The 1153433-nt window shown below is 46.6% G+C and overlaps 14 protein-coding genes across 34 annotated transcripts; 6 read left to right on the top strand and 8 right to left on the bottom strand.

Moving 5' to 3' along the window:
- Window positions 1-57450: 57450 nt before the first annotated feature.
- Window positions 57451-131052, top strand: TNC (tenascin C). 3 transcript variants are annotated; one of them, XM_062590672.1, is made up of 28 exons: window positions 57451-57665; window positions 82497-83087; window positions 84470-85876; window positions 87669-87932; window positions 88812-88927; window positions 89021-89177; window positions 89747-90016; window positions 91171-91356; window positions 92098-92187; window positions 92754-93017; window positions 95491-95859; window positions 99936-100355; window positions 103066-103338; window positions 105405-105677; window positions 106909-107181; window positions 112158-112430; window positions 113903-114175; window positions 118975-119097; window positions 120340-120483; window positions 121171-121290; window positions 121751-121894; window positions 122765-122895; window positions 123649-123781; window positions 125690-125841; window positions 126823-126919; window positions 127629-127790; window positions 129042-129205; window positions 129724-131052. In XM_062590672.1, the coding sequence occupies exons 2-28, from the start codon at window positions 82625-82627 to the stop codon at window positions 129832-129834; spliced, it is 6852 nt and encodes a 2283-aa protein (XP_062446656.1). In that variant the 5' UTR covers window positions 57451-57665; window positions 82497-82624; the 3' UTR covers window positions 129835-131052. The 3 variants fall into 3 exon arrangements, with proteins under 3 accessions (XP_062446656.1, XP_062446654.1, XP_062446655.1); XM_062590670.1 differs by lacking the exons at window positions 99936-100355; window positions 106909-107181; window positions 112158-112430 and having other exon boundaries at window positions 57453-57665; XM_062590671.1 differs by lacking the exons at window positions 95491-95859; window positions 99936-100355; window positions 106909-107181; window positions 112158-112430 and having other exon boundaries at window positions 57454-57665.
- A 28089-nt stretch (window positions 131053-159141) lies between these two features.
- TNFSF8 (TNF superfamily member 8) lies at window positions 159142-175567 on the top strand. The gene is made up of 4 exons (XM_062591202.1): window positions 159142-159336; window positions 166576-166621; window positions 174542-174613; window positions 175170-175567. The coding sequence occupies exons 1-4, from the start codon at window positions 159142-159144 to the stop codon at window positions 175565-175567; spliced, it is 711 nt and encodes a 236-aa protein (XP_062447186.1).
- A 31987-nt stretch (window positions 175568-207554) lies between these two features.
- On the top strand, window positions 207555-221335 carry TNFSF15 (TNF superfamily member 15). Its single transcript, XM_062591045.1, has 4 exons — window positions 207555-207886; window positions 214573-214624; window positions 215224-215271; window positions 220742-221335. The coding sequence occupies exons 1-4, from the start codon at window positions 207689-207691 to the stop codon at window positions 221167-221169; spliced, it is 726 nt and encodes a 241-aa protein (XP_062447029.1). The 5' UTR covers window positions 207555-207688; the 3' UTR covers window positions 221170-221335.
- Window positions 221336-290701: 69366 nt separating this feature from the next.
- Window positions 290702-302438, bottom strand: TMEM268 (transmembrane protein 268). 4 transcript variants are annotated; one of them, XM_062590942.1, is made up of 9 exons: window positions 302321-302438; window positions 299938-300273; window positions 298813-298922; window positions 298217-298324; window positions 296842-296991; window positions 295682-295792; window positions 293907-293987; window positions 292454-292639; window positions 290702-291030 (listed from the first exon to the last, which is right to left on the bottom strand). In XM_062590942.1, the coding sequence occupies exons 2-9, from the start codon at window positions 300041-300043 to the stop codon at window positions 290851-290853; spliced, it is 1032 nt and encodes a 343-aa protein (XP_062446926.1). In that variant the 5' UTR covers window positions 300044-300273; window positions 302321-302438; the 3' UTR covers window positions 290702-290850. The 4 variants fall into 4 exon arrangements, with proteins under 4 accessions (XP_062446926.1, XP_062446929.1, XP_062446928.1 ...); XM_062590945.1 differs by lacking the exon at window positions 295682-295792; XM_062590944.1 differs by lacking the exon at window positions 298217-298324.
- Window positions 302439-312953: 10515 nt separating this feature from the next.
- Window positions 312954-317272, bottom strand: ATP6V1G1 (ATPase H+ transporting V1 subunit G1). Of its 2 annotated transcripts, XM_062591116.1 has the most exons (4): window positions 317137-317226; window positions 315847-316008; window positions 315210-315310; window positions 312954-313734 (listed from the first exon to the last, which is right to left on the bottom strand). In XM_062591116.1, exons 2-4 carry the CDS (start codon window positions 315863-315865, stop codon window positions 313561-313563), a joined length of 294 nt encoding a protein of 97 aa, XP_062447100.1. In that variant the 5' UTR covers window positions 315866-316008; window positions 317137-317226; the 3' UTR covers window positions 312954-313560. The 2 variants fall into 2 exon arrangements, with proteins under 2 accessions (XP_062447100.1, XP_062447099.1); XM_062591115.1 differs by lacking the exon at window positions 315847-316008 and having other exon boundaries at window positions 317137-317272.
- Window positions 317273-344517: 27245 nt separating this feature from the next.
- WHRN (whirlin) lies at window positions 344518-403529 on the top strand. 3 transcript variants are annotated; one of them, XM_062590777.1, is made up of 12 exons: window positions 344518-345090; window positions 364294-364509; window positions 376086-376211; window positions 386270-386472; window positions 386904-386940; window positions 389250-389462; window positions 389872-390084; window positions 397718-397789; window positions 398189-398783; window positions 400556-400734; window positions 401491-401613; window positions 402706-403529. In XM_062590777.1, exons 1-12 carry the CDS (start codon window positions 344518-344520, stop codon window positions 402886-402888), a joined length of 2733 nt encoding a protein of 910 aa, XP_062446761.1. In that variant the 3' UTR covers window positions 402889-403529. The 3 variants fall into 3 exon arrangements, with proteins under 3 accessions (XP_062446761.1, XP_062446762.1, XP_062446763.1); XM_062590778.1 differs by lacking the exon at window positions 400556-400734; XM_062590779.1 differs by lacking the exons at window positions 400556-400734; window positions 401491-401613; window positions 402706-403529 and adding an exon at window positions 399399-399619.
- A 951-nt stretch (window positions 403530-404480) lies between these two features.
- On the top strand, window positions 404481-427421 carry AKNA (AT-hook transcription factor). Its single transcript, XM_062591305.1, has 23 exons — window positions 404481-404615; window positions 409451-409914; window positions 410439-411029; window positions 411171-411466; window positions 411566-411640; window positions 413385-413547; window positions 413735-413910; window positions 414086-414145; window positions 415109-415227; window positions 415842-416055; window positions 416258-416406; window positions 416857-417030; window positions 417721-417976; window positions 418335-418441; window positions 418750-419000; window positions 419475-419622; window positions 420966-421136; window positions 421737-421840; window positions 422235-422354; window positions 422474-422743; window positions 423549-423674; window positions 423987-424149; window positions 424777-427421. Exons 2-23 carry the CDS (start codon window positions 409605-409607, stop codon window positions 425066-425068), a joined length of 4335 nt encoding a protein of 1444 aa, XP_062447289.1. The 5' UTR covers window positions 404481-404615; window positions 409451-409604; the 3' UTR covers window positions 425069-427421.
- Window positions 427422-427687: 266 nt separating this feature from the next.
- On the bottom strand, window positions 427688-455758 carry STXBP1 (syntaxin binding protein 1). 2 transcript variants are annotated; one of them, XM_062591271.1, is made up of 19 exons: window positions 455577-455758; window positions 443462-443511; window positions 443102-443183; window positions 441794-441870; window positions 441044-441122; window positions 439849-439952; window positions 438599-438747; window positions 437785-437869; window positions 437289-437419; window positions 435950-436057; window positions 435509-435569; window positions 434647-434712; window positions 434279-434359; window positions 434007-434145; window positions 433184-433293; window positions 432820-432921; window positions 431201-431286; window positions 430895-431049; window positions 427688-429291 (listed from the first exon to the last, which is right to left on the bottom strand). In XM_062591271.1, exons 1-19 carry the CDS (start codon window positions 455611-455613, stop codon window positions 429209-429211), a joined length of 1785 nt encoding a protein of 594 aa, XP_062447255.1. In that variant the 5' UTR covers window positions 455614-455758; the 3' UTR covers window positions 427688-429208. The 2 variants fall into 2 exon arrangements, with proteins under 2 accessions (XP_062447255.1, XP_062447254.1); XM_062591270.1 differs by lacking the exon at window positions 427688-429291 and adding an exon at window positions 429375-429641.
- A 10273-nt stretch (window positions 455759-466031) lies between these two features.
- On the top strand, window positions 466032-513031 carry NIBAN2 (niban apoptosis regulator 2). Its single transcript, XM_062590745.1, has 14 exons — window positions 466032-466255; window positions 490040-490170; window positions 497449-497577; window positions 498016-498121; window positions 499823-499990; window positions 503796-503911; window positions 504033-504137; window positions 505690-505852; window positions 506393-506580; window positions 507146-507301; window positions 508257-508373; window positions 509011-509118; window positions 509539-509650; window positions 510241-513031. The coding sequence occupies exons 1-14, from the start codon at window positions 466201-466203 to the stop codon at window positions 510999-511001; spliced, it is 2415 nt and encodes an 804-aa protein (XP_062446729.1). The 5' UTR covers window positions 466032-466200; the 3' UTR covers window positions 511002-513031.
- Window positions 513032-513461: 430 nt separating this feature from the next.
- Window positions 513462-521827, bottom strand: SLC31A2 (solute carrier family 31 member 2). Its single transcript, XM_062590879.1, has 4 exons — window positions 521671-521827; window positions 516230-516296; window positions 515200-515389; window positions 513462-514503 (listed from the first exon to the last, which is right to left on the bottom strand). The coding sequence occupies exons 1-4, from the start codon at window positions 521674-521676 to the stop codon at window positions 514335-514337; spliced, it is 432 nt and encodes a 143-aa protein (XP_062446863.1). The 5' UTR covers window positions 521677-521827; the 3' UTR covers window positions 513462-514334.
- A 2338-nt stretch (window positions 521828-524165) lies between these two features.
- On the bottom strand, window positions 524166-639148 carry LOC134148809 (collagen alpha-1(I) chain-like). Its single transcript, XM_062591304.1, has 68 exons — window positions 639052-639148; window positions 603532-603679; window positions 602275-602433; window positions 601048-601243; window positions 599733-599888; window positions 580476-580737; window positions 579907-580391; window positions 573296-573340; window positions 571634-571753; window positions 565987-566025; window positions 565801-565854; window positions 564786-564839; window positions 561270-561377; window positions 559828-559881; window positions 558541-558594; window positions 558339-558383; window positions 558046-558099; window positions 557150-557194; window positions 556678-556731; window positions 556530-556574; window positions 556009-556062; window positions 555397-555441; window positions 554258-554311; window positions 553165-553209; window positions 552947-553000; window positions 552325-552432; window positions 549713-549766; window positions 549245-549298; window positions 548736-548780; window positions 547309-547362; window positions 546818-546862; window positions 545595-545648; window positions 544965-545018; window positions 544215-544268; window positions 543506-543559; window positions 542703-542756; window positions 542303-542347; window positions 541962-542006; window positions 541450-541557; window positions 540688-540741; window positions 539941-539994; window positions 539514-539567; window positions 538885-538992; window positions 538330-538383; window positions 537887-537994; window positions 537056-537109; window positions 536854-536907; window positions 536312-536365; window positions 535411-535464; window positions 534161-534268; window positions 533442-533495; window positions 533226-533279; window positions 532912-532965; window positions 531891-531944; window positions 531566-531619; window positions 530768-530821; window positions 529689-529742; window positions 528201-528254; window positions 528067-528120; window positions 527701-527754; window positions 527397-527414; window positions 527101-527154; window positions 526841-526903; window positions 526396-526561; window positions 525704-525810; window positions 525526-525606; window positions 525083-525271; window positions 524166-524571 (listed from the first exon to the last, which is right to left on the bottom strand). The coding sequence occupies exons 1-68, from the start codon at window positions 639146-639148 to the stop codon at window positions 524422-524424; spliced, it is 5478 nt and encodes a 1825-aa protein (XP_062447288.1). The 3' UTR covers window positions 524166-524421.
- An 8652-nt stretch (window positions 639149-647800) lies between these two features.
- CACNA1B (calcium voltage-gated channel subunit alpha1 B) lies at window positions 647801-954387 on the bottom strand. The gene is made up of 47 exons (XM_062591211.1): window positions 954128-954387; window positions 951668-951773; window positions 944745-944884; window positions 844511-844602; window positions 842652-842804; window positions 842022-842024; window positions 837318-837505; window positions 811962-812065; window positions 798877-798992; window positions 790912-790968; window positions 787997-788086; window positions 783348-783557; window positions 774828-774940; window positions 771341-771453; window positions 766899-767030; window positions 765709-765781; window positions 761191-761308; window positions 753699-753766; window positions 748477-748583; window positions 730967-731788; window positions 729524-729741; window positions 727722-727842; window positions 724254-724383; window positions 722353-722412; window positions 720266-720372; window positions 710221-710317; window positions 708092-708252; window positions 706784-706921; window positions 705661-705862; window positions 703867-704031; window positions 702917-703027; window positions 702669-702761; window positions 692524-692640; window positions 688665-688730; window positions 687854-687945; window positions 684981-685131; window positions 681173-681300; window positions 674161-674257; window positions 664606-664714; window positions 662296-662403; window positions 660878-660990; window positions 659101-659228; window positions 658062-658206; window positions 657420-657530; window positions 652678-652929; window positions 652327-652530; window positions 647801-648358 (listed from the first exon to the last, which is right to left on the bottom strand). The coding sequence occupies exons 1-47, from the start codon at window positions 954385-954387 to the stop codon at window positions 647819-647821; spliced, it is 7029 nt and encodes a 2342-aa protein (XP_062447195.1). The 3' UTR covers window positions 647801-647818.
- Window positions 954388-977946: 23559 nt separating this feature from the next.
- Window positions 977947-1104252, bottom strand: EHMT1 (euchromatic histone lysine methyltransferase 1). 10 transcript variants are annotated; one of them, XM_062590895.1, is made up of 28 exons: window positions 1104179-1104224; window positions 1043767-1043854; window positions 1033214-1033770; window positions 1030613-1030654; window positions 1023236-1023413; window positions 1021584-1021720; window positions 1020772-1020960; window positions 1020016-1020096; window positions 1017811-1017952; window positions 1015788-1015919; window positions 1013527-1013672; window positions 1010642-1010785; window positions 1008837-1009063; window positions 1007892-1008056; window positions 1007301-1007383; window positions 1005799-1005905; window positions 1003728-1003850; window positions 1001282-1001383; window positions 1000386-1000490; window positions 997530-997684; window positions 996449-996616; window positions 995906-996050; window positions 994422-994499; window positions 993170-993285; window positions 990699-990785; window positions 986145-986223; window positions 981831-982006; window positions 977947-979747 (listed from the first exon to the last, which is right to left on the bottom strand). In XM_062590895.1, the coding sequence occupies exons 1-28, from the start codon at window positions 1104197-1104199 to the stop codon at window positions 979564-979566; spliced, it is 3957 nt and encodes a 1318-aa protein (XP_062446879.1). In that variant the 5' UTR covers window positions 1104200-1104224; the 3' UTR covers window positions 977947-979563. The 10 variants fall into 10 exon arrangements, with proteins under 10 accessions (XP_062446879.1, XP_062446880.1, XP_062446884.1 ...); XM_062590896.1 differs by having other exon boundaries at window positions 1017811-1017931; XM_062590900.1 differs by lacking the exon at window positions 1104179-1104224 and adding an exon at window positions 1061790-1061868.
- A 6263-nt stretch (window positions 1104253-1110515) lies between these two features.
- On the bottom strand, window positions 1110516-1150775 carry ARRDC1 (arrestin domain containing 1). Of its 3 annotated transcripts, none has more exons than XM_062591155.1 (8): window positions 1150594-1150775; window positions 1132311-1132421; window positions 1119570-1119620; window positions 1118877-1119031; window positions 1118227-1118409; window positions 1117682-1117858; window positions 1116970-1117378; window positions 1110516-1115994 (listed from the first exon to the last, which is right to left on the bottom strand). In XM_062591155.1, the coding sequence occupies exons 1-8, from the start codon at window positions 1150709-1150711 to the stop codon at window positions 1115930-1115932; spliced, it is 1269 nt and encodes a 422-aa protein (XP_062447139.1). In that variant the 5' UTR covers window positions 1150712-1150775; the 3' UTR covers window positions 1110516-1115929. The 3 variants fall into 3 exon arrangements, with proteins under 3 accessions (XP_062447139.1, XP_062447140.1, XP_062447141.1); XM_062591156.1 differs by having other exon boundaries at window positions 1118227-1118406; XM_062591157.1 differs by lacking the exon at window positions 1119570-1119620.
- Between the last annotated feature and the right edge of the window lie 2658 nt (window positions 1150776-1153433).

Below are 1153433 nucleotides of genomic sequence, written 5' to 3'. Positions count from 1 at the left end.
ATCTAAGACACCATAAAAAATGGGTATCTGTAAGGATTAAGTTAATCAAGGCAGAATGAAATCATAAATTAATCTATAGCTTGTATTAATTAAACATTATTGGATTTTAGTATGTTGGGTTTTGTTTTTCTGCCAGAGTTGTTACGTTTTAAGACCAACGTTCTTGCCAGTGAGAAAACACTTTACATATTACGCTTTCATTAGTGGTTTTTGTTGTGAAATGAAAGAAGAACAATGCGATTACGATTTGACAAAGGATAGTTCCATATGAGGCTTGCCAGGAACGGTAATCTCATTTGCACTAGTTCAAATAACTGTCTCTTAGGCTTTGATATATATCAAAGACGCAGGAAAACTGCAGAAATGAGAAGAGAATTTCAGAGGACCAGACTGCTTTCTGTACTAGATTAACTTTTACTTTGGTTGTATTTTTCTGAATTTGTAATAGCAGTTCTTCAGAGTCTGGCTTGCGAAAGAAAAATGTATTGAACTTTGGGAAGCAGACCCAAACTGCCCCTAAAGCATCATGGATGCTTCTTACTGCGAGGAAATCCCATGTGCTATGTAACTGCAGAGGAAAAGTCACAAAATCCTCTATCTAGAGAGGACATTCATTAAAAGTCTTGTTTCTATTTAAGCTGCTCAGTGCATGCCTGTGACTAGCCAATACAGATGCTAATCTGCAAATACTGCTACAGCTCTGTTACTAGTGTATTTTAATTGCAAGAGAGCATCCTACTGCTCCTTAAGTCATCAGAGATGTCTCATCACTTTACAAAAACAGTGCTTTCCATTCTCTTCATTTACAGGCTATGATGCAGAAGTATGTGCAAAGCACTTAATGGTTACTACCTTTTAGATATCTTCAATATGAATGCCTGTTTTAAGATCAATTTGCAAATTCAGCTGCTTATGCTAAGAAGCTAAGCTAAATAATTAGTCTGAAATTACTTCAGGCAGTGGGAGCTGAAGAGCTCAGATCTCCTGTTTGCTGTAATCCACTCTGGAAGACTCCATGGTGCTATCAAATAAAAACTGCCTAAAGTTCTTGTGTTTTTGGGTGGGTCTGGATAACTGTTCCATTTTCCACCTCTTTCTTTGCATACTTTTCTACTCAGACTGGGAGCTCCTGCAAAGAGATGGCCACTTCCAATGTATTCAAAGCTGCTGAGATAGAACTGCCATTTAACCAGTCAGGTTAACATCTCTGCTTCTGCAGAAAATGTTTAAAACTGTTATCTCCTTGCTTCCTGCTGTTCTCTTCATTTTCTTGCTTTTGTATCACATATGAGGAAACAGCTGTGTGTCTCCTCCTGTTTTACCTGGCAGATTTCAAGTGCTTTCAGCATGCCAAAAGCCATTCCTCCAGAATGAGAATTTACCTCAACCTTGCTGGATTTATCAATTATTGTCATACCATTTTTAATATTGTTTTCACTTATAGGAAAGTAGCCTTTCCCAATTTGATTGGTTTCTTCATGTTTTGAGAAGATTTCTTAAAACTTTTTCAGACTTTTATTGTGAACTTTTTTGTTAGGAGGTGGCAAGAGGCCATTTTTTTCCTTTTTTTTTTTTTTTTTGCATCAATTTATAACTATTTTGGATGTGTGCTCCAACAGGACTAGGCTGAGCCTAGTTTGTTTGCTTTTTTTGTTTCTGTCAGTATTTTTACCAAAATACTAATGAAGGTTTTAGCAAAGTTTAATTCACAGCATCACTGTTCTTCATGTTTTGTTCCAAGTCTCTTAGCTGAAAGCAGTTCAGCTCAGAAAGAACTTTTTTTTTCCTTTTCATTTCCTTTGAAAATAAACCTATTTTCAACAGAGATGGGAGTCAAATTTTTTTTCAAAATCTTTTCCATGGCAAATGGCATTAAATCAAGTAAGCTCTGCATGCACTTGCAATACAGAAACTGCAAAGCCACTTCACTGAAAACGTTATCCAACACTAAGTATTTCGCACAATGTTCATGACTAGGGATTACACTGGAAACACCATATGCTTAAAGAGTCTCTGGGAGTACGTTAAATTTCTTAAAAGCGCTGTGGAGGTCCATTTTCCATTACAGGCTAGACGTGACAGGAACAGATTATACAAGGCCACTAATTACCTTTCCTAAGCTTCAGCAAGACCTCTAACGCTGCCCTGGGGCAATGAGCATGCTTTTTTGCATACTCAATGGGTTATTGTGCTGTTCCCCCCCAGCTGCTTGTCATGCTGCAGAAGTGCTGACTAGAAAGCAGCAAGTCTGCATTTGATAACTGACACCTACTGCTCCAAGCAGACAAGGGCTTAAATTCTCTCTGCCTTGGGAAAGGTGATGTTTGTGGGGAGAAAGGAGAAAAAAAAAATAGGCCAAGCTCCTGTCCATCACCGAAAGATGAGCTAATCTTTTCCCTTGACACATTTGGAGCTGCAAGCTGTGGTCCAACACCCCTATCTTGCCACCAAAAGCTAGGCAGAAGGGCTGCGGAGCTCGCTTTGGTGCGCAGCCTTCCATCGCTTGCACTGATTTGCTTTGGCTTTTGCAACGCTGCTCCAGGCTACTTTGTGAAGCTCTTTCGCTCAGTGGTCTCCTGATACTGAACTAATGGGATTCATGCCCCAGGACAACCCAGGGGTGAGGGAATGTGCTTCACTAAATCAAGCCAATGCTTGGCTGCTCAATGGTCTCCTGCTCACTGCCCTCTAGTTTCCATAGCTCTGAAGTGGAGTAAATAGTTGCAATAGTTAAATGCAATACTCTTGCTGTTTGGTTAGTTATGTTTTGTCTCCTTTTGAGCAGGCACCTTGGCTTCTGATCTAAAATCTGTTATTTAGCTGGTGTTATTCAATGCATATCAACTTAATATGATATCAGATAACGGGGTTGGGATTTTTTAAGCTTCACTTTGCATTGCACTTCATATCTTGAGTAGATTTAATCTAAAATTGTTTTGACAAAATTAGGCATTGTCTTAAGTCAAAGATGTACTAGCCTTGGGGGTTACATGTTCCCTTGAGTTCTTGTGATCCTATTTTCACATTAGGAAATAAGGCCACAAAATATTTTTTGTTCATTTTTAATGTGTACCTCTAACAAGTCTATGGTATTAAATAAATAGAGAATAATATGTAGCTGTCTGAAACCTGCTAATAGATGAAATAAAGGTCGTCAAAGAGCTGCTGCTTGTTCCTGTGCCTCATCAGCATAGTATTAAATGCTACTGTTACATCTCCAAAATTAATCGTAAGAGAACTTTGCAAGGAAAGCATGCTTTTTTTCTTTTTCTTTTTTTTTTTATGCTGTGCTCACACATTCTCTGTGTATTATTCAAACAAGAAATAAACCACAACATTTGGCAGATATCAGAGGAAGTGCACCCACTGCTGCTGCATCTGTCTTGGTGATTCTTCCTCCCCCTGCAAGACGGAAAAGCAGAAGCAAGGTCCTGTTTATAAGGTGCTGCTATGAGTGGCAGCTGTGGCATTTTCTAATGGCCCTTAGTTTAACGGCAGTAATCATACTTTTTTTTACACCCAAAATTTTAATTTAATATGAAATAATTAAAAAGCACAGAAAGCCCTTTTTATGAAGACTCATATTTTGAAACAAAGTATAAAATAAAAAATGATTACTTGAAAGTTTTCAGCTTTCTAACAGAAGCTTCAAATTTTCTGAGGAAAACAGACACCTCCCTAAAAGCTATTTAAGGAAAACTGAACATTTTGTACTTTTGTTCCAGTTCATAGACTGTTCCTGCTGTATTGTCAAGGCATGAGTACCCAAATTCTGATTTCTGTGCCTTCAAAAGGATAATTTTCTTGTTTTGTGTCTCTACAGCTTAGGAGATGTTACTTCTCAGCAAAACCTTTCAAACTGACTCACAACTCTTGGTTAACTTCGAATTAATGACCCCCTACAATTTCTTTCAGAGCAAAGCTTGTGATAAAAGCAAGTTCCAGCTCTACTCACTGTAACCCTGTTAAATTTATTAATCTTTTACTTGTGCCACGTAAGTTTTTGAGAGTGAAGGTTTTCTAAACTAAGTCAGTAAAAATGCAAGGGGATGCATGTGTGGAATTATGAAGAAGTGGTATGGATTTACATGCTTGTGCATACATTAGGTTGATCACAGATCCAGTTTAGAGTGCAGCTATACAAAGAATTGCACTGGTACAGCTGAGGATACTGAGCTATGCCAGGATACTAGGAACAACTTGAGGTGGGAGATAGGGAATCTTGACATAAATTTGCTATTAGAGAAACTGGATGCAGAGCAGCTGTCAAAGATTTTTCTTCTGCTGATGAAAATAAGATGGCCTATGATAAAAACTTTGTTACAACAAAAGTAAGTATAATCACTGTATGGTTTCTGGGGCTCAGCTGGAGCAAAGACATCAGAAAGTTTCCTGCTGGGAGAATTTTAAAAATCTGTTTCAGTTCACAGTAGGGGAAGACAGGCCTGGGGGAAAATATAGTCCATGTGGATCTCATACTGAGATTTATTTTTGCAAAATGGGAGAATTTGTTTGTGCAGTGCTTTTCGTCTGTCTTTCACAGCAAATTTGGGACTAGAATGCTTTTTCAGGCCAGACCTTAAGAAGTGTTTTACAAGCATATTTTTCCTATATCTGGGACAAAACTTTAGAAAGAGGTCATCTCCTGTTAGTAATAACGTGCTTATGTGTGGCACTCCTCATCAGTCCACGCTTTGCATAGGAAACGCTGATATCCTCAGGCTAAGTTATTCGTCTGTTGTCAGCAGATTTCTGGAAAGCTGGGAGATACAGTGTAAAGAGAATTTCCACTCTTAGATAGATGAGCAGGCAAAATATAATGAGAAGAATTGGGACATCTAGCTACTTGAATGATTTTGACCCTAGCTTTAAGTGAAGGTGCAGGCCGTTCCTGCTTTTGTATCCAAAACTTGTTATTTGTGATAAGATTCCAATTCCAGAACTGCAGAAGATGGTCCTGTTTCTATGATACCATCATCCTGTGTTTTAACCACGCTGGATTCCTTTCAATTATGCATGGTCCCTTGGTTAATAAGTTCTGGGTTTGTGCCACAAAATGTATTTAAAGATACCTTTAAATGCGATTTAGCTGACTTTTTCCAACAGGAGTGACTGAGTCTAAGAAGAATAAAGCCCTTTTATGCAGCACTTGGATTAGGCCAACTTGAAGATCTGATTACAAAGCAAAGGAAACAGCTTTCGTTGTTCCCAGAGTATGAATGTCTTCTTTCCAATTGCCACATGTTCAAGCTGACATCAATTCCTGTAAAAGTGTTGCAAGGTCTAGTAAAATGGGAAGTTTCTACTGTCTAAGTTCTATGCTGATTCAGCAAAGCAAGAGGACAAATGTTTGTGGATATGAGTTCAGGAGCTCCACGAGGGTCCAAGGAGCTGTGAATAGGCCAGCAAGCTGCCATGAAGGGAAGGGGGCAGCAGCTGAAATGACCTTGCCTGGCTTATGCTGGGGAGAAAGCTGAAGGAATGAGAGGAAATCTGAAGGGAACTGTGAAGATGTGGAATAAAACAGGGTTGGAAGAAGAAACCAATCCAATGGGGAACAGGGTGGGTTAAACAAAGGGGCTGTCTGATCAATTGTTTGCCTATTTATTCTTGGCCAATGTGAAAGATTTAGATACCTAGTTTGATCAAATTATATTTCAATTTTTCATTTCTTTCTGAAACAAAACTGTCCTTTAAACTCAAAGTCATTTGACCTAAATAAAATACTTTGTGTGCTTGGGGGATTGAGGTCAAGTGGAGGAAAACATAGATTCTTCAAGGTGATGCTCTTGCCTTTTCTATTTAATAGACTAAGGGTTAAGGCATTCTGTCAGTTGTAATAGATTCTGGATCTGTTCTCTCCTGGGCAGGTTCAAACCCTTATCTCCTGCATCCAAGAGCACACTGTAAGTATAAAGCTGTTATTTAAGGGGAAGAACATTCTTTCTTCTTACTGGAAAATGGGAGATTTCTAAGTGGATTTCCACGATCTGTTGAGCATGTAGATGTAGAAACCTTCCTGACTAATTAGGGTGCCCTCCTTAAAAACAGGAGGGATAGGCATGTGAAACCTAGACAGAGCAGAAGTCATGGTATGGTAGCACTGGCATCTTCAAAAGATCAACTGTTTATTAGGAGTATAGCATGCCTTTTTCTCGTAGAAAGGAAAGAACATATAAAAACAGGAGGTGACCTAATGGGAGAAGGTTGAAGGTATTCCTGCAAGAAATTGGGACTCAGTGTGAAGGGATCTTACTGCAGCATTAGCACACTGTCTCCTCCGTGCAGACCATCACTGCTATATTGCTCTGGTACATGAGATGCTCATATAGTTGGAACATGATGGGGCAATCCCCTCATGGGATGAGGAGTTGCAGTACCCGACTAGCTTCTGCATAGACTTTAACATCTCTTTAGCTACAATCGCTTTCCTTTTCAGAGTGACACACAGTGCTGGCTGGCAGGTCACCAGCCAAGGCAACTGGCTGCCCCTGACAACAGGTCATGGCACTGCACTTCAGACCTGTATGATACAGGAGCCAACTCTTATCATTAAATGAGTGAATCTCACGTGTGCTATAAGTGTCTTTAAATGCTAACAAGGGTGAATGCAAGGATGTGCATTTAGAATAATTGTCATTCTTTGAGCTGAGAGGTAAAAATTACCGGCCTAAGACTGAATAAAGAATTGAGGTAGCAAACAAAGTATTCTTCAGGTCATAGCACAGTTTGGTCATAGCTGTGTTCTCTACTCGTGTTTGGAAACGTAAGTTGTTTGAAACTAATGAAATCTCTGCTTGAGGGTTTAACATCTGTGATGATGCTCTGTTAAAGTTACTTTTCTACTCCCATCGCCAGAGGGAGAGACTTTTACTAGAGTTGGGAATGTGACCGTATTTGTTCCCAAATCTTTTCTTTCTGTTCAGAGAAATTTCTCTCTATTTAGAGAAGGTAATTTGGGAAAAGGTATTGGAGAATATAGTCTTAAAAGGGAATAGGAAACTAAAGAGAGTTTAGTTGCTAATCGCAAAGTCTTATAGAATTTATCAAGGATGAAAATAATGGGACCTGAACACTTGCAAAACCTAAACACAGTAAGGTTTTGCTTTGTATTTTTTGAACAAACTCTTATCAGTCTCTAGTAGGTGTATCCTTCTCTACTGCACCTGCTTGACAGTAAAATTGTCTAACAGAGCCCATAGGTCTGTTGTTTTCCAATTTCACTGAAATAACACCTGATAAAATAGGAAGGCATTTTTACTGCTGTAAAAGTGGAGTTATACTTTTGGCAACTGGGCACTTGAATGCCAGGAAAGCTAAAGCATTTTTATCTTTGAAGAGATTGGTAGGGTGATTTACCTGTATATAGCCCTTCTCAGGACAGAACAGACTGGATCAGAAAACAAGTATTTTTATCTTCCTCCCTGAGGCAAGCCAAATCTGTGTCAGCCATAGGAGATGGAGGAGATGCTTGGGGCAGCAGGTTATCCAGGCCCATTCATAGCTGTAAGTGGAATATCTGAGCTCTTAAAGAAAAAAGTTACCTTGCCTTGAGTTTAAATCCTACATTTCATCTTTCCCAGCCCTCAGAACAGACCTTAAGTCAACCTTCTGGCATACGTTTTTATTGCTCCGACCTAAAGGGAAATCTCTCTTTGGCTCTTTTTCCCCTCTGCCTCACGGACCTCTGAATTGCTTGCTCAGTCTTCCCCCTGCTCTCTTCCTCCCATCCAGCCTTCCACAGGCAGCCCTGGGAAAAACAGGAGACCGTCCAAGTGATCACTACAAAGAGTGCGCTGTGCAAAACCCCTCTGACGATGCTGCGTTACAAATTGCAGGTCTCTGTCTCAGACAAGAGCTGCTGCACCTGCTTTTGCAGAGCCTTGAGAAAATGCATCTGCTTTGCAGAGCCCTGGCTTCTAATGGGGGCTGTCTCTTTTTGAGTAGCACTTTTATCTCCTTAGTATATTTTTACCATTTATTTCTGTTCCTGATATCCAAGATTATCTGTTCCACCTGCTGTACCATGTACTGGCTGTGTGTGGGGGGAATCTGTGCATGTAGTCCACATTTACTCATCTTCTAGGAAATATGCATCCCATAGATCCTCTTGCAATTTGTGGTGGGGTTTTGCTGCCTTTGAAACACTTTCTCTTTTCCCCATTCCTCTCTCTTTCTTCTGAGAGCCCGTTGAAAGGAGTATATATACTTTATAGCTACCTGAATAGCACTGTATACAGCACTGTTTAGTTTTTATTTAACTCAGAATCTATTAAATCACCCACTGGACACTTCGTATTCTCTTTGAAGGCTGTTTTTTTTTTTTTTTTTGCATTGAAAATGTACAAAAAGGCAGAGTAGGGGAACTGAAGGGATTCAAGAGAGCGCAGTCTCTCTGGTAGCAGTAGGTCTGAGCTGGGCAGTTAACTGATCATTGCAGCAGTTTTGCAGCAATTCCTAGTGTAACGACCAGGCTTGGGACTATGTCTGAGGCTGTAACCAGAAGGAGCTGTGACGGGGAGGGGAGCAGGCTCTGAGGGGCAGCAGGCAGGAGAAGGCAAGTTAGTGTTTTCCTGTATCTCTGTGACAATACTGATCTTAGCTTTGAAATTCTGCTTTTATCTGCCCAGCTGCTGCTTCATCTCTTCACTTTGAATCCTCTGGTATGATTTTTTTAATTTGTTTTTTTTCTGTTTTTGTTTTTAAAAAGTCCTTAGGGTCAGATAAAAATTCAAAGAGTATTAAATAATGTGTAACTTGATTATTCTTTCAGTAATAAACAGAACTTGTCTCTGTGAGAGTTGAAGAGAGTCTCAAATGGGCATACCTGGCTGAAAAGCCACAAAGTAGCATGCTTTTACACTAAGAGTGATGTATTTGTGGTCTTTCCTTTTTGTCAAGGGTTTGTGACTTTGATGTTTGAAAATACTGTAGCAAAGCTCTGCTTGTTTTGCATGCTATGGGGAAGAGTGGGATTTAGGGCTCCTAACTTTATTTCCTAATCCTTAGTGATTAAATTCCAGATGTCAAAATAGTAAGTGTAACCTTCTTTAATTTATAATTTATTTATATTAACTAAATTCAAATTCCTCTGTTCTGACACTTGCTATTTCTTAGCTGTTTAAGGTTCTGAAAGTCTTGTCTACTCGTAATTCAGCTTTTGTACAGCAAGAGGCATGCAGTTGTGGGTACAGAACTGAAAACGTGTCATAATATGGAATTGAACTGTTTATATAGATATGCAATTTAGTCTCATCTACTATACAAAACATCATCTGAATAATATTTTTGGAAATAATACAAATGATGTCTGGCTATTCAGAGCTTCCCTTGGGTATTAATGTCCCTGAGACAGGGTCAGCCTTGAAAAACTGTTTTCTTCATATTTCAGACTGAACTTTCTGATGTGTCCTTATTTAAACATTTAGAAGCAACCCGTAAACTGTCTTTCAGTTTTGGCTAGGCCTACACAGAGGGAAACCCCTTTCTTTGCTAGAGCAATCAAATATTTTACGCTCTTCCTTTAGCAGTTCTCAGCCGCTGGCAAGGAAGCAAACTTGATCAGAATTTGTTTCAAATGTGATTGTATTGTATTATGCATTGTATTTCCAGACTGGAAACAATTTCCAAACAAACCTGGAATTTAATTACTTGTGAAGGGTATAACTGAAACCATGTGCTTGGAGCAAGCTAGGAGACACCCAAGTGTCAGCTTCTGACTTTATCCGAATTAGGCATATTTTACATGGAGGGAGAAGGGTGGAATCTGCTAAAGAACTTAGGCTGTGTTTCTGGGGCAAAGACTTGATCCTAGAGTTCTAGGTGCCTTCAGACCTAGTGACTTTTAATGCCCCCATGCAGCTCTGATGATGAGTGGTATAAAAAGCATTCATCCTAAAATGTGCTGCCTCGCTATTAGCTAGTGTTTATGCCCAAGTGCACAAGGGAGTGTTCTTCTCCCCTCCAAAGGTGCTGCCTTCCTCTAAACCAACTTGGCTGTGAACCCAGTAAAAGTACAGAGCCAAGTTTGTCTCTGGTACCAAAGCTGCTCTAGCCATGCCCCCACGGCCTCTACAAAGGCCTCTGCATGGACCGTATCCTGTGTGAGGGCATTTGCTTTCTTGCGTGGGGTTGGCTTGATCTTGCTGTATTTGATGGACCCAAATGTAAAGCCTGCTGCAGGGGAGTTGGCAGAAACACAGATGTCTCTGATTAGGTATGTGATCTCCTGAAGGGCTAGCATGTTTTGTTCTTTCAGAAGTCTTCAAAAGAGACAGTTTTGCAGTGTTCAGACTACTACCACTTGCAGTAAATTCTACTGAGCTGACTTTACTAGCTCTACTCTGGGTTTTGTCTCTGTGCAGACTTGTGCTCTGTTGTTAAACCGTTAAAAGCTCTTGCTAAACTCCTACGTGGCTGTGGCTGACCTGTAGTAATTCACTGATGTATGACCACAGATGGTTACGATGGTTACAGTGCAGCTATGTTGGATATTGAAGTGTTTTTTCTGTGCGTATTTTGGCTTAATTCACTGTAGATCTTTTAAGGAAGATTTAATCTCTACTGAATAGGAGGCATTCTTTCAAGGCCTTTTTCTGCATTAAAATTATTCTGTATTAAGTTTAGTTTTTACTGTTAACACTAATAATTTAAGAGAACTAGCTGTTCACCTCCAAACACTGATTGTGAGCTGAGAGGAAATGCAAACTTGTTGAATTTAGCCATGCCAGTTGGATAGTCTCAAATGATACGTAGGATTACATAGCTCTTAAAGGGAAAAATTGTAGGGCTAAATGCAAGGGCTATTTCCTCTTTTTCCTCTGCCAGGTGAAATTTTGAAACAGGAAAAACAGATCTGTCTCAGGAAATGCAGAACCTGACTCCATGGTTTTAAGTATGTATGTGCTGGCTTAAGCCATCTATGCATGAATTGCCTGCATCTAGAAGCTGTGCAACCGTGTTAATGGGATGTCAAGCCTGGGACTTCGGAGGCATGTGAAAGTGCCCATGCAACCGTTAGCCTGAATTAGGCTAAGGTCTAGCCAGACTGGAGTGTGGGAAGAGATGTTGCTGCTTGTTGAGAGTGTTTCTATGAGCCTTCAGCAGGAGCAAGCAAAGAAGGGATGATGGTTGATCCTGGACCGGTGCAAACGGTTGCAGTATCGCTTTGACTTGCTTCGATCTGCTGTCTTTTGCCAAGGGAGAAGACTTGGATTTCTGCCGAAGTCGTAGCAAAGGAGGTCAGGGGAAATCCTCTCACTGTGCTCTGACTGCAACCTACTGAGATTAAAAGAGGAAAGATAAAGAAGTGAATCTCAAGTACAGCCATCCGTTAGTGAGGGAGTGTCACAATCTTGGCAAAAGTGTTTAGCTCAAGCTTTAACAGCCCGTGCTTTTGGCTCTAGAAGCTGTGGCTTGCTCTCTGGGGGAATGATTTAGTTGGTGTTTTTTTCCAAACAGCTGGCTTTGAGGAACTGACTCCCCTGAAAGGTGAAAACTCGAACATGGTAAAGCCCAGTGCCAAGCCTTGCTGTAAAGAAAGTGGGCATCACTCTTTCGGCTCTGTTCTTCAATCCATGACCCTGTGACCGAGGGGCTCTGGCTCCCCTCTTGGCAGCTCAGCCACAGATGCCCCTGATAAATTCCCCTGTGATTAACCAACAAGATCATATTAATCTTTATGCTCCTTAGTGAGGCTTATAAATGATAGATTTATATTTTTGATTCAGATGAGGAGAGTTGTTTTGATTTGATGCTTCACATTTGCTTTTAACCTCAAAAACACTTGGCATGGAAAAAGACTCTGAGAATAGCAAATCTGCATAAGCAAAATATTTTGCAAATGAGATAGTACGAGCGCACAAAGTGTCCCAGCAGCAGTGCTCGCAGAGGGAGAGCATCAGCAGTCACCTCTCAGGAATGAACGCATTAATCTTGGGAGCAGAAAACAAAAAGGAGACATTGAAGCAGACACCTAAACAGTGATTCATTACACCATTTGTCTCAATGTACCGAGCCAATGGACTGATTATGTGAGTAACGTCAGATAGTTATACCCAACAGCATGTGCAGAGAAGGAATTAGCCTCTCCTCATGAAGTAGTATATAATATTGTCCTTAGACAGTAGTTGACTCATTGACTGTGAAAGGAATAAATCCTTTATTAAAGCAGTTAATTGATTTAGAGCAAAGGAGAAAGAACTCGGAACTCCTGAGTCCAGCCTCTGACTTTAGCATAACTCACTGAAGCCCCCGGCAAGATGTTTAACCTCTGTGTGCTTCTATTTCCTCAAAGTGAGAGAAATTATATTATCTGTCTCACAAGCAGGGCCATATGAGTCTTTTGTTATTGAACAGAGTGCTTCGTAGCTGTTGTGTAGAGGAACCTTTTCAGGGGGTTCCTGTGAGGGTCCAAAATTCCTGTAGCTGTCAGACCATGCCAAAACAGCTTTCCAGTTACATATTCACACTATACAAACTCTTATGAAGCCATGCATCTGACCTGGATTTCTGTCTCTGTGTATTTTATTTCTTGATAAAGCTAATGTCGCTTCTATTTCTTTCATCTGTACCTCCCAGGCTGCTACTTCCTCCTTTGTCTTACCCTCCTTACATTGGAGATGTGCTTCTCCTTTACCTGGAAATAAGTTTGGCATAAGCCTGAAAAGTAAAGCATCTGGTTCTTCACAAGCTGCATGGAGTGATGCACAAAGGGCACGTTTACCAAGAAAGCACCGTAAGACCTTATTTGCACTACTTGTGCTCCAAGTAAGTCAGACATGAGCCACTTCAGAGCCATCTCACCAGAGAGGCAGGGCATAGTTACTTGTGCTCTGTGTCTGTTGAAGCGGTTGCTGCATGCGTGGCGTGCTCAGAGTATACGTAGGGGGTATGGCTTCTGTCCGCACAGCTGTGACCTAGTTTACCTACAAGGAAAGATATTTTAGCAGGGTTACATGTAGTGTAGAATTGCTAAATGCACAATCAATTCACACCTTCTGTGATATATTCATAAAATTCTGGAGAAGTGATCGAAAGCAAACAGTAATCTGCCATCTTATTTCTTGCAAAAGTCGTAAAGTTGCCATGTAGCCAGTGAGGACAAAGACTTGCACCTTCTCTGCTACGTGGTGGACTGAGCTTGTTGCTTCTGTGCAGATGGTTTCGTGAAGGAACTGAGATAAAGAAGGTAGTGTACACACATTTCCACTACCTGGGCATTAGCTGGCAGGGCGGTGCAAGTTTCAAAGGAGAAAGATGAGCACTCACTAGAGGCCTGGAAATCTGCTGTTTTTTCAAAACCAAGTATCTGTGAATGTATCTCCCTGGCCTGTGATTAGAAGTTAAGTTTCTGTCTCTCAGGAGACTACCAATGAACTGGAATCATGATTGAGCTTTTCAATAAATAACCTTACGAGTAACTTGAGTTTCATTTCTTTTATTTCTGTGCTCACTGATGAGCCAGTAAGCTGATGCAGTTTTCTTAAACTCATCAAAATAATTATGGGCAATGAACTTTAATTTGCCCACTCTGGGGTTTGAACTTAGGACCAGCTGCAGGTGACTGATATTTGAAAGACAATATTTGTTTCCTCAAAAAAGAGGGGGGCAGGAGGAAGGATGGGGGGCTGGGTTAAAAAAAGCAAACAAGTGGGTTGCAATGTGTTCTGGATTGGGTTTGTGAGTGTGACTTTTCCCACTATTGACCTATCTTTCTCTGTCACAAGTATGCCATTACTAAATACCTTGAGGAATTTCACCAGTAAAATTAAGTTTTCTGCCAGTATACGTGCACTCACCTCTTACTTAGCTTATGATGAATAGGTTTTGTTTTTCAATCTGAAAATTAGGCAAAAAGGCACAGGGAGATGACAAGTCATATTTACAAATCCAGATGAAAATTTGTAGAAAGATTGTGGATCAACACTGTGACTTCTACAACCTCTCCTATCTTGTTCTGTGCAGGAGCCGTAATCGACTCAGTCGTGGACTGTGATACTGTTATTGATTTGGAGCTGTATCTTGTTCCAAAAACATTCTCCTGCCATTCCCCTGCCAAAAAGCTCTACAGATGCGGACTGCAAGGAAACCAGTCTGTGTCGGGAAAGACTGGCTCCACAGGAAATAGGAATGAAATATGCTGCTCTGATGCAACGTGTGGCTCCATACTGTGTGCTTGCGTGCTTCCTCAGTGGCTTATTTTAGTCAATTTTTGTATACTACAATTTTTCTTTTCCTCCTGGGTAGGGGTGGTTTTCATTCCCTACTACACAAAACAAGGCAGCAGGAGGAGTGAAATGGAGATGTGAGCAGGTAATCTACTGGAATGGTTCGCAGAATGCTCCGATTTCCTGGATAGTTGCCTGAAATGAAGGCGCTCTTTATTCGATGTTATTTTTAAAAGAAATAAGGCAATTCTAGTCTGTCTGCCTTTACCAGCCTGTGCTAAAGGGGGTGTCTCTTTGTGTGGTCAGTGCCTGAACAGCATGCCTCGCCTATGCGCATAGGTAATGATCGTCTTAGCCTAGGCAAAACCTCAAATTTCCCTTCTGATACCAATGTGACCAAAAAGCATGAGGTGGGTAGCGTAAGCAGGGAAGGTAATGAATTCCTGTGAGATGGTAATGTCTTTAACAGAGAAGCATTTCAGGAGTGAGCAGGATCATTGCAGATAGTTGATAGCTTTTGCAGGGGCTAGTGTTATTAAAGCAAACACCTCGCTGTTCCTTGGAAAAGCAACTTCACACTTGAAGTTGTGCTTTGTGTTAGAAATAATTATGGGTGCAGCAATGCTGAGCACTTCCAGAAACTCCTGACTAATTTTCCTTAGGGAAAGGGGTTCCTTAACATCCCAGATGTGGCAAGGATGTGATAACCTATATGTGCTTACTGCAAATACTATTGTGGCAAAAACCTAGCATGGCATGGCAAAGCTAAAGAGAAGGCTTTTGGTTCCTGAGTCTTAGTCCATTGCCCTGGAGGACAGATGTTTCTGTATTCCTGGTGTCTCTGTCTGAATTTGTTTGCTCTTTTTAAACAGTTTGAAGGAAAATAAACCACAATTTGTTTTACCCTCTAAAACTACATTGTTGCCTTACCAGAACAGAATTTTGTTTCTTTATATGTTTGTTTTATTACTGAAATGCTAACACTAGAGAAATGTCTTTGGGAAGCTCTTTTATGAGATTTTTTTTTTCTATTCTTGCTTAAAAAAAATCCATTAGTTTAAGAATGAAAGATTTGGTAAAGAAGTTTGCTTATCAAGACTCTTCTTGACTTCCTCAATTTGTTATTCTATATTAACATGCTCTTTATAAAGTGTACTCAAACAAATTTACTGCTGACTATAGTTTTGTACTATTTAATATTTGTATGAAGACTTTTCAATGCATACTATAAAACTGGATGTAAATGGAAGATTTTTGGCAAATTTTGCAGAGTATTAATGTTTTGCATCATCTTACCTTTTTTGACTTACAACGTGCTAGACTGCTGTTTCAGAAAGTGAAAAAGTGCCCTTCTTATGCATTGCAAGAAGCTCTGCTTTCAGCTTATTTTTCCGATGTAGATTTTCCAGTGTTCCGTGAAACATCTTCAGCGCAGTAGTAACCTGGAAATGGAAGGAACATTCCCTTGCTTGCCAGGTGTTTCTATAATATCCTGCTGCTGGGGTTTTTGTACCTTCTGAGGAACGCTTGGTACTAGCTGTTGCTGGAGGCAGGACTGTCATCTAAAAGGACAAAAAGTCTGTCAATATCTTTTTTACTATATGCACATTTCTCCTCCTTTAAAAATTGTAAAATGTTACAGGGTTCTAGGTTAGTCGTAGTATTGAGGAAGAGTTGCACACTTCTCTTTGAAGTAAGCACTTTAAAAAAAAAAAGAAAATTTGAAAGCTAATTTTATTAGGACATTCAGTAATAAATTGAAACAAAGTAACTAAAGGGAGGAAGTTCAGATTTACTGTCTGACACTGATTAACAAAAGACTCGCAGACAAATGTGATGACAAGAAGATCCTACCCTCCAGCATTATTTCTAGCTGAGCATGTTTTGGCAGCTCATCGGGCTGCCTGAACGCAGCCAGTCCCTTCTGGGTTTCTTGGCAAGCGTGCCTTGTCCCAGGGTCGTCTTGGGGCTCGGGTCCCTGTTGGAGGGACGCTGGGTGCTGCAGTGCTCGCTGCCCTGATAGTCCTCCCTTTGCTACCTGAAAGCTTTCCTCAGCCGGGCAGGAACTGTCTCTCCCCACTCCAGTTACTCCTGCCTGCCGCACTTGGGTTAAAACCCAGCAAATGGTGAGCTGCTGTATGGCCACGGCTTTCTCACCAAGCACTGAGCAAACTGGAAACCAGCCAGCTAAATAATTTGACCATCCTTCATAAGGGTGTAGAAGACTCCACATGGTTAATTACCCCTAGAGTTTTCTAGAGAAATCTCCTCTTTAGCAACACTGGCTTTTGGGTTTAGTGGGAAAGTTGCATTTTCTTGCCCCTCTAATCAGAGGCACGAGGGCTATAGCCAAGAGCCGTCCATCCTCAAAGGCCTCACTTCCATGCTTGGGTTGGTTGCTGCTTTCTGACTGTAAATGAGCAGCAAAAGTGAAAACGCTGCTGAAGAGTGCATCAGAAATACCCGAGGAATAAAAATAATAACAATAAAATAAAACTTAAAAAAAAAAGAAGAAGCTTGTGGAGATTGCATTCCCCTCTTCTGCTAAGTCAAAAAGAAGCTGCCCTGGCCCTTTGCAAAAGGTCAGCAAAGCCTTTAGAAAGGCAGTGTGTTTGCCCTGGAATTTTTGCACGGGAGGCCCTGGGAGCGTGAGGCACAGCTGGCCAAGTAGAGCTGTGCTTTTGATCGTTGCTGCAGATTCGAAGAAGAAGAAACAGCACCACTAGGGACGAGTGAGATCTGCGAAGAGAAAATGCACTACAAGCCTGCCAGGGGATTTTGCAACTTGGCATGCTAAAGCAGTGAATCTTCTAGATAGATGGTGTGTTACAGGCACATAGGTGTAGGGCTTAGCACTTCTTGTGATAGGTATCAAAGCTGCGTAAACCTTCTCAGATAAAGTCTTTGCTACAAGTGTTTGCTGATGGCAGTATTCATGGCAGAGAGCTTAGCTTTACTGCATTTGCTTTTTGTTGTTTATCTGGTGAAGCCCAGAGGGTGAGTATGGATCTGTTTGTATTTTTAGTAGTTTGTTTTGCAACAAACTGTGCATTCAAGCATCTGTTTCTTCTACTGTAGTGCAAGCAAATGCAGTTGGAACTTGTATGCAAAAATCACAATATGTTCGGATATTAGACTTTCCTGGGATGTCATCTTCACTTTGGGGTAGTAAGCTGCCTTTCACAAAGACGGTAATCCATTTTATGTGACTGCTACTTGAAAAATAAGATTTGGTTCATATGAAGGTACTAAACTAAAAAAAATGAAATTATAATAGAGCTTCTCCTAGTCTTTCAATATAAAATTGGCAACAGCTGCTTTCTGACCTCTAGAAACTAGCTTCTCAAAGAGGTGAGGTTTACCTGACAGTCTGACCTGAAGTGTCAGTGTGACGAGCACCCTTTTTGCAAACACACACAAAAGATCTTCAAAGAAAGAGGAGCTGTAATCAGTGCATCTTCTCTGGATGCTCAAAACAGGAGGCAGAAAATGCACACATGAGTAGGTTAGCTGGCAATAGCAGGTGAACAAAATAGGTATAATCTTGAAAATGAACAGGATTGATATGATTTGAGGATTTTGCAGTGATACTATTCCTGAAGTGATACTATACCGCTTGGTTATTGGAACCTTTCATATATAGATCACAGATAGTTTGTGTATTTTGTCTTTCTGTGTGCGTGAGATATACATTTTGATGTAACTGATGCTAAAGCTGAGGACGTCTCAAAATACAGGCCCATAAATACCTACATGGGAGCTGAGACTTTGACACAGCCACCCTGACTGTGCTAGGCCCCACGTGTCATCTTTAACTGTGGTTTTTCTCTTGGATTCCTAACAAAAGGCTTATGCAACCACTGGGGGCATGTGCCAGTTCACTCTTCTGCCACTTCCAGCAACTTCTGTGCCAGTTGAGAAGCATCAGCAAAATCTGATCGTGATTTCACAGTGCTGCCTGCAGCCCCAAGGCCTCCTTGGCACACCAGCTGCTGAGAACAGTGGCTTGTTTTTCCGACTGCATGTAGCTCCCGGCCAGCCAGTTGGCCGAGACGGATAGCTGCAGGTTACGCATAGCTCGTGCTGTTTATTACCCTGCTAGAGGAGTAGGTAATGGGCATTGGAGAGAGGCAAGGGTGTTGAAATGTTAAGGAATACGAAGAGTTTGGGAGTGTTGTGTTGTTGTGGGTGACTGGGTACCAGAGGGAAGCAAGAGGACTGTCATTGTGGACAACGAATTAAATTCACAGAAGTGCTTTAGTATAGCTTGATTTTAAAATCAGTCAAACATGAGGCTTAACTGCATGGGAGACCAAACATTGCTAGCTCTGAGGGAATCAGAAATGGAGTTGTAACAAATGGCCTAAAATCCACCCCTTGGGAGCAGGCTGTGAATCTGCCACTTGATCTTCTTCCAGTCTGAAAAAACAGGAGAGAGAAATCCAGCGAGCGTCAGTGCTCGAGCTTGGAGTTAGGCTGCAAGCACTCGGCACTTTAACAAGCTGTGCACTCAGCTTGTTGCAGAGAGTCATTTTAATAGAAAAAGGCTGAGCGGATGATTGCAAATTTTTGAAAACGTTAGTGCCAGTAGGTTTCCAAAGCCATTTTTGGAAATGAAGCAGTTTTGATTAAACTGTTATCTGGAAGAGTTCTCTCTTCTGAGCTGGAATCTCATAAAAGTCAGAGGAAGGGAAGCATCTTAGGCTGGCCGGCTGCTAATGGTGAGGGAAGTGGGATTCAAGTCACCCTCTCTCTATTTGCAGAGGAGAGTTTTAGTAACCCAGAGTGTTCCATTTAGGATGATGACCAGGTCATCAAAACCTGTATTTAATTACTTATATAAAAATGATGTAATTCCGATGGGAAGAACTTGGCCAGCCTTTTACTGTCTTGCTAGCTCAGATGCTTACCTGAGATGTGGCACTTTGAGCAGGGACTTGAAACTACTTTAGCACAATTAATGGGAATGCAGTAGGGTAAACATCTCGGCTATTTCTTGGGTTTTTTATTCCATTTTCTGAATAAAATGTTTTCATCTTGATGAGACATGAAAAAGCACATCCCCTTGAAATATTTTTGAGAAAAATGAAAAAAAAAAATTGTTTTCCAGCCAGCCACTGTTATGAAATCATCTGGTATTGCTACAAGTTCCAGAACATGGTATGGAGCACATGTGAGAACATGAGACGCATATGAGTACGGTGACTAATTCTCTATTGCCTGAACCAACATCTTGCTAACATAGCTCCTGTGACGTTCACTGCGCAGACTGTGGTGGTAGTCCTCAACACATTGATTTAGTTACTGGAACACAGGATCTCATATTTCATTTTTCTTTTATAGGCTTGCTTCATATTATCAGTTTGAAAGTGGATGGCAGAAATCACTTACTCTCATTCCAATGTCCCACTGAACTCTCAGAAAGATTTAAGTGCCAATGAGATGCATGTCCAAACAGTAATAAGCAGCTTGCCCTTATGCGGATGCAGCGTTGACTTGTAGCCCTGCTGCTGTAATGCGTTAAGCATCTTCATGTTGGCCTGACTTGAGAACTGAGAACGACCGTGTCTGAGAAATTTGCAGTGACGCATTTTGCCACTGCAAATCGTTTTTATATGTCTCATGGAAGAATGGGCCAAGGCCGTGCTTCTCGTTGCTAGAAAAGACCAGAACATTTCAGAGAATAAATAATACTTGACCGATTTGTTGTAAATATTTGTAAGTTTTGTGGTATTTCGCAAAATGTTGCAACAATTCTTGGTTTTATCACAATTTTTATGAAATTGCAAAAATTCTCATGTATCCAGCATCTTACAGAAAGGAAGTAGGAACAAATTGAGATCTTTTGCTCAGAATTTCGCTCCTGGATTGCAAGTTCCAAAAAAAAAAAAAAAAAAAAAAAAGGCAAAAAGCAAGAAGCAAACAAACCAAAAGCAGTCTGTGAGGAGACAAACGTTCAGAAGGACCAGACTACTTCTGAAAGTTGGAACAACATCAGCCCTGAGGCATGGTTTAGGGAGAATAACGGTTTATTTTGAACCATGAATCCAATTAAAATGGACACAGAATGTGCTTCCCACACAGGAGTGTTGCACATACCTAATTGACTAACAATAGAAGTGAGGGTGAATGACCGAGGCCAGCCTTTTTTTTCTTCTTTTTTGGTAGGGAACATTTTAATAACTAAGAACATTCTATTTAGGAGAAGAACGTGGCTTATAAGCATGCCAGAGCATCTCTTTACTTTCCTTCTGGTATAAAACTGAAATACAGAGAAGGATCAGCAATCACAGAGGATAACGTGGGGAAGAAAGAAATAACGTTAACCTCTTTATTCTGACAACATGAGAATTAAAAAAAAAATAAATGTTTTGCAGAAAAGTTTTGGTACTGTTCCTCTTGTCAAAACAAGCTCATTGCTTACGGTCATTTTAAATGTAAGTGGACTGTGCATTCTTGAACTCTACCAGCAAAGAATAGGAGAAAAATGAGTTCTGCTTTTCTGAGCTCCTGCAGAGCCGTTGTATTGGCTTGAATGGGCACCAGACAGTTATCAGAGACGTGGAAGGTCACCCTGCAAATCACAGCAGGGACTTAATCTTCACAAAAGTGCCACTGCTAGCTAGCCCTCTTAAAGTAACATTTTATTGCGATTCTTCCCCCTTACCCATTCTTTGTGAGAACAGAAATCTGGTTTAACGTGCATACTGCTATACCACTTGGGCTCTGTGTTTAAGTTATGAGTAATAAGGGTCGCTTTGTCTTCCTCTTTCTTGAAATGCATGTCTCCCCCATGTCTTTGCTCCATTCCCTCCAGCAGTTCGTTCTGCGTAATTACACCGGGTGTCACAGCCTGAACAGATGGTAAGTGCTGCAAAGTGCCACACTATCAGTTTTCCCACCCAGAAGCTACCTCTTGTGTCACTTAAGTTTTCCACAAGGCTTGTTTTGCAACTTGCTGAGTTTTGTTTTTTTTTTGTTTTTTTTTTTTTTTTTTTTTTCCCAGAGCTAATTTTTACTCCAGGACCCATCATTTTTTTTCTTTGTCAGCCTTTCAGATCAACTGTAATACAAGTTTACAAAAAGCTCAGTTTCCACTAATCCTCAAGAAGTGTTGTTGAGCTCTGTTGTGCAATTTGCGCATTCTTCAGCACTTTAATTTAAAAATTACTTTGTATAGTGCATCTAACTGCCAAAGACAGCTGCTCAGTATATATTTTTGTGGTATATCTTGCTGGCATCTCTGAGTAGTTTTCTAGTTTTGTCACAGCTCAGTCTTGCAGCTATGTGTGTTCCTCTGATCACAGGGTCAGTACTACTGGATTAATAACAGCAGCAAGTTTAAAATAAGTCAATATTGCTGCTTAAACATAATACTTTTTTTCTCAAACTAATGATTGGTGGCTGGTACTAGTGAAAGTGCCCAATCTAGTTGTTACTCATCTTTCCTCTAACTGAGAAAGAAAACGTAAGTCTGTGCAACTTGGAATAGGATTTGCGGTTGATGAAGACAGAACTGGTTTTGGGTAGTATTACTAGTTCAAAGAAAATAGGAATTACCTTTTCATCATTGTCCTAAATTAAAACCAAATTTTGGCTTCGAAGCATGTGAATGTATTTTGTTTGCTTATTCTTGGCATATTTGTCTTATGCTGAGGCAAAACCCCCCTCAAACCAAACAATTATCTTCTAAATTAAGAAGCTTTCCTCTTCTTGGTAAAAAAGCCACCATTCTTTAACTTGCTGCATTTGTGTCATTTAGAAGGGAGTTGCACAACAAACAAATGTTCTTAATTTAGAAATGAACCAATTTTTGTTTTGTTTATTTGGAAATAAATCTCATAAAAAATGGAGCCAGAATGTGGATATATCAACATTTATTTTTGCTTTTGCTTCTAAGAAGACGTCCCAGACTAAATAAAATTATGAAATCCATTATCCTTTTCCAGCTATGAGGAACAACATAAAAGATAAAACTCAATGATGGAAATGACGACAAGACTTAATACAGAAAAGCCTATCCTGTTTCAGGCTGGGAGCTGACCTGCTGGAAAGCAGCTCTGTAGAGAAGGACCTGGAAGTCCTGGTGGACAACAAGTTGAACACAAGCTAGCAACGTGCCCTTGTGGCCAGGAAGGCCAATGGTATCCTGTGCTGCATTAGGAAGCGCAGTGCTAGTAAGTCGAGGGAGGTGATCTTTCTCCTCTGCTTAGCCCTGGTGAAACCACATCTGGAGTACTGTGTCCAGTGCTGGGCTCTGCAGTGCAAGAGAGAACTACTGGAGTGAGTCCAGTGAAGGGATACTAAGGTGATTAAGGGACTGGAACATCTCTCACGTGAAGAAAGGCTGCGAGAGCTGGGCCTGTTCAGCCTGGAGAAGAGAAGACTGAGGAGGGATCTTATCAATATGTTTAAGTATCTGAAGGGAAAGTGTGAAGAGGATGAGGCTGGTCTCTTTTTGGTGGTGCCCAGTGATAAGACGAGAGGCAATAGGCACTGTTAGGGTGACAGAGCACCTGAACAGGTTGCCCAGAGAGGTTGTGAAGTCTTCATCCTTGGATATATTCAAAAGTGGTCTGGACAGGGTCCTGTTCGATGTGCCCTAGGTGACTCTGCTTGAGCAGGGGCGTTGGATTGGATGATTTGCAGAGGTCCCTTCCAACCTCAACCTTTCTGTGATTCTGTTTCCTTTCTGTTACCTACCATGACCTGGGTTACCACCAGAAAGGATATATTTTTCATGTTCATTCTCATATGAAATAAGAATTGAAAATGTGTCTACTAAATAAGTATTTCTTAGAATCCTGATACAGTTATAAGTATGACGAATTACTCTATTCTCAAAGGATGTATGTTGCAACAGTGCAGATCTATGTACGCAATTCTGTGCATGTTATAGCCTTTGTTTTTTCAAGTCTTTGATCAGGGCTGTATCTGTAATTTCTACTTGCCTTTTGTGAAGGTTGGCTTAGAGGCACTGATTCTGAGAGTACAAGAGTAAGGTGTGCGGTCCTGAGAAAGATGACTTCATACATCCAATAAAACTCTGGTCTTATCTTTCTAGGTGTAGGGTTGGAGAGAGTGATTAGCTAAATGGACTGGGGTACTCTGCTGTCCCTCGGTGTGTGTAACTGTGCTATATAGGCAGTTGCTCTTCATGCTGTCACCCAGCTGCCAGCTTGCCTTGGCAAATCTCTGTAAACTTTAACTTCTACAGCTAAAATCAATATTGGCTAAATTTATGCTAATATATGCTCATCCCATGATAATGCTAAAGAAGCTGGCAGCTTTTTTCACATCTTAGATGTTCCCTTCTCTAGCTTGTGTGTATCTGATTCAGCAGGTAACTTGGAGTATGCTTCAACCTGCTGGAAAAGAAAAACCAGGAGAAAGCGTTCCTGTTCTGTCGAATAACTTTATAAGAAATGCCTCTTCAGCCTGGTTCAAAGACTCAAAGGCTTCCCTAGCAGCTGATCTAGGATGAGCTCCTTTCTCATTCCAAGTGCTCTACTTGATATGGAATATAATACAACTGTGGGAACAGCTTCCTGTCCTTGATCCAAGACACGTTTAGCCAGTGACACAAAGCAGAGCAAGTTCCTAAGGAGAAGCTGAGAGACCGCCAGCTGGTAATTATAACTGCTTGGAGAGCTTTGACTCAAGGGTTCCCATCCTTGCTCTCCATCTGACAAAGCTGAGATTTGACCCTAAATCTTCCCCCCCCCCCGAGTGTCTTTGGCTGTTGACTTTGATCTAAAGAGGATGATAGCACTACCTGGGCTCTTCTTCTTCCACCTGTGCTGGTGTCTCCCTGGGACACAGTCCAGAGTTGCACAGAGACAAGCATTTCCCTTTAGCCCAGAATGATGCACTTATTTTGCCACAGGCTCCATCTCTCTCCCAGTCATTTTAATAGCTATTTTAGCCATTTGCTCTTCTACATAATAGCTTTTTCCTGTGATATTTCATATAAAATATCTCCTTTGTTTCTGTAGTGATAGTTAATGAAGTGTTTGCATTTCTCACTCATTCCAAATAGACTGGGCCTAGGATCAAGAACCTGTCCTTATTTAGCTTGTTTTTTTGAGAACTTTTACTCAAAATGTGAATGTTCTTACCTCAAGTGCAGCTAGAGGCATAAATAGATTAAAGATCAATAGGCTGTTTGATATAAATTGGGTTGAAAAAGTATAAATGAGAAACAGGAGTGGAATTTAAAGTGATGTTTTTCAATTTGCTTGGAAGTTTGCTTCAGTTTCTTGAGCTGAATCAAGATCTAAGCCCTTTTGCTCTTTGTGATGCACCTCTATAAGGTAGGGATTCCTACCACCGTCTTGCAGGTGAGGCAGCGGCAAAAAGGGGCTGAGCATCATCTGAGATCACAAAATGACTACTGTGAGAAAATCTTCAGCTAGTACCTTAATCTCAAACCTGTTCTGTGTTTCAGGAGTAAGGTTTCCATTGATCATTGAGGGAAGAGCAATAAATGGAGGCTAAGCAAAGCTGAAAATTCTACCCTGTTCATGTCTCAGCTAAAATTGTTTGCTGTTCCTACAGTTTTCTCCTTTAAGTATTTCAAGGATTTTTTTGCATTATAATATTATTGTTAGCATTTGGGATGGTATCACTTAACAGTGACAAACACATAGCTATGTATTCAACACGAAAGACGTTACTAAGGATTATAGTAAAACTTGCCTCTACTTCTACCTTTGTAAAAGATGGAAAAAGTTTCTCCGTGCTTTTCAGATGTGCTCCATTACAATGAAGCTAAGTATTCTCATTTGGCCTTCAGGGAAAACCTGGATCATCTGTATCCTGGCAATATCCCTAGATCGGAGCTAGTGTATTCACCCAGGCAGGGTTAGTCATAAAGCCTGTGAGAGAGATTTATGGAGGCCCAAGAGATTGTGCTCTCCAGAAAACCATGTGCCGCAGACTTCTTAGCCGGATGCAGTCACATGAAAACAATTGTTTAAATGCCAAATGAAAATTCATAACAAGGCTCAAAGCTCCCCATTTATGGTCTGACTGTAGCCCCAGCTGCATTTGTGAGTGATTTGCCTGGCTTCACTGCCCAGAAAACTAAGCTCCAGCTGCACTTCTGGGAGAAAGGTGTCCCGAGTTGTGGCAGGAGTGTTGCGTGTAGGTGGTGGAGGAAGCCACCCCAGTCCAAAGATCCCTGGGGACATATGGAGGAAGTGACTGTGCATTGGGTCTAATGGGATATTTTCACAGAGGAGAAGAAATTGAAATATGATTTGGCCTAGGGCCATGCAGAAACTAAGAATGACCTTAAATAGTAGTCTGGCTTGTACTAGCATGTGCTGCCTGTACTACAGCTGGGGACATCTCCGTTTGCTGACTCACTGGCTGCACGGGTGAGAGCTGGCATTGCCACAGCTTGCACAGGGTGGAAGATGAATGCTGTATTACTAATCTCGGTTTGGGGTGGGATGTTGCAAGGTATTCATAGTGTCTTGCAGGAACCTACATGTCCTAATGTCCTCCTGCATCAGAGCAAGGAGTCTGTTTCTGTAGAGTTGAGGCTAGCGGCTGTAACCTTTAGGAATTTTTTTAGACCCAAATCTAGAAGGTCAGGATGTGAATGTCCTACTTGTGTCAGATCTACAGTGTGGATGTTGTTTTGCCATTTTAACTGTAAAGCTTCATGGGATTTTCCACTAATAAATGTTTGTTGTTTGTAGAGGATAGTGACTTGCTGTAAAAAAAGCAAAGTAAAAAAGCTCCCATTTTGAACTGAATTTATAACAGTGTAAAGAAGGAACATCAGTGATGTAAACATCTGTCTTATAAATCAGGCAGATTAGGAACAGTAGATTTGCAACATCTAACACTGGTATGGCCTTGAATTAGCAAAATATTTAAGCATCTTTTAAAACTTTTCTCTCATCATTAATGAATGTAATTTTGTGCTCTTCTGTAAACATATGCCTAAAACATACCAAAATTTTTTTGTTTTATATGCTTATATATTTTACTGAATTAGGTGAAAGGCTGAACCAGGATTGTAGATCAAATCTTTAGTTGAGTTGAATGTTGTATGGTGCTATGGATCATCCTGATTTAATGCAAGTCTTTCACAGCTGTATGGTTCATTTAAGATTTCAACTGGGAATTTTTATCAAAAAAAATTTTTTTTCTTGCTCTCTCAACATTTTACCAAAAATCTGTTCAGGATGAAGCAATGCCACAGCATCCGCTCCATCAGAACAGCCAACGCTGGCCATAGCCTTGACATCTGGGAGCTGGGGCCTCTGCTTTGAAAGCCCAGGAGGACTGCGAGAAACAAGGGCTCTTCCTCCGGAATGCAGCAGTCACCACACACCTGGAAGCTTGGTAAGCACAGTTTACTAACACTTAAAAATTCTAGATAGGAATCTGTCATTGACATTACCTTGGGCTAGTCTTTTGAAGAGGAATCATCTGACTGAGTCAGATACCTGCCTAGGTAATCGCCATAGCAATTGGAAAACAAACAGCAACATTAAGATTATCAAGGAAATCTGAGGGAAATGAGGACCTGGGCTGGAGTTTCAGAGAGTATTTAAGGTTATGCTTACAGGGTCTTTTGGAGACCAGCTTGGACTTGTTTACCACATGCACTGTAGCGACCGAAAGCTGCATGACTCTGTAGGACTCTGCACCTAAACTAGTACAAGTAAAATCTACGCAGAGCTTGTTAACTTGGGCAAAAGTCTGTACTAGCAACAACTATGTCATGCTAGGTTCAAAACTGGCTTGTTGCTACCTGTATTTGAACATAGGTAGAACAAACTCCTGTCTGTCTGTAGAACACAATGTAGACATACCCAAACTGAATTAAGAGCAGAACCTTATGGCCTGTGAGTGGATTTTCTGTTTCCAAGTTGCTCAGGTGCCCATGCTGTTGAGTGGACATTCAGCCCTCAAGCTGGTCAGAGAATGTCTTCCTAAACTGTGTATGTGTGAATATATATATATATATATATTTATTTATACACACACATGCACATGTATTTATGTGTGTGTGTGTATATATATATAAATATATATATATACACACATATGAATATATTTATATACACACATACACACACATATATATGTATATCTTTCATGGGAAAAGCCAGGCTTGCAGCTGAATGAACTGCATGAAATCATCATTTGGATTAAAGAGAAAAGCAATAAACTGTTCTAAAGGGATATTAAACGAAGTCTGAGGGAAGGAAAAGGGCACAGACACCCATACATCTCACTCAGCAGTATCTGCTTCAAAGCCAGAAAAGCAGCTGTTGGAGTCATTATTGGAAAGCGATGATGTCCTTACATGACAAAGTGCAGCGAGCATCCTGTTGTGATAGCATCAGCAGCCACTTCTAGCTTCAGCCCTTCTCTGGAGCTCAGGCTCCATGCACAATCCAGCTGAACTCTGTCTCTGCATCAAGGGGGGAATACTAGGCCCTTGAACCGGCGTCCCTGCTCTAATTTGGAACAATCAACGAGTTCACGGTTCAGGAATGCCTCTAAGAAACCACAACAAGGGGATATGAGCAACTGCAGACATGGAAAGTCTTTGCACCACAGACCCAACTTGTCTGAAGAGAGGGAGAAAAAGGGTTGTGGGGGGAGGATGACCCAAGGCAGGAAAGCTCTGGGATTTCTGACTCATTTTCCCCAAGGGTTCTTAAATCAACACACCATGTTGCTTCATAGGGAGCACACGGGATCTCCCAGTGGCACTTGTGTAATAGACTCAGGGTTGTTCCTGCTCCTCTAGCTTTCCCCTCAGTATTTGGCAGCTGAGCTCAGGGTGACACTTATGTGCGTGCAGAGCTGCAAGAGTCCTTGGAGCTGCAGCTAGTGGGAAGGACATTGAATAAGGAAGTGGCTCCCAGGCACTGGTGAACTCCGAAGATATGTGGGAAAGGATTGTATGCCACAGAAGTGCAAACTTGCAAAGAACAGGCCTTCAGTGTGTGATTAAAGATCTCCTCTGCTGGAACTATTGGATATAAACATAATCTGTTTTGTAATGGTGTCTCCGCTTCATCCCTCTTGCAAAGCAGATGTGTTATTTTGCATGTGAGAAGATTCAGGCTCTGAAAGACATTTAGTAAAAGAATGTTCCTGGTTTTGCAGATGCTCTATGTGTTTATGTTTTTTTTCCACTTATTCCAAGTTTTTTTCCAGAATGACTAGTGGCTTTGAATACCCAAAGCTTATAACTTGAACTAAGTTTTCAAAAGTTGGGCGTCCTGCCCACTTTCTCTCCCCAGGTAAAAGACTCTTGCTGTAATGGCTGGTACATATATGCAGATATATATAGGCAGAAGGGATGCTGCTGATGAGTTGTGTTTAATAAAACCCAAATGTGTCTGTATGTAATGAGAATGCTGTAATTTCTCCATTATGTTAACAGATAAAGTACAGGCCCATCAGCAGAAGGAGCACTGCAAAGGGATTTCAAAAGAAGATACTTTTTAATATTACAGCCTCACTTAGTTTTTGATTTTGTCAGTCAGATGTTCCTAATGAAAAATTACAACATAGGATCAAACACTTCGGAGTTAATGAATGTGAACAGTAATTCTGATACGACAAATGCATTTTTAAAGAATGAGGATTATTAACATTTGCAAAAATTGACGTGGAAATATTCCCTTTTTTCAGCATAGTGGTGTAAGTATACCTATAAAGGACAGATTTTTTCATCTAGGTTATGGGAAAGATACTCTGTGGGACCAAATACCATTTTTGGCTTTGGGTTATAAAGTGGCAAAATCCAGTTTCAGGGACTGTTGTATTTACATCCCAGCTATTGACGGTTCTCTTTCCGTGCCCTCTCCTGCCCCAGCGTGCAGAGCAACCCCGTGTGCTTCCCAACAGCAACTCGGTGTTGGCAAAACTGCTTCCAGACCGATAACCCTGCTGACTTCCTGTCTATAAAAGTAAACATGGGGGAGGATGTTCCTCTCGCTAAAAAAAGTTATGTTGTCTAGCTTTACAATTTCACATGGTTGTATATCTAGGCACTGGTGTCCTAAAAGTCTGATTCTTCTGAAGAAATGCATACTGTGCATACTTGATTGTCTGATTCATGATACTGGTGCCAGGACTTCAGCTTTTCAGTTTTATTTATTCACCATGGGAAACCTAAAGTACAAATACACTGGATGAAAGCTTGGCTTCACTGAAGTCAAGGACAAAAATTCTCATTGACTTTTGTAGGCAGAGAATTTCACTCCTTTGCTTTTCGTTGTACTTTTCTGTTCCTGGCTTAGGGTTTAAGTGACATTTGAAAGGGCTCTGTTACCCAGAGTGGTGATGAATTCCAATGGCCCTTCCAAAGACAGCCCCTGTGTATGAGAAGCAGCTGTTTCCATCCTTAAGAGCTTGTAGCTTGTGAAAGAAGCCAGCTTCTAAGAGAAAGCAGTAAAGGTTTATTCACAGCAATACATACCAAGACCTTCAGCTTGTTTGGAGCCTCCCTTATGCTAGCCCCATCGGAGGGCAGAGGGAGCGTGGTGAATGTGGCTGACCTAGGTGTTGAGTAGTTTTTACTAGCACACAAAAAATGTTTGATAGCAAGGGGTCTTACAGAGCTGAGACTTGTCCCTGCCTGTCCCCCGAGGAGAAGCTGTATCAGAGTGTTGAAAGAACCATCAAAATCTGGGATGCTAAAACAGCCTCTTGGTGGTGTGAGCTACCCAGCATGTGGTGGAGGAGCACTGGCATTTCTCTAATTTGTGCTGAAGGTACTCAGTTCTGCTGCCACTCCACAAAAAAGGAGAGGAATTATTTCAGATTATACTGGTGTTAGGGAGCAGGATTTGTCTGTAGCTTCCTTGTTAATGCTTTGCAAGGGCTTACTGTCTTTTTGTCTGCTTCGCTGAGTACAAATTACTTGGTAAAGAGCCTTTAAATGAATGCATGCATTTTAATAACATAAAACTTGAAGAAAAACAGGAATATCTTAAAGTGCTTAGCATCGGAGCTGAGAAGTCCATTGGTTTAAAGAAATAATAATACTGACAGCTCCCCAGTGTCCAATTAATCATTTGCTTCTAACAACAAAGACTCACAGACAGACACAAAAGTGGAACAGGAAAGCCGGAGAAAAGAAATGCTCCTTTGTCTTGAGGTTGAACTTGTTGCCCTTGCTGGGACACAAACAGTTCATCTGAGCAGAGAAACCCACTGGCCCACTTGGCATCCTGCAGTTCCTGGCATGTGCTAAACAGGTCGGTAGGTGGTCTGGCACAGACCTCTCTTGGACGTGCTTTCTCACAAGGTTCCCTGCTTTGCAGGAGGGAAAAAAAATCTACGCAGAGAGAAACCTTTTCTGTAGGGTTCATAAGCTGTTTCATAGCATTGAGGAGAGAACTGAATTAAATAGGTAACTAAATTCTTTAAAAGCAGGTACATTTTGTAAGACTATTCAAGGAATTTTACTTGCACAAGTGTCAATAATTACAGACTCTTTGTATGAGGTGTCCAAATTCTGATGAAGTCCCACTTTGATCACCTTTTCAATATCTAGACCATAGTTTTTCTGCCTCCTATCTTTAGTGAGCATAGTAAGTAGCCTTCTTCCACAAGGAGTGTTGTCAGTCTGAAGTACTGGATGTGTCAAACAAATGGATAGTACAGGAAAGGGATTTATAAAACATTGAAGAGGAACAGCTTTTCATCCAGAGACTGTCTTCCAAAATGAGAAACCAAATGCACAGTAGAAGATTGACATTGCACATTAGATATCTTTTTCTTGTTAAAAGGGATTGCAGCAATTCAATTTGCCAATATCAAGCACAGTCATGCCCATAAAATCTGAATGCCCAGACATTGTTGCAACTATCTCCAGGGGAGACCTCAGGAGTTCCATCAACAGACAAGAATTTAAGTCCGTAGATTATTTTTCTGGATGTTCCCATGTCCTTTCCAGCCTTTGCTGGCCTTTTGCTTGTCTGGATTGGCCTCTGAACCATAAAATGTTTGTATCTGCTTCCCTTTATTATCTCTTTTTTCATGGTGAATTCTGTAATGTCAGTGACATTTCTGCATGACTGGCTTTTGTACAAGGAGATAACACACTTGTTTTCTTAAGAATCTGTTCAGAGAGAAAAGAAAAAAAAAAAAAAGAAAAAAAAAGTCTTCCAAACAGTTACCAAGAGCTTCTAAACTTTCTGGAACATCACACAAAAGCAACTTAATCCTGCTCTCTGAAAGTATCTCTTTTAACAGGACTTTAAGTTGTTGCTGCATCATTTGTAACAGTTATGCCCTGTGTCATTGCTCCGTACTACAAATCATGTGCAGACAGCTGTTGGGAAGTAGTAACAGCATATCAAGGATGAAATGACTTAAGTGCTGTGTGTGCAAGTGCTGTAATTCCAGATTGTTCACTGCTTTTTTTCTTTGTGTGCTTCTCCCTATGCTTTGAGACTGAATTAGGTCATAGATCTGTGTGTGGGGAGAGGGGGAATTTGCTGTGTAGAGCAAAAAAAAAAAAAATCAAAAAAGAACGTCTAGTGTAGCTAGGGCTTGATGCTCTCGTAAGGATTTACCGAAAGTAGTCTTGCAGTGTGACCTAGACTACAGCTGCAGAACCAGCACGAGATAAGGGGAAACCTGTTACAGCATTGCTGCTGGGGCAGAGCAGAGAGCAAGCTATCTTAAGACTTGTCTGTAAGGGATAACCGCTGCCATGTAAGTTCATTTTCTTGCTTCTTTACAGTAAATCCCTCCCATGGGCTTTCTTCTGAGTACTTTCATACAATTTTAGCTCATCTGCCTTCAAACTGGATCAAGGTAAGCCTTATAATGCCTGGACAGACGGGAGCAGTTGAGGAACTATGCATCTGTGAGGAACTATGCATCTGTGACATTGAAATCACGGGCGGTGCTGAGAGGGATTGCTTGGATTTAGTGCTGGGCTATCACAGCTGCAAATTTGCTGGCCTATGACCAGCCAGCACAGACTGCAGGTAGAGTAGACATGAACTGCTTGCACTTTCCCTTGTACATAGACCCTTAGTGCAGAAAAAGGATTCCCCATGGGAGAATAAGAGTAAATTAAGGAGTTTACAGTAGCTTCTGTGGACTCTTTCCTCCTGAAGACCAGAGGCCCCATCTCTTCCTGTGGTCTAAATGAGTAAAGGCTTACTTCCAAATTCTCTGTGTGGAAACCCTGCTCCTGCCTGCCTTGTACTACCCAGTCACAAGGAAGAATAACTGAGAAGCCCCCTCCCTCCCTGGCATACATGTGTTCCCATGGTGATAAAAATGATCTTTCTTGCAACTAGATGTAGGGAATGTAGACCTAGATAAGCAATTCTGGTCAATAGTTGTATTTGAAGTATTAGGTACTATTTGGGGGAATAAAGGTATTTTTGTACTAGTGTACCAAACTGCTAAACCATTTACCATTTCACCCATGGGACTTCTAGGGAATGCCTTGTTTTATGCAAAACTTAAAATCCCTTTATTAGGTAAAGACTAAAAACAGTGCTGCTTGGTTTAACTCTGAAACAGATCAGCTGTGCTGCAAATAAGCAAAAGATAAAGCATTCCAAAACTCCTCCTCTCTTTTTTATTTACTCTATTTTTAGTGTGGTTTCCTAGGGAAATGAGGCAAGACAACTTAAACGTCTGTCAGTCTATCAATCTGTCCAGTCTGCCTGGCATTTCTCTTCCCTCCTGCATACCTTTAAATTGAACATGTTGTTTCATTCTAAGCAAATGTTTAGAGGGTCAAAAATCTTAATGTGTCAGTAAATCTGTACACGTTCATGGACCTAGTAGCTATGCAGAGTGGAGGAGCCAAATTTATATTCCCACTAATGGAAAGGCAGGAAGAATTCAGCTATTACGTACACATCTTTGTAGCAGTCAGCTGGCCAGTCAGCACGCATGTGGAGAATTACCAGTTGGGCTGTGTAGGTCCAGAACAGGAACAGAACACGATGTCTTTTTCTTGGTAGAAATATTGGGGTAGAGAAGGGAAGAAGGCGAATTCAGGGGCAAAGGACACAAACCCATAGGAATTCACTCTGTTCCATTGCTTTGGGAACAGTCTGTTTTGTAAACAGTACAATTTTGACCTGGGTATATATATTTGGGATGGTAAGGTACAATACAGGGTAAAGATATAGATCTTGATTCTCATTTGAAATGAAGCCTATTTATACCATACACATGGCATAAGAAGGCCTTAGTAAAGATACAAATTTCACTCTGCTCTCCCTCCAGGGCTGGTAACTCAAGCAGCCATTAGTTAGGGTGAGAATTTTCTCTTCAGTTTATGTAGTGATACTTTATTCTCTTCCCTGTGCAAGGGAATAGATTAATAGGTTTTCTTAATATGCAAGAACCGAGAAAGAAGAATCGTATGTTCGTCTGTATAGTACATTGGGGAATTCATAGGCATTAGCTGACGATAAGAGTTACTTTCATCCCTATGATGACCTTCACTATATGAAAACATCCGTTAATACATCTCTTGGCATATATTTAATTTTTATCAATCTCAAATCTCAAATGCTTTACAATTAGATGTTATACTGGTATCTCTACACCTGCTAATACTATGTGATAGATAAGCTTATACTATAGGCGCTGACAGAGCAAAGTACTTGAGAATGGACTGAACTTTAAATATGCATTCAACACTCTTTGAATTTTGAAGGATTTCAAAGTCCTGTGCTTTGTTGGATAAGGAAAAATTCCAGCACACGTGTAAAGTTCAGCGCTATGCTATATGGCCAGGACAGGGGCACTGTAGAGGCCTGGCTACTTGTGCTTGTCTGCTTTCCAAATCTCTGTGCATCACCCTTTTGAGGAGAGCTGCTTTCCTGGCTCTGACGTGGGAAAAAGCCGCTGAGCTTTTTCATCATGTAAATTGGGGCTGAGGTGTGTGGGGGGAATGCTTTTTTCCTCTGTAGTTGCAGTATACATTTCTTATGGCTTTGAGACTACTGTTTCGGTGTTCTTATCTTGGTATACATTTTGTAGTGGCAATTTGTTTTTTGAGGCTTTAAATTTGAGTGTTTCTCTAACAAGCGCCTGGTAAAGATAAGGCTGCATCTTGAAACCAAATGTTTGCCTAAAGGGTCAGAAAATCTCACAGAAGTTTCTCTGTGTTTCCTCACATATGCTATACACTGCGTAACAAGTCTCTGTGATGCTTATTTGCTATACAACACTATTTCCCCCCCTATATCTTTGATCTGAACAATATCTTTGAACTCCCCACCCATTCTAAATGTGGCCTTCCTGACGTTTTACGCACAGAGAAAACTATTTCAGTCGAAGAAGTCAGTCCTCTGGAATTAATTTTTTGCAATTACAGTCTCCCAGGGTGGGGGCCCAGCTGGATACTCAGGCCCGTTCTCTGCGGCGCTTTGTTTTCAGAAAGCAGAAGCAGTTTTCGCCTGTGGATCTCCTTGCGTTGGCAGCGGTGACTGGTGACACCGGCTGCTGTAGGAGTGCGTGTCCTCAGGAGGGTGCCGTTGGCAGTGGCTGAAGCAGAGCATGCAAGTAGGCTTTGTGCACGCACAATTATAGGTCACCAGTCATAGCTCAGTAAATTTATTTTGCGGGTCTAGCTTCTCCAGGGGAAGATGCATGAGGTGTGAGAATATTTTCATCAGGGCAAAGACATGAAAGTCTCTTGGCACTTCCGGAGAGTAAGCGGTAACAGAAGTACGTGCTTACTTTACTACTGCTGCTGGGATGAAGTGGGAGGAGAGCTAGTTCTTGCAACAAGGTTTAAAAAAGAAAGAAAGAAAAGCCAAACAAAGTGATTGCCTTGTCTATCACAGGATTTGCAGTAAGCCTGAATCTCCTGAAAGAGGTCAAGACTTGTGCAGGGAATTAAGAATATTACTGTTTTTCAGACATACCTGCACGATGCAACACCGAAGCACCACTCTGAAATAGATCTAACTTGATCCCAGAGAGGAAAAACGAACGTGGTTCCTTCTTTCCCTTAGAAAACGACTGCTAATCAACACTTCAAAGAGAACTATGTGGAGAAACTCTCCATCTGGAGGAGAGATGTATGTAGGTCCAGGTTTTCTATTATTTTAACAAAACTGCATACGCTGCTAGCAGTTTTTGTAACTGAATCATGGAGCCAACTGTTCTGAACCTGAGCTGAGTGAGGGACAGGCTGCCCAAGGATGGCATGTAATGTTCTTGCAAGTGCTTGAGAGAATTTTTTAACTGAAGATTACTGTGCCATGGCAAGGAAAGTGCAGCCTGGAGATCGTATCTGACTGACTGATATGGAAAACCCCAGGCAAGGTTCTTTTATTAAAAATAAAAGAAAGAAAGAAAAGAAAAAGAAAAGAAAAGGAAGAAAAGCAAGGCCAAATAATCAAAATGATAATCAAAAGAGAAGGTCACTTCGCATGATTTTACTGAAATCTGTTGACCTGTATCTGAGTAGAGATCTGGCCCTGAATGCAAGTATGTCTGCAGCATTGGATTGTAGGATGTCTTATCCTTATAAAGTATAAATCCAAGCAGAGTCTTTTCTTGTAGCCCTTACTCATATAAACAGTTATATGAGTTGTCAATCTGCTTATTCACAGAAATAAAGATTAAGATCAGCCTCACAATTTTGAGGCTATCAATCCCTCTATCAATATTACATTAAGGCTGAGACATGAAAAAGTAAATTTGCTGATGTACTTGGAGGCTGGCGTGTCTCTGGCTTAGACTTCACGTGTTTCTATGGTGATACCCACACAGTTTGAGGCAGTTGTGTGTCTGTGTTTGTGTGTTCTGTGTGCGCTATCGAGCCACGACATTAAAGAAATGATGCTGCTGCTCTGAGGCCAGTAATACCAGCCGAGCGAGTAGTATTAGATTAGCGGCATCTAGCATGTAAGGCGTATGTTGCTTCAAGTGAAGCAAGACAGAAGGGCACCCTGAAGCAAACAAAAGCTTGAAATGATCTGACTCCAAGCAGCCAGCAGAAGGAGGATTTTAGGTTTAGGGTATGGAAACACAGCCGGCACTTGCTCTAACCCCAGGCTGTGTGACGTTTCACCGCAGCTATGTAAAACAAGAACTCTTTTACACTTTAGTCCCTGCGCTGTGATGGAGTGTTGCACTAAGCTAAGTGTTACCTGACTTTGATGTTCTCCATACGGACCCCAGATCTGTTCATGTTTACACATTCTCACAGTGAGGGAACAGCTCTGCTTAATATCTCCCGGGTTTCTTTGCAGCGGTTTTAAACACCGCAGTGCAAATAACAAACTCAGCAGGTCCGACGACAACTTGAATGTCGCCAGGCGGTGTGTGTATCTGGCAGTGCAGCGGATGAGAGAGCAGACTGCTGACGTAGGTCTCAGACCTGTAGAGCCTCTCCTGCATGCAGATACTTGGAAAGCTCCTGTTTCCTCCAAATAGGGTTAGGAAAGTGATGGAGGTGCTGTGATAGGCCGCTGAGTTTGCTCCCTCCTCTTTCTTTCCCTTTTAAACCCGTCCCAGCATGCTTTATAAAAACTTTTCACAGTAGCTGGCTTTTGAGGAGCTTTTCAAAAATACTAGTTGCAGGGTACTGTGCTGGGGTTGCAGATTCAGTCAGTAGTATCCTGCCTTTAATAGCATATGTGAATATCTGGCTAAATCCAACTGGACTTGATTTATGGAAAATTTCATTTTATATAGTTGATGTTTCCTTCCTGATGCTGAATTTAATACTGATATGAGCCTTTGGGGGCCAATGTACTGAATCACATCCTTGGTCAAATTCTGCCCTCAGTCATGTTGATTTTACCCCGTATTCATCTTTCTACAGGCCCTGCTTTAAACCATTGTTTTATGTGCAGAGTGTTTAGAAAGGAAAGTAATTCCTGCCCTGAGAAGTTGGAAGAGTTAAAGGATTTGTGGACATCATTGTTTCTCTGATAAGGAAACATTAAATGATTTGGTCAAGGCTTGAGGGTAGTCAGGGTAATTGTCTCAAGACTGTCCTTCCTTATCCTTCTGATCTTAAGTCATATTTGCACGTCCTATTACTTAATGTTTTTCTTTTTTGAGTTAATAAGGGAAAGCAACGAACAAACTAAAAGCTAACCCAAAAGGTATACGATTTTTAGGATACTGAAGAAGCTATAATACACCTTCCCTCAAAGGACCTTTCATCCAACCCTTTGGCAGTTGTATTGTCAGTAAATGGGCTAACAAAGAATTGTTGTTTTCTTAATGACAAAGATAAGGCAGGAAGGAAGACCAGGAGTACATATAGGTATGGGAGTGGGTGGTCCATCCTGGAGAGAAGCTTTCTCCTCTCTAAACAAGCACTAGATCATACTCAGATCAGTGAATTCCAACACTGGGCTCCTCTTGAGATCCTTTCTCAAGCTTCTTTTGCTTGCTTTCATTTTTTTCTGAATATTGTGAAATAGAAAATTAATATGTGTCACATCCCCAGCTAGAATCCAACTAGCTGAAACTTTATTTGTATGCAGGATCAATGAGGTTAAATGTAGTGAGCCAAAACCTTCATTAAAAGGCAATTTAAGTGTCCAGTGTGTAGGAATGCAAAGAAGCAGCAATTAGAAATAATGAATGCATTGCAGAGCTGTTGAAATGAAATGAGTCTATTCACATCTAATAGCTGTATTCAGAAAGACAATCTAGTCTTAACAGTAATTAGAAATACAGGACAAAACTGAGAAGGGGAAACTCACATTATCTCTGAGCAGATGCTGTAAGGGAACAGGGACTGACCTGCTGCTACTGCAGCAGAATCACCAGTTCGCTCCATGGGAGGGGCTTTTTGAAGAAGATGAAATTGTAGCGGATTGAGGACATTTCTCTCCCCATTCCAGGACTTCCTTCAGTCTGTAACCGAATAGCGGAAAACAGCAAAAACCTGGACTGAAAAGCTACAGTCAAAGGTTGAGGTGTTCTGTACTTGAACTGTCCATTAGGAGAAAGCCCTGATCTACCTGGTTCACACAAACATAACAGGCAAAGAACTGTCAGAAGGCTGAAGCTTGCCCCAGTATTTAATTGGAGGAGAATATGACAAGTGCATTGTGCCCTGGAAAGAACGGAGCAGATATTCTGTTCCATTGCCATGTATAAGGTCAGACAATCTGGAGCAGTCGTAGTCATTAACAAGACCCTGAAAGTTTAGACAGGTTAAGGTCTCTTGGTGAGCAGTGTGAAGTTGTACAAGACTGCTGTGTGTAGCTTTTTAAGTTCGGGATAGGCTTCCCAACTAAAAGATGAGAAAGGGCATATCAGAAGCCCTAGCAACCAAGGTGGATGAAACCGGTGGTCTGAATATCTAATATACCGAGGAAACAAATGGTGTAATCAAGTCCTAAAAATAAACTATACACAAAATTAGATCTGCAGCTCAGAACTGGATGAACTCTACTAAGCCACAATTGAATGATACTGCTTTATATTTCATAAAGGTCTTTGTATTTGGCAATGTAATAGATTAGGCTCCTTGGCCCACTTGAGGGTGGATGGAACAAAGTAGAATTTCATTCATTCAGTCAGTGTAAATATTTATGAACATAGCCATCCTTGGTAGGGAATGCATCAGTGCCCAGGGTTAACGAGGCAATGGAAAGGTCAAACATGAGGCTCCTGTGGAGGTCAGATCAGGAGCCAGGGAAACTTATATAAGGATCTGTTCCTTGCTGGCTCTTACATATCATTCCGAAACTCTAGAGCAGTAGATGAATAGCTGCACAGAGGATGCCTGTTTCAAGCTGGGAATTAGTCCTGTATTGATATTAATACATTGAATTGCAGGAGGAAATTCTTTGGTTTGTTGAAAGCAGAAATTTTTCCTCAGTGATGTGTTTGTTCCCTGTTGGCTGTAATAACCCCTCTGCTTCGTTCTGCCTTGTGCATGGGATCCCAGTGAGTCAGTATGACACCAACGAACTAGATATTATAATGGAGCTGCCCAGAGGGTTGTAGTCAGCTGTATTTGTAAGTATCTGCAAGTTTGGGATCTGACTCTTGTTGTGGAGTTGTTAGAAAAAAATGATTCTTTGACTTGAGAAAAGTTTGGGAAAGGGTTCCCCCTTCCCACAGTAAAGAACTTTACTGTGAGAGTGACAGAGCAGTGTGGGTTTCAGGTAGAAGATGCTTTAAAAGGTAAGAATTGTAATTAAAGCACAATTTATTGATCACACTGATCACCAGTATGAATGTGACATACATTATTGAAATATTTATTTGCTGAAATATTTATTATTTTTCCTGAATGAGACTATCTGTGCAAGCATTTCCATCCAATACTTGTGAGACTCTCCTACCCTAATACCTAAATATATTACTGTAGCGAGAAAGTGCCACAACATTCTGATGTAGATAAAGATCAAACCAAACATCATCTTTCACTTGCGGTGCTAGCCTGACACCTTAGGGAGCTGTTTTGTAGGCACAGATCCATCTGTCAAACCCGTCTGGCTAACACGCCTGCACAACCAGATGTGTTTAGCTTTTTGGCTTCCTATCCTCTGGCTTTTAAACCTCATCCCTGGAGCAAGAGTTGGGAAAGCGTGACCCTTCACCCCCTCTTCTCCGGTCATCTTCTAGCTTCCAGCCTGCATTGCCGGCACCTTCCTCACCAGTGTGCGATTCCTGGAAGTCTCTACTCATTGGTTACATTTTAAGATGATGGAGTTGGACAGATCCTGGCCTCTGGAATTCAGTGGTAAACATTCTCACAAATGGCTTACTATCTGTCACAATAATTTGCTAATCTGTTTATAGCAGGGATTCTTACAAAATGAGATCAGTCCCCCCACATTGTCTTTTTAATCCAAATATCTCCGAGAAACAGAGTTACTGCCTTTGATGACATCACTTTTGCTTGCTGCTGTTGAACTCAGTGTCATTGAGCAATATGCCGACAGGATTTTTCCTACTTTGGAGCTCAGAAGGTATGAGAACCGTTAAAAGGGTTCTTTCACCCCCCTTTCTTATCTCAAGGGAACCCTGAATTAATGATGATTCAAGAATGTCTGCAGAAGACTTGTTTGTAGTAAATCTTAGCCAGACAGTGTAGATGGGAGCCAAAGCAATGTTTAGTAGGTACAAACGAATTTCCGTGAATTGGAGATGTCATTATAGAGAGAGCATTTACCACCTCAGAATCATTGCGATATTTCTGTTATCTTATGGTATGACTTTGTTAAGGTTTTGCAGCTTAAAGAGTTTGTGAATATTGAACACTGAATAGTTTTGTTGCCATTCATGTTATAACTTCAGGGCTCTTCCAGCTACTTTGAAAGAAGCCTGCATAGGACCCATTCCGAGTCTGCCTTTCCTTTCTGTCCTCGCATACCGGCGGCCTGTGCAGCAAAACAAAGAGCTGATTGTAATATATGTGTGTGTAACTGCAAAATAAACTTCAAACTGGTGGCATGAATAGCAAGGACTTTTAAAATATGTGGCAGATTTCAATACCAGAGAGCCACCACATTATGTGATACAGTCTCCAGTAGACTTAGTGGTAATCTCCCTGCCAGCCTAACTGCCCACTGCCACCTGCTTATTGCAGGCGTTATCTGTGCCACCAAGCTGAAAGTAATCTAATCGGAAAGCAATGTAGCAGTCATATGTTTTGTTGTGTGTAGGCACCCCAAAATGCTTTTGTATGCCTGAGTAGTTGCCTGTCCAGCAGAGATCTATAACTAAGAGACTGAAGACCTCCGTTTTCTTTTTCTGGGCTAACCTAGAAGCATCTATGGAGAAGCTGATGTTCAAAAAAGAACTTGGTGGTAGCTGAAGCAAAGAATTTCCCATCACTGCAGAAAAATTTGCAAAGTTTACTTGCAGACTTGGGCTACTTTATTATTTAGATTTTTTTTTATCTGATGTGGAGGCGAGTGAGATTTTCAAATATGTGCCTAGCTTATACATATATATATATATATATATATATGTATATACACACATACATACATACATATATATGTATATTGTCAGGCTCAATTCAGTTGTCCTGTTCTTGTAAGTGCTCAGTAACTTGTGGGAAATCACTACAGCCAGTCAGGAATGATCATGAGAGATGGAAAATCCCTACTTATCTTGCTGAGGAAATTCAAGCAAGGGTATATAATCAGTGCAGAACTGTTCTCCTTGCTCTCTGATGGGACTTACATGGCATTGCAATATCCAGCTTAGGTGCAGCCCAAACCCCTGGCAGACAGGAGAAATCACAGGCCAAAAGTAACTCCAGGAAATGCTTCATTTTCTAGGAGTTTCTGGTATTTTGCAGTAATCTTTGTTTTATTTTCTCTTTCTATTTGAAAGAACCAGACACTTAAGTGGAGCTTTTGGGTACGTCTGTACTGCAAGCCAAAGGTATCATAGCAGTCTAATCTTGGCTTAACTGCATGCACTATAAATTTCCCAATTCTGGTGGTAAGACTCAAGTAGCAGGACTGCAGCAGGGCTCAAAATAGGCTTCAGACCTCTCCTGGGATTGTGGAACATACCTGCAGTGACTTCCAGGTTGTGAAACAGCCTGTTACCAAAAAGGTCTGTATGGAAAAAATATTTTTCCACATCTTCACATTCATTGTTCCCTTTGCCATCTAGTCTAGGACTAGCTGGTGCAAATCTGTATAAGCTGCAGTCACAATTTTGAATTTCAGTTTGCCAAGATATCAAAACCCAAATAACTTGCCACTGGCAATACCGTTGTAAAACGATTGATTGAGAGACCATATGGTCACTTTAAACAAATAATTTTGTTAATTCCTGTCTATATGTCTGCATTACCACAGCATTTATTAATATTGGCTAATAATGTGCCAAAAAGTGTTAGCAGTCATCAGCAGCTGTGGTTCTGATCCCTGAACAAATCAGACTTTGGTAAAGCCAAGGGGCACTCTGCTCCCTTTTGCAGGTGCATGGGATTCACAGGTGTAATGAGATTACTATGTATTAAGAACAACAGTAAGGGCTGTCCAAAAAGCTAAGCCACCAGTTGAGCCAAGTCTGATTTCATGAGAGTGACTGGAGTTTCCTTAGCTGGAAAGACTGAGGCTGGGATATGAGTACCAGTCTATGTATACTGGAGATGAAGGTAAATCTGTCATAAGAACTGTTTGCCTGGGAGGGGATGGATGGACAGACAGATTGCTGGTTGTGGCATGCTGTGAACCTTCATTGAAGAACCTTCAAGCTCTCTACTGCTTTTGTTTTTGTGTCAAGAAACAGCGTATTTGGGAAAAGGACAGAAAAGAAAACGTTATATTAAACAGAAAAATTTCAGGATGATGTCATTGATTTTCCCGTGGTAACCAAGCAGTATTGCATAGCTCTGTATAGTGACTAAGACAAGAGTAAAGGGTTTCTATTGCTGCTACTACTGTTGTCATTGTCATCCTGATAGAATGATCCTGATCCGTGTTGTCAGGATCTTTCAAAAAAATTATACATACACACATACATATATTCCATGATGAGGAGCAGGATTTAATCAGATTTTTTATGCCCCAGTAACACGCACACACCAGTTTAATCAGAACAGTTGCAACTTCCTGTAAGATGAGAACAGCTATGAGCTCATGAGCTGTTTCTTTTATCCTGCAAACATTTTCTTAAATTCATTTAAAACTAAAAATTTTTTTGAAGATGAGAAAACAGAGTTCAGTTTCTAGGATTCTGGACTGAGATGCAGAAAAACTGATTCCTGAGTCAGCTGTACACTTGCTGTCTCATGCTTCAGTTTACCTTCTGTAAAAAGAGATAGTATGTCCTTACGTGACAATTATAACTAAGGGTAAACCTCATTGTTTGATTCACTTGGATATATTGAAGTAGCAAATTGTACAGAAGCTGTATGATTCTATAGACTGGAATTTGCTCAGTCTTTACTGTGAACATTTAGTTCATGGAGAAAATAACTGGAGACGAGAGGGATCCCATGTGAGTGCACATGCAGACCTGCCCTCTTCCGAGGGTATACGGACAACTTGGGGTAGAGCTCATCTATGTTACTTACTAAGAGAACATCAGAAATAAGTTTTCACAAAGGTAAGATTTAGGTAACTCCAAGTGCAAGAGGAGGACAAGAACATTGACGTTTCTGAAGAGGAGGGTGGAAACCATGTGATGCGGTTGGATGCACTGCATGACTGTACTGGGATCGATATAGGAGGAAAGGAGTGTGAAAGCTTCAATTCAAAAGTTCAGTGGGCCTTAAAACCTACCTAGTAGAGCTAGGACATTGTTTCTGAAAGTATTCAGCTAAAAAAGAAAAAAAACAAAAACAAAAAAAAACTCTTTACAGAGCAAACCACAGAGTTTATCTGCCCTGGAAGTATGCATGAGATAAGCTGCTGCATGTTTTTTTTTAGAGGAGACAAACTTGAGAGGCTACATCTGTTTGCAGGAGCTGTATGCGGTACAAGGATAGTTTATCAAGCAGCAGGAAACCTCTTTACAAGCTGTTTCTGAACCATAATCTGGATCTTGAATTCAGACTGAATGAGCAAGTATATGGTTGATAATGCCTGGTTGGTGGAACAAGAGGTACAAAGACCAGCTTCTCTCAGTCCTTTTCACTGAAGGCGTGAGGAATGAAAAGATTTTAACTGTGGAAGCAGTGTACAATCACCTAGGTGTGATGTTTCTCAGTGAAGAAGAGGCTTTGGTAGCATTCTGGTATGAGTTGGACATACTGAGCAGGCTTATTCTGAGTGTATGATTGCAGAGGTTGCTGAGTGTGCCACATGCCCTGAGGAGGAGAAAAACATTATTCCTGTTTATATATTCCCTATATATTCTAAGGCCTCCCTCTCCCCTTAACACAGCCGTTCTGAGTGTGGGCCTCTGCTCCCAGCAAAGATGGTTACTGTATTTGTCTTTCTGGCAAATGCCTGACACACTCTCATCAGAGAAACAACTAGTTACATGAAAATGTGTCTGACTTTCCAGCCTTGAACAACCTTGAGGTGTAAGAGCCAAGTGCCTTTCTAACGTGGTGGCGTAGGTGGTCTCAGACTTGAAAAACACAAGCTGTGTATACCCCCTTCTTTGGAGAACAGAAATTGTGGTCTTTGTCCAGTCATTCTCTTCGATCTTTGATAGATCTGTGATGAGGAGCTTTCATTGATGACCTTTTTGGAATATTAAATATGTTATTTGTAGTCATTTTAAATTTTTAAGTCCTCAAAAACTCTTGTGCTACTTGCATTTATCTAGGGAAGGAAACGGTTCAATTAGGCCCAGCAAGCCCTGGAGTTCTCTGAGGACAGCTGGGTCTCATGCTGTGCTCAGCCCCGTTTCCAGCTGAATTGTCCTGGAGGCATTTGGAGAAAGCTTTGCAGTCATGTCCAGCTTGTTGACATTTTCTCCAAATAGAGCTATTAACCTGTGAAGGAATTTGAGACTTGCACCACCCTCGGTTGTGAGACTCCCTAAACCACACTTTCAATGATCACATTATTCATATTTTCAGGGAAAAAATAATATTCCATTGAGGTATTATGTCTCCCCTTGTGTTTTCTGATACTATGGTGGGAGGCCGCACCTATGTGTTTCTGATGTCAATCCAACCACATTTAGAAACTTTCTTCCTCCAGGTGGAATATAGTCTGTTGACACAGTTGGTTTTTTGCAGCATGGTGAAACATTAACCACTTCCTCTCCTCCGGTCTAGAACATCAAACTTTTTACTTGTCACTTAGGAGGCCAGGTTCCAAGCTCATTTACACAACCCAAAATGTGGAGCAATGTCACTGGCTTCAGGCAAACTGTTTTGGATTTACACCCCTTTAAGTAAGATCAGAATGTGCTCCTGATTGTTCTCCTTTCCCTCAACCCCTTCCTGCCTGGTTAAAACATGTTGACTTTTTTGTTGACTCCCACATTCTGCTTAAATCCACAGCAATCCGGAGGTTAGGCAGTCCCATGCCACTGCGGTAACAGTATCTGCTTCCTTTGAAATAGATTTCCCTTTCATCATATTCTTCTTTAATGAGGTAAGAGGTTTAATTTCATGGTAAATCAAAAAAAAAAAATCAAAAAAAAAAAAACAAAACAAAACAAAACAAAAAAAAACTTAAAAGATGTATGTGATATATGAGCCACTTCATCAGACTCTGTAGTAAAATAAGAATTGCAAGATCAGGTCTAGAGAGCAGTCCAGCCACTCCAGTAACTTGTCTCTAAATGGGTTAATTATAGAACTAACACTTGACTTACAACATTCCCTCTGAGAAAAGCTCTGACTATAGGGTAATCCAGCACCCAACTTTGAAAAAAACCACAGTATTAAGATTTACGTGGTTTTAAAACATTTCTTTCAGTAACAAAGTCTCTTATTTGGAGAGCAAATTAACTTTGGAATAAATGCAGGTCGTACATTATCATCTTGGGTAAGTGCATAGAAAACAAGTACAATGGCTAGAAGCAAAAAGGGAAAGGGAGGTGCAGGAATTTGTTTTGTGTGTGTGTATACACACACCCCTGTGTATAGGCCTGGAGTCACCACCACCCTGCCCTGGCCCTTCTGGCGAGCCCATGGGCAGGGGCAGGCTTCTTAATCGTCTGAGTCTTATGAACAATAGGCAAGAGAAGATTTTAATTCCTTGGGCTGCTCTCAAAAGAGGAAACCCGGAAGATATCTGTGTTGTCTTTTGATCTCCTTGATATAGCTGCTATACTACAACCCTTGCAGTCTTCTGAAAAGGACACAGGTTAGCTGAGGAAGCAACTCGTGGCATTTTGCCGTAGTTAATGGACTGTTGCTTTTGTCGATCAGTAGATGCCAAAAATAAGATTTTTCTTTTCCTCATCTTTACCACAGTGTTGGAACAGGCACAGGTGCCTGAGGGTAAACATACAGATAAAAGGGACCACCTGAATCCATGTCTCTGCCATCTGTGCAGCCACTGAAGAGAGTAAAGGCTATTGTGTGATCCTTCCTGAGCTGTTACATGTCATTAAACATAGGCAATTTATAATAGAGGGCTCCACAGAATAAAGCGAAAGACGTTTTTCTTTAGTTACTTTGCTGTTGCTGTCTGACTGCCTGCTGCTCTGATACACACTAGTGTACTCAGAAACTTTTCACCTTAACATTATTAAGTACTCCAGACTAGTGACACATCTCTTAAATAGGACATGGGCTCTTTCACAGCAGCTCCCACTCTTGACTGGTTGGAAATGCTTATCAAGCCATTTAAAGTGACACTTAAAGAGTATTGAAATGGATCATGTTGTGTTCACCTCTTCTGCTAGCAAGAGCAGGTCAGCGCAGTAAGGGTTCAGATCCATCCTGAGGTCCTGCCTTGAGGACCTGAGATTTGAGAGCATGGTTGAGGAGGTGGCACAAACAGCAAAGACGCTTTCTAGCTCCACAAAGCCGGTACGTGCCACCTCACCTAAATCAGAAGGGCAGCTGGCAGTTTAATAGGGGCTCTGTGTCATTTCATGGTAGTCTCTCAGTCAGGCTGAGCATCCTTGACCTACAGAGGCGGATTTATTTGCATTGAGGCCTCTCACAAAGCACTAAGATGTCCCAGCTTAACTTCTCCAGCTACCTCATGGGATACTTTGAGTACAAAGGAAGTTATTTGGCAGCTTGTTTCAGCAGACAATATCACTATTATTGCCAAATGCTTTCCTCCTGACTTGCTAATTCCTTGTCTTGGGGTGGGCGGAGTGGGGGTGGGTCACCCACAGCTAATTAGAAACAGGTACGATCTGTAGGTAACACTGCCAGACAGAAGCCCTTTTGCGTCTTGCAGAGTCCACGCAATTTGCAGTGTCTGGACAAGCCTCATGGGGAAAGAGATGAATTTTTCACACCTGTTTCTCCAAATTTAATAATAATAATAAATTCCATGCAAGCTCAAGGAAGGCAACATTCCAGTAACATTTTGCTTTTACTGACTGAAATTTCCCGTAAGATGGGCCTCTGGCTATAGAATGGAAAATCTGTCCTCACTCACTTCCCCCCCCTCAGCGCTGGGACAGACGTATGGAGTCTGTTGCTTTTTTTCATTCTTGCCAGGGCTGCAGCAGTAGCTCTGAGCTTGTTAGTCCCGGGTGCCATGAAGTCAGTCATGAGTCTCCGTCACAGTAGGCGGTGGGGGTTGGTAGTTTGTTCCAGGGGACGTTCCTAAACCCTGTGTCACTTCATTACACAGCAAATTGGGAACAGAGACTACCAGTGTAGACAGAGGGGGAAAAAAAGAAAAGAAAAGAAAAAGAGGAGTTATGATGGTATCAAAGAAATATGCATAAAGTCCTTAAGTGCTTCTGTGCTTTGGCCAAAGGCCAAGTTTGAATCCAAGTTGCTTAACGCACTGCATTTTGATTTCCCACCATGTTTCATTTTTAATTTTATTTCATTTAACGATGGGTAATGAGACACACAACGTTTCTATCTAGCTGTTACTGAGTTGAGGTGGTGGAAAACTACAGCAGGAGGATGTGGGCTGAATTCAGCCGTAATTGACTGGAATTCATGACGTGGTATATCTTGTTGGCTTTTCCAAATGGAATCACTTCCTAAGTGTAATGAGCAATCTTGGACATGTTCATTTTGGGATGCTAAAGCACTGGCTGTTACCTGAGTATTTCTAATCCCAGACTTCTCATAATAGCATCTGTAAAAAGCTTTTAAAGAGGAAATAAAATATTTGGAATTGGATACCGACATTGGTTCTGCATCCTCTCTCTGTTCTCTAGGCATCAGTTTTTAGAAGTTGGTCTTATGGGAAGCACTGACTTTGCCAAAATACATGTGATTTGATCAAGTAACAGTGGAAATAACTGTAACACTTCATAATGAAAATGCCCTAAAAATTGCTTTAGATATGAGGAAGTTACCTGCACTCTAACAAAATCTGGGCTGTTTTGGAGAGAACAGAGATCTGCAGCAGGAACTCTTCTCTCCTGTTGGTTAGACTCTTATCTTAGCTGTTTGCTTTTGTGCATTCCTCAGTATAGGCAACAACAGCCATTCGTCTGGAATAACTGACAAACTGAATTTATCCCTGCAACAAGCGACAAGAATTTTCCGCTCTATTGGTTGTTTTGAAAACATAGTGTTATTAACACTTTAAGTTGATACTGTAAGTCCAGAAAAGGAAACTTGTCAGTTCCTTAGTGAATTGAATTTGTGCATTCAGCTAATTTCAATTCTGTAAACGAAGTTTTGGAAGAATGTTTGCGCAACACTGTCATATAACTTGCACTCCAGAAGCTTGAGAATAAAAGAAACATATTCAGAATAAAAGCAGCACACATGATTCCTGTTGTGGCGTATTACATAGATTGTAAGCATCCTGATTTTCAGCCTAGAGTGATTTGGCTTGTTCCCTGGTAGAAGGTTTGCGTTTCTTGCTAGCTCTCAAAGAGAGGCAATTTTAAGTCTGACCTAAGAAAGACCATTCTGAGCAAGGGAAAAGGTTTAAACTAAATGTGTTCTTCAGCTGTTAATGTTAACGGAGCCCGAACTTACGAAGAGATGAAGGTGCTGAATTTTGTAGAATGTGCTAAAGGGTGTAAGTGTTAACCAGCTCTGCACCACTGTCTGTCTCTAGCACATATTCTGCTTATTGCTGTGCTATCTGATGTGCCCCAGTGTCAGGCTAGGGTGGATGCTGCTGCCTGTGTGAAGAACTGGGGAATAAGAAAGGGTTGGTGCTCAGAGTTCAATTTTGTAATTTTGTGTGTCAAATTGATGACAATTAGATGCTTCTGACAAACTCTCCTTCATTCCTTGGTTCAAAATTATTGTTAAGCCTAGATCTCTAGAGATATAAAAACAAAGAAAGAACTGAGCTAACCTATTCAAAAAAGTCTGGAATTACAGCTGTCTTTAATGAAACCTGAGTTAGCTATAGAGAATGCAAGTAAGTTAAAATCCATCTGCTTTGAGGTTTCCCGTTGGTCCCAGAAGAAACCAAGCGCAGGATGTGAGGAGAGGTGTATGGGCTCTTACCGGAAATGCTGGGAGAAAGACGAGGATAAGTGCCTCCCTCTGCTCTTTTTGTCCACTTTTACGATGTGACCTCACCGCAAGCAACTTAATGCAGTGACACGGTGCAGCATGTTGCATGAGAAGGGAGCAGAAGGAGCTTGTCTTCCTCCGCACCACCATGCCCATGGGAGGAGAGCTCTGCCCCAGCTGCTGTCGGCTCTCCTTCCTCCATCGCTCTCTTGCGGTTGGATCATGCTCGTATCTCCATGTAGCTGAGTGCACACTGGGGATGAACAGCTTTCTGAGCACGCCAGTGAGCGATGTGGGCTTAATTGCACAGCGTGAGGTTGCTTGCCAGCCTTTGACAGCTTGGATGTGACATCCCAGCTGGTCAGGGGACAACACTGAGAAAAAACAACAGAGGGGAGGGAGTTGCTAATTAGTGCTTTTTGCTAAAAATCAGCAAGACAGGAAGGAGGTGGGAATTCAAGTACAAATTTTCTCATCTCTGCTTTTCCTTGACCCTATTTCTTGTTACATTTTCAATAACCAAAGCAGCAGTGCAGCAAACATAGCTGTAAAAATCTCTTTATTTTAGGCTAGGAAGCCAACATTATGTTTCAAGGATACATGTGTATTGTACCTACAGGATCCTTCCCCTCCGCTCCCGAGACATTAACCTTGAACCTGAGGTTCGACAGCTGAATTTGCTTCTTGCTTGAAATTGAATATATTAGTACCAACTCTCACGCTGAAACACTGGGCTGCTCTGTACAAAGGCTGTGCAGGTTGAACAGCCCGCTGTCTGGCTTGTCTCTCGACTGTTTCCATGAACCTTTCACCTCTTCGACTGATTGGAGAGGCTAAGAATTACAAAGAAAACAATCAGTTCTCCATCAGCCAGATTCTTGACTTTTTATAATGACTTCATCTGCCACTCAAAAACTGGACAGATGGGTCAAAAATTTTGCTAATTTGAGGCTGACGTATTATTTTAAAGCACATTTTTAGAATATACTTTGAATACTAGGGATATAAGTGTCTAGGACTAGCGTTATAAAGGGAATTTTTAGTCTCCTTCAGACTAGAAATTTTCATCACCTTTTCAAATCCTTGCTTTTTATATAACTGAGCCTAAGCTATGAATTTGGAATAGTCTGAAAGGTACTACTGATCTGATTATTTCTAAGTGCCTCTACCTTTTTCTTACATTACTGACGTGTAGCTGCAGTTCTAAAAATACTGACAACACGTGAAGAGTGGAAAATGATTATTTTTATTCATTAATAGTGTGTGATGTTTTTATTCTTTTCTTTATATTACAAGTATTCTCTTGTGTTACATATATGTTCATCTGTCTTTTAATGTAGAGGTTAATTTAAAACAGAAAGCAAAATTATCAGATAATGTGAAAATAAACACACGTCTATTGAAGCAGAGAAATATTTCTGTGGATAGATATTGAACCATGCAAGACTCTCTAGCTTGAGGATTTCTGGTGTTTGGACTGAGCCATTCTCTAAGCTTCCCATGGCTTTTGACTTAAAGGACAGACAAACAGACCTATTGGTCTCTTTCTGGGGTGCTTTTAATTGATTTTGTTCCTCTTATTTTTGTCAGTGGATCGGGACTGTCCTAATGGAAGACGGTCAGACTTTTTGAGACAGACGCTGTGTGTCTGCTTACCATCACATACAAGTGGAGCTTATCTTCCAGTGGGTCTTCTACAGATGATGTTGACTGAATATTGACTGAAGAACCTAAACACTAGTTGTCCATGTCCTTGTTTACCTTCAGTCACAGGAATGCCATGGTAATGAGATGGTTGGTATGATGGTTAAACAGTAGCTTTTACTTAATTTCAAGAGGCGTCTGTACACTTTCCTGTGTCAGGGTTCGTTTCAACATTAAGACAGCAATGATGATGAGCTTTCTACTTTCAAAACTGTGCACAGTTACCTTGACAGCCAGTACGTATTATCTCTTAGCAGAATATAGTCACTGCAGAGTGATTGTCTTTCCCACCAGCTTTAATCCCATGGATCAAAATGCTTATGAAGTTTCTCTTCTGTTTCATCTTTCTGCATGTGTACGCTTAGTATGGGTTTTGTGTTAAACAGCTATCGTCTAGCCAGGCCAAGTACATTTTTAAGATTAATTGACAGCATTCCCTGAAGCATGAGTGACTAAACTGAGTTGTAATCTTTTTCCCTTACTAGGAAAGAATTTTTCGATCCTGTTTTCCCTAAAAGAGTCCTTCATCCTAAGGTAACAGAATCAGAATGTTGTGTATTTCAGTATGGATAGCCAGAAAACATCAAATTTGTCACATAGGCTTCTGGCTCGAGGCCACAAAGCCAAGTCACAATCTTTGATTTCTCATTCTGGCACTGACATCATGGTTAATTTGAGGGCAGTTTCCCCTACAAAAAGTACTATTCTCTTTTACAGAGCTCATTTTACTAATCTTTGCTGGTTCCAGTATAGCTCGTTCTGCCCTAGGGAAAGACAGTATTAACTTTAAAAGGTCCCGTCTCATTCTTTTTCCATGCAAGTGCTTTGACATTTTTGTATGAAAGATGTAGTTGAGACTAAATGTGTCTCTTCATTTTAACTTATGAAACTAATTTTCTATTTTTCTTTACTGCAGAGCTCTTCAGGGCCATCGCTTAGTCCAGGAGAACATCAAAGGTTATAGAGTGCCTAAGGCTGTTTTGCTGGGAGGGGTATAGAATAGCATAATGAGGGCATTTCTGACGAGCATCATCATATTCCTATCCAGATAAAACGTATTCTTGTTAAACAAACCTTACTTGACATACTGAGCTACAAATCAGTGTAACATTACTATCACATTCTGTGGAGAGCTACGTTTTTCAAGTAGTACATGCACTAGATCTCCTCATCTCTATCTAAGGGAGTGCTCATGATCTCTGACACCAATCCTGTGGCTAATATAGACTATATGCCTCCCAAGACAAACCTCCTGTGATGACAGTTGGGTGAATGCGCATCACAGTTTCTAGCAAAGGGTGTGTAAGTGTGGGCACATAGGCGTAAGCTGTATGGCTGTCCTCAAGTCTTTATTGGAACTAGGAATCCTTCTTGTCATTGTTTTAGGACATATACTGATAAAAACCATTGTATTTGAACATCTTTCATATAGAATGAATATGCACTGTGAACTTCACTTTGCTATGATTCTTACTTAGAGTTTCACTGGGGAAACTTCCTGCTCAGCAAGCATACGTTTAACATGATTAGCTGGAAAATTGGCATCAGTGGGGGTAAACCCATGATTATAGGAGAGTTTACTTAAGTATTTGGGGATGAATAGAGGCACGTGCTTAAGTATTTTCATGAGCTCAAGTACTAGAGTGCCATTGTCGTGGTACAGGATGAAACCTTTACTGGCAGTAAGTTGTGAAAGTTTGCCTGTGTCATTTATGGCTTAGCTACTCGTAAGTAATGCTAACATGCTGTTAAACCTTTATTCCATCCCATGTAGTAAACTTCTTTTTCACCCTCAGTCCTCAGCAACTTGGCATATTGTTCCTCATCTCTCTTTTGCTATTTTGACACATAGTGAAAACCATATTTTGTCTCATAAACTTCTAATAAAGCCTACTGCAAATATGATAAGTGCTGAAGATATGTAGATCAGAGGTTACTCTGTGTAATAGAATCTGGCACCAGCAGTTTCGATGGAAAATATTTATGCAATGGCAAAGTTGTTTTTCTTGGTTCGCTCATTATTTTTTGCAGAGAAGCTTTGATTTTCTTGTGTGAATTTTGCATAGTGCTATCAAAATTCTTTCTAAACATTTCAGCACTAACAGCAAATTCTTCTCTAGTTTGTACTAGCAACGCGTTGCTGTGCATTTAGGTTGGTTTTATAGAACAGGGAAAGAGAGGAAAGAATATGATCAAGGTGTGATTCAGAGTATGGCAGAGATTGCATTAGCACCCATGTCACCTGGCTCTGCTCCTGTGTATCCTTAGCAAGCACATAGCTTCTTTTCACTACTGTGGAAAGAGAATTTGAAATAAATTTATTAAGCATCAATGTTTTCTCAATTGCCTCGTCTTTCAGATCCAATTTGCAGGCTTCTCAAGCCATGTAAATGCTGCCAAGACATACTCAGCTCTTGAAAGAATAGTTAAGGAAAGATTAAATGAACATCTGTCACAATCAGCTTCCTGCGTGCAAGCAGTATGCAACCCAACAGGTCTACTTTTAAGCAGCTGCTTTGTATTTCTTCATTTAGGGGATAAATGTAACCCTTGGGAAATATCTTGAGGATAATGATAATAATTCCAAATAATAGGGGAAATTTACTTTTCCTCTCTGGAGATCGTCTTTGAAAAATCCCCCAATTTTTAAATACGTTTTGTAATTTTATTGACTAGCATGATCTTTGATCTTTAACATTTTATTGGATATTATGGGGCCTCAACTTTATTATCTTTATATGTGCGGTTGATTCTGCCCAAGTTCTCAGTACTATGGTTCTCAGAAGTGATTGCCAACTTGTACTTTCAGATACTGGATTAATCTACATTGATCAGAATTCTTTGGGGTTAGGTATGAGCTTCTACATTCTCTGTTATCAGAATACTGGGTGCTTTTGTACCTTTCAGCATGGGTTGAAATTACCAGAAGCAGTCCAGGCTCAAATCAAACTCTTCTTCAACATGGCTGAACATGGTTACATCAGTGTTTGCAACATTTGGGAGAGGGAGTTCTGTGCATACCTATATAAATTGGTATTCTCAGATATAATCACTGAACAAGTAGCCATGCTGGAAAGTTTGCCATGTCTGTAAGCTCTTGTTAGATTTGGGGCACATTAAAACAAGGAAGGAAAAATACTGCTGAAGAGACAACAGGAATAGCAAACTACAAATAGCAAATATTTAAAACAATAGTTCAAATATTTTCTGGAAAATAAGTTGAGGTGCCTTCTTATGGAGCAGTACTGAGTGATTTTAAATAAGAAATATATTCATAAAAAAACAAAAGTTTGTTTTGCGAATGATTCCCAAGCAGGTAGCAGTGAATTCACTGGAAAAATTATTTGCTGCAAATTAGTAGGAAATCAATTGAGAAGCACCAGATAAGATGGTAGCCCAAGAGATGATTCCCATCTGCATGTTACTGAAATCTGTTGCATTATGTGCCTGGCTAAAGATCTCTCTGGCTACAGAAGTTATATGTTAATTCCCACTGTGTTCACAGCTTTTCACTTTCAGGACAGTTTTCACACTGTGAAACATTCTGCTATGAAGTAGATTATTTTGAGGCTTTGGTGAACCAGCACAGGTATTAAACTGGGACTAAGTCAAATTACCTGTACTGCAACAATTTTGTCCTAAGGTACCCATGAGCATGTTTTGTGCAGTTCACTAGTATTTTCCAGAATAATGAATTGAGGTGTGTCTCATCCTTTCATGAATATCATGTTCTTAGATTTGTCTGTCCACTATGGCCTTCGCTAGGTGCTTGAATTTCATCTCCAATGTGATTTCATAAGTGCAGCCTTGGAAGTTCAGTATTCCTTTGCTTTCTCTCTCATCTTTTCATTAAAAAAATTCCAATTGCTATCCACATTTATCTAATGACAGAGGATACCATAAGGCACAGAAATCAGCTTTTATCCTGCTTATTAACGATCACAACTTAGGTATCTTTCTGATTAAAAAAGATTTTCCTGTTCTTTCATGTTATCTTTTGCTTCTGAGTCAAGGTATCATTCAATGTTTGCAGCAGAGTATGATTAAGGATGAGTGAGCCAGAAAAGATAAAACAAGAACAGGCCTGAACTCTTACCTGAGACTTATCTCATATGGCATGTTGTTTGAAGTCAGAAGATGAGTGTGTAGAGAAAGACTGGAGAAAAAAAAAATGGTTTAAATTTTGATTAAACAAATAGCAGCAGAAAAGCTGATACTAACAACTGCTAAAAATCCCAAATCCTGCAAATTGCTTTCCACGGTTTACACAAAAGCTTTAACCATCTTGTTTAGTCTTGTGGATATGGACAATGAAATAGTGTGTGTTCTTCAAATGCATGTCAACTGACTGCAGAAGTCAGAGGCAGCAAATGGCTCCTTGTATGGGGAACTGCCTTTTCTGAGTCCCCATCAGGCTTTATTGGACGAATTGTGTAACATCTCACAGTTTTTGTCCTTCAGTACAATTCTAATTGACTTTCATAGGACTATGCAATAGGGAGAGATAATGTCAGCTGGCACGAGAGTCCAGCTGAGTATCTTATGAGAAGAATGTTACACAAAAATTGGAGAATTACAGGGGGCTGTGTATGCTGACCCCATTGCCTTTGGAATTGGTGGAGATGTCCAAAACAAGACTTACTGTGGAGAAATTAGCAGTCAAAGAGGACTTGATACTTTTGTTTGGGATTAACCAACAATTTTGACGGTATCTCCAAAACCATCTCCAGTTTCTTCTATTAGGGCATGATTGCTTTGAAATAGTATGTCAAAAACATCAGAAAAGAAGTTGGACATAGGTATTTATTAAAGGCTGAGAGATACATCTCTATTTTTACTGCAACTTTCAACTTCAGTGGTTTTTGACCAATTCTGTAGCTACTTGAAGATATAGGATCTGTTTTTTGCAAAAATCATGTGTAAATACTTCTAAAAGCTTTTTTTTTCCTCTTAGTGCTTTGGGGTTTTTTGTTTGGTTGGTTGGGTTTGTTTTAATCAGTATCTATTTAGAAGTGACCAGAATTTGTGCCACCTGCTGAGGACAGTGATGCAACATGACCTCAGCTGTAATGTTAGACACCAGTTGATAAATAGAGGAGATCAATGTTATGTCTGAAAACCACAGAAAAATGGGTTTAAGTAGATTTAAGGTTATATGGTCTACAAAAATACTGATTCTAAAGTTTTAGACCTTCAGGGTCAGGAATCGTCCTGTCCTTTCCTAGGCATGTAGGGTAGGCCAATCTTTCTGGTTCTGCTGTGCCTATAAAGCAGCAAAGAGGAAAAATTCTGATGTGCCAGAACATGAGGTAAGTCCATGAAGCCTGGGAAAAGCCAGCTGAGAGGAGATTCATTCAGAAAGGAAAAAAAAAAAGATTGGAAGGACCCTAGCATCCAAGTATAATCCTTGTGAGCATCTTCATCCTGTTCCAGGGGAAAGTCCTATTGCTTTCTCATAGACTTGTCCCATAGCCTATTGAAATCACTTTGTAGCATATTCATTGTCTCTAAAAGCATTTTTATGCTTCCTAATTCACAAACAGAAGAGCAGCTTTGTCCTTCACTCAAGAAGTGTATGTTTGAGGATTAACTGCACCAATATTCACAAACAAACAAACAAACAAAACAAGTAGGATGAAGTGTAGAGGAATAGGAGGCAGATTTTTGGTGTCTGGTAGGAGGAAAATCGGTGTTAATGAGAATCCTTCAACTGTGATTTTAACTCTTAGCCACAAGCCTGAGGTTCAAGGGTGGTTGGGAGAGAACAACTGCCTGTGAAATGCTCCCCGATGAGTAGTCTGTGTGTTACTGATAGCTCTGGGATGGGAAGCGGAGAGAATGCACTGACTAAAAAAAACATAAGCCTCACAAAAGGGGACAGATTATCTTTACTCACATGCACACGGACACGCGCACACACACCCCAGGCACATAATCTCTTTTTATCAGATCTGTGAAGAAAGGGAAGCCCTCCTGTGTTCTCCTCTCTGGGCTTTTCTCTCTTCTTTACAGAGTCAGACTAGGCTCACTCAACTTTTCCTTGCTTTCTCCTCTCTTTTCCATAGAGCTGTTGAGCGAGCAGAAGCAGTGCACTGAGATGACGAACTTGAAGTTATGTGAGATTGCCAGACCCTCAGCTTGTGTAAATGGAGTGTGGTTGATTTACGTTAGCTGGCCATCTGACCCACTATGTCCTCTAGGTGTTTCTGGAATTGAAATCTTACTTGCGAGTCTGCTGATTTTATTTAATTTTGTTACTCTTCTGGTAATGTTAAAATAATGAGGATGAAGGGATTAAAGCTCCTGATAATGTACTTCGCTGATGCTGCAAGGAAAATATTCTGCTTTCTGAGTCATTTGCCCTGAGCTGACTTTCTTTTTTTCATGGTTCAGGGGTTTCCTTCTTTAGCCATAAATTGCATGCAAATTCTTTTTTTGTATGTGTGTCTGTCTGTGACTGCGTGTGTGAGTGTGTGTGTGTCTTTCAGAAGCTAAGCCAAAGAGAGAGGCTGTTCCTTTAAAGCAAAACTGAAAAAAATGCCTTCAGGCATCCTATTACAGTGGAATGAGCCAAGGATCAGGATTTGCAGCTCAGCTATATAAACCCAGCAGAATCTGGCTGATCTGACCAGTTTGCCTTACTGTCAAACACTTCTGTCTTTCACACACACACACACACACACACAGTATCAGGCAATACAACTTTTCTGCATTTTGACAGGACAGCAACAAAGTCGGAAGCCCGATAGCTGACTTTAACATCATATTTATTTCATGGAGGCTGCTCACAGCGGGATCTAATCTCTGTCAGAGCCTGTAAGGTAAGTCTGCTTCCTTCCTGAATTAAAAAATCAGGAGCTCTTCGACCCCCCGAGTTTGCAGTACCACAGTGTTCTGTCATGACCTTCACTGCTATGACTCTATTCAGCCTGAAAAGGCAGGGGTCTTACCAGGGAAATTTTTTAAAATTTGGAGCATGCCTGCCTTTAGTTTGTCTTTATTATCCAGTGTAAGAACGACGCAATAAGTATTTCAATGGTATTAATTTGAACTAATGAATGAATGATGGATGGGTTAGTTGGACACTGGACATCTGCAGAAATCTAGATGAAAACCTAACCGACAGGATGGCTGCAAAACCAGTAGTGCGTGGGATTCCCTCTTGGCTAGTGAAATAATGCATTTTCCCCATCTTCACCCCACCTATCAGATTAAATTAGCTCCTTAAACCTTCCAGGTGACCTTCCTGTGCTATTGTATACAATTTGAGAAGTCAGGATCTTTTTCTTTTTGATTTGCTGCCTGCCTACTTATTTGCACTGAAGGCTTTGTCACCTTCCTCCCACCTGCAGTTTCTTTCAGGAGTACAGTAACTTCTGACTCTGTAGTGAGCAGCAAAAGACAAAGGAAGGTTCAGCTGGTATCTGATTACCAAGGGCTTAAATGTGTGGGTTGTGAGCAGGGGGAGGGTGAAATTCTGCCATCATCATGGAAAAACCGAGACTCTTGATTTACAGTGCGTGTGTGTCTGCCTTTTCTTAACTGCTTGCTTCCTTGTGCACTGAGTTTTTCAGCATGACACTCTGCGCTTACCAGTAAGGCTCAGATTGACTTGAAATGGAAAGGTTGACTGGGGGAAGGTCATAGCACCTGGCTTCATTTAGAAATTATGCTTATATATTCAAAAATGTACTTTGCATCACCTTTGTAGAGTTTTCCCTGCCTGATTTACTCTCTGGCCCCTGGGAGATGGAGCTTTTTGGCAGGTATTCTAAACTTTTCAAAAGTCTGTATTGTACCACGCAGGAAGCTATTATGTTCAGACTGACATGACCATGATGTGTCCTCTCACACGGTGGAGACATCATCAGAACAAGAAGCACAATAAAAGTATTTATCAACTTCTCCCTTATTAAAAAAAAAAAAAAAAAAAAAAAACTAATTGTATAGACCTGTTGTTGAGCTGTTGTTTGTATTTGTTTTTTCTAGATGGTTTTTAAAAATTTGTATTAAATAATAGGAATTCATTTTACGTGCTTCCTGATTAATGTTTTTGCATTGTTTGTTTTATTATGCAGGGGTCCTGCATTTCTCTTTTAGAGCTGTGAAATCTTAAGGGCACTGTAGTTTGTGAATGAGTTGGATAGTGGGGACTAGTCACGCTGCTTTGAATTCCAGGAACGCTTGCAGAAGTGGGTTATAAGTTTTTTTTTTTTTTTAATTTATTTTCTTCTTGCTGATAACAGGAACTGAGGAGCAAATGTTTGATCAAATGAATGTGCTTAGCCAAAAGAAGGGAATAAGTCTGCAGCTGGCCACCCAGGCAATGAATTTTGAAAATACTTGCAGAGTTATCAGGGAGCTGATAGCAAGTCCCCTTTGCAGCAGTTACACCTCTGCCTCATCCACTCAGGAAGGGACCAAGGAGGTTAGCACCTGAAAACGGACAGAATGAAGAGTTATACAGGGGACTTCTTTTACCCACTGTCACAGACACTCATATTCCCTATCCTCAGCACTTTATCACTCATTTGCCAGATTTTTTTGGTCTTTAATTTCATTCTCTGACTCCTTTCATGCTGGAGAAAATTATTTCCAAGTTCCAGTCCTTAATCCTATAACTCTAGAATTACTTTATCAGTGCTTCCAAAACTGTAGAAGAGCCAATGGATCTGCTGAGAAACATATAGTTTCCAGAAGAGCAGATTAGGTAGCAGGTTCTGTACTTCTCAGGACTGATTCTAATTCTTTTCCTTTTTCCTTCCCAAAATCAAAGCAAAACTGAAGAGCATGCATCTGAAGTAGTGATGTTGCTTTGGAGCCAGACCTTTAACTCTTTCATCCTTTCTGGTAACACCGTGTGAAATAACAGACCTGCTGGTACAATGTTCTGCTGTTTTTCTGGTACAACCCAAGAGTATGTCTGTTGGTGTGACTTTGTAGGGTATGTTCAGAAGTGTAATTGTGCTAAATGGCAGTGCAGTGTACTGGATTGTATAACGGAGTTGTCTGGTGTAAATGGATGACCTCCACTAGCAGAAATGTAAGGTAGAAATAGTGATCATTCCATGGACTGTTTTCCTTTGTGAACCCTGATACCTGTCTAGGTTAAAAGTTTCATTTAGAAATACAAGTAAATGCAGATGGTGGTCTCTGTCTCATTGTCAGTTGCCCATTTATCTGTCTTACACGGTATGCTACAAAACATGAGAAATTAAGAATGGTTAAAAATTAATCTACAGTTTGAAATCTGCGACTTGATATATTTGACCTTGGACATATGACATCACCGTGCTGCTAAGCTAAAGGGCTGCTAAACCAACGGGCCATTGACAGTTTTAAGATCCAGTGTCTCATAAAGCTCTAGCCTTAGACATGCATGATTTATATTGCTAGAAACTTAGACATCTCAGCTTTCCAATAATAAAACAGCTTTTGTTTTGAACTGTGGCAGACTGACCCATTGGACTTTAAAAACTGTGCTCTGATTTATCAACTTGTACTTTCTCAGACTTAATTTCTGGTGTGATTTTTAGCACACCTTTCTCAAGGTCTGATGGTTGTCATCAAAAGCAGTGGTTACAAACTACAGAAAATGTACTGTAAAATACTGTAAAATGTAATAACTACAGGGATATTTTAAAGTACTTCTAAGGAAAGTGGCTGACAATTTTGCAGCAAAAGCATCGTTACCAAGTAACAAGATAGGAAGCTGGGTAAGGGAGCTGGTAATCAGAGTGATACAATTCAATGGGCCAATCAATATGTTATCATGATCCAGGCTCATAAATATGAAAAGTCAGTACAAGTAACTGTGAGATTGATAACTTTTAATTCTAGACAGAAAAAATAAAAATTTGAGGTCAAGAATTGAAAAACAAGAGACTTGCACAGGTCAGTTTTGAGTTTATAAGATGTAATTGAATTGGTTAAACTGCTTTGATATCTACTGATGCCCTTTCCTTACGCAGGCTTTGGATAGGACTTTATTAGAAGTTGATGATGTTATTACTATCGCTATGGCATTTTAGGGCCTCACTGTATTAGAAAAAATGAATAGACACAGTAAGTGATGCTCTTTGTCATAAAGAGCTTACAATTGCTATTATTAGCAGTTCAAAAAAATTCTGTGTGTGGTGAAGACAAAAGAAGAAGGAAGAAGGCTGTTCTTTGAGGAGCAAAAGTAGCAGAAAGAAGAAAAATGAGCAACCCTGAGAGACAACATTGAGCTGTCTTGGTTTCCACTGAGCTCTGGGGTTTACACAAGTGGAACTTCCCCTAGTTCAGAGTGCTCGCTGTCCACTCCTGCGTTCGAACCTCTGTTCCATCTGAGCTGAAATTAAATGCCTTCCACATGTGGGAAAAGTTAAAAACTGGGCATTCTTCCAGCTAGTGAAATCTCTCAATGTATGATGTAACTACACTGTGCAGAGTGGGCAGGCTGGGGAGGGGGAGTCCGAAAGCGATCCTGCCCAACGAGAGGTGTCTCTTGGCCCAGCAGAAAATATCTGGACCTTGAAAGAAGGAATATAATACGGATTCCTCTGCTGAACAGGCAAAGCTGAGTTTTACTTGAGGTCCCTTTTTGATATTTGTTAGTTGGGGAAAACTCATCACAATATACATATAATGGAATGATCTGTATGCCATAATAACTAGATATAGACTTAATGTAGTACTTTACTGTGTTTCTGTATGCATCCCCTTTCTCTCTCCTACATGTTTCATATCACATTGCTGATGAAACACAAAAAGAAATATAGCTTCAGTTACCTGTCTGACAGTGGTTCTAGTGTCTTAAAAGAAAACTGGTAAATATATGAGGTTTGAGGTTACAGACCATCATAAATGCAAGATTTTGTTGTTCAGGCCATAGAATCAATGAAAATATTCTTCCATTTTATTTTTGTTTGGCTTACATGTAAGTCAATCTCCAGAGATAAATTCACCCTGAGTTGATTTGGTTGCAAGAAATTTGCATCCTTAATTGTCTTGCCACTGTAGTTTCAATTAAACTAATGTAAGATGTTGCCAAGTTTTCAGAACTTTCAACTAGCAAGTCCCTGTGTACGAATAGCCTGTGGCATTTTGTATTCTTTAGAGAACGGAGAACAACGTTGCCAAGTTTGCATTCAGTCATCCATCACATATTAGCCTACTGGAGGTCCATTCTTCCCTAGCAATAGGGGAGCTCTGCTTCCTACTTAGAAAGATTACTCACACAGAAAGCTCTTTCCCTGCAACCAGAACTGCACAGGGAAGAGAAAGGAAGCTTTCTTCAGTTCGTATAAGTGCTCGGTTTCTAAACCCTTGACAAAAATGATATTGTTTCATGCTTAGAAAACATAGCCTTTTTAGTAATTGAGTAGAAAGTACAGGGTGGTGGGACAGAAATCTTTTAAATACAGATTTTAAAAACAAATACTTGTATCGTGGTCATGAAAAAGGTCTGTTGTAGCAGTCTCTCTTCCCCATGCCAGGTTGTAGCTGTGGCATTGACTATTCGTGTGTAGATATCAGCCAAGATGTTCAAAGGAGTCTGAAATTGGGTGCCTGGGAAATTCCATTTTAATGGCTTCGATTCACAAAGTGCTCGAACATTTGTCTATGCTCTATCCCAAGACACACCAGAACATAATAAACTCATAAACCTAAAATTACAAATGCTAATTTTCTTATGGAGTTAGGATAGTAATGATAATATTAATCCCCCAAAAGCTTGGCTCTTCAACTTAGGCTTTCTTATACCAGTCTGGCAGCATAAAGCTAAAAGTGGATGTAAATGTCTTCATTTGTGTATAAATGAAAATTAACCTGAAATTGTTTCCCTATCTACCCACTAGAACTGGTTAAACAGTAATTTCCATCATTAAGGAACCCCTGCTGCAAATGGATTCAAGAAATTTCTTTTCCAAGAAAAAGTTCTCTTTTCATTCCAAAGATATTAAAAGAACTTGAAACAGGCAGATTTTGTCGAGCAGATTTGGGCTTTCCTCGAGGACAGGATGCAGAATAGCAGGTGAGAAAGCCAGCTGCGAGGTGAATGCTATTGGGCATAGCACTCAGGGGGTAGCTGCGAGGGTAGGCGCCTCGGTTTCGGGACGTGGCGCTGAATGCTGCAATGCAAGACTTCCGTGGTTATCTTCCATCATTCCAGGCCGTTGGGCTAGCATGATTTCACTCTGTCGGAAGTCAGTTTGCCAGGCTTTCAAGAGGAGCTCCATGTCTACTTTGCACTGGTTCTTTGTTTTTCCTGGTTCTTTTGAAAAATGGCCCCTTTTGGGTATGCTGTATCCTCCTAAATAGCTTCTCTGTGCTCTGTGACAAAAGTCTATGCCAAGAAAGATATAAAGGTAGTCTGTGATGTGTAGGCAACCCCTTGCTCTTGATGCGACAGCTTAATGCATGTTTCTCCTTGCTTGTGGCGTGTATTTCCTTTCTGCATTGCTTGGATTACAGTAATTCAAGTTTAACTCAGAATGAATGCTGCACACTGTAGACTACAAATCAGATGAGAGCAGGATGCATATTAAGGGAAAGGTCTCAGATCATGCCTCTTATTGAAGTATTTTGGCAATGTAAGCAGCTTCCAGGAAAAAATGCTGGCATTTCCTATGCCAAGCACTCCTTATGAGTGTCCTATCTATTTTTCCAGATTTGTGGCCAAGTTAAGTGTTTATAGGAGTATATGCCATCTACAAGCCAGGGGATTTATATTTCCACTGCCAAGCATTAATTAGGATGTACACTTGTGCACTTTACAGGTTAGCAAGGCAATCACAGTGACCCAGTACCAGAAGTGCCACAGTTCCAGGTCTGATATAAAGAATGCAAGACCTAGAGAGAGCCATTCTCAAATGCATTAGACATTCTTTACACTTGTCACACTCGGGCCTTTATTTCACATGCTGTCCATGTAGTAGCAGTACACTGGGATTTGACAGGATCTTTGGCAGAAACAAGGAAATGCGGTTTTCTACCAGCCAGCTAGCAGTGCTTTTCTGTGTTTTCACCATCATGGGAACTGCTGCCTAGGCTCTTGCAATTCAGGAAACTCAGTGCAACTGCACTTTCTGCATTTGCAAAAGCCCTGCGCTTCTGGGATAGCAATGCCATGACAGCACCAAGGAAGATCAGTTTGGACAAAGTCAGTTTACTTTGATTTGACTGGAATCTCCCCAAATATGGCTGTGAATACATATCCGTGTTACTGAATACCTTACTAATGGTCCCACTGGCACTGTTTGGATGGGTAAAAGCTCATCTGTAAGAAGAGGGAACTGACTCGAAATGAGTACAGTGCTTTCCAGGTTATGGTCCGATTATCTTTTACACTAAGATTGATTTACATTTCTCTGAATATGTGCAGGAGCCCTTAAACTGTGTTTGTGTGTAGACGGATACAGATATCTATAACTTGCACTTAAAGTAAAAATATGAAACTTCTTCATATGCCCTACCAAACTGATAAAAATGAAGCCTTAGTGTCAGATTGAAGTGCTAAGTGTCCAACTTAAGCTGTCTCACACAGAGAAAGCTTGTTCTGCTAGCATGAGCAACTGTCACTATTTCACTTTGATATGGAGAGTTAAATATGAACATTTTCTTGATTGCATGGTGCAGAAATTTCTCTTTGCAAAGAATGCTCTGGGCTGATCTGATCTAATCTGGCCTCACACAAGTCAGGAGTACTACTCATGGAAGTACCTAGGGGTAAGACCAGTTTGAGGGAGAGGAAACTGGAGCCCACTGAGCATATTTCTGGCACAGAATTGTATTTCATTGTCTGCACTATTCCCTGTCTGCTTCATTTCAGCATGCGTTTTTGAGGGGATGGTTCCCTCTGTGCAGACTTAAGGGGCTGCCAGCCAAAGTCTCATGTGACACAATTGCATTGATTTCAGTGGAGATCTGTTGTTGGATAATTGAGTTCCACATCCCTTCTTTTGTTCCACAGCTCAAATTGCTGTCAGCTGAGACTTTTGCACAGACAGGCCTCAAGTAACTGTGCAAGGAGGTCAGAGTGGTGCTGGTGGAGGTCTCTCAAATCTCTCATTAGTGTAATAGTGCTCAATTTGTTGATATTCAAAGCAGCAGAACAGATTTTTGTTTGAGTTGAGTCATTGTTTCAACTAATCATTTGCTCAGAGCTGTACATTTGGCTATGTTTTCCATTGCATTACATAATAAGTTCTTCTGCTTTACATCAGAGCACTGAGAAATATCCTCAAACTGGACTGTTTAGAAACAGTCTCCTCTTTTTTTCTCCAAGTGACTCACACTCACTTTGCTTCATATTTTGTGAATCTGATTTGTATTTTGTCTTGCCTCCCTGTGGTTGGTTTCATGCTCTCTTCAGATCTCTATTATATGTTTCATTCTGCTAAGAGTTTGCTGCCCTGTCCTAGGCTGCTAAAGATGCAAATTGTTGATATCATGACATCTGACAGAACTAGGCCAGGCAGATATCTAGCCTGGAGGATGTTACTGGAAGTCAGATTTCAAGGAACTCCTTCTACGCTCTTACGAGTTAGAAAAATGTGCACATTCCTGCAGATTTAAAATGCTAGTACCAAGGACAGAGGAGCTCTGGCTGGGAAGAAAAGTAAACTAATAATTTGTTGAAAAGTACAGGTTTGTTTTGGGGAGGGTTGCCCATGTGCTCCCCTCAGCATCTTTTAAGAAGGCCAAAATCTGCTGATGTCAGGAGATGAGCAATAATATTTCTGATCCCCAAGAACAGTACAAGGTTATAACTGCCTTCTGAGACAATTCAGAGAAGTCATTTGCAGTGCTTGAATAAGTATGTGGTTAAATCAAAGTAAAATTGCAAACTTCATGCAAATAACCACAATGAATTCTGAAAGTCTCCTGCTGCTTGGTGACCAATATCATCTTAGCAACTCATACTTCTTAAATACTTTGTGTTATTCCAGGCCAATGCACACGTACATTATTTGTGTTCCTCATTACTGTGAAGTCATTAAAATGTAAGAATTCCCATTCCCTTACCCCAGCGGATGATGTTCCTTCAGCTAAGCTAACTTTAAAGTGGAAAAATGCAGTGCTTGGCTTATGGAGTGGATTTCTGGCTAATTTCTTCTCCCTGACCTTCAGGAAAGCAACAAAATTGCTTTCCATAGTTGTTTTCCACAAAGCAATGTCCTCTCAGTGTGTTTAACCTATTTCCTTGTGTACTGCGCATATATTTGTTTAATGTGTTAATAATTCAAGGTACTTCAAACACAAAGATTATTTGTTCCTACCTATCATTACTAGTAGAAAAACTGGTGTGTATCTCTGTCGTTGTGAATTTTGGCAACAAATGAGACTGCACGGGCTCCTAGTCTTAGCTTTGGCTGTTGGCTTGCTCTCAAACTGTTGCTCAGCCCGGGGGCAGGATACCATTCTGTGACCCCACTCACTTTCCTTTTGGACCCTATAGTGAACATCATTGGTTTTTACTTCACCTCTATGGATCTGACTATGGAGGCCCTGAGGCCTAAAAGGGAGGCATTGCTAAGCTCAGTTTTGCAAAACTCAGGTCACTTTTTCTGCTGGGCTAAACGTGGTCTTGCTAATGTTGGTGTCAATCCAGGGCAGCTGCTCTGAAGTGCAAATGAGGACAGAATTGTACAAATTCATTCCAGAGTCAATTTTAGTATTGTTGCAGAGGAACTGAGAGTGGACTAATATCACATAGCCTGTGAGTGAAGAAATGGGAAGAAAATTCAGAAGTCCTGAGTTGCTGCTGTTCCTGTCACGTCACAAAACCTTCTAGAACACTGCAAAATGGGTGGTTTTGGAAGAGACAGTATGGAGAAGGGTCTGCAAATGAAGCAGAGCTTTGTATGTGGAATGAACATAACTTGCTGTGATTCATGCAAAAAAGCATACAAACCTCATAGTTTGAGGCTGCATCAGGAAAGCCTTCAAAATAATTCAAAGCGACGTCTCTGGTGTCTACCCAGAAAATAATGAGCTCCTGACGAAGTGTAGCTTGGCAAAGAAACTTTCCAAGGACAAGTTTAGAAAACTGTAGATCATTTCCAGCTCTGCATACGTCTTTGCTATGAGGAGGGAAAAGCCAAGAGAGGAAGCAAATGCTTTTGCTATTAGGAAAGGCTTTATTAAATGGTACAGTACATACTTAGCAGGCAACAATGACTTCTGCTGCATGATTATGCACAGAAGTTGCTTTGACTGTGAAAGGCCTTTTATATTGGGAAAGGCAGTAATTTAAGTTTCAGTTTCTGTGACAGCTCTGCTATGGATTTGATTCGATTCTACTTCTAACAATCCAGAACACCAAGTACGCCTTCAGAGACTATTGGATAAAACTGACTTCTGCACTATAAATGCAAACAGGGAGTTTCAGTGGGAAACAAAGCAAGAAGGAGGTGCGAACACATCCTTTCTGCTTTCCATGGAGCCATCCTGAGATAACCTGTTTCTATTGTTCTGCTTCTGTTTTTAGAAGAGATGCAGTTTTTTCTGAATTCATTGCCTTTGCTGTTCACATTCCTAATGTGCCCTGCTGTTCCTAATCCATAGTTTTTGTCTAGTCTGTATCTTTCAGTAGCTCTTTTCTTCCAGCTCTGAAAGGTACAGTAAGAACAGAGACTGCTTTGCAGATGGGAGAAAAAATGGGTATTTAGTAGATGCATACTCTTGTCTTTTTTTTTCTTTTTGTTTTTTTCTTCTCAGGTTTGTAGCAAATTGCTGTACTTGGCTGGTTACTGTGCACCCTGCCAGCAATCTGAAAGCAGCTCAAAAGCACCCCGCTGACCTGCTTGTTTTGTTTCCCTTTTTTGAATTCACATTTCCAGAAATTGATGCTCAAGTGTCCGAGCTCTTAACAAAAAAACAAGCCCCAAGCATAGACCGAATTTCCTGTTAACTTAGCCTCTTCTCAGTCAGTGGGAAGTAGATGGAAGATGAGTGGTGTTGGTTCTCCTCTAGTTACCTCTCTTAAGTTTCTATCTTTCAGTCTATATATAACATATTTGGATTATCTGCCCATAAAATAACTGGCTTGTGTCTTGTGGCTTGTATAAAAATTCTTCTGTGGTTTCAGCTGGATGTAGTATTCTTCTCTACTTCCTGTCTGAAAGCATGAATCACTTCAGTTGTGTAGCAGCATAAGATGTTGCTACACGATACTGGATACATTTTGTTGTGGAGGAAGATTGGGTGTACATGTGTGATTGAACCATTCCTGCACTGAGTTCGTAAAGCGTCTGGAGACTGTTACAGAAGAAATGGCATTCTATAGGTGTAAGATAATAAGTGGCACCCATGTATTTTGTTTTGGTTACTTTTTTTTTTTTTTTTTTTTTTTTTCTCAAATTTGGCTGCGTTTCTGTGTGGGTTTTGTTAACCTCACCGTTTATTTCCATGGATTCATCTTATTTTGGTAATTGGCTTGGCATATTCAATGTTTTGGCTTCAGATAAAGTCTTCAATTTGCTGTCGTTACCCTAGAATTTTAGGCCGTCATGTAGCTGTCTGCATATTCTCTGCTGTCTCTGGTCAGACTTTCTTCTCCAGTGCAAAAGACACTTCTCCATCTGTGACTCTCTTTCTCCCTTACGTGTTTTAGGGGAGCGCACTGCTGTGCTCTGCTTTCTGCTTATGTATTTTCTGGCATTATTTTTAGCATTTTTCAGAAAAGTTTCTAACTATGGAAATGAGCATTTGAGAGCATCTTTCCTGTGAGGTCTTTGACGTACTTAATGCACTGAGACATGCATTCCGTCTGTGAAATTTTACAAATGGATAATCTGAGACACCATATAATTTATAAAATAGTTTCAGTGCAGAAAGCCTGAATTTTGGTCCTCTGTTCCGACCACTGGACCACGCTCCTATTAATCCAGAGACTGTGAACATTTTCTGGAGTCTCTGCTGAGAGTAGACACTTCTGTGGGGACTCCAAACGTCCAGCTCTAATAAGCCAGCTCTATTTAGCTTTGTTTCTCTCGTTACGGTTCAGAAGACTCCTGGATTGCAGACCATTGGGTAGAAAGCTTTCATCTCAGCTACCGTTGAGACAGAGCTTGTCCAGGCCTGGGGAATCCTTTCAGGGTGAACCCCATGCGTTTCTCACTTTGCAATGATACTGCAAGGCAGCAGCCTGCGCCTCGCCATTGAACTATAATTCTCCAATGAATGTTTTCTTTGGCTGCCTTGTACACCCATTCATCTCAAGTTTCATTTGCATTTTAATTTTCACAGTGGTGAGTGGCAGACTCCCTCATATGTCCACCCGATGCTCTTCATTCCCCAAATCCATAACTGAGAGTAGAGAGAAGAGGCTGTAATCAGAGCACCCCAGACCAGGGCTCTGCTGTAGAGCAGAGCTGAGCAGCACACTTCCTTCCCTACCATCTTCATCCATGTGTCTCACCAGGTCAAATCCAGAAGATACTTGCTACTTTTCTCATGCTGCCTGTGTAGGAGAAACCAAATCACACTGACATACAAGCCACTGTTGTAAACGTTAGCTAAGCTATATAAATAATAATAATATATATATATATATATATAAAAAGCAGCTTATTCCAACTGAACATTTGTTTGGCATTTTCAGCTCCAAGTTCAGAGTTTCACCTCCCTACATCATTCAGGGGGATAGCCCCTAATTTGTGAAAAAGAAAAAAAAAGTGTACATTTTATAGAAGCAGCGCTTTAATTTCCTGGGCTTTGCAACTAAGCCAGAAAGGAAACAATAAAAACCATGTGAGACATTACTTCAGTCAGCACAGTACAGTTCACATTATTCCATTGAATTCCATCAGCAGCATCATTTTTACATGATCTAAGAAACTTTTCCTAATTTTAACTTTAAAAAACCTATCAAACTCCTTATATTTAAAGAAAAACTAATGCAGAGGTTTATTTTTAGTTGTTGTGAGTCACTGGAGCACCATGGCTCATATTCACCAGCTGATATAACTTGCTCTGTAGGCAAAGAGAAAATGCTGTCAAGTGATACACAAGAAGAATACAATCAAATTAAAAAATTGAGAAATCTGAGTAGCTTTCCCCTCTACTTCACCCCCTTCGATTCTTTTCTCTTCTTTCTGTCAGTCTTTCAAGCTGTTTGCTTTATATCTTGAATGAAGATGGTTTCCTGCCAAACAAGGGTTTGTGTTGGTGGGGGGAGGAGTGTTATTTATCAGCAATTTTGACAGTTTATGGTAAAATAAGCAGAACTTGCCTTGCAAACGTAAGAATTGGTCCCTCAAAGATGGTAAGAAAACAGAAGGTAACCAGACAACGAGGCAACTATCAATAGAAAGCTGTTTGGCTTCTTTACCACTGTTTTTGAAATGTTATGGTAGTTTGAAGTGCGCTGATGTATCTTACTTCTCTTTGGGTACATATCTGTATTTTTAGGGGTTTAAACAAACATAAGGTTCATTGTGTCTCCTCCTGCCCTGGGATAAAGGAGAGCGTGAGAAGTACAGTTTGGCTTTGCTAGGGCTTTCCGTTTGGTAGTTCAAGTCCAGACTGCTCCGTGTTTTATTAGAAAAATGAAATTGAAAAAATGTTTGAGGCAGTCATTCTTTAAAAAAATGAGGTTTTGTGAAAGCAAACCATGGTGCAGAAATTACTGGTTTCAAGGAAGGTTTCCTCGGGAGGTTTTCGCAGGGCTAGCATGAAATTTCATGTTGAGAAGACCTGAAATGCTGCTGACTATGTTTTAATTTTCTTCTTGCTGAGTTTTTAGAACCAAAATAAAAATGGCAACTTTCAAAGGCAAAATCAGTGAAAACCTTTTCAACCAGTCATACCAGTTATTTTCATCGTATCTCAGACACAACTATTTTCTAGGGCTGTTTTTACCGAGCCAGCCTTTATCTGGCTGCTTGATTGCTCAGATATCCAATAGAGAGGACAAGGAAACACTGAATGAAATAATCCATGCAGGATCCATGCATGGATCTTTCTAACAAAGTGAACCAATGGTGCCACCAAATAACTGACGTGGAATGATACGATTCTCTTAAGTATGGCTATTTAACAGCAGGTAGCTTGCAGTTACTGGTGTCTTTGAGCACTTATAAGTAAATCACTGTAAAAGAACTCAAGCTTGGCTCTTCTTAGACTTCCTGAGCTACCAGATCTACGTGTGAGTTCTGCAAGGGAAGCTGAAGGACTGCAGGAAGAGCTGGTGGTGGTTTAGTTGTAATTCACTCTTCCCTGTCTGTCAGAACCGAGCTGGTATTCCTGACACAGGATAAGGGAGACCACAAAAGCTCTCTGAGCCGCAGGCCGATATAGTCTCATCCAAGGGTTGAATTTTTCTTCAAATCAAATTACAATGGAGGCAAATTTAATTTACTTCCCCCCCCCCCCCCCCAGGACTGAAGGAAAAGCCCACTATTTTCATAAGGATTTCACTACTACGAAAGGTGCTCTGTGTCACTCCAGCAGTGAGTGGTGTAGGCTGGCTTCGGGGAGGCTTGTACGATTTGGGTAGAAAACTGTGGTTCTTTGAGATGCAATATGCCATGTAAATGTGTATCACTATTATCTGCAACAGGGTTGGGTACTACAGAAAACTTAAAATTAGATTAAGATAATTGTTCTATCGTCTGAAAACAATGAGTCTCTTTCTTGTGCCCCTTTCCCCACTTACACCTCTCTTCTCTTCCTGTTGGGTAAAATGAAAAGGGAAAAAAAAAAACTAATTATTCAGTTTTCAATTCTGCCTGACACTGTTTTTAAAGACCCTGCTTTTGTGAGTTTAATTAGATGCTTGATAACAGAAAAAGCGTTGCTAACTAATGCGAGGTACAAAGAAACCCCTTCAGAGGGACACATGACCTCATCGACTGGATTACTCTATCACATGAGTTCAGACTCCATCGCACACCCAAAATAAATGTTAGACTCCGTCTGCAGCGAAGTGCTTTATTTACCTCTCTTTGGCAGAGCATATGCTTTGCCGATGTCTTCCTCGGTCCCCGGGATTAAACGCGTATGGAAATTCAACACAAGAGGCAGATTTTCCTGGTCACGAATAGCCTGCCATGCCCTCAAAAGCTTTTGGCCAGACTGTGCCTTTGGGCCGTTGCCTTCCGGGATCCTGTGAGCTTGGGCAGGCTTTGCAGACGCAGAGCGAGTCTGGTTTTTGCTCAAGCTCCCGTTGTGTGTCTTGGTTTTGTCGGGTGCTCAGCGCCTCAGCAGGCAGGAGCTGTGCTTTGGGGATGCTTGCAGGGTGGCACACAGCGATCCCAAGACTGACTCTTTGCCAGGAGACAGCACGTATCCCTCCTAAGCATGGAAGAAGCAAAACCATCATATTGTGTTGATGCTCTCAGAGTTCCCAGCTCTACTGTCTGACGGCGCTGGTGTCTTTACCTTTTTACAGGCACTTCCCAGGAAGCTTGTACCTGTTTTCTATCTAAGAGTTTTGCATTCCCAGCCTGGGTCCAAATCTATAGTTCTCACTTGCCCCTATGAATGATGATGAGGATATGGAGAAGAGTGCAGCCTCCCACCCTGGCACGATTGTGCTGGCTGATGTATAGCAGCAGAGACCTAATGGTCTCTGAGCAAAGGCAAGAAAAGCTTCTGCAGATGTTGAAGGGAAATTAACTGAAATGGCAACATCCTGCCAAGTCATAAGCTGGAGGCATATTTAGTATAAGCCACATTATACATAGCCAGGAGCCCAGGAGTATGCTGGAAACAACACAGCTGCCGCTCAGACTGAGATGTATCATTTATTTGTTTCAAATTATGCGCAAATAACAATACATTACATGAGAGATTCAACACCAAGTTATGAGCATAGAATGAGTAGTTCTGCATTATGGATCTAAGTCACTCAGCAATTATCTTTGTTCATTTCATTCATTTATTCATTTTTCTTCATATTCAATTGTCTTAATTCTAGTGGCATAAAAAATGAGTTACTAGGAGCTTTCCAATTCCTGTGTTTAGTATGGGTCTCTTCCTAAGTCTGGCTATATATAACTATTACGTAATGCCACGTTGGATGTTTCTTATATAAACATTGGATGCAAAACAACTGTGCAAAAAAACGGCCATAAGACTCTGACAGTTCAAGAGAAGCTTGAATTCTGCAGATGTCCTTCCCTCGGAACCTGATCCAGTACATGTTAATCTTTGATGGTTCTGCATAATGCTTGTCATATCTGTTGGTGGGGTAAGAAATGTTGAAATCCTTATTCTTGAGATTTTCCAATGGATATTTGTGAACATTTTGCTTAAGTGTGGGCCCAAGACATGAATGCAGCTGGTCATAATCCAAGCTGTGCCTTTGCATTTTCATAAGGGACAGCAGGCTTTTCAGCATGTCAGCATGAATGTACAACTTCAAAGTCACCTGCAGGGGACAACGCTGAGTGGTAATGACCCATTACACATCTTACAGGAACTATGCTTGAGCAACAAACGGAGTAGCGAATGTGCAGCATCCATGGCACCATGCTGCTTGCTGTGCACATAGGGGCTTGGGCCATGACTGCACCCTCTCCACTGCTTGGAGAAGGAGCATTCCCAGGTTGTCTCCAATAGTCGGTTTGGGACTGTACTTAGGAGCAGTCTCTCATTGTATATGAGTTTAAGCAGATGGCGTTTAACTTATTACCCTAAACAAGGTCCTGGAAGGAGTAAGCTAGGTAGGCAATGCAGAGACTGTGCTGATATCCTGCCTTGAAGTGGTCTGAGCTCTTCACCCATTTGTGACCGGTCACTGTAAGAGTGGGTAAGCCACATACCTCCTGGCCTGCCTCACCCTCCAAAACCATCTCCCAGCAGCCAGGTGATGGGTGCTGGTGGGTGCTTTCCTCTGGAAGACTGGTTCTACAGCGGTCCTGATGGGGCTAATGATGCTCAGGAAGGATGCCTTTGGCAGTGGAGGGAACTTACTCCTCTCAAATCCCATTTTTTAGAATATGGTGGGTTTAGAATACGTTTGGAATAGAAGTCTCCTCAAAGTAACACAGAGTGTTGCCATGAGGCTAATCTTCTTTTAATAATGTTAAACATGGGTTTGTTATTTAATTTCTTCCATTGATGGCTGGCCTCTGGAATGGCTCCAAAGGAAGCATTGGGTTTACTGTATAAATAATTACATAGGCAGAGCCTTAAAAATGGTATCTTATACCCAGCAGCCCTGAACAGCATGGTAGTTGTTCCAGATCAGTTCTGTTATAACTAGAGTATACAATTTCCAAGCCCATCACACTTGCCCTTCTCATCACCAATCTTGTCTATTGTCCATTTGTAGCCTATTTAGAAGGTGTCTATGATTAACCTCCTTAGTAAAGACTCTAGTCCCTTAGCTATTCTTGTTGATATTAAAGGAAGCCAGGTCTTCAGTATGTGAGCTGGTATGTGCATGCATTAAGAGACAACTTCTGGCACAAAACCTTAAAATTTAAGCAGAAAATCTGTGGGAGGAAAGAAAGTCTTTTACACAGTGAGTGAGCTGAGGACTCTCTCTAGAGGTATGGTTGGAAATTTTAAAGAGATTAAGCAATTTCAGTTATTTGCACCTTATATAGGATGCAGATCTCCCAAAGTCATCTTGGGAATCAAGATCTTAATTGACTTGGCTAAGCTTGTTCCAGAAATTAGGAACAGTTTCAGGCCTCCTAAGTGCCAGTGCAGTGCCTTTTCCACAGTCCTGGCATTCCTCTGAATTGCTGCTCCTTGGTTGCAGCAGCAGTATGTTCAGACAAGATTTTTAGTTTTCTCATCATCATCTGTGGAATTCCAAGAAACATAAATCAAAAATGTCTTTAGGACTCTGAAACTGAAAGGCATCTCTTGGGCATTGAGTTCAGCGTCCTGTTATTGCAGGCACCTCCTTACATGATCTCTTTTTCACTTCTGTTTAATTATTGCAAGTTTTCATCAGCCATTTTCTACCAATTGTATCTCTGTCAGTTGACTTCATTTTTCAATTCTTATGGTTATTGCTCATTACATCGAATGCTTTATTGAGCAAAAGTGTTACTGATACTGGAAGGAGTCCACCTCTAATCTCTGAACTTTTGCTCTGCTTTGAAAAGCAGCCAAAACCATTGTTTGGTTTGGAAACGTATGTTCTCTCTCTGAGATATTGAACAAGGATGAGGCCTAGGAAGAGTTTCTATGACTAAGAATACGAAACTCTTGAAGCAAAGTAGTTTATAGTGGAATAATCATGCTGATTTAACTCAGAATAGTCACTGTACATCAGAAGATTTAGTCTCTCATGGGTATCCTTTTCTGTTTGTCATTCAGAATTTACCGTAGCTCTTTCACATTTTTTATGGATGTTGGCTTCAGTGGGTTATTTTTCTCCTCCTTTGTGGTACTGTCATGCTGATGCCTTTGAAATATGAGCCTTTGCTAAATTCTAAATTGTACACAAAGCAATTAATTAAAATTCCTTCCAAAACAACCTTGGCAAAGTCCTGTCTATATGCTGCTTTTCAGCCAAGGTAGAATGGGAGGAAACTAAAATGAATCCAAATGGTTTCATTTAAGGGTGATGTACAGTAGGATCTGTGAACCAGAAGCAGTACAGCTTCCCCAAAGTAGAAATGTCATTAAGAGCTGAAGCCAAGGATGAAAAATTAACTGGAGTGAAGAGTTCAGGATTAGCTGAGTGATGTTTAATGCAGGACCTCAGGGGTTGGATGGGGCAAAAAAAGTCTGTACATCTGGTTTTTGTTTTTACTGCTATTCTTTGATATGGTCTGAAATATAAATCTGAAAGCAATTCAGATGATTACAGGACTGACTGCAGGGTTCATTTATAGTACTATACAATTTGTTTTGTTTATATTAGTAAGTACTGCGGCATGGACAAGGCCCTCAAATTGCCGTTTTGAAATGTTCTTGAGATGCACCATCAAAATGAATGATACATTCATTCTGCACGTTAAAATCTAATCTATGAGTGCTCAGAAATCAGTCATGAATTAACCATGCAGATCAGCTCCTGTCTCTCCCTATGCAAAATGGCCATATTTATAAGGGTTGTCAGTCCTGGGAAGGGGGGGTCCTTGTAAATATGCAGTGCCAGAACTAGATGAAACACAGATGGCTTCAGGATGTATCCAGAGCTCTTAATTATGGAAACTTACCCACATCACACACAAAATGCCAGTTTGCCCTTAAATAATAAAAGTTTTAAGTTATAAATGCAGAAATAAGAAAATGAAAGTATAATATTGGGGTCTGGTGCTGGGGAATGCTGAAAAAGACAGAAGCGTGGGCATGTGGTTGAACGACTGGTGGGACTCCAGAAACCTCGATCCTACTTCCAGCCTCGTCAGTCTTGCCCTGGATAAAATACTTGGGCCTACATCCAGAGGCTTCTAGGCGCTTCGGTCTCTCAAGCTTGGACTGTCTGTGCCTCACTTTTTTGTATAGAGATGTTACAAAATTCCCTAGAATACATGCAGGGTAGTTTTCTCCATGAGCCGATTGTGGGAAAAGAAGGGAAGTTGTTTTTATAAAAATTAGAAATAAGTCATCACTGTGTAACTCAGAAACTGGATGGATTATAGTTTATCACACTATCTTTTATCTGATCCAGAGAATTAGTTTCTTTCTTTTTCCCTGATAGTTATGGCCCTGTTTTTCCCTCTTCATGCAGTTGATTTAAGACTTTGAAGAAAAATTCTGAATTGTGAGTTTTTTTTCCCCTTGGAAGTTCACGTTCCAAAGTCCCGTTCATATCTGTGGAGTCTGATGGGTGCTGAACCAACTGCAAAATTTCCTTGCACCCGCCTTCTTTTTACTCTTGAATCTGTAAGCCTCAGAGAACTCCATGGATTTTCTGAATTACTGTAGAAATGGCCTTCTTAAGAACCACTCCCTTTAGAATGACTGCAGTGTAAATAAAGAAAAAGATGCAATGATTTGGCTTTGATCTTTTCTTAAAAACTCAGTGCTGATAGTTTAGGACTATTATGAATTTGAGCTCTCCACTGTGATTTAATGTAGTTTGACCTACACTGAGTTTCCCTGCTGATTCCTTTGGCCTGTTGGATTTCAAAATGGAAAGAAAATGATTTTCTATAGGTATGAATGTATGGAAACAGTAATGAAAGATGATGAGGTCACAACTGTTCGTGTTTTGGCCTGCTGTGTAAAAACCTTTAGTCTCCCCAGTCTCTTTCTTTGAAAATATTTCAATATACTTCAGACTTAGTCCATCTGTGCTCAAGAAGAAGTCTAGACTCTCAAGAGTAGTGTGGTCTTGGCAAAATTATTAACAATTTTTCTTTAAAATGTTACATCTTTTGAAGCCTTTACTTGTAAAAATCTATTCTGGCAGCCATTTATTTATTTATTCCATTTATTAATCCCATGTTGATATTGCATGTAGAAAGTGCACAACATAGTTTCTTGTGTTAACAAATCACAGAAAGGTGTTTTGAGGTCAGCAATTAACAGACCTAAAAAGGCTCCATTTTTTTTTTATTTATTTATTTCTCTTTGCCAGTATCTAACCAATTACTTCTACTCTCTAGATTTTAACAAGATCTGTTTGAATCCAATATATGCTAAAAATATTTGATCCATTCCTGCTGAGATGTTGGAAATACCTGTTTGGGTAGAAATTTTTTCCTTTTTTTCCACTCTTTTTACTTCTACCTTCTTTAAGGTCCTGACGTGTAGAAGGTGTCTGAACAGATCTAATCAGCCTTCTGCCTTTTCTAGGGAAGGACAGCAAGAGATATTTTTTAACACCTCCATTTCTTCATTCTTGCAATCTGTTTTGATTAAAATCACATAAGGTTCTCATTTGCGTATTTATCGTTCTCCAGGTCCGTAAGTCATCTCACAGCTCTGCCACTCCTGAATTTACAAGAGAGATCAGAGTGGTACACTTGAATTGTCAGCTAGGCAAACATTAATTTTGGTTCTCACTCCTTACGGTTTCCAACAAACATATCTTTGAGGGAACAAAACATTCATAGATTTTCTTTGCTTAGCGTTCCCTGGGAGTCAGAACTCCAGGGCTGTATTCAAGGTTGACTTGAAAATTTACTATTAAGAGGAAACAAATTTCTAATTAAGTGGAAAGATCCCAAAACAATTCTGATATCATTTGGGAAAACAAAGTGAAAGAAAAAAAAGGTGTAAACAAACAAATAACCCTAGCATTTTCTCAGCTTTTGGCAACCATAATGTGATATGACTTCACACCCTCAAATGAAAGGAGTTGCAGTGGAAATGAAAATAGTTCCTTTTCTTTGTGCAATTGAAAATCCATCAATCCACAACACGTTATAAACAGTGTCACTCGCTAATGATCATGTTTTTAAGGAGTGTTTCTCTAGGAGTAGTCTCTTTTCTCTCTGATGGACACTTCCACAGCCTCCACCAGGGCAAAATGCTGGGTCTACAGAGTGTTCCTGCCTCACAGCTGGCATGGGAGTCTTGCTTTTCTCTGTTGCATTAAAAAACAGGCTTCTAGGTCATATCCTCTGCTCTATAGAAAAATATTCCTGACTGTAATTTATTTAATTCCTTAAGCATTTGTTTAAGGTTATAGCAATGTGGTGGTGAGACAGTAGCACAGACTGTGGAAATATCTAGACAAGCCTGTGCCTTAATGCCTTCACTAAAAATCGTTTCTGCTTGCGGAGATTCAAAGCTTTCTATACTGCTACTGCTCCAGTGGCTGAGCTGTTGCCAAACAGCCTCTTCCAATGTCCTTCAGGTACAGAGAGCTCTTTTCTCAGAGAGAATAACATCTTTAACTGAGACATCTACAGCAAGATTTTCAGACATACCACGTTTTGAGTTTATGTGCTTTGAAGGAGGGCTTGCATAATTAAAAAAAACTCTCACACACTTATGATGATAACTAGTGAATCTGGACTTAACATTAAGGGCTTCCTTGTGCTCCTTGTACCTGCTGTACTCAGCTGGGTAAAGCTCGCTGAGGGTTCTTGGAAGTAGAGTTGTGCACAGCAGGTCTAAGACAACTCTGAGAGATGCCCACGGGAATGTGGTTTTTATCCAATGCTAGTACACAACTCAGTGAGTGGCATGACTGCAAAATCCAGTCCAGCAGGAAGCTGAACACTCCTGATGCAGGAAAATTAAGATGGATGTGAGAGAACACAGCACCTTTTGTTATTACCTGTATTGCGGTTGTGCCTAAGAGAACAGGCATAAGCTCCCCAGTGTGATATGCTGTGCAAAGAAAGACCTAAAAGATAATCATTGTCCAATGATCCAAGAAGGTAACGACAATAAGAATATGCTAATGATTAGATGGGAGAACAGCAGCAGCCAGACTTTGTTGTTGTGTGCTATAAGCAGAAGGTTTTGCAGACCAACCACATAACTGCTAACAAGAATTTCAAAGTAATTGCATTGCAGTGAGGATGGTAGGAAGATATAAAAGGGGCACAATTTGCAGGGAGGGATAATACTTCTTATTAGACAAATTGCTCATTAAAAATGGACACATTCCTGGGCACACAAACCTTTCAGCATGTCTAAGAGACATGCCCCAAGCATCACCCAGCTCCTTTTGTATACATCACAGCGAGGCCAAGCTCATGATGAGAAAGGTCATCTTCTTTTGCAAAGTCTTGCTGCCAGGCTTTTAGGCGCCTGTAATTAAAAACAATCCAGCAACTGATGTCTACAAGGAAAATATAGAGAGGATGTCTCCAATAGGCAGTATGTCTGCTGCTTTTTAATACAATCTAATGGGGGAGCATTCTGAAGGGAAGAAGATGGGGAAAAGTGAAGGGATGACACAGTCATCCTTCCTTGCTGTTGCTTCCATCTTTCTCTAGAAAGGTCTGCTCCTGGGTGGTCCTTCATGTCTTGAGCTGTTGTGTAGATATATTTGAGGGATGGGAGTTGGAGAGAAGGATGTCATCTTTGTAGTTCCAGCCAAAAATACAGCTAATGTATAAATAATTGTATGAAGGTGTCCTATTCTGTAGATCTCAGATCTAGCACTGGAGTTCAGCTTATCAAGCTGGGTCCTTGGCAGATCTGATGAGAAACACCTGATCTGAGTTAGCTCGGACATTGCACTCTGTGTCAAAACACATACGTCATAGATCAGATGCTGAGGAATGCTTCTTCCAGACCACTCTCCACAAACTTCAAAAGGATGTTAACCAAGATACATTAAGTCTTATGGTATCATCTGTAGTTTGAGAGCTTTGGCTGACTCTAACATGATGAATATCCAGTAAAACTAATGGTGTTCATTTGGCTTTCATCAGTAGAGAAAGTAACAGTGGCAGTGGCTCTTGTCAGAAGCAAGTTTTTCATTTTCCAAGCATAGTCCAGAATTGCAGTTTGTACTGTCATAAAATGACATGTAAACTCACAGCAGTCAGAGGAAAAACTTACAGCAACTTTCTTGGTTTGGACCAGGCACATATTCTTGCAGGCTGGGATTTACAAAAGCCATAAGGAAAGTGATGCTCAACTTTCACTGAAATTTAGTGAGAACTAGATGCACAGGTGCCTCCGGTTTGTTCCATTTACTGCTGGTGATGCATCTGTCAAGGAGCCTAGCCTTTAAGTAAGCAGTTGAGGATTAGGCAGCAATTTTTCTATATAACCTTATTTCAGGGTAAGAGGTGCATGGAAATCTCACTGCATGGAAAGCAACTTGCAAACCCCAAATGGGAGTACTTGAAAGCTAAATCTCACTTCAAAAACTGTCTTGAGTGCATTTCATGAACTGCAACTCTATTGAGGGATTGAACTGAGCCACAGATGAGACCTGGACCATGTCCTTTTCTGTTATTCTTTATTAGCTTCCCTGTGATCTATTCTGGTGCAGACAAGGATTGCAGATGTATTTGAAGAAACAGGATAAGTGTTAGAAATGACTAAGAGTTGAATGCTTTTCCATGACAAGAAAAAAACATGTACTGCTGCTTGTTTACTTCTGATTTATTCCCCTATAAAAAGGAGGTGAAGTTCACTCTTTGTGAGCTCTGTATTGTTTACAGAGAAAATTAATTTCAGTAAAGTGCCTGTATTACTGTCACTCTTGTACAAAAGCAGCTGGGATAGTGCAGGAAAAAAAATGATCCCTACATTTTATGAGAAGCAAAAGGATCGAGAAGCTAGTTTACCATCTGATAAATGGGCTATCATCAAAACTGTGGTGTTTAGAGAAAAAAAATGCTGTTTTCTTCATTAGTAGAACAAAAAAAAAGAGCTTGTAACCCGTGAAAGCCAAGTCACTGACCTAACTGTTTAACCAAGGTTTTCTGGGAGTAGAAAGAAAAACAAACATTAAGATGACATTTATTAAGTGTGCTTGTTTAGTCTGTCCCTTAGCTGCCTTTGGTTCTCATTCTGCCTACCGAAGGCCTGATTCTGTGTGGAAGTCAATAGATGACTTTCAGTCTTATTCTTTGCTCCCCTGACTCATATCATTTGAAATGAAGGGGTATGGGTTGGGGAGGAATAAGAAATATTGAAGCTGATTAACAGGAGTGACTTTCAGGAAGAGTTATTACAGCCTAGCCAGGTGCTTGTGACGGGAAGAGGGGTATTGTGTTATAGCTGATGAAAGATCAGGTGCTGAAAAGTGTGGCCCTAGTGAAAGGGCTAACTGGTTGCTAAAAAAGGCTTTTTTTCCACACCTGTATCAATGTAAAGCTTTCTCTTTCTCTTGAAGGATTTAGGTGATCAAAGGATTTCGTTTTCTTTCCTCCCTCTCCTCTTTTTTATTTATTTTTATTTTTTTCTTTATTTTTTAAAAATTCTGGTAATAATTCCCGCCTACCTGCCTGCTCTCTTATCCTTTGAAGTTGCTATAGCACAATACAGGTAGGAAACCAACAGATTTCCTATATTCAAATTGATACTTACAGTATGTTACCCTTGTTGGAGCCTCATTTGGGGTAATCTACTGTGTCCCATTAGTTTTACACTAAAATATTGCTAGACGTGATGTCAACACTGACTCCAGAACCCTGAGTCTGCAACGTTCTTATGAAAGCTCCATTTATCTTCCTGCTTCAGGCAAATTGTCTTTACAGTAAGCCTGTTATTGACTGTAAGCTCTGGAGTTCAGGTTCCCAAGCAAATTAAATTAAAGCATTTGGGAAAGGACTACACTGGGCTTAGTGGTGCTGATACGTCTTTTGATTGTGTCTCAAGTATCTCAGGTGATCTAACTTTTGTTAGCCTGCAAGCAGTGGAGTAATGGGGGAAGGGAAGGCAGGCTTCTAACACTGTCTGTATAATAAAAGAAGACACATTATTTTTTCTGTGTATTTTTTGTTGTAAGCCCCTGCGCTGGGCCTGAAAGTAGTGTTTTTGCATGAGGTGAGACTCAGCAGGCTACTTTGCCCTAGTATTCTGTTTGAGACAGTTGAACCTTCTTTTACTCCGTTATACTTGCTCTAAACTGGAAATAATAGTAGTTTCTTTCAAGATTGGTGTTTTGTGAGTTTTTGTTCACAAGCGTGCTAAGATCCTGGAAGATTAAGCACTGCACTACTGTTGTTTAAGTGCAAGGTCAGCAAGTCTGGGTCAGGTGAGATTGTATGTTGAGTAGCACCTTAGCCAAGTTCTTTCAGGACATGGGCACATACAGTGTTGCGGATGTTTTGTTGAGCGGTGCAGCTACTGTTCATCTCTAATATGTCTCCTTATTGTTTCAGGGAACAACTGTACCAGGAAAGGAGAGGAAATCTAATTTGGTTTGAACTGGCTCTCCAATTTCAGCTCCAGACTACAAAGACCAAATAAACAAGACTCCATCTGCCTCCAGAAGGAACTGAACACCACAATGGGACTCCCCACCCAGGTGCTGGCCTGTGTGATCTTAGCTGTGTTATACCAGCATGCCAGTGGTGGACTCCTCAGGCGAATTATCAAGCAAAATCAGGAGACTGGGTTAAACATGACCTTGCAAGAAGATAACCAGCCTGTGGTTTTTAACCATGTCTACAACATTAAATTACCTGGTCACTCCCTTTGCTCTGTGGACCTAGATTCAGCTAGCGGTGATGCAGATTTGAAGGCAGAAATTGAGCCAGTCAAGCACTACGAGGAGCACACGATGAACGAGGAGAACCAGATTGTCTTCACTCACCGGATCAACATTCCCCGCCAGGCTTGTGGCTGTGCTGCTGCTCCAGACATTAAGGATCTCCTGAGCAGACTAGAGGAGCTGGAGGGGCTGGTATCCTCCCTACGAGAGCAGTGTGCCAGTGGTGCTGGATGCTGTCCCAGTACCCAAACAGCAGAAGGTAAGGCAGCTGGAGGAGCTGCTCTCTGGGAAACTCTCATGCTGGCTGCAGCCCTTGTTTAGAATAGATTCTAGAATCTGTTTCAAGAATGAACAAAAGTCAACCTGTTAAATTTGAAACATAATCAAAGTTGGGAATGTGTTTGGCCAGCTTGCAAGATGTGTTCATTCACAGTTTTGCAGTTTAATGTGTCTGTGGGTTAGAGCTCTGCCTGAGCACCAGTCGGCCACATTATTGCTGCAGCACTGAGCATGTATGGTGCTTGGGCAAGGTGACAGCATCAGAGCTAAGATTAAACTCATACAGTACAAGCTCTTGGCCCTGCATTTGTCTCCTTGAATAGACTGCCAGTGTAACTATCTTTATTTCCAAGTTTTCTCGAATAGAGACCAATAAAAATACAGCAAGATATAGACTATAGATGAATACTTGTGAGAACAAATGATTTGAGAGAGAAAAGTATAATATCCTTCCTGCTGTTTTTTAAACTGAGGTAAGAGACTGGTCATACAAGAAAGTAAGCAGAAATCTTCTCAGTAGTAATCTGTCCCCCTGAGAACAGAACCAGTCTCCATGCCAATGATACAATGTACTGCCCAGCTTTTTATGTTTTGGAGTGAATTGGTGAATAATGCTTCATGGTGCATGCTCTCATGAAGCTGTCAGCAAAGCTGCTCTGTCAGTGGAAAAGGGTTTGAGAAGGGCAGACAAATCCAACACGCTAATTTGCTAAGTAGTTGGCAGGAACTCTTCTCTGACAGTAGTGTGAATTAAATTGTTCCTGGTAAATTAAATCTCGTAAGAAAAAGAAGGAGGTATTTTGATTCAAAAGCTTTGGCAAATCTCTAAAGAGACGTGTCCTGCAGGGATCTGGGAAAATAAGACCCCTTTTAGGTAACTCCAGTAAGGGACCCAAAGGCTGAATATCTCCTGATTGCTTCAGAAATGTTATCCTGTTTGCTATAGTTTCTCACTGTATAATTTTTCCCAAAGTGCTTTGGGACTTGTTTGGGCATGGCAGTAGGAGCAGGGAGGTTAAGTGCAAGGAGTTATCTTCTGAGCACTGGTGGTACAGCACAGCACCAGATTTGTAAATATCTTTGTAAAACTTTTGAATATACCTCCAAGCCCCTGGGCTGAAAGAGGCATTGTGCCCGGTTGTCATGGGCACATTTCTGCCACCATGGTCATTTTTATTCTCCAGAGGGAAGATGTAACAACAGGCACCATGACCTGTGGCTAGCTGTCCTTGCTGTTCAGCAAAGGAATTAATCCATCTAATTGCCCCATGCGGCATGGTGGAGATGGAGCATTTATGTTGCACTGGTCTGGCACAACCCAGAGCCAATGAGGGTAACAGGTTTTCTGATGCATTGGTACAGGTCGCCTGGACACAACACCCTATTGTGGTGGACATGGAAACTACAGCACTGAGATCTGTGGCTGCATTTGTGAGCCTGGCTGGAAAGGCCCCAACTGCTCTGAACCCAACTGCCCACGCAACTGCTCAAACAGAGGCCGCTGCGTCCATGGCAAGTGCATCTGTGTAGAAGGCTTCACTGGTGAGGACTGTGGCCAGGCCACCTGCCCATCAGACTGTAACGACCAAGGCAAGTGCGTCGATGGGGTTTGTGTGTGCTTTGAGGGGTACACGGGAGCAGACTGCAGCGAGGAGCTCTGCCCCGAGGGGTGCAGCGTGCATGGGAAGTGTGTGAGCGGGCAGTGCGTGTGCAACGAGGGCTTCACCGGCAAGGACTGCAGTGAGCCTCTCTGTCTCAACAACTGCAACAACCGTGGGCGCTGCGTGGACAACGAGTGCGTCTGTGACGAGGGCTACACTGGTGAAGACTGCAACGAGCTCATCTGCCCCAATGATTGCTTCGACCGTGGGCGCTGTGTCAACGGGACCTGCTTCTGTGAGCAGGGCTACACTGGGGAGGACTGTGGGGAGCTGACTTGCCCCAACAATTGCAACAACAACGGTCGCTGCGAGAACGGGCTGTGTGTCTGTCACGAAGGCTTCGTGGGGGATGACTGCAGTGAAAAGAGGTGCCCAAAAGACTGCAACAACCGTGGGCGCTGCGTGAGCGGGCGCTGCGTGTGCCACGAGGGCTACCTGGGTGAAGACTGCGGAGAGCTGCGGTGCCCCAACGACTGCCACCGCCGCGGGCGCTGCATCAATGGGCAGTGCATGTGTGACGAGGGGTTCATCGGGGAAGACTGCGGAGAGCTGCGGTGCCCCACTGACTGCCACAGCCGCGGGCGCTGCGTCAACGGGCAGTGCGTGTGCGACGAGCAGTTCGTCGGGGATGACTGCGGGGAGCTGCGGTGCCCCAACGACTGCCACAAGCATGGGCGCTGTGTCAACGGGCAGTGTGTGTGCGACGAGGGGTACACGGGGGAAGACTGCGGGGAGCTGCGGTGCCCTGAGGACTGCCACAACCGAGGCCGGTGTGTAGAGGGGCAGTGCGTGTGCGACAACGGCTTCACTGGGGACGACTGCGGGGAGCTGGCCTGCCCCAACAGCTGCAACCACCGCGGGCGCTGCGTCAACGGGCAGTGTGTGTGCGAAGAAGGGTTCACAGGAGAGGACTGTGGCCAGCGGCGCTGCCCCAACGACTGCCATGGCCGGGGTCGCTGTGTTGACGGACGGTGTGTGTGTGAGGAAGGCTTTGTCGGGGATGACTGCCGTGAACGCTCCTGCCCCAACAACTGCAACAACATGGGACGCTGTGTCGAGGGACAGTGTATCTGTGAGGATGGTTACATAGGGGACGACTGTTCTGATGGTAGGTTGTAATGTCCGTTTCAACCCACTTCCCCTGGGTAATCTCTGTGTTCATCCAGCAGTGCAGGAGGCTCTATGAACCTTTCTAAGTAGCTAGACCTTAGTTCCGCTTTATCATAGTCAGAACAACTAAATCAGTGGAGTTAGAGCACCCAGAGCAAGATCTTGGCCTTCCTTACTTGTCAGGGCTATGTAGGATAGTCCTTGCTGGTATCTTTTTATGGCCAGCAAATTGATAATGGTAGTGCAATCAGTTTGTTATCTCCAAGCTTGCTCCCACCATACTGTCACTGGAGTAGCAGCTTGCACTGGTTGGGAATTTGTCACTGTTATCTTTCAGTTTCTCCTAATACCTTTTTAGGCTAAGAAGATAGATTCTCTCCAAAACTGCAACAAAAAAAGCGTTCTGACTATGGAAAAGGAGATATATGCAGAATCTTCTTACTAGGTTCTCAGTAGTATTAGCTAAAAGAATATAGAAAGAATTTATACTGAAAAATAAGGCTCTGCAGGAATGAAGTAATGTGGAAAACGAACTTCAGGGAATAAATAGTCTGAGTATCAAATGTTTCTGACAGCCAATTTATGGTCCCCATTCCAGTGCTAGACTGGTACAAAAGGGATTTTCATCTGAGGTACCATCACTATTGTAGGAGCAGAAAACTAAACACATGGCACTGACAATATATACTAACAGTCTCCAAGGGCTCAGTGGTTTTGCTTTGAAGGTGGATCTCTGAGCTGGAACCGTTGCGGAGTCAGAGTGTGTAATGGAGGCAAGGTAAACTCATAAAATAACCTTGTCCTGTCTGACTCATCAGCACGAGGCAGCCATCACGATAGGATGACCAGATGTTCCAAGCATTATAGTGCAATTTTTCAGGGTTACTGGGGCCTTGGCTACCTCTCAGCTGATCAGATGGATTTTTCTAGGTAAAGCAAAATTTGATCATATTTTTTAAAAGGTTTCCTTACTCATACTGTTGGGTTTGACAAAACTTGGAGTAAAACTGTGGAATCAGCTGGAGTGGAAACCTAGTTATAAAGCCACATACTTAGTTTCCCAGTACCACTGACACTATAGAAAAGTTGATAGAAAATTTTGGCAGCTAGATAGTGGCAGGCATTACACTATAAAGGAAGTAGTTTTCCTTAGGATATCCCTGAGGAGCAATTTTGGAACTGAAGTCTTTGTAGGATAATCAAGGAGTACTTTGAGGGTGGGAACATGATAAAAGATAATGAATACCCTTGAAAAGAAATTCCCATATTTTATTTTCCCCTGCTGAAAGATTCCCAAGCCACGTTTTGTGCTGTACGTGTGCAAATGTGGAGTAATTCACTTGGAAGTATTTAGAAAAATAATAGTGTTTTATTTCACTTTGGAAAATCCATGCAATTTTGTATATGGAAAGCCCAGGACTTTCAGCTATAAAATCATGTGTTACTGGCAGTTGACTTAAACAACTGAATCCCTAAGGAGCTTGCTAGAGTAGTCATCTGCATCAGTCTTGCACGTTAGCCACTGGAGGAGGAGCTAGAACATAATGAGCTATAGGTTGTGTGTGAGAACGAGAGCAGAAATTGGCCTGTGGCTTTTGGAAATGTCTGTAGTCTTCGTCACTTGGACATTCCTTTCTTCAGTTGGCTAATTTGTGTGACCTGGCTTCTCCACTCCCTATTTGTTAGCTGATTCTTATGAACTCCTCCTGGGAAAATGTGAAACTGGGTAAGTCATTCATTTTTGAGCCTTGAAAAGCTCTTAGAAGTTTGTTTTGTTTTCCCCTTCCCAGTGTCTCCTCCAACTGAGCTGACTGTGACAAACATAACAGATAAGACCGTAAATCTGGAATGGAAACATGAGAATCTAGTCAATGAGTATCTTGTCACCTATGTCCCTACCAGCAGTGGTGGCCTAGATCTGCAGTTCACCGTGCCAGGAAATCGGACATCTGCCACTATTCATGAACTGGAGCCGGGTGTGGAATACTTTATCCGTGTCTTTGCAATCCTTAAAAACAAGAAGAGCATTCCAGTCAGTGCCAGGGTAGCAACATGTGAGTTTAATGTTCCCTGTATTCACCCATTTATCTGTGTTTGTAGTGTATATTATTTGTATCCTTTTTTTGGGGGGGGGGGGTTCTTTCTATTTTATTTTTTATTTTCAATTCATCTTTTCTTCTAGACCAAGTCAGTCATCTTCACTTGCATTTTCTATACTATTCCAATACTCAAGACTGCATTAAAACTACAGTTCACTAGCTCTTCTGCTCGGTGCACTAGTTCTTCCGCTCAGCTCCTCTACTCTCCCAGTCATAGAATTCTTGTAATTTAAGACCTTCAGATTTTTCATAATAAGGTACTTTTTTAAACCTTGGTAATGCTTCCTAAAATAATGTAAGAATATAGCAGCATGTGAAAAAAACAGATCCAAATGAAAACATTTGGATTCTAAATGTTTTAACTAAAATGAAGGTTATATTTGTTTTTCATCTTCATTGTGTCTTACAGTATCTTACTTTCCCTGTGCTGTCTGTCTACTTGTTCATCATCTTTATACTGTGTACATATCAGTTGTATCTAAATATCTCAACCTCAAAAGATGTCCATTGAATTCTGTCACTGCGGTCATTTTTAGACACCTGGGGCAGGATTCATCTAACTTGACATGTCCATACAAGGCTTCTTTACAGATAAAGGGAAAAAATAGATGTTTTTAGGGCACAATTAATTTTACTCTAAGGTGGCATCTAAGATGGATCAGAGGAATGTCACTTCAAAGGCAGAATAACTGGCTGTGAAGAGAGTCTGAACATCTCAGATACAGATCACTACACTGTGGATATTTATAGTTGTGGAAAGATGTCCCAATGCCAGTGCCCTCATTTGTGGGAAATCATTGCTCATGTAGTTGTCTCATTTTTTCTCTGTCACAGACCTGCCTGCTCCAGAAGGTCTGAAATTCAAATCTGTCAGAGAAACATCTGTCCAGGTGGAGTGGGATCCTCTGAACATTTCATTTGATGGATGGGAGCTGATTTTCCGTAATATGGTAAGGAAGTAATGTTTCTTGCATAGAGGCCATGTGCAAGTGAAGGACCCTATGTTTCTTGTATTTATTTTAACTGATTATTCTGTGTTACAGAAAAAGGAGGATAATGGAGATATAACCAGCAGCTTGAAAAGGCCGGAAACATCATATATGCAGCCAGGTTTGGCACCAGGGCAACAGTATAATGTATCCCTTCATATAGTGAAAAACAATACCAGAGGACCCGGACTGTCAAGGGTGATAACCACAAGTAAGAACAACCTGGTATTTGATGTACCACAACTGATAAAACAACTGCTACTTGATGTAGTCTGTGGAATTTTTAAACAAAGAAAAAGCGAAGTTATATACTCTATTTTCTGAGGCAAAAAAGGAAGCACTGAAACTGCTAATAAAAAGACATAAGGAGAAATTATTTCCTTTCCAAATTACCTGACTACAGAGGAAAGGAAATTTGTTTTTATCTAGATTGTAGCCAGCAGTATGCACTTGGTTCTTGTTCAAAAGGTACATCAACAGGAACGAGAATTCCTGTCATCCTGGCAGTGATTCCACAGAGAAATTACTTAGGAGAAAGAGGTTTTGTTGTGCAGATGGAGAACCTTCTAGGGTTTCCACTCGTCTTTGCTTTGGCAACTTCTGATGTTAATGAATTTTGATGCATTAGCTTCTGACGAATTGGTTCCATTTGGCAATAAGCTTCAGCTGATAAGAACCACCGTCTTTTGCTCTGATTCAACAGTTTGAAGACCTGACTGTGTATGATCTTCCTGGCGAGGTTGCTTAAAAAAAAATCATATTTTTCTCTCTTCATTACAGAGCTTGATGCCCCTAGCCAGATTGAGGCAAAAGATGTCACAGATACCACAGCTCTGATCACGTGGTCCAAACCTTTGGCTGAAATTGAAGGCATAGAGCTCACCTATGGCCCCAAGGATGTTCCAGGGGACAGAACAACCATTGACCTCTCCGAAGATGAAAACCAATATTCTCTCGGAAACCTGAAGCCACACACAGAGTATGAAGTGACGCTCATCTCTCGGCGAGGGGACATGGAAAGCGATCCCATGAAAGAAGTCTTTGTCACAGGTAAAAGACTTGGATACCAGTCCAAGCTTCTAGAAGGGTGACGTAATTGCCACCAGTGTTTCTATGCTGTTTCCAACATGTCACTTAAGTTGATAGTTACAACATTGACACAGAACCACCTCTGTTACAGAGATGTAATGGAGATGGTTTTCCAGTGTGTCTTTGTGACTTTAAGAGTGAGATTCCCATTTTATTGGGAGTCCCATATCAAAATATTTAAACTCTCAGGTTCCTAAATGTCTTTTGAAAATGGAAATTATGCTCTTAGGTCACTTAGCTTTTTGATCATCTTATGCTAAATCTCTACTCTAGGAAACAGAGTTCCTCTAGGTTATTGCCTGTTTGCTGTGCTAAACATCTTCCATGGTTCCTACTTCCACAACGTCTAAAACCTGAGCAGCAACATTATTTCTGTTTGCCTAAATCCAAAACAGATTAGCAGAGAACTGCTCTTTCTCCTTCCTCTGCTCTGGCAATGTTTGCTGTCTTGTTTTCTAAATTTAGTTTTTCTCCTTAGTGACCTTGGGAGTGTTTTATGAAAGAAGTGGGTCCTTTAGCATGTTGTCAAAGTTTGGATGCATTAATAGACCTGAGAAAATGGAACATAGAGAATTACCTCCCTTTTCATCTCAAAATGTAGTTGTTCCTTCAGATAGAGATTTAATTTTGTTATAGGAGTGAACAGTGAAATCTCATTGAATTTATATATAATATTCACCTTTCCTTTTGATACCTAGAGTTCCCTTCAGCTATGATTGGAAGGTTTTTGCTGAACAGAAATTCTGGAGTTGGTCAATTCTTTTTTATTAGAGGTCTTTTTCTATTGGAAAATTGAGTTATTTGTAAAGGAAAAAGAAGATTTTCACCCAAATATGTATTTCTACAAGCACTTTATATTTTGTAAGAAAAAACAATACTGAAGTTAAAAATGTTATTTTTATTTCAGGAGGTAAAGGTTGAACGTCTTCCACTTTTTTTTTCCCCCCAAACAGTTCTAGTGAGCTCTCCACTTTATGCCAAAAGGAATTTACTTGATATAGTTAAAGACTTGAACACAGAAGTATTATATGTGAGAAAACTTAATATCAATTTTTTTTGATCATTCTCATCTTTTAAAAATTACTATCATAAGAGAATGATTCTTTCTTTTACAGATTTGGATGCTCCAAAGAACCTGAAGCGGGTGTCACAGACAGACAGCAGCATTACTTTGGAGTGGAAGAACAGTCATGCGAATATCGATAACTACAGAATTAAATTTGCTCCCATCGCTGGTGGAGACCATGCTGAGATTACAGTGCCAAAAGGCAATCAGGCAACAACCAAAGCTACACTCACAGGTAGGATTGAGAGGTTAATAATGTCATGCTGCTGTCATCACCCTAGTGTACAAAAATGTAGTGAAAAAATGTCCTTTTGGTCATCATATCTAAAAGGTTACAAGCAGAGGTTACACATTTTGAATACAAGCAGTTAAATTAAAACACATGTAATGTGCATTTGCCCATCTGCAGGTGGATGACTAGACAACAAAAGGTGTCTAACCATTTCACTTTCATGTGCAGATCTGAATCCCACTAGCCACTTCCCTGAATTTTTAGATACCTATATCACTTTATGGGGATGGTTTCACACCTCTGCATTCAAGACACTTCTGCATGGGCTAATGATGGTAGTTACTGATGCCAGCTTTCAGCTTTTCTGTGTACATGCAAGCTACCTTACCTGCCTGCAAAGCTAGATAACTGGAATTTTTCCATTTAATATGGATGTCTGTACCCTTTTCCTGAGCTGAAGAACCTACAATGCAAGGTCTTGCAAGTGGTATCTCTCTCTGATTATGTATTTGCACAGTGTCTAGGATGCAATCTTAGTCAGCCATAATCCTTATCCTCCAGTATGTCCATGGAAAAAGATGCATTCACTTCAGAGCAGCTGGAGGGTAAATGAGACCTTGAGTCTCCACTTACACAGAAAAGAATATATCTACACTCACATGCTTTCAGACTTCCTTGTTTAAGAAAATGCCATCCAGCATCTCCCATAGACAGGGACTCACACCTCTTCTCCTTATCAATTAGGTTTGAGGCCTGGAACTGAATATGGCATTGGAGTGACAGCAGTGCGACAGGACAGAGAAAGTGCTCCTGCTACCATTAATGCTGGGACTGGTGAGTAGCTTGTTCCTCCTTTGTGCTCTGGAGGAAGCAGCGAGTCAGCTGGAGCCACTCTGGTGTTTCTTTCCTGTTTTAAGTAATGCTGTAAGAAGTACTTTAGAAGATTCTTCATTTTATCTTGACACAAATAAAACATTTTTCCAGAAGGGAAAGAGAAAACATTTCCCAAAGGTATACTCTGGGAGATTCGCCTCCAGGTGAGCTCCTTGGTGGTTATTACTTACCCCAACTGTCCTCTAGTTGTGAGGATTTGGGGCAGGAGTGGTGGTTAGGGTGTAAAGGTTAATTTGACAAAAAGCTCTGCTTCAGTTGTTGCAGTAGTCCTGACTTCCCTTCAAAACGAATTGTTCTCTCTCAACATCCCTCTTTTCCCAAGTGAATGCACTACTTGCTAAAGCGAATGTAAGCAGGGCAAATTTGTACAGAAAGTCAAATGAGACTTTGAGCTGTCACTAGACACACAGTATGAATACTGCTCTGTCTGCAGGTGCCTGAAAGACTGTCCCAGTGCAGGACAGAGACTTTGCTTAACATTTCAACTTTGTCTTTTTAACCTGTAGATCTTGATAACCCCAAGGACTTGGAAGTCAGTGATCCCACTGAAACAACCTTGTTGCTTCGCTGGAGAAGACCAGTGGCTAAGTTTGATCGTTACCGCCTCATTTACGTTAGTCCCTCTGGAAGAAAGAATGAAGTGGAGGTCCCTGTGGACAGCACCTCTTTTATCCTGCGAGGACTGGAGGCAGGGACAGAATACACCATCAGTCTGGTTGCGGAAAAGGGGAGACACAAAAGCAAACCTACAACTGTCAAGGGTTTGACTGGTGAGTAACAGCTTTTGATAGGTGCCATGCATCAGATCATTGGGCAATGACTGGCCCAAGCGCAGCTTCACCTGATTCTGTAGGTCATACTTGGGGAACAGCTCAAAGACATTAGCTGATATAGAGACCTGATCTGTCTGTCTAGCATGATAGGCTTATTCAAGGAGAGCTGTGTGTTTCCCTTATTACTGTATTTAACTGCATGTTGTCAGGGATTTTTCTTACTGCCATTTGGGAAGACTCGTAAACCACACAGTCGTTTGTCCTGCATGAAATGCAGCCCTTATCCTTTGTTTTAAACGGATTGCATTTTTTGTGCATTATAACTTAATGTTGTTTTCTACAGCTAAAAACAAAGTAGAAGAACAACCAGAATATGTTTAACATGGTTTATTCCTGCCTTACAACTTCTCTTCACAGTATGCCTTCATCCATCCATGAGCTTCAGCAGAGTCAAGAGAGCTCTGCTTTCCTCCTTTTTCAATTTTTTCATCCAAGAGCAGAGGAAAGCTAATGTCTTAAATCTGGTCACAGCCACTATTTCCGTTGGATATCATGACTGTTATGTTTGTCTACAAAGAAAAGGTCCACTTCAGCCATCTCTATTTGTGCAAATTATTCTTTACTTAACTAGAATCAATAGGTTACTTGTTGAATAAGATTTTATTATCTGTGAATATTTTTCACTCAAAGTTTTTTGCATATAGTTAATGTGTTCATATAGAACATAAGTGAGCCCTGAATCTTCAGGTGCCTTCAGGCTAAATACTGTGATGCAAAGCCTCAACTGCTGTCAACAGAGCCAGTGAAATCAGAATCAGCGGGGTTAGAATTATTGTCTTTATTGCATTGTATAACATATACTTACAGCCTTTTCCCTCCAGGACTACCTGTGAGGGAAACACATGTCAGAAATTGTGGATTTTACAAATTAATACTTGTATACAATTGAACTGGTCATAACCAGTTTCATACTCCATAGTAATGTTCATGCCAGCAGTACCGATGAATGCTTAATAGAGTCAGGTAATTTAGTTCAGACAAGGGTTGTATGGTGTAGTGTAAACAAAGGAAAGCCTTCAGCACTGAATTGCTTGTTTGATGCATAAGTCAGGCCAGTGTCCAATGTGGGGAGAATTTAGAAAGTCCTGAGGCACGCACATACAAAAGGAAGATGGAGGTTTAAGTGGTAGGAGTGAGCAAGCTTTAATTTTTTCAAGGTTATTCTTTCTTTCCCTGTTCGAATACTAAATAGTCTCACAAAAAGTGAGTGTAAAGGAAGAAATAGCATGAACAACAACATACTGTGGAATTTCACAGTCTGATTTTCCAGCACCGGCTTCCAAAGTCCCACAAGATGCTTTCTTTTTCCTTGTGTTTCTCTTTTTAAAATACGTCCATCTGGCCAGTGTATTTGTTTTAAGTCTTTGCTCAGAGAGACCAGTAAACAGAGAATTCCCTGCAGCGTGTCCTTAGAGTCAACAGCAGTAGTTGACATAATCTGTGTCTGTGACCTTCCTCCAGTGGAAGGTCAAACACATGAGCATCAGGAGGCAGAAGTGTCCTCTAAGCCCGTGGAGTATGAGACAAGAAGTCACTTCAGTTTACCTTTTCCTCAATTCATCTCATCCATGTTGCCAGTACTTGGGAGGTCCTCAAGTCCTCAGGCTAAGACAAACAAGCTTGTTGTTTTACCCTCTTTTGCAGGGCTGTAGGGAACCTCTGGTCCATTTTGCTGCTGGAGAGAGTGCTTGGAGCAGCAAGGTAGAGAGAGAAACTGATTGAAGTGGAAGATGTCAGGAGCACAGTTAGGACTGGACGAGCTCTTGGTGAGTGCAGGAAGGAGACAGTCCTGCCATTTTAGTCCTGCCTCACTGAACGGAGGAGGTATTCCAGGTACTCTAGGAGGGCTGAGAGTATTTCCTTTCAGAGTTTCTTTTCCTTCTCCAGATTCCCAATATCCGGTCTTATGTTCTTGCCAGTGTCTTGATGATTCCGTCAGGCTTCCCTGCCTGCAGATATCCAGGAAAGTCAGGACTTTTGCTTCCTACATGTTTTTATTTGTCCATATAGTGAATTTTCTATCACTGAGAATAGGGCTGCTTCTAGCCCCAGAACCGAAGATGGTCTGTTGATGCCTTCTCACCCCCTTACATTCTCCCTGTTATCTTTTTATGTGTGTTAACTTTCCACATACAGATGGTCAAAACTTTCAGCGCTCATGAACCTCTAGCAAAGAGCATGTCATGATGTCTTCCATACTGTGGGATGGCAGCCTTCTATTGCTTCTGTCTTTTCATGTGGAAGAAGTGTAGCTCAAGCAACAAAGCTTTTTTGTTCTGATGTCCATGACTCTGCATTCAAGGGATGGTAACAACTATAAAGTGCTTAGTTTGCTAAATGTTGGTTTATGTTGTTGAAAAGGAAAGATTGACTATGTCGCACTGCTGTTTGCTTGTTTATTTCTTTGTAGCTCCGCGTAGTCTAACCCTAATGCAGGCAATGACTCCTGACCCAGAGGAGCTTTCTGGTTCTGGGAGCTTTGCTGCTCCGGAGGCCTCAGGGCAGCAGGAGGACGCACTGAGGGACCTTGTGGTCTCCAGGGTAACAGACCACGGCTTTAGTGTCTCATGGTATGCGAACGCAGGAGTCTACAGTAGTTTTGTGGTGGAGTATAAAGAAGTGTCACTGGCAGCTGTGCCCCCTGCAGAAATCTTCCTGCCCAAAGAATCCTTAGGTGCTGTGATTGAAGGCCTCCAAGCTAACACTTCCTATAAAATCAAGGTGTATGGATTGGCTGGAGAACAGCGCTCCCCTTCTCTGGAAGCTGTGGCTACAACAGGTACCTTTTTTTCTGTTATTAACTAAGGTATCTAGGTGTCACCTACTTGTTAGAGGTCCCACCCAGCATCATGTTGCATTTTTGGTTTAGATCAACTTCAGGATGCAATGAAAACAAGTAGTTTTGTTAGCTGGTAGGATCTTTCTGGCAGCATGTCTGGAGAATGTTACATGAGATTGACAACTAATCTGTAGGGCGAGCACGTAACCCAGCTCTGGGGAGGCTGAGCAGTCAGACTGCAGCTTTGTTCCTCCTTGCTCTGGTCCTGGAGCATTGCCTGTGTAGCACAATGTGGCTCCTGGAGGAGAAGGGATGGCAATGTATCAGGCATGAGAGGCTTGTGGAGATAAATGAGTGAACCTTAGGGAAACCAAGTGCCAGCCTAGCATTCCTCTGCTGCAGGACCCAGATTGTACAGCAACTGCTGATGAATCGTGGATGTGATGCTGCCTTGCCTCTGGAAATGAGTCGTGCATAAAGAACTGACCAGAAGCATGGCTTGGAGAAGCAAGCTTTCCACTCTGTTAAATGTAGTTAAGATTTATGCTGTTTACCAAAGACCCTTGTATGTGCTGTGTGTCACTCCCTCTTCCTCTCCTGGCTTCTGCTAGTTTTGGATTGTGCCACCCTTTCTTATATAAACCCAAAGGAACGTTAGGAAGAGTGATTACATGAGTCAATTCAATGGGAAACTACAGAGCTTACCATAGGCAAAATGAATTTGCCAGTAAAGATTGCCCATTTCTTCAGCTGATTCTTCTGCTAAGTGTAGCTGGAATCTCAGGCATTAATTTGAGGATTTTTAGTGATAGCTACTGTAGTATTCCTGGCTTGTGGTGTATCCCAATATTTTCATTTGCAGAGCTCAGAGTTGCAAAGGCACTGTAAGCCCAATTTAATCAGCAGGCTGAGAGAGGGGACAGCTATTTAGATGAAGGACTCTGAAAAGAGTGCAAGTATCACAGTAGGCCATGGCTCTATAACTTTCTTTCCTGGAGCTGCAGTCATAGCCTACAGTTTTGAGCTGATGAGAGACTCCACAGTGAAACTGGCTGGTAGCCTCTCTTGGAAAATAATGCAAAATCCAAGAGACGGAAGCAAGAAATAATACAAAATACTTTTTACTCCATCCCAAGTAACCAGGGAAATGTCCTGGCACGACATTAACATTCTTCTTAGCAAAAATACCAATGAAGCATTAAAATGGAATTTCTCTAAAGGCCAGCAACAACAATAGAGATATAATTAGGTCATGTTCAGCCTGAAGATTTTACTAAGACAATGATATTAAGAATTATTGCAGTTTGAAAAAGAGCGTATGTTTGTTGTCCATCCAGTTCCCTTCTACATAGCTTTCAGCTCTTTAGCATCTGCTATTCATTTCTCTCACTAGTATGAATTGTCCTATCTGGCTCTCATCCACCCACCTAGGGTTCCTAGAACTCTGACTTTCTCTTCTTCCCATCTCTTGCCCTAGTTGCTTATTCAAGTGTTTGGTTTTCATTGGTCGTCTTATCTAACAGTTCATTAATTGCTCTCCAAATTTTCACTTATCCATTCTCTAGCTAATATTCTATCTAATAAAACGTTGAAAGTTGATACTGTCCGTAATATCAGAGTATTATTTTCCATGTATCCATATCATTTTCATTTTTCTATCTACTGTATGTTTGTACAAAAAAACACATATTCCTCTATCACATCTTGACTTAATGTGGGGTATGCGTGTGTTTATCTGTGTGTGTGTGTGTGTAGACCTAGAACACTCTTTCTCCTCCACAAATTCATTTGTTGAATTAGTCATTAAACCTCAAAGTAGTATTCACAGTTAGATCTAAAAAAAATCAGAGATAATGTAACTACATGGGATTACACGTGCTTCATGGCACAGTTTGTACATGGGAATCTCCCATGAGGTCGTTAAAGTTGGCACAGTATGTTTAACCCACTTGTAATGGCAAAATGCTGAATTAAAATGCCAGTTCGGGGTTGGTTCCTCATTTTAGGGTGATGACATTGAACTGGTGCTCTGTTTCCCATTCAGATTAGAGAAAACAAAGTCTTTATGTGCTCATACTGTAACTACCAAATACCTGGGGTAAATGTCACTAGAGATGGACAAGTAAAATGAGGGAAAATGTGAAATGTTAGTCAAAATTGGCTTCTTATGGTTTTCTCAGGGTTCCACAGTAAAGCAGAACCTTAAGGCCAATCTGATTTTTCTTTTCCCTTGTTCTTTTTGATATTTCTTCCTGGGTCTCCAACACAAGGTGCATGGCAGTTCCCTGGTGGGAGTTTCCAAAGCATGAAGCTTAAGCTGTGTGATGTGCTGCAACCCTTCCCTCTCCACTGGTCTGAACACTACGTGTATGCCTGTCTCCTGCAGAAATACTCTGTGGTAAAGCCCAACTACTAGTATGCATGTTAAGTAGGTAGCCTTAAGGCTGATGAACTACCAGCTCACTTGTTTGATGCTGTAGTTTTTACCTATTCCCAGAACAGGAAAGAGCTGTTTGGCTTTTGATTATGCATTTGAAGCTGATAGAGTCACAGAAGGTTAATGATTAGGTGCTGCATGTCTTCCTGCTTTGTTCCCTGGGGATAATACATTAACTCAGTGACCCTGGAATGGTCAAATAATATTCCTAACAGTGTACTTAATGAAGAAGAGGGAATTAAGCTAGCAGTTACCATTGCTCATATGCTAGTGTGGTGACAACATTGCTGTCTTCAGGTTGTATCATGTGTTGGGTCTGGTTTAAATCACACACTGGGGTAATTTAGGAGGACTCTTATATTGCTGATATATAAATATATATACACACACACACACACATACATACATATACGTACATAAATACATATATGTGTGTGTGTGTATATATATATATACACGTATGTATGTATCACTAAATGCCTCGCAGGCTTCTTTCCTTCCTGGAGGTGAGCAGAAAAGAATGTTTTTACGTGTGTATTTGTCGTGAGAGTGTATTTTCGAGATAACGTTTCTGCTTTTATTTGAAAATGTTTTAAATTGATCTTTCTCCTCTGGAAATATTTTTCTGGTATATGTGTCAGTTTGGAGACAGATGCTGAATCCTGAGTACATATTTGTGCTGCTCTGACTGACAATAGTAGATGACTCGCTGTCTCTTAATTGAATGCCAGTGGGGCATGAAAGCAAGGCAGTCACTGGGGTGTGAAACGGTGTGGTATTCCACTAATGAGGAAATAATTCTGCATGGCTAATTGAAGTCTCAGAAAAATTACTTGCCTGTTGCCTTGCAGCAGTGATCAAATAGACATTCTCTGTCATCTCCATAGCTCTCAGATTTTTCAAAATGTGACTGTGCTACAGGGCATGTTCATAGTCTTATTCAGCATGGTAAAGGCTGATCTTTTTCCCTTCCATCCTTTTGGATTTCTTTAAAGAAAGACCACTCGCATTCTTTCTGTCTTGTTGGCTTTTAGTTATGGTCCCTTCCCTCTTTTTGAAAATTTTGCATGTATCCAGATGGACAACTGCTCCAAGCCTGTTTTTCTTTGGATAGGAAGAGATTTAGCATGCTTCTTACGTGGCTGACTTCTCAGCCTGGGTTTGACTACATTTGCAATATTTGGCATGTGTTCAACTTCTGGTTTGTATCAGTAGCAATAACTGACCTACTGTAGTAAAGATAAAAGGCATGTTTAAGAGATTTGGGGTTCAAATCCTCACCGATGTGAATAAGCAAAGTTCCTCAGAGTTAGCCAAAGTGTACTTGTTTACATTGACTGAGGATGTGCCCATATCTCTGTTGAAAGTCAGTGTCAATGGATTGCTATGGATAATGGTTGTTGCTCTGGGTCTGCTAGTTAGTTTGGTTCTATGCGAGAACCTCGTTGTGCTTGGTGATGCTACCTTTGCTTATGACCTGGATTCAGTCTCCAAAAAAAAGTACCTGTATGTTTTCTCTAGTCTTAGAGAACTTTAATGCAAAGCACAGAAACTGTTTTGTAACAGATGTTAGACATCACTCACTACCTTTTGGGATTTATGATCAGGAAATTCTAACTTGAAATTTACCTCTGTTTAGCAAATCTAGTTACAACATCTGGAGAATCAAACAATGAAACATCATTTAATCCTACCAGTTCTGCACCTACTGAGCTAAGTTATTTAACAAACCCCAGCACTGATTCTCATGCTCTGCTTTCGGTGCCCACTGGCCTTGCCATCTCAGAAGTCACTGATGCTCTTCATGACCTTAATGTCACGCACAGAACTTTCACTAGTTTCACCCTGTCTTGGGCAGCACAAGATGAGGTATTTGATCAGTTCTTTATCACTCTGAAAGACCTGTCCAGTTTAAACAAAACACAGGAAATCTTTTTGCCGGGAAACCAGCGAGAAACAGAATTTACCAATCTCACAGCTGGCACACAGTACCAGATTAACCTTCATGGAAGCATTCAAGGTCAGCTCTCTTGGTCCTTGGAAACCCTAGCTGCTACAGGTATTTTCTCTGGATTCATTAGCCGTATATTCTTCTCCTGCTTTGAAATGCAGAGCTTCATTTTCATACTACTGTTCCCTTGCAAAAATGCTAGGCTTTGGGAGTGATGCCTTTCTTCTGACTCTTTTTTTTTTTTTTTTTTTTTTTTTTTTTTTTAATGCACGGAATAAATCACTTACTGCTACGGAATGAGAGCCAGCCTTGAGTTATACAGCATGGACAATGCCCCATGCAGCTTTTAAAGTGTCATAGCATCAATTCTCTCTTTTCAAACTGCATGCAAAGAGAGATCGAGATGCATCTGCTATTTCCAAGGCAAATGAAAATAGTAAGATGTTACAGGGATCTATCTGGATTGTGGTTCAAACACAAGAAAGATCGCAAGGAGGTTGTGGTTTGCAGCATTGGCATGAAAGTGGTGATGTCTGAGAAAAAAAAGACAGTAACACATTGGGAGTATACCTTTCTGAACACTTCCACCTATTATCCGTAACATATGATTTGGATGAGCAAACAGGCCTGTAGCCAAAGAGCTCAGTTCAATAATGATCAAAATACCAATGGTTAAGTTCATGACTGGAGAACCTAGCTGAAGACTAGTGACCATGCCAGTCTATCACCTAAAACCAAATTCACTATATGAGATAAAGTATTTATGCAGTAACATACAGATTATTGCACACGTGGTACATGGTTAGAGCAATCTTATCTCTCAATGGTTTGTTCTCTTTTTTTCAGTTAAGAAACATCATCTCTTGATATCGTTTGCTATGATATTGTCATTGTTTTGTCATATATGTTGGATGATTTATGGATGGGGCTTTTTGAACTCTCCAAAATCCAAGTCGGTGCATGATTGTATATGAAAATCTCTTAGTCTCTATAGAGCATGATGGGGTTATGTGTACTTCCATTTCAGACATGCATGGAAGATAAATGTGGGGGAAAGGGACTCTGCATCTTGGAGGAGAATGAAATTGAGCACTCTTCAGAGAAATCTAACTTGCTTTTAAGATGTGATGATTCCTGCATTCCTCGTTTTACTTGAAAGATTTTGCCATACTGTTACTTTTGGTTTAGTTGCATTTTCATTTAAAGGAAATGTGTTTGTTTTATTTGTTTCTGTTGCCATTGAAAGATCATTCATTTCTGATACAGCCAATTCCTTTTCTGTCCTGCTTTTTCTTTTTCAGCTAAATGGTGCTGTTTTGACAGGAGTTCAATTTTGCCTTGAGGAGTGTCTCATTCCTGCTCCTGATTAATCAACACAGTTCTGGATTCATGCTTTTCCTTTTTAACATCTTTGTGTTATTCTGTAAATAATTTTATCCTTTCTAATAGGATGAGAAGAGCTGATCAAGACTTCTATGTACCTGAGTCATAGCAATTTACTATGTGTAGGTGCAGTATCTGAGCATGAGTAGATCACACGATGATAGCTGAGAGTGATCCATGAGCGCCAGCCCTGCAAATACAGCCCCATCTATCTATATTAGGTCATGCAGCAGTCACAGAATTAGCACTGTTATCACAAGTAAAAAATTTCTGTGAATAATGTCACCGAGCCTAGTTCTCCCTTACCTACACTTTAGTTGCACCATCTTCAAATATATGTAAAACTTTAAGTTGAAGTTTAAAACTGTCAAATCCAATTCGTTTCCTTCCATAGATCATCTCTCTGTTGTAAATGCTCAGTCCTTTATTCAGTTAGCCTCTCTTCTTAGTACTGTGCTTATGTGTCAGCAGTGCAAGCGCATAAGAAAAGTAATAGAAAGTCATCCTAGCCCACAGGTCAATGATAGATTATATGACAAGATTTCCTATGTGGAAAAAAAACAGGTAGTACTGTGGCATTTTCCCATGTGACTGCTGATTTTAAGGAGTCAATTGTATTCCCTCAGTACCAGACAGCTTTCTATTCTTACTGAGAAAATGACCTAAACTTTCAAATTTAACAGCATCAGAGAGTTATCTCAGATGGTTCCCATGTTCCTCAACTACACCTGTGATGGCTTATTAGAATCCTGATTTCTGTGAATGCAGATTTCAGTTGTAGATTAAAATCAGTAACTCTAAAAATCTAAATTTCTCTGCCTCCAGGAAGATTTTGGAACAGAATAATTTAGCATAAAGGAGACAAATCTATTAAACTGATAACATGCAGACAGAGAGGAAAACTTTATTTATTGTTTTGGATTAGAAATAGTTCGAAAGGATAAGTAGTATCTTTCATGGACACAGTTAAAAGCATAAACATCTAAGCCCTAAGTACTATAAGCTCAGAGTATCCTCTTACCCTTAAAACTGACATTTTTGCAGTTTGCACAGTTACTTCATAATGACGAACACTGAGTTTTTAATAGCTGCAGTGAAGCGGTTATAGTAATACTTACTTGTCTCATAGGGAGTTGTAATTAATGTTGACAAAACATCTGCAGCTGTAAGACGGTCTGTAAACTGTCTTCTGCAAGCACTGTTTTAGCATTAATATGACTATTTTGGCGGTTCTTTCCTTAATGTTCTGTATTGCCCAGTCTCTGAAGAGACTTTGCAAGTTTTCTGGAGCAGCCGAGAATGTAAATGTGCAGGGGCATATAGCTCCATGGCATTGATTACAAATGAAATTCATTAATGTGAACAGTCATTAGGTTATACCTCATTTCCAGTATCTGTAATCTGTGTAACTAATTGACTCTCTGTCCTTATTCAGAGGAGGAACCTGAACTCGGGAAGTTATCAGTGTCTGAGATTAGCTGGGATGGTCTCCAAGTCACCTGGACAGCAACTGACGGGGCCTATGAGAACTTTATCATTCAGGTGCAGGAGTCTGACAAACCAGAAGAACCCAGGACTGTCACAGTCCCAGGTGGACTTCACTTTATGAATATTACAGGCCTCAAGGCCAATACACCTTATACCATCACACTTCAAGGTGTGATTCAAGGCTACAGGACCAAACCCCTTTCTGTTGAAACCACGACAGGTATCTTTTCAAGTCATTCACTCAGCCTCATGTCTCCCTTACTTTGCAGATGGCGATATGACCCAGACCTATTTCATCTGCTAGTGAAAGCTTGCTCACTTGGTCTGTTTTGCTTGAGGTGCACTGAACTCATTAAAGCTTGGCTGAACATCTTTGGCATGGAAATGTCTCATCATCAGACTTTCCAATAAGAGTCTCAGTGCCCTCATGGAGCTGTTTGTTTTTAGGAATGCTTTTTGTTTGTTTGTTTGTTTGCTTTACCCTCAGAATGGCTTATTTTGCTCCTTTTTATTCACTTCTCTGCTGGCTGACACTAACTGCAAAACCTAGGTGGCTGTTGAACATAGTCAGAAAAGCCTGAAATTATGAATATTTTAAAATATAAAACGAATAGCTTAAAATTATAAATACCTGTTCTTTATAGCCCAGGTAATCAGTGAAGAGTTTCTAGGTATTATCCTTTAGAGGCTATTTCTGAAACGATTCACCAACTTCTGAGTAAGCTCAAGCTCAGGAATGTAATGGGTGCGGCTGACTCAAATTCAAGGACAGCCACCTTCCATAAGTTTGTCCATGGAAAAGAAGTGGATGCTTACCAAGAGTAGTATCATCATTGATCGGTATAAAGTTGATTTGGTTGATTGCTCTGGAAAAGATATAATGCAAGATCCAAATCAACAGGATTACACTGGTATAGAACTGATCTGAAAGAAGAAAGTTAAGCCTCACATCATCGGAAGGTTGCCTGACACTAATCAAGAGACATGAAAATAGTTTTCTGACTGATGTTATAAAATACTGCAGTTTAGATAAATGGGACAGTGGGATTTTTCATGAGCTCCTACTGTAAGACATAGAAAATACACTTATGTCTATCCTATATGGCTCATTGCCCCTTCTAGATATTATGATCACTGGTAAGAAGCAAGATATGAATTGATTGGCAATAGAGAGGCAGCAGTGGCTCATCCTTGAGATGATTTCTTGTAGACAGTATCTGCTACCTCTAGGCTTCCTCACAGCCCTTTGCAACCTGCTGCAATTGTGCAGTGGATGGAGTGTGTTTTCCCTGAGGATACATTGTCCAGCATGGAAGGAGATAAAAGTATACATGAGAATTAAACAGAATTGAAAAAGTGGCATAGTAGAGCTTGTTTGTTGCAATATTGCTTAAAGCAACTTGGCTTAGGTAGAAATGCTTGTAACACAAGGTTTTGGCTCTATACTTCTACAGGCTGGAAGTCCTGCGCTTTGAGAGCCCTAAGTGTGAGCTGATAGCAGACTGTCCAATGAAAATAGATAATTGCGACTAGACAAAGTAGGCTGTAGGGGCACAAAGAAGAAAATGACTTCATGGGTGTCCTGCCTAAACGCACAATGTACTCTCTTTTTATTAACTTAATAAAAACAACAGAAGATGCCCTGCTGAGGTTTTCCCTTCCCTTTCTGGGTCACACTCAGCACCCAGCTTTTCAAAATTTTCCTTTCTGGGGACTTCCAATTGTCAGAATTTTCTGAGCCTTCCTGTTGCGTGTTAGGGATGCCTACAGAGAGGAAGAAACCCTAAGGCAGCTACCACTGTTTTGCATTTTGGCTCCAGCTCCCAAATTACATGCCAGCTTTCATAGCCTTAAGCTGAAAGGGAAAGTAGAAGAGCTAAAACAAAACACAATTTTTCCGTCTGGATGAAGCAATGGCTCTAGTTTTATCTTCCACTAAAAGTGAAAGTTGACTTTTCAAGCCTTGGATTTGGAAATGTTCTTCCTTTGCGTCTGCTTTCATGCTCAAACCTCAAAGGTGCATGGCCACTCCTGGAAGCAAAGGTGAACAACCATAACTTTAGAGCTTTTTCTTCCCCTCCTCCTCACCTTATGTAGCATTTTGAGGTACATTAATTTAATTTCTTCCTCTTAGTGCCTGCTTACCTGTAGCAAGCTTTTTCTCAAACTATTTTCTCCCAGGGCAGCTTAGAGTGTTGTCAGCATGAGCAGAGCAAAGCTCAGCATTTCTGAGTGAATGGAAGTACGAGGCTGTCCCATTCTGACCAATGTTATTTTCCTCCTCAGGAGCACACCCAGAAGTTGGTGAGCTAACCGTTTCCGACATTACTCCTGAAAGCTTCAACCTTTCTTGGACAACCACCAGTGGGGACTTCGACATCTTTACTATTGAAATTATTGATTCTAACAGGTTGCTGGAGCCCATGGAATTCAACATCTCAGGCAATTCAAGAACTGCTCATATCTCAGGGCTTTCCCCCAGCACTGATTTTATTGTCTACCTCTATGGGATCACTCATGGTTTCCGCACTCAGACAATAAGTGCTGCAGCTACAACAGGTATATAAACCTACCTCAATGCTAACTTTCCTTTCTTCTAACCCTTTCTTCCAGGTTGTGCCCCTTTCCCTGCCCTCTGCTACCCCATCAATCTACCCATTGCCAAATCCTCTACCTCTTTCCTTGACAACTCCCAGGGAAGACCCACTGGAGACATTTGGAACTGTGAATGTCAATCCACCATCCTATCCAGCCAAGTCAGTCAATCACAATGTGATGAGAGTGCTTTCACATAAGAATATATTTTCTCTTCACTCAAAACATCGGGGGGGGGCAACCTGAGATACAAATGAAAAACAGCAAATTTCACAAGAACCAACCAGGAGATGATACATTATGTTACCCTTGCAGCATGTGTTGTCATCTGTTACTCTGCATTAAGGAAGCACTATTGCTCTCAGATAAGCAGATTTCTGGATATCATTTTTATCCTGCTTCTCCAAATAGGTTTCAGGCACATTTTTGTCTGTAGATGCCTACAAAGCCAATGCATTGCTTTAATTTAACTTTAGAGTTCAGTTTACATTGGATGAGAAGAATGCATTTGACTTGATGTGAGTAAATGAAATAAATAAGCATTTAGCTGTTGGCACATTGCACATCTTGAGGTTTTACGACTGGCAGTTTTTCCAGTACAAGCTGTTGGAGAGAGGGAAGTCAAATGTTAGATGTGTGCTGGCTAATTACCGTGTGAATGTGGAAGGAGAGGACTAGATTACAGAAGCAGAAGGCACATTTTCAAAGCAGGCAGACAACAGCTCATATTGTGATAATTTAATATGTCTACCAAATTTTGCTTATTGACATGATCTTAGAAAAAGTTGTCATAGCAATTTGTCATGGTAATAGATTAACTTGGTAATAGATTGCACAGTTAATACAGATTGTATTAAGGAATATACCTAGTTTTATACTAAAATAAGCTTAAAAAGGAAGAGCTATGACCCACAAAGTGCTCTTGAACTTCCTAAGGTCAATGAAATTAAGCATAATATCAAATATTAGTGATCAGATCAGTAATACAGGGTTGCAGTTTCTAGTGCCAGCAGGTTGTGATTATCCTCACTGAATCACAGGCAATGTGGGCAGGGCGATTGTAGGGGTCTTGGAATGAAAAACATTGAACAAGGCTAAATATTCTTTGTAACCTATGCCTCATGTAAAATTCAAACTTTTATTGCTTTGGGTTTTAATAATTGCAACACATTTCCATTTGTTTTTCTTCCCGTAGTAGAGGAACTTCTCCTTAACAAACTCACTGTATCAAATGCTACCTCAGAAAGCATGTCGCTCATGTGGGAAGCGCAGGACAATGTCTTTGATCATTTTATTCTAGAAGTCAGAAACACTGACTTCCCTTTGGACTCCCTGGTGCACACAGTGCCGGGGGCTTCCCGGAGCTATGTGGTCACCAGCCTCAGAGCTGCCACTAATTACACTGTCCAACTCCATGGTGTAATTGATGGGCAAGGTGGTCAGACCTTGACAGCACTGGCAACCACAGGTATTTCGCTGTTTCAACTTCAAGGTTTGCTTTTCTCTCTTCCTTCCTTCGCTGTCCACCAAACTGCTCTAAAACATGTCTCCAACTCATCATCGTTCCTTTGGTAAATTATAGGAAGATTGCTGTGAGGGTAGGCTGAAATATGCTGAGTCTAAGAGCACTTGGAAAAAGAGAAACCTGAGACAATGGAAAAGGCTGAAAAAGTGTCCCCAGCATTAAGGGAGCCAGTGGTAAACCATAATCGGTTTCCTTTATATATACACCTATCCGCAAGTTCTGTGTATATATAATTGTCTTGCTCCAGTTGCTTGTCGTTTTTCACAGAATTATCTTTGCATTTGATCTGGAATAATCTTCCTGTTTATCCCATCCTCACTTGCTTTGTTCTTGGGGGAGGGAGCCTTCATGTCTTTGTCAGATGAGACTAGCACCTGCATGTCACTTTGGTTCTTTGTTTGGAAAGGTAAAATGTCTTCCAAGACATTTGCCTGTCTCATGGGAGTTTCAGGCAGCATGCTAGCTGTCCAGCCAAAACTGCATGGAGTGATCCGGTCACCTTGTGCTGGTTCCAACATCCTTCTCTGCCTGGCATTTTATGCATTTCCAGCAGAGAACTCAGCTTGAAAAGGAAATCCACCCTTTCTTGGTGTTCAGCCCACTGCTCTGTTACGTGCACTGAGACCTTTGAGTCCTAAAGGAGAACGGCCTGTCTGGCTGCATTGGATGCCAGAGCTTTTCCCATGGTGTTGGTGGTTCCGAGATAATGGGAGCTTACTGAGGCTTGCCTAAAGAGATAATTTCAACTTCTGTTGCATGTGGAATTCTCTGGAGTTTGGGTGTCATGATGTGAGCCTGCCTGACTGGATGTAAGTAACATGTAAAGGAATGTGGCCATTTCAGGATTGCATTGGAAAAGATCGTTTTGTTCTCTTTGACCTGCATGCAGGGCTGATGACTCCATGCTCAGTTTCACTGGGTTCTTCACCCATGCCTGTTTGCATTGTGAGTATTTTCTGACCCCCACCCCTCTCTTCAGAAGTATCATGCCTACATGATGGCATCTTCACTGTCAGCCACGGTGACGCTGCTGGTCACTAGTTGACAGCATGACAACAGATCCAGCATGTGTCCTTAACTGGGGCCACTTGGATGCACTTGTTCCTAGACTTTTTCAGAGAAGGAGATGAATTATTTTTTAAAAGTCTTGTGATGAGGGATGGGGAACAAAAGTTGGAACATCTTGCAGCAGTTCATGTTTTAGTTATGAAGAGATTTTCATTCTTTCATTGTTCTCTTGGTCAGTGAGATATATCCTGCTTACTTTTCTCCCAGCATGAATTGCTTGTGTAACTACTCTCTTGTATCTTGCTAGCTGTATTTCCCTAGGTGTTCTGGTTTATATCCAATTGGCAAGAGAAAAAATAGAGACTCAACCACCAGACAGAAGGGTCATGTTTGTGCTCTCTCTCTCCACTCCAGTGAATCTTTAATGATTTTACGCTAAATGAAATGACTTCAAACCAGGAAGGATGAAGAGAGCTCCTCCTGCTATAGCATGAAAGCCAGGGTTCCCTTCCAACAGGGGAGAGATGTGGTTTTGAATTTCCTCCAGCAGAACAGGAAGGTCTTTGCTTCCTGAAGCAGTGCCCTGACCACTGAACTGTCAGAGAGAAGTAGACCAGCAGCATTCTCCTTTTGGAGGGAAAGGAAAACTGCTGCTGTGTTAAGTTTTTCATCCTGTCCACTAGACATTGCCTACTGGTGCCTAATCAGAGGATGAGGAACACTTTGTTTGTTGAACCCAGGGAAGTTTTGGCCCAATATTGATGCTGACCTAATCACTGCTAGGACTGAAACAGCTAATAAACTGCAGGATTCAAAAATATAAATATCTACAACTCTAGGCAACAGAATCGTTAAGCAGAACCTGAACTGGGATTTCAAGGACGCACATTTTGGACTTACCTAATTCATGCCTGAACTCTACTTTATCTTACTTTGAACTTCCTGGGGATTTGGGTCTCCCCCTCAGCTTTTCAATGCTGAGTAACTGCAGTTTCCATGGTTTTATCCTGAGGCTGTATGCTGGTGGTACTTCTGTAAATGAGGTCTACATTTGATTAGGAAAATTGAGTTTATTTAGGAAAATTAAATGAGAAAAATAAATTAAAACTCAGCACTAACTTCTTTCTAAATCCTTACAAATAGCTATTGCAATATTCTTTTCTCCTTTTTTCACTGCAAATCAGTGCTAAAAGGTGTGTATAGGCATAGCTTTAAGGAGCTCTAACTCTCCACTGCCAATTCACCCTGCCACCACTGAGTAACGCTGTCTCTTTACCTGTGTTCCTCTCTCCTTCAGAGGCTGAGCCACAGCTGGGCACGCTCACACTCACAAACGTTACCCCCGACAGCTTCAACCTCTCATGGACCACAAGAGATGGGCCTTTTGCCAAGTTTGTTATCCATGTTAGAGATTCTTATGCAGCACATGAACCCCAGGAGCTTACGGTGTCAGGAGGTGCTCGCAGTGCTCACATCTCAGGCCTGCTAGATTACACTGGCTATGACATTAACATTAAGGGCACCACCGATGCGGGTGTTCACACAGAGCCCCTCACTGCTTTTGTCATGACAGGTACCTGCTTAAAGGTTTGGAGTCTATTTATTGTTTCACAAAAATATATATCTCAGCATGGATGAAAGGAAGGACTCTCTACAGCACTGAGTATCTTTCCCAGCAACACTAGTTTCATTTGCTGGCTTCCTGTGGGGATGAGTCAAACAGTCATGTTGACCCTTAGAGAAATTGTCCAGGATAAGCACTAGGTTCAAAGGAGTTAAGAGCGCTCCTGGGTCTTTCTCCCAGATGTAATGACCTTTTTAAATATAGTTTGAGGGGGAAATAAGTCCACCTCATGTTTGCAGTTTATCTTGCCCTCAATAGTTCTATCTGAAAGATCCAGAGAGCATTGAATTTTAAACCACTTCTTCTCTTGTGATGTTCCTTCAGTGCATACTTTACCTGCACCTGAATATTTTGACCGGATTTTGGCTGAGATCGGTTAAACACCGCATACCTCCTAAGACATCAAATAAATGCCATGGAGTTTGCATTCTAGGTATTATGTGCCCTGTATGCACTGCTAGGGCTTGTCACATAGTCATCTGGAAGCCCTAAATAGAATTAAAGCAAAAACTCAGGCCTTTTTCTTTTTGTTATGACTCTATCAACACACAGCAGGTTCAGCAGCCGCAGTAGCAGTGTCCATCATGTCATCTGGGATAGTGCTTTCTGTGGAAGACAACCTTCTTGACCATTTCCCTTAAAGAAAATGGTTGCATTTTACACTTGCCTCCCTGATGACTTGTAGTTAGAAATGAATCACTGTTTGCTTTCACAGCTCCTGTTCTTTTGCTCCACCATTGCCCAGATGCCTCCTTTTGAAAAATGCAACATGGAAATTGGGATTTTTAAAGGAAGCTTCCCACAGCTGGGTAAACATGTGGCACTCTGTGCATAGCAGTAAGAAGTGCCAGCAGTTTGCATAAACCTGCTGGGTTTAGAGTGTTGGTGTCGCGCAACACCTATCCCACGGTAACAGTTTCAACATTTGGGGCTCATTATTTGTTTACCCACCCTCCTAGAGAACAAACTGAAACATGGATGTTTGGGAATGCTTGATTAGAAACAGTAAACAAGTTGCACAAATGGCTACAAATTAATAAAATTATGACAGAATCCCAATGTGTAAACATCTAATGTAAAGATTGTAAAACTTCAGGAGGGAGTTTTTATACCAAATTCTAACAAAACAATTATTTCAACAATCCTGAGATGTCAAAACCAAACTCAGAACCTTTTCCCAGCTACATTTCTGGGTTTAACCAACTGGTATTTTCTTAAGTGAGTGGAATTTGAGTAACTGCAAGATTTGATGGATAAGCTCCTGCAACTAGAAGGCCAGATTTGACAAAAAAATTAGAGAAATACTGGCTGTGGGTGGGACCCAGGGCTTAGCAGAGCCAGTTGATTTCCCTATTTGTCCTGTCAGATTTTGAAAGAGCATAAAACACTGAGAAAATATCCTGTGAAAATTTGGCCTAATTTTTCAGGGTTATGATGAGAAAGTTTTGAGAAGTTGGTCTTCAGCCTCTAAATTTGGATGCGTATCAGATTGATGTGAAAAAAAAAACTGCCCTAGAATTTCTCTAAGTTGTCAACATGTCACATCAGTAGTTGTCTATGAAGATCTTCAGGCAGATGATTGCTCTGTTCTTCAATCATTAGCCCCTGTCCTTAGCCAGTACAGGCTCTTGCTTCTCTCCTATCCCCTTAAAAAATCAACATTGCAAGTATTTAGCGCTTGCACTGGCTATAACCCTGCCTGATTACTGTCCTGCTTTGGGCTGTCCTTCTGGCATCAATGACCCCTCACCGCTGGAAGGAAAAGCTGGAGATACTCATGTGAAGTAGAGAGGTAAAAAAAATGCAAAATACAGGAATTGTGAATGTCAAAGTTGAGGCTTGTCCCTTAAACATTGCCAGTGGAAACAAGTGGAAGGAAATGACAGCTTTGTGCATAACATTTCTAAAACTGTTTCAATTTCAACTGGCTTTTTTATGGTATGCATATATATATATATACACATATATATATATTCGTTTTTTATAGTGCATGTGTAACAGAAGAAATGTGCTTATGTAGTGAGCTTTGAAGGAATTTCAAAGGAGCCTGTGAGATGAGGTGCTGACACATCCTTGATGAAAATGAAGAACTGATCAGCTAACGTTCTGAAGGCTCCATTGAAAATCCCAGTCTTCTGATCCTGGCTCTGCATTTCCATTAAATCCATATTTTTTGGGGGGTGGGGGAAGGAATTGTGATTGATGTTTGGTGGAGTCTGTGACATTTTCTAATTTGCAATGTTTTTCACTTCTTTTTTGTGTGTTTTTGCACCTTCCCTTCTTTTAGAGGCCATGCCCCCACTGGAAAACCTAACTGTCTCTGATATTAACCCTTACGGGTTCACAGTGTCGTGGATGGCATCGGAGAATGCCTTTGACAACTTTCTAGTAGTCGTGGTGGATTCTGGCAGGCTGCTGGACCCACAGGAGTTCCTCCTTACAGGAGCCCAGCGGCAGCTGAAGCTTAAAGGCCTTATTACTGGCATTGGCTATGAGGTTATGCTTTATGGTTTTGCCAAGGGGCATCAAACAAAGCCCCTAAGCACTGTGGCTGTTACAGGTACTTCAATGTGAACAAATTGTTCTCTTCCACTCTTTCTTGCTTTACTTCTCACTTCTTGGAAGATGTTTCATGCAATCCATTTTCAAAACAACCTCGGCTTTTGCATCCTTTTCTGCATCGTGGCTACACATAACTCCTTGTGGTTGATAGGTTCACCAATGAAATTCCATTCCTTTTTACTTGACATTTCCCTTTCGGCTCTGAGAGGGAGCCAATAGAAAAGCATGACGTGTGAAAGTTTCTGCTGTGGTCATGCAGGTACTTCTAACTGGAGTCTTTAACAAAAAATGGCTGCATGCAAGAGCTTATCTTGTTAAAAGCTGCTGGGCACCTCAGAGCCTCCAACCTAACTATCAGGAGGAGAATCATACTGGCTTTCCTGCCCATGGTCTCCTCTCTTTCATTCTCTCCGTGGGTTCTACCCACAGACTATCGAGTGTGATCATTGCCACACATAAAGTTGGTATCTCTCTCCATGAAACCTTAGTTCATGTTCTCAAACTCATCGTAGCTGTTGTTTTCCAGCTACATTTGAGCTTTCTTGGAAAATCGTTGCAGACTGATTCCGTAGCCCCATAATCATCCAGGCTCATCTGCATGTTGATGACTATGCACCAGTAAAGCTGAGGGTTACCTGATTGGAGATTGGTGAGAAAATAAATGGGAATGTCTTCCTGTGGAAGAAATAAGTGCACTGGATATACTGAAAAAAAAAACAAACACTCCAGTAACACGTCTGTAGGTAACGATGCTTGACCATACTGAGTTAAAGATATTTCAGAGTAACTTAATATCTTAGGAAGCCTGGGATCCTCTTGAGTGAGTTCTTTCAGTAACAACAGTAGGTCTTTCAATTTGTATTTAAGTGTGCAGTTTAAGGGATATGGATTTTCATGACTCCTTGTTGTTACTTCAGCATTTAATACGGTAGTGAAGGACTTATTCTTCACTGAAGAAACATTAGAGGCCAGAACTGCATGGAAAAAGGGTTTTGCATGAAGGAAAAGACTCTTTCAAGTGGCTTCTGTGATGTATTCCTAACAGAGGGAGATCTGACAATATTACAGGCATGGCTGCAGATGTGTAACAAGAGCTTGTTTTTATTATACATGGAAGTTTCACATATGATGGGTAGCTCAGTGAAAAGCAAGGGACAAATGCACATCAAACTTACTATGAGCATGTTTAATTTTGCATGGCAGAGGCAAATGGTGTATGTCTATATATTGGGTTTGCTATGAAACAGTGAAAAGTTTGAGCGGGCCCACACAGATTCATATATATCTTCTTCAAGATGTGTGTAATGCTAATATACTTTTTTTTAATAGCAGACATTGTTTCCCTTTCTTTGAACTATGGTTGGATTCTTGCGGTGTGCTATATCCAGACTTCAAGTGGGTCACTAATGAGCTGGTTTAAAAAGTCATCTTTTTTTCCCTCCCACCTACTGCTATCTTCTCCTTTTTTAGAAGCGGAACCAGAAGTCGACAACCTTCTGGTTTCAGATGCTACCCCAGAGGGCTTCCGTCTGTCCTGGACTGCAGATGATGGGGTTTTCGACAGTTTTGTTCTAAAAATCAGGGATACTAAAAGGAGATCTGATCCACTGGAACTAATAGTACCGGGCCATGAGCGTACCCAGGATATATCGGGGCTGAAAGAGGGTACTGAGTATGAAATTGAGCTCCATGGAGTTAGCAGTGGACGACGTTCCCAACCCATAAATGCAATAGCAACCACAGGTATTGTCTTTGCAGTAACAAAAGCAGAACGTGTTCATCCCTGTTTATTTTAACATCTCTCCTTTTCCTAGATGGTTTGAGCTGTTACTGATGTGTTCGGATCGTCTTCTCCATGTCCCTCATCCAAGTTTCTGTGCTATGCAGTGTACTGATTTATAACCAATCATCTCTGATTCCTTAGCTTCATCATTATCTATTTGATGTGGTTTATTTATTTACTCCCATGATCTGCAAGTAGGCAGCAGAATCTAAAAACTAAACGATTAGATTTGGGAGCCGAGAAATATATTTTGTTTGTATCAGGTTCTATCGGTGATCTCCCGGGACTAATTATATATCCCCACTTCACATCAATTTGCCTCCTAGGAAAGGAGGAATGATGAAATGGATTTACCAGAGGTATTGAGAAGTTTGTTTATGACTTGATCAGCAAAGGACTGAGCACCATTAACTCAGATTTATTTTATTAGGAGCAACAGCTGCTTAATAATTCAAGGTAAACTTGAGTTTCTTGCAAAATTAAAGTTCCAGTGTCTGAGAAGTCCTTTGAAATCCCCCAGTGGAAGTTGCTATACATTCCCATTCACTTATGTCAAGTATCCTGAAGTGAATTAGCGTAGTGAATTATCCAGATAAAATCATCTAGAAGAAGAGAAGCAGGAATAAGTGCCAATTACTGTTTTGTTTAGATACTAAAACCTTGATCCTCAGTTACAGTATACCGATTCCGCAACATGGAGCTCTTTTTCTTTCATCGTCTCACATGATGAAAAAAACTTTCTAAATGAAAATGAAAATGAAAATGCCTGGTGTCTGAACTTACGCTAAACCTCTATACGTTTCTGAAAAATCTCCACCAGAACAAAGCCTCATTTTCACAGTGTCAGTGATACTAATCAAGTAAAATATTCTTGAGGCTCAGGTTGAATTCCTCAGATTGATTTAAACAAAAAAGGATTCACAATTTAAAACATTTCAATTTGGCACTTTCGAATGAAGTCTTTCCATTTTTTCTGTGAAAAGCATAGTCGCTTTTTGAAACTTATTTAAATCCTTTAAAGTTATTCTTTTTAAAGCATCAGTGAAACAAAATATTTTTATTTAAAGCAAATGAACCCCTTTGATCCAAATTCCCTCTCTCAAAATTTTTGAGCGTGCTGATATTAAAGTGTAATAATTTGCTATCAACCCAAGTTAAGGAGGAGGGAGAGGAGAAGAGGAAGCCCAAGTTCAGTGTGCGAGGGCCTCATGATTCACCTCAAGGTTTATGGTGGCAGTTTTTAGCATGGAAAGGCACATTTCTGACTGCTGCCATCTCCCTTGAATAAACAATGAGGAAATATGTGCATTCACCCAGGCTTTTACACGAACCAGAACACGCATCCGTCACAAGCCACCTTTCTCCATGCTCGTGAAGGTCAACTTGTAGTGGAGAGGGACGTTTAAAGTCAGTTACACTTATTAGCAGTATGTCCCCATTTTCACTGCCTCCCAGATTATTTATGATAAACCACTAACAGCTATCATTTTCCTCATGACTACATTTTTATTCAGCTCTCAGAGAGATTTAGGAGTATGTCAGATACTGAAGCCTGCAGCCTGACAGATGTTTGTCAGCTGTAAATAGGCTATGGGTAACTGATTGGAGAGCTGAATCCTCAAAAAGTCAGCTAAATAACTCAGACCACAGGTTGAACCACATAGCTGGGGCCACCAAGGCATCTAACTAAATCTTTAATTTAGGAGTTATTAGGCAAACATATGTGTATATATATAGCATTCCCAGTTTGATTGCAAAGAAACATTTACTAACTCTAAAATGGGTAGCTCCCTGCTCTCTGCAGTTTATCTTTTTGCCCTCAGCAATTCTGCTGTGAGAGAAAACACGAGCTGTAAAACCACAGTGGTGAGAGGTAGCCTTGTACAGAGCTGCAGAGCCTCAGCAAGCAACACAAGGGAGTTTGCCCACTGGTGCTCTCTGAGGTGCATTACATGTCCCCTGAAAATTCATTTCTGTAATGTTTACCGAGGTGCAATTCAGCCCTGAGCAGAGGACCACAGCACGGCTGTGTGCTGCTTTATACCCTTGATAAGAAATGAGGGTCTCATGCTGCTACTGTTTTCTTCTGTTTTGCCACACTAGGGTGGCATTTTTCATCTGAGAGGATCCTAAAACTCTTCATATACTATTCATATGTAGTAAGTGTAGCCTGATGCTTCTTGTTACTCAGGGGAAAAGAACTAATAAACATATTTCTGTATTCTGTTAGCAATGAAGGAACATTTTTAGCCAAAACCAAGAATAGCAGCTCCTCAGGTACCACAGATGTTTTAAAAGTGTCACAGCCTAGGAAGGTCCTCAGTCTCTCATACAGCTTTTAGGGTTGATGCTGGAGGATAACCTAAATTGTCTTTATCTGACCAACTACTGCATTTTTTTTAATGAATGAGGAGACAGAAACTTGCTGCTTATTTTTTATGCCTACTGAATCTTGGCTTTCAGGTAGCTGAAGAAGATTGTTTCATTTGCTCCTTTTTCATTTGCTATGCTCAAGGGAACAGCTCTGCTCCATCTCAGGGCCTTTTCCAGGACTGAGGCTTGCTGTGATTGTCTTTTATGCTGTTTGCTCTTAGAAATATAGTGATGGTTGGGATAGTTGGGGACGTGGGACTTGCTTTTTCCTGGCTCTGAGTAGAGGAGGGGCAACTCTATTCACTGGCCAGTCTCTACCTCTCACGTTGAGGCTCCTCTGACCACTCTGTGCTGCACAGCAGTTCACCTGGTACAGGACACAAGCACAAAGCATGTGTCCACAGATGTCTGTATCACAGTGTCCAAGTAGGGTGGATTGAGGACTTTAACTTCTGTGCAAGGCTGAAATGATTGTGTCTGTGAAAACCCTGAGTGAGTTACCACCAGCGCTTTTTGCTAAGGGCACCTGCATTGTAAAGGAAAATCAGTGTCCTCCTCTTCATTCCTTTTTCTTACCTGGGTATTTTGTATTCTCTCCTGTTTCCCTCAGACTGTAGCTGAATCAGTAGCAACTCTGGGTGCCGTGTAGCTATACTAACTCTACCTTCCTTTCTTCTTTACCTTTTATTATTTTTTGCTTTCTTTCTTTGGCTTTTCCTTATAAGCAAACCCTATAGTCCCGGCATATCTAGCGAGCTCCGGAGAAATAATTTATATTTCTCTGGAGAGCTCAGTTATTTTTCTTTCCTTGCCCTCCAGCTGATTTAGTGTATTGCTGTTAGAGCTTTGGGGACACATGGAACAAACAGCCCTCTTAGACTTCTTTCTTGCAGACATGTTCTTTCCAAGCTATTTCAAACACAGACGCTTCTTTTCTCCTCTTTCCCCCCTTCCCCTGCCCACCGCCTGTCTCTACCGCTCTTAATGTGGCTGGTGTTCGGTATCTATCACTTTTGTGCTAATGGCCTTCTCTGTGTGGGCTGTTTATTTTTGTTCTAACACATGTCAGGGTTGCTTTGGTTACAGTCAAAAAAGATGAATTGGAAGTGAGATGCTGAATGTAAACTTCCAAGTGGCGGGTCTCTTTAGTATGCTTCCAGAAGCCCTTTCTATGCTCATTTTGAAGTAGCTTCATTAAGCCTTTGACTGGAATGTTACTCAGACTGTGGTAAATGTTGGTTCACATCTTTAGATTAGGTTATTTTGACAAACAGGCACTCTCTTTCCCATCGAAGTGCCCAAGGCAGTTGTTGGATGGGAGCAACATCTGGTTCTAAGCAGTGCAGCTGCAGCATTCTGTCTCTATTGGAAGAGTTAAGGTGTTTGGGGCTGTATGTATGCCTGTATGTTAAAAAAATCCAGTGTCTAAAAAAATCACCATAAATCCCACCGGTAGTGTATAAAGGACTGTATTCTCTGCCCGTTCTAGCAGCATCATGTTGCTCTGAAATCAGCAAGAAATCCAGCTAAATTGGACCAAAGTCCAGCAAGGCAAAACAGTGGGATGACACCAGTGAATCTGTCCCGCTTTACTGCTCTATCTTATATGGGCAGATGTAGTGCTCAAGTTTATATAGGGTGAGGCCGAGTTGTATACCAAAGAGCTGCAGTGCAACCCCAAGTGCCTTCCTTGTGATGGATGTACCTGGATGTCCTCTGGATGGATATATTTGAATTTACCTATGAAAAGTCGTGGTCTCAAATAGAAATTCCAAGAAGAAAAACTTGTTGCTTCTAATCTGAAGCCAAGAGAAGCTGCAGACAATCAGTACTTGAGAGGATGGAGTCCTCAGTACCCTTAAACAAGTGAGTTAAACTCTTTTTAGGCATCCTCTGGTAGGAACTTAATGCTCAGGAGGAAGGTTCTCACCATTGCCAATAGCAGTTGTCTGCTGTCGCTCAATGAGGAAACTAAAAATCATTCAAGTGAAGCTGGGTAGAAAAAATCATAGTTACACTGAATCCTAGGTAATAGAACAATATTCCTATAAATAATCCTCTATATTTTTCTGTAACCATGGAAATTTCTGTTACTTCCCTGGCCATGATATATAGATATATATCTGGAGAGTTTCAAGCTTTACCCTACTGTAATTTCAATGAAAAAACAGAATTTAGCTCAAATAGATTATTACTCTCAGTATATAAAACCATTAACTCTTTGGGGCTTCCTGCGTCGTTGTCACATTGGACAGAATATTACTAGCGACAGCTCTTGGGACAGAAGACTAAGACAAATCACTCTTCCAGCAAGAAGGACTGATAAACAAATGATTTACCTTTTTCTTTTTATGTGGTGTCTTTGTCCTCTCTTCTCCACTGGCAGTTGTCGGATCTCCCAAGGGAATTTCTTTCTCAGACATCACGGAAAACTCAGCTACAGTCAGCTGGATGCCACCACGCACTCGTGTGGAGAATTTCCGGATTTCTTATGTCCCTGTCACAGGAGGTGAGTAAGTGCAGGGAGGGAGAGGTAGAGGGGGCCAGCAGAAAGGGTTAGTTGCACTGATGTCCATCACTCAGTGCGTAGCAATCTTGCACAGATCATCTCTTGTGTCTTCCAACAGTTGAGGAGGAATACAAGTGAGCATACATGGTGTGTGAACGTGGTGTCCCACATCTCATAGACAGCACTTGCAAGGCAGCTCAGAGCTAGATTCTTGTATGGCTGTATGCCTAGTTGGGATCACATTCATGAAAACCTCTGTTCCCACTGAGCCTCCTAAATACGGATTTATTTCCAAACAGCTTCATTCTTCTATAGGCACTTCGTGAGCTAAGCATATTTGAAAAGATGGCCCTTGAAAATAATAATCATAAACCATGGTGCAAGGGCAGTGATTTTTCTTCATGCTCCCCAATGTTGTTTCGTTCCATCCATTATGTCTTAAAAAAGCTTCCTATACTTAAACAGGCTTTTAGTATAACTTATGGACATCACTGAATGAAACAGCTAAAATCACATAAAGAGCAAATATTAAAAATAGCAGGAGCACAGAAGCAGTGCTTTTTGAGTAAGACAGGTCAAGATAGAGGCCTCTAGACAACGTAGTACATAAGCACAGATGCAAATTTAAGCATATTAGTCATCACACAGAAGAAAAGGAGCAATCCAAAATCCTGAAGCTAAGTATTTGCCTAAATGCTTTGCTGTAATAAATGCATAGTTCAAAATAAATATGTCCTAAGTCCTTACCCACAAATACAAGATTTGGACAATCTTGGAATACTGTATCTATATCTGAGATGAGATGGGGAAGGGAGAAACTCCTCATGCATAGCTTATCTTTCTCCAGCCTGTATAAGAAAAAAAAAAACATATAAATTAGTAAGCTTTGTCCCTTTATGTGTATGAACATGCATATAGAGAGACCTGTGTTTTCACCTATCTTGTTTGTGAACTTCTGGTATTTTTGTAACCAGAAATGTTCCTTTTTTTCTCTTACTTTTGGCACGGATACCTCTAGGAAAAAACACAAACCAATGTCCTAGATTTAGGTTTCATGGCAATAGTATTTTTTTCCTGAAATTGTCCCTCAATATTAGTGATTGTAACTGATTGGGGAAAATTCAGCCCTGATCTGCACAAGTTCATCTATGGTGGTCACAATATCTTCTAGCTGAAAAACATCCTTTAGGTATTTTATGGAACATTATGTTATTAATTCCTTGGCATTTGGCTTTGTCTTAGGTACTCCCAGTGTTGTTACAGTTGATGGAAGCAAGACAAGGACCAAGCTGGTGAAATTAATCCCAGGAGTAGACTACACTGTTAGTATCATCTCTGTGAAAGGCTTTGAAGAAAGTGAACCCATCTCTGGAACTCTGAAAACAGGTAATACATACAGAAGAAATAGTTATTTTCAAATGCACTGTTCATGCCATAGAAAAGACTCAGAAATTGGAGCTTGAGGACCAACATCTTTTCAGAGGTGCAAGGAGTAAGGTGAGTATTGGATAATAAAGTGATATTTATAGCCCATTCTAGTTGTGCTGGAGGCAGACATCTATCCCAGTTTAGGGAAGATATAAAATGAAGTGCAAGATAGAGTCCCATGAGGAAGAAAGGCAGGGCATGGGGGGGTTGGGTGGTTAGCTGGCTGTTTGATTGGTTTATTTTTAAACATGTTGGGCAAGCTGCAGGTCAAAGTGGCGATTGGTTGCTGTCACATTAGTTCTTTTTCCCAAGCTTTATCTCCCGAGTTTGCTCCAAAAAGCGGTCCTGACTTGAGGGTGTTGAAAGAAATATGTCAGCTCTGGCAGAGCCCTTAAGAGTGATGATATCAAGAATAGATCTGAGCTAGTTATATCTGTTCCCAGTGTTTAATCTTTTCACACATTGACCTCTCTTTTCAGTTGAGGCAGTAGATGTCTCTTTATGGGTGCTGACGTCTTTTCTGGAGAACTCCACTATTCCAAAGGGGAATCATAAAAACTTTGTATCATATCATTAAAGCAGAGCATTGCAAGGAGCTGAGAGTGTTTGTCTAACTCCCTCGATACTGCATTCTCTTTCTTTCAGCTCTGGACAGCCCATCAGGCCTAGTAGTGATGAATATCACAGACTCTGAGGCACTGGCAACCTGGCAGCCAGCAATTGCCGCCGTGGATAATTATGTTGTCGCCTATGTTTCTGAGGATGGTAAGCAGAGTTAGTGATGGGTCAATAAGCTGTCAGCATCACAACTTTTAAGAAGGATTTTCAGAAATGGGTGCAGCAGTATGATTCTAGGAGGACGGGATGGGGGGCAGCTGTTATTTGAAGGAGATCTCTCATTGGAAGTGTTTTGAAACATCCTCATTTTAGTTACAAGTTCCTAATTCAGACCTGAACAGAGAAATTTGATATTCGGGAAGTGTTATAATTCATATGAACACTAGGGAGTGCTAATACTTTTAGACAGAAGACTCCAGTGTTAACCCACATTCAGCTTAGGTGTAAGCAGAGAAATAAGGTCTGTGCTTTCACTGCTATTTCATGCTTGCTCCCACATGGTACAAAATATGGTCACTGAGCAGAGCATGGAGTTGAGCACATTGTGACGTCTGTCCTGCTGAACGGTAGCCAGGATCTGTCCTCTTCTTGTGTGTTTGATTCTTAGAGCCAGAAGTTACTCAGATGGTGTCAGGAAACACTGTGGAGTATGACCTGAACGGCCTTCGACCTGCAACTGAGTATACACTGAAGGTCCACGCGCTGAAGGACACGCAGAGGAGTGAAACTCTCTCCACCAAGTTCACTACAGGTGCTGTGTCACACCTCACTGTGGGGAGAGAGGGAAAGCTGCCATCTCGTGTAGTCCCCACTAGGTTCACGTTTTTCCAATACTATCAAGCCATCCAGCACATTGTATGTTTTTGTATACCTAGAAATCTGAATTTTATAGTCTTTGCACTATATTTTCCTCTGATGGAAGGCCACTGGGCTGGCCCAGGACATAGTTTTCTGTCACCAGTTCTGCAGCAGTTCTTGCACAAAGTAAGAGCAGGAGCAGTCGTTTGGGGGCTGATAGTGGGGTGGCAATACTGAACCCATTCTGCTGGTTCCATCCTGACAGCTTCCTCTGAATACCAGTGAAATGAGGCATGGTTCTCATTTTACTGAGCACAGACTGCTCATTTACTTGCCTCATCCAAGAACATTTACTGAAGAGTTAAGAACAGAGCCACGCAAATTCACTGTTACGATTACGGTGGAGAAGAGAGGCTGTAGCCAGAGGAAGTATATTATATGAAAAGTTTTCCTATTCAAAAGAGGCTTCTTTGGAAACAAAACGTTTTTCTTGAGAATATGATCTGTCTTTCTGTGTGAAATATCAAATGGCACAGCTTTGCTTCAAAAGACATTTCGATGCAACTGCTTATAAACCAACATGCCTAAAACAGGCCGGTATTTTAACTTAGATAAATAACTACAGTTTAGAACTTCTAGTGATAACATTTTTTAAAGCACAAAATGAATTTAAGGAATAAATCAATGGGATGTTTGTTTAATTTCAATTTTCTGTAGAGGAAAAGTTTGCTTTCCTAGTCTGTTTTAGTATCGCACCCATACGACAACCTCTGTACTTAACTCCACATGAATGTGATTGTAACCGGTCTGTTGGCTCCTTCAGGGCTAGATGCTCCAAGAGATTTAAGTGCCACTGAGGTTCAGTCAGAAACAGCTGTGATAACTTGGAGGCCTCCACGTGCTTCTGTCACTGATTATCTCCTGATCTACGAGTCCATTGATGGCAAAGTTAAGGTATGGTGCTGGTATCCACACCAGAGAGGCTGTGTCCTAAAACAGAGCACTAGGGATGCTCAGTAGTGTCTGGCCATGGGACATAAACACACACCTGAAGTTAAACATGGTAAAATACAAAGTGCATGTTTAGGTGCTGCCTTGAACACAAATGAATTTAAAACTTACTTACGTACTTTCCTGACTCATATCCTGAAACAGCTAAGTTGCAGCCTAAACTTTGACAGTCCTCTCTCTGTGATAGAGAAAAAGCAAAAGCAATCATTTTCCCTCATTCTAAACCTGTCCGATGGAATGAATTCATATGCCCCAAAGAAAGGGATTCACCTTTCCTAACTCAGGAGAATCCATTCCCATGAAAGTTAGATGTGTAAGGTAGGGTGAAATATGTGATATTTCCCAACACATATACTAAAGGGTGACCCTGCTTAATTTTTTAAGAGTTTCACGTGAGACATACATAAAACATGTGTGTTCAATGCATGCAAATTCTTATGCTAACTTGTTTTGAAGCTACATAGCTTAAATATTATGACAATAAACATTCATTTCCAGACAGCTTTTCTCATTCTTCTAATGAAAGTTAGAATTATAAAAGTCTTCAGGGAATAAAAGTATTTTATTGATAATTTAAATGTTAAAATACCATAAATAATTTACATAAAAATAATCTACAAATGTAAAATATGTAGCAATTACAGCCTTTAAGATTTTCCCACTGAGATTTCTCCGTATTATTTATTCTCCATATAGGAAGTCATCCTGGGCCCTGAGACTACTTCCTACAGCCTGACAGAGCTGAGCCCATCTACTCAATATACGGTGAAACTTCAGGCACTGAACAGATCTCTGAAGAGCAAAGCAATCCAGACTATTTTCACCACAAGTAAGAACCTTAAAGTGTGTAAGCAGCTAAAATAACATTTAAGTTACTGCCCTCAAGACAGAGCTGAGCTCTACGATAAGCAGATACAGATCTCATAGAAGTTTTTTAATACAATTGTCAGTAAGTGCTTCGTTCACTGGTAGTGTCAGTGCAAAAGTCTCGGTGCTCCCTGAGCTATAGTCCCATCTCCTTCTCCCAGACTGGCAAGATGAAATTCATTTCTTCCTATCCATCCATGTTTGTCACCATAGTCGTCCTCCTGAGTAAATATTCTGCCTTTCCCATGTAAAATGTTGAAAGGAGAATTACTTTTTAAAACCCAGACTGATGTTCCAATTTATTTATGTGTTGAAAACAAATCAGTTTTTTAGCTTGAGAGAAAGCAAAGCACGTGTGCAAAAAAAATCAGTTCAGTGATCCTCAGAGCAGAATTCCTAGACATGTTTTTTTCTCCTCTTTGAGATCGGTTTTCATACTGCCACACTGGCATATTCCTTCCAGCTGTAGCAGGAAAGGCTCTCCAGCAAGCTGAATGCAATAATAAATTGGGTTCTCTGAAGGTCACTTCACAGTTGACATAGCTGGCAGTCACTGGTCTCACTGACACATTTTTTGATGGTAAGAAAAATAAAATGGTGCTTAGTATTAACTGTGAAATCTTGCCTGTCATTCGTCTCCCTTTTCACTGTTTCCAGCCTTTCAGACCCAGCAGGACCTTCAAACGTGTGCATTCCTCCTTCCACCACTTGCACTAACTTCAGCTCAAGGACTCACAGAAATGCTAGTAAAAGCCACAGAGCCTTAGGTCTACTCACAGTCAGTTCTCGTGTAAAACAAAGTGAATTCCACCAACAGGAAATGATCTTCAACCAGCAATAAGAAAAGAGTTGAATCTGGTTATATTTAAATGACATTCGCTATATTGGCCGTAAGCAGGAACTGAACAGACTGCTTCCCCCCATGCAAACACAGGGTCAGCCTCTTGTTCAGACACTGCTTAAGCCTGGGCTTAACTCTAAATATATGTATGCATCCTATTAGTTTCAGTGATAGGGAAACACTGAAGTAGTTCCCTGCTGAGAGATGGTTTCCTCCAAATCCCAAAGCAGATGCAAATTTCTCTGTAGCTGAGGCACAGGCAGCGATCTAGAGCAAGCTGGAGTGACAGTCATGCTATGGGCAGCAAGAGTTGGAAACTCTCCTGTGGACCCACTCAGAACATCACTTAATTGCACCATTGGCTTAAAAAGTTTACGACCTTAGTGATTTTTTTTAAAAAAAGCTATTTTATGTTTAGAAATTGTATTGACTGTGATGATGCTATTAATTTGTTGTTAGAAAGAAATGCATAGCAACATTTCCCTTTAGTTTCAACTGTCATTATTTGCTTTGTTTTTTAAAAAAAGCCTAGTTTCGTAACACATTTAGTTTTATACTTCTTAGCAAGTAATTCCTGATTTATTTATTTTTTGTTGCAGTCCTGCCTCTGCAGGACTTCTGCATTTCCCTCTCCCTTCTCTATCACCTAATCAGAGACTTGCAGGTTTGGTTTTACCCAAAAGTTGCTGTATGCACAGCTCAGGCCAATTAAATATTTAGCTGGAGGATGCACTCCTATCATAGCAGGGGTAGTTTTTTGACATTTAGAACACTTCCAAAACTGTAGACAGACATGCAAAAGCTTACTTAAAGGACAAATTGGTCTCTGAATATTTTCTATGAGCTACATCATCTGCTCTTCACTGTAAATCTTTTGTATGAAGGGTAGCATTATGGCCTGAACTTCTGGGCTCTGTAACCTGCCTGTGCCATTGGCCCAATACAGATTTTTACATGAGTTACTATTTTCCACGTTCTTTGTAAGTGCTGATTTCTCAAGGACTGTTCCCTGTTTTGTTTCGTTTTCAGCTGGTCTTCTCTATCCTTATCCTAAAGACTGTTCCCAGGCTCTCCTGAATGGAGAAACTGCCTCTGGGCTGTACACAATTTACCTGAACGGGGACAAGGCACAGCCTCTGCAAGTCTTCTGCGACATGAGCCAGGATGGGGGTGGATGGATTGTGAGTAATGGGCAGAGGGTCCAAAACAACCCTCGCTGTCATCTGATTGTGCCGTGAGAAGGGATAACAGGTCCCAGCCTTGGTCAACTACAGCATCTCTCATAGCACTGCATTAGAGTAGGGCTCCCTTGTCTATAAATTTGGAGAATTTTGTCTTGTGTAGGACACCTCCATGCCTAGAAGCTAGATTGCCAGCTCCCTCTGTAGTCAGAGAAGGAGAAAGCATCTCTAGGGGATGGTCATGTCAGTGGTCTCAGCACTTAGGAAAAGCATGAATTGCTGCCAAATAACATAGATCTCTCCCGTTGGCTATTGAGGGAGCTAAGATGACCATCTTAGATTGGATACACACCTTCTAAATTAGCTAGTTAGGTGAGATGAAGGTGGACTGACTCAATTTAGAGTGCGGGGAGAGTGAAGGAGATTAAAGCAGAGGTACTACCCCTTGCAGGCAGTTGTAGGGGGAGCCAGGCCAGAGAAGGCGTTCATTCAGCTGCCATGTGAAATGGTGGCCAGATAGAGCTCCCAGGCCGTTACGGGGGACATGTCCCACAAAGACAATGGATGAACAGCAGTAAAAATGCTAGTGCTCTCCTCTGACATGGCCTCAAACCTGAACATGCTGGAGCAACACACAGAGAGAAAGGGAGAAAGAACTGGAGAAATACATGGGTAGGAGACTGAGGGGTATAGAAGGACTTGGCTGAGAAATACAGGGCTGTGAGGGGCAGAGGGCAAGAATTAAAAGGCCACAAAACCCAGAGGAGCCTGGGAATCCTGCAAACTGGAGACTTGATTTAAAAAAAAACAACATGCAACAGACTTTGTACTATTCAGTAATTGCAGTGAGACTGCTGTGTTGGATGGTAGGGGTGGGGGAGCCATCAGTGCCATGCTCTTCAATGCAAAAATCACAGCTACTAGTATCCCTTATGTCAAAGGCAGCATGACAATAATGCTCCTTGCATGCTGTGATTGTAGGTGTTCTTGAGGCGGCAGAATGGAAAGGAAGATTTCTACAAGAACTGGAGAACTTATGTGGCTGGTTTTGGAGATCCTAAGGATGAATTTTGGATAGGTAAGTGGCAAGAATTTATCTTAAAAAAAAAGAATAATCAAAAAAAAAAAAAAAACTCCCAAAGGACTAGGGGCCATTTTGCAGCCTTCATTTGGTTGGCAAAAATATTTTGTAAAGTTCCTTGTGGCAAGAAGATTGGGCTAAGGAGACTAGGAAAAGCATTCTGTGATTGTTGGATCCAATCTATTCCCCTCCAGTTGCAGTTCATAAATATGATTTCTTCTCTTCCTAGGTTAGTAAATGTTCCAAATCCATGTTCCCTGGTGCTCTGTAAGAAATCCCATGATTACCTGAGAAGCAACTGCAAACCTTCCTCCTGTATTCCTAGGACACCCCAACCAACATAAGCAAATGGCCCAAAGAAACAAAGTGGGGTGAATAGAACTGAAAAGCAAATTTTCAAAGCTTGCTTAACATTTGTTTGGTGATAATGAATCACACCTTTCATTACTTTTCCCAAAGGGTTACATACTGCTGTGATTAGAAGGGTTGAGAAGGTCCATGAGAATCTCTTAAAGTCTCTGCCAGCCCATTTTTAACCACTTACTTTTGTACTCACATTACCGTATAGCTCCATAAGCTCTCTTTCTTCACCAGTGTTTAAGTACTACTTTATCTATACAGACCAATTAGATGGTCTTTATGAGACAACATGATGGAAGAAGGATAAACATGGGGAGATAAATGGATCATTCATATATTTCTACAGGTCTGGAGAACCTCCACAAAATCACTGCTCAGGGCCAGTACGAGCTGCGTGTGGATCTGCGAGACAGAGGCGAGACAGCTTATGCTGTCTATGACAGGTTCAGTGTTGGAGATGCTAAGAGCCGGTACCGGCTAAGAGTAGATGGATACAGCGGCACAGCAGGTAAGCTGGTATATTTTTTTCCTCTGATTTGCAATTTCCTTCCAGTTGGCTCAGGGTAACGATGTGTAAATGTGGCAGATCATCCCCGCAGCAGGTACCTCTTGTGTATCAGGCATTTGAAAATATGAATATATCAATATCTTTTATGCTTCCATTCTAAATCCTCTGTTCATTCAGTTGCCACTTTTTATGGCATGCTTATGATAGAATGTAAAGCAGTGTATTAAACAGGCATATATCTCATCTAGGCAATACTTGATTGTCATTTATGCAGCTAATAATAGTTGGGCACAATCTCATCTCTTGTCAGTAGAATATGCTATATTCCTGCTATAAAATGATTTGTAATTTTGGTGAACAAATCATCTGTCCTTTGTAATTATACTGAGGCAAACTCTGCTGCTCTTACTGAGTCCTCTTTGGGGCTTCAGAGGAGTAGGATGTGAATCCAGCTCCACAGGATATCTCAAAGGGAAATACTTTGTACTGCAAGGTGTATAAAACAGACAACAGAAAGATCCATTTATGGACTCTTCTCATTACATGAACTTTCTGCACAGCTACTAGAGGTGCACACAAAGGTTTTCCAGCTGTACTAGAATGAATGTCTATTACAGGATTTAACCTGGAGGCTGCTACTGCTAGTAGGATCTGATATGACTACTACTTCTTCATGAGTGTTTAGGGCTAAGTAAAAGGAGATCCTAAGGCATTGAATATAAGCTCATCTCCACATGTATGTTGAAGGCTTCCCCCATTACACCCAACTATAAGTGGGCACCCAGACCTTAGGCCTAGGAAGTTAACAGTAGGCAGACAGCTGTAGTCTGTGTTGCTGGCTGATGAAGATGGGTAGGTTAACTGCATGGACCATCTAAGTGTGGAGACTCCTGTGGCCTCAACTCACTCTTTGTGGCAATCCCTTTGAACCTGGCTTGTTTAAACTACCTTCTGTAGAGAGGGCCACAGTCTAGTTTCCAATAAGAAGTGCAGAAACAGAGCTGCTGAGTGACCACTTAATAAGCTGGTGATTACGGATGACCTGGAAAATGTTTTGAATGGCTTCCAATGACAAAAACTGTGTGCTTCCTTCTGAAGTAAAACAAGTCCATTTTGAAAAACTTAGACACACAGCCAGGCCTTTCAGCTGCTGTATGGCACAGTCCAAATATTTTGTGCAGAGTGGTCCCCTCCGTATAATCTAAATCATGCAAACGATGACCCTGCTCTTTCTTTTATCCTGTCATCCAGGTGACTCCATGACTTACCATAATGGAAGGTCCTTCTCCACCTTTGACAAAGACAATGATTCTGCCATCACCAATTGTGCTTTGTCATACAAGGGAGCGTTCTGGTACAAGAATTGTCACCGAGTCAATCTGATGGGCAGATATGGTGACAACAGCCACAGTCAGGTGAGCTTGGTGTTTGAAGGCTTCAATAATGCATTAGAAGAGTGGGAACTGCAATAATGAATCTATTGTTCATTCATTCATTCAGGTGGTTCAGGTAGCCAAATGCCAGAGCTTCAGTAAAAGATTTGTAGGAAAAGACATGTGCAGTTTCTCACTGAACAACAATTTAATGTCAGCTGAGGAAATAGTGATGTTTTTTAATATGTTTTTCCATGGGAAAATCCCGGGTGTGCAGGGAAGAACTATCAACCATTCAACCATAGGTTCCCATATGTGAAACAAAGTTCTTTCTGCCATGAAGGCCAGGGAAAGAATGGCTGCTCTAGGGGACAGTGTGTGGTCTGGTCCATATGTGCTGTGTGTGCTAGAGCACTGGCCTGTGCTTCTCAAAGTGCTTTTACTTTGCTGTGTTTGCTAGATAGAAAACCGAACCTGCAATCTGAAATGAGGGCAGTAAAGGCTGAAAACGGAGAGCAAGTGAATATGCACCCTCTCATGCTTCATCTTTGCCTTTTCAGGGTGTTAACTGGTTCCACTGGAAGGGTCATGAGTACTCCATCCAGTTTGCAGAGATGAAGTTGAGACCCTCCAGCTTCCGAAATCTGGAAGGAAGACGAAAGCGAGCGTAAAGCCCCAGGATGATGAAGGCGATAGGCAGGGCAATGGGGGGAGGGGAGGGGAGGGGAGGAGGGAGGGAGAGAGTGGGGATGAGGGGGGGATCCTCTGGTATCACAGGGTGGTGGGATGTGAGGAGCTGGTAACCTTACCAAAGCATCAGCAACCCTTGACTTGGCCCGACAGAGGCTTCTGCAGCAGTCCCAACAACGAGCCTTATGCAGCCACCACGTTTTCAGCAGAGCAGCTCCGGCTGCCTGCAATTAATGTCCTTTACACCAAAGACAATGATCTCAAGGGTTGTATGTTGTTTTATTAATTTTTATTTTCTCAGAAAGCCTCTGGGATGAAGTTCTTGCACAGTCTGACTATCTCTTGGGTGGCCCATGGTAGGGGAGGGAGAACAGCTTCTACATTGGTAGTTTGTTTTAGAACCAGCCATATTTTACACACAGAAATGTGTACGATTAATTATCATTATTATTATTATTAGTTATAAATGAAATCCTTTGGTCATTGGAAAGCCTTTTTATATATATATATCAAGTACCACAGAGAAGGATGGGGTGGGAAGGGGAAAGCAGTATGTTTTTAAACTTAAGCATAAAATTAATATTATTAATATAATGACAAAGTAATAATAATAATGATAATAGTAATAAGCTAAGTTTTGTCATTTTTAAGAGAACCATGCTTTCCAAAACACAGCAGGACAGTGTCTGATTGTAAATTTTCTTTTTTAAATAAAAGCACAATTACTTTTAAATAAATTTCTACCTTTTTTCATACATGTTGAATTTGTGCACATCCAGGGTATATTCAGTAAGTTAAAGGGGGGCGGGGAGTTAAAAAAAAGGCTGAGAATGATTGGTCTGCTAAGCACATATAGAAAACAGTTCCTTTATTAGTGGTCAGTTGTGAGTATTCTGCTGGGTCTGTTGCAACGAAAGGCCCGTAGGATTTGGTTTCTTTTAGAACACATTTCCTTTTCTTGCCTGCCCAAAAGCTTTTCACATGTATTTCTAAGTGTTACTGACCAGCACTTGCTCCAGCTAGGTGGGAATAACTAACACAGGAACACAAAGAAAATGCAGAGCTAGGGTTGGCTACCAACGGTGACTCTGAACACTTGTGTAAATAAAGGGCTCTCTTTTTTATATGAATGAAAACTATGTGTAGTTCCTCTGTATCACATTCTTGAAGTGAAGACAATAAAAGATCTTCTGTTTTAATCTAGTCTCTCTACCCTACTTCAAGGTTGCAGTTTTCAAACAGAGCAAATGTTTCTGCCTCTTTCTTTGCCATCACTGGAATGTGACTGGGCAAGAAGAGGCTTTGGGTAGGAGCGGATGTGACCGGCTCCATGAATAAGACGTGATGTGGAGTGGTAGCTATTAGGTGAGGTCAGATATTGCTGATTTGAAGTAGGGTGTGAAAAGTGTGCACAGGAGTGAAAGATTATTAAAAAAACTTCAAAATCAGGAGGGAGGGAGGGAATCCCTCCACTTCCTCTTAAGTCACTTAATCCTAATTTGTATCTTTTTATTTATTGCAGTCCTTTGATTTTTACTTTCCTGAGCTTTTTAGCCACTTGGGCATGGTCGTGCCCCAAGCCTGTCTGGTTCACAGTCTTGACCTAAGCTCTGACATCACCTCAACGGGGACCCCATCACTGGGGTCTGCATTGGGACCAGCCTCCCTGTGAGAAAGCACCGGGACAGCTGGGAGTGCCATGCCAAGCCCCAAGGAGTTGCAGATACAAACTTCAGAGCCTGTATGCTGGGCCATAAAGCACAAAAATCAGTCTCAGTAAGTACATTTCAGAAATGTCCAACATTATCTGAAGCATGATTTTAGTGTAGGTGCCTGTGATGTGTCTCCCAGGAGTCACTTAATGCAGTGCACAGCTTCTCACCATGAAGCCAGCTTTAGGACTACAGGCTGCAGACAGTGCAGAGGATGAGAAAGGGAAAGGCCTGGCTGGGGAAATGGGAGAATTTCCTCAGAGAATTAGCTATACATTGGAGGTCTTCTGTTCATTTGGTCCTTATTCCAGCATCTTTTGGTAGCCACGAACTCTCTTTAGTGCAATTCAAGTACGCGCCTGTGTTCTGAGGGCCAGCAGATGGCACACGGAGTCTGCCTTGGTCTGTGCCGAGACTCTGCTTGGCAACATCTGGAAATCTTGCAGGTACCCAGCATCAGTCCAGGCACTGCCATCTTCTTGTACGGAGGCATCTGGCACTCAGAGCTTCTTAACAGTCCTTGGCATCTCTGCAGCCGTGTTAGGAGAGCTCGTTGCGTACAGTAAAGCCCTGTGGCCACAGAGCAGCAATTTTGCTCCTTATGATAACAGGCTTTTTCTTTTTGTGATAAAATACTCTTGGCTTGCAGAAGTGGAAGCTATGTTACAGCAAAAGTACTCAACAAAGAAGGAGGAACTCGTCCTGTTCATGTTCTCTCTGAATATTATTTCACATACTTCGAATTTCTTTCTTCTTTTCCCCCAGTTGAAGTTATACTAGTGAATATTGTTTGTTTTGCACAGGGAACATGAGTGTCTTTTGCCCTTCCAGAGCACTGGCAAGGGTCTGAGCTGCAGCACTACATTAAACACATTTTCTGTAATTAACGGGCCTTCTTTGGTGTTTGTCAGAGCAAACGATGGGCACTATTAAAAAGCAAATGCAGCGGTGAAGAATCATGGCCCCCCTCTTAAGATATTTTTCAAAGTATTAGGAAATGACACTAAATAATTCTGAATAAGTGGGGACATGAAAGCCCTTGCAGTCTTCTGTTTGCAGACATTCAAAGAAAGAAGTGACATTTATAAAACAACTTCCCCTTTTCTAGTAACTTCACGAAGCTGCCTGTGTCTGGCTGTGATGTCATGTAGCTTTGGCCGATCCAAACACGGCTGCTGGAGACGAGCTCAGCATTGCAGCTAGCCTCAGATATGACATTAACAAGTGACACAGAAAAAAAGATGATATTTCCTGTAATTACCCACTCGTAGATGATCCACTTGGTACTTTTCAAGGTTACTGCTGCGAGGGAAACTGGCAAATTGTCAAAGTAATGAATGCCAAAATACCCTTCAGACCCGCTATAAGCTTGACTCAGTACCGATCATCTACATCATGGCCTATTTTAAGCGGTATTTTCTGTCCATATTTTTCTCTTCCCTCCTCTCCCCTGATTGTAACTTACAAGAATAACTTGAAAACACATTTAGTTTTGAATTTCATTCCAAACTTGCCGAGGCTGTGCTGAATTGCTGTCTGGGTGGTTTGCAAACTCAGAAGGCATAAACCATCTTAGCATTGGGATTAGCACTTTTAAATCATGTGATTAAGCAGTTTAGGAGCCTCAAGGGGGCAGGAAGGGAAGGGTTTCAATAACACACATGCCGCAAAGTCCAGACTCTCAAAGACATTGAGGGACATCATATTGAGAGAAGTGAATGGAATCTCTGTGGTAGGACCGCATACATACAGGAATCGAGTATTTCTGAGACATGCAGATGACAAATATATTCCAGTGCAGCTGCACCTATCCCCTCTGATTCAGCCAGTGTGTATGCTCAGGTCTGCCAGACACCCATGCCCTTATTTGCACTCCAGCCCTAGTACGCTCTCAGATGTGGATTTCTTACTCGCATGGGGACCCTCAAGCCAGCAGGTAAAGCTTTGTGCAAAAGACAGCTGGGTAGGTCAGCACTGAGACCGAGGTTCAAATTCATGGCAGCAGTTAATATATTAAAACCTTGGGGTTTTCGTGGGACTTGGGCTACTAAATGCTGCTTTGTGTGAATCCAAGTATGAGTGTGCAGCTGTAGTAACATACTGGCTAGAGCACTCCTGCGGGATGTGGAAGAGACTCCATCTGTCTGATTCCATATGAGCACTCTCTTAGGATACTCTGCTTCTGGGTGCAGCTCTCTTCTGTCTCCTCCTGATACTGTTCCATTTTGTTCATTAATCTGTGGATTTAATCCCATCTATTGCTGGGCTAAATGTAACTACCAGACCAGGGCATCTTCCTCGAGCCCACATTAGTGAACAAGTGGCCCAAACTATTGCAGCGGTCTATAATAGAAGGCAATTTCTATTTTCTGTATTTCCTTGGAAGTTACTTCATTCAGAATTACAGCTTTGAATTGCTCCTTTAAAAGGACTTTGGGCATGCGAAGAAGCCTTTCAGGATAGATGTGCAAGGCTCCCCTGGGTTGAAGAGTGTGTATAACCAGGAGTCAAGCACTATGTGCTACCTGCCTGTGCACCCCTCCCACCCATCTGGCCTCTGTTTTAAGTGCTTGAATCCAAAACTGCAGCCCTAAAAAACCTGCTTGCAGCTGCCACATTAACTCTGAGGTTGCTAGACTTTGGCAGAGCAGTATTTTTTTTTTTTTAAGTGTCATTTGTCCTTAACTTCGTGAACCTTCTTTATCAGACATTGATTAGTAGCAATGAAAGCTGAATACAAATGTTTATGTCTTACCAGTAAACAGCAGCGTGATCCTCCACCTGGCAAGTGGCTGGAGGAAGACCTGGGTGTGCTGCTGGGACAATACCTTTCTCATAATTCTTGATGGCTAGTGGATCTTGTAGATCCTTGTGGATATTTGAATCTTCTGGAGAAGTCCTTTTGTGTCCTGCATTTGAAGTCTCACTAATGAAGGGCTGTAGGCCCCAAAATGTTACTGTCTCTGGGCAGAGGCTGGAAGAATTTATGTTCTTTGAAAGAAAAGGTTGAAGACTTTCCCATCAGAGAAATACTCTCTGCTACAAAAACCTCAGCTGATGATGATGCCTCCCTACAGGCTCCTAGGCAGGTCCTTATTGCCCAGGCCCATTGGCATCACAAGGTGTTCTGTAAAAAATGATTAGGACTAAGATAGCTCTGGAGAATGTCTTACAGTATTCAGGACCATTTTGTACACTCCTGCGCCCTCACTCCTCCTCAAGCCGAGAAGGCTGGGTGGAGCCACCGCAGCAGATGCATGCAGTTGTGCCTCATTCGGCTGATACCGAGGCACTTACACGTGTCAAAGTTATATCAGATGCTGTTTGGGCCCTACTTCGAAAGCTTGCTTCCAAGGGGTTTAGGCAAGGTGACGTGAGCCCCGGAGTAGAGGTAGAAGGGTCTAGACAGGCAGACGGCCGGTTGCTTCTGGTTTCTTGCACTTGGTCAGCAGCTACAGACAGACCGGAAGCCAAGAGCAGATTTGAAACACAGTGCATGGAAAATCTAATATAACATTATGTGACTATCACATCACCACTGAATTAAGTCAAGAAAAATCATAAAAGTTATTTTATGGGAAGTAGGGAGGAAAAAAAATGTGTAAAAGGAAAAAAGAAGAAACAAACCCTTCAGCAGCTCTAGATCTTCAGGTAGGGATATCCCCTGTTTAGGATCTCCTTATCATTTTCTTTGAAAAAGTCTGCTCAGAAATCCTCTTAACTCTTGTCTTTGTTCATATACAATGAACAACGTTCTTCTTGGGTACTTCCCCGTCAGCCTCATCAGGTAAAGAAATCGCAGCCTTAGGTGCCATAGCAGCAGCTTTGTGTGGGTACAACATATGTTTGTCCTGATAAATAAGGTGAGTGACTGTGAGCAGACAGCAGCAAGAGCTGTGCCTATGATCATCATTCCTGGAAGGCTGACAGCCACACTGTAAAACAAAAACACAATCAGATCTTCAATCTAGAGAATAACATGACCTTTCTGTGGTGAAGAAGAAGCTGGTTTAGGTGAGAGGTAATGACAATTCTCAGAAAAAAAAACCCAAAACACTTAATATCAGAACCACCTTGGCACTCTGGGTTGTCCTCAGTGCTTGCAGCCTGCTCTTGGCTCTGGCTCGAGCAGCCTCAGAGCAGCAGCCCTGATGGGTGTAAGACGCAAAGGTTTTCCCTTGCCTAGCAGCCCTGGGGGCAACATCCATAGTGTTGAGGCGGATTCTCCGGCTGGGCTTGTGTCAACCCATGTTCCTTGTGTAAAAGCAATCAATCAGCCCTATTTTATTTTGCAGTAGAAATGGTATCCCAAGTGGAGGATGGAGCAGCAAAATATAATCACCTGAAAGCTTTGCAATATGTTTAGTGAAAGGATGGTTTTGTGGAGGTAGTGGGAGCTGGAGAAGACCAAAAAAAGGAAGTTACTACACTGTAGTTAAGCCAAGAAGTTGATATTCTACTGAAGTATGCTATCTCTGCTTATCTTTCATCCATTCTACTCCTACATTTAGATACATACATACTCAAAACCCACCTCAGTTTTACTCACTTTTAAAGTATGGGGAACTCATAGTCTCACTGAGATGCTATCTGAAGAGTTACTCACTTGTACCCTTTTAGGTGACACTCTAGATACGTTTTTTTAGGGTAAAAGTTCCTCTTCAGGACTTCTGAAATTACAATAATTTGGGTTGAGGTTTTCAAAGTGGCCTTGCAATTTAGGCTGCTCAGGTCTCTTTCCTTTTGTCTGAGGTTTTGGTCCCCTCATTTGGCTTCTCAAAGGTCTGGGTAGGGCGATCAAGGAAACCGGTTCGAAACAGCAGCTACGGCTTTGTCTCGGAGCGGCACAGGGGAAAAATCCCAGCGCGGCGTCCCTGTCACCTGCCGCGCGCCGGCGCACCCACATCAAAGGCGCCGGCGCCAGCGAGATCGCACCTCGGCCTGAAACGGTGGAGGACACAGGAGTAGCGATGAAGTCAACCAGCCTGCTGAATTTACTTACCAATATTATTTGTTCACCTCTCTGTCGGGTACTTTCCTCAGAGGAAATCATTCAGCTTCCTGTCTTTTTACTGTAAATTATATGCTGCAAAGAGGAAAGAGAGAAAGAGAGCAAGACCGCCAGACAGATTAGGGAAAGAAAAGCACACAAGGATGGTTTCGGTACAGATGCTTCCCTTCAGCGGCACCTTTGTGGCTCCGCTTGCCTAGGACATCACCCTTCTTTCCGGTTGTTCAGAAGGGGTTAAAAACAACAGCTAACCTGCAACTCTGTCCACTGCTTAAACTGAAACTACTTTCAAGACTGAAAGTGCTGGTTTCCTCCCCGCCCTTCCCTTGCCGCTTTACTTTTACTTTACTTACTGGCTTGTCTGGCTGCTTGTTCTCTCTGAGCGAAGAGGAATGATGTGAAAAAGACTGCTTCTTGTCCAAATGGAAGAGAAACTAGACGTGTCACTAGAGAGCAGAACTAGTCAAGGTTAGTCTTGCAGGTAATTTCCAGTCTTTCATCAAACCAAGTGTAAAGAGTATGGGCAAAAACTTTGAGAAGGGTTAAGATTTTTTTTTTAATTAACAAAATATTGTAGGTTTCCATGCAAATGAAAGGAAAAAAAAAAAAAAAAAAAAAGCTATTTTCCCTAGAAAATTATTCCAAAGGGAAATTTTCAAGTAGCCTCAGCAGAGATGTTGCTAGACCATAGAGCCAAGAAGTGTTAACTGACTGACATAAACCTGGGTGGAGAAAAATAATTATATATATGTACCTATAGATAGATACATAAAAATACATATCATATAAATCATTCTATTATAAATACATTTATATATTCTTATATATATGAATATATATATTATAAATATATGTATATATTATATAAAAATATACTTATATATTGTATAAATATATATTGTGTATAATATATATATTTTTTATATATTTCATGTATATAATAAAATATATATGTATGTATATGTAAAGTGGGGCTATACTGGAGGAAGTACCCTGATTTCACATGTGTGAGTGCATCTGGGTGGCTTGAACCTTTTGCTCTCCAAAGATCACAGCATCAGCTGGTGCTGGGAATGCCTCTCCCTGAACCGGCCTAAAGGCTCTCAGCTGCCAGACTGGCAGTGCCCCTTGTTTCTAAGCCCTGCATCGCTCCCTGCTCTCCAGAAAGGTCCAGGTGGCCATGGAGTCGAACAGCAGCTCATGGAGGTGGTGCTGCGTGCAGATGGTAACAGGAGAGTCTGTCTTTAACAGAGAGCGGGGCCGAGGTTGCTGTGTGCATAGCTCACAAGACTGCAGCTCTGTGTGCCTGTGTTTGTATACAGATGTGCCCGTTAGCTGTGCGGCCTTACGACTGCCGTCATGCTATCAGAATACTGCACCAATTCGGATGGGAAACTCCCCTGGTAAAACCCCCAGTGACGGAGGACGTAACAGTCAACTCAGGTGACACATCTCTTGTCGCTCCAGAGTCCCTGCTTGCTGCAGCGCTGGTGGGTGCGGGCACCTTAACCTTGTTTTCTTTCCTGTCTGATGCTCAGTCACTCATGCAGGCTGCTGGGGCTTTGTCGAGCTGTTGGGTGATGCCTTGCCTGGGCAAAGGCACTCCCTGCCCGCTTCCCAGCCTGCGCTCTGCCAGGCTCTGTGACTATATCTGTGTATATAATATTTATGCATATATAGAAATTATCCATGACTGTGTAAATATTTATCCACAAATATACATCTATACAAGCATGTATTTGGTCTAGGAGTGTGTGTGTGTGTTTGTGCACTCATTGCAATGCAAGGAGGTGTTCAGCTGAGCATTGCTGGTAGAAAGATCACAAACTGCTACCACCTTAGCATAAACTTCAGGATTTTGTCTTATAGAAATCACTGAGTTCTGGTACCTGCTGCCTTGGTACAGGAGCTCGGCATCAGCCCTCATGAGCTGCCAGCAGCTGCTTGTGACTGTCAAACCCCAGCCCCTAACAACTGCAAGAAGAAATCACCAGAGCTCCAAAACAGTCGTGTTTTGATGGATCCTCCCTTCTGCTCCTCTATTAGCCTGTGATAAGAGGACGCAGTTATCATCATTACTGCTGTAGCTTTTATTATTGCTATATTACATTTATGAGTATGGCTGCTCTGATTTCTTTAGCAATCAGTTCATTCACACTAATGTATATGTTTTAAAGTACATTACAGGTAAAGAAAAGAAGGGAAAAACCAAACAGATGTCTCTGTCCTGAGATAGATTTGTCCCAGACTGGAGCTTGCTTTATTTGTCTAAGGCCCGAGCAGATGAAACATGACTCAAGCCAAAGGAGCAGTAATCATGTATTTGCTGTGTTTGTTTGTTTAATACTCTTAGCTGAAAAGTTTTACTTCTCCCAAGGAACGAATGAACAGCCTGTGCCTTTAGAGCTTGTCTCCTTGCTACCATTTGGCAATCCTCCTCAGCCTTTCCATGTCAATAAAGCACCAGTTTGGGAGGCTTTGCAACATGGCTCAATTCAGAGAAGACTATTTCCTTTTCCATGTTAGTTGACCGCTGCACAAACACCATCTGCTAATGTTACATACGCGAGACATACCCAGGGATCTTCACAGTACTGGAAAAATTGAGACACTTGGTATATCTGAGAAAAGAGATACTGTTTTTTCATTTAAATGAGAGGATTTAGAAACAAAGATATCTCGTCAGCTTTATCACAAAGGCAGCTTTATAACAAAGCCAAAGGCTGCTACAGCAAATGGACTATCTGGCATCAGCATGTGGCAAGAGAACAAAACATGGGTATGCTCAGCTCGCTTTTGGTCCAGGCTGACCAGTTAGTTAGTGCCCAAATTCAAAATGGATAAATTGGGTTTCCTTCCCTGTACACTTGATTAGACTGCGGAGCTAGAAGAGAGAGGTTAAGCATGTCTGGTGAGCAACTTTGGCTCTTACTGACGCTCAGACTGTTGAGACTTCAGGCTTTCTTCAGCCACGAGAACTGAGCTTCGTAGAGGTTGCTGGCCAGAGAAACCTCAGCCGTCTTACTGTCCGTGGCGGCCACGTGCTCGTCAACAAAATCAGAGCCTATTGTGAGGACTTTACACCCACTCCAGCGATGAGGTTTCCAAAGTGCTGGAGAAACAGCACATTTTAAGGGCCTATTGTGCACTTATCATTTCTGAAAATAAGAGCACCTTGTTGAGTTACCATCTAGAGATTTAAAAACCTACACTGAGAGTTTCATTTTATGTCAGTTTTAGGCCTCAGGTTAGTATGTATATTCATACAGTTGAAGTATCAGATTAAGCATGTATATAAAGTGAATGTATGATAAATATGCTACGTAACTACTGCTTGGAAATCTGTTTTATTTCAGACAAGTGGGTGTATAATGGTTGTTTTTAAATCTTAACTTTTATTGGTGATCTGCATGTATGAATATGGGTTGGTACAGATATATATATATAGGTACATTTATATATATATATACACATATATATATATATCACAGAAAGATACCATCTCCCACAAACAACATAGCGAGAAATATCCCATCAGCACAAACGATTTTCAGTGCTTTCTGAGTTCACAAGAGTGTCTAAAAGCAAGATTATGCTATGTGGTTTTATGTTTCAGTGCTAACACTTCACAAAAGGCTTCTGTTGTTATTAGTGCTGTTACTTGCAGAGCACTGTTTCCTAGAAGCTCCACTTGAGACGATGGACTTTTAGGGGGCACATTGAACCAGCACATAATATCCTGCCTGGGCGTTAACCCTCCTCTCAGCATAGTACTTGCTGCAAAGGCACCATATCCAGAGTACCTCAGCCTTTACCACTTGAGGGCATCTGGCTGTTAGATGTTTGTCCACTGATACATCAATAGACCATCCTGGTTGTTGTGGCACTACTATGTTTCTTTGAAAAACGGTGTCTCCTTTCTGGGGAGACAACTGCTCTTGGTGGTCAGACCAGCTGAACAGGCCACAAGGATGAGCTGGCTAGAGGGTGTTCTCAGTGGCAGGAAATGAAGGTATGTATGTGCTGTGGTCATTGCAGCTCACCAGTGCTGCAGTGGAGAGCATTGCAGGAGAAATCAGCACAAAAGCCGGTACATTGGCTTATGTAATGGGCAAGGTGAGAAAATAATAAAGGCAGACAGGCTGTCAAAGAGGATTTTAGCAAGCCATACTCACATAAATCTTCTGACCTAGTTTCTGAAAAGGCCTATATAAGGAAGAATATTCTTCACTGAGCAAGCAGCTAATAAGCCGTGCCAGCATTTAAGATTTTGGAGCGCATCAGTTCTGAGATTCAGCTATCTCTTCCTGGAAAAAAAATAAAAGCTCAGAAAGCAAACATTCAAACATTCAAAGTAAATTCCACCCCCATCCTTTCCTGGGTCTAATACAAAAGTGCTGCGTCTCTGCCACACTGTGACCTGGCATGATGACCCCGGAGCCATTGGTCTCTTTGCACCCCCACAGGTGAGCTGCCAGGTGCACTGTACCAGGAAGGAAAATTCCCGGCCAAGAATTACCACAACTTTCCAATGTATTTTTCCAGAGTCACTATAGACATCTCTTGAACTACATGTTTGCGTAAACATCTACGACAACAGAGTCTTGGCATTGTCCTCTTAAAATTCCCTGATGGACTCTTTCCCCCCCAACACGCACTTTTTTTTAATAATTTACAGCAGGCTGGAAGTGAAACAGTTGACAGATTTAAGCCTACACAAACAAAAAGACCCGTCATGTCAGCGAACATGACCACAGTATGAAGTTCCCTGCTCCTTTGGAGACTCCATTCCTGGGAGGTCAATGGGAGAGGTTCAGAGATGTCCTTCCTTCAGAGACACATAGCTGCAGGCCCAGCTCTTCCACTCCCAGTAGGGTTGTAGGTACACAGCATGCCTGAAAATTAGTCGAAAGGTTGCCAATATGGACTTCAAAAAGCAGGAAACCTAGTGCTATTGTCCAAATCTCATCATTCTGGCCAATTTTCACAGGTGACAGATTTTACTTCACTGCTTGCATTGGTTCTAGCTGGATACACCACAGCACTGGTGTTATTTCTAATTTATTGAGTTGAAGGACAAATAGTCCTTCTAAGAGTCACAAGATTATTTTTCTTGTCTTTCTCCTTTCAAGAGGTGCTTCATGTGTTCTAAGGAGTAAAAGATATCACACAGTTTTAATGCTTCTTATCCATGAATCAAAAAAGAGATACATCAGAAATTACAAAGAAGTGCCTTCCTCTGAAAGAGCTCCAGCTTATTTTTGTAGGCTTAGGTATACAAACCTTAGCTCAAAACAGTCTGCTCCTCAACGACATGATGTTTTCAAGGCCAATGGGAGAAAGTGAAAACCAGTTGTGCAGTACTGTGATTGGAAGAAGAGATGGTTTGGCATGTAAATCATCTAACATAATTGATTTGCTAGCTTTCTTGCTTTGTCCTTACAGAACCACTTATGGGAGAAGACAATCCATATATTTTTGCTTTTATAACTGCAAAAAAACCCCATAGCCAGATGTTGGTGCCCTCGAGCCTAGTAGCTAGTACTTTACATGACCATGAAGACGAGGACAAAATAAGGGCTATTTATAACGATGCTTGTCTCTAAATGTTTTCCTGATCTTCTTCTGGTAGTCTAGTAGCTTGTACTTCACATGGCCATGAAGACGAGTACAAAAATAATGGCTATTTACTACCATGCCTTTCTCTAAATGTTTTCCTAATTTTCTTCTTGTATTAAATTTTTCTTCATACAGTAATTTTATGGAAAATATTTCCTATAGGAACCTCTGAAATACATCAAGTAGTCCCATTTCAAACCTCCTAGCTCCCCCGGGGATTTTCACTTTATCTGGGTCAAAACCCAGAGACAGTCAATGTCCGGCTCAAGCACGCAGAGCAGAGTCGTCAGCATCGCCTTCCCCTCTACTTCCATTGCCCTCGCTCCAGCCATGCAAGCATCGCCTGTCAATCTCTGCCCTGCCTCCTCGAGGGGCAGGGATCAGGACGCATGCAGCACCTGGGTGGAAGCCTCCTGGCACATCTGTAGGATGCCACTGTAATAGTTTCCACTGCATGTTCTCTCCTATGTAAAAAAAATATATATATATAATAAAAAAAGTGCAAAAAGAAATCTTAAGCTTTTTTAAAAATAAAATAGCAAGCCCCAGGGGAACATATGACACAATCCCCCTCCTCCTTTTCTTTCAGCACTGTCTTGTACAAAATACACTGCCTTGTGGGAGGACCTATGAGAGGAATTTGGCACAGGTGCTAGTAAAAACTAACCGCATTTTCTTGCAGCTTCATAACCATCTGCCTCATTGGTATGTTGAAATCCCTCAGTGTGGTGTGTGCGATACGGCTACAAATAACCTCAAAGCAGGTTTGCTGAGACCGAAGAGAGACCAGAAGACTAGCTGACCGTGGTAGTGCAATGATTTTTTGTCCCTCTAAACTTTCACAACACCTGCCTGTTTATTAGGTCTGTATAGCACTTTTAAGCTTACTTGTGGCTTTCTGTAATATTGCAAAACAACAAATGTCCCCTGATTCTCAGGAAACCATACAAAACCACACTAGAAATCTGTCAGCTATTCTGAAACATGTTCTCACTGTGCCTGCGTTGGGTAGGGATGAGGAGACTAAGACAGACCAAAAGAAAAACTGACCTGACATTGTGCCTGAAACTGCAATGAAAACAAACGTTAAAAACGGCTTCAGCTTTTTTTCTTCTTTTTTTTAAAAAAAAGTAAATATAACTGCATTTTGTTTTTTCTTTATAAGTTTGACTGCCTTGGGATTTCCTGCTCTTGGATAAACTTGAAGGTGAAAATTCTCAAACCAGAGAGAGACCAGCTTAGCTTTGCTGTTCTCCCTGTGCTGGGCAGTAGTGGGAAAGGGCTGCATCTTTCCCACTCGACCAGCTTGTTGTGCAGAGGGCACACAAGGGTGGGCAGCAACGTCCGCCCTCGGCACAGACAGGGAGCCCTTCCTGATGCCAGTGCCTCTTCCTCCCAGAAACCCATAGTGACACCATCCTTTTTCATGATGCTCATTTTTTGGTCCAGGTCAAATACACAGCTGCACAACTCTTTTTCCCTCTGGCTTTTGGAGTTTCATTTGTAGCTATCAGGGGTGGCTTGAGGGCTCCCTGAGGGACACTAACTTCCAAGTCTAGCTGCAGGTTTCACATCATTAAAGCACACCTTGCCTTATTCTTTCCCATGTTCCTAGATTTCTGGGTGTTTTCATGCAGTGCTGTGTGTGCTAACCTCCCAAAGGACCCTAGGCACCACATGGATGAGTTCTGCATCTGGAAAGCTGGGGAGCTGCTCCTCTGTCCTGCTGAGCTTTCTGTCTGTCCAGGCGTTTTAGTGTCTTGAAGACAGAGTCCTCCAACAAAAAGCAAACAGCATCTGAATCGGAGGAGAGAAACAGGCACTTCCAGGGCACAAATCATCTCATCCTGAAGCAGATACATTAAAAAAGTTAGACCAAACCCCTTCTAAAAATATCCGTTGATCTCTGTTGATTACAAAGTGATGGTTGTACATGCAAACAAGTCCAATCACAGATGTCTACAGATAGGTGAAAGCAGCATTCTAGTGGCCTTCAAAGTCAGCAGCCATCAAACAAAAAGGATCTCAGTGCTCTTACAGCTCAAGCCTTCTGCTTTCAGTGCAAAAGACAACTCCTGGCACAGAGCTAGGTGTCCTTTCAGTTAAGCAAAAGCTCCTCATTGACTTCTTTCTCCCATGACCAGATGTTCACAGCTCCTGTGTTGCTTGGGAGACCCTCTTGTCCTGAGGTTTAATTACAGCAAAAACCTTGTGCAATGGGGTTGATGCTCTTAGTTATTTCCTCCAACAATTGTTTAGCAAAAACTGTCATGTGTTTGAAAAGGCGTCTTTTGCTGTTGTGTCACTCTATATGGAGCTGGATGGACTGGTAGAGGAACAGTTGAAGGAGACAAGGACAGTCAGAGGATTCAACAGCTTTTGGGCTTCTCTGCCTTAAGAGAGGAGGTATGAAAGAGCACTACAAAATAATGAGTGCAAGGAGGTAGCAAGTCAAGGTATGATTCTAGTTCTCCATATAACAAGTCCAAGGGGCATCTCACAAAAATAAGCATGTAAAATATTTTAAATAAATGAAAAGAACATTTGTTTTGTCCATTGCATCATTAAATTATAGATCTCATTGTCACAGCACGTAACTGGACTCAAAAAAGAATTGGACAATGCAGGGAGATGAGCACTGTATTTTGCCTGTTTCTTACACTCTTTTCCAAGGCATCTGCTACTTAGTGACTGTGGCTGAAGAAGGCATAATGGTCTAGGCGGGCATATGGTCTGACTCATTGCATTGACCAAGAACAGGGGTAGTGAACTCTTCTGGTGTTTTATGAGATGGCTCTTGACAGTCTGTGTCTGCTAGCTCTATAATTGTTTTATTGTACACATGGGTCACATCCTTCTAGGGCCCATTGCTGCTGCTGGGATGAAATTAAAATTATAGTTCTCTCCGTATCCAGCTAGCATTGAATTGGTTGTTGATCTGCTGCAGGGTCTAAGCCATAAGTGTCTGAATTCACAGACTTACCTAATTGATAATTATTTGGTAAAAGTGAGTCTCAAAGACGGAATTTTAACATGCAGTTTTCAGGAAATGATTATCAGATATTTTCTCACACTTTTGTTTTACTTATGGCATTCTATTCTAATTTGTGCCTACTATTTAACCATTAATTTATTGAAAGAAATATCATGAGAATAATTTATTGAGGATAAGAGATCATTGCACAATATGTACTCCAAATCAGTCATATAAGGAAATTATTACAGTCTGTATTAGTGTCTTTATCATCTAGCTAGTGAATGAAGAATAGCATCTCCATTACCAGCAACTCTGTGAACCTAGCTCAGTTTTTTGGCATCAGCTTCAAGACGGAAACATTTTGGATGCATCAAAGCAGTTCACTTCAGAACTGTCTAAAACTGCTTAATCCTGTCTAACTTTGGTGTTTCAGCTTTTCCAGAAGTTTTCAGCATTTGTGGTTTTGCCACCGCTATTCAGCAAAATGCAACCCAAATTCATGAACTGTCTTGGCCAAACTGAAAGTGCATTTTCCAATGAATCAATGACTCATTAAACCAGTTTCTCCCAACTGTAGACCCTCAGCATTTCATGGAAGCCAGCTCTACGCTCAGTGATGACTATCAGAGCTGATTCCACCGTAGGAGTGTTGAAAGCCTGATTCGTGGGCTGTACAGCCATCTAGAACTATCTTCTGTGGTAAGCTGAATACTTTTGACACTTCCTCTTCTGCCTTCTTTCATTTAATCTACTCAATATACAGTATACTATTTACTTTGTCAAACTTCACATTCTCTTTCTGAGTGGCTTGTGCTTTGATTTATAGGGCCATTGTGTGCATTGTCTGTCCCTCTGCTTTCAATTTGACTGGTTTCACCTCCTGGAGGCTGCAGAGTCAGCTGCAGTTCATGCCAAAGATTTACAACTTGACACCATATAGGAAGGGAAGACAAAAAAAAAAGTCTCTATCAGTTGCACTGATAATCAGACTTGCCTTGTAGTTCACTCTAAAGCCCATACTGTGCAAACACCTGAGTTCAGTGCTTTTATTTCCTATCAGATTTTGTATCATCTTAATCAGACTATAAATTCTTTGATGAGATATTGTGCCTTATAATACTACATGCGTACCACAACTAATGCAGGGTGTTTCCATTGCTAGCTGTTACTATGACATGGTACTTTCAGCTTTCTGAAATAAGTGCACTGACACCTCTGTCTAGCTGCTTGTCAGTGGTCATAGATCTTGTTAGCTTCCAGATTTCAAGTTGAGTTCTTTATGTCTCTGCCTAAGTTGTCTTTTACGCAAAAAAAACTGCTTATGGTAATACAGACACCATCATAAAGCAAGGGCAATCACAACTACAGAGTAGCGGTTCAGCTATGCTGTCCTTCCTTCACAGCAGATGCACTTGAGGAAATGACCTATATTTGCTTTGTGGCTACACAGTATCTGGTACATCACAACCCCAGATGCTCCCCTCCTGTTATTCATATTGACTAATAATAATAACAACAAGTTCTTCGCAAGCTGTTTACCACCCACATGAATCTACCCCCCAAAAAACCCAGAGGAAATAACATGAAGCAATAATGTTGTTTCTATTTATAATCAGAAAAAAAGTTGATTCCCAGTAATAAAATAGATAGATGTTTATCTGCTGCGACAGAAATGTTGAGTCGATTATTTGAAATTCCAAACATGAAGTTTCCTTTGCTTATGTCAAAGCTGCTTCATCTGCTCTCACAACCTACACCACCACCTCCTCTTTCTCATTATCTTCACCAAACTCCTTCCTTCATTCCTTGGGGTGCCTGGTTATGTGTGAAGCAACAGCTACTTGCTTCCTCCAGGGACTGTGTGGCTTTTTCTCCCAGCCTTGGCCCATGATACTGCCTCTGTTAACCAGCTGTGCAGGCAGCTTGTGGCAGGCAGGGTGGAGGGGTGGACTCCCTGTAGCTTCATGGAGGCCATCTGCTTTGGCAAAGGCTTCAGATACACATAATGTGCCTCTGCTCTATTAATCATTTCTCCATCTTCTGCCTTAGTTTTCCTGGCTGTAAAATAGGAGAAATCAAGTAGATCTTTCCTGTAAAAGGATCTGAGGTCCAGGGTGCAAAGGGCTTGAATTAGAACTATTGTGATAGACCCAAAGGCCTTGGGATCTCTTTGTGCTCGATGCTGGGTTCAAATATCTCCCTTTCCAAAGAGTTCCAGAATAAACAGACAAGTTTAGAATGGGCATCACTGGCTTTCCTCGTGGAGTGGTCATTCACTCCCTTCCCATCCTCTTCCCTTATGCTTTAGTCCTTAGAAATTTAAGGCAAAGTCATCATTAACATCTCTTCTAAAACTACCCTCCTCTTTCAAGGGATTCAGACAGCTGGTGAGGCCATACATTTGCACAGGTCTTACCTGAGTAAATAAATATGCTGTTTTCCTCATTGTGCAGCTGGGGAAAGTGGGCCACCAAGTTTGAGTGACACGGCTCTGGTCATACAGGAAGGCTGTGTCAGAGCCCACATGTGAAACCAGATTTTTTTCAGTCTGAGTTGCACCTATAGGCCAACCACCTCTAGAAAATAGCTAAAACAAAACAAAACAGAACAGCATGTCAAGACACATCCTGAAACTGCCTAATTACATTAACAATAGCCACAGAGATGTGGGACGTTTTTGCAGTTGAGTGGGTGCCTCAAACTTTCAATTGTTTGCTGTGCTCTTTTTTTTCATTTGAAGCATTGTTTGAAGTTACAGTTTCCTATCCTGCATGTTCTGACAAAACTATTGTTACAGATATTCCCTGCTAAATAGAGAAGCACGAGTGAGCAAATGGTTAGGATATAGAAAGTGCCCTTACCAAGAGAAATTCAAGCAACTTGATCTATTTAATCAAACTGAGGAATGAAAAGACAATTTAATTCTGGTCCATGTGAATTTAGATGCGGGAAAAGGAAAGGTCTGACTTGCTAGTCAGTGGAAATACAAAGTATTGATAAATGAGGTGAAAAACAGCCAAGGCTTTCATCTTTTCTTTCTTTCTTTCGTCTGTCTGCCTCTCTGTCAATCCAGTAAGAAAAAGAAACAAATCTGTGAAACTGAGGTTAATTAATCATTGGCACAGCTCCTGGAAAGAAATGGCGAATCCATCATCACTTGAAGACTTCGAAACGAGAGCTAGATGTCTTGTTAAATATCTTCTAATCCAGTCAAGTTTACTGGTTCAGTTGTGCTCAGTAAGGTGATTTCCAGGGAAGTCAGAAGGAGGATTCACACTGATGTATCCTGGAAGACAGAATTAGCTCAATACATAAGACACAGCCTTCGGAAATGTATGCAGCAAAAAGTGGATGCATTTGTTTATACATCACAAAAATGTGTTACAATTTGGGATAAATTTTCTACAATAAAATATATCCTATCAACGCCAATCCTTCACCTCATTCCAATTTTTGTTCTAATGTTTGGCTGTTCATGGCTGGAGCCACCTTTAGCGTGCTTTGCTCTTGAAGCACAACACTTACACAAGTGTATGACTGTCAGATTTCTATTCCTCCAGCCTGAGCAATGGGAGTGCTTGAGGAGTTTCCTGGCCTGACTTAGAGACGATTCAAGTTTTACTTTCTGCAGAAAGACTCATCTGTTAATCATTAAGAGAGAACATCACTAGAACCTTAATGTTTTCTGTCTCTAAACTCCAAGATGTCCTTTATCCTAAAGGATATAAATGATGTCTACGCCATGCCTGCATCATCTACTGTTTTCCCATGATGGCAAAGAAAATCTTTGGTTCTTCTCTTCCAGGTACATGTTCAAGGCTGAAACTACACTAACGTGACAAATCTGAAGGCTAAAATTGAGTTCAGTGCTCAGGAGCCAAGATGGACCACTTTTACTTAATAGGAGCTGAGGGCTTACAGATTGCAAAGAACCATCTCTTTGCAGCCAGATGGCTCAACATTGGCCTCTTCTACAGAGATGCATTTTCAACCATTTTGTTCTAAGACAACAGAAGTATTTATATAGATAGCAATTCAAAATGCCTTAAGCTTTGTTTCAAAGAACCTTGAGTTTTTTGTTTGTTATTTCAGACTCCATGAAGTTTTTGTAATGAAACCCCAAAAAACTAGGTGAAATATATGGTTTGGTCTGGAAACCATGAGCAATTCTGTGGTTTTGCTTGAGTTTGTACTGAAACTAGTCAAAACTAGGTAGCTTTTTCTTGCCGAATTTTACTTAGAGATATTGAATTCATTCATACCTGAAACTGAGAGCAAAATGCAGGGGGCATGAACCCATATAGTCTAAAGAAGGAAAAAGAGTTTGCATGAAACCGCAGGTCAGGTTTGCTAATTGAGTTTAGCACCAGTTTAAGCTGCTCCGCATTATTTGCTGCGGAATCTCTGAACCACGGTTGCTGTTCAGTGGACACCATGACTCTTGGCTACCTGCGATTGCCAAGTTGCTGTGGGAATACACATTGCTGTTTTCAAGGTAGCATCTCTGAATATGCAGATGAGCCTCGAGTCTTGCATAATTCTTTCTACCTTTCTCTAATCAACTGGATATCCACCTTGTGGATTTTCCGAAGTGGAGAAAAAATAAGAAAGAGTAGCACTACTAGAAAAACACTGGTTATGTAGTGCAGCAATTCATGGTGATGGTCCTTTGGATTGTCTTCTGGACCTCTCAGCTGTTGTCCAGCTGTTCTGGGAAGGGTGAAAAACCTGATTTTCCATCAGAAGTGCTCCTGTGGTGTGTTGCATGCCAAAAGAAATATTAAGATATTTTTATAAAGGCATTAAAATCAGACAAAAAGGAATTTTGGGGAAAAATCAAAAATGTCCAAGATTAAATTTTTCAGCCTAAGCCAACAGAAATTGAGCTTGACATTGCTAAGTTTCCTGGGTTACATTAATTCAAGAGAAGCTGAAGGAAAAATGATGTGAATATCAATGGAAATGCACAGAGCTTTTGTGCACTGTGACTGCAAAGCCAGAAACATTGAATTTAATTCTGCAGAGAGCATACAGAACAGGATACGTGTTGGATACTTCCTTCTCATGGATAAGAAATACAGCATTGAATATTTCTAGGGCAACTGCTCCCATGAAAGTACTAGTAGATGCAATATTTTGCCTGATGTTTCTCTTTGAAGGGATAAAGAGAAACTGTATATCAAGGCTGGATATTTTGCTTTTGCTTTTCCAATCTCTCCCATAAATTTTCTCATGCTTATGTAAGTGAATGGCCAGTTTTTCAGAAGCAATCATGCCCTGACAGTCCTGGCAGCCATGGCTGTAGTGCGACACCGTGATGCCTTGGTTTCTATATCCCCCTCCCTGGATGCACCTGATCAAGGCAGCACTCATTCCCTGGGTCACTGCTGCAGGGTGAGAGTGGGTGATATCATTTAATTCTCAAACTTGGTGTTCTCAACAGCATTATCCTCGATTGGTACCCACTCAGAAAAGTGGCATCTCTCCCACACAGTGGACATGATTTTTTGCAAACATTGCTAACAGGGCTCACCTAATTCCCAAGGACCCCAGTCATTTCCCCTGCCTTTAGCTATCAGAAAGGCATCCACACTTAACTAGTTCTATAATTTATCCATGGTAGTGGCTGGGGACACAAACATTACCAGACTGATTCACTCCACCTAACTAAGATAACCGTTTTAGGCTAGGATGGATCACTTACCAGAGGTCCCATTTCTCCCCACTACCTAGGGAGAGAGCACAGTGCTGCTTACACTGACGTGTGCCCTCAGAATCGGCACAGGGAGCTGAGGTGTGTTTTACCCACGGTATTCCTGGAAATCCTACCCCTTGTAGTTGCCAAGTAGAGCTTGTGAGAGCCAAGTGTACCTGCTGCCAAACAACCCTGAAAATTCACTGTAGAAAAACGCTCATCTGGAGCTGTAAATTAGCACAATTGCAAATTTACATAATTGCAGATTACACAGGGTTGGAATCTGAACAGCTCCATTTAGAGGTGTTGATCATGGCTAAATGCTCCAAGGAGGTGCCTTGCTACCTTTTTTTTTTTTTTTTTTTTTTTTTTTTAATCTGTATCTATGGGAGACTAGAGTGGAGCCAGTGCTGGCAGGTGGCCCAGGCTCATAACTGAAAGCTGCCAGTGGCTTGGGTCTGACCTGTGCTAATTAGCATGAATAAAATGCTCCAGGCGAGGTGCTCAAATTCAAGGCTGGTTAAAACACCTTTCTTGCTCTAATCTCAGGATTCCCACCAGTCCCACATCCTGAGGGAAAGCACAGCCTATCAACTAGGGCGCTGTCTGAGAAGTCAGGGTTTAATTCCTTCTTTTAACAATGATTTCTTGTGTGGCTTTGGACAGATCACTTTAAGCAAAGATGCACTTGGCAGCAGCTTTTCTCTATGTGCTCGGACTCTTGATTTAACTCACATCTACTCTGTAGAGGCTTGAGGGCCTTTTCAGGGAGCACCTGAGTTGCCAAGCTACTGTACGTGGGGACCAACATAAGCCAGCACCAGCCATGTCCCCAACAAGTCCCCTTTCCAGCTGGTAAAGGTCAAAGCAGAGCCTTTGTGTGCACCTGCACATACAGAGAGTCCAGAGACTCGAGTGCACAGCAGTGATTAAACCCTCAAGCTCATATGGAGTGACTTCTGGTTTCTTTATGCTTCATTTCCTGTCTTGAACGTGGAGATGGGGGAAACAACAGCACTGACCCACTTTAAATCCTTCAGTGCTGTGAGGACAGACCTATCTCAGACTTTGTGGTGACCTGTAGCTCTGGTATCTAAGGCAGCTAACATACACTACAGTGGAAATTTTGCAAGCTCTTTTCTTCCTTGAGCTACACGGATACGAAAAATAAACAACTTCACAGCCTCTTCCTTGAGAAGAGTAATGGATTTTTATTATTTTGAGGACAGCAGAACTATTGAAGTCTTTCAGCTTCTCAGAATTATAAATATACTTTTATCCTGCATTCTTTTTCTTCCCATGATATATAGACTGCATTTCAAGTTAGATGTGAATTTGGCTTTGCCCTGGTTCTCATATTATTTCCCAATTGGATTTAATATACAAATACCACACTCAGCAGACTGTATTTCCCTTTTTTATAAGACAGGGAGATTTATTAGCAGTCAAATGTAGAATACCATCCTTTCGAGTGGTCTTTTTTCTAATCTGGATGCACCACACTGCCAGCTAAATTCAGCAGTGATATAATTCCACTCTTTTAGTGAATTTTAACCAGTGATGATTTGGTCCTTATGAAGGTTTAATTAATTTCCATCTGACCTCCAAACCACTCATCTCTCCTTATCCAAAAGCTTTTAATACACTTTTGTGGTGTAGGGAACACAAATAACAGATATTAGCATAAATCAGTCCAAAAAGCCTTAAGTTCAGGATTAGACTTCCTGCAGTGGCCAGTACTACAGGTTTTATATTCATTTCATATGCAAGGAAATTCCTATTATTACAGCCTAACATTTCCAAAACAATGCATTTCCTAATCTAGACTCTTATAGCCATATCTCCAGAGAAACTTGAGCTTCTCTTTTTCACCTAAGAGGCATTTTCAAAACAATTTCTCATCTGCAGTCCAAGGTCTCACCCTTAGGGGTGGTGGGAGGGCGGCATGCAAATGCACAAAGCCACCCAAGTCTGATCCCCCACCACAGCACACGTCCCACCTGGCTCGTCATTATTTGTTTTTCAGGTTTTCCTCAAAAAACAAGGTGTTCGGCCCAAAATGAGAATGCAAGATATTTGTCAACGATTCCTCAGTCACAGCGCTGCACTTTTCTGCCAGTCCTGAGTATATACAGATACAGCTGAGTTCAGTATTGGTTTCCCTCGTATTGCACACAGTCAAACCTTGCTCTCTGTAGACCTCAGCCAAAGTCCAGCATAATCAAATGGAGCCTTTCCCTTCACTTCTGTATGTTTTAGAGCTTATGGGTACTTTTTCCTACCACTCAAATCCATTTGTTAGAACTTTATACTGCTGTCCTGAAACTGCCTCATTGATTTTCTGAGGTCAAGATTTTCGGACGTGTCTGGAGAACCATACTCAGACCAGCAAGTGTATATATCCACTTTCTCTCTTAAGGAATTGCAAAATGAGTCACAAGTAGAGCTGAATGTAGCTCTGGGTGGCTCAACTTTTGATTATGCCGCTTGAATCACACAGAAATGGCCTGATTTTCAAGAAGTCATGAGCATCGTACTGGAAATGAGCATCCTTCCAGTTTTCTGGAACTTCAGGTGCCTAAAATTTCCAGACACAGCTGAAAATCTCATTCTAAATAATTCTGCATTTTTAATTTAAATGATGATTTTAATTATCCTATTTCTTCCAGCTCGGTAGTTCCAGCATTACCTTCTTCATCCCACTTCTGAGTCATTAATGAGAATAGAGAAAGGTTTAATACCCAGAAAAGAGCATTTCATTTTGATTGAATATTATGAGCAAATGCTGCTGAAGAACACCAAAGATTTTCCAGCAAAGCAGACATCTCTCCTCTGCAAAGAGGAAGCTACATGGGAAGAGCAGTTACTGTCTGGGCAGACAGTAACTCCTGCTGAAGGATGGCACTCCCTGACAAATCTGTGGAAGTTATTGTGCTTTTATAACTGTTCCATTTATACCGCTTTATTATTGCATTTTATTATCTACCCTAATGCTTCTGGTTTCTACCTGCACTTTGGGAAAGATGGATAGTGCATATCACATACAGTATAAAAAGGTGTTTTTCCTGCTAGAGCCAATTTTCAGCTAATTTAATATACCTGCTTTTCTATTGCCTTACAAGGCTGACTGATATAATTCTTTTGAACAACGAAGATAGTTTCACAGTAAGAATAAACACAGCTTCCCAGGGAGATAATACTGCACAACGGTAGCTCTAACCTTTCTTTGTTTTTCTTATTTTATTCCGATCTGATGTCTATTTTTATTTAGTAATTTTATTTGAGAAACAAAATGAGAAAGGAACTATTTCTATTTGTGGAAACCTTCCAATATGTTACGAAACCAGAAAGATGGTCTGGATGACAGATACACAGCATCTCCCTCAAAAGCATGTTTTGTGGCAATGGCCAAAAATATCATCACAATAATGTTAAGAGCATGACATTTACTTTGGTCTGTGACCAAGCTGGTCAGCGATCAGGCACAATAGGCTCAGATTCTAGTAACTGCCTTTTAAAAAAAAACAAAAATCTTTGTTCGAGACTAAATTACTGACTTCCAAATGGAATTAGGCTACACTGTATTTTTGAAAATCTTGCCTGTAGCGCTTTACCCTGGCCAAAGTGTGTGTGTGTGGGGGGGCTCTACACTTCCAATTAGTGGCAGAATATTTCTAACCTGGAAACTGCCCAGCATCATCTCCCCATCTGATGGGGAATACACTTCACTGTGTACTAGAAACCAAAAGGCAAGGCAGGCTAAACTTTTTCTGACCCTGAAGTGAGAATGCATGTGCTCTATTTGATTCCCATAGGATCAAATACTGCAGCAGTTTTCAGGAGCGAGGTGATAGTTTGTGCTCAGCTACAAGATCTGGGCCCAAGCACCCATCTCCCTCAGCCTGGGCTGAGACGTGAGGCGCAAACATATGCCAAAGCACAATACGAGAGAGTGAGTCATCGCAAAAAACTTAGGAACTTGTGATTCATACCTTGAGTACTCATGGCATTTTGCAGTAACCTCAGTTTACTGATTTTGCATTTCCATTTCAAGTGATTTACAAGTGCCTGAGTGAGTCTGCATGTGTTCATGTGTGTGCAGACGTGTGTATGTGTGTGACTCAAGAACACTAGCTGAAATGGCACTATCTTGAAGGCTTGGAGTAGGGGTCTCTCTTTGGAGATAAGAGGCCGATAGCATATATTTGCTACCTAAGACACTTAGTTATCATCACTGCTGTCCTAGGAATATGTTTGGGTAATCAAAGATACAATGTGGTGCATTTTGTCTGAGCTGGTTTAGATCTTCAAAAGCTAAGGACCAGATTCTGGCAGCAAACTACCTGTATAAACATGAATGATGGTTTTGATGAAAAATGGACCCAGTTCAAAAGGAGGATGAAACAGAGAGTCCTGAAGGTATCTATGACCTCAGTGCCCCTGCATTTCAGTGGCAGTTGGGTTTCCTAAGTATCTCTGAAGAATTGGCAATTAGTGTCTTTCAGGAAGGTTTTCAGTTCTCACAGACTTCAAGCGAGGGTAAATTTCCATTGACTACATGGATGGGTTTTCAGTTCTCAGCAAGTTTGGTTTCTTTCAGCTGAAAAGTAGTTAAATAAATATTAAGAAGGGGTTGGGATATTTTGTATTTTTCTGCTAAACAGAGTCACTTGAAAACTCTACCAAGAAATAATTAGAACTTCTGGTTTTGTGGTTCACTTGTTTTCTCCCTCTTTGTCCTTTTATGCAAAGATCATTGCTGCCAAGACTGCAGCATGCACTTCATATTAAAGAGCTGATGCAAATACAGGGTGAACACCTGCTGTTCAGCCTCTCAAACTGGAGCTTGTGAGAATGGATGCAATGCTGGGCAGTGGGCATGCAAGCAGTGAGTTGTGCTCTGGAAATCAGATACTACATAATCAAGCAGACAGTGGGACAGGGTTTGTAGAGTGAAGTTATTAAGATGTAAAGGGCAATGGAGCATTGCACTGAAGCAATCTCTGAAAGTGTATCACCGTCTACAAGGCAGGGAATACAGGCTACAATAGCTCAAGCTCACCTATTTAATGAGGATGTGAGGTGGTTTATTCACTGTCTAAGACAAGGTTACAGAAGTATTCATTCATCCTGTAATGCTCACTTCTTAAAAATTACTAGTTGCCTTAACATAATGCTTCCCTTAGCAACATTTCAAGATATTTCCTCCAATACCAAAGGGGAATCATTCATCAATCCTGTTCTTACTTAGGACAGCCTTAGGTGCTTACCTTTGCTATTTTGGAATTCTCTGTTGCATAATATCATTGCAGGAATGGATGTTCTGTGCTGTCATGCATTAATACATTATGTAATCCTACCAGCAGATTTTGACATTGCTCACTCGGGGCTGTAATGGGCTCCAATACATGTCAGAGGGATTCTGCTTTTGAGCTACACCTGGAAACAGAAAAGATCAATCTAAACATTGCAGTTTTTCAATGCCATACAAGTAGGCTGACTGAATTTAGCTTAGAAAGCAACAGGCCAAATTTGATCTGCATTGCACCTCTTTGCACAGGTGCTGAATTTGTCCTTTTTTTCCCCTTACTGATCTTCCTTAACCTCTTTTGGTGGATGGCAAGTTGACGATGAGCCAGCAATGTGCCCTTGTGGCCAGGAAGGCCAATGGTCTCCTGGGGTGCATTAGGAAGAGCAGGTCAAGGGAGGTGATCCTGCCCCTCTACTGCCCTGGTGAGGCCTCATCTCTAGTACTGTGTCCAGTTCTGGGCTCTGCAGTGCAAGAGAGATGTGGAGCTACTGGAGAGAGTCCAGCATAGGGCTACGAAGATGATCAGAGGGCTGGAGCATCTGCCCTATGAGGAACGGCTGCGAGAGCTGGGCCTCTTTAGCCTGGGGAAGAGAAGACTGATCTTATCAATGTCTGTAAGTACCTGAAGGGAGGGTGTCAAGCGGGAGGGCACAAATTCTTTTCAGTTGTCCCATGTGACAGGACAAGAGGCAAGGGCAGAAACTGAACCACAGGAAGTTCCACCTGAATGTGAGGGGGAATTTCTTCACTGTGAGAGTGACAGAGCACTGGAACAGGTTGCCCAGAGAGGTTTTGGAGTCTCCTTCTCTGGAGATACTCAAGGCCCATCTGGATGCAACTCTGTCTAACATGCTCTAGGTGACCCTGCTGAGCAGGGAGGTTGGACTAGATGATCTCCAGAGGTCCCTTCCAACCTTACCAATTCTGTGATTCTATGATTCTTTTGCAGTCTTCACCAGTGTAGTATCTGGCTGCCTGCTAATATGGTTAGTACAAGCATTTTAGAGTTTGGAGAGCTGACCATGCAAATTCCTGAGCAACCAAAGAAGCCCACAAGCCCATAGAGAGCAGCACTCTCTTAATGATACAGAGGATGAGGTGACATAGAGCCTGACTCACTGTGAACTTGTGCCAGACCACTGGAATTAAGCTCAGCTTCACAATCAGAAAACTGCCTTGAAACTACCCCACCACTATTCCTCTTTAGCAATGCATCTTCCTTGCTGAGGTATATACCTGAAATCCACCATGAGCAAAAGATGCTGAACCATCTTTTCAAGTACAGGAGATGCTAGCAAGTCACTTCAAGATCTTTTTAGCCTGGATTCTCTCTCCTTATTTTCAGAACTGTCACACTGTCAGGGAGGGCTGGGTAGCAATGATTATGTTAGGGAAGGTCCATGGTCTGTTTTCCAAAGCGTGGGTTTGCTGCTGTACAAGACTGTTTGGTTTAAGAGTTCAAATGAATTTTCACTGCAAGTCTTTCCTTTAAAAGATGAGATTAATTTCCAGTGCAAAACAGGACAAGCAAGAGCCACTGCAGCTAGCAGCCACTGCTGCTGAGAAAGCCCTAAGCAAGGATATTGCACTATTGTTTCACCTTTATGGAGAAAAGGATGCTTCCCTTTTTCTCTGATTAAAATGGATTGCATCTGTTTCCATGGTGATAGAGGGATGCTTTTGCTCCAAATGATGTAATTTTGGAAATCTATAAAAGCTTTTGTAGTGTGATTCACTCAAGAAGTAAGTTTACCTCCTTTTCCTGTTCTAATAGTTTTCCTAAAGCATCTCTCATTGTTCAGTGCTGAAGGCAAAATACTGATTTAAATGGACCATTAGTAAGACCCTGTTTGGCCATTCTTATGCCTTTATATCACTGAATTGTAAACTGGTACAATTAATATGCTGAGCCAATTTGATCATGTTCCATGAGTTAACTGGCTTCCACAGACATTAATCATAAAAAGACATGTATCTAACTGCAAAAATTTTTGAAAGCACTGAAGTGACTTTAGACTTGAGCAAACCAGAAAGCAAGGAGTCATCTCTTGTAAAAAAATGCAGGGTTTGCAATTACTGTTCATGTCACATTGGAATGGAAGAGAAATTTTTCCAATTAAAGAAATCTCATTTGGGTTCTGTGGGAATCCCCCATGGCTGGGAACTAGACCTAGTCTAGAGTATCTGAGAGTCTCATGGGCAAAGTAGAAACTAGGATTAATTTACCAACTACAGATAACTCAGGACATGACAATGGATACAGACACTCAGAACTGTATGGGCACAACCTACCATCACCCTTTCAACTATTTTGATGTGACTGCTTTCTTTTTATGGCTTTCCCTGGAACTTGCATCCTGCATCGTAGATGCCTTCCTGACACATTTCTATGAAATGCTTCACTGAGAATCCCATGCAACATCTCTAGATCTTTGCAGACAGGAGTAACAGTTACCAAACTCAAAACATAGGTCATATCTGAACCTGGACCTCTGGAGATTGTAGCATAAGGATACTACTAAGAATAAGAAGAGATTACTCTGTATAACAGGAAGGCAGTATTCAGGGGTAATTTACTGTACTGAACTGCAACTGCGCTGAGTATAAAGTGAAACAAAATTTGCATAGCACTCCGTTTCACAGAAAGCCAGTGGCGGTGGAGGGGGGGGAGGACTGATCTGGGTAACTATTCAGCTTCTGACATCAGAAACCTCCAATGCAGCATACAACACTGCCGTCGCGAAATCCCTGATCAAGAACATGAAGCTCCTTCCCCTCTTCACAGCTGCGTCCTGCTTCACGCCCCCGGGTCCCTCTTTCTTTGTACCACAAATGATGAAGTTTTTTTTCCAGATCACATGAGCCAGGATGAAGGGGGAAAATCCTGCCAGGAACAGAGATGGGCTGCAAGTTGAATCTGATCAAGAAGAGATACAGAGCAGTACCCTGAGAGCTATATAAGAATGTGCTCAGCACAAGAGCAAACTCTTTTTCAGGTGAAGAACTCTCATGAATCAGCCATGCATATGACTGAAGACACCGTTTCAAGGAGGCTTGGGGCCACTAACAAAACGTGCTTGTATTTCATCATTGCGACACTTGTTGCTTTACTCATCTTTGCTTTAGCCACCATCATGGTCTTAGTCATTCAGAGGACGGTAAGCAATTTCTAACTTTACTCCTTGGCTATCTCTTTTACTTTTTTAAACTCTCACTTTCCAAAAATTATCCTGTGCCAGAAAATCAGACACTGCCAACTGTTATACATGCACACACATGAGTTAGTGGTGAGAAGGACAAAATAAAAAGGAAGAGAAAAGAACTGTCAAGAGAAGAAGTAATTTTTCTATGGGCAACATTAATTTCTGCAGCTTTTAGTAAGCAGTTTCTTCTCTATCAACGGAAGAGGAAAGTTCATAATCCAAGGTTCAAGCCACCCTCTATCCAGCCTACTTAGGAGGAGGGATGGAGAGAGATCACTCCTCCAGTGTCCCCCTGGTTATTTACCCTTTTCTGAAGGGTCCCCTGTGGCTTCTTCGGAGACCAACTGCTGTATGAGATGGTCTGGTCTGGCAGTGCCTGCAATTGTTCCTCTGATAGGCTGCTAACTGCTTTGGTGGCAGACATAACACAGGGCATCTCTAGATGTGACACAGGGTGTGACATTGCCTGATACTTTACAGGAAAGACCAAAACAAAAAACAAGGATGCAGATAACCTTTGCAGTAAACACGAAACAAGGCTTTTGCCTTCAGCTTCCTTCAGTGGGGGACTCAACTAGTCCCCAACTAGTCTGGATGAGACCACGGTGCTGTCTGTTAGGATGCACTGTGGTGTGGTGAAGCAGAGCCCTCTTGAACTCAGAGCAATGGATGGGGGAGAAGCAGCTCTCTTTTTTGTTAGTCCTGCTCTTGGGTGTGATTCTAATGCAAAAGGAGAGTTGTAGCAACGATAACTGAAGGATGTAAGTGAGGAAAATTCTGACAAAAGGTATTTGCCTCTCCCTACATCTGTTTCTACCTTTTTAAAATAAAGAGGACCTCTCCAAAGTGGGGCTGGAATTGAATGGGGAACCGGCAGTGCAGTTCCAGCCAGGGGAGAGGCAGTATTTTCTTCTGGTGCAGGTGACTGTGAGTATAAAGAGTGCATTTCTGAAGTTTGCCACAAACTTCACTGGGGTAAAATGCCACATTAGAAGTTTTATAAGCTTAGAAATCTTATCACAAAACCTAAGTGCTGAAGTAACCTCTGCTGCTAATCATAGAAGGAAAGCATTAGCTCTGGGCTGCTGAAGGAAGTTGTCCATGGAAAACAATATATGACCTTCTAGCACAGCATTTTCTCTTACTAAATTGATCTTGTGCACATTTATGTGTCCATATATGCATATTATCCAGAAACTGAACCATTAAGGCTTGAGTGATATTTTTTAAAACTGTATCAGTGAGGATTCATTTACCTGAAATCACTGTTCTTCCAAAAAAGGAAGCAGTCTGGACATGGTTAGAATCACACATAGGTATTTTCAAATGATAAGTAGTGGGACATTAAGGAAGATCTTTAAAATAACTGCCTAGGTAATTACAGAATTGCTACAGCTATCCTATATAATGTGGCTTTCATTTGTACTTATTATGAAAGTAAGCATTAAATTAGCTCTCTGTCAGGATAAATGCAGTTACACCAGGTGCCAGAGGAGTTATATTACTGAGAGAGTCAGGGTTTTCATTTAAAAGAATAATGACATTATTGCACCTGCTTTGGAAACTGAGCTTGGCTGAAGGAGAAAGTAGTAAGCTGAGGTGTGTGAGAAACACAAGGAAGTTGAGTAGCAATTTTACACTGCAAGCAGAATTTGGCAGTAAATACGTAATTCGTGTTCTAGCTCTCTGTAAGCTAAAATTCTCCATCCATGGCTGGTCTCAAATTTCCATGCCAGGTAAAAATGGTGGTTCTGTGAGAGGTATTCCTCAAAGAATCCCAGGGCTTGCTCCAAAAAACCCTTGGCTCATGTTCACCCTGTCAGCACTCATCTGGGCAGTCTGGGCACCAGCTGCTTTGGTGATACAGTTGTGGCTTGGGCTGAGCATCTTTTAGTACTATTTTCAGTAGGCACCAGGGCAGGGGATCGGGGGAGTTGTCGTACTTCAATATCCTTGACTATTAAGTCTTGTTGCTGTAGGGAGTAAAGCATCATCAATTGGCTTAATTATTTTCTTTGTAACTTCTGAAGAGAGAACCAATATTTTGAGCGATCAGCCCCATGGAATGATCTGATTTTCTCTCCAAGTTGTTGTCAGCTGAAGTGAGTGGTCCTTGACCATTGGTGCAATGCTGGCAACTTCATGCTCTCCTCATGCTGAGCTGAGATGGAAACTTTCATGTTCCTCTGGTCAGAGGAGTGCTAGAGGGTCTCAGGTACAATATGGCCCTTAGGGCATGTCTTAGGTGCCTCCTTTGTGGTGGAGGCTTCTGGTGTCTTACAGATCTTAAAGTTACTTTGCCCCATTGTAGGTATGTGGAATTTGGCTGCTCAATCTCCTTCATCCCTTTCAATGAAGGATAATGCACTAAGAAGGTAAAAATCAAACTGTGTGAAAAGGAGGTGTTCTCACCATCCAAAATCTTAGGTGCTCTTTTATCCAACATGAAAGACCAAACAAAACAAATAAACAAAAGAACTATGATTTCAGAATTGCTTCTCTAAACCTAACACTGTTTCTAATACCTCGTATTCATGCCTTGTTTTGCCATGTTTTCCAGCACCCTAAGAAATTTCCATCATACCATGTTTTCAAGAAGGGCAGCACTGCACATTCAATATTTGGCCAGAGATGATGGCCAGGGAACTGTCAGTTTTTAGAATCACATACATAGCTGTGGTCAGTTTAGTTCTTCAGCTTGCAGCTGTGCAGACACTGGGCATCAGGTCAGTCACTTAAACGGAACTTTCAGTAGTGATTTTCATTTTCTGTAGAATAAGAATGGTTGTTGTATGGGGGATCTTTGCCTGTATTTTCCTTCTTAATACTATTTAAGAGTTGCAAAACCTTTACCCTTCTATCTATCTATCTGCTCCATTTCACTGCTGCTGGGGAGATACAGATACAGATGATATAGATATACATATGGGTTTGTGTATATGTGTATATGTACATATAAATCCAGTGAAAGACTTCAGGACAGGAAGTGCTATGCAAAGGTAGTTACTATGGCCCTCCAATGATAGGTTATCTTATGATATCTTGTTAGGCAGGCTGTATTTGACACCAAAGTCACAAGATTTAGTACTATATGTAAGATGAGACAGTTCATCACTGTTCTGGGTTTTATAGAGTTCGTGTTTTTAACCTCTGAACTGTGTAGGCCAATCTTCTCAGTACTGTAAAGGCATCAGAGTGGCGAATGCTAAGAGTCAGGAGAGCATTTATACTTGTTGAACTAATTTCCAGGGGTGCTGCAGTTAAATACATAAAAATCTCATTAGCAGAGGAACTGTAGTGACTGAAAATCATTCCTATACTACCTAGCATGTTCCTGCACTAACTACTTGGTGATTTATGTATGCTTAGAAAAAGTCTACCATAGCCTGCCACAATCGATGCTAATTGGCCCCCTCTGGTGGGCAATCTTGATAGAAGCAGAAAAAAACTACTGAAAATTGCCACTAACTTTGCTTTTCCACTTGTTGAACTTTTGCAGGAAAACCATTGAGGCATTTTAGGAGAAAAGGGTGCTATTCTGACTCTTGCTATAAATAGTCTGTAAATTAAGAGCCATATGCCATCTAAAGGTGTCAATTGAATAGGTTTTGTCAATACTGGAATAACTGAATTTAAGATGGGCCTCCATTTCCCATGGCTTTTGTTGCCACATCAGCAGTGGAGACAGTATTATATTTTCTGCAGGAAAAAAATACCACCTCCTTCCTCACCTTCTTGGCCATAAGATGGTGCAAAGCTCAAGGATGAACCAATGTCCCAGAGGTCAGTAGCTGGGATCCATCACTGCAGGAGAGATGGCTGTTGGGTCCTGAGTGAGTGCTGCTCCTCAGGGCCCGTCTGGATGCTTCCCTTCATGTCCTGTCCCAAAAGAGCACAACCCACTTCCTTTGACAGTAGTAGTCCGAAGAGCTTGTCCCTGAGAGCTCCTCAGCAGAGCTGCTGTGTGTTCACACACCTAGACACGTGCTTGGCTTTCAGAAGAACCCTGGCCCTAGTGAAGCTGGCCAAATGCTATTTTCTGGGGATTATGTTTTGGAGGTGTTTTTTCTCTTGGACTTTCTGGGGAGCAGATACATGCTCCGGAGACCTCAGTTATTCAGTTCTGGCACAATTAACCTATAACTCTCTGCCTGAAAACTGAGGGACATTGCAGGCTCCAGCTACAGCCAGATATGGATATATGAAGAAGTGAGATAGAATGATTGCTCAGGTATCTCACAGATAACCCAAGATATCAGGGCAAGCTGCAATTCATTACACTGGCTTAAGCCATGGCACTGAAATTAGTAGAACAACCCCTTCTTCTGACCAGGAATTAAAGCTGTAAAAGCTGGTAACATTTCCGGTCAGGGAGTACATCTTTCTGAGCACATTTACCCATCACTGCTCAGGAATTATCACAGTATATGCCAACACCAGTATAACAACACTCTGCAACACTCGCTCTTTGCTACTGCTTGACTGCTAAATGTGTGTGTATAATTCTTCTGCAGCCGGGACCAGTTTGACTTACAGGTTTTCTTCTAAGAAGAGAGGAATTACAAGATGCATTTAATAAGAAGATTTTCACCATGTAGCAGATAAGGGTCCAATCTGATTTAATTCGGAAAAATTTCTTAGGAAAAGAAAGAAATGGCTCTTGCTAGCACCCGATTATCATTTTATCTAATGAAGCAAACTCAGATTATTCTGATTGCTGAGTAATGACTGAAATCTTTCGTTAGCAGCACCCAGAGTCGCTGCAGACAGGGTGAAATTCATTGCAATGAACCTTTTCCTGAGTTTGTGCTGTAGAATTTAATCTCTTCAAGCTTCTAGTCTGTGCTTCTTTACATTTCAAATTACAGCATTACATAGAATATTCCTGCTGTTAGAAAACAGCAATACCAGTAATATTTCAAACCAAGCTCTACTCAGCTGTCACTAATTAAATTGCATTAATATCTGGTGTTTTTACCCACTGGGAGATCTCCCAGGAGAGAACACGAGACATTAATACATTTAATTTTGATCCTGTTGCCCTGACAACAAAGCAAGTTGCAAGTCATCAGACTCTTTTCCTGTATGTCATCTCCAAGGGAGGTCTGCAATGTGAATGCCTCGCTCTGACAATAATGTCTCAATCAAGTGATTGAGCGCCCAGTGGGATTGTTGTCTGATTTCATTTGGTGCAATGTAGTTGTGGATGTAGCATCTCCTTTCTTTCCTGAAAAACTGCCTTTAATCCTCTGCAGAGGGCAGAAATGCTCATACATTGCACTGATATGCAACGCTTCTCCATGCCCTGAGTGCAGGGTGGTAGGGACAGTCTCATGCAAGGCTGAGGCTGGAGCAGAAAGACCATGACAGGTGGTCCTTAGAATCACCAAGACTTGAGGGTGTTTTCAGTCCCACATTTGATGACAGGTGTGCATGGGATCCATGGGAGTTTCGGCGGATGGATGTTATGGAGAGGGACTAAAAAGCTTGGAAATACCTGGTCTTCCAAACTGAAGCTCTAGATTTCCTTTCGGCTCCTAATGCAGCAGATTGCCTATATATCCTAGGCAGATCACCTGGAGAAACAAACTGGCTCTCCTCTTGCTGTAATATAGATTCCTTTTCCCCTCTCTTACTCAGGTGTGCGGAGAGAAAGTCAGCAAATCAGGTATTACAGGTACCCAAATCCTGCGCTACCTGCGCCGACTCTGTCTGCAGGACACAGCATTTTATGATTAGAGCCAAAGAATAATACTGTTTTGCTGAGAGCAGAAGCAGGTCTGCACTTCAGGTACAGTTGAAAAAACGGTCACATTAGGTCAGAGTCTTAAGTAAAACTACTTTTACACATTTAAGGCCAGAATCTTATGTACCACAGAGACATAAGTTGACTTCTCTTACTGTCCTATCTTTCATCTCCCCATGCTACACATTATCCTATTTATGTCCAGAAATAAAGTGCTTATTTCAGATTGCTGTCATAAGACCCTTGATTTCTCCAGCCCAGTAGCAATGAAGTTGTCTCACACTGGATGCATGGTCTGCCTCCTTGCTTTCAGACGTAAATGTCCTGCCAAAGTCAGTCCTTGCTTCCCTACTATCTTATTCTTGAATATGCTAAATTGGGCCTGGCTACGTCAGACTGCACAACTACCCCAGGTAATCACTATCCAGATTAAAGGAGCTAGTTTAGGCTAGCCTAAAAGGGAGCAAAACCACTCCCTGATACTAAAATTACTGTAGGTCTGCCCTGGTGCATGTGTGTGAAGGGACATGACACACAGTTTCCAGTGCTGAGACACTCTCAGTTTCTTTCCTTGTATGTTGGGAGAACTTGTTTGCTCCTCGAGGGCATTGCTACAGGTCTGTGAGCTGTCAGTGATTTAACCTGCATGGAAATAATATGCAAGCAAGCACACACTTGAAGGTTTAACATTTGGATGGCAGAGGTGTGATGAAACACCACAGACTAAATCTACCATATTTACACACTCAGGGCATGTTTCCTGCTATGCAAACATAACTTCCTCTGCCATCTTGTCCCTTGGGTTTATATCCCAGCAAGTAGCAGGAATAGCTGTGAGGCAGGGCTGATGTACCACTGCTCTAAGACCTGTCGTAGGCATTACAGCTTCTATTTCTGGTCACCTAAGAGCTTTCCAGAGACAGACGTTCTCAAAGGTCACCAGTCCTGTATGAGGAGCCCTGCTCTGTTCTACTCTTTCCAAGTTTTGCAAGCCACAAAACAGGGGGGTTCAGGCTTTTGCTTTCAAAGTGACCCCAACAAAAGCTGCACAGATTTCCTACAGCACTGAGAGATTTGCTGCCCATGTCAGAAATGTAGATTTCTAGATTAGGGGGAAAAATGAACTCTTCAGGCCACACAAACACCTACTTGCACTATTTTTGCACCACAAGCTGTGATGAGGAATGCATGAGAGTGAAATTCGGATGTGTGAAAAAAGTTATATCTGGAGGCTTGTGCTCCCTAGCAAGTCCCCTCAGACCCACGTGTCTCTGTAGGAGCCATATGATCTATAGTGGCTGGTGCTGGCTCCTTGTGTATCAGTCGCTGTATTGCCCTCCTGGGACACAACGGAAATTTTTAAGATCCATTTTGAAAACCAGGCCCTCCTTAAGCGCCAGTATGCCCAGCTCCCAGAATAACCATCCATTCTCTTGCTTCTCTTTCAGGCAGCTGATCCAGCCACAGAGGGTGTTGCGAAACCTATCAGGACAGGTAAGACACCTAAAAAGTCAATAGGTGCGATTTGTCTGATCTGTAATGCAAACATTGTCCAAGATGACAACTAAGCTAATTGTGCACATCTTAACCTTTCACATAAAGCTTCTTCTTGAGTAAAAACCAAGGCAGTGTTAAAAAAAAAAAAAAAGGCTAAAAAAAGCTTTCAAATTACTCATTACCTCCAGAAACCAATGCACGAGGAAATAACAAGCATTTCTGAACTTACCCTGAGAGGTTTTTGCAACAGAGCATTTTTGCCAAAGGATGTGAACATTGGTTGGACTATTAGGTCTTGGTTTAAAGGCTGGCTCCTGCACATGTGGGCGTAGCGTCCCCATTTTCGCAAGCCCTGAGTGCAAAGATGCTGGCACATATTTCAAAGCAACTGACTCCTGAATTCCCTTGGCCTGGAGTAGTCATGAGTTTGTTACTGGTTTGCAGGAAAAAAAAAGAAGAGGAGGGGCAGGTGTGGGAGAAGCAGGAAGAAAACAACAGCAAGAGATGCAGAGCAAGAAATTAAAACATTGTTTAGCATAAATCAAGAATAGCTCTATTTATTTTGTTGCTGTTGCTTCCCAAATTATGTGGCCTTAGTATCAAGTATCTTAGCTTACTGCAAACGAGATTGTCTACTCAGCCTAGGTGGACAGGAGATGGTACTCCCTTCCAGTCTACACTGGGGGAAACAGAGGCACAGAGTTCATCTAGAGGGGTTGGAAGAATTGGGAATCGACACTCAAGGTCCAGAGACTCCTAATTACAAAAGCAGCTTTTCTGCACCTCAGTATTTTCATAGAGTTAAGATAATGAAGCCTCTGCTTCATTACCTGAAGCTAGGTAGAATATGCTCTAACTAGGAGAATTTCTGAATTCAGAGGTCTTTTGGGGCTTTTTCATGCCCAAAGGTCTTGAAGTGGTCCCTGTGTGTCACAGTGTCCTACCTCAGAACTTCACATTGGCCTAACTATCATTTTTTAAAAAACTCATGTAAAACTGGAGGCATTTTCTTCCATAGCCAAATGTCTGCCTCTGCAGATGGGCTGCTTCTAACCTCCATGGTGATGGAAAGGAGGCAGCAACTGTGAGAAGGTCTGGCCCTAGAGAGACACCCCAGAGCAGAGCCTCCACTCTCATAAACCAACACAACCTCAGGGAAGTCACCAGAACTGTGCTGGTTTTCATGGCTGAGTTTTACTGCTAGGTAGCAAGAAGTAGTGAAAGCTGTCTGAGTGGAGCACAGTGACGGACAGAGGAGCAGCCACAGAGACATTATCCGTCAGTCAGCATCATTTCAATGCAAAGTACGAGCAATGCTGGCATTAAAAGAGCAGGAAGGAGGAGTCTCACTAATCCAAAAGAAGTGCGTTGATTATTTTTTTCCCTCCAGCTCAGCCAGCTGGTGCCGCTTGCTTTCTCTCCTCATCAATAACTGGCAGCTGCCTGGCAGGAGGAATTTGCAAGATGTTTCATTAGCTGGAAACCTTTTTGTCTTTGGGTCAGTATCAATTACAGGCACCCTCTTGCTCTGAATCCTGCTGGTAAATCTGAGATGATGCCACGAGTGAAAGATAGAGGAGGGAACGAGAAAGAAACCCCACAAGGCAGGAGAGGTTTCTGAAAGCTGTTTGTGATAGGTGCAAGCACTTTATCAGCCTTGCCATCATTGCCTGTCAGGGTCTATTATACAGCTCTGGCAGGATAATGGAGCATTAAAGTGTGAGTGAATTACAACAGCCTTTTATTTTTCTGTTAAAATGCATAAAGCGGAACTAATTGATTAATTTATCCCATGAGTTAGTTTGCAGAGGCCCCTTTGGCAGGAAAGTCCATTGCACAGTGCAAGGCTTCATTCGTTGACTTCAAAGCAGGGAGAGGTAGTGACTCGCTGCGGGGTCCCGGTGCACCAAAAGGGACAGAATCGCGATGCGGGTGGTGAGGCTTGGGCAGAGGGTGCTGGAGATTGAGATTTGCAGAGCGTCTGCCATGCAGGCAGACCAGATGCTGGTAGAGTAATCTGGCTGTATGCTTCACCCTCTGGTTCACAGCAGTGCCCTCGAAGCTCTAACAGTGGCCAAGGACAGAAAAACTGAGCAATGCTGAGTTGCCAGTGCTCAGCCTCGCTCTAGCCCTGTGTGTGGCTCTGTACTGATGGGGAAGCTAAAGGTGTTGGCTAAGCTGGTGGTAGCTGCTTGTGCAAAATGTCTTGGAGATGCTGGGGGGGGATGTGGGAATGCGCCCGTGAGAAGGGTGTGGGTTCCCGCAGGCAGAATTGCTCTGTAACGTAAATGGACAGTCACCCAGACATAGCCTCTTCCCTGAATTAATTTAGTAATGTTAAAACAGCCAAACAGGAGAAAAAGCAGCTTGATTTCATTTAGATTTCCAATGAGATTATATTCTCTTATTAGCTAAATACCAGTGGGCCCTAGAGCAGAGCTAGGGAGCAAGTACCTTCCTGGGTCAGCTGTCAATCCTCGATGGATGGGTTTGCAGTAATCTGCAAGCAGTGGCTGAGAAAGATGCTAATTAAATGTTGGTGTGAAAAATGATACCAGTCTCCTGAAAACCACTTCGCCATACTCCATGGAATGGCTGAACAACAGAGGAAATAATTAAATTTGCCATGAAGTAAATGTTTGTGAAATGTTCTTTTTGCGGATATATTTCTCTGTGGAAACCCATCCACTTTTCACAGCCACTGAATCACATACTAATAAATACCACAGAGGTATTATCATTACATTCACTTTATGGAAGGAAAACTAAGGCATAGAGAAATTTGTAATGGTCTGCCAGGCATCAGTTCTCCTGACGTCCTAGCTGTCTTCTCCAAGCCTTGTTTCCCTATAAATCCCTTGAAGGCTAGCTTTTCTTGTTGTTATTTGAATCACAAAGACACAGTAACAAAATCTGTTCTCATTTACAAAAGAAAAACATAGAGATACGTACGCACATGCACACCATATATATTTTTATCCAGCAGTAAGATTGGCAGACAGACAAGGAAAGGAAATTACGCATCTTGCTCACAGTTTCAATGGGAAATGGTTTCCCAAATAAAAATCTGGCCTTGAGAACTTAAGATAATACAGATGACACATCCTTGCTGCACTAAGGTAAATCAGGCTAAAGCCAATGAGCAGAGAGAGTCATTTTCCAGATTTACAGTGGTATAACCAAGTGCAACTCGGTCTGCTGCAACTAAATCTGCTCTCCTGCAGGCTGGCAGTAATCCACCGTAGCACCACTAAAATCCCAGTCAGTCAATAATCCTGACATGGTGAATTCTTCAGAAACAGACATCTCACATTCAGACTGTAGAGATTTTTATTCTCTCAGCTTCAGTATGTGCATATATATATGTATGTAAAGCTCTCTGTACTTCCAGGGAAGTCGGGGCAGATGAGCTGTGTTTCTCACTTAAAAAAATGTGGTAATCTTGGGTTTGTAAATGCTAGAGAGAGTGCACAGACATCCCCCTAAGCAAGCGTCTGGAGGAAACTGCAGCTAAACACATGCAAGTTAGTCATAACAGGGGCTGGTTTGTTTTTTAATTAATAATGAGGTGATTGGTATTGCCAAATGCCAAATGATGTGTCCTCTCGCTCTTCAATACTTAAAACACAAGTTATCAGCTGTATAGACAAATAGCTCACGAAATTATGTGGCCTTTACTACACTGGGAAGTAGGCTAGAGCACGCGCAGCAGCACCTAGGTGAGAAACATCACTACGGGACACAGATCTCAGTTTTACCTTATGGACCTCTTTGACCTGCTGGCTGGCAGCTGCTTGCAGGACGCTTAACTGGAAGAGCATGAGTTAACGACAGTCAAGGAGACTTCGGATAGGGACTGCTGAGAAATAAGAGGAATTAATCTTGATAACCCCAGGACAATGCTAGAGACAAAATCACCTTGCCTAATTGTAAATGCTCTTAAATTGGAGGTTGGGGAGGATGGGGTTGAAAGCTGTATATTGCTGGCCTTCACCTCTTAGGATATTTTTCTAATTTATTTTATCCTTAAGATAAAGCGTTTGAGGCATTTCAAGTGTTTGAAATGCTCTCGTGCCTGTCCACACTCAAATCTCCAGCCAGCTCTAATGCTGTAGGCACTGCGGAAGAATTGCAAGAGGTGACTGCTGCTGAAATGAGCCTCAAATTCCCTGGTGGGGTGGAGTGTTCACCTTGGTGGCAAAGCTTTGCTCCACCAGGTCACTTGGTCTCAACATCCTTTACACTGCCACCGTACCCATCCCACAGGTGGGAAAACTGAGGTAGCCAGGAGGCAGGAGGGGCTCCCCAGGCCGAGCTGCTCCTCCCCAGGACCTGTTGGGCACTGCCCGGCCACACCGCCTCGGTCCACGAGCCCATGGCCCACCAGTTCCCGCGGCTGGAGGACGCAGCCCCGCCGGGGGCTGCTGCTGCCTTTCTGCACGAGGCGCTCGCCCATTTGCAGCGCAGGTGGAAGTCGTGCAAGCCTCGGCCACGGCTCCCGTTTTGCAGCCCTGAGGCACATCTGCTTTGGCTTGGCGGGTAAAAGCTGCCTTAGGCTCAAGCAAATTCTCTGGCCCTTTCCGGCAGGACTGCCCCTTGGGGCGCTCATCATGAGACAAAGGGGATCGGGCAGACGAAAGGCAATTCTCTCCTGGTAGCTTCCCAAGAGCAGAATAACCTAAACAGCCTCCTATCAAGACTCCTTCATCAACTGGTGGGTTTGGAGCAGCCTGGTCTGGAGTAGTGTCTGTGCATCCTGCATCACAGGGAACAAGCGAAACCAATATGGCCTCCCTGCTACTTAGTCCACACCATAGCTTTGCTTTTCCTCCTTCTTACCATACTTTTAAATCCATATAATCCTATTGACTTCAGTGGGATTACTTCTGATTTACATGCTATCAGTGCAAAGCCAGTTAGGTAATGATGTGGTTGAACATATCCACTGATCAGTGCCAAAACTCTGGTATATCAGTAATGTTTCAGATAAAAGAATTAACTTTAGAAACAAACCTGGAAAAATGGTTATAAGCTGCCTTAGCAAGCAGGGACAGGAAATGTCTCTGTATAACAACTTTTTTTTCCACACCATGTCTTCTCAGAAACACAGCTGATGTCACCAAATAAATGGCTTGCAAACACACACACATATAAAACTTGCTGACGTCAATGAATGTAAGTGCAGGTTTGCAAGTGTGAAATACAGTCAGATCAGCAAGGAGTCAATCTGGAGAGACACCATGCAAATATCCTGAGACAGCTCAGGACGGATACGGCTCCTGGAAGCAGCAGCTCACTTGTGGGCAGGCACAACACTTTGCTGGGTTAGCAAAAGTAATAGGGCTGCAGCTTCCAATGTTTGCTTGAGCAGCAGGGGATTTTCTGCTTTAGAAGGTAAAACCCCCTTAAATGCCCGAGTTTCTATAAAAAGTCTCCCTTGCTGTAGGACATCTGCAAGGTGAGTGGGCTCAGGACCACTGAATGTGCCTCACCGGACTGCTGCAGCGATTCTAACAGGGTTGGTCTGGAGTAAGGGTCAGAAGGGTTTTCTTACATTTTCCTATCCTATTCCACATCTCCATGTCTGTGTAGTGTCTGCACACTCCCTAGAAACTACATTGACATGACTAACAGCATGGAAAGTAGGTTTTGCTCTTCCTCTGGGGATTCCCAGCACAGCCAAGGGAGCTTGGTACACAACCGATTCATTTTTGAGGTTGTGCAGGGAGTACCTGCTTCCCTCCAGAGAGTTTCAGTTAATGCAACTAGAAAAAGACTGGACTTCTTTCAAGACACCCACAGCCTGTTTCTCCAGCAGTACCAGTGTGAAGATGGCAACGTTACAAAACATCAACCAGTGCTACTTGTACATGTGACCATCTTCCCCCTGATTTGTCCACCCTCCTGACCAGGAATTTCCTATAAATCAGGCCAAGCAGACACCACAGAGGTCTGGAGATTTGAACTGCCTTTCTTGCACCCTTAGTTTCAGGAATTTTATAAAAATTATGTTCCTTAGCTCACTCTGCATTTAGTAGACCCTTTCTATACTGTTCACATTAGGAACAACAAGAAATATATCACCTGTTCTTGCAGTTATTGCATGGAGTTATTGCAGATTTACTTATGTTATAACTGGGAGCTGAATCTAGTTCCGCATATGATCCGTCCTTCTGAGAACCTTGTAGTGTAGGTAACTATCATACCAATTTTATAAACTGATTCATAGGAAAACTTGGGTGATATGCAAACTCTGGGACAGGGGGCTATAGTTAGGCCTGGCTCTACTAAAACTCATTCATGCTTTCTTCTTTGTATTCAGCTGTAGAATAAAACACAGGACTTTCCCAAACTCCTGTCTGAGCTGCTTAGGAACATCCTCATCCACAGCAAGGCCAGCAGATGTAAAGAAGAAGAGGTCAATACAATGAGTCATTTGTCTGACTGGGTGCAGCCACCCAGGACACAGAAGGATATACTTTATTTTCTGCAAACTGTATCTAATTGTTACATTCATATGCCTGTAGGGTATAGCATAAAACCCACAGGGCTGTACAATCTGTTCTCTACATAGAGAATAGAGTAGGAATAATCAGTGTCAGCCATTGAAAGCCTCCCTCAGTAAGAACGGACAAGGAAAGGCTTGCACAGAGAAGATGAGAAAATGAAATGTATCCAGTGAGGATGTGAAGCACAAGGATAACAGTGAGGTGTAAGGCTAGGGATGCAGATGTAGGGATGCCAGGCCAGGATGTGCATACCAGGCATGCAGGGCCAGGGGTGCAGGGCCAGGGGTGCAGGAGCAGGGATGCAGGAGTGCAGATGCTGGGCCTAGGGTGCAGGCACAGCAGCCCCAATGTTCCCACCTGTGACCCCATTAGAGAGACCCATCTCCTGCTCTACTGCCCTGGTCTCCCCCCTGACATGTGCTGTGGGATTTGGAGGCTTTCTCATGATCCCCCTTGGCCCACCTTCCCTTCTGCTTGGAGCTAAGACACTTGCAGGGTGCATGACACTTCCTTTCTGATGGTGATTTTGTACGAAGATCCTTTTATAAACTCCAGATAGTCAACAGCTTCACCTGCAGCCTTGGAGACCTCCACATTTTGCCTCTAAGAGAACAGAGTAACAATTCAAAAGCTCCCAAAAGGTCATTTGCAGAACCATATTCCAGCTACAAGTACAGAGCTGTGTCTGTAACTGTACCATGCAAATAGTTCAGCCCTCTAGGATGGTTATGTGGCTTATCCCCATGTAATTTTGGGGAAGCAGAACAAGAAATGCAAGTTTTAAAGCAGTAACTACGAGCTACCAGGGCCTTGGACTGCTAGAAGTTTACCAATAGAGTTAACACTGCTACAAAATCTATATGTGGATCAGATACTCCTGGGCATGTGGTAAAAACCAGTACTGGGACACTCCACTCTAGCTCCAGGTGTTTGTCACAGGCCTTTGATGGAGATCACTGACCCTTTGAGCCAGCTGCCATAATTGCATGTGCAGTTTGTCCATAGACTCATTTCATTAAATAAGGGAGGTCTTGAAGAATGTGTGCAATACTATCTATTTAAGGAAAGGCAGGAGGGAGTTGTACATATTGCTTTGCAAGGGGAATAAAAGCCAGTGATGTGGTGGCAATGAGACAGTCGCTTCATCCTGCTTGGATGCAGAGCAGCACCTGTATCCATGACTGGCGTCTGGGCCTCCACCCAGCCCCAGGCACAGGTCCTGCACCCTATCACATGGGTGACGGAGCAAGGACTCATTTCGATCATCTCCAGCAGTGATGGGTTGTCTGGGGACAGCTGAAGGTTGAGCTGGACAGTACGAGGTGAGGATCACTGCAGTGGGAAGTTGACAGCATCTCCCATAACCCAAACAGCTCTGGAGTGGTTATTTAATCTGTTTTTCCTTCAGGGAACACCTCCGAAGACTATTTAAGAATCCTACAGAGTGTCCCAATCAAGACAGCTGCTGCGTACATGAGAGGTCAGTGGGGAGCCCAGCCGAGGGCGAGCTTTGGCAAATGCATGTTTCAGAGCTGGCTGGAGAGCAGACTATTTGTATTATTCAAAATGAATTCAGTGGCAAATAACTTTTTGACTAGATGGGCATTTTATAGGGAAAAAAAACTTAGTTTCCTTGAAAACGTGGGGTTTTGGAAAATCTCCTATCTGATCACATAGACATATTTTTTTTAACTTGATAAGAAAACATAAATAAGGAAATACCTTCTCCCCCAGAACACACAAGTGTATATTCCCACTATTTCCCTTGAATATTGCAGAAAGCCATTTTCACTGCTTCTCTTTGTCTTGGGTTTCCCAAAGGGCTGCACAGTCCTTGGGACTTAACACCTCACTTTTTAAGTGTGAACCACTCAGCTGGGGTTAAGGTCCTCTGTTGGAGTTTCTGACAGGAAAACCACAGAATAACAGAATAGGTATCCCCATTTACTAGGAAATACTACTGCAGTCAAAAAACTCTACCTTAGGTCACTAGAGTTCAGTGACTCATTTTAATATGTATTTGCCTTTTCTTCTAGTGTCAAACCCAGTAAACAGTTCAAAACTGAGCTTGATCGAGAAGGGTGTTTGTGAAGACATCCAGTGCAAGAGCGAGGAGCTGGTGATAGAGAAACAAGGTCTCTACTTGATCTACTGCCACTTGAACTTTTACTTTACCAGCTGTTCAAACAACCCCACAGACCTGAATATAGAGCTCCTGGTGAATGACAAGATCAGCAGGCAGACATTATCCACATGGTGTGCATCAGACTCCTGCCAAGAAAAGGCTTTTAAGACCTTGTTCCAGCTCCACTTGACACATCTAAACGTGAAGGACCGGATATCAGTAAGACTTAATCAGCCTGAATTTTTGAATGTAGCTTCCCTTCCCAATGAAAATATTCTCGGGGTCTTGATGTACAGTGACGAAATGTGAGCGGCTCTCTGCCTTCCTGCAGCCGCCCACGCTATCTTTCTTTGAACAACAGTAGCCTGCTTTTACTAGGCAAAACCTTGTTTTAAATTTCCTATCTCACTCCGTCGCTAGGGTAAACAAGGTGCTTTGTGGCAGCGTCCCAGAACGAAACCTAAAACACCGTACGACCCGCATCTGACAGACGTAGGATCACTACTCTGTTTTGGCTCAGAGTAGGACTGCTGTGATGTTGGGCTATCCGGCATATAACCCCAGCCACGCCAGTGGTTCCTCAAAACAACCCTGTGCAAACACAGATCAAACCAGGTTATGGGAAGACTAGACAACATGGAGAATTTTTGGCTAACGGATTGCCAGCAAGGTGCCTGTGCTCAGGAAACAGGGGAATCTCTTTATCTGAATTATATCCAATTGTATTTTAAGCTAGTCTTTTCAAAAGCTAATGGTCAAAGCTCGTAATTAATGCTTTCTTTACAACTGGAGCATGCAACAGCAACTCTTGAGCAGCTTTATGGGTAGATTGTACAAAAGCAAAGATGAGGAAATTGTTGACTCACAAGCTGGTAGCTAACGCTCTGGGACAGGATGTAGGAGATTTGGGACTTGCAAAATATTTCTGTGCTGCATTCTGCTATAGACTTTGTGGGATTTAGTTCCAAATGTCTACTTTTTTACTATTTATACATCTTTTCTATTTAAACATGAAGCTCTTTGGGGGCAGCAACTGTGTATAGGCACAGTGCTTAGCCTCTGTTCTCATCTGGGGCTTCTAGAGCCTTCCATAAGAAATAGCAAAATAATGATCTAGTTTTGCTGCAAAACAAAGTTCATGATGATATGTTTTTCTTGAATCTTGTGCAGCCTATCTGACAGTAAACTGAATGACACTGTAACACTGAGTCGTGTAAAACTCTATCTAACAACACAACTTCCTGAAAATCCAAAACTGAGATCTGAGGTTCCAACTTTCCCAAAGACAACTTCAAAGCTGACCCTCAACTGGGAGATGTGTACTTGGACAATCCACAGGATAGAGTTTTATTAGAGCTTCTTTAGGTCACTAGGAAGCTTAGAAAATGAAGGATAAACCAATAATCTCAGGTCTTCTTATTTATGCATTTCAGTAACACAAAGATATTTACTTGAAATGTAATTTTTACAGTAAGGGAGGGAAGGGACCAAAATTTTTTTCCCTTCATCACCGAAGTTCTACTAAGGCTTGTTTCATCAGTGTCTGTTTTTTCTCCTTGTGTACCTGTATCTCCTTTCCTTCACCTGACTAGAGCTTCTTGAACTGTTCCCATCAAGCCATTCAGTCATGGAGTTAGCGATAAAATCTGTTTCTGGCTTCAGTACCCATTAACTGTTTTATTATTCAGGCTTATCTGATGAATGGTTTGTGTGAACATAAGATACTCCTGACAGCAGTAACTTGCTGCTTGTGCTACTTGACTCACGGTGCATACAGTGAGGTTTCCTTCTTTGACTGTGTGACTGGAAATGCATAAAACACTTTCAAAGGGTCATGAAGCCCAAATCTGCATTGTTGCTAGAGGTACCTAGCAGATATTAGCATATGGATACCTATTTATACAGTAATCAGCAAAACTTTCTGGTTTGGTAAACTCTGATGCAAAAAAAATTTCCTCTTATTAATAGTGATTGGGGGAAAAGAAAGAAAAAAGATTACTAAATCTGTGCTTTCTTCTTTTCCTTCTCACCTTAAAGAAAAGAAGAGAGACTCATTTTATAAGAGTCACATTGCCCTGCTTAAGACCTTCTAACCTCCATCGAGATCACCTCGCCCCTCTGACCCTATAAAACTCTTCTGTCCTGAATAGCATTTTTAATCACTATCTGCTTTCACCCTGATACACACAACTAGTGTCCAGAAAGGCAGCTAATGAATTAAAATATACATTTTTAGTTCTCCTCACCTTCCTCTAAGAATTTGAATTGAAAGAGAAAGAACATTCTTTTTTAAAAAAAATAAAAAATCTCTCTGCATAGGATGATTTTATTCTATTATTTTACAAAATGAAGAAAATCATGACAAAACAGTGCTAAGCTTCTCAGCCCCCAGGCTTTGTAATACCGCAGGAGAAAGCAGTCTGGCTGCTACCCCATTGCCGCTGAGAAACAGGAATAAATTATAGCCATAAAGGAAGCCCATTAGTAGTGTGCAAGTTTTCCATCAGTTATGAGAATGTTAAAGAGCTTTCATTAAAACAAAGCCCTGAGCCAAGCAATCCCTATTGTCTGGCGCACTCCAAGTCACTTCACTCTCTCATCATTTTTCTTACTTTCTAATCTTTCTGAAGCAGTTTCTTTATTCTTGACAACAATCCTCTACTAAAATCTTTGCACAACACCATGTCTTTTCGGCAAGGTCAACAGCAAGGAACTTTGGGGGAAGAGCTCGTTCCCATGGTCTTGGCTTCACCATTTGCAGCAACCAGTTTGTCAGCGGAGGGTTCCTGCTGGAAACTGGCTTTACCTTAGCTACTGTGGTCCCAGGGGATAAGAGCTCCTGCTCCAGTTCCCCATCACAGACCTCAGCCCTGGAGACTACTGAAAGTACTGAAGTCATGGAGGATTTTTGAAAATTCCTCTCCTTGCCCTCAGATGTGGCAAACATGTGGCTTTCTGTGCGTATGCGCTATTGCTAACTTGACCAGAAACAGGAAGCAGCAGAAATCTCACAAGGAAGTCTGTTACACTGAGGTTTCTTAGCCTTTCTCGGAGACTGAAGAACTGAATTGCACTGTTGAACTGTTTTCTTTTGGGCTAAGCAACAGCTATAGGTGTTAATATATGCCATTATTCGTAATCCTAACTGATATGAAAAATGTGCATGTTGACCCAATTCCGGCTGTTATTAACCACTCTAGGAAATTTTACTAGAGACCTAAATAGAAATCAGCCAATGCCATACAATTCTATCCAAGCTCACCCGGGGGCAGCAAATCAAATCAGATCAAATTTAATATCAAAGCTTATAGCGCTGTATATGAACTTCCCCAGAGCTTGAGAGACTTTGAGTCCAGGACTGCAATTACACATCATGAGGCTTGATGGCATCTAGAATGTAACTGGCCTGAACCCAGACTCCTCAAAATTCAGATCTAAAAATTGGGATGTGGCTACAGGAGCACTTACTGAGGAACTTGGAGTTTTACATTCACTTCTGCTCTGTTTCTGTTTTATTTTATTTTCTTCCTTCTGAGAGGGAAGAAATATTGTAGTCACTTAGAGCAAAATTCTTTACTATGCCATGGTCCAGACCACAGGCTATGTACTACCTAAAGATGTGTAGCATTAGTTGTTTAAAGATCTCACTTAGATCAACAGTGCACAGACTTTGTTCTGACCTTTGCAAAAAACTCACTGCCTCTGTAGTCCTCTTACTCACATGAATTCCTTCAGAGCATTCTGCAGAAGCCTGGGCCATTGACTTCTGCTCTTAACTTAATGTTGTTTTTCTTCATAATGCTATCACAGATACAAAGATTACCAGCAGCTCTATTTAGTTTAATGAACTCTATCTTGCAATTTAAGGAAGAAAGAGACTAATTAACACAAATAAGCAAACAAAGAGCCCAAATAAATAAGAAACTTTGGTTTTCTGGGACCTCTATATGGGCCTGGCTGGCAGGTGCCTTTCCAAAGTGGAAGTGATATAACCTGTGTTCAGTGCAAAGAGCAAGGGAAAGCCTCAAAGCAAAGACAGCTTCTCTAGGATGAACAACTGCAAAAATGCAACTTCTGACAAGCAACACTTGTGACAGCAGGAGCTGCACTCAAGGACCTCAACATCCCATCTAACTTCTGGGGGTTTTTGGCTAAAGAAGGTTCAATTGTGAGAAAATACGATGGGCTGTGAGAATACAGAGTCTTGGCAAAATGTTTTGGAGGAGTCCGCTCTGCAGAAGTGCCCACAGCCCCAGAGTTGCTCAGCTAGTTTCTAGTTTTAAGACTAATTGCAGGAGCTTGAAGACTTGGGGTTGAAGGGGGTAGGGGCCAAAGAGTAAAAGTATAGATAGCACTTTCTGAAACTCAAGCCCTTTCATGGCACGGGAAGGACTGAGCTCCCAGAAGCACAGGCTCTGGTGTGAGACGCTTGTGCTGGACCAGAGCCTTCACAAACTTCCCATCCAATGTGAATTCCACTCGCAAAGGGCTCCCTACAGGCAGCAAACCCTTCCTCTGTTGTAAGATAAGGAGGATGCTGTGCATCATGAGTAAACTCACTCATTTTTTTTTTATGAGATGCCATATTCTGCAGTACTGCTACACCATTTCCCTTCAGGCATTTTCACAGTGTCTAAATTTAGGCTCTTTGTTTCATATATAGTCAGTGATGAAACAGGAACCTCCAGGGGGTGAGTCACAACACCCAAATTAACTGCCTGAATTAGATGCTGTGAACTAATGTTCTCGGTGGGGGAGTTTATACTCAGTCACGTCACCAGTAGGTGCAGGACTGACATTTTCACTGGGGTCCCAGCAGACTTAGACGTCGCAGGCCCTCGTTCTCAGCAGCTCCATTTGCTGGAAGATTACTGAAAAAGAATTTAATCTGTGGATTGATAACTCAAGAGCATTTTCTGCAGCTTCCTGTAGAAAGCTACCTGCGCCTTGAGGCTGTGCGTGACCATGGAGAGCTTATGGCTCTCCAGTGGAGTATGTCTATAAGGCAAAACGCAAGTGCCAACTGCATTACAATATTGGAGACTACTTCAGGAATTGTCTGTTCAGTCCTACGTAAATCATTATATTATTGGATGAGAAAAAAGAAGGAGTTTTTAATGCTTTGGTTATTTTCATTACTACCAACCTCTTCTTGCTTGGACATGCTCAGAACCAGTATAGGGAAATGAACATTTTGGAATTATCCAGCAATTTATTACTTAGGTTTTGAAGGAAGTGTTTGTTCATCTAAAACCATTTAATAAATATTTGACAACTTTTTCTTCCCTTCAGTTTATATATTTTTAATCTCCTTATGTTTCTGTTATTCTGCTTCTTTCCCTCTTTGCTTCTCTTTTTCTTTTTCCTCAAAAAAATGGATGGAAAAAACAAACAAGATGGAAAGAAAAGGGAGAGAAAGGGAAGGAAGCCAAAAAAATGAAGAATTGGGGAAAAAAAAGTTTAAACAGTTAAATGAGCTCTACTGAGGCTCTAATTCCATGAGTGATGATGAATACTGGCCTACAGAATAATCTGAAAATAGCTATTTCTAAAGCTTATGCTCAAGAAGGAAAGTAAGTTTAATGCTTAAAAATGAAAAAAAGTAATTTTAATAGCATCAAAACTTTATATGAATGTAATTATAGGAGCTTTAGTTGAGTTCCTCAAGCTTGACAGTGGCAGAAGAACAGAATTTTTGCCATTGGCAAGCAGAACTGTATGCAGTATATCAGAGCCTTTATATTTAAAGGGTACTTTCTTCATGTAGAAACCTGACTGCATTGTGAGACAGTGCATCTAGGGCTTTAGCAATGGACATAGATATAAAATATCAAAGTAATTATATCATGTAAACTGTAATAGTTATTTTGTTAATTATTCCAATTTAAATATTGCAGGGATATGTTTTTCGTTTTTGTTTTTTTTTTTTTTGAATAAATATGTCTTATTCACAACACGGGTGTAAGCTCGTCTTTAATCATCATCAGACATATCACAGAGCGTACCTCCGGATATGGGTGCATCCAGACCTGATCCTCCAATCTAGCCAAACTTAAACCTGCACCTCACAGGCAGGTCAGCCTGATGCTGGACCACAGCAATTCTCTGCCTCCCACCAAGACCATCGGCTTGGGCAGAAGGTTGCAGTGAACATCTGCCCTTCTACACAGCCAGGATACGTCCATGTAGGATGGAGAACAGCCCAAGCGCTGTCTCTGTCCAACCTTGTTACAGCCTACAGTGTTGCCTTAGGACACAAGTAAAGCTTCATTTACCAGAAGAAGTTGTGGGCTTGCATGCCTGAAATCCCTTTTCTATGTGTATCAGCTGGCCTAATAAAAGATGGTTCTTATTCACAGCACTGCTGTTATTAAGGCATGCAGAGGCTGGACCACACAGGCATGGGCTCAATTTCCGAGCGAAAAATCTGAGCTTCCTGGGTAACTATAGCATTCAGGCACCCGTCTAGTTGTCCTTTTACTGACTACATCTCCTGATGTCAGGGAAGCACTTAAAACTTTTTGGCTGGTTTAAATGTAATGTGAGTTGAATAACTCCTCACTCACATGTCGGTGCTGCAGCGGCGGGATGTGCTTGTGCTGCAGCTACCGGAGCAAGAGGCTGGGCTGCCTCTGGGCTCGTCTGGGTCAGTGGAATCCAAGTGACGGTGATGGAAAGTAACACTGCGCTCTGGGTGCAGCACAGTGGTGATGAGAGGAGGATTTAGCCCTAAAAACACAGCGGAGGCTATGATCTTGCGATGCCGTTCACTCGTTACAGAAAAGCTTGTGGGAAGTTGTCATGGTCTTTCAATGCTTTGCATTTTGTTTTCTCCAATGCCAGTAAAACATCTGTATGAAGATCTAGTGCTGTGAGCATTTTAGTTGAATACTAACTAAAATTTGGTATTCAATCCTGAAAAGCATTCAGTACTTTTGCCCTGACTCAGAGGAACACTTCAGCCTGCACTTCACATTAAGCAGGTGTTTAATTGCAGCCAAGAGGCCCTAGAAACATGAGAACACTTAAATACTTCAGTGTCTTTAAACAGGGATAGACACAGAGAGCACTTTTTGGTGCTTTTGTTTGAGGAGCCTAAGCAATTCTAAGCCATGACGTTACACAAACAATTCAGTAGAGTGCATTTGTCCAGTCTTAATATTTTTAAAGAGTCACTCAAGCTTTTCCTTAGACTTTGATTCTTCTTTACCATATATAGACCAATCTTTTTAAAGACCCAAATAACTTCATTTCAACTTTAAGGCTGAAAAATTCAATAAGGAAGAACTCTGTGTGCATTTTGTTTAGTTATTGCATAAAGTCACTTAAAAGATATCAGAAATTTAAGAGTGAAAAGGCCAAAAAATCTTGCACTGGATTAATAAAAAATAATGAAACTAATAAAGAAAATCAGAACAGTTCTATAATAACAATTATAAGTTCACACAGGAAAACACAGATGTGACTCATTCTGCAAGTGCTCCTATCTTAAATTCTAGGCAGATAAGGCAGAGGCCCCTCCTTATTGTAAAAGTTACAGAAATTGGAAATAGCATTAGAAATGATCGATACCATGAGGGAAATGCCATATATAATTTAAAAATTAATTTTTTTGGTTCATTGAAGTCTGAGATTTACCTCTAGTAGGATTACGACAAAACAAAAGTATGATTTATTGCAGCAGATTTGCTAGGAAGCTTTTAATCGTCACTTCATTAGCAGTGATCACTAGAGGTGCCAGCTAGAAATCTGATCTATTTAAAAGGTGAGGTAAAAGCCAGTCTAGGTATTGCAGAGGAAAGCAAAACTCACTGGCTCTGCTAGCCAAAAACACGAGCAGTGGCCTGTCGTTCGCAGCAGCCGTCATATCTATGCCAGATGGAAGGGCAAGAGCTAAGGGCAAGGCTAATCATCCTGAGATATGAGGGGAAAAAGAGACCTTCCATCAATTTTTGTCCTTTATAACAGAGTGACCCTGTTGTTTATTTTTGCTTATTGTGCTTCCAAAGCAGAAATGAATGACTCCAGTGTCCCTCATTTGAGATGTCATAGCTGATTTTAGGGGATTTACAATTTCACATGTTTTCTATCTTCTGTTGCTATCTGAGAAATCCACAAAAACAAGGGAAAGTGAGTAAATTCAGGAAGGAAACAGTTGAAGCTCAGCCATGCACAAAGAAAACTGCAGCATAAGAGAGAAAAACTAACGAAGCTGTGTGAAAAGAGCCAAGACAAACAGTCCCCTACCTAACAAGTTAGATATTTCAGCTAATCTGGTGACACATCATGAATGTTTCTTAGAAATGAGCTACTTTTACAATATGACCTAAATCCTGTCAACTGGACAAAATGAATACATTGAAAACAGTAACTACAACACATAATAGTAACTACAACTCGTAACACACAACACACAATCCAGGAAATAACATTCAAATCTGCTCCCTTTCATTAGGAGAAATTCTAGTGTGTAATCTCAAAGACGTTTTTTCCTTAATTATTTATAGAAATTAATTTGCTAAAGTCCTTTAGGATTCTAAAATATTCTGAGCCTAATCAGATTGAATAGTCATCCTTATTTGGTGAGAACTGTATTACTGAATATATAAAAATATATCATCTACAATATATTTGCTTCTGACAAGAATAGATTTCAAGGGAGAATGAAACCATGTTTTCTCAGCTTTTCATTAGTGGTTCCCTTCCAGAGAATCAAAGCAAGCAAATTATGTTAAAGGGGAATTAGAATATCTCATAAAAGAAGCTGAAAATGATTTTTGCTCTATTTTCCCCCAAAAGCACATTAAAGGGCTTGCAGGTCTCCGCTCCATTAGGAAAACAGTGTCCCAGAAAGCACAAGCCATGAATTTTTCAACAAAACCACATTTTCCCCTTTTTGTCTGGGAACCACCAGCTTCAGTGAAACTTTTAGCAGCAGAAGTTGCAAAGACTGGTCTGGAATTTCTGGTCAAAACCACAGAAAGATCAAGACACAAACACAACATATCCAGATAGTCTGGTGCTTCCCCAAAGCAGAAGGACCTGGCTAAAAATATTTAAATCAGGTTCCCTCTGGCAGGATCATGACCAATAGACAGCCCCAATCCCTGCTGTTATGACCAACAAAACAGCTCTGCTGCTCAAATTTCTCTTAGTTAATACAAGGAATCAAAAGTGGCTATTAACATTCTTTCTGGGAATCCCCCTTCTTGGCTGCAGAGTGGATGGTTTTTTACTAGTAACAGCTTGTTATTTCTGAAAAGTGAAAAAAACACTGATCAAGTTGCTGAGCACTGGTTCTGGGACCCACTGCTCAGGATGGCAAAGCCTCAGGGGACTCGACTCAGGGGGGCAACGACTCCTGTGACAGAAAAGTTGGTGATGCAAATACTGATTTCACTGGGTGGCCCAGACTGCCTTAACCCACTGTTAGAGCCTAGCAGATGGTTTTCATTCATTCAGTATGGGAGACAGGTAGGAGATTTGGGGATGTGAGAAGCCCTGAAAAAAGGCCTGGAGAACTACAAATATTTCAACTTGACCTACTGCTTGCAAAACTCAAGAACAATATCCAACCAAGACTCAGCATTTCAGGTCTGTTGTTGGATCCTTCAGAAAAAATCCATCTCTTTGTAAATCCCCAGCAGAGGCAGCCTGTGGCCCTTCCTGATTTTGCAAATAGGCTGCGTGGAATAGTGTATGGAACAGCACTGGTCATCCAAGTAGCCCTGGGAGTACACATACGTATTCAGATTCACGTATATTTTCCAGCTATGCCTCACTCTCATCTTGACATCAGATTTTTATTCCTTTCTTAAAAGTAAATAAATCCATGGGAAAAAAAATGTCCCAGGCTCTTTTGTGCCACTATAAAGAAAGGATGAAAGTGAAAGCTATTGACTGTTGCTTCCTCTTTCCATTTCCTTGACCACTTTTCTCTCATATGCTTATCTGCTTGTTCCAGTTAGTGTCCTTGCTTTCCTCTCCTGCTTTCTCGGGCAGCGTCATGCAGCTCGGAGGTGTTGTGTCTCAGAAATGGAGCCTAGCAGAAGCTCCTTAGCAGAAGGGCACTGAGACTTCTAACTGGCTGCTTCCTTTTCGTAGGACAAAACTGTGTAAGAATTAAGAAAAAAAATAGTAGTATTGTGAATTGAACAGAATAATCCTCTGACTTCCCAGAGCTCAAGATGGATTTTGACTTGGGTTTTCCAAGGAGTCTAAAAATAGTGAATAGATCAGTTTCTAAGAAATTCACTGACATTTGAGTCTCCTAGATCTCATTGTACTGTTTATTCACAGCTCTGCCACTGACTCAGTACAGTTGTGCCACTACTGATTCCAGGACAGGGTTGGTCTTCAGCATGGAGCTGGCTTTGGGCAATGGCAGCACTGAGTGCTGGATGCTGGTGGTCCAACCCTCACAAGGCACAGGGCATTTTGGGGCAAGAGCATGACAAATCCCACACACCTCATGATGAGTGGAGCTGAGGCCACCCCAGGAAGGACTCTGAGACTGGACAATGTTGCCACGGTGTGCCCAGCCAGTCTCATCTGTGGGCAGATGCATTCGTGGCCCCTACTAAGGCTTACTTTTCCTTCCCTCAATTCTCCCCCCTAATATCCCTTACCACACCTCACACCATACCCTACAGTTTGCTTCTGGTTTATCTCAGACTGTGTTCTAACAGCATGGGACAGCAAAGGAACAGCAAAGCTGGACTCAGGATTTGGTCCAAATCCACATTCAGTGGATTCTTCTGGATTTGTATTCTTCTGCCTACAAATCACAAGAAGATCTGTAAAGTCAGAAGTTTAATTCTACTAATATTTACCATTATCCTTAAATTTAAACTGAAGTGCATTCCTTTGTTCAAAGTGTTGTTATTTAATTGTAATTTATGATATTTTGAATATTTCAGTCTACTTGAAATAATTTAATCTTGACATGTGGGATATCAGAAATTAGGACGCAGTAAAATGAATTAGAAGGAATGGAGAGAAAAAAAACTTAGGCTGGAAAATAATTGTCAATATCTTATAACAGAAAGCCTTTCAAATTCTTATTAGTTTCTAGAAAATATTAATAAAAATTAATTGAAAGTATTAAGCAATCGTAAGCAATGAAAAGACTTTCATCAACTACTCCTGGAACTGGTGAATGCCCTAAGTCTATTCATGTGCTTCATTACAAGAAGTAGCATCTCTCCATGCCCTCTGGTGTTCCTTTTCATTAATAAAAAGGAAAAGCACTCCTCCTGTCAGAGTTACCAGATACCAAGCATAGTCATGCAATACAAGAACCATTTTGACTTTTAACACTTTCTCATATAGTCTCCAGCTGCCTCGAGTCAGTGCCCCAGCAGTAGATCGGTTGCGGAGCTGCATGAAGCCATATCAACCAAGACTGACATCACATCTAGAGGAACAACTTTTACAGCCAGATTCTTGGTCAGCTCTTGGTTGCTACACAAGCTCAGCATGTTCTTTGTTTGTAGCAAGTCGTGTGTAGCCTTATTTTCATGACAATCAGGCCTGGAAAAAACAAGGCCATGGTAAGGAGGGTGAGGAAAATCCCTCAAGCTCTGTCTTTCCCTTCCCTTGATGAGCCAGATGCCACCCCCCAGAGAATCTCTTCGTCAACACTGACATTTCTCGCACTGCTGTTGTGACTCTCCATAGTGGGAAAGAGAGCGCTTGTTGCAGCTTGTCCCTTTCGTATGCCTGCAGAAGTAGTGGGCCAAGATGGAACCACAAGACTAAATATTAAATCTTTATTACTGATGTCAGACTCTACATGGGTTATGGATAGGTTTCCAGATAAATCAACGAAAATATCAGGCTCTGATTCATACAGCAGATCATTTGGCTGAGGAATGGGAGGAAATCACTGAAGGCAGACCTCTGAGCAATGTTTTCATACATACATCCTTCTGAGTATCCCAAGCGAACAGCAAGTCTTTAGTGGGAATCTATGTATCATGCAGAAGAGCATCCTGGTAACCAGTCCAAAATCTTTGATCGTCTCAGAGATGGTAAGAGGGGTATGGCTAAGTCTTGTATGAGTGGAAGAAGTTTCTGAATGCAGGCAATGAAGAACATCGTCACCTCTGAGATACTAACATGCTATCTCCCTAGCTGCCACTTCACTTAAAACCCTGTGAAGAAGCAGGCAATGATTCCTTTGCCACTTTCTTCTGAAACTGAACAAGGAGCTCTGTTCCAAAGAGAAGGGAATGAGGAGCCCCAGGTGGAGGACCACAGCCTCCAAAGCTGAAACAGTTTACCTTGTATTCTCTGTGCTCCGCTTTTATACCTGGCTTCTTGCTCAGAATCAAAAAAATGTACATAATCTCGTAATAGCAAAGTGAGGTTGTTGCAGTAAAGATCTTGTGCAATGCTATTTCACGTGCATTTAGACATGCCTGTGATGTACAACCTACAATTCTTGCTGCCTTCCCCCATCATGGCACACAGTAGTGCCCTGAAACAGCTTCTCGCCTTTTCAGAGCAATGTGAAATATTAGATTAAAAAAAAATCTTCTTAATCAAAGACCTAGAGGAATAGTAAGCAACCCATTTGACATTGCTTTATAATGTTAATATTTTCATTAAAATCAGTGTAAGATCTCAAGAGTTCCTAATATATTTCCCTTGTTTTTTTTTTTTTTCTTTTATTTGTGCTTAAATCCGCACTATACACCAACATGCTTTCTGCTGCTCCTGGCCTCATTATGCAATACACAGAGGTTATGTTCTTCAAGCTGAGAGATGACAACTGACTGGGTACTGTCAGACATCACAAAATGTACAGGATCTTGCCAGGGATCTGAATGTCTCCAGGACTTGGGCCAATCTAGCAAACTATCAGTCTGTTTTTGACACGGAGGGATGACTCTGCTTTTGAGAAACAAACTTTAAGACAAAAAAGGTTGAAAATCTGTTAAACAAAGTATATGGCATAGCCCTTGGGGTCAGATTCCATCCTAGGCAGTGTGACATAGATCAGCATGAACTCACATTTCACTGACCAAGAAGAAAATAGAAAACCAGAGGCTTTTTCAGCTCTTGGAAAACGATTCTGCTGTATCACCTGAGCATAACTCCCCGCTGAGTTATCAGAAATCATCAACTTTTCCACACTTGCTTTTCTGCCAAAGGAACCTTGATTTATGAGCAACCACAGATCTGCTGCAGGAGTTATGGGAGGGGTTGAGCTGTGCCTTGCCCCAGCAATCCCACCACTACCCCACTACAGCCCCACTGTGCTGCTGGTCCATCACATGCCTCTCATCATTCGGGGGAACTTGCCAGGCTCTCACTCTCGTGTGCCTTGTCTACCGCCTGGCCACGTCTGGTATGTAGACTCTACAGAAGAAAAGACCATTGCGCGCGCCCAAGCACATGCTGTAAGCAAGGCCTTCTGCCTCCCTGCCGCCGTACCACCCTTGGCAAGGCTGAATATGCTCTAGGTGTAAGTCGATATCTACACTGCGTAACCCTCACCTGCCCCAAAAGAGGTCAAAAGAGGGTGCGGTATCTGCCTCCCGCTGTCTTGGCAGCTCTTCCCAGCATTCACTGCCAAGGATGGAGAAACTTCTCTTAAATTCTGGTAGCCTTCTACATGCACCAACTGTTCTCTGCAGGGCTGCTATAGCGTAAGCTGTGAAGTCAGTCAGGGTCCACTAAACCCATGTTTCTGGTGACTCATGAGAACAGCTTTTAATCTTCCTTCTGCTTTCTCCACCTCTGCTTATAGTCGCTATTTCAGAATTAGAAATGAAACAATGACGTATGTAACACAGCATATTGCTGCCAACCCTGCTGACCAGTATTGCTTCATTTTTATCCTTGCAATCTCTTGATGTCATTTGGCCACCTTTCCTCTTATGCTGAGCAATTGTTGTCACTGCAGCTGTATCTTAAGGGGCAAATCAAGTATTGCTCGTAAGCTAGTCTCTCTTCCTCTCTCCTCATGCTTGCATTCTTCCCCCCAAAATCACAGGGAAAGTAAGTTGGTTGGTGTTTAAACTTTTATGCAGTAATGACAGAATCCATCTAGTACCATTAATCCTAACTACATGTAGATATAGTGTCATTTTGCTTGTCACTTTTTGCAGTCAAGCTAAGTGAAGTTAGCTCAGGCAATAGCAGAAATTTAGCTACATATCTGGGATACTCAGACTGCAATAACTTGTTAGCACTTTGTGCATTATTTGAGATGACCACCTGGGTACTGCAACAGTACTATTTAAACAATTATTAATAACATTCCCCTCTTAAATGAACCTGAATCTTCATCTAGAAGAGTTACAGAATTATATGAATACTGTCTAGAAAGGATCTCTAGGGGTGTCTAGTCCAATCTTCTGCTCAAAGCAGGGCTATTGCCAGCATTCGATCATATCAATCATGGATTTGTCTAGCCAAGTCTTGACAGACTCCCAGGAAGAGATTCAGGAACCTCTCTGATGGTCCATTCCTGTGCTGCATCACTCTCTGAGTGAAAAAGGCCTTCCTACCATTTATCCTGAAGTCCCTAAAAGGCAGTTTCATGGCTATGGACAGCATCTTGGTATATCACCTGGCAACACAGAGGCGAGTTTGTCATCTTTTTAACTGCTTTCTGGTAGAGGTAGGCTGCTCTTCAATCACCCTTGAGCCTCCCCTTTGCTAGACTGAACCAGCCCAGCTCCCTCAACCTTACCTTGTAGGTAATATTGCCCAGGACCCTGACCATACTTCTAGCCTCCACTGGGCTCTCGCTGGTTCTCCACATCCCTCTTTAGCTGGGGGGAGGAGGGGGTGTCCCAAACTGAACACTGTATTTCCAATACAGCCTCACCCTCACCAAAAGGTGGGGGGAGAGTGTCTAATAATTCCCTTTGGTCCGCTGGCCACGCTCCTCCTGACACAGCCCAGGAAGTGACACAACACAAAGGAACTGGTTTGGTCTGTCATCTACTCCTACAAACACACACACTAATTTGGTGAATGGGGCCTGATTCAAAACATCATCATCAGAACTGGAAAACCGTCCACTTATTTCACTGGATTGGGAACGTTTTATAGGCATTTCCACAAGTTTGACGATGCTACCAGCTGCTCACTGAACGTAAGTTTGAAATTACCTTCCCAGGAAGTGAACAAATTAACACTGTCACTTAGCCAGGATTACGGAGACCTTACTCTCTCACTGCGTCCTTCTCAAGCACAAGTACGCAGAAGGAAGTTTATTTAAAAGCCCTTATCTCCTTGGCAGCTTCAAATCTCCCTGCGGTTACGACACTCTCGCCATTTCTTGGTACCACATTTGTCAGGGAGATGGATAGATGTTTCTATGTACGGAGGCTAATGTCTCGGCTATCTCCGAATGCAGGGTTAGAGAGGAAACACCTAGCAGAGGGTCTGTCGAGGCGAGCTACGGGACTTACATTCCGTATGGTGACAGGCGTGGGCTATTTTTTTTTTCTAGATGTATCTTTATGCAAACTGTATAGATTTAGAAGCAGGCATTTTTCACTTAAAATATGACAGCGCAAGAAAAATCTTTTCCTTATTTCCAGAGTTTTCCTTTTCTCCCCAGCAAAAATGACTCGGTATTTTTCCTCCAAAGTAGAAAATCTTTAATAAATAAACATGGTTGCCTCTCCTTTCTTGACTCCCTTTCACCAATAGAATGAGAAAACTAACTGCAGTCTTTCAAGTAAAATTAAAAGAATTCTTCAATTTTTCCTAAATATTTTCTGACTTAATCAGATATGTGTTAACCAGGGATCAGATACCCACTAAGGGCTAAATTAAGCCCCAGCACTCTGTGGCCCTCAGCTTTGTCCGCAGAGTGTTCCCCTTGAGAAATGTGCAGTGGGCAGCTGCCACTAAGCATCCTCCACTTAAAAATCAGGAGATATTGAAGGTACTGCAAGGACATTTCTGAGGCGCTATTGCTTCTGATTCACATGAGACATAAGCAGTCTCTCAGGTATTCCTGAATGATGGTGAATGAACATTGACCTTGACTAGTGAAACCTGGATGGAGATTGTATGCTGTGCTGCTCATCAGAAACACTATACAGAAGTGCTGGCGATGGTCTCACAGCTGGACTGACTTGCCTCACTGCAAGCTGCAACCAAAAGGCCTTCACACTCGTGAGTCTTGGGAATGGTGCAGGCTGCTAGCTATGCAAGAAGGGGGACCACATAAGAGCTGATAAAGCTCTTTTTTTTCTTAGATTTTTTAGGAAATGTCCTGTTGAGACCAACACGTATTTGTTGTAAGCAGACACACTGACACAGTAAGTTGTATAGCTATCAGAGCACAGACCTCTGGAAGGGAGGCTGTCCTCCTCACTCCATAGCTTCACTTGTTAAGGCACGTACCAGAGGAGCCATTGCGCTGCTGCAGCTTGCCAAAGAGAGCAGACTGGCTTGAAATGGCAATGGAGGGTACTACTGAAAGGTAAGGCAATGCACCTCAGCAAAATCTGATACGTGGAGAATCTCAGTGTCTGATCTCAGCCCTCGCTGAGCCTTTGCATTTCTAGGTTTAGTCATTTATAATCTTGTTTTCTCCAGTAGAAATGATGGAAGGCCAGGTGAGATATGGTTAACAAGAACAGGCACTGGCCGATGCAGGCCCTGTTCTGGGTCCAGTCCAGCTCTAGTGTAATCACAGGGTACATTTGAAGTAAGTCAAACTCACAAACATGAGTTACAATCCATAGACAAAAACATCATAGCAACCTAGAGATGACCAGACCATTAGGTTTATCTCATAAGCTTCTACTAATTGCACCATATATTTACCCAATATATCATGGAATAGCTTAAAAGTCTGCTTCTATTTTTAGCATATCCTTTTTCTAGGCTCAGGAAATAAAGATATGGGACATAATGCAACATCTGTTTCTGACCCGTGAAATCAAGACATAACAGACCACTCTGGAAATGTGCTTGTGCAATATACTATGTATCACAAAAAACACTCTTTTTCTCATGGGAACTGTCTCATGTTATGACAGTCATAGGTTTTATTTTTTCACTACTAAATTTAACTGATACTTGGAATTTCCATTCGGTGGCAAATGATAAAATTTTTAATTTTGTTTTCTTCCAGTGCAGAATGAGAAGCCAAATTTTTTTTCTAAATAGAATGTGTAAATTTGTTTAAGGCTTAGTTTCAGAACAGTTGAGGTGTTTCATTATCATTTTGACCAAATCAGAGAAAGTTAACTTGATTAGACTGGTTTGAAACTAAAAAGTCTAAATGCAACACTTAAAACATCATTGAAATGAAACATTCAGATAATTTTTTTTGACAAAATCAGTGCTGTTATTCTAAGGTCTTTCAATTAATTCCAGTAAAATTTCCTTCCAGAGGAAAAATATTTTTATCAGTAATATTCTAGTTGGACCTGACATGGCACCAAGTGAAGTGTCCAGGGACAGATTTGCCCTGGAACTGAAGATCTACATCTCACCTTCTTTGCACTAAACCTGCTTAGGACTGCATTGGGGCTCTGAGCCACAAAATGCCAGGCCACACTGTGCCTCGGTCCACAGTGCTCGTTTGCACTGTTATTTCATGTTTTGGACCCAGGTGCCAAGATGAGCTGATTGTTCCAGCACATGGTAAGGACAGAAACCTGCCTGTTAGGAAACTGTGCAGACTTTTGCCACTACAAAACTGCACCGCCTTAACAAAGCTGTTTCCCAAAAACTTAAAAAAATTGTACAAAAAGGTGAAAGACCTCTAAACAAGTTGCTTGAATTCCCCTCTCCATGATCATCGTGGTAGATGATATGTGTATCAACTTACAGAACAGAGAAAAACTTAGAAAATATTTCCGCACCATAACTGCACACCTGAACAGCACAGTGATTAATCTAAACAACATTGGTATTACAGGGAAAAACGTTACTAGCATTTAAAAAATGCCTGTTACCAAAGACATGTACTTATTACTTAAAAGTAATGACAACAGTAGCAGTAGTAGTGGTAAGAAATTTGCTGATGGAAATCCTCAGGCACTCTACAAAGCAGCAGCCCTGTTTTCTGGTACATATTCAAAGTCCAGGCAAGTAAAGCAACTCATGGTGCAGAAGGCAGGTTTTCAGGTTTTTACACTGCAGACTGGTGCTCTGGCCCTTTCCTCTCCAGTGCAGTTTATTTAGTAACTGCAGCCAGCTCTCAGAGAAACCTGTAATTATCTTTTAGCCAAACACTGCATCTTTATTTATGCCTTACAGCGCTTGTATTTTCCATGCCTCTAGTAATCCACATCATGTTTCCCTGGAACACCTGCAATTAGACATGCCGTCGTAGAGGTGCCAGAGTAAAATACATGACAGAGCCTTATCCTGTTGTTATGAACAGTCTTTAGCCTGGAAGCTTATTAGAAAAAAAAATACTCTGAGACCAAGTACTCGGGGCACGTGCCATGGAGGCAGGCTGCACCACGCCAAGCCGCGCAGGAGCCCCAGCGCGTGGCCGAGACCTTGGCCTCCCCATCGGCAGGCTCAAACCCTTCCGCAGGGCTGTGTCCCCAGTCGTGTGCCCCAGCAGTGGCAACCCAAGCCGGGGGCCACACTCACCCTCACGCGGGAGGGCTGCACTCAGTGCCCGGGTTTGCCAGAGATGCCCCCATCACTGGTACCCCCACATGCCTAATGGCACATCTTCCACCCTTAGGTGCTGTGGATGCTGTGATGGTGCAAGCGGCGGTGGTGTTTTCCAGGACAGCTTTCACCCTATTCCTGTTACTGGGCTGCTGTGAGCAGCCAGGCACAGCTCAAACCCATGAATGAGGAGCCGGGGGTGCCACTTGGTACCCCCGGAAGCCCCACTCGTGCTGTGCAGCTGAGGAGCGCAGTCAAGCAGGACACGGCGGTGGCACCCCAATTTGCTAAGAGAGAGAGGGGCAAACGAGAGAAAGAACAAACCAGATCCAGACAAAAGAGGAACCTTTCTACCTTGACTTTCTAGGTTTTGGTTTACCAAAGGTCTGTAATTCCCTTTAAAAACTCTAATTACTCATATCTTGTAATGGTACGTTTTGACTCCTGAAGCTGGGCTATAGCCCACATCACACAACATATATATATAACATAAAGTGTCCAAAATAGAGGCTATGACTATTTTACAGACTTGAGAGAGGAGTGAAGCAAAGAGTGAAGCTAGTTAGTCTTATAAGAGTGTAAAGGATGGAGAGAGGGTGTGATTTGTGCCAATTCTCTTACTCCAAGTTAGTAAGTCCTAAATATCAAATCTTTTCCAAGTACTCCACATAGATTCCTTAAATCTGAGTTGTTCCAATTCTCCTGGTACTTATGAAAGTCCTAGTCCACATTCTTTGCCTAATAGTCAGATTTAAGGACGGAAAAGAAGAGGCTAACTAAGGAATGCAGCTGCTGTTTAATTGACTGTTGCATGTTTAGGACCCATATCCAGCCCATCTTCACCTTGCCCTGACCTGTACTCTTTCCCTCACAGAGCTGGGTGTAACAGAGCCACCATGAAGCTAGGATGCTGTCTAGAAGGCCACATCTCTGCTAACTTATAATATGGTCAGAACATTTCAAGGTACATTTGTGTACATTAATATGACATTTATATGTAGTAAGTTGAAAATAGATGAGGAATATAAAACAACTCCATCATGTTTCTTCCCTCTCACCCCAGGACAGCATTTGGTCTAATAGAATTATCATTTTTCCCTGCAGTCTCACCTTGCTTCTATCTGTAGATCATCGCGACCAGAACTTTACTGATCAAAGTGAAACCAGAAGTGATTTGCCTTTGACAATTGAATAGGAGAGTATCAGGGATCATCCTCTCTCTGTAAGAGACCCTCCTCATAGCCATGTCATGTCTGCCTCCTCGCTGGCACACTTTCTCCAAACCTACTTTCTCTACGCTTGCAAGACTCAAAAATCAAAAAGTGTTTGTATTGCCAACATAGTGTATTCATTTATTGAGTTCAAATGCCTGCAAATTAGGTCGCAAACTATTCCAGAGGCTGAGCCCTTTTGGCAGGCATTATGATATGACATCTATGCATAAGTTACAATAATTTTAGCCTAAGGTATAAAAAACAAGTTGATGTTTAACCTCAGAAATGAGATGCACTTACAGATATGGACTATATGACCAGGTATAACACTGTGATAAGATACAAATTACGTGATTTAGTTGAGGAACTATTTCTCAGCATTTTCCCCTTATAATACCTTTAACATTTGCTATTGTCCTTTTGTTTTGCCATGCCAAAGAGCTTGTAAGTGTGAAAAGAATAACAAGCTGTTAGCAAATTTTGTTTTCTGAAACATTTCTTTGATCACGGTTATTAAAAATACAACTTTTACTGCTTCATTTCTGCATAGGTTAACCTATAACTTCTTATAGCAGCTTTAGCTCAGAGTTCAGACTAGTAAAAGTAAAAAGCTTTATTTACACCCTATTAGTCTTATCAGATAGTCAAGATATCTGATATCAGAAGTCAAAGTTTTACTTGTGGTGTAGTCACATCCTGTGACAAAATAGAGCAATCCTCCCAAGACCCACTGCTGCATTATTTCATACACCAGAAATCTCAGTTCCAATTCCCAGTGCAAATTTTTAGAAGATGAACATAGTAAAACTGATTACCAGAGGTCACTGACGTACTGGCTGTGTCCACGTGACAGAACTGGGAGATGAGGGCTGTTGCCTCAGTCATCCAGGCTCATGGACATACTGGAGCACATGATGGCTCTACCTCCCTGTTTGCTTGCCCACATTTGCACCCCTGTGAGCATACAGGGATGGTGTGGTCCAAGCTCTTGCTCCGGCCTGCATCCGGGGCATGGGCTGAGAGCACATCCACAAACTAGGAATAGGGTGAATGCAGAAGGCTCCTCATCCCACAGCTGAGATCCTGCCAAGAGATCCCAGCGGAACAGATGAAGATTACAGATTCGTTGACAAGTTTCAGGAATTGACTCCCTAAATTCCTTGGTGCCTCAGAAAGGGCCAGATGAAAAGCAGCAAAGTTCTGACCTCAGAAAGCAGCCAGAAATGTTAGGCTCACAGAGACTATTATCAGGAGCTTTCATTTGAGGTTGGGTTGCTCCAGCAAGTCTCCCTACTCATCCACTCAATATGCAATTCAACCTATGAAGCTGAAAGAGCAATAATGCCTTGCAGGGAATTGCCTAACTAACCACTCCCAAGCAGCCGCCTTCTGTGGTAGGAGGCAGATCTTTCCTCCTCTCACACTCTTATACCATCCTAAATAGGTAGGCTTCAGAGATTCAGTTTCATCCTAATTACACCAAAACCTGCTCAGTATTAAAGCACACTTTGTTGGGGTGCATTCCAGCCAGCTCTCAGCCAGTTTCTTGGATGTGACAGATCCGCTCTCCCACCTCAGGCCTACTCAACCTAGGTACTTGTGGCTAACTAGTTATCTAACTCCACCAGGCTGGCCCTTCTGTGTAGGTTGTCCATAATGCATGAGATCTGGCCATCAAGTTTTCCGTAAGTCTTCCCTGATGGCAGTTCTCTTTATTCTGCTTCTGCCCTGTCTACCCCAAAAGCCAGACATGTTCATGATTCAAGTCTGCCTCCTGGCCACTTTGAGTACTCTCCTGATCTGCAGCCCTGCTCGTAGCAGGAGCCTCACAGCTCCCTTCAAACTGGCCCCAGGCTTGTGGACCCTTCTACAGAGGTGACCTGGGAGTAAGGCAGTTCCCTCGAGGAGTCCCCTTTTACTGCCATTCGATTGGGTAGTCTGCAGTTAGGTTTGGTGCAGATTATTATTTTTCCCTGGTCAAAATCTGAGCAGTCAGCCCACAGCTAGTGTCATTAGCTTGTGGTAGTATGTCGCCACTGGTTACTAGCCAGTTATAGGCAAACTTTTGCACTTTGATATAGTATTCCAAGGAGTCCACTATGGGGCAATCTCAAAGCAAAAAATTCAGAGTAATTGCAGTCAAAGAAATGCATGCAGGCACATAGCAGTCCTGAGAGGAGATTTCTCTGCACATATGTCACCTCAAATGAAGGTGGATTTCCCCAGCTTCACTCCAATTCAAACGGTGTATCTCAGGAATAGACCATTTTTTCTTTTGGGGAAGCAGCAGTTTTGCTCGACTCTTTTGGGCATCTGTCCAATAAAAATAGTTAAATCTGTCCCAAAAAAAGTAGATTTCAGAAATAGTTCATATGATATCTACATTTCATGGATGTTGGGAGGCCCAGCGATTTAATACCAATTAAGACATATTTCTTCATTGTGGGAAGCCATGTAAACACTCAACATAAATATTGAATCAAGCTAATCTGATTTTTTCAGGGATCCTATAAAGCTTAGATAATTCTGCTCTTGTACTCAGATTTTCTCAGACCTTTATAAATATCCTGAGACATGAATCTATTTCAAGAATAAATATAGCAAAGCTTAAGTGAGTGAAGGCTTGAGTCACAACGTGCCAGTCCCTCCTAGTTCCCCTTTGTGTCACTTCTGCATTCGAAGCTGTGACAGTTTGTGCAACATGAAAATAATATTCTCTCTCTCTTTTTAATTTTGTTTTCGCTAGCCCCATATCACCTCTAGTCCTTGTATGATGAGATGCTTATTTCTCTTTGGCTAATCATAAATGAAATTTGTCCACTGAGCAGTGGCCCCTGAGACCTTACAGCCCAAAGTCCACGGTGTTTCCTGCTTTGATTTACACATTCTGTGTTCCAGACCGGAATAACTATATGAATCACAATGAACTTTATCAGGTATTAGTTCAACAGAGCAGCTTATACATTGCAATTTCCAGCGACAAAAATCAAGATCAGTCTCTTATTGATAGACAATAACCTTAAAACTGACTGACAACTAGCCTCAAATCATACTTCAGGCCATATATTCTAATTTTAAGGACAGTTTTGTTAAACAGAAACATCATTGTCCACACCTCTAAGTGCGTATCTATATACATCCGAGAAGGCTGAGCCTAAGAGCACACTATTCCTCTAGCAAGAGCAAAATATCTCTAGCATGCATGGCAACAATCACAGCATTTATTAATTCTTCTTCAGCAAAAGGAGGGAGAGAAACAGAAAGCTTTGAAGCTTAAAGAAATTCACTGTGCTTTGTTGTATGCCTACCAGTCTGGTGGCTTTCATTTCTACAAAGCAATATTTGGGCTCTACCACTATGACAGATTTGCTTTCATTAAAAATTAAGCATATTTTTTATGGGAGGAGAATCAAGAATCAGGAAACATCCCACTGCAAGGTAAGTAATATGAACTCAACTGTGGCCAGTGTTAGTGCAAGCATCTTTCTGCAGTGCCAGAATAAAAGCTACATTTTTTTTACTTCAGATTAGTAAGTACCTTAGTAGAACAAGGTACCTATGCTGGTTTTGTAATCTCAGTGTTATGGCAGTATTCTCCTTTGTGCCAGTGAAGAGATCATGCAGACACACACAGGACCTCAATGAGAGCGGAGGAGGAAAATCAAAATTCACGTTAAATAAAGAGCCACATACAATCTCCACACATTTTCCGTCCTGCTTTGGTTCTGAAATGCGTATCTGCTTCACAGATTAGAGTTAGAAAAGTAAAAAATGGCAGTTGAGAACTTTCTCATGATATTTACATCCTGGAAACCCGAAATTTCTCACAACATGTAATCTTTTCTGAGATAATCTGTCCAATCAGCTCTGCACTCAGAACCTTTAGTAAGCTGACTCTCCGGCCTTTAATGAAGTGCATTGGATTTCCTAATCCTTAGCTCTTGCATTTCCTTAAAACAGGGGACGAGTTTTGTGTGGGCAAGTACGTTCTTTAGAATTGCAGCCAACATAAAGGGTGTGCCGGAGGGAGGGGAAGAGCAACACAAATGAGGAGTCTCCCACGCCCGATGCACAAGACAGCTGCCAGCAACCCACTTGGGGATACTCTTCCGCAACCCACCTGGGGAAAACATAGAGGAATTACTCAAATGCCCAAGTTTCTGGAAAGGACAAGTAAGTGGGCTGAAAAGCTCAGCTCAGGAAATGTGTAATTAATACTGAAGGAAGTAGCCAGAGCGTGGGCCTCCTTCGATGTGGGTGCCCATCTGCTGTGGGTCACGGTGGTGTATCCACAGCACTCTGCAGTGGCAGCCTCGAGACCTGACATAGTAATTCCATCTATTCCTTGCCCCTGGAGCAGCAATAAGTTACCAGTATCAGGAAGCCACCATGGAGCCATTTCCAGAAGTGCCCCAGCACTGCCTACTGTCTGCTGCATGCAGCCAGAGACCTATCATTCAGTACACTCTGGTGTACTCTGGTCTCCAGAGCATGCCCCAGATCTGCCCCAACCCCAGCACAGATGAACATGGCAAGCATATCCAATGCTCCCCTCAAAACATTTCCCCAATGTCAGTGATCTGAGGTCCGAGGATTTCCCAAGGTCAGTACAGATTCTGGTATTTAGTACCCTCAGAGAATTTCTCTTGTAAAACATATCTAGTATCCACTTAAGCCCGTGTAAATTTTTGTCAGCCACATCCTACAGGAAGGAGTTCTAGAGCTTAACTTCACTTGAATACCTCACCTGCTGGTTTGGATTTTCAGTAAGTGCTAGCAAACTCATCCTAGTTTTAACCTAAATGGTTCAAGTGGTGATGGCCATAAAGACCTGGTGGTGAAGGCTAAACTCTAAATACATATGCAGATTCCTATAATGTACATATATCCTAGCATGAATCAAGCTGTGATGTTGTAGACATTCACACCAGTAATCGCACTTCTCAAATTCCAGACAGTTGAAGATGGGGCAGCCTACCCAAAACAAGACAGATAATGGCCTCACTAGGGTTTCCTCTCATACAGTTAATAATTACCCTCTGTCCATCTAAACAAGCACTTTCTGTATATAACGATACTCAGTAACAACTTTAAAATGGTGACAGAGCATAGCTAAGTGTATCACAAACCTTTCCTGAAATTGGCTACTTCTCCCAGAAAAACCTCCTGTTTTGGCACAGTCCCTCCAGTTCTCATCCTGTGGAGGGGCCATTTGCTGTCACACTCCTCCCTGGAGAGCTCCTAGGGCAGCAGGATCTAACTTACCAGCTGGGGAAGCAGAGCTACGAAGTAAGTGTGAATGAGGGATTCTGGCCCTGTGTTTGTTTATTTACCTGGTGGGAGAGGAGGGAATTGAAGGGAAATGAGCCATAAAGACATGCTAAAGTAAAGCTATAAAGCTAATTAGAGAGCTTAGAGAGCGAGCGTCATAAAGGGCAAAATGAGCATTTGATAACGAAAGTGTGGCTGGAGGTGTGTAAATGAGGCAACCTGGGAAACAAAAATATCCTGCTGTTCGTTTCAGGTGAAAAATTAACAGATGCTCCATGGGGATTCCAGCAGCACCAGGAAGTTGTCGGCACAGGGAGAAACATTAACTTTTCTCAGGTGCAAAAGCTAATGTTCGCTGTGCTACCATGTCCGTGGAGGGACGTGGAAATAGTGAGGTCGAGTTGTGCTGACTTCTGTTTCCTGTCTCTGCCTTTGGCCTAGGCCTGATGCCTGTGATGAGGTTATGAACTTATGCAATGTGATACAATATTCCAAATAAAGTGATTCTTCCTTTTGATCTGAGCTAATGACCTGTTCCTTCCCCAAAGTATAAGGATTAAGAGCCTGGATTTAAATATCTCTGCACTTATTCAGCTAGACAACTCTACCTTTAGCTGACTTATTCCCTCTGTGACTCAACAGCCACCTCTTTGTTTATGGTTCCACTGAGCCAGTTTTGATGTCAGAACCTTTTCCTCTGCAAATAGGCTTTTCAACATTTGAGAAAGGCTGAAGCTAAATCATAAATACAATAAAAACGACACAAAACTTGTATCATGAACTTGCTTAGAGCATATCTAGAAGACATCTCCCTAAACCACTACTTCATCATGCTACCATCTCTTTCTCATCAGGCTTTGTCTGAAGGTGCTTGGGCTTTGCTTCCTAAATTTTCTCTTCTGCTGGTATGCTCCTGCACTGTTTGGCAATGCCTCTCATGCTCAGGGGGGAGCAGGTTCCACAGCAGCTGTGGAAACAGGACTGCTGCTCTCTTCACCTGTGGCTCCACTTGCCTGGGCACGCAGCCAGGATGGCTTGGCACGCCAGCAACATCCTGCCCCAGGCAGATTCCAGATGCTACTTTTCAGCCATGCCTGGCGCTATTTTAACTTGCTGTCTAGAGGAGCAACAGACCTTGCTTGAAGAGCCTTGGGGCAGCCGTACAGAGGGAGAAAAGATCTACTTCTCCCCAGGTTTTTATGGCATGCACTTCATATGTCAGTGATAACACAAAACGTGGGCCGCCTCAAAAGTGCAATAGATGTCACTCAAGATTACAGTTTAGCAGAGACACAAGGCTCTGAGGACATATTCAGGTAATACAGGCCAAGAGCCAGTTTTGAGACTGTCACAACTGCTCAGCCTGGGGAAATACAGGGAATGCCAGTCCTCAGGATGCCAAAAGCAGTAATCAAGCTGTGTGATCCCCTTGCTTAAGCTTCATACCTTTTCTAGGCTGCATTGCTCCCAGAGAAGGCAACAGAAAGGGAAGAATCCAGCTGTGCGTGGTCCTCACATGAGAAAGGAAAGCAAAGATAAAGTCATTTTTCCCCTGTTCACACCGTATAATCCTTTCTACAAAATAACCAGGAACTATGCTGTGTAATCACTTCTTCATTTGTTTGCTTTCACACCATGGAATTATGCATAACTGATGCTGTGTTGCGTATCCTCGGCAATGTCTCGCTATGCAGACAGTGATCACTAGCTGTGGTTTGCTTCTGAAGGACTGACAGGTGCACACAGCAAGGAGGCTGACGCAACAGCTGTCTGCTCTTTATGCTATTAAGAGTTCTGCTTCACTGGCTTATTAGCTAGGGAATGTCAGCAGAAAGGGAAAAAACAAAGCCCTGGATTATGAGGGGAATGCTTACAGAGCCAGTGTCCGTATACACATGGACAGAGATGGGAAAATGTCTGGTTAGCCTGTTCCTGACAATACAATCGCATCCTTGCAAATCTTGAGCAAAATGCTGCTCTAGCAACAGGCATGAATGGGCAACATCTCCACCACTACATCTTGTACTCAGTTCAGGAGAAAAACCTTATACCCCAGCCTGATTACATTATTTCCTGCTAATACCACAGCTGCACCTGTGTATTCCCTACACAGCCTCTTGAATGACAAGTTTAGACTTTGCTTCCATACCCAGGTATATCATGTGAATCTCACCCATACAACAGTGAGATATGGGTAACTGATATGTGGAGGTTTCATTCATTGATGTCAACTTATCTGTATAGTCAGAAGCAGAGCATCTGCCCAATAGAATCTTTCTTAAAACTTTGGCTGAAGTTTAGCTGGGAATGCTTTTCTCAGCTTTTTTACTGGTTCGGCCTGGGCTATTGAAAAAGTAAATGGTAAATACTCTCTTTCGGTTGACAGAAAAAATATTTTCAGATGGTTATAATCTTGAGATTTCCTCCTCATCTCTGATTATTTTCTGATAGTGAAATTCATAGGCGACCTTGGGAGTTTCATTGGGAGGAAAACTATAAGGAAGAGCAGAGTGTGCTGCACCTAAGAAAGAGCAAAGACAGAGAAGGGTCTCAGATCACTAGAAATTAATTTCCAAGAATGAAAACCACCATAGCTCACCATTGCTGAGCTGCAATTTCTTAATAAGTGCTGGCAACAAATACTTTGGTTAGATATAGAAAGCTGAATCAGAGAATGAAGGAGCCCTGCACATGATGTCTTCTGGCTTCAAGAGACCCTGGGTAGAAGCCTAGGTCCTCTTCCCAGTTAAGCTGTTTTTTTCCCCCTGTTTCACACCATAGTTCCAGACTCTTAGTTCTCTAAAAGGTGTACATGTTACTTCCCTCCTGGACTCTGGTCTTGGGCAAGCCAAGTAGTTCCTCTGGTGAGAAACCCATCCACAGGACAGAGAGGATGGTTTGTTCCAGGGTCTACAACCCACAGATAACATGGGCAGTGCTCTTTCACTGAATACATTGCTTCAAAACTGTTTCAGCAGATCTTGTGCCCTTACATTCCCCTTATGCCATCCCACTATGCATCGGTGTACACTTTTTCCTGGGAAAACCTCCTCGCAGCAGTAATAGGAAGTGAAACAGTTCAGCGCAGTCACAAACGTGATGACTAGCACATCCACTTTAAATTAAAGAAATTACAACTTGTCTACCTCACACCAACAAGCACTGTGATTTACCACAGCGTACTTGTGGGGATAGATGAGGATTTGCCCTGAAAGGCTGTCCTGAAGGCACAGCACCTTGAAGCCACAGTGGCAGCTCCCATCCCATCCTCAGTCATGGGCCAGCGCCAAATATGCAGGGAGCGGCATCCCCTTGGGCCATGGCATTCCCTCTCCCATGCCTTCTGACATGTCAGGAGAACTGTGTGTCTGGTTGCTCTGCTTTGTGTGGGTGGCAGAGAAACACACGCTTACAGGACATGAGCTATATGACAGTGGGAGGCTTTTGGCAGCTGAGGTGGTCAGAGGTAGGGAACCATCTTGCATCCTCCTACTCCATCCTGTCATATATCATCCCCCTACAAGGGGCTGCATGAAGAGCAAGCACCCATCTCCAGTCTGGTGACAAATCCAAGCTAGCCACATAGCGATCAGCTACGTCCTACCTCTGCTCATTATTGGCCAGCAGTAGGGTGGCATAAGAGTAATGACTGATGTGAAAACCCCTCCCGAGCAAACCTGGCCCTAACACATATCCACACCTGGCCATGCCCATAGCAAAACCCTCCTATGACCCTTGGAGACAACAGAGGACACAACTCCTCTTCCAAGGCTGTGCTGGACACAGTAAGCATAAATCCAGTCTCTGTCCTTCCTCCTACTCCTACTATTCTCAAAAATAACAACTGTAACCAGCAACACATGAGTTTGTTGGATGTACGTGGGCTGTTCCTGCTGTAGTAGAAATGTCCACACCATCAGCACGCCGTGCATTCACTTTTTCCCATGCCCTGCTCAGGCCATGGCTGGCAGAAGTGCACATTGCTTCTCACTCCCCACGCAGCCCCCAAACCCAGCTGCAGCAACCTACATGCCAGAGGGTGCAGGCCAAGCACAGCAAGGCACGAGGAGGGAACCACTGCTGAACGCATGTCAGGAACTCACAGCCATGGCATCAAGGCACTGACAGCAAGAGGAAAGAGTGAAATGCCAGCCGGGGAAGTTGTGACTGGAGAGGTGAGCACCCAGCATGAGCGACCCATGCTGCGTCTCTGATGGGCGACTCCAGACAATCTAGCAGAAGGCTGAGCAAGAGGCTACAGCAAGATCAAGAGGAGCAAATCCCACGTGCGGGTTCCCCCTTCCTGCCAGCCAACAGATGCTCTGTGCTTTGTCTTTCTCAGAGGATTCTCATGGGTTTCAGCTGGAAACAGTACAGCACTTTGAAAACTCTCAGAAAATGTGTGAAATGAGCTTTAAACGCTCAATTACTTTTTCTCCATACTTACTGCAAGCTTAAAAACTGAAAACACAGCCGTTACCCAATGCAGACAAGGAATGAATAAACATGCAACGTGCTAAGTATCTTCCATGCAGAACACATGCTATTGCCCTACGTATACTACGTTAGCCTCACTATACGTGTAATTGAGCTTATTTGGCCTCAGACAAAATATGTGCAAGCATGCAGAAAGGACAAAAAGAGCTACGGAAGGAAAAGCAAAATGAAACAGCATGCAGTTATCATTCCTTGATTACAAGCTGTTGCCTTCTCCTCTTATAAATACCTAGCCTCATTCCAGGTTTTTCTTCTCTTTATAAAAAAAATCCCAAATGTTTAACTCCATAGCAACGCACTTCCCCTTTTTAAACTCTGTTAAAATACAGAGGTGGGTATTGGCAACCCTGTTAGATTTTTCTAACTAGTATGAGGTAGTCAAGGATCACTGGTGAGGACACGTCTGGCCCAAGCAAGGGAATTTACATCATGGTCACGGCTGAAAGCACATGGGAAACAGCATGAGAAACTCCAGGAGAGGCAGGACTGATGGCTGAGACGGATTACCCATGTTAAGGTCCTGCCTTCCTGGGCTCAGCTCTGCTCACTCAAATGGCAAGAAGTTCAGGGTCATGCCAGCTTCTGCATCAAGGATGGCCTTGGGCTGCTTGGTAAACCCTCTGAGCAGACACCTGAAGTGCATTTTGCATGGTATGGCACGGCGGGCCTCAGCTGGGCTGCAGGCAGCCAGCACCTACACAGGAGGTCTGCCAACGCGGTTTTTATTTTGGTTACCCTAAAGTAGCCTTGATGAGCGATCTTTGGCAAGTCACCAACTAGTAAAAAAATAAGGCATGCTCTGGGCCAAACACTCTTATGTTCTTAGGAGAAAAAGTTTGTCTTTTTTTTTACTGCAATTTTTAAGAGAAAAAAATATGAACTTTTTTTAATGTGCCAGAGACAGAGTGTGAATGTGTCACAGCCTTGGCTCAGGAGCCCAGCCCTTACCCTCCGCAGCACTTGCAGCTTATCCACTTACCACCAGATGTTCCCAGGTCATGCACAACTGCAAGAGCCCTCAAACCAATACACCCTTGTTTGAGCTGTTTTAACTCAGGAATGTCCTCTTGACTCCCCTAGAGTCAAGGAGTTACAAAAAAGGTAACAAATATTTACTTTGGGGGGCTTGCAGGTGTACAGATTGAAGACATCTGTGACTGCCTACAAGGCATATATATACCTCGAACGTACATTAAGCATCTTGGAGCATTCTCTGATCTTGCCAATACATTTTTATACACTTTTTAAATTTTGTGATAGATGGAGCCACACCTGCCCTGACCTTGGAATCATGTCCAGATGCTACAAAAGCAGAGTGTAGTCCTTGTCCTCAAGATTTTACAGTCTACATGAAGGCAAATAATGGATTAAAGAAGGAAATAAAGTTGTCAACTTGTTCAAGGTCACACAGGAGCTATGTGGCTTGGATTACAGCACACATCCTTTGGTGCTTTACCAGCTATCTTCTTCCTCTGCTATTACTGGGAGTAGCTAGGAGATTGGGACATGAGCAAATAGACATCTTTCTGTCTTTGATAAACTTTTTCAATAATATATATCTGAACTATTTTTAGGTTATGAGGCAGTGGAAACCAAAAGTTGTTTGTCTAATCAGAAAAAAAAAGAAAAAGAAAAAGGAAAATATTTCCAGCCTGTTTCTCTACCCAGTGAAAAAGGAGAAGTTTATGGGCATAAGCATGCACATGTATACATCAAAGAGAGTTTCGGTTTTGATGAGACCATACTTTCCTAGGAAAAAAATTTCAAAATTTTCAAAAAAGCGGATAAGTCTAAATGGCAACATCTCCATTGAAGGTTTCTGCCAAGCTCTTCCTCTACCCTGCCAGGGACAGCAGAAGGCTAGTAGACTGCTGCCGTGTGGCACAGGATTAGCATGTGTGCTAGCTGTCAGAGGACGGAGCTCCCTCCAGCCAGAGCTGCCATCCAAGCTTGTTCCTCTGAAATCAATAGTGCAGCAGCTCCTGGGGTTTTGCTGATGGTCAACAGGCCTTTCCGATTTCATTGACAGCAGCTATTTGTAAAATAACGTGACACACAACCTTCTCGAGTGCAGCAATCACAGCTTCTCCCTTTCGAGGCAGTGACAGCAGGCACCTGCAGAAGCCACATGAAAATGAGTCCAGAGAGGAGAAAAACAAAAGCGTCAGGAATGCAAAGCATCTTATTTTAGGCCTGATCCTGGACTGTTTGCTGCAAAATATACTGAGCAGCCTCCGGTTCACTACAAATCCTGCTAAAATCCAGGAACGAAGCAACACTCATGAGACTCAGACCCCTTCATGAAGTCGCTTGCAATAACCTAGCCTTCCTTAAAATCCTATTCCCTTTCCTCCTCGGGCTGCACCGAAACCGCTCTGCTCCGGGACGCTGCATGGCGCACTCTCATCTCTGCCGCTTGCCCTTGCTCTCCCCCTGCTTCTCACTTTTGCTCCCATTGGTTTCATGTTCTCTTTGCCATGCGGAAAAGCTTTCGAGCTTATCCAGCCCAGCGGCAGAGTTTATCCTGGTTCCACCCACTGGGACTTTCCTAGCTTCCTTCTGCACAGCGGGGTGGGGGGGAGGAAAGGCAGACGGCGGCATATGCAGCAGTCACCTCGGGGAGCGCGGGGAAAGCGGTGCTCTCTTTCCCTGAGCTAGGTTTCTATTGTAGGCGGTGCATTCCTTGGGAGGGAGGGTGTGTGTGCGCGGTGCCTTCCCACACTCAAGGCAGCTCTTATTTAATGGGGGTCTCCATGCAGGGCAGAAGCCAGAAGAGATTTTGCTGTTCCCCGCTCCCATTCAGGGAACAGCAGCTTCCACGTCAGGCACCGGCATGGACCATGTGACGGAGATAGCCCTGGAGGAAGAGGCTGCTCTGACCAACCAAGCCTCCAGGATGCACCTCAAGGAGGATCTGAGGAAAATACGATGTGGCATGCTTCTGTGCCTGCTCTCTGTGCTGGTCCTCGCGCTGCCCACAGCCTATCTGCTGGCTGGAAGCCTCCGAATCCCCAGCACATGCTCCAACCAGGTAAGAGACTGCCGTTTTCTGTCCTACCACACCGCAACAAGGAGAGAGCGGCTTCCAATATCTCGCAAGTTCAGTTTGTTTAGCTCTTTTTTCCCTCTAACAAGCGAGTGATTTAGGAGAACTTGAGAAACTTCCTATTAGATGCCTTCTTCCTCACACAGAGCCAATCTGCTAGGGATTAATCTTGTTCTGTTTGGTCTTTTTAACTAACAGTTTTTGTTCCTCTTCTCTTTAATTTCACTAAGGTCACAGTGCAAGGTAGAACTTGAAATCTTTTTCTTGGTGGACTGCAGGAATCTCTTAAGAGAAATTGCTAGTTGATGGAAATCAGTGTCCTCCACTGATTTCAGCCAGATTTTGGCAGCATGTCTCATTTCCCTCCCTATTCTCAGATTAACTCTGAGACCTCACCTACCAACGTACTGTTTCTGCAAGCACCTGCTGACGATGCTGCTGATGTCAGTGGGTCAAACACTCAGCACACGTCGAGGGGAGGCAGCCAGAGTCCTCGGCAGTGCTTCGTTAATGCAAACTTCTGCTGACTTATGGTTTGGGACAACTGCCAAGTGTGATGTTAAAATCCTTTTTATCCCCCATCCAAACTTTCTCTAGATGGAGGGATCTTCTCAGCTATTTTTCTCCGACAGACAGCTAAGCTCACTTTGCTTCTAGCAACGGGCGTTCGCTAGCGCAGCCTGCAAACATGTGAGTTTTCCTTCTGTAGCCTTTGAATTCAACCAGGGCTGCCCCTGGTTGAAGGAAGAAGTATGCATGTATGTTCAAAGAATTAGGGCTTGAAGGAACTTTAGCTTCAGGTCTGGAATTCATTAACTAGCCTGAATGTTGCATGTTCACTTCAAAACAGCAAAAGAAAATGGTGTTAATAAGTTGCCTCCAAGGCAAATTTTTATCCCAGCAAACATTCTCTCTACAGATGCTTCAGGTGACAGCTGTGCCCACAGCTGTGCACACGTGCACCTGCAGATGTGTAGAGAAGGACTAGCTTGACCTTTTGTCCGCACAGCTGGCGCCTTGCACTGAAGCAGACTTCTGCAGCAAGTCTCTCGCATGTCTCCCATTTATAACTTTGTGCTTAGCTGAAAGGGGGTGTGACAGTCCTGCCCAGGAGCTTAGACTGGCACGTTTGATGGTTACATGCACACACGAAAGTATTTGTTACTGCTCTGTCCCTGTTATTGCTATTTAGGCCAGCTAGACTATGTGCAGAGTGAAAAAGCACTTCTGACAGTCACGGCTGAAGGACTCTTTCTTTTCATATCTTCATCCTATGAGATTCAGTTCATTTCTTCTAAGGATCTTGGAGAGATATGATAATAAAATGCTAGCCTATTTGATAGGACTAATGCATTCTTAGCTCTTCACTCTGTCTGGCAGCATTAATGGAGAAAAGTATTTTTCTGAATGGATTTGGCTTTGCAAGAGAGAAGGTGCAATACGAACCCTTCAGATGTGCCCTAGTTTGGATGACATGAGAATGCATTTCTATGCATGCGCGCTGAATTATTAGTGCATAGTATTGCCCCAGTGATGTAATGAGCTGATCAGATGAGTTACAGCTTTTGCAAATCCCAAGGAGGAAGATAAAGTTATCACAGATGGCCTGCAGCCATCTGCGTTTGTGCCAAGCTGAGTGGGTGGAGCACCCTGTTAGCATTAAAGTGGATACTGCTTTTTCCACATCATTCATTCCACTGATTAGTTACTGCATTGCCAGGGCTCTTCAGCAGCAGAGCACACGTGGGCATTTTTGTCTTCCTCTGCTGCTTTCTTTTAACCCCATAAAGAGTGTTACAGGCTAAGCAAAGGCCTTCAGCCCTGCAGCTCCAACTCACTGCCATAGCGTCATCAGGCAAGGGGAACATTTTGGAGTATAGAAGCTCTTGGGAAAAGCTAGAGTCTTATCATCATGCATTTCCTTCTGTGCTTGAAGAGTTTAAGCTGGATTGTTAAAGGATGTCTTCTTCACATACCCTGTTAAGATCCTGAGCCAGAATAACTTGGTTGAGAGCAGACACTTATGGTGGTCCTGGTTTGGGAACTGTGGATGTCCTGGGCATGCTGGGAGCAGGTGGGCAGGCACCAGTTTGCGCTAGATGTGTGTGTTCACTTGCAGACCCTTGTAGCAGCAAGAAGAAAGTAATAGGAGGAGTCTTCTCATTGCCCCAGGGCCAAGCTCAGCCTGCAAATACTTGAATATCAGCTTGCCGGAGCAGCTGTGCTGGTCCTGGGAGGAGAGAGGGACTAGCACAGCCCAGCAGCGAGAAGCAGTAGTAAATTCCTGTGACTGTTCTTCCTGGAGCGAGGAGGAGGAGATGGTGGGGAGCCAGCAAAGGGTTGTGCAACATGGGTGTGCCTTAGATTAGCCCGCGGGGTGAGACAGTTTATTCATTACTGTTTTGGTGTGAGTGCACATGGTGTCACATTCGGCCTCTGAGTGGATATAAACTCACCCTTTCCTCTATAGAAATGGCCAATTCAGGACAGAGCAGGGCAAGTTCTGTTGTTACAGCAACATGTTTGAACCACTTGTTTTCTCTTGTGATATCCTATCTTGCATGAATAATTCAAGTCTGATGCTGGTTTTCTTGGACAGCTTCCAGGCTTGCTACACTGCTTCCCTTTTGGAGATAGCAGTCACTTTCTTTTGTGCTCTGACACAGCAAGATGAGAAAATAAGGTTCACTAGGCAAATAACTGGTGTCTTAGATTATTAGCAGGAAATCTGTAAGTGGCTCTGGCTGTGTACTTCCAGAGGAAGGGCTAAGACTTCAGTGCATCCTCCCCCAAAGGGGAGCCAAGCTACAGTCTGAGTGTGCAGATCTGCCGAGGGGAGCGACACAGCAGCCAGGAGAGCATCTCCGGCCGCCTCAGCAACCCACACTGCTAACGCCAGAAACAGACCATCAAATCCCACCCCACACATGTGGACACTAGGGCCTGTTTGCACGGCAGAACCGCAATCCAAGCCCAGCCCAAAGCATTGCACACAAACCTGGATGCTGTGTCAGTCTTGCAATGGAGAAGGGAACTGCTGCAGGGCTGGAGAGACTTTAAACTCCTGACAGCTCTGGCTGGATCTCTCTACCACATCAATAGGATCTTTCCTGTTACTAGCCAGAAACCAACAGCTGAGCTCAGAAGTGGAATGCAAGAACCATATTCCTGCAGAGCCAGAATGGCCTACTCTAATGCAAAAGAGAAGCTGAAGTGGCTTATTGATGTGTAAGGACAGATAAGTGTCTGGGGAAGAAGAGCGAGTGCTTCATCTAGGTCCAGGAACACGAGACTTCCCTCTCGAAGGCAGTAAAACTCTTGACTTACCTTTGCTGCTTGATGAATACAGTCCTACAGGGCAAAGCAGCTGAGGAAACCAAAACACACCTGCCCTGGGCACATGCCCGTGCAGGCTCTTTACATTGCATGCCAGAGCACAGCAGAAATGCTCCACTTGCGGTTAGTTTTCACTGGCATGAGATCAGCTGCTACCTAATACGCCTAGCCTAGGCTCTATACAGCACCCCTGGAGCTAGCAAAATCATGCCATGGGTGCACTACACAGACCCTGGCTGTAAAACTGTGGCTTGTGATAAAAGTGGTGGAGCTGCTGGGGGTAGTTTTGCTTAACCTCTCTGCCAAGCCTCTTTTCCCGGTGCCGTTCTTTATTGGACACCTCCAGTCCTTTCCTGAGGTGCGAGAGACAAGGAGGGTGAGCAGGGGATGTTACAGCTCTTCTCTTTTCCTTTACTGTTATGTGGATCTAAGTGCACTGAGGCTTTTGGACATTCTTGGTGTCAAAACAACCTAGAAGTGTTTTGCAAACCACAGAGCTGGCCGTTTGAGTTCTTTGTCTCCAAGTCTGCTCTGTGGTGGGATTTTCAAAATCACTCAGCCCTCGTTAACAGTCTCTCCACACTAACCAAATGGAAAATCAAAGCCTTGCTGTGAACTTCTCAGAATCACAGATAAACAAGAAAGGAGAATAGAGAAAAATGTTAACTGAGTAAATGATTTCTCTCTACTGTCTCATACTGTTTAGCTTTCCATCACATCTTTCTTCCTGAAAAGTCTTTATACCCCCACATCCACACCAAACATGTACAATTTCCATGCCTATTCAGGTCAAATATTACTAATACCTTGTCATTACATAGCATTTTTACATGCTCAAATGTTTTACATTGGAGGTTTAGGACGCCTGTATACTTATCAAACAGTATAGTTAGGGGAAAAAACACGTTTTTACCAAGCATCAGAATAATTTCAGACATGCCAGTAACCTGCTCTATCTAGTGCATTATACTATCCTTTAGCATCTAGAAATACAGCTACTGTAGCTGAAGTTTCCATCTTATTTCCAGTTTCCTGGAAATAAGTAAATTAAGGTTGCATAGAAAGCTTCCTCCAAGTTTTCAGTCAAAATATATTCTGCATGTTTTATAAAGAAGCAAGATACTTCTCCAGATCCTTCCTAATTTCCCATCACTTCTACTTGTATTGCAAAGTCTGAATTACACAAAGTACTTAAGCACAGGCTAGCTGTAAACACATAATTAGTCCCACTGAAGTTGCGTGATTAAATATAGTTCTGTGATTGATTTGTAGCTCATTACTGTACTTAGCATCACTAGAAAATATGTAACTTGGTAAAGATGTAGGCAACATCACGTAGATAACAGTGTAGATAAATACACTCAGGCAAGTGCGGCTGTCCCAGAGCGAGGGGGAGGGATGGAGAGAAACCCTCCACTGTGGTGTCAAGCTTCCCACTAGGAGGAGGACAGTCACCTGGCTGTGATTCTGTGGCACATCAAAAATACAGTCATGTTTAGACACCGCCACAAGCAGATACGACCTCAGAGAAAGTCATTAGTCATAACGAAAGGCCCAGACATCTCATCCACAGCCCAACACCATTCCTCTCTGTCAGCCACACACAGAGGCACTGTCACCACCCCATCTCCTCTGCTTGACGTTGCCTGCAGGACAGCACGTTCCTGTGCCTGGGGCAAATGCACAGACAGATGGGAAAGCGAAAAAGAATTTGCCCTGCTGTTCTCCTTGCCCATTTTTCTCCTGCATGCTGGAGTCATTACTTTAGAACGGACAGTTATCCGCAGGATGTTACAGAGCATGTGGATGTTTGCCGTTAGTGAGACATAAAAATTTCTTTGGTTCATTGGAGCAGCTACCAGTCCCCAAACTCATCCCAACATCTTCCTGCCCCAACCAACATAAATTTTCTATTTTCTACTTTACTTGTAATGTTTGAAGTTGCATGAGAGACAGCCACCAGGAGATAGGCTAGTTATCTACCTGTTCTTATTATTTCAGCCTGTGTGTTAGCTGATACGCATCAAATCCTTAACTGCAAGTTGATCAGTGGCAGTTTACTCTATTTATCGCAGCTGTCTACAAAACACTGAACGTTCCTGACAAGCTGCAAGCACATTCCTGACATGCTGCATGGCTGGGCTTCCCAAGAGCCCAGGTCCCACAGGCTGAGCTGTCTGCACTGCCCCATCTCCCCGCGTTCGGCAACCGGGCCGTCGGCACAGACCCGCAATAAGCGGTGCCCCGCGAAAGCCTAAGGGACGTTGTTGCTTTAGTGCTCTGCACACCTAGCGCAGGCCAGGTCTACACTCGGCTTCACGCAGCCTAATTCCTTCGGTTAGGAGCTGTGCTGATTTGCAGCCTGCGTTAAGAGGACTAGTACCTGGCAAGGAGCCACTAGCTGTGTCAGAGGGTGATTGAGGAAGGACCAGCCCTGGCAGATGCATGATAAACAAACCCAGCTTTGCTTTGCGCCGCTCTACATAAACATCATTACTGCCTGGCACTGCCCAGGGCCATGTGTTTCTGCCTTTTAACTCGCTGTTCACGTGGGGTCCTGTGATGACGTTGTGGTGCTCAGCTCTAGAGGAAAACTTAGGAAGCAAGTAAATGCAAGCCAGTCCTGCAGTTCCTTGGTTAAGTGCTTGGGGCTCAGGTCTCTGCCAGCTGCAGCCTCCAACCTGTTCAGCTCCTGTCCGTCTTCCTAGGAAGCTATCCAAAATTCAAGAAAGGCCCAAGACATAGACTTGCAGCCTGAAACAACATAAAGGAAAGCAAGCAAGAGACCAGCTCTGCTGCTGATACACCTCAGTAACTCTCTTCACTGGCACTGAGTGCACTGAGTACCAGCTAAGGCTCAGCCCCCCCAAGCTTTCAGACAAGAGAAATCGCTCACTTTACTGTGCCCTGACTTCTGTTTGCTGCTCCACTGCGTGGAGCAGGGGCCAGAGCAGATCTCTAATGCTCCAGCTGTGCTGGAGGGAAACACCATCCCAAAGGATGGCTCATGAGGGCTATTTTACACTAGCATGTTATGCCAAGCCTTTCTCCGTCATGCCAAGGGCCTGTCCAGCCCTGATCGAGGACAGAGTGGGACGTGGCAACAACCACAGGCCTGTCCTTCACTCCTTTTTTGAGATGTAGGCGGTTTCAAGCTGACAGCAGAAAGTTCTTGCAAGGAAACAAAGCTCTGTGAGGGCTTGTCCTTCTACATGAAACCTTTACAGAAACATAAGCTGTTTCCTGGGAAAATTCAGACAGGACTTCTCTGTGGATTTAGTGCATGTCTGGAACTCAAGCCCTGGCAGCTAACTGCTTGCAATTCTCTCCTGCAGGTTGCAGAAGAGAGGGACGCTCGGTTTCTGAAGCAGCGGGCACTGGCTACTGGTAAGTTTGTCCATCCTTTCCACTATCCCAAATACTGTTGTTCACCGAGGTTTTGCAATTGCTGCTGCAACACACCTGAGGGCAGACAGCTTCCCACTCTCCCTTTGCTCTCACTACCCAAATTCCTCCCAAGTCACAGCAGACCATGGGCAAAAAAAATGGGCCGCAAGAGTCAGGTAGACAGGATATAACCAAGGCCATAGGAAAAGGATAAGCATTTCTGAACTGAGGGCACAGCAAAAGCACAGATGCAAGGGAGCTTGTGCATGCCACATACCCTTCCGAGCATGGGCAAACTCAGCCCCCCCACTTTCCTCCTTCCAGCACTTTACACTAAGACGCTGCGGCAATTTGTGCTGTCGAAGCCTCACATTTAGTGCCACAGTGGGACTGACAAGCTCAGTCATTTGCAAAGGCATTTTATTACCCCGATGCCTGCCTATGTCAATAAACAGTCACAGTAAATAAATCACTGCTCAGACGTATGCGGAAATGGAAAGAGGCTGCACACGTTTCCTCTAGGGAACGATCACTGCTTACATCCGATTGATTTGAAGAGCAAACATCCTTTCACACCTTTTTCTTCTTTCCCGTCTTAGGTATAGGTATGCTTTCCAGTGCAGAAAAGCCAAGAGCACACCTCACAGGTAATGTTTGTCCAAAAATGAAGCGTTTCCCTTGGGTTTTACAGCAGATTTTTTAATGCAAATTATCTCAGTTCACATGAGTCTGATAGGATCAGGTGTTGCAGGCCAGGAAACACAGGCAAAAGAGTGATCGGCTTGGCTTTATTGACTGTAACAGATTTACTGGGGTCTGTGTTTGTGTAAAATGGTCTACAGAAACCAGTAGTTGAAACATTGCTGCTTTTCCGGGCTGTTTTCTTGAACAAGCACTCAGACTAGCTCTTGCAACTGAGCTTAAATAAGTGCCTGGTATTTTAGTGATCTGTAGAGCTCTGCTGGAAAAATCAATGGCAAAACCTCAAAAGCACCCTCTCACTACTGTGAATCAAAAAGAATTACCAGTTTTGAAGCAAAATCAGGTCATATAAGGTCAGTTTTCAGCCCTTTTTTTCCCTGCAAGTCCTGACTCAGTTCACACGCACCATATTCCCACAAACTAACCTCCTGTTTTTGGTGAGGACACCTCTAAACCATATCTGAGGAAGCAAGGGAAGAGTTAGGCCTAGCTGAACCTCTTTGAGCCCCTATCTACCTCAGGAAGAGGAAGGCAATGTCTCACAGCACTGTTGTAGAGGGGGAATAATATTTTTTTGAGGGACAGACAGCATTTGGAAGGCTGCTGTCTCTGCACCTCGACCTTGAAAGCGCAGCTGGTGTTACACCAAAGACACTATCCTGAGCCATCCTCCATCTTAGCTAGCTCCACCCTCTTGGAAAATTCAGGGATTACCAGAGAAGAGGAACAAGCGCATGGTTGGTTCTCATGTGGCTGAGATTGAGTGCTGAGCGTCTCTGAGTGCTCTGAACTTCTCCTATATAAAGCAATTTATAGCTCCCAAAAATACAGCTCACTGCAAGGGCTCCTCCAAAAGGCTGTGTCATGTTCCAGGGGAGCACTTAAGTAATTTCAAGCTTGCAAGAAGCTGCATGAAGCTTCCTGTTTCCCCAAAGCTGTCCTATATTTACAAATAGTGCTAAACAGATCAGTGCATCCGAGGTGATTCTGAGAGAGCATGACTGTCTCTCTCTTGTCCACAAGTTCGTTGCTAACACACCCTAGGTCCTGTCCCATTTCTATGCAGGTTGTCAGCACCCCAAAACTGACCCATCCTTACTCAAAACCCATCTGTGCTTAAATGCAAGTTTGCAAGATCAAAAGGACCAAGTCTACTAATAAAAGTCTTTTAGACTTCCACTTTCACGTGACAGAGACCGACCCAGAGGTTTCCAGTGCAGTTGACTCAGAAAAGCAGCCAAAGCACTGCTCTGCTGGTAGGGAAATTCCCTAGGTTGCAGAAAAATCCAGTTACCTCTGGGAAGCACCCAGCAGTTTGCTTCAAATTTCCTCAGGCACTCCACTTGCAAAAGGTACTTAGCAGTCCCTTCCTCAGCAACCTCCGCAGCACAGCATCCTCCTGGGCCCAGCCATTGCTGGCCAGAGCAATGAGCCTGAAAAGGAAAAAGCTAGTGGCATTTTGAAAGGTTCCTATAATACTGGAAATATCCAAGCCTTGACTGTAGGAGTGCTGGAGCTTGGTCTGACCCAGCTCAGTGTCCTGTATCCAGCAGCTTTAGCCAAGCGGAGGTGCTTAGGATGTTCTTACTCCTTTTCTGTACAATGGGGAATTTGGGTCTGAGCAGAAGACAACATCCAGACTGCTGCATTACATAGCTATCAGAAAACCTAACTTCCACAAATTCAGCTAATTATTTCTTGAGCCCAAGTAGATTTTTTGCTTCTATGGCATCCTGCAGCAATGAGTTTCCCAGCTTAATGATGCATCACACATCAAAAAGTACTTCCTGTTTTTTGCTTTAAACTTGTTGCATAATCATTTCTTGGGTACCACCTTATTTTTCTATTCTCAGAAACTGAACAGTGCATAGAAAGTGAAAAGGGAATAACTAATCTGTAGAGTTTTGTTACATGCCCCACTTCAGGCACTTTTTTGAAAGTGAAAGTAGTAGAGTGACATACTCTCACCCCATAGGAAGGCTCCTCCAGATTCCTGACTGCTCCTCTCCATCCTTCTTTAGTTTTAGAAAATATGTTACGAAGATGAGAGCAGAGGAATGAGGAGAATGAGAACTAAGTAAAGTACTTATATGGGAATGGCCCCCTGAATTAAGCAGTAGAATGACTTGATGTTTTGTTTTCTGTTCCTTTATGAATAATCCTCTGCATGCTCTTGGGCTTTTCAACACACATGGAGCGTTTTGAACTCATCCACACTAGCACCAAAACCTCCTGCGTGGGTGACTATCCCTATTTTGCCCTGTGCACAGCTTTATATTTACCAGCGCGGACTGCAACATGCCACGCTGTCGTTCCCTCCCTTACCTGGCTGCAGTTCGAGTCAGGATGCAAACCAGTGCCTATTCCTCCTTGCCATCAGCCAGCTGGATGAACTCCATTGTAGCTGGTAGCAGCACAAGGAACTCCATCAAGTATTTGCCTAACACTTATCCTACTGCAGTAGTATCTGAGCTCTCCACGAAATCTGGGCAGAAAATCACTTTGTTTCCATTTCATGGCTGGATGTAGTGACCTTTTAAAGTCAGTCATTAAACTGCCAGGGCACAATCCTGAACAACTCTGAGATCTTTCAGCCACTAGGCATTGTATTATGTGTTGTAAAAGTTTTCCTACATAGGAGATTCAGACCCTAGTCTCTTGTGGAGACCAGGAATCTGCCCTCAGAGGATTGCATTCAGCATCAGACTCCTGCACCGATGAGGGCAGTGCATTGCAAGATCCCAGAAGTTTGCCAATACAACATCAAAAAGAACCCCAAAAGCTGCCAGGCAAAAGGATTCCCCAGCAGGGGACTAAACCAAAAGGGATTTGGAGGAAGGAAAATAAATTTCACATGTAAAGGATGCAAAAAGTGAAAAACACATGAAAAAGCTGAAGTAACCATAGCTATTAACCTCTAATTAAAAACAGATTTTATTTACTTTTTAAGAATGAGCATAGTATGTGTATTTGCAGGAAGTACTGCTGCATATATTTGTGAAATAAATAAATGACTAATACTACTATTGTTAGAGAAGGAACAATATTGTCCCAAAGGCACTTGAACATGCATTTTGCCTCTTAACATGTCTCTAAAACATGGAAAAAATAATCTGAAAATAGCGCATATCAATACAGTGAGCTCTAACCTAAAAGGAAGGTTATAGTTATAGAACTTAGTTGCCTAATTCTAGAGGTTATGAAATCACATACTTCATCTGAGATGCTTGTTAGTTATAAGAAAACACTGAAGAATTGAGTGCCACTGACATTTTAAATGCGTCATTGTCCACAGAGAGAAAACACTTGACATGCAGATTCTCCTCAATTTTTCCCCAAACTTCCCAAGATGGAAAAGAGCCCAGGGTGTTCTCTGGAAATTTTATAATCTTTTCTGGTCCTTTCCATGGTAAAGCAGCTTTTCCCTGCTACTATCTCATCTCTGAGAGATATTACTGCAAGTTGTGATAAACCTCACACTGCCCCAAATGCTGCTTTAGCTTTAGCCAGGACTCAGCCTAGTCCCTAGACACCCGAGGGATAGATGAGGGTAATATCAGACCACAATTACTTTTGCTTTCTTTCATTCCTCTCTTTCAGGCACAGCTTCATTGGCTCAAAGCATCGTAGTCCTTGTAATAGTTTTAATTCGGCTTGGCTTGTTATCACGATCCTTATCATTCAGCCATGCAGAAATACTCTCCTCATGTGCTTTGACTCCTGGGCAAAAGATCAGAAAGATTTAACACTTCAGCCTTGCTGACAGGCAGGCTGATAAAAGCCATTCCTGTGTTGTGCTGCTCAGGGAACATGCTGCTCTGCAAACAGCTCCTGGTCTCCTTATGGATTAGCTATTGCCAAAAAAGAGGGAGAAAAAGGACATTGCCGGTAGTCAAGTCCATTAGTTTCTCTGAATCTCATTTCACTCAGGATAAACTTAATGTTTGTTGCCAAGAGCATTTCAAAGCTTTTCCTCACCTGCATTCAGTTTACCTCCCTGCCCATGCGCACCTGCCAAAATACAGGCTGAAAATCACCTCTAAATATTAACTCAAGCTCATGAAAAAGAAAAGTCTAATTTCCTGGAAATCAGCTGTTTCTCTCTTTCTTGGCTTTTAACATTGACTTTACAGATTCCTTTTAATACATGGCAGAATCTCATAGGTTTTTCCCTTTTTTAATTTATTTTTTATTTCCCTGCCTCAGCTGCTTTTTTACTGCAACAGTTGTGTGGCAGTCACTAAGTGGCAGAGGAAACTCTTCTGCTCCCATGCAGATACAATAAGTGCTAGAGTTTGTTCTTCTGGCTGCAGCGTGAGCCAAAATTGGAACAACGAAGGAGAGGTGAAGGGAGCAGGAGGACAGCACTTCCCAGTCCCCTGCTTGGATCAGACCAATGCTGGGGACAGGATTTGAGCTCTGTTAATAGTCAGTCATCCACACGCCTGGGAAAAAGCCTGGGGTAAAGCTGAAGGTAATACACCAACTCTAGTGTTTTAGATCTCAGCTTTTAAAATATCTTGAAGGACTAACTGGGTTTGAATATAATGTGTTGTTCTGGGAATTGGAAACGCAGCAGGCTCTTCTGGGCTTTTGATAAAGTGAAAGGACATCAGTAAACCAAAAGCAATTGCAGAACAAGAGGTTTCATTGGGTGCACATGGAGTCAGAAGTTTGATGCAAAGGCTTACAAACCCCACGTCTGTGCTTCAGAAGCAGCTTGGCAGGAAGAAAGTTTAAACGTCTCAGCGTTCACTGATAGCTCAAGATGACTAGCTTGCTTTCCTTCTGGTCATTGCAAAACTTCCGCAAGCACAGTAGTGTTTATTATTCTTTGTTAGCACTACACTGACAAACATAGTTACAATCCATCTCCAGTGAAGAATATGTTGCTCCAAAGTCTTTTATTATTGTCCTCAAACACCAGGTGTGGACACATCCCTATTTGTGCAACTGTCCCAATGATAATTTCACTTAAGGATACGGTTTATACTCTGTAAATAGGTAAGATAGCATCCCAGAGCTGCAGGGTGAACTCCCACAGAACCTTGAAATGTGGCCATTAGAAAGGACAGTTTCGGTCAACCTGCACTAGCCAAGGTCTTCTAAAAGCATCCCAAGATTTTTGGCTCCTGATTGCTGTGGTGGCCCAGAGCCTCCTTGACAATAGTCCCTTTCACGTGACTTTGCCCAGGCCAGTTGTTGCTTGGATAGTCCAGCCTGCAGCCAACTCTGCCTCAATTTTCTGCCTGTAACACAGGAACATTTCTCCCCTAGCATTTTGATTGCCTCACTATTTAACTTGCTCGCCATTTGGAGTAGAGATCAGCTCTGAACACACACAACTCCCATGGTACAGCCAGCACTGTCTCCTCGGCCAGAGCCAACTAACTGATCTCTTCCTCTCTTCCACAGTGAAGAAACAAGACCTCACCAGCGTCGTGGGAAATCAGCTGCCAATTCTCCAGTGGGAAGACAAGCGTGGCTTGGCCTTTACCAAGAACAACCTGAGTTATTTCAGCAACGCACTGGTGATACCCCTGTCCGGGGACTACTATGTCTATGCTCAGGTTACTTTCCGAGGGCCCATTGAAAGTTCTAGTAAAACAAATTCTGTTACTGAGATCATCACCAAAGTCACTGATAGTTACCCTGAGCCCACGCAGCTGCTGACTGGCACCAAGACCCTCAGTGAAAAAGGAAACAGCTGGTTCCAGCCTATTTATCTCGGCGCCGTTGTTTCCTTAGAAGCAGGGGACAAGCTAATGGTCAACGTCAGTGACATCAAGCTGGTTGACTATACTAAGGAGCATAAAACTTTCTTTGGTGCTTTTTTACTGTAGGGCTCAGGCAGCAGCTGGCCAGGGCTCTCCTCCTAGGTCTCAACTCTGTCAGCATGCCTCAGGGTGCTGCTCTGCACTGTCTCTTGCCTGCAGCCCAGCACCCTCTGCATCCTTAAATTAAGGGGTAGGGAAAGCTGAAGCTGCAGGCTGAATTGAAGCAACCCAAAAAGCCTCAGAAAAATTGAAGTAAAGGGGTGGGTGGGAAGGGAGAAAGTGTATTTGCATGCAAAAACTGAGAGCTCTTTGAAATTTTGTAAACTAGGGAGGAACAGTTTACACCTCTGGGGTATGAATATTGATCTTGAATAATACAGCTAAGTTACATCAGTAGTTCTGCCTCCAATAAGCCATTTCCTCACCTCAGAAAAGTATTTTAAACTTTCCCCAGCATTTCCAGTATAATTTTTCATGGCCTTTCTTCACGTTCCCTGTACTAAAAGGTAATTACTTTTCATCATTTCCTTCTGAATATACTTTGCGCTAACATAAAGCCCAGTTTAATAATTAACTGCTTAATTAGTCCTTTCCAACTTCCCTGTAGATTAAAATTATACCCTCTGGTTTTCAGACACTATCTGAACTTTTTCCAGGAAATTGTTTACAATTTAAGTCAATGTACAGCCCCAAACCCTTATGCAGAATTTCTAGGGAACCATGCAGAAACATTCTCTCTTTCAACACAATAATGCATCTTCCCTTCAAATCCTAACATTAGGAAACAAAAAATGGAAACTGCTACCGTAGTGCCCTAAAGACAAAAGATTCCCTAGCCTTCTCCAGGGTGAAGGCTGGCAACCAGTAGCCCCTGCACAAGGTCAACAGATCCAAAGAAAAGATCATGGCATGTTTCAGCCAGGTTCAGAGCTCAGGAATGCTTCACTTTTCATCTTGCACTTCCTTACTTTCATAGACCTTACAATATCTCAGGGAAACTCCCCAAATTTCCTTCTCTTCCCACAATAAAAATAACTGACAATGTTTTCGTAGATTCAAGCTTTAGACTCCTAAGTGCTAGGAGGTCTCAAGCAGTCACACTTCCGTGCTTCCCAACCTGTCCATCTGAAGCTTGGCCATCAGCCAGATCCTGCACTCTCTGCAGCTTTGTTTCCTGCCTTGCCTTGTTGCACATCCTCCATTCTCCACTCCTTGGCTAGAAGTGTCAGCAAGGCTTGACAGCTTAACGTTTTCATTCAGAGCCATGGTGGTACAAAAAACACAGTTAGTGGCAGAGAGGCACTGAGGCTGGGGAGGATGTAGGACTGGGAATGGGGAGTTGTAGCTGAAGAGTTCAAATAGATAGAAATTCTCCAGAGGAAACAACCCCAGTCCAGAAGGCAGCGGGGCCAGGCTGTTCTGTCCACTGCACACCTCTTCCTAGCAGGGGACAATATATTGCCATACTAACAAAAAGATCTGCTTGAGTGGACAAGAAGTCACTAGCACAACTGGAACCTACAGCATAGGAAAAAGCCAAGGCAGGCTGAGGACGTGGAAAACTAGGAGCAGAGAGAGGTGGGATTGCCAGGCAGCACCACAATTCCTGCCTCTTCACAGCAGGGTGCAAGCACTTTCGTGCTGACAACATGACTGTTCCTCTTCAATCTAGTAGATCTGTTATGTAGTAAACCATCTTGGAAAAGCAGGCTATCTGACCATACTTTCCCAGTTTTCAGTGCATAGGTCCTATAATAGGTCTCAGTCAACCCTCGCTGGATTACCTACACTGAGATAGCACTAAACATGCCACAAAAGCTAGGATACTTTCATCTTGCCCTGCACTTCTTTCTTCAGTGGGCATCTTCCTTGCTTCCAGCTCCTCCTTTCGAGTCCTTGTGTTCTTGTTCACTATGCAACACTGCTGAGCTAGGAAAGCTGGACAACACCTCTGCATTACACCATTATAGTTTAGCTTCTCATTCTTCGACTTGTCCTTCATTTTCTCCCCACCAACATCTCAGCTGTCCTGTTGGTCCATTTCTCCCAGATACCCTCCTGCCTTCTTCTCCCCTCTCCATTAGGCATAAAGATGTCTTTTTCTAATTCTGCAATTTTTTTTACATGCAGCTTCTCTTAAAATCATCCTGCTCCATGTAGAGAACCAGCACCTGAAAATAGATTAGGGAAACAGAAAGTAGAGGCAGTGTTACTGCTGGTACACACAAACATTTTTGGCCAGAACGTCCTCTTATTTATTAGCTAGATTCACTGTGGTCTTTAAGTCCTTATTCCTGTGTTTCCTTCACCTCTTCAGGCTTTTCTGTTAAACAGAAACGGGTTCTCTGAGACAAAAACACCTATTCCCCAAGCATCCATCCAGCACATAGCGCACACAGCGTGGTCTTGTTACACCTCTGAAAATGTGATCTTGTCCCAGTGACTCACTCACCTCCTTGGCTCAGCTGTCTCTGCTGCTCAAAAGCCCCAGCTGGTCCCCTCTGCCATTGTAAAGTCTAATGAAATTCTACTCTTGGCCATTAAAAATGGGGATATTCTTTAAGAAACCTTAAGACTTTCTGTATCTCACCATATTTCCAAGAATGCTTCCTCAGCACTCCATATTCTGAGTCCTTTTGCACTTCTGAACCCCTAGTTAGGTGCCCAAAATAGAGTCTGAACTAATGAAAACATGAAATTAGCAGCTAGCTAGTTTTGTCTCGCAGCTTACCCCAGGCTTTAGGTGTCTGGCACACCATGCAACCTGAGAGTGCTCATACAGGGAGAACCTACAAGTGACTTGTCCAGGACAGGTGATTCTAAGCTACTAGGTAGGAAAGCTTCTGTGAGGTGTTATATAAGATGAATTTGATTTGTTCTTGGAGAAAGTTAGAGTGCCAATTCTAGCTGTCCCAAGACAGTTACAGAAATTCAGAAATCTTTTTGTTTCTATAATGAGAGGCTGTAGCATTCTTCTGAGGCCATAATGCAGTCCTGGTAGGTTTATAGAGCAGATTTACATGAAATCTATTCTTGGGTCATCATGACAATGCCTGATGCACTAAATTGTGGAAAAAATGAGTTCTGAGGGAGAGAAGTGGTACACACAGTATTTGGCATATAATGAAAGAGTCCTAAGAGATATATACTTGTATATACACACATAAATATATTAGTATATATTCTGTTCAAGTCCTAGGAAACCTTAAAGTAATAGCAAGCTTTTTCTACGACAAGGCATGTAATTTGTGTCCACTTTACATTGATGAAAAATTTCATAACCAAAAACCTGCCTGCTGCAGCTCAACAGCAGCTGTCACTCTCTAGTCCCATTGCCCATCGTCCATAGCATAAACAACTATTTATTTTAGTCCATTTAGCTCAAGCTTTCATACTGCATTACACAAGCCAGCTTCTAGCACATTTAGCACACCAGCACACTGTATATAGCAGTAATATTTCTGGCATTACTTGTTTTAAAGTGGTGCAGGATATTAACCCACGCATCTACCCCGGTGGAATTTTTTTCCCCTCCGCTCAGTGCTGATAGTATTTCCGTAACAGTGACAATGACCAGCAAGTTTAAAAGAAACACATAGGGACTGATTCTAACCCCACTGTAAATCAGAGATTCCTCCACAGAAGTCAATGGCCCAAAGTCAGAGTAAAGCTAGTTAGGTGAGACAGAGACGCAACTCAAAGGAGAATATGTCAAGTAGTCTGAACCCAAGCTTGCTTGTCATATTTCTCCAAAACTAAATATGGACAGAAGAGTTCCCAGAAATTCATCACGTTCATTGAATTAGAAAATGTGTTTGGCAAATAAAAATCAACTCTCTCTATATAGATATGTTAAGATATTTAAATCACTCAGCTACAAATGATTGCAGCTCCAGTCTTACCAATATATACTTGTGCTATATTTAACCTTAAGCATGTGGCTATAGAGATGTCATTGCTTAAAAAAAAAAAAAAAAAAAAAAAAAAGTGGGGGTCAACTTTCTTATTTGGTGTGTGTGAGGACTCAATTCTTCATTGCTCAAGCTGAAGGTGGATAAAATGTCTTTCACCTGTGTTTACCCTTGACTGTGCCGTTATAGAGGTAACCCTCCACCCAAAGGAGGGCTTGTTTGCACCACGCTCAGCACGTGCACATTCACAGAGTTAGAGCCAAGAGGCAAAAAGCAAAAGGACGCATTCCTGAGCAAAACTTATCTCAAATGGTGAAGAGAAAATTAAGGTGTTGAGATGATTTTGGACATAACTATTTGGAGAATATTAGGTTGAGCAAATCCCCAGTATGAAGGGATACTACCCAGCTACACAGAACCGCCAGCATAGACTAGATTAAGGGATTCTCTTGTGATTTTCAGTGTTTTTCTCACAAACACGGTTAAATAATTTGGAGAAATTTCATTTTTCACCTCTGCATGCTATAACTGACCATTCTGTGCTTCGTTTTATTAATCTCCTGAGTGGCCCATCATTTCAGATGAGAAATGAGGAGAAAATTCATTCTTTAGAAGAATCAGACAATTTCAAGAATTTTTGCCCAGATCTGGGTATTAGACACCAGTATAGCATTTTGCTATTGTTATGTATTTTCATATAAGTGATTGTATATTGTCTTGTGCTTCTGAACTGATATGCATCTTTACCAGTAGAACTGACTTTCTTGTTTCCAAGTTTTATAATAATAAAAATGCAAGCTAACTAATGCAAGGACTTCTGATGCTGGTCCCCTTCTAAAAGCGCTAACCAAATCACACAAGTAACAGTGATCATCAAATGCAGCCAGACAACGGTAACGTTAAAGAAACCTACTTTGTTTTGTGCTAATGAGTAGATGGCCCTTGCTTCATGCACTTAGAAACAAAAGCAGGTGCCCCACCAGAGTGAACTCTGATTCAGGCTTTTTTCCCTTGCCCTGTGGGTTTCAGAGACTTGTATTTCAAAAGATAAAAAATAAGGACAGAATTTTTGTTTGCCCCCCCCTTCCCCTAGTCCTTTCCCCTTTGCAATGTGGAAAACAAGCTTATTTCTCTCCCCCCCCCATTCTTTTTTGTTATTTCTTATCTATTCTATCTAGTCTATTTTGGAAAAGAAACTCCCATGAAAAAGCAGTGAGCATCAGAAACTGAATCCTAGTTGTACTCTCAGTCCACCTAGGCAGGGATGGATACATCTCACTTGACACACAAGACAGAGGCAAACCAGGCCATTCAAGGCACCTTTGAACATTGTAACCTGGCCAAAAAGCCATGTTTGCCCCATCTACAGCCTCACAGAAAAGCACCCTGGCAGCTGAGAGCTTGAGCTCCCAATTTGTCAGCTCCCAGTTACCAGGCACAAAACTGGAAGATTCGCAAAACAAGGGTCAGAGCCTCGTTTGGAGGCAGCAGAGCTCTGGACAGCCCTAGTTCTGTTCCAGCTCAAGTTTTGCTTTCATTAGGCTTTCAGCAGAATAGCATCCATTAAATTTATATTTCCTAAGTAATGTTATCTTTGCCTCAGAAAGTCCTCTAGCTCCAAGAATGCAAAAAAACCCCCTACTTTCCATTAGCAAAATTGAAATATCCCAGAAGGCATATTATTTTCACAATTTCTGTCGTTTTACTGGCTTTGAACTAAGAGTATAATTCTGAAATTGCTTCAGAAGAGAGTTCTGGTTAAGGACTCTATGCTCTGGCTGAAAGAAGCCTCCCCACACACACGCTTAGGAACTCTAGCAGAGGAGATATGTTTGCCTTGGCTTTCATCCATTCACACATGCTTGAGATGTTTTGCTAGGTTGTGGGTAGCTCCAACAGCAGAACAGCCAGGAGCTAATCAGAGTGTAGAGATTAGGTGCAGGTGTAATATAGAAAGAAGTGGTCTAAAAGATTTGTTAATCCAATGGCTACCTCAAGTTAAAATAGCAAAGGCAAATTATTTTATTCTCTACTTTAACTCAAGCCAAGCTGAAACCCCTTGGATTAAGGCTAGATATTCAATATTTTGCTACTTAAATGACAGCAAGATAACTGCAGCATTCAGTGAAGGATACTCATCTTCAAAAGTTACTAACCAACACTATTCATTTTCAGAGGTTTGATAAAGTTATCCAGCTCCTGTCCAGGCAGAATATCCATAGGGCTTAATATTGATACATACACACACAAATATATATCCAAGAGAAGGGAGACCCTTAGATTCATACAGTGAAGTTGTCTTTTTCCATGGAATTCACCCCACAGAGACTACCTACACAAGTTTAGTTTTCTCAGCTCTGGTCCTTTGGCCAGGATGCTCAATCACAGCTGGATCTGTTGCTCCCCAGGTCTGATCTTGCAAGACCACCCCTTTTTCAAGGGCTGGGTACAAAGCCAATGTCACACTTAAAAGCAGACATATTCACAGGAAAGCACTGAGTTCACTCTGGCAGGGCATGTCTCCTTAGGTAGCTGAACAGGCAGCTGAATCGGGACAACTTTTTCTGAAACACTCAGCATCTGCCAGATTTTCAAAGAAAATTATGATTCCCTTGCTTGATTTCTTTTGAAGACATGGCACAAAACCTAGGTACGAACCTCTTAAAAAGTGCAAACAGAAGCCAAGTTTGTCAATGGTGATAGTTTCAAATTCATTTAGTTTTGTAAACATTACTGCTAAGTGCTGTAGAATAGCATGAAAGGCATTGCCAACAGAGTTATATCTGTTTATTATGCATTTAAGTCAGAAGCATTTGATCTTTTTGCTGAATTATGAACTACACTAGCTTGCCAGATGCTCTTATTTTTGCACAAATCAAGCTATGCTCTTTCTTTGATTGAAGAGTTTTATATTAAAACATCAGGAAGGCCACTGAAAGTATTTGCTGTATATTTATTGATGCTGTATGTATAGATGTCTTAATTTTATGTAAAATAAAAATAATATGGAGTGAACTTTAGATTTATTGTATAGCTATTCCTTTTGGTAGATGGCATTAATGCCTTCTGACAATGAAGTTTAGAAACAGTTCTTAAAAAGCTGCTTTGTCTCAAAGCAAAAAATAAAATTATTGATTTATCTTGATCCAAGAGTCTTGTTATTCTAATGAGTGTCCACTAAGTGCTTTATACTAACAAATGTCTGTGCCAAAGTTACTGACATCCTGTGTTTCCATGCCATGCATTACTCTCTCTCATGCTTATACATAAAAAAGTACACATGAGAAACTATTTCATGTATGAGCAACACATACTGAAAACTCTTGATTCTAAGATTCCATGGACAGTGAATTTTATCCCTATTCATCCAAGGTCAGAAGTTTTACACATTCACCATGAGCTTTTATTTTAATGTCTTACACTGGAAATTTTTACTCTAATGGCACATGATTGTACATCTGAGTAGAATTCAAGATTATAATCTCACTGCTCATTTCTTTCCCCTAGTTAAAGCTAACTGAATATCACATTCATTTTTAAAGAGTATCTACCTCTTTCTACTAGGAAAAAAAAAAAAAAAAAAAAAAGTCTTTGCATCCTAAAGAAGGTGTACCTTGCTTTGCAATAAAAATACCTCACATTTAATTGATTTCTGTTAAAAAAATAAGATTTAGCAATAGCCACACTGTACTTCGAGTTTTGTTTAGAATTACAAAACATTTCAGCAGGACTGCATTTGTGATTCAGAAAAGAGGGACTTTGCAAGAAGTAGAAATTTAATTCATCTACACAATAGGAGACATTTGACCAGCCCCATAGATTACTGTTTTCACTGGCATTTTTACAGAAGAATTCTATTCTCTACAGTAATACAGTTAGTTCATAGGTTCCTGCTGGTAGAAGCCAACTCTAATTTTAGCTGTCTGCAAGACAGGTGTTTGGTCTAGTTTACTCTAGAGTCAAACAGGGAAAGAGGGGGTGACTCACTCCTAGAGGACATCTCCCTTGCCATCAGCTCTTGACTGCAGAGAGCTTAGAAACATTTCAGCACAGATAAGATTAAGTGGTAAGAACCACACCTTGAATGCCTTCAGCTCTGAACTGAAAGATCTTGTTTGGACAAGCCACTTTATTTGTAGCCTATAGAAAAGGCTGCTCAGCATTTCCTAGAATCAGAGCCCAACGCTGATTCCTGCACCAGCCCATTTGGTGGTTCTCTCCATTCAAAAAGAAAAAAAAAAATCAATGGGATAGAAAAGCCTCTTTCTCCTCTTCCTCCAAGAGGATAAACACAGTTAACCAAGGAGAGCACTGTCATATACTACAGAAGAGTTTTGTTGTTCCCTGCTGATGGTCCACACAGCTGATTATTGCAGAGGTGCACAAACATCACCCACAGATTCAAGCTAGTCTTGCAGACTCAAAATAGAGGCATATTTATTCATGTAGAAACCTATTAAGATACAATAAAGCCAACAGCTGCCAAGACGCGACCATCCTTTAAATCATGCAGAATAGGTATTTGGTCACTGCAGGTCCCTATTCTCATCAGGGTAAAGGACGAAACACAATATCCTTTCAGACATTACTCAAGTAAAATCGTGACGACGATAACAGTTCTTTAATATGATTTTTAGTTTGTTTATTCTTGTGGAAAGTCTAAGAGGTAGCCAAGGGAAAGAAGTCCACTATTTTTAGAGCAGTTATGTTGGGCACACCTAAGGAAGAGTACTGTACTTGCTACAAGGAATTTTCCATGTCATTTCTTCCCAGAAACTTTTACTATATCACAGGGTGGATCTCTTAAGCGATATGGAGAAGTATTATATTACACTAGGACCTGCTTTATACTTAATGGAAAATCCCAGAGGAAGGCACATGTGCCATGAACGAGCATGGCTGGAGTGAGTCATCTGTGACAGCAATGCAGCCAATATCCTGCCAGTAGGTAGCACATTGCTCACACCTGCACTGCAGGCAAGCATTCTACTGCACTTTCTGTAACCCCAGGGCACAGGTGGCATCTTGGCTTCCAGTCTGCCTCCAAGTCCCATGACCACCTTCCCATTAAGCATATACATTACTAGACCAAAAAGCTTCTGATACTAATGCTAACCCAAAACTTACGAAATCCATAAAGTTTATGTCCACCTTCAAGTGAGCTCAGAAGCTGTTTGAGAGCTTCCTGTGTTGAACTAAGCTTCATTAGAAGCTGGGGTGCAGGTGCTTAGATTAGATTGGCTAAAATAGACCTTAGCTGTAATAGAGTGGTAAGCAGTACAAGAGAGATGGCCACATAGGACATGCACCTCTGCAGATATTTCAAGCTGTGATTCCTAGATAGTCTCTGCTATATACTCCTCTGTACTAAACCTTTAGACCTTTAGCAGAAAGGACATCCTCCACCCCAAATTGTTCCCCTCACCTGTTTCCACACTAGGTACACTATGTCTGCTGAAGAGAAAAAAATTGTTTTACATCAAAGCCTATCTATTATCAGATCTGGTGGAGGAAGTCAATCAAGGTTCATTCACTTAAGCTTATGTTTACTTAGCTTAGAAATTTGTAGAAGATTAACAACTTCAGTGAGAACAAGGGGTGTGTTTTGTGAAGCACAAGCTGAGGGAATCCTACAGCATTTATTGCCCAAGCTCCTACGAAGGCCCCACCTTCAGTGGTTACCTCAAGTCTCAGGTAAGCAACTCTGCCACTCCAAGGAGCCAAGTGCACTTCAACCCATTAAAGTATATTATTGTCATGTGCCCTGCTTCACTCAACTCAGGACTGTCTCCTCCTGCTATACTGAGCTTCCCAGAATGCTTGTACATTGACTCCAGGGCATTCTTAGACTACAGTTAAAGGAGGAAGGGGAAAAAGACCCAGATGGCCTCTTTGACCTCCTTAGCATTTCTTATCAAGCCAGCAATAAGGCTAAATGCATGCTTTGAACAAAGCTGCCCTTTCTTTCTGTCAATCATGGGAGCAAACGGCTCTGCTCCAGGACAAGCCATAAATGAGTTTGAAGGCCCTCCGTTCATTACCGAGAACCCTACATTGGGGAATAGGAATTTTGTGAGAAAATACCAGTTGTAATGAAGTCCTTGGGTGAGGTGTATCAGCCTGAAGATAAGCTTTGTTTCCCTACATTGCTTTGAGACAGTCAATGTCCTCAAACCTGGTGCTGCCGACACAGGGGTCCCTTTCTAAAAGGGTCTGCCATGCTTCAGAGGTTAAGAGTCTCCAACCCTTCTTCCAAAGGTCTTTCCACTAGAAATTGATTGAGTGGGATCTTTCTACATTACCTCAAAACTGCAGGAGCCAAGACAGTTGCTAAGTCTACAGATGACTGGCAAGTGCTGGAAATATATATCAGAGTAAGACTCAGGAAGGAGTCATTTCACATCTCCACCAGCCCCATTCCTTGGTTTCCACAGGAAGGAAGCACAGGCAGAAGGACTAGATAGAAATCACAAGGTGCTCTATCCATGCTCTTAGAGTGCATGGGTGCACCATGACCCCATTTGCCAAGCAGTCTAGATATGCCCATGTCTCCTGGTACAGTTGTTTGGATTTACACGAGACATTACCCACTAATTACACATCAGAGAATTCTCCTAAAAAGTCAGACTGAAGACCCTTGAAAAACATTCTGAAGCATCAAATCAGTTATGCATCTAGGCCAGTACTTGAAAAACAATGACAGATGCCATTTAGGAAATGTATACAACTCTGAGCATTATTTGTTTTTTTCCCCCTCCCCATTTTTTCCAACCCATCCACAGTCATTGTGGCAATGGTTTCAGAAAGTACCTCCATGGCTATTCCCTTACTATTAAGGTCATGGGCAACAGGCCCATAAACACCCTAATCTCATCCTGAGGACGTTGGTATTATCTGCCCCTGCAGTTTCCTATGGCAGACTCCTTAAATGCTTTACCCACTGTGTCAAAACACTCTTATCTTATTTCAACCTGAAGGTTAAAACAGTACTTAAGCCTGGGGCTGCACCACTCACCAGGAGCTCAGGAGACAGTAACTCACAGTCTAGCCTGGAACAGGTTCTCCTTTTTGGCAGAAGCTTCAGAACATGACATATTTCAACATCCATGTTTCCTGTTTTCCATCCAACTCCCTGTACCACATACAAAAACACTCATCAAAAGTCACAATTACACCCTTTTCTTCTCCCATATGGTGGATATTGGGATATAGAGCCAAGCCTGTGGGTCTTCTTGACTACCAGATCAGTCTTAGAACCCCCAGAAATTAGCATGGATGCTAACAAGCCAGAGACTGCTTAGCTCACTGCACCATATCAGGCCACCCTTCAGGGAACTGAGAGCTCCCTACTGGGATCCTGTGTACACCTTAGTTAAAGGGCTCAGGACTAAGTTAGTCTCAGCTAGCTTCCAGAATCTGCTATTCATCAGATACTACTGAGCACTTACTATTTCTTCTCATCCTGCCTTTCCCCTCTCATTCTTGTATATCATTAGTCTGAGACCTCAGAAATACAAATCAGCCAGGCTATTGCTGGCCTGACAGCATTTTCCCCTTTATGAGTTTTCCCACCTAGGCCTTTGGCAAAGACAAGTATTTCCCATTCTCTTCCTCTCTTTTCTTATTCATTTTGGGACATGCAGTCACATCCACACAGTCAAGGAGACCTAGGAGATCATCCCGCAGTTCTTTGAGAGCAGTGCTCCAGGGATTAGGAAGGAGCATGGCAGAAGGCTGGTACCTGCCAAAGCGCATAGGGATTTACAAGGAATTTCAGAAATCATGCCAATAGGCTTAGATAGTAACATAACATCTCCTCTCACACATTACTCATCACTATTGCTTACTTACACGCACAAGCAGCAAAAAAATATTTTGGCTAAAGGTGCAAAGCACTAACTCAGCTCAGTCACACACAGCAGGAAATACCATTAAGCATTGGCTTGAACTACCACATTACTTAATTGTTTTTCATTTTAGCAGTTAAAGGAGCACCTTTCAGAGCCCACAAGGCAGATTCAAAGAAATACAAATAAACCTACAGGTTTATTGTATTAATACAAGCTGGGTCCCTCATTTTCCTCTTACACCTCCCCATAGACATCTTTCCAGCCCAGTTTCCCCCCCCCCCATACCTCCAGAGACCAGCAGCTGCCTTCAGCACATCTGAAAACACCTGCTGCAAACAACTCCTAACATACAACAACCTACTACCAAACCATCATCTGCTTCTCTCACTCCTCCCTTTTATTTTGCCCTCCAACACATATACCTGCTAAAAGCAGAGCAGGTTGAGGGTAATGGAGTTAATTAGCTGAAATTAACTCCTCTTTGATCAATGTAGGTGTTAGTGATCTTGTTGGCCCACCTGCAAACATTGCTGTGCTCTGGGAGGATTTCCCCAACTCATCACAAGCTGAATTGCTCCGTATCAGTCTTGCCATATCAAGCCCACCTGTGTCCAGGCCTCCGTAGTACTCAGGCTCTGCCACCCTGTCTTGTTCCCTTACTGGTTATTTACAGACCTCATGGCCCACATGTTCTGTTTTCCCCAGGACTATGTGGAACCACGTAGGCATTTTCAGACCTTAAATCAACAACTCTCTCCTCAGGAAAATACAGCAGTGGACACAACCAGGCTCAAGGGCTTTGTACCTGTTCCTTCCAAAACCCTCAAGTACTGACTTGATTCTTAGTCTTCTGAGATTTCTAGGACCTCTCTCCCTCACTGCATGGGGGAGTCAGCCTCCAAGTGTCTAATCTTGGAGAGGTTCCCATTCCTATCATTAGTTTTCCTCATTTACATTTGATCTGGTTTGGATGGGATGAAGAAGAACCTACTATTAGATTTCTGTACTGCTTTTGCAAATGATCCCCTGTTCCCCATGATGAGATGACAAACGTCTCTCCCCAATAGATGAGTTTCTTGTTAAGTGTCAAGAATCTGAACAAGAATATTTTTTATTTACATTGGAAAATATTACTTGTCATTTACTCTGTTTCCTCTGTGTTTATAGCCCTTCTGTTTTGTATTCAGGGAACTAAACTCCAGTATTTTATAAACAAAAAATGGAAGTAGTTGTGAGGAATGGCTCCCAAACACCACCAAGTGTTCTGATATAGTCACCTAAAGTAATACTTGACATCTTATCTATTACTGATGTATTTCCAGAAAAAAAAAAATCAGGATCTTTTCTAGCTTTTTACACAGAGGAGATACTAAGTTAACTGCATCAGTTGGCCTACACCAAGAGTGTATACAAGGATCATTAAAGTATTTATCTCACATCATTCCTATGAGATAGGGAAAGTCCATTTTTGCGAATAGGGAACCATGGAGACACTAAGTGACTGATCTAAGGTCACACAGGAAATCTGGGGTGGGGGAAAAAAGGGGAATCAAATAGGTCTTTCCAGGTCCCACACACATTCTCTGACCTCTTTTCTGTCCTCCTCCTCCCAGACAGGCTGCTGGTCAGAAGACAGAGAGAGCCTCCACCCCTGTAGCCAATCTCACAGTGATTGTGTGGAGTTCCCCCTCCAACACAGGCTGAGTAAGCAGCAGGGGCCATGATGGACATTGCTGTCATGCCCATGCAATTCAGGCCATGTGGCATTCACCCACCTACCATCTCCTCTAGCAGAGGAAAAGTGATGCTTTTGGCAGAAACAAAGGGGTGAAGAACATCTAGAAAGCCGTGCTCATCCTCCCCCAAGCCAGGGTACCGAGGTTAACTTGGGTTTTCCCCAGTAGTCAGTTGTCAGCAGTGGAAATATATTTGGAAATATGTAGTGGAAATAAGTGCCCCTCTTTCACTACAGAGGGATTATCCCTATGTAGATACACATGGTGTTTCTCTGGGATGTATCCTGCTTTAGGAGGTTGTGATATAAAGAGTATGACTCCTAGATGTGGTTACCCCAGGGGTACAAATCCTGAATCATGGCTGAATTACGTCAGAGCTGGGTTCTCCACCCCTGCTCCCAGACACCAGGACAGGTCCAGGGCCACTGATTTTTGAGCATGCAGAGTCCTTAGACAGAATACCCCTGGGATTGCCTGTCATCACTGGAAAATACTCACTGCTGGGGGGGGGGAGGGGCGTAATATGCTGCAGTCAGGAAAACTGCAGAAAGTCCACAAATGTGTAATCACCAGAGGTTATTATAGGATAGCAGAGGAGGACATTAATATGAAGCACGCTGAATGTGACAATCAGCCCTATTTAGCAATCAGCAGCACAGAAGTTCCCCACTTCTGCAGCAATAGATGCAAACACCCATAGCAATGCTCAGTGGAGACCATGCTTTGGAAAGCATGAACCTGGGATGGGTTCATGCCTTTGCCTGCTCCATTCTGCTGGCATTTCTCCTTGTGCTGGTGCAGTGTCTGTCACCTGTCTTCCTACATTAATGTCTAATTTTGTTGGCTGTCTCTACTGGGAATCCAAAGACAATGTTCCTCTTTTAATATAGGAAATCTATCCCCTGCTGGAAACACTGCACTAGAAAAAAGTAAAAAAAAGTTCTAAAAAGTAATTCTTTTCTAGCCCCTAAATTCTCGGTTTAGAGGATTCTACTTTGAATTAATATGGGCTGTCCTGGTTCTGGAATTAAAGTTATTGATCCAGTCCTTGATTACTGTCATCCATCTTTGTTCCTGGACTTATTATCATCTGTGCAGGGCAGAAATCTATAATTACAGACTGCAGTTTGCAGTCTTACTCCAGAAAGTCACCATAAAGGAACACATCAGGATGTCAGCTGGCCACAGCGTCTTTGGGCCAGTTTAAGCTAATAAGGAAGAGTACCCCTTGACAGCCTTCAGGGAGGTGGTAGCACTTGGAGCCAAACAGCACTAAAAGCCTGAGCAGAGCGTGAGCATTTCAGAAGTTAGGAATTCCCTGATGTTTCCCCCAGCCTCCCACAAAACTACTGAAGTCGCAGGGCAGCAGGAAATCCCACTTGCAGTTTCTTAGAGTAACAAATGTATGCCACAGTTTCCAGATATATTATGATGGTAGTAAATTTTTAAGAAGCACTTACTGTCTAGTGAAGTGGACTGGTTTACTCCTAGTGACCTAACTTGCTGGTTCCTGGGGCTGAGCTGGGAGTAGCAGCAGAGCCAAGGAGATGTCAGGCCACATTGTCATGCCGTGTCACGACTCTGAAAAGAAAACTATTGGCTTGCAATACCTTGATCAACTGCTGCAACAAATAGAAGAGGTGTAAGCTAGCAAATAATTACCAGGAGCTGCTCAGAAAAGTGCTGTGAAGTCCCCCAAGTAACATTCCTGACAGCAGTGTGAGGTATTGCATGTAGGTTAATCACATCTTTCCTGTAAGGGATGCTGGAGGCCAGAGCACACAAATGACCATCGGGTGGAGAGGAATCGTGCTCCTTCCTGAGGCCTCATGCAGTCCCATGCACACGCAAGGAGGTTTACATGCTGGCTGCGGGAGACTTCCCATCAGGTCAGAGCCTCCCTCGCTTGGCTAAGCAGGACACGCACACTTCAGCTGTAGCGGTTTTCTGTCCTGACAGCCCATCCATGGAAACCACCACAGTTTTGAGCAAATGTTTGTTCATTGCTGAGCTTCACTTGGCTATGAGCTCAAGGCATGACTGGGATATGCCCTTGGAGCCACCCATTAGACACAGCTCTCAGCAGTAGAAACGTTGTCATTCATGTGCTGAGTGTAGGCAGCGCTGGAAATCGGCTGTCTCTGTGATTCTTGGCAGCTCCTGCACGCAAGAGACCCTGAAGAACAGTTAAACTAGCACCTCAGCTCCTGTGGTCTGCCAAAACTAGCAGAAAGTCTGCATTTAATTACGCCACTCGTAAACACAGTGCCTCTGCTCTTGGGAGAACATCCCACACAGCAGGCGCTCCTCCGGGCAGCGGACAGCCTCTCTGCTCCTGCTACACCCAGCTGGAGAAAGCATCTGCCAGCTCTGGGGCCATGTCAGGGAGAGGATAAGCGAATGCACAACAGAGGAGCCAGCCCGACCTCAGAGCTTGGCTGGGACTTGTGACAGGACATGCTCACCTCTTGTTCCCTGTGAGACTCAGTACTGTGTTTGAATTTTCCAACTTATTTTTTAATAGGTAGCCTTGAACTTAGGTGACAAAGTAGGTTTTTTCCTTGGTGATCTTTTTTTTCTTTGACCAGTCTCTCTTAAAAAAGAAACTACCTAGACAATGTCTGACAGAGCCATAAATCTTGCAGTATTCTATATGATGTTAAAGTTGTTATTCTTTTGTGGTTTGGGATGTTGGACTGAGGATCAATTTTTGGCAAGATTTGCATCAGAACAGGCTGTCTGATGCTGTGGATAAACCCTGCAGGATTGCCAGAGGGCGATGGACAATGACACGATTGCTGGGTCTCGACCACACATATTGCTGCCTCCGCTTTAGCCTTTGCCCTGCCAGCTACTCTGCTGGGGGCATGCAGGATGGGCCCACAGAAGAAGTCTGTCCATTTGATGCTCTTCTGAGTATGGATGAGCCTCAACAGCAAAAATGATGTGCAAAGAGATGCAGGGTCTGCAGAGCTTTGATCAAGCTGTAAGCCATATAATGATGTGGAAAAGATTCCTGTTTTCCCTCCGGTTTCAGTCAAAATTAATGCAAGTGTTCATGCACAGCTGTTCTCAGACAAGATATCTCTGCAACAGGTTCCTCTCTATCGATCTTGTTCTCAATTTCTTTTTTAAAGAATTAAATATTTTTACGGATAAATGGCTAAGACACTTATGGTTTAACTCAATCTGAGTTGCTGAATGCACAAAGCATGCTAAACAAAGCGCAGAAACAAGGACATGAAAACTTTGGGGTCCCAGCAGTCTGTCCCCTGAGCGCAAACAGACAGGCAGGCAGACTCCCGGCAGTTAGCCCGGTGACAGCACACTGGAGACATCACCAGGACTTCCCTTGGCCAGGACCCCAGTGTGTCCTTTCCAACATAACCCCTTCTCCAAACCAACTTAAACAAAAACAAGGGCTGTATGGAGCATACAGATTTTTCTAAAGTGGGAGCCAAGATAACCATGTCAAGGGGTGTGCTGGCAAAAGCAAGGATAGAGGAGAGATGAGGTTGGGCACAGCACAGGCGTGCATGGAGACTGGTGGGAGGAAGGTAATGCATTGGCCATGCAAAGAGGTCAAATCTGCCTCCACCCTACAAAAAACATACAACAAAGTCAGCAGCTGAATCCCAGCTGGTGCTTCTCTTGCAAGACCATCATCCTTGAGTAAATGGGGGTTTTAGTTTCATTGTTTTTGTTATGTTGGGGGACTTTTTTTCAGTTCCTTGAGATGGATAAATTCATTCAACTAAAAAAAAAAAAAAAAGAAAGAAAAAAAGTAGTGCATCAAACTTTCAAAGCACATCCATATGTCTTTGATGACTTTTCTCATGTAACTGACTTGCAGAACAGATATGAAGTCTGAACCTTGTGACTTCCCAGGGGCAGAAGGACAAGGGGCCCTGGAAAGCCCGCGTGGCAGCAGGGCTGGCAAGATCCCTTGCTCTTCCCAGCAGCACTCTTGTAAGCTGGCAGCGGCAAGAGCAGCGCTCACCTACACGCTGTCATGTCACAGGTTTGCGCAGGAGCAGAGGAGCTGTCAGGCAGCAGCAGACAGGTCATTTGTCCCAGTTTCCTGGCCTCTGACAGCAGAAACTGCTGGATCAGGTGAATTGTGCAACGGGAGTTACAGAGCAGCTGCTCCTCCAGGGAAGAACTTCGGGGCCTCCCTGACACGCTCCTGGGCAGCTCTTCGGAGTTTTGATTCCAACCTGACATTTCAGAAGTTGAGCCTAGGAAGAAAGAAATGTTCACCCATGTAGACTGAATCTCACGTCCTTTCTTCTCCTCTAAAAATATTATATAATCCCAAGAGTGACTGTCTTCTCCATGCAGTGGAGTCTATAGCTTACACAGTTTGTTTGTCCTGTTTTAAACACAACCATGAAAAGGATAGGAAAAACAGTCAGGAACAAAATATATATTTTTTTCTGTATTTACTATTCATATAAAAATCCTCACAGCTTGGAAACATTTAACCTCCAAACATGCAAAACTATTTAAACAAGGAGTGAATAATAGGACAAATTCTTACAAATTAGGTGTTTTTATAAGCAAGTTTAATGACGGGAACACTGAGCAAGTTGTGACCTTAAGGCAATGCTCTGCCTCTTTCAAAACCAGAACTTCCATCCCAGGGTAGTTTCTGACATTTGCTTTTTCTGCCTTAAAGCTGGATAAAAAGTAAACATACAAAAGTTCACCATTAAAGCCAAGTTCACCAAATAAAGCCGTCCAAGATTTTTTTCTTTTACCAAATTAAAACAAGAATTTCAGTAATTTCTAAAGAAATGTATTTCACTTCCAATGCTGATGGTTCAGAATGCCTCCTCCAAAAATATATATATTACTAATTCGCTTAGCTTTAACCCAGAAATTTTAGTTTAAGAAATTTTATGCTAAAATACAACGTTCTCCAAAAAAAAAAAAAAAAAAATCAATTCAGAGTATCATAGTGCATCTTTAAGTTTATATTTCTGTGTAAAAAGGCTTTATTCAAGTTAAGTTCAACAGTAGGTCTTGAACCTTAGTTAATGACCTTCTTCTGACAAACATTTCTAAGCCAAAATCAGAAGCACCTAACATGCCCCGAAGAAATAAAATTTCTGTTGTGAATGGATTTGATACCCTCAAAAGAAGATGTCTATACTTCAGTACCAGAGCATCCAGCTCACATAAAATGCCAGTGAATTAAACCTCACAAACCTTGAAGAAAACGGCATTACGTCATGAGGTAGCTATTTGTTAGCGTTGTGCATACTTTTGCTGCTGACACAAAGCCAGAAAATGACTCACTTTATTTGTCAGAGGAAAAAACTTACAACTGAGCATCCTGGATGTATGAAAATGAAATCTAATGGAGAAGGGAAAGAATTGGGAAATATATCAACAAATTTTTTTAAAAAAGTAATAAAAGGTAATTTCCCCCTGAAGATCTTTTAGGTCATTAAAAAGGACCAAAAGACAAAGCAACCTTTGAAACAGTACAGGAAAAACGCCCTAGCGAATGGGCAGAGGGGAAAGCCAACCACAAAGTTTGCTCAGTTTTCCCTTTGTTCGTGTTTTGCATTAAGTGACACCAGCTAACAACTGTAAATATACCACAGGTAAAAATTTTGGTTAAAAAAGTCAGGCAAACATTGCAGACACATGCAAACAGTGGCATCTGGATTGACTCCAAGCAAGTTATTGTAACTGGCTATGAAATCAGGAGTGGTTTTCCCCCACTTTATGAATAGCAATGTAAATGTCTTCTCTGACCTTCAACAAGTAGCATCTACAGCCACAAAGGACTGTCTGCTCACCTGCGGGGAGCACCCAGCGACACAACCAAACTCATCTTCTTCCTTTCACTGTGTTCGTTTGACATCTGCCAGATAGAGCTGCTCCCTAGGCTGAAGCCTTTTACAGCCATCAGTAATTCCCTTATCACATGTTGCATTTCAGTAAACCTGATTGCCTTTGGCTTGCAAAGGACATTTTGGTTGTTTTGTTATTGCTGGTTGAGTTTTCTCCTCGGTGTACTGCTGTGACGTGTTTCTGTGGAAACACTGACCTGCTGTCAGCTGTAGGAAGAGGGACTCTAGGGGAAACCTGGGAAGTTTGGGATTTTTTGTTCCTTACTCTTATTCTCATTTTATCTTGGGATTTATAGCACACAAAGATGAGAAAAATAATGTTTTTTTATTTATTTTCCTGTGGTATGAAAACAATCACTGCTCAGCTATGAATTCATAAGTGCATTAAAGAGGAAGGCAGTGACTACTCTCGTGTCACAGATCACAAAACCGAGACACAGGCAGGGAATTCAAATGGGAGTGCAGGTCTTTTGGGGTGTCACCCCCCGCTTATACACACAGAGCTGTAACATCTCTCAAATGATTTAAAACAGTGGGCTTGTGCAGCTCACACTCAAGCATCTGGCAGAGGTTTCCAGCTGCTGACAGATATTACACATAAACTAGAATACATCAGGGAACTGCTGCGTAACTGAGAGTTGGGGCAGTATTCAGAAATTGAGAAGTGGATGGGATGGCCCAGTGAGCAACAGGAAGGATATCAGTGCTGTGCAAAGCAGTGCACATGTTGAGCTGAAGCCTCACAGCTAGTAAATAGAGTAGTGTAACAGCAATCTACTTCTTTACAAGAAGTCTAATTGAAAAAAAAAAATCATCAGATTATGCATTTGGCTCATAAAATTAATCAGAGCCAAGACATGATGTATTGTTTGGATTTTTGTTGACATTTTTTCATGGTCATCCTCCACTGTTTCTGTGTTAGGCGCTCCGTACATGATCTACGCCCCTGGTTTCCACAGAATGACTTGCCACCTGCCCGAGACCTCCCTTCCTGGGATTTGGGATTTATGCCCCCAGGGCAGTGCCTCAGCACCAGGCAGAGTGAGCTGCAGCACAGGAACTTGGAGGAACGGGGCTGTGAACAGCCCCCGATGGAGCCCTGGACACAGTAATTTTGCTCCTGTAGCTTCAGCCCGGGGCATGACTCAGCTCCAGGCAGGGTACTCAGCAAGGGAGTGACACCAATTTGCTTCCCAAAGACACTCAGAGGAAACCTGATGGGAATACTCATGCAGCATATTTCTTAGGACACATAGCCAGAAGAGTGCAGACCCATCTTCTGCCTGCAGAGCTATAGAGGAAGACTAAGAGAGTGGGGGCCACTGCTCTCCTTTGGGGGTGAGCTGCCGGAGAGCCACCTCACAGCTCGCTGCACTGACCCCAGACACTAGTTTGTTAACAAGATCATCTGTTGGTAGAGCTATCATTTTTGGTGCACGAACTTCTTATATCAAATAACTTCTAGAGTAAGCTACTTGGTTTGAGAGTCAAGAATTACATTATAACAGCAGAGGACTTGGCCATACAGAGATCATTTCTCTAGCAGTTAGCTGGAAGAGAAATTCAAGAATCACGTGTTTTTCACTGTCTATGTGAGATAACAGAGAACTTAGAGGTCTCCATTGTATTGTATGCTACAACAACAGAGAGGCAAGGAGTACCCTGGAGACCTTACAAAACCTACCAGCGAATTAAGATGCTACCAATGCTAGGTGCTGCATCTATGACATGTCTATAGATGTCTGGCTTCTGGCTTTCAGAAAATGCTAAACATCCAACTCCAGCTTACTTTCAGCCTCATTTACAGAGTCTCATTAGTTCCTTCACTTATCCCTGATGACAATCACTTGTTTACAACCTAAGAAGTCAAAAAGATGAGAAGCAGCCAAACCAGAAATGATGCAAGTGATCACAGAATTCAGCAGTGCCAAAGTTGGATTAGCAAAATGCTCCTGACTCATGGATTAGCCTCCAGGGCCCTTGGTCACTCCAATCTGATGCTAAAAAGGGGGGCTCAGCCTAGTAGGTAAAGCAAGGTCAACTGCCCAGGAGTGCTGCACCCCCTTCCTGATTCCACTGTTTACCTTCCACAGGAGACTGAGTGGTTCCTCTCCTCTAAACAGGATCCATGCTAGATCTTCCCCTCAACCTTTATAATTTCCCTGTGCTGCCTTTCTGCAGCTGGCCCTGAACTCTGCTTCCATCAGCGATGAGCTTCCACAAAGCTAGTTGCTATCATGGAAAAGCTATTCAAGAGCCTCCCAAGAAGATCTGATACAGACAAGTGAGGGCAAACAGCTTCAACTAGCTAAATACTGCTCTGGGAGTTGCAAAATATGAGCAGCTTTGGCCTAGAATGAAGAAGCAGGCAATAAGGAAACCGCATATCTATGTGGAAACATGACAATACTGTAAAGCCAACATCCCTTCCTTAGCAGTGCAGAAAAAAATCACAGATGTTTTCTTGGCCAGAAGAGGTCAAAGCAATTCTTTCCAACAGCCCTTCCAGAACTATTCATAACACCATATTAAATCAGTGATATAAACCTGCTATTAAATTGGCAGCACTCAGCAGTAAGTAGAAGAGTGATCCCCACCATGTTTCAAGTCTAACAAGAACAAAAAGAGAGGGTCATCTGTCTAATATTTCTTTTGGCAGCCAATTTCTAGTTCAAAACTTCCCAGAACAAAATCAAACCTTCCAGGGTGCTAGAAGCACTTCTCAGCATCAGAATGTTTGTGATTGGGGATATCAAAGGACGCCGGAGTCAAAACCACCTGGCTAAGCTGCTGCTGCTCTTCAGGAGGAGCTAAAACTCCTGAAATCACCTCCAGCTGGGCAGATTCTGGCATGGGCAATGGTTGAGAGACAGACCGTTCCTGCTTGTCTTCAGGGATACTGGGGGCTGACTCCAGGACCAGTCCTTGTGCATGGTGAAAGCTGCCTCTGTACTGAGGAGTCTTTGTACCCACCAGGCAACTTCAGCAGTAAGGGCTGGTTGGCAGCCAGAAAGATGTAGTGTGATGATAGGTAGGGGTAGGACAGACCCTACACATGAGGAGGTTCCCACCTCCTGCATAAACCTGAGACCTAAAAACCTGCCACATCAACGCGCTTAAGGGATTCCCGAACTGCAATGTTCAGCACTGAGAAGGTTATCTGCCAGCTGGAGTGCAATCCACAGCCCCAACAGAGGCAGCTGAGCATGAAGAGAGTTAGGCATGGGAACAAGGTCCAAAACAACCATGGTATGGAGAAGGGGATTTAAGAGGACTCTGGGTTTAGTGATTTTTTTTCATAAATCAGTTAATTTGACTGATGAAAATATTTTAAATACTCCCAATGTCTATTGTCATTCCATTTTTATTGACAGGCTCCGTATCAGAAACAGGACAATGATTTGCAGGAATCAGGTGCAATCCTGCACCTGTGTTCCTGAGAATCCCATCAGATTCTTAGGAAGGTTGGACTGAGTTGAATCTCCTGGCCATGATGTTCAGGTTGCCTGACAAAGCTAACCAAAAGAGCACTGTCTTCTGTGACACAAGTGAGAAAATCCTTCTTAGCTATCAAATTGCCTGGACCTCCCCTCATTTCAATTTTTTAGATGCCATTAGGTGATTAGCAGAGGTTATTCTGATCTTCAGTCAGAGGCCTAAAGACAGATGTGCAGTTTGTCCTCTATCACTTCCAGGAAGAGACTGGATTTCACTCGAGTATTCTGCTGAAAACTAGATGGGAGCAAGTGACCCAACATTCTAATTGCCAAGAAACCTAATGCAATTCCCTATTAAAATGCCAGGAAAATCAATCCATTTCCCTCTTGTTTCAAAAGTCTCACCTATCTTCAAAATGACCAGCTTACACTATCCGGCAGCTGCTGAGTATTCTGCTGAATCAATGCATGTGATTTCAGAGATGCGCTTAGCTTTAGAAACAAAAAAGATTATGGTATCATTTACACATTGTTCATTTTAACCACCCCACTATAAATACTGCTGTGCAGGTAGCAGCAAGCACACATTTGCCCTGTAGGCCGTCCTGTTTCCTCAATAGTATAAACTACTTCAGACAAACTATATGCAGAAACATTCCCTTTTCCACAGGAATACTATAATTGCAGTCCTTAGACCACATAGCCTCTCCCTTCCTGTTGTAAAGAGCATCACACAGAGAGATTAATCATTCCTCAGAAATAGTACAACCAATTGCAGAGTTATTGGCACCTATCCCATCTCATCAAAAAACAGGGAACTCTTGACATAGCTTGAGTCATCTTCCTAACAGTTCCGTTCATGTCTACACACATCAGCCTGGAAGTCAGTGAAGTTCTGGTTATCAGCTAGTGTGACTCTGAGCTCTCTGGTTTAAGCCAAATCACGCATCTTGCAGAGGGGGAAAAGAATTGGCTGTAATTTGGTGTGAGCTGTTCCCATCCAAGCCAGTACAGCCTCAGGGCACGTAGGGGTAAGATGCTGAATCACATCAAAACAAATTAATTCACTGTGATTTACTTTGTAGGACAATTTGATTTGTTTTCAAAGTCTCTGGCATTTAGTAAGATCATTCAGTAGTTAAGAGTAACAATACTTAGAAAAGAAACAGGAATAGAATAAACAACAAAATCAGATCACCAGCTGATCTGACTTTTTTTTAGCACAAACTCCCCTTTCTGAGAACTCTCTTGTTAAATATAATCAGTTGCTGTTCCAGCTGTCCATTTTTAATAGGCGTTTATAGTGGCAAAACACACAGCTGAAGCAATGGCACTTTTTTGCCGTTTTTACTTGCATCCCAGCGAGACTTGACTTTGCACACAAGACAGGAAACCATAGTCAAAAGAAAGGTATGAATAAGAAATTGAAATATAGTTCCAGCAATGTATTGAGTCTCCTATCTTTGGAAATCTGATCGCTAAAAAACATTTTCCAGAGGAGAAGCAGACCACAAGCTGAGATCCAAACTCAAATATCACTCAGTTTTGTGTCCTATTTGAAAAATAAGGATGTATTTGTGGGCAACTGGACAAACCTTTGGTCAGTAACTTAGACCTCAGTTTTACACAAGTCTCAGTTTTAACAGGAAGCTAAAGAGAAACAGAACAGACATACAGGCAGCATTTGAGGTTTACAATTCAGATCCTGGACAGAGTTTGTCTCAGACAAATCATTTTGGATCAGGGGCCCTCCAATGTCCCCAAACACTCTTCGCCTAAAACTCAAATGTAACTTGACTTGAACATTTTTGAAAAGTTAAAAGTGATCGCTCTTATGATATATGAAATTCTGGGCTCCATTTGTGATTTGAAAAAAAAAGCTATTTGAGATGATGAAGGAAAAGAGTTTATCCAAATACTCCCAACAGCCTCTTATAGCAAGCTAAATGCTCTTACAAATCTCCAGACCAATTGCATTGAAACAAAACACATGGGAAGTTTCCACAAGGATCAAGTAAAAGCAAATTCACAATCGAAATCTCATTCCAGAGCATCTATAAACACTCAAACTGGAGTGAGAATACAAATGTTAACGCTATTCTCAGTCAGGCTTTCTTAATGGTTCACCTGTAAAGGGGAGTCAAAAGCACAAAGACCAGAAATACATATTCCAATCCAAAGGTAAATTCTGCTTACATCCATAACCTAAATTGGGGCCTGTCATAAAGAAAACCTCTTGCTGGTCCCATTTTTAATTTGTAGTTGGCGTGCTAATTTTCAAAACATCATTGAGAATCAAGAATTTCTCACAGTAGATTTGTGTCTACTCATCCCTCAAGCTCATTCATAATGAGCAGCTTCCTTTGGCTGGGTCTGGCACTTGCATTATTGCTATTATGCAATATTCTCCAGAACACACCCAATAAGCCAATTCAAAAGTACTAAAGACTTTTCTTTAAGAGTGTAAATCAATGATTCAGTATGTATATGATGTCATTAGGATTTCTATCTATTCCTGCTTGTGCTGGGTCCATTCATTTACTTTACTTCAAGACTTTGCGACAAGGATGTCTGAGGACTAGTGCATGCAGTTTTTGTGGCTCATCCCAAGCCCAGAGGTTTTGTGGTGTTTTTATTCCTAACTGTGTAACCAATAACTGTATTTTTTACACATGTATTAACCAAAAAAAGGATTTCAGTTTATGGCAGCAGCAGGCCTCTACACTATAGCTTTGAGTCTATCATCAGATACTCTGTGGCAAACACTACTTTTGTTTTAAATTAGGTGTCAAAGCAAGGTTTTCAAGCATTTCTTGGTGCCTAAAACTATTCATTATAATTACATAGATTTAAAATATCCCACAATGATATTCACCCTTTTTTTGGAGGATTACAATATAAGAGAAACTAATATATATGGTATTATATGTTACAGACTTAACTGTTCCAACATTATTAAAGACCTGCAGCGTGCTTTTAAAGGAGATAAAGATGGAAGAATGGCTGCAAGTCCATGCTCTCTTAAGTTACTGACTTTGAAAATTAAGAGCTGATATAGAATTGTTTTCTTTCTTCCAGTTTTCTACCTTTAAGTGTTACAAGAACAACTATTAATTCCATCCTGTTAGAAAATTTGAAAGAAATCTGCTTTTCACCTATGGAAACTTGCAAATAACCCGTGGGTTTTCTCTAATAATGAAGAAACTGGGAAAATTGTGCCCACAGGAACTGAAGTGCGCTCAAAAGGAGTCTGTCATCTCCCACTGAGGTGGGACAGAGCAGGCCAAGAGGTTGAATCCTTGGGACAGTCCCTCATGGGTCCTGCCCTCTGTGCTGGATGCAACTTCAAGCTCTCTTTTGCTTTGGCAGAAAGGCGGAATGTCAAATCGCTAGCAGTCCTTGGGGAACTTATTTGTAACTTATTTGTAACTAAATGAAAATAAGCACCAAATAACTCAGCTTGTGCTTTACATCAGCCCACTGTCAGGAAGACAGCTGTTCCTGTTTCTGTCCTATATCAAAAAGGAAACCAAGCTACACTCAGTTACTGTTCTTTAAAGGCTTTACAAATGCCAGCAGTTGTCAACCAGTAGCTTTCCCAGGCCTGCAAATGTCATTCATATTGAAGCTGCCTTTGTAAGCAGCTTTGGGAGGAATTTAGACATGAGCTCAGCAGCACCAGGAATCCCCTTGTCAGGGAAACCCAAGCAGCTTTTCCGCAGCAGATGGGAGATGTAGGAAGCAGGGTTCACCTTCCCAGAAACACTTTCCACAGCAGGACAGGGAGGAGGGGAGGCCAGGAGACAGGTCCAGGGAGAAAAAAAATGGTAAATGAAGAAGCCTGCATCAACAAAAGAGTCGACTACATCGCCATCAACAAGCTACCCCGTCTCCTCCTGTGCTCCAGCGACATTCATACCCAGTGCTGTAAATTCCATGTTTCAATCAGTCAGTGACTTTGATCCTCAGGGCTGAGACTGCAGGAGAGAGTTCATGGAAAATTTTAGGTTCTTACTCATAAGGAAAGACTGAGACTTGTTTAGGGAGGGGAGAATTGGAACTGGATAGACATGCCCGAAATTACGAGTGATAAAAAGAATAAGCAGAGAAAAAAAAAGAGGTTGACCTCATCAATCAGGAAAAGCAGAAGAAAAATCTGAAGTGAAAGTATACATTTAAGATGAGGAGGCTTTTTAGTGTGCCATTTAAATTCCTTTTATGTTCTGTATAATGCACTGAGGAATGTTCTCCAAAATGATATGATAAGTCAGAAATTGTGTATTTTATTCCTTCTGTCATAGAGAAACTGTTCAATAGCTGTATTTATCAGGATCTCAGGCTCCATTTGGTGCCATTTGGAATCAGAGTACCTTATCAAAAGTGATGCAGAGATATGAAGACCAAGAGAGGAGGCATAAACCAGTGTCTTCCAAACCACAATGATTAAACATGCTGTGGTGTTGGGCCAGAGCCCAGCCCCAGACCGTCTTTCTGGGGACCCTTCCCACACTTCAGGGCCTAGGACTCCCCAACTCCAGTGTGGGACTACAGAGACTACCTGGCTACTTGAATCTGACCCCCTTCAGCCAGAGGCAGCCTATCCTGCACCATTTACCCAAGGTGGCATAACTGATGTTATCTCCACAGAACAAGCATAACACCTGAGGTGCAAAAGACTAATATACCATGGGAAAAGAAAGGAGAGATCAAGGTCAATTCTTACGTTGTGGATCCCTAAATGACTTGTGCAAATCTCTCAGTGAAGCTGTGTCAGAGAGCTTTTGAGACCCATTTCGTGCCTTAGTACCTAAATCAACATTCCTTCAGATGCTGTTTTCTGCATCAATGCTGTATATGTGACAACAACTCACATCACCAATATCTGCCATCAGCAACTGCTACATAGAGTCTGGAAACCTCATGAATAATCCTGAGCTAAAGACAGTCTTGGGATTAACATGCGGAGACAGATCTGCTGTGCTCCTGACACAGGCAAGTTGTGTGTCCACACTGACCATGGAGCACAGCAGAGGGGTCCAGCTGGGAGGCTGTGATTTGGCTCTAGGCCACAGCACAGTTCCTTCTATGCTTTTTTTATTTCTCCAGCCAAAGGCTGGTTTTGGAGGTGAGATGGCTCTAACAGGCATCCAGCTTCTGTAATACCCCTGAGTAATAAAAGCTGCAGTTTTATCTGCGCCAGGCAGAACCTCTGAGCATGACAGAGGTTTCCCACAGTGAAGAATCAGAGGAAAGGAGGCAGCATAATACGACAGAAGTGGTCGTTTGTGTACTGTGCTCATTACTGTAACAGGATTACAAAAGAATCCATCTGGTTTTTAACCTTTAATCCTAGCTGAAGGAGGAAGCCAGGCTATGATGTTTGGCTGAGTCCAACCATGCTCCAGTTTTGTGCTAAGAACTTGCCATGCAGGAGAGAGACCCTCCATCATGCAGCGCCAGAAGAATCAGAGCCTGACCACCACCAGTTCTCTCTCAGTGTAAGGCCCACAGTGGTTTCCCAGACTGGTATCCAGCTCAAAGCATCACAGGACACCCTGGGGTAAGAAAGAAGCTACTTTTCTCTGGGTAACTTGTCTGACATACGGCTGATATGGCAGTGGTACACGTCTGTCATCTTCTTCATGGTATGGAAGCAAGAGATGACCAGAAAGGGCCCCACTACTTGGCATGATTCATTCCTAGAATGAAGACACAACCTCACCTTGGCTTGGAAGTGTCAGATCAAAAGACACTAGTGTGCTAGTTTCTAGGTTTCTAGGTGCTGCTTTTGCATAAGTAGCAAATGCAGACACCTACAGTCATATTAGCAAGTAGTCTCAGATGGGAAAAACTTGAGTGGGCTCAATGGATGCCGGGGCTTGTAAAATAATTAATGTTGGACTGGTTCCACGGCTTGTAGAGATGGGAATATCCCTAAAATCATCACAAGATTGAATCTCCTGAGCCTGCTCAGGCATGACTGGTAGCACACAGGCAAGAAGCAGGCTGTCACCAAGCTCTGGGGGATTGCTGAGAGAGTGACTCCAACCTCATCACAGGCATCTTGGTGATGGTCCCGATGTCCCAGTATCCCAATTCAGTGTCCCAGTGACAGGGAGTGTTATGCAGACGGCCTGAAAAGCTGCGAGCTGTTTCAACACTTTCAAGCTGCGGCATCATTCCCCTTCTACTGAAATTCAGATCAATCAACATTTGTCTGGACTTCACGAGGAACTATTCTGCCATGTTTACATAGTTCTCCCTGAGATATCAACATCATCTCTGATATTTCCACTGTTATTAGCCCTCTGAAGCACTGACTTCCCTCACTTGGGTCACATATGTCCCAAGGGTTTTGCTTACAAAGTTTCAAAGGAATTGAAGAGTGTTAAGCCATGACTGCTGGAAACAATATGCCCTACTTAGCTGAACCCGATTGCAACATCTTCCTTGAGACATGAGCAAAACAAGTAAAAATAGCATATAACATTGTGTGGATAAATGACTTGTATTCAGCTCTAGAAAAGCAAATTAAAGAGAAAGTTCCCACTGTAAATTCTAAAGAAAAGTACTGCCATTTAAAGGCTAAGACTATCATACTGCAGCTGGCTAAGGAAAGCAAGGAACTGGCATTTTTGAACCAAATAAATAGTGCTGAGGGACCTAGAAGCCTGACTCCTTTCTGTCTCCTTTGAAAATCCCAAACACACTGTTTACAAGGTATCCTTTGCTGCACCAGCCTGCTCCTAACAGACTGGCAGCTCCAAGTATTGAGGCTGCTCCTGGGACAAAAGCTGCCCCTCCAAGCAGGCCAGTGCACAGCTGAGTAGGCAATTTCACAGACTGCCAAGGCATGAGTCAGTATTTACGCACTATTAATTTTGTGGTAACAGTAAGAACTTCACGTGAGGAATACTTGGTACTGGTGGCTGGGAGGAAACTGCAGCCCAGGGCTGGGTGTTTGGACCTGGCCGTGTGGCTGGGTTGGCATTGCTGCTGTTAGGACATGTTACCATCAATATATGACACAGCCTATACTGTCTCAGGTATGACTTCCTGTGTCTGCAACTTGGGAGTAATTACGCATAAGAAAAATTGAAGTTTGCTTAATTGACGTTACCATTCAAACTAGCTGGGCCAGGGGTGGGGGGAAACGTGTTCAAAGCTCCCTTTCCCTGATGATGAAAATGCAGCAATTCCAAGAAGTTTCCAGATGTTATTTTGGTTTTGCTAAACATTTGTATCAAAATAATAATCAAGACAGTCAGAAAATACTGTTTAATAATAGTCTACAACTTCATGTAACTCTTCACTGAAGGGAATGACATCTTACACATCTGACCTGGGAAAGTTCCCGTAGCCAAAGACCAGGAATGATTTGTGGGTAAATGCTTTAAGGTATAAAATGCTTTGCAGAGAAGGTTGAGACCAACCACACCATTGGTGCTAGCTACTCTTGTGACCAGTATTCCTTCAGTAGTCATACCATGTCCCAGTTTCCACAAAGGAAAGACAAAATTAGCTGAAACTGTTGAAAGGAGCAGAAGTCAGAGTTGCAAAACCCCTGCAGCAGAACTGCTTGCTTCCTGAATGCATCTTCCAGGCAGTCAGCACAGAAAGGGGAACCTGGCTCAGAGCATGGACCAGGCACACTCAGAAATGCCACAAAGAAAGAGGGGAAAGAAGGGAAGCTGAGCTGCAGCCATCCTTACCAGAATTGCCCCTGCACAGCACTAGGTGTTTAAAGGAAAACTAAGAGAGTCTGGAAGATTTTGCAGTCAGATGTCTGAAGGGGTCCTTCTGGGAAGGAGTGATCTGAGTTTTACTAGAAAATAGAAATAGAAAATAGAGGATCCCTCCCTGTTACCAGCAGCAAAGGGACAGGAGCGATTATGGAGGAAGAGGTTGGGAAGGAGGTGCAGCATGGCTGCCCATCATCTCTAAGACATGCTTTCTCATGCTAAGATAAAGCTAATGGAGCTGGGTGCTCTGCAGACTCCAGAAAATTAAATTAAGTCATCTTGGTACATGTCAAATGACTCTCTCAGTCCTGGGAGACATGTTGGATGTTAACAGCAGTTTTGACCAAGAGATTCAGAACAAGAGGAGGTTTCTGGGAAAGGGCAGAGTAAAATCCCCCCCGCAGCTGTACCACAGCTCTGGCAGTTTAAGGCAATTGCTGTCAAACAGGCTAGGAAATGTTCAAAAGGTTGGTGGTAGGGGTGTTGCCCAGCGCCCTCTTTACCTGTCATGCCTAGCAGGTACAAGTGCCAAAGCTGCAGCCTTGCAAGAAGAAGCATGTACTACCAATGGGCCTGCTTAGGCCCAGTGTTGAACTCAGAAACAGCTCAAGGAAATGCAACATTTTTCCAAAACAGCTGCTCGGCCTTGAGTACCAAGCACAACCAGTTCTGAGAAACTCGCTCACATGTGGTGGTAAAGCACTCTGTTTCTGTTTCACAAAGAATATTTATTTGTGTATTACAAAACCCGGTAGTGAGACCAGGAAAGCTGAGAGTCCCTTGATGTTTACAGGGACTTGTGCCTGCTCCTGGCCTGGGCTCCCTTTGCTTCCCCAAGCAATCAAACATAGAGGCTTCTTGCAAAGGGCAAATCTCGAGGGAAGAACAGACCTTCTTGAGACACCTGCTGAAAGAAGCCTCTTCTGCTTAGGTGAAATAAAATAGAAAACAAATCTTGTAGGAACCAGCAATGCAAAACATGTTAACTTTGGAGAGTCACCCCCCCCCCCAAAAAAAAAGGAGCTTATACATCGGTATAAAATTAGAAACAACTCATACAACTATTGAGTCCGTGTTAGACCCTCTAGCCATGAGTAATTGTACCACAGATGCCTTCTGTGGGGAAGGAAAGGAAGAAAGGCGAATGTTGTGCTTCTTCCTTGGGGGTCAAATTAAACTGTATCGATTTAGTCACTTTTATCTGAAATTACATCACAGCCTTTTCTTTGGAACCTTCTTTATACACCAGAGAATCAAACAACAGCAGCTACCTCTCCCTGGCACGAATCCCAGAACAGAGGCATATGCGAGGGGAGACCCTCGTATCACCTGTGACGTGACAGCTCAAAGGGCTTCAAAATCAAAGAGGAAGGATCAGAGGAAGACAGTGAAGAACAGAAACCTGAAGAAGCACTGTCAGCCTCACCCTGCAGCCCTGGCAGACAGAATGAGCTTGAGGGCTGAGGGAGCTTGAAACAGCAAGCCAAGAAGCTGTCAACCATTCTGTCTCCTCTTACACTCAGAAAATCAAATCTTGATGAACAAACAACTATTTCTGCTTTTAAAAGAAGAAGGCTAGCCATGTGGGCCCAAGAAGACTAATGTGTCACCCTAGCCACCAGGGACTTAACAGCTGCTGAGCTGTCTTTCGCCTTCCCTGGCCCAGACATCAGCCAGCTTCAAAAATGTGCCTGTAGTTTCCAGCCAGACACTAGAGGGAGAACCACACTGCAATGCTCTGTACCCTGTAAATCCTGGAGATCTTCATCTATCCATCTCTTTTCTCAGGCATTTGTAATGCTCCAGGGAACCTCAGAGCTCAGGGTTAGCACAACTCTTGGCATTCGCTCAGAGAGCACTTGCATTTCACACTGCATGCCCCAGAGACGGGGGGCACATCCTTCTCGGCTGGTATAATACTCCATTTCTTGACTGATTTACATCAGCCCATACCTTGGAAACAATCCACATGGCCTAAGAAAAACAGAGGGCTCCTGCAACTCTTTCTTCTGCTCCTGATGCTCATCTCAGTTTATAAATTGTTTGTAATAATAGTTTAATAATAAAAATTGAAAATATAACTTTCCCATTGATCCTGGTACTGTTTTGCTGATAACAAACCCATTACTTACCACTGAGCAAAAAGGGAAAAAGCAATTACAAGAGATGTCCGGATGAATTTCCAGTCTGTCAATATTTCTCATGAAGATAAATTTTGTTAGTAAAAGCAAAGTTCCAGGCCTGAGGAAAAGCAACCCAAAGCTATTAATATTGATAGAAATCAGGCTGCCAGACTCATTCAAGTAAAGACGTATTTGGAAATGAGAAGACTGGGAAGAATACGTAGGTGGATAGGCTGGAAGTGGAGCTCAGGGGTCTGGAGAATGAATCAAGACAAAGGGGAGAAAGGGAGGAGGCAACTGTGTTCAAGAGGAGTGTTTAGAGGGGCACTCTTCTGGGATTCAGACCTTTAACCTGAGATGGGACTGGGTTAATAAACAGCAGTTGTCCATCTGAGAAATGTTGGTTCTCTTTTGGGCCAATAACTGACATGAGAAGGCCCCATCTTTCTATAAGAGTTCTAGGGCCAGGTATCTGCTAGCCCCATTCAGCAGCAGCATGAGACCATGCTGGAGCCCAGAGATCTACTCGCTCTTTGGGAAAGTCAGAGGATAAAGCCAAGTTGTACAACCTTGGCTCATCAACAAGCATGAGTGATGACAACCTAAAATGTCACTCTTCTGGCATGTCAGACCATCACTCTTATGGTGTGATTCCCCTGGTCTGGTTCCTCACCGGATTTTTTTTTTTTGTTCTGTAGTTCCTGGGAGTTTTGCTAATACAGAGTGGGAACCTGCCAATGGCATATTCTCCTGGTTCATCTTCTTGGGATGTACCAGAGAGTGACATGGTTAAACAGTAGCAAGGAAGAAAGAGAAATTGGGCACTACAAAACATTGTGGTGGTAAGAACAGAAATGTGTTGGTATAGATTGTGTGGGCAGAGTGGACCTCCTCGTGGCAGGTTTTGAGATCAGGATTTACAAACTTCCCTTAGAAATATATTGGTTTACTTGATCCTTCCCAGAGAAGACATAATTGCTCTTCCAAGCCCATTTTCTGTGATTCTCTGACCAGTAGGTGTTGTTTCCAAGCGTCGGGGTACCACTATGCTCTTCCCTGCATCCTACTGCTGCTCTGGGCTGATTAGTCTGGAAGACATCTGAGCATGCAAAGACCAAGAAAGAAAAATGTTAAAATTTGAAGGTCTAGTCAAGCATGCAGGCCTACACACCATAACCTAATGCTGTTCCTGATGCAGTTTAAAGAGGAGAAAACTGTTAAAACTTCTGCTGCTGGATCACTGAACATGGAGAAAATACCTGGAGTATGTCAACTCTATGAAGAAATGACCATCCTCCTGCTGTGGCTTGTAGAGAGACAGCCACAACAAGTGCCTGGAGTGTGACCCAGTTACACAAGTGCTACAAGACAGTAATCCATCACCAGCAGTCTCCAAGGTGCTGAGACACCCCATGGACAGGCAGCCAGCACCCTGCTGTTCCTCCGTCCCAAGGCCTTGCCTGCCTTCTGTACAGAGAAAATCTGTACCTGCACAGGCTGGGACATGGCTTTTTACATACCTGTGAGACTGTGAAATCCCCAGGTTGCTCTTTGTTGTGTCTAGGCCAAGGTTCAATGAACACTGAGGAGCCCTTGCTGCAGGAAGGGTCAGAGGAGGGTTCCTCTCAGCCAGTTTGCTCTACTGCAAGTCTTTCTTCTCCCTGGCAGAGGCAGAGGAGCTCTCACAGCTCCCCCCTCTGTAGACAGATTGCAAGAGCAGACTAGAGACAGTAGAGGTATGGTGGGGAAGGCGGAAATAGTTTCTCATAAATACTCTACTATTGTTTCCTCCAGGAGAACCTTACTAGCAGGATCCAGTCCTGCAAAGGTCTTCTATACTGTCCTTCCCCTCTCCTTTCCCAGGTGACAGGACAACAGTTCGTGCTGAACAAGAAGCAGGTGCATCAATGCCAAAGCACAGACAGCACTGGGTACGCAGGGCCGCTGCTGCTCTCGCCGTGGGGCTCAGCAGTGCGGCAGGGCAGAGGGTTTTCTTGTTGCTTTTCAACCTCTCCACAACTCACGCAGCCTGTACCCGAGAAGAATGTAGCAACCAGGCTCCCGCTTACCAGAAATGAGGAAGGGACGAGGGCGGTGCGGTTTGATGCTCTGTGGCTCTGCTGCTGCATTCAAATCCTGTGGCTGATGGGGAGGTGGATGCTTTTTTGCTAAAGGCCATTGACAACAGTGATTTAGCCCTCAAAGCTGGCCTACTTTGGAGATAGACCTGGATATCTTTCCTAAATTACTTCTGTATAGTCATGAATGAACACTAGGCTTCTCTCCTGTCTGTAACCCCAGGGTCCTGCAACATTAGCCTGCAGAGCTGGTCTGGTTTGCTTAGGTCTGTCAACAGTGGGATGGCCAGGATTAAGATTCAGATGAATCAGATCTTAAGAGGCCAGGTGTGTGGTGCTTCCTGCAAATATGATACAGATACACGTAACTTCACAGCAGCAAAATGTGAAAATGCTGCAGAAAGTAGCAGGAGACTACAGCAAAATTTGGGAGTTCTGTTTGAAACTGGATTGGACTGAAGGCTGTTCGTACATAACCACTGTTGAGAACCAGCTGAGATCTCAGGTCTAACTGCACTAAGGAAAAGAAGATCCGTTTGCTCTTCCCTCTTTTCCTCCCTGATAAAGCCACTTTGGTGACCTGAACTGTGCTCAGCTCCCTGCCAGCACTCCCCATCACAGGGTCAGAGCTGCAGCAGGCACGAATGGACACCAACGCCTGCAGCCTCCATCTCCAAGCCAGAGCTGCTCCAAAACCCCCAGGGAACACCCAAGAGGCTTCCCACACGGGCCTCCCCATCCCTCTGCTCCCTTCTTTCCCTGCCGACATTGCACTGGAATCCTCCTCCCTTCCCTGCTCCTCTGGGAATCAGCTTAGGGCACTTTAGCTGGAATTACAAAAATCAGGCAGAAATCTCTAAAACGCAGGGCTTCCCTTGCAACTCAGGGCAAGATCACATACACAAAGCAGATCCTGGGAGATGCAATAAACTTGCTGTCCCAAATTATTCATCCACATCAAAATGTCTCACTTTTTGCACCTGAATGCACTTTATTTTACAGGTAGAGGTGGCAAGAAGAAACTGCATTTTTGGCTTACTAAACAAATTCCTTTTTTTACAATTAATGTAAAATTCAGGTCAAAGCCATTGTAAATTTTTTGTTTGTTTGTTTTGTTTTGCTTTGTTTTGTCCTAAGCAGGCCAGGAAAACTGTTTTCAGTCAAAGTGCTCCGAGGAGAATTAAACTTTTATTTTACATGAGTGCATATCTAAATTTAACACTGAAGCCTCATTTTGAAATGTAACATTGAAACATTTAATATTGAAAAATATTGAAAGGTTGTACTTTGGCTTTAGAAAAAAAATGCAGAAGTTGACAGATTGTTTTGTTTGACCTGAATTTTCAATTTCAATGAATAAAATATTCATAAAAAAACATCTTGCCTAGCTTTAATTAGCACTAAGTGTTACCATGACTCAGCTGACAGAACTGCAGCCTAGAAGTCCGAACAAAATGTGAAATGTTTCAGGTAGAATAACCACTAAAGCAAACAACCTGAAACAGTCTGACAGAAGTCTCTTTGCCAAGATGTCACACTTCCATTAACTCTCCATCAGTCTTTGCATTTCCAGAGTAAAAGAGAAGGCTGCCACAATCGACAAGAACTAAAGTTTTAAAAAGCCCTTTCAGGCCTTTTTCATACTTGATAAAGAAGCAAGAGAGGGCACAAGCCCACAGCTTTTCCCTCCGGCTGTTTTTTTTAACATCTACAAAAATTCTAGCAGAATTAACAAAGCATCAATGAACAAAGAAACACTTACAGAACAAAGCCCAGCATTTTAACAAATTGCTTACACACAGCAGTGCGTGCAATCACGTGAAGATCTAAGTACAGAAGACCTTGCAAGTGAAAATACCAGAGCCAACATTGTCTAACTGGCTCCAATAGAGATTCAATGCATCCATCTAGGCAAGGGCTTTGCACTGCAGTTCCAAAAGCAGCCTTGGTGCTGGCAGTGGTTGCTTAAGTACCACAGGATGTTTTATTTAAGGAGGGATGTTCAAGGTGAGGGAGAATCTCAAGATGCAAAGAGCCTCAGAGAGCATGGGTTGCACTGCTCTAACTTCAGCTGTAGCCATCAACTGAATTAAGTAGTCAGAGAAGTTTGCATGCATGCACACCGTCCAAATTTAATCAGACCTATGTTACTTTAGATAAAGTAAATTATATTAAACCCAACTAATCAAACTCAAGTAAGTCACTCTTCATTTAGGAACAGGAAGGGGAAATTTTGACTCTATCATGCAACTGGAAACAGTACCATTGGCATCACTGGAGCTGTGGCTTCATTCAGAGCATCTGGACAGGTGTCTGAAGGGCCTGGTTAACCAGTTCATCTAAATTAAAGGAAAAAAAAAAGGCAAGCTCAGCAGGAAGATGCAGACCGGGCCATCGTGAGAAGGCAGTATTCTCCTTAGAGAAACTCCCTATGAAACAGGCAGGACAGCCCATCCAAGGTAACACATGACTGTCCTGAGGGCAGGAAGGAGGTGTTTCTTAACATGCTGGCACCTCTCCAGTTTCCGTCCTCTCACTAAACTAATCTGGATGCAGAAATACTAGGGCAGGTACGTGGGGCTGTTATTCCCCATATTACTTATCACGGGTGTATCTGGTGCTTGCTTGTGTGACATGAGGCCATTTAGATCAGCCCCGTGACAGCCCCAAAAGTCCCTCTGTGTTTCTCCCAAGCTATTGCTAAGCCCTCCCACACTTGCCCAAGACAAGAAAGTAGTAGAAGCCCTTCAGTCTTTGCGTCTGCTCCAATTGCTGCAAAGCCAAAGATTGATCCTTATCACAAGGACATTTAGGCAATAAGCCAGATTGGATCTCCTTCAGGAAAAGAGTTGGGGATGGGCAGGAGTGAAAGAGGTGAATCACACACAGCCCCTGGAAGCACTCAGGTACCAGGAAATGCATGAACCTATCCCCACTCACGTTTCAGACTGTTGAGGTAATGCATGTAGACATGAAAAAATGAGTTCAGATGAAAGATGCTTGAGTTTGTATTAGAGATTTTTGTTTTCTCTGCAAGCATGCTGGGGGCAGTTGTAAGGCCAGGTACTTCCTTGAGCAGGGCAATGTGCTGTGCAGAGGAAACCCCCCATGCCCTTTGCCAGCTGCTCAGAAACTGAATGGGACTGAGAGTCTGTCAGAGGATTTACTCGAATCACCCTTTGAGTAGTTTGGCTTTACATTTTGTATTTATTCATAATATAATATAAATTAAATACATATTATCATGTTAAAAAGGAGGAGAATCACCTCAGCTAATGGCCACCCATAAGAGTAAATTGGAGGTAACTGCTGAAGTCAACAGGCAATGCTTGTGTGAGCAGAGGAGCTCTCCAGTGAACAGCACAGACCTTTCAGCCCGTCCCTTTCAGATCCAGCAAGACCTCAGCTCCAGGCATTGAGCCCTGAAACTGGAGCGGCAGCTGGGAGAAAGCTCTGCAGTTTTGCAGCCACTGGACTCTTGTCTAACATGCTGTAGGTGACCCTGCTTGAGCAGGGGCGGTTGGACTAGATGATCTCCAGAGGTCCCTTCCAACCTTACCGATCCTGTGATTCTGTGAAAAGAATAAGAGGCAATGGGGACAAACTGAACCATAGGAAGTTCCGCCTGAATGTGAGGGGGAATTTCTTCACTGTGAGAGTGACAGAGCACTGGCACAGGTTGCCCAGAGAGGTTGTGGAGTCTCCTTCTCTGGAGATATTCAAAGCCTGTTTGGATGCAACCCTGTCTAACATGCTGTAGGTGACCCTGCTTGAGCAGGGAGGTTGGACTAGATGATCTCCAGAGGTCCCTTCCAACCTTACCCATTCTGTGATTCAGTGACTCACAGCACTGTGGCCATCCCCCGGCTGCAGCAATGCTCCTCAAGGATCTGCATGGAGGACATGACTCATCCTTCCTGAACAGCCGCTCGGAGTTAGGCATCTATCCTGCACTTGCCTGCCTTGTCGTTATAAATTTCAGTTCCTTGTATAGCCAGAGCAAGTAGTTTGTTCAGAGAGCAATTTGTCTTCTAAACGGGTGCATGAGGTAGGCAAGATGATGCTCATCCTGGAGGCCCTGTTGAAAAGAGGGGCCATACTAACTGGAATTGGGTGGTAAAACCTGATGTGAGTCATTTACACTTCAAAAGTCCTGTGAAACCATTTGGATTTGTTCTTGATGATTAAAGGAATTCCAGCAGTGGTACCTGCTGCTGGAAAACCACCAGCATAGTGGGTTTTGTTTGGTTTGTGTGTGTGTGTGTGTGTACACCTGTTTGTCTATAAATGATCTGTTATTTGCTAAGCAGTCCACTGCAAAGAAAAAAAATTGCCCCACTGGAAGCAAATCTTCCCTACTGCTGCCTCGATAATCAAATCTGTATCATGCTTCACTTTAAACAATAAGAAGTATTCAAAGAAAGCCAGGATTTAGAGTGCAAAGTCTAGATTGTGAATGCCAAACACCTCTTACTTGTTCAAGCTGACAAATTCAGCCACTGAGCTTAAAAGTGAAAGAATCAACAATCACACTTGTTTTTGTGGGTGAGAAAGGAAAGCAAAGCAGTTAACTGTATCAGTCATACAGTGATCCTAGGAGCTCACGCTCCAGCACCTGCTGCCATGCAAGTAGTCTCCACGTCTGCATCCGTCTTCACCGCAGGGTGAGAAACCACCAAGAAAAGGGCTCATGCCCAGCTGAGAAAGTCTCTGGGTTTCCTGTCATCTCTTCATTCACCGTTGCTTCAATGAGAAGGTGGTGGGACATTTGTGGGATCAGGGCAATGAGAAGTCGGTCCTGTTCAACTACTGGATTGAAAGGACAAGTGGAGATAACAGCGACAAAGTATCTTCAGAAGTGAAGGCAAGAATCAAGATGCTGAAGGGGTCATTATAGAAATAAAGATCAAGTCCCGAAGACCTTCACTCTGTCTTCACAGCACAAGGGGAAACAGTGTAAGGAACCTGCAGTGATATTACTGTTCTCATTTATCTAATGGGTTTTATGGAAGTACTGTTAGGTAAAATTTGTTATCAAGGACTGAGATAGGTTTTGCACTGCTGTATGCTTTTTGGAAGAAATGCATCTGTGCAAAACAGGTGTGAAATGAATCAAATCAGAGTTTTCCACTTCCACTAGTGGAAGTGGTTTTTATTTACTTTCTGCTGGTCTCTTTCATGACAGATGGGCAAAGCACTAGAGAATCAGGTTTAATTCTCATTTGGGGGGTCAACAAGTTATCTCTCAATTAGTCCAGATGTCAGCTGACCTATTCATTCCTATAAGTCTGTTTGGATGAATGTCTGAGTGATAAAGTTTTTCTTCTTGTCGTTTCCATCAGAGATTCGCTATTTGTGTGGCACGGATGGCTGAGTGATAAAGTTTTTCTTCTCCTTGAATAAATGATTGAAAGCATGCAAAAAAGCCACAGTGAAGTAGATAAGTGAGTAACTGCTGGTGCTAGTATTTGTGAAACATTTCCAGTCTGCAAGTAATGTCAAAAACACACAGGTGTATTCCAGTAATCCATATGCATGTGAGTAACAGATAACCCCATCACAGGAAACTGCTATTTTCACTTGTGATAAGGTGGATAGAGTTTGTGCAGCAGTGCAATTCAAGATCATTGGATGACTTACGTTCTTTTTAAGCATAGGAAAGACACTAGTGCGGAACACAAAAAAATCACTTTGTGTTATTCTTGGCAGAAAAATGAATTTCACAGGAAAGTGTTAGCAAACCTTTCCTTCTCCCTCCTATACTGCTGCTCGATGTTAGTGCACAGTGAGCTAACATTTGAAGGAGCTCTCTTCCCTTAGGAAGAAAGTTGGAAAAGAGATAAATTTACATATAGTTATATAGAGAGACCAATAAGTGAGGGAAAAAAGGGAGTTGTCTCTCCTTGGGAAACCACATTGACAGATATGTGTATGTGTATATATTAAAAAACATAAACATATGGCTCAGTATGAAAGAAGAAGAAAATTCAGCCTAGGGCTTAGTGGTGTTATACTTCCCATTGCCTATGTTGCAAGTTGAGATTCCAAATCACTGTTTCCAGGCAATAGTTAAGATCTCATTCATCCATTTGAGATATTTGGATCTAATCAAATTGATCAGACTGGGTTCAACTTTCATTGTTCTGTGTGTACCTAGTGGAAAGGGGAATCACCTGTAGGCTGGCAAGGTCTCAGCAGGAAATATCACCAGAAGCATCACCAGACAGCCAAGGAAATTTTTGTCAGCGGCATCCAGACCTGTTTTTTTTTTTAAGGTTGCACCACTCTGGGTATGTGACAACTGCCAGCAAAAAGCAGCCAGTTCAACATCTTTGTTTTTGGTTGGTGGAACTGCAGAGCAGTTAGCACCAGCTGTATGTTCTAGCCCAAGAGCTTTGCTGCTTTAGTTATGCTTAGTTATGGAGTGACTAAGGGAAAAAAAAAAAAGTAGGACGAGGCGGGAGGGAGGAGAAAAAAATATGCTTCACCAAGAACAAGAACTAGGAGACATGATAGTGTGGGAGGCCAAGCAGAGAGGGCAGCACGAGTACCACGCGCCAAGCAGCTCTTGTCATGACCAGGCTGTTCCCATCACCACATGACAGAGGATGACATTGGTCTTGCCCTCAGGGCTGGTTAGCACCTTCTGCCCAGGCTCTGCAGGCTCAGCTAACAACAGGGGTTACTGAAGACTGAGAAATGATTAAAATATGGGTAGAAAATGCAGGTGGGCTGGTTGGCTGAAGTAGAAGTGCCAGCAACACAGGGAACACAGCAGCTTACGGGAAGTGGAGAAGGGAAATGGGCAAAGAAAGTCTCACTGAAATTTAGACTAACAAAGCTGAATGACAGGGTAGGGAGCTTTAAAGTGTATTCAAAGCCCAATCCCAGATGTCCATTCAGACAGCCAAAATAGAGGTAGGACATGGCTACTCCCTTCAGGGCTGCAGAGAGAGAAAGAAGCATCTTACCGTTGAGCAGGGCCCGTAGCACGTCTAGGAGGGTGTCCTTAAGACAGCCCAGCCCAGAACAGTGAAGAAGCTGCTACTCTGCAGAGAGGCAACTGGAGGAGCAGGCTGGGGAAAGAAACTAAGACAACAAAGGGCTTAGTTCTGCTTGTACCAGCACCGGTGTAAATCAGGAGCAGCCCCAGGGTGCAAGCGCAGCAAAAATCCAACAAGCTCTGAATCATGGTGGAGATTAGTTAAAAAGAAAAAAGTTTCAAGGACTCAATAAATAGCATTGAGACTCATTAGGAGGAGCTTTTTGCTTTGCGTTTGTGCTAAGCCGTGCCCCAGTCTAGCACCGACACCGCAGTCAGCAGGGATGCTGACGGAAACAGTGACCTCTCAAGCTGGTGGCTGCTGCACCTAGTTGCAAACTAGCAAAGTTAGCAGAAGAGCAAAGCAGCCTCACAGCTGTCTATAAGCAGCATCCCCAAAAGCCAACTGGCATTTCACTACCCGCAGCCTCTGGGCATCCCAGCTCCAGGAAAAAAATATATATATATGTATTTCAAGCCTGCCATAATGAATGCTTGCAAAGCCTGGCACAGTCACTTGGATGAGGAGAGTGCTGAACCAAGTGAACGGTGGGGGTGTCCTGTAATGGAAAGGCTCATCTGATGTTTCTCTGATTGTGAGAATTTCCTGGCTCTGACGTAACTGGAAGAATTATTTCCCAATGTGTCAGCTTTACTGTCAAGCCACAGCCGCATGCGCACAGTAAAGACTAAAACGTGTCTTGCTTATGCTGTTAGCGCGATAGCTATTTATAGCTGGCATTTACACATCTACCACCTCTAAAGTACCTGAGAGCTTCCTAATTTGAGTTTATCCCTGCATACTGGCCTCAGCTGGGGCTACCGCCAGGGGACAGAGGGTCACAAGATCTTGGACTCAGCGTACACACAGTCTGTGCCAAAACAGTGACTTGCACTCAGGTCTCCTAAATCACAAACTACTACCTTAGCCCTTCACCTCTATTCACTGTGGCTAAAGGTAGACAGAAGTGATAGGAAATCATGGAGATGTGTGAAGTTTCTGGCACTTTACATGTTTACCTGAGCCGCAGAATTTTCCAGAGTTTGCAAAACTAGTCCGGAAATTGCTCAATTACAAAATTTCTATTTCTTTCTGCTTCCAGTCAGGCTAAAAATAAAGTAAAACTTTAGGCCAGGCTCATTGCAACCCCTTGATCTCAGTGGAGTTCAACCAGGCGGAGGGGGGCCTTCACCATGTTACTTTTTAAGCAGTTTGGCTTCCAGTCACAGCCAAAACAAGGAAATAAAAATCAGTGAGTGAGCTGGCCAGCCATCAGCACTTCTCCTTGCTCCTTACAGGCAGGTGTCCACATCCCCAAAACCACCCCATCTGCTCCTGCTCCCCAGTCATGGGCCCTGCAAGGTGACCACTACCAGCGTATACCTGAGAGGCCCCAGGTGAGACTGGTGCAGTCCCACTCTGGTAACATGCTGGTTTTCCTGATTCGCAGGAACCTGCCATCAGAAGCTTAGAGTTGACTAGAGCTAGCTCTAGAGCTGGCTGCATCACTGATTAAGGGGAAAAGGGAACAGGGTCCCAGTTCAGGGATTTTAGAAACAAATGAGCCAAACTTCTGCCTAGGTATGACCCTGAGCAGGAGTATGATCCTAAATTTTGAGCATCCTATGACCAACTTTCTCCGCACACACTGCCTGCCCTGTCCTTCAGGGACATCTCCATACCTCTGAAGTGTATCAGAGAGCTGCACACACACACACACACACACACACACACACCCCTTGCAGAGCCACTTCCAAACAGACCTTTTGGAGGCTTCACATTCCTAGTGAACACTACAGAAGCTGCTCCCATTGAAAAATTACCCCACTGCAGCAACATCTGATGCCCATACACATTTCCACAGCTCACCACCATGAGCAAAGGAAGGTTTATGAGTGCTGCTAACAGTAAATCTCTACTGGCATCGTAATACCCTGCATCACTTTAACTTTGAAGGGTTATACCCCATCTTCTCCAACCTTCACCAGGTGAGCGAAGAACACAGCCAAGGAGAAGTGATTGGGACTTCCTTTTCCAGCTACTCTGCATCAGCATGGCTCAGTTCATTGCTCTCGGCTCCAGCAATTGCCTATGAGCATTGTTGCATTTGCAGAGGTCTTGTGCCAAGGGCTGAGGGCAAATATCCAGTGTGATGTGGTTTAGTAAAATAAATCAGTGGTTTATAACTTCTAAGTTACCTAGTGGTAACTTATTGCTGTAAACCTTGAATAACCACAACCTAAATCTTACCTGGCTTGGTGGACGCATCTACATTCCTTTCCTTCTAAAATAAGGTGAAATCACCAATATTCTGATACTAGATAATATTTCTGAGCTTAGGGCTGGGTACCTAACTGCTCCTGCTCTGCTGCAGGGCAAAGGCAGTAGCTGAAATATAAATTAGTTTTCTCAGCTTTGCATTGAAGGGGGTGGGGTAAAAGAAGGACTCTAGTAGTATCTCCATGCTGAGTGATAGCATGCATACCTGTCTGACTTTGTGTGAGGCCAGAGGAGGAACATTTACAACTTTTGTTCACTCACGTAGAATCTGTGCATGTAGAAGTATCTCGAACTCATCCAGAACACCTGACTGACTTCAGACCCCTGCTCCCAGGACATTTCCATGCTTTAGAGGAACTCAGAGCTTGGGCCAAGAGGTTGAATTGGTCTAAAAGACACAGTCAAGCTCAGAAATAAGCACACTGAGCAAATCTTGCCTCCTATTTTGGATGTGGTCTTTCTGCTCTGAAATTGAGAGCAATTAAGAGACAAGAGCCTAAACAAGATAGGATTTCTGCTCTCTAACATGCCATTTGCTGAGCTGAGAAGTTACTTCTCTGCACTGTGTGACACGAGAGCAAGAAGCAAGTCAATTAAGTGACAAGCAAATTTCTAACAGATAAATGAGAACATGCCTATGTGGGCTGTGTTGTCAGCACGAGGAGGTAGGGCTCAGCTCCTGGTGCAGAGATTTCATGAGAACTGGTAATTTTACACTCTTAGAAAGTCTAGCAGAAGTGACTGCATTTCACACCTCACAAGAATAGAAAGTATTATCCAATATCTTATGCTGCCTCTAACAGGGTGAACATGAAATTTCCTGTTGCTCTAGAACATGATGTGCAGGTCACTAGTAGGAAAACATTGAATAAGGCTACAAGGACATGTGGATGTTGAAATATCTCCAGCTTCTACTTATTTTCTAATCAGTTTTGAGCCGAGGAGGAAAAAAAAATCACTTATAACCATGGGCAGGAAAGCTTCCAAAGTCAAAGCTGCTGAAGTCAGACTCCCACCTATTTTTTTACTCATCATTTTGCTGTCAGGTCAGTTTTGCTGCCCTATGGGAAGTAGCTAGCTTTGCCCCTGCACTGATCAGCTGGCAGCAAGGCTGAGGTCTCTGTCCTTCCCTTGGAGGTGAACGTTGTGCTGTCATTCTCCACAGCAGAGGATTTTTTTCTTTTGAGACCTGCCAATACCAACACCAATGAGTACATGCCCCTCTAGGAACTGCCAAGATCAGAATTTCTTGCATTTAGTGAAAACTTTCCCAACAGGCAGCTCTGCACACACTAGATGGGAATGCACATGCTATGGCCAAGGCTTTGTAGGTGGTGCCAGGGGATACCTCAGTGCAAGGACTCTTGATTTATGCTTCTGGGACCCTAGAAATAGTAGCACAGGGACCTTGGGAGAGCCACCTATTTGGAGAGTTTCTGAGTCTGATGCCTTTTACCATTTACCACAAATGACTTCAGTAGTCACCCATTAAATCATTTCAGAAAATGCCTGGAAATATTAAGCAACAAAAAAAATTCCACCCCATCTTTCCATTCATTTAGTTGTTTTTTTTCTTATTAAAAAATCAAACAACAACAATGACAATGAGTAGAAATGTCATTTGTACCCTTGTGGTACGCATAAAAGTCCCCCATCCTTTCTTCGGTTGCAAGTGGCGTCACAGAGAACAGGTACAGGGGCCAAAGCCTAGCTAGGAACATAAAAATAGGTAAAGGGGAAATTCAACAAACAATGAATTTTTGTTGTTCTGAGGTTAAGTTCATAGCTGAGCCTTGGGACTTCTTCCCAGCACATCCTGCCATTGTGACCTTCAAGATAACCACATGAGAAAAGGCTTTTCAGAGTTCTGAATCCTGAAATGACTGATTGTGCTTACTCAGGCAACATCCTCCTGGGCAAATTAGTCACTTTGTCACTTGTTCTGGTTTCTTTTCTTTCTTGCTCTTTCTGCAGTGTTACGTTGGAAGACATCTCCGAGTCAGGCCCTGCCCTATCTTCAGCACCATCAGGTCCCTTTCTGCTCAAAGGGCACAATAGTCACTTGGTTACAGAAAGGATTAAGTCTAAGTCTCTGCAGGATAATTTAGTGTGTTCTGTCTCTGTTTGCACATAGAGGGGATTTTTGCAAAGGTGCTTTGTTTTCTCACTGTCCTTAGCACCTATTATTCATTCTTTCACAGAAATCTGACTGATTGGAGAAATAGCCACAGGCTTTGTGAATATTGCTGATAAATGTATCTTTTCCACACCTCTGTGAAGTGTAAATATCTCTGATATAAAGAAGGATGACTGGGGTTTAGTACCAAGGAAGTAAGATCAAAGACTGAAAATGAGCATCTTGCCAGTCCAGTAACTTGACCATTTACCCAGCCCATCCTTGGTGTTGACCCAAAATGCCTTCAGAATAGAAGTCTCATCATAAGGGACAGTTGAATCTTGGCTGGGACCCACTGGATCACTAACAGTAGGCTCCTCGGCCAGAGACTGAAATGAACTCCCAGCTGCTGAGCACATCTGGATTTTGACCTGAGGCAACACAGATGCTGCACTGCCTACACATGCTGCAGGGTATGGGAGTGCTGGGAAAGAAGATCCCAAGCAGTGCTGAGCTGGTACTTCGGGCACAGACATCTGCTGATTGCAAGGGATGGAGAGGAGACCTTCCTGACCACAAGCTCCCACACAAATGCACCTCCTGCAAGGCTCCTTGCTCTGGTGCATTCGGCTGCTCTGTCAGCCCCATTCGTCCTCAATCCCCCTCTCCTCAAGCTCTTCCCATTCAGACACCTCCCTTTCCCATGGCAATAGGTCAGCTGGGGATGCTTCCCACAGACACCTTACTTCTGGGAAGATGTGCACAAAGTTCCAACCAACTAACCATGACAGTGTCGTTACTGTTTAAAGTACTGATTAAATCATTACTATTCCCGCTAAAATTACAGGCCCTGACCTTTTTATGGACTTTTACTTTCTCCCTTGTCACTACTCTGGCATGACAGAGCCTCTACTGGAAGGGCTTTAAAAAGGCTAAAATGTGGTTTTGGAGATGCTTTTGAAAAAGCTGTGCTCCTCCTTCTTCCCACACATACCCTGTTGTCGTGGTCACCTCTTAGGAAAACTATGTACAGACCCTTAATGAGCTGGCATTCCAGGATGCAGTCTCTGAGCCAGTCCTGCAGAAGGGGTCCGGCAGCCCTTCCCTGTCTGGTGGGATTCATCTCACTCCACAGGCTCCTCTCCACCACCTCATCCTCCCTGTCCTGCCTATGCAGGGCTGCCTGGGGATACAACTCCTAATGTGCACAAGCACCTCAGTTGGTTCTCCTCACCCCATCCACCAGCTGCATTCTGATACTCCACCTCCGTGTGGCTGCAGAAACACTGCCTGACATTCTTGGCATGCAAAAACCCTATAGGTTCACAACAAACAGGTAAATTCTGCCCTGATTAATTCTATCTTTCCTTACACCTCTGTCACAACCTCAAGTACTTCCCAAGGCTGCAGGAATGGATCTCCACAAAAAAATTCACCTTTTCGAACTCATCAGCGGCCACAGAAACCTTCTGCCCTCTTTCCTCTTTGATAGTAATATAGTCTTACAGGTAGAAGCTGGTCAGGATGACCTAGATAGCTTGCTTCATCCCCTACAAGATTTTCCTAATTTTGCTGAGATTTGGAATCACATAAAAATTAGTAGCTGCTTTAACAAGAGCCAGAGGTAGCTAAGTGTTTGCACTAGAGTTATTTGAGAGGTTGATATACAGATAATTACTAATCTCAGGTGAAAGATATAAACCATGTGCATGTGCTTTCTTACTGTACAGTGGCAAATGTATGCATCAGCAGATTATACTAATAATCCTCATAAAATTTTTTTTTGTTTATTTTAATTACATATTGATGTGAATGAAACTTGTCTTACATGCTAAGGTGCAAGACTCTTCATCAAGAATGAGTTTTAAGACCTCATTTCTAACCTCATTTACACTGGTGTAAATCGGGAATAATTCCACCGACCCAAGTGATCCACTTGCATTTATCGCTCTGCATCTGTTTTAAGTTTTGCGAAATATTATTACAGCACTTCCTTTCCCATCTGCTTTGGTCTTTTCTCCATTACCAAATACTACCATATCAGGCAGGACCTATTAATATCCAGACACTGCTTGTTTGCCTCTTTATCTCCAGGAAACCTGCTGTCTGAAGAGTACAGTGGGTCTAAAATCTGGCAGAAGACCAAAACTGAATTCCTGCTTTCACCACTGATTTCCTCTGTGAGCATAAGGCAGTCACTTACTCTTCACATGCCTCACCTTATACACAGCTGTGAAAAGGAGATGATGCTTTTTTTATCACTTTGGTGATTCACATGTAATGAAACATGTTGGGACAGGGACCTCTTCTTGCTAACAGGACTTTGCAGACTCATCCTACCTAACCTAAATCCTATGTGGCTATGGTTGCCCTCAGTCCTTCCCAACCCACAGAGAAGGGAATCATCTCCTCCAGCAGGTGAATCAAGTTACACGTGACCGACTCACCTCTCACTCTGCCCCAAGCCTGGGGGGCTGCACTTCTGGTTTTGAGATTTTTATTAGTGCTAAATGTCCAGAGGGGTTGGCAGGAGGAAGGCAACAGCCCAGATTAAGGAAACATCATGTTAATAGTATAGGCTGAGCAACTGAAGCTGATTGATTTGTGTTCAAATAGCACTGAAGAAAAGGAGGCTCAGTTTTCACTTGAATCAACAACACTAAACTCATTCACTGGGGCTAGCTGGAGATACCTGGGTGCACAGCAGAGCTGTTGGCATGAAGGTGCATGCAGGGCCCAGTGCAGTGGGGCCCAAACTTGCCCCAGGACAGCATGTACTCCTGGAGGATCTGCATGGCTGGGAGATACTGCAGTGGTTCTAGACAAAGAGCCATCCCCATGCTCAGAGTACATCCCCAGCAGCAGTGAACAAAATGAAGTAATTGTACATAGTTCTTTGGATTTTAAAGGTGTCGAATGGTTTGTTTGGAAGTGCTATTTTCTCTCTTCACTCTGCTCTCTATCAAGTTATGAAACATATATTACAATCACCTACAATCAGGCTGCACTTGTGCTAAAATCTGAAGCTAGTTGAACCCTCTGGTACAACGATAAATCTCTGTTCTTGACTGTACCCTTGTAGATAAACTTCTGGCCACTTTGCTAAAAGTGGTTTTTAGCAGCATCCATAAAGCTGACTTGCAGAGGATTAATAAGGTCCATATGCACAATGTGCCAATATTCGATAAGATATTTGCAGACAGGAAAAAAGCCCACAGATCCGACACACTCTCACTGGACCGATTTCCCACAATCCTTGCCTTTTCCCTATATTCCCTCTGCCCAGTACTTTTGCTGAGAGACCGATCTTCTGCATACATAACTCCTCCAGCGCAGCGGCACTGGAGGACAGACGTGCGTGGAGAAAGGTTCTTTCTCTTCTCCAGCCTCCTGACAGTGCAGCGTTATCAACGCTTCCCTACAGTAATCTTAATCTGCATGATCAGGCTGAAGGGACACGTTCATCATCCCTTTTCTACAAATAAGGACCTGAAGTACAGGTAAGCTAAGGGCAGTTCTTGCAGGGGCTGCTGGCTCTGTTTGGCGCTGGCGATGGTGGCACGGAGCGCTGCAGAGGGAGCACGCGGAGGGAACAGCCGTGCTGTTGGGGTGAGCTGTGACCCAGGCCTTCACACTCATGTGCGATCCTTGTGAGCATCACCTGCCACATTGCTCCTGTCGTTTGCTCTGTTTTAGGAGTGACTCCTCACAGTAAATTTTACTTCTTTAAAAGCTTCAGTGTTACTTGCTAAGAGCAGCATGGAGCATTATGTGCAGTGAAGCATTACTGATCCTCAGAGGGCCATTACTTTTGTGATCATCCCTCAGGGCCAAGGTGGTTTTCAAGCTTCAAGAAAACATGTTATAAAAGATGGCTTTGTCCTTGGCATCCTGACAGACGGGCTCCTCATCTCCAATGCAGGGCACACAGCCCATCTGAGACCAAAAACATTCGTCACTGAGCAAACGGCCCTGTGATGCATTTCACAGCCCGAGGTCTGACTACAGAGCTCAGCGAATACTTGGATCCCAGACCGCGGCTTTGCTACCCCACTAGAAAGGAGAGAGGCAAGTGAGCCTGCTCCAGCCTGCTGATCAATAGATCTTGCCCTGCAAACATGCACACATAAGTCAGCAGACAAGTGATCTTTTTTCTCCCCTCTTTATTATTTACAAGACTGATGTACCAGATCCAATCTCTATATCATGTCATTTGCAACAATCTCATCAGATTTACAGGGCAAGTGGGATCAAAAGCTGCTGCTATTTGTTTCAGATACGAGTTCATCTTGCCTGTCTCCAGGACGTAATTCGAAGCATCCTCATGCCTTTGATGGCATTTCTGATCGACCTGAGTTCAGAAACAAACAAATATTTGCAATATTTGGGTCAAATTCTGCTCCTTCTACACTGCTGTCGAGGCCAGTGTAAGAGTCCCTTGATGCTTCTGGAGAGAAAACACCACTGAGCAGGGCTGAAGCTTTGCTCATGTTGTAAACCTGTCTGATATTTTAGCATAAGAGAAGACACCTCTCTCCCCAGTTAAAGCTACACTAGAGGTTTAACCTTCACATAATGTTCTTCCAAGAGGCCCATTTAAACTGAGGCGTGTTGAGTGGACAGAATAAAAATCACATGAACATAACCTTCCAGAAACAGCCATCAGATTATTACCTAGCACCACTGGCCCTCTTTACCCAAGCTGTTCTGAACTGATTTTCTTTCCTCCCATAACACTAGTCATTTTAGCTTCAGCACTTGCCCTTATCTAAGTTGTTAACCTGGGATATCTGCTAAGAAGTAAAGATTATATTAAATCCAGTTTGTTTATTTTTAAACTTAACAAATAAGCCTCATTTCCCAGATTGCTGTTTTGACTAGCCAAAAGGAAGCTCCTATTTGAACAGTAAGATATTTATTTGAAAATGTGAAGCTCTTGGATAAGCTATTCCAGAAAGATGAATTCAGATCCGGTAGCATGGACTATTTTAAGTAACAGTTTTGTTCAGTGCAGCTAGATTTTCATGCTGGCCCAAGAACTTAGCTCTAGATCCAAGTTACAAACAGATGCAAGTCCAGCAGGTTGTAAAAATAAACCAGTTTGAGATGACTCGTTTCAGCCTTCTGCCTACAGGCCTTGTTCCTCTTGGCGTCTAAACAAGAAGCTGGCTGGGAGGAAGGGCACAGCACTACCACGAGCATGGGTGGTCTGCTCCACAGCTAGGTCTCATTTGACCACAAGCAGCCAGGCTATGACAAGGTCAGCTTTTAAAAAGGAAGAATTGTGTTTAAAGCACAGCCAGGATAAAGAGGAGGCTTGGAAACCAATCCATCGATGGGTACTTTGAGAAGAAAAGGCCCTCACTCACAACAAGCTGCTTCTCCATTTCTGCTGTGAGCTTCTTTGGTCTCCCAATATCCCGAGGAGAGGAACTCAACATGCCTGGGAGCTAAGACCTCTTTGCCTCCCCCAGCTCAGGGATACACGGAGAAGGTGGTGGGAGAATCCAAAGTTCAAAAAAGAATCCAAATCCAAAAGCAAATGAAAAGCTTAGGGAAGGAAATATTTTACAATGTGTGGGGGCTGACTACTACAAAAGAATCAATTAATTTTTGTCAGCTTCCCAAAAGGACTGGCTGTTTCCACAAACGTTGTTCAGAGGATTTGTTCTCCTTTTCCAACTTTGGAGTAAACAAGGATGCTGCCAAACTCTAACAGCTGGGAATCAGGGAGAAGTCTTCATGGGGATACATCTATCCAACAGTATCCTCTGAAAAGGCCTGTTCTCTGGAGTGTGGCAGGGCAACCACCATGCCAGGGACAGCACTTGGGTGCATCTCACCTGGTGACCACCAAATACACCTGGGCTCACCAGGACCTTCCAGCCTGACCTCAGCCTCTGCTGATCTCCCACACTTCCCCTGTAAAGCAGTTTTGTTCCCAGTACCGATGCCAGCCTGTTCAGATGATTTTGTACAAAAACACTGCCACATGCCCTCAGATAGCCTCTTTCCGTTACGCCAGGCTTTGGAGGTGCATGGAGACAAAGGCTCCCCACCTGCAGCAGACACACAGCATCCCTCACTGGCTTGGGTTTACTCCTTCCAAAATGAGTCTTTGCATCACCCAGGGACCAGCCTTCCTGTGTTCCTTGTCTGAGCTGGCATCTCCCAGTCCAGCCAAGATTAGGTTTTGGAGGAGTCTCATCCTTAGAGGGTTCCTGGGCTGGATAGAGCTGATATGGAGGAGGTAGCCGCACCGAGGAGAAGGGATTTATGGCCCTGTTTGCAGAAGAGTTTCATTGTCATCATCACCGTGAACAGAATACCAAAATCTCCCACCCTCATGCAGGCCCAAAATACAGTTAGGGTTCCCAGAGTGACTTGCTGCCGGTCACAGAGAATAATAAAGACAATAAGGCAACAAAGACAGGATGGAGCCCAAATTGCCCAGACGCCTTTAGCCACAGGACTCTACACCCTCTGACAGAAGCACCTTGAGATCTCCAAAGAGAAACTTCGCTGATGGCGTTTCTTTGTTTTTCAAACATGTTGCAGTAGCTTCTTGTCACACTAATTTCTAATACAGATTTCCAGTGCAACCTAGAAGTTAATGTAACGCTGTCTCTGTAGTGCCCACGGACATGATACAAAAGCACTGCTGGACTGGATTATATTCAGAGCTTTTTACCAACAGATAAACGGATGAATGCAAATTAAAAAAAAATAAACCCTCTATCTAGCTGTCTGTCACAGGAAATGAATTCTAAACCTTCATCCAGGAAACTACAATGCTGGCAAAATTGATCAGAACAACAGTTAATCTCCTCAGTATTTTGTCATTTTTATATTCCATTTTACGAGCTTTTTCTTGTTGAGTTTTTATAAAAGAGGAATAAGAACAATAATAATATAAGCTAGACAAGGGAAAATATGAGCTACTTGGAGTTATTATTATGAAAAACTATAATAATGGGTTTGAACAAAACAGTGAAAGCAGATGAGACTATAATTCTTAATAGGTATATATTTAATAACCCAAAGGTCGGAAGGAGATGATTAATTGTCTTCATAAAGGAATTATTTATTAAGATTTATACCAAGGAGGAAATAGCATTTTCCTGGGATCGATGCATCTTTCCCAGTATGTTTAAAGAAAAAAAAAGAGCAATTAATTATTTTCTGAGATCTCTCTTTTTTTGACAAAACCAGCATCTGCTCCAGCCCTTTTAGCTACTTCTCTCATAGCTGCACTCTAGCTCCTCTCCAAGTCCTGGACTATCTACTGTCTCTTGTTGGGACCCAGGGAAGGGTTCACAGGGATGCAGGTGGACCAGCAGCCTAGGCCTCCTTAACACCAATTTGATCCCTGCACGTGGGCTCCCACACGCGGTGCCAGCCAGGATGAAGGCCCACAGAGGGGTCCCAGTCGCAGGGCAGCATGAGGCCATGTGCTCCAGGAGTGAACACCTACTTGCCCAATTGCTCTGGAGCAGAGCTGGGACTTTTTTATTATTATATTATTATTTTTTTTTTAGCCCATCAGCTTGCTCCAGCATGAAACCTGCCTTGCAGGTGCTTTGCAGAAGCGAAATAAGCAGCAATCCCTGCCCAGAAAATCATGTTAGCTAATCAGACTAAAGGAAATGGAGTAACAAAAGCAGCTTGCGTAAGAAAACACAATGAGTGCAGAGGCAGCAGTGGAACTTGTATCTTCTGGCTTTCTCCAAGATACTCCATCATTGCAGCCAGGGAGGAAATCTCCCACATGCTTTGTCACATCCTCTGCTTTTGATTTGTCAAATGGTGAAGGAGAAGAGAAAGGATTAAAGACAAGGGCAAGCTCTGCCACAGAGCTGAGTGGCACCACGTGGAGACACTGAGCAAGGCTGGCAGGACCTGCAGTAGCAGTGCTGCCTTCCCTGCACCCATGAGCAAGCCTGAGGGATTCGTGTCTTGAGGTCTCAGTCCCAATTTCCTACCACAGAAGGGTCAGCTGGGTCACAGATAAACAGAGCCTCATCCTGGCATCAACTTTTCCCAAGTAGCATCAAGAAGTTCATTTTTCCCAGGGGTCAATCTCAAACCTAAACACTTGGCTTGAGACAAGCACCACAAGCCACTTTAATCAGCACCTTTGCAGTACACACCGTCACCTCCCCATGCACAAAGTACCAGTAGCAGGGCCCCCTATTAGCCTTCGGTATGGGGTATGTAACTGCACACAGGGCAGAGCAGGCAAGCATGGGATCTTCTCAATGATATCACCCACTTGGCATTGTAGCTGCTTGTCCAGAGGGTATCTGAAATCACTGCAGATCTTCTGAGTTGTGGTTTCCTTAGGGAATTTTTGGTGCTTCCCGATTCTGATCAGGTAGAGTATCTTACTAGAAACGGCTTTCCCAGCTAGGGTCACTACAGGCTGAGGACATCTCTGTATCCCTGGACCTCTCAGCTGGTGCCACTGACTCAACATGCACTGAGCAGCTGGGAACAGCTTTTGATCCACTGCTTTACTTTTTGACCTGCCTTTTACCGCCACGTGGCTGTGGGAGGACATGGTGATTTAGCTAGCTAATTTAGAAACTGAATTAATTGATTTAACCCCCTTGTGCTGAGGCTTATGAGTCATTTGCAGCTACACAGGCCTTTGGGATTTTCAAAATCTCCCAACCCACAACATGAGTCCCACTGGAAATCTATTAGGAGTTTCTGAAAATCTTGCTCTCCCTTTGATCTGGGATTTCAGTGTTGCAGAAGCTTTGGCTTCCTGGCCTTTTGCGAAGACACCAGCTTTGCCCTATAATAGACAGAAAAACTTGATTTCACACCCACTTCTGGTGCTGTAAATCCAGGCTATCTATATTAAGGTCAATGGAGCTGATACTAGAAACTTAAAACTGCTGTGAGTAAAAGTCACATCAGGTCCATGGAGTCAATAGCCTGGCCTACAGCCACTTCGGGGTGATTTGTAAAGTAGCCCAGAGAAATATTTCTGTAAATGTTCCAGTAATGTTAACAGCTAAATTCCTGGCCTTCTCTAAAAATCCTATCCACATCTAAGTTAGTAGCAACAATCTTTATTTATTTTAATTTGCTCACAAACTTGATGATAGATGCCATTTTTAGTCATTGGAAGTTGGTTTCCCTGAAGTCAGTCACATTTGTTACTGTTACTGCCAGGGGTATTGTTATTACCCTGGCTAAGTGCCTAGCTCTGGTACCTTCTCTTTTCAATATATCGAACAAAATCTCATCAGAAACCACAGAAAACTTCAGTGATAAGACTTTTCTCTCCATGTTTCATCTAAACTTCTTCTAATGGAAAAATCCCCATGAGTTTGAATCTTGGTGGTTGATTTCCTCCTCTGGCAAATGACTTCTGAGGCTTTCTAATACTCTCACACCACAAGAAAGTTTTAAGTAAAATGGCCCCCAAAATGACATAGGCTGATTTATTGGTTTCTGCTCCAAGGCGACTGTGATGAGCAGGCCCCATCCTCCGTGTCACCAGGCCTCCCATCCCAGTAGACAGCAGTGTTCCTGAAGACCACTGCATTGGCAGTGCAGCCATGCTTGGGACAAAGCTGCCCCATGGATACCTGGAGAGGCAGCGTGCCTCCACCAAGTCCTGTAGAGATGTCCCAACTCCTGGCTCAACCTGTCCACCTCCTCCGCAGTGGGAAGCATAATGTGAACATGGAGGCTGCTGGATTTCATGGTGCCAGGTGCACTGGGCAGCATTCACCAAACCATAGGACTTACTAACAGTCCTATGTTAGTAGGAAAGAGGGTGGCCTGCTTTCAAAGCTACAAGCAGCAATGGAGCCAGCAGCTGAGCACAGCTCTGGTCCACCCTGCATCTAACAGGTCCTTTGATACCTTATTTCTGTAGATTGAATTGGTCCCACCACTGTGGAGGGAGCCGGGGGAGTTCGCTGCCGTCGGGGCATCTCTGTCAGGAAGCGTGAGCGAGCGCAGGGGAAGAGCAGGGCGAGAGAGGCGAGCGGCTGCATCGGCACCGGTGCAACGCCGCGCGTCACTGCAGCTGGCGTGGGAGGCAAAGCGTGGTGGTGCGTGTGGCATTGCCAGCACAGGCTTGTCATGCCCAAACAGGCCCAGTTTCTACTTGTGCGTGTCGGACAGACACCTTTCCAAATCTACTGAGGAAGAGAGCTGTGACGTTGCTCAAATGGGGCTTGGAGTTCATTTAGGGTTTGCGTGAGCTGCAAGGAAGTCCCCGGCCTTGGGAGCGCAGACTGCACACGAGATGCTAGGCACCAGAGCAAGGGCCGCCAGAAGCACAGGGCACAGCTTCAGCTCTTGAAAGACTTCAGCAAAACACATTTCGCTCAACACCCTCTAAGCTTTCCACTCATGAGCCTCCCTTCCCAAACGTGATTAAAATACAAAGCAATGGCTTCACTCAGGCTAGGAGGAATTAAATACCATTTCAGGTAAACAATAACCAGTTATTAAATCACTCCCACTGTGCTCTAACAAACTTTTATAAACACGTAGAGATTTCCTTACCTGCCAGTACCAGTTTTGCTATAGCTGGCTGGTATTTATCGTGCAATGATCATTCCTATAAGCACAGATCACAGGCATATTGAGGGATCTTGATAAAAGGCAGTTTCCAGATCTCACCCCAGGCCTGATTTATTGCCCAGAGACCCTCATCTCTCATGTTAACTCCAAGTTAGCAATTATTTTTTATGATCTTATCTGAGCATCTTCGGTTAAGCAGCAGCTCAGTTTGGCAGAAATTGGAGCGCTGCTGAGCTGCCTCCATTTTCCCTCACTTACCTAGGAAAACCCCTCCATCTGAATCAGAAGGGCAGAGAGCATCTAATCACCAGCATCTCAACCTACCCACAGGAGCACACAGCAGACAGATTCACTGGACGGTTCTTGCCCTGCACAGTGCAGAATTTCCTGTGTGCAGCCCAGACAACTCATCTCCTGTCTTAGCTGCCCTGTTTCCAAACAACAGACCACATGGCTCTGGGCATAAAAATAACCCAGAAACTTCAGACTCTCAAAGGAGGAGTGCAGCCACTCAGTAGTGCTGTCACTGACAGCTCTTGATGCAACTTTCTCATTGTTTCAGCCTGAAAAAAAAAAAAAAAAAAAAATCTGTGGTCCAACCACATAAGATTACGCAGTGTCATTGGGCAAGATACTTCCCTTTCCATACTACTGCTGTGGTCTCTCTTTTATTACTGTAAGCACTACTGTACATTATGGTATATCACTGAAGAAGATGAATCTGGGTTAAAAACAAAACGAAAGTCAAAATACTTAAAATCATGAGCCAAGTGTCCTTCCCTCATTTGGCTGCCCTACAGCACTGCAGCTTGATTTAACTGCAGATGGGATTCCTTCCTAATAAAGGACTACATCCCATGAGATTTATCACAAATGTAGCAGTAATGCCCAAGCATTGTGATGAATACTTTCTGATTGAACACTTAAGGATTTCAATACTGCTTTGGGCTTCAGCCCAAAATATTTCAACTCTTGAAAGCACCGTTCTTCAAGTCAGGAGTTCTCATTTTTGGTGATGCCGGTAGGAAGAAAAGTAGAGTGTGTGCATCATGCTGTGTCATCACATGCTCCAGACAACACCTGCCATCCTGGATGATGGAGGGCCTGCAGAATCCCTCTATCTCCCAACTCCTGCTAAATCCACTGAGATACTGTAAACTGAGATAGAGAGAGGAAGAGATATGAGAGACACTAATGAAAGGTGCTCTACATACATCAAGAGTAAGAGGAGTAGAAGGGAAAGTCTGGGTCCAATACTCAATGGAGAAGAAAAGGAAACACTGAAATACACAAGGAAAACTGCAATATTTGATATCTGTATCATTTCAGTCTTCACAGAAAAAAAAAGCAGCTTAATTCTCATCAGCTTGTCAGCAATGAGGTTTAGTGAGCTCAAAATAAAGGAAATATACTTTTAAAATACATCAAATAGATACTAGTATTAAATACTCTGATATTTAATGATTGGAGGACTCTGAAGCTCTGTCTCCAAGAAACCATCTCCAAGAACTTAAGGAAGACTTTGGCGGCCTGTGGGCTGGTGGGAGGGGAGAGCAGTACCTCTCTCCCAGAAGGGCAGAGTAAAGCTGAAAATGAATGATTGAACAGTTTGTATGTGAGCTCTCTGAGGACACAACAGTGATAAGAAGCCACTAAAATAGCTTTTCTCAAAAGCGCAGCAAGTCATATAACTGCATTTTTCACAGGTGTCTGGCTGCATGGATAAGAAGGAAAGAAGAAGCAACATCTAGTTTCAGTAGGGCTTTGAGCACTGTTTTATATGTGTGACTTTCACTTAGGGAAGTGCTCTCTAGGGCAGAGAAGTTACTTGCTCTCATCTCTCAGCAAACTGAGACCCACTAGAGCCCAGTGGCATCATCTGCACCTTGCTGGTGCAGCCAGACACTCTCTTCCATCGCAACAGAGCGGCTGGGCAATGCTGGAGGTTAGCAGAAGCAAGGAGAGCCAAAAGCAAGAAATCACCATAACTAAATTCAGAGTTGCAGATATACTTCTTGATTTGCGTATGATGAAAGGCTGGCCTCCTCCTGGCGTTGCTACTGTGCACTATAGACCTATATTCAGAAGTGTGATGTGGAGGAAGGGTATGGTAAGTTTCTCTTGCTGGTCTGTGCCATGAGGACATCCCTTGAGGGCCACCAGAAACAAGGTAGCAAGCAAGAGACAGTGCAGAGGATATGGACAGGAGGAGGCTCAGGAAAGGGAGCCTACAATAAGGACTGAAAGACCTGCTCAGATCTGCTTAGTCTGCAAATGAGAAGCTAAACAGGAGACATGATGACAACTTCTAAATGTGAAAGAGACTTTCCAGTTGCTGTTCTTCTCCATGTCCCAGAAGCAATATCATCTTTATTTGTAGCAGAAAAGAATTAGGGTCAGTCTCGAGAAAACTTGGCTACAGGGAGAGACAGCTGCACATTCAGATGGGCTCATTAAGGAGTCTACAGGTTCTCCTCATATGTGGGTGGGGTTTTTTGTTTGGCTCGTTGTTTAAGAATTACGTGCACAACCCTCTGTTGCTGGGTCAAGATGCTCTACATCAGAGCAGGCAAGTAAAGACACACATCCTTTCAGCTCTGTGACTTGCATGTGTTCACTCACATATTTACAGAGAAGAGGAAGGGAGAGTGATCTATATTCTGAGCTCTGTGGGCAAAGTATCTCAAAATATTGTTCCCACAGAAGCTGCCAGGAATTGATAAACATCCCCAGCCAAGAATGATAGTTATAGCAAGACCGGACAGCTTAGGTGATAGTTCACATGCCATAAAAGTGATTAGCAAACAGCAGGAGATGAAATAGATGAAATATACCCCAAGGGATCTCGTCTGTTGGCTCTGCTGCTGGTATTTGCTCAGAGCAGAGGGGCACTGGATGAGCAAAGCTGGGCTGGTTGTGTTGCCTCCCTGTGTGCCCTCAGTCCATGTCAGGGGAAGCAAAATCATTGCCTGTCCCTGAGGCTCTTACACACCCCTCACCCTCCTGAAACCCTCCCTGCAATGTCTGGGTACCTTCCATGACATGGTTACAGATTTTTAAGCTATGTTTCTGTGTCTCTCTTTTCTCTCAGCAAGGACCTTGCCAAGGGCTGTAAAATGTGCAGCTGAAAATTTTGGAGGTTGTTTTGCCATGAACAGTTTGCAGTCACCTTCATCTCTCCTAGGATTTGTAAATGCAAGTTGTTCAGAAATCTGTTTCTTGCAATCGCTGCACTCAGGCTGGAGAGAAAGAGCTCAAGTGGGCCAGTGATGCAGGCCTGCTGGCAGAAATGGTAGTTACACCACAGCAAGGAGGTCACTAAGGTGAAAAGAGTCGGTCCCACCTGGGGAATGTTTGATTCAACAGGAATTCCCCACAGTGAATTACAAGAACAAAGCACCTGGAAAAACGCAGTGACAACTTTGACTCCAGAAAAGCCTTTCCCCTGTCTTACTATCAATATACACGAAAAATTGCACAAAAGTCTTCCCAGCTCCTGTACACCAAGACCACTTCAGTCCTACATGTCAGGCCTCAGGAGGAAAGCTTTGTTTGGAGTAGCTGATGTTTTGCTTACCCCTTGATTCACAGTGACGACAATGAGGTTTTCTGACATGGTGCATCAGTCCGACTGTGGTCGATTTTCAGAGCTGAAGTAAACAGCAGCAGTCCCGTGTTTACAAAAGCGCATTTTACCTCCTCTCTGCCTTGCAGCCTGCTGAGCTGCTCCAGAGCAGCAGCTGTGATCCTCAGCTGGCTTCCAGCAATCAGACATTTCAGGACAAATGTCACTTTTCCTTTCTTCTAAATTGGATCAGACCCCTAAATCTATCTCATCCAGCTTATTTTTTTCCAAAGCAATCAGGTGCTCAAGCAAAGGTTTGAATGCACAGTTAAGCTGGTTAACTCGCTGAAATACTGGGAGAAGGACAGGCACAAAATCCACCACCAAAATTGGGAAAATAGCAGGCATAGTACATGTTATTATAGATATGTTGCTCCTTGTAGCAGTCTAGTTTCTTTAAAGCTAGTGATATCTTCAGATAAATCCACACAACCCACAGGCCATGAAGGTGGCAGCAGTGGAACGGCTCTGAAACAGTCAGGCCTATGGCTGGAGGTGATGCCCCCAGGCTGTTGCTTTGCAGACATTTCCTGAGTGGCCAAGAGTATCTCTTTGTGAAAAGAGGTTCATATTTCCACAAGATTTCTGGCATTTCCAACTTCCAGTTAGAGTGGAAATGTCTTGGAAAAAGATCTTATTATGGACTTTCCAATTAACTTTTAAGATCCTCAGGCTTCTTTTCCTTATTTGTGCAGCATGGAAATGTGGACTTCTGCAGACTTAGATGGAAGAAATATGTAAAACATCTTCCTGTTTTATCTGGAGTGCTGAAGATCCAGGGAAAATAAGAACTAAAGAGAGAAAATGCTCTGTCTGGCTTTCTCCAACACATTAAAAGCACAAACCAGAACTATCCAAGAAAGCTTTAGTCCTGCTCATGAATGACCATCAAGGATAGTACAAGGATTTTGTGATAGCAGCTAGCTCTCAGTAAAATCCTACTGATAGATAAGATGTAGATTCATGTTATTAAGTGATGTCTCCACTGTTCGGCTTTGCTTGCATACTTCTAAGTGCCAAAACAAACAACTCTCCTGCAAAGTTTCTTTGGTCCATGCAGTTCATGGCATTCAGAGTGGTGGTTTAGCTAACGAAGCAAATATAGAGCAGGAAAGATTTACCATGCGGGTCTCACTGTCTTGTGCAAGGTGAACTAGCCACTCAGCAGCTTAGCCTCTTCTGCAGTCACATATCACTCTACACAGATTAAGGAATACCTTATATAAGTTGAACTATCTCCAAATAACAGATCTGGGGAGAAAAGCTTTACTGGTTGAGGCAATGTTTTTATAGCAATGACTCCAATCTTGGTGTGGCTGCCCAGAGACATCATCATACATTGCTCTTCCCTTACTGTAGGCCTAAACAATTTAATTACTTATGATCATGGGCAGTATCAGAGGATCTAATGGACAATAGGTTGCCTGTAGCTTGTGGATTAGTCTGAGGTCCAAGTTTTGAGAGCTGCTTGCACTTTCTGAGAAGAAGAATCAAGATACTGAGAGACCACAGCTTCAGAAAACCTCAGATCTCATGTCAGCATTCAGCTAACTGCCCGTTTTTTCCCCAAGAACCTGGGATGCTGCACTTTGCAGACAGTGTTGCCTCAAGTATCCTCATAAAAGCTACTACGTGCTGAGACCACGCAGTTGTCATTTGCTGTTTACTCTTCTGAAAATTCAACACAGTTTACAGGTTTTGCACACTTGGAAATCTGCCCATGAGCTCTTGATCTGGTTTATGGGCTCCTCATGAATGGAGCCCAGCCATCCTTGGAAGGTAAGCTTGGCAAAAGCAGTCTTTCTCCACTGTATTGAGTTCATGCTGAATAAATCTAGAGTGGGTAGTAGCTAAAACCTGTAATAGCCTGTCTCCACCACTGACTCTTGAGGGAAGTACTGATAACGTGGCAGCAGTCAGCCTTCTAGTTGCACAGTAACAGGTCTGCCACCAAAACTCACTTCTCAAATCTTTAGGCTATACACCTAGACAGGGGCTGAATGTTCCTTGACCCGAGTTGAACTAAGTTTCTTGCACCAAAGAGCCATCTTTTGCATTCTTACCAAAAGAATAGGTTGTGCATTGATACGATTAGTGTGTATGAACACATTTTCCCCTTCCAAAACAAAGGCATAGCAAGAAGAATGTAGGACAAAGGAACTCAGTACTCTCCCAGTAACATTACATCAGTACAGTACTACTGAGGTCAATAGACTTGTTCTTCTCCAATTTATACTTACTGGGAAGAAAATGGAATGTTGTTATTCTTCAGAAAGCTTGTCTCTTTAGCAATAGTTCTGCTTCTATAGCGTATTTGCTGCACTTCTGTGACTCTGCTCAGCTGAGTCTGCCAAAAGTCTTCCCCTTCACAACTAATGCCTGAAGATTCTTGCCATTAAATGAAATCCAGGTTGTGTTTTCTCTAGAATTTCTAAATCAATAAATCACATATTATCTATGCTATAACTTAGTTAAGATTCTGACTGATGATCCATGAAATGGAAGAGAAACCAGCTGATGTAGTCCTAGATGTGTTGCTTGGTCCAACTGGTTGAAGTGAAAAAGTAGCCAAGATTGATCTTTGCCATTAAAAATCAACTTGTCTGATTTAGTACATGAATAGGAGCAGACACACTGATTAAAAACATGATGTTTTCGTGGAGTCTCATACATCAGTGAGGGAAATTTGACATGTCAGAAGGGCATGAGAAGTATTTACTGCAAAAGGACATGATGAGTGCCATAGGAGCATGCTCATACAAATGTATGGGAGTCTTCCTAGGAAGAAGCAGAGAGACCTGAGATGTTCTCCCAAACCAGGAGTCCTCAAGGAATGAAAGATGTGCAGAAGGATGACACAGCAGGACAACTTTTCCTCCAAGGCCCCTCACCACCCACCTTTTCTCTTTAGTCTAGCACCATCTAGAGGGATGCATCTGCAAAGCTTAGGCCTTGGGACACACCAGTTTTATGGTGCACATTTCATGAAGGATAACATCCAGCAGAAACATACCGATTCTGGAGTCAGAGGAAACCAAAAGATAGCTAGATAGCAGAACCTCAGAACAGTAGTTTGCTCCTCCAACCATTCTTGCAATTTGTTAAAGAATAGAAGACTGTCCTGCAGTTGTTTCCCTTGCCCTGGTTAGCTCTTCTATGAAATGAAAAGTTGGGGCCTCCAGAAAGGAGGATAAAAGTTTTTTGTTTTAACACCTACAGGTCTTGCATCCTGTAGGTGTTATTGTATACTTCATATAGGCAATACTCCTACAAGCTTCCCCAATATCTGGCAATGTGAATGGGAATCCTTTCAGGTTAAGAGGAGAAATAGTTCTTCATGTCCATTCAAGCCTTTGTTTTTCATGGACACTACACAGGAAGGTGTTAAAATGCTAACTGAGGGAAAAGTTCTTATGCTACATTTTGAATTTTTCAAGCCAGTGCATCAGAGCTTACGCAAATTTCTCAACATGAAATGCCAGAACAAGAATGAGGGTGGGGCAGAGTCACCTTATCTCCTGTCTATCTTATACTGTGAGTCTTGCAGTGTCTTTTGAAGAAGCCAAGGCTGCTGACCTTCAGCGTCATAAGATGCAATACGTGAACTCAATCAGCCATATCTCTAGGTAACCTTATATAACCCAGGGGAAGGCCACTGGAGCAAAAGTCCAACTTGTCTGAATCAGTGAGCACATGAGTCTGGAGATAAGAAGTACATTGCCCTTGTCATAGGGCAAAACGTAAACTTTCAGAATTCACCTGCCTCCTAAGTTAAGGAATAAATATCAGGAAATAACAAAAGTAAAGTCTTGCTAAGGATACACAAGACTTGTGTTTCTTTAGTAACTGGCTGAAGTAACTCCTGAGGACAAAGTCTCAACATCTCCAGTGCTCTGAAAGTGGTAGGATGTGGGCAGAATCCTGGAAAAACAAAGACTAATGCTACTCTCTACATCTTGTCTGCCGTACTACCACTCTTATCTCCCCCTGAGCACAATAAGATATAGTGTAAGAGGGTTTGAAGGTCTGTTGGAGAAGGCAAGAATATTCACATGTAGAAAATGTTAATGGCATTCAGACAGCTAGAGGAAAGGTGAGGAAATGTCCCTTCCCTCACCCCTCATCCATGTGAGTAAATTGTGCACCACACTGATCCTCTCTAGTTTAGCTTAAAGGTGGAAGCACCACATCTGCCTCCTCGTTTCTGAGATCTAGGTCCTCTTTGTCAGGCATGAAGCACAGCAACAGCAGGTCTTACAGCCTAGGCCAAACGCCTTTGTGCACTCAAACTGCCACTAAACTGCCCAGAAGCTGATGCTCTCAAAGCTCTTTCTGCTCCCCAGGAGATGCCCGGAGCCCACAGCCGGCTGCCTCGCAGCCCTACCTGGAAGCACAAGCGGAAGTGCTGACGCTGAGCCTGCCTTCCAGCCTCGTGACTGAGGTTACTGGAGCAACATCCCAGAGGGGGGGGAGCTGCGGGAGGAAGCGGGGCTGTAAAGAGAGAAAACCGCAGCTCAGCTGCCTGCGGGAGGAGAGAGAGACTGCCCGACTGGAAAGGACGGCTTTGCTAAGCCCTGGAGAAAATGGTTTGAGTAATTCTCAATGGTAAGGAAACGAGCTTGGGGTGATTTCTGTATGGTGAATACTCGGTGTACATCACGGGCTCGGCTCGCAGGGGGAGAAAGCCTGGTCCTCGAGTGGTCTGAGGTGCAGCCGGGGTCGCCAGACTTAGTCACTCTCTTACAGCCCATTAGATTCAATCACCTCCACTTCTTCCGTTACTTTTGGCCATAACCTACCGTGGGCCCAGCACAACCTCTAGCAGGGCTGGGGGACCCTCCGAGAAGCGTTTTAGCGCGCAGCCAATGTTTTCTGTCCACGCAGAGAGTAGACCGTTTCGTTGCTCTCCTCGACAGCCTGCCAGTACGTGGCAGGGAAGATTGGGCGCCTGTGCGGCCGGGGAAACGAGGAGCCGCCAGCGCGCCGCAGGCCGGCCGGCGGCCCGGCCCGAGCCGGGGCAGGGCCGCGTCGCGCTGGGGATGCCGGGAGGGCTGCGGCGGGCAGGGAGGGGGGGACCGACACGCCAGGGCTCCTGCGAATACAGCAGATGTCAGAAAGCAGGACGCTCCTTGCATCGCTGCTAACCTGCCCTGCGGTCTCAGGGTCCCCACCCCTCCCTGCCTGCGGTCCAGCGGCCACACTCTTCCTCGGAGCTAGGTGCTTTGCCCAAGGAAGAACTGCGGCTGTCGGAAGTCACAGATCGTTTCCTTTCTTTCCTACTTCATTTTCCTTTGCTGTTTTTTTCTTTCAAATGTCACGGCTGTAACCCTACCTGCTGATAGAGATGATGAGCAAAGAGCAGCCTCTGGAACGGAGGCCGAAGTTACTCCATAGGTAATCACGGGGTGACCGCATATACGCTGCTGAAGCACCATTTCCACAGATCCACCTCTCCCCGGGGGGATCTCTGTCATTTCGTGTCGTCAGGCGCCCTGCTAGATACCGAACCGCATCAGCGGCCCCGCCGGCGGCGGCGACGCACTTCTGCGCTCGCTGCCGAACTCCCCGGCCCCTTCCCGGCCGCCCTGGGCGCAGGCGCCTCTGTAAAACGCACAGATCACCGCCGCTTTGCAGACTGCTCGCGCGGCGCCCCGGAGCGCGGCCGCCCCTCCGAGCTGCCCGCGATCCAGCAGGGCCGGGACTTTCCCGGGGAGCCCTCCCGGCCCCGCCGGGGCGCCCCGCTCGCCCGCAGCGGGCGCGTGCTGCTTCCCGCGCCGCAGGGCTCGCGGCGGAGCCACTCCCGCGCTCCCGGCCACGCCGCCCCGAAGCCAAAGCTCCCTTTCAAAATGAAATAACGCTCGAAGAGCAGGCGGAGGAATCTCAGCACGGGAGAAATCTCCCCTGCCAAGACCAGTTTTGCTGGTTCAGCTGAGTTACTTCCAAACACTCCTGTGCAAACAAGCCCAAAAGAGCTCGAACAGCCCCAGGCAGCTGCTGGAGCAGCTCAGTTGTGCCCAGCTGACTCCTACCTCTCAGGATGCCACAAGAAGCTCAAGGCCCTTGCAGGAGACCCACGGAGAAGATGCAGGGCTCGGGCTGTGGGGTTTCCACTAGTTGCTCCCAGGTACTTAGTGCAAGGGGAGAGAGAAAGGGAGGTACACAGCTGAGAGATTTCTTATGAAACCTTTCACCTTCCCCTTCAGAAATAACAGCTGAATCTTTAATGGAGGAGAAGGACGTGGGGGGAAAGTGATGGCTTTCCTCATTAATGCTTTAATTAAGTTCATGTCAGTTATGAAGAAAAAGCAGAGCTTTAACCATCTGGCCAGCAATGAGAGCCAGGAGCTAGCTCTACGGAGGCCCAATTTTGGAAGACAAGACAAGCACTTAGATAAATTAGCAGGGAGGAATTAAACTTCTCCTTTGAAAAAGAAGTTAAGGTCTTTCTCTGCTGTTAATTGCAGGGCCTTCGTTGCAACCAGGGAAGCTACTCCAATTAACACTGAGGTCTGACCCAGTGCACTTCAAGCAGGGTCAGTAACACCAGACCCACAGCTGGTGTGATGAGGCCGTATTTCTTGCCGGGAGACACCTGGGCACAGGAGCCCCAGCTTAGAGGCTGGGGATGTGCTAGATCATGGCTTGGCTCTCAGCTCCCAGTCTCTGAGGTCAGGCCTGGACCAGTAGAGCAATACCATTTAGAGGGGTCATTTTGTTTTGTGATGCTTCTCTATTAGCCAAAGCTCTTGTGTAAATGGGGTTATAATGTGACTTTCTCTGGTGTACTGCACCCATTGCACCAGTACAAGCTATACTGGTGGTTTCCACCCCCTCTTTAGCATGGCCCAGCCCTTAACCACGAGCTCTGTTGCACCAGAGGGAAAGCTGGCACAGGGGGAGCTGGGGGAACCGGCAGCGAGGGAGCGGAAGTGAATGCCTAAGCAGCACAGTGCACCTTTGAGCATGGAGCCTGGTAGGAACCAGGGGCTATCTGGCATTTGGGTCACAGATTTGGCATTGCAGAGCTTTATCCACCCCCTCCTTGCAACTAGTGGGCTTTGCTGGAGAGCTCTCTGTGTTGCAAATCTGGCCCGACTCCCTCACATTTACCTATAATTGCTTATAGTTCCTATGAAGAGGTTTTCCTAGTGCCTTGCTAGTTCACATCTTAGCTTTGTCTCTTCAGCAGTAATCTTCTGCCTCAGCTAATACTGCATCCTCTTCTTTCCTCCAATGGTTATGCATTTGCAGATGTAAACACAGTGGCATCAGAAGGCTCCCAAGCGAGAGACACCATTCCCAGGAGCAATGACTCCATCCAAGACCAGCCCTGCAGGTCCTGAGGGTAAAAGCCCTCCTGGCCATCCCTAGATGTCCATGAGCTTTCTTCTTTCAGGCCTTCCCAGGCAGATCTATTTGCTGGGAGTCCTGCACCCTACAGATTGGAAATGTGTGTCATCAACAAATCCCTTCTGTAGTTGCTCCAAACACATGCACAAAATGATAGAAAATGCCCTCATTTGTCTCATTCCCAGATTTTCCAGCCAAGGTTACTAGTAGAAAAAACATTGCCAATATATTTCAGACACTCCTAGCACTCTTGGACCATGGAGGGTCATTTTTTTTTCTATGGGGCCAAATTCTGTTCCCAGAAATATTGGTATGCATTCATATTATTTCCATGGAGGTAGAATCATCTCCTGAGCTGGAGCAAGGAGTATCGGAGTTTGGCTCCGGGGGAACCCTGTGACAATTTGCGCACAGCCCCGACCCTCTCCCCCGCGTCCCGTTCACCGGTGAAGCTGTTCTTACAGCAGTCAGAGCGACGGTGCAACGTGCGGCAGCCGCAGGGCAGCAGGCTGCAGCGACCACAACCATCTCCCCGCTCCTCCCGCAACCCCCCTGCCCTGTCACAGAGAGCAATGACTGCAGAATCACAAACTCCATACGTGCGGGGAGGAATCTGTCTGAAATCATCCTGTGACATCTAAACTGACCCACAAATAAAGATGAAAATCTGGATGAAAAGAGGCTTGTAGGGAATGTGATGGATTTTCTCCTGAAAGAGTTTGACTGTCACTATGGCGTTTGAACAGCCCAATCGCTTTTCATTTCTCATTTGTACGTTGGCAGCACTGGGACCTCCGCTGCTGTGGCCTGTTTGCTGCTTATGCAGGAACAGTCCTCACCTCACAGGTGCTTGTGATAGAAACACCAGGAGAGAGAAGCGCGCGAGGCCAGAAGGAAGGCACAGTGTTATCCCACGTGTCTAGGGCAGAGCTACCAGCCTCCAGGTGCTCAGATTCTTACTGCCACCACGAGCAGTGATTTGGTCTTCGGTGCCACAGGTTTTTCTGCTACAGCACTGCAGGAGGACAACATGTTCGGTAACAGGATGGGTCATGCAACGCACAGTTGAGAGATCACTGCAGTGACCTCGATCTTAAAACTCTGCCAGGCTTTGTGAGAGGCAGGATTCCCATGTGGTGCTTTATTCGAGCAGGAGAGGCACCAGTATTGCCAGGGGAGGCTGCATGGCTCTGCACGACAGCAGTTCTTCATTCATGGGTACCATCTTCACCTGCAAATATTTGTAGGCTTACAGCACCTTACTGCTCATCCCTGTGTGCACATCAAGCAAAGGCTGAGGTCCCCTGCTCCCTGCTGGCTCCTCTTCCCTACTATACACAAACACAATGTGGAGAAATAAGAAAAAAAAATCAACCTGGCCTGAAATGGAGCAAAAGGGAAATCTAAAAAGAGCCTTGCTCCAGGCCTCCCCACACCATGCACAGTGCCTCTGCTGTCTGCAGAGTTAACACACATGATAGGTGCTAAGCACCTTCTCAAGCTGGTTCTTAAGCGGAAAATTCAGTAAGTCTACTCCTGAGACATTGTCCACATCTGTCACAGGACAAAGCTTACTGTCACTAAAGATGCAAATGTAATTCAGAGAAACGTCACATTTATAACACTGCTAAGCAAAGATTCTCCCTATCTTCCTTGTACCAAAAAATTTTGTACTTCATTTCAAAGGTAAGGGCCTGGCATTTGAAGGTATTCTTCGCTGTTCTCTGTGGCACAGGTAAAAGCAGTGGCAAATTACCCAGGTGGAGCTCCAAGCTACTACAAGATTGTTTTTGACACCTAAAGTGGTTTCTTCAGAGCTAGAGATTTAACCTGTGGACAGGCAGGTTCAAAGGTAGACAGAGGACAGGCAGAAGGTTTCAGAGGAAAGCAGCTTTCTGATGAGCAATTTGTATGTTTTATTAGATTCATATTGCCACTCGTTCATCCACATAAGTCCAGGATGATCATTCGCTGCCGCACAGCTTCTTCACACCATTGTACACGGATAGTTTTTATTTCAGCTTTCTCCAGCCCCCTCCAGTCACCTGCTCATGAACCAGCACTGTCTGGTGTTGAGCGCACTGGTCTCTATGAACTGGCATAGACAGGGCACTTTCCTGTGCTCCATGTGCCCTGCTGCCAAGGCCTGAGGGAGCTGACCACTGACCAGGAGCCGGACGTAGCAGCCACTGAAGATCACCAGCAGCTGCTGGGCCATCACCTGAAACAAGCATGAGAGGAAGGTAAGAGCAGAGCATCTACCTGGGTGCAGAGTGCCCAAGGAGACCAAACGCTGGCTTTCTGCTACTGAACATGGCAGTCTCCCCTACTGCTGTTGCTGAGCATAACCCAGTAGATATTGTGTTAAATACTATTTGCTCACTCATTCAAACACTGCCCTCAGCCATAACCGACCACAGCAGATGTACCTATGTCTTACAGCAAAGGAAGCAGAACAGAAAAATAGAAAGCATTCAAAAATTCCCAACAAAACAACAGAAAATGCCAGAGAAAGTTAGGCATCTTTGGGACTTTTTGCCAGTTGTACTGAGGCTTATCTGCTCCTTAAGTAATACGAAAGATTTTATAAAATTTGTATTTTATGCCCCATCTGTACTGCTGACATAAGTGACCATTCTTACTAGTGGCAATCAGGCTGTCCTTAACTTTGAATATCTCAGAGGTTACTACATGTCTGAAAGGAACAGGATGGGAGCCAATACTGGATATATAACTGCTCCAGATCTGCTTGTGCTCTGCAGCTTTTGCGTGCTGACACCACAGGGGAGGAAGATGAAATGAGTCAGTGTCTATAGGGCCAGGCTCCGCAGAGACAGCGCAGACTGTGCTCACTGATGGGTAGCGGGGAGCCATGCTGCCTTAGGGATGTGCTTGCTCTGTTACTAGCTTGTGCCCTTTTTTTTCTGCCTGTAGACACCCAGAGAGCTTTACTCTGCAGGGTTGTCACCTGTACACAATCCACTTAGCAGCAGTGAGCAGAAAATTGTAAAACAAATCAAAATTACCCCTTTTGAAGCTTCCTGCTGAGTGAGAATGAGGACACATTTGTCACTCAAGGCAACACAAGTCTTTGAGAACACAATTCACAAAGGAGACAAAAGCTCAACACTGCAATGCCTCATTCTCAGTCCTGAAGCAAGGGGCCAGTTTCCTAGATAGCTCCTAAGGAAAGGTTAGTTCTCAAAAGAAGACCCACAGACACTGCACAGAGAGGAGGGAGCTCCTCAAGCTCCTCAAACTAACCAGAAGGAAATGGCATGTCCGTAAGAGATGTTAGCATCAAATTCCAGGCCAGGCAGTACCTGCCTCTTTTTGGGATTCACAGAAGTGAATCCTCTCCTAGCCCTGGCTACCTAAACTATGCCCAAAAGAATCAGGTCTCACCAGTGAGATTAGCAAGGGAAGACCCAATCTGTGCATCCCTCAAGGCCATCAGCGCTAAGCTGCTCAGCAATGTCAGGACTTGAGAGGCTGTGCATGAGCCTTGAGGTCTCTAGTTTTTCTCCCAGTGAAAATGGAGGTTTCCTCCACGGCTGGCAGCTGCTGCGCAGAGGTTTGGAGATGAGATGCCTAGGGAGGCAATTAGGCACCCCTGTTCATCAAGGAAGGTGATTTCTCATTACCTCCGGTGGGCCCTCTGGAATGAGGCAGAGTAACTCATTGCATGTCACAGGCTCTTTCTTTAAGTTCACTCCACTGGATAAAAGAGGGGATTCTTCAGATGAGACCTGCTCTACTTTGCCTAGATCAGGCTGAACTGCTGTCTCCATAACAACACAGAGCTGGTCCAGGCTGTGCCGCAGGTGTGACTGCAAAAGAAAAGGAGAATGTGGGGGCCTTCAAACACAGGCAGCAAGAGAGCCTGTAAAGTGCAAGATTTAGTATCAAAATTAATCCTGCTAGGAATTAAAAAAAAAAAAAAAAAAAAAAAGAAAAGAAAAGGAAAAAAACATATATGGCATTGGCCAAGGGCCATTCACAGCACTTGGAGCTGAGTGTTTCTTTTCATCACCTGTCCCTCATGTCTGACAAGCCACAGCCTGTGTCAGCGCATCTCCTTGGGGACGAGGTTGTGTGCAAGCACATGAAGCCATGCTCCCAGCGCTCTGTGCTCCCAGCGGAGAGGATCAGCCCACGAGCCCTTCACCTCCCTGGCCAGCAGTGACTAGCAGCAGCCTTGTTATGTTCAAGATGCTTCTTATGCCAGTGACTGCTCTCAGCAAGATGAGTACAGTCTAGCATTAGGGCAGGAATCTTGTCTTTAAATAATATATGCATATCAGTTTTATATCAGTCAATGTGAACTGGATTGTTACTGTCCATCCTGTTCTCTGTGTCTGTCAGTTCATGCAGGGAGAGGAACAGTCCTGAGATTTTCAGAGGCTCTCATCATGCGAGTCTAATCAGCAAGAGCAATTCAGTGCAGTACAGTGCAGTATATATTTCTACACTCGGGTAGAAGAAAATATTTTTTGAAGGCCAAGAGGACAAAATTCTTATACAGTTAACCGAGTAAGGTATTTACTTATTCCTCAAGCAACCTCATTTATTTCAAGATGACTGCTCAAGGTGTCAGCTATTTCAAATTGAGAGACATGCTTTCAAAATTTGCCCTTGATTCTTGATGATTTGCCTTTATTAAAGCTGCGTGGTTAATTATCCAGACCTGCACATACCACAGGCCTTACACAGGGCTGCTCCTCCGGTTTACTGCAGGGAGATGATCAGAAGGAAATTCAGAACAGCGTTTCTCATTATTTTTGTTAAATCCACGCCTGGATCACTGCATAGGTGCAGCTCACACTGATCTGGGGGGGCTCTGTCCTGCTCCTGAGTGCAACAGCTGCAATCAGCACTCATCCTGCTCGATCAGCGTGTTTCTGACCCCTCACTCATGTGAGGGCCAGAAGTGTGGCCAGACGCAGAGCACAGGATCAGTCCCCACCAGCCCCCCAGACTCACTCCCTTCCCCAAATGCTGCTGCCACGTCAGGGAGGAGGCCAGGGCTGGCTCCGCAACGCGTCCCGAGCCGGACGCACAGCGCAGGCAGCTGAGGCTGTGCCGGCTGTCGCTCACCTCTTGCTTCCTGCGCAGGTCCGCGAGGCGGGCCGATAAGGACTGCAGGCACTGCTCTGGGCTGAAGTGCACAAACCACAGCTGGGACAGACAGCGTTAAGGTCTAACACTTTCCACACGTCCCCCTCAGCAGCCCTCTGCCTTGGAGCCCTCCGGGTGCAGGAGCAGGTGTGGCAGGGAGCAGAGCAAACGCTGCACTCGAGACACAGTCAGGAGCTGAACAACATGTCACGGTGACTAATTTTAGGCCAAGAGGGCCTGAGCTAAGGCAAAACCTCAGGCACTGAGTGATGAAGGAGAGGGATGGCAGGGAAGGGGACGTTTCCCCACAGCAGGAGGGGAAGCCACATTGTGTTGCCAGGCCAGTCCAGTTCTCATCACACACCTCCTGCACCCTGGGAGGTGGAAGCTGGGGTAACCCAGGACCACTGCTCGGAGCAATGGTTGCTCAGCTCAGTGGCCTTACATCTAAAGAAACTGAATGTTCACATTGACTTACTCTGCCAAATTCCTTCCTGCTCTCTTTTCTTCATTTCTAGGGATTCAGTTCATATATTTTTACAAGATTTTGGGTTCTACAAATATTAATAACATCCTTATGGATGGAGACATTGTTAGCTAAGAGCTTACCAGAGTACCATGTTGGGAATGTGAGTCCTACCAGCTTTGGAGACAGGGGACCTCAGAATGGAATCAAATGTCTATGTCCTTGAATATCTACTCAAGTTGCCATAATCAAGGTTCTTCAAGAACAACATGAAAGCTAGGGGGTTAAAAAGGATCTGACATCAGAGCAAACAGAGAAAACATAAATCCCTCAATCTGTTTCTGCTCTCAAGCAGTTCTGGGACACGAAGATAGAGGTGAAGGCTCATTGTATTAATTCTCGTTTACTCAGGATTGTAACTAGGCTGGTCTGAACAAACATGTAACTCAAGCTCTTGAGTGTTTCCTCTTCATTCCGTACAGCTTCACTTCTGCTGCCAGCTCACCTTTCGTATTCCCCACTCCTTTCTTTGACTCTGTGCTTTGGCCTGTGGTTCCCTCTCCATTTGTATTTCATACTGCTGTACATATTTGGGAGCATATGAGGTTTACCAGACATTCTGGGACATCATCTCTATCACTTTCTTTAACACTTTCATGCTATCTTAAAACTAAATCTTTGTCTAGTTTAGAAAAGATACCTCTAAAAAGCAGCAAATGAGACTCATCTCTATCTGGCTTCTTTCAACACGCATTTCTTAAAGCCATGAAGATCAGAACTACTTAGCAGCAAAGCAGCAAGAGACCTGGGCTGCAATTCACTCACCTTCATGAAATCAAATTCTTTAATGTGCCTGAAAGGGAGAGCCCCAGGCTATAAATCATTCCTGAAAAGGATGACACTTGGATGCTGTTGACTTAGCTTGTCTTTTCAAGGCAAAATGCAAGCTCCTAAGGTTTTCTCCATGCTTGTTTTGCTACCAATACATTACTGTCACTCAACACATTATTTCTCATTAAATACTCCCAGAAAGAATTACAAGCCCAAAGGATTAATCCCACCTCAGTCTTTCAGACTCATTAACACCAGTGGTCTTTGGGCATATCTCAATCCTCAAGTATCGGAAGGGAACATATACCCAATCCTTCATGCCATCCAGTAGGGAGAAAAAAATAAAAGGCTAGAAATCCCACCCTCTGGAAATCCTCATTGATCACAACAGCAATAAACAGTTCCACCTCATTAGCTACCTGGGAGAGATATGAATGACCCCCCACGGAAAGGATACCTGTAGGACATTGTGTGGCCCATGCAGGACATCTGTAATCCCTAGAATTAAATTGTGTTCGATAAAGATTTCATTGACAGCTGCCAGCCTCATATCTGTATTCACATTTATCTGTTAAAAAATGCAGGAAAAATTAACGTATTCCCTGGCAATGGTTGGGCCAGCCTATAGTTATAAACTGCTGTTGGATAATCCCATATACTGTCTCTCTGAAACAAAAGCAGTGAAAAAGAGCTGTCTGAGGTTAGGGCAGGATTTTCACCAGTCGTCAGTATGGCCTATCCACGACCAGCTGACATCTGTGCAGCCAAAAATCTCACTAAGGATTATTTAAATTATAGACAAGATGTGTAACATGGAATTGACTCCCAATATTATGCTCTCTCTTCCTTTCTCCAACTGTCCCTAAGTATAGGACTCTTTCCTGAATTTCTTTGTATCCACAAGTTTGTGAAGTATTCCTTTGAAAAAAATCATTGGAGCTTGCTGCAAAATCTGTTAGAAGTCAGTGCAAAGACCCCTCCAGATTTTGACAATCAGGCCCTTCCAATACTATACTTCAAACCACTCCTTAAAAGCTTCTGCTTCGTAGAGCAGTTTGCTGCTATGAATCCGTTATCTCTGGTTTTATACTTTAACTGCTAACTCTGTGGGTCAGGACCTGCATTTTTGTTCTGGATCTGTTGTAAGGCAGATGTGGTGGGGACATGGCTCATGACTTCAGAGCACTATGTTGACACAAGTAAATGATGACAATAAATAGCAATTTATGCCAACACACAGTCCCAGCTGCAAGGACTGTCTTCAAACACAGGACAGGAATTCAGCCTTGCTCCTGCTGGCAACCCCACAAAGCTTCCCACAAGCTACAGGGAGTCTGATTCACATTCTGCAAGGTTGCTTTTTCTCCAGTGCCAGCAGACGTTTTGAGTCAGCCTGCCAGGCTCCAACACCTACTTTTCAGGCATTATGACACCTAACTTGGTGGCATAACATTCCCTGTCTGAACTTAATCTCTGAGTCTGCTCTAAAAATATTCCTTCCTCCTCTGATAATTATGTTCTTTGTATGCATCTAGGAAATTATCTAGGTCCCAGCACTTTTCAGAGAGCACAGTCTGCTGCCTGAGTGCTCTGAGCCAGCTCACAGTCTTCTCTTACCTTCCTTTGGCGTCGGTCAATAATCAGTATCATGACTACTGTGACTGCCACAGCAGCTATGGTCACCAGCATGCTGGCCTCCCAGGAGCGTCCAAAGGAATACAGCTGTATTGTGGAGTAAATATTTGTCCAGAGAGACACATAGAAAATCTATAATGACCCAGAGAGACTGATGTCAGTCACAAAAGTAAGGAAACAGAAAAATAAAGGAAAGAAGAAAACTACTGCTCTTTTCTCTATACCTTACCATAAATTAATTAAAGCAGCCAAGAATTTCAGAGAATATGAAAGGACAGAAATTCTTTCCAATAACAAATAGAGGAGAAAAAGGTCTAGAAGACTGAGTGAGCCCTAGCTTATTGTAAAGAATTACCAATCGTCAAAGACAGAGAGTGAATTATTAATGATGATTCATAATTAGGAAGGATTTCAGCTGGCTTCTTCCATTTAGGTAAGAAGTGCGCTCACGGAGGCATATTGATAATACTTCTAATAGTCACTGCATTTAGAAAGTTCCTATGTCAAAGCACTCAAGGCAGTGCAGAGACTATTCAATTACAATAATTCAGATGGTGGACACCAATGCTGGGCTCAAGGACTATGTTAGGGACCCAAAAAATGGCCTTTGCATAAAGATAGGCAAAATTGAATTCATTTTCAGGTGGATGCAATTTGGCAGGAGCCTGCCTAGAAGCACATATGCTGTGTGTAGCACAGCATATCACAGCCTCACCTGCCAATGTTGTGACTCAATCACATTAAACAGGCAACAAAACCCCCAAAACGTGGAGCACAGGTTCCTGCAATATTAGTAAAAAATAAGAGAACCCATGCAGAGAGGCTGTCTCCACCCCCACCAAAGCAAACCAACACATCTAAAAAAGGAGGAGTAAGTTTTTAATCACACTCTTAGCACATTTTAAGGGAGCGTTAAAGTAAATGCCAATGGTTAAGTTCTCTAGAGGAGCTTCTCTCACCATTAATGAAAGAAGCCAAGTAAGGCTAGACACCTAAGTCAGCAACCAAAGCTGACTGGTCTGTTGGTCTGAAAGAGCATCAAGGAACAAAGCATCTTTAGGTTTTTAAAACCAAGGAAGAAAAGGCCTGAGGCAGGTCCTGCTGGCAGCCACAGGCAGCTTGAACCAGGGGAACTACCTGGGAGAGAAAGTGCCTTGCCCTCAGTCTGCAGAAATTCTGTGGACTGAGATTTCCAAAGGTGCCTCAAGCCCACTAGGACGTGTGAAAAACAGTGTCTTTCCCCCATCCAAACCCCTCTCCCTTCCCTAGGCACCCTGGAGAGCACCGGGTATAGATCTTGATACACCTCGGCAAATACATGTCCATGCAAGCCTCAGAGAAGCTCCACTGTCCTTACCACAGCAATGGCTATTTGGAACGCCCTGGAGTTGTAAAACATGTACCGCCTCACTTGGGGCTTCAGAACAGCATCCTGAATCAGCCTGCTCCACCGATCACCTGCCACCTGCCCAGGAAGGAGACATCAAACTGGAGTCACTCCCTGTTTTGGACACCTTGCCCAGTCAGTATAGGCTTGGGCAGCCAGAGTGGGGCCAGGCCAGTGATGCAAGTCAGAGGGTGTTCTGAAGCACCTTTCTGCAGAGCGCCCTGGCCCAGGCCCCAGTCTCATCTACACAGCTGTCACAAATCAAAAACACATGATCACGTCCTCAGAGCTGTGTTTGGCAACGGCAGGACCCACTCTGTTTTGTGGTATGTTTTTTTCAGAATCAGCTGTGTAAGAATCAGACTCTAGGGGCAGGATTTTGTGTCCATACAATGACCCCGAAGTCAAGGGGACTACAAGGTGCAAAGGGGAGCCTGCTCACTCAGGTTGATGCCACTCCAGTGATAAGAAGCTGCCTGCTACCTGGATGCAAACACAAGTCATGACAATACAGCTAACATTCGCTGCCAGGGGGTGCTGGGGAGGATTACACATGAGGAGCTTACCTGGATCCCAAGGGATTTCAACTTCTCTGCACAAAGCTCCATGTCAAAGGAGGTGGCCGAGCAGTTATTGCCCATGCTGAGTACCATGAGGACCTGGCCATTGCGGGGTTCTGCAAGAGCCCAAAGGAGTCGTGAGCACAGCTCTGGTGTGGGTTTTCCTCTCAGCAGCTAAGGAGCAAGTGACAAAGGGAAGGCTGAGGAACACACACCATCCTGGGGAGTTTTAAATGGATCCAGAATCCCCCCTCAGACATTTCCATGAACATTGCAAGGGCCTGCTATCCCCAGGAAGGAAACAGCCTGAGAGAAGGGAGGAAACCCAAAACTCTTTCAAGGCGTGTGCCATCAGTAATAACACAATTCTCTGACCTTCAACAGGATAGTCTTGGCTCATTGATCCGTAACTGAAAGGACAATAGTCCGAAGCTACTCAGCGTTCCTATGGACAGCTATAGAAAGGTATCTGCCTCTTAGAGAAGCCTCCTATCATCTACCCAACCCACCCCCAAAGAAAAAGCTTGGGCAATCAAATCAAGGTACTTTACAATGACCACATTTTCTGGCATCTCCCAGCTGAAAACCTGTGGCAGCTCAGTGCCACATGGGAGGCAGGGCTGCCCTAGAGCATGAGCACTGGGGTCCTCCAGAGTCCAAGTCCCCACTTCAGCAACACTCCCAGAAAATGCGGCTCTGATCAATGCTTGCAGCTTCTCAGTTCCAGCTGGGAAACATAGAAATATAATTTAGCGACCCAATTCATGGTCAGGAGCCCAGAGAGTGTGATGACAGCCTTCCCTAGGTGTGAGAAGCAGGTTCCTTGGAGGAGCAGAGAACTGTGATCTTCAAGCATCCCATCTGGCATTCATCTAGAGTTTACATGAGGTGAGCTATGTCAAAAGGAAGACAGCTCTAAGGAAGCGGCCAGTTCAGCTGAGATCTTGTTTCACTGAAACATTTCAGCCAGCCCTTCCTCACCTCTGCAGATTTGGAGTCAGCCAAGTGCCATGTGGGGCTACTCCTACTGACACTGCCTGCTCATCGCTCCTCCAAACTCCCGTGCTAGCCAATACACAGTGCACGCTCAATACTGCTTTTCTCTTTATCATCCAAGAGTTGTTTGCTTACCTTTTGCCCACTGAAGGGATCCTTCATTTAAATCACTCTTACAACAGAAGATCGAGGGAAGGGAACTGTTTTTCTCAATTTCACCAGTTTGGCTTTTATAGGCCATGAGGAAGGGTCCCTCTCCTTAAGGGATTCTGCTCCGCACTGTCAGAAATTCAGCACTTCATATATCTCCCTTTTCTTTCACTACCAAGAAACACCTATTCACACCCAAGATAGCAGGCAGGAGGCTTGCTCTCCTTCTTGGGGATAAGATTGTGAAATCTTCATTCACACTCCCACTGACTGCTTCCTTGCGATTCTGCTTTCCGTGAGCACGGCAGTCATTTTCTAGACCTGAAAGGAGGAAGAGAAATTTCAGTATCTCACAGTCAGTAAATAAAAGAATAACAGCACAGGCTACTTAGTGTACTGTGTTCTTTGGACCCTGCACCCTGTGGCCGTTATCATCAGTTAAATGTTAGTCAGCCACAAGTACAGTGTGCACACGCTCTCCTTTTGCTGCAAATGCTTTTATTTTCTCTCTCCCTCTTTCTCCCTAAATAGATGGTAAAGTTCGTCCTTAAATATTCATATTTTGTAGGCAATTAGTCCAGGAATAGGCCTGATTTCTACTTGTTTAGCCAATAGGCATTCTGCCGTTCTTTTCAGCAGGGCCAGTGTAAATACTCCTCCCTTGAAACGATATACCTAGATCACTGAACACAGTGCAGAATTCCTACCACGCAGAGGAAACGGAAACAGCACAGATATGGAAGGAAGAAAAATGCATCTATGCAAGGCAGAAGCAGGCAAAACAGGAACTTTCAGTCAGAAGCAGAGAAATTTTTGAGGAGCTCTTTCTTTTCCTACTCACCTTTGCCTCTCAACTCTCATTTGCAGACAACGGCAGGAGCAGAAGCGGCACAGCCCCGCGGCAGAGGCAGTGTCCATGAGTCTGCCAGGCAAATGCTGCTGACGTAGGTCTCTGTAACACGGACCAGCTGCCCGCATCTGCGGATGTTTATTCAAACCAAATGCTTGACAGCTCCGAAGTTTTTTTAGTTATTTTTTATTTGAGCGGCCAGGCTGCATCCCCGTTGGTTTGCCAACACTATCATTTACTCTTTAGCTCTATGTTATTTTTGTACCAGGAGCCTGTTGCTCACTTTTGGGCTGAGGTTTGCTTGCGGAGCCCTTCAGCTCCGCTTCCCAGGACGATTGCTTTACTTTTGCCTAATGGTTGTTGCTGCAATTACCCCTTGTAAAAAGACATGACGGTCATTGGTTGAAGGACTGACAGACAGGAAATTGAGGCAAGTGAAATACATGAAAATTTCTTACTATTGCAAAAAGAACCTGCAGAGGACCAGAAACTCACAGTTAAAGGAGGCAGGCTGTGATACACTTTACCGACGGGACGCGTATCGCGCTTGTGTCCGCATGCAGAATCGGCACAGCTCCTGCTTTCGATTCGGACTGCTTCCTTAGGAAGACACGTTTACAGTCTCATTGCAGATGGGAAATAATCTGATACAGAGTGAATTCCTGCGCAGCAACCCCACGCGAGGGCCTGCGCCTCAGGAGGGGCACGCTTTTCTTCTAAAATAGATGCTGTTCTCCAGCTCATTTTCCTTTCAGAGCATGAGTATACTCATGTAAGAACACGTCCCCCAGCATCAAAAGGTAAACAGCCAGTGAGTTTTCTCCCTCCTTTCCCTTTTGTCTTCAATCTCTTCAGTTTAGTGTCAAACAGGGCTGGAGGGGAACAACACACAAAACCCCCACCCAAAGCAACAGCAAAGCAGAGAGCAAAAACCGAAAGAACCAAAAGGAAAACCTAACCAAAACCTATCACCGTGTCTTCGCTGCTGTCACATGAAGCTAGAGATGAATCAAGGCTTTCTGGCTTAGGCGTCTCGAGAATTTTCAGTCCCCCAGCAAATGGGAGCGAAAGGTGCAGCAGGACCAGGGCAGCTCAGACTCTTCACAGCCCATCTCGGGGCTGCTGGAGGGAATGGCCTTCCCGAGCCAGGAGGAGCTCCGAGGCCAAAGCTTCTTTGCTTTAACTTACTTGTGCAGCACAGATCTCATTTGGCTCTGTTGCCTTTCACTGCAGAATGACTGTCTATTTTTGGAGATCGGTCTCCCCGCAGTCTTGCTCTGCTGCCTCTTGTGCTAACACGAGGGGCATCCTCTTCGTCTCCTGTACTCCCCGGGGCTCTGTGACTTTCTACACCCCTTCTCATTCCTTATGCAATGCCAACGTCTTTCTGGTGACTATTCCCTTTGCCTCCTTCAGGCTACAGAGCTTCTTTTTAAGACACCTCCAAGCCTTAGCTAAACACCAGAACAACACTCAGCAAGTCCTTCTTCGTTTCTAGAGAGGCTGCCAGAGACTTACCTGTTCCAGATTGTCTCCTGGTCCTGGGGAGTCTGGCCAGCTCCCTTCTCTTCCTCTCCCACTGTCTATCTGCTAACGTCCATGCTGTTCTCCTGCTGTCCCACCACAGAAGGGGGAGGTCTCTTGTTCCAGCAGCTCCAACCTGTACGAAGCAGCTTGTGTCAGAATATGCTGCTCTCGTTCCTTGCATTTCCCAGGGCCAAATGACTAATCAGGCACAGCTCACTGAAGGCAAGAAGTCAGCGCCCCCACACTACCTCTTGCTTTCATTACCCCAAGCGGCAGGCACCAACTTGCAAAATCTCCCTTATGCATGTGACTTTTCCCTTAGGCTCACTTCAGAGCGGTGGGTTTAACCCTCTAGAGTTCCTCAAATGTGCTTCCCCATCTGGCACAATAACAGGGAGGAGATCCAGCTGCCGGATTTAGACGCATCTTTTAGAGTGTGGGGATCCAGAGCTGGAGCCAGATTTTGAAGGCTTTGAAGAGGTACCCTGAGCTGAACAGCAGCAGTCAGCAGCCTGTCCTCCTCACACAGCAGAGCAGGATTCACTATGTGCAAATCCCAAAGCTGCATCAAATCAATTGCCGTGAATATATTAGTCAAAGCCAAGCATCAGTGATGGCACTGCAGAAATCAGAAGATATAAACAGAGGTCTCAAGGCTGAGAATGAGTCACATTATATTTAAAGAGTCGCGGAAATGTACAGTCAGAGATAAGACAAGGTGGGAACCTTAGCCCTCCTCAGAAGAGGAGGCTGCCCTGATACAAAGGGTAGTGCAAATTTCCTAATTGCTGTATCCCAAAGAAAAGAGGTAGAACTGGCTACACAGTCAGATGGGCATCCCCAGAACTGTTACTCTTGCAGTTTCCTGTGTTGGGGGAAGTGGTGTAGATTTATTTTGTGTGAAAGGATAACTCTGAGACACAGCATAGGAGAAAACACTCATTTTAAACTGTGTGAAATCATGGTTTCAGGACTGCCAAAAGCTTGAGGAGACACAAAGGCTAGGAAGCGAGTGAATTGGATACCTCCAAAAGTAGGTAGCCTTTGGAGAACCAGAACAGCTTCATTGCCCCCCTGTGTAGACTTTCCTGGAGAAAATGCTCTTCCCTTTGAAGGCCTGAATTTCTGCAATTCTGTTGGCTCCAGACATTGCTGAGTAATGTGTTAACTAAATCACATGGCTGCATGGGGAACAGAATTGACTTCAAAAACGCTCACCCACATGTGATCTTGTTACACTGGAAACTAGCAATTCTCACAGTAATATCTTTCAAGTATTGAGAAAAATCAGATAATCTTCTTGCTGTTGTCAGTAGCTCAAGACCCAGCCCACCTCCCTACTCAAAAAGGAGCACACAAAGCTTTAAGGTCTTCTGCAAATGCTCCTCATCAAAAGCTCTGGCTTCAGTTCCTTTTTTTTTTTTTTTTTTTTTTTTTTGACAACTCAAAGATTCTGAAAGAATATAGTGACCAAAGTGCTAACAAAGAGCGCTGTCTCAGCTCACTGCAAAAAACAGCCCAAGGCAAAGCTCTGTGAGGGAAATAATCTTGAAAGGAATTCTCCTAAATGCCCGCAATGCATACAACATAGATCTCTTGCTTAGCAAGAAGTGAAGAAGTGCATGTATAGACTGATCTTGGCATCAACAAAAACAGAAAAAATCCTGCTATCTTGAGATGAGAAGCTGAAAAAAAATAATTACAAATTTTAAAGGTTCCAAAGTATGAAAAAAAGCCATACATCATTAAATCTTTAGTATCCTAGTGGAGGCCATTTGAGAAGCAGTAACAGATGCTAGAAAACATGCACGCTCTGGAAGGAGAAAACATGTTCAATGGAAAGATTCAGAAAGTAGAATCCAACCTGCCTCCTTCAGATCCCTGTGCTGGTGCCAAGCAGATTCACCTGACAAGAGAGTCCTTCCAAAACACATACCTTCAACAGCTTTCAGAAGGTGGTGCAGCACATTTAAGTTAGGCCTCTTACTGGTGTGGTGAGAAAGTAATTCAGGTAAGCAGGCTTTTCCTCTGAAAATTTCCAAAGCACCTATTTCATGCCTATCTAAGAAACTTAGATAGCACCTTAAGCCAATCTAAATCAAAGGCAAGGTTTTCCAGCTGTTTTTCTGAGTTAGTTTTCCATCAAACCAACTCCATGAACTTCCTAGCCTCAGGACCACACAGGTGCCAATGCTGGCCCAAAGGAGATGGTGGATCTGCAGGTAGAGTTGTGTAGAGTCAAGGTCTCATAGCCCCAGTTCTTCCTGATTTCAGCTTTCATCAAATCACATGCTTAGAAATCTTTGGCAGGTATTGATTTTCTGACATCTTATTTGGAGCATAACTTTGATGCTTCTCTGAGGCAGGAGAGCTCCTACCAGATATCTTCTCAATCAAACCACAAGTCATACAAAATCTCATTTTGCAGCTAGTTTATAAAACATTCATCAGTGATTAATATATTTCAATAAAAAACTTTTTTTTAGATTCTAGATGAGAAACAAACTGCAAATCATATCCCAGACTTCGCACTGATGCCTTTATTTCAGGGTTTCCGGAGTGCTGAGACAAGACTGTAACGCTCCTATCTTACTTATTAATAGTCTCACAATAACTTTACATTAAGTAGCCAGAAAATAAAAATTTAATCCTATTAAAGCCAACTGGGAGAACTACAACAAACAGAAAATACAATGTAAATCAGTAAACTAGAAACGAATTTGGAGAGACAATCAAGAAAAGGCTCCAAAGAAATAAAGAACTAACTGACTGTAAAACAGAAAGAGGAAGCCAGTAAGAGGATCCCAACACAGACCTCCATACCTGAACAAGAGCCTTCTGCAAATGGACTTTTCACTTCCTTCTAGAGTGAACTAGTTCACTCTAGAAGTGAACCCTTCTCACCCATCACATCACTTACAAAGACCTGTAGGACATAACTTTTGAAAAAGTTTACTGCAAATTCTTCTGTTTCAGGGAGCGCTGTTGAAACCCTCTGAAACTGGACTCATTTAAAAAGCAAAACAGAACTGAAGAGCCCATGCCCTGCAACCAAAGCTCCTCTGAAGTGCCTCTTGATTGGGCATTCAAAAATTGAAATCAAAATAAGTGAAAATGAAAACGAACACTTTACTGCTCCAGGAAGCATCTGGCTGGCTGCATGTTCAGCTTACGCAGCCTGGCAAGGGATTTGGGGGTTGTTTTACAAGAATCAGAATGAAGGCAGCTTGAGATTTCTGCTTTGGGCTTTATTCCCTGGTATCTACAAAACAGCAGGTCCTGACTTACATTACCCCACGGAAAGCTATTCACAAAGTGCCCCTCCTCACTTCGCTTCACTTTGCCTCTCTTCTGCTTCCAGGTCTTAATTCTCTGATAATTAGGTGATTAACTCCCAGTGCAGCCTTGTTACCTTGTTAACAGACAGACACTTTTATTCCACTACCTACTCCCAAAAAATACAGGTAAGACCTTACCCTTCTTTCCCATATGGTTTAAACTGGTTGTCAAGGCCAGGAGTTATTAAAGGGACAAAAAGACCTAGAGGAACAAAGAACAACTGCACAAGCCCATTGCCTCAAGGAAAGGGAATAACAACACTCCCGTGGTGACCATGCTGGAGCGTCCACAGCCACCCGATATACAGCTTCTTCACCCTTCCTGTTAGAAAGCATGTCTAAGCTAAATCTTTTTCATTTCAGATTAAGCTGATTACTTCTTCTTCCCTCAGTGGATCTGGCGAAGAATTAAAGTCTGTCCTCTTTAAAAACATCTTCGCATTTATTTCAAGGCTTCTCCTTTCTGTCATAAAGTCTCTAGACTAAATCCTCGCCCTTTCAATCACTGCTTTAAGGCACATTTGCCAAACTTCCCAGGGCCCTTCGTTGCTCCGTTCTAGACTCCTTCCAATTCGCTTACATCTCTTCCAAAGCTCCATGCCCAAAACTGGAAGCTGTATCCAAGCAGAGAATTCACCAGCACTTAAGAGCGTAGTAACTCTCTCTCTCACTTCCATTTTACATATGACAAATCTATTAACATACTGTAGAACGAGGAGTATTTTTTTCAACAGCAAAGCATTTGCTGGCTCAAATTCTGGGGGGAGTTGCCCATAATTTCCACAATTTCTGCAGTGCTGTATAGCTGGCTCCTGATTACTTTGTTTTGGTGTATTTGATGTCACCTTTCACTGTTCAGCTTTGCACCTCTCTTTAGGGAGTTTCATGCTGTTGATTTCATATCATTGATCAAAATAATTTTGAATTCTAAAACAGTCCTCTAAAGTGTTTCTCTCTCTTCTCAGTTTGGTGCCCTAGGCCCATATTATAATTGTACTTTCTATTTCATAATGCTGCATTAATGAATATATTACAGAGAAGCTGATTCCAGGATAAAAAACCCTGCCATTTGAAACGCTCCCTCAGATTGACAGTGACCACTCATACATCATCTTTGACACTGACTTTCCAAAAAGGGGACCCCAAAGCCTTTGAGTTCATGAAGACCCCATCTGCCTCGGAGAACAAAGTCAAAATCTTTTTGCCCTTCTCCAGGCCTCTGGGATAACCTCATCCTCTCCCATGCTCTTAATACCACTTCCAAGATCCCTCCACTTGCTTCAAGTCCCACTGCTTTCTGAAGATGTATACTCTTTAGTCTGCTTGTTTCCTACTCTGACCTCCAAGAGGGTATTTTCTCTACATTTGTTACATTATTTGATAAATTCAGTCTTTTTGCGATATTTGAAACTAGCTAATGCTGATAACATGTTACTGTTATTGCCGCTTCATTTGTGATAGAATGCATGCATTTGCAGCTTCTGCCTACGTGGGTTTTGTAGGCTGCAATGGTGAACAGTAGCTAACCAGGCAGATCTCATTTTTCCTTTGATGAAATTGCATTTTTTCAGTGGATACCTGTTCCATCTTTTTTTTTTCCCCCAGTGTGCCTTAATGAGGAGAACAAAAAGTTGCAAGTCTTGTTTTGCCCTTCCCCTCTTCCTGCACACAAATTCTTCTCTGACAGACTGTCCCTTATTATTTTGTCAAACAGCCCAGCAAAGCTGATAGAGTAACAGTCATTAAATATAAGAACTTAATTTCGCAATATCTTTAAATTATATGTTTCAAATGAAAAATGACATTTGCTTAAGGGATAAAGCATGATTCCTCTTGTTTCCTACTTCTGCCTTTTTCCCATGAAGACTTATAATATTATGCCTCTTTTTATCATGGTAATGCAAAAAATCCTCCTTACATCTCAAATTAAAAAAGGGAAGCTTGCTATGTGCCCTGGACAATGATTCTGCTATTGATCCAGCAGATTCTTTATTAGATTATTCTGAGACAGCTGAATGTAATTTAATACCTATTTATTTTCTATTCTTACGTCAGTCTGGGATACAATCTTTTCTGCATGAAATTAGTACTTTCTCCTTTCAACCTCAAAAAAAGATTAGACTAACCTCCTTTCTTAGATTATTTCAGGGAACTGTCTTTTCAAACAGAACATTGATATTGAGGGTTCTTGGTAGTCTTCTCTTCTAATAATTTGAAGTCTAATATTTAGTTGTGATCAGTAGGTTCTAGGCTTTTCTTTCTTACTATGCATTAATGCAAGAACTGCTGATGTCAGATAAAAGGAGAAGAGATTCTAGATGAGGGGAAAAAAGACAGAGGAAGGAAAAAATGATCAGGTTTCATAAAGACAAAGGACAAGGAACTGAAGAGGAATTGCATACTTTTTATATGGTTATCTACAACCTAGAGAAAAGATTGAATGATGGCACACCAGAATTGAAAGAGAATACAAATGTATCGAGGTCAGTGTAAATTAAGGCGTGCTTTTATAAGACATGGCCCCGCTACTCTAAATGCAGCCTGTTACCGAAAGAGACCAACCTGCTGTGCACCCCTCTCATGAACTGCCTGCAGGCCACAAACGGCTGGTTTTTCTGCAGGGTTATTTTTTGCCAGATTACCATCAGTGTGTGTGTAGGGGGGTGAAACAGGAGCCCAAAGCTATAGTCAGAAGGAAGGGAAAAGGGACTGCCAGCAGCCTGATGGTCTCGTGTGTAGCACGAGAAACAGCCTCAGCCTTAATTAAGACCATGAGGAACTGCAGAAGGACAAAAGCAGAGGAACGAGGAGTTTAGGGTTGCTAAGTACAAACTTACACATTGGAATACCTTGAACTATTTGCAACGAACATCAGCAGCAGCCAGTCTGTCACAGAGGCAGAACGATGAATAGTTCCATTTGACCTTCAGCAGTAGCCACAACATAGAAAATTTAAGATCCTCTCTTGTGGTTTTAAAATCCTCCAAATCAGTCTGGCTGGAGAGTTTCTGATGAAGCACTGGCAGTCAAATTCCTCCCTATCTAATGAAAGTTTTTGCAACCCAGGAATTTGTGAAAACTTCTGCATACAAGAAATTTCCTTCATTTCCTCTGTTTGGAGCCTAGAAATGTAGGAAGGGCAAAGGAGGGGGAGGGAGAAAGGATACCTTTAAGCTAGAAAAATCACTTTCTCCCAAACAAAAAATACAAATATCAAACAAAACATTCTTATTAAACAAACAAACCCTACAGCCTGTTTTTACTTCACAGAAAGCACCATAAGTCAGATTTTAAAAGAAGTAAGCTCCCCTAACAATCCAGACTTTAACTAAACTTTTCAGATGTGGTACTGCCTTGCCATTTGCCTGCTTTTCTGGCAGCTCATGGGATAACCTAGGCTGTGAACGACTCGGGAGGGACCTCTGTGTCTTCGCTGCACATGCTGCATTTTATCATTCCTAACTATTCACTCATGCTTTTAGATTTAACTGTGACAACTGCATAGGGAATCAAGCTCAGGGCGTTCTTGGTCTGAAATGACCAAAAAATACCTGGACACAGGAAATAAGCTCACTTCATTCTATATCCAGGCACCTACTTCACCGTCCTGCTTCAGCTGCTTGGTAATAAAGTTCCAATTATCCATCTAAACTGGTCTAAATGAGAAATATTGATGTTAGAACTGCCTTGACGTAAACAACAAAAATTGCACTCAGCATCCCCACAACTGTTGGTGATCAGTCTGTCCTCAGGACCACCTACAGCAAAGACTTGAGCACAGAATTTCTCTGTACCAGACAAAAAGCTCTTTAACCAAAGCACTCCTTGCTTAGACAACGGTCAGAAGGAGAAGCTGACCTTCAGACCTAACAACACAAGCTGAGCAAGGAGCAAGCTCTGTCAACGCAGACATACCTTAAAAAAAATTGAGCTCTGCCTTCAATTGGCACAAACGTGTGCTCTAACTGTACCTCTTACTGCATGTTAAGCCCATCCACATGACAGTCATATTGTCATATTAGTAAGCCACTTCTCCATCTGGTGCTCCCTCCTTAGTACGGATGACAAGTCTTCCTGATGGTATTTTGAAAACAAAATATAATCAACTCTGCATAAATATATATCTACTATTTGGAAAAGAATCTCCCTCACCCCCCCCCCCCCCAGATCAGTCTGAAACACTGTTGACAAACAGGGATGTGACTGATATCAAATTGCATTGTGTAAATACTATGATATACCCATGCTGCTCCCACGAGAGTGCTTATTTACAAGTAGTTTTAACTGGAACAAATCAACAGCAGCAACTACTGATGTGACTTTGCACAGACAAAACAAGACATGCACTCTGACCACTTTTTAACCACACACAGCACAAGGACTCTGCGGCTGAGCTGTCAGTCAGTCAGCATTTCCATGGGCCAGAGCTCAAATAAAAGAATCAGATACTTTTTTGGATATTTTTGTTCAACTTGCTCATCAATGACCTGGACGAAGGGACAGAGTAACTCCTCAGGAAGTTTGCTGATGATACTGAACTGGAAGGAGTGGCTGATGCACCTGAGGGCTGTGCTGCCATTCAGAGACCTGGACAGGCTGGAGAACTAGGCAGAGAGGAATCTCATGAAGTTCAAAGGCAAGTGCAGGGTCCCACACTTAGGGAGGAATAACTCCATGCACTAGTACAGGCTGGAGGCTGACCTGCTGAAAAGCAGCTCTGCAGAAAAGGACCAGGGAGTGCTGCTGGTGGACAAGAAGTTCAGCATGAGCTACAAATGTGCCCTTGAGGCAAAGATGGCCAGTGGTCTCCTGGGCTGCATTAGGAAGAGTGTTGCCAACAGATCGAGGGAGGTGATCCTGCCCCTCTACTCAGCCCTGGGGAGGCCTCATCTCAAGTACTGTGTCCAGTTCTGGGCTCCCCAGTATACGAGAGACATGGAGCTACTGGAAAGAGCCCAGCATAGGGCTACAATGATTAGAGAACCAGAACACCTGTCTTACAAGGAAAAGCTGCAAGAGCTGGGCCTGCTTAACCTGGAGAAGAGAAGACAGAGAGGATCTTATCAATGTCTACAAACACCTGAAAGCAGGGCATCAAGAGGATGGGGCCCGACTCTTTCCAGTGCTACCAAGTGATAGGATAACAGGCACGAACTGAAACACAGAAAGTTCCATCTGAGAATGAGGAAAAACCTCTCTACTGCAAGAGTAACACAGCAATGGAACAGGTTACCCAGAGAGGTTGCAGAGATATTCAAAACTCGTCTGGATACAATCCAATCCAATGTTCTCTAGGTGACCCTGCCTGAGCAGGGGGGTTGGACTAGATGATCTCCAGAGGTCCCTTCCAACTTCAATCATCCTGCGATTTTGTGTTTTTATGACTGCAAAGCGGCTTCCGGCCATTTTGGGGGTACAAGAGCAAGTTTTGCGTTGCATATATGGAGCCACAACATCTGCCAGGGGCAGTGCAGCACAAAGACTCTGGAGAAAGATTTCTATTAAAAGCTGGGGTAGGTTATGTTTTTATTAATCAAAGTTGAATTATAGATAAATCAGATCTCTGAGGCAAGAGAATGTATTGAGCTCCATGTCTCTGTCAGTGGAAAATTGTTCCCTGCACAATATTTTTCTGGTACAGTCTGGCTTAGGTACAGAGATAGCAGCAGGCTTCCTTTCCCCAGAGCACTTCAGTGCAAGATTAAAAAAAATCTTTCGTTTTAAATGAAATATCTACACTGCAAACAAAGCAAGCCTTGCTTCTGTGCAAAGCTATACCATCAGGTAATTCTCAACAGCTAAGTTTTCCAGAGACGCATTACAGCGATAAAAAAGAAAATTTATATTCTTGCAATATATTAAAATTTCCTGCAAGTTCTAAAGAGAAAGTCTTCATACCACTTTTTACCAGAGAAAATCATCACAGGAAGGGGTTTTGTTTTGGTTTTTTTTTAATTCTTCCTAAACAGTAGGGATACAAAAGTCCTTGTTAACAAAGATTTATGAACCAGTATGATAAAGTAGAGAGATCACTATCTTTTTTTCCTGAACAAAAAAGTAGCAGTCCCTCTTTACAGATAAGCAAACTGGATGAAATTAGTAATTACAGCCTGGAGCTAGGGGGACTTTTATGAACAGTATCACACTGGAACCTGAGCACCTGTTCTCAACAGGAAAGTGTTTCATCTCCAAAGGACAGACAAAAACTAGCATGATTGCAACCTTTTTATGAGGCCATCTAGTACCTTTCCAGTCATTAGACTAGACTAGCTAAAACTGCTTTGATCCTATTCTCCTTGCACTGACCTGGCTCTTTCCCAGCATGACACATTTTACTTTGCAGGGTGCTTTTGTTTCAATTTTACAGCCTGGTTAATGGTTTTAATTCCTAAAGAGATCCTTTCAGAACTACAGTATACTAATTGAAATATTACTACAGGAGACACATAACACTCTACTCTTTCACTGCCCTATGTGACTGTGATCATCTTTCCTTTGTTATGCCTCTCATCCACCCTGTTTTCCTCCCTCCCAGCTGCAATCAAACCCTACAGGTCTGAGGGATTTTTCAATGCTGCACTGAAAATCAGTGGAAACAGGGTATTCTGTATGCAGAACAGCATGAATAAAGGTTCTTTTTTTGTTAGATTTCCAGCTGCATGACTCTTGGATCTGATAAGCCACACGCTGACCAAGAAGGTCTCTTTTCTGTGAGACCCTTAAGCTGAACTCAACAAAAAAGTAAAGCTACATTTAGTTTTCTAGGAGTGGAAGACAGAGAGGAAGAACATGCTGAAACATGAAACCTCTTGATGTTCTTTTGTGTATTTTTGATTAAGGAGCTAGACGGGGAGGCAAATACAGTCACAACACACTTCACACTGTTCTTGGGTATAGCAGGATGCTGCATAGGACAGTATGACCTTGGCATAAACAGAGCAGTGACCAGTACCCGACAAAAGGAAGGATAATTACTGCACAGTGCCTGACTATCAAGCTATTTTAGTGAACTGGCAACATTATTTCCCCTAATGGTCGCAGGAACATTTGTTCCTGAAGGTTTTCAGGATGATCTGGCAGGTAAAGCATCAGACTGGAGCCAAGAGGTGTAATGAGTTTTAAACTCACCTGCTGTGACCTTCAGACACTTGCTTTATCTCTTACTCCTTCTTTTATCAATACTTGATATTAGTTCTTCAAAGTCCAGACTCTCACCTAACACAGCAAGTCCTGTCAGCACTCTCAGAAACAAGGGAGAAGGTACAACAAGACTGACTAAAGAGACATCAGAGTTAAATATGTGTTTTTACTTTCAAGTTTCATAGAGCCAGACTTGTAACTCAAGCTAACAGTAGAATATACAGAGGATATTCAGTACAGATAAACAAGCACCTGAAGATTACCAGCCAGTACTGCACAGCCAAAAAAAATTCTTCTTACTAGGCTTAATCCTATGTGAAGGTTAACAATACACCGAAAGATGCATTTTGGTCTACAAGAACACAGGTGCACAGATCTAACAAATACAGACTCAGGCTCTCTATTCAAATCTCTTGAACCGCTGACTCCCCTTTTCCGCTTCTCAGAGGAAAACTGCTTACTGAATACTATCCAGAAAAAAAAAAAAGAAGGAGCACTAACATGCCAGCTTGAATAGATATTTCACAACTTAGCACAGATTCAAGACATGGCCATTTAATGTTTTAATAAGCTCTGAATCTATGTCAAAAGGCAAACTAACAGAACTCCCAACAAGATACTGATGATCTGCAACTCATTGAAATAATTTAACATCTTCACAAGAAGAACAGTTAAAGTATGGCTAAGGGCTGTACATTCCACCTGAAGCTCAGATGTTACTGCCAGTGATTCCAGTATGCTCTTCTTCCACTACTACCCATTGATGCGGTAATTCACATGGATTTCTGGTTTGATGTCACACACTAGTGACAGCAGCTGAGAGAGTACTGTCTCACGATTCTTCTGGAAGTTCTGCTGGATTATGCTCATCTTCTCCTGGGTCTCCTTCTCAACTTCAGTGGTGCAGCTACCATGAGATCCAAGGGCCTACAAGCAACAAAGGAAAAAACGTTCACAGGGAAGTAGTTTGACAAAGAAAATACTGGACTGGCTCCATATTCTGCCATTCTGTGCAGCCTCAGTGAATCTTACTGCAGCGAAGATTTATGATTGAGAAGAACTGCGCATGAAAAGACAGAAAAACTGTCTTTTTTTACTGTTGTGTGCTCTTCTCAGAATTGCCACTAATAGTGCCCAAGTTCACGTACCAGCTGCAGTTCATGCCCTTCTATGCTCTCTCATTCATCAGCTATCAGTTTAGAACACAAGCTTCTGTAAGTAGAGCAAGAATGCCTGAAATCAAGGTCCTCTTGTCCTTAGAACTGTAACTAGGAACTCCTGGGCATTACTGCAGTAAATGGTTTTAGAAAAATAATACTCATGATTTAATTTAAGCACAGTCTTCCCATCACCCATTGCTTCTGTTCATTGAAATTCCTGATGAAAATTCCTTATTAAAAAAAAATCTCTGGCTTCTTAACATGACTGTGGGACACAACTGTCATAAGCACAGCAAGGAGCCTCCCACCCACCTCCCCCATAAGCAAGGGCAGAGAGAGAAAGTCCCCACTGTAGGCAGAGAAACACAGAGGCATAAAGTATGCTGAAAGAGGGAATACCACCTTGGGTGCCTTCCATTCAAAGTTTCTCTCTGCAGAGAAAAGTAAATAAAATAGAACCAACTGACAGAGTAGTAAAATTCACTTTATTAGCCTAGAATTGCCTGATACCACGCTAAGTAGTGAACCAAGCTAACAGGTGCTTATAAAGATTTAATCTTGACCTACTGGCATGAAAGCTATTATGCATGACAATATAGGAGGTGGTACTAAACACACTGAAAGGCTGACAGAGGGGAGAGATGCTAAGTCACTTTCTGAAGACTTCCCAAGAACTGACAGGGGCACACAGCATATGTAAGCATCCTGCTCTCAGATGGAAAAAGGCTTCAGTTTTGTATCTTTTAGGAACACCTTCTCTTGCTCAGAATAAAAGGAAGATACACCCCCTGAGACATTGCAAGCAAGACTGCTGATTAGAACAGCAAGTCTTGTAACTACTTTAGCAAGACAGCATCATCTATTAGGCAAGTAGTTTCTACCAAGTTAGCATTGTAAAAGCTAGCTTGTGACAGGAGGAATGAGCTCCGTCTTATTTGACATTGCTACATACTGCAGGCTTCATCAGGCTGAGACCCTCACCAGGGAACCAATCAATACATGACCCTATTAAATTAATTATTTGCCAGTTAATACTTCTGTTTTTTGAGATGCAACACACAATGTTCTGGTTTATTTCCACTGATCTCTCCCTGACACGTGGCTGTGCATTTGAGGAAGGCAATTAAGGGAAGTACATCTCCTGCAAAGTGTTCCACCCTGCAGGCAGCTCTCAGGGCAAATAACACCAACTGCAAGGCTAAGGGCCTGGGTAGGTAACAGTGAATTATCTAGAAAACAAACCGCTGCTTCCTTGGCTTTGAACTCCTTCTCCCTCTGCAGACGGTACTGTTCAATCTCTGCTTGGGCTTCTTCCTTTGCCTGCTTCAGCCTCCGATTCTTTCCTGTTTCAAAAAAAAACGTATCATATTAAATAAAGAAGGTATTGAGAGCATGTTTCCCCAAACCACTCAAGCTATGTGATGCTAAACAGGCACTGTAGCGATGGCTACTGCAGTACCTCATTCTGTAGCAGGCTATCAGTAAAGCACAGCACACCCTCTCAGCTCTTCCATGTATGCTTTGTTAACCAATCTCAGGAGCACCAGGCTGCTTGCATGCCACTGCATCATCACCAGCCTCACCAGGCAATGAGCTTCCATCAGCAAGAACTGCACAGGTTCTCTAATCTAGTGGATGCACTTAGACAACCTGCAGGTTTGGCTTCACTCATGCAAGTGTACAATATCTCAGTATAATCCCCAAAAGTACAGCAGAAAGAACATGCAGTCTTAGTTTTGTAATCAAAGAACTGGCTAGCACATTAACTTCTCCTCCTTGACTCTATCATCCTTCCTTTCAAAGTTATCAACATTAGAGTGAACTACAATAATCTACTTTTCACAAAACTGTAAGAGGTTAGAATTGCAAGAGAGCCTACCTTCATTAAATAACAGCATCTGAAGTTAAGAAGCTGGTTTGTTTAGGTGAGGATCTTTGAGAAAAATTTTGGCTCCACTTAATAGAAAAAGTTGGCTTTGAGCCCTCCAAAAAGCTCTCTCTGCTCTATAAAATATCTAGTCATCTACATGAAAATATATTGCTTTCATCACAAGAAAAAAAAAAAAAAAAAAAAAAAAAAACAAGATTAAAGAAATGTGCAGATAAGCATATCCTATCCCTCAACAGAAAAGCCTGATGCCATGAAGGACAGATTACTGATGTTGGACTCCTACTGGGGAGCATGCCCCACTTGCATGTCACTTTTCCAGTTGGAGAGAAGTCACCCAATTCATATGACACTTGTGCAAGTTTCTCCAGCTAACAGACACCTGCGTGCTGCCACAAAGTGTTCAACTTTGCTTTCCACATCTTCACACAGAAGAGAGATTTCTGAATAACCAAATGACAATTACACTCCCAAGGAGCTGACAGGTACCACTAATCTCACCATCGCTAAGAGCATCCCTTTGGCTTGGTTCTCACTAGAGAGGCAGGCAAGGGGTTGTTTATATAGAGTCAACACTTCCTGAGCAAAGCACGCACTGCATGCTCTCTCCCTTTCCCCAGGACACCCAGGGAAGCAAACCCTGCTGAAATAACGAGCATAATATAACAATCTACACAGAAAGGTTGAGAGAGCCCCTTGTAACAGCTTGAACACTGAGGGCTTTGTGCTTTGGCCATGCCTCTGTTCAGCTCCCAGCCATTCACACTCTCAGCCCTAAACTAGTGGTGAAACATCAATATCACCTTCACTAGCTGTCAGTGCTGAGCAGTCCCTTGGGCAGCACCAGGCCAGGAAGGCCCGGAGCAGCAGTAAGGCCTGCCCACACCCTCTGCAAGACCCTGGCTGGATATTAGCTCGCTCAGTCGGCTCATGAGGGGCAGCTCCAACTCTAGCAGCATTGTAAGCAGAGAAAAAGTAAAAGTTAAAGATGCAGCCGGCAAAACCGATCGCTGGAGCCTTTCCCTGCACCCCCTGTGAAACACAGGGGCCTGCAGGGAGGCGGGCAGGGGGCCGCCGCGGCACCCGGGCTGCAGGAGGCTGCTCCAAGCCGCCAGCCCTCAGGTGCTCCGCGTTACCCCGCGGGCCGGGCAGCAGCCGCCGCGCCTCAGCCCGGCCGCGCATCACCTCCCCCAGCCAGGCCCCTCCGAGGCCGCGGGCGCCACGGAGACCCCGCCGCCGGGGCGGAGGGAGGGCGCGAGCGTGGCCGCGCCGCCTACTCACGCTTGCGGGCCTCGGCCACCTTCTCGGCGGCGCGCTTCTCGGCCTGCAGCAGCTGCTGGATGCCCTGCGACTGGCTCGCCATGATGATGGCGGCTATTCCCCTCACGGCCGCGGCAACGGACGGCGCCGCGACGTGCTGCGTCACCGCCGGGGCGGGGCGGGGCGGGGCGGGGGCGGGGCCAGCGCGCCCCCTTCCCCTCCCCCTCCCCCTCCCGCCGCCTTCGGCGGGCCGCGGCGCCCAACGGCCGGTGGGGCCGCGCGCGCGTGACCCGCGCAGCCCGGCGGCGCTGGCTGAGGGCGGCACTGGCTGAGGGCGGCGCTGACACGGCGATAAGCGCCTCGGGCGTCGCAGCACCGGGCTGAGCAGAGCCCGGAGGCCTCCGGAGCCGCGGCGGGCGCCGTGTCTGAGGCTGCTTCCCCAGCTCGTAGGGACTGCCCGTTTAAAAACGTGGCCCTAAAAAAAAAAAAAAAAAAAAAAAGAAAGAAAGAAGGCAACTTCAAGAACTAGAATGGCAATAGAAGTTTTTTTTTTTTTAATTCTTGGTTTTCAATCACTGAGGCAGCAGCAGCGGGGCACCCGGCGGGCACTCCGCCGGCGGAGCAGGCCCCCCGGGAAGCGGTGTCCCCCGAGGGCAGTGGGCCTGACAGGTCCCTCCTGAGCTCAGGCCCACAGAAGCGCACGGGGGTTTATGACCGCCCGGGACCATTCTGTAACGGTGCCCTCCGCCCTGCACGCGCCTAATTCACTTCAACCCCCTTCCAGCCTAACCCCGGGCCGCTGTGCCGCGGCGGCAGTTTGAAGCCCTCGGCGCCGGTTCCTCCCAGTCCTCGCAGCGGTGTCAGAGCTGCGAGAGTGACTCACGTCGCTACAGGGAATTCGTGTCTGCCGCTATGGCTCTTCCGTCCCCAGTGATGGAAGGGACATGAGACAATGAATCAAGCGCGTATTTAGGGAGCTAAACAGGAATTATGAGTATTTGGCAGGGTGACCTTCATCTGGTCCCAGAGATTAACTAAATGGGCTTAGGCAGCCTGTCAGGCTAGCATGATACTCATTTCAATAAAAGATGTGAAGATGGGGCAAAGAGCCCTGATGGCAAATCTGTGTTTTGAACCAAGCCTGGAAACTAGCAATTTGGGTAATCGCAGAGCAGGAACAGCTGCTGAGATGCAGACAGGCAGCGTACCCTCTTCTGCAGTGGTACTGTTCAGTCTCAGCACCACAGGTCATTTCCAGGCACGTGAGAGTCCATGTCCTGTGCATCTGTAGCGTTATCCCACTCCCATCCCAGCCTGCTGAAAACCTAACACGGACGTCTTGGTATAGCCGTACCACTCCAAAACCACAGTTTCAGGGCCAGCTTTCTGCTCGCTGTGGACACTCATCTTGCTCCAGTTCTTTGGAGCCACTTGCCCGTCTCTCACTGCAGAGGCCTGTGCAAGAGCCCTGAAATCACAAGACTTTCCACTGACTCCTGCAGCCTTCCAGCGAAGCCTGTTGTTGCTGTTTCCATCTAGACACTCACCATTCCTATTAGCTGCAGCCGTTGTTTTAAGATGTTCATGTTCTGCTAATTAAAGCTCTGGAGCTGAACCCACGAATTATCCCCACAGCCAAATGTTTTGAAGGCAAAGCAACTCATTTAAATTAGTTTGCAACAAACCATCTGAAACAGACTCTTAAAGTCAGGATGGTCAGAGGGGTGTTATTTTCCTCCTGGATGACTGATTTTCAGACTCACTGCTTCTGTCTGAAAGATAATGACACCTTTTTCTACCGCTAGAAATATCCTGGTTATAATTGCAGAAAGTTTTCAGACAAAAATCCCTCTGAAAGTACAGCATGGGGTTCACCAAAAACATTTGACAAGTTTATGACAACTCATTTTGTTGCTAAGTAAATGGGGTAAAACCAGTTTGTATTTAAAACAAAATTTCATTTGGTTACATTTCTTTTTAGTTTTACACAAATGATAATTGAAACCTCATGGTGTGAGTCACATAAGACATTTGACTCTAAAAGATGTTTCATCAACTTTGCAATTCACTTAAAATTTTGAAACAAATTTTCTCTTGATTAGGAAAAATGTGTTTCCAGTTCTTAGACCTGCATTTGCATGAGTAGGAGTTGTTTGTACAGTTGTAATTCTACAAGCAATGGCAGATACTAGCATCACAAATACTTCTGAACTTGTCTTCTATTCTCCCTGGATTCATTGCACGTGTACTTGTCACTGTATATTACAGAGGAAGAGGCTATTCTGAAACTCTGGTAATAGCATCCCATTATTTGTCCAGTGCTGATTTCTTAATACTGTAAACTTGACTACTCCTAAATGTCATGTATCTCACATTCAACAGAAGACTAAAGGAAAAATATCTTTAAAAGATACTCTCCTCCATGGGGAAATAAATTGCTAAAATCTTTCTGATACAGAACTACTTCCTTTTCTGCTACTCTGTCTCTACTTCCTTTTCTGCTACTCTGTCTCTACTTCCTTTTCTGCTACTCTGTCTCTACTTCCTTTTCTGCTACTCTGTCTCAGCTAGGCTGGCTGGTAAATCAAAAAGCACAGATTCTGCCCACTGTAAGCTTTCACCAATCTACAGCTTGCCCTACTGTACTGGAATCCAGGCTCTTTGGATCCATAAACCCTGATTTAAGGCTATTCAGCAACATGAGAAGTTTAATATTTTGCAAATATTATCTCCCTACCTGAAGTCTGCCAGCATCTAAAGTTTCATGATGACTTGGAAGAAATGAAGAATGCTGGGTGAAGCTGGTGACTCACAGTTCAGTCAGGCTTTTTTTTTCCAGAAAGGAATGACCATTCTGCAGAGCGTGAAGAAAACAAAAGCATTTTATTTTTCTTTAGCTATTCCTACAGACCACTTTCATTGGAGAAAAATTAGGTGCATTTCTATTTCATAATTTATTTTCATTTTCTCTCTTTTTTCTAAAACAAAAAACAATCTGTTCTTTACTGGAAAATACTGAATGCTGATTTTCATTTTGGAATGATATCTTTCTCTTTGTTCTGCACTGGATCATAACTCCAAGCATGTGTTAAACTAGTTTCTGAATCAATCAATAACTCAGAAGATATTTCTAGAATCATGAGGAAAAAAATACAGATTGGCTTTCTCTCTTTTGTTTTTCTTTCAGTGACTGAGCACAAAAAAGTGTGTGATGTCTTATGATCTTATAATCATTAAAGATGCCAAGTCACTTTTCATAAGAAATGAGATTTTAAACATTGTGTCTGGCTTCTTTCCAGATCAGGTAATTACATTCTTCATCCCTAAATCCCCTGTACTTTCAATTGTATGCATTATTATTCTCCATTCCCTGACTTAAACTGTTGTGTTTTGCAATTGTCTACTCTTTGAAAAAACCTCTGTGTTGAAGCCCAAGGTATCTGGGATGATTGCCTTTAATAGGAATCAAAATGATTTGTCTCTTCTGAGGTTTAATTCATTAACACAAATCACTTTGAGGCATTGAGATGATGTGCCTGTTGGTTGTTGCTAATTGATTGTTGGTTGATAGTTATTAATTATTCATTGCTAGTTTTTGTTTTAAACAGAACTCTTATTTTGGTGGGGAGTATTTAAAATTTATGAACTGCACATTAGAAATCTAAGGCAATATAGTAGTAGAATTTACACGGAAAAAATCAACCAAACTTTCAATTGCACAAACCAGTACTGCTTGTACTGCTTGTCTGCCACTGACATAAACCAAGAACTTGGCCCAAATATCATCCTAAATTAAGAAAGAATATTTAATTTTCGATCTGGAGTTTCTTCATGATCAAGGGCAATTTAAATCCTGAGAAAATTTGATTGCTACTGATCGAATTATACCAGAAGAAAGGACTTATGTTTACAGTATAAGAATTGATTTTCTTAACAGAATTTTCAAGAAATCGTATTTCTGGTGCCAGCTCAGATTAGCTTTCCCTGGGACAAGCGTGCGGCTTCGTGCTGTTGCGTGGGAAGCGGTGCAGGCTTGTTCCCAGTGTTTGTGCATTGTCCATGGCATTGAGCCCAGGACTCCCCACTTCCTTACCCTCTCCAACCACCACATCCTCACTGCAGAGCCGAAGGGCCATGCTGCAGACCCTTACCCACTCAAAGTCCCAGGAACCGCACTGCCTAATGGCAGGAGCTATACAAACAGAGAAGCGAGTCTGTTTATATATTTTTCTATTACAACAAAATATTTCAGCGGAGCATATTAATACCTTCTATACTGAAAGCAATGTCAGATCATAATTCCTTGACATATATTGGTGCCCAGTCTTAAGCAGAGATTGAACTGAAAAGCAAAAGAGATCTAATATTCTTTGCAAGGGATGTGATTGGAAACTTTAATCCGTTCTTTGAGAAATGCATGAATGCTCCCGGTGGAGCAGTTGCCTCTGCGTTATGAGCTGCTGGTGCATCTGACATTTGTGAAGCCATTTGTGTTCCTGGCATTAGGGAGCATCACTCCTAAGGCATCAGTTCTCACGGACTCAGCCATGAAGGTCCCAAGCCAGTAAACTGTAATGACAGTGGAATTTGGGAGTGAGCTGTGATTTACACATACATTCAGTCTGGACCAGGATTTTAGATATGACAGCAAGACAAAGTAGATCCTTTCATACATTGAATTGACTGCTGAAGACTGTCAGTTCTCCAGTTTCTGCAAGAATAGGAGTATTATTCCTGATTCCTGTTCCGCAGAGGGAGCAACAGTTCAGTAACATTTTTCCCCATTGTAAGACTTCTCCCCTGGCTCTTCAGTTCAGCGTTCTCTTCTTCCCAAACCACTGAGTAATGTTGTTGTGCGCCACCATACAGCCACTGCTTTCAGGTGGCTGAATTTTGGTGATGGATGAAGCAATTCCTGCATATGTAGATTGTTTGGTGCTTTGAGAGATGGTTGGATACATGATAAACTGCAGTATAAATCTCATTATCAATATTGCTTGGAAATATCAAAAATATCTGAGGCCTCAGTTTAATTTGGATGCTCATTACAGGCTCCAGAGAACAGGAAGATATACTGTGACAATAATGCAATCTGGTGCAGCACAGTGATGCAAAGTAGCATCAAGCCGTGGTAGAGCTGCTATATTTCTAGGCTGAGAGAGGAGATGTGGGTGCTGGAGGGATCCCACTCAAGCTCTTGTTCATCAAAACAAAGGTGAGGCTGGAAATCATCCAAGTGACTGTGTTTGGAGCTCTAACAAGAATCCTGTTTGCCTTTGGGGCTCTGATCAGATATATAACAAGAGCTGCCGACATGCACATCCCTTAAGAGACTATTCACAGTCAGTTGCAGGACTCCTGCCTGCTAAATAAACAAGCTTTTCTTAGTCAATGGACCGAGGCAGATGCTTCACTGCAGAAGTTTAACTGTTTTGCCTTAGGAGAAGACTTTCTCCACTCCTGGCTTAGCTGGGTTAGGAGCCTAAGCTTGGACAATGCGAATAGCTGCTAGACTAAGCATTTTCAAAGGTGTATAAGCACCTAGATAGCTACCTAGTGGAACTAATTTGTTCACGCCATTAATGAAAAAATTCTTATGACCAATTCCTATTTTCAGGCTTTGAAACACCTTTGGAAAGCTGAGTTTTACACCTCTCTGCTTATGGGCCCCACTCACATGGAGGCCCAGAACCATGGGGGAAGTAAACTGACACCAGCACAACTCTCCTGTTGTTTTGATGCCTCTGCCAAACAAGAGCCCCAAGGCTGCTTGTCCATTTTGGCAGCACTATATTCCCATTTTTTTTACCTTAACTAACAAAGGCACAGTTCATTACTGGATCAAGCTTACTCAGTTGACCTGAGCTATCCTCTCATTCCCTTACTGCTCTTCCCTCCCCAGATCAAAATCCTACCCTGTCCCACTCGCCTCTACTGTAAATTGCCAGACATCTCAACTGTGGAAAAATCAATCGCTTTTCCCACCACATCATCTATCAGCTTTGTGAATCTCCCAGCAGCAAGGCTTCTGCTGCCAAGTTAAGTTCATCAGCTGGTGACTGCGGAGCAAGCCCAAGGCCATTCAGTTTACTATAATAAAGAGTTGCTAGTGCAGAGGCTGCAATCATCTAGCTAATTGTGCAAATGGGCAAGAGTAAGAGAACAGAGTTTGGGCTCCATGGACTGAAATAACAGTTCAGGAGGTTTCAGTACATTAATAGTGTGATTAACCTGAAATAACCATGGTAACAAATTGATAATCAAGAATAATAAATCATCTTTTTACATACATAGATGGGCAGGGTTTTTTTGTTTGTTTTTGAGGTTTTTTTTTCCTTGGAAAGCTGTAAATCAGCCCACAAGACCATAATATCCTTCAGCACACAGCAGTTACCTAGGAAAAGGTCAGAAGTACTTGATTAAACTCTATTTTCGGAACATGGAAGATGCAGGAGGGGAACTACTGGCTCACTGATCTTTTAAGACAAGGACAGAACTAATTGACAGCTTTCATCCTGATTTCCCCCCAAATCTACTCTCTAGTCCTTTTACAGAAGGCCTTGGGACTGACAATCTAACACAAGAGCCTGGAGCTGGAGCAAAATGTGATTGTCCTGTACTTGAAGGACACAAAGATGATCATAAGCTCTCTGAGAATACATGTAAAATGCACTGGATTTCCTTAGTGATGGGCAGGGGACACCACCACATCCCAAAGGCCTGAACTCTTCAGATTTGCTCATGCAGCTTGTTTCATACAACCCTTTGGTAACAAATTCTGGGCTTCTGCTAAAGGCTTGACCTAAATCTTGCTGAAATCAACAGCTGCCTGTTCACCAGCAGTAACAAGAGTCTAGCAAGGCTCACCGTGCTGTGCTGGGATTTTTGAAGAACTTTAGGGCATCAGACACACAAGTCTCACTGAATACAAACCTCAGTTGGAAGCTGAACTCATTTCCTTTTTAGGTACAAGTGAATAACTCCAACACATGGAATAACAGTCATCTGCTCATCTCCTGATCCAGAAAGGAAACTTTGAATGAGCTCCAAGAAAGGCCCAGCTCACAGACCGGGAAGATGAGTTATCGTCTTGTCTTGGTGATTGCACCTTTCGTCTGGAGAGGACAGGCTCATTTACTATCTGCTGTTGCATTACAGTGCACATTCACATCACAACCTCTGGACTGACAAAGAGCTGGAGAAAAACATGACCAAGAAGAAACAAGTATGTGCCACCCAGGCCCTGACGCAGGCTATTTATAACATCGGGAACATTTCAGGAGGTAATGCACAAATATACACAGGCACAGGAACAGCAGCAAAGAAATCAAATTGGCTTGCCATTAGCACCTGGAGTCCTCTGTTGCACCTCATCACCAACTGTGTGCAATGCAGCCTCAGCAGAGCTCACATCATACCAGCCCTTGTTGTGGCCAGGGCTTATTTAGCTTCCAGGCATCTCCTAGGCACTCTAAAGCGTTCTTCAAAGGTAGCCCCCTCCTAAAAGGTGCTCAGGAGTTGCTGTAGCTGAGAATACCCTGTCCATATTCCTTCTGTCCACTGATCAGCAGTGGGAAACAGCAAGTAACAGACCCCTTCACAGTCCTGCTGCCCTGGCAGGCTCTGATGCGTAAGGAGTTATGCAGCTGCTTCGTGCTCATTGTACTGAAGTTAAGCATTGAGCAGAAGTCAGTATATACAGATGGAAGAAGAAGTGCCAACTGCTGCTGTTAATAAATCACATCCAGAACAACTTCTGACATCCAAGTCAAATTGCTGAGCCACAGCTCTTCCCTTTAATTTGAGGCGAGATTCACTGAGATGAATTCAAGGATGGGAATAAAATTGGATCCAAGGCAAGAAGAATATGGAGACCTTCAGGGACTGAGCCAGGGTAAGTCTGTACCACTCAGTCTGTTAACCAGTCTTAATGCGGGCATCAGAAGAAATGCATGGTCATTGTGGGCCATTCAGGCTCTGTGAAACTGCTGTAAGACTTCCCTATATCCCATCCATTACATCCATCTTCCCAGAAGAAAGATTTTTGTATAGACAGCTCTGGGCCAGAAGCCCAGAAACAAGTTGGCAGGGTCTGTATCTCAAAGACTGTTCACACTGTGGTGGTAGAGTCAGGACACAGCCATAGTGGAGATGACAAGGTGAGAACTTGCCCAACTACAGCCTCAGCAGCCTTTCTCTCAGTGACATGAGGGTCACCTGTGGGAGTAGAACAGATCACTCCATCCTATAGCATCTTCTAGCTGAGTAAGTTGCAGTATTTCAATAATTTGGCTCTATTGTCATCCCCAGAGCCACTGAATCACTGCAGCACTCTCCTTCCCCCCTAAGAAACATGCTGCTTAAATGGACAAAATGCCTTCCTTCATCTTAGACAACTGCAACGTATAGGCCATCAACTTTGATCCACTTTATCCAGTCTGTCCATGGCTGCAGGAGCCCTTCCTGAGAGACAGCCAGGGCCCTCTGCCCTGCAATTCACTGCCAGGAACTGAGGATGGAGGTGGAAGGAAAGAGTGATCTGTCATTTTAGTCTGCCAGTGATGAAACGTGGGATCCCAGGAGAGACACTGCAAATTCATCTTGCAGATAACAACATGATATATGAACATGGGCAATTACTTAGAGAAGGATGCAATCTGTTAGAGCTACACTGAGCCATTAGCATTACTAGCAGTATTCTTGTACTTGTGACATTGCTTTGTATTCAGGCCAGCCTAATCCAAACCCCAACAGCATGGATCAAGAAAATCCGTCGACTTCAGTGAGCTTTGGATGACTATCCCAACGCCTGAGACAGAGCAATTCTCCTATGAGAACTTCTCTGCATACGTGAACCTTTAAAAGCATCACTTCGATTTTGCTGGTATAAATAGGCTCTTTTCCCAAGTAAGGCTTTCCGTGGGTTTGATATTTTCATTTTATTTTGCAATTGATATGTTTAGGCTTTGAAAGATGTGAATGCTATGGAGTTCAGAGGCTAACTGATGGCAGTGTTCGAGTGTTTTCTGGGTTGGGTCCACCTGAGTGACTGAACAGAACCCAGGGGTTTGCACCCTTGGGATTTTCAATGCCTTGAAGAGGGTTTACCACCCAGTCAAAGGGAGTCAATGGTATTAGATGCCTGTGAAAATCCCACGTGATTATGTTAGCAGATAGATGCTGAAATGTTCAAACAGGATATAAGGCCAGGCTTTTAAAACCATCCTGGCACCTGCAGACAATAAGGGCCTGCTGGGATTCTCAGAATAAAGTTCCTAATCCCTAAATGACAAAGAGGAGAGCGCCTAAATCCCTTAGGCCTTGCCTATATACCACAGCTGCTTAGACTTTACACTGAATAGATTAACACCCACCCTTACTAGTATGACTACAAATACAGTAGCATGAAAATGATTTGTTCTACTTTACATACTGCTACAGAGAAGGGAATAAATACCAGTAGAGGCATCTTCATACGAGTAAAACTGCATTCAGCTGAAAGATAGGGCCATATATCAGCATCACTAAAGAAACAGGACAAGTGCTAAGGTGATGGACATAGAGAATTGAACTGCGAAACACAGAGCTGAAGCAATGTGCACCACAGCAGCTGCCTGCAAATGAGGCATCTGTGCCTGTGCATCCAGAGGATGACTTTAGAAAGAACCAAGAAAGTGCAGTTGATTCACCCAGGGATAAGTGCCACTCATCATGTACAGATGCATCATTTTTAGACTTGCAGTACATCTGTTGATTTGTCTCAGTTTTTCACATATTAATCCATGGACTGGATGAAATCTTTATACCAAGCAAAGACTGCGAAAGGCCCGCATTTTATTCCTTCCCCCCCCCCGAAAAAAATAGAGATCAGCCTTTGCAGTCTTTTGCTTTTGTGCTTTGTAACCTTTACCACCCAGATATGATATTGTTGAGATACCAGTGTAATAAATCAGAAATCTGAGGTAAGAAGGCACTGATTTTTGTGTTATGAATTGCATAGCAAAAAAAAAAAAAAAAAAAAAAAAAAAAAAAAAAAAAAGGAGGTCAGACATTCAAACATTCATAAGAAGAATGGAGATTCCTTCCAGATTCTTTACACCCTCATTAGATGCCAGAAGTATACAGTAATGACAGCTGATCCCTGGGTAAGCCCCTTGGGTGCTGCTGTATTTGTAACTGGCAAAATTAGTTACTTACAGTACTTGGTGGCAACTTCTGTCTGTTAATTCTCGTGATTTTCCATAAGTCATTTTTTTCATTGAAAAAAATTGTTCATTAGTAGCTACTCCTGCTAGAAATGACATCCTCATCTCCTGCTACATGCAAACTGTGGATGCAGCTTCCCTTCCGATTTCTACAGGGCACTAAGTGTTTGTCTGGTCCACATAACTGTCATCCTTCAGTCCTGGCAACTCCCCAAGTTTCTGCTGAACAACCAGCAGGTAATAGACATCAGATGAAAGTGTGGGGGAAAAACTGCCTTGTCATATCATTCACCATGATCAGTACATCGTACACCATGGGCAATAAGCTAGTTCCACACTGCCAGTTCTTCACTTCAGACCCGTATCCCAGAACAGGGTCTAAGTGAGCCATAAGTGGTGTAGAAGCTTGATTTTTCCTCCCAGTGATAAGAGCACAGAGCCCATCAACATCGTGTGCTATATAGGTTCTCAGCTTGTTTATATCCAAACTACATTGATTTCACAACCCATCTCATGATGTAGCCTAAAGAAGTCCATTTGAAAAAAAAAAAAAAAAAAGTATATTAAAGCCTGTCCAGCTCTGGGAGCACAGTCCCTACTCAGCTACTTGCTGTGTTGGTTGTTCTACCCAACATAAAATACAATAAACTGAATTTGCAATAAAAAGGAAACAAAACATAAGAGAAATTTCTCTTTGCAATCTCATTCTGCTTCTGGGCAGGACTCTGCCAGAGTCCAAGCTTCAGCTCTTTCAGTCAGCCCAACAAGGGGGACTTGATCAAAGTTTTGCTGTCAGGAGCTCTGCAGATCAAGCATGGCAGGGAATCAGCAATCAGATTGCTTGTTCCAAGCCATGTACACTCTCCATACCTCTAGGAAACCAGATCCTGCTACTGTTATTAGTCCTGAAAAACACATATTCATGATGGGTAAAAATCACCCCTTCAGTTATAGCCTTAGTTTTCTGGTATAAAAGGCTTAAAGCCTGGGATTTTGTTCTCAAGAGGAGTGAGGTTTGTCTGTCAGTGCTCCAGCAGAGAAGATTCAGAGTGGCAGGCACACTTGTAAACAGTATGTTAACAGAACTCCAGGTGTGGAGATAGTTAAGCCTGGAGTGGTCCTTCAGCTGGAGGCAGCATGGTGGGACAGTGGGGCTTAGCATCCAGTTGTGTTTGTTTTCTATGCAATTTCTTCCCCCCTCCCTTTTAGTGTTATCACATCAAAAATGTTTCATGTATACAAGATGTATGCACTATATATGCATAAATACACACATATAAAAGCTTGCTGAGGTTTGTGGTGTATTTATGTTTCAGCTCTGCATATCCCCTTCCTCCCACTCCCTCTAATTTAAATGACACATGTAGTTTTGGGCTATGAATCAACACCTGAGCGAAACACTCCATGCAATAAGCTACATATTATATTACAAAATGCTCAGACTTTTTTTTTTAAAAAAAAAATCTCCACTTTCCTGTGAATGATGACTGGTATTTGAACAAGCACCCAGTATTTTCTAAATTGTTTTATCTACTTTAATTAAAAACTAATATTTATAGAGCAAGGCAGATGTGCTATACACCAAAAGAAAATAATACTGTCTCCCCCTTTAGTACTGCTAGTGTCTTTGTGCTGACATCTTTTTGCAGTAACCAGCATATAATCACTGTTAAAGTAAAGTAAGTACTATCAATTCTTCTCTCTAATGGAAGATATGTTTTTTTTTTTTTTTAAAGAACCTTCAACCCTTGACTATTCAAGCTCATTTCATTTATCAATTAAGTTTATGAAGACTATAATCACATGTGAAAAGACAGGGTTGTATGTCATACATTGACCATTCAACAGGAGTACCCAATACTGTGATTGCCTCAATGAAATAAAGCAAATGCAACTCTATTGCGGAGCAACTTTGTCATCACCACTGTGACTGCCAAGCTGGACTGGAAGGTGCCCTGTGCGCTGCTCCAGGCACTATACAGAGCTAACTTCTAATCTCCTCTGGAAGTAGAAACATCAGCAACATGAAACACTGTCCCTTACACAAACATCTTCCCATTGTGGGGGGAGGGAATGTTTTGTGCATTCTTCTAGTATCAGCACAGAGAAAAAGCTGCTGTTTTCTAAGCCAGTTATTCAGCAACTAGTTTTTAAGGGGAAGTTTACAGGCAAAAGCAAGCTGTTGATGGAATAAAAGGCACTATCCGAGGATGCCAAGTAGCATTTCGTCCTAACAGTGAAGGTCCACTATCACTTCTTTAAAATTGAATCTAGCCATAGAACTGACTGCAGACAAGTACCGAATATGGACTTTAGGTAAGCAATCTATTTGGTCAGCATTCAGAAGCTTTCCCTGCATAAGAAAAAATAAAAACTTGTGGAGCAACATCTCATTCCTTTTATGCTCTCTAATTTGCCTCTTTTTGTCCAGTGACTATTAGCATTAATCTACCTAAGCTCTAGGGATTTCTAAATCACAGTGCTGGTCATTGGAAATTACATGTTATCTTCTCTTGCAATACTACATTTTATATAACCACAGACATTTAGCTCCTCAAAGCACAGTGTTTGTGCTATACCTTGGGTAGCAACTGCCAGGAAGCAGCAGGAAGTGACTGCTTCACCAGTGAAGGAAAACCAGAGACTGCAGGTGATGACAAGGGAAGCAGGACAGTATCTTCACCAACAAGATGCAATACTGTGGTACCTGAATGGAAAAGGCAGAGAAGGTCTGATGACAGCAACCAGGGCTAGCCAGCAATTCCACAATCACCAGACAAGGCCATAGTCGCAAAACAGCTCCAAGACCAGCCAAGACATGCATAAGGAGAAGCTTGGGCAAGGGCCTCAGCTTAAATGCAGACCCAAACCCATGGGTTGTGGCTCCAGCTGAGGCTGCTTAGAGCAATCAGAGCCTGATGGGAGCACAGTGAGGAAAGGCAGCAAATACTAGTACCCATCAACAAGGACACTTTATTTGCACAGTCCTACCCTTGTGCCAGGGTAATTAAGGAGTTATTAGGGAAGATCAGTCCCTCACGATCCTTAAAGGAACTCCATCCTTGCCACCTTTGCAATCAGACATTTCCCCTCTTGTCAGTGACTGCTGCCATCTCTTCTCTCACCAGATGCTCTCTTTTACTCTTTTCCCCTTCTCTGCTTTCTTCTTCACTGAAAATTTCCCACCACAACCTCATAAGAAATACTTTACCAAAGAGCACTTACATGATTTAGTGCCTTTCTGTTCTTATTAAATCAAGCATCTTACCAAAAGAAGTTCTAAGTTACTCTTGCATGTCCCTTGACAGATCATTAGCCATGTTGATTTTTACAGTATTTTCTATTTACATCTGGACTTTAATTGTTTTCTCTCTCAAATTGGTTCTAAAGCACTGCACGTTACTATGATCAACTGGAAGGTCCTGTTTGCTCTTCCCAGGCTGCAGTACCACAGTGCTAGGGACTTCCTTCCATGTCCTGTCCTGAAGTGTCAAGTCACAGCTGGTGCATATTTGTTGTGAACTGCTGTTTATAATGGCAGTGTGTACTCAGTGTATTGCAACTTTGGGCTTCGTAGCAGCGCTTTCAGGAGTCAGAGGTTACAGTCTGGTGCTTGGAGATGAAAGGAGATCTGCAGTGCAGAAGATTAGATTAGAAGATTGTGCAACCCTACAGATAATCCTTATTTTGGAGGACGTGTCTCTGAGTCATATGACCCAAATCAGGGAATTGTTGTTTAGACAGCCAAAGGAAGTTCAGTGGTGTTTGCAGTGAAGTTACTTACAAGAACAGTCCTCTATGACTTGCTTCTGAGTTGGAAGAGTATAGTCATCTAAATTAGAACAAGACATATTTAGCTCTGGTAGCATGAAAGCATTTCTTTTTGCATTGCTGTTTCTGCATTTCTTGTGATATTCCTTGCAAAGCGTCCTATCTGTGGTGAAATAAATGGCAGTTCAGAACTTCAAAGGTTAACAGTGCTAAGAGCCTCCCGGCCTGTCTGTCTGCATTTTTATGTGTATCCCAAACAGATCTAATTTACAGCTTAAATGCTCTGTTTTGTACTAGGAAAAAAAAGTGCTGCTTAGCTCAAATGCTAGGAAATATCTCCTAACACACAGTGCTAAAATGTTGTGGAACAGATCTCACTCTGCAGTGACTATGCCCCACAGGGACATATGGGATGCTGGGTTACCTAGCCTGCTGCACGATGCTGTAAGAGCTGCAGCCTCAGGTATGGCATTGATCACTCTCAGAGACAAATTAGTCTGAATGGTACCTACCTGGGCTAAAACTCAGTAAACTTGCTGTCATTAAGATTATTGTTTGCAGCTCGTGCAGGGAAGCATAGCATCCCCTTCCCTGGGGGAGAAAGGGAATGTCCCGAGCAAAGAAGACTATGGGCACCACAAGAATAAATCAGGAAGAGTGGGAAGTCAAGGTGGTATTGGTTTCCCTATACCTATGTGTCTTTAATAGAACAACACAGTGAAAGTCTTGCAAGCTGTAGATGGGGAACCACCCTACACGAGATACCTGTGCAGCTCTGGGGAGGCGTTTCTGAACTAAAACCCTACAAAGGTAACAGGAAACATTTCTGTACTGGTGCAGGACATACAGCAATGGAGAAATGGTCATCCAGCTCCAGGATTGCCTCAAAGGCACAGCACTTTCTCCCATGGAAAGCAAGGAAGAGATCAGGTGGTGGAAGACTTCGGACTGTGATAAGTGATAATTGGCACAGCGGAAGTCACCTGGCAAAGACACTGGAGGTTATAAGAGAAGAGGGCTGTAGTTAGCCAGGTAGAATGGCTGTAGCTGCTTTGCAATTTGATGGTAGAAGGAGTCAAAGTTTTGTAACAAGCTCTGATTTAAGCTTGATATCACCTTAAAGTGGTGAGAAAATGTAGCTGGTGAGTGTATAACAGTATGCTTTTAGTCTTGTTGCCTTTTCTGTGCCAGCCTGCTTGTATTCTCTGTGCTGGAGTTGAGGAAAGAAGAGCTCCTGAGTTAACGCAGAGACTGAGAAGGTGAGTTGGGCTTGGGCAGGCACATCATAAGGAGCCTACAGAGAGCAGAGCCTGTGCTAAAACTGACCTGTCATGCTGAGGGAAGCTTAAGAGAGTGATCTCAGCGCACAAGGGCTGCTGGAGCCCTAGCGTGGCTGCCCATATAACTCCCTTGCTTGTGCACAAGGGAAAGGAAGGTGTTAAGCTCTCATCTTTCTCCCAGCCCATCAGCTGGCAGCTCTCCTCCTTTACCTTCCTCAGAAGTTTTATTGCCAAGTTCTTGTGCAAAGTAAAAGAGGCTCATTAAATGATGTCCAAAGTACTCCTCTGTTGATGTTAAAATGTGATGTCCGTATAACTGAGCAAAGTGTTCTAGCTGGGTGTGAAGTGACTCTACAAGGTACAAAGCAGTGAGAAATCAAACTTAGGATGGAAGGTGAACTGACTGCATTTTCAAAGTATGTCAGTCTCAAAGTCTGGAAGCAAGCCCAGACATCCCTGTTTTAAGTCTAATATCTAGCCACACATACCAGAGGACTTCTGTTTTTTCCTACAGAGCTCCAGGGAGTTAATTCAGGGGAATAGTTATGTCTTGTCTGATTTGCTCTGATAAGTCAGTGCTTTCTTAGGTCAAGGAGATGCAGAGTTCAGTTTCCTGAGGCTCTTAAGGTTACACTGGTGCAATCCCTGAGGATCTGGCCCTAGGGCCAGCTCATGAACTGGTGTAAATCAGGCAGTTCTCTTGTATCCAAAGGTGCTATTGGGATTTACATTAGGTGAGGCCCTCCTACAGTCACGTTGCTGTTGGAAGCCCCTCTGTCCATCTCCAGGAGCATTTCATCCATAAAGCACAGCTCAGAGCAAATACTTGTGGAACAGGACCAGGAGTTAGTTAAAATTGATTAATATTTGGAGCATTTCTAACTGTGGTAGCCAGGTGAGAGCAAGGCACCTCTGAGAGGAGCAGGGTATTAAGATGCATCTAGCTGGAGCAGATAGAGAAACTATCAAACAGGGACATCTCTCTGTGTCCAAAATTCTGCCTTCCTGTGGACTCAGGCACCACACTGAGATCAACAGCAGGGAATCTTTGAGGCCAGGTGCTTTAGTTTCTTCTTTAAAAGAAGATGGCTATGCTCTGCTCATAGTGTGGATAGAGCAGATTGCCACAGGTGACACACTGGGTGATGGTGTGGTTCAAAAAGTGTTTGAAACTCCGATGCATCTCCAGTGTGCTCTAGGCAGGCAGTCATGGAGAGCAAGAGCAAGTGTGAACTACCAGTCTAGCAAATAGTGTCTTCCTTGAAGGGGGAATCTGCAGGTTCTGGTTCTTCAGCTCCAGGTGTTAGAAAAAGAGACACTGAGATGGAGAATCACTGAGCTAGAGCAAGTAGAGCTCTGGGTCTTGTGACAGGGCACCCCTTTTTTCCAGAGCTGCAATACTTGTACACATCATGTTCTGCTGCTTAAAATCAGGAATGCCTCAAATGCTGCTTTGCCTGTGAGGAAGTTCTCCAGTGCTGTGCTGGTACCTGGATGAATCCTCAGCACCTCTGAGCTGCCTGCTGCTTCAAAATAGGGATGGACAGGGATTGTCTCTCTATATATTTTCACAACTGCCTTATTTTGAATGACCTCCAAGTATTACAGAAATGGTGGCTCTGCAGTTGAGATCTTTCCCTTAGAGCAGGATTCTTGCTTCTCTTTTGTTTACACTATGTAAAAATTGTTTTTGTCTTTCTGCTGATGGGCTGCTGTGGAAGGCAGAGTACAGGATGTATAACCACAGAACTTGTCAGAAAAGTTTAAAATATCCTTCCTCACTGCATCCCATTACATCTCCTCTTTGTTCACTGTCTCATTCAGGATACTTCTAGCTCAATTGCTGTAGTCCTGGCTCTGCTTACAGCATTGCATTGGGTCAAAATTGAGCAGTAGCTGTTTGAGATGTAGCAAAATTCATCTTGGCTTTCTGTTAGCTGGGGGTCGTGGGACCTCAACAGGAACAAGGTAACAACTAATTAACATAGGAAAGCTAAGAAGTAAACCAGTTGTACCAAAGAGAGGGAGACTTAAGCTGGAAGAGAAATGGCTTACTCCACTAGTGCCATCATTCCTGATTTTCCAGGAAGGAACAATGATGGAAAAGTCATTGCTAAAGATCTCGCGTGCAGAGCAGTGATTCCTGCAAGCCCTCTGTCAGCAGTGGAGATGTCCTCAGCCTGCTTGCACATCAAGTCAAGCCAAGACCATGATGCCAACTGCTTTTATGTGTCTATAGTTGTTAATCCCATGGCCCTCCATGCCCTTGCAGGAAGTGGCTGGGATAAAGGGTGCAATCTGCTGTTAAGTTTCCACCTGTGCTGTGTCCTGGGCTCTGCAGTGGAGCTGGGCTGTCTTTGCACTGTGGTGCTGCGTTTGTGGTAGGGAGCCTAGCTGCTTGTATTTGCTGGCTTAACCACACTACAGCCCTGTAGCATCTTCAACTGTATCACGATTGATACTGCCTAATAAATGGGACTGCTAGCTAAGGCCTGTCTAATCTTGGAGATGTCTGAAACAGCTTTGTGGAGTATATGCTTATAATTCAGAGGCAGTGGATGCAGTATGTGGGGACTAGAAGCACCAGAAACTGCTATGGTTAAAACACAGTTCCTGTGCTTTGATCTTGGAGGTGCTGCTTCATCCTTAGCCCTTTGATCTGGGAAGAATTTTTTTTCTTTGTTTTCAGCAGAAATTTGGTGTCACCTGCCTCTTTCCATGTCGTGCTCCAGTCTGAGTTTGCCATGCTTAATGCAAGTACCAGAGAGATGCTGAGGTTGCTGGCTGGGAGCTGAGGAACAGAAAGGGCAGTGCTTGCTAGATAATGAATAAGTGAGGGATAAAGACCTAACTTGCTTTGCTTCTACAGGGCAATGTTGTTCTTCAAGTTAGACTAAGCCTGGCTGGAAAACTACTGGAAAAAAAGACTGGATGTGTTTTAGCCTCTGCAAAGCCCCTTTAGAACAGCCAAGTGAACTAGGTACTCCAGCATCTTGAGAGAGTTTCAGATGGGGGTTGCATGGAGTGTTTAACATTCACAGCAGTGCGCTGCCTCCTGAACTTACTGTGCTTTGTGCATCGCTATTGCTCAGAGTTCAGGAAGAGCCACAAAGTCAGCTCCTAGTAAAAAGAATAACATCACTTGGTATAATAAAGCTGGTAGCTTTTCTCCTTGCTTCTAAAAGGATGAGATCAGCTGCCATCTAGTGTAAAACCCTTCTCTAAATGCAGATGTAACAACAAGAACCTGGACAGACTCACTTCTTCCTTTCCCTGCTTTGATGTGTGAGATCTAAAACCCACAACTGCTGTAACAAAAGCAATTCAGTCTTTCCACCCAGAAAGTCTGCAGTAAAACTCTCACTAAATGCCTGCTGGTGCTGTGTGCAGTGCTAAAGGGAGTACGATGGAAGTGCAGAGGACTCCAACTTGCAAGACAAATCTATTCTGCTGTAGCTCAGTTGGGGAAATGAAGCAGGGACGGGATGCGGTGGATATGCTGTGAGCTTGGGCCAGCAAGCGTACTCTGAGCTTCGCCTGATGCTCTTGGGCAGTTGGCCATGCCTTCTCCCTCTTTAGTTGCTGTAAAATGGTAATGGAAACAGGTGGCTTCTAGGAAGAGTGAGTGGGCCTGATCCAGCCTCCACTGAGCTTGGCGGGAGATTCTCCCTCCACTTGGACAGGAGTAGATGTACTTGAAACTCTGGGGCAGTGCTGTGTTACAGCATGGATTGCAGAGCATAAAGACTTAATTTAGCCCCCCCTTGCCATTCCTGCTCCTCTCTGGGAGGACACAGCTTCTGTGTATCCATTGGATACCAGCCAGGATTCTGGTGAATTATAACTCCTGTAACCTCCCTCTCCCAGCAGTAGCCAACAGATGACTAGGCACTGAGGAGAAGTAGGACTAGGGAAAGCAGAAGGCTAAAATCACCCTCTAGGGACAAGGAGGGTTGGTATAAATACAGCTGGTGGTGTTTAGTAAAGGATGTATCAATAAATATTTATTCTTTTCCCTTCTGCTAGCTGACTTAAAGGGAGATTTCATTTCTCGTGGTTGCAAAAATAGTTTAAGTTGGGTGGTATTTCATCGGAATATGACTGCTCGTGCATTGAAGTGCTAAGGCACAAATATGTGTACACTGCACAGCCACTTACCTGCATGTCCATACACGATGTTCTCCTTCCTCATGCACAGGTGTCTAGGAAATACTACTTTTAACTCTGTTCTAAAATGCAAAGTCATGTTGAGGTTAGGGAAGGAGAAGCTGATGCCTCAAAAGCTTGGATCAGAGGGGTTCTGCCTCCCTTAGGGCACAGGGAAGCGGAGGGCCAAGGAATCAGCACAACGTTGCCCTGTGCGCTGAGCTGCTTTGGATCAACTCTGCCAGGCACGGAGCTTCCAGGGACAGAGACAATCCTGCCACAGGGGAAGAGAGAATAAATGTTTAAAAATGTAATCAGAGTCATTGGAGAAGTGTGACAGATTTAAACGATGACATAACGCTTGTCTTGTCTCCACTGCCTGCACTAATGAGCAAGAATTGAGAGCATTAGAGATGCATCCACGGGCATTAGCGTGTGTGAGTCAAGGGATCACAGCCTTAATTAGTCTCATCCTCTACTGGCAACCAAGCCACTTGCCTGTCCACAGCAGGCAGAAATCCCCTGTGGGTGCTCTGGAGCTATGCAGGCCTTGTCACTGTGCCCGGCACAGCTCCAGACCGCTGGCCACCAGTGTCCCTGGGCTGCCCGTGCGGCCCAGGCAATGCCTACACCTGATTGAAGGGGGCTTCTTTCATCTAGGTCACCCCAAGAGAAATCTGAGCAAACTTTTTTTCCCCCTCTTTTTCTAGAAAATTTCAGAAATGTAATGATAGCTCTGAGGCTTTTTTATTTTAAACTGGCCATTTCATGCTCCAGGAGAACTTTCAGTCTTCAAAACATTTATTTATTTATTTATTAGAAGCAGTATTTGTTTCCCCTAAATCCCTTATTTCTACAGCAAAATGTTTCCTTGGGGAAAACATTTCCGTGAACCCAGACTGTGTGTCAGAGGGAGCATGACCCTGGAGGGAAAGGGAGTCAGCTTCTTGCTCTAACTGACATTTTTTGTAGGAATGTGGGGGCACTGACTCTTCCCTGAGACAGTGGAGAGCGCGCTGCAAGGGCTGTTTGGGGAATTAATATGGTGAAGGTTGAGACACAGACGTTTTTAAAAAGGGAGACCCCAGGTAAATGATTGGCTGTGTGCTCAAACAGAGGACGGTGCTGAGCAAATGCAGTTTGCTGTCTCCAGGTGGGTCCCTCTCTCTGAACTCTCCCTTTTGGAGTCCCAGTCTGTGCGTTACGGCAAATATCTTTGCACTGCAAAGATGGAGCTATGCTGGAGCAGGCTGTCAGTGGTCCTGCTGCAGCAGGGTTTGATACCATAAGCCCAGGCACAGCAGCAGCTGCGTTCTGCAAAGATGCCAGCGTCCGCTACCCATACGGGGGAACAGGGACCATGCTGATTAATTGCTAGAGGTGTCTAATAAAAGCCTGTAGGGTAGGGTCCATGGTTCACACTTGTCCTGGATTCTCTCCATGTCCCTCCGTGCTCCACATTCCACACTACAGCCTTTTCTGTGAAACCTCGGGCAGACCGTGCAGTGAGGTCTGGGGTGGCAGTCATGTGGCTACTGAGCTGTGCTGGGAGGATATGAGCTCGTAGGTACTCAGGCACCCGCACTCCTGGGGCTAGAGATCAGCACTCTGGCACCTCTTGATATTGTCCCAGTGACAAGAAATTAATTTTGAAAATGAAAATCAAATGACCATTGTGATTAAATACCTTTGCCTTGCTACATTTAATCAATGACAACAGGCATTTATTGCCTTATATACTAAAATCAATAGTGATTAGTACCTCATTAACCTATTCTCTTTTAATTGTAGTAAAGCATGGAGCATCCCTCAACCTGACAGAGGTGGTTTGGTTGGCTGGAGAAGGTGAGAAGTGCTGATGCTTTTGAGGGCTTTGACCCTGCAGCCCTTATCCTCAGGAGTCCTATTACTCACCTGAGTAAGGATGTATCGCAATGCTAATTACTGCCACTGGGAGAGAGATGCTCCTTGACCTCCAGGCTCCCATGGCACAACCTGGCAACCATCTCAGTCATGTAACTGTAGCAATGGCTGGGTGGGAAGCAAACACCACAGCAAGGCGAGAATACCAGTGTGGTGAATACTCTTGAGAAGGGTTGCATGATGCTCTGGCAGGAGTGAACTGTTCCCCCGATTTGTTTTGTCTTGCAGTTACCCCTCAGATGCTCTACAAACCATATCTATTGTGATAGATTTAACCAGAAAAAGTGTGCTTCTGTGAGCAGCTGTAAGAAGTAACTCCCCCCTTCTCCCCAGGTTCATTTGTTTTCCCCTAACTGTGTAATCACATCTCAAAGCTGAATTATCCTGTTTGCTGGGCTGAGTTGTACTCCTGATGCAAACCTCCAGGGAGTGTGTATTTCCACCATTGCATGAAGTGCTGTTTTTGCCCACTAGACTGTGTAATTTGGTGGCAATGTTAGCCCATGGAGTGTAAGTCCTAGCAGTCTAGCAGATGACAGACTAAAATTTCTTCAAATTAGACACAAATTAGATTAGCTCTGTTTGGGTTGGTCAGTTCTCAGTGTGAGTGAAGTCCCTGAATTTCCTACCTGGTGGGAAACTAAACTTGTGCAAATTAGCTGATGTTCTGCAATGCTCAGGCCAGTCTTGAATTTGTCAAATGCATTTAGACAGCCCTTTAGACAGGGGCTGTACTTCTCGCCTGAATTCACTTGGTACTCCAGCCACAGGGACTGCTGTAAGCATTACGACCCACGTGGGATGGGACTGAGAGAAAGTCTAAGGTGGGCTGAATGGTACTTGCAAGGGGTCTCTGCACTGGTTCAGGTGTCTCCAGTGCAGCATGCAGGGAAGTCAAGGCTTTGGTGTGCTCAGCATGAGGCAGCTTTACCTGAAGAATGGAGTCTAGTTGGACCGCTGAGTTGGGGAAGTGACATGCCAGCTGGAGAATAATTCAGGGGTGGAGGCATCACTTCTGTACCCTGGATTCTCTGTGTGCAAGTTAGATTCTGGATGCAAAACTGAGGATAAGGACTAGTCCTCTTCCCTCGGTTAAACCGACCTACAAGCTCACATGCAAATCTCCCATCTAGTCCTCCCTTGCCTTTCAGCTCATCCGTGTGATCATATTTGACTTGCTTGACAATTTCTTTAGTTAATAAATTGGTGCAACTTCCATGAAGGTAGTTACTTATACCACTAAAGTTGGCTCTAAGCTTACCTATGCTACTGCTCTGCTCTGGAGACCTTACCTCTGATGCCTAAGGACAGTCAACACTCATAATCAGGCTCCGTATATCTTTATACGCTGAGAAGTGTAACAGTCCTAGCAACAAAGCTAACACACTGGCCAAATCAGACTAGGCAAAAATAGAGACGTGTGCTCCTCAGCAAGTATCTTCCTCGACTGCCTGCAGCAAAGGTTTGTGGCTTTTAAATTGCCTGGTGTGATGCAGAGTTACAGTCAGTGGTGCTGGCCCAGTGGGGAGATCACGCAGGCTGAAACTTCTTTAGATGGAAGGATCTTCCTTCATAAACAGGTAGCTTCATCTAAAGAAAATGCTTCCCCCAAATATGATCTTATTTTAATTTAAGCAGCTTCAATGCTTTTTTTTTTTTTTTTTTTAAATATGAGAGTCTCAAAGTATTCCAGTGGCATGGAAACAAAACATTCCTGGTAACAGGCAAAATGAATGTTCTTTATTTGCTTAATTTGATTAATTTTTTAATATAGTCAGTCTAACTGGCTGTTGAGCTGTAATCCTGTGCTCTCCATCTTTATAGAAACACTGTATTTCTGTGGTTCTGACCTAAAGCACTTGTCTTCGATCTTCTGTTGCAGACTGGGAAGCGGCAGAATTTCCATCCAACTGAACCTCTGTTTCAGGCTGGCTTTGCTTAGTAACAGTATCAGTGTTGCGCCGAGCAACATGTGCATGTAGACTATTAGACGTCCAAATAAAGAAGGATTTAAATGCCTTAGTTCCCTATCTCCTCTGCTTTCTTGAACGTTACTGTTAAGTGTCTACTGCTGGCTGTTGGCTGGCACAGGTCAGATTAAACTTGGTCTGATCTTGGTGGTGCCCATAAATAAAGAAAAACATTCCTGTTGTGAGTTAATCTGTGCTCATAAGAGCTCAGAAAATCCCCCCCCCGCCCTTGAAGTGACAATTTCTCACTGTTCCTACTGCTTTTCTTTCACATTTGACTTCTGCCTGTTACACCTGAAGCCAAAGTGATGGAGCACATCTCTGCTGTTTGCACGGCACCTGGTGGGTGGCAACTTATGCCTGAACATGCTGGATTTTGCTTCACTGCAAGTCAAACAGTGAGGTGGTGCGGGGAGCTACAGCGCCCACCATGTCTGCTAGAAAAACCTTCTATTTCTATGGTCTACTTTCCTCTGGCTATTTCCATGGTCTACTTAGCTGTATCTCATCCACACTGAGAAAAGCACATGCTTGAACTGTGCAACCCAGTCCAGTCGCCCAGTAACAGAGGATTGGGAGCCAATCTGCTAAATGGGGATTTAACCAAGAGGCAGCCCTGAGTGCCAGCCATCTCCTAATACTCTCTTAAGGAGCCTAGCAGTGAAGGCAGCTGCTGCTTTCTCCCTGGCCCTTCAGGAAAATCCTCCTACTCCGCAGTAAGGAACTTCCAACCAGAAATACCCTTCCTTGTCTTCTTGCTACAGTGCCTTTTAATTAAAAGCACAACTGCTCTGGAAACATGGAGCTCACTTTTCAAAGAGCATTCTGGAAAGTGATTACAGAGGATTAAAATGGAAAGGTTAGGCAATTTATTCATTTGGCACCTAGAAAATGCATTGGATTATTTTGTGCTGCAGGGATGATTTAAAACAAAAACAACCCCCCACCTTTCCAGCTCTTGCTAGCCCTGTGGCGGTCTGCTGCACATGTTATCTGTTGAATCTGAAATGCTGTTTGGGAGTCGAGTTATACGGAGTTCAGCTGTACATGGCACTGACGGCACTGGACTGTCCATCCTGAGCCCTTGCTGCCAAATCTTTGGCTGGCAAAAAACTGCCAGAGTTCCCTTTTTGAAAGGATTTTGATTTAGAGCAGTGAGAAGCTGGCTGCTGTGAGCCACTGTCAATAGCTGTTGCCACATTTGCGGAGCAGCACTAGTGGTGCTGAGAAAGCTTTGAGAGAGTTTGCTCAGATGCGGGAACTCTCCTGCGCTTAAGTGCTGGGTGAACCCTCTCTTCCCTCTTCCTCCCAAGGCCCTGTGCTGCAGTCTCTCAACTTGCACAGCTTAAGCACTTAAAGCAGTAGAAAGGATAAAGCCCCTAGAAATTAAGTCAGCTTCACTTCAGCTCCGAAGTTCTGCAAGAAGGTCTCAATTCTCCTTTTCTCCAAAGGAAAAACAGTTGGGAGTCCCTGGTTAGATGGCGTAAGATGCAAATCCAAATGGCAGTGTATGAGCAATCTAAATCTATAACACATCTGTGGAGTAAAACTTAGGGTGCTTTTTATGTACCATTTGTGTGAAGAAGCTCGAACAGGCGTGAAATCCAATCCTGCTATAGAGGGGTACCTTGGAGTTGTCCTATGACAACAAGCAGTGGGATGGGGCAGTTGTCTTATCCCTAATAGCCTCCACCGATGGAATTGTCACAGCAGCGAGAAAACGGAATTGTTTCCAAAAGCAGCAGCTCATGTGGAGGCTGTGTGCATTCCTGCTCGGTATCGTTGGATTGAACTTGTCTCAGGCTTCAGCTGACTTTGCAATAGTTTCCAGAAGAGCAGTCAAAATATCAGGGAGCAAATTCCATCGCGGTGCAGCTTTGCGTCCTTGCGTACCAGCAGCTGTTGTGGTTTGGGAGTTGGTCAAGGACTGAAATTTAGATGCTTGCAGGGAGATGAATCGGGGCCTTACAGAGTGAAGCACAGACCAGCTTGTGGGTGCATACAGGCAAGCTGGGGCTAGTTTCTGCAAATCGGCATAGACATCTGGTAGCAATGGTGCTGTGGCGGAATCAATGTCTCTGCCTCTCTGCGTAGCATTGCGGTGCTCTGCTGAAGTGGGAAGAACTGGTGGTGCGTGTGCTGCTCCAGTGGTATGCACTGGGTATGCTGCTCCAGTCGGGCGCTAGCTAAGGGCAAAGGCAGCTCTTTTTGTATCTGCTTGTGTTAACAAAGTTCACATTTTCACTTATGATAAAAACAAATTTGAGTTGTTCAGATACTGTGCTTGTGGGAATCTTAGTACTTTAAACAGAGAAGTCCTTGAGGCGGGTTACTAGGCATTAAAATTGCTTGAGAGCAATTCAGAGGCACGCTCTACCTTGTTCTCGTTTCTCTTACTTTGTTTGGTTGTGGGTGTATTTTTGCTTTTTACTCACTTTTCTGTCATATATTGTCCCCCTTTTCCAGTTATGTTGACTATTCCATCTGCTTATTTATCACCCACTGTTAGAACCCGAATTTCAATTAGCAATCTGCTTTGTTTGGTTTTGTTTTAAATAAGGCTTTGAAAGCTCCAACAAAGCTTTAATGCATAAAACTACTCGTAATGCAGCTGTTAAGGCTTTTTCATCATATCCATGAATGAAATGAGTGCTACTGCTATCAAGCGCATCTGATAAAGTAGGTTTAATCCTCCTCTATTGCAGTAGATAGAACGCACTTCAGCAAAGACAGAAAGATTTCAAACGGCTGTGATAGCAAATTGTCTTTACGATGTCTCTGGAGCACTGAGCAGAAAAACTAAAAACCTAAGTAGTAAAAAATACTTCATCTAGCAACTGGAAAAAATTTCTAGCTTTCTGCACTGATGCCTAATCTTGAAGCATCACTTCTGGATCTGAAGGTGTAAGATAAGGGTGTTTGATGGTGCGACCATCTCAGGTTTCTGCCCTCTCGTCATTCTGCCTTCAGCAGTGTGTTATAGCAGCTCGGGGCGGGAGGGCTCAGCGGTATCCAGGTGGAAGGATAAAACCTCACCGACGCTGGGACACCTCCCCGTTCTGGTGACTTTCTCCTTTCAACTCTTGTTCTGTTGCAGTAGAGACAGGTGGTACCAACTGAGATGAGAAGAGGCTTGCTAGGCTTTCTACGCTCACGGAAAGCCAATCTACCTCGAAAGCTAACACCTGAAATTGGAGAGGAAGGGGAAGGTTGATATGGAAGTAGAAAAGAGGGTGGCGAGGCGCGTGGCAGAGCGCAGGACGACGACGGGCTCCGTGAGCACTGCGGAGCCACGCTGTGACTTGCCGTTCGGCCACCTCCGGCCCTGCTGGATCTGGGTCACGGGGATCCCTCGCGGAGAGGGCTTCGGGGAGGCCAGCTCGGCCGGTACTTACAAAGCGCTGCCAGCCCGCTCAGCGAGGCCTCGCCGGCTGACCCCAGCTGGTTTAATTGCACTGTCCGGCCTCAAAGCCTGATTTCACGGATTGCTTCAACGCCTGCTTAAAGACGGGTCCGTCGCCACCCAGCGCGGCACGGGCTCGAATCCCGCCGCGATGCGGCAGGAGGGCAGCGCGCGCGGAGGCTGCGGGGCGCGCGGCCGGCGGCGTCGGCTGTAACTCAGTGACCGCCTCTTGCCTGGCGCCCGGGGGCAGTGGGGGGAACGGGCCCCGCGGGCCCCTCGGCCGCCCCCGGCGGGCCGCGGCCGGTTCGCGGCTCACTGCTGCGCTGAGCTGCGCGCGGGTCTCAGCCCGCCCGCTGCAGGACGGCGAACGGCCCCGCGGGGGGGAGGGGAGGAAAAGGGGCCCCGAGCAGCGGCAAAAGCACCGAGGCGGCCCCGTCCCGCGGGGGCCCCGCGGCCCCAACGGACGCCGCCGGGGGGCGGGGCCGGCTCGGAGGGGGGCGGGGCCGGCTCGGAGGGGGCGGGGCCATGAGTCGCCCCGCCGCCGGGGCCGCACTGTATAACCCGTCTCCCGGCAACGGCGGGCACGTCACTTCCCGGGGAGCCGCCGCGAGGCGCCGGCGGGCGGCGCGGCCGAGGCGAGCGGCGCGTGCGGCGCCGTCCGCGGCGGCGGGTCCGGCCGGGGCCGGCGGGGACCGGCCGGGAGGATGAGCGCGGAGCTGGACGGCGTGTCGGTGCACTCCTCGTCCTCCTCGTCGGGCTCGCTGGGCTCGGCGGCGGGGCCGGCGCCGCGGCCGCTGTCGGCCAACGTGCGGCGGCTGCACCAGGCGCTGACGGCGCTGCTGAGCGAGGCGGAGCGGGAGCGCTTCATCCTCTGCCTCAACGCCTACCACGGCCGCCGCAACGTCTGCGACCTGGTGCGCTCCCTCCGCGCCCTCCTCGACGGGCCGCGCCGGCGGCAGCTCCTGCCGCTGCTCCGCCTCGTCCTGCCGCGCTCCGACCAGCTCCTCTTCGACCAGTACACCGCCGAGGGGCCCTACCTGCCGCCGGCGCCCGCCGCGCCGCCCGGCGAGCTGCGGCAGCTCACCCTGCGGCGGAGCAAGGCCCACGAGGGCCTCGGCTTCAGCATCCGCGGCGGCGCCGAGCACGGCGTCGGCATCTACGTGTCCCTGGTGGAGCCGGGCTCCCTGGCCGAGCGGGAGGGGCTGCGCGTCGGCGACCAGATCCTCGGCGTCAACGGCAAGCCGCTGGACAGGGTGACCCACGCCGAGGCCGTCAAGGTAGGGCCCCCGCGGCGGCTGCGGCCGCTGCCCGCCCCGTCCTGTCCCGCCCCGCCGCGTCCCGTCCCGGGGCTCGGCCGCTGCGCGCCCCCTCCGTCCGCGGCGGCCGCGTCCGCCTCTCCCCGCTGCCTCGGGCCGGCCGCCGCGCGCCCCGTCTCGCCCTGCCCGCGTCGGGGCTGCTCTGCTCGCCGTCGCAGCGCGCCCCGCGGCGGCTTCGTGCCGAGGGCGGGCGGCTGCAGCACCGCGGGGCCGCCTCGCGTGGGGCTCGTGGCGCGGCGGGCAGGCGGCCGCCCGCGGCGCGGGAGGGCGAGCCGGGAAGTTTCGAGTGGAAATAGTAACGGAGACCCGCCGGCGGCCTGGGCAGGAGCCCGCTCCCGGCGGCGAGTCCAGCCTCCCGTGTGCTTCTCGGCACGGTAGGTCCTTCCTTTGTGAACCAAGTAATGTTTGGGTGTTTTTTTTTTTTTTTTTTTCCTTTTCTTTTCCCCCTCTTTCCCCCCACAGCACCTCTGTGAAATGTAGCAATGCTGCTTGTGTCGTCTTTTTAGTCTGGGAGACTCGTGGAAGTTAGAAATCTGTCCGAGCCTGATTGCAAGGCATGCTTTTTTTTCCTTAGCACTAGACCATGTTTCATCTTCCCTGAGGTGGAGAAACTGAGGCACAGAGACACAGAACAGCTTGCTTCCCACTAGGAGCACCTAAAGTGCCAGAATCAGGAGATCCCAAATCCCTTTCTGAGTAGGTCAGAGTGAGAAGGGGAACAGTTACACAACTGAAGTACCACTGGGTCTTTTTTAGTATGTGTATGCAGCACACCACATTTCCGTATGCCTCAGAAATCTGTTCTAACAAGTACAGCAGCAGGGCTGCTATCCATGCAGGCTTTCATGTAAGGCTAGGTGGGGAAGCTCTGTAAACTGAGCCATTTTTCACCTGAAGCCCACTGTTTTGTGGCTAAGCCCATGTTTGAGCAACCCAGGTGATTTTCCGCTGGCACATGGAAGTGGCTTGTTGCTGAATTGGTAGGCTCAGCATATTCTTATGGCGCAGCAGTATCAGCCATGAACTTAGCGAGGCAGTCTAGACCCTTAGGTCTCCAATTTGTAGGCAGCGCGTGGAGAGGCAGTATCTGGGGTGACAGGGCTCTTTTGCAGGTGTTTGTACTTGAATTCTTCCATAATAAACGAAAGGACTTCTGTTCGCAGCCTGCTTCCAGTAGTGCCTTCCACCAAAAGCACATAGACCTTGCATGGCTTTAAACAGTGTCTTATACAGCCAGCCTGCCTGTTCCCCATATGGTCTTTAAATCTGTTCCTCAGGCAATAGCATGTCTTCCAGGCTGAAAATTACTCCTGAGTAATCTTTGAGACCAGAGGAAGGGTTTGTAGGAATTCTTCCATTTGTTGCTTTTTTATTCTTAATGATAAAAGAAACAGCAGTAGAAGTTTTGAAAGTTAGCCGGTGATTTTGTGTCCTGAAGATTCCCAAGAGTGTGTTTTGTCTGCCGCATTGGGATGGGTAGAAACCAGATGTCAGGAATTCTTTGCTCCGTTAATGAGTGTGTCACTGACTCAACCCGCTGGCTGGGTAATTCACATAATAACTGTTTCAGTTTGTTCTCTAATATAATGTACGTGATGTCTTGTAGACTCTGTTAATATTGTGTAAAGCTAAGTGCTTCCTGTACAAAAATAATTCCTGTAGGATGCAGTTTACCAAGGGGTTGTTCTGCAACAAGAGCTATATATTGCTGGCGTGATCTTGACATGAAAGGGAGGCTTAGACATTTTCTGCTTGTGAGCTGAACTTCTTTAAACAACAGTTTTGTCGTGGACCCGGCTGTACTGGTACCTTCTAGAATTCTTGCACTCTCCTGTTTCCAGAAAGAATTGTACGACCCACTTAGTGGGTCTGGCTTGCGTAAGAGCTGGGTTCATTCACAGGAATTTATGTGCACACAGTAGTGAGGATCGAATACAGGGGAATCTGTGTTGTTTTTCCTTCCTAGGAAGGCTAGGATTATTGCTTGCGAAAGGTGAGCGGAGAGGGGCTTTCCTTATACAAACCAAGAGCTGTGTAGCCAGATCCCTCCAAACGCTGTCCACTCGCTTTAGACTAGTAGGTATAGTGACCTCTCCATCAGCAGCTGTCTAATTAAAGCACGGCTCCTGTTTCTGTGTGTGGAGGGACAGTCTCTGAAAAGGAACATGATTTCCAGGTTGCACTTCCATCTTAACTATCCTGCAGCAAAAAGCTGTCTGTGTGTGACAGCCTCAGTATTCAGAATATGCAAAGTGTGTTGCCAGGAGAAGTTGTCAAAGCTTGTTCTTAAGGGGGGTAGGATGATTGCAGAGGTCTGGCAGGCTCTTTCAGTCCTTCTAATGTTGGCCTGGCCTGCTCCAAAGCACATTTCTCTCTAGAGTGTGACAGACAAAAAAGTTACTTAACTAGAAATCAACTTTCTATCTGTTTGGGTGCTCTGAGATGCTGAATTAGATAATGAAGCAGTTCAAACAGAGCAGTGAATAAATACCACACATCTTAACCTGTTTGTGAAACCTCTTAACGCTCACAGGCCAGTTACTGCATCCTTGTTACAAATCATAACTCAGTTGCTTTCTTTTTGTGTATGGCTGTGCAGGAGTACCAGTTTTTCTCCAGGACTTCTCTCTGAGAGGAAAGAGACTTTCAGTGGGGAAAGAGGCAGTTTCAGTCTGCTGTCTCCTATTTACAGGCTTCACTCAGTCACGATACCCCAAGGGTGGAATCATGGGCAAAAAGACGTGACTAATGAGTTGCACGCTGATCCACCTGAAAACTTATTGGTGTCCTTTGACCAGTGCAATAGGATTTGTATATACTTTAGTGTAAACTAGATAAAAAGTGGAATCTTGAATTAAATGATGAGATTACCGAAGCACTCCAAATCAATTCACTTAATGACCAGCTTCTTAACCTTTATGTGAGTAGTGGAGTTTTATGCCTTGTCTGCTTCATGCTCTCTGTGTTTCATCCAAATCAAAATTAAATGACTCCATTACAATTATAGCTCGATCATTCCAGCATTCAAGTGCAATTTAGCAAAAGATCATTGTAATTTAAATTATGATTTAAGTGAAGAAGCTTGTATTGTCTATCATATTTTTAGAACTCGTCTAGCTTTCACTGGTCTCTTTACAATACACATTTGATATTATAGCAGTAGTGCTGAATGTTTATATCGATCAACTATGGTATTTTGTCCAGAGTAGTTAAAGTGGAGGTATTTATTGTTAGACCATCAGAATATGACACGGGGGAAGTATTTCTCCTCTACTGTTTGCTTTGCTTTGGACATCCATTCTCTTTCTCCCCCATCCCTTACTTTTACTGTTTTGTAGTAGGTTTTTGTGTCCTTTAAATTGTTTGGTGAGGAGGAAGGAAAGGGAGAGAAGTGAGTGTGAAGTGTCATGACTGAGGGATTAATCCTGATTTATAACAGAGGAGTATTTGGCTTAATGAGTTAGACCCAGCCTTAAAAGAGCTGGGCTGATATGTGCCATCAAACTGTTTGGCCTGCTACGTCTTTCTGTTCAGCCAGGTGAATCCAGAGCAACTTGATCAAAATCATCAAAACTGCTGATTTATGTGCATCTGTCTTAGTGTGATTATTTTGTGCATCTTGGTGTAAATTTGTGGTAACTCTGGCAAAGTCAATGGACTTGCATCATGTTTATTCTGAAGTAACAGGATTAGTTTTTAAGTTGCCAGTAGTTATTGATTCTTTAGAGTGGCTTTGAAAGGAAGTTGTGGGTTTTGCTGCTGGCATTATGGGGTCAGGAGAAAGCTTGTGATAAGGTAGATTTGTTACTGAGAACAGAAAAGACTCCAGAATCCAGTACAGCAATCTGAGAGCCCATGAGCTTTCTCCTTTCAGCAGATTCACTTGCTGCTGCAGCCCTGCCAAGGAAGGCTCGTCCGTGATGGAACAGGCTCAGGTCGCTAGCCGGCACCATCTCTCTGTTTACACTGTTTATCTCTGTTAGAGCCAGAGGTTTTCATTTGCTCCATACCAGCCTTTCCCTCTCCTACTCTGATGGTACCAAGCAGACATTAAAGTGTGTATGTATGTGTATATATATATATTCATTCTCCTTTTAATTGTTTTAATGATCTGTTCATTTGGACACTTGTGACAGCAAAGTGATCTCCTCAGTGACTGTAATATTTCATATGAGATAGAAAGGGCTCAAGCTGCTTGTGCTCTGGGTCTTTGTGATATTGCTAAGAGACCACTGAGAAAATACAAGAAATGTGCTGCTCTGAACCTTGGAAGTATATATAGAACAATTTTACCTTCCAGACCGCTTGCAAGAAGGCAAACCTCCTTTTGTTGCTTCTTCTTGTTGCCCAACTAATTGATTACCTGAGACTGCTTATTTGCTACTGTCAGTAAACACCATAGTGTACATGCAATTGTAACAGCAGAAACAAGTTTTTTTTGGTTGGTTTTTAACCCTCTGAGTACCTGAGGTTGTGGAGTGTCACGTATAGTCATGGTTAGGATGAATGGGAGTGAGACTGATATATCGGTCTGATTCCAAAAAAAAAAAAAAACCAAAACAAAACAAAAAAAAAGACTTATTTCTTTAAATGCCTGTTTGCTTGTCTCTGTATGTTAGAAGTCACTGACTAATCCAGAGCCTAGAAATGTTTCCCTTCCCCAAGGGATCTCTGATGGCTGGAGCATGGAAAAGAAGGATGCGACCAGCACCTACTCCAACAGTTAGAGCAATAACCTACTCCTTGGGCTCCTGGTACATTTTGAAACAAAGAAAAAACCCAAACAACTCACAAGAAGCTACTCACAGATTAAAAGGCAGGTGTCTTGCAATGCCTCAGGCTTCTGCTCTGCTTTTCTGTCCTGCAAACAGTTTCCATTTTAACTTTCAGCTGCCACTGAGCTCTGAGGGTGACAGTGGGAGGTATAATGTCACTAGGATCTCCCCCTAGGAAAGGGGGAGGAGGGGTATTCTGGGACTTGGAAGTATTTGCATTTTAAATTAGTTTTAATTCGCAGTGGCAGAGTATAGATCTAGCAAGTGATGTTCTTGGTTTCACAGGCGGATCCGATGACGCAGTCCCTTTGGGCCAGGCATGAGTGTTGATCCTAACCTGATACTGAGGGTCAGCTGCTGGGCTGAGAGCAGTGTTTGGTGGTCACTGTGAGCTAAACTGAGCTGATCAAATTAACTTACAGTTTGGGCAATGGAGTGAAGTTGCATGTACAGAAAGCATCTCCCGGGTCCTGTGGAAAGGTGGGCTTGGCTATCGCACTGGAGCAGGGACAAGCTGTGTTTGATGCTCTGCCACTGATTTCTTATACTGCAAGTTACTTTGTCATCTGTTTCCCTTCATTATATCAGCAAATCATAATCGACTGTAATGAAATCAAATGACATTATACTGATGTAAAAGGTTAGAATGAGGTCCTTAATCTCTCCTTGCCTCAAGTTGTAATGCAGGAACGATAATGCTCTATTATCACTCCCTCTCTGTCATTTTTGTTGAAACTAAATCCTTCAAAGTAGGGGTGGCTGCTTCCTGTTGGCACTGATAACAGCTTGTTCATCGGTGTTAGTATCGTTATGGCATCTTTGTGTTCTTGGAGTATAAATATGTTATTCATTGAGCTCCGTGTAAAGAAATGTTTCTGCCTCAGTAGAGAAATTGGTAAGGTTGCCCAAAGGATAAAAGCCTGCCTTTCCTCCCAGTGTCTGTCAGAAGAAAACAGAAGTGATAGCATGCAACATAGCTGGTGGTTAAAATATCTTCACTCGGTTCCTTTGTCCGCAGGAAAGACGATGGATTTAATTTTGACACCTTCCTCAATGCCGTGTCTCCTTGGAGAATTACTGTTTTCTAAATCCCCTTCTTGCCTGAACTGACAACACATCTGCTAAAATGATTTGGCTTAGTTTCTTCTGACTGGGTGCCCTGTGAATTTTCCCTGTTACTGACCATCAAGCGCTTAGTAAGAACAGGAGAAGCAAGGACTTGTGCAGCTCGTAGGATCTCCGTTCCTGCCAGCTCCACACTGCTGGAGCTCAGAAATTGTGCCTGAAACTCTCAGGATGGGGTTTGTGGGCAGGGAAGACTGGAAAGGTTTCTGGTTATTGCAGATGCCGAGTGGGCATCATTGGGCATTTAAAGTGCCTTTGTCATTCCCCCCCCTCCCCCCCGTCGATTCTTTCACAGTTTGTTTTTCACCAAGTAGCTAACCATATCCAGGCAAAAAGCACAATCTGGATATCTTGGACATTCTCATCATATTTATTGCTTTTTTTTTCAGTACTATAATTGATGTGGAGGGATAAGAGAAAAGAAAAGAAACATTTTAGAGTTTTGATCAAGATTCCCCCCTCCCCCCCCAGAAAGCACAGAACAGATTTCCAGGCTTGCATTAAAATAAAACCATCTGTCTTTTTTACTGTTTTAAAAATCGTCCTGTTCCTTTAGCAAGAAAGCCCTGGAGCTAAGATTTCCCTTGACATTCCCAGGTGAAAGGGACATGGGCCTCCCAGTGCCTTTGAGCTTAGTGTGCCCAATCACCGTAATTATACAGTCATTTGCATATATTTGCATAAGTGGCACTACTTGAAAACCAAACTGTTGTCACCTTTGCCTTTTGATAGGAGGAGTGGGCTCGGGTGGGCCTCCTGCCATTCCCCTGTGTCTTCCTGAGGGGAGGTGCATCTCGTACTCTCCCTTTCCTATCCCTGAGCTACCCCCCTGCTTTTTCTCTCGTTCCTCTCACCCATCCGGGGTGCCTCCACTTCCCCTCTGTGTCTCATTTGCCCCTTTTCTGTTTTTCCACCCGCACCTACTCTATGCTGTCTTTTTCTTGCACCAGTCTTCTGCTTTCCTGCCCACGCTGGCCCCGCGTCCTCCCAGACAGAGGTCTCGGGCTCGCTGCTCTGGAGCAGTTCCCTCGGTCTTTGTCTGTCGGGCGGCATGGCAGGGGGGTGCCCATGATCCAAGGCATCTCATTTACAGCTACAGCCTCAAGACTGTAAGGCCAAATGCCATCTTACGTCCTGCTTGGCATATCCTCTACCTGGAGGGAGGATACTGTCCCGTCCCTTGAGTAGGGCTATCAGAGCCGATTAGGATACGGCCAGGCCTTGGTACTAGGTTGCATTTTATATGCTCTGCTGGTCTTGGCAAGGTCTGAGGGGTTTTTTAGCACTGAGGAAAGCTCTGAGCTGGCTGGCTGGAGGCCTCCTGGCAGCTCTTCATACCAGCATGGCATGGGCAGTGGTTAGCATCAACAGCGTGGCCTTGCCAGCCTGTTTTTTGCTAGGCTAGAAGGACCTGTCTCTAGAGCCCTCCATGCTCCTGTGCAGGCATTTTGCCTTCTCTGCCTGTGCTGCCCGTCGGAGCTTACCGGGCTCTGATCTGAGCAGGAGGCTGGAGCGCCGGGAGAGCGTTAAACCTCAGGGTCTTTCACTGGCTGCTCTTGATGTGGCCTTGGGGAAGTCGCGCTCCTTTGCCTCTCTGCCTCCATCTTCCCCTGCCCAACTCCTTTCAGCGATTAAGATTACAGTCTGGAGCAAGGGACGGTGTCTCCCTATGCATTTGTACAGCCCCTGGCAAACTCGGCCTCCAGCCTTATCCTGAGGAGTCTGGTTGCAGCTGTAGTAGCCTTGTAACGCTTTTGCTGCCTGCTTGTGGGGGTCGTGCAGACAGTGCCTCTGCCCACCGTCTTCTGTTCCATCCTTTCCACCTGCAGAGGAGCCTTTTAGCCAATAAACCTCAAATTCATGGAGAAGGGCTGGCAGTCCTACCTCCGCAGTCTTCTCACCTCGATAGCGGAAATAGGGAGCTTCCTCATCTCTGCTGATGGCGAGATGGTTTTGTTCAGCTTAACCGAGCCCGCAGGGCTGAGATCAGTCTGGGTCCCCCCTGGATTTAACAGGAACATCGCAAGACAGTGCAGGGAATAGTGGTTAGACAAACTTCTGCAATTTGTTACCTCCAAGGCTCTGAAACATGCTGTAAAAGCTCCCTCTGTCTCCCTCCTGTGGTTTCTCTGCCTTCCTCTCCCCCTCACAGTTTTTCTAAGTCTATACCTTACTTTTTGGGGGCTTAGTTGGTGCAAAATTGTGTGGGACTTTAATGACTGATAACCTCCTCACTGACCTTTGCAGCTTGCAAATGGAACAAGTGCTTGAATACCTGTTATCTGAGCAGCCCAAGGAGCCAAACAGCTCCGTGGAGTCTGTTATTGTGGGGAAGAAAGCAGCTTGCGTCTGCAGCGGGGAGGGGGGGGACGGCTCATAGTCAATGCTGCTTGTATCAAACTGTGATCTACCCACTAACGGAATGAATTGGGATAAATTGCTCATTTCATTAGTAGCGAAGGTGAGTGGGCTGCATCTGTACAGGACGCATATTTTATTCAGGCTGCCAGAAGAATGCTGGTGATTAATCGTCATTGATTTCTGACATCTGTGTTCCTACTGGGGGAATTTTTGAAGACCTGGAAGATGTTTTCAGGCAGCTTTCAGCCTTTCGACTACCTTGAGAAGCAGAAAGAATGAAGGGGGGCTGGAAATTACAGAAGAGGAAGACTGCCATTGGTAATGTGAGACTCAATGGGCAAGCTCACCTGATGCAGAGGCCATGGCTCACCTGATGCCCAGGAAGGGCGCATCTGCCAAGGCTAGGCTGTGTAGAAGCCCAAAGCCACTGCCCACTCCCCTGATGTGTGTGTGTGTGTGTGTGTTATTTGTGACTGAGGGGTAGCAACTGTTGGGCAAGAGTGTGATCTTTATTCTCTTCTTCTTCTTTTTTTTTTTTTTTTTTTTTAAGGTAGTACCTTGTGTGGACACCCATGATATATGTGTGTGCATGGTTGTTTTTTTTTTTCCCTTCGCTTATTTTGAGAAATTACTTCGCTCTTGAAGGACTTGATGGATAATTAAATTACGTGGTGTCAGAGGATTAGTGGCCTTGTGGAATCAATCTGCCCTTCTCTCTACCACTTGCTGCTTCTAATAATACTTCTAGGCAATCAGTGGCTATTTTCCAGCTAAACGTTCTGGCAGCAATCCTCAGACTCACTTGAATTATTTCCTTAAGCTTTTATTCTACCAGATGTGTCTGCGTACTCTGCCAGTGTTAAACCTTTTGTGCCATGATCTCCACACCCATTATAGATGGGGCAAAGCTAGATATATCTTGAGTCTGGAGTGGAACATAGCAGCACTGAACAGCATGTAGTAGGTCCGTGAAATACTTTCAGAAAGAAAATGGAAATGCAGTTTGCACCTGGCTGATGCTGCAGACATTAAGGAGGTGGAATTATTTTATTTAATGGTCCAGGGTAAATGGACTAGGTTCAGTATACCAGTGGAATAGCATACTCTCTCAAAAAGCTTGCAGTCTGAATTATGTTGTTACTTTTGTTATAGTATCTGTGTTCTTGTCCGGCCGAAGAGAACTCGGATGTCTGTGAGGGAGTTCTCCCTGTATTGTTCACACCCGGAGCCTGTCCTTTCTCTCCATCACCCTTCACTTTTTCTGTTAGGTAAAACCTCTGGTCTGAAAAGCTTTCCTCTTTATCACATGGAGTTAGGTGACCTGCTTCATGGAAAGTGCATCATTTGTGTGGGCAGATGCTGGCTCTTGCTTGTGCTTTGTTGGCACCTCTCCCAACACAGGAGGTCTGGTAGGCAGGAGCTCACTGTGCTTTATTTTGTAAGTAGGGCTGAAGCAACACTGAGGTCAGAGGACTTGTACCAACCTGCTAGCATTACAGCACCTTGTTGGGAGTGGGGAAAGGAGAAGTGTTAGATGTTCAAGCATTAGCTGGGCTGCTGGGCAAATAGCCTTCAGGCTGCTTGCCTTACAAGAAAGGATGTTGCAGTGGGGGAAACCTGCCATAAACCCCTCTCCACCAAGGGCCAATGCACCTGACCAAAAGCCCTTGTTCAGATGGGATTTTGGGACCTTGTGCAACCATGTCCTAAGAAGCCAGAGTAGATGTGCAGTGTGGGAGAAGCCAAGGAGGTAGGACTAGAAGTGAATTCCTGTTGATAGCTTGATGTTCAAGAAGACCAGCTGAAAAATGGATCCTGCTCTCTGCCATGAATGTGGTCCCTACTGGCCAAAATACCTGCGTGTTGACAACGACAAATGTGTTGAGGAGGCTGCTTGTGCTGTTCCTGATTTGTGATTAATTAGTGCCTCTGATCCCCAGATAATTAGTTGGCCATTTCTTGTGAGGCCTGAGAAATTAAATTGAAAAAATTAAATTGAAAATGAAATGAAGAAAAGAGAATAATCCTGCTTCTTGGACCGGCTGGGCAAAGATGAGGAGCCTTGAGGAGTCCCTGGTATCAGCCAGTGGCATGAAATGCAGTTTGAGAGTGCCGATTGCAAAGGCATGGTTCCACATGGGATTGCGGAGGCTCCAGGGCAAGCATCTCTTCAGGCCTGGCTTGTCCGTGCTGCACAGGTACTTGCCCATACTGCCTGCTGTGTGACTACTGCCTGTGCTGGGCAGTGCAGCTGGGAGGGATGGGGGTGTAGGGGGTTGTAGGTGAAGGGGGCAGCTGGGGCACTTCAGACCTTGAGGACCTGCTTGGGTTTCCTCTTCATTAACAAAGCTGATTAACCCTTGCAATACCAGAACTTTAGTTCTCTTCCTGGCTTAACCTGTAACCCTCTGTGTCATCATGGCTGAGCTGCTGTGACCTGCCATGTCTCAGCCATATGCTACTCCAGATGGAGGAAATGGCACTTCTGTCGATGCCAGTGATGCCCGTGGTGCCTGTGCAGCCTCCTGGAAGGGAGAGGGCAAGGAGGAGCAGCTGTCCACATCTGCATGCAAGGGAACCCCTCTGGAAGAGGGCAGGATCTGGCTCTGGATGCTTGTATGAAGCTGCCCATCTAGAATGGTCTCCACGCGTGTTCTGGGGTTCCCAGTGGGCTTAGCAGAGTGAGCACTGGTTATTTCTGACTGAGGAGGAAAGATGGCATGAAGCCCCTTGTGCCTGCAGTCCCAGCAGTGTGGCGCTCCAGCCGGAGGCTGTATTTGGACTCTGCCATCAACATGAAATTGGACTGCCCCGGCTCTAGGCTGTTCCCAGGAAATGATAGGACTCCATCTGTACTTTATCTCCAGGGAGCAAGGCTGGCTGGCTGCTTTAACTGCTGAGGAGGGGGCTAAGGCAAGCGGAGCCGCCTTCTCTGAGTGCAGGTATCTGTTGCTGTGCTCTCTGATGCCCTGGCATCAATCAGCTGCTCTCTCTGTGCTGAACAGCTTTGGCCCTCTGTCCTTAGCTTGAAAACCTTCCATCCTGCCAGTGAGGCTGAGCTGCGTGTTTGTAATGCAGCGGTCACTGTCCCCTCACACTGGTACATCCCCCGAGGGCTTGCAGAGACTCCTAATGCTGTTGCCTCTCCAGCTCAGCCCATTAGCCTTTGCTCTTGCCTGCTTTGATGGCTACTAATGATTTTCATTTATGCAGCATCTCTCCACTCCAAGCACTTTCTTTTATTAGAAGCAAGACTTTAACCTCGAGTCTCATTGTGAGGTTGTTTCCTTAGGGCACTCTAGCACCCTGCATCTACGTGCTGAATCAGAGCAGAGTGCTCTGTGAAGCCTCTGTTTGCAAGCCTCTGTTACTTGGAGATTTCCCAGCTAGGAGCCATCCAGGCCTTGTCTTGCTTCATTTTTAAGGAGGACGGGGGCAAGGAGAGGGCCTAAGATACTGGCTCAATGGTAGTATAGCAGCAGGCTGCACCTTGTTGCTGTGGTAGTGAGCGTAAGTGGTCTCATTCAGTCCATGCAGTGTCCTAGTGCTGTATCAATAAAACTGACAGGACCAAGCTGTTTTTAGGAAGCTTATGGCAAATGCTCCATGATGGTGGTTCCTTGGATTCCTCACAGGACCCAGTATTGAGGCTAGAGCATCCTTCAAGATGAAACCTGCCTTAGCACTTCATAACTGTCAGAAGAACAGCTGGCAGGAGAAAGTCATTATGTCTTGTCTTGTGCTGCTAACTTTCCAAAGTTGCTAGTTAATCATGCTCAGTGGATGAGAAAATTACCTACAGACTTATTCTTTGGGATGTCAAATCAGTCTAGGTCTCTTCTGACTCTGATGGAAATGTAAGTCAGCAGAACTGAAGGGACTAACTAGGGTGGAGCAGTGGAGCAGTGTAGGAGCTGCTGGGTATGCCTCTCTCTTGTGTCCCCAGTGTAATGGGAGAAAGAGTCTTCCTCAAACAGCTACAAGCTTTGCAAGGTATGGATGGCCCCTGCCATCTGGACTGCTGAACCAGCCTGCCCCCATAAGAGAACAGTACACTTCCAGGAAATGGCTTATTCCTGGCAGATCCTGTTCCCTTGCAGTGGTTGGTGGTGGCCCAGGAGGAGCGCTGAATGTTCATCTGATGTTCTGCTGCGTGCAAGGGGCTGGAAAACACTTCCAAAAGCTCACTATAGATTTCTCACCTCTAGGAAAAAGAGTCAAGTCAGTGTTCAGAAAGATGTTTTCTGTGCCACAGAGCATCATTTTCTCTCTCTGTTTCTCATAAGGATAATAACGCTTCCTCTCCTTAGATACCAAGAGAGATGCTTTTGCAGACCAGAAGGTGAACAGATGCATCAGCTTTGGTAGAGCAAGAAAAAGCGGAAGGGAAGCTGGAGAGATTCTCCCTGTGCTGGAAAATGGAGGAAAAAGCTCTGTTTACTTGAAGCTCACAGAAGCATCTGATAGTGATTTTTGACTCTGTTTGGATATAGTATGGAAGTGTCTCTCATTTGGCTTGCCTAATGCCTCAAAATTTTGCCGTTCTGTGTGCCAAGTGAAAGTCTAGTTCAGTGTGTGGACGTATACGTTCACTTGACAGGCCTGTGCCAGATCTCATTCCCACGCCTGCTGTGCTTTGTTACAGAACATGTGTGGTGCTGTTTTCCAAGAGAAAACACTGCTTCCCATCTCATCTCCACTCACAGCCATGTGAATTTTCCTTTGAATCCCTAATGACTGTCTAAAGAACAAAAAGCTTCCAGGGAGCTGGGATGTTTGAGCAAAACTGGTTCTAATGGCCACCACGTTGGAGAAACTGTTTGTGCTGACTTCCCTGTGACTTTGACAAGACTCTGGTGGCCAGCGGGAGAATGCAGGTGGTGCAAGTACTCCTCACCCCTCATCCTCCTGCTCTAGTGTTGGGTCCCTACCTCAAGTAGAACAGTGCTTCGGCTTGCTGGAGTAAACACGCTTCTTATGGGGTTTAAAAGTGGAGATTCCTCAAGTGATTTGTACTTGCAGTAAAAGAGGGATTTGTCTCCTGAGCTGATTAAACCTGGGCTTAACCTCAGCTCGAGTTTTCCATTCTGGACAGTGTGGGGTACATTTACTGCGTTATTCTCTAATAATACATACATTGTCTAGCTCAGTAGTGTAGATGAAGATGCATTTCCAGACAAACAACTATCTTAAAAAAAAAAAAAAAAAAAAAAAAAAAGCCTTTCCAAGTTAATGCAAGCTAATGAGTCAAAAATCTACTCTTACAGTCTTAACTACAAATGTGCATTATTGACTGATTTTTTTTTTCAGATCTGTGCTTAAGCATGTTATTGGCAGATGCTTAAATACTTGCTCATTTAAATGCATGCCTGATGGCTGTGTTGAATCGGGGCTGGGGGAGACTGACCTCTAGAAAAGAGTCAGCTGAATTTTTTTGCTTCCCTTCTCACCTGGTCCTATAGTTTTGCTGCATACTGTTAAATAGCTACTGCTTTTTACCTGAATTTGGCCGTATCTCAGTGGTGCCTGCAATGGTTTGTTACATATCTGCATAGTCACACTGCTATATACATGTTCGGTGTGGTTTGAGGGGATGCCTGGTGGCCTGTAGCACTTTCACCACCTCATAGTTTTGTGAAGGGTTTGCTCGTGTTGTGACGTGGTTGTTTCATAGGTTATTAAGCTGATAGAGCAAGTGGGATGGCAGCTGTATGAAAGCTGCATATGGTGTCAATGGCCATCTGCTGCAGGCTGTGAATTAGGTGGGACAGGATGAGAGTGGGGCTCGAGGTGTGGACTGACTTGTAAAAAGACAGCTCTGGAAAGCAGGTCAGAGTCGCAGGGAGAAGTATGGAGACTCAGCACATGCAGATGCAGTTATCTACTGGTTGACATGACACCATGCCAAGCAAGAGGGGTTTATCAACCTTTCCAGGGACTTGTGGTGTCACCTTGGACAAGGTGGTTCCTACATCACATTTTCTTCTTGCTTTTCTTGCCTGCACTTTTTGAGATGAAGACCATCTCTTTGAGTATGTTTAGCCCCTAGCACAAGGGCAGGGCTGCCGAGCAGCTTGCATCTCTGGCTACTGAGGCCAATGTTTACTGGGCTACCATTGCTCAGCTGCATGGCTGGTCCTACTTGGCCTAGCAGTGGAAAGGCAAGTCCTTTGCGGGTGCAATAGTCATCCTCCATCTGTGATCATCCAACAGCTCTGTAAAAGACAGTCTGCATCTTGTGCTACATCCTGTGAAGGTTTTGATATGTGGTTCCTGCAGCAGGATTGGCTATCCGTGACTTTACCCGTGATGACTATGAAGAGGTATGCTGGGCTGTCCCCCAGATACTGGTATTGGCCTCAGGAAATAGTGATCCTAGAGCAGTCTAAGAGAGGAGGCTTCATTGCTCTTTCCAAGAAAGAGCTTGACCAGTCAAACTGGAAGCTGTGGGCAAGGAATTATCAAGGGTTAGCGTTGTTAATTGGTAAATATTACATTTCTTTGTGGTAAAGATCTAGTTTAGGTAACAGGCTGTTTTCAAGATACTTGTTGATGGTAAAAGAGGCTGATTAATCTGCTGCCTCTGGTAATTAAATTCCTTGCATAATGCTGTAGCTTGAAATAAGCAGCCTGTTGCTTGCAAAAGCTGAGATAGGAGGATTTTGTTAGTGGAGGGCAAAGATCCAGTAGCTACTTGATTGTGAAGTTAAGAGCAAGGGGAGCTATTTCATCAGTATTCAAGCGGAAACCACACTGGGATCCCATTAGAAGGGACTGCTTAGATGTGGAAAAGGCAGCAACAGGACTGCAGAACCAAATTCTTTTTCTTTGTCTCTCTGTTTTTCTTTCTGTTCTTAACAAAGTGTATCTTTTGCTGGAGCAAACACAACCCAAGCGCTAGAATAGAACCGCCTGCCTCTGACAGTGAGGTTCATGCTCTCTCCTAGCTCATGGCAGGCCCAGCTGGGCCCTTGCAAGGATGGGCTTGTGCTGGGAGTTCCCAAATTGGTGTATTTAGGTGCTGCTCTTGCCGTTTGCATTGCCTGGCACTGACGTGGCTGCCTACGTGTTCAAGTGGGGCTTTCAGAGGTTCAGGGCAGTTCTTGAGTATCACTTGGAGGAAGCCTGAGCCCCACTGCAGGCCCTGGGTTATACCTAAAGACCAGCAGATCTGATGAGGATGCTGAGCACGTGTGGGACTTTGCTGTGTGAGCTGTTCCTGCTGGGCTAGGCTAACCTGGACTCCATTTATCTGGGCAGTAGCACTGAAAATCCACTTTGTCTGCTTTGCTCCATAGCACCTTATCTTTAAAGACAGCAGTTCTTTCTGGCACAGGATCTTGGGGAGGGAACTGGAGAAGCAGTGTGGTCTGGAGGCGGTACACCATCAGACAAATACTAGCCACGTCAGCCTAGCCACATGGAGTTTTTCTGAGCAGCCATCCCTTGCTGTCTTCCTCCTAGTCCTGGGCCCCTGTTTCTGCAGAAGGCCTTGGTCTCTCACCCACTTGAGCTGCAATAGTGAGCTGAGACGAGGTTGGATGGTGTATTATGGCTGTTTTCTCTGCTTTGCTTCTGTTAGTGCTCCAGAGTTTGGGCTGCTGAGGATATGTTTCCCTTCATGCCAGTGCAGGGGACTTGGAGGCTGGAGGAGCTATGTCCCAAAGGGCTCCTAAGTGTGGAGAAGGTCTCTGTGATGGGGATCATCCTGGAGAAACATTGTGTTGGCCAGGAAACCACTTCACTTACTGTGTCCATTAGATGCTTCAGGAAAAAAGTATGAAAGACTAAATAAAGCACCCCCAACCACCACTCCAGGCTTAGGATCAGTGAACCGTGGGGCATGCTGTAGTGCTCTCTGCTCCTGGGAGAGACCGTTTGCAGCAACACCCTGATGGGCATAGATGGTGATGCGCACAGATGGCAGCGCCTGTTTGTTCCCTCCTTTCCTGTCTCCTCTTGTACTAACGCTGCTGGAGAGCCCTGGCCGGCTTGCTGCCTCGAGGCACAGCCCAGCAGCTGCTCTCCTCACCTCCGGCTCTCTGCTGTCAGCCTCATGCATAAAACATCTCCTTGTTGACTGAGATCCCATCTCCTGGCAACTCCATCAAGGGAGCTACAGGAGGGCATAAAAAGTTCCTTGTAAATCTCTAGCCTCTTGCCCCTGGAGACTTTACTGTGCCTCCTGAGAAGCAGTGACCTTCAGGCGAGGACCTTTAGGTGATGGGACCCGCCAGCGTTCTGCTCGCCTCGTCTTCAGCAGCAGCCTGTGCTGGGGGCAGGCTGTGCCGTGCCGCTGCAGGGAGCCCTGCCCCACGCAGCGCCTGGGGTCCCTGCTGTGTAATAAAAGCCCCCAATGGCTCTCTTCAGTTCTTCTTCCCCTCCACTGGCAGGGACGCTCTGAGGAAGGGAGGAAATGGGAGCCCTGCGTCAGTCCCAAGGAGACCTGCTAGGCTAATGGGACGGCAGTGAATGCGGGGAGAAGGGGGAGAGCATGCCGCTGGGCCAGCCTCAGCTCTGAGAGTGTTCTTTGCTCCTTACTTAAATTGCACTGACGTTCAGCCGCTGGCTTGGAGGCTCTGTATGAGCGTATGCGTGTGAGGAGTGCCGGGATCAACACGACCATTTCTCAGAGAGTCTACCCTGTCGTCTAGCAGGGGAAAAAGGCTGGGAGCGCAAACACCAGTCAGAGAGGGTTACACAGCCTCTCCGCGGCAGAGGAAGGACTAGATCCTAAGTCTCACAGGACATGGCTTGGTAACCCTGGGCATTTTGGTCAAATCAGTGATTATCTTCACTGTTTGTTTGTGCTTCGTTAGGAGTTGCAGCCTCGTTTAGAGATGAGACTTTGCTCATGGGAAAGTGCTGTTTTGCTATCTTGGTACCCAGATAAGTAAATGGAGGTGTAAAAAAGAGGATTTCACAGAGAAGTCTCCAATTACTCCAGTTTTGAGGGTGTCATTCTGCACTGGTAACTCTAAGATGGGCGAGAAGCTTCCCTGCCCACCCGACCCACTAATTTGGGGTTCAGACTGTCCTAAGTCCGTCTGCGTGGCAGCTGACGAAAGGGCCATGTCCTGAGGCATGGCTAGGGCCCCGCTCTGCAGCACGTGTTTGAGAGCCGTCCCGTGCAGCCGACGGGGAGGGCCTCAGAAGTAGCTCCGTTGTCCTAGTGAGACTTGGGCTGGTGTCAGCAAGATCGGTGTGATGAGCAGCTTGGCTCGTCGGCCATCTGGTCTGGACCCTGCACACCCTTAGTAGGGAGAGCAGGGGTCATGTCAGATGACATCTTTGAGGGAGAGGTCCCCATCGCAGATGTGGGGCTTGGCTAGGGACAACCCAGTGCTGTTCGCTTGCAGAGCGAGAGCATGCAATGTGAAAATGTACCAAGAAGCAGCGGTAGTACCTTGGGCAGAGTGGACCCCAGTGGAGCAGCAAGGAATGGAGCAGCAAGTTTCCTGACTTGCTCATTTTGGAAAGGTTGATTTCATTAATAGTGTGTAATGGTTAACCAAAGCTTGTTCTCGGTTTTTAAAAGCACTGATTCTTATTTATAACAGAGTTTTTTACGCTGGACAGGGCTGCTCTGAGCTGTCCTTGTTTCAGTTTCTCAGTTACTGTGCACTGAACCGAGATATGTGGGATGAATTCACTGTGGGATGATGTAGCACCTTTGGCCATATATTACGGGGGCTGGGGAGCTAAGGAGGCGGGGGCTGGAGTTAGAGCAGCCCAAGAGATTAAAAGGCTCTACATTTCTTCTGATGGGGCTGTTGGTTTCACAGTCCTCATTTAAGCTCTCCAGGCCGAGTGACCTTGGTAGCATGTGACGAATTTGCAGCCAAATTGCTATATGCAATGGAGACTCTGAACTGGGAATTGGCTAGCTGGATTCTCTTTAACCCGGGCAGGGAGGAAGAGGAGAGTTGCCCGGTCAGAGCTGGGATCCAGCCAGACCAGTATTACTGACAGTATAATTCTTTATCCCAAAGCTATTAGTCTTATTTCTCCCCTGTCATGAGTCTCCCTCAGCAGCCGCCCTGCTCAGTGGAGAGAGGAGGCCTTGCAGGAGCAGCTCATCAAAAGGATGTACATACAAAAAAAAAAAAAAATCCAAAGCCATCCCTTTCTGAGTGCGCATCCCGAGGACTGATGTTCCTGAGATCTGAAAAGGGATCAGCATGTAGAGCTGTCCCCAGGGAGAACTTCTTTAAAGTTAATTTAATTTTACTATAAAACCTCTTTCAGCTTCTCGCAGTGCGAGCTGGAGAGGCGGAGGAGTAATTGAAAATGCGTCTGGATGTCAAGGTCATGTTGGTGCATGCGGTTTTAAATATATGTGTATGTTTATTGATTATTCTACTCATTAATTGACTATTTATGCTGAAGAGGCTGCTGGTAATGAAATAGCAATGGAAGCTGAATTTCTGGGAGCAGTTGACTGCTTTTCCAATGGCTTAAGAGTTTGGGACCAAGCTGTGGGGAGCAGCACTGCTGTTTTCCTCAAGCATTGATCTCTGTCCTGCTCTCACCCCTTCCCTAAGTGCCAAAAACTACTCAGTCTTCAGAGTCAGTTCACATTGAAGTGTCTCTTGGGCACCTTGCTACCCAACCTGCCTTCTGTACTCTGTGTTTCCCTTCTCTGGCCAATGGGGAGAGCGTAGTTTTTGTGTTAGCACCTGCAACCTCCCCTGGATAATGTTGCAGTTCAGGAGAGAGAGAAAAATCCCAGGTCTTTCACTAGCTTTGTGTAGCTCACTTATTCTGCAGGTGTTTGCTGAGCAACCTGAGATCTTCCAGGCAGGAGGAAAGACAAAGCCACATCACCCCACAGCCCTAAGGCAGAATTGTCCTCGCTCCTCCACTGGCATTAACCTCCTTCTCTCCTTGGCTTGTCTTCCAGGCACTGAAAGGCTGCAAGAAGCTGAACCTGTCGGTGCATTCAGTGGGACGCATCCCTGGGGGTTACGTCACCAACCACATCTACACATGGGTGGACCCGCAGGGCCGGAGTGTGTCCCCGCCAATAGGCCTGCCACACCACCAGAACAGCTCCCTCCGCAAGGACAGTGAAAAGAGGAGCCACCTCCAGCTCCTGCAAGAGGGAGATGAGAAAAAGGTGAGCAAGGGTGAACAGTCTTGGTCTGTGGTTTCCTGTTAACCATGTAAGTACCTATCCTCTTCATTACCTGTGTGATTTACCTTCCTGTGCTTCTCCCTCAGGATGGTCTGTCTCTTCTTTAGGATTCACTGGGCCCTGTGTAGTGTCCAGTACTGCCCAAGCAGTGAACAGCATTTAGCCCTTACTCTGTGTTAGTGTAGTGACTGCTCAAAATACATGATAGTGGAGAGTCTCCCAGCCACCACCTCCTGATTCATCTTGCTTTGGTCTTATGGCTCTCCAAGATCCCAGTTTTCTCCCAGGGACTCCATCTTTGGCTCCATCTCCCTGAAAGAGTCCTGCAGAGCAGGATGGATTGGCTTTGTTTCTGTTTAATTTAAGTAGAAGCTGAGTGTGCAAAAACCTTAATAGTAACTCTGGGGAAATGGGAGCCTCCAAGCTCAGACAGGAGTCCATCGTCCTTCCTGAGCTAGAGACAAGGGGTCACCCAGATGGAGGCTTGTCTGGCAGTGAAAGTGTTGTTGAAAACATCAGTCAAACCAGGAGCTGCTTTTAAGGCTTTCCCCAAACAGGTTGTTAGTTTAGCTGAAGGCCTGTTACCAACATGGTCGGTCATTAAGAGACTGACATAGATGCTCTTTTCAGGAGAGCTTGAAGACTTGGAGAGCTGGAGCTCAGAGTGTGTTACTGCCCTTCTTCCTGCATTTCAGATCTTTCCTCAGGTGTTGCTATAAGGCTTCCCTGGTTCTCTTTAAATGTGCCTGAGGAGGAAAAAAAAATTCTCTTCCAAAACTACTGTGAAGTAAAAGGATAATTTTCCCTTTTCCTTTTGTGGAGATGGAGGGTAACCCATGAAGGTCCTAGGCAGTGCCTGTGCAAAGCCCTGGCCATGGGAGAAGGAGCAGGGAAGGGAATGGCTTTCACAGCACTATCCAGGGAATCTGGTGGTGTCTGACCAATGCTGACCCATTCCAGCAGAGCCTGGATCTTAAGCCTCTGGCAGAGTGGGAAGTGTGTCAGCCCATGTAATTCCCAGTCCTTTTCTCTTGCTATGAGTCTGCCCTGCTTTGAAATATGCCATACCATAAGTGATCCAGCACAGGATGTGTTCAAGCTGCATCATTTGGTCCTAGATATTTAGCATTTCTTTTGCCTTACACTTCTCATGCCCAGAAGAGACCCTAGAGATTTATTGTAGCTGCTGAGGACCAGTGTTCGATGCCTTGTAATGCGATACGGGGTCAGAGGGGCAGACGCTGCTCTCTCTGTCAGCAGTAAAGAATAGGGAACCTGTTTGTCCTGTGGAACCAGGATTCAATGTTGCCTTACCAGTGTTCCTGGGATATTTAAGTATTGTCATGAGAGAGCTGGGCACAGTCTTCCCCAAGATACTGAGTTGCCTGGAACCTTGACATGTTTCCATCCTTTCATCCTCAGAGCTCTCTGGTTGCACCCAGCACTTTGGTTTTGTGCCCAAAATGACCTGGGGCCATTCTGCTAAGGCTGAGAAGGGATCTGTAAGATGTATTCTCCCATTTGAACCAGAGAGGGAAAAATCTATTATGGGATAAGGCAGTTTGCTGATGAAATATTCATGCCAGCCGCAAGGGAGAAGGGCCCATTATTTCTACTTTAAGGAGAAGAGAAAAGCAGCTGCCGCTGGCTTGCTTGTGTCCCCTGCTGCTGCTCTGTGTCACCTTGATACAGCTCCTGCAGAGCTGGCAGAGACTTTTTAAAGCTCCAGGTGGGAGGTGTTTCTTTGCATGTGATACACAGGATGGAATAAAGGAAATAAACAGGAAATTATTAGAAGCCTCCAGCCATGTGCATGCCCTGCCCGGTGCTGGAGTTCCATCTGGGTGTTCTAGCCACAGACATGCCCTTCCCATCATTCCTTAGGGAGATGTGATTACAGGTGCTGCAGCCATCTCAGGTTAGGCTGGCTGCAGTCTGCATGGGCCAGTCATCATCAACCAAAGCACCCTCCTCCATGCTGCTTCTGGTCCCTGAGCTCCCCAGGGCTGTCTCCCAAGGCGTGTGCAGGAATATGAATCCAAGGAGACTTGGCACAATGTAGACATGTTTGTTCAGGATTAAAGCAACCTTAATTACTGTAGCTTAATTTTGCTTTGGGAGGAAATGAATCAAAGTTGAATGAAGGCCACATAAGACTTCTAAGAGCATCCATGCAGGGCTTTGATACTGTTGGATTCACTTGTTCCTCAGGTGCCAGGGGCCCCAGCTCCAAGTCACTGTGTGTGGCACTCCTGTAGCTTCAGCCTGGCTCCAGGACCTTGTCTCATGTCCTGCATACAGCTGGAGACTGACCTACACTGAAGGACAAGACTGTTCCTTTATTCTGGCAGTGTTCTGTGTGCAGGCATGAGGGAGCAGAAGAGGCTGCCCTGGTTCTAAGCTGGGCTTCTCTGGTACCATTGCTATGTTGCCTCTCTTTGCGATAGCACTGCACTTGCAGGGCACTGGGAAGATCTACCAGCCTTGGGCATGATGCTCCATCTTGAACGCTGCTACCAGCTGCTGGCCTGCTGGTTTCAGGAGCTCTTCTGCCCAGCTGCAGAGTTGAGCTTTACTCTCTGCTTGGCTCTTCCCAAAGCTTGTTCTTCCGTTCCCTGGTGCCCCCTTCCCACAGGGTGGGCAGACAGGCAGCCCTTTGACCTCTTGTAATAGAGGATCACGCTTTGATCGCAGAGCTGAGGGGTGAGGGCCTGTCTGTTAATCTGGCAGGAGTCAATTACAATTACGGGAAATGTCTGAAGCTTTTAGAAATGCATCTGCAAAGCTCTGATGTGGAGGGCAGTGCTGGCATCATGTGAACAAACAGTGTTTGACCTTCTCCTGGCATTACTTCTATGTGGCAGGTCAGCACTGACATTTTCTGCCATTTCCATCCTGTCTCTCTGTGCCATGTTGGCTGTGTACCGTTCTTCTAAAAGAAGCTATTAGCCATGTGTCCTTTCAGTCCCGGGATCCCCACACAGCTCTGCTAATGGCTCTTGGCTTCCCCCTGCTATTCCAGACTTAATCTCTTATATCAGACTTCCAGCATGTCTCCCGCTCCACTATAGAGCGATTGTCAGCACTGCCTGGAGGCCCTCTCCTTGCCCTGTTAATGAGCCTCCATCCTTGTTGACAATGAACCTGCTTGCTCAGTGGCTCAGAAGTGCTGTGAGTGATAGTTCTTAGCACTGGTGGGACCTGAGGTTACTCAAAACAGGGCCCTGACCTCTCTGCTTTTTGCCCAGCCTTGTAACGTGCCTTTCAAAGCTTGCCTCTGAAACCAGTTCCTCCTTACTCTCCGGCTTGCTTATGTCAACATGCAACGTTTGGCATGTACATTGTGAAAACTTCCACTGCTGAATTTGCATCTGTATGTCCAGCAAAAGAAAACTGTTGGATGCCACAGCTTTCAACTGATCAGGGCCACCCAGGCACCTTTTTATCCAAAGGTGTCTTGCTTTGCCATCTGCCAAAGAAAGCAAGCCCCACCGTGACCAGAAACTATCAGGGAGTGAGGGAGAGCTTGCCATATCTTGTGTATTTCAGAGGGGTTATTTTGTGTGACTGCAAATGTTGTTTGTCCAGTCATGCACCTCAGGGAGTGAATTAGCTGAGTTGCTTTGCCCTTGCTTATCATGCACACTGAGAGATGAGAACATGTCCCAAAACACTGGGAGACTTTGCCTTTAGATTTTTCTTTATATATAAATTTAAATCTCCATTATAAATGGGGTTTTTTTGTTCACAAATATCATGTAAATAAATGCAACATAGCTCTGGTCAACTAAGCCCAGTCAGCCAGAATTGACAGATGCTGCCCCAGGGACTATTTGATGTCTGGATAGCTTTACATTCCAAGAGAAGGGCTGGAGATTAGGCTTTTTCCCCTCTCCCTCCTATTTCTAATTGATCTGGCTGTCCTGGAATACATATGCAAAAAGCTTTGAAGCAGGCACCATTTGCCAAAGTGCAGGGGAGAGATCAGACTTTAGCCCTGTAGCCAGAGGCTGAAGCAATGTAAACTAGCAAGTTTGTTAATGCTTTCTTACAGGTCAGTAAATCTGCAATGCTGCTGTAGTTAAAGTGATGTTTCCAGCTTTTGCAAGGTTAAATTCAGGTGGAGGCATCCTACATTCATCAGGCAATAGAGATACCCCTGTCTAGCTACCTTTCCCTTCAGCACAGCTGTTCTGTGCCAGAAAGGATGTTGTTTTGTAGCATGGTTTAACAAGTTTGCTTATCTGTAGCAGAAGCATTCATTATCAAAAAGGCTTGAAATGGAAACTGCTGCTGTTGGCATGTGTGTGATAGTGTAACCGATCCCTCTGGTGAAGGAGGGATCTGGCACGTGGCTGTGTGTGTGGTGAGTTGGTGTGGAATGAATGGGCTGGACTAGTATGTGGCCAGATCAGTCAGTCTGTCAGCTGGCAGGTGGGTCTGACCTCCTTGGGTAACTTTGCTATAGACCAGCTCAGAAGCTTGCCAGCCTTGCTGGCCCAGGGCCAGCACATTGCTTGCCCTTGGAGTTATAACTTGTTCTTGTGTGGGTACTGGGATTCTTTCCTAGTTCTCTATGGGAGAAACCATTCTGGGGATCTGGGAAGTTACTGGTGGACTGTCAGCTGTTCACTGACTTTGCTTTCACTGTGCCTTTCCCATCAGTGATTCTGGGCCAAAATCAAGTTTGCACCAAGCTTGCGTCAGAGACCGTTCTGCATGGACGAGCAGAGAGCGAACACTGAGATCTGGGTTGACCATTCAGTGCAGATGTCATTCTTACTAAATCGCATCTAATGGGAAGCTACGAGAAGGGGTGTGAGAATTAACAGGAATGGAGGAATGAAGGAGATACCAGAGCATGTGCGCCTGTGGTTGTGCAATTGTGTTGCAAATCTTCATGCTGTCCCCAGCCAAGTGAGACCTGGGCTTGCGGAGAGCTAAGCATTGCTGTGCCACTATTGCTTGTGTCTTGTAGCACTGTGTGGGTATTTTTTCCTGGGGACTGCTGCATATTAGGCTCTGTGTTACCAGGATTTAGAGTTATATTTTCCATGTTTGCGTTGTCTGTGGCCGGTTGAGAAATGGCCATATCTACCCAGTTTTGTATTACTAGATTTCTCCTTGGCCTCAAACTGGCAGTCTTCCCTCTAGCAAGAACCAGTGGGTCCTGTGATTCATCAGAGCCATGCATGTGCCCATCTTCCCTACAGGTGAAGTGGTGAATGGTGATGGTCAGTTGTGTGAAATGAGGGGCTTTTACTAGTGCAAAGCTGTGCTGAGATGTTTTTGCAGCCCCCTGTCTCCAGGATAGATGGAGCAGCAGCAGGTCAGAGTTCTCCAGCTCCACCCTGACGGAGGACTTAGCCTTCATCCTGGAGAGATGCAGCCTGTTTGTAGTGGTCACTTTGTGTTTCAGAGCAGTTTAATTGCTGTGATCTGTCCAGACTTAAGTCCTCCAGATTTTCACAAGAGCAAGGACCATTTGTGCTGTGAATTGCCACTGATGTACTTCTGGGATCAACAACAGCTAATTTTGTAAAAAGTGTCCAAGCACTTTGGAAACAGTCAGCCAGCAATAGCTCTTAGGTGCTGCTGAGCTGGGAGGAAGATGAACTGGGCAGAGTGCTCTGCAAGTGTCGTGCTGCTAGTTTTTGAGAAACGCCATTTCATCAGCTGAATAGTTGCTCTAATGTGCTGATTGCCGAGGGAGCTGGTTAGTCCTTAAGGCAGATTGTGCCACAGAAGAAAGAAAATTCAGGCAAAGAGGAGAGTTGGTGTGAATGTCTCCTTGCCTCTGGGCATTCTGTATTCAAAAGCAGTTATATTTATTGCCAAAATAAAAAGGAAAAATTTATCTATGATGGCAATTGTGTGGCTTCAGTGTTTTTCAGAGGCTGACGGTGACTACATGAGCATGAAGGATAAGAGATGCAGGAGAGAGAAGGAAGGATTTCTTTCTATTAGATTGCATCACTTCACACTGAAAATGTCATCACAATTCCCTGTGTCTCTCGTGGGTTGCCTGCTCTGACCTTGGTGTGGTTTGCTTTGATTTATGGCTTGAAGCCTGTTCAGGCTGTTCAGTGGTGTATGGACAGTTCCATACTCATCCACAGATCTGCTGTAGGAGCAGGAATATGTCACGTGAGCCCCCAGTCCCTCAGCACCCTGGGGAAAAGATGTTCCTACTGCCTTGGGCTGTCCTTAGCCACCATCCCAGCAGGCCATACTCTAAAATGGCCTTCAGGTCAGATCTTGGCACACCTCTCCCGTGCTGGCAGACAGCAGTGTCATCTCTTCATTATTTCAGACACTTTAAGCCAGGGGGGGAGGGGAAACTTTAGAAAGAAATAATTATGCCTCAGAGCTGTGGGGTGCTGCATGGGTCGAGCACTGCTCAACAAGGAGGCAGCCACTGGGCTCGAGACAGCAGTGGCCATCAGCAGTGTGCCACAAGCTGTGCAGCTGTGTTGGGCTGAGAGTTGGGATCAGGCTCCATGGCAGATACTTGAGCAGAGGAGACTGTCCCCTGCAAGCTGTGATGCCTGCCTTTCTCTCTGCTTGAGGTGTCACCCCTTCGGCCATCAGAGACACTTCCCTGACACAAACCTACTGCAAGAACCTGCTTGTGAATCAGTGCCCCAGGTGTGCCTGTTGTGTAGCCAAAGGCAGCGCGGTAGCTACAGTACCATTAAACACCCTTGGAGATGGCTGCCAGCACAGCTACGGCAGCAAAGGACCCAATACAGGTTACAAAACCTGCCCTGGAACGTGGGTTGATGTTGAGGTAGCTCTGATGGATCCAGATTCCCGAGCAGCTGTGACTCTGCTCCTAGTACCTCAGACAGCAGGTTGTTAGTTGGCTCTAAGTTCCTGAGAGCTGAGTTTACACATTTGCATGATGTCTAGACAGAAGCCAATGGGGTTTCCTTACTAAGCAGGAGGACGATTGGTCCTGTGTGCCTCTTAAAGTGTTAGTTTTTTGTATGTTAGCCATAATGACATGGAAATAGCTGTTGGCATGGATGAAACCATCTCAGCTATGCATGCAGCTGTGTGCTGAATCATACTGAGGCAGAGTAATTTTTGTCTGAAAGTCCTTTTTCTAACAGTAAAATTGAATTTCTTTTCTCTAGATTTATAAATTACCTGTTGACAGATTCTGTGCAAGATTCAACTCAGCAAACGCTTTATTGATTATAGCATTTTTTCTTCACTTTTTTTGCCATTGAAAGAGGCAGATGTTTCAGCGTTAAAACTGAAATTAAAACTGTGGCCCTGATCTTCCAAATGCTTCTGTATTGTACATGTGGGAGTAGCCTAGGGCAGGAAGAAGATTTGGTATGGAATAGAGGGGGAAGGTGGGGGCTGCACAGTATCTTTGCCACCATAAGCCTAGAAGTACGTGGCCTCTTCAGTCAGGCCTGGGAGATTACCTTGCCTGGATGTCCTTGTTTCACCTCACAGACAGTAACTGTATTCCTTCGCATCTTCACTTGCTGTGTCCATTTTAGGTTGGTGGTAGGACAGCTGTGCAGTTAGAGGTTAGGAGCAATCCCAGCTCCCTTTATTGTAGGTCCCTGGGGTATATTAGTTTCTCACTCTGAGCTTCAGGCAGGCAGCAGAACAGGTGGTGAATAGAGGATGGAGAAAACATGTAGCAAAAATGTCACCAAAATGCCCTCTTTGGGGACTAGACTTGCATAGAAGCTCTAATCCTATGTGTGTAGATCTGCTCTGTTCAGCTGAGTGGAAAAGCTCAAGCAGAAAGACCTTGGTCTAAGAAAGCGTGTGCTCTTGGGCGTCTGTTCCTGGTGGGGCCCAGGGACTGCCCTTTCTGTTGTGGGGGACAGAATCAAGTCACAGTGATGGGAACCACTAGGTTGGACACAGGTTGGTCACATCACACATGCTTAACTCCCTCCTTGAGACCGCACGGCTTGGCCTGTGCATCAGCGCCGTGCTGCAGTCTCCCTCCCACCCCGTAGTCATGTCCAGAGAATGGGATTACAAAATGGGATTACAGAGTGGGAGAGATGCTCCAGATGGAGACAATCCTGTGCTCAGGGGAGCCAGCAGGACAGTGCCAACCCCAGTTATAGCCTACCACCATCCCTGCAGTGTCCCACATCACGAGAGATGGCTTCTCTGAGGCAGGAAGTCTTTGAGAAATGTTGTGCAAACCAGTTCCCCTTGTATCCCTGAGCCCCTCAACACAGACAGCGACACAGTCCTTGCTCACCCTTTGCAGTCAGGGTATCACTTGGTTCGGCTCCTGGAATACTTCCTCTGCGTTTCTCCTTTCTGTCTCCCTCCTCAGTCCCCAGTCCGATCAACCTGAGCCTCCTGCCTGTCTGCACTTGCTTTATTTCCTGGCTATTTCCTAAACCTGCACTTTGTCAATAAGGCAAATGCTCTGAGGGTGGCTGTCTGTTCTGGCCCCTGCTGCTAGCCGATGCTTTTCCTAGCAGCCTACGTTTCTATTGCAGTGTCTACAGGGTTTATTTTGAGAGGCATAGGTATCCTTGACTAAGAAACGTAATTAAGCCCTCCAACCCAGCCTCTGGAATTGCCAGAGGCAATGTATTTTTAAGTAGTGCTTCGGTTTTTTTACACAGCTTGGGCTTGGGGAGAGGAAGGTCTTTCAGGCCCTTATTGCTTGGGGCTGTATTCATTGCTCTCCGCTTCCTGCTCCTTGAAGCTTATATTTGCCTGGTATGTGTGTAAACATGAAATAACTGACTCAAAGTAAAGTTTGTAGGGGGATAGAGTATCTCTTAAATCTACTGATATCAGAGTAGAGAGAGACTTTTCAGCTCACAAGCCCTTCTGGACAGTGTTAAAGGGAAATGTAAATGTCCTGCTGTCGAAATATGGAAATACAGCTCCTGCTGCTAACTCCCCCACAGTGCTAGAATACATTATATATATATATATACATATGTGTGTGTGTGTATATAAATGTATAAGCAGTATCTTGGAGCAGGGCACAAAGCACCATCTATTCACGGGATCATCCTTATGTTAGCTTGTAAATCTATTGAAGCAAAGCATGTAGCTGATGGGGCATTAGCAGCTGGTTGCCAGCCAGCTGTGAAACCTGTACATAAAAGTATGTGTTGTTTTGACATCCATTTCCTAAAAGTACAAAATTTTGCAGTGGATACTTCTTTGGTAGTTTTCTGTCCTGTCTCTTCTTTACTACCAAGATAGAAAATGAGTTTTCAACACCAGACTCCGTAAAGCTGAGTTGGATTCCCCACATGATGCAGTGTCCTCCAGCAAGACAGGTTAGTGAGTTGAAGCTGGAATTGATTTTCCTATCCCAAGGAAAAGCACACACTTTTGATTTGATTGGGATAAAGAGTTTAAATATAAAAGTCATTCACAAACAGCCTGGTTCTGGTTGTTTCTGTCAGTATGAAACACATTTTGATTTCTGAAGTTCTTTCTCATTCATTTTTATTCCTGCTGTCTACTTTCCTGCAAATTGACTTAGAACTTGGGACAAAAGCAAAAAACATGGAGTTATTCATTTAGAAAATGTCGTGCAGAGACTGAACAAAGGCCATTTTAAATTGAGAGTCCCCCAGGGAGCTAAATGCAGGCTTGCTCATCCACTCTTTTTGCCTGAACTTTGCTATGTTGTCAGGCCCTCTGAGTAAGAGAGTTTGGAAGAAGGCAGATGGGAAGCTGGCTAATAGCTTTGGCACACCTTGCAAAATCAAGCCTGCAGCCAGCATTTGAGGGGGGAGGGAAATGGCTATCCAAGCACTGCATGATACATTTACCTGTCAGAGGTCTGTGGAAAATATTGAACATCTGTTGCAGTGTGTGCTGGCTGTTCTGGGCAGGACAGATGGAAAATCTGTCCTAGCATTATTAATTAGAGGTAATAAGGCACAGGGGTGCGGAGGATTCCTGAATGCCTTCTGTGCCACAGGCATGCTCTGAGCACAGGTAGGGTGCCTAGGTGGCACGTTGTGGGACATTTTAGCATGAGATGGTGCCGAGATGCCGTTACAATGGAGAGGATCATGGATGCCTCCAGGAGCAAGGCCTGTAGATACATGGAGGTGCCCTCTGACTCCTCCAGCAGTGAGCAGGGGCTGCCCACGCATTTCGAGTTTCCCCATGTAGGAGCTGGAGGTCTAATCTCTGCTCAGGTCCTGAGGCTGAGCTGAGGATTGGGACCAAGGCAATGCAGCATCCAGGCAGGCCTGGATGCAGAAGAGAATTTAACCTCTTCAGCATCATTTGGTGCTGGCATCTTTGACGGTGACAGGGGGCATCAGGCACTGTTTGCTGAGACCAGGGAGGTGGTGGCTGGTGCCCTGGCATGGGTATGAGATACAAGACTGTTGCTTCAGTCCTCATGCAAGCAGTGAGATTGTTCCTGGCCAAGGGCTGCAGGATGGGCTGGGATCGGAGCGTCACTTCCTTCTTTGTCCTTCTGCCTTGTTATTCCTTAGTAAAACGGTTGCAATTAAGTCTATACTGGAGCAGCAGTACGAGATGTGGCTAACAGAAATAGCTCTTCCTCCTGGACTCTCTGCTTGTCTGGAGCTCCTCTCGCTAACTGGCAAGGCAGACTGGGAGGGAGGGAGCAGTGACTTACTGCATAATTCATCCCTTGCTTCTTCTCAGCTTTGAAGTGCAGCCTTCACAGATCAGTAACTGCTCCAGGAGTGACAGCTGGGGCTGGTGCGAGAGGCTGTGGTGCAGAGGCCAGCCCGGGCTGTGTCCTGGCCTGTCTCCACTGCAGCCTGTGCTGCTGTGTTGCTCATTTTCCTGCTTGCCCCCATACGCTTTTGAGGAGAGAGAATACCTGGAGTGGCCCCCTGCACTCACCGCTGCTGGGAGCTGCACAGAAGAGAAGGCCGAGAAATCGAGCCTGGCTATTTCCCAGCCTGGATAGATGTGGATAATTAGTGAGTAATCCCATGTTTGCATAGGGCCCGTGCAGGCAGTGGGAAATTCATAGCCAGTGCTGATTGGCACTGCTCCATCAGTGTTAGTGGCACTATGGGGATTTCTCTCAGCTAAGTATCTAGAAACTCAGCCACAGGTTCCCGTCCACTCTCTTGACTTTTTCCTCTGGCCACGCGTTGCCCCTTACGTGGCTGGATCCTCTGAATTCTCTGAGCTGATATTTCCATCTCATCATTGCACAGCAGCTGCCTTGTCCGTAAGCAACTCTGTTAACATCCAGATGTGGGGAGATGGACCAGCATAGGAAACCATAAAAAAAGCTAAATCTGCTCTCTTCCCTCCTATGCATTGCTAGACAAGATGTTTGTAGAAGGGAGGGGATGACTGGTTTCAGACTATGTCTGGGGCTGCAGTTGTCTGTGGAGGTATCCACAGGGATGGCTTTGTCCCAGGATGTGCACAGCTCACTGCTAAATTGGGAGGGGGGAACACTTGGTGGCAGCAGGGGGGGTGGGGCTGTTGTCAGAAGTGCTGGAATTGAGGCTGCTTTTGTGCAGCTCTCAGATGCTGCCTAAATCACTGTTCCTCCTCCTCTTCCTTCTCCTCTTCCTCCTCCTCTGCAGGTGAATCTGGTCCTGAATGAAGGGAAGTCCCTGGGCCTCATGATCAGAGGAGGGGCAGAGTATTCCCTGGGCATCTACATCACTGGGGTGGATAAAGGCTCTGAAGCGGAGAGCACTGGCTTAAAGGTAAGTATGGCCCCGGAGTGGCCTGGTGTAGAAGGGAGAGCATCACACACTGTGCATGCCAGGACAGCGCTATATTGCTATGCAGCTGCTGCTGTTCCTGCCCTTCAACCCCAGCTAAGCAGGACTCTCAGCAGAGAGGTAAATGGTGTGTTTCTGGGGATGGTTTTTCTGGGCAAGTTTTTCAGCTGTTTTGGAAACCAAGCCCCAGAAGGAGCAAGGATGCTATGCAGAAAGAAGTGCAGCCTTAGAACTTATGGTTGTATCTGCCTTCTGCTTTACTTCTTTCACACCTCCTTTCTCAACCTTGAGATAGCCTGGGGTTATTTTCAGTGTAGATGTCTGAGGCTGCAGCCCAAACTGGGCAGATGAAAAGAAGTCACTCTTACCAGCCTGAGCTGGCAGGGAAGAGCTTTCTATTAAAACTCCTGGTCCTGTGCCCTCTTCCTGCATCTCAAATCCGAACCCATTATGTACGGAGCTGGCACAAGCCAAGTTTTGCATAAGGTGCTCTTAGTCTGCCTGCAGCGAATGTGTTCAGTTGCCACGATAAGGGGACACCAGGCTTGCTGCAGTGGGAGCAGGTGCGTGCTAGTTTTCTCCTGCAGTGCAGGCATTTGCAAGAGTCATCTTTTAACAAGCAGAACCAGCAGGGTCCCCCTTAGGGCTGGATCAGGGTTTATCTACCAGCAGCCTAACTTGGTGTGACTTCCAGCTATGTCAGACTCCCTCCATATTCAGACGGTTTCGTAAAGGATGCTCTGTGGTTTGTCTCAGAGAGCTGGTGTTCACCCCCTCTGAGGTGGGACTGCTCTAGTCCCGAGTTGGCTGCACTTTTGTTATAGACCTCTTGTAAAGCAGGACCATGCATCTCTTCCATGAGTAGAAGGCCCTGATGATGTACACACATGCACACACATCACCTCTAGGCTTCCCTGTCCTTAATGCTATGCAGCGTTTCAGAACAGGTTGAGATGTCTTGGGATCTTAGCTGCGCCCAGAAGAAGCCTTGAGGGATTAAGATCTATATAGTCCTAAAGCATTTGCTGATAAAATAAATTGAAATGGGAACCATTGGACTTTGGGGAGTATCTCAGTGCTGCTGATAGATGGGGCACGTTTGAGACACAGGTTCAGGCTGTAATGTTTTTCGTCACAGCTTGGAAGCTCTTTTTTGAGGTTTTTTCCTCTCTAAATGACACCGCTCCCTGCAAACACCAGTGCACCTTTTACTTCCTTGCCAGTGCTATTCTGTGGGCTCTGAGAGAGTTTTCTTGTATGTTATCTTCTCTACTTCTTGTGTCAGTAAAGACTTGATGGATGTTAAACTCCTTTGTATTCTCTCAATTCACTGCAATAGTGCTGGGCTGCTGATTATCGAGGGGTAATCCTCTCTGATCCCCTCTCCGTGTTGTGAAGTGATACGTCTCTCCTCGAACCAGCCTGGCAGAATTCAGGTCTAAGCCTTCAGCTTTACCCAAATGGCCCCATGAAGTCACTGCGCTAACCTCTTGGGGCTCATCGGCTGAGAAGGGATGGGCTGGTGGAGAGGCCTGTGATTTGTGTTGGGACAGACACAATCCCATTCCCCAAGTTGCTTTGGAACAACTAAGTAATGTGTAACTTGAGCGCTGAGATCACCAGGCCTTGTGTTACAGGCAAAGGAGAAAGAGGGAGGCATTTGGTGGGGTAACTCAACCATTTTTGAACCTAATTGTCCACTGTAGGTTCCCATTTTCTTTCTGATGACTGTCTCGGGTCTAGAATGAAAATATCTCTAACTTGGAGGTTTGGATCAGAGTCTTAATCTCTCTCTCAGGTCTTCAAAGGGGAAATGGGTTTTTGGGCCTTGCCATGTGAGAGGGGATGTTTGGGTACTAGATATGAAGGACTGTGCGAGTGTCCTAGGGAGATGACTGAGGGTTTTTTTCTGCTCACCCTTCTGTTGATCCAGCAATCTCAGGCTGTGCTGCAGAGATGATGGGGGAGGGATGGATGCTGAAGACAGCTGCTTGTAAGGGGCTGCAAGACATAACTGTGAAAAGCAACTGTTTACAGGCTGAAACTCACTCTTAAAGGGCCTGAGCCCTTGCAGGGAGGGGGTCTACAAATCAGAAAGAAGTGAAAGCTGCTGCTGTAAACTCACTGCTCCCTCCAGACCATCCTTCTCTCCCAGAGCGCACACTGTGTCTCTGGGGTGACCACCTTGAAACCACTCTGCCTGTGCACGGCATCAGGATACCCAGCCATCTTCCAGGGCTGTTGATGAACACTTGCTCATTAGCACAAGGTCATGGTGAGGGGCAGCAGGGACAGTGCTCTGAGGTGCAAGGATCTAAAGACGGAGATGGTAAAAGGCACAGGACAACTTGCTTCTTCCTAAAAGAGCGGGAACGAGAGGCTGCTCCCCGAGAGGCTGGCTGGAGCAGCCCCAGGCGTCGTGCGGGTCGCTGCTGAGTCAGAGGACCAGCCATCTGGCAGCAAGCCTGTTAGTCCCCAGGGCCAGAGTGTCAGTCCCAGCTCGCAGATGCCTGAGAGATTAAAGGTAGGAAAAGAAAAAAAGTTGCATTTTTTTCCCCCAAGGTTATTTCTGCTAGTTTTCATGTTTGGTGCTTCCATATTGTTTCCAAATCCCTCTCTTCGCTGCACAGGGAAAACTGCTGCTTTTCTTGGTTCAGTCAACCTGCTGGTGACCTCAGCACAGTTAATGGCACACAGCACATTCATACATGCAGGACAAATCATAGCAGGCTTATCAAGTGTGCAGCTTCCTTTTAATGGCTTTTCTTTTTATTATCATCACGTGTAATACGTGGCATTAGCTCTCCGCCTCTTGTTCCATCCGTACCACAAAGGCGAGAAGAGAGTCACGCGCGCCGTCATCGCTGTGCGCGTTGTGATCTGTGCTGCTCCCCTCCGACTCCGCTGAGCAGGGTTTCCCGGGCCTGGGGCAGCCTCTGCGCGAGGCGTGCAGCAAGCGGTTTTTCACGCTGGATCCTCTGCTTATTGATTCTTTATGTGTCTCCTCTTGCTGTTCTGTTTTCTAGTAACTGATTTGTGTGTGCCAGCAGCCCGTGCTTTCCTGAATGTCAGGCACCGTGCGATTTCAGATACACACACACACGCTTCCCTCCGTGATTTGTGTACACTGCAGGCCATAAATTCAGAACTAGTTTGTGGTTTGGAGATAAAGAAAGGCCTTTTATGTTCTGCCATTAGACACGGTCTGGTATGGACTGCATTCACTTGCTCCCTAAGCTACTCCGGCTGGTGGCAGAAGGAATGTGATGCCACAAGCAGGGAAGAACTGGTGGTTAAATGTGATTTCCAGGTAATTCGTTGCACTCTGAAATGGAAAGATTGAGGTTTTGTTCAACGTGGGCATGATCCAACCTTGCTGGAGTTGATGGACAGGTTCCTGCTGATTTCACTGGCAGTTGGTGCTTCTGTGGGTTATGCTGTTTCCCCCGATGTTTTTTTCTTATAGCTCAACAAATACGTTACTAATATTTTGTCATCAGATAAGTAACTACAGCCCTTTTAAGCATTATCTCAGGGGCAAGGAATAAAGCCTCCTTTATGACAAGTTTTTGAACATGATTTCTGTATTTTTTCTGGCTATATTAGTTGCTCTCTGCTCTAGCACAGATTCATGGTGACCTCAGGTAACTCGCTTTGGGCTAGGCTCCGGGAGTTTAGCATCTGATGTGTTGTAGGTACCCTTACTTACAATTTTGGTGCCTAAATGGAACTGGGCTTTTAGGAAATCTATCTTTGACATAAAGCACTGAAGAGATGTGCTGTGACAAGGGCACAGACAAGACCAGAATTCCTAGGGAGCAAGGACTGGGCAACATGTTTTTGTATAAAACATCATTTGCTTTTTTTTTTTTTTTTTTTTTTTTTAAAAAAAAAAAAAGGATTTGGCAGCACTGAATTTCTTACCAGAATTTTTTGGGTTGATTTTGCCAAGTTCTTCATTTTGGGTAAAGAAGTTCCCCAGAAATCCCACTTGCACATGTGGTTCCAAATCCAAAATTTTGAATGTTTTAATAATGTTTTTGAAATTTTCTTAATTGTTCAAAGGGTGAATGTCGAAAATCAGTTTGGATGCTGCGCTCCACTCCTCCAGCTTCATGGCCTTGAAGCAGAACGCTCTGCAGGTACCAGCAGAAAACAAGCTGGATCACTGCAGCCAATCAATATTTAAATATTCATATTCTTGGCCTTGGCCACCTTCATGTTTATTCATTCACAAAGCTTCTGACAATGTGTTCTTTGGGCATGTTTTAAAATATGCTGCCTAGGTGTATTTCCTCATGCTGAAAAAATGCAGGTTAGCAGAGGACTGCAGAGTAGAAATGTGCGCTAGTCTTGTTTACTTTCAGCTTCTGTCATTTCTGCCTGCTCCGTGACGTACGTAGTGTTGCTGTACAGCAGCTAAGCCTGTTCAGTTGGAGTTTGTGCGTCTGTGCATCCTGGTTTATTTTCCTTATTTATTTTTTCTGGCCTTGTGTTTTGCCTTTTCTTAAAGTACTTTTTTAACCACTTCTTTTCTCCTTGACATTTACATGAGAAATAGCAGATTTCACATAGCTTTCTTTGAACAAACAGGTCAATATAAGTTCCCAACACAAAGGTTGGGAGAAAAAGAGGTGCTGCCACAATCCATATATATCCATATACAAGAGAAAGTGAGAAAAAGAGACTGTAAATAGGAAAAGGTAAATGACTTTACATCATTGGTGGTATTCACGAAGCTGTCTCTGGAATGCTGGGTTGTATTTGGGGATCTACACATTGAAAAAGGTACTGAAAAAGCAAACTAAGAGCCTCATGGCTGATTCAAAGGCGGAGGAATAAGCTATATGGTGAGGAATGTAACGAGGTGCAACGCTGTGGTATGCAAGATGTAACCTTTCTGCTGAAGGCGGCGTTGGCGGCAGCTGGTGTGATCCCTGGCCCGATGTCCCCACTTAACTGGGACAGGTGGCTCTCCTGAAATCTCTCCTCTTCAGGGAGGCTGCCAGAAAATGTGGACGGGAGTGGTGATACCACTGGTTACTCCAAGAGGCTGTCTTCTCTCATTGCGTCCTTTCATTTCCTTCTCCCTCATCTTATATTTTATTGTGAGGTGCTTGGGGAAAAGACCATGTTTTCAGCAGCTTGTTGCACCTTCTACTCCCTTTCCTTGCTCCCAGATCTGTTCCTGATCCTTCTGGTAGGGTGTGTTGGCCTTGTCTGGCATCGTCTGCCCTGGCCTGTTCAGCCCAGCTATTTCCCAGGCTGAGTATCTACTTATTTTTCCACAATTCTTAGTTCAGCTGTTTCCAAGTTGATTCATACTTTTCTCACTCATATTTTTAGTTTCTTAAGGTGTGCTTTGGCTAATTATTTCTGCTAGAGAGACTCCTTCTATATTAGTGGTGTCCATGAGTGGAATTTAACCTCTCTTGAGGCACGTTAGTGGTGTTAAAGACTAGTGCTAATGCCAAACTATTTGGCATGCTGTTAGCCCTGTTATTCCCAGCTCAATTTGATGTCATTTAACATCAAATCTTGTTTAAAATATTTTCCATAGTTTTCTGTCTACATGACTGAATTTTTCCCTGAACTAATTTAATTTATTTTCAAGAGGTTTTGGATATCAGAACCCTTGTCTGAAGTCCAGAAAGACTCAACTGTGTCCCCCTTTCCCATGTTATTTTACCTGTCCTCAGAAAGAGAAACAGCCAAGCCCATCATCAAGATATATTATTCCTAAATTTCTACTTCTCATCTGTGGTTTATCACCTTTTGTGTGTCACGTTCAACCCTTGCACTTCAGGATAATTTTTCCCTTGGAAATGAAATTAATTCCATTTTCAGAAGAGTTCAGGCACCCAGCATGTCCCATTATATTCCCCTGCCATTTTCTGAGCACAATGGAAAATTTGCTTCTGAAATATCCAGGTCAATAACTTTTTGTGTGTTTTATCATTTCTTCCTTTATTCAATGCTGGTTAGGATCTCTGTGTATAGCAAATAATTTGCTGGGGTCAACCTTTATTTTAATAGATGCTGCATTTGCATCTCTGCAGTCTTTTGTTATCTTCCCAGTTGTTTGTGAGTTTGGGGGGGAGGGGGAGGGAATCTGTGTTAATTAGCATAAATCCTCTGCTGCCCTAATAGGAGTGCATCATCCAGAGAGGCTGATTTGTAGGCGTTTGGACTGTTCAGGGATTCTTTTATCTGCCCTTCACCAGCAATTATTCTTTTTTCCCACACATAGATGCACAAATCCAAGTATTTTGTCGCTAGTTACTCTACCCATTGGTAATGTTTTGTGATCACTAGCTAGAGCTCTGCCTGTGGTAAGTACTGTGCTAATAGAGTGTAAGAGACCAGAGAGTCACGATGGACTTTGTCTGAACAAACGATGAGGAAGCGATGGAGGACAGATGTGGATAGATGAAGTAGGATGTCCAGGGCCATGCAGCAGGTCAATGGCGGATGCAACGTTGCTCCATAGTGCTCCTGATGCGAGGGCAGCGTCCCACCGGCAGAACAGCCCTCCAGAGCAACCGTTGTTCTGGATTTGGGCTGTCTTCACCTTGATGTTTAGCTGTATCAGCCCAAACACCTTTGCTGTAGTTCACCACCACATTGCACTTTCTGCTGCATGTGATGAACTTGCTCATGAATTTAGGACTCATTATGCTCTTTTCTCTTCTTTTCCACGTCCTACCCCCGGGTCTCTGTTATTGGGAGGGCTTTCTGGGTTCCTTTTGTCCCATTCTTGAGGAGAGAAACTAAAGAATGGCTCATTAAATCTGTTTAACTATCTTGAACAAAAAATCATGAAAGTTTAATCGTCGATAGGAAAAACTATTAAAGATTAATAATTGAAATAAGGTTATCTAATAGAATTTGAATTTTCATCATTTCAGTGCTGCAGTGAACTCAGCACTCCTTATTCTAGCAGCAAAACCCATTCCAATGTGAATTGTCTGGTGCATTAAAATGACCTGGGAGATGATACTCATTACACCTGAATGTGCATTTCTCTTGGCAGTTTAGTCACCAGCATAATTTACCCTCCTTGTTCTGTTGGTGGTTCTCAATTTACTGACAGCTGGTTTAAAGCTGACAGCTTGAAGGGAACCTGAGGTCTTTCAAGAGTCTGATGGTCACAAATTTGCATTGTTTGCCTTCCTTTGGGCTCTCTCTCTTCCTCCTTTCTATTTCTTGGTCTCTGTGGATACTCAGATGGAGCAGGCTGCCTCTGGATCTCTTTCTGCAGCTGGTTGATGGAGGCAGGGCTGGTCCTAGGCTGCCTCTCTCAGACCAGTGAAGTTTCACATTCGCAGCACATGATTCTGGCAGCTGATCTCTGCTCTGCAGTCCACCAGGGCCAAATGTGAGTATCCTGCGTTGATGCAGCTCTCCCAGGTGGTGTGAATGGCCACTGTCCTTATGTCATAACCTGTTGAGTCTGAGCCAAGCCTGTGCTCTCTCTCCTTCTTCCAAGGGGAAAGCAGAGGGAAAAGAAAGCAAGTTGAGAGCAGACAATTCCCTTTGCTTTGAGCCTTTTATTGGAACCAAAGGAGAAACACCATGCAGCAGGGCCTTAGTTTGCCGCCACCAGGGCCTTGCAGTGGCTGTTGCAATGCATCTGTCACATACTCCCTCTTCCCTTTGAACTGCAGGCTCAGATCCTTCATCAGCCCATCAGGGATTCAGAGGCCTTGGCTTCCTTCCTGACTAGCTGTAGCACCTTGGGTTTATCTCTGATGTACATCAGCTCTTTCACATCATTGCCTGTGCAGCTATTCCACTGCCTATCAGCACCAGTCTGAGCTCCTTTCCAATACACTGCCCTCCAGCCTCACCAAGCATCCTCTATCCTTTCATTGGGAGGAAGGATAAGCAGAAGCTCTTGACTTCTCATTATTGCAAGCATTATTTTCTGTATCTTTGTGATGTCCCCACACATTTGTCTCCTCTCTAAATTTAACAGACATAATCTTTTCAATCTCTCTTTTCACAAACACCTTCATGTGCCTCTAATCATTGTTGTCCCCCTTCTCTGGAGCTTTCCTTCCTGCCTCTCCTTACTTGACAGGCAGGGCGCACAGCAAGGTCGTGCAATCACTTGGATGATGATTATGGCATGACATTAGTTTTAGAGCTATTTTTGATGGTTTTTTTACCACAATTTCCCATCATGTCTTTTTTTTTTTTTTTTTTTTTTTTTTTTTTTTTTTTTTTTTTTGTAGACTTACTTGACCTTTATCAAATCACAGCCACACACTGAGTGGAAGCAATCCATCAGCTGTCATTTAACATGTCCACTCTGTTCACTCGAGAGGCATCAGTCATGTAGCAGCCACTTGTAAAGTCCTGCCTGGTTCTTCAGAGCACCTTTATCAGCCCCTTCCAACACCCATAGTCTGAACTAACCAAATCAGTTGCTGTTGGCAGATCTGTGCTTTTTCCTGGATTCACTCTCACATTGCTGCTAAAGCCGTTTTAGGATTTTCTTCTCTCTTCCTCAGCTTCTGGATGTTCAGTAGTCCTCAGGGTCCTTCATTTTGTGTCTTTTCTTTCACTATCACTTCTCATGGAGATTCTATGCCATCGTTTCTTCTGCATTCAGAGCGTCTGTAAATCTTAGTTGTTCCTGCCTAGATCAGTGTTATATCCTGTTCTGTCAGAAGGGCTTTTTTAAGGCCAGAGGAGTCCAAAGATCACCGTGTACTACCCTCTGTGGCCAAGTGTTTGCTATTAGCAAGGAGCAGAGCAGATAGGATAGGAGCACCTCAGGCCCCTCTTTAGTACCCATCAGCTAATTCCCCTTCCTGTTCTCTTGCTGCTCAGTGCCAGGGAGCCCCTTTCTGAATGGCAAGGCTCTTGTGCTCCCCATTACATTCTTGCTGGTTTGTGTTGCAGCTGGAACAGCCTTTGGGCACAGTATGACTGTCTCTGCTCGTGGCTACTGACAGGGTCAGATTCTGCTCATGAAATGCTCTCACCACAGCAGGACTTGGAGGACTGTGGTTTGCATCAGTTTCAGATGGCCTGAGGTAGGTCAGTGGCTGACAAGGTGAGCATGGTGCCATGGGCCTCCTGCCACCATCACCTGTGACTTGGGTGACAGCAGAATCACAGCTTACTGCGCTAATCTGGCAGTGATCAATCATTGCTTCTCACTGGAGTGCGTGGCTGTAAGCGTCAAGAGAATTATCCCCTGTCCTCTGAAGCTTCCTTGGTACTGCAGCAGAATGAGATGGACTGAGCTGAAAGAATTGGAATTGATTTTCCATTTTATTATTTTAGCTTTAGAAATTGTCTCTCCTCCCTCTTTTCCCCTCTTCTTCCCTAGGAAGGGGCTGAGTTATTTAAAGAATGTCTCATTCTGCTTGCACTGCAGCATAAAAAAAATAAGACTATGTTTTGACAGAGCTGAACAGAAGCCTATGGTTAAGAAAAGATATGAAGGAACAGTTTAAAAGAGGCAGTTTATCAGAAACAGAGCAAATTGTGATATGTGAGTGAGGAGGAGTTGCACTGACTTCCCTGGAAAAAAAAGAGAGGAACTGGGATGAAGAAACGCTGGATGAAAGCTAAGTCTTGAATAGGACCAGGCTATTAGGGGAGCCGCTAGTTACAATGAAGGCCTTGGCCACAAAGTGAAAGCTTCCAGGAGTAGCAGGGGAATGCTGAGGAGGAAATAGGTGTAGAGGAAAGAGATGAAATCCCAGCTGTCCCTGGCCCCAAAGTTCATACAGAATGGAAGCTGGGGTGGGACACTCAAATTGACCTCTCCACGCTGCACGCAGAGAGTTGAGGTTCATAGCTTTGGTAGCTGGTTCTTGGCCTTCCAGACCAGCAGGAGGGATCGGAGCTGGAGGTCTTGGACCCTATGTTGTTTGGAGATTTCTAACCAAGTGGGTCTGCAAACCTACAGAGGGAGACTAGGCGGAGTGGTCTGACTTGGGATCCTAAATACAGACTCCTCCAAGCTTTACAGCCTGATCCATCTCTGCCTGTCAGCTTTAATGCTCGATCTGACTCCACAGGTAGGAGACCAGATTCTGGAGGTGAATGGCAGAAGCTTCCTCAGCATCCCCCATGACGAGGCAGTAAAGCTGCTCAAGTCTTCCCGCCACCTCATTATGACGGTAAAGGACATTGGGAGGTTGCCCCACGCCCGCACCACCGTGGATGAGACCAGATGGATAGAAAGCTCCCAGATTGGAGAAACCCTTGTCAACTCAGCAGGGTATGTGCTTGGTGCTAGCCCAATGCAAGTTTGCTATGTAAGATTTCAACCCAGAGCTCCCCATAGGGTGCATATAGTCACCAAGAAACGCTATAGACCAGCGGCATGTCCTTTGCCAATGAAAGGTAGGCAGATTGATGTCCTTTGATGTGCATCTGCAACCTGTCTGTGGGTGCTCTGGGTGTGCCCGCATATCTTGTGCTTGGAAGACAACATCTAAAGCCTGTAACGTGGATCAGGTAAAGAGGATTTGTTTCTGCATCGTTCGGAGACCCTTCCCTGTGTGCTCAAGCCAGGAGCTTACCACAGTGTTAGCTTACAGCAAAGGCACTGAGAAGTGTGTGTGACAGATCCAATGCCAGGTCCCAGGTGATGCCTGCTCTGATGGGCACACAACACTCAGTGCTAACTGATCTTCTCCCTCTTCACAGGGCAATGGGCAATCATGCTGCGGAGGCGACAGCCAGGGTAAGAGATGTTAGGCTTACCTAGTACCTTGTGAACTGGGCCTCGTTGTCTCCTGTTCTCCATGGGAGGGAGGGCTGGCTTTGTGCTTCTGATTATAAAAGTCTGTTTACACAGGCTTGTGGATGTTAACTGGCTCTGGCCTTTCTGCTGCCCATCTCACTTTGCCAGCTATATTTCTGCAAACAGAGACATAATGGATCCCCCCAACTCTTGGACCACTGGTGAATCTGTTCTGCAGCAGACTGGGTGCTTCCCAGCCTGGGAATGAGGACATTAATGATAACAGTGTTGCCATGAGTCAGCCCAGCCTGCCCCTGGAAAGGAGAGATGTGCCTCTGCCCATGCTGATGGAGGCCCAGGTCGTTTGCTGTTCAGCCTGGATGCAGGCTGAGCTAGTCTGAGACCTAGCTTGTGGTGCAGAATGAGGAGGTGAGATTTCTCCAGGAATTTTTGTGTATTGGGGGCAAACAGTTGTCTCTGGGAAGGAGACAGAGGGATTTGGAAGGCAAGCCTGGCTGAAGGTGCTGCTGAAATGGATCTAATGGAAGATGAATGTGGGGAGAACTGCAGGGCAGAGTTGGATCCCCTTTTGCTCCTCACACTGGCAAGGACAGAGCGGGGATCCCTTCCACTCTGTATAGGCCTAGATACCTTCAGGTTGGTGGCTGGGTCAGAGCTTTGGTAGCTTTTGCGAACTTTGCCACCCTGTGGCGCAGCTGAGCCAGCCCCCCACAGCACAGCAGCTGGCAAGCAGGGTTTCAGCAGAGGTGTGAATTTGCCCAGTGTGCTGACTGTAGCTCTGCATCAGCATGTCTCCTCCAAACACCTCTTTGCAAAGCGCCTTCCTTTTAAATGGAAATGAGGCAATGAGATATTGCAGGTGGCTCACACTGATAACAGCTTTCTGCTGTTTCCTTGGCAAAACATGCTTCTGAGCCTGGACTTCTCAGTGTTCCTGGGATAGTCGGGGCCTTGTCTAGCTCCATATCCCTACACTGGTTGGGAGGGGAACAACAGGGAGCTTCTGTGTTAGAAATCATTAGAAATCATTCTCAAAGAAAGCCTTTTGCCTGTAGCAAGATTTGTCTTTCCCTGAGACTCCTTTGGGTGCTGGTGGCTGTTTCTTCACCAAGATCTACTTTGAGCTTGCAGCAGAGATGGGCAGCAGGAGCTGTAGTGCATTTTACACAAGATGTGACCATTGACTCTCTCTAGCGGCACCAAGTTCCCCCGGTCTGCTGTGGGGGAATACATGCTGCTATTAAATCAGTAGCTAGTTAAGGGACAGCGTCTGTGGTTGCTGAACAGAGGTGGGATGCTATTTTCTTTATTTAACTGGTACTGCATAATCTCTTGGCTCTGGAGTTACTGAGACAAGTAGTGACAATTAAGTGAGCAGCCATGCTGGAGAGTCCTTGAGGAGATCTGTCTCCAGTCATTCTGTGCATCCCTCTTCTGGTGCTGCTTTCCAGCATATCCACTGTAGGGTCAGAGCAGCACTCTGAGGCGTGGGGAGCTTGGGCTAGTGGATGGAGCACAGGGTAAGGGGTGTGTTTTGGGTCCTGCTTTTGCTGCCCATCTCTCAGTACTCAGTTAATGAGTTTCAATGGCATCTGACTCACAACTTGTGACTTACAGCCTGTCCCCGCATCCTTGCAATCAACATGCAGGACCTCTGCACAGCCTTCATCCACTGCTTTGCCTCTCCTCTGCTGCATGGTGCACTCCTTCACCTTCTCCTCCAGCCTCCAAGCAGTATCTCTTGGAGAAGGTTGTCAGAGAGCAGGGTGCTTCCAAATGGGATGATTAAGTCAGAGATTTTAGGATGTGCTGCCTGCAAAAGAGCTGAGGCAGCTCTACAGGATATCTGGCATCTTTGAAAGGTGGCCAAGTAAAATCTAGCAAGCTGGGGGACTCAGGAGTCCAGAACCAGTATTGCAGAGCTATCAAACCCTGTAAGTAGGCAACTGACCCTTGCCAACACCAGCCCATCTTGGGGTCTAGCGAGGTGGCCAAGGACAGACCAGTCTAGGCAACATCACTCTTCCATCCAGCACAGACCTGCTCTGTCCAGACTGACATTTGGCTGGCTGGTGGCAGAGCAGGTATGGGAGAAGAGGCTCTGGCATGTCTCTGTAATACTGTGAACAAAAAGACCCCCTTTTCAAGCTGACTGTCCTTTCACCTTATTTCTCCTGAGGGTGGGGACAAGACGTAGTTGGTCACATAGCTTCTTCCCTCTGGCTAGTGGGTTTTAGTGGATGGTTTCTTAGCATCCTAGGCCAAAGCCTATTTCACATCTTCTACAGCCTGTGTTTTACCGAGGCCTGGCAGGCTCCCAGGTGACACTGAGCAGCATGGTGAACCAGACCCGGGTCATGCTGGAAGAACAAGCACGGCACCTGCTGAATGAACAGGAGCGGGCGACTATGGGGTACTACCTTGATGAATATAAGGAAGGCAACATCTCCGTGGATGCTCTGGTCATGGCACTCTTTGAGCTACTCAACACACATGCTAAGGTGAGGCCCATGCTAAGGTCAGGGATAGCGTCTTCCACCCCATGGAGTGCGCAGAGCTACTGTCACAGTGTGGCTCAGTGCCTGCTGCCAGCCTTTCTTGCCATTTCAGGAGATATGAGCCCCTTTCCAAATATAAAAATATGCTCTCAGATAAATCCAAAGTTCAAGGTTGTCTACACAGGATCAAGAGTGAGGGTATGAAAGCAAAATCTAGAGGTAGGACATTATGGGGGATACAGTTTGATGTTCAGTGGCAAAGGGACTTTGATCAAGTTTAGAACCAAACCTCCTCATTCCTGCCGGTACATATCATCAGCACGGCTGAACAGGGTGGGAGGATGGGTATTCACCTGCCTGGGAGTATGGTCATGCTCCAATCTCTCTTTGGTTGTCCCTCTGCCTGGCCCAGTTCTCACTGCTTTCAGAGGTGCGGGGTGTGATTTCCCCACAAGACCTCGACCGCTTCGACAACCTGGTGCTGAAGCGAGAGATTGAATCCATGAAGGCTCGGCAGCCCTCAGGGCCCAGCATCGGTACTGACTCCTACTCCATGATGTCCTACAGCGACACCGTCTCTTCCTCCAGCAGCCACTTCACCTCTACAACTGTCAGCTCGGCCAGGGTAAGTCCCTCTTGACTGTTCCTTTTTCTTTCAATGCTTTCTGCTCTTGTCAGCCCTTCAGCAAACTCACTTCCGTGGAGGTCCTTCAGGAGACCCCATTCAAGCTGCTTCCCCTATGGATACCCGCAAAGCGCTTTCATCACCTTACAAACTGTGAGAGGTCATATCTCCAGGCTGCAAGCTTTATCACAGAGCTACTGCTGTCCAAGGCAGGGGAAAGGAAGACATTCCTCTAGGGTGGCAGGAAAAATCAGCATTGTTTCTGCTGTATGTGAAATCATGGCCTGGCTCTGAAAGCCATTTGCAACATCCATTTGCTTTGCATCAGAGACACAGATGGCTAAAGCAGAGCCGGGTGAGCTGGGAGGAGTCAGAACAGACTGAACTAGCTGTGGGAGCTGGAGAGGAGGGAGCGCACATGCAGGCACAGCAGTGCCCCAGTTTTGACAGCCCGCTGATGGGATCCCATGCATGTTCTGTGCCTCATGTCAGTGCTGTAGGTACTCGACCTCCAGGAGGCTGCAAGATCCTCGCAGGCAAGGTGCACTAGCCTGATTTGTGGGTGCAACAAGGAGATGCCTATGAAACTTGGTTGGTATCTCTCAATGTCCTTGAGACTGACATGCCACTGCCTTCTGCATAGGGGCTGGGCCAGGTGCTAAGCATCACTTTGTCCCCAGCGAAGGGAGAAGTCTGCTTCCCTTCCAGGATCTCTACTGAGCAATGAAGTCTGGGTCCACACAGAAATCTCAGGAACTTGCTACTGCCACCTCTTGCCTGCCACTATTCAGCAGCTCTGGTTGTCCCTCCACAAAGCTGCTGGCTGCCTGCTGCCTGTCCCAATGGGGCCACTGCAGCCACACCATCTGTATCCTGTCCCAGCCTCCATCTCCCCCACCCCCAGTGTTAAGCAGCAGCACTCCCACATCTCAGTTCCAGGCGTTCACTGCATGCACTGTCTAATTAAGTTATCATAATCACCTCTGAGAGTGCAGGCACACAGACCCGAAATTAATTTCTTAGCCAGAAAATGGTTTTCATCATAAATGCATTAGCAACCTTGGAAATTAAAACCTTCGTGAAAAGAACAGATGACAATAGGCTGCTGCTTAGTTCAACAGCAAGCAAACCAGCCCATGTCCAGGGCGAATGGGATTGTGCTGTGGAGGGCCTAGGCAATACAGCCAGTGGGGGAGAGAGGTAGATGAGCTTTCTTAGGGCTGTGGCTGCCTCCAGAGTTCAGTCCAGCCTCCCAGGAGCGCTCAATGAGTTTCAGACCATCAGAGCTGCTTTTTTTTTTTTTTTTTTTTTTTTTTTGTCTGGTTGACTTTGTAGATCCTTATAGGGAAGCCATCTGCTCCATTCAGGGTGGATTACAGTGAGATCCTTGCTGCATCAGGGTAAACAAAGAAAGTTTGATGCTGTTCTGGGAAGGCCTGCTGGGAAAATCTTTGCAAAGTGGCAGAGACCTAACAGAGAGGTCTGCCAGGATTTGCACACTGAGCATGATACTCAGTTCCCTTGCTATCCCCATGCCCAAGACTGTACTGCCTGCTTTTGGGTTCACCGTGCTCTCCTTCCTGCTCCATGATGCCAGTGTGGCTGATTGGCCTGATGTGTGAGCAGTGACCCATCCTCCTCTGGCATGTGGGCCCAGAAATCTGCAAGGGAGACTAGGAAACCATTCTGGTCACAGAGTGAGGAGCAGACACCATCTACCAGGCCTTGTATTTAAAAGCTCCCTATCAGAACTCATGTCCCTTAGTTACACTGCAGATCCTCCTTGGCAGGTGACTCCTCTACCATGTCCTATGAGCATGAATGTGAGAATGAACACCCATCTCCAGCTCTGCCTCACATGCTGACAACATTAACTTGAGATGTTTTAGCAAGCAGTGGTGGTAAACAACTGCCAAGCTAAGAGCATGGACTCTTCATAAATAGGTGTTTACCTCAGCTAGCAGGAGAGAAAGAAAAGGGCAGACCTCTCAAACTGGCTGCTCTGCACTTTCCTGTCTTAATTCCCTGCCACTGCCACCCTCCCCAGCACCTCTCAAGGGAGAGGGCTAATTGCAGCTTTCATATTCAACCTTAAATACAGCTGGACGTGGATTCTGCAGGATGGGTTTGAGGGAGGAGGGGTGCATTTTGCCAGTGTTTGCTTGCCTCGCTCATTTGTTCTGCATCCTCCCTGATGTTTTATTTTCCCTTTCACGCTTGTTTTAATCTGCTTTTCCCCTCGCACACCCCCAGGAGCGGCTCTTGTGGCTAATAGACCTGATGGAGGTAGGGACTGTCAGCAAGACGGGGAGCTCGAGTGCTGTGGTTGCCATAGCAGACGTGTTAAGAGTGTGTGCGAGTATGTGTTGGGCGGGAGATGGGGGACAGGCCCTTCCAGAGGCCAGCATGCATCTCAGCCACGTGAATGACTGCCTCATTTCTCCCATATCTACTTTCTCTTCTGGTTCTACTGAGCCATTTCTGAGTCCCTCCCCTGAGCTCAGGGGCTGTAGACCTTGGTTCTACAGTGTAGACAAGACTGGTGTCTTTTCTAACATATCACGAATCCTGAACTAGACCCAGCTGGCACCAGTGTCCTGTTTGCACTGAAGCCACTATTGACAGCTCAGTGCTGGAGTGTTACAAGGACCAGCAGTGTTGATGTCTGATGGACCCCAAACTGTCCTCCGTGCCTTGTGGTCCCATTGTGCCTACACTTCCTACTGTTGTGCTGTCTCACTGTATAGGCACCCTGGCTAAATACAACTGGGCTAGTCACATCGTGCCACTCATCCTCAGAGAAGGGGGAATGATTTTCATGATAAGCAGAAATCTGTGTTTCAGTGCAGGAGGTGTCGATGTACTTACGTCGTGGGTGTTCAGGGTGATAAATCCACGTGTGTGTGTTAGACAAAATGGACAAGATTTTCTAAAAATGGATGTAGGAAGAACCTTGAAAATTTCTCTGACATAACAGAACTTCTGATTGGAAGGAGATCGAGAAGAGCTGCATGCTTGTGCCCTGCAGCACAGCTCTGCTTTGCCTCCTCCACATGGTTGCCCCGGGTTAAATCACATGGTTGAACGCACAAACCAAGTGGTGAACCTGGGAACTGCTAGTAGTGCTTTGGTAGAGAGGACCTCTGATAGCTGTGAACCTGTCCCAAAAGCCACATCCCTCTGGGAATGGCACTCACCTAAAAGAAGAAAGATGTGGCATTGCCAGAGGGAGTTCATTGCAGACGTCCCGAACCTTGGGACATAGTTTGCTTTGACTTCATGACCAAAGTCCTGACACTGGACCACAGTCTCATCCTCTCTGCCCTCATTGTTATAATTAGGGAATTGAAATCCCAGTTGATTTTATTTTTCTTTTCTGCCACCTCTTAGAGAAAACGTGCTGCCATAAAAGATGTATTCTCTTCCCAGGGCCCTATTCCACAAGCGTTGGCTGGTTCCTAGCTCCCTGAAGCGACAGTGCTAGCAGTTGCAGGGTCAAACCCAGTGTGGTAACCCAGTCACTAACATTTGTGCGTGTCTTAAGGCTCTGTTTCACAAGCAGCAGAAGCAAGGGAAGAATGGCAATGTGGGGTGTGAGCTGTTCCTGTCTTTGAAAAGTGAATGTCAAACATAAGAGCCCACAACATCCTTGGCAGCTGCCAGACAATCTCATGTCTCTAGAGCGAGGGTAGAGAAATGGGGGACCTCATCCAGCTCCCTCCATCAGAGTGGCAGGGCAAGCAGCCCCTGGGAGAAATCACCACTGCTCCCCATGCTGGAAGAGACCTTTGTGTTGTGTCTGAGAAGAGCATTGCGGTTGTTTGATGGGCAGGGAAGCTGAGGCAGGGAGCTGGCAGTGACTCTCCCAGGAATCATCACCAAGCCAGGGACAGATGTCCACAGTCAGTGGCTCTGTCCTGAGCTGAGCAGCTGTGAGCCATGTTGCTCTGCCCCCTTGGCACCACATGCACTTACCATAGTACTGTCAGGACTGAGCATTGCCCCAGCCAAAGCCACACGTGAGTCCAGCACCATCCTTCCTCCCAAGGCCCACCTGGGTCTCCCCACTACAGAGCTGATCCAGCTCCTTACTGTCTTCTGAGCCCTGCAGAACAGGCACAGTCATATCACGTGGAAGGCTCACATGTGCCAGATGCAGGCCTCTCAGGTGACAAGGATATGGACAGGGAAGAGAGACTGAACAAAGCTGTGACCTTTGGGCCTAATTGTGCCCAAAGTTGGAGAGCTCTGTGCTCAGGCTATGATAGCGCTTGGGGCCTCAGTTCCAAGAGACCCAAATCTTTTTCCTCAAGCCTTCCTGGCATGAGAGAGGGCAGGGAAGCGAGAAGAAAGGCTAAGCTTATCTAAATCTAAACCCTGTGGGAGATAGGCTGAGTAGCTCTGCAAAACTCTTGTTAGCAGTAGTTAGAAAATAAGGGACTTATTTGGAGCTGTGAGGTTAAATAAAGGTTGGGCTGTGTTCCCCAGGGAGGCAGCAGTTTCTCCATCACTTAATCCACCAGTGCAAACTGGCTACCTGTCTCAAAGATACTCTCCAGCTTCACTGCAGCACCTGCGGGCTCAGTGTAAGATAGTAAGGATGAAAGTCTCCCAGTTGTGCCCTGTGGAGGGACTCGAAGGGCCTCACCTGGCCTTCAATTTCTATAAATAACCAGAAAATAGGGGAGAGGAGTAGAGACTCAGTAAGAAGCAGCAGCCTCCTCAGCAAACACTCATTTTCCTGAGTGGTGGCAGGTGGATTCAATAGCTCTTTCAAGGGAGATCTAGGGAAGCACAGTCTTAAAATAGCAGATTTCTGAAAGCAAATGTGCTTAGCTTAAAAGCCATTACATTTTATAGCCAGGAGCACTTTCTATTTAATTATTTTTGCCCCTAAAGTAGTAAGCATTGGGGAAAGCAAATTGCCACTTGCACACCTCAGCAGAAGAAAATACCCTGAAGAACATGAGCAATATTAGCGTCACTGGATGTTCAGGAAGAGCAGAGCCAAGGCAGCGGGATCAGGGCCGTCTTGCTGGGCTGGCAGGAAGGGCTCTTGGCACAGCCTTCTGAGTTCAACGAGGGTTTGCCAGGAGGGTTCAAGCCTCAGTGCAGACTAGTCCTAACTACTGGGCTGGGGCTGCAGCACCTTCTTCTGGCTGACATGAACAGCACATGATGCATTCTGGGAAAGGCCCAATGTCATGATGATGGGCACAGGGCTCACTGACAGGACAACGGGAGATGGCACTGGCACACGTCCAGAGGGTCGTCGGGTGGACCCTCTTCTTTCAGTAACGAAGTAACCGCAGTGGGGACAGTGAGATTTGAAGGCAGGCTGCTCCCAGTCTTATCAGGAGAGTCATTCGGCAAAAGCTCAGTGAAAACTTGGAGGCAAGTTGAGGCTGGCAGAGGCAGAGCTGTAGAGGGAAGTGTTAGGCATTTTCCCAAATGTGGTACGGCTGGTGCTGAAATGCCACCGCCTCGAGCTTGGCTCCCTTCTTTGTGTTCACTGTCCTGTGGTTGGATTAAAGGTTCTGGGCAATAGCTAGAGACGAAGGGATGTGCTGCTTGGGCAGCTTTCTGCAAAACAGCTGTCTTGTTAGAGGAAAAGGTGGCAGAAGGAGGGAGCTCTCAGAGGAGGGCAATGCTGGCATGATTTGATGCTGCTTACCAAGCAATGCGTTTGGCCCTGTTCACCTAAGCATATGAGTTCCTTGGTGTCATGTGGGAAGGTGATGGCACCCATTTGCACTTTAATCCATACTGAAGTCCCAGGATAACTATTGACCAGAACCAATTTCCCTGAAACTGGTTTTTCCTGCTACCCACCTGCCCACCAGTTCCCAGGCATTAGAAACCAGCATGTTCTTTTGTGGCTTGTGGAAGCAGTTCAGGATCATAATCAACATAATCAGAGGTTGCTTTTGAAACTGCCTTTTTTTCTTCTTGCAGCCGCAGCTGTATGTTTGCACACCATCCTTCATGCCAACTCTTGGGTTTGGGTGGCCCCGTGGCGAGTCAGATCTGGTTGAAATTTGAACTTTCTGTTGCTGCTGCCACGTGGTTTAGCCAGATCCATTCTCTGCTCTGGCTTGCTGCACCATCAAATGAAGGCAGTAACACATGGAGCAGGGGGTTTTGTTTTTCAAAAGCCACCTGTCTTTATGTTGAATTGAACTGATGATGAAATCACCCCTCATCAGAGAAAGAAATGGTCTTCCAAGCTAATTCTTTCCCTGCCAGAGAATGAACGAGCTATTTCTTTTAGCTTTCCCATTCATCAGGGATCCTTCTGAAGCCACAGAGATAAAAGCACTTTCCATCAGTGTGTTTTCTGCTTCTCTAATGCTTTTAATTGTCTTCTGTGTCTATTTTGGGACACTAACATCTTACAGGCATGGCAGCAGCCTCCAGCAAATGGGAAAAATGAAGATGCACCAGCATTTGAACTAATCGGTTGTTTACCCTGCAATAAATAACACAGTTAAACACAAACTGTACCCTCTCCATTCAGGTACAATTGAATGAACATCCTTGTTAATGGGATGGAAATGAAATGTGCCCTTTCTGAACAGCAGCAGCCACATCTCCAGATCAGGAGTTCCTGTTGCTCTGGGTTGCCAACTTAGTGATGTGAATGTGGACAGCACAACCTAGCTGGTACTGTGGTGTGTATTTGCTCATGCAGGGGAACCAGGCAGAACAGTGCTGTGCAACACTGGCAGAGCATCCCTCAAAGGGAACCTGGTGCCTTGGCAGCCCAGAGATAAAGCTAGCAGCAGAGCTATGGCCCTAGGCTAGATGCGGGACCACTTGGGTTCAGTTCTGTTGAGTGCCCAGAGCAGAGTCCCATGAGCAAGCCCCCATGTCCTGCAGCCTGGGCACAGCTCATCAGGGCAGATCTGTGCTGTCTCCGTGGCCCAGACTCCCTTGCGTGCCCGGGAACACCACATTTCTGTTACTTAGCCAGGGTGCCTGTTTGCTCTGCTTGACAATGTGTATTCTTTCTTCTGGTCCATCCTGACTGGCAGTCATCCCTGCCCAGATGGACTGACTACCTTAGTCCTTTCTGATTTCTGGCGATGTGATGTGTTCAGGGCTGTGTTGTGACATTTTCTGATGACATTTTGCCTTGTTATAACCAGTGGAAGTGACTTCTATCCTTTTGCATCTGAGACTAAATGCTCTGGTTTTCAGGGAAGGGAAGGTTTTAACTTTTTCATTGCCCTTTTCCCTGGAAAGATCCATCTCTAGGTATTTAACTTGCGACCCTCAGAGCTAGTTCTTCCCTTCCTCATGCTCTAAATTAAAGAGCTGATATTTGGGCTAAGAGGAGCATGTTCCTCTAGTGTAGAGGAAACAGCTTCTGTAGATGAGGTTCACAGCTTGCTCTGAGCACTCTTCTTAGCTTTGGAGAGTCACTTGCCTTGCCAGGTTGCTTTACCCATGTGGTATGCGAGTCTCTCTAGGGGAGCTTCCCCGGCAATGCAAACCTTTTTCACTGGGTGAAAGACCGTGGCACTGCAGGGGCTTTGGACAATGTCCTGCAGCCTTGTGCATGCTCCCTATCACTTTGATGTTGCTTCTTGCTGTAGTAACTGGGTTTTCTCTTCCTTTTTTCCCCTGTCAGAACACATCAGAATTGGAGGGAGGTGGAGACAGCCAGCAAAGTAGCATCAACACCTTGCCGGACATCTCCCTGGTAAGATAATGCGTCGTACTCCAGCACCTCGAGGGAAGCTGAGTTTTGCCTCAGCTTCTGTAGGTCTTTGCAACATCAGCAACTTGTGGATGTCATTGCAGCAGGGTATTACTGAAACAAATTAATTAGACCAGTAAGAAGGAAGGATTTGGGTTGTATGAAAAAGAGTAACATCTGCACTTGCAGGAACTAAAGCAAAACTTGGGTGGCTTATTCTCTAATCGCCTTTGCCTATGAGTCATATTCGTTTTGCCAGTAAGCTCAGGGAGAAATTTCTATCAAAATCAACTAGTTTTCCTGTGATCACCATAGGAAGGCAGATGCCAGGTAACTGTAGAACTAAGGAAGTTCTCATACCTGAGCTTGGAATTCTGAAGGTTTCTGTTCTTGGTTTGACAGGATGATCTCTCCTCCTTCCCAGAAGAACCACCCAACTTCAAGCCTCCACCTCCTCCTTCAGCGCCTCAGAGGCTGGACCCCTCCACTGCCCAGCATAGGAATCCTGGAAAAGACAAGCCAAAGCGTCCTTCTTCTGAGTCCTCTCAGTCAGGACTCTTCTTTGTGGCCCCCCGAAACCCCACACCCCCTCCTAGCCACCCCGAGAAGGACACAGTCAGCCTGACTTCTACTAATTCATCCACTGAGGAGTCTGCCTCAAATGCTATCTACGCTACCATTTCTCCAGCCCTGCACAGCTCTAAGAGGCAAATGGATGCTCAGCTCTCCTTGGTCAGCCAGCACCCCATCGGTCCATTCCCCAGGGTCAAGTCCCCAACAAGGTTGAAGAGCCCAACCCCAGAAAGCCCCGCAGCCGGTGGGCTTCAGAGCACCTCTTCCCCATCCCCTCCTCCTCCCCCATCCCACCCAGCACCGCCACCACCAGAAAAGGGCAGCCCACGGTCGGTAGCCAACCAGCATTTCATCATGGTGGAGGTACACCAGCCCAACAGCGAGCCCGACGTGAACGAAGTGAGGCCCTTACCGCAGGCCAGAGGTGGGTGTCCTACTGGGACAAGCTGTTCTGGGGTGGAAAGTCACTATTGCCATCAGGTTTTCTGTTTTTTGGGGACGGCAACTGTGAGTCTGGTTTGGCTTTAGCTCGGAGCTGTGCTCTGGCTGGTTTTGCAGTTACAGCACCAAGCTGGGCTATGGGGTGGAAGCATGTCCAGCAACTGCTGCAGGAAGCAGCTGCCGATGGCCCAGCCTGTCATGGTAACTGCAGGGAGAGAGCACTGGGGTGGGCATAGGAGAGAGGCTGCCCGCGGTGTTGCCCTGTAGGATGTTCAGTGCACATTGTCAGCTTTAGGGTGAAAAAATCCCTCTCTAAGAGAGAGAGAGAAACAGGAGAAGAGGCAATTCGCAAGGGCGAAGGTACCTGCCTGAGCATGAAGCGCTGCCGTAGGAGTTTCCCCGTTCCCGGTGTGTATGTGGGCAGCCAGAGTGTACCAGCAAGGGGCCATGACACCAAACTTGGCAGTTTAGTTCCAAACTCAAGGTTAACGGAGTTTGGAAAAGCCAAGGTGCCTGCATAGATGTGGCAACGTGCTGCTGTTTGTTTCATTGGTTGTGATTTTGTTTGCTTTTTTCTGAGACGCTTTTTCAATTTCAGAAAACAGCTTTATAGCGTCATGGCAGAAGAGTTAAAATCCAGGAAACACGTAAAGCCCTCCACAGTGTCATTAGCAGTAGCGGTAGTGTTAATCCTCTGAGACGAAGCCAGCTTTGACTTTTGGCAGTCCAGGAGTACTGTGAGGCCAGTCACAGCATCCAGCTTCTCATCAGCATTCAATATGTTCTTTAAGGCCTCCCTAGGTTTCCAGTGCAATTTAATCTGACCTTTACTTAAAGACCAAACCTGGGTAGGCAGTTGATTGCAATCTGTCTCTTGTGAGGGTTTTTCTGTATTAGTTAATAAAATCTGCTTCCAGTGGAATTGTAAAAGCAGTTCTGGGATTTTCCCATTAACTCCTGCTTTTGGAAAAATCTGATTGGCCCTCGCTGAGCTTGGGGGTCAGGTTTATCCTGAGCACATACCTTGAAAAAGAGCACACGCCGCTTGCGGCCGAGGCCCCGCAGTGCCTTGGGGTGCCCGCAGCCTCCCCGCGGGTGAGCCCCTCCAGAAGGGCCCGATCGCGGGCCGGCGATGCGAGTGGCACTGTCGCCCTCCCGTGGCAGCGGCCCCCCACTGCAGTTAGTTCCCTGATCTCCTAAGCTTTGAGCTTATGTGCCAGTTTTGGAGGCTAACGGTGGTTGGATCCTGTTTGAGGGATCTTCCAAGTGAGAGATGCAATTTCCTAGGACTTCAGTCCTCCCTGCCAATGCTGTCATGTTCTTGTGCATCTAGATTTGCACCCGGATCCTTTGACTTTGAATGCGAGGTGGCTCTTGGCGGTCAGCTCATCCTTGCTTGGATCTGTCCCCATCTCCTCCCGGGATCTGGAGATGATGAAGCTGGTGTTGAGCATGGGCTGGCTCAAAGAGCGCTCGAGCAGGATCCCTGAACCCACCACCGTCTCCTGTTATCTCAGTGCAGGATCTAGGTTGGATCCTGGATCCGGATACCCAAATCTGAGGTCACCTGTTCCTGATCTGGACCATGCTTGCTTAGGTCTGTCTCTGTCCCCAGCTCAGGGTCCCAGGGGACCTGCCCAGCCCTGGGAGTGAGTGAGATGTTCTGTCCCTCCGGTACATGGTCCCGTGGGTGCTTGACTGGCCGTGGAGCCGTGCTGCCCAGCCTTTCCTTTAACAGCCCGCGTCTCTCCCCAGCCTCCACGCTCTCCCAGCTGTCGGACAGCGGGCAGACCCTCAGCGAGGACAGCGGGGTGGACATCGGGGAGGTTGAGATGAGCGGCAAGGACAAGAGCCGGCAGCCGGTCCCCGGGAAAAGCCGAAGCCTCAAGGAGGCCGCGAGGAGCGAGGGGGCGGCAGAGGGGGCCTCCAAGCCGGTGAGGCTGGGTGCCCCGGGGCCTCGGGGAGGTGCCGTTCACAGACCTTACCCCCGCGCCATGCTTGTGGGAGGTGGGCACCCACCGCTGCCGCGGAGCAGCGCTACTCTCTGCTGCCGCAGCCTGCGGCAGTGCACATGTGGCTCTTCAGCCAGCCGGTTGTGGTCCCGCAGCCTGCAGGCAGCAACGTCCTCTTTTTTGTGTTTGTTTTGTCAGATTATTTTCCCCCTGGTTTAACAGTCTGAGTCAGTTCACTGTGGGGCTGAGCCGGCAGGAGCAGAGCCAGGAGCTGCTAAGAGAGGGACAGTAGGGCTGATTTACCCCATCCTGTGTAAAACTGAACCCTTGCAGCTCCAGCAAACAACTACTTGGGATGTGGCAGAGTTCCTGGCACTGAGGGGACATCCCTAGGGCACAGTATCCCACGGCTGAAGTCACATGGCAGCCAGGGAGGAGCAGATGATAATCAGATGTCAGAAGCCAGTTGGAGGGTTTCTATCTCTGTGATGTTGGGGGTCTTGGCAGGCAGTCGGAGAGCTGCTCTGCTCCTCCTTAAGCTGTTCCAGGCCTTCAGGCTGTTGGGATCATGGCCATGGATGCCAGGAGTCAGGGAGCAACAGCAGGCTGCATGTCTGTCCCTCTTACACGGAAACCTGCCGTGGGCGAAGCTGCCAGTCGTGGGGCCCTGCGTAGAGAGCACAGCAGGGAGAGACGAATGCCCAGCTCCCTCGGCAGCGCTGCTCTCTCTTCTCACAGCCCGGGCTCCTGGAGCCCACGTCATGTCTGATCCGAGTGTCCAAGAGCGCACCGACCTTGGGAATCGCCATCGAGGGTGGAGCAAACACCAGGCAGCCGCTGCCCCGGATCGTCACCATCCAGGTAGGGCAGGCTGAGAATGGAACAGCTCAATGCATATGCCATCCCCCTCCTCCCTTTCAGCTCTGGCCAGGCTCAGGAAAGCCCCTCAGCCGTGTCTTTTCAGCGAAGGCAGGGACAGAGTGCAGCTGCGACCCTGCCCCAGTGTGAATTTTGTGGATGTACTTCCCCTTTAATGACCACGAATCTCCCCAAATGCAGAGGCATCATTTTGCTGCAGATCTGCTCAGCTGAGGATCTTGTTCACATGCTGTGGCTGATCCCTTATCATAAAATATGTCCTGGAAACTAAAGACTTGCTGCAGATGTGTTGGAGGGGATCTGAGCAGCCACAAGAGTTTGGCTGAGGTCTGTAGATGTCTGGAAATGCTCTCCTGCTCCGATAGGGATGGGGTGGGGGGTGACAGCTGGGGAACTGAGCTCACAGTCCTACTCCCAGGAGTGATCTCCTCACCCTCTTTCATCTGCTGTTTACTTAGGGCAAATTTTAAGTTATGTATAGCAAAAGAAAGGCAAAGCTGACTCTCTTCCTTGGTTATTCTTGGCTATCCCAGCTGGCACTGTGCTGACAGGCAAGAGCAGACAGGAGGGAAGCCAAATTCATCTCCCATTTTCAAAGCGTAAAATGTTTCTTTTGCGAAGCATTCACCGTGACCCAGCAAGGGCTGGTCTCTGCCTGCCAGAGAGAGCTGGGGCGCCTATGCATCCCCTGCAGCCTGCGGGCAGTCAGAGAGGCCTGGCTGGACTGACTGGCACCCCACAGGCCTGTGCAGAGCCAAGCGGGTTCCTTGGCCCATCGCCTCCCCACGCCGCTTCCCAGCTCGCTGCTGGTACAGGAGTCTGGCGTGAGCCCTCGGGGAGCTCCTCAGGGTTCCCATCACGGGAATGGCGCTCGGCCTCTCAGAGAGCCCTGTCTTTTGAACCCTCTCCTCTCCCTCGAAGCTCGTGAGTTGAGCTGCAGCCTACATTTGCATTCTCTTCTTGCTCTGTTCCTCCCCAGAGCTGGCCGCATTTCAGCATGGGGCCAAGCCGGGGAAGGAGCACGAGCACTCCCTTCTCCCCCGCTACTTACCGCCTTCTTCCCTTCTCCCATAGCGCGGGGGCTCTGCCCACAACTGTGGGAAACTGAAGGTGGGTCACGTCATCTTGGAGGTGAACGGCACAGGGCTGCGGGGCAAAGAGCACCGGGAAGCTGCTCGCATCATTGCTGAGGCCTTTAAGCTGAAGGAGAAGGACTACATTGATTTTCTGGTCACAGAATTCAACGTTGCCCTTTAGGAGCCAAACAAGTTTGGGAAGGAACATGGCAGGTGAGGAGAGCATCCAGATGGACGCAAAAGGCAACCCAGGGGTACCCATGTGGGGAAAGGCAGCACTCAAGCCACACAGAGCCCACACCACCCTCTCCCACTCCACCACCTGCAGTCACCCCCAGGGACCCCCAATGTCTCCCATCACAGATGGTCACAGTCTGGGCAGGGCAGGCTGAGGATGGGTAAAAATCAGTGCACATCTCTTCCCTCTCAGCTGGAGGCATCTTTCCCTGCCTTTCCCTCTGGGGCTGGGGGCTGCCCTTTGGAGCAGTGCTCTCCCGTTGGCACTGAAATCCAGGCCCAGGCTGGGGAGCGGGAGAGAGGATGGCTGGAGTCTGGGTGTCCTGCTGTCATTTTAGTGCCACGCATGCAGAGCAGGGTGGCCTTGGGGCCCCGCCGGTGGCATGGCAGGGCTGGGGAGAGAGGAGGCTGAAGGGTTTCTTGGCTGGTCGCTGCTGCCCTGAGTGCTCATCGCTGTGCCCGGGCGGCAGGCGGGTGGCACAGGCCACGGGTGAAGGTGCCGATGGCAAACGGATGCCTTGTAAATTGCTGGCAATGTCATTGTATTTATACGTACAGAGCTTGTGCTTTTAATTTTTCAATAAATCTAACAGGTTAGAAAAAGACTAGGCTTATGGGCATTTCTTTGGGGCCCGGGGGGCTGGACAGACATGTGCTCGAAGGGCAGGGAAGGCTGTGGGGCATCGCGGCACTGGCAGGGCCGGTTAGGATCCAGCAGCACGAGGGAGGTGGGGAGCCGAGCCCCAACGCTACCAGAAGCTGGGCTGGCTGGGAGCAGCCCAAGTCTGGGGCTGAGGCCTGCTGGGGCTGCTGAGATTGTCCCCACGGGTGTCACCTGGCCTGGTCCGGTTCAGGGTTTCCCTTTGGAGGGGGTGATGGACTGCAGAGCACGAGAGCATCGGTCTGGCCCAGCTGCCATCTGGGCACCTTGCAGTGCCACGAGTTTGCCTGTTCTCAGAGCACGGTTGTTCTCCATTAGCCCTGGCTGGGCCTGCTTCAGTGGTCCTGGGAGCTAAGGAGCTTCCACCGGAGCGGGGAGGAGCAGCTGGCGGAGCCACCGCCGCCACCACCCCGAGGGTCCCGCTGTGGGAGCTCGCCAGGGAGCCCAAAGTCACGTGTGCAAGGCTGTGCTCGTCTGGGGGCAACCCGAGGCCCTAGGCCAAGGGGGAGCCCTTGGCCCCCCTTGGCCCCCCTTGGTCCCCCTTGGCCCCCCTAGGCCCCCTGCGCGGGGCCGGGCCGGGCAGCCCGGGCGCCGGCTGCGCCGCGCGGCGCCCTCCGCCAGGCGGCGCCCGCGCTGCATCACCTATGATAACGAGGGCGGGCTGCGGCGGCCGTGATTGGCCGCCTCCCCCGCGCTATGCAAATACGGGAAGGGCCGGCTCTAGGCTAACGACTTCCCGCCCCTCCGCGGCCGCGCGCGCGGATTGGCCGAGAGGCCGCCGGGATGCTAATGAGGGCGCGGGCCCCGCCCCCCGCTGCCGGCGGGCCGCGCGCTATTGTCCGGCGGGGCCGGGCCGGGCCGCGGAGTGGCAGCTGCGGCGGGGGCAGCGGGAGGAGGAAGAGGAAGAACAGCCGGGCCGGGCCGGGCCGGGCCGGGCCGGGCCGGGCCGGGGCAGCCGAGCGGAGCAGTCCCTACAAGGTCAGGGGGCCGGCCGGGCCGTCGCTCTGCAGGTGGGCAGCCGCGGGGGCGGTCGGCGGGGCAGCTGTCGAATGCAAGGCGGGGGGATGTCCATCCAGCTGTGCGCCTCAGCCAGATGTGCGTGGCTGTGGGTGTGGGAGGGTGTGTGTCCGTCCCGGGGGGAACAGAGCCCAAATCTTCCTCCTCGCTGAGCCCTGGGGCTGCCACGGCCCATCCTCCATCCGTCCTCCGTCCTAGTTGCACGGGGCAGCTGGAGAGGAAGAAGAGGGCTGGGGGGGGGGGGATGAGCACAGCTGGATGCACAGCTGGGCACCAGGGCTGGCCCCAGCCTGGGGCGAGGGCTTCCGGCAGAGCCGCGCTCCAGGCCTGGGGGCTCCCGCGCCCCCTTCCCCAGCAGAGCCGCTCTGCCCACGAGCCGGGGGGGGGCCGGGGGCTGGGCAGGGTCTGCGCCCCGCAGGGCGCCGGGGAGCCCCGCGGCAGGGCCGCGCTCGCCCACCGCCCGCGCCGGGGGGACGCGCCGCTCCCTGGCTTCCTGCCGAAACCACCCGCCACTGCCGGGGCCTCTGGGAAACTTGTCCGAAGTTTCTTTCCCGGCGCTGCCTCGCTCGGGCCCTCCAGGCCGGTGCCGCCCGGATGTCGGAGCCCCGGCTCGCTCCGCGGGACCCGTCGGAAACGGCCCCGGGCAGCGGGGCAGAGGCGCTTTCCTCCGCGCCGCAGCCCCTGCCGGGGATGAGGCTGCCGTCGGCAGCGGCATTGGCGGCTCCCGGGGCCGCGTTAGGCTGCTCTGCCCGTGGCGGGCGTCCCCCTCGGCACGCGGCGCCTGCTCCGAAGCGCCTGGAGCTCCCGCACGGTTACACGCGCGTGCGTGCGTGTGTGTGTGTGTCTCCGGAGAGGATGCAGAGGCGACTTTGTCAGGCTTTGCCACGCCGTGACGATTTTCCCCCCCGTTGCTTTAATGCAAAATGATGTGAACTAACTAAGGAAGCAGCGTTTTCACTTTTGTGCTCATAAAGCTTGACTCCGCGGGCTTGAAAAGAAAAGAAAAAGAAAGAAAGGAGAGTTATAAACCAGAAATTATTTCTCTCTGAACTGCAAGGATCCTCTGCCAAGTATCAGGCAGAAGCACGTTCTTCCGGCCTGCTTCAACCCCCCTCCCCTCCAAAAGAGAGGGTCTACATGGGACGGGGGCACCGGTGCTGTTGCTCGCTAGCCCCGAGCCCGGCAGGTCCTCGGCGCTGCCCAAACCGCTTACTTTCCTTTCCGGAGCTGGCGGGTGCCCGCGGGCGCCCCCGGGGCTGCAGGCGTAGGGTAGGAAGGGCCTGGGAGGTGTCCCCGGCATTTCGGGCACCCAGCGATGCTCCTTGCCGCCCTGAGCACCCTCCCGGGGCACTGCGTTCGTGCGGGCCGGTGGGGAGAATTTGGGGCAGCGGAGGGACAGCGGTGGGGGACAGGCGAGACACGCACCGTGCTGCGCCGGCAGCCCAGGGCTTTTGCCCGCGTGCGGGTGGCCGTAGCGAATAATCGGATTAGCAGCGCCCGGCAGCTCCGGGAGCACGGGATGCAGCACAGGGCCGAGGGGAAGGGAGGCGCAGGGGGGCTGAACGGGGCTAACTTCCCTGCTGAGGTCAAGAGACGCTTTCTAACAGAGGTTTTTTTTAATTTGGGGTTTTCAACTCATCGTCTGCTTGCATTATTGCAAAATTCAAGCTTTGGGGGGGGGAAAAAATAAAAAAAATGCGCACACAGATGCAAACTCACTCTTGGGATTGTTTTCATTTGCTTTGTGGTTTTTGAATCGATGGCCACAACATTTTTCAGGCTTTTCTCTGCTATCACAAGACCCTTTTTCTTTTTTTAAAAAAAAGACTTTTAGGCCAGTGCGACGCTTGGTGGCTGGGAATTTCTGGAAAAGCGATAAATGCGGCCAAAATGGCAGGAAAATCCTGCCCTCTGCCCCGGCTGCGGGGTGGACGACGCGCCGAGGACACGGGGCGCAGGCCAGCGCACGGGTCCGCCCTTGCCGAGCTGGCCGCAGCAGCGGCGAGCTTGCCCGAGCCGCCCTCCGCGGGTCACTCATTGCACAGCGACGGGATGGATTAATAACGCGCTCGCGCCCGCCCCGCGCTCTCTCCCCGCCGCCTGCGCGCGCCCTGGGGGAGCAGCCTCCCGGGGCAGACACCCGCCGCGCGGCCGGCGGTGGGAATCGGGGGCTGCCGGAACAAGCCGGGGCGCTGGCGAGCGCCTCCGAAGCTGCGGTACGGAGGGACCCCAGTGATTTCCAGACCGGCCTTGTCCCCTTTGAAAGCCGCCGGAGCGGTGTGCGGGGAGCGAGCGCCGGGCCGGCGCAGGTTGCGTTTGCAGGATGCCCGAGGGCCGGAGCAGGGGAGATGCAGGCGAGAGGCGCCGCGTAGGTAAGACGGGGACTCGCGTGGGGGCTGGCCCGCGGCGCGGCGCTCCCCGCGAGCTGCCAGCCGGGCTGCGGGCACGGCCTCGCCAGCTTATTGCTGCGGTTTGGGCCAGCGCTTGGTGCCGGCTGTGCCGGGGGAGAGGAGCCGGGTGAGCTGGGAGACGGGGCTGCCGATGACCTCGGGGCAGGCAGGCGCCCGAGGCCCCGGAACGATCAGCAGTGATTTGTTCAGGGCGTCGCTCTGCCTGTGATTAAAAAAAGAAAGCCTTTGATCCCTTTAAAAGCCGCTTGCAAGGAGGCCTGGAAGGGGACGCGCGGGGCGCAACGGGGTTAAAACGTTTGTGCTGGCTTGCAGGGAACCTGCAGGGAACCCGCTCGGGTGCTTCCTGCTTCTGCAGAGCCGCCGGCGACCGGACCGGCAGGCGCGATGGGCGCCAGCGGGACGCTCGCGCGGAGGGTGAGCGTGCCCAGTGCCGAGCCGCTGCTCCGCCGCTCTCCGCGTGTGGCAGCGTGGCCACCGGAGGCATCGGATATGCCGCTTGGCGGTGCTGGCCCGGGCCGGGGAGCAAGTTTCCCTTCCTCCGAGCAGCTCCGGAGTGAGCGAAGGCGGCGGTGGCAGCCCAGCGAGCGCCGGAAATCCGCTGCCCTTCCGGAGATCGGCAGCCGAAATTTGCCTGGCAGCAGGGTTGGTGCCAGAGGGCTCGATTCCGGCTCGGAGAAAGTTGCTATTAAAAAAAAAAAAAACGGGAGCTCCTTGTGCTGCCCGGCTACCCGCTGTCCCGGCCTTTGCAGGAGGCCTGGCCGGCTCCAGCACCGCTGAAGTCGGAGCAGCATTTTGGGTATTTTAGCAGTTTTCCCATGTGCATGCAACTCGGAGCTTGGCCCGTGGGACGCGCCGGCGGTTTCTGGAGGAAAAACCTCCTGCTGCTTCCTCAAATCCTCCCTCGAGGTCGGGAAGGCTTTGGGAAAGTCTGTGCCGAGAGGAGTCAGCGACGGGAGATGCTTTTCCCGCTTTGCTCGGCGGTGGCTGCCCGCCTGGGGCCGGGGCTCCACGCCGCTCTTTGGGGAGGGTCAGTGGAGCAGCTGAATTTTTGCAATATGATATATATATATATGTATATATATATACACATATAAATCTTTGCGTTTTCCTTCCCCCCGCCTTTGCAGCGGTTTCGCAGCCTCCTGCAGAGGCGCTGCTTGCAGGCAGCCCCGGGGCGCGCGGATGTGCCCAGCCCCACGGGGCTGGGCTGGGCTTTCATCGTTCTCCCCCCCCTCCGCTGGCGCGAGGCTGCCCGGCCTCAGTCGCCTAAAAGCCACCGGCTGCTATGGGAACCGCGACGGGAGCGATGGGCCGGCTGCGGCACTGCTCCAGCCTGGCCGGCGGCGGAGGCAGGCTCGGGGCTGAGCCCACCGCGAAGCGGTGGTGGTGGGGATGGGGGTGGGACGCCCTGCCGCCAGTCCTGCCGTCAGCCCGCGAGGGCTTTGCAGGCAGAGGCAAGCGCTATGAAACCGGAAAACCGCGGAGAACCGTGGCGTCGGGAGGGGCTGGGCTCAGCGTGCGTCTCCTTCTTCCTGGAGCTGCGCTTGGTGAGCGAGCCAAGTGTTACCGACTGCGAGTTCTCAGCTGCAGCGGGGCCAGCTGAGCTGGGCCCCCGGCAGCCGCGTGGGACCCCGGGCAAGGGGCGCTTCGGCAGGTAGCGGGGCCGGGCCGCCTGCGAGGCCGGCGGGTGGTTGCTCTGGGGTGGCGGGCGGGAGCACGAGGCCAGCCCGGCGCTTGGGGAGAGCCCCGCCGGGAGGGCGCTGGGGAGGGCGGTTACTGCCGGAGCGGGATGAAAGCGCTGGGCATCAGCTGCCGAAACACCTACCCCCGGCGCTTCCCGCGCGCAAAGGAGCCCGCTGCTAACGGGAGCCGAAGCTGAGCGGCACAGCCGGGCGCTCCCCCCAGCCCCCGGCAGAGCCAGAAGGGCCGTGGAGGGCTGCCGAGCATCGCTGCCGCCCCTTCCTCGTCCCACGGCGCTGGGGAGGGTGCTGAGCAAGGGCCTCTCCGTCGCGGAGGTAGCCAAATCGGAGGCTGCCCTCCTGCTTTGTGTAACACATCAGGCTGGGGGCAAACGTGCCCCGGGCGGCTCTTCTTGCAGCTGGGGGGCAGCAGCTCCTGCCCATGTTTTGGGGGGTCATGGGTATCCCTAAGGGCCACCACCACTTCGTGGTGCCTCTGTACGATGGGCTGAGATGCGGTGGGGGCAGCTGGCCGGTGTCCCAGTCCCTGCCCGCACTGGGGGAGGTAACTTGTCACCCCAGGTCCTGGGACCGGGCCAGGCGGACGGGGAAAGCCCCGGCAGCAGCCGACATCTCCGTGCCGAGAGCAGGGGGAGGGTTGAACAGAGCCTGCTGTGTCCTCGCTGGCTCCCGCTGAGCATCTTCCCCTCTCTCTTGGCTGCCGTCGGGATGCTGCAGCGCTGAGCACGGCGGCGACGTGACCTACATTCGCGCGAGGAAGGTGCCCCGCGCCGCGGCACGCGCCGGCCTTTCGCTGCAGCCACGCCATGAAGCGGCACAAGTGAAGGCAAAGCCGTCGGCACGTCGGGCCGCGCGCGGGAGGCGGCGGGACATGGCCAGCTCGGCACCGTGGCTGCGCTGGACGGAACGGGACCTGGGCAGCGGCTCCCGGGAGCCAAAGCTCTGGGAGGAAGAGGAGGAGGAGGAGGAGGATTTTGAAGAGCACGTGGATGAGAACAGAGTCATTGGCCTGCAGGATGGGCTTACGGGCCGGCTGAGGAGCTCCCGTTTCGCGGAGGCGCTCGGCTGGCAGGTCCCGCGTCCCCCTGCGCACGCGAGGGGTTTCCGCCGCTGCGAGCCGCAGGAGTTTGGTCTGGAGGAGTCAGGCGCCGATGGGGAGGACGCCGGGAGCCCGACGTCAGGTGAGTCGTCTCCGCTCCGCTCCCCTCCCTCCCGCGCTCTCCACGCGTTGCTTGCGGCCCTGCGGGCACAGGAGGCGCCGCCATCCCCTTCCCGCGTCCATGTTGCAGAGCAAGAGCCTCAGGGCACCCCGAGGGCTCTCACGTACGGGGGGCAACGCGGACCTTGCCGTGCCAGCGTGGATGCTGGGGGCACTGCCCAGGGACAGTTTGGGCAGGCCACAAGCGTGCACCGCCTAGAAGACCATGACAGCTTCTAGGGAGGTTGCTGGAGAGCTGTACCAGCCATCTGGCTGCCTTTTGCCACCTGCCACAAAACCTGTGCCCGTGGGGCGCTGATGATCTTCAGCGATCCAGGAGTCGGTTATTTGGGAATCTGAGGAACGCGGGAGCGCCCCGTGTAGGACCCCCTGGCTCCTGGTGTCCACCCTGCGGTGGTTGCGGGTTCCTCACCCAGGGCTGCGAGGAGGCTCCGGAGGTGTGGGGGGAGCCGGTGGCCCCTTGGTGACCGCAGGTTTGCTTTGCAGGGAACGGCGAGGACCCGGCTGATGGGCTGCAGGCAGACCTGGCTTATTGGCGCCCGCGGGAGGACGCGACCGAAGAGGACGAGGAGCGAGGCAGCTCGGGGGACGAGGAGAGGCTGGAGGGCACCTGGGGGGCCGAGAGCGACGGGGATGCATACCCGGAGCTCTCCTACGAGGGCCAGTACGGCTCCGAGCGCAGCGGCAGCCCGGAGGCGCCGCAGGACGACCCGGCTCTCCGGAGCCCCTACGAGCAATCGCTCAGCTTCAGCACGGGCGGCGGGGAGACGTCGGCACCTTCGGACATCAGCCCCAGCCCTTCCCCTCGCCGCCAGCTGCGGCCGGGCCGGAGGGAGCCCGGCGGAGCCTCCGGGAGCCCTGGGGCCGCGGCGGGGCCGACGTCGCCCTGCCCCTCGGGCGGCAGCCCCGGGCTGAGCCTGCCGGCCGGCTCCGGCCGCTGGAGCCTCCGGCTCTCCGCCGACGACCTCCCCGGCCCCGAGGCAGAGCCCTTCGCCGACTCCAGCGCCGGGAGCAGCAGGGAGCCGCCCGCCGGGGGCTTGGCGCCCGCCGGGCAGCGCGGGAGCAGCGGGACCCCGCGTGTCCCACGGCGCCGCGGCGGGGCTGCGGCGGCCGGCGAAGCGGCGCCGCCGCCCGAGCGTGGCCAGCGGCCACGGCCCGAGGGGCGGAAGAAGGCTGACGGCCCGGCCCGGGCGGCGGTGGCGGCGGCGGCCGCCGGGGCGGCCGAGAGCCCGCAGTACGGCCGAGGGCCGCTCAACTACCCGCTGCCCGACCTGTCCAAGGTGGAGGCGCGGGTGAAGTTCGACCAGAGCTACCGCCCGCCCCGCGGCCGGGCGCTGCCCGCCGCCGCCCCTCGGGGCCGCCCCGTCCTCCCCAAGTCTCCGGCCGAGATCGTGCGCGAGGCGCTGCTGAGCGGCGCGCCGGGCTCGCCGCCGTGGTGCCCCGCGCCCGCCGCCGGCCTGCCCCGTGCCTGCGGGTGCCCCAAACAAGCCACCCAGCTGGTGCAGCAGCTGCAGGTGACTCCCGGGCGGGGACGGTGGCGGGGGGGACGGGACGGGGCGGCGGCGGCGGGGCGAGGAGCCCTGACGCCCCTCACCGTCTCTCCGCCCTCGCAGGACGACTACCACAAGCTGCTGACCAAGTACGCTGAGGCCGAGAACACCATCGACCAGCTGCGGCTGGGCGCCAAGGTGGGCGGCGCGGCGGCGGCATGGCGGCGGCGGCAGCCCCCGAGGGGAGGGCCGGGCCGGGGGCCGGCGCTGGCGCCCTAGACCGTCCCCGAGGCCTGGGGGCGGCTCCGCGCGCGAGGCCGGTCCCTGCTTGCTTCCCCTTTCCGCCTCCCGCCCTCCCCAACATGGCGGCGACCGCCATTTCCAACCCCCGGGGGCGCGTCACCAAGATGGCGGCTGGACGCGGCGCCTCGGGGCGGGACGCCGAGGTGCCACCAGGCCGAGGGGGGACCCCGCCGTGAATGCTGCGGCTCCGCCGCCCCGCCCAGCCGGCTTTGGGGAAGAAACGGCGCTTTGGGGGAAACGCCACGTGCCTCTTTTCCTTACAAGAGTTCCCGGAGGCTGCTGGAAAGCCGGGGAGGCCGGTGGGCTCGCGAGCAGAGAGCGGCGCCGCTGTCCCGGCCGGCAGGTGCAGAGCCTCAGGGGACCTTCCTGCTCCCTCTGGCCGCTGTGCCCCGGGCCGGCCGTGAAGGCGGTGCCCCACGTCTCCCGCCGCGGCCATATCCCAGTCCAGGGCCGGGTTATCGGGGGCCGAGGGAGGGAGGAGGCCACCGGCGCCGGTCCCCGTGCCTGGATCACCGCGGGCGGCGGGGACGCCTCGAGCCGCTCGCGCCCGGGCAGCCTGCCGGCTCTCTGCCCCGCTTCCCTCCGTGCTGCGCCGCAGGATGCCGAAATCCCGGGCAGCCCCGCAGGACGGCGGCGGCTGGGCAGGCGCGGGGCCGCTGCGGCTCCCCGGCTCCGTGGGCGGCTTGGGTCCGCGCTGCGGTCTGCTCCCGCTCGCCTGCCGCGCTCTCGCGATCACTCGTGCCTGCAGCCGCTGGGTTTAGTTTTTAATCGTTTCGGTTAATCAAGCATCTGCTGCGAGGAAGGGGCCGGGTGGAGCCGCGGCGGGACGAGGAGCGGGGCAGTGCCTGCGCGGCGCGGAGGGCGGCGGGGGCCGAGCAGCTCGTCCCCTCCTCGGCGACTGCTTTCCGGGACGCGAACGGGAGCCCTGGCCGGGCGGTGATTTGCGCTGGGTCTGGGGGCGTCGGGGGCAGCCTGCTGCAAATGGCAGGGTGGGGGGGAAGCAGACGCTAGGGTGGGGTCTGGCCCCAAAGGGGACAGGGGTCGGACCCCTGCGCGCCTCTGCCGTTCGAGGCGAGGATGCGTTTGCTCCTCAGCTTCAGAGAAAGGAAGGTGCTGGGGAAGGGTCTTCCACCCGGAGCTGTTCGAGGCTCTCCTGCAGAATATTTAGGCCTGTGGCCGTGGGCAGATGATGGGACTGCTGCGATTCGCTTTCTGCTCCTGCAGGGCTGGAGGAGCAAGTCCTGGCACGGAGCAGAGCCAGGTTTAAGGACTAACCTAACCTTCTGCTAAGGGTGGGTTTCCTGGTGCTGAAAGGACTTGGCCAAAGCGTTTTTTCAGCAGCCAGAGGGTACGGAGCGTGCACACATCTCTGAGCTCTCAGAGGGGCACATCTGGATCCCTGCCCCTTGCGGGCACTGCTCTTTCTGTTGGGAAACCTGCTACCCTCATCTGCCCAGGGGCTATGGCTGATCTGAGCCAGAGCCGATACGGCTGGCACTCCGCAATGGAGCCACTGGCTCCATGACTCTTACCATGATGCTATGTGGCCAGGGAACCAGGAGGGGACAAGGGACACCTACCCCCACAAAGAGCAGTTTCTTCCCTTTGAATGCTCCAAATTCATCTCCTTGCTTCTCAGGTGAGCTTGTACGCCGATCCGCCGAAGCCCAGCCACAGCGTCCACATGGGGACCGTGGGGACCAGCTCCAAGGTCATGGCCTTCAGCATCCCACAGGCGAGGACAGCAGCCATCAGCGCTGCCCCTGCCCCTTCCACAGCCCTGCAGCCCTCTGTGGACACAGGTAGGTTAAACTGCTTTTCTCCATCCCACCTGACCAACTTTGGGGAATTTCATTTCATTGCACTCCTACATGGCATCGGGGAAGTTTCAGCCAAGACCCCTTACCCAGGGACGACTTGTCCTGTGGCTGGGGAACTAGGTGTTCCTGGTGGTCACCAGCATCGCCTTGTCTTTGCCTTTTGTTGCAGAGCCAGCACAAGGACCAGTCAACCAGGGAACGTTGCCCCAGTCTCATTCGCCCTCTTTCTCCGGGGCAAGCTGCTATGTGTGCTCAGGAGAGTGCAGGTTCCCAGGGCAACACCTGTGCCCAGGAACTCAGCTCACACAGACACTGGCAGGACAGACCCGCAAGTTTCAGGCTCAGGCAAGTCGGGGCACAGCAACCCCAGGCATTGGAGAGGACGATGGGGCTCAATGCCGACCTTGGGGCTGGACCTTTGAGGTGGTGAAGAAGCCCCACACAGGAGGACGAAATGGGTTTCTGCCCCTGTGGTACCTCCCAGGGCAGGGCTCAGTTCACCCCTTTCTCTCCTGACCAGGTGGAGTCCTTTGAAGCCTGGATCCAGGCGGGGAAGTCCACGCCACAGGAGCAGCTCCAGGTACGTCAGCCCTTCCTGGGACCTCAGTAATGCCCAAGACACCCCACAGAGCAGAGGTCTGGCTGGGCTCACTGAAGCTGCCGTGCTCCTCCTCTGGCAGAGCCCATTGCTTTTATCCAGATCCCTGCCTTTGCACTGTGGTTTGCCACATCTCCTGGGCTGTGTGTTGCAGGAGTTGGAGGTGTTGCAGAGCAGGAAAGGGGAACAGCAATGCGGAGGGGACACACTGCACCCCAGGAGTTGGTTTACATGGGACTGCACCTGGTTCAGCTCTAAGTGAGAGCAGCCAGAGCTACAGTTTCACTGCGTCTGTGGCTGGACAACCCCCTTTTCTCTGTCTGGGATGCTGGCTGTTTCTCTTTTTGGTGTCAGGGCCATAATGAGATTTGCTGTCCTGGGATGTGGTCAGATTCTTATTGCAAGCTGCTGGTGCTGTAGCCAGCAGTGCACTTGTGCTTGTGTCTGCCCTTGGGAGCAATGCTCCCATCAAGGAGTAGTTCTCCTCATCTGATCCTCCTCAGCGGTGGTGTCTGGTAGTGGGATGGCCAAGACTCACCATCTCGGCTCTCCCCTGGGGCTGGGGCTGGACCCATGGATGGTGTCAACAGGCTCAGAGAAGTCGCTGTCAGACCCATATCCTAGGCAGCCCATCAGACCCCACAGCCACATCCCAGAGGATGCAAAGTTGCATTTGAGCATACCTTGCTCTGGATTAACCTGCTCAGCTTGCAAGTCCTCTCTGGGACCTGCTTTGGGACTCCCAGTGTGAAAGGTCCATGAGACAAACTGGGCCAGGGGCACCCCAGGAGACACAGAGGCATAGCTGTGCATGTGGACAGGGTGATACAGGGTTTGTCCCCCCAGCACAGTTAGATGGGATTGGAACCACAGCGGAGCAACGGGTGGGATCTAGGCATGCAGGGCTGAGATTTCTGGCTTAGATGTGCTGCCTTTGTGCTGCAGAGGTTTAGGAAGCTGAAGGACACTCAGGACACACTGGAACGAGCATACCTGCAAGCCCGGGAGGAGAACCGCAGGCTGCAGCAGGACCCAGGAGCTTCAGGGGAATTTGATCCAGACCGGTAGGTGTTTTAACTCAGGACAGGAGGGACAAGAGTTCAGTTCCCCAATCTGCGATGGTATTTGCTACCATCAGCAAGTCCCACAGTCCTGCCCTGCCGTGTTTCCCCATGTGGTTGAAGGTTCCAGCCCTGCCCTACCTCCCAGGTATGGAGGCTCTGCTCCAGTGATGTGGAGTGCCCACACACTGAGGCTATGAGGCCATGTAAGTGCCCCAGAGCGATGCAAAGAAGGAGAATGTTGCTCAGACAGGGACAGGAGGGTGGCTGATCCTGAGGACTGGGTGTGTTTCAGCAGGAAGGTGCACACATGGATGTTTCGATTGGCCAGGCTGAACCCATGTCGATTAACGCACCCTCATGAATGGGATGGTAGTGCTGTGCTGGATGTACTCTTATTTATTCTACCTATTTGCATTTCCTGGGGATGCTACGGGCTACCTAAGGACAGTGCAAGGCCAGTGAATTTTGCGCAGTAGCTTGCTGCCCTCTCCAAGCCAGCAAAGCCCAGTAGCTGGTTGCTCCCAGCCCTTCGCAGCTCACCTGAAGCCCAGCCCAGGCTCAGTTTGCCGACTGGCTGTTTGTCTGGCCTGGGCTGACGGGTGGCTGTCTTTCAGCGCAGTAGAAGGGGAGATATTCTGCCTGGGGATGCGTCTGGAGGAGCTGAAAGATCAGCTCGAGCGAGCAGCTCAGAGCCAGTTTTCCCCGCGGAGCTGTTCGGAGCCGGGCTCTGCTGGCCACTCGCCGGTGCCACTCTCTGAGACGTGCATGTCTTCCCCGACTCCCTCGCTGCAAGCCCCGATGCCAGCCGCACGCACCCCCTACCCCGAGGTAAGCTCAGCGGCCTGGCAGGTTGCTAACTCATGTGGCTGCTGCTATTTCGAGCTGCGAAGGGCCGATTGGGCTGGGTGGGGGATCCAGGCTTGGCTGAGGTAGAGCGCTGCGACCTCTCCCTCTGCCTGGCTGCCAGCCGAGGGCAGGAGCCGCAGGGACCCTGCTCCTCCAAGCCCCCTTCCCTCTTTGTGCCCTGCAGAGCCCCACGCAGGTGGCCCTCACCAGCACCCGGCTGGGCACCGGCGCGAGCTCTGCGAGTGGGGAGAGCGAGGCAGGAGCTGAGCTCCCCAAGCCCTTCTGGCACAAGCAGCTCCGGGTGGAGGAAGACTTCGGTGACCTGCTAGAGCAGTAAGCATCTGTCACGTAGGGCCAGATGTGTGTGGCCTTGTGATGGGGAAGGCGGGGGGCGGATGACGGATCTGGTGTTCAGAGTGACTTTCCAGGCCAATACCATCAGAGCAGGCTCCGTCTCACAGTCCTGCTCCCCTGGGCCTGGGCATCTCCTCAGCAAAGGCCTGCAGCATGGCTATGTTTGCTGCCTCCCCAAAACCGAACCACTTTGCATGGGCCCTGGGTCAATTCATGCACAGCAGCTCCTGCATAGAAACGTGGCCATGGGCAGGGAGCAGAGCCCTACACACAAGCCACCAGCCAGGTGCTGGGTGCCCCCGTCCAGGGAGCCAAAACGGAGTAGGAGCTAGAGCATCTCTTGCCAATGTTGAGCACAGTGAAATCCTGGGTTGGTGTTTGCTATCCCAGGCAGCTTAGAGCAAGCATGGATCTCCCTTTGGCCACCAGGTACAAGCACTTCAAATCCTTGCCGACATCACTGAGCCTGGAGCAGCTGAGCCTGGCAGGGAGCCAGTCCCCAGAGGAGGTGGATGGGCCTGTGGAAGGGGAGAGTGGCCTGGGCAAGATCTCCTGCAGGACACAGTTACTAGAGGAGAGGACTGACATCGGGACCTCTCCCTTGTAAGTGTTATGGGAGCCTAACTTGCCCAGATGAGGCAAGCAGGAGGGTCTGAAAAGGGGTTGGAGAAAGAAGGAAACACGCTGCAGGCCCATACTCTCAGGAGAAATCAAGACATGACTTTTAGTACTTTTTCCACTGTAAATGTATATTAAAAGATATTGTACATCACTTGTATGGTGTACTTTGGGGAAGACAGAGATTAAATTGCTTGGGAGAAGCTGATCAGCTCCTCAGGTTTTATGTTATTGGCAACGATAGTGAACGGCCTCCATTGCTGCATCAAGCTCCTTCTCCACATTGGGTAGCATTTGAAAGATTTCCCTTGTTGCTGTCAGTGCCAGGGCTTCCCATGCATGGGATTTTGTCGGTGTTCTCAGCGCTTGCTCTGCCCCGTTGCTTGCACGCAAGGATGAGTGTTGGTCATAGGAGCACATTGTTCTGGCTGCTGCGAACACAAACTAGACTTGTGCCTGGAGCACTTGCAGCCACAGCAGCTTTTCAGAGCATCTCAGGTTGGGCTCCCCAAGTCTCTAAGAATAAAACACTGCATTTTTCAAAGCCCGACAATAACAGAAAGTGACTGCCTGTCACTCCCTATGACAGGCAGCCGTGAACAGAGGAGATCTCTGCCCGAGGGCTGCTTGCCACAGGGCTGCCAGTACTCAGAGGTGTTTTTTCTGCTCCTGCAGGCAAACCCTAGAGAGGAGAGCGGGGCCGCTGTCTCGCAGGGAGCAACCGCGGCCAGTAGGGAACAGCGGCCGCCTGCCCTCCGCCGGCAAGCAGGAGCCGCTCGCCGCAGCCACGACGGTCAAGTCCCCGGTGGGGGTCCCCGAACCACCGCAGCTGCAGGCACCCCTCTCCCACCGCAGCAGCAAGACGGGCAGTGCTGCCTCTGAGCACCGGCTCCATGAGCATTGCCGACAGGCAAAACCTGCCCAGGCGGAGGTGAGTCCTCAGGGCCAAGTGCCGAGCTGAGGTCCCCCATCGCTGGGAGGCGATGTTGGGGTGCAGACTGGCCCTGAGCACCTCAGGGACAGCAGTGGTCTTGGCTGTGGCTCTGCAATGTGCTCCCTGGGCATGCGCCACATCTCCTTCCTGCAATGACCAAGCTTTACCTCTATTTCCGATGTGCCTAAATAGTCCCCACAATAGTCCCCCCCCATCTTCAGACACCTCTCGGAGGCAGGGCAGCCCCATCCCTTGGAGGCAACCGGCAGCCCAGTGGCTCTCCTAATGTCCCTTGGGCATGTGTGTCACAGCTAGCACCACCACTGCTGCAACCCAGCTCTCCCTCTCGTTGCAGGAGCAGCGTATCATATCACCGGAGATGGACAGTGGGTTTGTGGGCTCAGAGGCCAGCAGGGTGTCTCCGCTGATGCACACGCCGGAGCACCGTCCCCCACATGCTGAGTATGGCTCTCTCCTGCCCCATCACCCTCAGCCCTAGGGCAGGCTGCGAGGAAGCAGGCTATTTGCTCGGTGTGAAGTGAAAGAGGTGGATTTGGGGAATCAGAGGGGAGCAGTGACTGGGAAAGAGATCCTGGCAGAGGCAGAAGGAGGGAGTGGGGCTGGGGGGCCCAGAGACCTTCCTGGCATGAGTTGGAGGTGTGCAGGGTGATCCACAAAGGGGATGAGTCCAGTGCTGGATGGGGCTGACCAAGCATGGGCGGGCTAGAGGGTAGCTTGGGGGATGCCTCCATGACCCATCTTGTCCTCAGGACACCTGGCTCGCTGGGAAGACCTGGCCCCATCTCCACTCCCTCAACCCTCCATCCGCTGCAGAAGAGAGAGGCAGCCCCGCTTCCCTCAGAAAAGGCACTGATGGGCATCTATACAACCTCCGGGCACGGGCCACCCCAGGACGGCACGCGGGGGCCCAGCCTGCCCCCCAGCACTGCCTCGCAAACCAGCTCCCCTCCCCGGTGGGCAGACAGCGTTGCCAGTGAGGTGGCACCTGATGCTGACGGCAGTGAGTAGACAGTGTCCGGCCCCGGGCTGGGGCAAGCAGAGTGGGGACCGAGGAGTCCCTGGGGGCAGCGACCTTCCCCACTACATGCTTGGGTAAAGAATTATTTTCCACTCTAGACTATGTAAGAGCTGCAACTGATGGGATTTTTTTAAGTAGTTTATTTTCTGGTTCTTCCTCCTCCCTAGCTGCTTTTACCACCCCTTACATCTGCCTGGGCCTTCCAGAAATAAAAGATCTGGGGAGGGGAGGGGGGGGGGGGCTGCAGCTCTAAGGATGAAAGAGGCTCCAGTTCATGGGCTGGCACCCACCAGTGGAGCTGTCTGTGCACCTTCAGAGGCTGGCACTGAGTGGTGCCTACACGCAGGGATTGCCCTCATGTCTGCTGGCTTTGCTCTCCCAAGCATCTTCTGCTGGGGAAAAGAAACACTTCCTATATCACCGATCTGGGTCCAGCATGTCCTCTTTCCTCCCCAGCTCACACGGACTCGGAGGCAGAGGTGGAAGGGAGGAGCTGTGCCAGCACTTACAGCCACCTGCCTGGTAAGACCGGGGGTCCAGCCACCACCATGCCGTCCCTCGCCAAGGTTCACCATGACCTGCTGGGCTCCCGCATGGAGCGCGAGTGAGTGTCTGTCCCCTCCTCCCTACCAAAGATGGGCTGAATTGGGGGGTGACAGAAGGTCCTGGGGACCCCAGAGTGAGCAAGCCAAGGCACAGATGCAGAGCAAGTCCCAAGAGCACCAGTGCCTTCCCACCTGGTGGGAGCTCAGTCTTCCCCTGCTGGAAAGAGGAGTTTAATGGCTGTGCTTCTTCCTGGGGAAGCTGCTCACGGCTAGAGGCCAAAGCTTGTCACCTGCTTGGGCTGAGGTCACTAAACTCATGACATGTGGTGAGCTCTGAGCCAGCTTTGGACACCCCAGTGCAGAAAGGCGGCTGCCTACCTGTTGTTGGGTTCATCTTGGTGCTGGTCCTGGGCATGGGCCCTGACGCAGCACTCTGACTCTAGTTGGAGGGCTGATCGGGCTTGCCTGGCGCGGCATGGAGAGCCAGACAGCCCTCCTGCGCGCGGGAGGCCGGGGTTGTGCCTCCAGTGGGGCAAGGCCGGGGCGCGTCGCATCCTTGCGCAACGTTAGCGTACGCTTCCAGGAGCGTTGCCAGGTGGCGCGTCCCCACGGCCGCTGCAGAGGGAGGGAGGCAGCGGAGCCTGGATATGGCCATGCCGGTCGGCGGCCTCCCTGTTGCGTGCGTATCACTGCCGGCTGGGATATGGAGCGGCACAAGGGCTGGGACCGGGCAGAGAAGGGAGCCAACGACCTCCCCATGCCCTGGTGCCCATGGGAGCTGCAATGATCTGCAGCGGTTGGGATATGCAGCCCAGGGTGCCTGGGCTGGGTGCCAGGGTGTTTGTGGGTGCAGCCTGCCCCTTGGGTGGAGGTGACAGAGCACCACTAATGAGCTCCAGAGACCCTGGAGGCTCCTCAAATCCTGGCTGCCATTGGGTGCTTGGGTAAAAGGTCCATCATCTTCCTCGCTGCTGCCTGGTGCTCATGCATGGAAGCAGGGGGAACTGTGGCCCTGGAGACGGGACCCGAGACACCCCTTGCACCCTGTTAACATGGGCAGTGTCTCGTGGTGTTTCCCCCGGTGGGAGAAATGCTGAGCTGTGTGGCCAGAGGACAGTGGCAGCTCGTGGCAGAGACGGGCGTGTGTTCCTCACCGTGCTGGCCAGCGCACAGGCTGGCAGAACTGCTGCACTCTCAGCCCTGTGATGGCTGTTGTGGGTTCTCCATAGAAACCGTCTGTGCACGCAAACGGGCCCAGGCTCAGTCCTGCCGGCGGGGAGGGTTGGCCGCTCCCCCCGCTCCGCTGCGCCCCGCGTCACCTGGGACAGGGCACAGCGGGGCCGGGGGTGCAAACCTGCCCGTGTCTCAAGGCCGCTCCTCACTGGCTCCTTCCTGCCGGCAGCCAGGCGATCCGCGCGCTGCGGGATGAAGTGTCGCGGCTGCAGCAGAGGCTGGAGGAGAGCTTGCACCGACCGCGCAGCCACCCGGCGGGAAGAGCCTCTCCGCGCCCTGCAAAGGCCCGGAGGCAGATGGTGGGGAACGGGCTGGCCCCCAAGGACCCGGCGCCCTCTGAGTACGTGGCAAAGCACCCCGGGGGCTTCCCTCCAAACAGCACCGAGCGGGGGCAGACGGCAGCCGCCTCTAGTGGCGGGCAGGACCACTTTGCGCGGTTAGCCCCTGCCTGACCTGTAGGTGCAGGGAGGTCTCCCACTTCTGCTGGGAGCTGGAAGAGGTTCGCGGCAGGGAAGAGAGAAGGAGCCTGGCTCGACCGGGATGTTAAGCTGGGGGGTTGCATGAGGGGACCCCGAGGGATCTCACAGATGTCATGAGAGCAGAACCAGGCCGTTACTGTGGAGGTTACAGGGATGCAGCAGAAGGGTCCCTGTGCACCCTCTTGGGCAGGCACACCTCCAGGAGGTGCTGAGCAGCATCCTGCATTAATTCACAGCCCTCAGCAGCCACAGGGACCTCCGGCTGCTGCCTCTTCCAGGAGCACCTCACTCTCGCTGTGGGTCCCGTAGGCAGAAAACTCCCCGGAGTGCCCCCTGCATCTCTGTTGCCCCAGTCTGGGTCTGTCGGTTGTTCCTCATTCGAGGCTCCCTGGTCCCCCGCGTGGTCATGGTCCCCAGCCCCGTGAGCCATCCCGCTGACAGCAGCTCTGTGCCATCCGCAGGGAGTCGAGTGCCATGGCGCGGGGGAAGCCGGCCCCGGCGACCAAGCCAGCGCGGAGGGGGAGATCAGCGTCGCTGCCGCGGGACGGGCCAGAGCTGGACCTCAGTAAGTGAGACTGCGCCGGGGGCCAGGCTGGCCAGTTTGCCCGCTCGGAGGGGGCAGCGGGGACACGCTCCTCCCTGCCAGGCCGCTTTCCCCTTCCCTAAACGGAGAGAGGATGCTGGCAGGGCTGTGGGGGGCAAGGTGCCTTGGCAGGACCCCCAGGAGATCCACCACCACCACTCAGCTCAGGGCAAACCCTGCAACGTTGTGCTGCCGATGTGATGCCATTTTTGGCATGCCAAGCAGGGGTCCCTCAGTACTGATGGATACCGACGCCTTCCTGCGATCACCCTCCTCCCCAGGAACGAACGCCTGGGGCAGCAGTGCGAGTGGCCCCACTGCCACGCCGCGGCGGTGCTGGAGGCGCCACGCTGACCCCCGTCCTTCTCTGCTGCAGTCTCAGAGTCAGATCGCTCACCAGCCGGGCCCTGGGATGGGCGGTCCAAAGCCATGCTCTCCCCTCGGAGGAGCCCTCGGAGCCTGCCGGACACGGTGACGGTTAAGGGCCAATACACAGGTGGGTGCAAAGCAGGCGGGTCCCAGCCCACGGCGACGATTGCTGCTGGAGGTCGATGCCAGACTGCGCGCGGGGGCTTTTTCGGGGCCTGCAGGCAAGCTCAGGCTGTGTTTCCGCAGGGACGTGGTACCACGCGGTGCCGCTCGCCTCCCCAGCACCAAGAGGAGAGCCGGGCACTCCTTCGTGCCCCCACTGCCGTGGGAGCCGGCCGCCGGCCAGTAAGCAGCCCAGCATGCAGCCCCTCGGGAGGCTCTCGTCACATCCCAAGCAGGAAAAACGCCTTTTTGTCTGCGATCTCGGAGGGCTTCCCAGTTCCCTGTTAATGGAGCTGTTAATGACTTCAGACATTAATTCATTAAGTAACTACAGAATTACAAGACTCGAGGGAGAGAGATAGGAGACCACTTTCCACTGGCCGTTTTGGGTGGGATGGGGAAGGGAAAAGGCAGGCAGAGTTTGCAACGGGCATGGAGCAGAGGGGGAGCTCCCCTCTCTCTGGAAAAGGTCTGGCTCTGCCTGCCAAGCGCAGGGCTGAGCAGAGGCTGCTCCAGCCACAGCATCTCCTGGGGATTAGGAGAGGAGACGAGGGCAGCGGTGCTCCAGAGTGAGGGCAAGCTCTACTCCATCCAAGGACATTGCCTTTGCGCGGCGGCTTCGGGCTCTCCGTCACTGCTGCAAACACGCCCAGGCATCTCTGCCCTCCTGGTGCCCTTGGCCAGCCTCCCTGCCCTGGCACAGCTGCGCGTGGGCCTTGGTCCTTGCTGGGGAGCCTGCGCTTAGTAACCCAACGCACTCCTTGTTTCTTGATGCAGCCTTTCACAATGACCCGGGACAAGTGGCAATACGTGTCCAACCCTTTCGTTCGGCTAAAGATTTCTGTGTGCAGTGCCCTGTTTACATGCAACCGCTTTGTCTCCTGCCTGGGGCCTCGTGCTTGCCGAGCTGTTTCCAGGTAGCAGCAGAGAGCAAAGCTCTGTTGTGTCCGGTTGCTGCGAGTAACTGAACTAAACATGTGCAGTGCACTTTCCATATCCCTTGGCAGAGCGTTTTGCACATGAAAGGGCTTTGTCTTGTTTCCCAGCCCGCAGGCCACGCCGCGCTGCTGTAGTTGCCAGTTTGCTCTTTCCCAATCGCCTCTTGCGTTCTCTGCAAAGGGGGAATTTTTGCAGACTTGCTCCTCCACTCTCTCTTTAGCCAGTTCCTCAGTGGGAGATGCGGTGAGACAGCCCCAGCAGAGCACTGCAAGGAAGACACGCTGTCCCACGTGCCAGGCACTCCGGGACGCCCCCACGCCCAACACCAGGGACAGAGCAGCACACGGTGGGTGACCAAAGCCAGCACATGTTTGCTAGACAGCCATGTTTACATAAATCATAGCTGATCCACTAATGAAGGCTGGGGGTGGGGGACAGGGCAGGATCTTAAAACCCTTCTTGTAAGTGCTGGCATACTGCCCAGACACTCTCTGAGTCCCATAGCCTGTCCTGTGGGGCACTCGGGTTCCCAGTAACGGGTGCAGGCTGTGTCCACTGGTCAGATTAACCCTTAATGTGGCAGCCCAGCCTAGCAGCCGAGAGGTTTCCTCCCTGTGTGCATCCTCCAGGCGACGTCTGTCTGTGTTTCTCTCTGCAGCAGAGCACAGCTCGGACAGCATGTCGTCTCCAGGCTCCCATGTTGCTCCCAGAGCCGAGAAGCTGGAGCAGCCTGGACTTTGGTACTTGGCAGCCAGCCCTGCTGCAGCCAGTGTCAGCTACCTTGCACCGGTCCCCCTCGTGCCTTACGTGCCCTCTGTGCTGTAAGGATGCCCTGCGTTGCCTTGGGAGGGGAACCAGGAGGCGGGTAGGAGATCAGCATCCCAGGGGGAACGAGGGGCAGCTCCAGGAACAGCTGGGCCATGGATGTCCTAGCTGATAGGGGGTGGTCACCAAGGATGGTGTGCAGTACACAGTGGCTGTCTGCCCCTGCGAGCACCCTCTAACCCTGTGACCCCACTAAAGCTGACGCTAGGTCCTGCCAGTTTGCCAGTATACCTCAGCTTCCCAACGGCTCATGCAGGCAGCACCCAGCTGAGAGCTGGGCCATGCAGCCCATTTCTCCTTCAGAGATTTTTCTGCATAGAGGAGGGCAAAGAGGGTGTTGGGAGTTGTGGTGAGGGGGTTGGAGATGGATGAGGTGAGGGAGTGAGATTAAGAAAAACATCAAAATCTCAGCAGGGGAATGGAGAGGGAAGAGCACAGCGGTGCTGTGCAGTCTGGGTTCTCCATGAAACCTTCCAGCCTGGATGTAGTGCGGGGTCCTTGCACCATGCATGTGCATCCAGCCAGGACCCTTTCTGGAGCACAGCTAGGCAGATACATGTGGAGCTTTGGGTTTGTGCAGTCCATGGAGCACAGCCATGCCAATGTCCTCTTCTTCTTTCCAGCTACTGCTCCCCAGCAGTATCTACCTCAGCCCCAGCCTTGGCTGGCCTCCCCCTCCATCACGTTGCCGGGTACCGGCAGGCAGAACGGACACCACGGGCCACCCACCAGCAAGCTGCTGGCCACCACCGCCCCCTCACCCTGGACCTTGATGACTTGGAGGACCTCAACTGGTCTCTGTCCCGCGCTGTGGAGGCCGCCAAGAGCATGAAGTTCACCACAAAGCAGATGAGCCGATCGCTGACCTCCGAACTGAGCAAAGTCCGGGACCTCCGGGGATCCTGTCTCTTCTGAGGGGAGCTGGACGTAGCTGGGTTGAAGCTAGGAAGCTGGCAGAAGGCCAGGAGAAGGCCTGGGGAGTGATGTGCCAAAGCAACTCGTCCGTTCCCGCCTTCTCAGCAGGCAGCAGGAGAATCTTGCCCCTCTCTGCTGGATGCTCCCTACCAGATCCTGAGGCACCTCCGTCCAAGACAAGGCTGGAAGCATCTCTGCCGGGTCCTAAACCTGCTCCCAACCCACATCATAGTTGCCTTAACCCTCCTCACCTGTGTGGTTCATCCACAGGGAGGACGCTGCATCTGCCCCCTGAGGTGGGCAGATCTGCCTGCTCTGTGCTGAGCCAGGAGCAGTCGGGCTAGTTTACATGTTTTCTGAGACACTCCCTATTCCTGGCACCCGTAACGGTTCCCTTGGGCTCTGTCCCCTCCATGTGCCTCTCTGTCTGGCCCCGCAGTGCCTGGGCAGATGCTGCTGGCAAGCCAAGAGCTTCCTCGAAATGCTCTGCTTTTGTGTAGGTCCTACTGCAGTAAGGGCTGAGACCCTGCGTGGAGCCGTGTTTACCGCGTCTCCGCCTGCAGAAGCGTGTACAGAAGTACCTGGGGTCCTGTTTTATTTCCAAAGGCAAATGCAGAAGGAACTGCCTTAGAAACATCTGGATAGTTTAATTTATGTTACCGGCTTTCTAGGGTTGCACTTAAGCTTCGCGTTGCTGGCGCTGCCTTTGCGACGGGCGAGCCGTGGCACTGGAAGGGGCTTTGCGTTCTCCGTCACGACGGCTGTTCCCCTCCCCGGCCCCTCTCCCCGGCCGACCCTCCCGCTCCGGTGCCATTTATAGCTCCTGCTGGGAATTTAGGCCATTTCTACGAGCCCTTCGGCATCGTCTTCACCAGACCGGGCGCTAATTCCCGTCCTGTTCTTCCCGGCTCTCGGAAGACGTGGGCTGTTCACGCTGACTGCCGGAGGGGTTCGGGCAGCGGGCGCAGCCGGGGTGCGGGGCTTTAGCGCTCGGAAGCGAAGCAGTTTGTGGCCAAGTCTCTCGCCGCTTTGACTGTTCTGCTGCTAGGTATTCGGGGTCGTTCGGGTGCGTTGCGACGCCCCGACCGCCCCCGCGGCTCGTGGGGGGCAGCTCCCCCGGCAGTGTCCGGGCTCGGCTGCTTCAAACCGGTGTCTGCTGTTTTGGGGCAAGGCTGTGGGGTTTTTGGTGTTGTCTCCGTGTTTTAACGCCCAACCTGCGTTTCCGCCGTGTCCGCAGTGGGGAGGGCCCCGAGCTGGTGGCATCCCTGCGAGCGGGTGCACGGGCAGACGCCACCTTCTCCCGCTTCCCGGCGGTGGAAGGGGCTTCATCAAGCTCCCAGCAGCTTTTCAATCTTCCCTTTTCCCATTTTTATACCGGCAAAGGGAGAGGGACGGGAGGAGGATCAGGCAGAAGAGGGACAAAACCGAGTGCCACAAAGTGGCTCTAACTGGAAAAGCGTCTTTGGGGAGGGGGAGCGGGGTGCTTTGGCCGAGGAAGCTGTCCGCGTCCCCAGCCCCAGCGGAGCCGCCGGGTGGCCCCCGCGCAGCGCTGGGGCCCCGGGAGCCGCCGGAGCGTCTCCAAAGTCCTCCCGGGGACTCTGCCCCGCGTAGGCGCTGCCTTTCTGCTCCCCGCTCTGTCATGGGACTCGAATCGGGTTGGACCCTGAATTCGGGCCCCGAATTGGGCTCAGCTGTGTGTCACGTATGGCCTTTTTTTTTTTTTTTTTCCCTCCACGGTAGCTAGTAAGTAGCTAAATCACTCTTTTGGGGTTGATTATCAGTATACGATACATGTCTGTGTATATATGTGTATATATATATATACATAAATATGTATATATGTGGGTTTTTTTTCTTTTTGTTTTACTTTCCAGCATCACCCTAAGGGCATTTGAGTTTTCTCACGTAATTTATTGCTGCAGTTTTTAACTAGCTCTTGAGCGCGTGTTTACGCCTGTGTGTTTTAGGGCTGTGCCGGGGGGGAGTTAAGCCATTCCCCCCCCCCCCCGGCCCAAGCCCATCCCGGCAGCATAAAAAAGAGGGATTTGGGGGGAGGGTTCCCAGGGGTCCGGGCAGGGGGTTGGCTGGCTGTCGCCGTCTCCACTGTCTCCAAAAAATCAGTGGAAAACGCTGATGAGAAATATAAAGAAGCCGGTGCCGGCTGGTTGGGTTTCGCGGGGCGAGGGCGCAGAGCGCGGCCTCGGAGCGGGAAGCCGCCAGCGGCGCGAGAAGCGGCCGGCGGCGCTCGAGCGTCTGAAATGCAATAGCAAGAAGCATAGAGGACGGTTTTCTGCAGCTCTTATTTTGTAATAAATAGCAGAGCCATTTGGACGGTATTTTGTAAGAAGCTAATTGCCTATTTTTTAACAAAATAAACGTCATTTTGCCTTTTTTTTTTTTTAAGCCATCTCTCGGGTGTCCTTCGGCCCCCTGCGGGTGCCGGGACCCCGCGCCGGGACCGGGGAGGGGAGAGAAAGGGCGAGGGCTCGTCGGGCAGCGGGGCCAGGGGCCGGGCTGGGGCGCAGCCGCTGCGGGGCCCCTCGGCGACGGGTCGCTGCCCGGCGTTGAAACAGTCCTGAAGCCCGGCAGCCCCAAAGCAAGCCGCACCGCACAGCCGCGTTTGCACTAGGTATGGAGATCGCGTTTATTTAGTCACTCGAGTGCTTTAGTACAGAAGAACAGATATACAGAGATGATACATGTTTGTGCTTCAACACTTTCAAACATTTAGATTCCAGTAATTTTAAGGTAAACAAGTTCCAAGACAGACTAGATTTTTTTTTTAATTTTCCTTTTTGATAAATTATTTTTTATATAAATAACTGTAACAGAAAAAAAAAATGTCCAACATACAAGATCCTGAAGCATTTGCATTGCTAAACTGAGAAAGACCTGAAAGGAGGGGAGAAGACCAAGGAGGAACCAACAAATATCAGTGCAATGATACAGCCTTTGCCCTAAAAATATATATTTAACTTTATGGGCAAGGAACAGAGGGGGAGAGGAAGGAGGAGAGGGAAAAGTCTAACCACCAATGAGGCAAGAAAGAGAGATTTTGCAGGGGGGGGGAGGAAATGGGGTCACTGCCTTCAGACCAGGAGGGAGCAAAAGAGACCAAAGCGAATGACCCCAAAATATTGCAGTGCACCAAGAGGCGAGGAAAGGAAGGGGAAATCCTCCAATGTAAAAAAAAAAAAAGAAAAAAAAAACAACAACAAAAAAACTCCAAAACAAAACGAAACGAAGGTTGGTTAAATCACTATACACCAAGCTTGTAAGAACGTCACGAGACACATTAATTAATATACACAGAGTCCGCGGGGAGCGGGGGCTGGCGGGGAGCGGGCGAGCGGGGCGGTCGGCCCGGCGCGGGCCGAAACGTTTCGCCGCGGGACGAGGGTGGCGGGGGCGGCCCCGGGCCGCGAGCGAGAACCCAATCTTGCTCATATATATATATATCTATATGTATATATATATGTGTATATATACACACACACACATATATGTAATGTGTGTGTGTATATATATCTATATATATATCTATATATATATATGCATATAGATGTGTATCTACATTTATATTTCTTTTCGGGGATGCCACGGCAGTGCCTCCGCTCACCCGCCCGCGGAAACCCAAACGAGGCCCAGAAATGGTGGCCGGGGCGGGGGGGGGGGGGGCAGGCTGCTGCCGCCGCCGGTGTTTGGGTCGGTCGGGTGAGTTTTTTTTTTAATTTTTTGGCGGCGCCAGCCTGTAGCCACGAGTAGTGGATCACTCAGCGATGAGCTCTTGGTTTCGGCTAGCTATATGTATGTATATATATATATATATATGTATATATATATATATATATGTATATATGTATGTGTATGTGTGTGTGTGTGTGTGTGTGTGTGTGTGTGTGTGTGTGTGTATATATATATATTTTTTTTCTTTTTTGTCTTTTCCTTGATGAAACACGATGCATCGCTGGTATTCACATGATTCCTCGCCGCGCTGCCCTCGGCGGGACCGCGGGCCGGGGGCGGTGGCGGGTTTGCAACGCAAGACCGAGGGCGCAGGCCGGGGCCGGGGCCGGGCCGGGGGCGGCTCGGCGAAGCCCCGGGGGGAGGCCGGGGGGGCGGCGCTCGCTGCCTCTCGGTTTAACTGCTGCTCTCCTCCTCTGTTTTATTCAGCTTCTTCAGCGTGTCCAGCAGCTTCTGCGGCGTGAGGATGTGCGTGGAGCCTGCGGGAGGCAGAGGAGGGCGGTGGGCGCGGGGCCGAGGGGCGCGGGGCCGGGGGGCCGGGGGGGCGGCGAGCCGGGCGCCCGGCCGCGCGGGCCGCGAAGGGGGAAGGAAACTGAACGGAGAGAGTCGGAAAAACCACCGGAAATTAAAGGAAGGAGGAAGAGGAGAAGCAAAGAAAACCCTTCGGGGAGGAAGAGTTTCTTTTCCTTCACTGGCTGCCTTTACGTGGTTGCTTTGGCTCACTCCATTGCTGGAGCCTGCTCCTCAAATGAGACCCTAGTGGAGTCCCTGAAGTCGGGGTGCCTCAGGTCCATGAGAAATTTGGTGGGAGTGAGAATGTGGGTGGCACCTGCGGGAGAACAGAGGCCGCTGACGGCGCCCGGCACGGCACGGCACGGCACGGCACAGCGGGAGCCACTGCATGCAGGCGAGCGGCGCAGGGCCGGGGCGCCGTGCGCGGGGCGGGCAGCGGCGAGGGGCTGCGGGAGCCCCCAGGGAATTCGGGGGCCCAAAGGGCCCTGCTTGCACCCGGCGGCACTGCCACGTCGCCGTGCTGCGCCTGACCGCCGGCCCTCGCGGCTAAGTACGGCCGGACCCCGCGCGCACGATGCACCGAGCGTGCACACGGTGCACGGCCGGCTGCACACACCACGCGTGTCCAACTGCTGCACACGCGGTGCACGTCCGGCTGCACGCACCACGCGCGTCTGACTGCACCACAAGCATTGCACGTGCAACTGCACACACCATGCACATCCAACTGCCACACATTTGGTGCATGTTGAACTGCACGCACCACGGGCATCCGACTGACGCACATGCCGTGCATATCCGGCTGCACACACCACGTGCGCCCGACTGACGCACACATGGTGCACATCCGACTGCCGCTCACACGGTGCACATCCGACTGCCACACTTGGGCCACATCTGAGTGCACGCACCACGCATGTCTGACTGCTGCACACGCGGTGCACGTCCAACTACCACACACGGTGCATGTCTGACTGCATGCACCACGCGCATGCAACTGCCGCACACGCAGTGCACATCTGGCTGCACGCACCACACACATCCGACTGCTGCACACACGGTGCATGTCTGACTGCACGCACCACGCATGTCCAACTGCCGCACACACGGTGCACGTCTGACTGCACACGCCATGTGTGTCCAACTGCTGCACACACCCGACTGCATGCGCCACACGTGTCCAACTGCCGCACACGCGGTGCACGTCCGCCTGCACGCACCACGCGTGCCGGACTCTTGCACACGCAGCGCGCGGCAGCCCGCCCCACGATGCAGCTCCCGTCTGACCGCTGCCCGCCCGGCGGGCGTCAGGCAGCCGCGGCGATGGCGAGCGCCCAGGCCTGCCGGCTCGCACGCCCTTCTGTCTGTCTGTCTGTCTGTCTGTCTTCAATAACCTCCAGGAAGCAAGCGCGGCCGGGGGGGGAGCAACCGGCTCAGTTGAGCGCGCCGGGTCCCTCCCCTGTCCCCGGCTCGGGCTGGGCGGCGGGGAGCAAGGCCAGCCGGGGAGAGGACGAGGGGGCCAGGGGCACGGCGGGGGGCGGCAGCAGCCCTTCGGCGCCCCCCACTCACCTATTAGCACTTCCCACTTGCCGCTGGCTTGCGTCACCTCGTAGGCGCAGCGCATTTCGTTCATGCTCACGCCGCCCAGGATGAAGATGATGAGGCGGGGGCCGCTTCGGTACTCGCCCGGCGCCTTGTTCTTGTGCCAGTGACCGTAGCGGGCGCTGGGGAGGGGAGAAGGGCCCGAGGCGTGAGGAGGGGCGGCCCGGGCAGCCTCCGGCCTCGCGGCGAGGCGCCGGCTGGGGGGGGGTCCGCACTCAGGGTGGGGGTGGGCGGGTTGGGGGGAACGCGCCGGGTGGGGGAGCGGGCGCCCACCTGACGGCGGTGGTGCTGAAGGAGGCAGACGAGCGGGTGGAGATGTAAGGGTAGTGCTTGGTGTCCAGCTTGTCATCGATAGCGTCCTGCCGGGAGAAGAGCCGTCAGCCAGGAACCATCCGTGCGTCCGTCCGTGCGTGCACAGCCGCCACGGTTCCCCCTCCCTCCCCGCCCAGCTCCCTGTCCCACCTGCCCCACGGCAGAGCCCCGCAGCGCGGAGGACCCGGCTGGGCTGGGCCTTATTCGCACGCATTTGCGCGGTCCTCCTTTTGGCGACGGTTTGGTTAAATCCCCCGAGCTCTGCGCGCTTGGGAGGAGGGAGCGGGTGGCGGCTTCCCCGCGGGGCAGGCGCAGAGCTGGGACCCGCACCGCGGCGCGGGGGCTGAGGCTCGCCCTCCCCGAGGGGAGGTCCAGCACGGTAGGGCGAGGAGGAGGCTCAAGACCGGGTTTCAGTAGCCGGAGCAGAATTTCAGCGGCCTGGGCAGAGTCGGAGGTGCCGTACCTGCGACACGCGGCCCAGGCTGGGCGTTCGGTGAAGGGGTAAGTGCTGTTTCGTTCTTGGTGATAACGGTGGAGGATTAAGGCCATCTGCAAGATGTTCCTGAGAGCAGGTTACCCTATGTGGTCCTCTCTGATTTTGGTGATGGGGGTGGTGGTTTTTAGGGGGGCCCTGGAGTAGCCAAGGTGGTGGCAGAGTTTGCCCAGACTTCAGTAGGGAAAGGCACGAGCCAAGCTGGCGTTACGTGCGCTCTGCGGAGGGCCCCAGGTCTGCAGTTAGCAGGCTGCCTGGATCGTAACGAAGGGAGTCACGGCCGGACTCGTAATCGGTGCCTTCAGGATGGCGCTAAGCTGCAGAAATCCTCCCCAAATGGGGCTCCGGGGTCTTCCCGCCCGTCAGATCAGGCAGAAAATGCCCATGTCGGCAGCAGTGCCTGTGATCCAGCCGGCCCCATGAGGCTGCTCCGGTCCTCGAGGGGTGGCCAAGAGAAGAAGGGGGTGCGGAGGCAGGCGATGCCTGACGGTGATCTTTTTGGCTCTGCCCGGTGCTACCTGAGCGCGGTGCTCGGCCAAATGGGGTACGCCAACGCTGGCGCTGAGAAGGCGCTTCGGTGAGCAGCAGGATTGTGCCTGGCGCAACGGTGCTGTGCGAGTCTGCTCGCTCAGGGGCGCGAGAAACGCTGGGTGGGGAGACAGCCCAGGTGGGCCCCGTTCTAACACGCCACCCGGCACAAGAAACTCCTAGTTTATTGTTTGTACTGAGCGACGCTTGGGAGCTGCCGGCTCTCCTGTGCGCTGGGTGCTGTACCAATACGAAGTGGGCAAGTGGAGAGTTGGGACCAGTGCGATGGGAAGGGCGCAGCAGGTAGGGTGGGACATGCTGCACCACAAATCGCTACAGCCTTGCCAAAACTGTAAAGAAAACGTCCTCCTCCCGTGGGCACTGCAGGGCCACGAGGGCCTGGAGAAGTTAGAGAGGAGGCTGTGGGACTCCTGTTGCAAGCAGTTTTTCAGGCCCATTTGGGGAGGCAATGCTATGATGTGGAAGCACCCTGCTCTCTGCAGGTCTCTTCCTGGGCGTGCTGGGGTCCCTGCTCTGTTCCCTATCCTTGCTAACTCACCTCCATGATGTCCTTAATAACAGGGGTCCATCGGGAGAGCTGGTAGGTCTGCTCGCTGATCCGCTCCTTCCGCTCCGGCTTGCTCCGGCGGCGCAGGGTGGACTGGGCACAAACAGCAAGAGACACCGTGAGCCACAGTGGCTCCTGTGGGCCTTGCACTGGGACGCAGGCCCTGTGCCTCTGGAGTGGAGCCCATGCTGTGGGGTCAAAGTGAGCCAACAGGAAATGCTCTGGGGGGCTTGATGGCTTTCTGGTGGAGAAGTGGTTCCCATGGTAAAAAGTCACCCCTAGAGTCAGTGCTACAGGCATCTGGTGGCTCTCCTTAGACCCAAAGGACTGTGGCAGAAGGGAGTTGGACACTCACGTCTGTGATGATGGGCACCCCAAGGTGGGCCATGTTGGTGATGATCTCGCTATCCTCTGCAGGGATCTGAGCGTGCTGGATCAGCTTGTTCAGGTTTTCCTCAGTGATACCTGGAAATGCGAACAGGAAAACAGCAGCATCCTATGAAATGCGTCCGAGCGGAGACACAACCCCTCCATCCACCCCTTGGGATGCCCATCTTGTTGTCAGCCAGGGAGTGCTCAGCTTTCTGCTGCTCTGATCCTAGCTTTCCCTGTGTTTGCTGCCCCACAAGAGCCCTCCTGTCCTTTGGAGAAGAATACATCTGTTAACTTTGTACACAAATTCTCCATTTTTTGCCACCTTTTAACAATGTGGGGAGCAACGTGAACTTAGCCAGGTCTGTTCCCGGTTCTGCCTTAGTGCTGTGGAGTGACTTTACACCAACTGCTTCATCCTGGTGATGCTCTTGAACAGGGGGTGAGCCCTGCTGGGAAGCACTCAGAGGCCTCAAGGTGGACAGGACATACTGATGGGGATGGAGAGCTGTTAGACAGCAGTTCAAGTCTGCTCTGGTCTCATGCGCAGTTGCCTGTGCGTGTCTGTGTGTACAGGGCACTCAGAGCTTTCAGTGTGGCTTGTTAGGGCATTTGAGAAGTGGGAAACCACCTCAGAGACTCTGATAATGAACTGGGGCTGTGCCTTTCTGTCCAGCTTATCTTGGTCAGACACTGAGCTCTGTGCTGGAGGGAGCTGCTTGCATTTCTCCTCGCTTACTTTCCATCCCTTTCACTCTCTCCCTCCAACCCAACCTCCTGTCCCACCAGCTGAGCAATCTTCTCACCATTCTTCAGGAAGATGTAGAGCAAGATGATGCGGATCTTGTCATAGGTGCTGACATTCCCATCCAGCAGGATGGGGACAATGGCCCTCATGGGGTCCTTGATCTTCTCACCTTCAGCATCAGTGCCCATGGCCAGGTCCTGCGGAGAACACATGCACCGATCACCACTTTGCCCTGGGCTCACTGCCAGCGCTGTGAGGTCAGCCAGGAGCAGCTGGCCCAGTTCTGCCTGTTTGGAGATGGGGGGATGTGGAAGCCAGGGAGGCCAGTACCTGTTCAACTCTGCATAGCTTATCCACTGTGCCTTGGTAGTGCTTCATGCAGTCTTCAGCCAGGTGCAGGTGAGTAGAGTACTGGGGAGACACAAGCAGTGCAGACACTCCAGTGGCACTGGGAGCAGCCAAAGGTCCCCATATCACCATCCCCAGCTTGCCAAACTGGGCCTCAGCCCAGAATTGTGTGCCCCGTGTTGTGTGTGCCAGCCCGTGTTGGTTATGGGGGGATGCTGCCCCTCGCCAGCCCCTGCCCATGGCTGCAGACTCGCCAGAGTGGCCTGAAGAAAGCTGTCTCTGGACATCCCCTGTGTAGGTTGCTCAGGCACTATCTGCTCTCCATGGACCCATTTTCTTATTTGTTTTACCTTGCTGAGCTCCTTCTGGTACTGTGGCATCTTCTTCAGCATCTGGGACAGGTCTCTCATGGTGGTCTGCAAGGGGAGGAGACACAGTCACTTACCTTCCATGGACTTAAGGCTGTGAGTGGGACAGTTAGCAGAGGGGGACAAAGGAGAGGACAGCTCTGCCAAGGACTCCTGTCCAAATGCGAGTCTCTGTTTCTTGGGGGTTTTGGTGATGCTTGCTGTGACAGTGCTGTGTTTCATCAGCTGGTGATGAGTCTGAGGAGCAGGGAGAAGATCTGTAGCTGCAGAAACTAGAGAAAAGGGGAGGGAATTCCTAGAGAACATACCTCCCAGGACCTTCCTGGGGACCTTGCTTGTGCACTTGGCTGAGATGATGTTTTCAGTTTTTGGCCATTCTTACACTCTGTTTTTGACAATATCTCCTCACTACCTAGAACTTGGTGTCTCCAGAAAGGAACTGGCCAGAGGCAGAAGGAGAACCATCAAGGCATACACAAACCATGCTCCATGCTCAGGTGCAAACCAGTGCCCCTCAACTTGATGCTCTCCCAAAGCAGCACCACCATCCTGCTTGCCACAGTCTCTAGAAGTCCTTTCCCTGTTTCCTCCACCTCATGCGCAGGATAAAGTGAAGCAGCATCTGAATGTGCTCAAATATGCCTGGCTGCTCCATGGCCACAGAGTTGCTCCCACGACTGGCTACGGCCAGCAGGGAACTGTGTGTGCTTGCTCCTTGGTGGAGCTATGTATCAGGCATCTACGTGAGGCCTCAACTTGTCCCAGCATGCAGCTTAGTCCCTGGGCTGCCTGTACTCTGCTGGGGAAGCCTTGAAGCACAGCTCAATGAAAGCAGTAAGGTCACCTTGTCGCCTGTGTTCATCCTCTTGCTCGAAGAAAATTCCTTCAGGGATCGGGTCACCTCCCTGGGAAGAAGAGGAGGGCACAGCAGTCAGCATGGCGCCCAGCTGCAGTGCTACTGACCCTTCTCATGCTACATAGTTCAGATCCTCCTGGCCCAAGGCATCAGGGCACACTCCAATGCGTTTGCCCTTCCTGCATCCTGCCTTCACTCACAGGATGTGCTCAAGTGCAGGCAGTGACGGGTCACTCTCGTGAGCAGTGAGTGCATGCAGAGCCATGTGGAGGGCACCCTAGCTGGGTTAGCAGTGGGGCTGGTGGCCTGGCTTGCTGTAAGTTGGGCAGCGGTACCAAAATCCTCTCCCACCCGCCCTGCTTTTCCCACCTCCCTTGTCTCCTCACCGTGGGTTTGGACAGAGATCAAACTGCTTGCAGGGACACTTACTGGGACACCTCTGCAATGTGTTTGTGGCGTAAGGTGACCCAGAGGTCATCGTCCTCATCCAGGAGAACCTCCTTCACCCGGGCTTCTCCAATGCCGCTTGTCTCGTACCTGGGGAGGAGAGCAGGAGCATCACGGAGGGGAGTGGGGTTCGCAGGGCATGCGCTCCCCCTTCTGCTGGAGCAGTGTCCAGTGTTGTCCCCTTCTGCTGGAGCAGTGTCCAGTGTCCTCTTTCCAGAAAGGGAAAGAGGCAGGATGGGGTCTTAGGGCCCTCGAGGTCTCTTTCCAGCAGCATCCAGAGGGGGAGTTTTCCCAGTCCTGGGCTGGATGTGCTCCCTTCCCCAGCAGGCTCAGTCTCTGAGTGGGGTTGTCTGCAGGGCCTGGGCAGTGTCTGTCCTTGTTAGTAGCCATATAGCACAATGTAGTCCCCACCGGGATATTCCTCTACCAAGAACCCCTGAGGCTATGTTTCACACACCCTTTCTTTTCCTGGCTTCTCCTTCCCCACTGACTTCTAAAATTCAGATTCCCATCCCAAGAAACATATCTCCCTCCCCAGGGATACAAGCACTCCACAGAGGAAAGCTCCTACTGATCAGCCTCATCTGAGATCAGAGTGTGCCTGGTGGGATAGAGCCAGGGTCTCGCCCAATCCTTCCCAGGTCCAAGCTCTGGGGAAATCTTCTATTTCTGGCAATCTCCCTTCTGATGAGAGAGGCATCATTCCTCTGCCAGCAGGCACACTGGGAGAGGAGAGACCACACTTCCCTGAGCACTTGCTCTTCTTTTGGGCTCTTTAAGATGACTAATAGCATGCAATGATTAAGAGGGGCAGGATCTTGTGGAACAGCCAGAGAGAGAGCAGTTGCTACCTAGGACAGGAGCTGATGCACAAGCAGCTCCAGCAGCGTGGCTATGGGTGGCAATTGCTAAGCTACGCTGCCTCCAGCGGAAGCGCCAGCACGCAGCCCACAGGCCAAGCTCCAGAGGAGGCACTGGGAGGTTTGTTCTTAGCTCTGCCAGTGAGCTTAGTCAAGTGATTTCAGCTTGGTTTCGTGTCTCATCTTCTTGTACCTATTTAGACTATCATTGGGAAAGGGCAAAGTGTTAAAGGTTAGAAATGCTCTTTTTGGCCTAAATCCTGCCTTGCTCTTGGCCAACAGATGTGCCGGACTGTGCATGTCGTAGGGATTTCTCCTGTTCAATGACTTGTGTGGCAGAGCAAACCAGATGAGCTGGTTTGTGTCTCAGCTTCTAATTCCTGCTCAAGTATTTGACTCCCCTGGGCTCCCTTAGCAATTGTTCACGCTCCTGGGCTGGGAGGCGGCACTGCCACACTCACTTGTAGACATCGTTCTCAATGGGCAGCAGGTCATAGCTCATCGCCTGGAAGGTCAGTTCATGCAATACCGGGGAAACAGGGTCAAAGCCCCGATCCAAGATGAGGAGCTGGGAGCGAGCCTTGTCCGGACCCTGCAGACACAGAGGGGAGAGCTGTCAGCAGGAGAGCTAGGGGCCTTCCAGTGCTTGCAGTTGGTGGGGTGAAGCCAGGGCTATTTTCCAGCCCTCTGTCAGGGTTATACCCCTTGGGGGTATCTACAACTATCCCACACCTATGTGCCCATCATGGGGGAGCTTGTTGACATTTCAGCAAGTGTCGGGTCAGCACTTCTTGTCTAGTATTAATGGAGCTGCCAGACCATCTGAGACGGGGCAAGCTCCTCTTGCAGCTCAGCTTCATGGCAGAGCTCGAACAGTACTATAGGGATAAGGTGCCAGCTGAGCCTTGGAGCCCAGTACCTTCTCCAGAAGGGCCTGCCAGTGCTGGCCCTACTCACCTCACCCATGGTGGGGTCATCAGCCTTGTAGGCATCCAGCTTGTCCTGGATGAGCTGGGCCAGCATGGCGTTGTCTTTGTAATCTCTGAAAAACACAGGAAGGATATGTCAGGTCCCTGCTTCTGCTCTCGCAGCTGCCCAGGAGTCCTAGGGCAGTCAGCTAGCACTGGCAAAGGCTGTGCAAGGTGGGTAATAGACTGGGAGGACCTGCTTGTTTGGCCTGTGCTCATGTGACCTTGGCTCGTGGGAGAAAGGGGACCGGAGCACATCTTGTTGCTTTCCAGTTCTCCCTGGGGAATCTGATGCCCTGTTTTGCTTTGGTCTACTACAGGCAGGGGCAGTATTAGATGTCTCTTTGCTAGCTTAGATCACAGGGTGGTCACATGGATTTCAGATTCCCAAACACCCCAGCTCTCCACAGCATCATCTAAATCATAGAATCAAAGAATGGTAAGGTTGGAAGGGACCTCTGGAGAACATCTAGTCCAACCCTCAGCATAGCCCATAGGGGGACTGAACCTGCGGCCTTGGCATTAGCAGCACCATGCTCTAACCAACTGAGCTAAACCTGCCCCCCACTGTTTTCAAATTTAGCGTGGGTGTTTCTGTGCATCCTACCATCTACCTCCTTCAAACTGGCACCATCTCCAGTGCCTTAGCAACTGCCAGGACTGCAGGCAGTGCTGGTTGGAAGGGTCTGTGAGAAGGAGAATTTGTTGTGGTCTAGCAAGAGGGGAGCCAAAGTAGCTCTATGGGGAAGATGGAAATTAGAATACCTCCTTTGGGAGGTACTGTGGACGAGCACTGCCCTTACCCTCTGTACCGCACTGCCGGGTACTCCTTCAGCGTGGCACACAGTGTGGCAATTTGCTCTGCCAGGCGCTCCAGAATTGGGTTCTTCATCTGAGCCTTGTGGGGGCTGTAAAAGCTTTGGAAGGAGTCAGCAGAATCCAGGGAGTAAACCTGGGAAGGTGGAAATAGAGTAGGAGGGAGGTTAAAGGAGAGGATCTGCTGGGGACTTCCATAGGACCAAGAAAACTGGTCGAGGTTCAGCCACAACAGCCCTATCAGCTAGCCAGGTTCTGCTGCCAGGGAGCAGCATGCTGGGGGGAAAGTACCTTTCCTCATGTCCTGGTGCCAGGGCGATCCAGTGGCTGTGACAGCAGGGGGTGGGCAAGGATGTGGTGGGTATCACAGGACACCCTGGAGTGTTTAGAAATCAGATTCAAACCCAGATGTCCCTGCAAATGACCCTGGTCGAACCCCAGGTCTGGAGACCCAGTGAGTTCAGCGATGCTTGAGAAAGGAGTCACTCTGGGTGCCTGCTCTCTGCTTGGCGCTCTCTGCACATGACAGCCCTTACTCCTTTCCTAGCTACTGCTCCGTGTCTTGGTCTCCTACGCACATGGACTCTGCAAGGCACCCTGGAGGCGAGCTCCAGGATCAGGAGACCCTCCCAGCCCTGGCATGGAGCAGGCATCTGCACCCTGGCAGGGAACCAGGTGCTGTCTGCACTGAGGAGGAGCAGGCACACGTTGCTCCCTGGCCATCCTACCAGTAAAGACCAGATGCCAATTTTGCTGTGCATGGGGCTGCCAAAAGTTATCTTCCGCCTGCTTTCCCAGGGAGGCAGACCACAGCAACACCTGCTGTGTAAGGGGTTAATGGCACCAAACAGTCAAGTGCCATCTGTTCCTCCTCAGTGCCTGTCCCCCAAGTCCCCACCTCCTCCAGCAGCAGATGGCCCAAGGCCCTGCTCGCCGGTGCCCTAGGCCGAGCAGCCGCACTGGAGGCGGGGAGCCGCAGAGCCAGCCAGTGCAGGCTGCTAGTGCAGGGCCAAAGCAGGGCACACCACTAAATCCGCAGCAACGGATCAGCCTGAAGAAATAATTGAAGGAGACAGGAAGGAGAGAGCAGAGCAGGGAGAAAAAGCGCCAGCCCTGGGGCCAGCAGTTTTGCAGGGAGTTTGCAAGCTCTCTGCAGCCTTGATGCACCAGGGAGCAACTCCTGGCTCTCCCATTCCCTGGGCTCCCCAGGAGGGACAAGTCCTCACCGGGGACTCACCTGTGATTCGGAAGGGAGGAAGGCAATGTTGATCTCTGTCAGGGTTTTGATCACCTTTGCGGCACGGGATTTCACCAGCTCGTTGAAAAGAGCATCAGGGCAGGCTGGAAGGAGAGGAGGAGAGTAGTGGTTAGGGCATGGAGCAGCTGGTGCAATGAGGGTGACACTGCCTGTGGGGTCTAGGGAGCTTTCCCTCAGTGCTGGTCCCAGACCGAGGTACCTGGAGGATGGTGGCTGCAGGAGCACCCATGCCCTGGAGGATGGGGACCCTGTTGTGGTCCATGGGCTGATACACTCTCCCTTTGGGGCCGCAGGCTCACACGGCCCCTCACACTTGGGGCCGCTTGTGCCCCTCTGCCTCTGCTTTCTGGTGTGAGTTCCAGTGATACAACCTCTCCTGTCTCTTGGTTTCTATGTGGATGTCTTCGGAGGACATCTGGACACAGCAAAGGAGCTTGGATCCCCGTTTGGCATGGGTGAATCTGGCTGTGTCCTTGAGCACGTGGGCCAGGCATTACCACTGTGTTGGAGTGGGGCAGCACCTCCACAGTCCCCCCGGCACAGAAGGGGCCATCCCACTGTGTCCCTGAGTCCCAGCCCCTGCCCCACAATAAAAACTCCACAGCTCCAGGGACCGATCTGGCTAAATTTGTGTTAAAGGGCAAAAAGCACAAAAGCTCCCAGCAGTGGAAAAGAGCAGGTGTGGGAGGAGGCTCACACTAATGCCAAAGCAATGCAACACATGAAGGACCCAAGTGCCTGGGGCATAGATTAACCCCATAGAGCCCTGGGGTCATGTACCCAGGGCGAGTTTGGCTCTGGTTCGTTCAACAGCTCCTGGAAGAAGCTGCAAGAAGCAGCAGCACCATAAATGTGAGCAAAGGGCTCAATTTCAGAACTTCCCTAATGTCAAGTTCTCAGTAGATCACGTGGCTGCCTGCTCAGAGCATGGCCCAATTGAAGTACCCACAGCAGCATTTGGCCCATACGAGGATGTTTTCGCCTCCAAGGGCAGATGCACCAGCTTCTCTGGCAGGGCTCCCATTCTGGGGTCCTGGCCTGCATAAAGAGGCTACTGCTCTCTTGTAGGCCCTGCTTGGTGTTTACTCTTTCTCCTTTCTTCTTGCCCTGGAGATGCCAGCTGGGAATTAGGGGGAGCTGGTGCCAAGGCAATGGGTGCCCCACAGATACTTACAGTCAGTGAAGAAGACATGGGCTGCTCTGTACTTGGAGGTGGGAGGGTCCTTGAAGTCATTGATGAGAGAGTGGATGGACTGCAAGAGAGAAGGACCTGGCTGAGCTGGGCACAACTTGCTGCATTAGTGGCGGCTGCGTAACACTGGCAAGCATGTGAGCTGGCTCTCAAATCCCAACTGCACCATCCTGGGGCGCTGGGCTGCTCTCACGGGCTCACCTGGGCACTGCCAGTGCCTTGACAGGATCTCCTGGGCATGAGCTTGGCCGGGTTTGTGAGACCCACGAACTGGGGGTGACGGGGAGCTGCGCAGCACTGCCCTACAGGGAACTTGCTCCAGGCCCAGAGTGCGGCTTCTCCCCCGCACGGAGCAGTATTGAGTAGCAGGTGATGGGCAACCACACTAAGAGGGGTTGTTTTTATGTCCCTGAGTGGCAAAGAAGGACTTTGCTGTGGGCCATTTGAGTTGAAGCTTTGCTGTGGCAACCAGCTAGCAACAGCATCCTGCATCCAGGGCTCTCCCTCCTCTTTTGGCACAGCGAAAGCTTTGCTCCTCTAATTCTTCGCTCATGGTTCTGCACACCTAAAAGGCCTTGGGCTGAGGGCATCTCCTCTGCACCATCACCCTGGCCGAAGCTGTCATTTCCCAAGGGCACGGCTGCCTCTTCCTAGCTTGGGCATTGCTCCCTCCTTCCCACGCTTCCTCCAAGCCAAACACACGCCCCCAGCACCCTCACACGAGATAGTCACCTTCTCAGATGGGGTGATGAGATAGACAGCCTCCAGACTGGGGAGCGGCTCCCGGCGCTTGTTGATATCTTCCACAACTAGGGAGGAAAAAAGGGCCATGCTAGGGAGCAGACCGGGCGCAGGCAGGGGTGCGCACCCCACGTCGCCTAGGCTAGGGTCGTTACTGCGGCTCCCACTGGGGAAAGAACCTGCCCTCCCAACGCCTTGGTTCCCCAACCATCCCCAGGCACTCACCCATGCCCATGTGGAGCTGGGTGGAGGGCTGTCCCCATCCTTCCCAGACCTGTAGGGCTCTAAAGGAGGGGGTTGGGGCATCTCCAGATCTGGGGCTCTGTGTGGATGCCTGGAAGGGCTTTCCCAGAGTAATCTGCCTGATTCGTTTGCATGCTCCAGTGCTGTGATTGTTTTGATCTCTTCTCAAGTCCCTCCACTGAAGGGGACCACGCGAGGGTGATGCTCTGGTTCCTTGTTGTTAGGACTGTGCCGGTAGTCACTGCTTCTGGGGGTCTGTGCTGGAAGCCAGAGGTGTCAGGGCTGTACATAGAGATGCTCAACATGTGCCTTGCTCCAAGTGGTTGTTCCAAAGCTCCCTGCAGACTCTCTGCTGCCACCATGGGCAGCTCTTGTATCGCTGCAGAAGGCCTGTCTGCACCCACGGAGGCCTTGGTTTCCATGTCTCACCTGGGAAATGGGGAGCCGTCCCAGGTAATTCCCCATAGCAAAGCCATGGGAAAAGGCAAACCAAGTCCTAGGCTGGTGCAGGTCTGGGGTACCCAGACGGAGGCTGCGACAAACCACCACAGCATTGAACATCCCCAGATCTGCTGGTTGTGTTTTCCTTCTCCTTTCTAAGTGCTTCTCCTAGTGCTGCAGGGAGCTATTTATAGGGCTGTCATAAAATGACACCTGGTTTCCTCCTTGTATGCCCAGTCTCCATGGGCTGAAACACTGCCAAGAGACAAGATGTTCGGGCTTCTCTAGCCCCAGCAGGCAGGAAGGGAAGCCTGTAAAGCAGCCCAGCACAAGACCTAGACACTCTGCCGTGCATGATAGAAGGCAGCGTCCTCCCGTCTGGAGTGGGAGGGAGCTGGGTTAGGGCCGTGCTGGTGCCCTGAGCAGCGGTACGTCCCTGGAGATGGCTGCAACCCCTTGGCCATGCTATTGCACAGCCATGAATAGAGCAGTCTTCACCACTCCCCTGTTATAGAGGGATATTTTATCCTTCATGCAGCAAGGTTTGCAAGAGATGGCTCGGATTCAAGCAGGCCGGGGCTTGCCTACGAAGGGGCCAGGAGCGGCGGTACTCACTTGTTATGCCCTCCGTCATGATGTCGGTCATTTTGCAGCAGGAGGACAGCATGCGCATGCTGAGCTGGTCCACCACCAGCACCTGGGGAGAGCAGCGTGAGCAGGGAGCTGTGGGGCTGGCGCGCAGCCGGTGGGGAGGTGTGGGACAGGGCAGCGCTCCTGGCAGCAAAGGCCGAGGGCAGTGCCCCTCCGCTGTCGCTTTTAGCCACAGGCTCCTGGCAGCAGTGCGGATAAATCCAACGGCACCTTCCTCCTGCCCAGCTTCCTCCTGCCCGCCCCACTTGGCTGTTGCCTCTTCGCCCTCCTCCTCCTCCTCTTCCAGCCCTTCCGGGGTCCATCCTGGCCCCCCTCCTTACTCACCTTCCATTCGCCCTTCTTCTTCACTTTCCGGATCACATCGTGCATAATCTCTGCAAGAGGAGGAAAGCAGGGCTGGTCCTTCGGGCCGCTCTGCAGCCCAAGCCCCGGGCTCCCGGGCCCTGGCCGCGGCAGTGGGCACAGCGAGCCCCCCCGTCCCTCCCCACCACCACCACTAGCGCCCTTCCCGGGGTGCAGCGCGGGGAGGTGGCTAAGCGCGCTCGTGGGGGCTTGCGGAGCGGTTGTCACCTGCCAGCACCCATGGGGTTTTTTTGTTTGTTTTTTGGTTTTATCTTGCACTCTGCACTTAGAAGCTGCAGGGAGCAGCAGGCGCCCCCGCGGCAGCGGGCCGGGGCCGGGAAGGAAGGTCGCTTCTGGGGGAGCCTCGAGCCACCCCGCGCGCCCGGGCGCTAATCCGAAGCGCCAGGAAAACAACAGCGGCTTAAGAGCTCCTTTTAGAAACAAGAATCAGGCAGCCTGAGCCTTTTCCTTGTAATCCCCGGCAATCTCATTTCGCCTCCCGACTCTGCCGGCCTTACACAACTGGGGGGGGGGGGGCGGCAACGCCGGGGACCTGCCCGCCCCAGGGACCCCTCGGGACTGGGCCACCACGGGCCATAGACTGGCGCTTCCACCCAGCCCGGGGTGCGCGGGGCCGGGGCGCGAGGCTCCCGCGGGGCCGGGGTGCACGGGGAACCCGCGTCTTGGCATGTGCCTGAGCCGGCGGGAAGGCTTCCAGGCTGGCTGAGCGCGGGGTGGCCCAGGCAGCGGGATGGAGGATGTCATCTTCTGGGGACGGAGGGGACATTTGAGCCTCGGCAAGGAAGAGCCCAGCCTGGGCGACCCGGCCTGCCGGCGTGGTGCTCCAGGCCGCCCTCCTGCCCTGCCTTGTACGAAAAACCATTTCTAAACGAGAAACCGTGAGGTCTGGGGAGCCTGTTGGTGAGGGTCTGACCCTGCCAGACCTTGGGGACGCCCCTTGGGCTCTGCAGCGGTGGCAGGTGGGGGGGGGGGAACTGGAAGGAAGAGCCGCGGCGATAGGGTGCAGCCATCCCGCCAGGAGCCCCGTGCCCGGCTCGGCTCAGGTGCCGGCCGCCGGCCGGGGGGCACGGCGGGGTGCCGGGGGAGGGGGGGGGCAAGAGGCACCTCGCAGCGCCCCGGCTCCTGCTCCCTCATCCTTTGCTCGTGCCAGGAAGGAAGGTCCCCAGGGTCCCTCCTGCTGTCCCGCACGCACGCGGACGTGCCGGCCGGGCTCGGGAGGGCCGGGAACGCGGCGCCGTCCTGGGGCAAGGTTTGCTCAGCTTGAGAAAGCCACCCTGGAGCGACAAACCTTTCCAGATCCTGCCAGCGCATCTCTTTTTTTGCATTGCGTTACTCATGTTTGGCTCTTCCCCTCGAGCAAGGCTCCAGGAATAGCAATGCTGTTTACAGAGCAGCATCCACGCGCCCTCCGAGCCCTCGGTCCGACACCAAGACCTTCGGGGCAACTGAAACAACCGCTGTTAAACAGCAGCCGCCAAGCCAAGGAGCCGCTGGGCAGGGAGCCTGTTTTGGGGAGACGGGACCAGCCAGGGGGAAGGGAAATGCCTCCTCAAGGCTGCAAACAACCAGGCAGAAATCCTGCTATTGCAATTAAAATAACATTTAGCTCCAGAGCAGGGAGAGGAAGGAAGGAAGGAAACCAGGGACAAGTGTCCTGGAGCCAAGGGCCATGAGGGATGACGCCTCAGGTGCAGATATTCCCACTGGCTCTGCATCTCTCTCGACCAGTGCCTTTCCCCCGGGGCCCCGGGGAGCGCGCGGCCACCGCAACGTCAATTTGCAGGGCCCGAAGGGCTTTCGGGATAAGGAGGCTTGGTGCCCCGGCACGTGCAGGGCTCGCGGGGTAAGGATGCCGTGTCCCAGGCACCCCTGCGGTGCCTCTGTCGTGGGGCTGGGCGCCCCTGCAGCAGGGCAAGAGGGTGGCTCGTTGCAGGGTGAGGGTTGCGTGCCCTCCTTTTCTCCTTGCCAGGAGGGCAGCAGCGGGCAGGAGCCATTTCGTCCTTCCCAGCACCTGGCTTTCCAGGGACGCTCTCGTCTCTGGGACGCGAGCAGCTCTCCCAGGCAGGGAACGCGCCTGGCAGCCGAACTTGGGGGTCTGCCTGGGGGGCACAGCCCTTTGGTCTCAGGGGCCGGCGTGATGGGTCTCCCCAGCTCCAGCTGCGCCGCTGCCTCGGGCAAGCCAGCTGCCAGCCCTGACCCCACCGCACAGGGCTGCCCCAGCCCGAGCCAGGTTAAATCCCGCGTCTCCTTCCCGGCCCCGGAGGCGGGAGTGCTCCCGGGGCTCCCGGTGCCTGCGCGGACGGGGGCCTCCCCGCCCAGGGAGCCGTGGCGTCCCCTCGGCCGCGGGCGCGGGCTGACCTTGGGGAGACAGGAGAGAGGCAGCTCTGCGGCACGCAGCCGCCTGGTCCCCGGCGCAGCCTCCGGCGGCACGGGGATGAGGGCACCTCGAACGGGCTGCACCCTCGCGGAGGGCCCGGGAAATTCAGACGGTTACAATAAGTGGACAAAAGCTTTTGCAGTGCCAGTGGGGGCTGTTGTGTCCGGTCAGGACCAGCAGACTGAAGGTCAGTGCGCGTGTGTGTACTGGGCTGGACGCGTCTGCTTCCAGGGTGGAGCATCAGCCCAGCTGTGTACTCAGTTTGCACACTCAAGGCGAGACCGACCCTTTGCAGAGCTGCTACTCACTCTCCTGCTGGTCTCCCTTCCCTCCCACTGCAACATGCTGCCGCATCCTCCTGGCCTGATCCTGATGCCAATGTATGAGCTTCCCAGAGAGGAACCCAGGCACCTTTGAGACCTGCCTCTGTGGGCTCTGCGTTGTCAGTGCTGCCATCCAGGGTGCAGCGGTGAGTCCAGGGCAGGCATCAGCAGTGCTGAGAGCCAGGCCCAGGTCTCAGCCTGCTTCAGAGTTATCCTGGTATGGGCTGTGCCAGCCCAGCCTGTGCCTGGGCTGCAGACCTGGAAGAAGCCACACTCCCTAAATGAATTGACCTTGCCTTGACTGTGAGCAGGTGAGATCTGGTTGCAAAGTCAAGCAGACCCCAGGTGTGATCTTCCAACAGCTGCAATAGCCAGCTCAGACCCTGTGCAGGATCAGGAAAGAGGCAGGTCGACAAAGCATCCTAGAAGCAGGCTCCAGGACCTGCCAAAGCGTGGAAGGGAATGAGGGAGAAGCCCTAGTAAAAGCCTGAGATTCCAGTATTGTTTTTGGAGGAGATCTGTCCATAGCCCACCCCTTGCAGGTGTTATTGCAGTCAGTGGTCATTAAACCCCTCGTTAGGGAAGAGTGGTCTGTTAGTAGTCTTCTAGGTAGACCAAGAGGGCAAAGCTAAACACTGGAGATGGCCAGGGATGGCACAGAAAGGGGGAAGAGGTGGGGATCTCGAGGTGAAATGGTGCAGACCACCACAGTACAGCTGCTCTCCAGCTGCAGTGAGGCTGTTTCCAAGGCTGTTTCAGCTAATGTGGTGGCTGGCGGTGAAGCAGGGTTGTGGTGCTGTTGAGGTTGCTGCTGCTGCTGCCTGTGTTACACCTGCTGGCCCTGCACCAGCTGGGTCTGGGAAGCCAGGCAGGAGGTGGGCACAGCCCAGGTCTCATCATCTGTACAGAGCATGGGGTGAGCAGGCTGGTGTGCGGGCAGGTCCCCGTGTCATGCTGAATGAGGGCCTTGTGTTTGCCCATGTGTCCTAGCTGTGTAATGTCTCTTGGTGGGTTCGACTAGCTCTGGCCCATGCCGTTCTCCGTCTCTGTCTGCGCTGCCCTTTCCAGCTGGCAGCTCTGCCAATGGACAGGCTTGCCTGGACATTGCTCGGAGTGGGGCTGGGGCTGGTGGCTGAGAGGTGAGAGCATGGGTGACAAACAAGGCACTGAGGGCTTTGCAAGGCCAGAGCTAAGACGACACCCCAATACATCCTCAGAAAGCAGGACAACTGCTAAGAAGCCAAGCCGGAGAGTTGCCCTAGCACATCTACTCAGGAGAAGGGATGCCAACGAATCCAAGTTATCCAGGATGAGCAGTACCAGATAAGGCACTCTTGAGCCAATTCTGCACTTAAGAGATGCACAGGTCAGGCAAGAGACATCTAGGGGAAAGGCAGCTCCCCCATTCCCTGGGGTCTTCAAATCAAGCCTTGTTGCTGCCTTGGAAGAGGTGCTTTCACCATACTCACATCAGTAGGCCAGATATTAGAGCAGCCAGTTTATGTCACCAAATGGTCAGACCAAACAGAGCTCTGACATCAGAGAGCCTGTTGGTGACACTCAATACTCAAGCTTCTTCTATTGGAGATGAACCAGGTTTCAGGGAAAAATACATATGCATATCTAATCCAGTGCCTTCAGCACTTCCCTTGTCTGGATGTACCCCACTGCATCTGTTTCCTTCAGGTGGGAATAATTTTAGTTATAATTTCTACTAAGAAAAGACAATACAGGCAGCTCTGGAATTCCTTCTCCAAAGTGCAGAAGTTGCCAATGACTATGGACAAGGAAGTATATCTCACCCATGAACACCGGATCTCCAGTGCTTTTGAGTAATATAGTCCTAAGAATGTAATCCAGGGAAGGCGCATGCAGAGAACTCATTCAAGAGCAACCAGTTCCTGCAACCTGCCACCACTCCCAGTAAGCTTTGTTCTGGGGTGACGTGTGGCACGAAAATGACCCACGGCATCATTCTCAAACAGGTCTAGAAGCTAGTGACACAGTGGCCTAGTAGGACTAGAGCCCATAGGTCAGTCCAAGAGGCTTAGCACACGTTATTTATAACAGGCTGGCTTCTTTCTCCAGACCTGCCTGGCACAGGGTCCGACCCCTTGCTTGCTCACTGCAAAAGCAACTGGCCTACTGTCTCGATCCAGTTCTGGAGGAATAGCGACTAACCCTACCATCGTTTGTGCCTGCCACACGTAGGCATTGACAAAGCTGTGATCAAGTGCAGACAGCCTTGAGAAGACTCATTTTGGGATGCCCCAGGCTTGTTACCCTGCTTCAGAAAGACCCTGAAGCTTAAAGAGCAGCTCCAAAAAATAAGTGAGCAGGCAGTGGAAGCAGTAAAGCCTCATCTTTGCTGCTGCCTGATTCTGGAGCACCAGGATGAGTAAGGGATGCTGCAGCTGGTGAATATTTTGATTTTAATGTTGACCCAAGCCTGGATGGTGCCTGAGACTCACTCTCCACAGCTTGGAGCAGTGATGTCCAAATACTTCCCTCAATAAGCAGTGCCAAAGCCAAAATCTTGCTGCTCAGAAAGGGCTGAGAGACCCCTCACATCTGCTTTTCTGCCACGTCCCAGGGCCTCATAGGCTGTACATGTTGGTCCTATGAGGAAAGGGAAGATGGAGTCAGCTTTATGGATGGGCAAAGAGTATACTGAATTGCCCATGGTCCTGCAGCAGATGGATGGCCCTAACTGTGGGCTCTTCTCTCTGCCACAGGCAGGGCTCAGGCCTTTCAGCCTCTTCATATGTCATCCATTTTGGGATCCAGGAAAGAAGGATCACAGAAATTCACACTGAGGTTAGCTCTAGAGCCACTTCTTTTAAAAAAACTGTCACGAGGAATCTCCAAGACAAACACTTTCAGATTTGAGTTGGCTTGGCAACTGCTTTTTGCTGGTTCATTAACTAATTGCTCAAGCCAGTGTAGATGTTACATGGATACAACTGCATTTTAATACAGTGGACCATGCATCTGTCTTAGAAATGTTCTCAGTCCAGGATCTCTAGAGGCCAATGTACCATTCCCCAAACATGCCCTAACTAATACAGGCTCTACAGGCGAGTGGACTGCAGGGACGCAATGACCTCAGGTCACAGATAATGTTCTCATTTACAGGAGGCAAAGCTCAGCTGGAGTCCGTCACTGCAGCCAAGAGCCATCTCAACTTTAATGGGATGATTTGAGTCTGGAGACCACTATGCCCATAAACCAAGCAATTCTCCAACATTACTCCATTAGCTAGAGTCCCGAACACCTTTTTTTTTTTTTTTTTTTTTTTTTCAAATTGGATTATTCCTGGTACTCACATGGAAGACCTCACCCTTTCTGGAGGATTCCTTCACTATGTTGTCATTGGATCTGCCCTCCAGTGCACCCTCAGTACCAGCAGGCTGCAGCAAGTCCCTCATGGGCAGAATCTCCAGCCCCAGGTGAGGCACATGTTGATATTTTCATATCCATACCATCAGCATTATGACCACACATGTCCCCCCCAGCTAGTGGTGAAACGCAACATGTCCAATCAGTGTCAAGCAATACTTTGTGTGACTGCAGGGTGTGGTGCATCATCGCTAGGGATCTAGCTTCAAGGATTAGTCATGGTAATCATAGTAACCTGTGATTAACTGTTTTGTTCCTATTTGCACAGATCTCATAAAGGATGTACATATTCATACCTGCATGCCAAAACCACATAAAGCCTTCATAGTACTGGGCCTAGTGTACTGGACACAGTACACACCTAGAGGGACGTGGGACAGAGACCCAAGCTCTTGAGCTCTTTAGAAACTTACTAGCAAAACCAAAAGGAAATAAGGAAAATGAAATGCATGATCACACCCACAAATCCCTTTCATTGCTTACAATGAAGAAATGGGGTAAAATTCACATGAAATTCCCAGTGGCATCACTCCTGAAACAATTTCCTCTGGTCTGCAAAGGTTCTGGGAGGTGACTAGATCCTTTCCTTCTGGCTATAATTAGCTGGGCCACAGATTAGAGGCAGGCTCTTTTTGAAGGTAACACCCACAACTAATGCTTGTCATCTTCTACCAGGTATTTCCGCCCTCCAACAGAGATGTTGTACCTGGGCTGTGTCATCGATCCTGGGTGCTGTTGGTGCAGCCAGTGTCAACAGTGCTTTGAGCTAACTGGAGCATCAAGAAGAACAAAGAGTTTTCCTGTGGTAGGACCACAGAGGCAGTGTGTTACAATGTCTTGGAAGGGAGGTGACTCTTTCCTGAGGGTAAGGACTGTCCCAACCATCTCTGTGGCCTTCTGTGTGGCCAAGACTTTCTGAATGGGTTCTCCAACAAAGTGCCAACAAATGGCACTGCAGACATCAGAGGGTGGATATGGACCTGCCTGAGTGAGGTTTGTTGTTCTTGGTTGCCTTCTATAGTCCACTGGCAAGTACTTCTTGGGCCCCAGAGCAGCCCACAGCCCAGAGACTGGTCTGTACTGCACAGTGTGTGAATGCGAGTCCTGAATTTTGCATGTATTTATTTCAAGCCAAGAGCTGATACTGGAAGTGAGCAGACTCACTGGTAGCAGACTGCCATAAGGGTAAATACAAAAGGCCCCAGCGGAGCCTTTGCCAAGCACCCGCTCCTGCAACCGCACGTCACGTGCAGGCTGTGCTGCAGAGCCCTGGAGACCTCCCCCGGGCTGCAGAGGCGAGGCCGAAGGAAGGGGGTCCGGCACACGGGCTGCCCTTGGACCATCAGAAGGCTTCAGGGTCTGCTGCCACCCGTTGGGGACGGGGCAGATAGTCCCTCCTCACTACTGATCCACTTTGCCAGCACCTCAGCGGGGCTGGAGGCTCTGCTGCGGCTGCAGAGGCGGCTGCGATCCTCCCCCCTCACCGATGCCGCATTCCCACCAAGCCTGCCTAGCCCTGCGCCCTTCTCTGCAGCCTCCTCCTCCTCCACTCGGCAGAGCCGTCGCCAGACTCGCTCCGGGACAGCCTCGTAGCCTGGGCCCTGAGGCAGACCTGGAGCACCTCAACAGGCAGCATGTGGCCCTCCGAGGGCCCCGGCACCGAAACAAGGGTGCGTGGGGGTGTGGGGGTGACGGGAGCCCTGTGGTGCCCCAGGCCGCCTGGGTGAGTCATGCACTGGCAACCAGGTGGCAAGTCCCCGGGGGCCCCTGGCTGCATCCTGAGGCTGGCAGCAAGCCCAGTAGCCTGCTGGTGCCTCCTCCCTGGCCTGGGGAGGTCAGTAGGTGCCCAGAGTGCCTGTGTCACCACACCCCTGCATGGGGACACCACTGCCCTGATCCCCCTGAAGAGCTGCAGGCAGGTAGTGCCTTAGTAGCGAGGGTTTAAGCCAGCTGGGTAGCTTGTACTGGAGGTGTGGGCAGTGCGAGTGTTGCACAGGGGGACTGCTGGCCCCCATCAAATCTTGTCCGGAGTGATTTAACTGTGGGGCTCTTGGGGCAGGTGGTACAGGAAACCGGGCCTTTTGCACCTTATCTTGCTGTCCACCGTTGGGCTGAGTGTGATGTGACCGAACGCCCCCAAAGGCCTGGTGGAAGCGATGGCACCAGCGGAAGGCAGAACTGGCCTTTCAAAACCCTGCCTGGGTCCTGCTGGGCAGGCAGGCAGGTGCCCAGGTGCAGCTCTGCTCTGCAGAGGCTGTATAGAAACGGACACCTGGGAGATAGCTGGCACGGTGATGCTGCATGGGAGGGATCGGCTGGTGTCCTAGGGGAAGGTGTTTTCTTCTCGCCTCTGGAAAGGAGCAGGAAGCTGTGCTGCTTCCCAGTAGGATTATCCTGGGGGCTGGTTTTTGTCTCCCACCTGTTAGTAATGGCAACATGAGGAAAAGGAAGCTCTCCAGGAGGTTTCTCTCCTCTTGCCGGTAAGCATGTCCAAGGGCTCTGTACACCAGTACCCCTCCATATGCTCTGATGCTTGTGTCTTGCACCAGAACTCTGTTGTGTCAGGCGCTGTACAAACATTGCCCCTGTAGCATGGCCAGCCTTGACTCACTGGAGACAGTTCAATGAAGTAAACCCACCCTTCTCTTCTCCACTGCAGGGATGCTGCAGGAGAGAGGGCACTGACCTGGGCAGGGGAAGCTTGTGGGAGCCTAAGCAGAGAACTAAGGAGGTCCTGGGCTTGCAAGGGGCTGTTGAGCATGTGTAGTCCCAGAGCAAGACAGGATGGAAGGAATGTCCACACTGGGGGTTTAGGTGAAGATTTGGGGAGGGGAGTGCTCAGAGATGGAACCAGTTCCCGCACTTGGGTGAGATTTTTTCCAACCAGGCACCAAAATAAAGGAACTGGCTTTCCTGCAGAGCTCCCTGGGAGGTGGCCGCAGAGTGGGAGCAGAGGACACCAGAAGGACCTTGTTTGGAGGTAGGTCCTTTGAGAGCCAAAAGTGCTCTTGAAAACACTGACTCTGGTCATAAGAAAAGCACGCCCCAAGGAGAGATGCAGCCACAGTCACTTGGATACTGTGGGGCAGGCACAGAAACATGTGTCCCATGGCTCTCAGGGGGTGACAACCACATTCTGCCTTGTGTACAGGCCTCTCGTGATGCTCTCCTACCTCACCTCCTGCCCACCTACTCCCAACTCTTCAGAGGCCTCTGAAACACATCTTGTTATGACACAAACTGGTCAGAAAAATAATCCTGGTCTGGAGGGAAGCCAGGGCAGAATGCAGCTTCGGAGGTGGGGCCTGGCAGAGGGAACCATGGCAACGCAGCAGCATCCTTCCTTTCCCTCCATCAGGAGCAAACCCCAGCAGAGAGGTCCTGCCCTGGGATCAGTGATAAGGTCAGGAGCTCCAGGGCCTAGGCTAGGACATTTTGCTCCTTAGGAAACATCTCCTTCCCCTACAAATAAACCTTAGGGGAATCCCTGACCAAGGGCAACATGGTGCAGTGAAGGAGACCTGGGGAAACTCTTGCAACAACTGGATTGGATCCCAGGATAGGAGGTCTAGGTACCCTGCAGGTTGGTCCTAAAACTGGAGGAGTAGCTCCAGCAGGGCAACTCCAGCAGGAACTAACCTATCAAGACTGGGAGCTTCCAGTGCAAGTCTTTGAGGAGCATCTCAAGCCCCAAGTGCACCAGTGGGAAGGGTAGGCTGAACTGCATGAGGTTCTCCATCAAGGCCCCACATCCCTGCATCCTATGCAGCATTGTGCCTGCACAGGGTGGAAATCCTGCCCTCTCGTTCCAGATAGCCACGCTTGCCAGATAGTCCAGTTATTACACTGATGCCTTGCTACGGGTTATCATCTTCAGTCTGAAACAGTATTTTTAAGGAATAACAGAGTGGTTTGTTATCAGACCCTGAAGGGAAGGATTGAGCCAGATTTCCATGATGCTGGCCTGAACCAGCCTCTGTGCGTGTGTGCACGCACATGTATGTGCAGGCACACAAGTGACTGTTCCCAGCATATTTCAGTGCGGAAAGACAAGGAATGAAAATAAGGGGCATGTCGTGGTGCTGGTCTCTGTCCTCTCTCTGCCGAGCAGCACGCTGTGTGAGCAGGACGGGTGTCCTGCCTGGGGGAGCCCAGCTGGCTGGTCCAGCTCCCCCAGCCCTGCACAGCTGGGCTAGGGCCAGCCTCTCTCTCCACCCTGGTTCTTCCCTGCATCGTGCCGTGGGGAGGGAACCAGCCCCCCAAGAAGAAACCCAGCAAAGCACGAGAGCCAGCCTTCCCCAAAGACATTCTGCAGTAGAGAAACAACAGGACACCTTCCTGCCGTTTCCCTTTTATTTTGCAGCTGGCTCAGATCCGATCCCCAATGCAGCATCCGAGGGCGCTGAGCGGGGGCACGCGGGGATGGCGCAGGGCTCCCCAGGCAGGTGATGACTGGGAACAAAGCAGGACATAAATCCAGCAGGATCCCCCCCCCATCACCACCCACCCGATCACACCACCAGCTCTGGCCGCACCATCTGCAGCCTCTGCGGGAGGGTTTAACTCTCCTTCTTGCTGCACAAAGCTCTCTGCAGCCAGAGCCATCTCACCATCTCAGCCACCGGGATTTCTCCCAGTCAAGCCCCGATAAACACCAACTGCTCCCCCCCAAAGCAGAACCGACCCTTGCTGGCCACAGTGCCACGGAAATAATTCATGCAAGAGGAGGGAGGAAGCGGGAAAGGCTTTCAATGGCTGCAGCGAGCCTGGGGGGAGTTTTCACCGATTCCTGCCATTTCTGCTCTTTATTTAGTTATTCTTACGCTGAGTTTTTTGCTTCAATTTTGCTCTAGGGAAGGGAGCCATTCCCTTTCAGCCCCGGGCGTTTAGGTGGACCCCCCCCCCCACACACACACACACCAAGACGCTGAAAATATCATCTTGCAACAGAAGGGGGAAGAAGGAAGCAAACCCGAAGCTTCTCCATTCTCACCTCCCCTTCCCCTCCCAAGCCCAGAGCTCATCGGCGAGTCGGTACCAAAAATAGCACCGCGGATCGCGACTCCAAAGGGCACAGAAATCCCCGGGAAATGCTCCCGGGGCTGCGCCGGGCGCCGCGTCCCGCCGGCCGGGGGGGGCCGGGGCCGCCTCGCCGCCGCCCCCGGCCCCGGGCGGCCGCGCGGGGGGCTCGGGGCGCCGCCGCCCCCGCATTAGGGATGCGGTCTGCGGCGGGGCCGCAAAGACGCGTCCGGAAAAATCACCATTAAAGCAGGATTTGCTGCAGACAAAGCCGCGAAGTGCCCGGCCTTGCATCACGACGATGCTAGCGATGGGTATCCCTGCACCCCCTAACCCCCTCCCCAGGCTCACCCCCCCCGGGGGGGCGGTTAGCGTTTCCTGATCATGCTCTGACGGGGTGACTGCGGCTCGCCGGCCGCCCATTTAGGATCCAGATGCGGGGGGGGGGGGGGGGGGGAGGGAATCGAGCGCCTCTCGCTTCCCTTTTCTCACCCTGCACCTTTTCCACCGCCCCCCCTTCTCGTCCCCTCCCCTCAGCACTGCAGAAAAATCCCAACAGCCTCAATACACACACACACAAAGGGAAAATAACACAGAAAAAGCAACCCCCGCAGGCTGGCGGTGCCCCCCCCGCCCCCGCCCAGCGCGTTCTCCCCGTGTCCTGCCGCTTCCTCCGCGCCCCCCCTTTCCCCCCCCTCTCCCCGCGCTGGGCGTTCATCCTGCCCCCAGGGTCCGGATTGCGCATCCGCAATATCCCCCGTCCTCGCCCGTTTCCCCGCGGGGGAGGGGGGGGGCAGAGGCTGGTCAGTTTCACGGCGGGACCCCCCCCCCCCAGCCTGGTCAGTTTCGGTTTTTCAACCCCCGCCCCCGCGCTCCCTTCCCGCCCCGTCCGCCCGCGCCCCGCATCCCCCCCCCCGCCCCCCGCGGTGCAAACAGCGCGGCCAGGCGCGCATCTTACTTTCTCCGACCACAGCCTTGAGTCCGATGGGGGCCATGTCGCCTTGCCGGGGGGGGCCCGCAGCGGGGAGGGGGAAGGACTTGGCGGGGGAGGGAGGAGGAAGCGCACGGGCGCGGCTGCGGGCGGCAGGGGCGGCGGGCGCGGCGCCTCTCCCCGCTGCTCCCCGTCGGCTGCACAGTAATATGGGGGGGGGGGGGGGGAAGAGGAGGGGAAGGGGGGGACACCGGGATCCGGTGGCCGCGGCGGGGATCTCAGCTGACTGCGCGGAGGGGAGGGGAGACGGCGGGGGCGGGACGGGTACGTCAGCTCCGCGCCCGCCCCCGGCCTCGCCGGGGCCGCCCCGCGCCGCAGCGCAGCGCCCGCCCGCCCGCCCGGCGCGCCGCGCAGCGCCGGGCCCCGCGCAGCGCCGGGCCCCGCGGAGCTCGGGCGTGGGCTTTGCACGGCAGCCCCTCACCGCAGACCGGGGCTGGGGGTGAGCGGCCTTGTCCGAAAGGCTCCCCCAGCGGAGGAGGACGTGCGAGGGGAGCGGGAGCATGGCCCCCGCGGTGGGAAACCTGGGGAAGCGTTGCCCAAGGTGTCTCAGGTTTATTTTTGCAGCCAAGGGCTGCTTCTCCGGTGCAGGGGATGGAGACACCTAGGTTTTTCCTGCAGCCGCCTGCGTGTGGTTGGCACGGACAAATCTGCTTTTACAGGCTGTGTTTGGGCTGTAAATCTTGGGGCAAAGGCTGCGTGTTCATGTGACATCTGGCGCGTGGGGCTCGTTAGGTGTGAGTGCCGCTGCAGGTGGCTGGATTTGCTGCCTTGCCGTTGCCTGAGGCGCTGCGCGTGTGCGTGAGCCGCCAGCCGCTGCGGTGGCCGTGAGCTGGATCTCAAAACCTGTGCAGATGGGATTTCATCCCGTGTCACCGCTTCCAGGCCTGGGCATGGTGAAACAGGGTGAAGACAGAAAAGTGGGAAAGAAGGTAGGAAAGTGAAGCAGAACTAGCACAGAGCTTGTTTTAATGGCCTAGTACTTCAAAGGGAGGCCACCACCCCCACCCCCCGGTACATATATATCTGTATGCGTAAATACCTGCTCAACACACAGTCCCAAGACTTATTGCCACTTGCGGTTGGCCTGGGGTGATGCCGTAGCAGTTGTTGAACAGTGAGCGGCACGCCGTCGTTCAGAGATGAAGCCAGGACAGAGAGGCACTTGGGGACGCAGGGCAGCAAAGGAGAGTTTAAAGGGAAAAGGGGGATTTTTTCTAGCTCCTGCTTGGATTACCAGCAGCCTGAGGTCACACTGACATGCAACACTGAGTCTTTGCTTCAAAACCTGGTCTCTGAAATGCTTTGTTAAAAATAAGCTGGAGTTTAGTTTATCAGAGCCCCTGGACTCACTGCCAACCACAGGCTATAAATACCAGCATGCTATTTAATAGGGAGGTATTTATATTGCTTTCCCATCTTTCTGTCGATCTGCCTGGTCAACCCAAGTATCATTAGTTTGCAGGCAGAAATACAGCCCACGTAAGGACCTGCAGGTGGGCTGGGCCCTCTACGCCCTGAAGGTCCAGGCGGTCAGAGAGCCTGGGAGATGCGAAACACCCCATCTGCTCTCAGAGACCTGGCATCCGGGTGGTTCTCTTGCATCCTTTGCATCTGCACGCACCGACACAGCTGGCAGACTAAATAAATAAATAACCAGGCAGTGACATTTGCTCTGTGCAAAAAAATCAACAATAAAACCTTGGCGGTCCCAGTCTGCAGGCTCTCTGCACCCTGGCTCCCAGGGCAAGGACTGGGGTGCCAGGCTGTCGAGAACGGTGATCTTGGCAGCGAGTGCCACGAGAGCAGGGGCAGAAAAGTCTTGCAGATGGTGGGGTGGAAGGAGCGCTGCTCCTGGGAAGGATACTTCGGCTTTGCCTTCCTGAAGGAACAGCTCCTGCCGTTCCCGTCGAAAGGGGGAGAACCTTCAGCAAACCCCTGACGTGTGAAATTCAGGAGCTTGTTGACTTCAGGGTTAGGTGGGGTTTGGCAGCTAGATCACGCTCGAGGAGACTTGCTGTGGTGCAAAATGCCTCTGGACAGCGAGTCCTTTAAACAGAGACTTGCAGGCTGCTGGATATAGGCCTTAAGCGCTTAAAATCAACAGGAACCTTTCCCTCCTCTGCAATGGGCTGCAGATGAGGAGTCGATGGCATACAGCCTCGAAATTCTCAGGACGTCTGAGCCGGAGCAAGTGCATTTTTGCTGCATGCAACAAACTGTGCACAGCTGGATAAGGAAAGGGCAGCAGTATTTTGTTATTGCTGCTTTCACCATAGGATTAATAAGGAATATCGAGGTAGACAGAGCGAGGTACTGACAACTGTTACCCTCGATTCTGTGCTATTTCGGTTCAGGTGACGTAAATCGGGGTGGTCAGTAGCAAATGGATTTGGTGGCTGAGATTTTAGCAGTGACTAGTGATTGTCAGCATGTTCTTAGCATCTGCCTATGAGAATTAGCCTGTTCGCTGCGAGAAGCCCAGGCCCCGTATGTTCAGTAAGGTAGCGTCACTGATTTAGCTCTGCCTAAATAACGAAGGAAGCTCAGAGAGAAGATGAGGGATCATTTTCAGGGTCAAGAAGTGGAAGTGAGCTGCTAAAGCTGGCTTTCCTGAAAGACAAGATTGAGACTGTCTATGGAAATGAAAGGGAGCGGATGTGGGAGATGCCTCCCCAAGTAGCACTGCAAGCTGACTCACACACCGGTCACATTCGGATCCATCCTCATTGATCCTCTCCTAAATCACCTGGGCTGGGATCTGTCAGACTGGGATTTTCAATCCCCACAGCTCAGAGTCTAGTTGAAAACAGTTGAGATGCTAGAAATGTATTTAATTGGAAGAAATGGAGATGTCTTGTAACCCCCCTGAGTCCTGGAGCTGGGGCTCGGAGGCAAATACCAGCTACTGTGAAATCTGTCATTGCAAGACTGCTGCAATCTCTGTCACCTTCTCTCATGGCCAGGTGGGAGATCAGCGCTGCCCTGGGGATAACTGGGCTCCTGCACTGAGATATTTTGGGGGAGAGGAGGAAGCAGCCTCCCTTGAGCTACATTCCTGGGGATTTTGTGATGTGAACAGGTGTCCTTAGGGAAGAGTTTAAAGCTCAAACCCAGCAGCTGTGGCTCGAACACGCACAGTACCAAACCTCTGGCTTTGTTGATTCCAACAAGAGTTTTGCCAGAATAAGATCAGCAAGATCTAGTCTCTGGTGTCCCAAAGGGCCTGCGTTTGGGATCTCGGCTAGCATGCAATCTGGCAGGGCAGCTGCAAGTAAGCATATTGGTGCACCTTCTCTGATGCCCCATTCTGCCCAGGGGCTCCCAGCTCGCAGGTGGGGTAAGAGTCTGCAAAAATATGTGGCTGCTGGGGATGTCCTCTCCTCCAGAATCATATGGCCAAAATCCTAAAGGCTTCCTCTGCAAGCTCATGGTTGCCATTGGTTTCTGCTCCGACAGGATACATCCTTGGGCAGTATGAAACTGTGATGTGATTTCCATTGCATTTCCATCACAGGCAAAGGCAAATTGGTGAAGGGGACCCAAAATATTTGACAACTTCTCATTGGACACCAAGGAAGCCATCATCTCCCTGCCAAATGCCTTGACTTGCCCAGGGGCCAGGAATGTGTCCAGAGGGAAGACGTTGCAGGGACAGAGCAGGCACAGCTTCATGCACTGCCGTTGTCCCCAGGAGCTGCAGAGTGCGAGTCTGATCATTGGTTAAACAGCTCTGTGTGACTGGTGTTTTTTGCTGAAGGCAGTGAGGGATGACGGAGTGAGCTGACCTGTGAGGTCCCTACCCTTTGGGATGCCTTAAGGGGGAGCTGTGTGACCAGACAGGGATTTTGCAGGGGATCAGGGGCTGCCATAGGGCTGCTCTGTGACCCTAGGCCCTGCGCCTCACTTTCCTCTTCTGTCAATAAGGAGGAGCAGTCTGGCTTTGCTGGTGGGTGGCAGGACTGTGACGGAGCAGCTGAAAGCACTTGGGCATCCTCAGATGTGAGGAAAAGTGTCAATGCAAAATAATGACCACGATAAGATTTGCTGGTACCTCTGTTAGGATGGTGGTTGTCTGACCACTGGGGCTGCTGCCCGGCATTTCATCTCTTTCCTCTCTTCATCTCTCTTTGGGGCTTGATTGGGGGCAGTGCCCACGCAGAGGTGGGAGTGGGCACCAAGAGGAGAGGTGGTTCGTGGTCATCTGCTTAGGAGCAGGCGGGTTGTGGCTCTCAGCAGCCCCCAAGCGCTGAACAAGCAGGCCTTGCTGTTGATACCGCTTGCTCTCCTGCATCCTTGGTAGCGGGAGAGTTATGGAGTGGTAGGTGCAGGCTGCAGCGTTGCAGGTCCCAGCGATGCTGGGAGGGGGCAGGCTGCAGCGTTGCGGGTCCCAGTAGCACTGCTGGAAATGCCACAGCAGCGGCAGCCCCCTCGGCCTCAGATGCGCTGCGGACACCTCCGAGCCTTCTCTGCACGGAAATAAATCCTTGCCAGGCGCTCAGCCGCCTCCTCCTCCAGCAAGGGGGAGCTGGAAGTCCCCCGCGCCCGCACACACACGCGCGCACACACACGCACAGGCAGTGCCGAGGCACCAGCTCTCCTCCCAAGTGTGTCACCAGCTCTGCCTTCGGAGGAGGCTGCCTGCCCCGCAGCCCATGCTCTGGGTGCAAAGTGGGGCGTGAAGTGGGGCTGAGAAGTGCTTTGCATTTTCCCACCACTGCCAGTTGCTCAAAATTGCTCCTTCCAAAAAAAAAAAAAAAAAAGAAAGAAAAAAAGAAAAAGAAAAGAAAAAAGAAAAACCCACTTTTCCCTTTTCCTTTCCCTGGTCCAAATACCGGAGCAGTGGCTGCTGTGACCCTGCACCAGGCCTTGCAAGAAGGTGATGGCTCGTCCATGCCCAGGGTTTCAGAAGCAGGGCATAACCATTGGGTTAACTCTCTCCCCCTCCACCCCCCGACTCTTTGCAGCACCCCGCAGGAAGGTGCAGAGCTGGGGCCACCTCCTGGCCTCGTCTCCACCTGGAAAACCCACCAGGGCCAAAGTGTTTAAACACGTCCAGGTGCTTAGGGGTTTCGGTGTGCCCCTGCCTGTGCCCTGTGCCCCAGCCGGGGCAGGAGACCGGCCCGCCGTGCCGCAGGCTCCCTGCCAGGCCAGGCTGCCGGGGACCAGTTATCCCAGTCCCGACCAGCAGAGGGGAATAGTGGTCCACATGAGCCGCCCTCAGCTCCTGCACCAGTGCCCTCTGCAAGCAGCGGGAGCCGGAGAGCTCCGGGTCACTGCCGCAGGGGCCCGGTGGGCCCGCGGCCACCCTGTCCTGCTGGCCCTGGCCACCCCCACCCCGGGCTCGCCTTGCTCCCTTGCCCCTGGCCCAGCAGGAGGGTGCTCGCCACAGGGGGTGCTCTGCGGGTGAGCCTCCCGGAGGGCTTCGCAGTCCCCTGCCTGCCGCGGGCACCTTGCCGCCCCCCTTTGCTCCTCCGCTCAGGCCGGCAAGCAGCTGCAGCGGCTCCGGGCGAGCAGCCTCAGCCAGCAGCCAGCCCGCGGCTGCGCAGGCTGCACACACGCAACACCAGTGAGCCCCAACCTACAGCAGCTTGGTGTGCAGCCCCATGGGGACTTGGATTTTTTTTTTTCAGGGTCCAGTCTTGCTTCCAGCCAAGGCCAGGCTTGGAGCTGCCTCCCAGGAAGGGTTCTGCACGAGACAACCCTCTCCAAGGGCTCCGTGTCTGAGCTGAAGCTGCAGTTGGGAGGTTATTGATCCTGCTCGGGCTCCGTCCCTGATTTAGCGAAAGCCGAAGCTGCGGCAGCCCTGATTCAGCACCGGTTAATCCCGATGTTATCTTGCAGCGCCTACCCCAGCGCAGTAAATCCCGCTGGAATAATCCCGCTGCAATCACTGGCACTTAGGGCGCAAAAAGCGCATGGGGCCGGCCCGGGAGCCCGCGGGAACGGCAGCCGCTGTTCGGCAGGGCGCAGCACTTGCGGAGCAGCTTCGGCCTTATCGGCCGGGAGTTTTACTGCGGCGGTTATACAGCCGTGAGTGGTGCCAGCACGCCGGCACTCCTATGCAAGGGAGCAGTGAGCAGCCCCCCCTCCCTGGGCACAAGCTGGAGGACACGTCTCCACCCTGCTCTTGGACCAAGGCGCTCTTCGCCCTGCCCCTTCCCCCCGCCGCCCCACCGGGGCTCGCTGGGGGCCCAGCTCTGCGGCGGAGCCCGCTGCAAGGGCAGAGCTTGTCTGGAGCCCTGGGGCACCTCTCGCGGCTTCTCCCCTTCGCGCCCAGGCAGCCCGGGAGGGGGGGGGGTTGCATGCGGCTGGACCCCTGGGGACGGTGCCACCCTGGGCTGCGCTTCCCACCCAGCCAACCCGGTGGGGCGGGGGGCAGAGGGGTTCCCTGGCGAGCCGGGCTGTGGTGGAAGCGGATCCACAGCGCCCGGGGTCAGCGAGGCTTCAAGGAAAATTCCGGAGGTTGCTTCTTACATTCCGAGGAAGGAAATAAATATTTACGGCGCTAAAAGCCGCCTCCCGCAGAGCCGCCCGCGCCTAACGGCTGCAGGAGCCCGAAGCTTGGCGCGGCGCGCTCGGCGGGCTCTGCCGAGCCAGGGCCTGTCTCGGCTCGCTGCTGCCGTAGCCGCGTTCCCGGACAGCTGGCTGAAATCGTGAGATCATTTACTCTCCCAGACTGTATTCAACGGAAAATGCCTTGATTTAGAAGCTAGTTTGTCCAACAGATAATTCAGCCCGCCCCAGACAGATAAGCACTATTTACATCTGTTTAGCAATATGTAATTAGCTGCGACGATTAGATGCTTTATCGCAGCGTAATTTTTTAAAACTCCGGGTCTGCGCTGTGTCTGAGCGGAGCAGAAGGGGAGGGGGTGCTGCGGGGCCAGGGGTATTCCCTCCGGGGACGTTCGAAACCCGCCTGGAGGTGACCCCATCTAACACGCTCAGGGTGACCCTGCTTGAGCAGGGGGGTTGGACTAGATGATCTCCAGAGGTCCCTTCCTCCCTTCCCCTTCCACAGGTTCTGTGATTCTGTCTCCCTGCCCTGCCCTGCTGCCTGGGTCGTTAAAGGGAGACCATAACCCGTGGAGGTGTCCAACCTCCTCTGTGACCGGGCCAGATTTCAGGTGCTAGGGGTGGAGCGTGGAGGTGGCAGATGCCCTCTCGCTTGCACCCTCTTCGTTGGGCACTGGACTAACAACCCTCTCTCTGCTCTTCTCCAGGGAAAAGTAGCATTTCCCAACTGCTGCTGCCCCCAGATCTCTCCTAGAGGCCAAACGGGTCTGCTCTGGCCATTTCTCTCATCCTCAGGCACCGAATGGAGCACCCAGAGTGGAGGAAACCCCATCCAGAAATGCACAGGACCGCATTCCTCACCACCTGGACGCGTGGGTATCTGCAGAGAAGCAGTTAAAGTGCTATCAGTGCTGGACCTGGAGCCTCCCAAACCCTTCCCATCACAGAAAAGGCTCTCAGATAAAGTGTCTTTACTTCAGCCCCCCGAGGAAGAAGCGATGGAGCGTGTCCGCGTGCCAGCAGGCAGCAGGCTGGGTATTACCAGCAGTTGTGTTGCCAGTAGAGCGATGACTGATGGTGTGAGGATGGTGCGTTCATCTTCAGGTGGTTTTCCTAGACACATGAATGTCCCCTGTGTCTGCACTAGGGCCTCCAGGCTCTATTTACATGCTATTTCTGCTTACTACAGATGCAACCTTCCTGTTTACAGATCAACAAGCCTTCTGGTTTTAACCTCTTAATTAGTTTTCCTTTCCTATTTAAGAAATATGTCAACAGTCAGAAGGGACAGGAAAGCAGCTCAACACGTAGTGCTGCAGTGCTTCGCTGGATTGATTTTTCAAGGGTAGGAGCTTTTTTAGTGCTTTTCTCATCTCTTTAGCAGGACTCTGGTGCACTACCTAACTTATACATTATATCGTTCTTTTTATAAATACATTTTGCTAATAATGAAGTTTTTATTGTAGATGTTCACATTTTATTCTTTTTTTTTTGAGGGGGTGGAGAATGTATTTCCCCCGATTTTACATATCCAAACATTCTGTAACTCCAGTAAGCCAGACTTTTGACTGAATTCAGAGCTAGACTCCTTGGAGATCTGTGCTAGAGAAAGCGTATAAAAAGCCTCCAGTGGAACATTTTCTACTGGAAATGAGATTTTGCTGAACCCAAATTTCCCACGAGAATCTGTTGATTTCAACAACATTTTGGTCGGGGAAACAAGCTGAAAACAAGTATGTTGGTAAGGATGAAGCATTCTTATGGGGCATTTCAAAGCAAAAAAAAGTAAAGCTTCTGGTTTTGGAACGACTTTCCATCTGAAATGACCTTGAGTGGCAAGAAATGTGTAAAAACAAAAACTGTTGATGTTGAAAAGTTTGCATGGTATCAAGGCAAAAGACTTCAATTGCCTTAAATTACCCCCAGAAATTATGGTTTTATGGGGCACGTCTATGGGGCAGCTCAGAAGACAGTAATGCTGGAAACCACCGGCCCGTCCCCCGGGAACGTGGTTCCCGCGCGCCGAGCCCGTATCTGGGCTTTCCGCGGTCCACGGCCCGTCTGGAGGTGCCGGCCCCGGTGGCAGCAGCCCGTGCCGCCGGCTCCGGCGGGGTGGCTGAGCCGGCGGGCGCGCGCTGCGCAGGACCCCGGGGAAATCCCAGCCTCGGCGACCTGTGGCTCCCAGCAAGATCCACCACCGCCGCCGGCTCACGCCGTCCCGCCATCCCCGGGGCACGAGTGCTTGCAGAGCCCGCGGCTCAGGCGCGCCGGCGCGTCCTCCCTCCCCGCACACCGCGCAGCCGGATCCTGCACGCTTCGAGCAGCGTTGGCCCCGACGCGGCCGGCGTCCTCCTCCGCTCGCGCCTGGAGGGGAGAGGCGTGAGCAGCCTGCCAGCCCTCTGAGCCTGGCAGCCTGCAGCAGGCCGAGGGCAGCTATTTCAGGCTGGATAAACAGGATGCTTCGGGCGCACAGCGAGCTCCTCGGCCGGCCGCCGCCTCCTCTCCTCCCTCCCGTCTCGGGGTAAACAGGCCAGCCCAGAAAAGGACTCGCAGCGCAACCTCAGGGCCGTTCCCCCCCGGGGCTGGGTTGTAACAACCTGGCTGCGGTTGAGCAGAGCTCGGCCCACCCCAGCCCGGGGGCTCTGCGGTCTGAAAACCGCCGGGAACCAGCGCGATCCCAAGGCCTCTTCCACCTCGGGAGCAAGGCAGCAGCTCCCTCAAGACGCCCTGCAGCAGGACAGAGCCCGAACTTTCCGACCACACTGCCTCCTCCTCCTCTGCCTCCTCCTCTTCCTCCCTTGGTCACACCCCTGGCTGCTCTCTGTGCCCAGGGGTAGGAGGACAGCCGAGCCCAGGGCCCTTCCTCCGGCTCCATCCTGCCCAGCGAGCAAGCAGAGGATCCTGCTACGACTGTTTCCGCCTGTTGCTCTCAGGAGGGAGCTGAAAGGAGCTGCAGCAACAGCAAAGGAAGGAGGAGCTTTTCCACCGCTTCCTCCAGCTCACAGGCCCTGGCTGCTTCGCTCTCAACCCTGGTCACCAGAGCCCTGTTGAGAAGCCCGAGGTCAAGGAGGGCCTGGGAACTGACCCCATCCGCGAAGCAGCGTTGCCCCATGAGTCTGGCCGGGCTGTTTGCATGTGCAAGGGAGGATTTTGCTGCATTGACCAGTGGCGTGTTGTTAGTGGTTCCCGCGGTGCCAGCGTGAGCGTGCCCTGAGCGTCCCCTTCCCCTCCAGATCCCGGGCGATGCTGATCAATCCGGGAGACGCTGGCATGCTCCCAGCTTTACCGACCCCCAGGGAAGAGGGATACTGAGGTCAAGCAGCTCCAATTCCAGCATCCGGGGCCAGAGAGCGTTTGGACGCAGCTTGTGTTTTCCCACCTCAAACTTGCGTGTGAGCAAAGCTGCCCAGAGGCCCCAGGCGGGAGAGGCGCCCCTCTCCCGGCCCCCGCCTGGGTGCTCTGGGTGCTCCCGCGGCCTCCCTGCCCTGCGAGGCACACCTTGGCACCGAGGAGCGCCGGGCTGAGGTTTACAAGGACGCGGGGGCGAGAGCGCGCAGGTAGGCAGGGAGGAGCCCGTGTTGCAATCGCCCCGTGCAGCAACGGCAGAAGCGGGAGCTGGTGCCAAGGGAGAGCTGCGAGCGGGGCACGGCAGCGCCGCGGGGGCCGGGCCGCCCCCAGCACCGAGCGCGGCCCGCGGGCTGCCCCGTGCGCGGAACGCAGGCTCCCGCCGGGCCCCGCCGAAAGCGGCTCGGGGGCGGCGCGGGGCGGGCGGGGGCAGGTGCGCGGGGCGGCGCTGGCGCGGCCCCTGCGCGGGGCGCGGCCGCCGCCGCTGCTGCGCGGGGCGCGGCCGGGCGCCGCGGCCGCCGCCGAGGGAGTGTCCGGGGGCGGCTCCGCGCTGCGCGGACGCCGGCGCCGCGGCCGCCAGAGCTGGGGCTGCCCATGGGGCGCCGCGTTGCCTGAGCCGGCCGCGGGCCGACGCTGCCTGCCCGCTCCGCTCCGCGCCCCGCTCCGCGCCGCTCCGCGCCCCGCTCCGCGCCCCGCTCCGCGCCCCGGCACGGCCACCGCTCGCCTCGCCATGGGAGATGTGGTCTCCGCTCACCTGGACGAGGGCCGCCGCCAGCACATCGCAGGTGAGCGCCCCGGCGGGCGAGCTGCGCTCCGCGGCGTGCGGAGGCTTCCTCCTGCAGCCGTCGGGAGTGTTGGGGGGGGGCAGCGCTTTGCACCCTGCCCATCCCCTCTAGCAAACTGTGGGGGCGAGGTGGGCACGGGGCCTTTGCGACTCCCCCTCCCCCGTCCCGGTTGGGCACTGGGGAGCCCCCTCTCTGCCAGCAGCGATCGTGCTTGCAGCAGCCTTAAAACTTTTCTTGCCAATGTACCACGTTGCAGTTCCCCTGTGTTTTGCCTCCTCCCCGTCCCTTTGCTGGAAGCTGCCCGTCTGCGCAAGGCGCAGGGGGGACACCCAAGGTGTCTGTCTGCCTCCCAAGTGAAAGGCTCGGTTGTGCGGGGCTGTTTGTGTTGGCTGCAGGGAGGAAGAGCGTGTTAACGCGCCGAGCTTCTCCCGGGCTGCGCGTAGGGAAGGGGAGGGAGATGCTGGCAAGCTGGGTCCTGTACGCCAGCAGGGAAACCACAAACAACCCGGCCTCAGAGGGGGTTGCTGCTGCTGGGCCTGGAGCTGAGCTTTTCTCCTGGAGAAGCCCCCAAAGGCTCGGGGTGAAGGACCGTCTGGCCGCGCTCCTGGCATGCCCCGGGTCTGCCCCGGCACAGGCAGGACGCAGCAGTCCCGCGGCCGCCGCCGCCGGGGGGAGAGCGGGATGCTGCGAGGGAGGGTGACAATGTGCTCTTTGAAAGCCCTGCCTGTCCCCTGACCGCCCCGGGCCGCAGCGTCTGCCCTGAAGTGCCTCCGGCCTCGAGAGCAGGATGTCTGATTAGTGCTGCCCATGATTTGCTGAACGTGGGATTATGGCTTCTGCACAGTGCTGGGTTTGTGCGGGGCGGCCGCGGAGGGGCCAGGAGGGCAGCTGGTCAGAGCCCGCAGTCACCCGCCTGGCCCCGGCGAGCGGGGTCGGGGCGCTGCGCCTCAGGCTCTGTTCCTGCCTTCCCTCCTCGGACTGGGTTTGGTCACTTGTGAGGTGTTTGCCAGGACTGCCAAGTGGCAGGATCGGACCTCCAAGCCCTTTCTTTCTCAGGCCTCAGTTGCAGCTTCCCAGGCCAGTTGAGTTTGCAGAAAACCCCCTACTTTGCTTAGCTAAGCAAGTCTTCACCCCTGCTCCCCCGATAGCTCTACCTAGTCAGGTGGCACGGAGGAAGGTGGCTGAACATAGGACCTTGTGTGCATTACAGTGAGCTCAGGTGCTTGGGAAGTTTCAGCATTTTAGGGGCGGCTCTGCCATATCTTTTCTCCGTGTCCATCATAAATAACATGAATGGCTCTGAAGTCCTTGTTCTCAAGGACTTTCTAATTAGGGTTGGTGAACCATAAGAAGCACCGTGTGCCAAGGTGCAGCTCCAGGAATGGCATATTGCAGCTGCCACGATATTAAAGGATCCTGCTCCAACTCATGCTGTTGAGTTGCTGAGTACGGAGAACTTGCTGCTTAAGGTGGAGCGTCATCCTGCTGGCCAAGCTGAGCCTTCCTCCGGCTGGCTCGCAGGAATGCTTGTGTGGTATGTGGCTCAGTGGGACTCCAGCAGGTTTGCAAGCTTTCAAGGAGAGCTTTTAGTAAGCTGTTGGTTTTCATACTGCATAATTAAAGCTAGACTTGTCTAATCTCCCAGTCTGCAAGAGGACACGGCTAAGCCGACTTGTGTCTTCGCTAAACACTGTGTTGAAATACTGCCTCTCTCCAGCACGTTCAGGTCCAAAGCACATCCCATATCTCCCTTTAACTCACTGATTCTCTGTTAGGAAACCACTTCACGTTCAAGCCTGTGGTCTTACTCCTGAACAGTCCTTGAAATATAACAAGTCGGAGATTCAGCTGGATTTTGCTATGCAGGAATCTGTCTCTCTCTGGGGCAGAAATGTAGGTTTTTGCAAGGCAAGACTAAACAATTTCACTTTGTTGAGGACCAGGCTATTCCGCCATGGGTTTCACCCCATGCTCTGGGGGTCCAGGAAGCTGCAGATGATTTTTCAGAGGTCAGTGAAATAGGATTGTGGAGATTGTGCTTGTTCCGTGTTCTGTGCCAAGCTACAGCTCCGAAGTTTTGGGTGTGTGGGGAGGACCTGTACTGGGAAACCTCACTGGGCCCACCTCCTGGGAAGGGCTGAAGCCCACTGGTTTAAATAAACACCTCTCCACTTTGTGATCTGGCCTCCTCGTTGGGTAAAAGACCTGCAGAGGTGGGAGGGGCTGTAACCACGCAGGCAAGGCACAACTTGCAGCCAGGCATGCAAAGCAACTCATCAGGAAAAACACAGGGCTTTCCTTCTAGCCTGGCCTGTTCTTCACTGCTGCTGCTCCTAGCAGCTCCCAAAGCAGCAGTTGGAGAGGGCAGGGGGGCTCTGCGCGGCTCGGCCAGCTCCATGCGCTGCTGCCCCAATTAAGGAGATGTCGGCAACGCTTGCAGGCAGCAGCACCATGTCGTCGTGAGAGACAGTGTTGTCAGCCAGCTCCCAAGTGCTGGGCCTGGCTGGGTTTACGTGGAGCCCTTGAGGAGATGGCACCCCGAGAAAGCCGTGCGCACCCTGGCGCTGCCTGGGCTGAGGCTGCCGGCTCCTGCGGGAAGGTGGCTCTGGTATGGAGAGCAGCTAGGTTGCCCTGGGCTTGTGCTTTGCTCTTTGCACCTGCGACAAGGAGCCATGTCCTCAGGTGAGGGCCACCATCCAGTCCGCCCTCCAAAGGGGAGATTCCAAAGGGCTGGAGTTGCCACCTGTCCCCCCTGCTCAGGGACAGGGGGAAGCCGGAGGAGCGTGGCCGGCTGCCAGGCCAATGTGACCTGTCCGTGCAGGAGAGACAGGAGCTCTCTTGACCCCAGATCCTTCGCCTGGGTCCTCGTGGCTGCAGCCGTGTTCACCCAGCTGGGTGGGGAGCGAGCGCAGGAGCAGCATCGCCGCTGGGGAGCTTGGTGACGGCCTGGGCCCTCTTCCTTCATCCCTGCTGGGCAGCAGAGAGCTGAGCAGGTCAGAGCCTGCAGGTGGGCTAAAAACGGGAGGGAGGAGACGACAGGTCTTACCACACTGTGCAGCCCCCTCTGCATGGAAACCTCTGCAGTAAAAGCTGCGCTGAGCAGGTCCCACAGCCCGTCTCAGCCTGCGTGGAGGTGGCTGTGGTGAGGCTGGTGCCGGTTTCCCATGGAGGCCACTAGCTGAGTGAGTGCATGACTTGTGTGCTGGCAGCTCAGCGCCAGGGTCTTTTCTCCCTCTGCTTTGGGAGCATGGGCCTTACTGGCAGAGGCTCAGCCTCATCCAATCTGCCACACCAGCCGCGTGCAGGGTGAGAGAGGCAGATCTGCACCCTGCGCTCTTGCTGTCTGAGCAGGCGTGCAAACAGCATCCCTGATGCAGCACCAGCAAGTCTCGGCTAGGCTCCCAGGTGCCTTGATGCTCACAGGGCAACCAAAGGGCTCTGCCATTGCTGGGGTGGCATGATTTAAGCCAGGATGGTTTGGAGGGAGTGCTGCTGTCCTTGCTCCTCAAGGTCTTGGTGACCATGCGCAGACCTGGGGAGCTGCAGTGACAGGGGAGCTGGTAAGTGCTTCCTTCTACTGCCCTGCTTCAGCCTGCAGCACGGGAAGGTACTGTCGGACATCGTCTTGGCCTGAGTCACCAAAGCCCGTTCGCCAACACCCTTTGGCTGCCTTCCTGCTCTTTCTCTCCTCTGTGGGTTGGTAGTTGCTCCTGACTTGCCCCACTGGCTGGAGCAGGGACTGTCTCCACCTGCCTTGCGCAAGGGTCCCTGGCTGAAGTGCGAGCTGGTGTGCAGCAATCGTTGGCCAAGCGCGGGGGAGGCTGGCGTGGAGTATCCTGCCAAGACTCCCATGCAAGAAGCGGTATAGCCGAGTGCTTTAGGTTTTTTATGCAGTTGCCTTCTCTGCCCGGGGCAATAAAGGCTGGGGTGGAGGATGTCATGGACGTGGAGCCAGCAGGACTTGGTGTCCTGCAGACCAGTTGCTGTGCTTCATGGGCTGCGCTGGCTGTGCCCTGTCCAAATAACGAGTTGTGTGTGGCTGCATCCTAGCCAGCTCCTCAACCCAGTGCTCTGGGGGGCTGGGAGGAGCTGCAACGCCGCCTGGCTCCGTGCTGCTGGTGGCTGCCGTGGGCCGGCAGCACTGGGCGGGGGCCTGCGGCTGCCAGGGGCCAGCGCAAATGCTGCGGAGATGCTGGGTGCCTCTGTGCCCAGAAGAATGGGGAAGTGGGAGGCAGCACAGGGAGGGTCCCAGTGAGCTCCCACGTCATTCTGGCAACCCCTGAGTCGCCAGCCTGTTAATTGCTAAATGAACTGGCTGTTAATTCAGGGAGAGACGGGGTTGGGCTTCCTGCAGGCAGCAGCCCACACAGATGTGGTGAAGGTGATACTGTGCCTCCCCATCCATGCTGAACTTGCAGCCTTTATGCTCAAATAAGGCTTGTCCCAGTCTGCAGCCCTCCTTGGAGCAGGCAGGGTGGGATTTCATATGCCAGCTGGGGAGTAACAAGAGTAAAATATCAAGAGCTGAGTGCTGCCTGCACTAGTGATAGTGTCCGTGGCCTTGGAGGAACTGAGGATGTTGGTGTCCACAGGGGTAATTCTGGTGTGGATGGTCTCTCCCTGCCCACCGTGGCCAGACTCAAGCCCACAAGGTCCCTGCTGGTGCTGAGTATCTCTGTTGCACAGCCAGGCTTGCGGAGGGGTGCGAGCCCCTGCGATGTGGCTGCAGCGGTGGGCTCAAGGCAGGCACCCAGGGAGTTCTGCTCTGTGCTGCTGGGACAGGCCGTGGGGTCTGGTCTGGAGCTGCCCAGGAAAGGCCAAAAGTCTGCTCTCTGCAGGATGCCTTGGGGAGGCTCGAGGAGGTTGCTGACGGCTGCCTGGCCACCGGGGCTGAGGGATCAACTAACCGTGCCTCAGCCAGGGCTCGCTGTGGGAGCAGGAGGGGGCTCGCTGCGGCTTCCTTAAGCGTGATGCTCGTTTCCTAGAGTTGGTCACAGATTATCTGCAGCCAGCATGGGAAGCTGTTGCTGGTGGTGAAAGGCCCCAGCCTTGGTTTTGAGGCAGTAGCTTGGGCTCAAAACCTAAACCAATCTCAGTATGGTGGATTGATGCAGCGAGCTGGTGTGAGCAAAGCCTCCTTGGCCAACATGACAAAGCTGTGACCTTCCACGGGCTCAACCATCCTCATGTGGGGCACGGTGTGGGGCTTTGAGTTGGATGAAGCCCTGAGATGTCTTGGATCAGCCATGAAAAGTGCTGTATGTTTGAGGAGGTCAAGAGGTTTCTCATAATGGAGCGTGGCTCTTCTTTCACGGTGGGAAGAAATGACTCCTGTGGCACGTTGGGACCTCCTGCCACAGGGCAACGGCTGGTTCTGGCAAGCTGGGGCTTATGCAGCAGCTGTCGTGTTTGGGCACGGGGCTTGCACAGATGCAGCGTGTTGGGGCAGGGGAAACCTGGCAGCTCCGCACTGGGGCTGCAGGGGCCTCTTGTGCCATCAGCGTGGCGGGTCCCTTCCCACGTGGGCAGGAGACGGCAGCCCTCCTGGCCCTGCCTACGCGCCCGTGCCGAGTCCTGGGGAAAAACCTGCTCCTGGCTCGCACTGCCTTCCCTCCCTGGTGGGGCAGATACCTCGTCTCCTGCAGGGCGCCTGATGCTGCCCTGTCTCAACCAGCGCTTAGCCAAAGCCCGTGCCAGAGGGGCACCGGTGCCAGGGCTGGAGCAGGAGCCGGTCCTGGCTCCCTGGCATCTGTTTTCAGGCCTCACTTGCTTGGAGTGAGCTGGGACAGCAGTGCTGCCTCCCTCCACTCCTCGCCTGGGTCTGCCTGATGTGGACGTCCGGCCCTGGGTCCAGATCACCCATATCCGAGGGGGTCGGAGCCCCCAGGAGCAGTGCTGGGAGCCTGGGTGCTGGCAGGGGGCAGATCCCTGCCACGGGGGTTAGGGAAGGCATCGTGCCCTGCCAGCTGGAGCAGGGATCTGCGCTGGATGCTGTTGCCCTTTTCCTTTAAAAAGGGGGAAAAGGTGGAGTTTTATTCCTTCCTCTCTTTCCAGTGCTGCAGAAGGCTCAGGAGGAGGAAGCCTGTTTGCAGTGAGTGGTTCTGCTCTGGCCTTGCCTCCCGCAGCGGCTCTGCTGGCAGCGTGCGGTGCGGGGCAGTGCCACTGGTGCCAGGTGCATCCAAGGGCTGGGCTCGGCAGGGGACAGAGCTGCTCGTGCCGTGTCATCAGCTTCGTCCATGTGACAAACTGTAGCAAAGAGCCTTCTGTCACCATGGGTTGGGCATCTTGGCACCTGATGTCAGCAGGGCGTGAGGGGTGCAGGCAATACCACCGAAGGCTGAGGTTACCTGGGGACATGCAGTGAGGCTTTCTGAAAATCGGGCTGTGGGACCAGACCTGGTGTCACTATGGATGCTTTGGCAGGCTCCTGGCTGCAGGAGTGAAGCAGGTGCTTATCCTCCTTCTGGGAGACCTGCTTGGCTTCCTGGGAGCTGGGATCTCCGTCTGGGAGCAGTGTACAGCTTTTTGGGTCATGCCTTGCTTCTCATCAGCTTCCCATGGCAGCAGTAGCTTATGCTTATCAGGAGCTGGCGGTGAAACATAGGCTCATTATGGGATGCTGCAATAGGGCTGGAAATGGGCAGAGTGGCTCCAGATCCCATTCCTTCATTGCCACCTTGGACCAGGCCCCTGTCATGCTCTGCTCAAGAGTCTGGTTACAGGATTTCTCTGTGGGATGCACCATCTCTGCAGACAAGGGCTGTCGGGGTGGAGTGCAAGGCTCCAGGGCCTGTCCCTGTGCTTCAGGGCCTGTCCCATGGATGTCTTGGTGATCGTCCCCATGTGGCATGTCTTCCCGAGCCAAGTGAGAGGCTGGAGCAAGTGGCTTGTTCTGCTCTGCCGCAGGCTTGGGCAGGCGAGCAGGAGCACATCGATCCCAGGGAGGGGGTGGTGGAGAGCTCACAGCAGGGTTGTGGAGAGATACCAGGGCTCAAAGCCAGCCACTGCAGTGATTTATGGGGCAGGAGAGAGGCAAAGGTTTGGGAAATCCTTTCCCTGGACTGTGCTTCCCTTGCTTGGTCTCCAGATCGGGGTGTCTGATGTTGCAGTGCTGGGGGATCTTGGTATGCGGGGTGCTTTTCTATCGCTGGACCAACCCAAGGGCCTGCGGAGGGCTCTCAGCTGAGTTTCAGGCTCAGCTCCTCCTCTCCCCAGCCCCTGGTGTTCCCGAGAGATGCAGGGATGCTCTCCTGCATTTGTCCCAGGCTCAGCCTGGAGGGGACATGGAGGAGGACCTCCTTCCCCCTGCAGCAGGGGTGACTCCGCTGCAGCACAGCCGAGTTGAGCAGAGTCTCCCTGGGGCACCTGTCCTGGTGTTTGCTCAGCCAGGAGAAGCAGCCAGAGCCCCTTCTCCATCCCCAGCGTGTGTTGGACCACTGCTTAGGACAGGAGAGAGCTTTGTCTTCATGGAGGGAGACCTAGGAAAGGCTTCGACCTGCTGGCTGCTGCTTTGCCTTCTGGAGCGAGGAAGGAGCCAGTGATGCTCTGCACCAGCCCAGCTCACCGGCTGCGAGGGCAGGGCTGAGGCTGTGCGGGCTGGGAGGCGCGCTGCGCTCGCCCTCTTGGTCTTCACCATTGCGTGCTGCCCTGCCAGCCCATGGCTCATGCCGGTTTATGAGAAAGATGTTGCACTTCTGGATTTGCTGGCTGAACCTCCTCAGCCTGGGAGGACATGTCCCAAATGAGCACCTTGTTGTGGGAGCACTGGCGCTTCTCCCTCCCTCACCGTGTGCCTTGGTTTTGTGCAGGAGGCTTGGGAAACGGGGCTGAGCTGCTCCCTGGGGTTCTGCTGTGGGCTGGTTGGCCCCAAGGTGCTGTGTGGATGTTGGCTGGGGCATCACCATCAAAGCTAGAAGTCTGAGGAGGGGAGCAGGCATGGGAGGGAAGCTTCTGCCCATTGCATGTGTATGGGCTTGGATTGGGACGCTGGGCAGAGGGGGCTGGCTGTGCCCAGGAACTCCGTGCCTGGCACTGGAGAGCGAAATCTGAGAGGGCTTTGTCTTCCCTGGGAATCAGATGAGCAGCAGGTAGGACAGGCAATAGGAAAATCTCCAGCACCAAGGTCTGTGACAGAGCTGAAAACAGGCTCAGAGTTGTTTTTGTTCAAATACCTCTTTTCTGATGTACATAAAAGTCTTTGTTTTGTCTCCCCCCCCCAGTGCTGGATTGGGTTTCCTGCTGGCACAAGCCACTCAGCAGATGGAAAAGCATGCCAGGTTGAGATCTTCTCTCCAGGATTAAGTGCATGAGGGAGGAAGGGGGGGCAGCCTGCTCGTCCTGCCGTGGGGAGGGCAGAGGATGCAGGCACAGCCTGTGAGATCTGATTCTGCTCGGCTGGCAGAAGCAATTGCCATGATGTCTCAGAGGAAGGTCTTTAAACCTCCTCCTGGGCCTGTTGCTGTCCCTGACACCTGGAGTGTGAAAGACTGGGAGAGGGAGCGATGTTGCAGTTTTCTTTGGAGCTTGGGAGATATAGGGACCTACATGGAGTGATTAGCTGGGCTGCTCCCCAAAATATGTCTGGCAGATATTCTCCCAGCCTGGGGGCCTGAAGCGTCCTGTGACCCCTCTAATATTTGGCCCTGGAGAAGTGGCCAGTGATTTCCCAAGTGCCAAGGCTCGGGTATAGGTGACCAAAGGAAGCTACTAACAGCACGTGATGCTGTGGTGTGACGTTGCTTCAGTTGCAGCATTTACTCAGCCACATGGGCCATGCTTGATCTTAAGCAATGATCCCAAAGGTCCAGTGCTGGTAGTAGAGCAGGGCCTTTCTGGGGAGGAATCAAGCTGGTTCCCACTCTGCTGCAGGGGTAGCACCTCTGAGTAGAGGACAGACCACGAAGTGAGAGCACATTGTGCAGCTGAGGGCTGGCGGCCCTTCATCAGCCTGGCTCGTGGGTGCTACCTGGGTCTTTAGGACCGTGCATGGAACAAGGGATGTGCAGGGTTATTGTAGGTAACCTGCTGGCAGGCTGGCTGATCCTCCGTCTCCATCTGTGCTCTGCTGCTCTTCCAGTGCTTGGGCTGAGGTGGTATCTCCCATTAGGAGCTTGGAGTTGGCTGACCTGGGATTGGGCTGCCTTTGTAGCCTGGGGAAGGAACAGCTGTGCCATTCTCACTCTGAAATACCTTGGTGCTGCCATCAGCAGTCACATCTGGAAGAGCACAGCTCTGCTTTTGCTTGGCTTCATGCTGGGTGAACACTGGTGGGTTTTGAAAATCTGGCTGAGACACTTGCCCGCCATCAGGTAGGAGGTCTCTGAGCTGTTCCATGGAGGTGTTCTGAGTGCACTTATGGGTATGTGTAGACCATGGCTGTAGAGCACTGGCCCCAAAGGCAAGGCTGGTGAGATAGGACGGTGTGGTGGGATGCTTACTACCTCTTCTCGTCAACTCATCATGCCAGCACCTCTTCTGGTTTTATATCCTGGGCCTCCAGGGAGTGGCTGTGCTCGGAGCAAGAAGGTCTTGCCCAGCTCAGGCAGAGTTGAGAGGGATGTTCCTAGGGAGGATGGGGGATATTTCCTCTTGCCCCTGTCATGCAGCTGGGCTTATCTGGTGCAGGAAAGCCCCTAGTTAAGGGCAGGTGCTTCACATGCCTTTGATGCAAGAGGACTCCATTTCTGAGGAATCTTGAATATGTTGCTCCAGCTCACCCATACCTGGGCTCAGTCCGGCCATGACCGGCTTTTTGGGAGAGATTCAAAGGCTCCAAAAGCTGTTTGTTATTCAAATGCACATTCCTTACACGCAGCTCCAGAGCAGTCGTGTTCCTGGGGAGCAGCAGGAGACAGGCATCCACACTGCGGGAAAACACAGGCAGTCACGTAGCAGGACTCTAATCCCTCTCTTGGCTGGGCTGGATGCCACCTCGAACTGGAGGAGTGGAGCTGGTCCCTGGGATTTGACTTCCTAGACGGCTGCTTGTCTGGAGGGTGCAGATAATCCAAGCGTCTGGAATCTGCCTTGCGCTGGCCTACTTGCAGCTTGCTGGGTTCCCACAGGTCGTGGCAGACGCTCCATGGACGTAGCGAGCTGCTTCCGACAGGGCAGGGGCTCCCAGGGCTGGGAGCGCTGCGGTGGCGAGGGGACCTGCTGCCACACTGGAAACAACAGGTGAAGGCTTTGCAAGCCCTCTCTGCCCCTCTGAAGCTCCGTGATGCTCATTGCCATGCCAGCACTGTGTCCAAAGCGTGGTTGAGAACACCATCGGGGGGTTTGCCTGCTGCTAGGCCACGGAGAAGCTGCTTAATTTGCTGTTTTATTTTTTTCCCCAGTGGATTTTGTGGTCTGCTTTAGATGCATCCCTCTGTGAATGTGTTGAGCAAAACTCAGCTTTAGCAGGTTTATTTGCTTTTGGCTGGGAGGGGATCGGTGTTATGAAACTTCCACAGCTGGGTGCGGCAGCTCTGGATTAGGTGCTCTGAGAGAGGGTAGGAGCAGCTCTGGGGGGTAACACTGTGTCCCTGTGGGGGAATACCTCCTCCAGAGGGAAGGACGGACACCGGGGGTCTCTGTCCAGCTGGCTCTGTGGCGCCGCATCTCCAGCGGTGCTGGGGGAAAGCTGCGGTGCTCCAGCTAATGGGGTGCTGGTGCCCCTCTCGGGGATGCAGCCCTTGGGTGCGGGGAAGCAGTGGGTGGCCTGTTGCCCAAACCGACCTCGCAGGCTCTGAGCCCCTTGGAGCCCACCTGCAGCTGTCCGCCGTAAGCAGCATGCAGACCCCGTTACGGCTCAGCACCCATTGCCCCAGCCCGTGCAGCAGGTCTTGGAGCAAGCAGGCCCCTTTCTCCCCAAGACAGGCTCTGGCAGCCTTGTTGCACCCCATTGCAGGGCTGGGCTGGGCTTTGGTGCCCCAGCAGAGATTTTTCCAGCCTGCCAACGCGCCGTCCGGCAGCAATGCCATCTGTGTCGAAGCTGGCTTGGCACAACAGGCTCCTCTGACTCATCCTGGGGCAGAGCCATGCGTGGCTAAGACACTGCAACAGAGGATCAACCAGTTCAGGCCTGGGCCCATCTGGTTTCTCCTCTGAGGCTCTGCTGTCTCATCCCTTCCTCCTCCTCAGCCCCCCTCCTTCTCACCCTTCCCGAGAGGAGCATTAGTCAGAGGGCAAACGGTTGCTTAGATCATCTCCAGCTCTGCCAGCTATGGAGCCGCGCAGCACCCGCTGGGGCTGTGACCTGTGCAGCGAGCATGGGTGGCCGCAGGAGACGTCCCTTTGCAGAGCGCAGCCCTCTCCTTCTGACCCGTGCCGTGGTTCTAAGCAGGATCTGACTCTTTTTTTAAAATTTTTTTAATTATTATTATTGTTTTTGGAAGGTGTTAGTCTGCAGAAGTCTGCACAGTTGTAGCCCCGGAGCAGCCCGGACATCTCTGTCCTGCCCCTGGTTATCCGCAGCGAGCCCTGTCTGAGCTGCTTGAACTTGGGTGTAGCCCGTTGATAAGGGGGCACAGAGAGCCTGCGCAGGCGGCCGAGGCCAGCCTCCGCGCTCCGTTTGCTCCCAGCTGGCTCGAGATAAACTTAATCTAAATCGCGATAAAGCCCGAGCAGAAACGGGGCGAGGGCTGCCTGTAGGCTGGTTGGATGCACCGGTTTCATGAGTTTTATTCTTAAATGGGAACGTAAGAGAGGGGGAAACTCTCTTGGCCCTTACTCCACTCCACCACCCCAGTTTGGCATGTCGGGGTTTCCTTGGTTTTCGGTTCATCCAGCCCTTACGAGAGGGGAAAACGCGCGCGCGCGCTGGGTCGGCCGCAGCCTTTCGCTTTAATCGGGCGCAAACCCTCTTTTGGGCTGTTTCGTGCCGCTCTCTCCGGTCGCCGCTGGGGAGGCAGCGCGGAGGCCGGCGCTCGCCTCCCTGCCTGCCGCGCGCGCCGCCCGGAAAACCCCGGCTCTTGCGGGGGGGAACGCTCATGCTGGGAGCTGAGTCAGGCCCACGTGAAGGAGTTTGTGTTTTCTGGATGGAAATTAACTGAGCAGAGATTCAAATTCCTGAAATCCTAAACTGCCGGCTGGAGCTTAACCCTTCGGGGGCCGCCGGCAGCGCGGGAGAGCTCCCGAGCTCGGCGACGCCGTCCATCGCAGAGCTGTCAGAGCAGGGCTGCGATGCGCCCCGGGCTGCTGCCCCGTCCCAGTTGCCCCAGTGCAGCCCTGGTGTGGAGGTGCCCTGGCTGGAGGGAGCTGGGGGCAGGAGATGGCACCGAGGGCCCGGGGTGTCCCCGGGGTGAGAGCCGAGGCTCCAATGGGGCATCGCCAGTGGCGAACGTGGCTATTCCCGTGCCGCCTCCGCCAGCTGTGGCTCATCAGCTGCACGCGTTTCCCGGGCCTCGGAGGATGCCCGTCGCCCACCCAGCTGGTGGCCCTGGGCACCTCCTCGGTGGCCCTTTCCACGCTTGCGTGCCCTGCCCCTCCAGCCCAGGAGGCTGGCCGAGGTGGGCTCCTCGTCCTCCTGCCCAGCCGGGAAGCCCGGCGACGGCGGAGGGAGGTGGCTGGCATGGGAAAGTCGGCGCCGGGCAGCGGGGTGCCACGGCCGAGCCGGGAGGCTCCGCTCGCGCTGGCCCTGTGTAAACAGGATACGCGGGACCAGCCGAGAGCTCCGCTCGCCCCACGGCGCCGGGCACGGCGGTGGCGTGGCCGGGGGAAGAGCGGGCCGGGCGCCGCGGCCGCCCTTGAGCTGGGCGCCCCGGCCGGGGAGGGCACCGCCAGCACCCCGCTGGCCGGGTGAGCGGGGCCCTGTTGTTTTTGCCCCGGTTTATCTCGCTGGAAATCGGCTTCCGTCCATTCTTCGCCTCTCCGAGGTGTAAACTGCAAGGGCTGGAGGCGGAGAAGTGCCGGCGCGGGAGGGTTGTGTCTCTCAATGCCATCCGCTCTGGGGCTGCCGGGAATCTGGGCACCTTCCCCCCCGCCCCGTCCCCTTCTCCAGCAGCCCTTCCCTGCTCGCTAATCACTGACCGATTAACTCCTTCCCCGCGGCGGCGGCGAGCGCGGCCGGGGCCTGGAGTGAGCCTCCCCGGCCGGCCGGGGCGCCCGGCTGCGCTCGCCCTCGTCCTCGCGGGCAGCCGCCGGGCACGGCAGCGCTGCGGTGGCCTTGGCACCTAGGGCGGCGCGGAAGAGCTCGGAGAGGGCTCGAGCCTTCGGCAGCGGCGGTCGCTAAGGAGGAGAGAGCGACCCGGCGCAGCTGCAGGAGGTGGCGGCCCTCCAGCCCGCCTCGGGGCACCGCTCTGCAGCCGGGAATCGCCCGGGGAGCACGCTGGAGCTGGGCGCCTGGCGGGGCCTGTGGCCCCCCGGCACCAGGCACGGCACTCTCGCCTGTCCCGCAGTGGCCAGGCCCTGCTCGGCAGCTGTGGTTTTCCTCTGGCCGCCGGTGACTCAGGCCTGGCCGGCAGGGAGAAATGAGCCAGGCGAGGTTTCGTCATGGCTGCGGGGGACACGGCTGAGCTGGGCCAAAGGGCTCTGATTCAGTGAGGTTTTTTTTCTTTTTTTGGCCAGGGGGAACAGATCTCAGGGAGGTTTTTACTCCAGTGGTTCATGCGCTGCGTTCCCCATTGCTGCTCTCGGCTCTTCTCGTGATCCTACGTGCATCAGTCCAGGGGGCTTGGGGGAAGGCTTGGGTTTCAAAGACACCTTCCCCTCTCCCTGGTGTAGTTAAACAAGGGCAGGCTGGGAATAGCTGTTCCCTGAGAAACGCATCTGGTGAAAGGGACTCTGGGATTTGTGCTTACAAAACGGGATGTGGTCTGAAGAGAAGTTTTGGCTGACTGCTCCCGTTGGGTTGTGTCACGCTGTGTGCTCCAAACTCCCCCGGGTTGTGAGAGAGTGGTTTGGCATCCACTCTGGGCTGGAACAGCTCAACTGCCGGGTACCACTAGCCATGGGGGTGCTTCTGCCCCCGGAGGGGGATGTTCAGAGGCTCGGGGACATTTTGGGTGATGGGAGGCAGTGACCGATGCCCATGGTGAGGGACCCTGCCTTGGTTTGCCCTTGCCTTGGGATGCAGCAAGGAGAGAGCAGGTCTTGGCGACAGGTTGTCTTCCAGGTGATGCCAATCCTGCAGCCAGGAGGAGGACCTGCAGAACCAGGGCTCTGATATCTCCCTGGTCAGCCAGGAGGTCCTGAGCAAGCGCCAGTTTGATGTTCCCTGCCCAGACACAGGGACATCTGGGTCACAGGGAAGGGAGAAGTGAGCTGGGATTCCTGCATCATCTTGTTCGGCTTCTAGCTGCTTCAGGGAAGGTGCCCCAGAGCGCTCCGATGTGGCCACTAGCAGTGGCAGTGCTGGTTGCACCTTGTGGGGATGTGTCCATGGGGCAGCTCCAAATCCCTACGCTCACTTTGCCTGCCTCCCTACACAGCAATTTCCATGGAGCTCCTACAGGATTTTAGCAGCCTGTGTCCCCAGCCTGGAGCTTTGCTGCAGCCCACCTGCCTTGCAAGAGTGGAAGCCTGCTCGTCTTGGCCACCAGCAGCAGGGACCGGCTCTGTGGAGGGCCAAGGAGTCCTCTGCGGGAGCTCTGCTCCCTTGCCATAGCTGTGCTTAAACAACTTTTTACCAGAGGAGCAGTAAACCTTACCATATTTCTCTGTTTCTCTTAAACATTAACCCTTTCCTGCCCACTTGAGCTCCTACTGAGTCAGGAAAGGGGAAAGGACATCTCCAAACTCAGTTTTGGGGTGTCTTTGGGGGGATATGATGGGGAGGAGATGCCCAGGTGATAAAAGAGTTAAAGATCATGGGGTGAAAATAAGCATCTATGCTGCAGGAGTCTCTCTGCTGCTGGCCGCACCTGGAGCTGGCTTCGCTTGCCGATCCCTGGGCCGAGCAGCAGGAGCCGTGAGGGTTTGGGCATAGGTGGGCCTTGGTGTGGCTTTCTGGGCTTTGGTGTCTCGTTCCCCTAACCTGTTTGAAAGGGTTATAATTTACAGCCTCAGCTCACCTTTTCATCGGGAGAGCGGCTCTGTCGAGGCTCCCAGGCGGAGCCCACCCTCCAGCCAGGCCGTTCGCAGGAGCACGCTCGGAGGAGGTTGAGCCGGGCAAGCTCTTCATTCTGCTTCTCACCCAGGGCCGCGTCCTCCGGGAGTGCACGTGCACGGCTGGGAAGGGCGGCAGCATCACTGCAGCCGGAGGCCTTTCCTGGTGCGCGTTGTACAATGTAGCAGCGATGTGGATCCGGCTGCATCCAGTGTCCTCCTGACCTTGGTATGAGCCTGAGGCAGTGGGACCCGCATGATGGGGAAGCGATGCTCTTCCCGGCACTGAGGGTGTGGGACCGGGGCCGTTTGTCCCATCCTCCCTCGAGCTGGCAGCCTCCCTGGGAGCATGGCTCTGCAGTGCAGAGCCAGGAAACCTTCCTGACGTGGCTGCCAAGTGGGGACAGCTCAGGGGAAGCAGTTGCTACTGCTGTCCTGGCCCTTCTTGGCTGTATGTGAATATGGCCATTTGCAAATTCCCAGCCACCCAACCCCAAGACACAAGTGATAGGTCCTTCTCCAGGGAGTGAAGAAGTCCTGCCTCACCAAACCTGGAAAAATCACAGAATTGGGAAGCCTGGAAGGGACCACTGGAGATCATCTGGTCCAACCTCCCTGCTCAAGCAGGGTCACCTACAGCATGTTAGACAGGGTTGCATCCAGGCAGGCTTTGAATATCTCCAGAGAAGGAGACTCCACAACCTCTCTGGGCAACCTGATCCAGTGCTCTGTCACTCTCCTAATAAAGAAATTCCTCTTCATATTCATGTGGAACTTCCTGTTGCCTCTTTTCCTGTTGCATGCGACTATTGAAAAGAGTCTGGCCCCATTCCCTTGACACTCTCCCTTCAGATACTTACAGACATTGATAAGATTCCCCCCTCACCCCCTCAGTCTTCTCTTCCCCAGGCTAAAGAGGCCCAGCTCTCGCAGCTGTTCCTCACAGGGCAGATGCTCCAGCTCTCTGATCATCTTTGCAGTCCTACTCTGGACTCTCTCCAGTAGCTCCACATCTCTCTCATACTGGGGAGCCCAGAACTAGACACAGTACTTGAGATGAGGCCTCACCAGGGCAGTAGAGGGGCAGGATCACCTCCCTCGACCTGCTGGCAACAGTCTTCCTGATGCACCCCAGGAGACCATTGGCCTTCTTGGCTACAACAGTACATTGTTGGCTCATGCTGAACTTCTTGTCCACCAGCACTCCCAGGTCCTCCACAGAGCTGCTTTCCAGCAGGTCAGCCCCCAGCCTGTACTGGTGTATGGAGTTATTCCTCCCTAGGTGCAGGACCCTGCACTTGCTCTTGTTGAACTTCAGGAGGTTCCTCTCTGCCCAGCTCTCCAGCCTGTCCAGGTCTCTCTGAAGGGCAGCACAGCCCTCTGGTGTATCAGTCATGCCTCCCAGCTTGGTATCATCAGCAAACTTGCTGAGGAGGCACTCTGTCCCCTCATCCAAGTCATTGATGAAGGAGTTGAACAGGATAGGACCCAGTACTGAGCCCTGGGGGACACCACTAGCCACAGACCTCCAACTAGACTCTGCCACTGATGCCAACCCTCTGAGCTCTGCTGTTCAGCCAGTTCTCAATCCACCTCACTGTCCACACTTGCTGAGCTTGCCTAGGAGGATGTTATGGGAGACAGTGTTGAAAGCCTTGCTGAAGTCAAGGTACACAACATCCACTGCTCTTCTCATCTACCCAGCCAGTCACTCCATCACAGAAGGCTATCAGATTGGTTAAGCATGATTTCCCCTTGGAGAATCCATGCTGACTACTCCTCATCACCTTCTTTTCCTCCGTATAGTTGGAGAAGAAGTGGAGCTGGGGGATCCCAACCTTGATTTTTCCTTGGCATGGCTGTGCTCATGCAGATTTGTCTTCTTTAACAATCCTGTTAATATCTGGCTGCTCTTCTGCTCTGGTAAGGCCTCAGGCAGGAGGAGGCCGCTGGCCTGCTGCCCTTTCCCAAGTGTCCACGTGGAAATGTCCTGGGATGCGTCATTATCCCAGGAGCCATCCTGGTTGCCGAGTACAGCCACCTGGTGTGGCATAGTAGTGACTGTGCAGGATCTGAGCACCCCGCTACCAAACCCGCTGACTCTGCCAGCCATGGCCTTGGCTATTTAAAGCGTCACTCTCATTTTCATGTGATTTCAAGGGTAATGAAGAAAATGGGCTCTGTCCATGTACTCCTGCTGGCAGGGCTTTCTGCAAGCTCAGTTGCTACCAGGATGGTCTTTTCTGGAGAAAGTGCTGCGATGTAAGAGCAAACCAAGAGCTCTGGGTCTCATTGCCACTGCAGTCCCAGACAAGCAAGTTTCCCGTATTGGGCACAACTGCAAGAACTGTGAGTCTCAAAGCAGTGGAGATCCAGCTGGTGCTGGTAGCCAGGATGGTGCCCTTGAGTCAGGACTTCCTGGGAGTGGGCTGCCACCGCTGGAGCCGATGCTGCTTCTTTACAGTAAGGCCTCTGGCTAGACCTGGAGCAGGGAGGGCTGGTGCGAACTACCTCCTGATGTGGTGCTGCTCTGGGCAGACCTTGAGCTATCTCAAGTAGGCAAGAACAGGAGTGCATAAACCTTGGGCGGTGGTACCCACATAGCCAGTGTCCAGGCCCTTCAGAAAGGTTTATTCCCTTCCCAGGTAACCAGAAGCCCCTGTCTGTTCTGCTGTCACTGTTTGGAGCTTGGCCATGGTTTCTGGTAGTTGTGTTCCGCTGCTGTTGCGTAACTGGTACAAGGGATGGGCAGAAACTACCTCTCTCGGCTTGTTTTACCTCAAAGAGGCCTCTCGCCCAGCGGGCTTTGCAGTCCTCAGTTATGATCCAGCTTCTGCAGGACTCAGGGAAAAAAACAAACCTGCATTGCCTGCTTGTTCTTCATTGCTCTTCTAGGGTGTCCCCAAGGGAGTAGCGTGTCAGCCGGAGAGAGCAAATTGTGCTCGTTATTCTCTCTCGTGAGCTGCTGACCTTGGCGTTCCTGTGAGTTTGTGGCAGTGCTGGCTCTGGGAGTGGCAGCGTCCTCCTGGCCCTGGTGGCCTTTCAGCACTGACTGGAGCATCGTTGGGGGTGCAGGACAGGTGCGGCAAGATAGGAACCAACCGGGTGCTTTAGGGACCCTCCCATTGCAAAGGCAGGGTGGACACAGGAAGGTACAACCTGAACTTGTTCCTCCTTGCTTCCAAAAGCCAGTCCTGCCATTGGGTCCAGCCTGCTCTTGGCATGTCTGTCCCACCCCTGCAAAACACAGAGCCCTTTCTCTCCCCTTCATGTGAAAGCTAGCTTGCTGTAGAGCCCATTTATTGCAGCCTGTGAAATGCCACGTGAATCTTAGTCATCAGGATGCTTCTGTAGCAAAGGAGGGGAGACCCAGAGGTAGAGGATCAGATGAAGTCTCTGATTAAAGTGCTGTTGGGAGGCTCAGCAGGAATCTCAACCCTGGCAGAAACAGGGGTGTTGGTGGGTTCTGTTTGACACCCAGCTCCAACTACAAACTACTTATTGCTGACAACTTACTTCAGTCCTGCCTTGCTATCAAGGAACAGGAGCAGCTTGCTGGAGCCTGTTTCAGCCAGACAACCCAGGGCTGCAACAGGAGAGGTGCTTCTGCATTGGGCCAGTTGCAAAACACAGAGCACCAGGCCATAGGTGGTGACTTGCAGAGCTGGGTAATGTTTGGTACAAGTGGGGACCAGTCTGAGGCGCTTGGAGCAGTGGAGGAAGCCTGTGGTGCTCAGGGATTTCTGCGTGAAGGAGGGATGTGTGGCTGGTACGTTAGGAAGCAGGTCCGGACTTTTCTGCGGGTCTGGAGCTCTGAGCTGCTCCTGGTAAGCACCATGCATGTGTATGCTTCAGCCTTGGGTCCTAGAGCGAAGACTGCGTTTGGGACCTGTGGGAAAGTGGAGTCTAAAGGAGACCAGGGACCTGTCGCCACCCCGTGAAGGAAAGTCCCTCTGCTGTTGTATGCACCCGACTTGCTGAAACTCTTTTCCGTGGGTGTCTGCACCCACACCCGGATAGGGGTGTTTGCTGCTTGGAGGGGTGGAAGCAAGCTGAGCTGCATGCCTCCATGCCCTAGTCACAGCTGGGATGTATGTTCCTCATCGGGAGTCAAGAAGGGGGGACAGAACAAGACTCAGCACCTGAGAATGAGTGGGAAACACAGAGGCCAAACCTCTGCCCTCTCGTCTCGCCATTGTCCGCTCTCAGGGGACGAGGATCTGGTTTACACTGCTGTAGGATGCTGATTGACGCTGGGGCTCCTCTCTGCTGGCTTGAGGCCTGGGGGAAAGCACGCTGTGAGCTTTCTGGAGCTGAGACGCCTGTGTGGGCTCCAGTATAAGCTTCCTGGACTGCCACGCACCCTCTGGCTTTCCAAAAATTCTTTCAGCTCTTGGCCAGATGCACAGCCAAAGCTGCCAGATAGAGGGAAGATAGCTTGTGGGTGGCCTTGGTTGCCCAAGCAAGGAAAGGGCAGCTGTCTGACCCATCTGGCAATCCCCAGCACTGCAAGGTGATGACTTGGGGGTTTATGTTCAGCCACTTAAAGGCAGGAGAGAGGATGAGATGGCTCCTTCCAAGTATTTGGGAGCACCTTACATGTGTCTTGCCTCTGCACAAAGTTCAGTTGTTGTCTCTGACTTCTGCAGCTATTGGAAGGGTGCTGGGAAGGGACCTGGGAGGCGCCTGTTGTGGGGTGCTGGCCCAGAAAGGGTCTCTTAGCCAAGTCTTGATGCATTGAGCCCCACACAAGGGGGATGCAGCCATTGGGCTGTGTGCACATGTCTCTGAGAGGCAAAGTCCAGCTGTCTGGACCAACCCATAGGAAAGGCTTTCAGAGCATTTGCTGCGATGTAAAGCATGGATTTCTCAACTTCTTTTCTTGATCAAACCCCGACTATTGCATTGTTAGTTGTCTAAGTCTAGTTTCTCCTTATGTCACCTCTTTGTGCCAGTGCTGAACCAGCAGTAGCTTTGGCTCACCTCCTCCAGACCTCTCTAGTGTGTGCCCATGCACTTCTCCTTGCTTCTTGTTTGAGTGTAGTTATGGAGAAACCCAAGCAAATGCTGCACGGGGCCGACATCGCATAGTAGCTTGAGCTGTGCATCCTGTCTTGCCTCACAGCTTGGAATCAACTGGTCTAAATGGCAGGAGGCAAGTGCATGAGCGCTGAAGTGCTTCTGGCTCCTCATGTCTGTGGGGAGCTGGACGCTGAGTGAAAACCCAGCTGCCTGCCTGAAGCTGTGCTCGCTGGAAGAGGTGCCTCTTCCTGGCAGCCCTGGAAGTGTGTGGACAAAGATACTTCCCAAGAAAAAACCCTGAGAATATCTATAGAGGCCGGAAACCAGGCTCAGCTGGTGGCCGTGGCAAAGGGCAGCGTCTGCGCTGGAGCTGTGAGCAGGTGGCTCATGGATCTCCGGGGAATAAGTCGGGGTAGGAGGGGGAGGAGGAATTGTCATGTGTCCTGGGATTGTTGCGCCGTGGATGGGGCTTGCTGGCGATGTTACAGACCGTCAGTGTCTTTAAGTCGCACTCATTAAAGTCTTTCTCCTCATAAGCAAAAGCAGGGGATGGGGGTGAAAGGAGGGAAGGGGAAGGTTTGATTCTTTGCTTGCAATCCAAGAGACGTTATTCATGAGCGAAGGATCGTGATTCACACCCCTTCCTTCACAGACGTTTTGGAATGAAAGCAAAGGCTCCATAGCATCGTTTACTCCAGGAGCTGGGGTTTTAGGGACCTGAAGCTTGCAAGGTAGGTGATGACAGCACCGGACAGGGTTTGCTGACAGCGTGGAGCATAGGTGAAGGGTGCTGCCAGCCCTGTGCTAGCAAGGCTGCGAAAGGGGATTCAAGTGGAGCTCCTGGCATGGATCTGCGGGCCTTGGCAGCTTCCTTCTGCCCACCAGGCATACATATCCAGAAGGGTAACGTGGCTTTCTGGGCTGCTAAACTGCTGGAGCTGGGGAAGATTTAGTTGTTTTGGATATTTGACTGCAAATCTTTTGTTTCAGTATCTGCAAGTAATTGACTTCTGCTTTTCCATTTGCTTAAGACCTCCTAATTGGCCCCCTCATTAATCAGTGAAGAATGAGTGACTAAGCTGTCTTGACTGCTGGGGAACTAGAGCTCTTTTTTCCCATGAACTGAAAGGAAATTAAACTTCAAAATGCCCTCCTAAATCTTAACTGTCAACATTGCTGCCCAAAGCTCCAGCCAAAATAATAGATTTTTGCAGACTGCAAGCTGCAATAGAAGTACCTAGTGGACACAAGCAAATGGAGTAACAACAGGCTATCTTTTTCCGCTAGAAAATGCCAAAATAAGGGTGAGGAATTTCTCTGCTCGTTGGAGCAGGCTTCTCATTCTTTGGCATGCAAAATGCATTTCTTAAACCTTGGCGATTCTCCGGCCCCGGCACCACCTCCTCCGTGCCCTTGCTGCCATCCCCTCCGTGCCGGCGCTCCCTGACGCCGGGTCCCTTGCGCTCCTTGCTGGCTCCCGCCGCAAGCGCCGCGCCGGGGCCCTGCTTGCACGCGCGCGTGCGTGCGTGTGTTTTGTCTGGTTTGGCGCGCCCGGCACCGCGCTGGCTGCCGCGGTGAGGATGCTGAGGCAGCATTCCCGCCGCTCCTATCGCCCCATCTCTGGGAAACAGTCGGGGTTGGAATAGTCGCAGGCAACTTGAATTCCTTCCCCTTCACACTCTCGGGGGCAAAGTTGAGCGAGAAATTCAAAATAAAGGTCCAGCGTGCCAAAGAAAGCCTCTGGAAACCTTGCTGCTGGCAATCTCTCTGCGAGCCTTTAAAGCCCACAGAGGCTTTGCGAGGGGCTTTTCCCCCCGTGGGACACCCAGGCGGCCCCGGCGTGCGGCAGGGCGCCCGTCCTGCGCGGGGCACTTCAATCGCCAGGTGCGGAGGACGCTGCCTGGCTGTAGCTTGGGTCCCAGGGTGGCCTCTGGGCTCCTGCAATTTTCTGGTGGGAAACTGTAGAGAAGGAGGGATTTTTGCTTGATGTTTTTCTCTGTGTGTGTGCGTGGATATATTCTTTCTTTCTTTTTTTTCTTTCAACTTTTTTAGTTGACACGAGAGCTTGGATGGGGGCTGCAGTGATTTATCCTGCAACTGTTTGGGGGCAGAACAGCTCGTTTCTGGTGCTGGTCAGCTCTGCTCTCAGCTTTAAATCCAGGCGGCTCAGCGAAGGGCGCGATGCGTAAGCGGCTCCGAAGGCGGCCGTCGCCGTGGGCTCTGGTCGGCAGCTGCCCAAACTCTGCCCCTTCCCCTGCGGCGCAGCCCGCGAGAGGCGCTTTCCGGCTCCGCCGCCCGGCCCGGCTCTCCTCGAGGCGGCCGGAGAAGCCGGCGGGGCTTCCCGACGGAGCCGCCCCGGCCCCTCTGCGGGGGGCTTTGCCATGTCCCCCCCACCCCAGCCCCTCTCCTGGCCCCGCGCCGGCGGTCGGTGCCACGCGGGGTGGGTGACCGCCAGACCCGGCACCGCTGAGCTGGCTGTGCCGCGGGCTCTCCTCTCTCCCACCTCTGCGCTTTACCTGAAGGTGGGAGACGCCGGCTTGCTGGAGCTGGGAAAGGGGGAAAAAGGGAAACGCCGGCGTAGGAGCTGGCGGCGGCTGCCCGGTTGCTCGCGGGGGGCGGCACGGGGACGCCGCGAGGAAGCTCGCTCGGAGCGGCTCCGGGGCACGGCGACTCCGGCCGGCTGCCCCCCGCCTCCCCGCTCCCGGGGGCGATGCCGGAGGAAGTCCTTCCTCCAGCCTCGAGCGGGCCCGCGGAGCCGCACAATGCGCAGGAAGCGCCGTGCGGGCCTTGTAGTATTGCCGGAATAAGCTTAATGTCAGGAATTTCCTGCCTCGCAGAGGAATCTGAGGCATTAGCGGTAAAGGCCAAAAAAGGCCTCTGCTAACGCTGGGTTGGTGCCCGGGCTGGTGGCGGCGGGCAGAGGGCAGCAGGAGCAGTCCCTGTGCCGAGCCCCGCTCCCGTGGGCCCGAGGGCGCCGGGAAGGCATTGGGGGGCTCGTGGTTGAAGGGGTCCAATTATAGGATCAGGGATCAGGCTATCCCATGGCAGGCTGGTACCCCGCGCCCCCCGTTTATGGCAGCCTGGTCTGCCTTGGCGTGGGACTCACAGGGGTGGGCACTGTGTAGATAGGGATAGCAGAGCTCAAGACTGCCCAGATCCTCCAGCATCCCTTCCCAGCAGCTTGCACCAAATGGAGGAGGTGCAGAGGGGTTGGCGAGTGACCTGCCTGGGTAGGAGCGAGGACCCCGGCAGGGAACGGGTGCTTTTGGGGCAGGGTGCTGGCACCGGGCGATGCTGCCCAGGGATTGCAGGTGGCCCCGAGTGCCCTGCCCCAGCCACTGGTGGTGTAGCAGGTGAGACCCGTCTCACCTTCAGCCAAAGCCAAGCACTTGGGTAACCCCTGGAGCCAAGGCAGCCTCAAGCTCCCCCCCCTGCAGAAGAGCCTCCAGCTTTTCCGGAGAGCCTTTCTGCATGCTCCTCGCTGACGCCCAACTGCTGCCCCAGCAAACTGCTGGGGGCTCGTACGGGTCAGTGCCTGGAGCTCTCTCCTAACGAAGCTCCGGGCTCTGCTGTCGCTGCATTGAATTTTCCCCTTCTGCGGAGAAGGGGCAGCTTTGTCCATCCTACGCCTGAAGCAGAACTAGCTGGTGGTGACCAGGAAGGTGGGGGAGAAGGTCTGGTGCCAGGGGGACTATGACACCCTTGCCTAAACGCCGCTCTGCTCTCTCCTTGCAGAGAAGACCGGGAAGGTGCTGGATGAGTTTTGCCGGTGCTTCAAGGAGCAGTACGGAGTAGCGCTCTTCAACAGCGTCCGCTATGAAATCGAAGGCAACGGCGGGCCGCAGTCGCAGCTGCTGCACCGCAAGGTAAGGGCACGGCTCCTCCGAGCCTGGAGCCGCTCTCCTGCGCAGCGCCGAAGGCTCAGCTCCTCCTCCTCCCATTGGGCTGCCGCGTCGGCTGGCTGGCAGCCCCATCCCCATGCGCGCCGAGCGCAGCGGGTGCTTCCGCACCGGGAACGGCCATCACAGGGAGGCTGGAGACCGCTGGCTGCCAAAGCACCGAGCTCCACGCATGGCTCCCTAGGAGAGATTTTCTTTTCAAATCAGTGCGACGAGCACACGCAGCAACCCGGGGCTGAGGCTGGCTGTAGCCCAGAGTTTATTTGTGTGTGTAATGACGGGGCTTGTTGAAGGCACTCCTGGCTGATAAGAAGTTCCTAGGAATTGCTTGTGCTCAATAAAGCGCTGAGAGCAGTAGCGTGAGCGGGGCTGTCGGCTCTCATGGGGCTGCGGGCGCGTGCTGGGCTGTCCTCTTTGCTCCTCTGGGTGCAGCTGGGGCTCTAAAGAGAAGGTTGTTTGAAGTTTCTGTCTTAAGCAGTTATGTTTCTTGTGCAAAAAGCAGTGGGAAAGACTTCAGATGTCTCCCCAGTGGTGTCTACTGCTTGCAGATACGTTACTGAGGACCAAACCCCCCTCTTCTGCCTCCTGGCCAGGACCAAAAGGAGATGAGCTTGAGTGCTGGACTGTGGCTGTGCTGTGGTTTCTTGCTAGCAGTTACTTTGGGTTTTTTTTTCCCGTGCTGGTGCAGTGGAGCTGCCGTACTGCTGGCTGTTCACACTTCCTCTCTTGGAAGGGGAAGGGAGCACGAGCTTCGACAGAGACACGGCAACAGGATCTCAGGCTGTGCGTGATGGGAAGCCGTTGATCAGCAGAGGAAAGGGAGAGCGTTTGTCCTGGGCCTATAATTAGAACTGGTAGGATTTGCTTTGATTTCTCACCGGTGCTTAGAAAACAGCATCCACTCTACCCTTGGTGTCGTCTGATCGGCTTTTTACCAGCAGGAAATAAAACGCAGCCTCAAATTACAAACGAGCTCCTGATCCAAGCATCGCGTTGCATTGTGTAAGCCGCTGGATTGTAGTGCTCAGTTCCTCCTTGCGAGGCTGAGCTAGTGGCAAGACCGGGCACCTCCTCACTTCCTCTTGCTACACTGCAGTTTACTGTTGCTCTCCTGGGAGCTTTGCAACAACCTGAAAATTGGAAGGGCATTGCATAAAAGCAATGAAGTACATGATGGAGGGCGAGTATGAAGGCAGTGCCCAAGCACATAGGAACAGTGCAAGAGTTACACGGTGAACAGCACAAATTTAAGTTCATAAAGGAAACCTGAAGGGAAATAAGGGGTTCATAAATACTTGGAAGGAGCCTGCATGGGCAGGTGCTTTTCCAGTGGTGAAGGAGCGTAGACAGGGGCTGCAGGATGCTGATGTATTCAAGGCTGTCCTTAACAAAGTGAAAACGTGTCTCTTGTCTGATACCAGATGACTGCTGCCCTGTTATTCTTTTTACAGGGCAGTAGGGCTTCTTCACCCACCCTAGTGACTGATGGCTGCAAATTCCTCCTTATTAACTCCTCAGGGATCTTGGATGCACTTCTGTTTTCCCTAGCATGTCTCACTAGCAGTGTCCACCTGGGGAACGATGCTGCAAACCCATCATATTGCAGCTTCAGCTTTCCCTCAGTACTGAGCCCTCCTGCCTCCTCAAGCCACAGTGTTGAGAAGAATACTCCACAGCTGTTGTTGGCCAGCCTGCAGCAGCAGCCTTGTGTTTGCTGGCTTTTGAAAGTCTCTGAGAGCAGTTTCTGATCTCAGCTGGGAACTTCTCTTCTTGCCGCTTCCCTCTGTCCTTAGCACTTTGCCCTGGAATGGGGCTGACTGGAGTGTTTTCGAGTTTGTGGCGAACAGCTTGCACAAATTGAGCTATCAGAAATCAGGGTAAGCGCTGCTGAGGCTTTTGTAGCAGAACGTGAGCTGACTTCTGAAGCAGGAAAGTGCTAGAGGAGAAGAAGCGGAGATGTAGCCAGGGACAGTAGGGCTTGCACTGGATGTCGCAGATGCCCTTGGAGGAAGCTTTCCTTACCCCTCCTGCTGTCTCTCCCCTTATGTTTCCCTTCATTACAGCTACAGATGGGAACACCAGCAGTGCCAAGGGACTTTTTACCATCACTGAGGCTATCATGTCTCTGAGTTTTGTGGAGCTCAGTATGCACCTGGTGCAGAGAATCCAGTGCTTCAGGTGGACCTGCATTTTCTGGGTGGAAATAATGATCCCAAGCCACCATGTTCTCGTACTCACCTTAGAGCAGGTCCTGTGAGTCCTGTAAGGGGCAGAAAGCCAACACCTTACAGCATCGAGTACGCGGGAGTCCTGCCCTCAGCAATGAGAAAGCTGTTGCTGATAGATGGCATTATAGCAAAATGACTGGCACCTCTCCAAGCCTTGTTCATGTGCTCATTCCCACTGACTCACCATGCACATTGGCTTCTCCTGACTTCTGCATGCCTAAGGAAAGGGAGGGATGCAACTGAATTCCCCTGAACCCTCTCCTGGGTAAGGGACACATGGCTGTGGGAGTGCAGGGGTGCCCAGCAGAGTGTTCATCTAGAAGGTCGAGTACCCCAGAATTTGTTATGGCCGTTCCCCTGCCACCACACTGCCCTTTGTGCCTGCTTATGTCTTCCTTTTTGCAACATCTGTGGCCCATCTCTAGGGCGAGATGTGCTGTCTGGTCAGCTGAATTGTCTATGTGTTCTCAGCAGCCCTATTGTGGGTCTTGCACTCCTGGGCAGATCAGAGTTGATTTATAGATATACATTTAGACCAGACTGGAACAAGTGTGATTATCAATTTGGGTTAGTTTCTGCCTTTGTTTGGAGTTTACAGTATTTTTGAGAAATCTAGAGATTGCATCAGTGGGGTCAGACTTGAGTTTTGTATGTTAGGTGTGGCTGTCTTCCAGGTCAACCTGCATGGATGTGTATCCACCACGTTTTTTAGGAAGGGGACCACCTAACCCATGCCCCTGTTCTTCTGAAATGTGGCCAGGGAGCTCCAGCCTCAGCAATGCAACAGGCCAGAGCAGTGCAGCTTGCGGTGACGAGTACTGGCCTGTTCTGACCCGGTGTGGATGTGTTGCAAGAGCGGACAGTGTGTCTGTGCCTGCCCGGGCCCTGGGTGTGTCAAGCAAAATAAAGGTGTGGAGGTAAAAGTTCCTGAGTAGGAACAGGGAGCCCAGTGTCCACAACAAGACTTTTATTGGGTTCATCACAATTTGGCAGATGAATTCAACCTTCTCTAGGGAGGTATCTTCTTCTAAAGGTTACTTGTCCTGTAAAAAACTCCATCAAGCAGTCCAGGAATGTATGAGGAATGGAAGCAAGTCAGCAAGGTCAGGGACACGGTGCAACTCTTTAAAACAAGAGTATATAAATAGGACATTCCATGTCCAAGCTGTCACAAGAAGTCTCATCTACTCCCCCCTCCTCTGCTATGGATCCTCCAAGTCTTTAGCTGGACCTGGGAATGCAGGAGTGATTTGCCAGGTAGTGAAGACAAAGTTGAGGCCATGTTTTTAGGAGTGCAAGTAACAGCAAGTTTCTAATGCAGGGGGATTGAGCATCTTCCTCCTGCAGTTGGTAAGGTGGAGGACTCAGCCGTGACTTCAGTTGTCTCCACTCTGGCCAACCCCAACCAGACCTGGGATCGACCTCTTGGCAGTCCCAGTGTGATGAGTTATCCTGTACTCAGTGCCCGGTGGATGAGTGGCACCATAAACATTGCCTGTACTTGTGTGATTTGGTTGAGCGGCTGTGCTGGTGCAGCAAGGTTGTCACTGGCTTGGCCTGCTCTGCCAGGATGCTCTGACCGCTGAGGGACAGCCAAGCCTTTCCGGGAAGTGCCGTTGAAGCAGAGCCTCCCTTCTTCCTGTCCAGCACTCAGAGGAGCAAACGGAGCCCATTCATCTCAGAGCTGGTTCCGTGCATGGCCGGGCAGCCTGCCAGTGCCACAGTGTCCCTGGAGAATGAGGCACAGTGGACTTAGTGTGGTGAGCCTGCACCAGTGCTGGAGGTGGATGCTGGGAGGGAAGGGGTGGGGAGAGAAGAGGGAATGAGCTTTTAAGTTCATATGAGGGCTGCCCTGGGACTCAGGGCAGGTCCTGGGATGGAGAGGACCTGCGGACGTGTAGGGTATCACAACCATGGATTCCAAGGAGCTGGGGAGATTGTCTCATCTCAGCTTGACTCTACACTCCCCTAATTTGCTGAAAAAGTCATGGATGTAAAACAGATGAAGGATAGTGCCCTGTTTGTCCTTGGGCAGAAGTTCTCTATTGTGGATATGGGCTTTGGGGGGTTTGTTTGTTTGTTTGGCTTTTGTTCTTTTCCTTTACCAGGGGAAGAAATGACTAACTGGCATCCCTATGGGTACTCTGTGCTCAGCAACAAACCCACTTTGGGATGAGAGGTGCAGCTGGCCATAGGCCTAAAGCGTGGTAGGGGCTCCTGAAATGTCAACAAGAAGCAGCAGTGATAAGAAAGTGTAAGGAATAAATGTGCCTGTCTTTAGTCTTTCTAGCAGAGCTTTTTACTCTTTGCCAGCCCAGGTGTCCCTTTTTGCATCTAGCTTGGTTGTGAATGATCGTGGTGGATAGCACACATTGCAGTGTTTGTAGTAGGATTTGGGTCTTTCGAGGTGCAAAGCTGGGAATTGGACAAGTGCCTTGTTTGTAGTGGCTTTGGGCAAGCCGGTGAACTGGACTCTTGCCTCTGCAAACTGGCACAAAGTGGCGACAGCTCTTGGGGCAGAGCAGGACATCATACTTGCAAAGTGCTCTGAGATCTTCATGGGCCTCTGAAAATAATCACAGAACATCCTTTCTTTTCATAACAAACTTCTCTGCTTCTCCTGGCCAAGTACCAAAATAAATATATCTAGACCTAGATCTTGCTGCTGACTTAATGATATCAAACAGGATGTGGAGGTGGTGGCTCTCCCCCACACCAGGTCCTCAGATGTGGTGTGGTTGATCCAGGCAGTCCAAGGCCCTCCATCAGCACGCTCACCTGGCTGCCTCCCTTCCCTTCCTAGCAATTTGGTGTGTACCTTCATGCCTGAAATATTTTCTCAGGGTGGGTAATTGCACCTAACTGCCCCCTCCTTGCAAGCAGGGTATGCAAAAGAGGGATGCGCAGAGGGAGTTGTGCAGCCACCTCCACATCTCCTGCGCAAGATGCTGCTGTGAGGAGTGAGCTCTGCAATCTGCTGGGCTGTGGCACTGAGCCGGTTAGCTGGAAGCCACAGGAGGGCAAAGCTGCTGCCCTCAGACTGCTTGCAGACTCCAAAACCAAATATCTGTGCTTTTTAAAGGCATTTTACAGCTGATCCTCAGCTCTGCACAATGTAAACTCTTGACTCGCTTACTTGCAATACTGTGCCTGCTGAGGACAGCTGCCCAGCCAGCTCTCAGTGAGATAACTTGCATTTATCTCAAATCTCTGGTCCCTGCTTGGCCTCCTGGCGGACTTGGTAGTCTGGAGACTCTGGATGAGTTCTGCCATTGCAGGTGCTGAGCTCTTCTGTGCCCAGCCAGTTTCTACCTGTGGTCAGGCTGGCACCTGCGGTTTGAGGGCAGCACAACCTGGAGGCTGGCACCAGAGGAAGGGCTGCTGTGAGGGCTAACTTCCCCTGCAGCGTCAGATGTCAACGGCTACCTCCACGGCCTGTTTTACTTTGTCTCTCATGGTGCCTAACAGCCTTCGCTATCTCTATCCCTCTTGATGGCCTTTGGATTAGGACTTTGGCATTAGCTCATTGCTCACTACCTCCTGTGGGATCTGCTTCACCCTTTCTTCTACCTGTCGGCTTTATTCTTCGCAAGTGCTTTGGGAGAGGGAATGGGAAGATGCTGTGCATGTTTTTTTACTAAACCAGATTTCTTTTAGCTCTCTCTCTAAACAGAAGGATACATTGGTTAGTGAAGTGGTCCAGGTTTTGGAGAAGCAAATGAGGTGCCTAGGTTGTCTGTATGAGCCAGCCCTGCCTCTGAGCTGTAGGGCTTGCAGCTGACAGCAGCTACAACATTTACGCTTGTCTGGAAAGGAAAGAGGAGAAGAAAACCTCTTCTGCATGAGGATTCCTGCTTGTGTTAGGTGCACCATGCTCCCTCTTGGCATAGTGTTGTGGCATGGTGGGGAGCCCAAGTTCTCTCTGTTCCCTTCCCTTGTGGTGGATGGGCATTCCAGGAGAGCTGGCCATCGACTGCTCAGACCCTATGAGAGCTCTTCGGCCTTGTTTATTTTCTAGGGATCATAAAAATTCTTGGGACGAATTCTTGGCTCATTCAGCGAGCCTGTGTTTGAGACAGCATAAAGGCTGCCTGCGTGCAGGCCAAAAAATGCTGGAAAGTTAGCAAGAGGCTACTTGGCCCATGATGGCCTCTGCGTGATCAAGGATGCGGGATATCCTCAGCCTGTTTGTCACTTGCCTGCCATGAAATCTTGAACATTTAAGCATTGTCTGTTGCGAGGTGGCTTTTTTGTTTTCTCCCTTTCCTGTCCTATCTAGGTAGCATGCTAGGGCAAGATTTGATTGCTTTCTACAGCTTGCTACTGACACATACCTCAGTGGTACCTTCAGGTTGATGGTCACTATAGAGCAGTAATGTGCAAGCTACCTCCTTCCCCAAGCATAAATAACAACATAATTTATGTTGGAAAGGACTTCTGGAGGTCTCTGGTGCAACCTCCCCCTCAAAGCAGGGCTAATCTCCAAGTTAGATCAGGTTGCTTGGGGCACATCCAGCTGAGCTTTGGATTTCTCCAAGGAAGGAGGTTTAACCACTTTTCACAGCGGAAAATGCTGCATGTGACTTGACTACTGACATGTGAGCAGCTACTGAGAGTTTTTCTATGGCTGTACTTGTAACAATCCTGCATGCTGTTATCTTGAGCCACAGATGCACCTATTTAGGCACCTAAATTTGAGATATAATAGGAGTTAATCCAGTCAGGAGCTCAGGGACCCTCAGCATACAGCTAGTGTGGATCAGTCCTGCCTTAGAATACATCAGGCCTCCTTGAGAGGAACCAGACCACCATAAACACACCCAGGCCTTCCTGTGGCCAAGTTCTGGTGCCCCTACACTTTGCTTTGTGCCCTCCATCCCTCTGAGATGCACAAAGTGGGTGTTGGTGACCTTCCAGTGCAGGACTGCAGCACTGAACAGGACAGTCCTGTGTGTTCCCCAGGTCCCCTCCTCTTTCTCCTGCAACCCCTTCATGTTGTGCCACCCCCTCCTTGCAGGTTCCTCTGGAGGACCATGTCATCTACTCGGGCAACCTCTTCCAGTACATTGAGGAGAACAAGAAGTGGAGGAACCGCTTCTGTGTGGTCCCGCACAACTACGGCTTGGTGCTGTACGAGAACAAACTGGTGAGGACTCCCCCTTCATCTCGCTCTCTCCTTGCAGGGCTCACAGGGTGGCCTTGCTGCCTGGGCTCATGGAGGGCCTGCTCAGCGAGGCCACATCCTTGAACCCACACCCTGCTGACAGCCTGATTTTGATGTAGGCTCTCACGTGCCTCATGAAGCAGATCTCCTTCTGTCAAGGAGTGCTCGTCAAAGGCTGTTCAAACAGCTCTTGTGCTCCCCTAGCTCTTCCCACGCTCCAGCCCGAGTGAGCTGAAGTGCTGTGCCTGGCACAGATGGGGATTTGGCTGCTTTCTCCAGGCATCTGAATGAAGCTCTGCCTTCCTGGGCAAGGGCGCAAAGCCGTGGGACCACCTCTCTGGACCCTAGCATAGCTGTGGCAACATGGCTGTGCTTTCAGTTGTCCTCCCCAAAAATGATCATTGTTTTTTTTCCCCTCAGGCCTATGAACGAGTGCTACAGCCCCGTGTGCTGGTGAACAGCGCTGGCTATAAGATCCTCACCTCCCTTGACCAGTACCTGGAGCTGGTTAACAGCAGCCTGCCTGGTAGGTAGTTTCTATCTCCTGGAGGGTAAGGAGGAGTGCTGGAGCTTGAGGATCCTCTGTGCTCCCGTGCCGGCCCGCAGCCAGCTCTACCCATGCCCCACGTGCTGTGCATCCATAAGGGACAAGCATGGGAGCTCTTTCCTCTTGGTCTCTCCGTTGATTTTTCCTTGCTAAAAGAAGTTAAGAGGATGGGGAGAAAGGAGCAGTGGAAGTGGCTGGCCCTGTTGAAACACCCACCCTTGCTTTCGGGGTGGAGGAGGGGGTACGCTGGTCCTCCTGTGCTGTGCGACCAGATCCTGGGCAGTGTTAACAGAGGCGTAAATGCCTTTCCGTAAGGACAGGGCAGCCCCAAGGGAGCCAGGCAGGAATCTGCTGAAACAGCTTATGGAGGGCAGAGAGCCCTTTGTGTTCGCTGTGAGACGTTTCCTCCAAAACCCAGCCGGTTCAGTGACCTCCCAGCGACACCGCAAAGCGTTTGTGCAGACCCTGCCTGGCTTGCACCGTAAGTGGGGCTATGTTGGGAGCCAGAGCAGGAGCTTGTGTGTGAGTCCGGGCAGAACCACAGCAAAACGCTGCTGGGTCAGGCCAGGAGTGCTGAAACAGCAACGTGGTTATGTGATGGGTTTTTCTATTTCGCTTCTCATTTACTTTTTGGAAGGAGCTAGGCTTTTTGCACTCCTTTTGCCCCATGGGACGATGCATGGGAGAGCTCGGCTCTGGGGAGGAGATGAGGGGGTCTTGCGTGTCCCTCTTGCCAGGATGTTCTGTGTCTTCAGTAGCCCCAAGAAGTTGTGCCTCCCGATCCATCACAGTGAAAGGCCCCTTGTCCTGCAAACACTGAGGCACAAATCCTCCTGTTCCCCTGAGCCTGCTCTTGACCTTGACAATTTGAGGAAGAGCCTTGTTAACTCCCCAGCAGGAAATCTGCTTCGAGTTTGTTGGCTTTTCCTTTAATAAGGATGCTAAGCCTTCCAGATGTCTGCACGCCCTTTCCTTGTGGCTGCATCCGTCGGGACACTCTGCTTTTAATAAAATCCAGGGATGCCAGATGGGTTGAGAACAGAGCTGCCCAATCCTCCACCGTCTACCACGTGGCAGCCAGGGGAAGCCCTCGGGCATCTTGGCCAGCTCCGATGTGCGCCAAGGGGGCTTTTCAGCCCTTCTCCCTGTGGTCGGTGGCTGTACTTTCATGGGAAGAATGAAGCCATCCTTTGGTTTTGGGCTGTCAGCACTGCTCTTTTGCTGGGCAGCCTCTCAGGGTGGTCCTTGATCAGAAGTAGGTGATGTGAGCCACGACTTGGCCAAGGGAGGAGAGATTTTCAAGATACACTTGTAGGTCTTCTCTTGAGGGAGCTGCCTTTTGAAATGAATGCCAAGGCCAAATGAATGCCATTTCCCAAAGGTCAGGGAGGTGCTAGCTCCAGGAGGACAGCAAGTGGGAAGGCAGGGAGGTGTATGGGTTCACATGGGCACCCCTGGTGACCCTGCTGCTGCCCAGTGCTCAGGGCTGGCTGACCCCCAGCACTCCCTGCCAGGTGGCTGTAAGCCAGCCCCAGCCTGGCATGATACGAGCAGTGTCCAACTTGGCAGCACAGTTTTCCACAGCGTAGGGCTTGTGATGGACAAATCCCACAGATCCTGCAACTTCTTCCCGCCCCAGAGCGCAGTCCTGCTCTTCAAGGTGTCCTTTCCCCCCGCCAGGCACGACACCCAAGTCTGGGAACACACCAATCCTGAAGTGTCCCACCCAGTTCCCTCTCATCCTCTGGCACCCCTATGCCCGGCACTACTACTTCTGCGTGATGACGGGGAAGGAGCAGGAGAAGTGGCGGGCCGTCTTCCAGGACTGCGTGCGGCACTGCAACAACGGTGAGGTGACACGGGTGATGCGCCGGGGAGCTCGGGGGTGGAGGGTGGAGAGGGAGTGGAGAGGGGCTGCGACTCGGAGAGGCAGCGGCTGGGTGGGCAGAGGATGGTCCTCTCTTGCACCCTTATTGGGAGCCTCTGTAGCGGGTGTCCTGCTTGGAAAAGGATACGTGGAATCCTTCAGCTGGTGGGCTTCGGGCCCAGAGGGGACAGTTCGGTGGTGGAGAGGAGGAATTGCCCTCCAAAGCGAGGACAGCCAGAGCAGAGGTGCATGCAGGAACCCGCGGGAGGCTGAGAGCTTCCAGACCCTTGATGCAACCTACCATCTCAGTGCAAGGCTTCGTCCTGCTGCCCCCAAAGAGCGCGGTGCTGATCGGAGTGCCAGGGCTGCCCGGCTTTAATTACGGGCCGTCACTCGTGGCTGCCAGCCCTTTCTGCAGACAGCTAAGAGGCGCCAGCGTGGGGTGACCTAATGACTATTTTCCACCCTGGAGCAGAAAATATTTGGTAATTAACTCATCAAAACTCCAAACCACCATCCTGCTCTTGCTCCTCCCGTGCTCTGCAAGCCATCTGCACCGTCTGTCCCGGCGGAGGCTGCCCACCAGCGACAGGCGGGTGGGCTCCAGCGGCGGCTGCCACCCGTGAGCCCCGCGGCAGCGAGGGTGGCAGGACGACGGGAGGGTGCCGGCCTCCGAACGGCCAGGGTGGAGATAGACCCAGCCTCCTGTGTCATCGATACTCGGGCAAGAAAAACGTGATTTTCCTGCTTGGCTGCGGCCGTCCTTTCCGGGACGAGGCCAAGGTGTCTTTGGGGGGCAGGAGAGCACGTAGAAATTTCTCGGGTAATTTCGGCGGCGGTGATGAGCGCTGCTCAGGGTAAAGGAGGAACCATTCTCTCCTGGTAACAATGAAGCGATTTATTGATGTATAATTTCCCCCCCCACCCCAGTTTTCCTCCCCAGCTCTGCAGTGGGCAAAACAAGAGACGTGCTGCTGGGAAGCCCCTTGCAGCATTTACTGGCTTTGGGTCTCCCAGGTGCCAGCTCCTGCTTCCAGCCAGGAGCTGTGCCGTTAAATCTCTTTTTGTACTTTTCCGACTTATCAATCTGAGATGGAAAGAGTTACAGAAATGGGCTGTTTCCTGGGAAAAGATCATCTCTGGTGGAGTTTTTTTTTTGACTTTTACAGACTATTTTTCTTTGTGAGATCTTTTTTCCCTTTTAAAATACAGGTTTCTGCCTGTCATTGTTCTTGCGAGGTTGAAGATAATGTTTCGAATCCAATCAAAGATTGTTTTGTTTTGTTTTCTTTCTTTTCTTTTTTTTTTCAAATTAGAGTTTCTATTTCTGTCTGTGCTTGTGATTAGTGTGGGAATTTTCACCTGCCTTTTTAAGCATCTGTATTTTGGTAACAGAGCGTCCTTTAGGGACCGTGGCACTTGCTCCTTGGCTCTGGAGGACCGCTGCTCCTCAAACAGGGTATATTAAGCCTGGATGCACCCTCAGCCAGGCCTGGGTGCCCAGGATACCCCTTTCCTTGGCTGGTCTTGTTACACTGAAACCGTCCCTTACCTTAAAAACGGCACCGTGGCACCGGCGCGTTAGGTTGGAGCAGCACCAACCCCGCTTGCTGCGTTGTGGCTCCCTGTGCTGGTGCCCAGTTCCCACTAATGTGCCCGGTGGGGCCTCTGGAGCCCTTTGCCCTTATTGTGGGCAGGGTGCCCAGTTTGGGGAAAAAAACAAACAAATAAAAATGTACAGGTCTAACATCGCTCTCTGGTGTTAGGTATTTCTGGCACATCATGCTGTTGCCTGGGTGGCTTCAGAGCCTTGCAAAGGTAGGGTCCGGGCTTGGGCCTCTGCACCGGCCCCCAGGCAAGGCGGGCTCAGGGCAGTGCTTTATCAGCAGTGTATTACGAAGGAAACGCTTGAACCCAGCCCGCTGAAATGATATAGTGGCTTCTTGCAACAAACGCTATGGTTTCGCAGCCCCAGCCCTTAACGGTGGGGCTGGGCGCATGAGCGAGGACGGGTCCCCACAGCCGGACTGGGTCCTGTTGCCCCTGGCAGGTCCGTGCCGAGGATCAGCGACCCACTGCAGGGCCGACCAGGCGGCATCTCTGCCTTCTGCATGGCCCGGAGGACACGGCATGGCTGCGGTGGCTCTGATGTGGGGTCGAGCCCGTGGCCAGGTGGTCCTGCCCAGACCAACGCTGTGCCCGGAGCCGGAGCCGAGCTCCGAGGAGCCGCTGCAGGATAAGCACCTGCCGCTCCGCCGCAGCGGCTCCCGAAAGCACAGCCCTGCTCTGGCTCCGACTCCAGCCAAGAATGTTTAGAAAGGGTCAGAATTCAACTTTCCCATCTGTTTTTTCCCCCCATGTATTAAGCTACCCCTTAGGAAAAGCTGCTTAGGCTTAGAGTTATATATAATCATCTTAGAGAAATCTGCCTATGTTGGAAAAGATCTGCTAAATAACCCGGGGCCCCTGCCTTTCTTGGGAAAGGGAGAAGGCGCTTTTGGCTGGATCGCCCTAAGGCGCCGCGCGCTCCAGCTTGCTGGGCGGTCTCGCGCGCCGGGGACGCGCCTCGTGCCTTCACCGTCCCTGCTCCGAGGGGGCTTGCTCCAGCGTGTGCCCCAGCATGGGTGAGGAAGGGACCAGCGGCTGCAGAGGCCCCGGGGCGGTGAGGGATCCCGAGCTCCGGCTGCGCTGGCTCAGCCTCTGCCCCTGGGCTTGAACCTTGCTGTTAGGCAGCGGCAACCGCGCAGTTCAGCAGCTGGACCCCCGGCGCACTGCCGGCGAGGCGGCGGTGTGCGTGGGGCGTTTAATAACGGGCTCTGCTGAGCCAGGCTGTCCTGTCTGCCACCCTGTTGTCACTCAGCTTGAGTTGTCACGTGGTGAAGTAGCTCAGGAAAGGTTGGCCCCATCTCTTCCTCCTCCTCCTCCTCATCTCTTTGGTCTCCAGGTATCATGGTGGGTCCCCAGCATGTTGTCCCCTCCTCCTGCTTTCTCTTGGGCTTTATCCTGCTGATGGGGCTGTGGCCTTTTGGGGGAGATGGGGGGAGGATGCCCAGTCCCCGTGGGCTGAGCCATGAGCCGTACTGCGGTGAATCATGGCAATGAAATCTCGGTGGGAGTGAAACCGGCTGGAGCACAATACGCCTCCCCGCGGGGCTGGCTCCAGGAACCCTGCGCTGGCCGTGACTCATCCCCAACTCCTTTCAACCGCTTTCCTCTTCCTCCCAAACTGCACCACTTCCCGTAGCTCTCCCTTCCTCCAGCCTGCTCCAAGCAGCTCTGTGCCACCACGCCAGCAGGGCTTGCTGAGCTCCCAGGTCCCAATGCACCAGCGGGGCTTGCAGAGTCCCTGGTCCCACCATGCTGTCAGGGCTCACTGAGTCCCCAAGTCCTGATGCACCACTGGGACTCACTGAGCCCTCAGTCTGCTGAGCCCTTGGTCCAGCTGCACCATTGGGGCTCACTGATCCCCCTGGTCCAGTCCAGCCTGCACTCCTGGGTGCTTTCCTGTCCTGCATCCAGCTCTGGAGTGATGTTTCTCCAGATAAACTGTGAGCCGACATAGCTGCTGGTGGGACTGGGGCAGGAGAAAGTGGGGCTCTGCTGCTCACCCTGCCTGGGCAGAGTCAGGGGCTTGGTCATGAGTCCTCCCAGCCCCTGGTGACAGCACTGGGTTCCTGTGAGGGTTGGGGGGAAGTGGGGAACGCTTTGCTGTCATGGGTTGGAGATGCCGTGAGCAGCTGACTTTGGTGCCACTGGGCATGTGGCTGCCCTCCCATCCTCCCCCAGGGATCTCCGAGGACTCCAAAGTGGAGGCCCCAGCCTTTACGGATGCCGTCCGCATGTACCGCCAGTCAAAGGAGCAGTATGGCACCTGGGACATGCTGTGCGGCAACGAGACCCAGGTGAGGGCCCATCTCCTCCTCCGGTCTGGCACCAGTCGCAAGCCAGGAGGTGGCTTCCGGGATGGAAGACGATGGGTGGCAGGTCTGGATCACTAACACCTCCCTGCCTTGGCCCTCGCAGATCCTGAGTAACCTGGTGATGGAGGAGCTCGTCCCGGAGCTGAAGAGCGCCATCGGTCCGAGGCTAAAGGGCAAGGCGCAGGAGCGGCAGAGGACCTGGATCCAGGTGCGGGATCGTGCAGTGTGGCTGCCACAGCAGAGGCGATCCGGGGCCCGCTCGGAGCACAGCCGTGCCCCGGGATACGCGGGGACGTCCGTGCTTCCTCGGGGGTGCAGCCTGGCCGGGAGATGGGATTTCCTTCCCGTGGCCGGCTGCGCTCTCGGGATGCCGTGGTGAGCACGCCTTTCTGCTCTGCCCGCCGGGGCTCGGAGCCTGCCGGGTTTCCTGCTGCCCGCTGACTCAGCGTCACACCCTGCTTCGCCCCCTCTCCGGCCCCGGCTAAAGAAGCAGCCCTTATTCTTTGCTGCTGGGTTTTAAAAGCTCCCTGCTGTGGCAGTGTAAACAGCCATTTCCAGCACCACCTCCCTCTCCTCTTCGCACGCCAGCTCTGCCGCGCACGTCTGCGGTGCCAGCAAGTCCCCTGGGCGAGGGATGCGAGCGCTAGAAAACACACACCCCGGGCAAAGCCAGCAATGCGGCCTGTCCCGGCTATATTTAGCAAGCCATTTTTAGAGCAGCGCAGGCTAAATCCAGCCCCTAAACCTTGCGAAAGAACAAATGCTCTGCAAAATTACCTATTCAAAGCCTAAAGCCAATAGAAAATTTCTGCAAGGCTCATGACAAAGTTCCATTGAAGCAGCCTAAAATACACGAATGCTGCCCTTTTAGTAGCTTTGGCCTTAACAGCACAACTCTGGATTAATACTGGAAAACTTGGGAGCCTGAGAGATGGAGGGGAGGAACAGGTCTGCCTCCTGCCAGCCCTAAAATCCCAGAGTTTGACTGCAAGCTCACGTGAAGCTTCAGCGAGCCACTGCAGTCGGTGACGAGTGCGAGGAGGCTCTGGGACCTCTTTATCTGGGGGGTTTGGCTGGCATCTAACTGCAAACTCGTGTGCCTGATGCCTGAGTGGAGATGGGTGATACTCTGCAAGAGCAGCAGTGTATACCAGCAGGGATGCATCCTCTCTGGGAGTGTTCCCTCAGTACCCATGGCTGTGATGTCCCCATACCTGTAGGTACTGTGGGGGCTCTGGGGAGTGCGTCTCTGGGCTCAAGGCTGGACCAGAACCACCACATGCAGTAGTAGCAGCCCCCACACTTCTGGCTGGGTTCAGGGCAGGATTTGGACAAGACCGCACAGAATTACTGAATGTTTGGGGTCTTGCAGGCTGAATTCAATCCACAGCTTTCAAACAAGGCCAGCCATTATCTCCTACCCAGACTTGGAGCATCCTGCGACCTTTCTCTGCTGGAGGCAGGGCAGGTTTGCAGCCCTTTTCTGCAGATGGTGACAGTGCCCAGCTCTGTGCTGGTCAGGTAGCTCTTTGAAGTGTTTTATGCATCCTTGAAGGTTCATCTTGCCTGGCTTGGGAATCCCTGACCTGGAAGACCTCCTGCCAGACTGCAAAGATGGATCTGGTCAGGGGAATGGTAATGGTTCTGTGTGTTCCCTCACTGCATCTCACTGTGTATAGGGAAGCTAGTGGTCACTGGGCTGCAGCAGGATGCAGGAGATGGCATGCTGACAGTCTCTCTCTCTCTCTCTCTCTCTCTAGATCTCGGATGCTGTCTACAGAATGGTCTATGACCAGACAAAGGCCCAGTATGATGCTGTTGTGACCAAATGTGAACTGGAACGTCCCCAGATCGAGAGCACCATCCGTACAGACATGGACCAGATCATCACTTCAAAGGAGCACTTGGCCAGCAAGATCCGAGGTACAGCCCTAGAGGATGAGGGCCCTCCAAACTCTTCCAGGCTGTGGCAGGCACGGATGGACTGTATATATATATGTATGCAAACAGTTACCAGTATGATGTGAATACTACATTACCAATAGGCAGGTGTTTCTGGGATGGAGCATGGCTCCTGTTAGGATAGCAAGTGGGATCAGGCAGTACAGCAGAGCCTCAGGAGGAGAAGCAAGGAGCTGGAGTGGCCAAGATGCATGCACAAGGTTTGCGTTTCTGAGCTGCAGGAAGAGCAGGGACCCAGAAGCTAATAGAGAAGGTGGGCAGAGACCCCAAACTAGAGCAGTGGGGGAGGAACAGATTTAGCATGGACTAGAAGGGCATCTGCAGGAACACCCTGAGTTTCCATGTAAATCTGGGAGAGGCACAGATTGATCCTCTTCTAGAAGGATTTGGGGAGAAGGGACAGATCTCATACTCTAGGTTGATTATGGCCTGGAGTGTCTGAGGGCTGAAAGGGCAGAGGAAGACACTTACTTACCATTCTTACTCCTGTTCTCTGCACAGCATTCGTCCTCCCCAAAGCAGAGATCTGTGTCCGTAACCATGTCCAGCCCTACATCTCCTCCATCCTGGAGGCTCTGATGACCCCCACAAGCCAGGGCTTTGCTGAGGTGCGGGAGGTGTTCTTCAAGGAGGTCACGGACATGAACATGAACATCGTCAACGAGGGAGGCCTGGAGAAGCTGGTAGAGGTGAGGCCTGGGGAGGTTTCTGACTGGCTGGCAGGACAAGGCTCAGGAGTGGAGGGGTAGCCCTGCTGCCATGCCCAGTAAGGACTGTTCTGTGAGATGGTCTGTAGGACCCAAGACAGAGAAAAAACAGTTCTCTATAGGGGTGAAGCCCACAAACCCCTGGCAGTTCTGGCAAATGTGGGAAGTGTTCCTAGAAGGTGGGAACAGTGTTGCCAAGTCATGCAGCAAGACCCAGCCCTTCTGTCATGGGGCTCAAGCACAGAAGGTGGGGGGGGAGGGTACAGTCGCCCCTTTGAGCCATAAGCAGAGAAACCTCCACTCCTTTCTCTGCTTTATTGTTAGTCCCAGAGGACCTCCGTGCACCACCAGTGTCCACCTACAGCTTTGGCGGAGGAGCCCAGAGTGGCTGCACTGTCTTTACTGGCAGCAAATAGGTTCAGGACCCCAGCTTGCTGAAGACATGGGCTTAACCCGTGGCAGTCCAGGCTGCTGTGCCTGATGTAGGGGATGGCCCCCAGCATGCAAAGAGGTTGTCCTGCTTGCTGAGCTCTTGTTCTATCCCCAGTACATGGAGAAGCTTTCGCACCTGGCCTTCCACCCTGTCAAGATGCAGTCATGCTATGAGAAGATGGATCAGCTGAAACTGGAGGGTCTTCAGCAACGGTTTGATGTCTCCAGCACATCTGTCTTCAAGCAAAGAGCCCAGATCCACATGAGACAGGTAGGATGGGGACAACTGCTTCACCTGGTGATCAGCTGTGGTCCTCCCTTATATTGTCCTCTTGTGTCTTCCTAGGGATTGAGAGCAGAGGGTTGGAGAAGTCATGAGGGGAGGCACATGGGTGAGCCATATATGTGGAGACCAGGCTGGTCAAACTCTAGTTGCCTAGGCAGAGATTTATATCCATCTGAAAGCCCTTCATGCCATTAACACGCAGCTGCCCTGCTTGACATGTGGCAGATCTGGCTGTCCCCCTTGGTGTGGAGCACAAGCAAGGGAGCCCGAGCCACACAGGGGAGTCTATCACATGCAAGGAGAGAGCCCAGGGATGTACAACAGTGTGGGCGACCCTTGCAGTGTGGCAAGGTCTGTACTCAAAGGTGCCTACCTTTGAGTAAAGAAACGTGTCTAGCACCGCTGACCCGTTTGACCTGCCTCTGAGCCCACAGGCACCAGCAAGGCTGATAGCCCAACTACAAGGCCAGGCCCAGCTACACCTAGACCAGGGTCCAGAGAGGGGATGTGAACCAGCTTTGGGTACCCTTTCTCCTCCACATCAGCACTTTTGGGTGGGTCAAGGCAGCAGAAGGGTAAGGGGCCAGGACTGCTGCTGGGGCAGATCTGGGGGCCCAGGAGTGGTGGGTGCACCCAGCATCCCCCAAGGATGCACGTGGTGCTGGGAGACACAGATGAGCAGGCTGGTATCAGTGTACCAGCCACTTGCTGAAAGTGGCTGAGCCAAGTCCCCCCAGGCTGATGTCCAGCCCCAGTACTCTTGGTTCTTCACATGGTCCTCAAGATGGAGGGTACAGATGCTGCAAGAAGATGTTGTTGGCCTTGCCAGTGTAAAGGCTTGTCTTGGCATCATGGTGCCCCAAAGGAGGCCCCCCCCCTTGCCATGGCTGGCCACCTTTGGGGTCTCTCTCCAGTGCTGATGGTGTGCCTCTTGTTATAGCAAATGGACAATGCTGTGCACACGTTTGAGACCCTCCTCCATCAGGAGCTGGGAAAGCTTCAGGGCAAAGACGACTTGTGCAAGTCAATCCAGCGCATCCTCGAGCGAGTGCTCAAGGTGAGGAAGGCAGAAAAGTGGCATGGTGGTGGATTGTGGGTTGTCCATGTGCTGTATGGGTGCCTTCTTGAGAGGTGGCATTCATCAGAGGGCTGGGAGCCTGAGAAAGAGATCAGGAGTCACATTTCTGATTATAACACAGGTTTTCAGAGAAAATAGTTCTGTACATTGAGACTGTTACGTATTTTGCTGAGATTAAGGGCAGGTGGATAGGAAAAACCTTGAGGAGGAACCAGATGCCTTTGATTCCCTCTGACCACATGTATATGTCAACATAAAAGCCACTCCATACTGACACAGGCCCAAATGCTTCTGGAGAGAAGAAATGAAGGAGCTGGGTGCTGCCTGGCTCAGATGTCCCTGTGTACTAGACAGATGAGGAATGGGAGGACAAGAGGCAGAGGAACCACACACACCTGTGAGAATGGGTTGGGGGCCAAAAATCCAGGGTTTTGTGGTTGCGGCTCCTCCATCGGGGCCTTGTCGCTGGCCCTGGATCCTAAATGTGTAGGTGCAGCTGGAACTGCTAACGTGCAGCCTGGAGGCGGCATGGCAGTGGGTGAGAGCCACAAACTGCCTCTGCCAGTGTTGTTCCCCGTGGCATTAACTTGACCCTGCCCTCTTGCTCACCCTGCAGAAATATGACTATGACAGCAGCACTGTGCGGAAGAAGTTCTTCAGGGAAGCCCTGCTCCAGATCACCATCCCCTTCCTGCTGAAAAAGCTGGCACCAACCTGCAAGGGGGTAAGAGCCAAAGAGGGGATGGAAGGACCCTGCTTGGAGGGGGGGGGGACACGACCAGAGCTGAGCATCCCCCTCTCTCCAAGGATGGGCCTGATCTCTTCCTCCTTCTTGATCTAACTGGACTTGAGTTGGTCAGAGGTGGGAAAGCAGCTTTAGTTTAACATGAAAGATTATATAATCAAGTAATTGGAAAGCCTTGATGGTGCATTTCCGAGCACCTCCACCTTGCACTCAGCAAACCCAGATTTGCTGCCTGTTGTTGTTCTTTGGGGTAGTTGAAAGGCTGTGGCCATGCCCACTGGGAGGGTGGTATTCCCCAGCCCCGGCGGGTTAGAGCCCAGCATCATGGACAGGCTCCAAGGCAGATGTCACTGGATCTGCTGGGCAGGCAAACTCTGATTCACCTCTTTTCTGCGGCAGGAGTTAGCCAAGTTCCAAGAGCTGATCTTTGAGGACTTTGCCAGCTTTATCCTTGTGGAAAATACTTACGAGGAGGTTGTGCTGCAGTCCGTCATGAAAGACATCATGCAAGGTAGGCGGTAGGGCCCTGCAGTTCCAGGGTGGTAGGGAAGCCTGGACCCTGGTCAGCTCTGCACTGTCTTGGAAGGGGAGGAAGTGTGGGATGAGGTCCTCTCTCTTCCATCCAGGCAGTCCATCCAGCTCATATCCATTCTACTGTAATGGCCTTCTCCCCACACTGCCCCCATCCAGGCCTGGTGGAAACATTCACTCTGTCTTCTCCTACCCTGCCTGGGGCCATCTGCCAAGCCCCATCCACTTCCCCATGCCAAGGCACTTGGGGCAGCCTGCCTCTGTCTTCCCGCATCTTGTACAACTGCATTTCCCTCTGTCAGCTGCTCTGTGCCCTGTTTGTCGCCCGTGGGCATTTCATGAGCTCTTCATTAGAGGCGGGGCGTGCTCCCAAATCTCTGCAGCGACTGCAGCTGGCCGTGGCTGCAAGCCAGGCACAGAGGCAGCACTCAGCCTCGGGTACCTACATGCTCACTCTACACGCTAAGAAGGCCAGGAGGGACCCTGCCACATCTGTGGGCTGCCCAGGGGCCCCTCAAGCACTGCCCTGTGTAGGCAGATCATCTGATGCCTCTCTCTGTGCTGTCCCAGCTGTGAAAGAGGCGGCCGTGCAGAGGAAGCACAACCTATACCGTGACAGCATGGTGATGCACAACAGCGATCCCAACCTCCACTTGCTGGGTGAGGGCATCCCCATCGACTGGGGAGAGGAGTACAGCAGCCAGTCCGACACCGAACCGGCTGCCGACAAGCGCCGCAGGGCGAAACAAGTGGTGTCGGTCATCCAAGATGATGAGGGGGCTCTGCCTTATGAGTCAGGCACCGAGGCGCTGATGCACCAGACCTCCCAGGAGGAGCACGAGCCAGAGGAGTCGGACCCTCAGGCAACATCAGGCTCCCCTGGCAGTGTGAAGGAGATCCGGGAAATGCTGGAGGAGGAGGTTCTCAAGGAACCCGCAGGCCCTGCTGGTACTGAGGCAGAGGAACGGCTGACGAACGGTACCATCATCACCCAGGAGAGCAGTACCTCCAAGGAGCCGGCAGTGGAAGAGTCCAAGGAGGCCACCTCCACAGAAAGCTCTGCCACTTGCGATGCACCTCCCCAGAGCCTGGCCAGCGTGGGAACAGGGATGCGCCGTGCGGCACCGGCAGTGCCCACGGCCCTCACCGAGCCCGCTCCCTCAGCAGCCGAGCAGCAGGCCAATGCAGACAGCCACAAACCCAGCGACAAGGAGACAGGAGAGGTGGTGTCAACACCAGGCAGCGAGTGCAGCCCGGAGCCAACCGAGCCGGCCGCCGCGGGCAGCGTGGGCACGACGGAGAGCGGCGAGGCGGTGCAGACTGAGTTCTAGCCTGGCTGCCTCCGCGTGGGCACGTCCCGGGGCGCCAAGGGTGGACTGGCCTCGGTGACACTGGGAGTTTGGGGGGAGGGTGGGGATGCTTGTAGGCTGGTCCGGTCACAGCGCTAGGACCTGCTGCGTTCTCGGGGTTGGAGCCCAGGGCTCTGGGAGAGGGAGGGGATGGGAAACACCAAGACATTACTGCCTAACTGGGAAGGGAGTCTCCGCTGCTGTGTGTGGCTGACCAGAACCAAGTGGTCTCACTGGGTCAGGCTAGGGGGTTCTCCTCAGAGGCCCTCAGATCAATGTGGGGCATCCTCTGCACTCTGCTCTATCCTTCTTCTGTGTTGTTTTCTTCTTTTCTACTGCAGAGATGCTTTAGCTGCACCCCTTGACTGAGCCCCGGTGCTGGGGGCTGCCGGGACGTGGGAGTGAGACCCACTTTGACAGCAGGATGGGAGTCTGGGGCTGGGCTGGCTTTGCAGGGTGCTGCCTGGGCATGCAGTGTCTCGCCATGGCCAGCCGCGCGGTCTGCTTGACACGCCGGGCCCTGGCCAGGCCAGACCTGTCCCTCGCCTCAGGATGGGCAGGAGCTCACCTTTGGCTCTTCTCCTGCCCAAGCCCATGAGGTTTTTCCTGGGAGTCTCCCTGCACCGGCAGCCTGGCGGGAATGCTCCTGGCGCCAGCTAGCTGGGGAGCACTGAAGCACGCGTGCCCAAGGGAGGGCATTTCATGGACAGCTTCCTTCTCCCCTAAATAGTGCTGATGGGGGAGAGGGCTGCAGGAGGTAGATGAAGAGCCTGGCAGAGGGGTCTGCAGAGGCTGGTAGAGGAGTGCGAGGCTTTGCAGAGCGTGATCAGGGGAGACGAAAGGTCTCGCAGGAGCACAGAGGAGGCCAGGAGGTTTGGGCCAGAGGGAGGAGTATGACTGGTTAAACAGCAATGCTTACAAGCTTTAATTGCCACTCTAGGAGTGTCGCCAGAGGTGGCCGGGCCACGGTGTGCAGCAGCTGGTGGGCACAAAGCCCCCTGCCCCGAAGCTGCTCTTTCCCAGGAGCAGGGCTGTGCCCTCCAGCTTGCCCTGAGGCCTACGCCTAGGGTTTTCTAGCAGCCACTGAAGGCTAACATGAAAGCTTTTTTGTGGAGGAAGGTGTCACTTTTCCAGCCTTGCCTGGAAGACTGAGCTGCTGTGGGTGGCCCCAGGTCTGGTCTCTCCATGCGCTGCTTGGCTGGGATATGCAGCCTTTCCATGGATGGTATCGTGGTCTCGTCCAGCGGAGCTCCCTGAATTTTTCCTGGGCTGTCTGTGTCTTGCAGGTTTTGGCAAATACATGATGCCCTTATCAGAGATTTGTTTAGGGGAAACATTTAGGAGGCAGCCAGCTTTGGTGCTCCACAGGCTTTGGGGAGCCTGAGCAGAGCCAGACGGTAGTTTTTATAAGATGAGCCAGTGACCTCCCTGCGCAGGCAAAGCTCCTTGTGCTGCACTCTGCCCTTTGGGGACCTCATGCAAATGAAGTGTCCTCCAACCACAGAGAGAAAAAAGGCAAGGGCCATCAGGCCAGTCTCCAGCTGCAGGTGGGGCACTGCAGGGAACAGCTCTGCTCCCAGAGCAGCTCGCCCCGGGTCCACTGCCAAGGGCAAGGTTCACAAGTTGGGGAAGCTGAGAGGGTACTTGGACACAAACTCCATGTAGCTATGCTTAAAGCATGTGCGAGGTGGTTGATAGGACTTGGCAAGACTCGCGAGTGGGCTGCTGAGACCACAGTTGTGTGCACAGTGTAGGACCAGGAGCCCGGCTCTTCCCCCTGCTGCAGATAATCTCGACTTCTGCGTGTATTTTTTTAAGTGCTGTTGTTTCTGTCTTTGAATGGGGGACGCCCAGTCTAAACCACTTGGGGAGGCCCCGCCAAAGTGCCTTGCTTTGGGAACTTAAAAAAACCCTGTCTCTTCCAAGATATTTTATTAAGAATGTTATACAAATGTTTAAAATATGCTTATAATAATTAATAAAAAGGAAAAAAAAAGCTTTATTTAAAGTTAGAGGAGACTCTGCTTGTTCCCAAACAGCTCACTCCCAGCACTGGGCTGTGAGATGGAGGTGCAGAATTGGGGCTAGCATCGGGGGCAGTTTCTGCAGCTCCAGGGTTCATGCAAGACCCATCCAAGGGCGAATGGAGCTGTTTTATGCAGAGTCCCAAAGCGTGCCACAAGCCCCCCTGTGCTGTGCTATGGTGGGATGGTTGCCCTTTATGCAAGGCAGCACCTATGGGAACTCTGGTGATGGGACCTGCTGGGGAGAGGACAGCTCCTCCAACCCTACTCAGGTGCAGGGTTATGCAGTAGAGGACCCTCACGGGGTGGGGGGGGGGGAAATGTGGCTGGGGACAGCATCGCCTGGGTGCTGTGTCACGTCTCTGAGGCATCCCTAGAGCACCTCTGGAGGTGACATCCACACAACACGAACACAAACCAAAGTGTTGAAGTGCTTTTATTAAAATGGGCATCTCTAGAAAGAAGCAAGAGGCACCCAGCAGCAATATCTGTTGCATCGGCATTGCCGCGCTGAATGCGTCAGTGCAGAGGCAGACCCCAGCGACAGCAGCTCATCTTCAGCTACATTGGCCCTGAGGTGCTAAAAATGAGGTGCAGAGGTGAGTCGGAGTCCACCCACATCTCTGCCCACAGTGCAATGTGCATCTGGGCATGCTTGCGCATGGCTTGTTCTCCGGGACCCCAAAAGGCACAGTGTGAAGGGGCTGGTGGGAGATCTGCTCTGCGCACGCCAATGTCTGCACGCCATAACCCCTCTCCTGCCCCTCCCCAAAGCTTCTCCTTCCCTGAGCATCTTATAAAGACAAACTGAGCATCTAAGAGCCAGTCAATCCCCCAGCCGGACTCGCTACCCACTCAACTTGCACCCTGAGCTGCGGTGGGTCCCTCTGTCCCATGACTAAAGGTCTCCAAGATGGGGATGGCCACGTGGCCAAGGACAGCATGGTTGGTGGGGAGGGAGTGTGGCAGTGCAGCAGAGCAGTAGCAGGCAGTTCAGTTGGGATTTTTCTCCCCCTGAGCCTTCTTCCCCACCTCAGTCCTGCCGTCAGCAAGGGTCACAGCAGGAGGTCCTTCGGCTGCTGTTCTGCACAGCAAGGGGACAAGGACAGACCCAGCAGAAGTGACAGCAGCTATTTAAGAAAAGTAGAAGATAAGACGTCACATTTCCTCTTGACCTCATCTCAGTTGCAGTGGTGGAGGCCTTGGGCACATCCTCCAGCATTTTCAGCCACGTTCCCAGGAAAAGGGCTGCCTCCCCACAGCGGTGGCAGGGGGATGGTTCCCAGCCCATCTAGCCCACGTTGAGCAGTGGGAACACCACGAAGTAACCAAGTGCAGAGCCCATGATCACCCCGAGGAAGATCCAGGCGTTGTAGGACATAACGGCCAGCATCACCATGTAACCCACTACCACCTGTATCACGTGGAGCAGCGTCTGGCTGACGTGGTACAGAAACCACCTGTTTGGGGAGGAAGCAAAGCCACATTAGCAAGGGGATGATGCAGTCCCCGACGCAATCCCTTCTCTTCAGCGTGCAGAGAAGGATCAGAGCCCAGGAACCAACCTGCAAGGCGCGAACGGCAGTGCAAACAGAAACCGACTTCTAAGGGCTGAATTAATAAGCAGCATGTTATTAACAAGCTGGTATTAAGAGGAGCCTCAAGCACTCTCTGGGATTAAATACAAAATGAAAATGCCAGGCCTTGACTCAAGCAGCTCATGCTGCAAGGGAGACTCCTGGGCCAGCCTTGCTTGGTGTGCCTGCGCCAACGCGCTGCTGCAGCAGTGCTTGTCCCCGTGCAGGCGGTCACGGCGCTCCTGTCCTTCCCACTGTGCCCACGGTGGCTAGAGGGGCTGGGAGCATTTAATACACCAGAAAAATTCCTAGAGCACCTTCTGCTGTATTACTGTCTGGAAGAGCTGGGATACTCCTCCAGGACAAGGTGCTGAAGCTATAAAGATGCTTCCTTCTTGGGAGCACGTTATTCCACAAATGCCTGTTCACAGCATTTTTTTTTTTACTATTACGCTCGCCCACAGGCTCTACACCCCATCTCCAATTCAGTGTGGCGGCTCCCCCCGCCCCGATAAACCCTTTGGCCCCTGCCCACAGGACCGCTAGCAAGGTGAAAGCCAGCTCCTGGGTGTACGTTACCTTCCATGCGTGGTGCCATGCTGCCTGCCGCTGGTGTCAACGGCCCCTTCATCCTGCTCTGCCAAGGACTCCTGGCTGAGGCTGCGCGGGATGGCCAGCATTGCCCGGTGCAGCACCTTGGCCTTGCCGATCTTCACAGTTTCATAAAGCACGGAAAGCAACAGGATGACGAGCACGGAGAGCACCATCCCTGTAAGAAGAAACCTCCTTGGCTGCCCATCTCCCACCAGACGGAGGCTGGAAGGTGCATTTGAGGGGATGCAACAGAGCGAGGTTGTTCCAGTAGCTTGGTCCTTCAAAACCCATGGTATGATAGGACCTTCCCATGCAGCGCTGCAGGGCAAAGGGGCCAGAGGGCAGGGATCTAGCACTGACTGCTTGGGCAAGTCGTTGGATAGGATGAAGGGAATGGAGGTGCTTGGAGCACTCCTGAGATCAGAAATTGGGCTGGAGCAATGGGCAGCATGTTTGTAGCGTTGGAAACTAGGGTATTTAACCAAATCCAAGCCACCACCCTCTCCATTTCTAAGATGCGTTTGGGGAGCAAGCTGCTCTGTAAAACAAACAAAGTATCTGTGTATATACTCAGCAGGAACATGGGAGTTAAAATATGACTTTGGGAGAAAAGTTTTTAAAAAAACAACAAAAAGAAATGGAAAGCTGAGACCTCTTATGCCACTGAGTGAATGGGAGACTTGGTTTCAAAGCTTAATTTGGGTCCAGGAGCAGACAAGCTAATCAACATCATTATTTTCTCCAAAAAGAATAGTTTGGTATCAGTTGAGAATCTGTATTTCATTAGAAAAAAAAGGATTGCATACATTTTGTGGTAGGAGGTTTTCTTGTTCATTCGGGGTTCTGCAGGAGTGGACCTGCAGTTCTGAGCAATGTCTGGTGCCACCCCAACACCCCGGGGAGCGCCTGCCACGACCCTGATGGCAGGTGAGGAGAGCTCCTCGCTGGGTGCTGTGGGCTTGTGACGGCATGGGGAGAGCTCGTTCACCCCGCTGCGTTGGGGCTCGTGGCCTACCTCCGGGGCTATGGACGCTCCAGAAGTCAAAGAGCAGCACCACCTTATCCGAGAAGAAGAAGGTCATCTGAAAGAGATGTGGAGAAAGGGGAATACTAGGAATGAGGCTCAGAGTGACAGAGGAGCAGCGTCCCCCTCCTCCGGCACTGCTGAGCTCCCGCTCTGGACATGCACTGCAAGCACACCAAGCAGCAGATGTGGTGCAGCAGCCTTTCTGGGTGTTTTGTTCCTGGACAGGAAAGGCGCCTGAAGGCCAAGCAGGGGCTGGGCTGTATCTGGATTTCCTCGTCAGCAACTGTTTCCGCTCCATTCGGTGTGTCACCACCCTGGGCTCTGCACAAGGGGAGCAGAGCTGCTAAGTGAGCCTGGGGAAAATGAGGACACATGCCTGAGTCTCCTAGATCTTCAGCTTGGTGATGCAATTACCACCCTGCTGTTCTCCAAAGGCTGCTGTACCAACTCCTACAGCTGCCCAGCCACTACACATTGGGCTGAGACCGGCACCTCTCATAGCATGTAACTGACTCATGGTGAAAGATGGAAAAACTCAGAGCAACATTTTCCTTGTCTCCGGCATAAAGCCTAGGATTTGGGAACCTCTATTGATCCGTGTCAATCTGGCCCTAACCCTGGCTATCTCCACCAGGAGAGGCTGTGGTACAAAGCTGCTTTTGAAGCCCAGCATGTGGCTACCTGGTGTGAGGAGGCCCCATAACCACGTGGTTAAAACTGTAAACCAAAAACTGCCCACGTGTGAGCCAGGTGATGAAGGTGGTGCCCAACACGAGAAGCAAATGGCCAAGCAACACTATCAAGCTCCACTGCCACTGTCTGCCCCCCTTCTGCAGCTCTGGCAATCCCACCCAGGGACCAGCCTTTTCATGCTCACAAACCACATGAAGAATGTGCAACTTCTGTTGAATCTCATAGTGCAAGGTTTCTTTTTTTTTCTTCTTTTAAATGAGGTTTGCTTCTTTGAGCTGAGAACTTCAAAGGGGCAAATTCCAGTGCTGCTCGGCTTTGAGCTGCGCGTGGTCTCGGTGAGCAACTGAGGCTGCGATGCTGCCTCGCACAGGGGGCACGGAGGTGAGCGTTAGGGAGCTCACTGGGCTCTCCGCGGGTGTTGGAAAACAGCAGCTCTGCAGCAGCCGCTTCCCCCCTGCAAACAGCCAGGCCTAGACAGGTCACCGTAATGAGCTGCGCATGGGGAATGTGGAAGACGATGCCCTTGGCACTCATCAGCACTAAAGCTTTTTTAAGTGTCAATCCAGTCCAAGAGAGCCTTGGGGCAGGAAGAGGCTGCAGGTAACGCTCAGGCTTTGTAAGTAAGCTGGCGCAGGCATGAAACCTGGATGTTGCTTATTTTCTGCCCCATCTCGTGCATTTGCAGGCTAACCTACCTGCCACGTGGGACATTACTGGGAGGGTTAATCATCTTAATTACTCAAAGAGGGAACAGCAGTTGGAGGCTTTTAGGTGGCAACCAGCCCACTCCGCTCAGCACAGCTGGATTGTCTGTCCTGAGCCTGCAGCCCTGCTGCCTTTTGGGTCACTGGGTATAGGAAGGGTGTCCACGGTGGTGCTCTCCTGTGTAAGAAAAGGCAGGCAGAGGAGAGTACCAGGCCCACAACTGAGGCTGGGAAAAACCCGAGGCCATGCCACAATTACATGGGACACAAAAAGCTGTCATGAAGCTCTTCCCTACCAGCCAGAATAAGGCACGGGGACATGACAGAGCCAGCAGGGGTGGTGATGATAAGCTGGGGTTTTGCCAAATTGCGTAATTTTTGTCCAGTTTCTGAAATCAGATGAGGAACTTTGGTGCTGCTACTATGTGCACATATCTTCCTCCACAGAGGTGGGTCAGCTGAACCACTTGAGCTGGCCAAAAGGCATGCAAACCGGGCATGGTAACACTTTGACTTCTAGCAAGATCATTTGTACCTCCAGCAGTTCTTTCAGCATACGTCTGACTACCAAGAAAAAGTCTGAATTCTCCCTGGTGACATGAACCCAAGACTTCACTAACCAGCACATGGTGTTAGGACTTCAGGAGGCCTGAAATGATAGGTAGGTGGGATAGACACAGAGGTTGGTGGATCATGTCTGATGCCTAAAGCAAAACTGGCTTGTGGTTAACGCAGAACTCGAGGAACCCTGTACTTGCCTCTACTTCCACAAGTTTTTGTTGCACTGCCTTGATAAGCTACTTCATCCAAAGCCAAATACGTAACTGCCTGATTTTACCAGAACAGGGGTACCCCTTCCAGGGAAAACTCCCTGGCAGAGGGGGTATCAGTCCCAACAGTGTTTCTCTCCAATCTAGAAATAAGGCTGCTGTTGTTCGGTCTTATATGAGGTCTGCTCAAGACCTACAAAGATATTAAATCCCCTTTGGACAGTGACACCACTAGATTCTCTCTTGGAACTGATCTAAGGAGATATCCAAATGACCCAAAGCAGGCATTTAAGGGAAAGTTAAGAACATGCATGTGATATTTGCTTTAGGTCTGTGACTAAACTCTGTTTTGAACCATTTTACAGTGCATTTGAAGCTGAAAAGAGATTTACTGTGCTGAAATAGGAGGTGAAAGTATTAGCCCTTGGCTCTTCTCTAGCTAAACTACCTACACAGCCGAGGCCACAACTGCCAATTCTCATTTTCTTTGCCACAAAAACGTGTTCTAGGTTTTTATCCTCCCATTTGGCAAGCCTCTCCATGTAAAGATCCTAGTGGGGACTCAGCACAGGTCCATACTTAATGCCTGGCTAAAACACAGAGGTGGTGGCAGAGGATCTTACCCTCCTCTTAGGAGGAATTTCCCTGCCAGGCCTAGTCTGAGTTAGTCATCTCGAAGGAGGTACTACCCTCAACAGAGACCTGGCTCTTCTTGCATATAGCTGCAGTTACTGACACGAGCAGATGAGCCACGCTTGCATGGGAGACTACGGGACCTGCTGGAGCCAGAAATATCATCCAATAAACAGAGGTATTCATGCTGCAAATGGGCACTAATTACACGCTCTGGCCACACAAATATACCCAAAGTATATTAGCACGTGCAATTGGCTCAAACTTTTAAGCTTCCTTTGGCAACAGATTTATGATAATTAGCCTTTAAATGAGATTGTACTTCTCCCTTGCATGCTTCACCCATTGATCTCCAGCGCTGTGCAACGAGGAGGCAGTGCTGTTTTGGGGAAGCAGGAACAGAAGGGATTTGCTGAAGCTCTTGCTGCAGCCCGAAGCCAGTTCAGCCTTGGGCCTTTGGGTACTTAGCGCAACTGTGAGGCCAAAACGATGCTCCTTGGGTCAACAACCTCTCATTCCTCTCTATCAGGTAGATGGGGAGCTGGCTTGGCCCTGTGCAGTTTACAGCTGCTGATTCAGCCCGTACGTTGGGGAAACATCCCCCAAAGCCTCTTTGGCAAAGGCCATGGGGACTGAGCTGCCCTGAAATCGGTGCCTGCCTCTCCCATGGGGGGAGCAAGGCTTAACCCTGGTCTAGCAAGCTCTGCTGTTATGCAGCAGCACATCCCTAAAGTGACGCTATAATGTGATTTTTAGGGGGACAACAGCCATGCTGACTGCAGCCAGCATCCAGATGTGCGAGATATGGCATGTGAAGGTCAAGAGGGCTCAGTCGTAAAAAATATCCCCTTTTGCAAGAGGTGAGCTAAGCTGCCAGGGTGAAACTCTGAAAGGTAGGACCACAGAGCAAGGGCAGAAGGACTGGGTCCTGTCCTCACCAACCTGCAAATGGCACTTGCGCAGCACTGATTCAGCATGCAGCTGTCTAAGGCTCGATCTAGGTGCCTCCTTGGCGTGTTGCATGTATTTATACATGTAAATAAGGCTGCTGGAAAACGTCCTGTGCTGCACCTGCTCTTGCACAACGGAGCCACTGAATGGCTTAATCCACCACAGTCTGGGTCACTCTTTGCGACCACGTGAAGAGCACTGTCTCCTTGGAGCATCTCGAGCTGGTCCGACCAGAGCAGAGCTGCAGAGCCAGCCACACGCTGGCTCACGTGCAGCCCCAGCACCCGGCCAGGGCATCCCACGGCGAGGCTGACCAGCCGCTCTGGTTCTCCACGCCCAGCGAGGCTCCTGCGAGCCCAGGCTGCCGGGGCAGAGCCGCAGAGGGGCTCGGTCCCCCCAGCGCTGAGCATGGCCCATGGTGCAAGCCACATCCGGACTTTTCGGGGATGCAGCTGCAGGGGCCTGTGCCAGCAGATCTGGGAGCAGCTGGGACACGGTAGCAGCCAGCACCAGCCTGTGGCTGAGCTCACTAAATGAAGCAAGACTTTTTCAGGTGATGATTTAAAGCCTGTGACGGGAATCGAGCTCCTGCAGCAAGTTTCTGCCGTAGCTCCCTGCCCACAACAGCCTCTGCGGAGGCGACGGCGGAGCCACCCGGGTGGGAACGCGGCAGCACGAGGCTGCGAGGGGCAGATGAACGACACAACACGTGTTCGGCTCACCGGGGCCACTTCTGCTTGCAGGCTCTCTCGCAACCCTAGCCGCGCCGCGGAGGCAGAGCACGGGGCCAAGCAGGAACCGGAGAGAGGCTCCTCGCAGGAAGACGCGCGGCGCTGACAGGCAAAGTGAATTACGGCGCTGCAGCCTGTAAACAACACTCATTTGCACAGAGATTGGGGTGTAAAGCAGCAAAGTTGGAAGGGGGTGATTGAAATTAAGCAGATTTGCTGTCACCTCCCCTCCCCGGCACTGGAGAGGAGAGGAGGAAGGGCCTTGCCAGGGGCCGAGCAGGGCCATCCGGGTGAAGGGGCTAGGAACGAACCCTCTCCAGCTGCTAAGAGAAGCAAATCTTGCTCGGGGTGGCTGGTTCAACAGGACCTGGAGGAAACGCGATTAGCTCGCGGGTGTCACATCAGTCCAAAGAGGGAGCGTGGGCTGGCGGCGAAGAGCAGCCAGGAAATCCAATTTCGGATGCGAGGCAGCGCAGTATGAGCCTCCCTCGCTCCGGTTCCCTTCCCGGAGCGTTTTAAGCCCCAGCTGGAGAAGCAGCGCGGCAGCTCCCGCCCGCACTACCCCTCCCCGGGACCTGCCACAGGTTACAGCGATGCTAGCTGCAAGCTACAGCAACATTAGTGAAAAGTTACAGCGCGGTTTACCAAAATTGCCCGGAGTAAGAGCAAACCGGCGCGGGTTACAGCCCTCGCCTTCGTGGGTTTTGTTTGTTTTTGTTTTTTTTTTTTCCCTAGCGCACCTGATGGCCGAGGACCCCAAGGCGACGGGTAGCCCGGTGGCCGGGGGGGGGGGGGGATGATGCCCCTCTCCCCGTCCCCAGCCCGGGGACACCCCGCGCAGCCCCGCGGGGCGGCCGAGCCCCCGGAGCCTCCGCCACTGCCTCCCTCTCGCCGCTTCGCGGTGCAGCGGCCCCGGGCCCCGGCCCGGCTCGGCCCGGCAGCCTCACCTGCATCGCGACGGCGCGGTGCGGCGCGGCGCGGTGCAGTCCCGACCCGACCCGTCCCGTCCCGACTCGGTCCGGCGCGGCGCGGCGCGGCTCGGTGCGGTCCCGTCCTGTCCCGTCCCGTCCCGTCCGTCCCGGCGCGGCTCGGCTCGGCTCGGCGCGGGCGGCCGCGGTGACGCGCGGCGCGGGGCGCCCCGGGAGTTGTAGTGCGGCGGCCCGGGAGGCGGGGATGGCCGCGGGGGCGGCCCGGGCGGGCTGCGCCGGGGGCAGCGCTCCAGGCACACGCACAGTGTCACGCACACGCGTGCACGGCTGGTGCCCGCGCCTGCGTGCCGCGCACAGGCATGCGTTGGCGTGCACACGCCTGCACGGCTGTGCCCGCACATGCCTCGCTGGGCACACGCCTCTTCTGCTGTGCCCCCTCCCCGCGGTGTGCTTTGCTTTGCTGTGCAAACACCCCGCTCGCCGTGCACAGCCTGCCTGCACTGGCCGGTGTCGTGCCCGCGCCTGTGCACACGCACGTGTCACCGTGGCCGGCTGAGCGTTGCTGTGCGCAGTGCTTTTGCCTCCCAGAGTGGTTGCAGAAGAGCATCAGACCTCAGGCATTTTGCGGCCTCTCTCCTCTCCTCCCTGCCTCGCCCCTGTCCCCAGCAAGCTGCCACCCCTTTCCGGCCATCCCTCCTCTCCACTCGTCCGCTCTCAGGAGTTTAGTGCTTTAAACCAGGACAGGACAGCGGAGACGCATCCCTTGGAAAAGAGGTGCTGGGGAAAGATGCAGGCAGTGGCTGGGCTGTGCAGAATTGGCTCTGAGGCTCGGCGAGGTTGTGGGCTACAGTCCTACAGGTAGGAGGAAAGTGCCTGCTGCTGGCAGCAGCTTATCAGATGTCCTGGAAGGGGTTGGAGGACATGCACCCCCCCACCTGCACGCCCTAGCACCAGCCCCTTAGTGAGGCTTCCCCAGGCTTCATGAGAAGGTTGCTGCTTAGCCCCAGAAGCTGCCAGACACATTCCTATCCCTGCTTTTCCCATCTCACTCTTCAATGGAAGAGTTTCCTTATGGAAATTCCTGCCTGGCGTATTGCCATAGCGGTGGCTTGCAAATGCTCTAAGCCTGCAAAACGCAGGGGTGCCGTGGCTGGAGCGGCGGCTCGGGGACCTGCGTCCCTCCCAGCTCAAGCAGGGGCTTTGCGGGTGTTGCATCTGCCTCACACCAGGCTGCTGTAGCAACCCGCACCTCGGTTTTCCCAGCAGCAAAGATGCACACTCCGTAAAGGTGCTGCAATGCTGCACTTGCAAATTCATTTTAAATTCCCTGCTGAGGAAGGCTGGCAGGTGAAATGCCGCTTTTGGTAGCAACTCTATTTTTTTCTTATGGCAAGAAAGCTGGAAGTGGAGTTAGTTACATAAGGCATGTTTGTTGCTTAAACAAACAAACAAAAAAAGGATAAAAAATTGGATAAATCCCCGAATGTGCTATTTCTCCTTAAAAAAAAATTTTTTTCTCAGAAGTTTATATCCAAAAATAGATACATAACCTTTTTGGCAAATTAATCACCACCTTTGGATTTTGGCCAGCATGTCCAAAGTACGAGGTGAGGGAGCAGAGTTTGTGTGTGGTTTCCCTCCTTCACAAGAGGAGAAGAAAACGTTGCCAAAAACTGAACAATGTACTTTTTTTCTTTTTGCATAAATTTTTGCCCTGAAAAGGAGAGAGACACAACATCAGCCTTCGCCCTGGCTCCCCTGGGGTGTGCTCAGCTCTCCTTTCATGTCTGTGCCTTCATGTCGACATCGTCTTTTTTCTTTTTCTTTTTTTTTTTTTTTTTTTGTGGCTCTTAAGGTTTGACCTTGAAGCTTAAAAGTCTCCTCTTTCGTTCTTCAGCTTTACCGAGTCAGTTAAGCAATTCAGCATAGCTTAAGGTGCTCCAGGGCCCGCGCCCCTCCGCAAGGCTGCTCCCCGTGAGCGCTGGCCCCGGGAAGGGCACGGCCGAGCTCTGCTCCGTGCTGCCTCTGCCCTGCGGCACTGGCCTTGCTGCTGAGCCTCAGCGTCGGCCCCGGGTGCAACCGCAGCAACCCGTAAGCGCCTCCTGCGGGGAAGGACCACGGTCCTGTCGCAGCACATGGCAACGCTGGACGCTTCCCTTGTGACGCTAAAGCCCCTTCCACCCCCTGCTTGAGCTGCAAACCCGAAAGAGAGCTAGGACTCCGGGGTTTTGCAGATTCTGCCCCTTTTCAGGGTTACAGCCGCCGGGACGAGGGTGGAAGGATGCCCAGCCGGGAGCACGGCCTGGGGCTGCCCCGCTCAGGGCAAGAGCAGCCTCGAGAGCCCTGATCTGGTGCGAATGAGGACCCGAACGTTTGGGTAAGTTTACAAAGCGAAGCCCCTTTTGTCCTCCCCTGCCCCAACCTGCTCCCTCTGCTCCCTTTTCCTCTTTCCCAAGCCGTTCCTGGTGGTTGTAATTACACGGTCCTCCCTGGGCTGTTGTTAAATTAGCACCTTTTCATATACATATACATATATATATACATAATTTATAGAAAAAAACAACTTTCGTAAACAGCATTCTTCTACTTCAAAAGGAAGCGTAGTCCGTGGAGTAATGCAGCTACAGAGACGCGTCGCACAGCTAGGAAGGGCAGCGCCGAAGAGCGGGCTGGGAGCACCCCGCTCCGTCGCCCTCCGCGGCCACCCCCGGCCGGAAAGCAGGTGGGTTGGGGAGCGAGAGGGCCGCTTCATCTTGGGCGTCATCGGTTTCAGCTGAAGCAAACCGGTCCGACTGTGAACCCAAACTGGTGTGAGGCGTCGCCGTCGTGAAACACGGCCAGGTCGCGCAGGGGCAGCAGGGCGAGCTCCTCGGTGGTGAACTGGAAGATGGTGTCGGTGATGGACGATTCGTTATCGAGCTGAAACAAACATGGGGCAGCTGAACAGCACCGAAACCCTGGGCCTAGCTTGGCCTCGGCTGGGTTTCACCTCAAGCTAGTCCACGAAGGCAACGCTTGGTGTGAGATGCTGGTGTGAGATGGTCCTTCTACCTGAAGGACCCACTCGTGAGCACCACATATCCTCTTTGCTGCCCACAGGACTCCCTAAAAAGCCTGTTGGCAGGGCCAGGTCTCCATCACCAACCCCTCACGGCTTCCCCCAGCCTCCCTAACCCCCTTTTACCCTAGGCAGCCCAACCTGTCTGCTGTTGTGTCCCACCACGCTTGGGCCAGCTCCCTTCCCCAAGGTGGGGCAGCTCCTCGGGCCTGAGGAGGAGATGCTCTTCCTTCTCCAACATGCTATGGGAAGGCTCATCTGTCCGAGGCTCTGGGCTTGCAGATACCCGGCACAAGGCTCTGCAAACTGCGGCGGTTCTCGCGGGTGCTAAACTTGGCATCGGGGCTGGAGCACCGCGGTGGCCACGCTTACCACGCAGCCCTGCAGGGTGGCTGCGTAGCTCCGCTCCCGGGTGTCCGTGAGGAACTGGATGGCCTTCTCCCGCTGCGGCTGGCCCTGCTCGGAGGCTGGCCTGCAGGAGTAGGAGACCTTCTGGGTGGCCAGGCTGCTGCGCAGCTTGAGGAAGCGGAGCTGCACCGGGCTGGCCCCCTCGTACTCCAGCTGCAACGGCGAGAGCGCCCACTCACGGGGGCTGCCACGGCGCTGCCCCCCACCAGCCCAGCCCCCCCGGGGCTTCGCGCTGCAAAGCCATGACCTGCCCCGCGTGGGGACATCGCGTGCACGGCCTGCGGGACCGCGCGGTTGCAGACGCGAGATGCCCCCAACACTCCAGCGCCATGGGTGCCGGCGAGCCCCAACGCCGTGCAAGCGGTACCGCGTCCCCTCGGCTGCCCCAGTGCCACCAGGCGACTCACCAGGAAGCCCCCGGGCAGGGCGCTGAACCACTCGAAGGTGCCTGCGGCGGCGTAGGTGCGCAGCCAGGCCTGGATGGGCACCTGCGGGCAGGGAGGGGACGATGTGAGGCCGGGGAGCCGCCGCACTCGCCCTCCTCTGCCTCATCCGCCCTCCCCATCCCGCAACCGCCGGCCCTACCTGGTTGTGGATGGGGGCGATGCAGGTCTCGCCCCCCGCCGTGAAGTTGCAGAAAGCCAGCAGGGCGTCCTGGGGGCTGCCCTGGTTGGGGTCGATGTAGTAGGGACCTGGAGGGAGGCAGAGCGGAGTGCCTGGCACGGGCCGCACGAGCCCGGGCCCCCGGCGCGGGGAAGGCGGCGTGCTGCCGAGGACGCGTTACGCTGCGTTGCTCTACTCCTCGCAGGCACGCGCCTCTCCACGCACGTGCACACAGCCCGCTATGCGGAAACGGGGCTGAGATCCCCCTGGGCCAGACCCGGGCACGGGGAGACATCCTGCGTGGAGGAGCTGGAGGCACGGAGGGCTGGAGCTGCCCCAGTACCCAAAGTCCAGCCCTCCCCTCACTGTGCCAAAGGGATGCTGCTCCCGACCGACTCCAAGGGCAGATGGAGCCAACGCTGCCTTTTGGCCCTGCTGCCCTGCAAGAGGCAACCATGGGGAGATGCTGTCCGCCAGCAGCAAGGGAACGTGGTGCCCATGAGCACGGATCCTGCTCCCCAGCGAACCACCAGCACAGCCGCGTCCTTGTGGCCTCTCTGCCGCCACCTGAGCATTCACCTTGTCCCCGTGCCCGCGGGGTCCCCCCGTCGCACGGGTGCACGGCCGCTGCCTGGCCCCATGCACCAGCCCCGAGCCCCCGCAGTCCCCTGTACCGTCGGGCAGGTGAGGGTGGGCCAGCAGCAGCTCCTTGCAGGTGGCCGCCGGGTTCGCTTTGGTGCCGTCGGGGTGCTCCACCAGCGCCTTCAGTTCATGCTTCAGGGTGTCCAGAAGAGCCCACACCATGGTGTAGTTCAGGCGGTTGGAGGGATAAATCAGGTGCTGGAAGCGAGGGGACATAACTGAGCTCCCGGCTCGCCGTCCCGCCGCTGCCGGCCTACGCGTTAACCCGTCAGCTCGTCCTTCCCTTGCGTTTAGCGCAAAGAGGACACAGGTGCCAAGGCGCCAGCGCGTAGGTCGTGAAACACCGGGCGAGAGACAACCTCGCTGCCACTCATCGAGCTCCCCAAACCCGCCCACCACCAGTGTCCGGACCAGGCCCCAGCCCTGCGGTGGCCGCCGGCCCCGCGAAGCAGCGCCGTCTCCCCGGCGGACGCTCACCTGCAGCTCCTCCGCGGACAGGTTCAGCGCTGGCCCGCTCGGGCCAGGAGGGCCAGCGAGACCCTGCGTGACAAGGACAACAGTGGGGACGCTGGCCGCTGCCCGAGGCCCTATCCCAGCCCTGCGGCCTCCCGGGGCCTCGGCAGCCAGCAGATCCCATGGCGCGGCATGGCACGGCACGGCACGCTGCCCGCGGCGGCGAGGAGCTGCCCGCCGTTTTGGGGAGGCCGGGCGCGAGGGATGCCAGCGCCTTTGCTTACCGGCAGGCCCCGCTTGCCCCTGGGTCCCGGCAGACCCGCGAAGCCTTTCGGACCCTGCGACAGACCAAAGCGGAGAGGGAAAGAAGGAAATCGGTGAGATGCCACGTTGCAAAACACAGCCGGGGACAGCGGAGCGCATCGACGCCGGCGGCCTGGTGCCAGGTACCGCCGCGGCGGTGCGTGCGTCCTGCGGGTGCCGCGCCGAGAGGGGCAGGGGCGAGCGCGGGAGGGGACCACGGCCCTCAGCCGTGCCTCAGCAAGGGAGTAGGTTGCTCGAGATGCTCTGTCCTACTTACTTTGTGCCCCGACGAGCCCTGGAGGAAAGAAAGAACAGACGCTGCCTAAGGGGGGAGGTTGCTGCGCTTTCCGAGGCGACGTGCTCGCTGTGATCGGGTCTGATTAAAGTCTGATCCCATCTTAAACCTCTCAGCTGCCAGGATGCGGCTGCCAGCGCAACGAACCCGCTTCGCACTTGCACGCTTGCACTTTTCAAGCCCGGGGACGGCTGCTCTCCGTCTCCTGCGGCCGCCCCAGCTAGCGTGGCCCCGCCGCCGCCTGCCCGCTCTCGCCCACATGCCGCGGGGACGGTGAAGGACTTACCGGCTTCCCAGGGAACCCAGGGAACCCCCACGGACCGGGGGGACCGTCATCGCCCTGCAAAGACACAACCGGCGGTCACAGCACTGCCAAGTCCCTGTTGGGAGCAGTGGCATCTCTCAGCGCTTTGCCCAACTCAAAGCAAGCTGTTCCCCAGTTTGCTCTTTGCTAACACATTTTGCAGAGACGGCCAAAGGAAATTGCCCCAAATACTAATTTATGCCCCAAAAGCTCTGCAACATATCCAGAACTGTCCAGTAAAGCCACAGGGCAGTGTGCCTGATACTGCCTGGCCGTGCCGACGTGGAGCTGGTTCCCCCTGGTGCCTCCACCATACACTGGCCTCCCATCACTCTCCAGCCCAGTTACCTGCTCTCCCTTGGGTCCCGGCCTCCCGGGGACGCCAGGGGGTCCTTGCTTGCCCTAGGAGAGGTGGAAGGGGTGTCATACAGGACATCAAATGGAGCAAGGGGAGGGAGGAAAAGCAGAAGCCCTTCACACACCTTGAAGCCATCATCGCCTTGCTGGCCGAGGTCTCCCATGCTGCCTTTTTCACCCTAGGAGAGTCCGTCGGTGGAGAATCAGTAAAAGTTTTGGTGGCAAAAATGGGTAGAAATGCCCAGTAACATTAGCTCATAGGAGCCTGGGGTGGGAGCTCTGCCCCGCTCAATTTTCATCCTTTGGCAGTATTTTCTCAGGATGGCAATGGAGGATTTACCTGCTACCCAGGTCCAGGCAGATGACCACAAGCACAGGTTTTACTGCTTGTGGTTGTGCCCATAGTGTGGACAGGCTGAGATCTCCAAAATGCAGCCATTCCTCCAAGAGGAAACCTACATGCACTACAGGCAACACGCTCCCTTCTCTCCCAGCCTGATGGGAGCAAAGGACCTAGACGTCCTCCCTGAGGTGTTCTCTGGTGTCCTGCTTCCTACTGCACAAGCAACTAGCCCAACTAGCAGCCTGGCAGGAAATGTTCGTCTGGAAAGAGCAACTCTGGTCAAAGGTCTCCTGGACTCGTACAAGGCAGAAATGGAATGGAGACCTGAAATTCTCAGCAACGGCCAGCTGCAGACTTTCTGCAAAAAAATCTTTTTGGCTTGTTAGAATTGAAAACGCACATATTGGTTGGGAAGGAAGAGCTGTGACAGAGACACTTCAGTCTCTGCTCAGCTGCAAAGGCAAAATAATAAGTATTTTATCTCAGCTTAAATTATTCGACAGCAACTCAGAGGTTCCTAGGAATTACTTTGAAAAAAATAAAATGAAATAAAAACAAAATAAAAATTTCTTGTTTTCTAAAATCTTGTGGAGCAGAGGAAGAAACCCAATTGCAGCAAACAGACACAGACAATTCCCCAGGCGACTCTACCAGTGCTGCAGCTCGCGAACAGCCTCTTCCTCCGGCTGCTTTCCCACAGACTTTGGCCTTGATGAAAGCCCTGGACTTTAACTTCTGCCTTTGCTCATTTAGTTCGCAATAGATTTAAAGCTTTATTTATTACTGAGCTTAATTCTCCTGAAGGCTGCGAGCAACAGTCCATCACCAGGGACTGCTTGTCACTCTTATTTACAGCCTTGCAGCTGATGGATGGGACCATGAGGATGTGCTTGGCTTCTCGTGCCAAGGTTGAGTCCATCATCTCATCAGTAAGTAGCACAGAGATGTGTGCATTTGCAGAGTCAGCAATAGTGCTGAGAACAAGGGATTAAAATACCACACGCTATAGGGGACCACTTGCGACACCAAGAGGCTCCAGAGGCTCGACAAGGACCTGTCAGAGAGAAAAGCTCCTGTGGGGACAGAAAAGTCCAACGTGCCCATCTCCCAATGCCTGGGGCAACTAGGTCAACACGGAAAAAGTAAGATGCTGCAGTGGTCAGATTTCAAGAAGAGGGTGGAATATGTGACCGTACCCAGCAAATTAAATGCTAGCCTCTACCCAAAGTCCCCACTGCACCCAGTGCCCACATGGCAACCCATCTCCTACCTTCTGTCCTTTTGGGCCGGGATCTCCTTTCATGCCTTTCAGCCCAGGAATGCCCTACGAGAGAAAAATACGTGACATCAACATCACCCCGTGGCTGCAGTGAGCTGAATTTCTCACCTCCCCGGACTGCTGAAGAGAGGTCACTACACAGGGCATCATCCTCCAGTGACATCTCTTTCCATGGCCAGGAAGGGCTTTACCAGAAACTGTCATTGTGGGTTGCCGCAAGGATTCTTTCAGGCAGATTTAGAGACCTCAAGGCATTTATCATCAAATATTTGATTTTTCCCTTTAGAAGATCTCTTCTTTCCTCCAAAAAGTCCTATTAAAATGCAGTTCAGGACCTTTAGCTGGTTATAGAACATCCTGGCTTCTCATTTTGAATATTGGTGAAGTTTCCAAAGTTGAGATTTTTCAAATGTTAGATTAAAAAAATACACTGTAATTTTATATATATATATATATATATATATATATATATACACATATATATATATTCAACTATTTTTTGACAAATACTAGATGCTTGAGTACAACCTATCCTTTCAGCCACAGCAGTTCTTTTGGAACAGCCACACTACAGATGTCTTCTGCAAGCACTCATAATTCCTAGACATCCTGGTCTTTAACTGGGAAGGGAAACATTCAGCTTTTATAAAAATGATGTAGAAGTTATCTGATTTGCCTCATTGCATATGCACTGCTAGGAAGCTAATTTCGGAAGAGAAGGCAAGACATCATGATCAAAAGCACATTAGATGGATAAAACATCTAGAAATGTCACATTTCTGAATGGTTCTCCTCTTTGGTCATTGCCAAAGCTGGGTTGTGTGGTGGTACTGCAGGGGCTGAACACGCCGGATCTCAAGAGCTAAGAGGTCCTGGAGGGACCCAGTGGTCGCAGGGAATGAACTGAGGCCGAAGAGCCTTGTCCATGGCCACCAAGAAGCAGGAGCACATCCTGGTGCTCTTCAAACCTTTGCTCCAACTGCTGGCATCCCCAGAGCCCTGGGCCTGGGGAACAGCCGGCTCCACCCAGAACCTACCCATAAGTGGGCACCTCTGGAGCCAATACTCACATAAGGTCCTTGAGGGCCCTGGGGCCCTTGCAGCCCATCTTCACCTGGGAAGCCCTGAAAGGCAAAAGCGAGGCGCCTTTACTGGTTTGCACAGAGGTTCAATGCAAAAGCAAGGCAGAAGCACGTCTCGCTCCAGGGTGGCAGTGGGGAGGCTGGATACATGACAGGAGAGGGCCTGGTTTGGGAGACAGGGTGGCACGTTCACAAGAGTGCCTGGAACAGTTTTGAGGGTGATCATGCAAAATTGGCCCTTCCATTTCTAAGCGCATAAACAAATGGAGTTTCTCAACATGCTACTGGCATAGTTTTTAACCACAGCAAAGGGAAAATATATCTATATTTCTGATACCTCAGAGCTGGAAAACCCCCACCCCAAATGCAGGGATTACAAAAATGTCGCATGCCCAAAGAGGTAATTGTAGGTTTGCTGTAGCCAGAGGGAGACCACAGCCAGGAGGCTGGTAAGTCATGGCAGCAAGAAAACATGAGGAACTATTACAGGTAAAGATGTCGATCTCTGCTCCCAGAAAACCCTGAACCACAGGTAGCTGGAGGCCCTGGGGAAGCGATCTCCTTCCCCGGGTTGGGGGGCACTTCGAGGTGCCTGCTGGCATCTTGGGGGACAGGAGAGCTCCTGTTGCCTGGTGCCTCTGGGGACATGGGTCTCTCGGTGGGATGCCCAGAGCTTCTTGCTCAGTGCTGCCACATCGGACAAGCTAGCAATGCGGGAGTAATTCGGGGAGAGAGGGACCCCGTGCCGGGGTCAGGCTGTGAAACGGAAGCGTGACGCTGCCCTACCTTGGGTCCCCGGGGGCCTCTTGGTGGCCTGTGGCCAGCCTTGCCTCGCTTGCCCTGGGCAACGACACAGGTAGGGCTCCTGAGCAATTAAGCACATTGAACACCCCGAGGTGGCCACCCATGCTCCACAACATGCTTGCTCCCCATGCCACACTGCCCCGGGCTGTGCTGCCCTCCCAGCTGCCCCACGTCCCACCACTGCCACCCCGCAGGGAAGCTGGGTGCCCCCCAATGCTGCCGGCAGCCCGCTGCTCCTTCGGGGCTCTCAGCAGCGGCCGGCAGCAGCCTCCCGCCACCCTCCGTGGGGACCACGGTGCCGTTTTACCCTTCTGCCAGGTTCGCCGGGGACCCCCTCTTCCCCTTCACGCCCGACTTCACCCTGCAGAGACAGGAGACAGCAGAGATGCCAGCCGCTCGGCGCGAATGAGGTTGCCAAACGGGTGGAAAGCAGCAGCCACCTGCACGGAGTCCCCGACGCCAGAGCCCACTGCAGGACCCCGACGCATGGGCACGGGTGCCAGGGCAGTGTCACAGAGCCACCAGCGAAGGGAAACGTCACTCCCCAAGGCTTTTAAAGCCCCACAAGCACAGGGAGTGACAGAGATGGGGCAGGCCTGCCGGCCCCTCGCCAAGGAGGCTCCCCACAGCCCCAGCCAGACCCCGCTCCTAGGTCTTCTCCAGGTGATTACATCTCCCCATGCTGACAAGGAAACCAGCCGTGGCAGCCCTGGTTTTAAGGGACCCTCATGTGTTCTCCCTCCATAGGACCGCTCAGATTGGACTGACCCATAGCCACAACACCCTGGCAGCCCCATCACACACTCGTGGGGCCGAGCTCGAGCACAGCCCATGCCCCGTTTCCAGTGCTGGGGATGAAAAAGCATTGCTCCTCCCCCAGTTTGCGGGCATTAAAGCAACAACTACCATCGCTGTAACCAGAAAGCCTGTGCCATGAGCTACTGCCGGCTTCCTGGGACGCCTCATCGGGTGCAAACTTTCCTTTCCTGCACCCAGAGCGCCCGCATGGATCTCCCTTAAAATCTGTCCCACGAGGGATGTGACTGGGGCGGTTCACGGGTTTGGGAGGTGGCTTGGGGGAAGGAAGCGTGCAGGCACTGGGGACAGATGCTGCTCCTCCATGGCTGCTCTACTGCGGCTGCCCGAGGCAGCAAACGTGAACGGGTTAATTGCTTGAAGGCCCTGATCTCCAGCCCCACGCGTTTATGGATGCCTGAACGCTTTCCAGGGGAGCGGCACTGCTGCGATGAATTCAGGCATGCTGGCCACAGGCTGCTTCTCAGTTGCTTCCCAGAGGGGAAAAGTAAGAGGAGGATTTTTGGAGGTACCTTTTCTCCTTTGCGACCTTTCTGCCCTTCAGGACCAGCTCGTCCTTGAGACCCCTAAAATCCAAAATGGGAAGGAAAAGCCTCCATAAGGGCATCCCCCTGGCTTCCCCTCCTGCTCTCACCCACGTGATGCACTTCGATGTCGAGGGACCCCAGTGGAATTTTTTATCCCTCTCCCAAATTTAGCCTGCCAATTGGGGCCACAGGTGGTGTTTTGCAGGAGCAAGGAGGTGTTGACCACATAGGAATCATCACTGACACCCAAATCAGGCTTTAAGAAGACCAGACATCGCAGTAGGCCTCAAGGTCCTCACCTTTTGCCCCGGTTTTCCTGGTTTGCCTCGACTCCCTTTTGCACCCATCAGGCCCTAAGGAGGAAAGAAACCAACACTACTCCAGAAATGGGCTGTTGCAGGAGTATTCCCCAAAATCCCAAATCCTTGGCCAGCCTGTTGAGAGCTGCTCAGAACAAGGCTTTGAGGAAAGCTGGAGAATGGCACCAAAAGGAGCTGCAGAGGAACCCCGCTCACCTCGGTGCCGCTCAAGCCCGGTGCTCCAGCCTCGCCTGGTGACCCAAGAGGACCCTGAATCCATGTAGAGACAAAAAAACTTCACTTGACATTAGCTCTAGGTTATTTAGGGGGAGGCAGGACAGCAAGTAAAGAGCTGGTTACCTTGTCAAGGGATCTAAACTCTGCCCCAAGCTTTTCCTCTGCCCTGCACCGAGGGAACCTTCCCATGGTAGGTTCACAGCAGACCTACCAGCTCAGCACCTCAACCCTCCCCGATGTCAGTGCCTCAGTTTCCCTGTCTCTAAAATACAAGTCACCTAGAAGCTGTGAAGTTTCATTCACCTACCAATTCCCCCTGTACCCTAGCAGGTTCAGTCCTACAAAGCAGCAAATGTATTAAAAACAACATTTATGGATTTCTGCTCGGCTAAGTAAGGTAGTGAGTCATTTCTCCAGTGGCTGGTGACACAAAGAAATGAGGTTTGCATGTGGCTTGCAATGAGGCACGCACCGCAGCGCTCAAGGCTGCTCCCAGTCCAGGCAGCATTGCAAACCTGAGCAAGGATGCTGTGGCGGGAGCAACTTCTTGCTCCGTTACAGGAGTTGAAGTTTCGGAGTTGGGAGAAGGATGCTGAGCAAAACCTGGGTGTCCACTCCGGAGCTGCACAGAGGAGGGCCGCCCTGCCGGGAGGTCCCCTCCTCATCTCCGCGGAGGGCAGGAAGGTGAGACAAGTTACCTGCCGGCCCAGCTCTCCTTTCACTCCCACAGCTCCTTTGGTTCCTTCAGGCCCCAAGTAGCCCTTGAATCCAGGGATGCCCTTTCTTCCCTGGGAGCCCGCTGAGCCCTGCCGTGCACAGAAAATGGAGACAGCCATTACAGACCTAGCCCAGACCAAGCAAAGGCTTCAGGTTCCCATTCCCTGGTTTGGCTCCCAAATTCCCATCCATTTCTGCAGGAGACTTAGGGGCCTGGATGCCCTACCTTGGGCTGGGACTTTACTCCTAGCACAGAATAAAAGGAAAGGCTGGGCTGGAGGGGCATGTGAGAAGATGCCTAACGTCCGGCTGAGGTATGATCAAAGGTGTTTGTGGCTTATTTATTGCTTGGTGATAAGGAGATACATATGTGTAGCTAGTGAGGAGACAGGCCCAGGGGAACAGCAAGCCCAACTTCACGGAGGTAGCGAGGCACCTCTCCCTTTCTGCTTTGCAAATCCAAACAGAGTTTCTTCCATTTCCTGACTTCACCTAAGCAAAAGGAATCATCTGAGTTAAGGAAACGGTCTTGTTTGGGCACAGAGGCACTGTAGCATAGCAAAACAGGGACCCAGACGGGGTTTACCCTCCAGCAGAGCATCAGTAACACCCCTTGCAGCTCTGTAAACATCAGGGCCGCAACCACAGAACTGGTGCAGCTGGACAGAGCTCAGGCTGCGACGGGAAGGGGCTGGGAAGCCACCACCGCGAGCAGACTACTTGCTGCTGCCGGTTAGACATCACGAGAACATGCCCCGGGCTAGCAGAACCGCCTTTCCTGGCGAGCCTTCAGGTCTGAGCGCCACAAGCAGACTCACTGCGCGAAGGCAGGAAAGCCAAACGCACCGGCCCCGTTTCAGGCAGCTCTGATAAGCGAGCATTACCCGCACGATTGCATCAGCGCTTTTTCACATCTTTTTAATAGCTATATTAAAACGCCTTTAAAGAACTACAGTTCTAAAGAAACCATGAAAATGATGACTTGGTTGCAAAGGTATTTACCTAAAGTGAGTGTTTACAGGTATCTTTACACGGGTCCCCCGTGCCACGCAGCGCAGCACCAGTGACACCACGCCAGACACTCTGCCCCGTGGAGGCAGTGGAGTGCTCTTTACGTTTGCCCAGTGCCTCTTCCCATTCGCAATAAATAGCCTCATCTCCCGTAAGGCAGGCTCTTCTGGCTAATTAATCACAAAATGTTATTAAACTCCTTTTACACGGAATCACTTACCGCAGGACCAGGTTTGCCTCGATCTCCCTTTACTCCATCACCTCCTGCGAGTCCCTGCAGCGACATTGAGGATTTAGGAGAAATCCATCTGCACCACGTCTTTCACACTCAGGCCCTTTACACACATTTTAAGCATCCTCTCCTACACACAAAACTCAGCTGGCGAAGTGGGTATCACTCACAAGGATGCAGTGGGAGGTAGCTTCCTCACCAGTCTCTGGCTGTATTGCCTTGCCCAGGAGAAACTACCAGACTTCTTCCACGGTGAGATAGGCTCCATTAAATCAGCACAATTGGCAGTATTTTTGCTATGGGTGGTAGTTGATGTGGAGGGTAATTACGTCTAGCTGTCCCAAAATGACAGCTTTAACAGATTTTCTGTAAATGGGAATTCATTTCAGACTGAACAGAACAGAGAATCTCACAGGAATTTCATCTTTCACTGAAATCCATACCTTTCTTTTTTCTGCAAATGAGTTTTAGCTGAAAAAATCCTGCTCATATCTGTCTCTGACAGAGGTGGCAAGTGCTTTTTTGGCTTTACAAGCCTCAGTGAGCAACCTCAGGGTAGAGAGAAGACTCCTGTCTTCATAGCTGCTGCTATTGCACAATAAATGCAAGGGCTCCCTCTGAATACATTTCGAGGTGAAATGCTAGAAACAAGTGCTGCAATAGCAGGAACAGATTTTTCAATAGGGATGCCTGATTGAAGTGGTCTGATTTTTGGGATAGGGGCATAGTCCTGGAAGTCAGTGCCAAGATGTGAAATATTAAAAATCTCTCCTCTCTTCTGAAACCCTTGGTCAGGGCAGTTAAGGGGCAATAAATCCTTTGACTTCAGTTTGTGTTGGAAACTGTGAAGCACTGGTGAAGCTTGTGAGAGCTCCCAGGACATCAGTACCTCTAATCCGGCAACACCAGCTGGTCCATCCATGCCCCGTGGCCCTGGATCTCCCTGGAGAGGCAATGGAAATGGGTCCAGCTTTGTCCTCCAGATCCCACACCATCACAACCCTTTGGTGCTGGCAATCTCTTTCCTGGCCTTGCCAAGCACAGCTCTCAGGAGGCACGGATCATCCCCAACCTAGTTCCCCAAGGGTCACTAGCCTGCCATGCACACAGGACTGGGACCAGCTTCTCCCACTACAGCACAACTCTCCTTGAGCCAAAGGCTAGAAACTAGAGCTTGGGAAAAGAGTAGGAGAGGGGAGAATCTCTTATATGCAAAACCAGGGGCTTCACTGACTCTCTCCACCGGAAGATGACCCTTCTCATTGCAAGGGAACTGGTGGGTCCAAGCACCCTGGCAGGAGAAGCTTTTAGTGCTGAAGCCAGGGGCAGCTCTTCACTGCCGTCTGAAAAGTGCTCCTTGCTAAATTCCCTGTCATAGTGGAAGGGCATTTCATCGAGAGATCAAGGGCTCAAGCCATCACGCCTCCGTACCTTTGCTCCCTCGGGACCGTCAAGCCCAGGAGGACCTCGGAGACCCCTTCCACCCTGTTCAAGGTACAAGAAGAGGAGTCTCACTGATGCAGCCAAACTGGGCTTTGGCCACAACCCGTCACTGCGTAAGACGCATGCCCTCAGCTCCCTGCCCCAAGGCTGCAACCCACCAGCAAGGAAGGAGGAATACAAGCTGACTTACAGACTGTCCTCTGACTCCAGCAGGTCCTGCACCTCCAGTAACACCAACCTGGCCCTGGGACAGGGAGGGAGTGATGCTCAGTGGAGTCCCGGCAGAGCCGACCGAAACAAGGCTGGAGTATGGCCGAACCGAGCGCTAACCCAGGCTGCCTAGCAAAACGGGCTGGAGGCAGTTTTCTTCAGGCCAGTAACCCCAAGGAGATAAAATCAGCAGATTCACAGGAAAGCTGTCAATACAGCAACCCAACAGGCAATGCCAGTCCTCTCCACCCAGGAACCACAGGCACACAGAGAAAGCAAAATCCAAACAACTAAACCCCACAAACACCAGTGGTCAGAGAGAAGAAAATTAGAGGTCAAACTAGTCCTCCCAACATGCAGGAAACGTGGCGCTACGGGTAGATTAGGCTCCTGGCAGCCAGGACGCACTGAGATCTCACAGATAATAAAAACTCAGCTTTGAGACAAATGCAAAAACCCTTAAAGAAAGACTTTTCTTACTGGGTCAGGTAAAAATCTCCACACACAAAGCTGGATTCTTTCTGTAAATGGGCTGTTTTTCTGCCCGAATGCTCACACATAGGGACATGCTCCAAAGCATGTCCTTTTCTGTCAACTCGAGCCAAATCTGGTGGCATGCCTATGACACACACAACTTCTTGACTATGGAGAGCTTCCATATAGAGAATTTCTAGTATTTTCTATAGTTTCTGCAGCCCAGCACTTCCTGCTGGGGTAAGCCCCCCTCCTAATCACCCTGCAGCAGAACTGCCAGCCTGGGGGGGATGCTGAAATCCCCGTGGGTTTTGAAGGATTCCCTCTCTGTACTTGCCAGAAAACCTTCTTGGCCCTTCTCTCCTTTATGTCCTTTTCCTCCAATGTCCCCGATAACAGCTCCTGGTCCAGGCACTCCAGGAAGGCCCCTAGGGCCAAGGTCTCCCTGGCCAGGATTGGAGACAGAGATGTCAGTACAAGGAGGAAAGAGGAAGAGCAATCAAAGGAGCCTTTGCATTAAGACAACATATTTTAAACTCTCACCAGGTGCATGGACATGAGACCTTCACCCTATAGGACTCACACGAGAGGCTTTAATGTCAAGTCTAAGAGGGTTACAGGTCCCAAAAGCCCCCCGGGGGCTTTCAATCACCAAAGAGGTCATGGGGATATCCCTGCCCTGTTTCTGCCTCCTCCATGACAAACTAAGGAAGGAGGCTGCATAGACTACAGGTGTCCCCAAGGTGCTGGAAAGAAACAGAGGGAAGAGGCACTCCCCACCTTTTGTCCCTGGAGTCCTGGCTCACCCGGGTCTCCAGTATCGCCAACATCACCCTGTCAGGAAAGGAAATATCAGTGTCAGACGTACCCCTAGATGTACCTCAGGAAATATCAGTATCAGAATAGATCCTCAGTCTTGCCTCGGACAGGTATATCTGAAGCTTTGCGAGTTATTTAAAAGCCAGGTTTTGACTTCCATGGACTTTACTACCCTCCTCTGGCCGACATTTCATTTCTGGGTAAAATGCTGCAGGCTCTGCAAAGCCATCAGGTCTACCAGGTGAACAAGAGCACCACCAGATTACTTGCAGCTACAAATCGTACTATCCCCAAAGCAAGCAAGGATCAAATAACTAGCACATTCAAGAAGAGTCTCCCCCTACAGCAAGGAGATCCCAAATCTTGTCTGCAGCAGAGCTGCAGGAGGTGCAGACTGCTCAGTGCTAACACCTTTCCCTTTCCCATGCCGACCCCAGAGGCTGGTAGAGTGCAGCATGGGTGCTGAGGAAGCTGGGGGGTAGCAGCAACCACTGTAGTGTCAGCCACTGCACCTACCTCCTTTCCTTGCTCCCCAGGTCTCCCAGGTGGCCCCTTTGGCCCATCGTCCCCTTGCTCCCCAGGGCCACCTTTGATGCCTGGAGCTCCCAGGATTCCTGCCTCTCCCTGGAAAGGAAAAAGACCATTAGTACTATTCTGGCTGACCTTTCTAGCTGATCCTGTGTCTGCCCTTACTGCCCATCCATCATTTCTCACCAAACAGTCCCTCCCAGTTTTCCTTGTACCAAGTACCAAAGCCTTGAGGGGATCCTGGCCATCCCCACCATGCCTAGGAATGTAAATCCCCAAGCATGGGGGATGGGGGCTTGACAAGCATGGGCATGTCAAGAGCAATTTAAAAAAGCCCTACATGGATTTAGGTGCCTGCCTGCACTCAAAATCAATGGGAATTAAGCTCCAAAATTTCTTTGGTGCATATGAAAATCTCCCAGAAGGGCTGTGCTGGCAGTGACAGATGAAGACAGCACAGACAGGCCTGGCTGTAGACAGGCCATGGAAACCCCAACTGCCCTCTCATGTCTCTGCAGCAGGCCCAGGAGAGGTGGCAGGGGCCAGGTGAGCCCACTGCCACCAGTGAGCATGGCACACGCAGTGCCTGTTGCCCTCAGCACCCAGCTGGAACTGACCTGCTCGCCCTTGGGTCCTGGCTGACCCTCCACTCCCAGCAGTCCTGGTGGTCCCTGCAGGAGAAAACACACATCCCATTACTACCACGGGTTATTCCCACCAACTGGCACACGTGGGACTCTGCAACACCAACGTCAAGACACCTCTTCAGTACTGCCAGTCTGGGAAGTTCCCGTGTACTGATGTCTCGTCTCATCAGACTCTCCAATAGTATTTCTCCTGGGGAAATTTCTGGCTTCCTGTCTTGCCTAGGCTTTGATTTGCACCTATTGCACAAAGCCTTCAAATCAGCTAACATGGACAGAGCTTTGACCTTCTAGTTCGGTTAACCGAACCGGTGTTTCCTGGCCTACAGACAGCACCCCAGGAGAGGCAGGCCAGAGTAGCCCAAGGATAAGAAGGGCCTGGTGTCTTGAGCTGACGTACCTGCTCTCCATCCAGCCCGCTGATGCCAGCTTCCCCCGGATCACCCACATCACCCTGGGAGAGGTAACGAAAAAAAAAAAATCAAAAAAAGCCGCTGTGGCTGTCCTCAGTGCAGGTCTCAGCAGAGAACCCCATTGCCCCAGCCCTTGCAATGCTGGCAGAACATCATTACCAGGAGGGCTTGCACATTGAATCGAATTTATAAAACTCCATCCCTCTCGGTAAAGCAAGTGGCAAAAGTGGGAGAAGCAGAGCACTTTCAACTCCCCTAGTTTCCCATTGATGCTCGTGCACCTCTCTTCTCCACCTTGAAGAGAGCAGCTTGGGACAGCCTGTGTCCAATGTGACTCCTGGTTACCCTGAGTTGGGTCATTGCTCCAGAGGTATGGGAGGAGGTGATGCTCGGGTGGGAAAGCCAGTCTGTTGCAGTGGCTCAGCACTGTGAGCTCCCCTCACATGGAGGAGTCAGGGAGAAGCAGAAGGCTGTTTCAAGTGCTGTGGGAACAAGGTTCTTATAGTGCCACAGCTCAGCACGGTCCAAGCAGTGATCTATGGGCCAAATTTGTCTCCTAGTTCCCCCTCCTCACAAGATAACAGAGACTAGCTGAATGTAGGAGGAAAATACCCTTTCACACAAGGAGAGCAATTACATGAAGCTTTGCCCTGCCTGGGTAGCTCCTGGTTCACATAGATGTAAACTGCACACACAGATGGCACGGAGTACCAAAAGGCTTTCTCTTTTCTTACCTTCTCTCCTTTCTTCCCCAAAGGCCCTTCAGGTCCACCTGGACCTTCTCGGCCCTGAAAACAAGCAATATATTAACAGCAAAGCATTACATTAATTCAGGAGGCATTTGCAGCTCCCAAGCTCAGATGGCAGGTACATAAAAGAAACAGCACACCATGTCTCCACTGGCAGATGAGCCACTCGCCAGTCTGACAAGTATCTTGTACCAGTTTCCCTCTTCCTCCCCTTTGTGCTGGTGCTTTGGGAAGCTCCCACTGTCCGACACATGCCAGCAAAAACCCTTACAACCCATCCCACTGGCAGAAAGCAAAAGCTTGAGGCAGGTTATGGCAAAGGAGCTGAACTATTAGACTTGAAAGCAAGTAAGTGAGCCTTGAGAGGCTCCATATCCAAGCTGGAAGCTGCTAGTAACAACTGCTAGTCACAGACACTGCAAAGCCAATTGCTGCAAAAGCCTAAGTCATCGATGAAGCAGTGGAGGAGAGCGCAGCAAAGGCACTGCAAAGACTGGGAGCTAAGAAAAACCATAGGAACCTCTCCCCAGGGTTGTTATGGAGAATGAAGTAGAGTGGCCAGCAAGGCAGTGCGTTAAAATGAGCAGACTGGATGTACCTTGTGACACTATCTAGCATCAGGGCAGATGGAGCCCTTCAGTTATGATAGGTCACCCAGCTCCCCCAAGAGCCTCCAAGTAACAACCTTCCTTGCTCAAGTGCAGGTATTGAATGTTGTGTCAAACATCAATCAAAGGAGCCACTTACCGGGTACCCAGGCAGGCCAGCAGCTCCACTCCCTCCAGGAATCCCTGTTTCTCCTGTCAAACCAGGCTTCCCAGTGATGCCGTCCAGCCCTTGCATGCCAGGAACTCCCTGGAAGACCAAAACGCCATTTAGGCATCCTGAAACAAGGGAGTGGGGCACCTCCTCTCTCTCTGGGGAGGGCAACAGAATGGAGGAGAAAGAGTGAAACCCCATGCCTAAAGCAATCTTGCCACCACACAGTTTCTAATGGCACCATCTGAGTCTGGTGGGGTACTGGGATACTTGTGCAGAGATCACTATGGGTGCAGGAGGGCAGTGTGGTTCCCATACTCATCTTGTCATCATCTGGCTTCCTGTGCAGGGTTTGGGCCTTATTCTGCCCCTTTATTGAGCTTCATGGTCAACCCAGTAATGGAGCTGCTGCCAGAATGGGCACCTATGTTATATCACATTGGACATTGCATAACTTGAGCCCATAGAGCATCTCTACAAACTACAGCTCTTCCACTTACAGGCAGCCCTGGAAGCCCTCGAGGACCTGGGTCTCCTGGTCTTCCCTGAAACAAGACAGGTTTTCAACAGTGTGGTTACGGTGGGGAGAGGAGATGGTGCTGGGGACTCAGAGCAGGGTGGAGATCTCATGTTTCCTGGCCACCTCCAAGAGGTCCATGCAGCAAAATCCAGCAGGACAAAACAGCAGGCAATTGGGGGGGACCCAGGGTCCTGCATGCCCCTGCCTTTATCCATGCTGTTAATGCCATAAGGGACACAAACTCAACCAAACAGCCAAGGTGGAACCACAGCAGAAGGGACATGGCTAGTCATACAAACTCTTTACAGTGTTAGGACGCACCTGGGAACCGGGAGGTCCTCTTGGGCCACGGGGGCCTGGCAGGGCCTAGAGAAGGGAGAGGCATGTCAGACCCACATGCCACAGTTCCCATCCACTAACACCAGGAGTGAGGTTCTGCCTTGAACTGCAGAAGCCCTGACCACACTCTCCTGCCAAAACATTGCCCCTGCCCACTGCTCCCAGAGCCACCGTTCTGGGTGCTGGAAGACCCCAGCCCACACTACAGGTCATCTTACTGGGCAGCAGCTCCTCTGCCTCCCACATCCAGCACCAGTTGAGCTCCTTGCTGGCAGGAAGATTTCCCATTTTACCTTATCCAGCTCAGCAAAAGCCCATTTTCTCAGCACTGCCTACGGGGCAGTTCAGAGCTGCCTATAGCCATCTAGCAAGCAGCACTCACCTTAGGACCAGCTTTTCCTGGGAATCCCGGCAGGCCTTGGGATCCAGTTTCTCCCTGGTAGGAGGCAAGGGAGATTTCCTTTCTGCTGCACCTTCTACTGCATCAACCTCTTAAGGGCAAAAATAGCAGCCCTGCTCCTTACGAAGAAAAGCAGGAGTTTGGGGAGTTGAACAGCTTGGGACCAGTCTGTTTGCCCCACGTCGGAGCTGGCTCCAGACACACTCCTCCTGGCCTGCAGCCAGCAAGCGCTGGGGCTCGCAGCACCCTGGCAGACCTCGCTGGCATGGGGCAGCACGGCTGACGGACACTGGCCTTGAGGCAACACCTGAAATGCCTCTCCACTCAGCTTACCATCTAAACCCTGAAGCTGTACATTGCTGAATGCAGCCTGGGCTGCAGCAAGCAGCCAGAGCTGGCTTGCAGCTAACCTAGCTGGAGTGGCTGCTGTTTCCAGCCACGCTTCTCTTACACATTTCTCTTAAGACTTGTTCTCATAACAGAATTAAAAAAAAATAATAATAATTCTGTAACAGCCTCTGAAATCCCCTCCCTCACTGAGCCAGAAGGCTAATGCAGAAGGGCAGGAAAAAAAAAAAAAGAAAAAAAAGCCAAACAGCCAATGGTTGCAAGAAGTGCTACAGGGCAGGTCCTGCAGTGGAGACTGGTACCTGGCAGCACAGTCCCTTCTTCCCTTCTTTGGTGCAGCTCAGCGCTCTCCAGCACAACCCACTGCCCGGCAGCAAGCAGAAATTGTTTTACTGATTGCCCTGATTTGCTTCTCTTACTGGCTTTCACAGTCCTACCTTTTCTCCCCTGGGTCCTGGCTTCCCTCTGTCACCAACAGGTCCCGGGTAGCCCTGAGGAGAGCACCGCACTGGTAAGGTCAGCGGAGACACACATGGTACATCCAGGTTACGGGATAAGGCGACTACTGAGGTTCAGCTCTTGTCAGGGGAAAAGCAGAAGTTGTCCCAGGGATCAGTGCTTCAAAAATTCAGTTTCTTTGGCTCTGTCCCAGATTATCATTCTAATCCAAAGTTAGTCTTATTTCATCTTACATGACCAGAGAGGTTTCCCTTTTTCATCAGCAATATAAAACCTCAGTGATAGCTCATGTCCCCACTCCTTGACCTCCACACCTTCTCCAATGAGGCAGGAGGATTTGGTGAGTGGGTGCACATGCTCCTAGGGTAGTGTGCTGAGGTCTCAGGCCATGCTGACAGAAGAGCTTAGCTTCAGACACCACCTTTGGCCAACCCCCATGCAGATCCACTGCCCAGGGCCAGAGTTAGCCCCACCATTCCCAGAGGGATGCATTAGGATGGGATTAGAAACACCGGCCCCAAATGCTGTGCTCATCCAGGCTGGAGCTGGGAGATACCTTAGACTGCCAAGCCCAGGCTGGCACTGAGGCACTGCAGAAGCCCTGACAGGACCATGAGTGCCCTGGCTGACACACCCATATTCCCGCAAGCCTCTCCACCTCACTAAACAGGCATGCCTATCACTTACATACATGCCGACAGGTCCTTGTGGTCCTTCCAAGCCAGGCTTTCCAGGTAGTCCCTGCCAGGAAAGATGAGCACTAATGTGTCTCTGCTCCACACATGGATATGCTGCTCAGCCTCAGCTCTAATGGAAATTATAGGGGCACCAGGGGAGAGACCTGGCCTGGCTTAACGCATGCAGCTGAGCTCTGCATGAGGAACCAGTTCTATGTGGTGCTGCCTGGGCTGTGATGATGATCACTGATGATCAGCTGAGATAGGGGCTGTATGGGAAACCCATGGGCTGCTCATGTGTGGGCACTCAGCAGGTCTTGGCTTCCCAGCTCCTGGAAGGGGAGAAAGCTGCAGAGGAGCTTCAGCACAGAAATGCATGAGCAGGAGGCATCTCTCTTCTTGCCCTATGTCCACGCAATCAGCCTGCCCCAGGCCCTCAGAGGCCATGCCTGCACTGAGCAATGTGGGTGTCCCTATGGGTGGCCCTGGGGCTTAGCAGAGCTGTGTGCAGTCGGTGAGGATTTGGGTGCCAATCTCACATCTGGCCACAGTGTGAGCAGCTCAGGAGATCTCCACATTGTGGTGCACAAGGGCCTTTTCCTGCCTTCTGTGTCCACATCCCAATCTGTAGGTTCCCCCCAAGGCTTCCATGAAAATCCATGTCACGTCTGCCAACGGCTGCTCAGGGGTGTCTAACACCACTAGGTGCTTTAGCCAGCACTCCAGCTCATTCCTGGTCACCCTCGCTCCCCGCTCTTACCTTTGCACCTAGAGAGCCTGGGTCTCCATCAGCTCCTGGTCTTCCCAGAGGGCCCTTCAGAAATGTTCAAGAAGGAGATATCAGTCAAAAGGTTGTGGCAAGAAAAGCCCTACTGAGCCACTGCTGGGACCTCTGTGCTCAATGATAGGCATCACCTTGTCCAAATTGGATGAATAGGGACAAATTCTGCCACTATGGCCCATCCTGGCAGCACCTGTGCACAGCTGGTTCTCAGGCAGGCTTGTCACCAGGCAGGGTGAAAATGTGGGCAAAACATTAACAGCTAAAAAGACATTCAGAGCCTGATGACTTGTGTGATGGGCCAGGGCAGCCTTGGGCCAGCTCATTCAGCCCAGATGGCTCATGGCAGCCTGAAATCTGGGGGAGCATGGCCCCAGGATCTGTAGCTATTCGCCAAGTCTCGCACAAGCCCAGCTCTCAGACAGGGGATCTTCAGGCAGCTCCTATCCATTGCTCCTACTGCCTTCAAGTTGCAGTCTTCATCCCTGCTAGGACTCCAGCCCAAGCCCGGTGTTATAGTGTTCACCCTTCCTGGACACCCCGCTAACTTTCCACAGCTCTACAGCCTAAGTAAATGGCAAGTTAATGCAAAACGAAGGTTTTCCTTACTATTGGTCCAGGGAGTCCTCTGTGGCCTCTCTCCCCCTGTGAGCCAGCAAAACCCTGCAGGAGAGGGCAGCAGATCAGGCACGCTGGGATGGGAGCAGGAGAGGAAAGCAGGGTGGGGGATAACAGGCAATGGGAGGTGGAAGGAAAGCGAAGGCAGAGCTATCAGGGAGGTGAGAGGCACAATGCTGGTGGGACCCGGTCAGAAGCCAACCCAAAACAGAGCAGAGCATCATGGCTAAGCCCAAAGTGAATGGCTCTGGCCTCCTGAATGCAGTACCAGCATTTTCCACTTCAGACTGACTCTGATTTCTTGTTGTTCAAGCACATCAGCTGTGTGTGTACATGGATACAATGCCCACACGCACATCTAGAGAGCTGAGCACTGTGCAATACAAACAGCAAGATCAGAAACCATTTTTTTGACCCAGAACAGACTATTTTTCTTATATTGTCTGCTTTGAGGGAAATGTGAGATTATTTTTTCTTTCTTTCTTTTTAGAGCAGAAATAAACAAATATTAGAAATCCTGTAAAAGGGAAAACTTGCCACTGGCCTAGGTGTTGCCGATGAACCTCTTTTGGACAGCAGCACCACTGATGAGAAACGTCTTTTTGTAACAGCCATTTTTTAAATGTAGAAAGTGCCCCTTCTACCTTCTCCTCTGCACTTCACCATGATGTTGAGCAGGTCTCTGCCTCTAGCTGCACCCAGAAGATGACCTTTGGCTTGGCCAGATCCAGCAGGGTCACCCTACCACTGCCCTGTACCCCCAAGGCCCCTCCCACTGAAGCTACTTTTGAGGCAAACAAAGGCAAAAAGGGAGAGAGTAGAGCAGAATAAACTGCAGAGGGAGAGTAGAGGGGAGGAAGGCTAGAAGCAGTGGTGGGGATGGAGGGAAGCAAGTGGCATGGATTAGGAGGAGGGTGATCTCTCTAGCATGTTGGTCATGCCTGGTGCCACCCACCCTGGTGTGTTACTCATTGATAATCAAGCCTCAAAAATCAAACCGTGGCACCAGGAAGACCCAAAGCCAGTAGGACTTTGGCACAACTTGAGGAAAAGTTGGCCAAGGACCTTCCTTCTGTCCCATCCTGGCAATGCAAAGAGGAGCACCACCAAAAGACAAAACTTGGTCTCAGCTCAGAGGTGCTTTCTGGGATCACACTACCTGCACCCTGGAGAAGGGGAGGATTTCAGACTGACACACATGCAGCTCTACTCACAGGTGGTCCCCTTCTGCCTGGGCTGCCCACGGCCCCTGGGAGACCCTGTAGGATAAGGCAGATAGATGGTAAGAATCAGCAGGAACACCCTGCCTTTCCCAGTCCCATCTTAAATCCAGGGCTATGACTACAAATGTGCTGGCAAGGCACAAGAGTGAGGATCTTGCCTAACTCCACCCATCTAGCATAGCAAGCTCCAGCCAAGCTAGATCCCTCCCTTAAAGTCAGCAGAGAGAAACAGTCCCTCTCATCCCAGACAAATTGTGTTCTTGAGGTCATACGGAGCTGGCCTCAACCTGAACAGCCATGGCTCAGATTTGGAAGCCACCATGGCACAGAGCAGCATCTGAGCTTGGCTTGCATCCTCCTCTCCAAAGCCAGCATCGTGGTCACTGCGTTACAGGGCAGCCAATAAACCAAGCAGCTTTCGCCTGCAACCCCGACGCTCGTACAACGCCCCGACATTTAAGTATATAGTATAGAATGGGAACCTGTGTACCAGGCTTTCCTTCAGGACCTTCTGCTCCTGGAGCGCCTCGCAAGCCCTGGGAAGCAGATTGTCATCTCAGATAAGGAGAGCACAACTGACACAACACAGTGGCTTTCAAGCCACCACACTTGTGAATGGGCAAGCTCACATCCCAGGCTCATCTAGCCCAGGAGCCTGCCTCTGGCAGGGGCCACAAGCAAGTACTGCTGTGAGTATTAAAAGGTGGCAAACAAAGTGGTATAGTCCCTAGAGTGTCCTTCTAGTCTATAGGAGCCTCAGGGGTTTTCTGAGCCAATAGTGGTTCCTTGGTATTAGATAGCCCTTGACAGACTTCTTTTCCACAGCCTTGTGCATTTGCCTTTCAAGCCCACGTACACCTTAGCACCCGTAACGCCCCGCAGCAAGCAGAACCATGGCTGAGCTAAACACTGCTCCTTGCTCAGGCTGAATCTGGCATTTCAAGTTTCTAGCACTGGAAGAGACAGGCTCTCAGGGATGAGTTTCCCTCAGGAAGGGCAACCGCAAAGGCAAGGATGCACAAACATTATCACAAGAGCAACTTCAAAATAGCAGAGAGGAAGACTTTTGCACCAAGTGTATTTGTTTGCCACTCGTGCATTAATCTGAAAAGCAGGGAAGGATGGATGCAGTCAGAGCTGTTCCCATCCCAGGAGCCTCTTCCCATGTCCTTTGCCTGGTCATTTGCCCTTTGCACGTTGCCGACATCCTGTCGTGCCAGCTGGCTGCACAGCACCTCACCGAGCGGGGTCTCAATCCCAACCCCAGGCTCGCAGGTGTCGGTGCATGACAAATTGTAAACCGCGCTTGCAATCCATCAGCCCTAAAACGTGCCAGAGAGGTCTGTGAGCAGAAGGGCAGCCAGTTCGCTAGCATGTGCCTCGTCTCCTAACTGTGCCCCCGCCCTGTGCTTTCCGAAAACAGCTTCTCCCCGCTCTTTCCCACCTTCACTGTCAAACACAGTCGCTGGGAAATAAAATCAAGGTGGGTGGAAACCGTTCTCACAGCATTGACAAGACTACTGAGTACCTCAAAAGTGTTTTTTCCTGTCATTTCTACTTACCCCAGCTACTAATTCTATCTCCTTTGCCTAATGTAATTCTGGATAGTGAAAATTTCTAGAGGAAGTTGTTCATAAGAAACCTCATCTCCTGTGCTTTCTCTGCCCCCAGTAAGAATCTGTGACATTTGGCAATTTGTTGAAAACTCTACGTGTAATGTTGAAAAGCTTGAGGTGCACCACGTCCAACTTACTCTATATGATTCCAAATCAGAGCCTGACCCTCTGATACAATCATGTCCCGGGATGTGTCACAACACTTCCCAAGAACTCGCTCCCCTCCCTCATCTGAGCAAAGAAAACACAACGTGCAAGCATTGCAGGCTGAATGAGGATCGTCTCTTACTTACTGGCAGGCCAGGGGCTCCAACCAGCCCACGCTGCCCCGTGCGGCCCTGGAAGAAAGCAAGCATTAAGAAAAGCATCTTTCTGTCAGCAGTAAAGCTGCATGTTTAGAGGGCTTCCCATGGACAAAGCTGGCGTCAGAAAAGATTGCTGCAAGTGGTAAGTGTTGGAGGCCTTTAGATACGCAGATCTGGTGAGGCTTCAGTGCAGATGGGGAGTTTATCTAAGGTGTGCTCTCCTATGGCACTCTCACCTTGCAGTCCTCCCTTTGCGTGGGGACACTGGAGGAGGAAAGGAAGGGTCTCTAGATCTTTGAAGCCATTGCCCACCTTCTGGGCAGACAGCTGGCCACGGCTGCCCACGTGCCTCCTCCCCAGCCATGCTCCCATGGGGTCTCTTGCCCTCATTGCACATCCTGTGCTGCCTCACCATGGGTATCTAGAGTTGCTTTCATCTCACAGGCTTATGATGCTCCAAGACTCAGCTAAAAGTAAAAAACAACTCCCTGAGTTACCCTGGTTCCTCGCGGTCCTGGGGTTCCCTGGAGGCCATCAGGTCCTCGGCTTCCCTAAAATTCACACATAGAAAAACTCAGTCATTTTAGGCATCCCTGTTGGTCTCACTGGCCCCTTCACCTAGCTATGTTGTCCTGATCTCCAAAGAGGGCTCATGCAGAAGCCCCTGGGGTCAGCACATCTGAGCTTGGCTCAGCCTGGACACAGGTCTGCTGCTCTTGAGGCCACGAGGCTGGAACCATCACCGAGCTGGGCAGCAGCACGACCTTCTGAGCGGGTGTCAGGGGCAGAGCCCTCTGGTCAGCTGCGGGGGAGCACTGGGCAGGTGGGGGCTTGTGGGCTGCCGAGATGCCCATCGGAGCTGGAGGCAGCGTAGCCTCCTCCCTGCCCCTAACATACAAGGGCACCTGAAAGGGCTTTGTGGTGGCATTAGGAGATGGGGGCAGATGGTAAAAGTCTGGGCTGACCTTGGGTCCTTCACTGCTGTTGAGACCTGCTGGGCCAATCTGGCCTTCTTCCCCCTGGAAGGAGAGAGGAGAGGAGAGGAGAGGAGAGAGGAGAGAGGAGAGAGGAGAGTCAGCCTGAGGTGCAAATTCAGCGTCTCATTCCTTTGGGAGCCCAAGTAGACCGTCGGCCTTCATGCACACTGGGAGCTGCTGCATGGCGTCCCCAACGCAGTGGGGCATCAGTATCCTGCTCTCCACCCCCAGCACCAGCAAGGGCTGCTCATCCTTCCTGCTGCTTAAGTTAAGAGCAATTTAAAGCGCTGAGGTCTCTGCCTGTTCAGACACAGCCCAAGCACGGCACAGGCACCCCGTACGCCTGGCTCCGGGCTGGGGCCAGTCAGCCCAGCGCACGCAGCTGCTATTTGCAAGTCAGTGTTGCTTGGCGAGGTGGAAAAGGCACCATGTGGCAGTGAGATGAGTCGTGCTGCATTTCCAGCTCTTGGAGAGGTGGGAGGATTCATTTGTCAGCCTGAAGAGCGAATGTGAGAGCAGCTCCAAGCAGGCATCCCCAAACCCTCCTAAAGCAGAGAGCAATCCATGCAGGGGGATGCTGTACACCAGAGAAGTGGGAGGTGGGTGGGAAAACATAAATCCCTTTCCTTCTCCTTAGGAGCTGGAAATGCCTAGAGATAAGCAGGCAGTGAGGACTCAGTCCCCAGGTAGAAATACTGATCTGCAGCTGGGTTTGTCCACCCCGACAGCTCACTCTGAGCATTCACCACAGAAAAAGCACTCTAAAAAATTGTGCCTGTTTTCTGAGTCTCTTTGAGCATTGCCCCATTTGGATCTCAGGAGCAAGGAGGGTAGCAGTCAGGCAGCATAACTGATCAGGAACAGGACAGCAGGGCAGCAGGTGCCAGTCCTGAGCTGGCTGAGCAACTGCAATCCTCTGTAATTGTCAGCAAAAGCTCCAGGAGGCAGAGCGCCCAGTAGGAGTCTCAGAAGATCAGTGCAAAAGAGCAATTTTTTTAAGCCCTGCAGTCTCAAAATACCTGCAAAGCAGTGAACAGCGCTGCTCTGAAGCAGAGACTCAGTGTGAGCCCTGCAAGAACATTAGGGCAGCAACAACCACGGAGAGCTGCCCTCACCTGTGCTGGAAATCCAACCACGCGTCTCCTCTTTGGCACAGCACCTGACCGAAGCCACCCTCTCACTGCACCACTGAACCCACCAGCTGATTTTGAGTCACTGGTGGGGGCAGTGGCCAGGGGAAACCGCAGCAGCGGGGCCAGAACGCTCCGCTGGTGCAAAGTGCGGTGGCTCTGAGGGTACCCACGACGCTGCGCCTGTGGCCCTGAAGAGCCTGGCCCTCCTCCTTGCCCTGCCAGGTGACACCAAAGCTGCTTTGCTGATAGAGCGGGTGTTTGCTACGCTGAGCCTCGCCTCTCCGGAGAAGGCCCTCAGGCTCTGCTGTGAGCCTCCCTGCAGGAAGGCGCAACCTGAGCAGTAGGTTGCCACAGGATGCACTCATCCCTTCAGTTTCTACGAACATCTGCTCCATGGATTAGGAGGGAAGCAGCTTGCAAAGTCCTTTCCGTGCTTCTCCGAGGACAGACAGCTTAGAGCAGAGGTAGGGATTCATCGTGAGGAAGTTCGCTGGGGCCAAGCAACGTTTGCAGGTGTTGCAAAACACAGCAGCAGCAGCACACGTGCAGCATGGAGACAGATGCCGTTAGAGGGCTCCCTTACCCCGCACGAGCTCCCACGGCCAGCGACGGATGGACTGGGCGCACGGAAATACCAGCACAGCCGGCTGAAGAAGAGCTGGTGAGATGGACTTTTGGCTGGGGAGAGGCCAACGCTTTCAGCCCGCAGGAGGAGGGAGAGGCAGCGCGGGGCAGCGGAGAGGCCCATGGCATTAGGGGCTACAGGATGGGACCCTGGATTACGTAGTAGGGAGAGGGCAGGCACTGGGGAGGGGAGTGGGGTGCAGGGAATGGGGACAGAGAGCAGTGCAGGGGAAAGGAGCAGAGGGGGAAACTAGGTGACACCTCCGCAGCACTTCTGCACCCTCTGCTCGGCACACTGACCCCTGGTTTATCCCAGTGCAGGATCAGGCTCTGTAGGATCCTGATCGAATCACATCATTGCGTTCCCACCTCTTCCTTCCTGGAGATGCTTTTAGTCCCCGCTGGTCCTGCAGGGCAGGAGCAGGGGCTTTTCTTTTTTTTAACCTTAGCAACTTCCCCCCTGCCCACCTTAGCAGGGCTGGAGGTCCACTCGGCCACTAAGAAGCTGAAGTCCCAATGTGGGCTTCTACAGGAATCGATGCAAAAAGGGAAAAGCACAGTAAGCCCCAGGAGTCGGATGTGATGAAGAAGGAAGTTAAGGAGGACTCGGCACACCGCGTGTTGGCTGCATGCTCCCAGCTGCCAGGGCAGCAGCACAGCCTCTCTCGGAGGACCGGGCAGCACAAAGAGGACAGATCGTGGCGGGGACGGTGGGGCAGCAACACCCACGCTCCCTGCAGCCCCCTCAGAACCATCCCTTCCCCACACCACCCACCTCATCATGTGACAGAGCACACGCACGTCCCCTCGCAGGACACCTCCTCCCACGGCACCCTGCCTCACCTCTGGTCCCTGGGGCCCAGCCGCTCCTCGGGGGCCCGGAAAGCCTGGCAAACCAATTTGACCACGGATTCCTGGAAGCCCTTTTGCTCCTTGGGGGCCATGTGTACCCTACAAAGAACAAAACAGCATGTTGCAGGAGGGCTTGTGGGAACCTCAAACACAAGGGACAACTGGTGCTGGGGACGCTGGCTCAGCTCCCCACCCGCCTGGGCAGCAGCTCCCTCTCCGCATGGCCCATCATGCGCTGTGCTGCGTCTTTGCATGGGGCATTAGGTCGCTCTTGGTCACCACCGAACACCCCACCTGCAAGAACATCCCTCCTGAGTCAAGAGCAGAGCAGTATAATTTTCTTAAACAGCAAAACCGAGACAGAGCAGGAAAGGGCAGAAACAGGGTGGCTGAGGGGGCACAAGCGTGGTGTGAGCAGGTACAGTCTGAACTATACTTTTTTTCTATGCTGCAAAAGGCAAACGCTTCTGTGTCTTAACTAACTCTTCAGTTTCCACCACAGCTCATCCAACCAACATACACCGGCTGGAGAAATGATGTATTTGAACAGCAAAAGAGAAGACAGCAGCTAGAGGAATCCCCCCTTCAAAGTCAGCACCTGGGTACATTATACCTTGTCTCCTTTGGTTCCCAGGTCTCCTTTAGCTCCACTTGGACCTTCACAACCCTGTAAGAGCAGTAAGGATTACCTATTTGACTGTCACCATGTCCAAACACAGTAAAGGCCATGAAGCTTGAAGCCTTTCCTGATGGTCTAGGCTGCTCTAATGCAGCTTTCCTGCACTCCTGAGCCCCCGAAATGGCTTGTGTGCCACAGGCACCATCACTCACCCGCTCTCCCTGGATGCCCTTCGAACCTGGCAGGCCAATGAATCCCTTCGAGGAGAGACATAAAATGCAAGTTAAAAGACAGAGCAAAACAACATGTTCACTCACAGAGACCTACAGACCTCCCATGCTAAAGGGACAGGAATATTAATGTAAATATAGGATGACCTGTTTAATTCTGTAGAGTCACTGCTGTGACCCGTGGCCAGGATTTACCCCACAGAGGGACCAGGTGCTTTAGCCCTGCCTCTCTCACAAGTATCTGTTTTTCAGCTCTGCACATCAGGGTGCGAACACACAAGAAGCAAATGTACCACGGGACCATCTAGCACCAAGACATCATCTGAGCACGATCCAGAAGTGCAACCTGAGCAGTTACAAGGCAGGATGCTGATAGGGACTGTGCTCATCCGGCAGGATTAAGAGATACAGGTCTGGCTGTCCCCAGGGCCCATTACCCTTTGGAAATGGCAGCTCAGCACCCAAACTGCTTGGGAAAACTACACCTAATTGTGCACCAAGGATGGGAGGTGCTGACAGAACTGGGATGTTGGCATCTCTGCTAGAAAATCAATTTGAAAAATAAGACTCCCGGGAACCAGCAGAGTCAGATGGCCCTTCTCAAAGCTGCAGAGCTTTGGAGACAAGTACAGCTACAGGGACACAATGGGGTTTGGGGATTTGGGGAGCTCGTGTCACCTGGGCTGGAAGTGACATGCATAGCTGTAACAGCAGCTATAGGCTGTAGGGTCTCCAGCCCTGTATCCACCATGCAATGGGGGTGGTTTAGAGAAGCAGGCAAGGACAGAGCGCTCTGTCCCCCAGCAGCACCTTCTCACCACGGATGGGATGCAGCAGTGCCGAAGGCACAGGGAGCTGAGCAGATCCCATCTCCTCTGCTGCCGAGAGAGCAGAAGCCGTTCCTCCCCACAGCCCATGCACGGCGGGGTGGCACAAACGCTGCGGGGTGCTCCGAGTGGCTGGGGAGCACACGGGTTCCTGCAGTATTCCCTTGGGGTACTATGAGGTGAAAGACATGGCACACAGGGCTCCTCCCCACCAGGCCACCCACTCTCATGGCTTCGTGCAGACTTACCCCAGGACCTTCCTGTCCCGGCTGGCCTCGCAGCCCGGGGGCACCATCTGCTCCCTGCAACACAACTGCCTCAATTAGCCAGTGCCACATTGCCGTCAGTTTGATCTCTGCTCAACTGCTCCTGCACTTAAACCCCCAGGCATGCAGACACCCGCTCCTGTATGACCATTTCTGCAACTGCATGGCAGGAGAGGAGCCTTTGAGTGAGGTAGCAAGGAAGAGAGACAGAGGGACATGGTCTGATGCCAGGCCGTGGCTGGGCAAGGCCAGAAGCCATGGAGCAGGCTCTTCTAAACCATAGCCATGAGGCTGGGCTGCAAACCGAGACACTACATGGCATCACTACCCCACTCCCCACCCTTTCATATAAACTAGATTAGCCCTTGGCTGAGGGACATCATCCAGATCTCTGCTCTTCTCCCTTTGTAGGCTCAAAACTGTTTTTCTTTCTTTTTTAAAAAATACTTATATATATATATATATACACACACACACACACACACATATATATATAACTTCTTTTAGTTATATATATATAAACTTCTTTTCCTCCTTTTGGCCTCTAGAGGGTTATGAAGTGGAGGGGGATCAGCACTGAGAACTGCCATTTCAGTGGGACAGTTTCCATCAGACAGGATGTCCTGCAGCAACCCAGTAATATCCACTGGCTCTTCTCTCCAGCAGGCCAGACAGCCCAGACATCTCCTGTCCCCTGGGGCTGCCAAATCCATCCAGGCCTATTTTGCAAGGTCTACTGCAAACAGAGCCTGTCTCTTCCTCAAAACCAGCAGCAGGGACACTTTACTCCATCCTCTCTGGATAGACACCCAATGGATGGAGGTCTCCTGGCAGGGAAGCCCTTGAGTCTGCATTTCATCCCCACCAGAGATCAAGCTGAGCTTCCAAAGAGAAGACCCTGCTCCCAGCATAGCCTAAGGGAGCATAGGCAGCTGGAGTTCACCCAGTCAAAGCAGAAGATGGTAGGAAACATTTTGCTCCTTTCAGGGATGAAGATATGAGATACTAGAGCAAGGGGCTTAGCCTACAGCATGCAAGTAACTGCACTTGCAGGAGAGGAAGGATGTCAGGAGTCAGATGAGGAGAAGGGTTTAGCAGCACTTAGATAAATAAGCTCTTACAATGCCTCCTTTTGGACCAGAGGATCCTTCTATCCCAGTTGCACCCTGCAGTGGATGAGAAAAGCAGAGGAGTCAGGAATTTGGAGGAAGAGGGAGTGGCAGTGCTGCAGAGGAGTAGGTGGACATCACCCAGCCTAGGACACGGGCTCTGCAGCTCAGGGCACACATCTAGTGTCCCTCAGCTTGAAATGGGCACATTTAGAGTACAGTTATCTGAGACATGGACTCGATGAGTTGATGGGTCATGCCACAAGACCCCGTGGGTTACAGGGGCTACATCTGTGTGACAACACACAGAGCCAAAGGTGGCTGGGGCAGATGCAGACACCCATGCACCAGCCACCCCTGTATTTTGTCAGCTGAATCTTGCCCAGAGCATCCGGCTCTGCTCAGCAGCCTGTCACGAGGTCACAGGCCATCTCATGCATTCCCACCACTCCTTGAGACAGCCATAGAGACTTGCAGAGTCAAGGTCTTCAAGAAGGTGCAATGGGACAAGTTTCAGCAGCTCCTTTGCCAGAGCTAAGAAGGTCACACAAATGGGGATCTGCACCCAGGACCTTGGAAACACCATGGGCTCTGAGCCAGCACAATACCTGAAGCATCATTTACCTGTGTGCCCCTCAGGCCAGGGGGTCCACGTCTCCCCTGCAAGCCCTGTGGTCCCTACAAAAACAGGGTGGGATGAAAACTTGTAACTACAATTAAATCAATGCAAGCACACTGTAAAACCCATGGTTTGTAAATCCCACTATAGATCTTCCAAAGGAACATCGTTTTCTTTGGAAATGCTACTTTGCAGAGGAAGGGGAGAAATCCTGCCCGTGAATATTTAGGAGGTGGGGCATCCTCCTGGTTCCTGCGGGTGGGCCAGGCTGGGAGGCACAAGGGGACTGCCTCACCACTCCTTCATGCCTCATTGAGAGAGGTTTGTCTTCTCCTGTTGCACCCTCACCTCACCTCAGTGTTTTGGAGCACGGGGTTACAGGTTTAATTTCCCCTCCCTTCTCCCAGCAATGCTGCAGTGTTGGCACCCACCATGCCAGGTCTCTGGGGCACGGCTCTGGCATTGAGCCCTCCCAATTCAACCGATTGCGGCACGGTCTGCTTGGAGCAAGATGCTAACAACGTACCTTGGGGCCTCGGGGTCCTGGCAAGCCAGTAGGGCCCATTTCTCCCTAAGGAGAGAGCAGAGCAAAGACGCGGTGAACGCAGCGGCCACGCGGGCAGGAAACGTCCCGAATGAACAGTAGGAGCGGGGTGCTGCTAGCATAGACCCACCTGCGAGCCGTTGACTCCTTGGCACCCCACCGATCCCGGCTGGCCTGGCTCTCCCTGCAAGGCAACAGCGGTGCTCAGCTCTGAAGATGTTCCTTCAGTTCCCTGCACTGCCACTGCCCACGGCAGGGAGCGCGGAGGGGAGGGCAAGGCTGCTCTGCTGGGGTCCTGGGAGCCCCCTGAGCCATCTCATGCAGAGGGAGGAGGCCAGGAGCTCCCCACGGAGGTGGCCCCATGTCAGCTGGGATGTTGGGGGGGATCTTTGCTCACTTTCAACAACAGTTTCTCTTTTTGCAGCTTTCTTCCCCTACTGCAAGGCTGTGTTTTAAGCAGATGCGTGCTTTCAGGCTTAAATCGGCACAAGCAACGAAGCTGGCCAGGCAACCCGCTGGCCAGCGTGGGCCCTGGCGTGACATGCGACCCCCCCCCCCACCTCGTTAGAGCAGCCATTTTGCATGGTAAAGCCATAACTTACCACGGGGCCAGCAGGGCCTGGGGGACCCACTGAGCCACCTTCCCCCTGGAGAACCAGAGAGAGACATGAGACAAATGTCATTTTTCTAGCCTACTTTGCTTGATTCTCTCCTCCTAGTCTTCACATCCTAAATTCCCCTTTTTCTGCACATTACGGTATCTGAGGTCCCTTCTAAGGACCTGTTATCCCCTGACCCAGAGGTGGCTCCCACTGCTACATGGCAGAGCCCCAAGCAAGTCCTTTCCTCTTGCACTCTCTTCATGTTGGAATATGCTCCCATTAACCACAGTGAAAGCACTTTGATTTTCCTTTTAAACCCTCTGCAAAACCGGGCCGAGCTAGGATGCTTCCCAAAGACTTGGCAGTAGTTAAGCTATTAGCATGCTGAGAGCTGTGTGGAAAAAAATCAGGTGCTGCTAGCCTGGGCTTCATCTCATCTGAAGGTGGTCACCTAAAACATCACAAGGCAATGTGCTCTGAGAGGGCTCATTTGTCTTTAGCCCCAGCCAAGAGAATTAGCTCAGGTGTAGAAATCCATGCTGCAGAGGTCTAAGGGGAGGGAAGGCTCCCCTGGAGCAGAGAGGAACATGCCTCAATGCTCACAGGCAACTTCTCCTGGGTAAAAGCCTCCTCTAGGACAGATACACAGAGGCAAAATACAAAAGGATCATGAAGATGTAGTTCAGGCTATTTCCCAGCTCTCTAGAAAAAACAGTAGAGATTTTGGAAGAGGATAACCCCAGAGCAGTGCCACTGCCCTGCAAAACCCAGCTCCTCCCGCCCATGGCCACATCCTTTGGGTGGGAGGCAGCAGGCACCGGGAGATGTGGAGGGAGCTCCCCTCCATGCCTCTCTTTGGGGAGGACTCGCGGCACAGACACAGCACAAGCACTCACCTCGGGGCCCATGGGGCCCTGGAAGCCAGTGGCACCCTTCAGACCTGACGTTCCCTAGGACAGAAACCCAGAGTGAGGTGCTAGAGCCAGGAATTGAACATGGGCCATCCCCACTTCTCCTTCTCCCCCAGTGCAGGCTGCTCCTGCCTTCTCCACGGCTGGAAAGCAGCCAGGAGCAGTTACAGCAGCACTTCTGCATGACCTAGCAAAGGGGTGACAAGGGTCCATGGAGAAAGGGAAGGTGCAATCGCAGCACATCAAAGAAGATGCACGATGCTTTTCTATCAACTTACGTGAACCCCAGCAGGACCTGGAGGACCATTTTCTCCTTTCATTCCCTGGAAAAGCAAAGAGCAGGCCTGAACAGCTGGGGAAGAGACCCGTAGGAGACCAGCCCGAGCAGCAGGAGTTGATCAGAGAGGACACAGCAGGGAAAGTGGACATCCCCTGGCCACCCCAGGCAAGGCTGCAGAGAGGCAGGAAAGACACACTCACCTTTGCTCCCTTCTCTCCTTTCTCCCCAGCTGGTCCAGGGTCACCCAAGAACCCCTGAAACAGGAGCAACAGAGACATATGAGCCACAAGTGGAGCATCAGTGATTTGAACACAGCTGATGTGACTCAAAGGACTGTTTGTGCCATGGGACAGGCTCAAGTCTGTGCCAACTGAGGCAGCCCCAGAAGGAAAAGCCCCCCTAGCACGGTCATGCACAGCAGCTGTGGGGCATAAATAAAATAAAATAAAATAAAAATGTTCACAAGCCTGCACAAGTAGTGCAACACTTCCTATTTCATTAGCTATCAACAGCTTAGTGCACAAGTGCAGAGAGGTCAAGTCCGAGGGCAAGAGACTCTCCTGCTAGATGGTAAGATGATGTCCTTCATAGGCCAGGGCAAAATACAGGCTAGAAAAGATAACTGAAAAACCACATGCAATTTCTGTTTCAAAAGGAAGAAACTCTGTTGAAATGGCCCAGAGATTTAGATACCCCTGTCTGATTACACCTCATAGGCACTCAGGGCAAAAATCTCTTGGACAACTAAAAATTGTAGGCAACTCTTTTGGCTTAAAAGGGCTGAGGAAATAATAAAGCAACAGAAACCACTAGCATTTGCTTTCTTATGGACATTTTATATCCTGGCTGACATATCCACTGCAATAGCAGCCAGATGAGGGATTGCAGAGGTTTTATGCTAACATCCTTGAAAACCCTGCACTGAAAGAGCAGCTCTGAGCGCAACATGCCTTACATAGGCAGCAGCTGCCGGGGTGTTCCTGCTCAATGGAGTCCGTGAGCTGGGATCACACATCGCTAGATGTGACAGCAGGGTACCCCACACGGGAATGCAGCTGCAGGTTGGCACTTGTCTGTCCTGCTGCCCACCAGCTGGGTAGGGACGTGGGTACTGGTCAGAGGGCCCTGCTGGTACAGGACCAGTTAATCCATTAAGCAAAAGCTCTTACGCTTGAAAAGCAAGACAGAGTGAAATGAGAAAAAAGAAAAAGAAAAATGTACAGCTCTCTCGAAATCGCTAAGTGCTGGCAGACTCCCCCCACCCATGTCTGGGCAGGCTTTACACCCACAGCACCCGCTGGCACAAGGGGCGCGAGAGCAATGGGAGGGAGCAGGGCTGCAGCACCTTGCAGCCCAGGGAGCTGTTCACAGCCGTCTCCTGGGGAGAACGAACGTGCGAGGCAGTGGGGCAACGGCAGGTTTTAGCCATCAGTGAATCCTTCCCCCAGCACCAAGTCGCAGAGCAAGAGAGACCACCGCCAGCTTACCTCTTCACCCTTCTCTCCAGCTGGCCCTTGGTCACCTTTAAATCCCTGCAGGCCCTGTGGAGGAGGAGGGAGGAGTGGACAAGGTGCTCAGGGCTGTCCAGCACCTCTGCCCCGTGCTGCTGCCCTAGGACCAGGCCACCGCGGGGTGGGCCTGGATCCAGCCTCACCTCCCACCTCCCCAGCGCTTAGGGGGCCTCTCCCTCTGCCCACAGCCGCCCCGCTCGAGACTCCCGATGTTCTGGAAAAGCATCCCGAGAAAGCGTTCAGCCTGAGCACTTAGTGTGTATCCCCCAGGGATTGCTGCCTGGGGGGCTGCACACAACACGGACAAGGTCTGCCGGCACCCTTGGCCTCCTGGGCCAGCAACGGGGAAGACACATTTCCAGCTTTTTTCTCAGCCTCTTTCCAGCAAACTTTCTGCCCCCAAATTCTCTGGTAGCTGCCCAAGGCCACTCTAAAGGCGCTTTCCCAGTTGCTTTTTTACTTGGCTTTTTGCCTCACGTATCCACCATCCACCATCCGCCCTTCCCTCCAACAGCCTCTGGGCTTTCACCAAGCAACACTCATTTCACCTGCTGAAAACCAGCCTTACGCCTTCCAGCATCAGACCATTCTTAAACCGAGACAGCACCCAACCCACCTCTGCTTCCCTGCGGAGGGCAGGGAGCCGGTGCCAGCTTTCTGCAGCCCTGTAATTTGCTGCATTTCCCTACCACCTCCCTCAAAATTCCCAGTCTCCCGGCCCATTTCAGGCATGGGCACGGAAAAGGGAAGGGATAGTCACACCAAAAGCTGACAAGCTATCTGGGGGAATCCATGATCACTCTCACTATTCCTCCCCACACACACACACTTATTTCCTCCTATAAAAGCAACTGGGTAATTCAAATACCCAAAATCCAACACTAGTGCTCAGTCCTGTCAGAGTGAAGGATTTTGCAGAGTACAGGTTATTCCAGGGCCGGTAGCTGCACCTATGCACATCTGTAGCATTTTACAGCCCTTTCTCCGGGGAAACATGAACCTTGAGGCATTTATGCAGGAACACCTGAAGCTCCACCTAACAGCGTTCACAATTTGTAGGCTTAGGGGGATTATTTAAGCTAAAAGAGGCAAATGAACAGAAGCAGCAGCAACCTTGCTTTTTCATCTCTTTATTGTCAGCCAGGGCAAAAAGTCTCTGGACCGCTGCCCTGCGAGCATCTTTCTTTAACACAGCTGGAGCAGAGTATTAGCAAGGTCTGGAGGAAAAGGCAAGGGAGGTTTTCTGGGGAGAAGGATGTGCTGGGAAGAGGCCTGGGATAGTGAAGCAGGAGCTTGCTGTGTCTCCATCCCCTCATCTCCTCCTTCTGGGTGTGGGTACGGCTCCGGGACTGTGATTTCGGTTGGCTGTAGCTTCCCACAGCACTAAGCCGAGGTCGCAGCCCTTGCTCTCGTCTCACCTGCTTTCCCGGGAGCCCCGACGGCCCAGGCTTGCCGTCCAGCCCGGGAAACCCATCTGCTCCGGGATAACCCACACGTCCTGGCAGGCCCTGAAGTCCAGGTTCTCCCTGCAGAGAGCAAAACTGAGAGTGAAAACAAATCAGAGCAACACCCTGCGACTCAGGTTTGTACGCAAGTAGAAGAAACGGAACAAGCAAGCATTTTATTCCCACCATAAACACTGATGATGGGGAAAACGAAGAAACACGAAGAAATCAAGAAACTCCCAGAGCTGCAGAAAGGTTAGCAAAAAGTCCAAGCTGTTATGAAACTTATAAACCAAACGCTGAGCTCTGCCTGCCTCTTGTTTTATAGCAATCCTGCCTGGCAATCATCAAGCGCTTTGCAAAGACACAAGCACAGCTGGCAGAGGGACAAACTTTGCACAGCACTGCTCCAGGACACCTTTCACCACTTCCACCTGCATCTAGGCATTGATGAGTGAAAGTGTTAATCACACAGAACTACATACTCCCTCTAAACTCAAATTACAGAAAGTCAAAATCAACAGCCCTATAACAAGAAGCAAACTGGAAGTCGGAGAATGAGAAATACATCAGGAATAGGTCACATGAAAGCTTTGTGCATCTGTTTCTCAGCTCTGTTGCTTGAACTTGAAGTCATCTCTGATCCGTGCTCATGTGCAAGAACCTCAGCAGACCCTCTGAACTGCTTGCTGCTAGCTAAAGCCTAGGGGCAAGGGCTTTTTTTTTTTGTTTTGTTTTGTTTTTGTTTTCCTTAGCCCACTGGCAATTCTGATTTAAGGGTATTTAAAATCAGTCTGGAACAAACAAAACATTTCCCTTCAAATTGGTTTGAGTGCCCAGCTTTCTCAAAACTTTTGGAATGTCTTGTCACTGCCAAATCTAGACTTTGTTTTAGATTAAAATGTAAGAGTTTGAAGGAAGTGCTGGAAAAAGCAGTGGCTCCAATCTTTTCTTCTTTTTTTTTTTCAAATGAAGAGTCCAGTTTTGCAAATAACAAAGCTTGTTTGGGGGAATTTTAACGAAGAGCGGCTTGGCAGCCCGCACGGAGCTAGCGCAGACAGCGGTGTGCCAGCCGCCGCCTGCGTGCGTAGCCAGGAGGGGACGGCGGCAAGGAGGAGCTGCACCTCGAGGGCAGGGAACGGACGGATGCTTGCCGGAGCAGGCTGCAAAGCCTCTGGGGCCAAGCTCGAGCAGAGACGCGAATCTTAACCAAACAAGTCACCAAAACCAGCCTGCGCTGGTCAAGAATAGCAGAGTTCATCGCAGATTTTTTGTGGCATATTAGTACTGCAGCCCAGGAGCCCTGATCTGGGGCTGTTCTGCTCAGGCCTGGAGCAGCACAGAAGGAGCAGGAGACTCCTGGCCTTCTCCCAAGCCCCATTTGATCCCCAGATCCTCCGGGCAGGGTTGGTCAGTGGACGATAAAGAAGCTGAGCCCAAAATAAAGCTCAAGCCCTGGTGCTGAGAGGTGAACGCCATCGAGTTCAACTGCCGGCGGACACCAGCAACACCCCTGCAATCACAGCGGGCCCGGGAGAGGAGCCAGAAAGAGCTACAAAGGGTGACACTAGCACCAGGTGGTGGCCAAGACCCCAGCTCGTGGCCAGCGGCGCGGCACGGGGGTCAGAGCCGCCCCGCGCCAGCAGCTGCTGTGAAATGCAGCCTCCGGAGCGAGCACATCAGGCTCACAGATGTATCCAAGGAGAGGAGACAAAATATGCTCCTTTTCATTTCTGCACTAATCCCTCCATGAACCACCGACTCCACTCGTAGATCCTGTTTATGTGAAGACAGAGAATAACTTTGGTACCTTTTGATTAAGCTACATCAACAGACCCCAATGTTTATACTCAACTAGCTGAACACAGCCTGTGTCAGCTTCCAGATGTCGGCAGCTGGTAAAACACTACCCTGACTCTCGTCTGACCGAGGAAGGACGCTCGAGTCAGGCCAAGGGACTTTGGCATACCTGCCCCATGCCTCTTGAAACCTCCCCACAGCAAGGATTGCACTTTGCAGCCTAAGTCCTCCTTCAGCTTTGACCCATGCAAGCCCAGGAGCTGCTCCTCTCGCTATTAAGGCCCACCAGCAGGTGCCCTGTGGGAGCCAGGAAAGCTCTGCAACACCTCCACACTGTAACCTGGATGCCTCTGGGTGGGCAGACAGGATGACTGAGGCACCACCACCTTGGAAAGGGCACAGCATGGGCAATGCTAAGATTCAGTTCAGAAAGCTCTGATGGGATGACCCTCTCCATAAGGTCATCTGTATCCACAGGCCACTGTGTCCTGTTCCTCCATCCTCAACACATCCAGGCTAGAGGATGCTCCTCTTCTCAAGGGAGAAGAAAAGCCATGCCACTTTTGGGAGAGGAAGACCTGAGGACAAAGAAGATGTCAGGGAAGAAGGAAGGTCATTGCTGAAAGGAAGCAGAGGGGATCAAGACGGCTGAGGACACCAGGAAGAGATGCTGCACAGGACAGGAAGCACGAGAGTGCTGAAGGAACAAAACTGAGCAGAGAAATGAGGAGCAGCAGCAAGGGGTGCTGCCATCCCTCCTGAGCAGGGGTGCAGCAGCCAGGAGAAATAGGCCTCAGAGCAAGAGAGGCAGGCGGGCGTTCGAGGGAACACTTGCAAATCAGCTCTGATGAGATGGTATTTAATTTGGGATACTCCAGCTCTTCCCACGAGGGCTGGGTACTGATAAGTGCTGGTGGGAGAGTGAATGGAAAGCTCCAGTGAGGCTCAGAGATTTGGCCATCCACTCTCCTTTCACTGGAGGGGCATCCACACCCCTTACCCAACTGTGCTTGCTCGGTCCCAGGAGACAGCTGGGCTGTATGGCAGCGCCCCTCGGCAAAGCACAGGAAGAGGGAAGAGCCACATAATTATGTGAATATGGAGATTCACATAATTCTTCAGCTACAGTTTAAGTGAAGGAAGTTGATGGTTTCCAGAACGTGATGTGCAGACAAAAGGACAGTGCGCCTTTGGGACCACCCCGACCCCAGCTCGTCCACCCAGAAGGGTGTCAGAAGACACAAAGCAAAAACCAGCACCCAAACGGACTTTGTTGAGCAGTCACTCACCCATTTGGCAGAGGGCCTAGGAGCTGCAACATTGACCTGGTCAACCCTAGCCCATACAAGCCCTCTCATAGGAAGAGCCAACCCCAGGGAGAAGTCTGGGACATCTTCTCTCTGATACTGCACATGAACCTTCAAACCAGGCAAATGCTTCCCTGCAGAGGTTCCAAATCAGGAGTAAACCTTATTTTTACTATTATCCTTCATCCAGAGCTCCCAGCTGTTATCTAAGGTGGAACTAGCCTCTAAGATCCCAAGGAGGGTGTGGAAGGCATACTCAATACCTCTCCAAACAGGGTGTTCTGCATGGCTAAGCTCCATACCCCACATCCTCGTAGTGTCCTGCAGCTGGGAACTTCCGCCAACATCCCCAAGACCAATAACACAAGCAGGATGCACTTACCATGTACCCCAGCTGCCCTTTTTCACCTGGCTCCCCTGGATATCCGGAAGGCCCCTGCACACAAACAAGGATCAAATCACCAAATGGTCGCCATCCCCCTCAGCCAGCCCAGATCACGTTGCAGAATTTGTCGCACTGAAAGAAGCTCGGTCCTTGCAGCCTTGCTTCCAGATACTGTTACAGGGAGAACAACGAACAATGCACAAAGGCAGCCTTGGAAGCGGCCGGTGGAGGCTGCAGAGCAGCACGATTTGCATCAGAGCGTCCTGTGGCTTCACCAAGACTGCCCTGGTCACATTGACTTCGCAGAATATATGGCAAGGGCAGATTTAAGTGTCTCCAGGTAGGCAGGAGAAAATCTGGTTCTCCACTGCTTTAATGCCCTAAGGGAGACCAGAAAGTAAAGGGTCTTTCCTGTAGTTTTGTCTTCATTTCTTTTGTCTTGTACCACCACCTTTTTCACAGCCCTGCTCCCTGCTCTGTTTCTACCACAGTTCAACATGCACAAACCTGCCAGGGACATCAGCATCAAACAGAAACCCTGAGAGTTGCTTGAAGAGGCACCACAGGGCATGGAATCGCAGACTCACCAAGCTGGTGTTGGATCCTACATAAATATCATACTAGCTCTTTGTTGGCTTGCTTTTGGGCATCTATGAATGGATTTATATTGCACTTAAACAACCGGCCACACACTAGACCAATATTAGGAACCTGATCCTCTGTGAACATAAACCAGCACTGTTCTACTGAAAGAGTCTGGTGGAGAGAGGATTGAGGCTGAGTTTTGCCAAAGAGAGTTAGATATCAAACATCATTTGATTTTCAGTGGAATGCAGACAAGTAAATCATTAGGCTTCTTTGAAACCCAATCCCAAGGCCTTTAATTAGAGCACATCAGAAACAATCAAGGAACCCAGGACTGCTGAAGCAGCTTGAGACATTAACTCAGACAGCTTCCCAAGGAAAGCAGGAACTGCGCCAGAGAGGGCACACCAGAGTGTCTCTTACTTACAGGTACTCCTGGCTTCCCCGGATGTCCTGGTGGCCCAGCAGGTCCGGGCTGTCTCTAGATTAAAGAAAAGGAGGAAGGGCTGGTAAAACAGATCTCACTGTCACAAAGCTTGGAAAGAGGAAAATCCAGTTGACCAAGCAGAACAAAAAGCAAACCACAGAAACTTACTTAACAGCCCATACTCACCGGCCAGCCTGCATACAGAAGCTGGTAAAAGGATGTTTGCTGAAAAGAGAAGGGAGAAAAGGAAAATGTCAAAAAAGATTCCAATAGAGACACACCCTTTTTTGCTGTCTTCAAAGTCTTTTTTCTGTTGCTTAGGAAGACACAGCTACATACTATTCCTCCTATTTACCCGATCTTTTTTATACTAGGTGTATACACGCCTTTTGGTCGGCCACTGCATGTTTGCTGCCATCTGGCAGCAAAGCTTTCACGGTGTTTCACAGGGGACAGGCTGTTTCTCACCTCAAAGATAAGCCCTGAGCAGCCCTGGGGCCAGGAAACCCTGAGGAAAGCCATGAGACCTGTAACTGCTGGCTGCCATTTACAGGACCACCAAATTCAAAGGACAGACTCCTTCGCCACTGCAGTGACGCAGGACTCGCAGCAAGCAGAGCTACCCATGGTGCATGTGTCTCCCCAGGGAATGTGAATCGCAAGGTCCAAGGCACCTGCAGAGATTTGCAAAGAAGTGGTGGGAAGGGCAGCAGCAGTAAGGTGGCAGCAGGTACAGCTCAGCCTTGAATGCTCAGTTTGGGAGCTCGCTGCTACGGGGCAATTGCAGATAGGACAAACCAAAGATTCTGGTGAGTCCTCAAGCCAGATGTGGTGATCAGTTGCATGCTTAATGCTCCTGGAGTTATTCTCTTTGGATGAGAGCTATAAATCGGTGCAGGGTTAAAATAGAAAAATCAGGCTTTCAGCAGATAAACAGCACTATATAACTCAGGGTGGGTTACAGCTCTTATGCAGCCTGCAGACGCCAAGGGCAAAAGTCAAGGTTGTCTTCCTCCTCCAGTCCTGCAGCACAGCCCATCCATTGGGCCACCTGGGAATACTGTTTTTAAAAATAATGTACAGCCAGAGCATGTTTGGATATTCTGCTGCGTCTCTCCAGACCTCCCACGTTTCCCAGCTGGCATGGCATTCTCCCCCTGTTCTCCGAGCACTCAGTCCTCAAGGGCTCGCTTTTCCTTCCTTGCCACGGGGGAGGAAACCAAATTAGTCAAATAAAAATAAATCTGCTTCTGCTACAGAACACTCTTCTCTGCACAGCCTTTGCTGTCTCCCTCTACCGCACTGAGCACAGTGCCGATAGTTAAACACATAGGTTAAAGGAAATGGTTATACTGGGTTCTTCTTCTTCCAAGAGCCACGTCCACCCTTAACCCAGCCAGTCAGACAAACACATAGGTTTCTCCCACCAAGAGAATCAAGCTTCTCAATAATGTAATTTATGAGTTTCTAAACTGAGAGTTTGCGTAACTTGTTATGAAAACATCAAGTTTATCCCATGTTTGATGGGATGATCCATCAAACCCAGATGTTTTGACATAGCAGTTTGCCAGAGATCACATCACCATTTGAAACCCCAAATGTGGAGACCCCCCTTGGCAGTGGTGGCCAGGCAGACTTTCTCCTCGCTGCCCTGAGAAGTCAAATCTTTTAGGTACCTCCACATCAGAAGACCAGATGACCACAAAGGAAAAAAAAAACTTGCAAGCCACAGGAGTAGCTAAGCCCATACTATTTTTAACCTAGCATAAAGGTCTTAAAATTTCATGGCATAGCCATTCCCAAGTCAGTTTTCTCCAAGTTTTGGGCAGTGAGGGATGACCAGAAAACATACTGGTGCATCTCCAGGCTACCAGTTACCCTTGTATTCCTCCAGCAGCACAAGTCACAGATGCTCAGGAGCCAAAATGCGTGTTCCCTTCTCCTCCCTCGTTTTCACTCCACACCAGCTCACGGTGAGGCCAGACATATGGTTCAGACAGCTCCTCCAAACTCTGGCTCACATCAAAGGCTAAAATTCCTACCTTTGCCCCAAAAGAAGCAATTAGAAGAACAAAATTCCCATGTGCTCAGCAAGGTCTTTACCAGCTTTGGGCTTGGGCCTTTGGGAAACCTCTCCTGTCCCCCTCTAAAGATCAGTCCTCTGATATCAGAAGAGAAAGAATGGAAAAAGCCAAGGAACTCATTAACAAAAATAAACACAGACCTTTCAACATATGGAAACATTTCTAGTAATAAGTGGAGCTCTTGGGACAGATGATAGATGTATACATTTAACTAGCTCTAATGCTGCACTAGGCATCTTGGTTCCTTTCAAGTTTATCCCAAATTGATTAATGTGAGCAAATGTGCACGGTTCTTGCCGGTTGGCCAGGGCCAGGCCGTGGCTCCCCTCATACAGACAGTTCTCATTTTCCTCAAAAAACTGCTCATAAAAAACTTTTGGGGGGCTGGAGGCCAATGCTCTTGCCTCTTCTTGTGAATCAATGAACTCAGGTTCACTTGGGGCAGGATATTATTTCACTGGGCTTCAAAAAAAGAAACTAACATTTTAAAAGCATAAAATAACCCACAGGAGACATGAACTTTCACTTCAGAGCACCAGATGCCAAGAGAAGGGCATGGAAATTAATAGCTTTCTCTAATTTAAGCAGGAAACAGTCCACACGTTCCTTACAGCAGCTTTGGTCAGCAGAGCGATGGATGTAGAGATAAGTAAACAGAGGGGACAGAAGATGGGATCTCTGACTCCTGTATGGGATCTGTCCTGTGAAACTCCAGCACAAGACTGGGAGAGAGAAAACCCTTCTGACATCTTCCCAGGAAGTAGGCTATGCTCCCAAGCACGAGCTTTGCTTACCTCCCCATGCCATGCCATGGGGCAGCTAGCACACATTAGTACGATCAGAAATCAAAGCAGTTAGAGAGCTGCATTAGGTGCCGACCTTTCAGTGGTGGTAAGTCCCTAAAGGTTAGCTACTCTTTGCATGAAGCAATATTTTCTTTTGTTCTACAGTTACCAGCTTTCATTTTCCATCTTGACCTCTTGCCTTTAAAGTTAGGAGAAGAGATTAAAAATAATAATAATAAAAAAAAGATTCTAGTGCCAGAGATGTTTAAGCTCCCTAACTACTCCAGGAGTTGCAATTCTCCTTCCTCTTTCCAAGGCTTCTGGGACTTCAACAGCTACTTAAGTAAATACAGCCTGAATTTAAGATAATGATTCCCTGGGCAGCTCCTGCTCTCTGATGCTTCCTGTTCCTCTAGAGTTAGACTAGGCAGCTTCTTGGCAAACCCAGCGCCTGTCAACCTTCCGTGAACAAAAACACAGGACAGGAGCTTGAGTTTTGCTCCATTCCCTTGAGCAGTAAGGCTTGTTTCACTGGAAAGGAGGCAGGAGAGAGAATTCAGCGTCCTGGCAGCTGTAACTCTTTGGAGCGGTTCCTGGACGTCCCCGGCTTCCCACATCTTTCATGCCACATTGGCCTGAGAGTTTGCTCCTCTGACTTGCATTTCAAGAGGCTGAGCCTACTACAAAGCTCAGTGGTCCAAGGATGTCCCCGAGATCACAAGCGTTTGTCTCGTAAGAGCAGCATTGTCCAAAGCTCACGACTTCTGCAAGCCCTCTCCAAGTGCCCTGGTATCTTGTAGATGGCTCCACAAGCAGACAGCCCTACCACCCTCGCTCCAGCCAGCACATCACTTTTTATTCCTGTGCTATCTTGACAAAGATTAACAAAACACAGGGCCTGGAGCTGGATACAAAACTGCTTTGCACTCCCTGTAACACAACCCACGGCCCACTTCCAAGCAAACACTGCCACTAACTTTACCCAACTTTTACAGCTACAGGCCCAACAGCAGAACAAGCTCTTTGAGTGCCCAGTGCCAAAAGTACTGGGCCAAGTGCCGGTACATGAACTCCCAGGGATGCCAGGCCTGACACATGGGGCTGAGACCACAGCTCAGGGGAACAAGCAGTTCTCCACGTTTGGCTTCCCCAAACATGGCTGCAACTTATCGACGTCTATAAGTCAAGAGCATCACCCTGGTGTAGCCCAGGCACCAACAGCTTCCCAAGCATGCAGGAATTTGGGCAGCTGTTTAACCCATCTGTTACCAGAGCACAGCCATGACAGATCAGACCAGACACTTGATGCTTCAAGGGACTAAACACAAGTCAGATCCCCCTCACTGTATCATCTTGCCAGCATTGAAGGCATTTGCCCTGGAGCAGAGAAGTGCCACCACTCCTGCCCCCCACACACACCATTCACAAAGGAAGGAGTTGAAAATCAGAAGGGAATTGTCTCGCCCAGGGTCACGGTGTAAGCTTTTAAAGATCCACAGAGCTGAACTCTGGCCTCTCGCACCAGCCCTAATGGGCTCTACCCATAATACAGAGAATATTCCTGCTTTGGGGAACGTGAGCCCATTTTTTTTAAAGTGCCTAAGACCATTAGAAAACTAATGTCCTCTGATATTGCCCCGACAGTCTCAGTCACAGCTCACAAGGGAGTTTAAGTTTAAGCTCAACCACAGCAGGCACTCTGCTGCCCAGGTGCCAGAAACTCTAGATCTACCTATACGGGTCTTTGCAGTGATCAGGAGTCACTGTGCACCATGGAGGAACAGAAACAAGAACCTTTTTCCTTTGCTTGCTTCCACCTGCTGCATTTAGGAACAGATTAATGCTCTCTTCCCATTAACTAGAGTAGCAATGATTTCTTAACCACCACGTAAAGGTAAATTCAGGAGTAGTTATTTTGTAGCTTGCACAAGTTAAGCACAAACCAAATGTAATCAAAATCCTTATGCATGGTGTCTTCAGCCAGCTACGTGGTAGATGAAACATTCCTGCTCTGCCCCTGTCCCTTGCGCTCCCTGAAGCAGCAGAGATCTGTTGGCAGTGGAAGAGCCACTATTTCATCTGAGCAAGAAGCCTGATGGGAACAAACCCTGCCAGCCGGAGCCACAGGTCGCACAGCTGGGGCAAGGTGGAGAACTGGCACATGGTGGAAAATAGGAGTAATGCTTTGTAACCCGTTTCACAGAGCAGGAATGGGGCTGCTTTTCGCCTGGCTTGGATCTTCTTTGGGCTGTTAGACCCTACACAGGCTTGGTATGAATCTCCCTTGGGAGGTAACAGATGTGTGTGCAACATTGGTACCAAGATTTTCCAATCAGTTACAGGTAAAAAGAGGGATTTCTCTGTGACCACAGCTATTAGGGTGTGTGACTTGTGCCTTCTGGCTTTGTCATCAATCTGAACAAGATCCCGATACACTTCAATAAACTCCTTATTCCAGGCCTCTAAGGTGGTATTTGCTACTGAGACTAGTAAGGATAGTCTTTAAGTCAGGCTGCAACTGTAATTGAGAGGTGAACATTTTCCCAGGACAGAGACTCAGCACTGGAAAAGGGCTTATGACCTTTCAACACCATGCATCTCTGGGGCAGACATGGCCCATTGCAGCCAGCAGGCAATGAGATGTGGCTCGAAAAAGCATTAAAATATCAAAGGCCTTTGATATATCTTTCCTAATGCCATGCACAGTAGCATGCAACACAAAGGAAAAGGTATAAATTCCTATAAAAGGCATCCTGAGCCCATTTTATGCACAGACAGCTTCCACTGGAGCTGTTCCTAGCAAGGAGCATGTTTCTTCTTGGCATCCTCCCTCTTCCCCTATGTGGTTTTCATCCAGATGGCCTCTCCCTGTCTCTCTCCTCTCTCACGGCCCAGTTCCTCACAGCGGGCCAGGAAAAGAGGGCTCAGTCCTGTTCCCTTTGCTCCTGCACAGTGGTCACTCACCATGAACGTTAGCCAGTCTTCCTTGGAGTTCCTCCAGAGAACGACGGTTGGGACACCGGGGATGCCTGGAGGGCCTGGGTCACCTGGGGGGCCTGTCTGTCCCATGGCTCCAGGGTACCCCTAGAAAGACATGAGCAGGTTCTTAAAACTAGCTTGAGTTTTTGAGACAACACAGACATGCAAGGCTGGACACAGCTCTGATTCAAGGCAAACTCTGTTGGAAGCCTAGGTCTAGGCCTATTAAAAATTCCTAAGTTCAGTCCAGATCCTAAGTAACCCTGACACCTGGGAAAAAAAAACAATGAGCTTAACACACACATGCATGTGCCCAGACCCATGTACATGCCACAGGTATTGAAGCATACACGCAAGGAGACAGCATGACTTGGCAGTACCAGCAATTTGCTTCTGTACAGTTTGGATAAGATGGAAACGTCTGTAGAAATGAGGTTAATAGGAGGCTACTGATAGGGAAAGAGAGTCAGAGGGAAACATCAGTACTTGCTAAGAAGTCAATAGCAGAGCCAGAAAAACCCAACACCAGCCTAGTGCTCTACCACTGGAAAGTCTTGCCAAGGAACTACAACAACGCTGTGTGTTACCATCACACAGCTCTATCTGACCAACTAATCCACAGTATCGCAGCGCACCTGACAGTGTGCTGGTGATAACGTCCCTTCCTTCAGCAGACAATCTTGCATCTTTTGGCATGATTTAAGCAGGGCCCTGGGGCTTCCAGCACTAAAATCCCCATCAGCTCTGCTCTGGATCAGCCAAAGGTTTAACACATCTGAGAACCCACCAGCCATCTGCACTCCCGCTGGTCGCAGTCCAGGCACTCCCCTGGCTCTTCCCTTCCCCCCGAAAAAGGACATAGCTTATTTAAAGTCAGGATGGGCAATGCAGCACGCAGTCAAGATAATAAGTGGAGCTGTGAAAAATAGTGTGTGTAGAGTTTTAAAGCAGGAAGGCTCCCAGCAGCAGCATGGCCTTTGGATGAGACAAAGTCAGTGCAGGAGGACATATGCCCATCCTCTCTCCTTCATGTGGGGCTCTGTGACTCAAATGCACATACCACATGACGCAGTGTTAAAACATCAAACTCTTCCTCCCTCCTCAGCATTACACTCTGGTCTCTGGTGATGAGCATTTGCAGTTGGGTAAATTTTTGTCATTCTTTCCAGAAAATCCCACGCAGCCTTCTCCAAAGGCTGGAGGCCTCCAAAGGGAGGAGGAAAGGCTACCTGAAGCAAAATGTCGAAGCAATTCCTGAGCACAGGAATTCCTGCTTTAGGCAGTCAAAGGCTACCCAAGCTGGAGGATAGAGCCACAATACTGGAATTTGGGACATGTAGGTACTTGGTCTGTCAGCATCCCTCCAGGTGACCTGAGGGAAACAGCTTTATTTTCCTGCTCCACTGCCCCAAAGATAGAGCACTGGTGACTCCCTCTGCAAAGTCATTAAGTGGCTCAGAGTGGAGGAGTTCGTCCAGAGGGTTACCTCAGTCACAAGCCTGGGCTTAAACTATCCAATAAAAATAGTTTTCACTTCTTCCAAATGCACATTAAGGGGCCACCAGACAGCAAAAAAGAACGTCAGTTGCATTTGCCCCGGATCCTAAGCCACGTCTCGTAACCTTGCCCGTTTTCCAGGATACTCACTTTGTCTCCTTTGGGCCCCATTGGTCCACGTCTCCCTGGACAACCCTGAAAGGCAAAGAGCGAGAGCTGCATCACTCATTTCTGCTTGCCCCCCCCAATTCCCCTGTGCATGAGGAAGCTGGTACTGAAGGACCATGTGGACCAGCAGAGAGCCTGGGGCTGGCTGGGAGACCAGCTCTGTGAGCAGAACTCTTTCAACCCCAAGGAAGGAAGGACTGAAATGGCTGATTCAGCTTCCCGCTGCGAGGAAACCAATAGCACAAGCATCTCAGAAACATCTCCAGAATTGCCTCAGCAGATGACGCACCCCATTATACGCTGTTTTGTTCCCCCTCTCCTGCCCTGCTGTTAGCAAGCATCTCTGCCCCAACAGCTGTGGCAAGTAGAGTAATTCTCCTACATCCCTTGCAAAAATGACCAAGACCGCACAGCTGGGGGAGCAGAAACACATTTCCTGACACCTGGTGGGAAATGCAGAGCTGTTAGGAAAAAAAAAAAAAAAAAAAAAAAAAACATAACAAAGCTGGACTGTGGCCACACACTCAAACAGTAGTTTGGATGAGGATGCAGACATCTGCAGCTTTTAATTTATATGAGACTTGATCTGGCTCATCTCTAGTCAAAAATGTGCTTTTTGGCCAAGCAACGACCCCACTTCAGGGCTTAGTGAAGCATCTGTCTGGACAGAAACAAAGTCAGATGGGAGATCGCAGCTTTTCCTGATGAAAGAAATCTACCAGGGAAACGTCTGCAATAACTGAAATAACTGAAAAAACTGCTGGGCTGCAGCACAGCATCTGCTTGCATTTCTGCCGCTGAGCTAGCACGTCTGGCGGCTTCAATATAGTCTGCTTTTGTTCTGCACTCGCAAACTGCCTTGTCTGATCACTGTAGTAAGCCTGGGAATTTGAGCTCAGAGATGCTGAATGACATGGCCCCAGTGGAGATCATGTGTCAAAGTGAAACCTCGAGCCAGCTGGGCCTGGAAAGCAGTGCAGCCCTAGGGCCATGCCAGGACTTACTGCTTTGGTCTCAGTGCCAAGGAGACACGTACGATGCCCAAGTTGCATGTTCAGAAGCAACTCTGGCATTGAGGACATTTCACCAAGGGGACCTTCATCATCCAAAGTGCCTTGAATAGAGTTAAAGAACTGAGCCTCAGTTCCTAAGGTACCAGAGCCCATGGAGAGCTACCCCGAATCCCTCTGGGCGGGCACCAACACCCAGTGTGTCATGCCACCGACTGAAGGAACACATCAAGGGCAAATGAGAAGCATCAGCAATGGGAACACACTTACATTTTCTATTCAGAATTCACCCAAAGTGCCTTTTAACCAACAAAAAGACCTCCAAGATCAGATCTTCAGCTGACTCACATCAGAACAGTGCCCCTGAAATCACCACAAATACTTTTCTGTACCCTGCTTATTTATCCACAAGGGCAATACTCCAACACAGGGACAAGCTAAATAGTGTGCCCAGAGCCCGGTGCCAGCATGTGGCATTGGTGCAGTGCCGGTGGAGAAGACTGAAGCCCACTGGCCTCCAGGCTTCTGCTTGATTCATCTCCAGAGGCTCTTGGTCAGGCACAGCTGGTAAATGCTCTGACTCTCAACACATGAATATTGCTGAAGAAGGTAAAATAAAGCAATTCCCCCCATAAGATTAAAATATGTACCAGAACCAGCAAGGTCCCCTCCCCGTGCCAGGAGGCCCTTTCGTTTAGCACCTACCACCTCACTCTTAAGGAGCTGGCTGATTGCTGTTGAGTGACCACTTCTGTGGAACTGCTACTCATTTGAGAGAGCCGCTGGCATTTTGCTGAGGGCACCTTGGGCCCATAGCAAGGCTCCCAGTGCACAGGCCCCTCTTCCTTGTTCTGCTGCTGAGATAAATCAGGTACTTCATGAAGTACTGCCTTTCATGGGTCCTTTTCAGCAGACTAAAGAGTCCAGTCACTTATTTTGGGTGCAGCTTCTAGACCATCCCACGCAAACGCAGTAGTCTAGGTCCACGTTGGCTCATCCAGCTGAAATACCAGAGCAGCTGATGAGGTGTTTAGTGAGTCCTTCCTTTTAATGTGGTCAATAGCAGGTGTTAGCAGACACCACACTCATCTGCTCTCCTTCTCCATCTGCCCTTCTCCGCCACACTGCCCTGCATTCTCCAGTCTTCAGCTAGGGCTACCAGGGAAGCTAAAAAACGAACCTTTGCCAGCTGCCACCCCTCGGTTTCCCCTGCAAGCGCTGCCCATATCCACCCCAAGCATGAACACAGACGAGAGAAATCCTGCAGGCCAACAGTCCTAGCGCATGACAGACAGCGGAGGAGAGCGCAATAGGCACAACAGCACTCTCAAAAAATTTGACAGCACGTATTTCTCTTCCTTAAGCAGCTGAATTCCTCCCAAATTGATGTCATTTCATGTAAATCAAAAAGAAAGGCACAAAGAACCAGGAATAATGAATTGAAAGGCTGTAACATTTTGGCAGAGAAAATGAAAATTGATCCAAAAGATCTCTTAAAGAAGGAAGCTGGTATTTTGCTCTGCAAATCACACACAGTGCTGTTCTGCAACATAATCACTCTTCCTCCAGTGTGACCCGGCAGCTGTAATTGTACGTGTCATGATCCGACGGATGGCTCCGTTGAGGAAAGCAGAGAGACGGTTTTGCATTTGCCCATTATGTGAGTTCGCGCTGTCCCTGACACCACACGCCTCCATCAACATTCAATTTAAGTCTAGGAATAGAAAACACGACTGCTTCTAAACAACTAGTGCTAAGGTTGAGTAATAGAAACATGAAGAAAGAAAGGAAGGAAAAGAAAACCCTGGCAATACTTACCAACTGTTAGGAACCCCATGTGAAATACAGAGTCTACAAAAGCCAATAAGCTTTTAGATACTAGCAATACAATTAAATCACTGCAAGGAGGATTATCAAGATCATAAAAATCAGCAGCTTTTAAAGTCATAAGCATTTTCCACTTCTCACAATATTTTTCCCCACAGATCTCAAATGCCTTTATAGAAGACAGACCATTACAACTGGGACAGGGTCTGTGCCACGCTGCCGGCCACAGCTCTCCAGGATGAATCCTGCTCGCCAAAGCCAAGTGTCCTGCCCTTGCTGCAGTCCTCCAAGAGCAGAAGTGCTCTGGGCTGATGAAAGTGTCTCTCGGCATTTCCAAGGGCAGGGCAGCCTGGGCACATTTTCTTCCTCCAGACATGAGTATTTCAAGCCCAGGGCATTTTGAAGAGACATGTCAAAAGAGCAGCCCGAGCAGAGGAGCAGGGGGAAGGGGAAGAGCCATCAAGGCTCAGCAACAACTTGGGTCCCATTTTCAAAGCTGGAGAAGGACCAGCTGCCAGCCACTAAGCCAAGGACTTGCATTCAGTCTCCCAGCTGCAGCTCGTGCTGTTCCCTGGGACTGCGAAGCTGCCCAGGGAGGAGCAGGGGTTTGCAATCCCCTGCCCGGCCACAAACACAAACGCAAGCAGGCGTGAAATCCAGATGCACCAGAGGCACCTCTAAGCCTTCAGTGACTTTGCTGCTGCTTTTATATAGAGGCAATCCAGAACTCCCAATGCCCATATAAAACCCCGAGCTGCGAACGGGGAAGCGATTAATCAAGCAGCCATAAACAGCTCCAGGTTGGCACTGAGCACACTATTTGGAAAAGGAAAGGGGGGACAGCGACTAAAGGGAAAGACGCTTTGCATAGGCAGGTGTAAACGTGCAGGCACGTGCACACTGCCTTCACGTCCGAACTACGCCAGGAGCGCCGCTCGTGTCGCGCACCCCGTCCCCTCCCAGGCGCTCAGGGCACAGCCCGATGAGATACGGACTGGTTTCTCCTTCTCGATTCCCTCGGAGGAGCCCATCTCTCTGTTTTGCTTAACTGACTGCAACAAACCAGCCAGGTCTGAATGTCACCCTCATGACACTAAATACAGAAGAAGCTGAGTAGTTTCTCCTAGATTCCTTTTCTGAGCTCTACTTTCTCTCCCTGCTCTTGCTGGGTACAGGTGCCCCCTCCTCGAGCTGCGCTCAGGAGGATTATGCACCATGTGCCCCTCCCTCCCCAACAATTTTCAGGGCTTGCTCTCAAAGAAAGGAAAAGGGTTTTCATTTTTGAGGTTGCTTTTTAAGCTAAACTCCAGAAAATGACAACACCATTTTTTTTCCCCTAAAACATGACAATTTCCCTGATTGACATTACTAGTGAAGGTGGGGGGGGGGAACAAGCAAAAATGTTGACACTAAAAATACATTATTCCCAAACCTTTCCTGTAAGAATAACCTGATATTTCATCTTCAGACACCTACTCAGTCTGACTCCTACATCCTGGTGCCTTGGTAGGGACACCCAAGGTGACCCAGCAGGAGCTGACGGTGTGCTGCAACTGAGTGCAAAGTATGAACACCAAAACCTTAGATAAGGTTGAGTCAAGTTTCCAAAGGAAAGCTTCAACATGCTTTTTAACAAAGGTTACTACAGCAGGATGCTTATTCTTTTTGCTTCTTTCTTCCCCTTCCACCAGTCCTGAGTTGAACATGTTGCAAAACACCTACAGTCGCCCCATGATGGAAGTTCCCAACACGGTCCTGGCAAGCAGCACTTGGCCACAAAGGTACTGGGAGTGGCGACAACGCTTCGGGAAGGGTTGCCAGGCTCGAGGAATGGTTTTAGCTAAAAGGGGAGTAACTTAGGCTGAGTCCAGCCTGCCGGGAGCCTGCCTGCGTGCATGGTCAGAGACGCAGGTTCAAGCCCCGTCACCAAACGGCACCATGAGCTGATCGACATCAAGAGCAGAGCTTTGGCCTTTCTCTGCTTTTCCTGGCAGGACTTTCATCCGCGCACGCAACAAAATCTCAGTGTTTTCTACAGGGAGGGGAAAAACAGTTCTCTCCCAGCTCTCGCACTCCCTTCCCGCGTTTCCTCCCTCCCCTGACGGAGCGACAGCAGGGCTGTCAAGCGGCATGACGTTTCTGCGACTCCTGGGATTTTTTCACCGTCTTTAGCATCTGTTCCCTTTGCTATTTTCTTCTATTTTTTGCAGGCAATAGCTGCGGTAACGAGAAGATGGCTCGAGGGGGAAGCTGGCAGTCCTAAATTTAACCAGTGTCCTACGAGGCCTGACACACTGATGACGAACGCCCATGAATGTTCACAAAATGCATTTTGTCTGCGAGAGAGGGCTGAGAGGGATTAATCTCTTCACCAGCACAGAGCTCCCCCAGGTCCGATTACTCTGCGTTACCCAGGGCCGAGTTAGTTATCGTTAGAGACCCAGCCGAAGCTGTCAGAGGAGAAATCGCCGAGGTGTCATCATGCGGCAACTGCAGGCGAAGGATGACAATTTAGTGGCAATCAGTCGGGCGCGCGGCTGTCAAAACAGCCGCTCGAACAGACCTGATCCACAGCTTCCCACTGAGAAACAACCCCGAACGCCAGCCCTGATCTCCGAGATGTTCCAGCCCGCTTTCACTCAGCTGTGCACCGCGAGAAGATGAGAATGAGCTCACGGTCATTCGCAGCAGTCCAGCCGGGTGACTGATAGTCACACACACGATTCCTCTACAGCCAAAACCACTGAATTTTAATAAAATGAAAACAAAATTAGCATATAATTTTACCTGAAGAAATAAATAGGGAAAAAATATCATTAAAAAAAAAAATCAGATACTTCTCAATGGAGACTGACTTTTTCTCTAAATCTTCATCTATCCTAGATTTACCAAGACAAGAAGTATTTTTTTTTTTTAATACAAGGGATGAATAATCTGAAAAAAGTATTGTATTTCAAGACAATGTAAATGTTTTGCTCCGACTCAACACAATTTTTGGGGTGTCACATTGCTGAGGAAGCAAAGGACTGCAATGCCAGTGGTGACCACAGGCCCCCTCCAGAGAGGGGGCTGGAGAAGGCTTCGGGGCATTGACTGTGCCCCATTCAGGGCCCATCAGCCCAGCTCGGGCCAACAGGACCCACATGAGATGAAAATCAAGAACGTGATTAAATGCCTTGAGACCATCTCTAGGGCAGGGGAGATAAGGACACCATCCTCCTCTTCCTCTTTGGCTTCTCTTGAAGCTCCCTGAGCGAGATTAGAAAACCTGCTGCCTATCAAGGGGAATGGGCTGATGCACGGATGAACACTGCATGCACGAGGAAGGTTTATCTGCCTGGTTTCTTATCGCAAAGTGCCCGGATCTGCACTCAGCTGGCTGTGCCCAACACCCATCACAGTGAGGAGGAAGAGTTGCACCCACAAACCCTGTCAGATACCCTGGGGAAGGATGGTGACTACCTGGTCCCACAGGTCTGACCCAGGCTTGGGAGAAGCATATGTAGGAGGTAAAGCCCCTTCTCAGACCAGCACAGACACCAGCAAAGGCAACAATCCAGCAACTGGACTTGAGCACCTCGCCTGTCTACACCTCCCTGCCTTCCCCTAAATCCATGTGCTTTAGGACTAAGGGATGCTTCGAACTTGCTCTGGTTGTTGCTCCATTGCCTCCAGATAGCCCACAATACGCAGGCTGCCTTCAGTCATCTCCCCATGCACCCTTTCCCACCCCCAGTGATCTCTTCCTCTACTTACAGGCAGACCTGGTGGTCCTGGCAGCCCTGGTGGTCCTGGCTTCAAGCGAACCTGCTGTCCATCCACCACTGGCAGGACCCCTCGCTCTTGGTGGTCTGCAAGGCCCTTGGCTTTGCTCCCAGCCACACTGTGGTGTGCAACACCTTCGCCGAGTCCTGCCTGTGGCAGGGTTGTGGCAGTCTCAGGCCTAACTGGAGCTTCTGAAGGATGCTCCAGGATACTTCTGACCTCCCCCTTGCCTGGGGACTCAGGAAAGACCTTAGGTATGTTTCTGTCAGAGGTGGCTGTCCGACTGACTGATGGAGAGACTTTGGAGAAGGAAGAAGGGGTGTCCAGATCAACAATGGCATCAATGGGTTTGCTGGGAGAGAGCCACATGCGGGAGCCTGCATCACCCTTCAGCTTTTCCGTGGTGACGTTCTCCTCCTGCGGATCTGAGGCACGCTCCTTCTTGGCAGCTGGTCTATTTACTTTGGCCAAGGCTCCTGGGAGGATAAAAGTGCCATCAGCCACTCCAGCATCATGATGATGCTCAGGAAAAAGGGAGGTAACAGCAACAATGGACTCACTGGAATTGCCAGACACTGGTTGGTCACTCCTGCGGAGCCCTGGCCTGCCAGGGCCAGTGATTTTATTATAGGTGGAGTTCAACAGCTCAAAGCCTTCCTCCTCAATAGAAAGGCTTCCCTCCTCCTCCTCAGCAGATGGCACGTCAGTAGCCATGACTGAAGTCAAGGCACTTCCATCAGGCTGGAGGTCAAGGGTCTCCTGCGAATCCTCCCATGTCCAGTGTGGCCCCACGGTCAAATCAGAATCCATGAATCTGGAATCCTGAAAAGGAAGGAGGATAACAAAAATAAAAATAAAAATAAAAATAAAAAATAAACAAACAAAAAAAGTTTTGTTGTTTTTTGTTTTTAACCCAGCAATTTGTATCATCAAGGTTCTAGGTTCTGGAGGACACTTCTGCACAGCTGACCCAATCCTGGACCAACTTGTACTTACAACCCACTCTTAGCACAGCAGTGCCTGGGCTTGATTGGGACTCTGTGAGCACCACACTGCATGCCGCCTCCTCCCGTGCTCTCCCTGCTCGCTTCAGTCTGACTCTAATTCCCCACCAGCGCGAGCACCGCTGGAGGGGAGCCGGCAGCCCACAGCCTGTGAGCCCCAAGCAGGAACCTCTCCCTTACTGCTGGGGGGGGGGGCTCAGTGGGGATCAATTCAGTTGCATACAAACAAAACTCAGCTTCAACCAAAGACTGTTGTCCTGTTGATAACTGGATAAATTTGTCACAAAACCTTCTTCTCATCATTCCATCCTAATACTCCCAGGTATAATTCTCTGTGCTGGAGGGGAGAGAAGAACCCATAGTTTAATGACAGGAATCCAACCCCGGGAGCAACCACTTAAACCATTAAAGCAAAGCCTGTAAAGCCATACCAGGGATTGGTCTGTCCCCTCGGCCTTTGAATTAGCTGCTTCCATGTATTTCAGGGCTCCTGGTAGCCTGGGGCACAGACATCTCAAAGCTCGCAGAGCTCCAGCCTCCACCGCCCGCTCCCTCCTAAACCGCACAGCAGCTGGAGCACCCCTGGGGGCAGCCCCCCAGGGGCTGGGAAGGGAAGGCACACACGAGCCAAAGCAGAGCCTTTTGGACACCCATGACAAATTAAATTAACACAGGGGCTTGCAAGGGGTTCACTTCGTCTTAAGCTGCCACGTTACGCAGTCCCTTCAGGGTAGCGCAGCGGCTCTTTTGGTCCTGCAACAAGCAGCATCCAGCGATGGGGGGAAATTGCACTGTTCATAGAAATATCCGTACTCAAGACAAAAGCTCTGAATGCAAAAAAGGACCTCAAACAAAACACAAAATGAAACCACCCCCCCACACAAACCTTACAGCATTTACCTGGGTTTAAAATGTACTTCTGGCTTTATACTCAGTGCTAGTGTAACTCTCTCAGGTGTTGTTTGCACCCTGAGCCACAAACCCGAGCCCATTGGCGGGTACAACGGGCAGCTGCCTCTCTGGAAACAGCTGTTGGCACTGCCGTCAGCCCAGCGTCCTACCACCGCCTGCTCCGATTTTGCTCCACGCTCCCACTGAGCTCTGTGGAGGATGGACAATCCTTTCCGTCCACCACTTGGCACCAAAAGGAGCGTGATGGGTCCTCAGCTCTGGCTGGTGGTCCTAGGGGCTAGCACAAGGCTGCTGATGAGCAGACATGATCTCAGAAAAGTCACTAGAGGGAGATGCAGGCCCACGCTTGCCTCGCGTGGCTCTGGGGCTGCGGCACAGGAGCAGGGAGGTGCAAGGAGATACTGCTCACCCTTTCCACCATAACTTCCTTTAACTGAACCCACTGTTACTTGGCTCTGATTTTGCTCTGCACCATGCCAAGCTGGACTTGGATGGAGGGTAACGAGGAAAGCAACAATTTCCATGAAATTCTGCAGGCGAGGGCTGCAGGCACGTGTGGGGGAACAGCTCCACGCGGGCGTTCATCCCAATTCCCCATACCCTTGGAAAGGAGGCAAGCTCTGCTGAAGCCTTCACTTTGCTGGAAGGTCATGTTTCGGGGTCCAGGAGCTGCTCTTGGAGCCAGGACACCCCAAGGATGACAACAGTTCCATCAGGCAGCCTCCTCTCCCAAAACAGAGCCCTACCCAGCAGTTCAGCACCCTCCTGGCTAGGGCTGAGTAGTAATTCTGCCATGCCACCAGAACGGACATGTCTGAATTTTTCCCATCCTGAATGGGGATGTAAGGTGAAAATTTTCAAGAAACATTAAGGTTGAAAAGTTTGGTTTTGAAACAACTGGAATGCTTTCTTTTCAACTGTAAAGGTTTGGGGGGGTCTGTCTTTAGTACGTATGATTTCTTATAATTTGCTTTGATTTGAAGTGATTTTATAGCTGAAAACCTAACACAAACGAAAAAGGAAAGAAAAATTTCTTGTTGTTTTTCTGAAAACATCAAAATGAAGTATTTTGACAATTTCCCTCCTTCCAAAATTTACTCAGAACAAGTGCTTCCCCCCTAGGAAGTTCTACGTAGGGCAAATCAGCATCCACCTGAAAAATCAGCACAGCTCAAAAATCCTGCCAGTTCCAGCCATGGGTATAAACCACCCTGACATAAATCCAACAACTTTGGTAGATCGCCTCCACGTTTACATGGACATGAAGGCATCGGCTAGGTCCGCAGTGCATCATTCAACTCCCATGACTTTTTGTTGGTCCATCTGATGCTGCGGCAGGTAAACTGCAAGGGGCTGGGGATGGATTTAAGACCATGCACAGAAACCAGAGGAGTTAATCCCAGACCACATCGAAGTGTCACAACAAGCTTTCACCAATTCAGTGCTACAGACATGCTGAATTACCAGCGGCTCTAGTAATAGGGCCCGTAATTACCCTTATTTCCTCGCAAAGATCACAGAAGAGATGAATTGCTCTTGCAAAGGGTTGGCACTTCCCCATGCTGGCAGAGAGCCTCAAGGGCTGTGTCCACTCTTCGCTCCCTCCTCCTGATCTGACGCCTCTTGCTCCAAAGATCACTGCAGCTGCAGTGGGGAGGGACTTTGGGCCAACAGCCACTGACACTGCTTCCTCAGCTACTAAACGAAGTCCTGATACTGATCCCAAGCAGCAACATTTCTCTGAGCCAAGATGGTCTCCTCAGACTCCATATTGCGACTTTTGGCAAAACAAGCCTGATTCAAAACAAAAGCTGCCAAAAGTGAGTTCCCAGAGCTTCACGCCTAGGTCGCAGGAGGATTTCCACGTGCCATCCTGACGCTCAGGTTTCCTTGCTTGAAAAGGTTAATGAACATGAGACAGACATACGGTGCACTTCCCTCGCACAGGACATGCTGCCTAACATCTAACTAATACATTGTCATTATTCTCCTCACAGAGGCTAAAAATCAGTTCAATACACATCATTTAGTAACCTTCAAATATGCAGATTTCGTATTATTTTGGAGAAAAATAAGGTTGTGTCTATACAAGTATCAGCCACTTAACAGATAGGCACTTGGGAAAGGAAACATTCAGGAAGTATCAAATAACTCGGAATCACCCTGGGCCCCCCAATCACAGCAGACAGGCTCACGCTGAAACGAGCTCCGTGTGCCTCTCCGCTTCGCGGGTAAGATGCGCACGGAAGAGCCTGGAGGAGAGCCCGGCCGCCCCCTTACCTCGCTGGCAAGCCCGGCGGCTTGCAAAGCCAACCAGAGGCAGGGCAGCTTCATTGCAGCACCGGGCGCGTAGGGAGGCCGAGGTGTAGGAAAGGCTGCGCTGCAGAGTGGCATCCTGCTCCGGGGATGCTCTTGGGCCCTGCCCAATTTGCTACCGCAAAGTCCAGCCCCAGCTCCCTTCTGCCACCATGGCTGGGTTCCAAGCGCACCGCAGATTTCATTTTTCTGTTTGGCTTTTTTAAAGCCATTGCTGATTTGGAGTTAAATGCATAGGAGAGTTGGGGGAGGAAATTGTCCACCATTCCCACGCTCTAGCTTTCCCCTGGCTCCATAAACTCTTTTTAAGGAATACAGCATTTATACCTCGCCAGAGAGCAATTTTGCTTTAACACTATGCAGGGTAGCGGTGCTCAGTGATTTGCAACTAGTGCTTCTGCGCCCCAGCTGGCATCAGGAGCAGGAGCATCCCTGGACAGCAAGGCTCATCTATTCAGGATGGGGACAGGTCTGTGCTTACAGGCACCTAGGGGATGAACTGTTTTCCTTGATCTTTCCTTGATCCTCGTTCCTCTGGTTCCATGTTATTTTGTTCCTCCAGGCAGTTCTACCACCCTAACCAAATGTTCAGCATTCCTCTGGCATCAGGAGTTTTATGTCCCAAACAGCACAGGTAGCCCTATTTTTAAATAAAGGTACCTAGAGCAGGTATTAAATAGGCAGGTGGCAACCTAGCACCAAGGAGTAGAAGTTGAGATAGGACAGAAGAGACACCACGAACAAGGCCTGGTGATCTTGCACGGGATGCAACTGAAGGATAAAATGCATGAAACGGGAGAGGAGCAGGGAGAACGAAAAGTGAGCTAGAAAAGGAAAAGAAGGCCTGGGAAGGCTCTAGTTCTGAAAGGGAACTTCCTTGGGTTTGGGAGCCTCTCCAGGGTGGAGCCTTCATGCCTCATCCACCTGCTTTACCAGCTAACAAAACTGCCCGTGGAGCAGAGCAGCCCTTCGTGCCTCCCGGGGGGCGTGAGCTTGCTGACCCGTGACCATGTGCACCAAGCAGAAAAAAAGCCCCAGGAGAGGAAGAGAGCAGAAATGGGATGATACAGAGATCAAAACATTTCCAACAAGAGCCTCCTGCAAATGTGGCTATCAGATGCAGCCTCCTGCTGGCACGTCATGTCTCTTGGCCTCCGTGACAGCTGACTCCCTGAAAAGAAATTCTCCTGCTTCATCTCCAGCCAGCTCCCTTTAGCTGGCTTTGGCAATTAGATGCTCTCAGATTTTCCCCTGGGTACTAGTCAACTAGCAGCTCAATCACCAGACAAGCTCATTACCACTGCAGCCCTGAAGAGCAACGAAAGCTAAAGGATGCATTTCCTGAACAGCACTCAGCAGCTGGGTAATATTCAAGGGGATCCAGGAAAGCAAATGGAAAAAAAATCCTGCACAAAGTCATCAGAGCAAAGCTCCTGAAGGGGACAGGCTGCAGTGAAGCAGTTCCCATTGAGCAAAACACCAATGGATGGTGAACTAGCCTGCAGAGTTCAGAACAAATTAAAATATGCTGCCAATTAAATCACAGTGGTTTTGCCACCTTCAGGGAAGACAGAAGCCAGGCTTGGAAACACAGGAGCTGGGAAGCAGCTAGCACTGCTCATCCACAGCCTGGTGGGACCAGGCAACAGCTGGTGACCCAGGGCCTGGAGCAAGATGGCAAGCTATGGTGAGCTGTATCCTCACCTTTGCCTAGGGCACCCAGCAGCTAGAAACAAGGAGGAAAAGACTCTAGACCCAATGTACTTTGCTCCTCACCCAGCACACAGCATCCAGGCTCTCCCAGGAATCTTGGGGGGAACTGAGACGGAAGGGACAGCTCAGCACTCCTTGTCCAGGCCACTATGGCAAGGCAAGCTCTCAGGAGGACCAGGTAGGATCCTCCAAGGCTTTCCCATTGTGGACACCATCAGGTATACACCTTCTACCTCTTCGCACTTGGACTCAAGGTGAGAAAGGACAGCAAAGATGGGCTTTCTCCCTGTATCTCCATTCTGTAGCTTGCCATTTCTCTGCCTTTTCCATGCCACAAGGCACTACTGACCTTCAGGAAGAGGAAAACCCAAGGGGTTAACGGCAGCTTGCATTAATAGTAGAGAGTATTCAGCAAGGCTAGCCCATTGAGAACCTCCCTCAGCTGACGCAGAAGCCATCTGAAAGCAATCAGCAATTGCTATGGTTGTGTGCACTTACGTGGCTATCCCTCATGTTAGATACATACACGGGACCCCTGAAAATCCTTCTCTCTTCTGGTTGTTCCCGCCAGAGCATTGGTGGCACAGGAGCAGCATCCAGGCCTGCTGCACTGAGCACTATGGCTGAGATGCTCCTGCTGGATGAGAGTGGAACTATGCCCAGAGCACTTGGGCAATTTAAAACCTAGATCACCTGGTGATATCTCCATGGCAGGCTCAGACGCAAACCAAGCACTTGGAAGGAAATATTCTGGGCTTTCTCTCCCAAAGCTCCTCCTGACTAGAAGGTGGGCTTGGCTTTCTGCACACCTGGGTGCAATCACTCCCACCTGCCCCATGCTCCCAGGATCAAGTTTGGGGCTGCAACAGCTGCAGAGCTCTCCAGAAGGGCCTTGATATCCTGCAAAGGAGCTGGGCTGCCCCTGAAGCCTCTCCCCTTGCCCACATTCATAAACACCCTGAATTGAATTAGCCTTTATATCAGAATTAATGGATTCAATTACACTAGTGTGAAATCCTTCAGAGGCCTCTTCGAAGTTGCACATAAGCCAGATTTCAAATCAAGTTAAGAGCTGCCTGCCCCCAATGTCATTAGACTTCACTCATTTCTAGTTAAGTAGTAGGACTGGATGCAGACAGGCCTGGGAACCAGCAGTATTTAGGGAGGAGCTGTAGCACACAGACCCCAAAACAATAGATTTTTTTTAAATCAATACCCTTTTTTTAAAAAAATCTCTATTTTACAAAATTCTTGTGGGAAAGAAATCAAATACCAAACTGGCCAAAATTCAACTCCAAACAATCATTTGTACATCTTAAACAAAGGTTTAGCTGTTAATTATAAGGCACTAAATCCCCCGCGACCTACCCTTCCTGGAGGGGTAAGAGATGGCAGCTCAGCCCCGGAGCCGATGGCCGCAGCAACGCTGCCCCGTCGCTCGCGCTGCCCGCGGGTTACAGTCGCCAGAGGAACAACCTCATCTCTGGGGACATAACCTAGCCCAAAGGCAGTCGTTACAGCAGCTGCTCGTTGCTTTGCAGCTAAAAACACAGAGGGGAGGCAGGAAAGCGAGGACCACCAGCACGCCCCCGGCATTTTTCTCACGTTCCTCCTATAGGAAGAGCGGAGCAGTGCTGGGACTGCAAGGAAACCCCTGTGCGTGGGACTTTTGAGCTGGGCTGAGCTGGGCAAACGTTGCCCAGGGATGATTCCCATATGACTGTTAACGCACTCTAATTAACAGCCGCTCGCCCATTTTCCTCCCTGAACAACGCAGTCTGTTAGTTGCATAATTTCTTAGCAAGCTACAGCAAAACCGAGGGCGGCTGCACAGGACACGCTCCGACGTCTCCACCAGGCACCCGCTGTTCGTGCCTGGCCGCTCAGCCCATCCTTGATCAGCAAGAACAGTCACTGTCCCCGGGTTTTATTTGCAAGCCTTCACCTCCCTCTGAAGAGCACCCGAAATTTAAAAGGGCTGAAAACCCATCTCAGGGAGAGGCAGAGGAGGGCACTCCTTTACCTCCCGACCCCTCCCTTCGGCATGTAGTAAATTCAACAAGAACGAGAGAGACTACAGGGATGGGGAGTGGGCCTGTTTGCCACTTGAAGTCAAAATATTTTTTTGCAATTCATAGTCATAGTCATGTTAGTGACACATTCCAGGTCTTTGATTTTTCTTTTTTTTTTCCCCCCTCCTTTTTGTTTGCTATTTCCAGTGCTGTTCTGCGGAAGTGGTGTGGAGGTACTCTTCAGCCTTCCCCAAAGAAACCTATTTGGCTTTTTATTTTGCAACTGAAATTTTTATTAGCACACAGTAAAGAAGTTTTTCCGCATACTCAGGCCTTTCAGTTTATGCCCAACACCTCTTGCCCTGTTGCTTGGCACCCCTGAGAAAAGTCTGATCCCATCTTCTTGACACCCTCCCTTAAGAGGGCTTCATAATTGCTCAGTCCCAGCACCGATGGAACTGGGAGACTGGGGAAAGAGGAAAGCCTGCTGTGCACTACCTCCATTGAAATCCTAGGCAATGTTTTGGAGAAAAGCATGGGGAGCTGCCAGGGGCCACCTGGAGCATGAGGAGGCACCAGCCACGTGTCTGCCTTACACTTTAGATAAGTGGCTGAAGGGATGAGCACGACAGAGACACAAGAGAAGTGCTGTGGCTCCAAAACCTGCCCTAGGCTTCTGTAATCTGGGTACCAAGACTTGGGCTGCAGTCTCCCATCTCACAGCAGCCAGTATCAGACCACACGTAGATGCAAGGAACTGCAACAGGTATTTTTCTAGTTTCATTTAATTAGACAGCAAAGTCTTGCCCTATGGAAATAGAGGCCTGTTGCTTACAAGCTCCCTCCTGGAGACCATGACATTGTCCCCATCTCCAATCTCAAAGTTGTAAGAGGGGCTTGCAGCTCTGGCCAAGCTGAATAGTCACATCCCAAGACGTGGGGATGGAATCAGGGGGCAGAGGAGCCTGATGGCAGGAGCCCCATTTGCTCTACAACAGTCAGATTTCATGTACAACAGATTTCATCCAGAGCTTTCTTCTGGACAAGACCTTTGCTAATAATTAAACAGTACAGCAAGGAAATAAAAGTGCCTGAGCCATAAAAGGAAACATTTGGGCACCAGATCAAAAAGCGTGTGCTGGCCTACTGCCGTCTGCTAAAAGCTACGCGGGAGCTGCAGCAAACGGACCCCAGGGAGCTGAAGGAATATGCAGAACACGGGAGCTGACGGCTTCCCAACTGCAGGGGTTTAACGGTTTCACAAAGGACAAGGATGGAGGAATTCAGGGCACAAGCTGCTATGGCAAAATAATAATAATAAAAAACTTGCTAAGATTATTTTGCATTCTCCACTCTTATTTAGAAGAGGTGGAATGCAGAGCCAGCCATGCACAGCCATATCTAAAATAAGCACAGAGTCATGCTTCTTAGCAGGCATTTACAGGGTGAGAAGCATTTCTGGGATAAGCAGTGGCCTGGGCTGGGATGGTCACACAAAGTCCTCAGAGCCTTCTTCTCACTTCTCACCAACTGAGAGGGGCCGGCCAGGCCAGGCAATGGTCAAATCAGTTTTGGGGCAGCAGACATGATCTTTGTTACAGTCACTGGCAACTACTGGCCTGGCATTTTTGCCAAAGCATAGGGCAACCACGACTTCTGGTCACAGCACAGGCAACTCTGGTTCCACACGCGGATCATCTTGTGGACATCAGGTGATGTTTTCTTTTCTAAGAGTGCTGTGTTTGACAGTGGTACCACTGAAAACTATTGCTCTCTGTCCCTAGAGCACTGGCAGACCAGGCAGAGACCCCCTCACACCTCCTCTGGGCACGGAAAATCACCCCCAAGCTTTTAGGAAGGAGGTGCTACTAAGCTGTGGCAGGACATTTCCTCATCTGCCCCCCTTGCTCCTGCCATCTCCAGTTCTGAGGGGCTGCCAGGTGAATGCCTGGAGCAAGAAAGCTCTTCAACTCAAGGGGCTATTACAGAGGAGCCTTCCTCTACTGCCTCCCTCTGCCCCCCTCCCCCCCCCCAAAAAAAAAATCTGATGCCTAAATGTACCTTGAAGTTCAGGTAGAGAGGGTGCAAGGGTCCTATCAAGTCCATTAAAATAAATTCAAAGAGATGATTTCTTTAAAATATATCTATTTTTGCAATGAATGGAACAACAGTATTGAAAAGTTTCAGCCAAGTCCACTTTTAAGAGAACTTTTTAAGCCTTATTCTGCACATCTTCCAAAGAGGGAAATTAATGAAAGATAACAACCCCTCATTACTTCTCAGGGGCCTCAGGAGGACTGGATGATTAAGATCAAGAAGCACACGGACATCATTAGCCAGAAATCATTCAACAGGTAAAGGCAGAAGGGAAGACCCAGCTTAAAGAGATCCTCAGGACCATGCCACATGCGAACAATTCCACAAAGTCATGGATTTAAAAGCCAGTTCTTCAAAGGAAAAAAAAAAATCACCTGTTTTTAAGTGCTAGAACAGGACAAAATAGGAAACTTATTTTTGTCTCTGCACTGGAGTTGAGCATGGGCTCAGAGCTAAAGGACCTCCTCGGGGAGCAGAGCAGCACAGCAGAATCAAAACGCCGGCAAACAGCTCATTACGGGCCTGGCCTCTGCTTTACAAGGCAAAGAATGGAAAGAGCTTTAATGCCTTGCGAAGTACTGATGTCGCCACTAAAATAAAAATTCAACCTCATTTTAAACTGCAGCGAAAAGAAATCTAGGCAAAGCTGGAGAATGACACCAGGAGAGGAAGAACACCATGGGAAGGCAGGGCTTAAAGTCCACTTCCACTTTCCCCAAATACCAGGTTTAAAGGCTCTTTATGCCAGTTGCACATATCCAGGGGCTGTAAGCTGTTGCAATAACAGAAGCTAAAGCATTCTGGTATTTAATCATTTAAATTATTTAATAAATTAAATTAATATTAATTTTATATATAATTTATTTTATATAATTAAATTATTTAAATTAAATTAAAAACTTTAATATTAAAAAAATATTAAATTATTAATATTAAACACCAGAATCATAGAATCATTCTATGATTCTGGTATTTAATAGGTGAAGTCAACATACACTAAGTAAACCAGCACAATACCCACCACATTAGGGGATGCAGACTCCAAGCAGGAAAGTGGGGGTTTATCCCTGGCAGCCTGAACTGAAACATCTTTAGAATTTCTAAAAACTAAAGACAAGCCTTTTCTAATTCAACTCTAGCATCCAGCATGGGAAAGCTCTATACTACAGACTCATCTGGAGAGCTCAAGAAGAACTGCTTTCTAAGCTAGAAGTTACTGGCTTCTTAGGGGCAAGCAATCACAGTTGGATTATACCAGTTATGCATAAACAGAAAAAAAGCAAAAAACAGCCAAGATCATGAGAAAAAATACCTCTTTGCTGGGAAGGTGACTGAGCACCAGCACAGGTGGCCCAGAGAAGTTGTGGAGTCTCCTTCCGTGGAGATATTCACAATCATCTGGACACAGTCCTGGGAAACGTGCACTACGTGCACAGGAGGGTTGGACTAGACGATCTTCAAATTCAACCATTCTGTGATCAGGACCATACATGCTTGCTCCTTTAAAGAGTCCAAATTTAGAGTTAAAACCCGTTATGAGAAAGACTAGCTGAAAAAAGAAAAATTGGGAACTGTTTTAAACAGTTTAGAAATTGCCCAAAAAAAGCAGTGTTGAGTGAAATGACATGTGGGTTTTTTTAAAAAAAACAATCCCAAATTGGATATGGGAAGGGAGAATGAGCATAAATTGAAAGTAGCCATTAAAGATGACATATTATTAAAAAGGGGGAAGTCTCATATGATAAGCAATTCAGAACCTATGATTTCTGGAAAATTGATGTGGACAAAACAAATGTAGAAGGAAGTTGTCTCTGGCGAGGCCATCCCGTATTGCAGCAAGGACTCCACAGAGGCCCGTTGCCACACGGAAATGGCAGAGTTGTCAGCAGCAGCGTGGGAAGATATAGCTGTAAAAAGCCACGTTTCTGTTCCATGTTTGGGAAAAAACAGATGACATAACCAGATGATAATGAAATACTTTCCATTCCAAAAGTGACAAGGAGGAGGGTTAAATACAGACCATTCTTCAAACCAGTCCCAATAATTCAAACTGTGAAGCTTTAAAATAGCAGGCTCTCCAGAAAATGAATACCGATTTTCAGTTTGGCTCAGAAACCTGGGGAAGTTCCAGAGGACTGGGGAGGGAGGGAAAAAAAAAAAAAAAAAAAAGCTTTATGTTGTGCCAATACGCAAAAAGGCAAACAAGGCCTTGAGTAATTACAGACTTCCTCGAAACCAAACCCAAGGAAAATAATGGAGCAACTGATACGGGGCTCATTAATAAAGAAACTGCAGATAATGTGATTACTGCTATGGCTTTGGAAAGGGTCCCCGTGTAACTGCCTTGGTGCCTTTCCTGAGGAGATTAGTGTGTGTTATTGATAAGATAACAGCATGGACACAGTGATCCTTGACATCTATAGGGCATTTGAGTTAGGATCGCTTGATACTATGATCCAGAAGCTCTACTCAAAGAGACAAACTTGGTCAACTTAAAAACCAACTGAGAACATAGCTCTGCCTCCATGGGCAATGGATACCGAGGCAACTAACTTAACATACTTCTCTTGTTTTCATCCAGGTCAGGCGGGATGAAAGAGATTTCAAAGATTACCATCTTCTCAGGAAGCACATTAACAGACTGCTTTTCTACCTAATAGATGAAGTTACAATACAGTTTAAAGCTCACAGTCAGGGCAAGGCAATTTTAAACCTTTTTTTTCAAGAAATATTCTAACAACAGCTCCCTGAAAGAGCTCTCTGGGAGATGCTTCATCACGGGAAAGTTGAAATCAAGGGTGGACAATTTCCAAAGTGATCTGTAATCATTTAAAAGAAGAATCATTTCCAGAAAATCCTATAGGCCAGATTATCAGAAAATGAGGTCAACCATCATATACCTTTGGATCTATAGCATTTATAGGAGTTTGGGGGGAAGAAATTCTTCCTAGTGGTAGCCACCAACTCCCTCCTCTCCACACTGGCCCTTCCTTCCTCAGAGAGTGCAAAGCTATTCAGTCTTGCCACCCAGCAAAAACATGGCTCTGTCCATCACCAGCTGCTTAGGGCTCAGGAGAGCAGGAACTTGTGCAGGAGCCACTTGCTAAACCAAGAATGGAGTAACTCAGCCCACTGATGGCCTCCATCACCACTTTGTGCAACCAAGGGCAGTAGCTTTTGCTCAGTTGGTTTATATAGAGCACCCAGGCGCTGGACTTAGGAAACACACATGTTGTAAGCCAAAATAATTACCAAAAAGAAATCATTGATAATGTTAGTGTGGGATGCTTCAGAAGTGCCCTATTTTGGGGGCGGGGGGGGGAGGGGAGGGATGTTTCAGACTCCGCAGTACTTCGTCTGGGCATTCAGAAACTGAATCACAGAATGGTTGAGGTTGGAAGGGACCTCTGGAGATCAACTAGTCCAACTCCCCTGTTCAGATAGGACCACCTACCCAGGTCTCTACCCAGACAATTTTCAGTATTTCCAAGAACGGAGACTCCACAGTCTCTGGGCAAAACAAAAGTCTGCACATCCATACAAGCTCAAGATGCAAGGGCCAAATTTGGACATGAAAGACTCTGAAAGATTCCCTGTGCTTCCTGCCACACATCAACATCTCTCTCTCAAGCCACATGTACCTCTCCTCTGACAGCCTTCAAGGTAAAAGCAGAGCAAAATCATTTATAAAAGACCCACCAGCAAGCAGCAGCCAGGCTGGCACTGCACATCAGTGAAGTGCTTTGCTCCAAGCACATGGCCGTAAACCTCCAGCAGGACACGATAAAGTGGTGGGAAGTGTAATGCCCCACAAAGGAGCTCGAGCAGCAACAGAGGAGTCATGGGTCAAATCAAGCTCATGTTGGACTACTCCTACCTTATGGCAAATCATAAAAGTCAGTAAAGACACAAGAACTGAAAGCCTGCAGAAGGTCAGATCATAGAAGGTTTAAACTTAGCTGTATTTCTGAAAAGGTGCCCTCATGGCACAGTTAGATGGAAGAGTATTTTACTGAAACACAGGAAAAAGGTTTAAAACCATGCCTAGATCACAGTCCTGCTTGCATTAACATGCACTCTGAGTTTATCACGCAGTGGAACTGAAGAGCAGTAAATTATCCATAGCTGCCTTATCCTCTACACAAAAAACTGCTTCAGAGGCTTTCAGGTGGCTGATTGGGAAGGGGTCACAACAAGAGAACAACTTGGCCTTGCTTGTACTGACTCAAGAAAACTGCCGGGAGTCATGGAGGTACTGCTTCGCTCAAACTGTCAGACTTTCCTGATGGCCTCGACTGCAAACCTACGGCAGCATTTTGACATTTGAGCAGATTATCCAGGGAGCCAAGTCTGCAAGGCTGAAAGGAACCAGCGGGGCGGAAGACGAGCATTTATTCCACGAGGGTTTGTCTTCATTAGGCAGGGTGTGCTGAGCCATAGCAATTTGTTATAATTATTCTAAAAACTAAGATCCAAGAGTAGGTACATCTCCTGATTTAAGGAGGCTTCAGACTATTTTGATATGAAGGGCAGGGATGAGACTGGACGATCTGTTAGCACCGTGGCATTAAGCAATCAAAAAGGTGCTAACAAGAAACTAGCAACTAAGTCTCCTTTGCTTTGAAGTTCTTTACAATGGAACTTCCTAGTTGAACATTCTTTTTGCCATAAAAACAAGATTCCCCCCCCCTTCTTCTCTAGGAATGAAGTGTCTAATCATCAAGAGCACCCTATTTTGATTTGCTTTATCCTGCTGGAATGTTTCTTAGAATGATCAAAAACTAGCAAAGAAAATAGTGTTAAATACAGTCTATGTTGAATATTGGATAGATAAAAGCCTCAAAAAACCTCAGAATAAGAATCTTTAGTTAAAAATCAGACTTGGTAGCAAATAAAAACCCTCACAGAAGGTAGGGTTTTTTGTTTTTGTTTTTTTTGCCATCCAGGTCATAGTAAAGCAAAAGCTCATTCAGTTCGTTTTGCTGCTAAAAAGCATTACTTGACCCAGCGTGACGGTACGTGCTCATGAATTGTGCCACACACGAGCATCTCCCCTATCACCATAGGCATTTGCAAAATGAGGAGCACAGACAAGCATTTGTCCAGTGCACTGTTCTGGTTTATTTGGCCTTCTGCTTCCTGGAATTGTTTCTGAAAAATTACTTATTTTGGCAAAAAGCTCCCTAGTTGCCGGCTTGCATGTGCTATAAAACCAGAAAAACGATACCAGCACCACTCTGCAGTCTCCCTATCAGCCTGCAGGAGGGTTCAGCCGGGAGGGCTGACGATGCTGCCCACCCTCTAAGCCAGAGAGATGCAGTGTTGCAAAATAAACACCTCAAACAGCAGAGGCCAGACTGAAAATCTAAAAGCCTTGCAGAGAGTTCACATGTTAAGAGATCTGCCTTTTTTTTTTTAGTTACTAGGACCAAAGATAACTTCTAAAAGGGGGAAGCAGTCCAGGCTGCTGAAGCAGTATTGTAATTGCACACATGCAATGACTCCATCTTTTGACTACTTCTGAGCTACTATTTAAGAAAATATCAGCAGTTTTAAAACTATCTTGGATTCCAAAATCATAAGTTCAGCAGCAAAAATCCAAGCACAAAAGAAGAGACATTTCATGAATAAAAAGCATTTTCAGAGCTTTCATAAAAAAAAAAAAAAAAAAAAAAAAGAAAGAAAAAAAATCTAGGAACTAGCTTGAACTCCTAAGATGGTTAAACTGGTCCAATTTCAGCTCTGAAGCCTCTTTGGAAATCAGTGGGATTTCAGCTGTATTTGTCTTTTGGCTTTAGGATCCCAAATTTAGTTACTTTGGAAAAAGCCATTCACAGCCTAGTAATCCACCCAGCACAGACCCAACTACTGCAGGAGACAAAGAGAAGGTAAAAGGTAAGAGAAATGCATCAACACTATCCATCTTTTGAAGATTACTGATCAATCACAATCTACCCCTTAAAATTACAAACGGGCTATACTGCAATTTAGGTCCAATTTAGGTTGCCAGTAAAAAAAACTGATCTATTGCCTTCATTTTCTTATATCTTCCCCCATTATCACACCTAGCCCCTCTAGAATTAATTAGCCCTTATTAGCAATTAGGGGATATACTAACAGGTTAATACACTTCTAAATGAACAAAAAACAGAAAACACAGCTACGAATTATAGCTTTGGACAGTCGCCGCAGCAGAGCTGATCTGCTCTCTATTATTTTTAAACTGTAACAGGTTAGTAGCTTTTTTTTTTTTTTTTTTTTTGCTTTTAATAAATCCAAATGAGCCTTTAACGCCAAAAATCCTGAGGCATCTCTGGTCCTGATTAAGTGCTTGGAAAAAAAAATAAACTTGTCCAAAATCCAGAATATCATTAGCCTTCCCCTGTGGATCTATGAATTTCACCAGCTTTCTTTCTAACGCCAGCACCTCACCAGTTCACACAGGTCACTCCGAGAGCCGCTGCCTGCCTACCCAGCCGGCAAACAAGCAAGACGACAGTTGGTATCGGGTAGGAGAAAGTGTCTGAAACAGCATCATGATGCTGACGGCTGAAATAGCACTAGCCAGAGCAACACACGCTGATCAGGACCTCAAGGGTTAATTCCAGGGAGGTAAGGACCACGTTTCAGACATGGAGGAGAGAAGCTATTTTGCCGTTTCCTCAGTACTCATGCCTCAGTTCATCATCATCAGTAGAAAACTAACCTATAAGTACCACCATCAGCAAAACAGCAGAGTGCAACTACACGCCCGAGTGCATCTCCAAGCCTGCCTGCTGCGACAATACTGGCGTCCTGAGCAAATCCCTCACATACAGAGTACAAACCGAACGATAAAAAGGCCGTTTGGTCATACCTGAAGCTTGGTTTGTGTTAAGGAGTTAGTACGGTGTAGCTAGGCAGTTTAAACCAGGTATGGTAACAAAGACCATCTGCAAACAGTTAACTGCAAAACCTGGGAGGGTGAAGAGAATGTGGTAAAGACTCTGTATCGCTCAGTCATGCAAGAAAGGCTCAATTTACATTTGCTGGCAGGTTGCCACATCAGGATATCTGTTTGCATGAACTCCAATGGCAAACCTTAACTAGAAATTGCACAAACCGGAAACAAAGATCTTGCAGCCCACTTTGCTCAGCAATTGCTGATGGGCCCTAAGGCAGGAAGATGAGCAAGGCAAAAGCTTTGAGCTCCTCCCATACAAGAGCACCCCAGCTGGGCAAGGGAGCCAAGGAAGCAGCCTGCAGCCTTGTACAGGATGCCAGCCACAGCACTCAGCAGTAGCAGCGCACATCTCAGACCACCTTCTCCTGGAGAGCAGTGCCAGAGAAACACCACAGCCTGTAAGCCCCAGAATTACCTTTTCACCACAAAGACCTCAGCCCTTCTGGCTCCTCAACTATAGCAAGCCTTTCCTGCACAGCTGCTAACATCCCAAAAAGGGGACAACGCAACAGTGAGAACTCTAGCCATAAAAAGCCACAATTTTCTCACCAATGCCTTCATCAAGCCATCCTCTTGGGCTCAAAACAAGCATTCAGGAAGCTCACCTAAGCTCACCTTAGCTTCCACCAGCTCCAAGACACAGTAGGTTACCCACAGGCCATTTAAAAGAGATCATAAAGAAAAGTAACTTGTAGCCTTGCTTTTGGCTTATATTTTGGCTTTCTTTTCCCCCCGTGATTACTCATTATACTGACTGGTTTCCCCAGGAGACGTTATGAAGGTGAGACATACTAGAAGGAAATGTGGAGAGGGCATCCCCTGCACATACCTCCTACATGCCATGCAGGAGAGTCGTACCTGAGCAGACGAGTCCTGGATTTCATTGGTTTCTTTTGGCACCTACGTAGATGGAGAGAAAGAGAACATCACTGCCCACGGAACTGAACCGACTTCAGCGTGTGGTTATTGTTGGCTCTGGCATTTAACACGCTGCCTCCAACTGCACTGGAAACATTCAGGGAATGCACGCTGGGAACCAGCCATTCATAGCTATATTAGGGAACAGCTTTCGATTAAACCTCTTAAGTCTTTGGGTGGGTTTTGTGGTTTCTTTTGTTTTTTTTGAAGCTCAACAGCTCTAAGAGGGCCAGCAATGGATGGGAACTGGTGTGATGTCAGGCTGAATTATCCCGTGGTTTCTCACTTGCAGTCAACTTACTGAAGCTTAAAATAAAACTTTGTGTTGGCTAAGCCACTGCAGCCACTCAGATGAGTGCTCTAAGCCCATATAGCACAAGATAATACAGGTAGTAAGAGTATATTGAGAGGAATTCATCACCTTGCAGGGTCAGAGCACACCTCCTGTAGCTTGTTAACTCAGATCTGCTTTATTTCTTAGCCCTAAAGAGTGAGTCGGACTTTCCCTATGGAGCTATCACCAGTAACTAAGGGCTGTCAGCATGAGAAATGCCAGGTATCATTTTGGAGATGACTGTGGGTAACATTTGCTGGGAATTCAAACATAGTGATCTCACTTAAAGCAGGCAAATAACTAGCACAGCCTCTTCTCTGCATGAAGTATTTGGCCCTCTCTGCATTTACTCTCTGGCAAAGCCAACTCCTAGTTAATCCTGTATGATCAGGGCTTTTCCAAAAACCTTCCTCTTAAAACAATAAATATGGAAATTGATGCAGCACTGCACAGAATATTAAGTAATTACTGCAGGTCTGTTCCAGGACCAGAGGCAAGGAAGAGACGCAGAGGGAAAGCAGCACAAGCCAAGCATCGCTGCTCTGTCTTGGCCACCTGGGCTCACTTGCACCAAGAAATTCAGGAAAAGGAACCAGCAAGCAGGATTGAGAGAGGGTAGATGCTCTATCCTACATCCAGCTTCCTGCCCTCATGCTGCTCTTCGATACCAGCCTTTCCAGATCCTCACTAGATCACTTAAAGCGCATTACACGCAGGTTAGTGCCAAACCCTGATGTCAGGAACTCCCCTCCTCCCCCGAAGCAAGCCTTTCCCAAAGAGCTACAACAGCCTTTCCAGCCTGCAGTGAGACAAACCGACTTCAGCCTCCCCACCTTGTCCTAAAATGTTAGTGTATTTATTACTGAAAATCCATCCTGTCTGACTTCAGCACTCAGCCTACAGAGATGAGGAGCCTCCCTGGCCAAACTCCTGGCTCCTGAGGAAAACCAGGGTGGTTCATGCTCTTAAGGATTTACTACAAATGATGTCTGGATGGGAACATTTCTTGAAGAACTATTGAATACTGTGAACAAAATTCCACAAAGTTTCCATTTTTCAGCTATGCTGACAACTTAAGAGGAGACAATATCTGAAAGGAGCATGCACCAAACATTGCAACGGAAAGAGATCTTGCTGGGTGTGTGCATGAATTTCAAAGTGGAACACAACTCCTGAGCACAGCTTTCACCCCACTCCCAAAAAGCAAAGCTCCAGCTGCAGCATTACTCAACAGCTACTCAGAACTTCCCTATTTTAAACTCATGCACACAGGCAGTTATATACACACCCAGGCTTCCTTTGGCTCAGAAACTTTCCTTCTAACTCATTTTCCTTCACATCAAAGCTGTCTGTGACTTTAAAGGAGGGCTTGAATGGTGAAAGGAGAACCACCCTGTGTGCTGGCCACCATCCCCATCCTAACCTCGCTGCATCTCAGCTCAAAACAAAACTCAGGTCTTTCCAGGCTGCATTAACCCACTGGGTTGTTCCTTCCACTTGAATCAAGTTACACCAGTCAAGAGCTTCACCCAACACCCCTGACATTTGTCAGCCACCCTCAGTCACACCTCTGGCCAAGCTGGTGAACGCTCCCATGGGGAGCCCGAAGGGTTGAAGAAGCTCTCCAGACTGCGGGAGCCGGTGCAGGTTGCGTTGTAGCTGCGGCAGTGTTCGCTGGCGGCTGCTGGGTCTCCCATCACAAAGATCAGTTGCTGTAGAGCACCCTGGGGAGGAAACAGTACAGAAAGCAGTTTTCCCACATGCCTTACTAGGGTGCCCTCCCTTTTCCTTAGATAAGCTCAGGGCAGCTGCGAAGTAATTTGTTAGCGGTGCAGCACTATCGATGCACGAGTAGCTTTTCTGCATGATACGACTGCAGAGAAAGCATCTGAGCCTATTCCATGCACCTGATGTTCCTCTGCTATCTGCCAGCAGCAGCAAGTGCCAAGAGGAACATGTCATGTCAGAGATACCAGCTGATTTCTTCATTGCAGGATCTAAATGAAAATCTGAAGTCTTCCTCCTCAGGCAGCAGGCTTGGCTGGGCAGCCTGCTATAGGAGAGGGAGATTAGAGCCACCCTGCAGAAATGGAGAAGGGCTTCACACTGGTAATACCAACTCAGGGATCTCAGAGACACCCCAGAGACACTATGGGATATCAGAGACATCTCCAAGACAGGCTCCTTGATCAAATCCCTTGCCCACTAACTGTACAGATGACTTTGCTTCATGGCACAACCTGCAGTGACAGAGAGGGGTGTGGGAGGCCGTGTTAGGTTAGGCTGTGGGTAGGGGCTACAGCACTCTCAGTCAGCTCAGAGCCAGCCTATGTCTGCCCAACCTGGCAGCACAGGCTGAGTGTCAGAGCACGATGACACAAGTGACAGTGACAATCTCCTGTCCCGAGACCACTGAGTACCTCAGTCTGCTGGAAATGAGGCCGCTCCATCACAGCATCCCCAATGGATCTTGCCCCAGACACCCACGGAGCTGTTATTTTGTGCTTCTCTATGTGTGAATGCCCTTATGAGAAACCAGCAGGCAACTAATGCAAACATTGACTGAACCTCGAAAAAGGTCTCCTTGAAGAAGTCCCCTGCCCTTGCTCCCAGTAGGAGGCTGCCTGGACATCTGCGGCTGTGCTCTCAGGGAGCAAGTCAGAGGGCCATTTCTCAGGGGGTCTCTTTACCACTGACGCTTGTGTTTCCCTGACCCAGAAGCAAACATTTTGCATGCTTCAAAGTCTTTGCCCAGCTCATCCCCCACACCATGAAAATACATAGCGTGTTTTAGCAAGAGAGCAAAACACATTCCTTCAGACAGAGTTGCAACCTCACTTCATCCAACTCCTACAGCCCTGCCAAGTCTGCCCAGGCTCTCACCTCAAAAGGAATCTCAAAGGATTCGATCAGGCCTCCAATGATGATCAGCCCCTCAGTGGTGATTCCCATCCCAAAGTAATTGGACCAGCTCACTCTCTCCACCAGCCGACAGTCTACATGCAACTCCAGCCTCTCCAAGGAAATGCTGAGAGCAATTTGGTGCCAGGCCCCATCACCAAGAAGGGAAACTGGGAACCTATATTCCCCAGAGGGGGAAGGAAAGAGTCAAAATGAGATCCACAGTGTAGATGCTAAGGACAGTAAAATAGAAAATAAATCTACCTTGTTGTCACAAGTAAGTACCACCATCTTCTTACAACACGAAAATACTATTTCTATCCAATGAATTTGGACACCTCTACAACCAGCCAAGGTGTCAGGTAAATTACTGCTATTTATGGCTCTCCCCATTTAATTCTTTTCCAGTTTTTCACAGGGCAAGCTGTAGCCTACCAAAGCAATGATATAGGACCTCCTCTCCAGTGTAGGAGCCCCACCACTTACCACACTGCTTGTTGTCGAATGCCCCTGGGTGCACAGGGGCTCATGTGCTGGGCCAGTGGGGATGACAGGGGTTGAGGCAAGGCAGCCGTGCTGGCCCTGGCTTTCACCACTGCGCATGTGAGTACTACCAGGTAGTCAGAAATGCTACCCAGTCTGGCACCAGCCAAGCAGGAAGGATCCAGAAGGGGCAGAAAAATCTGGCCACAGGCAACCATACCAAGCAGGTAGATGTTACCATCAGTCACATCAGTCACCTAAGAAAAAGCCTCATGCATAGTCCTGCTTTTCTAGCAGTTACTCCTTCGTATGCTGGACTTGGCACTGGCTGGTTAGAGGTGCTGTCTGGGCTGTAGGCAGGCTGAGCCACAGGTCCCAAAACATTCCTCCCCCCATCCCTCTATCAGTAGAATTTCTCAAGGAGCCACCTCAATGCAGCCTCCCAACCTAGACTGGCTATTCAAACATTTGTTTTCTAGATCTGCATTATTTGACAAAGTTGAGGTAGGGAATGACCACGCATGAAGTCACACCACCTGGTCTGAGACACTGTCACTCATACGGGGTGGGGGAGAATGTGATTGATTCAGCTCAGCCAGGGTCAGAGTAGCTCTCCTTACCAAAGCTCCAAGTGCCTACTTTGGGAAACCTTAATTCCAGGCTTGGGAGTAGAAAAGAAAAAGCAGCATGAAAAGGCAAAAAAACTGCACCTGAGCTAGAACTTACTCATAGTGTCTCCTCCTCGTGGTGACAAAGCTCAAGGCATGTGGGTTTATCCTTATCTGGAAGAGCACGTGACTCCGATGGCTAAGGATAGTCACTAGGCTGGTGTCCTCCTTCAGTGAGTACCTGAGCTTCATCAGCACACTCAGCTCGTCTGCAAACCTAGCAGAAAGAAACAACATATGGCATCATGCAGCACCTGGTGAGTCACCCCAAACAGCCATCTTATGTACAGAAAACCAAGTCACAGTGCAAATGAATTCTGAGAATGAAGAATAAAAAAAGCAAGCGCAAACACATTCATTCAGATTGTGAGGTCAGGTACTGAAAAAGAGTAGTAACAGCAGAATTAGCATTGCCACTATAACCTTAACGCTTCCCCCTCACACAGTCACAGCACATAATCATGTAGCTACATATGAATTCCCAAGGGGCTCCTGGTCTGTTCATTGCTGAGATTGGATGGTGACCCCTTCAAAAGTTGCAACCCCTTCCTTCCCACTCTTGCCAGTGTCAGCATATACCCCAAACCTTGTCCACAGCACACAAGTCCAGTCCTGCCCTGCTGTCACAGTATGTCTCTTTGCAGCATTTTCTTAATAGCCCTTCACAATAGTGATCAACAAATGCAAATATTTTACTCTCTCATGCCCAGAGGAGGACATGGCACTGTCATCTTTACTTTGTAAATGGGGAACTGTATCACAGAGCCAATAGCCTGGGTTTTAATATGCTAAATTGAAACCTCCCTGAAGCCGATTTCACAAAGATTGCTTATATCATATCTCAGAATACCTCCAACAGGAGTGGCTGAAATGCACCACAGAAGACCAGCGAGGATCTCGGCAAATAAGGCATTTGCTCTGGATGAGAAGACAAGTTCAACTCTCTCTCATATCAAGTACAGCAGAGGTTTGACCTGGCCTGTTCCTCTGCAGACTAGTGCCCTGACAACAAGCAACACTAGCAGGCAAACCTGTACACCCTATTGCTCCCTGCCATTCTGTGTTGGGCTAGAAAAGCCTTCCCTGGATGGGAATAGCAAGAAAATATTCCTTGAAAGGATAAGTCAAATACTGTACTGATGTGTGCCACCTACACATAACCAACAGATGGAAGAAGCAGTGAGGTATGAAGAAGACAGTGGGTGTATTATCTTCTTGCTACTACAGAATGGGACCTTAAAGTACCCCTCAAACCAACAAGCATGCCAAATACGTTTTTTTAACACCTCCATCCCATCTCTGGAAGTCAGCTCACCTGTCCCCAAAGGCCTCCCTTGTAGGGATGTTGAGGGTAGAGTACTGCCCAATCTCCAAGATGCTGCAGTTGGCTTGATTGTAGCCAAAGGAAACATTGCTGAGGTCCTGCGCAAGCAAAGTCATTTTGTCCAGCAAGTTCACTTCATCTGCTTTGGGGAAGAAAAACACACTCAGTATCTGAGCTTCCTTCATTATGGAGCTTTCTCTTCATTCTTCCTATTAGACAGACAACAGCTAGAGTCCAACAGAGAGAGAAACAAACCAGTAAGAGAATGCAAGCTGGGAGAGTTAAAACAATTTTTAAATACAGCAAACAGCTCTGGTCGAAGCAAATATCCAGGTAGCTACAGAAGCATAGTGACATCCCTGAACTAGAATCATCATTTTGAGGCTCGTCTCCTAAAGACATTAAGTGTCATTCTGCCCCCAGAAGTGGTGGTACCTTTATGACCTTATAGCATATATATACACACATATATATACATATGCTCATGAACATAAAGTAGAGTCTGGGACACAGGTGTCCCACAACATGAATCCCAGCTCAGCTGGGTACAGAAAATCCAGCTCAAGCTTCATCCAGGTTCTTTGTTGAAATTTGCCCACTTTCAATGAAAAATTGCACCAAGGAAGAGGGATGAAACTAACGTGTCCCTCACTAACGAGGGTGTCCTATCCAAACTGCAGAGGCATTCTTCTCTGCCTGAAGAACGGCTTATTGCTATTACAAGGTGGAAGAGCTCCATGAGGAGGCATATATCATAAAATACCCCTTTCTCCACAGGTGGAAGGCCACTTTCAGCACTACCCAGGACAGCCCAAACTGGGCAAGAATCTCGTCTGAGCCAGTGGGCAGCACCACAACTTCAACCTCTTAAGTAGCTTTTAACTCCCTTAGTGAACTGAGACATTCTCTTTGCAAGTTCATTCTTTAAAGAATCATTTCTCTAAATAAATGCCTGAATGAAAATTTTTGTTTAAAACCAGGTTTCTTGTTCACCTCCATTAGTTTAAAAAAATATATATACATAACAAATGTAGATGTCTGGCTCTACCCAGGCACACTATCTCTATTTGAGAGATGTCTACAATCACAGCCCTCAATTCTTGTCATCCTTTTATGTTGCTAGTCATTGCAGCAATAACCCTGCTAACTGGAAGCAGGGGGGAGATGGAACCACGCGAGATAGCACCCGGTGGGCCAGCCTGGCAGGAACCACCTGGATCACTGCAGACCCAGACCCCACTAGCAGGAGGGCCTGGACAATCGCACTCGATGACTTGTCAACAGGAATCATGCCAGTACCATCTGCATTAGCATCTGCCATCACTTGGGAGACATCCAGCCTCTGTATTCAGTCTAATTCCCTCTGTAGATGAGGTGCAAGATTTATTCCTGGGTAGACAAAGAGCCTCAGGCAAGCTGCAGCCTTGACAGGATATATACACAAGGCACAGATCTGCTGCTCTGCTAAATAACAAATCAATTGAGCAGAAAGCTGCTTTGATCCAGCGCAGACACTAATGTAGCAGTCCTACTGTGGTCTCCCTGGGAGATTTTGCAAGGGAAAACAGCCCTACACAGGGGAAGGACAGGAGAGAACAGGTTTTTGTAGGAGAGTCTCTGCTATTTGTGATGGCTTCAGATTTAATCTGGTATTTCCCCAGTTCACTGCGTGGTTACAGCCTCAACATGTTCCCAGGCAACTCCCAGCTCAGCAACATGAGCATGCAGCAGCTTTCTGAATGAGGAACATCTCAGAAAGATGGTAACAAGCCAGAGAGGACACAGGGCCGAGTCCTCAGAGACTTCGACAGTCAAACTCTGCAAGCTCGGTGCCGTGCCAGGGCTTATCAGTGTCGAAAGTGGGATGTGTACACAGAATGTGGAATTCATCTGGGAGCAAACACAACTGATGGAGGAAAAAAGATCATAGATGTTCATCCCTTCTCAATCCCCAGTTTTTTGGGGGTGGTTTCCCAGCTGTTGACACAAACATCTGTGCCAAGTCCTGCACACTGTTTGAGAAGGCTGAAGTCCACATCACTGATTAGCTCTGCTGATGATTACAGGAAGACAACCATGAATTAGATGGATCCTAAACCACCTTCCTACACAAGTTGCAGCTGAGGACTTGTTACCATAAGGACTGGGTAAAGGGAAATTTTCCTGAACACAGTATGACCTTAACAGATGACTTAAGCATGCACCAAAAGTTAAAAACATATCCCTGCTGCTGAAAAATGCAGAGTCAAAGTTAAACGTGCGGTTGGTACTTTCCTAAACAAAGTAGCAGTATTAAAGTCTCTCCCCCTAGTCTAGTAACAGGAGGTAGCTGGAAAATGGTACCAGCAGGTTTAAATACAGAGCTGGTGTTTACATCTGGAACATCTCACCCGCACTGCGAGAAGAATTTGGCATGAAAAGTAAAACAGAAGTAGGAATGAAATTCATGAGATCTGTTAGGACCCAGGCGGGAGATGGGCGAGAAGCACGCTCTGGAGGAGCTGAGATAGCTGCTGCCTGTGGCGAGGCAGCACACGTTGCACATGCCGGCTAAGGAATGCCAGCAGGCGAGGGCGATCCACAATACCGCCTGAACCATGAGTAAGCTCAGCTCAGCAGAGGATTTACCTGGAGCTGTTGTCTCCCCTTTACAGAGATCAGAGCCCGCACTGCACTGGACAAGGCTAGATGATGAGGAGGATTTAGGCTACTTCCCCCAACCTGTCCCCTGAGACCTATTTGCACACACATGGAGTGGCAGAGTGTTTGCACACACACATCATATGCACGCACAGAGGCATACAAAGCTAAGCGTTCCTGCCGTCAGCCCTGCCACAGTGCAGACAGCTCAGAGAAGGACACCAGACCTCCAGAGGTGACCAAGGCTCACAGTTCGCCTGCAGAATTACACCTGGGACAACCCAGCCACTGCAATGGCCACTCTCCCTCTCTCCCCAACTTCTCCCATATGCCAAGAGAAGAAATTTAAAATAAATGATGTGCCTCTCAGACATAAAGCCTCACACAGGACCAGGGAAGGTGGAGAGCAGATGCTGTTTTCCTGCTGTAACAATTTTGGGCTGCAGCTCTTTCCCACACACACATCTTTCTCTTCTCCCTCCTTGTCTTCCAGGAGCAGCTTTCCATTTATTTATTTTAGCCTCATCTGGCAAGTCTCTGCACTGCTGGAACCAGCTGGTGGGGCCTCAGAAATGCTTGCAGCAGAAAGTCACGCTGCACGATGCAGCAAAGCATTGGATGGGATCAATTACAGGCACTTTGAAGAGCATCTTGCTGCAACAGCAGTGGCTCATGGCACGGCTCACTTTCATCCTGTGGCAACCACTGGTGCCCAGCAAGCCTGTTTCTTACAGCAGATTTAGCATGCAAGCAGCCTCATCATTTAAGCTTTCACCTGCAACTTCTCCCTGAGATTAACCAAAGACCACTCCACATCTTTGAGTTGCTCATTTTCGGTTGTTATCCCAGCTACTGGAATCAGGTTCACCACCTTTCTGAAGCCCTTAGTTTTCCTTGGTCCCATTGGCCTCATCCCTGCAGGCATTAACCTCACTGCCTTTCCTTGCCTCCAGTCCTCTCTGAAGGCTGCAGCTCACTGCAACAATACTGTCAGCAAAAAGCTCTAATTGTTAATGCTTCTCCTGCAAGTGCTGACCATCCATCACCACTGCAGGGCTGCCAGCTCCTTCTGGGGCAGGGCTACCCAAGACCCCAAGGGCCACAGCTCAGGTTGGCCTGTACTCACAATACACGTCTTTTAGCAGCTGGCTCTAGACTTGAGCTCTTCCTTGACCACTTACTGAAAAACTAGACAAAACTGCCCCAAATGTACCTTCAAGACATATTGAGTCTGCCAGATCAACAGCTTCACTCTTCACCCTCCAACTAGAAGCCCACAGAAGGGCCTTTCTCTATGCTGGAAAGGAGATTCTTGGAGTTCAACAGCTGCTGCCAAATTCAGCTCGCCTGCAGACTCCTAAAGCAACATGCTTTAGGAGCCTGGTGCCAGGGAGACTTGTACACAGGCCAGCTTCAGCAAGGACGAGCACTGACCAATGGAGCCACAGCCAAGAACATGTTGTCCCAAGCTAAAGTTTACCAGTGTCCCCTGTGGCTTGTCTTTGTCAGTCTTTGGCCACCACAGAGAGTTAAAACTTTCAAAGAACAACAGGAGAAGCCCTTCCAGCTGACACAACCTGAAAGAAGGGTCAGGAACCATGGAAGATGTCCCATTCAGACTGGGCAGCCTGGAACAAAGAGGATAACCTCAGTGGTAAAGCCACCCTTCCAGGGGGAAGGTAGCCAGACTGCAGGGAGGAACTTTCATCCCCTAGTAAGGGTGGTTAGGGGTGGGGAACTGGCCTGGGACACAGGCACCCAAGACAGACACCAGCCAGCTGAACCAGAGAAACCACCCAAGAAACAAGGCCAGAAACAGGACTAGAGACAAGCTACAGGTGCGCACACACACACACACTCAGCCGCTCCAGAGACAAGCAACTTACCACACAGGTCCAAGGTCCAGGCAGGAGACAGGGCTGGAGGCAAGCATAGCTACAGCACTGCTTAGGGAAGGGCTGAGGGGCCCCAGCCTGACCTTAAATAGGGCCCTGGACTATGGGCAGGGAGACCCAGGTGAGGCTATTCAAGACCATTAAGATCTCCTACCCCACTCCATGGTGGCCAGCTGTCATGGCCATGCATTTGCCCAGACATATGTCTCCCACCACTGCTTGCTATTGCACAGCAGCACCCACCAGACCTCAACCTGTCTCCTCTGTATTTGTGAAACTTATACAAAAGTTTAAGTTTACGTTCTCACCGAAGGAGGGAAAGCAGGGGAAAGGGGATGATATTAAACAACAGGAAACTTAACTGAAGCACTGGCAGAGCTCAGAATGGGATCTGTGAGACTGAATCACTCCCCAGGATACGACACCACAAGCGGGGACCTGAAATAACTGCGCTGGACACGCAATGGAGACTACCCCAGGGAAAGAGCCTGGTGCTCGCTGCCTGGGGACCAGAGCACATGACCTAACAGGTCTTTTTTCACTCTAATTTCTATGATTGCCCTTACCAAAATATCCTGCTCAGAGTCTGGTTAGGATCACAAGCCGCTTACTTTAGCAGTGTTTTCAAACTGAATTAGAGACACTTGTACATCGCAGCTAGAGTGTAATAATACGGGCTCTCTGCATTAAGTGATGGAAGAAGAGACCTTTCTAGCAGGGTAAGGGTTTCCTGGCATCTCAGACTGATGACACCACATTAGCACTTGCACAGTCCGTAACCAAGCATTTCAAAACGAGATGGTCCTCCCTAAACATCAATGCTTTTCCACACTCGTTAGGATGGCTCTTAATCCTCCACCCTTTTTGCCTCATGAAAGACATTCTTGGGTTTGTAGATTTTGCCTGTTTTTCTCCTCTGGAGGAGGCACGTTTCAGGGACTGTCACACTGTCTGCCTCTGCAGTTGTAGCAGATAACACTTCCAACAGGGCAGCCTTGTAGGTATCCAGTTAGTTCCAGCATCATACACAAGATAAAGGTGGTAGCTCCCTCAGCTTCAGAAAAAGGTGCCTGTATATGCCCTTCTTAAGCATTCAACACCAGAGAAAAGGGGAAAAACACCAAACCCCATCTGGCAGTTTGGAACTTGTTTGGACTTGCCTGGTGACTTTGCACACTGTGGGTGGACAGGGCCACGTACATCCCGTAACACTGTGCGTAGCCAGCATCGACCCTCCAGCAGGCCTTCCCATTTCTCGTGCTGTTCTAGCTTTGCTTGTAATGTAAATAATGCCCACAGCACTCAGCCATGTCACCTCCTGCACTTCCTACTGTTTCTGTTTCCCTTGCCATTTCATTATTTCTTTTTAAAGGCAACACAAGCCACATGAGACAAGGTTTAAGCCGAAATGCACGCAGCTCGCAGTGACGTACGAGCATTCAGAAGGTTATGCAACAGGATTTAAACCTTCGCCTCCGTGCTCTGGAGAGCAGACATAATTTGTTTTTGACCCAGTGGCTGCAAGTTGAAAGGGACAGAGCCAAAGCAGGAAGAAAAAGAAAGGGAACAGTCTCCCGGAGAACGTCGTACCTATTATTGGAAGAGTGAATACAACTAACCACCCACAGGGAGGACAGAAAATTTCAGAGAAGCTAAACCTTTTTAGAAGAAAAAGCTACCCAGGCATACTGTTTGGACAGGAAAATCAGACTCCTGGCTTGTTTCGGGTCCATTACGCAGATCCACGGGTGTGCTGCTGCTCCTGCGCACAGGCTCCGATGGGGCTGAGCTGGAGGAGACCTCCCTGTGGGAGCAGCCACAGGCAGGCAAGCTCTCTGCAGGGACGTGATGGCTTTCGGGGACAAAGCCTCAGGAGGGAGAAGGGCAGCTGGAAGTAGAGGATAACCCCAATTGGGTATACATAGGCTACAAATAAAACTAGGTTAAATGGTAGGAAAAGGACAGCGGCTATGAAATAGTTTTTCAGACAAGAGCAATGGGGCAAGAAAGCTTAGAGTGTGAGAGCTGTGACTTGCTAAACCTACAAAGAGGACTGTAAAACCAGAGTGGCCACAGGAGCAGGGAAGTTGCCTTGGGGGGCATTTCAGTCTTCAGCCTGGAACACTGAATGGCACCTCCGGCAGCATCAGTACGTGGCCAGGACTCAGGTCTGCCATGCTCCTCCTGATCTCTGCTCTGTGCTCTGCACATTTCAGCCACCCAAGGCATGGGTTGGCACAAGACTCTCATCCCACTAATAGCAGAGTGCATTTCCTGCACTCATGGGTACAACAAAAGGCTTGGAAACATGGTGCAAACACAGAGCAAAGCTCAGAAATGCAAATCCAAAGAACCTTTTGAAACAGATCCTGGGAAGGACTGGGGAGGAAAACTCAAAACCATTAGCTGCTTTGCAGGAGCTGCAGCCCTGACTTGGGCCAGGGGAAGAATCCACTTGTAATCCTCCCAGGACTTGTACTAAAAAGTCCAGTAAGGTTCCTCAAACACCTTTTTCCTGAGAATTAACCTCAACACAAAGCTCCTGGTCCCCAAGAAAATGCTCTGGGGTGCCACACTTCACACCAGCCTTGTGCACCTCTCCCTTCCCTGCCACACAAGCATGCTGGTGTTTCTCCTATCCCTTCTCCACCTATCCTTCTCAATCCCTACTTTCTCTGTAATATTGGCTCTATGCATGCATGCATGTCCTGTCCTCTCCTGGAGCACTAACAGCAAATGCTATTGGCCTGAGCTCAAGACTCCACTTTACTCAAGCTAAACACTGTGGAACTGACATTTTATCTGTATTTAGGGTTTAAAAGGTTTAACTAGAGGGGTGTTTTTAAATGGATTTAATTTAAACCTTTGTAAATCCCTGCACAGACACTCTTCAATCAATTCAAGACTGTCTTATAGCAATTGAACTTTATTACTAAATTAGAATGAATTAACATAAGATTTGAATTGATCTACAAATGTCTTTGCAGAGGATTCTGTGGGATTAATATGAAATCAACCAAAAAACATACTAGTAAAACATGTGATACTGAGTGGGGACAAGTCCCAATAACACTGGCCCTCACTGTCGCTTGTAAATAAGTTTCCCTTTGCTCCCTTGTCAAAGTAAATAATAGTAAATTCTGCAAACTACCGCACTCCAGGGGCTCATTTCCAGCAACAGCTTTCCAAGAGCCTCTCTCTGTTGCTCTTCTTTATAGAGCTGAGAGACACATACGCAAAAATACACAAAGCCCCCACTGAATAACTACGATGGGATGACTGGAAATGCCCTCACAGTGGGACAGCCGGCACTGAGCCAGGTGGCCCACGGCACAAGCAGGACAAGATTTGCAGCATCCTCTCATCCTGATGGAGAGAGGACACAAGCCAGCAGACACCCCGAGCTCCCACGGCCAAGACTGTCGGGACTTGATGGCTTTCAAGGTCAGGATGATAAGAAAAGCTGTTTGAGGCCACAGCAAGGTCCCTTGTGTCTCATCCCTAATTCCAACAGCAGATGCTTGGAGAAGAGGCTGGGAAAAGGGCAGGATTATAGCAAGTCTTCTCCAGGGATCCCCTGAGCTGCAAGCAGCACCCACAGTAACAACCCTCAACAGGACAGGCAGAGGCTTGAGCCAAAATCTCTGCTGTTGGGCAGCACCCCTTGCTTCATAAGCTATTTCTGCATGGCTAGTTGGGTTGTCCACGAGATCTTCAGCTCACAAAAGCATTCATGCTCTCCTTTGAGTTTTCATGATGCTTTGTGAGGTCTTAAACTCATAATTCAGAACAGGATCCTTTTTTAAAATCTCAGCAACATTTTGTGGGGGTGATAGGCTAGCACCTTCCAAGCAGAGGTAAGAAGGGAGTGGGGAGGAGAGTTATGTGGCTACAGTTTACCTTGTAACTCCCGTCTACTTGCTGCATAGGAGAACTGGATGGAGACAGCAAAATGCACACTGGGAGCTACAAAAGTGAAAGGAAGAGGCAGAGAAAAGCAAGGCAGAAAGATTTCTTACAAGAGGAAATGCAGCTCCAACATTTTGGAATGAAACAGCAATTTGATGGGAAATCTCTGCTTTTGAAATATTTCAGGCCCCCTCTTCTCCATTAGACGTTGATCTTCACAAGCATTTCTACAGCTTAACCTCCCGTTCTCTTAAACTAGCTATTTTAATGCCTGGCAGAGATTCAGCCCGAGTTATTATTTCAACAATGTTGAAAGCATCTCGAGTAACAAGGGAAACAGTCTGGTTAGTATTATCTTCTGTTGCAGGCGTACATATCTGGGAGAGATTATAACCCTGAGAAAAAATAAATAAATAAATACGTCCAGGGAGCCTGTCTGGGGAATTGCACTCATTTCAGCAAATGCAGAAGAGCCCAGTGCACCCCAAAGCCAAGCCCTTCCTCCAAACTACCCTGTCCCTGTTCCTTACACTAGTGATTAATCACTTCACTTGGTTTAGTCTAATGCTTTAAAACCGTACGTGTAACGTCATCTGCGGCTGAAAAATGAAGCTTTAACCTGATACTGGAAATGCAGAAAGCAAGCCAGATCGGAGCTGCTACACCCAGATGTTGGTCACTGGTGACAGGCAACCAGAAACAGTCTGATTGTACGCCAGCAGACATCTGTCACACCACGAGAAAAAGCTATTGGCTCTGGATCTCTGCGACTCTCGTTTCCCAAGTTATAATCAAAGTATCAAAAAACTGCAGCAAAGTAGCAGATGTAAAGCAGTGAAAGGTCCTTTGTGTTTTCAGAGGCAGGGACTTTATGCTGGAGCCAGGGAGCTGCCCCGGGCAGGTCAGACAACTGAGCTGCAAAGCGCTGCTTCATTTCTGGAAGTGGCCACTAGTGAAGGAAGCAATAACACATCTGCCCCGTTGATAGAAAAAAAAAGTCTTAAGCAATTTTTCCTCATGCAGATTACACTGATGACCATTCCCACCTCGACGCAGGAGAAGGGATTGTGCTGGCCCCACTGCACGTGCATGCCATTGCAGGTGAAATCCCACCTGAGACCCTTTGTCCACTGGCACGGGACAACCCCAGGGATCCAGAGTAAAGAATAAAGATACAGCGCAGATGTCCCAGCCCCGGTCACTAATCCCCCCAGGGCCTATTCCCCGTGGAAGATGAACGCTGAATGCTGTATACGGCTTTAAACACCAAAGATGGATGCTGCTTCATAATCCGTAATAAGCTGCTCCACCCTGCTCAGGTGAATCTACCTATTTAGTGTCTCACCCTGATGGTTCAGCACATGGCCCATGGTTCTACAGGGTTCATTTCCACATGATCACGATAAAGCAAAGTTCCTCTTTTACAGGCGGAGAAATGAAGCTGAGCTAATGCTGCGGGGGCACCATGAGGATATGTGTGTTAAAGACAACCAGGAAGTAAGTAAATGTGTGCAAATCCTATCCAAAGGGGGAAGAAGGAATTAGCTTGCCCAGGAAGCACTTTCCTGATTTCTGTGCCCATGTTCACTGCTCAGCTGCCTCCTGGAGACCTTGGGTGCCAAGCCAGGATCTGTTACAGCCCAGCTAAACAGTAAATACTGCAGCTTTTAATGACAGTGGCCCCACAATTCAGCCCTTGTGTTTACCTAACTGGTTGTCATTTTGTTTGTGGCAGGCAAAATCAGTCAGCATTTCATCCCACCTGGCTGACCTTCACTTCGGGCGGAACCATGCAGCCAGCAGAGCTGAGTGTCAGAGTCTCCAGAAAGGCTAGTAAAGAGCAGCCAAGGGATGACTTCTTCCACGCATGCACCAAAGATGTCCAGAGAGCATGCTTCCCCAGCCATCACCCTTTGCATGCTCTGAAAACCAGGCAATCCCTTTCAGACAGCTAAAGACCCTTTGAACCCACAGAAGTGTCAAAGGCCTCAACCCATTCTCATGGTAAGGGCTGCCTCCCTACAACCTTTGGTCCCCAAGGGCCAGGACCTCTAGCACTTACACAGCCCACTCCATTCTCCTCACCTCACCAACTGGGCCTGCAGACATGGTAACGAGGTGCTAGCTCCAATTATTCATGGCACATTGCCACCTCTTTAGCAAAAGGCAGCAGCAATCGTGCTGTCTGGCCAGCCCAGTCAGGTAGAGCAAGAGGAGAGCAAGAACATCCTATTCTCACCAAATAACACGGAGAGGGAGGGGGCGGACGGACTTACCTGAAAACAGAAACATTCCTCTGTACCCAGGAGAGGAAAAAAAGCAGCAAAAATTAAAATCAATGTGGAGATCATTTTATGGGAAAGACAAAATGTAAACATTATAACCACACTAGGTAGCAGTCTACTGCAATGCCCTGTTACCTAAATAAATAATTAGGCAGGTATTTTATGAATGCACCTGAGAATTACTAGGAAGAAAGGGAGCTCAGCATAGCAAGGAACTCCACACCAGCATGCGGAGCAGCCAGGATGCTCCCAGATGGGATCAGGTGTCCCTCCTGGAAAGGGCTGAATGAGAGCGCAGGATTGCTGCAGCCCCTTCCCCCTCCACCCTGCAGACAAAGCCCACCATTAATGTGCCTGCCTGCCTGTAACAGCAGACCTGGTGATCCATCCTTACCCTCTTCCTCTCTTTGGGCCCAGTGTATTCGTGACAAATGTGCTTTATCAACCTCTGTACAGCAGCTTAGGAGACTAATCGGCTGGGGGCACTGGAGGCAGTCACAAAGATTAGTTTTCCGAGCTTGGTAAGATCCAGTGACTTCACTCAAGGAGAGCTCACATACGGCATCTGTAAAAGTTTGGCTGAGGTCACTCCAACCTCCATCAACTAGGAAATACCTTAGAAATGCAGCCCTGGAAGCAGAGCACTCTGCTAGAGGATGGACGAAGCACCTACCCAAAATTTAGCATGCCCTTGGTCCTGTGCCAGGTAAGGTGCTGTACGCATGCAGATATTCACTCATGGAGCCAGACAATTCATTCTCTGAGTTTGACCTGTAAGAATTCACAGGTTCAGGGATGACGAGAGACTGGGCAAGCAAACTCTAGAGGCTTGCAACAAACTTTTTCTTGGCGAGCATGGGGCTGCAAAGCTTGCAATAGGAGCTCATGCACCAGCCACTCGTTCTCACTGCTGGCAGGAAGACAAGTGCCCTTTGCTTTTCTCCAGAGTGGGGTGGCTGAGAGATAGGGTCTAATCCAGCAGACTCCTTGTTGTGCAGGTGCCTGTCAAACCGGTAAGCTCTGTCCTAAGCCATCTAAGCTCAGTGAAACTCTTTCCTAGCCATGTCTTCATTTGGCAAGACCAATTTTCCCCTCGAAGAAAATGCCTGCAGGTCAGCACATGATTTACCTTAGCTAAAACAAAGCCATCTTACTTAATGACTTTGGAGATACTGGACTTCTCTGCAAAGCAGCAAGGTTCCCATGCCAAAGGAGAGGGGACAAATAGCCTCTGTTTCCAGTAAGGCCATTCCCACATGCACGAGCCGGAGCCTCCCAGAGCCAAGGGCTGAAGGAAGGAGATCTGCCCTGGTTAAGCTTTGCCATCGTGCCTTGCACGCAATGCAGGTGCTACCAGCTCCCGTTACTCAGCACATGACTACTGCCCAATCTGAAATTAGTACCAGTGTATTTAATTAAAGGGAGAGGAAACTTTTCCTTTGCAGGCAAGAGGAATGCATAGCACTCTGGAGGGATCTTCTGCTTCCTGGGTTTTTAGATATGCTGATGCAAGGCTCAATGCTCAGCTGCAAACCAGCCATTAAAATTTATTTGATCTGCAACAATGTTCTGGAGGATCTAAATCTAGGCATGATGCATCCTCTGCTCCAGGCAATTTTGGAAATTTGGGGAAATGGGGGAGACAAACCCATGAGCCTCATGCACTAGAGACAGAGCTGGTACAGTCTGGGGCAAAATGGGGCCATGAGCAGCAATCCTGACCCAACTCTCATGTGCACACTGTTCCCCTCAACACAGTGACTTCTCTGCTTGCAAAAATAAAGAAAAAAAAATAAAAAAGAGCATTTCCCAGACTAACAAGCTGACATTTCACAGCCAAAAATCACTCAGATTTTCACCTCAGGCAAAACATGTGCACATTTGTGATTCATTCCACAGTCAGCAGCTGCCAATTTTCCTCCACAAACTGTTGGATTGTTGAGGTTTCAACCTTTACTAAACTCATGAATGCTACTCAAAGTACTGTACACTCGCAGAGCTGCTCCCTCCTCACCTCTCTGCCCTCCACTATTACATTTACAGCCACAATTTCTCTTAAGCTGGACCCCGGTGAGCCCTTGCAAGCTGCACAGTGCAATGAGCCACTGCTGTCCCAGGCATCAGTGCCACCTGAAATGCCACTGGCTCTCCAAGACACCTAAGCAAAAACACTTCCTAGGCTTCTTAAGGCTCATCAAAAGTGAGACACAAAACAGGCTTTCCTGCATGTGGGGAGAAGCTGTTAAACCCCTCAATGACTCCAAGGGAGAACAGAGAAGGAATATTTGCTGTTTTTCCAGGGTTTTGCTCACAGCCGAGGCCATCTGCAGAGGACACTAAGAGGCCTGACAAGACACAGTGATGGGGCAGTCCTGCACGCTCAGGCAGTAGCTGCGCATCGCAGTGCTTTCAGGAGGCATCCATGCTCAAGTTTAGGATAGCATGGATGCTCCACCTGTGGCTGAAGATGCCTCTTGCAACCTCACTTACAGATCAGCTCCGGATGGCAAGCATGCACAGCACACAACACCTGGGCATGGGCCAACCTCTACAACCCTCAGCTGGGCTCTTTGTGCAAAAGCCCATTGCTAGATTTCCATCCCCATTTTTTTCCCCCAAAGCTCTCCTGCCCCCTGTAAAAACCATCTTGCCCAAAGGCTGGTTCATGCCTGCTACTGTATCTTCTACCCCTAGGGCTGCCCTGGACCATTCTACCCACTAATAATAATCCCATCTCTTCTAAAATTAAGTTTTATGCTCTCTGTATTTCTTTATTAACCTAGAGAACTCCCCAAGGAGAAAAAGTTTCTTACACAGAAGAAGCCAGAGGAAAATCTCTCTTCTCCCATCAAAAAATAGTTTTCAAGCCTTCAGTGTTCCTCACAAGTATATCATAAGGCACAAATCACACATGCTGACACATGCATGCACCCTCTACACAACAGACCCCTTCACAGCAGATCTTAGGTAACAGTGGAAATATGGGAAAGCCCCAGACATAGAACTGAGAAGTCTTTTTTTTAACAGTAAAAACATATCTACATTGAAAAAAAAGTGATCTTCATCACCAGCTCAAGGCAGGCAAGCTCAAATACACAGCAATTAGAGGTGAGCAACTTCTCAGAGCAATCCAACAGATGTTGGATTGGAGGTGTGAGGAAGGTCTCAGGGTTAGATGACATTGTTGGAACAGAATAAAAATTAAATTAAATGTGTCAAATAGAAAACTTTCCCAATATTCCTGTAAGAAAGAAGAAAAATGAGTCATTTTGAGTTAGCCTAAAATGAAGGACTTCATGTTTATGAATTACTTAACTCTTTCATTTTTTTTCTTTTTCCTGTGCAAGGTATCTGCTAAATAGAGACAGCTGTTCTGAAACTGAAAGTCAAATTTCTTGTCTGAAACCCTGGGATGCCAAGTCATTTTCAAAACGACTGCTTTCTTTTCAAAACACAGGAAAACCAACTGTTTTAATGGGTTTGAATTTCACTCCCACTTCCTGATTTGAAAAGATCTGCCAAATTAGACTCACTTTCACAAGCACTGGTCCATCACTTTTTCACCACAGGAGACCATTCTCTATCAGCACCTCAACCTCCAGCTCTACAAAGTCTGTCAAAGTCCACCAAAGCAGATCCCCTAACCCAAGGTGAAGCCCACACTCCCTCAACTTCAGCTTTATTTACCTCGGAGTAGGCAATCTTTTAGTGCCTCAGCATCACATTTAACAACTTCTCCAGCAAGTACTTTGTTGCAGCTCCATTCCACCCTTTCCTGCAAGTCACCTTCTATACAACTTACTCTGGAATAGCCCTCTGAAATGAGAGGCCAGGACAGGGGTCTTATACACATGCAGGTTGGAAGCCACTAACACCGCTCATCCAAAGTCCAACGTGGTATCCATCCAGCTTCTTCAAAGTGAGCAACACATTAAACTCCTGCTGTGCCATCTCAGAGTAATTAATAAAAAAAAAAAAAAAAAAAAAAAAAAGAAGAAGAAAAAAAGAAAAGGGAGCTAGACACACGAGCTAAGTTCCCAGACTGAGGAAGGAAGGTTTTCCTAAAATAAAACTCTGTATCACATAATGCTCCAAAATTACCAGGAATTTTTTAAACCGCAGACTGTATCCAACATCACAGCGGCAGAAATCCTTCTGGTGAGAGCTTTCTTCTTCCAAGACATTGGGGGCTTGTGAAAGGCATCCCTTGCCACCTAGCCTTGTGTTCAACGGACAGCCATCAAGGAGGACGGTCGCAACAAATTTCAGAACCAGGGGATTTTATGTGGTTCCTGGGAGCAACTCTCCAAAGCCGCCAAAGAGATGCCTGTTCTGAGCAACCTGGGGGCAGAAGCACGGGAGCGAGGCCAGAGTCTCAGCCAACACGGACTCGTCTCCCTGGGCAAACTGGGAGCAGGGTGAGGAAGGCAGATAGGGATGGAAAAGATGTATTGCTGGAGAGGGGACTGCTCAGCGCAGTCTGCTGGACCCATCTACACAGGCACCTCTACTGATCAAAGTTTTCTGTGTAGATGCAGGGGTAGTAAGACACCTTTGGATGCCAGCACAATGTCTCTGGATACCAGGCGAAGCCCTTTGTGTACCTTCTGAACCAAAGCATGGGGTAGAGCAAGTGTCAGCAAACACCACAGCCAGCTGGCACTATTCCAGAGCAGTAAGATCTCAAGGAAAAAGAAGAAACGAAGAAGATGGATCCTACTGGAAGCTGTTGCTACATCTCCCACACCTCTGAAAAGCCTCTCCACATCTCTGCTGCGGGTCCTTAGGCATGGACAGCCACTTGGTATGCAGCTTCCACCACAGCGAGGCTCTGCTCCTCTCAGCCTTCCCCAAAAGACCTAAGAAGGAGCAACTTTAGGAAGGTACAAAGTCAAAATGCTTCTCTGAGGACAGTGCGCTGCAAACACCACAAGAGGTTTGCTCACGCATTCCACACCTGTATTTCCTAAGGGCAGAGAACATTACTTTCCTGTCTAACTCCAGCAATCTCTGCTAGATTTATTCACACAGTGAAAGGCAGAGCAACATGCTGATTGCTGTGAACACAACGATAGCAGGGCCCCCAGCGTTCCTTCACACAAAGAGGGGTGAGTTTGTTTTCAAATGATCAGATCAAACATCCTCAAGATTGCTGTAGCAATCACTCGCGCTGGGTTTGCAGCAGTGCTTCCAGCGTTTGCTGCATACTTCAGTGCTCCGTGAGTGGCAGGGCTACATGAAGAAGTGTCTTTTCTTCCTTTTCCTTTTTTTTCTAGTTTGGAAATGAAGTAAACAAAAATAATGAAAAAATCAAACTGGACCAAATGACCGCACCTTTCCCACCAAACGTTCAGCAAAATAAACACTTGAAAGCATCAGCTCAGCTTAAAATATGTAAGTTTTTCCTTTGCCATAAAATTCCTGAAACAGAGAGCAAAATCACAGAACAACAAAGCTAACAGAGCCCGTCACCATCCAGAGGTTAGTACACTGCCCTCAGAGGAACCCAGAGATGCCCTCAGAGAACCAAGGCCAAATGCATCTTTTCCCTTAAGCATTTCACCCCCACACTTCAAGGATCTGCTTTACCTTCTTCTCATCAGTGCCCTAACAGACCACATGGTCAGTGGATATCTGGAAGAGAGATGCAATTACTATAATTACTGGGGAGAAAAAAAAAAGAAGAAGAAGAAGAGAAGAAAAAGAGAAAGATGCCCCAGTGCCAGGCAGCTCTTTGGAAGCTAATCCCTCACAGTCAAGGAGCAATAGGGCAGTTACTTTTCTACAGAAAATCAAAGATGGAAAGGCATGGGGGAGGCAGCACAACCGTTCAGTCCAATATCAAGGTCTAGGGAGCCTCATTTCACTACGTTTAGCAGGACGTGGCCCAATTGTCACTCAAGCTGAAGAGAAACCTTGGTCGGGACGTCTGGCTCCTTGCGAACCTACTCTCCCTTAAAGATGAAGCTTTGCTCTTCTCTGCTGCAGCAGGAGCTACAAAAGTGACAGATCCAGGGCATCATTTCAAATACAAGAGCAACCACTCTGAGATGTCAGTAATCTCCTGATTATTTTACTCTGCTTTGAGCAAGCAGTTCTTGTGCTGTCTTTGATATGGCAACTGTTGATGTTACAGACTTCAAAAAAGACAACCCTTCTCCTAGAGGCTTAGCCCACTTTCAGGTTTGAGATAAGAGGAAAAATCTACTCATTTATCCAAGTAGAGTAACAGGAATTCCTTTAAGCTGAGAAAAGCCCTGATGACCCATCCCTTTCTTCTTCATGTTCAATTCTTGCATGCAGTCAGGGAAGCAAAGCACCAGCAATGGCCTAAGACCTCACCCTGCTGGCCCGGGCACAACCACAACAAAAAGAGGTGCCTTCCTCCCCAGGCTACTTCCAACCGAGGGTTTGAACTGCATTAACCCTGGCTCTGGGAAGTTTATGCGTTGGCACTGAGAAACAGAACAACAAAAAAAGGAGGAGCAACCGGGCTGCAGCAGCTCAGGCAGCTTCGAGCCCTCTCCAAGCAGGCAGCAGGGGCGAGGATAGCCCCAGCTCCGTCTGCACATCAGCAGGGCTCTGGCTTTTTTATCAGGCTACTTATCTCAGCTGCTCCCAGTCCTACTCTGTTTCCAATCAGGACACACTACCCGCTTCGCCTGGGCCCGGTGGGAATTTCTGTAAAAGCCTGGAAGGAATATAAAAATGAAACAAAAACACATTCAGGGAGATTAAAGGAGGGAAAAGGCGACTGTGCTCTGTGAAAACGAACAGGACTTGCTTTCTCGCTTCTTGTGAGGCGGAGAGCCAGGATGGAGTGTTCCCGGCAGCTTCTCCTGTAGCCGGAAGCACCACAGTCAGTGTGACCAGGGAGGACACGAGGATGCGGACATCTGAGCAGATCTCATTTGCACAGGGCTACGTGCATTTGCAGCACATGTCCTCCACATGCGCAGAACACGCCTACAAGCCCAACCACGTCTACCATGAACACACTACCGTGAGTCACATTCACATGCTGGAAGTGATCCAGGGGCCAAGAGCCTCTCTGTCATGAAAGACCCAGTAGTCTGGAGCACATTTTGATGCAGATTATGACAGGTTGCTTGAAAATCAGCTCCACACAAAGATTCCTTTCCCATGAAACTAAGCCAGAAGACATGCTCAGAAGCATACCTAATGCTCTCCAACATGGAGAGTATCCCATGGACATTCAGTCCACAGGACCAGACTAATCCAAAGTAAAAGGCACAGAGCCCATATAACGGGGATACTTGAGCCTCAGAACAAGCTGTTTTGCTCTGCAGATCTGCTCTTGGTGGACCACACCACTTGCTGACACAGATATACTCTTAAAGTTCCACATATTGGTCTCATGAAAATTTCTGAGACTCTTTCTTTTAATTAAGCTTCGTAAGCACACAGCTATAGAAAAAAGCTTGGAAAATCTGACTGCTAATGGTCCAGACACAGAAAGACAAATGCAAATGTTTGGACATTTACTGTTTTGTTCTTTTCAAATCTCCTCATTTCTTTTAAGCAAGAGGTTTATTACCCCAGAGGACTCCAGGCCTTTTCACGGCTGGAGAAGCATCCACCTCAGCTCACACCTTCTCAAAAACAGTCTTCCCCATTGTCTTGACTTTTCCAGACATGCATTTTGCTGGAGCTGCTAGAAGTAGCACAGAGAAAGCTCTTCAACCCATCTTCACTCCAGGTGAACTTCTATGCAGATGTCTACCACATCCTTGTCCATCTAAAAGCTTCCAGTTCTCCACAACACTAAGGCCAGAGAGGTCTGGGCAGCCTTGAAGCAAAGTCTGTGCTGGACTCTGCTCACACCCTGCCCAGCCCCAAGACCTTCTTCTGTCTGACAGTGGCAAACGCTCATGCAGCCAGGTTAGTCACACAGATGCCAACCAGGTCTCGTGGGATCTTGTGCCCACTGCAAGGACACACTATGCTTGCTTTCACTGCTGGCAGTGAAAAGTATCTTGAACAGGGACCTGCTGTCGTATTCTGCAGCAGTGAGAAGGGACAGGCATCTCTGGACAGCAGTGCTGGGAGATGAGCAGCACTAGGTGACACCCCAAAGGCTCTGAACTCAGCAAGGTGCACCCAGCAACAGTTAACACCACACACCAACCCTTCTCTGGCCTAAGCAAGGTGAGGCAAATCCCCCAGGCTGTGCTGAATGCAGACCCAGCCACGTAGCTGGGTAAATACCCATGTGAACAACTGGAACAGAGCTCTGCGCTATCACCGCCTCACCACTTTTGTGTTACAGAGCACAGGTTTGCCTCTGCTAACAGCCCAAGTCTTAGGAAGAATGTTCAGGGACTGCCTTGCTCTGCAGAAGGATGAGTTATCCCCAGCACCACCAAATCAGCCACAGAAGAAGGGAAACATCCTTTCCCTTTCCCTTGTGCTGGCAGCAGAGGAATACGCCTTGGCCAAGCGACAAGACATCTAAGTATCTGTGTATTCTTGATCTGAAGCTCAGACCACACAACTGCGTGGCTGCTGGAGGCACCAGGAATGGATTAACTAGAACTAGCTAATTCCATCTTCAAAATGGCCTTTTAAAAAGAGTCTCCAATGAGCTCCCTGGCTGGAAGCCAGGACTACGTAGGAATCAAGAAGAGATTTGACTCCCTCTCTTTTAGTAGAGTTGGAGTCATTTTGGATCACTCCCTGCTCTTGATGGTCAAATCCTTGAATGCTTCCAGTGCAGCCAATGGAGGAAACTTTTCTGAGCAACATGAAAGGAAGGAAGTTGCACAAGCCCTCCCTCCTCTCAGAGGCCACTTCTAAGGGCAAGATCTCCCCACAGTTAGCCACCAGGCCAGAAGCAGGCACTCCTCCATAGTAGCAGAGCAAACACCTCCCAAAAGGGCAAAAGCAGAGCAGCAGAACCCAGGAGCAAGCTACAGCCTGTGCTGTGAAAGTGCAGCTCCACCAAATCCACCGAGCAGCCAGGGAGCACATGTGTGCCAGATGCTTCATATTTTGGGAGGAGGGGAGGAGAGGTGCAAAGGTCAAGGTCACAAGCAATGGCTGACTAAGTTCTTTATGAAGGGGCCCTACAGGGGGAGAGGGAGATGGGCGGAAATACCAGCCTGTGTGTATAAAAAAGAGCCATACACGGTGGGATTCATGATCACGTTTGCACATGTTTGACTCAGGAGAGGCAGGAAGTCAGACAGCATGGCGGTCCCTCACATCTGAAATGAGCAAGCCTCCAGAAGCCACAAACCAACACAACATACTCTGGAATACCCTGGGATGCTCCTTAATCCACTGCTTTAATGCCCCAGAGAGGGTCGCAACCACCAAGGCTTAGGGTCAACCTCCAGTTCTTGACATTGCACCTCTTTTTGCTCCCTTCTCTGTGGCAATGAAACTCTGTGTTGAGAGTTGTAATTCCCAGGAGGCCACATGGAGAAGGCTTGGAGCTCCCTCCTTCTTTGGGCACCTCCTGAGAGTGCATTAGCCTGTAGCCCCTGCCCTCACCTCTCCCCTTTCCAGAGTATCAGCTGCACTGGAAGGGAGGAGGCTGCAGTCGCAGACGTAACTCTCAGGCATGGCTTTCCAAAGTTTGAGACCAAGTTAAACTAAAGCAGACTGCACATATCACAAATAAGAGCTCAAACATGAAGGCACAATTCTGGAAATGTCACTGATGCCTCAACAGGAAAACGTTCACCTCAACAACAGTCATCTTCAGGTGGCCCGTTTCAGCTTCTCCAGTGCTACTACCCAGTGTGCTGGCTCTTGCCATCCCCACAGGAAAAAGGTTATATTATGCCACTTAGCCCCATGTGAGAGGGGGAAAGCATATGTGGACAGACAGCACAGAGCATCTGAGCTACTACCACACTGTAACAGTGCTGGGGTCTGTGCAGTGACTGCAGATACATGTGTTGAGGGTCTCTGACTCTGCAGAAAATCCTGCTATTTGGGTAGGACGAAGACTGAAGCTTACCCAAAGGCATTGAGATACGTGTGCGCTGTGCGCGTTTGCTGTGCACAAAGATGTTTTATTTCCTGTGCCAATACATGTGAAGTTACAGTTTTTAGATAATTACCCTTTAAAATAATGCTGTGACAAGGTTGTCAGAATGCTGCAGCTGCGTTATTGCTTAAATCCTGCCGCGGCAAGTGTCATCCCTGTCTTACTGACAAGTACGAGGAGCATGGGATTTGCTAAGAGAGTAAAGCCGAGCAGCGAGCTGGGAGGCGAGAAAGCTTCATGTCCTTCCAGCGGGGCTGTTCCTGCTGCCTGCCTACCGCCACGCAAAGGCCAGCCGGGCCCCGCGCACGGGCCCGCTGTGCTCAGCCTGCAGCGCCAGAGCCGCTGGAGGCATGTCCTCCTAGACAAGACACTAAGCACCACGACGGGCAATTTTCACAGCTGGGTTTCTTCTCCTCCCGGGAGGAGGAAGGCAGCTGAGTCAGGCAGGATCTGGGAGCAGAATAAACAGACGTTGGGATGTTGTAACCGATCTAGCATGCAGCAGGGATTGCCTCCGGTTAGATAGGGCGCTCGGGGAAGGCAAGAGGGAGGAAGCGTGTCAAAATTAAAAGAGGAATGAAAGGATGAGTTTAGAGTCATTGCTGACCTGCCAGTAAGTTTTAGGGACACCAGCATACAAAGTCAGGGATACAATGTCTAAGATTTACATCCAGCCCTTTTTTTCCTGGTCTAGCTGGGCCTGCCTTGAACTGCCATTGTGCTACCCGACCTCCAGAAGTCTCTGGCAACGTGAATTACTCTCCCACACATGGCTGTGCATGATGCACTTACTCTCTGCCTCCTGCGGTTGCGTGTGACGTTAAGCATGCTTGGAGTATCTAAGCAGCCATAAAACTTGATTCCTCCCAAGCCCAGCTCTCCCAGTGAAATGCAAGCAACATTCCCAATCAGTGGCAGTGCTGGGGCCTGGTTACACCCTGCTCACCCAGAACCATGACTACTTAAGACAGGAAAATCTAAAATGCAAGTGATTAAACCACAAGAACCAAAGATGCATCTTGTAAGCACTGTCTTCTAAAGGAGGCATGCCTGGGATCAGCAATGAGGCACAGCAGTTCTGCTGCTTTAGTTTCATTTTGGGTCACTTCAGCTCAGTCAGCATCCATAAACCCATACGAGACGCGTTGCTGAGCAAGGGATTTCCTCCTATTCATGCATTTTAAAAGCAGAAGGGACCATAGGTGATCTCCAGCTTAACTCCTGCTTCAAGACTAATAGCTGTGTCTAAGCTACAAAAAAAGCATCTTTTCCTTTAGGAAAACCACCTTATCTGAATTTAAATTTCTCCAGCAACTGCGACTCTACCAAAATCCCAACCTTGAGGTAGACCAGCGGCAAATTAAATAACATATACAATCACAACTCATGGGTTGCTACAGTTAATATGTGGGAGGTTATAATTAAAAGTTAACACTAGGTAGTGAAGCTATAGAAGAAAATTAACAGCAGTTTTACTGCATATGGCATAGGATTCCCAAACGTCCACTCATTTGGAGAGGAAAACCACGAGCGAGGCATTATAATGATCTCATTAATAAGGATTCCGAAAGCTGCTCACTGTGGGCAGGCGCCTGATCTCATTAGAAAGACCCATCAAAAAAAACCCCATTTTTGCTCAGAGCAAGTTTAGCAGCTTAAAGGCTTATCCTGCAAGGGGGGAAACATTGTGGACTTTAGCCATTAAATCACGGTATGTTGTTTTGACAGATCTGGCTAATCTGCCTGGGATAACTTTCACTGTCAATGAGCCACAGGAGCATTCGGAGCTGTGCAGCACTTGGGGAGATCCTTAGCAAGCCCAGATGAAGGCTCTTGCTGCAGATAGCACTGCCCTGTCACCCCACCGGGAAGGCATTCAGAGTTAAGGCTGCTGCTTCAAAACAGACTTGGGAAGAGAAGAGCTCACCAGTTCAGGAGGGTTTCCATCTCCATCTTGGAAAAGAGAGAGGCTCTGCCCCAAGGGGCACCACTGAGGCATGGGCAGTCTGCTTGGGGACCCACGTGGCCAAATCAAAGCCAGTCCAGCAGCACCAGGCAAGTGTTGGCCCATCTGGCAACAGACGCGAGCAATTTGTAGCCATCGAAGCTGACTTCAGCCTCGTGGGTACACCATGCCAAGAAGCTCTGCAAAGTGTAATGCAACTAGTAAGGACCTGGCCATGAGCTGAGCCTTGTAGGGATTAAATACACACACACATGCACACATACACAAACACACACAAGCGCGTGTGCATTTCACACTGACATGGTACAAGCGGCTCTTTCCTCTGGTGCCCCAGGCTGCAGCAAGACCAGGAGCAGCTTTGATCTGACACAGCTGTGACCTGCCCAGGTTTTGCCTCTCCGATACATCAGTTCCTGCAAGGGAGTTATCACTGGGAAAGTTGGGGGTAATTTCCACTTGCCTTTTTCTGCTGCCTCTGAGGTACAGGGTGGGGGTCAGAACAGACCCGCAATCTGCCCCAGGCTGAAGCCTTGCTCAAACACGCCTGAATAAGGAACTCTGGCCCTTCTTCTCCCCAAATAAGATTAAAACATGCAGTTATCAAAGGGAAACAGGAACAAATTGTGGATTTTTTCATTTAGGTTGTGGGTTTGGCGCTTGGGGCTTTGGTTGCCCAGCTTTGCTCCAAGACCACAAAGCAGAAGCAAAATCTTTCCAAAATGAGCTCTGAAACATCAGGAATGAAGATCCACACAATAACCACCCTGGCCCACGAAAGACCCTACAGTCATCTAACTGCAGCCACCGAGTTCCTTTGAAACATGTCTGGCAGCAACATCGGCTACTTCACCCCCACTGCACTACAGCAAAAAAACTTGTGTTCCATGGTGCTCACTGTATTTCAGCCTCCAATAGGGAGTCCCTGGTCTCCATACGGAAAACATCAGATACGCATTGAGAAGGTGGCTGGTCACAGCCAAAATGCAGGTGTTTCAACCCGATTTAGGAGAACAAAAAGCCAAATGGCCGTTCCCAGGTGCCTTCTACCTGCACAGTGCGCTTTCATGGTCTTTCCCTGTGCTTCACCCTTTTACTGTGGCTTAGCAGTCGCGGGGTTTAAGTGCTGTACCTCAAGCCCCATAATCTGTGGCCAATATGAGCAACTCACTGTCACAGCTTGGAGCCTGCTGGTGAGCCTGAAGGAGGACCGAGGGCACCCGCCAGCGCCGCAGTGCGAACCTCGCGGCATGACACTGCCCGGCTCCTCGGAGCTGTTCTCCGAGCAAAAGCTGCAGCGGGCAGCTATAAATTTCGCTTTGGCAGAGGAAAAGGCTTTAAAATCAAATACCTCCTTCCAACTGCTGGCTCCCACCGTTGTGTTAAACTGGCTTTCCTTCCAAATGTGTTTTAACGCTGGGCAGAGGATTTGAGCAGCTGCAAGAATAGGCAGCTCAACGCCCAAAATAGGGATTAATCCTTGTTATTTTCAGGTGTTTCCTGCAGCACGCAGGTGGATATCCGAGGGGCTTTCGGAGGGATCCTTTATAAGGAAGGGCCAGAAGCACTAAGGTCAGCATGGAAGAGTCCCGCTGGGGCATGTCAACAACTGCAGGAGTGTCTCCTGCCTGGCACCAAGCGGGTTGAGGGTCAAGCCCCCAGGACTCTTTTCCAGCTCCGAAGGAAGGGATGCCGCGTTTTCCTACAGGTGGACATTGCTTCTTGCCATGCCCAGGAGACAGCTGCCATGCAGGACCACCAAGGTTAGGTCCTTTGTCCCCATCTCAAGGTCCTCACTCAAACCTTTCAGTTTGCTATCCTCAAAGCATTCAAAACACTGTAGAACAGGGGGGAAATAATTAAAAAGTAAGACAAAAAAAAAAAAAAGAAAACAAGAGCAGAGAAGTTGCTTCAAATCTGCTCATGCAAATCTCACTCCCAGAACGTGAGATCCAACTTAAAACGCTCAACGTTTCATAGCCCCTCTGCATCACCGACAACCTCTCGTTACAGCACATCGCGCTCGGCTGTTGCACGGCCGCCCGCCAACACATACGCAAACAAGGACCGGCATTTCCACAGGCAAAACCCAACTGTTTCAGAGAAGTAGTAATAACGCAGCTTTGTCAAACTAGAGGTTCGCGTAGCGGCTGCCTCCGCTGGATGACAGCTGGCTTAACCTGCCCCTTTAATCAAACCAACATTTCCAACGCCCCGGGGCAGCTGCCGCTGAAAACAAGGCCAGCTTTGGCTCAGGAAAGCAAAGGCTGAGCAGCAACAAGCTAAAAAACCAACTCTTAATAAGACGTACCTCTTTCGGACCAAAAAGCCGCACTCAAGCACTGCCTGAGTTTTAGTACAGAGGTGTACAAATGCCCTGAAACACATCAGATCTGGGTCACACATGGTGCTGTACAAATACAGAATTTCCTCTGCGTGTGCAGAGCGTGCATGGAAAAAAATTCCTACTGGGGAAGCGTGCATAGAAACTGCCTGCGAAAGGATGGGAAAAGGAGGCCGTGGTGACCCGTGTCTTGTGCAAAAGGAGCAGCTCCCGGAGTCGGGACTCGACCCAGCAAACGTGGAGCGAAACGGCCTCCCAGCCCGGCACGCTGCCGCCGGCGGCAAATGCCCCCGCTTCGGGCCACGGGCCGGCAGCGCCCGGGCTGCCGCCTGCCTCCCCGACGCTTCCCCGCTCTCCCGCCCGGATGGACGTGTCCCCTTCCCGCTACGAGCGAGGCGCGCGCACCTCAGGGTTGCGCGCTAGCCCGAAGGCTGAAGCTGTGCGAGCAGCAGATTTTGCTTTAGTGATGGAACTGAGGGTGAAAAAAATATATATTTTTTGGCTGACTGCAAAACGATCTTATCATTGTCTTTATCAACCGCACCAAAACAGGAGGCCAGCAGGAGCTTTCTGCTTGAGCTCTTTCGAGCGCCTTCCTTCTCCCCCTTCTTTCTAATAAAACTTAATCTCAATGGCTCATTTTGAAGGGACGAGTTGGGAGAAAAATACAAATCTCAAATTCCAGTTGAAGCCATTTTCCATCTTTATGAGGAATTTCCAAATCTACTTGCATGCAAATTTGCATTTTGGGGAGAGTGAATAAAGCACAGTCCAGAAAAGAGGACCCAAGTCTATGTCTCCAGCCCAGTGCCAGAACCCATTGGGTGTTTTTCCAAAGCTTTTTGCAGATTGCTTGAGCAAGGCAATAAATTCTCCTCCCCCCCCCAAATGACTCTGCAATGTTCATGCCTAGGGTCGCTTGAAAAAAAACACTTTCAGTTCACATCTGACCGAGACTCTGCTCTCTTGTTGTGGCTTTGGCTATGTCTGAGCCCCTGGTTTTTGCTCCTCTGATGTTTGCACGGGTGCTACGTGCCGTCGGATAGGTGCTGGAGCAGTCTCGCTCCCGCATTGCAATGCGTGTCCAGCGCACGAGGGGGAAAACAGCATTCGTGCTCACGGCACGAGCGAGCACAGCACAGAGCCCAGCCCCAGCGGGGCCGGCGGGGGACGGGGGTGCCGCGGCCCCCACGCCTCCCGCTCCGCCAAGGCAAGGAGACATCCTCTTCCTAGATGCTCCTCAGCAAAACACCCCCAGAGAAAAACACGCAGACATGTTTGTACCTACTGAGAGGGCACCATAAGGGGACTGCACCCGTCTCTGCTTCAAGTTTCCATGTCAGAGATCAACCAGGAAAGCGCTTCAGTTACTTCTGGCTGTGTCTCTCCTCTCCCCTTCCTCGTGCCCGAGAGCCTTAACCCAAACAGCGAGGTGCCCAGCGGGCGGCCCCATTCTGCAAGGCTTGAAGATGCCAAGAGCGGGATCTCATCTGCTGGGAGCCATCTCCACTGGAAATGGAAACCTTGCTCTTCATCAGAGCCTCTTCCTCCTCCCTTCACACCATGGGTGAGGGCTCTTGCTAGGTGGGACCCTTCTTCCCTCCAGGAGAGCACTGAGATTCAGGGAGGACGCGTGTCCACGCAGAGGACAGCAAGAAAATGCTCCAGAGCGGTTGGTGTGAAAGGCCTTGGGCTGCTCCCTGCAATGCAGCATCCTCCCCTAAATCCTCACGCGAATGTGGTTTCCATTTCCAAGTCTAAGCGGTGGGGGACGGCTGCTGTGATAAGCACCGGCTGCAGCCTCTTCCACAGCCGGCTGCAGCAGAGCGGCAGGAGAAATTATCCATGTATCCGTCACGCATGAGTTTTTGGCACTCCGAAGTGCTTTAAGATGTCTTTGCAATATATTACCTACCTGCTTCTTTTATTTCTCCAGCTCTCAAAGGAAATAGTTTATATTTTATCTAAATGTATCAACTTAGAATTAATCTATCTTCCAGAAGTAGGGAAGCATCTCTGCATAGTGCTAATTGTTAGGACAGGCAATGTTCAATAAGTGAAAAAGTTAATTACCTTTCTCTGGCTTTTTTTTTTTTCCTCTCCCTTTAAGAAAATAAAAACTGCTATTTAAATGGTCTTAAAAAATCAAAAAGGAAAAAAAAAAGTCTGACCTTTGCTTGCACTCTGGTAAAAGCAACAAAAGGGAAAGGGGCTTCAGGAGGAAACCAACTGTTTTCCCTGGGCTAAATGTGTCTGACCTGTGCTCCCCCTATCATTTCCATGAAGCACATTTCCTGGGAGATGAACTCTGCCCACCTGTCATATGGAGCCATCAAATACAAGACACAAGGCCAGGTGGGGAGCTACAGGTCCCATTCCAGCTGCCAGGGCTCCACTGCTGAGCAGAGCTCCCAAGTGAACACGAACACCGATTACATGGCTCCTCGGAGCAGGAAAAAAGGAATTGCACATGCAAAAGCTCTCACAGCAACCTGGAAGAACCTTTGGTCTCAGATAAGCAACACCTCAAACAAGAGCCTGATGGTGATGAACCTACAGTGTGGAAGGGCTCTTGTCACTGCTGGAGCCCTTGCAAGGCTCCAGCACTGGTCTGCTTTGGAACAATCCATCTCCTGAAGAACATCTTGCCACTAGGCAAGCCCAGCTGCCACCGCTGCTTAGGGAGCTGCAAGGCTCCCCGCGGTTTGCAGCAAGAGAGAGGCAGATTTTAGCAAGTTTAATAATAAAACAGCTCTTGTCTGGGAAGGACCAACCTCTTTCTGCTCATCACAGATGCTGTGAGGGTCCTGCAGACGTATCTGATTTCCAGTGATGAACCATCTCTGGGAAAGGCAATGCAATGCTAATAGAGGGATATTCGTGCTAAGACCAGTGTTAAGCTTCTGAGAAGCTCTTACGTGAATTCACTGTTTGGAGAAGCCTTTAACAGGCTTGTTTATCCAAGCAAGTTACACCAGCTCAGCTTAACAAGCAGTGCTGCCAGCTCATTTTAGCAGCATCAGCAGGATAGCTGGGAGCTTTCCTGAAGCCTCAGCTCCAGGAGTCATGGGAATTAAGCAGGAACTCCTCTTCCATTCTGAAAAGAGTGGGTGAACCTGCTTTCTATGGAAATAAGCCTGGAAGTATGTATGTCTAAGTCTTGGTATTCAGGAAATAAATACTGGATCCCTTGACTGAATCTTTGACTATCTGGGACTGGCAGCACCAACAGAAAGACTTTAAACCCTGTGGGCAACACAAAGGCCACTGGTGTGAAGAACCATTTTGGCTTAGCTGTCACCAATCGTTACCAAGTTCATGGCAATTCACAGTCAGCTAGAACAACAATTTCCCCGCAATGCTTTGCACGACTCAACTGAACGGCTTCTCAACCCCGTGTAAAAAGCCAAGCACAACAGCAGCCCCGCAAGCAGCCAAGGCCCCAGCTGGGAGCAGAGTCTCAGTTATTAACCACTGAGCACCCTGGAGCAAGAGGCCTGCTTGGGCAAGCCCCTGGTGGCATCATACTGCCATGGGTGCCTGCACGCCGTGGCCCTCTCTGAAATGGGAGAGGAGGAGGAAGGCAATGGAGGCTTCTGAAGAGCAGACACCATCTCATGAGCTTTCCTTGAACCCCTTCCCAAACCACCATCCTCCAGCAGGCACATCACCATGGGATTCACGTGTGAAGAAACAGCAAGTGAGCAGTGCATGCGGGTGATGGGGAAAGAAACCCCCCCTCCAACACCCTGTCACAGCAGGTCCTTGCAAACGTTACTGCGCAGTCGCTGCAACCGAGTTGCTAAACCGTTCTGCAGTGTGCAGGGCTGCCCACCTCGCTCCGGGACCTCGCTTTGCCTTCCTCCTAGCTACCCGGGCATCGCTAAGGGGCCGGCTCACCGGCCCGGAGCTGGGGCATCCTGGACCCCAGCAGCACAGGGATCAGCGGTTTGTGACCCACAGTGGCCTTTAACCTTGTGGAGATCACACTGCCGGGGGGCAGCTCAGAGCCACGCAAAGTTCAATGTGGACAATTAGCACTGCACTAATTTAGTGCTGCACTAGTTACCAGTAGTTACTAGTTGCGGCATAGAGATGCGCTGTCAAGGTTGGCATGTTCTAAACAGAAACTGATTTTTGTCCTTGCATTGCTCTCTCGAGTTTTTGGGGCAGGGGTGGGCAGCAGAGCCGAGGAGGCTCTGCCTTGCCAAGCCCCATGCTTACGCTGCAACGCAAGGCAGCGCTGGGAAGGACATGGAGACAACTAGCTTTGCCAGGCTGGTTTCTTTAAAAATGGGGAGTAAAAAAAAAGAAGTCTTGCCAAGATGTGGCAGCACTGTTCTGGATGTACAGCCATCCGTGCCCGAAGTCCAGCCCTGGAGAGGATGAAGTACCTGGGGGTAGTGTTTCATTCTGCTCAGTTTAGTGTTTTCTTTTCTACACACGTCCAAGGTTTGACCAGCAGCCTGGTTCCTGAGAACCAAGATTCAAGGACAAAAAGAATCCCAATGCCAGCCTGTGCTAGGCATACTGCAATAAATCAAACGTGATTTGATATGGAAAACCATCATCCAATACAGGCGTAGAACCAGAGTAATGCAAATGAACCAGAGCTGAGGCAGGAGCCTAGCAGGCCCATAGCTGTTTCTAACAGAGCGAAGTGGTAGATTTAAACCAAAAAAGGATGGGGAGAAGGTAAGGAAAATATCACTTCATTGGGAAGGACAAGACAGCAGTTGATGTGGAATGACCGGTTCCTCTGTTTTTTTTACTCAGCATACTTGCTGCTTACTGAAATGAAAGGAGGCGAGTGGTGCTCGGCAGCTGGCAGGATCAGGGCTGCTGGATGTGTGCAGTTACATTACACAGGGGTAATGACATGTCCCCGTCCATCTGTGCCAGTCTTCTCTGTGTCCCACTCGAGTAGGTTGGGTAGGAAACACTGCTAGAGGGAGGATTCACATGGCAGGATGGGAGCCAAAGGCCACTGGGAATCAAACACTCGTGACACTCGCAACTTCAAAACATCTTCCCTATACGAGCGAAAGCAAAACTTTTCAGCGCAGTTGTGCAGTGAACACGTGGAGACATCTCAAGAGCATTTGTAGGCCAGTGATTGCTAACATAGTTTCCTGGAGCCCCAAATTCCCTCCTCGGTTAGGAAAAAAGAAGGGCTAAATTTTCAGAAGTGCTGAGCAACTTCTGTTTTTGTTAACCAGAGCATTAACACCTCCAAGTGAAGACGGCTGCAAGACCAAATGTCTTCTCCAAGTGCCCAAATTGGATTTAGCATCTAACTTAGGGCAGCCAGGAGTGATCCACCAGGGTGTGGGAGTCCCACAACGTTTTCCTATCATCCTGCCTGTCACACCACAGCAGCAAATACAAGGATAAGGCTGCAGAAGGCTTAATACAACAACAGATTCCGATCATTCACGAGGAAGCTATCACCAAAGTGCTGCAAATCAGCTGTGGGCTGCTTCCCTTCACTGTTCCTGCAAGGGTTCGTGAGGCAGGAGATGGGTTTCATCTCCCTTCCCCTCCCAGCCCAGGCTCCCTGTAGGACGACAACAAGAACAGCTGCAAGGCCGCCTTGCTCTCCCTGAGCCCGCATCTGCCTCCTGACCGCTGGCTTTGATGGTGGCACACTAGTGACTTGGCTATGGAGGGACAGAGGTCTCAGAAACAGCCGTGCCCCCCCAACGCTGTCACGGCAGAAAGCCAGGAGCACAAAGAGACCCTTTCCACATCTAGCCGAAAGCAAACTGTAGGACAAGCACCACCCTACTAGACATCAGAGCATCTCCATGGAGGTGGGCTCCTTCTTCAGGTCCTGAGTAGATGCAACGTGGAGTTTGCACCTAGCTCGGACAAGGAGGACCAAGCCTGTAGCACCACGGGCACCCTTCCATTACCCACCAGTCACTCGACTCCAGCTGTATGGCCAGTACCAGCACCCAGGGGCTCAGCCAAAATCACAGTAATGGCACAGGCTTAGTGGCACTGGGGAGGGGAATTACTGCTGGTTTCTGCGAGTTGTCCTGTTTGGCTACCGTGAGGTCTCCACCACTGAAAAATAGACGGTAGCTGTGTTCGGGCCTGAGCAATGGGAGCTCGAGCTTCTTACTGGCAAGGCTGCTGTCACTAGTTCTACAACGAAAGCCACGGGACGAAGCACAACAGCGCGTGGCCAGATTCAGACTGTTTATTTTCCCACCGGTGCGACACATGCATCTTGCAAAACTCTCTGCAGAAGCTTGCATGATCACATCCCTGCAGCACGCAGCCTATCCCTTAGCCTCCTTACCTAGAAAAGTCTTCCCCAAAGGAAAGGCACTTATTTACCCCTGAAACTCCTTCCAAGCACAGCAGAATTTAAACGTAATGATTTAGACCTATTACATGCAACAAAATCAACTCCAGTGCAGCAGCCCAGCACCCATGAGCTGGGGACTACCAGAAAGCCAGAGCGGGCATGGCGCTTAAAAACACAGTGAGACCACGGCTATAGGAAATGAGGCTTTCCATGGGCCACCGCTCTTGGAAAGCCTTGGATTTTCTAAGGGTTTTGTAACTCGGCCTAATCTGAACGGACTTTTTGTGGGGACGCTGCCAAACCTCTAGCCTGCGCTCCAGCTTATAGCAATACGGACACACGCTACAGACAGAGAAAGCTCCTGCAAACGGCTGGGTAGCCCGGGCTGAAATTTGCCTAATAATCTAGCACGAGGCAGGCGTAACGCAAAGCCATTTCAGCCCAAACAGCTGAAGTTTGGCAAAGCGAAACACAGCAGCAAAAGGCACTGCAAAGGCGGGTACAGCAGTCCCGGGAGCAGCACCGGCTCCATGCATGCACCTGCACGGGAATTCGGGGCATATCCAGGCTGGACTGACCAAGGTGCCTGCAGTGCCACCAAATGCATTAATTTTGATGCAATATGCATCTTTTTAAGAACTTTAGGCTGATTGATGGAGTTCAAAAACAATCAGGCAACAGTTCACACGTGCAAGTCCTCGCATTTGTGTTAGGTGCATTTGCTCCAGAGCAAGCTGTGTGCTCACCTGCCTCTGCCCATGCCCTGTATTTAGGCCCCTTTAAGTGCACAATCTAGGGTCTTGCAAGGGGAAGAAAATAATACCAGTAAATTGTATAACTGAGAACTCCACAGTAACTTGGAGGACCAAATGGAGCAGACATGAAGACTCCAAATCTGGTGTTTCTGGATTTTTAAGTGACTGGCTTTGCAAACTGATTTGGATTTAGCACTATTTTGCTTGCTTAATATACACACACTTATTAGTAAGATCCATAGTATATGAAACGTATCCTACTCTATATACACAAACTGTACTAATGCATATCAATTATATAGTTTTGCAAACTCACATTAAGTTAAATGTTGTTTAGTTTACAAAGTACACATACGCATCCTAATTACAAATGGACAATAACATGTGAAGCCAGATCTGACTGCTGGGTTTTGCTGCACAAAGTTGTACTATTTGACATCCCTGAGTTTCAGCCCTTCAGGAGAAGAATTTATTAAAAAACTACTTTCACCAACCTTTGAGCAAGAGATACCATCTGCAGGAGCCAAATGGTGCATTGTCAGACACCATTCTTCCCTTAATTGAGCAGATCTTAATTGAGTAACTCTAAACTTTAATTAAGGGCAAATTGTTCCTTCCCATTAATTTCCGGATCACTTTCTCAGATGACATGTTTTGTCTGGTTGGTTGGTTTGGGTAGTTTTGTGTTTTGCGAGCCTGGCTCAGTGCTCCAGTCTTTCGCCTCTAGAGACCAGGCTTTAGGGCTGCAGCTGGCTTCCCTGCACAAGGGAGTCCACACTAGCTACATGCTGAAAATCCAACCAATATGTGCACATAACCAGGTTTTTCCATCAAAGCTATCATCTCTCCAGGGGAGATGAGCTCCCATATAATTCTCCTTTGAAAATCAATCACCCTCCAAATTTCTTGTGAGGGCACATGTCCCAATAATACCAACTTTGTTGCCCTGAACCAAGCAGGTCCTGTTGTTGTCCTGACCTGGAGACAGCAACAACCAACAAAATCTAATCCCGACTAGGCCGGAGTGAAGCCACCTAAGAAATGGCTTTAATTTCCTTCCAACTCAATGTGCCACAAATACTACATCGCTTTTAGTACATCCCTTTCCCTCTCCTCCTGCTTCGCATTGGGAGAGGGAATGTTCAACCTCAACAAGGTCCCGCAGGCTTTAAACAACAACTCTGGGGCTTGAATCGCTAGCTGCTCTCGTTTGGCAGTCGTTCTCCGCTTCGTTACTCTCCACTTAACTCGACCCCAGTGCGTGAAGCACCCTGGCTATCTGCACGAGCACCACGGGTCACTGCTGCAGGTTACGAAGCCGTACCCAGCTCTGACATCGGGAAGGGCAGCCAAGAACTGCTCTTTGCTTCACCCTCACCCCTAAATCAGCACAAAAATCACCCAGCTGCAAGGCCGGGCATGAGGCAGCAGAGAGTCAACTGAGAGAGGGGTTTTGGCTGGGGGAGAGAAGACAGCAAGCTAAAAACAGCTCACAAGAGCAACTAGGGCTTGGGGCAGTGGGAGGAGGGAAGCCACATCCCCTGCTGAGATCTGAAGAGCTGCAGTTTTGAGAGCTGGGTGGAGGCACAGAAAAGGCAAAGCAGAGTCTGGGGAGCCACTTCAGAGCCCCAGAGCCCTGTGAATAGCCCACACTGGGGGGAGCACAGCGCCAGTAGGTACCATCTGAAGACCAAGAGTCCAAACCCCAAAAGACTGCCTTCTTCCACCTCAAAGCCTAAGGAACCCACATACTCACAGGACCATATCCCCCTTCACAGGTAGGATCCACAATATCTTAGAGGCAACATGGCAGTTCCTGAAAACCACACAGAGCTCATGTCCTTTGCCAGCACAGACAGCGGCAATCAAAGGGTAAAGCAGCAGAGTCGACAGTTGCTGGGCCAAGCCCACCTCGGACTGGCCCATGACCCAAAGGAAAAAAAGAAAAAAAAAAAAACGCATGAAGAGTATGTAGCTTCCCGGTACTGCAACAGCCCAAGGTTGGCTCTTCCAGCTCTTCCTTTCTCCTGCTGGTCCCAGGGAAGCACCATAGCTGTGCTTCAGGCACCCCTCCTCTGTTCCCTCTCCCCTCCTGCATAAGCTGCCTGAGCTACTGGCTCCCATGTTCCTGATGTGAAGTTCTACCCCCAGATTCCCCTTGCACCTTACCCACACTTGGATTTCTTTCCAGTTTCCACCACTGGAATGAAATTCCCAGTGCAGTTTTCCAGGCTGTGAACTGTATCACTCCAGCTTCATTTCTGATCCAAGGTTCAAGTGGAATTAAGCACCACTGAGATAAATCAGCATTTTTCTCTCTGAAGACCAGATTCCACCGACATGACCATGCTGAAGCTTGTGGTGTACTCCAGCTTATTCCAGACTCATATGTTTTTTGGGCAGAGGTTTGCATAGTGCATAGGAGCAGGGAGATCATAGCTCTGACTAGGACCCTTAGGTGTTATTGTAATGCAAATGAAGAGTAATAAGTCATGTATTTGAAACAGCCAGATCTCCCTTCAAAATAAAGGCCCTTTTTTACAGTAGTGCTACCAAATTATTTGCCATCCCACAGAGAGCCTATCACTTCAGCAGGAAAAGTCACAGCTCCAGCTTTGGAAACTGTTTCCTTAAGGCTTTCATGAGGCAATCTCATGATGTGTCCCACGTTAAACTAAGGAGCTAAGGGACCTGGCCGTTGTGCTCCCATGTCCCCAGTACTGGCCATTCCTTTTGCCATGGGAAACGGAGGATTCAAAGTTCCCAAAAGTTTCTTGAAAACAGGGGACAGCCAGTGACTCAGTGACCAGCCTCTGGGAAGAAAGCAAGTGAAGATGAGGTGCACCAGAGAGAGAAAGAGACGCTGCAGATGCCCCAAATCCAAGCAAAGTTTCAGTAGTGCTGCACACCGCTGCAATATGTGTGTGACGCTCCAGAGGAGCCACCGGCGAGCCAGGCTGCGACACCTTGCCCTCCTCCCGGCTGTGCCACCAGGGCCTTTTGCACCACACTGAGACCCCTGCCCACCCCTCCGTAAAATTCATGCCACACGTGCTCCCACTGGAGCCCCGGGAGCCGCTGTCACACGGGACTGCGGGGAGAGGGGCCGGGAGCCCCGCGCCGCCTCGCACCTGGCTCGCCGGCGGGCCGGCAATCCTGGCTTAACAGTGCATCCTAGCGGAGAGCGCCTCTCCTTCCTCCCTCCTCCTCCTCCTCCGGCGCGCTGCGCGGAGCATCCCCGGCAGCCGGGCGCCGGGCTCCGCACCCCGCGCTGCCGCGCCGGGACCCGCCGCGGATCCCCCCCTCCCCTCACCCCCGCTGCCGCGGGGGTCGCTCGCAGCCCCGGCCCCGGCCCCGCCGGCAGACCCCGCCGTGCGCCCTCTTACCTGCGAGCAGCCCGGAGCCCGGCTCGGGGGGCTCCAGCGCCGCCAGGCACAGGGGCAGCGCGCAGAGCAGCGCCAGCGCCAGCGCCGCGCAGCGCATGGTGCGGCCGGCCGCGGCCCCGGCCCCGGCCCCGGCCCCGGCCCCGGCCCCGCCGCCGCCGCCGCCGCCGCCACCGCCCCGCGCCTCTCCGCGCCGCGCCGCTCCGCCCCGGCCCGCCCTCCCCCCCCCCCGCCCGCCTCTCCTGCGCGGGGGCCGCAAGGGTTAACACGCTTCGCCGCGCACACGCACGCTCTTACTTCTGCTCGGCCTGGTGCCGCAGGGGTTAATGCCACCCCCCCCCCCAACACGCACACACCCGCTAATTTGGCCTCTGCAGGGCAACGAACCCCCCCTTCCGAGCTGCTGCAAACTGTGATCGAGGGTGCGCCTCACCCCGAGGATGCCCCCCGCCCCCAGCCTTCAGCCTCCCCAGCTGATGGGGGTGCTGGCACTGCTGCGGCGGGGCCCTGGGGATGCAGCACCCCCCCCCCTCCTTCTGTCCTCCCCCCAGCTTGGTGTTTTGGGCTGAGGGTCCCCTGTCCCTCTGGTGAGAGCTGCGCTGGTCCCCTGGGGTTACCCCCTCCTCTGCACGTGCTGCTGCTGAACTAGCACGCTCCCTTCTTGCCACTGCAGGACACCCCGAAATTGAGTTTGTCTACCCGGCAGCGGCTGCACGCCATTCGGCTCCGTGTCCGTACAGCACTGTGCACAGCAAGTCCTGCTCCACAGCAGACCCTGCTCTGTGCTATGCCTTAAACTCTCCCATGTTACCTGCCCAGGGTACGCGGCACAGACCCTGCTCCTGCTGCCGCGCTGCTTTCCAGGAGTGCTCTGCCCTGAGCAACAGACCCAAAGACATGCACAGAAAGCCCTGCGGGGCCTTTGGCTCAGGCCCGTTTGAGGCAGGCTCAATTCCAAGCCGTGCTAGCCTTTTTCTGCAGCGATCGCCCAGGGCGTGCGCCAGAGACGCAGGACATTGGGAACCTTCGGCAAGGGGTAGCCGGGGCCGGGCTGTGCGGGAGGGAGGCAGGTGCAGAGTGGCATCGCCATGGTCAGTGGGGCAGGTGAATACAGCACCGGGGCGGTGGGAAATGGGGCTTCTGGAAGCTCCTCTCTTGAGATCCTGATCACTGCTTGGTTCGGAGCACCGGGAACCCAGGCCTCTCCGGCTGCCCCGGGGACCCAGCGTGAAAGGTGCTGGGCTCATCCTGTCTGCCAGCTCCACGGCCCTTTCCCTGCTGCAGGCTTGCTTGGCTCGTCAAGGAAATAAACGCCAGAGACACTCAAGGATTCATTTGCTTTGCAGTGTAGAGGATTTTATTTATCAAGAACACATCATAGGGGTCTGGGCTTCCTTTTCTAAGGTGTTGCTGAAGCCCACTGCTTTCCAGGGTTGTGTCCTTCCGTCCTAGCAGCCCAGCAGAAAGTCACCTGCCACGTTTCTTGTCTCTGTCTCGAAGCAGATCTCTATTGTGGCACACCCATCCGCCTTGCAATGCAGAGACTTTGCTCCATGCTCCTTTCACATATCCAAATCCTACTTTTAAACACCCTCCCCTCCACTAGGAGGAAAAAAAAACTATAAAAGAAATGCATTTACTCTGCAATAGTCATGTCAGCTAGGATCAGCATCATCCTGTTAAGGAGGCAATCACCTTGCTGAATCCCATAACACATCTACATCCACTCCCTTCCCCAGCCTCCTGGGCAAAAAAAAAAAAAGATGGGTTTTAGGCCCCAGTCAGTATTTCGGGCTTTTTGTGCAGGAGTAACTGGGCAAGGACCATGCCTCCTCCTCCTCCTCCTCCTCTGTTTGTGCTGTGCTGGGCACAGAACAGGCTGCCAGAAACAGAGGAATAATAAAAACAGGCACAGAGAAAGCCGGTGCTGGGATGTTCTGTTTCAGAGCAATCACAGAAAGTGCAGATGAGGATAAAATGAAAAAACTGTAGTTACTGATACTGTCTGCTTTGAATTAACACAGTTCTGCTCCATCAGCATTTCCCAGTACTTCATCTGCTGGTAAAGGGGCTAAATTCTAATGTTTCCATCAGTTCACCTGGGAGATGTTTTGCTCAGTCCTCCCTTCTAGAACAGCCTCAGCGGCACCGTTCCTTTTCATCCTTCTCAGGACTTCACCCCCACAAATATTTGTATGGTCTTATCGAGCCGCTCTTCGTGATGACTTTGCCAAGCTGCTTACAGCTATCATCATAACTCAATCTCAGACCTTTCATCATTTTGTTATTGCTTCTTTCCTTTGAATTCCCTCCAATTAACCAACATTTCTGCTAGTGAGATGCCAAATTCTGTTACCTCACTAGCACCCCAGAAGGAGCCTGTGAACAAAAAAAAAATCCATACATGCTCAAGTGATTTTTAACACATAGAAATGAAGGAGGCAGAGTAACCTGCAGGAATTCAGGAAATCTTGTCCTCACTTCTGCACTCACATGCTGGGTGACCTTGGGCAACTTTTAGTCCTCTTCGAGGTACCTCGGTTTCTTCTTTTATCAAATCAAGATGGGGGAGAAAAAAGCCCCAAACCAGTCTCATTTGCAAAATATTTTGGAAGGTGCTGATGGAAGGTGTTAATTGAAGGCTTCTTATTATGTTCAGGCACTTCCAAAAATGGTGCTCTCTGCGGCTTCACAAATATCAGGACGTCTACTTAGGACTTATCAAGAGGAACAAAATCTAGAGGGCTGCAGGGACAAGGAAACCACTGCCTTGGAGGGCACCGTCTGCAAACGGGACTACGAGGGGGACTCGGCCGAACCGCACCGGGTTTTTCATGCTCCTATGACTACTAAGGGCCAAATTACCTGTGCACCGTTGTTCAATGTTCGTGCTACCTGTGTTCAACGTTTTACCCAGAAATTGCTGCAGCCTAAGACAAGTACTTTAGGAAACGACCCTTAAAGAGGGGCAAGGAAGAGAAGGAGAGATGAATCAGCCTTTTTCTGGTTTTGTTTCCTTAGAATGTAAAAAAAAGGTCAGAAAATGCTACCCCCTAACGGCAAAACTAGGAGCGGGGGATTAGGAGCCTTTGCTCTCCTAGGAAATACTGATTTCCTAGGAAGCTCAGATTTTATCAGCAGGGTGAGGACCGTGGGTACAAGGAGCTGAACTGTAGCGGTGTCTGCTATCAAGTTGCACCTTGTCGGAGAGGGCAGCTCACACAAAGCGGCTCCCAGCCGCGTTGCGCAGAAGGCTTTGCGGCCGGTCGGCTACGGAAACGGCGCAGGCACCGAGGATGGCGGCACTGCTGGTGTCTCTGCTCCCCCGCCCCACCATCAGCCCAGGGTCAACTTCAAAGTCACGGCCAGCTTCACGGGCAAAGCAGGTGTCTTCACCAGGAGCTCAAGAACGCTCATCCCCTAGCGGGGGAGTCAAAATCAAAGCAAGATGTGTTTAAACTATGGCTGATTTTCTCCAGAACCAGAGAAAACGGACACGTGAGACGCTGCATTCCTGCTGCCAGCTCCTCTGCCCCATCCCTTAAGAAGCTGTCAGGTGCACTGCCGCCCCGTCTCATGACGAACAAACCTGGAGAGGGAAAAAAAAATCCTGTAGAAAGCCCCAAAAGGCTTTTAGGATTTAAAAACCCATATGGGATTTTAGGCTGTTTTGGAACTCCTCTGTGACACCCATCTGGAGAGGAGAGGTTGTTCATCCAAACCCTAGGCAGATTCCAGCTCCCCAGATGGCTGCGGTGCAGTAAATTCCCCAGCAGCCTCCATATAGTCGAGGAGTGCGTTGCTCCTCAAGTCTCACTGTGTTTTTCAAACCTTGTATGCTGCTCAGACATGCTCAGAAGTCTGCCTTTGTCCTATTTGCTTGGGATATCTTGAAAACGTAATGAAAATCCTACTCCTCTCCCCTATACTCCCCTGTCTCCGCTCCCAGCAACCCAAACCCTGTACATAAGGGCTGCACAGTCCAGAAGACAAGTCAAGAGAAATTACCCTGCTTCAAACTTTGCTAACAATTTGCTGTGTGACTTCAGCAAAATCATTCTCTTCCCACGCTACAGCATGATCTGGAGATCAAGAGGGAAAGGCTATTTTCCTTGCACGTAGGGTGTTTCACACGATACGCTAATCTCGAGTGGGACCTCGGGTGGTGTCATCACAGAAAAAAACGCAGCAAGAGAGAAGAGACAGACTGAATCGTAAAGCAGATCTTGGTCTCTGAAGAACAGTGGAAAACACAAAAATGCGCTGGTCCTCCCTTCAGCTGCGCTCTGCAGCTGCTAATGATATTCTTTTCAACACTGGGAGATTTCTTGGCAGTGTCAGGGGGATCCCAAGAGCAGACCCCGATGACAAGAGATTTTCGCAGTGAATTTCTTTCCCCAGTGGGGAACGCAGGGCGGTTATCCGCTTATCAAAAGAAATGGAAAGTCCCTTCTTCATCCCGTGGGTCTTCCTTCCATGCAATGCAGACCTTGGCAACAGGAAATTCGAGGCCCTCAGAGCAAGTATTATTATAACTTTATTTTTTTAAGCAGTGCTACATCCCTAGGCATGCGGCAGGCGCCTGACACCCAGCAGACCCCCGTGTCCTGTTATTTCCGTGCCCGTGCCTATCTGAGGTAGCGGCAGGGAGTCTTGCTAGAAGTGGGGACGGTTGAATAAAGGTTAATGCTAGAGGGAGTTGCATGCCCAACATTTTTGCACATCAACAAGAGAAATGTCCCTCTGTAAAACAAAACAAAACAAACACGCGAACCTGTAGGAATCAATCGCTGTTAAGATCAGGTTTTTTTGTAACCCTCAACTTAAATTATGTGATTTTTGCTGCCTGGTGGACTCCAGGAATTGGAATCTCCTCACTGGATCCGTACTGAAAAGGCAAATTTGCAAACAGCTCCCTACTCAAACCAAGCGTCTGTGAACCCTGTATGGACACAGACCCAGCCAATTTCTTACAGCATCTCAGTTCAGGCAATAAATCCAGTTTCGTACCGGATTTCACAAGCTATCGCTAAACGTAGTGGTAAAGGCAAGCTTCCCCTAAGGGCTCTCTCCTCTCCAGACCGTTCGGTCTGATGCTGCTTTCAGGATGGCGGTTTCCCGGTCACTAGGCACACTGCACACACCATCTTTGAATTTGTAAGTTTTTTTGCTAAGTTTTTATTTTAATTCAAGGACTTTGCTTCATACAAAATGTAATTGTAGAAACAACTGCAGAATTCAAAGTTTGGCTGATAAATATTACTCAGGCAGCAAACTAGGCAATCACAGAACCTTTTTTTTTCTTTTTTTTTTCCTTTTTTTTGGGTAAGGTTCCAGTTGTGTTGCATGGGTGGAACTTTTATAATTTTTAACACTGTTTTTTTTTAAATATAAAGTTTTGCAACAAACCCCCAATTTATATCAAATATAATTAAAAATTAACAACTGATGAATACATTGTATCAAAAAAGTACGAAGATAAACATTTTCCATGCACATACTTTTTATATATATGTATATATGTATATATTTTACATGCAAACATTACTTATTCAAAGTACAGCCACTACGAGACTGGTTCTGGATGCAGAAAACTGATTGGTGCATTTCAAGTTTGGCAACTCACTATGAGAATTCTTGGAAATATTATGTATGCATTTGAGAGACAGCATAGAGGCTGTAAAATATAGGAAAAGGGGTTATGAACAGTTGTGGTCAGGCTTGTCTGTCACTGTCATCATTTGAAGCAACAACCTCTATGAGACGGGTGGAGGATTAGACAACTTAAGATTCTTCTGCAGGTTCTACATAGGAATTTAAATGATCCAATGCCATCGTTTGGCTGTGCGCTTCCACATGGTTTATTAGCATGGGGCTGTGGGTTTTAATTTCTAAAATGATAAAGGAAGGGGAAAGGCAGAGTGGAGAAGAGACAAAATAATTCAATACAGAAAGACATCTCTTTTGCTTTCCAGTGTGGGTACAATGTTTGCATGCACTGTCAGAGAGACTTCTTTCTCCCTCTCCCTTACTTCTTGGAGTAAAATAGTAACTTTTTTTTTCTTTAAAATTTCAAATAAAGTGTTTGTGCCTTCATAAATGTATAAAACATTTGGTCACAATCATGCTGAAGCCTGAAACAGGAAAATTCAGCAGATAAAGCTACAGACTAGATGAAGGTCTTTCTGTTTGTTTGTTGTTTTGATTTGTTGTTTCCTTACGTGTCATCTTGTTGCATAGCCCTCCGTTTGCAGATTACGGCCGTTATCCATAAAGTACCTCTGGCTATTGCACTTCCTTCAGTCAAAGTGCACGTAGAAACAGAGACAGAGGTACGGACAGGAGCTCTCCTTTAGCAGAATCCAGGGATGAGATCGGCCAGAGATTCTTAGTTAAAACCAAAATGAAAAACGGAGAATGGAACAAACCAGGTTGAATTTCCTCAACGTAAAAGCTACAGGAGATGTTAAGAACCACCCTACAACAGACTGCTCCCCATATGAAGCTGAAAGACTTTGCTGAGAGTATTAGAGACCTCCTGAGCTGTTTGTAAAGTTTGATGTCCTAAACTACCTTAGCAACAAAATGAATCTCCAGGGTCCACCAGGGTCTCCACCTGTCCTAAGCGACTGCTTGCCCTATAGAAGTTTCACAGTTCCGGCGCTTGGTAGATCCTCCAAAAAATGCAGCTAGCCAACAACGTCTCCTCTTCCCTGTCATCATTTTTAGCAATAAACTCTTCCGGCACTGATGACTCGCAACCTCCCGCCCTTCATTCTTTAACTTTTTGTCCATGTACTACATGTCTGCAGTAATCCTGGCCTCACTGTGCCCCAAATTAGCCATTCAATGGCTCTTCAAACCCATGGACACAAGGTCCCATTGAGGGTTTCCTTCCAGCCCTTTCTCCCCTTTGCTGTCAGCATATTGCGTTTGTCTCTTTCCCAGGCTCAAAGTGCAGAAATCCACATGTGCATAAAATAAAGGAATCATCCAACATAAGAGTCATTGTAAGAACACAGAAATCTCATCCCTGAGAATCAGAGTAAGAGTTTTTTTTTTTTTTTTTTCTTTTGACAGGCAATAAAAACAAGACTCTCTCCAACTGCCCTCAACACAAATTATGCACCATGGAACATGGGCAGAGCTTTCACAGCCAAACTACAACTCAGCATGCAGCGTGAAAGACACTACCACTCCTGCCGGAGCATCTCCACAGACGCTGTACTTGCACCTGCATCTCCCCTGCAGGACCTAAATTCTAGTCAATGAGAAACGACCAGTTTTGTTTGCTGTAATTACTCCCCTCCCACTCCCAACAATAAAAGCATTAAAAGAAAAAAAGAAAAGACCAACAAAACCCAAACCAACCCCAAAGCATGTTTGTCTTCCCCACTGTAAGCTTCCAACCTGGTACTCGAAAACACTGTCCAAAGATTAGACGCGTGGTGTTGTACGCACTGCGGAGTGTCGAGACAAACACCTCTCCCAGGCTCTCCCCTCCCTCCCTTCCTTCCCCTCCCCACACTTTCCCAACTTCTGATGCACTGAAGCAAGAGGTTGCATCGTCGCTGTGAAAGATTTCAAGGTTAGGCACTTAGTAGTGAACAACTGGAGCATTCGGTAGAAACGGTGGGACCTGGAATGACAATTGGACTAAATCTCTACATAAAGAGTATTTTTTTTCTTTTTTTTCTTTTTTTTTTACTGTACAATTTACAAAAATGCACACAATGAAAAGTTAAAGTTCTATCTAATAGCTTGATATAAAACCAAGAACATTTCTTCTTCTTACCCCTATGCTTTTTCCTTTTTTTTCTGTTTTTTTTAGTTGTTTTTTTTTTTGCTAAATCAAGCTTATATTGTAAACAAGACAAAACAGTGAGGGCGTGTTGCAGTCGACAGGAGAGAGGGACGGAAAGAAAAGTTTCAGCAGCAAGGAAACAGTCCTTACAAAGTAGCTCTCTTGTGGCTTTATCGTGTGTCATTGTGAAGGACCCAAAGTGGTGAGTAAAATAAGAGAGATCCACGCAGCGGCGGTGTCAAAGCAGAGAGTCCCGGACGATGTAGTGTTTTATCAGCTCAAAGGTACGTTACTGGCTCCGTTGAAAAGGGTTGCTGTGACTGAACATCAAGTCCCAAGGGACTGTCCTTTGTTCTGATTTGTGTTTCTCCTCTCCCAGTTTGTTAGGTAGATCTCTTCCTTCTTCGTGGTGAACAAGACAAAAACGTGGATTCAATTTTGTTCGCGTGTGTCCGTTTGCATCCCCAACTCCCAACCCTGACCAGGACAAAAACAACAACAACAACAATAACAAAAAAAAAAAAAAAAGAAATAGCCCAACGAATACAACGACGCCAATCGTGAAAAGGGTCGACAGTCTGATTTCCGTCGTCGGAGAGCGGGACCGCTCGCTCGGCTTCTCGCGTACGGCGCAGATTTGGCATCTCGTGTACGTCTTTGAACCAGACAAGGCAGTGGGGAGGTGGGCGAGAGGGGGAGAGAGGGGCTCCCCCCGCGTAGCGATCCTTCTTTCTTCATTGATTTTGTCTAGTGCAAAAAAAAGAAAAAGAAAGGAGAGAGGCTGCCCAGGTGTCTCGGAGGGGCTCAGGCCGGTGGGCAGAGCAGTCCTCGCGGCGGGGGCTGCCCCGGCGGCAGTGCTGCCTCCCTCCCGGGCCCCGGGACCACGCGTGTCTGAGTGCACAGCCTTCCAGATGATAAAACTCATCGGTTTTAGACGCGCACACCTTAAAGGGCTTTGCCGTGACGCTAGCACCAGTCATCCTCATCAGCTTCATGGTAATAACTACGTCCTCTGGTGCCCGTCCCGGGGCCCGTGTTGAGGCCCAGCGTGTAATGGTAACCGTTGGGAACCCGGCGGATTTGGTGCGACTGGGAAGTCAAGGACGAGACATAAGAAGTCCTTGAGGACCTTCCTGAATTGGTGGCAACAGCCTCCTCGAAGGTGAGCGTGTCCTCCGGCACCGCGCGGTACGGGCTGTCGCTGTCATCGCGGTGACCCAGGTAGGGGTCGGAGCCGATGCGGGCCACCGTGGCGTGGGCCTGGTTCAGGGAGTCCCCGCGCAGCAACGCGTTGTGCTCGGACAAGCCGCGGCTCAGGCGTCCCGGGGAGAAAGTGGGCAGGCCGGTTTGGAAACTGGTGAAGTGCACGGGCGAGGAGTTAGCGGTCTTGTAAGTGATGCTGGGGCGAGGGGTCAGTGGAGTCTGTGGGAGCTGCCTCCGACCCCGGCATGGGGTACTAGCACCAGATGTCGACAGCAAGGGGCTCCCATTAACTGAACCACTGCCCTACATAAAAATTGGAACAAAGCAAATCAAAAATAAAAAAGGGAAACACCAGACAAACACAAAGGCAGGCAGGTGTAAAACAGAAGGGCAAGCGACAGGAGGGACAGACAAGTCACAAGAGGAAAGAAAAGCAAAAAAGAGAGAGTTTAGACAAGCACAGTTAGGGGAAGGAGGTTCTTGAGAAATAATTAAAGAAGAGATGTAAAGAGCTGGAGAACTAAAGTTCTGGGAGCAGTAAATAAGAACAGAAACGATCAGAGCATCGGTAGGACGCAAACTGGCAGACGGCTCCAACAGAAAGGGACACTGTCCGGAGGAAAGGCACCCACATCATACACAGGCTCGACATGCGCCTTACCTGAACCGGTCAGGGAGCAGCTCAAAAATATACTGTATTTCACAGAGAAGATTTTGTAAAATAACACTACTCACTCTGGGGAAGGGAGGGAGAAGTTTTGCACAGCTTCATCCAATAGTTGTGAATGCTAATGCTGGGGATCACCTCAGTTGTCAAAACCACTTGGAAGGAGAATTTAGGGATAAATTTCTTTTTTATTGTTTTGGGAATGAAATGCATTTTGATTAAATAGCCACTTCTTGCCAAAAAAAAAAAAAAAAAAAAAAAGACTAACTTTAACTTCAGCAGTAGGGTTCTTCAAAGAAAAATACTGAAATGTCCAGTCACCTTCTGCTAGTTAATATTACACATTTAATTTTTGAATAGCAAGAGACTGGCAGCTTTCTGTATTACCAATAGTGATACATGGGTGTGAACTAAGCTACGCTATGGAAAAACCGGCACAAGGAGGGGAATGGGCTCTTGTTTTGGAATTTTATTTACATTCTCCCAGGGCAATACATGAATAACGCGGGGAGTGTGTTTGGAAAATCCCCGAGTCTTTGGTGACCTAACCTTTCCAGGCAAGACCTTTAATTTTGAAAGTGCAGCTTTGCCTTTCCTATAAAAATATCAAGTTGTTGCTCGCTCAGGTATCAATCAATGCTTGTTCTGCTCTACTCTACCTCAGTTTCCCAGCACATTCTCAAGGGCAAGTCTAGCAATGGTGGTGGATATCAGAGACCAGAAACTGAGTACCTCAAAATCACCATTTACAGCTTAAATCCTTGGCTTTGGTTCTCCAGCATGACAACAGGTCCTGTGACTTCCCAGGATGACCACTGGGTCAGATAGATAAGTGACAACTGCAGGGGACGCCCTGGGCTTGCTGCAGCTCGCTGCCTGCAGCATGTCCTTGTCCTGAAGGTGAAGGGATCCAAAACACCCCAAATTCACCATTTGTTGCAAGGAGATTCTGTGCAGCTGCCCTATATGAGGAAAATGTAAAATCCCAGAGAACTAGTCCATCAGACTGCAGTGTAAAGCTAGTTTGGGCAATATACTTGTTCAGTACTCAAAATGCTTGTAAAAGCAAGCAAACTAAATTGTTTCGATAAGTGTTAAACTGCCTGAGAATATTTTTGTGGGATATTCAAATTTCTCTAATCCAGGAATCCAATTCAGGAAATGGTTTTGAGGGAAAGTAATGTTGAGGTCTTTTTTTCCCAAAAAATGTTTAACAAACATTTTTATGCTGAAATATTCTCTTCTTAAAATTCAAAAATCTTTCATTTTACCATTAAAAACCCCCCAGCTTTTCATATTTTCATTCTGAAATGGAATTTTTATTTAGCAATTCACCTGGACTAAAAAGGAAACAGTGGAATAACTTACAAAAGACACAACATGTCTATCTGGGTCAAACAATGCATTTGGAGTTGACCCCAAATGAAATGTTCTTTTTTCCCCGCTCCCCTTTTGGTGCAAAAATCTCTAAAGAATTTCTTTTTGATCCGAATCTGTCTTTTGATTTTTGGCATGGCTCTAGCTGGAACCAAGCTACATTTTTGGCAGAGTGAAGCCAGAGTTAGCCTCTTTCTGCTTGACGAGCCTGGCTGAAATGTGCTGTGCCAGGCCTGACCCTTGGTAAAAGCTGAGTCTCCAAGGAAAGGGAAGAGCTAACAAAGAAAGTGCTCGAGAGTTAACAAGCATGTTGTTGTTGAGCCAAAATAGCGCCGGAAACCAAGTGACAGAGCTTCTCACAGACACGTTATGAAGACAAAGGGTCTTCAGCTCATTAGGACAGAAAAGATAGGCTGGTTTGGCTGGTTTTTTAATCTATGTTTTTCTAATATGACTAGAAAACGTATTAACAGTTCCACTGAAAGCAGATAAAATGTAAATCAATATAATACTTGGACACTGAAAGAACAGGCTTTCTCCTCTCCTCACTACATCTACACAGGACGTGAAGGACAATGTAGACTTCACTGGAACTGGGGAGCAGGTTTATTAAGGCAACCAGTGCTCTAATACTGAATGTTATCAACTATGGGAAGTTGATTAGTTTAGTTTTTTAATTAAAACATACATGGTATTAAATTTCTGGAAAGGGGAGCATGCAAGAAAGGAGAGGCATGGTTCTCATGCTAAAAGCAATGTCATCTCACCCTTCTCTCAAAACAAAGAGAGAAATTAAGAAAGAAAACTCATCTGAAAAACAGATGAAGGCCATTCAGGATTGCTATAGCTGGAGGTGGAGAAGACCTGCTTCACTGCAATTGCCACCAGCTATGGCAGCACAGTCCAGGATGAATCAGGTTTTAGACCGATGCCACATTTGCTCTTAGCTGAGAAAGACTATGTCTAATGTGTCCCATGCCCTGGGGGTCCCTACAACTGTTGAGCAACAGCCCCCCAAAACATTGTCCTCTCATTACAGCCACACAAGGCCTCTGAGGCCACAGCCTAGACACTGCTAAGGGCAAGACAAGCTATGAGCAGAGGAGAGAGAGCAGCATAGGGCAAGCTAAGGAGGCAGGAAGGCGGTGCACTCTGCAGCTCATGGGACACGACAGAGATGCTTAATCTAAATCCTTGCCCCAGGCCCCAATGCATGCTCAGCCCAGGATTTCCTCCCATTCCCACAAGCAGCTGCTGCTGCAGGGGCTCATGGTTCAGCTATGCTTAACCCTTCCTGAGAAGGGCTTGCCATATACCATGGAAATACTGTAAATTTAGCAAGATTTTGGAGGGTGGCCAGAGCCTCCTTTTTGGAATAGCAGGTTCATAGGGATCAGGCTGATTGGGGGCTGAGCTCTCTCACTTTCCTCCCAGATTCTGCTTTTTCCTGTGTTCCCACTCTTTATTACCTTGATTTCTCCTTCCAGGTAGAGAGCAAGTTTTCAGACTGATTTGACACCAGGGCAAAATGGCTTTTTCAGTTCAACTTTCAGAGACCATGAGAAAATTAACCTGTTCCACTATACGGGACAACTCTGAAGCCCACACAACCACAGGGGCAAAATCTTGAGATTACTTCATGAGCACAACCTGCTGAAATCACCACGGCATCATGGCCAAATGTGGCTATGGCTCTCAGGAGTCATCCTCTCTACGCTGTGCCATATTGGCTTGTACCACGATGGCAAGGATTTATTTCAGTCACCAAGGGTTTGAGGCACTGGGCAGGAGGTGCTAAATTAATAAAGCTGGCAGGGGAAAGACTTAGTTCAGTAGACTAGTGTAGCTTCCCATTCCCTGTTAGCAGCCTGCCTTGGCTCAGGTAAGTTTTTTCCACCACCATCAAGCCAGGTCAATTTTCAGGTCTCCCATGCTGCTCTGCACTGCGCTGACTGAAGCTGTTAGTAAGACTATCAATGTGGCAGGGGAGCCTCTACCAACACATTGAGTTGCTCATTTAGTAGGAGGTGATTAAAGAGCCATCAAGGGATAAGGTTGCCAACCCTGGGTTGGATCTGAAGCAGCAAGCAGCACTTGAAAGGCTTTAACTCCTGCTGCGCGGCCTTCCCCATTCTCTCTGTCTCCTTTATTTTAAACAAAACACAAGAAAAGGTGTGTACATCCTTGGAAGACCTTAGGGCTCTTTCCCCACCCTGCGTCTCCTCACCTGTCTGTGTGGACCTTGCTCCGGACCCCCATTGGGTGAGGTGGGCCTGCTTTGATCAGCAGACTTGGGCTGAGAACGGTCCCGGCTGCCATAGCGGTCGCAGGAGTAGAAGCGCTGCTTTTCAGAGGAAGAGGAAGAGTGCTGCTTCCTCTCTTGGGATCGGCCGCGTTCCTGCTTCTTATCCTTGGAAGAAGACTCACCAGACTGAGCCACTGAAAAGAGACCATTAGTTGGGAGTTGCCAACACAGGAGGAACTTTCAAGTGTGGGACAGGAGAGCTCTTTCACATGTGCAGACCCCAAACTGGGTCCCAAATCCAGATGGCAGATGAGCTTCCCTCCCCAACAAGACACCATTGTGCGCCTTAAGAGTCAATTCAATTACAGAGCACTTACCAGCTTCCCCATCGGCCAGCTGATGGGGGGACCTGTCCAAGGACTTCTGCTTCTTTTCTTTCCTCCGGTGGCAGCGGTGGTGATGGTGGTGATGTACCTGGTCTGGCGGCATGCGCTCCAGGGAGTACTCGTACAGGTGCATGGCATGAGGACGCTGTGGGGTCAGCGTGGAGATGGAGCGCTTCATGGGGCTTGTGTCCGGGATGGGCTGCAAGGCACACGGAGGGAGACAGAGCAGGGTGAGAGGGCAGGCCCTGCACCGTGGTAAGCTGATTGGTTCCCAGGATGGGAAGTGTTTTACAGTGAGAAATAGGGGCAAGGAAGGAAAGGAGAAAAATGGTTAAGTGGATACAACAAATGAATAGAAGGACTTGTGGAATGGTAGATCTGGTGCTAAATTTGAGGAGCAAATGTGATCTCCATTTGCTGAAAGGGCTTTACTTTTAGCATTGTGCCAATCCACAGGTACTGTGGGCGCAGAGCAATATGCAGCACTTCACACCAAACACAGCATCACAGGGGTCAACGGTAAATTAGCAGGGTCACAGGGCAGCACAGTAGCCAAGCATCTCACAAAGACAGTTCCCCAAGACTAGTTTTGCCTAAAGCTACTTCAGGGCCTTTGATTATCCCAGAACAATTCTGAAGAGGTAAGTGTGAAAACGTATCTGGGCATCACATGGAGAGGGAGAAAAGTCAGCAATAAGAAGTGAGCCAACCCACCTAGTAATTATATCTGTCTCCCTCACTTGAGGATGATGGCTCTCTCAAACTTCTTAATCTCACTTCTTGTCCTATCATTACTCTCTCAAGCACCTGTGGTGAGGGCAAGCAGGATAGCATGCATCCCCTGCGATTCTACCAAGACTTATCCAGATAAGCTCAACCATGTTCCCGTGCCAGTGACAGCTTGGGACTTTATTCCCTTCCCTTTGGGTTCAAAAAAATTGCAAAAATGCTCTGCAGTAATCAATGCAAGTGCACTGTAAGATAGCTATTCTCACAGCCTTTCATCGCCCTATTGCCCAACCATCAGTGATAAATCTCACAAAACAAGGAAAATGACTGTTTCCTGTTCTTGCACTTTGCTGGCCTCCACGTGCTCTGCAGACTGCTCTGAGGAGGAGACGGGTCTTCATTCATTCTCTAGAGGCTTCCCTGGGTCTCTTGTTATATAAAAGCTGCTTGGTAGAGGAAAGACCTCAGACCACTGCAGTCCTGGAGAGGAGCTCAAGGTGTCCTTAGGACTTACCCTTGTTTGAATCCTCAGTCCAATATGTGCTTCAAATGAGGTTCTGTTCTTTTCTAGCAGAACATTTACTTTGTTCACTGTAACCTTTCCAAAGAGCCTTGTATTATTTTTACTGTCTATGCTATTTTGTTTGCTTACCCTGAAATTCAGATCTCAGCTGCCCTGTGATATTTACATAATGCAAAGCTGGTTGTTTTGCAGCTCTATTCATTATTTTGAAGAGAAAGAACTGCTCTGCTTCCTTCAGGGGGCCGTCTCGGATATTAGGAAGCTTGTCTTGTGTGCAAAGTTGCAAGCTTAGCTGAGTTTCTATTTGCCATTCTCTGTCTTTCAGGTCAGTCATCCAAATTTTGGTGCTTCCCACTGGAGTCTGAGGTAGAATGTTAGAGCTGAAACTAGGTTTGTCAGAGATGCAAGAAAGCCAAAGAGCACTGGCTGGGCAGCTGGGGCAGGGGAATACAACACAGCCAGATGCATCGGTGGGTCCCTAGGGCCTGCAACAGCTAAGTTAACATGAGTATGTTGTGCTGCATTTTTCTCCTCCTGCAGTCCTTGCTGTGCACGCTTGCCACAGGCAAGGAGTTATAAATCAGAGCTTCAGGTTGGTCCTCCCCACTTACTGCTGAACCTGAAGATAATGGAGGGGGAGAAGATCATAAACTGGCCAGTCAGATTCAAGAATCAATTGATCTGGACAAAAAAGCACACCAAGATGCTAAAAACATAGATGAAGACTTCTGAAATCCATTTAAGAGCTGCCAGGGAAAAGTCAGAAATGTCCCCCCAAAAAGGCCACCCAAGTCCATAAGAAATAACCATTCCTCTTTGGACCTGATTGTGTGCTTATTCCAGAGACAGAAGTCCCCACTGACACTAAAAGAAGTGGCTTTTAGCAAGCTAAAGAATGCCCTTCCCAGAAACTCTGACATATTTCTCGTTATGTTAATGGGTGCCCACGCTCCACACAAGCCTCAGGAGACTCTGCCGTAGCCCTTCAGAGAGCCGCTAATTGCGTCTTCATTACCAAACCCATTGTTTTCACTTGCTAAATTCCTGTGCAACAAGGCATACAAAATAAATAAATAAGCAAAACAAAAACCTCCCTGCTATTAGAGCGTGCGGCGTGCAACGGTGGATCGAGGGAGCTGTGGCAAAGTGGATAGAGATAGCAGCTGCGTCGGTGCAACATTGTGCTCCAAATGAGAAGGGGGAAAGAAGAGGGTTAAGGAAGGTTAATTATTTCTTAACAGGAGTTTAATAGGATACAACTTAGTGCAAACTACATACTGCTAGGTAACTCCCAGGTGACCGTGCTTTGCTCCTCTGCAAACAATTCGGACAAGATGAGAGACATTATTTGAAGCAGCCCCACAGTACAGCCATGGTCAGACATCACGGCAGATGTGCAGCAGACACCGTGAGGAAGTTAGGGGAGGTGACGAGGGAAGGAGGGCAGCAAAGGGGGAGAGAGGAAATGAGATTGACAGCATAGGAAGGTTTTTTTAAGTGGAACACAAAAAGACAGATAAACAGCAGGCAAACAGAAAGGGAAATGTACCAAAAATAGGAGGAAAGAGAAAGTGTTGCAAGTAAGAGTTATAAAGAACTCAAAGTTTGGTGAGGCACCAGAAGCAGCGTGTAAGAGGGAAGGTGGGAGACACAGAGGGGGAAGACACACAGAAAGTACATCATTACTTGTCTGAAGCTACAACCACCAAAACATTACATTATTAAACAAGATTAGATCCACTCAGATATTACAGGCCTGATTCATAACTAAATTAGGCGGCTTTTATGTGGAGCAGCTGTGCCCTGAGGGACCCGTGCCATGCCTACATGAATGAGACACTTGCTCCTGACCATATTTGATCCCTGAAAGTGGAGGTTTTGTACCTATCTCTTTGGGCACTTCCATGTGGTAATGGCAGCGGGGTGCCAGCTGGACACTGCCACTCTTGGGCAAATGGATGCTCAAGCAGAGAGGTACCAATAGGACATTTCCTCCTAAAGGAAGCAATGGCTTTAGGGAAGTACCAAGAGCAACTCAGAAGTTCTTCCCTCTTTGCAAGAGGGCTCTGAGCAAATGGATCTTCCTGTCTCTGACTGTGACCTTGTTAAATCATAGTGGCATCAACTGCAGTCTGAGACTGCCATAGGAAGAAGTTTCCCAAGGAAAAGCATGTGCTATTGGTAAGTATTTTGCCTAGGAAGAAAAAAAGCTACTTGTTGTCTGGAATAAAGAGCAACTTTTGTTTTAGAAGGGAGGATGGGAGGGAAAATGGGGTTTGGGTGGGGAGGGTCTGTTTCTTTTTTAAGCATCTTGAGTAGTGTTCTTAATAAATCAAAAGAATCCCAGGGAACAAGGTCCTATTCAATGATTTTCTGGAGTCCTCATAGAAAGGCAGCAGCCCCTAAAGTCAGCTGGGAAACTTGTAAGCCAATTAAGCGTAGCTTGTGTCAGCCTGAACGTGTTAGCAGGATGGGCATATCTTGTGGTGCTATCAGTGTGTATTTAGGATGCAGCACATCTTTCATGTTCTGCTTCCCATGCAGAGTCAAGGAGAACAGCCCCCAACCACAGGCTATTTGCTTATTATTGTAGGAATCAGGCCATCTGAATGAAAGAGACGCAACTGTGAGTGCAAGATGTTACCAACAAGAAGTGGCTTGGTGACTGGAGAGCATCTGGGGCAATGAGTTAGCGATGAACATGTGAAATGCCCAGAAATGATCTGTGAAAACCATGGCATCCTATGCACCAATATGCATTCTCAATTAATCACCAAGCTGCTGTAAAGGCCAACTTTAATGATGAGACTTCTTTACAAGATGTTAAGTAAGGGAAACAAAATCCTCAGCAGCGTATTATCCGTCGACGCTACAATACAGCAAATGCTAAATACTACGGGAAGAGAAAGAAACAGGCAAGCTGCTTTGTGTCTCAATGCAGCCTTCCAGGCACAGACTCCCTGGTATTTCTCATAACTCCTACATTCATCACAGAGAATCATAGCCTCAGCACATTTCCAGTTTATTTTATGGCGAGGACACTGGAGCATGCCTTGACACACTGCTTGCATAGATGGCACACTAATGTCAGTTGGAAACATACGCTTTCCAAGAATACAGGTCTGCAAACAGTATTGTGACCCCAGTCAATCAGAAGAGATACTCATGGGTAGGTATTCCTCAGTTAGTTACCCATACAACAGGATTTTTCTGCGTTGCTCTTTGCTGCAACCAGGGGTGAGTAAATCTGGGGACAGTGCTGTGCCTACACATGAATGCCTGCAATCCAAAGCACAAAGGCTTGCTACCTTTCTCCAGTTTCAATGAACATGGTTTAAAACAAAATACTCACAAGAAACTTTCAACTACATGACAAGAAGAGGGAATGCAGCGAGTTCTTGACTTACTCTCAATCTGCCACCATCAGTACAGCTCACCTGAGTTTCCGCAGCCAGGCGCGGCATGGAAGCCGCTCGGCCCTGGCTCTCCAGGCCTGGTTGGTGCTCTCCATTAGTGAGTGTGGGGCTGATTTCCCTCATTTCTACCACCTGATTGAGTCAAGAAATAGTTTCAGTTGCAAGAACATAAACATAAGCTTTAAAGTCATCATCTTAGCAGGGTTCTTCTAAGTTCAGTTTACTTCTGAAGATGTGCTAGTGGGGAAAGAGAGTAAACCAAGAGCAGTGGAGTGCAAAGGTTGCTATTTTTTGACAGCACTGTCTTCAGCACAGGCAACAGTGGCACAAGCTCTTCCACTAGCTGTGGCGATGGCTGCCAGACATCTAGCTAGCCAGGCCACCTCTCAGAGTCCATACAAAATGACAGGGGAATAATGGTCCAGGAAAAGAGAACTCTATCCTCCTTGGCAGCTTCAGCTGCAGGCACATATTTCTAGAAGTGTCCATACATAAAGTTACAGTACAAGCTATCATACATATCTTTTTTCTCTGTAACAATGAAGCAAGCTTTAGGGTGTTAAGAGAGAGAACGATACTTGTCTCTAGAGACAGAGGACCTCTTCGGTTATCAGGGAAGTGTCTAGCTTGATATCTATTGAGACCTACTGCATTTCACTCTGCTTTAACCTTTCTGCTCACCCGTTCAATGGGGATTTCTTCTGAGCGGCCTCGTTCAAAAGCTGGTGTCCTGGTTTCATAAAACACATCCTGGGTGCGCTGAGTTCCCCAGGAACTGGACTCTTTGATCCCACCCTCTGGAGCTGGCCTGTCAGAAGGTAAAGAGGAAAGAAAGATGAACTCTTTTGTAGAGAGGTTCTGCTAGTCTTTTTGTGATGAATACAACAGAGTATTCAAAACCCTTTGAGTTTTGAAAGGTTTCCCAAATCTTATGAAAATAGTTGCAGAATGGGCACGTTGGCTGGTGAAGCTATAAGGTCCCCTGCGCTTTGACAGGGCCATTTTCTGTGTAGCCTGAGGAGCCCATGAGTGACACAGAAACCAAACCAAGAAGCAGAACACATTAAAAAAAAAAAAAAAAAAAGGAAATCAACTTCTGCAGCTTAAGTTCTGATGGAGAAGAATGAACAATTTTGGAGTTCAGGCACTGTTACGCAAGAATATTTTCTGCTACAGATTGGAAGAACCAGAACCAATCAGTACCAAAGAATATGCCATAATATTAGAAAATATTGTGTCATGATCCTGAGGGAGATCTTTGCTCTTGAGGACCATTAGAGTCCCCAAGAGCTCATCGCATTGTTGATTGGTCTGTGGGCTTGGTTTTGTCTGGTTATATTGTAACAATCCCAAATTCTTGTAATCAAACTCACATTTTAAACTAGCAATGATGGAAAGCCCTGAAATTAAGACTTGGAGGAGATTATTAAGAAAACAGAGGTCTGGAGAATCCAACGTTGTCACCACATGCACAACTGCAGTCTGAGGCAGTGGTGGGTGCGGAGCCACACTGAGGTAGTCCAATAGCTGCCACTGGGACATCTGCCAGCCATGGCGTGAAGGGGCCACCACTCTTTGTGTCATGGGATGTGCTGCCCCCCTTCCGAAGCAACCAAATTAGCAACAGTCAGAGTTGATGGTTATGCCCAGCATGCCCCTTTTCTGCATTACAGCTTTGGTGAGGAGGTCATGGGATACTCACAGTGCACCCCCGTTGTTGAGCGAAGCGGAGCTCTTTTGACGAAGGAACGCTTTTGCGTTGTTGAATGCTGCAGGCTGGGTTTGCTCCAAAGTGGCCTTCAAGGGGTGGAACAGTGACACCGGTCCAGGCTGCAAAGCACAAAGAAAGGCTGTCAGAGACAGACTTGGGTATGGAGAAAATGTCTGTGTCTTTCCCAGTTAATAAAATGTCCACTTAGTCACCCTGAAAGATTATCCCAGCAGAAAAAATACCCTGACCTTCCCAGAGCTGTAAGAGGCTCTGAAGGACAATTGCTGGCTTTCTCTTTGCACAGGGCAAAGTTGAAGAGAACATCTGTGCTACAATTCACATTCATTCTAAAAAATACTCCCCGCCGGCTCCAGAGTGCAGCAGGGTTTTCCTATAAGGATGTGAGTTTTCTCACGGGCTGCAAAGGGGAGCTGGAGCCCCAAGGGGCTGCGTAATTCAGGTCACTGTGACACTGAGCCGGGTTCTGCTCTAGCCTCAGCCTGCTCTCTGTGAGAGGGCCAAATGTGGCCACTTTGGATCCCTGTCCTGAGGATGCCCATCCTGAAGTCAAGCAGTTCTGTATCATATCGACAATCCCTGGGGATTCAATCCCAAGCCAGTTGCTCTTGGAGGAGTACATTACGTGTATTCATTAGACTGCCCTCTGACCATCGCGACAAGTCTACGGCGAGCTATGAAGTACCGAGATGAGGATAAAACTCCTGCCTCAGAAAGTCCCTAAGGACAAACTGTGAGAAGCTTGACAGGAAAATCAACGGACATATTATCCTGCATTCACTCATTTCTCATACTCTTCCCCTAAATATTGGCGACTTATCACCTTCAGAAAGCTATCGGCCAGACCCAGTGGCTGTTCTTATGTGTGCCCATATTGCAATTCTTAGGAGAAAAAATTGAGAATACTTAAATCCAATGAGAACTTTGTCACTGTCATCAGTAGTGTAAGATGTTTGTGTGGTACAGGATTTGAGGTTAGGTTGTGTAAGTGAAAGTACTGGCAGGATTTTCTTCCAGGCAATTCCTACTCCGTTACAGAGCAGGCCTGTCCCTGCAAGCTGTTTTCAGTTCTAAGCAAGAATCTCAGTTTCTGTCTCAAAAAATCACCACCCCACCATGCTGAAGGGCTATGAAGTGATATTACAGTGTCAGTAGGGATAAAGGAGATACAAATGAACAGTAATAAATGAACTGTTTGGGTTCCAATAAGAATCACCAACCTCTTTGTCCCATATTCTAGTCAAAACATTTCCCCAAACGTTCACTCTTCAGTTTTAATAGCAGAAGCCCAAAGAAGGTGAAAGCATCCAAACATCAACATGGAGATATTTCCAAGAAATTTTGAAAATCTTCAAATCTTTTAGAGTCAAAATTGTTTTGAGGCATAATTCCCATCTTCAAAAGTAACTTAGGCATTTTTGAACCAAAGTAACATCAGTTTTCAATACATCTTTGGAGTCCTAGCATGTAGGCCACTTGGTTTGGTGTAGACACCCACATTACTTGATTTTTTTTGGAAGAGATTTTCAGACCTTCTGGAAACGGAAATTCCTTTTCTTTCTTTATATATATTTTATATAAATATATATATAATTTTTGAGGGGGAGAGAGAGGGAGAGGGACTTTCAGGAGAGGCTTCCATTTTGAAGACAGCATTTTCAAATCTCGCTTAGACAAACATCCAGACTTTCCATATGAAATGAACTCATGAGACTTGTTAGACTTGCCCACTCCTACAGAAAGTGAGTACCTGACACAGGCCTCCAGGAGGCTGGTGGACTTGCTCCCTGCTGTTTTTATTCTGCTTGTAGAAGTCAAATATCATGAGCGCTGCATAGACCTTCCCCACGGTCATCTCATCGGCTGGTTAAAGGATGGCGAAACATAGCAGAGACATTCAGGTGAAGAAAGGGAAAGGAGCAGCAGAAAAACAGAATAAGTCAAAGAGCACAATAAGTAGCAAAATCAAATGGCATGTAAACCAAGGAGAAGAGATTGCATTAGAATAATGAGGTAAAAGAAAGACAAAGAAAAGTGAGTGAAAGAAAAAAAAAGAGCAAGAGAAGATTATAACACACTTAAGATCAACTGTTTCCGATTCCTTCCTCCCATCTGCTACCTTTCACATCTGAGGAGGACGACCCTTCTTTCTAACCCTCTATGGAAAACATTCAGAGAGGTTGTGTAGGGGGTGGGGGGGAAAAAAAAAAGCAGCCAAGAAAGCTCTGTGGCATTGTAAGCATGACCGACAGAAGACTTGCTAAATTAATACCAGATCTGCAGCCAGCTTTTTATCAACAGAGAAGTGTCATTTCTCTTCCTTTGAATTACAGTCACCTGGGGCATAATGGGCTAATACACTTTTAAACTGTATTTCATTTTTCCAGGTGCCTTTCTTGCCCTCACAGCTCTACTACTGGCCTTTCCCTACACGGCAGCTGTACAAATACCTTAAAGTGAAGGGTTAAAGCACCAGATATAAAGGCATCAAAAGCAGTGCACAGGAAAAGACTTAGGCAGTCACTACCCTCTGATTTGCACCTCATCTCCCTCATTTTTCTTAATTAACAATGCTTTTATTGGTCTGCATGGTTTCTCATTAATCAGGAATCCAGAGCCCTCATTTTGGCCAATCAAGAGAATAGCAAACTTTCAAATTTCTCAGCACATTTGCCCAGGACATCATTAAATAACAAAAAGGCTTTTAGCACCAAAGTGCCTCACTTCTGATTACGTGAGGTCTCGGCAAACTTTAATGTTGTTCTCTTGATTTTCTGGAGCAGATTGATCCCACATGGCTGAAATTGCTCTCCTGTCCTGTATGACATAGGCTGGAGGCAAACAAAGCTATGAAAAAACTCTGGAAAAGACCAAACGGGGCATTGCTCCCTTCTTAGCGCATTAGAAACCCACTGAAACACAACGAAGTACATGCCTGGACGTGACCTTGGCTTCCTTACTCCCCAGATAACCACAGCATGGAGATACGGGCTGTGAATGCTGGGGAGATGATACCTCGAAGCCCACTTACATCAGGATTCTTTGCTGCATCCTTGAGATGACTCTACACCTGCGTGAGGCTGGGGTAGAACAAGCAAAGAGGAAAACACCTAACCCGGTTTCTGAGATGACTGGGCTGGGCTGGGTGCATGCAGGTGTACCACTTACGTTTATGAGGCGGCACCAATAAATCCAGCGTCTTCTGGGACAGATTGGGCCAAACCAGCGAGATCTCTTTTCTCAGCTCAGCATCACACTGGTGCTGTTTCACACCCCCTGAAGAAGAAGGGACGAGATAGGAAAGGTGCAGGAAGAAAGCGGAAAATGCTGGTCCATTCAGCACATACCACTGTCGGCAGTACGCAAAGGACAGGGCGATTATCCCTGTGCCGTTTCGGGGACCAGCTGCAGCAGATGTTGCGAATGGGATTGGTAACCTCCTCCATCACACAGAAGTGCCTGACCTCAGCATGGCCAGCTACCGCTTCTATCCGCTGCCCCCTGTGCTATTGCCTCAGGCCTAAACTTAGGCTCAGACTTATTCTAGGTGATTGTAGGTGCCTCAGCATTCAAGGGACCATGTACTGCCAGCAGAAAGAAGTGGCAACCACTAGGGTTCACGGCAGAAAACCTGGGCTGAGCTGCTGCTCCAAGCTGCCTTTGCACAGGCATTTCTCCCAGTTGGCTCTAAAGGGAGCTAAGCAGAACTATCTTCCCAGCTTCACCACCTTAGCTACATGCTTAAAAGCAGGACGAATTTATGCGCAGTCCTTTTCCTTCAGCTCTTTTCAGAAGCACAGTAAGGCTTAACAGGAAAATCACCAAACTACCAAATTAGAGTAAGGCCAAGCTAATAACAGTCCCGTGAATTATTATAAACCCTCTCCACCACCATCACCTATTCCTAGAGTGTTTGGGAAGGAGACAAACGTCTAAAATATCGTTCTGTGTCGACACCATGAGACAGAAGCTATATAACGACACAGAACAGAAAGAGCCCAACACAGCGGCTTTATTCAAATGCCCAAAGTGATGTCTCAGTACACAAGTGGGAAGTGATTAAAGTCGGCGTACGCCAACAGGCCACTTCCCAAACGGACGCACCGCACACCAGGCAATTAAGCAGCTCATCTGAACGTCAGAGATTATTTTTCTAAGAGAAAAATAATAGGAGGAGACTCTGGGTATGCTGCTAAATGGTGGCTTGAACTCCCACATTGAATCTCATTAGGGAAGGTTTATTAAGGCCCTGTTAGTCCCACTAAAGACTCAATTAAATGCAGCCCATTAAATCTATTCAAACCAAGCACATAGCAATAAACCAGGTCAAGAACTCACAACCCACAGCAGACACAAACCCTAGAAAGAATCCAGGACTATCAGTTGAGCTCTACTTTCCAGTTCCCTTTCACTATGTGTTCAAACAAAATAAAATAAAAAAATCAGACAAGTGCCATTTTCAGCTGAAAAAGTCTGTCTACATTGCTGTTGTTGACATGTAACTAGATTCATAAAATAATACTAACTATCAGGATTTCAGCATCCCCAGCAGTTAGGTTACCATATTTAGTAGTAATCATAAAGGTAATTACTGCAATAAGGTGTTGGCTCCTAAAAACCCTGGCAGTCTTAATTGTACGCATAAAAATGAGAGTCTCTGCTCTTCTGCCTCCCTCTCCAGGGGTGTTCCAATGGTCACAAAATGTTCTCTTCCATCAGCAACACCTACCCAAAGCATCAAAACCAAGAGTTTCTACAGTTTATGAGGGAGGTAATTAATACAGAGGGAGTAAAAGGTTAGTCTGAAAGCACTTAGGAAAAGCACAACATCCTAACGCAACCATGCTCTTCACTCATAAGAACACTGTTGCCTCCTGTTAGCTTTTAAATTAGGTATAAAGGGGCTTTGGCCAGTCATGCCTTGATTCTGACCCCAGCTAGAATGATTAAATAGCGTAATGACCCAGAGAAAAAGTCAGTGTATTTTATTATATTGCAGTGTTTAATTGGGAAGTCAAGTATATGCCTGATTAAACACTTAAAGAATTAAATTTTATCTCAAGGCAGAATACAGTTCACGGAGCTCTGAGGGACTGCTTCCCTACCAGCAGACAGCAGCTTTCTAGAGGATGGGCTTTCCCCCCCTCCTGCTGTCATTGTTAACGAACAAGGTATGGAAATTACTGTTCCCAACATATAGCAATCTGTACGTGCTGCAGTTGAGGGCTCCTGAGGCGGTCAAACACAGCCCTCCAGCCCACCAGCATCCCCTTGAAGGTAGGGTTGGCCTTGGGACCCCTCTCTGTTACCCAGTCCTGTGCCCTGCTATCACCCTTGGGTATTGCTGTACGACAGGATGGGAAGCGGAAAGAGGAGATTTCTGCCTGGATGAGGGTTCCTGGGGTTTCCAGAGGACTGGGGAGCTCCCACCAGCCATCAACCCTCACCTCCCTCTGCCACCGCCACCTCGCTTCTCACCTGTGGCAAGCTTGATTTCGAGAGCAGTCCGGATCAAGGCCATCAGTGTGGAAGTGAAGTGAACTGTTAAATCTTCAGGTGAGATAGGCATGTTCATCCGCACCAGGCGCTGAAGAGAGAAATGGAGCTGCTGTGAGTGTTGGTCAAGATTTCTCCCCCCGCCACCCATTCCCTGAGCCCTTAGTCTTCAAAATGGCCAGAGCACAAATGTTTGCCCTTCTCACATGCGAACCATTTGTGCACTGGGCTAAAACTCATCTTCCCCATAGAGATGTCAAATCCCTTTTTTTGGAGCAAGTCTGAATTGCAACGTTCGCTTTAGCGGTTAAACAACTGCTTTGCCAGCATTTATACTGCAGTCCTACAAGGATATTTTTTCCAAACTAAACTGACTGGAATGTCCTCATCCCATTTGAGAGTCCAGTCCCCTGCTCCTAACAGTCTCCAGCTATGGTGCTGCCTGCAGCCTTACTACCTGCAGACACGTGGCTGATACTGGCTGTCCCAGCCACTCAGCTTCTCAGGCGAGAGGCACAGCTCTGCTCCATCAAAGCAGCATGCTCAGGAGATAATCTGCCAAGCCAGCTCTGTCATTCTTTCCTATATCGCTCCAAGTTGCCTTCTACATTTTGGCAGGTTGGGTTTGGTGCAGTCTGGGACTGGCTGCTCCTAACTAAAGATGTGGAATATGGTTTTTATTAGAGACAGTTCTGCCACGTATCTCCTTTCCTTGCTGGCCCCTCTGGAGCTCTGAAGGTCTCTTCTTTTCCTTCCAGTCAATGAGCTACACAGCTCCATCAAGGCCATAGCCATATGGAAAGAGGCTGGATGAGTGAGAGCAAAACAATAATTTCCCCCTGCTATATTCTTTCAGTTTGGACATTAAATCATCACTCAGGATCACAATACAGCTTTCCAAGATCTTTAGACTTGGCAACTCCTTTCTCATCACCAGTCAGGGCCATCTCTAACTAGGGCAAATGCATCATTCTCGTAAATAATGAAGTACCCGAGATTGCACCAAGCTTGGTGCTTTGGCAAGCTTCATTTCCGCTGTGGTTTCTGGTCCCTGTGTATTTACATGGGACTAGTAGAAGCATTTTCTAAGCCTGGCTGATAACCTCAGCAACACATTTAAAGGATGGATTTCTCTTTCTTTGGCAATCTAATGATATTTCTGCTCCTCAGCTTTCAAAATCTGTTTGGAAACTTCCTTAGTCAGAGCCATATCAGACAAGGCTCTGCATTTCCTTTCTTGAAGAGTTCATGGCCAAGGAAGTTACTGAGTGCTAATCTGTCTGGGCAGATGTTTGCAGAAGCCTATAAAACCAAGTGGTAGCTTTATCCAGGCCCCTTGCTTAGGAATGAATTTCATCCATGTCTGAAAGCTGCTTAGACTGTAACACTGATCCCTATCACTCTACAGAAACCTTCTCTTTGTTTAACAACAGTCCAACATGCTGCTAAAGTAATTTAAGCACATTCTGCAGCTAGCTTAGAATTCACTGAGGCAGTAAGCTGCCACAGCAGAGTGCACGGGAAAGGCCAGCTCTTACTTCGGCTCTGGGTGGATTTGCAAGGACACGAGTGGTCAATACCCTGCAAATATTCTTGCTATGCAGCCCAGTTGCTATGCCAGTCCCTGCGCCCTCCTAGGCAGAGGGGCACCCTTCTCCTAGGGTGTCTTTGGGTGCAGTATAGCTTAACGGAAATGGTTTGGGGAACATGCTCAGGGTCTCACTCCCTCCTTGCTGGCGCAAGCTGCTGGTCAGGTATAAAAGCAGGGAGCACGAGCTCTGGCCTCTGGCCAGCTCTCACTGCAGCTGGCTGCTCCCGTGTTCACCTGCAAGAGGGGCTGCTCGCAGAGACCCCAGTGAGAGTGTCCCATTCTTCCTGAAACTTCAATACATTCCTAGAATAAACCTGACCTGATGCAGATTTGAATATAATGCCATGGCCTTGTGTTCTTACACTGCACAGTAGGAAAGAAACTGTATCAAAATTGTCTTAAGTGGTTTGGCAATCTCTCCTTCATCCACAGAATAGGCGGAAGGTTCCATGGGTGCTCCAGGAACATGGAGAAGTGATTAAGCTTAGGCTTGGCCTGGAGGCAATTTGAATACTAGGCAATGATAAGAGCTACGAGTACTTTATAGAAACCAGATTTACTGGCCCAGTCCTCACTTGCAATGTATAAAGGGGCCTTGTGCAACCCCACTTCTTTTCTGGCCTGGAGGAAGCTTTATACACACACGTACACATGCCTGTCTACAGGTAAACTGGATACCTCTGACCTGAGATTCCCTTATAAAGGTAATGGGCCCTAAATTTGGAGATTTAGCAAGGCTTTACATGCCTAAAGCCATCCTGAAAAGAGAATGAGCAGTTCTAACTCATTTCAGAGTTTCTGAAAACTGTTTCTCAAAGCCTCTTATTTAACTACTCAAAGGAACTTCCGAATACAAATCTAAACCTTAAAAGGTTTGCTGGGTTTAGCAAGTTTTTGCAGGAGGGGAAAACAGTACATCCGAGAGGAAGGAGCTGTCTGGAGTCTCACTTGAGGATGAGAGGCAGAGCTGGGCATTGCATTTAACACAAGCCCTGACTCCTACTCCTCCATTTTTCCCCCAGAAAAGGCCAGGTTGATCACCTAAGACTTACCGCTCCTTTCCACCACTGCAGAGTCTCCCCATCTGGAGCAATCTCTGACATGCTGTTTGCCCGAGATCTAAATCGAGCTGCCTTAGGCACTCTGCTGCCCTCAGAGAGGACATCATTACTCCTGGTACTTTCTGCCAGTCAAGGAAAAAAATGTCCCCTCCCAGGCCAACACAGTGGCACTCAAGCGAGAATTTGCCGGGGGGATTTAGTCCTGTCATCAGCACAGATGGGTGCTGCTCATCCCCTATCACTTAATGCAGTGTGGCAGCTACACAGACCCACCATTTCTACCTCCCGCTCCTGCTCCCAGTCCCTTTGGTCATCCTGGGGAGCAAAGCTGGTGTGACGAGGGAAATCAGCCCTACTCTTTTTAAACAACCCTCGCTGATGACAGAAGGAGGATGGTGGCTGCAGGCACTCACATCTGATCCTGAACTAAGAATTCATCTTTCTGTTAGCTTCATCGGCCTCTGTCTCTAACACTGCTAGCAGCATTTGGGGCAACAAATGTGCAAAAAGTCTGTTTCTGAGGTGAACAAACATCCAAAGGAGCTGAGAGCTCCTATTTGTACCATTATCCACCTTAGGACCGCGCGGTATACTGCGGAGATAAAAGACTAGCGTCACACAAACTCTGTTTCCTAAAGGCTATGCCAAACAACTGCAAATCTCAAAGAGCTCTCTTAAACGTGCCCAGAGGTTATCTCCATGTCTGATATGCCTCTGAGACAGGGAAATCAAAGCCAAGACTTTCCTCCCTTTATAATTCAACGACAGTATCATATGCTGGCAAGGCCACAAGAATTTTGTCTGTTTGCTCGTGTCGAACGGAACAGCATTTCAATTCAGACTTCTGCCCTCAGTACACAGAAAGTTACAGCAAAACTTTTGTATCAGCATGAGCCCATAGTTACAACTTACTGAAAGAGCCCCACCGAATTCCACTTCAGTGGGAGAGGGAGAGAATTGAAGAGATGGAAAGAGAAAGAAGATGCATGGAAGCAGTGAACAAGCAGATGAGAAATAGTATCTCTCAGGAGAGCTCTATCCTCATGGAAATTAGCACCAAAAACCATTCTGGGACTGAAATGTCCCAGCTTCTCCACTGACTTTCCAATCATCTGAATTCCTAAAGGACATGAAGGCAGACACAGGCCCCATCAAACACACACACAGTAACAGTGCATGAAGGTCTTTCCTCCCAATTTTTAAACAGTCAGAGGATTCAGAAAGAGCATTTCCAAGCACAACTCACAGTGAATGCAGTTTTATACAGATCCTCACCCATCTCCCAGACTATAACTGGGAACTCCTAGCTGCAGCAGCCGTGCTGGAAGTAAGGCAGATTGACCTAGTCTGAGAGGACAACCCCTGCTGCAGAATCCCACCCAAAGGTGAGGAGGAGTAAGCCAGATGTTGGCTCAGACACCTCGGAAGAGTGACTCTGTACCTAAACTTCCTTGGACACCATCTGGTGCTTTCTCCTGGGGCTAGAAACGCAGCTGAACATTCGAAAATGCAACCGAAGAAAAAAAAAATCTTTTTCTCCTCAAGATTGTATAGAATACAGGGAGGTTTCACCCTTGCAGGAAAACAAGCATGCCCTCCCCCAAAAAGACAAAACAAACCAAAAAAATAAAATGGGGTGGAACATTGCAAAAATGTCAAAATATCACCTTCCAACATTTGCAGAGCAAGAAGTGTCAATTCTTTCAAAGTCAATTTTCTCAAATTATTTCATTCATTTACATTTCTATGGGAGCAATTTTGAAGGGACTGTAATCCAACTGAAACTGTTAAAAATTGTCAAAGTCAAATATTTTGATTGATCTACATTTACTTTTTGAAAAAAAGAATCAAGACATTCTGAATTTCAGGATGGAAGATAAAATCTCAGTAATTTTCATACACCATGGGCAACAACATGATAAAAACAAAACCAGTTAGTTGTTTGGCTACTCAGCTTATACACTGTTTAAAATAAAATTAACAACTCCTCCTGCACACTTTGTGCTCTGATTCTTCTGGCTGAAATCACTCTTCCAGATCACATCTCACCAGTTCCTGACACTTTTGAATATGATGCAAAATCTGATTTTAAAAGAGAGAAAGAACCTAATTTGTAAGGTTGTGCACTTTTCTAGACCCTGAAGGAAAAGGGAAGAGCACACCAGTGCAGCACTGCTGTTTCCCCACCCTAGTAAGGACCTTCCTCCTCTTGGGGGCTCTTTAGGATCACTTGGCACACACGATCAGGGGTTTGAGTGAACTAATAACCTGGGGAGGGGACAGACTATGCTGGAAGAGAGGCCAAATTCTCACGGCATCCTTGGGCTTGGCAGCAATCTCCTCCTTGTGCTGCTCCTCTTCCTCCCTTTGCTTACTCAAAGAGCGGTTGGGGAAAATTGCCCAGCGGCGGCTGGAGCCCCCCCGCTCCCGTTGCCCAACACATGCCGGGGGAACCTGCCTTCTGCCCTGGTTTTAATTCGGCAGTCTCAGATGCATCCTCCTTTGAACACCAGCAGAAGAGAAGGAGGGAGAGGGACTTGGAACGCAAGGAGATCTCTGAAAGCTTCTGCAGCAAATGCCCCAGAGGCAGCAGCTGCGATACTCTCTCTAGAGTCTCTTAATTAACTCTGTGCACCACAGAAGAGGGAACAAGCAGATAACGAGATAGCAGCCAACCACAGCCGGGCTGACGGAGGCACTGCTTTCTGCTCCAGTTACCGGTATGATCAGGAGGGGTGCAGACACCCTCAAGCTCCTAGAAATCATTTAATTATGGCTGGGCAAATAAACAAAGGCATAAATAACCAGAAAGCAACCCTTTGTGTCAAAAAAACACAAAATGGCTTGGTAGACCGTACCCTTTCAGCATTCGGTTTCTGAAGACCTTCTGCTTGAAAAGTTCTGGAGCAAATAGTTATACAGACAGGGAATGTGTCAGAGAAACAGGGGAAAATTAATCCTGGTGCCAAAGGCCAAAAGAGAATCTATGCACGTTTTAATATAGGTCTCCTACTGCCTTCAGCTTGACCCAGAAAGCGAGTATTGAACTCAAACACAAATATTTGCACCGCAAATCTTACTCACCAAAACCATTCATCCAAATGTTAACAGGAAGAGGACTCCAGTGAGCTACAAATACCGTGAAATCTAGCTGGCACCCCTATGAATTTTAATGATTAAGAATACCCCATCAGCAACACTGGAGCAGCCTCTGGGACAAGAGCTGCACCAGGAATAATCTCCAAATGTGAATAAATTCAGGACAATAGAGTGCTGCTTGCAGAAAACGAGGCTGAGTTCGGTGAATAAATGATTTGCTATGAATAATTCACTCCGACCTAGTTGTAATGATTCTGCTCTGATTTAACTCTTCTCTTGGCCTCAGAGAGGCTGGCTTGCAGGCGTCCCTCCCTTGCAAGCCTGACAGGGGCACGGGGCCGGTGCCAGGAAGCACGGGCTCTGTATGGCTCTCTATAGAAGAGGTAGCAAGGCTGGGCAGCCAGAAAAATAAACTATTCAAACCCTTGCCCAGACTTAAACAACCTAGTCCAGATACTAAAATCTGTTTGGCAGTGCCAACCAAGGCTGGAGGCAGCCCTGGGAGCCAGCCCAGTGCTGAGATGACCCTCCTATCACCCATCCAGGTAGCTAGTCCACACCAGGAGGGACTACTGAGGAAGTCAGAACCCTCCTAATCCCCGTGATAAATCACCCTTGCAACAGGGTGTGCAAAGCTGTGCTTGACAGCACCAACCGAAGCCCCAGATGGAGCCAAGAGCCACCCGCCAGCCCCCAGCGCTGCCCTGCACACCCCGCCACGAGCTGAACGGATGTGACTCAGAGATGCAGAAGTGCCCCGGGGACCTGTCACCTTTTCAGGACCCAGAAGAGGCAGGTAAAGAGATGACTCTGGAAAGTGTTGGGGAAAGGCTTGGGTTACCACCTTTCCTAAAGGGATGCCACTCCTAGGACTCGCCCACAGGCTCGCAAACCCTCTCCCGCTCCACGCTGCGGAGCAGACAGGCTTAGCAGAGTCAGGGCATCTCCTCCTCCCGTGCTCTCTAACGATGCGCGTGAAGCTCTGTGATGCGGAGGGACAGACAGACTCCAAAAAGCCACTGCCAGCGCCTAACCCCGGCGACTGCCTCGGCACAGCTTTTCTTCCCTCTCTTCACCTGCTTGGGGAGAAGAGATTTTAAAATCTGTGGTTTTGTTCTCCTAAACCCCAGGGGAGGATAGAGCTCTCCTGCTGCCCGAGCGCTGCGAGGAACGGCGCCAGGAAGGAGCCCCAGGCATGCACTCGCAGGCAAGCAGCACGGCACGCGCGGCGCCCCAGCGGGGGCTGCTCCTGCTGACCGAGGAGAACGGTTGAGAAAGGAGAACCGGAAAGCAACAGAAAGGAAGAACAGCCGCCTACAAGGCTGAACAGAAGGAAAAACCCAAACCAACCAACAGTGTGCAGATACACGGAGAAGGCAATATGGACACAGGGGAAAAACAGACAAAACCATTGCGAACAGAGGACTGGGAGAAATACAGTGGATGAGAAAAAAAAGGGGGGGGTGGAGATGTGAGACAAAAGAGCTTTTGCCAGACAAAACAAGTGATTTTTTGAAAAATCATTTTAAGAGCAGGAGAGCAGAAATAGTGCAGAGACAAAATACTGGCCACTAACAGCACTGTTTAGCAAACCAGGGGAATCGCTGCCTCTGCGTGCACTGCGCTGCACGTCGGTTTTGCTCAGATGTGTACACGAGACAGCTACAGGTGGCTGGGCTGCAGCATCACTCCCCGATTTCCCAGCAGCGGCTGGGGACAGCAGGAGTGACGGCGGGTGGGGGAGCACCCACGGGGTGCTGGGCAGGGGAATGCAGCAGCTCGCACAGAGGGGAGGATGCTCAAACTTGGCACAAATCTGGCTCCGTGTACGTGCTGTTCCCAGCTGTTCGGAGAAATGGAGGAGGAGGGAGTGAAAGCCTGTACTGCTTCCGCCTATGGCAGGTGGATTAGTTACACCAGGAGCTGTGGCTAGGAGTGGAGGTTAGTCCAACCTGCGGTCTTAAACCATGGGAAAAATTCAGATCTGGTCTTAGGTCTGTGTTTCTGCAGCTTGGGGCTTTTGCATGATGTGCAAAGTGAATCTGATTGCCCCCAAAATCCGTGGAAATCTGACTTGCAATCTTGCAGTTTGTGTTTCGATAGTTTGGCTTGAACCCATCTCTACTTACAGCTCAGTTATGCACAACCACCTTTGAGAGGTTTTTTAGTAGACAGGTAAAAATTAAAGATGGAAAAATCAGGTGTCTGTGCTTTAAAAACAACCTCCTCATAGGCACCTAAGTTCTATGTATTTGTTCTTTTAAGTCAGACAAATTAAACTGGATATAAGCTATTCCACGGGGAGAAGACTTAGTGAGCACTGAGGTGGGAAGGCATATCTGCAGTGCCTCTGCCCCGTACAATTTTGTGTATAATTGCACCTCTACAACAATGTACATCTATTTATCCATCCATCTGTAACAGCTAAGATATGGGAATTTCAAGATTACCATTTTGAGGCAGCCAGGTTTCACAAGGGTGTTTGCAATATGGTGGGTATGAAGAGTTCGTAGTAGAGATGCTCTTTTAGAGCAGCTGCTATCGTGGCCAAAAATGCACCAAAGAGAATACTGAAAAGATATCTAATTGGCTAACTTTAAGGTTATGTTTAATTTTCTTTTTATTTTACACCCTCATACACTAAGGAAGGCTCTTGCAGGAAGTCTTATCTGAACCTCTTCTTGCTGCTGCACGCCCCAAGAACGGGTTGGCAGGCTCAGGCTTAGACTTAGGCTTAGTTTAAGTCTCATGGCAAAATCTTGTCTTCAGTGAAAAAATGAGCACAACAGGGAGGATTTCTGTGATCTGGCTCCATTGCAGTGCATTGCACCAAGCACGGCTCGGGGTACAGTAATTAGGGGCTTGGTTGTGGCTGCAATGAGGTGAGCAGCAAAACACCCGCAGAGTTTGATTCAGCTTGATGCTGACTCACACCAATGCTAAATGCTTATAACAAATCTCTCCCTCTGAAAGCAGGAGGTTCAGTGTTAAAAGCTTCCAACAAATCGCCCCTGCAAACTGCAGATTTCCAAGCATCATGCAAGTTGTTTAGAGAACAGCATGGCTTTTCCCAGCAAGGAGCTGGGCCTATTCTGCAATTTGACTTTGCACCTGCCTGAGTTTCTACTGCATTCATCAAGGCAGCATCTGAAATGCAGCCTCTAACAGGCTTTTGAATATAATGTGTTCCTATGGTTCAATTAAAAAGTTTTTCAGAATAAACAGTGAGTAATTTCTTCATCTTACCATCTTAAATGGTTGGAGTTAAAATAATTCCTTTAACAAGCGTGTTTAAGGAGCCCTTCTGGTGTTGCTTCTGCTTAATAGCTTGCTAACTCCTACAATACTGCCTACTCAAATTACTCTGAACTAATTAAGAGGGAAAAACAAACCAATCTACTACTGAAGGGCTAGCGAGAGTGGAGAGTCAAAGTGCTGTACAAAGATAAATGAGGTCTGTACTGACGGGGTAATCTGCACGTTAGCACCTTCCCTTCCCAAAGTAGACTAGGTAGAAGCAGAATGAATAGAGAAACATGGATAGAGATAGCGGAGACATAGTTAGAAAGACAAACGGACGTGCCACAGCTTCAAAGACCAAAGAAAGAAAGAAAAAAAGCTTACAAAAAAGCAGAAGTTTTGAAATCCGGTCTGCTTAGAAAGCAGATTAAGCACTACAAAGAATCCAGGAGAACGACACTAATGTCACAGAAAAAAAGGGCACCCGTTCCAGCCGCGGCACAAAAAGCTCATGTTTGGCAGGAGTTTTTAGGGGAGTTGGTCTACCTTATAGGCAACGCGAGCAGGGCATTTCTTTCCAAGGCCTAGAGGTGGGGACATGTGTCTCAGCATCTCATACATGTCAGTGTAACTGATGCGCCCACTTGGAGTCAAAGGGAGAGAGGCAAAAGCAGGAGGACACAGAAATCAGAGCGGAAAAAAAGAGAGAGAGAAAAAAAAGGGGGAAGGGGGGGGAGAAGGGAAAGGGGGAACAACAGAGCAAACAGAAAGGAGGAGAGAGAGGGGAAGAGGGGAAAGCAGACAAGAAAACAAATATCCAGTTAATTAGATTTCTCAGGAAAACAAAAGCAAAATAAAAAAGTGGCTAAATTGCAAGGTTTCTCCGCTTCCGTTCCTTTGTTTTGGCACTCAACGTCTCCTCCTCACTGCAGAGAAATCCCGAGGCCACGGTTAACCCTCGACGCCCAAGCCCCTGCGGAGGCGGTCAGGAATGATTGACGGGGAGGGGAAGGTGTGTGGGCGCGCTCGGGGCTTGGCTGGCTCTTCGCGGGGGCGGAGGGGGCCTTCCTCATGCCCTAAACCAGGCAGTCCAAAAAGGTCATATTCACCATGCCAGGGAGAGCTGGTAGGCAGAGTTATGAGACAGAGAGAAAACTATTCACTAAAGGAAAAGTCAGGAAGAGCTTAGTTTTCAATATAACCTATAGGTTGGAAGTGGAAAAAAAAAGAAAAAAAAAAGAAAATATATACATTTTTTTTTCTCATAAGGACAGGCTATGGCTGCTCTGACTCCAAGCCAAAGGTGCAGCAAACCTCAGCCTGCACTGATTCCTCTGTCAACCTGAATTTGGGAGCCCAGGGCTCAACCTGCAGGAAGGCGGTGGAAAAGGGATTTGGTTTTCCCTTACATTTGATGGGGCCACACTTTCTTCAAACCATACAGCTGGCTGTCCTGAGCACAAGAAGGAACCAGGAATTACGGAGATTTGAGAAAAGGCCTTTAGACCTTTTGTCATCATTGATACCATCTACCTTCAGAGCATGTTGGAGACAACAGAAATCCTCCATGAAAAGCAAGGGAGGCAGAAAAAGCAAGAAATTCTCCTAGTTAATCTTCTTCTAGCTGCACTGAAACTGTGACCACAATTGTGGCAATCTCATTTTGTTTTCCCAGCTGGCTGCCGGCTTGTTATGTTGTGTGAATCTGGGCTGCCTTTCATCTGAGGAGACCAAAGTATATTACAGAACATTTTAAATTAATGTTAGTTCCCTGGAAAAGCAGGAAAGTATTATCATCTCCACTGCACCAAGAGGAAACCAGGACCTAAGGCGCTCAGATGAAGCACTCGTCTCACAGCAGGACAGCTACATAACCAGGCACCTGAACACCAGCCTGCTCTCCTGCCACGGACCTGAATTCCTATGCAAAGCACTGATGCAGAAGAGGATGGGAGAGAGAACTGACCATGCCAGAAACATCTATTCCCATCATTAATAACTAACTTGGTTAAAATACCACCCAGATTTTACAGCCCAAAGCTAAGATAATGGCTGATGAGATAGAAATTGTAATTGTAGACCGTGACATAATCCTGGCTTCTCTCTTCCCTACCTAACTTCCACTCGGAGGTACAGGGACTCACTGGCACGTGGTGCCCCTGGAAGCTGCCTTCTCTGCGATGCACGTTAACTCTCAGTCCCCAGTCAGCAGGAAAATCCCTGCCTGTACCAGGAGCCTCGCTCACGCCCTGAGCACCCCGCTGAGAGGCACTAGCCTGCCTCCACTCATTTCTTTGAAAGATCTGTCCTTAATTCCCCACTTTTGCTCTCAAAAACAGTATAGCTTTTCTGGTCCATGAGGTAGAAGGTTTCTCTTAATGCATATCATATCTTACAGTCTCGGTGAGTTAAGTGTTGTTCCCGAGGCAATGGACAGACTATTGCTGCTGCGCCGTGGTAGACAGAGAATTCATTCCTTCGCCTGGTGCCAGCCTAGATGAGAATCCCACTCTGCTGCCCACTTAACTGGTCTCCAGATAAAATGTCTTTTCAGCTCAGGAAAAAGAAGGATTCAAATGTTAGTTATTAAACTGGAGGGGCAGTACTACGAAGCTAAAAGAAAATGGACTTAAGACTCCCTAGAAATCTTCAGATGACATTTCTCTCTGGGGTGTATATATAGAAAGAAAATATTCAGCTCCTGGGCTGCTTTTGCCCAACACTTCCCACCTAGACGAGGCGAGATGGAAGCTCTGGAGCTCACTGTCTCATAAAGCTGCCTGTCTCCAGCCAGCTGGGTGTGGGAGCAGACGGGGAAGAGATGCACGGAGGAGAACGGAGGCAGTCAGTCAATCATTCCTTCTCACGCAACGGGCTGGTTACGTTACAGTTTCTTTTCTGTACCATTTGCAATTGCGCTTGGGGTAAAAAGAAACAGGAACACAACAGAAAATGCTGGAGGGAGTCTCTGAAGTTCCAAACCTTGTATGCCACCCTATGAGGGCACTTCTTTCCTAAGCCCAGAGGTGGAGCAATAACACGTAACAAATTGTACATATCCTTATAATGAATTCGGCAACTGGAAAGAAAACATCAGATGTTACGACAGTGAAAACAGAGAGGCACCAGCCTCCCACAGGCAAACAGGAGAGGCGGGAAGGGCAAAACACACTGGAAAATAAGGTTAGTCAGACAAAAACTTGGTTTGCAAAGCAAACACTTACCGAGAGAAAGAGAGAATTTCCAGCTGCTCAAAAAAAAAAAGCTTTATTCCGAGATTTCTTCTGTGAAAATCTTCAGCGTCATATAGGAGATTTTCTAACCATTGCATTTAGTTACCTTTGGCATTAAAGTTTTTTTTTTCTCTGTGCCTGACCATACACCTAAAGACATCCTCTGCTCATTGCCCAGGTGCTGCAACGGCCCAGTGAAACCAGAGCTCACGGCACACAAATAGCCTGAGTGTTTACTGGGTTATTACTGGAACTCGAACTATCTAGTTCAAAGACTTTGGTACCTCCACTTTCCACTGTTGCTGTCTAAGCAACCCCAGCCTGGCTATATTCTGCTGCAGATTCAATATGCAATTCGCTGGAGGGCTAGAAAGGGCCATCTTACAAGTCTTCTCAGGCCCATCAGTCCCAAAAAAGATGAGCCTTCATTACCAAGAGGTGAAATCAGACTCCTCGAGGTAGCTTTATGGTCAGTCTCATTAACTTGCAACAATATTTTCAGCTATTTTAACGGTACGATTAAATTACTTAATCTGTTGTAGGTAACCAAATCATGTACAGCAAGAACAAAATGACCTGCAAGGGAAAATGAGATGATTTGGCTTCATTTTGCTTATTTTGGTACATTAATCAAAAGGCAGCTGGGATGTGTTGGAACATCTCCTTCAATAGTACTGCTTTTTAGACATAAAAATTTAAGATCTATTAAAAACTTTCAAAATCAACTCAAAAATATTAATTTAGAAACAGATAAAAATGAAACTGTGCAAGTCTTCACTGCAGGCCTATATCATAGTTATTAGAAACTATTTATATTATTGCTTTAATTGAATCCAGAAATTTATGGTTTTATTAAAACCAGCCTGCAGAGAATTTGTATAAGCAGTTCCTTGGGCACTCTGAGACTCCACGAAGTCTGAGAACTGGTAGATTTACTACATCAGAAGGTCACAGCAGCAAATTATAACCAGCAACAAAAGGGCTTCCTTCCCAGGTCATTCAAATTTATTTGAGCTTTATTTATTTTTACCAGCACCCTGTTAACTCAGATAGTCACAGAAGTGGCCCCGCGCCTTCTCCTGAATACACCGTCAGTACTCCCTGCTAGTCACGTAGGGATGAGTAACGAAAACAGGAAGGCAAGACCAACATTTCCAATATTTCTGATGTGTATGTTTTGAGGAGGAAGTGAAAGTGAGAATGCTCACTTTCTTTGGATAGCTTAAGGAAATAAAAGTGCACATAAATCCAATTTTCTTTCTTTTCACAATTCATCACTCCTTAAAGAGAATAAAGACAGGGGAGGATGAAAGCAAAGCTGTCTTTTTTTGGGTGCTGCTTCACCCAGTTGCTGGTTATTGCAGTTTCCCTGAACAAACAGGTCTGCAGCAGAGTTCTCTCGTTCTCTCTGTCTTCCTGCAATGCCTGATGTCGTCTCTAAATCCAACGATTTAACCATACTTACCCCTACTGAGGGAGATACATATTTCAAACAATAACAGTTGCTGGTTGGTTTTTTTTTTTAACTTCTGTTTGAATATTTTTCCCCAGAAAACTTTACAGAAAGTTGGATGTTGTAACAAAAAGAAAGGTGTCACTGAAAATAGGTAGGTAAACACACATACATTAACTATACATTTAAAACACTATTTGCACAGCAACAGTATTACAACACTTGTACTTTTTAATCTTGAAGCGTCTTTTTTTTTTCCCCAGGGGTCTCGTGAAGTGAACAAACGCTGCCATTACCTTTTCCACGGGCCAACCGAACAGGAGAGCTTGAGAGAGGGTCTGAATTAGTGACAGATGGAAGCAGGAATCCAGGTACCTGCATCTAGGTGTAACATACCACTGCCTGGGGATAGGAATGGCTTTTCGTGTAAACTATACTGCAGCGTTTGCGTATCGTTCCCCTATACGTGCACATGCTGGATTTACAAAACAAAGCTGAAATGAGACGATTGACTTTGGAGAACAAAAATTCCATGGACACTTTCTTTCTGGGAGTCTGACCAGTGACTGGAACAAACAACTGAATAAAAAGTGGGTTCTCTAAAGCTCTACATCTTCAGATCAAAAGTAGGTGGACTGCTGGGAGCTCTACCTGAAGAGAATTTATTATCAAGCTCTGTTCATGGGTAACTATGGGAAATAAAATGTCCGGATCTTCACAGGAGTTCAGACCAAACCATCCAAAGATTTGTTCTGGCCTTAAAGCGTAAACGGATTCCAGATTACTTTTGAATTGTGGAAATGTTAGTCTCACTCAGAAAAGCACTAATGGTTTCAGCGGAACTATTCCCAGACGGAAACTCCAGAACATGCACATGGTTTTAAGATTAAGCCTCAAGTATATCATAGTCTTGGCTGTCCTTTGATTTGTACTTCTGCACCCTGTCACTCTGCCAACATCAATAGCTTTACAGTGGGGCAAAACTGGAACAAGGTTAGAGAAAACCAGAATTAGGATCTTAATCTATGGCCAGTTTTGTATTAACAGATCTGAAAGTGAGAAGGATCGTCCCCATAGTGCCTCAAAAAGTGTAACCGGTGAGTCTGAGTTAACAGAGCGAGCAAATCTTGCTGTAAACTTCCTGCTTCTGCTTCTTGGAAGGCATCTGAACATAGGAACATTTTAAAAAGTACACTGATACTTATTTTTTTCACTTTTAGGTATATAACTTCTGCCACTGATGCTAATCAGAGCTAAGATTAATTCTTAAGGAGAGAAGGGGCATTCCCAAGTTTTCAGTTTCACTGAGATTTGCTAGTGGGAAGAGATAAGATTGGATGTGAAGAGGAGAAATAGCTATTACTGCATGCCAAATGCCCACAACGGACCTGTCTGCATTACAGAACACACTGTAATAAAATCTGCTTAGAGATTACAAACTCCTAGAATATGTGCAGGGTATACACACACTCCTAGTATAGATGGCTTTGAACTAGTTTAAATCGCACAAAGTTCAGGGACATGCAGTCATTTTGGAATAGTTTTACATATAATGTTACTACGTTAGTCTAAATCAATTTAAGTGAGACTTTAAAGCAGCTTAATTGCATCCTAGGAAGGAGTTTCAGATCCTGTTGATACATACACTTCCCACATCTATCTCTACTGAAGGGAAACAAAAAAGAGTGGAAAGACTGGAGGAGCTGGAGGCAGCTTCATCACAGATACAGTGTGGATTAACTGCAGAATAATTCATGGGGAGGAAGATAGATATAAAATCAGTAGGGGCTATGAAAAAAAGGTCTCCCAACAGGCTCTTTCCCAAGCTATTGGATACCAAGGAAATTACTGTGACTTGGATCTCAGAGCATCTAGAAATGGATCCAACACAGTCACCAAGACCATTGTGCAGCGATTTTCTCTGACGAGGGAGAAAAGCAGTATCTTAAGTGAGTCTTACTCTAGAAGGGACTGCACATCACTGGTCAGAGCCATTCCCTTGACATTTTTATCTCCTAAAATGCTTCCACAGTGGCTCTTGGGTCTGCCACAGCACAGCACCATTCTGCTGCTGCTATGGTACCTAAGTCCATGGTGTGCAGCTTTCCCTGCTACTGTCTTTGAACAAGAAAGAAAAGACAAAACAATAAAACCAAACACCTCACTGGCTGTGAGAAAAGCGTTTTCTCCTTTAACATGCTCAGGTATCAAGAACGTTTTATTGGAACTCTGAGCCTGCAGCACTTAACACACAGACGCAGAGCAGTGGGGTAGCTAGTCTTCATTTAGGGGAGACAGAGCACCTTGAAAACATCAAGTGTTTTTTGTGTGGTCTCAGGTCTCTGCACACGACTTGTATAGTTATTAAAGGGGTTCTCAACTGGGAGAGAGATGCTGCTTAAGTGAGTGTAGTGAGGCTTAGCCTTCAAGTTATCTGAAGTGCTGCCAGTGGCAAGAGATTCAGCATATTTTTATCTTTAAAGTGGGATGAAGAAGCCAAAGGCATTCAAAGCTGCTTTCAGAAATCCTAAACATCTTTTCTACTTGGCCATTCAGCCAAGATCATTTGAATTTACCTTATTCTTTTTCAGCAGTATGTGCATGGGCAGGGATGGGAATTGTGTTTTACTTTATTGATTTGTTGGTTCTCATGTCTATTTAAAGGAAATTCCCTTGTAATGACATCAAGTTAATTAAACTCCAGTGCATTGTGAACTGAATTTGAAGCATTCCTCTCCAAAGTTATTTCAAGCTTTGGAATTCTTTTCCTTCTAGAATGTGTACTCACATTATATACAGAAACAGTCTGATCTTAAGTATTATATCTATATACAATATATATTCATTACTCTATATATAACAGCATACATACCAGGCAGCTGGGTCATATTCAGCCCAGACACGAACAAACTCATCCAGATGGTGTGGGCCAAGGATGGAGGAGTCTCTTGTCAAGTATTCAAAGTTGTCCATAATCACAGCCACAAATAGGTTTAACATCTGCAGAGAGGAAGAAATAATAGAGTTAAAGAGAAAAGAAAAAAGCTGGAAGTTGAGAAGGCATGTTTCACTTAGCAGGACGCATGGTTTCTACACTGTGGTCACTGTCGAGTTTTTGGACCAAAAGAACTGTCTACATCTTCCTTTGCAACCTAAAATAGCTGCTCTGCTCACAGGAGAGTAGCACTGCGATGTAAGATACTCCCAGCCCTGTCTTCTGTGTGGCCCTTTTAAATTCACTACAAGAACAAAATGCAGCAGGTAGATGGGAAAGCAAGAGACCAGAAAACCTTCCTAGATAATTACGAGATACATCAGCCCCCAACCCTACCTGAAAACAACTGTGGTCTCAGGCCAGAAAGTTTGAGTCACATGAAGCTGTTGCAAAGGACAATAGGACTGGCTGGTTTCCACATCTTGAGCAGAGAACCTCTGAAAAGCTCATAGTTTAGAAGTATGTTGTGAAAAATACTGTGAGGATATGCTGATAGGCAGCTTTTTCTTACAGCTATTGCCACGCATGGCAGTAATATGAGGTGCTTCTGACAATCTCCACAAAGAGACCAAGGAATGGCTGCACCCTGTGGAATGAATCCCTACCAAGGAGGGGCAGTTGACCCATGGTTCGTGAGCAGATCAAGTGTGACTTGGGTTCTGGGGCCACATCAGCTGAAGAAACACACCTGGGGCACCTCACGGCCCTTGCTGTCCCGCAAACAGAGCTGTGGATTCCCAGAGACCCTGTTGTCATCTCCTTTTCCCTTGCCCTCTGCAAGCTGATCCCCACTCTGCAGTGTGTGGCAGGTTGGCCAAAGCTCTTGGCCATGCACAGTTTGGTAGTGTTGCTGATCCCCTCTCGCTGGGATCAGCAAAATTAAACTGCATGTACATGTCTCCAACCGATCAGCATCTGCCAGTCATCAAAAGAAAAATAGACAGTTGAGTTTTGAGTTTGTGCAGTTTAGAAGAATTTACAGTCTATTCAGTATGCCTGGGTGATCTGGAGGGCAAAGGGGGACTTTTCATTGCTGGACATGCAGTGGATGGCATTTGCTGTGACAAACAATTCCCTAGTATAGACAAACACAGTCTATAATGGATCTCCATATTCATACACAACCCAATGCTAATGAGGAACTTCTTAGACCTTTAGTCTATCCATTTTGCCGATGCAAAGAAATGTAACTGTCTTGATCTAACGGAAAACAGAGAAGAGAACGCAGCTCTCCAATGTATCATCTTGCACTAGGGCCCTGGGGGTTTGGAAACCATCTAAGGGTAAGTCTTCTCCAGGCCACGTGATTTGATGCAAAGCTGAGAGCACATTAACTCTGCTAGCTCCTAGGCTGCAAAGATGACTTCTACCTCTGCAGCAATGTCCATGAATTCACTCCTGCTGCTGAGCGTAAGGGCTTGTTAACTCAAATGCACTGCTACACCAAACAGCTCTGCTGCATTTTGAGAACTAAGCTAGCACTTTCTGCCACCTTAGCTCCTGGATGCTGCCGAGGTCTCCATGTAACACAACCCGGACAAGCCCTTGGGGGGGCTGTTTCCACAGCACCACACAATACAGACAGCTATGACCAAACCAGCTCTGAATCAGCTACTCAAGGACTGGAAGCGCCATCAGTGTGGCAGTGGTGCTCGTCCGCGTGGGCCAGCCTGGGAGGTGGAGAGCTCCCAAGCTCGGCATCGCTCTGCTGAGACCCAAGCTAGCCCATGCAGAGCTAGCCCGGCTCCCTTGCCCTGGGCTGGGCACACGTACCTTTTCAGTCATGTTAAAGACACACAGGGCATTTACAAATACGCTAACGCACTAATGACTGGTACAGCTGCTGTGTCTTCCCACGAGCAACATTGCTGCTATTCCCCACGCAACCTGGTATTCCCAGAGCACGAAGAGTTGCCAAGACTTTTGTGAATTTGGTCCTTGATCCAAAGCCCCTTTGCATTGCTCCCAGTTCCAGTGATGACTCTCTACAGTTTTCCCTTGCTTCTGTAAAACCATGCCTATATGTTTTAATTTCAATTTATATTTTTCAGCCAGGCAATTTACAGGAGGAAAATGATGTCAGGCTGGATATCCACAAAGGGCCTGAAACAACTAAATGTGTTATACACTTTTCCCCAAATCCATGGTGTAAGAACATCTCACAAACCATAAAAACTGGCCCTCCTGGCGAGGCTGTGGCCGCGTAATGATTCAATCGCTTGTGGGGAACCACACGTTTTATTGCAATGAAGTGCTGAATGCATTTTAAGAAATGAGTTACAGCCCTGTCCTGTAACAGTCCAGCTGCTTGGCTTTCCGCCGCCTATTTTTGGAGCCCGGCCTTCCTCCTCCTGCTCTTAGCAGGGGCTCTCCCCTCGCTCTGCCAGCAAACGCAGGCTGCGGTTTCACTAGGTTTTCCGGGAGTGCTGACTCAGAGGCGAAGCTCACGCAAAGCTGTATTTTACACAGATGCGCTGCAGCCTCCAGCTCTGCTACTACATCTCAAGTAGGACAGCTGACGTGAGCCGGGGGGGGGGGGGAGTTCACAGGGTTCTGTTTGCTTTTTTAAGGCAAAAGCTGTAGGAACAACCACACGCTTGAAAATAAGAAAGCAAATGTCTGGGGTTAGATTCAGGATTTATACAAGGAAATATTTTAGCTTCAAGTACAGAGCCCTGAAGGAATCGGTAAGCGGAGCAGTAACTTCTATGAGCTTTCAGGGCTTCTTGGTTTTTAATATATACAGAAGAAATAATCCACTGGATGTCAAAGAGGGAACAAGAGTTGGATAAATGATCTCCCTAGTGGCCATTCAAGTTTTTTAATCTACAGACAATATCAAACTGCCACAGGAATCTCTTTTTCCTGGTTGAAGGTTCCTAGCGATAGCAGGGATTAGTTACACACATCTTACATTTTAAAGCAAACGCATGGAACTGAATGTAGGCACGATCCCTTCCCTTTTGGTGCATTTCAGAGCTGTGATTTTTACCTCTTGACGTTTAATTGATTCCCTTCCTCTGGTTCTCCATTCTGCTATGCCGGTGGTGCAGAAGAGAGACCCAGAGCAGAGAGCTTTTTATGCATGCAAGTGATTAGAAAAACACCGACATATATTAAAAGATTAAACCCAGCACTGCATGATGGCCGCTGGCACGAATCAAGGACAACAGCTCCGTGTGCTTTCATGTCTAGAGGTTTCCCTGACACCAAAGCAGAAGAAAATGAGCATTTCAACTCTTTGGAAAACACCGCAAAACAAAATCAAGCCATGAAATAAGTGTGATGCTCCCTAGCTGTCTTCTAGAAGCCCTTTGGAGCCAACGGCACCCTGGCCAGTCTCGCTCTGTCCTCCCCTGATCCCCTTCTTCAAAGGACCACGTTACAAATCAAGACAAAACAGATTAACGCTTAATTCCAAATATTAGACCCCCAGTGGGAAGGAAGATAAAACCCTTCCCTTTAAACTAATGACTAAATTAGCTCTTTGGGGATTAAAGGGATTTTATCTCCAGGATGATAAACGGTTTTTAGCGGAGCTGTCGTATAATGTCGTACAAATCACGACTGGAGAGAAAGGAGGAACGCGGGGACGGGGACGCGGGAGAGGCGCTGGGCGGAGGCGCAGGAGGAGGGTGCGGACGCCCGCACCCAGGGCGACGCCGAGCCGCCGCGACCGACTTACCAGAAAGGAGCACAGGAAGATGAACGACACGAAGTAGAAATAGGCAAAATCGCTTCCGCATTCGTTTTTGGTGAGGCCAGAGAGCGGGTCGCAGGCTCGGTTGCTCAGACACGACAGCATGATCTCGTGCCAGGCTTCGCCGGTGGCGCTCCTGCGGGGGCGAGGGCAGCGGGTGAGCCTTCCCGCGGGACGCAGCCCGCGGCGCTTCAAGCCGGGGAACGGCGGGGGGCCCACCCCAGGGCCGCGCTCGGCGGCGAGGCCACGCGGCAGCCCCAGCTCCGGGCCCGCGCGGCAGCATCCCTCGAGCACCTCGTCCTGCAGAGAGCGTGGCCATTCGCCACTCGCTATGACTGCTCTCCGAGCAAACTAACTGGGGGGGGGGAGGGAGGTTGTGTCCAGGAGGAAAGTCTGTATTTACACGAAGAGCCTGAATTGCCTTTGCCAGCCCGCTGGCGTGAGAAAGAAAGTAGGAAGAGCGCTTCCCTGTCTCACAGGGAGGTAAAAGCAACCAAACAGGCTCAGCTAGGCTAAGCCTGGTTGCTTTTCAGGAGAGTAAAACCAGCCGATTTAGGTACATCAAGCACAAAGTGCACGCATAAGCAAACACAGTTTTTAACTTTTCCTTTTGAGCACCTGACGTTTACATCCCGGAGCTGTCTGCAAACCTCTCTCGCCCTGCTCTCCCAGCAATTTCTGCACCGTGCTCATAGGGGCTTCCAGGGACTTCCTTTGACGAGAAAGCGCCACGAACAGCTCCAGGCTGACGCGGTGCTGATTACAGCCGTGCAAACCGGGTACGATGCCGTTCGTTCTGGTGTTGAGACACGGGCTCAGGGAAAACATCCATGATGTCACCCCGCATCCAAACGCTACAAATCCCCGTCAAGAGCAGTCTTGATGAAAGACCCAGGGCTCAGCCTTGGGCATAAACATCCCTTATTTATCCCCAGAAAGGACAACATGGGCTGTCAAAAATTTGTACACAGGGCCTGCTCGTAAGCCTTCCTCCTGGTCTTTGAGATGACTTAGTGGTCAATGTAAACTGAAATAGCTTCCAGGCCACTCAAAATTACATGACAGACTCCCCCTCGGTGGCATTCAAGTCTTGACCCCATTCGTTTGATGGTGTAGAAACCCTCCTGCCCTTGCAGTGCTGCCAGCTCTGCCGCCTCGTGTCCCCGCGCGGCCGCGAGTGAGGGCTGGAGCCAGTCTGGAAGGAGACCAAGAGGTCCGGACACAAGCCTGAATAATTATCTGGTTTTATTAAATTTCTGAGTTTAGATTCAACTGATTATTCTGAGCTTGAGCGGGCTAATTTAATTTCCATCTGGCTTCACAGAAACTATGTGAACCATATCCCAAGTAAGATATCCAGTTACAAGCATCACATAGTCCGCGTGAAGTTTCACTCACCGGGCAGAGCTGCAATGTGGCCGTCAGACACTCGGGGAGGTAGTAGCCATTAACTGTTGTGAGTCCATACCCCAGAGCACACACTGAGATAAGTGAAATCTTCCCCAAAGCGCCCCAATTTGGAGAACAATCTGTACTTCATTTTGCTAAAATTGATGTGTGAAGTGTTAACTTGCAGGTAATGCAAAAATAACCAATTAAAGGAATTCTCACTTTAAAAAAATATGTAAGCTTCAAGACTGGAAGGACATTAATCAGTGTGTGCACTGACAGCAGGACTCTTATCAGGGCTCGTGAGAAACAGGACTTTAAAGGACCTCAGTAGAGAGGTCCTACAGATAGAGTACATCTCCACCCCTGTCCCAAGCAGGGCCAGCTCTACCTGTGTCACTCATACAAATCTTTGCTAAACTTGGTATTACAGAGCTCCAAAAATACATTGCTTCCATACCATTTTAACAGGAAAAGTTTGCAGAAAGAGGTAATAGCTTTTTATCTGACCAGCTGACACAGCCGAAGAAAGATTTTTCAGCTCACAAGCCGTTACATGTATTTCAAATAGAAGCAACAAATTTCAGCTTAAACATGGGCTGGGAATACTACTTGAGGCCACATGTGAGGTGGTGGTGCTGGCTGCTAGGGATCCCATCGCTGCTCTGGGCTGCTGGGTCCTGCACCCTCCCTGCAGACAACCAACCCTTCAGCACAGCCAGCCAATCTAACAACTGAGACAGGTGGAAAATTCCACCACTAGCTTGTTCCCAGAAGGCTTTTCTTCAACCCAGATCCATCTCATGATCTGGTTCACAATGCTGACCCCACCAGTTTCGTCATTGGGGAATGGGAACATGAGGGAAGGAAGGCAGGACCTCCAGCCAGGAGTGCTGCCAACAGCAGCCTTGATGTATGCCAGATCTAGGCTTAAACACTCTCATCAGCCTGAAGATGGTTGGCACCTGCAAAAGGGAGGGGACAGAGGCTCTGAGCTCATACGCTTCTGAAGAGGGTCAGAGTTGAGGTTGTGATTGGGGGTTGTCTGGTTGCTGTGAATCTGAATTCACCAACCTGCCACTGAAGTTATTTTACAGGTTCCCCTTGATGATCATGCCTGGCCTGATGAATTAGATGAAATTGCTGTTATGTGAAAAATGCTCTCCTAGGAGAAACCAGGGAGGTTCTAACTTCCACTAAACATCTACCTGAGTTTATGTGGAGTGTCACAGCACTGTGTTTCGCTTCACAGAGATGTCTGCGCACTGAATCAGCTCTGTCATGTTCTGAGATGTGCTAGGGAAACCCTTAATGACCAGGAACAGGAAGCAGGAATGGCTGTGTTACTCCAGCTGCCTTATTTAGAGGATACCTGCACTTCAATCTCAGCAGTTAAAATGGCATATGGGAACACAAAGATTTATTTATTATTTGCATGCAAGTCTTCTGGTGTTTTATGTTCGACTTACCTGAACAGAAGCATCAAGGCTTGAAGGAAGGTACGGAAATTATTGTGCCGATTAATGGAAGTTTCATCATCTAGTGCAATGTTTCCAAATACCTGTGACAGAAAGTAAAAGCAACTCAGGCCAAGTGCATCCTCATGTGAACCCTCATGAAAGTCATCAGTAAAGGTAGATAAGTGCATTTGGAAGAAAAGGCAGTAATACAGTTTGTCCTGATTCAATCGATCTGAAAAAATAGAATAATTTCTGCACTGAAGAGGAAGATAAAAAATGTGTTGAGGAGAAGATCAAATGGGGAAAAAAACAGGTTAATATGCGTCATCTTCACGCAGATCCCTTCCAACGCCACAGGGTCCAAATGCAGGTCCAGCATAGGCCACAAAAATTTTCGCATTTCTTTTCAGAAAAGTGCCGTGTGTGAACAGCTGTCTGCTACCAGCCCTTTCCCACACTCTTACCCCACAGAACTGTATGCGGCCTGCCCCCAGGGAGGAACGTGTGCCCAAGCCCACGCACGTGGCTGCGGCCCCGCAGCTTCCTAACCCGTGGCAGCTGGTTCGCCTGTTCATGCTCTCGTAATGTGCAGCCAGGAATATTTGTCTGTGCTGGAGTCATGTTCAACACAACATCTGGTAGTAAGGGTAGAAAAAGTGGCTTTCTTTGCATTTTTAGTTCACCTGGCACCAGACAAGAACTTTTTGCCTTATCTTTAGGCAGGTATTGAGCCTGCTGCAGAGGCAGTAGCCCGTTTGCATCCAGAACCGGCAGAACAAAACCAAGCTACTTGCGGTCAGTATTAAAAGTGAAGTTTTACCTGCATGCCAATAATGGCATAGATGAAGAAGAGCATTGCAATGAGAAGACACACATAAGGCAAAGCCTGTGGAAAATGAGAAGGCAGAATTAACAACAGGAAACGTATGCATCAGCTGGTACTATTCAGCTCCGGGGCTACATAACATTTCTTTACATCGCTTGTCCTTTGGATGAAGGAGCTAAGAAGAGATGAGCAATTCTGGCAAGGGTGAACTTCAGGACATAAATCTCTGGAACCAGCTATTCATCGATTACAAATCAATCTGGATGTTCTCCAAGACCTCTCTCTATATACATCCTTGCAAACAGATAAGTAGTAACCAGAGAAAACACAATAATAAACTTCATGGCAAGGACCAAAGCCAATGACAGGCACTGACACTTCCTATACATAATTACGCAGAGATAAACATTAATCTCTAAAGTTCCTGCTGTACATTCAGTAAGAGAAAAAAAAATATCCAAGAAGCAACAAGTTTTGGCTCTGAAATAGGTATGGATTGCACTCTCCAGAGGACAAAAACTTGAGTTTTAGTGAGAAAATCAGTGAGGGCTACAATATAATTATGTTGGCCAAGCTGGGAGCAATAACTACTTTCACTCCAGCTGAATGAAGTAGTAGTTAATGACTCTTTGTTTAGTAATAGCTGAAAAAAATGAGAAGTTGCTGCCTTAGGATTAGACCCTTGTCCAGGGCAAGAGTCATGCCATGCAGTTCAGTCCTCCAGCCCCTCTGAGAGCCCAGTAAGAAACACAAGGCAAAGGACCGATTCAGTTTCTGCTGAGCATCTTTGCATGAGGGACAAAGAACAGCAGTTCAGAAAGGGGTGGAAAAGGAGGCCAAGGAACTCCACACATGGCCAGCGAGCTGGTCTAGCTGTGCATCAGGGGCTGGCGCTTTGCACTGAATGCCTCAGAAATAACCAGGATTACACTGAAGAGGGCTCTGACTGCAGTAGCAGTCAGGAAACACAAACTCATGTAGGTAGTCAGGCTAGGTGGAATAACCGGCCTCACCTAGCTCAAGGATAGGCTCGTCACTGACGTGGCAACTCTGGAGTGTGTGACAGAGCACAGGCAGATCCTCGAGCCAGCAGACGCCGCTGAGATGTCTGTGCAGCCTGCTTGAGCACTGTCATGCTGACACTTTGGTCCTGCAGCTCTACAGCCACATGAGCTGTATCACAACCCAAACTGACCTAGGCACCTGATCTGTGCTCCCTGCCCTGGTCCTGAGTCAGCGTAGGGGAGAGATGGCCAGTTTGTCTTCCCCTGCTTTGATCCTCATGCACTGGGGGCAGAGGATGGCTGTAGCTCAGGTCAAGTACAGTTTTTGAGTGCAGGGCACTTCTCAAACATCTCTGGAATGGTGTACTTTGGTTTGCATCATTACAAATATATTCATGACCTGGCAGCTGCCCAAATCTCTTAGAAACCAAGGCATAGGCCTTGGATGAACCCTCTCTCAAAATCCAGCCAGTCCAAGGACACAGAACTAGCCTCTCTTGAGTGGGAACACCTCGTATCTCCAGACTCATGTCTCAGCTGCCAATAAAGACTCACTTGGCTGCAGTATTCCTGGTTAGTTTTAAGATAAGAAAAGCAGCAAAGACAGCCCCCTCGATCCTTTAGGAAAATGCTGCCTAATGAATTTCATGGTATGTCCTCTAAGGCAAAGCAAGCCCCAGAATCACTGTCCTTTTCCACAAGCTGTTTGACGGCTAGGTGAAAGCATAATGCAAAATTTGGATGTGAGAACACCAGCTGCCAACCCAATGTTGCTCAAAGAGTCTGCAGATACAGTGTACATAGAACCACCTCCCTGATGGTGCCTGTTAGAAGCTACCAAGGATGCCTATGATTCTCTCTCCAAATCACTTGTTCAAAGAAGCAATCACTACATTCCCATTTCCACCCTCTAAAAACTTTTTGCCTCTCTAGACTAAGATACCTGGTATAAACTACCCTCTCCGGCAGCTCCGCCTCAGCAATAGCTGTGCTCGCTCAGCATTGTACCTGAGCTGCCTGTCCCAGATGCTTTCAGAGTGGGCATGTGTCTGTCCAGCGCTCCCAGGCCAGTGTGGACAGAGCTGCCTAGCATGTCTCTCAACTGTGGAACAGAAACACCTCTTGTCTCTTAAAATGTTTTTGCCATTTTTGGAGAAAGTACTCTTTCCTGCAGTGTTACCACCTAAAATAACCTCTCTGCATCATTTTGACTCAGACTCCACGCTGTATCTCAAACTGCAGCTGGAACAAAAGAAAATAGTTACACTGTACCCAGACACTTTCTGTGCATTATTAAATATGAATTGCCTTAGTAAGGCAGTCCAGAAAGCACCATGCAAGATACCCTGATGTTACACTGATCTGCAGTCAAGCTGCGCAGATCTTGCGACAGCACCAGAGCATATGCTATCACCCAGAGACCTAGGTGGCAGATTGAAGAGTTCAACCCAGAAGAAGGCAAGATGCATTACCAAGACTGACATATGGCTCCCAGATCCCCAGAGCCACCCACCGTACGCATGGGCAGAGCTCAGGAGCATGGCACACTGCCAGCAAGAAGTTAGCTCCCACGGCTGTGAGCTAGCAAGCAGAGCCGTCTTCAGCAGCTCCTTGACCTTGTTGTGCTTTGCTTTCCCAAATCATTCTACTTATTCTGCAAAAATCTTTCTACTGCAAGATTTCTGGAGGCTAGGGTGATTGAATGCCTGCTGGGACAGGGATCACATGTAATTACCTTAGAGGAGTGGGACTGGGCTTCTGTGCCCTAAGGTTGCACAGTGAAAAAATAATAGTGTATTAGAGCTCAACATGAATGCTACAGAAAGTATGATTTCAGATTAAATGCTCTCTTTTCTGCACTGTAGAACTTGACTGTACCCTAAAAACAGCATTAAAACACAACAAGCTGTGGAAATGGCTGCAAACCAGTTGACAGCTGTTAAAAATGACCAGCTTTAGGGCACACAGGCTCCTATTCAGATCTGCCATGCAAGCAGCAAACCCAAAGCTAAACTTGGGCTGAGAACCGGGGTGCTGCAAGGCTGCTGTCTGACAACACGAGGTGGTGGCATTCAGCCCAGAAGTGCTGCCCCCAGCCACCACAGCTGGGCAGCCCCTGCACCGGCCAGGCCAGCCACAGAGGTGGGCTGACACGCGGCGTCGAGAGGGCGAGCTGGGAACCAGAGGAGGCAGCTGTCTTGCCTTTAAAAAACAAAATCCTGTTTGTAATCCTCCCCAACATCAAAACAGACCCTCACGTTATACAACTTCACATTTTATATTACCAAAAGGCAATGATTTTGGTTTTGCCTCTTTTAATTCTGGCAAGCCTGACACACATGAGCAAATTATTCTGGCTTAACAAGTTACCCCCCCCCTCCACTAAAGGAAGGCAATTGGCTATCTCTTAATCTGCACAAATAGGAGGTAAGATAAATTCATTTAACCCTCAGTGAAAGAGAGCTAACTTTGCATTTGCTGCAGGCAAAAAGTGGGCATGAAAGCACTTACTAGCTGTATCATCGTTTCCTCACTCTAATGCCTGACTCTCAAGACTTTGCCATTGAGATTTTTGTAGCAGTTAAGACGGGAACCTGAGCTTAGCCCTCTTGTCCTGACTGTGTGGGCAGCTAAAACTGGCTTTCAGACTGATCTTCCGAAAGCTCAGCACCTGTAGCGTTCGCTGGATGCTCCGTGCAAACCAGTTAACCTTTCTGCAAAATGAGCATTACCGCAGTTCCCTCGTAGAGACGGAGAGAAGCTCTCTGCTACTCTACAGGAGATGCTAGAGAAGCGCAAAGCGTTATTTCCCCTCCATCTCTCCTCCCACCAGCCTGCCTGCCACTCACCTTAAAAGACTGCACAAACGTCCAGAGTAAGATGCGGATAGTGTAACCCTGGCGAAGGAGCTTGATAAGCCTCGCTGCCCTGAAGAGCCGCAGGAAGCTGAGGTTGATGAAGTTGTCCTGCGGAAAGTAAAGGTTTTGTGTCCTTCAGAAATTAACGCGATTAGAAACCACAGCCCGCAAAAAAGAAATTAAAATTACCAGCTTCACGATCTAAGCAGCAAATCGGCCACCAGAAAACCTTCCAAAAGAAACATTCGTCAGTGCAGATCACTCCACATGCAGCAAGTATGAGAAAATCCCTCTCCACAAGAGCCCTCCCCTCTACTACTGGGTCAATAGTAAAAAAGGAAATAGCCCTTTCACGCTGTCCATGGAGTCCTTGTTTTCTTGGAGTAAGGCAGATTTTCTCCCTCTAGTGAACTGGGGAGAGGTAATGCTGCCATATCATCATTTCATAAAAAATAAGATTGTTTTGAAGTCTTGGTCAGTTTGCTTTGTACAATGAATTGAAGTTGAGCCAAGACAGTTGTAACGGACTCTACCATAACAAAGAAAGACGTTGTCCAGTGAACATTAAAACATCCTTAATAGAATAAGGATGTTTTCTAACCTGGTGGTTTTAAGTATTTACACTACACATGACTGGACAGGCTCATCAAGGAGAAATGGCACTAGTAAGACTGTCTGAAAGCTGGATCACTGGTAGTAAATTAACTGGGGAAGGTTAAGTGTTCAACAGCAGGATGATGCCTTAGGAACCTGCTGATTTTTTATTACTGTTATATATGTCATTGCAGGTGGATCAAAGAAATGCTGGAGACGGATTGTGATTTTCATTTGCTTTGTGTGATTCTTTCTCCCACATCCCATTTTTTCTGTTCTTAATGGAAAAAAAGATTGCTTGCCCCAATGAGCTAATCTAGAGAGGGTTCTTTCCAAAACAAAACATGCAAAAGCCAGATCCCTCTTGCCCTCCTACTTAGAGGAGATTTAAAATATCCTCCCTTTCTGTACTGATTCCAATTCACTTAGGTGTGAAGCTCTGATCACAGCCACTTATTTGACTGAATTAGCTGAAGAAAGAAAATATCCCACTTTTTAAACTATCAAGCAGCAGAAGGGAAAATACAGCCATGAAGAGCACTTGCTGGTAAAGATGAGCAAAAATAGTTTTTCCCTTGTGTTATTTTACCAGAAGATGCCCAATCATATCAAACTGACCCACGCTTCTTGCTCATTTGGCTACAGAGCCCATGCTGAGTTTTGGGGGGCTTGTTGGATCTATTTATTTATTTAAATGCCAGCTTAGATTTTGGGCCATTAGCATTGCATTCCACCAATCCCATCAAAGAGTTCAAGAAATCGATCTCAGGCATGCACTCGGTTTCTCTCATGTTAAAAATGCAAGCAGCTCAGAGTTAGGCACAGACTGTATATCAGACTCAGTCCTCAAATAAAGAGAAAAGAGAAAAGCACAGATATGTTCCATGAAAGAGCAGACGACATTGAGCTCATTCAAGTCAGCAACAGAAAGCAGCGCTAGCAGGCAAAACACGAGCAAGGATTCCCCTGGGTTGTTCAAGGTCAGTAAAATGGGTGCTAAAAATTCAATGTCTGTCTCTTCGCATCAGCTTTTGTTTTTTGTATAGGTTACCGTCCCTTTACCAAATACGAGTTGAACTCACCTTAGGAGGTAAGGGCTGGGTAAGAAGTGTATGTTGGGGGGTAGGGAGCTGTCAGACTCTGACTGCACTTAGGTGATGAGGGTAACTCCGATAACCTGGTCCCTAGCTTGTCTGCCCCATGCCCCTGCTCTGGCTATGGTGCAGTCTCAGGTTGATATCAAGCTTTAACCCAGAGCCTGCTCCAGTCCTGGACAGGTTCTCCACCAGAAGGAACGGCAGCAGGCCTTATGGAGCACAAAACATCCACAGCAACCAGGCCTGCAAGTCCGACAAATTGTTACCTTCAGGGCAACGGTGGAGCCAAATCCTTCCCGTGCACGAGGCTGGCGTGTTCCACGGGGCGCTGCTGGGTGCACGGCAGCGTCAGCACAGGCAACCTGTCTTGCTGCCCTCCTCCCGTGTTATTACAGATAAACGCCAAAAACACTATTTTGCTCAGGCTTTAGCATAGTCTTATAATCACAGCTCACATGACGTTTAACATGTTTTGGTCTATGCTGACTGCAAAGTCGCACTTAACGTAGGCTATCCCCGTACAAAGTGAGACTTGGAGGGATCAACAGTTCAGGGTTTCTTTTTCTTTGTTTTTCTTTTTTTTTTTTTTTTTTTTTTTTTTTTTTTTTTTTAAGTCCAACCTCAAACTCTTCCTTTTTGACTCATGCACTGCCATTTCCTAAAAATGCAGTGACAACATCAGCTCCATGGGGAATCACCAGCAACCCAGGAAAATCCCACTTCATCAACATCTACAGAACTTCCGAAGGACTGTTCTCTGCGCTATTCGTAGGAAGGCCAAATTACACACGCCACAGTGATGCATGAAAGGGCTCCGCGTGTGTAACCCTCAGCACAGTGCGTAGAAAACCCGTCCTTCAACAACTAAACTGTCCAGGCAGGTATTAGAATTGCATGCAATTAAAGGGGAAACTCCACATTGCGATATTTCTTGTGTACAGTGGTGTTTTGCATCAACTTTCCTTCTACTTGGCTATCTCTGTAACATGTGACACACAAACGATCATGATATGGATTATCAAGCTCGTTCTCTCTGAGGTTTTATTTGTTTTTCTGTTGCACAGTTGCTAAGGGCTGACCGATTCTCAGAAGAGGCAACGCTGCTTTATGATTGTATGATCCACTCAAGGACTAGCAGGACCAACTGGGGCTGAATGATGTTTCCAGCTCAGGTGTCTGTGCATGACCTGGCAAAGTCATCACATCCCACGACAGGAGGAGAGTGACAGAAGCTCCCCTGTGCAAAACGTCCCAGCAGCTTGCTGCAGAGGAAGAGAGGAGAGGGAAACAAGGAGCAGAGACATCCAAGATGAAGAACTGGCCTCTCTTGCTGCAAAGGCATGAGCAACCTGGGGTTTTTTTGCCCTTTCTTAGGCTAATTTCCATAGTGAAAAAGAAGAACAGCCATGATGAATATGGCACAGGGCTGTTACCTCAATCCTTTGATATCTCCAGCCTCTGAATAGTTTCACTCCTGCCTTTACTCCCTGACGTGGGAGCTGTGCACTCTCTTGACAGGAATGTGGAGTCTTCTGTGTCCTGCACATCAGCAGCAGCATGTCCAGCTCAGGGGGTTTAGAGTGTTTTAGATTTTTAAACGTGAAATGGGAATTTGAATTTTTCATGCCGCAGCTGGAGGTGCTCTGCAGGATTTGGTGAAGGAGGTTACATTGCACTCCCATAAAATAAGCTCACCACAACTTAGGCTGCTCACTTCTTTTTGCAGCCCAGTGGCAGAACAAATAAGAAAAATAAAAGGAAAGGGCTTGGAACTTCAGATTTTTCACTGTTTTCAAACTCTCCCAAGTTGCTCACCCAAAGTTGCTCGCCCAAAGTCGCAGAGCTGTGAGAGGAGGAGTCTGGCCAAGCCAAAAAGGCAGTTCTCTACAGCTAGAAAATAACAAGAACTGATCTACATTGCTAAGAAACTACCATCGAGGAAACTGTCTTTAAGCACATGAAAGATCCCTAATGAGTAGTTCTTGTTTCCATGCAAATGTTTTTAACATTAACAGTACCCACAAAGAGCTCCTGAATCTTGCATAGGATCTTGGCTTCCTTTGAAGCTCAGAGAAAAGTCTTGCTCATTTTAAGAGACTGACAATTTTTGCCACAGTCTCAGAGTCGTGGGGACTCTGCTGTTACAGGCACACTGCATCCTTTTGCCCTCAGCTGGAAATGCTGGAAAGATGATTTTATAAACACGTGATGCCCAAATCTCTCTTCCTTCTTGACTACTTTTCAACTTATGTGTTCCTGCCGTAGCCATGGTAGGCACCCATTGCAAGCAACGGGGGGAGAAAGACAGCTCCAGAGGGCAACATGGTGCTCCAGAGGCCCGATTTTAGCTTGGACACATCTTGGACTCCATGTGATGGAAGGAGCCTGGGCCTGGATGCACGACCAAAGAGACTGTTTGCAGGATCAACAGATACGTCTTCAAGCTGCAATATGGACACCAACAAGGCCAAAATTTTGACAGATAGAGATAAGCTGATTTTTTTCCAGTATATATCATGTGCGCAGCTGATGCTTAGAGCATTTACCTGGGCTGTTTGGACCCAGGGCACACCAAGCCGAATCGTACAGCAACCTCCTCAGCACTTCTACACATCCGTAATGTTGCAGGTTCTGTAAAGCAGGTGCAGGATCCCTTTCTCAGACTGTACTTTGAGAATTTTAACTTTTAAACCATCTTTTTCTTCTCTGTCCCCTCCTAGCAGAAAATTTCCTTACGTGGCCATTAAGCAAACACAGTGATATGTATTTGCAACCTGTCAGGAAGACTAACACTGATTCGCTCTCTGATGAAAGAGCAACTGTGCAACAGAAAGTCCAAATGCTAAGTCAACACATATCCAAGGGGTGCTGCCAGGTGACCAACCATATATTTTTAATAAATTTTATCATCTCATCTGTGTTATTAACTATATTCAGGATAATTAAGAATGTCAGAATTTAGTTCTTAATTGTATTTTTCCTTATTAGCCCTCTTTTGTTAAATTTATGATTTTCAGAGACAAATACTAGTATTTCCAAAGACATCTTCCGAAGTAGGCATTACGTTAGCATCGCAGCACCTTTCAACCCTATTTATAACGTGGTTTATATATTTTACTTGACATGCTTGCTTTTGCATCCAGGGACTCTCTGTGTCCACTGCGGTGACAAAATACTTAGATACACAAAGAGTTTTCAAAGTCGAATAAAATCACTTTCCTCTGACTGTTCTTTTAATTTGAGGGAAGCAAGTCTGTAACCACTTCAACAGTATTTTTGCCTTACAATACAGTGTAAACCATGGGCTTAAAATACCTGTAAGACAGTCCTCTTAAATGAACTGCTTCCCTCTGCAGAAAGCTCAACACATCTCATCGTAAAAAAAAAAACAAAAACAAAAATGGTTTCTTAGAACTGGATTTGGTACCTCCACTTACAAAATGAAGGGTTTCCCAGCCAGCCAATCTTCTCTACTCCAGGTCATCCAGAAGCATCCTTCCCTCCTATTCTCATTCAATTTTCCACCAAAATAAAGCAAGTGTCAGTCTCCCCTTTATCATAGTCAGGTGTAACAAGCAGCGGAGAACAGGCTATTGGTAACTGCATTTGCCTCACGTCACCAATTAGCCAAGGGGAAGAAGATGCAGAACAGAAGCCAGTTTTGAGGCACGCTGCAGTGAGGCTTTTTCACCAGTGCAATCGGAAATCTCATCAAAACGAATTAAATTAAAGAAAAACGAGAGAAAATAAAAGCAGAGAATTTAAATAATTGTTTAAATTCAATGAAACCAACCGTGTCCTATATGTGATGTTTTCATGGATGGATATTTGCAAGATTATTTACAAATTTATTTTTTTGAGCAGCAGGTGCACAACATACAGACGGAGACATGGTTTTCGCATTGTATGTTGATTGGATGGCGTGATTCAGCAGGTAGATAAGGAAAATAAAGAACAAAACAGGAAACAAAAGAGAAAATGAGTAATCAGGACAAGCAAAAAAGGAAACTCTGAAAATTTCACTGGAAAAAAAACTGTTGGGCTTTTGGGTGTGTTATTTTATGATACTTCTATAAACTAAAAAATGCTTCAAACCAAAACAGATTTTGAAATCCTAAAGGTAACACAGACAGTGCACTTGTCATTTGCATTTCATTTTGTAATGCAAATTGGGAGACAATTCACAAACACTTCTCAGTATGTTTTTTTGTATTTCCAGGCATAAAAATAGATGTCAGTTTGCCATGTACTCGTCCATGGGCACACAGCCGTGTCCATGAAGACTCTCTCTCCTTAATGCCACCTGTTTTACTTTAGTTACTTTAAAAGGGTAAAAAACTGACATACATGTTTTTGCCTAAGGAAATAAAAAAATATATATATATTCCACTGCATTCACAAAGTAAATTACATATGACATGACTATAAAACTAAAATAAATCAATTAATCAACACATTTCTTCTCCTTTTATCTTTACTCTTCAGTGAGTTAAAAGTACTGATGCAGTAAGGCTGGTGGAAGCTGAGTCTCTCAAGGTAAGGCTGCCCAGGTGAGCAAATTTATTTAGCTTGGAGACCACTTATCATTGGAAAGCCATAGATTAGCAATGCAGGAAACCTGTACTCCTGCAAATATTTGCTAGCCTGATCTCAGAATCATACACAGGAAGTATCCCATCTCACACACGGAGTAGGAGGGCTTCCCATTTTGTTCTGGGGACGTATGCACACTAATGGTGCACAGTTAGCAAAGTCATGACCGTCACCTAGGCCTCTCTGTGCGCCCGAGAAACCCGTAAGGACGCAACAGATGGGTAATAACTTAGAGTTGGACATGCAGGGAAGGACTGATCAGGGCTGGCACCCAATATCTGCACTGCTGCTCATCAGTGGAGGAGAGCTGGAAATCAGAGGGAGGCAAAAGGAAAAGAGGGTGTCCTCCACCAGGGACAGAGCTCTGGGCGGGGGAGGGAGAGCAAGGACCTGTTCTCCTCTTTGGTTAGCATCAGCGCTGTAACGCAGTGGCCCTGATGTCACAGGGCAGACAGCTGCCGGACCCCAGATCGTGCACAGAGCCAAAACGCTCAAGTGAGGATAAGCGTTAGCTACGGCATTTTGTGCTGAGTGGATGTTCATCCCAGTCCTTAGTCACTGCTCCCCCTTACCTGCAAATGTAAAGGGCAAAGAGTGGCTGGGCAGAACCAGCCGGTCGGCATAACGAAGATGCAAGACCGTATGCCTGGCGCGTGCCTCGTAAAGGAGGCACCCCCTTTCCGCTCCCCCGGCAGACTCCACCGTGGCGCTCTGTGGAACACGTGCTGCTGCAGACAGCACAACCACTACCATGGGATGAGGTTTTTCAGGACTCCCTGCCTTTTTGCACATTTTCTAATCAGTTCGAATTTCCAGAAGTATATAAGCAACTTGGGTGCGATTGCAATCCAGGATTTTATAATACAAAGACGGTTGAAAGCGTTACCCTCCCAGGGTATACGCATACCATTGCACATTCCAGACAGGAAAACAGTTCTGGTGTTTTCCATGCAGGTTTGCGACCTTTCAGGTTTCCCTTGCAGCTCTGTGGGCCAGCGTAGCACATGCTACGACCTATTGTGGAATAATCAAAATGAGATCAGAGCACAGTTCTGGATCCCTCTCCCAGTTTTCCAGAGCAAGTACTATAGACTCTCCTCTGGACTGGAAGGGGAAGAGGCTTGCAGCACTGCAGGGATCCTGGTATAAACCTAGTACAAGCCACTAGATGAAGCAAAATGAACTGCTCTGTGAATGACATACTGCAGTTATTTGCTACCATTAAAAGTAATGTTATAAATGTAACTTATGGGACACTGTTGCAAAGTATTGCTTTTGTAATTACACATGATTCTGTGAGTACTTCTTTTTGTACACCAGCAGCTACAAAGCTATCCAGCAACGAGCGTGCTGCCACAGATGGATGCAACAGATGCACTAGGGAGAGATCAGAGTAAAACTAAATAGAAGAAGTTTTGAAAAAGAAGTCTAGTAAGAAGGCATCAGGGACCACTGGGCCTGTCCTGAAGGGACATGTGCAGAATGGAGACATGGTCTGTATACAAATGCTGCATAAGACAGCAAGCAGAGATCAAACAGGTCTATTGATTGAAAGACAGGAACAAGAGGCAAGGGTGGCAGTGGCAGACATCTGAGTTATATATTAAAGAAATGTTCATCCGAGCAGCTTTGTAATGTGATGTGCTGCTGGAGATGCTGCAGAACGACTGAACTATTTCGTTAGTCAGTCCTCTCTAAGGTTCGGCTTAATGGATCTAATCACTCATACACCAAAAAGCCTCTCAATTACCACCTGGGAGGATAAAAGAAAGGTGTAAAGATGCTTGGAAGTTTGACCCTCTTGGATTTTGCTGCGTTTTTAGAGGTTTTTTCATGCTACTCCAAAGGCATCCCCAAGGAGACATTCTACTGTCTTTAATGGCGGAGACCGAAGAAAGGATTACAACGTGAAAGGAAGGCGCAGGCAGTCCCAGCAGCCTCAAGATCACTCCGTCAGTACATCCAGGCTCCCACAGGCCACAAGTCCCTAGTGGGGTTGTCTAAGAACACGGTCATTCTCCAGGCCAAAAACAAGGAGTGGACAAAGAAGCTCTTGCAGCACGGAGTCGCTCTTGTCCCTAAAACACCAGCAGTGGCATCAGCAGGCAGCTGCTGCTCCCAAAAGGCTGGGGATGTGTGTCCAGAGCCCCAGACACGCTGCGGCTTTGTGTTTGCTAAATTCTGGTGCACCAGCCCAAGCCAACCAGCCCGTAGCTGACTGTCTACGTACCTGAGAACCTCGCTAACACTGGGTCATCATCTACAGAAAAGGGAGGGAGTTCTAACAGCCTACTAACTGAGAACTGAGCACTACCTGCTGAGCAGATAGCAGGCAAAAGCGATGGCTACTAGCTGCTGCTTTATGCCTGCAAAATACCTGCACAAAGAATGATGTTAATAAAAAAATGTGCAGGTTTGACATTACAAATGAGACACCTCCCTGAAGGAGACACACTGCAGGTTCCCTTAATGTCTTCAAGTTTATGGTGCAGCTTCCTTCTGGACAAAGGAGAAGGTGGAAGAGAAGCATCAGTCTCTGTGTTTGTAGCCGACTTTCAAACATTTTCACCAATTTTCAAACCATGGCAAAGGTTTGGGTGCCTCAGTCAAACGAGAAAGCATGTCCCACAACAGAGGGACCAAGATGTGAGTATTCAGTACCTGTGTTCCAGTGTTGTGTTTAATCTGAGAGACTTTACCTTGGTTGCAAGCTATGCATTAATAGGAAATGGTAATCCAAAGTTTATGAGCCAGGATTCACCAGCTGTTAAAAGAACACCATTTGTGCAGGGAGTAAAAGTTTTTCTAGTGTGTGTGTGTTTTTCTTTTTTTAAACCAAGGATGTTGCATAATAAGATATTTTGTTAGAAACAGTAATATGCTCTTCATCACCAGCTGAACGTCCTGTAAAGAAGTCTAGGGAACATCATCTTTTAGTGTAAAAGGGAACAGTCTGAGTTCTCAGCACACACAAAAGAGCTCTATAAATAAATCCAAGGGACTGAGAAGAAAAAGTTACACTAAAGTTAAAATTACACACAGATACAGCATCATCAGATAACCAGGCATTGGGAGAGGAGAGGAGCAAATTTATTAATTGGATAATATCAGGCTGCCAAGTCTCGAGTCAATCATTTGCCGCCTTTATGGAAAAGTCCTCTAGAATTTAATGGTGAGTTTGCACACAGTTAATGTAACCTCCAAATTCATTAGCAGGGATACAGCAGGCATATTAGGGCTGGACAGTGTATCCTTCGGCAAGGTTGTCTGTTCTTTTGTGCAGATAACAGAGAGGTACTGTGATCCCCCACTCCAGAGTGTGCATACTGATGACCTCTGGTCACAACTATCGTTCCCCTCATCTCCCCTCTTTACACTCCTCTTCTCACATTCACTCTCTAACCCATAATCAAGACAGGCTATGAGCTCCGAGGGACAGAGATGATACTTTTGCATGTGCTCTGCAAAGCACCTCAAGCTATGAATGAGCAATCTTGTTCTTGACCCTTTTGATATTTCCTCTTTATTAAATTCTACAAGATTTTTCCATAAATGGGCAAAAAAAGATGGCTCAGGGTTAAAGTCTTTTGCTGACTGATAAACTATTTCCTGGCAGAGTTACCAGCACTGTCATTCTCATCAGAGCTTTTTGCACGACTGCCTTTAGGGCAGGCAGTGGTGCTCATATCTGTGGAAAGAGCAGAGCTAGTGGAAATAGTCTGCGGGGCCACTCAAGGACATCATCACACGATGAGTCCCAGAAGGAATTCCAGGGAATAAGGTTGGAAGGGAGAAGGTGCAACATCTTGACAGGGTACAGCTTTGTCGGTAAATGAAACAAAGTGAACAAACTGTACTTACCGCAATCTCTGTTACTAAAATATCAGTAATACTTCCCAATACTGTTACAAAATCAAAGACATTCCAGGCATCTCGGAAATAATTCTGCCAAATGAAAACACAAGGGGAATAGAGGGATCCAGAAGTTATTCTCTTTTTGCAAAGCAATGTTTGGTTTGCTTCTTCTAAAAGTGCATCGTGAAATACAAGTATTTCACGTAAAGAAGAAACAGTTGAAAGTAAATGAGGAAGGAACATACCAGCACACCAAAGGCAATGATCTTCAGCACACATTCCATGGAAAACATGGATGTAAACACAATATTCAGGCATTTCAACATTTCTTCATATGCTTCTGGAGCATCATAGAACTAAACCAGGATGGAAGAAAGGCTGTTACTGGAAGATCACTTATGATGACAGAATAAAATATTCCCAGATGATTTGCCTGACTGCAAGACTCCTGCTCATTTTAGTGCTGGATTCTGTGCTCACTTTAAGTAAGACTTTGGTTTACAACATGACTACCCATGCCACTCCAGGTAACATGTTGTCTACACGTTATCCTAAGTGGGCATCTGGGGATTCCCCTAGCGCTGGGAGACTGTTGCTGGTACACATCTCCCTGCAAGCACAAAGGGGACCAGGAGGGAGGAAGGGCATTTTCAGACACTGAGGCCAAGTGCAGAACTACATTACTGTGTTGTATGCCAGAAAACCCTAAGAGTATGGTGACCTCATGACTGTAAAGATACTCTAAGTTAGGCATGAGATAGCATGGGAACTCATCCACAATATCTAGCCGTTTCCATCTCTTCCTTTTAGGCAACATGGAACATGTTCCAGAAGCTTGACACTGCTGCAAGTATGTGCAGTTTTACTGACACTGCTGGATTTAGAGCAACCTTGAGTAACGAAGCTTCAGGCGTTCAGTCCACTGAGTTTCAGTCATGCTGGCAAGAAGCTGAAGGGAGCACAAGCAAATCCAGTGCTGAACAGGGCACGCTACCTGCAGTGTTTCAGCACAATTAAGCCACTTGCCTGTGGGGAGCACAGGAATCCTATAAGGGCTCTACAAGTGACATTAATAAGGTTAGAAGTGACAGTTGTTCCTCTTGGTCCCCCTGGGTCTCACATGCGGAGTACAAAGCCTCCACAACACCACATTTGCTAGCCCAAAGGTACGAAGATTCAGTAAGAGCCCACTAACCTTCATCATCAGAACAATAGTATTGAGTGCAATCATGACCATGATAAAATACTCAAAGGGAGGGGACACCACAAATTTCCACATCTTGTACTGAAAGGATTGCTTGTTCTGAGGCATGTAGCGGGTCAGTGGCTTGGCACTTATGGCGAAGTCTATGCAGGCCCTCTACAAAACAAAAATGGGTTGAAAAGAACACAAAAAAGGGCTGGCATCCTCTATCAGTCAGGATATTGCTGGGAGAATGAGGGGAGCATTTAGCAGGGGACGCTCTTCTGTGTTTCTCCCACACAACCCAAGTATCGACTACTACTGTAGAATATAGAACATGATCCCCAAAGCGTTGTCACTTTTGGACACTCCCTGAACCATCCAACCACGCTGGACTCCCACAGCCCCTTCCAGTCCTAGGAGATGGCCCTTCTTCACAGTCTAGCTCACAGTAGGTCCTGAACCCTTCATACTTAAGGAAGTGAGTTTAAATCCACAGCTTACTTCAGAAAACACTCTGCCAATTCATCCTGCTATGTAGTTCCAGAAACAGAAACTGGAGGATCAGTAAAAATGTTATCTGTGCTTAAAAAAAAGTATTGTGTGAAAGCATACATGAGTTTCACACAGCAAAAACAGTCCAACTAAAAACTTTGATGAAATGTGAACCAAATACATCTGAAAAATTATCCAACAAATATTGCTAGGTGACTCTTAAAAGACATCCTTAGTTGGTAATTTCTGTTCACATTATTATGGGTAGAAAAGTGTATAGAAAAGTGGTTTCTACCCATAAGAAGTTTTGATTCTGAAACATTTTCTCATCTTGGACTGAGATAAGTCAAAATCTCAAAACTTTTCATACTGCAAATCTCAAGAAAAATATTTTTTGCTCGGTTGAAAAAGTGGATAAATCATCTCCAAACATTCTGCTTTGATTTTGGACAAACAATGCACTAATGAATCAGTGATTTAAAAGATCTCTTTTAACCAAAAAAATCAATTTCCAGTTTCAAAAGAAATGAAAAGAGATAGTTCTCACATAGCAGGTAGTTGAAACTGTGGAACCCTAGACAAAGGATACGGTGGATGCTAAAAATCTACATGGATTCAAGAGGAAACCGGGTACATCCATGGAAAAAAGATACACAGACGGCTACTAACTACAAGGAAACAATATCCAACTCAGGAGGTGTCTGAGCTGACAATGGTAGCATTTACAGGAGTATCAAAGGAAAGCATTATTCATATGCTTGCCTTGTTCTTACTCCCTTCTCAAGACATCTGCTTGTGGCTGCTGTCAGGAGGACACTGGCTTAGACAGGCACTAAAATAGCCTAGTTAGAGGAGCTTTCCTTGGGCTGGCAGTACCAGCTGTATTTCAATTTTATTTCTGATGACTGGTCACTAAAAAGCCACATTTTTCTCTCTCTCTTTCACACACACATACTTGAGCTAACATGCAACACTATCTTAATTTTGAAGTAGAGGTGCAGTCCACAGCAATATGTGATAGTGCTTAGCTGAAGTACAGTACTGAGGGAGTCTCCCTGGTTTCATTTCTATACGAAAAATGAAGCAGTCTGTAATTTCTTTGGTCTCTAAGTTGCTTTAGATTTCACCTTCAACCCATCTTGCCGTACACCCAGTGTTAATGCAATATTTTAGTCTCTCTCTTAGATAACAATTGGTCTACAGTATCTCATGGCCGGGGAGGGATGAGGAGTAAAATTCCATCAGTATCAAAGCAGTCTGAACCCCCAGATGCTAACTCCCATGGCCACTAAATTCAGAAGACTTGGGTACCTCATTTTTCTCTAGGCTGCATTCTGACATCACTTTATCTCCTTGCTCTTGGAAGGTGATGATGATTAACGCCACAAAGATATTCACAAAGAAAAAAGGGAAGACAACAAAATACACCACATAAAAGATAGACATTTCCATTCGGTAGCCAGGGCTGGGACCCTGTTCCTCATAGGTAGCATCCACCGAGTGCTTCAGCACACTGCAATCAAGCGCAAAGAGAGAAGAAAAGTCAATGAAATCAGTGTGAAGTACCAATGATATCCTGATAGTCACTCACTGGCCTTCACTCATGTGGAGGGTTTTCCACATATACTCAGGTCAAACTCAATCCCATCTCTGTGGCTGGGAAGAAGTTTTCCTTGTGCATATATTTAGGGAAACCCTTTCACTTTTCACCATTCTGCAGAATGATGCAGATTTGCTACATACAGATCCACATATCCATTCTGGTCAATGCAAGAGGAGAGGATATAGTTAGATCTGGCTTCTCTTCTTCTCTGGTCAATGCGGATGAAATAAGAGTGTAAAAAGAAAGGTGAAGATGGTCTCTGAGTAGCCCAGGGAACACAGCAAGGGACTGCAGAAGGGAGACTGATGTTACAGGTTTTATTCTTTATTTTAGCAAAAATCTGAACATGGAGGAGAGGAAGGGCCTGCCACGTAGAAATCACTGACTTGAATTCTAATTACGTGCTGCAGCCAAAAAGCCTGCCAAAACAAAGTCTTATGTCAAACACTAAATACAATTTTGGGCTCAAATGCCTAGCGTACTTTCAGCATAGGTTACAGTACTTTTTCCCCTTGTTTTCTTACATTGCTATTATCACCTTTACACTTAAGAAAGTAGCGAGAGTCCAAAAGACAGGAGCAAGCAGGCTATTAAGTACTGAAAACTGCCTAGGAAGCACTACTGCGCAAGCTCAGAGGAACGCTGAGAAAAATGCACAGTTCTGCCCACTGATCCACCCCACAATCACACAAGGGAAACCAGAAGCTTAGCTGATAATAGACTCTATTCTTTTCTCAGAGGTAACCTATTGCTTACTTGTCCCTCAGAGCTGTGCAAAGTTACCATTACCGCTCAGTTAAATTACTGACCCTCTCCATCCAATGTACTCACGTTGGCCACCCTTCTCCTGTGGAGACTGTGAAAAGTGTTAGCAGAGCCCAGAGTACGTTGTCATAGTGGAACTCATACTTTTTCCATTCCCTGGGCTGCGCCTCCACTTCATTTTTTTCGTAATCAAGGTACTGACCCCTAGGAAGAACAGAGATTCAGACCAAACAGGAGAGTTGCACCTTATCAGCCATTTACCATTATTTGCTGAGGAGTATCTTGAAGCCCCAGTTACAGACCTGTGCTACATCTTGCATAAACAAATTAGGAGACAGCCCACAGGTTTATAACATAAGTAAAGGCTAGAGGAGCCACAGGAATTGTACCTCAAGCATAGGCATGAAAGAAATTTTAATCAGGGCATTGACTCATTAGGCAAAGCTGGCAATTAACAGCATGGTAGTCCTCAAGCTGTTTGAACTAACACAAAAATATGTAGTTTGATGGAGAAAGTTCTCTGGATCCTACTTCAGAGTTGGATCTAACTTCAAAGTCGGTCTTGAGGGGCAGAGGGTAGGAGAGAGTTCCCTTGCAACCTAAATTATTCTGTAATTCTACCTTTCTTTCTGTAATAAATCTGTTTTATTGAAAGAAAGAACTTCAGTGAAACCCTCCATCACCATTGCATGCAAGGTGAGTGTCATATATGTGCCCTGCACTTGTGGGGCCGGCAGAAGAGGGTTTGTTGAGGCAGGCAGACCCTGATAGCACTGAGGACCTGGTGCCCTGGACTCAAGTGCCAAGAAAAAGGCAAGCAGGAAAGACATATATTGTGGTGGAGAAAACACCTTGATAAGCAGCTGAAAAGGACAAAGCAAGGCAGTAACTGGGCACGATAGGGCCTTTAAGGTATTCAGATGCTGTCCCATTCTGTAGCTAATTAGGCGTTCTTTAACCTCCTACTGACTCATTCTTAATTATTTATTCATTCTATATTTCCAATTCACATGAGCCCTAAAAATCAAGGCAGCAGGCATAAAGAGGAGTCATCTACCCCTTCAAAAGTACTTCCTGTGTTCACCCTTCAACAAACAATGAGCTCTGCCCAAAAATACATCCTGCTCTCCTGTATCATTAAGCATTTGAGTAAGCATTTGCTAGATTGCAGACATAAATGATTAAGCTATTAAAACAACAAAAAGGAAAATTGACTTCTAGGGCAATTCTGCTGAAGCTGTACTCTTACTTATTAGCGACTTATCAAACTCATCAGATATCCTAAAGAAGCAACTTTGGGCCAGTTAGGCAAACTACTGCTACAAAAGGAAACCTGAATTTCCATCTGGCAGCCCCTGCCCACCATGGTAGTACCTGCAGTCCTTTTCCAGCTCCTTTGACTCATCAGTGCAGTAGAAGAATCTGCCTTTGAAGAGTTGCACAGCAATGACAGCAAAAATGAACATGAACAGCATGTAAACTATCAGGATATTGAGGACATTCTTCAGGGAATTCACCACGCAGTCAAAGACAGCCTGTGAGCGAGGAGGGGAACAGAGAGAAGGGTTACGGCGCCAAAAGAAAGGGAACTCGTGTGCGTGCATGATCCGGACACCCAACAACTAACTGTACTTGGGAGTAATTACCCAATTTACTATCGGTGCACAGTTTCTTCAACTTGTATGCCAAGCATTTCTGCATACTCCGGCTGTGAGAAATAACTCTGGGTTGCTATAGCTTCAGGCTTTCTCGTGCAGCTCTGTGCCACTGAATTCTAGAGTGCTGCCCATAGAATTTGCAAGATAATTGCAATCTAGATAAAGGTTAGTCCTAAGCAAATATTTTCATGGCTTACTGAGGAAATGAAAAACATACTTGTGTTTAATTTATTCCCCATGGATAGGAGAAAACCTCATCAAATATGTTACTCATTGACTATTATTTGAATTGGTTGAATAATAAGGAAAAATACCAGATACAGAATAAGCAAATGCTTTGAACAATATTTTTCTAATGAAGTGACTATCAAAATTAACTGTGAATAATATAGTCAGCACATTTTACTAGTGAACTGCCTGCAAATAACTTCTCAAATACGTTTATTATTAGGTTGTTAGTCACTAATTCATTGTTACAAGTAATTTTCAGTTTAATTTCAGTCTGAGAAATTTGTCACAATGGAAATGTGAGCAGCGTTACTGACTGAACACGAGCCTGGTACAATACTGTTTCTATTTCTCCGAATGGATGTGAATAATTCACAGAATTACATTCCTGATGTAATGCAAAAAACCTGAATTAAACACTGAAAGTATCTCTAATCACCCTATTAATCTTGCTATTTGCTGCATACAAAAATCACACCCAGGAAAAAATAATAAAGGATTTTGAAGACAAACCATGTGAATAACTTCTGCTTCACCTAGAGATTTCTGAATACTCTTTTAGAAATGATAAAATTGTTCTTTAAAATAGCTTGAAAATAAAGAATACATTCAATAAAAAGCAACTGTTCTGCCTTCTGCAGTAGGATAGAGCTAATATTGATGATTTTGTGACCCAAGAACTGTGCATTTTAAATTTCCAAACAATAAAGACAATTTTCTACATTGTCCAATATTACTCTTCCTTATCTTTTGTGATGAATTTAGTACACATGAAGATGCATGAAAAGAAAATTATTTGAGCATGAATTGTAATTAGGGACAAAAGCAAAGCTTAGTAATAATTGACTCTGATTTTTACATTGCCAAGAATATGACAGAATAGTTCCACTAATGCAAAAGCACCCATCTTTCCCCTGCCATCTCACATAGAAAAAGAGCTTGAAAGCACTGCTGTTACATGAAGACATTCTACAAGAACACAGAGTTCCCAAAACTCCAAGATTTAATTGTGTAACTTCTTCCACTTTCTACTTCCAGTGCCTGGCTGTATCTCAAAGAATTCTTGAATTGATATTGAATAAGTAACCACAGGCCATTACATTCATTTTACTTTGTAACTTGGTATTCTAGAGATGAAAGGGTACTACCCTGCAGTATATAGTCTTTAATGGAAAAGATGAGCAGATTAAAATTCTTCATAGAGTAATGACATTTTTCTTTAGACAGACTGTGCAAAATCTTGCAATATTCATATTAAGCTCTGTAGTGAAAGTCAAACACTCCAAAATCTATTTTTTCATTTATCATTTTTAAGGACATCACATTTATATACTCTAATTTAATTTATATGCAGATTTTTTCTTTCTTTCTTTTTTAGAAGCTTGATTTTCATGTGTATTCACAATTATTCATAAAACTGCATACAATGCTTGCGAAAGAAATGAGTTTGACATTTGCTAAACATCTGCATAACTATTTTTACAGATCTGGCAGAGAGATTAATTGCAACAAAACAAAAGGAACAGAATTAACTTGGACCGAGTTTACCCAAGTCAGCTTCCACTCAGGTTGGTTGCAAATCTCCACAGAAGGAAACATATGTGGTAAGTCTCTAACCTTTAGTTTTGGCAGCCGTTTAATGGTCTTCAGCGGTCTTAGGACCCGCAGCACTCGCAGTGACTTGATTGTGTTGATGTCCTTGCCTTTGGTTCCTCTGCAAGGGGGAAAAGGCACAAGAACAACAGAAGGAATTGTTGGGTTCTCAGGTCGCTCACTAAAATGCCTACAGATACCCTAGGTTTTACATGTCTGGGATTGCCACCTCACCAAGGATGCATGCAGTACTTGTGAGGGCTGCAGATCAGCACCCAGGTGAGAGTGGTGGTAGTCATGATGCAGAAGGGAAGCTGCAGGCAGGACATGGCCATTGCAAAGTTCAGTTGCTCGTGCTCTACAGCCTTGGCTCCCTTCCCAGATTGTTCCAACGTGCCAATGAAGAGCTGGTGACCTTTCTCCTCCAACTTCCCACCCAGACAATAGTCACAGTGGGGGTAGAAGCACATGTTGGCCACAGTTATCAGGACAGAAGCCGTGGCACGTTCATCCTAACCACAGGCTGGAGTAGGGAGAAAGACACGCTGGGCTCTCATCCCTCCTTCCTCACCTCGGTGAGGTGAAAGACGTTCCACTTTCCTCTGTAAGGAAGGGAGACATTTCTCTGGGTGCTTCTTGCCCTTCTCTGGTGTGGAAGTTGTGTGTATAAAAGCAGGCAGTGACTTGGAGGAAAAGGCCCCTCCGCGGGTGAAGGGATAACCCTCTTCCTCTGGCCGAGGCCAGCTTTCCATTTCTGCTTTTTGCACGCCCTAATATCATCCTCAGGCCTCTGCCGGAAGGCATGCCACCAAACCCATGCTGGACCATGTAATATGAGGCATATTACATGGCTGAAACGGTACGAGTATACCTTCCCAGTTACACATGCAGATGCTGTAAGACACATTTTACTTTTAGTTTTTGTTAAAACTACATGTGAGACTTGAGACCATTCCTCTTGTAACAATCACGAGGTTAAACGGGAAGGTTAGAGTTTCTTTCCAAGTGCACTTCCGAAATAAATAAAAAAGAATTATTTTTCTTTCCTCAAAGACACAGTTACATCTTCTTTCAACCCAACAGCAGAACAATGGCATTCCCCTTCATTTCATATGAAGTGAAAAATGGAATGAAAATCTTTAACAGACTTATTCATGACTACAGGCTTGGGTCTGAGGCTGCACTGAAGTAACGAAGGTGTGAATGAATGAATCATATGTTGAGTGGATGCTGAAATACTTCCTCTTCTACTCTCTTCCAGTTTGCTAAATAAGATTTATTTTTCCAATAGGAAAGCAATAAAAACACAATCCTGGAGATGCCAAGGAGCTATGTGCAGACAGCGGAGCGCCATTCCTCCCTAGCAGTCAGGCAGCCCTATATTAAGGATGGGCATCTAAAGGGAAGAGAACAGCTGACCGACCAGGCTGAGCCCAGAAAGATTCTTTTTGAAACATATCCACTAGTAAAAGACTAATAATTCAATACTAAAGAGCAGTTAGAAGGCAAATTTTGGTCAAAAAACAGCTAGGCCAGATTGCAATCTGCAACCTGGAAACACACATTCCTATCTCATCTCCAGTCTTTTTTTCTAGTTACCCACCCCTGCAGCTGCTCTGAAATACAATTATCAGTGTGACAGAAAGAATTTTTGGAGGGCTCTAGGTTGTATCCCAACCACCTATAACAGAACTTACTTTTACATGTACATGGTTTAATAGATACGGAGGAGAGTGGGAACAGCGTGGAGATTTGCATGTCCTCTCCTTCTCTAGTCTTTCAGGGCAGTGTTAGAGCCAGTTCAACCAGCTGTAGTTGGAACCTGACTCTGCTCACACTGCTGCAAATTCAAAGCAGTTCTCATGGAATTACAGTGGCATATAAACTCACGTGAAAAGGTTACAGGCAGAGAATCCAAGTGCTGATGGACTGTTAAGGTCCAGCACTACTGTTTGCGGATAATATCTCAGCTATAGGTTGATAAAGTCATCACAGCTCCACAGGCAACATCACAGTCTGTGAGGCCATGCAACCACTCTGCAGCTGGGTTATCATCTAGAAACTCAATGCTAATGAAGTCGCATCCATCTACATGAAGGTAGGAGCAAGAACCTTGAAACTCCCTCTGCAGAGTAATCCCCACTCAAATATAAAAGCAGTAAACAAACCAGAACATACAGTTTGCAAATCAATTTTGCAATGTAGGGAAAAACACCAAGGCAGAGCAGAACTTTTTTTTTCTTTTCTTTTTTTTAAATTGTCGCTACTTCTGCTTGCGGCTGACTCAAAGGCAAGCTTTTTCAGAGGGAAACAACACATTTTATCCCTGTGCTTGAGGCCCATTGGCTTCATATCCAACTATTCCAATGACAAGAGCTGCTTCTCTCAGGACAAATGCCTATAGGCTGCACGAATTTCCCCACATGCCAACAAAGAAATCAGTGAAGATCTATGTGGATAAAATTCATGGTCTAAAAATATTTTGGGCTTCATCCTGCTTCTGCTGATGGCTGCAATAAAATCACATCAGTCCAACAGGAGAGTGAGGGGTCTGATCTGTCTTTCTTACAGGAGGAAGTATAGGAGATTAACATTTAACAAGCAAGAGGAAAAGGCTCAACCTGTCGAGGCTGCAGCCATGGATGATTAACCTCGATGCCTTTGGAAGAGCAATACACTGATGTCTGGAGGGGGCATGAACCCAGCAGGAGACATCAACAGGAGCCAGCCACAGCCTGGTGCTGCCTGGCGGGGACGACTGGTGAGCTGCCAGGAGCTCAGGGGTTTAACTAATTAGCAAGAAAAGCAGCAGGCAGCAGCCCCTTACTCAGCTCCGCGGAGAAAGAAGGCCTTCGGAGAAGGGCGGCTGGTTCACTTGGCAGGTGCCGGCATCATGTGCTTCTTCTGAGGATGGCAGATAGGAGCAGGGAGAGGGAGGCTGAAGCCCATCTGGCCTCGCACATCTATTACAATTCAGCAATAGGGTCAACAGATTACCTGTGCTGCTGATTCATAATATGCTAAATCAGCCCAAATGTTCTCACAATTGATTTAATGCCTCAGAAGAGCTGTTATATATTTAAAAGAAATAATTTTCAATTTGCATTAAAAACCTTTTAATCTATTTCAGAAGGAGACACAGCAAGTGTAGCTTTTAACGGCTCTTGCTTTAGGTTTTAGTATAACTGAAGATCCAGCTCATGTTTACCTTTGCACACTTATTCTCTCATCACAGCTCCTAGCAAAGAAAGATCATGCTACAGTCACTGTTGCCATCTCCCTGTCACCTCAAGCAGGGTCAGCCAGACTGGCAGTCCCCAAGCTGCGTCTATTCCTCAGATCACTCTGTCTGCTTCTTATGAATGCCACGGCTGCAAACCACCCAGGGCACTAGGCAATTTGTTGAGCCTCTGGGGGAAGAAAACAGCAGGAAAGAAGAGAAAATAGGTTGCCACCTGGCTACTAGGTCTGTCAGCCAGCCCATCCATGGGGCTGATGGTCAACCAGCATGAGTGCCACCACTGAGGCTGCCCCACTGCTCCCGCTCTCCTCAAAGGCCAAGCAAACTGATCAGCTTGCCCCACGTAGTCAGGACATTTAGGGTTTTACTGGGTGAGGAAGGTAGGGCAGAAAGTAGGGAAGTTGCAGGGGCTAAGGACATAGGGGTAAGAAAAGAATGAAGGTGAGAGGATTAAGGAATGTATGATTGGGGCAAGAGGAGCGGGGGAAAAAAAAAAAAAAAAGGTGGTGTGAAGGAGATAGGGACACCTTAGCCCAGAAATATACTCAATTCTCGCTCATTTGAGGGCAAAATTCTGCTTTCCAGATTAACTACTTCATGGCCCAGCTTAGCAGCACAGTCACTTTTAGGTAGCAACTGAACTAAGAAACTCTGACAGTCCCATCTGGTTTCAGGCAGAACTACAGAATATTTCTGCACTGTGTCTTCTGACGCTCCTCATTCCAGGAGATCTAAAAACCTAAGCACACCACCATGTCTTTATGCTAAAAAACAATTGAACTAATAAGGCCTCTGGGAAGTGACGCTACAGAGATGGGGAACAGAGATATCTCCTGGCTCTGGAGGAGCTTGCTTGGGTCTTACAGGGCTTGGCTCCAAACTTGAAGCAATAACCTCAATGAACTTCATACTTCCAGGAAGGTCAGACAGACTTGGGGGCCAGTGAATAGACCAGGCAGAACAAATCTTTCCTGGATGTATGAAAGAAGGTATTGTTCTTCTCTCACACAGAAAAGGATGCCGATTACTACACGGGGAGTTTCAAACCAAAGGGAAGACAGCTCCAGTCCTTTAAAATTCCTTCTGCCTGAATGAAGGATACTAAGAAGGGTTGATATGGGTCTTTTTAAAAAAAAAAAAATCTTGCAAGCACTTAAGTCAATAAAGAGCATGAGCTGATTGAAAGTTAATGGGATTTATGATTTAAGTCATATAGAGAATTTTTAAAAATGATACATATTTTTTCTCATAGTTAGATTCTTGCTGAAGGAGAAAGCTTTTTCAAAGGACTGGTACTAAGAGCTAGAGCAACGTAAACTGCATTTTGATCAATATACCTTTCGCAACTAGTCTAATGTGTCAAATAAAAGCCTATAAAATTGTTTGTTTTTTTGAGGCCTACCCCCACCAACCCCTTTTCTTTTACATCACTCTACTATAAAGCTAAATACGCCAAAACGAGGTCCAGATAGAATCAGGATTCAATTAAAAGGTGTACATGAGCACACATTTGATCAGAATACTCATAACTGCATATTTCTTACCACAAAAATAAATTGGTATGGAAGAAAGTTCTTAGCTGAACTGCAGAATAGCTGCAAAATTCAGAAGAGCTATAGGAAAGGAAGCAGGATAAAGACAGATAGCAAACAGAAGCCTTGTGACTGAAAAAAAAAAAAAAAAACACAAGGAAAACAGAAAAATTGCGTTAGGTCGATTTTACTTGCATTAGGCCAGTTCTGTTTTTCCCGGGGCAGTTTGCTGCTCATTTATTCAAAACAAAACAAAAATTAAAAAGAGCTTTGTTTGGCCTTTTTCCCTTTGATAAATAAATGATCCTTTAAAAAATTAATAGTTTTCTAAAACGAACGCTTCTTGTTTTTGTTTCTCCTGCCAGCAGCTCTGATTTCACATACACGGGCCTCAGAGTCAGCTCATCAAATATTCAGAGCGGGGTGGAGTCAGTCCTCCGCAACCGCCTGAAATCCCCAAGGCAGAAAGCGGATTCCTCCATTTCAGCCTAAACGAGGTCACTCCTTTCTGCCCGAGCACAGCGCTATCCTCTTCCAGCAGCTAAATGAGATGGAAGAAAGAAACAAGTACCCAATTTCTTGGACCACAAAGACCTTTCTATCAGTCCCTCTCATTGCATTGCGGTTAGCTTTGGTAGTAAAGCCCACCAGAGCTCCTGCCCTGCGCGGGACGCCGTGGCTTGGCTTCTCACTCCCTACACGAGATCCTGCTCTACACCAGCAAGAAAACTGCCATGACCCAGCAGAAGGTGAAAGGCAACCTTTGCCACCTCTTTCATTAGCAGTTTCCTCTGCTAAGCTCTTCAAACAGCTCTCGACACCCTGTTTCTATGCCAAAGACTTTTTTCTCCATTTTCAGAGGTGTCCAGCCAAAGTCCAGGCTGCCTGCATTGCTGAGCCACTGAAAGTCAGGCCTGAAACTCCCAGTGCTGCAGTTTACAATACCCAACTCTCTAAACGAGAGCAAAATTCCTACTGTAAACCTAAACTGAGTTTTTTGTGAATTACAACTCGCACATTCAGATGCACTAAGGATGCCCAAACCTTTTTGATGCAAACATATCTGTTTATCATAGTTTCTGACTTTTGGTCAAGTACAGCAGTTGTCACCTAGCTTTCTAGTCTGCTTCTCTCCTCTGGCTAAAGTAGGTTGGGATGAATGAAAACTGTTAAGGGAAGATACAGTTCACTGAATAATGAGTAATAAAGGGACAAAGGAGTCGATGCAATGGGTGTAACATGGTTCATTCCCACAGTGGCAAGTGTGTGTACACACATTCGACAGGCATAACAGTGCAGCGAGAGACAGGAATAATGTATTACCCCATGAAACTCCTAGAGAGATTCCAGCAAGAAGAAGACAAAGAAAGAGCAAAGTCAATGACAAACAGAAACATAAGGCTTATCAGTGTACCCCATGCACATACAGTTATGTGCTGGCAAATAATCTCGTCCCCCTGTCCCGCACCCACCAATTCAAAGTTCATAAAATAAAATAGCAAGAAAACAACTATACAGCATATACTCACACATACCCCACTGTTGCATTAGCCCTTCAACTGACAAGCAGACAGTGCAAATATACTTTCACCCTGCTGACACTTTGGGAGGTAAATAACTTCCGTTGTTTGGCAAATGCTATTAAAATCATTGATTTTTCAAATAGTACTGTGAAATTCCATGCACCTCAGCTATTTTTCTGCTGTTGAAAATGTAAAAATGCAATCTCTCTGTTCCTATCCATCAACTGTTTCTATCATACCAGTAGATTTTATGCTTGGAATTGGTAAATTTTGATGACAAATTTGGTAGTTTTCCTCAAGATTCTCCATTTCCTATTCCCTAAAGACTAAAACAAGTCTACGTATGAGGCATGTTTATCTATCTCTAGAAGAAGAAAGGTATTTCACTTTGAAATACACTGCCACGTGGAAGACAATTTTATTATTGTTATGAGTATTAATCTTTCTAGCATGTCACTGGAGACCTTGCTTTAAAGAATGGTTTTTCAATTACAGTCAAACAGAAAAAACCTTCTGAAAAATTACAGACAGAAGGTAGATTGATACCTAATTTGCAAGGTTGAGATGAATTTTATGTACCTTGCAAAAACAACTTTTACCGTCATCTGCCTAAACAAATAGATTGTTGCAATCTTCCTGATGCCAGCATTTCAGGGAGGTCTGTTCTTATTAGGTTTTCAGTGATGTGTCTATTCAGCAAGAAATTAATTCAGATCACCTTTACTGGACACCAGTGAGGTCAAGAACATTCAGGTAGTGGTCAAAGGGTAATCATGAATCCTTGCAAACAAAGACTGGTAACAGACACACTAAATACATTTTTACAGGAACACTGATGATGAGTGACAGGACTTCCAGTATTTGCAGGTAAAAATTCCACCAACTAAACACAAGGATTACCCAGCTCTTTCACCGAAAGCTCATTTTCAGGATAATCAAAACTCAGCAGGTTCAGTGTGTCCATCTGGTTTGACCAAACAGGCCTATTCTAGTGCAGCTGGGCTAAAGGACACGACTATCTAAATTTCATCTGAGCTGTCTGAGGCTTTAAGCATTCAGAACTGGAATCGCAGGCACCAAGAGTAAGTCATCTCATATGAATGACTGAATTTCCTGCTTTCATTTTAGACCAGAGATACTACAAGCATTCTCTGAATTGCGTGTCAACACTCACACTGCCAGATGAAATATGGACACGTAACAGAAGTCACAGCCACAATAAATACCTTAGGAGAAATTCACATTTTTTCAAGCCTCAGAAATAAGTTTGGTTTGCTTTTAATCTGGGAGATAGTAAATGGGCAGGTTTTACTCATTCATTTTCCATAAATCCCTGCTCAGTACTTACTCAAAGAGCATGTAAAATAGAAACAGCTTGGGGCACACTATTATGCAGTGCAGTCAGGGGATGTACAAGTAATTCATATAAAGGCTGACGAAGTGCTGTTAGAAATTCATGACCCAATGTAAGCAATGGAAATCCTGAGCAAAAAAAGACTCACAAGGATTAAAAATAACTTCTTTTAATCAATAACTTGTCCAAAAGAAATTCTTGTTCAAAGAGAAGACATTTTACAGGCCTACACTGGTGTTTGTTCTCACAGCACATGGAGCAGCTCTGAATGATTAAATACCACTTCGCTCAGCCTGCCTTGATAGTTTGAATCCCTAATGGAAAAGGGTTTAGGAAATTCAGAGTGGACCACAGACTTTGGGCAACATTGCTTTGAAAAGTAATACTTGTGACTAACATTATTTTTCTTCCATCTCTCTTCAAGTTTTTTTTTTGTTGTTGTTGTTGTTGTTTTTGTTTTGTTTTTTAAGAAGCTTTAGCTTCACTCAATCTTATCCCATTCAGATCTGACAGATGTTATGGCAATATACTTCATACATAGGGACACTGAGCCACAGGCATATCTAGCCAAGCTTTAAAAACAGGCTTTGCTCTCTGATGCCCTATTTTAGGTAAGCAAGACACATTCACCGAAACCACTCAACTCTTCCCTCTCAAAACAGCCTTACCTACAACAGAGCATCCACATCTTCTGAAAAACAAACTTCTAACATGTAGTGGCAAAGTGTCAAAAAGACAGGGGACAGGGTCCTTCTGAAAAATTTACATTGGATGTGACTTGCTCCAAGATCAAAACAATTCTTTGGGGCAGGGTTGGGTACAGAAAGCCTAGACCCCAATACTTCTATTCAAAAAATTGTCACTGTCCTCTTCACTGAAGGACAGCAAGTGATGCAGCTGGTTTAGCCAACCATTCACAGGAAGGCTCTGGTCACAGCCGATTCAAAGTACAAGTATAGAATTAAAGAATTCAATTATATGATTTAAGGTCCATTTCCTCTGTTCCATCTTTAATACATCTTTATTGGAAAGGGGGGCAAAAGAAAAGTGTCACTCATCCATTGATTCAAAAATCATACCAGCAATGCCAATGCCATATCCTTCTGTTTAGAGACCGCACAGCAGGAGTCAAAGCATCTTAGATGCTTTTTATCCAGCATTTGCTACAAAGAAGAATTAAAGATCTAAAATACAGACCTCAAAGCCATAATGGGGAAGAAATTTTGACCCCTCAGAAGATGACAAACTTCTGAGAAACTTTCCAGGTCAACTTTATCAGAAAGATCTGGTAACTTTTTAGTCTGCCAAGGACACAAAAGCATTTTGCATCAGCAAAGTGATGCACAGTCACGTAACAGGAGCAATAGCTGAGGCTGTCTGCCTAAAAATTACTGTCAGTCTGAAATATATACAACACAACTTCACTCTTCCTTGCCAGGTGAATGCATTTGTTCATTAGCAAGTAAAATACTGTTAATTTCTTCACCTTCATTAATCATCGTGTTAACAAACAGGTGAGCGAATTTGGGGGCATGGGATGCTAAGTGTTCACTGTAATTATACAAGGCTAATTTATCAGAAGATTAAACTGGACACATTCTGTAATCTGACTCCAGGTCACTTCCTAGAATTTCCTAGGAGGACGGAAAATGTTAGCAATACAATTATGCAGTTGCCCAGAACTATGAGAGGAACATTCCTTTCCAGAATCCAACTCAAGCTCCCCAAGTTCTGAAGAGTCTGCATTGCTCTTCCTACAGTCTGTTCCAAGAAAGATATTCAAACTGAAAACTAATCTTCATTTTTTAAAACAATTCATCAGTGTCTGTTGCTCAAAATCCTCTGACATTAAAGGAGTACATGGAACATTATTTAATGTCATAAATAGAGAGCAGTGACTTGAAGAAGGGAACAATTAGCATTACAAGTGGCATTCTCACAAATACCCTGAATGAGAGAAGAGTACAAGAGAAAAATGCAAAAGGCATATAAATCAGAAACACCCGTGAATCTAAAAATAATGTTTTGCAAAGATTTCACTGAGATGTCAGCTGATCTCATTAGCTATTTTTTTCATAATAAGAGATACTTTAAAACAATTTCCTGGATGACTATCAGAAACTGCTATATTATAAGTCCTTGGAAAGAAGTTGGCCAGAAGGTCACAAAAATCTTGGCTCACATTTGAAAGAATAGAGAATGGACTCACCATAAAGTTGGGAGAATTTTCGAGAGATTCTACAGCACTTAAATTTAGTAATTTTCTTCCCCCAGCTTTGAGGTGATAAGAGGTGCAAACTGAACATTTCACTGAGAAATGAACCACAAACTCCGCACTTAAACTAGTGCTGTGCCAGGGTCCTGCCTACCTCTGTGGCATATTTCCTAGAAATTTGGATTTTAAGGAGAATGTACTTACGAGAAGGCAAACGCCACCAAGGCCCCACTGACCACAATGAAGTCCAGGATATTCCACAGGTCACGGAAATAGGAGCCAGGGTGGAGCAGCAACCCCAAGTCAATCATCTTCAGAGGAAACACATCAAAACAAGAAGTTTTAAGAAAACAAGTACTGACTCAACACTGCTGAGGTACAGCAGAGAAATGTGCTCGACCAAATGACCTTTCACCAACTCTTCCTCAGGATTTTACAAACAACATTGATTTTGTTCATGATAGGACTCAGCAGGGGAAAGAGATTTGTTTTTGGTGCTTAAGGTGGGGGTTAGTTCTTCTGAAGTAGATCATACTGGCACGAGTCAGCCTTGGTGTGGGCAGAAGCTAGGGGAGGCCCCATATAAAGCTTTGCAAATGCTCTCCATGGTTTCAATCATGCCTAGAAACATCTCTTCATATTTTAAATCCTGGCTTTTACTATCAGGAGATAGTACTCCTACTCTCTACTATTAGGAGAACTGTTCCAACTACATTACAGTAAAACAGATAATATGCTGGGAATGGGGCATCTTTTCCCTCTTTTAGAAATCAGTCTTCTCATAAATATATATATACGTCACTAATATTTCCTGGCTTGTTTAACACACGTACATTGACTGTGGTGTTCTTCAGAAATCTGCCATCTGCCCAAAGCAAAGTTTTCATTATAATAACTTCCAGCAGAGCAACATCTAGTCATACTTAATTAAACTATCTGTCTCTTACAGGCACAAAGAGCTTGGTCAAAACCAAAGCTGAAGTGAATAAACTGTAACCAAAACCACAACAGACAAAAACATTAACTGCTATATAGGAATCTTTGCAGACACACACATTAATTTATGGGAACAACTGTTTGTGTGAAACACCCAGATAGCTTACTTTTATTCTACCCCCATCCAACAAGATTAGGAGGAATTAAAAATCAGAAGAGAATATTACAGAATAAAAAAAGCAAAAAGAGGATGAAAAGAACCACAACAAAGCACAATAGCCAGAAAGAAAAATGCCCACTCTGAGCACTCGCTGACAGACGCTGCACAGAGAAGCAGCATTGCTGACTTCTGCATAAGACTCTGTCTCTCTCCTCACAATGCTGCTAAGGATCTTTTAAAGTTGAGTCTCAAAATGCCTACTAGTGATTTCACCTGGTTTTCCAGGAGCTCTGCAATTTCCTTATAAACTGTTTTCAGAGAGCTTCGACCTTCTTATATTGGACAAATGAGAGAAAATCTGTTTTTTATATTGCATCTCCTTTGCATCTTGCTCTGAAAGTAAGAACTAACTCCATCATCGCACCAAGACAAAAGTTTGACTTTGTTAGACTTCTGCTTTCTGGAAAGTTATTGCCCCACAGTTTTAGCACTTTCTATTGTCCTGCCCAGGGATGTACCAGCTACAAAGTAAAACCTTCAGCTTTCTGAAACAAGACAAACCAAAAATCAGTTATTAATATTTCTGATCAGCATCAGAGAAGAGGAAGATCAGAGCTGCCCAGTAAGGTGCATCAGCCGGGGCTCAACCCTGCCCTGAGATGAACGGCTGTTGGCACGCAGTTGGCCTGATGCACAAGGTGCACGCACAGCGAGCTTGCACCTGCCTGCAGGCTGCTTCCAAGACCTGGCTAACCCCATGGGTACCTCAGTCAGCATCACAAGGCCTCTGAATTAGTACCCCAGGGAGATGAGCGGGGTGGGGGGGGGGGGGGGGGACATGTGCCAAAGCTCTTTTTCCAAAGATACTGCTCCTGTGTCCTGAGGCATGTACAGACATCTCTGTATCAGGCACCATTCACATTTCTTAATCTCTTCTACAACCACAGCTACTTTAGACTTCCTTATTTTCCTCCATGAAATCAGAGATGCTAAAAAGAGGAGATATGCTACAGAAAAGCATCTGGTACACACTGGCTACTTTGGAGTGCTGTTCCTGAATTAAAGCATCATTAACTGCTCTCTAAGCACACCAGGAATCTATGTCATGCTTCACCGTCTTTCTCCAGGTTCCCAGAAATAGATGAGTGTAAATCTACATGGGCTTGTGAACAGTACAATTTGGAGAAATTCTTACCTTGATTACCATCTCGAAGGTAAAGACACCTGTAAATATATAATCCAAGTATTTCAGAGCCTAAATTGGAAAGAGAAATTTATATTAGAGGAGACTACGCACAGAAATAATTGGCACAAAAGCAAAGTGTAAAAATGCTATTCTAGCAATGGTCTATTTATTACAGTGTCAGTGGATAAATTTCCTCACACGGGAGGCTGTGAGATAGTTTAGGCACAAACCTGAATCATCTAATTCAAAAAAAAGCAATATATTTTCCAATTTCAGCCAGAATGCAGTGTGTGTGTGTGGGGGGGGGGGGGGGGGGAGAGGGATTGCTTCAGCATATCTATGTATATGGAAGATATAATAAGGTAAAATGGCTAAATTTCAAACGAAAACCTGTGAATATCCCCTCCTAGGGAGCTCATTTGCCAGCACTTATGTAGAAGTCCAGGGTTTCTCTTCTACAATAGTTGATGATGATTCTATTAAAGACCTCAGGAGAGCAAGAGAGTGATAAAATCCTTTTGGTAAAACTCCTTATTACACAGCTATTAAGGATCAGGAGGAGATACTGCTTGTAGGTACTTCAGCTCATCACTGATACAGGGATTCTGGGATCCTCCTCTGAAAAGGCTAATGCTGGCCAGATTGAGAAGAAGGACGTCAGACCAAGCACTTCTTGTTCTGGCCTGGTCTGCCAACTTGTACTCTCAGACAATTCAGTTCTTCAGCCTGTTTAAAACATAGGCTCCTCAGCACACACCTAGTATTTGTAAATGCAACACCAGTTAATTTAAATATCTATAGTCCTGCTAAATCTTAACATAATGCCACAGATGGGATGCATTTATTCACAGTTAGATTCAGTTGACTATATGCAGTGAACGGATATTAAATCAATGTAAATCCATACAGGTAATCGTGACTCAGCCTAAAACAACATAGAGTCAAAAGCATTGCACTCAAAAAAAAAAAAGTCTGCTTCTGTAAATGTATAGGCAGCATAAAATGACTATGCACGATGCTGTGATGAAGATATCCACATTATAGCATCCAGATCAGACAACTGCATCTCATTGCTTCTAGTCTTAATCTTCAGTTCTGTACAACCCCATCATGTGTGGGTTGTAGCTAGGCTCTGTGCCGGTGCCCTCACAAGCATGTGTTTGAAAACTGGCACCCAGCTATCAAGTTGGAGATCCACTGCTAGGCTGCGTGTGCTCACGTAGAAGGTGGCACACTCCTATTTCTGTGTACGACTGCACTCATCTGTGAAGTCTCTGAGTATGGCTTGACATCCATGGATCAGTACACTTTCTCCTAAATCTGGGAGACTGATATTATGGCCCCACCAAGACAAAGAGCCATTCTCATGCCAGGTTTTACTTCCTCAAATTCCGCTCTAACAGAATAGGGAATCTTAGAGACCCTGTGTTGTGACTGGGGAAGCACTTCTCATTGCAGAATAGTGCAATTCTTCTGGCTATTGCAGCTACAAAGTTTTTCAGGTGTATTTCACTTAACTAGTATTGCCCAATTAATCAACCATTTACAGATTCTCAAGCTTGACATGATTAAAACAGCAGCAAGGGCCAAGAACTCTGAACATTTTGGCAGGATAATGATATAATTAGAATATGTTATAAAAGAATAGCTTCTGTTCCTGTCTTTGCCTGCTAAAACAAAGTCTTAGTCCTCAAAGAAAAAGGTTCAGAAGAACTTGCAATGCCTTTACTGCAGACTAACAGCACACTCATGAGCAGCTGTTCTTTTCTAGTAACAGGTTATGAATTTTGGGCCCTGGGTCATCCACTCACTACTGCACTGTGATATCCTTTGGGATTGGGACAATACAGACATACCATGTGCATAACTGCTGGGAATGACTTTATTCTGGTTGTGTTGTCAGTACTCACATCATTCCTTGGTGACTCAGCTTGGACAGGGTCTTCCGCAGCCAGGGCAATGCTGCTGAGGGCTATAACTATGAGGATGACCATCTCAAAATAGCGCAAGTTGACGATGTAGTGGAACAGGCGCCGAATTCTGAAAACACCAGAAACACACAGAGCTATCGTGGGTGCTGTAAGGCAACCTCTTTGCTGTGGTACTTTACCCTTCTGCAGAGCAATGGCATCTACCTAAAGAGCACCGAGAGCTTTTGAGCATTGAAACTCAATTCTACAAATCATATTTATATGCCTCTCAATCCCTTTTCACTTTGAACTCACAGGCAAAAGTCCTGAGAGATTCAAAACTAGTTTTGAAATCCTTTTAAAATCAAATAATCTCTTTGAAATGGAGAACTATGCTGTGTACTTTGGGACTCTGAGGTAAAACTGGCTCTGTAACTATAAGTATTATTCCTAGTAATCTCTCTCTTGCCAGGCACCTCTGCATGCACTTTATTCTATGCTGTTCTTTACATATACTTTACAATAATGTATGTGATTACTTTAACCTAATCATTTTGTTCACAAATTGTGTGCAAGAAAAGTGACAAATGTTCAATTTCTAAGTAATGCAAAACCATTCACAAATTTCAGCAAATAACTCTTTATCTGAGCACAGCTCACAAGTATTTAACTGAAAACACAGAGAATTCTACATTTGCACTCTACTTGTCAGTTGAATAAAGCACTTCTGTCTGAGGATCAAATTATGTATGTAACCAACCAACAACCCTGTTAGCTGAGAAAGTAATTCGGTTACTATATAGCATTTTCTTCAAGCAAATATCTAAGAATTAGATTAAAATTCTTTTTTCACTTCTGCTTATATACTTCTTTTCTCCAGATTACCAATGGATGCAGAACGAGAGCGGCAAATATCAGAGAAACGGATTTGATATGAAATGACAGAACAGTGGCTCCTTTAACTCCAGTTATCTATCTGGCAGGAGAGGATAATCATCTTCCTGCTCTACAAGTCCACAGAAGTGAAAGGCAACATTTTCAACAGCATTTGTGGCTATAATTCACACAGAAAACTCTATTCATCAGAGAAATAACAAGTCCCTATTTTTAGTTCTTCATTATTTGTAACAAGCAATGAAATGCAGGAACATTTGTAAACTGCCAGTATTGCTTAAGAAACCATTTTAAATGCATGTGCATGTTTTTTAAAGGGAGGCACTTTAAAAGTAATAAATTTCTATTTTGTTTTTCAGAACTCTTCTGTCCTGCCTGTAGCAGCATCCTGGTCATGCATCTCCCATGGAGTTTGGAAGGGAGTAATTTAGAAATAGGTATGGTGAAAAATCACATCTCAGGAAAGCAGAAAGACCTTTCTTGAGAAGTTAGCACCTGCAGTAAGATCTGAGGGGATCCCATTGGGACCACATCTCGATGTTGTTGATACTCATAGGGTTTGGTCCTTGTCTTATTTCCCTGTGGCCCTGTGTAACAACGACTCTGTTCCAGCAAACTTTCAAAATTTTATTTTAATGATCTTTTGAAAGAGCTATTTTGCAGAGGAAGGGGGGCAGGAGAGAAAGGCAAGGAGGAGACAGGAGCAACATACCAAATTCTGGACTATGAGGCTCACAAGGTCATAACTGTGAGACAAGGTGAGAGAAGAAAAGAGAAGCGTACATGCAAAGTGAAAAAGTCTTGCCGTGATTCTACCTGCCCAATCCATTCCTCGGCTTACATCCTTCTGGGCTCAGGGCCATCTAGTTTTCTGCCTTTGCAACGCTGTCTTTAGCAGCCATATTGCAGTTAATGCTCATTTTTGGTGGTCATGTCAAAACAAAAAGACTTGAGCCACCAAACATTAGGAACAAACCAATGTTGCTTTATCCAGTCAGATAGGGTCTAAGCTCCATAATTCAAATGCTTCCTATTTGCGCCAGCAAGTTCATCTTTATTTTCTGCTGCACTTTCTGCACAGTGCACCCCATCAGTTAATGCTCTCCCCTCCTATTCACTATATTTTACATAAATTCAAAGAATATGTTGCCTTATTTGAAATTGCACGATGTGATTACAGCATTCTGAAAAAGGAAAACTTTGTGGGCTTCTGGCTCGGTTATCCTAAACTATTATGAAGTCTAATTGGCAGGTGGCTGGAGAAGACAAAGAGGAAACACAAATGTCTCTCTTGTGGGCTTGAGACAAAGGGGCACATGTTGCGCCTTCAGTTCATTTCCTTTTGGAGATTAGATCAGTGGTAATTTGGGGTCATTTTCCTTCTATTACACCTCTGCTGGCATTGAAAAACAGCTTCCAACTTTTCCCACTGATAAATTCCAACTGTGCACACACTCATAGCTACATCATCCTGGAGCATGTAGGGTTGTAGCCTCAATTATGCAGTTGGCACTGCGTTTAAGGAAGTGATTCAACCTTCCTACTATCCAGGGGTGCCAGACCATGGCATCTACCACAGATGCAGTTCTGATGTTGAAGATGAATACTCTGAGTAGGCAGCGTGAACGTGGCCCTGTTTTGTTCTACTGACTGTTTAGACAGACGGGATCTGACAGTCCTGCAGAGCAGATGGTCTAGAATCACTCATCATTCTCTTGAACTGAGTTGCTCAAGGAAGGGCCTGAGTCAGTCTTAGGTATCTGAGCATGCAGAGTCCAACCACAGAGGACAACAGCTAAGAACTGTAACAAGTCTAGCAGAACAAGAGAGAAATGCTCACGTCTGCTAGTAGCAGATCTCTGGGTTGGCAGAGGTTTCAAACATTCTTGTGTTGCTCTCTGTTATTACTTAAAATGACTCACAGGCCTTTATGCTAGAATTATTACAACTCCTGCTGCACTTGTCTAGTCCTGCAGCACTTCGAAGTGACATGTTCAGTATTTACAGGCTTTGAGTACAAAGCTCCCCATGAGGCAGAGATGCCTGAAGCAGAAGAAACATTATAATCCCAACAGATCCCACAAGCCGTACTCTCAGCCTTAGCAAATGAAAAATATTCGCATCTTCCCAGAAGTTTGAAGTTTTCAGTGATGTGAGGGTACTAGTATGCAAAAAGCACAAACTCCAACTGGGGAGCCTGCAAGAATTTGCTGACATCAAAAATACCCTGCAGCAAGATTCTCCTGGTAATAGCTTTTCACAGTGATATCTTTTCTATACTCTGAATCACGTTGAGCATGTTTCCTTTATTGATCTATAATTGAACAATTACCTATCTGACCACCAGTAGGGCAACTAGAAAGAGTCTGCCTAAGTCGGTCTCCTTTCAGTTTATTCCCATAGGAGAGACCAGCTGAATGGCAGCATCTGGTCTGCAACCTACATACATATTTATTCATTTTTTCAGTGTGTTTGACTGACAGAGATGAAGATCAAGCTAATGTTATTTCTCTCAATACCCATGCTTGAAGTACATGTAACCCATAAGCAGCATTAGAGAGTCAGAGGACTTACGGATTTGTAGGACTTAAGATAAACATAGAACTGTAAGGCAAGATTGGTTTAGGCCCGTTTTTCGTCAAGTCATCAACATCTTTCTTCTCCTCTGTTTTACTTTCAAATTCAACGTTGTTCACTGTAATGTGAATTTAAGAAAAGAGAAATGAGAGAGTTAAAAATGTATCCACACCCTTCACACAGGCTGCCTGCAACAGCTGGATATGGAAACAATGCAGCTGGGATAGACAAGAGCAGCCTTTGAATATGTTGATTAAATGTGATGAACAATCATTTGATTATTATCATAGCTATTTACAACCATATGATATACGCTGCAATTACATTGCTCCTTAACGACTGCACTGATGAGCACTGTATCTGAAATGGCCAGGAAATGAAGATACCCAGTGCCGATAAACACAGAAACCTTACGTTTATTTACTTAAGAGCTGCCAAACTGGAGATTGAAATCCCATGCCAAATATCGTAAATAATTAGGGAGAGAGGATCAGCTGGTGATCCATTAAAAGCAAGAAAGACAGTAACTCTAGCCAACCTCACAATTCCGAACCCTTCCCTGTAAACCAGTAGTGGGATTGGCTTTGGAACATGTAGCAGAGCAAATTCGTAGATGAGCTGTGATAGTTTGGGGGCTAAGGCTGGCTAAACTTCATGGTATTAGGAACATAGACTTGGAAGGCACTTGTTGGACCATTCAACCCTGTGCCTACATATTGCACCTCAGTTTTGGCACAGCTCCCCTTGTATGAATATGCCAAGCTCCAGCTCACATTAGGTTTTTAACTTTCATGATCCCCTTTAGATGACTGTTCTGAACTTTAGTCCCAAAAGGTTAGAAATACATTCCTTAATTTCCATCATAAGTTCGCTTTCAGCAAGTTTATAAGATAATTTACTTAAAATAATGCTTAATATATGAACAGGAAGACATTTTATGTTGTAAATTGTTTTCTTGGACAGATATATACACTTGTTTATTAATTCATAGCACCTGGAATCCAAAAACCCTCCCACTTACAATGTGTTAGAGGCAATTTTATTATTACTTTTCTATTTTGCAAGAAAATGATGTTTTCATTGAATGACATGTTCAATAAATTCTTTACTGTATTTCAAGCCAGACATACAGGAATAGTCAGGAAAGGGAAATTGTGACTGATAGGAACTCAGTATTGCAATACAGTAAAATTACCAAAAAAAAAAAAAAAAAAAAAAAAAAGAAAAAGAAAAAGAAAAGAAAGAAAAAGAACAAAAGAAAAAAAATCTCATGTGGCTGACAGACAGAATACAGTAGAAAAGTATATATAGAGACCACTAACTCTTGGCTGTGCCTCTCCGAAAGTACCCTTGCTCGACTGAGGCAAACAGCATTGCAGCAAACGTGATAATGCAGAGGGGAGTCCTATGCTCACAGCAAGGGTCTTGACTGGTCTGCTGGGGAAGGTTTGCTGCTCATTTTGCCGCCTAGCTCTTGATTACTCTGCTCTGCTGTCTCTCTTGCTCTTTGACACTGTCTGGGCTCCCACGGCTGATATACGGACAAGCTCTGGGCGTGCCATCTTCAGGGAATCTCTTACACAGTGTTTTCGAGACACACCAAGTAACCCTCACATTTTGGGTTCCTGCAGGCTGCATGAACTTTAGAACCTAGGTTAACACTAAGTCTCCGCATCCTTCTCAGCAGGGATGCTCATGGCCAGGAGAGCTCATTGCTCAGTGCAAGCGGTAGCTCTTTAGAAAGGCAGCTCTCTTTCCTGGTACTTCGTAGTGAATAGCAGGGGAACAAAGGCACTCACTTGGTATGACGGTGGTTTCTCCTGGAGGTGCGGTGATAGTAACAGGGATGTTCACAGTGGTGGTTTTGTCCAAAGGTGGTTGAATCATCCGAGTCACATTCTTCTGGTTGTCAGCATCTTCTGGCTGCTCCGGTACTTTCTGTAGATAGGTGCTGGGAAGAGTGTGCACAGGGACAACACTCACACTTCCACTAGCTTCTATCTCACACTGATTCTCCCTAAGACAGAAAAGCAGAGTTTATTAAACATGATCTCAGCGGGTTTAAGAAAACACATGTATCATGATGCTGCAAGATACTCTAGCTAGGTTTCATCAGCTGTGTTTCACATACAGGTTCTTTCAAAAAACCCACACACTGCAGGAAACCTTACTGGTCATATCGTATGGGACCTTTGCTCTTTAAGACCTTCTGAACCAACGTCCAAGCACAACATTAAGAGGAGCTGTGCCACGGAGAGTAACTTTTCCTTATTTAACGAGACCCAGAAGTGAGGTTTATAAGTAAGGACTATGTGACACTTTCATGCAAGAGTGATACTAGCTTTCCAGCATCAGCTAGTTTCTGAATGAAGTCTGACATTATGCTTCTGTGTTCTCCTGCAGGTTTATTTAAATTTAGCGATGTGCTTTTCCAGTCCTAAACCACGCTGTAATGTAATGCAAGCTGCTACTTTGCTACTACTACTGCTTTCCACTCTAGCAGCAGCTATATTTCAGTGAGGAGGAAAGTGGACTTGTGCGTATGATCAGTCTAAGCAATACGCAGTGTTTTGTAACCCATCTGAAAGGAAGTTAATACAGACAGCAAAAATATTGTACCAATGCCCTTCATAGTTCCCCATGGTGACAGGCACTCAATGCTAAGGATTCCCAAAGAAATTTCTTTATAACGTTAACAAAGCTGAAAAGGCAATCTTAACTATTCTTAACTATTCTGAATGCTTCATGGGTACTACTTTTCTCACTTGACTTGCATAAGATTTAAACAGAACAGGACACACCATTGTTTTCTATGGAAGAAGTGACTTTCTTTGCAGTTGTGTGCTATGACAACTGGAAATACAACCTATAGTATGAGGAGGGAAAAAAAAAAAAAAAAAAAAAAAAGTCGTCCAAAAGGATTGTAAGCAAGGCTGGATGCTGTTTAAAAATACGCAGCTCAAATACAAGCTTCCTTAAGATGGCTTTTGCATAAAGAAATCTATTTTCTAACTTGAGCTATTCTGTGGGCTGGACCAAAGCCATCTTTAGGAGCCTCAGTCATTACTGATTTGAATAAAATGGACCACAGGTTATACTGTGCAGCAAGGCTGGTGCAAGTTTAAAAGGAGCAGCAGGGAACACAACAGGGAGGTGAATTAATTGCTTTCTGAAAGGTGTATGGGGTCTACTGCCCCCTGAGCTGCCACAGTGGCAGGTCTAGTTGTGCTGCGTTCACTTACTTGGCCTGGTGATTGCGGTGCTCTTTCTCTCCGGCCTCCCCCTCCTTCTCCCCATTTTCCTTCTCCACTGACTCGTATGTCGACAACGCTCTGCTCCTGAACCTGTGGCGTCTGTGAGGCTCTTCGCTGTTCTCTCCCTTTGAACCGGGCTCTCCTTCCCGGTTCCCAGATCTCGATCCTCCCCGGTGTCGGGAACGCCGCTCGCTCCTGGCCCCGTTGATTGTCCCATTGCCTTCCTTGCCTTGCCGTTCGGCAGAATGACGGTGAGTCCGATGTCTGCGGTGCTCCTTCTCCACACCTTCTTCCACCGACCCTCGGCGATGGTGTCTCTTTCCCCCTTCCTGACTCCTGTTGCGATCACTTTTCCCTTCCTTACTGCCCCCTTCCACCTCCTTGCTGCGGCTCCTGTGCTGTCGGTGCCGCTCCTCCTTGTTGTTGGTGCCAGACTCCCCATTCTCGTCCTTGGCCACATCACCTTTCTCCTGCTCTCCTAATTTGTCTTTATCCCGATGCCGGTGGTGTTTTCGGGGAGCCTCTGCACCATCAGTAGAGCTGATTTTGGTGTGCTCCACTTCCTGCACATCCACTGGGCTCAGCTTACTGATGTTATTCCTTCCTTCACTCCTTGGCTCAACCACCAGAGGTCGATCCAAATGAGTCTTCATGTCTGGCCGGATGTGAAGGGTGGTAGCATAACGCACCCGCTCCTCCGGATCCAGCTCGTTGTATAGCGCCTCACAGCTGGCTCGGAAATTGTGCATCCGGATCTGGCTGGTCCTCTGCTCCCAAACAGACTTGGATTTGGAGGAGTTCTGCTGTTTTCTATGGAGGGGAGGAAGATGAAAAGTCAGTATCCAACTTTGCACATGTTCTCTAAAAAGCATTAAAAAAGAAAAGTAAGAGGAAATTTTCAGCTGAGAGGGGATTAGAGGGTTGAACCAAAGAAAATACAGGAATGGAGAGAGAATGGCTGGCGGAAAACATGAGCAGGGAAAGCCAGCAGGATCATCAGTGTTAGTTTGTCCCACGCGCAGAGGCAGCTCAAAACAGGCCCTTTGGAATGGAGTTATCTTGATTTCTGAAACATGGCCATCCCGCTTGGAAGCCTCATGTAGAGACTGAAGGGTTAAAGTCACTGCTTACAAAAATCATATAGCACAGCCAGAGCTTTTAAACAGCCTATAAGGCTTCCCCACAACCGATAGCACATTTCTCCACACTTTTGGATAAGCAAATTAGCGGGAAGCAAGAGGAGTTAGACTGGAGGAAGGAGCAAGGGGGAATGAAATCTGCTCCTAAGAACCACAGTCTGAATGCCCTGCCACCAGCCCCTTCCCTCTTACAACCAGAAAGAGGTGTTGCTCTTCAGGCTGGACTGCCTTGTAGGCTAATGGAAGAGGAGAGTTGTTATCTCTAAACCCAAGACATCTTTCCAAGGCGAGGATGAACCATCTAGCCCAAGCATCACAGGAATCTGGCAAAAGTACAAGCAAGAAAGGAAGACTGGTCTGGATACTGTGAAAAGGCCTCAGGGAGTGGGAGAGCTGCACATAAATCCAGAGGCCCTAGACAGACCTGGTCTTTTTTATATCATCTCTGATGATGAGAATACCTCACGTAGGCAACTCCTTAATGCTTCACTCTTTTTAGCACAGCATTTGGTTTATAACCACCACATGTCAACAGGTCACATACTTAGTCAATACAGCAAAAGGAGGGTCTTTTTTTCTTTCCTCCAAAAGTCAAATTTTGCTTTTGCATAAAACAAAGTAAAGCTATTGGCTTCCAGAGTGGAGTTCTAGAGACTGGATCAGGTTAGCATCTTTTTTTCATTACTGAAACTTCCTCTAACAAAGACAGGAAAAGCATTTTCCTTCCATTGACTTGCTCAGATCACTTTTCATTTGCAACAATTAAATCCGACCTCTGCAGCACAAGCAATACTGCACGGGGCTTGCAGATCTCCAGCCCTTAATGCACACCCCAAAAGGTTGTGGAAATAGGAAAGCAGACACATTTTCCTTACGCGTTGTCTGGCTTCCCCTGACAATAGAAGAAGCCAGCTTCTGAATGTGTACGGGCTGGTTCAGCCTGTCAGGGTCTGTCGCCATGCTCAGACCCTCTGGGAGGCAGCACTCAGATGGAGTCACGTAACACAGTGGGAGCTGTCGGAAAAGCTTTGCATCTCAGGGCTTCGCTGTAGGGCTTTTCATAAAAAAAAAAATCACTGAGGGTGCTGTTGCTTGGTTCTGCTAAACAGGCAAAAATGTACTTAAACGTTCACTGCTGGTGGGATGAGGGCACTCAGGTGGATGTGAAGAAATCTGAATTTACCCAGAAACCAGAGTGAGCATAGCTAACCATCAAGATTGAAAAATCTGAGTCCTCTGTTCCCAGGAGGCACATCCTGGACCAATTTACCACCGAGTGCACCATTTATATCACAGCATAATGATGGGTGACAAAAATCACAGTTCTAAACGTAAGGGAAATGAAAAGATACTGGGGACGTATCTTAGAGCCCTCTCCCTCTTAGAGAACTCACCAAAAAAACCCACAGTGTATGGAGAGCTGGCCCCTCTTGAGAGGACACCACCCCCAAGCTGTCCCCAGTACAAGATATTAACAGCCTCCTCATAGCAAGCAGTGAGTAATGGTTTTTTTGGTGTTAACATTGTGAAAGATTCAAACACTATCACGAGACTTACTTGATTTTTAAAGGAATTAATGGGTAACACGCAAAGCCTCCTCTGACTCCCCAAGACCTCCAAGCCCTGGACATGGGTTTCCTATCGAAAACCTCATGCTCTCCCCCTTTAGAGCTCATCCTCTGTCTGGGTGGGGGGAGTGCAGCAAGAGGAAGCTTCTCAGGGAAGGAGCACAGAGGGTGCTAGAGGTCCTGCATTTCCTCCAGGATGGACAGAGTAACATGCTCCTCTGTGCTCCAGGTCTAGTGTTGCCCAGACTGAGCCATGCTGGGAAAAGAAATCTCGTCCTCACCACACCAGCTCGGTGGAAGCAAAGTAGTTTGGGTCTGCATATATGCATGGCTGAGTACCCCGCATATTTACTTGGTGCAGTCCACCAAACACATTTGCTCTTAGGGGACATTTCTCACTTCATATTAAAGTCCTTGGGCAAGGAGATAAGAACTGGGGGGGGGGGGTGTTTATTTGTTGTTTGTTTTCTCTTTCTTTTGGTGCTTTGTACAGAGTGAGCTCTCAAAGCTAAAACGGTACCTAGCAATAAGGGGTTAAGTCAGAGCTGAAAAAGTGCCCTAACGCTGAGTGAAGCTTTCAAATTTCCTACAAACGGAGAGCACAGAGAGGAGCATATCCAACTGCAGCATCCTGTGCTCCAGCTCCACCAGAGAGCAACCACGCAGAGGTGGGACACAAGACCCTGGACCTCCCTGCAGAGACTCCAGAGAAACACAATAAAAAGCAGGCAACTTTCATGGAAACTGCTTCTCCATGAGTGCCTGCACTGAACCCGTCAAAGCCAAACTCCTAAAACAGACTGGATGTGGTGATAAGGAAGGTTAAGGATGTGGGGCTGGTATTTATCACACAGCAGAAAGTGAGTTGAGACTCTTAAAACCTACTAGCACTGGCTGGCTGGAAGCAATGAGCAGCTTTGCTATTTAGCGACATGATTTCTTGATGAAGCTTATAAATAAAATTCCCCAGAAACGGACCCATATTTAAGCCTTCAGAGATTTTCTTTCTAGCCTACGCAGATGTTCACAGGGGATTTTCAGATGTTCCCAGTATCAGGGTTTGGGTCATTTACCTACAAATACTGAAATCTGCTCTGCCAAAAGCTGTGTCATTTGAGAAGGGTTTTTTTTTTTTTTTTTTGGGGGGGGGGGTTATGCTTCCTTTATGCCAAGAATATAAACCAGTCATTAAAAAAATAATTATCTCTGGGGTGCAAAAGCTTCCATTGTGTTTGAATCATGCACAACTGAAAGAAGTTACTGCTAAGTGCATATACAGCTGTGAGCCTGGAGAAACCGATAATGTGCATATTCACGCAGCCTATTTTGCAGAAGTTCCTTTCTTAAATGAGACACTGAAACTACAGACTTAAACTTCTCAACATGTAGAACTACCTGTGATATATCTTTAACACTGACAAAATTACTGAAGATGATTTCCAAAAGAATACAGCACACAGCCACCCACTAGCTTTGGTTACCAATTAAACCAAAGACCAGGAGGTTGGAAGTAATGACTTCATCCTTTCCTCTTTCTTTATGACAAGACAACCACCCCCACCAGCCCTGAAAAAATCACCATATATATAAAGCGCAGGAAAAACACAATCCCGAAAACGTGAAGCCTGCCTGCAAGCTCTTTACCATATTCAAATCAGTCAAGAACATCAGGAGCAAATGCCAGTGCACACAAAGTCCTGTGCAGGAAATGGAAGTAAAACAGCAGAGCAGGTTGGACCCTCTAGAGACATTATTGAGGGTTTTTCAGAGCAAAAGCGGCAGCAACTGGAGGGAAAGCGTCGTATACTTGTCCAGTTAAATTTATTAGACTCTTGCTTTCTGCAAGTTCTCACAGCAACTGAACATGGACATATCTGACAGCTTCTTCTCTCCTGTTGCTCTCCCCTGCACTTCTTCACAGAGGAGAGGTTTTGAACTTATCTGCGGCACAACAGGGATGTCACCTCAAAACAAAACAGAGTTTCATTAAAACTGCCTGCATATGAAGGTTCCTTTGCACAGAACTCAAAAAACTGCAGAAGAAACAGAAAATTGTACATAGAGCAAGATCATTCCTTCTAATGTTTCCTCCAGTGTTTGGTTTGGCTAATTATTAGATGTGGCATGAATTGGGACAGACATAAACTGTCTACAATACAGAGCCTGATAAATAGCAGTCTAGTATGACCTAGACATGACCAAACCGAATAAAATGAGCCTTTATGATAAGCATTTCTTTTCTCAAAAGAAAACTATCTCTTTGTGATTCCAGTTCCATATTTAAAACCCTTAATGTTCACTGTTTGCTTCTTAAAATTCTTCTAAAACCACTAATGAAATTACATTAACCCCTCTGATTTACACACACAGTAGCAAGATTAATGCTCTCTAATTCACTTTCTTTATGATTACTTCCAACCTCTATTTTCTGTCTACAGAATATTTCAAATCCTTCAAAGGGGCACTGGCAATATGGTCAGGTTTCAGATCCTTTAGGCTTGAAATGTCATAGTAGATATTACTGCTAATGTGCTTTACTGGGTAATTCCACCATTTTTGCTTGAATTAAGAAGCAAACATTCAAACAAATTCTGTGGCTAGAAAGAAAAGCAAAGAATTTATGTAGAAACAAATAAAATTCATATTAACAAATCACTGACTAATATTGATAGAAATAAAAAATACAACCGATCACTGCGCAGATTGTTCAAGAAAGGAAAGTACACTTTTAGCCATACTCTAATCTTAGGGAATTCCTTAAACATCAAAGATTTCGTTATCATAACCTTTTAAAACACTGCTTTACTTAATGGCATTTTGCTTCCCAGAACTACTGTTTTAATAAGCTGCACAATGACAATCATTAGAATTTTGCTTTAATAAATAATGAATGAAAGCTGACTATAAACATAATAATTTGATATTAAAAATACCTCCATAATAGGTTGTGAGTATGAAGGAATGCGTTCAGATTACAGAGGAAAGGAAATTTCCCGTTAAAAAATTTTCACCAGAAAATGTGATATTAAAAAAAAATATCCTGCAATTCACATTCACGTTTTCTGCACATAAATTTGGAAAAGCTTTAAAAGCTCGGAAAAAATTGGAAAATAAAAATCAAATATTTTAGTTTGGGGTAGGTACACACAAAGCAAAACACTCTATCGCTGTTTGGTTTGAAAAAACAATTTTGTTTCAGCTGAACTCACCACTAGTGTTCAAATTTGTTTTGCCAATGACCCCTGAGAGTTGCTGCTTGGATGCTTAAGCACCTTTTCCTCTTTATAAGCTACATTTCCTGCCTGAACTCTCTTGCAAGATGCACTGTGCTCTCCCACTGAGCTGATAACGCCAGCATACATCACAGAAATGCTGTGACCAAGGACCATCAAGAAAAACATCGTCCAGTCTCTTCTAGCATTATTCTTGAATTAGAATTTGGTTTTACCTTAGGATTTTTGATATTTCAGTTTCTCCGAAGGAAAACATTTTTTCATAGAGCTGCTCCTGATTTCCCATGGACTAGAAAATCTAAATTTTGAACACGCTGTAATTCCAATATAATACTAGCCAAGTATCACTTGTTCACACTCAGAAACTTGCTACTGAAATTTGAACTGCCTTTCAGACTTTCATGGGTGGTGACTTCTTAGATAAAGAAAGTTCACAAAATACAACAGTCTGAATTTTCCAATATTGCCATTCTCGTAGAATTGGCCACTTCTTTTATCTGCTCTTTTAGACAATACAGTGAAATGTGAGTATAGCCACATCCCTGCAGCCTGATTGAACTAAAATCACATCTAGGTTGTTCAGTACGTGGAACCACTAAGTTCTCCTAAATCCAGTCAAATGACATTTCTTTTTAAATCATGTGTTTTTCTCTAAAGCATCCACGCCGCACCCTCAGGAAGACATTCTAGCAATTACATAGTAATGGCACAGTTTTGGCCAAAATCGAACTCTTAGCTTCTGATAAAAGCAAGAGAAAACACACTAGGAAACGAGGTCATAGTCACTTTTTCGCACTACGAGGTTGGAAATAGAGCAGAAGAGCCAGAGAGCTAATTTATACAGAAGCAAGTGATATGGATGAAGAATGATTTGCGTGCTTGGGTGGCAAATGACAACTTAGGCCTGGTAGGAGATATATAAGCTTTTCATTTCTGTTCTCTACACTATCAGCTTGTGGATGCAACAGAGACATGCTGTAATGGTTGGTGTGGCGAAGAGCTGCTCCAAGAAAAACAAATTTTGATCTTCTCCATATCATGCAAGACCCAACTAACTTCAGCGCAAAAAAGCACTTCGATCACTAGCGTTTCTGCCGTCGTGTAGGGAGGGATGCTACCCCCTAAGCTACCAAATTGGCTGTGTTTGCTCATACGTCAGCTCTTGCCACAGGCTATACTGAAGTCCGAGAGGCCTGTGGCAGGGGCAGACACTCAGCAAGTCTGGAGGGAAAAAATGAAAAAAATAGTTGGTGAAACAACAGCTTTTGTTTTATTTACCATTCTAGAAAATGCCTTAAGAACATGCCATTTTTCATGTCCATGCAGTGGCTGATACCTCTGGGTCCTATTACAAACAAACAATAAACAATAGCAATACAAAGAAAAACTCAAGTGAGTAGTAAAAGTATCAGTTTGGATTCAAGCACCCATTAAAATAGAACAAGGATTAGTATCAAAGTCCGGCCTCCCAAGTAACTGCATATCGTGGATGACTGAAGGTGCCTGGCTGTTAATAAAATAAATCTCAAAATACATCCTGATATTAGAAAAATGCAACATAATTACTCACTTAACTGTGTGTTCTCACCTATCTGCCTATAAATTAGCTGCATTTTATATAAATACTGATTTACTTAAAGAAATAGAACATCTCTGTATACACTTAATTACCTCTATTCAGTGAGTTTAAAATGGATTTCATACTGCTTGCAGTGCTTGTATCATAAATTTGTTATAGCACAAAAGTTTGGAATTAACAGCAGAAAGTGACTCACCTTGACTTTGGGGGGGGGGGGGGGGAAGGGAGGGAGTTAGCTCAGGTATTTTTGCCTGCAGTTTTTCACCAAATTAGAAAATCCTTTAAAAATTAATCAAAGAAAGAATATGGAAAAAACACTCTTCCATCTAAAAAGATTTTTGAATGAGTTTTATTCTTTCAGAATGTACGGATTTGTAGCTCCTGGTTCTTACTGATACTAAGCACATAAGGCATTTTATGCTTTAGGTTGCTGTTTGAGCAACCTAAAGGAGAAAAAGGAATAGGGTCTTTTTAACGTTTTTTAAAAGATCTTTTGGATGACTAGACTGTTCTTCGACTTTTCTGTTCACACAAAAATTAGATCACTTATCTATTCACTGTAATTACAGTAACAGATCTCACAGTGGGTAGAAACAGAGTGATATAAAGGCATCCTGAATCTATACAAATACTGCCCCAGCGAAAGGAGTCCCTAACACCCGCACGAACCAAAGAGGAGTTGTTCCAATTTATCTATTTGAATGCAAAATAAGAAAACCAAGTTTCTAGCATAGGTTAGCCTATAATAGCAACTCTTACACATAGTTCTGGGCTCCAGTCATTTGTTTAACTAAAACAAGTCTTTTGCTGAAGAAATGCTCTGTAGATACCCACAGAGAAGAAAATGCACACCAGGCTCGACTGTCAGAAATGGTCCTCCTTTGCATGGAAAGGACCTGACTATAAATGCCCAGGCACTGCATAGAGATGTTAATCTCCATCGCATCTGTATCAAGATCTCTGCACATGACTGAAGAGATATAAAGTGGTTTCATGTACAGAGTTTTAATCTGTAGTGATTTGCCAATATGGCTGAGACAGGAAAATATGGGAAAAGAAATGTCTTTAACCATCACAGACATACTGAGAAACATTCTAATATAGGTAAAGCTACATTTTTTTGCAGTACAAATTACTGTGTCCAGGGAACAGAGGTGAGCTATATCACCAAAGGAATCTTTCTAAGATGCTGGGGGGACTTAGCAACAGACCTCAGTGGCAAATGCCTCTAGATGCAAGTAAATCTTTCTTCCAAGGGGATTTTGGTACCTGTGATTTGAATTTATCTTTTTGAAAGACAGCTGTGTCTCTGGCAGATTGGAAAAGGGTCCAAATTCTTGATTCTTGCAGGCTTAGTTTGTGCAAACATTGCCTCAGATTAGTTTGGTGCAACTTTTAACTTCTGCTGGAGAGAAGTAAGGTCCTGGGAGAGAAGCTGGGTCAGCAGCACCTCCCTTTCATCCCATTTTCCCCACAGCACCCATGCTGTGCTGAATAGACCTCCTCCTCCATCTGCTGAGGGTGAGGCAGAGCAAACTCGCTGGAGCAAACATGCTCAGCAGCCTCGATCCACGCTACACCCTGAATTTTCAATGGCCCAATCCTGGCAGTCAAGGGGTAAGAAATGAGATCTCAGACTGGCATATCTGTCCCACCAGAACACCTCAAACAGACATGTTTGAACTTTTGCAACTGGCCAAAACAGGTCTGTTTTGGTCACAGAAGCTAAATCCACATATTCCAATACAATATTCTTAACGCAGACATGCCCAGAATCCCGCAAGGCCGAAGACCCCCAAAACAACCAGGGACCCAGGGAGCAAGGAAGATGGCAGGAAGCTGGTGGAAAGCCTCCTTTGCTTTTCCATGCCTTTGTACACTGAATCCTGCTACAGTGTACATAAGGACAAACCCACGCATGTTTGAATTGCACTTACTTGTCTCTCCAAAAGCATTACAGAAGAAAGATAACGTCAAGCGGTAAAAGCATAAACTCAGAGCAAAGACACTAAGATGGGTTGATGACAAGTTGATGACAAGTTTTGTTGTATTAGTTGGCAGGGAACAATGGTATTTTCTACAAACCTGCACTGGTGTCAAATCACACCTGTGATTCACAGCAAAGCCAGCAAGATTTGTGTGTTAGAAAGTGTAGGAAGTGAGTGGAAGGTATACCACCATGTTCGCTGAACTAAGGATACATAGGAGCTTGCTGAGTGCCTCATTTTCACAGTGATATTTGTGGCTTTTAGCCCTGGCTCAGGATGTTTAGAAGGCACAAGCATAACCAGTGCTCTCCTGAGTATAAATTTCCCAAGGATATTTATAGAGAGTTTTCAAATTTTGTCTCCTTAGGCTCTGTTTCCAGAAGTTAGGTCCTTTTAAAGTTCTCCTCCAGCATCCATTTAAAGAGCGCACTCATGGTAGGCCCCTTTCTCCTATTGAACCATAAGTGCAAACACTGGTGGAACATCAAAGCTGTTAGCCCAGTGCACAATAAACACAAAGAAGAAAAATACTAGCCAGAACAAGATGAACCATCAAATGAGGGCAAAAGGGAGAAAAGGAAAAATAACTAAGAAAGAACAAAAAAAAAATGTTGGGGGGAAGGACAAGAGAAAGAAAAACAAAAGGAAGAAAGGGAGGAAAACATCACAGTCAATGTGCAAAACACTACAGAGTTGCTCACGATCAAATCACAAGCATTATATGGCAATGTTGCACACCTTCCAGTCCTTCCACTGTATGTTGGTCTGGAGGCTTTCCACAACGATGGGAATGAGTTTTGGAAAAAACAAGAGGAAGTGAAGGTACCAGGGGAATGGGAAGGAGGAAGGTTTATAAATATAGATATCATAAATCCATTTATATGAATATTGTAACAGAGAGCAACTCACGGTGAATTTACGCTGGAGACTGACGAGCTGCGAGATACAGTACCTCGAGTTTGCTTTACAAAACTGCACATGCAAAAACAAAACAAAAAAACAAAACAAAAAGTGAGAAAAAAAAAAAGAGAAGAGAAACTATAAAAGACATCGGGAGGAGACTCATACAGGCTGTGTCCTATTGAATGCAGACTGCAGCGTGCATCTCGGGAGGAGACCAGGCAAGCTTCAGAAAGTTTGGAAGCCACAGACACACCACCTTCTAGTTAACAGGAAGACAACTGAAGAATCAAAATGGAACCAAAAGGGAAAAAAATTAAAAGGTGAACCAAAAGCCACAAGATGATATTAAGACTTTATGCCTCCATGTGCCATACTCACATAATAAAAGTCCTCAGCAGAAGCCGTCTTTAGGACCTTGGGGTAGAGGTCTTTTTAGACACAGTTGCTGTTTGTTTTTACAGCTGTGCTGCAACTCATTATTTCAAAGTGGGAGGAGGATGCAAGACTGCTAATTCTCACTCAGGCTCTGTGACATGCAAGGAAGAAGCCCTGGTGCAGGGGCCATTGGGAGGACCTGGGCCATTTCCAGAGAACCAGGATCCACCTGAGCCCCAACAGCTGCTCCCATGTGGCTTCCTGCTTGGTCACTGCCTCAGCTTCATTCCACAAAGGCACCTACCTCTCAATTCTGCCTTGGCTCAGGGATGCATCTTAATTCAGCTCATCCGTGTATGGCTCACCGTGTCTAAAAACCACAGCTTAGGCAAGGGATTACACTTCATTTAAAGGAGCTTGTTTCCATCCACATTTAATTTTGCAGATTCTCCTCCATTCAGTGCACGTCTGTACAAATGCCACTACATGTGGGGGGTTCTAAATATAGAAGGAGTTGAATTAAACTGAAAAGGTTTATTTTTCCTTTGGCAGTAAATTTTCAGAAAACTAGGATTCTAAATATCTTGATAGATCTTGACTTGAGGTGCTAATTTCTTCATAGTTATAAACAATAATTTTTATAAGTCTACATCATTTGTGGAACCCTCTCAGAATACTGAAAATAAAATCCCTTCATGTCCTGAATTTGCCTTTTCTGTTTAAGCATATATATATACGTGTATGTGTGTGTATACATATACATACACATACACACACACACACACGTGTATATTTCTTTTTTTACTTCCACAGCTTCCATGACAGTTTTCATCCATTAGCAATCAATGATATCAAACCAGAAAGTGCAGTTAATATCTAATGTTCTTTGGATATCATGTAAGTTTTGTTTTTATATGAGTTTTGAATATATATTTCATTAAAATTAATAAAATATCTTAAACAAATTTTGGCCCAGGTGAAGTATATAACAGGACCATCTAGAGGCCAAGATACCTGGAGCATATATATGAGAAATTATGAAAGGCATTTTCAAAAGTTTTGCTTGAGCAAATAATCTGCTGAACAGTCAGGTAAAGTATTCTGCCTAAATTTCAGCATTTTTACATTTGTACTGTGCCAAATGAAACAGGAGTCGATGTGCAGTCAATAGGAGGTGGTCATTCTTCGCGTGTTTGCCAGTGAAACTACTGCTTCCAGGTTGCTCAGGTTGGGGACCCCTTTGCTTCCTTGCTGGAATCCCCAGGCTGTCAACTAAAACTGAAGAGAAGAATCTGATGACTGCACCAATGCTTTAAATATAAGTATGAAATTACTTGGGCAAACCAGGTGTAAAACTGATGATGGAGGAGAATGTACAGGGTTGGCTTAATTTACCTGAGATTCAGAATCATTACTTTGCACTGATACCTGGGGAAATTTTGCTTTTAATTGCTGAAAGCAGACCTCAATTTCCCTTGGCAGAAGACTTAAATGATCCTTTGCATTTATGCTTGCCTCATTTGGTGCAGTGCAAGATGCAGGCTGCACTGATCCTGCCAAATATCCTTGCAAGTTGGCTAAACAATATCGTGCAAATTCTGCAGCACTTTGGGTTCATTTCTCTGTTCTTGATGTTTGAATCCCCTTTTTTGAAACTGTAACCAACTAAATTCATACTGGAACTGCGGATTATAAAGCCAGGAAGCAAAGACAGGCTCCTTTGCCAAACCAAAATGACAGAAGTATTTGAGCATTGCTTGATGCTACTTACCATGAGAGAGAGAGAGAGAACAAGGGACTGTCTTTCTGTGTAGCTGTTTGAGTCACCTTTACACCAATAGCAAGGGCAAAAAGGTAAGCTAACAGGAAGAATCACAGTACCTCACACATCAACACACTCGGGAAAAAAGAAAGGGAAGAAATCACAAGCCAGCAAGATAAAAAGAACACCTCTTCTAGTCTACGTCATCGAACACGGTACTTTGTGCTAGGTGTTCAGGCATACATAGGGTTCTGTTGGGTATTGACAGCCCAACAGGGATTTTAAAACAGACGATCGTATTCCCAAGACAAAAGGAAAATACAGAACCTCTGAGACGGATAAAGTCCTGGAGAGACAGAGCAAATCCCACCCTTCATCCCCAAACCTGTACAAAAGGGACAGCCGCCTCTGAGATGTCATTGTGAAATGATGTGCTACCTATATCTGCTCTTGGCATTTTTCTAATCAGTAGTAAACGTGTTGACAGGCTGCATCTCCTGCAGGCATTCAATTAAAATGTAAATTGCTTTAAACAACCCTGTGAGGGACCAGCAGAAACGAGTCAGGGCCTGGAGAGAGGCAGAGGTCTTTAGAGGTTGGAAGATCCCGGAAAGCACATGTAACTTTAAAAGGATGAAAGTGGTCAGTCCTACAACAGTGTTTAGCTCTGGTACACACATTGCATGAACTGTCTCTGCCACAACTATCACATCTGGAATAGCTCCTCCCATCCAGAACTCATACCTTATACCTATGCTAAATCATTTCTTTGGTCCAGCTACAACTATAACCCATTACCACGTGGAATCAAAAAATCTCAGGAGTGACAAAATACAAAAAGTTTCATTTAGCCTGACTTAGGCATAACTACTTACCGGAGTCCTACAAATTTAGCATTCAACTGCCTTTGTAATTGGTATTTTAAGACTCTTCCTAAGAAAAGCTAAAGACAGGCCATTGGAAAAGGCACAGGAATAAACAAATACAAAGGTTATTTTAACCACGGGTTCTGCATCAGTAGCCCCTGAGTACTGGTGGAGAAGACGTGTGTGCTGGGCCCTCGATGCCCTGAGCAGTTGTGGCTTGCTGACTCCCCAGCTAGTCTGCTGGACTGTGCAGTGCCTGTGCTGTGTGTGCGGTTAGTGCAGCCCCTTTTGTACACAGCATTGGTGCATCTCTGGCTGGAATAGAAGAGGTGGGCGAGGATTTCAAACGCAGGGAGTTTGCCTTCGGATTTGTCAAGAGGCAAGTTCTTTTACAGAAAATAAAACTGTTTTAAAATCGGGTCATTGCGCTGCCCACAGAAATAAACCTGAGTGCTGTTCACCCCACTGGTACCTGTCCAGCGAGGATCTCGCACACCCACTGACCGAGCTGCACTCTCTGCAGGGAGAGCGCGCAATTGCCCCATTTCCCCCGCTCCTTCATTCTCGCCGCCGAGGAAGCTGCACCAATGGTTTGCTCTAAAGACCCCTCGCTCAGTACAGTCGCTCAGCTCAAGAGGCTGAGTGGTTTAAAGGTTGTACGAAACAGAGGGTCTTAAAGACAATGCTGGGCAGACTGAACAAACCCAGAAACTCACCTCCAGAAACAACAAAGCAAGGAAAATGCTAAACAGAAAACAAAAATCACAAAAATAAGAATGAAACAATGGGCTAAAATTAAAACGCAACAACATACGTTAAACCAATATTTTGTTTTAAACCAAACACTGCAACAATGGCAAAACCAATGCACCATCCTAGCGTTTAACCCTGAAAATCACAAAACAAAAAGGCCCATTCAGGATAGAGTTCACCAGGTGAAAAAGCAAACTGTGGTTAGATCAATCCATTCATTCAAGTCCCTTTGGTGGAGCAGAAGACAAACCACAGAAGTCCTGGGAGACCGACGAAGTGGGAGCTACAAACTGAGTGCAGGTAGAAAATTGTAATAAAGCACTTTGAGTCAGCTACAAGATAGATGATACCTTGACTCCACTGTAATAATCAATAGATTATTAAAACAAATCTCCATGTCACAGTTGCATTTCACCACAAAACAGTTCTTGGCTTATATAGCAGCCTATTGCACATCTAAATGTGAAGATGTCAGTTCATGTCCTCCAAGAAGGCTGACACACTAAATAAGCAACCAGTTTTTTAAGCCTAGGAAATTACATTTTGCAACTGATGCAATAAATTGAATGTTTCCTGCAGCTCAGCTGTTAAGGGAGGCTCAGATGCCACAGAAGAGAAAAAGAATCACCGCAGATAAACTAGAGGCACAGGAGCATAGAAAGCAAGAGTGCACACTGCAGGCACATGGAAAAAATGGCAGAGGTGGAGAAAAGGATACTACAGAGTATGAGATGGATTGAATTGAGCCAAAAGCAGGGTTAGATGAAGATAAATTCACGCTCCTTGATATAGCACTGACAAGGAAAAGTAGCAAAACAGCAAGCGCAGCATCTCACTCTTCAAACAGAACCACCACTGCTATGACTTTTCACCAAATCCAACCCCTGTATGGCTACATGCATCCCAGGAACATGAACATCACTACCAAGAAAATGCAAGTCATTATTCTCTGTTCCCCCCTGACCCTTGAAAGACTGATTTTGATTGACAGAAGGCAAAAAATAATCATGTTTTCTCAACATTGATATGTCACAGCTGTTGTCATCAAAATTAATTTTCACACATTTTGAAAATAAAATTTAATCACAAAACAAAAAAAAATACTATTTCTTAAGACAAAAATACAAACCAATGGGATAGATGCACAAAAGGATTCATAGCAGCACCTAGGTAGCTTAGTCCAAATTTTTCACTATCCTTGCTCACCACTCACCTAGGGGTGCCCAAACTCCGCAGGCACCTGCCTTTTTGATGTCCCCATCATCAGCCTTATTGTACTGGCATAGCTAAGGGATAAGTGCTGCAAACCTAAAAACTGTAGCAGCTAAGCCCTTCAGAGTTCTCATTATGGACAAATCTACACATTAAACAAACCACTTTGGCACCCATTCATTAAATATCTTTTGGATCATCAGCCAGCAGTCCATCCATGCATCTATTTGTCTCTCTCAAAACACCTAGGTTCTCTCCTGCCTTCCCCTTTCCGTCATTAGCCATTTGGTCATCAACTTACTGACCTTCTGCATTTTCTTCCAAGCTACTGCGCCCCCTCCATGCCTTGCCAGTGACCTTGAAAGCATCTCCGATGCCATAAAGCAGAGCCAACTAGAGGCAACGTGGCAGCAGTTAAATTGCGGCCTCTCATATTGCATGCACGATGTTGGCACTCTGAGTAAATGTGGAAGCAATTGACTGCACTTTCAAATGGGTTCATTTGTAAGCTTAATTACCTGTCTGTATAAATGAGGCAGGTAGGGATCTGGGCAGACACCATTTGAGGCACAAAAAGATGAAATTCTCAATTTTATGCTCTCTTTCAAATGTGGTTATAAAACTGGAGCTGTGATATTGAAAACTAGGTGAAAGCCTGGTGAGAAATCATGGAATGAGGTTATTTTTAGTTACTAGCAGTGTAGTGTGAAATCTTGGCTCCTTTCAAGTGGATTTGCTAATTTCTAAGTAATCCTCATATGCGCTATACTTTCATTAAAAAGGAAGAAGAAAATAAGCATCATTATCTTGCATTTTAAAATAACAATAACAGGAAATTCATCAAAGAACAAGAGCAAATATCCTCATATGAGTCCTTTCTGAGACTGGATAGGAAATCCTTGTAAGAAAAGGATTGTATTTAAAATCCGCAAACAGACATGGCATAAATAGGAGCTGATTAAAGCAATTGTAAATTGCAAAATACAATGGTAAAATAATAAAATAGTTGTCAAACTAATATTATTCTTTTTCCTCCACGTATAATGAACTGGCTCCATTTGGCCTATTGTCTTTGATGAAGTTGCGTTCAAGTCACACTAATAAATGTCTCAGGAGATTGATTTACACTGAAGAACCAAACGGGGATTTTGCTGCATTCCAGATAGTTTGGAATAAAACTGAGCACACAAACTTCCTTTTCTAGGCTTCTTCTTTCCCAGCCCTTGGGGTCTTCCTTACTAGAGGTAGTTGGAAAATACAAGCAGGTCTCAGCAAAATGTAAGATTAATTTTTTTAATGTCTATAGTCCTGATGCTAAAGCTCCTGAAAAGCTCTATGAACCTGCCAAATAACATGTTTCTCAATAAACCAATCCAAGGTCCAATCCAAAGTAGGCACATCTCAAACACAGGACCCATAATCCCACATGGGCAGAACTTGCGCTGACCTCATCAATATCTGGACTAGTATTTCTGCCTACATACAAATGCTTCACATCAGCTTAGATCAGTATATATGAAAAGGCAGGCACTAAAGGAACATTTTGGAGAGATTCTTCCAAAATGGTATCACAGAACCAATGCATATGTCCATACCCATGCACTGAAAATGAAAATTGACATTTCTAAGTGCAAACCAGTGACTGTTCACATATGCATTTTTTTTCATCCCAATACACTTTCAGAGAGCAAAGAAAGAACATTCAAGCCATTTTTTCATTCTGATATTTAGGAGGATATCTTTATGCTTAAATTCTCTAAGCAGAGATTAAACATTAGTTAATATGTTATATACAAACATACATCTCAAAGTTAAAAATCCGAAGTGAAATGTTGACACTTCACCTGGTGAAATCTATCCTAGGACACCTTTAAAAAAAATCCTTCTAATATATAGTTATTTATAGCAAGGCAAAAGATGAGACATTACAAACAAAAACAAACTAAAAAAGAAATTACTTAATTAAATACACGGTTAAGTGATCAGCACCAGAGCATTCAGTTACCCTAAAGCCCAGTCAGTAACGGAGACAGCATAAAAGGATGCTGCAGCTGAACAGACGTATACCAACACTGAAAAACAGAAACAAAATTTCCCAAATAATAAAATCTAATGCTTACGCGGCTATGGAAATGTTAGCTGCAGACATGGGGCTGACTTCTGCTACTTCCTTGGCCTTTTGCAGAGCAAGCTTTTGATTCGTAGCTTCTTCCATCTCCTCTTCATCCTATTGAAGAAAATCAAGACAAATCACAGCGTGTATCACATAAGGACAGTAACAGGAACTCATCGGAGACACGAGTGGCAGGTGACTGTCACCCCGTGCTGCAGAAACTGCGGAAACTCATCAAAATGAAATAAAATCCCAGGACTTGTTGCGAGTCCCTTCCTGAGCTGGGCCCCTCCACAGGGTCCTGCTGGTCGAGTTGAGAAAAGCAAGGCTCGGAGAAGCACTTTACTTTCGGGGCATTCTACCGAGAGCACGCTTGCCTCTGCAGGCTCTCTTACCTCTCGGGGACTGCCTCTTATCACTTCACGTTTACCCAGGAGACCGAGGCACAGCAAGGAGAGCACTGACGTGAGGCACAACATTTCTGGGGTAGAGGAAGTCCTAATTATCTCAGAGACTTGCATGCATAAAAGCATTCAAAGGCCTGCATCACACTGAAACATACGGGACACTGACTCCCAAAGCCTTCTTGACTTCTAGCCAAAAGTAACTTTTTAAAGCAATAAATCCAATGAACAACCAAGGATCTGATGGAGACCGCTCAATCAGTTTTACCCCAAATATTTCCACTGATTTCATCTGCAACAGTGTAGACATACAGAGCGAAAGCAGAAAGGAGAAGCTGCATTAAAGTGTGGTCAGTAAATTAAAGTGTAGATCACAAAGATGGTTGTGCTCATGCCTTCTGCATACTCCACAGATCACATATGTGGTTTTTCAACCTCTGTTGGCATTACAAGTTCCCACAGAGTAGAACTGTGATTTATTTTCTCCTTCCTGGTGTACTTTCAAGGAAAATAACAATTAAATTTAAAATGGATCTTTACCAACAGTATGAAGGCAAAAGGCACAGAGTCAGACCGGCTCGATTCCAGGAGTCATCTTGGTTAAACTTCCTTTCAACCTCCTAGCCGGTTAAATTCGATAGTAAAATCATGGCAGGATAAATACAGGCACTGTAATGGCAATGTCAGCATCACTGTTCAGGGAATAAGTACACTAACAGTAGGCACGGGCTCTTCCATCAAACTTTATGATGGATCTAACTCTGCTCTTCAGACGTAACATGGTGAAAGAGTTATGCTTAAAATAATCAAAGTGGACAATAAGACAACTAACTTTCATACGGGAAGTCATAAAGATTTATCCATCCTGAATGCCATTAACATGAATAGTTCCTCACTCTAAATTCAGTGTTATTTGATTAAACTGAATTATTTTGAAAATGTTTTCTCCTTTTGAAGGAAAAAGATATGGTGTGAAATTAATTAAATAATAGATCTGCTTCCATGAAAGTTTCAAACTTACTTTTTCCCTTTCCAGATTTGCTAATGCAAATCTGTAACAAGTAAATTTCCACTACAGTGAATAAACAAGGAATTTGAGGCAAAAAAGCCTTGTTGAACAGCTATACAAAGTCAGTAGTCAATACTTCTCAACCACCTACTTCCAATAAATTTATCAATGGCTTGGAAGCTTACTGTAAACCAAAGGTATCTGTAGAATATGAATCTTTTGCAGAATAAATTCTCCAATACACCATAATTTTAAGATGACTTTGAATGTTTTCCTTTCATTCAGAAGGCTCTTAAATCTTTTTTTTCTTGAGGACTCTCTAGCAGAGTTAAAATCAGTTATGTTCAAATGCTGTTGATTTTTATGCTGTGCACCTCAAGCACTGTGTATAGATTTTGCCATCCTTTTAAAACTTCTTGCTTCTACTCCAGTCTCACCAGGACATCAGTAAGTTCTGCTGAATTTGGCAGCTCAGAATAACATCAGCAAACACCCGTTGTCTTTAGAAACACAGCAGTCCCTAACTCAGAGCAAGTACAACATTTAGCTCAATAATATTTCTGCAGCTCTTTCCATCCAGTGATTTTACCTTACTTTACAAATATTAATTAATTTTTTGCCATATACTTACAGTGTGAGGTCTTGCTGGGGCACAGACTCATTTTGGTCAGTGTTGGAAGCGCACAGCCGTCTGACAAGTGCACAATTCAAGAAAGCATGGAGCCGTGATGGCAACATAAATTCCAGCTCCCACTAATACTGTAGCTCTGGGAGCTCAATTATCACCTTCGTTGAGTAAATGCAAGTACAGAAAAGGCCTTACCGATAAAGACATATAGCTCCTATGTTCCCTTTCTGTTTTCCAGGGCTCTAAATTTTCACCTACACTACACAGTATATCTCAAGGTAACGCCTGTCTTTGGTGTTATCCATAATCATGTGCATAGTTAATGCCAACCGTTCAATATTGAGTTCACCCAACTAAAGTTCGCTCCGCTGGGAGGCAGGAAAAGAAATCTTCATAGCTGTTAGACTTTGTTGTTTTGCCTGTGCAATTCAACAGTTCTGAGGATTTCTGGACTAATTTTACATAAAATTCACACATCCCTCCTATTCCACATTACGTGATTTTATACTGCTTTTTCAGTGACGGCCAGAAGTGTCCTGAGATCAGCGGACGCACTTTGCTCTCAGAAGGGACTGTAGGTTATTTAGGAAGATGAGGGTTTCCCTGGTCACCCTGAGATGATTTACATGTCGGTTTAAGCAGGATAGAGAAGAAGATGCTGTTCGGCATCAGAGACAGCGTAGGACTGTCAGTGGAGAGATTTCAAAAGCAAACTTTTGGGAGAGTTTTAGATTCCCTTCTAAATAAGTAGACAGAGAAAAAAATGTCAGTAGATGGAAAAATGGGAGAGCTTTTCCAAAGACTTGAAATCCAAAGCGCTTCAGGAATATCTAAGAAACCACTAGAAGCAAAATTGGGAGAGTTTAAGTCATTCATAAGTTTATGCTAGCACAGAAGGGTGGAAGAGAGAGACCTGGGAAGGGAGAGAGGAAAAGGTAGAGGCTGAAAAATAGGTTCTTGATATATATTCAAAGCAAAGACGACTTTTTTGCTGTTTTCTGCCCTAAAATGAGTCATTCCAAAGTACTGGTGAGTTTTGTAACAGATACATGATCATGATGAAATTAAATATAGTTGCAATTCTAATATTTCCTGTTATAGGTCACAAGGCCCAGCTAAAACTACCAAGAAATGTTCAAATGCTATGATAAATTAAGTCTCATTCTATATCCAAAACTGGAAGTGCTGGTTGAAATGTTTCAGACATGAAGGTTAGCTGGAAAGCTTTCCATCTTTCCAAAATAGAAGCAGTTGCAGGCTGCTTATAGTTTTCCCACATTATATGCAGTGCTGATCTTGATTAGTTTTACAGCATAAATGTCAAGAAAATCTCCTGAGATCAACTGACTCCAGAGTAACTTAATTATATCTCCAGGCCATTTTTGATTTTGAATGATCATATTTACTTAGCAATAAATCCCTCAATTCATCAGGTATGCTATATAATTGAATTACTTTTATCTTTTTTCCTCTTCTTTTGAAAGCCCCAGTGATCTGGGGGGGATCATAAAGAAAATGAAAGCAAGAAAGAGTTTCACAAGAAGCTTTATGATTTGGCAATGTTGCTGGATCCATCAATATTTAATTATATTTTATAAACATCAACAGTCAGGTTTCTAACCATCCCAGACAGCTGCTGAAATATTCAGAAGAAAGCATTAAAAGGATTAAGAAGTAGGATGAGCTTCATTCTCCAAGAACTGTGCTGGGCTTGATCTCTCAACATATGGAAGGGTTGCACCATGAATCTCCTGCTAAGGAGTGCTAAGAAGGTATGTACCTCCAGCTGCAGATTTCTGCAGCCTCTAGAAAGCACAGAAGGAGCTGAGCGGCTCTAAGGGAAAAGACTTGCCCAGTAGAGCAAGGGACACCCTAAGCACACCACTGAGCTGAATTACGACAGAGGAGGGATGCAGAACGGGCGACCTCGCTGACATGGGGACATTTGTACCAGCCCTGGAACAGCTAGCTGGTTTGGTCTTCAAGCATCAGCAGCCAGCGTGGGAGAGGAAATGAGAAATTTCTGAGTAGCCCTGAATTGCTACAGCAGCTGTGTCGTGTCTCTATGAACTACTGCACTTTACTGCAGTTCTTTAAAGAGAAAGCATCCCTACAAACTGCTGAATAAGCACCTTCTTGCCCTATAAGGAGTAGACAAGCTAAAGTTTGTGAAATATGAATGCTAAGATGGACACAGGGCTCCTTTCTAAACTAACGGGTCACCACGAGTTATAACAATTGGACAAGCCTAACAGCCACGTGTGAATATTTTTTTATCTGCTTGGTGAGAACAAGCCAGAAATGTGCAAACAAAATCTGACGCTGCCTTATAAACATGACATTCTACAACAAGAAATCAAAAGCAATAGAGCATTTGGGCTACTTCCTGCCCAGTATTTAGGTTATACATTTTTTTTCTCCATAAGGAATGCTCCAGTATGAATTTGAGCATACAGTAAAGCTACATTACTGTCACTGCCAGCTCTTGTCAGAATCTGGCTTTCCACCCGTGCTTTGGCTGGTGTCTCAGATTTCTTTTGCACCTGGTGAGAGGCAGGAATGTTTTAACATCTTGACTTAAATTTCACAATAACCTCTTCAAGTTGCTTCCAAGGAGTTGATTAGAGAATTTTAATTCTTTGATTCATCCCGAAACTCAGCAAGGTACAAAACATTAGCATGAAACAGCAAAAGCAGCAATATGACACCTGCATTTCCTTTCTCTTAAGCCTCAAATATATTACTGAATCAGCCAAAACCCTTTAGATGTTCTGCCTCGGCTCCTGAAAACTGCAGATGCTAGGAATGCCGGCGCACTTGCGCACAGTAGCAACATGAAAATGCCCCCTACGCACTCCACGATAAAAGAAAGCTAAAGAATACGAGATGGCTCACGGAAACAACCCTCTATAACGAAGCCAAAGTGAGTAAGAGTAAACCTCCAACTCCTCAGCAAAGCACTCAGCAATGCCAATTTGTAAACATATACCACATGAACAGATTCTTTAGGAAATCGGGGTGTCTGAAGGGGGGTAAGGTGCACTGCAGATCCAGCAGCTGCGGTCTAAGCTTGGGTGCATTTGGGGAGGTGATGGGGGGATGTAAGAAATCTCAGTCACTCTGGGAGAAGGGAGACAATATGCTCCAGCACTTAGTGAAGTTTGAGGAAACAGAAATCTTATACATACCTTTGTCAGCTCTTGTGCATTTGCAAGGTTGTCAACAGCAATAGCCAAGAAGACATTCAGCAGTGTATCTTTCAAGGAGCAGCTAAGGAAAAATCTTCACACAATAAATACACTAAATAATTCCTCCTGTGCTGCCAGTACCCTGCTTTCCCCACTTACAATCTTCAGTATATTATAGACTGACCCTTTGCACCACTGTTTCCTTTTCTTCATTTATAATTCACTCACTTTTGCCAGGACCTAACTCTACAGCATAACAGGTATTGGACGTTTGTCTCTTCACCAGAACACATGTCCCAGCGGGGATAAATTCACATGCTGAACAGATGGCCTTTACAGTACTATAAGTGCAATTCATATGGGATCCTAAGGTGGTATTAAAACATGCAAAAGTCCCTGTTCCTTCTCTCTAGGAAATCCACACCCATGCCCGTACATACAGGGGTTTTGTCTTCTGTTTTCCTCTCTTAATTAGAGAGCAACCAGCACCTCCTGGGAAATCAGTCATTCTAAAGACAACATTCGCATAATATAAATACATAGCTATACACTCGTTATCATGAAAAAGTTAAGCCTATGTCACTGCTGTGTTGCACATCAGTGGGAGTAAACTCCCATGACTTATCACATTGAAGTCAATATGGCAATTAGATCACTGCTGATACCTTCTTCCTGAATCCTGCAGTATCATGCAGAGCATGACTGCAGAAGAGCCTGTTAGCAGGACTCTCCACTCGAGCTAATGAGCTTTGCTGAGAAACAAGCTGTTAGGCTGGGCCAAATTGCATGCTAGCCCAGCTATACGACCAATACCCACACTAGCCTGGATCTCTCTGCCTGTGTTATTAAGACAGCATTATTATAGAAGTTAATAACATTAGAACATAAGATTTTCCTACAATTATTAGTTCATTTATTATTTTTATCCTTGGCCCTTAATGATTTTAGCTATTACTTGTCCCTTCACACATCTTACAGTTATTTCACCTATGTGCTACAAAACAGCCCAAAGGAAATTGTAAATCAAGTAGTTTTGCATACCAAGGGAGAGTGTGCAAAGTAAAATCATGTCTAAGCTACTGTCCGAGAAAATGCATTTTGCTCTTGTACATTACCTAGTGATGGAAGACTCGCTTGCTCTACCATTGCTGTGCTAAATATGAACATACATGATAACGAAGATGATCTTGCGTGTATTTACTCTCTGGCCTTTGTCCTCACTAGAGCAAAGCAAAACATGAGTTTGGGACCAGACACAGCTCTCAATAAGTCGAGTGAAAAGACTGCAGGAGTTATAGGCAGATAACCAATCCAAAAGAAAATAACCAGAGGCGTTCCCTGTTTTGGTCCGGGTTGGAAGTGAGGTACAAAACAATGCTGCAGTGGCAGCATGCCGGAGAGAGCAAGGCAATCCACTTGAGCGAGGAGTGAGCTAGCAGGACATTGCTAAACCCACAATAAGATTCTGAGACACCTTGGCCTAGGCGCCTCTCTGACTGCTTTCCGTTTCTCAGAGAACTACTCAGAGGAGGTATCTGAGGTTTCTCATCAAACAAGAGGACCCAGGAGTGGTGCCAGGCTGACTCATTGACTCTGGGCTAATCATGACAATCGTCGCATCTCAAGAAAACCCTTTGCTCCAACGACATCCAGGCAGAGTGCTGTCTCGGAAGCCACCACCCACCACCAGTCAAGCTTCTTGGGAGTCTTACTGGGAAAGGCAGGGACCGAGATTTGCCCAAACTATCAGCTCAAGGCTTCTTTGCTTTTCTTCTTAAGAGCTTTCAAATGTAATTTGATCAAGAATTTTAGAATCAGACACCCATGTCTCTAATTACCATCAAAACGAATGTCTCCAGAGCCCAGATAACTATCAAAATTGGAGTCTTTGCTCATGACAGTAGGAAGTAGGGAGTTGTATTCAACCAGGGAGCTACAGGACAAAAGAGTTTAGGATCTGTCAGCATCCTAGCTGCCAAGCCCCATGGGGGCTGGAACCCAAGGGGCTTCCAGCATTTCTGCTGCCAGAGGCCAAGTCATCATGTTTCTTCTTGAAGTAACACAGGAAGGAGGATTTTATTGTGTGCAGATGACTGCTCTGGGTCTGAAAGAGGTTTGAAATGTAACCCCCACTGATTGCTACTTCCTCTGTCCAGGCAGGACAGCAGGGAGCATAGGTGAGAGCACCCACTGAGCCAGCAAATAATGAGCAAAAGGGAAAGAAAATGATGCTGAAACAATGATTTTCCACCCACACTGCTGTCTCCTGAATGACTGGCTGAAGTAAGAGCTCCATCAACTTTTCATTTACAAAGATATTAATTTCTCCATTTCCTTTTAACTGCAAACTGGAACAGGGGGCTCTAATTTCCCAGGTCAGAGTGTTAGACACGGAGGCTGAGCCACCAGGGCCTGCAGGCACTGCTGCAGTCCCAGGCAATGACGGCTGTTTGGGTTTCTTCCTCTGGGGTGCTTCCAATGTGTTAGAAATGCTTCCAAGCCTCCTGCTCAGGGAATAAAAGTCTCACTAATAAAACTATCTTCCTACTGCTGCTTCCTACACACCCATGCTGAAAATGTCTCGTGTAACATAATCAACCACTGGAAACACATATATTTTTAACTGGCCAAGCTGTTTTGATCTATCTCCAAGCAGATGAAATCTGGTAGAATTGGGATTTTCTGCCCAAGAAAGGTCCCTCTGTCCCTTTCCCAGAGCTCAGGAATTCCCCAAATATCATCCAAACTCCAGCCTCTGGTTCAGGCTTCATAACCTAGACAGGTTCTCGAACCTTGCTCGCTAGCCGAGCCTGGCAGCCTGTGGTTAGTGTGGCTCTCTCACGCTGCAGCACAAGGTAAAAGGCAGTCAAGGCCTCACTTGGGGAAGCCAGCACTTTCTAAGCATTTGCTGCATTTCATTTCAGGCTCTTCTGCAGAGCTTTTTTTTTTTTTTTCTTCTTTTTTTTTTTCTTTTTTCTTTTTTTTTTTTTGGGGGGGGGGGGGTTGGCATGAGGGGCTTCTCGTCTCTTTTTCCCCCCAACAGATGTATCAATTTACAGGATAACAATGAATACAGACATAGTGTAATTTCCTAGAAAATGGGCCAAATCCTGCTGTCACTCTAATCATACTACTTTCATCAAACCATTTAAGACACAGAAATCTGGCTCCGCACAGACTTTGTGGAACTGGAAATATAATATAAGAGATCTCCTTCTTATAAAAACAAAACTTCTGGATCTTTTGCTTGCAAAGTCCCTTGAAAATATAAACTGATTCAAAGAAGCAACCGAGTTGTAATACAAAGCAGGGGAAGACTGTACCCAACCACATCTTTCTTTATGAAGAGGAACAACTAAAAAGCCCCAAGCAGCTCTCGGAGGGGAAAGGAATCCCTCCTGCGTAAAAAGAGCAAATTTTGCAAGCTGGCCTAAGATCAGTAATGCTCCTTCTCAAAAAAAAAAAAAAAAAAAAAAAAAAAAAAGATTTGATCCAGTCCTTCTAAGTTCTTAAAAGTGAGCTCACCAAATGCTGATGTTAAAAAAATGAAAATAAAACCACCCCAATAGAGGAACTGAAATGCCTTTTGCTTGGCTGCTGCTCAGCCTTCCAGATGGGGCTTAGGAAACCAATTTCAATGTTAGTGATGTGAGAAAATAAAAATGAGAAGACCCATATAAGAAACGGAGCTGCACTGAAAGCCTGTATATGGAGGGCTGCTGGCGATTCCACACTCGACACCTGAAAAAAAATCCATTATGTAAAAAACATATATTTAAGGCTTTTCTGAAGGTTCTGCAAGCTGCAATGTTTGTGAAAATCAGATTGACTATAATGTTTAAATCTCAAGTTAGAGTAGAAAAGACAGTTCACACTGTAGCTAAACGGTGAGCCAGCCAGTGCAGGTCTGCTCTCGATAGGGCATCCGATATGCAGGCTACAGGGTTCTCCCCAGGAAAATACATGTCGGGTTAACACACATCTTACCCGCCATGCACTTGCCTTTTCCTAACGTTATTGTGACACTGTAGCAGCAGCACTGCTAATGGGTATTTTACTTTCTGCAAAAATGCAGAACTATGTTTCTTCTGGCAAAACTGAAATTTGTTTTCAGACATTCAGATGTTATATTTTGGCAGCTAACTTTAACACAAGCCACAGGTCAGCTTACCCTCAGCATCAAAACCGTAGCCAGTGAAACGCAGCCATGACGCGATGACCTTACTGAAATACTGTTTGAAATAGCACAGACATCAGTGGCTATATTGCTGCTATATTCACAGTAAACAAAGAGCAAAAAGACTCAGCCCTGGCCTTCTGCAGACACACTCTAACCTCGTTCTTCTCTCCTGCCTGGAGCCTCAGGAAGCTTAAAGGCAAATATGGCCATGCACAATGCAGAAGTGCACTCCCAAATTCTCTGAAATCATGCTGGGGCTCTCAGATTGACCAGTTTCCACAAAGGAAACCTGGCTCAGACCTCTGAGTCCCCTACAAGGATGTAAATCTCCACAGATTAGCTTCAGGTTTATAACAAGAAGTGGTTGAAGAAGTTTTCTCTGATCAACTTGCAAGGTTATAAAATGGTTTCTCATCTTTTCTTTCTCCCCGTGCCCAGAGGCTCAGTCTGGCTGCACTGAAGGGCTGCAGGCAGCGGGGACTATCCTGCACAAGCTGCAGCTGAGTTTCTAAAGGGCTCTGGAGTCCACGATCGCATTGACTGCCAAGCACTCAAAGGAGAAATAAAGAAAGCCACTGCAAATAATAAATACTGAAAGAGCTAGTTCCCTAAAACTTTTTTTAAAATGCACTCCCCAAGGTATAACCTTCCTAGGAACCCATCCACCAGCTCAAGTGGAACTTAGATAGATGCACGGTTTTGCTCTGCAGCATAAGGTCCTCTTTATAGGCAAAATGACACTGATAGGGTTTGCTAAGTCCATCCGTCAGTCAATCATGGCAAAGGGCTTCATATAGAGAACATATTATTTTATACTAACCCTTTACCATCTGGTCTGCTCTCTGTCTTGATGAAGTATTTCACAGATAAACAACATCAAATTAGGAAAACTGTTGCTATAGAAGATTTCAAGGCTTCCCCTTACAGTGTTTGTGTACAGCTATAGATGGCAGGGAGGTGCAAAGGGTCCACTGATGTCTCAGATGCATTTCAAGAGGAGTGAAAGCAAATTGCTATAGAGAAGCAGGTATGGGGGGAAGTCTTCTTACTTCCCTAGCAAGGGGATGAATGTAACTCATGCTGCGTGTGAAGATCACAGGAGCGACAAAGGATAGAAAAGGCAGGTTGGTCCAGTAAGGCCAGCACTAGGGGTTGCTCTAGTTTACAGCAGCCTGAGTTTGCACGGCTTTGCCAAGTGTATTACACCCCCAGCTGCAAGAACACAGCACATTCAAACACTCCTCACCTCCTCTGGCAGTCTATTCCCCCAAATCAGCCATCTCACTGACTCTGAAGGAGGCTACGCTGAGTTTCCAAGGAAGCCACCTCCTTCCTCTCTGCAGCAGCAGCACGATGTTCGGGCAGAATGCCAGGATGATGTTCAGGGGGGTGTGTGTGTACAGTTTTGGCTCACCACATTGCTTTTGCCACAGCAAGAAGCAAATACCAAATCCATTGCACCAGCAACAGGTGAAATGGGGCCTTGTTTCCTCCCCTTGAACTCTCCCCTGCTCTTCCTCTTCTAATGAAACCTAATAGACGAGGGAGAAGCTCCCTCTTTTACCAAAAGGGGCAAGAACGGATTTTATAATCTGTCCTTTAAAAATGTTGGATCTCAGTCACTCTCTAAAGTTAAAAGTCTCTCTCTCTCAGCCCTGCTGTCAGGCCTGCTTATAGCTTAATCTCATTTTCAAATGCCAAGCCCTGAGGATTTAGAGCTCTCCCTCCCATCCAGCTCTCCACTGACCCAGTTTTTAAAAGCTTCATGTTTCTAGAAGGGGGCATGTTGCCTGCCATGAGGTGGATGTCTGAGACTTGCTCCCAAACCAGTCTGTGTTTCACACTGTTGCTCTGACAGTCCACACTAATGGAGCAAATTCCGCAGAGACACACTTCTGCGACAAGTACAATTCGCATGCTGTCTGCTCTGCTCTTCCTTGTCATGGTTTCTCATGCTTCATGGGGAGATTTCATGCAAGACAAAGGACAAGAGTCCTGCTTCACAGTCAATGCATGCTTCTGCCCCGCATCTTTTTATCTCAACCCCCAGCTGAAGGAATGAACAAGTCTATGTGTAACTCTTCAGTGAAAGTATTGTCCTCAACTTCCCCTTCCCCTTTCATAGGAGCTACCTAGCCAACGTTGCTAGCCCAAATAAGACTCATAGTAAAAGAAGACCACAAGGAACTGTAAGTGGCAGTAAGGCTGACTCTGCTGGGAAACCCTATGGAGAGCTTTCAAATAGATCTGCAATGCTCAGCAATATTATCCCTGTTTTACAGAATAAACAAATCGGGTAAATTGCCTCAAAAGCACAAGAGTTTTCAAGCTTCCATTTGCAAGGATGCTCTATTTCACACCAGACAGCTTATATCCTCAACATGCAAATGTCTCATCCTAACAATTTTCTAGCTAGTTAAGAAGAGCGATGCTGTACAATGCCATCTCATCAGTAGTCACCACCACGAAGCAGGGATAGAGCCATCACTAGTATTATGCTGTGCTGGCTCTCCTAATCACACACAGCTTTAGCGCTGAGAATCTCTTTACTTGCTTTTATATAAATCTATATAAAATACACCTTCTCTTTCAAATCCTTGCTTCTCTTGACTTACTTTCTTGCAGTCTCAGAGATATCTGGGGACATACACATATCACAGAATGTGCTATTGGGGCCCTAGCAGGCACCAAGGAACTTCTAGGGGAGGCCAGCTCCCAGCTTCCTGTTTGCCCTCAACAGATTTTCATTACAAAGCAGAATAAAATAACTTTCACAGATTCCACGTATATGAAAATCGCGAACATTTTCACAATTGGAACATCATTTTGGAACATCACCTGATACTCCCAGAGCCCAAAAGTGAAGATCTGGAGTCAAGTTTTAAGCACTTGTAGAGAGATAAGACAAATTAAGGTATTTGGATTATCAGTAGCTGGTTAAACATGTTGACATGGGCAACTTGCATATGCCTGCTTTAAACTTGCTGGTTCCAGTTCTATGAGTGAAGCCATAGCAATGATCTGGTTTTAAAGCATAATGAGGGGGAAGCATATAAAATAAACTAGATACTTGTAGCAGTTCAGAGTTAAGGAGCATGTACCTGGATTAGAGAAGTAACAAGTGGTAACTTTTTAACTCAGCTAAAGTGCAGTTGAGCATGCCCATGTCCACAGGCCCGGCCCTGTGATAGAACCAATAATTCAGGAGTCCCTCTCCAGTGCTGTTCCACCCTCCAGGCTGGTCACCCCTAAGTGCTGGGGAAGAACGCAGGACACATTGTGCCACTAACACAAACCAGCGTGCAAGGATACAGTTACCAAACAACGTCAGGACGATGAAGTAAATGGAGGAGAACATTCCCGAGTGGACCCCACCTTGAGATTCGATCCCGTGATACATCACCGCGTTCCAGTCTTCCCCTGTCAGGATCTGCACAGTGACATTTGAGAGAGAAGGAGAATGGTGACACAAAGACAAGCTAGGAAAGGCCTGGGGACCTAGGCAGTTAGATACAATCCAAGACCGACCTATGAGGGGAAAACAGATGAGCAAGTTGGTGTGTCAGACTGCGGTGTTGGACATCAGAGCCCCTTGGCTAGACTGGCTGCAGTTTTCCAGTTTTTGCTGCTCTCTTACGTAGAGCATGGATGTACTACAGGCACTGTGCTCTCAACACACCCACACAGTCTGGTGTCCTTCAGCTCTGACATAGCCAAAGGAGGGTAATGATTGCAGAAAAACAGGAAAAATGGGTAATGCTGAACTCAGCTAACACCTCTGAGAAGGCTGAGGGAGCCAAACTGGAGGGAGTGCCCAGCCTTGGGTCATCATTGCAGCATGGATAGGGGTTGTGTGACATCCATAAACACATGTGCTGTGCCAGGACTCCTCTGAAATGAGGTAAATGCGGCATGCCAGGAGGAGCAAGGGACTTTAAGACCACTAACAATGGAGAAGAGTTGTATCAGGTCCTGCCCGCCCTTGGTTGTCCTCCTGATTGTAGATTCCCATGCAAAAACAGCAATGCAACATTACATTTGCATTCCTAGTAAAATTTCTCTCCCTGTCCATTTTCAGGTTGTGCAGAGATAACAAAGTTTTGACAGCTCCATGCATGGCATTTCCTATAGACAAAAGAAAATTGACTTCTACGCTCAGTTTCCTGAACACGATTCTATACTACAAGTCCTTTCATCTCCAGGGATAAAAGGCTTTACCAAGCCCCTTGGGCAAGCCTACTCCCCTTCCCACAGAGTTACAGAGTTTAGACAATATGCAGGTGGATATTAGAGCCTGGCAGAAAGTCCTTCCATAGGCAAAGGGCAAACTAACATAACTAACAACTGCAGATTCCAGATTACCCATCAGCTGCTGATAGACAGAAAATTTCTTGCTTCAGGGGTGATCCTGATAATAGCAATAGGATGACAACAAGTATATACACAAACACATATAGTGCATATGCAAACTTGTTTCCTAAATACTGAATCTGGCCTCAAATAATTCAGTGCAAGCCTGGAGCAACCCACACGATTGGACTTGCTTTGGATTTACACCAGAGTCACTGAGGCTATGGACCAGGCCATTAGACCTTCAGCTCTGCACTAAATTACACAAGACTGTTCACAAACTTGTATACAAATCATTTCCATGAATTTACAACTGTTCATGCTTTCTGAGAATATTCATAAAGTGATTTCTATCTGAATAAATACTTACTGAAAGAGAAACTCATAGGAGCACTTCTATGTCCTGCACAAGGCCAGGAGTCACGTATATCACTAATTACAAGCCGCACATAAACAAACCCAACAGGATGGGGACTAGTTTCAAAAATCCAGATAGATTAGTTTGAATGTGGAACAAAATCTTAAAGAAAAAAAAATGTTGTTTTATGGAACTTTTTCAGGTAGGAAAATGGTCTAAACTCAGTGGACTGTCCACTGAGGATATTCTCTGAGGCCCTGGGGAGAGGATGGACACCTGACCCAGTGTCCTTCCCACCATTTGCCCCATCAGTTGGAGGAATTACCTCAATAACTAGATAGTGGCCCTCAAGGACCAGAGCTCATTTGGTTAATAGAGGTCTTTCTGGTCTGCAAGAGAAGATGAAAAGACAGCACAGCAGAGGGGGAAAGGGATGAAAGCTCTGGAGGAAGGTGAAGCCCAAATACTTTGTTTTTCCCTCGGTCTAAAACTGCTTTTTGGCTCCCAAACTGAATACTTTGTCCAGTGCAGCTCAGCATTTAATATGTAGGTTTGACTGAGGAGCTATCAGATGATAGAATAAAAACAACTTTTAAAAACTGCTATGTAATCTTAATGGCCTAATGAGCACATTAACAATGGAAGACACTCAGCTGCCAGGAATCAGTAAAGCACAACTTCAAAGGGTTGTCCTGAAAGGTGGATGCTTTCCTGAACTGGGGCCTCACTAAACACAGAATCGCTTTAACACACTGTCTGCCATAGCTCACAGGCAGGGCAGAAAAGAGCACAGCTAGGGCAGACAGGACACATGGTCATTAAACCAAAGGCAGGCAATGCCTCCCAGACTTTAGCAAGGTGTCCTTCAGCAGAACCCATGTCTGGTCACATCCTGCCTCTAAGACTCCTCATCCATTCAAGCACTCATCACTGGTATACTCCTTAGCAGCTGGCACAATTTAATTATTTAAGTAGCAGCCTCCAAGGAGCAGAGCATGTATGCTTAATAGAGGTCTTTCTGGTTTATAGAGTCTCTGTGTATGGATATTATGAATACTCCTAGCTAAATGACTTCTGGTATAAGGAGACATAGCAATTTATTTTTCATGCATATAGATGCACATATATATATATATATATATGTATATACACATACACACACACACATATATATATACATATTTAGTTTGCATGTCTGTATTATATATACACAGCTTGTCATTCAGCTCACAAAGACTTTCTCAGGAGCCAGAAGCCACGGAAAAACATGCAATAAAGGGGACTTCAGGGGCACTGGGACTCAGCTGAACCCAATTCTGAAGTCAGCCAGCTGCCAAGCAGACAAAATCTGTCCTGGGAGGCTCATGACAGAGGCATACAACCCAGTCAGGTCTGCTAAGATAAAAAGGGCTAAACCAAACTTCTGCAAAAAGGCTCCTGTCCCAGACCTGTGGCTCCTAAGAGCCTTGCTGCCTGTGGTTCATCTGCATCTCAAGTCTCTCAGGTCCTCCCCTTGGTTAGCCAGCTCCATGCCTAGCATTGCAGCACAGCAAGCCCCAGGCCCTTTTGAACTTGTAGACAGGGTCTGGATGTCACAGCATACCTACAACATCCCAGAGCTTCCCTGAAGCACTTTTAAGTGCCTTCTGTTCAACTTTTCCCCCTTGTCCTGGCTTGAAGGGGCCTTGACACAGTGCTTTTAACTCAGGTGAGGTGGGAACAAACTGGGAGCAGAGGTTATTGCAATGCCTCACTGAGATTACACTGAGTTAATTATGTGCTGATGAGTTTGTTGGGTTTAATTCATAGCTTTGATAGTCTATACAAATATTGTAAAAACAACAGTGTTTTCTTTCATCCCACAGCCACCGTATTACAGGAGCATTCATCTCAGCAAAAGAAAGGAAATATTTCAGCTAAGTATTCTCAAGAGGTGGCTATAGTCCCAAATCAAAATAGCATCCAAATTTCCAGATGTTCATATCCGGAGCCTGACTTTGGTTCAGTTCCAGCTCTACAGCAATACCTTTACATTTCTGTAAGCATTTTCTCTGATGACTACCAAACTATTATGCAAATATTAATCTACCATGATTTCCAATATCCTGTGAGGTAGGTACTATAGAACCTGTTTCACATATGGAAAGAAACAAGATCCATGTGAAGCTGCCTACTCAAGGGTCATAGGACACATTTTCTTTAAGATACTTTCTCTATTCTAATTCAGAAGTTGTCGTCAACCCATTTTTCTTCCTTTTTCAGGACATGACACTGAAATACATAATTCAAGCCTAGCTGAAATCCACAGAAGCTTGGATCTGGGGTCAAGTCTCAGCTTGAGCCCACAACAGTTTGTATAAGACAGCTCTTGTAGATGGAAGCAGGTCTTCTACAGACTTGTGAAGTTTACTTGCTGTTTCCCATTAAGCAGGGTGCAGCATCCCTAGTTCTCTAGTGAAACATCTGAGCTAGTGTTAAAAAAAGGCATGTAGAGAACAGCTGCAAAATTAGGCTCTTAAATTTGAGCTTTACATACCCCAGAACTCCTGCCTTCCCTACCGTTACATGAACTTGCCCAAGGCTGACGCCTCTTTCTGTGCTCCCCTATTGTTTCTAATTCTTATCCAGTCTTATCTTATCTTTACACATGATGGTGCAAAATGCTACATTATATCCTTACTGCCTGCAGCCAGCTCGGCCACTCTCCTCATTAAATTATAGTAAGTAACCACAGGAGAAAGTGAAGCAGGTCATCTGCACGCTCGCTGTCAGAGCTTCCTGCCAGGAAGATTTAAGTGGGGCACATGCAAGTAGTTGCCATTGCAGCACACAGTCCTGGGGAGGGAGGTGGTGCTCAGAAAAACTGTTCACAGGTACACGTGGTCTTCAAGCTATCCACTGAAATGTCTGCTTTATCAAGATGTATTCCCTAGAAAAAAATCTTTTTTTTCTAATTGTAATTCCATAACATTGATTTTTAATGATACATTCATTGACCACTGTGGAAAACCTTCTTTCCTAAGTTCCACAGACTTTTGGGTACCTCTCTGATCAGCACCAGCAAGAAGAGATTCCCAAGAATTTCTTTGCTAACATTCACCTAGAACAAGGAATATTTTTACCTGGAATACTGTCAGGATGGCAGCAGGGAAGGTATCAAAGTTTGTGGTTGGTGTTTCATCTTGAAAGTTGAATCTAGGGAGATGCAAGAAACACAAACAAAAACAGTAAGGGACAAAGAACTCAGCTGCATTCTTATAATGTCCTGTAACTCGAGTCAGAGCACATTTGTCCTACCTAGTGATAACCCAGGCAACTGCAGCAGAGGACATAGCATCTCGAGGGGAAATAGTTAATAAAACTACTACAAGAAACTGTATTTTGGTGCTGGAGAAAATTGTGATGTTTTGAGATTCATTTTCATTCACAGTTCAAATGAATAAACAAAATCTCAAATAATTTGTGGGACTAGCAATTTCCAGAAGTTTCTATCCACCAGTGTAAAACTCAAAATCGAAACTGCCCTCTTAGTATGTCATTTTATTTTTAAAAAAATAAAAGTTGTTGAAAATTCATTCTTAAAAAACTTTGTCATTTTAAGATTTATTTAAATAGCTTGTTAAATTTCTTGTATCAAAATTCATCGCAACTGACATGTCTTAGTCAAAAAATTCAGGTTCAACAAAACTATATTTTCCAGAAGAAAAATACTCCAGGTGAAGAAAATCCTGTTGCTGTGGCTAACAGAGAAAGAATTTACCTTTCCCCTCACAGCTGAAAAAGTGCTGCCTCTTCAGATCATATTTCAGAGGTCTGGTGTACATGCGAATCACAGAATGATATAGGAGCTCTGAAGAAGCTATGAACTACAGTAACTAGAAAGAATTCAGCTCTTAGACACATACAATACTCCAGCAAGAACTTTCCTGATGCTAAGTATGCTTTGTTTTTATTTTAAAATTGTAAAAACATTATGCCAAGATGCTAAGCTGACAGCCTTAAAGAGGTAAGTCTTCTATTCATATCTAGCCAGGATACAGCCCTAGAAATAGATATACCTGTATCCTTACGTCTTTCACTGGCCTGCAGTGCTGAAGCAGCAGTTTTTACCTTGTTGTTGTCCTTCTATTGGGAAAGACACCAAGACAAGAACTTGTCTCATAAAAAGCAGAGATCACTTAACTGCAGCCTAGAGCCAAAAAGGTCCTGTATCCTTGACGCGAATCTTTTGAGCCCTCCAGTCCCTCCCAACTTTGTGTATTCCAGGTGACTGCTTTCTAACAACCACTGAAAGGACAATAATTAAACTTACTGTCCTCCAAAGAGCTGCATCCCCAGCAAAGCAAACACCACAATGAACAGGAACAGCAGGAAGAGCAGACTGATGATGGATTTCATGGAGTTCAGCAAGGAGACCACAAGATTTCTCAGGGAATTCCAGTATCTACATTGTGTATTAGAGCAGCCAAGAGATAACATTAGTGGGAGAAGAGCCTTCGGTGAGAAACTACTACAATCTCTTTCTTAAAAAAGGAATGGCGGAAAGGGATGAGAACTGGATGGTGTTCTTCAACACCCCACTTGGCCTATGTTACTGGAAAATACAGCTCACTGCACGGTAAAATCACACACAGAATCACAAGGGCAGAGACGGCTGTCTCAAGCACATGCCCATCAGTGTAGGGCAAGTGCCTGCAGAAAAGCCCTGGGGGTTTGGTCGGCTCAGTTTCTCAGTAAACCCTTCCCTGGTATATATTTCTATCGCTCAGCATATTCTCTTATGTATTTCCCCTATAGCACAGCAGTCAACAGCAATGTCAAGATCAGAGATGTATCAACATCATCAAGATGAGACTGAACCTGAGCACTGTGAATTCCTTGCTTGGTAAGACATAAACTAGGAATAAACAGCTCATTTCCCCAATCCCACTGCCAGGACACCTTCATTAGTGTGTACTTATAAACTCACTGACAGCCCTGTATTCACAAACCAACTCAGAACCCCATATTCAGATGCTTAAACATTTCTCTAAAGGTTTAAAACACACACTTATGCATCTTTAGTGTATAGGTGCCTTCAGTCTGGGGGCATTTTGGTCACATAGTCTGAGCGTGCAGGGCCACAAAACCACAGAAGATCAAAACTCAGAGAATATGGGATGCGAGTTCCAATAAGACAAAAGGGAATGACTCAGCCTGAATCCCAGTTCGCACACAGCAAGTCACATTTGGCCGGACACCGAAGCTCAGTTTCCTTCCACCTCCCTCCCTTCCCTAAGATCATCCCTGATTTCATCTCTTCTCACTCCCGACCTGCACGCGCACAGGGCAGGGCAGGCGCACAGAGCCACAGCGAGCCTGAGCACATCCTCAGAAATGGCACTCTTACCCTGTTTTACTGCCCTGCTGAGAACAGGCAGGGAACATTTATATTAGGAAAACTAATGAATCTGAAAATGCAGAAATAGCTATTAAAGCAGAGGAGATCTTTGACAATCTCTTTTTGGACAAACAGGCACAAGGAACAACAGGGCCAGAACAGGCAATATGAAATGAGTGATTTAAAGCCATTTCACATGTCAACTGTTAATGGTTTTCAATTTGAGACCATGGGTAGGAATTTTTCCAGCAAATTCTCTCTTTTTCTCCAATGACTTCTCTTCTTCCCCTGCCTGGTCCTAGGAACCACCATCCAGAGGCTTGTTTCCATAGCAACTTGCTCCTCGATGCTCTGCATATCCTCCAGCAGCATTTTGGGGACAGACCCATGACCTGAGCTGCTCCTTGTAGAACAGAGGCGTGTCTGACAGAAGAAGGCTTGCAGATCTCTCTGACCCACTCATGCAGAGAGCAACTCACAGGGTAAGTTAGAAAAGCAGAAATGCTCTCCTTTGTCTTCTATTTGTTTCCACTTTCCTCCTCTTCTTTCCCCACAGTGTAGCTGAGAGGACCAAACTGCCTCACGTTTCCACACACAGGCATGTCTCGGGCACAGCCAGTGGACTGCTCAATGCTAAGAGGAGCAGGATCTTGCCTTCTTGCTGCACTCGTTCCAAGAAAAGGTTTGTCCATAATACCGTGACAGTGGGTTTCATGGCAAATTCCGATCTCATGGGAGAAACTCTTCAATTTGAACAGATGAAATCAAGCCTACTCAGAATTAGCTCCTAAGTAAAAGGGGCTAAACTGCTTTAGCAATTTCCTCCTTGGAGAAGGAGGAAGAGTTTTGCTGATGATGTTGACTTTTCCCCTGCTTGACACAATGGCTTCAGGCAAAATGTGGCACAGCGTAGAGTTCCTACCTCTCAGTTAACCCAATTGGATACTAAATTCATGAGGAGGCTCTAGACTTTCCTGGAATAGCTCAGCACACATTGCTCATTTCAGTAGCAGACCACAGCTGATTACAGAGCTCCAGGGTATAATGAGGAGTTACATTCCTACAGATGTCAGTCCCCATTCAGCTTTGTCATGACAAAGAGCAAAACATGTTAAGCTATTTTATCCTTGTCTTCCTCTCTGAAAATCAGTTCCTCTTGGATTGTGTTCCCTCTTAGTGCATCCTGCTGTGACCTTTATGGCCTGCTGCAATTTAACTTTATAACCAGCACATTGCTTTGCCTTTTGCCATCGCACTGATTTGGCACGTGTGAGGAAGAGGCCTTTGAATCAAAAGGCCTAATTCTTCCAATTATTCAAAGCAGAGTGGACTGCAATTGTCTTCCGTTGAACACATTAAAGGAAAAAAAGGCAGGAAGTTTCACAGAAAATCTGCTGTGGAATATACAGAAGAGGGCGACTAAAAAATGCTCAGGGTAAGGTCTTGCTTTCACAGTAAGACTGGCAGGAAAGCAGGTGGGCAATAAGTTCATGCCTAGTGCTATTGCTTTTGTAGCTTTCTAAACTTCACCCCACTGTGAACTGTGCTGGAATCAGGAAGCGCAGCTCAGACACTGGGCTAATGTGGCCCAGCACAGCTGAGAGATCCTCCATCTGAGCTGAGAAGGACCACCCTGTTGGTGAAAGCATGAACATATTCCTGTCATGTCAGGGGAAATATTCACCCAGTTAGGTCAAGGGAAATCCACCTTCAACATGATGAAAATTTTGCTCACTACCCTGAACGGCAAGACAGCATCCAGCTTGCTGGACAATTTGTTTCATTAAGGAATAGCACAGTCTTCATTGTGCTTTAATTTGGGCTAAAATCCTGAATAGTCAAAAAATAGGTGAAAATTGGCAGGAGACCATTTCAACTTATAAAAAGGCCAAATTTTTTGAAGAGTTCTATACGCATTCAGACATAATAAGTCCTAGTAGTTTGAGGTAAAATTAACTGCTGAGAATTTATTCTTACACACTTACTACAAAACATGGATTTTTCCATACATACGCTACCGAAAGGTAGGTTAAGTGAGGTTTTGAATCAGACTCCCACCTTCTGTTGCTGGGCGTTTACAGAACGTAATGTTTTCACACCCTCGTCTCCCATAGTTCGTCAAATGACACGCCATCACACATGAATTCTGCATCTCCATACTTATTGACAGATGTAAATCAGCTAAACCCTAAGGAGCTAACAAAAGCTGTGCAATTGAATAGTCAGGAAAGTACTTGGTTTCTTCAAATGACTTTTGTTCAAATATGTGACTGTCTGTGCTTTTCTGGTTTTGTGGGAGTTTATTTCTCCTTCGGTCAATTCTAGCCAAGAACAAGCAAGAAAGATGCAGAGAGGGGAGATCTGAGGAGGTAGTGGTGTAGAGAAAAACAAGAGCAGAAACTCTAGAATATTTGATCAAGTTCCACTGTAAAAATTTAAAATCTTTCATAAATTGCTGTAGATAGATTTATAAATTGCATGGTAGCTATTTGCTAATACCAGCACATGTTAACACAACACACGAAAGTGAGAACAAGTGAAAACCTGTGGCACCCAACCTCCAGTGAACATTCAACTTCATACCCCTCAAGACTGAAAACCTTAAACATTTCCGTTTCAGGTCGGCACAGGCAGCAGCAGCACACTCTCTTCTCATGTCAACACAGTAGTTTAGTCTTTAGGATTTGTTATCCGGCAATAGTCAGGGTAGCGCAGTTCACCAGGTCTAAACACTTAAGGAACTATCACTAGATAATTTTTTCCCACAGTGGCAGCAGGTAAGGTGGAAAATTGGTAAAGCTTAAGAAGTGAATAGGAATCAATTCTTTCTCTTAACTCAAGAAATGAAGAAGTACTGCTGGGATCTTGGGGCGGTAAACTTAAAATCAAAGGAGGCAGGAAAAAAAAAAAAGTATGTTCTCATGTAGCTCATTACTACACTGTTGAATTCAGTCCCAAGGCTATGAAAGGGTTCAAAAAAAAGTCAGAGCTGTACACAATGCTGGGGCAGGGGCTGTTAAAAGTTTTTATGGATGCAACTTCCAGCTCAAGAACTCCCTAAACTTTTGACTGCAAGAAACCCAGAGAGCTCATCTAAAGGAAAGACAATCCTGCAGGTATAGTAGTCCCGCTGCTTACTCAGGCCATTTCACAAAGAGGATGTTAGAAAAGGCAGACCTTGTGCTGGCTGGAACATATATGTATGTATGTTTATATATATATATATATATATATATGTGTGTGTGTGTGTATATATACATATATATATATATTTTATGAGCGTGGAGAGCACTACTATTGTCTGTAGTGTTGGTGATGTACACTTTCATATGGTGCTAAAAATGCAGTGGAAGCAGAAAGGGAGCTGGACTTACTTTGTTACTTTGAAAATCCTCAGGAGTCGAAGTGCTCTCAATACACTGATGCCGAATGAGGTACCAGGTTTCACTGCAGCCCAAATAACTTCAAAAATACTTCCTACAATCACCTGCAAGAGGAATCCAGTTTAAAAAAGACAAAACATCTGCTTAGTTCTTTGTGGTGCTCCTAGAGAGTCTGAGGCCAGAAGAAGAACCATATCTTGGGCTACAGTGGTTTTCTTATGAAGGCCATCAGCATATTTGCAAAATCATGAATTAGCCTTCCCTCCCCGAAAACAAAACAAAACTGGCTCCAACCCTGCAAATCTGTAATATCCAGAAGTAAGATACACACATAGGTAGTCACAGGTGGGAGCTTGTTTCTTTCATCTTCTAATAAGCAGACTACCTTAAAATAGCCTTTTTTGAAGTGCAAATTATATTTTTTCTCTATACTGGTTCAGCTACAAACACAAGCACTTGACTTCTCATAACTCAGAATCTTTAGGAGGCTGATTAAGATATCAGCCCTTAAGAGATCCTGAAAAGCCTCTAGCACGCACATCCAATCTTCTGTCAGGCCTTCTGCCTAGCTTATTAAAACAACCTGTTCCTTATCAAGGATTTTTTTAAGGTTGGTTCATTGGTTTGTTTTGTAAAGTTGGCAGAGAATAACCTCAAGCTATGAAGAAATCTCTGAAATCCCTCTATTACCAAAAGGACAAGATAGTAATGGGGTAAGTACAATTGGAAAGGGCAATTATATCAATATAGGTTACAGCATGGTTAATAAGAAAAGACAGGCATTTCACTGCCAATTACTGTTATTATCTGTATTAAAATAGCATTTCAGAGCTCATGTAGACCGATGTCCCCAGTTGTACAAAGTACACTATAAACACATTATAACCAGACTCAAACGAGCAGCTGGTTCTTGTTGCAGAAAGGAGCTTTAATGGAAAGTCACGACATGTAGAACTACATCTGCGAGTACCTAAGTAGTGCTGTGCAAATCTCAGCAGCTTCAAAGATCCCCACCGCCCCAAGCAGAAACCTGGACATTTTTTTGAAAAATACAGCACTGCTCATAGTAGCTCTGCAAGAAATGCTGTACCTTGAGCTTCAAGAAAATGTAGTGGAAAAAAAAAGGGATGTGCAACAGTCACTCATCCGGTCATTCCCATCACAAAAAGAAGAAACTAAAACTTCTCTCCACAGCATATCACTCTGAGGAATCCCTCATGAATCAACAAAAACCTTTCCTCAGGCCCTCCATATTTTACACTGTTAATTACTTTTCTTGGCATTTCAACATAACCTCTTGGGAATTGTTCCCCATAAGACCCCAACGGACTATTCCTCCCTAGACTGATGTCGCTCTGTTTCGTGGCTTTTCTCTTTGCGTTTGAACCATTTCATCTTGATGGTTTGTCAAACTAAACTGACTACAGAACTGTGTAGTGTTCCAGTGGGGGTGAAAAGCTGAATTAATACAGAGTGTTGGAAGGTGGGTGAGGAGGAAAAAACACAGATGGAAGTAGGATCCTAATGGATTATTTAGAAGAGGAAGAATTAGAAACAGATCAACAGATCCAGCCTTGCCTCCTGGGAAACACACTCTGCCAAACTCATTGCCAAAGCTGTGCTCACCATAGCATGACAGAGGACAGAAATACCTGGTAGATTTATTTCATGCTTAATGCAAAGTTCCTAAATCATCAGTCCCTGACTGCCTGGTACAAGTTCTTCTTGTTGTGGAAGGAGCATTTGTCATACAAGAACACAGAGAAATTAGCAGCCAGCTTGGGAGAAAGTTGGCCATACTGCATATCAGATCATACCTAATCCATAATGGAAGGACATCAGTCTAGCATCAGTCACTAGACAACGCAAACAAGGCAACGATGCCTTAAAAAGCTAAAATTAGACAATATTGCATGGCTGCCTAATGTCTTTTACCCAGCACACAGATCTGGGTCCAAAGCTGGAGTTTTTAAGCACATGCTGAATTCAGTGAAAGCTGGGTGTCAGCCCCCTTATATGCTGTGGGCACACTTTTCATCCCAGTGTTTGCAGGACATCCATTCCTGCCAGTACAGTTGTACCTTGCCATGGGTTGACTGCCTTTAGCTGAGGGAAGCCTCTCTGGCTCTTAGATTAGGCCTCAACACTAAATGTCAAGATATCCAGTTGTCTTATGTTCAGGGAATGAAGAAATGTAGATACAATACTGCACTACTAATTATTTGTGCTCTGGCCTCCTCTCATGAAATGTAGAGACTGCATACTATCCTTCAGGCTACGTAGCCTGAAAGAATGTCAAAATGCTATTCGATGCTTTGAGTCACGACTGGCTGCAACAGGAGCCACAGAGAGGAAGGTCCTACATAGCAGAGATGCCGCACGCTTGAGGCAGCCTGCCACAGTACCTCCGTCTGTTGGACACTGGTGACTTTTGCAGTGGCTGGTTTAATCTCAGAGCTCCCCAGCTCTGAGATTTCCTGCTGACGCTGCCAAAAAAGAGACGTTAGCTCTAGCTGTAGTCTTGGATTTGGAAGTGGTCACTTACCAAAAATAAAAATACCTCCTCTCACCATATGGGAGCAGTGCTGAAGCAGTGATTTTAACCCCATGGGGGAAGAGGATCACTCTCAGCATCTTAGCACATAAAGATTAGAAACAACAAACTGAATCTACCTTGGAGAGAAAGCCTGGAGGAAGGATCCAATGAACCTTACTGTTTTTCCCTTGCTCATTGGCATGGTGGCATCATAAGCTTCACAACTGCTTTAGTTAAAGAAATGAGACTTTAAAGCCTGAGGCCTGCTCTGGGATCCAGTGTACAGTCCACACTAAAGATAAGAAAAGCTGAATTAACATCTCGGAGGAAAGAGTATAGCCTAATAGCTTTTAATGGATAAATTAACATCTATATACAACATTTGTTATTAGATGGAATCAAAATGGGCCCTGTTCTAGTCAAACTTTATAGCTATTGTTTTAGCTCAAAAGAGAGAACCTGTACCTTTAGAATAAAAGGATCTGAGTTACAGCCTTTATGTCACCTAATTATGTGTTTAGGCTTCTACTTCTGGGAAGTCATGTCTGAAAAGTGCTGGCTATGTATCTTGAGGGAAAGCCATTAAATGCATGATGGGGAAAAAGAGCAGTAAGATGTGTGGCTTTTTTTCTCTTTCAGTCACCTCATTTAAACGAGAGAGAGAATCTAATAGCAATCAGAGCATTTTCCAGTGCTGATGTTCTGAACACCCTGTAACTCACCAAAGAAATGAAAATCCTGCCTGTCATTTCTTCAAGAAAAAATGATAGGTAGGGGAAGCTTAACGTATTTTGTTGCAGCTAATTTATACGACGACTGCTCCCTGGGAAACACACTTGCAACGCCATTTCCCATGCATTCCCATACTCACCCTTCAACACTGAACCCCATTCAGTAATGGGGCAACCGAGCACTTCATCCACTCAGCTGATGCCTACTCACCCCAAAGTCAAAACAGTTGAATGAAGAATGGAAGTAATTTCTTGGCCCCAGTCCATACATCTTCAAAGACATCTCAGTAAGGAACAGACCCAGAAAAACAAACTCTGCAAAATCTAGGAATCAGAAAAGAGGTTAAATTAGCTTGCAAGACCTTGGTAGGCAGATCTCTTCATGCAGAGAACAGTCCTACTTCTTCACAATACAGACTGCCTCCTGCCAGAGGAAAATCTCTTTGCAATAGCAAACAAGACCCTGAGGACAGTTTCACACGATTATTTCTATATGCACATGAGCTGTATTCAGCCTTCAAGGCCTGTGAAGGCCACGCTTCATGCCTGTTGTGGGAAGGTTAGTACATGAGCATTAAATAATATTTTCAGCCTCTTTGAAAAAGAGTTTAAAAAGAAAATTCTGGGGCTAATAATCCTGAAGGTGTAATTTAATTGCACAGATAATGTTTTGCAAATGTATGTTTATGAGACTTCTGTACCTACATGAGAGAAGCATGTTTGGAAGTAATGTGTATGTTTTTGTAACATTCTCTCATGGTAAAAATACCTTCTCATCCAACAAAATTTCTCCCTCTGTGAGCTCAGATTCAGAAGTGTTGAGTCTACTGTGTAAACACAGAGCCACATTTATTTTTATTATGCCTGCATAATCATATAATTATGGAAGAGCAAGTTCAGTTCCTTCTGCTTCATATATCACAAGCAAAGGAGTCTGGGAAGCTTTTGATGGGAAAATTTATCACCTGTGGTGAAACAAAGGGTAGAAAGAGCATAGCCATAGCTTTCAATTTCTATATCAAGCTTTCTGGACTCAAAGTTATAGAAGTCACAGTCTTTGGCATTTTAGGTCCAGCAAGTTAGATCTGGAGGCCAATAAGCAGCACAGAAACAATGGAATATTAAAACCAAACACAAAAAGGGTAAAAAAAAAAAACCCACCACCAAAACTAACCAAGTAACACAAGACAAAACTCTTCCCCTGGGGAAAAGATGAGAAAAAGAATCAAGCTTCTAAGGGCATAGATTCACATTAACATGGTACAGTAAGGCTCCCAGTTACCGTAGCAAGCCAGATGCTTTTGGAAAGACTACATCTGTAACTTAAGTTTTATGGTTGCAGGACCCTACATAGAAGGGGAGGCCAAGGGAGCAGGATGTGTCCAGTCTTCAGAAGGGAAGGCCAAGGGTGCACCTTACTGCTGGCTTCAGCTATCGGATGGAAGGCTGTAGAGAAGATAGTACCAAACTTGCTGCCATGCTGACAGACAAGGGTCAACAGATACAAGTTGCAACAAGGAAAATCTGAACTAGATAATCTGAATTCCTAGGTGTTTTGTATGCCTTCTGAAACATGTGGATTTAGCTAGTAACTGTGGGGAAAGACAAGGGAGGGAATGAGGCTCTTTCAAATTACATAGCTTTTACTCAGTTCTTTGTCTTGCACATTGATATTGAGTGATCCCATTTGGCCCACAACCATCTCACATTGATGCCTGTCTTCTGAAATTGCATGAAAAAATATGGTTTCAATTATCAAAAAAAGAAAAGGGATTCTAAATTTTAAATGAAAGACGGTCGTGAAACATTGTGTACACGATGTTAACTGAAATCCAGGAAGCATTAGCTAAATGAGAAAGATTTTATTAACCCTCCAATGGGAAGCCTACAAAGACACTTCTGCCAGATATGCAATAGGTGAGGAAATACCAGGAGGGTATTCATTGCACCACATAACCTAGTCTCCTTGAAAATAGAAGAGTCTAACAGCAACATAATTAAAGGAAACTACCAACAGTAAAAGCGTGCACAATTCAGAAACAAGATGACAAAACATGAGGCCTGCAAGCTTCTCAGCCTTTTTTATACCAAGAGGTAGGCTCCATCCGCTGGTCTCAGCACTCAGAACAGACATGGTCACATGAAGGAGTAGAGCATCTCCTTCTCCCTTTGAGCCTGGAATGTGCTGGGGAGAAATTTGTTCGTAACTGCACCATCCTACAACTTTTCTCTCATTCCTGGCTTCATGTAGCAGCTCAGTGAGCAAACAGTTGTGTCCAACACACTTGATCTCAGAGTAGAAAAGAATCCACAGTTACAGTGGCAATACATCCAACTATACAAATGCAGAAGGTGTAAGAACTGGGCCAGACAAAACAACATCAGGCATAAAATACAACATCTGACAAGCCAGATACTGTAAGAATATATTTAAAAAAAAACCCAAAACTCACACACACGTTCTATGATACTGAGTTTTCTTGCACACATTGCAATTGCCAAGCAGCAAGAAAGTTAAGGTTATTAATTATCAATAGCTGGCCATATATATCAGAAGTCTAGTCCACAGCTTACGGGCCAGATCCTGAACCTTCCTGCTGTACCCTATATATTTTGGAAATAGTATAAACAGAATGCAAAATTGCCCTAATAGAGCAGATGCATCTTGTCTGGGTATAGAAGAAGAATTTCTGCTGTGGTTGTCACCTATTGCACTCATTAGCCCAGAGGGAAAACTTGCTCCAGCATTTCTGCTGACAGGAGCTGCTCCCTTGCTGGGAAGTTACTGCTCCCATCTTCGGTTTCATGCTCAGCAGAGTTCAGCAAGACTGATGGCACTTACTGGCATGACTTCAATGCAAAGTCCTCCTATTCTGTCAGAAAGATTGACATGAAATCAGTGCTTTCAAACTGGTGCCCTTGCTTAACTGGCAGACAAAACTTGCACGGAGGGGTTGTAGATCAGGCCCACAGAAAACCTTGTACAGCCTCCAGTCTAGCAGGGAGATTTTCTTCCTCTTTTCAGGCTGCTAGACTCACCTTGAAGAGTCACATTTCAGGTACATGCAGGATTCTTTCATGGTATAATGAAAATAGTAGATAGTTTTCCTATTGCAATTTTCCTCTATAGATCTCAGTGGACTATGCCATCATTTCATACGGAGGAAAGAAACAAGGTTTAATTTGCATAGGCATCCATCAAGCGTAAACAAAAAAACAGGTATCACCTAGTCCAGTGCTTCATCATTGAACAGACATGCCCTGCAAGCATGCACAGGAAAACAGAATATGCTAGGAGAAAAAATATGCATTTTTACTCTCTAAGTAAAAATGAATGAAGCAATATTTCATGGAGAAGCAGAGCAAAGACACCTAAAACATGAGAGAAGTAGAACTTTCTTCTGCTGCCCTTGAAAGAAGAACTCAACACGTCCTTTCATAGCTGATGACTCTCATCTAAAACAGAATTCAAAACAAGCAGCAATAGCTATATCTCAGCAGATACCAGGTGCTACAAATCACAGCACTAGGAGGATAAGGGAAGGAGGCAAGGGTGCAAGGAAAATATGAACATGCTGGACTCATTAGGCAGAAGGAATTGACTCAGAGTGAATCAGTTTCTCCAGCTGATGGATCAGAAATGTGATTTCTTCGGACATGGCGCTGCCCATGTAATTGAAAATGTAATTTTGTTGTTTGGACCTCGTGGTATTCAGACCCCACATGTAATTTAATCTGCCTTAAACAGAAGCATTTTGTAATGTGATTTAAGGAAAAAAAAGTTTGATACAAATACTCTAATTTAATTTAAAATTTGTGCTATTGGCAAAGGCCATGGTGTTATCTTTTTGCCCCATACGTTTGAAATAGATAGGCAGTGTCTCTTTTTTGTCAATCACCAACAGATTAATTCCATTTCTGCACTGTCTGCAAGTCTGATGCCATTAGGGGCAGGTGCTGAGCCTATTGCTCCAGTTTCCTTTCCTCTTCCTTCTTGTACATTAAACTTAAACCAGGAGAAGAACCTCAGCGAACTGTACCTTCCTCCTCTCTGACAAAGTAGACATGAAATGTTCAGCAGACATAAATACGATTGTTTCAGAAAGCCTTTGCATCTCAGTTTCAAATGCTGTATATTTAAATCCAGAGGGAGCTGGCTATCTACTTCAAAGGCAAACATAGTATCATCAAAAAGGTCTAATCGCATAAAACACATGGTTCAGCATAGTGTAGCACACTGGGGAAAAGTTCTTAGACTATAATGGCTAAAATATTGTTTTCAAATGTTGCATTTATCAGTAAGGAGACATTTTAGATCATGTTTTTAGATGGGTACAATTTCAGAAGTAAGTTAAGCTGGAGAACCTCTTCAGTGAGGCCAGCCATAAGAAAGGGGAAGCCTGACAAGAGGGCTCCTTCCTCGCAAGTGAAACACTTTCTCATCAGATCATAAAATCTTCTCAGCACACGCTTGCCCTGGGAAGGCAGCGTACTCCAGTTCCAGTACCCCTTCCTTCGCATCCATTTTTCATAGCTTTTGCTGTGGTCAGAATGGAGGAGATCAACTGTTCTCCTCCACTAGCTTCTTGCAAGGCCCATGGTGTAGAAATACATTTGGTTGCTTCTACATCGCACTTAAAACTTTTGCTCAAACTATAGCATATATTATAAAAAGGCAGTCTTGACTGAAAAACCCCTTAATGTTGCAGCTTCACTACACGCCCAGATAACTGGCCTCATTGGTTTGCTATCCTCACTGTGGAAGATGCATCTTTTCTGTCACAGGACCTCAGTGATGCTTTTCTATGCTAGAGTATTGGGCTGTCTTCTAATAGAAACTTTTTCTTTCTGAGAATATTAGCAAAGGTGGAAGTTAATGCAAATTAATGGTGATCATAGAGGTGGCTGTATGAAAGATACACTCTATTGGGAACTACAACTTATTTAACCAAAGGTCCATGCTTTGGAGAACAGAACATGCCAGGTACTGCAGTGCAGCGTGAGAATGCTCCTATTGTAGTGTGGCACTGGAGTCCTTTCTGTACAGAGAAGGAGAATTAGATCTCCAATCTAATCTGGGGAGGACTATGGGGCTGCTATTCACCATATCCTGAGAATTCAAAGAATTTCTCATCAGGGTGAAACACAGGTGTTTCAGTGAAACTAAACAAATTCCAAGCCACTTTCTAAAGCTCCTACAATTCGTTTTTCAAAGCAGTTGCACAAAAGTGAAATATCAAGCAGGGAAAGCTAATCAGAACAATTGAACAACAGAAGATTAAACAAAAAGAGGAAAGTAAAATAAATCAATGAAGGCCCATAGGTTTTTACTAGCCATTCTTTAAGTAAAATTAATTTTTAATGTAATTAAATGTTTCCCCAGAGGGACAGGTATAATTGAATTAGAGGTGCCTGGGTACAGTTTCAGGGTTTAGTGGATCCTCCCAGACTTTACTCCACTCCTCTCTCTCCCGCTGCTATAGTTCACAAACCTCCTCACTAGTTCAATTATAAGCACCCTCCATGTAACAACATAATTAGAATCAGCTGCATCTCTCTTGCTCTACTTCAGACCAGCCAAGTCCTGCTCCTTTAAGTTCACTCATCACAGATTAACTTTAAAGTCATTTTTAAAGTCTCTCACTCCTACTCCTAAAAATTTTGCCAAGAATTTCCAGAAGCTGTTTAAAATCCCCTAATTTAATAGTATCTTGTTCTCCCTATATCCAACGGATTTGTGAATGAATCCTGGACAGAACAGGACTTTCAAGGGGCACTGCTTGAGGGCAATCCCACAAATGGGCTTGTTCACAAATGTGTTTGATGCAGGGATTATGAGGCTGGTTGCAGTTCAGTATATGCAGGAGTGAGAGGGACCAAATCCAGCCTGAATGTAATGACAATAACAACATAATCATTAATTGACACGTAGGCCCACATATCTTAAGGCATAAAATAGTCCCTGCATTCAGTCACAAACTTCAGACTAGTCGGAAAGATTTCACCTTGAGACTTACCCCAGGAAGATGATCAGCAACCTTTAGGACATTACCAATGAAAAGACAGGTCTAAATACATATATTACAGCTTCTCATGTTAAAAGGTTGGGAGGATTTGGAGGTGTGGGACACCTGTAATTTAAGATGTTGAACTTGCAAACCATTTCAGTTGACTTTATTTTTTTAAGTAGTTCTTTGTTCTAAAAATGATGTTAAATAGGTATCTTCTCAGCATTTCCATTTTATTATGCTATAAACTGACTGCAGATAATCCTCCCCAATATGAACCCATGGCACTTCTGCTTCTAATCTTAAAGAAAGTGACTCACTTTTTTTGTCTGTGTCACCTCATAGCACTTAACAGTGTTGTTTCCAGTAGTACATACCTGTATCTACTATATTTCTTCCACTGAACCTCACGGATTAATTTGTGCAATGCCTCCCCAGTTGTTTCCTCACTGGCAAAGACTTTACTAAAGTCTCATAGAGAATGGCAATGCAATGAGGGAAAGCTACGTACAGGGCAGAACAGGACAAATGGGAAACACACAGAAAGAAAGTGGCCATCTGGGAAAATACTGAATATTTAACTTGCAAGAACACATGGTTCAATGACACAATACAAATTCAGCCTTTCCTATTCTTGTCCTCAGCTGAGGTAGGTTGGGAGCGTAATTTATCACCTCCATTCTAGATACATTTCCCACTCAGAGATGTGCTTTTAATTCTAATTAATTAAAATACTCCTTCCAACTCTCATATGAACATTGAAAGCAATATTGCTGACTTACAGATTTCTTAATGTTCTCTTAGGAAAGTAACTCCATAAGGTGTTCCCAAAACTGAGTTTGGAAATTTGAAGTCTTCTTTGAGTTGAAAGACTTAAAAGTGTTTTTTTTTTTTTTTGTTTTTTTTTTTTTTTTTTTTTTTTTTGTTTTTTTGCCAGACATTTAGTCCTAATTCAAGAGGAAATCCTAAGCCTCAAACTTCTAATTATTCTGCCAATCTAGCTTATTATTTCCTCTATTTAATTTAGGAAATGAATAAGCAAGACTGATTTTTCTGTGTGGTCTGTCTTCCTTTTCAACCTAAATCTTGCAGGAGAAACAGAGTTGAAAGGAATTTATCTCCTTCTTATGCATCTCTCACTATAGCTCTGGTTACCTGGTGATATTAAATATTTCAGCAAACATTAACAAGAAGAATTTTGAAGTCAGAGTTGTTAGTAGCCTTAACCTTTTAGGTCTATGGAAAAAAAAAAAAAAAAAAAAAAAGGTACTTCAAAAGTTTTCTTCTTTATAATAAGGTAATACCTGAGTGTCTCAAGCTAGAAATATTTAAGCATCTAATCTATATAGAAATGAATGAGAGTTAGGTAGTTTAGTATCTTTAAGGACCTAAGCCACAGTTTTTAAGTCAGACAGCTTGAAACATTTTGGGTCTTTTCTATTCTTCTTTTGATTTGGAAGCTTTGCCTGACAAATTCTGAATTAGCCACATCTGAACATCAAGGGCTGGACAAAAGATTTGATCCTGTTAGGATCTAGGCCAACCATTCTGCAGGTTCGGAGGTGGCCAGTACAGTAGCTCTTTCTTCCAGAAACAAACTCTCCAGCCCTTCCCTTCCTTTCCTTTAAAAGGAAAAAACTGCTATGTCCCACTTTCAGGGTCACCATATTCTCAGTTTATACAAACTTCCATTTTTTCAGCTCTGGGAGGCATAGACTAAAACCTTCACTGAAATAAAAAAAAAAAAAAAAAAATTTATACTTCCTCTCTACCTTTTTTTAAAGGAAGACCTCACAAGCAGGGCTGCCGCCTCAAAGCAAGATCTAACCACAAAAGGCTGTATCCATTGACTATTCATTATAGGACAAAACAGGATGCAATTAAAAAAAAAACAAAAATCATACCTCAAAAGCACTTATCTGAAGCCTAAACTGATAGGTCACTGCAGATACCAAGCTAAAATAAAGCTTTTGCACAAGTACAATATAATCTGCTGTATGGTATTACCTCTATCAGTACTGCACAAATTTTCACAGAAGAGCATCATGACATTTATCCCATCTGATCACGCATCATTATTATGTAAGATATAGTTATCAAAAAAGGGTTTCTGTAAAAGTACAACCTTTTAAAGAGCATGACAATAATTGCTAAAAGTGTAGTGAATTATTTTATGATTCCGTAAACATCATACGCTGTTTTTCTACCAAGTAACACTGGCCAAGGCACATGCTATCATTACAGTGTCAGTGGTGCTGGCAGAGATTTATGCATTTCCACAACACAAACCATCCACGGATGCAGATCAGCTGCAAAGTAGCATGAACTCTGCAGTTCCCTGGACAGCTGCTAATCAGACAGATGGAGAAACCCGCATTTACCACAGTGCATATTTCTTCTCCCTTCTTTTATAGCACCTGCTATGTAACAAATCCTCCTGTGGTGTTACAAGATCTACATACGCTCAAACCTGAAGTTCCAGGTAAGTCTAAGGTCACATTCCTACGTCATCTCAAATCAGTATCATGTCCCAGTGCGTTTTTTCTGAAAGACATGACTCAATCTTGAGTTACTAGAACTCCTCATTAATGCATTTGCAACTCTCATGAGTGAGCCACAGGAAGCTGCAAAAATAGACCTCAGGCTGTGAACTGATGAGGATATGATAGAATTGTCAAAAACACTAGGCTTCCTGAGAAGAAGGTACAGTCCTCGGTACTCACATAAAGCAGTGGTGAGCTTCTCCGGCTGATCGTAGTGCACCATGGCAACACAGAGCGTGTTGAGGGCAACCACACAGAGCACAATCCAGTAGAAGCTCTGAGCTTTCACCATGCGCCGAATGAAGAATCGGAACATTTTCTCTTTTCTCCGGAAGTAGGAGGAGCTCTCGTTCTTCCCGCTCTTCAAACTGGCACGGGCGAAAGGAGACCCTAGGCATTGAGGGACAGAAAGAACCATCACCATGCCACATCTAAGGGGATGAAAAGGAGGAGGTGGTTCACAGGCATAAAAGCCCTCTCTCCCCAGTCCAGATGCGTATCTGAGCAGAAAGCTCATCACAGAGAGAGTTGAACCAGGAGATTTTGCTTGCAAAGACATCATGAGGGATGAAGGCTAGGATTTTAAACTTTATGAATTTACATCCAGCTCTGCCATCAAAAGAAACTGGGCTTCTAACCCCTTGAGTGCGACTATGAGTCATAAACTTTGAGCTCCTGGTTGACTAGAGTGACAGAAACCAACAGCCCAGAGGTTTTTCCTCCCATGGTAGAGAGCATGGTGAGACCCCAGCCAGCTATGCCACATGCCCGGACAGTCACATGAAATACCGTGCTGCTCAGGAGCACCTCAAGTCAACACACAGCACAGGGGCTAGTGAAATCCCTTCCTATTGTCCAGAGACACTGGGAGCAAAAATGCACATGAGTTTTTCTCAGCTCCCCACCACTCTCTGCCCAGAGCAAGGGGAACAGCTCATTAGTACTTTAGAGAGGAGACAGACACAACTCCACTATCTTAGCATTATCTAACCAGAGGGGAAGAGCTCTGGGTTTCCTCTTGAATTTCAGGGACTACACTCTCAGGGAGCTGAGTGGCAACAGTAAAACTAGCCCTTGCCTCCCCTACTCTGGGTACTAGGCAGAGATCCAGCCCTTTTACTATTGAAAGGAGAGAAGTCTCCTTATTTTACTCTTCCACTTCCTGCATCTTCACCTAATGGGGCTTCATCTGCTTTTGTCCATCAGATTTGGGGCACAGCTATTCATTTGTACCAATTCTGCCTCTACCAGCTACATTTCAAGTCTAGTCTGAAACCCTGGAACAGCATCAAATGTTTTAACAACTGGGAACTGATAGAAGAAATGGTTTCTACAGTAAGCTCTCCTCCTGAGGTAGCAGGCACTGTTGAAAAGAATGATGAAAAGGCAATCACCAGCCAGTGCTGAGGCAGGAGAAATCATCCCACATTAGTAATAAATACACCCATCAGTTGGAGCACCTTTGTATCAGCTGCAAACACTGTTGCAAGCAGCGCAAATCCTGGTTGCTGCAGACTGTCCGCTACCTGTTTCGTACTGTGCTGGCATCCCTCAGAGATTGCTACTGAACCTTGTTTCAAGACGGCTTGTGGTAAGCTAATTTATTCTTGCCCTTCCCTATCCACCATGTAGTACTTCCTAGCAGGTAGGGTTGACCAGGACACACACTGTACAAGGTTGGTCTGAGCACTGTGAGAACAGGTGACTTGCATGGTTTGTGCTTGAAGATGTCCAAGTGAGTTATACAAACGCAATGGTCTTGATGTGGCAGCTGAATTTTTGAGTACATTCCCTTACGTTTCAACACTTCCAAGCATAGAAGGGGTGGGAATCTCACCTTGTGGTTTCATCTTGCAATTAACATCAAACACAGTATACACAGAATGGATGAAGTATCCAGACATGACACCGGTGGATTCTCCAAGTCTCACAACTACATACAGGAGTGTGCTGCACACATCTCCACAACAGGAAGCTCTGTGCTTCATCTCACATGCCTGGCCTTCTATTGGCTGTGTGACACCACTCCAAGTGCAGAGCTGGCCCTGGCCAGGCATTGAACAACTCCTTGCCAAAAAGCTTGATGTTCTATTAGTTTGATAATCCTTCCATTGGCAGTTAAAAAAGAAAAATAAAAAAGGCAATGTTCATCTATTGCTTGAAGGCAACAAAATTAATGAGAGCTTAAGATATAGGCAGCAGCAGCATCACAATACCGTTCAGCAGGTACAGCCGTCTCAGAAATTCCAGCCAATTCCATACTCAAACATGCATGGCTATAGTCTGCTGCCCTTATGCCCCCTAGCTAGTTGCTCTACTGATCTTCAAGGAAAGAACAACAGCAGGCCACATTCTGTAATTATTTAAACTGGTCTAAATTTGAGTTACTTGTACTGGAGAAAACAGTTGGTTTGGGTATACCCTGGTATAAAAGACAACAGGGTTTAACTCAGCAAAAAAAAAAAAAAAAAAAAAAAAAAAAAAAAAGATTTGCAGGGCAGTTCACAGAAGAGAATTTTGCTCTTTTTTGAAAACTGTAGCAGATGCTGGGGAGTCTGACCTTGAGAAGTCATAACCCAATGTCTGGTACAATGTGGAGGGTGGTAAGCCAAAAGGAGCCAGCATCTACTGCTGCTGGCTTATTAGTGCAGAAAAGAGGCTGAGAGCGGGGAAGGTAGAAAAGAATAAAATTTAAGAATAATTCCGGAGAACACTGTGGGAAGTGTTTACCACTATAGAGCTTTATAATGCAATTATAAGGCTCATTGAGGTACTTGTGTTTGAATTAAAGAGCAACGTATTCAGGCAACAGCCAGCAAGAGACCTGTCAAAGTATCTACCACTCTGTCTGCATCTTTAGTCTGCACTCAGTAATTATACTGTTAGTTCTTCCACAGTCCTTGTGCTCCTATCAGCAAGACATTACAGCGCAAGGAAACCATCCAAAAAAAAAATCTTTTCTCAAAAACATATTCTTTATGTATAATTGCCAATATGATCCAATTGTTTATGTTATGCAGAATTTCAGTCTTTTCAGGAGCCTGCAGAAGTATCTGCTGTATTAATTTCTTCTTTTCTGCCATTTTCTGTGTAGCATAATCAAAAACATTCTTCCCAAGTGCATGAACCACATGCAGAAGGTGGAAAGCACTGCTGTTATTTTCCCTGCCATATGCTCCCAAGACAGTTCCCAGCTCTGCATCAGATTATCCATGAGTCCAGATGCTCCATCATCCACTGCCACCTGAAATACCGAGTCTGAAGATCTGTTTGTGTGGCGTGGGTACCCAGAGCCTGGAGAAACTTGTATGCGAATGCAAGTATCTCATAATTATTGCAGCCATAAGGACATGTTGCAAAGATGACCATTTCTTGTTTTATGTGCAGTGACCCCAGCTCCTCAGGTGAAAACAAGACAAAACAAAAATACACAGGGCTGCTGTAATTTCTCCCTTCCACCAACAAATCTCTCATAGAAGTCTCAGCAGTTTAGCCACAAAATCTGCAACCTGCTCATAGCCTGGGGGGCTGTGGCAATTCAACAACAGAAGGTGGTATCATTAACATGTCGAGCAAACTTCATTTCCCTTGATCAGATCTTCATTTAAAGGGGAAAAAAATCCAGCAGCAGCAATTGTAATCCCTTAAAAGGTTAAATGCCAAATTTCAAAGACCATTTGAGGCAGTCATGCTTGCATATATGGACATATATTCTCAAATGTACTGTTTGTGCTGCTACCCTTACATACCCAGGACTTGCTGCTTCATAGTTACTGGGGTGCCAAGACATTTCTTTGGAAGCTAAATGAGAACATCTGCTGCTTCAGCAGCAAAACAAAATACAGACTCAAACAAAATTTCTGCCACAGGGACAAGAATAAGAAAAATAATTAACTGAAAAGCAATTAAGAAGATGTGCCCCCAGCTAGCAAGTAAAAACCTGTGACTGGATAGGCCTTTCTTCCACTTAGGTCTGAAGTCTTAGACAGGATGTTTTGTACCTGGAGAGCCTGTCTCCCCTTGCAACCCCCAGATTCATCCCATTGCTCTACCTAGTAATGTTTCAGGAGGGAACTGGCTCTCTGCTAACTGCAGAACAAGTAGAACCTCTTCAGCCTGACACAAACGTATTCTCCAGAGGGGAAGATACCGAATTCACACCAGGAACCACACGCACTCAGCATCGGAGATACGCAGGTAAGAACATGCATACAAGTGTTCATCTTCGTATCTGTCTTTAAAAATGTTGAGAGTGGTAATAAGACCTTCTTCTAAGCCAAGCATTAGAGAATTAGCACAGAACTGCTGCCCAGGATTTCCCAACAACCACTCACTCAACAAAGTCTGCCAAACTGTACACCGTGCACTAGTGACAGATGTGACTAAATGTCTGTCCACTTCCTCTACTCCCCACAACAGATGACTCTTAGTGGTATCATTTGACATATTTGGGTTTCATTAGCATAAACGAGCTTATTCCAAGCAGAATCACAGCATATCCAACACAGTGCAAGACTCTCCAAGCGTTTTGGAAGGGCTCTCTTAAATGGTGCGACATGCAATAGCTGAGGTGGACAGTGTGAAGGAGGGAGTGAAGCCATGATGCCACTTGCACTGGGAAGTCAACTGCGCCTGCAAGACCAGTAATAATTCTCCTTGCAATGGAGTTGCTTCCAGCTCCCTTGCAGAAGCCTAGGAGAAAGCACCTGATGAACTTGCTCTGGGCCAGAAACTGCAGCTTCTGGAGCAGATGAGGACTCAGAGGAAACAGAACATGAACACATTTAGCTGGAGATCTAAACCTAGGGGAATGCAAAGCCAGTACTCACCAACAGAGCAAATGTCTGTGAAATGGTCCTCACCTTCTTCAGCATGAATCAGGTCATTTTTGCTCTTCTTTATTGCAGCTCTTTTCAACACTGTGTTCAAATTAAAGAGAAAACACCTTGTGAACATTCAGAGTGGATTCGCTCTCCCCACCACCACTTTACTCTCCAGGGTCAGCATTTACCTTCCAATGCTGCCTGAAGCTGCCATACAAGAGTAAGCTGTAGCAAATCAGTCAGTCTACAACCTTGCAGGACCTCTACATGCTTCTATGCCAGAGTCATTTTTAATTTAACCTTCTGGATCCTGAAGGGTTGCCAGGCAGAATTCTGTGCACTTACACTTCATCCCAACAGATGGATGAAGGTGAGGGAATTGCTGTAGCTGCTGGACCTTTTAGCACAGAAGAGAGCCCTGGGCAGGGTCACTGAGTGATTCTGAACCCCAGTGAGTTATGACACGAGTACTACTATCCATTAAGAACATTAATGCAGTTTACAGGGTGCACCATTAAGAAATCAGCATTTACTGTGTTCCAATACAGTTTACCACATCACCCTTAAGCAGCAAAAATGCTATGTCAAAGGCAACTCCTACAAATCACCGAATGCATTCTTAATAGCACCCACTGTACAATTCCTTCCCTCTGGGGATGTCATAGCTCTTTGAAAACACACTTTGTCCAACAGCATCTTTTGTAGGGAAGGCAAACATCACAACATCATTTTCCTAGACAGGGAAAGTAAATTGCACCCTAAGGCTCAGAGAGGTTTGCGCTGCTTTGCCCAGGGTGCAGAAGGGGTGACGCCAGGAACAGTGCAGACTCTGTGCCCACGACCACCTACCTGCAAATCTTGAGAACTATCAGAAAAAAATATGTTGATACAGTTTTGTGACAGCTTGAAAACATACAGTAGCTAAGCACCATTTGCTATCAGCAGTAAGACACCCCATGGTGTGGTGATACATGCTGTCCAGTAGGCACACACAGCGAATCCATTCACTCTGTAGCAACTAACTTGAGTTTAAATACCTCTGAGGGAATCCCCTCATCCTAACACAAATTTCCCTACCTTCAGAGAAACAGCTGCACTTCCTCAGCATCTGTAGCAGGCTTAATTGCTTATATCACTTTTAGGAAACACCCATCATATCATCCAGGTTCAGAGGCCTCCAAGCTCAGAGAGAAAAGGACCCTTTGAACCCGAGGTCTGGAACCAATTTTTGCAAATAACCTCCTTTGTTTTTCTCTTCCCCACCCAACAGTAGGCTGAATCCTCAGTCCTAGCAATAGCAACTTTGGGGTCCATGAGGCTGCATCTGTCCTAGTAAATTCCAGCATGTCCAGGACCATCCCAAGCACTGGGACACAAACAACTCTGATAGTATCCAATAGTAAAGTTTTACAACACTCCCTGGGATGAATTGAGCACTTTCTCCTTTACCTTCTCCCTGCAAAACTCCTGGATGTAGTTTAGCAATTAGTGTGTGCAAGGGCCAATCTCTACAGGCACTCTGGATGCAACACCCCCATTGTTTTGGAGACCAAGACAGTTTACTAGCAGTGATGTGGGCTGCTCCATGCCAGTCAGCCTCAAGACTAGGAATACCACCAGGCTTGTTTAGCTCACTGGTATAGATGCAGCCTTGGTATACCTGAGTCTTCATCCCATGGCCTATACCCACCTCTAGTTTGCTTACACTACGAGGCTTTTCAAACTAGTCCTCCAGATATTCATTTCACTTACAGACTAAAAGCCCTGGCTACATCCACATGCCAGACAAAACTTCCCCCATCACACATGCAAACACAAACACGCACACACACATAGGCACACAAAGATTTGCCAAGCGCACCTCAGTCCTGACCTTCTGTAGCCCCCAGCTCGTCCATCCCTGATTGCTTCCCGAGTGCAGGTCACCAGCCTGGCCAAGGCAGGCCAGTGGCCACGCTAAGGGGTGTACAGACGCACCAGGAGGCACCGAGCTCACAGCAAGACCACGGAAGAGTCATTAGTGACCTAGGCCCTTGGGGCGCGAGGGAGCATCAGTGCCCCACTGGGTCGCCTGGCCCCTTGTTGATTTGCAATCCACTCACTGTTGTAGCTGCTGCCGCTGCTAGTCTCTGCCGGTGCCGTGCCTTGTTGAATCGGCCCTTCCGAGGCGGCCCTCCCTGACAGTGAATGGGAGGAGAAAAAAAAAGAGGAGGGAAAGGGAGGGGAGGGGAAAGGAGGAGACATGGAAGGACGAAAGATGGTCAGAAAAGGGAGAGGGAAGAATCTTTAACTGAACTTTGACTGACTGTCACATCCTAAGAGCTCAGCAGTCTTGAGGCGCAGGGAGAACAGTCTCCATGTTCTCCCGGCACCTGCCTCAGAAAGCTTAGCACCTCCAGCCATCCTGGAACGCTAGGGTCACACGGCGTAAAACAGGATCACCACACCCTGTTATGTCTTACTGCTTACAAGTAACAGGGGTCTTAGTCTCTTTGTCTCTCAGTCAAATCCATTTGGAAACCTTGATTTAGAGCCCTGCCTTCTCACTGTCCATGAATTTCTCTCCTGGCATCCACTGAGGACTATCCCCTCCACAGCCTGTGAACAGACACAACCGCCTCTGCGAGGCAGAGGCTGGCGGGTGCCTCAATCAGAGTGTACTCCCACTGACAGCGTAAGGACTCTAGTAGACCCCCAGGGCAGATCCCCATCCCAAAACAATGTCTCTCATAACTGCTCATATCCACCTATCATCTCAAGAAGACCTGATCCAAGAGAAGGGACTCTTTAGCCCAACTTATTCCAAGCGCATGCAAGAGCAGGTTCCTCACACCCTCTTGGTTACAACGGAAAACCAGGTCAGTATACAACATGTAAACCTTTCATGGACCACAGGACAACTGCAGAGTAAAACAACCTACCATCCAGAGGAGACTTCTCTTCCGCATTCTTGTCTTCTTCTGCCAGCATCACCTCTTCTGTAAAAGGAAAAACAGCAAGGTTCAACTTTGAGTTTGCCATATTCCTGTTCTAAACCCAGCAAGACTGGATGCAGCAGGCAAATACTTGCTCCTGATGCCACCAACCTTTTCCTGTTGTATAACCCAGTTGCACTGACCCTCCACAGTGGAGGAAGAGGAGGTTCAGAGAATCGTGTTTCTTATCATGTGCTCCTCTCACACTAGGGAAGGAGGCTGGTCAAACCACTGGAGGACTGTAGCACACATCCTCTATGATTTCCCTCTTCACAATGAACCATCCCCTCCAGTTTCTTCCCTCAGCTATCACCTACCAGGAATTTCTGGAGATCAAGAACCTTTCTTCAGACCAAAGTGAGATCCTAGATCAGCAGAGGACTTGGGCCTCCTGCCCAGCCATGCTGGAGATATTGCTTGAGGAGTTAAAGATGCTGTAGTTCAGTTAAAACTTTTCTGTTTCAGTCAATGAACTAAAAAGATTTAGCCTAGAAAATGGATCTGTATCTCACCACACAGGATAAAATAAGCAAGGACTGGCTGTTGCATGTCCATCATGCCACATCACAGGTGACAAAATATCACCAGATAGCCAATGGGCCAAAATCTTACTGCAAATAAAATCCATGGCAAGGTTCCTTCTGGGGGGAATCTCAGGCCACCACAGTTCAAATCATGCAAAGCATGTGAGACAGCCACCATCCATTTTCCATCTTTGTATACCTCATCTCAAAAACAGGAACTTACACTTTCTTGTAGAACAAGAATTCAGACAGCACTGAAAAAATAAACAATACCTACCCCTTGAAGCTGAGTTCTCCTCTTGATTCTTGGCACAGGAACAAAAGCAATGTACCTATCCCTTTCAAAGATCATTGACTGAGTAGGAAAAGCAACTCTTCTTTTCCTCTGAGTGGCCTTGTGTTTTGCATGTTCCTGTAATAATTTGTCATGGCTTTTTGCCAGCCTTTGGGCAGCAGGTGAAGAATAGTCCCATGTCTCCAGATCACCTCTGGGGACTGTGAACTGTATAAACACACGACCACTGTGACTTGCAATGTTGTGATACCACCCGACATTCCAACATCACATGCATCTCTATGGCTGGACTGACAAGAATTTAGCCATACTGAGGTTGCAAAAAACAGAATGATAAAATATCCATAGGACATCATAACTTATAAGGTGGGGCAATTTGATATCAGCATATCTTCACCTACAACATATACGCTCTTTCGAGACAACTCTGCAAAACAGCTGAGCTTTCACTCCAGAACTCAGGGCCCAGAGTCAATGCCCAAACAAAACCTCCTCGCCCCACCAAATACCTCAACTAGGGCTCAGTCTTACTGTAAACTTAAAGGAAGCAAAATTAAGCCTCACTTATGCAGTTCTTTCAAGTCTAACTCTCCTCTTCTCTCCTTGGACTGTCATTCCCATTGGCCTAACACCCTCTGGGAAACCAAAGAACATCTGTCCTAATGGGGTTTTATATGGGTTTTAAATTCTCCTAAAATTACCACTCAGCAGAACAGAATCGCACCATTGCTAGGAGCTGTTTTTTGGGGTTTTTTTGTTTGCTTGTTTGTTTGTTTGTTTTTGTTATTTTGTTTTTTTTTAACATACAACATTCTAAGCCGAGGATCAAAAGTTGCACTGTCTTTATGATCACTGAAGCATAGAGACTGGAAGATGATAGTTAGGAGCCTTGAATAGTCTCCAGATAACAGGACTTCTGCATTAGAACAAACACTTGACAAAGACAGTATCAGATCAGCAACTTCTAGCCTTGGAATGAAGGTGGAGGGGCCTCTCCTAGAGGCTTCACTAGGATATTCGAGTGACTGACAGGTGTCTTGGCACTAAGATTAATTGTTGTTACAGGACTGGAAATAAAGGCAGCCTTATTCTGAAGAGCTGGGAAGCTGAACAAAAGAGGCAAAGCCTCAGACAAACATAGTGTCACTTCTTTCTCTCTAACACAAGGATACAGCACATGGTGTGCTCAAAAGAAGACCACGTTAAAGCAAATAACTCACATTTAAAAGGCAATAGGAATTAAAAAGACAAACAAACAACTTGAAATTAACTGTTAAAGTCTCAGAAACGCCAAATAGAAAAAGCAAATATAAATGCATCCACTAGAAGACTCCATCACATTCTCTCAGGAGACTGTTTTGTCTCTCTAGTAATTATCCCCTCTTGCCATCTCAGGCACACTGTTGGCCTTTCTCACTGGTACAGCCGTCTTTTCCCAGCCATATCCAGGGCTTGCTGCTTTGCATTTGCATGACAGAAAGCTGAAATCTGAGGTTCATAAAGCTTTGATGTGTCTGGGAATGGCATTCATGCTAAAGTGAGCTGGAAGAGAGAAGTTAAACACACATCCCCAAGACTGCTTACTCTAGGAAAAAAAATGCTCAGAATCAGTGCTGTGTGAAAGAGATGGACCTGGAAAAAATCAAAATGCATAAGACACGCAACTTGATTAGTTGTGAACTGAAAGACTTTCACTCTCTGAGCAAAAGTGTTTCCAAAATGATGCATGTCCCTGTAAGATAAGAGAAACATCTTCAAAAGAATATTTGTGGGCTTACAAGCGCTTTACTCTGTGCAGAGACCTTCTGGTTCTTGTCTCTCCTTTAGAGATGTAGCATGACAGCCTAATAGTTGCTACAGTTTTGAGGAGTTTAATGAAGAAAGCAGTGCTGGCAAAATCACTTGCATGAATTACACTGCTTGGCTTCGCCACTTTTTAATTCTTCTAAAAGGCACAATTTACAATTAACTTGCTGTTGCCTCTGCACAGAGCCAAAAGAAAACACAAAAGTAAAAAGCAAACCCTGTCTCGGCACACAGCAGGTGGAACAGCACCGGGTTTGCTGATCTTAATTTGATATTGGTTGAACTGAAAAAGTGGCATTTGGTAAGAAAACTATTGTCTCGTGCCTAAAGGAATGACACGGTGCAAACCATTGACTTTTGCATCCATATCTGCTGCATTTTAGCGGTGGGAGCAGTTGGTCCCTTTAAGGAGTTTATTGAAACAAACAGTCGATAGAGTTCATTATATTGACTTTTTCATTCTGTGACATCCAAGTTAAGATTACAGGTCTGTTTCTAAATGATACATACAATCTGTTTCTAAACAGTATATACAGCTAGTGTTTACGATCCTGATGTGGAAATTGCTGTATGAATTACTGGCCTACATCCTGCGAGACGCAGAAAATCATAGGATTCAACCCTTACTTCTGACCTGAAACTCGTACTGGTTTTATACTGCTGTAACTCTTACTGAGCTTAAGACACCTCCAGACTTGCACAACCATCAGAACAGAATGCAGCCTCCCCTGCCAGCTTGCTTCCTTCTTTTTCACTTCTAGAACTTGCTTGCATACGTGGAGGCTCTCTGATGCACATCTGCCAAATCTGTTCTTTACATTTCCGTATCCCCCTGCAGCTCCCTCAGATCTGGTGGGCATTACCAGGGCCACTGCCATCTTCCCTCCTTTCTCAGCTGTTCCGTTCGTGAGTCTCACCTGCATCCCAGACTTCAGCATTTAGGGCCCTGGGGTGTTCTCAGCCTCTCTCTTCTGCTCCTGCTGTTCATGACAGCCTCAAAAAGGCTCCACTGGGCTGCAATTTCCCATGCTCATACTTGGCCTCAAGAAAAGCTCATATGGGACTTTTACATGAAATTGCCTTTGAAAATGTTGAAACACTCCTGGATAGCCTATGTCTTTGTTCTTCAGCTTCAGCCAAAGAAACCCTGGAAATCACGCACCAGAGAAACAGGTAAAAGTAGAAACTTCAAACCTGGCCTCCTATTTCAAGAAAGAAGGTCAACTCAACCTTTAAGGAAATTGGCTGGGCAGTGGGTTCTTTTTTCTTTTAAGTCATGCACATCTAAATACAGCACCTCAGCACATTCTCTGCGTTATCATTTTCTTTTTCTCTCCCAAGCCTTCTTTAAACAGGCATTTGTTAAGCACTCTTTTAATTAAGGCTTCCTGTATTAAGAGCAACTTGCACACATAGTCTCATATTAAGGATGTCATGGTTTAAAACATCTATTTTTATCCTGTCTCAACCAAATACATCTCTAACTATGTTCAGCAATCCACATTTAAAGCAGCCTTAACTACACTGGCTTCTGTATCAACCATAGCTGCATTTCTGGTGATTTATCAACAGTGAATTGGCACCAAAATCGTTTTGGTGTACCAACGCATGTCCTTGAAAAGTTCACAATCACTTTTTATTGGTACTTTCTTCATTTTCACAGACTTATTTTGCCACTGTAAAAAAATTAATAGTACTACTAGAATACAGGAAAAATTTAAGTCAGTTACTCAAGGGCCAGGCTATTTCAGAAGTTTCATTCTTAAAGTACAAATGTCTATATGACCAGTCATTAGTCCAGGTTTGGAACATGCTTGAGTCAGTCAGCACTTGAGAGAGAGAAAACAAGGACCCATTGTTTTCATTTTGAGGACTACATAGTCTACAGCTTCAGTATGGGAAAAAGGTTAATAAAGGACAACCCCCAAATCTTATCGGAAGCATCTGTTTGATGCAATATGTAGAGCTAGAGATAATATAACATTAGTCAGGTTACAAATACAGAAGGCTGTCAGAAATTTTAAAGGCACTCAAAAGCGGTCAATAAATGATGAGCACAATGCTAAATTAAGATCATTGTTGAGAAATGGGAGGTTGTGTACAGACGAAGGAATAATTTTAGTTATTCAAGTACCGTACCTACTTCTAAATTGGTTACAGCCCTTGACGTATAAACTTGAGCATTACTGAGAACAAGGAAATCTCCTTTCCAGCTCCAGCAGCTACTCAGAATATGTAAAATATTATACAGCAAAAAGAACTAGATTAAGTATTAAAATGCCACTTTATGAATCACTGGAATGTAGCACTCCAGTCTTACCTTGCATCAAAAATGCATGAGAAAAAATGAACAAACAAAATGCTCAGAGATGGGTACTATAAATATCAGAAATGTGGAGAGGTGTCTATCAGAAGAGAAGGGATTGAAAAGATTGGGTCTGAACTCTTCAGAGGGGAAAATATGATGAAACACGTAGTAGCAGCAACAGAGAGGTAATAAAAAGAAATACCAAACATTCTTCCTGATATCTCCCATGATGACAGCATAGGGACAGACTCAATCGAGCAGAAAGGCAATATATTTAAAATTAAGGAAAGAAAATATATGCTTTTTTTATAATCAAATGAACTGTTCATATGTAGAGCTCCTTGCTACAGGACTGAAGTTAAGGATGGTAAAAGGTTTTCAAAACAATTTCTACATGAGTAACAACAATCTCCAGAGCTGCATTAGAATGTAATACCAAAAGCTTTTGCTCTTTGCTTTTATGCATCCAGCAAGGATCATCTCTCTGACTGAAGCTGTTGCAAGAGATTTCTATATAAGCTGGACTGTCTGTGGACACCAGCTCTGGCTGTTTCTCTCCCTCCCCCCAGGCAGTTTGCTTTGGCCATCACCCCACATGTTACTGGGCAAGATAGACTGGCATGATTTAGTTTGGAAATTCATGTGATCCACTGTAATCATGATTGAAATCCTGGCCCCATAAAACAAAATGGCAAATACCCCTTACTTGCACAGTCCCACATTTCATTGCCTAAGTTCTAAACTCTTGATTTCTCAGTTTTAGCTAGTCTTCGTGCTGCCTTTAAAGATTTACTAAATTTGCTAAGTGATTTTTGTTATTATCATTATTTATCTGTACAATGAAGCCTTTTGTTACATTCCTACTGTATTTCACCAATGCCTTTATGGGATGTTTTTATTATTCTCTGATCCAACCATTTTGCATACACTTTCCTGTTCTGTATACCCTTATGGATCCTATTTCATTAGATAAAATGGAAAGATGGGCAAATAAAATAGCCAACCATTCGAACAGCAACACAAAGTTTGTACAGAAAGACTGTTACCTGCATGTTTTATAACTTCTTCACCTCAACTTTCAGACAAGTTCAGCTAATGGCCTCTGCATAGCTCTTCTCAGCAGAAGTCATCAAAATGATACAAAGCAACCTACATTCCTGCATGGAAGTTCTCATCTTTGTTTTACCAATGGGGAAACTGAGATTCAGAGACTGAGAAATCACAGGAGCCTTTAAAGCAAGATTGCAGTAGAGCCAATGCACAACCAACGCTTTCTCTGCTCCAGCTGCTGGATAAGCCATTAATTAATTTGAATTTGAGGAAGCCCAAAAGCTGTAAACAAATTAGAAGACAAATTATAAAAGGAAAGGAAAGTGAATGGTTCTTTTCTTGAATTCTGCAGAACCACAGAATTAAAGGGAGATAAAGTGTGGTTACCTAATTGAGAGCAGTTGCTGTTGAACAGTCACAATGAATAAAAGTCTGTCAATACAGTTGGCACTCAATTGTCACTTTGTACAGTGCTGTTGGGAAGAATGGGCTCAAGCCATCATGTAAACTGCTACTATTTCTTCCTATTTTACATTTCAGTGCTTCAGCCTTTTTCCTCTCTGGCCACATTGTCAAAACTCATGTCCGGATCACTATCACCTGATGAGGCTACTGCAGTCCTGTCTTCAGCATTCACAGGGGAATATGCAGAAGGACAGAGCCTCACACCCAGGTGGACAGAGGAGCAGAGCACTTCAAAGGAGAAAACAGAAAAGCAGCAGGAGCCATGTGAAAGTCTTACTCCAAATATTGGCACACAGGCTGTGTATATTAAGTGGACATTGGAAGCTGTAACTCCAGGCAGAGAGATGCCTATTTGTAGAAAGGTAACAGGATGTTTTTGCCCATGGAGTGCACAGCAACTAGTTGCTGTGAGCACACGATTACTTTCTTGTACAGGCACATTTTATCACATCGGACTTCTAGATCAGTATAGAAAACCAGGAATGTTGAAAGGCCTTTTTAGTATCATACCAGCTCACAGCTGAGGAGAGGCACCATAGAGTCACGGCTCCACCACTGGTCTGTTGGCTGATATAGGCGAGTCACTGTATACCACTGGACCTCAGCTTCCCTATTTGTAAATGGCAAGGATGGGGCTGACCTCCCGACGTAGGCACCTGAAAATCTATTTCTGAAACTACTCCTTCTTTTTCCCAACACAACTATTTCAAAGGCATTTTCATGCTACTCAGACATTTTAGTTCTGCAGAAATGCAAGCAAGGAAGCAAGCTGGCAACAGAAGTTTTCTTGATGTTAATGAAGTATGGTTATGCCAGTATAGTTCAGCTACTCTATAATCCAGAAAGGTTATCGATAATATTTGTTGTCAGTTAAAAAGGAAAAGAAAAACATGCTATTTTGGTTAAATAAGTGCATTTGGGTGTTTGTTAAAGTTGATTACGGTTTGCAATAAACTGCAATATTCAGGTACAATAATTACAAAGCAATGTTAATATCTGCCAAGGCAAGTTTCATGAAAGTGATCTCTGCAGCTCATAAGAATAACACTCCAGTGTAATTTACCAACAGTACTAGGAGAGGCTTATAAAACAGCTGTGTAAAGTAAATAAAAAATAAATGACTCATATGAAGGAACAGTTTCCCCATCGTGAAGACTGTGGGGAACAGTCTATCACTTTTTGTGTTATGCTGTATTAAGACAATTACTTCGATCCAGCAATAAAGAAAGTTGACCCAGCTCCTTCATTTTTGCTTAACCAGAGACCTTCTGTAACAACTTCAGTATGACTACTCAGAAAAAAACCCAACAGAAATATCAAGTGCTGGCTGGTCTCTATTTACTCCTAGGTTAACTTGATGGCCCACAACCTTGAGAACTAATTCTGAGGCCATAGTTCTCTAGCAACACTAGACTGTCCATGCCACAAAATTCACTGAAACAACATCCAATCTCTCTCCTTACCTGCTTTGAAGATCCACTCCAAGTATCCATTCAGTTCTCGTTCAATTTGCTGTTGTCTACGGAGTTTCAGGAAAGCTCGGCGATTTTCTACCCTCTCTCGTTCTTTGGCAAATTCACTATGGAGAGAGAAAAAAGAGAAAGCACACATCACAAAAGGTCAGGGAAAACAGGCAGCTCCTCTTTTGTCCATCAGATTATATTCATGAAGCTCTGAAGCTGATAACACCAGCAGTGAGCAGAAAGCATTACATAGCACACTACGTATTATTGTCCAACAAACTGTTTCTTTTATTCCACCCCATCTGTTTCTCTGTATCTCTCCTCTTGAAAGAGGATTACAGACTGCCACGTGTACACACGCTGCTTTTGTTCTGTGGCCATACAACACTGAGTACCATGAGATCCTGACGCACAACCAGGTGCTCCCATCCAGTCCTGTTAGACAAATTATCTCTAACACTACAGGTTGCCCCTCAATCCTCCCAGCACCACTCAAATATTACCCCACAGTAGAGCTTCCTGGGGAAGCACAATAACACTGTGTCACAGAGGCACCACCTGCCTTTCAGGTTGGGAAGAAATCTGCTCTTTCCTGCTAGCCTGTCTTTGGGTTTTCCCAGGCTCAAGCTGACTTTGACAAACAAGTCAAACTACAGATGAGGAAAGGTACTTTGGTGTGATAGTGAAACATCCCGGGTGCTCTGGGTTGAGGTTAAAAACAATGATCTTGCTATTTGCTAAAATGACATGGAAAGCAAGAATATGGATACAAAATCTTAAAACAGGACTGTACAGGGGGATCAGAAAGTAAGCAAACCACAGAGGCCCCCCAAAAAACCCAATTCACAACAGTCTAATCCCTTTACCAGCCTTTGCAGAAATATTGTCCTTCTACACCCTACAACATAGTTTGAAATGACACTGAGATGATAGCATGGCCCCCAACCCCAGACAACACACGGAGGCTGTTCCCCAAACTGATTCAGGTCACCACAGAAAGCTCTGATACTCCACATGAAGCAACCTCTAAAGAGGTATGTGCATTCAGCCAGCTGCTGCTCTTTTCCATAATCCCACCTGTTACCCACACACGCCTCCATTAAAGCCAGCAAGAAATAGGAGACGGGAGGAAGGAGGATGAATAGGGGAAAGGAGCTGCAAGTCCAGCTTTATATTCAAAGCCTACCTTTTATCCTTCAAACCTGACACTGTGGCTTAGTGTGACACAATTGTCTGACCCATTGAGAAGGGACTGCAGGGAAAAATTGGCTCATCATGGAGAGGCACACAGATATCAGCCAGCAATATGATAGCTGCCATCAGCTGAGCTGCTATCTTAGTTTTGGCACCATGCTGCCAGTCTCCTGACTCCCCTCTCTGTCCCCCACCAGACTGCACAGCCTACGACCCTACCCTGGAAAGAGAGGAAGCCAAAACCTCACTCCGAGTGGACAGCCTCTCCTTGGCATTCAGCATGTGGCTGCCTTGTGTTTCAGGAGCCTGTACGTGTCAGCTGCAACGCTGATTTTCTCCCCTCTTCCTTTCTAATGTTCTCATTTCTGGTTCAGCGCCTGCTAGTCGAGGCCACAGACCTCCTCTCAGTTTTGATTTCTCTCTGGAGGAGGAGGAATGAGATCAGACAGCACTTGGTGACAACATGCATTTAAACTGCCAGACATGGAGAGGACAGGGGGACCACACTTCCTGCATTACAGGGTTGTTTCATGGCAAATTTCCCAGCCTTGGACGGTGCCAGTTGGGAGGAGGAGGCAACACCCAATGGAGAGTTTTATGAAGGACTGCACAGTGCGAAAAGAACAGCAGATGAGCCACAGCCCTGCCGCCCCTGGCCCTCAAGAGCATTCAAGGGAAAGCTTTGCAAAATCTTTCATCCTCTCCCAAATCTTACCCCAAGGAAAGTGGAAGATAACAAGGACTTATGTCTCTAATCTCATCTCTAAGCATGTAATAAAATGAGGTAGAAACTGTGCTAAGTTACAAACATTCAGTCATTTCTAAACAGTCAGACACAATTTTTTTCCAAGACACTAGTGCAGAACATTGCTAAGGTTAGAGTTACCTGCACCCACCAGAAGCAGCTGCAGGGAGGGACAACTATGTTCCAGTGCCAAGCAAAGTGTCATCACAGTTCCCAACTGCTTCAGTCTTGGCCTTTTGTTTTCATATTTGGCACGGCTGTATAAGCGGCAAAAGTAACTTCCAGGAAAAGAGAGTACCTCAGATCTCTTCTCATTGAGTATCTTCTGACCACTAGGGAGCTCTAGCAAAATAGCCTAGGTTGAAGACCAGAAGGCTTTAATGAAAGGTCTTCCTGGTGAAGGAAATCACATTCTCTTTCTCTTCCTATCTCCAGAGATTTGGTGAAGCTAAAACTTGTCAAAAGATTATGTTTTTCTTTATGAAATATTCTAAGAAAAACATGCTTCTCCTTCTTCCATGACATTCATCACCTTTTGAAAAATCAAAACATTTCCTATTTGAAGCAACTGGAAAACTCCTAGAATTTCAATTTGAGGAGTTTTCAACAAAATTTCAGAACATTTTCAAAGAAAAGGGGAAAATCCACAAAAATACCACTTTTCATCTAAAAATATTTTAGTTAGGTTTTCAGCCAGTTCTAAATGAGAGCATCAAAATCCCAAAAGGAGTCATTGGTAGCATGAAATACATTTCTTGCTTTATTTGGCATAATTGTTATTTATATGATTGACTTCTAAAAATCTCCCACATCATCAGAAGGCAAATCTGAGCATGAAATATGCAGTCTCCTCCCCACTTTTACCTCCAGGACTTTCTTTACAGCTGGTCCTCCAGACTTCGGCCAACTCTGGAATGAGGAATATTGAAAATCATTCACCCATTCTTGTTCTTGGCTCTCACCAACCACCATGTGCCCTCAAAGCCCCCAAAACACTCCTTTTTCAGTACTGCAAGGAGGCATATAAAGAGGAAGAAAGCTGTGAAGTGTTGTAGTCTTACGCCCAGCACAGCAAGCACTGCTGTAGGGGAAGCTGAGCTCTACCTACAATGCCTCTTAGTTACAACATGACAATCATGAATAACTGATCCTATAGAGACAGCAGGTCCAAACAGAAATCAAAATAAGGACATTCATCATGGAAAATATGTGCCATACCCAGTCAAGTTAAACATATCACATTTTTCTTCTCAAGAGTGGTCCGTGCTTAAAGTCACCAAGAAAATGCATGACTGTTGTTTGTAACCTTGGTGGGTGGAAGATTAAAATAAATCATAGTGTAAATACATACTGGAATAGCCACTTCAGGGAAATTTAGGAGCCTACTAGCCAGGAAAGAGGCATAGCTAATTCATGAGTAACCACCAGGGTCAATAAAAAATTATTATCCAATGAGATCCTTACAAATATTTTATCCAACCTAGTCTTAAATTAAAAATAGTGTCACAGCAACCAAAAAGATAAAGAAATGGTCTTCCTCTGCTGGGTTTCTGATTAACTTTCCTAGATGGAGCAAAAAACTAAGATAGGAGCACCATATAACATGCCTCAAGGTCTTGGGTTCCATAGCACACTCCTAGGCTCAGCTACAGTCAGCCTACTCTGAGACTTCATCACATCATTCAACCTCTTCAGTTAAAGTTTCCCCCTTAAAAACTGGACAAAAATGTTTCCCACTCAAAGCTAAGTGGTAGAGAGAGATGGTATAACATTGCTGTCATTGCTACCACTAACAGTGATGATGATTAGCAATTCATGATAATAACACAGATAATTAGTTCCTCCTTCAGAACAATATAAGCTACACAATCTCATCAAAACCAAGGTCTTAAAATGAGAGCCTTCATTTATTGAATCTAAAGCACTCTTCAGAACAAGTAAAAAGAAGCACAAACCACAGAAGGACTTTACCAAAGACTCCCCAAAAGGATCTGTAAAGGACTTCTAGCCTTGTACCTAAAACCAAAAAACAATCAGTTTTAAAATAGTCTTCACCTCCAGGTCAAGTGCTTCAAAAGAAAGACTGAAGTAGAGCCTGGACAGCATGTGCATTTAGGGATGCAGTCCTGCCTGGAAAAATGCAACCCTTGACAACCAAGAGGATCCAGAAGAATTCAAGTGAGTGAGCTGATGGAAAAGGAACTAGCAAGGCAAACAGGCATGCGACTGCCTAGGCTAGTCACAGGCCAAAAGGAATTCTCCAGGCAGAGGAACCAGTTTGCCAAGATAGAAGGCTAAATCTGTAAGCTTTGTCACATGAATGTACAGCAGAGCCCAAGAAGAGGCTCAGTACTTGACAGTCACCTGTTAAACAGCCTATGTCACTCAAGAGCAGAGAGAGGCAGGCTGGTGGCAGAGGGTGGACTATGGTACCTAGCTAGGCTACCTGGCAGGTGAGTCTCCCACCAGCAGAGGAGCATTGTTGCAGAAAGGAAGTGCCAGAAGAGAGACAGTGGTACAAAGTCACACATTTAGTTGTGCTGCATGGTGGAAACAACTAAAGACCAGGAGAAGAACAAAAGGTTGTTATAGAGGCTGCCAGGATAAGGAAAGGTGAGGTGATAAAAATTTGCTTCAGTTTTAGTCTACCCTTTTTACAACCAGTAAGGAAGGAATCTCAGAAGAGATCTGGTGCCAATTATCCATGCAATTTTTGCATTTTCCTCACAAATAAGTCTTCAATAAGAGTGATACTGACATAGGAATTTCCCTGGAAAGAGGTGACAGGACCCCACCAATAAGAACATGTGGTTGCAGAACTCCAGAGAACTGTACATAAGACAGATCGGATGACTGTGATCCTAACCTCACTTTTCAGTAAAGTCAGGTCTCCTGTGGTCTTGACAGGCTGTAACCATTTGCTGTGGCGCTGTGTATCACTTACAAACCCCTCCAGAATCACTTTGGTGACTTCCCAGAGCAAGAAACAGCTATACTTCCAAATCTCCCTGCAGCCGGAGAGCATCCACATGCAAGCAGAAACACTTAATTCCATTCTGATCATTCACTTTGGTTAATTAAACTGTGAGATATAAATCAAAAAAGAGCCTCCAATGATTTTTCCCTTTCACTCTCAGGCCTCTTTACGTCCGATGCAAAAATTATGATGGCCTGGGGTTTGCCTCCTTGTCCAAACCCAGTCAAATCCCTGCCGCTTAGGTTAAGCCCAACACAGAGTATATCACTGCACACACAACGCTCCTCATGCTCCTGCCATCCTGCAGGTCCTGCAGTACCTGTGTAACTGAGTTTGCTGCCTTCTATATGCAGACTGATCTGGTACAACTAGCCACTTCTAAAGCAGTTTCAGCTGGTCGTTTCTATGCCATACCTGTCAGACTGCCGAGGCATCCTTCCTGCAGCAGTACCATCCCTGGCCAACATCCTTCAAAGCCCCTGGCTGCTTGTTTCACCAGGGATCTAATCTTATTAATATTCTTACACTTCACTTGCTAATCCCATTAGCATCCCAGAATTTAGAGAAAAGTAGATTCTTCCTCCAAGGAAAGAATTTGTTCTGCAGATTCAATCTCTGTATTTTGTCTTCCTGAAGCATGGTAAATCCTGTATAAGGGGAAATATGCACCAAATGCAACAAAAAAAGCCCAACACCTTTATGACCGTAACTATCTATACAACTAAGGACACAAAGCCTTGGCTGTGCTAAATAGCATGAGCAAGCCTTTGAAGTCTCTCAGAGACTGAATAATTTAGCAAAGGCCCATGTCAGGCCCCCAACATGGCACTCCCCTGAGAGCCTGAAAGAGGATGTCAGCGAGGCAGCAGCAAGAGAACAGAAATCCTGCCGTGAGGACCTTCCCACAGCCCCGCAGGCCAGCTGTGGTCTGGCTGCCTCAAAGCAACCAGGCTTGGTGTCACCTGCAGCTTTGCTTCAGGAGAAGAACAAAGGCAAGCGCAGCAGGGCTGGCTTATTCAGGGCAGGGCATGGGGGCAAGGGGAGGAGGTGGGGGGAGACAAGAGACAGTGCTCTAGCCTGGGTGCATGTTACTAAGTTAGAAATAGAGGTGAAAAGCAAAATAAAGTTTGTCCCAGGAAAGAAAAATATGAAAAACAATAAATCCAGGGACAAACATCCAGAGTCAATATATCATTATAGAGAGATGTAAGGAGGCAGCAAGGCCAGGAGAGGTCTAGGGATGATGAGACACTAGGAATTAACAGAGGAGTCTGCAGAACCTCAAAAGTGCAAGACAAACCAGGGAATGTCTGGCTGCCTGCTCAAGAAGTGTCCTGGACCAAGGCAGAGGAGCTGCAAACCCAGTGCCACGTGGCTCAGGTGTGTCCATAGCTAGCACCTTGCGCCCAGAGGGTTGTAAACAAAATGAAAGAAGATGAGCAAGGATTAAAGAGAAGTCTTATTATTATTATTTCTTTTACCACAGCATCAGATATCTTCTTCGTAAGTCCTCAAAACACTTCAAGATGAACCAAATTACGATTACCCTCATTCACAGACAAAAAGTTGAAGTCTAGAGAAACTTGCAGGCAAGCTGAAAATAATTTGGTGCCCCTGACCACCTGATCTGTAAATGTGAACAGTGGAGTATTGGCAGATACCACCGGTTTTAAATACCTCTAAAAATTAGATCCAACTCAGTACTGAGCATAGGCAAAATGTATCGATTATAAAGCCCATCTGGCACAAGAAGAAGGTGACAATTTGAGGGAGGTGGAAGAAATCTCATCCCATGGGCGCAAAGAGATCGCTCAGGAAAGTGCTGGAATGAGGTGCGACTAAGCAAGTGACTCACCTGAGGAAACATCAGTAAGAATTTCTTCATGGTGGTCAGACTTGGTTCCTCTAAGACGGTACCTTTCTCTCCCAGATTACTGCCAATAAAGATGCTTTGCTGAGAGCTCTGAGGTTTGAACATTGCTGTTAAACAACAAGAGGATGGAGATTCCTAGTGCTGAAGATGACAGAACTCTGTTCCTCATCTGCCCCAGGTTGTCCCATCAGCTGCTTAGAATCCCTAATGTGCCTGGAGTTATCCATTTCCATATGGCCTTCAGCTACATCCGGCCAGGATCACAGTGGGCCTAATCTGAGGGTTGCCAGATTGGCCCTAGAGATGGAGCTTCTTGGAGGACAGACCCAGCTGGCTGAGCTGCTCAACCTGCCCTAATAGTCATCACTTAGGAATAAGTTTTGGCTCAATCAATCCTGCACAGCTAGAGGTGCTTCTGTTTCCTCCTCACTTTTCTAAAGAGTGTGGGGAGGGAATAGTTCTTCTCTACCAGCTGATAAGGGATGAAAGTACCACTGTGAGATTGATCTCTCAGCATCAAGCCAGGCTTTACAGCCATTTTCATCACTTGAGAAAAGCAGAAGAATGATTCAAATGCAAGGCAGATACGGAGTATATCATGCATTTCTAGAAAGAGAGGAGAGGGACAGTGCAAAGATGAAGCTTTCAATGCATCTTCCTTTTCTTCACCTTCAACTTTTGCTGGTTTCACTTTGATTCCACTTGATCTAATTTGAAATGCTGCAAGTGCTGCAACTGGGTCAACCTGGACTGAAGGAAGCAGTGATAGAGAGAAAAAAATTAAAAAAGCTCCATTTACCTCATAGTGTCAATTGCTACTATCAACCCACTTCAAGCCTTTGGGTGAACTTCTGGCTCTGTCTACCAGGCCTTCACCCCAGAGAAGCAGCAGCATCCCCAGAAGGTTAAAGTTAAGTGTCCTATGTGTCACAGGCTCTAACTTCTCTACCTTCCTGAGAATCTGCTGTGGAAAGGTAGTCCATCTCTCCTGTACTAGCTCAAAACACACAAAAAAGCACAGGGTCTACATTTTCTAGGACATTTAACTTGGTGAGAGGAAGCTTACATGGAAAGTCTTTGTTCTATGACCACTTCTTTAAGAAGCACATACGCTTTCTCCCAGGTTTCTTGTTTGCAGCAATAGCTTTGTTAAACAGGATGGTGAGAAAGGAATAGAGGGAGAGAAAATACTTATTTTACCCTATCTTCCCCCCCCCTCGTTTTTTTTTCTGAATACAATCTGGGGAAAGACTGAAAATAAAGAGAACAGAATCTCCTATCTTTTCATGATACAGCTCTTCTGTTGCAAATAATTAGCAGCAGCCAAAGTGAGACCACAGCAGGTAACAGTGAACTTGGAACAAATCTGGAGGGAAAATGAATGATTGTCTCTGTAATGAGGGAGAAGGAGGACAGAATGCTTTGCCATTATGACAAATTAATCATTCTGATTATTCTCCAGCCTCTGCACATCTTCAGGGCTGAAGTTTTATGATCTCAATCTGGCAAAAATCCTCAGGATGTGAAAACATGTCATGATACTCAGCAGAGCAAATCACTGAGACAGCCAGTTCAATGAGGCCTAAATGATGTTGTGTTCTTCCTCCCAGTGAGCCGCTCTAAGAGCACAGAAGTCTCGTGATCCAAGATACAATAGTCAGAAATGGAAACGGAAATCCCCCAGGGAGACCACAGCACAAGTCAGGAAGAGCGTTTAATGGGACTCTTCAGAGAACATTATCCCAAAGTGGTACCTAAAACAAGGTACAGCAGTGGAGACTTAAGGTGCCTTTTAGCATGAACCATGAAAGCTGCATTAGGTCTCCAAGAAAACCATCCCGAAAATTGACTGAAATAAGCCAAAGCCAGTGCATCGGTGCCAACACGATTCCAGTGGGGATGCCGCGGTTCTGTTTCATGGGTGTAACCTCTCCAAACAAAGGAGTCTCTTATTTGTCCGCAAGGTGAGGGCACTGTCCATAGCTCTATCCCTTGCTAGGCTCCTGTTGTAATGAAGATGCCAGATCCATTGTAGCACAGTGTCCTCCTACAGCTCTTACACCAGGCACTCTCCCTCAATAAGATGCTGGTCTTGCACATCTCAGGCTGGCCACCCTTGTGCATCTCTGCACTTTGTTTTTGCAGCCAAATGAGATCTTCCTCAGGGAAGATCACTGCTCTTTATTGGCTGAGCTGGAAATACCTCAGGCTTCACCATAAATATTTGAGGACATGACAAGCAGCATTTTTCACACTCGAGAGATACAGACTTTCAGTACTCAAATGTATCATCCACAGTGTGCTGCCCTCTCTGACCAGGCCTCCTTCTTTCCTCCCCAGCCTCACTGCTCCCCACCGCTGGGTGAAACAGTGCCAAAAGGCACTTAGCCTTGAAATAAGTTAAATCATCTTCCTCATAGCATCGTAGCATCCCATGATAACATTTATCCTCTTTGTATTGTGTAATCCAAAGCATCAGAACAGTCACAAATGCACTGTACAGAACCATCGAGCTCATTACCAGACAAAATTAATACCCAGTTCAACATCTCAGTAGAAAATTCCATAAACTCATCAGCCCACAGAATAAAGATGTTAGGTGGGCTGAGAGAGGGCTGAGGGCTAACAGGGGAATAGCAGGATGAGAACAGTAGCGCAAGACCCCTGCTAATGGAGGGATTGTAGGAAGCTAGAAGATAGAGCTTTGACAGAGATGGGTGGCAGTCCCTTGATGACAACAGCTGCCAGGGCAGGATGGCAGAGGGTTGCAGCCTGCTAGCACGACAACAGTACAAAAGGCTAGAAATGAATGTGTGATGGTCAGAAATTTTGCATTTGTAGTTAGTGGGAGGAGGGCTCCTCTCTTCACTGGAAACTGCAGAACCATGTGCAGAGTTCAATAAAAACATTTTACCATGATCAGGGTTTGAGAATAGCATCATCTGTGCCTGCTTGTGACGTACAGCCTTGCAAGCTGGAAATTGCTACCATTTTTACCAGAGACCTGCCCTTAGTGTGGAGGGCAGCAGGTATAGCAGAGTATCCACTTCAGCCCACAACTTCGGTAAAGGAGAACTCAACATTCATATTTGCACCATCAGAAAAAAACACATTCCCAAGAACTCCACACCCCATGGCCTAAGACTGTTGGGGAAATCTGAATATTCATCCCAGTGCTACAACAAGAGCTGAGCACAGCCGACAACCTGGCTCACGGTGCTTGCATCCGAGAAGGGGAAAGGAACAGAAGGCAGAGAAAGATGTTCCAGGAGAGTATTTAAACATTAACTGATTACAAGAGCACTGGCAGTGCTTTGATCAGCGTGCATAAGGAAGACACACTGTACAGCAGGCAGAGTCTCATTTAATCTGAATTACAGAGCCAACACGCTTTTAATTACATCTTCAGCCACATATGCAGAGGATACTGCATTATCAACTGTGATCCAAGATTTTGGGTTATTTTATACCAAGATTTTACCAACACTCAAAGATTTACACATCTCCCTGCTAGATTCCCATTTCTGCTTTTATTACCATTCCAAAGAAAAGCGAGGGAGGGGAAAAGCTGTTTGCTCTTTGTTTTAAGGTAGGTATCTTCTCTTCTCTAACACTTGCAATGCAAATGCTGCCATATTTTGCTAGTGGGTGAGACTTGAGAATCTAACCAGCTCAATCTATTTACACTGTTCAAACAGGTAAGTCTGGAGCTAAGCCCACCTTTATTAGGTATCTGTGCACTGTTGGCATGTGTTCAAAAATAAACACAGAAGGGTATAATCTAGTGTCAATAACCTTTGTTGTCATTTCAGATTATTTGCATTGCCATAATCTGTGATAACGTCCTCTTTACCTGTTTCAGAAACCTACACCTTCCCTGTCGCCAGACAAGGAAGACAACTACGAGGGAGGGAAATGGTTCAAAACTAACAGCAATGAAAAATACACAGGTAAAAGCCTTTTCTGTGGCTTTCTATGGTGTGCCCAGTGACATGCTGAAGCTTAACCTCTAATGTCCATGATGTGTATGGTAAAGTACTGGAAAATAAAACACAGCTTGCCCTCCAGGGCTTTTATGAAGGAGGACAATACTGAAGATAGTGCACAAGCTTAGGAAACTAGTGATCTGATTTCTGCTTTGCAACTGTTTTATTATAGGGGTTAAATCTCCCCTTTCTACCCCACTGTTCCTTCTCCAAGGTGGGAACAGAAAAGAGGGCAGAGCACTGTATCATCCCCAGGACAAAATGAGAATAATATTAAAGGCTGTGAGTTGCTCAGATAATGAGAATAAGAAGCAGTTGAGTGATTTCTGAGTTAGCTCTGTTTGTGGGGTCTTTATAGACCTAATCCTAAATCAACTTTGTTTTATAGAAACAAGAAGATGCGATATATTTGAGGATCTCCATTGGAGAAGCAGCTGGCTAACACTGTTACTGTAAGGCAGACTGCATCAAGTTATTGGGTGAAAATCTACCATATAGTAGTCTCTGTGTGTTTACAGTTGACTTCTCTGTGGTTCTCTTTTTAGGATCAGAACTTAAATGCATAGAGATAAGTGCAAAGAATTGTGTTTATAACCTCCAGCAGAAATTTGGTTTTTTCAAAGTGCTACGCTGGGGCTTTTGGCTGAGGACATAATGGCAACAATCTCTGCCTTCAGAGGTTCAGGTTCAGGGCTGGTGTCTTTCCATCACCGGGCCATTTCAGATATATCCACATTCTTTCAACTCCACTATGCCTGCAAGCCTATCAAGAGCCTGCTGAACAATGTGGTCAATGTCTGTGCTATGATGTTTATTTTCTTCTCTCCCCAGGAATTATTCCTGCCAAGGACATCAAACCACTATGCAAAATGGAATTTAAAAGCTTCCCTCTGTGGAGAAGATGTAATTATCCTTACCATTAACAAAGGGAAACTTAATGCACAGAGCTGCATTTTTTTATACAATATATGCACTTTTATTTTCTTCGTATCTTGCCCCAAGCAACAAGAGACTCTCAGGAGAGCCAGACTGAGGTCTCCGTCTTTTATTTGTCACTGAACACCCCTGAACCCAGCACAAAGGAACAGGAGCCTACAGGCTTCTCAGGTTTATTTTAATTCACAAGTATCATTCTAGCCAACACGGACTGACCACACTGGAACAAGGTAGATGAACTACACAACGAACCACCTGGTTTTAGTTAGACGGTAAGCTGGAAAAGTATAGCCACAAAGCTGTTCTTTGCAAAGCCTCTGCTATGACGAGTTAATCTGATGAATGGCTTTGATTGAGTATTATTATTGAGTATGACCATTATGGCTGGACTGAAGGACCAGCAAAGCGTACCAGACGGCCTGCTCGCAGACCCTCCTTTGCCTCAGCATGTCTCCCACCGCTCTCAGCTGCACTGCTGCCTCCTTTCTCTTCCCCTCACATGTGCTTTGAGAATGAGAGGCCTCAACAAAATAATAAAACTAGGCATGAATCTGTTCTTTGGAAAACATTTTTCTTACTCTGATAATTTAAATAGAAAGAGCAAATGGTGAACACTAATGGGATTTTAGCACTCAGCAGCATTAACTCTTTTTTCTCTTCCTCAGCTGCCAAGAGCCAGAAGTGAATCTAGATTTTTATACATATATTTGGACGGGCTAGGAAGAAATTGGGTATGAAATACGCCAAGATCGAAGAGCTTGTAGACCACTAAGATGACTCAGGTCGATAAATCTAAATCAAATTTCTGCAAATGCTGGGGACATTCCAGTAAGGCATCAAACTTAGCAGCTCTGTCTCTACAATGGCCAAAACCGAAAACTCATGCACAAGGACTACTGAATCCTTGGCTGACCCTAGGGATTTGGACATCAAGAGACCAGTGTGTCCCCAAAATCCAGACATTGGCTTAAGCTGATAGAGGTTTTCCAAAGAAAAAAAAAACCAAACAAACAAAAAAAATATTTTGTCTTTTGAGCTTCACATTTTCTTCACATTTCCCCATGCTGTGCAATTAGATCAAATACATTGTGAAGACTTTAATGTCCAGCTCCAGCAATCCAGTTCTTACACTGACATCAGTGGGTTCCCAATGGATTTCAAGGGATGGCAGCATTACCAGCTTATCCAGTGTTCCATGGCTCTATAATCCTATAGAACTACCTCATAGCAAGAAAAGGAAAGGGTGGCAGATGTGTGAAGGGGAAAGTGTACAGTGTGATGCATCACTCCATTTTCTGTTCTTCACAGTACTAAAACTAATACATCTTCCCTTTTTGTATCCACATGGAAACAAACAAGTCATTAGTGCCTTACCCTGATAAGACGCCCAGCACCAAGTTGAGCATGAAGAAAGAGCCAATGATGATGAGAGGGATGAAGTAAAGCCAGTTCCATGTATTTCCTGCAGCATCATTAGTCTGGAAACAAAGAGACGGGGAGAGAGAAAAGCAAATATTAATCAGCTTCAGAGACAATATGCCATACAGAATACACAGGGCTGAGGCCATAGGAGATTCCCCTCAGATTTCCATCCTCAGTTCACCACTGATAACTTAGCTGTTTTATGTTCTTCAGCTGAAATGCAGGCAAAAGAATTGAGGAAGCAAGATGAACATCCCACTGTCCACATCACAGTTTGCCAGCAGCTCCAACAAAAATTTCAGCTCTAATTCCACAGATCCAGACTGACCCTGTTGGGGGGCCCAAAACATGTTTTTAAATGACCTTCTTCTGTGCAGAAGCAGGCTTTCTACACCAGTCTCCACTCTCCTCACCTCAAATCTGAGTTAACATGAGCTGAGCATCATCGTTGTATTTACATTTGAATTAAGACACAACAAGAGGAGGGAACCACAGGCTTCCGTTAATCTGTGCTGCAATTAAGGCAGCGTGTGGCGCAGTGCCCAAAATCTGTATAAGCACACAGAACAGAAGACAAGAAGTCCACAAGAAAAGGAGGCATCTTGAGAGCAATTGCAATTTCACATCTGCTTACTCAGCACTTTGGAACTGTGTCATCCAAACCTGTATCCCAGACTGAGTAAGCAACAGTAGACATTAAGGGGAGGGAAGGCTGTTTTAGTTTATGACAAGGTTTCTGCATTCATCAACTAACAAGGGAGCTCTTTAAGGAACTGCTGAAAAGTAAAATGCCACATGGCCATTACTGAAGCCACGTGCCTAGAAAAATGCAAATTCTTCTCTTGTGAGTGAAGAATGCAGCAATCTGGGAATGGGCTGATGCAGAGCATGAGAGAGGCAAAGAGCAAAATAAAACAGAAGACCCAAAGGTACTCTCCTCCTCCTACCAGGCATGAAGAGTAACACAATTCTCTCATCACAAACTCAGCGCTCACCTGCCTGCCCACTACAGAGATCCTCAGAGACTGCAGAGGAACACTCATAAACACCAGCTTCAACAAAATACATTAATTCTTACTGATATTGATGCCTTTCATTTATTATTTGTGGTGCTTTTTAATCACTGTTCCCAATCATATTTGGAAGCGAGACTTTGCTTGCAGAAGTATTCCAGGAAAAGGGCCTTAAATGCAGCCATGAATATTTTAGTCATGTGTGCTCCTTATGCCATCTCGAAATGTCTCTGCATAAGTAGACATCACCCAGTAAACAGGCAGAAACGATGTCCAATGAGGGTGACTGAAGTCAGAGCATTTCTTACAGGTGCTTACGCTACTGATGGAAGTAAATACCTTCTGAGGCATTTTAAATATGGTGCATATCTGCATAAATTCCTCCTCAAGAAGCAGACTCTGGATCAAATGAGTGGCAAACATTTCTCCAAATAGCTAACATATTCAGAAACATCTATGTCAGTTGATCAGTGACTCACCCAAGAACTAACTAATCCAGCCACAAGCCAACACTGCTAAAGGTAAAACCAGTGTGAGACAGGCAAATGAACTGGAAGAGAGAACAGACAGGGGAAACGAGCTCAGAAAGAGAAAAAAACGGTCCAGTTCATTCTCTCATCACTGAATTTTTAATACCTGTTGTCTCTCCCCAGCAGCATTTCTTCTTTCACTGTTTTGTCTCTCTATTCCTCTCTTTCTGCTTTTAGCTGTTTCTTTTTCCTATCCTCCTGCTTCACTTCTACACAGAGGTGTTCTGAGCTCACAAGCACACTTATGCTCAGCGCCTCTTCCTTGACACACACAGAAAAAGGACCTAATACGGCCCCAGCCTGCTCTCTTGGGATTAAGCTGCAAAATCCGTATTTTCATATTTAGAGGTTGTTATTCAATCCTCATTGCATTGACCAAGATGGTAGCCCTCGTACCACCAGCTGAAGTCGACACTTCCCATCCAGCAAGGCTGGGAACTGACATCAACCTAACAGCGGGGAGGGGAGGCTAGAAAACCAACAAGGAAGAGGAAGGGAACAGATGGGAGAGGGGAAAACATATAAACATGCAAGGAGAGTATGGTAGGTTCTACACTGCCAAATGATTGTTAATCATTTACTTATTCATTTGAAGCCCAAATTTGGCGACAGATCCATGGTTCCATTCCACAATCAGAGTCTTTAAAATGAAATATGCTGAAATACAACTAATTAGCAAGCCTCTTCTGAATATTTGCTAGGCTGCCTTCTGCTTAGGGCAAGGCCAGGCCTTGCCCTGTTTGTTCCATCTCCCGCACAGGCATCCAGGACAAGCTGGCGGGCAAAACACTAGGCAAAAGGGTCAGTAGAAAACTTCTGAGAATGCAGAACCTCCATGAACATGGAGCATCTTTCCCAGTGCTCCCAGACTTGAACCCAAACACAGCTTATGGCACCAGCTCTGCCATGGTGAGATGCTGTAATGAATCAAGGCCGTGAGCTGCCAGGAAAACCAACCTCTTCACCTTCAGGAAAAGCCCACAGAGGCCTGCAGCCACCTCTGGCTATGCTGAGCAGAGGAAGGCAGCTCTCTATGCGCAGAACAACTGGGGCTTGGGCTGTAGCCGTGCTCCAGGCTTGCTCATTAAGCAGGGCAAGGCAAAAGATCAGTTTTTACATTCTAGCTAAAACACCTCATTGGTTTAATCCCTGGCTTGCTGTCAGGGCTACTTGACCCTAACCACAAGTCTAACTTGATATGGAAGAAGTAGAAATAAAATACTGGTAATAATGTGCCAGAATTACATCAAAATACAGGCAGACTCTCTCACTGCTTAGGAAAAACTGCTGCACTCTCTCATTAGTAACAGGAGCAGGACCTGTCACAAGCACCACCTGAATAATGCCCACATCAAGCAGAAGTCTTGGTTGAGGAGTGCCCCAGGCACAGAGAGTGAACAGCTCACATCAGTTAAACTTGTCAACATACCACACTCAGAGAAGAGGTGCTATACTGTAGGAAACTGAGGCACGGAAAGCCCAAGAGACACTTTTCAGGTCACAGAGGAAGTGGAAAACCAGAGAACTATCTCATGCATCAAAAGCCCACACAACAGTCTGAATCCTGGAGTGCTCCTGCCAACAAGCCCTGCTGTGTGGCCTCCTCTGCATCTCTCTGTTCATCTCCAGGCTACTTCCATCCTCTGTCCTTGAGCACTAATTAAGATGCATCAACAATACCTACTCAAATGTGGTGTCTCCTTTTCTCATCCCTCAGCCTTTTTGCCAAAACATATAACCCACCCCACAGAAGCATCCCCATGGGACTCTGCTTCATCATTCACCTTGAAGCCTGATGCCTCTGCAAAGTAGGAGTGCCTGGGTCACCAAGGACAGCTGGAGACCAAGACACAACCTTTACATATTAGCTCTCTGCACAGCTGGTTTTAAGTTCCCTTCTCCCTTTTATGCAGCACCTTGCACACTGACAGCATCCTCAAGCAGTGAGCCCAGTGCCCTCTCCCTGTGGAGACAGGTAGGTGAATACTGTCATCTCTAACAAATGCAGAGGCTAAAAATCTGCTGTCTTGTGGGGAGATTAAAGCCCTGAGCTCCAAATAAAACCAAGAAGAACTGAGTGTACTCCAACAGGCATGAGATATTTCCCACAGTCAAACTTTCAGTGACCTGTCCAGTACAAGAGACAAGGCTGGTGTGAATCCTTAGACTTTCCTGTCTCTCAGGCCCAGAGAGCTGCCAGGCACTCACTTCATTGTGTTAATAAGATGGCAGCTCTGTCTAATTATAAATTCATTTAAAGATATGTTTTGGAACAATTAGCTTGAAAGCCATGTATTCCTGTTTGCAATGTGCTAGAGACCAAAATTGCTTTTATACTACACTTTATGTTCCTTTCTGCAGCCCTCACCCTGGAGGGCATTTGTGGACACAGTCCACGTATCTTGGAGCACGCAGAGCACCAGAGCCCTTGTGCCTTGCTGCCCTGAGAAGAGTTTGTCATGTCACTAGAGCATCTCAGTCCTGCAAGACTAGAAACAACCGTACTCCGGCCAGACCAGTTCTGCCACCATGAAGTGGGATTCCTTCTCCAGTCAGCACAGGTCAGCAAAGCCCTGCCTGCTCAGTCTTCTCCCTCCTACGCCATGCACATTGCAGCAGTGTACCACCACCTCTCCAAGGACCCTGCCTACTTTCAGTTCTGAGCTCCCCACGGCTGGGGCATCACCAGGAGAGCTTCACAAACCATCAGCCTCACAGCCGAGTCCCTCTTCCTGCTTACTTCAAACAGTGCTGATCAAAGGGAGCACCCGCTCGTTTGGTGGGGAAAGGAGCACATAAACACTCCGCAGCACTTCGTCAGCAAGGCTCTCACCAGTGGTAGAGAGTTAGTGGGAAAAATACGACAGCCACTGCAGAAGAGGATCCACCAGACCCCAAGAAAGGGAAGCCCGTGTGGCTTCTACAAGGCTTGCTTAATCATGGTTTGCATTAGTAATGCCTGACACGCACAAAGTCAACTTTGGTTTACACACAGCCTTGCGAACAGGCAAATTACTGGCTCTGTTCAATGGGGTGACAAATCTGAGGTCTGGTGAGATTTGGAGGTTGCAAATTAGAACAAGTAAAGCAAAGAATAATCCCTGCAATCCTCCCCCGTCCTTTCCCACTGAGCAGACAGCACACCTGCCCACACATTCCACATTCCTCCAGTCTTCTGCAACAGAACATAAATCTGCATTTTGCATAGCAAGAGAGGTGGGGGATTCCCAAATACCTAGATGTGTTCCATCTACCCATGAACCAAACACTAAGACCATGCCTCAGAAGTACCTCAGACCTGAGCGATCTCTAATGCAAAGCTGACGGTTCCTTCCAGCAAGTGCAAACAAAAAACCTGCCACCATTTTGCGCCACCCACAACCCCATTCAACGCATGCCAGGGACCAAGCAAGCCAGGTAGTGATAGCACATGTTTAAATAACCTATTCAAATAATCTATTCAACATTGCCTAATCTGATTAAATCCTCTTGGGAAAGACAAAAACAGCAGAACAACAAATACCTTCACTGTAGGAAAATGCTGGGTAGGATAGGCAGAGATTCAGAACACCCCATTCAAAGCCTGTCACCCTGGTGAATGTAACAATACAGAAAACAGCTGAATAAAACCTTGCATTTCAGCTGGTTTCTGAGTTTCTGGTCAAAATACAATCATTATTCTTGCCCTCCTCCCAAAATCTGCTCCATCTCCATTGACAGCTGAGGGAGAGAACTTTGAGCCCAAGAGAGCTCAGGGATGCCCACACACCAGGCTGCACCAGTGTTACTTTGTCACGACAGACCTTCAGGTGAGCACACTGATTTTAGTGTAAGCAGCTTATCCCATCCAGCCTGCAATCAGCTCCCGATCAATATAGACTATACAGACTTCGACTTGCATGGGTGTCAGTATAGGCTAGCTGGTCTCCACAGCAGATCTCTTCTGCGCCTGTGCCCCATTGGGCTAATCATCACGATACAAACGGGCTCCTGCTCATAGTCTGCTCTAAGGAAGAGCGCTTGCAACTCTGAGACAAATTCAGTCTGCCTCTAGCAGAAGCAATGCACAGATAAACTATAAAGCAGCATTCACCAGAGCTCCTCCATCAGTGCCCGAAGGCCTTCAGCTGTTGACCTCGCAACTTCCAATGAGTCAGCTTCAAATGAGACCTTAATCTAATTCATCAGCTGACCAAGTATGTGCTCCAAAACCATTACAAGTACAAAATCAAATGCATCCGCTCAAACAAACACAAAGTGCAGTGTCTACAGAAGTAAAGCGTCAAGTCATAGATGAGCCTGCAACATGTTAGCACTGCTCTGATCATCAGACCCCAGGACAAAGTCTTCCCTAGTTCGTACTGCCTGGGAATTTCCAGCTAGGGTTCCCCAGATATGCAAAGTAGCTGTTTGGGGCTTTCATCCCGTTAGACTTCCATTTATCCTTAGAATTATTCCACATTTTTACCAGTACAAGAGCAAAATGATTCATGTCTCTAAACAAGGAGCCACTTTGCTATTAACACAAGTTGCTTCTTTCAGCTGCTCTGATAGACACAGAAATCCTGAGGCAACTGCCTCCAAGGAAGAAATTCTGCCATCACATTGCTCACCACGTTCTCCAACAGTGTGAAAAAGAGGCAATTAAGGGGCTTACACACAAACTATTGTAAATGTTTCCAGACTGGCATTCAATAACTAAGGGATCTTATTTGATAGAGATAGGCAAAGCAGAAACACCACAGAACATTAGTTCTTTACTATGTTTTTCCAAAATGAACAGTATACCTGAAGTTTACTCACTTTAATTTAATCAGTGGCAGAGCCTGATTTATCTGGGGCAATTAAAATACAGTCTTTCCTTAAAATAAGTGCTTTTGCATTGGGGAAACTCTCAGCTCTTTTAGAGCAGTGAACTTTTTTACTTTTCATCTGATTTTTCACAATTCTCCCCTTGCTTCTTCTGTTAATTAACAAGGCTATTTATGTTTGATTTTTTTCTATTTGTTGCTACGCTTAGCATTAGGCAAACACTAAAATTACCAAGAACAAAAACAAAAGTTAGAAGTATGGCACAATAAGCACATGAAGCCTCACTTTATCCAGCACACTTCCTCCCTGCTTCTCCAGTTGAGCTCTTCCCCACAGAAAGAGGTAACAGATCTTGCACAAGGAGGGTACAGGGACAGCAAATCCAAATTTGTTGAGAAAGGTAGTTCCCAGTTCAATCTAGAAAATTACTGACTATTTATTCTTGTCACAAAATAAATTTCATTTGAGTCTGTGCCTAATCTAGTTACTTCTCTAGGATGCTACATATTGCATATTATCATGTATCCAAAAGTGTTCATCTCCAGTGTACAAATCCTCATTTTGGGGAAATGAAGAAGTGCTTTCACAGATGGAGTGTAAGGTATACAAGTTCTATATGTTTATAAGTAGGTCCAAGTCTAAATCTAAGTCATATCTGAAGTCCTTGAATACATATCTGTGGTCAAGCACAAGCTTTAGGTAAGCTCAGGAGCATTGCAGAAGAAAGCTGGAATGATCTCTAATACGATCCTAGGAGCTTGCCCTGAGACAAGCTGCTCAAATTGCATTGCTCAACACTCCCTGTTCAGTGCCTTAACATTGGGGGCCCCTTTCCCGGCAGCAGGGTCAGCCCAGATGCTCCCACATGGCACCAGTGACAATTCAGCAGCCACCTTATCGGTACTTAGCTCCAGGGAGGTGAACACTTACAACATAAGAGTATGAAGTGTGGTAAGCTTTAGACCGATCTCTTGCTTATCTACTGAAAATTGTAATTTAAGCCTGAGAAGTGACAACCAATAGCCTTAACAAAATTAAATCACCTAACTCCAGTTTCCTTCAACAACAGTTAAATACTTAGATGCCTTTGCAATTTGGCTCAAGAAAGGAGTAGCAAAGCAGAGGACTTCCTCAACCAAGTCAGCCAGCAGAATGCACATAGCTGTGTGAATTCTCTGGGCTACACTGAAATCACAACCAGAAATGCCCTACAAGGCTTTAGTCCCTTGCAAGAATCCCACACCTCCCACGAAACAAGCAAACAGAAGACAGCTCTGCAGGAAACGGAGGCTTCGAAGGGTCTTAGAAGGAGGGAGAACATCAGCCAGCAGCTGACCACAGCATATACACAGCATATATGTGGCCATGTAAGGGTGTGGGGGTTTTTTGTTTTTTTTTTGTTTGTTTGTTTGGTTTTTTTTTTTTTTTTTTGATTTTTTTTTTGTTTTGTTTTTTTTTTGGGGGGGGGAGGAGGAAGAGAGGGAGGGAGGGAGGTTCATGCATACTTTCAAAGAACCAGATTCCTCCTGGCTAGGAGAGGAACATGTGTGCAAAGACCTTCATTATGGCTTTTTTGTTTGTTTGTTTGTTTTTCTGCAGTTATCTTTGTTCCTTAAACTGCCCTATGTGATCATCTGCTCTTTTTGCTTTCAATAAGCTCTCTAAATAGTTAGTTCTTTGTGGTTCCTATAAGAATGTTATTACGTGCTAAATGCCAACATCTGATTTAACTCCTTATCTACTTGACCACAAGTAAATAAACAACCTGCTCTTCCATCCTGTCTTTTTTCTCTCCATTCTCCATTAAAGCTGAGAGCACTACCCCTCCCTGTACTGCAGCAGAACTATTCCTGCCTATTCCAGGCAAGCAACATTAATTATCATTTGTACTATACTAGCAATTGAAACCCCAAGGGAGATTCTGAACCACATTCTGCTGAGAGCCCTACAGAAAACAATTCTGCCCCAAAATCCAAGCCAGTACTTAACCTGGAGTTTCAGCAAATGTATTAATCAGATTAGAGTACAGGATATTAGAGCATCTGGTGGTTAGCTTTGCAGGGACATGACAGCCAGGGATGAGGGGGTGCTGGTGATTGACCCTTCCGAGCAAAATTAAATTGGCAGAGAGGTGAAGAGTCGAGCGATGCTCAGGGGTTGTACCACTCAGTGGAGAGAGCCAACAAAGCACCTGCCTGGTGTGCTCAACTGCATGAAGGATAAATCAGAAATGGGATGGTTATCGAAATTAGTAATCAGCCCAAATCACATTCTCTCCCATACTATGTACTTCAGACTCTGTACAGCGCGACAGGGTTGGACTGAGGTCCAAATGGCGCTCTTGAACATCCCTCTGTTGGGCATCAGTGAATTCATATATATTCAGAGCAGGTTCCCTTGAATGTAAAGGGCTGAAATAAAGTGGAAGGTCCATACACAGCTGGCCAAGCTGTCGTTTAGAATCAAGGTTTAACACTGTATCTTAGATTTATGTCTACTTATTCATGCTTTAAGATAAACTAGAGAACTTCTTAGCTGGGGGGTTTCATGCTGTGTTTGAAGCCATAGGAATAGTGGGTTGGACTACATCTCGGGAAGCCCTAAAGTCCATCTGAGGAAAGACTGAGTTAATTAGAGACTGAAGGGTCTCCTGATCCCTTCCTGTAGCACATTATAATTTTATTTGCTGGTACTACTACTTTTAAGGTAGGTCCCAAGTATGTTTTACAAGCTAGGAAAGATATTATGGCCCAGAGTGTATGCTCCGGGAGTGCTTTAGGATGAGATAGCTGTTGTCTTGAGGGCCAGCAGTTATAAGAAAAGCATCTGAAGAGCCCACTGGCCTTCTGCAGTCCTTTTTACATTGAACCTTGGCCACAGACAGTCAAGTCATATGTGCAGTATCTGCCCAAATGGAACTGTCTAGGTAGAGTGTGCTAAACTCCCGGAAGTTCACATTTATACTGAAATTGGTGTTTCTGAGAAGATCCTCTCTTCTCACAGAAGATCTCTGAATTATTCCATCTACCTTTTTACCCAGGTTAATAGGTGGGATAGAGATCAGTAAGTTTCATTACTGGAAGAAAACAGCAATCCACAGAGTTCAAATCCCCCTGCTTTGATCCATTCATAACTCCTGGTTCCCAAGTGGGCATTAGATGAAAAATCTCCATGAGTACTTTGATTTTCACAATACTACAATCAACACTATTTTGAAGCAAAAGTAATCCTTCTGTCCCCAAAACGGAAGTCACTTGCATCAAGCACCACAGAAATTTGATGTTTAAAGGAGCTACTCACTAATAGGATCAAAATCAAATCCAGAATATTTTATATCCTGCAAATAAAAAGAAAATGAACAAAAATCACTCTAATAAATTGTCTATTGTGCTGAATGGAGAGCATTCTGACCCTCTGAGAATTTACCATCCTCGGACATACTTTTATAAACATTGCTGGAAAAATGATGCTTCCAGATTCTGTCTTAACTGAAAGACTGTGACCTGCACTTTATTCTGCAAGCATGATGACCTGCATGAAGTGTTCTCAGAGCACTTGATATTATTGCATAGACAGCCCCAGGCATGGCAGAAGTTTTTGACTTTGCACAAATTGCCAGTGTAGCTGAGCTCAGAGCCTGGCTGCTTGGCGCAGAAGAGCCGACATACTCATTTCCAACTGGCCAGCACTTCCTAAAGGTGGGGTGTACTCTCGAATGGGTCTGCAGTGTCTGTCAAGACGGGAAGATTTAAGCCATTAAGCCAATATACAGCAGATCTATGCGGCGAAAAGCTGTCAATGGCCATTCTCAAAAGTTTTGGAAAGGATGACAGATGCTGCTATTACTTCCCCATTAAAACAGGACACTGAAAATAGCATAAGACTCTTTTCCCAAAGCCTGATGTAAAAGACCTGCTAGTTCTGTGCCTTTAACTCAAGATGAAGGGTGAAGTGGAAACGGGGACTCATGAAGGATATTTCACATCACCCCATCACGTTGCTGGGTCCGAGGCCCAAGGAACACAGACAATAATGAGGTGGTGTTAAGACCCAAACATTTTAGAAATAAGCAAGGGAATATGATGACAGAAGGAAAAACTAGCAGCAAGGAGGGGAAAATATCTCCACCAGGTCCAAGGCAGGAACACATTGGAGATGCAGACTCCCACTTCAAGGAGAAGAGAGCCAGCACAAAGGCAGGGAGATGAGAACTATCCTACCATCTCGGCAACGCACTGCACGAGAACTGAAGGCTCAAGGGGCAGGCAAGGCAGCAGCAGGGAACCACTGCAGCGGGGCTTGCTCAAGTAGCAGGAACTGAATAACACTGCTCAGACTGAGACCAAAATGCAGCCAGGCTCTAATGCAGACTATAAAAGTCTTGGTAGCATCAGTTATGGGCAAGGGGTGAGAGAATAGGCCTGACATTAGCCTTTTCCCTTGGGCCAAGAGCCCACCTGAATCTGCAATGAGCCTGAGCTGCTAAAGTTAAAGCATCCCTTCTGTGTTTTTGTGATGACAGAAATAGCATAAGAGGTTGTCCAGAGAAGGAGAATTCAAAGGATGGCAAAAATCAATGCAGTATCAACTTACACCTGAATATGTAGCAAGTATGCTCTTTTCTTTTTCTCCAGGAAAAAGCAATGGTATGAAAGCCTTATTTTTTGTACCTTATTTTACATTCATTTATCACATTATAGTCTCATAAGACACTATCTTACTGTCACTGAGATTATCACTACAGCAGCAAGAATAATTAGGAAGGATTTTAAAAAAAAGCCTGTAGCAGCAAACACTCTGCAGTAAACCTGCCTCCCTCCTACCCTCACGTCCACACCATGCAGCAGCACAGCTCTGTGGCAGTCGTGCCTTACGTAGTGCCAGATAAACCCTTGCTTCCTGACAGAGTCAGGGCCGTGCAGAGATGACAACATAGGTCTCGCTGCTGCTCTCTAAGGCTGCTTCCCTTGCGTCCAACACGGCCACCCTGCTTCCAGCTGCAGAGCCAGTCCGTGTGCCCGCTCATCCCAGCACCTCCGCTGGGCTGCCCTAAAATCTGGAGGTCTCAGAACAGCAACCATGGCACATTCGAAAAATCAAGGGCACGGTACCCGTGCAACAAGTCTCATCCATGTCTCTTATTCCTCAATGTAAAGGCAGCTACCCTAAAGTGAAGCACATCCACCCACATCACACCGCAGAACAGAGATCTGCCTCTTGTTCCAAGCAGAGAAATCTCTTTTGCCTAGCGGGCAGTCAAAACCGAGTGGGACAGGCAGCTTAAGAGAGAGCTTCAGACCACTGAAGTAAAGAGCAAAGCTCCCATCAGTTTCGGAGGGGCAGGAATTACAAACGGAAGCCTCAGATGGAGGAAATCAGTGGTGGGAAAAGGGGGAAACACACATACACAGAAAACTAGCCCTTTGGTTTTTGATACTTTAGGATTCAAAATCTCTAGCTTATCTTTCCAAAGACAAGAGCTAGAATGCCCCAAATGAGAAAGCAAGTGAGCTGTAGTTCTTTTAAGCACATAAATCCTGGAGTTGGGCTTTCAGAGGAAAGCCTCCAAATGCTCAAAACCAACCCTAAAAGCAGAGTACTCGCAATAAAATCCTGGAAATTGGCAGTATTTACATTTTGCTAGGATACTATTAGCCATGTATGATCGTGTTTTAAACACAGTCATTGCATGCAGTGATAATGTTAATTCAGTCAAGTTTAAATAGGAGCTAAATCCGTCCTTTTGTTTCTCCCCTTCTGCAGCCTTACTTACCCTTTCCAAAGAAATACAGAGCTGAGGAGAATGAAAAAGAGAAAATGCTGATGTTTTATGCCTTGATCTGAAGGCTTATGGCACCAGTAAATCAATGAGTAAATATGCTAACAGGATTTCTTGATAAAAAATTCATTCTCTCCTCAGCTAGTGTGGACTCACTCAGCTGCTTTATTCATGAGAATGCCTCCCCGCCTGGCTGGCACTGCAGAACCTCTAATTCACTGTCAGAAAAATACTGGCTGGCCAAGGGACTCTACATTTTTTTTTATTATTAATACTATTGGTTGCTAATCTTGCCCCTTTTTTCTTTTAAACAGCTGTAGACTTGAATTATGAATGTAAACTACATCTAAGCAACTCCCACTGAAATCAGGTAACACACATTCACGATGAGGAAGGTCAGACTTGTGGTGAGGTACCCTGGAGAAAAGCGTTATCACCTCAACTGTGCAGCTGGCTCCCTGTCAACCACACCAGGCAGCTACGGCACAAAAGCTGTCAGGAACCTGCACTTTAAGTAGGCGAGCAACTTCTGCAAGGCCACGTAGCAAGCGAGCAACACAGCTCTGGACAGAGCTCAGAAACCCCAACGTTGTAACCAGGGCCTCCCAAAGTGCAGCTCATGGGCTGTTTGCAACCCTGAAAACCTTTTATTGGGCTGACAGTCTTTAGGTGTGACCCCGGACCAAGGCACCGCATTGCCGATAAACACAGAGCTCAGCCCATGGTCCACCCAGCAGTGCCTTGGTGCTCTGCACCACGCGGTGCTCGTTTCTGGCAAAGCCCTGAAAAGCAACGTCTAACAAATAGCAAACCTTCCCCATCTGTATTCAGTTTTATTATAAATCTAAAGGCCAAATTACTATTAAAACCAAAGAAATGAAGTTGTTTGATTTCAGGTTGGAAATTCTTGGAAAGCCAGAGTGCTTTGTATGTCACTCGTTCCTTGAAAAGACTCATGTGTAAGTAAAGGAAGTTACACTTAGAATAAATCCAATTCTATCTTCATGATTTTTATTAAACAGCAAAGCCAAGCAGCTCTGCAAGGTTGCCAAGGCATGAGATATCTGCTACCTCTCAAAGAACAAAAGTTGGGCACAAATAGACTCCTAAAGTCAAAAGAAGGGAGGAAAATACACACTTGTGTATTCCAAAGATAACCACATATTTACAGCTCTGTTCAATTTGGTTGCTCAAGGATGCATGCAATATTTACATGAGGATAAAGATACATGCAGACCGAAATATGGATTTTGTTGGTCTAGTGAGTAGATGTAGAATAAACTTTTCCTCCCACTCAGCAGCCCCTGTGGCCTATAGCCCTAAGTCAGCAAGACAGAGTCAGTCACATGGACGGATTCCCAGAACACTTAACAAAGAATTCAATATCCTGTCATTTTCTGACTTTGAACATAGGAAATTGTGGACCAATGCCCAAAATCGTTGTACAAATTGACAGCCCTAAGAGTAATGCATACGCTTTATTATCATCTTAAATGCAGCTCTAGATTCTTCCTGAAAGAATAAAGCCCATATACTTTCAAGCACTGTCTCCAAATGTTGCAGGAAAATGCCTCAAAGAAATGCTCAACAGCAGAAAGCTGTTCAAAGGAATTACGTTCTTGATCATCCTGCATAAAATTTTAACAGTGGGGTGTAATATGTGTGGATTCCTCTGCAGAGTAGCTGGAGAGTACAGAGTATGGTTCTATTTAGACTAGGCCACTTTCTTATTTCATTGAAGGAAATTACCTATAGGTTCTCCTTTAGTCAATCATATCGAGTAAATACCTTTGCAGATACATCTGCAGCTCACAGAACTAGTGGGAGTTGAAAGCTCAGTCAGGCAAACTTCAGAGCATGGCAACCCTGCACAAAGACTAAAAGTCCCTTGTGAACACAGCCCTACTCCTCCCGGACAGAAGCCCAGAGCTACTACTACCTTCCTGTTGCAGAGAAAGAAGCAGTCAGTTAAGGTCTTCTGTGCTCCACCTAAATACGCTTCATAAGGTTTTATGCAGAGATTTTAAACTGGAAAGGATTATCTGCTAAAGAAAAAAAATATTATTTTCTTAACTACAAGACTTGTCAAATTGTTCCATATTTGAACAAAACTCTCTGAAATTCCAGATTTTAAGCATGAAAACGTTTACTACAGTACAAATTCATTAAGTCAGCAGAAATCCATGAATCTGGGCCAAAGCTCCTGTTCTTCATATTTCTTGAGTAGTAGACCAGCAAACACTATTAAGGGAAAGATTTGGCTATGGACCAGGCTAATAAGCAACCTCACCCTAAAATAAACAGATATACGCAGCCCGCTTGCTGCACTGATGGTTGGACGACTTGACTGGTATTAGAATACAACCAGATTCAAATGTTTCAATTATAGTTGGCCTGTCAGGAAACACCTGGTCAAATAAACTGGAAACCCTTGCTCTCTTCTCTTGGTTTCCTCCCATGCCATATGAAGTAGCTGTGCAAGTGCTGGTCTCTGCTGGAAGCTTTTACCATCAGGACTCAAGGGGCTTCAGTCTTTGTCCAGAGTTATTCCCTCCCCTGCAAGGAGCAAACCTCTGACCAATTAGCTTGATCAGCGTTGCTGCAGCACCACAAGCTCTGCACAGCACAGTTGCTCCAAATTTTCCTGCTTTTCTTTTCAGAAAAAAAATGAGCACATACATTTAGTCTGGCTACATTAACACCTGGTGCTTCCAGCACCACAAGTAATTCAAGTTCACAAAAATAAGCACTGCCAATATAGGCACTCGCGCAGTGGTATAAACATCTGTCTTAAGGTGAAGGAGAAATGAACATTGTATAGACAGCTGTAATACACGCCCACTGCTGACTGCTCGTCCTGAGCTCTTACATTGCTATAAATCTGTATAGATGAGCTCTTTCACTTTTTCAGGGCTTTTCAGTCTGGACATTAAACAAGGTGACTTTAATGTACCATCTCTCTTCTTTCTTGAGTAGTTACACTGCCTTCCACATAGCTACCAGGCAATTTTCCTCCCACAAGGGAGTAGTAGAATGCTTGCTGGATTCTGGCACAAGAAACTCCAGAAAGAGCAAAAAAAAATGATGCCGATGAAACCATCTGGATTGAAAATTTCCTGCTTGAAAGTCTCTATAGCATTGGGAATTTCATCCGATGGAGGAAGAAGCAGGGGAGGATGCTAGAATCTCCCCAGTCCTGACACTGAGATCGTTCCTGAGGGCTGACCAAAAGGAGCAGGTTTGCACCCTTCTCCCAAGGGGTAGCTTCAGCATCTTGTCGTAGATCCCTTGTGAGAGATGCGAACAGACTGACCACAGGAAAACTCAGCTCCAGCAGACCATTCCCTTTATACCACTGACACAACATACACAAGGTGGGTGACTCCAGAAAACAGCCCCATGCCACCATTAGTGGCAAACTGCCTATGCTCAGCATCACCTGAGCTGTTAGTACTCACACGCCGCGCGTCCTGCCAGACCCGCTCCCCACTGCTAAGGGGCCCAGGCACAGCACGACGCAGATAAACCAGTACTGCATCCGTTACGGCAGTCCAGTCCTTGCTTCATCTCTTGTACCCCAGGGCACACGGTCTAGATTAAAGAGGAAAGACAAATGCTTCTTTAGCCCACACACAGCCAGCCTCTTCTGTAGGAGAATCTAGGCATAGGTATTTTGGGTTGCTGTAGGAACTACAAGAACAAATCAAATCCCTGCTTTGGGCTTTTTAGAAGTGTTCTGTTATTCTCTTCCACTCCAACCACAGATGTAAGAGCCACAGCACTAACAGGCTGGCATACTCTTGAAAGCATGCAGCTGCCTTTATTTCCTTGTGTAGGAAACCAATTGTTGGGCATAAGAGAGCTGCTCGTACCCTGGATGCCATAATGTTGTCAAGCAGCAAGTGAATTTCTTCAGCTGGAGTTTTCATTTCTTAGCAAGCACTGATGATCAAGCTGTTGTTTGGGGAGATTTTCATTTCTTTTCAGAGAGCAATTGCTCTGTTAAAGGGACTCTTAAAGTTTACATGCTATATGTCATTCCCCTACAGTATATTTTGAATGTCTCCTATTAAAGCCTTGGGGGTGACTGCTCCACTGTCATTTTGGCTATAACCTCACTGAGACACTAAATAGTATGCTGAAGATTCAGTCAGGCACTTAAACCCTTGCCCAACTTAAAGCACTTGTTCAAGTGTTTTTCTGAATAGGGGTAATCTGCTGAATCAGGGCTGAAATGTCCTGGTCCTTTTAGCCTTGGAGAGAATTTCCATCTGGGCATTGGGTCAGACAGTCTGTGTTTCCAGATAGATGGAGATCTGGGTATTGTCAGAGACATGCATCACACATCTTAGAATCTATATATTTCAAAGCTATTTCAGCCTTAGGCAAACTCCACATTTTCTATTACAGTATCTTCAGATTTACACAAAACCTTCCAGATGAGGAAGCATGCAAAGCATGCCATGCAGTAATACTATACTTCTAAAAGATCTGGGAGTTTAGCCCTTTGGCAAACAGACTCTATAGCTCTCCAAAATTTGGGAGGAGGGGAAGGAAAACATGAATAAATGCATTTCAGCCTAAGCAGAATTTACAGTACTAGAAGACTGTTGTACAAAGAGTTCATCACTCCATCCTGAATCCATAAATTGTACAGATTTCTCCATTTACCACGTGATTTTCTTTCACAGGGGCCAATAGAGCAATTTAGATTAGCAGGTAAATGTTGTGATGCTAGTTCAGTGATCTCCAAGGAATTTTTTACTGCTTAACTGTAGTCATCTAGATCAGAGCACCATTTGATCTCAGCTGAACTGCAAGTCTGTTGACGGACACACCACTACACTATATACATCTGACTAGGTTTTATTAATGAAAAATAGATCAGTTATTTAAGGTATTCTAAAAGCGTGCATTTATCTTGGGTTCAAAATACTAAAGATACCAGCTCAGTGAACTGAACCCACATACCCTTCCTCAGGAAAACTCCCCCTCCTTAAGGTCAAAAAAAAAAAAAAAAAAAAAAAAAAAAAAAAGCTTCACCTGCAGTGGAACTGAAGACCTCCAAAATCAGCACAATGTTGCTCCCCATGCCAGGAAACAAAGTCCTTTCTGCTACTGTTTGTACTGTATTTTGTTAATCTCTTGTATTCCAATTATCTGAATATCTAATTATCCAGAAAGAACAACATCAACCTCCCCCCAATCCACTGTCTACAGACTTCAACATTGTATTCAATACTAGGACTAGGATGTCATTAGATAGTGAATGGGATCATTAAAGCAGGCGGAGGCTTACTTGAGATGCAGACCCATTTGTATTTATATTAGACCCCCATTAGCCACACAATAGCTCAGCTTAATGAAGTGATTAGAGAGATCCTATTCCTCCTTCCTCTGCAGCCTGGTGTTAAGCCTCTCTCTGGGGAAATGGGAAATGAGAAACTCATCCCTTCTGCTCAAGAGCAAGATGCTCAGGACAGTTTGGGCATGGAGTTCTGAGGATGATTTTAAGACGGGAAGCAATTTTGTTATTTTTACGTTGCTGCTAGGTTTCTGTTTGACAGCATGATACAAGTAGTAGGTGTTTGTGTTTATACATGAATTTCTGAAACCTCGGAAAGGTGCTGAAGACTAGAAGACCATCATAAGTGGTATTAATAATCTAAATGAATGAACAGTGACTTAAAAATTCATTTTTTATATGAAAGTTTCTGCCACACATACAAAACACATTGTAACAACAGGCCAGGGGCTAAAACCAGCAGGAAACATGGGTGAAATCCACACTTGTATAACCCACCAGAAGGTTGGTGAATCAACCATACCCCATCTGGACCTCAAAAGAGCTGTAAGTGAGATGTGGGTGATACAGAGGCCATGAGCAGGCACTCTGTTGGGACGAGTTTCACACGCTGCAAGGCTGCAGCCAGAACTTCCAGCACAGTTTTGTGCTTGAGTTAACTTCAGCTAATCTGTTCTGTGCTTCTTTTGCACAGGCTTGGTCATTTCTAAATACCTCCCTGACTTCTGCAGACTCTCAGCAACAGTTCTCCATTGCTGCCCAATTTTCCTGCAAGCAACTTGTCAAACCAAAACCCAAGAAATCAACATTATCACCACAGCAGTAGTGAGAGGCTGAGAACCATCGTCTCTGTGTGCATATGTAAGAGGGCTGATTCTCATTAGCCGATTAAAGTCATCCTAACTGCAGATGCAATTTGACACTAACAACGCTGGGGGATTTTCCCTTCTTTATGACACTGCAGGCAGAAAGAGAGAATAATCACACCTTAGCACAGCTCAGACCCTCCTCCGTGATGCTCCCATCTCTGCTGTGGGGGCCTGACACCAGTGCACATTGCGCACGCACTACCAGCTTCTTAATGTTGTATCTACGCACAGTCTTTTCTCTTGGCACTCTCTGGGGGTCAAGAGCAACTTCACAGTACAGTAAGGTTAGTGCTGGTGAACACAAGGTCCCAAGGGCGATCTGTCCCCCAGACAGCCCTATGGGGAGTTTTCCACTAGATATGCATTCCCTCCACTTGCATTCCAGCTTTTAGGCAGATGCTGTGGGCTCTTGGATTTGAGATATTCTAAAAAGTTAACAAAGTGGAATAGATTCCTTGCTACTGAAAAGGCTGTGGTGGCACTTTTCTTCACACTCCTCTAAGTACCTTTTTTTTTTTTTTTCTTCCTTTCTTTATCTGTTTGCTCCTCAGCTCCCACAGCGGGCTGCACTACTGAGACTCTACCAAGAATATGGTCCATCTCTTTTAAAGACCTAGGTAATTCCTGAGGCCCTGGAAACACGTTATGTTCCAAGAGCGCATTTCAGCTCAAGCAACACAATATCAGAAAGCATAGTTGAAGGCAGCGCACCCTTGTTTACATCGAGCACAGCAGTCACACTGCTGTCACGCAGCTGCTAACACCAAGAGCTGCATTCGTTCCTCAAAACTGTTTTGCAGGTACTGCTCTCTGCACCCCACATTCAAACAGAGTAAATCTTACTCATTGTACACAACAGAGAATGCAACTTAACAGAAAGAAATCACACCAGAAATGTGTGTGATTCAGGGTGGGAAAATAAAATCTTTCCTTGCCTTCCTTCTTCCTGTTGGCAATAATGAAAAGCAGCACTTAAGCCAATTTTTTCCTTTTTTCCTGGCTCTCCATGCTTTTGCTGGCTAAACAGTTTTATTCTTCAATATGTTAAATCAGAACAAGGAGAGCTGGTACACACACACACACACACACACACACAAAGAGCAAGCATAGGAGACTAAACACAGCATAAATCCCCTCAGCCAGTGACATCGCAGGCTGCCAGCCCAGGACACAAGTATGATTACAAGCAAAGCTTCATTTATTCACATTCATATCAGTATCTAACTATTATGGATTTGTGCTTTAGTGGACTCTGGCTTCAAACCACTTCTAACGGACAACAGACAGCAGTTCAGTAGGTATATTACAAGAAAAGAACAATTTCAAAGCCATCTTCTCAAGAGTCCTGTGGGCTTTCCTGCTGCTACACCGAAGTAGGTGCAACAATCACACATAAGGAAACGCAAGTACATAACCACATAGGAAACCACAATCATGAGCAAAGGCTAGGAAAAAGTCACCTTTAAGCCTTAACTGGCAGTTTAAGAGGTATCTGAAAGCATGGTGGCTCCCATTCCCCAAAGGAATCTCACAGGCAGGTAGCAAGCAAAAAAGGATCTTAATGCCACATATCTGAGCTGAGGGGATGCTGCTTTACATGATTTATTTCCTTTCTTTCTGTTGCACATTCATCTGTATCCTCCTTCCCTCTTCTTGGAGGGCTTTCCCCAGACAGCCAATGTTAGTCACATCCAAGCTCTTCGCAAGGAACATCCCATCAGCCACTTTGATTCCTCAACTTACAGTTCTGCTTAATAATACACCAAGTGTTAAATGATTTGGCTTTCATATATAATCACCCCCCCCCCCCCAAGATCTGGGAATGCATATGTGAGCTCTCCAAACAATTGACTTAAACAGATTCTCTTGTGCCCCTACAAGTCCCAGTAGATAATACCTCTGGGTTAGCTGGAAATAGAACAAATATATCTTGACCTTTTTCCATATCTTTATAGGAATCAAGAAATTCAAAAGACACAAAAGCGAATGAAAAATACCAAGTTAATCAAAAGCTACTGTAAATTCAATAGGGTAGAATTATAGTTGGGATCCAGTTCAAGGTAAACATATTTTATTTGAACTGCTCATTCCTACCTATGAGCATATTAGGCTAGGCCTAGTCCACAGTCTTGAAACACCCACTAGACACTTAATATTTGACAGCAGAAAATAGAAGAAACATGAAAATCTCTTTCCATTATGATCAAAAGAGAGTAAGCATACACTTTGACATTTCTTCTTTCCTGCAAGGAGTCCCTATTTTGCAAAGCAAATTCCACTAGGTAGCTTGGAGCTCCTGTGGAGAAAAGATAACACATAAAACCCAGCTCTTTGAAAGTCAACATCAAGACTTGTATGGACTTCAGCTGAGCCAGCTTTGTCCCATTATTTTCTATAGATGAACTAGGACCACAAGATCCTAGTTACGAGGTTTGCATATTCTCCCAGCCCTCCTAATTTATCAGTTTATTATTGGAGAAGAAGTCAGTATTTTGCAAGGTAGGCTACTTATTGCAAAACCTTGTCTCCAATGCTGTTTTTCTCTAAATCTGTAGAAAACCCATATCTGGACCACACGTGAAGTCATTTCAGTCCTTTGGAAATGACAAAATAATCTTCACAAAGAAGATCTCACTGGAACCTTTGGATAGACCTGAACCAAACTATCAAACTCAGTTTCACTTTCTCTCTTCTCTGAGTATTAGTTTACACCAAACTCTGCTTGCCTGATGCCACCACAGACCTATTTTTCAGCTAGACCTAACATTCTTAAAGTTGCTTTCAGGACAAAAATCAGCTCTCTCCCTTAAGCTAATGATGAATTAGTAAAGGACACCTGACACTGTGACTGACCTCAACCATCACCACCGCAAAGAAAAAGATTAATTCTTCTTAGTACCCCACAGCAAAGCCCAGCAGCAATGGTTGTAGTAGAAAAAGAGGAGAAACAAAGAGCTATTGATCCAGGACAATCAATCATCTCATCTGCCAGAAGGAAATGAATGGCCCATTAAGGAAGTAGTCCATAACCTCAGCTTCCCCATAATGGGTCTCGGTCCTAGACTGCCTGGCATCAAAGTGATTTCAGCCCTAAGAATGGACCCCATGTGCGGGCTGTCCCTTTTAACAGCAGGAAGGGAGAGAGCTTGCACAAGCAAGGAAACCAGCCTACTCGACCCAGACAAATCCAAACTGTGGCAGTGGTCACACAAAGGCAGGATTCAAAGAAGGGCATTGCTAAGCCTGACGAATAGCAACCTTAACTGGTTTTTAGTTAGCTGACGGAAAAAAAAAAAATCAGCTTTTTTTTAATTCCTAAAGCATAACCACAGTTTACATAGACAGCATCTTGCATCTTATGGTCCCTCAGCCTTTTGCAAATCTTAATTAAGCAAACACTGAAAGTAGGTCCATAGCTCAGCTCCAGTGAGGAACCTGCATGTCTGGAAAGCGGGTTTCCTGAGTAGATCCAAGGCTGAGGCATGCAGAAAAACCACCTCCATCTCCGCATGATTTTCATGTAGCCAAAGCCATTCTCCTCATCAGTGGAAAACCCTAAATGGTAACTGAAAGCTCTCTGAACAACTAAGAACCTCTAACTTCTCACCCTTTCTCTGAACCTAAATATGCTAACACACTTTCCATCCTCCACAAACCGAGGAGAGTGACCCTTGCGAATACTCTTTTACTCCATTTCAAGTTCTGGATGCAACAGGCTACATTCTCCAGCTCCTTCCTGCATCAATCCAATATAGGTCCAGTACGTCCCACCTGATCCGGGTAGTACTGCATTGACCCAGAGCAGTTGCTTAATTGACCCATGCTGGAAGACTGATGGTTACATTGCTGTTACCTCTGCAACACAGTGACAGCTGCATCAACACACACCTCGCTGAATTTTTAATCGTTTGGGCTTTGGCTTCATTTTTAAATTTCATGAACTCAGACTGGGCACAGAGAAAACCAAGACGAAAGCCAAACAGGCAGAAAACAACAGATGACTGAAGCTGCGATAAAGTTAGGGACTGCAGAATGCATCTTCTTTACTCTTCTCCACCCACATGCTTTCTCAGTTGCTAACCTGCAAAAAGCAGAGCAAGCTCTTTAACACGCAGAGTGGCACGGGGAGCTGGGAGACGGTGTGCAGGGGCTGGGCTGAGGGCCGGACAGCAGAGCCGGCTGCTAGCTGCCTAGCGCTAGTTGCTTGAACAGTCTGACAATCAATTCTGTAGCACCACATACAAAACCGTATCTGAGAGCGACAATGATGCTGAACTTAAAGTGCATTAAGTACCGTGCTGAGAGAGACAGCGTGGGAGAGCAGGCTTGTATAGATTTAATCTGAATTCAGAAGAGTTAAAACCCAAGAAAAACAGTCCCAAACTTTTAAAGGAACCCATCTGTGCTCTCCTAACAGTGCAGTCTCACACCCCAAGGCACAAAGTGTTCTCAGACCATGAGGCCTAGGTCTCCCAGACCATGTGATGCTCCTCAGAATGACTACTTCTGGCTCACCATCTTTCTCTTGTGGTCTTGTCCCTAGACAAGAGGGGAAACGGCTTCACTAGCAAAGCCTAATAGTCATTGAATACTTCCAAAGGTGCTTGCTCACAGATCATAGAGGGCTGCAACACACTTCCAAAGAGGGTATTGGCAGACAGCTCCAGGGGAAATATCCCCAAGCTGGCTTTCAGTTTCCAGCCTGAAATTTTGCAGTTCCTCCATCCTACAAGGAGGCCATCCTCATATCCATCAGAGACATGAAACCCAGTAGCCTTTAAAATCTAACCAGGGGGTCAGGTGAGGCCTGCCATTGGTACAGCAAATACTCACTGCACCCCATCCAGGCATGTTTCCAGTTAGATTAATGAATAGCTAAAATGATGCTACAGTAATTTTCAAAGCAACCCAAAAAAATCAATACCCCAAGAGTCAGCAGTGTTTTATGCATGTGGTACAAAAGGCAGTTTGGGAGAATATGATCTAATACACTACGTATTGATTAATCAATTCCAACTAGGATGCTAACAGGTGTTTCTTACAATGGATGGCTGTAGAAGGAAGGGGCAGGATTGCTGAATGAGAATGGGGGGGAAACTAGCTGTGTGATGCATGTTCAAGGAGAGGTGAGGAAGCGCAATGGGGAGCAGAGCCCTTCCAGAGATCTGCCTAAGCGGAGAGAGACCAGTGAGAAACGGACAAGCTGAGCAATGAACGGAGAACGTAGTAAATCAGTTACATTGACTTCAAACGCAGCAAATAAGCACCTTACAGTTTACTGTGGCTGATATTAATAAAACTTCCTTGCTGCTAAAGAAACCCTCAGAGAAAGGTCTCTAAAAGAGCCCAGTGTGGATCTAGAGTCCGTAGTGAAACATACTGAACACTTTATAGTCCTATTAGCCATTGAAACGATCTGGAAGCATTATTAATGCCTGCCTTAGTTATTACATCCACAGTGGTTCTTCTGCCTAAGACAGTGCAGCGTAATTCAGATTGCAGCTGTCACAGCTGTCAGACTGTGCTTCCTTCCATGGTCAGTGGAAAGAAAGAGTCACAATATCCCGAGCAGGTGGTCTCGATACAGCCCCGTTTTTCCTTTATGCACATGCTCCCCTGCACAGGAAGCAACACAGCCCTCCCAAGCCTCGGAATGCCTGCGGCACTTTTAGCCATCGTAAGTGACATAATTCGTGGCCTTTTGCTCTGCTCAGGACAACTCACAACAGGGAGCTTGGCACAACACTATCCCAAGCCCGTGGCCCGGGTGCTGCAGGACATACCGCAGTACCTCCTTGGCTGCAGTGCAGTCATGCATTCCTAATCATCGTCATTCCTAACGTGAGCTGGAACACGTTCTCATCTGCACACCCTGTACTTGAGTCCTTCACTACTATGAAAAAAGGAAGTACAAAAATGTCTGGAGCATCCTCCAGACCTGAACTGTACCACTTTACACACACTGTGGAGCAGACAAAGATCTAAGCAAAGTATGAACCTGTGAAGAACAGGTCTATAGCACATACATGGGCCTCTTATGACTCCCAAAGAGCAGGTGTCCACAGGTTGCAAGAAAATCTGATACAAATGCTAGGAACTAGCTGCAGAGCTCTATTCGCAGACTGTTTATTTAAATCATCCAGAAAGAAGGCAAGGTTTAGATACTTGCCTCTCAAGACAAGATTCTTCAAACAGGCAGGTATAAAATGCAAACACAAAGTGTGTTACTGTCTGAAAGATGATGTAGTCTTTCTGTTGCTATCAGTTGGGTGGGGGTGCCCTACTCTTTGGGGGATTGAAATGAAAAGATTGATTAAAAGGTTTTGAGCTTGAGTGGCTGTAAAAGTGATGGTCTGAGTTGGCAGGAGGCACAGCTAGCAAAGACCCTTATGAGGAATTCAGCATGGTGTAGCTCCTCTACTGGCGGTGGAGTCAGGCTAGATATGAAGGCGACTGACAAGACTTTGTGAAATCGTATTGGAATTGCCAATACAAGTAGTGAATTTCAGTGCAGAAATCTAGTTGACATTGTTCACTGATGCAGATTACAATACATATCACAAAGGCTAGACCCTGTCCATAAAGAAAACCTCTACATACGCACTATCATTGGTTTTGCCACCCCTTTTTTATACAATTTGCTAAGTTTTCTATGGGACATCCTGCAAGCACGCTCCCATTCACACATTCATCCTATAGGAGAGCATACCAGCACTTTGGAGTGATACACGCCAATCTCTTGTCATGACAACACCATGTTGACACAAGACATCGTATTGCTGGTAAACGAGCCTGAGCCTCAAACCATAGCCTCAAAGGCCCTTGCAGGACCTGCAGAACAACCCTAAAGAAAATGGGAACAATCTTCCTAAAAAAGCAAGGTCAGGTGCTACTTAGTAGAAAAAACACCAAGAAATTGACATTATTCCAGTGCCACCATTCCCAAACTAACAATTCATGCACCACCCCAGAAGTGCCACAGCCCCATCAGTGGACTCACATTGTAGAGGATGTCGGTCCATCCCTCCATGGTGATGCACTGGAAGACTGTGAGCACAGCAAACAGGATATTGTCAAAGTTGGTGATACCATAGTTGGGTCCTTGCCAATATTCCCTGCAGGTGGTCCCACTCTCACATTGCCTGGCAGGAGGCTCCTCTCCACAAGGAAAATCTCCCACCTCTTCACCTGCAGAGGAGAACAGCAGGGAGAAAAAGGTACTGACCAATTGTTTAAGCAGGCTTGTGCCACTGTACGCTCCTCATACCACCACCAGCATCTGATTTGCACTGCAGGTTTCTTTATGCCATTTTGGACAGGTAAAAGAACATTATGCCTATGTAATCATTTATACACCATTGTGGTGTTAAAGGGGGCTTAAGGACAGGGTGGAGCAGAGCCCTCCCTGAAGAGCCCACAGTTTACCATCAGCCACGGTATTTGGCTACTTCAAAAATGATCAACACCACAATAAAACAGTGCAGTAAAATAAAAGTGAGGCCTTAAGAATGCTGCATACATAAAAAGATACCGTGACCCAATGATACACCCTCATGTAGCATAGCTTAATGCTAAATATTCAAGCTATAACATTAAAGCAAAAGAGTCCACTGCTGGCATAAGCAAGAGCTGCTTGTGGATAGCCCCAAAATTCTCCATGTCCAGATTTTAGGCCACAGATGCATGAGGAGCCTCTGGCTTCATCACAAGGTAGAACTCTTGCAGCAGGCAGCTGAGGATACTGAAAGCTTCAGCCCAGAAAAGGAAGTACTGTACTGCGTAGGTCCATGTAGCACGGGAAACATCCCGCAGCCTGTCCTGGGGTAAAGACGACCACAACAAAAAACACCCAACAGCACCCAACAGCAACTGCCCTGCTCGTTCTGCACAGCTGCTGCCAAGGGGAGTAGGACTTCTCTGCAATGCTGTAACAAGTTTTGTCCAGACCCAGGGAAGGCAAACAAGAAGGGATCTGTTGAGGTCAAGGACCACATGGGACAGGACAGAAGGGTGGCCAGAATCTTTCAAGGCCAGATCAGAGGTAGTTACTCAGATCTGTGACTGACCTCAGTTTGGTCAGTTCACAGCAATGTCAAAGTCTGCCAGTTTTACTGCCTCAGCACAGAAAATATGACCTCTCTTCAGATTAAGAACCAAAAGCTCTCCTTCCTCCGTTCCAAGAGAAGGACACATCGGAGCCATATTCTTCCTCTTTTTTGTTGCTCGTTGCAACCCTTCAGAGACATTATGAGCACCAACAGAGAGCAGTTTGAAAAATAAAGGGCTGGATTTTCAAAGCAAATAAATAACTAGGCAATATTCTTGTTTGCACAGAGATGCAATCCTGGAAATATTAAAGGGATTTAAAAGTGACATGACATTATGGTAACTGAGCGCCAAACTCCACAAAAATTACACAGAGAAAAGCCTGCACGAGGACAGCAGGACTTGTCAATGTGGCTCCAGGTATGTCATCAGTGTGCATGTGTGCATGTATATCTTTGACCTTTTCCTGTTGACTCAACACTTAGTGCACAGCATCTCTCTCAGACTCCCAAATGGGCAACCACAGGCTTAGTGAGGCAAGCCTGCAAAAAGAAAATAGCAGATATGGCTCTTGAGGATTATATGTGAGGGTACCTTAAAAAAAAAAAAAAAAAAAAAAAAAAAAAGTTCGATTTTCTCTCTGATATTTGGCCTTTTGTCAGTAGGTAATGCTTTGCAAGTGCAACATCTACTGTGAAGAGGGGAGAAGGGGGATTTGTTTGGTTTTTTTATTAGAGTATGGAACTGGTGCCTACTCCCAAGAGAGAAGATAAGGAGGATGCACAGAGAGGAAATCAAGTCATGCATCTCCTGGGAAATGCACAATAATTTTACCCACTTTTCATCAAAAGCAGCAAAGGTTTCCACTAGCTCAAAACAGTCTGTTAGGCTGAGAGGAAAAGGTCTTTAATGAACCTTTTTCCATAGTTTGATCCCCAACATCCCTCTCTGTTGCAGTTTATGATTGACCTAGGCAGGACTACTGGATTAGCAACATTTGCTGTTGACACTTCTATTTGGTTCCCTCTATGATGAGCTGAAATAGTTGTTGGTATCTCCCTTTTGGCTCTTGGATCCAGTAAAAATCGCAGGATTCTGTTCACTTTAGAGATTTAAAATAAAGACAAGCCGAAGCATCTTCACCACCAACTTGCTACCCTTTGACAGAGTCATCTTTTTAACAAGGTTCACATTTCCACACTTGAGTCAGTGCTTGGAGCTCGTGGTATCAGGTCTGGGTTTGTTAATGCACCTCTTTCGAGATGATGAGCACTTAGCTTTTAAAAGGCTCGGCTGATTAGATTGCGGGATGCTTCACTGCTCCTCTCACAAGGGATTCCAGCTCCAGGAAACCTCACCACTCTGCCTTTCCAGAAACACCACCATCCCGTTTCCTGGGAAGCAGGTGGAATTGATCTCTATAATTCATCTGACAATGAGCACATCAGCCTTGAGAAAAGAGCAAGATAGTGTCTGTAAGCACAGGCTCCTTCCCACGTGATCCAAGAGCAGATTCAGAGAGGTGAGACCTACCACGCCAGAACTGGCCCTGCTCCCCTCCCACTGAGATGCCAGGTGCTGTGATGTAAAGATATGCAACACATGCACAACATTTTTTGGCTGCACTCTCAATTCCTAGCTGGTGGCCACCCAGCAAGCAGTAGTCACTTACACACGACATTACACGTGACAAAAATCTGTTCTTAGTCCTCAACTTGGCACACAGATCTCTTAGTCATCATGATGTCAGAGAGAGTTGTCTGCAGAGAATGCAAACAGGACTGTACTTGTACTTGTTTTTTTTTTTTGTTTGTTTGTTTGTTTGTTTGTTTTTTTAACACCTTTTAAGTTAACTAGTTTCTGGAAGAAGGAAAAAATAAAATAATAATAAAAAAGAAAATTTAAACCCAACACTTCTCTTTAGTCTACTGGTTAGCACCAGCCCTGTGGTGAATGAGCCTCAGAGCTTGGTGGCAGCCTGCAGCCACTAGCTGCAAACTAGGGATGCCAACTGTTACCCATCTCATTCTGAGTTTACAATTTGATAGATCTGAAAATGCTCTTCAAAAATGCAAAACTCTTGATTGCTTTCTCACTGACATCTCAGTAAGAAATCTTCCTCTTCCTGCATAGCAACATCATCACCATTATTATTATTGCAACTGCTGCAATAGCCTGAACAGTGGGCTGAGACCTGTCCTGCTAGGCACTGAATACACACTGAGCAAAAAGACTCTTCCTTTCCTACAAATTCAGTACAAAAATTTTGTTTCTTCCACAAATCACTATATTTTGCTCACAAGCAGTCTCAGAACACCTGGTTGTCATTTACAAGTTGTGCTGTTTTGTTTATTTTACAGAGTAACATAAGAAAGAAAACAATTTCATCCTGCTTTTGCAAAACTCTCTGTAAATTTAATACATTAAACTATATTAAACTATTTCCACATTGCTCTTTGTTAAAAAGCACAGTGAAAGATGCCCAGAGATTTGGCTAGGGTGTTCTTTCATTACAATTTGAATACATCTAAATAAATCAATATGAAGCCCTATTAGTGATAATCACTGAAAATACAAGACTGTGCTTTAAAGGCACTCAATTGTACCTTAAATTGCAATCTTCTGGAGACAGGAACAATATTTCCATCTGTGGGTAGCCCAAATAACCAACACATATTAGCAATACTACAATAGGAATATTAAAAAATTATATGGAAAAGAAATAGCTTTAAAAAAAAAATTAAATGAGTTCTGAGCCAGGGACAAGCAGCTGGCTTTCACATGACAGCTGGTTCCCTAGCTGAGGGTCTTTGGGCACTACTATTCTCCACCTCTGTCTTCTGGGGTTTATCACTCATTCCCAGGCGGACACCTGTCATTTACTCTGCAGTGTACAATTTCCAATTTCCTAGCTGCAACGTCTCTTGTGGAGACTGCCAGGTTTTATCCTGATCTTTCATCGGGGCTGTTATTAGCACCCAGCAAGGGCTCTCTGCTGAACCGCCTAGCCGCGCTGCCGGCGCGGCACGCAGCGGCAGGGCTCCCGGGACGGCAGACGCACCGAGGCTTTGGCATGCCCGCGTGCCTCGTGGGGCCGGGCAGTGCTCCACGGCCCCATTTCGGAGCCTGAGGGTATTTGGTCTTGCACCTCTGGCACTTTTCATACCTCTCCATGGGCCTCTCATTCCCTTGCAGAAGCTAGAGAGCCCATTTAAAGGACATTTTTATCCTTTCTCCATCTGAAGACTCTTTGTCTTTCATCCATTCACGGTCTTTTTTTCTTCTTTCTCTTTTTTCGACTGCTCTCAGACTTTCCAACCTTATTATATCACACTGATATAATCTCTCTCATCCATAATGTCTCTCTTACCCATGCAACTTGCTCGAGAAACCTTACAAGGAAATTAATTCAGTCAGCAGCTGTTCATAGAGCCTAAAACTACTGAAAATGAAAATGGACCAATCAAAACAAGCAAAATAAATCACCCTTACAATTAGCTGGAACCATGGGAATTTGCTTCTGCATTTCTAATATGAAAAAAGATACTCCCATGCCAGAAGGCCCTAAGCATCTTCATCTCACTGAGTCAAAGATGTCATAATGGTGTAAAAGGAAGAGGAGGATCTGTCCCAGCGTGCATGTGACAGAGAGAACAACAGTCTGTTAACTCTTAGAGAAGGTGGATAAAGAGGGAGAGAATAGAGAGGTGTCAAAGAGGAAAAGCAACAAGAGAGCAGAGTGCAAAGAAGGATCTGATAGCAATTCAAAGCATGTAGGAAAGTTAAAAAAATGCAGAGGGCAGAAGAAATGAGGAAGAAGATTAAAAACAAAGCATCAAGAACAGAAAGAAGAAATAAAAGAAGACTTCAGAGATATTGGTTAGACACTAATGAAACTGAAAAAAATAGCATTAGGATTACTACAGAGTCATGAAGGAGAGGAAATGGAGAAAACTGAACCCAAGAGGCCGTACTGACATGCACTAGCAGGGACCTGGGCCCTCCACAGCCATGACCTGCCCACCACTTTAGAGGTAAAGCACAGTTATAATCAAGCTGCTATTTTTCCAGGAGGCCACTGGGACACAGGATCGGCACACGCTTACAGCAATTCTTTTCAAGCCACAAAGATGCACGTTTGGTGCCCTGGAGTCAAACCTCTCACCCCTACCAGGCACGTGGGCACCAATACCTGCGGCCTGACAGGCCTGGAAGCGTCCAGATGGCATGATGGGCACTGCAAGCATCGCAACAGCATGCCATGATCAGAGCAAAGCCCAAGCCTCACCTGTCTCGTTGGAGAAGCAGGTTTTGTGAAACTTCCCCATGTAAAACTCCAGCCCAATGATGGCAAACATGACGATGGCGAAGAAGAGAAGCAGCCCGATCTGAAGCAAGGGCACCATCGCCTTCATGATGGACTTGAGGACAACCTGCAAGCCTGTGGGGACAAGGAAAAACACGCCATTAGTGAGAGAAGGAAAACAAGAGCCTGGGGGGCTACCACCAGTATAGTTAGGCTCTAGTGTGGTCCTCCCTTTCTCCTGAGGGGGCAAGGACAGCTGAGCCAGGGACAAGCACTGTCCTCTCACCACCAGGAAGAGCCTCTCCAAGAATGCATGAGGCAGCAGCAACTGCTCCGAGGCGGATGGAAACAGGAAGGGAGGAGAAGCCCAACGCCACCTAAATCAGACTCGAAGCAGTACTCCAGCAGCGGTTGGGGGGCAGGGACCGCTTTGGGGGGCCCTTCGCCTCAGTGACCCTCGAGGGCCATGGAGGACCCACGTTGGGGCCAGGATGGCCCGAGGGGCCGCGGCCACAGAAGGGGGTAGTGCCCCGACTCGCGATGACCGAGCCAAGGGACAGCCCGAGTGCTTTGTGCAAGGGCTTAGACAATTAAGTCCTCCTGTTCCTCAAGCCCACCCAACTGATGGGAACTTTGTGGCGCTAAATTAAGGCAAGTGGGACTCCTTGGCTTGCAGCTGGTTTTCCCCAACAGTCACCTGCAGGAGCAATATTTTTTATTGGAACAACTGGCACACTTGGAGGAAACAACCTTTCAGGCACACAAGCCCCTCCCGAGCTTCTCTTATGAAAAAATACTACTACATCCTCAAGCCTAACATATCTCAGGTCCTCAGACTGTCACTGCTGCAGCACTGTATTGCCTTGCCTGGGCAAGCAGCCCCTGAAAACAGGTAGCAGCATCTGCTTGGGACTGTGCATGAGAGACCCAGCTTGTAAAATAGCACCTGCCCCTTCTCCAAGCCTAGCCAAGGACCTGGCCGACTTGAGGAAACTGGGACATTAGCCCGGCCCATGAAAGGGTCTCTGGAGCCTTGATGCTGTCGGCACAAAGCCGGGCCCCTCGCAGGACCTCTGCTCACGTTTCCAACAGGGCTACCTGGCCACTGCTGGGTTACTGCAGAAGAAGAGCTGTGTGTCCTACCCAGGAGAGAAGCAGTGTCCAATTACCAGCTCTTGCTGGAGGCAAAAAAATCGCTTCGTAGAACATGCAGAAATGAAACACACTCCTAGCAGTCATCTCCTACTAGCGGGCAGACCAGTAGGCAAACAGTGACAAATTAAAAGGTAGTAAGCCATGCTGTTGTTGTGACCTTGATGGCTTCAGGGCATAAGCAAGGTATGGTCCTGCTCTTCATCAGAGTACTCAGACCCTTCACGTTAGCATGTAGAACATAGCAAGTTGAGAACGTGAGACCAATTTTTTATCTGTTTCTTCCCTTAGTTTCACTCCAATCTGGTGGCATAGAAGGGGAAAAATCCCCAATGCAAAATGCTCAGCTGGTAAAAACAGAAATTCCAAGCTCAGTGCTGGGGGCCTGAATGCAGCAACATTTTGGTCTCAGGCCCTCATATCTCAGAAAACCAAATCAACTCCATAGGTAAAGGAGTGCCAGGACAACTCCCCTGCCACTCACCTGCAAAAATGCACTTTAATTTAGGGTCACTATCAGCTGGCTATGCACAAAATGGGATGACAGAAAATCAGGACCTAGCAAAGACCAGCAGCCACAGACTACAAAAACACAGATGAAGAACAAATTGCTCAGAAAAAGCCCCCCAACAACTCCAAAGCTATAGAGCAACCTTGGCTAATGAAGACAGCATTATAATTGCACTCACTTGGGATTCCCGACACAAGCTTCAGGGGTCGTAACACTCGGACAGCTCGCAGAGTCCGCAGGTCAAAATCAGTCCCAGCAGTTGCTAGAATCCTAATTAAAGAGGCAAGAAAGAGAGAGAGAAATGAGATTGAACATAAATTCCTGTTTCTAAAGCATGGATTAACGTTGCGTAAAACCAACAAATTCAGGCTGCTTCAAACTTTTTACCTATCATTACATTGCAAATCATGTCCCCTGAAAACAAACAATTCACACGTTCCTCTAGAGCTGCTGAGTCTTGCTTATATGATAAGAAAATCCTCAATATCTGCTGGCATAATGAGGACATTTACATAGCGAGTAGGCCCGGTGCTGGCCCTTAAAGAGCAGCACCCTGTACTTCACGCAATACATGCACCATTTTCCAAGGAGGACACATTGAGAGGGAAATAAATTCCCCTAGTTATGCAATAAATTGTCTACCAGAGCCTCTCCCTATAGTAAAATTAGAGGCCCCTCAAATACTGACGTCTGGTGCTTCCTAAAATCTGAAGCAGTTTCTGGTTATATCGTTTACTCTGTGTGTACAAAATCAAGTTTCATTCAGAGCATCTTACTCAATTACACCCAGAGAACAGGGTGCAAGCAATTCCTCTAATACACTTCAGCAACTCTTAATAAAGAAATACAGCTCCCAAACCAGAACAGTTCTTAAAAACTAAAAATGCTCTACACAGAAAATGAAATGGCTTCACCTTTTCAGGGCACAGTAAAGGAAGAAACATTGCCAGAGTGTCCACAAGCCTTCAAGGACGCAAAATCCTTAAGTGAGAAATCTGCGAGGCACACAGTACCCCACAGAAGGCACGGCAACACTTTGTTCATTAATTACTGTGGCCATTCCTTGGTTGTTTCAACAAAAATATTATTGATTTGGAATAGTACTCCTCTAACACAAGCCAACTACGTCGTTAGTCCAGAGCAAAAACTCTTTCACAGCTCCACACTGATTGCTCAATTTGAAGTGATTTTCATTTCCTTTTGGTGAGATTTTTTCCCCAGGTTATTTTAAGGTGGAAGGTGCCAAGCAGCCAGCATAGCAATGAGATCAAGCACCCAATTACCGGATAATGAGTGTGCATGGAGCCTCCACTTTGTTAAACAAACCTGCTGTCCAGCAGGGCCCAACCTTGGTAGCCACATAACCAGACCATAATCTCACACTTTCACAAATCTTCCTGAGAAGTAGCACAGCAGAGGGACTTGGAAACCAAGTTTAAAAGACATTAAGCGAGATTCGAGAGATGTTATAAAAGAGAAGTGGAAGAGCTCTCCTCTAGACTGACGGGACACTTGGAAAGAGGCTTCCAGACTTCAGGCAACAAAACCTGGGACAGTCGCCCATGGATTAAGCACTCGCGCACGGTACATTCAGCGTGCCACAAGGCTGCAGCGTAGAGGTGCTCCGACAGGCACGGATCAGCTGCAGCGTGCACACGTGATGTATCCATTCCTGCCCAGGAGCCATTTTTCAGACTGCCTGATAATGTGCTGCTGAATATTCAGGAAAGTAGCTAGCTGCCACGAATATACAAGAGAAGCAAAGTATGGTCTGTTTTTCAGATGAGACGTAAGTTTTATTATGTAGTATGTATTATGCAGGGCGTCTGACGTACTCAACTCTGGAAGATGCGGACACACAGAGAGCTCTTACATCGTGCCTACACTGCGATAAAAAATGCTATCCATGACTTACTGACTGATTTAACGTTGCGGCCAAGTGTGGGCCAGAAGAGCGGTATCAGCAGTACTATGCGGAAAGGGCCAGACTCAATCAGCAGGAGGTGCTGGAGGTTAGGAAAAAAAACATGCTGAGATGTTGGATGGCAATAGAGGCAGCAGTTAGCCAGGACCTGAGGAATCAAGTATATTCTATAGGACACCTGTTCCCACATTTCCATGACCAGAAAATTTGCATTATATCAGCTCTATTGATGTAGTCTGAGCACAAGCAACAGAAGATAATTTAAACCAAGAACTGTCACACACAGACTTCTAATTTAATCTTCCATATCCATGCCAATGATTTCACTCCTTTCCTCCCTCCCCTTCATCGCCACAACTTAATTGCTCACTTATAAACCTCGGTAGCCTGGGAACAGCACACACTTCAAGACAAAAGGTAATCTTAAACGTCCACCTCAGATGTTCCTACCAAAGGCGCAATCAGTCTCCAGTGAGTTAAGATGGATTCGTGCTGTCATTAGGCAGAGCCCTGGCTCCCAGTTCAAGCTGAGAGGAAGGTTTGCTAATATGCTCATCATTTTGTTTCTAAACTGAGGGGGGGGAAAATGGGGGTGAATAGGGGACCATCAGTCCAAGGGTGCCAGTCGGTGCTCTGATGGCTGTGGTGAGTCCTCCAGGGGAGGTCTTCATTCCAGTGCTACGTTTAAACTAGGTTTGATGCTAAGAATAGTCTGCTCAAGCAATGGCAAGCATCTCTAGCCAAGAACCCGAATCATTTATCAACTCCAACATTACCAATACTGTGATCCCTGAGCTAATTTATGTAGGACACCCTAGAGTACATCGTGTCCTGTAGCTGATGAGCTGGTCTGTGGCTCGTACACAACTAGCAGTCTGACTGCATGAATTGTCCATGCCCATATGGCCATCTTCTGCTGTGCTGTCGGTGTTAGGTCTGCCTATGAATCAGCCACTCTTGAAAATCTGAAAATCCCCAGACAGATTTTACCTCCAGAGAAAAAAAATACATAGCTGCATCCTAAATAAAGCTGATTTTGGTGCAAGAAACAGAACAAAGAGAAGAGGTTTGTAGGTCTAGAAATTCACATTTGAGACTTGCAGGTAAATGAGCCACCTCTGTGGAAGACTCCAGCACTGGGTGAGAAAACCCAGGTGGGCATTTAACCTCATGCCATACTTTTCCTGCACTAGTTTAAGTGCGTGACTGGGTGCTGGACCCCGGCACACACTGCATGCACCCAACAAAGCAGCTCAGCAAGGGGAAGCCATGCCAAACCAATGCTAACATACTGCTGCTGCATGAACCCTTCCCCTAAACTGCTCACGAACTTATGTGCAGAAGAGCACCAATGCCCCACGGAGGGAAGGCTGTAATCAACTTCATGGCATTTGCTTAAGTGCTATCTTTCTATTTTACTTCCCCCCACACACACTCTCCTGTACTCCAGCTGAAAACTGCCAGAACCCATTGCTGTAACAAGAAGGAAAGGATTATTAAAAATAAGGGAAGAAGGAGGCTGAAGAAGTTAGAAAACAAGCATGAAAATCCTGCAGAAGCTTTCCGGTATGCACATCAAATACCTGAGAACAGAGAGCAAGTGACTGAAGAGTCAACACCAGAAGCAGAAATCAGCAGAGAAAAGTTAAAAAAAAAAAAAAAAAAAAAAAAAAAGGAGGAGAGGAGACCCCGAAGAAGAAACGGTTTGGATCTTCAGCCTTCTTCGTTTCCTAATGGGGTGTGCAAAAATGTGGAGATTTGGTAGGCTTAAATCTAAGGATCTAGGCCTTAGAAGCTGTTTCCTGCTAACGCACCGGTGTTCGGGACCACTGTACTCTTACTTTTTTTTTTTAGCTTGAATAAAGATTGCTTTCTGCACTACCACCTCTGCTGTAAGCTCTTTGACTGACATGTGTTGCCAGAGACAGAGGCCAAATTTGTAACAATTGCTTAGTATCTTCTGTTCAGACAAAGCTTGGAATCAGTTATAAAAATAGCTTATTTGTATAGGTATAAAAGAAAGTAAAGAATGAAAGTCTAACAATTAATTAACAAGCCATTTTTTTTTTAATGTATTTTAATGTACTGGTTCAGCAAGACACACATTGTCATACAATGCTGCATATTTTAGAGCTACCTGTTAAATGCATCTCCTTACTGAAAAGTTGATCAAAGAGAGTCACAAGAAAATACCTCAAAATTCATTCAAGCTTAGCTCCTGATCTCTAAATCCTGCAGCCTGGAGCTGGGCAAAGCTAATCCTGCTTCTCAAAATCATTTGAACCTTGTCTTCTTCCTACTTTCACTGCCTTTTAGTGGATTTATTTTGTCTTTTCCAACAGATCTCTTGGGTAACAGATGACAAAGGCTTTTTCTGTTCTCTCCAGAGGCGGGCAGAGGAGGGGGAAGGAGGAACACAAGCATGGGAGACTTTGAGTTAAGAGCCAGCAATAAATGATCACAGAAAAGGGACTTTCTGAACATGTTTATGCTTAAAGGGAACAACAACACTTTGGGTCCAGCTGCGACAAAGAGCAATCAGGGAGGGCTGCAGTCAGCAAACACACATCTGCAGATGATGGAGCAAGTTTTCCGCCCAGCCTCCTAGCACCGCTGTTAATAAATCACAACAGAGATGACATGAGACAGAGGAAAGAACTGTAACTAGCTGCAAGTCCAGCGGCTTCAGGGTGTCTGCTTGTGAGCAGGTAATGTAAAGCTACAGTGAAAAGTAGCGAGACTAATAACTAATTATTAACACTACCAAACAGATCTCTTTGCGGGGTAACACTGGTGCCGGGGTAGCTTTTGTTCAGGGAAAAATCTCTGGCATAAATCATAGGCATTTTTAACTTAACCTTTTTATTTATCGTAAACTCCAGTCCTAGAAAATAAGTGGGAACAGATAGCACACAGGATTTTTCAGAGACCTTAGCCCAAATACCTGTTTCTAAGAACTGAATGAATCTGAGAGTGATTCTCTTGGGTGGGATTAAGAGAGAGACAAAATACCCATGAGACAGCTTTCCTCAAAAAAATGACAAGAATAGCTAACAGCACAGCATATGTCTTATGAAAAGAAGTAGCAGACACCACACCCCATAGCACTTTCTTACCTACAGATTCAGTCCCACCTTACACAAATGTTTTGGCAGTAATGACCCCAAAATCCCCAACAGAAGCTGGACCACAGGGCACTGAAATAAATCCCTCCAATTTACCGAACTAGACTTTGGGCTCAGGCTGCTCACCATTTCTCAAGCCCCAGTGACCTCCCCTTTGAAATGGAAACCTATGGGAGAACTGAGAGTTGCGTGGCATCTGCTGAAGCCGGCTGATGTATTAATTAGGCATATGCAGGCTGTCCGCTCAGCTTGTGACTCACTGGTGAGCCGCTCCCGACAGCTGTCGGTTGTAGTAGTTTGTCATAAATATTTGCAGACTGATTTAAAGATGTTTCCCCAGACTACGGGCAGTTGTCCTGATCGTCGTCCCTGTTTGCACTGCTTGCTACCTGTGATCATCTCCCACATGCACCTTTCTGATTCCTCCACTGCTGCCCAGGGTGCAGAGAAAGAGTCGCCCTGCCAGGAGAGTTGTGGCTGCAAGCAGGATCACTCGCCGTGGGGCTTCCTATAGCTGGGGACTCAGCTTGAGAACCCACAAAGTTCTCCCCTGGTCTGATGCCATCACGGGACCACTTTGAAATTTTACACTAAAAATTAAACGGAAAAAAGGTGTTTATTTCGAAATGAAAGATACTGTGGAATTGTTTCATTTCTTTCCAAAAAGGCCTGGGTTTTGAAATATAAAATACATTTTAAATAGTAAATCTTTGAACTTTGTATATTAAAGTGGTTTTTCTTCAAAAATGCATGCAGATCTTCAGAAATTGAAAAAAATACATATATTCTCCACACACACATGCCTTTGGGGGCGAGGGGAGTGAAGGGGGGCCTTTTCTCCAGACAGTGTTTGCCCTGGGAGGCTGCTCTGACTGCTGCTTTCCTGGATAACTGAAACATTTGAGCACAAAAAGAGCAAATGGCCCATTTCAGGGTTCAGAAATACCAAACAGTTTAAAATAACCAACAGTCTAGCCACACACATAGCGAGCCTTTGAATTAATGATCCTTATTTGGAAACACAAGCTGCACTAATGTCTATCCTGCACAATAAATTACTCGAGACTGACTCAGACCTCAGCCCACTATCAGCAGATTCTTGGACTATTTTTCTCATACGCTGTAGTAACAATTTTCAATGGAACTGGCCTTATTTAGGGACAGAATCTAGCCAAATGGCCGTCGTTTGGATTTCTGATTTTGACCTCTACCTAGCCAAAAGGAGTTAATTTCTATCGAAGCACTACGAGGAAGGCCATTTGTGCACGCATACGTTAACCACTCCAGGGTGGGAAACACACGCTCATGTGCAATACCCGCCACTCCAGAAAGAGCTACAAAACAAGCATTTCTGGGTGCCAGGAAAATTAACATGTGCTTCATCCACATGAAAAAGAAATCTAGTAAGATTGATCTAAATTAGTTGTACAACTTATAGGTGCTGGATAAGTTTATTGCACAGCAGATCTGACTTATCTCATGCTGTACTGCAGGGGTATAGTGCTGTCAGCTTCGGTGGCACAGTCCTGGGTTACGGTAGCAAACAGGAGAGCTTTGAGGGCTCCTACCTTGTTGGTCCATAACAAACCCTACTGCGCCAGATTTCACAACGTGCACACTGCTATGCTTATCCATCAGCCAGCTATCCTCTCTCCAAAAGGGGCAGATGCCTGCAATTTTGGAGAAAGCTGAAACATCTCCTGAGCTGAACAGCAGTGTCTGCCCTGAGCACCCATGTAGCACCTTCTTCCACAGCCCTCACAGGGGTCTTCCTTGGGATTTAACATCCCCAGCTGCAATGCAAGTCAAAATGAGTATTTTTAACCTTTCTAATTCCAGAGTGAACACTGAAGACATTGCTCAGTCACACACGGTCGCCCTAGTCTGGCTGACTTTCTCGCTTGAGACTCAAGGGCCCATCTGAAGGCAGGTCAGCAGAGGCAACCGGCCAAGGACTGCTCGTAAGCCAATCTGTCAGCTGCGGGCAGCCACCTTATCCAGTCCAGTGAGGCTGACTTGTGTCTGAACTGCAGTGGCATTGCTGTCAGTCCCAGGCCCTTGCTCTCCCAGCTGCAGCACAAATCTGCATGCAAGTACTGACTAGAGCTATTGGAAAGATGCCTTTTTCTACTCAATTCGATTTCATGGCATGTAAGCTTTATCTTGACTACCAAAGACACACAGTCGACACCAGGTCTGAGCTGATAAGTAGATCTGACATGCTAATTGCACTGCTTAATTTATGGTGTTGCCAGGTTCATCTGTTGGCTTCATCCCTCCACATCAGTGACTTTCCCACTAGCTGTCCTTAGTCCCTCTCATATTAAAGGACCCAGCTTGCTGGATCTCTTCCTCTCCCTTGGATGACCAGCACCAAATTTAAGCATCCAAGTGGATACCCACACATTATCTCTAAACCTATTCCTTCAAAGCACATCTACAGCATTACATATAGGGTTTCAATCCTTTAACACCATCCTAACCAGAGCAAGACAGACTGATCTGCTTGCTCAGATTAACATATTTGTCCCTAAGCTGACTGTATCCTTCAAAACAGCCTCCCTGCAGTGAAAGATAATCAGCTCTTTAGCTATAAGATGAAGAGAACAGAGAGAAAAATAAAACATCCCTGGAAGAATAATGGTATTCAACAGTAAGGGGCTGCTCTGCTTCAGGGGCTTAGACAGCCAATTCATTCCTTCTTCTACCACATACCAAAACAGTGCGTTTCCAAGCTCTTTGTACTGAATTTGCCACCACCTTTCAGCTTACAAGGCGCTGACTCGGACATATAGTGCAAACCCTCTCCTCTCTGTATCACAGAAATGCTCCAGAGTCCCAGGAAGAGGGACAGCAAAGCGACAAAAAAAGCTCCTCCAAAAAATCACCCGCAACCCAGTCTCCTGACTAATTCCTGAAACAGACTCCAGGGAGAAGATAGGAAAAAGAGAATCTATACACAATTCTCCACTACAGCGAGACTCACAGCAACCAAGCGGCATACTACTTTTAAATAAAACAAATGAACTTTTACAGAGCGCAGAAAGCTGAGGGTTTGGCTTCTACCCAGGATGAAAGAACTCATTCTGGTGCAACTAAGCAATTGTTCAAACAGGTCCTTGGTGCTTTAGATAGGAGGATACCACATACCCCCTGCGTAGTAGAAAAGAAGGCTCATTCGCGATAAACCAGGACAGCTGGCAGGAAAATGCATGTGCCCAAAAGATTTTACTGAGCTCACACTGGGAAAACTGAGCACAGAGGAGTTAAAAAGCCATTCCGCATTTCACTGTGGCTGGAAACTAGGTCATACCTTGAGTCTCGCCACATTAGCATTACGACAGCTGATCTCTGTCCTTGGAAATGGGCATCTGAGAATTTTGCTCTTGGCATCAGAGGATGTGGAGAGCTGGAGCTGGGAGTACAAAGCACTTTCCTGGAGCTGCTTGGTGTCTCACATCTCACCCTACGGTTTCCTGTGTATGTACAAGCAATGGAGGATTTTAGCCCTGTGGCAGGCAAGATAATTAAAGAGGAGGAGGGTATTCCAGGCATTTTTAAGGGGAAAAAAGTGAGACAGTAAAGAAACATCATTTGGGATTTTTGATTCATTTGTCAAATTCTAAAATGAAATATTCTGACTTCTAATATGCTTCTTTTCTAGCAAAAGCAATTCAAGTCAAATCTGCAAATGCTTTTGACTAAACTGCTAAGACTGCTGTTTTCCAGAAAGATACAAATCCGCAAACAGTGTATATGAAACATGTCACTGAAACTAAATGCATGAAACGTTTCATTGCTCTGCCAGAGTGATGGGATCAGCGTGACACTGGTCTCTACTAACTGGCAGTTCAAAATATGGCAAAGGGCACAGGGCAGCAGGTACATGCAGGAGGGTTGTGCTTTTTCAATTAGATGGGATAGTAGGGCAGCATAGATCCTGCAGGAGGTAAGAGGCCTGGGACGCTAAAAATGTATTTCATCCATCCTGCCTGACACCTTGGGAGCGGTGATAGAATCTGTCTTATTTGGAACCAGAATCATATCACCCTCTGCACTGGCCAGTCCCCAGAATTCATGAGTTGAGCAGGAAACATGGTCAAAACCAAACTGCACTGCTGTTAAAAAAGAGTTCAAAGCAGAGCCCGGCCTTCCTATCTGTAGCTTTTGACTGGTGTTGCTGGAGCTGGCAGGAGAAGGTGGGGAGCAGAAGTCAATAAGAGGCAGGTGCAAAGGAGGAAGAAAAATCTGGGGCAATACTGGGAACACCAGTCAGGATGGAAAGGAAATTTCTTGTTAGCTTACTTCCTTCTGGCCTTTTTGCTTTTCAGGCTTTTCTTTTCCAAAGATCCACCATGTAAGCCATTGCTCTAGTTTCTAGAGAGAGTGGCTTGACTTTCTCTGAATCCATCCGCTTCACCTTCTTACTGCCAGGAATTGCCACCTCCCTAAACAGATCTACTTCCTATCACAAAGTCCCAGGAAACGGTACAAGGAACTGACCATTCTTTAATGCTCTTTAGGGCAAGAGCCATCTTCCTCTTCTCTGACCTGGCATGGTGAGGGGTCCTTCCCATGACTGAACCTCTAATTGCTGTTAGTATTAAATACTAACACACCACTTTGCCACTGCATCACTGAACACTGTACTGCACAAAGATAAGCAAGTCAGGCAAAACTATAGCTAAGAATAGTCCTATAATAAATTGGGGAAGGAGGCAGGAAGAATGGAGGGTTAACTCAGGGTGCCATATTTGTACACCTTTCATACTTACTCTTCAGCACTTAGTCAGCTGAGCCTCACTCACACAGCCACATGGATGATGGCTGGAAGAAATTCATTGACATCATCATTCATGCCTAGACATTCTTGTCTACTTGACCAGTCAGAGACCCCAAAACACCACATGACCAAACTGAGCCATCAGTTCAGAGATGAGAGGTCAGAAGAGCTTGATCAGAATTTCAAGTGTTCCTGATCTTCTTTCCAGAATAAAGCAAAATATCAAGCACACTACAATTTCAAACTTAGATTAAAAGCTAAAATTAATTTGGAAACTTCTGAAGCCACCTTGATCAGCTCATGGTAATTCTATGAGTAGAAAGGGAAGCCAAATTTATTGCACATCTTTTTCCCAGCTCCACTTCCAAGCACTGCCCCTAGTAAATCTCTCCTCACAGCCCACCCCTATGCACAGAATCCTTTGGCACCATGAACTGGCACCAGATAAATATAGCCCTCCTGCCATCAGGATGTTGTTACACCTCTTCTCCTGCCAGGGCCATCAATACACTTGTCTTCTCAGCAGAAGCATGTGGGGAATCAGGCTATGCCCAAGGATACTCAGGCCTCGCTGCCACTAACATTCCAGTGATGGAAGACCATCTATGTGGTTTAATCTGATATGTTAATGAAAAATCCAACTGGACTAACAGACATTGAAGTGCAAGCACCCACCATTCCTCTGGTACTTTCTAACAACCAAGGGGAGCAGCCACAGAACTTCTGCCCAGGGGAAGACAGTCACATCTCCATGCACTCTAGTAGCTGATAAGGTCATCTGCTATGGAGATGCAGTCTGGTTCAATTTGCACGCCTAGGGCTAGCTAATTTAATGACCGCCGTTGGCTCTGAGCTCATGACTTCCAAATTAAGATCACCACTAACAGATGGATACATCCGCATTTAGTTCACACTAAGTGCACAGCTAACTACTTAATCAGTGGATGAAAGCCAATATTAAACTCTAGAGAAACCAGGGCAGAAACTCACTGTCATTATTCCCCAGGCGCACGTCTAATGACCTTCACTGCTTCTCAGGGCCACACACTTCAAGCAACCACCATGTCACACCCTCAAAGGCAGTGCTGACTCTGTTGTCACATGCGGCCTGCTGCCCTATGCCTTCCCTCACAATTTAGTTTCAGTCAAGCTGGATGATGTTGAAGCTAAATTCAATAAGACAAGATGACTGCACTGAAGGAATCTACCTCTGGCAAATATCCCCAGAGGGACTTTCTCTGATTGTCCAGTGCAAAGATAGGAAATCCATACAGTACTTCTGCATAAGGAGAATGGGCTGGACTTCTTCTCTTTGGCAGTGGAGAGTGTTGGTTTCTCTGTGGAGCGTCATGCACAGGGAGGCTTTTACGGCTCCATGTCTCGCTTCTGGGAACCTCGAAGAACAGGGAGCTCAGAGTCCTGCAAGGACCAAGCGCTCTGAATGAGACTGCAAAGGCAGTTTCTGTTTCCAGTGGAAACTGAAGAGGACTTCCCCAGACCGGGCTCTTCACCTGCTTCCACAAACAGTAACGGGGCCCCTTCGGCACTGGTCTCTGAGGGGTATTTTGACTAGCAAACATTCTGAGCAAATGGCTAAACGCATGTGTTCCTCATATACCTCATACCCAAGTATGCTAGCTAAAGGACCCAAAGCTCAAACATCATTTTTCCACCCTGCAGTGGTTGCCTCTTACGCGAAGATACAATATTGCCAGCTGTTACACTCTGGAAATAACTAGCAAGGCCCCAAACCACAAAACTGGCCTAAAAGTCATGAGACCATTAAAAAAAATAGTGTCAGAGTTTTCTGTCTTTGCCTCCTGATTCTTAGCTTTTGTAGGCAGCTGGAGTTATATTTTCAAGCTTTAGTCTACAGCTACAAAAAGTATGCATTAGCAAATGAAAGCTGTAATTCTCCTCGTCACAGGACTCAAAGCTTGGGATTACTGTAAGGCACCAGATGCCATAAAACTTACAATAATCTTGAAAGAGTTGGCAAGTCTGGAAACTGCAATATCTCTTCTTTAATATATGCCTCATTGTCACTCCCAAAAGATATCATTCTCCCTCTTTCTCTATTTTTTTTTTTTTTTTTTTTTTTTTTTTTGGCCAGAACTATCACAGCAAACATGTAATGTTGTTCTAAGGAAAACACAGTTTGCCAAGACATCTAAAATATTGTGTATTCCCTCCATCTGGTTCTGCTAAATAAACCCTGGGCCTTATCTAATATAACAAGTAGATGTTGGCAATAATTGCAGAGCCATCTGTATCATGTGCTAAACCTGTTGCAAGCTAGGCTCTGGACATGAGAATGTCAGAATTTATTCCTTTCCTACTGAAAACAGAAATTGTAACTTCTCCCCTTCTGTTTTTTTTTAGGATACTTCAGCTTTATCAGCTCCTATGTTTGGTGCTTGGAGAAGAGTAGTTCACGTGTACCACAGAAAAAACCCTTCTTTTCCCAGCTTGGCATAGATAAAGCTCAAGTTTGGCAGGTGACACAGTTCGGAGGTGTTCCAGGTGAGCACTGTTTGCAGCGCAGCAGCCTCTAAGGGCCATTTCTGCCTGGTGCGGTGCAGAAACAGCACAATATCTTTCAGCAGCAACTACACAATGCCAGTGCTCTACCTGCACCCAAGCTTTGCTGGGAAGGAGTCTCTCAGAGAAGAGTTCCCCAAAAATGTTAGGGTTTAATCCCAAAGTCTTTTCTGGCTGCACCTAACTGCTCACGCTGCTACATTCAACTAAGCCCATGTAGATTAAACAGTATAAACAGTCCTTTCTAACCCCTTTCCCTGAGTCATCTGAGTCAAATGGGGCCGTCGCACCAGCTCATTGCTGAAAAAGATACGGAAATGGTGTTTCCTGGCAAGAGCAGCTGCTGGATTAAGCTGCATGGTCTCAGGACCACGCAGAGCAAGATTCACCCACTAGTGTTCATGGCAGTTTGAACAGGTCAGCTGGGGGCTGCTGTCACTCAGTAGCCTGAACTTATCCATGGTGAATACACTCACTGTCTCTCTGAATTGCTCTTAATTTCAGAGGCACAGTCCAATCCTCCCTTCCAACACCTTGCTCTAACACGTTGACATGCAAAATACAAACATGCCAGGTTCAAGCTCTGATATAGAGGGAGGACAGAAGTATAATCCCATCAGCCTTCTTTGACACTAAACGGAGCACTGAACTGAGAACCAGGAGACACGTTACCATTTGTGCTGCAGCCTCCTGGGAGGCCCTTGACTAAGCAAAGCCCTTGACTTTTTTGAGAGTCACTTTTCCCCTATGCGACCTGGGTTGGGAAGCGATCACATCCACAGCTCTGCTAGTCTATTTTGAGGGATGAAGGACAGTTAACCTGCCACAAGTAGATGGATGCAGGCTGGCAGAGGTGCAACAAGAGAGGGATGTTTGATCATGTGCTATGGGGGGGGCGGCAGAAAACATGATTGAGATTGTCTGTAAAAGAGGGATATTCAGAGTGCTCAGAAACTTTCCACAGAAGTCAAAACCACCCCAGAAGAGCCTTGGATAAAAAGAACTGGAGAAAAAAACAAGTTGTTGCCAATGAAATCTAATCAATTAAGTGTACCCATGCACTTATCCTCACTGACCTAGTATCAAGAGTTTCAGAGAAGACAGCAGAGTTTTTTCCATGTTCTGCATGTTCAGGAGGCAGCATGCAGTGCCTGCAGGAATCACCACCTACTCTAATACATACCATGCCCGTGACTATGCTTTTTGTGAGCATTGGTTCACTAGCCCCACTTTCTACCTCCGCCATCCCACGTTACAGTGGCCTGCTCTCTCTGTGCTTTGCCCATTCTCTCTCACCCAACACAGCATGATAGCTCTCCTCCTGAGACCAACAGGAGCATACAAAGGGCTTCTCGTCAGCAATGCAAGTGGACAGAGCAGCCAGGTTCCCACTGAGCAAAGCTTGCAGGACCTCAGTGGGCAGGGCAATGTCACTGATGCAGAGAAACAACATCTTTATATCAGGCTAAAAGAATGTGCTTAAATTAATTGGCAGTTTGGATAATAGAAGCTCTCACTCTCCACTGGGCTGTTAAGAAGGCTGGAATTGCTGCAGATAAAAGTCTGGCAGCATTTTCATCATAAGCTCAGTGTTTCTGGGCTGTACAATTCAACCATTAAAAAATATATGCTCTGGGCTGAAACTTGACATATAAGGTCCCAGCACAGCAGCAAATGTTTGTGTTTTCCGAATTTCCAGAGCAGTTCCTTTGGGCCCATTGAGAAGTTACAACCTGCAGAATGGACATGAAGGTTTGTGGTTTTCCAGGCAAGGTCGTGCTTACTTCACTCCTTCCAAGTTTTGGAGCTCAGTTGCAGTCCCCTGACCAGGAAGGCAAGTTCACCTCCATACTGCCACTGTATAAAATACAGGATAAAGCCTACCGCATCCAGTAGTGAAGACTTTTTTCATTGGTGCCACATCCACATTTGCTGCAGCAAGTTTGACCACCACACAAAGAAAGGATTGAATTAGGGGATGGGATGGAGAAACTTGTGGGGAATTTCCCGGGGAGTTACAAGAGAGGCAAAAGGTATCCAGCAACCCACAGCAGCTTTCTTACAAGGCAGCACACAAGAATATAGTGCAGAGCACTTTGGGATGTAGGCCAACAGCATAAGATACTTTTGGTTGATGCAGCCTATTGCTGTGAAATGGTCCAGAAATCCCTCCTAGCTTTTCAGCGCCGTGGTAAGAGTCTAGTTAGGAGCTAATCACCTCAGGCTAACCTATACAGTCAATGGAGAAAAAGTGATTCAGAGTACAAGTAAAGAAAAGAAACCCAAAGCAGTATTGGCAATCTCTAGCGTGCAAATAGCATGAGTCAGGTTCCACCAAGTAGCAGCAAGACTGGCTTTAAGATGTAATCCAAGCTAAGTCTCTGAGTGAGCGAGACAAGACAAGTCATACCGTCTCCTCTTGTGCTCCTGTTTTATCTCTTCATAATGTATCTTGCTTGCTTACTCACACTGCGAGCATTAGGAGGGAGACTTGATGTTTTGACTCGGTTTAAACCTCAGGGGGGCTCTGAGTACCCAGCTCTAGTCTCTGTTCGTTGGGTTCCCCACAAGTTACTCTCCTGGCCCTAAGCGTTCCTCTCTGTTAAATCATTAGGCCCCGCTGTTCTCCAAGCAGAACAAAGCCTCAGAAAGGACGATGAGGTTGCATTTGCAGCCAGCACCAAGGCAGGAGAGAACCTCTTAGCAGTTTTCCAGTCTATCAGCATAAGTTAATGGAGAGTTTGCATAAAGCAGACCATTGTCTAGACAGCGTTAAGCTCTGAACAGGGAAGGCACGGGGAGGAATGGAGTGTAGTTTCTATAGTAAGCATTTCTGACATTTGCTTAGTCAACTTCTGCCCTCCCATTTGTTATTATGTGTGATTCCCTCCTCTGGCAGCCCTGGAAACCACAGGGAAGAGGCAGCTCCAGATGCGAACGTGTCAGCATGACAGGTGGGCTGCAGCTATGCTGCAGCTCCGGGTGGACCTGCCATCTTGCTTTATCCCCTCATCCTGCCCATATCCCCGCCATCACCCACGGGAATCTCCAGACAAGTCATGGACGGAGTATGGACAAGGGCCTATTTGATAAAGTGCCAGAAACCATTCCATTTTACTTAAGGTGCCTGACAAGAAGGAATTACAGATCCCTGTATTTTTTTTTTCCCTTTTTTAACACTTCATTTCACATCTCAAAACTAAGAAACCACCTCTGAATTGATAACTCTGGTAGGTGGGATGGAGGCAAACTCTGTGGACCGAGAAGAGCCCTTTGCATAGCCCTCCGTGCCCCAGCCAGCTGGGAGCTGCGCAACGATACTCCCTTCTCTTTCAGCAACTTCTAGTTCAGGAAGGTAACACTAAAGCCGATGCTGGGAGCTGTGGCACTCCTCAACTGGAGCAACAAAACAGTAATTAAGACGATACTCCCTCAGCTAAATTTTGGGTTATGGTAGCCATCAGAAACCCCATCCCCACATCACTTTCAAAGGACTCTAAGGACTAGTTCACTGTTTTAGACTCCCCATAGGCTTTCAAAATGAATTTTTAAGCATGTTACCACAGAAGACAACATCCCAACATAAACCTAATCTTCATATATGGTCCAGATCAGCACATATGAAGAGATGATGGAATAACCCTATGCAAGTTCTCACTACTGTATGTACATCAGCTATGGAACTCCTTTCTGTAAGCTATTAGAGAGGAAGAATAGTAAAGAAAAAGAAACCTCACATGCCAAGTACAGCAAGAAAGGGCCGCTGGGATCCTTCCATCTGGCTTCCCACAATACACAGATAATATTTTCATTTGATAATTCCTGTATCAAATCTCATGGCTGAAGCTTGTCTGACTAGCGGCTCCAGGAAAACCAGCAGGAGCAAGTGCACAGTTCAGTCATTCTACTTTTCACCAGGTAGCAATAAACTAGATCTCTCACCCTCTGCAAAATATCAGGTTCACACCTACAAAAACATGCTTTGCAAGGAAAGAAAGGCAACTTCACTTTAAAATAACTAGCAAGTGTTCCTCAGGAAAGAGGACATGACACTGTGAGCTGCCCACCCACAACACTGCCACCCCTCCCAGTGCCCTAGAGATGTGACTGTCTTTCTCTGGCTATTTTGTCTTTCGCTTATACCAGCATCTCTGGAGATGGATAACAGCTTAAGGGCTATGCAACAGGAAATTTCTGCCTTCACAAGAGGAGGACAGGAATGGCATTCTGATACAGGGCTGGGGACAAAACGCATCCATGGTGCTGAGGTCTGGGGAAATGGCAGCAGTAATAAGCAGTCTAAGCAATCAAATCTCTCAATCAAGAGATTTGAGTTCTACTTCCATCACTTGATGGTGGTGATCACTCACCACCAGCTTGTTCTGTGACCTCCAGCAACTTGATTTCCTTTCTTCCCACCTTGATTCTACTTTCTCCAGCTTCATTCAATCAGTCAGTAGCTCAGGGTGGACACCACCACCAGCTCTGCTGAGCTCCAGCACGCAGTATGACCACATCACCATCATATTAAGCGAAGCTGTTAAGAGACCCTAAATAGAAACAGCAGAGGAAAGCACAAAACACTATTCGTGTAACTCCTGCATTAAGAGCAACTCTGACAAGACGAAAATAGGTGGCATCTTAGTGGCAGACTGAGCAAATTGCGAAGTATTGCTACTTCTTAGAAAAAAACACTCAAAGGGTTTTGTGCTGAAAAATGCCTTCCCCCCCCCCCTCCAAAACACATTTGTTTTTAGGGAAACATCAATTTCAAGTTTCCACTGGGAAATAACAAAACATTTTGGTTTCATTTTTACTTATATATGACTTCAGATTTTGTTTTTATTTGGTTATTTTTAACCACAATAATGTTGTAAAGCTGATTGAAAATGCATTTTGCTTTAAAATTGGGTTGAAACCTCCCAGGGGAAACAGCACCTTTTAAAGCAAAATTTTTGGAACTAAGCTTTTTCCTCAGGTATCTCTCATTGGAGAAAAATCTGCTTTTCTGAGCAGTCATCCTTTACAGCCCAGAGGGAGGCTGCCTCACCTGAGCCAGTTCATAACAGCTTCCCATCGGGATGCAGCATGGATCCTGAGCATCTGACGGAGAGATACTTGTTTTGCTCTGTTTCTCCCCCATGCTTATTTTATCTTCAGACACCACATGGGCCCCAGGAAAGCTTGCAGCAGCAGGTCCCATCCACCAGGCAGTTTGCATGCCAGAAGTGTTGGTGCATGGACAGGATTCCCAGCTTGATTTTGGAGGACTGAGAACAGCAATATAGGGAAATCCACTCGCCTCCTCAGCTGCTGATGGCTCAGATGACTGATTGTACTTTGATATTTATACAAGGGCACTGCTTGCTACAGTAATATTCAGTAGACCACATTCTTGGCAGGCAAAGAAACTCCTTCATTTCCTTGCAAAGCACAGGGATTCAGCAGATTTGTGTTTGCCCTCTCCTTTTGTTGTCACGCCTCCCTCGCAACCTGGACATCCTGACGCGGTGCAGCGGTAAGGGCAAGAAGGCTCAAACACAAATCCATGTTGTTGAGAAAGAGCACAAGTTCAAAGTGAGCTTTGCACACTGGATCAAGGAAGAGGTGGGGAGCAGATGCTGTGCTGGAGGCAGGGAAGAACTGCTTCAGGAGAAACAGGCGTGGCAAGATGCACCTTCCTCCTGGAGGGGAGGTCTTGGGGCCGTGCAGGATACTGTGCTCAGCCTCAAGCCTCTGGGAAAGTTTCTGGCAAAGAAGGACAGATAGGGCTTTGAGGGATAAAGCGAAAGGCAGTGAGAGCAAAGAAGGGGCTGGAGGACAAAAAACATCAATTAACTGACTTTACCAAGAGCACAGGATGTAGTTGGATAAAGTTTGCATGTGGGTTTTGCAGATGACAAAATTTACAGTCTTGGGATAAAGTCAGGACTTGGCATTTTGTCTCAGACCCTGCTCCACTTAAAAAAAAAAAAAAATAGCCTGGAGGTTCCCAAAACTAGTAACAGGGATGCTAGGATTGAGTCACCCTGCAGCTCTCCAGAGACATGGCTACTCCCTTTCCATTTATGCAGCTTGCTTTAGAAAAAGAGTCCAGGGCTCAGCTCGGATAGATCTACTTGCTACTGGTAAATAGCTTTTTCACTGTGACTAGCAGGAGTGTGGAGGTAAAGTCTGATCACACCCTCTGCAGATCAAGGTCTTGTAAAGGCCGAGTCAGCTGCAGTCCCATCATCTCTTCCACTACAGCTGTTTCATGACAGCAGGTCACTCAGTTAATGCACATCAGTGATGTCCTGCCATGCTGCATGCAGCGTATGGCCCCCTTCTAGAAGCACCACTGATGCACGTTCAGCCTGGCCATTCTGTTCTTCCTTGGCGTCTCACACACCTCTGTCTAATGAGGGCAACTCATCCTCACATCATGCTATTCTAGTCTAAATCACATCAAGCTGATCTGTCAGGACTGGTCTTGCCCCATCTCCAACACCTTCAAGTCTGGGCTTTCAGATTCCGAGCACAAGCTCTGTCAAAGAACAAGACAGTCAACACAAATTGAGGAGAAATCTGAGCCCATCAAATTCTTTACGCTAGTGGCAGGCCCTGGAGCAAGATTCTATATAGAAATGAAAGGCTGGACCTGCACCTGCTGTTACAACTGTATGGAAATCACAGTGAAGTACAAAAGAGTTAAACTTGTGCATTTTCCTCTTCTTGATTCAATTGCAGGAGGGAAGATTTTTTTCCCTTTTCATTTTCTTTCCTTACAATTTTCTCCCTTGTTACATGAATGAGGCAGCAGAATTTTAATGCCCCTTATGTTCAGTGAAAGATAACAGTAAACTGTACCACTCTGACCTTTTCAGTGTTTTATAATTTGATCGACTGTCCAGAGCTGCTCTTCCTTTCTCCTTGCACATGCAGGGAAAATAAGGCAGAGGGGATGGCCAATGATAGCATCACGTAGCTTAGAGGCAAAACAGCAAAGAGGCCACCACAGCTTTTCCTGGGGAGAGGGGAGTGCAGAGTGCTGGCTTTTCTATAGAGGTAGTCTACATCTTACAGAAAGGGCCAGAGGACAGGAAACGGGACAATGGCACCGTCTCGGACCAGGCTTACTAGGAAGGCCAGTGGGCAAATCAGCATGGGAATGGGACAGGGAGGAGAGCAAAGTCCCCTCAGGGAGGTTCCAGTAAAACGATACTGTCTTTTGAAAACCTGAGCAAGATAGTGGTAGAAAAGCGCTCATCTGCTGCTAGTGGAGACAGAGCAGTTAACTCTTCCCATAGCATGGGTAGATGCTTCATACCAGCAGGAACATGAAGACACAAAGTCCAGTGCCTTTCTCAGCATCCTGAAGAGAAGCCAGCTAGGATCCAGATCCGTACCTCCAAACCATTTCCCAGACTCTAAGCTAAACCAGGTGCTCTCACCTCGTTGGGGATGGAGTCAGGGAGGCTTGGTTTCTGCTTTTTTTGCTCTACCACTGAGACCTGTCCCCTTCCTCAAGCTCCCACTTCTCTCCCCACTTGAACACTCTCCAAGCCTGTGCCCATCACCCAGCCCACTGCAATGCTTCTGGCTGGCATGCGGCACGGGCATGAAGGGAGCACTGACAGGCAGCGAAATGCCAAGGCCTTGACAGGGAAACCACTTATGCTGCACATCAGTCATCCTTCAGCCAGCAGCTGGGCAGACATCCTCCTTGCAGGAGACATCTTGAAACCCAGAAAGGGCGGTGGGAAGCAAGTCTGGTCCCGAGAGGGGGAAAGAAGCTGAAGAACTGCAACCATGGGTAAGGAACAGTCCCTGGATTGAGATGACATACAAGTGGCAACAGCTGGAAAACAAATGGACCAAAGACTTGGATGCCGGGAAAACATCAGAGCAGTAACTTAGGTCACACTCCCAAGTGGTGAGAATCAGATCAGCAGTGCCAAAGACCACTCTCAAGCACAAGCTACGACAGCCGTGTCTTTCCCTGAGCTCCTTCAACAGGCCAAAGGGCATCTCCCCCTCTTTTCTCTCTCAAAATCCTCCCTTTCCCCAAATGCTTAATCTGTAATCTTCTCTCCCGTCAGAGGAAGGGAGGGGAAAGAGGGGGGGAAAAAAAGAAAATAAAAAAGCACTCTGATTGCCACAGGCAACTGATAACCTAGTAAATTTTAATTTTAATCTGTGCCTGTTATTGTATTACCACTAGAAGTACATGGATTGAAATAAAAGGATCACCAGCCCAACCATAATTATATTAGAAAGGTAATTATCTCCTCTTCCACAAGACTTTGTGTTTTCTTTCTGTAACTAAGTTTTCACTAATGTTTGCAGTGATGGGCCCAGCCACCACAAAATCACTGAGAAACGTAAAAGTTAATTGACTGTTTTGCATAAAAGAAATGGAGGATCGAGGCTGAGGGAAAAAAAAAAAAAAAAAAAAGGAACAGGGGAGCCCCAAACCGGTAGCAAATAACAGCTCCTGATTATTGCAATTATCCATATTCTGGCAGGACCTCAAGTCCAGAATGCAGTCAAGGCCTTGGAGCGCCCAGTGTCACAACAGCGATGAGCAAGGAGCAGCTTCCCGCTATGAAGAGCTTTCACCTGAGGCACCCTCAAGCTTTCAGATAGAGTGGCAAACACCCCAAATCACATTAGTTTCTTCTCAAATATATATTTGCTTGAAGACACCTGCCTCCTCCAGTCCTGCCCTTTCTGTTTCCTCTCAGGAGGGTAAGAAACATATTAAATAATAATGAAAAAAAGACATTACCACCTTTTGACTCCACTGACTAAAGCAGTGAGGAGAGGACCGGCTCTCACACCATCACAAAACCAGCTCACAGTGCTGCCGTCAGCAGGTTGCAGGTTAAAAGCGACAAAGGAAACTGAGGCACAGAGTGAAAGAGGGGCTTCCGTGCGTCCCACAAGTCCTCACCCCACATCCCGCTCAATCCAAACAGTCTCTCCGTGTCAGTTTGGATCAAGCCTTCCTCGCTTGCACTTTTAAGTGTCAAAGCAACACTAGGACTCTTCTCCAGCAGACAAGTTATCTAGAACTGAATGGGCTAAATATAACTTCAAACAAGCACGCATTGCACAGATCACAACAGGAGGACACTGGCTTACATATGTTGCATCTATTGTTTCATAATGGGTTTTTTTATGCCTTAGGATATTGCTGAGTAGAATAAAATTACAAGTTAAGATACTTGATTGTACTAATTATAATCATTTGAGGAACATGTTGAATAATTATTGCCTTATTCCAATGCATAACTGACCATATGATCTCCTCTATAGTATTACCACCAGCCTTTCTTTTATCTTTCAAAACTAAGAGGTAGGACTGTTCTTTGCAAATGTTCCCAACAGGATCAGTTCACACCCTAAGTGATCAATGATGCTCTAATGATTTGGAAAAGTATCCTGTAAACTTAAAAACATGTTTCTGTTGAGTTTCCTCAATGTTAAAATTTGCACAAATTTCAGTAGGACCAGAAGTCTGGTGTCTTTGAGCCACTGCCCCACACTCCCAGAGTTTCTCATTTGAAGATGGACCTAGACTGTCCCAAAACTCCAGCCCCAGCCCCCAGAAAACAACCAGCCCCCAACATCTCTAGACATAGCAGATAGACCACCATGGATTTTGGCCTCCCCTCCAGCCAGCGCTCAGCTGGGCCGCAGCAGATGACCTCTCCCTGCCTCTGCCCCATGGGTAGGACTCACTACATCCTTAGTGACACAGGACTCAGTTTTACCCCATTCTCTTGTAGATCACAGCATTTCAGAATGTCGTCTCAGTGAATTTTTAGAGTTATACACAGATGCCTCATCTAGCATCAGAGCTTTTCTGTGCCAGGCGCCATGCCCCCCTACTCTTTCAAGGACATGGCACCTGCCCTAAACAGCCATAACATCCTCCCTTGCACCAATGACCCTCTGGGGGTTGCCTGACCCAGCCAGGAGACATTTGGAGGAATTACCGCTCCCTGATGAGCAATTGTGCAAAAGCTGCAGGTCTGAAGCAGCATCTCCAGAACAAGGCAGAGGGACTAATGATGATTGTATCCCGAGGGGACGCAGCAGGAGGCAGACGCCTGCCACATCCCACACCTGCTCTTCCTGCAGTGTCACCTGACTGCACACAACTCCAGCAAAAGCGTTTTATGGCTCTATGGGAAGTGCTTGCAAAAACCCTGCCAGCTAATTCCAGAAACTGCCTTGGAAGGAGTCTGCCACGAGCTATACATAGATGGGGCAATGGGGAGAATGATTTCGATGGAGAGAGTGTTTTATTAAGTTTAAAACTTCCAATCTGTAAACAGCTCTCCCCCAGGTAGTTCCTGGGTGCAGCTGGATGAATCTGGATGAAGCAAATGGTACCAAAGTGAAGGCAGATAAAACATAATTCAATACAATGTTCAACTGTAATGTGCAATTCAATACAATGTTCCTTCCACCTAGTCTCACTGCATTCCTCCATTCTTCAAACGCAACGGTGTACAGAGCCCTGTGTACTTATAGAAATCTTTCTCTAATCCTTTGTTTATCTTAGAGATCTGTCCCAATCATCATTTCCTATGGGACTCGGGCAGCAGTGCTGGAATTGCAGAACAGTAGAATTTACACTTCTGATTTGAGCAGTGCAGAAATGAGCCAGGCTCACAGGCTCGTCTGGAGCTCTGAATGGCTGGAGGTGTTGATCTGACTTCATGAAGTTATAAATGCATATATTAAAATTCTTTGACTATCCTTAGCCCCCAAGCTTCAGATGCCCAGGCGAGAAGCTGCGACAGAGTCAGTGTCTCCCTCCAGCACAGCCTAGCCAGTGCATTTCTGTACCTCAGCCACAAACAATTTTCAAGAAGTAGACAAACAGTTACCACCCAACTGCACCAAAGCTCCAGGGGGCAGGTCCTCATCTCCCACAGAACCTGTTGCTGTCTCTGAGAGCAAGCTGTTCTCCTCTGGCCAGCACAGCTGGACTGGGCTGCAGCAGTGCTTTTCCCATGCTCCTCAATGACAGATCGTCTTCCATCGCAATATTCAGCTTCTCAGTAGGGTGCAAGGTCAGCAAATCCTCCTCCACTGCTCAGCTGGCAGGTCACCAGGGCTTTGCCATTCGTCTGCAGCCCAGATAATTGACTCATCTATAGGCTTTCATCTCCTCCCTGGGCTGGGAAGATTAAGTCAAATTGCACCTTCAAAATTCAAGCTGCCTCATGCCACCCTTGCCAGTCAATAAATCTCTACCACCATCACCCCTTGATTTTTAGTGCAGCAGTGAAGAGATCAGGCCAAAGCACTTGTGGAAACCTCCCTCTCATCTGTCACACAGCTTGCTCCAAAACATGAGCATCCTTTAACCTGCCTTTACTTATTTATTTAAGCAGGAAAAGAGAGAAGAAAAAACAACCCAGACTAGCCTGTGTCAGCAATTAAGAGCATGAAATATCTAGCAGGAGCAGCTTTATAATTAGAGCTTTACCCTGTCCTTCTCCTATTCTCCTGTGAAAAAGAGGTCACTGAAGACCAGCTACCTCTACCAACTTCTGCAAGGTTGTGCCGCACAGGGGAAGCGTTGGAGGATGCCGGGGTTGAGGTACCCGAATTCCTGGTTCCAGATTCCCATTAAACATCGGCTGAAACAGGAAAGCATGATCCCCCTTCCCTCCGATGAGAACATACTGCAGAAGGCACCTAATGAGTGTTAGCAGAACAGTATTGCAAGGATCTCATTCATCCATGTTGGGGATAATGAGGCCTTGGAGGTACGGGCAGAGCTGCTGGCAACACAGAGCCCAGTGTGGGGAGTCATCAGGTTGAAGAGAGCGGCACCAGGAGAACTACAGGCACAAGGAGGGCAGGAAAAGCAGCCGTGTCATATGGCCAAAAGACCACAGGCAACCTGCTGACCAAGAGATCTATCCCAAGGGATTTCTGTTTCCGCAGACCTGGATCCTTTTTCTGCTCCACCGGTGCCTCTGGCAAAGGAGGAGGCAGTGAGATAAAGGGACTAAGAAAATCTGTTTTGCATTAACACATACTTAAAGGAAGAGGTGGGCATATTTCTCAGATCTTACGTATGAGGTCCCTGTTCTCTGAGCTGAGCAGGTGCAGCTGTTAAGGTATATGTTCTTCCTGCTGAGAGATCTGAATGTCAGCTTTTTATTTGGATCCCTGAATCCAAGTAGCACCTGGATGTTTTTTTTTTCCTGTGGGCTATCAGCAGGTGCTTCCCAGCTTAGCATACAAACATTTGGGTGCTCCACGCTCACAAGCCAACCTGCTCCCTAATTCCTTCAATTTATAAACAAACCCTTTACACGCCGTAACACACCAGTACCTGCACTCACACCTCCTCCACAGCCTTCAACCTTCTTACACATGTGCATCACACGTCACCAACCTGACACTACATACCACATTGTCCTCCAGCCCATCTGAAGGTAGTCCCTCAAACTCACACACACACACATGCATCTGCCTATGCTCCACTCCCCATCTACAATCACCCCTGCATAATAAGCCCTTCTTTCCACACATCCAGCTATTTTCAAATTAGTCCGTGTTAGGTGATGCTGATTTATCTTTTAATTTTGAAATCATATACTGCAATTTCTATAGCACTCTGATGCCATACACTTTTAGGCTAGAAAAGAACATGCTAATGTTAACATCAATTTGTTAATGAAATTGGCCCATTGTAATCAGACCCAGGTGAATGACTGCTCGTAACAGGAAGAAATGAGTAACCAAATCCAGTGTAAATCTCCAACCATACTGAAGGCAGTAGAACAGGGCTGTGCAATCCCAAGACAACATCTATTGACAACCAGCAGGGCAAGCATCTGCAGCCTGCCCTGGCTCCCGTGTCCAAGGAAATTTCCCATGGAGCTTTTTTGGCAGAGCCATCTGAATTCTTCCTGGATAGCCTTGTTTAAAGTCTCACATTAGGATCAACTTTTAATAGTACCAAAGGACTTCCATGTCATTCTCTGGTGAGAAAACGCACCTCCTTCCCCCCTTTCCCCTCTCCTCCCTCAGTCAGCTGCTGCCATCAGACAGGAGCGAAGTCCAACACCAAGGCCAGAGATGGAGGCTGCATTCTCCTCCAAACACCCTTTGTCCATCACACCATCAGAAGGATGCTCTGCTCCAGGCAGGAGCCAGCCGCAAGGACGTCCAGGGGGAGCTGAGCACGCCAGCCCCACAGCCTCACAGCATGCAGGCGCTCCAGCCCGCGCACTCAGCATACTCTCCCACCCTCAAGAGGTGATGACACTGCTGAGAGCAATCTGTCCCATCTCTGCTGCCAACTGTCCTCCATCCGCCTGGCCGTTTCCGCAAGCGAGCGACAGGCAGGCGCAGCGCTCCCCAGGAGCCGTGCTAGCAGCTCGTGCTCAATGGCAGCCAGCATGCATGCCAAGGGCCAAAACGAGCTGAATCTGTACGGTCTTGGCCTTCTCCTCACACTGCTAAAACCACAGACAGCAGTGTAAACAAAAGCACTGCCAAAAGCCTGGGAGATGGAGAAGGGGATGGACAACACCCCTGAGTTTTGTTCATCCTCCTTGCCCACCTACATCTGGAGAGAACCAGTACTGCAATTACCTGTCCTCACAGCCCCAGGGGATCTCCTTTTCCTCTAGGATGGATCCAGGAAGAAGACAATATTTGTGTTACCAAAAAATTCAAGAGCCCCAGATGCAGAAAGGCTGTAAGACCATGGTGTGGAAAGGTCGCTGCCCTGTAGTCCAAAACATGAGATGGGATTACAGCTATGAGCAGGTACAGATATGTACGAGCAGAGCAAGACAGAGCTGGCCACCCAGGCAGTGGCCACTGTGCACCAGACCACTAACAGCTCTCAGGTTGCCCCAGAGGCCAAACAGCAAAGGAGAGTTAAAAGGAAGATGCTCTGCAGACAGCTATGGGAAACTCCTTCCAAGCATGGAAAGAATCACGAAGGTGCGTTTGGTGGGGGCTTTTTGTTTGTTTGTTTTTTTAAAATTTCACACGTGGTGATGGAGGCTGATGCAAGTGAAAGTCAGGGCAAAGAGAGGTACTAGGTCAGGAAATGTAAAAGCAAAGAAAGAGGTGGAAGGAGCAGAGGGCATGGCAGGCCGAGGGAGTTGTTTCATCCACAGCACCCTGGCTGGCAGCAAGTTGAGCAGTCCCACGGCTGCCCTCACTCCACAAAGCAGCAGCAGTGGGGCAGAGGGACCCCATAAGCCCTCCCAGGGGCTGGCAACATGGTCTAACAAACTTCAAAGCTCCTTCCTTCTAGGCCTGAAGCAAAGCTGCCAGCAAGGCAATGGTGTGAACCAGGGCTGATGGTGCTACGCAGGAAATATAGCCATCCCTGGCTCTAGAAACAACCCGAATTCGGACACATCACTTTGCACCGGAGATTCTTGGTGCAGGGACTGTCACTCACTGAACCTGGGATTCATTTCATTTAAAGATCCTCAAAGCTAACAAAATCTAAGATAACCCCCCAGGCTCCTTTTAGAGCCATCTACCAAAGGCGATTAATCTCTAAGAGGAGCGCCCATGAAAGGTGGGGGGAAGCATCATGGAAAGGGTCACTGCTGTCTCTTGGCAGACCAAACCAGACCTGAACTCCAGCAACGAGCTTGCAAAGCCTGAAACAAGCTCTGCTCCCTGCGTCTAGACAGCATCTCGCAGAGGCAGCCTCCCACTACTCAGATAACATCAACAGGGAAAAATAACAATAATTTACACAGCAGAAGAGCTGTGCTCACTGAGGACAGCTGTACTGAAGGTTTTAGTCAACAGCTGAGGAGAGGCAGAGCAGAGGATCTGGCAGGAAATGTGGTGGGCTCTGTCACTCACCCCAGGTGCTCCTGCTAGGACCCATGTCCCTTCTCCCCTGCGCAGCGCAGAAGTACCAGTGCCTCTTGTAAATTGTGTTAGCCCAGCCTGAGCTGTTCCTACTCACTCCCAGACAGGCTCTCTCCTAGCTCCTTTACTACAAGCCTCTGCTTGGCTTCCAGTCTCAGATATTAATGGAGTTTAATGAGCAGCGGCTGATGCCTGTTCATATTTCACTGCCATGTAGTAAGTGGCAAGAGGCCCTCTGTGTTTGGCAGGGTTTTGCTCACTGCGAGGAAACAGAACACCCTTCTCCCCGCTACAAACTCGCTGGTAGCGGCTCTCTCCTTATCACAACAGAGAGTCACTTGTTAGGGAGAAGGGACATTCTTCCCCCTCCGAAGTGAAGAAAAATGATCCCCAAGTCCCATTCATCAGGCAACGGAGATCAGGAAGAGGCATGGAACAGCATGAGGAAAGGTAGATGTGTATCGTTATCTCTTCTAGCTGATCACGAGCATATCTAAGATTGTCCCATAGATGCCATTCTCTGCTTCATTAGGGAAAAATCCCTTAACGCATTGCCCACTGCCTCCCCCCAAATCATCATTCCCCCCATCTCCACAACATAGCATCCTTCTCATTTCTCAACCAATTCCTGATCCTGGGAGAGAGCTGCACTGTTCCCAAACAAAGCCCAGCTGCACATAAATCCCATCTCTGACTTGAGCGCCTCCAGCTACCCTTGCAAAAGCAACACACAACCCAACAGGACCAAGACTTTTAAGAGATACCCTCAACCATGCATGTAAAGTCAGTGACAGCAGATGTCTACCCTCAGCCAAACCCCTCATCTCAATAGCGTGTTGGCACACAGCCCAAGTGATCTAAGAGAGCTTTTTCATCTTTAAAAGGTATGTAGGAGAACAAAAAGGCAGATACACACATATAGCAGGGCTAATAAGAGAACATCAGCTCCTAGGCTGGCTAGCCAGCACAGCACTGATGGAAGGTCCCTGTAATTCATTATCTTTAAGCAAGCCAGTATGTTTTAGGAGCAACTGGATTTCTGTCACGTGGAACCTCTAGAGGCCTGTGACTGACCAGCAAAGAAACCCCTTGAAGCGATGTAGGAAGCCTAAGAATTACAGGATATTAAGGGCAGAGCCGCAATTGCAGATGGCTCTGCACCTCGCCGCACCAGCTGCCACAGGTGACTCTGACAGGATGCATCCCATGCTTGGGGAGCTGTGGGGACCTTTTGGGAGGCACACACACACTTGTACTCACCAGTATATCTCCCTGCTGGCAGAAACCACCTTCGCAAGAGGCTGGATGGTGCAAAAGTGAAACACAGGGAGTTGTGTCAGGGTTGTGTTCTGTACTACTCTTTTGGCCTTCCTTGTTTCCCAGAGTTGGGCCAGCCCCTGAAGCATGGGAGCTGCATGGCATTCTGCAGAGCCAGCATCATTAAATGGTATAAGCCTGCAACGGGCGCAGATCCGGTCTCAGAGGATTGTACCAAGGCTGTCTAGCCTCCGTGGCAAACACGCCTTGCCAGCCAGCAGCTCCTCTCCCACACCCAGGTCACCTGGTTCAGGAAATGGTTTAACACAGAGCTTTTCATTTGGCATAAAAGAGGATAGATACATACACGTGTGTGTGTGTGTGTGTGTGTGTGTGTGTGTGTGTGTGTGTATATATATATGTATATATACATGTAAAATCTGCACTGAGGTTAGTAACTGCTAGGATCTTTGGAGATTCATAGCCTTTGTGGGGTAAGTAGATTTCAATTAAAGCCATCCATAAAGAGAGAGGGCAAAGAGAGTTCTCTCTGTCTAAATCACAGCAATGCCTCAAAAGGAGCAGAAAATGTATTTTCGAATGATATACCTCAGATGGCAGAGAGCACCATTCTCTTGCACTGAGGGGAAAAACAAATTAATTGATACAGGTCAGACAAGCGCAAGACTCTCAATTACTGCATAGTAATTACCCTAATAAAACTTTAAACACCCATAAGCCACCTTGGTAGGTTTTAGCCTCAGTATTAGCTATCCAAGAAACTCATCTTCTACAGCTCCTGATCAAGGAAATATTGAGCACCAACTGCTCATATCCAGGCCCCCAGACTCATATGCAAGTCTCACTCATGCAAATAGCTGATCAGGGCACCCATGAAAATGCATTGTCAGACTCCTCGCACATGCAAATCCTTAGCTTGTGTACAGGCACAGGAATCACATAAGGAAAACAAATTCTGCATCGACTATGTTAACAAATCTTCAATCCACTTGCCCAGTCTCCATTACAAAAGCACTAGTGTGTATTGTACATACCATGAATTTTCCACCCACCATCTGCTGAGGCTGAGAAATATTATTTTCATTCCCATTTTAATCACTGGGAATGAACGAGAGCTGAGCAAACTCTAGTTTTTCAAAGGAAAACGCTTGTGGAATGGAACCAAAGCTTGGGCTGAATACAGTGAATAGACTTAGCCAGGAAAAGCGAGGAACTGAAAGAGTAAGCAAACATTTCCTTTTGCTCTTTCTAAATTAGGTGATTCAAACTAGTATTTTTAATTTCAGTAATTCCCCATATGTTGATATAAACAAGATTTAAAATATATATAACAGTAAAATGGAGTGACACATCTTATTTCCACACCTTGCGAGAAAATAAATGAGAATGTATCTAGGATCCAGCAAATATATTGGAGTTTATGTTTCTCAGAGCAGTCAACAGAAATGGAAACTAACTAACAGAGCTCTAGAGATAAGGCTCAGAGAGAAGATATGAAGCCAGAACCCCAGAGCATCAGTACCATCGCTAGGCCAGACAGCTCAGGGGAGAGCTGCTCAGCAGATCAGCTGCCAGCAGGGTACCTCAAGGCTGCACAGGGCCAAGCACCCTGAACAGGCTGCCTGAGCAGGAGAGTCGGAGGCCACTGTAAAAGCAAGAGAGGGAAAGAAGAGAGAAAAGCTGCAGAGGACAATTGTTCCAAAACAGCAAAATCCACATCTCTAGGAGCAGGAGATGTGCACACCATGGGAGGCCAACACATTACATATTGGAGCTGCTCCACTGCAGCAATTTTGCGCTTCAGCTTGTGATGTCTTATGTATGTCTTATGTATGGTTTACAACAGATGTAACCAGATGGTTAACAGTGTTGGCTTTTCATGCTTAGGTGATGGGTTTGGATCAGTAGTACTAAAAAGCTATTTTTACCAAGCAGCTCTTTCCATAGCCTATGTGAAATGAGTTTATTGATTCTCAGCTTGCTTCCTAATGAAACCTTTACCACCAAAATTATACTGTACTTTGATAGCAGAAGTTCCAAGAGTATGAATATCCCAAGGAGGTGGTCCTTACTGCCACCTGAATAAGGAGATGGTCTTGCCTAAGCTGGCAGAGATGCCCCTTGGCTAAAGCAGTGGGGCCAGTCTACAAAGTTCTCCCTTACTCTGCTAGATGCTCAGTAATGAGAGCTGCCAAACTCTCTCTCCACCTTACCCCAAAGAATGGGGCTTTCACCATGAAAGTGCTAAGTCTGTCCTACTGATTCTGTTCCTTATGAGTTCTGCAAGCAAAGCTGCAAAGGCTCAGATACAGGAAAGGGAGGTGTACAAGAGTTACCAACTATGCTTCATCCATCTTTCATCAGTTATTCTTCAGAGAACTCTTCCCCTCTACCGCTGAGTGTCTACGGTTCATCAGGATCCAATGTTTGAACAGGAGAAATACAGGTCTAGACAAGACTTCAGTGGATCTTGCTCACTAACAACATGGGAGGACAGGTCCTCCCCGTATAAGGGAATTCAGGATCACTTTGGCCATAACAAGGTCCTTGTTCCTAGCAAGGACAACACAAGCACATGGATGGGAACTCTTCATTCCCCCTTTTGGAGCTGCTTGGCTCTGTACGGATGAGCCTAGGCTGAGCAGGAAATGGAAGGCAGACGGACAGCTGCAGACATGGGACCCAGGCTGCCCACCTGAGGGATCATTCCCAGCCTTGTGCTCACTAGCTGCTTACAGAATTCATATAGACATAGAAGAGTTACTCCAGCACAAGGGTTTCAAAAGGCCTGGCAGCCTGATGATTAGGGTGCTCATTAAAAATATAAGACTGATTTCAATACCTGTCCCCAAAAAATCAAGTAGAGCTCTGAAGTCTGCTCTGCTAAGTCCAAAAGGTCTACGCATTGATGGTGTTAGGATACCCTGGGCGAGTGCCTCACCTCTTGGAGCAGTTCCCCTTCATCTAAATACACTTAAATCATCAGGAAGGCTATCAAAACAACCAATTAAGGATCCATTTGTACCACAGGACATCTATATTCCTGTTTGCCAAACACACCAACCAGGCCAGGTCAAGAATAGTGTCAAGACAGGATAAAATGTTCCCATCTTGTTGTTCTAAGACATGAAACTTTCAGCTGTCTATTTCGGTCATCCAAAGCAGACATTGCTCTTCCACTCCCAGCAAGTCCCAAACTAAAGAAAGGTTGCTCTGCTCCACTGTTCCTCCAGTTAGCAACAGAACTCGAGGTGATTAGGAGGACACCAGGCAGGGCACAATGGAGCATGCACGTGTATCATTCCAGGAGCTGCCTAGTTGCAAATTCACGCCTGTATAACTGCTCCTCCTGGCCCCAGAGCTGCTGAGACACACTGCTCCGCAATAACTCTAATTAAAGGGAAATGAGATGGCATTAAAGCAGGGCTGGCATGTCTTTCCAGTTTAGCTGATGGCAGGTGAACATGTGCTAATTGGGAGTGCTGCTTTAGGACTGACAAGTCTGGGGAAAGTCACAGGCTGGAGATTTCGCACCTGTTGGAAACTCTGCCCGGGCAAGGTGAAGAGCGCGCTGTCGGACAACAGGCAGAGTGCCGCACATACACCACGCCGCTCACAGGTGAGCTGACCACCTCCACTGCTTTGTCACTCTCAATAAAGACATTGCTGCCCCTAGAAAGTTCAGTTCCCTCTGGTACATATGTAACTCTCCAGTGTGTTTAATACCTCCCCCTTCAGCACCTGAACCTGGGGACTTGAGTCTGTTAAAGCCCCAGTTAAAATGGAAAATCCTAGGGGTTTTCATGTTATGTGAGAAGAACTCTTGAAGTCCTGACATAACAAGAGGCCAGGCTGGTAGGAGAGGTAATGTTTCCTATTAGGCCCGTTGGGAAAATAGAGAAGCTTTCAGGAATTTACTCTCCATTAGATGATTGCTAAAAAATCATGTGTTTCTGGCAGCTGTATCATTTGGTCTAACAGGAGATTACATCTCCCTGAAACACCTGCCTCCCCCAGTGCTGCTTAAACAGCCTCAGCAGCTCAACTCCAGCTGGGAAAATTCATGCTTTTAGCTCAGGAGGTTGCCAGGCCCAGATTTAATCTTTCAGGCAAAACAACAAGTAAATAAGAATTATTTAACTATCTTATCCCATTTTCAGGCCACTGCACCCTCCCCACAGCAACGCTTGACTCGACTCCAACAGCCCCAATGCCCCCCACAGCACTGCTGGTGCTGACCACTCTTTGGGGCTGAATACACACAAAACTGTCAAGACCACCTTGCATATTGCTTGACTTCCCAATGTGCACAGATGCATTTGCTCCCTGCAGAAGGGGTTTGGGAGCAAAATCACTTTAGTATCCCTTGCTACTGAATACAGAGACAGGCAGCCCACCCGTACCTGTCTACAAGCCTTGGGGGCTATGCCCAGAGCTCTCCTGGCCCAATTAGCCAAGACCTGGTCATTCCAGTGTGACCCTTTCTCTGTGCATTTTCTCCTGGGATTTCCCAGTTCAGGTTCCAGCAGTATGGGGCAGAAGATAGCCCTGGGCTCCAGATGTCTATAAGAGGGCCAAGGTGTTCACACCACCAGAGTGGCATCAGAAAGCTTCTTTGGACTTAGAGATCAAAGTCAGACAGTGAATCTGGGGAGCATGAACGCTCCCTTGGATTCCTTCAACTGCTCCTGTGTGCGATCATCCCAATCCAGCTTCCACCCAAAACCTCTGCTGTTTAGCAAGGCAGTAGATCTCCAGTAGTTTCTCTTGCAGAGAAATACTGGCACAGGCTCCCTCCCACCTCCCTTCAGTCTCCAAGGAAGGTAGCACATAGCCCACAAACCTGCTGAGCACACGCAACACAGATGATTGCTCTGAGCTGCCCTTGGCACTCTGTGCAAGGTACTACAAGGGATTCATTAAAAGATTTGCCTCCAGACAGTAGAGCACCATCAGGGATAGAGTAGACTGAGTCACGGCAGCCTTCCTCCAGCTGCCTCCTGACAAAGAGGCAAATTCTGTTGAGCTCAGCAAGCAGCAGAGGTGGCGGCTCAGGGGCTAGGAGTGGATTTTTAAAGCTGCCTCTATCTGCTGGTAATTTAGTTAAATCATGCCACAAGGAGAAGGAAAAATATTACAATGGACTGCACCAGGACATCCATTTCCAAGGATGCGTTAGGGGCAAGAAAGGAAAACATTGTTTAGAACTGGCTGAAAAATTTTTGAAAGAAGAATTTTCTGACAAAAAAACCCACCAATTTGATCATATCAAAATGTTCTGCTAGAACGGGTGGAACTCATAAAAATTTCATTCAGAAAAATGCTCACAGACTATCTCATCATTGGGACATGATTGAAGTTACGATCACATCATTAAGTTACCAAAACAGAATAAGAATGGTTTGATTTACCCCCAAACTCTTATCGTTTTGCTGGAAATTTCACATTTTAGTTTTCCAAATGCAGATTTTGATGTTGCAAAACACTTTTGCTTGGTGGAAATGCCAAGCTCTGCCCTGACCCTGTACTGGTACAAATGCTTTTTTACCAAGAGAGCGCCGCAACAGGATTAATGAAGTGAACTATTCCCCTTGAATATTTGTTTGAATTCCTGACCTGATGTCATTGACATTGCACATCTCTCAGTGTGAATTCATGAGGCTGAGACATGCCTGTGTATCTTCTCATGAAGTCACTTTTTCAGGTGGAACGTTTTAATGGTTTAAATCAAATTAATACAAAACAATCACACATCTTCCTGATACATGGGCAGAGTTCTAATCCAGAGGATGGGAAATTCACTGGCAAAATCCCTCTGTCTCCAGCAGAGCTAATTGAGGCTATGGAACATGTGGCCTTCCCCCATGGATGAAGTGCAGCACATCTCTGGCTTTCATGGACAGGACTGTGCAGCAGGAACATTGGTTTCTCAGGCTTCCCAATCTTACCCAAAACAGAGCAAAGGACTGTAGCACTAATAGTACCAAAAATAAAGCCAACTAGCTGAGGACCAGATCCAGAATAATACTTTTGCATCTAACTCCTACAGATTTCAAAGCAAGCCAGGAGCCACATCCTTTGTGGGAAATAATATCCCAGGTCCAGATCCACACTCATTCTATTCTCTCTGTTCCTTTTTCTGTCTTTCTTTTTTTCGCCTTCACTCTTGTCATCACACAGTTTATTTCATTCACCATCACATTTGCCTTGTTCCCTCTAGTACTCTGAAGGCATTTGTTTCATTTCCATTTTCCAGACGTTAAAAGCATTTACTCTGGGATTCTGGTGCCTTCAGCATACAAAATCAACCACAATTCTGTTTGGGAAATATCTGCCTGATCTTGTTATATGTCTGTTCTTCATACTGTATTAAGACAGCAAGGGAAACATAGCTGGTTTTCAAATAACCCTGTTCATTAATCAGACTCCAAGTTCAAAAGCTGAATGTAAAAGATATACTGCTGGCTCCAGCACAGCTGGATGTGCTGCACCCTTCTGCCATCTGGATTTCAAAGGCAGCCAGTGGCAGCGAGATCTGCACCGAACCTGTCCAGTGTTCAGGGTAACATTAGCGCTATTTTTTGAAAATGGCCATTGAGTGGCCAACAACAAGGATGGAGCCTTGGGCCAAGGGCTTCCATTGGGAAGGGAACTCTGGCTCCTAAGGGGGAAATGGAAACCTGTAGTGGAGGGCAATAAGTTTCCTACACCAACCTACCTGATCAACGAGAGCATGACTACAGTGCCCATATTTGCACAAAGCATTGTGCCATATGCATTGCAGCCTCAGCAGCTTACTCCATCTTGCAGAGTAAATTTACCTAAAGTCATCGCAATAGCCTATGCTGAGGTGCCAGGCTCTGCCATGGGTAAATCCAACAGCGCCATGCTCCTGACAGATCCAGGGGTGCATCACACAACTCTCCCACTGCCTTATAAAGGTACTGTTGGCTCACCATGATAGAGACTAACCAACGTAAGCAATTTATAGTTTTGGCGATGTAAGCAACTCCCCATTAAATGCGCAGAGTGCTCCCTACATTGTTCCCCACTGCTGAGTATGAACCCCAAATCAGTGCGAGTAACAGCATGAGCAAGACTGGACTTAACATGGCTCCAGAGAAGCAGACAGCACTTATCTTACACATACAACAGACTCAGCCAGCTTTTGCAATCTTTGACGCTCAGATTACTCGGCACTGGTATTTCCCATGTACGTGCGCTAACACACACAAACTGCCTGGCCATTGGTCCTAGCTTACCCTCACAGCATCACAGGTTGATTTGAAGTTGCAGCATTTTTTTAGCGTTTATCCTAAAGTGAAAAATCAACCAACCAAAAAAAAAAAAAAAAAAAATCCAGGCTCATTAGACTGAGAACTATCAGTTGTGATTAACAAAGAAAAACAACAAATGAACTCCCAAAACACATGAGCCAGGAACAATATAGCTCTTTGAAAAGAGGGCTTTTCATCATCCTCAGCGTGGCATCAAGCCATTCCTCTGATACATCATTTCCCTCGTCTCAAACGTACAAAACATTGTGATGTAAGATATGTTTCCACTAACAACCGACAAACTTTTTATCATTAAAAATAAAGCAGGATAATCTACTGTTAATATGGTCTAAGTGGAGAACAGCATAAGCTTGCCAGGGCCTCAGGGTAATAAGTATATCTCCCTCAGGTGCCAATCTGAGCACACGTCTGCAGCCTCACCAGCAACCCACCTACTTCATGTTCCCACAGCACTTAGCATCACTGCCGGGGGACAGGCATTAGCTCTCCTGCACCACCAAGGCAGACAACCTAGAGAGAGATTAATTGCCTTGCTCGAGGTCACATAACAAAGTCACTGGAAACCTAGGAACAGAACCTGGGGGAGTCTTGGCTCCACTCCCTGTATTTTTTCCACTGGATCAAACTGCCTCATTTACTCCTAACCCACACTGCACCCACTTGTGTCCTCCCAGGCTCACTCTCCTCCCCTGGGACTGACTGAGGAAGAGAGCCTTGCCCTGCAAAGCACTTAAGCACATGCTTAAGATTTAAGCCTGTGCTCAAAGGCTTAACAAGGAGGTTTCAAAGCAGTTGTTGAAGTGCTTTCCTGGACCAAAGGCTTTCCAGAATTGTAAGGAGATAAAAGCAAATGCAGTCTCTAACCACTAGAGTCTGGGAGGCCACTGCCAGTGCCAAACACCTCGAGTACAGCGAGGAGCTGCTCAGGTCCTACATCCATTCCTCCCTGGGTGCACAGGAGGAGCTGCCAGTGGAAGAGAGAGCTTCCTGGCTCCAGCTGAAGCTTCAATACAGACAAAAGTCAAAGTCCCCCAGGTTGGATTCTGCACCCATCTCCAAGCTCCCTCTACTGTTCCCAAGTGCATGTTACAGTCCCTATTTCCTGCATTACTCATTTTTACACATGCAGCAAGGCCACATCAGAAATATCGTACCACCACCAAAAGATGTTCCATCTAAATCCAACTATCAGCAAGATCAGCGGCAGCATCACCAGCAGCAGAAAACAGAGCAGCAAGTGCCTTTTGAGGCTTTATCTGGGATGCAGACAATGAAATGAGAAAGAGCAGAGACACTTGGGATGAAATAAGGGGAAAAGGAAAAAATAAATCACCCTGCTGCAAAAGGGTCAGATGCTCTGCAAAGAAAACAGAAGCAACTGCGTTAAGAGAACGGCCTGAGCCCTTGCTCAGACAGCCTCTCGCTGTCTGTATCCCCTGAGGTGCTGCCTGGCTCTTCTCTTCTCTTTGCAGTAGGATTGCCACATGCAAACCTCTCCAGAAAATGCCCACAGCATCACTCAGGGCCAGGACAAACTCTGTCATCTTTCTTCTCCAGGGTCCTTGGTTTCAAATCCATCTCAGTGGCTTTCAGTGACCAGCCCATTCCCAGCTCAGGAAGAAGCCGGCACTTGGCAAGCAAAGTGTGCCTGAATGTCAACCCAGGTACATGGCCCCACAAATCCTCCCCGTGCACATTGGGCTCGATGACAAGCCCTTGGCTTTCCTGTAAGCAAACGACAGGGTGATTGGTGTTTTTTTTTTTAATAAGAAAACACAAATTGTTTAAGATTTGCCAGTGGGCAACAAGTAGCTCTGCTATGAAGCTGGGCTCCTGAGCAGGTCCTCAGCTTCCTCTGAGCTGCCTGACCTGTCCTGACCTGCCTGACCTACCATTCTCTGGTACGTCAAAGGAGAATGAGTCACGCAGCCAAAGATGTCACATGCGGAGCCCCGTGCATCGAGTGCCTCTGCTCAGCCTCCCTCAGAGCGCTGGATCCAGCTGGCTGTATCCTGGCTCCCCAGTAGACAGACAGACAGATGGATGCCTAGCACCCTGGACTACCAGGCTGTGGCATGGACAGCATAGTCCCACCAGACTAATAACTCCTGCTCTTTGCTTTATTCACATGAGCAAAGATAATCCACCAAGGCCCACTGCAGCCTTGAGCTCAGTGGAAAGTAAGAGTTATATCAGAATATCCCCAATTCTAGTGGTTTTGTGGACTCTTAAGAGCCAGTTTCATCCAAGCTTGACCCAAATGACAGTCATTGTCCATAAGCAGTTTACAATCTATCAGGTACTTAGACCAGTTGCATAAAATTTAGTCTCTATTTTTAGGCAAAAGAAAGGAATGTGGCTGGTAGAGCTTATACACAGTAACACTTTACTTGTATTGGCTGTCTCCTGAACGGCTTGCAACCATATTTTCATATGGAACAGCATGAACAGAAGCACAAAGGGAAGCCACACGTTCTTTTACTGAGAAGATGAGAGAGCACTCCTGTTGCACTGTAGTCCCAGGCTACTCAGACCTCTACCAGCATCTGCCTGAACTGGTAAATGATTCATCTCAATCTCCAGAGGATTTTTCCGGTAACTGCTGCAGAACCACCTTGGGATGACAGAGCAAAAACTTGCAGAACACCAATCTAGTTTCTTTTGTTTTGTTTTCCTCTCCCTACTAAAACATAATTTGAGGACTGGGAGATCAGAATCAATGCTAAAGACAACCTAGCTCCTTACACAGAAGAGATTTTCTAACCTATTTTCAGCTAATAGGCTTAAAGATGCTACCCATGGATTTATTGGTGAAATTTATGAGCCAGGGAGGAAAGCCACCGAAAGAGAAGGTAGCAGTCAATTCCAAATCTGAGAACAAAAAAAGATGTTTCATTGGTATTCAAAGGAGTTAATGTCAATAAGTCAGAAAGAGGCATGAAATACTTACACCCTTTAATCCCAAGAACTTTTGTCTGGAGGACACCAAACACTGTGCTGGAAACTAAAAGCAATAATTCCTAAAGGCCACCCAGGCCATGTTACCAGAAAGACAAGGAATGAGGAAGAAAGGCAGAAAGTAGCATGACAAGTTAAGCAAATAAAAAGCCATATGTCACAACACTTGCACAAAAAAGAGGAATGACAGTTTTCCCTGACTGCAGCTTTATTTATGATTCACCCAAGTAAGGGGGCAGCGTCATGTCCTTGTCCCTCAGAGCCACCCTCACTCAAGTGACAACTGCCCTGCCCTGGGCAGAGCAGAGCCCAGGGACCACCATCCTCACTTGGATCCACACAAGCTTTTTGGGTGTAGACACAGCAGCAAAGGGATCTTCCTCAAAGTCCACCTCCAAAACACAAAGGACAAACTTGTAAAGCATCCTATGTCCCTCCAATAAGCAGAGGGCAGTCACCATCCTCTTTGGCCTCTCTCTGCCTCCTCTTTGACAGCACCAAAGGGCTGTGCAGGCTTACTCAAGCCTAATGTGGCCTGCCACTGTCCTGGCAAGCACAGAGAGGGCATTTGGCCATCGGCTTTACCTTGGCCAGCAGCTGCTGCTGGAGAGAATGTCCCTCCTCGGCCGTAATGATGAATATATACACCCCTGCTCTCCCAGGACCATCTGAGAGGCAGCTTGTACCTCCAGCCTCACCTTGGCAGGGCCACAAAAACGTGACAAAGAGGAAATAAGGGCACAAGGCTCCAAAATTATCATTTTTAAATTCAAGAGGTACATTTTCCAGTTCCTCAGATGTTTAAAAATACATACGTACATCATTTTTCACATCAACCCATTGTAATTTGGCACCTGGGAACACAGGAGGTTTATTCTGTTGAGTCATTTATCTATTCAGCATGAGCGTGTTGCTCAGTGAGATCTGATCTGCTGAATATGATTTGATTTACACACAAAGTACTTCATTTGTAACGGTCTCCTCCTCCTCCTGAAAATCCACTTAAAAAATCCTAAAAAAAAAAAAAAAAGATCTATTTGCTAGAGAAAAAAGAAATCTGAGGGCATAGTGACAGAACTGAGATTGTAGTGAAGGCAAAGGGCAGGGCAGAACTGTCACTCCAGGTGGTGGATGCGAGGACATTGCCTCAGCCACTGAATGCACATTATTAAGAAAACCATGCCAGCATCGCTTTGACAATCCAAAACATTTGCTGTAGTCAAGAAAAACAGTGCACTGTTGGGAGAAGCTGGCAGGAGTCACACTTTGGGCCAAATTAGAAATAGGAACCAGAACACCTGGCTGTAAAAATGGTCTAAAGCTTCCCAAACTAATTAGCTCCTCGGCTTTGTTTATCCCTTGCAGCACAGACCAACAAGAAGAAAACAGTATATCTAACCTAGCAACTTGGAGCCTTTCACACAGAGACGTTTTCAAGCTGGTAAGTGGAGAATAGTTTAAATTTCCCCAAAGTTTTTATGGTTGGGTTAATAAAGCAGTAGGAAAAAAAAAGGCAAGCTAGCCACTTCTCCACAGGAAAGATAGAACTTGGAACACCAGATCAAGAAGCTGTTAGGTTTTGCCTGTCTGTTTTAAGGCTCAACTCAGTTTTGCTTCCAGCAATGGGCAACCTTGGGGGGTGGAGAGGGGAGTGATTGCTTCTGGCCCAACCCTCCAAGGGAAGATAACTCACAACACACAGTCTGAGGGGCGGCTCTGCGAGCTCGGCCAAGAGCAACTGTGCAGCAAGCTCTCAGGCTGGAAGCAAAGGGACATGGTGCAGAGACTATACTGGACTCACTCAGGCCTTCTCAACAGAGCCAGATGTACTAAAGAGCCTGTACACAAAGAGCTCATTGTAGTTAGGGATGTCACAGACACACAAATGGAGCAGAGTCTTCTTCTGCAGCACTGAGCTGGTCCCGTGGGATTTGCACCTAGCAGCATACAGAACTAGAATACATTTTGGAGCCACTTCCAGCAGTTTTCCAAACCGCTGAGTCCTTTAACCACTTGCCCTTCAAGCTGTCTGCCTTATCAGAAGGAAATTTCCTGTAGCTACCTTTACACAAGCATTTTTCAAGTGAATGTTCATTTTTTTCCCCATCCTAGGAAGCCACTTGTGGAAGAATGCTCCAATAGCCACCAACAGATCTTGTGACATCTCTCGCCACATCATTCCAAACCAAGTGGTCAGCACTACCAGGGAAGAGCCAGGCAGGACAGGACCACTCACACTTCAGCTGAGGTTACACTCCAGAACAAGAGGAGATGAAAGACCAGGGGATGAGTAATAGTGAGGCTTTAGTGACTCCAGCCCCATCAGACATGAAAGGAAAATTTAGGATGCTCTCGGGGGAGGAAAGATTCTTATCTCAAGGCAAACTGGCCTACTCGCTCTATTTATAGACAAGAGATAGCATTTTAGCCCTGCTGCAGTTCAGCAGAGCCCACTTAAATGTTCTGTGCATTATGCAAGTGCTCCAGAGCCAGCCTCCTTCTCTTCCAGCTCCACACCCGCCCAGCTAGCAGGAGCCCAGGGACCCTACCAGGAAAGAGCATCAGTTGGCTTAAAGATTGCAGGGCCAATTCCCAGGCTACAGGCACTGTGCTGCAATGTGGGGAGAAAAGGGAGATAGGAAAGGAGCGAACTGAAGCACGATATAGGAGAGCTTCCTTCTCCACTGGCATAAATTAGGGTAGGACAGATGATACAGACTTCTCAGCAGTGCAGAAAACTGGGAGTCACAGCTTTGCCATAGACCACTCAGCTGGGAAGTACTGTCCAGTGTCAAAGTGAGAAGGTAGAAACTGGGATTATTTGAAATCTCATATATTGAAGAGGGTGGCAACAAAGTATGATCTCCAGTATGCAGATGGGCCAGTGCCTGCTGCCTCCTCCCCCTGGACTGACCTCCAAGGAGCAGAGCAGGGACTGCTGAAAGCATGAGCCTGATCTCCAAAATGAGATCTCTCTGTGCTCTCAGGACCAAAACGGCCACTTTGATCGTGACACTAGATGTTCCATCCAAGGCAGACTTAAAGCGTGTGGAGTCACAGTGACGCAGCAAGTTAACTAATCCTCGTCTTTGTTCTCCTTATCTTTCTAGAGCAAATTTAGGTTTCTAAAGAAGTGCTTGCATGTCTGCTATCTTGGCTGCTAGCAATAAGGGTGACACAGAGAGCCATTACTGTGAATTTCATCTTGGTCTTTTAGGAAAGGGTAGCACAAGTTAACAGTGGTAAGCCTGACAAATCTAGCCTGCTTCCCTTTTCTGATTATTCATAGCCAACCAGCATGAGAAGAACATGTTTAATGACAAAGTGCTATAACTCTCTCATACTGGTGGAAGGCCTCAAGGCCAGAGATCTTTGTTTTTCTAAGAAAACCCCAAACTCAGGTACAATATAAATACATATACGCAGAACCCTTCCTTATATACATCAGTCCTGCCCTCAGGAGGCCACCGTGGGAGGGGAAGAGAACGGGACTTGACTGGAGGGCCATGTAGAGCAAGCTGGTACTGATCAAGGAAGCAGGCAAACAGCCTGTCTTTATACAGGCCAGAGATATGCCAGAGATAAGCATATAAACCTCAACAGGACAAATCACCAGCCAGACTCCGTTCCTGTAGAGAGAGAGGCATTAACACACACTGATCCATGGCTACATCTGGCCTTCCTAAGCACTAAAGAGTATAAAGGTTTCTAAGGATAGTTCACAAAGACCCCGGCATTTCCCACACCTCTCACATCACATTGCAGGCATGCTTTATTACTTATTTATCATCTTTGTTCAATATTAACCTTTGAGAAACTGGCTAATCCTCTAAATCCAAATGTTACAAGAGTTCATCCTGTGATAATCATAGTTTTCAGGCCAGAAGGGACAACCAAGCCACATCATTCAGGGGTTTGTTATCCTCAACCTTCAGCAAGAACCAGGCTAGGTTCATAGCTACATCCAGGAGCTATTGAATGGATCTGAGAGAAAAGTCAGGGGACCAAAGGAAATAGTTTCACCTCTCTGGGATCGTGAAGACAGCCGTATGGTACAGCCCTCTCTAGCACAGTTTATAACATTTACTTTCTAGATCCAGGATACAACGTCAGCTAAGAACAGCTAAACTTCTCCACCATCACCACTGTGCCTCCTTCAGCTTGGGCTGCAGAGAGGCAACTGAGCAGCCGTGCCCACTGGGATCCCAGTGATGTCTTCTCTACACAATGCCACACTATGCCACAACATCCAATGTAGCTCAAGATCCAAAACCAGTCTGTGAGCACAGCTGCTCACCAGGACCAGTTAGTTTAGCACAGCACTGCATCCCATGCTGTCAAGAGTCCCCATTCTCCCTAATACCACAGACCACACTGAGGCCTTTCCGTCAGCCCTCTGTGTTGGTCTGGTCAAGCAAACAGCTCCCAACCATGTTCCTCCCATAATCATTTAGCCTAACTAAAGGAGGAAATGTGCCACACTGTTGCTCACTACAGGAACATCAAGCAAGAAATATCAAATAGCTCCATGGATGACTACCTATCATCAACTGGTAGGTAGGGCAGGTTTAGCTCGGCTGGTTAGAGCATGGTGCTGCTAATGCCAAGGTCATGGGTTTAATCCCTGTATGGGCTACGCTGCGGGTTGGACTAGATGATCTCCAGAGGTCTCTTCCAACCGTACCATTCTTGTGAACTGGTCTGATTCAGCATGAGGCTGTACAAAAGGAGAGACTGCAGCAAAGGGAGCAACCAATTAAATACAACTAAGCTGAGGAAGCCCAGAGACAGATCTAAGCTGCAATGGAACCAGCAATTAACACACACTCTTAGTTACACTATATTACACAAATCATCCAGTGGTTACCAGATGCAGCTAACAATCAAGCCCTTGGTCCTTGCTAAAGGCCAAGGAATGATTGAAGTACATTTCAGACAAGCATTTCAGGCCTTCCCCAGTGGGAAGCAATGATCTAGGCCAGCTGGAGGGTAGCTGAATTGCTTTGGATCCATGTTGCATTTCCTCATGGCAAACCTACAGGCAGGTTGGTCATGGCAGGAACACATCTGAGAATCTGACACATGCAAAAGCGCAAGTATACTGCTGGAGCCCCTGCTCCTTTTGTTCAGGGTGGCCTTAGGGTGGGACATTTAAAGAAAACAAAAGCACAAGCACAGAGTTTGTTGTGGGAAGGAGTACAGATGGCTGAGACTGACACTTCAGGAAGGAACGTAGGAACTTAGCAGGTTGCTAAAATACCACCTTTATCTGTCTAACATGAACTGGGTGAGAGCAGAGGCTGTCCTAGAACAATACCTCCTAATGAGAGTACTAGCAGAACCAGGGAAAGCTCTAATGTCCCAGGTGAAAACTGAAAAGAAAATGGGGACCATAGTCTGCAAACTTGTCTGCATGCCAGAATAAGAGTCGCAAGCCAAACTGAGTATTTAACAATTCATTGCCTCTGTGCCAGGCTCCATCTCAGCAACCCAATGAACATGGCATCAGTCCTCACATAGAGGTGACATGCAGTACAAAGTGACACTGGTCATTAGTTACCATTTCCTGAGTGCAGAATCCACTATTGACTCTAGGGTGGAGAGGAGGAAGGAAATATAATAGCAGTTAAGTGATTTACAGCAAGGGGTTCCACGCATAAGCTCCTGAAGGTGTTTAGCAAATGTGTGCCTCAGTTTCTCCACATCTGCAGGCAGGAACTGATGATAGTTCTCAACTAATTTCTAGCAATTTGTGATAAAATTTTCAGATATTCCAGTAAAGGAATAAAAATGATGTAGCACTGTTCACTTAACACCTGAATATATTTGACATGCAACTACAATGTATTATGTCAGTTGGCTTATTTCCTTAAGTAGAGGTATTCTGTAGGAAAGCATCATGTCCTAACCGTACCTACAAATAAATGACCCTGAGTAAGAGGGTGGAACTTTGCAAAGCAGCGGTGTCAGTGCCTGTCCTTACTCCTACTCCTCCCCAGGCAATAGCTTTTAATGTGAAAAATTGATAGAATAATGCTGAAAAATCAAGGATAATTTCAAGTACCTTGTCTATAAGATACTGGCAATGAGGATGCCTTCTCAGCAGTGCCTTCAGTTGCTAAGAAAAAGTAACATCCAAATTGCCACTGTACCAGTATCCTCCCTCAAGATTTAATGTACCTTGGGTGGAAGGCAATGTAATGGCCACTTCCATCTGGGAGGCTAAGCACAGCTGAAATGGCACAGCCCAGGGAAGGCTTTCTCCTCTCATGCCTTCATCTCCTTCCTGGGCTTGCTCAAGTGTCCTCCTGCATTTTGCATCTCAGCTGGAAAAGCAGGAAGTGTCCATGCAAATATGGGCATCACTAGCTGGCCGAAGCTGTGCTGAGAGAGTCCGGCTATCTCCTGGTACAGGGAGAACAGACTGCCAAGAAAGCAAAAATAGTAGCAAAAGAAACCATTTCAAAATAAGCCAAAAGAGAAGTAAAACGATCAAATGCTTTGGAGAACAGATGACAGTTTCTCCAAAGCTCTAACCACATTTGATTACTACAAGATGTTAAAAGAGAGGATCCTTCTGAGACCCACCAAACTCAGTTTTCCCAGGCTGGTCAAGTAGTGTCTGCATGCCAGCTCTCTCCTGCCTTGTCTTCCAGTAGCACATGCCAGGTGGGTTTGAAGGAAAATATTTGCCAGCAAGCCTTTGCCAATAATTAGGCTATTTCTCACAGTCTTCTTTGTCTGGAAGATACCATAAACTGGCTGACCAAGACAACTCGGTTTGCGGTTCTTTCCTCCTCATTTCAGGGGCTTAAATCACTTTCAGCCTGCTCTCAGGGACTTCATTCACTGTCATTTGCTAGATGGCGCTAATGAGCTCAGCATCATACATGACAAGACCAAAATCCCCGTGTTTCTGGTATCCGTAACAACCCCTATAAAACTCAGGGCTCCTTTAGCCAACAGGTCAGAAAAGCTTCATCTCCACAAGCTGAGCTTTCTTGGGTCTCCACACTCCGTCTAATGTTGTCCAACACAGACATGTATTGTATTGCATCTTCTGTGACGGTTTGCATGCACATGGAGAGCACTCTTTACACAGCATCCAGGAAAACCAGGAGGATTCCAGATAAGGCAAGAGATCTCCCAAAGGCCATCAGCAGCAAGACTAAGGTTTAAGATTACTAAGCAGTGTCTCTTGGGAACACAGGTCAGCCACAGGTCCTGTTCCGTTCCAGAAAACCCAATTATTAACCTAATGGGCAATTTGCTACCATCTGCACATACAGAGCTTGACCTGCAATATGCCAGATGTCCCAATGAAGTCAGTATTTGGCACTCACAGGGTACTACTACAACTGCCTGGCACTACCAGAGAAATACATTCTGATGAGCACAACAGTGTAAATCAAATGAACGTCAGAGCTTTTGAACGGATATTCTGAGTCTGCTTAGCAAATGCTCATCCTCTTTCCTTCAAGACGAAGGTAGTTTGAGATACAGTTGTCAGGAAGAGCAGATTGTGGGATAGAAGCCTATACGTGATTTGTTTTTCTCCAGAGTCATCATCAGCTCTTAACTTTTATGGGTAATCAACTTCGATTGCTAAATGTCATTTTGCAATCATGCAGGCTGAGCAGAGCCCAGTGCTTCTCGCCCTGAGCAGTTCTGCAGGAAAGTTAGTCTTTGGTAACAGAGAACCTCAAGGTTGCTCCAGCCATGCCACAGCAAAGATCAGATCTACTTCATATCAGTTATTAGTCACTGAGAATATCAAGCAAAGGAGATGACTGTGAAAGCACCATTGCCAGCCAGCTCTCCTCTCCTTTAGTAGCTTAACTTAAAGTTATACCTGTAAGATCTGAATCAGGATTTACTGCAAGGAATCAGGACTCTGAATTAAGATTCATTGTCCAGGCCCAGCAGCCAAAGATAGAAATATTACTCTAATAAATGAGCACAAAACATCCTGCTTATTTGATTTTATTAACTCTAGGAGAAGCATTGAGCCCCACTAACCTCTTTCCTTCCAGCAGCGAACCAGTGACAGAATGCATTCATACGGAAGTGTGCTTATATAAAGACAATACAGAAAGGCACAAAAGTTCTAGACATTTAATTATCCTACCTTCTGACCCTGAGGTGAAGCTAAGGACTTGACAAAGGATGCAAATGAGCATGTGCAGGCAAGCTGGGATGACTGAATCCAGTGCACATAACCATGTGGATAAGCGAGTATGTCTGAATGAACAAGTAAGTGCGCGCGAGACGCGAGTGCTACAAAAGCAGAGTGCTATGCATGCATAACAGCTCCGTGCTAATCTTTTATCCAAAATTCAACACAGGCTCATTTTAAAATTATGAATTGCGTTGCAAAGGACCCACAATTACACTCAAGCAGGCGAAAACGAAAAAATCATCATACATGGGAAAGGATGATCAGAGAACAGGAAGCCAAACACAGAATTATCTCCAAGAGGAATAACAACCATATGGAAAAAGTTATCAAGATGATGAATTCTGCCTTCAATATGTTCAAGAAAGAAACTATATCAGACCCAGTCTGGGGGTGGCCAGATCCTTTAAGGGGGGAAGTAAGGGGGAAGCTGCCACCCCAGCTTGAACTTGAACATTTGGTGTTTCATTTGCATCTTGGAATGCGGCAACTGTTATCATTCAAACTTTGCATTCTTCTCTTGGATCTCTGCCTTCCTGGGTCACATTTGTGGCTCTCACATAACCAGGAATCCCTCAGCTACAATATGCTTTTCCTGGCTCGGCCCTGAAACCAAATTCCAGAGCAGCTGACATGGAAATTTACCATCAGACAACTATTAAAGTTTTACCTCAGGCTGTAAAAACTGTTTATGTGCTTTGCATAAAAATGTAAAAATGCACTTATCTCACGTGCTCTATGGCAGCATGCTTTACGCTGCAGTCTCTGCACATTTCGGAAACCAAATTGAACAAGTGTAGCAATTGAAGATAGCAATTGCAACCCGAGTCCTACAGTCTGCAACAAAAATGATCTGTGCATATGGCTGGAGACCTGCTAGCTCCATTGCAAATTGTAAAATCCACCTAAACAAGCCAAGGTGATTTTCAGCCATTAATTAATTCAGATTTGCAGTCTCCATCTGAATCAACTTGCTCTCTCTGACTACTATATCCAGTTTTATTATCCCATTTTAAGGCTAAAGCAAGGTGAAGCACAACAGAGCCATGAAGGATTTGCACAAATGAAAACTCAAGGCAGAGCAATCTAGTAGCCCACCAGCTGCTCATGGACACAATCTTGCCTCCCTCTCCCTGGTGCATGGAGGTCCACTCTGGGGCAATTCCACCACATGGACTGGCCCCCGGAGATGTTTCTCTCTCTGCTACAAGCAGCCAAATCTTCTAATGCAGTACCTAATTCAAGTACTTAAAGTTAACTGGGCTTTTATCCAATTAATAGCAATTTCTTTTTCTACTTTGCGTCTTAACTTCATTGTCCTTCTTCTCCTTCCACGCAAGTCACAATCCCTTCACTTACAAAGGTAGACAGACTTTGCCAATACAAGTACCCAGCACAGAATTAAAGCTGAAGACTATTGACCATTATTGCTTTTTTCTATGCCCATCAAGCGCGAAGTCCTCTTCTCTTCAAGCTGCAAGTATCTGATGTATATCCTCTGCAGATGTCTGTGTTCAAGGGAAAAAAAGCAACAAAGTCCTCTTTTGGCTAATAAACAGTAAGTAACTGCAGTTTCTTTCTTTACTGCAAAACGAATTGTGCTATTGATGGCATTGGCTGAGTGTCTAATTTGTATCAGCAACTTGTGTCATTAGCTTTGAATTCTCCTGCTAAACCCTACCCACACTGTAACCACATCTCCCTTGTTCATCTGTTTTGCCCACCCAGCACCTAGACAACGAACTCTTGATAGCAGGGACTATTACTCTTTACCATGTGTTAGCATATCATCCAACACAATGAGATCAAGCTTGATTTTTCTAATTCCTAGTCCCTACAAAATACACAAATGAGCGTAATTAAGCATTCTCCAAAACAGTAAGAGTCACAACTTTATGCCAGATATGAACCCTATACATGAAACGTAATAAAAGTTATTTTTCCCAAGATGCAGAACTGATTCATTCTGCAGTACTGAAGGCTCCAAAGAGATTTTGCCATAAGTGAGGTTAAACAATTACTTTTTCCATTCTCCCCTATTATTGTAGATAAGTTTTCGGTAACACTGTAAAGCAACTTGTTGATTAATTTGGAAGCAAGGTAAACAATAAACAGTGATTATATGCATAGGGATAACGATTCGGCCAAAGAAGCAGATCAGCATTTGACTAAAAGGCTCCAAACATGTGCTTTATTTACACTCAAGGATAATTACCCAGTGAGCTGTGGAACAAGATGTCTTATACAGCCACCAGGCAATAGCATTGTCATAGTGTTGAGATTGAGTCACAGCTCAAAAGATTCATGTGAAAGCTTAAAAAAAAATAATCAGTCCCATAGAAGGACTGCGCACTCTAGGACCAATATATCACATCTAGGCAGGGGTGCAAACAGACCAGCAGGGACTTTTCAACTAGTAATAGCAAGGCAGTGCCTAGAAAAATATGCTATGTCAAAAACAGCTTCTGGAAAAGTGAAAATTCATCAGGACACCTGGAAACCTGCTACTTTCTGGCTGAACAACTCATCTCTGCAAAATTTAAATGGGTAGCACAGGAAAAACATGAGGGGGGAAGTTCTCATGTAAAGCCATATAACTCAGAGCCACTGAGAGGAGCAAGGAAGTCATGAAGGAAAGCATTTGTGCTTTTGTATTATGCCTGATTTTTATTTTACTCATGACAATGCTGATTTGATCATATTAGTTGCTTGGATAGAGGAAATGAAAATGCTTTCTGTTGCATCAACAAAAAAAGAGCATGAAAGATAACCGCAAAGGTAGTGAGCCAGATCTGAAATAGTCATAGGTCGATGTAATTCCCCAGCAGTCAACAAAACTATGTGGACTCACAAAAACTGAGACTTTGTCCTTCTTAGATCTGCGCATAAGCAGTTGGCTTCTAAGACATAATATCCCTTGCAAATGCAATTACCTGTACTTGGATGAGGAAAAAAGCCACTAGCCACATCTGCAGCTGGTCCTTCAAGACTACTGCTGGGTGGCTGTCAGTTGTGTGACCACATCACTGGAAGTGAAGGCATGCAAGAAAGAACCCAATAAATTCATCTCTGCCTCAATGATTTGTTATCTACCTGAGAACACCTGATACATTCAACAGCATAGCACAGCAGCCCTGCTTTGCCTGGTTAACACTCACCTTTTACCAACACTGCAGGTATCTTCCAACAACACCTGCAAGGTTCAGCAGCAGCAACCAAGTGGTTAACTTATCTAAGAAATATATCCACTCTATTTAAGCAAAGCAGAGCAGCAAGAGGGCTCCATGGTGTTGACAACTCTAACAGCAAATTAAGAAGCTAAAATAAAATGCACCATCAAGCAAGCAGCTGGAGTGAGGCCAGAATTCAGAAATAGATGTAAAGAAAACTGTATCGAGAAATCAGTTCTAAGTAGGCTCGTTGAGCTCAATTACTAGAAATTAGAAAAGGAAATGGAAAAATTTATATTGTAAGAACACAATGCATTATGTGGCATTAATGACTGCTGTTCTGTTTATTGTCTGTTTTCTAATCATGTTTTTATGGCATAGGATTTGCAATACCAAATTGGAATGATATTGATAGAGGAGGGCAGCCTGCCACTTCCAGACAGAAGCTCACAGCTTAAATTTAAGACATCAAATTAGAAATGAAATTCAATGGATGAGGTTTGTGCTTATAGCACTGTTGACATTGCCATATGCTCTTATCTCAGGACTCAGGACCCTCGAAAGTCAGGAGGCTTGCTAGCACAATCCTTTGAAATTCTACTCTACAGTCCATGAAGTCAAGGGCGGCAAGAGAAGTTTAATGAAGAAAAGTAAACAAATAAATAAAAAGGAGCTTATGGACAGTTTTGCAAGTCCAGAAGAAACGAGAGGAATGGAAAATCATACTCTACAAACACAGTTATAAAGAGCTGGCAACACTGCACCGGTGAGCAGACAGACACTGAGTACTGATGCTCACACTGAAGCGATTAGAGGCCTATATTATTTAGAAACACGTAGACCTCCAAGCACAGCTCTCAGCAGCTTCACCTCCCTCCCTGTGGTGACAATCAGGTCAGGTGTCACCTTTTCCTCAGGAGATGTCCTGAGCTTGCTTCTTGTCTCTCTCCTCCTCTGAACCTCCAGAAAAGGTGAAGGGAAAATCACCTTCTTCCTCAGCAGTGTCATGGGGCAGGAGTGACCCATAGTGATAATCGTCTCTTGAGCTCTAGAAGGGAGGAATGGGGCAGGCACAGATTTTTTTTTTTTTTTTTTTTTTTTCCACCACTACCTTTTACTTATAGGTAGACTGAATTACTGTCCATGGCCAGCCAGATCTCAAGGCCCCCTGCTCAGGCAGGGTCAGGGCTGGGAATCTGCCCACGTTTAGCTCAGATCTGACACTCACTGTAGTACAATATGGCAAACCAAGTACATGCTACATCAGCCAATATCATGGGACTATGTCAGATCAAATGCAACCCGTGGCTAGCTTGGTCTATCACTACTGCCCACCTGGCAGAGTCAAGCACTAGTGCAAAGCACTGCCCATCTAACGCAGCACCGCTTTCCTTTTCTTTGCATTAGAGTAAATAACTTCAAGTCACAGGAACAGACCCAACTATAAACTTAGGCTGCTTGGCATAACGTGAAAATATTTTAAGACAACAAATTCTCTTTAGCTACAGTCACAGGGACTCAGACACAAGATGTCATTGGCGAAACAGAAATCCTAGGTTCTCTCATAGAAAGCTGCTAGTAGAACTTTGAGATTCTTTGATGAGATGTAAAAACATGTGGACAAAGAAAGAAAAATCCCACAGAGTCCGTGTATCACCAGACTCGCTCATCTGGCTCAGCAGAGCTCTGGAACAGCCAAATCTTGCTCAGTCTGTTTTCATGACACGCAGCTTCTCTTTGCAGATATCCTAGAGACAGAGAGGTTGGGAACAACAAAGGCTTTCAGACTTGAGTGCTGTTTCCAGTACACAAGACCAAAATGACGTTGCCAGCAATGTTACTTGCTTCCCTCGGACTGTCCCCTCACTCGCAAGATGTGGAAACACACTGCTTCCGTATTTCAGCAGGGCCTTGTCTTTGTAATTTCTCGTTCACCATTTTGTTTCAATCATCCTGCTACAGCCCTACCTCTTCTGCCCCTTGTGCTCCTCCTGAATCAAAAGCAGGACAGTGGCTGGTCCCCAGAAAGAGGGCAGCCCAAATTCACCACCAGGTCCTGAAGCAGATCTGAGCAATCCCTGTCTCCTCTCTGAGAGCATGACAGCGCTCAAAAACAGGCACAACCTGCCTCCTATGCAAAGGACCTCTAGCAGCCACCCAGAGTAGGACACTAGCCTCGTTCTCGCATCATCTCAGTCAGCTTCCTCATGGCAGAGATGGAAATGGACTGGAGAGCTGTCAGAAGAGCAGTATCTCTAACACAGCATTTCAATTAATTCCTTTAAAAATTCTCTCTTTTAAAATTTCTTTAAAATGTTTTCTTTCGTTAGATTGCAGGGAGAAAAATCATTTATATGTGTACTCACAGAAGAAAAGGGAAGAGGACTTGTACCTGGGTTTACTTATTGAAAGGGCTTCTTTATATTTGTCCTGGAGTACCCTCATTTAAAGCAGGCAGTTCACCAGAGTTGTACTCATACAACAGATTTCATCTGTTTCTCCAAACCACCCTTGGAGGAGGCCTCCAGTGCACTCAGCAGCTGCATAAAAGGCTGTGGAATAGCTCCATCCTCCAAGGATGCAGAGTCTCGCATTAGGCAATTGTTTAAATGGGTTTTGTTGTATTGACGCTCCCTATCCCTAAGAAAGAGCAAGGCCAAAAATACCAGCTTGATGCTTTTGTGCTTTGCTAGTCCTCACGCAGCAGTCTCACAAGGGCCTCTGCACCCCACAGGTGCTGGGCAGCTCAGGGAAGGAGAGCAGGCCAGCCAGTGAGTTGCTGGTTTGAATCCAGCCCAGAGCAGCAGGGGTCAAGAACAACTATCCGATGGCTGGTTGGTGGTTTGTGCGAAACAAGCGGGTTTGGTCCAGATCTCGGTGGGCAGGTATCCATGTGTCTCAGGGTCACTGCCTGTGGGTGGCTCCCTTGTCGGTACACCGAGGAGAAGCTGAGGCCTGGGCAGACGCCAAGCATGAGCAAGATGGGGTCCTCCAAGGTCTGCCGGCAGGGTGCTTGCATGCACCTGCTCCATGGTCAGACGCCGGATGCCAAGTCTGGCACCTTGCTTTGAAAAAGCCGCAGCTTTTCATCCCTTTGGAAAAGCAGCTTCATGCCCTTCCGTTTATAAAGGGTTGCGTCCCTTTTCAGTGCTTACTAGGCTCATATGAAACCCGAGGGGCACAGCCAAGAGCAGCCAGCTGTCCCAGGTCCTTCCTGAGCATGGATCAGAAAGATGGTGAAGGGCTCGTTCATAAAGCTGGAATTCACATGCTGTGGGTTTTTCCAGCAAAAGGAAGGTTTCTTTTTCCCCTAAGAGAGGCCACTGCACGGAAGAGAAAATAGAGAGTTGGTGTAGGCCCAAAGCTCCAAGAAAGGTGTCAGGGTCCATCAAGAACAGGAGAAAAGCTGTTGAGGAGAAAGGAGTGATAAATACACCAGTGAGGGAGATTGCAGGCAACGCAGGAGTGGGTGAGGGAGATGCACGGGAAGCTGCTGAAGGGGTGGAGTCATATTTTGTTTAAAGCAATGAAGGATTGTGAGTGCCCAGCCTGGGACTTGGTAAAGCAGCCCCGGTTTTCATAAAGGGGAAGGGTGGAAAATACCTTTGAACAACCAATGCTAGGCACAAAAGTCCTAATCTGCTTAGGCCAGGACTTGCTAAGGGGGCTAGGATTCATCTCACGACACCAGGGGAGAAAGAAATCTTCAGCAAGGGGGGAGTACATCAAGCACAGAGGAGAGCCAGGCGGGTTGTCCAACAGGCCTGAAACCACCTCTGCATCCAGCCACAGTCTCAAGGGACACCTGTCCAGTGTGCGACCATGGGATTTCTGTGCCCAGCCCTAGCAGCAACCGTTGTCTGTTTGATCAGCTCCCTGCAAAGGACGCTGGAGGGGCCACTTCTGCGCATGAATTTCAGTTTTGATGCTCACGCAGCACAGAATGACATCATCATTCCTGAGTGGGTGGTGCAGCCTTGTCCTTCATGAATGAAAAAATTAAGGAAAAAAAAAAAGAAATAGAAGAAAGAATCACATCACCCACTAGCAGGTATGCTATAAATACCGTGGCAGGGGGTGTCTGCAGAGGAACTGGAGGTATTGACTTTATGGCATACTTACAGAGCCATAAATGCAATTTAACCACCACGTAGCTCCTTAGTAAAGACGTTACACCATGCTGTGTCGGTCTGAGCTGACATAATAGGCTTGTCTGCTCTACTGCAGTCATGCAGCCCCACAGCAGAGCTGCAGAAGTATGAGCATGGCCAACTCACTTTTCTAGAGAACAGGCAAATAGTTGCATTTATGCTACAGTGGCACCTCCAGGCACCCAGTCCTGAAGAGCCTTTGCAGCATTATAAACTCTGCTTGCACAGGATCCTGGACAAAAACATAACGCCCCAAATCCTAATTCAAGCAGCAAAGAGGAGCTAAAGAAAGTTGATGCAGCTAGATGCTGACCTTCATTTGAATACGGAACGTGCTGAGCTTTGCAACAAGAGCAGGACAAAATTAAAATATTTGGCAAGGTCCAGCTGAGATCACCTACCTGATGCGATAGCTAGGCTAAGAGAAATGAGGAATCCCAGCACAACTGTCCCTAGGAATCAATTTAAGACAGAAAGTCATTGTTCTGTGGCTGAATCAATGCAGGTCACAGGTCCAAAATCTGGTTTCAGCTGCTCATAAATCACAAGAGCGGCTTATTTCTGGATCGACACATCCTAAATAACAATGATCAGATCCCAGTCCTTTAATGCTCAAACATCCCCCAAAAAACTTTTATAATCCAGATTATCTTTTTTTTTTCTTTTTTGACTTTGTAAATGAACATTGCTGCAAAGAGACCTTTCTATTAAGAAAAATGGTTTTTTACTGTTGCAGAGGAAGAACATTGTTACCTGGAGAATGAGCCTAGAGGAAAAGTAGAAATAAATGGAGCTGCTGGCAGAGGGAGGGGAGGGGCGCTTTGAATGCCTAGCAGCAGGCAAAACAGTCCTGGCCACAGGCAGAAGCTGCTTGTTAGGGGCACTGCAGTCATTTTTACCAGCAGCCCTGACTAATAAACAAGAGCCTTGGGGGCTCAGCTGTGTTAGCAGCCTTGTGCAGCCAGTCTCTCCTTTACCCTGCAGCCATAAAGCAGATGGAAGAAGCAACAAAATATAGTCTCTCCCTCACCAAGATGCACGGAAACCACTAAGTTCATCACACTTGTGTTTAACCTAGGGGTACCCCAGAAGTACAAAAGGGCTCTGGCTATCTGGCTGAAAAGGTAAAAAGATCTCAATTTACCAAACAACACAAAACCCTAGAAATCTTCCCTCCTGTTTGCCAAAGACAGAGCTGTGTTCTTCTCACCCAAAAACCTTGAGGATGGAGCCTACTTTCTGGTAATGTTTTGAGCGAGGGAGAAGGAGGAGTTGCTCTCCCTGCTCTTTGCACACCCACTACAAAAGCTGCGGGGAGGTCCCACATGGCATATGGGACCATAGCGTTATTCATGTAATACTATTTCACAGTATTACATGGCTTACAAGAACCTTACTTATGGGCTTATATATCCAGCACAACCAAAGCTTTAGCACCTCCCTAGACTGTTTCAAGGGGAAGCAATTAAACACAGCTCCAAAGTTACCTGTAGAGACGCATCTATTGCATTAGCTTTAAGTTTTAACTGTGCAGCACTAGGGTGCTCATGTACTTGAGCTGACTGTTGAGTCCTAATGGGATATAACTTGTGATTTAGTCCTTTCTGAGTATAATAAACCTTGCAATCACAGCTGCTCAATCCTCCATCCGCCTACAAAGGAAGGATCATGTTCCCCTTTTCTCAGTGGATGTGTTCAAAGAGAGAAAGCAAGCACTTTACCAAGGCAACAGTGGTGCCAAGTGCCAAAACACAGGTTGCTGCTCCCACCCAGTCCACAGAAGATCAGACAGAGTATGTAGCTTCTCCAAAACCACCCCTCCAAAAGAGATGAACATAGCACAACTTATTAAAAAGAAAAGTTTCTCTTGAAGTTTCCCAGCATTAGAGCAGACCAATGCTTATAGTCTTGCTCGAGCTGTATTACAGGAAATCTTTATTCCTGTCACTCAAGTTTAAAAATGTTACTTTACTAAAAAGTTCGGATACAGACAAAAACAACAATATCCCAAAATGTTCTTTCCACATTTCTTCCAAAGAACACACATTCCAGAATGAGACAGAGGTCAGTCAAGAAATCTGGCTGGTTCACATAGGAATGAACAAGTACTTGGTGTCAGCACACGGACCTGAGCTCCAAGCCCAGCTCTCAAGACAATCAAAAATATTATATTTGAAGAAGGGGAAAAAATGAAATTGAGCTAGAACTAACAGCAAAACCCCAGTGATAAGAGTTTTGATTTCTCTGCTCTGTGTCACAGAGACATTGGATGCAAATATCACACACCTGGCTATAAAAAACAGTATAATAATTACCAGACTGACTCAGGGGCTGAGCACCATTAAAATCATTATCCACCCAAGAGAGACACAGCAGAACTGTGCACAGCTCCAGGTAGTGCCAGCAACATTTCAGCTCTTAGAGTCATTCGTCAGGGCTGTCTGCACCAACACAGAAAAAATGCGGGGCAAGAGCAAAGCCCCCCAGTTCCGCAGTGCAGCCTGGCCCCCAGGCATCGGGAGCAGGCAGGACCTTCTGTCCACCCTCAGCAAAACTCCCCCTTTGATTTCACCACCTCCTCTAAGCACCACAGCCTGGCACTACCTCCCCATGCTGGGATGCCTCTCCCCCACCAGCTGCTGTCAAAGCCAGTGCAGAGGGAGGAACATGCCAAAGAGACTGAATTGGGTGATGTTACATTCGCGAGCTGGAATGATGTCAGTCTCAGGACAGGGATGAAAGGTCTGGGGCATTGGGGGACTCATGGGTGACAGACACCTTGTAGACCTGGCAGGAGCCTTTGGAGCAGGTCTAAGTGCACCTGCTTACTCTCAAGAAGGACAACGACACGCGTTTGTCAAGCATCTTCTCAAAACCCCTACCTAAGGAAACCTCACCAACTCCTCCACAATCTGCTCTGCCCTTACTTCTACAAAACTTCCCTTGATATCTAACCCAAATTTCCCTAGCCAAATTTTAACCCATGGCTTCTCATTCTAGCCACTATAGAGACAGAAAAGAGACTTTGCCCCTTAGAGAAGGCCTTTACAGATCGATCCGTGCAGGGCATGCATGCCAGACTCAATGAGAGCGTTCACAGAGATGAAGCAAGTGGCCAAGTTTCCCTTCACCAATCTTCCAGAGCAAGCAAAACAGCTTGGCCTGCCTGTGATGGCAGTTCCAGAGCCTGGGTTCGCTCAGGGCTCCTCACCAGCTGCCCCCCTCCCTTCACCTCTCCCTTCCTCTGACTGAAGTTTCAAGCATATTTATCTCATGCAAAAAGCTGAGAAATAAAAGCAGGCCAGAAACCTACATTTCTAAACACAAATACACCCAAATCTATGATGCATTCAGTTCTGTAGGCTTGCACTTTATTTTTCCTTCTCAGCATTCAATCATTTGGCATGACGGATGCTGAGCACCACAGTATCCCTTCCCAGGAGAACGACGGAATATCAGTGGTTAGGGCGGATCTCAGCTGCTTTTTGTGCTTGTGGACATTGTCTTTTTCCACAAATACAGCCTGAATTAATCCTCACGTTAGCTCTGAGTGTGCAGTGCTTCATATCATGGAAAAGATCACAGCTCCATCACCCCTACTGCAACCAAACAGTTAAATCCAGCACCAGCCATACCTGGCAGAGATGCATTGAAAAATGCTGGTGGCCAACACCCCTGGGTCCAAACTGAGACTTTCAAAACAAAGCACAAGGATTCCTCAGTTGCTCCACAAACTATTCACATCTTCCAAAGATTAGGCGCAAAGAAGGCCAAACATAACTGAACACAGTTATAAGAGCACCTTTTAAATGCTGCCACATCCAAAGCACAGTGGCTCAGACCCACTTTTCCAAACTAAATGATAGTCTGAAGTGCATCAAGGCCAAGAATCAGGTCTCTCTTGGAGACAAGGCCAAAACAAACATCACCTTCCCTGTACTTCTAGACCCGTCTGCCTAAAACTGCCGTTCTATATCCTCTTTCTCTAACTGGAAAGGAAGAGAAGGGGAAAAAATTGCTTACCAAGATGATTAAATAAAATGTTAGCTATTCCAGCTACCCACTGGCTCTGGGTTTGACGTCAGTGCTGAATGCATTAACTATATTTGTCACTCAAGATCTAAAAATATCTGAGGCATTAAAAAAAAATAGGGCAGTTCTGGGAAAATTGTAGGTCTTTAAGATGTATAAGGCTTCCTCCCCTCCCACCCCCCAAGCCTTAGCAGGGTTCATTGGGCAGGGTAGTTTGCCCACATTGCCACACAGCCCATAGGGTCAGTTTGTTAGAGAAAAGCTGCTGCTGAGGCACAGCCAAAGGGAAGGAAATGGGATGCTGCTACATGTCTGCCTTTAAAACTGTTGAATTACAGAGGATACCCAAGGTGTTGGAAGCATTTTTCTTCTTACTAGATTTCCAGAACTGATGAACAATATAATTTCTATATTTCTATACTAGAACTAATAATCTTTTTTTTTTTTGTTAGATTTTTCTTTCCTCTAGCTGCTTCTAAGTGACAAACGAGAACTATGCATAATCTGGTATTCAGCCTTCTTTTCCAAACTCTTCCAACACTTCCCTTCTTTCCATGTAAGCTGAATCTCCTGCTCATAGGGGATAGTAGAGACACTCTAGGTATAATTTTAGAAGGCAGGCAGTCAAAACAGAACAAACACTGGAGGAAAGCCCAAAGAAGTTATTTACTACTTTTTCCCTTGTCAGAGAGAGTATCTGGTGAACCAATCAAGTCCTTCAGTCCTTCCCTATGGATTGCTAAGGGTCAGGAATTCCTTGTTTAAGTTGCAGCCTATAAGGTTTGTTGCAGGGCACTAAATATCTAAACAGAGTAGTCTGCTGCGAATAGTGTCTGGACTCTGTGAATTGCTTGAGAGTAGATGCAAGAAAAAAGAGCCAGAAAATTTTGGCTACAAGACAAAAAGGAAAGGCTATAAGTCTGGGTTTTATTTCAAGTCATGAAAAGCAGTCTTCATGCACAACTTCCATTTTTATTGTTACTATTTGTGTAGGCCCTAAATCAAAGCCTGTAAGCATGCATTTAACCACATGAATAAACCCCACTAGGTTAAGCATGTTACTGTTTCACTGATTAGGGATGGAGCTGAGGGTTGAGCTTGTTACAGAGAATGTGTGTGATGCAAGTGAATTATGATAGAGAGGAGCTCAGATTACCTGATCTGAAGTACTTTCCTTTTGCAATTTCTATGGATCTAGGAGGTACCAAAACAGGGAGGTTGCCTTCACTGGCATTTTACAACAATTTTACTTCTTATTCTGCCAAAATTTGTATGGGAAAAAATAGTGGCAGGAGAGAAAAAAACAGAGTATTTGACCCCTGCACTTGGAGGGTCCATCATAACCAAGCTGCTGGATACCAAAAGCAGTAACACACAAGCATATTGATTCTGCAAACTCACAGCCAGACTCCTGCTAATGCAGCAAAAAATGGCTGATCTGCACATGGAAGATGCAGGAGTCCAATGGGGAAACGCCTTCTCTGTAGGGCTGGAAGAAGTGCAGAGGCTTGGGAGATTTTCCCCTCCATGGAAACACCTTCAGCTCTGCAGCCTACGTAACAAGAGTTCATGTTTTTATAGTCTGAGGTTCTAGGTTCAGGCTCCAGAGGAGTAAATTGGATGCAGAGAGTAAATCAGTTACTGAGCGCACATACCTGATGAAAGACATGAAAGCAGAGACTAGCAAGTCAAAATCAATTACCTGGCTTTGTAAAGCAGCACACAGTTTGTGCAACGAGAAAGACGCAATCAGTCTCAGGCCTTTGCGTTACGGCCTTTGAAACGCTGCCCAAGGGAATACAAGCTCCTGCCCCTTCAACCGTGGTACGGTGCACACGCGGACCAAACACAACTGTGTCACTCCTGGGAGACAAGATGTGCCCTCCCACAATATATTTTCTCCAGCATATTAAACACAAGTCAGAACAGAAACAGCACCACAGGTCTTCAGCAACATTTTAATTTGCATCAATAGATCACAAACATAATTGCCTTCAAATGTCAACAACAACAAGATGGAGAGCAAAAATCTATTTCCACAGAAACGTGAAAGGTTGCAGCAGCTCCAAGACTGAAGCATTCAAGGTTGCAAACCACCTAACATGGAAGTTTTAATGGAACTAAATGGATTAAGATATATATGTATATTTTACCATCAGGAATATACAATTTTGTAACAGCAGCCGTGAGCCCACAAGCCTATAAATTCCCTAACTTAAGACTTAATAAAGTCATTTGGTCATGGTTACCTCCTGCAGCATGACTGCAGTTTGCTTACCTCTATCTTACACTTTCTTCTCTTTGTATCAGATTAACATACGTCTAATTTGTTGAGAGTTATGGAAGAAATTTCTCATTTAGAAAGGTTAATAAACAAAGAAATTCTGCAGTAACAATGTAACTACTGTGTGAAAAATTAATTGGATCAACAATATATCAAATATGTCAACACAGGAAAAAAAATTGCAAAAATGATTGTTTAATCGCAGCCCTAGGTCATAGTTTCAGCGAGTGGTTTGCAGAGAATGCTTCTAAGTGCACTGAGAAGTAGGTTACAATATGCTGGAAATAAAACCTGTTGCAATAGTCTTTCTTTAAAACAAAAAATTATTTATTAGAGATTGGGAAACAACTCAGACACATATCAATGTATTTTAAGTAATGCATTTTAGGGAGAAAAAAAAGCTTTAACACACAAAAATGGAAAACATCCTTATTCTTCTAAACTTTTTGACCAGTGTCAATCCATTTGCAATCAAATTAGATAGATGAATTCAATGAGAAGCCCATCAAACCGGGAACAGCAGGTAGAAACTCTTGAGATCACCTACCTAAAACTCCACCTCCCTCCCATAAGATATCTGGGGACACTCAACCAGTGAAGTTCAACGTTAAAAACTTTGCATTTTCAAATAATAGTAAATTAGTTAATTTTTCTTGGTAATACCACAAAGAACCAACATTCTCCAGAATCACTGTAAACGTTGTCCATGGAAGCTATGCTAGTATTTAATTTAAGAGTAAAACTTCCATCCACTGTATGAGTTGCTCAGCTCTCATACGATGTGAGAGGCCTCTGTTGTACTCAATTTACAGGATCACTTACAAGAATTCAACCCCACTTTGAAGCGTAATAGAATATCCTCATCAAAGCAGCTAATTTCAAAGGGAAGCAAATTCCTAAAAGATATTTCTCAGTGTCTCAATTGTAATTAGAAAAATTTTAAAAATAAAGAGAAGTTGACACTGACTACTTGATGATGTATCATGGCCACATTTGCTTTAGTTCAATAGCTATTACACTGTATTTACTAAAAGGTACAAAGTCTTATAGCCAATTCATACAAAGGACATTTTAAAGATGACTGCAGGAGGAAAAAAGCACTGGAAACTGTCCTCCCCATGCAGAAGGCACAGAGAGGCATAGATTTCATAGTGGCTAGGAGGGACGCTTTTATTTAACACTACTATTTCTGTGGTTTACTCCACATCTGGGAAGGAAATCCATTTGACGTGCCATTAGCAAAATGGCAGCTCCCCCTAGGCAACTCCCACGGTTACAGACACCAGAGCAGTGGCATTTCTCATCAAATCACTGCTCTAAGTTGAACATAAGGAAGAAATGAATTGCTGCTGGAAGAAGCTGGCAGAATATTTTGCACCAAACACATTCGCTGGACCAGACGCTGTTCCCAGGCGTGACTACATGTAATGAACTCAGCTCCTGAAACACTAGGGCAAATCTTCAATCACCCGGATGGATACTCGGGGGGTCAGAAGTATGGTATAAGCACGACCTTTGCTCTGCGGGGGTATATATTCAAGCCATGTTTAACAGACTATGCAAGGGCAGTCATCAAAGACAAAATTTAGCCTTTATGCCCTAAGTATTTATTCAGGTTTTGAAATTATCCAAGCTTATCATCAGCATTAGTTCTGAGTTCATCTAAGGAACTGTCTCCTAAGCAGGACAAACAATTCTCTCAAAAACTTGCTATGCAGACACTCCCAAGCCCATGCTTTATTGGGTCTCTGCTTCCCCACCTCCTTGTCTGGTAACTACCTCATGCAGATACCCATGGAGACCACGACAAAACCAGTATGTACCATCTGCACGCACCCAAGGAGCAAGTCACCTGCTACTGACAGGCTGATGTATCAGGTCTAGCAGCATGACGAAACACTGGTAGGAACCCAGACCATAACCTCATGCAACCCAACGTCCACCCCACAGCCATCAGGATGTGTGTTTGTCAGCGTCTCAGGTTGGAGCTGACCCCCATCAGCATCTCGCTGCCTCGTGCCCTCCCATCCCCAGGCCCCGTCACTGCAGGCCTGCCAGCACTCCCTTCTTCCCACCACCTCCCTTCTCCCAGCCACGAGAGCACTCATCCTCCTGGTTACATCTTCCAGCCTGAATTATTAATCAGTGTCAGGGATGGTGCAGCAGTACAGAGAGAAGAAAAAACCCGGCTCAGACACTTTGGGAAGCTGTCGTCCAGCTACCGGCTGCTCAGCCTCTTGCCGTTTCCGAGGCCTGGGCTCCTTCCACTGTAATGAGCTCCGGAGGTCACTGCAGCACCAGCCTCTGGCCTCAGTCCCCAGGCATCAGCCACAGAAGGAAAAGGAACACAGCACGAGAGCAACCATCTAATGCTCAGCACACAGACAGTGATCAAAAACTCCTGCTGAATATAGAGAAGAGGCGATATACGCTCGCACATAAAACATAAATGCTGTCACACATAAATATTGATGCTTGCTTTCTCCCACAGACCCAGACCAAGGATAATTACATGCAATTTTTATGCTGCCTCTGACATACTTCAGTCTCTGAACATCAAAGCACTAGCAGGTAATGCCACAAGTCACCAGGATCGACATGTATCAAAATGGAGCGTGTGGAGAAACGCAACGGGTGGCAAGGTGAGTAATCACAGCTGCCTTTCAACGTAGCAACACTGGGTGGAAACTGCCCTGTGGTTACAAAGGGAGTGAAGTAGATGATCACAAGCTGGTCCCAGTTATCTGCTGTGTACAACACCCCTTAGCCCTCTTGTTGAAGGCTAGTAGGGCAGGGCAGGCTGACCGAATGTCTCACGGCACATCAGCAAAGCCACACACAGCTGGAGCTGAACGCCCAGGACACCAGCAGAAAGCACGGAGGGCCAGGGAGAAGGAGCAGGAAGGCCGGCCTGGCACAGAGGGGTTAACGGCACATGGCCACAGCCAGCCCAGACCACTTCCCAGCCTCTAAATCAGACACTGGGAAGCATTTTCCACAGCCCTGGGAGGCAGAAGTAGATTCTAGTAGCCAACACTGCTGACAAACAGGGCCTTGCCTTCCTCCAGGCACAAGCATCTTTACCCGTGGCTGCATAAGAGCAGGGAGCACGGACAACATCAGTCTGACACACTGCATCCTGGTCCACGTAGTTCATTCTGCCAGGAAGCAGCTTTCAGGGAAACATCAAGAGACACAAAGCACTGCTTGTACCTGCTGCCTCTCTCTAGGTTTTCTTTTTTCTTCTTCTTCAGAGACACAAAGGGATTTTGTAAGCAGAAGCATCTAAATCTCTCCATCCTGGAGACGTGGATGCAAGCCACATCCACAGTTGCGACGCACAGTTGAACTGAACGCACAATTTAACGTTTTTTTCTTGAATGACAGTTTTAATGAAAGGCATTGCAGCGCTTAGAAAAATCAGCATAAATGATCAGTTGCTAATCTTATTCTCCCCAGTAACTCCAGCTAGTCAAAAATAGAGCAGGCAAAATAAACTGGGGGCTGGAAACAGAGGTGGGGGTGGAAGCAGGGGGTATGTTTTGCTCCTCCTTTTGCAAAATTCCATAGCAATTGCCACTGATTAAAAACCCACTGTTGAAGAGAGGCAGGATTTGCTGCGCCATCAGTGTTGTGCAATAGTTCAGGCCCTCTCCAGGCTTGGCAGAGGGAGCTGCCTTGGCCACTCTTGCGTGCCCCCATAGCTCTGAAACTTTTGCACCACTGCCAACCCCTCAGCACACCTTACAGCCCCCGCGCATCCCTGCCGTCACGTGCATCCGAACACACGACGGAGACGACAGCTCCCCAATCCCGTATTGCACCCTTGCAGACCACCTGCGCTCGTAGAAGCCGTAGCTCTAAAAATCCTGGGAGAGGAAACTTTGCAGGACGCAAACGCTAGGAACAGGGAGGGACGAGCCAACGATGCACGAGTTTCCTCTCGGAAAGTGTAATGCCGCAAGACCCTCAGTCTAAGTTAAATACTAAGACATCTTTGAATTCACTTGGTGTTTTTGCATGCACACTCCCAGAAGCATGGTGGTTACGGCACTATACCAGGTTCACCGTTACTCCAGGGTGGCAACTAGTTATCGTGCTCATTTCTCCGATCACAGGTAGCACAGGAAGGGCAGCAGCTACGTAACTAAGAGTCCCAGGGCAGCAGGGCCACATGGCACTGCTCTGGCCTGGGCAGATACAGCAGATGATGTTTCCCACCTTACAAGGTTGGCAAAGCATCTTATGTTTGATTTCACTCTTTCTGTTTGTCCTAGTCTACTTAAAAAAAAAAAAAGAAAGAAAAAAGAAAAGAAAAAGAAAAAGAAAAAGAAAAAATCTTACTCTGGCCCCATCACCATGGTATCTCAGTTCCCAGTGGCAAAGTATTACTCTTCACAGCATAAGAAGGGCCTATTTTCACGTTAACATATAACTTGTAACATTTACTATCTTCATCACATTGATTTTTAAAAATTTTTTTGCTACATTTTTTTTAATTAGACTGTTTTCTTTATTAGTACATTTTAATAGCTTGTGCAACACCTTAAGCACCTGAAGGGAGGCATTCAAAATAAAAAATAAAATCAATAAGATTAAGCATTCAACTTCAGGAAAAAATGAAGTCATTGCAAACTTACGAATCCCACAGCCACTGTTACATGCCCTGTTCACATGTGCAGATCCTGATATAGCCATGTTTGTTGTTAGTTTGGGTGCTTGTACTTCTGGCAAAGCAGTTGGAGTCTCAGCAGATCTCAGTGTTTCATATACATAATTAACAGGGCTTTTGGAGCTATTAAAAATAGGTTTCTTAATTACTGTGCAATTCAGATCTTAGTTCTAGAACTGTAACAGGCTATTTCCTTTTTACATCCATTTCCTAAGGTCTTAAAAATTAAAATGGAGACTGAGCCACCAGTTATCTGTGACAAATAGGACACAGAAGAACTGCACCCTACAGTGCCAGAGGGCACTGGTGCATATACCAAATTCCTACAGCTAATTGATCTTCAAGTGCACCAGACAGAAAAATTAGGAAAACTGAAGCTAATTGACTCCTATCACAATGCATAGAGCTACAGTGCAAATCAAAAAATGCCAGAAATGGGTCTGAGCCAGTCCCGCCTCCCAACAGCATGAGGGACCTGAGATCTGGCTCGTACCACCCCACCCTGGTATTTCTGTCAGTCCCTGTCCTGGACCCAAGACAGGAAACCATCCTCCTTACCAGTTCCATGGTAGGCACCTTTCCTCTTTTCATATTCAAGTGAAACCTTTGGGCCTATCAGGAAATACATATCTGGTTAGGTTTAACCTAGACAACAAGGTCTTGAACAGTGAAGTCTTGAGCTTTCCCACCTTGTTTAGCAGGCAGGCCTGGCACATCTGCTGCCTTCTCCTGTATCACATAGCACATGGCTTTTATTGCAAGCATTAAGGAAAACAGGAGCTTTTGTTCTCTCTTCAAAGGGGCTTCATAATCTTTATCTATCAAGCAAATAGTTACATCTATTGCATTATGGTAGAGCATAACACAGCACCAGCATAGTCTAAAAATAACACAGACAGCTTCGATCAAAGTGATGCTACTGCACTGGAACAGTGACCCAAGCATCAGAAACCAGCTACCTTCCAGGATCTACTGTACAATGCCATGACAGCCCCAGGACAGAATCACAGAATGGGTAAGGTTGGAAGGGACCACTGGAGATCATCTAGTCTAACATCCCTGCTCAAGCAGGGTCACCTAGAACATGTTAGACAAGGTTGCAGCCAGGCAGGCCTTGAATATCTCCAGAGAAGGAGACTCCACAACCTCTCTGGGCTCTCTCCAGTGCTCTGTCACTCTCACAGTAAAGAAATTCCTCTTGCTATTCAGGCAGAACTTCTTCTGGTTCAGTTTGTGCTCATTGCCTCTAGTCCTTTCACATGGGACAACTGAAAAGAGTTTGTCCCCATCCCCTTGACATCCTTCCCTCAGGTACCTACACACATTGATAAGATCCCCCTTAGTCTTCTCTAGGCTAAAGAGGCCCAGCTCTCGCAGCCGTTCCTCATAGGACAGATGCTCCAGGACACTATCATACCTCATGCACACAGAGGTTTATAAAAAGACATACCTACCCGACCATAAGAAAGCCACATCTTCAAGAGATGTGACAGGTAAAGGTTTAGAAAAGGTAAGTGCCATTATCCTCTTTTTGCAGAGGGAAGAAATTCAGGAACCTTATCAGACTCAGAGGTGGTAAGAAAGCCCAGATCTCAGTTCAGCTCACCTGGACTCTGCACCCCTGTCTTAGCCACACACCAATCTCTCTTCGGAAGCAGATAAGAGGCTGGTCATCTTCTGCCTTGTTAAGCCTTCACCTCACCCATTCGGTCCCAAGTCAGTCACAACTAAGGTCTGAGCCACCTGGCAGTGATCAGCTCAAGGCTATAAACCACTTGGTAACTTGCCTGCTCAGGGAAGGATGGCTTGAGGCCTCCAGATGAAATATTGCTCTGAGTTTTGCAGGTTTCATTTCTCCATCAGTTCTCCCAATACCCTCAAACATTTACCAAATGAAAGGAATCATTTACTGGGATCCTACGGAAAAAGGAGCAGGCAGTGTGTTGACAAAAATGTTCTTCCGTGAAACCATCTCTCCATTAGGAGTCTGCCTGTTGAGCTGCACAGGAAATTGCGTTACAGCACCACAGAGGCCACATTTTTGGAACAAATATCACTGGAGCTTCAAAGGAATTTGGCCTAACCAAAAGCCTGGCCCACACAGCGCTGTGTCCTGCTGACAGGGACATCCTGGAAACAGCTCAGTGCCTGAATGGAGGCAGCACACTACCCTTCTGCAGACACTTTTAGCTCCTCATTACTAGTCTGCTTTGAAGTCCTACATTAGATCTGAATCCAAAATTTTCCCAGAGTCTGAAGATAAAGGGTTTTTTTTGCTTCTAAGAATCCACTTTTGAAACTCCCTGAAACAAACTATCCAAAGACAGCTTATCACAGGCAAAGACCTTTGGCCCATAGAGCTTGTTTGCAGCTTGCTTGCAGTCCATAACTGCTTGTCAATTAAAAAAAAAAAAAAAGGCAACACAAACCCACAATGCATTAATCAGTGCTGTTCACAGAAGAAAAACAGTTTCTTCCTGATCCCTTCAGGTAATTATATTTTACCCTTAAGCATGAGATTTGATTACCTTTAGCCCCATTTTATTTAAAGCCTGAAGAGAGACTATGAAGTCTCAGATAGGAATGATAAAAGGAGACAATGCTCAAGTCCAGCCTTCTGCAAGTCAGCACCTGACCTAACTTAAAATCATTCAAGCACAATAGGGAAAAAAAGTCCTTCAGATTTTAATCTATTTGAAGAGGGCAGAAATGCTGGCTGAATCATGAACTCTGGGGAGTATAAATGCCTCCCAAAGGAGAGAGGGCTTTTTTGTCGATGTTCTTTAAAAAGAAAAGAATGTTTCATGTGGGTGTGGGCTGTTGTTTTTTTCCACTGTAGAGCAAGTGTCCCATCTTATTTCTCAAATGGTCTTTTCTTTGTTGATGCCTCATCTATTAATAATCCTTTACTGGAAGGGGAAAAGGAAAAGCAAGCTTCTGTCAGACATACAAGCTGTTAGTCTGAGATGGACAAAAATAAACCAAAGCAGCACAGTTAGCTGCAACACAGGTCAGTTGTCTGTAGTTCCTCCTTGGCTATATCAATAACCACACTATACTCTCCTAATTAAGCGTGGAGATGGACAGTGCTTTGTATCCCTAAGCATCCTGAAAACTCAGAGTAAATTTCTAAAGGTTTCCTGTACTGTCCAATTCTATCTGCTTCATCAATACTTTCTATTTGGATCTAAGGAAATATTTTCCACATCTTAAAAATACAGAGGAACAAGATTATGGTCTTGATCTGTACTCAGGACAGTTAGGGGGCTGCCTGAGGGAGCCAAGCACTTCTTTTGAGGTATGCTGCAGTTTTTCCGTAACATTCACTGCAAGCGGCCTCTTAGCCCATTAGAAACACTCATGACTTCTCCCCATCCCACCTCCAACTTGGGGCAGAATTACTTCTTCCCCTTCCACAGGCAGAGTCTCAGGTTGGTTAGGACACCTGGCCAAGGAGCTGGGAACTGAGCTGGGAGATGATCACAGGCCATGGGAGCTGAGCCCACAGTTTAAAGAGAGTACTGTTTTTTCCTGATGGAAGATGCTCCATGCTTAGTCTCTCCCGCTGTAACCAGGAGGGATGCAGAGATGGGGGAGGAGAGGTAGAGTCTTCAGGGAACCTGGGATGAGCTCAGGTTTACCTCTCATTAGATGAAGGCTTCTTGTTTGCACAGCTCTTTTTTAAGTAATGACAGTTTCAGAACAGGGCTGCAGGGGTTCCCAGCAGACAGGGTAGCAAATAGTTACAGCCTGGGTGGGTAGAAACCATAGCCCTTCAAACTGGAACAGAATTTGCTGGAAACGTCAACTCAGAGCTTTGGTGGTGGGTATGTTAAAATGCCACGGGTAAATGAGATCAGTCATACTTGAGAGAGGTGTGAAGTGTATCAGGGAAGCAGCCAACTACCTGCGTCACATTGCAGGAGACTTGCTGGTGCCACCACATTTCCTGCAAAGGCACAGATGCTGCCTGAGCCCACAACAGACCTGCTTTCTTGCCTGCTCGCACTGCGCCCTCGGGAAGAGTCTGCATTACTGAGACTCCAAGACGCTTCTCAAGATGGCAGTCATCGAAGCAGGCTTTAACCTGAGGACACGCAAGTGAGGAACACGTGAGCCGAGAGTCCAGCAACAGCTAGCATAAAGCGAGGTGGTGCTCAGGACACTATCACTTTAGGAGGTCTCAGCTGCTGTGCTGGGTCCATGACACCGCAGCATCACTGGTTCCCAGCATGCAGTCCAGCATTTTGGACTGCCTGCCCTATTTTTCCTGCTGTGCAGTATTCCTGCTCAGAGCATGATCTTTAGCAGATCACTCTTTGCCATGAGCTCTGTTTCAATACTGCCAGTCTCCCTCTTCCCTCACATGATCTCCACCTGCAGGAAATTGTATTGATTCATTAATATAATTGCCTGTACTTCTCAGAACCTTACGCAAAGGTCACAGTCTGGCTTGCTGGGCTGGGAGAGTCAGTTTTCTCCCCAAGTCTATTTGCCTTCCTTTTGAATCAAACATCCCTCATGACCCGGGTAGGTGAGTATGAGTAAACACGCCGTGCTGTCTGACAGGAGCTACCATCAAATATAGTGAAAGGGAGAGACTAGAGACTATGCCTGTCACAGCAACAGCATTACGGCAAAGGCAAGTTTTGAACTGTATTTTCTTTGGAGAGAGGATTAAAGCAGAACATCACCCTTCCCAAATAGCACCACCAGTCAAAACTAAGCTGCCACACAATCTCATGCACTTGCTGCACCAAGCAGTAGGATCAAGCCTTCTTCCCTGGGGGTAAGTGAAAGATGGGGACCTTGGATGTCGCAGAGATTGATTACAGTTTTTAATGGAATAAATGAGCAGTAGTCTCCTACTTGCCAACCTAAGGGAACATGCCAAGCAAGCAGCCTGCACCAAACAGGAAAGCTGCAGAAAAAGCTATCTCCATCCCTTCTCTTGCCTTCCAGGAGCCCGAAGTACTTAGCCCATATTTGAGGAAACTGGAGGACCTATTCCCAAAAGCTTGTAGGTGGACCAAGGATGAGGACTCTAGCCACTCTGCCACGGAAGGAAAAGGGGTGAGTTACTCACCTGTAGTACGCACAGACCTAACCAGCCTCAGCATCCCTTGCATAACCCTTTTCCCACTGCTTCCAACACCCTTCTCTCACACTTCTTTCCTCCTACATCCCAAGCTGAATTTCAGCCTTCATCAAGCCAGAACTGACAGCCCCTGAGCTTTCCACACCAGGGAGCACAGAGGAGGAACATGAGACTGCACATTTCCACGTGCTCCCCAGCCTTCCAGCTTAGGGTGTCAAACAGCAGCAACAAAAAAACAAAATATTATTTTATGAGATAATGTCAGCTATTGCCAAAGCCAGCATGAAATACTTTCTACCTAGAGCCGTTTAATTTCGGTGGTACGAACCCTCGGCTTGTTGCCAAGGTGTAGAGCCCAGGCTGCAGAATATTAGCATAGGCTGCCTTATCTGCAAGGAAATAAACTCAGACCTGCTGAAAACAGTTGAGTGGAATATCACCATAGAAACTAGGCAAGGAAATGGGTGAAGCGTCTCTCCCCAGCTAATTTCAATGCGACAGCAAACAGAGGCCGACAGGTTTGGACCAGGGTGGGGCAGGGCAGAAGGACACTGGGAGCAGCTCAGGACCGAGAGCAGATGTGCGCCGGTGGGGAGATACCCCCTCACCCCCGGGATTTTATTTTTAGCTGTGGGCAGGCTTCCTCCCCAGCCGCCCACCACCGCTCTGCGCCGCAGCTTCCCCCGTGATGCTGCCGCTGTGCGGAAACATGCCTTGGAGAATCCACCTTCTACTGCAGCGTGGACCAAACACTTGGGAGAAAAGAATAGGATACCGCAGAACGTGTCTCGCTATCCTCCTTCCCTCCCTTCCAGGTTCACTGGTGCTCTGAAACATCACCACAGTACCACATCTCTAATGCAGCACTAGCAATGCTGGACTGTCTTGAGCTGTCCCATACGCGGATCTTCAGCCTTGATATCTAGTGACTAAGCTCCCCAGCTTGTGTCCTCTGTAAAAACTAAACACATCATGTTTCCCTGCATGTTTTTTTTTTTTTTTTTTAACTTCCCAGTAGTTGCATACAATTTCTCCTTGTGCTTCACAACAAGAGTAAGAGGAGTTGCTGATTCATTGGCTATCATTTCTTATTTTGCACATTTCTTGTGTCCCATTTAGTCATCTCTTCACATTAAATGTGATTTCATGAATATTGCTGTGAGCTCTGCTGGTTTTTATCTAGGCAACATCTAGTTCTACTCCATATACTCCATTAGATGCAAAGATCTGAAAGTAGTTCAGAAGAGGGTCTTCCATTGATGTTATGGTGCACTGCTATTTTTTTTGATCCCACTAGTCTTAACACATTTATTATTTTTTACTGCTGCAATGCATCAAGTAGATCTTCCAGTCACTCTCCACAGTAAATCCCGGCTCCACCTCACCCCCACTTCTCACAGCTACTGTTCAATTTAGGTGCAGTGACCGTACTAGAAGCTCAAATTATTCCTTCCATGGTGTACCCTATCTTTTTGTGGATGTCAGCACTAGTTTCCATCTGTTGTCATCCTGTTAACATTGTTCCCACCTCCTGAAATCCGTTAGTCTTGGCTAATCTCACTAATTACATGAGACTTTGACCCTTGTGTCTTCACAACCCACTTTTCTGGACCATTAACAAATTTATTATGCATCAGTGCTGAAACAGATGCTGCTAGCGTTTCCTGCTAGCAGAGATGCAACAATTACAATCTTACATGAAAGTTTAATTCTTTCTGAATCTCCTTTCCAAAATAAAGATGTGTAGCTATTATATGAAGAAAGTTATTATATTGTCTGCAAACCAAAGAATAATGACTGACCTACATGTTTAAATTGAGCCTCAAATTGGTTTCATATCCAATTTATATTTGTATAGGACCTAGTATAATGGAGTCCTGGATCATCTATGGGCTTCTTGCAAATGCAGATGAGTACATTAAAATTAAATGGTATGCAAAAATTTTAATTAAAAAATATTTTGAACATGTCCATGTCTGAGCCCTGCTTTTGTCACAAGGAATTTGCTTAAATTAAAAGCACTTTTCTGATGTTTTGAATTTAGGAACACTGGGAAGAGCACCAATAAAGTTTCAAAGATGTGTATACATGTATATGTGCACACACACGGATGCACATGTGCATGCACATAGGGATTTGCGTACATAACGTCTGGGGAAAAATATACTTTTCCACCTTAACAGCTCTTACAAATGGCTGAAGTATGGAAGATCCAGTGTGAAATGAAAGAAGCATTGAAGTACACAGATCTCTGAACCCTCAAAAAATAATCACTAAAAAGAAAGTTTATGACATGATTTTAAGTTCCTTCCATAGATGAAATCCACTCTGGGTCTGTCTAGGCTGAAGCTGGTGGAACAAGCACCAGGAGATCAAGAGTCTGAGAAATAAAGGTATGTATTTTTCAAATCTCTCAGCTCAGAAAAACATACATATATGTATAAATGCATGTGCACACACATGCACTCACACACTTGAGAGTAGAAATCATAAGTGGAAAAAATATCCTGTTTGGTCATAAGTTTCTCTGCTCCAGCTGGAAACTAAATATTCCCAAAGAAAAAATTATACCCACGATGTAAAGAAGCCTTTAGAGAAAGCCTGAGGATCAGCCTCCTCTGAGCATCAGCCCCAAGTCCAGCACTGTCCCTATATTTTCCTCTGGGACCACCTCTCACCACTACCAGAGGCAACTTGGTTCCCTCCGTAGGTGACAAGGGAAGATTGAGTCCCAGCAATAAGCAACTTGAAAAACATCTACAAAGCATTGCGCACCTCTCAGAGGTGGGCAGCAAGCAGGTACGTCCACCTCAGGTGCCATTGAACCAAACCATTCAAATTAAAGAGTCCTCTGGAAATGGTTTCATCCAAGCTTTGGCCAATAGCACCAAAAGCAGCAGATGCCCATCTGCCCCATCCTTGGCCTCACAGTCCCTGTCTCATGCCCAGGGGGAGCCCCATGTCTGAGGGCGAGCCCCATGCCCCGGGGTGGCAGGATGGGCAGCCCAGCTGTTTATATCATGCCCACAGGTTTCCAAGATGAGGCTACAACTGGATCAGGGCCATCTTGGGCAATTGTTTTATAGACAAGCGTACAAACAGGCTGTAAGACAATCCCATCACTGAAAAGTGGAGATCCTAAAAAAGACCAGACAAAAGGAGACAAGCATACGGCGCGTTCTGGGCGGTGATTGTCAGGCAACACACTCGATCCAGGAATTTGTTTTGAAAACTCTGTGATCATTTTTCACTCAGCTTCAGCTCCACTTTCCTCTCTGCAGGAGGCAGAAAGGACATGTGAATTCTTGGTTGCTGAGCATTTTTCACCTCAAAGATCATTCCTCCCCTTCCTCACCAGATCCCCATTTTATAAGCAGGCAGCTTGTCAGAGAAGAGCATGTGAAAAAGAAAGCAAAGGTTGTTTTCTCACAAGCTTTTTGCAATCTAAAGAAAAACAGGGACCCCTTCATTCCTCCACATCAATACAGAAGCTGAAGAAGGGAAGAACAAAACCAATTTGAATGGTTTGGTTCAATGGCACCTGAGGTGGACGTACCTGCTTGCTGCCCACCTCTTCAAGTGCCTCTTCACAAATTCATCTATCCTGGGAGGAATATGGAAGTCTGACATTAGAAACTGCCGTTCTTCTAAAGCTGCTAAATTTGAAATTTTCAGTGCAGTTTTTTAATGCCTTCCCAATGAAAACAGAGAAAATTGAAGGCTTGAGTCCCCATGGCACAAGAGCCACCTTTACTATTATCTCCAGAGAACACTGCTCACAGATACGTCCTTCTGACTCTTGCCTGGATTGGCTACATCCTCTACTTGACTGCAGCCCTCTTCAACTGCCAGTGTTTGAAGACTGTCCAACCTTCTCGTTGTTATACAGAAGTGCTTGTAACACTCCGTGTTTTCCAGGAAAACGCTAGTAGGAGATTCTTAACCTTTTGGCATTTCTTTTTTGTTTGCTTCTTAGGTCTGAACTGTTTCAGCAGACCCTTCAGATGTTTTAAACTGAATTTAACAGCCAGGACCTGCAGCTAGCAGTATCCAGATGCCACATGGACAACCCCTTTCCCCCCCTACATCCACCCCCCCATCCCTCCCCTCCTTTTAATTATTCTGGCACCACAACATTCAGAAAACTAGAGATGTGCTACTTCATATAAAAATATATTCTTCCTCTCAGCATGCTTCCTCTGAGATTCCAAAACCTCCAAATAAACAGAATAAAAGCTTCCTCTGTTTTGCATCATGCTAGACCACTTCTTTCTACCGACTATCCTTCCGGGGCTCAGTGCAAGGAAGCAATCAGGAAACATTCATGTTTATCCTAGTTTCCCGATTCTCCTGCATCTACTTTGCTCTATTCCCCTGCCAGGCTTAAATGCTTCCCTTGCTAGCAGGCAGGTTCCTTACTAATGCAGAGGAATACATTTCAGAGGAGACGAGCAACGAAATTCCTGACTGCAGACACTTCTTGGGAAGAAGTCAGATTTCTGACTGTAGGAACAATGGAAAAAAAATACCTATTTCTACCTGGAGCTGGACAAGAGAACTTTTCATTTTGATGACTCAAATGAAGAGCTTACAAAAAAATGCAAGAAAATATTTCAGGTACTTGGATGGGAAAAAACATCTGAGAGAAGCCATTTTAGGTCAACCAAATGTTTAGTTTAACTAGAAATTAAAGGATTTGTGATGCCAGAGTCATTTAACACTAATTTTTAAGCTTAGATCAGTGTTATTACAAGCATAAAGTCAGAGTATCATTTCAAATATATAAAAGCAAAATATTAAGGGTCACAAAATAAAACACTTAAGATTTCCTTCCCTCTCGTGTTGAAACTCCAGTTTTTCAACGCTTAACCAATGAAAACAAATTTCAACTCTTCCTCCTTTAGTGGGGAGATTGCTTTTTTCACCTATATATGCTCTTAAACAGCTTTTAGACCTTTTAGACAACCCTTTTTTCAGAATAGGTGAAGCAAAGATGCCTAGAACAAGGTTGAAACAGCTCTTACAACTATGCCAGAACCAGAATATAGAAAACTAGAATCAAGGAGACCTTATGCCTCAGCCTCTGAAGCACAGTTAAATCAGAGCTAAGAGGCTGCATGCTGCCCTTCCTGGAAGTGCGGGCAGTCAACAGCCTTATAACAACCTGGTGTCCAACACAGAATGCACTCAAGCCTACAGAAAAAATACCATTGTTGCAATAACTGCCCTTTTCCTACCAAATTTTGCTGAAGCTGAGTAAGACAATAGCTACTTCCTCTACTTTGCTCCTGCTTTTACGAGAAACCTTATTTGAGAAAGTGCTGCAAAGAGCCTTTCCCATTGCATTTTGATCCAGTACTGGGAATGTAAGAAAGGCTGGTAACATTAGGCTTAGCAGAGGTGTTACTTCTCTGGAGTGCCATCTCCAGCCATGAAGACCATCTGCACAATATATCCAACTTCAGAAGCAATTCTGATACCCAGTTCTCAGCCCTCCTCTTCCAGCTCAACTGGATGAAGGCACCTGCAGAGCTCTCCAGCAGAGTCCCCCATCACCACTTCAAAGTTGACAAAAAGTTGTCAGTCCCAACCACACTGAACCCTTCAGAGCAAGCCACAAACATCCTTACATGCCTTTCCTGTTACACACACACCAAGTTGCCATTGCCCCCTCACTGCTTCAGGCTGATGTTTTCCCCTTCAGCTCACCAGGATTTTCTGAGAGTTTGTTGCCTCTGTGCAAGCCAAGATGCAGCAAGTACCACCTAGGCTGCAAGGAAAACCATTCACAACCCAAATTATGGATGAAGGAAAAGCTCATGGAGCAAGTTGAGGACAACTTTCAGGGAAACATCTTACTTTGAATAAAAGGATCATGAAATATTTGATTGAAACTAACTGAAATAAATTGTAATACAGGAAAGCAAAGCTTTCTAACTCTACCCTCATCCAGTTGCATGACAAGAATCTCTTAGCTGTAATAACTTGCACCAGGGAACGAGACCAGAATGACACCTGGCTGACTAGGAGTTATTTTCAAGAAGGGTTCAGGAAAATAACACCATCCCAGAGGAATAAATGAATCGATTGATTGTGGAAGAAACAGTCACTTCCAAGAAGATGAACACAAAGTCTGTTTTCCAACACTGATACAGAATAGTGATGTTAATCTTTGCCATTGGCATCCACTATTTTAAGCATTTTCTTTTTCCAAACTGAGAGGTGTTCCTTAAGCAAAGTCAAGAACTATCAGAGATGCCTCCTGCTGTGGTTGAGGCCCCCAGATAACGCTATTGTTCAAATACACAGTGATTGTAAAGAAATAAAGTCAGTTTCTATCAGAAGCCACATTTCCACTTCTTGACTTTTTGACATTCACATAACAAGGAGCTCCTGGTGACAGCACTGAGCTTTTACAAGAGCCAGGGATTCTTCTTCCAGTCTGCAATAGGTCATTTTTTCCATCATCCAGATAGTAGTTTCAGCAAAACTGAACTCTGCACATGAGAAACCTTGGACTTACTCATGATCCTAAATACGCATTGTACCTCTCATACCAAATGATCCCAGGTTGTTTTACAAGCTGTAACAGTCATTGCACAGACCACACTGGTGCTGCCACTGGGAGGGCGGGGTGACAGGGAGCTATTTCACAGCATACAATTCTGCTCTGTAGCTTCGGCCAGGAAGTGAAGGGGACACCATATGCAATTAAAGGTGCAAGGGAGGCGTGGGGAGGCAGATGCTAAGATGTGTCATTGCCAGGATGCTAGGACTAAAAAAACAGTTCAGCTAAAAGTGTGATGTGGGCTCAATGACCTCGCTGGGTCAGGGCCTCAGTTTTATATCTGCACTAGGAAGATCTGCAAGGAAGTTCTCTAGAAGAAGAATTTAGCATGCTCTATAGCCTGCTCATCTTTCTTGTCTTAAAGAAGCAGACGTCTGCCTAAATTAAACACCGAGATGACTGCATGTTTATTCTCTGCTCTTCTGTTACTATGCTACTACCTCCCTACTTCACTTTCCTCTCCTAGAGGATGGGTAATAGTTGTTTCTCTCTCATTTCTCATGAGATATTTAAGAATTGTCTGCTTGCCAGCTGCTGCAAGCTCCTCCATGAAAGAGGCACAAAAGCTAGAAGCATGACCATCTCCATCATGCCCCTGAAGACTTGCTCAGAGGTCGTCTTTGTGCAACCAGTTTGTCTTGGTACATGGCTCTCATAAAGGACTTCAGTCTGGAGAAAAATCTGCCTCATGTCCTAGCCTCTGTTATATGAAAAATTCTATTAAGAGTTATTAATAGTGCAGAAATACTGGGCTAGGTGCTATGAACAGAAAAAGTGATCCCTGCCCTGTATAGCAGGCTGTTTTGTAAGATACTGACTTTTCAAACAGAAGTCAACCAGAACTTATGATGCAACAGACTTCCATTTTTACAGATAGGGAAATAGAGAAAATTTTGCCTGAGGTCAGCTGCTATAATGGAGGAGTTCTTGCCTCACATCCCATTTCATCAATCACTTAATCATCATTTAATCCAAGGATACTCATTCATCCTGGCTTCTCACAGCCCTGCGGGAAGCCTTTCACAGGGCCATGTGAGATATTTAAAGCTGGGCAGCTGGCAAGGACAGCTAGGAGAATGGGATCAATTGTCTGCATCGAGTTCCTTGACCCTTACTTTGAAGAGTTCCCTTGCACCAGTGAAAATATAGAAGGGTTGACACTCTTCCATGGCCCTTATGAAGATGAAATGGACCAAGAGCAGAACATTCATTTACTTAGAGCATCAGGGCCATCTCGCCTGTGAGCCTATGGATGAGAGAAAAGTGAAAGCTTTTCTGAAAACTCTTAGAAGATCCAATGCAGATCTGCAGCCTCCAGAAATTCATGCAGAGAGAGCAGTCTGAGATTACATTTTAATTTTTAAATTTTTTAATTTTAGCTCTATTTGAGTAGGTCAGTCCCTCTCTAATGACACAGACTGATGGTCATTCAGGCTGTAGACGATTTTTCTTGAAGCTTCAGGCACCAACCAGTCATTATGAACTGAGGTAACTGAAGAGCCAATTCATTTGCCTACAGACAGGTTCAGGTCTTTCCCATATTTTGCCAGGCCTTTCGCATCCTTAAAGGCTCAAGGTGGAACAGTGAGGTCTTGCTTCCATGGCCCATGTCATCCTTGCTCTTTCTGTTTCAAATGATAAGGTGTGATAAGGCCAATCACAGGGATCAAATTAATACAGAATAGATTGACTTATATTATAAAAATAGATAAGCCAGAAGTGTAAGAGTGCAAACCACAAAGGAAAGAGGGGAATAAGAAGAGCTTTAGTCTGAGAGAGTAATCATCCTAAACATTGTGGGGTGGGGAATCTATATTCATGTTGCTAAGGTTCCTTTTAGACACTGCAGTTAGTCCGTCATCTATAACCAAGAGAACAATTTTAAAATTTAAGCAAGGCCAATCACAGAGAACCAGGGAAATCGTTGAAATGGCTTTCCTGGAAGAGAGTAGATTGAAATTTCCAGACTTAAACCGACACCAGTTGTTCCCCTCAGTCGCACATGAAACAGCTGGGCCAGATTCTCGTTCATTGTGCCACAAGCACTACAGTGAGAACCGGAAGCTAACCTGATGCACAGAAGGTTGAGTTATAGACTTGAATTGGTGTTTTTCCTTTTTCTTTTATCAGCAAAACTCCTGTCATGAGACATTCCTGGAAGTATCTATTCACAGAGGTAAGAAAAGGATAGAGCTTATTTGCAACACAAGACCATGCAGCTATTTATTATTTGCTCCAGACAGATCAAGAATGAACTGCAAAGTTGGCATGCTGTACTGAAGACTTCAAAAGCAACAGGGTGCTTGCAAATCACACTAGTGTCTAGGACAAAGTCATCCCGGGACTGCTCTAGCCATACTTCCAGGCTCAGACAGTTTTACAAAGCCAACTAATAGGGCTGGAGAATTATCAGGACGCAGAGTCTATGCATATTTTGGGTTCAGACCAGCTTGAAAGGGACAGTCTGAAGGATTTTGTGACATGAGTGGCTGGAAAGACTTATTCAGAGGTACAAAGGGTTGGTTTATGGGGCAGTAATTACAGTGCAGTAATGGACATTAATTTGAAGTTACTAGAGTTCAGGATATTTCATTGTTCATTCTGCACTCCATTTGCAATGATATCATATCAAAGTGATGGATTCAAATTTAGGCAAGTGATGCTGGAATAGGACAGAGAATATATTTGCTATGTTTTATGAGCATAGAGATCCATAAATTCTGAGCAAAAGTCATTACAAAGAGAAAATATTTCAGCTGTCAATCTGTCTGTCTTTACTCCTGAGGGAATAACTCAGCAGGGTACAGCAGCCCTACAGACCCAGCCAGCATTACTGGCTGCCCTGCACGCAGCTGCTGGCAGATCCCTGCCAGCAACAAGAGGAGAGTCCGCAAAGCAACTGTGCGACTTCCCACCTCCTAACTACAGCACATTTGAACAGTGCAGCCATACCCACACCTGCAAGCATCAGTCTGAGACAACAGGAAGAGGATAAGATCAGCACAGTGAGTGGTGGGACAGGAGGGCCCATTCCTTTGTGCTACAGAAAGGAATTAAACTCAGAAAGATGACAGACAACCCTTTTGCCATCGCACTCTTGAAGCGCATGGACCTATAAGGCGGCAACAGGACCTCTGCCAGCAACTCCGAAAACACAGAGCCAGACCCAAGCAGGGAATTCAGTACTGCAATATAGTCAAAAGATGTTGGAACTGATCCAAAGCCCACTGAAGTCAGCAACAAGACCCTAAGGACTTCTAACCCACAGTAACCAGCTAAATCCTAAAGAGTAACATTTTCCATTTCGCACTGCCAGAAGAAAAGGCCCTTTTCTAAAAAGTGTACGGCTCACCTGAAAAAAGCAGCACCATACAATCATAGGGCATAATGCATTGTAATACCTTTGATAGGTCTGAATAAAGAGAGAAAGAATAAAATCTTTCCCTGAATTTGCAGCAAAATTGAGTTCATCAGTCAATCATACAAATCAACCCAAGCTGGCTGGGGTTTGCATCTGCCCTTTAGAGCAAGAAGCATCCAAGCATTGATACAAAACGCCCACAGTGTGCAGAATCACATGACTAAGAATGTGTTCTCTCTCCAAAAAAGGTCTCAAAAATTTCATTAGAACTGCTATTAAAGCAACACAGAGAACATAATCCCACCTCAACTAAAAAAGACGATTAGGTATGAACTCCAAATGATTTCTTTTCAAGAAAACTGGTTTCAATATACACTTAATGTTTTAGACAGACAGCTTATGTCTGCTAAGTACTTCTATGTGTGACAAATACAACAAATGTGTGTACATATTTATATGTACACACTAACAGAATGCAAATTACAAGAGCAACAGTTCAAAGTCTCCATTCTTTCTCATCTGTATCTCAGTCTCCCTACTTGCAAAATACAAATGCCTGCTGTGGGTTTTCATTTTTTCAAGTATACAGCCAAATATCACATGCAACACTGTTTCCTTCAAAGACCTTTTTTCTCTTCCTCCAATATAAATAATGTTCACTTTACAATGAATGCATTAGTTTAGAGAACTACATTTCCACTGAGTTGTCATTTCCTGAAATATTCTTCTTTTGGGTAGAAGTTTTCCATTCTTAGTCTCCACCAAAAACCAAATTTTTCTCCCCATTTCTTTCAGTATATCTTGGTCTTACTTTTAAAGTAACATCAATATTATCCAGTAACAAAGAAATGCAGCCAAAGCACAAATCTCTCCCTGACCTGCAACAATGGCTTAAATTTGGATACTATTTATAACCCATTTGACAAAAAGTTGAAGTTTTGTGAATAAGGTCAGTAGCATCAAGGCACGCCTTTCACTGAAACAAGTGCAAAGCACCACGAGCGGCGCAGCGCAGGAAAGGAAAGCGCCAACAGTCCTCTTAAGGACATTCGCCCCAGGACATATGGGAAAGCAAGGCAGTGATGAGGGCCCAGGGAAGCAGCTGTTGCCCATTGGCTCTTTGAGCGATTTAGCACTGCTTTGCCAAATCAATGCAGGGCAGAGGATGGCTGCAGGTCAGTTACTTTTCAGAGCCACTCTGTTCACGGCTGAATCTCTCTCCATTCTTGCTGCCAAGCAAAATCTGTCAGAAGAGACAATTTAAAGCAGCAGCAATAACTACCAATCTGCTAAACCCCAGAAACCTGTGTGGAGCTGGTTTTGCATATTCTCATTGGACCATCATTTTGTCTGGTCTGTACAGCGCCTGGCACTGATGGGGCTGTGGATCTCCAGAACACTACTGCAATGGCACTGATGAAAAGCAGCACTGCTTGCTGCAAGATGGCAGAAAACAGGGAGCATCAGCAGCAGTGCAGCACTGCCATCCCACCCATTCGGTCAGAAACACCTCCATGCCTGTCCTCTCGCCTTCCTGGGCATCAGCTAAGTTCCCAGGGTGGTGCCATGCAACACATGCTTTTGTCCTGTTGAGACAAGATGACCCATACTGGTCCACTGCATGATCCCGTCTAAAGGGGTGGAGACAACTCAAGCACTTCAGCCCAACAAGAACATTAGGCAGCTGTTTTGTTGGAATCCAAGGGCCATGCTGGTTCCTAGACCAGGGCTCAGCTCCTGAGCAAGGGAATAACCCACTGGCTGAACACAGGAAAGAGATGGGAAGTAGGAAGGTCTTCCTTTTCCTTATTTTTGGTTTGACTTTTTTTGGAGTATATTTAGTTCAGACAGTTTTCAACAGACAATTGAAGTGAAATTTATTTCAAAAGGAGGAAATATTTTATTTCAAAGTATTTACTCACATCCTTCCTTGCTTTTCCCCGCCTCACAATCAAAACAATTCAACATGCATTCATAAGCTGTTTTTGTCAGCTTAAACATACATGAAAATTCCTCCCCATCATACAAAGGCATACTCTCCACTTATGATTGCTTTCTCCCTTACTCCTCTCCTAGAAGGAGTACATGATGTAGGCCAACAACTTTAGCTGCTTCCCAGTCCTAAAAATGAAGTATTTGTTCCTTGCCCATTTTGCTTCACAAGACCTAGATGTTATATATTCAAGCAATCTACATGTAGAAAACTGATCCAGCTCAATTTTCTTGGACATTTTCTTCCTAAAGTACATCAAGTAAGGAAATAATACCACTAACTTGTTTTCCTCCTCAGTGCAGCTATATCACTAACAAATCTGAAATCGCTTTTCACTAACAGATGGCAAACAGGGATAAATGATGGAATGAGTGGTGTCAGGTTTCAGATGAGCATTCAGTACAGGTTGCACAAACTGTCATCTTCAAGCACACTAAAATGTCCACTAAGACATTTCATGCCACCATCACCTACGTGAATTTTTTCTTTCTATATATGTCTATGTATCATGAGATGAGAAGTACACAAAGTTAATGACAGACTTAAAGCTGAACACGCCTACCTTTTTTGTTTAGTTTTCCACTTCGTAGGTGAAGTTTTCTCAGTCTTTGAATGAGTGCACTTGAGTCATTTAGGAAGTGACAGAACCCCTTCCTAAATGAAGAATGACTAAGAAAACTCCAGCAACTTTAGGAGAAGCCCTCAGAATCTTTTGCTTTGGATAGATATCTTGACACTTGGTGGGGAAGGAGTGTACACAGGAGGAACGAACATTTTACTGTTCCCAAGGACATGTTTTAAGAGTATTAAGTGAAAATTAATGGTTATTTTGTCTTTCATATTCCATACCTCCCTTTGCTCTGTAAAATAAGAAACATCAAGTCTTTATCTCACAGGAGTGTTATGAAAGTAAATTAATGTTTGTGTGAAGCACTCAGACACTTCAGTGATGAGATCCATAAAAAAAACCTAGAAGGAAATGAAGATTCGCATCTTCAGCCCAGGCTTTGAATAGTAAGTGGTAAATAAGATCTAGAGCTGAGCACTGAACAATAAAGCCAGTAAATGAGATTAGCACAGTCCCTTCCGCAGTCTTGAACAAAGCCAGAGCCCAGCAGAGAAGAACGGGGGTGATGAAAGGCTATCACGACAATGCATACATGCCACCAGACGATATTAATTCCAGCATTTTCCCACTTCTGACCAATTGGTCACTGAGCAGAAAGTGCTTTTGGAGCACTAGTGTGTTTTGTGACTAGTCAAGGCTGTAGATGGACTGCCTGCCCAGTTGGGTCTCTGCAGCCCCCTGCCTCACATGGCCTACCACAGCAGCACCCGCCAAGCATTTCTCCACCCCACGGGAAAGGCCATCTCCTCTTTCCCCTGAGGGTCCCACCAGACAGGGGCACAGCTAGGCTGAGGTAGATCCTGTCACACTGCACCCCTTGAGAACAGGGCACGTGGTATGCTGAAAGCAGACAGAGCCATGACACCCAGCATCACGCACATGCTTCAGGCGCAGGTTGTAAAAGGCTTTGGAAGAAGGTGTGCCACATAAATACAAGTTAATATTCTACAGAGCAAGAAGACCATCTGTGTCCCAGCAGGACAGCATGTACTATCTGGCTGGGCACCATGGCTGTCCCTTGCCCACTCTGTGGGTTCAGTCATGAGCATCTCATGCCCCTCTTCTGCAGTATCATTTACAAGCATTTGCTGGCGTGAGCAATGGCAACACAACCCGATAACGCAACCAGATGCAGCCACTTTCCTTGAAGCCCCACTCCTCTGGACATGGAAATCCATCATTAGAATGGCTTCAAGGAACACACGGCAGGTCTGCAAACCTAAAGCCAGCTATAGCGTGTTACATTCAGCTTCTGCAGGCTGGTGCATCACTCCATGCTGGCCAGCACAGAGAGAGCAGGGAGATTCATTAAAGGATCTTAAGCTTTCTGCACCTAAACTGAGGTGGAAGAGGCAGCTAGATCCTCCACAGCTAACAGTGCTGCTGTGCACCCTGAGGAACATCACACTGTAGTGGCGAAAATGGTTGTTTGACCTGGGAAGGTGCACATGAAGGTATCAGGCAAGCATCAGGCAAGGTGTGAGTGCCCAGCATATAGGGGAGTGCTGGAGAAAACTCATAGTCAAGACAAAGTTTAGTTGACCACTCAGGCCTTATGCATTCAAGCTTTGCTGATGAATATCAAGTAGAGAATTAAGGACTTAAGGCTCCATGGGACACCCATGGATCTTGCCCGCAACAGAAGCACATGCGAAGGAGAGACCACATCTGCATTTTGTAACCCATGGCTTAGATATGGATCTGAGGGAACTGGCTGAGAAGTGGTATGTCTGATACAGCTTGAGGTTGCTCTGTTCGCCTTCCTCCTCTCCCTGGTCTCATGAACTGAATATTTCAGCAGTATACAAGAGTATGTGTAAAGATGTAGGTCAGCCACAATACTTCAGCAATTCACGCCAAATTTGCCAAAATGTTTCCTTGAAGGATAGGAACAGAAAACATTTTGTGTCAATATTTTCAAAGAAACTTTTAGAGTTTGGTCTTTTCTAGTGGAAGGATGTTACTGCTTAATATCATAAATAGAAATTATTAAAAATTTGAAATCTAAAAAATTTTAATGCATTAGACAAAAGTGTTTCTCATTCTACCCAATTATTCTGCTTTTTTAAACCTATTTTTCATCTCACATTCAGTTCTTTTGGTGCTGGTGTATAGCCTGAAACAATTTCCTTGATTTTCATAGAATCATAGAATCCGGAGCTACAAGTGAACTCAGATAAGTCATTTGCACAAAGTGGCTGCACCACATGCATTTCCATACCTATCAGACAGCTAAATTTAACTACCTAATTATGAAGGGAAGAAGAGGGGAACAGTAAGAAAGGCTGCACCTGGCAGCAAACAATCATGTCTCCTTGCTTCAGGAGCAGCACTGGAGCCCTCTGAATAGTCTCTTCTTGCCATTATCCTTTCATTTCCCTACTCAAAGCAGGAACAGGATGTCAGAATTCAGCTTTTACATTTTGTCCCCATCCTAAATCTGCATTTGAAAAACCAAAGTAAGTCTGAAAAGGGGAAAAAAAAACAAGAGGTTTAATTACTTTTATCCACATCTGAGAGGCTCTCAAGTATATCCTCTGTTCCTGGAATTACAGATCCAATGGCAGGTAGAAAAATGAACAGTAAGAGGCAGACTACAGAAATACCAGACTCCTGGTTATTTGCCTGAAACACAGTTCTTTTCCAAGATAGCTCCACTGCTAGTCTGCCAGGCTAGTTTCAAGCAAAGTCCATTCCAGTCAAATTCATTTCTGCTACAAGGTGAGCAAGGTTATTGCTCATGGATGTAGTGATCCTCCTCACCCACAAACCAGGCTCAGGAATAGATGAGGTGGGGAGTGGCAAGAGGTGGGGTTTGCACAGATGATTTTGTTTTAATCAAAGCACAAGCCGAGAGGATCCGCATCCAGCAGACTGCGGCCCAGCTCCGCACACTGCAGACACCAGCTCCTAATGTCCAAGCTTAGCTGACACCTGTTTGTGTCTCCTGAAAGACACGCTGCAGATACCTGCCTCGGTTCACAAAAAGCAAAGCTTGAGGATTTCTTTGAGGTAGAGGTTGTATCTACCAAGTCACCTTTCCAGGGTCTGCAGCACTGAACACCCTCCGAGCCCTGCCTAATCTGCAAGCTCACAACGCAGCAGGCAGCAGTGCCAAAGGAGGGGAGGGAGCTGGAAGAACTCACATGCCTTCTTAGGTTTCGGCCCTGAGATATTACAGGCAAAAAAACCACACCGACTGCAGCCCTTGCACAGGACATTTCTCTGTAGAAGGGATCAAGTCAGCAGTTTCCTACTTGTCACCCAACCTTGACACTTTAACTAAGGTGATGGATGGCATTTTTAGCTGCATTTTGGTAAAGTCCTTCAAAGGAGGGCAGAGCTATCTTGTGGCTTCCACCCCCATTTCTGGCAGTTGCTTGGGCATTTTAATTTTTTTGTTTTGTTTTTGCTTGAGCCCTTCATTCCTGCAGATTAACATAGAGGTAAGCATGACCTACAGTGCCTGGCAAAGATGAATGCTTAGAGGTGACCACTAGTCTTTTACAGACCTGAAACAGTGGCAACGCTCCAGACTCTTGCAGGCCCTCCCAGCACGTCACATGCACGCTCATACACTGCTCAATACTTGGCTGCAAACACTAATGGACTCTGCACAGTCGGGTCCCTCCAGTCGCTTGCAGCCCAGATGCCCACACACCACCTTTCGGAAGCCCCTGGAACAAGGCAGTTGGAGCACAGAAGAAACTCCAGGGCTTTCACATGGCAACATGGCAGTTTTTGCTAAAGAGATGATATAGTCAGCTCCTCCCTTCCTGCAAACATTCCTACAGGAAGAGCCCAGCAGGGACGTATGCAAAGGCCTCGTCTCTGTCCTGGTAGAGATACTCTGTTGCTCTTGCAGGATTTCCTCATCTAGACTCACTGTGGCCTCTGCAGGGTCCTTCTGCCCCATGCTGCCTCAGTCCAGCTGTTGTTAAGGTTAACAGGTAGAAATGTCTCCTCGCTTTTTTGTTAGGCCATACATTGAGAGACAAGAGTCTGGGAAACAGTTTGCTGAGGTACTAAAGAGGTTTCCCCAGAATACTCACTGCAATCGCAGCTTCAGTCCTGTTCCCCTGGTCCGTTTCCCATGCCAGCAGCAAGACTAAAGCCTTGCACCCACTGCCAGAAGTGAGTTGTACTGGGAGGCAAGAGCCTCTCCTCCATCTCAAGCACAGCTCCAGTCACACCGTGGGTACCCACTAAATCTCACCACAGGGGAGATTGTCCTCTCAGTCATCTCCACATTGCAGGGTCCTGACCAGCCTCATAAGGTTCCTATGGGGTCCATTTTTCTATGCCACTTGCACAGTCCACACACTATACCTGTGAGGACCACAAGTCTCACTCCATCACAGTCTTGCTTCCATGGTCAAGAATCCTCTTTTCCACACACTGTCTTATGACAATTTTAAAACCCTAGCAATGGACAGAAAATTGTTTCTCTCAATCCTCCGATACCTTTGGAGCAGCATCCTGGGGAGATACCAGTTCCAGATGCTGGAAAGGGCTTATTCACTTCAAAACCTAAATGGATACATCAGTGAGCATCTCAAGGTACATTTTGGAATGAGGAGGGACAGTTGGATTCTAGTTATTGAAATCAAGTGTGCTGCTCCATAGCCATACCCTTCCTCTTTACATAGTCTGCCTCCCACCCCCGTTTTTCTCCTTTCCAAGGCAGGTCTGCAACATCACTACTGCATGGGAGAGAAGGGACTACTGTCCCCAGCATGTCCTGTTGCCCTTACTAAGGCAGTTATGAACTTCAGTCTGAAAACTGTACTGAGCCACAAAGGTTCCTAAAACTCCACAAAACTCTGAGCTCTCAGAAGTTATTCATGCTTTTTAAGCAAAAAATTATCCACTTGCCAGTAAAAACTGATCCATTTTTAAAAAGAATAGATGTGTAAACCATTTTTCTTATATTTTCCATGTGGAAAATAGAAGCAATCAGATGCGCATAAAACAAGATTTGAGAGGCTGGTGTGCATTGCTCATCGTATGAAAACTGGGGATGGCGTTACTTGGAGCATTTCAGAAAGCCACACAGCCTGCCTTTACAAGAGGGAATGATTATTAGAGATGATCCAATGCCTTCATCCCCCCATCACCCTTACACAGCTGGGCAGTGATGTTCTTCACAGCTGGGGGCCTGGAGAGGCCAACTGACCCAGCTAGCATCCACCATCATGCAGCAAAGCTGATCTCCACCGCCCAAGGCTCATGCCCAGTCACTGGACAGGCCTTCTGCTCCAGACAGGGGTGGAAACATAGCCATCTGTCACACTTGATGGCATGGCAAGCTCACAGCAGCACTGTAGTACCAGAAGCAAGGAGTAGCAGACATCCCTAATGTGGTAGACATTTGCTGTGTAGTCAGAGTCAGATGACCAAGGCCTGACCCAGCTCCTGGGGCTGGTAGTGCTAATAGGTTATTTTTAACATAAGCAGCCCAACTGTACTGTTGTGGCATCATCTGTAATAAAACAAGAGGCTTGTTCCCTCCTAACCCCACTGGGGATGGGTATGAGACTTGCCACTTGCTCTTGAACAGCTAGATTAGCTTCTATAGAGCTGAAAAAAACAGAAGTTTTATGGGGGGTTAGGGGGAAGATATTTGCTTCTGTTGATCTTCCTGGTTATATCTGCATAACCGAAGGGCCCAGTTTTGCAAAGTCACTTTTCTCATTCCTATCCATATTTCAGACCATCTCCAACTGAGTCCCATTAATGTAATTGATTTTTAATGGCACTCTCAAAGAAGTGATGCAAAGATTTTAACGGGCTATTAGATTGAAATTAAGCCTCACCCAAACCTTCCTCCCTAGTAACAAAGGTTTCCAAACATGCAAGGGAATATTTGGTTCCTGCTGACAGAAAAGGAAGTACTACAGAGGCTTGGGGAAGAGAGGCAGTCAAACTCCCCATATTCCACTCTGCGTAGCATCATTCCTGTTACTGCTAAAGACCACAAGTTTGTAATTACAAAAAGCAGGAGTTCCCCGTTACAAGGGAAGGCTCTTTCATCCTTCAGACACAAGCAAGACCAGAGGGCAACTCTGGGGGGGTTACAAAGGAATATACTATTTGAAGAGCTGAAAGTCTTCCAGGGTTCAAAAATACACACGCCTGGCTTGCATTTATTCTGAGCTCCTTCATGCCAAGCAGACGCTGGCTGATTTCTCAGATCAGATATTTGAAACCCAAACAGCTGAGCCTGGTAGTAGTTATAGTCAATGGATTCAGCAGCACCGGTCTCCTGGTGAGGTTTGTGCTGCAGTAAACAATTAGAACATCCTTCTCATGGGGAAGGGACCCTAGGAAAGGAGATTCAACATCTTTTATTCATTCCCTGTATGCTCCAAGAGCTATATTTTTTTCAGAAAAATCTATATGCATTTCAAACAACTCAAAGCCAGGATGTTACCCTTAAGACCGACATTTTGTGGATGGCATCCTTCTCTACTCAACCACATCACTTCTGTCCCAGAAAAACATGGAGCCACTCCTTTTTGTAATCCATAGCAGATTAGTGACAATAGTTGTGGACATCCTGACTCAATGCACATCACCTCCCCCAAAGGTCCAATCTTTCCTCAGGTTAAAAATTGACGGACACCCACATTTGCAATTTCCCGTGTGGCACGCCGTTGCTTTAGCACATTCCCCGTGGTACACGAACACTGAGCTCCACGAAGAGTCTCCCACTCACTGTGAGTGAGTATGTGCATTTCTAGAAGATTATGCTGTTAGCATCTATTTTATTTCTGATTCAAATTCTCATTTGATTTCAAGATTTCATTTTAAAGACTTACTTCACTTGAGACATTTTAAATTCTCTTCTTTTCAATCCTGTCAACCCGCATTTTTCACTAATACATTAGGGTATCATCATTACCTCTATTTTTAAAGGGGCAAAGTATGGACACAAAAGAGAAATCAGTGGCCTGAAGTCATTCATCAGCCAGTGATAAAGGTAAAAAACAGGACACTCAAAATCCTACTCCACTGCTCTATCTGCTAGGCAAAAGAACTGAAACTGCATTATCCTGGCTCTGTCTCAGACAGCATTATCTCCTGCTATAGTCTCATGTTCTTCTTTCATGCCTTCCAATTAAAGCAAGGAAATTGGCTCATGCTGAGCTTCCTTTGTCCTTTTCACCTCTTGTGAAAGTCAGGGTTACCATAATTTTATACCTGTTATAATTAGCTTTAGTGTTGTAACCTGGGTGAAAAAAAAAAGTGTTCTTTCAATAATAGACTTATTGGATCAGAGAGTGTTTTCTCTCCTCCACAACTGGTAGCCAAGTTTAGTATTTCCAAATCCTTACACTGTACATAGGCAATTTAATATTTTATTCATTATATAAAAAAAATTAAACTGTGCAACAGGCTCAGAATTCACTCAGCCAACCTAGGCTAGGAAATACTTCTGAACAGAGAACTTCAGAAATTCTTCATGTCAAAATCCCCTGCTCAAGAAGCCCTGTAACCAAGGCTGGGATTTAGCATCAGGAGACAAGAAAGGCTGACTGCTTTGTTCAACACATGCTCCTCAGTGGAGATAACATCTATACCTGAGCTGTGCAGGTTACCAGTTACGTTTTTTCAGGTTGATACAGCATCCTTTATTTGGAGCACATGGTTACAAAATTTTGAAGGTAATTGAATTAAAATCTATTTAGGAAGCTTGTTAGCCTATCTTTATCCCCAGTAGCACCTCCACGAAGAGGTGGAACACGTAGCTGTAGAAGTCAGTACAACTATATTGATCTAGCCAAGACTCAAGGATTTCACTGCATCACTTCCCAGAACTTCTGATGGCCATTAAGAGAGGGCCTTATCCTTTACCAAACTCACCAGCCAATAGCATTTACTTCGTTGCAGTGCAGAAATGATTTGCTACAGCTTTGCACGACCTTTTGCTAGCAGCCTTTCCCTGATGTCTGAGGCCAGAAAAGCAACACAGATTCATCTTGGCATTAGGAGCAAGGTTTGGTAACATTCTCACTCAACATGAGCGCTTTGATGCTGAACTTTGGACAGTTGGATATGCTTTTGGGTCTGACTGAAGGACAGAGCTACCTTCTGACAAGCTAATTTCACCTATCAGAATCTGCTTCCATTTTCCAAAACCAAAAAAAAAAATGGTCTGAGACTGCAGCCAAGGAGAATCCTCTCCCTCCAAAGCGAGAGCAAGGCAATACACCACCACAGAAAGCACAGCAACTCTTACACGCCTAGCCTAGTGGTGCCAGATCATACTCCTTTGTGAAACCAAAGCACCTTTATCAAAGTGGCATCTACTTTGTTAGAAATGACCTTAGATTAATTTTAAGTGAGTGTCAGTTTTCAAACAGATCTTTTCTCAAAGCTTAGGATTGCAGGGTTTGTAGACACTTAACAGCACTGGAATAGTAAAGTTTCTCTCTAAGCTCTAGTAAAGCTTGCAAAAAGACATTTGATCTTTAAATTGGACATTGTGTGAGAGAATATCACTATTTCTCTTGATATTGTTTCGTGCATAAAAAGGAAGTTTAGACCTTGACACGTACAGTTGCATTTTACAGGTCTTGCTGTAATAGACTGTACTGCTACTCCAGAATCACATCTCCAGCCTGATTCAAAAGAAATTACAAGATAATGTAAAGGACAATTATGAAACAGCCCCTTCAAATTTCCACCTAACTTTCTTCAGGGAGCGTCAGGAAGTAAAAGGGCCTAATCATCCCTCTTCAAAAAGTTCATTTCCTCTCCAGTAAATATCTATAGGTCTATAGATCCAAAATAGACCATCTCAGCTTAAGCGAATTCTTGTTACAGTAACTTCCATGAGCTAATTACATTTCCATTAGTAAAGGAGTTCTAAAACTTCAATTTCTTAGCTAGTTCTTTTTGAATCTTGCCAAAATAGATAGGGATGCACAATTTTTTTTTTTTTTTTTTTTTTGAAATAAGCCGTTTCACCCTTATGAGACTTTCCTCAGTTTTAACTCTGTCTTTTCATTTCCCCTTAAATGGATGTTTCTTCAACTCTTTAATCACTTTCAGCCTTCTTCCTAAGCTTCAAATCTAAGCAAAGCTTTATTCAGCAGTGTCATTTCAGGATGTTTGAAATGGTGAACTGAGCCAAAAGACAGTTTGTCATGACACTTCCTCCCCCACTGCCCCCCACCACCACTTTTTTTTTTTTTTAACTGGGAATTGAGCTGAGAGCTCCTAGTTGAGTTCTTTAGAACTTTGACTTCTCTCTGAACCAGAACTGGGCTACCTCCAAGCATTTCTGATATTCAGTTTAATCTGAGCACTCTTCAGCACAGTATTGGATACTTTGTAGCTGAAAGTCTTCATCTAAGCGTCTCATTTCTGTCCTTCCCTCCTGGACCTCCACTTCACCCCAAGGACCAAAAACATGCTCCTAAACTTATTCCTGCACTAATGTTTACTGTTTTGTAGACCCTCACAAGGAATTTATTATCAAAGAGACAATGGGAGGTCGTTTCACCTGCATACAGGAAAATGGAGAAAATATCCTCAGGCACAGAGCAGATCCAGGATGGCTGAAGTTAAGTGAAGAGCATGTCCTGGATGCCAAAAAGCATCTATTGAACTACTCAAGTGCCAAGAGCTGACCTTTGAGCTTGGGTTATTTGCAGAGACTTGAAGCAACTCATCCTCTCGGTTCCGTGTTCGAGCAAGTGAGTACTAAGGCCCTACCGAGCCAGGCCATCTCACACCCCTTGGTAGCAGTTCAGCAAGAACACAACAGAACACCAATATTCTGACTCCACTGAGCTTCCCTGACCCTTGCAGACTGCTCTGAGGAAGGCAATGGTCCCAAAGCACCCAAAACCCTTGGGGTCAGTGGTGGACCCAAGGATGCATGTGTGAACATGAGGCTGTTACCTCCAGTACTCAGGATTAGATTACAGTTACGAGCAGGCTGATTTTCCAAACCCTCATACCTTTCAGCAATCAGCCAGGTTCTTATCGCCTCAGAAGAGCAGGCATTTTGCCATCAAAGCTGGCCACTTGGGAACTGGGACACAGTATCAGAAGTAGCATTTAAGAAGAAAACAAGCTTGAGAAATCCTGCATACTCCTCCTCAGATCTAATCGTGAGACAGCACTCAACAGCACACAGAGGGCTTGGAGGCTTTTTGGTTTTTCTTTTTAACTGGAAAGCATTAAGAGAATGAATATTAGAGCACTTCAGAGCTCCACTTTTGCTGTGAATTCCTAGCATTCATACACAACTATAATAGCTACAATTGCAATGCTTTTCACCTCTAGAGAGGAATAAGCAGCCAAGCAGATGCCCATACTACATGATTGCCAGGGCAGGATTGGACCTTAGTAGCAAACCACAAGGTCCAACATCTTCTCCAGACCTACAACATCCACCATAGTTGACTTTATGAGCTGATCAGCCATACACGTCTCTGCCACAAGCCTCTAAGGGCCATGAGAAATTAAAACCTTTATCTGGATTAACTATCCTTGTTGGCTTTAATGAAGCTCTGACAATGATCCTCTCTTTCACTTGGGGTAGCAGTTTTTATTTTACAGGCAGCCCAACTTCAGGGCCTATGGACAAAAGATGAAAGCACCCTCTGCTTATGCCATGGTGAAGGTGTCAAGAGCTGACACACCCCTCTTTGTGGGCGAAAAGCTTCAGAGAAGCATTAGCAGGCACAAAACAGAAGCATTTTTTATGGATTTCCATCTTGTGCTAATTTCCATTTCCTCTCTCTTTGGAGAAGAGTTGTTTCTTGGTGCCTTCTCTTTCTGGCTTGTTGTTGTACCCCTCCTTTATCAATCCACATTCCAAGTGTTCAATACCTTGCAGTCACTTCTGACAAAGAAAGAATCACATCAGCCTCATTATCTATTTGCCCTTGAGAAACACTCTGACCTGAAAAGCTGTTTGTCAAAACATGGAGAGCAGAGGGGAGGAAGGCTGTGCTTTGAGTCTGACATCTTCTGTCAGAGAAGAGTCAGGCCTACCTGCAAGTTCTCCTATAAGGATCAGGGTCCAGCTGCAGCCGTCCTCTAAGTACAGCCCTGAGTCCTCCTCTGCTCAGACATCTCCTTCTAATTTACCAGCCAGCCATACAGTTACACACCCACTTGCTTAGCTCAACCAGCCTCTACCCACTCCTACCAGAATTCAATGCACAAAAGTCATTTTAAGTGATGGAAAAAGACAAGCATAAACAACACCCCAACAGACCCTGAGATCCCTTTGCTAGATATGAGACAGGCCCAGAGAAAAAGCAAGCACCAGTCTTGAGGAACCTGGTGCCCCACCAGGCAATCTAGTTGTAATTGGAGCATAGAAGAAAACAGATGTTCGTCAAAGTAGGGTTAGAGCCCACAAATCCTGCTTCCCTGTCTAGTGTCCTCTGAAGAAAACTGCTTATTCGGCTCTGCAGGATGCCTTCAGTTTTCCAAGAACCCAGATGGTCAAGTGACAGACAACAGGAGAACCTCAAGCTAATTTAGTCTGTTCAAAAGTTCTCATATGACCACTTCCCTTCCAGTTAGCAGTCTTCTCTGCCTTAAGAAAAAAAGAGATTCTAGTCTTCCTTCATTACAGAAGGAAATTGTCATCCAGACCAGCTAGATCTGAGCTCCAGTTCATACCTTTACCTTGCCATGTTTTTCCCTTAATTTGATTTAATTTCAGAAGGTACCTTTAGCTTTGCTGTATCAGCAAGTATCCATCCATCACTGGAATATAAAACAAATTGAAAAGAGGAATCAGCTCCTTGAAAATCTATAGAGCCTTTGCTCTTAGTATGACTTATGCACAATGTTAATAGCAATCAGCCTTAATCCATCACCTTCCATACTGTATAACCATGCAAAGAGGTTTACTCAGTTCCCCCTTGTGATAACTTATCAAGATGAAGTTTGTTCCTCTTATTTCCCCATTTTTCAGCTCTTCTTGCCTCTCAGCTTTGCTTTCTAGCAGAGATGGGCCAGAAGTTCCAAGCAAAAAAAAAAAAAGAGAAATCTGCATTTCCCTGCTTCTAGTTCCTTTATTCCCTAGGTATCTAAATGTAAAGCTTTAGAAAGCAACAAGCATGCTTTCAAAAGCCGTACTGAAGTGCATCCAAGTATTTTTGTTTGGGTTTTCAAATTTATTCTACAGTTATTGGTGGGGGGAAGGGAAAAATAGACTCCTAGAAACACTCAAGCTCCAGTCATGTAGGATCCTGTAAATCAGACATGCTAGTCTGAAGACTCATGAATGCATAAAGTGCGTGAGGGAAGTGCTAGATACTGTAGGCATCCATGTATATTTGAGAGATTTAAGAGTCCCAACCCTCATAGATATTTACTTCTCAAATACTTCCATCATATCATACCCCACACCCTGTCTAGGAGGTACAGCCACCTCAAGCTGAAAGATCAGAACTCCACAGCCCACTGAAGATTAGGCTTGATAGTTCATGTAACTCCCCCTTCCACAGTCATCACTGCAACCAGGGCTGCTGATCCTCATATACTGCTCCAGGAATAGCATCTCAAACTGCCTACATACTAAGATGATCCTAGTAACTAGCAAAGCTAACATTAAGAATGAATAGGTCCTTGTTATGCGACAGAAATTACCTTCTAGGATATTAACCTCACCAGTAACCCTAGGAATATTTTTCTCAGTCAAGCTAATTCTAACTTTTGTTATTTGTCCTGAAGATCCTGAGACATCAGTAACAGCACATATTTTGTGCACATTATTTGTCTACTCCAGGCCTGGCACATACCATCTCTGTCTCACCCAAGAATCTAGGCAGCCGACCCAGCTGGCTCAGGACACTACCAGGACCCTTAGTGTTCAATCCAGACAGATTTAAAGCCAAAAATTAACTTTGCTCATAAAGAGCATGAGTCTTAAGTGTTCCACTTATTTACACACCATTAGCAGCTTTTGGTGCTGGACAAACCCTGCACATGATTGCAGCAACTAGCTCCAAAAGGAGGTAATAGAACTAGGAAGGGCTGAGAACAAAAACAGCACAGGACAATGGCATAAGGGCTAGCTCTCGTGTCAAGGGAACCTGAGCAGCCTCAGACTCTGCCAGGGAAATACTGGAAATTTCCAAAACTGTAAGCATGCAGAAAAGGAAATAATTATTCCCTAAATCTCACTAAGTAAGATCTGGAGGGAAGTAGTGGAAGTTTCAGGCTTTCTGTTGTGGCACGCAATTAAATCGTGGGACCCATTGCCAAAGATGTGATCGAGCCAAAAGAGCCAGCTAAGATAGATAGCCCCTATGGATCACCAAGCTTAAAGGCCAGACATGCCTTTCCCACTAAATTCCTTGACCTCTGAATTTTGGGAAGTGGGAAGGTAAGGGTCAGTTTATACATGCCTTCTTTGCAATTTTTCCCCTTAGCAGTCACTGTCTTATACTAGTTCCAGTCAGAAGGGGCACTTGTAGCTTAACCCAGTAGCAGTTTTGGGCCACTGTATCCAAAGCCTGGGATACAAAAGACTAAGTCTTTCTGTGGATCCAGCAGCGCATGTACTATGTCCAAATTCTAGTCGTCCTGAATCAAGGGTCATAACTGCATCTATTACCATATAGATGAGGGAGTTGGATGTACAGAGGACTCTGTAGTTTTCTGAAGTTTCCATCCCAAAAAAACTTGTAGGACTAGAGACAGAATTAAAAGCCCCCATACTCTTCCCTTGGGAAAAAGGCATTAAGACCCAAACCACTTGGACAGTTCCGTTTCTGTGCAATTTAGAGCTGCTAATGGGCAGTGTCATCACTGAAGCAAATGTAAGCCCATAAGAAAGAAAAACTAAAGTGAATATGAGCTATAAAATATACTTGTCCTTCCACAATAGGAACTGGCACATCCCAGTTGGACAGCTTTCCTTGATACTCATCTACAACTGGAAGGGTTTACAAGAAATAACTAAAAAATTATAGAGGAAAAAGTCTTCCTGGGAGTAGAAATCTATTATTTTCCAAAGTCCCTATTAAAGGTAAATCAGCTGGTTTCTCTACAAGTAAATGAGAAAGACACTACAGCATTGCTGTGGTAAGAAGCTAAGGGAGTGTCTTCTGGAACAAACTAAGCCATTTTGGGCCACAATCTATCAGCCTCCAGCTTAGCTCAGTAGGATATTGACCATGGCTGCATGTAACAGAACTCTGATTTATTTTCTGATTAACAGCTTCTAGCATCTGATTTTGACAGTGTCTATTATTGCAGGTTTTTGAAAATAAATATATTTATCAATAATACGAATAAGCAGGCTTTGGGTGAGAAAAAGGGGAGAGGGTCAAAAAAGCAGGTGGGAAGGGTTACCTCATGATCAATTTAATATTCCCATGGGATAGGTTCAATAAACACAGAGCTTTCCCCCACAACCACCTCCTCCTCCTCCAACACAGACATGGGCTAGCCCTCCTCCTACAGAAACAGCTAACGAGAGCAAAGCTGCTCTCTGCTCTTTACAGTTTCCAGCTAAAAGATGTAAGAGAGGTCAGATTTTCTGACATTCACCATCTTTCTAAAAAAAAAAAAAAAAAAAAAAACAACACCCTCAACAGGATGAGCAGGTATACAACCCCACACGTTACACATGTTATCATGAAATGCTTCGGCGTGGTCTTTTCTGATGAAGTAGAAAACTTGAGAAATCAAAATCCACCTATAATATTGAAGATCAGTTTGAAACTGAGCCTGGGAACTAGTCACTGTCTGTGAAATGTTAAGTAACATTTTCTAATACAGATCTCGCACATATGGCAAAGGAAAGTTTTTGATGTCGAGTAGTCAAATGGTTTCAAAAACTGATATCCTACCTACCTATATTTGTAAGAATGCATTAAGTACAAGTTTAGCGCTGCCTTATTTTTAATATTTTGATACATTACAGAATCTGCTTGTTTGAAAAAACGACCAAGCCAGCTCTGAGATCACCTTCCACGGAAAGCAAAATTAAAGTTCCATTTGTGCCACCACCTTGCAGAGCCTCCCCAGAGAAACAGCGAGGTTTGTTATTACTAAGTGTTCTTCCTCAGCAACCTGCCTCTGAAGTGCTGCTGCTGAAATGCCAGGTTGATATCTGCCTCCAATAAAATGCCTTGTTCAGGCTTCCCCCTGAGAACAGGTTAAGAGATGGAAAAAAACGACGGGTGGATAAAGAATTTCTGTCTAGCAAAGAAAAACCCAAGGAAATGGAGTTCTTGCTTTCTAGCACAGAGCAATGCCAGCACCAGAGCAAGTTAAAAACTTTAATAATAACCTAGGAAATTCAAAGTAAAACACATGGGACTACAGAAAAAACGCTGATTTCCTCCCCTGGGTGAAGCTGCAGAACTTTCAGTGTTATTTCTCTGCCACAGGTCCCTCCACCTCCTTACTGGGTTTGCAAGAACAGCCCCAGATTCAGGAAAAAACAAGGCTTTTTTTTTTTTTATCTCAGTAAGCACACAGGTGACTGTTCTCAGTGAGACCCTCTCAGACACCCGAGGTTAGGCATGAGCTCAAGAGCTTTGTTAAATTCAGCCCACGAATTACAGGATTAGAGGGATGCGGATTTCCCCACTGGAGATGACTCTTGGACTTGATATCGCTCAGTTTACGTTTCACCTCTCCCTCTTTGCCTGCCTGATGGGAAGCCCATGTACAAGGCAATTTCAATACAACCCAGCTAGTATCACCATTGGAAACCAGAAGCTTTGACGTTAACAGGATTGTACATCAAAAGAATATGCATGTTTGCAGATGGCAACAGGGTTCCTTATTACAGCTGTCTAATCAAGCTGATATTCTGCAATTATGCTCAGAGATCAAACAGCACTGCAAACAGCACTTGCAGCAGAACTGGCACCGGGAAGATGTCCGTGTCATGCCTATGGCATTACACATTCATCTGTGCTTCCACAAGCACGGCACACCGACGAAGCATTTCTGAAACCGTTGCAAAACTTTGAAAAATCTCTGTCACAATTAGGCAGCTCTTAACATGTGCATTCTGATTCTTGGTCTGTGTTTACAAAAAAATAAAACTCAAATCCAAAACATGCCTGAAGAAACAGCAATATGGCTGCAATTCAGAAAAGCTCGTGTATATAAATTTAACTTTAAACACACATAACCACTGGAGTGAGCTGCATTGAAACATGTAGCTAAATGCCTTGCTGAAGGATAAATTAAACCACGTGCCTAAAGCTTTCCAGAATCAGGGCCTATTTTTGGAAAAAACACATACACACACAAAAAGGCATACCGCAAACTAGGAATCAGAACATATCAGTACAAATAACCGTAGCATCTGTGCTAATTCTCCTCTCATCCTGGTGTCCTCTATGGTTCCAAGTATGTAAATCTGATTCTCCTTGTGGCTCCACTGAAATTTCTATTGATTAAATACCCAGTTCCAGCAGCAGGAGAATCAAAACCTGCATAAACATATTTTCTTCTCAATGTGGAGAATTCCCTTCTCATATCACACGGCACACTGAATGCAAATAGAATTACAGTGATCATCTATCTAATGAATATATTTGTATACACATACAGCCATTTTCCTAACAGCATTCTACTCCACACCACTAACACCAAAGAACACATATTTATCACGTGCAGTAGTAGAGAAGGTGTATGCAGTGAGCTTGCATTAACAACAAGTGCCAGACCGAAGTCTTCTGGGGAAAAAAAATCTCACTAAAGTCGCTCCAAAACGAAGGCTGTAAGATCAGGATCTCAGGTAGACATTTGTAAATTTTTACCACGTATAAACTGTGCTTTTAAGCTCCAAAGTAAATATTAGGTTTACATGATGTGCTTATATTTTTTTATTACTGGCTAGCTTTAAATTACATCAATATGAATAGAAACAAATTGTTGCAATGTATGACATAAAATAATTGTAAACATCTCCAAGAAACAACTTATAGATACTATTTCAACCAGGACACAAAAATGCAAAAGTAGTGTTTTCAGCTATATCCTTACAAGACATGCACCTTCTTTAAATTATTTTCTACAATTTATTTTGTGATAGACTAAATCCACTCCTGCAGAAGCTTCACTGATTTCAGAGTCAGAATATCTTAAAGTTTGAACACATTTAATCTGTTATTTCTCTCCATGTTGATTTTTTAAGTCACTTCGATGTCAGAAAATTATTTTAAACCAGGTTCAAATACCTGTTGGTAATTAGAACCTGCAAATCTCAAGAAACAGCGACCATCAGGGCAAGACAGTATATATACAAATAAATATCCTCGAAATCTCTTTTTAGTTAGTTCAAACAATGCTCTGGAAGTGACTCATTCAGCACAATAGCAGTTATTTAAAGACAAAAAAAAAGGTCAGAAACACACAGTTTTAGAGTACTATTTCACTGGAATCACTTCCGCTCTAACCCATAATTTAATAATAATAATAATAATAATAAATAATAATAATACAAAGCAAAGCAAAAATCCTCCTTCAGCTCAGGGCAAAAGTAAGTCACTTACCCTGTGAGGACCACAACAAAATCCATCACGTTCCAACCATTCCGGAGATAAGAGCCTTTGTGAAAAACAAACCCTAGAGCGATGATTTTTATACCGGCTTCAAAACAAAATATTCCAATAAAGTACGGTTCAGTGTCATCCTAAAAGAGAATAAAAATCCAAGGTGTCAGAGAGATACCTCCATTTCTGCTTTGGCATCAAACCTCATGCAAACAACTATGTGCACAGACTTCACATTCTTTTCAGCTTTCTGGACAGAGGTAAAATCCACAGGTTTAAGTTCATTAGAATCAAGCATAGAGGAGGAGTCCAGGATTTTCTTTGGCTTTTCACACTTGAAATTGGTTTCACTCCACACTCTTCACCATTATTCAAGATTCTAGAGGGAATTTTAAGACTGAAATTTTGCTCCAAAATATATTTGAACTTGACATCATATATTTCTGAAGTTATTGACATGAAAAAATACTTGTTTCACAATTCATTCAAGAAACGGGAACAAGGGGTATCTTGTAACATCACAGTCAGCCCAGAAAGCCTGAACACTGGCAAGAAATGATTTATCTATTATTGATTCCATCAGTTCTTTCTTCACTCCCCCTCCATCTTCCCAGCTTCCATAGCTACTGTATCGTTTATTTTTGTTTCACAGTTATATCTTCCCCTCAACTCAGAGAACCCTCCCCCTCCTTTAACAGGAGAAGTGGTGAAGTCTAGATCTCAAGCCCACAGGGCAGCCTAAGGGCTCGTATAAGACATTATAGGATCACAGCTTCACGTCCTCAGCTCACTGGAGGGGAAACTAAGCTTGCTTTCTAAACTTTTACTAAACACCAATTCAACACCAAATGGAAGCATTCACTCTTGAAAGAAAGATGAGGGCAAAAAGTGGGAACAGAGTAAGAGGTGAAACCAATATGCATCAATTTCAAGACCATTTTAATTAGCTTTGGTACCTATATCCATTTTCCAAATAGGTCTTAGGTCCGTGATTTCAGCTGAAATCAATTGAATTAAGGCAGCCCAATCCAAAGGGAAGCAAATTCTCAAATTAGGAAATTAAAAGTCACTGTCCCGGTGGCTGTGGCCTTTCTGACCGTTACAAGCAAAGAGCTGGGTTCCTGTTTGGTGCACAACTGTTTGCATTCTACCTTTTGCAATTCTACTAATGACAAAAGACTGTTTTAGCTGTATTATGCACAAATGAAGCAAAAACAAGTGTCAGGTCTTGCAGCCACAGAGAAAGAAAGGAGCAGTTTCGACACAAGCGTTTATTTCACCTGCATGGCTCTTGCTTGGCTACATGATCCAGCACAGGCATGAGGATCCATGCTTTACTCATGGCATTTGCTACCGAAAGCCAGGCTTTCACATGCGGAAGAGGTTTAAGCACTTAGCACATTGATGGACACCCAGCTTGGCCATAAAGCACTGACCATTGAAGATAGCTCTAAACTCTTATAAAGGATGATATCCAGACAAGCCTTTTCATCAAGAGCAGAATTAACTAGTTTGTTTCCTACAAAGTACCATCCCACATCCCTATGTGCACAACAGTGAGCTCAGCTCTTCCAAACTCTACAGCTTCCAACCTACCTCATCTCTAGGCCCCTCCACCTTTCTCAGCTTCACGACCCTCACCCTCAGGTTCCCCTCCCAGTCCCCTAAGGGCCAAGCAAGAAAACTCACCAGCTGTAGGTTACACACATGCACACCCACCCAAACACACAGTGGCCAGACAGCAAAACAGAGCCAGTACCTGTTGAGCTTACACTGTAGACCTTTTACTGAAGGAACAAAAAAAAATGGCTTCTGCTCCAGCTAAGCTCCAGAGCCACTCCTACAGACTGCAGCACCTCCAAGCTCTCTGCCCCTCAACAGACCCTCACTGACACTGTTTAGAGAATTCAGAAGCTATCAGCAACAGACTGAGTAATTCCAGTCACTCATCTCAGGGCTTTTTACTCACATATAAACAGGAATAAGGAAAGGCTATGTGACCCTTTATACGCCTGAAGTCCTACAGCTCCTTCCATCAGCTTCTCCACAGCAAGAGCTAGAGGCATCCCAGGACTCCAAACCACCACAGACAACATGAACACCTCGAGACCTTCACAGAAGGGCAAGATAGGTCAGAAAAGGTCAAACAGAACTCCAAGAGAACATGAGACACTTCACTGCTCCTCTGATATCCCTTATGCACACAGGTGCTCTCCAGTAGCTTAACCTACCTGGTCTTGAATCCCACACACCTTCTAGTTCAATAAACACAAAAAACTTTGCAAAATAAGACCTCCTAGCCTTCACTTCTACCCCCACTTCTATACAGGTACTAGTGTCCCTCTCAGAATAGCTCTTCTAACACAAAAAACATCCTTACCCACACACATTCCCTCTCTATTACTTCCCACTTTCCTGGAAGCCCTATATATGCTCTTCTACCACACATTTGCTCAATCTAGGTCAGGTGCCTTGTGATTACAGCTCCCAGATTTAAAGAAACAAGGTTGAGGTACTCAAGGTATTATAGAACATGCTCTTCCCAAAGCTAGAACTACACTGAGGTCTTGGGGAGTGGGTCAAAGAAGTTCTTTTTCAGCTTCTGGGGAAGCAGGAAGGATCACAGATAGGCTTAGGTATTTGTTAAAGAGAAAAAATATCATCAAGAGGGTTGGGAAAGAGTAGCTGGAAAGGCGGGGGGGGATAGAAAGTGTCTCCTTTCTAAAGCCTAAATTTAAACTAAGGATAAGTCTAAGGATAAGGGCAATAACAAGGATGTAATGAAAAAATAAAACTAATGCCCCATTAGCGAGTGGTGGCATCTGCTGAAGAAAGGACTTGCACATGTGCTACTGAGGAAACGAGCTGGAGGGTAAAGGCAGGAGTGATGTGCCCGAAGCAGCACTGACATGGCTCTGCTGACAGCCCAGGAATCCTGCTGACAGCCCTGGGGCAGGGGACATCCTGCAGCCCCTTTGGACAGACAGCTTGTCCTTGCTTGGGTTCAAGAGGGGAAAAGCAAGCAATAACGAATGTTGGTGTGCATGCTTAGAAGGAAGGTGGAGAAACTGGGCAGCAGTCAGAGCTGTGCAGGCAAATTGTTTGCTGTGGACACAGGAAAGATTGATATTGGGCCAAACATATATTTGATGAATATGTTTCAAATCAGAAATAACTTCTGAGTCTGGAAAGTCATTACTGTTCCTAGTGCATGTCCTAATGTCTTTCCTTGGCCTTTGGATGTGACAGCCTTGGTTGGTTCAGGTGTATAAGTCTTTGTTCAAACAAAGTTTAATATGGACAGCTCACATATGACTGCAGAGAGTGCCTGTGATCAGGATAAAGAATTAAATCTGTTAGCGAAGTGAAAGAACTGTCATGCTGAATAAATGAGAAACCAGCTGTGTTCTGCTTTCACATCAAAACCATTCAGGGGAACCAGGCACTTGGAGCCTTGCAAAGACATACAGACAATCCTCCTAGAGAAAGCTCTAGTGTCTTCAGAGTGTGCCCAAGAGGTGCAGCAGGAAATAAATTTCCTGTCCTGCAAGCATTTCTGTTATTATCTCTGTCAAACTAGGACAAATACAATATTTACTGAAGCTTCACATGAAAAACAGAGAAAAGGGGAGGAAGCCAGGGAGAGGAGAGGTGGGCCTCAGCCTGGACAGACAAGAGCACAGTGACCAACGTAACCGCTTGTGAGGCTCTTCACAGCTCAGGTATGAAGCTCACCCTCCCACATCTGCGGCTCATACCAGCAGGCTCTGGGCTACTCAGGGCCACTCTCTCAGCACCTTTTCAGTTGGCATCATTCCATCATGTATAAACAATGCAATATTTATTGGGACAGAGCGAGACTGGCTCTATAACCCAGCTGAGTGCCTTAGCCAATGAGACAGAGAGCAGTGAGTTTGTAGCATCCCTGCTCCAGTGAATAATTAGTGATGTGAAGTGAGTGGTTCCAGCAGGCAAAGCATGACAAACTCCCAGCTCAGAGCAAGCAAGAGCCTAGTGGGTATAGGCCATTTCCCTGCTAGTGGGAGAGTGAGCTTAATTCTCTTTCTAAACAGCAAGGACTTTCAGCCAAGACAGCAGTTTGCAGGGAAATGCTTTGATCACCAGAGCTGTATCTTCTCAGGGCTTTCATTTCGACCATAATTTTAATTTGAGCCAAATAATCTTTTCCGTTGACAGACTCACAAGGACAGTACATTTCTGTCTGAACGATCAGGCTTCAAACAGGAAAATTTCCTGCCACTAGATATCATTTTCCTGGATTTTATTTACAGGCTTATCTCTCTCCTTTCAATCTAGCAGAACAGTAAGTTTATATGACTAGAGTGCTAGAGAATCTCTAGAGAAAAGAACTACAGCTTAATCGAGTCCCAGAACCAGGTAGCTACCAGCAGCTTTTCTGTGCCACAAGCTACACATAGGAATTGGGGAAAATGGACTGAGAATGATTACTTATAACCAAGCCATTCTAGTCTGTGAAATATTGCATATATTTAGACATCTCTAGCTTGTCCCATGTGCTCAATTAACCATACTTGACAGGTCACATGAGCATAGAAAATAGCCAAGTGAAATTGCACTGCTATTAGAGGCCCCAGACTTCATATCTAGCGTCTTTAAGAAGATAATTAGATGGATTTTTTTTTTTTTTTAGAAAAAAAATCATGAAAATGTTTGTATTGCCTCCTCCTTTACCGTTTCCTCAGCTTTAACAAACAGACAGTTTCAGTATTTTGGTTGTTGTTCCTGAGGCACAAACTACCTGGGCAACTTTAGTTTTCCTTCAACACCTCTGCCTACATCTCGCAGTCCTAAAGGTTGATCATGTGCATCTTGTGTCCTTAACAGCTGATTAACTCTTCAGTGATAAGCTCTCACTCTAATTTGAAGATTTTAATGAACCTGGAAGAAGGAAGGTTGTATCCATAAAGCATTAACCAAAAAAGGCATATTCTACTCCTGCCAAAAACAGTAATAAAACATCTGCTGTTCTACAGGGACTTACACTTCAGCTCAGCATATCTGCAAATGTATGGGAATGTTCTCCCACTCTATGGTTTAACAGGGATTCATAACATTTTCAATGAAACAGCTTAAAGTTTGTGGAAGGGACAGGAGAAGTCTGAAGAGTTTTCAATTTGAAAACCAAAAGACAATTTTTCATATTTGCAATGACTAATTGTTACAGCACATGTTGCAAATATTAGAAAATATTTTGTGACTTGTAAAGACTTGCAGGGTTATTCTACTATAAGCTCCTTTACACTTGAGAATTACAAATGTGCTGTGGCTGAAATGGCCTCAAAATACCTGAATCAAAGGCAACATTGCACAGTGGCTTTTGGGACATAAATCAGGTGTTAATTCTTCCTCCATCACCAAGGCAGAGCCAGCAGTGTGGAGACTGTGCATTTAACTCATTTAATTATCTTGCACTACTCAGTGGTAAAGTCAGTGCCCCCTCTATGCAATGACTTGAGCAGGAACTGAAGGTGTGCCTGCACTACTAGGCTCCAAAAAAATAATTAATGCAATGGGAAAAAGGACTGATCCATAGACCTTTGACTCCCCTTATAAATCTACAGAAATAGAGGAACATAGAAACGATAAGGAAACCAAGCCCATTGCTGCTTAAAAATAACATATCACAAAAAGGTTACCAAGTCAGAACATACTATAGATCTACTTCATGTCTTCACCTGTCCATGTTTATGAACCATGGAGGGAACCCTGGCATTTCTCTGGTCTGATCATTACCTGGGGTGTAGAGCTGTGCTTTTCTCACAACCCCAGACTTACTTTGCTAGTAAATCCCAAAACATACAAAGACATTTTGTCATCTAATGGCAAAAAATCAAGCTACATACAAATCATTATTTTTTTCCTCATCTTTTTTTACATAGCAGTAATTCAAACAGAAAGAGAGGAACCAACTGCAATCTAAGGTGACGGGAAGCAGGAGCATATACATTTCCATACAGACAGTTAGCAATTAGCTGACCCTGAATACTTTTCTAGATCTATCACTTATACTCTTATTGCTATTTCTGAAGAATGAGATTCTGAGCCTTGCCCACTGCTATGGACCAGCCTTGGAAACTGTAGCAACCAGCATTCAGTTTCTCTAACTTTTGGCAGCAAGCCTAATATTATCTTTGTTTGCATAATTTAATATCTACATGTAAAATACATACAGATTTATATTATTCATCTACTGAACATACACCAGGACTAATGCATTCAGGCATGCAAATTGTTCCAGATCATTAACAGCAAGAGAAAAACTAAACCAAATATTACTATTTTTCTCAGAGTGATAATAAATGGAAGAATGATTTTGAAGCTATTCTTATATGTCCTTTTGAAATACAGTAATTTGGCTCATTACCATAAAGCCTGCTGGTAAATCATTTTCTACTGTAAGCTGATTTCTTTTTTATTTGGCAGGAAAGTGTTATAATCTACACCCAAAGTTTGCATTGTAGGTCCTTGGGATATATCCATAGCAGAAAGATAGCTGAAAGGCATATGAACTGAAAAGGTTACTCTGTTCTACCACTTCCTGGGAAAATAAAACAGATATTCATTTGATTCTACAGACAAAAATGAGCATCTGACCCTCCCTGCCTATCTTGGTCTATAGACAACCTAAGTTTGCTGCTCGTATGATTATATTTTAAAGTCCATTTCTTCTGAAATTAGGTAGGACTGGCTAGAGTGATGAAGCATTCTTGTGGTGATGGGATCATGAGCTTGTAGTTATATTTGTTGTCACTGGCTTATTTTTCTGATTGTCAGTTCAATGCCGGTTTGTTTACATATAGATTTTGATACAAGCACGCACAGCACTAGGCTTTTTGTGTCAGACTGATAACAAAATAAATAAATAAATAAATAAAACTCACCAGTCTTTCTGACATAGGTGTCTTGTCTCCATCCGGCAAATGTTGTTCCAGAGCCAGCACAATACAATTGGCTATGATTGTAGCTAAAATCATGTATTCAAATGGAGTGGGGACCAGAAGTTAAAGAAGAAACAAAACAGCATAAGGGGAACTTCATCCAAATTTGATTTCTACCTAAGAAGTTACATCAGTTGAGTAAAAAAAGGTCTTTCATTTCTCATGGAGACAGTTGATCTCTCAGATTTCCTCAGTTCTTTCTAAGGGTATTTATGGAAGAAGAGTAAGAAAACAGCAATTTTCCTTGTAAGAGTGACTTAAAAAGAATCTGAGTTGCTCAAGAAATATGGGAGCCAGGAGAAGGGGAGTTAGCAAAGGTCCAAAAGAAACAAAAAGCTATTTTTATTATTTTTAAATGAAATTGATAAGCTAAAGTACCTAGAAAAATATTATACAAGTGAATGTCATCAGCTGAATTAATGTTCAGAAATTCCCTGTCGTTTAACTTGAGCACATAGTGTAAATAAGTGACAGGCTAGAAAAACTTAGATTTAGAGTGCCTGCCCAGGTCCAAAAGATGAATTGCTGCTGGATTGCAACGTCTGCTCCCAGCGAGAGCAAAATTGTCAATGCCCAGTGGGAATGTATGAAGAGAAGAGACTTCGTAGGAGAGAAGGAAAACCTAACACTAGCTTTTTCCTTTGCCTCTCACCCCCTCTCTAGCCTTGGGCCTTGGTGAGCCCCTGCGCTCCCAGGGCAGAGCCGTGCAGCGGGTGGCGGCAGAGCCCCAAGGCCGAGGCCCGCTCCGCCCGGCACCGCGGACAGCTCCGCCCGGCACCGCGGACAGCTCCGCCCGGCACCGCGGACAGCTCCGGCGGGCCGGGCACGGCGGGCCGGCTCCTCCCCGGCAGCCTGCCCCGTCCACCCCCACACGCCTGGAGAGGACAGCTGGCTCCAGTCCCCCCCTGGACTTCGCTGGGACTTCGCCCAGCAGATCCGGTCTGGGGAACATTTGGTGGCTCTGCTAAACCGGCTGACTCCGTAGCGTCGTGGTTCCCCCTCCCCACGCTTGGCAATAAAGATGCAGACAAGCAACCAAAGAGATAAGAGGGAGATAGAGACTATATCTAGCCTGGCAGAAAATACAGTATTCTAACCGCCACTGGGGCTTTGAAGCTTGTTTATTCAGACTTGACTGCAGGGAAGGAGAAATGGATGTGGAAGTGCAGCAATCCCTATGCTTTTTATAATAGCAACAGAGAAATCAATATACGTATGCTTTCGGGGTGGAAAGGAAATGCGTTCACTCTGCTAGTGTATTTTTTTGCCTTTTAATCCCTCTGTAAATAAAAGCTAGGGAAGCCTGAAGGGGAGCTGGCCTCTGTGTCAATTGAAAGTGTTGCTAGGAGGCTGGGAGGAGGCCTTGCTGCTGTTAGCTGAGGATTAATAGGTGTGTGTTATCAAATGAAAAGAAAACAACTAGCTCCCTTGAGACCCCCAGTGTAATGCGCTCCTGTACACATACACGCGCGCACGCATGCACCTGCACACACATACACACACACACACTGTAGCTACTCCCTGGTAACCTTAAATAATCCTGGAAGAAGAGCCTGGTTTCCTTTTCTTGGGACTTAAAATCTCACTGTGTGTCTCACAGCAGAGCTCCCTTCTAAGGAAGATCTCTGCGGATCACTTGGCCTGGGAGCTGGTTCTGAGACAGAAAGCATCTGCCCCTTTCACCATACAACAGATGAGCTTTCTCTCCAGTTACTGCCTCCCTCTGCCACAAATCCTTGCTTTTATTTATTTATTTATTTATTTGTAGGTACAGCCTAAGCTTAGGCTAGGCATCTAATTTAAAGTGACTAAATTTATGCTGATTTGGATAGATTCGGAAGGTGATATACTGAAAAAAATCTACTTCTGATGATTGTATTAAGAGGATTTCAGAAGATACCTTGGTTATCAGTGTCCCTACTATCAATGCAGCTTTACTGCTAAGATGTCACCATTTTTATCCCATGTTCCCTTTTCTATTCAGGCAGAGTGAGGAGGAAGAGATGAAAGCCTAAAAGATGGAAATAAGAGTCAATATTGATCAGCAGGAATCTCACAGCATTTGGCTTAAATCATAAGAAATGCAAATCAATGCAACTGTATATTTCACACCTAAACACACACTGAAATGCATGCATTTCTCACACACACCCCTGGAATATTCAGAAGTACACTCTGCCATTCTTACAGAAACAATTTTCTATGATACCCAGCTACACAGCCATAATTATGTCTGACATACAGATCCATGTCACACACCCATTACACATACTAACTCATACATGTAACTCTCAGCTGTATTAGTGGCAGACACTCATCCTTAGGTGACTAGAGGGATCTCCTGCCTCCATCTTCCCCTCCCCACCTTTCCCACATGCCCACACAGCCTCTCCGAAAGGATATGGCCATTCTGTTATTCTCTTGGCGTATTTCCGTATAACATTATCTTCACTGAAGATGAAGAGGGATCTGTTGACTGTGAAGCAGTTCTGTTTGACAGGGATGGGGTTGTAGAGAGCCATAGTCCTGGCCCTCTGAGCCATCGACTGCTTATACATCCTTTGGCCGGCTTGGGGGCCACCTTGCCGGCTGCTCCCTCTTCCAGCCCCGGCTGGCCCTCCACCTCCATAGCGTGTTGGCAGATCATCCCCGAACCGAGCCATTCTCTCAGAGCACAGAGCCGGGCGCTACAATCCAAACTGGCAGCCGAGGCAAGAGGAAGACGCATCACAGCGCACAGCACTTCTCCCGCCGGGGGCTTCAGCTATGGGCTCGGGACTGATTGCACCCAAAAATATATAGGTATATTAAAAAAAAAAAAAGAAGAAGAAGAAGAAAGAAAAGAAAAGAAAAGAAAAAAAAGGCCTTCCCTTCCTCGCCTCCCTCTTCTTCCCCCGCCGCGGCGTCTGCTCGGGAGCAGGAGGAAGGCGCTGGAGCTCCGCTCACCTCCTTGCACAGGTGCCGTCTCTCCGGCCCGACCTCATGGCCGGGGCCGCGGCGGAAGGCCGGGAAGGCGGGCGGCCGGGCGCGGCCCCTTGCGCCGTGGCTGGCGGGGCGCTGGGCTGGGAAGGGGCCGCGCTGCTGCTGCCGCCGTGCCCGCCGCGGGAGCGCTCGCCGTGTCCAGCCCAGCCCGGCCCGGCCCGGCTCCGGCCCGGCCCCGCCGCCGCATGTGATGCCCGGAGCCAATCGGCCGCCGCGGCTCCGCCCGCTCCAGTCACCGGCACCGGGAGGCGGGGAGGCAGCGAGCGAGCGAGCCCGGCCCGGCCGGCCGCCCACCCCGAAAAATACGGCGGGGCCGCGGGGAAGGAGGGGCCGACACCCCCGCTCCCCGGGGCGCTCGGCTCCGCGGGCGCGCAGGGGCCCGGCCCAGGGGTGGGCGCCGTCGGGGCGGGGTCCGGGGGGGGGGGGCACGAAGGCGAGGCGGCCCCCGCGCCTGCGCGTTGCTCTCCAGATGTGCGCTGTCCAGATGTGCGCTGTCCAGCTGCTGCACTGCTAGTTGCTCTCCTGACGCCACCGCCGCGGGCCCGGGGGGCGGGGGGGGGAGGTGCGGGGACCCGGGCAGCGCTGGGCCAAGGGGGGCTCCTGGGCCACGGCCCCCCCCCCCGGGGATGGCTGGGGGCAATGGGGATGCAGCAGCCACGGGGTTACGGGGGGGAAATGGGGGTGCAGGGGGCAACAGAACTGCCAGGGCGATGGGGGTGTGGGGGCAGTAGGGATGCTCACTCCTGTCCCCGGTCCAGCCCTGTAGAGCTGGTTGGCACCTCAGGCCACCGCAGCAGCAGGAGCAGAGGTGGGGGTGTGCCCGTGTACACGCGCCGGTGCACAGAGGTGAGGCTTGTTCAAAGGGGAGAGTTGCACCCTGCTGGACAACTTTGCTTCTCCTTGGTTTGCATGATTCCTGCAGAGCACCACATACCTTTAATCCTCTATTTACAGATGAAATCCTTTAATCCTGTTCATTCCAACACCCTCTGTTGCTCCCATCCACCACAAGTCTTAAAGCTAACTCTTCCTTGTTCCTGGGGCATCTCACATCAAATGCCACTCTGTGTGGTAGCTGGTGAGACAGCTTTCTTTTACTTGTAGGCTAAGTCTGAGATAAAAACTGTTAACTTTTAGCACAGACCCTCCAGAAAAGTCAGGGCTGTCAACAGGGGGGACATGTTCACTTCTCTCACAGTAAGGAAATCCTGCACTCCGTTGCTAAAGTGTTCTTGCCTTAGTCATCCAAGCAGTCTCAGCTCAAAACCAACCCACTAACTAGGCAAGTCTGCAGCAATAACATCTGCTGGCTTCAGGAGAGAGTGAGAGGGTTTTCACAAATAAAGACTGGCAAAGTCTGAAAGGGTGGCTCTCTGGAAGAAATCAGCTTTTTACACAGGGCTTTGGCACCTGAAGGGCTTTCTCGTACTGCAGTACAGCCAGAAGATACCCTTGGAGGCAGCACCAGCCGCTGAAGTCAGCCAGCAGCAACATTAACTCAAGGAGTCGCAGTCAGAAGCAGTAAGGGAGGAAGGTTCATCGTATCCTGCCTTGACCATCAGGCACACAGCAACAGCCACCACCCTGACACAGATAGGTCCTCCCGACTTCTGCAAGCCGTGGGGAGGAGGCTGGTGAAGGGAAGCACCCATCTGTGGGCTGGCTGCTACCAAGGGGTACACACATGCTGGGAGGCCAGGGGCCAGCTGGTGGATGGAAGAGGTCTTTCCCCCCAGCCTGTGGGTGGATTAGTAGATGAAACCGAATGCCGGAGTCTTTGGGAAAAAGCTTTGCCCAAAGAAGGAAGCTGAAATCTTTGGGAAATGAGGGCCCACACTTCAGCTAGTGCCGCATTGCTCTGCCTCCCACTGCTCTGGCTGGCTCCGGATCTCTGTTACACTCAAACAGTCCCCGGGCAGAGATTAAAATGAGAGTATTTCTCCATATGTGCCTTCACCTCTGAGCATTACTGAGCTGAGCTACACAGCTGGGTGCTAAGGAAAACCGTCCCTTTATTTTACAGATGGAGAATGAGGGTGCAGGAAACACAGTGGTCACAGGCTGAGCAAATCAGAAGAATGTTCTTCTCTCTTTAAGGTTTCCCCTAAAATCTTTTTTATTTTTTTTCATCTTCACCACAATTTTTCTGTAGTGAATTTATGTTTTTATCTGAAAAACAAGTTTTGTCAGGCTGATTTATTTCGGTATCTGCAACTCTCACTCCTCTGCTTTCGGTCACTGAAATCTCACATATTTTATGGGTTTATGGTTTTCAGTAGCAAAATCTGACTCTTTTGCCAGTAACCACTCAAAAGGAAAATATCATTTTAAGTAATCCCACACCTCTTTTGATGGAAATCAATAGCAAGAAAAATAACATATATCAGTTTCCACAGATTTTGGTACCTGCACCATCTAGTGCTTGTAACAAGCCTGGGGACAGGGCAGGGAAGAACACCTCGGAAATGCCCAAAACAGGTGCTGTATTTGCATCAAATAGCATTTACAGTCAGATCAAAATACAGCTCCTGTGTCCCCTTCTCTCCTCCCAGAGCCACAGAAGCCACCAAAGCATCCTGCCTCTCACAGGAACAAACTCCCCACCACAGTGCTGCAGTGAGCACAGCAAACACGGCAGTGGGGGTGTTCGTGACAGCTAGAAAATGATGCAAACACGTCGTGTGATGTTCTATCAAACCCTAGATTGCCCTTTATGAATCTGCATCCTCAGGTTTTTTTTTTCCAGACCACACAGATCTTCAAGCATCAAAAGCTTTAAACACAAGCAAGAGATTGCAATTGCTAGGATTATTTAAGCTTTGAAAAAGGAAGCATCAGGATTTAGTTGGACCTTTTAAGATTATGAGAAGAGCAGAGGAGTTAAGAGAAAGCAAAAATTTGGGAGCAATAAAAGAGGCCAGACAACTATTATCTACCACTACAGGAGGACAAAGAGCATTTCATGGCAAAGGCTAAAAATGAATTAGGTCACGAGTAACTCTTCCCAGTAAGCCCAAAAGACAAAGGCAAGCAAATCACACTGCTCTTATGGCACTGGCTGCCTCTGCTTCAGCAAGGAGCCTTCCTTCTCTGCGTAGCTTTGCCAGGCAACCAAGTGTTTTCTGTGGACTTTCACCTCCATCTGAAGCATCAAGCCTGAGGCAGGCAACTGGGCTTAATGGAGGAACACTTCCATCTGGAAAGGCAAAGCCTGCCTTGCTGAAACAAGATAAAGAAAAATGGTACAATATTTCAGGCCTTTGCGTATCAGATGACTTCTACTCCTTCTGCTCATTAGGATGGGACACTTACATTATGCCAAGCACCAGTGCCCCTATTTGCCCTGGTAAAGTAGCTCTTGGAAGTCCAGCACAGTCCAGATCCATCTCTGGAGTGTTTTCTTGTTGAGCCACATGGAAGCACACTTGCAGCTTGCCACACTCCAGAGATGAGAGCATACCTGTCCCATCAAGGGGAGGGTGGTTAACAAGGTGTGGGGGGGGACAGCCCCAATATCCCCTTCAATGTCATCCCCCACTGAGCAGCCGCAGAGGGAGAGCTTTGCAGAAATTGCAACAGGAAGGCGAAAGATTTTTTCCTGAAAGGGAGAAGGGGACTTCGCTGGGTCTCAACCTATGCCTTGACCTGCTCAAAAGGAGCACAAAGGTTTCATGGCACACCTTGTGTCCAGGTGAGCTCGGGGGTGGGAGAACTGTAGGCAGACTATTATTTACTTGCCAAAATTTGCAAGGTTGAGGAACAAAACAGCCATTTAAATCCTACATATATCGAAGCTCTGGAGTCAGGTTATTGCCAAAAACAGAGCAGCTCCCAAGAGCAAATTTCTTTTAAAAAAGTAAACTTACACAGACCACAAATCAAAGACAACACCTTCCATCCTACAGGAAGGCCCATGGCTCTTGGCCAAAACCAGCAGCTTACTGAGGCATTCCTGGCCAGTGACTTCTGTTCTCCTCACTTGTACGCATATGTTTTGTATCAGCTGTGCTAGAGGAAAATCCTGCTGCGATGCAGGTAGAGAAAATTGATAAAGACCACGTTCAAGTCTGCCAGATGATGCAGGATGGCATTATGCAAAAGACAGCTAAGGGATAGCAGTGGGAAGTGTTACTTTTTATCAAGCATAAAATGATAAAATAGTGAGCAAAAGGAAAGAGAAGCCTCATGAAGACACAGCTCCTCTTACGCACGTCATGACCATCGTGTTGTCTGTAATATAACAGTACTCCGAGCCCCTAAGGTCCATTACTGTTATCTGCTGTACAAAGGCACAGTAAGAGTAAGCTCTCTCCCTCTGAGAGCTTATAGATTGAGCCAGGAGTATTGATGGCAAGGCCACTGCATCGGATCTGGCTGGTAGAACAACTTACTCTCTGCGCAAGGGGGTGAACAGCAGAAATCTTCAAGCTAGCACCAGCCCAAGTCCGCAGAATACAGCACCATGCAGCTCTTTCAGCTCGGGAGATCACATGAAACGTACCATTTACAAGAGTTTAGCCTAAACAGACAAAACAGAAGAAAGGAAACTAAGGCACAGAGTGAGCAATGATTTGCTTACAGTCCCAGAGTGGGTCGGAAAGAGAAATGAGCTACAGCGAGTCCCAGCTCAGCTCTTCCACATTGCCTCTTCTGCCTCTACCTCATGTGAACGCCAGGACATCACAAGCGGTTACATTCATCCCATTTTTCTTCATTCCTTTGTAGAGAGACTGTGATGTGAAACCCAGCAACAGCATCCCTCAACTGTGGAAGAAGTTAGCTGCATTAAGTCAGCTGGCATCTTTGCTTAGTGTCCCAAGTAGCTAAATAAGCAGGCAGTCAGTTCAGAAAACACTTCAGCCAGCAGAGCCAAGGACAGAACAACAACACATTAAAAAATTCACAGTAATGGATGCCTATGAAATCGCAGGGCACGGTGAACCAAGGCTTCACTGTCCTTCTCAAAACTCAGTGCTGAACATGGGCAAGAAATCTTCTCTCTGATGCACAGTGTCCCACTTAAAACCATGCATGGCAGCACTTCTCTGTGGAAAAGCAAAGCGACCTGCTTGCACACCACCTGGGGACTCATGGCCGGGAGACTGTTATAAGATGATGAATAGAAAGAGCTGAACTATTTCTCCATTAGGCTTCACACATTCATTTTCTTTGGCACTTCCAGGACCATTTCTACACCATTGGTCTCCAAGAGTTATCAGTCAGCAAGGAACAGCAACAGGCCCAAACATTGTCTTCCACTTTTGAGAACCTAGATGCAACTTGGGACTTTGCCAGAGAGGGGAGTTTGGTGAATCTTAATCTCTCTTAAAGTACATAACTGTTTGTGGTACAAAGATTATTAAGTACCTAAGTTTTTTTAAGACTCAGGTCTGTCCTCTGCTTCAGCAGTGCTTCTGAAAAACCTATCTAGCTGCCTCTCAACATGTTTACATGTTAGAACACTTTTGCAAAGTGTTTCACTATTGTTATTGAATATAGATTGATCAGGAACCAAGGGCTTGTTCTTTTCTCAGTGATGGGAAAGAGAAGATATTCAGGATATTCAGGCATAAAGACAGAGAAGATGGAGAAATGAATAAGTACCATATAGGGAAATGGCTTCAAATTTATAGCTGCCAACACCTGAGGACAAGATATAAGAGGGTGCAGTCTTCCAGGGTCCCCACAGCTTTGGAGAGCTCAGGAACTGAAGGAAAAGATTACACAAGGAAAATAATACACTGCAAAGCCCTCTCTTTCCTCAGTTGCGGGAAGGATGGGGTTTGCAGCAACACTCCATATTCTAAAATCAAAGATGATGATGTTTTAATTTTTGAATGCTTCTGCACCTAACACCTGTGAGAACTTGGCACTTGCCTGCACAACATCTCTGATTTAGCACTTGTGTATACAATGTATCTGAGGCAAAATGGGAGAGTAGGGAGGAAAGTAAGAGGGGAGATTTTGCTCTGAAATAGCTGGAAACAGATGTCTGATCAAGCCTATCTCCCAAAAGTCATCACCACGGAGCAATGAAGCAATATAGAGTAATGACAGTACCTAAAGCACTGCTACCACAGCAAGTGAGATTTTATCATTTAATGAGCCATCTCTATCATTTAATAGAGACTTACAAGAGCCTGGCTAAACTAGAACCAGGTTAGCGGCACTAATCTCACGTCACATCCTCTTGCAGAACTGTACTGAGGGAAATGGCCCTTGACGTTTCTTTGAATCCTTTCACCAGCAAGTTCCAGTTCTTCATGGTTTTAAGATGCATTTAGTCCCTCTAACCTAGGGAAAGGAGTAAATTGAGTGACACCTGCTCAGATGACAGAAAACAAGGATAAGTTTCCTATATGGTGTTTTCAGTTCATGTAGCACCAGAAACAAAGTAAAAAGATAAACAATATAAAGAGATAGGCAGAAATTCTCTTTAAAAGTGGACTTTAAAATCATTTTAATCAAATGAGACTGCAAACACACATTCAAATGCATTGGTCAGGCATGCAGGCAGAAGCAAAGCCAATGAACTGATAACTTCTCCCACTTCCCAAAAACGATCACAGTTATAGAAGCTACTTTGGCAAAAAAGAATAAGTGTTACTGTGTTGACAAGGTGCTAGCACCAGAACTGGGAGATGAGATGTCCACTACGGCTTTGATACAGGTCCTCTCAATGATCATGGGCACACGAATGACCACTTAGGGCCTTTAAACCACACACCATTTCCCCCCCATGTGGAAATAGGCACGGACTTCCTTTGCCTACTGCTTTCCTGTTTCGACTACTATCTCAGTGGTCCTGCTGTGCTCTCCCCATCTTTGCAGCGTGCCCAATACATTGAAGCTTTGAACTCACTTGGAACCTCACACTGTGTCTAAAACATGAATTTAAGAGACAAACTGAAGATCTGATTAGATTAGTGCAGAGACTAGGTTAATGTGTAAATGTGCTGTTAGTCTGTCTAGGAACTTAAAAAAAAAAAAAAAGAGGATTTGAAAGGTTTGAAAAAGCACAGAACAGAAAAGGGGAGAAAAGGGGAGAAACGTAATAGAAATCTCTGGAGTTATAGACTAACTTTCACTTCTCAGAATCTATTATCGTTATTAAGGGAGATATTGAAAGGCAAAAATAGGAGCTAGATGCCCTACTTCCATTGCCTTGTGCTGGGAGCTGAGGTTTTGTTTTCTTTCATGCTTTTCAGTGTCTCCTCTGTTCTTTTCAACCTGCAGTGAAATGCAAATGCCTACGACTTTGATAAGCAGCCTGAAAGCTGAATAATATTGACAGCCAGGGAATCCCTCAGGCTTAAGGCAGGTTGGTGCATTGTAAGGCAGCTCCCCCTTACAAAATTTCTCCTTTGTATCTATTAGCAACCCTCGGCGAGGCCGAGGGCAGCTGGATGCCTGCGCCAGGAGATAGCTCTATTTATAATGGCACACCTATTAGGCAAGCAATCCGTTTAGCTTGGGTGCTCGTTGTTTATTCAGCTAATGGTGAAAGTTATGTCCACATTCTAGTGTAAATTAAGTATTCAGCTATTTTACTGTAAGTCGGTCAGCCTTAGCCTCAGTAATTAGGGCTTAGGGTTTAATTAATCTCTTGTGGTCACACACAAGAGAGAGCGATCTTTATCTCACTTACCTGGTAAAGTGCAGAGAAGCTAAGGAAAATAAAGAGTTAACGCTTTAAGTGTCTCACTTATCCCCATTGCAGAAACATTTAATTAGGTGGGGGCTGTTCTCTCTCTTCCTTCACTGTTGGAAGAACATTTGGGTTACACGGTAGCAAAGCTGCAAAATTAGTCAGGACGTTGGCTCGTTGCCCTGGCCCAGGAGGCCTGTCATAGCTGCCGACAAGGGACAGAAGGAAACCCACTGGGATTTGTCCCTTGTAGCTTGAAAGGGAAGGAAAGATCTGCCGCACCTTTGGCCAGAGAGACGCTGAGCTAACCGAATTGCTCTTCCCTCTCGCCACGAGTGCACAAACAGCCGCCCAGCCTCCAAGCCCTTCCCTGGTGGCTGTGCCCCAGGGCTCAATGCACAGAGACCTTATCAGAGAGAGGAGGGATGGGGGCCGGGAAGACCCAACTCTGGCAGTGCCATATCCTTGCCAGGATCCCCGCTTGCTGCAGAGGGAGGAGCATGGATGGAGTCGTTAGAGGCCCCCCCCCCCACCACCACCACCCAATGCAGCCAAGCAGCGATCTGGTAAAGCCTGAGGATCCTCCCAAGAGCTTACAGGACGTTTGCAGGTAGGAGGCACACATAATAATCCTGGAGGACCAAGATTATTGCATCGAAGAGCTAAATAAGCATCTAAAAAGGGGTTTTTTTTGAGGTGACAAAGCCAGCACAAGAGGGGCTAACAGACTGCTAACCAGCAACAATCCCAAATACAAAAACAGAGGCAGTCACTGGCCTTTTCAAGTGCTGTTCTTTCTGGCAAGGAAGTAGCAGCTGCTCTGAACTGATTCAAGATGACCAAGAAGAAAGGCTTGAGGCATTAAGGAGCAAGGAAGAGGAAGAAGAGGAGTGCACACTGCACCTGAGGTCATGGCCAAGGGACAGACCCCCAGAGAGAGCCTGGCCTCTGCAGACTGACTGGAGTGTCTGGAAAGGAGGTGTGAAGCTGTCTCGTAGGAAGACCATTCACCTGAAGTCACTTATTTTTTTGGACAGGTTGCTTACTTCATAGGGTTAATGCTTTGCTCTCTGGAAGATACCTGGTCACCAGACAACCCCTTCACTGTCCAGAGAGAAAGTGTGGGGGGGGGGGCGGGCGGGAGGATGGGGATGAACATTTGCAGCACCACACTGATATCTGTCCCACCTGAAGGCACAGGGTGGATTACAGCATGGATTACAGCACTCTGCAGCCACAAGCCCAAGCACTGGAAGGGGTGAAACTGCTTATCCAGATGCATGGTAGCAAGTCTAGTGAGTACTCCCCAGTGGATACTGTCAGGTCCCAGTAACATGGCTACTGTAACAACAGCATCACCTCTGTTCTCCATGCAGGAAAAAGGTTCCTGCTTCCCCAAGAGAGTATTTCAACAGAAGCCGAGCAGCCTGATGCTCAGCGTTTCTTGATCCTTGAGTTCCTCAAGGAATTTTTCCCTTGAGAATGCCATCTTCACAGCATCCAACATGGATGCAGCAATCTCCTTCCCAGTCCCCTTCTAATAAAGAAACTGCATCTGCCCAGTTTGTTCTTATTAGCACAAGAAGCCCAGCAAAGGCCTCTCTCATGCTCTCCCCTCCTGTATGCCTGGATTTTTTGACTACCCTCTCTGATGGACCATGGGGCAAAGCCCATGCCTCTTTCCTAATGGTGTCCAGGCGGAGGTATGCACCAGAGAAATACATCAGGCGCAGCACAAGTCAGGAGCAGAGAGAGAGGGAACAACTAGTGGTGATTCACTGGCTTGTGTGGGTTCCCTCCGCCGGTTCTGGTACTGGAGCAACTGTCTCAGATTAAAGCAAGATCTCCCCACTTCCGCTCGCAAGCTGTGCTCACACAGTCCAGGCAGCAACCCTCAACCTCTCCCTGCAGCCCCCCATAAAACATCTGTCCATGTGCAGGAAGAGTCACAGACTCTTCACCTGGCCAGTCTCCAGACTGCCAAGACAGGCACTGTGCGGGACAGCCATGCTTTACAGCCAGGGAAATCGCCCATTGCCTTCATGAAAGAGCCCATTTGTTTAGCAGAAGCTACCTGACAGCCATCAGACGGGAGTGACTGTAAATCACCAGCACGCAAGTTCTCCTTCCCGGCCCTCCTGCGTGGCTCCCTTCGGCCTCTGCAAGGGAGGCAGAGAGAGGTGGCTGGCAGAGCCAGGGGATCTGGCAGGAAGCTCGCTGCAGCGTGGAGATTTTTATCGGGCTCCAGCGCCCTCTGTTTCAGCATAGCCAGAACTGAAATTCTTCTCACCCCTCACAGTAATGAACTCAGCAGATGGAAGACGCGGGTGTAGCCCACCCCAAACTCACAGAAGGGGAGGACTCCGGACAAATTTGCAAACAGGTAATCAATCGCCTTGCTTATAACCTCAGGCTGTGGCTCGCCCTATGCCAATTAGCCATCATAACCCCTGGCACAAAGCAGAGGGATGGCTTTATAAATTAATCAGATTTCTGGCTTATACAATCTTCCAAGACACTAATGATTTGCAAGGGAATTTGCTGGGGGCGGTTTAAAACTACCCACGCGTCTGCAGATGATCAGCTCTTTTAAGCCTCAGGAGCATCTCTCCTGTGAGCCCTGGTTATGGGTAAGTCAAGAGCACAAGACGTGGTCTCAGGCCATTCCAAGCAGTGCCATGCTACAGCTACTCTGTCCTCAACAGGAACACGTGCTGCTTCTTGGTGAAAGCGATGCCTGAAGGAGTCCAGCAGCTATTTGGCCACTCCTTGCTGGTTCCTACAGGCACTTGGAGCAGGCTGGACCCAGACATTGCCTTTCCCGGAGGCAAGGCACCCACCACTTTGCATGAGCCCTTCTTCCTGTAAGAAGCAGCAGCTCCAGCCCTCGGTACCTCCAAACGCTTCAGAAACCAGAGCCCTGCCAGGGCTCTCATCTCCAAAGAGGGGCTCCAGCTTCCTCATGCCACCATGGGAGATTGTTCTCTTCCTTTTCTCCTCCCCCATTCCCACATGGGTTAGGACACCACTAGAAGCTGATCTCCATTACAGACAGATGCTCCCTTAGCAAAGAGTCTCTCCTGCAGCTCTTTTCCATGCTCATATGCTAGACTCTGTAGAAGGGACAGACTAAACAAACTAGTCTGTCTCAGCTGAAGGAAGCTGCTAGTATTCATTCAGAAATGTCTGAAACTGAGCCATAAAAAACCAAAAAGTCACCAGTGCTTCACACAAGGGAGGTTTCTTTCAGATTATTGAGCAAGAGGACAACACAGACTTCACCTTGCAGTTGGCCTGTTCCATTCACCCTCAGGGACAAAAGGAGGGTTTTTCATCCACGTGCCAGTTTCCATCACTGCAACTTGCTACAGCTTATTGGAGATAGTCATGTGCAAAATGAGACATTTGCAAAAATTTTGAAGAATGTATCTGGCTCTTTGTGGAGCAACTCTCAAAAATGCGCTAGGGTAAATGAACTGCTAAAATAAAAACGCCACTACTGAAGGTATTTGTCAAAGACACCTGGTCTGCCCTACATCCCTACAGAGGTGAGCACCTCCACCCGCAGGTGCAAAACCCCCACTGAGCTACTTCCTAGCCTCAGAGGTACCTTGAGTTTCTAAGGCTCCAAGTTTCCATCAGAAAATTTTTTTTACTTATCTAAACACCCACTTTGGGGCATGTCCAAGGCTCTCTAAGCCTCTGCAATGCCAACTGAATAAGCCACGTAGTCTCACAGTCAGCAGGCTTCATGGATCAGGTCCTTCCCTCCTTATTTGATGCACCCTGACAGGAGCTTTCAATGCTCTCATCACTGGGATACTGTGCAATGAAGGCACCGTCATCTCCTGCAGTCCAGCAAATCTTCTGACAAAAAGGTGAGAGCATGTACCTTAAAGGAAGGGTACAAGGGTTACAACACCTCACCAGGAACAGGCATGCTAAAAATAGTTAAGAGCTCAGCACCCATGTCCCACTAAGTAGTTAGGGCAAAGGTTTTACCTTTCTCCATGATATTTCCACAGACTGTCTTTCAGGAATCCTAAATCACTTACCTCTCCCCCTATGTCCAGTAGGTGCCTGGATGCTAAGTATGGGTTCCCAAGGTTTTAAAAATCAAATATTCAAATTAAATAAAATACAAATTCAATATTTATTTATCCATAAATAAATAAATAAATATAAATTGAATTTTAAAGTAGAGCACTGGATTCTCTTGGCCCAGGCCATATGCGCCTGTCTTGGTACAGGCAGAGGAATGGCAGCATTCTCTACATGGTGGGGCTATCTGGAGGAGAAAGATGGTCAAAAATCATGAGCTGCCTCATTGCTGTGATAAAGGCATTGCAAAAAACTAGCACAAGTTGCCATCGGTCCTCTGGAGACACCATATCTTTTCCAGACTCTTCAGGCAGTGACATTGCAGGTGGTGTTAGGGGCTCGCTGGTAATCTGTACACAAAAAGTGTCAAAACCCTACCATAATCACTCAGCACGACCAAAGGATGTAGCATCTCAGGAACACAACTCCATCAGCGATTTATGATGCACTCAGGACTCTCCAGTGGCGTTATTTATCTGCATTACCAAGAGGACTTAATTATCACTCCTCACACTGGAGAAGATACTCAGGGCTTCTATTACAGGGAAAATAATTTTAATCAGGAAAGAGAGCACATGCCACCACCAAACACTTACGACAAGGAAAGTCAGATGTCAGAAGAGTTCATATTTCAATTCCCTGCCGTATGGGGCTCTGTATATTTGAACCAGGCAGATTGACCTGTAAGTGAAAGAAATTGTCTAATAACCACTGGCATCAAAGTTGACCAAGCTTTGCAGTGGGTAGTGCCACTGAAAACACCCAGAGTTGCTGGAAAGTGGGAAGTTAGAGAAAGAAACTACAGCCAACAATTTCACTTTTCAAGAACTGGCAAGAACAATGGTTAAAAATAATAAATGAAGTGAAGTAAAACAGATTTAAGACTAAGAGGCCTGTTTTCTTCCCTGAGTTTTGCAGCAAGGGGAGTCCAGCAGTCAGAAGGGGAGCCTTGAACACATCTGGCTGCTATTCACAAGCACTAATCCTAACACCAACTTCTGGAAACTAAGCGCACCATAAACATCCCTAAAGCACTTCCATTTTCAAAAATGACTTTAAGGTAAAGTTTCAAAAAGTATCTATAACCCAGTCAGAGTCTCATAAGCACCTCGGTGATAGACACCCAATTCCTAATGAAGCCAGCTCTTGACTTACTGCAAGATGTTTTGTACCTCTAAGAGCAATTGTGTGACAGGTGCCCCCATACTTCTATTGTTTTTGTTCCAAAAGATGACAGCGAGACCAAAAACTCGGTGGCGTGCACTGTCCAACTTGCACACAAGCCTTGGCTGCTATTTCCAGGTTGGAGGCAGTCAGGCCGTTCCTGGGAGTCAATACTCCGTCGCCAAACATGCAACGCAACACCGAGAAGCCGTAACAGGCCCTCAGCTGCTGCTGCTTGCTTCCTTCTCTAGGAGCTCCCTCATTAGACTGCTTTCATGGGGAGCTATGCATCATACTTCCCTAAATGCAGCTATAATTTTTTCCAAGAATGAAAGCTAATTTCATTACCAAAGCCTCTGAGAATCCAAAAGGAGGTCATATGTCTTTCAGTAAGTTTGATTTAAACTCATAGCTTCATTGTTCCTAGCCAGAAAATGCTGATGTGCCATTGCTTGGTTACCTGGCATTGGAGAAATTACTATGGTCTTAGAATAACAGAAAATCTTACATGATCTGAACCAAAAATATCCAGAAATTTCAATCATGCTCTGTTTGAAAGTTACTCCAACTCAGTCTGCAGTACGACCTGGACCTTTCTTGGAGAAACAAAACTGTGAAACTCAAAAGCAAGAGGTACTTAATGCCCAGCTGGGGAAGGCAGGCCAGGTGGAGGCAATGAGCGCAAGGAGCATGAGCTGTCTGCCTTTGATGTCCAGCTGTTTGATGTTTTCTTTAACATCTCAGAAGCTATGTGATCATCAGATCAAATGCTGCATCTTGCCAGATTGCTAATCTGGGACCTTTAGACTGAATACAGCAGAGGCAGATCCTCTCCCTGGATCAATTTTCTTCTATAAGCAGAGCAATTCAATATTCCTATTCCCCTACCCTCCCCAAAAAAGAGGAGAGTCCTCTTGTTCCTATCAAATGATGGTGTTCGCTATTCAAATTATTGCATGGCGAAACATAAATGTACAGCCAGCTTTTTCAATACTGGCAGCTCTACAAGTTAAACATAGTAATTATGGCTCACAAGCATTCAAGGGAGGGATACATTGCTCTGCCAATGAATGGGGCATTCAGTATCTGTTTGACACTCATCTCCTGGAACATGAAAATTAAAGGAATCATCATTCAGACAGACTAGAAATGCACATTAATGCTGGTGAGCAGGAGGGACAGCCCAGCACCCAGCACTGTTACCATCCTACCTGCTTGGCTGCAAACCAAACCACCTATGGTTGAAGACCAAGGTCACCAGGACCAGGAGTCAGCAAAAGGCCAAGGGGGTGGCTGTACAGCAGAGAGAGCTTTTTCTTTTTAAAAAATAAATGACTGAGTTAAGCACAACTGGAACTTCTGTGGAAGCCAGCTTTACTTGTTGGTTTTGAAGTCCAGTGAGGTTGAGAGCACATCCTGTAGCCGCGGTGAGGAGCATCTCCTTCTCCAGGCAATTGCTGGCAGGCACTTTGTGATACCTGTAAAAGGACCACCACTTGCTTTGGTAGCCTGAGCTGAGTAAAAACAAAGGTAAAAAATACGTCCCTGTGCTCACAAAGATGCCAGGACCACCACCATCTCTAAATAACTCGTTGTGGACCCCTGGTCACAGCATGGACAGGTGTTCCAGCCATTCTGGAAAAGGGGGAGAGTGGACCACATCAGACGAGCAAGGAGCTGTATCGACTGAGGTTGGTACTCCTATCCAGAAAACACGCACAAGGGGAGCAGCACGCCTTGTAGAAAAGACTGTTCTTGAAAGCAAGGAGAGTCTGCTGGTGTGTTAATAAAAGACTGGCTTCTACTCAGACGCTAACAGCAGCAAAGGACACAAGCAGGGGGGAAGTCACAAGAAAATAAATCTGATACAAATTACAAAGCTTTGCTGTGAGTGATTTACACTCTCTGGCAAGAGGGAAAATGTGAAAGGAGAACAGATATTTTCCCCACTTTAAGGTCTCACTTCACTGCCAGAATGGTAGAAAAGGTACACGATATAATTGCATGCAGCTCTACTCCCTACTTCATTTTACTTCTGGCTCTAGCAGCCTCCCATGCAAAGTCAGCCTGCAAACACCACTTCCAGCACCATCCTTGCACTGCCAGGCACAATCTTTGTCTATCTATTTTCCCAGTCTTTCTCATTCATTTTGTCACCTAGGACAAAAATTCACATTTTAAACAAAAATTGGTTGCTTCCTTTAGTTCTAAAACCTTCAATAATAAGCAATAGCCTAACTGACTTTGCTGTCCATTTAGAATATTTCTGCTTACTGAAGTCTTTACAGTTCCTATTTCAGATGGTTTAATAAAGGATTAGTTCTTGGAAACAGCTGCATTTTTTGCTTCACTGAGAAATAAACACTTCAGGCTCATTTCACTTTGCAAGTGGCATAAAAGCAAAGGAGTTCATGCTTTGAAAGGGAAATGTGATGCACTTTTGCCATTCCCTACTCCTCTCGCCTTAGAGCCCTGTAAAATCTCTCCTCACCTGGAAGCAAACCAGTGACCATTTCCCTGCAGGAAGCCTACAAAAAGCACAGACTGGGGGGTGGCAGGGCACACAGGCCAAGTCCAAATGTCTATGCCACTCGGGGCAGCAATTCCCAAAGCTGGAGTGCCAACAGACTGTCCTCATTTCCTCTTTCACTGCCATGTCTTCTTGTTATCTACAGAAAACACAGCTGAAAATAATGTTTAGGAAGGTTCGTGGGTTGTCAATGGCCCACAGGACACAGTCTGTGGAAGACTGCAATCCGGCAAGTGTTCAGCATCTCCTGGGATATGCATTAAAACATCTTCTTAATTAAGTTTTGGCTTCTGATTTCATTTTCATCCTACTAACTGCTTTGCCCTACATGTGTTTGCTACACTGTATGATTCCGCTTGCCCCTACTCCGTATACACACAAACAGAAAAGATAAAACAGCTTCATTAGTCCCATCTACTCTTTAAGCACCAGTTTCATGTTTGCTTTAAAGTGCTCATAAAAGGAGCCTCTCAACAGCTTCCAAGCCTGCAGCTCTCCAGCAGAGCAAAGACGCACGAGCAAGCACCAAGAGCCCTGGTACATTTGAAACAGAGAAGGAAAGAAAATTCTGCACAGTCCATAAAGAAACTCGTCTTCTGGATGAACTCACACATGTAGCATGGGGTAAGTGATGAGAATAAAAGTGGTTAGAAAAGCCGAATCCCTAAACGCAAATGCCACACGTTGGTCCTCTTTTTTTTGCAAATCAGTAGTAGCAGTTGGCCCTTAGCTACCAAGACCCAGGGGAGTCAGAGCAGCGTGAGGTCACATCACTGCATGGGAGCTGCATACAGCAACACAGTGTCTGACCCAAAGAATTCGTAATCACAATTAAGACATTGCTCAAAAAAGGAAAACCACTGGAGGGAAAGCTTATATTTAGACAAGTGAATAGGGGAAATGTATAAACATTTAGGGGGGGAAAAAAAGCTATTTTCAACTTGTCATTGTCATTTCTTCAGAACATCAAAGAAAGAGGACTAAAGGAACTAGAGCTGGTGGAGAATTTGGGGAAGATATTTCACAGAGAAATTTCAGAGCTGGCAAAGAAATGGTGGCGATAAAGGCAAGCACAAGCTCAGAGACGGCGATCTGGGCTTTACAGCACCGACATTCAAACCTTCATGTGTTTGAGCTTTCCTTAACTTTTTGCTGAAATTCCAGGAATTTTCAGCACTCTTGAGCATGAGTAAATATTTTTGTTGTCGAAATCAGGGAATTGTACTGAAGAGCAGTTGGGTAAGGAAATCTGACAGTTGTTTTTCACTTAATACCAAAAGGAACTATTTAAAATATCAATGAAAAGGATCATTAATCTGAACAGTGAATTTAACTTTCTGTAGGGTTGGTATCTACTGACTGTCAAAAGCATGGCTGATCTCCAGAAACATCTGATGAAGGCTCACATTTGGATCCAGGTAGTTTTTCCAAAGCAGAATGAAGTTAAATAAGCCGAACTCTAGGTAGTACTTGAATGTTTATGCTGATTTAAGAATTAGCTTGAGAAAAATTTTTATGTGCCAAGTAAAGTAGCAGCAAGAACTGACTGCACAAAATATATCTGAGCTCTATTTCACAGTCCAGACTTTTCTTTCTCTGTTTTGCCTCAAGTAATAAGGCTCGATAATATCGGAACAGTGACCAGCCCTTAGGTGCGGTGCTGAGCTGGGGTAAGACAGTGAAGTCAGTTAAGCTGTATTAGCTGATGCTGCAAAAGGCTCTCAGTTCTGCAGAGCCGTAGACCAGGCAGCACTTATTTCAACTGAATTAGCAAGAAAGGTCTGGAATGGTTAATTGAAATTATTTAGCCATAATGTTTTGCCCTTCTCCTTCTCTCCCTGGCATAATGTTTTCTAAATTGAATTCCTTTAACAGAATCCAATATGCAGCAAAACTGTCGTTCCAGAGAAATGTAACATTTCAGGCTTGGCTAATTGCCACCACAACAGCTTAGGGATGGAGTGGCTTTCGGTGACCCCTTTTCCGGATCCCTTGGCCTCCTCAGGCTGCCTCCCTCTGGCCCGGCAGCGGTGCAAGCCAACTGCTGTGGAAACTCATTTCCAGACCTGCGGGCTAGGGGCAGGCGCTAAGCTAGCATGGGCAGCAGTGATTTCAGCCCCAGCGGATGGAGGAGCTTCCCCTGGGCACCTCATCCATCTTGGCAGCTGCTTCTTTCTTCACGTGCTGGAAGGCCAGGGAAAGTGGTGCTCAACCAAACCACAGGTCGCTTGTCTGTCTTTTCTGCATGTGACTTGCAAAGAACATTATGAAGATACTGCAGCTGGCTGGGGAAAAAAAAAACACTTGATTTTATGTAGACTGGTAGACCTTGAGACCAGGTACTCAACACTGCTGAACAGTACTTCTACCCACGGCAAGAAGGCACCGCAAAACTCAGTGAGAAGACAAGCACCAGCCCACACACACAGAGGTAGATCTGTACCCTGTGCAAGCCACTTGCAGGCAGTGATGGCCCAGGATCAGTCCCTGCTGCTGGGAGGGAAGCAGCCTGCTGCAGACATGGAGGGGCAGCTAGGTACCTCCTATCTCAGCCTTCAGCTTGAGCTTCTTGCTTAGTTTTGATCTTTGGTTGGGTAGCAGGCAGAGTCTGGGACATGATTTTACCTCTTTCCTTTCCCATATTGCCACTGTTCCTTTTTTTTTTTCCTCAACTGAAAGTGTCCTGCTACACCTTATATCTTCCATATGTTAGGCAGGTCATGTCTCAGAGCATTCTCCAGTGAGGTCTATGTCTCACTCTCAGTGGTTAAAATAGGTTCATATATGTGCCTACGCACTAGCAGCATTGCAGAGATCAGCGATGGGGTAGGACAAGACCACACTGGGTCTCTGGGGTGAGAAACAGGTTTAATCTGCCCATACTTTCCTCTTCACACCGAGGTGTCAAAGTCCCATCTGAAGTCTCTGTTCTTTGTTGCCCTTTTTTACTAGCCCCTCCTTGTTCTCCCTCCAGAGGGAATGCTATTATTTTTCTTTCCAAGCCTGTTTAAAACATGATCCTAAAAGAAACTGCTCCAAATTGTCTTTGTAGAGCAGCTTCCATACATGCTCCAAGCTGTTTTGCTAAGGAAGCTGGGGCTGCTTATGTTTCTGTAAGAAAGAAATGACGTGCAGGAGTGAACGTGCTGTTCCCTCTCACCTCCCAGGGCTTCAGCCAGGCCAGCAGCCAAGTGCTGGCCCCAGCCCCCTGGTCCATGTGCACCAGGGGACAAGAGCCAGCTCTCGCTTGAGCAGAAGCCTCTCATCGCCCCATCCTACCTGCACGTCAGGGCTTTAATCATACACTTTCAGATCCATTCTGGCCTCTTTCACTCGCCTCTTGTAGCAAATGAGTCACTCGCAGGCAGGCAGATCCAGGTCAAGTCTGGTCCCCGGAGCCGTTGAGCTTATTTTATCTTTCTCCGTCACTCGGGGGCCAAGTGCGGATGTCTGGGCTTGGTGGGCAAGGCGCTCTGCTCTTCCCCACAGAGCACTGCAGCCTCTTCCAGCTCTTTGGGCACGGGCTGAATCTTCCACTGCTGCATTTTGAAGGACAGCCACCTCCATTCCTTTAGACGGAGGTCACGCTCCTCACATTGCAAGCCCTCTCATTCCGGCTGCTTTCCCTCAGGAAGCTGAGTTCTGAGGACAGGGATAAACACACAGAAGAGCAGTTCACTGGCTATGCAAATCTTCGTTAACTAACTCATGAATGGTTTCATCTGGGATTTTGAATTTTATTTAAAGAATCTGGATGCTCAAAGCACAGTGAAAATTAGAGCCTTGCTTCTTCTTTTAATAAATACTATAATTTAATTCTAAAGCTCTTTTCAACCTTGAGTTTTCATCCTGAACAACGTGCTTTTTTTCCCCCCCCCCCAAAGGGAGGTTTCCATGCATAGTCAGGACAAACGGAGAGGCAGTAAACAGCACATCCCTGCAACACTGATCAGCCCGGCGAGTGTTCTTCCAAGAAATACAGCTGAAATGCCAGCAATCAGCTCACAGTGACAAAGCAGGTATGGTCATCGTCCAAGCATTTAGAAAGGCAGTCCTCATACAAAGTGAGAAGTATCAATCTATCTGCTTAAACTATTGAAATTTTGCGCAGAGAAAGCAGTGAAAATGTCATGCCTCTGAAGCAGAGGTCATGGTATTCGTGGAGGTTGTCGGTCTGTAATACTACATACCGCGTTACCAGGTCTCTGGCTACAGGATCCTGATGCAAATCAGAGCAGGAGATCCCTGTGTCTTGGGTGGTGCCCAGGTTAACAGCACAACAGGCTCCAGTCTGCAAATCATCACAGAGAAAAACATGTATTCAGCACCCAGAGGACCAGATCCCAAGGTCACAGGCTGTGTTTTAACAGCACCTTTCCCAGCAAATGCATCGTGTTGAGAGACAGGAAAGTTTATAGTGGTACTGTCATAGCAAAAATTAACTAAATACATACGTACATATATATATATATATATATACATACACACACACACATATACACACACATACACATATACATATACACACATCTATATATATATATATATGCCAAATCAAGTATTTTTTCAAGGCTAGTCTTACAGAAGCATCCAGGTCCACCTAAAGACTAACATTTTACCAGACTCTCTCTTACGCTCCCCTGTTCCTTTTCAATTTTGGCCCCAAATCCCTGGTTTTCTATTTTATCTTTCTATGCATGACAAGGAGATTTCCAAAAGCCACAGGCCCGTTTATCACATGCCCGTAGAGGACCGAGCGCAGAAGTGCCCTGCCTGGTCAGGGCAGCCGGGTGCAGCTGCAACCTCAACAGTTGTTAATGATTTGGAGAGCAATTTTCAGATGTCTGTAGGCAAATTAGGAGCACCAAGGACTCTGTAATCTGCTGAGACTAGTTTTATTCCCATTTGACTAGCAGGGAACTGAGGCAATACAGAAATGCATACTGGATCCATACAACTGCTTTGAATGTGCTGGCTACTTCAAATGTAGAAACCGTTCACACGAAGCATCGGAGAGAGAAACAGCCCGAGGGGTTCCTCGTCCACCGCCGGACGCAACCACTTCTTTATTTTGAACGTTGTATCAAAATAAAACACAGGGATATCTTAGGCAGAAAGTGCTTTGGCACAAAGTTGCCCGGCCTTGCTTTTGCCTCCCATTTAAAAAACCCAAGAGCTTAGCACTTCCCCACTCCACTTAGGTGGCTCTTGTTGGGTGCTAGCACTGAGGAGCACGTGTGTGCCTACTGAGTCATCAGGTCCTGCTCTTCTCCCCCATGCCGGGGTGCAAGTCTCAGGCCTCCTCCGGGGCAGCTGGCCTGGCGGGAGCTGCCGTGCTCTGCACAGCGTGCGGCAAAGCGGCTCCCCGCGGCAGCGGGGCCGAAGGTGCGGGCAGTCGCTGGCAAAGCAAAATGCTTCGCTGCTGCAAAAAGAAGTTCTCGCTCTGCAAAGTGCGTTCCAGCACAAGTCTCTCTTTAAGGGCTATTCAGGATACAAATGAGGATATTCTCTCCCGTGGTTTTTATTCATTTATATCAGTGATTTTGCTAATGTTTCAGGCCATATTTGCTGTTCACAAATTCCTGAGCAATTTATTCCAGCTATTTTCCTCCAACAGCTGCACAACTAAAGAGAAATTCTCTTCCCAGCAGAGGCAGAAGAGGAGGGTATTTGTCTTATTATGTCTGGGTAAAGCTTATCTGCTTATTCGCTGCTCAGAGTTATATTCACAGAGCACAGCAAAGATGAAGCCATGAGCACTAATTGCTCTTGCTCAGGTGGAGTATTTGCTGCCCGCCCTCAGCACTGTATTTGTGGAGCTTTATACTTCATCTAGCACAAGACAAGTGAGCCACACAGAAGGCTTTTATTATTTACATGTCACAGCAATTTCGTTGCGCTGTGTTTTCTGGACAATGAAGAAAAACCCCAATGATTTCTTGCATGATGTTTTACTTCTTCAAACGAGGACAGCTGACTTTTATTTATTTATTTTTTTTTTTTTTTAAGCTCATTACGGACCGCAGATAAACACTTCGCCGTTTGAATCTGCACGGCTCCGCAAGCACGGGCGGAAAGGATCCCTCCGAGGACGGGGGAAGGTAGCCGCAAGCCGGCGCTTCGCAGCCTTGACGCGGCGGCCTCCGGCCGTCGACCTCCTCGCGCTGCCCGGAGACGAGCGTGCTGCAGCGAGCGAGCGTCCTCCCGAGCGCGGCAGAGTCTCTCCCCAGACCTGCCACTGAGCGGTGAACTATTTTCTGCCTTAGTGACACTACCAGTCCTCGTCTCACCTCCAGTGCAGCTCACATTTTCAGCTCCAGGGCCGCGTTTGCGCAGCAGAGCCTGGCCTGGGCTGGTGCCCCCACCCTGCGGGGCCTCAATCGAGCTCCTCGGCACCAGCGAGTCAAAACAGCCCCAGGAAGGGCGGCAGCAAGGTGGCATGAGAATGACTTTGCCCAGCAAGAGGCCTGACGGTAACGAAGGCGATGGCTCCCGCTGGCTGCACCTACCCTTTCGCCCTCGCGCCGCCTGCGTCTCTCCTCGGAGAAGGGCAAAATGCCCCAAGCGCGATGTGCGGCCGCTGCTTCCCCTCCTCCGCGGGGCCCCAGCGACCCCCTCGCTGCCCTGCCAGGCTTGGCGCGCGTCGGCCCCTTCGCACCCACCGCTCGCGTCCCTCGGACAGGCTCGGCCCCAAGCGCCCCGTGCTCTGCCCGGCCGCAGAGGCCTTTTAAGCCTTTCACCAAGTCCGTCCTCAGCGGTTAGCCGGGAGCGCAGGACCCCCGCGGCGAGCGCTCCCCACTCCCGCAGCGGTGCTGAAGGCTTGTAGAGCCAGAAAAGCTGGCAAATGGATCCCTCTTAAAATAGCCAGTCCTTTTCACAATATAATCTCTTGTCACTTCTGTTAGATAGCAGACCTCCAAGTGTTTTAAACAAAGTCTTGGCTCGCTTCGCTGATGCCCTGCTCCTGCTGGGGCAGCTGGGGGCTGGCGGAGCCGGGCCCAGCCGAACGCCAGGCTGCAGCGGCTTATTCGGGGCCTCAGCAGCCTCCCGGGGGGACGCGGGGAGGGGGCTTCGCTGGCCCCAGCACGTCGGGGGAGCGACGGCCTCTGCCGTCGGCGAAGGCAGGAGGCCGGGGGGCTGCTCTCGCGCGCCGCCGCCGCCCCACGCTCGGCTGCGCCTCGCGCCTCCACGGCGGCCATCGCTCGCCCCGCTCAGGCGAGGAGAGCCGGAGTGGGCCAACGGGAGACGCCGGATCAGGCCAGCGCCGCCGGAGCCACCAGCGCCGCCGGCAGCGGAAGCAGCGGCCCCTCGGCCGGGCGCCATGCGCCGCCCCTCAGAGAGCTCCCGCCGCCATCCCGCAAACGGCCCTGCCTCAGCCGTGGCGCAGCGACCCAAAACGAGTCATCTTCAGCTTTATTAAAAGAACAAAACTAAACTGAAACAAATCCCCCTCTACTCTGGCAAAGGGCCGAAGCTCTCGGGCTCGGACCACCTGGCAGAGAGCAAAGATCCTTCCCCTCCACCCCGCACCCCCGGCGGAGCCACGAGCCGCCGCCGAAGCCCTTCCCTTGGCTCAGCGGCGCGGAAACAGCCCCCGTTTCTCTCGGTTTTTATTTAAAAAAGTTTCCCTTGCACTCACGAAGGTAAGAGCCACCCCCGGAGCTGGAGTTTGGGCGGCGAGCCCCCGCCGCCGAACGCTGCGCGGCTCGCCCTCCACACCGGCGAGTCGGCAGCGCTGCGGACAAACACGGGCCAGACGCAGTTTAAAGCACTTTTTTTTTTTATTGATTTCATTGAAAACAGAACAAGAAAATGATCAGAGCCAAAAGACTGCTCCTTTAAAACTGTCAAAAACATTAACAGAAAAAAAAAATAATAATAAACATGACGGCATTATGAATGTTCTAGAAGAGATGAACAAAAAAAAACCTGTTACTGCACTAATTACAGTATTTAAAGATATATGCAAAAAAAAAAAAAAATTAAGATAATGACCTGCCCAGCCATCACACAAAAGGTGATGGCAAATTTATTCACACTACAATACTAACAATTTAAAAAAAGTTTTTTTTTCCTGCATTTTATACTAAAATCACTTTGTTCTTTTTATACAATTGATAGTTTATATTCACGTGGTGAGCAAAAATCACACCAGAATCAGCACCGTTTTTGTTTCGTGGTTTCTTTTTGTTGTTGTTTTGTGTTTTTTGTTTTTTTGTTTTTTTTTTTAATGCTAGTCCCCAATGTTTCAGTAATGGTAAAAAATAAATCAGTTTATTTAAACCTCATAGCGTGTGGCTTAAAAATTAATCAAAGGTGCCCAGCGTTGAGAAAAGTGATAGGAACAGATGAGCTGGTGGCATCTGGGATCTTCTCGCTGTGACATGTCCTGTCTGCCATTCGCTTCATCCAGCAGACGTGAGTCGAGGTTCTCTATAATATATATATCATTCACTTTATCTTTTTTTAAAAAAAAAGAAAACTGATTTTCTGAAGAAGTTAGTGTCTTGTACAATCCCCTTCAACCTTCCCTCTCTAAAACTGCTAATGTGATAGGAGAGGAAAATCCTTCCACTGGTGAAACGAACACTGAAACAGTGACACGGCCAAGAGGCGCAGACGAGAGCCGTTTTCTAACGGAGAAAGCCTGGAAGGGAATGGGGTCTCAGGGAAAGAGTCTCCGGTCCGCTCGGCAGAGAGGCTAGGACCAAAGGGATTTAAGTATTGTGGATTTCTTCTCCTTAGAAGAGAAAAAGAGAAAGTCGGTGGATTTGATAACAGAGAAGCATCTGCTGGAAATGCCCTCTAGCTCCTAGTGACCGAAGAGGGACAGACCACACTGCAACGGCCTGCGAGACGTGGGAGAAATCCACGGTTTGGCAGGGGGAAAAAAAAAACAAATCAACAAAAACAACCAGCAGAACCTGCCCCAAGGGCTGTGCCAAGAAAATCAAAACGCCAGCACCTCCCTCCCCCCTCCCCGCTTCCCCTCTGCTTTTAGAAAGAAAGTCCCATCAAGTATTCAAAGTTTATTACAAGTGAACTGGAGATGACTTGGCATGAGCGATCCATTCAATTAACAATATTCGGAGGAGGACGGGCAGCTCTCCCTTGGCTCTGACAACACTTAGCACATTAAGAGACGGAGGCCAGGACAGCTTGCATGGAAAAAACGCAACAGCCACCCCTCCACACGCACTGTAAAAACCAGCAGCTTTCCAGGACTGCAGAGGGGAGAACAACATCACGGAGGCGGGATTTGCTTTTACTCAATCCTCAAGTAACAGTCGGTGGCACAGCCCTAAGTGTCATGAACCCTTGGCTTTCCTTGAGCAGGTTTTCTCTTTAAATGGAAATTCAGACAGTATGTGAATCTATAGGGTTAAAACAAGTCAGTCTCTGGGGAGCGGAGCCTCAAAAGGGGCCGGCTGCCGTGGCAGAGCTGGTGTCAGGGAGCCCGTTTTCCTGGGTGTCCTGGGACGAGGTGCTCGCCTGCCGCTGGGCCAGCGCTGAGCTCGAGTGTTTGCACTTGGGTGAACCGCACTGACAGCTGAAGTATTTGCCTTTGATGTCCCAGAACCTGTCTCCGTAGTCAAAGCTGGAAGAGAGAGACAGAAACAGGGGGTCACTGGGAAGACGGGGTTGGAGCGAAAGGGATCACAAATCAACACCAGGCATTTGGGATTCGCAATCCCTGGCACTGGAAGCACTCTGTGGGATGCTGGGGGGACCCTGGGGACACCACTTGGTATGTAGATGGAGAGGACAAACAGTCCAGGAGGATCGGAGCTTTTGCCCCTCTGCAAGAGGAACAGATTTGAGAGCTGAAAATTCAGGCGCAGGCAGCCCCGCCACTTAGTAAGGTCCCCTTTTCTCCAACAGGCGTTTAAGGTCCACTTTGGGTCAAATCCACACTGATTTTTGCTTTCTGTTTCAATCCCACTGCTGGACAACGAAGACATTCAGCCTTGTCCTGCTCACAGGCAGCAGAGCTGGGCAAGAGTTTCTCTAACCCTACCATGCCATATTGCTTCCTAGCCATATATTCCAAAAGCCTGGGGCAAAAAAACAGAGGATGAGGAAAGAATGGGAAATTCAGCACCTGAGCCTTGGGGACATACAGGCCGTGGGGTTTGTATCGGTAGGAAATACTGCAAAAGGACCTGCAAGGTCTGTTCTCACTCCGGCGAGGATGAGGCAGGGTCCCTACGCTGACACTCTGCCCACATACAAACAGCATCCTGACATCAAGAAAGCTGCACCTAGGACTGGCCCACTGGGGAAAAACAGTTCAAGATATGGATCTTAAAACCCACCGGTCAATCTGAGAAATGAAACACACCCTGAGAATCACAGCACATGCACCTTCCCATACATGAAAAAATGATACCAGATGGATCTGCCCTCTTAAGAAAACTGTCACGTCAGAGGATTTCTTTTCCATGCCTGTGAGCAGGAGAGGTGCAAACCCCAACCTGCCTCTTCCCAGCACCCCTGGGTCCCTAACACAGTACAGCCACCTTTCACAGAGCTCTGTCTATGGCTTGGATTACGAGTTACTTGAATAAGCAGCCTCCTAATGACACCTACTAGAACAAGACAAACCAGAACCAGGCCAGGCCCTCTAAAAGCAGCTGCATGTCTCATGTCAAGGCTGAACTGGAGCCTGCCAGAGCGCAAAGCGAGTCACATTTGTGCAGCACACGGGATGCTACTTCGTCTGTATTCTGCCACATCCTAGATGTGTTATCAACCCCACTATCCATATCCCCTTTGAACTGAACCAGTCCAAGGGGTGGAAAGATGGTCCTTTCAACCAGCCTCTCTTCTATACCTTTCTTCAAAGATACAGCCATCCTTGCATAGTGCTCTGCCAAGTGTTAAGAAGCACTCTCCGCACTCGCAGAAGTGACAGAGCCTATGCGGAACAGCAGCTCTGCCGCTGGTGTTAACAGCTGTTAGGTTTATGGGATTTTGTAGTTTTTGTGATCCTAAACTTAGGCCGTTTCAAAAAAGGTTAGGAGAAAGGGAGGAAAAAATAGTAAACGTCACAAAACCCAGAAGGAACTGGAAGAGTACAAAGTCAGCAACACAATTAGTCATTTTGCTCTGAATCTAAAATACAGAATAGGACATCGTAAGGGCTTCTGCAATATGTCAGTGCAGCTTCTACGACTCCACAGCACACTCACAACAAAGGCCCCCGAAGACCTGGCACCTTGGGAGACCATTTACACCTTTGCAAAGCTCGTGTACAGCTCTGCTGCTCAGAAGCAGGGCAGCACTTTGCTCATTCTGCCATGAAGGATGATGGTAGCAGCAAAGAATGAGCCCACGGACTGCTGCATTTCTGTTTCGTAAAAAGGACAAACCCCAGGATCTCCCAACAGTTGAAAACTATTCACTGCTGGTTCGCACAGTGCTTTGAGTCCCTCCTGCTAGGAGGCAGTGGAGACAGCCAGGACAGGAATTCCCTTCCTGACTCCCGCAGATGCGCTTGCATTACCAGCATCACTACCTCCCAACCCTTTCAAAGTACACATGTAACGTTGTCCAGCTCCCAGTGTGACCTGCTGCTGCACCTTAGGCAGCTCTCTCCCTTTGGGAAGAACTGTTTCATCCATTTGGTTCTCCCCTAAGCCAGGAGGCCAGTCACCCACAGGTACCAAGGCAGTACCTACCCAATTTCTTCTCCGGCTTCTATATGCCTTGTGCTGAAGAAGGCGATCCTGGGAAAGCGGAGGTCCTGATGCGACATGAAGACCCGCACTGGGATGAGGTTTGGCTCACAGAGGTGGTTTATAAAGCGGCTGATGTTGCCATAGAAACGAGCATCTATGCAGTACACCTCTCCATCCTACAGGGAGGAAGGTTGAATGCTTTGTTATATGAAGTTTAGTATTATTGCTGCTATTTGTTTAAAAACCCACCAAGCTACAGGTCATTCCACTAATACTCTGGAGAGCTTCAAGACCACCACCAGGGCAGGCTTAAAAATCACTGAACGCATATACTTTTATATTAAACAGCACCCCGAAAATACGGTTTCTTTCCACACAACACTATTCCCTCACAAGCTCTAAGACCTTTGAAAATGCTCCTGACATTAGCTGGCACATCAGCTCTACACAAACCTGCTCCGCTCAAGCTCCAATTTGGTACAGTGGGATTTATGTTCGGTGCAGACAAACATTGTATGGGTAAAAGCCACTGGACAGGGTGACCAGCATCTGTTCTGTCCTCCTAATTGAACATGACAGCTAGGAAACACAAAGCCAGAGCCTGGAGAAAACACGGTTTTCTGCAGATAAAAGTGAAAGTGAGAACACAGAAATTCCCTTTCCAAACTGCCCAGACAGCAGTAATATTTTGTTTTCCTTGAAAATAAAACAAATCCTCTCAGGGCTTTTTTATTCCAGCAGAGAATGACTGTGCAAAGCAGAGACTTTAATTACAGAAGCTAATTTCAGTTGCAGAAAGGCCAAAAGCGAAAGGATCCATTAGCAGTGCTCAAATTCCCTTTTGGGCAAGCACCTTGCAATCTTTAATGGACAAACTGTGCCAGATTATATCGTCCAACTGATACAGGAGCCCAGGGCAAGATCTCCCAGTGGCTGAGGGAGGTGTCATCCACATGGGCCTGCACCACGCCAGAGTATTATAGGCTTTAATTTTAACAGCAACTAATTCTAATTACCCCCTCACTTTTCTGCCTTGGAGATGCTGCCTCCTTGGGTGAAGGCATCACCCGCTACTGTATCTCATGACCATCTAGAAAGGTCTGAGCTCTCCACTGTACAAGCTGAGACGTACTTCTCGGGAAAGGAGCCAGCATTCTGCTGCGTTAACCAACATAAACAGCATCCTCACAGTAAAGCTGCTGAGGAGGACAAGTCCAAAAGCAAACTGCTTCCCATCTTGCTACAAAGGTTTTGGGAAGTAACGAGTCACACAGTGGCAAGCGGAGAGGAAGAGCAGCAATTATGAACCTGCTCTGGGGTGAGAGGAGGCTTGCTCTCTAGAGAACAGTCAGCAAAAGGACTCTGTGACAGGCCTGTACGGAAGATAGCTGTGTTCACCTCTTACACCTACAAACTTCAGTGCTTAAAGTGGAAGGACATTACAATTTCAAATGGCCTTTAATGACCCAGATCACTAGCTGAAATACAAAGGGTTTCCAGTCAGACCTGTGTGCATACGTGGCTTTTTACTGATGCTCACCGATGAGCATCAGTAAAGCTGGGTAAGGCATCCGAGGATCATGGGGGCAGCCATCCTGCACGACTGCTGTTTAATTGGCTTTACTGGCATCACGAAGAGCTGGGTAAGCAGTTGTGTCAAAAGGCAACTGAGAACACAGTGAATGGGAAGGTGCTGGGGGTTTCTCGGAAGGGAGGGAAGCCAAGAGGAAGCCATCCTTGCCTCGTAGGATGTACGAAATCACACACAGACATCAGGGTGCAGCTCTGGGCAGAGTTTCTCTTCGTCTGAATATAGCAGGACTCAGTACATGAGGAAGGACTGCAGAAGGCAGGCCTGCCCCTGGAAAAGGCGGGCAGACCTAAACTCAGACCTAGTTTAGCAGTAGAGTGAATGACCATCACAGTACAAGGGGTCTAAGCCCAGGCCTCACCGCAGTCCATCAATGCTGTAGGCAAGTACCTTAACTAATGTGTCTGTATGCACGAGAACTATTAAACTGGAAGAGCTGAACCAAAAGAGTCCAGTAACCACAAAGCCTATCTGAAATGTTAGCTGAGTATGATTTTGCACGGTTTCCTACATATGTTCATCCAACTTCATCCAATTATCTAAAGGAGAGATCCCAGTTCTATCCTGGGGCAATACCAGGGCAAAACACATTACTAGTGTTTGTAAAACACTTTGAGACCTTGCCATGAAAAAGTTTGGCTAAAAAGCATTAGAGCAGGCAACCTTAACAGAAAGAAACCACCGCAGCTAAAACTCAGTCTCAGCTTTCCCAAAGATAACATTTTTTCTAGTTCTCTGGTGCAGCAATGAGAAAACTACCCTTTTAATCAAAAGGAACCCTAAACAGTATCTGCTGTGTTATGTTCTCTCCCTGAAAGCCTAGAAGTGGCACTAAGTTTTGGCTGTTCTACATTTGCCTGATGATTCACGTAGCTTTGAGTTCCCAAGAGAATAAGGACATTAGAAATAACATCCCCATCACTCTCAGAGTGCAAACTCCACCCAGACCGCTCTTTAGAAACACGCAGAGGCCCTGCAAGGCTGCCCTGCTCTCACATCCTTTTCATCTTCTCATCACTCAGGTGGCAAGAAGACCTGGCTCGCCGTCCCCTGCCTTCGCAGCACTGCCTTCTGCCCTCTTCAGCCGGCCCTGTGCCGATGGGTCTATTTTGATGAATACTGACTGACTGGGTGCCTGCTATTCCACAGATGCTCCGCTTTAAAAATACCCTGGAAAAGACTACATTCTTGCTACCGTACCTAGGCCTCTCTGTGTATTTATGGAGCCTACAGTGAAACAAGGAATCTAGAGGTTCTCCCTCGAAGGTACACATGGGCCAACCTGAGAGCAAGGCAAGGCCCAGGCAGACTACAAACTGCACAAACCAGGGTGAAATCCCTGTTGCTTTTCAAACTTCCCAGGTCAGCTCTTACCATTTTGCATCTGTGGCACAGGAACACAGAAAGGCTAGTAATGCTTCCTTATCTCAACAAGGCACAGATTAAATACCATTAAATGGTATGCCAATATATGGCAGTAGGGGACACCTTAAGAGGTCTTCATCTTTCATCCCTTACACAAGACTGCCGAAGACAGGCAGGTCAGCATTTACTCTTTACAAGTCAACAAGCATGCGCATCAATACAGCAAAACCCCATGGATTAAGAGGTAAAATACTCCCAAAATTTTCGTTTCTAGGCCCTGCTGGCCTCCATTGACAGCTGGTTCAATCCAGTGATCACTATATAAATAACCCCTCCTCATGCGCAACCCCTCCACTTAGCTTTGGACTCTTAACTCTTTCTCATGCTTATATTCGTACTTCAGAGATGGCAAACATCTAAGCAGCACTCAGTCTGCACGACTCTTCCAAACCTTATTTAGAGACCACTTTGAAATGCCACAATCCTGACACAGACTGAGAAGCAGCATGGAAACAACTCCACATCTGTTCTCTGAAGGAGAAGGATATAGAGCGTGTCTAGGAGCTGGTCCAGCCATGATTCTGGGTGTTAATTACAACTTGATCCCTCTGTATTCAGGTGGACTGCAAAACTCGTCATTACATCTTTTTTGTGTTGATACGAGTATCCCATTTTTACAAAGTTTCTTTATGACTAAGCTGACAACAAAAGACCAAAATCGTGTAAAATTCCTCCTGCAAGCTACCCCACTCCACTGAGCCCCCTGCTCACTTTCCTTTCCCAAGGAAAGTCTGAAGTAATGATCCTACTTAAAAGCTTTAGACTGCAATTTTCAAAGCAGGATTTCTGCTATGAGAAAGCTCTCTGCAGAGCAGTGCTGGATAACCAGTAGCAGAATACGCTTCAAGTCTCTGTCAGCATATCTGACGGATCCCTTTGTAAGTAAACTTTTTTTTCAGTCTTTGAGTTTATTCATCAACTTCCTGTTATGAAGAAATTATAAAGCTGCCAATCAACCCAGCTGCAAGCCTGCATCCTCCTGCACACACATCTGAATATCAAAAGCTGAACTCAGGATGCCCGAACGGTTTTGAGAGAGGAGGACCTTGCAACGGGAACTGTTGCAGGCAGGCTGTAACACAGCGGTCTAACACTGCCGGGATTCCTGTTATTTTAACGATCCCAAAGCCTCACCTCAACTTCTTTACATTTTGAATAAAAAACAGCTAGGAAACGGTCGTCCTCCTTGTAAGCTTTCACGTTGTGCTGTAGTTCAAAATGGAGACAAATGTTCTCTCTGCTCTCTTGCAGCAGCAAGCCCACGTTTTTTTCTTACCAGGCACCTTCAGATACCGTACCTTGTTGTCAAGGTCGAAGAGATAGGAGTCCTCTTCACGGACATCTGCCTCGGAATCAGATATCAGCTCGCCAACATACCTGAAATGCAGAAATAAGATGTTTGTGCAACCACAAACTTGAGTCTGAACACTCTTCTTACATGCAAAGTTAAGAGGGAAAGAAAGGGACACAGTCCAGCTATGAATCATAAACCTGTAAGTTCGGCGGTGCAGGCCATTTCTGATTTACCTTGGCACACCAAGCTTTGCCAACATAAAGCAGTTAAAATCTGGCTCCAAAATCAAAGTTTTTTCAGGACAACACCTTTAATATTAAAAATTGGTTTTATTAAAAAAATTTTTTTTTACTTTTCCCAAGGACTCTGTTTCCTTTTGCAATTCTCTTAGCTGGCCGCAAACCCCAGAACAATCCAGTTCTCCTTATGTTCACTGTCATACTCATGCCCTGGCTCTTCCAAACAAATACTGCAGTATTTGGGCTGTTTACATCCCAAAGCAAACTGTTTTCTGTTCTTCCAGCACACTTTGACTGATTACATATGCTACTTACCTGAAAAAGTCTTTTCTTTTTAATGTAATTTAAAATGTGAGCCTAAACCTTACTTGAGAGCACTCCTCAAAGCCTCTAGGCTTCTTTCTTATCCCTTTCAAACAGGAATAAATCCGAGCTGTGACCCGAGTAACCACCACAGCACTGTAAAACCAGGTGCAACGGTGATCACAACCAGGCCCTCCAAGCACTGTGAAGCACGTTCTCCTTAATCTGGCCTGCTAAGAAGGACTAAATACATGACCACCTTTCACACTCCAGTCAGATGTCATTTGTGTCACACGAGCCCTAGTTACAGAGCAGTCCCCTTTGCACCGGTGTTCCCACAGTTGTCTGTCTCCATCTTAGCAGCTTGACAGCTTTACACTGTCTTCTACTCAACACTTCCTGCCCTGCTCAGCTTGCAACCAAAATACGAGACACAAGAGGACAACGATAGAGTCAGAGGGAGGAATACAAGACCGAGGCAACAGCAGAGTAGATTCTGGCTCGAAACTGAAATCTTCCTGTGCGTTAACGCAACACTAATTAATAATAAGCACAACATTCACAATACAAATAAATTCTCTTTGGAACATCAGCAGAGCTTTCCATGAGAGTAGCCATTATAACAGCATTCTGTTTTGGCTTTCAAGGCATTTTAGAAGTGTTAACCAACCATATCCATTTCCCCTTGTGGCTCAAGACAGCATTTAACTCCAGGGCTTAGGAAGAGAAGAGCCATGAAACATTAACCCAGAGAGGCACAATGCACTCTGTGAGAAGGGATCATTTGGCTGCAGCTCCCAAATCCAAGCAATCTTCCAGAGTTGTTAGATCAGACCAGGAAGCTGCTACTTTGGTGTGTAAATCTACTGTTTGCCCCCACTGCATCTTGTTATTTATTAAACAGTCCCGCAAGGCTGCAGCATTACTGGAATTCACACACTCATCGGTCACCCGAAGCAGTAGGAAGATCATGGCCAGAAGGGAAATAGCTGTAGCATGATCCAGTAGCCAACAGCAGTTAAAAAAACAGCTGAATAATGCTGCACGGAGAGGCGTTTTGTTTAGGGAGAGTCACTTCAGGTTACAATTCACTGATACAAAAGAAAAACAATCTAATTAGACGTTGTTGTTTAGATGTTCCTTTAAAGACCATTCCTGCAACTCATCTTCATTCCCAGAAGTACTTACAAATGCGAACAGTTCCCTTATTTCCAAGATATAAATTATGGAAGGAATTGCAAGAGTTACATGTTCCTGCTGCAGAACCGAGCAAGAGCACCAGCCCCTTCACTCTTCAAGTCAAGACAGCATTTTTCTTCTCTGCCAAGATGTTCAGCACAAGTGCTGATGGCAAGTAACTGCATCTCTCAGAGCTCTGCACTGCCTCTCATCACTTGAAGCTCTGAGTGCACTCCATGCACAAATCAAGAGCAACAGGCTCCAGCATTTCTCTTAATTTGATGTGGGATACGGTAAGCCTGGCACTTCTCTGATGGCAAGAGTGGCTACAATAGCTGACTTGATTCACACAGTCTCTCATCAGCACATCACTGTTTTGCATAGAAACAATATATTTGGAAACCTGGGAATTCTGAGAGGGTGCATGTGCAATGCACAAACCACCCACGTGGGATAAGGAGCAGAGTAGGACCTCGCGGACCTGTGCTTTCTCCATCCCACTAATTCAAAGGCTCTCCAATAAAAGTACTCAACCAGCTGTACCATTTCTGAAAGGAGCAAGTCTGCTATTTAACACAGAAGCATAAATACAATAGATTCAAAACATTCCAGTGGTTTGAACGCTAACTCAACGGTTAGCACCGGATGAGAAATAACAAGCTGTGTATGACGACGGACTCTGGGTCAGGGAGAAAAGCTGCCTTGAGCACACAGGTTTCCTGAGCGTACGCGAGCGGGCGAGCCTGCAACCCTCCTCGGAGCACGGAAGGGGCAGAGAGGACAACACAGCTGTGTCCTCCACGCTGAACTGCTGCCGCGGGGACCGTACCGCAGGCCCTTCGCAGCGGGGTGATGGCAGCTGTGCTCACACTGCGGCCCGGGGAGCCCTTGAGACAAGTGGTGAAGGGCTGGCTGGGCGCAGCGTGCTGGCTTTGCCTTGCTGCCTGCTGCCAAACGGCTTCTGAACACCGCTAAACGCTTCCTACAGAAGTGCCTGCCGAGCCCTGCCAGAGGGGCAGGCTGCAATCAGGAACAGGGAGGGAAGTAATTTTTGAGTGATCACAAAGAAAAGCTGAAAGGCATTTCAAGCAGAGGGCAGGCTGAAAATGCAAACCATATGTGTGTAAGGAAGACGTTTACACACACAACAGGTTTGTCTGCACAGGCGCTAAGCATCAGAGGAGTTTTGCAAAATTAAAACATTTGTGACTACTCCAGACTTACTCCCCATGTGGGTATACACATCAAATTATGGAATAAAAGTCATTTTTATGCCAAAACAGTTAGCATCCTTCCAAAAGCAGAGTAATAATTCCAGTATAAAAACCCAGCAATTCAGGGCGCGGTTAATATAAAATGCTGTGCCCCAAGAGCTGGTCCTGTGAACTACTGTGCGCAAACAGCCCCCAAGCACTGTCGCTTCCTTAGCAGAAATGAGGAAAAGAAGAGAAAAGGCTATAGGTTGCATATAAGAAAAACATAGGAAATCAATACAGTTAGCTTAAAGAAGAGGAAAGGTTTGGGGCTGCTGAGTTGTGCAAGCGATGCGTATGTGCGTGAGAGCAACGGGGACAGGAAGAAAGGATGTGCTCGAGCAAGACCCAGACCAGCTCTGTTTGTTAGTACCCAGCTCATTTAGGCAATGAGGACGACAGCAGCTCCTGGCCAAGCGCAAAGGGAAGAGTTAAGTGCACTTGTGGTATCCGAACCCCATCAGCTCTGACGCCATGTACCACGCACTCATTTGTGTTAATTATACCGTCACGCAGAAGTGGCTTTCCTGGGCTGCTTGTGTAAAATTGTTTATTCCTTTTTTCTGTTAACATTCCAGTAGGATTGGGTAAGGTCTGTGTTTTGCTTCTTTAGGAATAGAGTTTGCTGTACCAGGACACACAGGCCTTTTGGGACCTAACAGGGAGCTCTGCCTGAAGAGATTTTAGATGCTCCCTAGGAATGGCTCAGTTTTAAGTTCTACCTCTGAAACAAACATTTCATGGTCTTGTAGCTCCTAACATGAGGTTGCATGGAAGAAATACTTGGCTGATCTACTGTGGATTTCCACCCCCCCCCCCTTTCCGTTTTAGTAATTCTGCAGTAAGTTTTAACTAATCTCCTACCATCAACAAACTTCTGCATGCGGAGAGTCTGGCCTAATTCAAGATCTTAACTGACTGTAATATCAAAATGAAGATAACACTTTCCAAAATATTTAATAAATTACAGATATTACTTTAAGGCCTAAAAAGCCATGGGGTTCAACGGCAGTTTTTTCCACTTGACATAAATCTTAACATTTTTGTTCCTAAGTACTTTATTGAATCAGGGCCTAGGCATGTGCCAAAAGCCAAGTGCTTTAGCATTTTGCTGAATCAAACTAAAACCAGAGCTGTGACACTGGAAAACCTCTTGATAAGTCAGTATTATGCAGAAAAAGGTCCAGTTAAAAAAAAAAAAACATGGTTCCAAATTCCTTTGACCTTTTAAGCGTCCCATAACCACAGCGAACACACAGCTTGAACATGGTATTTTCAGCACAAACTGAATGCATTTCTTCCCCACCCCTTGTCTTTTGCAGGGGTTACACAGAGCCCACAAGCGCAAGCTGACGGCACATCCCAGCAAGATGGAGAGGGATGGAGAAAGCTTAACGATATAAGGAAAAGAACAAACAGAGCAGGAAATGGAATCAGGAAACCTCTTACTGAGGGTAGACAGCTCTGCTTGATGCCAATTTGATTTGCGTGAAAACCTCTGCTCAAAAAGGAATGGAGCACAAACCACCCAAGCCCTTGGGAAGTGATGTCTTTGCGCGAGCCAATGAAAGCTGAATAACTTACTCGCACACAAAGGTTCCCAGTGGAATGTCTTGCATTGTTCGCACACCCCAGCCCATCTTTTGTGTCCGATAAAGCTGTAATCGAGTCCTGGAAAACAGGAAGAGAAGTCCCATTAATGGCAGCAGATGTAGCACTCTGCAGAAAAGACAATAAACCTCTGTAGAAGGAAAGGTAAAAAAATAGCAACCTTCAAGCAGCAGAAGTGCAGTTTCAAAGATGATTTCAGTACGCACCCCTCATCTCACTATCTCACACTGGCGCTGCTACGTACCTGTACTCGCCATTCCCCCGGCTGCTCTTGGCGAGCAGACACGCACTCGAGGGGCACTGGCTGGGGCAAGGGACGGGCGCTGCTATTCCTTTATCCCAGCTGCACTTCATGTGTGTGTGCACCTAGTGACCGGGCAAATTAAAGGCTGGGGAAGAGGGTACGGGAGTGGATGTTGTGCTGTCACTCCTCTCTTGGTTTACTTGTGGGATATCAGAATCAGACTACTGGTATCTCCTTCCCTTTCACACCCATCCTCAGCACTCAGCGGGAGAAAGGGAAGGTGGAAAGGAAACTATAGCACTGTAGCCCTAAAAGGAGGTGTGCTGCAGTGGGAAGGCAGGGTGCTTAAGGTGAATTAAGAACACCTTGAGCTAAGTGCTCTGATCCCTTTGCCCTCTGCAGAGGCCAGTGCATTTAGCAACTCCATCATATCCAACTCCCTGGCTGAAAGACAAGGAAGAAATGCTGCAACTTGAAACTTCTTGGTTTAATAGCTGCTCCATGGAATTTTACTGATATAGTTTATAGGCAGAGAAACAACCCTGTAAGTCATTCTGCCTCCTGCTCAGCCAGAACCTGAGTTAAGTGCAGGATGAACAATCTCCAGGGCTAAGGAATGTTCTTTCTCCCCTAGGGAACCAAAACCCACTTTCAGCAATGCAGTTATTGGAATAAAGAGAAATGTGATGCTCACCTTAACTTCACCCTGTTGCTTTTTCCAGTATTTCTCTCCTCTGCCTTCCACCCCTTTCTCCCCTCTTTGCACTGTCAACTCACACACCACCCCCTCTCCAGGGCTGCACCATTCTCCCATACTTGCTCACAGCTCCTGCAACCTTAACCAGGGCAACACATGGTTTCATGGGAAAGACCACTCTCAGAGAAACTGCTTATAACGTTGTACTTCAGGCTTGTGGAAGCTCCCCTCTCTTCTGCCTCGTTCATCACCAGCAGAACAGGCAGCCAAGCTCAGATCTCAGGCTCTGCTGCTGGGGACGATAGACACAACAGAGGGAACATGGCTCACTTCTCAGGCTCCAGGCTGAGCCGGGTCAGCTTGCCAGATGGAAACGTGTGCACTGCCACGCAGAGTTAATTTGGAGCAAATCTGATAACGGAAGCACTGAAAATGGAAAGGGAGCTCTCATGTGTCATGCTGCAGACCAAGCACCAGGCGGGTTCCTTAATTCCCCCCAGAGTGACCTCAAGCACAGCTCTGCCAGGCAACTGGCCTTACCAGCAGCTTCCTGACAGACCTGCTCTCCTGGGCTTACGGCTGGGTTTCCAAACTTTCCAGTCTTTCTTTTAGGAAGCAAAAAATGCAAAACCTACAGATCTAATTATACAGCTCCTAAATAAACACCTACATATATACTGGAGGAGCTTGGCAGAGAAAACCAGAGAGGGGTAAAGTTCTGCAGAAACATATCAAACCTTTTTCTAATTTATTTTTAACATTGCAAAATGTCATTGAAACTACAAAGTTTGCAGGAAACTGTGGTCAGTACTATAAAAATTTTTGAAAAAGTCATTTTTTCCAGTAGGATTCTGTACAAATTGGTCCTATAACATTTAATACAGTGACTAATTTCTCCAAAGCAAAGATCTAAAACAAAACATTTTAATTTATAATTTTGCCAAAATAACCAAATACCAAAATAACTGCCTAATCTGCAGCACTAATCTGACATCAGATATTCAAATACTCTGTTTGGGGGGAATCAGGCCAATCATCTGGGAACTTTAAGTGAAGTCTGAGTATGCTGGCCCATATTTCCCATGCAAAGTGCTAACTCACAATATTTCCAGAATTAAGTTTTGGATTTTCTGTTCTCCTGATTTTATTTTCTTCAGAGATCTCCATCTGAAAAGTTGCATGTAGGCTGTTCATGGAAACCCACAAGCCACTGAAGTTTTATGGCCAGGCTGACTAAAGAACACCACAGTTCTCACGTGGTGGGGGCACGGTGGAAACCTTAACCGATCTCATCAACCTGCTTCTGCTCCATTTGCACCAGCAGTGCACAGAACTCGCTTTGCTTCCCATCACTCTGCGGTGGCAGGTGCCCCATTTCTGTCTCATCTTTGGAAGTCCTGGCTTTTGTGGGTTTCCAGACAAACGGAGATGAGAAAGTCAGGAAGTTCTCCAGTTTGATGTTATTTTTCCCAAGATAAGCTGCGTTTGGATCCTCCTTCTCACCTGAGCCCATTCTGCACCACCCGGTTCCTACAGGTTCGCCAGCACGAACACGCGTGATTACACTCAAAGATCAGTGGCGGCTCAGCCATGTTGAACTCAGGCAGGAGTCGGCCATCCTGAAGAGGAGATGCATTCAAGACTGGGTTAGTTTTCTGTTCCTGTGACCCTTCCAAACCAGAGGCAGGCCAGAGCAGATTTCCCCCAAGCGTAAAACAGGCTAGACAACCGTAACGTGGACGCATGCCCCAACCTCCCCAAACATAGTCAAATCTCAACTACTTGAGGAGGCTCTGCTCTACCTCAACGGTGGCACATTCATCGCCATCAGAAACATCTGAAAAACCAGGAGAGACTGACTACATTTTGTTGCCTGACATCACCCTACACACCAATAAAGCCCTTATAGTGCTGTGCAAAACCCAGTGGCCATCATTATCATCATCTTGCAGTGCTGGAGGGGAGAAGCGGACACTTAGTCTGTCTCTGGAAGAAGGCCTAAACTTCCAGTTTACCTTGTATACCGAAGTTCTGAGAACGACATTTCTTACCCCCCAAAGCCCTCCCCCCAAAAACTACAATTCAATTATGCACCAACCACAAAGGATTAAGAGAGTGACAGTCACAGTTCATCATATTTAAAAAATGTGGCTTTAAGGGCTCAAATGGTGCAATTACCTATTAACATGTAAGAAAGATGGCCACAAAGCAAAGATGCCAATATTCCCCCTGGGAGATTCACAGAACTTCTGATCTTAGTAGAACCTGTAACCTCAAAACCTCCCTGGAGGATTCAGGCATACTTACTCACAACAAACCAGCCTTCTGGCAATATCGCAATTAAAACATACTTACTCTGCCTTCATCAGGAAGGATCATAATAAATAAAAAGCAAGCAAAAGACCCCTACTAACCTCCCTCTGTTTACATACTATAGCGTTTCCTATGTTGCTCTGAAATGGAAGCTGATTTCATGCATGGATTCTTAAACGCTTTCTATCACATGGGTATAATTAATGGCTCAGTTGGCATGACAGTAACACAAACAAGAACATTAAAAAGCTTCCCTGAGTAGGCATTTTGTTGTTGTTTTATCACATACGTCTCAAAGCTGAGACTACAATGTTAGGCATTTTAAAACAAAACGAGGAGTTGTGCAAGGAACTGTGTTTAAGGTACTATCAAAAATACTGAATTTTGCAAAATTCAGTTTACAAACACCGGTCTAATCAAACATGAAGTTTTATGTCCTCACCTTATCGTACCAGCAACGCATACTGAGTTGGCCACACATGCAGTTACTGGAAGAGCAGTCATCTATACATACACAATACTGAAAGAGATGAAAAAGAGATTTAATCAAAGCCAATCAAGTATAACTGAAAGAGTAATTTCTGTAATTGGGCCAGACAGGAAACTACAAGTCTTCATCTTCTCCTACTTCTTGCTGCAGTGCCTCCCAAGCACCTTCAAAAGATGCCCTTGCTCTAGCTCACTGGCCAGCAAGATAATCGGCCTCAATGATTCAGTGCAATTTTTACTCATTTCTTTAGTTCTGCATGGCCTGAACATCAAAGGACTCCAGCTTGCAGGAAGAGACTGCATACTGAGATGTGGAGCCATCATTTCTCACGGGCATGAGTCCCCTAGTTCTACTAACCTTCCTCCCTGCTCTATGAGCTGTAGAGGACAAGAAAAACTCTGAGAAGAGACCACAAATGATGCAATGATATATCTCATTCAACTCCAGCTGCTTGCCTCTTCCCAGGCAAGCTGTTCCAGCTGCCTTCTTCCCCAGCAGTCCCCAAGCTGACACAGTGCCACCACCAGCTACAAAACAGATCTTGGCCATGGAAAGTTCACTTCAGTGCTGACAGCTTCACCCAGAGACAGGTCACCCTCGTTCTACGCTTTCCCATCCCTGCTTTCACAACTTGGCCTGTTGAGGACTTTCAGTATCACAATAAAGGTCTTGCCTAAACACTGTAAATCACTAGGAAGACAGTATGGGACTGGCCATGGGAGTTAAGGGTTTATGGCAACTGTGTCATTCAGCAGATAGGCTGCTGCATTTTGTCCTACTGCAGTCTTCCAGGGCATGCAGGTTTATGCCAAGCTGACCACCAGGGCAGTGGCACAGTACTCTAGGATATGGAAGACAGTGACTATGTCCATAGCACCTGAGGAAAACTGAAGTTAAAAAAAAAAAAAAAGAGCAACACTGCATTATTACTCTCTCAGAGTACTTCTGTTTGCCCTACAGCTTCTATAATCAGGTGGTCTCCAAGCAATTCATTAACTCCCTATATCCAGAAGAGAGGGAAGGGGAAATTGGGAGCCACTTCAGCCCTCACCAGATGGCTGCTGCTATGTCTACAGCATGCAGTTGAACACAGAGGTTAGCTTAAGCCTACGAAAGGAAGCAAAGCAGAATCCCGTCTCCTAGATCCAAGAGCTGGAGGAGTTTAGGAGTACAACCTAATGGAATTTGATGGAACTATCAGGACTAGACAGTCCCATTCTGAATACACAACCAACCTCTTTATAAATATAAAGCAGGGAAGTATCCTGAAATCCCTCTTTTATCCTAATGCTAACACTCCAAACATCCCTGTTCCAAGAGCTGAAGAGGAATGCCTGTTCTCTGAGCACTGCGCCAGAACATTTCTAAACACACAAATCGGGACAACAGAGGAAAAAAATAAAATAAATACAAAGCAAGTACACCCAGTCCCTCACCTGTAAATGAGTGATGTTTCTATCAATGTCCATCGGGGAGGTGACACAGTTTTGTGAAACGTATTTGTAGTTGCTAGGGCAAGGCTCACAGTCCACTGAATTGACGCAGGGAATTGGGATCCTCTCGTAACCCCGGGCGATGTCTCTGTCGGTGGGAGAAAGAAAACTGTCACTTTACACAGAAGTAGCACAGCTCCCCCAGACAAGGGGCCATTCAAACGCTATCCTGGGGCAGAACTACTGTCTCCAATCACTAAACCTTCAAAGCTTGAAAGCAATTCAGAAGAAAACTGAATTAATTTTTTTTTCCCATCTTGCCTTACAGAATGTTCTTTGTGCTTCTGAATATTTCCATTTGCATGATGAATTTACAAACCACATTCTGGATCAGCATGTCTAACTCTTGCTTAGCTCCAGCCGACCTTCACACCAGTCCCAAAAGCTAAGCGTATGCTTACAGTCCTTTCTTAAACCAAGCTCTCAGCCCCTTCCTTGGAAGAGCTGTATTTTATAACCCACAGGCAAAGACAGCTGGATTCTCACCTGCTCACTACCTTCTCTATCTGGGCAGGCTTGTCAGTAGATGATTCTCTGAGAGTCTTGTTCATCTGCAGAGCCACCCAGACCTGAGAGTTAAGGCTGGAGCACTGGAGTGGAGTCTCACCCTCCTTGTTCTTTAAAGTAACATCCGAGCCACGGGAAAGAAAGAGACTGCAAAACAGCAACACAGGATAATCATCCCCGAGAGAAACTGTGCAAGGGGGAAAAGAGCTGAATCATATTCTCCAGTTAGTCCTTAAGGCATTAGGAAGAATCAATAATAGTGAATAATCACCTGAGTTTTCTTTATTAGGCATGGTTCACTGGATCCTTCTCATTGAAGGTGCTGGCAAAAGCAAGAGACTGAAGCTCCAGCACCCAGAGGGCTCAGGGCAAATCTCACCTTGCTTCAGGCATGACAACTGGCTTGCTGGTAACTAGCCTAACTTCAAACAGACTGGAAACTCTCTCTGACCAGGAAAGTCACATGTGGTTTGAAAAGCAGGCCCGAAACAGAAGATTCCCATCGGAAACTGGTATTGCACTTGGTCCTTGTTTATAGTCACTAACTCTTGGGAGTAAACATACTGAATTTACTCACAGCAGTGATTAAACACAGGAAAAGCCCTGTTACCCTATTATGCCACATCAGTTGCAAAAAACCTTTGATCTAGGGTGGCTGACACCTTTGCGCAGAGACACCCACGCTAGGCTCAGCCCCTCAAGCCTTCTGCTCAAGACTCCAGGCCTGCCCCACGTTTTCTTGATCTTTTTACACCAGCTCTAGCAGCAGAAAGCAATCCTAGAGCGAATGCGAATTAAAGTAACATCCAACAGAAGACCTATTTCCTATCTCTGAGAGGAAAGAAAAGGCTTTAGGGCAAGCAAGAATCAGATCCCTGGTATTTCACTGTGCCTAGGACCAGATCAGGACAACGGAAACGCACAATCTCCATCCCAATTTTGGTTTGTGTTTAAATGAAAAAGCATCTCAAAGTCTCTCCAGAGCTCATCAGCTGGCACCCAGATAAAAAGGAGTGACCAGAGGAAGGAAGGGAAGTGGCAAGGCTGGAGCTATACTTACACAACACACTCATAGCGGTTCTCTCTGGCTGCAATATGCAGGGGTGAGTCTCCGTGAATATTCACTGCATGTAAATCACACTTAGCAGCCAGCAATATCTCCGCTATGTCAACACAGCCAGAAAAAGCAGCCCAGTGCAAACAAATATTTTCCTCCTGGAGGGGAAGAAAGCAGAGTAGAGGCTGTTTAGTGCATTAAAATCCAACTGCTTTGGGACTTCACCATCTTTTGCTCTACATCTGGGGCATTCAACATGTGGTTTGACTTCTCCCTCACTAGATTGTTCATTTGAGCTGGAACTACAGAGGCAGCAGGGAATTCTCTGCACAGACAAGCAGAGAGTTCTCGCTCCAGCCACCTCCATGCACAGAGGATGGGGAAGCCGCACACAAAGCGGTCCATCACTTCCCTTATATATGCAGGCAAATCGTCTGTCTCTAAGCCACAGAATAATCTGGATCAATCCACAAGAGAGGTGACAGACATGAACAAACACATGCTGGAAAAGGCTAGAAGTTGAGCTATCCAGCCTAGACATGCAGCAAAGCTAGCATGTCTCCCTGTGCTGTAAAATTAAAAAGAGAAAAAAAGAGCAGAACATGAGCTGTAGGGTATATGAAGGTGCTAGAAAGCAAACCAGCAGCCACAGGAAAGCAATCAATTCGACTTCAGGCATCTCTTAAATACTGCATGTACTCATCTCTCACTAGCAGCACTAGAAATAGCTGAACACTCATCTTTTTGATAGAGATATTTTAAGCGATGATACTCTGTTTTTTGCTACAGTGCAATTTGCAGCACACTTCAGAATCCTTCCACATGACAAGCTCTAAAGATGCCGATTAGAACAGTGCAATGATAGTAATGATCACGTAACTTTTTTTTAAGCAAAAACAAAGCACATCCTTTAGTCATTTGAACTTAACTCAGATCTTTCCTTAAACAGGGAGGTTATTAGCATATACCAGGAAGGTGGGGGGATCTTTTTCTACGTGGTTTCTGCCTCCCATTACAAAAATATCTACAGAAAAACCCTAAGCAGTATTATGTACCAATCTAAAGAAAAAGATAATAGTGGACTGTACACCAAATGCTGCTGCTCGTACGGGTTATACACACAGCATGCGTCTAGATTCCCCTACTTTGCTTTACATCAACTACTGCCTAACAGCAGCATAATTATAATCAAACACATTTCTCCTAGAGTAGGATGTTTCTCAGGCCAAGTAACGCTGTTTTTAATGACTGCAATCAGGAGACACCAAACTGTAGCTACAGTAATGGATATGCAATACACACACCTGCCAGGAGGATATTTTTCTAGCAAGTAAATTGTTGACTGAGATGATTTGATTTTCACGAGTTAATGTATGAACTAGTAATTGGTAGCCACAGGCTTTTGGAACAGATCAGACAAGTCAGTCTTTTTCAGAGTCGGTCTTAGGGCTGCGCAGTAATGCAACAACCCAAAAAGCCCCATCCCACTTCGACTTTTGCTCTTATGAACTGCTTCAGATCAGGATCTGCCTCGGAACTACGTAAGCCACCAAGAAATGGAGGCTCCTCCAGAGAAGGGACTTTTAGGCTAGGGAAGACAACTCCTTGAGAACAGCTGGAGCCATTTCTGAGCACAAAGAGATAAACATGCAAATACCTAGTTCTGCCAGCATCCAACAGACAAATACAGAACAGCTGCTTACATCCATTGGATTCAGAAACGGACTAGCAGTCTTGGACAAGAGAACGTACTCCCAAGAGTTATGCTAGAAGGTGAACTTATGGAGGGTAAGGTACTTCATTGCAAACTCTTACTGAGCAGAAAGCAGTGAGTTACCCCTCATTTATCAAACTATCTCACATCTCCTTCAGGCAAAAGCTTGGAGTCATCATCATGTCCTGGTTCACACCCAAGCTTACCTTGTGGGTACTTCTGGGGTTTCAGTAACTTTAGTGCCAAAGTGGAAGAAAGAAAAATGCTACTAGGAAAAAAGAAAAGCAGCAGTGCTGATATAACGAATCTCCTAAACAGAAGCCTAGACGCTCTCTCCTTTCTTCCCAGTCATCTCCCCTGTTACTGCCTCATACTTTATCTGTCAATTTGAAACAATTCCTCTCAGTATGGCCAGCACAGTAGATGTTCAAAGCTGCTGGGATGATGAAGCTCCCAGCCAAGTTGGACTCACTTGGAGTCAGACTGCTAAGGTATGAAGTATTTCCGATTGTAAAGCTGGATTTACAGAGGTGAAGAACAGACCAAGCAAGCATGCTGAGCTGCTGGCTTGGGCACATTCTGTCCACGTTGGTGGCTACACATCTGTTACACCTAGGAAAAAAACAGACCTGGGATATTTGCTAGCAGACCAGTTGCAGAATCTGCCCTATCTAGACTATCTATTCAGAGTACAAGCCTGTGCTCTCCCAAAGGTATGCAGGATACTCCTCCCCTGCACAGCTCAACCGAGGTCCAGTGCACACCAGCCTGTGGACAACATGGAGCAGGTAAATCTGCTCCATATGGAGGATCTGCCCGGTGTCCGAGTGACAGAACAGGCACAGCCAGGTGGATTAGCAGCAGCTAGGCAAAGAGCCAACTACAACCTGTAGCATGAGCTACAGGATCTTTAGGTGCTGTGCCAGAAGAGCTGGAGCAAAAGGCCTTCTTACCAACTTGCAAGGCTTCTTCCTAAAATATGGAGGAATATTCTCCTGCGGTTTACTCACCACCTCCAAACCACCTGTGTCAAGGGACCACCGTGCCTCACTGCACTGAGCCTACAAGCTGCATTCTTGGGCTCAGTTGATTTTTAAACAGAGATTATGGATTATTTCTGAAATGGATTCCAGGAAGAACCTCACATTGTCTCGAATGTTAATGTCCGACCCCTTCGCAAGCAGCAGCTTCACCAGCTCAATATGCTTGTATTCAGTGGCCCAGATCATAGGCGTCCAGCCTCCGTCATCCTGGGGAGGAAAAGGAAAGGATGAGACACAGAATAGCAAGATGGTCTCCTGTTGAGTACCACAAGCCCCTTAGCTGCCACAGCAGGCTGCACCTTGCTTAAGAGCCACAGACCCCTTCCCTTCCTTCCCTTCTCCATCTCATTACATTCCTTCACTTCTGCAGAGAAAGGTCTCTCAGGGTCCTGCAGAGCCCAGCATGATTTGAACCAATACACTTCAGCAGACTCTAAGTTTATTTGCAGCTCAGCACACCGCCAATGGATCTCCAGGGTGTTCAAATACAGCCGACTGACCAAAAGGCACAAAGAACATCCAGCTTATGTAAAAAGCTCATATAAAAGATCACTGCGCAACCCAGGAGAGCTGGCCTTCCCCCAGAACGAGGAATACCTAAGGCAGCGTTGCCACACCCTGCAGCAGCAGGTCTCTTCTAGGACAGCTTGCCACCTGAGTGACAGGCTAGATCCCGGTCCCTAAAGCAGGTCAGCAACCCCACTCCTGTGCTAGAAGGCAGGGCAGTGACCCAAGGACCCTAGAGAAACAGCCTCCATAGTCAGATTCAGGTTCAAGGAGAAACTGCAAATGGAGGCATATGGAAGACAAGTTTCCATCAGGTCAGTAGAGAGAAAGGCAGAACTGGACACTCTTGGCACTGTCAGCCTACAACTTTCCTCAGATTTCTCCTAGTAGCAGGACTGCATTTGAGTAACGACTGTCTAGACAGTATGCTGATAAGACTCAGATTCCTGACCCAAGAAAAGCAGCTTCTGTGACCTGTAGAAAGCCTTTACCTGGCAGTTGACATCCATCTGTCCGTTGGAGAGAAGATACTGAACTACATCGTAGTGCCCCTTCTTGGCAGCCAAGTGCAGACACGTGGATCCCTCCGCATCCTGGACACAATCACAGAACAAACGTTCAGGGAACAATCACCGCTCATCACTTCTCACATCTACTCAACAATAATGATACTTAGCAACATCAGAGAGACAAGTTTATGGCCACAGTAGAGGACTCCAAATGCCTCCGGCCCACTGCCACGTGGTTAGAGAGCAGCTGCAGCCAGTGCAAGCCCTGAGCATAGGGAGTATTACACAAATCTCAGTCACACGACCACTGCCAAGCAGACCACAGAAAGAGGTTGCTCTGCAAAATCTGGGGAGGGAGCGTCATATCTCCCTGGCCAATGGACCCTCTTCAGCTGCTGCGCACGCTCGAGAACCAAGGGGAGACCAGAGTTCCTCTACCGAGGCAGGGCCTCTGTAGAGCACTGCACTTCACATCATAAAAGCAGTCTTTTCTCTACCAGAAATGCCACGCATACGCAAGTTTTGCTGTGTTCGTTAGCACATGCATTTATCCCAGCACAGCTGCTCTGCAGAAGCAGCGGGACAGAGGGGTGCGCTGCAGAAGGACAGAAAGGCCAACTCCCCAACACGCCTGCACTCATGTACTGAGATAAAGGATAAAACATAATAGTAGAGGTTGAAAAGAAAAATGCTTTTCAGAGCTCTGAATACAGAGTCTGATGTAGATGGACAGGTTGGGGCTCTGAGTCATGATGGAGACACTCCCACACTAACACCAAAAATCTTGGCTGGAGTCTGATTTTTATCAGACATTTATAGCCCAAGAGCTTAGCATATAGGAAGGCCCAAAGACCACGAAATAAAAGGAGGAATGAGAGACTGGAAAACAGTATGACTGCTCCATTCGGATGTTGCTCCAAACAGAGACCACGGCTCAGTGCTAGGGAGCAACTCACTGAGCAAGGGCGGAAAGTTTCAGGTCAGGGATTATACTCAGTGAGCTCCTTGGGGCAAACAAGGGCTTTCTGCTCTCCCCTAACTGCCAGACACGCATCTGAACGATGCCACAGCTTTCCCCTTAGACCAGTATGAGATAAGGGCAGCTTCTCAACCTTATGGAGAACAGGCATATTTTAAAATGAAGTTCCTGAGTGGGGCTATTATGTCCTATTAACAGAATCAGCACCTTCAGCATCAGAAACCTCCACCCCTCATCCTGCTGTTCTCACTGTCCCCATCCACCCAACAGTCCTGCTGCTCCAGGCTGGTGACAGAACACACTTAGCGGTCAATTCTGTGGTTATTCATAGAAATGGCTGGAGCTGATTTTATAGCAATGTTGCTAATTTCAAAAGATGACTAATTTGGTACAAGAAACTAATTAACATAATAAACTAGTCTAGACTTCAGAAGTATTACAGTGATCTCAGGCTTCTAATTTGCTTTTGCAAGCTCAAGATTTTTTCCTTCTCTGCACCCTCACAAATGAAAAATCTCTTTTTTCTTTGACATGAATAATCAGATGAGAGATGTCTGGATTACTCCAGGATGGTCAGGACAGCGGCTAGCATGAACCTGCAGGTGTTTGCCCTTTCCTCCTTCCTGGTATGGAACTAGCCTCCCAAGGAGCTATCCAAAGACTCACGAATGGACTGCATTTAATAGCTCAGGCAATCCTCCTGGCCCCAGCCCACTTCCCAGTGGACAGAGCATCCCATCCCATCTGCTGCTCTCCCCAGCAACACCATGGGCGTGAGCCAACAGGGGCAGGTTGTAACAATACAAAGTTCACGAGGGGAGCGTCTGATTTATAGGACTAATAAACAATCTGTGTATTTTCCAAGATTGAAAAGCAACTACAGCATGTTAAAGGCAAACAGACAGCTGCATTTTCTAGTATTTGTTTAAATTAAAGGGTAGAGATTTTAAAGATGGTGTCCAATTTTGCCACTGCAGTGTGGCTCTAAGAAAAAAAAGCACATCAGGCCTTCGGAAAGCAAAGCTTCCTCTGTCCTTTTTGCTAGCTTTGCGAGCACCTAATTACCAGCACATTTTAAAATGTCACCACAAAAATCTCATTAGAATATGCACAGAAGGAAACCTTGAAATCAGTAAACTCCAAAATCATCGCAATGGTTTTGTGACACTAGTATCTAGAGACTCCATATGGGATCAAATGCCCACTATCTTGGGTGCTGTAAACTGACGTAGCAAGTGACCGCACTAGCCCCAAACTGCTCACAGCTAGCCCACTGGATCATTAAAATACTACTACCAACAACCATAGCCTTTCCAAGTCTTCGTCCCCAAGACAAACAAGTCCATCTCCCCTCTTCCCATGCGCTTGCACTCAAAACTTAAGATCTCTCAAGAAATAAATGGCTGACAGAGGCTTCTTTGGGGGAAAAGGTAAGGAATAAACTGCTACCTTAGGGTCTACTAGTGCTCCAGCCTTGATAAGGTATTTCACAGTTTCCAGATGGTTGTTTTCTGCTGCTTCCATCAGTGGAGTCCTCTGGTCCTCTGAGCAGGTGTCTATATTAGCACCAGCCTGTTAGGAGGCCAAGGCAGATACACAAACAATTACAATCACTACTGTTTAGCAGAAGGAGGATGTGGGAATACAGATTTAGCAGCAGGTTGTTTCTCAAATTTAGCCATAAAAACTAGAAAAGAAGGGGAAAAAAACCACACACACACAGGAAAGAAGGCAGTCAAATTTAACCTGTTCTGGAAAGCAATATTCACTGCCTGCCCTCTCTCCAGCCTTCAACAGCCAATAACCAGAGTATAACGAAGTAAACTGCTGGTGTTAAAACAGCTCGTGTTATTAATTCATTCTGGAACACTGCTTTCTGGATATCATTTGCACAACATTTCCAAAAAACCAACCTCCTCCTTATTTCAAAAGCTTTATTTTCCCTAAAATACCATTTCTGCAGACCTGAGAACAAAACAACCAGTTCTTCCCACTGTCACAAGCAGTTGAAACAACTTGCTGGTGGCAACCAAGGCAGGAGTTCTAAAAAAATTCTGGCGATCGGCTCTTTCTGTTGAAATCAATGGTAACATTTCCACAGTCTTCCCTGAGAGTACATTTAGTTCAATACGGAGTGCCTTGGACAAAAACCTTATTCTTTTCCAAAACACTACCGTGTCAACTGTTATGACTACATTAATGCTTTGCTTTAGCTCAGTAACTCACACAACACTTAAGAAAACAAAAGAAAATCTCAAACCTTCTGGTTCAGAGGCAGCACAACTCTTGGCAAGTTGAGTGTGCCTCTATGAGCGAAGCAAAGACCTGTTTACAGTAGGAACACGCTGACTCAGGCTCACCTGGCATGAGGAGATGGCCCCATTGCTTCCAGGTGCCTCCCAGTGAATGCATTTGTTTTGATTACTTTTAAATAGCTGCAACAATTCAGGCTAGAGAAGAGGCATTTCAAGTTTAACGAGCTGGGGACATTCCCAGCCAAAGACTGCGCAACTGCAGTACCCAGACATCAGGGAACAGACAGGATGATGAAGGATCTTGGAAACAAACTAACCCTTCCGATACTCAATTCCAATTGCTTGTAACATCTTGCAAATCATGCAAGTCATTCCATTGCCTTCACACGCAGTGACTCTAATGAGTGAAAGCAGCAGCTGGCCCATAGCTCCGTCTTCAAGTAGCACTTCGAACTCCGATCCTGAATGCCCAAACCAGCGTCTCAGCAGGCTCATTTTCAGAGATAGCGATATTGCCACATTCGCAAAGTCCCTTTAAGGTTTCCCAGTCACACAGGGCAAACAAAACATACTGCCAGTCACTCATGATGATGTACGGCAATATAAAAATAAGTAAATGAATTTTCAGAATCTTTTAAAAGCCTTTTTTTTTCTCGTGCCACTTTGGAGCAGCATCAGCAAGAACACTCCTACTTTTTCTGACTGTCTTCTCTTATTCAAACTGAATGGTAAGCCACATGTAAATCTTTCTCTTATTTTGACCTGCGGGATATTTACATCGTAAAGGAGAATCCTGCTGGGGTTGCTCAGTTTTTGACAGAAGAGGAAGAAAGGACCTTTTAGAAGGGCATGCTCTAGAGCCTAACCACCTTCATTACAAAGAGTAACTTTGACACCAGCTTACAGATCACCTGCAGGCTGCCCATAGACAGCTTGTGCTGGCACATCTGGCACTGTACTGAACTACCAGGTGTGTTAGGCATGTAAGTTCCCACACACTCCAGAGTGCCCTGCATCAACGCTCACATGCTCACTGTACGATCAGTGAAGCTCACTTGGAGGATAGCCTAGAATGCTTTGGTCACATCATCCAAGTCTTCATGCTACTCTCCACCTCTCTACTCTCAGCACACTCTGAGAACGAAGAAGTTTTTATAGGAGAGAAGTTTCAGGGTTAATTTCCAAGTGCTCTTCAGCCATGTGGGACAGCAGACCAAAAACCATACAAAGCTGTTTGTCCGAAAAAACATTAAGTGGAGACGAACCTGAATCAGCATATGGCAGATGTCCACGTGGCCAGACTCAGCAGCAGCATGAAGAGGGGTTCTCTTACTCTGATGCTCCATTTTAAAATTAGGATCAATTCCATCCACTGAAAAACAGAACAGAGAGACTTTCAACCACAGTTCAGAGATTAGAGAAAAGTATAACAACAGAACCAAAGGTCTCAGCTAAAGGCTTTTAAAGATGTTGTTTCCAACCCACACTCAGCACTTCTCACAATTCACTACGCACCCAAATAAGAAAGCTCTCGGGGTTGTCTGATGGACATTTGATATGCAAGTCCTCAAACCAAAGACTTCACGGAATTTTTTTTACCTTCAAGGCACTATAATTTCTACCAGAAATTTTTAGTGAAATCCACAGTGTGCTGACCCATCTAGAGAACAAAAAACAGCCACTGCTTTTGTAGAGCTCAGGCAGGTATCTACTGTTTGTTAGCCCAAAGGCCATCTCCATCTCCGTCAGATTCGCAACTTCCAATTGCTCAGAGTAACAAAAACAATCAACAATGTAAAAGGATAAAAACGAAAGATTTGCTGCTTTGGAAGTTGGAAAAAATGAGGAATCAGTACCACCTGACCTTTCCTGCTTCAAGACCACTATTAGCTGCTCTTAGTATTAGTGACCCTCTTTGCACCCCTGCAAATACAGGGCTCCAAACTGGATGAAGCTACTCCAATTAACACCGGCAACAGATCTTGCCAGCAATTCTCACAGCTGATGGCAGCCTGACAAAGATACCTGCGAATGATAATATGTTGCACATGAAGCTATACTTAAGTATCAATGAATAACATTTTTGTGTTATTAAAGACACAAACAATTAAGCTAACATTTGCTAGAAGAAAAAAGAAGAATTTGATAAATGAAAACAACAGAAAACGTCTAAAAAACACATAATGCAAAGTACTGGAGTGAAAAGGAAGTGATCCCAAGGAAATGCTGTGTCTTTCAAATGGGGAGACTCCTTGGGAATATTTGTTGATTAAAGAAATCTCAGTAGTTCAAAGTCATCTGGTGACAGACAATTATGCACCTCAAAAAAAGCCGTATGTATTCAAGCCTTATGTATTGAAGATCTCTTCCTTTCTGCTCTCTTGCTGATGGAGCCTAACTTAAACGCACTCACATCTTTTTACATCCCTGTTGGATGCACAACTGCAACTATCCCACTGCATGGAGAGACAAAGTTCTGTCAGACCGGAAAATCATGTGTAGGTCACTTGAGGACAGAAAGCAGCATCTCTGGCCGAAACTGAGTCCAAACGCAGAAGCAAGTTGGGAGCAAGTCCACTTTTCAGAGAAAGATGAAGCCATTTCAAATGACACGTTACTTGCCAAAGCGGTTTTCTCCTCCCACACCACTCACAAGGGGTACTGGGAATATGACGTGCTGCCATGCTGGGAACTGGACTCCGGCAACTGTCTGGCAGGAGCTGGGAGTACTGCCAAACACACAATGTCCTGGGAAAGAGCCACTTACCCAACATAAGCAGGACTTTTTGCAGCTCTCCTTGCCTAGCAGAGAAGTACAACTGCTTCGGATGGAACCGTAACTTCTTGGGTCTGTAGGAGTGGGGAAAGAGGTGTAACTAATACTCACTGAAGAACATTCCCAGAATTTTACTGCACCCCACTACTACGCCATGCACATGGCAAACTCTTTTCCTAGGGTACAGCTCTAGAATGCCACAAAACCCAAGAATATCAGCTCTCCAGAAAGGTACCTTCAGACTTGCACCTCAAACCACAACAGCCTTGTTCTATCAAGGGTATCTACACAGTAGTGCTAATTAATAAATTCGGGATTTTAATAATGGGAATGGGAATTCCTAGTAGTTACAGCTGCAACTGGAGGACCAGGGAAAGACCAATTCCTCCAGACAAATCAGTAAGACATTGAGAGCTGTAACTGTTTTCTTGACTCAGTAATCTATTGGGGGTGATGAATGACTGAAGGGAACAAAAATACTTTGTGCTTAAGTGGGGCCAAAATCTAAAGAGACTATATCTCAGTTTTCTCTAGGTCAAGCAACAGCGCCAGAACTGAAGAGATGCAGAGGCCTTTTCTTACTTTTCAGAATCCAGGGCAATTAGGGCACTTTCCAAAGTTTCTTTAACTGGTCCCTGGGTGAGGCTAGTAGTGGGCTTTGGAAAAACTGAAGACCCAGCCATGTCAAACACTTCAGCAGCTGAACTTTCCGGCTTATCTTCCTCTGACAACCGTGTTCCAGTGCCACTGAAGTGAAGAAGTGAGAGAGAGCCAAAGCATAACCATTAAAAATAGACAAGAGTATGTGTATCTTATGCCAAAGAAGGAAAGGAAATGTCCTTAAAATGCAGATAGCTTAAATGAATTTGCAACACAAACTGATACATTTTACAGCCCCTTCAGTAAGAAAGAACTCCTGCCCCAAACAGGAGTTGCACTACCCTCTGGTTACATTTAGATGTAGCCTGTGTGACCGGAAATGGAGGAAAATAGGGCTGAGGACACTGTTCCACTTACTGCAAGTCATAAATGCCATCAGAACATCAGATCACCTGGAAGGCCAAAGCACTTCTCGGAAAACAGCTCAACATAGGGATGGTTTGATGTTTGTTTTCCTCTGTGTTCTGGTTCTCTCTTTGTACCTGTCCTGATTGCTCTGAGTTGCATGCCATGCTAGGCACCACATACATTTCCCTACCTTTCCACAAGCCCTGGCAATGCCAAGCCATTCCACTATTACTCCACTCCTAACAACAGGAGGCAGGAACTGTATCAACTTCCACGCCTTCCTAGCTTCATACCTTAGTCACCCACCTCAAGCCCGCTACCCCCAGCTCTCCCTGTGTGGCTGTGCTTCTCTCAGAGATAGTGAGCAACAAAGAATATGCTTGCAGATTACAACAGCTGAGTTTGGCCGGTCAGAGGCAGACAAGAAAACACTTTGCTGTGTCAGGAAGAGCATGAGGCTTCAAACGCAAAACAATGTCCAGGGCAAGGCTTGAGGTTGCCACGTGCTCCCAAGCTCACCTCCCCGTCGTGGTGTCAGCCCTTCCCTCCACAGCTGCTGGTTTCTGCTGCTCATAGGTCAGCGACACTGTCGAAGTCGTGTCCGCTTTTGCTATTGTTACCTCCTTCGCCTTCGAGGCCTCTTCCCCACAGTGTGGGCAGTAGCTCATGTCATTGACCTGGGAGGCACAGTTCTTGTGGAAACGGTGGGAGATGCTGCTCTCAGGCTGACACTCCATGAAAGTGCCCTAGAAAAATCACATAGAAGAAATTCACACCTTGGTCACTACGTGCCTTCCCGCTTCTACGTGCTTCATCCGCAGATTTCTTAAATACTTCATTCCTCACCATTCTCGTCCCTTTCTCTTCCAATACAGTAAGCCAACACTGCCGCTACTTTAGAAGAGAATAAAACGAAGGTACTGGGACAAAATTCATTTAGCTAGGGACTGCAAAGTAAGTTTTAATTGCACTCAGGAAACAGAACCAAGAAGTCCCAATTCCCAGCTCTTCCCTCTAACACTTGAAGGTCTTCCTTATGTTTCTAGATGTGCCAGTGTACTGTAAGGACTCCCCCAAAACTGCAAAGGAAAACTTTGTATCTCTGCGCTAAGCCAGCATGAGAACTACCTAACAAAGCTGTACTCAAACCATTCAAGGGAACCACACTAATGTGATTACACCAACTTGTTATTCCAACATAACCAAAAGCATGCGGCTTCTACGCTTGGACCAGCCCTAAGGATCTGTATGCTGTTTAACCCCAGTAAGGTGGCCAGCTGCTCCTTCAACGGACTTGAGCAACATTTCTTAAAATTATTTTCCCTTTCCAGTAAAGTCTTCTGAACTGAAGGTACCCCAGAAGTCATTACTCTACGACATTAGTGTTACCTAAAGCCCTCCTGTGCTGCGTTATTAGTGATGGACAGCACAGACTCAAACACTCCTAGCCTCACCTCTATGAACTATGACATGTCATTTAGAGATGTAACCTTTCCTTAAGGAAAGGTTAGTTAAAGCCCTCTTTCCTCCTGAATTCACAGTCCTCCAAAGAAATCTAATTACCTTTATTTCAGCTTTGAAAAATGTCTTTAAGGGTTTTGAGGATTTTATCTTTTAAATGATCTTTGACTCAGCATGAAAACTCATGATGGTTCCACTTATTATAGTAATGCTTGAGACTACTGTAGCATCTTTCCTTCAGTCATAAAGAGCACTTCACTAACACCAGACAATTAAGCTTCCCAATCACCCTATGAGGCAGAGAATTGCTGTTCTATCAGCTTTACCAACAGGGAAATTAGGATACTGATGACTTAAAAGGACTAGACTAAAGCTATTAAAAGTCTTGGTGGCAGAAGTAAAGAAGAAGTGGGAGATCTGAAGCACTGTCTTGTTCCAATGCCATCACTTAGGTTCCCCATCTAAACCCTCATGAGCTGGTCGTGGGACAGAACCACTTTGCATACACAGACTGATTTACAAAGCAGCCTAACGTAACTTTTGATGCGACTGACCTGTGCAGAGGAAGAAAATAATAAAAAAAAAACTCACTCCAAAGAAATTCCTAAGGCCAGACATCCACTGTGGGAAATCACAATGAAAACCAGGCAGTAACATCTCCTGGGGTCTCCAGGGAGTTAAAGGAACAACTTTAGCTACCCTCAAATACATTCCTCTTGTACAAAACACCATCTGATGTGCTGTGGAAAGAGGTGGAGCTTATGCCAGGAAGTCAGTAAACCCCTTCAGGTACATCTCCACCTCCGACTCTTTCAGCTACTGTGACAGGCACCCCCTTCCCTAGATTGAGAGCACGGACTTACTGCAGTGCAAAAGTATCCACAGCCAGGGCAACACTGGTGTTTCACCATCCTCCCTCTATGGTCCTCACACAGCACCAAAAGCTGGACTTTGTTAGACGGGCGCATCAGTTCATACTTAACCACACTGTTTGTGCATCGGCCCAGCTGGAACAGGAGAAATTAAAGGAAATGAAATTACTGGAGACCAAAACACTCTCTGTGCTTGTGCGGAGGAAGCTTTTGCACACTGCCCTGATGAGCCCTGGCTTTTTCACAGTAATTCAGATGTATGCCAGATAGCATTAGCAGTGCAGCAGGAAGCTGTGAAAGCTGCTCTCACAAGAAGAAATGCATCATTTACTAACTAACATGCATGTGGCCCAGAGTCGTTTGTTCCTTGCAAGAAAAATCATAACTGGAAACGCACAACAGTCAAGCAGCCACAGAATGGGCAGTCCCATGGGCCTGACTCAGACAACATACGCTCTTATTTTGCCAGGAAGAGCGGGTGTCAGTGACCAAGAGAACAAGACCATATGCACTAAATCTTGTTACTGTTCAAAAGTATAAGTCACAGAAAGATAAAGGGGAAAATAACAGCTCTTCGCTGCCAGCTAAGTTTTCGTCTGTACTGGTTCCAGCACTGGCCCCTGCCCAGACCACAGGGACAAACAGCCAGGCTTCACCAGAGCTCAACTGAAGTTACGTTTTGAGTATGTTTTCTAAAAAAAATGTACAATTTCAGGCTTAAAAACCTGTCTTCTCTTGCGCTGCCTTATTTTACTTATGACAGCAGGCTCTAAAGTTGGGATTCACTTTTCCCTACTGGTGTTACTCACTTTGCTGCATCAGAAAGATCAGTGCTTCCTTCCACTGCCCCCATTCATACCGCTACAATACTTCCACATCCTAGTTGCCACCTGCTAGCATGACGCAAAACTGCTCAGGTTCTGTAAGTTCGTCTTTGTAATGCCTTGCTCCCTCCAGATGCTTAACAAAGGACTTTTAACAAACTAGAAATTTAAACATGAAGGCTTTTACAAGGAAACATCCCTACAAAAATCCATGCAGGGTTTATTGTGCACTGCCGCCGTGATCGAAGGGTCAGGAACAAACACAGGGCCGACTCACCACTAGCAGACTGCGACTGTCCCTCTCTGTCCAGCTCAGCTTCTACCTGCTGCTTGTTCTCTGCCTAACTAGACTCCTTCCCCAACATATCTATGTATTTTTTAACTCCATTTGTCCTACAGAACCAACAGCACTGCAGAGAACAGAACAGAATTTAACCTGGCTTACTGATTCACCGGTATTTTGTCTCTGATCCAAGTTACCCAAATTCTAGCTGCAAGGTCTACCTGTTGTGACCCCTTGGCTAGAGTGATCACTGTTAATGCAGATCCTAGAGTTTGCAGGAGTGGCAGAAAAGAGGACAATTCCATTTACTTTACTTATGAAGTGAGCAAATGATGAACTGAACGCGTGAGAAGGAGCACTGTCTGTGTGAACAAGTCCTCCCTGTACTATTATGTCACACTTAATATTATTTGTCAGAAACTTTAAAAAGTCTGAAATGATTAATTGCTATTTTCCAACCATTAGAGAGTACAGCAGAGCGCTCATAACTATTTATAACATTATCCAAGGACATGACAGTTGGGAGAACCTACTATTCATACATACAATATCCTTATAACATCTATGAGTCATTTAATATCCCTCTATGAAAAAGAATCTAACAAAGCATGGCCTTTGCTATTCTCTCTAATCTATCTGGGGAAAGAACTATCAAATAACCATATGCAAGAGAAACTCTTTCATTTATTTTTATTTCGAAACATTGGGGGACACTAGTCCCTCTCTCTCCAAGTTTCCAGGGTGTTCTCTCTTTAATAAATCAATATTGCTTGCCAGGCTTTGGAAATTCCTTTCTACATAGGATACCAGCACATACTAACAGAAATAGAGCTCACCTCTAAATTTCATTACTTTCCTCCCTGTCTCTCTTCATTCACCCACCCTTCTCCTGGGAACCCACAGAAGAACTAGGAAGATTTTGGCTCCCTGTCCTACTATCAGCAAGTATCAGAGTGGTACAGTGTGACTGTGTCTCAGCTGCAGCTTAGAAGAAACACAAGTGCCTTCCAGGAAAAGGAGGATCGAAAGAGTTTGCTTCTGTCCTGAAGTCTTACTTTCCAAAATCTAGGAGGGAGTCACTTCTGCCACTGACTTCCACACTTCTGGAACCAGTAGAGCCCAACCAGCCCAGCTGTAATCAACTGAAAGTCATCAAGTGCAGGAGTTTTTAGTCAGCCAGACCTGGAGGCAGTGCAGGGTTGCCAGGACATAAGAAGCTTTGTAACAGAAGCCTCTTCGGGGGAGGAGGAAAGAGGAAGCTGGGAGAGACTGAGCAGGTGGACAGCATGCCAAGTTCCAGAAACTCAAAAGCTGGCTACGGGAAGGTTTGCATCAGCTCCTTCGTAGTCAAGGGAAACCAGCTCTAAGCTTGCTCTGATTGGATTTTCTCACTTTGATGCATGCTAATGTATTTTAGTCCACTTCGCCTGAAGTATGTCTGCTACACCACATAGGCCAAGACAAGTAGAAGAGATCCACCCAATGTCTCTTCAACTAGCACACAGACAAGCACTATCTCCTCACTTTAGAGCGCCTTTAATTTGATTGTGTGACACATGTAGAGTGCTGGAGCCTCCAGCTGCAGGAGTGAGGTGTTTGTCTTGCCATTCACATGCATCGGTGGATGCCCAATCTTGCAGGCTCACAGAGCCTTAGCATGACCTGACACATGTTCGCAGCTCAACACCTTGCTGGGCAGCTGCACAGCTTTGCTTGTTTCTTTCTCCACAGGAGAAAACTCTGCAAGAAGCTGAAAGACAAGCTCCTACCTCATTATCCACACTCTCCGTTGCCATACACTGGTTGTTGGCTAGCGTGGTAATCTCTCTGCTTTTGGGGGTTTCCATTCGACAGCTACAGAGGGGAACTTCCTGGAGACCATCAACTTCCATTGCTTCAGGACCATTGGAAAGACCTAGAGCGCAAAAGAACAGCAAATCAACTCCAAAGTTATCTTCCAGGAGAAAGGAGGCAGTCGTGTCAACACCACCTGTGGCATCTTCCCATTCTCAAAGGCTTTAAAGGCATTATATAAACCATGTGGAACGATCTCTTGCTCACACCGGATGGAGTTTGCAAAGCATTATGTACTTTGCTAAGTTCAGCCACACTACAGATCTTAGTGCAGAATTCAAGAATAGAGCTAAGAACAGTTTATCCTAAGAAAACCCCAACAGAGAAAAGCAATGATGAAACACAAAACTATCAGTCTAACTTTCCTTCCTACTGACACCACAACAATGAGCTCTGGTACTAGGAAATTTGTAGGAAACCACCTGGCGTTTGAAATCGGAATAGTTATTGCAGTGATAAATAGAGAAGATAAGGAAAGCATAAACTTATATTTGTAGAGGCTTATTACAAAGATGGAAAAAAAATAGATCCTGGGACTATTTGGTTTCAGCCAACAAAGAAATATTTTTTTTGGAAAGAGAACAGATCACGGCAAAAAAGCAGCAAAATGTTCCGATATTCCTGCTTTCTCCTCATCTCTTTCCCTGACACTCAAATTTTTAACATTTACAAACCTTTGTAAAGGTTAATAAAGGCTTTTAAGGGACTCGAAGCCTAGTTTGGGGACACAGAGTGAACATTCTTGCAGCCCCTTCTGGATTCAACTTTATTTTGAGGTTACCCATGATTACAAAACCCTGGTTTAATGACAGAAGGATTGCTTTGAATCTCACACTCCTATTTTAATCCCACATAGCTGCAACATTTCTTGCAATACTTTCATTACTCAAAGCAAACCCCCAAACATTTGCCTTGGACCAGCTCACCATGAGGCGTCCCAAGCTTTCTCTGCCCATGCCTACTCTGTAATTGGGCCCCAGCAATAAGGAAGCATATTGCTATTTTTGAAGCTTTTGAAAGGAGAGTTATTTTACAGCTAAGTTTCAAAGACTCTCAATTCCTGAGGGAGATTCCTGTTTAGCTGCCCTGGCAAAGGCAGCATTCCCCACCACCACCCCCAGACATCCACCCACAGATATGATTCTACCCACCAAGTACTAACCCTTTTCATCGTGTAAGGAGTTTCCTTTAGCCAACAAGTTGCAAGACCAACCCCAGAGAACGGATGGGATATTTCAAGACATACAAGCAAAGGGAAGGTCCTTGCAGCTTTCATGTAAAATCCTGTCAAGTTCTTAAAAATATAAGAGCTTTTTCTAGGATCACAAGTCACAAAGCTCTTTCCTTGCCTTCCAAGCTGTCACTTTCATAATCTTTTTGACATCTAGAGGTTCTGGTGAAAGCATCCATCATGCATCCTGACCCTCCCTTGGTGGTGAACACTCCCACTATTTCTTTGATGCACCTCTATCAAAAGAGTCAAGACAACCTTTGAAAGTGAAAGAATGATGGGGGACAAACAGACAGGATTCAGTTCAGTGACAAAATGCTGGAGCCAGGACAAATTCAGCACTGGGAACAGCAGCCTGCTCCTCACAGGGGTGTCGCCAGAGCCAGTGGCCAGACAGCCCTGTGGCCACACTCCCTTCACCCTCCTCCCCCAAGGAAGCAGCATTTGTCCCTCCTCTCTAAGGACTGATGGGCGCGATCCTTCTACACTACCTGACTACATCTTATAACGTAGTGCACGCTTCCAGGGCTGAACAAGGTAACAGTCAGGGCATCAGCCTGCGTGCGTAAGGTAATGATTCAAGGAAATGCTAAACAAGTGTTGTCCAAGGAAGGGAGGGGAGCTGCAGAACAGGACAGACAGACTAGGGACAGACAGCTTACATCCTTCATCAGGAGTGTTTTTAACTCAAATATTGACTCAACTCCAAGGCTCCCACCTGAACCGGGCTCCCTTCTTTGAACCCCACCATGCAGGCCACCAGGCCCAAGGATAACAAAGCACCCACGCTTCCGCGCTGTGCGATCAGCCGCCTCTTCGGCAAGGCACTGCTTCACTTTCTGACATTAATAGCCACCAGGGGGCATCAACTCAATGCACAGGATAAGACCAGGGAAACAAAGAACCAAAATGGTACATGGCCATATTTAGAAAGCTGACACTCACCTTCCGACTGTGAAGATAGAATTCCCTTCACTCGGAGATCCAAGGAATCAAGAGACACCTCCATGTATTCCATACTGTTCTCCTGGACAGATCCCTCTCTGCCTCCCAAAGATGATTTATAGGCTTCAGCACCTAAATTAAAATACACATATATTTACATAGTCAAAAAAAAAAAAAAGAAGGAAAAAGATTGTGTGCATGTCTATAAAGGCCACATTCAACCAAGCAGGCTGTATGCAGGCTCCTCAGAGAGACTATGAGAACAGATGCACATAGAATTATGAAAATGAAACATCTGGGCATATAAGGCACAATTGATCTCTTATCTCTTATTTCCTTCTCGGTCTGATCGGAGAGATTTTCCACTTCCACTTAGGAAGGTAACAAAAAAGAATAATTGAGACAAATAAGTTCTGTCTCTGAAAAGCACATCTGCCTGCTGCCGTACTGCATCAGCAGCAGAAGCTTAAATGGCATGAGGAAGGGATGAAACCAGGCTCACCCAGGCTCAGCGCATTCTCCTGTCTCCAACCTGCTGCAAAGGGCTCTAGGTACACTCAGGCCAGACAGAGCAAACTGGCTAATAATGTACATTGTGAAGAGGACGAGACAGGTGACATTCAGCTTAATGGGAGGAGAAAACATAAAAGCCAAGTTCTGGCTCTAAGTGAACAAAGCTGCTGCTAGAAAGAGATTGCATGGGGGAATCCCTCAGAGCCTTCTTGGGAACTGTGAATCTCTTCACATTTGCTTGGCTTCCCTTTCTCTCCTGGTTTGCTTCTCCCACTCAGGCTTGGTCAAGAGGCTTGTGTTAGCCTGAAAGATTAGCTGCCGCCTTTATTCAAGGCACTGAAAAAGAGCCTGCATCTGAAATGAAGCATCAGCTATTTGCTCTGAACGCGTCCAGTGGCCCCCACCTCTTCCGCAGAAAGGGTCTGTGAGTAACTGGAGCAAGTTAGATGACTAACAAAACCCTAGAAGCAGCCCAGTAGCTGAAACGTGGTCCTTTAGCTCAGAAGCAGCTGAGCTGCAGATCTGCTGATAAGAACAGCCTAACTCAAAGAATTAGCAAACACAGAAAACTTCTGGATGGCACTGGACAAGTATGAAATGTTAATAATGAAGCTAAAGGCATAGCTTCATTTCCACAGACTACAAATTATTTTACCATCTTGTTACTTTTCCTACAGATGAAAAATCAGATCCACTTTCCTCTCCCAGCTTCTCGCACTCCACAGCTTTCACAGGACAAAAGGGACTGCAACCTCTTTAGAGTGCTATGTATTTTAGATCAAACAAGAACGATGACTTGAACCAACATGAGATGGCAAGAGATAGCTAATTACAAATGTTGTGGTACTTTAAGAAAAAAGAGAACGGCACCTTCAGTTTACATGGACAAACATCCACAAAAAGCAAACACAAATTACTCCACGGTGGTTTCTTCATTCTCTTTCTGCATCTAACCAATCTCCCTTAGCTCATAATTTATGAGTCTGTGAGGTCTTTTTTGGATCTTCTAAAGCAAAAGTTTACTCCACCTCTTACTTGGGATCTTGAAAAACTCTCTGGTTGGGTGAGAGAGGAGAGAGCAACTCTAGAAGTAAGTTATTTGGAAGATGCTTGCAACGAGCAGCAGTTAGGCTGACCCTAGTGCTTTCTACCAAAAACATAACAAATCTGGAGTGAAAACCAGAACAGGAGTTTGTTTCCATATCTGCCCCAGTACCTCAGAAAAAACAAATGGTTCTTCTGGGCATGAACATGAACAAAGGATATTTCTAGGGCATGCCAACAAGACAAGGCTAAAGTGACTTCATATTTATTCTGCTGTAAAAATATGTGTATGAGCAGTTACTGGAGCAGGTGAGATGCAAGTTCAGCCCCTGGTTTACCATACAGCTTAGCCTTACAAAGTAAGACAGAGGTCTGCAGACAGTCACTGCCTTATGGGCCTCAGGTTCTCATCCCTACCTGGAAGGTTAATTTCTGAGTAGTTAAAGAACAAATACAATTAAGTTACCTAGCACACCAGCTTGTTTCTTTCTATTCCTCCGTCTCCTCTTGCGGGTGGGTTTCAGCCATGGGCTATCCGTCTTTCCTTTCCTTTTCAGCAGTTTCTTCTTGACACTGGACTCAGAACTCTGAATAACCAGAGAGGCCATCTGCATGTTAGGTATATTGGTATCAGCAGCCCAGCAGTCCTTCGCACTCATGCTAAAGACCCTTTACATGGCTCAAGTTGTGTGAGAAGGCCTTAGGGACAGGGGGTTTGAAATCAAGTAGTGCAAAGATGTCTTCATAGCTCCGAAAAGGAAACATGAGTACACATGTGGGTGTATTTCCTGTCATTTAAATAGTGCATGCTTCACTTTCTCTTCCATGTACGCTCTTATACCACACTCATCACAGCAGTATCTGAGCACCTTCACTCAGCAGTGTAAGTATGCAGTCAAAAGCACACTTTTAGCTTTTTTTTTTCAGCCCTCCCCAAACGTCAACATTGCTCCGCAGTTAGGCTATGGAATGCCAATAGATACGTCTGGTACCCAAGAAGGTAGCTTATGGCATTGGCACAGACCCTGGGGAATTTCATTTTGCAGCATCAGACCGGCCCCCTCCCTAAGCAAGGCCTAGGGTATCCGGTCAACATAACCAAATCATACAGTAACAGCCTCTTCAGTCACACGTATGCAACTAAGCAGGGTTTGGGGGGGTTTTGGTTGTTTTTTAAGCAGAAAATAGAGTTGTCTGAGGTGGGTTTTCAAAGACAACATTGTAACAAGGAATCAAAACTGCCTTCCAGGGTTGAAAGTTCAAATTGTAAAATTCATGTTCCAACTGAAACTGATAGCTCATTAAAGGATATCCATCTCCCACCAAAGTCTACGAAAAAAATTCCTGCTACTTTCAACAGAGGCTGGATCAAGCCCTACCTTCATGGCCTACCTTAGCAGGAAACCGATGCTGCACCATGCCCTGTTATCACAGTGACTGCAGTCAGGCAAAGGTGGTGCTGAGCCCTGGTTCTCCGAGGTAGCTCTAAGGCCGTGTTTATACTGCCCTTGATAACTGTGCCTGCGTGTGGGCTTGATTGTGCCTCACCACGTGGCTTAAACCAATTGCATCACACTGCTTGTGGGGGAGAGGTTTGCATTTGAGCCAGTCCCAGACTGCAGAGATGACTGACTCACTTCAGATATGAGCAGAGTAAAAACCACGTCTAGGATGTGCAGATATGACTTGGGAGTTTGGACTTGACTGTGAGATCAACCTTCAGTTTGAGCTAACAACAGACCTTCCTCAACTACCCAGCAAAAGAGGCAGGCTACACAAAACCTGCTGATTTGTCTTCTCTGGCTTTTGTAGTGTCAGAGAACATGGACCAAGACTCTAGAGAGCTTCATTGATTGATTTGTTAAATTCACTTCTACCTTTAGCTCAAAACATCAAGAAAATGAAGCCAAGAATTTTCTCAAGGTGACTGGAGAATTGGGATGCCTTAAATGCTGGCTCCTCAACTTGAGATGCTGTGGAAAGGGAGCAAAATTTTAAAGTAAAGGGGAGAGTGGGAGGACAGAGACAATCAATAAACAGTAATGTCAAAAAAAAATCAGGTTCCCCTCTGTAGCTTGGTCATTTAAAAAATAGAAAGTAAAAATCACCAGCATCTGGTGAAAGTCTTGCCCTAACACTAAAGAAACAAGTTTCTTGGTAGAGTGCCCGTATTTGTGGCATTTGTAAGTCTCCCTCCTGATGAGGGCTGCTGGATTCTCTGGTATTGTGAGCTGATATGGCAGAAAAATGTGAATTTAGGCAGAGGGCTAGGCCAATGGATTCTGGAACAACTCTACCCGGACTCTGAAAAGACATACTGAGCTTCAGGTTGTTAAAAAAGCCTTGCTGGCTTGTATCACTTGCCAAGTTTGCCTCCACAGAATTTAAGCACCCTTAAATATTTCCATTAAGGTTCAAATGATTAAAAGTAGTCAACACCTTGTTGAAAACAACAAAAGCTCATTAATTAGCATCAGAAAGCAATTAATTGTATCACAGATCAAGGTTAAGCACCTTGTGGAAAACAATATTCTATATGTGGGTGGTTTCAAGAGAGTGAATTTTGTCAGAGAGACATGAAACTACAGCGCTTCTCTCTTTCTTTCTGCCAAAGAGGAAAATATTATTAACAAGACAAAGGTTGAAAGATGTATTTAGCAATCAGGCTTACCAAGTCAGACTCATCTCCATCTTCTTCCTCCTCCCCAGATTCTCCAGACTCTTGTTCCTCTTCAGACTCACCATCATCAATCTGCAGCCACCATTTGCCCAAGAACAGAAAGTCAGCCAGGTTAGGTTTCCCAAAGAGAAGCATCCTCACAGCCCTGCTCAGGCTCTGGTTGTCCGACTGCAACACCCCCCGCAGCATCCAGCCCCAACTTGAGCATGCACTAACAGAAGTTGCTTTCTGGAACAAAAACTCCTAAGGCTTTTAATGCCCATATAATGATACATTCAGGAGGAAGGTACAGAGGAAAAATTCCACCCCAGAAATAAGCTTTCCAACTGAGTCTTAACTTCTGTAATTATCCAGAAACAGCCTCATGTCCGCACCATGTTCATGACACTGCTCCATGATATTTAAGATTGATTTTTAAAGCAATTCTTTGTGTTTTACCTGCCAGCAATAGGCAAGACTACGAAAACACCTCTTACTAGTTCACCGAATCCCGTAACTGAATGTGGTGAGAGTCCTGCACCAGGACACCAAACTATGGAGTTTTATGTAGCAGTGTTGAGACTAGAGGGCAGGAAGGAACAGAAGCTGGTCATCACAAGGCCTCGTTCCCACTGTGGTGCTTTCTGCCATCTCATAGGCTAAAATATTCTAGAAGTTTCCTCAGCTCATGCCCCTTTCTTTCCCATTCCACATATATAAAAGAATCCTATCCCATCGCTTCAAGTCCTGCATAGAGCATTTTAATACCTTTCTGGCATTGTCTGCATCAGACGCACTGTCCTTAGAGGTCCTGTTATCATCTGCAGGAAATGCAGCTGGCTGTTCTGCTCCATGATCATCATCCTCTTCCAACTCATCAGAGTCTTCCTCTTCAGAGTCTACATCTATGCTTTCCCCATTCACATGAGGGCTGCCATCACCTAGGTCCTTTTCACTCTGAAAGTCAACCAAGCTCATGAGCCACAAAGACTACATCAATTCATAGTGCAGAACAACTGAATCTAACCCAGACCACCTCTACTGCCTGTTAGGATCCCTTGAAGCTGACAGAGGAAGCTGGCTATGTCTCCCTCCAGAGCTCTTAAATGCTGACAACAAGCCTGGTCAGAAAGCCTGCCACGTGTCACTGCATGCTGTCAATGTGGGAAATGAGGAGCCTAGTTTAAGCTTTTTTTAAGATAATCAGTTGTTTTGCCTTACAGCCTCAAGCGGAACACTAGACAGTCACCTTGAGGACTCCAAAACAAAAAGGTTACCACACGGTTACTCAAAACTCCCCAGGTCCATAGGATGTTTCCCAGAAGGGAAACATTCACTGGAAAACACTTAAGAGATGGTATCTCAACAGCCGCCCTCAGACAGTCATTTTCAGAACTCTCCAGCAAGGCTCCTGAAGGCAGAATGCTTTTACCAGAAAGAAGACTTAGGACTCAAAATGGAAAATGCCAACAGCAACAAGCCAGCATGTTCCTAAAGCCTACACAGGGGGCTGGTGTGCTAGTACAAAGGAGGTATATGGAGATAACACACATGTTGAGTAGGCTCAGCGCACCCCTCACCTTGGCACCCACAGAGGAATGAGTTATGCTCTTAAACATCTCAATCATTGTTCTCTGTTTTAACACTTTGGTCTTTTTCTTGGGAACCAGGCTATAGGTTCCCATTCTCCGTTTTTTCTTCCGAGATACTGCAGCAGCTGGAAAAGAGAAGCAAATAAACCCAAACTGGACTCAAGAATGAAAAGAAGAAGGGATAGAAAGCAGAGGTTTGTACTGTGGGAAACCACCCTGGAGGCCAGGAATTAATGCTGAACAGATAGAGAAAAAGGCTTCCCACTCGAACTAGTTTTTTACCAGTCACCCAGAAGATGACAGGCACATGCATGTGAACACACAAGAGCTTTTTGCCACTGCTGCAAACTCACTCAAATTCTAAGTATCCTTTCCATGTTCTGTCTGGCCCCTACATCACCGTATATAATACCAAAATCCTTAAATTAGGCTGTGCTTGGCAGTCTTGCTGATGCCGTAGGAGGCTGAATAGAATCCAACTTACTCAAATATATACTGCAAGACTTGTAATACGGACTTGCAATGAATGCAATCATACAATAACTGAATAACACGCAGGGAAAAGCCACCTTAAAGAGGTGTTTGCCATTTAACCTCACTTCACATCAACTATAAAAGCTGCAGTTTGATTCCTTTCAGTAGTTTGATCAGGTCCTAATTTGGTACGCCTCCCTCCTGCCTTCTAATCTAATCAGCCATCGTATCTCGAAGCCTGATGTTGTTTTTGGAGAATACAAATCAGAAGTATACTTAGTGCAGGCTCTTTCAAGAACAGCATAAAGCAGGGAACAGCTAGCTTCAGCATCAGCAATATCACTTTGCAGCTGTACAGTCTCTATTCCTTGAAAACATTTCTTCCTTTCTAATTCTAATGAAATTTCACACAAAAATCTATGAAGTGTCTCCTCTTAAAAGAATTTTGCTAACTCAATTTTATTTACACAGCTGTAGCTCATGGTAAGCAGTTGTCCCACTGACATATAAAGTCCCTCATAACTGATAGGAACATCTTCAGAATATCACATATGCAGATGAGATTAAAATATCTCCTCTAATAAAGAGTTTTAGTAGAGGAGCAAATTGTTATCCTCGGTCTGGCTGGCGTCTGACAAAATACAGTTCCCTCCGCACACTGCTAAGGGAAGGCACCTGCAGGCAGAAGCTCAATACATCTGACTAAGGAATTCATTCACCTAATTTACACTCAGGCTTTTCACCCAAGACTGCTCCTGGCTTTGTTCCCATCCCACCACAGAAACTATACCTCACAGAAACAACATGTCCCTGTTAGGACTGAATGGCAAGGGCTCCTTACAGAGACAGAGAGCTGATGGACTTCATCTGGGAGGCTACTTTAACAGAGGACTGCAAGGGTATATCCTGTGCTACCCAGAACACCACAAGCTACAAGGAAGTCAAGATGACAAGTATCTTGTTGCAGTGAAATGGCCAGTTGCAGAGTAGTGGCTACTGATGCTAGTAGAAAAGAACACCTTAAAGGAGATTTGGGGGGGGGGGAGGGAGAAGAATGAACAGAGAGTGTTTTGGTTCTTGTTAGCCTGTCTCATCTCACATTCACTCACTCAAACACACATTTTGCAGGTGGGTGCTGCTAGGGATTTTAACTCTGTCCTTTTTACCCGTCTGCGACTTTGTGGTGGCCACATAGCTCTGGTTCTGAGGTAGTGACTGGTGAAGGCCTGGGAGAGAGGACAACGGCAATGGCTTCCCAAACTCCAAGACATTTTTGTTGCCTTCCTCCTTGGATTCTTTCTGATCTCTGCTGTCTCTTCCTTCTTTGGGGTCTTTACTTGCATGCTGGAAAACAAAAGGAAGTTAAACTGAGCTCTGGCACCCAGAAAATAAGAAAATAAATTTAATGCTTTTCTCTCTCAAGCATAATGACCTGTATTTGAAGATAGGAACATACATTCAAGGCAAAAGCACACCTACTCCTCTATCACATAATGTAACTTTGCCTAAAGACTGCAAAACACACCCAGCCCACTGCTCCTTCACTTGTTGAAGACTGTTCCCTTTGAAGGTGAAAGACTACATCATAGCGACAGAAATGGCAGGTCCAAAGTAACTGCAGATAATGAAAAGTATCAGACACTATTTACACAGGCATTTGATCAGCTCTGGAAAAGATGAAAGCAAGCTACAAGTACACCTGTTCCCTGAAATGTATCCAGAGCGCTGGCTATCACGCTGGAGCATGCACAAGGAACACATTGCAGAGACACTTCAGAAGAGCGGGCAACAACGGGAAGAGACTCTTCTCCTTTCAGGCAACTTTTACCACAACAAATTCTTACAACAGGCTTGTGTTTCCCACCTGCTAGCTTTATAAGCAATATAGCACAGTGGAAGAAGCATCTCTGTGGGTGGAAGAAGGTATTCGCCTGACATTGCAGGTTCATCTACAGCACCACCTCTGCCATAGCAAAGACCTGTGCAAGCTGACTTTTAATTAGCTGGCTGAAGTCCTGCAAGCCTAGCCACTGCAGCACAAAACGTAGTGCAAATTATGAAAACCCAGTGAAAAGCTGAGGAGACTCAAGAGAATTTTGAACTTGCTACAGCACTCCTTATTGCCCAAGAAAGGTTCCCAACCCCAACTCAGCTTGGGTACGCTGCAATTTGAGCTTGTACTCAAAACCAATTTTCATCTAGCCCCTCCACTTGTGAAACCAGGATTCCTACTGCCAAATTTTCTATATTGCAGCAGTCAAACAGCCCAGAGCAGGGGTAAATGCTGCCATTCTGATTTGACAACATTTTATACTGACTTCCTTCTCCTGTCCTTAACTGATGACCTAGTCACATCCACCTCCTTCCATGCATCTGTCCACTTAACTGTCGAATAGGAAGCAGGCTTTGAAAGAGATGCTCCAGAAAACCAAGAGCACAGTTAGCAGATTATAAGCTCTATAGTGGCAATGTTTTAGTGCTGCTCCACTCGCAGGAAAATAGTTCTTCTTATGGGACCCCTGGAGCAACAGCTGAAACACCAAAACAGAAAGAGGAATCCCAGAAGAAAGGAAGAAAGAGAAAGAGAAAGAAAAGAAAAAAATCTCAAAGCTGCGAGCAATAAAGACATTTTTTAAAAATCTATGTTCAGAAAAGTACTTTTAGACACTGCTTTTGAGTAATGCGACCTTGTGAACAAACAGGGAAGTGACTGATTCTTCTAATTATGACTCTGCCATGTGAACACTGCTGGCAGAAAGCAAGGAATTGGTCACAGACAGAAAAGCAATAATGATAATCAAAATTGACCTGCATAAAAAGGCCATCAAATTTCAAATGATTCCTGCATCAAGTCCATAACTTCTGCCTGAATTACCGTATCTTTTCTTAAAAGGCATCTAGTCTTGAATTAACAATTTCAAAGATGACAAATCCACCATATCCTTTGATATGTTCCAATGGTTAATTGCTCTGTCAAATAGTTAAACATATTACACTTTTTCCACTAAATTAAAAAGCCCTGTATCATCAGAAACTCTCCCTCCAAGTGGATACTTACAGACTATGATCAAGTAACTATTCTTTTTGAACTTTCTCTTCACTAAATTTAATAGAATGAACACATTATGGGGCTATAGGGCGATTTTTCTGGATATCAGATTATGCCTCAGACTGCTGCTGGTTCTCCTACCCCTTAAAAAAAAAGTACATCAGAGTACTGGGCACAGTATTCTAATAATAGACTCAACAATACTATTTATACCTCTAAAAAGTCCCTGGTTTACAGATCCAAAGGTTAATGTTAACTCTTGGAATCAGAATTATTCTGAGAATTCTCAAGTCCTCTGGAACATCGTCTGCTTTCCATATTTTACTTAAAATTAGAGAAAAAGACTTGAGAGAGACAGATCTCATGCAGAGCTGCCTACAACTATACAAGTGTATGTAACACCTGTGCTCTCTGTCCTCAGATGCAGGTTCTTGCAATTGGTCTCTGATAAAACGTGCTATTACTCACACACATTAAGAATTCACATCCAGACCATGGGAGACTGTGTGGAAGAACATTTAGAACCAATTTTTAAATGAAAAAGCAGTATGCTACTAGCTTCGGGTTTTTCTCTCCCCCTGTAATTACAAAATGGAAATAAATGAAACTTCTTCAATAGGGCTAATGACAACTGTTAAATGTGACTTTTTCATGGCAATTCCAATAAAATAGTTTTTAAATCAAATTAAGTCTTGTGAGATCTGAATTATTACTTGGAGGCATATACAGCCTTCCAAAACTGAAGAGCAAGATTTTTAACACAGAGGTGACTGTATCTCTCAGGAAGCCTGATGGCACAGGAAGCTTAGAGTAGCATTAAAAAAAGAGAAAAAATCCTAAATCTAACAATGGACTAAAAAAAAGATCAAGAAAAATCTGAAAGTATGAACAGTTTCCTCCCCACCTTTCTTCACTCTTCGCCATATAAAGAAGACACTGTTACAAGTGTCTGCTCCAAACTGAAGCACTTCCAGGAAAGAGGCTTTCCTTCTAAGAAATTTCTTCTTCCTTAGACCACACCAAGTTGCCCCAGGGCTGGTTCAAGCACAGCTGGGCCCTTCCTTGCAGAGATACGCTGGGCATCCCCTCAGGAAGGGCTTTCCTCTCCTCTTCCACAGCGCTTCGCTCCTCAACGCCAGTGCAAGGCCACGCGAGCAGAAGTCACCGCCTAAGACTCTGAAAAACATTTCTCTGCCTTTTCATTGCATGCCAACGTTAACACAAAGCTCACAGATCTGCCTGCAAGGCCCCACCATGAGGAGAGGACATTTTAAAATGCTGGAGCCCTGCTAAGCTACAGCAGGTTCACTGCTAGGTAAAAGCTCGTCAAAGGGAAGCCTCTGAACAACGAAGGTGTCTACTGCTGGACGGGCACAACGTGGCCCAGGCCTGGCTTGGCGGGAACCAGCTCTAAGCCACCTCTGCCTCCATGGGCTGCTGAGGCCCTGGCACAGCTCAGCACACTTAACACTGTCAGGTGCTCCAAGTTCTTCCACTTTCATGAGGGCTTTTCTGGAAGTGGCATGGGTTCTCCCTCTGCTCCCCATTCTGTCATAAGGCAGAATATCAAGCAGATACCTCTGAAACTGCTTGGCAGCCCAGTATCAACCGGAGCAAACTCCTGTTTCTTGGCTTATGGCCTCTGCCACCTTTTCCTAGCCTGGCAGAGGATGTGAGAATTACACACGCTGCTGCTGGAGAAGGATAAACAAAGGGGTTTTCAAGTAACAGGCATTTCAATAAACCCAGCAGAGGGGACTGCTAGTCAGCATCTACCCATCCAATTTGCTATGACAAATTCTAACACGTTACTGCTTTGTCTCCTGAAGATCCAGATTCCTCTTCTTCACGAGGCAGGTGACTCTGCCAACGATGGAAAACACCAGACTGGCAATGCTGGAGCCTGCACTAGAAGCGACCATACTGGAAAAGGGTGATGTGACTTTCCATGAACTGTTGGACACAGACTGACAAGAATAGTTAAGAATACTAACTAGGGTACACTCAAAGTTGCACGCTTTTTTAACTAAGCGGACTCCTACACTCAGAAACTGGATGAAGACCATCTTGTTTCACTTAAACCAACAAACAATCAGGGAGCAGAGATGCTTTTATCTAACACCTACATAAGCTCCACTGGAAATGGCAAAATCAGAGGTGAGAAGCACTATTATCGACCATAAACAAACTCAATTGTTTTACATTATCCTTGTGCAAATCAGTTGTGTCTTGGGTTTGTTTTGTTTTGTTTTTTTTAAAGCATAATTGAGAAAGTTAAGTATGATTCTGTTCTAATCTAACCATCACAGTTCTGGAGATGTAGTTAGGACACCTCTGTGCAAAGGTAACTCAAGGCCACAGTTTGAGCCTCCTGTGGTCCCCACATTGACCTAACCACCACACTAATTCAGACCACTGGAGGCCAAGAGAAAACTCAAAATGATATGGAAAGAAAATGCATTGCTAACGTCTATCTTTTTCACAGCTTCTCATGTGGTATCAGCTAGTCCTATGTAAAAGGCCGTAAATTCACTGTTCCACATTAGGCACTGCAAGGAAGAGTCAAGAAGTTCAAGACAGCTATTCCAGTGCTCAGGGTGGTATTTCCAGAGATGCTTGTGTCTGGACACAGCAAAAATGGAGCTACACGTACATTCAACATCACTGTCTGAGTAGCAGTCAAGAAAGCTGCTTAGATTGGGACATGAACACATTGTTTTATGTGTTTATAAGAATCAAACTCAAGAGCCTTCTACGTTTTAATGAGATCAACCATGTTTCTATTAGTGGCCTAGAAGTCCCCTACAGCAGTAGCCGTAAGATACTAAAAATGGCAAATACAGAATATCCTGCCTTTTTTTCCCCAAAAGCAAAATAAAAAAGTAAAAAAAGCACAAACAAACCTTACTAATTGAACTGCATATCAGTCTGACAGACCGCACAGAGCATTTTCCCATAGCCCAGCAGTTAGAGGTCTTTTGTTACCAAAGCAAGCAAGCTATCAACATTGAAAGGAAAACTAGACAGGAACTACATCCATGTGTTCGTGCAAATGCACTGGTAAACTTCCTGTACTAGTGTTTCTGAGTAGGGCAGCTTTGAAGAGCATACCAAAAAGACTGCCATTCACTCTCAACATCTGACACCAGCTTAGAAAGACGAGCTGTCTCATTTCTCTTGAAAGATTTTCATCTCCAGCAAAAAACGAGGCTTTTTTACAAAAAACAAAGCCAACTAGCCAGAGGACTAAACTAACTGCTGCTGCCACCAGACAACAAGGCAGCTGTCACTGAGTAACCCTCTGCTCTTCATCCATCAGCTGGGGGGATGTGGAGGGGGAATTAGATTTGTACCAATGAGTTGCCTTTGAACATTAAAAAGACGCAGCTCCCAAGAGTTTCTGCCACCAACAACTGGTGAATGATATTTAAAGCAAGAAATACTGATCCACTATAAAAAATTTATCACAAGCAGATGACAATATCTACAAGAGCTGTAGCACTGCTACTTTCTGTTTCCTCCACAGTTGCTAAAGAATTAAAGTTTTCACTACCAAATTTCACACTAGCTGTAGAGGATCCTAACCATAGCATAAACACTACTTTGGAACAACAGTACCATAAAATCCTTAACTTGAATCAGACAAGCCACATGACTAGTCTATTAATGACATTTTACCTGAAGATAACATCCATTGACCATTAAAAGTACGATTCTACCCCAATTTGACTATAATTGCATTGATTTGTGCCTGGTCATACACCTGCATAAAGCTATACTGCTTTAGACTGCCCCACACACTACGCTATGTGCAAACATTCATAAACCAAGCTAACAAAATATATTTAATGGGTTCAGGAACTAAAGATGCAAGGAAGTATGTGTTCTGTTGGATCAGCGAGAAAAGATCCCATCCCTTATCACCATGCCCTCCCAGATCTGGGCAGCTTGAAGGGAAGGGAGCGTTCACACTTCAGTCAAAAGACACAGCGGCTCAAACCAGTTTCAGCAGTAAAACTTCTGAGGAAAGAGGTCTGCCAGGGATTTGGGACAGCAACAGTTAGTTTTGAAGGGCAGTGAGAGATGAGCAGCTGTGACAGCAATCCTCAGATGAGTAGCTTCAGCCAGCACAGCTGAAGCCAACAGCAAATGTTCTATAAACAGTTAAATACGAAATGAAAGGTACTGTACAATATAAATTCACTTTCTTCCTCACTCTCCAGGAACCTCTCTACGTAAGAAGTCCTACACTAACAGTAGCCTAAGGCTTCTTCATTCCTGAGGGAGATTCTCCACCTGAGCCATTCAGCTGTGCCCAAACTCACACATGTGGACTTCAAACATCCAGTTCGTATATCCACACATGAATACCCCTCTGGACAGAAGGCCTTGAATTCATGTGTCTTCTGTGTTCAGACAAGCTGACAGCATTTCTAATCAGATGGAGAGCTCTATTTCACTATGTCCTTCACTCGTCTTCTTATACTCTCTTGTCTTGAGGAGACAATAATCCCCATCAAGATCCCAGTTAGGACTTGCCCTTTGTTTTGACAACTCTGTTTTCTGCGTATTATAGGGTCTCAGGCAGCTGAGCAATCCTGGACACTTGCTAGCTACCAACCGCCACCCGTCTGCTGCAGAGGGGTGAACCAGAGAAGTTCTTAGGTGCCTCGGGAGTCCTGCAGAGCACCTCACAGATCACGCTAGCCCAATTCCCAAGCAACACCAGGCACCAACACAGAAAATAATACCGTACACCAGTATCAACACCTGTGTGTACATGGAAGGAAAGTGGCTTACTGGTTCTGGGATCAGACATTTAGCAGCGGTGCAGCTCAAAGGTACATTCATGAACAGTTCTTAGGGCAGAAGCAGCAGCGTAAGCCACCTCTGCTCCCAGCTCTTCCTTCCTGCCCAGGCTTTACGGTCCCCCACTTTGCAGTGGCACCTGCATTTGGGGTTCACACTAAAACAGACTAATTTCACTGATTTTGCACAATTTTCTCTGACAGTTCTGTTCCCTGCCCTGGTACCCTTGCACAGCATAAAAAACACAGCCCAAGGCATGTACTTCCATCAATGGCCTCATGGTCACCAAGTAACATCAGTTTCCCAAACCAGCCATTAACCCCTCCTATTTCAAGAGGTAACTACTGAATGGTTTCACTGTCTTTTACCCCTTCCAGACACATCACAATGAAATTACTCTCAGGAGGCAAGACCTGGAGTTTTGGGGCAGGAGAAGCATTCTCAAAGCCCAGGACACACAAGCACTTGCCTTTCAGTCTGTTGTCTCACCTTGGAAACTTTCGTGCTCTTAATGAAGTTATAAATGGATTAAGGAGGAAGAAATTACTGCTTCCAAAGGTGCAGGGTTTGTGTTACTGCACTGACTAATCAAAAAGGGAGCAAAAAATGACACCATCAGAAACACTTCTAAGGTCTTTGCTCAGAAACAACCTTAATATGGGACAACATCAATTAAAATTGTCACCTGTTTCAGAATCAGCTTCGATCCCAATTCAGGAAGCAACTCCTAAACAGAGAAAAAGCTTGTTAAATGTATGAGAAAATTATCTTCTTCCTTTTAATCACACATACAGGAAAAGGCTACCAAGGTCCCCTGATAGCTGTAAGATTGGAGAAAACAATTTTTTGGTCTCAGTGGGTTTCTGCAGGAACCATGGAGGAAATAATCTTTAGAGTTTTGCAGGCTACAAAATACTATTTTCCCCTCCTTCACTCAGGCAGCACAGGTTTGCAGTAAGAGTCTACCATGAAAGCACCAATGCTCTTAACAATTAACAATGAAAACTACTGTCCTCTTGTAATATCAGCTTCTGGGTGGTTTCCACAATTTGCTTCCTGCACTACACCACCTGCTATCATGTAGTTTTTGAAGGGCAAAAGGTGTGAATGTGGAGGCTGGTGTAAGAAAAGCTTTTGCAATGCTGTGCTGATGAGCCTCTTGTAAGTAGCTTAACAAAGAAATAAATGGGACACAGAAAAATGACAACTTGCAGGACTTTGCTACTCAAAAGAAAATAGCATGTAAATTCTAAAGACAATGGGGGAAATTTGGTAGTAATTATCAGGAAGGCTGAATAAAACAGATGTTTTATTGTCTGGTAGAAACAAGATCAAATCTTGAAGACCACAGGTTCACATTGAGCTAGAGGGATTTGTGCAGAGAATGCTGGAACAGCCTCTTCTTACCGCTGGTTCTGTGAATTTTGTTGTTCTCTCAATTTTAAACCCACGGGAAATGCAGAGTCACTGAGGATAGGCTATGCAATTTTTAGAAGGGCTGAACAACTGCAGGCTTTGGTTTTTGCAGTTGTTGCTACTGTGTGAGCAAATGATGATAAACAGCACAATCACAGTAACCTGTGTAACTCAGCAAGGCAAACATTCAAAAAGTTGCATGCAGCTTTCTAGAGATGAACCTTAAAATACAAGGTGTGGGATTAAAAAAAAAACTTTTGATGTATCATAAAATATGAATGAGAAAAAATACACTGAGCAACATGCTCTCTCCCAACACGGCAGTCACCTCTTAAAAGGGTGAACCTCTTTCGGTTCCTCAGCCCCAAGAGATCTCTTCCTGTCAAATTCACAAGGGTCTAGGGGTTTGCCCTGCCTAATCTAAGCGTAAAACAAGAGGCTGCTGAAGGAAAGCTGTAAGGCCTTTTTGCTTGCAAAACCTTGGTTGCGTAAGCAAAAACCTTAAGTGAGATTTTCATCAGGCTGCATGTACTGCATCTGGGTTTCCCCAGTTTCTAGCCAAAGAACACAGCAGGGGCGCGTGCGAGAGCAAGAATGCAAACGCAATCAGGGGAAGACAGAGGGGAAATTAGCGGTTTGGGGGAATGGTTGTGAAATCGTGGCAGGCGTGGTTTCTGTCCCACTACCGAGGCTGTGTGCCCAGGAGGTTCGCAGTCTTCATGTGCTCTTTGGACTCCCACCTGCTTCCGGAGCCACAGGTGGTGCCGGCAGCCAAGGGCACCTTTCCCCATCTGCATCTGGCTAGGCACCAAAGATTTTTTTTTTCCTCCCCCTGCTCCAAACCACAGTGATTCACAGCTTTGAGCACTTTATACCAGATTATTCCTGGGCTGCAACACATGGGTGACATGTGAGGATAACTTTGCATTTGCCTGTGTATAAAATGTTGGGGTAGCTAACAGTGACCCTTTACACAACTTTTATCAATTTATTTCTGGGTGTGACTCACATTGCCAAGCATGGCTCTCTCCATCATTAAACAAAGCATGATGGAATGGTCTAGCTCATCATATCTAAACATGAAGTGGCACAGGGCTCAAGATCACTTGTTCATAGTGGAGCTCTCTCCAGTATCCACACCCCAACATTCTGCAAAAGAACCAAAATTTGCCCATGTTTCAGATATAAAAGAAGGTCTATTTCTGTTCAACCTCCTGTAGCCTGGGCACACAAAATGACTTCAAATTCCATTTACCTCCCCCAAAAAGGTAGATCTCTATGTTTTATTACGCAATGATAAATCTACTCCCAAGGATTCTGCAGGGAAGATTTCTAATCCAGCTGCATTACTAAAGGCAAAGTACAGAGAGGGACCAAACATCATCTGATTTGCTTTAATGATACAGCAATGCAAACAAGTTATCTAACATATCAGCTTCTTGATAGCTTCCAAGCCTTGGAGAAGCCTCAAGTTAACACGCTATGCTTAATTTCCTTTGGGTCAAACTTATAAGAGATCTAATTTGTTTCACAAGCAGGTCTGGATTTCAGCAGACAGCTGATGAGCAATACAGCCGAGAGAGAAAGGCCGTTTAATGCATCTCATAGATCTGTTGGAGCTGGTAATTGATCAATTGTATATTTAGAAACAGGCTGGGGAAGGGAGCTGCTGGTGACCATGTGATTCTGTTTTAACACCTCTGCCTCTCTGTAGGAAGGAGAAGGGGAGGGAGGGAAAAAAAAATCCGCTCAGTGGACACCCCCAAGTTACACTTGTTCACATGCAGCAAGGTATCCCTCTCACACACAAAGAAAACCGAGACCGATCACAGCGGCAGCAGGAGCATTGACTGCTGGGCGTATACATTACCAGGCTAGGGGTGGGTTTAGGCATTGTCTTCCGTGCTCTGTGGACCTTCACTTCAGCATTAGCAGCGGTGGCTTTTTTAGCATCCATGTCCTTACTGCCCTCCCCGAGCTTGGTTGCCATCGTGGCTTGCATCTGAGAAAAGGTGCCCACAGTCCTCCCTTTGCTTGCTCCTCCTGGAAGGGTTTTTGCAGCATGGCCGGTGAGAGAAGCAAAGGTGCTGGTAGTCCTTAGAGGTTGCTCCTGTGCCATCTGCTTGGTTAGAATATATCCATTGCTCCCTGTTACAGAAGTCTGTGTGAAGTCATTAGTTTTCATATGGTTTTGCTTCCCAGTCTCACCATCTCTTTCAGAAATGCCATTTTCTGCTATCCTATTTAATTTAGTACTAGAGTCCTGCTGGCTCGCTTTCGTATTGTCCTGAGTGTTTTTAGCTGGGTTTGGGTGGCTACCAGCTTCACTGTGCTCACAGGAACCATTGGTTTCACCATCTACTGCCATTTTTGGTTCCCCCACTTGCTTTTCTGTAGCACTTTCATCTGCAGCCATGGCATTAAATCCTGGAGAAAGAGGGAGGATAAGGAGGAAGAGAGGAGAAAGAAAAGGTCACAAGTGTTATCAAAACTCCAAACAGAAGGTACAGCTACTCACGATGACTATCAAAGGGCAAGTATCTCCCCCAGTAAATTGCCTGCTACCTACATCCAATTAGACTGCCTATTTACCTACCTGATTGGTTTGGGCTGGATCCTCAGATGGTGAAAATTGAGGTAGTCAGTTGAAACCAGTACACTCATTTTGACTTACCTCAGCTGCAGATGTGGCCATTTATTCCCAACTATGGATTTTTCAAAGTAAATATTTTTTAGCTTTTCCAGTAACTACGTTTATCGGACCATATGTCAGAACCTCAGCCGTCAAACAAAATTCTGCCCATCCTGCCTTCGAGTCTGTGGCAAAGTTGTTTACAATGCCAGATTTGCACAAGAAAAGCTATACTGGTAAGCCTCTGTGGGATAGACATAGCCCAGTGGTTAAATATCTACATCAGGGCTTTGCTGTTACATGAAGCATCACAAGGAGCAACTCCCTGACAGACACAGCTCTCCTCGCAATTTTGTCCAGCAAAGACCACTTTAACACTCCTTTTCCAGGACTAAGCAGCACAGGATCAGGACTCCCGGTGGCATTTCAGTGATAATAGCCAGAGTAAACACAGGGCCAAAGCACTTTAAATGCTATTGTAGACAAAAACAACTACGTGATTCAAATGCAGACTGAACTAAAAACTTGCTCACAGAAAAAATGAAGAGATGTGTCCATGTAAAAAGATTTTTCTCCCTTCCCCAAACGTTCTTCTGTTCCCCCCTCAATAAATTTGTCCTGTCAGAGATTTCAGATTCAAGATGGAAGAATCCAAACATGAACTTCCTATGTACTTTCAGAAATGTTTCCAACAAGACAGACAAGACAAACTAGCAGCTCCCCAGGCAACCAGAAGTGATAACAATTCACTGGCATGGTCAGTAGAATGATTCAATCAACCTGCTGTTAGGGATTCCTTGTATTGTCTTCCTTCCAGAGGCCAGACAGATATGAAAAGCATCAGAAAATGTACCAGCTAAAGCTTTATCCCAGTGGGCTGTCAAAGCAGGTAGGTCTGATTTACAACCAGCTCTAGTCAAGCTAACTTCAGCCATGATTATTTAGAAGGGTCCACAGTCAAACCAGAGGCCAACTTTCCAAGTCAGATCAGCATGCCAGGTAACTGCACCTCATTGCACACTGCTTTGAAGCCCAAACACTTGAGGGAAAAAAAAAATCTAGATGTTTCTGCTGATCTAGCAAAACCTGGTACAAGCCTAAAGCACACAGAGGAACCAAGATCCAGGACACTGAATTAAATATCTCTGAGCTAGCGGTTCACAGTTTAGCCCTGCCAGGCTGGCGGGTGCCGCAGAGCACAGGCAGCTGAAAGCCAACATCAGGCATGGCCAGCTGGGTCCGGAGGAGGAGCACGGTCCAGCCCTTGGCAACTGCTATTCCTCAGAAAGCAGCAAATTCCTTTAACCATCTCGTAGCAAGGTGCAGTGGCAATTGGGGGGGGGGGGGGGAGAAAGGAAAAAGGAAAAAGAAAGAGAGAAAGAAAGAGAAAGAAACCACTGTTTGAGGTCCTCTCTCTCCTCCTGCTTTTAATGCATTCATTCTGGCAATTTTTGCTTATGACTGGGTTAAGCTCCAAGATCTATTCTGATACCGATTTATGCACAGACAGCACTCTCAGATATAGTTGCTCAAACCAATGTTTTCAAGCATCTGGAACAACTGCAGTACTTTCCAAACCTCCTGCTTTTTTTGTGCTTATCTAGGATTTAAAGGAAAACATTTTCAACATCAAATTCAAAGCCACCTTAGAACTGGTCAATACACTTAGAATCACACAAGACACCTCAGGAGATCACCTAATCCAACCTCTTGCCCTAGGCACAATCAGCGCTCAATTCAAACCAGGTTGGTCTCGAAAACCTCCGACAACGGAGACTGCACAACCTCTCCGGACAACCTGCTGCAGTGCTCAATTTGTTCTACCCCAGTCCTGACCATAAATGACAAGTGGAGAGTCTCAACACTGCTTTTTAAAACGCCGTCCCTTGTTTCAAACCAAAAGCCGCAGACGTTGGGTGCCAAGCAACTTATTGGAAAGCGTCTGCAATGTCAACCTCTGACAATTTTTCCTGAGGAAGAACTTGCATTAAGCAGCCCGTTCTTTCCCAAGCCCAGGCAGCCAAGCCGGCGACTGCCTCCCACATGGGCACTGCCAGCTCAGACCAGGCAGAGTTGAGTAACTTTCAAGAAGAGCTCCGCAACGCCTGCAGGAGGGCAGAAGCACAAGCTACACTTCAGTTATGCACTTTCATGGATATCCAAGCATGATTCGAGGTCAGCAATTCCACCTGCTGTCGTCTCACACCACTCAGACCACCTTGTTTGTGGTCTTTGTTTGTTTTAAAAAGCAGTGACTTTCACTGGGAGAAAACATCATTTTTATTTAACTATTTGAGAAGTCTTGGGCAGGAGAGAACGCACGGGCTGGGAAAAAGATGCCCCAAACTTCCAAATCTGTATTACGAGAAATTTTACAAAACAACAAAATATAATTTCACAGTCCCTAATGCTGCACAGAACTGTAGAATCTGACAACAGTTTTCAGGGGGATCATTTTGACTTAACAGAATTATGCACCCACTTTGTCCTGCTGTGAACGAATGCACAAGTTGCATGGCAACACAAGGTCCTAAAGCTTCTGGCTCCAAATCACATTTGATTCCAACCTAGACCATTAGTGCCAGCTGCTTGCTGCCATTCAGCGGTTGAGTGAAATGCCCTGCAAGGTCTCACAAGTTGGTTTCTTATGTACACGTGTCCGTGTGAGAAAAGATTCTATCGCAATTGTCATCACTTGACTTTCTACATCAAAAAAAAAAAAAAGAAAGAAAGAAAAGAAAAGCAGAGAGGCCAAGGACTGAATGAGAAGAGAGATTAAATCCCTCTCTCAGCCTCAGACAAGTGCGAGACATAGTGGGAACACTGTCCTGCAGCTGCTGGGACGGGCTTGTTTTGGGAAACATCATCTCCATCCTCCAGCTCTCTTCCAGGGACACTAAAAACTTCAAAATGTATTACTTTGTTTTCTATAAACTGAGTTCATGTACAGCACAGAACATCTGTAAGAAATCCCATAACCAAACCTAACAACTGCAAGGGCTCAGTCAGGGACTACTGAGGGTTTTCCCAGGGTCCTACCTGAGCAGCTAATTGGAAAGACCTCCCCAGTAAGAAGTAGTTTGTGCCAGGAGCTACACTACTTAGTAAGATGTGATAACCTAACTAGGCTAGCCTAACCAACACACCTGATCTGGTGATAGCAATACAGGAGTATTAGACTAGACTACTGGTCCGCTCCCTTGCACGCTCTGCCTCCAATCCAGAGTTTCATCCTCATCTAACTGGACACGCTTGCAAGTCTGACTGCATTCAACAGGTCTCAGGTACGTACTTATAATTTACGCACATACGTGCTTTGCTGAATACACATGCTTCAACCTGTATTTATTTTTTTGCTGAACTAAGGCCTGTAGAAGGGAATATAAACAAAAAACCTCAGAGAGGGCAGAACTCTACAACGGATAAATATGGAATAAAACAGCCTATAAAATCTCTTCGACAGCACCAGAGAGTTAAAGAAATCCACAGAAGTGTAACCTCAATTACTAGAAGCATCCCAGTATTTTCAGTGTTGCCTTCTGCATCCCCTATGCCATATCCACCAATAAAAGATTGTCACATTGTCTGTGATGTGGTATGTATCCCTTTCTGAGCATTCAAAATTAATTTAAAATCCAGCAATGTGTATGACCATTAACATACTCAAGAGATTAATCTTCTCTTACGCTGTCCATTCACCGAGCTATGGATCTGAAGTTCTTAGCAAGTTGAAACAAATGTTTGTAAACCTGTATGTTCCAGTAGCTGGCTACATTTTAATAACATAAGGAATTCAAGACTCAAAATTACACAAACATGTTACCTCTGTACCTCCCCAAGGCAAAGAATAAAATAATCAGTAATGTATTTAAATCAGCGCTCTGAATTAACACTCAGTGAGAGCAACCAAGAGTTCACACTCCTCCCACCTCTCTACAAACAGGCTCCTGGCATCAGTTTCTTCTCCGTAATAAAAATATTTATCTAAATTTAAATTAAAATTCCAGTGAAGTGAGAAGAACCTTGACAAAGGAGAGGAGAAGTTAGAACAGCTTGGCTGAATGCATTTCACCTCAGTTTAGATGTCTCAAAGACATCTCAGAAGCTGGTGTCCTTAAGCCACCTTTATAACCAGAAGAGAGAAGACGACAGCTCAAACCACAGTATTTCCCACTTACGTTAGACCTCCATCTTCAGATAACCACTGCATGGATACATCTGCCACATGTAAGCAGAACTGAGATGGAGAGGCTCAGAATTCGAGAGTGAACTTTTCTCCCCCACGCCCAAAATACCCAAATTAGGGAAAAATGAAACCCACCTTTGTTAGTCCAGCCCACACACCTGTAATGAAGCTTCCCTTCTGCTGGCTTTGCCCACATTGGATTTCCAACCCTTCCAGCAGAGGCATGTTTGGCTCTTGTCCTGCTATGGACCTAGTAGGAACCCCTGGTCAGCCTGCCCTCAAGCAGAATGCATACAGGAGATGAACATGCTCCACGCCAGCTATTCTGACTACAGCCAGAAGGAACCAAATTGCCTCTACAGAGATTGAAAGGGATGAGGAGCCACCAGAGAGTCTTCATATACAGGAAGTCAGATGACCAGCTCAAAGCTCTGCAGTAACTTGGGAATTCCCTGGAAGACAAAATCTTAAATACAAAATTTTTTAAAACTTGGAGCTCTGCTCAGTGAGACAAATTAAGAAAAATATGTTAAGTGCTACAAGCCCTCACCCTCTAGGCCAAAATCCAACCACCACTAGGTTCGGTGGGTGGGGGGAACCCTACAACTTATCTGTGACTTCTACCCATTTTCCCAAACATCTCGGTACTGAGCACTGCAAGAGCCAAGACAACCAACCGTTTGTGTCTTCCAAGAGATTTTTTATGTATTTCTAACATCCTCAAGCACAAACGATAGTAGAGCTGCTTCTTCAGATGAAACATGAGGCAGGCCTTCGGGTGCCATAAGAAAAAATACCACAACTCTGAACTAAGGATTTGCCTGGTAAGCACAGAAAGAACTCAAATGAAAAGCTTATGATTTCAAGTGCATTTTGAACTGCAGTGCAAGTAAGTACTGCATACATTTACGTATACACACATCTGACATTTTTCCCTTAAGTGCTTTACAGAGCATCCTTTAAAACATAGATATCAGGCATTTATTCAATATCCAGTTGTCCCACAGGATAAACTTTTAAAGGGGAGTTATGCAACTGCTTATAATCCTTACGTTATAGCAGTTTCTTCCACAAAGAAGCAGTTTCTTCCACTTCCTTTCCTCCTCAAAGTGGAAAAAGAAAATTGTAAAGCAGAGAAAAGCCTAGCTGAAAGGTTCTGCACTCCATTTAAAAGGAAAGCATCACCTCTATTGTTCAGGACAAAAATCTGAGCCTTCTGAAGCCAAGAAATGAAGATAATTAAAAGTTTCAGGCAAAAGTTCCTCTCTGGGAGGAGTTACTAATGATCTCTCTTTTTCTTCCCTGCCTCTCCCTCTTTTTTTTTATTTTTTATTTTTCCTTTTACATCAGTGGAGGCAGATGAGACCCACCTTAGAACTTGCCCCTGTATTTCCAAAATGCAAGGGGCAGTCCCCCTGCTTGGGTTGGGGCCACGTGCGCTGGTGTCCTGGTGTACACAGTCACCACGTGGGAGACTGCTTCCCATCTACTGTAGGACAGGCCAAAAGGCAAAAGAGAGGGGAAGAAGAAGAACTTCCACTTTCCATGCTAAATCCTGGGATTAGTCAGGTCGAGTGAACGCGACTGAGCTTTGTGTTGTCTGTGGATCCTGGCAGCGAGTGAAAGCTGTTCCTGCTTAATGGCCTGGGTGAAGCGAAGCCACTCCTTGCCAGTGGATTCAGGACCATGACGGTTACGGCCACAAGGCCCCCAACCCGCCCACGATCAGGGGCCGCTGCTGCGATCCGAGGGGATTTCTTCCACTGCAGCAGCCTCCCACCTGCCTGCTCGTGCTGCGCCCGCGGACTCCTCGCAGCAGTGTTGAGCACCCGACGTGTTGTCAGGGTTTCTGCAAACATCTAAGGTACTACCTCAGTGGCTTTTTGTTTTATCAGGTCTCCTGGTTGTCGGTCTCAGCAGGGACTTCAAGTGCTGAGAAAGTCAAGGCGAGAAATATATTCTTTTTCTCATTTTAAAGCGGCCGTCCCTAGAGCGGGGAATGCAGAGGCTGCAGCTGCTCCGTGGAAAGCAGCATTTTCCTCACCCACCACAATTTCCTATGTGTAGTAAGGGGAGGGGAGGGAAGCCCCTCCAGGAATTTAAAACCCTGACTCTCTCTAAAAGCAGTTTTAAGTTTATTTGAGAGCAAATCAACTGTCTGTTTCTAATCTGGCACTATGGGCTGACACCGTTGCCTTGTAAAATAGCTGCCTCAGGTGAAGCCTCTGAAACACAGAGCCTAATTGAGGACTTTGCTATCGACTCCCCTCGCCTGCTCATTCACTCTGCCTTTTTATTGGAACTTTCCATCTTTGGGCCTGAGAAACGACCACAAAAAATATAACAGAGCAGTTTGCCTTGAAAGGTCAAGTGAGATGCAGCACCAAGTTCAGAGCTGCGGACACTAGGAGGACAACTGAAATCACTTGCAATTCTTGCAAGAAACCACTTTTTAATTAGTTTCTGAGTCAGACTAAATGCAATACGACCCAATGAAACACGAGAGCAACCTTTTTTCCATTCATCTCTTCCATCTGCCTGCCCCTTTCCCCTCCCCGTCACCAAAGGCAAAGAGGGACCTCAACTTTTACCCACAAGTAAAACTGCACTGGAACATTTCCCCATGGCTGACAAAAACAGCCTCAGCCACAGCTTTTTTTCCTATCTATATTGAGCAACGGTAGACAGAAGAGGACATTAACTCTAGTGAGCAACTTACACTGGGCTTTACACAGTCTGGGACTCAATCCCAGAATTAGAAATTAAAGTGCCAGGAACACTTGAAGATCTCCTTACTACAGATGTATGTTAAATTTATAGTTTAATTATTTCTCCTCATCAGTGCCAAGATGAAACCAGAAGACGACATATCAACTGATAGCAACAGTGCATTTCTGCAATACCTTTCATTTGAGGAACAACAACAAAAACAAAAAACAAAACAACTCAGCTCTAACTCCCATGCAGGACACCTTGCTTTCAGACTGCTCTCTAACATTATTCAGCCCAGCTCTCTGCCCTACCCCAACTGCATAGACAACTTACCGCCTGGTGTCCAGCTCCCGAGCTGTCCTAAATGAGTGGCCAGCATGCTGAGGACAACCAGGACTGGGAATACATTATCTCAAAACATCAGGCTGTAAACTGGGGTGATGCAGCCATTACTTCACAACATTGCCTTCCCTGAACTAGGAGCAAGACCTCCGAAACCAGTACCGGAGCTGGACAGCAGCCTCAGCAGTGCCAGTTGTGCCTTTCTTGTTTATGGGACAGATGCCTAGATCTCATTTAAAAAGCTCCAAGTTTTCTCAATTTCCTATCTCATCTTGCACACAGAGAAAACACAAGTCTGTATGTAGATGTGTAACTCGTAAAAGGCCATTCCCCGAGGCAGCAGCAGAGCTATAGTAATACATGCTAATATTGTTCAGATGGGAAACTCAGAGCAACCTTGTGAGTCAAGGGAGGGCAAAAAGGGGGTAAATGTAATAAATCACTCTTCTTATAAATCATACCTCTAGCCCAAATAGCACCTTTACTCAGGCTTTGGATCTGCAAGCTCAAGCCTCAGGGTTTTATGTCCTGAGTTCAACATCCACAGAGAGCCTGCCAGGGGAATTTTCCCAAAGGGAACAGAATCCAGGACAAACCTAGTTTCATGTTATAGACAACAGCTCCCATCAAATACAAGATCAGTCCGCTTCACAGAGGCTCTGCCTAAATCAGAACACAAAAGTACCAGTAGGCTTGCATGGATTCTCATTTCCACATGCGTCCTTTTCTGCAAGCAAAGAATGACTGTTCTAGGAAATGTTTAAAAAAAAAAAAAAAAAACTCATACTTTAGGATGTTTTACAAATTCATGCATCCCAGCTCCATGCATTGCCTCCATTCCTGCTTTCAGGAGCAGGGCTTAAAAAAATAATTTCCAAATGCAATCTTGAGAGTCAGTTGTAATGATTTAATGTTCACACAACACCCAAAAATCTAAATTCCTATGCAAATGCTGAACATTGTTATCTGAACAGAGTTTAGAGACATTAACTAATTAAACTCCTATGATGATCATGGCATGATCAGTTAACAAGAGTGCATATAGTACAATAATCAAGCAAACCATTGCCTTTTTACTCATGTGGTATGTTTAAAAGAAAAAGAAAAGAAGGATATGATCAGAACATTACCACAAGAATGGAAACTACGCAGTTCAGATTTTAGGACCTTTTTTCTGGTAAGAGAACTGTAAAATAAACTGAAGTGGTTGGTTGGAAGTTTAGCACCTCGAGACTATTCCTGCAGAGCAAGGATTCTCAGCTTCTTTTTGATACACAACATTTGCTTTTAGTCAAAACCAGTGATGACATACAAGGCTCTGAAATGTCTCTCTCCCAAGCATCATCTTAGGTTTTTACCCCACTAGACTCTTGACACTTACCTTGAGATCACTTAGAGTTAAACAAACTAAGTTAATACTCCTGATCTGAGCAAGACAATCAAAGCTAGAGTCTTCTCAGAGCAACGTGACCTCACACAGATATCTCAGACTTCACCTCTGGTTTTCCCAGATCAGAGGTGCATACGCAATTGGGATCAACAGCAATGCTCATGTGCTTCCAAATAATATGCAAGCACTGTGGCTAGATCTAACAAAGCACTCAATATTTTGCTGCTTCAGAGCTTTACTTTCTTACTGGAGGAGCTTCAAAAACCATAATGCTGGACAGAAGAGAAACAAAGGGCATGGTTTTACTCGCACAGGTTTGAATTAAGTCCAAGAGTTTGTTTCTAGCCAAAACTAGGTATTCTGTTAGGGCCAGTTCCGTGCTTTTCTAATGCTCTATTACGAAGAGCAGAACAAAAATACACCAAATCCCTGCAGAGCAATGAGAAGTAACTACTCAAGGGATAATGAAGCCATGAAAAGAAGGGGAGGGAAGGGTGCAAGAAAAGAAAAAAAAAGATTAAGGTTGTTGGGGGGGTGCTAATTCACTGACACTTATAAAGTCTTCAGATTTGCATGCATGCAACTCACAGACAACCATGTAGGAAAGACTTCCTCAAATTAACAAGTGCATTGTCTCCTTCCTGCAAAGTAAAAGCAAGCAGAAATAACGTAGAAGCCGTGAAGCATCCTGTAACAGCACAATGTGTGGAGTATCTTCTCCACACTGGCCATCCTGGAGCAATCAGTGCCTGTTCTAGAGCAACAAAGAAACTCACAGGAAAATAGAAAGTCAAGTTTAACAGAGGGAGGAAAAGGGCTAGGTCATCATGTGTTAGGGATCAGAGTTCAGTTAAAACCAGTCATACAAAGGAAGCTCGAAGTAACTAGAGTCTCCTTTAGAGCCACACGAAAGCAGAAGTGAAAATTAGACATAATTCTTCAGGTGGATGGAGAGGGATGGACTGAAAAGCAAATTTGCATCTTTGGGGGAAAAGCCCTGCTCAGCATGAACAGAAGAGAATGGTGCTGCTGCTGTAACAGGCGCACATCTGAGCCCCTCAGGGGACAGAGCACATCTTCAATCCCCTAATTTTGTTCCCAGCTGCATCACGTGCCAACCCCACTGGCAAGGTCTGGCCCTCAACCGAAGCAAATGCTCACCTTCCTCTTTATTGTTGGTGATATCTTTCAGCAGCTCAGTCTTCATGCAGGCGTCTTTCCTTGTCTCTCCCTTACTCAGCACTGTTCGCTAAAGGTGGGGGGAGGAGGGACAGGGAAAAAATATCAGCATTTAGCTCAATGTTCATAAACACATTGCATTTAAAACAAGACACAATCAGGGGCAAATCCTGTTTACATCATGGGCAAACTTCACTCTGCAAAATAACTCTGCCAGGAAACTGCCACCAAGGCACAGGTCAAAGATAAAAAAGAATTCAAAGGCTTGCCACCGCTGACAGCCCATCTCATCTGAGAAGCAAAGGAGCCTGGATTTGCACACAGAGTTAAGATTTCAGATCTCTTTGGTTAAGATGCAGCCAGCCTTTTTTTCTGAATGTAAAGAGTTTGGGAATCCAACTGAGCATGTCGGTGTAGGCATGGATTAAAACATTCATAAAAGGCATCCCAAGGACATGACCCTCGCTCTCCTCAAACCTTGTAGGTCCTGGGGGTGGGGAAGGCTTTTCATCTACCATGCTTCTCATTGCATGGCATATATCAACATTAACAGGCTGAAGGAGGCTTCTTCTGTTTTTGTACCTTGTTCTAATGTGATTTACAAAATGCAAACCATCAACCCAGGTGAGCTGGAGCTAACTCATCCTTCATGTTTATGAAAGCTAAGGAGCTCTATTTTGCATCCTAAACCAAGTATTTTCTTTTTCCTTCTTTCCTCTTTTTCTTGAAAAAGCGAACACTTGCTCATCTCTTCTGCCTTCCACACATTTGGAATCACGTTGCTGTATCAAGTTTGCAGCCTTAATACTTTTTTTTTTTTTTTTTGGAGGGGGGAAGAAAAGGGGGAGGACAGACAAAAAGATAACAGAACAAAAAAAGAAAAAAGAACAAAAGAAAGGAGAAAGTTATTAAAAACCCCAAACACACAAGAAGGGTCCTTTGACACAGCTCTGTGTTTCAGGAGACAAGCTCATTTAAGAGGTAAGCATGGCGACTGCCTTGCAAAGCTGCCTTGTAATCAGGCAAGCAGCAACGCCGGCCTTTGGGGCTGGGGAAAGGCCGGGCGAAGGGTTCACTGCCTGCTGCGTGCAGCGCAGGCGGAGAACGCGCCTAGGTCAAGCCGACTGTTGTAGGCCAACGCAGAGAGCAGATGGTGCCTGCAGCCATGCAAATCAAAAGGTTTAAAGCGTGCTGAGTGATAAAGAAGAAGAAGAAGAAAAAGAAAAAAAAACTGTCCATCTCCCATAAAGCAAGCAAAAGAGATAAGGAATATACACGCAGCTTGGCGTATCAGCTTCGAAACCATTTGTTGGCAAACAAGGATCTGCAGGCTGCCCTTCCCCACATTAATTACGTTTGAAGCCCCTGAAGCTAACAGGGGAGATGATCTTTGGTGTTGCTATTATGAGCCACTGGGTAACTTTTGTTTCTGTGTGAACTCAGCTGCACTGCCAAGCGCCCCCAGGTCCTGCAGCGCGAGGGCTTCCTTTTCACGCATTGCAACGCCTGCCTCGCTCCAGGCCCCAGGGAGACCCACCAGCACGAGCTTGAGCTACAGCTGCAGGCTGCCGGCTACGGGGGTGATGCAGGACCCCCGTGCCCCGCACCGCAGCTAACTGCTGTTATCTGCAAGGCAACACAGAGCTGATGGAAAGGTGGCAGCTTCAGGGAACTCGGCTTGGTACAAGCTTCTTAGAAACCTCCTCTCAACACATGCTAGATTCCCTCATGGGGAACTAAGGGCATCTTGAAGAACTGTTCCTCAAATAAGGATGTGCTAGGTGGCTACGTGCCCCTCAGTGAATGCAAGCAAACACCAAATATATCCACACCGAGAAGACTCTCGTCAAGAGGAAAATCAGACACTAAGTATACAACCTTCAGATTTTAAGACAGACATCAAAAATTTTAGGCATCTGAAACCCCAGCTCAGCTAACCGATCAGACAGCCTAAAACAAAACAAACTTCCAGCAGATGCCGGCTCACAATTTCCATCACGAAATGATCATAAAATGCAGCCTAAAGTTTGAACACAGATCAACTTTTTTTTTTTTTAGTTAAGCCAATAATATATATCCCTGGTACAAACATGTACATTTAAAAGCTACTTCTCCTCTACCCAGACTTTTTGTAAACAGAGATAACTTCATTTTTCTTATGAACTTATCCTGGTGTGAGACTAATGTAAACATAACTACAGCCAGGCCCATTGCATCTATTCAAGCACACAGACTCAGGAGCTTCTACTCATGAGGAACGAATATCCATGCCCTTGCTACAGACACTGCCATAAAATAAAGAGCCTCAGTTCATTAAACAGAGACCAGTTTGTTCTCCCAACATTTGTTATAACAAATAAAGGCCTTGATATTCCCACTATTAAACTGATTCCATCCAAAAGCCACAGGTTTTCAAATCTGCCACTTTTATTCATTTGATTCTACCTTTTTTCTTTATTTCGCAGGTGGCACCCCCGCTCCACACATTATTCACACTCTCCCTTGCACAGCAACGTGGCTGCTGCTCAAACAACAAGGCCTGCAGAAAAGCCACCGCTGCAACCCTGAAGCCAAACAGCCCCCGGCAGCCTAATGAACACACTCATCATCTCCTGTAATTAACAGAGGCACAGAGCTGCCCAGGATCCTGGCCAGCAAGAGGAGCTCTCTAAGCAAGAGATCCAAGGGTAAGAGAGACTACAGACCACCTCTTTTCCACGCTAGAGTAAAAGCATCAGTGCCAAAGCAGAGCTAACCTAGGTTGCTGCTGTCAGGCTCTCATGGACCCTATTTCAGAACCACATCCAACTGGCACCGCTTTTACAACTTTCACTCATTGCTCCAAAACAAACAAAAACTCAACATCAAGGTAGAAAACACTACAATGCATCTTCAGCCCTGTGCAGAGGGGGAAAGGGAAAGGAACAGAAAAGACGATTGTGAATTCTGAAGCATTTTTATCAAAAGGGAGTCTACACCAGAAAGCTGCTGCAAAGCATTCGAAGCCTCTTTCCCATAGCACCAGCAGATAGACACCTCTCCCCCTTCTTGGTCTATCACGAGTCAGATGCATCGAGTTTATGGCAAACGTCTGCAGGCTGAGGATTCACAGGCAGAGCCCTGCACGCTCCACACCACCACTACCACCACCACCACCCACGCGCTCCAGGGCGCGGGAGCAGAGCTGCCCATTCATTTCCACCCAGCACACAATATCCACCCAAACAAGTTAACAGCAACTTTCTTGCAAGTGTCAATACCTCCATTTTTTTTCCCCTTAAATTCAAAGCAAACTTCCCTTTTTGCTCACACTCCACCATGCCCCAATCTGTCGGCTCCTGATTGGCAGAGAAATCTTATACCCACCCTCCTAGCAGAGAAATGTCTGTTCTTACAGCAGTCCCAACAAAAGCCAACTGCCAAGCACAGGCTGCTTCACAATAAAAGTCTCGCACTCTCCTTTTTTTTCCCCCCTCTTTCCTGCAGCCGTCCGCCTCCATTCCACTGCCTACAACAGACTGATTATTAATCTTCAATCACTGGAGAGCCTCCACAAAGATTATGTGCCACAACCAATGAAGCATTATTCCCCCACACACACCTTTTATTTTTAGATTTCAAGGGAAAGAAAAATTACTGCATCTTGAGAAAGACTGATTAGGTCTTTGAAAGGGCTTTAAAAGCCATGAGGATCCAAGGAGAGAAGCTAGCGCTGTTTTAATTTTTCCCCTCCACCTCTGTTTACAAGAAAGCAGGCTTCCTTTCCTACTTTTAGATCTTAGGAGGGGATGGAAGACAGCTTAGATCGTCCAAGGACAGGGTCTGCAGCATTTCCAAACAGACAACTTAGAAACTACAGAGGTGCCTTTAAAACAACAACAACAACAACAAATTCAACAGCAACAAAATCACCACCCCCCCCCCAAAAAAAAAAAAAAAAAAAAAACACACACACACACAAAAGAGCAAAGCTGGAAAACATAGAAAGAACCTTCTCACACTCCTCCTTGGAATTTTCCTTAGCCATCCGGGTGCCCTTCACAGCAAGTTGGTCCAAATAGGTTTTATAGGAAAAGACAATACATGCATAGCAAAACTTCAACATATTGTAGCTTACCAAGCCCAAGAGACCAGTTAGTTACATCATGAACAAGAGATCTTTAAAGGCAGACAAGGGAAGGATCGGAGGTCTGATGTGCTAAGATGTCTACCTTCACCAGTTTTTTTTTTTTTTTTTTTTTTTTGGTTTAAAAAAAATCAACTGTCTAGGAACCTGAGACTTTGCAGTAACATTATTCTAATTTGAGATATTCAGTTAAAACAGGTCAATCTAAAAGAGGACTGGGGTAGGAAACAAGCAGGAAGGACTGACCCTTCTCCAACTCGGCTGCACACTGTAGAGAATTCTGTTCTTTAACATTCAGGGCACTAGCTGCATCAACACATCTGTTTGCAGACTAGGAAAGATTGACAGAGGAATGATCCTGAATGGCCTGTAAAGCCTACAGCCAGAAGGTTCACCCTCGATGGCTGCAGAACCCCTCCAGGCGAACCTGCGAGCACACCTCTCCCCACAAGCAGTTCATGCACACACCCCAACACCAGCTTTCCTAACAGACCAAATTCTTAGGCAAAGCTCTAGCAAGCACTTCAACAAAGCAGTATTTCACCTACTGTGCAAGGCGGCGGCGAGGTATGCAATATGTACTGTAGCAAGAAAGAGAGGCAAAGCTCTTAATAAATGATGCAACTCCAGCAGCAGCAGATTCTCATTCACTCTCATTTTTTCCTCCCTTTTTCTCCTAAAAAAAAAAGAAAGATCAACTTTCTTATAATAACCTTTGGCTTAGGGAGAAGATAAACATTTTGCAGGTAATTATGCATGAAGTAATGATTAAGAAAGTGCTTTTAGACAGATAGTGTTGCTTTTGTAGCCATGTGAAGAGTGCTGATTTCAGATTTTTGCACTACTGTCCTGCAGTCCATGTGCAAGGTCTGGGATTGCTGTTCATGGGGAGAGACTGATCATGGTTTTGTCATTAGGAGAAGCAGAATCATTCGATTTGGAGACGGAGAGAAATGTAACCGTCAAGGTACCCGGCCTACAAAGCAGTCACCATTCTCAAAGCTCCTTTTTTTTGGCTAAGGCCACTTCCTTATAAGCCTCTTGCAATCATGTGAATACAGAATTTTAGCCACAGCTCAGAACAATCACTCCTCGCAATCTGAAGTTTGTCTTCAAATCAAACCAGACCGGCAATTCTTTTGTTCCCTGAATTCCTTACCTCCAGACTCTTCCTTCCCTCCTAAAAGGATAGAAACCTTTCCTTCTCTAAGTCAATGACTTTCTCCTACTCCAGCTGTACAAATTAACTTTCAAAGCAGGGGAAGGGTAGAAACAAGGTGCAAGTCTCTGCATGCAAAAGCCAGAAACAGACAGACACATGCACGAAACATAACAGGACTTAAAGTGACTTTTTCTAACACTAGATAGTTCATTATGGTGTTCAGGCAAAGGGGGGTTTTCCACCGCTGGCTAGCTGAGCCTGCGCTCCATGCAGCTTCTATAAAGGAGAGACCCATTTACCCAACTACTTACATGACTACAACCCCTAGCGTGGATGCAGCTTTACTTTCCACTGCTCCCACACTGGGAAGCACTGTACCAATTTAACTGTGTCCCAGTAGAGTTAAAGCCAGTACAACATGTATGTGCAGACGAGTGTAAATCCAGAGCAGACAAAGGCATCTCCTCCTTCACTGGCTGAGGTTAACAAGAAATACTGGCATGTTATTCTCAGCTGCTGCCTGCCTTTTCCTGACACTAGGGGAGGGGAAGGAGAAAACCCTAAAATGGAGAATAAGATTCTGCCTGGTAACCCATCATCATCTGTAGCAAAAGCAAACCAGCCATTTTAGAAACACCAAGTCCCCACGAAGGCTTAACAGGAACAAAAAAATATGTATGTAGCACGAAGAAGTGTCCAAAGTGAGCATATTGTACCAGCCCAGGGCATGCAGAGGAGGACGACTGAGAAGGGAGAAGCTTGAGGTGCAGTCCTCCTCGGGCTCGCTCAGGCGCCTCTTCGACCTGCGAGGTCCTCCTCTTCCTCCCTCCCCCAAATCGTCGTCACCTCGAGCCGAGCAGCTCCCTCTCCCTGCCCCTGCTCCTCCAAACGGTCCCAGGAGAGAAGGGCTCACTGCACGTTTCCGACTTCGAAAGCCACGTTGGGGCCGAACATGAGGGGAGGAAAAAAAGAAAAAAAAGAAAAAAAGACCCACGCCAAAATACGCTCTCCCGCCACAAGTACAGAGTGCTTGTGGGTTTCTTGGGACGTCAAAGACCTCACGCAGGTATCACACCCACTTCGCACAACACTTTGTGTTACCTGCAACCAAGCTAGAGGAGAGGCCAGCAGCAATACATCGACGCCTGCAAGCTGGAAAGCGGACAGGGAGAGGAAAAAAGGACGAAAAAAAGAAAAAGATTGCAATCTAGGGCCTGTCCCTCTAATAACTACAGAAAAACCTCACCAAGACTTTACTCTTCTCGAAAGTGATAAAGCGACATGGCACTGCTCAGTAGCCGAAGTCCTAAAGGTAGGAGATCCTCAGAATCTCTCCTCCATGGCCTACAGGCTTCGTCCCAGAAGTGTTTTTTTCTGCTCTGTCATTAGTGTGGAGCCTGGTCTTTTCCTTCAATCCCAAGAATTGCACTGAATTAGATCATCTTTCTCTGATCACCTCCCCCTACAGGCTGCTCCCGAGCATGCTCAGCTCGGCCTTGCACTGCCATTTCATAACTGCATTGTTTACAGACACACAGTGACCTGCCATTTTTTGACAGTAAAATAGAAGCTGGTATTTGTAACACTAGTGCCTCTTGCAGCCACAGCTAATTCGCAGCCCCGCTCAGAGCAAGTTTCTCGTTACAACCAGGATGCAGTCAACTTCATCGCTTGCAATAAAAATCCAATTTGGAGGAGAAAATGACAAAGTCTGGAAACTAGCAGATTGTGACACTGTGGGGTTGGTTGCGGTGGTGGCTTTTCTCCTTTTTCTTTTTTTTTTTTTTAGGTCAAAATCCACCTGCTCAAAAAAATGCAACATAGCAGGGAACAAGTTAACCCTTTTTGAGGGGAGAAGGGGATATGGGAAGGGAAGGTATCACAAACTTCAATGAAAAATGCCAGCCATGATTTCAGCTTCTTCAAATCACCACTGTGCTTCGATGTCGCCTAAAAATATAATATGCAGCCCAGTCTGCCATCCTGTGTCAAGCCTTCCTCTGAAAAAGAAAGGGTTGGGAATATGGTATTTCCCTTGAATAAACAAGTTGGCTTAGTCCCAGCACATACAGTTTTCTCCTTTAAATGCAAACCAGAGTATTTTTGCAGGCACACAGGGAAATGAGGAGAGGAGGAGGGGAAAAGTTCCTCATTTAACACCAAGAGCTCCATGCAAAGCCTTGCAAGGTTGCTCCGAGTCCCTCTGTATTCCACTTCTCTCCCCTTCTGTGCTTATCATCCTTTGCAGGTGAAAGCAGCTTTGAGTTATGAAGGAGAGAAAATGCCAGAAGAGCTGTAGGTTTCCTCATCCTTGGAACAAGGACAGTTTGTTAAAAGCTTCCTTTGAGAGAGGCATTCTCCTGCTCAGACACAGTATGGCAGCATTACAGGGAACACGCTCGCATGTCAGATCTTCTTAACCCCCACCGGCTCTGCCCTTCTTCTCCACCATTTCCACCATGCTTCCCCCCTCCCTTATGATGGAATTTGAAGGGAAAAAAATAAACAAATTACCTGGTCTGGGGGAAGAAGGCTGCTAGTTTGGATCCTAGAATACTTTAATAAAACAACAAAAAAAAAATAAACAAAAGCTTGTTCTACATTTTTTTCCTTTCTTTTTTAAACACATTCCAATTAGCTTATACAGTGTGTGAGCTTTACTCCTGCTGCTTTACTGACTACTGTAAATCCTGGCATGCCGTACTGTACACTGACCGTCTTCCCACTCTGCCCCCCGTCACAGCCAACTCAATGCAGCCATCATACAGCAAATCAAAACATTTCGCACTTCACAGAACAGCCCCAATGTGCCAGACCAAGAAGTTCAAATAGGAAGAGGGGAGGAGAGGAGGGAAGGGAAGAATGAATCTGGAAACGAATGAAGGGAACAGGACACAAGGGTAGAGATCACATTACAACTTCCAGGTTCTCCTCGCCGAAGAGGGGTGGATTTCAAAACTCTCGAATTTATGGCAGCCAAAAAAAATTTTAAAAACCCTCTGAAATGGTAGCGAAGGCTTATAAATTTGAGATTTGCTTCTAAATAACTGTCACTGCATTTCATTGCAGGAGCATATGGTCCTTCAAGCCTCAAGAGCAGTTAATGCACACTGCCAGAGCCCCAAGTCCTCAGCCTGAACCGAATGGCAAGATAATTCCCCCAGTCCAGGTTCACAGCAGTCTCTGCAGCGATTCCTTGACCTCTCCAAGATCCAGGAAGAGGAAAAGGAGAAAGAAGATTTTAAAGGAGAAAAAAAAGAAGAGAGAGAGAGAGACAAGCAACAACAACAAAAAAAGCACCAGGAATCAAATCATCCCTCCCCCAAACATCCACACCAGCTGGCCATGATAGCGAAGCTCCTTAAATGTCCTTGTTTACCTGAATGAAATAGTTCCCTGCCATTGTACAAAAAAAAAGCACATGATCCTTTTTCATTAGGAGATGGCACCACGCGGGAGAGGTCACACTGGCATTGGCACTCCTGCGGCATACCAGTGTAACGAGATACAGCTTCAAATGCTGGGCACAGGAGGAGAAGCACTAACAGCGCAAGGGAGCCGCGGGCCCAGCTCTCCCGCTCGGCCGGGCACCCGCGTGCAGGCGGGATCTCGCGCCGCGGGCCTGGTCCCACGCCGCGACAGCCCAGCCGCCCCACTACCAGGCCTGGGAGTCAGTGGATGACTTGTTTTTATAAGCTGGGAGCTGCACTAGCAGAAATATTCCGCGTTCACGTGTCCAGCTCAGCAGGAGCTGCAATGGCCAGCGCTTCTGCTAACAAGGGCCGGGGCGATTTTTAAAGTCCATCAGGAGTCCTAAAACACATCCCACAGACCAACTACCCCCCTCCAGCATGAACAAGGCACAACAGCAAGGGATATAGCTCCGGGGAGCTGTCTGATAGCCAGTCATTTGCTTGGGAAGAGGAAAAATAACTCTGAAGGGAAGTACAACAGCATTGCTTTTTTTTCACAGGCCACTGCCAAGGAGAGGCAAAGGAAGCCTCTGCTAGCAAATACTCACAATTATTTTCAATGGCTGGCTGAGACCCTTTGCACTGGAGTTAAAGTACCATAAAAGTCAGTTCAGGATGCAAAGCTTTAAAAAAAAAAAAAAAAAAAAAAAAAAAAGAAAGAAAAAAAAAGAAAGAAAAAAGAAAAGAAAGAAAGAAAGGCCCAAATTTAGGCCTATTAACCCTTGCTGAAAAGCAACATGGAATCTCTAACCTTACACTTGCATCTTCCCTCCAAAAAGTAGGTCAGGCATTTCAGCATCATTCTGCAAACGCTCTCACAGGGAATTTCAGGCAGCAGTATGTGACTATTCAGTGTTCTAGGCAGCCTCTAGCACAAGCATCATCATGGTCACCATATTATGCACAAGAACTTGTTAACACCCCTACCTAAGCGTTGTCCCGGCTTTTTTTGGTTGCTTGTTTGCTTAGCCTTCATCAAACTCCAAACACATTATTTCCTGGACAGGAGCTCAGCAGCCAACATTTCAAGGCCTTTGCTCTTCACTTCTAAAAAGAAAACTTGTTTATCTCCTTATGTCTTCTTTTGATGTATTTGCCTTTAATATGCATTTACTAGATGACAAATAATAAGCGTATTTATAGGCTCCTGGAGACATGATAAATATTTAGATTAGATACCACACTGTCCTGTAAGCTCCCTAGCCTTTTAAAGGTTATCTCTACATTTCACTTGTCTTTTAAAAAATTAATGTATAGGTATACATGGTGGTTTTAAGGGCTTTCCTGAAAGCCAGCAAGCAGTAGAGTTTAGGCCCATGTTTTGCATGCTAGCAGGGGGTGCCAGGAGCACCCACAGGTCTGGCAACCTGCGAGCCTTAGGAGACAACAGCGGAGGTCAAGAACAGGGTGCATGCTCCAAGTCAGACCGGTTGCTGTAGCAGGCAATGCAGCAGAGTGCATGTAACACAAACAAACACTACTACTAATAATAATAAAAAAAAGGAACACAGTAGGGCTGGGGTTATGAATTTTAGGCAACCTTTTAAAAAACTGCTGACATGGGCCTTCTGCCATGAAATCAACCACGGACATTTCATTTTAATCAGTTGCTCTCTTGGATTGCAGGCTGCTTAGAAAATAGATAAATAAAACCCCCCAAACAAGCAAACAACCAAAGGAAAAAAAAAACCCACTCCCCCCAAAAGATCCTTTCCTCCTGATAAAATCAGCTTCATTCTTCCCTCCACCCTAAAAACTAAACTGTAGGCTTGCTTGACATAACCGAAGGCTGTCAAAATTGTTTCTAGCAAGCAAGTGAAATGTGTCCAGAGGCCCTCTCCTTCCCTTCGAAAGTTCAGTCTTCGAACAGTTTAAAGACCCCAGGGTTTTCTCTTCTTGCTTACAAAAAAATGGAAGCAGGGAGGGTTCCTAGTAGAACCAAATATTCAAAAGACTTCATGCTAAAAAAAAAAAGGCAAAAAAAATCCAGACAAACCTCCACACCCTCCCCAACACAGAAGACAAATAAAAGACTAACTTAATGCGTGGAAATACAGCCCAAGCTTCCCCAGAGACAGGTAATTTCAGATTCAGAACTATGTACAAGTCCATTGAGCAAAACAAAGTAACACTAACAACAACACAAAAGATCAGAAAAGTCAAAGTCTGAAAAGCAACTGCGCCTGTCCAGGTTATTCTGTAAATCACTTCTTCAAAAGAAGCCCCAACACACTACCCTGCATGCTGCATCAATATGCAATATCCACATTTCTGCTGTGCTGTTCTCTTGCATAGGGCAAAAAATAAATAAAAAAATCCAGCCATGATTATCTTAACTGTCTTCCTCCTCTCAGAGGTTTCTCCTTTCCTACCTGACAACAGTCTGTCTGCGGCCACAACCTGAGGGAATCTGCTATTTATGACATATGGAACATGGACACTACAAGTTACTGTACCTGCAGACATCTGTGGTCTTCTTTTGATGAAGACTCAAAGAGTTGCATATTCCAGATCCTCATGAACAGTGATTCAGTTTCTGCTCATGTGATAAAAGCTCCCTCTACAGAGTGAGCATGCCCAGTGGAGACCATTTCACTGTTCACTCCAAGCTGCAGCCATTTCACAGAGAACCTGCAGGCTTAAGGGCTTCCATTGGAGCAACTATTAGCTAAGGCATCGTGGGGATACTCGGTCCACCCAGCGCAACTCACAGTTAATAAAGATAATCTGTCAACGGTCTGACCTAGTGCCAGGCCTAAAACTGATCACTAGCCTGCAAAAACCTTTTAAAACCATGTAATAATGTGTTCTGTTTCAGTGGCCTCCAAGAGTAGCCCTTGCCTACAAAAAAGGAAAAAGGGAAAGAAAAAGAGAGAGATGCTGCACAATAGCATTTAAGTTTGAGGGCATCCCTGTGCTAATTATATTTTGCTTAATAAAGCGCCCAGCCTTTGAATACTGGGATAAATGCATACAGGTTAAACTGGTTAAGTGCTCTGTGTCCAACTGAAAGTGAATTTGAGATCTGATATGCTGAGCTGAAGGGGTGCTATTTTTCACTTCAGGGATTTATAATATAACATGATCTGATACAACCAACCTTAAAAGCATATCACAAATACAATCACTAAAAAGTAACAATGAACTGATAGTGCACTACTAGGTGCAGTAGTTGTGAGCTCAGCCTATGTCAAACCATATGATACAGCTGGCCCAGCCAGCAAGAGCAAAGAGGAAATTTTAGCTTCAAAATAAAAGTAGTTTGTCTCTGTTCCATTTAACAATTAAGCACAAACTCTTGGCAACCTTCGTATCTGCTAAAGCTCCCAGTAAAACTGCCTGAGCAACTTGCAGGAACATCTGTAAGCAGAGATCAGCTGGAATGGATTCAAATGCACAGATGACATTTATCACAATGCAAAAGTCCGAGGGTTTCTCCGTGTTTAATATTTCTCTGGAGAACCTCCCCCAGGAGAAGGGGGAGGGGAGCAGAGCACAGAGGAGAAGAGAAGAGGGAAGAAGGAAGAGGAAATGTGAAATGGGACTGTAGTCCCACCCGTCTGTTCTTGACCAAAGCACAAACAATCCTCCCCAAAACAGGAGCGTGGAGGACAACTCTCCTTAAGCCGAAAGGCTAAAGCGAACCCTGGCGCCCTGCGTTGCCTCTCACAATGGCCCCAGAGGAGGAGGAGAAGGAGGAGGAGGAGGGGGAGGGAAAAGGAACAGCCTGCACCGGCGGGGGGGAGACGACCATAAAAATCCATAGTCAGGTTTTGAGGAGCCCAACAATTTCATTTCCCTTGCGAGGTTTTGAGGAGCCCAACGATTTTATTTGCCTTGCACGCTGCACGAGAAGCAGGCATTCAAAATTCAAGGCTCCAGCAGGAGCGTGAAGCCTTCTCTCCTCCACCCATCCCCTCCTCTCCTTTCTTAAAGCCTCGCCGGAATATGCCATGCTGCTCCGTTATCACAAACCAGAAACACCAGCAAGTCACCTTTTCTGCAGGCCGAGCATGTATTTCACTGCCGTGTCTATGTGCACTAGCAAAGTGGCAATAGTTAAAAGAGCAGAAGAGCTGGCTGTGGGACTGCTGCAGCTCAAATGACATTATTTTGCTCTAAACACTTCAGAGAAGTTTCACTGCTAAACAGTTAAAACACAGAAGGCTAAAGTTCATAAAGAGTGAATATTTGAGGGGACTGAAAAAAGCCAGGATCTCTCATTCACCTTTTTTTTTTTTTTTTTGCTTGATGTCAACATAAGTAATAATATATATAATGAGATTTTTCCAGCCTATCAATCACGAAAAGTTGTAGAGGTAACTCACTTAAGACAAACCCAAAAAGCCCAAAATAAAAGCAACAAAACCTGACTACGTAGGCAGAAGTTGCATTATCCTCTGCATCAAGAGACTACTGTAGCTCAAACCAAAGATGGCTCTAAACCAGTCGAGGCGTTACCCTCCTTGTGCAGCACAAATTCACCAAGCTTTCGCCAAAAATACAGGAGCAAAGACGTTAGCAAACGCGGAGTCAGTGAGCTAATACAGTCCACAGCCATTTTCAGCCCGAGATGAAACAGCGATCCGAACGCACGCCACGGGGTCCACTCTTCTCGCCTGCTCCTAAGCGCGGCGCTCCCCGTGGCAGCTCAACCCTGGAAATGCTTTTACTGGTGAGGGTGGAAATGCACTGAAAGCAGAAGATATAGAGACGGTTTTTATCTTGGGAAGCACTAAACAGTGGTTCAAAAAAAAAAGAGAAAGAAAGAAAAAAGCAGGGTATTGTGGATGCTTCCACAATCAAGTCAAGCAAAGCAGTTGATTAGCACCTCGCAGGAGTTCTGCACAGGGAGGTGCGAAGAGAGCGGAGGCTGCTTGTGTGGTAGTGCCGAGGAAGCAGCCGAGTTCTTAAATTCACGGCAGCCAAAAAGGAACAGAAGCTTCCAGACAGCCTCTGCAGCATTACGCACGCTGCCCACGGCATGGCGCCGCCATTCAGAGGCTGTGTCCTCACGCAGCCCCACCACCCGCGTGGGGTCCGTGCGGTGGCAGAGGGCCCCCCCCAACGTGCCCAAGGCCTGCCCCGGGGAGAGCTGGCCGCCCTGGCTCCCCGCCACCTTGTCAGGCCTCCTCCGGGCCCACACACAGGGCAGCCAGGCTCCCAGGGAGGCCACAGCAGCGCCGCCATTTCCTCTCCACCCTGCGGCCATTTTGTGGCAGCCGGGCCGGGTGCTGCAGGGGCACTGGCGGGGGCAGCGAGGGAAGGAGCCCTCCTCTGTCCCGGCCTCACGACAATGAAAGCTGACAGAGCAGCAGGGCTGAGCCATTCAACCGCTCGGGGACGTCACCAACATAGCACCGAGCTGAGACCGTGCCCCACTCCTGGAAAATGAAATCCATCTCCAAAATGGCTGAGGTAGATTTCCTTTCCTTCGCAGCTGAGTAAAATGACAACAAGCCTCTACCCTGCAAAGTTTTTATTTAACTCTCCAGCAATCTCACCATCAAACCATCTCTGCTTCGCAGACTGTGTGGTGAGAGACGGTACAGCATTTTTTTTTTTCCGAAGTGCTCTACCAGGTACTATAAAACTACAAGATATTTTTAAACTCTGGGCTCTCTGGCCTCAGTTCCATGATTCAAGGCTTGAATATCCTTTCCAGAATCTCACATTTTAAAGAGGAAGACAGCAGAACGACCACCTTCCTTCACAAAGGACACATGGCTCCTAAGGGCTTTTGCTTAATGACACCATTACTGCCGTCATTCCCACAGCTCCCTTATGGGGGAAGGCAAGCGGGAGGCCAGGGGAGATCTGCCTTCTCTAGGAGGAATGGCATTCAGCTCTCCAAAATACAAGACCTCCTCTTATTTCCGTCAAGCTCTCACTTCAGAGCCGAGGCTCCCTTTCGGCCTCCCTCTGAAGCGCGTGAACGAACGCAAGCACCGCTGCTGGAAAGCCTGGGGCGCTCTGCCATTCCTAGGAGCTACTCCTCGGCTCAGCTGCGAGCTCTCGAAACACCTCCTTCCCTTCTCGGAGATAATCCTGGACGCATCCTAAACCGAACACCCAGTCGTGGGGATCCTCTGAGCGCCCTCCACCCTCTCCGGGAGCGCCGAAACCTCTGCTTCGCCCCTCACAGGCTCAGGCAGCGGTTCTGAAGGAGCAGTCAGTCATGAACGCACGCTTCTGGAATTACAGTTTTCTCCACCTTTTGAAACCTGCTTTTTTTTCTCTCCAAAGGTTTCTAGCCACCTCCCTCTCTCCCCCCTCATTTCCTCAGCAAAGCTTAAAACTGTTTTTAGTTAATAGGAAACATAACATGTTCCCTGGGACGCTTGTGTTGAGCACATCGCGCGCGCACACACACAGATAAAAAAGCCCAAAACCAGAAAAACTGATACTGTTGTGACAGATGTTGAGATGTAAGCTCTCTGGAAGATGTTACTATGTTTTGATAAGAATACGTGTTGAGTATTTGATTTATAGGGCAATCCTAGAACTTTATTTAGAGCCACATTGGACAGACAGCTATAATTTAGAGCATACTGTATTCCTAGCAGTTCCCAATTATAAACTCCTTCAGCTTTAACTTATAGTAACCACAGCTCTTTCTATTTTGGAAAGCTAAAAGCACCATTTCTCCCCTTCATTCAGCTATCGTCTATTAAGAGCTTCTACTGTACACGTACAGCCTTGCTTGAGAAGGGTATTAAATACAACATCACATGCTTACCCCATCTTCAAAACCAGTGATCAAGCTTATTGCTTTAACCACACTAACAATTTGCTCCACACACAAATGTTTTCTTGTTTGGTTCTGGAAGGGCAGATGGGGTGGGAATCAGAAGCATTTCAGTGCATCACGCAGCACCATTCCTGCTTGTGAGGAGTCTTCTGCCAGGAAAGCAGGCAGTAAAAATGGCTGCTTACATGCAGTCTCACTTCTGCTGCAACACTTCACCGCAACACCGGAGATCATTTCAAATTCTGCTTACGAATCTCATGTGCTCCAATGTTTCCCTAGTCTTTGACCTCACACCTAATTTTTTTTAAAACATCACAGACAGACATTTCCATGAAAACAAGTTCATTCTCTTCATTTGAAGAGAATCAAAATTTCATGATGCTTTTTTACCTCTCCCCAAATCATGAACTTGCATATGAAATATCAGAGTTGATGGCTCTACGAGCAATGCCGCTGACATTATAAATTTCTGTGAGGAACAGAAAGAGCAGATGAACTCTAAAAACAAAGCTCCCATCTTCATGCAAATATCACAAGCTAAGAAGAGCAGAGAAATAAAGCAAGCATGATACGTATACAGCATTGCCTCTAAAGATTGCTTTTTTGCTTTTCAGCAACTGCCATAAGGTGGCAGTGGGTTTTTAAGGCTACCTTACACCTTTCACACAAGCACAATAGGAAATTATCACATGAGTGGTTTTCAGCATCTGAAACTGTTTAAGTGAAATTTCCTCATCAAGGAAGCCAGACCATACATGAAAACTTAGGGCTGAAATTCCTTCAATGCCAGAATCGCATAAGGAGGAAAAGCCAACAAGATCAATCCTGAAAAGCTATAAATGCAGCTCGCATCTGAGCCAAAGAAAACCAAAACCTTTTACTTTCATTGTACAATTACAATGCAGTTTATTTAACATAAATGCTTTTCTTTATGCATTCATCCAACCATAAACAAGCCAGCATCCATTAAAAGTGAGTAAAGTTATACAGCTCCAGGAGCCTGAGACTTGCAGCAGGCATTCTGCAGGAACTGCAAAAGCAACATCAGTAAGCAAACTGGTCACCAACTTACTACAGGGCTGACGTATCACACAGGTAAGATAATGACTAGCTCCTGCCTTGCTTGCAATCTCACAGCTCAGAAAACACAATGGACATGTTGGCTACACAAGAAATGCAGAACTGGGCAATAAATATTCAAGTTACTTTAAGTAATAAACTGACTCATCATGCAGATTGACCTAACTAGGTAAGACAGTCGTCTGGGACAGAGTAATAAAATAAAAATCTATGTTCTGCTCTTAACCAATCACACACTGAACTACGTTATGAAAAGCAACAAGAGTCACCCTAAAGAGCCAACCTACCTACTGCACGCAGGCTGAAGATACACTGTGATCACAGATTTCTGTTAATAAGAGATAAGCCAAACACAATAACTTTATAATACCAAAGCTGCAGTTTTCACAATGCCCTAAATATAGCAAGCCTCTTGCCTTACCTTTATTTAAAGCCAGACAGATAGGAATGTGGACACCCAGTAACATATTTCCCATAGGGCATAAAGTCTGAACGGGCTGAGGTTTTCTACTGACGCCTCCCCCCCTTCTTTACACAAAGTCAGATCTTCCCTATACCTCACTAATACAAACATTGAGAGCCAACGTAAACGTTTTATTGGCAATTTACTACGCAGCTTGCTTGTACAACAAGTGGAGTCAATCGCCTCATGCAGCACATACCTGCCGGTTATTATACACTCCTTGGAAAAAGCTGGCAACTAAACACCAAAATCAAAAGCCCAACCTCACACAGTCCCGTTCTTTCCCTCAAAGCCACTTGCCAACACATTAAACCCCACTTCCTTCCGGGTGAAACTAACACAGAAAGAGCCCATCAAAAGGAACAAACATCTAGATTCCCTCCTTTTCTTGCAAATTTGGAGGACCTGATTTGGCAAGGTTTGTTTTGTTTGCAATCCTTGGAATGCAAAATAAGCCTCAAAGAGGGAGTCACTTTGAAATTCTTTTGCCCTCCCACAATCACAGACAGATCTAGATGCAAACTGCAAAGCAGGTCTGTGCCCTGAAAGTGTTCAAATTAATAACAATTAGCAACGGCGTTACGCAGCCCACGACTGTGACAAGATCACATGCCTTTCCAATGTGAAGGCACAAGCAAGCCAGTCCCCACAGCCTTCGCTGCCAGCCCTACCCCTGAGCCTGTTGTTGCTTTATGTCATAACCCTAACGTTAGACAGGTCCTTTCTTTATATAGGTTTGCAAGTCAGTAAAGGTCAGTATTTTAAAATCCTCCGCGCTGATCGGCAGGAAGCAGTTTGAAGCCATCTCATGTCAGTGGTTAACTATGCTGCTTTTGAATCAATTCCAACAGTTTGCTTCAAGAACCACTTCATCCGGTCTCCTTATTCCCGAGTCCAATTCCCTACGGAAGCCCTATGGCATGTGAATGAAATTTCCAGAATTCCCCTACCTCTGGTCCTGTCTGAAGAGAGCTGCTGTTTCCTTCCAGATCCTGACTTCAGGCCTATAACTCCTTCAGCCACAAATCCATCTCACTCTATGGGTGCAGCTTCAACCCTGGAGCATGCTCAGTAAGGGCTGATCTTCAGCCATTTCAGAGCTTTAATGAAATGTAAGCATAAGGAAGTGTCATTAGCAAAAAAAAAAAAAAAAAAAAAAAAAAAAAAAAAAAAAAAAAGGAAGGTGCAGGATTCATCATGATCCAGCCAACCTTACTGTTTCCATCCCCTGTCAACAAGGTGAATCTCCGTGCGTGCACAGCGCAGGCATTTTTAGTCAGCAAGCACATAGCATTTTAGAACAAAAGCAAGGAAAATACTGTCGCAGGCAAGCCTTGTGCAAAAAGTAACGTTTCACAGTGACACTCAAACCAGCACATTTTTCACTCTAGGCCTTTCACAAATTACAAGATTTTCATGACATGCCATTATTTTTTTTTCTTCCAAGCAGGCTTCAACTGATGCTTTTAGTTCTCAATGCAAGTACTGCTTCCCGTCCACCTTAAAGCTAAACCTACACCAATTTGTTCTATGTAACCTGGAATATTATTTTGACTTAATATGCAAGAAAGTTAAAAAGCATGATGAAAGAAGGAAAAAAAAAAACCCCAGAAGACTAAAGTACAACACATTTCATGTTATGTTTTTCCTAAGAGGCTGCATTTTAAGAGAGAGTTTTTTTTTGTTTTGTTTTGTTTTTTTTTTTTATGTAGCTAGCCCTGAGATTATTCTATCAGGACATTTTTTTATTCTGTAATACAGTAAGACTGCTTCACAGCAGAATAGGTAGAGGATTTTTTTCTTTCTGCTTTTCCAAAGGACAAAATAGGCAAAGACACACAACGCTGAAGTCTACTGGGCATTTGCACTGCCAGAGAATTACAAACATGCATATTGTGAGTTATTCTTCAGGTGGGACTTGACTTCCTCCAAAACTTTATTTCTGTAAAGATCCTTCGCTCACAGGCGTATCCCTGCCAGTTCACAGAACTATTCACAGAAGTCAGAGATAAGTTGTGACAGAAATAAAGCTTTGTGGGCCAGGGCACAAAATTGACCATTAAACCCAACAAAGTTTTAATTTATACTCTATTCCTCATGTTGGGCACAAGCCAAACCAAACTCTCGATGTTCAGATCCGTGAATTGTCTGTGCACTATGTTGACCGACACTTGTTTCCTGTGCAGTCCATGCCTAATATTTTTTTCATGCATATATAGTGTCTGCTTCAATGCTAAAGTCTTGATTCTTCAAGGGAAGATAAAAAAATCAAGTATTTTATAAACAGAGCATTTCAGAAAGAAACAGTGATAGATGTGCACTGAAAATGATCTTTTTCCTAAATTAAGCTTCCAAGGTAATCATGAAAATACCAAGAGACTTTCTTAAAATGCAATAAGCCAAGCTAAATTTATAATTTTCATCAGTCTACAGCACATTCATGACAGATACACTATGCAAACAACTTGTAATTTTTTTTCTCTCATCTCTTCCCCATTAAATTCATTCCAGTACTGAGCATCAAGCTAGAGCTTTTGAGCAAATTATTTGGGAAAGTAAAGTGCTGACATTCACATTTGACTTTTAATGGAAGGCAGCCTTTCAAGCCCAGCACGAGCAAGTTGTATTTTACTAAAATATTTTTGAGCACAAAACGTTTGGTAAAGTGACCTAGGATAAAGCACAATAATTTGCTATAAAGAGTGCATGCTTATCTCCCCTCAGACCTTTATTTCTCTCAAAGCATCTCATCAAAACACCAGGACTCACATACTCAAGTAGCCATTTGGCCCCATGATGCCCATTCTATGGGGACAGTCATTAGGGTCATCCATTCTCAGGGCAGGATGCAATTCTCCCTACACCACATTAGGCCACTCAAGGATACCGTACAGCGCTTTCATTAAGTACAGATTGGTAAACCCTGCCGACAAATTCTATTCTCATCCTCTCCCTTGCCTTTAAATTGGAAGTAGTTTAAAAATAATATTCAGACCATATAATCCTGAGGCATGTCTGCTGAATCTAGCAGTGTTTGCATCTAGCACAGCTCAAGCATGTCAAGTTTGTTTCCTTGGAAACAAAGACCAATTTGCAAGCATTGCTTTCTTCCTTTTCTTCTTCTTTTTTTTTAATATAACGAAGACATACCTACAGCTGTTATTGATACAAATGAATTAAAGCTGATTCACACCAGCAAGGTCCTTAAGAGAATTATTAATATATTCCACTAATGAACAATTGGCTTGCTGCTCTAAGGGGAAAACCACAGTCCATCAGTATGTAAAAATCCCTTTTTCCTCAACAGATGTAATCTTGGCATGGCATAGATATTGCTTCCTTGGGGAGAGGTAGAAGAAAAGGAAATTAGGATTCATTTGCTTACCCTGGGCCAGGTATACTGTTGCCCCCTAACACACAGCTCCAAAAGATACACTAATACTGCTCAAAACATATTTCCTTCCAACACAAACTGAAGAGTGAATACAAGCTTAAGAAAAAAGCAGTAACCTCTTGTAAGTACATTTTGCCAATTTTAAGACCAACTTATTCTGGTCAAGGGCATGCATTAGGGCTTAAGTGGAAAAAAAATCAGCGTTTCTTGCAGCCGTAACTCTTCTCATAGAGTCTGCTCACATGAAAGGTCCTCATCCTGAAGGCAATAAATCCCACAGTGATGACACACAACCTCTCTGCGTGGGCAAGAAAGAGGAGGGAGGGCGAAAAGTATCAGAGCTGAATTATCCATAACCTAATTTGTAAAGACAATCAGTACCTGCACCTTCCAGAGCCTTCAGCTGGAATTGCAAGTGCTCAGCACCCTTCAAAAATCTGTCAAATAGGCAGTAAAATGGACACACGTGAGAACAGCAAATAAAATTATGGCTCCTTAAACAGGCTCACCCAGAGGCTGACTCAGCCCAGAGTTCATTTCCCAACACGCTTGGACTCAAGATGGGTTGCAGTCTCTACTTGAGAAGATTACCTGAATACCAAAGGGAGCAGGGCTGATTCTTCTGCTGTTCATATCAGCGTCTCCCACTAGCAAAACAGCTGCAGTCAACGGAGCTGCACCTGCAGAAGCTGCTATGAGCAGGGAGAGGATCATTCCTCCACACGCAGAGCAAAGCCTTGCGGTGCCCCGGAGAATCCCGTTTTCATTACCAGAACAATCGGTGTTCAGCACTAAAGCTGAGGCGAATCCAGGATGCTTCAGCAGTGCTGAAAATTAGGCCTTGGACTCCAAGACAGCAGATACTCCAAAGAGATTCTTAGCTTGCAAATGACACTCTGCTGACGGAGCAACCTTGCTGTCCTCCTAGACACGCTCACGGCAGGACCAATGCGGTAACCTGGAGGGTATCTTGTAAACCAAAAGCACAAAGAAAACACCCCTGCAAACGACAAGCAAAACTGCCAAGATGCTCTTGCCCTAGAGCTTGAAAAATGAATCTGTTTTCAGTACACTGGCTTTTCAAATGTTGATGAACAGCATTTAACAGCACTAATGCAGGTTTCCATTCCTGCAGCAATGAAGCAATCCTTGAAGCAAATCCCTCGGCCTACACTCTGCAAATCTAAGCATCCTCACTCTGGTAAGCAATTATAATAATTACCCAGTTTTATCTGAACCAATGTCATGGTCTCAAGAATTTTTGACAGTGTTCTAGCCACCAAGAATTCTAGGAAAAGAGAAGGAAAAAAACAAAAAAAAAAAAACAAAACTAAGATCAGAGCATATACTGAAATACTGAAAAAAGCATTTAAAAATCATCATGAAAAAAGAAAAAATATAAAAGAAAGATACATCATGATTTATTTAATATATTTAAACAAAATACTTAGATTTTTATAAGGCTATTTCAGTATCACAAAATCACAGAACAGTTGAGGTTGGACAGGACCTCTTGGAGATCGTCTAGTCCAACCCTCTTGCTCTAGCAGGGTCACCTAGAGCACGTTGCACAGGGAATTTATATATTGCACTGGAATTTTGTTTATAATAAGTAGAAAATATTAGTCTTTTTTTCTCTCTTTCCATTTTACAGATGGAAACAGAGGCACAGAGCATTAACTGCCAAAAGATTCTGAAATGGTCTTTCACAAATGTATGGAGCAGAAGAATGTAAAATAGTACACCTAGATTTAGATGCTCTGCTGCTGATTTACAGAGTTATCTAGGGTAGGTCAGATGGAGCAACATTCAAAGAACGTTTTGGGACAGCCTGCTTGAGACATCTTGTCTTTGAATCTTCAGTGAAGTTTGAGCATTTTATATTCCCTTGAAAATCTCATTATTTAAAAAGAAAAAATCAGCACGACACATCAACATAAATAACAATTTTATTAGCATTTTCTCCATAATATTCCCTCTAACCAACATTCTCTTTGGAGGGGAGAGGAAATATTTATCCCAAACAGCAAACTTTTTGTCTCTGAAATGCTTTTCATGCTCAGTGTCAAACCAGTGTTGAAGCAGGAGGATGTGATATGGGTGAATTTGTGACATCAGGACACAATCCAGAGGGCTACCAAAAATCAGCTGGATCTAAACTGATCAACAGGATCAAGAAATTCAGGGACGTTACTTGATAGAAGATTACTGTTGCATAGCACAGGTGCACATCAACACATCTGAAGCAAAGACAACGAGCTCCACTACATTTTTTGTTATATGTATATGAATTAAACACCTGGCAAACACTTATGTGACAATATAGTATTGAAACAAAAGCAAAAGTGGAAATTCTAGTGAGATTACACTACTTATTAACAAATTTAACTCCTGCTTCCCTTCCCTTTCTCTCCCCTCCACCCTGTCCGATGCTCTAGCATGCTGCTTGCAAATATCCACGGAACAAAGAGCCTCTGCCTCGGGCCCCACGTATTTCTGAAGATTTCTGAACGCAGATTTAAACTTGGGAAGATCGTCACAGGATTTACTTTAATGCCTAAATAACTAGACCGCTCCACCATGCCAAAGCCTTGTTCTACTACGGAGGACAAACGCAAGGATGGCAGTTAAAGCCCCGGCCTAAGAACGATGAGCTCAATTCTGATCCCGACCCAAACGACAGCTCAGAGAGAGACAAATTTCAAACCAAGAGACACGGAGTTTGGGTGGTCAGCTTAGAGAGCTTTTCCGACCTGCTGAGAACCTTCCTCCTTGAGCGACACTACAGAGCAAGGTGGGAATGGGCAGCATGCGTGAAAATCATGCACCGGTTTTGCATCAAAAATTAAACTGCTCTGCTAAAAAATGACTTCCCTCAAACACTCCCATCCTTTTTTTCCTGTGCATAATACCAGTGTACATGCCTCGCAAGGAGGCTTAATTTTGTTACCATTTTAACCTAAAGGTGTGGAACTACAGCAAACACTAGAAAACCACAAGATACTGCAGTAACATTACTAGCTTCCAGAGATCTGAACTAGAGACAGTGGGAAAGGTGAACGCTTAAAAATGCCTCCAGTTCGGCGCAATGGTCGCTGTCGTGCTTCGCCTTCCCTCGGCCAGAGCAGCTTTTGGCAGCCCCGCAGGGGCCAGCAAAAGCAGCCTACTGGGGAGGATGCTTCCCACTGGGAAGGACTACACGTACTATTCTTATTGTACAAGGGAAGGGAAAGAGCAGGGCTTCACCCTGCCCATGCCCGACATCTACCAGAGCTCGAATCCCCAGTCCAAGCCCGCGCCAAGAGCGGAGCTGACCTCGGGAAACTCCTCCTCTGGCAGCCAAAAAGCAGCAGAGAAAAGGCAGGCAGAAGCGCTGCCACTCTGGTTTGGTAACACCACATACGAGGGTGACAGCAAAAATAAATAAATAAATAAATAAAGCGCAGGCAAGAGAGAGGAGAAAAAAAATGAAGCTTTTTTTTTTCTTTTGAGACAGGAAGCCTGAGTTCAGCCTTCAGCAGCAGCTCGACCACTCTCAGGCTTCAATTAAACCAACTCAAGCACTGCCCAATTCAGCATCCTTTTCCTCGAGCAGCTTTGTAAGCCACTCACTTAGCAGCTGAAAGCGCCGGAGTTTCACATGCAACTTAGTAGTTGGAGCATCCCTGTCGCTGACTCCGAAACCCAGAACCAGACTATCGCACCAAGGCAGCTTATTCCCGCGTGCCCGTGGTTAATTGCTCCTGCGGCACTCAGGGAACCGAATTTAGGCACCGTTGCCGCGCGGCAAGCAAAGAAAGAGCAGCCGGCACGGCTGAACGTGGCCCGCCGAGAAGACGCTCAGGATTCCCTTCCAGCCGGCTAGAGACAACACGCAGCCCAGACGCGGCGGCGGCGGCGGCGGGAGGCGCCTCGTGCGGCGTTACCACGGCACGCACAACGACCTTTCCCCAGATGGGTCAGAGTCAAACTAAATGCTGGCAGATCACCTGGCATCACGTTGTTTCACTTTTTTTCTTTCCTTCTTCCTTTTTTTTTTTTTTTTTTTTTTTTAATTGCATCCGGGGTGTGTTCAGCGCCTGCTAGAGAGCAGCAGTTGACAAGGGAACTGCAACCCTGGTCTGGCAAAGCACCTTGTAGCTTAGCTACAGAGCGTGCTCCCGACACCTGTACTCCAAAAATAGTCCCCACTGAAACGCATGGAACTACTCCAAACCGCACGTCCCCTCCTCCAGCCTTTGCAAGACCTTGGTTCAGAGCGAGCCCCCTTACAGGAAGTTACCTCCTCCGAAATCTTTTCTGCCGTGTTGTACCCTGTGCCATTCTTCTACAAACCTCAACAACACCGGCTTTAAGCAAGGTCCCACAAAAGAACAGCTCTTCTCAGCCAGTCCAGAGCGCTATCAAAGTCCATAAGCTCCCCTGCATGTGTCTGTCCCCAATCTTCCCTTTGCCAAATCCAATGCAAGGTCTCTGCAGGCATCTGCTGTAAACTCCAACGTTTCTAAGCCTTGACCACTGGTCGAGAACATTCCCGCAGTAACGGGAGGCTATGTGGCTTTTTCCCCCTCTTTTCCCTCCCTTTGAGAAAAGGAAGGCCTACTCAGAGCATCATAACTATATCAGCTCAGAGGGCTATACTGGGAAAGCCCTTGGGTATTGCTGTTATCACAGCAGTGTTTTCGATATTCCCCTTTCCCGACATGCTTCGTATGTTGGTGTGAAACCTGCATGGCGAATATTCACAGGTCAATAAACAGACACACCTGGAGCGTCAATATTTTTTTCTAAGTCCATCTTTAGAAGGAACTGCATAAAGGATCAGTTTTAAAGCAACCCAAGAGGTCTGTCATTTCAAACAGCTTTTAACTCTCTTCTTCCTTTCAGTAGCGAATAAAGCATCACAGAAGTTCCTGTAAAGCCCTGCCTAGCACATTACTAATCTAAATATGCCCCATTCCCAAGGAGATCGAACGGATGTCATGGATCAAAGTTTTATTTTGAACTATAAAATGCAAAAAGAGCCCCCATCCGTTGCTATGCACAAACAGAAGGCAAAACAGAAAGGAAGAGAAACGTGGTTCATGAATAACACAACTGCATAAAACCTTTGTTTATTCCTGAAACAGTGTAATTCAAATATACCAATCTGCAAAGAAATGCTAATACCACGTGTTCAAAACGCAAATCTGACTCTGCAGCGAGGGATACTGGTGAGTAGGACATTCTGCTCAGACCCAGGTAATGGAGGGAAGGCCCAAAGTACACATAAAGCAACTGCACCCAAGAACAGGCGGGGATTCTTTTCCCTTTATTTTTACCCTATTCTTATATCTCATTTCGGATCCCTGTAACACCGTCTTGCACTCAATCCATTAAGCTTTGGCTTCAGGAGTCTCCCACTCTGATTCACAGGTTTTGTTGGAGACCGTCAAAAGCAGAACGCTTCTCAGCCTGGTAGATGGCCACCTCTTCTATTCTCTCGTACGTGATGGGAATCAGAGACCCCCTGAGGAGCTCCAGGGGAAAAGGGAATTTCAGTTCATCACTGTATCAATATTCAGAGTTTGGGGGGGGGTGTTGGGTTTTTTTTGTTGTTGTTGTTTTTTATATAACCTTTTAATCACTGGCATAAAGGACAACTCGAGCAAACATTCTGCAATCTGCTACAGAGGTAACGGTCAGCACTTGCCTCTGAATCTCTCTCCCTGTTTTTGCCATCTTCATCTGCTCTCCATCTTCCTCTCTACACACTCAACTGTCTGTCCTTTAACTTTGCTCTGGGATCAGTGCTTTTTCTACCTGTAAGTGTTGATACACACGTGTCCGCAACTCCTCGTGTTTCAAAGCTGCATCATCCATGTTGCTTTTTTCTCTTCTGTTTTGAGCTCTCTTCCCCTATTTGTACCTCCTGTACTTTCCTTCTGCTCCAGTGCTAATTTATTCTTTCTACTGCACTTCTCTCTTTCTAATCCTTTTTCCTATCCTCTTGGGGCAGGTGTTAAAACAAAGAGCCGGCTGCTCACCTTCAAGGTGGAGGCAGCAGAGCCTTGACTACTTTATTTTGCAGATGCTGCCCTCCGAAAGTGGATGAGCCTACATGGCAACAAACCAAGAAGAATACTTCTGCCAAAATCCCTGTTCTAGTCTCAAAACTCACCAAATTCATTCCAGAAATATACATACACTCTACTGACCGCACGAGTGGTTTCTGGCATCCTATTACTACCTAACAATAAACCTAAATATTGTTCTCCATTCATGCCCAAGCAATGAAAAATAATAATGTATGTATCCCTGAGCAGGTATGTCCATGCCCTCACGCATGTGGGACTACAAGAAAGAGCTTCCTTGTTCCTCCATCCTTTATTTAAGGTTTATCTACAATATTGGCCTATTTTTTTGCTGCCTGGATAATGATCCTGCTGTATTATAAGCATATCAGTTCCTGCCTGCAAATTAAGTTTTTCAACAGGAAAAACTCTATTCAGCTGCATCCATCTCACTTATAAGGTGAAGCGTGAAACAAATATTAGTGCAGTGAAATTATGAACCGACTACGAACAGCAACATCCCTTTGCAAATAAAATTGGTGGCTGCAACAAGGTGAGGAACTGAAGTCTCCCATCACACGAAAGAGCCCATGGGCAGCACTGGGTGCCCACCGGACTGTCTACATCCTGCAAAAAGGTTTCAGTTTTGCAATTCCATGCTTTTTTAGCCAACGGCTCGGGCAGTATCAGGTACCTGCTACAAAGCTCATAATCTGGAGATTCCTGGTAACAAGGCCTTTACTGTCTAATCAAGCTGCCCAGCGTTCATATTTGCTCAGAAAAAGTGAAGGGCACTTCGGTGAAGAAGGCCTGTGCGAGGCAAATCCCCGCGGCCTCACCTTGTCCCTCTGGGAAGAGGGTCTCTACGCAGACACAACAGCCGGAACAGCTCACGCGACGGTCAGAGGACGAGCGCGTCTGCAAGGAAAGCACACATCGTATCTCCTCCTTCCCTCCTAAGACCTCAGCGAGGTCCCAGTGGTGTGCGAGGCATGGAGCAGCAGCGAGGACGAAGGAGAGCACCAGAAACGGGCACAGAACATTTCACAGTCGTAAAAACTAGCCAGAGAAGGGCTGATGCTTATTTTTCTTTCTCTTCCAAATCTGGATCTCCTCCTCCCTGCCCAGCCCACCCGTTTGCTTTTGCAGAGAATATTTACAGCAATGACCCCCATTACATTATGCCTTATATTTTTCCTTGCTTTCTTCCATCATGAATCATTAACAATCCCACGTTTTCATCATATGGTCTGTTATCAAATTAAAATAATAAAGGAAATTGCACTGAAGTACCAGATTTAAAAAATCCAAACCATCCCACAGGAAAGTATGTACTTTCTTTTTTCTTCTTCTTTTTAGCAGAAAAAAAGTAAAGCACAGTTGAATTTTTGAGCCTACTACCCTTCCACACTGCCCTTTATATGTCTGACCAGAGTGAGGCGTGAATGCTGTAAAGAGAGAGATGCTGTAAAGCAGCAACGTGATCCCACTTATTGCTTTTCGGCTAGGTGCTCATTTTAATACAACACAGGCTGCAGCACACAAAAAAGCCTCCAAAACAAAAGATTACGCAAATATATAAATATATATATATTATACATATGCCTATCCTCATTTTTAAACTTAAGCAAAGACAAAAAAAAAAATACAGACCTGCTTTCAAAATGTGCCAAATTTAAAAATAAACAGTCCCCCAAATGCCATCAAAAATCCCGCTCGGCAGTAACATTTTCCACCTACTCTATATTACGAACGTGTCCCAGGGCGCTGCCGATGGCGAGCCGCATTTCAGGGCTCTCTTCGCCTGCCTGCGCGGACGTTCAGAGGGGCGAAGCCCTTCGCCAGCCCTGCAGCGGACGGGCCTCTCCGGCCACGCAGCAGGTAACAGCTTCAAAAAATAAATGCGCAGAAAAATTAAGCGCCTTCGCGAGCCTGGGCCTTCCCGGCTCCAAAGGGACATGTGAGCAAACCTCCCGGCAAGCAGCGCGGCGGGCGAGCCGGAGCGCGCGGGTCTTCGCGGGACGGAGGGGAGCGGGGCGGGTTTTCGCCGCTCCCCATCGTTTCGCAGGACAAAAATGAAAAATTGCTCCTCGAGCGATTAAAATGTGCAAACATTTTGCTTGGTGTTCCGACTGCCACATTTAGTATTTCAAACAACACCCAGGCCAATATTGTTGCTTAATTTAACATAACTGGATCCCGAATGCATTTCTAACAGATTAAACCACAGAAATATCCACATGTTTTAATGAGGATTTGGCAGTATTCAGAGCCAAACAGATTTTAGCAATATTTTTGGACTACAGATTCTTTCAGAATAAATGAAAGCCCACTAGTAATGTATCTGCAATTCCCTACATTTCAAGCCTTTTTGGATTTAAGTGCAAATTAAAAAACCTAAATATTTAGCGCCATTATAATTCTAGCAACATCTGGACAATTTTCTTTCCCTCATAAAAAGATCTCAGCCAGCTTTTGCTGGGGCTCAGTCCACGTTGTTCATGCAGAATGGCTCCTTTCACATTTGCATGCTTCAATCAGATCCTGTAGTTTCTATGCCAACAAGCATTTGTAATTCTTTTAAAAAGCACATTTGGAAGTGGGGGTAGAAGGGGGATTTGAAACCTGGTAAAGATTTTGGTTTGGGGGTGATTTTTTTGGTTTTCCTCCCCTGTCTAGACCATCCGTTCCTTTTTTTTTTTTTTTTTTTTTTTGAGCTCCAGAAACCTCAAAAAAGGCCCAGCAGCCACCACCTCGGCCATTTCAACATTTTCACCTGCTTCCAAACGCATCAGTGACTCAGTAGAAGGAAAGGGAAGTTTGTCCAGTCATCTGACATGTAAAGAGATATATACACACGCACATACACACAAATATATCCATATACTACTCCAGGTCTGTCTCCCAAAAAAGAACCAGTAACAAACGTCTATCAGTGAACCTCCAGACAATAGCTCTGCCGGGAAAGAAATGAATTTGCAATGCAGAGAAGTGAGCCTTGCGGATGCAAGCCAGGCCCACGGCAGCAAGCTAGCGAACTCCACGCAGCGGCCCCCTGCCTACTCCAGCCCGCGGGGCCTGTGCAGGTTCCCAGACCCAACGTAAAAGCGCCACGAGACAAGCAGCTGCTACCGAAATACCGCTCAAAAATCACAGCAGTTTGGTTTTTAACCACATTTTGGAAGCAACACCTCCCCTTTCTCCCCACCCCCAATCCTAGACCTCGCAGATGGCTCTAATTTTATTGCCAACACTTACGCTGTGACGATATAGGTGCCGGGAGACAAAGAAAATCCCGACCAAGAAAAAGCAAAGTAAAACATTCAAAAAAAAAAATAGTGTTACCGTTCTTACAAAAATACAAGGAAATATCTGTTTTTGTACATCGAGGTGGTCTATTAGATGCAAAGTCTCTGTGAATTCTTCTTCAGCTGAAGTTCACAAGCAGGACTTGGAAATACCTTTGGAGCTATCAAACATTGGAACTCGGGAATGCAGCGAGTTCCTCGGGAGAGCACTCACGAGCAAAACTGCTCGGGCTGGACCACTTCGCGGGCAGGAGCGTTGAAACAGGTTGTTCCCACCAAAATGCTTGGTGGGACTTACAGGAGCGCTTCGCGAGGGCATTGCTCACCAAGAGGAGCTGAGTGCACAGCACAGGCAAGTTAATCTGCACCTACAATTACCTGCTTTGGATAACTTTCTTGCCCAGCAGCTCTGGAGGATGAAAGACCAGATTATACAGCTATATGTACATCACTCCACGCTCACTTACAGGATCACTGTTAATGACATAAGAGATCTATTAGTTCCTCCAATCCACCTCCTATGCACATGTAATACATAATCATTTAACATGCTGAGAGGGGAGAGGAAAGAAAGACTGTCAAGGTCATGCTCTCATCAACTCTAACCACAGGACCATATGAAAAATACTCCTGAGGACCAGACTATGATAAACTTCTCTTACTGGATTGGATATACAATGATTGGACCAGTTCGCTCCCTCTCTGCACAATTATAAATCAACATAAATGATCACAGAATACAGAAGACGGGCTAAGAGCGATGCGGCGCATTGGACAACCGACTTGACCAGTAACTCTGAATTCATATTCGCAAAGCAGGGATCAGGATCAGATCCAGAAAGGACTAAAACTCCCTCATGGACCTACATGAAAAATGACTAGAAAGGAGGGAAAATATACAACAGGGCAGGGTTATCAGCCTGGTGGTAGTGACTACAAAAATCAGTAATTCTTAAAAATGGAACCCACAGGACTGGTAACAGCACCCAGCTAACACACACGGTCACTCCTGCCAAACGTCATCAAAAGCTCAGGGGGGGGAAGACTGTGTAAAACGATTCTCCTTTGAAAAGGGCCTACAGGTGGTTGAATGGCACAAAAAAAAGGTCTTGAGAATGAGTAAGGGGCCTTGCAAAACTTAGACATTAACACCCACTTTTTCCATCCTTTGTTGTGCTGATGTGCAAATCGGCATGCGCTCTAGTCCGGTCAAGCTTCTGGCAAAAGCTGTGAAACTCATTGCAAGGAACTCTGAGAGCAACTTTTGCCAGTTCAGAAGCACTTCTGACAAACATGCCAGCAAGCCTGGTTCAATTTTACACAAGACTCCACATGACTGATAAATTTGGACTTCCCCCTCCAGACTGTGCTTATGGAGCATATACTGTCTGGGGATCAGGACCGTAACTGGCCTAAGTTAATGTTTTTCATCCACTTCAATGAACTACATGGGGTTGTACTAGCTGGAAATACAGCTCCATCTGTGATTTTAAGGGACTCAGCCTAAAATACTGAAATCAATGGGCAGACTCCGTTTGTAACAGGAATATGGATACTGAGTCTAAATCCATCTTTGCAAAGCCAAACTCTACTGGGAGACTCATTAACAAATCCCCCTGCCAGGTTTACGATGTTTAAACGAAAATAAAAGATTGTGCTATGCAAGACACAGTAGGTAAAAATTTAGGAGGATATTCACAAACCTGGCTTAAGGTTCCCTAAGCTCCCTCTGTGATCAGGAGAGTCTCCCTCCCTCTCCTCATGCTGTGGCACCTTAGGGAGACAAACTGCTATCTTAGCTACAAATGGTAGTTTCCTCAAGTTTTGTGGCCTAGAAGTATCTCCATTATTTTTCAGCTTGAGATAGCAGTGCAAAATTGTGGATGTAAATGCAATAGGTTATCACCTGGGCTCTTCAGCTAATGGAAATACCCTGGAGCCACAGGTCCTTTGTGCTGAGCCTTCTCCCTCCGAGTCCCTTATGGGATTGTGGCAGCAGCCAAGTAAGACAAATTACTACTAGCTGGACTAAGCGCTGTGGACAGATCATGAAAATGAATTATCTCCTACTCCCCTCTCTCCCGCGATGGGTTACGTCCTGCTCCTGTGGAACAACTCCCCCAAAAGGGAAGGGGCAAACACACAAGATACAGGAACTTCTTGCCTTGTGGTTTCTTGTTAACCGTCTGTGTTGAAACGCAGCATTGGAACCGGCTCTAATACCTCTAATTCCCTAATTCCCAGCTGGCATGGGGACTAAACATTCATGACCGACAGGATGGGCAACGCAGGCCTCAGCACTCCGTGTCCGCGGGGGGCCAGTGGCAGATCCATCACCCCAAGCACCCTGGCTTGCTACTGAGTAGCAGGGCTCTTCATTCAGCCTGCAAGTCACGGCAGAGGCAAGAGAGCACTGAACATTACAGCGTGAATTAGGGATAAAACTACCAAGCAAACTTAAGGGCAGATCAACCACTCCCCTTAGATTCCAGTCTAAATCCAGAGTTGTGCCACTGGTTGACACTGGTTTCACCAGTATAACTAGCTAGCTAGCAGAAAGCCATGAATGCAAAGCTTAAGAAAAAAATGAATGTATTAGGTGATAAAATACAAATTCCCTTCCTCAACCAACGCATATGCAAAAGCTCTAATTTAGCTCCTCAGATTCATCACTGAATATTATGTCATTTTTGATCCTTTTAAGGAAGTACTCCAGCATTTTCCCAGATTAATCATCCAACTTTTTTTCAGTTGGACAAAGTTAAAAATAACCAAGAGCTAGGTCTCAGTAGAACTGTCTTGCAGTGAAAGCCTCGTCCCATCACACCTGCAAGGACACGGATCCTTGCCCGTCTCCAGGCACCGACACGCTGCAAAGCCCACTTGCTGGCAAACAAGCACAACGTAAGACAAGGACAATATTCCTCATTAACGCTGTCTAATATTAAGGCTTCAATTCCAGCCAGTCCATATTGCTAGCAAAATCCTACATAAGACTTACACTATCTACCACAGCAGGCTTGACCCCATTTTAATATGTAGAAGAAAAAAAAAAAAAAACTCGTAATCCTACAGAGCACCGAGCAAATAGTACTCTCTGGGACTACTTGAATACTAGCCTATTAAAATACAAACATGTTCCTATAGAAGCTCAATGATTTTAAACATTCACCATCTTTTCATTTCAGGTTTTAAGCACTTTGCCTGGCAACTGTCTGAAGGCAAATCATTATGGAAATAGGAAGACAATTAATTTTCCTTTATTCTAGAAGAGAGGATTATTGGAATAAATAAAATAATCAGCTTAGACAAGAGCACAATTCACAACTTATGAAAAACAGAGGACTTTTTTCATCTTTATTTCCGAAGAAAAGATTTTCTTGGATGAAGTTTGCAAGGCGAGTGCCGTTTTGGAGTTAAGTAACCTTGGACTGCTAACTCACAAATAACTCCCTGCATCTCACCAACAATTTCAGACACTCTTAGAACCACCTTTCTACATAGCAACTTACAAAGAACATCAAAACAAGGAGATTCAAGGGCCACTTCCTGACTGCAGTTTATACGGGTGTAAATCTGAAGTAACCCCCGAGCCGGCCGCAGCCCCGGTCTGAGCGGGGAAGGCCTGACACACGACTCGGAGCAGCCTCTGCACCAGGCAGTGACAACAGGAGGTCTCGGCTTTTGAGGGCCTCCTCCTATCCAAGCCTCTGCCCCCAGTAAATCCATGCTGAGTTTACTGAGATTAATGAATTTATTTGGATTTCAGCCACTGTAGATGGTATTAGAACTGCTTTCAAAACTGAAGCAAAGGAAGGGTGTGCGATAATGCCTGCTGACGACTGCAAAGGAGAGAGCAGCTAATGGCTAATCAATGTCATTATTTGATGACAGTTTGTGATACTACCTACTACATTCCCAGCACCATGATTAATATGGCTAAAGGAGCATCCGATATACCGTGACATACACGTGCAGCCACACATTAATGAAGTTAAAGATAAGGCATTTAACTCTCCACCCCCCCACAGCAGAAGTGAACAAGAAGAAAAGCAGGACCTTCAGTTCATATTATCATGGAAGATAATTGCCTACTGAGACAATTTCAGGGTATTTTGGTAATCATTCTACAGTTATTTCTGAACGATTCCTCTAATAAGCAATGTGAAGTATATAAATAGCATGGGAACTTTGGTTCAAGGTTGCTAGAGCCTCTAAAAGGAAATAGAGATAATTGATGGGCGCACAGATTCCCAGGAACACTAAGGACTGTAAAAGTACTGAGAAATCAAATTGATGATCTGGAAAATAAGATGAGATTAAGAATTATCAGGTTAGTGGGGGCTCCTGAAGGAGCAGAAGCAGGAGAAAGCAGGCTTTTACTTTGCAGTGGATTATTAAGGAGGTTAGGGATGAATAATTTCTAACGTTCGTTAACGTGTCCTGCTGAGTCGTATCCCCAGACAGGCCAATTACGTAGTGCCCTGCATCGCTCTGGAGGAACAAGCTGCTCCTGCACCAAAGAGCCCACGTGTTTAAGCCAGCACATAAATCCGAGCCTGGTTTCAGGATCCCAGGCCCGTCTCCCTCCGCTGCTGCGACGCCAGAGGGAAATACACGGCTCGAGGCTATTCCCTTTGCTTCCCCTGGCAGGGTCTCCTCCGAAGGTCCAGGTGCCCGCCTCTGCCCGCAGCGGCGGAGACGGCGCGGCAGCTGCGAGGCAGGCTTCCGAGGAACTTCTGCACCATCTGCGCCGCCTGCTACCGGGAACGCTCCTTTCTTTGCTTCGCTAACTGCAAAGCACTGCCACAGCAAGTAGGTCACGGGCGAGATGTCGCTCGAAGAATCACCCGCCGTTCGTTTCCGCTTCTTTAGGAGTCACTGCGGCACTTCCGGTCTTTCAACGCCCTCCCCAAAACCGGCCGCTTTCAGGCTCGGCCCTGTCCGCCTCCCTCTTCTGGTCTCGCCTCCTTTTCCGCGGGCAGGCCGCAATCTTGCATTTCTGCTCTTTTTCTGCACCGTTTAATGCGAACGATCCCCAGCAAGCAGACGAGCATCTCTAAAGCAGGCTTTTTCTTCCGTCCCTCCTTTCACGACGGACCGTATTTTCCCCAAGAATAACTTCTGAATCACGACCGAGTTACGTTGCTTCTGCGACGCTCTGCATCCAGAAGCAGCAACGTATGTCCTCTAAACTCATTAAACCTCATCCACCACAGAAATGTAGCTACTCTGCTAATTTCAAGGCAGCTGAAAGGCGATCATAAACTGCATTTTGAAACAGCCAGGGCAGCAGAAGATAAAACTCCTCCGAAGTGAGTCTGGGTAAGGCACCAACGTGGAGAAATGCCGTGCTTTGCAGAAACCTATCCACACAGCTTCACAGCAGCAGGAGGATTCATCACAACAAATAATTACAAGGCTTATATCATAATGTCTAGCCTTAAAGTCATTACCAATTGCCTGAAGATTGGCTGAAGTCATTAGAAGGGAGAGAAAGCAAAGACAACAGGCTTTGAAGTGGTCATTATTTGATTATTAAAGACTGAGACTTCGGTGCAATGTATTACCAGACACAGTAACTTTCTCCCTCATGTAATTGCTGTGGCTGTACAAGGTCTCCTCAGATACACCTGTAAGAGTCACTTCCATTTTCTTCTCTTTCTGTCTGGAATATAGCCCTTGGCTGCTGTGATTGCAAAGAGGGGAGCAAGTCCCAAACTCAGATTTCAGTTCCTCTGCTGAACCAAGTTATGCACATGGAACAAGAGATGCATCTAGTCATAAGGCCAGAATTTTCTAAGAGAAAGCTAAAGATAGGAACCTGCAAATTCAGGAGAATTGGGCAGTAAGTCCTCCAGCGTCTCCTGGAAACCCAAGGAATCACCTGCACTGCATTCCCTTCCCGTTCTCCAGTGTGGGGCTGTTTCAGCAAGAGCACATCAGCTTTGGGGCTCACACCATGCACCCTCCGCCGGCACCGAAGAACGCCTCTGCAGAGGTCAGCCCAGGCAAAACACAAATTACATTTGGACGTGGCCAGCTTTGCATCAGACCTCCAAGGCCCGGTTTTCTGTGGAGAGGCTGTACATCCTTTTGGCAGCGAACAGAGAGAGGCCAAGAGCTGCGGCTCTACCCAGAGGGCAGTTCTGATGAGGAGGCCACAGCACCTAGGACAACTGCCCACCCTGCTAGGAGATGTTCCCTGCCACCTCAGCTTGTTTCCCCCATTTTACTCAGCAGAGGAGCAGGGTCCTATTGCTGTGTACCCTGGTACGAACAGGAAGGCTTTGAGCAAAAGCCTGGGCCCTAAAGAAACACTGCCACTCTTCTCCTTGATCTTGAGCCTTTCCCCCACGTTCTGCTGCCAGACACGACAGCCCCAGGTTACCTTCCTAAGAGGCAAGAGAAGGGGCCTGTATTGAAGACTGGAGGAAAAAGGTCAAAGCTGGTCAAAATTGTTTTGGTGATGAACTTAATTCTTTTCTCTTTGCTGGGGAGGCTGCAGTAAGGGATGGCAGGAAAGATCCAGGCACCCTAAAGTCACTCGCTGCAAATGGGCAAAGGCATCAGTTACTCACAAGCACCTTATCTCAGCAGTATGGACCACTTACTGCTGTCCTGGTGCCCGGGGCCTCTGGCAGCCTCCATCCACCCCCACAGGTTAATGAAGCATTCTTGCTATATCCCATCCAGAGATTTGTTTTAGAGATTAATTTTCTTGCTTTCATTTTCACAAGAAACTGTTGCCCAGCCCTTCAACCAAACGTACTCTCACCTGCACTTCACACTGTTTCCCTCAGACTGAAAATCCTTGTAGTGGTGACAGGTATTTCACTGGTGTAAGATGAAAATTCGCATTAGAACACACTCGTACAACACTAAGAAACACGTAACACTGCTAAACCCCTCCAGAACGACAGTCCTTCAAGATGACGCGTTTGTTCTCATGAATTCCAAACCAGCAGTCTGAAAACACTGCCCCTCCCTATATGGATTTATATTTCTATATCTCTATCATTTTCCTTATACCCATCAACACGAAGATATAATTAACCCATCCTCACAGAAATTACAATGATTTGGGAACAGCAAGAAACAATCTGTTTGCATTTTGTAGCTAATTATTCCCCCTACGCGCACACCCATCAATGTTCCCTAAAACCAGCCACAGAACAGACAATCTGTGCTAGCCAGAGCTTCTGGAAAGGAGGGGAAAAGGAGGGATTAAGCTAAAAATAATAACAATAATAACAATAATCAACATTGAGGCGGCAACATTTTCTTCAAATACACAGCATCTGCAGAGCTCAACAAAGCCTGCAACAGAACGGCCCGTCTGAACTCATCCGCCAGCAGCCACGCTCACCTGGGTACCGCACGTAAGCTGAGAACCATCACAGGACGAATCTAGCGGGAGCCGCTGGCCTTTGCAAAATTACTGCATTATTCTTCCCTTCTTCACACCGCTCCGAGGAAACACAAAACCATTTTCCTAGACACGACATTGCAAACAGATCCTGTTGCTCTTGGACATAAATGAACAACGGCTAACACCAGGACTAATACCCCAGCCATGCAACGCCCAATTTTTCATTGGCACTAGCAGCACAGGAGTTGCACCTATTATTTATTATTCACTCCTCAAGAGAGGAAGGGTGCGCCCCTTTTTCCACTCACACAGGCCTGGGGACTTGCTGGGAAGCAATCTCGATGAACCCTAGCTCTGCGGATGAGTAATTTATTCAAGTTAGGTGCACCACGCCATGCCGCTCCCCACCCCTCAAAGCCAGGCAACTTCTGCTGACGCTTCCCTTCAGTTTTCTTGTCACTCAGCAGGATTAGGTAGAAGTTCGCAAGCGGTAAAGACGCGAGCTGGGGGTTAGCAAGCCTCACCTCTCCCAGCTTGGAGAAGCTGCGCTGCAGCAGCCCAAGAAGGCAAGTCACCAGGATGTTACAGCTCGACTCCTGGGAATACCCAGGCTGGCCCTGGATCACCTGTGCTTTAAATGTTTGAAGCTGTTATAAAGCATCAAGAGTGGTCAATAATCTCCTCCTTCACCCACACTTTCTGAAGGTGAGTAGATAAGAAAGCTCTTCACTCACTAGCAACTATCGGTTGTTTTCCTTCTTGCAGGATGCCCCTGCAAACCAGCCAGTGGAAAAGAAGCAGCTCAGCTTCACCTTGTGCCTGCAACGCTCATCTTGCTAACAAGACAGCCTCTCCTCAACAAGCAAAAAGGGCTCAGTCTTTAAAGCAAAGCCAGAATACCTCACCGATTTTTTCCCCCCTCTGACACAGGTTTGCAGCTCCTCATGCATGGGGAGGTGCAGGGAACAAAAAAAAAACAAAAAAGACTATTCTCCCATAGACCATCAAAGCTAATCCTTTTACACATTTTCCTTCCAACAGAAGCACAATATATCGAGTCCCACTGGGTTCTGATCGCAACCTCATAGTAGTCGGGGTTTTCTGCTCCCTTCTGCCAACACAGCTCAACATGCAGCAGGCCTCACCCCGTATATTCATTTAAGTCACCGTGAAGGCAGAACGGTGCTCTAGCCCAGTTCTAGCAAGCAAGCCAGCACTTCGCTATGGCCTTGCACTGAAATAGCATTACTTTGGCCTGGAGGAAAAGGAAAAAAAAAAAAAAGAAAAAAGAAAAAGAAAGGAAAAAAAAGAAACCACAACATGAAGGTCACCCATAAAATCATTATACAGCTCCCTCTTCCCCAGCTCTCTTAGAACAAATCTTTACCAAACCCTCAACCAGACAGTAGAAACACAAAAAGATATGTACGTTAATCCCATATACCTCCATCAATTTTTTTCCTCGTGTCTTTAGAGCAGTTGTTTACTGCAGCCAACTGCAGAGAAATTACAGTAGCTTAACTCTCCAACTCCCTCTAAAGGATTAATCTTCCAGTGAGCATGCTCACGCGAGATCTTTTTTCAGCGGTTGCATCCATTTCATGAAATGAAGGCTGCTGCAGACACGAGGAAATGCCATTTCAGGACTACATGCAAAGTTAAGCAGCCCCATAAATAAGTGCTAAACCCTTTCTAAAGTCCTTGGAGGGATCTGGCCAACTCTCTACCTCCAAAGACTTTAGAAGATTTCACATTAAAGGGCCCTTTCAGAAAGAAGGAGGGGGGGTTGTGGTTTCTCTGTGCGACACGTTTAAAATGTCTGTTCTTGACTTTTTCCTCTACAAGCCGGTGGATGGTTCATCCACTGAATCTTAAGTCAAAGTAGCTCCTTCTCAGGGACAGATTTGTCTTTTGTCTCCTTTGTGTCACTTGTTGGCTCATCTTTGCTTTAAAAAAACCAAGGGAGACAATCTGGGGCACGGGGAGGGGAGAAGTGTTCAAATAGAAAGGCACAACTTTTAAAACCTAGCTCTCAACTCTGCAGCACAGTAGATAGCAAAGCCTGAGACACATATAACTCTCCAGATTAAGGACCCATGCAAATGAGGATTTGCTAGTAGACAACAAATCCAATATCTAAACAGGGCTGTTCAAGTAATCTTGTCCATTTATTCCAAGGTCATTGTGCATTATAACTAAACTGCTCTGTTTGAGGTATTTTTCTCTCACTCCAAACAGTGCACCTTGGATCAGAGTTTTCCTGGTTAAAAAAAACACTCCAGAATGAAAGATAAATATTCCTGACAAATAGATTCTTCTCTCTTCTTCCATTTTCATCTTCCCATATTACCACTGCAGTGACATTCCCTTTCCCATATATCTATTTGATGTCCCTTTGCTTAACTACTCTTCATAGCTGATAGAAATCCAAGCCTCCCCCTCCTCCATCAAAGGCTCTTATTTCAGTCTTAAATGCCTGCTTGGGTGTAGGATACTCCAGAGACCAGACTATCTCTGAGTGCTGAGGTAAATCAGGAGTAAGCTAAAGTCAAAAACATGAGAGTCCCAATCCAGTTGTCAGACTTCACCTGAGTCAGTACAAAGACCTAAACCTTTTTTTTTTCCAAGTTTCGAATACCTTTGATGCTGTGAATTCAACTGCATGTTCTAAACTCTATATGTGAATCCACAAAAAATGCACCACGTCATGATAGTGTTAAATAAGGGCTATGTCTGCTGCTTAAAACGAATGCTCACCATAGCGACAGCATCCATAAGGAACGATAAAACGTATGGTGACACTCGATATTTTCTTCTGTTGTCACCTAAATAGAATCACCCACCAAAAGGAAATCTCTGTCACTGTGCATTAAAATAGACGCTTTGTTTTATTTAGAAAGCTTCCAAACTGGTTGGTTTGGATGTGTCACAGCACAGCCTGTTCATTCGCCCCTCCCTGCTCAAGCCTTGGGGGACTTCATGCAGGATGCCTGCATTCACCCCATCCCTCGCCTCCCATTGCCCTCAGGTGGTGCCAGGACTGCTCCAACACCTTGGAGTGAGCTTTGGAGTCACGGTGCAAGCTATCCCTGAAAATCCCTGAAAAGAAAAATCCCAGTCTGGAAAGCAGGCAGATGTGAAAGCCTTGATGCAGGGAGATCATGTTCTGCATTTCCTCCTCCATTGCAGGATTACACCCTAACATGAAGTTGGGATATCAGATATGGAGTTATCCTGACCTGTCATTCCCAATTTGGAAACTAGTCGTACTCCCTAGGAGTTCAGACTTTGAAGATTGACTGCTATTGATTCTTCTTCAAGCAAACGGCCCAAGCTGGCAATCAGTCAATAATAAGCAATTACTCGACAGCCTCTTATCTCCAGATGCCAGGCCAGACAGCTCGATTCATAGAGGCAGCAGGTCAACAAATCAAAGCTGTTCTCAATTTTAAAATACCATCATTTAAAAGCCCACCCAGACTTCAACCTGGCTGAAAAAAAGCAGCCAGGACAGAGAGATGCCTGCAAAATGGTATGTTTGTGCATTACTAATTTACCAAATGGAAGATAATGTGTGATGTGGTGAAATCCACCTCTGACACATCCATTTGTCATGAGCAATATGAAAGTTTTAGGTGGATGAGAAAGATGAAGCAGTGAGGAGGAAACAAAACCCTTCTATTTCAAACCGTTCCTTGTAGGGAAAAGCAGGATGAGGCAACCTTCATTAAATGCTCGCCAGTCCCGTCGGGTTCATCGTGACTCACCTGACTGTTTATTCAGAGCCTCAAAAACCACAATATGAATGCATTTAGCACCACAATGACAGCAAACTGAAGGCACCTTTCTAATACTCCTGCTGTGACCCCTATATCCTGGGTATACCATTAATCATTTCATTTTAGGAAATGCACTTTGTTCTTTGACAGGCCAAACATGATGTAAGGATGTGGGACAAAGACTCCTCTTGTGCGTTTCACTGCAAGCCAGACGCGATGCTGTTAAATCCAATCGTACCAACACAGTGCAACTGAGAAGAAAGAAAAAAAGAAGAAAAAAAAGCCTTGCTGAAACCCCACAGAGACATTTCCTGCTCTTAATACAGATCTATTTTTTAAAAATGAATTTGTATGACAAGAAATAAGAAATGCCCACACAACTTGCAGGAGACTAACTAGAATATGAGCCTGGTGCAATGGGAACCGTCTCTCTAGTACCGCAGAATCCAGAAACTCTGACAGCATAACTGTTTACGTTGCGTGCTTGCATAAGCACTTGCGTAAGTCATGGAAAAGGCATAAAAGTACTCATACAACACAGTAACACTTAAACTTTTCTGCATCTGTTGCTAGAGGAGGTAAGTGGCCTACAGAATGCTGTAGCCCCCAAATCAGATGTTAACTACTGCAATAGAAGGAGGGAAGCCTGAAATTGGAGATAGATTTCTGTGAAGAATTTTCTGGGCAAAACACACACACATGATTTGTACCAGCAGGCTGCACAAGCACAGTAAATTCAAGACCCTCAGAGCCTGTGAAGCCTTCTGCCCGTGCTGTAGAAGTGTCCCAGATTCATAAAGCCTAAAGCAGCTTCATCAAGGTACTGCAAAATAGCTGTAACCCCTTCCAGGCAGGCTGCAAGAGGTCAAAAAATACCAAGTACCTAATAAAATGCCAACATCCTCACATTTGATTCAGACAGAATTTCCAGGGAGAAGTCTTCCTTGAGAAGATGGTATCTCTAAGTATGGGGATTGGCAACTCCTGAAGAATACAGAGCGCCAGGGCTTCTGGCCTCATCTGACACGAGCACTGGTCTCAGAAAGGCGCACGTTTCTATAATGATTATGACCAAATCTTACAGGCTGAGAAGTTTCAATGAATCCAGCTGTACGAACAAAAAAGTATAATTTGAGCTTGATATCTAAACAAAAAGTGGTGACCCAACGGAAGCAGGATCAATCAGTTCTTTACACTCCATTTGCCCAATAAAACACAGATATCCGAGGACATGGTCTAAATTGCCTCGGTTTTCAACAGCTTTGGGATGGGCAGGTGAAAGAGGGCAGATAATGAATTACGTCAATCATACCTGCCACAGCTGGGACCAACACTGAGCTGCTTCCACTCCTTGTGCAGGAACCTACTGAGGTTTTCATCTCTTAGCTACCTGCGGTGCACTTGGTTCTTTGTTTCATCAGTAGCCAGAACAGCAGGAAGCTGTGGGCATGTAAGCCCAAACTCTAAAAGGATTTCTCTTCTTCTTCTTCTTACCCACAGAGCATCTGCAGGTGGCTTTTATGCTGTCAGTCTAGTATGCAACATCATGGCAAAGCATGGAAGAGCACTCAGAGGGAAAAAAAAAAGTGTTAACTCAAAATACTGTATCACTATCACCATTTATAGTAAAGCCACAAAATGCCAAATCAGCTGACAGGATCCCACAAACCGCACTGCAGAGCAAGAGCGGGCTCCTAAGTTTTGCAGCCTATCAGAATAATTTTCACGCAATACCTGCATTTTGATGGTATAAAATACGGTGCCTTTTTCACTCCCCCTCCATATATACAAGTGGGTGGCAAGTCACAGCGCATCCAGGCTACAAGGAGGTCAGCATAGTTGTAGAGAGAAGCCTGCAAAACTGGTGGAGTTGCTCATCCCCAATTTAGAGAGCGACCCTCCTCCCTGCTGTTGGCCTGGCTTTGCCGGATACACAGGCTCAGCCTAATCTGGGTCTCTCCACCACCACCACAGGAAAATAATTTCCAGCAATATTGCAAATCACAACTCAGGCAGCAAAACACTAGTACTGCTGATTTTTCACGATGAAAACGATGCCAGTGGCAAGAGGATAAGATATCCTATCTCGCCGTTCCTCCTCCTCATCCCGAGTTGTGACCATTTCACACACAAGTTCGCGATCACCCTCTGTGCCACGCTTCCTTGTTTTAAATCATATGGTTTTGTCAGACAAGGATCCCACCTGCTTTGGGTTTGAAAGTGCTGTTACAGCAGCAAGTTCTAGAAAATTAGAATAGAAAACAAAATTAAAAAGGGCTCCATGGCCTCATGAAGACTTTATCAGGACCATAAAATAGGACCAAGACACTTCCTTGGAGGAGGAAGCTGTCACGTACAACATTTTTGGTGGGTAGAATGGTAATTTAAGAAGTCTCAGAATGAAATTATAGCAGCCCAATCTCATGTCTACTTCATATCAGGAGCGCTGTGACTGATTAAAGCACTGCCCCTCTTCATCAGAGATTATTCCACGCTCAGCATGAACATGCCGTTATGCTCTGAGACCCTTAAGGCTGACTTAGGTGAAAAGGTGCAAGAATTCAGGGGCAGACTGTAAAAGCAAAGTACATTCTGACCAATACTTTTAGCACGTTGTCTTTGCAGAAAGAGGCCCAGCCAAAGCACTCCTCATTGGACAAATCCAGTTCGGATTAAATTCAGGCAGTTCATTGGGGAGGGAGCACAAAATTAGTCTCTTCATGGGACCTCATCGTATTCCAGTCATCTTTCAAGGCTACCAGTGGCCCACGTGGTTGCCATGAATACGGATGTTTTATACAATACTCCTCAAAGCAGACTTGTTCAGGGACTTTCCTTGGCCCTTCTGTCACTTTCAGCATGGAGACACTACACCAAAGACGTGTGCACAACGCTTTAATTGCAAGTATTAGCCACTGCAGTGTGGGAAAGGTGAGGATGGTCAACAGCAGGCTTCCTCTGTGCGATTATAGCCTACTGTCGAAACTAATCCATGGCAGTTTGTGCTTACTGCATCACGCTGTCTGCAGCATTGGTTTTGAAACTGGAGAACCTTAAAAGGGTTTAGAAGATCCTTGTACTTCAAACACACATGGATTGGCCCACTCTGTTCAATGACCTGACTAACTTTGATTTGTCTCTCATTATAAACAAACACTGTTTAAGCTGATCCTACCTTATTTAGAAGTGTCATCAGAAGCTGTCCCTCTAAACCCAGCTTTCTTACTACCTACACCAGTGGCTTTCAACCCATTGGTGCGACAACTACTTCCAAAAGGCTGCTGAAAGGTACCTACAAAAGTAAGCCACTTTCAGTAGTTGTATTTGCTATACACACATTTACACCCTGCTGGCATGAGATTAAAAACCACTCATACAAACAAACCAGAAGCAACAGAAGGGAAGTCCTAGAGACATCTACCTTTGAGCATGAAAGGCAAAAAACCTTTTCAAAGCTCAGGCAAATGGTTCAGTGAGGCCAGAAAAGGCAAAAATTCTCATGCTGGCTTACGAAAACAAGTACGACGGCTTAACGAAGGCAGCACCGCTTTCAAGAAAGTAAAGCTCAAAGCCTGATCAGAGTTAGCCTTACCTGCGGTTTGTAACACCTGCGCTTTTACACCGGCACCTTCCAAACACACTATACAAACCAAGTTATAAACCAAGCAATGAGAAAGACAAACATTCTTTCCTCTACTCTGTGGACTGAAATTCAAAGGTGGAGAAGTTACATAAATTGGAGGATAAATTCAGGATCACAGCATGAAGAGACTGACTTGCTTTGGAAACAGATGGCCAAGCCCTACAGTCTGAAGCCTGCCATAACGTGCAGGGAGCTCCGCGAGAGTCCTGCCCTCAGTAAGACTGCGGGATTTGGCTGCAACTTGATCCAAAGCCCCTGATATCATTTGAAAGGCTGTTACGGACAGCACAGAACTGTGAATGCAGTCTTCCAAAACAGGCAGCAATCCATGCTCAGATGCTTCCTAGCATCTCTCACCATCCCCTCATGTGATTCACGTTGAAGGCCAAGGAGAGAGCAAGCCCAGTGCGCCTGCTCACCACGCTGGGAGAATTCATGCTTCCGCCACGCTCGGGGACTGTCTGTTTTGCTCAACACTGTACTTTCCATATGGTATGCAAAGCAAACAAGCAATGGGATAGGGTCCAGTCTCACTTTGACTGGTATCTAGCTCCAGCTTTTCACTTGCGTATTTTCAAAATATCTTGTTCCTCATTTGACCTATTAAAAAAAAAAAAAGCCTACGAACACACAGAAAAGAAAACACATGAAATGACAGAGGCTGAAAAAAATATGATTAAAAAAAAGTAAATTAATTCAAGGATATGTCTACTGGTCCACCCACAATTTTTGCATTTTTTTAAGCTGTCTCTGTTGAAGGCATGTCTTTATAGCAACACAGTTCTGTTTGGACTATACAAAGTATGTCCAAAGTTATACTAACATAAACATGCTCCTATACGAACATAGACACAACCTTGCTCTATACGCTTACCTGATCTGCAGGACAGTAACAGTTAAATCAGTGTAAATGTATTTATATTGACACGACCAAGCCCCATGTTTTCGTATGAATTAGCTATAATGATACAAAAGCACTAACTTTGACTTCAATTGCCTGTACACTGGGATTTGTAGAGGCTCTGTGTGCATACGCTAAAAAGCTGTATGTAAACAAGCTCTCCCAGTACAACCCCAGCCTCGCAACTAACAGTTACAGCCTTTAACATGCAAAGGAACCATCATGACCATCCAGTCAATAGTCATATCTACAAACCCAGTGGCTAAAAACCAGCAACTTAGGTCTAAAGTCTCCCACCGAGGACTTGTCTCCTGATTCCTGGCTTCCTTGCTCTGCTGAGGAGGCTGTGTGAAAGCACACCTAGAACTGCTTCTAGTCAAGAGATCTTTATGCCATAGAAGTATCTTGCTTCACTCAAGAGGGCTCATTTTGCCAGCAAAACTGCGTCCACACTCAACCACTACAACACACCTGCCTAGCCTTACACAGGAAGCTTTCCTAGATGGAGACATAGCTCACACTCACCCCACCGCCTGGGCCTTAGATGGGAAACCTTAGAGCCACGAAGCAGCTAGCACCTCAGCCATCGGGGTTACTAGGAAACAGCTTCTCCTGAAACGTAGAATACTATGCATATTAGTAATCATCACTCAGCCGTGTAAATGTGTACAACACCAAACCCTACCTTTCTATCCAGGTTATATAATTATGGAACAAACCTCCCAGCAGCGTGCAGCTGTGTTTCTCTCTTACCCAACTTGGATCTGTAACATACCATTACAGGACACCCTAGGCTAATTCCTATACTGAGCTGAGTTTGTATAAATAACCCAAGCCATCAGCAGACCACTTGGCACACTCATGAGGCAGTACGCTGTGCTGTCAGAAGAGGAAATGGTTTTTAGGTGATTTTTGGGTACCATATCCTTGGAGAAGCTGGTATCATCATACAAGCAGCTCACAGGATCTACTGGAAAATATATAGATTTTAACTATTTCTCCCATATGCTGCCCAGCTCAGAACACAGCGAAAGAGATGCAGCATACCACTGTCAAAAAGTCAGACATGCTTAATATCATTGTGCAGCTGTGACTGCAAGGGAAGGAGACACATCAGCAGGATAATGAGTGTCTGGGTGAAGAATTAGCCTGAAAAATGAGCTTTGGGAAACTGCACCTGAATTCACATGATTAATAACAAAAAACTGATTCACGGATCCCTGTAGAAAGAAATGGGGAAGTTACTGTATTCTTGGAATTTTATGTGCAGAGATGGCCTACATCTAACTTTCTCTGGACGCCAATGTGGAAAAAACAGTCTATTGACACTGGTGTGTCTAACTCTAAGGACAGCTAACTTTGGCTGGTAGAGACAAGAGACCCTTTCCTCCCCACCTTTACTGCTTAGGAAATGCAACAACCAGGGCTATTTACAGTTAGCAGAAAACGTAGCCCACAATGGCCAAGTCTTCACAAAGCTCTGATGATGCAGTGAAAAAAGTAATCTTGCTTAAGCTTCTTTCCCTGCAATTTAAGTTCTACTACCCAGTGTAACATACTGCTTCTCACCCTCGTGTCCGGAGCCAAACCAAGCCAACAGACGATCAATGAGGTTGAGTTGGAGCTGAGCTATGCCTTAGTGGCCCATCAAGCAGAGAATCCTAAAAAAGGCTCAATCACCCAACACCACAGAGCTTTTCCCAGTGCTTCCGCAAGGCCACATAAAGGCAGACTCACGGCTGGGAAGGATCCACGCTGGCAATGGGTGCTCCTGCACCACAGGGCCCGTAACGAACCCCACGGAGAGGGCGATAACGAAAGCCTTTGGCCCCTTTCAGCCCCTTTCTTCTTTTCCTCGTTTATCCACAATGCCAGTCTAGGCCTGAATCTCCAGCTGCAACTGCTATGCTCTTGGAAAAGTGTGTCAAAAAAAAAATGGATGTAAACAAATAAAGTGGGAAGTTACCCAAAGTGACACTTTTCTACACAGTATTTTGCTTTAGAAAAGTCAGTGACAGGCTGTCAAAGTGCATTTGTTTTTTAAAAGTGGATCTCTTAGCAAGCAACATCGAATTACATGGGCTTGTTCTGGTCTGGGTTTGTTTTTTTAAAAAAAATACGCGTTAAGAAATTATTATAGGTTCTTATCACAAGGTTCTTTTCTCCTTCAAAGCTATGTGAAGATACAAGTTAACTACTCCTCAGAATATCTCTGAAAGAACCATTAGGCTGGAATAGGATACATCAGCCTGACTTCAAAATGGAGTAAGAGACCATTAGAAAGATTATGGGTCATGGTTTCAAAAATAAAAGTCCAACACTGATATCAGAAGTCCAAAGAAGAGGTGCTGGACGTTTGGATTCATATTAGCTTTGATCACAAATATTTCACACATTACAGAGTGCTTCTAAAAAATTTTTCTTCTTCTTCTTTTAATCAGGTCCACCCACAATCTCAGGGCAGCAAGTCAGAAACCAGAGCACGTATAAAACAGTGAAACTTTTGACCTAGCGAACTTGTTGTCTCTTACCCAGTTGCAATGTTCTTACCCAGAACACACATTCAAAAAATAACATTCTGCATTTCTGCAACACCTGCAATGTAAAGGCTTTTAAGGAATGTGCGGATATCACCACGTTAGGCCTCCTAACCTTGTATCACTACCTGCCTTTTCCAGACGGGAAAAGGCATCACTGGGTGAAAGACATCAAACAACCACAACCCATCCCAGCGATAAAGCCTGGAAAACAGCACAGACTGGAGAACCCAGCTCCAGCATTCGACTGGGAGGGTCGAGGATGGCAGTCTCTGTCTTCTGCTCCGTCTAGGGGACACCATCAGCTAAGCGACGCGTTAGGGTAAAGACAGCAGCTCGCAGAACTAGGAAGGGGCACAGGCAGGCGCATTCGTAACCTCAGCAGACTCGGCTACTTCCAAACACACAGATCCCAAACTGATCTGAAACAGCAGGTTCAGAGAGGACCCTTCTACCCACATGCACGCTGGCCCCGCTCAGCACCCTGCTGCACCGTTAGGGCATCCCACGCTCCCGACCCCCGGGACACCCTGCACTGCCGCAGTAGACTAAACCCCACAACGGTGAAGCCAATTAGCAGAATTTCAATTCAATGGCATTGAACAGGACCACTGAAGTCCTTTCGGGCCCAGTGGCTTTTCAGCAGGGACAAATTCTGAACCTCGTAAGCAGGCTCGGACAACCAGCCTTGCTTGGACAGTTCTTTAACTCCTTTTGTTTAAATTGCTGACTGCCTCATTGCTTGGGTACACTGGAGGCAATCCGCTTTCACTGAAGCCAGCGCCAAATCCCCCACTGATTTCTGTGCTTTTGGATCAAGTCCCGAGCCTCTTTTTAATGTAATACTCTACTCTATTCTTTGTAATCTTCTCTCTTATGGGGGTCAATGTTGCAAACTCTCCTTGCTCTTAAGTCCTATTATCTGCCTGCACTAATTCTGTGCACAGGGCACTTACAAGTCCTTAGCGCTCTCCTCCTATAGCTCCACATTCACCAGCCCCAGTCAGCCATGAAGCTGGGCATCTGCTAAGTGAAGGGAGAAAAAGATCAAAACACATTTACCTTATTTCAATATTCAACAGCCCAGTCAGTTTTTCCAATATGTTCATTTTGCACACTGCGCAACATATGTATCAGAAACTCTTTGGGAAAAAAAAAAAAGCGGGTTATGTTCTGTGCTTGCAAAGCACCATGTATACTTACAGTGCGATAAAAATTAGCTTAATTAATAATACACCAGCAAGAAAATGTTAATGAGCACCCAGCAGGGACAAGGAACGTTGTCTAATTTCCCTGTGTGCACTCTTTGCTTTGGCAGTAATCAGCAACCTCATCAGCACTACCATCCCAGTGCAAGCGAAGGTATCTGACTCATCAGGGAGTGAAGGCGGGGACCACAAGGCTGCATGTCACAATTTACATTTCTCTTTAAAAGCAGGAGCTGCTCTCAGCAGTTCCACACCAACCTCTACTTAGGGAGTTTTTTGCCATCTAAAAAATAAGTTAAAGTATCTCTGTGCATCCAATGCATAAATACACATAGATGATGGGGGCCTTCTGCAATCGGCCCTTTGGCCACATCTGCAAGACGTCCAGATTTGCTGCCAGAGCCTGCGTTGGCTTTGAGCTGCTGACACAACCACGCTGCCGGGCCAGCAAGCACGTTGGGGGGGGGAAGCAGGTTAAACCGAGGTGCTCCAAGGCTCGAGCTCCAAGTATCTGAACCATCTCCTTGGGGCCTACCTGTCTCCACTGAACAGGCAATCCCGGCTCAAAACGGGGAGCTTCCGGATGGCTACGCCGGGTGCACTCCCAGGCAGACGGTGGAAATGCCCTCTCCCAGCTGTTTCGGTCGGGGCTGCCTCCCCACCGCAAGACGCCGTTTTGGCAGCAGGCAGCCCCCCACGAGCAAGCAGCTGCCAGTACAGCTATGCCACCGGAGCACGTCCACCCCGGCACGCAGCCGGCAGCGCCCGTCCGTCAGGGGCCTGCGGCGCGCGGGGAGGGGGTTTCCTCCAGCCAATGGAAAAGCTGCCGTTTTCTGCCTTTCATCCGAAGCGTGGCTGGAAACAAAGACCCGGTGGCGAAAGGCAAGTTGGCTGGTAAAACTTCGTCGGGCTAATGGGGGGCCTTGGAGCAGACAAAGCCACCGGACTCCTCACCGCCTCGGCCTCTGCAGCCAGACTGCATCCGTGATAACGCTGGGTGCCGGCTTTGAGATCGCGCGCTTGCCGGGGGCGAGACGATCTCTGTGTCACGTGCCGTTGTTGAGAGCAGCCTCAAGCCCCAACTCCAGGGCAAGAAGGAGCAGCAGCAATACAACCTCGTCATACGCAGAACGCGGCAGCATTTGCATCCGTAGCAGCAGGAAAAGCCTAGTCTGCCATCACACAGGAGCAGGAAAAAAGCTAAAATACGTCTGCAAAGAACCGCTCTAGGCCAGTCTAGAGGCACGGATTTGAGAAGACAGCAAACAACTAAGTTTTCAAGAGCTCTGAACGATTAAAGCCAGCGTGCTTTCAACCTCACACTGCATCAGGGAAGATGCTAAACTCTGAGGAACCCAGGAGTGCGACCGTAGCACCGGCAGCCCGCAAAGTAACCCCCAAAACGTGCGAGTTAGGCACAGAGCACCCCATGCATGACAGACTCTTAGTCTAAATCTTAGAACAGATGGGAAATGCGACTTGCGGTGCCTGGAAAACAAAGACAGAATACGATCACCCATCGCTGGTCTTTTCAAACGATGCAAGCCCGAGGCTCTGCTAACCTCTCCCTTTCTACTGTAAACTCTTAGCAGCCAAAGCAGACAAATTTTCAGCAAACGTGCTCAGTAGCAGTTTGTTTGCTCACTGGTGGTGTCTCCCTGGTAAAGGGGGAAGATGATTAAAAGACAGCATGGCTCTTCACCTCGGCTCTCTGCACACGCTCCGAAAGCTACGGGATCTGGCACTATAGCAAGAGTAAATATTACATTGCATTTCATATCGGAGAAGTCCGTCTCTTTTAAGGAACATTCTTCATTTATCCCCAAAGTTTTGCAAAGAAAATCAAACATTCCACGTAATGTCTCCAGATGCTATAGGACACCTGCTTACAAACAACCATCTTTGAATACTCAGGAGGCACTACACCACCAGCTTGAAACAATACATCCTAACAGCACTAAAAAAAACACCTTTCCTAACAAGGCAAAGAACAAAAGCATTTCAGCTGCACGGAATTCATGGCTCCCAAAAATTTAAAACACCAGCTAGGTGACAAAGGCTATTACACACAAGTATGCAATTAAACACACCAAATAGCTTAGTTGCAAGTTGAAAGTATTCTGGATGTTGATTTAGTCTAACAAATATTAATAATGTTGCTCAATTAATAAAATATTTAGAGTCATGCTTTATGTTCTTGCAACCTAGAGTTTTATGCTCACACTTACAGGCCAGCGGGATACTAGTTTGGGTCATACAGATCAGTTAGCAGCCTGATTGATAACATTTTAGTCTCTTGAATATTGATCCTCTCCTTTACACTGATAAAACTGTATTTGATGGGTGTACAATTTGCTACCTAGCTCCTTCACTAGAAGAAATGCATCAAAAATTTATGCTAATTTCTAAAAGTCCTGCCCCCCTCCGAAATTCGAGTGACTGAAATGCCCATTTCTGATTTAGTGTAGGTCTTTACTGTTCCTCCAAGCTGGAAGTGCTGCCTGTTTCAACCACAAAAACCTCCCAGGCAACGTGCGCGAGCTAACGCAGATGAGGCTGGTTGTTCACACCCTGCACAGAGCAGACACCAGCTGGTCAGTGCTAATAGGACTCCAGTGATGTCCCACAACTCCTTTCCTTGGGTCTAAAGCAAAACTCATGGGGAATGAATTTCAGCTGATGGCAGCAGAAAATAAAATCCATGGGATATTTCCCCATGAATCTAGATAAAAAGAGAGGATAAATTAACTACAGGAAAGAAATAATAAAGAAGATATGGCTTTGCTGCCCAGCTTCTCACCCCTGGGCTGCACTAACACAGGGTTAAGGAGTTTTATTTCCGGTTTTCGGTAACACCAAGAACTTGGATTTGTTCTGATGTAATCCCTCCTCGAGCAAGGGGGTTGGACTAGATGATATCCAGAGGTCCCTTGCAACCTCAGCCGTTCCGGGATTCTGCAAGGCATAGCTTTAAAGTCAAAGACATTTGGGCATCTGCATTCACTAGTCACCACCAAAAGTTGTTTCAATATCTACCTCTTCATACTCGTTCCCAAATCAACAACCGGATGAAGCATGTAGTTTTGAAATACATTAATCTTTCTAAAGTCTGCTACAAATGTATGTGCATGCTTAATTTCTCATTTCTTGAAACAATTTTATGATTTTTGAGAGGACCTGACTAAACCTGCTGAACGTGTGTGATCGGTAGCATGAAACCACCCAATTACCACTGCAGTTGGATAATATCTGTGGGTTATTTACCTCCTGGCTTTGAGTCTTTGGGAGAAATCACATATTAAAACTTCCTTCTGAAATTGCAAGGCCTGGAATTGTAATTTGAGAAGAAGAAGAGAGAGTCTCAAGAATCCAGGAATTCAAGCTTGAAAAGAAAAAAATAATCACAACTTTTCATAGCACTCGGGACTGGGTTTAAATGCATCAGCAGGTCACGGTCAATATTACTGGGGAGACCAGGGTTCACTTTCGACAATCAACATGCTAAAATACAGCTGTTCACATTTCAACTAGAGTTCTAAAATAAATTAATTGGCAATCTGAAGTAACACTTTTGTTCACACGGACTTTTTGTCTTAACCTAACCAAGGCCAAAGTACAAAATACTTCTGTTCATACGCATGGGCTGCAACCGTCTCTGCCTGGAGATGCTGGGCTTCTGTGTGGTGCTCCCTTAGGCTCTGTGGATCACAAAAGCCCTCAGATTCTTCCTGGCTGCCCTCTATTCCCTCAGAAGGAATAAGCCCTACATTTCTTTTAACAAAACTTCAAGCACAAACAAGCACATTTCTCTGCAGAATCACGAGCTTCCAGAACTTAGCTCAAATAGTTTGTCCCAAATCACAGGTAAATGACCTGTCATTGTAGTCTTTGGGCATCACCACTATTTCTACTTACCTCTGCTTGCTCAGATCCCAAATTCTCTGCTGCTGATTTTGACTGCTGTGGCCACTGCAAGCCACTGCAAGCTCAGAACTTCTCCTGGTTTGTGTAATGGCCTATCTGACCCAAGAAAAAATATTCCCTTTGGACGTTTTTATCCCTGTTTGCGCAACTTTATGTTTCCCTGTTAACAAATGGGATAAATCACTCACCTGCCTTTATTTTGAGTTTATCCATGTCAGCCTGGTTATTCTGCTCCACAGTTCCTTCCTCCCTAGTCATGCCACCCGCAAATTTCCTCCCTTTGCTGCATGCTGTTTCTCCAGGATGATTAGCCACAAGCAGACAGAAGTGGACCTGAATTTTCTGTTCTAACAATTCATCCCACTCACTGCTTTCCTGTCCTAAGCTGACACGCCTCACCACTGCCTTGGAGAGCTCTCCCTCGAGGAGATACAGTGCTGAAAAGGATGGATTTAATACTTAATAGCCCACCTCCAGCTCCCAAGCCAGCCCCTTACGCACACAAGCAGCTCAGCCCTACACCGCATCTGCTCACCTTGTTCAGTAGCTGTCTGCACTTTGTGTCAGGCAGCATTTTTGAACTGTGATTCCTCCACGGAGCAAAACTATTCTTAAATGCAAAACTTGCTGGTACAGAGGCAGACGGTAGCACAATGGTGAGCATCAGGCTTGGCATTAAGGAAACAGGAATCCTCCTGGAAGAATATTTCCTACTTGAAAAGAGGATACACTGGATGTCCTTGATATTCCGCCTATGCTAGAAATTTTTAATTAAAAGCAGGAAAGCCTTTCTATTTTAGACACAGTGATACTAGTATAAAGAGCTTTTATAAGTACAGTTTATTCTGGGTTTATATGCATTTCACAGAGCTTGGCAGTCAAGCTAAGCCAGAAGGGCTGCAGCAAACTCTTTCACTCCCTTTGAGATTTACTTTACCACTTCAGCTAGTCACTAGCAGTCATTCACAGGACATGCCTGCCCACAGACCAAGCAAGGACAGATTCAGGTGACTTCTCCCTAAGCCACCTGAGATATAGACAGTGAGGTGAGCCTTTCACTGGCTACTTTTTCTGGCTCCCATGACCAAGTTGAGGAGGGGGGAAATCTCCAGCAAACATTTTTTTTAAGCACTTGAACAAACCCCTTGAACCTCTCACAACATAGTGAGACACACAGCGCCTGAGAGGACTGCTCCTCAGAGTTGGGGGGAATACAAGTAACATCCACCCTACCCAGTCAATCTAATCTCTTTCCAACATGGATAGTAGAACAGGGTGTAGTACCGGGCCCTCAGCCTCCTGCTCCACTGTGAAACCTCTTATTCTAGCATCCCCTTTTCTTACTCAATGACCCAAAATGCACACCCACCTGCTCTGCTACAGTTCTTGGCAAGGGAAAACCAGGAGGAATAGAGCCCACTTCCACGCCCTCCATGTGCCCACTTCTGGAGCAGAGAGGCCACACAGGTGGCATTGCCCCAGCTTCAACAGGAAAGGGACAAATCACAAAAGGCCGGACAAGGTATTCTGGTATTTCAGATCAGCAGCAACGCAACCATACCAATTGCTACTCATGTCAATACCAGCTGCTCTCACGCACATATAGACGTGCAACACACCACCGGTGCATCGCTCACTGCTAGTGACAATGAACCGCTACAGGATGCTCATATCTTCAGCCGGCACGGCCGTTTGCAAGGTGAGTGCCCAGCCAACTGTATTTGTCAGCACGGCACAAATCAGTTCCCTCCACAGAACTGTTTGTTCTTCTTGTTGTTGGGTTTTTGCTGGTAATTGCATCTCTACTAGGACTTCTGCTGACACAGCTATGGTGAGAGAGAGAGCAACTTCTTTCTGCTTATGGATAGGTAACTATCGGCAAAACTTCTTAAATGTACAGCAAGTCCCTGGTTTGGAAAGCAGAAATAATCTTTTCTTGTTTAAAATCACTTCTAAAGTAATATAGCTGTACTTCTGCTGACACAGCTAGGGTGGCACGGAAAGCAGCTTCTTTCCACTCATGGACAGGTAATGACGCCGGCAAAACTTCTTAAACATACAGCAAGTCCCTGGTTTGGAAAGCAGAAATAAGCTACTCTCATTTAAAATCACTTCTGAACTAATATAGCTATGCCCACAGCAAGGTCATCTATTGTTATTGCTATTTCAGTAAAGAAAAAAAAAGGAAAAAGAATCCTTTCTAGACAGAATAATTACATTGGAAAAGCTTTTTTAAAAGTTTTTTTTTTTAAGGCCTTTAATTCTGCCCTGACTGACAGACTTTTCTTCAGAGATTTTTTTCAGACACGTTGGCTCAATCAAATTAGCTTAACACAACTGAAGGGCATTTTTAAAGCTTTCGAAGTCATATCCTCCCATTCTGTTATTATTTAAAGCTTGTCTCCATGGAGGGAGAAAAAGAAAAAAAAACCAGATGAGTTTCCAAACAGCTTCTGTTAGCCTACAGCTAGCTTTGCCTGGTCAACATACCATGGGGAAAATTCATGTTAAGAAAAGTAGATGCTTGCATCCATTTAACACAAGGCGAAAGTCTATCACAGACAAAGCAGTCTGTAATTTTAAGACATTAACAGGATGAAGAAACCCTTACAGGAAAGGCTCTAATTAATAAAGTTATAAGCTCTTCTCCTTACCAGGTGCTGTCTAACAGAGAAGAGAAAAGCACTTCTTTCTCCACTGGGAACAAAGATCCAACTAAAATGTTTTAAAACATATTTAAGTTGGAACTGGAGAAGAAATCTAATACACCTGGAAACATATACTTTTTTTGCCTGTGTTCATGATCTCACCTCAATATAGCATCACCATATCTCTCTGCACTAATGAGATTGAAGAAAGTATCTGCTTTGTAGCCATCAAAACATGCAGGCTTCCAGATAGCTCACAAAGAAGAAAAGATGATGGAATTCAAAATGCAATAAATTTCTTACTGTAATTTACTGAAACAGACTCTGTATTAAAAGCAGTGTCCTGGGGAAAGCAAAGCAGAGCCCTCTCCTCACTTGCGAGCCAGCACAAGGGTATCGGCTGGCAGAAGCAAATGAGAGAGGCGGAAGGGCCAGGCAGGCCTGAAAGCAGCGCTGGATTTCACATCACCTGCAAAACAGAAAGCGGGAAACTCCGAAGAAATCACCTACATGTTCCTTCCTCAAAGGCACTGCTCATTAGGTCCTGGCTTTTCCCATTACCACTCTTGCACTCCGTGGCCTATTACGGCAACCTCCTTCCAGCCAGGGACCCATGAATAGGAAGCGCTTTGACACGAGTGAGTGTTGCCCCTTAATCCAGTAGGGAGTTCATTGAACAGGCGGAGGACTGCCTACAGAGCGCTCCCGCACCAGCTGGCTAAGGGGATGAGAGCAAGGATCAAAGCCGGGGCAAAGCCCTAGCACCACGAGACGGAGTTTCAAAACTGCTCAGCCTGTCGAGTCCGCCCTTTTAAAATGTGAGGAGCTGCTGGGTGCTGAATCCTTCAGCAGACCTGCTCTCGACCGAGGGTGCTGAGCAGTGGGGAAATCTGTCCGTCTATGTGGCTTGCATGTCATCGCTTCTTTTTAGAGATGAAAGCTGCAGCTCCAGGAAAAAAAAAAGAAAAGAAAAGAAAAGAAAAAAAAATAAAAGGATGTTACAGATCAGAACAGATAGGAGGAAAAAAAATGATGAAAAAATGCAGTGTAACTTCTGAAGGGAACCACTTCATTCAAAGCCACATACACACCTTACTTCCTGCTTAGCATGCAAGCATCAGCGTTCCTGAGGTTATTAATGAGCCTGGGGAAAAACATTATGTCTTGAAATCCCTGTTTCCATGTTCATACCAACTGACCATTTTAGGAAACACAAAAGCAAGGTCAACTGATTCTATTTTCCACTAACATTGATGCAAATTGGAGTAACAGCAACAAATTCAGCGAACCTGCACTATCATAAGACTGGCTGAGCAAAGCACACTCAGTCTCTTAAGCTTTAAACTTTAGTATTGTATACACAGTTGGTCTGAAATACGTAAAACATCAAACCGGACTGAAGAACCCACTATCAATGGAAGAAAATCAGCAGTCGAACTCGCTTCCCCTCCTGCAACGTGGCTACCGCACGGAACAGGACAGCAGCGCGGCCGCTCAGGAGCTCGGCCATGCCTCAACACACAGAGGTTACTTGGGCAGCCTGTAGCTGAGACAGCCAGAAGGGCACGCTCACTGGCAGTGACTGGCTGAAGCGGTAAAGTTCAGGTAAAGCTCAGGACGTATGAAAATTCTGGTGCTAAGAGTGATTCTCCCTCAGCCACCTGCCCTAAGGATCTACTCGGCACGAGATGTTTTTATCTTAACTGGCTGCTGGTAGCTGCGTTTGGAAAGGTTGGTGCGGACGCTACCGGAGACACACAAACTCACTCTTCTTGCCCCTGCGCTGCAGGCCAGCTCTTCATTCAGAGCAAATATCATCTGCTTGGAGCACATCCCTACACCTCTCTTCACCAAGTGAAGCAATTCCTCATTTCCACTCCCTCTCACACAGCACAGTACAAAACCATTGTGCAATGTTAGTCCTTACTTTCTGTTAAAATTACAGAGTAAGCAAGGAGGATCTACTCCAATTTCTAAATTCCAGCCTGATTTATACCAACGTCCTCCCCTCTGGCTTCAGTGGGGTATAAATGAAGGCAAATCTGGCCTGAATTTGTGGAGGAGGGGAGGAATTAAACTCTAAATGAGTCACTGTTCTCCTCCCCGTAATCCACTGCAGCATCTGTGGATATTAAGCTTGATTCTAAGAACCATGTTTCTTAATGCTTTACATATACAGCAACTCAAGCCAAGACTCCTGGAAGGTGCTTCCTAAAATAAGAGGTGTGTGTCTGTAGTTCTAAGACTAACCTGTAGCACTACGATTTGCTGAGTTATGAGCCAATTCCTGCCCTGGTGACAGCCATACCACGCCACTCTCATCAAAGGACTCATGCTGAGGCAGCTCAAGGCTGGCAAGACTGGACCATGAAATAATGGACTCACGTTAAGGCTCACTCCTCTATTCCACTGTAAAATTAACACCTGATGACAAAGATGAGGCAGCAGGATCAGGCCTTGAGACACAGTCGTGATGGAGTAGAAAGCACAAGGATCCTGCCTTGAACAAAATCGCCGTCACAGATAATGGGAATCTCACCTGAGAAATAAATTCAAGCTCTCTCCTTGCAGCACTTTGCAAAGAACTGCTGTTGCCATCTGTATAGCCATGCTACAAACTTCATCCCACACAAGGCAGAAAATTCCCCTGCCATCACGTAACCTTTTGAACACTGTATTTGAAACAAAAAAGCTGGGAATAGTTGCAGTATACACTCTCAACACACCTGAATGGTAAGGTGTAACCAAGCCGTCAGGTGCTGATCATTAACTGCATCTAGCTACAGATATTAAGTATCCAGCCACCTCTAGCACTTATTAATGCTACGAATGTATGAATGTACAACTGCATTATTATCTTGTGGTCTCTTTGTGCATGTGAATCAGTCAGCATGCTGCAATCTAGTGTTTACCTGAGGGGAAGCAGACTTATAAAAAGACTCTGTATTCTAAAAAAAAAAAAAACTGGGGGGGAAAGCCTCAGACTGGCACGCACACACACACACGCACACACAAAAGTACAGTGAGCATAGAGGCTTTTCAGCTTTGTGTGGCACTTGCATAATTTTACGGGGTACTTGAGCTGTGTGTTGTACTCTTTGGGGACCTGTACAGATCTGGCTAATTATGGCTAATTGTCATTACATGGCAGACTTCATTTTCTTTGGGGATTTTGGATGTATTTTCTCAGGCCTGGCGCTCAGTGCATTTCAAACCACTGTACCAAGAGCAGAAACAAGAACACTGTGGACACTGTGGTGGTTGGCAACTTTATAATCCAGACTCACTGATGCATTGCTGGGACGCTACTGGGTAGTCCACATGCCAGAGAACACACGGCAACTTCCCCCTCTCATCTGCAACCCCGCAGTCTTCAACACCGTCCCAGCAGTCCGACAACGGCGACTCTCTCTGATAACTTATTATCGCGGAGGCTTCTGCGCCTACTTTTGTCTACCACACAAAGGAAAAACGTAAGGAAAGTCGAGCAATGCCCGCTTAGCAAAGAGGTGGAAATTCAGTCGCCAGGTCCTCGGCGTCGAAAAGTTCCTCTCTCCGAAGTGAAATCTGCTACCTCTTACCAACAACCCTCAGCCCCGTTCCTCCTCTCTCCTTAATTCTGGCTTCTAGCTCCCTTTCCTCAGGGAGCGGGAGCCTAACTTCTGGCTCGCTTTCCGAACGCGCTGCCCTCGGCGTGTTTAACGCGAGCACTGCTCCCCGGCTGCCAGCGCGGCCTTTATTCCCGGCGCGGGCCCCGAACCCGCGGCAGACGGGCCGCGGCCGAGCGGCGCGGGCCGGGACCGGCGCCCCGGCAGGGCCTGGCCGCGGCCGGCCGTGGAGGGGGCTCGGCGGCGCCCCCGGGCCTGCCCCGGGCCTCGCGACGCCGCGGCGGGCCAGGCCCCGGCCGGCCACGCTGCCTCCCCGCAGGCCGCCGGCCGCCAGGTCGCGGCGGCACGACGAGGCCGGCCCGCCCGCGGCGCCGGCGCTGCGGGGGCGGGCGCAGCGCTGCCGCCGGTCCCGGCCCGGCCCCGCACGCCGCCCGCCCGCGGGGCCCGGGGCCCTGCATGCCTCATGCCTGCTCCCCCCGCCCCCCCGCCAACCACCACCAACGGACGCGTGCCCGCGGCCCGGGACCCTGCATGGCTCATAGCCGCGGCCCGGCTCCAGCCACGCACCCGCCGGCCCTGGACTCTGCATGGAGCCATGCCAGCGCCGCCCGAGGCCCCGCCACATGGGGAGCCCCGGAACCTGCATGGCGCCGCCCGCCCTCCCTCCGCCTCCGCCACACACACTCGCTCCCATTGGGGGAACCCCGGAACCTGTATGGCCCATACCACTGAATAACCGTGGAGGGGTGTTACTTATACAGAGTCCCGGGCCCCCCTACACACAATGGCAGCAGCTCCCACATTCTTCCCCTCAGAGGAGTTGGACTGAACCATGGAGCGGCGGGGGCACGGCCCCCCTCCCGGCCTCAGACAGAACCCGTTTGGCCCTGGGCGATACCACTCCACGCTCCCCCATCTTTCTTCCCCCCGCCCGGGGTAGATGGACGCCGCCGCTCTCACTCACCTCGGCATCCACTGTGGCCATGGCCGGAGCCCCGGAGCGTAGCCCCGCCCCCTTCGGCGGCTCCTCACGCCTTGGCTCCTCCCCTTTCCCCTCATTCTTCTCAATGGAGACGCTCCGGCGGCCTCGACGCATGCGTGAAGCAGCATGGCGGCCCCCGCGGGGCTCCTTTTGCCGTACAGAGCCATGGCGGCGCCCATCAGCAGGGTGCCGTACAGCCCGGAGCCAGGCTGCGAGGGTGGGGGGGGGGAGGGGGAGTGAGACAGGGATGGGCGGGGAGTGGAGACAGGGATGAGGATGGGATGGGATAAGGGTAGGTTGGAGATGGGGTCGAGAGGAAGACGAGTTGGAGATGCGATGGGGCTAGCGATGCGATGGGGATGGGGATGGAGATGGGATGGGGATGAGGAAGGACAGGACCCTGCCACAGCGGCCACGGCGCGCTCACAGCACCTTCATCGGAAAGCTGTGTCATTTTTGGTGGGCGAAGAAGGGAGGGGAGCAACCCAACACGCCCAGCCCCGGCCTGGCGGGGCGCCATCACCACCCCAGCGGCCGGGACGGCGGGCGGGCGCCCAGCGGGCGCACCTGTGTCTCGGCGGAGCCCGCCACCCGCGCCACGGCACACCCAGGCTCTCCGGGCCGTGCCCTTATTAAGATAATAATCCACATAATCATGCAAAAAACTGTATCGGGGGAGGCAGCTTAGGAGCATGTTAAAAATGACTTCTCCATGATGTTGGCAGCGTGCCTTTCAGAGGAGAAATTAAGTTTTACCCAGGAGTTTCCTCCACCTCCTCCCTCATAAACAGTCTCGCTGAAACCTCCCTAGCCACCCCTGAAATTCCTGCAAAATCACGTACTTTTGATTATTATTTTGTATCAAGAGCCACCTAGAGACTGCGGCTTTGGAGCACAGAGCAAACAGGGGGGGACCGCGGCCTGGCGCAAGGGCCGGCAAGAGGAGGCGGCCGAGGCCGCGGGCCCCCGGCCCACGCACGACCCCGAGGAAAAAACACCGCTTTCGAAGGGGCCCGAACACCCGCGAGCCGCCTGCCCCACACGACGGATCGAGGCGGCCTAAAACCCGGTTCCCCAGTGCCCGAACACCAATGACCAAGCTGCCCCCATCCCGCAGAAAAAGATCAGATTCGGTACAACCACGGCAGGAGAACTTCGGCCAACACATCAACCCGCGAGAAAGTTATTACAGAGCTGAGAATTATGAAAATATACAATAAAAGCACAGGGCTTTACACGTCTTGGTTGCTGAGGGCGTGTTGGACGAATATGCAATCGGAGTATTAAGTAGTTACGTGTCTCATGAATTTTTCTATTTTTCCTTTTATAACACGGCCAGTCCGTAGTATTTAGCGGTAAAGCGACTTTCATCTGGCTCCACGTGCTGCATCCTTGCTCTTGCCTTTGTGTCTGCACACCACAGAGTGCTGCAGACTGAGATTTCCCCCGAGACGCCCACATCTGTAGTCAGGTTATTCCGCGAATCCGCAGACTTCCCCCCCCCCAACAGTTGTAAGTGCTCGATAGTTCTGCTAAAAACAATGCGATACTCTAAATAATGCAAGTAGACCAAAGTGCAATGAAACTAACTCATTCCTTAAAAATTAGTGTATTTTCAAATCACATGTGATAGTATCTAGTTGCAGAAGGCTCTGAAGGTTTGAGAGTTTTAAGTATTTTTTGTATGAAAATACAAATCTTCAACCTAGTCTGTAATTCATATAAAAAAAACTATTTAAAAATGAAAAGTTATTCACATACAAAAGATTCCTCATGGGAGGAAGAAAAAAGCAGGAAAAAAAAAAAAAGCCAGCTGCAAATATCGCATTTGGTTGGGTGAAGCGAGCTGTTTATTCTCGACTGTCTAGATAATTAACACCTCAAGCTTTCAGGACTGCGCAGCACTCGTTACCGCCTTGGATAATGGTACCAGCAGCGGTACCTGGGCCTGCTGAAATATTACAACCTTGCAAGCCTCTTCTGGGATGCCAAAAAACATTCCTGCACCTTGCCAACAAATTATCCTTAAATATATATATATATAACTTCTCCTACCTTTTTGTTATTTTTGGCACAGTGCATGAAAAGTATTAGTAATCTTTATTTAAGAAAGACACATCCCTGCCTGAGGTGGGGAGGGAGAGAAGGACTTCTTTCAGGCCCAGCAGGTTTGGGGGTTTTTCCCTGGAAGGTTTTATCAGGCTTTGTCACCTTTTCCAACTTGGTGCCTTGAACACCCACAATAGCTGCTTTCACCCTCAGAATACCCACGAGGCGTCTCCTAATGCCTGGGACTGTAAAGCCATGATTGCAAAACAATTAACTCTTTTACAACTCTTGAGTAAAGCTAAAAGCTAAAGCTGACAGGGCCTCTGTAAAGCACAGGGGAGATAAACACCTTAACTACAGTGGCTGAAAGGGCTCATCGGACCTGAAAACGCTGTTTTCAGGGATGCCCACCCAAATCACACCGGCCTCTGGGCCTCTGCTTGCCCCAGCAAGCAGCAGGAAGGGCAACCTCAACTCCACCAGCTTCCCACAGCAGCAAATTCCTCCCTTCTCGGAGGAAGATGAGAGCCTTCGAGCCCAGTGACGTCAATACGCACATTTATTATCAGTTTTCCCAAGGAACAATATTTCCCCTCCCTTCATCCACAGATTGACTGATTTCCTGGAGCCAAAGTAAAGCACGGAGAAAATCGCGCGGACGCCCTTGCTCCTCTCCGGCAGCTGTGGGTATATCGCCATATGGTTTTATTTGCTTTGCAGCAGGACGGTTACCCTGCAGGGCTCCGACTCCTGGGCGCAGAAGCGAGAGGCAGCGTGCCACCCCCGCACCACGACTCGCTGCCAGCCCGCTCCCGGAGGGTCTCCTCTCCGGCGAACGCCTGGGGGCAACCCACGGCAACCGCGGTCCCCGCGCCGCGGCCCTGCGCCTCGCACCGATTTGCCTTTCTCGACAAACTGTGGTCTTCTTAATGCAGGAGGTGGCAGGCCTCAGCTCACCCAGCAGAGCAGGAGGTGATTACAGTCTTTAAAGACATGACTGTTAACTAATTGAGTTCAACCAGCAGGATCTGGGATGACACATCATGCTCATTGACACAGGAACAGCTCCCACTCCCACCTAAACCTGCACCAGCGTGCAGCAACTCACCCTCAACAGAGGCTCTTTGGACCTACTCCAGTGCAGCTAGCTGCAAGATGTGACCCACGTTTTGCAAACAAAGTAAACTGTCGGGACTGCAGACGGTCAGTCTGCGCTGGTACTAGCACTCCTAAGTTTGTCAGATGAAACGGAGCAAAGATCATGCACTTGGGTAATTTATCTCATCAATCAACCACAGCTCCTTCTTGCTTGCTCCACTTGGGGAGAGCCCGCAGAGCTTTCGAAGCAGGAAACTGTGCCCTGATTCCCAAAACAGGCCGTTCTGGGAACCGCAGGCTGATCCGAAGGGCAGATCTTTTCACGAGCATTCAGGCTTGCCGCAGTTTCAGTTTCCCACATAACAAACCGCGCGACTGATTTCTAGAGGGACGGCAGGTTTGGAGATCCCATCAAATCAAACCTCTGCATCTCTCCACCAGGCCCCAAAACACAGAGGGAGGCAAACACCTGTGAAAACACCTCCCTGGCCGGATCAGCCCGTTTCCAGTGCGCTTTGGCGTAATTGTGCCCATGCCACAACAGCTCTTTGCAGCGGTTTCCTGAGCTGACGCCGCCGAGCCCGTTTCCACCGAGCTTCTCCACCAGCGAGCGGCTCCCCACCCGGGTCCGCGCAGCCCGACCGGGGCGCGAGGAGCGGGTGAGCTCCGACAAGGAGACCTGCCGGTGCCAGGCACTGCCGCCGGCGCCCCACTCGGGCTCCAGCCCCTTTCCCAGTGGGAACGGCAGGGCCGCCGAGCAACCCCGGCGCGGATCCCACGCAGGGCTGGTGGCGGCCCGGCCGCTTTTTGGGTGCAAACAACACTGAAAGGAGGCAAATTTGGGTGCTGTTCTGCCCGCGGCACCACGGCGGCGGCGGAGGCTGAGCGCCGCCGCCCCGGGGCCACCGGGCCGTGCCGCCGCCGCCTCGGGGCCCGCAGCGGGAGCCGGGACCCGCCGCGCGGGCGGGCGGCGGCGGCAGCGGCGGGGGAGGCCTCGGCGCGGCTGCGCGGCGGCCGCCGGGCCGGGCCGGGCCGGGTCCCCGCGGCGGCGGCGGCGGCGCCGAGGGGGGAGCTGCTGCCCCCGCCCGGCCGAGCGGCGCCGCGGTCAAAATAAGAGTCCCCGCGGCCGGCGGCCCTGAGGCGGGCGGGACCCGCCGCGGCCCTTCCCGCCCGCCACCCCCACGCCGCGGCCTCCTCGGCCTCGGCGCTGCCGGGCAGAGCCCCGCGGGCAGCGGCCGCTCCGCCGGCCCCGGCGCCGCGGGCCGAGCGCGCAGCCCTGCGCCGCGGAGGGCGCGTTTCGGCGCAGGGGCCGAGGTGTTGCCTAGCAGGGTGGATAAAGAGGCCCAACTGGCACGTTGTAAAAACAAAAGGGGGGGGGAACTTCAGGGTTCGGGTCTCTCCCGAGGGGGAGCCACAAGCTGCGGCTTCACCCCGTCAAAGCCGCGACCGCTGCGGTCGAGCAGCAGCTCCCCGAGGACGAGGCCGCCGCGGAGCCCCAGCGCGCCAGAGGCCGGGAGGGACGGAGGCAGCGGCAGCGTCCTCCCGCCGCGCTCGGCTGCGCCCCGTCCGCTGGTCCGCCTCCTCCCCGGCGCCCCGGGCTCCTGGAAGGAGCCTCACCAACTTCACGTCTTCTCCCTTGTGCCTGCAGGCCCCCTCTTTGGGGGCCCTGGCACAGTTTTTAGCCCTGGATGGGCCACAGGAGGAGGCGCTGTATCAGCGTTCTTAATCCTGAAACACCGCAGTCCCATCTGGGCAAAACAGTTTCCTAAATCATTTGGATTTGCAGGGGAAGGAGCTGAACCAGTTGAGGCTGGTGATGGCAGAGCCCCAGCTGCTCTTCTCCCTGCTCCTGATCGCTCCCCTCTCACCTCCCCAGAACTGAGTGACAACTAGCGAGTGAAGGAAAAACATCAGCATCTTACAGTGTGGCAAGAAAGCCACAGCTCCAGCGAGGACAGCTATTAACCTTCAGATGTGGCACATCGCTACCATTTTACGTGAGGGTTGTTAATCTTGAGAGGGAAGTTCAGCCACTGCTGGAGGTGGGGAGTGGAGGGCCACCGCATTTTGGTCCCAGTGCTCTAAACCACTGTGCTGGGTTCTGGGACTCGTAGGGGCCGTTGCACCTACCTTCGGGAAAGGGCTGAGAACAAGGTTGGTCTGCGGGAACACGGCCTCTTCAAGGATTTGATTTTGGGGGGGCTCCAGCCTGTGCGGCCAGCTGGGCTCCTGCCAACCCATGGACCCATCAGGGCTGTTGGTCTGATGCCAGCTTTCCAGTTGCGTTCGCTTCGGCTCCATCTTTCTTGGCTCAAGCTGAGGATACACCAGTCACCAACAGAAACCTCCCTGCTTAACCAGGCAGGAAAGAGGCTCCTACAGGAAGGCAAGAAAATCCCCAGGCATGTGCAGAGCCCTCATAACCCATCTCTGCCTGCTGCAGCTACAATCCCACCTGGAGACTCGCAGCTCCACCTGCTGCAAAAACAAGCTCAGCTACAAGTGCCAATTAACGGGATTGGAGCAAAGAAGATCTGTTTTGCAATAAACTCTCCATTTTTCATCAAGCAGCAGCTGTGAGCCCAAAGAAAAGCCACAGAGCCCAGGGACCTGGCAGAAAGGCTCACTCCTGACACAGTGCCAGACGGCTTTGCGGAAAGCAAAGCCCCAGCTTTTTCATGGCAACTCAAGCTCCTGCTCTCCTGAAGGATCCAGCAAGGCTCACATCGCCCTCTCCTGCACCAACTGGGGTGAGCAGTGACAAACCTCCACATCCTGGGATTCCTGCTACGCAGGAAGAGAAAAACCCAACCTTCCCCACAGTTTCCTCCAGCAGGGAGACCTCAGGCCAGGCAGGCACAGAGCCTTCTCTTTATCAAGGAGACCAAACTGCTCATCACAGAGGGAAAAAGGGAAAATTTAGACCAGCTGGTTGCTGTCGGTCTGTCCCAACTCTTCCCCCATTACGTTGGGAGAAGCAGCAGCTTTCCTTCAGCATTAGCTATAAACTGGACTTCGAGCTTCAGCTTTAGAAGCAGATACCTCCTCTGAAAGGCAGGAGCCACTTCTCATCCACTGTACAGGGCTTCCTGGCATTGCCATCAGTGTTTTACGTAGAACCAGCAGCTCTGCATTCATCACCCATTTACCTTGAGCAAAAGCACACGTGGTCTTACAAAAGGAGCTCTTTATTTACATTTGCAGGTCTTTACATTTGGTGGTTCAAAATTCAGGACAAAAAAACTCCCCAGAAGCTGTGGTAAACATGTAAAACTGTTAGTTTACATTTAAAACCATGTAATAAAATGTGCAGAAATATTAGGTCGTACAGAGCCATCAGAAATACTGTTGTATAAAACCCCGGAATCTGTAAAGAGAACCACAAGAGTAAAGAATCACAGCCATGAGTATCGGTGCAAGAAAGGGCACAGGTTTTGAGGGTTTTTCCCCCACCAGTCTTTCTTGGGGAGGATGAATAGGACAGATGTTCCTGTTGCAGATGTTTGGAAATATTTAAAAATATAGAATAAAAGCCAATCAGACCTTAGACAACCTTTTATATTCTACTTTGTGCTGAGTCAATAGGAAAACTTCCTTCTGTGGTCATAGCGGAAAATACCTGCTTTTACAAAGCTACTGCAGGGTCAGTAGAAAGCTAAAAAGAACACAAGGTCCACCAAAAAGAAGAGCTGGAGAAAAGGATGAGAAAAGCCCTTCCCCCTGCTCTCCCTCCGCTTGAGCTCAGATTATCGGAGCATACCCTGTCGTCCTAATGGCTTCTGATGAAATCAAAACCTCAGCAGGGGAACTAGTTGTCCCAAGAGAGGCTGCAGCATGAATAGACAATGGGAAGAACAGAGCAGCACCAAGATGCAGGGAGAAGTAAGCAAACAACTGGCTCGATCAGGGGGGACGACAGCAGCTCGGGGGCCGAGAGGCCGCCTCGTCCCTCGCCTCCTGCCCTCTCCCCAGCTCGTGCACACGGCATAACAGCAGGTGCCAAAGCAGTGTTTAGTGGAACACAAACAACATTGAAATATGGAGGCTGCACATGTGGCGAGCAGGACAAGAACAAAAACACAAAAGACAAAAAAGCAGCAGCAGATAAAAGGACAGAAGATATTTTTGGTATTTTCCATTGAACGCTGAGTTTGGAAACAATTATCTCACAAGCTTCACTCACACCCCACCACTTCCCCTCCCCATTTCAGACAAAACCCAAAAAACAATTGCTTAAAAATCTGAGCCAAGAATTTAAATGAATTTCTATGCACTAAAGTTTTCTACCCAGAGTTGGGTTCAGAGAACAGCCTTTCTTTCTCCTTATTACAGAGTTCTGAAAGAGGAGACAAGAACGACCAGGGGCCCAAAAGAGTTCCCATTAACTTAAAGAGGTTGAAATCAGAGAAACTGCAAAGAAGAGGGACAGCGCCAAGGCATAGTGGAAGGGGCTGTCCACTCACCCTTTCCAGAAGGGAACATACTCAAATCCCAGGATTTCTTTTTCTTGCCCCATCACACTCACTCGAACTACTCATCTATTCAGTGGACCTCGCTACCATAGCATGCTGCAGTCACAGCTTTAAGAAAATTTAAGAAGAGGTGGGCTATCTAGATGAGTGTCTTTCATCCTGAAGTCTACAGGTCCTTCCTTATGAAACATAAGGAAGGCTCTTGCACCTCAGGCTTCAGTTCACTATTGCAACACTAAGAAACAGGCTCAGGAAGCAAGACCAGGACAGGACCATTGATAACCACAGCACTTTGCAAATAATTTTGTCATCTTGCATAGTAGCAAGATTGTAGAGACAGATTTAGACAGGATGATCCCTTACTGCATCCTGGCCACAGCCAACCAGCAGGACTCAGAAAGGCCTCGCCCCTGCAGGACCGCTGCATGCCCAGCCCTCGCATCTGGAAGAAGAACTAGGATTACTACTAGGTCTAGCTCCAACTAAGATCGCACCTAGATGCTGTGTCAGAGAGCCCTGCTGGCAGGTCACTCAATAGCAGACAGTAAGTTCTAGTTTTACCACTTCCTTCCAGGCAAAGAGACAAGGTGACTTGACTGGAGTAGCAAAGGGTGCTTGTGCTAAGCATGAGACATACCCCCACTTCCGCAGCAGAAGCGCCTGGACCCCTCCACTCCTTCCTGCTCCTTCCATAGCTGCTTGCGGAGAGGGACACTTGCGAGAAGCAGCATGCTCATTTGCTCCTTACTTTGCAGAGGGGAAACCACATAAAGCAAAAGGTGCCGAAGTGCCAGTTTTCTAGCAAAAATAATTCGGATGAGTAAGCTTAGATGCACTGGAGCATTCCAGAACTGCAGGGCATGACACAAAGGGCTGTATAGGATATGCCAGCTCTCTCCTCTCTGGAGTCTCCAACATAGGTGTCTGTTCCCAGCTGCAAAGGTTAAACTAGGAGCACAAACACTGGCTGGGGAACTAGAAGGGCATCCCACTGCCTTGAGCCACAGTAGCAAAAAAGCGTTCAAGTTTTCCAGCCCAGAACCATGGGCGCGTGGGCTGAACACACAACAGGCAGCACAGCTTCTTGTGCTGCAGCATTGAAACTGGGAACCCACAGCCCCAGCACAGGCTGCCTCTCCCCAGCCCTCAGCTGGGTCAGGAGGCTGTAGCCCAAACCCATCATACCCAGGACCTTTGAGAGCTCACAGAAACTTTTCCAGAGGTGTGAAAGGGATTTGGGTTCAGGCCTGAAAGGAAGAAATAGGTGCAGACAAAAATATGTCCTGAAAGGGGAAAGAAGCACAGGTAACACTGAATGAGAAAAAGGAATCTGTCCTGTTGGTTTAATAGGACAGACCAGCACAACTACAGACTAACTGTAGAGAACAAGGAAGGGCACGGGACCTACAGGCTCAGCCAGGCAAAACAGGCTCAACTAACTAGCAGGAAGAGATGATCTTTAAGATGTATCTTTAAGAAGGAACAAGCATCTGCCTTTCACCTCCTGCATATCAATAATGTTTTTCATGGCAGACAAAAACCTCCAGGCAAGTAGGTCAGTCCTAAATAAAGACTGGGAATAAAGCACTAGTCAAGCAGAGGGTGAAGAAGGACCCTTGTGTCTAAGACACAGATCAAGCCTCAGACTACTTGCAGTGACAGCCTCTATAACACACCCTTGCACACCTACACATGTCAGACATGGTATCAAAGTCTGTACACTTTGGGAGGAACCCTCATTCATTTTTAATAAGTCTCTTCCCAATGACTCTTTAGGAGCGTGGCTCCTAGAAGAGAGTAATGGGTTGGTGGCCACCAGTCTTTCCAGCCAGATCTTGGCTATCCCATCTCCATCCTCCTGAAGGATGAATTTACCCTTCCCTTCATCCCCACCAGACCACCTTTTCCTTGCTGGCTTGAATTAAGACTGCAGAGAGCACTAAGTAAGACACCATTTGGACAAGCTATGGCATCTCAGCACAGGGCCAGGGAAGCAGTCCAGCACATACTCTCTCCAGAGCTGAGCCCACATGGTGCCCAACTTTCTCCAGTCACCTGGAACTAAGGATGCAGCATTGCAGTCAGCCAGGCCACACAGTGCTTGTTTCACAGAGCTGTCTTGGCAGAAGTCACTATCTTTCCCATGGGGGCAAAAACCTTCCTTAATTTTTAAAGAAATCAGCAAGGTGCATTCCTGGATTTGGCATGAACAGGCACATGGGTAAGTATCAGAAATGGATGAAAAAGCACAATATTTCTCTTAGAATAATTTATTAAATACAGCATTAAAATTTGTATTTATGATTTCAATCATTAAAAACAAAACTTCATCTCATATATATATATATATTAATGGACAATGACAATCATTCTATCAACATTGGTGCATGTTGTGCTAGCACTGCTTGGAACGGCACCTCCTTTACACTATCCTTAAAGCAGTCAACACTTTAAAAAAAGAAAGCATTTGCAAAGAAAGAGTGCAAAGCAGGGCTGTCACCAGTTGCCTGCCAGGGGTGTGCAGAGGCAGGCTAAAACAAGGAGGCAGAGGCTGCAGCGCTCATAACAGGTTTGCTAGCTATTGCCTGCCCAGCATGAAGCAGTGTGGAGACCAATTCTCAGAGGTGCCGAAGCTCTACAGTCCACAATTTCAGCCTTGGCTGAGTGCCTATAGCTTTAAATATCTGATTTGTGATTTCTTCACATTGGGCAGTCAATACTAAAAAGCTAAACAACACAAGAAAAAGCATAAAAGAAAAATGTTCTTTTAAATACACCAGCTTCTTCCCCTGACCTGCCAGTTCCAGCAGAGATTGCAAACGAGGCATAGCAGAATGTTCTCCCTCTCACTCATTTTCACATCCTGCTGTGGCTCAAGCAGCAGCTCAGGAGACAAGCAGTAAACCAGTACCAGCTCGCAGAGAGAACAGTCCCCAGGCCAAGTGCCCTCGGCACTTGCTTAGCACTGTGGACCGCTCCTGCAGGAGACGCCAGGCTGAGCCTTGAATGAGGCTCACCTCAGAGGAAAGGGCTTCCATGGACAGGGTCCTTGGGCAGACTCAGAGGTAGCATCAGATCGACTTTTGTAGCTTGATTGTCACATAATTCTGGCCTGCCTAAGGCAGCGGCAGCTGGGAGGGAGAGGGCACCGCACAGGTGTGGGAGATGGGACATTGGGGATTTGGTCCCCCCACCCCAGCAAAATGAGTAGCGCTGTTTATCCTGTGTGCTGCAGGTCTAGCAGCAAGCAAGGATGGAGACCAGCAGGCCACAGCCTCCTGCAGGGCTTCTGGGAAGTTAGTCTTGCCAAAGAAAGCCAGAAGCAGCCTGATGGATACCCATGCTAACGACAGGGCGCTTTCCTTCCACAGCACATCAGGGCCTCTTGGGTTGCTAGGAAGTACCCCAGTGATCTCCCTGCCACCAGAGCCTGTTCTCCACTCAGAGCACGCGGGCAGCAGTCCAGCCCGCTGCTAGAGGACCAAAGGCTGCCAGTCACTCACCCCACAATACAGATACATCAACAAGGGCTTGTGCTTTTGGCTTGTCAGAAGTCCCTCACCTTCCAAACCTGCTTACTCCAAGAAACCTCCTGTTTCAGCTACCCTTAAGGCCTATAAGGACAAGGGGAGGAGGCTGTCAAAACGTTTCTGGAGAGTACGTGGCCCACAAAAGAGAAGGAAAAGTCCACACAGCCCAGCCTTTGCCTACAGTGCAGACATGCCAAGTCAGGAGCATTTCAAATAAGGCATCGCAGGTGCTTTGATAGTAAAGCAGTTAGTATTGACTACAGTACTTTAAACACAGGCTGCTGCATAGGGCATCCCAGGGGCAAAATCAGTCCTGCAGCACTCTGTGCAGCTGTAGGAGGTGGTTCTGCTTCCCAGACCTCTCCTACAAACACCCAAGGCTGCTCTGGCTGCCTGTTTTGTTTTGTTTTTTTCTCCCCTTCCAAGAAAGAGGCTTAAAAAGCCCAAGTTGGGATGCACCATTTACCCTGCCAAGCAGCCGCAGAGATAAAAAGACGCCTTGTGCTGTACCAGACTTCGCAGTCGGCCGGTGACCTGTGGTGCCTGGGGGTGGGCAGCACCAACGGGACTCAAAGCAGGGGAGGCTAATTGCCATTGCTGATGCTGGAGTTGGCACTGCTGCAGCTCTGTTCATAGGATGGAGGTGCCTCTGCAGGGAAAATAAAGAATAACAGAGGTTATAGCGGGTGTTTGCAAGGTTCCCTTCACCCTAGACTACCTAACTCAGTACGGAGTGAATCAAGCTGCTAACGCATGCACGTGCGCACAGTGCAGGCATGTCCTCCCTCCCTTTCCGCTCCTGCTAAAGGCCCTCAGGACCCAGCCTACCCTGCTGAAGTAAATGAGCTCATGCTCACATGCACAGGATTTGAGCCAGCCAGTCCCATCCCTGTCCTCATCTTTACAGTGGTTATACTCAGCACCTCAAAGACCTGTTCTGTTTGTCTCCTCCTTCCATGAGCACCATCATGCACACTAACATCTCCAGATCACAGAGAACCTGTGCTTGGTGTGCCACAAGCCAGGGGTGAAGTTACACATTTGAGTTAACGTAGCATGACCCTGTGGCAACAGACTGGTTTATTCAGGTAGGACTGAGCCATACCACTGGTTCGCCCCCACCCCCACAGCCACCTGCGACAACCTCTGCTCCAGGAATCCAGTAGGCTGGAATTTCCTCAAGCTTTTCTGGCCTGGACAGTCTCTTAGCTTGCACCCACGCAACTTGTGTCTCCAGACCAAATCCAGGCCTGCTCCAAGTCAGACATAAGATTTCAGTTACATCATTCTCCTGGCTCTGCTCCCGCCAGCCTCACCACAAGCCAAGAAGTTCTTCTATCAGTGGGAGGCTGAGAGCTCATTTCACAACAGGGAGATCCTCTCAGGACAAGCCCGAGGCAGCGTGGGTTTAAAGGCGGGAACGGACAGCCGGCATTTACAGCTGTAAGAGGGGAACTCCTCCCGAAGCTAAGGCAGACAGAGCGATCTCATGTTCCTCTGACTTCAGTCCCCTGGAAAGCTAACATCCCTGTATTCCAACTCAGTTTGCAGCTCGACTCTTCTCATAGGAGACATTTACTATCACACCACCAGACCATTTTAACCTCAGGAGAGGACTGCTCACCATATGGGTAGCCCCACGTGGTATACTCTGGAGGCAAAATGAGAGAGCTGGCTGTGGGAACAGGCACCACGTTCCCCTCAGCATAATAAGGGACAGTGGCTCCTGTTGACAGGCAGAGCGTGGGATGGTTTGGGGAGCCCGTCTGCTCCGAGTCCAGCCTTATTTCCTGGAAGGTCAGTCCTGGAGCATAGCTGAACGGCTGCTGCTGGGAATGGCTTTTGGTGGGGATCGAAACATTGTCCATCGGGTGATAACCACTGGCAGCCTCCTCCTCCGGGGGGGCACTGGGTACCACAGCAGACGGTATGTGCGGCACTGACTGGGAGGGGCTGAGAGGGACCCTGTTCACAGCAATGTTACCAATATATATGGGGAGAGTAACTGAAACCTCTGGCGACTTCAGAGAAACCTGGAAGAGAAAGAGAAATAATGGTGTCCTCCTCATTATACATTGCAGTGGACACAGCCAGGTTCACCTGATACAAGGGCTACCATGCCACAGAGCGGCCGAGCTCAGTGAGAGCTCAACAGAGAAACCCAAGAACAGCCTCAGCCATCAGCACCAACACGTGGAAACTGGTCCCACTGAGTTCCTCATCAAAGCAGCATCTCCCCCCATATGCTGCATGACACAGTCTCCTCAAGGCAGACCCCGCTGCTGCAGCACAGCCCACTGGAGCACCAGTTCCCCCAGGTGCATTAAGATACTCACCTGGATGTAGTAATCAATATGTATGAGACTACAGCCCTGCAGAATGGACTGGGGCAATGCTGGAACAAGAATCTGCTCCCTCCATTCTGCGTGTTTCCAGGCTTTCACTCCTGAGCCTTCCACCTCTGCAATGGTCCTCAAGTCATAAATCCAGCGCTTGGATTTATAAGCCACTTTCTGTGCAGACAAGAGAGAGAACAGCTAGCAGAAGGTTTGCAGGCATCTAGCATCTCCCACAAATGCAAGACAGGGCATAAAAGCACCAGACAGCTTGTCAAATAAGCACAAGTACAAATCTAATGTGCATATTACAGGGCAGGGTAACCTACAGTTACAGGATACACTGAGATGGTGTAAGCAAGATGCATCCTATTGCCTGTTTTCCAGAAAGGTAGAGGAAATAGAGTCAGACAGAGGTCTGGACTCCTTGCTACTACCTTCCAGATGCACACTGCAGATATGCACTGTGGTTAGCACTGCACCAGCTTTGTATCAGCTTGAGAGGAGTACCAGCAGAGCAACAAATTGCCCTTTGGGATGCTTACCTGGAGCAGACTGGCCACCACAGCTCCAGTGTCGCGGCCTGATTTGTTCTCTATATCCATGCGAAGCTGAATTGCTTGCCCCACGATGTACCCTTTGAGATCTGAGGTGGCAGTCAAGATAATGTTGCCACTTTTCACAAGCTTGTAGTTGAACTTTTTTGTGATTGACATAGTGTTGGGCTGCTGCGGGACAACAGAAATACAAAGATGTTGGCTTAAGGGAGCCAAAGAGCCTCCCAGAAAACAGAGATTCAAAATGAGCAAGCAGGAATATCTGATTCTTAGAACCAATAACAGCATTACCACAGGTGACAGGCCTCACTACTCCAGAGCCCCAGTTTTGCTACGCTATTAGCCTCTCTTCCCTTCAGAGCATGTTCCCCAAATCCAGGTCTCCACGAGCACCTGGTGCTGCTGGCAGATGCCTCTCTTTACTGTATACCATTTTGAAAGATTTATGTGAGTTTCCAGCATGCAGAGTTAAGATGGCATGGCAGGACATATGAGGAGCAGGAGTCCTCGTCCTGCCCTTGCTCAGTCAGGGTATGGAGCCTGGAAGTTGTTTGACTGCACAATTATCCCACAAACAGCACATGTGACAAGGACAAGTGCCTCAAGCCCAAGCCCAAACCACTCATCCTTTCTTTTACCTCAATATCAGGGATGTCATTCAAGTTAAGTGGGCAGAGAATGTAGAAGATCTTGCTGCACTTGTAGTCCTTGGAGAAGCGAGGTGTGTCTATCACAGCTTTCACCTGATGGAGGACCTTGCCAAAAGGGCCTTCAAACGATGTAGGAGCAGAGGCTGGAGTTTAGAGAGAGAAGGAAAAGGCATCATAAGATTGAGTCATGCCAAACACCTCTGAACTGGAAATAGATAGTCCCCTGAATCATTTTTCCTCTTCAGCTGAAGAGTTCTGCAAGTACGTTAGAGACAAAGCACACTGCAATTCCCCAGAAGAGAGATGGAGCTGAACACAGCTTGCCTGGAGATCTCACTGCAAGCCTCCTTACACACCACAGGTGTGAGAGCAGAGCCCCTCTCTCTGACTATAGCGTGGTTCAGAAGGGCTGGCTAGGCTGGGATCTGCTCACACACACGAACGGTGCTCCCAGGGTCAAGCTCAGAGTAGTGTTAGCAACACGGCTTTGCACCGCACAGAAGGTCTCCCGCTTGCCTGAGCTCTGCAGTCAGTGGCTGACCTTACGCTCCCTCTAGCGTCCCCAAGCAGAGCTGCCAACCTGCCTTTGCAGTAAAGCCCAAGTCCCTGCCCATCTCCAGAGGCTGGGAAAGCCAAGGCTTGCATGAAAGAGCCTTGAGATGTTTGCTATCTGTGTCCTACCTGGCAGCAGGAACTGGAAGGGAAAGGAGTGCTCTCCAGCTGTCAGGACCCCTGCAGGAAACAAGAGCAACAAGTGAGTGGGATTGCCGGTCAGCTCAGAACTGGCACATGCGGAGCACGACCTTCTGGAGAGACAGGCAACTGCTTGGAGAACAGCTCACTCATTCAGCTGCCTTCACCCGATGGACAACATGATACTTATCCTCTAGATCCAACAAGCAGCGCTTGAGTCAAAGCAGTATCTGCCAGGACCCACCTTTCCTTGGGATAACAGACATCTCCACTCCCAATCAGTGGTTCCATGTTAGGATACTCTTGAAATAAGGTGGATTTTAACAGACTTAAAGGGATTCCAGTGCCATAGTATGCTTTAGAGCAAGCAGCTGGACCCAGATTACTGATGTACGGCCTGGAGAAGGGATGCTGTGCATTTATTTTTCCTCAAGCGGGCTGCAGCTGGTGAGGGGCAAGATGAAAAGGTACAGCACTGTCTAAGGGTGGTAAGAAGGTCTGGTGGACATCAGACAGCTATAGTCTTAACCTTTGCTGCACACCAAGCTTCATTTGCCCCACACAGACTGCCCAGTGTTCAGAAGCTGGAACCAGGGAGCCCCTTTGTGACCAGGGGCAAACTCCCAGGCTTAAATCCACCCTTCAAATTGTGGTCCTAAGAAGTGACCTGCAATACCTCAGCCCAGCTGTCTAGACAACAGGAGCTGGTGAGATTTCCTGAATTCTGCCCCTGGACAGAATTGTACTACCATAGCAGTGAGCGTGCAAACATTTACGCTGACGACGCGCTCTTTGCCTCGGCTGTGACGCTGGCAGCTCCCAGGCACTGCTCCCCATTCCAGCTCCAGCCGCATTGATGCTCGTGGCCTAGGTGGATCTGAGAACTCACTCCCAGTCCCACCTTCCAAAGTCCCTTTTCAACAGGAGACACCTACTCTCTCGCAGAACAGCGGAGTCAAGAATGAGCATTAAGAAGTTGGACTTGATCAGCTAGGAGAGGGGTCTGTGCTAGCAGCCCAAGGGAGTGAATTCACGCATATGAAGCGGAGCACTTCAGGGAAGGCTGCAGGCTCCCCACCCACTGCTGCATCCCAGCTTTCTCATAGTGGTGGTAGGTAAAGCCTCAACACTTGTTTTGTTCTGCTCTATCTCACTCTACAACAGCAGCCGTCAGGAAGCAGACCAGAGCCAAGACTCAGTGCACAGCTAAAGCAACAGCTACAAGGTCAGGCTGCTGGACCCCATCTGTTCTCCAGTTTTCCCACCCAAATTTCCTCCCAGTGCAGCAGCGATTGCTGAACTGGGCCCCTAGTGTGACTCAGTAACATCAGTCAGCTGCTGAAGTTGTCTTCAATAAAAAGCATTAAGATTTACAGTGCTATACATATTTGTTAAATACGTGTAAACATGAGAGGTTTTGTTTTTAAACTGGCAGGGTTGAGAGGAGACCTGAATACCTATGAAATAAAGCTGTATTTGTTCTGCTTTGTAGGATCTGCCTTACTGCTGGAGGTACCCAGACTCTAAGTTTGGCTTGCTATTTTGTTGATGCAAGGCGGAGGAGACAGCTTGCCTGTTAGCAATATTGGCACTGCAGAGCTGACAGTAATAGAGCCCATTTGTCAGGGGATTAAGCAGATTGCATGACAGAGGGAGGTGGGGAAGACAGGTGGGTAAATCCCCCCCACACACACCGTTTACAATGCAATTCCAGGTAGGAGCCGGACTAAGGTGGTGCTTGATTCCGTCCATCCCTCGCTCTGGGAAATGCTGCCTGCCTGCCCTGTCTGCTCACTCAGGCATGCTGCAGGGCTCTGCAGACACCCCTGCAAGCGCACATCCAACCTTCAGCACCAAGGCAGGCAGAATAAATAATGTGACAAGCGTCTGATCGTGTATCCCTACACAAGCAAGTCGGGAGAAAAATGAGAGATGTCTATTTATGTCTATAGATATTGTCCTTAAAGAGAGGAGAGTTTGCTTGTTCCCGTCACCCCATCTAAAGCATGCCCCCAGTGATTTCCCTCCCCGTCCCCCAAAACATACCAAACTATGTAGGCTAAAATGCAACACCCAGTCTTGTCACAAGGTGGTGGCATAAAGCAATTCAATACCAATGCAAAGCCTTTGCTGCCAGCCTTAAGCCTGCCAGGCAGGGGCAGCCTTGAGGAGCTAGGACAGGCACAGGGGTTGGGGCAGCTTCTCCCATTCCCTTGTTGGACAGTCTCACTCCAGAGAATGTAGTTTGAGATGTAGCCAGTGCCTTCACTTGCTGGCTACAGTGTAGAGTCTTGCTAATCTGAATGACTCAAATGACTCAACTAACCAAACGCTTGTTTGCTGCTCCAGGGATTTGTGCCTTTTTTTTTTTTTTTTTTTTTTTTTTTTTTTTTTTTTTTTTTTTAAGGTGCTATTCAAAACTTTGATCTTACAGCAGAATCTTCATTTTCGGGAAGCAAATCAATAAGCTGAAATACATTAACTTTCCTTCGCAGCCTCTGTGTTGCACTAATAGGACTTGTTCTACCTTCCTGGATGGGAGATGCTAGCCACATCCTTTTGGGCCAACAAGTTCCCACCAGTACCTGGTGTCTTTCCAGATGCACTGCCTGTGGAGCCCGTGGAGCCAAACACCCAGCGGCAAACCTCAGTCTCCTGCTAAGAGTGCTTAGCAGCATTTCCAGGCTCCTTAGAAATAATCCACAGATCCATGGGGTTAAAGTCCCTCTTCTACAGCACAGGCAACAAGATCTAACAAATCACTTCAGTCAAACAAAGACCAATTAAACCTTGGCTTTACATGCGGCCTGTCACCTACTGAGCAGATTAAACACCTACAGCTGTTTAATCTGCTCCCAGCAGGGAAGAGCCAACTGTGGATGTTAATGCAAGAATTCCACATGCTCGATCCACAACCAAGTTTGCCATTAGAAGCCCTAGCTCTGTAGGCCAAAGACTGGGCAGGACACCGTGCCTGAAGGTGAAGAGGAGCCTGCTACCTCCAGCCCAGCTCACGTGCACCATCAGAAAGCCAGGCTGGAAGTGAGCCTGCAAGTACTTTATGCTCACAGTTACTAACACTCTTCCTCACAGTGAGGAAGTACGTTCTTTGGGCCACGTGCTGAGCCAGTGTCACTCGCATAGGATGCAGGTCAGCTGTCTGAGCCACCAAGAGACTTTGTGGCACTGATGCAGTTTCCACGCTAGTAGCCCAGCATGCAAATCAGTCACAAGATCAGACCTACCTGTACGTCAGCATATACCACCACCAATAGCTCAGACCAAGCCTGAACACCAGCATTAATAGATAACAGATGGCTCCTAGACTGCAACCCTCTTACAGCTTCTCCCCGCAATGAGCTGCCACGACGGCTGAAAAAGGCCATTCCTGCTCTTCACTGACTGGTATGAGTTCCAAGGCTGGAGAAGTCATGTCCCCTGTTGCAAGGTTGCAGCTTGCACAAGCTTTGCGCAACACAGTAGGGCTTGGCTTATGGCCACAAGAGCCCAGACCTCAGCCCTGCATCGAGCACTGAGCAGGGAGGGAGCCAGGAAATCACAGTCAGCTCTGTTCTCCACTCCATTAAGCACAGAAACGCAGCAGGCAATTAGCAGTGGTTCCTGTTTTCAGACCTGTTCCCTCCTGCCCACAGTCTCCTTCCCCCTTCTTCCAAAGAGGGAGGAGCAGCCTTATGCTGGCTCAAAGATCCTCTGGTACCAGCAATTTTCCAGCGGCCATAGCAGGCTGGAGAAATTGGCCCACATGCCACAAGCAGGCTGCTGAGAGGGGACTGGAAAAGCCAAGCCCCCAGGTCCCATTCATGCGCGCACACACACTCATGGTACCAGTGTCGGCACGGCTAACCAACAGCGGAGTGCTCACGGAGACCAGTCTTCCAGCTGAACGCCTGCATCTCTTGCCATTACTGCAAGCACAGAAGCTGTTTGAGCTGGTGAGGTCTCTGCTGGGGGAGTCATGCCCAGCACGGTCTGGGGGAAAGACAGACAGCAGCACAACACGGGGGACCTGGGACCTCAGGCCCAGGTCCGGTTGGGGTGCACCAAGCCAAGCTGGAGGAGTCCGTAGCAGTCAGAAGCAGACATTAAGAAGAGCCTGCTCGCAAGGAAAGCAGAATGGGCGTGGGAGTTCAGTGCCAGGGCTATTTCTGAGACAAGGGTTAATAAAAATAGATGAGCAAAAACAGAAGATCCTGACCAAGATGGAAAGCTTCTGTGAAAGCACGGGCATGGGCCAGAGCACTTGGTAGAGCGACAAGCCAGCAGATTCTGCAGGAAAACCCAGGTCCTGCCTGTGTCCTCTACCAGGGAGGGAGAGACACGGCTATTCCGCAGTAACCCCAGGCTAAGCTGTTTTCCTCAGCTCCTGGCAGGAATTCCTCCGGCCCCCGCCTCCACAGGGCGGACGCAGTAGAGGCTCCGTATTCGACTTGCTGGGGAACACGGAGCCCTTTTGGGCTTTTCCCACGTGTCCGATGCTCTTGGCAGGTGCAAGGCCGGAGAGCCCAGAGCAGAGTCCCCCCTCCTACGGGGAAGGGAACAGACAGGGGCTCAACTAAGGGGCAGCAGCTACTTCTAAAACGCTCCTGCCGGCTCCGCTCCTGAGGCTGCATGTCCATGTCTAAGCACTGACTGGTTATCCAACGATGGGGAAAACCTGCAGGTTCCCTGCGCCAGCCGCCCTGCGAGCGTGGGCTGAGCCAGGCGACGGGCTGGGCATGCCCCGACACCCCGGCACCTCTCACGTGGGCTGCAGCAGCAGAAAGCACCCCGCCACGGCGCGAGGGGAGGCACGGCGCCCGCTCCCGGGCCCGGGGAGGAGGCAGCTCGGCCCTCGCAAGCTTGGGCTCGCGTTGCAACTTGTGCGACCTGTCCCCCGTAGCCACCCTGACGGCACCCTGCCCCGTGCTGTCTGCGGCGTCCCACCACGCGGTCCCGCACCGGACGGACCCCTCCGCGCGCAGAGCGAGCAGAGGACCGACCAGGCCAGCGGCAGAACGGGGCAACACGCGTCCAGCGAGCCACCTGCGCCTCGGAGAGCTCCCGCAAGCCGGGGCTCCTGCGAGCTCCTGCAGCCCCTGGGAAGCCGCTCGCTGCTCCTGTCGCCCAGCCTCGAGGGCTTCGAGTAAAGATGCAGGATTTTTAACGTGCTCCTTCCCCACCCAAGCTGACTTTGTAACAGGAACTTCGCTGTTGGCAGCAGATCGAGGCGGGAAGGCGTCCCGAGACGGCCGCTCCGACGCGCACGCCTCGCTGCCTCCCGCGCGCAGCCCTTTCCCTGCGCTCCCGCACCAGGAGCTCATGTGGAGGCCGCTGCTCCGGGAGGCCGCGGCACGGGCCAGCCCCAGCTCAGCGCCGCGCCGGCGGGGCCCGCCGGCCCGGCCCGGCCCGGCCCGGCACGCTGCGGTGCTCCCGGAGCCGCCGCCGGCTCGGCGCGAGGGGAAAGGGCCGCGCGAGTCGGCGCGGCCCCGCTGGGCCCGCGGTTCCCACAAGCCCGAACAAAGGCCCCAGTGTGCTCGGACACAAAAGCTTTTCCTGAAGTTTACAGGCAGCTAAAAATACCTTGAGCAAGCCAGCAGGCCGCGGAGGCGGCCGGATTAGCGGGGCTCCGCGAGGGGGACGTACCCGCGGCGGCGCTTCCTCCGGCTCGGAGCCCGGCCGGCGCGGACCGGCCCCCGCTCGCCCTTTAGAAACATCCTCCCCGCAAATTCCCAAAGGGAAAGAAGCTGCTGCCTTAGAAAGTCTGCCACAGCTTAAAAATAAGAATAAAATAAACCACTCGGAGAGCAGGAACAGCAAAGACGAGCTAGCAGCGTGGCAGGACCATCTCACAGCGCGGAGCAGAGAACGACTTTGGAGCTTCCCCTTCTCGTTTTTGCTGCCAGCGGCGATTTCTCTGGAAACAGAAGGATTCTCCCCGCCACGGCTGCGCCGTTCCCCTCGGTTCCACACCGGGACGGCGGGGCTCAGGCCTTGTACCGGCGTTTTGGCCTCCCAGCACTCCGCTCCCACCATCCCGCCCGAGGCGCGACGGCACGGGAAAACCTGACACCGTTACGACGATGCACGGCAGAAATTACCACCCGTCAGGATTTATGCTGTTAAACCAACGAGCTAAGTAGAGATTACTCCACTAGAGTTCAGTTGTTGAAAGGGTTTAAGCTCTTCTCTCACCAGCCCAGCTTCCCCAGCCAACGCTGCCAGCTTTCTGCCCGGGCAGAGCAGACAGGCAAGAGGGCTTCAACGGCCCTTCAGCTCCACCATTCCTCCAAGAACAACACCGCCAGTTCAGCTGGTGGCCAAGGGCACCAGGAAAGGGAAGCTACCTTCCCACATCCCCCCCGTGCCAGCATGGGCAAGGGGCTAAACGCCAGCCAGCCAAAAGGTGGCAACATCATTCTCCAGCAGCCTCTGTCCTGCAAGTGAGCAAGGGCTTGGGCTTAGGATCAGGAGACAAGTGCACGGAGACAAGGAAGCCAGGCCCTACCTGCCACCTGCAGCTGGCTTCACAGGGCTGCTCTGCGACCTTCTTGGTCACGCAGTGTCCCAAGCAAAACAGTCTTACAATACAGGTAGGGCCAGATCCACTTGGGCCACAAGTTCAAGCTGGTGTCACAGCAGAGAGATAACAGCCAAACATCTCTTCCTAGGCTTGCACACCCAGCCCCAGCATTTCCTTCCAAAATCCTTACAAGAGCCTGAAGCTCCATGCATGGAAGTACAGGCATGCACATTCAGGCAGCACAGCAGCCTTTCTGCTACGGATCAGCCAGGACCTCCAGCTCAGTGCCAGCGGGGCATGGAACTGGAGAGAAGCCAGAACGGGCTAGGAAGATGCCTTGGTCACTGACGCACAAACATTACAGGCTCGGTCTAGCCTTATTACTCACCCAACAAAATCTCACGCTCTGATGCACTGCGAGAGACAGCCCAGACGTCTGAGCACACGGAAGTCTGCAGGGCCAGACAACTGTAGTGGCAGTGTAAGGTAACACGCCTCCATCTCTGCCTCACCGGGCTTCACGCACGGTTCAGGCTAAGGCTGAGGGTGTGCAACACTGCTATTTGCTGCACAGCCACAACCAGGAGCCTGGAAGACTTCACTCCATCCCGGGCTCCTGCCCTGACCACCAGCTCTCCCTGCCGGTACCCGCCGAGCAGAAGGCGGCCGGCCTGCTCCCTCCTGCTGCGCACGCAGACGCGCTGCCGCTTTGGAGCGGGAACAAGCTGAGCCTTTGGAGCGGGCGTTTTTCAGTCCCTGTAGTTGAGGAGCAGCAGGCCCGGCCATATGGTAATTTCTCTCCAGCTACTTGGCGAGTGCTGCACTAACTGCGCCGGCCAAATCCTTCGGTAAGGAAACGTACCTGGTGCCTGCGGGTCCCCCCGCCCCTCGCTCGTAGCAATCCAAAGTATTGGGGCGGGGGGAGCGGGGAAAAACCGGGTCTGAGTTTTGCACCTTCAGAGCAGAGGGCAGGCAGACGCCCCCGCCTCTGCGCCGGGCTACGGCCCGCTCGGCCGCGGGAAGGAGCACCGTTCCTCTCGGCGCAGCCCCGGCGGCCCCGCGGCGCCCGCTCTGCCCTCCCCTCCTCCACCCCTCCTCGCCTACCTTTGCAGCCCAGCAAACCGCGCGCCGCAAGTAAACAAGGCCAGAGCTCGCCTTGCTCTCGGCCGGCTGCACCCGAGGCGTCCGACGGGAAGCATTGCTGTTGTCCTGCCAGGGCACCTCAGGCAATGCAGGGCTATTGCAGCATTAGCCTGGGGGCTCCAGCTCAGTCTCCAGTGGATTAAGCTAATACATAGGATTACAAACGGCACTGAATAAGGATAAGAGCAAATATTTTCTTGTACCATCCCTATAACAAACCCGGGCACTTTCGGCTGGAGCAGCAGCCAGCCCGCACGGTAACCTGACAGCAAGCCCAGCCAAACCGAAAAGAGAAAGACTTCAGCGTTCAACTCCGCTTAGCTTGCAAACTCCTGCACTAGCCACGTGGGAGCCGGGCACCCAGCAGGCTCCGAGCTCCAGCGCAGAGCAGCCACTCGCTCACGCCAGATCCGCACGCGCGGAGAACACCAAGCGGGAGCAACCTCCGGCGCTCAGATACGGCTAACGCTGCCGGGATAAACCCTGCTGTACCACGGCAGCTACGTGCACGGGAAGCAAACACACCGGAAAGCCCAGCAGCTCCTCAAGGGAAAGGCTCTGCTGCTTACCAATCTCTGCATCAGCAGCTTTCAGTGACATTTCCAATGAACTACAGGAGCTGACAGAACAGCGAGGCTGCAAAAACCACTGAGGATTAACAGTGAGGCAAGAACCTGGGAACTGCTGAGAAAGCCGCTGTGAGCCGAGGCAACTGCAGGTCCTTCCACATGGTTTGCCCGGCCTGAATGTGGAGTTTTGCTCCTGAACTCGGCAGCCGAGCACGGACACCAGACAGCAACCGCCAGCCACGTCAGCCCATCACTGCCCCCGAGCCCCTCTCTGCTCTGGCGTGGTCCTGCCACCTCCTGCCTGCAGAGCGATTCCTGGGCACCCAAAGGGACAAGACATCCAAGGCATTTCAGTGCCTGCTCAGTCAGATCATTAAACCTGCTTTAATTAGGCCAGAAGACAGGATCATCACCCTCTGCCTTCTGCTGGCTGTGAAGCTCTTGCTCCAGGCAAGCAGAGAGCCACCCAGGGTGGAGGTGATGCCCAGCTCCCCGCTTCTAGCTCTTTGTGCAAGAAATATGCCAGCAGAGGAAGTACATGCAGCAGCCAAAAATTTTCTTTGCTGCCTTGTAGCTTGCTAACCTGCTGCCAAAAGCAAGGTCAGCTGGAAATTACAACCAGCTCCCAGCAAGGGTTCAGCTCAGGTACAAGTAGGATTACAGGGGAAAAAAAAAAAGAAGAAGAAGAAAAAGAAGAAAAAAAAAAAAAGAAATCTGCCTTTGCATGCACAATCCAAGGGCAAGGGCTGTGCGCGCGCGGTCTGAGATGCAGGATGTCCAAAGAAAACAGCCCTGCGTGGGTACAGGCGCACGACGGACCTGCTCTTCTCCGGCTGAATAAGGCCGGAGCTGCGGCGGGGAGGGGGGGGGAGAGGAGCTGGCGCCCGTCACGGAGCTGAATTACGCCTTTATTCCGGCCCAAGAGAAACATCTCTGTGCGAGAGCAGCGGGTACAAGCGGTGCTATTTCAGCCTCCGTGCAACCGGTGCACTCGATCCCCTGTGCCGCCAACAGCTCGGGAAATTTAACCCTGCTCCCGCTTTTGTCCTCCCGCCACCATTTGTTTGCTTCGCCCTTTGCAAAAAGACGACCCAGGAAATAATAATAATAAAAAAAAAAAGCGACGCCAGGGAGTGAGCGTCCAAGTCAAACACAGGCCGGGCTGGGAGGAAAAGGCAAATTGCCGGCAGGAGGCAGGGAAGCAGCGCCCACTCGGGGCGCAGCCGTGGCACAGGGCCTCCGCGTCACTCCCAAGGCTCCGGGCAAGGGCGCAATCGCCCGCAGCACCAGCGAGCACTGCGCGGCTCCGCACCCTCCATCCCGTGAAGCGGCAGCACAGCTCTGCCTCGGTTTCCCCTCCAAGCCAGGCTTCATACCCGCTGGGCGTGGAAGCAGGGACAAGGCGCGCGGGGAGGGGAGAGCTGTTCCCGGGGAGCCCCAAAACGGCAGGGCTGAGCCGGCGCCGGCAGCCTGCCCCGCTGCTTTCGTCGACGAGGCTACGGCTCGACGTCCCTAAGGAGCGCCGGCCACCGTCTCGTCGCGGGGACGCCGTGCCGGGACCGGGACACGCGAAGCCACCGGCCGCCCGGTACGTCTGTCGTGCCCACGAGGAGGACCGCTCGGCAGGAGCCGCTGATCTCGCTTTCCTGCTGCACAGCCTCGATCAGCACCTAGCCGCGGGCTTTTATTCCCAAATCGGCGCAGCCCAGCGCAGCACGTTCATGGGGCGGCTTCAGAGCGGTCCCTCCTGGGGGGCTCGGGCCCAAAGGCAGCGTTGATGCCATCCCCCTCCCGCGGGAACACCACGCTTGCTCCCTCCACGTCCTCGCGGAGGCCGAGCAATCCAGCCTGCGAGGACACGGCTCGAACACGGCAAGTCCAGGACAGTAACTCATAACCCTGTACCAGTCACACAACCGACAGAGACCCGGCAAGCTCTGCCCTTGGCAGGGAGCCCGGGCGAAGGGACTGCTCATCTACTTCCTCATAGCTGGGAGACGGTGAACAGTTTTCCGGGGGATCGGTAACTCCGTTGTGCCCGTCGTGCCGTGCCTGCCAGGCGGCTGGTCGGGTGCCACCGCTCCGCACGCTCATGCAAAGCACAGGAGTCACGAAGACCGGGATCCGCGGGGCCGGACGTCGGGCGCGAGGCGGCGGGGACAAGCACGAGCGAAACGAGATAGACCTGGGCAGCAAAAATTAAAAATCAAAGCCTGCCTGGGGGAAGGAGCGTTTGGGAAAGCAGGCTGGGGACGGCAGCCCGTGGCTCTCTGAAGGCACGGCAGCTCAGGAGCGCGCGCGCGCCGCCTCAGCCACCGAGAGCGGTACTTGCATCTGCTGCGCCCTTGGCACGACGGGCAGAAGACCCCACGTCACCGACGGCAGGTATCTGGCACGCTGCCCCAGGTTTCCGGCAGCAGGGACCAGGCTTTTTGCCCTAACTGCACTGGGTCTTTGCAAGGCAGGACAGGAACAGCACTTTAAGGCACTTCAGCTTTTAAGGGTGGGAAGGGACCCTTCACTGCATTCACTACTTCACCAATAAGTCACGCACCGCTGATTCTTCCTCCCACTTGCCTGGAGCTGCATTAGCTCTGGAAGCCTACTCAGCTGGCCTGTTTTGCCTCGATCCCACTTCAGGCACGGAACCGGGCGGCCGCCAGCTCCGAGCCCCGCTCCCGGGGGGCAGGGAGCAGGCCAACGCCAACACCCCCACCCCAGACACACAGCTCTCAAGTCAGTGTCAGGCTCTGGCAGAGTTCACGGTACTGGTAGTTGATAAATACCCACACTGAACCGAGCGGGACTCAAAAATCTGGGTCCCAAGACATAAAGAGCAAAAAGACTAGGGCTTTCCATGAAGAGCTTAAGAGCTGGAAATAGCAAATGCTGGAGGGGGGGATCTTTCAATCTCAGGCCTTCGAGGGCATCCCCTCGGAGTCAGGAAAATATGCAACTATCAATACATTTTCCTTCCATCCTTCCCAGCCTGGGACAGAACCGCTGGCCACATTCGCTCCGGTCATCACGGGAATGGCTCCTAAGGACTCACAAGAACAGACTGCCTAAATGGGTATTAAAATTTCATAGGGACTGCAAAACTAGGGAAGAGCATGCCCAGTTTTTCCCCCTCCTGCTACAAGGTTCACTTTCGCCACAACTCAGCTTTACCAGAACTGAACCGACCACAATATCGTGGTTTCCCCCACAAAGGGTCAAACAGTAGAAACAAAGCTGGAAGGTTCATTTTCCTCAGTGCACTTGTAGGTTTACAACGCTCCAAAACGCTGCAATCCCAGTTCACGGCCTCCAGCTCTCAGCTCATTTAAGCTCAACTGCCTGGAGCACCTTATAAAGCCACTAGGATTTTGCTACCGTTCCCATTCACAGCTGGGATCTTCGGCTGAGAGCAGCACCGTTTCCAAAACCAGGCAGGAGCCCTTCTCGCTGCCCTCCCAGGCAGTCTAGCCTTCTCCTGCAGTCCCCGGGCTGGGAGCCAACCCGGGGAGCGAGCCAGCCAGCTGTCTCCCTTCTCCGGGACCTGAGCGAGCAGCACTCTCTCCGGAGTGCTCTAAGGATGAGGTCAGTCTCCCCTCGATGCTAAAAGCTCCGCTTTAAAAACTGCTGAGCAAGCAGGAGCTGCCACTTCAGTTTCACCCGTTTCCTGTTATTAGATAAAACGGGATCAGAGGGCACTCTGATCGCTTGTTAGCCTGCTCTCCCGACACACTTGGTGCACAGTTACCGCTGCAGCCACTGCCTTCAGCAGGTGAATACCGGCACCTCTTGGTTTCAGTAGGAGCCAGAGCACAGCATGAATTATTTGTGGTAACGTTGACCTATTTAACAGCAGAAAGGCAGCATTCATTGGAGTCCAGATTCCCTAGAGGCTGCTGGTGTCACTTTACCCTGTCGCATAATACAACCCAGGCACTATCTCTAGGCATCCAGGCTTGCAGGGTGTGCCCTGGTAGCTGTTGTAGGCCATTATCTCAAAGGTTTCTTTTGGAGAGCAAGCAACTTCTCCACATCCCCTTCAGTGCAGTCAGACTACTCCTGGCCTGCAACTGGTTTCTGTTCACCTGCTTCAAGCAGTGTTTCGTGACTTCCAGAGACAACACACATGGGAAGTGGAGCACAGTGAACCCACAGGGCCTTTATACTTGTAGATACCCACCAACATCGGAGAAGTTGCTGTCAATAGCCCCATTTCAGCCAGATCACAGCCAGACAATGCAAGCAGTGGCTGCAAGGTGGCTGCCAAGCTCTGCAGCCTTTCAGGATGCCTCTCCACACAGCCCCCTCTAAGCTCTTGTAATTTCTAATATTGGCTCACATCCTTCGTGCACAGGCCAAGGCAGCCTGCGAAGCAGTATTTCACATCAACAAGATGCTCAAGCCTTGGTGATGCATTTCTGCAGATCGTCTTAGAATCGCCCATCTCCCAGCAAGAAACAGCACAGCCACTGACCTCTACAGCTTCCTTGTGAGTCCTACCTTTATCTGCCAGAGAGAGAGTGCTGTTAAAGTACTGCTCCTCCACGGTCCATGCTGTGTCATTGATCTTGTTAGACACCCCACAGGATCCGATGCAGCTCACCTTGATAGCTGTTAAGAGAAAGCACACACATAAGCACTGGGAGAAAGCAAAACCTCATCACAGAATCACCATAGAATGGTAAGGTTGGAAGGGACCTCTGGAGATCATCTAGTCCAACCCTCAGCATAAGTCTGTATGGAGACTGAACCCACAACCTTGGCATTAGTAGCACCACGCGCTAACCAGCTGAGCTAAACCTGCCCCCACGCATTCAGACTTGCTTCTAGTACTGTATGTGGGCCTTATGCACAGGAACAGAGCTGTACTCCCATGGGAGCATGAAAACACACTCAAGGTGGAAAAAGGGAGTAGAGGAACCAGGTCACGCTTTCAGTTCAGAGGCACATTTTCCCCTTTGTTAGTCTCAGCATCGTTACACACTCTGCTACCCTAGTGCTCTTCCCAGCTGTCATCATCATTAAAATCTTTGTGTTGGCCTCCTTGCACCGTGAAAGGCCTTAACAGCAGCAATTTCAGCTCCCTGAGAGGTAAACCTCTCCCAAGTTTTCTCCCAGATGAATCAGTATCTTCCCAACTTCTGCACCAGCCCCTGCACTCAGGTTGACAGTAGAGGACATCTGTGGCAGCAAAGCCTTCCTACACATTCAGATGTCCCTGGCCAGAGAGCACTGAGTGCACAAACAGCTCTGCAGTCTCCCACCCCACAAGAAATGGGGCATTCTTCTACTCCTGCCAAGAGAGGCGCATTTGGCACAGGCACTGCATTGCACTGGGCTGACTACAGCAGCTGAAGTCAGGTAGCATCTCTGGGGAGAACATGGGCCCCAGCTCTGCTCCACTACTACGGCTGCAAGAGCTGGAGATAGCAGTGCCCGTGAGGCCGTGCATCCTGGGGAGGTATCCATCCTCGCAGGAACACAAGGAAGAGAGGAAAAGCCATTAAGTCCTGCTCTCCCGGTTTCTTCAAAGAGCCCGCTGGCAGACAGAAGGGTAGCAAGATTTTTCCCTGTCAACCCTGTACACCTGCCTCACACCGGCATTTCAGCCAGCTAGAAAACAACAGCAGAAACAATAAAACTGCTTGTGCTCTTTACTGGCCTCTCCCCAAATGAAAGGCTGATGCCTTAGGGCTTACGCTGGGCGGGCTACGCCATTCAGCATTAGCCAGGTTACACAAGGTTTATAGTCCTGTCTGCTGCAGCAGCAGGGAGCTGGACTCTCCTGCACAGCATTAACGAGTCCAGCTGCTGCTCGAGCTCACAGCCTACGCACCCTCATACGATACCCTCAGCCCATGGGGCCTGCTCCCTCGGCCCAGGATCGGTCTCTGGTTCTCAGCAGAAGCACTTTGCCCATTAACACTTGCCCTGTATCAGGAGGCAGGACAAGCCCGGTTCCCTGGAGGGAGAGCTCTGGGCTTCTCAGCAGTGCTAATCCTGGACACCCTCCACAAGCAGCTCTCTCTAGTCATGTTCCTCACGGTCACTCACTCTGGTGCAAGCCATGGCAATAGCTGTGATCGTGGGTTTCCAGTAGGTCATTCCTGGTTGATCTTGATGTGGACTCTTGCCTAAGGGATTGTCAGCAAGGAACTACAGACTTCAATCTCCACTGTGCTCTGGGCATCCCTCTGGCACAGACATAACAGGGTCCTGAGACACCCCAGAGTTTACCTGAAGCTCTCAATTCCCCAACATCTCTTGTTCTTGCTGCTAAACACCAGCTAAGCCAAGAAGAAAAAGGGTCCAGCCACTGGGCCCCACGGCAGCTGAGCACATTCCCACTTACCCTGTGGATATGGTTTCAACCCAGGTATCTCATGCCTTGGTTACAAGACAGCAATTTAACCCCTCAGCAGTCCCTGTGCTCTTCTGAAATGCCCCCGCAGGCCTGGCAGGCCATGCTGGGCGCAGTGCTTTCCTGATGTCCCGCTTGCCAGCCCTGTGCTACCATTCCAGATACATTAGGGCAATTGAAGGGGCAAAAAGCACCCAGAGACTCCTACACTCCAGGCAGAAAAACTTGGGGGCAATTTCCCAGCAACAGAGAAACTCTCCCTTCTTCTCTACACACTTCAAAGCTGTTAGCATACCGTTACCAGGGATACCAAATCACTGGGATGCAGGATGAGACTCAGAGCAGCTCGGGTTATAGAGGATTCACCATGGAGTGCCTTCTCCAAGCATTCTCCAGAGACATGAACTTCCACCCTCTGCCTCACTGGCAGAGAGACAGGGCGGACAACAGGCCTGAGTAGACATGACACTTGCGAGGTTAGGACCAGCTAGCAGCAGCCACAGCACAGATATCTCCAGACTTAGCTGTATCCTCCACACTTCAGGATGGAGCTGGAGGACTCAGCAGATTCCCTGGCCCTCGCAGGCTGAGTGAACCTGTGGGCTGCATGTCTAGGACATGCAGCATGCCAAGAGTCCTCACCATCTCATCCCAACAGCCACTAGTGCCACAGCAGGTCCACCTCATAGCTGCAGCCTGGCAGCTGCAGGGCTAAGGTTTCCCCTAGTCCATCCAAGAAGTTTGAGAGATGCCTGGATCGACAGGTCAAACCATTTATTTCATCCCTAACTAGGTTTTGGAGCAGCTCACTATAACATCAGCCTCCCCACAAGCATCCTGTGAGCTGGACAGAGAAGGATGCCAGGAACTTGCCTGGCTGTGAGCTTTGGGCTCCCATCCACCAAGAGGAGAAGGGACACGGAGCAGCTGACAAGCAGAACTGAGCCATGTGGTCCTGGGGCAGCTGCAAGCTAAAAACGGAGTCGGCAGGGCAAGTTTGGCAAACCAGCACTGTCAGAGCTGCTGCAACTGGAGCCACCTGAGGTGCAAAGCCTGTTAGCTTGAAGCACTGTCAGGAAGCTAAATGCACAAGCTGAGCCTTTCCAAGGCCTCCCTCCAGGCAATCTCTGTGCACGGTTGCATATACAGCAAATAAGAAGGGTTTCTACATCAGAACAGGCCAATTCCAGTTACTAGCTCCCCCCCCCCAAAAAAAAAAAAAAAAAAAAAGTCTCAGGAATCCAGTGCCACCAATGGCCTCGGTTACTGTATTCCTGCTCCCTGTTTAGCTGGATTGCTTTGAATAAACAAAGAAAAGCCAAAGTATTGGGAAGGGGGAAGGGAAAACAAGCAAGCAGAGCAGTGAATTAAAAAGCCCCACAGAAGGCAAAGGCCCTTTAACCCCTGCAGTCCCACGGCGTTCACGGGAGCAGGCAGCTTTGCACACAGCCAGACACATCATTAGCAATGCACTACAGCACTCGCCAAACACTGGCAATAAAAGACGACAGCTCAGTCATATCCATCTCTGCACTAAAGCAAAAATAGAGATGCTAAGAGCTGGGCACGTCCGCCTTCTTCCAAGGTGATTTAAGGAGAGCAGCCGTAGACCTCAGATTATTTTTCTCTGTTGATCCAGGGAGCTGACTACCTCTGGGGAGCTGGCAAGAAGAAAGCAAAGGACACGCGTTCCCCTCCCCGTCAGCAGTGGGTTGCACATACAGTCTCCTACAGAAGGAGGAGAGCCTTCCTGCTCCCAAAATCTAGTCATGTGCTGAGCAAGCAGGGTCACCTACCATCCAGCACAGGAGATGGCCACTACTTATCAGCAACTGCACCAGCCCCAGGCACAAGTGACTCATCTGGGTTCAAGTCCCATCTCTTTTACGCACCTGCTGCAAAATGTATGGGCAGCAGAGGGCTGAAGATGGCAAACCACGGCTGTTTTAGGTTTCCGTGGGTGAGGAGAGGAAGCCCATGGGGCGCTGCACAGAGTCAGTCCAAGCACCACACCCCTCAACAAAAAGCAGCTACAGTGGTTGGGGCTGGTGGCTGTTGCATTTGGTGGTGGTTTACAAAGGACAAAGGTGCTGGCCCATCAGCTTGTCCCCATCATCATCCTGGAGCTTCCCCTTCCTCCACTGCTGCAAGGACAGCTGAAGAGCTGACAACCAAGCTCTGAACAGTCTGTTACAACAGCTCTGGATGCTTGCCAGCTGAAGTCTACTCAAGCCAGCATACAGCCTCAACCCTGTCTCGAGCGCATTCACAGACTTCAGCTGTCCCTGCTGCAGGGAATCAGGTGTCCTGCCCTGCGAGAGCAGGCTGAGATGGACTGCAAAGCTACCCCGCTTTGTCTGCACCGACTGCACACAGCACCAGCGACTGGGGCACATGTTTGTAAGGGGCTCAGAAGATATCCAGGTGATTGAGACATTCTTCAGAAAAACACGTTTCTTTCAAGAGCTGTTTCTAGGCCTTGCTGGTGGTGGCAGCTATGGAACCAAAAATGAGGTAACGGCACACAAGGCTCCCCACTGAGGGCAGCTCCCTGCAGGAGATGGGAAAGGTCTAGAGCTTCACTACCACCACGCAACAGCACTTTCCCACTAGACTCTTGTGAAATGACTTCTGCACGTCTGGCTCCAGATAACAGAGGGAGTAATGGGGGGATTAAGTGCTGTGGGAGACTAGCAAGTCTGCATCAGATAAATCTTCATAGCATGGAAACCAGCCAGGATCAGTTGGAGCCCCTTTTCCCCACCCCTCTCCATCAGAGCAGCAGGAGGCAGCTATCACCACATTTTAATTAGATTCTCTCAAGCTGCAGAGCCCAAGAACCTCCCATGCACTGGTAACCCGCCACCCCTCTTCCCCTACCCAGCAAGCTGGAGAGGTCAAAAATACCCCTTAGCCAAGGACCCATGAGAAAGAGGTGACAAACAGCCCAGAACATCAGCCACTCCCCAACCAAGGCGGACAGGGCAGCAGCTCCTCCCGGATGGATGCACTCCCTAGGCAACAGTGCATCTGCGTCCTGTCGCTTCAGGGAGGGGAAGTGAGATCCACAGCCACCGGCTAAGAGTCCTTGTCCATTCTTGACCCCAGCCAAGAGTGCATGATTCTGCCACCCCACTGAGGCTGCTGCTCAGGCCTCAAGGCTGGGCTGTAAGAAGCATGGTTCTCCTCTCAGCTGCCCCAGGCTCAGCAAGCTATAGTGAAGTGCAACAGTGTGGCACGGTCCCCATCACAGGACAAGCGCTCACCAGGCTAACATATACGAGATTTGGGCAGGGGATGAAGGAGATAGGTCACATCTAGCCCAGACCTCAGGAAAGTCCCATCTAGCTTCCCTTGTAAAAGCCGCTCTGCTGGGACCCACATGCCCACATTACGATCTTGCTTCAGGAGGGATCTTTTCCCTCAGTCAGCATCCTCAGCTCCAGAAAACAAAAGTCTCCTCCAAGGAGATAATACGGTTTCAAGGGCCATTTCCCAGAATCACCTCAACAAGCAGCACCACAGCTTCTCCCCAGAGCACATCTTTCTGGTGCAAGAGACTAAGATCACGCATTTTGGCATGCCCCAAAACCTTGCAGCCCCCTTAAGCTCTAGCCTGGAACCTAGATGAAGATGGGTCATCTGGGGTTAGTCCAGGCTCCCAGCAAAGCAGGAGCTAGAACGCCTGAGTGGCATCAAGCCCTGCAGAGAGAACAAGTTATCCTCAACCAGTTGGTGGAGATGGGATTATTCTTAGAAAAGCTCTATGAAAAGCAGACACCAAGGAAGCTTGGAGCACAAAAAGGGCATGAAGAAGCCTTTGTACTGATTTGCTTTTACTCACACAGACACTAGTACAATCTCAGGCACAAAAGGCTCATGTCCTTCTCCTCTAAAAGCAGGAGGGAAGGCTAGGACACAAGACGTGCTACTCCCCTCTGGCCTCCAGCCCTCATGTGTAAATATACTGAGTCACTACTAATTAAACCAACAGCTCCTAATTAATTCTCAGCTGTCCTAATCCTTCTAGGTCTATTCTGTCAGTTCCTGAGAAACAAACTGTGCACTTCACGAGACAGTGATGGAAGAGGTCAGCTTACATTAAAAGCTGGAGGCAGCACTGGATTTGGCACAAAGTTAAGGATTGTCTGGAGAAGTTTCTATATTCTTCCTTCCCCAAATTTTGGTGCAGGGGCAGGAAGAGGAGTAAGCCTCTAACTGTGGGAGAAAAGCAAAGCCCTGGTACTCTCTAGAGTTGCTTAGAAACATAGATCTCGCTTCCCATCTCCAATCAAACAAGTCCCAGGAGGTGACTGGTCTGAAGCTGACACATATCTAGCAGCGTTTGCCCCAACAATAACAACCTCCAGCACATGGGAGACCTTGGACACAGCTCCTCACAAGCCGAAGGGAAAAGTCTCCAATGTGCCAAGCCAGCCCATCACACAAGTCACAAACACTGCTTTCTCCTCAGAGACTGTGGAGAGGCTCCAAGTGACAACACAGTCACCGCTACGGTCTGACCTCTCTTTCCTGTCCGCTGTTTTATTGCTTTGGACCAGAACGGGCAATGTTCCCCCCATGCACAAGCCACACTCCTGCAGTCCCTTCCTTCCAGGGTGGGGAGAGATGAGGACTTCATCACCAATTATCCTCCAGGAATGAGATCGGCTGCTCAGTCATTCCTTCTCCAGATTGACCCTCACCATCTCCACTCTGTAACAGACTGAACCAGCCAAATCATTCACAGCAGTTGGAAGAGATGATTCCTCCCATCCTGACCCTGAACTTTCAGTGAGCCAGTTTCCAAGGCAGCAGAGCCTCTCCTGTACTCCCAAGCTCAGCAAGACCAGTCCCAAGAGCCAGGTTTGCCTGTTCCTCTCAGCTGTAGCAACAGGGCTGTGCTGGCCTGCTATCAAGCCAAGACAGGAAAACTGTTAAGGCAGAGTCTTGCTCTGACCAAGATGTGGCCAGTACACAATCCCTGTTGCCACATACAGCAAAGGAGCACTGGAAAAGAGGTCTAAAGAACTCACTAAACCCAGTTGTGAAGGGTTATAGATGTCGGGGACAAACCAACAACACTGTCCTCTCCATCTTTTTGGCTGGGGAAAAACTGCATCAAATGCTCAGATGAGAAAGGAGCAGAAGAGCTGTTTGCTGGAAGGGCCAACACACTTGAGATACCCAGGAGAGAACTAGGATGCCACATGTGCTCTTGTGGCTACGCATATAAGACAGGGCCCTCCACAGTCCTGCTTAACCAGAGCCAGCAGGTGCTCCGCGCTTAGAGCCCTTGCCATGGAGGCACACCATGATCATTTCACCATTTCTGCTCTTTGCGACACTGCTGCGAGAAGGTCAGCATGTCTCCTCCATCCTAAATAAACAAGTCAGCTTTCTAGGTAATATCTCCAGGCTAAGAGGATATTCTTGTTTCAGCAAATGCAAAAGTCTCAGAAGAGAGAGTTGGTAGGTTGTGTGCCTGCACAGAAGCAGAGCGGCATCTTGGCCAAGTCCTCTTCCAGGCAGGCTCATCCTCTCCCAGGCAGGCTCATCCTCTCCCACCTGCAAGCATTTTCTTCCATCACAGAGATGGAGAGCAACAGAGAAACCTGCATTTCCCACCCCCTCCCCAAAATCAGGAGTCTATGTACATCCCAATGGAAAAAGTGAACTGTTGGCCTCTTGTTTAGAACAAGCCTCTGTTTAAACCAAAGGCTTTTCTCCTGTACAAAGCTGTCAGGTTTATTTATAGCATCATAGAGTTTTATCAGCACTCAGGCTGCCCTTGGAGGATGGGGGTCATCTCAGACATCTGGAACAAAATCCCCCCGGTTGATCATGTTTAACAAGTCTGTCTCTGCACATGTCAGGCTGGTGAGGAAAACTCAAGAGCGAACAAGGCCACAGGGGAGGCGGGACAGCAGCATACCACAAAATTTGTGCTTTTGTGCTTGGCTCTGTACACCCTGCTGCCAAAGGCAACTGCAGTTCCTTAGCAACAGGCACAAGCAACAGGCACGAAGCACGCTGCAGCACCCGTCGCAGCATCTGCACGCCGGGCCGGCAGAGCTCTGGCCAGCCCCGAGCCCGGCGCCGTTGCCCTGGCACAGCCATCTCGCTACTCATCAAACACCCTCCAAAAAGGACTCCCCAGCACCCTCTTTCCCTAAAACCACCTCTTGCAAAAAGAAAAAAAAAAGTGAGTTTTTTTTTATTTGTAAGGTGCAGACAGATGTAGCTCTTGCTGCTATGTCACCCAAAGAGACTGGGAAGGGAGGTGGGAGGAATGGGTGTCTGTGGCTCGAGGGCCTGCAAGAGTGATTGTACCCTAACACCTGGGCAGCACTGAGGCCATGACATGGGTCTGGCATGGGTGTCCAGCTGCACAACTAGCTCCCCACTTCCTTAGCATGCCCCAACCCTCCTGCTGGACACACAGGCACAAGATCTGCAACCAACATACAGGCAAGAACAACATCCCCAACTGGATTTGGAGCAGAAAATATTCCTATTGACTGGGGACAAGGAAGTGGGGAAGGAAGAAAGCAGTATTTGGGAGACCAATCTCGTGCCCCATCCCAAACACAGCATGGCCCAGTAGATGCGCGGGATGCATGCAACGCCTCCTGCAGCACATGGGATGGGAGCCCACCATCCTAGCCCTCGAGTCCTCTTGCACAGGGCAACAGGGCACCATCCGCCATGTCTTAGGTACACCTCTCTTCCTTCCAAACCAAGACAACACACGCAGACACCCCTGAACATGGGGAACTGTTGGATCACAGGGGAGTACAGGAGGCACTGCAGAAAGTTAAGCATTTGGCTTTCAGAGACAAATCTCACAGCTCACTGTTAAAATCTCCCTGCCAGCTGCCCACCTTGGCTGCACTGCCAGGATTCACAGCCTCCTCCCCCAGTACCCAGCGCCGAGTGTCGGGAGGGAGACACTGAGAAGCTGCAGATGAGCAGAAGGCTGGAGGGGACAGCAGAGTCATGTCAGGCTCTTCTCTGCTCCGATGTGCAATGCCAACTTCCAGTCTCAGGAAATCTTCCTTTCTGCTTACCTGGCCAGAACTGAGAGCAGTAAATTCTGATCTGTTTTGAGACTAACATGTCTGCTCTCCTTCTAGAGCTGTGCTGGACAGTCAGTCCCTTCTGTTACCCCATCCACAGGAGGGCAGGGCTGTGTTTTCACCACAGTAAGACAGAGCCCCAGGCAGGGCTTGCCTGAGATTTGCAACGGGAATCGCATGCCGGGTCGGAGCTGCTCAGCTCCTCATCACCCAGCTGATCCGAGTACATAACCTGCCCAAGGTCTGCTCAGCAGCAGGAAGCCCCAGACACATGCGCTGCGAGATACTGGTATCACAACACAAAGCCCCCGTTTAAGGAAGCACCGTGTCCAATACCACCGCTTCAGCTCGCTCTTCCTCACTGTCCTTTCTGCGTAAAGCTCCATAGAGCTTGTTACGTCCCAGCCGCTTGTCTCGCTCTCACCCTCACCCTGCTGCCAAGAGCAGACACGGTGCGTGACATCCACCTCTGCTGGGTCACACAGCGCCTTCCACAGCGGTGGAAGCACAGCGGTGAATGCTGGGGATGTGGCCAGGAGCAGAGACACCTCCTCTTCAGGATCTCAGTAAGGTCTGCACAAGGTACACTTGCGACCTTCTGCACATCTCGACTTACAGTCACTACTTCTCAGGGGACTTGGGCAACATAAACTGGCTCCCGTGAGCTTTGGGTCACCTGCATTTAAGTAATCTATGCTCTTCAAAGGAGCACAAGGCTCCACGTACACACGTGGTCAAAGCACCTCAAGCTACAGGGTTTGGCCCTGTGGGAGGTGAAAATCCCACGTACAGCCAGACAAGTGGCGCCGAGCCAGCACTCGTCCGAGGACCCGGGAACACTGACAGACACCAGGCCCTGGCAGCACTCAACACTTCAGTCAGCGAGGCCACAGCCACCCTGCCTCAGTCTGAGCAGTGCTAAAACAGAAGAGAGGAACCACTTATTTATTTCTGGGCAAGCTATATAAAAATAAAAAGGTTTCCACCCAGCACTTAGCACTACTTTAAGCCAGAGTAGTTAAGGTATTCCCGTGTACTGGACTTCTGTCTCAAAAAAAAAAAAATAAAGAAAAAAAAAGAACTAGACAAGAAAACCCACCTCATTCTACCACACCAAAGGCCCCAGGAGACATTTGTGAAGTGCTTGGAGACCAGTCAGGTCCATGCTATAACAAACTGCCCCTTTACACTCATTAACCCTTCCTTGTTTTTTCCCTGCAAGCACAAAGCGAGACACCTTACCCCATCTGCCTGGTGGAACAACCCAGCCCAGAGAGCCACACGGAGCAGCCGGGCAGGCAGGGCCCTCTGATGTCCCGGGAAACACACGCTGGGGTTTGTGACCGCCGCCAGCACCGCTCTGTTCTTCCCACACCCTGCAGCAGGTTTGACGAACTCTCCCCCTCAGACACTCTCTCCTCACCTGCATCTCCTGTCGCGGGAGCGTCCCCCCTCCAAGCAGGGCGCAAAGCCACTGCAGGCAGATAAACAACTGACTGATCAGGTTTCTCTGCTTACCACAAAGAGTTGATTCACCAGGGCCTACTCCCTTTTCAGGCTATTTCTAAATAATGGCTTCAAAGAGTTCTGGAAATTCATGCTTAACAGGCTTACTGTAACGCCTGAGTACAGCAGCTCCTCGGGGCCAGACTGCTCTGCAGGATCGCATCACACTCATTTTCTTTTGGGACTCTCAGGTACACTTTTCCAGGAGCTGACGCTAGAGCAGCTCCTGTTGGTTGAGGCTCATTTCAGCACAGCTTCACTGTCACCCAAAACACCAGCAGACATGGGTCACTAGGTCTTCTCAGCAATAATCTGTCCTGCAGGCGCTGCACAGGCACTCAGGAGGGGAGGTAACATTCCTCCATCCCCTCCTGGCCCTCACGGGAGGCTTCTGGGCCAGAACTCTCCAGGATACTCTCCTCATGCTTGGAGAGATGAGTAGTCACCTGGCAAAAAGTCAGCTCAATACTCAGCTGGCCAGAGAAAAGCCTCTAACAGGCTGAACCCTCCCAACACATGTGCTTTGGACTGAAAGGATTCAGCACGTAACCAGCATCCTGAGTGGGCCTCCATCTCCAAGGCGTTGGTGAGAAGGATTAAACAAGCAGGTTCACAACTTTTCAAACATTCTGGAAACAACTGTTTTGATGTGAGAGGTTGAAGCTCGCGTGCAAGAGAAGACGACAGCAGCACTGCAACAAGCAACTGCACAAAATTCTGCGTTCAGACCCACCTGCCTTGCCGCAATCCTCCAGGCAAACTCACAAGTCAGCAGCTAGGATTTGCTGAGACACCTCCAAACGATTTAGCACTGCTGCTGCTCCTAAGCACGAGCCTGGAGCCAGCTCACCTCCCCCTAACAGAGGAGGCTGTAAGTGGCCTTTCCTGAACAGCCTTATTTATAAGCAATAAAGCAACCTTGCATTTAGTGAGTCTTCACTATACTCGTGTACCTGTGTAGCCAGGTTCTCCTGTTGGGGCAGGGAGGCAACAAAGCGTGAGACGGTGCAACGGGAGATCCCAGCCACCTTGTGTCACGCGCTCACTGCTGAAGATTTCACACACCGCACCGAGCTCTCAGGCATGGCTTTCACACATCTCAGCTGTCAGAGAATACCCCCTCCCCCAGCCCCAGTGTCTTTGCAGAAAACAGCCAGAATCCAGCTTGTTCTGCAGAAGAGCTGCTCCTATGATTTTCTTTGATGCCATTCAATGCAAGCAGCTGGATTCTCTATTTATAGCAAGATCATCAGTTTGGAAAGACGACTTATGTTCTAGTTATTACCAGAGCACCAGATACATAACGAATCCCTACTACGCCAGGAGTGGTACCAGCTCACAAGGCAACCTTCACTCCCCACAGACAGGCTGGACACCCGCAGACACCCAGGCAGGCAGAAAGCTGAGCCCCCGGACCTGCCGTTCAGGCCTAGGCTAATAGTCGCCACCAAGAAGGCACTAAAGCGTGCCCACACGTCGAGATCTCCTCCTCGGAGGTGTGGCCTGCCAAGCCGTTTTGATTCACCTCTTATTATGGGGAGCGTTTGGGATTAAAGGGGGGGGTGCGGCAGGGAGGGATGGACAGCAAACCACCGCGGTATCATCACCTCCAGCATGAGGTGATGGAGCTGGGCAGACCGAGAACAGGGCTCCATAAACAAGCACACGGGACTGGAAGTTACACACAGGAGCATTAGTGCTCCGAAGTGATACGGGCGTTTGGAAAACAGACTCACCAGAATGCTTTTGCTGTGAGTATCTGATAAGCTCCAATTTTAAAATCAAGACTAAGGTGTTACTGAGCGCTCAAAGGTTGGGGGGTGTTTTTAGAGTAGGCCTCTAAATAGTTCCGAATTTGTATTAGCTTTCCACTCTCACCTTGCAGAGAGGTAAAGAGCAATGTCTAGCCTCACCTCAGGATACCCTGATACCCCTCTATCCTCTCTGCAGGCATCTGGCATCTCAGGATCCCGATGCGTCTGTGGACATCTGCTCAAGCGACCCGGATCAACCACACAGGACTGACTACCCTTCTAAAGGCCAAATTTGACCCTAGACAAAGTGGTATCTGGCCATGGCTAAGTGCTCTCTGGTGAAAAACCTTTATTCACGGCAAAAACCCCAGCTCACTCTCGACACTGCCACATCGTCACCTATTTTTTAATTGGCCACCGAAGTGACTTCAGGGGATGTGGGGTTGCTTCTTGAAAGCTTTCACAGGCAGAAAGAAACCAGACCATCTTTATGGTCTGAAACCATTTCATCTTGTTTCAGATCCTAGAAATAAAATAGGGAATAAGAGCATGCGTGGGCACAACTGTACCCAGGAGAGAAAGCTGCTGGCTGGCAGCAGCCTGGGTCCCGTGTGCATTTCTTCCTCTCCTAAGCGCTTTGCACTTCCACGCCAGAGATTTTAAGAGTGGCACAAAGAGATAGTTAACTTCCATGGCAATCCCTGTAGCCAGACTTCAGAGGCCATACCAGTAGCCTAAAATACATGCTGGATATCTCAGTCATCATCCTTCAAAAAAAGAGCCACCAAATTAACCCCCCCCCAACACACACACACGCACACTCCAGCAGCTCCTGGTGTGCTTCGGGCTTGGCAGGCCACTTCAGGAGCAGGCACTCCGAGCGGGAGGAGGAGGAAAGACTTGCCCCAATTCCCAGCAGCGCATCTTTTCTGCACTTTTGGACAGGTCAGGTCTGCAGAAGGTCCGTTCTGCTCTCCCGGCCACGAAAGCCTCTAGCCAGAGTCACACATCAAGTGACAGCTATGTCACTTCTACATACTTACTTCCCCCTTGTTCCGCTCTCACTCAAGAGGGATTTTCAGCAAGGTATTCCCCAACGTGGCTACGGGCAGAGCACGGCCGCCCGTGCCGTCGCACTCCCCACCCTTGGCAGCAAAGCTGGCTCAAGCCATTGCCCCCACCGGCTGCACCCCTCTCTCTCACTGCTTCCGCACCCCAGGCTGTTCGTGGGGCCCGTGCAAGGGATGGGGAGCTGCCACCAAAAAAGATGGACGTGGAAACACAAACTTATTCCTGCCAGCGACGGAGCCTCCCTACAGCCTACCTGCCTCCACTTCGGAAAGACAAGCTACATCCCTGCCAGCTCTACGCTGCTCCGGGGCGAGAATAAGCAATCACACCCCGTTCGTCACGCTTGGAAGCGAATCAGACAGCCACAGCTCCACTCCGCGTGCTCGCCCATTTGGTTGGGCAGAAGGGAAGGCCAGGGCACGTCTCCTCACCGAAGACGGCAGCAAACGCAGTTTTCCGGAGGAGCACAAGAGGTGCGCGCGCGCCGGGCGAGGAGAGCACAGGGAGGCACAGAGACACACCACAACCTTGCGATTAGGTATTGACTCCAGGGGAGTTTGAGCTCCAGCAGCAAGCCAGCCAGGACAGCAGAAATCCCTCTTTTGTTCCACGGTCTCAGACAGACTTGGCCACACAGCTCATCGCTGTCTCGCTCCAGACGATGCAAAAGGAAAGTTAATCCTCTTCCACTACAGCAGGAGCCATCCAGCTTGCCAGAGTGATACGGAACAACAGACGAGCATTCCTGCACCTCATCCTGGCACCCGCCGCAGCTAAAGGCTGCCAGCCGGCTCGAGGACCGCCCCGGGCCCCGCCAGGATCACTGGGGACAGCTACAGCTTGTGGACCCTTCCCTGCCTACCAAACCCACGACAGCTGTGCCCAGTTCTGCACTTCAAAGCAGTCATGCTCCATCACCAGCCCGAATCCTGAAGCAGAGACAAGCCACAGGATCCCTGCTGTCCGGATGATTTATAGATGTGATGAGATGAGGTGACCTATGCTGTCAAGAACAAGAATTTAAAATACACCCTTACAGAGGACAAACTTCAGTCTCAGGAGTGAGCACGCTTCAGATTGAATCCATCCTTTACACATCACTTTACTGAGCAGATCAAGCCACAGCCTTCCTGGTGGAACAAGTTTTCCTGTTTCAGAAGTCAAATTGTATGAAGGATCCTGGCTAACAGACAGAGCCCACAGGTATTTCCTCTTTCCCTTAGGAAGGGTACAGGTTACATGCATAGCAGAACCACCTTAACCAAATCCAAACTTCTTCCTACTGCCATCCTAGGGAAGCAGAACAGACCTTCTGGTTTGGGTACATCACTTAAGATTTAAGTGAGCTGCTTTCAACCCTCCACCACCAGCTTCCTCAGCTCTCCATAGGGGAGACGAGAGTATTTATTACATTTAGTGAAGGAAACTGTGAGGCACAGGCTATCTGGTTGGAAGAAATGGGAATTATGCACCTGGACACTTCTAGAGCACAAACAGCCATAGGTACTTCCATTTGGAGATCTGCAGTTCAAGGAACTGAATTTAAAGTCTAGTCATCACCGCATAAACCTGGACAGCTAAATAACAGAGCAGAGAATAACACAGTGTTGAAATCTGCTTTGGAAAGCACTTGCAGTTTCTTTGCTTTTAGTGACCTGGGAGAGAGGACTGTTATTTTGCCATTACATGTCTGCCCGCAAGCAGCCTAGCTGAATGGGAAGCAGCAGGACTGAAATAATCTGCATTACCCCTGCGAGCTTTCGAGTCCAGAGCGAGCGGCGCGAGCCTTTGTTCCAGCACGCCTTTGCAGCAAGCTCCTGCCAGCAACCAAGGCTGGCTTCCATGTTCTGAGCTAACTTCTTCTCCTCCCTCCCCCCAAATTAACTCCATATCCAGCTGGCCCAGAACCAACTTCCTGTTAGATTAATTATTCTTTGTACACACGTGTTTGATGATTTACCCAGTAAGTCAGGCACAACAATTAGCAGCTCCGCATTTCCACCGGCATTCTCCCCGAGGCCTCGAAGTTTGCAGAGAAGGACCTTCATCCACCCTGTCCCAGGCATGCAGAGGTACGCACCTCCTCTCACGTGGCTCAGGAAGGTCTACGAAAGGTGACTCATCATTTATGACGCTGCTGCACGGTCAGCTGAGAGCTACACGTTACTAAACAGCCATTACTGCTAGTTGGCAGGGCCAGCAAGGAAGCTAATGTAGACGGGAGTATTTACGATCCTAAAAGGTGTGCCTTGAATTACGTTTTTCCAAGCCTTGAAATTTCTAGCACATTTAGCAATACAGAATAAACTTTGTTTGCCTCTATTGTTCACTTTTTGATAGGTGCAGTTTCCGAGAGCCATAAAACAAGTGACCCTGTGAAGTAATCATCTACAGCCTTATTTGCATTTATGCTAGATTTTGGATCTCAAGAATCACAGTAGCAGACAAGCAACTATACCAGATTGGTCCAGTTTGGGAAATATTTTGGTGTTGTGGGCCACACCTGCACAGGGTAAGTATTTCAGGTCTTTTCCCTGGAGATATTTATTAGTCTGAAAAGTTACAGCCGGTCACAGAAGGCGTAGCAGTGTACTTCACAAGTTGATGCAGTTGCAAGGCCTCCACCCACCTCTCTGCAAGCCCCAGCAGAAAGCTACAGCATGATAAAGGGCGTCTGATCCCTCACCACTGGACCTATGAAGTTGAACCAGGCTGACTAGTCCTGGGCCCTCAAAGGGGCCTAGTTTTGCAGCAGGTAGTTGTCTGCTGCCACACTAAGAAGGATGTTCCAGCAGATACATGAACGTCCTCCTCTTTTCCTGAAGGAGGGACGTTTTCTTTAGCTAGATGAAAGAAGACGCTGCCTGCCTGAGAGAGATCCCTGGTCCTACTGCTTAGGGCTGGCTAGACACCAGAGACCGTAAGACTTGAAGCAGCAGGAAGGACACATAGCAAAGAGTCATCTTGTATTTTACAGATTTTGTTACTACATCTTGAAGCATGCTGCTTATTGGGCAGATTCAGCCACCAGTTCATGGATGGCAAGCTCCATCCACGAACTTTCTCCTAAGACCCCTTCTGTCCCAGCTGGCGAAGCTAATTTGCAGGACCCTCAGCCCAAAGTAGCAGCTCACATCACCTCTGCACAGAAGGAGAAGGGAACAGCCATGCGCAGCCTTCCTCAGGTTTGGCTAGATGCTACTGCCAGCACCAGGATCTCAGCCAGCTTTCCTAAAGCTCTGCTCAACCGCCCCAGCTTGTTACCAAAATTACTGTATTCGTATTATACACAAAGAACCAATGGCAAAACCTCTCCTGGCTTGATAACCAATGCTTCTGCCTGACTCTGAAGTTTCCTAGAGTCAAAGCAATAAGGAACATCTCCAGAATGAAAGGCAGGGAGTCCAGGCAAAGACACCCTCCTCCTTCCCCAAGCCACAGTGAGCTACAGCACAGCAGGCAGCAAAAGAGGAAAACCTGGCACGTAAGGGAACCCGAGAGCCCACCGGCTCCCCCGAGGCACCAGCAAGGTGTAACCATAGCCAGCCCCAGCCAGCTGGCACCGCGAGGCTCCAGCACAACTGAGCTTTGCAAGGCCAAACACTCATCTCACCCAAGAGGCCCCTTCAGGGACAGGGATGGAGGGGACAGGCCAAGGAAAGGGAGGATGGCAATCAGCAAGCACTTTGTCTACGAGTTTCTTTGCTGAAAAAAAAAACATCACTCTAAGTATCCTCCAGGCAGATAACTGCTCTGGATGTGCAACTGTTTTGCTGTGACAGGAGTTAAATAACTATCAAGGACAAGCGCAGACTTGCTGGCTTTTTCCTGAGGAATCTTCCAAAAAGCTATTGCAGAAAACTGGTAGCGGTGTTCACAACAGCAGACTATCCCAGTCCCGGCTGGCACAGGCATCATCATCCAGGCTAACAACTGCGTTCAGGAGACTTTGCGTTTTAAATTCTTGGTCTTTCTTCCCTCCCCCCAACCATTTGTTACAGAGGACGAAGTATTCGCATAGGAGAAGCGAGCAGGACAACCTCAGCGAAAGCCAAGAAACAAGCCGTTATTTCCACGGCACTGGGCACAAACCTACCCTGCAGGCATTAGGGCCTTCTCTAGGGTGGGGGAACGAGTGCCTACGGGAGCAACCCCTTAACCAGCTGGCTCACCCGAGCGGTCTCGGCGGAGCGGAGAGAATTTGGAGCCTGTAACCCCCTGCGGCTCATTCGACCATCCTCCCCTTCCCGGTCTGGAAGATCTTAACCGAGCATCTGCCCTCGCCCCGTGCATCCCTGTTCCTTCACCCTCCTCCGGACGGACGGCAGCGGCCACCAGCCGGGCTCCCGGCGAGCCACGGCAGCCCACGTGCTCCAGCCACCTCCGGCGCCACGGACACAGGCGAAGCAGCAGCAGCAGGAAGGGTTTGTGCCTGCTCGGAGCCGCTCGGGCTACCGACCTTCTCCCACCGACAGGCCCGCGCGCTCGTCGGACGAGCAATCTCCCACTCGCCCGGGAGTTTCACAGCTAACCGAAACCAGTTATTTCTTAAAAAAAAAATCCCACGGGATCAGGTGTTCTGGCAGACCAGGGCACCCGCTGTCACTGCCACGGCCCGGGGACGGCCCGCAGCAGCGCTCGCCCGGCAAGGGGGGCCGCGCCGCGCCGCTCGCCCCGTCTTCGCCCCTCAGCTACCCGGCCCGTCACCTGCCCTCGCCGGCCCTCGAGCCAGACCCGGGCCAGTGCCGGGGGCTTCTGCGAGGCGAGCGGGCGCTGCCGCGGGGGGAGAGGAAAAGTAACAGGAAGCAAAGGACGAAATAACGCGGCGGGGGCCCGGGTGGCTCCGGCGGGCCCGTCGCGGACCGGGGGGACGGGGGAGGGGGGCGCAGGGGGACCCCGCTGCCCGGAGAGGGGCGCGGAGGCGCCGCGGAGCAGCGCGGCGCCGGGGACGCCCGGGGACAGCGGGGACGCCCGGGGACAGCGGGGACGCCGCGGCGAGGCCCCGCGCTCACCTCGGTACTGCAGCGAGCCGGCGAGGCGCACGGTGACGGTGCCGGCCAGCGGCTCGCCGGGGCTGTAGATAACCCGGCTCTCGCTCAGGCGGATCTCGAAGAGCTGCACCTTCCCCATGGCCGCGCCGTCGGGCTGCCCCGGCCCGCTCCGCTCCGCTCCCTGCCGCCGCCGCCGCCGCGCTCTGCCCGCCCCGGCGGGCGGCTCCGCCTCTGCCCGCCCCGGCGCTGCGGGGAAGGGCGGCCGCTGCGGGAGGGTGCGCGGCGGCGGCCCGGGGCAGCGCCAGGCCCGCCCGCCCCTTCCGCGGGCTCCCGCCCCCCGCCGCCCCCCCCCGTTTTATAACGCGTCCGCGGAGGGGCACCAGGGCCGGCACCCAGCCGGCCCCGGTCCCTTCCCCCGGCTGCAGGGCGCCGAGCGGCACGCCGCCCCCCTCCCCGTCCCCTCCACGTGCACCCTTCTTGCATCGCCGAGTGATTTAACAGCAACCCCCCGACACCCCCCACCACGCACAAAAAATACACGTATATATATCAGGAAAGCACCATTCTGCAGTTCTTTTATTTCAGAGACAAACGCCGGCCGTGGCGGGGGGAAAGGCAGGCGCCCCGCCGGGAGGCCTCCGGGCAGCCCGCGCGCGGGGGGAACGAGCGAGCGCCGCAGGGGCCGCGGAGCGATGCCGCCTCGGCGACGCCAGCCCGGCGCTGCGGGAAGCGCTGCCGTCGCCAGGCGAGACCCCGGCGCTCGCAAGGCCGCCGCGCGGGCTCTGCCAGGGCTCCGCTGCTCAGCGAGCGGCCTCTCCCTTCCAGCCTAGGCGTAGCCACAGCCAACACGCACCCCAGCGTGTCTGCACCCCCACTTGTATTTTAGGCAGCTCGTCTCCTGCCACAGGTGAGATATCCTCAGATGCACCTGTACGCCGCCCCTCGTCCCGACCCAAAGCTTCTCAACCCAGTCCCCCTCCAGCTGCCCCAGCCTGGCATTGCCAGCAAAAAGCAGCAGGTGAGAGGGGAGCAGGAGCCACCTGGGGCTACAGCAGGTTTCCACAACTCCCTTTCCCCAGGAGAAAGCAGCTCTGGACTCGGGGCTCTTGCCAGGATGGAGCCGCTGCGCTTGCAGACCCTCTGCCCCATCGCTGGAGCAGCAACAGCACAGACTGGTACTGGCGCTGGGGGGTGTGGGGGGCACATGAACGGTGTCACCAGGAGCCCCCACAACAGCTCGGGTGGGGGGGTTATAAAATCCTTTGCCCAAGCTGAGCCCCTTCTGCTGCACTGCAGTGCTCTCCAAGAGAAAAAAAAAATGGTTTCGGCTCCTCATTTGCAGGCAAGCAGGCTTAACCGCGGCAAGGATGCTCGCGCCCAAGGTCACAGCACGAACAGAGAGGACTGCTAAGGCGGGGGCCGAGCACGGGCACGCCGCCGCGCTGCGAGGCGGGCGCCTCTCTACGGGAGCACGAGAGCCGTTCTCGGGACCCGGCCGGCGGCAACGCCGCCTCGTACCACTGCGCTGCGGCGCTTAGCGATTCCCGAGGTATAAATAGGTGGGCATAATTCAATCTGTCGGGTCCCCGCAGTGCCCGCGCACCTACCTGTGCACGTCTTGGCAGGGCGCTGCTGAGGAGGAGTTTTACTCATCAAGTCAAATGTGTATTTACATTCCTACCTCCCTGCTCAGCTGCACGTGCCCCAGAATCACCCCCGTTACCTAACTGCACCCAGAATCACGGGCACCGACATTCAGAGTGGGCAGCAAAAAATAGCTAAGGATAAGGTAAGCTGTCAAAGATCCACTTTTCTGCTATTTTGGATCACTATTTTGTTTTTTAAAAAAATTTGTTTGGGGTGTTCTGTTCTGACAGTGGGAGCTTTTACTTCCTCTTATTTCTCAGTCTTGTCTCCCTCCTCCCCTCGCCCTGTTGAGGGAAATTTTAAAAGAAAAAAAAAATCTTGACCCCCGTTTTAGAATAAAATTTTCCTTTGGGATTTCAAACTTCACTAATTTTAAGGAACAGGATTTTTTTTTCCCCACAAAGAACATACTTGTTATAAAAACACTATTTTAAGCCCCCCGCTACTAGCGCCGAGTCAGGCTGAGCTCCCGCAGCAGGCGCTGGGGAACAGCCGCGAGTATTCCCACGCTCGGGCAAAACACCCCAAGGGATCAGCTGCACCCGCAGCGCCTCGTGCCGCTTCGCTGTACGAGCGGCGCGCCAGGCAGCAGGCTCCACGGTTAAGTCAGGCGTTTTCCTGCCACCGAAATCCGTTTCCCCCCCTTCGGTCCTCCAGACGCCGTGCTCCAGCTGCGACGCGGACGAGGCGCAGCCCCGCCGGGCTTCTCGGCCTGCTGCTCCAACGTGAGGATGGAGCGAAGCTCCCGCAGCACCGGAGCCCCTGGGACTGAGGGGGGGAGATAATAGCAGAGATGCCAAACCAAGCGAGCTAAAAATTAGTTTGGCCCTTAAATATCTTAAGCTCCCCTCAAATTAAAATACACTCATTCAGACAGAGAGCCCAGGAGGAGCTCGCTGCTGATATATCTATCCTGTGTATCACTGATAATATATAGCTACGTTTTATACCACACATATGTATGGATATAAAATACATATTAATATATTTATGCCATACTTAGGTTTACAACCTTTTCTGTATCGCTTGCCTTGCTTTGCTCAGTACCTCACCACTTCCCAGCGGGTTCCTGAGCCGGTTGGCCGTCCCATCCCGTAACAGCAGCAGCAATTATTATTCGCTTCTGCAGGGCCGACGACAGCCCCCAGCCGCTGCATGGGTCTCCAAGGCAGCGAGACATTGTCCCAGGCCACAGCTTCAGGTGCTGTCCCTCT

The sequence above is a fragment of the Rhea pennata genome, chromosome 18 (assembly GCF_028389875.1).
Source record: "Rhea pennata isolate bPtePen1 chromosome 18, bPtePen1.pri, whole genome shotgun sequence".
Taxonomy (NCBI): Eukaryota; Metazoa; Chordata; class Aves; order Rheiformes; family Rheidae; genus Rhea; species Rhea pennata.
This window is presented reverse-complemented; position numbering and strand designations above follow the sequence as displayed.

What these genes read in the sequence shown, in the direction of transcription:
- WHRN (XM_062590777.1), top strand. Translation starts at nt 344,518, where the DNA reads ATGAGCGCGGAGCTGGACGGCGTGTCGGTGCACTCCTCGTCCTCCTCG. An exon ending in TACTCAACACACATGCTAAG is followed by an intron (nt 389,463 to 389,871) that starts GTGAGGCCCATG and finishes TGCCTGGCCCAG; the next exon opens with TTCTCACTGCTTTCAGAGGT. An exon ending in CCCGGATCGTCACCATCCAG is followed by an intron (nt 401,614 to 402,705) that starts GTAGGGCAGGCT and finishes CTTCTCCCATAG; the next exon opens with CGCGGGGGCTCTGCCCACAA.
- STXBP1 (XM_062591270.1), bottom strand. Translation starts at nt 455,613, where the DNA reads ATGGCCCCCATCGGACTCAAGGCTGTGGTCGGAGAAA. An exon ending in CATGACGGAGGGCATAACAA is followed by an intron (nt 441,871 to 443,101) that starts GTGAGTACCGCC and finishes TTTCCTCCCTAG; the next exon opens with TTGTGGAAGATATCAACAAG. An exon ending in AGCTATGCAGAGTTGAACAG is followed by an intron (nt 434,146 to 434,278) that starts GTACTGGCCTCC and finishes TGTTCTCCGCAG; the next exon opens with GACCTGGCCATGGGCACTGA.
- TNFSF8 (XM_062591202.1), top strand. Translation starts at nt 159,142, where the DNA reads ATGTGCTCAGCACAAGAGCAAACTCTTTTTCAGGTGAAGAACTCTCAT. An exon ending in TGCGAAACCTATCAGGACAG is followed by an intron (nt 166,622 to 174,541) that starts GTAAGACACCTA and finishes TTTTTCCTTCAG; the next exon opens with GGAACACCTCCGAAGACTAT. An exon ending in AGCTGCTGCGTACATGAGAG is followed by an intron (nt 174,614 to 175,169) that starts GTCAGTGGGGAG and finishes CTTTTCTTCTAG; the next exon opens with TGTCAAACCCAGTAAACAGT.
- ATP6V1G1 (XM_062591115.1), bottom strand. Translation starts at nt 317,218, where the DNA reads ATGGCGAGCCAGTCGCAGGGCATCCAGCAGCTGCTGCAGGCCGAGAAG. An exon ending in GGTGGCCGAGGCCCGCAAGC is followed by an intron (nt 315,311 to 317,136) that starts GTGAGTAGGCGG and finishes TTTTTGAAACAG; the next exon opens with GAAAGAATCGGAGGCTGAAG. An exon ending in TCAAAGCCAAGGAAGCAGCG is followed by an intron (nt 313,735 to 315,209) that starts GTTTGTTTTCTA and finishes TGTTGCTTGTAG; the next exon opens with GCCCTTGGATCTCATGGTAG.
- CACNA1B (XM_062591211.1), bottom strand. Translation starts at nt 954,387, where the DNA reads ATGGCTCGGTTCGGGGATGATCTGCCAACACGCTATGGAGGTGGAGGG. An exon ending in TCAACTGTTTTGACTTTGGG is followed by an intron (nt 771,454 to 774,827) that starts GTGAGTAGGCAT and finishes TTCCTCTTGCAG; the next exon opens with GTGATTGTAGGAAGTATTTT. An exon ending in AGAAACCACCGTCATACCAA is followed by an intron (nt 727,843 to 729,523) that starts GTGAGTGCCTTT and finishes TTCACATTACAG; the next exon opens with TGAACAACGTTGAATTTGAA.
- EHMT1 (XM_062590895.1), bottom strand. Translation starts at nt 1,104,199, where the DNA reads ATGGCCACAGTGGATGCCGAG. An exon ending in ATTCCTCTGTGGGTGCCAAG is followed by an intron (nt 1,020,961 to 1,021,583) that starts GTGAGGGGTGCG and finishes GTTGACTTTCAG; the next exon opens with AGTGAAAAGGACCTAGGTGA. An exon ending in CGGAGAGTGTGGATAATGAG is followed by an intron (nt 1,010,786 to 1,013,526) that starts GTAGGAGCTTGT and finishes CTCCTGTTCCAG; the next exon opens with CTGGGCCGATGCACAAACAG.
- TNFSF15 (XM_062591045.1), top strand. Translation starts at nt 207,689, where the DNA reads ATGGACCATGTGACGGAGATAGCCCTGGAGGAAGAGGCTGCTCTGACC. An exon ending in CCAGCACATGCTCCAACCAG is followed by an intron (nt 207,887 to 214,572) that starts GTAAGAGACTGC and finishes TCTCTCCTGCAG; the next exon opens with GTTGCAGAAGAGAGGGACGC. An exon ending in GCAGCGGGCACTGGCTACTG is followed by an intron (nt 214,625 to 215,223) that starts GTAAGTTTGTCC and finishes TTCCCGTCTTAG; the next exon opens with GTATAGGTATGCTTTCCAGT.
- LOC134148809 (XM_062591304.1), bottom strand. Translation starts at nt 639,148, where the DNA reads ATGCGCTGCGCGGCGCTGGCGCTGGCGCTGCTCTGCGCGCTGCCCCTG. An exon ending in CTGGAGAGAAGGGTGAAGAG is followed by an intron (nt 558,595 to 559,827) that starts GTAAGCTGGCGG and finishes CTCCTGTTTCAG; the next exon opens with GGGTTCTTGGGTGACCCTGG. An exon ending in CCACCCTCACCTGCCCGACG is followed by an intron (nt 525,811 to 526,395) that starts GTACAGGGGACT and finishes GCCTCCCTCCAG; the next exon opens with GTCCCTACTACATCGACCCC.
- SLC31A2 (XM_062590879.1), bottom strand. An exon ending in GAGCGTCCATAGCCCCGGAG is followed by an intron (nt 515,390 to 516,229) that starts GTAGGCCACGAG and finishes TTCTTCTTACAG; the next exon opens with GGATGGTGCTCTCCGTGCTC. An exon ending in CATGGCACCACGCATGGAAG is followed by an intron (nt 514,504 to 515,199) that starts GTAACGTACACC and finishes CTCCCCAAACAG; the next exon opens with GTGGTTTCTGTACCACGTCA.
- NIBAN2 (XM_062590745.1), top strand. Translation starts at nt 466,201, where the DNA reads ATGGGAGATGTGGTCTCCGCTCACCTGGACGAGGGCCGCCGCCAGCAC. An exon ending in CGTGCGGCACTGCAACAACG is followed by an intron (nt 499,991 to 503,795) that starts GTGAGGTGACAC and finishes ATCCTCCCCCAG; the next exon opens with GGATCTCCGAGGACTCCAAA. An exon ending in TGGCACCAACCTGCAAGGGG is followed by an intron (nt 509,119 to 509,538) that starts GTAAGAGCCAAA and finishes TTTCTGCGGCAG; the next exon opens with GAGTTAGCCAAGTTCCAAGA.
- TMEM268 (XM_062590942.1), bottom strand. Translation starts at nt 300,043, where the DNA reads ATGGCCTATAAAAGCCAAACTGGTGAAATTGAGAAAAACAGTTCCCTT. An exon ending in ATCCCTTCAGTGGGCAAAAG is followed by an intron (nt 298,923 to 299,937) that starts GTAAGCAAACAA and finishes GGGCTCTTGCAG; the next exon opens with AACCCCGCAATGGCCAGGTC. An exon ending in ACCTGCGCAGGAAGCAAGAG is followed by an intron (nt 292,640 to 293,906) that starts GTGAGCGACAGC and finishes TTTCTTTTGCAG; the next exon opens with TCACACCTGCGGCACAGCCT.
- TNC (XM_062590672.1), top strand. Translation starts at nt 82,625, where the DNA reads ATGGGACTCCCCACCCAGGTGCTGGCCTGTGTGATCTTAGCTGTGTTA. An exon ending in GAAAGAAGTCTTTGTCACAG is followed by an intron (nt 90,017 to 91,170) that starts GTAAAAGACTTG and finishes TTTCTTTTACAG; the next exon opens with ATTTGGATGCTCCAAAGAAC. An exon ending in GGAAACCCTAGCTGCTACAG is followed by an intron (nt 100,356 to 103,065) that starts GTATTTTCTCTG and finishes GTCCTTATTCAG; the next exon opens with AGGAGGAACCTGAACTCGGG.
- ARRDC1 (XM_062591155.1), bottom strand. Translation starts at nt 1,150,711, where the DNA reads ATGGGGAAGGTGCAGCTCTTCGAGATCCGCCTGAGCGAGAGCCGGGTT. An exon ending in CTTCCAGTTCCTGCTGCCAG is followed by an intron (nt 1,119,032 to 1,119,569) that starts GTAGGACACAGA and finishes TCTAAACTCCAG; the next exon opens with CCTCTGCTCCTACATCGTTT. An exon ending in CACGTGGGGCTACCCATATG is followed by an intron (nt 1,115,995 to 1,116,969) that starts GTGAGCAGTCCT and finishes TTTTCCCTGCAG; the next exon opens with AGGCACCTCCATCCTATGAA.
- AKNA (XM_062591305.1), top strand. Translation starts at nt 409,605, where the DNA reads ATGGCCAGCTCGGCACCGTGGCTGCGCTGGACGGAACGGGACCTGGGC. An exon ending in AGCTGCGGCTGGGCGCCAAG is followed by an intron (nt 411,641 to 413,384) that starts GTGGGCGGCGCG and finishes CTTGCTTCTCAG; the next exon opens with GTGAGCTTGTACGCCGATCC. An exon ending in CCTTACGTGCCCTCTGTGCT is followed by an intron (nt 424,150 to 424,776) that starts GTAAGGATGCCC and finishes TCTTCTTTCCAG; the next exon opens with CTACTGCTCCCCAGCAGTAT.